At 40.4% G+C, this 1,048,867-nt stretch overlaps 3 protein-coding genes and 1 long non-coding RNA gene across 15 annotated transcripts; 2 read left to right on the forward strand and 2 right to left on the reverse strand.

The window, feature by feature from the left end:
- The first annotated feature begins 3,304 nt into the window (after nucleotides 1–3,304).
- On the forward strand, nucleotides 3,305–16,527 carry HDDC2 (HD domain containing 2). 3 transcript variants are annotated; one of them, XM_089530433.1, is made up of 6 exons: nucleotides 3,305–3,458; nucleotides 4,322–4,443; nucleotides 6,203–6,305; nucleotides 7,231–7,299; nucleotides 13,130–13,268; nucleotides 15,908–16,111. In XM_089530433.1, the coding sequence occupies exons 1-6, from the start codon at nucleotides 3,414–3,416 to the stop codon at nucleotides 16,018–16,020; spliced, it is 591 nt and encodes a 196-aa protein (XP_089386559.1). In that variant the 5' UTR covers nucleotides 3,305–3,413; the 3' UTR covers nucleotides 16,021–16,111. The 3 variants fall into 3 exon arrangements, with proteins under 3 accessions (XP_089386559.1, XP_089386561.1, XP_089386560.1); XM_089530435.1 differs by lacking the exon at nucleotides 15,908–16,111 and adding an exon at nucleotides 16,121–16,527 and having other exon boundaries at nucleotides 3,307–3,458; XM_089530434.1 differs by lacking the exon at nucleotides 15,908–16,111 and adding an exon at nucleotides 15,340–15,505 and having other exon boundaries at nucleotides 3,315–3,458.
- Nucleotides 16,528–17,866: 1,339 nt separating this feature from the next.
- TPD52L1 (TPD52 like 1) lies at nucleotides 17,867–170,140 on the reverse strand. Of its 7 annotated transcripts, XM_089530440.1 has the most exons (13): nucleotides 170,082–170,140; nucleotides 141,875–141,959; nucleotides 140,229–140,462; nucleotides 130,867–131,031; nucleotides 117,071–117,272; nucleotides 110,819–110,890; nucleotides 48,580–48,695; nucleotides 43,821–43,969; nucleotides 29,923–30,024; nucleotides 24,179–24,193; nucleotides 22,631–22,669; nucleotides 20,515–20,575; nucleotides 17,867–18,835 (listed from the first exon to the last, which is right to left on the reverse strand). In XM_089530440.1, exons 2-13 carry the CDS (start codon nucleotides 141,878–141,880, stop codon nucleotides 18,704–18,706), a joined length of 1,293 nt encoding a protein of 430 aa, XP_089386566.1. In that variant the 5' UTR covers nucleotides 141,881–141,959; nucleotides 170,082–170,140; the 3' UTR covers nucleotides 17,867–18,703. The 7 variants fall into 7 exon arrangements, with proteins under 7 accessions (XP_089386566.1, XP_089386563.1, XP_089386565.1 ...); XM_089530437.1 differs by lacking the exons at nucleotides 24,179–24,193; nucleotides 170,082–170,140 and having other exon boundaries at nucleotides 141,875–141,908; XM_089530439.1 differs by lacking the exons at nucleotides 140,229–140,462; nucleotides 141,875–141,959; nucleotides 170,082–170,140 and adding an exon at nucleotides 140,119–140,134.
- LOC149311144 (uncharacterized) lies at nucleotides 66,922–86,559 on the forward strand. The gene is made up of 3 exons (XR_016281756.1): nucleotides 66,922–66,944; nucleotides 77,239–77,299; nucleotides 86,521–86,559. It is a non-coding gene; the product is annotated as an uncharacterized LOC149311144 (long non-coding RNA).
- A 58,439-nt stretch (nucleotides 170,141–228,579) lies between the features above and the next one.
- On the reverse strand, nucleotides 228,580–945,062 carry NKAIN2 (sodium/potassium transporting ATPase interacting 2). Of its 4 annotated transcripts, XM_089530444.1 has the most exons (9): nucleotides 944,467–945,062; nucleotides 597,839–597,889; nucleotides 592,066–592,203; nucleotides 553,079–553,159; nucleotides 366,881–367,081; nucleotides 271,280–271,340; nucleotides 257,289–257,345; nucleotides 239,724–239,805; nucleotides 228,580–232,702 (listed from the first exon to the last, which is right to left on the reverse strand). In XM_089530444.1, the coding sequence occupies exons 1-9, from the start codon at nucleotides 944,518–944,520 to the stop codon at nucleotides 232,693–232,695; spliced, it is 735 nt and encodes a 244-aa protein (XP_089386570.1). In that variant the 5' UTR covers nucleotides 944,521–945,062; the 3' UTR covers nucleotides 228,580–232,692. The 4 variants fall into 4 exon arrangements, with proteins under 4 accessions (XP_089386570.1, XP_089386571.1, XP_089386573.1 ...); XM_089530445.1 differs by lacking the exon at nucleotides 597,839–597,889; XM_089530447.1 differs by lacking the exon at nucleotides 257,289–257,345.
- Between the last annotated feature and the right edge of the window lie 103,805 nt (nucleotides 945,063–1,048,867).

Genomic DNA, 1,048,867 nt, shown 5'->3' on the forward strand with positions numbered 1-1,048,867 from the left:
CACTGCAGAAATAATCCACTCTGACACCACTTTAACTGCTCTGCCTCAGTGCTATGTAACCCAGGTATCTGTAGTTTGTTGTGGCACCAGAGCTCTCTAACAGGAAAGGCTAAATATTTCACGAAACAACAATTCCCAGAATACCGTAGCATGGAGCCAAGGCAGTTAAAGTTGCGTCAAAGTGGATTATTTCTACAGGGTGGATGCAATGCTAGAAAGAGTAAGGAGAGAAAACCAAACTGTCGTTTCTTCTCTGGCCTCTGGCAGATGTGATCTGCTTTTATATTTGATGTTTTTAATTTGTCTTTTCTTTTCTATATGGTAATTTTATCTATTCCTCTATTTAATTGTTATTATCTTAGAGTGTATGCCTTGGGCCGGCTTTTATATACTCCTTAATTTTACCGACTTTGTACAGCGCTGTGTATAATAATAATAATAATAATAAATGGCCTGGCTTTTCTCATTTATTTACACACTCACTAAATTACTACACAACCTTTCCATTAATGTGCGGAAAACAATATCTATAGCTCTTGCCCATCCCACTTTAGCCTCACAACAACCCTGCCAGGAGGATCAGTCTGAAAGGGAGCAGCTGATCTAAGGTCCAAAACACACTGCAGAAATAATCCCATTTGAGACCACTTTAATTGCCCTGTAGTTTTGTGAGACAGTTAGCCTTCTCTATCAGAAAACTCTGGTGCCACAGGAAACTACAGTTCCCAGGATTCCCTAGGACTGAGTCAGGGCAGTTAAATCCAGTCAAACTGGATTATTTCTGCAGTGTGTTTTGGACCTAAATTTAATGGCTAAGTGAGAACTTGAAGCTGGATATACATGCAATCCCACTTCAACACCTAGAGATCATTACACCCCACTAATGTTAGGAAAACCTGTCTGTTCTCTACAGCATAAAATAATAATAATAAATGTTTAGGTGTGTGTTTAGATTTTTTTGTTAGGGGCTAATGCAACCTTTGGGGAAATCAGACAGACTGATTTGGGTTTAATACAATTAACCCTAGCCTTTGCAGAACAGCTGAGGGTGAAAAGTAGAGAGAGCAGAGGGCTCCCTTGGAGAGCAAAGGAGATAGATAAACAGACATTATAGTCAATAGGAGGCAGTGTGCCTACTAGTCACATAGGTCCCATACAGACTGCCAAAACAAAGCTGCTTTGGGTCACTTTGGAGGTATGCTGTTTAAATGATGCAAGCGTCCTAAGAGTCCGGAAGCCGCACCAAAGCCACAATCCAGTCCTAAGGACTAGAGCGCAGCTTTGGTGCAGCTTCTGGACTCTTAGGATGCATGCATCATTTAAACAGCATACCTCCAAAGTGACCTGAAGCAGCTTTATTTTGGCAGTCTGTATGGGGCCATAGCCAGCTTTATCAAAGTTGGTTGGGAAAGGAAACACTTCTGAGTTCATAGTTTTTTGTGGAGGGTTTGGGCTATGCGGCCATGTTCTGGAAGAGTTTATTCCTGACATTTCACCAGCATCTGTGGCTATGGATGCTGGCCATGAAAGCCTTTGACTTCACTTCTGAGTTAATTCACCCGCTTTTGTATAGCAATGTAACATTTTCTCTTTGGCTGGATCAATCTCATTCTTTCGATGCCAGCCCAAGTCTCATGGAAATTAAGGAAAGCTGAGGGGGAGATGAGCTGTGGCCCCGGAAAAATTAAGGCTGCATCTGCACTGCAGAAATAATCCAGGTTGACACCACTTTAGCTGCCATGGCTCAATGCTATGGAATTCTGGGAAATGTAGTTTTTTGGGGGCACCAGGGCGGAGCACATTTAGTCTTTTCCAGACACAGAGGGTTAGTTAACTCTAGCAGTTCGCTCCCCTGTTGTTCTGGAGAATCCGGATGCAAAGGGATCTTGCAGCCCCTTTGAGACTCACTGAAAGAAAACAATAAAGTGGGCCTCACACTGTGCCCTTTAAGAGACTGTGGACTTCAGCTCCCAGAAGCCTCAGCCATGTTGGCCAATAGGGTGAGATTCTGGGAGCTGAAGTCCAAAATCCATTAAAGAGCACAGTTTGGGGACGACAGTGTCAGTTACTAGTATGAGCTTTCCTAGGCTGCATCTGCACTGCAGAAATAATGCAGCATGACCCCGCTTTAACTGCCAGGGCTCCATGCTATGGAATCCTGGGATTTATAGTCTGCTAAATTTTGGGCTGTGTTTTATCCTGCAGTTGTCCTACAGTTTGGTCTCGAATTTGTTCCACATTTTGTCCCTGGTAATAGTGGACAATTATGGCAACCCTAGGTATCACCAGAGCTTAATTTGGGAGAAAGTTAAATATCTCACAGAAGTACAGATCCCAGGATTCCATAGGATCGAGCTGTGGCAATCAAAGCGGTGCCAAACTGCATTAATTTAGCAGTGTGGATGCACCCCTAGACAGAAGCCTCCTTTCCATGCCTCTGAGGAAGTGGGCTCAGGTCTACGAAACCTCATGCCACTAGCATTCCCCCTTCAGTCACACTGCATCCGCACTGCAGGAATAATCCAGGTTGACGCTGCTTTTTAACTGCCATGGATCATTGCTATGGAATCCTGGGAAGTGTAGTTTTGTGAGACACTTAGCCTTCTCTGTCAGACTGCTCTGGGTGCCACAACAAACTACCAATCCCAGGATTTCATAGGATGGAGCCATGGCAGTCAAAGTGTTGTCAAATGCCCCTTTGCCTTCTAGTAACATCAGTGGTCTCCAAACTGTGTCCTTTAAGAGATTTTGGACTTCAGCTCCCAGAAGCCTTAGCCATGTTGGCCAATGGCCTGGGACTCTGAGAGCTGAAGTCCAAAATCCTTTAAAGAGCACAGTTTGGGGACCACTGCTGAACCTTTTGGTCCCCAAACTGTCCCCTTTAAGAGATCTAATTTGGAAAAGCGTTATATAAATAAACATTATTATTATTATTATTATTATTTTGGACTTCAGCTCCCAGAAGCCTCAGCCATGTTGGCAAATAGCGTTGGATTTTGAAATGAAGTCCAAAATCCCTTAAAGAGCACAGTCTGGAGACTACTGTTATAATATAAAGGGTTCAACAGCGGTCCCCAAACTGTGCCCTTTAAGAGATTTTGGACTTCAGTTCCCAGAAGCCTCAGCCATGTTGGCCAATAGCGTTGGATTCTGGGAGATGAAGTCCAAAATCCCTTGTGGAGCACAGTTTGGGGAGCATTGTAGTAGTTCATTATGGGGCTGACGCCATTTTGTGAGCAAGCTGTTGAGGGGGCGGGGCCAAGGAGGACGCCGGTCGCCTCTGAGCCAATGAGCGTTGGGCTTCGCTTCCGGGCGCCGGCTCTAGCCCAACGCTGATTGGCTAAGAGAGTGCTGCGTCTTCTTCTGCCTCTTTGCTGCTGGTGGAGAGTGAGGGGCCTTGGTCTTTGGGCGCCATGGGGAGCCTGCTTCAGTTTCTGAGGCTGGTGGGGCAGCTGAAGGTGAGGGCTCCATCCTGTGGAATCCTGGGATTTGTAGTTGTTTGCTGAGGGTCCGCCAGAGAGTGGGTTTTCATGGCTGAGCAGGGATTCGAATCCTGATCTCCTAAGCTGCATCCACACTGGAGAAATAACCCGGTTTGGCACCGCTTTAACTCTTTTGTCTGGCTCAAGGCTATGGAATTCTGGGAGTTGGAGTTTGCTGTGGGCCCAGAGCAGAACAATTAGGTGGAAATTGTTTTGCTGGAATATTTATAACAAGATGTGTGCATTATACAATACTCTGCACATTGTATGTCAGAAAGGTGTTGGCATGCACAGCGCAGGTGGACTGTATTCAGACACATTCAAAGCTTCATGTGGAAATTGTTTTGCTGGAATATTTATAACAACATATGTGCAATATTCTGCACAACACACTTGCAGAAGGGTGTTGACATGCACAACGCACGTGCAGGGTATGTGCAGTGTGTACACGCAGACACAGGTTGTTGGTGTGTGTATTCATACAGCTATTCATACCTAACATTCAGCATGTTTACACCAAATGGACTGTTGATTTATGCCCTTGTACCATTGACAGTTATTAGCATGTTATCCTGGGCACACATACAATGAGGTCTGCAAGCATGGACAAGTGTGTAAAAGGAGTGTGTGTGTGTGTGTATTTGATAGATTTAGCTATAGCTTTTAAAAGATTTCCATAGTACCAACAGGCAGGGTCTCTTGGAATTTAAAGAGTTCAATAACACCATCTAGCATGACAAACAGGGAATAATTCAGTACCTTTGTGAGGTTTGTGTGTGCAAAAGTATATATTTGCAAGGGTTTTTCCAGATAACGTTGCTCTAATTGTTTTTGACCAGAGAGTTCCACGGACAGGCTGGGTATACAGAAATGTAATGAATCCAGAGAATGTGTCGGATCATATGTACAGGATGGCAGTCATGGCTATGGTAACTGAAGATAAAACACTTAATAAAGACAGGCAAGTATACTGAGAATATACGTTAACTGTTACTGGGTACTGTGCCTTATCATTGCAATAACACTGAACTTCATGATGCGGTTAATAGTGGAGTTCTAACTGAACTGTATGTTGTTTGCAGAAGATTATTAGTCTGAAGTTGCCTTGGCTGCTGACAATGTTCTTTTGTTGGCAAAATACTCTTCTGCCAGCTAGCCTGAAATCTATTGATAGAAACCTCAAAAAGCTTTAAACCTACTGTTGCCAGAACCCAGTCTACCAGCAAAACTACTCTGCAGGTCTGAGATATGTCAGCAGAAGAGTTGGGAAAGAGTGGGACAAGGGAGCAGCAGAGCTATGTTGTAGTCAAACCTCCTCCAGCCCAGATACACAACCACAACACCAGTACAAAGCTATGCCAGGATATGGGTAGTGCTTAGTAATATCCAGCACCCCTAGGCCGGGAAAAGGCTAGTTTCAGCACAAAGTATCCGCTCTACTTTAATCTCATTTGGCCTTCTGCCATGTTGGCCAATAAAATTTATGTTATAATTTAGTTGTGACTACAGGTTTCAGTGGGATTTAAACACAACTAACTGGGATTCAGGCTTACTTGCAATCAGTGATGTGGGTTTTGTTGTTGTTGTTGATAAAGCAGAACTGGAAAATGTTCCAAAAAATTTCCCAGTGTCCCAAATAATTTTATCTGATTTGGCACATTTGGTTTAAATATTATATTCAGAGACATTCAAAGCTGTATGTGGAAATTATTATATTGGAATATTTATAACAATATAAAGGGAATAGCACATAGTTCCCTTTTATTTAATGAAGAATGACTAGGCTGGAAAGAACTCAATTCTTTTAAGGACACATATGTAAAGAGAGCTGTGCTTCATAGTTTGACTTTCTTTTTTCGGGTGTTACTATAGTACCTTCAACTTAACCCGTGGTAAATCCACTCTGTAGTTTGATGGCACTCTTAAGTGTCATGGCTCCATCTTGTGGAAGCCTGAGATTTGTAGGTTGGTGGACAGACTTTTATTCCCCTGAATTACTCCAATAGAGCTCTCTAGCAGAATTCCTTGCTCCATAGATGGAGTTAAAGTGACATCAAAGTGACATAATAGTGTAGTATGGATACATTCTGAGACTCTCTGTACTACTTATCATTTCTATCTCAAGTTGAGAAAATCTGATTCAGTATAATTAGTTGAATATTTTATTTCACTAAATGATAGGTGCAAATCTGTGGGCACAGGCAAATACCACACTTTATCTTGACAACTTGTCTAATTGAGAGGCAAGAGATTTTGTGAAAGAGAAACAAGCTTTAACAGTGCATTCATTTGTTAGTTTGTTCCTCTCTGCATTAAGGTTTGTCAGTGCTTTTTTCCCTTATAAATGAACTTCATATCCTGTGTTTAGTTAAGGGAAACATGCTTTTACAGCTACTACTGTGGTATACAGGTGTATATACACCATATGGTACATCGAAAAGAGTTCTGCAAATCAATCTGGAACTCTTCCTAGAGGTCACAACTAAACTGAGACTGTCATACTTTGGACATATCATGAGAAGATATGATGTATTAGAAAAGACAGTGATGCTTGGCAAGGAAACCATAACCCTAAATTTGTAAGGAGAGATGCTGGAAATAGCATTGCAAAATGATTTCACTAGATGCAGAGATTTTCATACCAAAACAACCATCACTTGTCTGTTCAGTGTAGATTTGAAACAGAAAATTACATCTCTAAAACATTTGGTCTTTTCCAGGTGTGTACGGTTAGCTCTAGTTCATGATATGGCTGAATGCATAGTTGGTGACATTGCACCAGCTGACAATATTTCCAAAGAGGAGAAACACAGACGAGAAGAGGTCAGTACCACTGCACTTGCACCATGATGATGTTTGTAAATCCTGGTGGATCTTAAGCATTTGTTATTGTAATTGTCTGCAAATTAATTTGAAATGTGGTTATGCAAAGTTAATATTAATTATTGTTAATATCCATTATTTGTACTATGTGTATGTATTGCATATGTGCCTTCATGTCATTTGTGGATGGTGTCATGAGTTTCATAGAATTTTCTTAGACAGAATACTCAGAATACCCCATGATAGGTTTGTCTTAAGGTCGCCATAAGTCGGAAACAACTTGAGGGCACATAACAAATACTATGTTAACATGTAATATGTCCAAGGAAACCTCTATTATGCAACCTGTTGCATGAAGGAATTCTTATGTCAGAGGAAGCACAGATAACCTGAGGTGGTACAGTTGTTTGAAAATGTGCAACTGAGCCTTGTATTGCAAAGATAACATTAGAAAACCAAATCCATGTGTGAGAAGGTAACTCTGAAGCTTGTGCTTATGCCAATGTCTGCTGCTGCCAGTATCTCAAGGATGAGCAGCGCCAGTGTAAGGATGAAGGTGAGTGTGTTTTCTTTTAGATGGCCCAAGCTTCTGGTGTTGCCTTTGCTGAACAGAAAAGCTCTCTGCTGCAGCACATCTGTTCCATGCTCCTTGCATGGTGTGTGAATGCCTCCAATTTCAAGATTTTTGCTCTGAAACAGTAATTTTTGTCATGTGTAACTCATGGTTGCCTGTGTGCAACTTAAAGCTGTTTTCACTGAGTTCATGGGGAGATACATTCTGTGATGCAGTGTTTTTTGTGCTTTTTAATATGTTTGATCCATTTGCCAGTCCCGGCAGGTTCTATATGCCAGGATGCTTGAGAGAAGCTATGTTGACAAAAAAAGAAAGAAAGAAACAATATTTGACATTGTTTTTGTTCTTTAGGAAGCTATGAAACATTTAACCCAACTGCTTTCAGAAGAGCTGAGAAAAGAAATTTTTGAACTATGGAATGTAAGTTTTCAAACATCTAAGCTTGTTTATGCATTTTCAGTTAAAGAAAGACATGCATCTTCTTTATTATAGAAATCAGTGACTATAATGACTAGTGCTAAAACTAGTGGATTTCAGAAGGAAGGGAATGAAACTGATGGTGCACTGCAGGCCACCAAGAGAATACAGCCAGGTATAGGAGCCACTAAGAGCTCACAAACACTCTGTCTCTTGCCTTCCTGCTATGTTGCCATGCAACTGCAACCTATGGTTTGTAGCTAATGAGCTGCATTGGATTCGGTGGGTCACAACTAATTGTTTGATGTATGGCCCAACTAAGAGACAAGCATGTTCTATTACAGAAATGGCCTCACTCGCCGATTTTGCACAACAAGTTCATAAAAGCCACTTAAATCAGAAAACACTTGTTTTTGTTTGGCACAGTTCCCTTTGCTGAAGTAAAACATGAATAAAAAGCAGGTGAAGTATTAAATCAAATATTATAAGACAGCAGGGCAGGGGCTTAATTAAACCTCCTGTCTTTGAAGAAAAGGCACAGGTTTATGGAAACATTTTAATGATTTTTTTTCATTAAGTCAGCTTTCCAAACCCTTTTCATAGAGATTTTTGTATTTCTGATCTACAATAAAATATTACAGAATCTTAAACTGTTTAACTACTTAGTTTAAAGAGTACATTTTGAAAGAGGCACTAGCTATTTTGTGTTGTGTAGAATGCTCTTCTATTAGATGTCCTCTTCAAATATACTTTGTTGCTGTTAAAATATCACAAGAGTCTCTGGTCCAAAACATACCACAGAAATAATCCAGGTTGAAACTGCTTTAACTGTCCTGGTTCAATGCTAGGGAATTCTGGGAACTGTAGTTTTGTGAGACATTTAGCCTTCTCTGTCAGAAAGCTCTGGGGCCACAATAAACAATTCCCAGGATTCTCGAGCACTGAGCCAGGGGAGTTAAAGCGATCTCAAACTAGATTATTTCTGCAACATGTTTTGGACCTCTGTTAGCTTGAGACAACATTTGTGAGAAAGAAACTTTGCTCTTGAATTATGGTTTCTAGTAGATCATAGTCACGTCTTACTTTCTCTGTTTTTACTGTATGTACCTTTTGGTGTATCTTAACAAAACTAAGACCTGGTAACAATAATTTTCACATAGCAAAACTGTAATGAAGCTAATATAATTAGAAATATAGTGAATGTTGGTGTTCTCTTCATTCCCAATTATTTCCCTTTCCTAGGGAACTGGCAGGAGGTTAAGGTTCTAGGTGTTCCATAGAAACTTCTTTATATTCTTTATATTATGCTTTTAACCACCTTTGTGGCATGATTAGGAGTCTTCAAAACTCCTGCTTCCACCCACCAAGAATTTAGCACTTTCCTTTATCTTTCTCATTAAAAATCCATTTCAATTTGCAAAGCCAGTCACATGTGGCTTTATGCCTACAGAATGTTCTGTTACAGAGCTGCAAGTTAAGGCTGCTGTTGCTGCCTAACTGTAGGTAGTAACTAGTATGTGTTCCTCTTGGGATGATGCCCTAAAAGTAAAGCTGCATATGAGACTGAGCTTTTACTTGACCTATACTGTATATACTCATGTATAAGTCTAGAAATTTAGGTCAAAAGTTTTACCTAAAAAAACTGAGTTGACATATCCACGGGTCAAAGTAAGTACTGTATCTTAACTCTTATTTTTCAAAAGGAACAATCCCCTGGTGAAAGGCAAGAGTATAATCTGCCCTGGAAGCACTAATCCCCTGCCCACTCTCTTATACATCCAGCCTTAAGAGTGAGCACAAACAGTTATGCCTGCTAGAATTTTGTAAGTTCTTTGGCATTGTTTTCTTTTGTTGGTAAAAGCAAAAAGGTGTTATCCTAAACCAAAAGAGAAAAACGGCAAACAAAAAGGTCAATGGAAAGTAGCAATTAAAAGATAAGATAATGTAAGTATTCAATGGATATAATACAAAATATAAAGTATAAAGTAAAAATTCTGCTAATATGCATAGTAGGCTGAAAACTATAAATCCCAAATAATATACAAGTTGTAAAAATGTCCAGTCATTCAAGGTGCATGTATTAACATAAATGTATGCACTTCCTGAGGACATGTAATAAAAGGTTTATGTAAAGAACAGTAATAAAACCAATAGCAGTAAAACCAAACGCGTTTTGACTATATGTCTTCCTCAGTGGAAAAATGAGCTGAACAGATGGAGAAAAATAATGACGTTAGTATATTTATAACCAAATAATGAAGACTATGTTGTTAAATAATTATTTTGTAGATATACCTGTTGTAATAGCCCAGTAAGTAAGAAAGTAAAGAGTAAGTCATGAAATCAATTCCTGTAAAACGTGTATGTATATGTATATATAAAAATGTAGATGTTTTGGATTTACTATAAATACTCAAAATAATTAAATATATATTTTCCTCCATACTTACTAAATCCTGGATGCTCCACTGAACTGCAATGCTGTGTTGGATGTTACAAACGGGGCTTTATATTACTCCTCTAATTTACAGTCTGTGATACCTGTTATACCATGATTAGAGTTGCTTTGCAGGGAGTGCAAATCCTGCAAAGTGTTACACAAACTGCAATCTCAATGCTATCAAAATAATACAGATGATCAAATGAATAAAGCAAAAGAGAGAAAGATGTTTACAATATCTCTGCCCAATTACAGTTCTCATTTAGTGCTGTAGGTTTATGAGACTGTAAGGTGAAAATCCAAAAGAGCTCTCTTCTCAAATTCCTCTCCAGGTTTTCCCCAGTGCCAGACATTTTCTCAATTGTCCAAAATTTGATATCCTTCTCCGTATGTTCTGTATACGGGTACTTCAAACTACTTAAGTGAGGCAGGCACAGCTCCACCATGCCTAGGCCCAGAGGCAGATGAAAGACCCTCCTTTTATTCCACCTGTCACGGCCCTGGCCTCAGAGGTATCCAGTATCTGCTGGACTTGATCCCCTTCCGCACAGCCATTCTCTTGTCCTTTTGTGTCATGTGTTTTTTAGATTGTAAGTCTTAGGGCAGGGAACTATAATTGACAATGTGTAAGCTGCTCAGAGAGCCTTAGGAGCAGAACGGCAGGGCATACATACTCTTAAATAAATAGTTATCTTTTGCTATCAAAGATTCATGAATACATCCAAATGTAAACCTTTTATAGGTTTTAGGCTAAACTGAATTGCCATGTATTCATTTGTTTGTTTATTTAATAGCATTTATATGTTGCCTTTCTCCCAGTGTGGTCCCCACGGCGACTTACAAACAATAATAAAGTAACAAAAATAGTAATAAAATTAAAATACAATTAAAAGATTACATTTTTAAACTAAAAGATTAAACAGTATAAACTTTAAAAAAAAACATACAAAAGTTAAAATTGGAGTACTTACCCAACCCCATGAGGATGCTTCCTAGAAGCAATTAGTTATTAAAAGCCTCTTCAAACAAAAAGTTATTTGCCTGGTGATGAAAGGAGAGGAGAGAGAGGTGCTGCCTATCGTCCTGTGGAAGGGAGCTCCAGAGGGTGGGAGTAGCCACCAAGAAGGCGCTCTCTCTTGTCCTCACTAAATGAGCCTGTGATGGTGGCGAGACTGAGAAAAAGACTTCCTCTGATGATCTTAAGATACTGGCAGATTTGTATAAGGAGATGCAATCATATCAAAAGACTCTTGGGAGTTGCAGTTTGTTGAAGGTGTTAAAAATTCTGTTGACATATTCTACAGAAAGAATGGCATTCTTTTTCTTTGCCTCCATTCTATGGTCCAGAACACTGCATGCTTCTGAGAGGCAGCCTAGTGAGTCCTCTTAGTTTGAAGATGTTTGCAAAACATCAGCGCTTTACACACTGCCCAAAAAGGGCGGTCTGCCAGCGCCATCATTTGCTGCACGGAGGAGTCCCAGCGGCCAAACTGTGCGACTCCTCTGCACAACAAAAAGAAGTTGCAAAATGCAGCTTCTTCTTGCGGCACCCTTATGACGCCGCAAGGCGCCAATGGCGCACTTGCTGCATCATAATGGCGCTGAGACATAATGGCTACGTCAAAATAGCGGCGCCCATGTAGAATGGGCGCCGCCATTTTGTACGTGCTCGGCACGTACTAGGGTTAGGAGCGTCCAGAAAGGATGCCCCTTTCTAACCCTAGTATGAGCTGTGCACGTACTTTCCACCCGTGCGGAACGGGCCATCATTAAAATAGGAGGCCCCAAGGAAATTAATTGAAGCATTATGAGTAACAGAAATCTGGTATATTCAGGGGTAGCTGTGTTGGGCATATAGCAAAGTACAGCATTAGTGTGTGTGTGTGTGTGTGTGTGGCATTATTCTGGATGGGTGCTTCGGGAGAAATTATTTCTGGGTGGCTGCTTCTTTGAATGAGAAACAAAAACACTAGTGCATCATAAACACAGTGTTCATGGAGTATCAAAAAGATATCCCTTGGGATGCTAATAATAATAATAATAATAATAATAATAATAATAATAATAATAATAATTATTATTATTATTATTATTATTATTATTATTATTTGTATTTTTATTTTTCCGCCTCCCCTGCAGATCGAGGCGAGATTACATCAACAAATTAACAGAGTACAGATATAAAATACTTATGACTTTGTTAACAAGATAATCCTTTGCTAAAATAGATGGCAGGTAGGCAGATTGCCACCAGCTTAATAGTATGCTTGAGAGCAATATAGGCTGTCTGGAAGAGAAAGTATTTGACCAGCATCTCTAACCAGTGGGGAAGTATTGCCAAAGATGCTATGCCGTATATACTCATGTATAAGTCTAGAAATTTTTGACAAAAAATTGAGCCAAAAAAACTGAGTCAACTTATCCATGGGTCAATCTAAGTACTGTATTTTAACTCTTATATTTTTAAAAAAGAACGAAGAATAAAATCTGCCCTGGAAGCACTGACATCCCTCTACTCTCTCATCTAATCAGCCTTTAGTGTGAGCACAGACAGTTATGCCTGCCAGAATTTTCTTTAGCATTGTTTTCCTTTGCTTCAGCCTTTACATCTTTTGTTACATGCCCCTACGTTTTATTCTCGACTTATTTATTGGTCATATCAGAACCCATAATTTTGGCTCCAAAACCTGCCCTTGACTTATACATGAGGTCAACATATAGTCAAGTATATACAATAGTTAGGCGGGATACAGACCGCCGCTTTGCGGCGGTCTCCCGCCGGCGCCATTTGCTCCGCGAGGGAGCCGCAGCAGCCAAACCGCGTGGCTCCCGCGCGGAGCAAAAAAGAAGCTCCATTTCGGAGCTTCTTTTTGCGGCGCCTTTATGATGTCGCGAGGCGCCGCTGGCGCATTCGCGACGTCATAGGCGCCGCGACACGTCTGGACGCTATGCGTCCAGTACGTAAACATGGCGGCCCCCATGTGGAAGGGGCGCCGCCATGTTGTACGTATTCTATACGTACTAGGGTTAGGGGGGTGCGGAAGCACCGCCCCTTCCTAACCCTAGTACGTATAGAAGACGTACTATATGGCGGTTTGTATCCCGCCTTAGGTTTTGAAGGAGTGTGGTGTGGACTATTTAAATACTAAGGTGCTATGGAAACAGTGTGTGGCAAGAGAAGTGACTTGCTGTGCTTTTGTGAGCAAATAGGAAATTGCTTCAAGACTTATGGTGAGCACATAAAGCCAGTTATAAGCACTTGTCGGAAGCACACAATATGGAAAGAAGTGCTTGAATATGAACAGATGCAGTGTTTGAAGCCAAGTCTGTTTGTCTGTGATCTTTACCTCTCAATAAACATGGGTTAACTAATTAAATATTTTGCACCTTTAGGAATATGAACACCAGTCTAGTGCAGAAGCAAGGTTTGTAAAACAGTTAGATCAATGTGAGATGATACTTCAAGCCTTAGAGTATGAAGAGTTAGAGCAAAGGCCTGGAACACTTCAAGATTTTTATGACTCAACTGCAGGTAAGATGATCCTGCTTTTGTTTTAAACACTTGTGAAGTTTGGTATTACAGCACCTGGGACCTGCAACAAAATGTTCTAGCATGCAGTATTCCTGCTTGGTGTCCCTTCCAGACAGATGTGCATGCCTTCTTTCACAATATGCTGTCACAGCTCTCTTCCACAGCACACGTTCTCCTTTTTCTGCCACTCAGCATACTCAGGTATCATTGAATTGTTGCACACGTTTTCAGTCTAAAATTATTACTACCCTTTTCAGTCATTTGTAGCACATTAACAGCTACACAGAGTTGGGATACTAACGTCTCATCCAAATTTATGAAGCCTCCAGACTTTCATTTCTTCTTTTCACAGGTGATCAGACTTACTTACAAGCTTAATACAAATTGTCTTAAACTCATTGTCTCCATTGATCCATTGGGCATCCCCCCCTTTCTTTCTGAAGTCTTTCTAAACCCATTAGCATGTTCCCTTTCAATCTCCCTTTAGTCTAATCACACTGACTTTCTTTAAGCCAAGGATGAGTAAGCTCTGAAGGCCAATTTTCAGCTCCTAGTATCTGCCACAGGCCATACCAGATGCAAAAAACAATAGCAAGAGCTTCATTTATATACCACTTCATACCACCTAAGCAGTCTCTAAGCGATTTACAAAGTGTAAGCTAATTGCCCCTATAAAGTTGGGTACTCATTTTAGCAACCTCAGAAGGATGCAAGCCTTAGTCGAGCCTGAGCTCTTGGCTAGTATTGAACTTGCAACCTTATGGTTTGTGAGTGGCTGCAGTACAGGCATTTAACTACTGCACCATCAGGTCTCATAATAAAAATGGCTGAAAGGTCCCCTTCTTGTTTTGTAAAATCATAGGAGACATGGTAGGAAATTAATGCAGACTCTTTTAGTGCCAAGTTTGTAGGAACAGATACTGACACTTTTTGGCACATTTTTGTTTTGGAAAGGGGAAGACTGAATTCTCACCCCTGCCTTAAGTCTCTTATAAATGTTGCTAACTTCATATATGATTCTTGATTGACAAAACAGTCAAGTGTCCAAGCGCTTCCATACAAAATATGTACAGTACAGTTCAATTTTGGTTGTATAATCTTTTCCTTCTAGGGAAGCGTCACACTATTTCTCCATACATATGGAGAGACTTATTTTGGCAATTAGTCTGTAAAACTGTAGGGAACAGCCAGCAGTCTCTTTCTGTAATGGCAGGTTCACATTCCATTATTTTCCCTGGCTTGGTTGTGTAACTTATGCACATACATGGAGGAAGTATATGAACACATGAACAGTGCTGTGTTTCTTTGCCCATAACTGATCTGAGCTGAATTGAAAGCTCCAAATGTTTTTAATTTGTTTGACTCTTTGGGAATACTTCTGTAAAGTAGGCAAGAAATCCAAAGAGCTATTTCATGAGAGCCCACCTATTTCCATGTATGCAATAGGCTTCTGTACCTGATCTGTAAACCCTCCAATTTCTTCCCCAAAATTGAAAAGCTTATGTTAATAATTGTCTTGCACTCTTCATGATAACTCACTTCACTATTATGTTCAGAAATTTTATACCAGGCATATTTCTCATCTGAACACCATCATTAATTTCTTCTTTGAAACCTGTGCCATGCTATTTAAAAGGTGGGTGGGATTTTCATGTGCCAGCCTCGTGTGACTAAAAGATTTTCGGTTTGTTAGAACAGAGGTACGGAGTCACAACTCCCATGTCCATTGGGATTTAAAGTCTGAAATATTAAGACGCCACTTCCCCCTTCTTTTAAAGGTGTATGCCTGCATGATATTCCACTAAATTTTGCAGAATGGGCGGAAATGTCAAGGAATAGGCAGAGCATGTACATTTGCAGTTTATTTTCCACACTTTGTTACAGTTTAGCAAGAAATGTTTTAAAAACATTTCTAGTATAAGAGAGCAAGTCAGTACAAAATATAAGGTCACCAGTCACACTTATGAACAAGGATTTTGCTTAGATGAAAGTGCTTATCAATATCACTGCCATTCTTGCATGCAGCAGAATAAGAAAACAAGGTAACTAACTGTGATCTCTTGATCTGCAGGAAAATTTAGTCACCCAGAAATAGTCCAGCTTGTGTCTTCCATAAATACAGAAAGAAATACAAAAATAGCTGCATCAAAAAATGATCCACCATCATGAGTCATCTTTGAAATGTGTTTAGCTGCATGTAAAATAAATTTTACAATCCCTGTATTTTTGTGTGCTTCGTCTTGTGGCATAATATTTGTTAACAAAATATAAATACATAATAGCCAAGGGAGCCCCCTATTTCTCACATAAGCATCAGTGTATGACAGGTTATTCAGCATCTCCTTTAAAGTATTGGCTAACTTCTCGAATTTAAAGCTGCTCTTTTCAAGAGCATATCAATATAACTTTACAGTATGCATTTGGCCCCTCAGGATTCCTCACTTAAAAAGGTAAAGGTAGTCCCCTTGACATGAATGACTAGTCATAACTGACTGTAGGGGCAGTGCTCATCTTGGTTACTAAGCCGAAGAGCCAGTGTTGTCCAAAGACAACTCTGGTGACCACACTTAATGCTGTCACCTTCCCACCAAAGTGGTACCTATTTACCTATTTGCATTTGCATGCTTTCAAACTGCTAGGTTGGCAGAAGCTGGGACTAGTGATGGGAGCTCACCCCATCATGCAGCACACCGGCCTTGAACTACCAACCTTCCAATCTTACAATCGTCAGAACTGCCGTCTTAACCACTAAGGCACTGCATCCCATCCTCACTTACACAAAGTTATTTAAAAAAATGGTACAAAACCAAGTAAGAACTTTACATTCACACAATTGTTTTTTAATCACCCAGTATATACTGTATGTGAACTGGACAGAAACAGGCTTCTGTGCCTGCTTACGTGAAGAGTACAGCCCAAGAACCTTACATCCAGACCATAAGGCTGTATGTGCAGTGCTTCCTTGCTGAACCTATGATATGAAAATGTGGAAGGTTAAATCCTGATGTATCCATGGATGGCCAATACTTCATTAAAATATTTGTTGTGCGTCTGTGTGCCTTCAAGTCAGCTTATGGCAAACCCATGACTTTCATAGGATTTTCTTAGTCAAGGAATACTCGGTGGTTTTGCCAGTTCTTTCCTCTGAAATAAAGGCTACAACACTTGTTACTGTAAAACAAATAAATGTATACTACCTAACATAACACAACTCAATAAATGTCAAAAGAGGAGAAGAGATGGCATTAAAGATTTTAAAAACCCGTATAAGATTCTCCTCTCATTCTGAAATGAAGATTCAGAGTTGAGAATTCATATCAAATACCATTGAATTTAATGTGACTATCACACCTTTTAGATCCGTTGTATTTTGCCTCTAGATTTTGGTATGAGGACAATGTGGTTACACCTCTTACGAATGGCTAAATTAGTGAAGTTTCTTGCACTCGAGGTAGTGTTATTTAAATAGTGTTGTCTCAAAACTGGATTTAAAACAATATTTGAAAGTTGTCTCAAGACTGCTCCAGTTTAAAAAAAAAGCATTTTGCATGCAATTGCTGGCTGGCAAATTTGTATGATGGCTTGAAATAGGCCCAGCATAAGTACTGTAGATAGTTGATCATATGTGTGTGTGTGCGCGCGCACACACACACACGCACACACATGGTTCTAATACTAAACATGCACCTGTTCCAACATACATAAACTGCCTACATAGACCAAAATGCCACTGATGTGGCTGGTCCCAAAACAAGTTGTTTCTTTACGTGGGCAGCAATCTGTATTGACTGCATGTGATATAGTGCAATGATGCTGTGCAGCCTCCTAACTACAAAGTAACACAGGGATAATATGCAACCACTGGCTATGTATCTTACATTGTGCGATCTGGGCTTTATGCTGTTGTGGACCAGAGCTCTTAAATTATTATAACATGTTTACCAGGTTGTGAATATTAAGTGGGATTGATTAGCCATCTTTGGTCATTATAATGGGAGAAAGGTGGGATATAAATAATAAAAAATAATTTTAACAAATGGAGGCTGCTGATGTTCAGTAGTTATGAGACTGCAATCTTGATGATCTTGTAACTGCGGAGGATGTACATTCATGATAATTATTGATGGAAAACCAACCTTTTCAGCTTGGCAGCACCCCAACCAGAGGATTTCCAGGGCCCTTCAGACCAGGTGCTTGAAAATGTCTGTAGCATTCATCACATTGTGAAAGTAGAGTACAACCTGCATATCCGTGGTTAACTTACCCACATCTGAAAAAGTAGGTTCTCTCTAAGCTTTTTCTAGGTCTTCCACTGTGATTCTCTGGTATTCTTCCAGCAGATGTTGTCATAGTCTCATTGGAAGATCTAGAAAATGCTTAGAGGTGTTCTCTCTAGGTCCTCCAACGTAACTCTGATCAGCCTCCATTGGAAGTCATTCATTTCAATCCACAGTTTCGTGTTTTCATGGTAAATCCAGGAATGTATCCCCCATGGATATCAGGGTTGTACTGTAGTTGCAACAGGCTCTCCAGCAGCTTGCTTTTAATGTGCCCTGTTCCTGCCCCCCCACCCCCACCCCCCCCAAAAAAAAAATCTGGAGCAACTTGGAAACTGTTCAGTTGAAGAGCTATCATCATCTGACCTTACTACGATGACAGAATTGTAGTTACATCTAGTGGCAGAGAATCTTGGCAAGAATATGCTTAAGGGTACTATTTTCCCCCAAAAACCCTGCATATTCGATGGTGAAAAAATACTAATTTACGGACTTCTTGAGAGGAAATGCAAACAATTTATTGGTAACAAGTGTTTTCGTTGATGCACCAACAAAACAGATTATTAAGCAAACAAGTCTCAGTGAACCAAATGGAGGCTGTGGTTGGTAAACTGATGCCTTAAGGACAGAATGTCATTCTAATAACAAATTTTCTTTTAAATAAAGCAGAAGACCCAAGCAAGAGCTTGTGCTGAAATGAAGGGAAGCAAGAACCATTTGTTCATTTATTTTAAGATAAACCATACAATTTGAAAATGCAATATTTAAACTGATTACCCAAAAAAAACCCTCAATATACATGCATGGACAACACTGGTTAAAAACCATTTTCAAAAGTGATACACCACTTTGTTTTGTAGAAGTTGAACGCGAAAAACCACGTATGAAATACGACTGATCTTGTTCAGACAAGAGGACACATCTAATTTCTCCATGAAATCATGAATGTAGGCATATGTTCCCCCATCTTTTACAGCTAACAACCATTCTGCAATTTTCCAGCTGTTTTTAATCACAAGCTATCTCCAGAAACTGTTTCATTCATTCTCTATATGTCAACACACCTACATCTTAATCTTATGGAGAAAATAAATAGGATTTCATGTGCGAACTGGACTTAGGCAATTGGATAGAGACAACCAGGGACATCTCTGCAGTCTAGCATTGCAGTTCCTCTTCTGTTTCTGGAAGCCGAGTGCCTACAATTGAACTCTGGGCACTGGCATGGGCAGCAGAACTAAGAACTTCTTCAAAACTTCCCCCAGTATGGCTTGCTCCTCCAACTTTTGTCTGAAAGGAACAATCAAATGTAGTCATTCACTTACCCTACTTAAATGAATTAAGTCATTTCTTCTTTAGTTCTTTGCCAAACAAAAGCACATGACTATAACAGAAGGGCCCTATGACCTTAATTGATATGAGTTACTTCATATTATTTTTTCTTTCACTAGCTGACATGTAGCAGATTACTGAAGTGTTAAATGCCTTAAAAAGAGAAGTAATATCTGAAATTCCTCCTGAGCTAGTTTCTGGAGGTTAGTGCCAAATTGAGAATTTTATATAGTGATTACTAAGAAAAGGGTAAAAGGCAAGGTCAAAGTTAAAATGTGAATATGAAACAGTGGTAATTTACCCAAAGTTAATTTTCTATTAGAAAGTCAGTTTCCTGTCACTTTTGGGTAGCTGGGGAGGTTGAAATCCTCTTCCTCCCTTGCACAATGACCATTCCCCCAACCCACCTCCCTCCCATTAGCCATTTACTAATGGGAGGAAAGTGGCTTCCTAGAGGATTGCATAGTCACTCTGCATCCAGCTACAGACACATAGCTGGATGTTTCACTGTTGCCACAGCTGCTCACCATTGCCCAGTAAATGGCTATGTTGGGGAGGGGAGGTGAAAAAGCTAAAAGGTAGGGTTTGGAGGCATGATGGAGGAGAAAGAACATAGTTCTGCTATGCTGGACTTTAAATCCCATCTCCTGCCCTATGTTTTCCAATGTCATAAATTTCTTGAGTCTGTTTGTCTGTAAAACTAAATAAAATGTTAGTTTCAAATACAGCTGTCCATTCTCCTATATCTGCCCTTTAAACCATATTTATAAAATGTTAACAAGTTAGAGACAATGGGAAAACTATCTGATTATAGAAAGATTGCTATATTTCTTAGATTTACCTGTTGCTAATACTGTTATATTTGATTGTGATAAAGACTTAATGCAAAAGTGGTGTTGGCAGTGAGGGATTTTACAGCAGGAACCTCCCCGTAAAGCCCAACTTGCTTTTGGTGCAAGTGCCAACAATGACTAAACTAGCAAACCTTTAATAAAAACAGTAGTCTATTAGGATGTGTCTGCATCACAGTAACCCTTGTCGCATTTATTACATTTCAGTTTGCCTCTTCCAGTCTGAATGCATTTCATAGACATTCAGATTTCCTTTCTTTCAGGGGCTCAAATACTTCCCTCTCTAAATAATGCTGAATTTGTCAGCTAAACAGCACAAATGAATAATGTTGAGTCTTTTTTTTTAATCTTATTTTTTATAAGGAAGATACCTTCAGTCAGTGGAATCTTTTGGTAATATGACTTCTGGTTGAAACCTCTGGCTGATCTACAACTGAAATCTGGGTGATGTGGCTCTGCATGAGGGTACAGGGGCAAAACTGGCAATTGCCTACCCCTACGCTAAATTGTTCTTAAAGGCAATGATGGACATGAAGTCTGTTAGATATACAAGAATTAAGAAAGGGTTGAGAGAAGAGTTTCTATTGCATTGATGATGGACTAATTTACAAACAAACCCTGAAGATAAGAAACAATAAGTAACTGATCTCAGGATGGGTGTGGATTATTCTAGCTCCTTGAACTATTTGCACAGAAAGATCACAAACAATAAATGTTGCACCCACCAACTTCCCTCCCAGCAATGCAGCCACCCCTCCAAAACAGACTATATTTTCTTCCTTATACCTTAAGGCTTGTCACAGTGGTCTCAACCTTTTCTTCAAAGGACTTGAACGTAGGAGAATTCCTAAAAATGATAAAACAAAGAACTGAATGTTAATCTCTCTCAAATTTGTCCAAGTCCTTTGTTGCTTCTGAACAATGTTACCAGAAATAAATAAATGAAGGGACCCATCAACCACAGCTTGTGTCTCCATATCTGAATTCCAGTTAATTAATTAATTTTTATTTATTTATTTATTTATTTATTTAGCTCCTCACCTTTTATTTATTTATTGCACTTATTTGCATTTATTTGCATTTATTTATTTATTTAGCTCTTCGCCTTTCTCCCAATACAGGACACAAGGCCATTTACAATACAAGTTAAAACAAATTATAGCAAAAAATATAGAACACAAAAGCTTAAAAAACATCGAACCAGTTATTTCTGTGTTTTGTTGGAGAGCAGAGGCATGTCTAACTATTGTCCTTTAGCTGGACATGCTATCACAGGCATCTGCACAAATCTCTGGAGGGCTTTGCAAGCTTTCTGCAGATTATGTTCTTGTCATATGTCCAGCTGTAGGAAAATAGCTGGATGTTTCCCCACTTATCCACTCAATGTTCCAACAACAGGGAAATGGCCATATTGGGGGCACTGTGTTGCTTATAAGGTGAATTTTTTTTTTAAGGGGGTGATTTTGGTCACTGCATAGTTGTTACAGAGGTGACCTATTCAATGACCATAAAGGTGAGTTATGATGTATTAAGTCAAACAATTCCAGCTGTAAATTTAAAACAGTCAAAAACACATTCAAAGCACAGTAAAAACATATAGCACAACCCATTCTGCGCCAACCAGTTAAAAGCTGGAGGCCTGTTAAATAATGTCTTTGCCTTCTAGTAAAAAAATAACAGAGAGGGGGCCAACTGAGCCTCCCTTCAGAAGGAGTTTCATAGCCTAGGAGCAGCCACTGATGTGCCAAATTCAGTGTGATGTTATTCACAGTTTTATCTTCTGTCATATTTACTTAAAAAAAAATCTAGTGTATTGAGAACCAAACTGGATCATGGCTGTGGCATATGGAGTACATCTTAATCTCTTCGTACCGAGAGGAATCATATCTACCTTCATCTGCTACTTGCAATGTGAAGAGATCCATCACTGGCACCAGCAGAATCTTTTTTGCCATTACTAAAAATAGGCATCAAGTGGAATTTTGACCAGGATTACAGTGAAGGCAAAGAGGGGGAAGTCCCTTCATGCCATAGCCATTATTTGGTTTTAATCTCCTAAATGGCTATTTATTAAACACACAACTGATCATGCAAGGCCATATCATCATTTTTTACCATTTGAAGTGGTAGAGTAATTCTATACTACACAGTAGATACTGCAACTTATGACCCAGGGTTAAATTAGCTGTCAAAAATGAATTATTCACCTCCATGTGCCTCAGATACCATGATCTTCAGATACCATATTCTTCAGTACTATGATCAATAAAATATTTAAATAGATTTTCTCTCAATATCACTATTTAATGACAGTAACAGCATTACTTGACTCATTAATAAATGTCACCTTCCATTTTTCACAATCTATTCTCAGAAATTTTCCTGCCAATCACCTTCAGCTTCTCAATGTTTACTTTCTTTTTTCACTTGAAACAGAACAAGACACAAGGCTTTCTTATAATGAGAACCTTGTGTCTGATTCTGTCACAAGGTTCTCGCTAATCAAATAAAAGCAAATATCAGAAGCAAAGGTTAAAAACGGCCTAAAAAAAGACAAACAAATGGTTCCTTGAACAGATTAAGCCTGAACTCTTCCTGGAATCCAAGATGAAGAAACTAAGGCTGTCATAGTTTGGCCATATCATGACTCACTAGAAAAGACGATAATTCTAGGAAAGGTAGAAGGCAGTAGAAAGAGAGGAAGGCCACACATCAGATGGCTAGACTCAATCAGGGAGGTCATAGGACATGAGCAGAGCAGTGGAGGATAAGTGTTCTTGGATATGTCTCATCACAGGGTTCCCACAAGTTGGGCCGACTCAAGAGGAATTAACAATAAAAATTCACTATAAAGTAAACGGTCTAGGATTTCACATTTTAATATTAATGTCTGAACTTTTACCTCATTGCAGGCATACTTATGGAATGGCGAATAGAATAACTGCTTTCCCAAAGCATGAAAGAAAGAAAAAATAAAACTATTAATACAAGTTTTCACTTTGACTTATATTAATAACATCGAACTGTAGATTAATTTCACTTCTTAGTCATAAATTCTGGTACATAGGTTCTGGTGGGAAGCTGTTTTGCCTAATGTAATATGTACAAATGTCAAAAAGGCTGAACAAGATTCATAATAATACCATACAGAATCTTCTCTTGTGAGGCCTAAATCTAATTAACAACTACTTTATCAAAGGAAACAAAGCAATTTATATCATAACAAGCCATAACCAGCTGTTCAAGAATTGGATAGACCAAGCATATGTGCAGGGGGTGGAGTGTACTAGTTCCCCGCCTATGTTGCATGTTTCTGTCATTCTGTGAAAGGAGGTCTGTATAGGTAGGAAGGAATTCTACATAGGGAAACAGAAAGTTTACATGGGATGTTCAAGAGGGGAAACAAGTGAGAAGTGTTTGGAGAAGAATAGGACTGCAGAAAAGAACCGCAGCAGAAAATGGGGAAAGGTATCCTGGAACAGTTCAAGGACTTTACAATCACCCTTCAGTGCTGGATCACAGATCACAGACCTATAGCTGAGACTGCCTGGAAAAAACTACTCAAACCAGGCCAATATTCTACAAGTCAAATGGACAGTTTATTTATTCATTTCCCATTATTACTAATATATTGCAATGACTATTATCTACTAAATTTAATGATTGTTCTTTAAAATGTTTGCTATTAATGAATAGCAGACATATTTCTGGGGCTGAAAAATTAACTATCCAAGCTTATCTGAAAAAAGTTGCCTCTCCTGTTCCCTGTAGAAAGGACTGCGCTACTTGAATATTGTCTGGATCTTTACACATATTCACGAATGCCCATGTAGTTCATTTTCAAAATGGAGGTGGGAAAGAGATAAGTTTATGTATGTCTCTTTATCTGCTATGCATTTACCATGTAAGACAATTTTAGATCTCCCTTCCATTTCAACTGAGAAGCCTGCTCCTTGTCGGAGGGGCCATTCAATTCTACGTTGATGTGTAAGAGACTAGGGCGGTCAGCTGGGCATTTGCATCTAGGCACTTCACTAGCAATCTGGGATTTAAAATCATGGTTTGTTACAAACCAGGTCAACAGGAAACTATGCTTAATTGTATACTGAAGGCTGTGTGCACTGGCACAAGGCTCACTCACATCTCAGTTTATTAAGCCAAAATATTATTGCCTAACCACAGTAACCACAATACTACCCTGTCTCAAAAAAACAACCATCTGAAAACAATTGTTAGGAGAAATACATTTTGAATGTTTTCATTAGGCCTACTCGAATCAGGAGTAACATTTTCACTTCTGTCTGGGTCTTGCTTCGGGATCTTTAGCAGTCTCTACCCCGTTTAAGATGCAAGACAACAAAGCTTCTAATCTTGTAACACAAAAGAGAAGCATGCTGTGTCCTTTTCAAAGATAAACTATATCAAATGTTACAACATACATTAATCTTACCCAAGTGAATGAGACCTGGACCAGGAGCATAAGGAAAAATTGAAAAGAGTTAAACACTAGCAGATTCTTATGAAAACTTTTTTCAAAACCTGACATGGAATACTCAACACCAGAAGTGTTAAAACAACATTTATGTGATTCTGCATTAAATTGCTTTGTATACATGCTATAATGGGAGACTTGTACATTACATGTCAATGAATGGCGCTCAGGCCAATAGTGTTGTGTGGCTTAAAAGCTATATGAAAGATTCAGTAGGTTTGTGTCATGGAAGTATTCCATCTGAATCCTGTGGCGCTATTATGAAGATCTCAGTTGACCAACTGGAACTCTACAACAGGGGTGGGCAACTGCCAGATGCCCCTCAATTTTTAAAAAAAACCTTTTAGAAATGGAATATTTTAATTAAGGTCTACCTCTTACTTGAAAAAGAGGGCCCAAATTCAATGGGTGTACATAAACAAGGAAAAAGTGCCCAGAGTAAAAAACATTTTTAAAAAAACAAATTTTGCCACAAAATACGGGTTTCGGGTGGCCCTTGGAGGCTTCAAAATTGTGTTGGGAGGATTCATTTTGCCCACTCCTACCAACCATCAGGTACATGAATGCATAAAAACAGATAAGTCCATTGGTCTCAACAGAGAGCCAGTGTGGTTTGCATAGAAATCCTTGCCCCTGGGCAAGTCACACTCTTAGTGTCAGACGAAGGCAAAGGCTAAGCTCCTCTGAACAAATCTTGCCAATAAAACCATGTGATAGGTTCACCTTAGGGCTGTTATAGGTTGGAAATTACTGAAAGGCACACAACAACAACAACAACAACAACAACAACAACAACATTGGCCTTAGTTCACATAACCTTTTTTCAGTTATATTTGCAAGTTAGCTTGACTTTTCAGTCCGGACATGTGCACAGTAAACGTTGGTGAAGCTGTGTATATCACTGTTGCTGATACTCTAGTCACAAGGCTGCCAGTAAGCATGATAGAGGAAAAAATGTACATGGCAATCCTGTTTCTACCAGCTGCAACCTCACAGGAGCTGATGATAAGAACATAATCCAGTTTGAGACTAGCCCCCAAAGTGCTCTTAACTAACCAGAAGATTCCAACTAATCCATGCCTGCTATTGAAGTCTGCATCACATTTCACACACAATTTCATGTGCACAGAACTACTTAACATGAACAGCTCTAGCTAAAAACTTTTTTATAGAAGTGTAATGAACTGGACACCACAATTCAAAAAGGATGTTGAGAAACTGGAGTGTGTCCAAAGGAGGGCGACTAAAATGGTGAAGGGTCTGGAAACCATGAGGAAGCCTTATGAGGAATGATTAAGGGAGCTGGGGATGTTTAGCCTGGTAAACAGAAGGTTAAGTGGTAATAGGATAGCCCTGTTTAAATATTTGAAGGGATGTCATATTGAGGAGGGCACAAGCATGTTTTCTGCTACTCCACAGAACAGGACCCGAAACGCTGGATGCAAGCTACAGGAAAAGAGATTCCACCTCAACATTAGGAGGAACCTCCTGACAGTAAGGGCTGTTCGACAGTGGAACACACTTCCTCAGAGGGTGGTGGAATCTCCCTCCTTGGAAGTCATTAAACAGAGGCTGGATGGCCATCTGTCGGGTATGCTTTGATTGAGAGTCCCTGCATGGCAGGGGGTTGGGGATTGGACTGGATGGCCCTTGTGATATCTTCCAACGCTATGATTCTATGTAACAAAGCAAGTATTATTATTTCATCTCCGAAAACTAAAGTACAATAATATCAAAGGAAGTGTATCCAAAGAGAAAACTACACTGAGCCCTCCATATCCACAGAATTTTTATCCATGGATTCAAGCATCCGTGGTTTGAAAGCATCTATAAAATTTATAAATTCCAAAAAGCAAACCTTCATTTTACCATTTTATATAAGGGACACCATTTTACTATGCAATTGTATATAATAGGACTTGAGCATCCATGGATTTTTGTTATCCATGGGGGTCCTGGAACCAGACCCCAGCAGATACCAAGGGCCTACTGTACATGTTTAGATCCATAAATAAATAATACAAGTGTGAAGCTGAAAGGCAGCTTCAACATATTAGTCTTTACAATCTTTGTTGTAGCTTCATTGTTTCAGTTCCATCAGATCAATTGCAATAGATGGAACATACTGGCAACCATTCAATGGAACCAGTTACTGAAAAGATTACTCATAATAATAGATTATAATGCCTAAATTAAAAGTATGGGTGATACAACACCACTAAGAATGGTTCACTGTGTGAGGAATAATCAGACAAGTGCTGCTGTTGGTAATGCAATGAGATGTTTGGGAATTTCAAATGAACTCCACAGGAATGAATGGAACTTGTGCAACAGCAGAGGTCAGTAAACTGCACCATCGAGAAGAATAATTTGGTACAACATATTCACTGGTGATTTTAAAAAGTGTCACACATGCACAAACATTTCAAAATGACCTTAGGGTCACCATAATACGTCAGAAACAACTTGAGGCACACAAGAACAGCAAACCACTTAGTTATTCAGTTATCTGTTATCAGCATCTCAAGTGCTAAGACCTGTACCACAGATCAAGGGGAGAGGCATGGGTCAGTTGTACTCAACCAATACATTTTTTGCATACATCTCTAGCCATACTGAAGACAACATGTTAAAAAAAAGATGGTATATTTAGTTCCCAGTGCTGGGCTTCAGCATTCAGCACTCAATCAAGCAGTGCATTCAGCACTGTGTTTTTACATACAAACGCTAGATATAACACAACTCCTTGAAGAACAAAAGGACTTTTTCTATCAGTGGAAGGCTTCTGATCCAGCAGCGCTTTCTTGCTAACTGAATGGGAGTGGAATGTGTAATCTACACCAATTCATCCTTTCCCCTTTCAGCCTCAATTTTACATCTCACATGAGTCTCCCAAACAGAGGAAGACATAGTTCTGGAAGCTTCAGGGAAAGGAAGGAATCTGCCTCCACCCACTTTCTGCTGGTAAGAGTATGGGGAATAGAACTCCACTCAGGAACACTCTTGTGCGTATATGCCTTCACGTTGCCTGTCAACTTCTGGTGATCCCATCAATTTCATGAGGTTTTCTTAGGCAAGGAATACTCAACGTGGGTTTACCAGTTCCTTCCTCTTAAATATAGCCTACAGCACCTACCATAGGAATAAAACTATTGCTCCAACCCATTGAATTTTGCAGCACCAAAAGGAAGATACACCAATTTTACTTCTGTGTGTGTTCAAGCAACCAGACCTTGGGTTTCCTTGCTTTAGGGACCACCATTCCTGCTCCCTATACTTCAACAATCCAAAAGAATAGGTTTTGTAGCAATAGGATGCAGCAGAAAGTCCCTGAAGGCTTTGCATGAAAGACTGGTTAAATAATGACAGACATTTGCACTCTGGGATAATTTACTTGGGAGTTAGTGGCACTGACCTTAATGGAAACAATTTCTAAATAATTTTGTATAAGATTTCTCTATAAAACATTAGGGTAGGGAATGGCTAGTCTCCACAGGTTAAATGCTACAGACAATACTCCTTTATCACCTCTTACTTTTCAAACATAATGAAGACAGACAAATACAAACCAATTTAGCAGTTACTGAGTAATGGCCCTGAGGTACACTTTATATATACTTCTGTCCAAACAGAGGCCTTGGGGATGGAGGCACTGCTCTGCTGTGTCACACAGCATCTGAACGTTTGATGAAACTAACATACAGTAAACAATTCAAAGTAATAAGAGCAATAGCTTCTATCCTTGAGTTTATCTTTTAATTCCCTGGCTGACAACGAAACTGTAATCAGCTCTCCAGCTTTCCTGAACAATCAGACTTGCACACACATTTCTTTCAGACTTCTACTTTGGCTCACTTTCCTTGGAAAACAAGGCTTAAAAAGATTTAGAGTTATCAGATACAAACTGGTAACAAAGTAATTGCCAGAAAGCTATTCTGTGAACAGGAAACGTCTGCATTAAATTTAACAGCTTTTTGAACTATTCTTGTTTTTCAGTGTCCTGATTTGTTTTCAACTTCTTCCTTTTGTATTATGATCACAAGGATGAAAATATGAATTTCTTTTATATATTACATTACACACTACTGTACATTATTAATATGAGAAGGAAATTATTCATAAAAGAAAATTAAAATCTAGCATTTTTGTAAAGCCCAGATCCTAATATTTTCACACTCTTGGTTTTGCTAATTTGGTTTTAGTGTTTTAAAAAATTCTCTAGCATTTATGAAGTACCACAGACTTGTGCTAAACAATACGATGTTCAGAAGGACAGGAAAACAAAGGTAATTTTTTTCAAAGTAGAAGTTAAAATACACTTTTTAGAAAACAAAAATACTGGACTATATACAACACTTCAGTGAGAGATGCACATGAAGATGTTTGTGCCCTATTGTAGATTTCAGGGTGGGGAGCCCAAAATGTACATTTCAGGGTGGGGAGGAAAATAGAGTGGGGGAAGGAAGAGAAAAGGTGATAAACAACAAGGAAAAGCAAGAAATGACCATAGTAAACTCAACAATATACGTAGTTCTCACAACTAGTTCTTTTTTGGTCGGTCGATGAAGAAAAAAAAATACCAACACTTATGTATGCCTAAAATCCACAGATTAAAGGATACTTGGACTACCTGTTAACTCTCTGTAAGTGAGCAGAAAGATTGCAACTACAGGACCAAGCTTGATGTGACTTAATTTGTGGTTAGAATTTCCTGGGCTTTCTACTCTATTTTGAAAACTGAGAAGCAGTTCTATGCAATATGATATGGATCTGCCTTCAAATCAATGGTCAACTTATGGCACCTCCATGAATTTCACAGGCTTTTCTTAAACAAAGACTATTCAGATGTGGTTCTTCCATTCCTTCCTCTGAAACAGCAGCTGGTATTGGTTGGTGGTCTCTCATCCAAGTACTGATGGAGCTGACTCTGCTTAGCCTCTAAGATCAGGTGGGAATTTGGGGCCTTTAGGATATTTAAGCCACAACACTATGCTTAACCCTTTAATCTTGAGCCTGCTCTTTGTGTAAATTCCTCCCAGCTCTCAAACTAGGGAGAGGACAAATTGGGTAGGAATGAGAGGACACATACAGATTTAAGTCAAATAGTTCTAGAAGAAATCCATGCCACTCAACAGTTGCTTCTATCTGCAATACCAATAATGTTACATGAAGGAAACTGATTCCACTGTAAGGGACAGCTCTGAATCTCTGAACAGATCCACCTTCCTTTGTGCAGATCATTCTGCCGAGGGCAGTGAAGGGAGATATGAAAGATGCTGGATTGTTTAACCAAAGTCTTTATTACTGTTTAACATTCCTTGGAAATTTGATAAAATAGTACAGCCTCTACTGATGTTTTCAAGAACTGCTAGGAGGCAAATTTTTCTTCTTCAAACATTTCTGTTTCAAAGACTCAATTCATGAAAAGAATTAAGCTAATGGAGTTTTTCTAGCCCCACTTACATATGTTTAGTGCTGCTTACTAAATAGGATTCCAATAAGTAATCCTGTTTCTCTGGCAATTTACCAAGACCTTAAATCAGCAATACAATGTTAATTAGCTATCATTTGTTTCCTTTGTGATAAAAGGAGAAAAAGTTGGCTTAGCCATGATTCAACTTAATTATCATAATGCTGTGAAATAAAGAAAAGTGAAGAATATGACTAAATTTCATCCTTGTAATTAAGTCCATTTTTTGTACCTCATATCTCCAAACTTCTTACTGATGACTGTACCAACATTGCTGATAGCTGCTGTAGCCTTTTGTCCGGCTTGACTCAGAGTCTCCTGTGTCCTCTTATACCTGAAATAAACGACACTACAGTATAAACATCAATTTTAACAGAAAAGATTCAGTCATTTAAGATACAACTCAGATGAGTACCATTGTTATCCTTTAAATTGACCAACAAACTACCAATACTAAACATTAAAGTGAAACTTCAGTATATTAAATTCAACTGAGGAACAGCAAAAACACACCTGATAGTTTTAAAATTGTTTACCAAACGCCTTTTGATCCCAACAGCTTTTCAGTTATTTTAAGTCTGCTAGGTATGTTCCATATATAACAAAATGCTCAGCCACATCAAAGGAATGAACTGTAATAAAATTACATTAATTTTTTGTAAGGTACAAGAGTGAAAGAGAAATTATTTGCCTTTTTTCATCCACCCACTCACCCCATTTTGTTCTCCCTCCCACTCTTCTCTAGTCCACATCTTTGGACTGTATCACCTATAAATGCAGGTTTGGGAAGGCAAAAAAAAAAAAAAAAAAAAGCTGCCTAAAGGATGTAAACTATACAACTACATCAGCAAGGATGGGCTATTGCTTGAGGCAGGTGGGACCGTGCCTACTCACCTGTCAGAATAGCCTAATCAGATCCTACATTGTCTCTCATGCCCAATTGTGAACAGCAAGTCACTTGCATAGGTTTTTTTTTGGCTTGAAGGAAGACAAGTTCCCAATGTGGCTGACCGCTGCACATACATGCCGCTCACCTGCCCCTCTCCCCCAATTTATTCTATGCAGATTCCAGAGGATGGGGGGGGGGGGATCTTCACTCACAGATTCTAAGGACAGGAGGTCTGGATGGAACATTTGCCCTAATTACCCAGGTGTGTTTTTCCCCCCACTGCTGTTCCTCAGCCAAAAAGAATACATTTGTAGCTAGAATTAGATAAAAACCAGACTAGATCCTAAAGAGTAAAGATATATACAAATGGACACTAAAGTTAGAATCATCCGAGCTATTGTATTTCCCATCACCATGTAAAGATAGGAGAGCTGAACAATGAAGAAAGCAGACATGAAGAGTATCTATTCATTTGAGATGGGATGCTGGAGATGAGTGCTGAGGATACCACAGACAGCCAAAAGGACAAACAAATGGGTCCTTGAACAGATCAAGCTTGAAATCTGCTTGGAAGCAAAGATGATCAATCTGAGGCTGTCATACTTTGGCCACATCATCTAAAGGAATCACTCACTGGAAAAGATAATCATGCTAAGAAAGGCAGAAAAAAGCAGAGAGATGAAGGTGGATGGATAGACTCAATCAGAGAGGTCACAGGCATGGATTTGCATAAATTAAGCAGAGCAATAGAAGATAGAGAGTATCGGAGATGTTTCATCCATAGGATCGTCATGAGTCAGAGTTGAAGTGAAAGCAGTTAACAAGAATAATTCGTGCCTCAGTGGGGCATCTCTTAAGGACATCCCAAACCAATCTTGTTCAGGAATATTGCTAGGCAGTAGAGAGCAAGGGCAGCATTAACAGTTGAGCTTCATGCTACATAGTGGCAAAAGGCAGCAGAGCCCCTAGAGCCAGGCACCACAGAAACTGCTGCTTTGCTGATGCTGTTACCGTGAAAGTGCAAGAGCCACACTTCTTATGCTTGCCCAGCTGCCAGTCAGCTTACTTACAAATGGGCCGGGACACAAACTAAAGCCACCTTTGGGGGAACAGCAGTAGCAGAAGCATCACCAATATTGAACCCCACAGCAGCAAGCAACTCAAGTTCCAGGAGCCTGGTGCTGCTGTGGAGAATAAGCATGAGTTGAAGATGAACGACACTCTTCTGCCAGAGCCAGTGGCCACCTGCTCGCCTCCCCTCTCTCCCCTTCGCAGTGGGGCTGGATCAATTCTTCCAAGGCAATGGGGCTCATAGAGAAAGCAGACCCCCCCCCCCCCAGCTCTGTCTCTTAGCCCCATGGCCATACGGCTGGATCAACTGAGTCTGCTCAAAGGCAATGGGACTGAGAAAGGGAGCAACCCCTCCCTTTCTATCTCTCTCTCAGCCCCATTGCATTTGAGAAGGCTCAGCTGAACCAGCCCCATTGCAATGGGGCTGAGATGGGAAGCAAGTGGGGAATCCACCATCTCCCCCCACCATCCTTCTACCTCTCCCTCCATGCACAAACAACATCCTCTCCTCGACACTTGCCCGACTTTGCTTCCCTTTCATTTCCAAAGTGCTTCTAGTTTATCTCTCCCCCTTTCCTTTCTTGCCTACCAAAACCAGAATCTTTGCATTCTCCCTGGCCCTTATCATATGAGCAAAATTTGAAGTTATCCCAGGGTCAATGTGAAGGCAATGCAGGAGCAATCATGGGGTTTCAATCAGGAGCCATCCTAAACGCAATCGGGGGTTATTCCAGGGTTAGGTAAATTCAAGGGAAAAGAGGATTTACCTAACCCTGGAATGAGCCCTGATTGGGTTTAAGATGGCCCCATGATTGCCCCTGCATTGCCTTCACACTGACCCTGGGATAACTTCAAATTTTGCTTGTGTGATAAGGGCCTGAGCCCCAGTGCCTTGTAAGAACTAATCCAGCCCCACTGCGAGGGGGAGAGAGGGGAGGCGAGCAGGTGGCCGCTGGCTGTGGCAGAGGAGTGTGTGGCACGCATCCAGTGGGAAAGGAGTCTGCCATGGCAGCTTGCTGGCAGGGAGTGAGTTCCAGACCCTGGCAGCCGCTGGGCCCCATCTCAGAGCCCCCGGACTGGGGGAACGACCCCTATTAGCTTCCAGGGCAAAGCTAAGGAGTGTGTATGTGTGTGCGCGCGTGCAAAATGAGGTAAGGAGCAAGGGGAGGGGGGATGGAAAGGAGCTGGGGGTTGAACATATGCAAACTGTCTAGTTTTCAGGGTCTCAGGAACGGATCCTCAGCAAATTCAAAGGGATGACTTATAAAAAACTTGATGTATAAAAAACTTGAAAAGAATCCTATCAGTCTATCTATAGTCTATCTCCTAAAATGTCTTAAAACTGCACCGATGACCCTTGCACCTTCTGCCTTCAAAGCCTTGGGTTTCCCTGGCGTTCCTGGTCTTTGGCCATGCTCTCCTTGGCCATTTGGTACGCGCGAATCCGGGTGCTTCATCATAAAGACAGGCTTTCAATCGCGTTACCTCCTGGTTGTTCTGTGGCAGTGGTCTTCCCTGGCTTGGCCATTCAGAAGCCACATCGTTTGGGTGCAGTCATCCCCTGGTGGCTTTCAACTGGGGCACTTCTTGGTCGTTCAGCTGCTGTGGTCATCCACTGGTTAAGCCTCTCATAGGTTTGAACTGGTGCACTTTTTGGTTGTTCTGGTGCAATCGTCACCCACTGGTTAAGCCTCTCGTAGGTTGGAGCTGGGGCACTTTTTGGGCGAGCAGGGGCATTGGTGATCCCTTGGTTAGCCATTAGACGTATCCCTGCTCCCTGGGCACTGGCCGTCGCCTGCGCTTGTCGGCTGTTCCTCTGTGGGCCGGCCAATATCTGTGCAGAGGCCTGCTGGGCCTGAGGGTAGCCAGGCTGATGATTGCCACGTTGGAAGATAACGTGGGGTAGCGCCCTTCCCTGCCAAAGACAAATAATAATAATAAGACATGAATCCTTCCTTCCCAAGCTGGTTTCCCCTATGGATGTAAACTTCCAAATTTTACAGTGTCAATTTCCAAACTTTGCAGTGTACATTTCCAAGTTTGCAATGTTATTTCCAAGTTTTATTATGCATTTCCTATCAGTTCTGTGTCAATTTGGTGTCGATATCTCAGTTGAATTTGGATTGTCCATTGTGCCACATTTATTTATTATCATGAATATAGAGCACTGTAAAATTTGCAAATTGCTTTACATATCCTTATATACCGATGTATAAGTCGAGGGCAGGTTTGGGGGCCCAAAATCAGGGTTTTTGAAATGACCCATGGATAAGTTGAGAGACGCTGGGACCAGTGAAAAGCAGGGAGCAAGTCTTTGCAGCCAGGAGGGGTTAGGTCTAAAGCCCTGTAGGGGCTCCCTGATCAGGAGGGGCTAGGTCTAGACACCGAAACTTTCTTGCCCTTGAACCTCGGCTGGAAAGAGACAAAGAGGGCTTTGGACTTTCTGAAGACAGCTGTCCTCTTGAGATAGATTTTGATGGCTCTGCACACGTCCAGGGTGTGCCACATCTTTTCCAACTCTTTAGAAGGCCGAGGACAGAAGGAAATCAAGACAATGTCTTGAGATGTGTGAAAAACCGAATTTACCTTGGGGGTGAATGTTGGATCAGGGTGAAGTAGAACTGAGTCTGGTCTGATGATGCACAGCTCTTTTCTCACCGATAGGGCGCCGATCTCCGAAATGTGGCAGGCCGATGTCACGGCCGTGAGGGTCAGCGTCTTCCAGGTGAGGAACTTGAGAGACGCCTCCTTCAGAGGCTCAAATGGTTGTATGGTTAGAGCTTGTAGATCCTTGTGAAGGTTCCAGGACGGGAATCGATGTCTTGTCAGAGATGCTCTGTTGGAAACTCCCTTGAGTCGCCTGCGAATATGAGGGTGAGCGGATACCTGAACAATCTCATGGTGAGGAAGGATAGAGGTAATAGTCGCCACCTGTCTCTTGACTGTGTTAGGGTGAAGTCCCTGGTCAATTCCATCTTGGAGAAACTGGAGAAGTGGGGAGACCGTGACTCGGAGAAAGTATTTCTTCTTTCGCTTACACCATCTCTTGAAGGCCTTGAATGTATATTCGTAGATCTTTATCGTAGACGGACGCCTGGATGGACTCAATCACTTCCGGGGAGTAGCCATAACCAGTCAGCATTATCCGTTCAATCTCCAAGCGTGAAGCTGTAGCCATGCTGGATCTGGCAGGCCTTTCCTGAATAAAAGCGCCCGGCCACAGAATGACTGCCCCTCACATCGTGCATTAACCCACCACTCTGTCCTCATTTTTATATATATATATATATATATATATATATATATATATATATATATAATTTTGTTTTAATAGATATTTTAATTGTAACATGTTTAATTCTGTTTTAGGGGGGGAATTTGGGACACAATGTTGTAAATGTGGATTTTAATGTGTTGTGAGCCGCTTTGATTGTCTCGCCACAGAAAAGCAGGATACAAATAAAAAGTTTTATTAATTATTTATTTATTTAACTTGGCCCTGTGACAGTAAGTCTGGTCTGGTCGGGAGAGGTAGACTTTGGGTTGCCAGGTCAAGAATCTCTGAGAACCAGGGTCATCTGGGTCATGCTGGGGCCACCAGGATGACCTGTGATCTGGTCCTCTGGATTCGTGACAGAGGTTTTGACAGCAACTGAACTGGCAGGAAGACATACAGGGGACCCGTCGGCCAATGACAATTGAGGTTGTCGAGATCTTCTGATCCTTAAGTCTTGAACCTGGAGACTAACCAGGTGGTCTTGGCATTGGATGGGGAGGCGAACAAATCTATGATCGGACGGCCGAATGTCGCCACGATGGTCTGGAACACCTCTGGCTGTAGGCTCCACTCGTCGTGATCTATGTCGGTTCGGCTTAGTCAAACTGCCTTGGAGTTTAGTTGGCCCTGGAGATGTTTGGCCTCCAGGGATAGCAAGTTGATTTCTGCCCAAGACAGAAGAGTCTTGGCCTCGTCCATCAGGGATCGCGATCTTGTCCCCCCACCCCCTGACAGTTGACATGGGCCTTGGCCATAATGTTGTCCATCCTTATCATAACAGCCCTGCGGTGAATAAGCTGTTTGAATGACAGCAGGGCCAGACGAATTGCTCAGAGTTCTAGCCAGTTGATGCTGTGGGACCGCTCTGTTAGGCTCCACCGCCCCTGGGCCAGTTGAGTCCTGCAGTGTGTCCCCAGCCTCCAAGGCTCGCATCTGTGGTGATCTGGATCTTTTGTGGGGCCCCAAATGGGGCAACCTTTGCATGTCGCCCGAGAAATCCACTGACAGAGAGATTGGCGGACATTGTTGGGGACCAGGATTGTCTTTGGTCTCTTGAGAGCGATGGTTTGTTGATGAGGAAGGAGAAGCCACTGGAGTGGCCTGGCATGAAACCTTGCCCAAGGCAGGCAATCAATGGTTGATATCATCAGGCCCTGCGGGTGGGCTAGAAGTTGTAGGCTGGCTCGAGGAGACTGCAAAACCTTCTGAACTGTCTTTTGGATGGAGGAGATCCGGTCCTGGGGAAGGCAGACTATCCTGCACCGGGTGTCTATCACAGCCCCCAAATGATGACTCTGTTGGTTGGGGTGAATGGTACTCTTCTGTAGGTTGACTAAGAAGCCGTGGTGCTCCAGCGACCTGAGGATCTCGTTGGTATCTCGACGTCCCTGATGTCTTGCTGCCGATCAGATCAAGAGGTTGTCCAGGTATGGGTAGCCGTGGAGGCGTTGAGACCTCCAATGGGCAACCAGGGTCACCATAACTTTGGTGAAAACCCTGGGGGCTGAGGCAAGACCAAAGGGAAGCGCTCTGTATTGGAAGTGAAGCTTGCCATATTTGAAGCGGAGAAAGCGACGGGAGGACGGGTGGATAAAAATATGCAAATAAGCATCTTGAAGCTCCAAAGAAGAAAGAAAGTCCCTGGGCTGAAGGCTGGCAAAGATGGTCTTCAGCATCTCCATTCAGAATTTCTTATTGCGGATGTACCTGCCGACCCCTCTTACGTTTAAGATGTCTCTCCAGGATCTGTTTTTCTTGGGGACTAGGAAGAATGTTGAGTAGCATCCTATTCCCCTCTGGTCTTTCGGTAACTGGTTCGATGGCTTGAATGGAGAACAGTCGTTTGATGGCTTCCAGCAGGAGATGGTGTTTTTCGGGATCGTTGGACTTGAGAGAGGGCGTGAACATGTCGCGTGGCGTACGATGGAACTCTATTTGGTAGCCTTGGCGAACTGTGTCCAGGACCCACTTGTCTGAGGTGGACGTCTCCCAAACGATCCTGAAACCCTGGAGTTGGTCTCCTACTGGAGGGACCCCATCATGACTGCTGGGGCTTCTGTGAAGGCTTGGGGCCTCCTCCATCCTTCGCAGCCCAGCCTTGCTCCATTGGAAAGGCCAGACTTGAGAGATTTAGATCAGTAGAGCCTGGAGATTCCTCCCTTTAGCCAGCGAAGAGCAGAAAGGCCGTGCCTCCGTCATTCCAAGAGGCTTGCAGAGAAGCATTAATTAGTCAAGCAGCACCTGGGTCAAGGGCATGTGATATAAATCACCTGGCCCACGCTGAATGTTTGTCAGTGATTATCGTCCTTCTTAGTGAATGCTGTTGGCTTCTCTGGATCTTGTCCTTGGACTCTTGGCATCCTAGACCTTTGACTACTCCTTGGAACAGACTTGGCAACCCAAACTCTCTGGCATCCTTGACCTCGGACTGAACTGGTATTTGTGATCCCTGGAATCCTGAATTTATTCTTAAACTGTCTGTTGGCTCCTTGGCCTTGTCAGCTGTGTGTGTGTGTGTTGGCAGCATTCTTGGACACCTGATGATGCCCGGGGCTTCTTGGGTCAAGAGAGACCTTACAAGGCACACCATCTGTTCTGGGGGGGGGGGGGATTACTTATGGCCTCCCCTCCAGTGTGGTCTGAGATCTCCGATGGGGGCTCACATTCCTGCGACCCTGACTGGGTTGCTTGGGAGCCCCTGCCCTTGTCAGAGGGCGGTGGTGGGGTCTCAGGGAGCTAAGTCCAGCGCTGATAAAATCAGGACAAAAGAGGATGGTTTGGTTGAGAGAAACCAAGCCACGTCTACCAGGAGCTAGTCAGGAAGAAGACTGGGGTTGCAAGGGGGGGGGTCAGGCCCCTTGCCTTTGTTTTTTCTCTCCCTGCCTTCCAGGAGCCTTGTGGGCAGAGCTACCCAATGTTAAGGAGGGAGGCTCCTTCTCTGCTGGGAAATTACATTGGCCCATGAATAAGTCAATCAGATTTTTAGGTCAATTATTTAACTAAATTTTCTAGACTTAAATGTATATACAGCAATAAAAACAAAATCAACAAAGCACAGGTCCCTTTCCCTCCCATCAGATGCAACTGCATAAATAATGTGAAGACACTGGGCAATGCTCACATTTCTCTGTCTGTCCCTCCATGCTCCTATGAAGACGACCACAGCTTGTCTGTTTGCCAAGCAGAGACAGAAAAGCCCAATCATAAAGATTATAAGGCTGGAGAACACCATCAATTGTGTGATCCTATCGCAGGTCCCTGTCAGGGTCCAAGGTTTTTGTCCTGTTAGGCTCAGCCACAACCAGAGCAAACCCAGGACCGTTATCATATTGTAGTCAGTCATGGTGGATTGTCAATGGCCAACTGGACACACTCTGGACCCTTAGAGGTAATGCCACTGCACTTCCCTTGTGAGGTCATGCTGTACTGTCAGCTCAGCCCCATGTCTCCCAAGCCCATGGCAAAAAGCATTGCCTATATTGTTATTTTTATTTATTTACTGTATTTATACACTGGCTTTTCCCCTGGGAAGGTGAACAACCTCTTGGTTCTGATTTCCAAAGGAATACAAGGCAGCACTCTGGACATACCCTAGAGACTACTAGAGAAAACACTTCTCTAGGCATTTGTAGGTCCTCCAGCATGATTCTATGGCCAACCTTTGGCAGATGTTGACCATGGGGCTTTGCCGGAGGACCTAGAGACTACCAGAGAAAACACTTCTCTAGGCATTTGTAGGTCTTCCAGCATGACTCTATGGCCAACCTTTGGCAGATGTTGACCATGGGGCTTTGCTGGAGGACCTAGAGACTACTAGAGAAAACACTTCTCTAGGCATCTGTAGGTCCTCCAGTATGATTCTATGGCCAACCTTTGGCAGATGCTGACCATAGGGTTTTGCAGGAGGACCTAGAAGTTCCTAGAGAAAACACTGGCTCCTCCTCGCAGCCTTCTCCTGGCCTTCAGCTGCCTCTTCAAGAGACCTAGGGGCTGGGAAAAGGGTGGGGAGAGGAGGAGCGACCGGCGCTTGCCAGTGTCTCCTCCCCAGGGACCTTTGCCAGCCTTCAACTGTCCCGAGAGACACAGCTGGAGGCAGGGAAAGGTCCATGGGGAGGGAGGCAGGGGGCCTCCCCGCCCCCTTCCTCCCCACTTACCCTTCCTGCCCTCCAAGTGTCCCAAACGGGGCACTTGGGATGCAGGGAAAGGTCCGTGGGGAGGGAGGCAGGGGGCTGCCCATTCCTCTTCTTCCCCTTTTGCCTTTCCTCACCCCCAAAGGGCTCCAGAGAGCCCTTTGGGGCGAAGAAAGGTCCAGGAAGAGGAGGACTGGGGACTTGCCCATGGCTCCGCCCCCTCACGGGCCTTTGCTGAGTTCCAGCTGTCTCTGAGAAAGGGGCAGGGGGAGAAGCCCCGCCCATGGAGGGTGGAAGCCACACCCCCTGCGCCAGAAGCCCTGCCCCACCACGTATCCCCATCCCGAGAAGGCAGAAGCCCCGCCCCCTGGCACGCGAACCTAAAAAGATTCGCCATCACTGCTCTAGTGATTCCACCCTCCTTGTTGTGTCACAAACAGACGAAGGGGGTTAAACTCTGGGTCAGGGTGGATCACAGTGAAAGAGGTGCTCCCTTTGCACCTGAGAGATGAAGCGAGATTTGTTGGCACTTTCAAGAAAAGCAACCCAGCAACAAATAAAACAAGAAAAGAGTCTGCTTGATACTTCGACTTGAAAGCCCCCCCCCTTTTGTCTTTGCTTTTGTTTTCCCCTTTGAAATACAATTTCAAGTTCAAGCTTCCTTCTAATTGAAGGATATGAATTGTGCTTTGTCTAGCCATGAATGAGAAGTGGGCAAATTGAGGAAGGGCTCTCACTGGTTTGGTTTCTGCCTGTGTGTTTGTTGGCAGATATTTTACACCAGCATATTTTCTCCTGTGGTTAAAAACAAAGTGAGTGCTTCCTAGTCCTTTATAATAAAACAAGTTCAAAAAGTAGGAATACAAACAGGAACATTTTTGCAGCCTGTTCTCTGCTAGCAGGCTTTATGCTTGCTGCTAAGTATTACTAAACTAGCTACTTTGTAATTAACAGTAGCACTGGAAAAACCTCCCTGTCACTTACAGTATTGTACTTGGAAGTAAACCCCACTGAATTAAATGGGATTCATGCCCTAGTTAAGTCTACAAAGGATCGCAACCCTTTGAGGAGTAGTCTATTCAATTTTACTTCCTTTTAAAACTGCCTCTAAAAAAAAAACATAAAAATTGAGTCATGTCAAAAATGCCTGCATGCATTTTTACCCAGTAGTAGTCCAACTGGGGGCAATTCCACTAATCTAGATCACAATGTGCCAAAGCCCATGGCTCTCTGTCTATGCCTACCCTGTCTTCTGTTTGCTGCAATTCACCTCACCATTCACCACTGATTATGTCTATGCTACATATATTTCCTTAATATGTTAGTTTCTATTTGCACAACATAGCCTCAGATGTTTTAATGTGGGAAACATTTTCAAAATATGACCTGCTTACTGAAGAGAGTCAGGTTAGAATTCTGCTGCCTCTTTTCTCGTAGTGTGAAAGAAAGCTCCAAGACACAGGAATCAAGGCAAGAAAAGTACGCAATCCGCTCTTGTCAGTCACATGGCAACCCACCACAGCTGTCTGATGGGGTGTTTTCAGCCAAGTAGATTATAAATTGTGGAGGCTTGGAATAGAATGCTTTACAGGTGAATCCTCACATTCTCATGAAATTCACTCGGACAAATCATTGTCTCATAGCTTTACCTATGACACAAGTATTCTTTAAGCAATAGCATGGAAAACTATAATGTACCACACAGAGCTTCATAGAGGAAAGCTGGGACACAAGTGTGTATAGCCAAGTAACAATCATCATTTTCACTCATTTTGTATGCTGTAGTTATCCTTGAGAAAACCTAGAAAGCATAGTGAAAGCGGCTGTTCTTCTCTTAAAGCAGCCACACAATCCTCTTAAATTTGCACATGACTGCTTTATTGGGCATGTTTTGACTTGCTATGCTTACATTCTTCATCAAGGCTGCTAAGTGGTATTAAAATCTACAAGGTAACTATTCAGCTGCTTATTTATTTAATTAAGGCACATTCACATTTCATAGGTCACCTTTCCCCTTTTCCTGTCTAGTGGTGTTCATGTTCCAAGGGACCAAAACAAAATACCCAGCAGGATTCAACAGGATAATTCTGACAGCAGAAGGTGCATTCACCAGTGGAATTGAGAAGGTGGTGGCCATCACTGCTCTCCTGTAAACCATTGGTAGTCAATTAAAAAAAAAAACTGGCACAGAGGGCTGGGAAATCTTCTGAATAAGTTTTTGTGATGCTACAAAAATCTGGGGGGGGGGGGGAGGGCAGTGGGATGAAAGGCAAGTCTTGACACAAACATTCAAAATACTACTATTTAGATTTACATTATCTGAAGATGCCATATACTGTATATACTTGTGTACAAGTCAACCTCATTTATAAGTCGAGGAAAGGTTTTCAGGCCAAAATTATGGATTTTATATGACCTGTGGATAAGTCGAGGGTAGAATTTAGGAGACAGGTTTTTAAGATTGGGGTTGGAAGTAAAGGGAAGGGAAGGAAATGCAAGGAAGAGAAGGTGTAGAAGCAAAGGTTTGGAGATCAGGCTGCAAGTGGAGGGAAAATAGGGAAAGCAAGGAGGAAGAGGAGGAGGAGGAGAACAGGTTTTAAAATCACCTTGAAAGTGGAGGGAAAATGGAGAAATGCAAGGAGGAGGAGGAGGAGGAGAAGGAGGAAACATTTGGAGATCGGATTGAGAAGAGAATCATCAAACACACACACACAGACACACACACACACACTCGTGCTTCCAAGGTCCTTCAGCAATCACTGCTGAGGCACGGAGAGTGGGGCATCAGAGTTGCTTTTTAAAGGACATTTACGAGCAATATTACTGTTTGTTGTTCTTGTTAACTGCTCTCCAGTCAATCTCAACCCATGGCAACTGTATTGCCCCGTATATAAGCTGACCCCAGATTTCAGGGTCAATTTTTGGGCATAAATTTCTCGACTTAACTTATAGTCGAATATATATGGTACACAACAAAAAACAATTAGCAAATTATTGCTTAAACCAGTTAGACTCCCCCCCCCCCCCGCCCCCTTATCTACAAAATGAAAATAACAATGCTCTATGGGAGCAGAAAAGCAGAAAAATGAAGATGAGATATATGTAATAGTATTACTAGATCAAACAATATATTAGTGTCATTTGCTAACCAATCAAGATGACTCCTCCACAGCCCAGTTATCTTTACCCATGAGTACCCAGATTGTTGGGGGCAAATTAGCTTGCAGTTGTAAACCACTCTGACACTGCTTAGGCCGTATGAAGCAGTATATAAATGAAGCTTGTTTGTTTGTTTATGATGCTTGGTCATTCAGCTGCCACTACAGAGCGCCACACAGGCCTGCCGCACACACTTCCTGGAAATGAATGTCATAGTGATTTCTTGGAACTGAACATTCATCAATTATTTCTTGATGATTTAAGCATACTGGTACCTAATTTTTTAAAAAAATGTAATATTATAGTTAAGCTTTTTCTTAATATTATATTATATCATATTATATAATATTAACAAATGATGGTTGGCCTCTCTATGTGATTCACGGAAATGTGTTGACCAATAGCTCCATGTTTCCTGCTAAACTGTGGTGTCATTTCGAGGGAAACCATCCTGAGTTGAAAGATAGACCGTCTGATTTTTTCAAGAGGAAGTGCAACAAAATTTTGGCTTCAAAGAAAACTATGACAACACTTCCCAAAACCAATAATGAAAAAGTACTGGAAACTTCCTACGTAATAAATTACCATGTAGATCAAGCTAATACCATTACAGAGACTTCTATTAAACCGTGCACTATTGATATCGTCAAGTGTTTGCTTGATGAACAAACTGTTAAACTAGTTTCCAACATTCCTCTGGTAACACTGTTGCTAGATGAATCAGTGATATGGGTGATGATGTGAAAGAGACATCAGGTTGCATCAGGTGTACCAAATTCGCACTACAAATGGATGAATCGATGACATGCAGGGTTGGTTATTTATTTGTTATGTTTACAGCTGGCCCTCAGTATCCATGGGGGGATCTGTTCCGGATCCCCATGCGAATACCAAAATCTATGGATACTCAAGTCCTACCGTCCTCAATGGAGGCGCAGCCATGCAGCTGCACCACTATTAGGGACAATGGGACTTTGCCCCTCCCTGGCTGCCCGAAGCCCCTCTCACCGTGGCAGGGGGCTGCCTCCTCTTCCTGCCTGCCACCGAAGCAGCTGCCTCTACCTCCTCCTCTTCTCCCTGCCACCACCTCTTCCTTCCTCTCCACCTCCTCCTTCGTCCTCCTGCCGCCACCACCACCTCCTCCTTCCTTCCCCTCCTTCTCCTCCTCCTCTGCTGCCCCCCCTCCACATGGGCTTGCTGTCTGTGGATGCTGGAATCCGTGGATGGCAAGTCCGTGGAAGCAGAGGGCCTTCTGTACTTACAAAGCTATCAGGAGGACCTTTTTCTTTGCAGACCACTACCAACCAACACATCAGAGGGTGAAATATTTAATCTTTTGGATGAATTCTTCTCATCAAATGAAATACCATGGGAAAATGTGCAGATATATGCAGTGATGGTGCAAAGGCAATGAAGGGTCACAGAAAGAAAAGGAATTACCCAGCTCCACCCATTGAGTCTCATGGCTCAGTGGGAGCTATAAACCAGGTCACACAAAATCCAACAAACTACCCACTGTGCCACCCCAACCTTCTGAGGACTCATGGAATAGTATTCAGTGTGACACAAGTGAAACAATGAACATGTAGGAGGTTTCCACTCACGCAGTAGTTGTTTGCACATCATGCCAGCTCTTGCTAAAGTTCTGTTTCAGTTCATTCATCAAGTTGATGCCAAGCTTTTGTTTTATTTCTATAAGATGCTTCTCTTTAGCTGCTAACACTTGACGCAAAGTTGCAATTTCATCCTCAAGCTGAATAGAATTAACAAAAGAAAAGCTGTATTATTGCTCTCCGTTATGTATGTAAAACAGCTTTAGGCACATTTTCTTGAAGAACACAAATGACACAATAAAGCTGTGCAGCAAAATACTTCTGTGTTTAATTGCATTGCTCTTCATGTTTAGTTATAGAGTGTTTATTTGTTTTATATTCCACTTTTCTCCCAGCACAGGATTCAAGGCAACTTACAACCATTTAAAAACACAGCATTGTACAACTAAAGAAATACCAATCTGCTTGTTACTGTGATTTATTTAAACATGGGAGATCTCACCAGTGGTTGTTATAAGACTGGGCTCTGGCGAATGACCAGGATGCTACATTTCCAACAAGAAGAGCTGATGGCAGCAAGAAATAGGTGCAGTGGTATGCCACATCACATTCTTTTCCTTTGTTTCTAAGATCTAGTTGGTGTCTGGATCTGAGACCCTCAGCTTGCCTATCACAGTTAACAGAAACCTGGTTTGCTTGTTTGCAATATGTTAAATGGTATTAATACGAGATGATGGGACAGGTTGCTAAGGCTATTGCCCACATCCCTTTGATGAATAGTGAGCAGATGCGAAGGAGGACAGGCTGTGCTAGGAGTTTCAAAGTCAGTCTAATGAGAATGGATAGTACAGGGTTGGAAAGAGAGGCAACCCTGGGAAAGAGGGAAAAGGAAAATGTTTGGTATAGCATCAGCCCGCTCAAAATCTGAATTACAGTGGTCCCTCCAAATTCGCTGGGATTAGGGGTGAAGGACCCTTGTGAATGTGGAAAACTGCAAATTAAAAAAAATACTATTCTTTTTACCTGAGAAAACACCTCTCTAGGAATCTCCAGGTCCTCCAGTGTGACTCTGTGGTCAACATCTGCCAGAAGCTGATCTAAGAATAATGCTGGAAGACCTACAAATGCCCAGAGAAGTGTTTTTTCTAGGAATTTCAAGGTTCTCCAGCATAACTCTATGATCAATATCTGGCAGAGTTACACTGGAGGACCTAGAGATTCCTAGAGAGAACATATTAATCAAAATCACAAACAACCAAAGGTTTGGACTTGGATTTCTGTACTGAAGTAATCCTGTACATAACAGTTCGGCAGGCAGGCTACTGCCAAAGGCTAGCCATTCCCACCAATTTCATTTCCATAGAGTACCTCATGAAGCTCAAAAGTACTCTGTTCTGAGCACATCAAGATAGAGGGTGTGGCAGCAGAAGCAGGCACCTCAGACAGGGCAGCACTTTCATTTTGAGTATACCTGGTAAATTAGATAGGGTGGGAGGGGATGAAGAGCATCCACTGTGTGAAAAGAGATGGAGAGGGAATGGAGGGCAGGGGAGGGAAGAATGTGAGGTGGCAGAGGACCAGGAGGAATTGTACTTCAGGGACCAGGAAGAAGTGTTTGTTAATTCTATCTGGAACAATTAGAGATAAAATCTTCCAAAGCAATCTTAGTGTGACATTTTTGTATTAAAGCAATGGAGGGACAATGTTGGACTATAACTCCCATCAAGCTTTCCCACCATAGTCAGTAGTGAGAGATGCTGGGTGTTGCAGTACAACATCATCTAGAGAGCTGCATGATTTGAACTCATTCTGACACCAGCCCACAACATAGGACCCAAACAGACAGGCCAAAATAAAGCTGCTTTGGGTTACTTTGCAGATGCATGTGTTATTTAAACAGCATACCTCCAGAGTGGCCCAAAGCAGGTTTATTTCGGCCTGACTGTTCGGGCCCATAGTATACTTGAATGTTTACCTCTATCTTTGAAAATGGGTACTACTGCAATAGAAGATTATTAGGAACCCATCAGATATAATTACTATAAATGTGTACTATCAGTAACACAGTAGTTCAATATAACCATAAACATGTGCATCTATATTTAAGATAGGTTCCTGTTATAACTAGGTTACATGTACAGTAACTTCTTTTTTGAACTTGTATTTACAATTAATTTGCTATCTGGTCTTTTTTATGATATTACAAAAAACAACAACAAAGAAATCTGACATATTTGTGTATATTTGTGATGGCTGTTAATTAAATGTAAATTGCAGGGTCACCAATGATATTTTTTTCTGGAAATTAAATACCAGTGTGAATTGAATATTATGTTTGCAGGACTGGCACAAATTTTAAGGTGACACAAATCCACAATCTAAATACCAGCACATAACAATAGGACATGGAATGCCAATAATGTAATTATTGTCTCATTAAATATAAAAAAACCGCATTGTGTTTTGCTACCCCAGTAATTTTTTAAAATTTATATGAGAACATCAAGGCTGCTGTGTCAATTTGTGCATGATAGTTTATTTAGAAATATGTCAATTTAGGATTTTCTAATAAACAGAGAAACAGCTAGGCCAACTTGAAAAAATCCATGTGGCAAATGGCCTATAAGAAATGTGTTTGCCAGCTTATGTATTTATTATCTATAGTGGCTTCAAGTGAAAGATTCTTCATGCTTGACTCTAGTGAATTTCCCACACTGCCATGTGCAGGGATCTCTATGTTAAAATGTACTGAGCAGATGGCTAGGAAATAATCTTGCCCTTTAAGAGAGGCTATTTGCATCAAAATTGAAAGCTGCCTACTACCACTATAAACCAGCAGAGCTAGGAGAAAGCACCTTAGCAAGAAACAAACTGGGAAAGGGCAGGCTGTTTTCGGTGTTCTTTCTAATAAAACCAGTAGTTAAAGAGACCCCCTAGTCTGTTCAAGTAAAATAAAACATTGTAAGTAAATGGAGAAGGAGATGAGTACTTCATTCATCACTGACTTTGGAAAACCTAATTAGACCTAGTTTATGAAAAAGTACCTTTTTAGGTATGTTTTATCGCTGTTCTAGTAAAGGCTAGAGAATTATAAATAATTAAGATTCTGAATGTTCAAATCACAGTCCTCTAAGGCAAAAGATTCACAAATATATTAATATTTCCCAAATAAGATAAATTCCATCCAAAGAATAAGCCAGCAAGGGCAATTATACATAAATATATGGCTGAATCCAGTATTAGTCCCAACTAGGGTAGGCCAACCAAAATGAATGGGACTTCTTAGTCATCACCCCTTATGTCAGTTCCCCTGCTTTCAAGAAATCTAATTGGGACTAATATTCGATTTAGCCCAGTATGATGAACTATTTCATTATCATTAGGTCACTGCCTGCAATTTTCACATGTGAGTAATAGTTTACCTAAAGTTTCTATATAAATATACACAAAAATAATTTGTAAAAGCCCAGCTATAAACATAAAATTATCTCCTGTCAGCAGCCATAATTCAACCTCCATTTTTAAAAAAAGAGGCAAGGTGTTCATCTGCATGCTCTTCACACTCACGGTACAATTTATTGATAATTTATTAACCCCAAATCATAGTGAAAATGTGAAGATGTGAAATAATGAAAATGTGAAGTGAATCTGAAGGTGATGGCTTCCCAATTGTGGGAACAGATCCAATGGATGCTTTTAGAATAGTTTTAAAATGGGGATGTGACTACCCTAAAGATTTTATGGCAACAGCACACAAAGATATTTTCAAAGGCACTGAGAACTAGGAGGCAAACAATTCCCACTGCAAGTACAGCAGCTACTCCAAGAAAACATTAATTCATTACAGCTCAAAAAAGTTTGTAAATTCTGAAAAATTCCAGGCATTTCTAACACAAATCCCCAATGCATTCCCTTTGTACAATGTAATTATATGCCATTTGAACATTGTGAACAATTTAGGACAGTCTTCTGAGCAGAGCTGACCTAGTTTCCATAACAGCTATGACAAGAGAACATTCTACATTGTGCTATGTGCCTTGAGGATGGGGTCCTGAAAGAAAGCTAGATCTGGGGTGAAGACTTGTACAGTTATGCATATAATTCATGTGTGCCTGTTCTTCATAACTTGCTCAAGAAAGAGGTTAAGAGAAAGAGGTGACATGTAGACAGGCAAATAAAGTAGTAGGATCATTTTTTCAAGTGTTCCATTATATGAACCAAAGCTGCTTCATTTGTAAAACTAAGCTGAATAGACTCAAAATTATTTTACCTATTACATTTATATTCAAGATCTTTCTCCAAGCAAGTCAAAGTAACAAACTTTGTCCCTGAAACAAATCTTTGAAGTGGAATAAGGTGAGACACAGAAATTCGCCCCAAGACACCAATGTAATCCATTTTTCTGAGATAATGCTCCCCAATCCAGCAAACCATACACTATACTGCATTCATTCTCTTTTCAGTCAGTCTGCATGTAAGAATGTGCCTGTTTCAGGAAACACTTATGATGTGGACTATCAGGGCAGCTACTTCCCAATCTCCTATAGCTTTTTAATCAAGAAAGACTGAACTCTGTTGAACCCATATGGGTACCATTTTGTAAATTTGAGAGTCATGATAGTGCAAAAAGTAAAACAAACACACCCACAAAAAACAAAATCCTATGGCAATATAGGCAGTTGTGATACTCTATTTATTTTGACATGGAGTACGTGCCCAAGAATAATCACACGGAGAAAAGTGGTTATAGTAATGTTTTCCTTAATCAGGCCTTTCAGATGACATATCCAGAAGGTTAAAAAAACATTACCTTGACAAGTTCTGCTTTTAACTCTTCTTCTTCTTCCTCAGAAATTATATTGGTAAAATCAACTTCAGTTACCATATCTTCATCTGTCTCTTGTAACGCTTGACTTTGCAACAGACCTTTGGAATTAAAAGAAAACAAATTTTGGGGTAATCCAAATTGCAGGAAAAAAATAATGCAAAGATGTCAAACACTCTGTCAGTCTTTTTCTAAAGGAACTAAGCTGGTTTGTAAATCTCTCTGCTTTTGTAAATCTCTTGAAAACTTTTTTTTCTATTTAATTAGTTGGGCTCTTGACAGGGAGGGGGATATGGCTTAGCAGCAGAGCAAATACTTTGCACGAAGAAGGAGAGAGACACAATCCCTATGGTTTCCAAGGCTATAGGGGTGGGAAAAGCCCTGCTTGAAACCTTGGGAAATTCTTGTTAGCTGAAATGAACAGCAGGTGGCTACTGTCCATGACACTATCAGTACAAATTAAGCACCAAATTGCAATGAAATCCCCACAAATACATAAATCTCTACCTAATTTGAAAGCCCAGGATGCCTATGCTGCATGTTGCAGCCTTCACTGAAAATATGCAATAATTACATCTAATACAATAATTACATCTAATTATCTAAATATATTTTGTGACATCCTATCTGACTTGGCACTACCTTTGCATGGCTGTGGTGGGGGTTTGCATGCTACTGTGCAGCCAGAGTATGTGCAGATAGTAGTACTGCTACTAGTAGGGTCTCCCATGTCAGACAGTCTTTTGCTGAGGAGCCAGACAAAATGTGCCAAAAAGCTACTGGGCGGCAGTAGTAGTAGCAGGAGAGAAAGAGAGAGAGAGTCTGTGTGTGTGTCTGAAGATTTTTGGATGATGTTGCGCTTATCCAGGACTTAACCCATGAAGATCCAGGAATGCTCCAGCAACAAACCATTCCTGGAACTTCCCCATAAATGATTTGATTCCTGGATCTTCATGGGTTAAGTCCTGGATAAGCATAATGTGTCTGAAAATCTTCAGCACCATCATGTGACTTTGCCGAGAATATGCCTTTTCCTCCTGGCTCCCCCCCCCCCCCCCCCGTCTGATAAACTCCATAGTGAGAAAGGAATAGTAAATGCAGGCCAAGGATATAATGCAAAGTATGATTGAATCATATTAATAAATTTTCAGGGAAAACCCATCAATACAACTATAATCCAAGTTTATGCTCCAGCTACAGGGGAAGAAAAAAAATAAATTGAAAATTTGGTGCTGGAGTCTAGGAGGAAATTGATCACATACTAAAACAGGACTTGTTAATCATAGGTTATTCAAATGGAAAAGTAGGAAACAGAGCAGAATCAAAGATTGTAGAAAAATTAGTTTTGGATCAGAGATGAAGCAAGAGAACAATGGACTGAATTTTGCGAGGCCAACCATTTCTTCATCACAAACACATTCTCCAAGCAACCGAAGAGGTAGCTGCTGGATGGCCAAAACAGAAAAAAAAATAGATTACATTCTCTCTGCAAAAACAAGACCAGGAGTAGATTGTGGTACAAACCATGAAATGCTAATATCAAAAAGTGGAGTAAAGCTAGAGAATATTAAACCATTGTGCCAAAATACAGCCTGATAATAATTTTGCACTTTTAAGCTTTATTGATATGAAGCTAGAAGAACTCTGGACAGAAGCCAGGGGTGCTGCCAGCAAGGAATGCAAAAAGACACTCTCTGCAGCCAACAAGAAAGAGAAGCCTCAATGGATAACAGATGAAACTCTTCAAGCAGTTAAGGACAGATGAAAAGAAAAAGTAAAACGTGAAAGAAATAGGGTCAGAATCATGAATGCAAATATTCAGCAACTAAGGCACAGGGGCAAAGAGAATTACTATAATATTTAATGCAAATATAAGAAGACAAACAAACAAAAGAACAAGAGACATTTTCCACTAGATCTATGTAACCAAAGAGAAAATTAAACCAAGATAGGGGGTGTTCTATGAGCAGCAGGGGAATACATTACATGACCACGATCAAGTAAAAATAAAAAGATGGAAATACAAGAAGAACAAAAGAGATAAAAGGATGACAGAATCATTCAAGGAAGAAACATTTGAATATGAACCTACAATTCTAGAAAGTGAAGTGGAAGCACTTGGAAGAAATAAATCACTAAGAACAGATGGCATACCAACAGAGCTGATTCAAGCTACAGAGGCAGAATCTACTCTTGTTCTAACTAAAATCTGTCAACAAATATGAAAAAAGGCCAACAGACTGGAAACACTCAATATACAGCCCAGTCCTCAAGAAATGGGACACCAATCTTTTATGCAATCAAAGTGATGCTCAAACGTTTACAACCAAGACTTTTACTGTACATGGAATGAGAAATGCCAGATGTCCAAATTGCATAATGAAATGAAGAAAATCATCCTGTGCTTTATAGATTATAGCAATGCCTTTGTGTAGATTAGTGATTCCCAAACTTTGGTCCTCCAGATGTTTTGGACTTTAGCTCCCAAAATTCGAGACTGACTGGCCAATCTGGCTGAGGTTTCTGGAAAATGTAGTCCAAAACACATGGAGGATCAAAGTGCCAACCTGTGGGTGGAGTCATGGCATAGTATCTGCATGCTTGACGCCAAGACCCCGCCTCCATTGCGCCATTTGCGGGTTCTTTTTGCACTAGGTTGGGGCGTGGCATGCGGTTGCCGCATCCCCAACCCAGCGCTTCCAGCCCATGTACAACCCCTTACTATCTTTGATGTGTACTGACTCTTCTGATGACTGATCTCAGCACATGGGCTTTGTTTTGTTCAAGCTAAAAAGTTAGCAGGATCACTCTTTTTGCATGCCTAAATATAAATGCAGTCAAAATTAGGCTGAAAGGTAAATGCTTGGCATACCAAGAAACTGCTTTCTGCTCAGACTCTTCCCTTTTATAATACTTTAGGTCTCAAGTAAAATTATGCAATACTCTAAAACAGGGGTTGGCAACCTGCGGCCCGCGGGCCGGATCCGGCCCGCCAAGGCCTTCCTGCCGGCCCCTGTGCAGTCCTGCCGCCGATTGCCGCCGATTTCCCCCATTTTCGCGCCGCTGCGGCCGCCATTTTGTTTTTCAAAATGGCGGCCGAAGTCTCGCGTGACCTCAGGATGGCAAAGGTCACGCGAGACTTCAGCCGCCATTTTGAAAAACAAAATGGCGGCGCCCATTAGGAGGCCTGGTGCAGCTCCTGGAGCACTCCAACAGGGCTCCAGGGGCTGCAGCAGGCCTGCATCGGGCTCCACCTTGCCCTCTGCCCTCCTCCTCCTTATGAATAGAAGAGCAGGGAAAGGAGGAGGAGGAAGAAGGAGGAGCCAGCTGGCCAGCAAGAGCAAGAGCAAGAGCAAGCCAGAGAGAGGTTGGTTGCTTCTTTAGGGGAGGGGGGGTTAGCCTTCTATTCTGAATTGCATTTTAGTAGTTTCCATGCTAGTAACTTGTTAGTATTATTATTATTTATTTGCCCTTGGTGGTCTCTTTGCAAAAACTACTCCAAGCTCCTTGTGCTTCTCTGGGTTGAGACAGTGGTGCATGCTTTCTCCCTTCTATTCTGAATTGCATTTTAGTAGTAACTTGTTAGTATTATTATTATTTACTTGCCCTTGGTGGTCTCTTTGCAAAAACTACTCCAAGCTCCTTGTGCTTCTCTGGGTTGAGACAGTGGTGCATGCTTTTCCCCTTCTATTCTGAATTGCATTTTAGTAGTAACTTGTTAGTATTATTATTATTTATTTGCCCTTGGTGGTCTCTTTGCAAAAACTCCTTTCAGCTCCTTGTGCTTCTCTGGGTTGAGACAGTGGTGCATGCTTTTCCCCTTCTATTCTGAATTGCATTTTAGTAGTTTCCATGCTAGTAACCGTTAGTATTATTATTATTATTATCATCACTCCGGGGGCGGAGCATGCGGCCCCGCCCCTGGAGGGTGGAAGCTCCACCTCCAGCACATGGCCCCGCCCCCAGAGGGTGGAAGCTCCACCCCACTGCTTCGGCCCCCCAGTTGTCCGAGGGACAGCAACCTGGCCCCCGGCTCAAAAAGGTTGCCTACCCCTGCTCTAAAATATTACATTTAGTGTTCATATTTATGATTTAATAAAAATACTCCAGGACTCTTTTTCCACTATATACATGCAGATATAAAATTGCAAAATATGGCTTTTCACCATTTCAATTTTAGTTTTCAGTATGAATAGATAAATAAAGGTAAATGCATTGCTTCCTTATTACTTGCTGTTTTTAGATTTACAGAAGTTAAGCCAATGTTGAATTCCTTCCTGTAAAACTGAAAAAATAAAACAAATGGGCTGGAATTATGAGGCCTCTATTTTTACTTATTTTTCTTCTACTACTTATACTTATTTTTCTTCTTATACAGAAAAAATACAGCATTAAAAGAAAAAAACCTTTAATTAGTAGCCTCTCTCCTATTTGAAATCTGCTAATCAAGGAAAACAGGTACTAGGTTCTTCATTTTTAACCTTTTAGAAAATTATACTTGGAAACACTGAGTCCCAGGTACTGAGCCCTGAGTCCCTAAGTCTTGGGAGAAGGGCAGGATATAAATAAATATAATAACAACAATACCAGCAACACTGGATGCAACCTCTAAGTCAGAGTTTGGTATGCTTATCTTGCATCGCAATCATATGTCCATTCATCTTGTAACTCCCATTTAGTAGAGAGGAAATCCACTGTTCCTGTTGATTTGTGGACTGAACTTGTTTGTAAACACATCTGAACTGATTAAGCTCATGTCTATTTTTAGTTTCTGTCTGCAGACTGTCTAAAGTAAACCAAAGTAAAACCTCCTTGTTGCTGTCCCTCCAATTCTAATTTGTCTACCTCCTTCTTAAAACGATCTTCTATTTAGACAGACTTCTAAAAAGAGAGTGTTGGATTTGTTCTACCCTCATACTCTTCACCTTCAAAAGATGCTGCTAAGCAACAAGCAATCTAGTTCCGAAACCCTGCCATTGTTTTTTTAGTACAAATTGTCTGGATCAGTCTGAGCAAAAAAACAAAATGCTTCAAGAAAAATGTACCACTAATTTACATATCAGGAAGACTGAGAAACAATAATATTATTATAAACAATAAGATACTGTTATTTATTCCTGTAGAAATATAGAATGACATTCCATATAAGACTGGTCAAACGTTTCCTCCACAGAAGTAAAGTTCACTTTTTTCTTAGAACTGACAACCAGAAATTCATTTTGTGTTGTCTAGACTAATTATCAAATCTAACTGAAAACTGAGCCAACTATTTAGATCTTGATTCTTGTGAGAATGGAGCAATAAGAACAAGTAACTAAGCAGCTGTTTCACATCCATAAAGACCTGTAGGAATAAAGAATATCCTTCTCCTAAACTATAAATGACCATTATCCAAGAAAGGTTCAATGATCTTCTTATCTATTTAGTGAGTTACAGGGGTATTTCTCATGTTCATGCTTAATCTTTTCCTGGAGTTGGAGAACCAAGTGTAAATTAATCAAACAGAGTCAAATTCAATACTTCTGTAAAACCTATTCTTGAGACTACAATTTAGCAGTTGTTAAATCTGAACCTGAAAGACTGACTTAAAATAAGCCATATTGTGGCAACAGGAGGAATAAACTTGCACTGTTTTGTGAGACATAGGGGCAAAACAGACTGGCAAATAAAGCTGGCTTCTCGGTGGTATGGGGGCATGGCGTTCAGACAGCATCACACCCCTAGGCCGCCATGAAGCCGCACAGCTCACTACACCTGCAGTGGATTCACAACATTTTGGCAGTACAGCGTTTGCACACGCTGTGCCACAGAAATGCTGAAAAAACCCTCTGGTGTGGCAAAGGCACCCTTTGCTGGCTTGGGACGTGGCATGCAGTTGCTGCAGCCCCAACCTGGCGCTCAAAGAGGCGGTGTTAAGCCACTGCTTTCCACCATCTGTTTTCAGCCATAATTTCTGTAAGAGTAGAGGAATGCATATTTATCTAAACACAACTTAAATATATGGTACTGAGATTCCCTTTCCAAGGGCAATACTCCAGTTACAGCCCTGGGCAGTTCTAGTGGCTCCCTGATCCTAAGACGTGATTTTGAATTATCTCTGAATTAGCTCAATAGTAACATTCCCAAGATTCTTTGTTCTTCTTGACCAGTGGTGCTCCAGGCATTTTAGACTTTAGCTCCCAGAATTCCTGATCATTTGGGCAAGCTGGCTGGGACTTCTGGGAGTTGAGGTCCAAAACATTAGGAGAGCCAAAGGTTGAGAACAACTGTTAGATGACAAGAAAGAAAAATACTGTATCATTTTGTCATCTATTTATTAATATAGTTAAATCCAGTAAATCCTCTGCTGCCTTCTACCAAAAAAACTGGGTGGGAAAGGTTTCCAGCAATCCAGAATGAGTTTTGGGAGAGTGGGGGGGGGGGGAGTGATCAATATTTGAGGGTTCTGTTGGATACCACTGATTCAGCAATTGAAGTTTGCTGCTGGATGCTGTCCGTTGATCAGACTTCAATCTAATTCATTAAACCTTATACCATTATGTCAAACCAGCTATGTTTTAATTAAACATTTGAACAGCAGGAGGCCTATAATAAATCCATGAAGTCAAAATGTCAGAAAACAAACCTTTCCCAGCTTCATCCATCTTATGAAGGCAGATTACAATCAACAGTTCCAGTAAATTCCTGCCACTGTAACTGTGCAGCTTTTTTTGCAAATAATTATTTATGAAAAATTTAAGTAAAATATAATACATAAATAATGTAATATAAATAATATAAGAGTGGAAATTTCAGGAAGTAATTAATGTACAATATAAAATTAATTTACTACATATTAATGAAGTATTTCTAGCATCCAGGATTGCCGATGTGTTTGAAATACCTTCATAAAGGCATCAAATTATTACAGTATGTAGTTGATGACATTGGTGGAGGGTTTTTTTCCCCAGTTCTGTTGTTAGTATTTCATTTATATCATTTAGGCAACAAAGACATATGGAAAGGAGTGGAGAGGGTAGATGCACTGGTGTTGCTGTTAACTGCCATCAATTCAACTTCGACTTACAGCAACCCTATGAATGAGAGACCTCCATGTCCCCCTATCATCAACATCCCTACTCAGGTCTTGCAAACTCAGAGCTCTGGCTTCCTTGATTGAGTCTATCCCTCTGTAGTAGCCTCTCTCTTTTCCTACCCTAATTACCCAATCATAGGGTTTTCTCGGCAAGATTTGTTCAGATGGGGGTTTGCTTTTGCCCCCCACTGAGGCTGAGAGAGCATAACTTGCCTAAGGTGCACCCGGTGTGAAGCCAGTTTCTGGTATCCCCTCCAAAAAAAAGAGTCACAAATATAAGTAAGGTTTTGGAAGATATATATATAAAAGCAATCAGAGGTTCTGGGTGTGTGATAAAGATTTGTGAAGCCCAGACATGCTGTAAAATGTCAAGTTCAAATTCGCTGCACAGAACAGCACACGCTGACCCAGCTAACATATGGTCTTTCCTTGTTCCCAGATCTGCTTTTCCATCTTTCTCCATCACATGTACAACCTTCTGCACCTAATTAATACCAACCTCAGCAGAACTTAAATGGCACAAAGAAATAGCAAGAGACAAAAAAATGAAACCTGGGGAGAAAGCAATGAATTCCTGTAGTTTCCGAACAACAGTGCTATGGGAAGTTGCTAAATGTTCTTACATTCTTTTCAATGTTTTAGTCAAAATGCCACCCTTTAGCAATACATACTGAAGCCAATTACACCATTTCATTTCTTTATAGGCAATGCAAAGATTTATCATACTTCTTGCCTGCTGCTTAAACTAATATTTGACGTCAATAGATTTTTAAAAGCAAATTGCTACTGCTTTGTTGGTTCAATGATAGAGTAATGTTGTGCAAGTTGAGGAACATTTCATAACACTTCTGGAAATGTTCTGTTTCAGAACTACATAATTTTATTTGATTCAGGCATTAAGGGTGCATTGATTTAGTTCTCAACAATGGCTCAATGAGACCTAGAGAGTTTAACTGTGCTAAAATAACCTAGGTGAATTATTGTCCAAGAAAGTTTGCATTATTGAAAAAAGAAAGTGTTGGCTATTGCTGCAAGAGATGAACATGGTTAATTTTCTGAATAAAGAAAGAGGGTGGGGGTTAGCTGTTAAGAAGAATGAGTTTAAGGAACAAATGTTGGACTCTCAATATTCACACTCTTTCAAAGACATAAAATAGTTTGCATTAGAGTGTATTTGCATTCTTTTATAGGGAAGGGTCAATCAAATTTTTACAGTTATACTCCTATCATTGCCAGGGAAGGAACGTTTATTCAAATTCAGGATATATTCACAGCTAAGAAGGAACAAGACATACATACTGAAACTTCGATGCTCCAAATTGTGTACAAAAAGAAAAAAAAGGTGATGACAGAAAAAGCCATTCTCCTGTTGGGTTTACCAGGTTGCTTGGTAAATGCTTTACTCCAGAAATTAGAGGAAGAACAGCCAGCCATAGCCTGTCTGCCCGCTAAAAGTGTAAGATTTTCACGTTAAGGAATTTGTATTGCTACTTGCTAAATGAGGCCTCAAAAGTGTTTGAAACCAACATTAAAAATACAAGATCTAAACAAGCTCTTAAGGTTTTGTCTAAGGTTTACTATGATATCATCATCATGAGATTCCCATCAACAAGATCTAGGTAGCCATTGCTGTTGGCATGTTCCCTCATGTCAACTCAAAGAGTTTTGTTGAAAACATTTAGTTAGAAGGAAATTTATTCCAAGGTTGTTGTTGTTGTTTTGCAAGATTTATTCAAAGGAGGTTGTCATTGCCTTCCTCTTAGGCTGAGAGAGTATAATGTGCCTAGGGTCACCTTGTGGGTTTCCATGGCTGATTAGGGGGTTCTTCAGAGTCTCAGATCAAAACTCAAACCACTGAAACACTACAGAAAATCCAGGTGTTCTGACAATGAACAAAAATTTTGTCCCAATTACTTCTCCCAAATTTACTTGTTGATTGTCCTGAATCAAATAAAGACAAATATATTTTAGCATACAATTTCCAAATCTATTGTGGGATGATAATGATTGTGCAAATTATACACTTACAAGGATGAAAATCTGACTGAACTTTCTGATTACACAAATATTTATTCTGGTGCCAACCAGGTACAAAATCACCCACATTATGAGCTATGGTATTTAGCTATGATTGAGCGATGATTAAAGAAGTTTAAGGAGCCAGCACAGAGCAGTGGTTTGAGCATTCAACTATGACTGTGGAGACCCTGGGTTCAAATCCTGGCTTGGCCATAAGAACCCAATGGGTGACCTTGGCCAACTTCTCTCAGCCTCAGAGGATGGCAATGACAAACTCCCTCTGAACAAACCTTGCCAAGCAAACCCTGAGATAGGATCTTCTTAGGATCGCCATATGTTGGAAACGATTTGAAGGCACACGACAACAACAAAGAAGTTTAGCAAAAACACGTCCTTTCCTGAATCCACATGAAAAATTGCTGAAATAAATTTATTGTTACACTCAGCTTCATTATCTGAGTGGTGAGAAGTCCTATGGGAAAAGCAGTTATTCACGTTTAATTGAAATGAAGCTTATTGACTTTTTAAAATACTTTCCTTTATCTATCAATATGCAATATACAATTCATCTATCAATGAAACATTCTAAGTGACAGCCAAAAATCTATTTCTCCTACATCAGATTTTTATACAGATAATTTGTTTCTTTATTGGTCTTGATAATCCTAAAACAAAATTATCATGGGATTAACTTGGCAGGGTTTGTTCAAAGGGGCAACCAGCACCATAAAATGTTTATAAAGCCCAAACTGTGAGAATATCATAGCTGAGTGTTTTCTAAAGTCTCCTGCAAACTTCAATATGATGTTCTCTTCACACAGAGATACTGTGACCTCTCTCCTGGCTGGCAGTCAAAATCCAGTTAAGATCTCTTCAGGGGATCAGCTAAACCTAGGCCTTCTTAGCTCCCATGGAGACATATCAGCAATACATCATGGGCTATCAAAACCCCTTTGCCTCAGGGCAACCCACACGGACAGTCAACTCATTAAAATCTAACAGAAAACCCATGACGCTATTTTAGTTAGACACAATATAATCACTGTGTTCATTAGAAAAAGGGCAACCATTTCTATTTCTTATTAATACAAAATTAGACCATCACAAAATTTATACAATTATTATATGTCAAATTATCCTGCTATCTCAAGGTAAAATGAAACAAAAGTATTATCGATTAATCAGTGTGATGTAGATAACACCAGTTTTCATCACCAGCATCATCACCAGCATTAGATGATGACAATAATGAACTAAACATTTCTGTGCACAATTGAGAAATGCCAGTCATTGCCTGCAAATTTAAAGTGTAGTAACCAATGCCTTCTTACAGAGCACCAGGTCCAGGAAAACCCACTGGCTATAAACTTGGTCCTCTGTGTAATCCTACTCAACAATGGCCTGACACTTACATCCAAATCAACAGGCTGCCCTGCCCACAACCTTTCTCTCTTATCTGGATTAAGCACCAGTTTGTTTGCCCTCATCTTGTATATCAAAACTGTGTCAAGACATCTATTTATGGTTCCCACACCTTCTATAAGACTAGCTGGATGACACTTTGGCTGAAAGCTCTGGATTACTTTCACCCAGTAGCTTCATTTAGATATTTTAAAAGACTGGAGGACAAAATGGGAGGAGAAACTTGGAGGAACCCAAAAGATCAATGAGCCATGGGGTGGAAAAGGAATTCTTCAACTTTACATATAAGATATAGCCCTCCAGAAAGATATAGCCCTCAGTCCTATTCTGGGTAGGGGGGTCATGGAGAAATACCACATTTGATAGTATTGAAGTCTGATGGTATGAAAGAGATACTGAGAGGTCCAGGACAACTAAAAAAGTTGCATTCCCCCTGTCTGTTTTATGGTACATTATCCTCCAGGGGAATGACGCTGGAAAACAGACTGGAATATATCTAAGGCCCAGTACAGACTGGTGGGAAGCGCTGTCCTCGGGCCAAAATTAGGGCTTGGGAGTGTGCAGCGACTGCACGCTCCCAAGCCCTAGTGCGCGGTGGCAGCATCATGGCGGCCACCCATCCACATGGGGGCACCATGATGATGCAAGCGCGGTGCAGCATCTGCACATCTGGGTGCTGCGCTTGTGTCATTGACACTCCACAGTACATTAATGGTGCATTGATGGTTGCGCCCATGCGCGCCAAAAAGAACCTGTGCTGTTTGGTTGCTGTGGGTTCCCTCAGGAGCAAAAACAGGCGGCTCCAGTCCGTTGAGCCCCTTAGTCATTAATATCATTCAAGAGTACAATGAACTCTTGTTACAAAATCCGTGGATGCTCAAGTCCCATTAAATATAATGACATAGCAAAATTGTGTCCTTTATAAAAAATGGAAAATCAAGGTTTGATATTTGAAATTTATACTTTTTTTTGAACATTTTCAAACTGTGTATGCTTGAATCTGTGTATAAAAAATCCGGGTATAAGAAGGGCCGACTGTACCAGGAGTTAAGATGCCACCACTTTTCTACCATCTTACTCAAGAACAGTGTATCAGATGCTGATCTAGAATCAAGGCATCCAATTTTTCCCCAGTGCCTCTTTCAGTGCAGTGGGAACCATGGCCTCCCTTAGAGGCCCTAACTGTCCAGATGGTAATCTTCATCAATCTTTGACTCTTGTCAAAATAAGCGGCATCCAGATCAGAATGAATATAGACAGTATTGCAAACAGGTCAGTGGGTTCCATCTGATATCCTGATTTTACAGAGCAAAGGCTTTTCACCAACCAAAAAATATTTCTTTGCTGCCAGTACTGTACTGCTATCAAGTACACTCTAAAGAAGTGCTTTTGGGGCTATTTGAGGTGGGAGACCAGCAATTTTTGTTTTCCAGTGTGCAGGGAACTGGCACCTAATCAGTGCCCATAGGGTACAACTGTTTCTTCTTTTCCTGGAAACCTGTCAAGGACTGACATCTCAGATCTGGCACTAGCCCAGGGACTGCCACTTTGAGTAGCACTGCTCTAAGCCAGTTTCTCATATATGTTCAATGAAGCTTATCAGGAGAGGAGGGTGTTTTCCCCTCATTTGCACTTTAGTTGTTAATCCAACAGTTTTACAGTCCTCCAAAATACCAAGGTACTGTATTGTGACAACTCTGTGTTTAAAGGATTGACAACATGCTCAAGTAACACGAAACTCATATTTCATATCACTGCAGATACTGTTATTTGAGAAATGTTCATCATGATTCTCTATACTTTGTCCTGTAAAGCAGAACAGATCAAAATAGTCTTTGGCCAGGGCAAAATTTTAACATCCTCAGCACTGTGCTGAGTTTCATGTTCCTTGAATATATTGTCAATCCCTTGGTATTCTGAATTGCTCACCTCACAGTAGGAACAAACACTTTTAAAACCATAAATACCTACTCAGACATCATATATCATATCTAGCTGGACCATAAGTGGAACAGGCCTTTCGGCAAGATGTGATGTCCAAAATATTTGTGGCACTGGCATGCAAGTTAATTTAGATTAGATACTGAAGCTCATCAGTTTGTAATGATTTCTGTATTTTACATTTGTCATTAAATATTTTTGTGAGGAAAGAAATTAATTGACTTCAGTATAATGCATATAATTGAAAAAATGAGAAGGTTAAAGAGAAAAAAAATACAACAACTGAGGAAGAAGTATTAGACAAGCAGAGAAATGCTGTTCAAAATCCTTTCGTTGGTTAATCAGCTTCTTCACAGCATTATAAAAAAGGTTTAAGGGTATGTTTTTTACCTGAAAATGATTGTTCCCTCCACAGGTGTCAAACACTGTAATCATGTTTTCCTTGCCTCACAACCTTTTCTTGGCAAACATAAAACAAATACTAAATAGCCTTTCATAGGCCTACCTAGTATAATATCTCACAATGTATAGAAAGCTTGTTAGCAACAAAGCCATTACATGTATTCTGAGTAATCCCTCAAAATAAGGTTTAAGGGCTAAATTGTTTTGCCAAGTCTCTGTAAGAATGGTGAACTCAGAATGCTGCAGCCCTTGATGATCATTTTAGACAATAAAGAATAAAATGCCACATATAGAGTAGAAATGCAATTAATGTGTGTGATCAATCAAAAAGGATCCCCACAGCTTCACATCAGTCCTACTATGGAAAACCATTTATAACAGAGCATTTATACTGTAATCTAACAGAACATCTGGGAAAAAATGTTTTGACAAGATGTCAATTGGTAGGAATCTCTTAAAAAATGTCCACTGAGGAAACAAAGAGTGATGGCTAAATATCTTGAAATACTTCATACAATTGTTTGTTTGTGGCATTTGCCCCTAGCTTGTTGCTATCTATTACTGTACATTCAATACACTTGAATTTCATCTTTGACATCGTTTAACTCAATACAGTGTCAGGGTACACACTGGTGCTTTAATCATACATCTGGAAATATTATTTGAACCAAAGGTAACATACACATATTGTTGTCATCTGCCCTCAAGTCAACCTGGATTCATGACGACCCCATAAGATATATGCATGTAGATATGTGTATACTTATCTACTGTAATATTTTTTGTATTTTATGATTATCATTAAACATCTTTGTATAGAAAGAAATTAATTTCCTCCAATATAATTGATGAATATTACAGACTAAATGAGAAGGTTAAAGAGAAAAGAAAAGAATAAATCAATACACACACACACACACATACACACACACACATATACACATACAACCGTCCCTTCTTATACACGGATTTCTTATACACAGATTCAAGCATCCACGATCTGAAAATGTTCAAAAAAAGTATAAATTTCAAATATCAAACCTTGATTTTCCATTTTTTTTATAAGGGACACCATTTTGCTATGTCATTATATTATATGGGACTTGAGCATCCACAGATTCTGTTATCCACAGGGGATCGTAGAACCAAACCCCAGCGTATAACAAGGGTCCACTGTACATATTTGTAGATGTAGCCCCATACACACACACAAACATACACACACAAGAAAGCCAGCATAGTGGTTTGAGTGTTGGACTATGACTCCGGAGACCAGGGTTCAATTCTCTGCTTGATCATGAAACCCAATGGGTGACCTTGGGCAAGTCACACACTCTCAGTCTCAGGGGAAGGCAATGGCAATTTGGCAAAACTCCTCTGAACAAATCCTACCAAGAAAACCTTGTGATACGGTTGTTGTAAGTCAGAAAAAAGAGAGAGATGTACAATGTTATAACTTGATCTTAAATTAATTTTGAAGGAAGTCCAAATAAGTGCAACAGGCTTTCCTCCTAGATATGTATGCATAGAAAGGCCTATTATACTTGACTGCGTATTCATAGCAGTGATTTATAAAATGGTGTCAAGTTACAGATATACAATTTATTAAGAAAGACTAATAATTAGTTAATACCAGTTTGAAGAACATTTCTTTCATTGTTCTGAGGACTAGATACCAGCTTATATATTTTAAAAAAATAAAGGAGCTCTAAAAACTAATCCATTTAGTGTCAGTTGGGAAATACTGTATTTATGCATGTTTCTTTTCCAGGAAAAAAAAATCAGTACATCTATATGGGACTAAGGTCCAAAATGCACAGCAGAAATAATCCTGGTTGTGACCACTTTTGTTTGCCTTGGCTCAATGCTAGGAAATTCTGGGAACTGTAGTTTTGTGAGACATTTAGCTTGTCTGTCAGAGATCTCTGGTGCCACAATAAACTACAGTTCCCCAGATTCTCTAGCACTGAACCAGGACAGTTAAAGCGGTCTCAAACTGGATCATTTCTGCAATGCATTTTGGACCTAAATATATCTTTCTAGACTTCTGGCATTATCTAATGCACATGTATCGGCAGACAACTCATACCACATTACATTTGTAGACATTTTCATTTTTTTAAAAAAAGAAGTACAATATGAAAGGCATTCTCTAATGATTCTGTAAAAACAGTACTATACATGAGTTTGTCGGAGTCACAAGATGAGGATTATTGTTTCCACCGTGAGGACAGAGGTCATTAAGAACCAAACGCTGCATGGAAAAACGCTAAATTAACTAGCTATTCTTTGACTAATAGCAAGCATTTTAATGCTTGCCCATCTCTAGCTGAAAAGCATGAAATATGTAATAGGCCAAGTGTATAAACAGAAATAGCAAACAAAGAAATCTATTAGTCAAACACAATAAAAAGCAGATAAGCAACAGAACAGGGAAAAAAGCTATGGAGTAGTCCATTTTAAGAGACATCGTGACAGATTGCTCTATATTGCTGAGCCTGTTACACAGCAATCCAAACAAAGCCCTAGAGAGATAATATTGCAGTAACGTTCCTGGAAAGATATACAGATATAGATATATATAGACACACATACACTGAGACAGACACATATACCACAGAGATGCTCATTAGTAGAATAAAACTGGAGAATGTGTTTTACATGCTATTTCATCCCCAGGGTCTGCAGGAGCTTTTAATGGAACATATCCATTGTTTTCCTATATTGCATACACAAAAGCAGCAAAGAACATTGGTGAAAGGCAGGAGGAAGAGATAGTACATTACAAGTGAAATCTACAATTACTTTTGAAGGAAAGTTTTTCAATGTGTGTGTACAAAATGAGACGTCCTAAAAACAGATTGCCACAATTTCATGTACAAAAGTGCATACAGTGAAGAAACAGGGGGAGAATATTAGGAGAACTATCAATGGCTCAGGATAGTGGTGCTTGGGTTTTAACAGGAAAGTCAGGATAGGATAGTATGGGGCAAACCCATGCCTGGTGTGTATGTGTGTTTCTTTAAGTCCCCTGTTGACTTATGGTGCCCCTGTGAATTTCACAGGGTTTTCTTTGAGGTGGTTTTGCCAGTTCCTTCCTCTGAAATATACCTTATGGCACCTGGCTTCCCATCCAAGTACTACCCAGGGCTGACCTTGCTTAACTTCCAAGATCAGACTGGAGCTATACATGGCCCAAGAGATGCGATGTAGTGGTTTGAGCATTGTACTATGACTAGAGACCAGGGTTCAAATCCACTTGGCCATGTAAACCATTGGGTGACTTTGGACAAATCACATTCTCTCAGCCTCAGAGAATGGCAAAGGCAAACCTCCTCTGAACAAACATGACCAAGAAAACCCCATGATAGGCTCTTTAGGGTTGCCATTAATCTGAAACGACTTAAAGGTACACAACAACAAAAAATACATAGGAATACACCCCAGTGAACAGTGTGTGACATGCCCATATTTCAGGTTATACGGCATGGCTATCCTAAACACACTTAACCAACCCCACTGAAGAAAGGCTTACGTCTAAGTAAAGGCAGGTTAGAGTGTGCCATATTTAGAACAGAGACTAATCTTTCCATGGTTTCTCTTATCCAAGAAACTGAGATTAAAACTTTACAATTTATTCCCGAAGGAACAGGAGCTGAGGTGCAAGGAATTCAGGGGTGTTTTGTTCTCAACATTTACCTGCCTGAGATTTCAGGTAAAGTCAGCTGAATAAAATATTACAGATCCTTAAACGTGTGTGTGTGTGTGTGTGTGCGTGTGTATAACAAAGAGGTTTATTTTACTTTTCCAGCTACAGATAGAGAAGAGGTGCAAGCCAACAACCATCATCAACAATCAAAAACACTTAAAGACTATATAGCCTTACAAATCAAAACAGTGAATGTCTGTGTGCAATGGAGAGGCACAGGGAAGAAATACAATCCAACAACCATCATCAACCATCAGAAACAGTTGAGCAACAGATAATATAGACTTAAAACTCAAAATGGTAAAAGTGTGTGTGTGAGAGATGCTTATTGGACTGCACTTCTTCCCTATGTCTCTGTAGCTGGAAAAGCAAAAAAAACCCTCATATATTTATAATAAAGAGGTTCTATATATATATATATATATATATATGAGGTTTATCTGTAATAAAGAGGTTTATTTTACTTTTCCAACTACAGAGACATAGGGAAGAAGTGCAGTCCAATAAGCATCTCTCACACACACACTTTTACTGTTTTGAGTTTTAAGGCTATATAATCTGTTACTCATCTGTTTCTGATGTTTGATGATGGTTGTTGGATACAACCTGGTTTATTAATAAACCTCATATACACACACACAGAGATACATACCTAATAAAGAAGTTTATTTTACTTTTCCAGCTGGAGACTTAGGGAAGAAGTTCAAACACCCAAATGATCAGAACCACCATCAACCAGAAACAGTTAACAGATTTTACAGCCTTACAAGTCAAAAGAGTAAATGTATATACGCGTGTGTGTGTGTGTGTGTGCGTGTGTATTATACACATGTATATACATTTACTGTTTTGACTTGTAAGGCTCTGTATTCTGTTAACTGTTTTTGATGGTTGGTGAGGGTTGTAGGCTTGCACACATACATATAAACACATACACAGAGAGAGAGGTTTATTTTACTTGTCCAGTCCCAGGGACAGCGGGAAGAAGTCCAACCCCCCCATTGACTGCCCCACAGCCACAGGCTGGGTTCATCTTCAAAACTTTTGCCTGGCTGCTTCCTCATCCTCCAGGGTTCTTCAAAGAGCCTCTCTTCTCTCTCCCCCTCCCCAAAACAAAGCCCAGAAGAGCTGGGGTCTTCTTGTGTGAGAGGGGAAAGGGGGCACTCCTCCTCATCTCCTCTCTCATGCTGCAGGAAGAAGGGGAAGCCTCGTCGCCACATCCTCAGGAGCCCTTTCCTGGGACCCTTGGCTGGCTGAAGCACTGCTTACCTTGCTGCGCCTGGCCCTCCATGGCTGCGAATGCTGCTCCTTCCTTCTCCTCCAGAGAGGCGCCAGGCTGGCTGTTGCTCCGCTGCTGCTGCTTTGGCAAAGGCGCCTCTCTGCTGCCTTCCCGAATCCCGAGTCCTCCTCAGAGCCCTCAATAAGGCTTCGAAAGAGCGCCCCCTGCCGGCCGGCCGGCCGGCACTTAACCACCAGTCTATTGTATCCCCACTGCAGGAATTAATAATAATAATAATAATAATAATAATAATAATAATAATAATAATAATAATAATAATAATAATAATAATAATAATAATAATAATAGGGGTAGGGAACCATCTAATTACAAATAATAATAATTGTAAGCCACTCTGAGAGCCTATAGGGCTGAAGGGCAAGGTATAAATATAGTAAATAAAATAAATAATTTATTATTATTATTATTATTATTATTATTATTATTATTATTATTATTATTTATAGCCCACCTCTTCAACAAGATTGAGGCAGCTTACATCAGTAAAAAACCATTTTGATTGTTTTGTTTTGATGTTGGTGGAGGGTTGGGTTGTGTAATTTTGATTATGTTCTACTATTTGTTTGTACTTCTTTTTGCTCTAACCCGCCTCAATCCATAGGGATAGGCAGGATATAAATAATAATAATAATAATAATAATAATTTTATATATACTACTACTAATAATAATAATAAAGTGAAATTTGTTTTATTGTATTATTATTATTATTATTATTATTATATAATGCAATAAAATAAATCCCACTGTCCCCTCCTTCCTTAAAACAAATCGATACAATAATTTATAGCCTTAATATGCCTCACAAACACTACAGTTCCCAGGATTCCCTAATTAGCACTGAGGCAGTGTAGTTAAAGCAGTTTCAAACTGGATTTTTCCTGCAGTGTGTTTTGGACCTTATATTTAGCAACTTCCTCTCCTCCTTTGCAGGATTTTTTGAGAACTTTGCATATCTAGACTGAAAATTGTTTTCTCTCAACTGAATGTCTGGATTTGGGGCCTAGGAACCATAATAAATTATGACTGAGGTCCAAAACACACTGTGGAAATAATCCAGTTTGAAACCACTTTAACTGCCCTGGCTGAATGCTAGGGAATTCTGGGAACTGTAGTGTTTGTGAGACCTTTGGTCTTCTCTGTCAGAGAGAGTTCTGATGCCACAATAAACTACAATTCCCAGGATTCGCTAGCATTAAGCCAAGGCAGTTAAAGCAGTCTCAAACTGGATTATTTCTGCAGTGTGTTTTGGACCTGACTGATTGAAAATAGGCTTCTCTGTGTGTAGTGTGAGGTGTGTGTGTTTCTGTGTGTGTGAGGGGGATTGTTGGTGAAGAGGTGTGTGTGCAGCTAATGTGTATGTTGTAGGACCCCCAACTCAGGCTCTTCTCTTGCGTATGTCACAGGCTTCAACTGCCAAAGGCCACAAAACCACTTCTGACTACACTTTGCCTAAGAAAACCTTATGAAATTTGTGAGTTTGGCATGGGTCAACAGGTGACTTGAAGGCACACAGAAACATGGCCTAAAGGCACCAGATCCTGTCTGGTTTTGGAAGCCAAGTGGGGTCAGGCCTGGTTAGTACTTGGATGGGAAAGTGCCAATGAATACCAGGTACCATAGGCTATATTTCAGAGGAAGGAGCTGGCAAAACCGGATCTGATGAATCCTTGCCTAAGAAAACTCTATGAAATTCATGAGGTCACCATAAATCAACAGATGACTTGAAGGCACATGGACACAGACACACATGGACATTATAATACCCTAAAAGCATTGGATCCAGTCTGATCTTGAAAGCTAAGCAGGGTCAGCCCCCTGAGTAGTACTTGGATGGGAGACTGCCAATAAATATCAGGTACTGTAGGTGATATTTCAAAGGAAGGAACTGGCAAAGTCACCTCTGAGTATTCCTTGCCTAAGAATGCCCTATGAAATCCATGGGGTCAGTGGGTGACTTGAAGGGACACTCAAACACTCAGTCCAAAACAGCTGGGCAGCCACAGTTCTCCATCTCCCATTGTCATAGATAACAACTGTTCTAAGCAGGGCCTGTTTGGAGATTTGCTGCCTGAGGCAATGGCAAAATAGAGCCCTGTCCCTGTTTCACTCACAGAAGGTGACTAGACTGGCTCTTCAATCAGTCCCTGGCAATTTCAGATCGACACTGGTGATGGGACAGCATCCTCCACCTCACCTAAGGATAGCAAACTAGTCTACAGAATACAGTGCATATCATGTCAAATAAATGATTTTGTCCTCAAAGAAAGGGAATAGCCTGGATCTCGGCATTGTGACCATCTGGTGGCAGAGGCAACCACTGATTTAAGAACAAGGCTAGCCATGGTTCTGAAGGGCAGAAGAAGGAAACAGTAAACCATACAAATTTTTGGCGTCTACACAGATGCATTGGCTTCAACCTACCGTTATCCATGTGGTATCTGTACTGTTTAGGAAAATGTTTCCCTGGTCAATGAGCCCAGTGCATCTTAGATCATAAACTGAATTCCCCCCCCCCCCCTCTCTCTTTAGCAAGTGTGGAAAACTAACAGCTCAAAGGACAACTGCTCATATTTTGAGAGTTTCTGAAAGCATGTCATTCAAGGACTTGAGAAAGCTGCATCTCAAAAGCTTAGCTTGCATACCTGTCTTTGTTCCAAGGAAAAAAGTCAAGAAGCCTTAATCCATGTATTAAAAACATTAGATGCACAACCTCTCGTTCTTTACATGGGCAAATGCCAGTAGGATCAAATACATGTACTGTAAATATTTCCCCTGATTTCAGGGGAAAGCAAAAAATGAATCTAAGACTATAAACAGTCCCCAAAGCATTCTGAAGTATTGCAAAAGGACCAATTTCATATAGCATCTTACTTCTCATAGATATAAGTCTAAAATGTCCAAAGCGGCCTTCATTTTATGCATTTAAAAACATTTCCCTACAATCTACCTGTGAACTGATTGTGAATCTGAATTACTACAGAATGTGTTATTAACTGCTTTCTTGGAAAAACTGGCCCTTTGCAATCTTTGCTTCTCCTTAGGCTACAAAAATAATTTGCTCTTTATCCAAAGATGTGAGACGGATGTATTGTTGTGTGCTTAGCACATTTTTAAACAGATACATTTGATCATATGTACAGTATAAGGACCACTGAAGCCAAGGGAACCAAACTATTTTGATGGTTTGAGATGAGGCAACGCTGGAAAACACTACATGCCACTTTTAAAATTTTTGTTGTTAGCCACTATGGGATCCATGTTGGAAGAAACATGCTTGAATATAAAAACCTATTGATTACAGTCTAAAAAACAACTTCTTAAGTAATGACTGTTATAAGTGAGAAAAATGGCAGCCAAAACATTTGAAGAGTTCCAGTGATCATGGTGAAAAAATATCTTATGAACTAAATAGCAACCACTCTTAACTGATCATGTATATATTTAAAATGAATACATATACAACAAAATTACAAAATGTTCAGTTATACAAATCTTACACAGCACTTTAAATAAAGTGAACTTGGAAAATTACTCTCCCCCCCCCCCCCATTACCTTTTCCTAGATTCCCCAGGGAGCACGATGTTTGGGGGATTCAGGGGGATGTACTCCAAACAATTTTTTCCTAAATGCAGAACAATAAAGGATGTTCATAATAAAATGAATATTGCCAAATATAGTTTATTAGTTTCCTGTTACTCAGATTTTAATTTCATCCTTCCACCAAAAATGCTTATTAGCTTCCTGTTACTGATATGCATTAATTTTATTTATTAGGTTTTATTCTAATCTTTCCATTAAAAATCATGCTCAAGGCCTCTGAATAAAAACAGTAAAAGTAAATATTAAAAATCACATTACTGTTAATCCCAGCAAATGTACAGATTATTGGCCTAAGTAGTTATTGTTGTTAACTACTGTCAAGTCAACTTTAACTTTTTTTAATTAAAATTTATTAATACATTCTAAAACAAAACATGACAACAAACAGTACACCAAAAGAACAATAAATAAAGGCAATAACCCAGAAAAGGCCCTGAAAATTATAGATAAAAGGTGTGTATTCAGGGATCCTGAAAGACATATTTCCATAAAAATTTAGCTAAAATTGGGGGATGTCTAGAGACTAAATCTTGCTGGATGTATTCAATAAATGGGTGTCAAATCTTATGAAAGGTCAATCCGGAGTGTAAGCCTCTCATTCTGTTGTTATTATCTGCCATTTTCTCCATTAACCACGAGTCCCAGAGCCTAGTCTACCATCAACTTTAACTTATAGCTTGAATGACAGACCTCCAAGTCACCCTATTATCAACCGTCTAATTAAAAATAATAATTGTAAGCCACTCTGATGGCCTTTAGGGCTGAAGGGTATAAGTACTCTAATAAATAAAAACAAATAAACATCCCTGCTTACATCTTGCAGACTCAGGGTCATTGCTTCCTTGACTGAGTCTATCTGTCTCCATGAAAGGAGGTTAGCTTGGATGGCCCTTGTGGTCTCTCTTAACTCTGTCTGATACGGTCTTCCTCTTTTCTGACCCCGTTCTATCTTCCCAAGCATTATTATATTTTCTAGGGAGTCTTGTCTTCTCATCATATATCCATAGTACAATAGATCAGTCATCTTGACTATTAGGGAGAGTTCAGGCATGATTTGCTCTAGGACCTATTTATTTTAGCAGTCTACGGTATCTACAGAACTTTCTTCCTATCAGCTTTCCTTACTATCCAGCAACCAAATTGCGTGGCATGGTTGCACAAAAAAAAGGAGCGCTGAAAAGCAGCTCCTTTTTGCACTGCTGTAAACGGTTGGTGGTGGTGCGAGCACATCGCTGCCGCATGGCTCCATCTGGACGCCGCGAAGTAGTGACATCATAGCTGTGCGCACCACATGGCTATGGCATCATGGCAACGTGCTAGGGTTGCAGGGCATGTGCACATGCCGCCCCGAGGCAACCCTAGCACATCACCATGATGCTTCAAAGGGCCCGTCTGTACAGGGCCACAAGCTGATTTTCTCTTGAAAATCCTTTGCATGTTCCGTTATCCAATGTATGTTCGCTATATGATTCTTAGTTCCTCTTCCTACCGGAGATCTCCATATATGGTAAAAGTCTTTGTCATAAAATTTTCAGCATTACACTGCTTGCATGGGAGATTGATGCAATGGTCCTCTGATTACAGCAATTCCTAGTGTCCCCTTTCTTGAGGTTTGGAAGGTATATTGTGTGTTTCCAATCCTTGGACCATTCTTTTGTTTTCTTTATTTATTGGTAGATTTTATTTAGAACTAGATAAGAATATGTCTTTGTTGTTTGAAGCAACTCTGTTGGTATCTCTGGAGATTTATTTCTCCCAAGTGCTCTGAGTGCAGCTTCCACTCCCTTTTCTAAATGTGTAGGTTCATATTCAAATGTTTCTTCCTTCAATAAATCTGTCATCCTTTAATTTCTTTTGTAAAGTTCTTCAGTCTATTGTTTCCATGATCTTTTAATTTGTACATGGTCATGTAATGTGTTCCCCTGCTGGTTGTAGAGCATCCCTATTTCCCTTTGATTTCTTGGATCTTGGTTAAGAGTTGTCTTGGTTTTTTTTGTTGTTCTCATCCTCTGTTTCTCTGTATTGATTATTATAGTAGTTCTCTTTGTCCTTATGAGTAAGTTCCTGAATAGCTGCATGCAGGGTTCTGACACTATTTCAGGGGCTGTACAGACCACCCCTAAGGAGTGGCCTGCAGCTGCCTTTTTCTTCACCAGATTGGGGCCATGGCAACTGCACATCATGCCCCCAATCTGGCCTTTCTGCAGTGCAAAAAGGAGCTGCAAAAAGTGGGTCCTTTCTGCGCTGCAGAAAGGGTGCCATAGCTGTCGGTGCTGTGGCTTTTCTGTGTTCCTTTAGTGCTGCATCATTTGGATGCAGCACCAGAGGAGCGCTGTGATGCCACCCACCGTGTGGTGGGGCACATGGCGTCATGCCGGCATGGGTTGAAGTCGGGGCATGCATCATGCAGACGCCACACCCCCATGTCACCCCCATGCCGGCCTCTATGGTTGGTCTGTACAGCTTGTCGGTCATCTTTTGCTTTTGCTTCTTGTCTGTCCTTAACTGTTTGAAGAGTTTCATCTATTATCCATTTCTCTCTCTCTCTCTCTCTCTCTCTTTCTCTCTTTCTCTCTCTCGGCTGAAGATACTGTATTTTTGCATTCCTCTCTGGCTTCAGTCTAGAGTTCTTTTGGCTTCTACCAATTAGGCTTAATGGTGCAAATCTATTTTTAATATTATTTTTACATCCTACAGGCGTGTTCTTCAGGTTATATTTTGGCATGATGGTTGCTTTAATATTCTTTAGGAAGGTCATGGGCATGAATATGCAAGACTTAAGCAGAGCAGTAGAGGACACGGAGTCTTGGACATGTCTCATCCACAGGGTCATCATGAATCAAGGTTGACTTGAGGACAGTTAACAACAGCAGCTTTACTCCAATTTTTTATATTAGCAGTCATGGTCTGTGCCATAATCTGCTCCTCATCTTGTTTTTGCAGAGAAAATGAAGCAGTCTTTATTCTGCTCTCAATTATTCAGTCTATTTGATTTATATATTGACCATCAGGTGATGTCCACGTGCACAATTGCTTCTTAGGTTGCTTCCAAATTGTTTGCAGTGAAGAAACTGTTTGCCTCACAAAATCCAATATGTCACTATCCTTCATTTCTTGTCCTCTGCTTTACCCCAGTAGCTTACTGAATGTTATCTAACCTGGGCACTGTATATTGTTTCACTGTGGATTGTCATATCATAGGGTTATTTTGGTAAAAGATCTTCAAAAGGAGGTTTACTGTAGCCTCTCTCTGTGAAGTACTACCAAGCATTAGTTGTGGTGCCACTACAGTTGTCTCTGAGAGATGCTCTGTCAGTATCATGTCCCACTACTACTGCTGCCTGGTCTGGCTCCTCAGCAATAGCCTGTCTGACATGGGAGCTGTCAGCTTCTCCTTTTGCCTCACAGGAAAACACAATCCTATCACAGGAGTGGCAATTTAATTTCTAGTTTTGGCTGTGCAGTGTTATTATGTGGCATGAATCACTGTCCACCATTTAAGACAGATGAGTCAGTTGATAAATCAAAAAGTATTGGAGAGCTAGAAAAGGATGATCACATTGATAAGGAGACTAGAAAAACTCCCAGAGGAAGTGTATGGGGATTCTTAAATTAGAAAAAGGCTGAATAAGGAGGTATCTAAAATTATGTGTGGCATGAGAAGCAGGGTGGATATGGTGGCTTAGTGGTTAAGATGCCAATTCAGAGGATCAGAAGATCAGAAGGCTGGTACTTTGAAACCTGAGTGCTGCATGATGGGGTGAGCTCCTGTCACTAGCCACAGCTTCTGCCAACCTAGGCAGTTTAAAAGCATGCAAATGCAAGTAGATAAATAGGTACCACTTCTCAGTGGGAAGGTATTGTCAGCGCAACTGCTGGGGTCCAACAACCACTGTCAGCAACTCAAACGAGTCCTGTGGTTAAATCAGACCTTTTGAGCAGAGCTAGCAATTTTAGAAGCTGAAGCGTGGCTCCAAAAGCAGTTGAGATAACAGCAACTGGATGTCTTCCAGGAACTGAAGTAATGCAGGAACCTCCGGGGACACTCAGCAAAGCAAGGCAAGACTTCTACTGATAAACCACCAGAGAAGCAAAGTCTCCCGAAGTGCTCTTTATTCACAGTGCTATAATACAAGTACAGATCTCCAAAACTCCAAACCAACTCCTACTACAAACCCACAAGCTATCACTTGCAACCCCTGGGTTTATATAGACTCCAGACCATGTGGTCTCCCAAACCCAGTGAGTTCCTGTGTGTAACCATGACAAGTGTCCCCTGTGCAATCCAGCCAGGTGGTTTCATCATCCATGGCTATGTGCACCTAGACACTAAAGTGTCCTTGAGCCAATGAGCATCAACTGTGCTGATCAACCTTGTCCTTCTGCTGAAATGCTCATGGTCAAACACACACACATCAAGCATTTCCCTGTGTGCTGTGTTTTAACCCTTCAATCCCTGACAGGTATCAGCGTTTGGTGCAGTGATGCTGGACACATGAACACTGGAGTAGTCCTCGGACAATGCTGGCTCTTCAGCTTAGTAACAGAGATTAGCACCACCACCTACAGTTGGTCATGACAAGACATTCATGTCACCGGACTACCTTTACCTTTATGAGAAGCAGACAAATGTTCTTCTCCTTCTCTCATAAAACTAAAGCTGAGGGTCATCCCCTCAGGTAGCCGCCTCAATCTCATTGGAGAGGTGGGGTATAAATAAATAAATAAATAAATAATAATTATTATTATTATTACTACTACTACTACTACTACTTGAAGGCAATGAAGATTATTATGTTCAAAAGTATATATTCTCTATTATTAGATTCTCAAATCACCGTATTCTTATGAACAGCCATCGTGCTCCCACTAATTCTAGTTAGGGGAATATGTGGCAGTCATGGGATATTAGTTTGGTTCAGATGTTATGCATCTGATGGTAAGTTTGATGTGACATGAAAATCACACAAGCCTCTGGTTTGTATATTTCCCCCTTTTTTGTGTACACAAGGGATGGATATTGAAAGCTGTCACTTCTGTTTGTGACTTCTTTCCTATCCAGAGCAGTCTTTTAATTTGAACTCTGCTGTGTCAATCCAGCAAGCTGCTTGAAATGACTCTCAGTGGAAGAATCAAATATTTTTCTCAGTATTATTTCTGCTGTCTGATCAGACGTAGTGATTCAGAATTACTTTGATTTTCTGGATCTCAATTTGAGACTTGCTGGGTAGCAATCAAAAGAACTAGCAACTCCTCTCTGGTTCTCTTTTGCAAGTCAACTAGATCTGACTTGTCTCTGAAGACATCTTCAGAGGCAATCTTGAAAGCAGCCAACTGAAGTTTCGGCTGGATCTCCTCCGGGTCTTTGCATTTAACAAGGGAAGCCAAGGTATTTTTTCTGTTTTGCCATAGCCTGGCTAGCCACTGCAGATCTTTTTCAGTCCTTGACTCAGATTCCATTGCCTTTCTTTCCATTTTTGATAATTTTTATGTCTAAAACTCAATTTCTATCTTCACGAAATGGAGTATTCAAAAATTAGGAAGAAGAGGGAAGGGAATTAAGTTTTAATTGTTGTTACTATTAGGGAGGAAAATTTGAATAAAGATTAATAAGTAAAATGAGGTAAGCGTTAGATTACAAATAAACTTAAAGGGAAATAAGCTTAGAAGTGAAGTGCATCCAGCTGCCAAGGCAGGATAGAAAAAAAAAAAAAACTGGAGAGAGAGGAGTCAATGGACCCAACTGAAAAAGAAGTTTGGATTCCTGTCTCAGATGCTGGGATGAGGGAAGTCTCATGTGACTGTGGGTTGTGGCTTTTCCTAGCCAAGAATGACTTGGTAATACCAACATCTTATTTCCATTACTTCAGAAGTCAGGAGACTGTGATTAATTCAAATCAACCAGAATGCAATTGTGGTTTCAGACCCTGATTGGTTCAAACCTAGCCACAGTTTCCTGTTACAGCTGAATCTAGTGAAACTGGTTTACTCTATTTTCTGAAGTGGACAGTTGCAGTTTTTCTGGTTCATCCTCCTGATGTTAAACCACTGTGTAGTGTTACATCTGAACTGGACCAGCATCATAGGGCTTTTTGAGCATAGACTAGTTGCTATGAATGGTACTGGCAGCATTGCAGTGGAAGTAAGGACATCTTTTGTGGCCCTGCAAACAAACAATATATGATGCCAAGGCTATCATAAAATGAAACAAGGCAAAAGTTCCACAAACTTCCCAAATGAGCTTGCACTCACACTTCAACTAGATTGCCAGAGCAGCATGTTGATAACACTAATACAAATGCTTAGGACTTGGTTCAGTCTCATTTTACTTTTTTATTTCTTTCATTTTTGTATACACTTTAACAGTATATTTTGTATAATGATTAACTCTAGAGCTCAGTAATAGAGAACATCAACATTCATGACTATGAGAATGAATCCCCCCTTTTATCACAATGATGTGATCAAGATGACATCACTTAGCTCAAAAGGACTTTACATCTATGATTATATTTCTTAAACAGACAGATAATACATTACATTTTGTCATAATTTTGTTTCTGTATACCTACTTTTGTTTTCCTTACATATCTACACTCCTATAATCTCTATCACAGTATATGTAAAACATATTTTTTTCAGTTAGATTCACTTCCCATTCTATCCATTGTAAAATGTATTTACTTTATGCTTGACAATGATTCTCATTAAAATTTCCTTCAAATCAAGAATTAGAACATTCTCTATAATGTTACATTGATTCAATATTATTGTTTGGTACCAAAATAAGAAGATTCGTTTTTATATTAACATAACCAAATTCAGATATTTATGTACTTATTTCAGTCACAGCCTTCCTTTCAGGTCTAAGTGGCTAATAATTAACAAAGAAAAAGTACATTTACAGTGTAGCCTGTATACATCTACTTAAAATAAGCCCTACTGAATTCAATAGATCTTAATCCCAATAAAATGTCTATTGGAACTGCAGCTGTAAAAAGATAATTTCTCCTTCAGCATTTACCATTAATATTTTACACATGTTCTGAGTCAAATAACATCTTAAAATGTTACAATAAATCACTTATGAGTTTCTAAAAATGTTTGGATATGTTTAAATTTATATAACCATTTGTCATCGGTGTTTCAGCTTTTTCTCTTTCCTCATTTTAGCCCACAGTAAATCTTGGTTATGACTAAAATGATGAAGTTGAAGAAAAGACAAACAATAATGGTGAGTATAAACCATATAAATGTTGTTTGTAATTTTTCTGTGTTCAAATCAGTTCTCAGAAGGAATAAAAACTCATTTAAACAACAGCTGGGGATCTTTTCCTTTAGAAGCGGCTATGGGTAGCTGCCAGGGCTATTTAAATTTTAAAGGGCTTTTGGTAGCAGTGGTCAGGGATCTTTTTATTTAGAGGCGTCTGCAGGCAGCAGCCAGAGGTATTTAATGGTGCTGACTAACAACATTAGTTTTTCTGGATTCCACGTTTCATTTAAAAAGAGTACAAGTATATGCAAACCACAGAGTTATATCAGTTTATATTCCAAAATATCATTACGTATAATGGTTCCATCCAAATGAACCTTGAGAATGGCAGTTTGGTGAGGTACTTAGAAGGTATAAAGCTATCCTAAAGAGACAGGAACTGAGGATTAATTTAACTTTAATTCTGCAGTGAGGTCAGCACTGAAAGTGTCTTGGGAACTGTAGTTTTGGGGACTAGAGCTCTCTGGCTGAGAATTCTAAGTATCTCACTGAAGTGTAACTCTCAGGGTTCCTTTGGATAAAGCCATAACATTTAAATAGAATGAAACTAAAAACAGTGAAATGCTTGTGACTGTTATATCTCAATAATCTATAGAAGGAATGATGGCCTCATTCCCACTTACAGATAAATCGGTGGGTGATCCGAATCGACGGATCAATTTGACAGCGGAGCGTGGTTCCCACTACATTTGCCCCATTTGCATTTTTCCCTCTAAAATAATCCACTTGTGGTTCACATGCATGCATGAATCAATTCAAAATGGACCCACTCCAGCCAGCTGAAGGACAAATTTAAATCAATTCTGATCCACATCTGGTTCACACTTGTGCGGAATCAATTTATCGAAAAAGATGCGGAAAACATCAGCATCAAAAAGATGCAGGTTAATAAAAAAAATATGAAGATTAAATTGGTCTATCGCATGGCTCCCCTCTTGGAATATCTTCAGCGATTCGGTTTAAGTGGGAACCATGGTCGTTTGAACCAGTTCAAACCGATTTGTGACCCAGTTTAAAAGGTAGTGGGAATGAGGCCGATATGAGACAAAGCTCAGTAATTGCATTGCCTCCTTGTTTTGGAAGAAACAAACTTGGTACTGTTTCTAACTGTGTTTCGCCAATGAGTCAAATTACAGCTTTGATTCGCATCACATTCTGGAGCTTTAGAGATTTAAAATGATAGAGTGACCTATCGATTTCTGCACTGCAGGAGTTAAGCTGACTGGGAGGTTCTGGAAGCTGAAGTCTTTTACCAGCTCTGTTTTTATAAGCACATAAAATATTTTTTCTACATTAGCTCAGTAATCCTTAGAGTAATTTTGGGTTCAGTAGGTAAGACTGTTCCCATTTCGCAAGTATAGGCGCAGTTAGGCAATTTTAGATGCCTCAAGTTAACATTCCAAACTTTCTGTAATCCTCATTACTATCTGTTGAATAGCTACATTTCCTGCTTAAATGCATAAGAGCTCTGTGAGTAGAAATAGCAAAGAAAAGGGGGTATAAGACATACAAAAACATCTTGAACTGCAGGTTTAGCACTCCTACATTCCATGCAAAAAATACAACTTTCTGTTTTCTGTGTATAGTTTCTGAATGATGGAATGTGTGCGTGCAGATAAACCCTTTCATGACACACCAAGTGATCTGCATAACAGAGTAATAACACTGAAACATGGCTGCGTGGATTTGGGGAAAACAGAAAGTTGAATTTCTTTTCAGAAAGCTGCAATCCAATGCTTGCAGCTGTTCAGACTGCTGCTTCACCTTAATTTAATTTCAACATGTGAAAGCTCAGTATTCCAAAGACCAAGGAAATTTATGCTACCATTATTTCCAAATATGGTCAACTTAACATGTAGCACATTGCCATTATAGCATGGATATATAGTATTATATCTCTGCATTTTGGACTCAAAAATAGCTGTTGTTTGCTAGTTTCTCAAATGTCAGCATACAAATTACACTTCTGGGTTTGGGTCTGTTCACAAAAAGAGGTTTGCTCGACTGATATGGAGTTATTCTACAGTGAGGGTAGGAGGGTTATTATACTAAAACTATGGCCCGGTACAGATTAGAAGAAAAGGCCATCCCTTTCTTCTCTGGATCCCTGCTGTGACAACTGCACGGCTGCGGCAACAATCTGCTGCAAAAAAGGAGCTCCAAAATGGAGCTCTTTCCTGCGCTGCCACCAAGGCAACATTTGCGCCAGAGGTGTTGTGGTGATGTGTTTTTTGAGCCATGCTGTTTGGACACGTTGCACAAGACACCTCATGGATGCATGCACTGTATGGATGGCGCTGCATCAAGATGGCGCCACCCATATGTATTAGGGTTCAGAAGTGTGCAGTTGCTGCATGCTCCCCAACCCTAAAATTGCCACCGTCACACCACAAAGCGCCCGTTTGTACCAGGCCTCTAAGACATCTCTATGATCTATTTGTGCTCTCACATTTATTATATGAAATGGATATGGATTAGGATTGGTGTGTGAAGGCCTACACTTTCCACCTTTATGATACTATGCACTGCCAATCAAGAATAAGAAAATAACCATACTATTGTTTCTAATTACTACTACCAAAGAAATCAACATTCCTTTGTTTGTAACACAAGGGTTGCCTACTCTCTGCTACTCAAATTCATTTGTTGCTGTTCTAGTTCCTGCTTAGCTTGTAATATTTCCACTTCTTTTTCAGAAATTAACCTGTCTTTTTGTTCCTTTATTCTCTTCAGTTCTATAATTTCATCGACCAAAGCCCTCTTTTCTTTTGAATGATTCACTAAAGGAGGAACATTTGATACCAAAGCTTTTGCCAGTACAACTACATATTTATTTTCAAAGAGTATAACTGAACACTTTTTCTAAAAAAAAGAAGAAAAAAGATTGTTCCTTTAATCACATTAATTAACACACTATTAGAGATAACACAGACTGAAATGAAGCCAAAGCCACAAGTCTGTTTGTTCATTGTTTCCTTCCAGGCATGTGGCTGCAGCTGGATTTCTAGTAAGACAGAATAAGGGGGGGGGGGGGGAGCCTCAATTTCTTTGTTATATGCTACTGTTTTATTTTTGTTTATCATCTGTTTGAAATACTCTTCAGAAAACAAAAAACAAAAAGATCATGTGTGTACTTCAAAAGCAAGTTGCAAAGACCTGTTTTCTATTAACAACACACAGACCTATATACCCAAATACACTGGGTCCTTGCTATCTGCTGGAGTTCAGTTCCAGGAACCTTTGTGGATATTAAAATCCATGGATGCTCAAGTCCCACTAAATACAATGGACAGTAAAAAGGTACTCCTTATATAAAATGGCAAAATAAAGGTTCGTTGTTTGAAATTTATATTAAAATATTTTCAAGCCATGGATGCTTGAATCTGTGGATAAAGAATCCATGGATACAAAGGGCCAACTGTAACTACATTCAAGTAAGTGTAATTTAAATGTGAATTACAGTGTAATGCATGCAGAACCACACCATGAATATAAGGACACTGAGATCTGCTAATTCATACAACCCTTTTGCTTATGTCACACCTGATTGGAAACTCTCTGTTTTCCCATCAGTGCTTCAAATGTATTAAGCTGAATTGGGCCTGAAGCAGTTAATGATGTCAGCTGTGATACTATCCCCTTAACTGGAACATAGTGCATATTGTTCTATTCCAGGAATTGGGGTCTGGTCAAAGAGGAAAAAGCCCTCCAAATTGTCTACATAAGGGCTATATAGCTCTTTAGCTGCTAAAAGTGTTATTTCCTTTGCACTTTGTAAAGTTTTTAACATTTGCAATTAGGAGGTTACAATCCTCCTGAAGATGCAAGTACAGTTGGCCCTTCACATTTGTGGCTTTGACTTTTGCGGCTTTGATTATTCATGAATTTAATATGTTCTCTGTAGGAATCACTAGGTCCTCTAGCACAACTCTATCATCAACAGCTGCCAGAAGTCATGCTGGCACAGAAGTGACCTAGAGATTCCTAGAGAGAACATTTCTCTAGATATTTGTAGGTCCTTCAGTGCAATTCTATGGACAACTTCCAGAAGATGCTGACCACAGACTTGTGCTGAAGGACCTAGATATTCCTAGAAAGGTGTTCTCTTGGGTTAAAAAAAATTGTGTGTGTGTTTTTTTATTTGCAGTTTTCCCACTATCATGAGGGTCTTGTGCCCCTAATCCCAGCTAATGTGGAGAGCCCACTGTAAGCAGTTTGGATGCACCCCTGAAATCAACTGTGGGCCTTTGTGTTGATATGCCGACTGTGACCCTACCTGGGCCAAAGGGACCTTAAAACGGTGGTACATGGTCTGGTAACCTCTCGTTTGGATTTCTGTAAGGCGCTCTACATGGGGCAACCCTTGTACCAAACTCGGAAGCTTCAATTAGTACAAAACATGGCCGCCAGATTGGTCACCGGTCGTTCCAGGTTTGACCACAACACCAATCTTAAAAGATCTACACTGGCTGCCTATTCGCTTCCGAGTGCAATACAAGGTGTTGGTAATTACCTATAAAGCCCTACATCGTTTGGGCCCGAGTTACTTGAAGGACCACATCTCCCCATATAATCCGCCTTGCACTCTCAGAACAACCGGGAAGAACTTGCTCAAAGTCCCTACTTCAAGATATGTTACTACTTCTCAGAGGGCCTTTTCAGTAATGGCCCCCAAGCATTGGAATAGTCTTCCCGAGGAGCTCCGTCTCATTACTTCCCTTGAACTGTTTAAAAAGAGACTTAAAACCTTTCTCTTTAACCAAGCATTCCCCCATGTACACTAAAGTTATGCTCGATCCCCTTTCCTCCCTCTCACTTCCATACACCTATGAATTGGATTTTAATTGTATATTGTAATTAATGTTATGTGGTTTTAATCTTATGTTGTTTTAATAATTTTACTATGTACACCGCTTTGATCACTGCAGAAAAGCGGTATAGAAATAATAATAATAATAATAATAATTATTGTTATTATTATTATTATTATTTGTGGTCCATGTTTCTTTGGTGGTCGGAGGTGCTTCTGCACATGTAAAGTCAGTGTGCCAACTGTTCTCATTCCTGGACACTCCTGATCTACCTACAGTGAAACATATCCTATTTCCATCCCATTTGGATTACTGTAACATGCTCCACATAGGTCTGCCTTTGAAATGTGTTTGGTAAAAAGAGCTTTCAGCCAGGTTTTCACTAATGCTGGCTGCAAGGAGCATATGACATTCTTGTTGCCACAGCTCTACTGGCTGCCAGTCTATTTCTGGGCACAATTCAAAGTGCTGGTCATGACCTATAAAGCTCTATGTGGTTTAAATTCAGGCTATCTGGCAGATAATATCTCCTCATATAAGTCAGCCCAGGCCCTGAATCCTCAGAAGAGGTTATTCTCTATCTCACTATCACCAGTGTAGTTTTTGAGGAAACAAGGCAGGAACATCTAAGTGGCTGTCTTTAGGCTATTGAACTTCCTTCCTAGGGAGGCTAGAATGCCATCAGACAAATACTATTTTATTCTGCCTTGCTTTTAGAAGTGAAGATTTTTAAGCATACAGCTTTAAGAGGTTGCACTGTTTTAATCATATTGTTGAGCTTGTTCTTTTCCTTTTTTAAATTGTTTTAATATTGCTCACAGTTTAATTCTGTTTTGATTTTGATCTTTTGTATGTTTTAAGTCTATTGTTGTTGTTAGCTGCCCTCGAGTCTATAGTACTCATTTTAATTTGTAAAACAGCTAGAGTCCCAGTTTTGGGGAAACAGCAGGTTTGCTGTCCCAACAACAGCAACAAAAATTAGCTAAAATCATATTCAGAAAAAGGCTTAAAAGCATCAAAACAATACTCATTGATGCAATAAGTACATAGCAGCATCCATCAGCACAAGCCTTGTGGAACAACAGCCAAAGATCTAGCAGATATACTGTAATTATACTTTCAGCTTTATCCTTAAACATACAGATTTTACTAGCAAAATAATTAGAAAATCAGAGAAATTGATTTTCACCAGTCCCAGCTCTCTATACTTGCACTGTTTTTTGTTGTTGTGGAAGATTTATTTGTATTTAAGGATAAACAAATTACAACACAAAACCATTTTGGCAGTTGCTAGTCGCAGCTAGAATAGACAATTGAATCAAATGCTGAATGGTAACTCCATATTCTTGTAAATCCTATAGGTTCAGTGAGTCTACTCTAGTAGGGACTAATAATTAGATTTTTCTGCCTAATGAAAAATTGAATTAAACAAATACAGTATACTGAAATTTCATCGTATAAAGCAGTAATACAGAATTTCACCACAAGGTGGTGTATTTCGAAAAATATAAAACAAGCACAAAATCCTGAAGTTTGAAGCCTGACTCTTACCCTTCAAAAATATACTGCCTATATTTATACTTGCTTCAAGTTAAATCTTACTTTTTCACCTACTGAGTTTTGATTTACTGAAGGCAAGTAATGTCTGGCTCTTCAAGATGTGCATAATCAAGACTCAACAATTTTCACAAGCTTGAATATACAAAAGCATGTCATAGCCAACTCCAGACTGGTGTAATTTCTCTGTTTACAGATGGGTTGCTTGTGTAAGTGACCCTGGAAAAAAAGAAAAAAGAAAACCTGTTCTCACATTGCAAAAATTATTCCATGCATTTAACTGCATGAGCAATAATAATAATAATAATAATAATAATAATAATAATAATTTCTATCTTCCTGCCTCTCCCAATGGATCGAAGCGGGATCACAGCAAGGTTAAAATTACAAGGTTAAAATTACAGCACCATAAAAACCACAGTAAAACATAAAAACATAAACACATAAAAATCTAAAAAGAGTAACATCAATCAATCAAGGGGTCAGCTGGTCTCGTTCCATATTAGTGATCTTCACAGGAGGTCAGGAGGATAAGCATGGCGGAAGAGCTCTGTCTTTACCGCCTTCTTAAAGATTTCTAAAGATGTAATAAGGCGGGTCTCCTCTGGGAGTCCATTCCAAAGTCTGGGGGCAGCTATGCTAAATGACTTTAGGGAAGTAGAAACATATTTGGATGACGGTATCTCCAACAAATTCTTCCCACTTGTTCTAAGAGTGCGGGGCAGATTGTATAGGGAGATGCGTTCCTGTAAGTAATCCGGATAGGTTAGCGTCCAGGCAGCAACCGTCTATGAAGAGCAGAAGCTGACAAAACTTGCTGCTGTGATCACAGAATAGTCTCTATCTCCTCAGAGTAAAAGCTGCATTAACTTTTCTAACCCCATTCAAGTTGTGTGGAGAAATCTGGTCCTAATGCTGTCATCTCAAAATGAGTTTATTGAAATTAATGGAATTGTATCTGAAGACTAGGCTATTAGTGGGGGTTTTCTATTCTTTATTTCCTATTGTTTTATATTGTTTCAAGTTTGTTAAACTGATTTTATTGTATGCTGCCCTGATATCATATAATAGAAGGTTGAATACATTTTTAAAAATAAAAATAACAATTATCATGAATCCAATGCCATTTAGTTTGCTTGTTTTTTAATTTGTTTTTATTTGCTATAGAATTATATAGAATATATATATAAAAAACCCACTTCAACATACTCCACAGAAAAAGGGTTATTGTACAAGCAATAATCCTTACCAGACAAATAAAAATTTATCACCTCCAAATGTACACTCTATAGCTGGATCTGATTTGCCGTGTTATTTCATGGTCTTATTTTAACATCTCGGCTTTTCGGTCATCTTTCATAGGTATATACTACATCATATCTCTATGTTTGTTACTGTAAGCATACCAGATTATATAAATAATTAATTGTTTTAACAAAAGTTAATCTGGATCTTGTCCATGTACTTATTCTTCATGCTTTCTACACCTCTTTCCTTTACTTCCACTTTTGTAAGCAAAATGTCACTAGAGGAGACCACCCCTCCTCTTCCTGCTTTATATCTTTATTATTTAGAAGAGCCGTGAATTTGTCCATCTCTGTCATCTCTGAGAGTTTCAACAACCATTCATCTATGGATGGTGTGTTTTTATTTTTCCAGTTCTGGGCTAGTGACATCCTCGCCACCGTTATAACATAAAGTAACATATGCCAGTATTTCCTTTCAATCTGGGCTGGAACTTTGTTCAACATGTTCAACAAGTAAATTTCTTTTTTCAGTTCGAATTTTAACAGGAAGATCTTCTCAATTGTTATGTGGATTTGTTTCCAAAATTTACTAAGTTTCGGGCAAGTCCACCACACATGGAACCAAGAGCCAATTGCTGACTGGCATTTCCAGCATCTATTTGTGGACAATTTGTAAATCTTTGCCATTTTGTTTGGAGTCAAATACCATCTATTTTCCATCTTGAAGAAGTTTTCTTTGAGGGTCTGCGATTTTGTGGATTTGTTAGTCCTCTTTCTAGTGTATTGCCAGCTTTCTAGGTCAATACTTTTGCTGCAGTCCATTTGTTTGCTTGTTTTTAAATTAGGTTTTACCACTGTTTACAACATAAGTGTGAAAGCAGGAAACTGTGAAGGTAACAAAAAATGAACTGTTTTTCTTAGGAAGGTCTAGGATGCTAAACTATTTCTTTTCCTGAGTGGAACTTCTAAACCAACAGATGTAAGTCAAAGAAACATACAAGCATATTTGTGGGAGACACATGGATTCTCATCATATCAGTTTTGTAAGAGAATTTTTTTCTCATTTATTCCTTACAATAAATCAACAGCATTCAAAAGTTCTCTGTGTACACTGCAGATTAGATATGGGAAGAAGCACCAATCTTGCGAGAATTGTCTCTTGGTGCTGACTGGGGTAATGGTTCTCTTAGGCTGCAACCCAGGTAAACATACACAATTATGGTTCTTACATCAAAATAAAATTAGCTATTTATTACCTCAATTAAAAACCCTAACTATCTTCAGTTAGACTTTTAAAAATAGCTGTTTGATTGTGGATTGATAATGCAAACCTTAATTTTTATTTTTACTGCCGGTTTCCTATGCCAAGGACTTTCACTTTGAACAGGACTCAGAAGAGCACCAGAAATCTCAATTTGTTTAGCTTTTTTAAAGAGTTGAGATAAAGAAGACAACAAGGTTACAAGCCAATCATGACTGTAATACTGAATGAAACCAAGCTGATCTGGTTACTAAGTTGTTCTCTCTCTACCTTCAGGATATTCAGAACATTTTCTTTTCCTTTTAGCTCTAGCTGGAGGCCATCAGACTGAGACTGCAATTCCTGTGAGAAAAAAATACTGTGTAGCAAGTTTGGCTCAGTTTAATTAACATCACAGATATATTCTGAAAAGGTATGTAAGCTCAGTAATTAAAAGACTATTTTCAGTTTGTTTTCGAGAGACTGGATTTTGGACTGGGAGCAGAACAAGATCTTCTCATATATTAAGGGTGGGCAAACTATGATCTTTGCAACACTGTAGGATTAAAACTCCTATGTTTGACCACTGGCCATTCTGGTTGGGCTGATGGAAATTGGGATCCAACATGTGGGGGTTCATAAGTTGCCATCCCATCATAAATCCATTTTTGTGCATTTGTTTGTTGTTGCCACTTGACCTTTCTTCATTAGTGTAGATTTTAAGCCAGTACAAATTTGGCCAGTTCTAAAATGTAGAACTGCTAAAAGAGGCTACAAAAAAGTGGCTGATGCACTAGGGTAGATATTTTTGTAAATCCAATACTATACTGGGCCACAACTTTACTTTCATAACATGATAATAAGCTAAAATGGTACATGTACAAACAAAATTTAAAAAGAAACCCCTACAGCATACTGTTATCAAAAAATTTATAGTACTTTATTCTTAAAGAATTACTCCACTCTCATTCAAATGAAAATTAAGATGGGAAAGGCAAGGTGAGGGAATGCAAAGTATTGGTTATGTTATTAATTTTACAAAGACACATAAAAACAATATGTACCTTTAGCTTCTGCAGGATATTTTCCATTGCAGATGCCACACAAGGCTGAAGATCAGTGGCTTTTTTAGCCTGTTCATAAGTGATAACAGTTAAGGTCAAAGATTTGAAATTAATATTAACTATATTCATCCTGGATAGTTTCCGTTTAATGGAAAGATAAAATAGAAACTTAAAATAAGAAAGTCAAGCAGTTTTCATTCATCTTCCATAATAATAAAATACATTAGTTCAATAGTACTTTACAAGTATGCTTCTCAATATTTCATTTGTATTATTCTTTAGCTGATTGACTTTTACTTAATGTTAGACAGCACAGTACAGGATATAGAAAATTGGCTTCCAGTTCAAGGAAGTAAATTTGCTGTTGGAAGTTCCTGATATACTCAGGTTCTATGCTTATAACTGTATTCTCCATTTCTAAAAAGAAACAAACAAATAAACAAAAAATCATCCATGTAGGGCATATTAAATTATTAAGTAGAATGCATTCATTATTATGGATTTTAAAATCCCCAAATTTTTTTACAGTAATATTTATTATTCTGTGGCTTACTTCTCAACTACTGTGAGCCAAATTCTCTTTGCTTTATCAGTTTAAACTTTAAATGAACAGAGCATGCTTCCTCTAGCTCCATGAATCAATACCCAGTTTAATGTACAGTCTTAGTTCATACTGTCAGGATTGAACAATTCTTATTGTTCAGAGGCACTATGTTTTGTGTGCAAGCAATTTTTACTATGGCTTTTAGTGGCTTTGTCTAATTTGTATAAGTGATATTTTAATGCTTTTTAGTAGGGCAGAATCCAAGTATCAGTATGTAGAGAGCTATTGTAGCATCTCTGAGACTAACTTAAAGAAAGAAGTTGGCAGCATGACCTTTTGTACACTAAAGTCTACTTTGTCAGATGCATATGGTGGAGCGGAAGCTAGGGGCAGACATATATATGCCATTGGCATGTGAGAATGTCAATTGAAATTCAAAATCCATTGTATATGGACTCTTGGTGGCTGACCTTTACTTGCCTACAGACAGCCCCCAAACCTCAAACAGGTACTTACCTACAGGAGGACACACGACACAGATGGGGACACAGGCACTAAGCCTTGGCACACATCAAGATGCCACTCTGCCCACAGATTTATCCAGGAAATGTCATCACAAGACCTAATGGCATCACCCACAATATTAGGGGACCTTCACATGCTCATTCTGCAATATGATTTATGTCACACTGTGTCATCAATATCTGTCAGCACTCTATATTGGGCAAATTAGCCAGTCCCTGTGCCAGAGAATAAATGGACATAAATCAGACATTAGGAATAGGAATACACAGAACTGGTGGCAGAATACTTTAATCTCCCTTGATGTTCCATCTCAGACCTCAGAAGAGCGGTCTTGGAACCAAAGAACTACAAGGGCAGATGAGAAAGACAAACAGCAGAACTGGAGCTCATCTATGCCATCTTTCTCCCAAAAAAGGACCCAAGATAGCTCACAGATACTCTCCATTTATCTTATGAACAGCTTTTCCACCTGATGTTCTCCAGATGTGTTGTACTACAACTCACATCATCCTCAGCCTTTGGCATTAGAATGGAAGTGTTCTACAATTATGTTAAAAACAAGGTATGTCAATCTGTCAAAAAGAAAAAGAAAAGAAAAGAAAAAGTCAGCTACAACCTACTGTATATGCTTGTGCATAAGTTGACCTCATGTATAAGTCGAGGACAGGGTTTGGGATCAAAATTATGGATTTTGATATGACTCATGGATAAGCTGATGGTAAAACCTAGGGCATGTAACTAAAGTTGTAAAAGACAAAGCAAAGGAAAATGATACCAAAGAACTTACAAAATTCTGATAGGCATAAGTGTGCTCACTCTAAAGGCCAGATGGATGAGGAGGGAATGATGGTAAATACTGGCTGCGTGATGTGTGGGAAGGCGACCAGGGGTGGGCAGGGCTAAGAAAATGTGCACATATCAAAAAACACTAAAGGCAGGAGTAAAGGTACAGTATTAACTCTTACCAAAAAGAAAAAAAGAACCATAGGCGGGATACAGATGGGCAGAAAGGGGTGTATTCATGATGTCATGAAGGTAGAGCCTTCAGACGGCCCTTACCTGAATGCCGCCATGAACACGCCCCCGCACGCCCCAAGCAGGAAGAAGCGGCATTAAAAAGGTGCTGCTTTTCTCCGCTTCTTTTCCGTTTGATGCGCAGCTGCGCAGCTCCGTCTGTAAGCTGCTGCACCGGTACGTCAGAATTGCTACGCCACTAATTTAAGTTGCCCATTTAAAAGCTCCGTGTCTGCTGCGTCGCATAATGAGTCGGGGTCCTGGAACATGCGCAGTTTGCAGTCAGGCTTTAATTGCAGCGTCAGCTGCCATGCAGGTGTGGAAGCTGCAGCACAGCTGTAGCGCATTTTAAGACTCGTAACCCTAACCCTAAACCTAACCCTAACCCTAACCCTAGAGCAACATGTACGCATGCGCTGCTAGAATCGGGGAAAGTTTGGAATGTAAAGTGAACCCCTACACACATTCCTGTGCCATTTTCACCTAACAATAAAAACCCCTAAAACTTTAAATATTTACATATGTACAAGGGAGGTGATGGGGGATGGCAGGGGACAGCGGTGGCAGCGGCGACAGCTGTGGCTGTGCATTGCAGATTCAGCAGGAGCGCGGGGGCCAAAGGAGAGGAGGCATCCATGATGCTGGTGACACTGGCAAAGTGCAAGCGGACAAGGATGCCAACACCAGCTGATCACCAGCTGGCAGGAGACCACCATTGTTCTTGGGCAGAGCGGGGAAAAAAGTTTTAAAGGGGCTTGGGCACTTTAAATGTGCCCATAGGCTTTCTGCCGCCGCTGCTTAGTGCTGCAGCTGCGCATCCGCCAGCCGGCAAAAGAAAAAAAAAGCCCCGTTTTTGGCCGCCCATGAGGAAGCTGCCTCTCTCTTTGCAGCGTCCTCCAAGGCGGCGGTTTGGAAACTCCGGGTCTGAAACGGCCCCAGGTGAGGCGTCTTCACTGCCCCCCATGTGGAAGCCCCATCTCCTGAGCCACGCCCCCGGGGTGGGCGGTCTGGAGGTTCCGTATTCAGCAGAATACACCTCCAAGACGTCTTCCCCTGCCCGTTTGTATCCCGCCATACCCTTCTCTGAGTAGAGGCAAAAGGTAGGAGCTTAGTCCATCCAAGGAGAACTTAAAAATACACTGACCCACTCTATTCTCTTGGCACTCCTTTGAGGGGAAGCACCTAAGAACTGCCACCACCACTATTTTCCTACCTAAGCATTCAAAAGTCCAGAAGTGGTGCTGCAGCAAAGTAGAGGAGGGCCAGTGCTTCCTTTAGGTTCTCCTGGGATGGATTAAGCTCTCGCCTTTCTCAGCTCTGCTCAGGAACCAAAAGGGATGGTTTGTTCTTTGATAAGAGTTAAGTTACAATACTTACACTGACCTGTGGATAAGTCAATCCAGGTTTGTTTATTTTTTTTGGGGGGGGCTGATTTTTTCACTAATACATGAATATCTCTCTCTGGCTTTACTTCGCAAACGAAGATTCAGGAATGACTTATGCCGCGCTTTCTACAAGCGCGTTGATGACTAAAAATATACACAGTATTTAAATTATTATTATTATTATTAACCTTTATTTATGAAGCACTGTAAATTTACACAGCGCTGTACATGCAATCTTTTTAGTTAGATGGATCCCTGCCCTCGGGCTAAATCAAACAATCTGTATAAAGATCATTGCACTGTTTTGAGTATAGATCATCCAAATATTTAACCATCAGATTTTTAATTGAGTCTTTCTAATAACTGAGATTTGTATAGTCAAACGGACTGCATAATAACAAGTCCATAATTGTAAATGCTGCTTAAATTAATGGACTTCACTTCCATGTAAAGCTCATAAGCAGAAACAAAAAGCACAAACATGTGTACATAAACTTTTTCATTTTTACTTTATTTTTTACTTCAAAGATGACAGATTAAATCAGAACATTAACCTACAAGGAGTTGCAGTGAGAGCACCTGCAACAAGGATTGTGTTAAAACCATATAAGGTCCTCTTTGTTCAAATTATTGGTTATTCAAGAAGATGAAGGGAAAAGGCAGTAACGAAAGTACTTTAAAACATCAGATAGCTGAAGTCTTTATTGAAAAGCTGCAAGGCATTAGTGGTTGTTTGGCACAAACTTTCCAGCACCACCTGGATTCTATAGATCCTCTTGCCTAATAAAAGCTGGCTGAAATTACTGAAGCCAAACATGACAAAATAATATGTAAGAAATAAAATAGAAAAACAAACATATTTCTCATTATGTAAACTTAGCATTTTTAAACTGAAGTAGCTATAACCACAAAAGCTTTAGTGTGCCAGGTACAAAACGTCCATGGTTCAAAACAAGGAATAGAGAAGCATAAATCACACGCATATTAGGCATTTATTTATTATATGCATTGAGATAAGTATGTATTGATTAACCGATCATGGGTTGAGGTGTGATTTTCCCAGTGAGTTTCCATGGCCAAGCTGGGAGTCGAACCCTGATCTCCCAAGTGTCCTAGTCCTGCGCTCAAACCACTGCACCCCCATACACACACACACACACACACACACACACACACACGGGATATATATATATATATATATATATATATATATATGCGCAAATAATAGGTATTATATTCATTATATTATTATTTATTTAATTTATAATTATTATTTATTATTATTTATATAACAATTATTGTTGTTATAGTTATTATATTAAATACCAATAATTTCTTACCTCTCCCCGTGGACTGACGTGGGGAACAACAGCAATTAACAGACAGTATCAGTTACAAAGACATCAGTTAAAACACACATCAGTTTAAAAGGATACAAATAAGATGTATACATATTAAAACAGTCCACATTTAAAATTCATCATTTAAGATGAGGGGGGAGCTCAACTTTGGCAGAGAGGCTGTTATTAGTTTTGCCTCCTTTCAAACACTTGTGGGAGGAGGCAAAATTATTTTCCTCATTCATTGCCAGTGAAACTGCCTCAAATAAGAAGAGCCTGAAAAGCCGTCTCTGTGTATAGAAGTGCCTTTCCAGCCAGGGTGACCAGATGTTCTCACTACAAAGGAGGACAAGGCGCCGCAAAATGGAGGGCCTTCAAGAAAAATGGAGGACATGACCAAAGAAACGCTCAAAACACCCATAGAAGTGTAAATCCATGCTTCTTAGTTTTGGAATTCCTCCTGAACAGAATGCTGAAATGGAGGACAGGAAAAGGAGAACCTCAGCCATCTTGGAGACTTAGCACTTGCCCGTTTAGTACACTTCTGACTTATAAAAGCTGGAGGAGACTTTAACTACACACAAGTCCTGGTAGTCCAGTTTTGCCAGAGCATTTCTTCTGGGGGGAGGGATCAGGGCTGCCCCCATCATAGGGTGCATCTACACTGTAGAAATAATGCAGTTTTAAGTGCTGTTGCACCATCTTTTGGAGTCCTGGGAGTTGTAGTTTTACAGGGTCTTTTTAAGCCTTCACAAAATTACAAATCCCAGGTTCATTTGGATGTAGCCATGGCAGTTAAAGGGGTGCCAAACTGCAGCATTTCTACAGTTGAACCCCCTCACCTTAAAGATTAAAAATTATTCTGAAGGCCCTATTTCTTATCATTCCCCACTACTGGCTAAGGAGAGTTTGAAGGCAAGGACAACTGGAAAGCCACAGTTACCTTCCTCTGTTCTATGGCACTGTGACAGAATGTTTAATATTTGAATGTTTAATTTTGGTTGCTGTGTGCCTTCAAGTCATTTCCAATTTATGGTGACCCTATCAAGGGGTTTTCTGGGGCCGAGAGTGTGTGACGCCCCCAAAATCATCTAATGGGTTTCCAAGGTGGAGGGTAAATCGAACCCTGGTCTCCAGAGTCATAGTTCAGTGCTCAAACCACTGCACCACACGGAATCTCTATTTAGCTTACCTATTATTATTATTATTATTATTATTATTATTATTGAAAACTAGCCTGGCATAGTGATATGAACATCTGACTACAACTTTGGAGATAAGGGCTAGATTCCCAACTCGGCCATAAAACCCATGGGTGACTTTGGGCAAGTCACTCTCTCTCAGCCTCACGGAAAGGCAATAGCAAACCTCCTCTGAACAAATCTTGCCAAGAAAAACCCATGGAGTTTATTACACTGGGATTAATTTTGGCACTAAAGATTAAAACATATTTAAAGCACCCTGCAAATAAAGTGAGAACGGTGAATAATTGCACGAATGATTACCACATGCAATTGCGCAAATAAAGTGATATTGGAATTCCGAAAGTAAAAAGATGTGTGTTAATGCTTTTTTGTGACCACTTTAATAGCAGGTTTTCTGCGATGTCATGTGAAATCGTTTCGCGTTATTTTGCGATTTTCCCGGGATAGTCATAACTCGAAGGCACACAACAACAATTATTATTTTGCAGGAAAGAGCTTGTATTCTAATGCTTGTTTGTTTAAAAATGTGCTTCAAGTCAACAATAATGGATCTTTGGTAGCCAGTACTAACTTGTTAGCAGATGAGATGAATAGGCCAAGGCAGGTTGGCCAAGCATCCTTCTTTTCCAGGCCACATCTTACATTTCAGCCTTGTGTCCAGGAGAAATTTCAGAATGTCCTCCATTCTGAACATGACTAAGCAGCATGGATTTATATTTATATGAGTATTTTGAGCTTTTATTTGGTGATGCCCTACATTTTTACTGAATGTACTACCTCTTAGGGTGCCTTGTCCTCTTTTGTGGTTATAACATCTGGCTACCTTAGTCCTAGGCAACTTGTGGCTTCTGGGATGTCCATGTCCCTAATTTTAAAAGTCCTTACACAAGTCTGCCCCTCAGCACTCCATTCAACAGGGAAGAAGAGAGAAAAAATTGTGTGAAAAAGAGAAAGGTGAGGGATGGGGGACACTTCTGCTTTTAAACCCCCTCTGACTGTTGGCCTGAGATTTCCAATAGATTATCCATGGAAATACAGCCCTCAACACAAAACACATCCCCTACTAATGCTAAAGCAGTAAAATGAGCAGTGTTTCATTGACACCAAATCCTAAGACCTTTCTTGACCCTGGGAATATTTAGAAGTACCTCAGCAAAGAAACATAAACATGCTCATATCAAAACTAAGTTTTAAACAGCAGCTAGCCAGATGTTCTTGCCATCCTAAACATCTGTTATTCAGATTCAGATATATGCTAGAAACCTACAGCCTCAAAACTGTCTACAGTCATCCCTCCATTTTCGCAGGGATCCGTTCCGGACCCCCCTGCAAAAATGGAAACTTGCATATAGTCAAGTCCTATTGGCTTGAATGGCTGTGAGCGCCATGGCCGTGTGCACCATTTTAGCCAATGGGGCTCACCCCTCCATTAATAGAGACTGTGGACTTCAAGTCCGCGAAAACAAAGGGGTGACTGTAGTTCAAATAGACACGAAATTGCAGCCTATCATAATCTTCTGATGAAAAGTGCCTGGGTTCACACATGTAGGAACAGCATTTCATTTCATATAACCATCTCCATTTTTATGTATCATATATGTAATTATGTGCACATAGAAGACATTTACTCCAATTTGCTATCTGAAACAATGCAAAAGTGGCTATATAATCCTCATGGCTTTGAACAGCACGTCCAGCTTCGCAGATTCCATTCATCTATACTGATGTATGATTTCTATCTCCCCCCCCCCCCAATCTTTATTTACAATCAGTAGACCTGGTGAGACATGCTACAATCTAAAACCATATAAAATAGAAAGATTACTTATAACTTAAAACCATACAAAATAGAAAGGTTACATAAATGATACAGGAAGTTTACATAAAATTAAATTATGAGATTGATTTACAACACTGGAGATTATTATTGGTTATATAATTATAGATCTCGGGTATGTTGCCATCATTCTGACCCCTTTTTGATAATTCAGTCTCTGTAATTTTAACAGCTAAAGACAAAAATTTTCCAACAGACAAGATAATATTCATGCAGTTGTCTTGCAACAGCATTTTGATATAATATTTTTTAAAGAAACTTTTTTGTTTTTGGTTTCACAGTAACGCACCCCAATTTTTACACATGCCACAGAAATAAATGTTTTGGTTTTCTAGTGAATTTTGGATTAGATTAACTGCTCTTGATTTATAATTATACAAATACTGAACATATCATTCACCTTTCTAAGATTTGACGTGGCCTCTGGAGCCAAGAGCATTTGCTTGTGTGTTTTTCTTTTTGGGATGGGACAGGACTCTATGACTTATCATTATATCTGAAAATAACCATACAAATGTATTTGGTGTCAAGTGTGATTTATTTCAGACCCTGAACTATGGCTTGTTAATTTGGCTCTGCATCCATCATAGGGTTGCCAAGTTTTCAATACAATGACAATTGACTTTCCTAATCTGCAGAGGTGACTACTGTATTAAGTGTTCTATTCTCCCTAAATACCAAATGCAATTATTGATTTCAGTTAGCTGTGTATTTCTCCATAAAATTAACATGTTCTGCATTGAACAGACAGCAGTAGTTTAGGTCTTATCTTAGCAGAGAATCCCCAAATGTGGCATAAGTGGCTCAGCACATGTTGATATGAGTGAATAATACATTGTGTTATTGTTGTTTTGTGTCTTCAAATACTTTCTAACCTATGGTGACCCTAAGGTGATACTGCCATGTAAACACATGTTGGTCCATTCACTCACTGGTTAATCACAAACATTCCCAAGGCAGTGACAAACTCAGGGGATGAGTTCTTCTGAGGGCACTTTATTTGTTTTTCTACCTTACATACAATAGATGTCAACCTATTTTCCATCGCCGCCCCGGCCCTTTGGAACACGCTGCCCATAGAGCTCCGCTCGGTCACCTCCCTGGCCCAATTCAAAAAGGATCTGAAGACCTTCCTTTTTGGCAACGCATTCCCCGACTAAGTTGTCCTACGGACCTCCTTCCTCCTCACTGGCAAGAGGACCGGCTAACTCGGGGCTTTTCTGTTTTTTATTGTAATGTTTTTAATGGTGTGTAATGTTTTTAAAATGTTGTAAACCGCCCTGATCTGAGGAATGGCGGTATATAAATAAAATTTTTATTATTATTATTATTAACCTGTTGAAGTACAAAAATGTATGCTCCCCATCTGAATTTTAAAAAAGAAAAAAGCGTGCATTAGGGGCTAACAATGCATTTATCATCATATTTACTTTATTTCTTACCTATCTGATGTCTAGACAGTGTCTAGAACAGTCTATAAGCAATCCCAGCTTTTAACATTCTGAAATTTTAATTTCCACCCTAATGACAACTAATTCATTTCCTCCCAAATGACAACTAATCTAGTTTCTGTTGTCCAGAATCATGTCACAGATGTATCCAACAGTGTAGCATGCTCATAGGCACACAGTTATGGGTTATGTGCAAGTGGTCTATGCCAATGTAATTATGTTCACCCCATTGGTGGCACACCTAGGGATCTCAAAAATATGCTTGTGCAACCGTGTGTGTGTGTTAGCATACAATTTCCGCTGTTAACATTATGTTGGATTGAGGACATATATTCCAAATCTAAAGACAACAGACTCGAACCATAATTTAAAATATGTGTGTATATATGTTGGTTTTTCTTTTTAGGAGGAGCATTTAACTTCCTCCATACTAATTAACATATACAAGATATAAAATATTGTTGAGAAAATAAGATGACACACATTGAAATTTTCGTTTTCCCCCTAAATCTGGTAAGCAGTCAGACCTTAAACAGGGTCTGGGGGTATCTGAACATAACACTTAACCAAGGTTAAGGTATATCAACCTCACTAATTTGCATAACTGTTCTTGCACTTAATAAAAAACTGATTTCTTGAAAGTATTTGTATCTCATCACATATAATTAAAATATATAATTAAAATTCCTTACATATAAGTTTAACAAAAAGTATGAAATAATAAAACAAATGTAATTAAAAATTCAAGGCAGTACTTCTTTAAAAGTTTATTTAGAAGTTTATTTAGATGACATTCCTAAGAAACATCTTAACTCATAAGCATGTAAATTTTTAAAATCTACCATAAATACCCCCACAAACTCCATATATGCAACACTTGCAAGATACCATTACTGGATCTTATTCATATTTTAAAGTTTTACACACTCTTTAATGTCATTATGATGAAGTTTCTCCAGTTCCATCAACAGACACCATAAAGACAAACAGTACAAAAGTAAATGCATTCTATGCACCAAAACATAATATGCTCCAGGATTATCAGTTTTACTACCAGCAGCTACTGATGCTTACATCATAAGCACTGATGCTTACCATAAATGACACTAGGTTTCCAGAGTGGAAATGCAATACACACTAAAATTACAACTAAACAGGAGTGAGGTAACAATTTAGAAAGACAAAAATCCCAAACAAAAACAGTGAAACCATCACTTAGTTTCAAAATGTCCTGTCCAGCAGGACACACAGTGGCAGGAGAATGCTTTCCCTCGTGTTCTTAGTTTTGTATACATGTGTACACACTATCTGCTTATTATCTGGTGAAGATATCAGATCTACATTCATCAGGACATGTACAATCTTGTATAGTACAGAACACAACTACAGATGAAGACAAAAGACAGTGTCTAGGCCACCATTAAATAAAAGGCACTCACTTACCAAGAACAAATGCTATAAAATATTTGATGCAAGTTAAAACCAACATGAAGGACAGAACAACATTAATAGTCACTGGCAAAACAGCCCAGATATTTAGTAAGATGCTGGGAAAATATTGTATCTAGTACAGATTCTTTCCCGCAAGCTTTTCTATAGATTGAACATGAGTATAAGAAACCTATTGCTGCTTAAGTATTTTAAAACCTTTCTCTCAAATGCTATGGCAAAACATTATTAGAACATTTATTATCACTAAATAGCTAAACAGAACCTCCAATTATATATATAAAAAAGTATTCAATATGTTTGGTTTTTATTGTTGTATGCCTTCAAGTCATTTCCAACTTATCACAGGGCTGAGAGGGTGTAACTCGCCCAAAGTAACCCAGTGGGATTTCATGGCTGAGCGGGGAATCAAACCTTGTTCTCCAAGATCCTAATCTCCTATGAACAAGCCACTACCATGCTGGCTCTAATATGTTTAGTACATGACACTATTTTCATGTCCTGGGGTGAGTTTCCAAAGGCATCTAGCCACATACTATTTATTGGAAAGCAAATACCAGATCAGTTGGAACTTCAGTCTGATTAAGCAAAGCAGTTTTCATGAATGAAATTTGAAAGAGAACAAATACAGCTTTATAAAAATGAGAAAAAAAGTTTAGTTTGTATTTTTGGGGCTGTATTCTGCTATTCGGTGAATGTCAAATACAAACTTCGGACCCTGGATTGTCAATAAATATCATCTATTCTTCAAATGCATAAGAAAAGTAGTTAGCACGTTGCCTCATGATAACTGGTTGTCATTGTTATCATTGCCAGTTTGTCTTTTTGTAAATCAAAATTTTCCACTTCATACCCCTTATTTCATGAACCATTGCTTCAGTCAAGTAGCTTCAATATTCAATAATGCAAGTAATGCATCCAATGTGGCATATATAATGTGGTTTTTAAAACAAACAAACAAACAAAGCAATTAAGTTTTGCTGAATCTTAAACATTATTTATTAAGTAAGAATGACATTAAATGACAGTTTTGGGATAACCCACAGGATAAAACCAGGCTACTCATCATAGATGTATCCACTTATTTCTGTTTCAGCTAAGATGTTCTGACAATTTTAGTTTTTCTGCTCACTGAAATGTGTCATGGTAACATATAATCACACTAAAACTTTTGGCAGGTTTTAGAAGATAAAGTGAATCATTTATTTTTGTGGTCACAAATATTTTATGCAAAAGGGTGAGTCCTATGCATATCCAAAAGCCAAAGAAATTATGACTATCTAAAACTTGGTGTGAAACCGTTTTCAATCTAGATGTTTTAACTGTAACCCCAGGTAAGCCATCCAGGATTTCAAAATTCATATTCAAATAGTTTACCTGAAAAATGAAAGGTAGGTCTGGAAGGGGATAATAATGGATATCTTATTATTCAGAACCCCACCATTTTAAACTCACTTATGAACAAACAGTAATAAATAATGCTGAGTTGTATTCAGTGGTAGCTTTACACTAGCAGAACACAAGGAAACCAATTTTTGCTGATTCTCTATGCCCGCAGCATATTGGTCCAGAAGGTCTATGGAAACAAAAAGATGGAAGGGAGGCGTTCTACAACAATTGGGGGCCAAGCTTGTATTACAAAGATGTGTTTCACTGTGGGAAACTAGATACAAATAGACAAATTGTGGCCAAAGCATATGTCATGTTTAAGAGCTTTATCACTTAAGACGGTTTGAGGATCTTTAAAGACAATAAAAATAACTCTTCTTATACAGTGCCCTTGAATGTCTATGCCAATTGAGAAATCTCACTGAGTTAAATGGAATTTAGCCCTAATTAACTATGTATGGGATTTCATTCTTTTTCACGTTTAGTTTTCATCAGTGCTAAAATGGACTCAAAGAAAAGGCAAGTGGACATATATTTCTGAAGAGAAGTTCAACTGCATCAAGTCTGTAAGGCATCTACATATTTGGCAGTGAGTAATAGATGGGTGCCATGATTTGAAAAGCAAGACACTTAAGTGGAAAACAAACACTAAATGGGATGTATCGTAGCTTTGGCTTCCCCAGCTTCAACTAACGACTACTGACCTATGATTATACTCTAGATTAACATGCATTTTTTGATATCAGAAGTCTTAATTGATCATTGTTTTGCTATTTTAATGCTCTTTTTCTTGATTCTGCATTGTAGACTGCCTTGATGTTTCTTCTTCCAGATAGGAAAGTCATCTACAAAGTGCTTAAACAAAGAATAAGAAACTTCTCATTTTACAGTAGGGTGGTTCATAAAGTACATTTCTTCCGCACTGAAGGTGTTCCTGTCCACCACTCTCAAAAAATATATGTATTCTCACAAAGAAACAAATTATAATACTTAAACCAGTGGGTTGCTGATCCAGCCAGATACAAACCCAGTTACTGTGATGAGTGGAGTGTCCCAGCAACTGTGAACAATGCAGTCAGCAATACCATATATGACATTTCTCTACCTTTGCATAGCCATTCAAAGAGAGGTTAAGATTTATCCTGATAAGAAGAATGCTTTTCTGCTAACTTAATTTTTCTTCATTCTCAGAATATATTCACTCCAATAGGATTCTGGCTGTGCTGGTGGCACATCTCAAATAAACTCTTAAAAGAAAGAAAGAAAGCTCTTCAAACTATGCAATCAAATGCTGACAGGCACTAGTATTTTTCTCCATCCACCTTCAATAGCAGCCCCTTTTTACTCCTGAAAAACTTCTCCTGTGGTTGGAGACCCCTCAAACCCAGAGAGCGAGAATAAGGGCAGATTGAGGCTGAAATCTGTCTCTTGCCTCCTGCTGTGCTTAGAGTATTTGATCCAAACCAATTCATTAACTCAATAATGTAAACTCTTATAAGGAGTTGGTAGAAAAAGAGGAAAAAAAATTAAGGCATCAATTCTAAAGTAACACAGAAGAGCAGGAACTTTTTTTTTATTTTGGCTTTAACCACATACCATTTTATCTTCATTTTGCACATATCATTCCTCCACCCCCTTAAGAAATCATCTCTATTGTCCCAATGAAGCTTATGAGCAAATAAATTCAGCTCTAAAGTACAATAGTTTCAAATGTAATTTTACTATGCCCCAATATGCATCTTAAATAAATTAAAAAAGCTTGCCTTCCCACAAAGTCAGGGGCTTCAAGTACAATTTCTTCAGAAACATTACAGAAACTGAATGGTGAGATTATGAGGGTGCCATATAAAACTGGCAATACATTTAATCCTTTGATGGAAGATGGCACACAGAACAAAAGTTCACTGTTTGTCCGTGAAACTTCTGGATAGGACTGCAAGCAAAGGTAAAATTTCAAGACGTACAGTAAACACTAAGCATTCAACACTCTGTGAAACCCTATAGCCCTGATTCCAAGTTTGTAATTAAGGATCTACCCTGCAAACAAATGGATGGTAATGACAGCTTCTGTAAACCTGACCATCTAGTGGTAGAAAACAGTATGTAGATTTAATGCACACACAACCAACCAGTACTATCAGATGTGGTTGCACTAAATGACAACTGCTTGGCTGTGCAAGTATGTTAAAGGCAAGGGTTTGCCCTGTTGTACAGCTTTTTGACAATAGGGTATCACAACTAGAAGAACAACACATACATGGGAGCCTTGTTTCAGGCATGAATCACTCTTGCTGGACTGAGATCTCTAGCCAGCAAGGAAGGGCAGCTGGTACTAGTAGTACACTTCTAGCTAATAAGTTGCTTGACATATTTTTGTATTTTCAGAGGAAATACTTAAAGAAATTAACATTTACTCAATGGTTTATTTGCCAGAGCTTTAGAACACCCTTTTCTGTTTAGAAGACCTAAATATTTTCACTCTAAAAAGAAAAAAGGGGGAGATATAATTTTTTCTCCTCCTCCTAGGAGTATCATTATGTTTGTTATAGTTCAAGGCATGTCTTGGCAGAAATTTTGCTAAAATCTGGAGCATCAATATTCCAGTGATTATAACCATCCATTGTTAAGGCAGTCGATGCATTATAAATATTATGAATGGCTTTAGAGAAATTGCACTAGGAAATCTGAAATAATGAAAGTATGGACCTAAGAGTTAATACGCTGAAACAATAAATGTAAAGAATCAAAGCTTCCTAGGATTAACACATGAAGGTAGATAGAACCAGGACCATACAATACTATATAAATGCACTACTGTGAAACAAAATTGTTTTACCCTGGTTATTATTAGTATTTGTGAAAGTAATAAAAGGCAATGTGAGTTCTATCCTAAAAGGAGACTTTAGAATTATTTCAATATTTAAACAACATTTTAAATTCAGTTTCCTTTGTTAGGTGCCTTCATATATAGAATAAATAAATAAAATATCTGGGAGGATACCAGAGGTAATATTCTGTTACTGTGGAGCATGTTTGAACTGAATTAACATGTTTTGTTTGAACTGAAGTAACTTCTTTGATTTGCAAAGTGACAGAATACAAAAGTTACATTAGGCCAATCAGCATATGGCATATAATGTTCAAGAAACTACTGAAAACACATTTCAACAAGGCAATTTTAACTTCAGTTTTAGTACACAATCAGGAATGATTCAAATGGCTGTAAACTGAATAGGTTCATTTGCGTATTGTTAAAACTAACTTAGGGAAAGTACAGATGGGCGGGTCCGTGCCACCCATTTTTGGCCCATGTCTGTGCTGCAGCATCCACACGTTGCAGCACAGACGCGCCGCCAAAAAGAAGCTGCCTAGAGCAGCTTCTTTTTTGCAGCATCGCAAACAAGAAGGGGCACCACCATGATGCCACTTCCTGTCAGCGATGTCCGGATGCTGCGTGGCTGCATCATGGCAGCCCCCGTGTGGCCCAGAGGCTGCCATGATGACGGTGTCCATACATACTAGGGTTCTGGAGCGTGCAGTTGCTGTGCGCTCCCGAACCCTAGAATCGGTGCTGCCATGCCCCTTCCTGCCCATCTGTATCAGGCCTTAATGTTGTAAAAGGAAAGTAATACAAAACTATTTCTTCAGATTGTACTCAGTTATCTAAATCTGCACACTTAAACTAAATGCACTAAAGGACAGCTATAGAATTTGATATGTATTTAATATGAGTCTTCAAATGTCATGGTTTAAGTTAGCAAAAACCACAGCAAGGTATGAATTTTGATGGAAAACAGCTGCATCCATATTGGTGGAAAACAGCTACATCCTTCATACACACACACACACACACACACACACACACAGAGAGAGAGAGAGAGAGAGAGAGAGAGAGAGAGAACATAGACACTATTCATACATTTCACTTATCCTAATGACTTGAGGTAACAGGTGAATGTATTTCAGATATCTCAAAGTAATAAAAGAGAAGTGTAAGGACTTTTATCCAGCAAGGATGGCTCACTTAAAGAAGCAGGCTTCCATGAACATGACTGCTCTCAAGGGATGTGGTCTTGTATGGATGAAGAAGTGCTACACAAGCAGGAAAACCTGCACCAATTCTGGTTTATCTTGTAATGCTGTATAGTTGGTATACACCTCACTTGGGGAGGGGGAGTTGACCGTGTCTTTCAGTATTTCAAATTCTTCACTGGAGGGCTGGAGAGTGTGTGTGTTGAATCAGTTTTATGTCATCAAACAACTGTCACCATCAAGATGGTGCTTACTGTCTCAAGGTCAGCTGCCAAAGCAGTGAGATCCCTGCATGCAACTTGCTGCTGCATATCAAGGTCTCTGGACTAGGTCTAACCATTACAAACAATGGCCGGTTACAGACCGGCACTTTAGTGCGTGACGAGCACGCACTAGGGTTACAAAAGGGCGGTGCTTCCGCACCGCCCTAACCCTAGTGCGTGCTCGTCACGCACTAAATGGCGGCGGCCCTTCCATACGGCCGCCGCCATGAGGACGTCATGGCCGTGCCGCCTCTAGACGGGGTGGCGCGGACGTGACGTCCTTGCTCTGCGCCAGGGCGCTTAGTGCGCCCTGAACATGGAGCAGGAAGGAGCTCCGTTTCGGAGCTCCTTCCTGGTTTAGTCCGCTGGGCGCAGCCTTCAGACGGCTGCGCCCAGCGGACTAAAAGAGAAAGGGGCCAAGCGGCCCCTTTCTTTTCCCCCCACCGCCGCGGGGTGTCCTTGGGGCTTGAAGCCCCAGGGACACCCCTTTTCAGGCTGCGGGGAAGCGGCATTTTGCTGCTTCCCCGCAGCCTGAAAAGCGGCGGATCGGGGCCTCAGCGGCTGCCGTTCTGGCCGCTGAGGCCCCGATACTCCAGGGAAAGGGGCGGGTCCAGACCACCCCAAATGGGCGGTCTATAACCCGCCAATGTATTTCAATTGTGAAGAGTGAGAATAAAAAATAAATGTGGAAACATTACAGGAACTATCAAGTAGTACATCAATTATTCTTAAGTCAAGCAGAGATCTTGACATTGCTTTAATGCATCCTGCATGACAAGTTTTGTGATGTAAGTTGAACGCTTCAATGTTTTTCTTCTTCTAAATATTAGAAAAGTTTCTTACAGGAGTATTTGACATTATAATGAAGGACTAAAATCCCTGAGTAAATCAAAGACAATACACAAGTTTGGCCTGAGAAAACACAATTATTGGGGGCTTGGTAAAGGAATACAATCTTTAAAGAGGTTTGTTTAAGGCAGCAGTCAAGTTTAAGAGACAATATAGTAACAGAGAAAAGTACTGAGCAAGTTAAAAGATTTGTAGCCATGTGAATTTGGATCCAAACCTCACCACAGTCAGCACAGACCCAGTGAAAACCAGAAGACTCCGGTCAGTTTCATGACAAACCTGTCACACTGATTTCAACAGGTCTACTCCAGGCATCACTAGGTTTGGCAAGAAGTACTCCTTCTTAACAAAAGGCTTTTGATTTAGCTGATAGTTTTTTACTGATTGATGGAAGGGGGGGGGAGTAATCTTCACCAGTCTTTACTCTCCGTGCAGTCCCCAAAGTACCCACAAGATTTGTTTCTGAAGGTTGGGAGAATTTCCACCTTGAGGCTGCAGTGCGAGTGGGAAAGTCATCAAATTCCTTCCATCCCCACTTCTACCAGTGAGAAATTTCCAAGTGGAACTACACTCAAGGGCATCCCTACTGGTGGAGTAAGAACTCTGGTTTCAACTCATAGTGTATGAATTTTCACAGAAACTAGTTCACTTTAAAATTCACTGTCAGTTCTTATTAAGTTGAGTTTTGGAATCTATCAAAAGCAGTCTAATTTTAGCAGAAGAAAACATGATAGTTTGAAGCTAACTGATGTTAGCACATTAAAACTCAATATAAGGTGGACATGCTGCCTGACAAATAACATCCACAACTAAATTTTGCAGAGACTTTGAGGTCCTAAGAATAACTCATATGATGCATTAAAATCTGTTGTATAATGATCAATGAACTTCTTCAGTAATTAGGTATTGTAATATTCTGAGGTAAAGTGTTCACCAAATAACAACATGTTGCCTTTTTGGCAACTCAAAAACAGACAACAAAGGACTTGCAGAATACTCCACTACCGCTTTTTGGCCAACACCATCTTGGCTTTTGAAAAAAAGTCTTCAGTGCATACAGTAAGTGGCAAGGAGTGTATTGACACACCAGGATAGGTCTTAAGATCCTGTGAGCAGAGCTTTCTCCATAGAAGGGTGTTCCTGAAATATGCTAACACAAAATGGGAGTATGGCTCTCCAGAAGTTGTTTGACTGCAACTCCCAGTGTTCTTTAAACAAGCTACTTTGGTTAGGGCTGCTGGAATGTGCAGTCCAGCTTCACATCCTTCTGCTGAAAGAAAGAAGGGAGGGCATTTTACTGATTTCCAATCTGCTATGCAAGCATTTGCTCTGTATAGCTAGGGTACCATTTTGAGCAAGACAGGAGGTGACTCCAGGGACTATGAGGAGACAAATTTTGTCAGATCACAATTCTTCCCTTCACCAAAGGAATCCTTTTCTGCATGGAAGGTCATTTTAGGATTCAGCGTTTTGGGTATGATTTTTCTCTTCCCAATTTTCTCACTTACATCAGTATTAGCAGAATGTGACAGTGCATTTTTTAAAATGTTGTCCTTAAATCTCCTCATTACTGAATTTAAATCTGTTAGACAAAAAAACTAAAACTAACCCTTAAAAAACAAGATATAAATAAGGTAACTCCAGGTAACTACTCTAGCATTCAAAAGAAGTGTCACTGGGTTTTACCAGACTGAATCATTTTTTGAAAGCATACAAAGGTGGCAATTCAACTGCTCATATGTAATATATTTTCACATATGGGCCAATTCCAATATTCTGTAACAGACTTTACAGAGGAAATAGAAGACTTGGGCAAAGAAATCTAGGCAGGCTACATTAACACATACACAAAAATATGTGCAATTCACCCAACATCTATAATCCCTCCAACAATTTCGGCAAGAATTATGGATATCTGGCAAATCAAGATTTTTGCAAATAAATTGTACACAGTGCTAAGTGCAGTGCTCCTCACTATATGAAGGGAATTGCCAACTTGCCCTCAGTTTTATCTGGTCATACATTAGTATCTTTTGAAGTCTGGAATTTTTTTTCCTGGGGGATGGGTGGGTTGAAATTATGCATCAATATAGCATGTCTCTAGACTGCTCCAGTGTCAATAGCTATTTTACCTACCACACAGTACTAAATTGTCCAAAATACAGTGGTAAGAAATATATGATTTTCTATTTTTATCTGATTTTGGCCACATTCTTAGTTGCTATGGCATATTCAAATATCATATTACCAGCCTATCATGTGTACATGCACCAACTAGTGCTTGTATGTCTTATTCGAGAAATAACTACTGAAGGCAGTTATTTCTTTCCCTAATTTACCTTGATGTATTTGTAAATTAAATAGAGTGAAAAGTTATCTTCACTAAACTAAACAGTTTGCACAATTCAAAACCACTGAAATGAGAAACATGTTCTCCCAAGGCTTTAAGTTATAATCTCAGTCATTTCAAAACTTCATTGGAATCTCTACTTCTCTAATTATTTCCCACCATATTCCCTTTAAATTATTGGGATTAACAATAGCTACCAAAACACACATGATTCATGATTTATAGATAAAGTTGCATATATAAAACAATGACCTACTGAATTCAGCACCTGACAGAATGTCAGCTATGGAACCAGCCTCTAAAATAAAGAAAATAATCTTCACTCACATTGCAACTAGATATTCCACCCTCTGCCAAGGCCTAGAATTAAGTCAGTAACTAAAAAATATGTCACTAAATTAAATGTTTCTTCCATCGGCTCATCAGTAGATATGCAGGCACAGTGCAGATACAGGCTGTCCAAGAAAATAAAGTTGATCTAAACCGTGTGGTGCAGGCTTTAAAAAAAAAATTTAAAAAATAATTTAGAAACCTCCATTTTGTCTGAGGCACCAGAGCAGAAAAGCATTCTGGCCTGTGTCAAGTAGTGTACTGTGCAGAAGGAATGTGGCAGATTCCCCCTGATTCTCTGTCAGGGCTGTGGCTTCAGGACAGTTAACCAGCACAGTATTGCTGTGTTGTACATGTTTTGCATAAGCCTTGCAGGACCATCTCCCTTCAGACTGTTCACTCGTACCAGGGCATTTCTGTTCGTGGTCTTTTCCTCTTCTTTTTACAAAGGCAATAGATAGGGAACACAAATAAACCTGCCAAAAACAAGGGAAAATACAGCACATTAAGGGAGGCTTAAATTCAACATTGCACTGCACCCAGTAACCAGTAAGGTGGAACATCCATCCCCTTTTCCTTGCAGCTTTTCATGTTACCCAAAAACTGGCTTCAGAGAGTTTCCCAGTCCTCTGTAGTAGGTCTTCAGGATGCTGTGGTGGGGTGGGGGAGAGAACTCTTCCCTTCCCAGTTCCATTGAAGGAAAACATTTATATCAGTGGAACCTTTCTATTGGTTCCTACTCGTACACCAAAATGCATAATATTGTTCTGTGAAAGCAGTCCTGTCCCCATGCTTCTTATACTATTTGACATGGTGGAGTGGCAGGTTTCCCCTTCTCCACAATAAGCCAAGAACTGGTATCATATTTGTGCCCATTGGCTACAATGTTTCTTTCATTTCAGTTTCTTTCTGTAAATTTACTGTGGCCCAGCAGTCGACGGCTCTTAGACTGGTTCCGGTCAACAGATCATCGGTTTGACTAGCAATGATCTAGATGAAGTCCAAAAGAATTCTGCAAGGGAGCAAACAATGACATTTCTCCAATCACAATGTCAGTGCTAATGTTTATTTCAGGAAACTGGCTCAGGATGAAGATCATGACATCCTCTTGGAATTCCTGAGAGAGTTAGGAATTGGAGGCACTGTATTACAGTGGTTCCGTTCCTTCCTCTCAGGCAGACGCCAGAGGGTGATGCTCAGGGACTGTTGCTCCTCAAAAACGGAGCTTAATTGTGGCGTCCCTCAGGGTGCCATCATGTCCCCGATGCAATTCAATATTTATATGAAGCCATTGGGGGAAATAATCTGTAAATATGGGGCAGGGTGCTATCAGTATGTTGATGACACCCAAATATATTTCTCCATGTCTCAGTCAGCAGCCATGACGACAGATGGCATTTCTCCCCTCAACCCATATCCTGAAGTAGTAATGGACTGGATGACAAAAAACTGACTCAAGCTGAATCTGGACAAAACGGGGGTACTTATAGTAGGGATCCCCAAACCAGGTATTGGGTTGCAACCTCCAGTCCTGGACAGGGTCACGCTCTCCTTTAAGGACCATGTTCACAGTCTGGGGGTGCTCCTAGACCCGTCATTTGAATGATAAATCAGGTGAATGTGACAGTCAGGAGCGCCTGTTATCATCTCCAGCTGATACACCAGCTGCACCCTTTCCTGGAAGTAAGGGACCTAGAAGTGCATGCACTGGTAACCTCACGACTCAATTTCTGCAATGCACTCTACACAGGGCTACCCTTGTACCTAGTCTGGAAACTACAGTTAGTATAAAACATGGCAGCCAGGCTGATCACTGATAAAACTAGAAGTGATCATATTACACCTATTCTGAAATCTCTTCACTGGCTACCTATTGGTTTCCGGGCACAGTACAAGGTGTTGGTGATCACTTTTAAAGCCCTACATGGTTTAGGTCCAACCAATATAAGGAATCGCCTACTTCCGTACAATCTGCCCTGCATCCTCAGGTACTCTGGGAGGAATTTACTGCAACCCATAAAAACCTGACTAACGTAAACATCTCAGAGGATGTTCTCTGCTGTGGCTCCCAGACTATGGAATGCCTTGCCAGTGGAGATCTGTCAAATGACCAGCCTAGACAGCTTCAAAAAAGCTGTCAAGACAGATCTCTTTCGGCTGGCCTTCCCAAAATAGTTCAATCAATTTCTGTGCTCTCCCTACTTTATGTAACCACTGCCTCTACTAGAAAATTGCTGTCATTTTAACAGGTTGAATTTTTAAACTGTATTGTATTTAATACTGTTTTAAAGGGGGGGGGGTCAATTTATTTATTCAGAGTATGTATTCTTCCAATATATTCTAGTCATGTAAGCTGCCTTACAGGTATTCTGAAGAAGTCTCATTTCATCAGAAGATAGATTTCAATAGGTGATTTGCCATTCAGATTATTTTTTTTAAAAAAAATCTAAAAAATAAGAATCTTTTTAAAAACAAGTTTGTGAGACAGGTAGGATTAATCTGGTACTTTGAACCTTGCAAAGTATTCAAATGTTCTGCAATTTTCACACCTTTTTCTTAAAACATAATTCAAAGTGATTATCTGAAAATTCTGCCTTCTTTCAGCTACAGCATCTGTGCAATTCCTAAAATCCCAGGTCTTATTTATTTATTTAACACACTATCATTTATTACAAAAAAAAAAAAAAAAACCTGGGTAGCTAACAATTTAAATAAAACCACAATCCAACACAAAATCATAATCAAAATCTCACCACAGGTAACTCCAACCACTGGTAAACATTAGTTTTTAATTTGTAAACTTCTGCTTATAACTGTTTCAAGGTCTGCTATTTGATTCTGAATCCCTGTCCTTCTAATTCAGGTAAATGATTTTGTTACTTAGAACAGCTGGAACCCAAGTGTGTTTGGAAGCATCATTTTGGTGTATTTCTACTCATGAAATATTCCTGTTAGAAAATAGAAGAGGAGGACGGGTGTGTGGGGCCCATGTGTGGGAGAAATTGACTTTTGCTATTTCTTACCTATTGTTGAGTCTCCCCACCCTCCAGCAGTGTAGAAGAAGAGGAAAATGGAAAAATCAGCTCTTTAAACTGACAATATCACATATTAAACGTTTGTCTTTTCCATTCACAGAAGCTAGTTAGGATCCTACACAATGTATTCATTGTTATATTCATATAGTAAATGGACATTATCCATTAAAATGCTACATGGAAGAACCAGCCAAAAAAAATTTGAAGCCTTTTTTTTTTTTTGAAGTATTTGCTATTATTTACTTAAAAAAATAGTATCACTTAGTTTTCTTTCTTTTTTAAAAACATTTTCTTTAAAGTACTTGATCAGCCCTTTTATTCTACTAAATTATACGCTCACAGAATTCCAGACTTTTGGAGATTGGCCAAAACATCCAAAGCTGAATATTTTTGGCATATTACGTTTTCTTTGCCCTTCTTTCTAGCAGAAAAAAACCCTCCTGATGACAGCTTTTTATGAGTTACGATATACTCGCTTTGTCATACCTTAAAATAAATTACTTCCTTTTTCAACATGCTGTTCCATACATTATTATAATTGAAGACATATATTTTTGTCTTACCTATTGTAACAGCTATGGCTCCTATTACTAGTCCCAAAACCAGTATCAATGGTGCAATCAGCAACTTCCCACCTAAAAGAAAAATAATATTACATGGAATTTTAAATAATTATTTCTTTACTCACTGTATGAAAATAAAAATGTATAGAGAGCTGTAGTATGTTCTTTTAAATTTCAAGTGCTGAAGTGTAGCTTTTACTTTTCATAAATGTCAATGCCCCTCATATGTGCCTCCTGTCCAGGACTAAATAGTTTTTAAAATCTTTACATGGCTGCATGCTAGATTTTAACCTAAAACATAGTCATTCCCATAGATTTCCCAATAAAGACTTTAAACTCCTCTCTCAAGGAGTCAGGCTAGTATCCCTGTGTGCAGGGGAGAATTAAGGCCCAATTTATGTTGGGATGGGATTGAAACAGTATTTTTCAGAAACATCCAAGGTGTATGAAGTTCCCAGAGTAGATCTGCTAGCTCTCAAAAATAAACTGTTTTTACAGTTATTCCAAAGCATTACCCAAAGATATTTATTGCTTCCTAGTTTATGTCAAGGAAGCAGATTCAAATAACTTAATTATCATTGCAAAGATGTATTAAAATGATAGAAACGATCATTGTATTTTAATAAACATCAGAAGACAGACACACATTTAGAATACCTTTTGCTCAGAGTTTGTGAATTTCAGTTAAGACTTCCAAAATTTCATCAGTTATGTCCTCCATTTTGTCAAGAAAAGTTGCAAATTGAGTCCTAAGTCCAGTTGTTGGTCAGAGCCAGAGCAGACCTATAAAATCAATGCAAACTTACATAGGTTGTAATTAACCAAGTATCCATTGATTCAGTGAGTTTGCTCTTGCTTGGACAAACAACTGGATTTAGGCCACAGAAACTAAGAATGACCTTCGGTACCTCTCATTTGTGGAATACTCTTTGCTTCCCATTTCACTTTTCTCTGAATTTCTGTACATCAAATGTAACCTCTTTAGGTATTTGTCTATTGTTTTTGCAGGCCTTGGTGTCTGTGGAGACTTAGTATGTCCCAAGTAAGCATAGATGTTGGCTAATCCAAAGTGGCAGCTTCCAATAAGCAAATAAGACTGAATAAAAACTATTTTGGTAGTTTACATTCCTTCCTTTTACTTCCCCTTCTTGCCACAACATGTAACATCCCGTGCCATCCTTATCCACAGCTTTGTACAGTAAACCCTGTATTTAAGGACAAATGAGTGAATCAGTTAGGCTCCTCATCTCACAGCTTTCCTCTCTGCAGTTTTTGAAGAGTTTTTTTTTAAAGCAAGTCATTTCCAATATCTGAGCACCTATTGGGTACGGACAGGGGATGTGCTTCTATACACACACACACAGAAGTACATACAGACTTCCAGGTCCCTTTATTTTAAAACAAAAGTGGATAAACAGATTTGCTCTTCAGTCCTCTGCATTCATTTGACCTCTCAGACTGATAACTGAAGACATTTTGCTTACCAAAGAGTATCTGAACTATAGTTAGGGAGCAAAGGAAAACCCAAAATTCTATGAGTAAATCTCACTATTGTTCAACCATATGTTAATGTCAGCATTCAAAAAGGTATTGCTCTTCCCACTAAAAGATAATATTAACATACCGGAGGGAAGAATTAATTCCAACTCAGGATGTCAATACATTTTAATGCAAGACACAATTTATATTGTATTGGAAATACCATTGTCATGATTGCTAGATTTTCAGTGGCTTTTATTCTGGTTAGAGAGTTGTGTAGACATTCTGCTAAATAAGCTAAATCTTTATTGTGTATTGGGTAGGTGAGGAAAGTACAAATACAGAACAATGTATTTCATAATTTGTTTTGCCACTGTATGTAACATGCAGTTAGTAAAGCAGCATGTGATCTATTATTTAACTCTCTTAATTTGAGTTGGATGTTGCTTTATAATTATCATCAATTGGAGGGACCTGCATTTTACTCATTTCCAAGCTAGTAGTGGGATTTCATTCCCTGCCAAAACATGCCAAAATTCTAAACAGCCTCCTGACTTCCCAAACCAGCTGGAGGAGAAGTTGGCAATATGAGAGCTTTACCCTCCATCCTGTCTGACAGCTTTCAAATGCAGAATTATTCTCCTTTACTGTGTTCTCTAGCCTTAAAGGACCATAGTTTACACTGTAAACTAAGATACAATAAGTAGAAGAGGGACCACTTGGTACAAATCAGGTTTCTCTTTTGAGAACCTGCAAATAAACTCCTCTGTTCTTGCAATTTATAAAAAGTAGCAACATCTGTACCTAGGAATTGAAGCCTCTATTGATAATTACTGCAGTAATTGTGTAATGGAACAATCAGTACATCCATTATGTTTTATTGAGTTAACAGTTAATGATTCCAAGAGCTATCAGCCCATAGAAAGCAAATGTAATTACTATTGTTGCTGCTACCAGTACTGATATTTCCAAAAGTAATCTGAAATTTCCGGGCCATACACTTTCCTCAAAACGTGCCAGACTTAATATCAATACCAGCATGACTATTTATCAGTCTTTGAACCTTTATCAAATCTTCTCCTTCTGCTTGTTCTCTTAACCTTTAATATATATTATTTATACGTAAGAACACCAATAGAAAGATTAAGCAATGTACAATAATATGACTTATTACAATACAGTAACATTGTCTGGAAATTTCCTCTTAGTTTTTTCTTAATGGCTGCTGTGTTATGAACCACACAAAGATCATCATTTCAATTTGCATAATTGATGCCTCTCAGTGCTCCTTGTTAAATTGCTTCCTCTGATACAAACTGTGCATTCAAATTTCCCCAGAGATGTACAGGAAGAAGCCTGGCATGACCTTTCCTTTAGATCTGTTTTCTATCAAGATCTTTCTTATGATCTCTGTTTCAAAAACATATGAAACAAAAAGATATTTGCCCAACTGGCTGATTGATTCAAAACCACCAGAGGTGGAAAAAAGCTAATTTAAAGAACTGATTTGGAAAAAAAAAAGGTTAACATTACAACAGCTGTATATGTCCACACATTATGATTTTAAGGCTATCCAAAGTTTGTCAAACCACTGCCATCAAGCTATTTGGGCACAGATTCAATGTTCTAATTTTATGGATTACACAAGAGAAGTTCATTTTGTGTAGTGGACAAACTCTTCTAAATTCTACAAACGAAAATCATTCACAACATTTTCTTCCAAAAGATCCTCTGCTTAACAGGGTATCACAAATACTCACATCTCCTGGGGATTTAGGATGGTCACCAGAGTCCTAAAAGCTACTTAGAAGAGTGGGAGTTCTGGAGTTGCCACAGTCCTAAAGTGATTAAACTGCTAAAGTGTCTATTCTTTAAGATGCCATTATCTTGACAAAGAATGAAGTAACTATAGTTTCTTATGGGTTTTATGGGCTATGAGGCCATGTTCTAGAAGAATTTATTCCTGACGTTTTGCCAGCAGCTGTGTCTGGCATCTTCAGAGATTGCTGGCATGGAAGAGACTGGGGTATATATACTGTTGGTTGAGAGGAAGCGATTTCCATGTTAATCTGTGTATTGTTCTGTTCTTGAATGGCAAGGCCTCAGGGTGTCTATGAAGTAACTGTTAGTAAGAGAAAATTCCTGTGGAGTTCATAAAGGTACTTACTCAGAAACTTATCAATGGTGGGGGAGGGTTCAGAAAAATTTGTGGGGTCTGTCTTATGTGTAGCCAACTCTTGCTGCTGAATCAATTGTACAGACTACTGGGGCATCATATTTCCCATTTCTAAGTATGCTTGTGAAAGCTGGACTGTGAAGAATGCTGATAGAAAGAAAGCCAACTCATCTGAAACGGAGAAAAATTCTATGGATACCATGGCCTACTAAAAAGATAAATAAATGGGTCCCAAAATAAACAAAGCCTGAATTCTCACTGAAAGCCAAAATGACTAAACTGAAGCTGTCATACCTTGGCCATATCATGAGAAGGCATTACTTATTAGAAAAAAACAATAATGCTTGTTAAAGTAAAAGGCCATAGAAGACACATTCCAGATGGAGAGATTCAACCAGGGAAGCCACGGCTTCAAGTCTGCAAAACCTGAGCAGGGCAGTTGGTATTAGGGTGACTTAGAGATCTCACATTTATGGGGTCACTATGGGTTGAAGTTGTCTTGATGCCAATTAATAACAACAGCCAAGGCACTGGTGGCTTTCTAGTGCTTCATCATCAGGAAAAGGTATTAAAAATCATACAGGAGGGAAAAAATGATGTTAGTCAGAGGCCTGCATATTGTGATGATGTTGTACCTGTTCTCAGTTCAGATGGTACAGAGGTATAGTCATGCAGACAGGCCTCTCCTTCTGACCATGTAGGTATTCCAGGAAATAAAATTTGAAAGATACTTATGATTATTATGATTATACCTTCTGTGATGACAATGGAATTTAAATTTTATTTTCTGGAATATCCACATGGTCAGAAGGATAGGGGCCTGCCTGCATGACTATCCCTATATCTTGGCAAAATACATGCCTGTGACCTTATCTTAATTTTTTCCCCTCCAGTATGATTTTTAACACTATTTTGTGGATTTTGGATGTTATTGTACTTTGCTACATGGACAAGATGATTACCCCTGGGCATCTTTTCTCTATTTTATAAGTGTTCAAAGCAAGGTAAGGTCTTGCAGTTGAAACTGCACATCATTAGGCATCCCTGCGCCCATTTCATGCTTTGCTCTCAAACCTGTTTTCAGTAACATTGTCTTTGCCAGGACTTAAATTTTGAGCCAGGACTGAGTTAGTCCCAGTGCTGAAAATAATGTTAATGAGTATAGCAGAGGCAAGAAACTAGGGCCAAACATCTGAAGGGCCACAGCTGCCAAAAGTAAGGAATTATGGGAGTTGGAGCCCCCAAACACCTAGACTGCCATAGCTATCCACTTCTGTTCAATAAAACAAAGCATTTTTGAACATGCGCTGAAGAATCTAAATCCCACCAGCCTATCACTAGAAACAACTTAAGGACCAGTGTTGTCAAGGCAGATGACTTAACTTTTGGGCTGATTTGAGACCAAGCACTTTCTCACTCTCTTTTTTGGAATTAAGCAGCATTCCTAAGAGAGCACTGAGAATTAGGAATGGACTGGGAGTGACATTTTACTTTTGAAGTCACTATAGATGTATTGCAAGTTTAATTTAAACTCCTAACAATGAACACCTCAACAGCTTTTTTTTCTGAGACGTTATCCTCAAAATGAGACCTATTGCCATGTTTTCAATGAGATGTATTTCCACCAGTTTTCAAAAATCATCACTGGCAAAGTTATGACTTACACCAAAAGGTAAGCAAATTAAAAAGGGGGGGGGGCTTGTCCCTCCCTCATCTGGACAGGCACCTGTGGGCTTTAGATATGCAGGAGTTACCCACCCTAGCCTATACCCTTATTTAAAGAAATTCAATGACGACATAAGAAATCCAAGGTATGAGCTTACTTGTTATTACTTTTAGATGAGATGGAATTTGCATTACAGCAAACAAGAACATCAGCTTCCTTTCCCTCTAGTTTACTAAGATCCATTCTTAGCATGCTTAATTCAGTTGTTTCAGCTTTAAAATGATATATTTGCACTAGAAATCAGGCCTACCAAAGTATGTATAAATAACCCATGGGCAAAGCACTCACCTGTATAAATAAGCCATGTGCGGCTCACCCCACTGCCTTCTTAACATGTATAAATGTACTTCCAACTTCATATAGGGCTAGCATGCCAAGAAACTGGCTTGCCTACTCTAGAGTTCAATTGGGTTATTTTTGTGTAAATCCAAGGTACAAATGGGGCAACTCAACATGGTAGGTGGCACCAACATGCACAACCATCAACATGTATTTTGTTGTGTATTGGGGTGGTCTGGCCAATTACTCTTTGCCTTAACGTATTTTCTGTTGGGCCGAAGCAACATCCAACTGTACATTTGATGCAGTACAAACATGAGATGTACTGGATATACAGAAAAATATAGCATTTAGCAATGAATATTTTCATGAGAGATTCATACTGTTGGGAATTTCAGGTGTTGTCAGTCATAGCTACACTTCAAGATATAACTCAGCTACACTTCAAGATGTTATGTGATAGGCCAGACTATTTATTTGCTCTGTGTGCATCTGCAGTGTTGTGTATTTTCTAAGAGGATTTCTTATGTGTTCATCAACAGTGATAATTTCATAAAGCATATTTCTCTGCAAGGTTTTATCATCTACTCACCACAGACAGAGCCTCTCACTAGTCTCCTTAAATGTGGTCTCTCGGGGAGGTAGCGGTATTTGCATCCAAATATACTGAGGTTTGACGTATGATCTCCAAAGAAACGGAGTTGGCGGTATTGTTCCCCGCAGCGATAACAGAAATTAGTGTTACACTGTGAGCAAGTCATGTGGTCACATCCCTCTGTCCTCTGGATGTGGATCTTTATGTGCAAGACAGAAAGCATGGAGCAGGGAGAGAGAGAGAGTATATATTTAAAAGTTAGATTCCACTCAGTATTTAGTTAGTTCAATAATCTTATGAAGATTTATCCAATATGAATTGGACAAGAGGGAGAGAAAAATACTGCTTCCCTGGTAAATGACCTTTAGCAGAAACCCTTCAAATTACAAAATGGCCTGACTCATTTCAGCACTGGCTGTTTAAGAACTCTGTCATTTGCTTTATAATACAGAAATAAATGCAAATGTTTCAAGCGAAATAGAGCCAGTGTTAAATTTTCAAAACTGTTCCAAGTTTATATTTAAAAATTAAAACAGAATCAATAGCATTCTTCAGTAGTTCACTTATTTTCCAATCAAGCTCTGCACAGATAGACTTAATGGTTGCACTTTTTACCTGAGTAACACATAGAACAGGTTTTGCCTGCTGGTTCCAGGTGCAGTGCCCAGTACCTTCGTTTACAAAGAAAGATAGCAGGTGATGGATAAAAGCCTCTTTTGAGTCTTTTAGCATGCTGCTGCCAGACAGAGTAGACAAAAACCTGTCCTAGATAAACCAATGGCCTGAAATACTAGATGACAACTTTGTGTGTTCTTGCTTATACTGTATTTATAGTTATTTATTTATTTCCTTTCTCTAGGTATGGAACCCTGTTGTAAATAGTACCACTGGTGGATTTTATAGAGCCACCAAAAAGCAAGCAAGCAAGCACACACCCCTTGTCCTGAGAATGCACAATCTAGGTTGTAACAGAAGGAGACAACAGAAAATGGGAAGAAAGGTGGAAGACAATGATATAGGGGAAGAATGCCGTTATGTTCTGGCTTAATTTGTGTGGAGGTTAATGTTATGGGCCAGAAGATTTTTGGCTAGCAATTCCCCAGTCTTTGCATATACCATTAAAGGTATATATCATTAAATAAGGTACATAACCTGGCAAAGCCTGTAAATGGAGAGCTTAACATTTATGACACTGTCTGCACATTTTCTGCCTTGTAATAAAAGAAGGGAAAAGATTGTTTAGATTTCAAGTCTGGGAAGAAAGTCATATGTTCCTTTAAAGAATGTAAATAAAACCCTGCAAAGACTGACCTTTGGTCATCCTGTGATTTAGTACACTAGGGACACCTGACAACAAGTAGTGGGGTGTAATCTAAAAGAGGAGTGTGTACTAGACTTGAGTGTATAAACCCAAGACTGGATAACCAAGGCACTCAGTGGACATCAGAAGAGGATAAAAGAAACAAAATGAGGCTAGGAAAGCAGCTGTTCTCTATGATGATCCATTCGTGATAAGCCCTCATAGGCTACCCTAAAATGCTGATTCTGATTTTGGTAAGGCTAGGAGATAGATGCTTATATGTGATTAATGCAGTTAAGCCTTGCTTAAGAGTTACTTAAGGTTTAACCCCTGAAAGCCTAACAAAAGCCTGTTAGAGCTGTAAAATTCCTCAGACAGATGAAAATGTCCTAGAACATGATAAGGGACAAGACTGTGAATATGTAAAAGCCTTTAGGGATTATCTGTATAATGACTTAGCAGACACTATGGAAAATGGCCTATGTGATTAGGGCAAACCTGATTATGAAGATATATGGATAATGTTACATGTTAACTGGTTTAGAAGGCTGATGATCTTACATATATTACTTATTCCCAAGCCTGTTAAAGAGCTGATTAGAGAGATAAAGTCACTATGAATGTTTTGATGGCTACATGACTTAAAATAAGAGGCCTTATCTGTAATATAATGGGATAATAATGCCTTAAATATAATGGTATGGAATGTAACCAAGTCAAAAGTACATAGGCATTGCTATGTGTGATTCTCCCTAAAGGAAATGTCTATAGGCAGGTTGAGGCTCCCTTTTCTGGAATTCTGAAATCCAAAATATTCCAAAATCCAAAATAGTCCATGTGGGTGGCTGAGATAATGACACCTTTGCTTTTTGATGGTTCAATGTACAGAAACTTTTGTTTCACTTTCAAAATTATTTAAAATGTTGTGTATAAAATTATCTTCAGGCTATGTGTATAAGACATATGTAAAGCACAAATGAATTTCATGTTAGACTTGTATCCCAGCTCCAAGATATCTTATTATGTATATGCGGATATTGCAAAATCTGAAAAACGCTTAAATTTAAAACACTTCTGGTCACAAGAATTTTGGATAAGGGAGACTCAACCATATCCATGATTCTTTACAATAAATAGTTGCTTTCAGGTATCAACTCTGATACAACACACAGTGTTGCCAGATTCTGTGCAACTGTGCTTAAAATTCACCAGGCAATGACCTCCGCAATAGACTAGGACCAATCTCATTTTGCTATACTGCAGCTGTGTAATCTGAAAGGATATTTTAAATACTCATGTGTTCTTACCTTCTTTTATTCTGTATCCCCTTTTTTATGTGTGTTGGTCTATAACCGTAATAAAGATTCTATCCTATTCTTCCAATAGCCTGAAGTATAGTGGGCCCTTCCCTGACACGGGGGATCCATTCCAGACACCCCCCTGTGTAAGGGAAATATCGCGCATGGTGGAGCCCCATTAAAAACAATGGGGCAAATACCTGTGGCGTAGTGCCATTGCTTCTTCCAGCACGGCTTTCAGCGTATGCTAAAAGCTGCGTATGACGCAGGCGCACTGTAGTACCGAAAAGATTGTGATCCTTCCCATATAAAAATCCTGGAATGCCAAGACTTGAAAATACTTAAATCTAAGTAGATTTAAGTTAAACCTGGCCTGGTTTAATGACTATCAGAAGCTGGAAACTCTGGTGACCAGAAACTGATAAAGATGACCTCCAACAGGACCCAGCAGTAGCTCACAAATGGCAAGGATCCTCAATCCCTCAGTCTAGGACTTAGGGATGAGGAACCACACCTCTGTCATTGGGTATTATGTATTAAAGGACTTGGAGAGAATCTACATTGCTAGGATTTTGAAACAAGGCTGCTGTAATATTGTGTACATTTGCCAAATCAATGGTTTGTACTCACACAAGATAAACAATCCTTTTTATGTCTATTCAGAAGGGAGTATCATTGAGTTCACTATGACTTTAGGCTAAAGTGAGCAACATTCTACAATATGCAGCAGCTTTGACCTTCTTCATGTTTGGAAAAGTACAGAGTGCCCTTTCCTTATGCAGGAGATCTGTTCCCCCCCCACCCCCGTAAGGAAATTTCGGCAAATGCTCAAGCCCCATTTAAAACAATGAGGCTCGTGCACGCGGTGCAGCAAAGTATGACACAGGCGCACTGTACACTCAAGAGTTTTGAACATATGTGTCCTACATATTTCTGCTGACAAATGTCCAAATACTTTTAAAATTACATCAGAACTTCCATTAGCAAAAGAAGCCCATTAAATGTCAGTAAAATCTTTTAAACCCCATTTTCAGATAAGCTGACTGCAACTGTACTATACTCTACTCTTCTCCAGTTTTCTAGAATTTATACTTTGTTTCTGAATACATTTGAGGAATTATAACATATTAGCGAGGAATTTAAGAAGATCTCACTGCCTATTTGATGTCTCCCGATCTCCTATTATTTATGACCTGTTTTATCTTTACTGGATGAGTCTCCCTTATCTGAAATGCTTGGGACTAGATTTTGTTGTTTTGGATTTCAGATTATTCTGGATTTTGGAATACCCGTATTTGCATATGCACGCATATTGGCATACCTTGAAGATGGGACCCAAGTTTAAATACAAAACTCATGTTTTGTTTCATGTAAATCTTATACACAAAGCAAAGAAATCCAGCCCTTCTGTGGGGTGTCTGTCTTCTGCAAAGAGGAAACCTGCACCTTTAATAGTTGACCAGAAGAAGGAATTTCACTAAACACAGTTTGTATGGCAAATCAGACCAACTTTGAAAACCTCTCATAGATAACTAATGAAAATTCATGCCCCCTGACCCTCCTACTCTCTTGATACTTTCTGTTTATTATAAACCAAAGACATTGCATTATGAAAAATGAAGCTGTGAATTTTGAAATACTGAATTTAGATTGAAAATGTATGTCCTACCTTTCAAGAAATTCAAGACAGCACATAGCAACCAGAAGACATTTTACATTTTAAAGCAATTTGGTTGCTTTGTTTTCTTATTAAGTGATTGCCACTCTAGATTTTGAATCTCTGATTATTCCACAAATCTCATTCATAGCTCATAGTGCTTGCATAGAACGTTCACTGAATCTTAAAAATGTTAGTTCTGTCTTTAAAAGCAACTTAAAATCCTAAACTTCTTGGGTATAAATAGTACATTATTGCAAGGCAAGTTCTACCTTTAATGACTGATGACACTGAAAGCTAGTGTTGCAACTCTTAATCTTTTGCAGTGTTTACATAAGCAATACACAAGCTGCCTAATATAGTCAGACTATCAGTCTATCTAGTCCAATCTTGTCAACTCAGACTAGCAGAATACTCTTCTAACCCTACTTTATTATGTGAGATAACAGCAAGCCATTGTAGTTGTGGGATTGGTTCTCTTTGGATTTGTCTTATACAGCTGAATGTATTTTCTCAATGTGTTCCAAAGCACAAAAACATGATCAATTCTATGTAGAATTCTGTCAAAACTTTATTCAGTTTCAGCATACACAATCAAATCCTGAAAATAGACCCTTTCAGGTTTCACACAACATAGTTTTCTTTAAGAAAATGTTTATATTTTTTTTCAGTTACAACACAAGTTAATTTTGTTAATTTAATTTGGCCACTAAAGAAAAAAATCTATACAAGTTCTGTCATCATGACTAGAATTCACAATTGACAAAAGCTTTGACAGTTGGCAAGAAGTATATAAGGGCCTGTTTGATTGCCTCTAACAGATGTATTACACATATAAGAAATCAGGTGAAAAGAGTAATTAGACAAATGTAATGGGGGGGGGATCCTGTTCTGAGCAACAGAGCAGCAAGAGTGTGTAATGAAAGAAGATGGAGCATCCCACTTTGATTCAAATATCATTACCTCAGAGCAAAGCCTCAGGAGAGTTTTCTGTGGTTTACTGCAGAACAGCTTCTAACTGTTTACATAAATTTCCAGTTGCCAAAAATATTCAAAGTGTGGAGTGTTTGTTTCTTTTTGTTACTTAGTGTAAAGAAGCAGGCTACTACATAGAAGTGAAAATATGACCTAAGTTAAGCCAATCATTATCTTCTAGAAATGAAACCAAAGGCAAAAAACAAAGTGTCAGTCCCTGAATAACACCCAGCACACTCGAATATATTATCTGCATTTCTCCCATTGTTGTCAATGCAACAGGTAGGTAGAGACACAGCTTTTACCGAAGTCTGGAAAGGAAATTATAGTCACAACTAAACTTCCTTTCCTCAAAATTATTTCCCGATAAGGCTGAGCAAGAGCCATTATTCTAAAGAAACATGCAATAATATCAGACAGAAAATTTTCAAAAAAAAATTCTGTTGAAAATCTTTCACTTCAAAGTGTTTCACAGTGAATACTGTACATGTCAATCCTGTTCAATATTGTGCCAGCACCTCAGTTCCACAGTTTTAAAGTTGTTTTAGCCAGAAAAACAATTCCTCTGATCTTAAACAAAATTTAAGTCAGAACTTAGCTTTCCACCAGCTTTTATGAGATTAATATCTTTCAGCCAAAAATCCTTAGTGAGAGAGTGCAAGCACATATATGTCTGCCACATTTACAATCAGTAGACTAAAATAAAACCACAAATATATCTTACAGTCCAAGCCAATATGAAATTATGAATTCACTTTTAGCCTTTGTAGACCTAAAAGGATAATCATTTGTTTCACTTTCAACAAATAGAGAGAAGTATCTCAATTTCTTTCTTGAAGGTCCTCATAATAATCTTGTGTGTTTAACCACTACACCACACTGCCTCTATAGCTAACATCATGCAGTAATAGTTCTAATCCAGCATGCTAACAACTTTTATCAAATATTTTCATTCATGCCTATGTCAACCCAAATGGGCATTATAAAGTTTTGCTTAGTAACTCAGATCCTATTCTATTTGGGACACAGGGCAATTTTCTAATTCAAAATGTTCTGGAGAACTCACATCACTGCATTAACAGGTAATCCACCTGCATTTTACAATTAAGTGTCCAGTCCAGGAACACAAAATCATTATCTACTACTTTTGCTTAAATTGACACACCTTTAGTTCTTTCTGCATCTGTGGTTTTAAAGAGACAAATCTCAAAACTGCTTCAGTGAAATATGGAATTAAAAACTACCTGGAGCTGAACAATTTGGTCAAGATCCTCCCACTGAATAGGATGGGATAATGAAGATTCTTAAAGTTTAGGCTTCACATCCATGCCTACACCAAGAAACCAAATTCCTAACAAACAGTATTGGTTTTCCTCTCAATATTATTTCATACAATGATGAGATATAGCAAATGAGTGCCGTATATGTCCAAGCAGATGTCCAAGCAGAGTTCAGGAAAGGAAGAAGCACTAAGGGTCATATAGCAAACACATGATGATAATGGAAATTAATTACTAAGGAGTTCCAAAAACAAAACAAAACAAAAATCAGCCGGTGCTTTATAGATTACAGAAAAGCATTTGATTGTACAGGTCAGAGGAAACCATGGATCACTCATAAAGAAATGGGTGTGTCATAACATTTGATAGCCCTGATGCTTAATCTGTACTAAGACCAAAGGCTACTGTTAGGACTGCATATAGCAAAACAGGATGATTTCTAACTGGAAAGGGGGCTAGGTAAGGCTGCATTCTATCAACCTATCTATTTAACCTATGGCCAAGAACATCATTCGAAAAGCAAGACTGGACTCAGCAGAGGGAGGCATGAAAGCTGGAGGAAGGAACACCAACAATCTAAGATATGCAGATGACACCATAATACTAGCAGAAAATATCACAGATATGGAAAGATTATTGAAGGCAAAGGCAGATTATGCAAAGGCAGGTTTACAGTTGAACATGAAGAAAACAAAAAAATTATGACGACAGATGATCTACATAATTTTAAAGCTGATGATGAAGAGATTGAAATGGTTCAGAATTTTCCATACTTGGGTTCAATCATCAACCAGATCGGAGACGACAGTCAAGAAATCAGAAGAAAACTAGGATTTGGAAGGGCAGCAATGAAGGAACTGGAAAGAACCTGACATGTAAAGATGTATCATTAAATACCAAAAATAGGATTGTTCATGCCATCTTATTTCCCATTTCTAGGGTGCGTTACAGACCGCCGGATTGCGGCGGTCTGGCTCCGCCTCCGCTTGCAGCGACCGGGAGCCACAGCGGCCAAACCAAGCAGCTCCCGGACGCTCTGAGGAAGGAGCGCGGAAATCGCGCTCCTTCCTGGGCCCTGGAAGAGACACCGTGAGGCGCTAGTCACGCACTCGCGGCGTCACTTCCGGGGCGTGACGTGCGGACACACAGCGTCCGCTACGTCAATATGGCAGCGGCTGTGTGGAACGGCCACTGCCATTTGTCACGGACTCTGTCTGTGATAGGGTTAAGGGCGTCTGGAAGAGACACCCCTTTTTCAAACTGGGACTTCATCAGGACGTCCCTAATGGCGGTCTGTAACCCGCCTATGTATGGTTCTAAAAGCTGGACAGTGAAAAAAGCTGATAGGAAAAAAAACCATTTGAGATGTGGTGATGGAGAAGAGTTCTGAGAACACCATGGACTGCTAAAAAGACCAATGGCAGGATCAAAAAGCAGACCAGGCCTGAACTCTTCCTGGAAGCAAAGATGACTGAACTGAGGTTGTCATATTTTGGCTGTATCATTAGAAGAAAGGATTGACTAGAAAAGACTATAATGTTTGGAAAAGTAGAGATCAACAGGAGAAAAGAAGACCACATTCCAGATGTATAGACTCAACCAGGGAAGCCACAGCTATGAGTCTACAGGAGCTGAGCGGGGTTACTTGGAGCTCTCTCATACATAGGGGGGGCATGGATTAAAGTCAACTCGAAAGCAGTTAACAGCAAAAAACTTAAAGTGCTATTGTAGTTTAAAACTAGAAAGTGTTTTAAAAAGCACAGTTGTTGTTTAAAAACAGGAAATCTGTAGGTAAATTAAAGATAATAAATGGAAATTAGATTAGGCTAACACAGAGAAAATCTTATACTTTATCAAATGAAATAATTTTATGTCACAAATCAATTCCAGTCCCCTACCCCAGGCTAATATCCCACAGTTCAAAGTTCTTGTGCATAATCCTGATCAGTAAAAGAGCACTAAACCCGATGTGTAAAATAAAAATAAAAATCAAGCAATGGCTGTTAACTGAGTAACTAGAAGTAGAATAGTGTTTTAGGAAATAATTTCCAAATGGAATACTTGTAATCCCTTTTGTGAATGCAACAGTCTTGCAGATTTGCATACTTACAGTAAACACAAAGAACATACATGAAACTAGTGCTGCAATTCCAAAATGTTTCATTATCAGAATAAAATGTTCTAAAGCAGATTCTATTTGCTTTTTGTTATAAAGTGTAAGTAGCATCTGTGTAGGGAATGATAGTTTAGTAAATAAACAGAAGCTGATTTTCAACACTTAGCCGAATTTAAATGGCTTTTTGATACAAAGTTTTATCAATGAAGAGTCCTGCATCTCTGTCTAGAACTAAAGATTATTTTAAAGTTCTGACAGTGAGAATGCAGTTTTGTCCAAACAAGCAGAACTAGTTGGTAGAAACATATACCATTTCTCAAGATGTAGCATATTACAACTGAGTATATTAAACACAATTTTGCTGGATAAAAATTATCTGACTGTACATGAAGTTCAGTTTTGTTCATTTATTCAATGTTCTTAAAAGATGGAGCTTTGAAATAACCTTTATTTCTAGACAAAGATGCTAATTTCTCACTTTCCTTACAGATAATTTTATTGTCCAAAGAGTGACAGAGGCAACAAGAGAATCAGCTATTTTAGATCTGATCCTAACAACCATCAGTGATGACCTAGGTAATGGGATGGAAGGGTTAGGTGGGAGTGACCATGATCTCCTGGAATTTGTTATACAGCAGAAAGGAGAAGTCAAGCATAGTCAGACATTCTAGAATTTTAGAAGCTGATTTCAGTAAACTTAGGGAAACACTGTGATCCCATGTTTAGGAATACTAACAGGAAGGGGTTCATGAGATGGAAGCTTCTTAAAAGTCATATACTGAAGGGACAATTTTAAATAGTCCCAATGAGAATAAAAAAGGGGAGGTGTCTAAAAGAAGCAGAATGGGTGTCTAAGCATACAACACAGAATTCAAAGGAAGCTGAAGCACTGAATTAGCTCAGGCTTGCTAGAGAAATCCAATACAATAAAAAGGGATTTTGGGGAATATGTCTGTAGCAAAAGGAAGAACAATGAGAACTGTAGGGCTCCTACTTTGAGAAGATGGCAAAATGCTAAAAGGGCAGAACTACTCAACACCTTCTTTTCCTAGGTCTTCTCCCAAAACGAGAATATAAGGTACCACACTTAGGGAGAAAAAAATGAAATGCACAGATATAGGATGGGCGACGCCTGGATTGACAACAATACATGTGAAAGGGATTCAGGAGTCCAAGTAGACCGCAACCTGAACATGAGTCAACACTGTGATGTGGCAGCTAAAAAAGCCAATGTGATTCTAGCCTGCATCAATAGGACTATGGTGTCTATATTGAGGAAAGGAATAGTGCCACTTTATTCTGCTTTACTCAGACCCCACATGGACTACTGTGCCCAATTCTGGGCACCACAGTTCAAGAAGGATATTTATCAACTGGATAATGTCCAGAGGAGGGTGACCAAAATTGTAAAAGGTCTAGAAGCCACACCCTATGAGAGGTGACATGGGGAGCTGGGTATGTTTAGCCTGGAAGAATAATAAGGAATGGTTAAGAGGTGATATGATAGCCATGTTTAAATATTTCAAAGAAGGAAGAAGGAGCAAGCTTGTTTTCTGCTGCTCCAGAGACTAGAATACTGAACAATTAATTCAACATTAAGAAGAATGTCCTGATTGTAAGAGTTATTCAATAACTCTATGATTTAGCCTGGAGAAGAAAGAATACATTACCTCAGAGTGGGATGGAGTCCCCTTCTTTGGAGGTTTTTAAACAGAGGCTGGATAGCTATCTGTCAGGAGCACTTTGTGTATTCCTGCATGGATGGTGGTTGGACTGGATAGCCCTTGTGGTTTTTTTCCAACTCTATGATGCTATGACTCTTCACTGATAAAACTTTCTGTTAAAAGTCAATTAAACTCCACTAAGTGTTGAACAATCAGCTGCCATTTATTTACTAAACTATTATTCACACCTCAAATTCTATTTATATAACTATATAGTTTTCAAAATTCTCTGCTCTAACCTTAAAGACAGTATTGATATACCTCTCAGTTTCAATAATTTCTGCAAAGCACCTTAGACTAAACATGAACTTTCCAACTCTTGAAAACTATTTTATTCATTTGTAAAAGGGCATAGAAATCAAAATGGAAGGTGCTTGAACTGTCAGAAGGAACAAATGTAGTAATATTTGGCACTAGAAGTCCATAATGTAGTTAAAGAGAGTATGAGTTAGAAATAAATAAATCAAGTTATAAAACCAGAAAGCTGTAATAAGTGAGTTTCAGTATTGTGGCTCATGGCTGGCAAGTCAATCAGCAATTTAAAATTCCTCAAGTGCTGAGGTTTTGTCAGGCTTTCTGTTGAGATGAGTAACAAGTAACTCTGAAATCTCAAATATGTGAAATAAACTTTTAATATATATATTTTACTGCAAACTGCCTTCTTTTGAGTCAGTTGTCTACCATGAGGAAGAAAAAATTTAATTACTGAAATCAAGTAGACACCTAAAATATAAAAATAAATAAATAAATAAATCCTGACCATCAATGCAAAGTAGGTACTTCAAGATCTCTGCCCTGTCACTGCAAGCTATCCTTTCTGACAAATATAATATTTCCATTTCAGCTGTTATGTCTCATCACTTGTTGTGGTGCCATGACTGAGCTATGCAACCTCTCTTAACAGAAGTCACATAGTACAAAGGAAGAGTTAATGATGTAGTATTAACATTTCACAGAAGCTGGCATTTGTCTCAGAAATTCAAGCAGCTGCCATTCCTTTCTATGCATGTTCCACATTGTTCATATGGCTTCAGCTACCACCAAATGAACCTGGAAGGGACCAAACATCTATTTGTCGACTACAGGCAAAACCTATCGCCCACCAGAGTTCTTTTTCTGCAGTTCCTAAAGGAGAGGGTGCTGATATCTTTCCTCCCTGGAGAGAAAAAACATAATTCCATGTATTTTGTTTGATATGTAGAAAAGAGAAACCAATGAAAAGTGATAAGAAGTCCTACATTATTTAAAAATAGGGATGAGAAAGAATATTCAAATATATTTGATAAATGGTCAATGGTGTTTTTCGAAAGTTGAGAAACCCTGAAGAGAAGAATCTTGGACTGACAAGAAAATCCACAGTTTGGGGCTGATTCTGTGTTTGTTCTGCATAGAAAAACATTTCTGTGCTGGGCAAGAAATGCTATTTCTATGCAGAAATATTACTTCCTGTGCAGAAAAGGCTGTTTTCTACAGATAAAATGTCATCATTGAGGATTTCTTCTGCACAAAATTCACACATGGTTGATCTGCATAGAGAACATTTTTCTGTACAGGAAACTACCTTCCATTATTCCATTTTTAGATTATTGTGTCCTTGGGGGCCAACATGGTGTAGTGGTTTGAGTGTTACCCAAGGACTCTTGGAGACTAGAGTCTGAACCCCACTCAGCCATGGAAAACTACTGGGTGATCTTCAGCAAGTCATACTCTCAAACTCAAAGGAAAGCAATGACAAATTCCTTCTGAACAAATATTGCCAAGAAAATTCCATGATAGTTTTAGCTTAGGGCTGCTATAAGTTAGAAATGACTTAAAGGTATACAGCAATGTGCTTGAACCTATATAATGCAACAGGATTACCTGGAATTTCACTACCTATGAAACTGATGCAGGTTTATCTCAGGTAACAAAGTAGATATATTCCAGGGCATTACTTTTTAAACAGAAAATTTGGTACCAGAGGCAGAAATGACATAGGAAGAACAGGGATAGGTTCCTACACCACAAAAAGGTCTGTATGGCCTGTTACAGACAGCCAAAATAAAGCTGCTTCGAGTCACAGTGGAGGTATGGTGTTTCAATGATGCATGCGTCCTAAGAGTCCAGAAGCCGCACCAAAGCCACGTTCCAGGCTGGTGCATGGCTTTGGTGTGACTTCTGGACTCTTAGGACGCTTGCATCATTGAAACACCATATCTCCACTGTGACTCGAAGCAGCTTTATTTTGGCTGTCTGTAACAGGCCTATGTTTCAGCAAACTTTTTATTCAAAACTAAAGATGTGCTCAGGGTGAAATGAAACAACTACTATGTCAGATAAACCTTTCACAGGTAAACAAAAATGTTATGAAACTTCTAGAGACCACATGAAAGCTTCTTCCAAAATACATCCAGGGATTATGTGTTTTATCTCTACTTTCCTTCTTATTTCCATTTTGGTGGCCAAAAATCCATGCTTTTTTACATGCTGTTCTTTATTTTGTTATTTGTTTTTTGGTTTGTTTTTTTGGTTTTACTGTTCACACATGCTGAGTAAGGGATTCTGGAGACAGCTGGTGCTTACTTTGCTTCTTATAGGCAGGCACATACAGCTATAGTTGGATCAGCTAGAGCAGAATTCCACTGTTTCCTAGCTTAAGCTTTGCTGTATAGTTTATGCATATGCACTACAGCAATCTGGCACCAAAAGTCAGTGTATCTTCAGCCTTCTTTCATCATCCTCTCAATGCATACTATCAAAAAACTTCAAGCCAGATGAAGGACAAGGGAGAAAAAGAGGGAAGGCAAGCATTTAAAAGACTTTCTAAAAAAAAAAAAAGCTTCTTTCTCTGAGGCTTTGTTAACTGAGGCATTCCTATATTCCATAAATCTCACACCTATTGCTTATTTTTTAAAAATTTTATTTGAAAAAGAACATTGCATTTTCTGCCAGGTACATGAGTATTTTTCTGGGTAGAAGTAATGCTAAATGTTTCAGAATTCAGCAGTTCAGCTTACAGCAAACATAAAGAGGGTGTCAGATAAACACTTTTAAAAAGAGTAGCTATGTCAGCAGACAACAGGGATTATGTTCTCCTGAACTGGACTGATAACACATCCTTAGTAAGCAGAGATTTTATTAATGGGCACTGTCCAGGCATCTCAACTTGGAAAACATCACAGAATTTTCAAACACTACTAAAGACAGAATTGAAAGTCAATGTGGTGTAGTGGTTTGAGTGTAGTACTACAACTCTGGAGACCAAGATTTGAATCCATTCTCTGTCATGGAAACCCATTAGGTGATCTTGGGAAAGTCACACAGTATTATGCTCAGAGGAAGAACAAACCTGCTTTGGAAAAATCTTGCCAAGAAAATCCCATGATAAGATCCCTTAGACCTGAAGTCAGAAAGGACTGCAATGTACACAACAAAGAGACAGACTTTAACATGCATCATCGTACCTTGCATTTTGGACACTTCTGAGCATTTCTTTGACCATGTTCAATTTCATTGGCCCAGTGACGTAACAGCTTATCTCCCTTTTTGTATTCTTTGCAGTTGATACCTTCATGCCAGGGAGAGTGGCACTTAAAACACCACATGAATTGGCAGGTTGGACACTGGATCTATGGTAAAAAAGACCACAAAACAATAAAAATATAAACAATCTGGAAGACTGGACACTAAAAGTGAATAGAAATCAGAAAATAGAATATTTTCTGAATAGAAAAGTGAATAGAAATAGAAATCTCCAAGAAATCAGCACTTTTACACATAAAAACAGTTTTCCAAAGGGCATCTGGTGCAGAAGGCTGCAGTTGATAGCATAACATCTGCTTTAGTAGTAATTTTCAGCTTGTTAACCACAACTGCACTGGATCAAGGGAGAAATTCAGTGTGGAGGCTCTGAGGAAGGGGGAAGGGATTCTGTTTTGGATGCAAAAGTTGTTGGCAGCTCAGCTGTAGAAAAATGTTTGTAACCAGTGTGGTCACTGCATGCTAATTTTCAGAACTGGTTGATTTACCCACATAACCACAGTCAGGGTTCTTTTTAAGTAACGACATTATAAAAAACGGCAGTATGAGGCATTTAGTCCAGTGTTGTTGAACTATCAATGTAAACAATGCCACATAAAAGATTCCAAGCAATGGGTTAGTGAAGACACAATATCCAACTTTCCTTAAATTCACCAGATGTTATAACACAGCCTTGCTTGTAAAATGTAATAATTTCCTGAAGTGGAGCCTCCTATCACTGAAGTGGGACCACACTTTCTCTTTCTGTGTGTGGTGGGGAGGGTATCAAGAGAAAGGAAATGAGAACATTTCTTTTTCCTTTTCCACCACATTGAAGTGGTTTTCCACCTTAGCATGATCAGCAGCAGACGTCTTAGGATAGAAGCAAAATATTAGCATTTGTTTGCGTACAATATAGGAGGCACCAGTGAGTGGAAAAAAGCAAATCTCCTTCCTCTCTGCAGAAAGCAAGAAAAGGGAAAACCCCATAATCTATATGCTCCCAATCTTAATCCCTCCCTTTAGAATATTTATTATAAATTGTTAGGGACCCGAGTAGGCCAATTTTCTATTCTTCCCATATCACCCCCTCCACACTCTGGTCAGGTCAGCAATCTGTAATTTTTAGAGCCACAACCCCACAATTGTGCCCTCTGAATATTTTGGACTATACCTCTCATCATCCCTGCCAACTGGTCACGCTGACAGGAGCTATTTTAAAAATATATTCATTACAAAAACTAAAAAGATATAATTCATCGTCCTAATTAAAAATGCAAGTGAATCAAATCAACAAATTCCAAACATTGGTTCCAACAGCTCAAATAACATCCCTTCTGTAGAAGAAACAAAGTTCAAACCAACGAAGAACCATTTCTCTTTCTCTCTATAGCATCCTTCTCTCTTGTGGAGCTACTCTCAGACATTGGAGGTCGTCTTTAAAAATGATAATCTGTTCTGGTAAAATCTACAGGTAGACAAGAGAATGAACCAAAATTCCATGGTATGTTTTAAAGAATGAGAGGATCTAAATTTCCATAGTTTAGCACCTGCCAAGTATCTACACAGAGTTCTCCCTGCCCTCTTACATTTACTTTTCCTCTAATAAAAGTGAGTTCCACAGAGTTAATAATAGTGCTTCTCTGTTGGATACTTTAGCAGTCACCCTTGGTGTTGTATTTCTAAAGCATGCAAATAGCAAGCCTTCACTCCAACTATCATTCACTTTCTGGCTATTACACTGACTGTCACACCATGATAATCTCACACATTAGAGAAGAATCCAGAAGAACAAAGCTGACTGTAAAATGTTGCTGTGCTGATCGAAAGCAGATATAATCAGATGGGCTAGTACTGCTTTGCTCACAATGACATCCTAATAACTTGTCAATTGTGTTTTGATATACAACCTAACCATTGTCTGCTATTGTGCTATTATAGATCTGATCAAAGGTTTGGCTATTTAAGCCTTCAAGGGAAGGCATTCCTGCTAACCTACCAGAATTTCAGCAAAAACACCCCACCACTGGCCTGAACCTTGATTAATATTCTTTATATATTCATGAGAATATTAGAAGAAAAACAACTCGACAAATTTATGGAGTGTTGCAATGGACCCAGTCATTACAGTCTGACATCTGATGTTTATAATACTGTTAGCAAATAATTTTACTTGCAACTACTATAGACAGATTAACTACAGCCCTTTAGCTTATGATACTTTCCTCAAGTGGTGGGAATAAAAATGTCCAATGATCCCAAATGAATGATAAATATATTAAAATAATCCCTTCTGCTGTTTTTCAAAAGCTGAATCAGATGTTTTCTTGTGAGCAAACAAGAACAACATGATGATTTGCATCCCAGTGTACTGGATGTGTTTCCTAACAGAGGAGTGGAGACACCATTTGTCTACATACTATGTTTCAAAAGAATGTATAATAGAAATATTGTGTTATAAATGTGTTATCAGAAACACATTCATAGTGGATTGTTAGAATAAAGCCATTGTCACAAAGCATTTTTGTTTATTTCTGTGTATGGTTGCAAAATATTCTTCTGATAAATTAATTTTTCAAGATGCTACTTTTCCCACCACCATTCTTTCACACTGCTTTTTAAAAGTTTGTGACTTTCCATTCTTGATGGAGGTTCTTGCATCTAGAGCTTCTGCTCCTGTCTGTCATGAGATAGTGACTCAAAAAAGCAGATGACCTTTGAAATATTAGAGATCATACATAAATAGGGCCCAGTTTAGCAAGACGTACTTAGTAAGTTTCAACAGAAAAACTAGTTTCACAACAAAGTTGTCCCATTTCATGAAAAATATGGGGCAGAATACATGATGCCAAAACACTGATCATATCCTTAGATATGAACCACATTAGATGTACACCACATTACTGAACTATGCCTGATCTTTCTGCAGCATTTCTAGTTTGACTAGTTTTGAAAGGAGTATGTACTGGCAATGCGTATGCATTGGGAATAAATGAATAAAATAATGAAGGTGAAATGAAGAACAAGAATAGAATTAAGCTGCTTGTTCAGATTGTACTGCATGTTGTCAGGCACTCCTTTCTGAGGCAGGCATCATGAAAGCTTGAAAGAAACTGCTGGTATTAGCCAATAGGATTTTACAAGTTAGCCACTAAAGCTCATCACTATTATTTTCATCATACAGAAATTGAGTTCAAAGAACGATTACTAATATTATATTCTAATATCTGCTATAGATAAAACTGATTACCTTCTGAAAAATCAGCAAAAGAAATGTACATAATGAATGTCTGTTTAAAATTAAGTTTCATATATGTAGATACTCATGTATAAGTCTAGAAATTTTAGTCAACAAAATGACCCAAACAACCTGAGTCAACTTATAGTACTGTATTTTAACTCTTAAAAAGGGAACCAACCCTTGATGAAAAACAAAAATACATTCCTTCCTTCCTTCTCTCCTATGTCTGGGCTCTTTTATCCAGTGCCTAGTGACCACAGAGCACTGTTTGCCATAATACTCAAACAGACATTACAATACATCTTAATAGAATCATAGAATCGTACAGTTGGAAGAGACCACAAGGGCCATCCAGTCCAACTCCCTGCCATGCAGGAACTCTCAGTCAAAGCATCCCTGACAGATGGCCATCCAGCTTCTGTTTAAAGACCTCCAAGGAAGGAGAGTCCACCACTCTCCGAGGGAGTGTCTTCCACTGTCAAACAGCCCTTACTGTCAGGACGTTCCTCCTAATGTCGAGGTGGAATCGCTTTTCCTGGAGTTTGCATCCATTGTTCCGAGTCCTGTTCTCTGGAGCAGCAGAAAACAAGCTTGCTCCCTCCTCAATATGACATCCCTTCAAATATTTAAACAGGGCTATCATATCACCTATTAACCTTCTTTTCTCCAGGCTAAACATCCCCAGCTCCCTGAGTCGTTCCTCATAGGACATGGTTTCCAGACCCTTCACCATCTTAGTCACCCTCCTTTGGATACGCTCAAGCTTCTCAATGTACTTTTTGAATTGTGGTGCCCAGAACTGGACACAATATTCCAGGGGGGGCCTGACCAAAGTAGAATAGAGTGGCACTATTACTTCTCTTGATCTAGACACTATACTTTTATTGATGCAGCCTAAAATTGCATTAGCCTTTTTAGCTGCCGCATCACACTGTTGGCTCACATTCAACTTGTGGTCTACTTGGACTCCCAGATCCCTTTCACACGTAGTCTCGTTCAGCCAGGTGTTCCCCATCCTATATATGTGCATTTCATTTTATCGCCTTAATTGCAGTACCTTATATTTCTCTGTATTGAATTTCATTTTGTTAGCTTTGGCCCAGCTTTCTAGTCTATTCAGGTCATTTTGAATTTTGATCCTGTCCTCTGGAGTATTAGCTACTCCTCCTAATTTGTTGTCATCTGCAAATTTGATAAGTATGCCCCCAATTTTGTCCTCCAAGTCATTGATAAAGATGTTGAATAGCACTGGGCCCAAGACAGAACCTTTTGGGACCCCACTGGTCACTTATCTCCAGGATGAAAAGGAGCCATTGTTGAGCACCCTTTGGGTTTGGCCAGTCAACCAATTACAAATCCATGTAATAGTTATGTTGTCTAGCCCACATTTCACTAGCTTGTTTGCAAGAATGTCATGGGAAACCTTGTCAAAGGCCTTAATGAAATCAATATATACTATATCCACAGCATTCCCTTCATCTAACAAGCTGGTAATTTTATCAAAGAAAGAAATAAGATTTGTCTGGCATGACTTGTTTCTCTGAAACCCATGTTGACTTTTTGTGATTATGGAATTGCCTTCTAGATATTCACAGACTCTCTGTTTAATGATCTGCTCTAGAATCTTTCCTCGTTTTGATGTCAGACTAAGCCCAATGTAAACTTCCCTCCAATTTAGTTAAATTTACAGGGTCTTTTTTTAAAAAAAAGCTTGCTAATTTATTTATATAAATATTTTTACTTAAACTTCACTTTTGCGTACCAGAGCAACTAACAGAAAAACCTAACACAGTATCATAAAAAGTATTTAAAATACAGCAGTTTTAAAGCCAGCAAACAAATGAACAAGCATACCATATATACTCATGTCAAGGGCAGTTTTTGGGGCCAAAATCATGGATTTTGATATGATCCATGGATCCGAGGGTCAAACACTGGGCCATGTTACAAAAGATCTGAAGGGGGAAACAAAGCACCACTTCCCTTCCTACTTCTCCCTCTCTGGACCTCTCCCAAGAGTCATAGTCTTGACATGGAAAATGGGGAAACAAACTTCAGCACTCTCTCTCTTGCTCTCTCTCTACCACCAGCATTTCCAAAGCTCAAAGCTTGCAAAATGGGGTAGATGCCCCCCTCTCTCCCTTCTCTTTACCACCAGCATTTCCAAGGCTCATGGCTTGCAAAACGGGGTAGAAACCTTTCTCTCCTATTTTACCACCAGCATTTTCCAGACTCATGGTTTGCAAAATGGGGTACACACCTCTCTCTTTCTCTCTTCCCTTATCACCAGCATTTCCCAGACTTGTGGCTTGCAAAACAGGGTATAAGCCTTGTCTCAGCAGCTGTTTGTTAGCTCTGGCAAAGAAGGAAGGCTGAGGGATAACACAGAGAGAGAGAGAGAGAGAGAGAGAAAGAGTGTGGGGACGCAAATGGGGAGCTGTTTAAAGATTCCTGGCTATGAAGGAAGGGTGGGCACTTCTTTTAGGAACTTTATAAGAAATATTATTGCCCTATATATAAGTCGATCCATGATTTTGGAGTCCATTTTGAGGCATAAATTTTTCGACTTATAGTCAAGTACATACAATATTTTAGCAGAGCAGGAATCAGGAATAAAACTGCTGCCGTTTCTCTAACAGAAACGTTTTCAACATTTGTTTGAAAAAAATATGAGCACTTATTGAACTCCTTAGGAAAGGGCAGGGATTCGTGCCACTTTCCAGATCCTGGACTGTCACTCCTAGCAGCCACAGGCAGTATAGCCAAGTAGGATGGATGCTGGGAACTGCAATCCTACAAGATCCAGAGACTACATGATTCCCATCCCAGCCTTAGGACAAGAGTGGGATGTTTCCACCAGCCCAAGGGCTGAACTCAATTTCAGAAAAGTTCTCAGGTGACACATTCTAGTGATAGGTAGGGCTAAGGGCAAAAGGATAGGGCCAAAATACAAGCATATTTTAGTTTCAAGCTCTTCCTGCCAGTAATTAGGCCTTAGGACAGGTGTTACAAACCTTTGAGAGTGAAGAAACCACCAAACCATGGTGTCACAGGCAAGAGGACCAGACACTCTTGAGAAGGGCCGGATTTGGCATCATTACCCAAGCTTCTTCCCCACTTAGGAAAATTACATGACTGAGATGTCTTCACCTGTTCCTTGCATTCTTGAAACTGTCAGCTACAGGATCAATAATTTCCCATCAGCCCTACCTGAGGGCAGATATTTATGAATTCCTAGAAACAGCATATCTGCCCCTACCAATCAGACATGCTTGAAATTGTTGCCCATCTTTTGCTATACTGCCTGTGTAATAAAGATATTAGTTGCCAATATATAGATCTGCTTTTGGAAAGGTTTCTGTGCAGATCTAATAGCTTTTATATCTCCCTTCTTCTTTCAGGCTCCTCTAAGGAATCTGTGTTGAACACTGCAAACTTTTGTTTGTTAGTATGTTCCACTAGGAACTAGTTGGTCAAATCTCATCATGACTCACCCTAATCCTAGTAAATGCTATTCAGTATTGATTTAAAAGCTGGTTGTTCAACTGCCACACATGTGCATATACAGGAATTCTTGCACCTGGTAACTGTTATTTGCCTTGCTATGTTCTGCTTATATCTTTTTTGTATGACTGATCTGTGATAGTTAAAAATGTTGACTCATTAAAAAAACCCCACAAAGATAGTGTACCCAAACTAAAGATGGTTCTTTTAAAAAAATTACATCTACCTTGTTTTTAACATTTTAAAACATGTGAAAAGATCTAATAAAAATAAATCTAATAAATCTAATAAAATAAACAAATACAGATTTTCACATTTTATTACTATTTTTAGTGTTCCAAGCCAAAACCAAACATGATATGGCAGCAACAATCTGCAATATATTAAATGCCTTCAAGCTTCCCATCTATGGAAGTTAGCTCAGTCACTTTTCAAATCTACATTCTGGCCAGAACTTTAAAACAAAAGCAGTTTGAACACAATCATTCTTGTTCACCAGAATTTGTATGGAAGCACTAATAAAATAATAATAAAAAAACTTTTATTTCTGTCCCACTTTTCTGTAGCAAAACAATCAAAGTGGCTACCAATTATTCAACTACACTTGAATCCAATCAGCCATGATTTTTTTGAGTAGCACTGCCGCCAGTTTTTTTTTTAAAAGAGGGGGGAAAGCACCCATTCCATTGGCCAATGGTTGTAGGATATGTCACCTTTGACGAAAGCGGAAGTTAATTTGATTTACAACAAAGGAGGCTCCATTTTAAAGCGGTACTGCACATGTTAACTTCAGAGGGGCAAATTGCTCCGATCAAGGTAAAGGGTAGTGGGCACTTGTAACTGGGCTGATTCGGTACGGGGGCAACTGGATCTACCCAGTTCTATCCAGAGCAAATGGGCTAGTGAGAATGGGGCCGTAAACCTAGGCAAGTTATGCTCTTTTAGCTTCAGAAGAAGGCAATGGGAAACACCTCTGAACAAATCTTGCCAAGAAACCCCACTGTGATAAGTTTGCCTCGGGGTCACCATAAGTCAGAAATGACTTGAAGGCACACAACAACAATACAGAAAACTTTATACTTGCCTCTAGGTTGTAAGGTGAGTAAAATGATAATACTTAATGCACAGTTAAATTCTTGTAACACAAATGAATTTTGGTCAGGCAACTGAAAAGTTTTACAAATACCACATCTTGATCTCTGCGTTTCCCAGGCAGAGCCTCTTAAGACAGGCCTCTGTCCTGAACAGTCATAAACCTGGTAACAAGCTAACATAACCCCTAGGCAAACATATCAACTTCAGCAGTTTAATATAGCTTTTAAAAATATGTGCTTATTGCACATCCTAAACAAATCCTAAAATCAATGAAAGCATCCATTGTTACTGACATTAGTTAATAATGTATCAATGACACCTTACAATATTGTGAGGAGGAGATATATTAAACATTTTAAACCAATAGCTAACTCACCAACTAATCATAATGGCTCTCTAAAAAAACTGATACCAAACAGTTCGTTTTATTCTGTAGTTATAAATACCTAATTTAACTATTATTATTTTTCCACCAACATGAGTATAGTGAGGCACCATGTTTGGCAGTAACTTCCCAACTTCCAAAACTTTTCTAGTAATTCCATATCATCATTTTAACTGTATAATCCACACGTGCAGCCGAGAATTTTATGTCTGTCCTAGGTGGTTGTCGTGTATTTCTTTTAAGAATACTTGCATTTTTAAATAAAATGTGCACATCCCACATACATCAACCAATTTAGGGTCTGAACAGACAGGCCAAAATAAAGCTGCTTTGGGCCACTTTGGAGGTATTCTGTTTAAATCACACACACATCTTAAGAGGCCCAAAGCTGCGCTCCAGTCCTTAGGACTGGAGTATGGTTTTGGTGCAGCTTCTGGTCTCTTAGGACACATGCTTCATTTAAACAGCACACTTCCAAAGTGGCCCAAAGCAGCTTTATTTTGGCCTGTCTGTTCAGGGCCTTATTTAGATACTTTAAGGCTGAAACCCCATGTTCCTATCATAGTGACTTCAATGGAATTTACTTCAGGGTAGGCATGCAGGGTAGCACCAGTATATACAATTAAATAGAGCACAGTAGCCCACAATTTGTGAGCGGGTCAGTAACAACCTTGAAACTTTCTAAGCTAATTTTCCTGTTGTTAACTACACTGAAAAACTCTACCACATATACATTCACCATAGCACTAACTGAAAAGAATGTTATTCATCCAACCTTTAAGGAAAGTAGGAACTGCCAAACTCTGTGAAATATTTCCAGGTGGCATGAATGGTTCAACATGAACAAGGAGGTTCTGTATAACCAACAAAGAAAACTAGTATGTTAACTGGCCAATTGTTTGGGCATATAACTTATTAGTTAAATAATAAGGGTATGAAAATATAGATTTGTATTCTAAAAGCACAGCTTACATTAGGATCCAGTAAGAGAAGCAAGCCCATTTAATGCCCACCATATCATGGCCTACTTTTGCTGCTCACAGCTGTGTCATCTAATCCATAGCTCTAGTGAGCATGCTCACTTTGTACTTGTTCTCCATTTTGGTAGGGGTTGGAATGTGACCTCTCTTCCGGAAGGTTGTAAAGTGCTTGCATTGAGGGCATGGCTTGGTGCTGGAGCCAATACGGCCAAGTTCCAGGAAGTACTTATATTTGATGATGTCATCATGTGGCAAGTTGAAAAGGACAGTTGTTTCATCCAGATGTTCACTGCACTCTGTTATTGGACATGGGATGTCTGCTTGCCCCACCTGCACCTGTATGGAAAGACAAGAGTGGTGACAGGTAAGTTATTTATCACATGGGAAATTACACACTAAGATTCAGTTTCACAAGGCTAATGGATTATGACAGTGCTTCCTTTAGAATTTGAGTTTTTATAGCAGTTAAAGAACTACAATTAAAGGAAAGAGACCAGAGAAAGCAAGAACATATCAGTAGTCTAAACATATGATTTTAGCCCCAGAAATGATTTTTCAGGGATTTCCAGCAGGAGACAAATGTAAGTTGAAGCTATTTTGTAATATAAACACAAATATATATATAACCTTTTGAATAATGCATTTAGGAATTCCATGTTATGGACTGAGAGGTCCTTCTCTCAGTTCCACCAGCATCACAAAGATGGTTGGTGGGGGCACAATGGAGGGCCTTCTCAGTGGCTGCTAGACTTTGGAATTCTCTTCCCAAGGAGGCCAGAATGGCCCCCTCCTTGTTGTTCTTCCCTTGGCAAGCTAATACATTTTTATTTAGATAGGCTTTTAAAACAGAAAGTCTTTAAAGAACAGGCTGGGAGTGTTGCACTGTTTTAATTGTACTGTTTTTAAGCACTTTTATCTTTTTTAAATTGCAGTTTATTCTTTTAACAAGTGATGTGTTTTAATACTGTAATAGTTTAATTTTAATACTTGCTTTTGTATGTTTTAACTGTATTTTTTTTAAACTGTAAGACACTTTAGAGTCCCAATTTTAGGAAAAGAGCGGGATAATGATGATAATAATAATAATAATAATAATAATACAATAATTAAGTTGCAAGCGCATATTTATGAGGATTATAGTCCAGTCCTAAGGGAAGATCTCCTATAAAAGGTGCTTTCTCAAGAGGATTTGGGAGGGAAATAAAAGCAGCAAGAAACAGGTCATCATAAATTAATGGAAAAGGAAGAAAAGTGATTGTTTCAGTTGACCAAAACACACAATGATTAATGTTTACTTAAATGTTTGTGTCACACCTTTCTTAACAAAAGTATGCAGCAGTTTACAATTAAGATCATCTTCAAAGCAGCACAAAGAGAATTAGCAAGAACACATCTAGTAACATGCTTAAAGGGATAAGGAATAGCACCTGAGCCTATTAGTAACAAAGCATTCAGGTAGCCACCAGAATTACATACGGATTTAGGACAAACAAACCCATTTCATTTAAATCAAATTTTAAAAAATAAAATAGAACTGTTTGTTCTAGGATTCTTCTAAATAACTGTCCTAATGTTAAGTTATCTGGATATAAGTAGATAAACCAAAAAACCCATCTGAAAAATACACTATGTGAAAGGAGGCTCTTGTGTAGATTTGAACAGTTCTCAAATACAACACCTCAAACACAGGAAATATGAAATGCCTGTTACAGTTTGTCCAATAACTATCAGTAGTTACTTCAGCCTACCAGCATGGCATTTCGTTTTTGCTTGCTATTTTGTTTTTGTACAGGTTGGATTTGGCAAGGCAGAATAAGGTAGAAAGTGGAAGCACTGCAAAGAAGAGAAGACAGAATTATCCTCTACACATGTTCCTATAAATCAGGGGTAGGCAACCGTTTTGAGCCGGGGGCCGGGTTGCTGTCCCTCAGACAACTGGGGGGCCGAAGCCAAAAACTAAATAATTAAATAATTTTTTTAAAAATGTAAATAAATAAATAAACCAGGACAAATGTAGGACAACATTTTCAAATGGTGGACACTTTTTTAAAAAAAAAGTGGAGGACACGCAAAAAAATTGCTGATTTTTAAAAATGTTAATATAAATGCATGTTTCTGAGGCATCTATAGACAATTGCCCCCCTTGCCCCTGCACGCGAAAGGCCAAAGGCCCCGGCAGCAATCGGCGGCAGGACCGGGCTGGGGCCGGTCCCAAGGCCTCGCCCAGCCACATCCGGCCCGCGGAACGCAGGTTGCCTACCCCTGCTATAAATCTTACAAACTGACATTACTGCTGGTTGAATGAAAGCCCATCTACAGGAATTATTTCAAGGCCATTTTTGCCTTGAAATAGGTCTTTAAAAGAAAAGAAAGAGACCAAAACATTTGGCGTGGGTTAGAGATGCAAACATGAACGTATAAGTGAAACTATGCACAAAAAATTAATAAATAATGTGTTCTCTTGCAAATTAACATGTGTTGCTGCTCATGTTTGTACCACTATATAGCAAATAAGGAAGCAAAATCCCTGGAAAATTTCAGCATCAAGTATATTCTGCTCCAGGAACATTTGGTGCTATGTGTAATTTAATTAATCAATGGAAATTAAACTGTGGTCAGTGGCCAAGTTTCAGTACCAAGAATGAAGTAGAACAGCTAATGCTCAAAACATTTCTATTTATTTAGTACAGTTTTTATAACTGTGTTAGAGGGCAGCACAAACCTTACAAGTAGGTGGCATACAGCCATGAGGGAAGCCCAGGCATAAATGTTGCCCACATTACATAATTATTTCATTAAGTGTTGACATGGCACAATGCCATAGCTTCACAAGCCAAAAAGAAAAAAGAGAAAGTTCCTGCCTCCAAAGACCTTAAAATTAACTTTTTGATCCACAGAAAATGGGGTGGAGGCATAGAAGAGAATACTGGTGTCACTTCCACCAAGGTCATATTACGCTTATTATCGGGCTTAGGGTAACATTTCTGCAGGCTGGTACAAGAGCACAAGCACTGTGTGTGACGTTTACCCTGAAGCCCACCCACTCACAATATATGCTGCATTGGCATACTGTATCAGCATACTAGCGTGCACTGGAGGTCCATACTGCCACTTAGGTATGCACTTTACAAGATAGCATCTGAAAAGCAATGCATCGAGTTGTATGCCAGAGCAGCAGCAACTCTAAATTAAGCCACACAAACTGTAAGGGAAGAGGGCTTTGTTTTGTTTTTGTAAATACCCTTTTTCATAGGCTATTGTTTATGTACATTCATGAGAACAGGTCTCTGTACCAAAGAGCTTAGGGGCTAAACTATGACAGAGGGGAAACACTGAAGAAAAAAGAGTAAATAGTAAGTGGGGGGGGAGCAAAAAGGGAAAATATACAGTACAATATAACTGCTTTAGTTATACCTATTTCAGGCTTCATTACAGTCAAACCATAAGAGTTCTGAGATTGCATCAGTCTTCATGAAAAAGGCAAGGTTTGAGGAAGGATTTCAAAAGAATATGCAGTCAAATACCCTAAAGACACAGGGACCCATCAGATCTTGGACGCTAAGCAGAGACAACCCTAGTTAGTACTTGGATGGGAGACCAATAACAAATACCAGATGCTGTAGGCTTCTTGAAGAAACTAACCAAACCACCTCTGAAATATTATAACAGCAATGCTGTACAAGACCATGGAAGATTTGGGAGGCAAGGGCAAAGACCTTGTGTTATATCCATAAATAGGCAGTAAGTCCAGGGTTTTAAAATGCAAAAATTTAAAGAAGTGGGGATTTAAAGGAATGAGGATGGTGAATGATACTGTTTCTATGCTGACTTCAATACTACAAAATTAACTGCTCATATAAACAGCAAATCAAGAATTGGAGGAGGATGTTGACACACTCCAGGTGGTCAGTAATTCAGGACAGAAAACATGATCAGTCAACATGGCCATCAGTAAGTGAATCAGTGGAAAGAGCCATCAAGTCACCACAATCCAGGTGTTTCTTCCACTGTGATCCCCTAGTGCCCCTTCTCTATAAGGTCAAACAAACAAGCTGCCCTCTTTTTTGCATGGTATAGATATAGCTGATAGGATACTTTTCACTGAACTTCAGAAATGTTTACATTGCCAGTCTTTCTTTATATGAACCTGGCACTTTCTTTATATGAAAAGTGTGTGAATTCCTATTTTTGAGTACTGTTAACCAAAAATTATTGTTCCCACCTCTTGGGAGATGTCAGGGAGAGAAAGCCCTATACTATTATTCTTTGTGCATGTTTTTAAAAAGGTCTGTACATTTGTAAAGACAAAAGGCAAAAACGTCAAGATAACCATTTAATTTGTCCTGGAAACTCTAGTTAAATGGGTCTGTTTGGAAATAAATACCATTGCCTTTCAGTGGAGCCTACTCCCAGATAAACCAATACAATATTACACCCTTATTTTGTTGGTCTTAAAATACAGTATCTTTTTTTTATTCCAAAGAATAACCGATGTTTGATTTGGAGGAAGAATGTCTTATATTTCATTTATTATTATAATTCATTTTTCACTGTACATAATCAGCACATCTTCAGTTATGTGCTTATTCAGATTGAAAAAGCAGAGACAAAAAGCTTAACTCCATAGTTGATATCTACATTTAACCTCATCAGGAAGAATGTTTTTTAAAATATGGACAGTAGCTGTCCCTTGTTGCTGTTAACTGCCTTCAAATCGACTTTGACTCATGGCAACCCAATAGAAAATACATCTTCAAGACTCCCTGTCCTCTACCTCTCAGCTCAGGTCCTGCAGGCACAGGCCTGTGGTCTCTTTGACTGAGTCTAACCATCTGGTGTGTGGTCTTCCTCTCTTTCTATTGCCTTACATTTTCCTAGCATCATTTTTTTTCTAATGATTCATTACTCCTTGTGATATGGCCAAAGCATGGCCCTCTCCAGACAGGCCTAAAGTGCGCCCCGTCACGTATTAGGGGTTGGCTGAGGGTGCACCGCCCATACTGGCCTCACTCCTAGCACGTGACGGGGGCGTCAAAATGGCAGCGCCCTGTACACATGGGCGCTGCCATTTTGACACAACAGACGCTTGGCATCCGCACATCCTAGTGTCATTGTGATGCCGCAAGTGCGCCATTGGCGCACTGTGGCATGACAAACACACTGCAAGAAGAACCCACTTTTAAGAGTTCTTTTTGCTGTGCGAGGGAACCGCACAGTTTGTCCTCTGTGGCTCCCTCGCGCTACAAAACAAGGCGCGGATGGACCGCCCTTTTTGGGTGGTCTGTATCCCGCCTATGACTGCCTCAATTTAGTCATCTTGGCTTCCAGAGAGAGTTCAGGCGTGATCTGTTCTAGAACCCATTTGTTTGTCTTCTTAGCCATCCATGGTATACTCAGACATTTTTCCAGCACCATCACAATCCTATCAGCTATTTTTACTGTCCAGCTCACAGATTTGAATATGCCACATATCTGTACATATCTATCCTACTCAGTTATTATCACTCATGCACCATTAGGGTGCCCAACAACATCTCCTTTTCATCCTGGAGAGAAGTGACCAGTGGGGTCCCACAGGGCTCTGTCCTGGGTCCAGTGCTATTCAACATCTTTATCAATGACTTGGATGACAGAATTGGGGGCATACTTATCAAATTTGCAGATGACACCAAATTAGGAAGAGTAGCTAATACCCCAGAGGCCAGGATCAAAGTTCAAAATGACCTGAATAGACTAGAAAGCTTGGCCAAAGCTAACAAAATGAAATTCAATACAGAGAAATATAAGGTACTGCAATTAAGGCGATAAAATGAAATGCACAGATATAGGATGGGGAACACCTGGCTGAACAAAACTATGTGTGAAAGGATCTGGGAGTATAGTGTCTAGATCAAGAGAAATAATAGTTCCGCTGTATTCTGCTTTGGTAAGGCCCCACCTGGAATATTGTGTCCAGTTCTGGGCACCACAATTCAAAAAGTACATTGAGAAGCTCCAAAGGAGGGCAACTAAAATGGTGAAGGATCTGGAAACCATGTCCTATGAGGAACGACTTAGGGAGCTAGGGATGTTTAGCCTGGAGAAAAGAAGGTTAAGAGATGATATGATAGCCCTGTTTAAATATTTGAAAGGATGTCATATTGAGGAGGGAGCAAGCTTGTTTTCTGCTGCTCCAGAGACTAGAACGCAGGACAATGGATGCAAACTGCAGGAAAAGAGATTCCACTTCAACATTAGGAGGAACTTCCTGACAGTAAGGGCTGTTTGACAGTGGAACACACTCCCTCGGAGTGTAGTGGAGTCTCCTTTGGAGGTCTTTAAGCAGAGGCTGGACGGCCATCTCTCGGGTATGCTTTCGGTGAGAGTTCCTGCATGACAGATGGTTGGACTGGATGGCCCTTGTGGTCTCTTCCAACTCTACAATTCTATGATTCTATGATTAAATGTCTCTGACTGATCTACAGGGCAAACATACAAAAATCTATACCCAGCATATTCATAATCAATGCAATGTGATGCAGTTATAAAGATATGAGTGATAAATAAGGTTATACAAAACAAACAAACAAAACCCTATCCATCCCCAATTCAGATATGTACAATCTTCTCACAACTTAGAATAAATGCAACAACACTGTGAATCAGCAATTTCAGAAACTATGGCCTGTTACAGACAGCCAAAATAAAGCTGCTTCAAGTCACAGTAGAGGTATGGTGTTTCAATGATGCATGCGTCCTAAGAGTCCAGAAGCCACACCAAAGCCATGCTCCAGTCCTTAGGGCTGGAGCATGGCTTTGGTGCGACTTCTGGAGTCTTAGGACGCATGCATCATTGAAACACCAAACCTCCACTGTGACTCAAAGCAGCTTTATTTTGGCTGTCTGTAACAGGCCTATGACAATGTGGTAGCTCAGCAACTAAAGCTTTTCTAACTGGCAAGTCATTTTATTATTTTAAAAAAATGGCTAGAGTATTTCCCAATAAGTGAAGCACATTAACAGATCAACCAATACTGCTCCTTAAAGCACCCTTAAATGTAGAAAGTGGAAAATATGAAGCAAACCTTGCCATTCAAAATTTGTGATATTAACACAATAGGTCCCCTCTCTTTTGCATGCAAATCTTATCCTATCTGCAGTAGACTGACAGGATGAATATCATATGCAAAAGTCAAACACAAGAACTGAAGTTCTGAAATATGTATCTAATGTTAAGACTCTTTGGAAGATTTATCTCTTGTACAGATGGGAGTTCTTCAGAGGCAAGCATTTGGGCACAAGTGGCACTTCAACAACTGCAGCTTGAATAGGAAGCATTAATGGCTACAGAAATCTTCCTCCAAAGCTAGTTCCTTCTTGCAAGGGCCATAAGACTCCTTTTAGCTGCCTTATCACTTTGGAAACATGTTTCCACAACAAATATTTGCTTCTCAAGGTAACCAGCCAGCCCCTGTGATCAGGGAGAACCATCTAGAATTTCGTGAAAGGGCATCAAATTCTTAGTCATTTAAGTTGCCATGTCTGTTTGTTTGTTTACTACCAGGGATGAGGAGCCCAGCAAGGAGGGGACCATTTTATCCTCCGTAATGAGTTCCCAAGTCACAGAGAAGGTTTCTTCTCATGTTCCCACCAATCAGACCTATGAAAGTGGAATTATTGAAAAAAGGACCTCTCTTGAAGATCTCAGAGTCTGAGCAAACTCATACAGGGAGATATTGTTTGTCAGATAGCCTGGACCTAAGGTGTGTAAGGGTTTATAAATCACAATCAGCACTTTGAATTGTGCCCTCAAACAAACTGGCAGCCAACAGTATGATCCCTGTAACCAGCTCCCATTAACACACTGGCTGCAATTCTTTGTACCAATTGAAGTTTCCAAACATACATCAAAGGCAGCCCCATGTCTAAATGGGATGTAGTCAAGGCATGTGTCACTGTAGCCAGAATGGACATCACCAAGAATGAGTGAAGTTGGTGCACTAGCTTTAAGTGTGGGGGAAAAAAAAACATTCCTGGCCAGTGAAAAAGCCTAGGCTTTCAGGTTCAAGGCTGAGTCCAGGAGTACACCCACAATGCAAACCTGCATCTTCAGGGGAAGTATAACCTCGTCAAGCACAGGCTGATTTGCCTTTTGACTGAAGAGGAGCACCACTGTCTTGTCTGGTTTGAGCTTCACTTGGTTTACCTTCATAAAATCCGTTAGTAATGCTGGGCATTATTTTAGAACCAAAATAGCTTGCTTAGTGTTAGGTGGAAAGAAGAAACAGAGTTGGGTGTCTTCAGCATACTGATGGTAAGATTTGTTACTACTACACCTCCCATAGCCTATGAGATACAGAACTACATATTCCATAACCTAGTGTTCTCCAATTGTGCCGGATTACAATTTCCATCACCACTGACTGGGGATGATGGAAGATATAGCTTGAGGACACTTGAATGGGAAAGGCTAAGGCGACAGAGGAGGATTCATTGTCATCCTCTCCACCATTACAGTTACAAGTTGCTAAGCGCAAAGTGTAACTATGATTAATTTTACATGTATATCACTCTGGGTATTGTATTTGGTTATAGAAGAAATTGCTACTTTGCCCAAGAAAATGGCTCACTGCAGTCCTGAAATAGCCTGCTTCTATTATTCTTCCACATCCAAAGTCAGCCATTTGGAAAATGGACCCTTGAAAATGCAGCTACAGTGTCATTTAATCCAATGGGAAATATCATCTCACTGCTCCCAAGCGGGGAAGATAAGACCATCAAAAAGAGCACAAAACAGCTTCCATTTACAGCAGTCAAAGTATTGGAAGCATGCTCCTAAATTTAGCCTCTGGTACACCAGCGGTACTGCTAGACTTAAATATGAGCATTTTGTTAGCACTTACATCATTTTGATAGATTTTAATAAAACTTAGATTTAGCTGTTTTTCTTGTTTGCCATTACTCACTCTTGAATGAGATAATCACTAATGTCCTGCTTCAGCTAGACTGTCGTCATATATGACCAAATATCCAGTTTAGAAATCAGAAAGATTTACTCATGCTGGAAGACTAATGACATCAAGAAGGGAAAGAAAATGCAGCTGAGGAGGGTGGGAGAAAAAACAGACAATGAATGCACGTAATAGGCAGGAATGAGTACGGACTAACTGCAAATACTATTTACACAAGCACAGTGATTTTTCTCATTACCATTAAACTGTTTGACAGAAGTCAGAGTGATATGTAACCAGTGACTGGAAACACTAGCATACGACATGTGTATGTGTGCATGACAACCCCATGAAAGTCATGGGGTTTTCTTATGTAAGGAATACTCAAGAGGTGGCTTTGTCAGTTCCTTCCTCTGAAATATAGCCTATAGCAAACCACTGGAGGAAAAACTACTACTCCAAGTAAAAATGTTCCTTTTCAAGGTGAAAACCTTCAGTCACTTATAATGCATGACCCATCACTATTACACAAAGAAAGCCCCATGCAAGTATCCTGATTCGTATCCACCGTGTAGGAGCCCAACTGGAAGAAAACCACGACAAAGGCCACTCTGCTAATTAGTGCTGCAAGGAACTCCACAACTATTGACAAAATAATTTGACAACTCCAGATTAGGACCTAGATAGAATGATTTCACTCAGTAGCAAATTCCACATGAACATTCTGAGAAGAATCAATTGTGCTTACAATGAGAAGACTTTAGCAAATAATAATTCTACGAATAGTAGCTATTCCTAGGAGACAGTTGCAACAAGCAGTCTTCAGAGGATCTACTTTGACCTACAGGTTTTAAGAGAGGGTGAAGGTAATTAAGAGTTTCCAGAAGTTAGCTATTAAAACTTCTTTTATCTCTCACTATTGGCTCAACTGGCAGGTAACAACTTCATTTAATACAAAGAAAATAAAGCTACACAACAAACTTATATACAAGTAGAATAATTCTATTTATTTAGTATTAAATCCCATCTCTGTCTAAAGATCTCAGGGTAGTGTAGAATAAAGTCAACATGATTAATTTAAAACAGTGCAAATAATAAAGTTATTTTAAAGGGCTAAAACTTATTACACAGTTTAATAAGTTAAACAAGACAGATTAAAATAATTTTTTTTCAAAATCTTAAAACAATTCTAAAACATGTACAAGGGTAGATCTGTATAAAACCAGGTGGGCCCCCAAAACCATATTTTCATGTGACAACAGAGTAACAACAACACAGATACCAATGGACTTCCAGGATTAGCATATGTAACAAAGGTAAATTCTATAACAGGGTTGGCACAGCACAGAAGGCTCTCTCCTACATCCTCCAACAGCATATTGCCCTAGAGAAGAGCCCCTAAGGAGACCTCAAGAAGGCATATGTAGGGAGAAGAGCTCCCCAAGCATCGAGGTCCCAGAGAGAAATATTAAGATCTCTATGACATAAACAAAAGGCAGACTAGATGTTGCCATTTTGTGAGCCCCATTATATTCATTCAACTTACTGGTACGAAAGCATAACTATCCCACCTGAATGTGAATGGGCATAATAATGGGTTCTGTTATTATCTAGGCAACACAGCTGATTGGTATAGTCTCTCCTCCAGATAAACAAAGGGTAAATGATATGGTGTGCTAGGTTATATTTATTGGGGATCAACACTACAACAGGTGCAACAGAGATCATGAGAGACAATTGCCTAAAGAGGATGACCAGTTTTGGGAGAAATATGGAAGTGTTGAGATATTTCCAAGATGGGAGGTTGCTTAAGAGACATTAACAATATGAATCAATCAGTCCTTTGGCACCGCACTGTAAAGTGAGGGGGTTCAAGACAGAGGGGCCATTCACATTACCATTTACACCAGTTCTGAAATCAATTCTTCCACGTGAAGTTCATATTGGGCCCGATTCCATCACAATCCATGTTGAGGCTTGCACAAGGAAATGCCCCTTACCAAAATCGGGCTAAAATCTGTCTTTTCTGAAAAGACCCGGGTTCCGTGAAATATGAACTTGCCCTCGATCATGATCGGGGCAAATTTAGGGAGGGATTATGGTCAGAGGGCGGGAAGAGGGCAGAGCATTCCCTCCCCTCATTGGAGGGGAGGGGGAGAAGGAAAGAGCCAAAGAAAAAAGGGGAATCTGGATGCAAAGGGTGACAGGAGGCAAAAGAGGAAATCAGGGTGACGAGGGCTGCAAAGGGCTGGCGGAGGGGGGAGATGGAGAAAGTGATGGAGGAGGAGGAGGAGGAAGGAGCCAGGGCAGCTCAGAGGGAGGTGAGGGTCGGAAAGAAGGAGGAGGAGGAGGATTGCCCAGGGAAATAGGGCTGTGGGGCCAAGCTGGGGGATGTAGGGAAATGGATGCAACAGAAGCAGCCTCTTTTGACAATTTGTGCACATGATTTTTTGGGTGCGTGCTTGTGCTACTTTAATTTCATCTTGCTCCTGGATGATGATTATTATTATTATTATTATTATTATTATTATTATTATTATTATAGGATGCTACAGTCAGAATGCCTGCGCTGCATTTCCCTTTTATTCCCAATTGATTCCATGGGTCAATTGGAACTGACAGGTCACTCTCTCTCAGCCTCAGTGGAAGGCAATGACAAAGTGTAAGCAAGAGGAAAAGGGTCAGTTCAGTTCAGGCCAAAGGCAGGCCATCAGGCACTTTTCTCCCTTTTTTTATTTTTTTTAAATTTTGACAAAATGTGCGCATGTTTTGTTTTGTTTTTTCTTTTTAATTATTTTTGGTTGTCTATGCGTATGTTCTTGGCAAGAGATATAGATATAGATATAGATATAGATATAGATAGATAGATAGATAGATAGATAGATAGATAGATAGTGAGCAGGAGCAAGGGTCAATTCAGGGCAGGTGGGGGGGGGGCAGAGCAAGACAAGCCTCCCCTATCCATCAGGGACCTTTTCCCTTTGATGTGTATTTTTTAAAATTATTTTTCTCTGTCTATGCACATATTCTTTCCTTTGGAATGACTGCTGGATTGCAAATGTAATGTTGCAACTTGGCAAATTGATACAGCTTTTGCTAGGTGAAATGATTGCTGGATTGTGAATGAATGTTACCAATCGAATGTAATGCTTCTCTTTACAGTTATGTAAATTGGCAAATTGATACAGCTTTTGCTAGGAATTTAGGGGTAGCCTGAGGAGAGCAAAAAAAAATAAAAATGCATCCTTTTCTGGCATTTCAAGGTGAGGATTTAGTATTATTGATATTATTATTATTATTATTATTATTATTATCTGTGTATGAGGCATTCTGGTGTGGCAAGGAGTGGGGGATACTGGATGCATTAGCTTGCATTTTGGGGCTGAAAATGGGGCCAAGGGCAGATCATAACCTACAACACTGACCAAATGCCCACAACACACACACCCCAGAGGTTTTTAAATTTGACAAGTGGTGCCTGGTCCTTTAAAAAAAAGGAGGGGTGGAAAGCACACTTCTGATGCCCCTATCAGTGCTGGAAACGTCACCTATGACCATCACGGAACTAACTGATTGACAGCCAGGCACCTTCACCTTAAACCCGAATTCTCCAAGAGGGCATTCGTGTTAAAATGCCCCTGATTGGTAGTCAGCACTTGCTTCCGGAGAGATTCGGGAGCCCCCCCCCCCCCCAAATTTGCCCAGTTCCTTCTGGAGCAATGCCGCCAGTGTGAATGACCCCAAAGAAAATATGTTAAAACAGATAAAACCAAATAGAAAACAGCTCTAAACTCCCTCTATAATTATTTTACCATCTGAAGATCATTGCCTCAATCCGTTCCGATATTTGACAGGAATACACATCAGTTGTTCCAATTTACCCAGGAAGATTTCTCATTATAGGTAAATAAGTACTGGAGAAAGTCCCAATTCCCTCTTTTAAGCCCAAACTGGGGTGTGTTTTGTTCAAATATAATATGACAATGATGAGATGAACTTGCACAGAGTGATAACCTGTTGGTTAGTCCCAACTAGAACAGATCCATTCAATCATTTCTTGAATGGTGAATCAACAGGTCAAGAAATCACACTGATTTAATGGGTCTCCTCTAGTTGAGACTAATCAACAGGATTTAGGCCATAGTTTAAGAGAGGGAAAATGTTTTAATATGAGGGGGGAGGATCTTTAATGTGATACAAAATCATTTTAATAAAAACAGTTAGATACAGAAAAATACATGGTGGGCTTTTTCCTGACTACTTCAGACTTGCTATAAAATTTCTGAAAACAGTATTTACCAGTTCCTTAGTCCATGGTTCTGGATTTTTCTTACAGTAACAGCCTGAAGGAGAGAACTTCACATTAAAGCCATTTAAGGGTTTTTGGTGGGTCTTTTGGCAAGGAGGGGAGCTGAGGCAAGAAAACGGACAAGAGCATCCATTTCGTAGCCCAAACAGTCCTAAACAACTGCAAAATCTATTTCACAAGACCACGGTCAAAATGTAATCATGCATGAAGTGCTCAAGGATAACATTTAAATTTCCTCCTATCATCATAAGTATTTAAAGGGACACTGAAGCAAAGAATTTAATGCTGCTTTCTCATCACAGTGTCTATACAATGCCTGGTAGCTCTGCCATTATTAGTGTATATTAAGGTAGTTCTTCATTGTAAACACACACACTCAATTTTATAGTGATTCAATACCAGCACACCCTGTTTTACTGCTTTTGGGAAAGCAAGCTGCATGATTTCGAGGAAAACCTACAACTCCCTGAAATTAAAATTAGGCCTAAATCTAGGATGGGAATTATACAGCCCTCCAGATATTGTAGGTTTGAATCTCCCAGCATCCTTTACTATTGGCTATGCTGGCTAAGGTGTATGGGAGCAGCAGTTCAACAGTATTTGGAGAGCTGTATGATTCTCACTTCCTTGGCTTAGGCCATATACATACCATGTAAAATGGGAAATCTATGTCAAAAAAGTCTTTCAGACCTAAAGTTTGTGCATCCACACCTAAATGTCCAACATGTTCATATGTCCAATGTCATGGGAAATGAAGGTATGTACATGGTGAAAAGGTTTCTACTGGAACATGTTGTAAAGGAGTGTTTGTGGGAGGAAATCAAAGTCTGGAAAATCAGTATGCAAAGTGATCTGAAAGAAAGAAGCTGGTAGCATGAACTTTTATAGACTTGAGCCTACTTCCTCAGATGCATCTCCAAACATTCCTATAAGAATTAGGCTCATGTCTACAAAATCTCATGTTAACAGCTTCTTTGTTTCAGTTAATCTCAAAGGTGATACAAGATTCCTTTCAAGAGGGAACAAAAAGAGCTATGCTTGTTTTAACTATGTTCTGACACATGAAAAGCTATGACTATGACATGAAAAGCTACAAGAATTTTTAAAGCACTTACACTAAGGGTGTTTTAACAAACTACAAACCAGATTACTAACATGGTGCAAACATTAAGAGTGCTGGATTGGCTCTGAAAAATCTCAGGTTCAAATCCCAATCAGCCATGAGACTTCGTGGATAAATCTGACCTAGCCATTCTCCCAGCTGTTAACCAACCTCACAGAATTGTTTTGAGGCAAAAAAGAGATATGCAGAGCACCTCACATATCACCTCAAACTCTATGGGTGGGTGGGGGGAAGAGAAACAGAGTGACATATGTGGCAGTGATCAGCTAGACCCATTGTACTATGGTGCAATAAGAAAATGCCATCGCTTAAACATGAGCCATGATTTTCCTCTCCCAGTCCTTAAATTAAGCTTTTAAAATCTTGCTTGACAAAAAGCTCTGAAGAACTCAAAGGTTTGCACACCATTTTATGTACTTTCAGTTGGCCTCATAAAACGTATTATCCCAATATGGATTTTCACTTTGTGTTAAAAAGGAAAGGGACATGTTATCCCTGGAGCTATGCATCCTCCTTTTAGTCCTGGATTTTTGACAGGAGAGAGCACTCTAAACATGGCAAGATTGTACATTAAGAAAGCCTCTTATCTGTGGCTCAAAACTGCAAAGGCCTCAAGCTAATTAGTGCTTGGAGATGTTCTCTCCCACCTACTGAGCCCAATACATATGCAATTAGGGAAAAATAGGGACTGGTGCAGGCAACTTGAAGGCATACACAACACACACAGGGGCTGGTTAGTACTTGACTAGGACATAAGGCCAACTGAACACAAGATGTTTCAGGTTATATAAGAACTGGCAAAACCACCTCTGAATTTTTCTTAAGGAAGAAAATCCCATGAAATTCACAGGTTCACAGTAAAATGCAAATCAAAGGCACATATGCACAAGGTTAGAAAAGGCTCTCCAGCTGTGACCTAAGTTGTTATTTGCTGAAAGTTACAACATTTTACTTTGCTGAAGGATCATGCTTTTATCCCCAACTCTTATGTATTTGTCTCTCTTGCATTTCCTCTCCAGTGTTTCCGATACTTTTAAATTCAGGACAGAAACTATAGCTCCTGGAAGCTTTTTAATGTTGCCAGTAGGCAAACCAAATATATATTAAGTCAGAGATACACAGTTACACTACATAATAAAATTATTTCTTTGTCAGTGCAAGAGAAGTGGGATTCTGTGTTTTAGACTTTGAAGTCCTTAGGCAAGGACCTCCTCTCTTGAACTTTGCAAGGTATCTTGTTCACTAACAGTCCCATTGGCATAATGGTACAGTAGACAGAAACATGAAAGTAGGCACTGTAATATCTTACTCTTGTGCAGGTGCTATACAACACTGTGCCAATGGATACTGAAGAATGTGCATAATTAGAATATCTTGAGCATATGGTACAACATGTTGGTGCAAACTGGAAAGAAAAATATTTGGGGCTTTAAAATTCTAGATTTCTTCATCTTGCCAGGCAGTAAAGTGTTAAACTCAAGATATTCTCAAAGTACAAAACTGTATTCACAGCCTTCTTTCAGTTAACATAAAGGCATTTTCCCATCCTCACAGTCCTTTCATTTGACCTGTTGTTGCTGCTTCTCCCCATCACCAATGCCGCCGGAGGACCATCAGCACTGCCCAAGGGCTGATAGCTGACAGCTGCGCGAGGCAGCTTGGAGGAGGGGAAAGGCGCCGGTGGGAGCGGCGACCTTCTAAAGCCGGCCTACCGGCATCCCCAAGCACCGATGCCGCCGGAGGACCATCAGCGCTGCTGCGCTGCCCAAGGGCTGACAGCTGTGCGAGGCGGCTTGGAGGAGGGAAAAGGCGCCGGTGGGAGCGGCGACCTTCTAAAGCCGGCCTACCGGCTACCCCAAACACAGATGCCGCCGGAGGACCATCAGCGCTGTCGTGCTGCCCAAGGGCTGACAGCTGCGCGAGGCGGCTTGGAGGAGGGGAAAGGCACCGGTGGGAGCGGCGACCTTCTAAAGCCGGCCTACCGGCTTTCCCAAACACCGACGACGCCGGAGGACCATCAGCGCTGCCGTGCTGCCCAAGGGCTGACAGCTGCGCGGGGACATTAATGCACCATCACTAGCTTAAGGACTTTGCTAGTGCTGATTTACCATCAATGCATTTTGGTTGGGATTGTGTGTATTGACCATTTTGGGATTGGGATTATTAACTCGCCCAACTTGTTCTTGGGCTAGAGCTGGGGTTTGTAGTTGGTTCAGTTAAATATTTTTTTTCTTTCTTTTCATAAGGGAATGACACTTCTTTATGTCTCCCTTTGTCTTGGGGTTTTGTTGTTATGGATGGGTATGGGGGTGGACGCGGGACGTGGGTTGTTAGATGATGCGGTGGAAGCTTATGTGATGGGAGCCCCTATTGAGGTTGTGCAGGGCAAGGGGAGGTATGGCGGTAGGAGAGTGGAATTGTGTCGGAAAGGACGGTGAGATCGATGTGTAATATCTATCTCTCCTTCCATCCACTCTCCTAACCAAAGAGATCTGAGGGTCAGCCCAGCCGTACCACAAACCCTGTTTCTGCTCCTGTGCAACGCCAGGTCTGTAAAGAACAAGACCCACATAATATATCGTTCTTTGATGCACGTATTGCGTCCGCAGAGTCGCGTCCAGCAGAGCTGTTCAGGGTTGTGAGGGAGTTAACTCAGCTCCCCCCCTCCCTGAGCCCTATTTTTGAACCATCGAAAGCCTGCTGTGACGAATTTAACAACTTCTTTGCGGACAAAATCTCTCGGATAAGGGCTGATCTCGACGCCAGTATTTACGCAGATCCTATAAGAGAGGCGTCCGAAGCGTCCGTGGCCCCTGTTATACTGGATCATTTTGAGTTTGTTAGTACCGAGGAAGTGGACAAGATCCTTCGAAGTGTTAGGAAGACGACTTGCTCCCTTGATCCCTGTCCCTCATGGCTGGCAGCTCAGGGGGGAGATGCGGTGTTAACACTCTTGCATCTTGTTATTAATACATCTCTAAGAGAGGGTCAGTTTCCATCCAAATTAAAATTAGCAGTGGTCAGACCCCTGCTAAAAAAGCCCTCCTTAGACCCCCTGATCCACAACAATTATCGGCCTATCTCGCTGCTGCCTTTTCTGGGGAAGGTGATCGAGAGAGCAGTCGCTCTCCAGCTTCAATCGATCTTGGATGACACCGATTTTCTGGACCCATTTCAAACCGGCTTCTGGGCGGGCTATGGAGTAGAGACTGCCATGGTCGCCTTAGTTGATGATCTCCGTCTGGGCATGGACAGGGGAAGCGTGTCCCTGTTAGTGCTTTTGGACATCTCAGCGGCTTTCGATACCATCGACCATGGTATCCTTCTGGAACGCCTGAGGGAGTTGGGTATCGGGGGCACTGCTTTGCAGTGGTTCCGGTCCTACCTCTCGGGCAGATTCCAGATGGTGGAGCTGGGGGACTGTCACTCTGATAAGAGGGTCCTTACATCTGGTGTCCCTCAGGGAGCGATTTTGTCCCCTATGCTTTTCAACATTTACATGAAACCGCTGGGAGAGATCATCTGGAGACACGGGGCACGGTGTTATCAGTACGCTGATGACACCCAAATAGTTTTCTCTGTGTCTCCGACTGATGCAGTAACTAAGGATGGCATCTCTCCCCTAGATGCCTGCTTGGCGTCGGTAATGGGCTGGATGAGGGAAAACAAACTCAGTGTGAATCCAGGGAAAACGGAAGTACTGGTGATAGGTTCCCCAGTTCCTGGTGGTGAGATCTGTCACCTGATCCTGAATGGGGTCACGCTCCCCTTGAAGGACTCGGTGCGCAGCTTGGGAGTACTCCTTGTCTCGTTGCTCAAGTTGATATCTCAGGTGGATGCAACGGTCAGGAGTGCTTGTTATCAACTTCGCCTGATACGCCAGCTGCGTCCCTACCTGGACCGTAGGTACCTTGAAACTGTTGTACATGCTTTGGTAACCTCTCGATTGGATTTCTGCAATGCGCTCTACATGGGGCAACCCTTGTACCAAACCCGGAAGCTGCAATTGGTGCAGAATATGGCAGCAAGATTGGTCGCTGGTAGCTCCAGGTCAGACCATATAACACCTATTTTAAAAGACCTTCACTGGCTGCCTATTCGCTTCCGAGCTCAATACAAGGTGTTGGTTTTGACCTATAAAGCCCTAAATGGCTTGGGACCAGGGTACTTCAAGGACCGCCTCTCCCCATATAATCCGCCCTGCACACTCAGAACATCTGGGACAAATCTGTTAAAGGTCCCTCAGTCACATTTTGCGAGGACCTCACAGAGGGCTTTTACCATCGTTGCCCCCTCCCTCTGGAACAGGCTCCCCGTAGAGCTCCGCTCCTCCGCATCGTTAGTTTCTTTTAAAAAGAACTTAAAAACGCATTTATTTTAGTTAGCATTCCCACCTTAGATAATTTATTCTTTTCTCTGCCCCTTGTTTTTCCTTCTGACCTCTGACTGTTGTAATCTGACTTTTCCATTTCTTGCCCCGATATATGTAATTTGTATTGTTTATTCCCATGTAGTGATGCTTTTAATCTTATACTATAATGTTTTTAACTTTGTATTTTACTGTTTTAATCCTTTGTAAGCCGCCTTGATCATATCTATGGAAAGGCGGGGTATAAATAAAAAAAAATTATTATTATTATCATAGAATCAGAGTTGGAAGAGACCACAAGGGCCATCCAGTCCAATTCCCTGTCATGCAGAAACTCAAATCAAAGCATCCCTGACAGCTGGCCATCCAGCCTCCGTTTAAAAACCTCAAAAGAAGGAGACTCCACCACACTCCGAGGGAGCATGTTGCACTGCGAAACAGCTCTTACCATCATGAAGTTCTTCCTAATGTTTAGGTGGAATCTCTTTTTGTGTAGTTTGAATCCACTGTTCCAAGTCTTATTCTCTGGAGCAGCAGAAAACAAGCTTGCTCTATCCTCAATATGACATCTCTTCAAATACTTAAACAGGGCAATCATATCACCTCTCAACCATCTTTTCTCCAGGCTAAACGTACCCAGTTCCCTAAGTCTCTCCTCATAGGGCATGGTTTCCAGACCCTTCACCATTTTGGTCACCCTCCGCTGGACATGGTCCAGCTTCTCATCCTTTTTGAATTGTGGTGCCCAGTTTTAACCCAGCTTTTCTAATCTATTAAGGTCATTTTGAATTTTGATCCTCTCCTCTTGGGTATTAACTGCTCCCCCTAATTTGGTGTCATCTGCAGATTTGATAAGCATGCCTCCTATTATTTCATCCAAGTCACTGATAAAGATGTTGAGCAGCACTAGGCTCAGGACAGAACCCTCTGGCACCCCACTGGTCACTTCTTTCCAGGATGAAGAGGAGCCATTGCTGAGCATGCTTTGGGTTCAGCTGGTCAACCAATTACAAATCCACCTAACAGTTGCATTGTCTAGCCCACATTTTACTAGCTTGTTTGCAATCTACACCTGTCCTTGTTCCGACTTCCTCACATGAAATACTGAGTGACTTCTGTAATCTTACAAATTCTTATAATTACATAATCTCCAGTGAAGCACAAATTTAAATTAAAAACAAATAAACAAATGAAATAAATAAATGAAAAAAGAAATAAATTAATTGATCTTACTAATACAAACATGACAAACCAGTTAATAATTGGTTCAAAGAACAAAAAAAGGAAGAATGTGCAATACCCCAGAGGTTTTGCAGATAGAGAGAGAAATACAATTGGGGAAAAAAACCAGTAGCAGAGTTAACAAACAAACAAATAGAGATAACAAACATGAAGAGATAAAAGCAAGTTATATAAGAAAGGATATTATGGAAATCCAAAGAGAGCAGGAGGAGAAGAAGCTGTTAAGCGTTGAGGAGGAAGTAAGTATGGGAGGAGGAGTGATTGAACGTATATGTAGGTTATATAGAGGGTGAGAGTGGGGAAAGTAGAGAAGGTTTGTTTGGCATTTATGAAAGTATTAGAAGGTTAGTTGAGTCAGGAGGAGGGAGATTAAGGAAAGTTGAGTTATGAAAGGAGAAAGTAAAGAGAGGGAGAGAAGAAAAGAGAAAACTAAAGAAGGGATCCTCCAAGACCAAAAGAGGAGAAACATTTTTTAGATAAAAGAACATTCTAGGGAAAGTTATTTGATATGCCCTTCCTTATATATTGTACTTATATAAGTTGAATGCTTGTTTTATATTCTTTGTGTTTGTTGAGTGGAATGATATGTATTTTAATTAATAAAGATTTTTTAAATATAAAAAATAATTGTTTCAAACAATTTAATCTGGGCGGCAATTCAATTTACATTAGCAAACTCTTAAATATTATCAGCAAATTCAAGACACTGTCAAAATTATGACAGATTTGGCTCCTAAGCATCTTCTGACAGGATTGGGAGGAAAAACCTAACATAAAGGATTAACATAAAAATCAGTTAAAGAATTGTCTCCTCTTGATATCCACCCATTCTCATTCAGACTTCATAACCTGGTGCTGAGCTACTAAGTGCCATAGTAATGAGAAAGCTATTTCTAGTTTTAATGCTCCTCCCAGCCCAGATTTGCTAACCCTCAACAGGCAACGTAAGAATGGACTCTTTGCTATAGTTGCCCTGTGAGACAGGGCAACTATGGTAATTCCTCACCACCTGCTTCAAGCCAGCACTTGACCAACGCATGCTTTTAAGTGCGATGCTTCCAAAGGAATATTGCACACAACATTCCCCTTACGTCATGGACAAGTACTTCTGCTGACTGAGCACATGATTGTATAGTGAAGAAGCTCTCTCAATCCGGCACTTACAAGATGAATCAAGGGCCAGCTGCTTCATTCCCACAAGCTCATCCCACCTTTAACCAAACACTCACTACATATCATTTCAATAGTCAGAGATGGTCTAGCAAACACTTATAAATTTAACTAAACTTTTCCAACAAAAGGAAACAAAACAAAACACAACCAAACACTGGTTCCATTTACCTGTTCAGAATATTCTTCTCAAACAATATAAATATTCACTCAGGTCAAGACTCGGATCTATGACCTCAATTGTACATGACTCTTTTCCCTCTTTGCTAGCACTGGTGTTTTAACAATTCAAATTCTCCAGTAGAATGTGGGCCTCAGACAAATGTCTAAACTCTTCTTTAAGCAATTAGTATATCTCTGCAAAAAAACAACCTGTCCCTTTTCCATCAGCCTCCTGGAAGGTGAGAAAAGGAGAAAAAGAGAAAGGGAAATATAGATGAAAGGGGAAAAGAGATCAAAGGATTACAGCCCCTCCCACATAGCATTTTGACTCCACTCACTGTTGGCAAGTACTATGGAAACATCACAGAGATGATGTGGGATCTACCCATTCTTCTACCTTGATATGGAAGTGTGTCTATAATGTTATTAAATTACATTTTGTATTTTGCGGATGCTAAGATCCCGATTCTGTATCAGTGGGGTGCTACTCTATGGGGTTGGGGGAGACAGAGTGTTGCAGTGGTTTGAGCACTGGATGACAAGACAACTCTGGAAACCAGGGTTCAAATCCATGGTAGAGCATAAAAACCCACTGGGTGACCTTGGGCACACTCTCCCAGCCTCAGTGGATATTGGCAATCCCCCTCTGAAGTAACTTGCCAAGAAAACCCTATGATAGGGTTGCCTTAGTGTCACCATATGGGTCACCATCACAAAAAATGGCTTTGAGGCACACACAACAAAAACAACAATGGGGTGGGAGAGATATTTAACTGTAATCACCAGTTTCTGGTTCCTGGTATAAATTTTGACAAGAAAATGCTATCAAAGTTTGAAATTTAAAGCAAATGTGCCCTTTGGTATTCAATCTAAATAGGGATTTGTCTCCCTGCTACCTTTTAGAGGGAGAGGACTGATCTGCTTATAAGTGACAGTGAGTAAAAACTAAAAGATGATTTGGTTTTCTAGAGGAGCAGTAAGCATTGCCTAATCTACATATTATTTTGGATAACTAGAAATCAACTGCATGTCAGGCAAAGTCACACTCCCTTCAAGACACAGACATGAATTTTAGATATATTTTATACAATCCCCATGAATGTTGATACACTCAGCTAGCTGAACCTACATAAGTAGTGACTTGCCAAATTCCTATTGATTCAATGTGTCTACTCTAGCTGGGACTAATACATACCGTATATACTCGACTATAAGTCGACCTCATGTATAAGTTGACTGCAGGTTTTGGGGGCAAAATTATGGATTTTGATATGACCCTTGGATAAGTCAAGGGTAAAACTTAGGTTCATGCAACAAAGGATCTAAATGATGAAGCAAAGGAAAACAATGCCAAAGAACCTACAAAATTATGGCAGGCATAACTGTTTTGGCTCACACTAGAAGCTGGATGGAAGAGAGAGAAGAGGGAGGTCAGTGCTTCCAGGAGAGATTGCACTCTTGCCTTTAATCAGGGGATGGTTTTCTTTTTAATAAGAGTTAAAAATAGTATTTACATTGACCTGTGGATAAGTCGACCTAGGTTTTTGGGGTCAATTTTTTAACTAAAATTTCTAGACTTATACATGAGTATATACAGTAGATTTTAGCTACTGTGGAGACATTTCTGGTATGTTGCGTTCATACTGCTTAATTAAAATTGACCAAAGAATCACCACCTACCCTCTCTTCACCACATATACACCAAGATGTGAATCTCAGGGGGATGGGGAAGAGAAAGAAATAGACCCAAGATTTCCTCTGTTTTTTTCTTTTTTAAGTAGTTGTATAGCAATACATTGGTGCTTTACAGACTGCCCAAAAGGGCGGTCTGCTGGCGCCGGTATTTGCTGCACCAGGGAACTGCAGCAGACAAACCATGCGATTTCCTGGCGCAGCAAAAAGAAGCCGCAAAAAGCGGGTTCTTTTTGCGGCGCGGCTATGATGCCGCAAGGCACCAATGGTGCACTTGCGGCATCATTTCCGTGCCGCAACATGCAGACACTAAGCGTCCACTACGTCAATGGGCGCCACCATTTTGTACGTGCTCGGTATATACTAGGGTTAGGGGCGTCCGGAAAGGACGCCTCTTCCTAACCCTAGTACGTGCCAAGCACATACTTTTGGGTGGTGTGGAACCCACCTATGCTACTCATGAAACTGGAGTTGGGCTTTGACACAAGCAGCTTCTAAGCATGTAGCCTACTGCCTACCAATACCTTGCTCCTTTGTTTGAGAACTGCTTCTGGATGCACGAAGAACAGGTCATTTATTATACTGTGCCCTCTCTTAAACAAATAAAGCATGTACTTCTGAGGATTACTGTAAACACTGTTCTGTTCTTCCTAGAAGTCGTAAGTGGAGTACGTACAATTCAGACCTGTTTACAGGGCTGTTGTAACGATTTAATTAAATACATTAATTAAAGACAAACTGAGGTATGAGACACCCTGGACAGCAGAAGACACCATCTAGAAGCTAAATACTGTAAGTCCTTAAAACACCCCATGAAAAAATTAATACAAATTGAATCCTAGTAAGATAAGCAAGCACACTGCTGGCTCACAAGCATGTGACAATTTGCTCCAATTCTTTTGCTGCCTTTAATTATAAAACATCTTTGAGTAATTGTAATAGCTTTTTTAAAACAAGTCAGTGTTGGGATTTTTTTAAAAAAAAAACTTTCCTGGATAAAATCTCTCTCCCTTCTGAGTAACTACTTGGAGAAGAGGCACTAGTATTTCAGAGTCATGAAGTCCCCTTGACCTCAGTGACATTAGGGAGGGGGAAAGCCCTACCAGGATAAACTGGGAAAGGTCATACAGCAAAATGAGGAAGTGTACATATCAGATGATACCATCAGCAAACCCACATTCCAGCAGACTTGAAAGACCTGAATTTGTTATCAAGCTGTAAAATTAAAAGGGAAAAAGCTTGTGTGTGAGGGAGAGGGGGAAAGAGAGAGAACAGGCAAATAAATTAATTTAGCCCTTGAACTGTGTGTGTATGTACCTTCAAGTTGCCTGCTGACTTATGGTGACCCCATGAATTTTGTGGGGTTGCTGTAGGCAAGGAATACTCAAAGGTGGTTTTACCAGTTTCTTTCTCTATATCCTACAGCACCTGGGAACGGGAAATTTCCTACTGATACAAGAGATTAAACCAACATATATAAAGCTGAAAAATATTTAAAAGCCATTTATACCAACTCCAAATTCCAAGCCAAAACCCTCAGTCAAAAAACACTGCTTGTCATACGATCTTCTATATGCAATTGTACAATGTATGTACAATGACAGGTGTATGAAGTACGATAGATGACTGATATCATGTGATAGATATATCATGATACAGTAATAGATGGATCATGAATCTTCGGATAGCTGCCTTGAGTCCTGGTTTTGGTGAGTAGATGGGATATACATAAAGATGATAACAACAACAATGTATAAAGGGAAGTATATAGCCTTAATATTGAAAATACAGAAATCAAAACAAATATAGTTCACTGGATATGAAGGATTTGAGTACAAGATTGGATTATTGTGGTCAGGACACTATTAGTTTGCTCCTACCAAACAGGTATTTATATTCAGGCAGGAAAGGCAGCATGGCATACCGGTTTGAGTGTTGGACTAGTACAACTCTGGAGACCAGGGTTTGATTCCCAGCTCAGCAATGAAACCCAGTGGGTGACCTTGGGCAAGTCACATGCTCTCAGCCTCAGGGGAAGGCAATGGCATACCTCTGAATAAATCCAGTAAGAAAACCCCATGATAGGTTCGCTTTAGGGTTGCCATACGTTGGGAACAACTTGAAGACACACAAGAACAAAAATTTGACTGGCAGAGAGCTGGTGTAGTGGACTAGGATGTGTTGGACTAGGTTGAACTAGGATGCTGGGGGACCAGGGTTTGAATACACACTCAGTCATGGAAACCAACTGGGCGACCTTGGGCCAGTCACATTATCTTATCCTCAGCCAAAGGCAAAGGGAATTCTTCTATCTGAAGAAATTCTGCCAAGAAAACCCCTTGAAAGGTTCGCTTTAGGGTGACTTGTGTGACTTAAAGGTACAATATAACAACAATTCTATTGGCATGGTACAATACAATACAATACAATACAAATGTAAGTTAACTTTTTATCTCCCCCCCCCCAACTTCCCCTTCCCCTTTTGTGTTCTGTCTTTTAGACTGTAAGCCTGCAGGCAAGGACTGTTTTACTTCTGATCTTTGTTAAGCTGCTTTGTGAGCCTTTTCAGGTGAAGAGCAGGGCAAAATGCCTTAAACAAAGACCAAAAAAAAGAGGGGGGTATGTGAGTGCCAAAAAAATAATCAGCAACATTTCTATGACAGCTTTTCTTAATGGAATATATCCCCAGGGCATCAGAGGAAAATCTTGTGCTATCTGCACCAGAGTACACAGGCTGTGGACCTACTCAGATCTAGATCCAACTGTGAATCCCAACCAGAGTAGACCCTTTCACTCAACTGAAACTTGGAAAAATCAAGATAAGCTTTACTGTTTCAGTGGGTTTACTCTAATTGAGACCAACAACAGAACTCAAATCTACGTTTTGCACTATTAAGTCAGTGCCTCAACCAAGCTGTAGTGACCTTCCCAGCATATTCCCAGCAGAGAACCAGCATAGGGCAGTGGCTGAAGTGTTGCATCCAGAATTGGGAGATCCAGGTTTCAGTCCCTCAGTGAGCTATGAAACTCACTGGTTGACCTTGAGCAAGCCAACTTCTTTCTCTTACACAGCCTGACAAGGTTATTGTAAGGATGAAATGAGAAGGAGGAAAAGCTACTTTGAACTAATGGAAGAAATGGCATGACATATATGAAACTATTAATAATTTTCCCCCAAATTTTTTGGACAGACACTGTTATGTTTAAGCTAGGCATGCAAAACAGCAAGCTAAAGAATCCACCTACTCATGACTCCATTTATTCCTGAGCAGATTCATCAGAATGTAGTTTGAAGCAGCAGACAGGAGCACCTGCTGACTATTATTAACTTCATTTATATCCTGCCTTTCTGCCCCAAATGAGGGTTCAAGGCATCTTAGGAATTAAAATACACAATACAGATAAAACACAATTGAACATTAATATTAAAATGTAATTAAACTATCATCAGTATTGAAACAATTTAAACATACAATTAAAACATGAAAGCAGTTTAGAAACTGCACAGTAAAAGCACTTGATCAGCCATGAGAACCCCCTGGGTGACCTTGAGCAAGTCACTCTCTCTCAGCCTCAGAGCAAGGCAAAGGCAGACAACAAATCTTGCCAAGAAAACTGTGATAGATTCGGCTTCTTAGGGTCACAATAAGTCAAAAACTACTTGAAAGGACCCAACAACAAAAGCATGGCAACATTGTTCAGTTCTCAAAATACTTCAAGTAAAGGACCACAAAACCGATAAAGCCAGCAGACTGGGCTAGAATATGCCCCAAAACATCCTTGCCATCCAGGCTTTGCTTGAAAAGAAGCAGAAAACATGAAAGCTTTTGCTATTTTTGTGGTGACATTTATGTGAATCTCAAAAAGGTTTTGCCCTGTGATTCTGGGATTATTTTCCTCCCCAATATGCCAACCCAAAACATTTATACATTATTCCTGTGTTAATTTTTGCACTAAATTTTGCAAACATTTTGCACTAAAGTAGAAGAAGGAGCTCTGGCAAGTCTTTGAAGATCAAAAAGGAAATGCAAAATGCAGTCACTCTTGTGCAGGGGTGAGCAATCAGCTCAATGGAGCTGCAACCACATGATGTTCAACAGGGTGGGAATGTATTGTTTTGGATATTTCAGCAACGAAGAAATAAAAAGCATGTCTATATGCCTTCAGTGAGATATCATTTGCTATTTGAGCACTGGACTATGATTCTGGAGATCAATGTTCTAATCCCCACTCAGTCATGAAAACTCACTGGGTGAGCTTGGGCAAGTCACACACTCTCAGCCTCATAGGGAGCCAAAGGCAAACCCTCTCTGAGCAAATTTTGCCAAGAAAGCACTTTAGGGTCTCCGTAAGTCAGAAACAACTTGAAGGCACACAACAGCAAAATGTGTATTTCAGAGGAAGGAACTGGCAAAGCCACCTCTGAGTACTCTTTGCTTAAGAAAACCCTGTGGAATGCACTGGGTTGCCATAAGAGATAGGCAACTTGAAGGTATGTACTTGCAGAGTAGAGTAAGAGCAGAGTGATGTGTTATCTGCTCTTCTCACAATGCCTTCAGTGGTCCATAAGAACTTGTTGTGTGCCTTCAAGTCATTTTCATCTTATGAAAACCCTAAAGGTGAACCTATCATGGGATTTTCTTGGCAATATTTGTTCCAAGGCGGATTGCCTTTGCTGTCCTCTGAGACTGAGAGAGTGTCATTTGTCCAAGGTTACCCAGTGGGCTTTGACAGCTGAGCAGGAATTCAAAGCCTAGTTTCCAAAGTCATAGTTGAATGCACAAACCACTACGGCGTGATGGCTCACTTACGGAGATAAGAGATGAGCTGACCAGAATCAAAGAGCAAAACATTTCTGAGATTAACATAAATGTCACCAGAAAAAAACCTGACATGCTCCTGTGCAAATAAGACATCAAGTTTGAGACAAGGCATTATGGTTGCAAAGAAAGATAAACATGCAGTAGGTAAAACCCCTTTGCTCTGGGTTTTTAGAGAAACAGAAGGAAGAAAGAGGGTTGAGGGCAGGGAAGGACAAGGCTGTGGGATAAGGGAAGAAGGAGAAAGGATATGGGTCTCAGCATCCAACGCAGAAGGGTGAAAGACAAGGAATGGTTTTAAAAAATTAATGGGAAATGAACTTAGGGAGTAGATGAACATGAGCCTCATTTTACATTTCAAGGGCCAAACATTGCATGTGAGAAAGAAAAATGAGAGACAGGACAGTGATTTAGTCCCTCAGGTAAAAGCCAGAGCTCAACTCTGCTTGGAAACTACTTTCCTCCCTTGAGGCCTTGTCTTCCAACCTCAAATCAGGGTGACCAGAAGTCCTCTTTTTCCAGGACATGCCCTACATTTCAATCTTCTGTCGAGGAGGCATTCCAAAATGTCCTCCAATTTGAACATGACTAAGAAGCAGGAATTTATGAATGTTTTTATTTGGAAATGTCTCACATTTTCTTCTTGAATGCCCTACATTTTTGCGGTGCCTTGTCCTCCTTGGTGGGTTAGGATATCTAGTCACCCCACAGAAGCTGTCTTTCCAACCACAGACATGTATTTGGGGAAGAGTGAGTAGAGAGGCCAAAGAGGACTTCCTCAGTGAATAAAACTCTGTATAGTCAGCCCTTCATACCCACAGATTTTTTATCCATGGATTCAACCATCCACTGTTTGAAAATGTTATATATATATATATATATATTCCATAAAGCAAACCTTGATTTTTATCATTTTATATAAGGGCCACTATTTTACTATGCCATTGTATTTAATAGGACTTGAGCATCCACTGATTTTGGTATCCATGAGGGGGTCCCTGGAACCAAGGCCCAGCCGATACCAAGGGACCACTGTACATGCTCAGAGTCCTAATACATCCAGTGGTTCCCAAACTCTGGTTCTCCGGGTGTTTTGGACTTCAACTCCCAGAAGCCCCAGCTGTCAGGAGCTCTGGGAGCTGAAGTTCAAAACATCTGGAGCACTGAAGGTTGGGAATCACTGCCAAGGACCCTGACACTCAGGAAGAAACAAATACTGAAATAGTGGAGGAAAATATTTGGCCATAGGACCAGGAAAAAGAGAGAGAGAGAGAGAAGTGGTGGGGTAAAAGCACAGCAAAGCCAGAATAGAGACTCTCTGGCCCAAAGGAAAGAGTGGAGCATAGATTTAAGCTGGCCACAATATCCATGGAAACCCTGACTAGGGTGACCTTGGGCAAGTAGTCACACTCTCTCAGCCTCAGGGGCGGCCGTGGCAGGTCTGAGCAATTCTTGCCAAGGAACTGGCAAGGAACTAGGGCCGTTTTCCATTTATTGTGGGGGGTTTTCTTGGCAAGGCTTGTTCAGATTAAGGGTTTTTGCCCTGGCCTTTCGCTGAGGCTGAGAGAGTGTGACTACTCGCCCAAGGCCACCCAGTGGGTTTTCCATGGCTGAGTGGGGGATCCAAACCCTGGCCTCCAGAGTCGTACTCAGAAATAATGTGGGTTTGAGTGTTGGACTGGGAGGCCATGGGGGGAGGGGGCAGGGTTGGAATCCTGGCTCAGTCATGGAAAGCCCAGTGGGCGACAGACGCCTTGGGAGAGCAGTCCCACTCTCAGCCTCCTCAGAGAAAGAAGAAGGAGGCAAAATCATTTCTGAACCAATCTTTGCCAAGAAGGAACCATGACAGGTTCGCCTCAGGGTCTCCCTAACTCTGAAAAGACTTAGACTCATAGCACTGGAGGAGGCCCCCAAAGGGCCATCTAGTCCAGCCCCATTCTGCCATGCAGGAACTCTCAGTCAAGGCGTACTAGGGCAGAGGCACAGGACCACAGGCCTGGAGGAGGCGGCGGCCCAGGGACTTCGTGTCTCCCTCTGCCTGCCTGCCTGCCTGCCTGCCTGCCTGTGTGGTGTGTGCCAGGGGCCTGCCGCCCCTTCCCCAGAGGAGGCCCGGGGCCTGCCCTTGTCTCCTGCCCTACCTGGGCGCTGAGGTAGCGCTTGAGGCACTCCTCGCAGACGGCCTTCTTGCAGCAGGGCAGGGGCTTGAGGGCCTTCTCCTCCAGGCACACGCGGCAAGGCAGCACCAGCAGGGGCCCGAACTCCCCGGACAGCAGCCCCGAGAAAGGCTCAGGGAGCAGGAACAGGTCCACCCCCAGGCCCCCGCCCCCGCCCCCTCCGCCCCCGCCGTTGTTGTTGTTGTTTCCGCCTCCATCTTCGCCCTCTTCTTCTCCCTCCAGGGGCTGCTGCTGCGGAGGCGGAGGCGGCGGAGGCGGAGGGGAGGCCCGGCGGTCGCTCTCCACGCAGTAGACGGTGCAGAAGACAGGCCGCAGGGGGAGGCGGGGGCTGCCCCCGACGACCACGGGCTCCGAGGGGGAGGAGGAGGAGGAGGAGGAAGGGGGGCCCTCGGCCGGAGGAGCCTCAGAGGAGTCGGGGGGCGGCGGCGGCGGCGGCGAAGGCGGAGGGGGGCTGGCGGTGCTGAGCTGCTCCCCCATCGCCCTCGACGCCCCCGCCCCCGCCGCCTCCCGGGAAGCCGTGGCCGCGTCCCATCCAGCCGCCTCCCTCAAGGAGGAACCGGGACCCAGGGAGATGATGGTGCTGCTGCTGCTGCTGCTGCTGCTGCTAGAAGAGGCCAGGAGGAGGAGGCAGGGAGGGAGGGAGGCAGGGCCCGCCTCGTCCTGCCCGGTCCCCACAGGCCTCGCCCCTCTCTCCCTCCCCCCGTCCCTCCCTCTTTCTTCCCTCCCTCCCTTCTTCCCTTCCTCCCTTACTCTCTCTTCTTTCTTTCTTTCCCCCCTCCCTCCTTTCCTCCCTTGTTTCTTTCCTCCCTTCCTCTCTTATTTTCTTCTTTCTTCCCCCCTCCCTCCCTCCCTCCCTCCTTCCCTCCCTCCTTCCTTCCTTTCCTCCCTCCCTCCCTCCCTCTCTTCTTTCTTTCTTTCTTTCTTTCTTTCCTTCCTCCCTTCTTTCCTTCCTCCCTCTCTTCTTTCTTTCTTTTCTTCCTCCCTTCCTCTCTTATTTCCTTCTTTCTCCCTCCCTCCCTCCCTCCCTTCTTTCTTTCTTTCTTTCCTCCCTCCCTCCCTTCTTTCCTTCCTCCCTCTCTTCTTTCTTTCTTTTCTTCCTCCCTTCCTCTCTTATTTCCTTCTCCCTCCCTCCCTCCCTCCCTCCCTCCTTTCTTTCTTTCTTTCTTTCCTCCCTCCCTCCCTTCTTTCCTCCCTCACTCTCTTCTTTCTTTCTTTCCTCCCTCCCTTCTTTCCTCCCTCCCTTCCTTCTTCCTTCCCTCCCTCCCTCCCTCCCTCCCTTCTTTCCTTTTCCCAAAGATCAGGGTGACCAGAGGTCCTCTTTTTCCAGGACGCATCATCCATTTCAGCCTTCTGTCCAGGAAGACTTCCAAAAGGTCCTCCCTCTTTGGCTCTAGCAGTCCACAGCATCCATGGGACGCAGCAGGGCTGGAGGAACCATTCAGCAAAATAAGCATCTGCTCAGGGCATCAAAGGAAGAGGGGCACCACTGAACATTTCCATTGCCAGATATCCTATGGACCATATGGTGGGGGTGTTGGTTTTGCTAAGGCCCTGATGGGGTTTTCTTGGCAAGATTTGTTCAGAGGACGTTTGCCATTCCCTTTCCCTGAGGCTGAGAGTGTGTGACTTGCCCAAGGTCACCCACTGGGTTTCATGCCCAAGCTGGGAATCGAACTCTTGTCTCCAGAATTGTAGACCAATATTCAAGCCTCTACATAACACTAGCTTTGTAATTGCAGATGATATGGGTTCCACCAAAAAAGGCAATACTGTAAATGAAAAAACAAAAAATGGCATACATATAGATACAATAACAGAAAATAATAAAATAGTAATAAAGAAGGTTAATGATATACATTAATCTTGGGAATACAACAGAATAAGACTCTGGTAACTGATAAACTGCCACATGGTCCGCTGAGGCTCATGTGGTCGATCTTGTCTTGTGTTGCCAGATCAGGTTTTCTACAAATTTGGAGGTTTTTAAAGGCTTTGGGTAGAATTTTGGAGATAACTTTTCAATGGGAGCAAAATATTAACCACACAGATTTTTGAGCAATCGCTGTGTCAGCTTAAGGTGGAATTATATGTGCATCACTATGATCTCATCACATCATGAATCTGGATAACAAATACTATATATACGGGGGCACCAAAATCTTTTAAATGCCCGAAAAACCCACAAAAAACTATGGATGTCAGCCATGAAAGCCTTCGACTTTGCCTCTCAAGGTCTTCATCTAACCTTGAGCTCTTCTCATGTGACCCTCCAGATGTTGGACTGCAGCTCCCAGCATTCTCAGTGTTGGCTATGTTGGCTCAGGTCTGCTGGGACATGCAATCCAACAAGTTCTTGATGCCTTGACATAAAATGCATAATCCAGCACTCAGGTATGTATGTCCCTTTGCCAAGTAATCCTTCCCCAGGTGGTAGCTTGTAAAGGATGTGGTCATTTAAACTGAACATTCATAATCAATGGTTTTTACAAGGTATGTACTTTTATGCTGAATCTGAATTTGTTTTCACATATTTGGCCCCTTGGGAAGAGTTTTAACCTGAAATGCATTGCACTGAGCAACAACATGTGCACCTTTAAGTACTCCTCTTCTTTGTTCCTCCATTAGTTGGAGAAGGCTATATCGATCACTCCTATTAATAGCAAAGTTCAGGGACATATGCCAGTCCTTGTGTAGTCAGACACAGTAGAGGGAGAGGAACGTATAGGCATGTATGCTCAGAGGAATGCTGATGTTTGTAGAAACCCGATGAAATCTTGAGAAAATTAACTCTTAAGTGGGGGAAATTGCACCAAAGACAAGAAAGGGCAGGGGAATGTTCATGGGGAAATGACAGAGAGAAGGATCAGAAATCAAATCAGCAAAGTTGCATGTTCAAGCCAGAATCAAATTCTAGAGAGGAAAAGTTTGCTCCAGCTGATGAATGGGGCAGGTGAATACAGAAAGTGAGAAAATGGAATACAGAACAGCCATTTTATGACTACGCTCAATTGCAGCTCCCACGTCCCAATGGAATTTTTACTTTTTTGATATAAAATTCCAGCATTCTGGAAGCTGTAATTCCAAAAAAGAAATAGTCTAAGCTCTTTGCCCTGTCATGTTATACAATTGATGTGCTTTGATGCCATTTTAATTGCCAAGGCTGCAGCCTGTCAAAAGTCCTGGGAAATGTAGTTTGTGGAGGAAGAAAAGCTTTCTGGCAAAAGATTCTAAGCAACTCATGAAACTACAAACCTCAGAATTAAATAGGGTAAAGCCATGACTGTCAAACTGTAATAACTGTGAAAGACGTGAGTTATCCCCAGTTAGTGCTCTCCTTCCTGGTTTTAATGCATTCAAATCTGAATTGCCTAAAATCTAATGATATCCACAACTGGTTTAATGTTGACATACTAACTTAAGGTGCCCCACTCCCCCAAGAATATAGCAAAGAAGAAAATTAGAATGGAGGTCTACACAGTCACCATTTTTTGGATTGATTCTGTCATCATTATCTCTGATATTTGTAAACAAGAAATATCTTGCTCATTGTGAGAAATACTTTTTCAGCTGCATGCTTCCTTGTATTTTTCTCTTCCTTGTATTTTTGTACATTCAAGTAGAGTAAACCTTATCTGGAAGTCTGAAATCCAAAATACTCCAAAATCCAAAATTGTCCACATGGGCGGCTGAGATATTGACACTGTTTCTTTCTGATAGTTCAGTCTATACATACTTTGTTTCATGCACAAAATTACTAAAATATTACATATGAAAGGTTTTTGTACAGCACCGTGTACATTTACGGCACTTTATAAATAAAGCTAATAATAAAGCTAATAATAATAATAATAATAATATAAAAGTACCTTCAGCCTATTTTTATAAGGTACATACAAAATCTAAATGAATTTCATGGCTAGACTTGGGACCCTTTTCCAAAACATCTCTTTAACTATATGCAAATTAACCAAAATCCAAAACACTTCTGGCCCCAAGCATTTTGGAGATGGGAAACTCAATTAATTCTCATGGACATATATCTGATCTATAGATATCTATTTCAGGAGTATATGCTCATATGAGAGGCTCTCAGATCAACACAAGAAATACTTTATGGTTTACTGTCTTATATATTACACAGGAATTGTTGTTTCTTCCACTTAGGTGCCTTCAGAGTCCATTCCTGTTCATCAGATTGTGCAAAGCTGGGCCTCTGCATGTGAGAGACCTTGTGCCCTGGATCCTGTGTAGAAGAATAGGAGTCTTTAGTCCTCAGAGTTCAATGTCTCTTCTTGCTGTCCTACAGAGAATAATGTTTAACTCGGCAGCCTTCAAATATCTGAAAGGTTGTCAGGGGGGAAAGACAGCAGACTTGATCTCTGTTGCTCCAGAGAGCAGGAACAAAACCAATGAGGGGAAACTACCAGGAAGTGGATTTTGGCAAAACATTAGAAAAAGTCTCCTAATAGTGAAAGCTATTTGACAGAGGGTCAGACAGCCTCAGGAGGTGATAAGGCCTTCTTTGATGGAGGCATTGAAGCAGAGGCTGAACAGCCATCCTTTTAGGGATACTGTAGTTGCATCAGGCATTGGAGAGTTTGCTTTGCATATGAAGTTAGCCTATACTAGATGATCTTTAAGGTCCTTTCCAACACTTTATCCTAGAAGTCTATGGCTTGATAGTTGTTGTTTTTTTAAACACCAAGCCATTTTTAAACAGCAAGCTAGTGGTTGGTTTTTTTTAAACAGCAAGACAATGGCAAGCATCCTCTGTGCTTTTAACAGAGACTAGACATGCTGCGTGGAATTTAAGCAAGTAAATCTGTACTTGGCATTAGGACAGAAAAGGGGACAGAAAAGTAAATCTGTACTTGGCATTAGGACAGAAATTTACTCACTGAGGCTTTACACACACACACACACACACACACACACAAAAGTGGAGATTGTATGCCAATGTCGCTATTCAAGAACATACATTATATATCTGCTGAAGAAGCCACTATTTTTAAATATATAAGATATTGACTTCATTGGCAATAAATATGGCACATGGGTAGTCCCCAAAGCACAGACTTGCTAGCAATGCAATATATTTGTAAAAACCTGCAAAATCTGAAATACATGATATATACAAATAAATATGTGCAAACTGCACTTTAGCATTCTGCTAGGAATGGAGGCTGAGTAATGAAAAACACTACTTTAGTTTCTGAAAGGACACAGTCTATCCATAGCACATGTTGCCTGAGAAGCCAAGGACTAGCGGAGCCAAATCTGTATCAAGCATAAAAGTATAAGGTTGGGTAAGACTTTGATGAGTACATGTATTTATTAGCAATTTCAGATACTGAATGCTATGTGGAACAGCACTGTTTGGGCAGCTCACCAAAAGCTTAAAAGAGATGAGGCCAACCTAATTCCTTGGCTAGGGAGTTCTACAGTTGATGTGTTGCAATAGAGAAAGCCCTGTTACCAACCTAACTTCACTAAGTGTTGGGACACACAACAGGAACATGCAATGAGTTAAAGCAGGGGTGGGGGGAACCAGTCTTTTATGTGTTGTTGGATTTTACCTCACATCATTCTTAGTAATTATCCATGTTAGAACTAGGGACCTAGAACATGGGTCAAGCCAAGCTAATCAGGTAAAATGGCAATGCAGGGGGATGGTGGCGGCGGTGTGTGGTGGGGGCAGCCTGGCACAGAGATAAATGCACGCGTAGTTGCAGCATTACTGCTATGGCTCACTTCCCATATGCCTTATCTACAGCTACATGATGTGTGGGGTTCTGGAAGATTTCTCTATGTTGCTGTCACCAAAGTTTGTGAAACCTCACTGCCAGCCTTTAAGCTTTTTATTTTCCCTGGCTTTCTTCCACCTCTGCCACAGCTGGTAAAACAAGAAAGCTCATCAGTTGTGAAGCTGGCATTCTGCTCCCTTCTTATTATGGTGTCCCTTTAATTTGACTCCATCTTATAATGATGCATCATAAGGTTTTCTTGGCAAGAGTTATTCAAAGGAAGTTTGCCATTCTCAGAATATAGCCTACAGCACGCAGAATTCCTTTCCACATACTAACCATGCTGATTTTGCTTAGCTTCTGAGATCAGACAAGATCAAGTGCATTGAAGTTATGACTTATACCAAATGAGATGATGGACCCAAGTCTCTTCTCGTAGTGTGCTCCCCTCTCTTCTGCCTTTTTGGTTCATCAGTGTTGCTATAACACAAGAGACATGCACACACCTTTGTGCTAGGCCAGGCAACCTTAGTATCAGCTAGGAAGGAGGGGAGATGTGTGCCCAGGCTTCAAAATGTCTAGAGAACCCCAACAAGTCTCGGAGACTTCAGTCAGTGCCCTGTAATCCAAACCTGGAAGAGAAGATTGATCCCATGGAAAGGTTTCTCAAGCTCTGGCCTAGTTTAGGAGCAACTGTATCTGTATCCCCTAAAGCCCCACATGCAGTAAGGCTGCTTAAATTCCATGGGATTTCAATAGGGTGTTTGCAATCACCCTAGCTGTGTTTGGATACTAAACCTCAGAGGGAAGAGTTTTGCTGGAAGATTAAACTTTGTAGTTCATGAGAGTCACAGCAAAGCTTCAGTCAAACGTACAAAAAGCAATATAGATAATTACTGTACAATCAGACTGGATAATCAATAAGGCTAGCATTTGCTGGGTTGTTTAGGCCACTTACAAAAGAAAGCAGATTATTGGAAAAACATTCCCTCTCACAGATTTAAGCTGCTTAGCCTTATGCAGCCAGCCAAAAGAGCCAGATGCTGTTTCAGAAGCAAAAACATTTTTCAGAGTGTTTCCTTTCATATTTGGATAGAAGAGAGAAATGCCTGTTCTAAATCAGACAGTGCAGAACAAAACCCATTCTTGTCACTGTTGTGTATGTTTATACAGGTAGATGCTGGATCTTCTATGAATTTACTTGAATGGACTTGAGTGATTTCTAGCAAAACTTCATTTAACCAAAGGTTTATCTAGCTAGGTTGATTTTGATCAAGATATTTGTTTACATCTTCCGCACCAGTTAGCTCCTTATCTTTCTCTGCCTTTTTGCTTTACAGGCAAATTTCATATTTTCTAGATGTTCTGCCAGATATTGAACATTCTGTTGTTTTGATAGGCATAAAAATGGAATTATTTAAATCTTATGGAATTTAAAAACAACTGTTGGGTTTTTTTTAAAAAAAACTTAGGTATATATCCACATAAAGATGTGTTTGCCTCCCATGCATGATTTTTCAGATTCACAATTTGAAACATTTCTCTATAGTCAATATGGATAAATATGTGTGCTTTGAGATATTTCAGGTACTGAAATGGTACTGCTATCTCAGCTCCTCTACAAACTTTGGAAATATCAAGCCAATATTTGTAAGCCTTGTTAGAACAATGAGCAAAGGGAAAGCACAGATTGGAAAGTAATGCCAAGCTGGGTGCATCCACTCTGTAAAATTAAACCAGTTTAAAACCACTTTAACTACCATCACTATCGACAGAATCCTGAGATTTGTAGTTTGGTAAGATATTCAGCCTAGCCAGTCACAGAACCCTGGTGCTTCACCAAACTACAAATCGCAGGATTCAATAAGATAGAGTCCTGGCAGTTAAAATGGCGTCAAACTGCTTTAATTCTGCAGTGTCTCTATACTCCAGTCATCGTGATTCCGTTTTCTCACATTGGAAATGTGAAAGATGGAGATTTCCAAAGATATCCAGGAATGTAAATCTCCCAAGGAGCCTTTACATAATTCTAAAGGCTGGAGCAAAGGAAATCTGTGTGGCCAGTGGGACCATTTCTCTATTTCAGAATTTCAGTTACATTTGCAAGTCCCCCCCCCCCCCCTGAGAAAACTAGAAACAAAAATTGTGAAATCTGCATAGGGATCCTGTTATTTCTTTGGTAATTATCACATCTTTTTAGTAGACAGGTTTGCATTACCCTTAGTCACAGTCTCAAAGGTGCTACAGGATTCCTTCGTAATATGGATACTTATTGTGTACCAAGTCTTCTAAGACTTAGAAGCTATATTGTCTTATATTGGGGATGAAAAATCACAGTGGAATACAAAACAGTAGCAGGAGTATTAGCAGCATTATCTTGCCTTCTTCCTAAATAAAGTGCTCTCTCATGAGGCAAAGCCCTCAAATCCTGTTCTCTCCTCTGACCTCTCTTTCCTGAAAGTATGAGGGAGGAAATTATTCCTATGGCAGAACCAAAGGGAAGATATTTACAGAGTTCCATATAATGGGGCAAGGAAATCCTGCTGAGAAGCGGGCGGAATGAAAACAAGGATTTGTCTATGTGCTGGTTTTTGTAGATGCCCCTCCATGACCCTATGGAGGCACATTTCCTTAACTGCTATTTCTCTCATGGAAGGTGTCAATACAGATGTTTTGTGGTGCAGGACTACCTCTTTCCTCTTCCTTGGAACCAAAGATCTTCTTAGTATTATTCCCTCATTCCTGAACTCATGCAAGTATATTAGCTCACTTCAATTGCGGTTGACTGTACATTCCTACTTGGGTGACTTTGTTTGTGGTGGCCCACATGGCAAGCTACCCTGCTGCTGATCTTGTTTAATCTCGGTATCAACATAAAGAATTGACATAGATCCTTGATCCCTATTCAGAAAAAGAAAGCTCCACTGTAAACAGAAGGGCATTGTTACTGTGGAGTCTAGAGAAATCTGAGCAGCTTCAGCTGCTGTCTTGGGGAAACCAAATATAGGAGAGTTTAGAATTTATTTGCTTGGAATGCACAGGATTGTTGATAGTGCTTTGTTGTTACACTATCTAAAGAGTCAGTTTTGACGTAAGCCATGTGATAGGTCATATATAGGATCCTTCTATTTGTTGAAGGGGCCTATTCATGCAGTGTAAGTAAGTTAAGGTCACATTTAGAAATAAAATACATTTAGGATCTGAAGTCACACTTATAGTTCAGTCTGTTGTAGTTTTCATAATCCTAAATGCATGTCTTTCAAACTGTTCAGCGATTTTTAGAAGACTAGCAATGACTTCTTGAAGAAAACATGGTGGATTGCTATTTTCAAAGAGAGGGCTCTGCTTCTACTAGATTGCTGCACCAAAACAATAATTATGTGACACATTTAGAACTAACATATTAGTTACAGGTGCAGTGGTTAAATGCCTGTACTGCAGCCACTCACTCACAAACCACAAGGTTGTGAATTCAATACCAGCCAGGGGCTCCAGATCAACTCATCTTGGCATCCTTCCATAGGTCATTAAAATGAGTACCCAGCTTGTTAGGGGCAATTAGCTTACACTTTGTAAACAGCTTAGTAAATTGGTAAGTGGTATAGAAATGTACTTGCTACAGACTTTCTCATATCCATGGAAAATATGACATTCCAGTATACAGCCACAATTTGGATAATTGAGGATGGGATGTTAGCTATGTTTTCAGAATGAAATTGGGTGCAGAAAATATTTACAATTATGTAATTAATACTTGTGGTTAATTAGACTGTGTCCAATAATGCCATTAGAAATGCTCCCCTATAGGCAACTTGACCATCTTTATTAGTAATTCCCATTCAGTGCATATATCCCAGACAGTGTTGGGTATATTCTAGGACAGGGATAGGAATTTGGAGACTGTACAGGCTGCAAATCCCAGCAATTCTCATCAGAGTAGCTAATTGTGAGGCATGCTGGAAAGTTCAGTCCAGTGTTCTTTGGAAGGTGGTGTAATCCCCCCCCCCCCCCCCCCCGGTAATAGAAAGCTGTATTAATTCACGTCAGTGTGAGTCAATGAGTCCAGTAGGAAAGCCAGGTATCTTGAAACTCATCTTGGATCATTGTATTTAGACTCTGTTCTATGGTCACAGACATACTTAGGCATGGAAAAGGGCATAGAGTGAGCATAGGCTTGGTTAGCATGGAGCAAAAACAGAGCTGGGAAGTTTAATGCCACCCTCTTATCACTCCTAAACTTTACTTTTTAAACATTACAACAAGTGATGTCAATGATTACTTTTTAAAAGTAACTTCCCAACCTTTGGATGAAAATTAATGCCACCAGCTCTTAAATCCTGATTTTATGTGAAAATCCTGAGATGTTTAGTGAGCCATAGAAAATAATCCCAGAAAAGAATTCCTTTCTGTATATAAACATGTTCTGATCTGCAGGGTTCCTCAGCAGCCAGAGTGACATGGGAAATATTCCCTAAAGGTAGAAGGTTGCTGGTCTAACCTACAGCCACTGGGCATTCCCCAGAAATATGCAACCATTTCAGGAAGTTAGTGTGGAGTTACATTCCAAGCTCAGAGTGTGTGAGACCCTTTGGGGCATTTGTGATGCTCCTACTAGCACACAACATTGGCAAAAAGAGGTAAAGGGTTTAAAGAAGAAACAAGTGAAACCATAGAAGGGGAGCCAGACCACAACTCTTTTCTGTGGCTTCCCAGGGAGTAGTCTGCACTCAGTAGCTAAGTTTCCACAGTATTGTGCTCTGGTTGAAAGAAGAACTAAACTTTCAGCACTCACACGTATGGACAACAGGTGGAGGCTAAAGCCTATTGCTGTATTCCTACTGCTACCAGAGATGGGCAAGACAGTGATCCCAGTGACCAACAGGGGGTTGTGGAGTCATCAATGTGTGTTTGCTTTAATTGAAACATGCAATAAATAGAAACAAATCACTAATAAAGGTATCTTCATACAATTTGTTTGTAAAGTGTCTATGCTGATGTCATTTTCTCCATTGGTATCAGTGACCAATCCCTTCCCCCCCCCAAGTTTTTGAATGATCAGTTATGTGCAACCTTCCACTGATGAACAGTAACTAATCTAACAGTGAAGATTTACCATCTTTGAAATAGGTATAGATCTAGATCCAGATTAGCCAGCATGATTTGACTGTTGGACTAGGGCTTTGAGAGATCAGGGTCCCAGCTGAGCTATGGAACCTCACTGGGTGATTTTGGGCAAGTCACACTTTCTCAGCCTTGGAAAAGGCAATGGCAAATCTCTAAATAAACCTTGCAAAAAAACAACAACCATGAGATGCTCACCATAAGTTGGAGCCAACTTGAAGGCATGTAACAATAGGTATATATATTCAGAGAATCAGAGAGGGAGGGAGAGAAAGGATGGGAAACATCTTTAAACCCAAATGATACTTTATAGATGTACTCTTTGTGTGTGTGTGTTGGGGGGTATTCCATTGTGAGGTGGGACCAACAATCACCTATATTTTCGCTTATAACTCCCACAGCCAATGACTAAATATTAGGAGGGGCATGTCAAATTTCTAGAAAGGGAGGCACTGGTACAAAAGCTAGCAAACTACCGTGCTGGAGGAAAGGACGAGACTGTGATACTGCAGAAGCTGAAATAGGCCTAGGGTTTATGTTTCCTCACATCTAGTATACATTCCTAGTATGTACATACAGTGGGCCCTCCACATTCACTGAGGTTAGGGGGCACAGGACTCCTCTGAATGTGGAAAATCTGCAAATAAAAAACCCACTAATTTTTTTACCTGAGAGAACACCTCTCTAGGAATCTTTTAATAAGTCCCCAATTGCTCTGATGTAGCATTTGTCCTAAGGTACGATAAGTTGCTCCTCTGGTAGTTCCAGGATTGGGCAGTCACATGGTGTCAGTGCCTCCCGTCTCCACTTCCCCTTGCTATTCCAGGATAGCTTTAAAAAAAACTTTACTTTTTGTATGTGTGGTTAAATTATATTAGCATAATTCTGGAATTAAGTTAACAAACAAACAAACACACCATAAAAGGCACACTGGGTAGGGCATAGGGTAGGAAAGGGGTTAAGAATGAGGACAGAAGAGAGTGCACAGGATTAATAAATGATTTTATGTACAGTGCTGTGTAAATTTACAGCGCTATATAAATAAAGCTTAATAATAATAATAATAATAATAATAACAACAACACAATCATGTTACAAAGAAACACACAATAGGGAGTTTTCCTAAACTGGTATGTATGCATTTCCTTTCATTAACGTGATCATGGTGAGAACAGGGTCATGTCAAAGTCCCAAGGTACAGACAGTTGGAATCCACATGGCCTTTTTGAAGAATGTCAAGAGCAATGTGGGACAGGGTAGCATTGGCTATAGGGCCAGTGTGTGATCCCCTCCCTGCTCCTTGGTTTACCTTACATCTTCTAAGCAATACAAAGTTCAGAAAACCTATGTGATACTAAATGAAGTAAGTGTAGCTGTAACTGCTGCAGTTGAGGAGAGAGACATACACTGATTGCTGGCATGTGATAAATCTGGAAGCTTTCTACTTATCAAAACTGCTGATTAAAATAATCTGGGAGCACATGCTAAGGGAAGGCAGAAGAAACAGATGTTAGGTATGCACATGGATGTATATTTTCAGCCTTGTCAGAAATTAGAAACTCACTGTTGGTGTCCTAACTTTTCAGAGCGACTGGAAATAGGGAACTATTTGTGGCAGTAGTGGCAGCAACACTATGATTGTTGTTGTGTGCTTTCAAGTAATTTCTGACTTATGGCAGCCCTAAGGTGACCCTATCAATATTTGTCAAGATTTGTTCAGAAGAGGTTTGCCATTGCCTTCCCCTGAGACTGAGAGCATGTGATTTGCTCAAGATACCCCAATGGTTTTTATAGTCAAGTGGGCAATTGAACCCAGATTTCTAGAGTTGTAGTCCAATTCACTCAGACCATTAAACTATGCAAGTACCACTCACAAAATCATTCCTTCTGATCTGGAATGTTTTTCTGTCCCTGACAGGAGGGACATTTATGAGAACATAAATTAAAAATGGTTCTAAATAAGATTGCTTTTATCTTTTTCATTTGAATTGAGGTGAGGGCAAGTATTTACCAAGGCAAAAATCTAATACATATTAACTGTATATACGGAACATTACTATAGTGACCTTGTATCATTGTATGCTGAAAATTTGTAACCTGAATCCAGGATCACCACTGCAATACTGGGCTAGTTAAAATGAACTCTCACCCAGCTAACATAATATGCCTACAGACCTTCTTTGTTCTCAGACCAGCCAGGTGGCCAGTCCGGCTGCTTTAAGAGGTGAAAACAAAGATCCCTTTAATTCATATTTTGCTGAATACCTATACCGGGGCTACTCTCCTGTTAGCACTATGATACCATTTTATCTGGAAGGCCTCATCTTTTGGTATGCTGGAGTTTGTAGTTTAGTGAGCTAGTAGAGATCACTGGCTTAGAATTCTAAATGTCCCTCCCTAAACTGGAAATCCCAGACTTTCACAGGGTGTTGCCATAGCAGTTAAAGGAGAATCATCATGCTGCAATTGTGTAGTGTGAAAGGATCCCAGACCAAGAGTCCTGTATCATTTAAAATCATATAAAATATTTTATGCATTTGTGAAGAATATTGCAATTTATGTTCAGTGTCCATAATTGTAGAAGTTTATGAGGCAACTTGAATATTCAAAAGTGTATTGAATATCAGATAAAGAACTGTGCTTTAAAAAAAGTTATGTGAAGACGCCTATGTAGATCAAAGGTTTGCAGGAACAGGATAAGATTGTGATATTACATGGTTAGATGGATTTAATCTCAGTTTTAATCATGTCACTCAGGGTCCATTTGGCCTGGATTCCAAGCTTTATTTTACTTTTTATTTATTTTTATTTTTTTATTTAAGAACAAGAAAAGAAAAAAGAATTTACATGCTTCCATACAGTTAAATTATTCCTGAAATACATACAAATTATATAAACTTAATACAAGCAAATATAGATCATCAAATACAGAGGAAAAAAGGAAAAAAATAGAGAAAAAAACAGAAAGAAAGAAAAAGAAAGAAGGTGAAAGAAAAGAGAAGAGAAAAGAAGAAAGAGAAAAGAGAGAGAAAAAAAAACACATATAAAAGTTTTCCTTAGCCCAACAGAATCCTCGAATATCTTCATGCTTACTAATTAATGTCACAGTTAATCCAGTAGTTAAATTGAGATAATCATCAATACCAACTAAAATCTATCATTAATCATATAAAATTTCAATACATTCCTCCTATACATTACTAACTTATACATAATTATTCAATCAATCTTTAAAGCCCCAACTCATTATTTCCCCATATTCTTTGCTAATATATCTTATCATCTGTTCCCAGCTTTGTATAAATATATCTGTTTTGTTACCTTTAACAAGACACGTCAATTTATCCAAATTAGCCAATTCTGCTAATTTTATTATCTAATCTTGCAGTGTTGGCAAAGAGGGATTTTTCCACATTTTGGCACATTCTAAGGTCTAAAACATATTGCAGAAATAATCCCGTCTGAGGCCACTTTAACTGCCCTGGCTCAATGCTACGGAATTCTGGAAACTGAAGTTTTGTGAGGCATTTAGCCCTCTCTGTCAGAGAGCTCTGGGGCCACAATAAACTACAATTACCAAGATTCCCTAGCACTGAGCCAGTTAAAGCAGCCTCAAACTGGATTATTTCTGCAGTGTGTTTCAGACATTAGTCTCTTGTAGGAGATCTTGTCCCCATTCCCACTGGTGGTTTTGCTCCTGAAGGAACTGGGCAGATTGGGGGGGGGGGCTCCCCAAATTGGGCTTAGCATGAAGGCACCTGTTGTCAATCAAGCGATCGTCATAGGTGACGTTTGCAGCACTCATTGGGGCATCGGAAGTGTGCTTCCCCCTCCTTTATTTTTAAAGTTCCAGGCTCAAAATGCACCAAAATGCGCACATTTTTTTGTGTATGTGTGTGTGTGTTGTGGGCATTTGGGTCAGTGCAGGTTATGATCTGCCCTTGGCCCCATTTTCAACCCCAAACTGCAAGCTAATGCATCCTGTATCCCCCACTCCTTGCCACCCCAGAATGCCTCTTACACATGTAATAATAATAATAATAATAATGAATTCCTCACCTCGGAAATGCCAGAAAAGGATGCGATTGCCATGCATTCTTTTTTGCTTTTAAAAGCAATTCAGGGCTCTGCCTGAATTCCTTAGAGACAGTAGCAAAAGCATGTATCATTTTGCCAATTTGCCTAATTGACAAGAGCAACTTTTGTAACATTCGGATTGTAGCATTCATTCGCAAAGGAAAGTACTCTTTGCAACATTTCCCCTTTGCTGGAAGCCAGCAAATGAAAGGGAAAGCGAACCAGCAGCAGCTCTCCACGTTCTATCCATCTATAGATCTGCCTCCAGAAAAAAAAAACATGCACATATTTTGTCAAAAATAATTTTAAAAAATAAAAAAAAAACGGGGGTGGGGGGTGGGTGGGGAGGTGCCTGATGCGAGCTCCGTTCATCTGACTCCATCCTGGCCTCCGAGGGGGAGAGAAGGTAGGCCCAATGCCATCAGGCCTCCCTAAAGGAACTGAGCCCTTCCCAGAAGGCATCTGACTCCATCCTGGCCTCTGAGGGGGAGAGAGGGTGGGCCAATGCCATCAGGCCTTGTCAATGCCATTGGTCTTATCCTTAAGAAACAGAGCCCTCCCTCCAGTCCATCTGCCTTAGTCCAGGCCTCAGAGGGAGAGAAGAAATGCTGGACTTGATCCCCTTCCCCACCACCTTTCCCTTCTCCTTTTGTGTCATGTCTCCTTAGATTGTAAGCCTGAGGGCAGGGAACTGTCTAATTAAAAGATTGTATGTACAGTGCTGTGTAAATTTACAGCACTTCATAAATAAAGCTTAATAATAATAATAATAATAATAATAATAATAATAATCCTGCCTGTGACCTGAACTGAACTGACCCTTTTCCTCCTGCTTACATTCTCTTCAGAGAAGCTTTGTCATTGCCTTCCACTGAGGCTGAGGGAGAGTGACCTGTCAGTTCCAACTGACCCATGGAATCAATTGGGAATAAAAGGGAAATGCAATGCAGGCATTCTGACTGTAACGTCCGTATATAACACTAATCATCATCATCATCATCATCATCATCATCATCATCATCATCATCATCCAGGAGCAAGAAGAAATGAAAGTAGCACAAGCAAGCACATGTCACCCAAAAAATCATGCGCATAAATTGTCAAAAATAAAAGAGGCTCCTTCTGCTGCAGCATGATTTCCCTACATCCCCTGGTTTAGCCCGGCAGCCCAATTTCCCTTGGCAATCCTCCTCCTCCTCTCTCCTTCCGACCCTCCCCTCCCTCTCAGCTGCCCCAGCTCCTTCATCCTCCTTCTCCTGCTCCATTATAGAATGCCCTCCATGGCTCCCTTCTTCCCACGGCTCCTTCCTCCTCCTCCTCCTCTTCCACCACCATCACTTTCTCGACTCCCCCCACCCTCCCTCTGACAGCCCTTTGCAGCCCCGTCAGTCACCCTGATTTCCCCTTTTAGCCTCCTGTCACCCTTTTGCCTCCAGATTCCCCCTTTTCCTTCGGCTCTTTCCACCTCCTCCTTCTCCCCCCCCTCTGATGAGGGGAGGGAATGCTCTGACCTCTGCCCACCCTCTAACCTGAATCCCTCCCTGAATTTGCCCCGATCATGATCGAGGGCAAGTTCAGATTTCGTGGAACCTGGGTCTTTTCAGAAAAGACGGATTTTAGCCCAAATCTCAATACCCCGTGCTAAGGGGCATTTCCTTGTGAAAGCTTCAACATGGATTGTGATAGAATTGGGCCCAGTATGAACTTCACGTGGAAGAATTGATTTCAAAACTGGGTTAAAAGGTAATGTGAATGGGCCCAAGATAAGGAGCAAAAAGTGTAGTCAGTGGCAGGCTTATTTTTCAAGAAATAAGCCTGCCACTACTTTTTACTATGTTTAGCAAGTGATTGATATTATACATTTCTTGTGTAATTGTAGGCTTGATCTGTCCATTCCCAACTTCTGGATAAATGATACAATTCTGGAGTGAAATGTAGCTTGAGAAAAATCTGTGTGAGGTTTGCTCCCTGTAGAGTTTGCAGGGAAAGCAGTAGAGACATTCCAATGAATGGGGAAGGAGAGAGTCTCCCTCTGTTTCCTTTACCTGCTTTCCTCCCCTGTATTAGTGTGGCATAGTGGTTTGGAGAATTGGGCTGTGACTCTGGAAACTAGGCTTCAGTTTTTGCTCTATCATGAAACCCACCAGTGGCTTTGGGCAAGCCACATGCTCTCAGCCTCAGGAAGAGGCAAAGGCAAAGGCAAACCTCTTTTGAACAAATCTAGACAAGAAAATCCCATGATAGGTTTGCCTTAGGGTCCCCTTAAGACAGAAACAATTTGAAGGCACACAACCACATTTAAAGCAGCAATGTTCACCTGCCACAGAAAGGAGAGGGTTGGGGGAACAGGTGAGGAAAGGAAGGGGAAGGGGGCCAGAGGTAGAAGCAATTGAGTGCAAGAATTAAGGGAGAAGGACATTGCAAGGGTATGAAGTGAAGCAATGGAAAGGAAGGGAGGGTAAGATGTGTAGTGGCAAACTATGAATACTTGTAGACTGCAGAAATAATGCAGGTTGACACCACTTTATCTGCTCTAGCTCTGTCCTGTAGAAACCTGGGATTTGTAGCTTTACAATGTCTTTAGCCTTCTCTGCCAAAGAGTGCTGGTGCATCACAAAAGGAAAAAGGTGATTGTGGTTCCTGCAATGGCTACTGCCAAGGTGGGCTGGCATATGATCTCTTGTCAATTATAATTTGACTGGTGTGGTCATGCTAACCTAATTCTCTAAGATAATTGTAACTGGAAGATTGTGAGAGAACCCTTTTTATATAAGAAATGAACTGAGTGTGGGATTTGTACTTTGAATAATTTGATAGGACCAAACCAATAATTTCTATCATGCTCAATATTGCATTCTTCTTATCACTTATCCACAGATGAGCTGTGGGCATATTTACAATTGCAACACCTTATGGTGTTTCTATATGCAGCATTATCTCTGAGTATCTTGGTCACCCTTCCTGTGACAGAAGGATTAAATAGATCCACAAAAAATGTGAAACCAACACATCTAGTTTATAAATGCTTGTTGGAAGGAACTAGAATTGGTGTTAATAGAAATTAAAATTCAGTGGAATAAAGAATTAGACTGTCCTGTGCGCATCAGCCAATGGAAAATTGTCCTAGCTTAAAAATCTAAAATGTCCTTAGAACTAAAACTATATTTAGTCCAGAAAAATGGATATTTCTGGTTTATTGGGCCCTATTAACACCTTTTAGAGAGAAATTGTGTATTTCAATGGCAAAGTAATACAGATAATGTTTCCTTGTAGAATATGATGTGGCCATGCTCAGTGGCTCCCAATTTGTTTTTTGCAGCATGAGAACATACAGTGGGCCCTTGGTATCCACTGGGGTTTGGTTCCAGGAAACCCCCCACCCCCATGGATACCAAAATCTGTGGATGCTCAAGTCCCATTAAACACAATGGCAAATAAAATTGTGTTATTTATATAAAATGGAAAAATCAAGGTTTGCTTTTTAGAATTTATATATTTTTAGAATATTTTCAAACTGTGGATGCTTGAATCTGTGGATAAAAAAATCCGTGGATAAGGAGGGCCAACTGTATTAATTTTGTTTTAAATATCTTTGGCATTTGTAGATCCACATGTTCATTTAAATTCCTTCATTTTGGAATTCAATGGCAAGTCAGTGGCTGCATCCACACTGCAGAAATAATCCATCTTGATCCCAGTTTAGCTGCCATGGCTCAATGCTATGCAATTCTGGGATTTGTAGTTTTGTGAGATATACAAGTTAGACTACTTTTTTGTTATACATATTTAAAATTTGTATCTCTGAAGGATCTCATACCTTGCTTTGACCCTAAATTTTTTATTTGCCCTCTGCATTTCCTTCTGTCAGTTGGATAGCAATCACTTTCTGGGACTTCATCTGTAGTATTTTCATGAACAGATAGCTTTTAGCTATCAGTAAAAAATGGATGGCAAAGGAATTAATGTGAAATGGTGAGACTATCACAGGAGGTACCTCTGCCATGACATGTCCTACTGTTCTATGGCCATGTTGGAATGTGATTAAATGTTGAAACCAGATTTCTCAACAGGTCTTGAAAAAGCTAGCCTTGGACTATACATCTCAGAATCCTTCAGCCAGTGGCCATGCTCTCTGGAGGATTCTGTAGCCTTTAACATTTCCTAGTTTTGAATTTGGATATGTAGATATGCTCATAAAATGATGGGACTTGCATCTTCTCTGAATCTACAATAGAAAATGAACATGTTTATACCCTGTGAAAAATGCTGATACAATAAGCCCTCACTGCCAAAGAAAAAGGCCTTGATACAATCTACATGAGGCCTCAGTACCCTAAAGGCACTAGATATTGTCTGATATTGAAAAGCTAAGCAGGATCAGCTCTGGTTAGTATTTGGATAAGAGGCTGCCAATGAATACCAGGTGCTGTAGGCTATGTTTCAGACTGAGGAAGGAACTGGCAAAGGTACTTCTGAGTATTCCTTGCCTAAGAAAACCCTATAAAATTTATCTGGTCACCATAAGTTGACAGGTGACTGAAAACACATATATATGCAACGCAATCTACATGACAATATGTTGTAAGCCTTTCCTGAATCTGCTTCAGATTATTTTGGATCCAGGTCCAGATCCAACTTTAATTCTACCATAGTGAACTTCATGTGTCAACACAGTGCTAGAAACTGGGATGAAATGCCTCATTTGATTTTCTGTCTCAGTAAATCTGTGAGGATATTTTTTTAATGAAAATTGATAGAAAAGTTTCTTATAATTAGTAGAAAGGTGAGTAGTCTGGACGAAATGTAGACAAAATTTTCATAAAGCACCTAGAGCCCTAACAGTTAAAAACCACTAAGAACCTTTTGGCCTGAGATCATTTTATATCTCTGTTTGAATACCTACACCTGAACAACTTTATTTATTTTACATTCTTGAGTGTACAAAAAGGTGATAGATTGCAAAAACAAATAAATCATAGGCGAGTGCTCCAGAAAGAACCCCTTAAGGCTTGTATTGTTCTAGATATTTTAACTCTAACCTTGAAAAATGTGTCCTCAGCATTCTTAATGGGATTCTTTCCAGTATATAAGAGAAGCAGTCAAATGTCTTTTCCTTCCTCAATGTGATCATCAATTCATACAAATAGATTGGCTCTTAATAATTTGGAATCAGCGCAGTTGTTTTCTTATTTAATTGATAAGGAATGTTATGATTAGGTTTTCTCCAGCTTATTTTATGCTTGAGACTCATCAGACAAACCATTATATTCCACATCCAGTAATATAATTCTAACTCTACCTTTCCCTTTCCATGCTGCCTTTTATTACGTTTGTTATGTGTTGGCGATGTCAGTGGGTTAAATATCAGCATGGTTATTTTATTCTGATTTAAAAATCAGTTCTTGTCAGTGAAGAGTGGTCCTAGAGCTCCCTCTTGTGTGTATCATGTTAGTATGACAATAACAAAACAGACTGATTCATTTGGTTATTTCATATAGATACAGCCCAAATTTGGAAATTACAGCTTCCAGAGTTCCTTAGATTCTACACTGCCAAAGGAGATGTAATCCCCAAAAGTAATGTTTTGAAGTCCTGGATATAGCTATTGATATTTGGTATGAGCACAGCATTAGTGCCTCTGATTGTAGCCAAGGGTCCGTTTAGGGGAATTTTATTATTATTGTTATTAGCTCAAATATTGCAAGAGGAGGGCCTGCTACGACGGACCTTGCAGAATCGTCTCCCATTGTGTATATGGAGTAGACCAGGGGATTCCAATAAATAGAGCTGAGACAGACTTTAATAACTAGATGTCTAATTTATTAAAATAGGGGAAACACATTCGCTGCACATACACACACACATGCATTCAAGGCTCAGGAAAAGCAGGAGTTAGCATGGAATAGGATTTTAGGCATCACTGGGGTGATACGTACCAGAATGTAGACTCCCTCCGGGAATCCAAATGGAATATGATGAGGCTGGCAAGAGGCTCAGCCATGGAATGACTGGCCAGGAGCCAGGAGTCAGGAGCCAGGTCAGGGTTCAAGGGGACAGAGCGTCCCCCTGAAATTCAGACTGGCCCAGTGAACAAGCAAATCTGGGAGTATTTATAGGCAAAATCTTGCTTCTGGCAAAGGTGCTTGATGGTGAGAACAAAGGTGTTTAATTACTTTCTTTTCACCTGGATGTCCCTGTCTGATTGTCTTAGTGGTCTTAAGCTGCTCGGACAACAGACTCTGGGAGGGGGCAAGAGCCTCAGGCAAGGCAAACATTTGCTCTTCCTGGTCATATGATAATCCTCTTATGCGACTCTCTAGATATGATAATGTGGGTGCCCCTCAGGGGTGTGTGTACATGTCCTCATGCCTTGCTGGCAATGGTGGACAGGCTATTAGAATTCATCTAGGGGTCATTAAGGGTTATCATTTATACCAAAATTTATATGAAGCAGCATGGGTAACATGATGAGAATTCAGGAAATGAATGCCAACAATGATGGAGCAAAGCAAAACCATTGGGAAACAAGGGAGAGATCTTAACATTTTGGGGATAATGTGTGTGTGTGTGTGTGTGTGTGTGTGTGTGTGAAGAAAAGGAAGGAATAAGAGTAGCAGGGCTAGAAATCAATGAAATTCTAGAAGATAGACATCCTGCCACCCCAGCTCTTTACTCTCCATTAAACCACCTTCCTCACAAGGGACTTTTATCACACAGGGAAATCAGGGGGAAATCGAGGGCTTAAACAGCGATTATCCCATGAAAACTGTGCAATCACGATTAAGATTTTCACCCGACATTGCGATTAAAGCATCATTATCCCAGGAATAACCAGGGAATAACCAGCAGCAACAAAACATTCACAGGGTTCTCCTGGTTATTTCCTGGATAATGATACTTTAATCACAATGTGTGTGAAAATTTTTTAATTGTGATTGTGTAATTTTAATGGGATAATTGTTGTTTAAACCCCCAGTTTCCCCCCAATTTCTCCCTGTATGATAAAGTCCTAGAAAAAGCCTGTCCTTCTCACATGCTATTTTGGGAACAAATTGAGGATGGTGGTGTGCATCAAAACATGTGAGAGCGTGTGGCCCCAACATCACTGCAAACCTGACTGCTACTAAAAATCTTCATGATTAACAACTTGCCTGTAAACAGGAACTCCAGTAAGTTTTCCTGAGATGCTTATAGCTTATTCTTTAGTTTTGTCCATGCACATATTGCAGGGAAACACCTGCATAAGACTGCATAGTAGTTTGGAAAATGCTAAGATTCAAAACAGTATAGACCTACAAAAGTTATGGGGTTGTATATACTAGTATATATAGGTTGCGAAAATATTTTGGGGAAAACATTTGTTGTGGAACATCCTTCCCCTAATCCAGCAATTTTTTACTATCAACACTATAGATTTTAAGAAAATTGTTACATTACTCATTTTTGTTCCTTTTTTAAAAAAAGGAGCATTCTATTTTTTAAAAAATGGCCTATAATTATGAAGAAAATTCAAAATTCCCCAAGAAAGCAATTTTATTTACAAAAACATAAAGAGAAAAGCATCAAGTAGACATTATTGAGACACTCTGTTATTTCCTAAATATATGTTGCACTGTATTTCCTTTTCAAAGTACTGTAAGACATAATTACTAATACTGTACATTACTTCCAAAGATAATGTCATTACTTGTAGTAAGTTGTTTCCAAACTCTGAACTGTCACAATGTATGCAGTGCTTTACAGTGTATAAGAGGTCCTTGTCTCAAGGAGCTTGCAGTCTAAAATTTGACCAAGAAAGAACAATAGAAAAAGGAAAGAAGTGGAGACAAGGGGAAACACAGAAGGCATATACATCTGTATAAAAGCTAATTTTAAAAAAAGGCATATAAAAGTTACGTTGAAAAAATACACAATTTGTATGGTCTATAATTTGGAAGAATGGTCAGAACGCTTTTAAGTCATAGTCCTCCTAAGAAGAGTGAGCAAATATGAGTGGGTGAAGATGAGGATGGAACAAAGTAGATTTGGATGCCATCTGCAAAGGCACCAACGCAAGTTTTATCCTGTACATTTGAATAATATGGAGAGGATCACCTCAACGTTATGTTTTGCCAATAGGTGGCACTGGCAAATCAGAGTTATATGATCCATTTTACTTTATTTCACAAGAAATGAGCTATTAAATTCCTTACTAAAATCTAGGGAATTTAAACACTCCTATAAATAATAGGATGTTACATTCTAACATGTTTCTTCTGCATGCCTTTTATTTTTTGGTAAACAGTAATTCCTAATGGCTAATAAAGGGGCTTGCTTGCCAGACTCTAAGGCCACACATACACACCAAATGATTACTACATGAAAATTGAAGTTGTCAATATTTATATTCTTTTATACTACCCAAGTTTCAAGATTTCTGTTTCTCTTACCTGAACTATTCCACAGCCTTCACTTATATAGCTCTCAGGGTGGAAAAGAGTCAGGGAAACAACAACTAAAATCATAAAGTGCCAAATTAAAAATTGACTGTATAAAAGCAGCAGAAGCTAGAACATAAAAACATTTCCAGAGATGAACAGAAGCACTACACTGACATTTAAATAAGATAAATAAGCAAAATCATAAGAGCTGCAAGGGGCCCCATGGGTCATCAAATCCACACACACACACACACACACACACACATACACAATGCAGGAAATCCAACTAACCAGCAGGTAGCTGTCTAACATCTTTTTGAAAGTGTCCATAGGCGGAGACCACAACACCCCTCTGATTCCATTACCCTCCTGTAATGTGTAACCATTAGATCTGTCTTACCTTCTGGGATAGCAAAGGACAAACCTGCATCTCCTCTTTCTGACAGCCCTTGCAGTATTTGGAAAGTGCAAAGTAGATTTTAATTGGTACCAGAAACACCTTTATTGTACTTCCAGTGTGGTGTATTGGTTAGAATGTTAAACTGGGACTTGGGAGACCTTGGTTCAAGTCTTCACTGAGGTCCAAAACACACTGCAGAAATAATCCAATTTTAGACTGCTTTAACTGCTCTGGCTGAATGCTAGGGAATTCTGGGAACTGTATTTTGGTGATACATTTAGCCTTCTCTGTCAGAGAGCTCTGGTGCCACAATAAACTACAATTCACAGGATTCCTTAGCACTGAGACAGGGCAGCTAGTGGTCTCAAACTGGGTTATTTCTGCAGTGTGTTTTGGACCAGAGTCATAAAATTCACTGGGTGACCACTAGCCAATGAGTTAAAGTAACTAATAAGTAGTGAATAAATAATTCATTTATATCCTGCCTTTCAACAGATTACAACACTCATGTTGTAATCACTCTTAAGTGTAGAGTGTAGAGTACAACACTCTAAGTGTAGAGAGCAGAAATACAGGCCTTGTTGAGGAATTGAGTTAACTGAAGAGAGGAGGACAAGACCCACTGCTACATCTCATTCTTATCTTTTATAATTGTTCTTATTTGTTTTATAACAATACAAAATAAACAATTAATACAAAAATAACAAATGGCCTTTGAGGACTCTATGTAAACCTGCACAATAGCTATCTTTTGTGGGGTAATAGCAGTAACAAAGTCCTAAAGATATCACTCAGATTCGCTAGTTGATGCAGTTGGGATCAAAATATCTTTCCAAAGAATAGCTTGATAAGTAGGAGGTCCGATAGCAAATGAATTGGTGTTGATGTAATCAATAACCACTGACCAATCATCAAAAAAAAGTGTCTGGTTTCTTTTGTCTATTACAGCATCTCATTCTTATTTTTCAAAAGATTTGTCCTCACATGTAGATTCTCCATATGTAGTAGAATTTCTCTTGTTCAGACCTATGGAACTGGAGGCAAAAGGGAACAAGACATATGTTTTCTAAATTGTCTGTGATTTTAGAACTTTTCTAGAAGAGAACTTTATTTCATTTTTAGTTGGTTTTAACCACACATTTAAAGTTTTGAATGTTTTTCCCCATTGTATACAACCTCAGGGGACCCAGTGGGTTGAGAAGCAATAAACAAATTAACATGAAAATAAAATAAAATAAATATCTGAATAGGGCTAGTTTTCCACGAACATGGTGCCAGCAGTCCAAAAAACCCACTCTTCATTGCCATCTCTTTAACCTGACACAGTAACAACACTTTTCACATTATGCAATTGGAACCCTGTTAGAACACTTTAACTGCCATGACAACATCCCAGGAAATACTTTCATGTAGTTTGGAAGTCTTAACCAGAGAAATCTACTGTCTCAACAAATCACAAATCCCAGGATTCCATGGGAAGTTGCCATGGCAGATAAAGAAGAGTCATAATGCTATACTTGTGTAATGTGAGTCAGGAACCTGGAGAAGAGACTCCAGTGGTAGTTGCAGAATATTTGAGTCAAAGTATCTAGATATCAAGCTATATAGGGCTTTAACTGTAAATGCCAGAACTCTGGAACTGACCAGCAACCAATGAAATAGTTGACACATGAGTGAAATCTCTCACCTAGCTGCTGTATTTTGGACTAGGGCTGTGGAACCACTTGGGCTGTCTGAGGGACCATATCTTCCCCTGTTATCCTGCCCAAACTGATCTTTAGGGGATGCACCTCTCTCAATCCCGACACCATCACAGTCCAGGAGAGGGCCTTTGCTGTGGCTGGTCTTAAACTCTTGACATCCCTTCCTAGATTGGTTAGACTGGCTCATTCCTTCCACTCTTTTTCTCATCACATGTAGACCTTTCTATTCCAGTAGGCATTTGGGAACTGATTGTTTTATATAATGGGTTTTCTGTTTTAGTGCTGTACTGTTGTTAATATATACTTTTAAATTAATGGTTTTATGGTTTTAATTTTATAATGAATAATTGATTGGCTGAATCCCAAATAATGAAGTGGCTTGGGCTGATTTGGACCAATTTGTATGAGTTTTGGGTGGAATAGAAAGGCCCATTTTAGTTCTGGACTACAATGGCAGAGTTTGAAGTGTTTTGAAGTAATCTAGAGATTAGAAAATGAGCAGGAAAAAGCTAGGCTGAGCAACTCCAACAATCACCATATAGAGCATTGGGGTGGTGTGATGCAAAGGAGTAAAAGAGGAGCTGGACAGAGTTCATTGACAGCTCTAATGTGCTCTTTAGGGCAGGAATCTCACCAGTGCTTTCCAATTACCATTCTTAGGGAGAAAGATTGCATGAGGTTATAGACAGTTTCCTTCAGTATCTTTTTGTTCTGTGTTAAGACTAAAGTGGTTCTCAACTTTTGGTTCTCCAGGTATTTGGAATTTCTTCTGCTAAAATTCCTGACCATTGGCCATATTGGCTGAGACCTCTGGAAAATGAAGTCCAAAACATCAAGAGGGAGAACCAAACTTTGAGAACCATTGTAGCAGAATCAGATTGTGAAAGAGGCAAAGAGCTGAAGCAGAACTAGGCAGTTATTGGTCTTGCTGAATCTTTTTAAAACCTCCCTTTGTCTTATTGACTAGCCTAGCTTAATCTTTTGTTTGTCTTTCTTGTTAATTTGGCTGTTTAATGTGTTAGGTAGAAAAACCTATTCCTTCTGTCCCAATTGTTTCAAATTGCTGCTGTTGTTGCTTGGATTTTTGATGGTAGGCAGGAAGTATGAGCTACTATTATCTCCCCATATGAACCTTCCAAAGTTGTAAGATCTTCACAGGATGGCTTTCTCTCAATCCTACTATCATCACAGGATCGCTGGGTGAGGACAAGAGGGAAAGCCATCTCAGGAGTTTATCACACAAGGAAAACTGGGTCAGAACCCACAATTCCCAAACTGTCCCTTTTAAGGGATTTTGGACTTCAGCTGAATTCATCCTCACTCTTTCCTATGTATGTCTGTCTGTCTCCTGCTTCAGCCTTCTCCCATAGCCAGGACTCTTAAAGAAACAGCTACTGAGGGAAGGTAGGGACACACACACACACACACACACACTTGTCAAAGGCTACGTGTGAAAATCATTTACACATTTGATCGCTTTGTTGGGATGCATGCACTTTTATCATTATCAGTATGGAGGTACATTTGGTCCCATTGTGTGAAAACCATTTGCACATTTGCGCACAAGTGCAGACTGATCTCAGATTCTGCATGGGATAACAGTGCTTTGTGTGTGAAAATCATTTGCGCAATTGTGAGTTAATAATGGGTTCTGAGCATTTTAAACTTCCTATTTTTCCCATGTGATAAACTCCTCAGTGGCTGCTCCCACCCTCTGGAATGCCTTTCTATGAGAGGCTAGGCTGGATCCTTCACTGCTTTCCTTTTGCTGGCAGGCAAAGATCTTTTTGTTTAAGCAGGCTTTTAATGTGGAAGTGGGGAAACTTCTTATTGGGGTGTTTCATTTATCTCTATTAATTTTTGCATGTCTTTTAAATGATTTCATACTGACATATGTGGTGTTTTTAATTCTTTAAAAATGTATTGTGAAGGTTATTAAATGGACCCTCTCTGGGAATCACCTTGGGTCCCACTCTCAGAGAACAGTGACATACAAATAAAATAAATAAATAAAAATAAAGATACCACAGAAAAGGCAAAATATTTTCTGCAGCCATTTTGAGATGGTGAGGATCCCAGGATTGCCATCTGCCTAGTAAATAGAAAATCTATCCTGCTTATCTGTAGTTGGGAAAACTGAGGTGCATAACTGAATGTGGGTTTCTCCCTGTAGAGTCTATCTTTTACTGGAGTGGCAAACAGTTTCCTATAAGGGGCTGTCAGGAGTATTGAATATCAAACTTGGCAGCTGATTGTAGGCAGGGCTGGAGCAGAGGTCCTTTTGCTCTATAGAATTTTAGCACTGTGATTCCACTGTAACTGCCGTGGCAATGTCCTGTGGAAGCCTGAGTTCTAGTTTGGAGAGACACTAGAGCTCTCTGGCAGAGAATTCAAAATAGCTGTTCTCATGGCCATTATAGTGGAATATAGCACTATAACTATGCAGTATAAAAAGGCCCCCTGTGAAGAGAGGTGGAAGCCGAGAGTGGCCTTTTCTCTTGTGTGTCATCACACCCTTTCTCTTGACAGCTTCCTCCACATCAGAAGTAATTCCTAGAGGAAAAACAAGACTGTTATGTGCTGCATAAAACTATCCCTTTGACTTTAGCAGGTCCTAAAATAGTTCATGTGTGCCTTGCATTGTTTGATTTCAGTGTCAGAAGATTAGAAGAATCTGGAGAATTTATGCAGCAAGTTGTTTCTGAGGAGTTTATCACATGAGTCCTGTTCGTGCCTTAATCATGTTAGAGAAAGAAACCAGATACACACCAGTTTGGGAGCTTTCCTGATCACACTGTCCCTCCATTAATGCTACCAGGCTGTTTGTGGTATAGCCTCTCTTTTCCAGACTTGTTCATAACCCCGCCTTCCTGCCCAGGATGCCTTATCTAGCATACTTTGTGTGCCCCCCTTGTTGTTTATTTCTCTTTTTAATTGATTTCAGCCATTATGGCACTGCAATGGGGGTGGGGAGAAAAGAAAGTGAAGACCTCCCATAAAACCAGTCCACTTGTGGCTAGCAGTGGAGGGGGGTTCAGTGGGAAAAGAGGAGACACAGAGACCATATGCCCAGTGCCAGGCCTGCAGCTGGAGATGTCATTGCATGGCAGAACAAATACATGTGTGTTTGGGAGCCTATTCCCTGTGAATGAAGAAAGATGTTCTAACCATGCTTCAGACCCAACAGCCGTGCTTGGAAAGTGACATCATGTGATAAAAACAACTTTCCCCCTGCTTAAATCATGGCTGAAGCACCACGTGTGATAAAGTTCTGAGTTATCAGCACCTTTCATCTTCTGTTGTCCAATACCATGTCAAAGCAGTCAGTTGTTCTTCTGCTGTGTGCATTTTCTGCTTTTTAACTGCCTGTGTGAGCTGAGGAAAAGCAGAAGGAAGAGAGATAAGGTACTTCTAGCTGTTAAGGAAACCATCTATAAATCAGGATTAAGGTCTCTTGATGGGATCAAGATTAGAATTTATCAAAAGATTCAGACAGTGTATACTAGCACTGATTGAAACAGATTTCCTCTCTTCTTTGATGTAATGTGAAGTATATCTCTAAATATGGACAGAATTGTTGATGTTAGCACAATAAAACACAATGAACATTTTTCAGTGCTTGAGATGGCTTGCTGGTGACATCTGTGCCTCTTACTTATGGACAAAGTAACTTTTATACTGCTCTTATTCTGGCATTTTATTAGTTTTGTCTATGTAAGGCCATTCAAATATGGAAGCAAAAAAATTAAAGCCTCCACCAGTGGAAACTTATGAAAATGGCATTCATTGCCCAAATTAGATCTTGGAACAATTACCTTTTTTGGAACAGAACTCTCAGAATACTGACAGACCATTAACTGGCATGCCTCCATCCTATAGAATGCTGGGATTTGTAGTTTGTTGTGGCACTAGATCTCTGACAGAGAAGGCTAAATATCTCACAAAACTACAAATCCCAGAATCCCATAGTATTGAGCCATGACAGTTAAAGCAGTGTCAAACTGCATTCATTCTGCAGTGTAGATGCAGTCTTATTTTCTCTTATCAATTTAACGCTACATGTTAATTTTAACAAATAATATATGGTAAATTAAAAGAAAACATTCCACTACAACAAATTCTTAAAAAATCAATTTCAACAAACTGCAACACCACAGAGAATGTCTTTCTCCAGTGCCAGCCTTTTGGGATGGATGGGAGGATGGCTAATCTGTAGAATTAAAACACATTGGAAGCCTGCCCTCTAGCTCTTAGGATGCTACCTCTTTCTCAAGAAAACGGTCATTGAAGACATAAGCTACTAGGAGATAGCAGTTTTCTTTTCTGATGATGACTATAAGGAGTTCACTTTTCTTCTTTCATGAAATTGTGCTCATAGCCTTTTTTACTCTCCCACCCAGTTATAGTGCTGCTGCAGTCTGCCTTGGAATAGTTTCAGAATAGGATCTCAGCCAGAAGCTGGCACAATTTGTGATCAGGAATGTATATACTTCCAGACTTATGACAGGTTTCATGAAAAGAGATGCATGTGGCAGGATAAACATATTGTGTGTACATTTCTAAAATGTACATAAATGCACTTTAGTCAATGGGATAACTTGACCATTAATGCATCCAGGCCATGGTCGCCTTGGTCGATGATCTCCGTCTGGGCATGGACAGGGGTAGCGTGTCCCTGTTAGTGCTATTGGACATCTCAGCAGCTTTCGATACCATAGACCATGGTATCCTTCTGGGACGCCTGGCAGAGGTGGGAATCGGGGGCACTGCGCTCCAGTGGTTCCGGTCCTACCTCTCTGGGAGGTCCCAGATGGTGCAGCTGGGAGACATGTGCTCCGATGAGAGGCCCCTAACATCGGGGGTCCCTCAAGGGGCCATTTTGTCTCCCATGCTCTTTAACATTTACATGAAACCGCTGGGAGAGATCATCCGGAGACATGGGGCGCGGGGTTATCAGTACGCTGATGACACCCAAATAGTCTTCTCTATGTTTCCGACTGATGCAGTGACTGGGGATGGCATCTCTCCTCTCATGGTCTGCCTGGAGTCGGTAATGGGTTGGATGAGGGAAAACAGACTCAGCATGAATCCAGAGAAAACGGAAGTACTTGTGATAGGTTCACCCGGCCCAGGGATGGCGGTGGTTCCACCTGTTCTGAACGGGGTCACGCTCCCTGTGAAGGACTCAGTACGCAGTCTGGGGGTGCTCCTTGACTCGTCGCTCCATCTTACTTCTCAGGTGGATGCGACGGTCAGGAGCGCCTGTTATCAGCTTCGGCGGATACGCCAGCTGCGTCCCTACCTGGACCGGAGGGACCTTGAAACTGTGGTACACGCTCTGGTAACCTCTCGTTTGGACTTCTGCAATGCGCTCTACATGGGGCAACCCTTGTACCATACCCGGAAGCTACAATTAGTGCAGAACATGGCAGCACGTCTGGTCACTGGTACGTCCAGGACCAGCCATATAACACCGGTGCTAAAAGATCTCCATTGGCTGCCTATTCGCTTCCGGGCGCAATACAAGGTGTTGGTTATGACCTATAAAGCCCTAAATGGCTTGGGCCCAGGGTATCTAGAGGACCGCCTCTCTCCATACAATCCGCCCCGCACACTCAGATCTTCTGGGCAGCAACTTCTAAGAGTTCCAGAGGCTAGGTTGACATCTACTTCGAGGAGGGCCTTTACCATCTTGGCCCCGAACCTCTGGAACTCGCTGCCCGCCGAGCTCTGCTCTGCCGCCTCCTTAGCCCAGTTCAGGAAAGGGTTAAAAACCTTATTATTCGAACAGGCCTACCCCTGACTTTTAGCCCCTGACTGCCTCCTGACCTCTTCCTCTATTTCAGCATGGCCACTGGCATGAGTGTTTTTTAATTCTTTTTCTGTGTAATTGTTGGTTTTAGTGGAATGTTTTTATTGTATTTTGATATATGTTGTTAACCGCCCTGATGTATGCAGGGCGGTATATAAATAAACTTATATTATTATTATTATTATTATTATTATTATTATTATTATTAAAAATGTGCACCAAAATTATATATGAATGTGTAACAAACAAACAAAAAATCATGCAGTAAATAAAAACAGAATAGTTTTTATTTATTTTATTTATGACATGGGATGGAATTTGATATAGAAAGAGGAGGAATTCTTTGGAAGTAATTTGACTGATCTGCCTGCCGCAAGACTGAAAAACTGCTGCCAGTTCTAGTAAACAATTCATGTTTTTGTGATATATAAACTTCAGTCTCAAAATAAAACAGATGTGCGTGTTGTATTCCTATGCTTATGAATACAATTCTTGATGATCTATATGGGGCATGATCTTCTATAGGACTGCAGCACCATGCATGGGGCAAAATGGACTCCTCTTTGCCTCTTCCCCATATCAGGTAGAGGAACATTCCCTTTATGGGTAGGGTTGCCATAATTGTCCACTTTTACCAGGGACAAAATGTGGAACAAATTCAAGACCAAACTGTAGGACAACTGCAGGACAAAACTCAGCCCAAAATGTAGGACATTGAAGAAAAATGGTGGACCTTAAATGTCCTACATTTTGAGCTGAGTTTTGTCCTGCAGTTGCCCTACAGTTTGGTCTTGAATTTGTCCTACATTTTGTCCCTGGTAAAAGTGGACAATTATGGCAGCCCTATTTATGGGGAATGTTGTTACTGAGGTATGGTTTCACAATTAGTCTACGTATATGCATACTGAGCCCTTTTTGAGTATCAGACTCAATAACAACTTTGCTCTTGCTTGGACACAATCAGACCGGATCTGTTTTCCTGTTTCCTCATTATCAAGAGAAATGCATTGAGACAGAATAATGAGAAATATAGTTTTACTTAGCTAGGATGAAGGGATAGGGAACCATGCTGCACTCTTTTTGGAACAAAGCTAAAGTGACCTCTCTTTCTAAGGAGATGGAAGGAAACTTGAGAAGAAATGGAAAAAGTGAGATCATAAGAACATCAGTCTGCTTCAGAAGCAAGGCCAGCATCGGCTGAGTAGATAAGGGACAGTTTAGTAACCTGAGGAGGTCTATCTCTCTTATCTGATTCTATTTACATGCACATAAGCTAAGTTGTACTTCTTGCCACCTCCAACAAACAGGAGGTCTTTGATACCTGACACACCCTGTCCAGCCATTTTCCTTTTGGAGAGTTAAGGAATGTGACCTCTGAGATCATGTTCCCTGTGAGAATGCAAGGGCAAGCTCGATGGTACTGTGGGAAATGAATACTGTCCTCACATATTTTTAATGGTCCTGATGCATCATCTGTGCATAATGAGCAGAAGTTGTGGAATTGTGGGGAAAGGCCCATGTAATGTTGTATGGGAATTCTTCTGCTCACAGAATCCATATTGATTCTGACTAATCTTCTCTTTTATAGAACATGCAAAATAAATAATCATTTTAGGGAAAAAATTGAGAGGAGAAAGGGAACCTGAATTAATTGTACATAAAATTGCTTCTTCTGAGGCCAGTTATAGGAGAAAAGAATCTAATGTTTACTTGAGGATCAGGCTCCACACAGCTGAATAATAAAGATGTAATAAAAACTGAAATAATGTGTCTATATTGTGTCTCAGAAGAATTAATGGCATTTACCTGAGATGCAGGTTTTAAAGGGGTTATTTACAGGGCTTTGCATAAGGTAGTAAAAACTGTGTTAAGATTTATATTGTAAATAGCAACATAGTGGGACTTTACACTCTCTTTGAATTCAAAATTCGCTATTAGCTTTCTTCAACTGAGGGAAATATTCTGCTTTTTGATGTAAGTACACTTCCCAACAATCATGTTGAATATTTAAAACTCAGCAAAGAGTTTTTCCCTGACTTTTGAATAAGTGATACTATTGTGATAATTAGTTTACAGATTCCTTTGTAGTTATCCTTCCTTGCAGTTCTCCAGGACTGACTCCAGTTCATTCATGTCAATGTACAATTTGAACTTTTATCTGATAAGGAAGCTTGGCATCTCTCTATTCAGGGAGGGTGCATGCCATACCAGTTGACACCCTAAGTGACACCACTGCTCCCCAAACATATGCCTTTTGGCAGAAATGGACTGTGATGTTCACCTGCATCCCTTTGAAAAACTGAAGAGATGGACTGAATGGGATGAGGCTCAGTGGGAAGAGAAAGGAGCAGCCCCAGGTTTTTTTAAAAAATAAATTTCAAAACATTTTACATTGAAATATTTTTAATTTTTTTTAAAAAAATTCTTTAGAAACATGACATCTTTTCAAATTTTCACTTTAACCACATGAAACATGTAAATACATTTAGGCTGTGTGGATGATATTGTAGTTGATAGGTATAACTTAATTTTGCTAGTTGTTTGCATTACAACTATTATCATTACATTCATAGTTTATGTCACAACTATTACCATATTTTCAATATACAGGAATTATGATTAATGAGAAACAGTAGTACAAAAAACATTACTAAGGATTCTGTATGGTGTGGTATGGGAGGTCAGTGAGGGGGTGACACCACCACACAAGGTGACACAAACCCTAGTGATACCACTGTCTCCATTTAGATGGTTACATTGACAACATAGAGAAAATTCTTGTGGTGATTTTGGTGCTGTAGTATAGCAACACAGGATTGCAGTATTGGTCCCTTTGCTTATTTGTTTCCTTTAAAAAAAAACAACCCTGTATTTTTTAAGACTTGAGAAATGTGTATTGAGGTACCAATTTCACAACTGCATTTTGATGGAGAGATTCCATCTCTCCTGTTATTCAAACAAATTTATGAACCAGATATTACGACTTTCCCATGGGTTTTCATTGTCTCATTTTAGGGCTGAGCTAGGTGTTCCATCAATTACAGGTAGAATAGATTTAGCCTATTTTTAGATATATAGTATATATTAACCCAGAGGACCATTCCCCTACTGGGCTTTGCTGGATAGAGCAATTGAGGAATAGCATATGGGTACAGTTGTATCAAGCCAAATTAAAGATATATAAGCTTATCTTGAAGAAAATTGTGAATTTCAATTGGTAAGCTCTTAGGTATTGGATTTTTAAAAATCATGATATCCGTGAAGAAAGGCCATCTAGTGTCAATGCATAGTTTTTTACTTGGGGTTCTCAAGTGTAGATTAAATATGCAAGCCACATTATATTCCACACCGATCACAAATTAATAGTGCCTTTACTGAACTGAGGTTCCAGCAAATGGCTTATGGTTATTTCAAAGGGAGATATTTAAGAATCTCGTACAGAGAATGGAAAAGAACTTATGGTTACAACTTGACTGAAGATATAACTCACTATTTGTCATCCCCACTCCCTCTGCTCCTCCCCTAGAGAAAAATTCTTGTCACCTATTTTTCGGTTTGCACACCACAGGAATTAGTAACACATTGTTAGCTGATAGTTATTTATCTGTTTCATACTCTGTTACTCTTTTTGCAGTGTCTGCTAATAGACTGACTTTTCATTTGATTAAGGTTCATAATCAGACATAAATATTTAAGATAAAGAGGGATTCTTACAATAATTTGTTTTTAAATTTGAGCATGGTATTGGTAATTGACTCTTTTATATTTTTAAAGGCCTTTGGCTGCACACAATAAACTTATATCTATCTGACTTCTGCTATTAAGGATCTTTCAAAGAGCATTTTTGACTGAAATCACAGTTAGAAGAGACCTAAATAGGTAAGTATGAGGGGTGAGGGGAGAGAAAATAAAAAGGGCTACCTGCTACGCACTCTTCACCTTGTGAACTGAATGGTGTCAGCCGTTATTCAGACAGTTGGCCATTCCTGCACTAGACAAGTTGGCATTTTTTTTTCCTTCTTGAGTGTCTAGGGATCTTAAACATGCAAGAAGCATATGTGCCTTTGCTTCTCTCTTCCTTTGATCTGCCCCACCTGGGATTGAGATGGGACAACATCATCAGATGAAATGTCTGTCAGTGTTTTGCTTGGTCACCTATGGGCAGCTGCAGCATGAACTGAAGGCATGGGAGGGGAATTCACAGCCAAGTATCACATCTTTTCTTGTGCATAGAATAAAACAGCAGAAGACAGATTAGCGGGAGGCCTCTGTGGGCTGAAGCACACCAAATACTTAAGCTGCAGGAAGCTGATGCACTGAAACTGCAGCTAAACTGAGATGTTAAGATTGTCTGGACAAGCCTTTAATTACAATTAGGGAGGTCCAAACAGAACTGATATACTATGGAAACCCCTAAGGTATAGAAGCAACTCTCACTTTGAGTAAATAGGATTCTAACCATAATTAAAGCACAATTTGCTCGTACAAAAGCACCACAGTTTCCATTTAAAAACAAGAGATGTAATTACCCCAGTTAATTGGCATTCCAGCACTTAACTCCCCTAATCAGCCACTTGTGCTGGAAATACCTTCATAGCATCACAGATGGGTTTAATTTAGATTTTGTTTCTCTTTTTAAACTGCAAGTCACAGCTGACATTGTATTGTCTAGTTTTCACATGGACCACATTTGCAGGTCTCCCAAATATATGTTTGAGACTCATTTTGCACATTGAAGGGAGTGCTGAAACAAGTTAAAATGCAAAGGAGTAACTCGTGCCATGGTACCTGCCGTGAGCTGTACAAAGCTCAAATGAATGTGATGTGATGTATTTTATCACAGGTGTGTGTATGTTGTGGGGAGATCGCAAAATAGGTCTTTGCACTTTATATTAACAGTGTGAAAATCTAAAGTAGAAGTCTCTTTTCTATTGTCTTAAAACGTGTAAAGCCAAAACAATGGATATTATCTTTAAGTGTGAGCAATAACTTTATGAGAATCCTCCCTCCCCACACACAACATCCTGGAAATGTGTATTGCTGCTTTGTTTAACATTGTAATCATGGTTTGGAATAGTTCATGCATCCATTTCCCCCCAGAGGGAGAATAATAAAGGCAAAGACAATTTACAAATTGGGACACGAAACCATAAAGTGGATATATTGGAGAATTGTTTTTCTGCCATTGTAGTCTAAATTATAACATAATGAATACTACTTTAAATGGCTTCTTTTTCCTCCTTCCTTTTCATTAATTTAATTTATTTTTGTGTTGCCTCCCTCATGTTTTCCCTACTTCCTCTCTCCTCATTAGTCTTTTTCGTTTTGTAATGCTCTTGTTAAGTACTTGCAATCCAGTTGTAATCAGTTGCTGCAGCATTTGCAGAGCTCAAAGGAAAACATTGCTAAGTTGTCAGCATGTTTTCAACTTCATTTAAAATGACAGCTTGGTCATCAGCCATATATGCTTCATGAAAGCAGTTATAGCGGAGGAGGGGATATGAATCAGTTCTTTGCCATTATATCTTCCCAAAAGTGACCCATACATTTATTTGCTAAGGAAATTGATGGCTTTGATCAGTGAATATCAGATCTCTTTCTATAAAAGTGGAATGATTCATTTGTGTCAGAGTTGGCTATTCGGAGAGCATCTTTACATTGGAGGTGACCCAAAAATTCTAATTAAAAAAAATCATTGCTGGGACTTTTGTGTGCTGACATTAGCAATGGTACATTGCTTTTATTTCCTTCAGTGTTTCTGTGGATGAATGTTGGAAGGCAATGTTTGATAAAGGCATACCCCTAACTGAGGAACATAACTCTTATTTAATATGGTGATAAAACTGGCATCACATAAAGGTCCACCACACTGGTACTTTTTGAATATCATCATGATATACAAGATAAGTGTATACTTGTCCATTTAGACTTCTAATACGAAGTAGTATTCTTTTACTAATGAGGAATTAGCAGTGGGCATATTTTGGCCAGGATCCTGATAGTGGCATATGCACAGATAAATACAGTTTACACATATGCATGTCTTTTCTATAGCCCTTTGCTATAGTAGTTTTGGATGTGCTACAGCCATGTTCCCAATCTTTGGTCCTCTAGGTTTTTTGGACATCAACTCCCAAAATCCTTAACCAATTTGACCTGTCGAAAACATCTCTTGGACCAAGTTTGGGAACCACTGGGCTACAGTTTTGGATTTCAGCTTCTAGAATTCCTGATTGTTGTTGTTCTCTTGTTGTTGTTGTTGTTGTTGTATTATTTTGCTGAACAACTTAGCACAAAGCCAAAACAACCCCTCAATATCTTTTGAAGCTGAATTTATAAATTTATTATACTCCATAGCACTGTTGTAGTATTTGTCTTAAAATTAAAAATTAAAAAATGTCAGTTGCATTTTACAAGGATTTTAAAAATGCTAAGCTCCATTTTTTTAAAAAAAGTGCCCCTCAAAGGTCAGTACTGTGTTCCCCAAGGTCTGCACCTTAAGTGCTGCCTAATTGGCTCAATGATAGCAGCAGCCGTGCCTCATATAAGTCAGCTTCCTTTGCTCTGCCTCTCGACATGTTGCCTTCCAACATTTATAAGACATCAATAATCTTGCCTCAAATCTCATCTTCACAACTACACATTGGAGGTGTCAACAGATACACCAGAAACATTTCCAGTAATATGTGGGGTGAAGATGAGGGAGGAAAGGAGCAGCAATAGCTTGGGATGGGCCCTGCTTGGGGCCATGATCCAGCAAGCTTCCTTGTTCTTCTCCTCCTTCTCCTCCCCTCCCCCAGCAGAAGCAGCTGCTCCTAGCACCCTCCTCACCTTTCTCTTCCCCTGCAGGACATAAAAAGTTTGAGAAGTGGAGTAGGAGGAGGGATCAGGGCCTCCATATTTCATGCCCCCTAAGCAATTTTCATGCTCCCCCACTGCATATCCTGTCCCACAGTTTGAAAACAACTCAGTGGCATCATTAGGGGATTGCAGGGGGTGCAGACCACACTGGGTGACATCCCAGAAGGAGTTGGCACTCGTGTGGCTCTCGTCCCACTGGGGGGATTAGAAGGGGGTGAGCATGCCCCTCCAGGTTTTGCTGCAGGTAGGGATGCCATAACCTGGCGGCCCCCGGGACAATCCCACTTTTGGGGGAACCAGGCCCACCCCTGCCCGGTTCCCCTCAAATCCCGGCTTTGGTCCTGGCCTCCGGGTCGGGCGCGCTCATGCGGCCATTACTGCAGCCGCTAATGCGGCTTGCTGGCCACCCACCACCACCTCCTCCTCCTCTTCCATGGCTGCGCCGCCCTCTGCCTCCTCCGCTCCTCCTCCACCTCCTCCAGTGCAGCTGCTGTGCTGCCCACGGCACTTGCCTGGGCCATGGCCGGCAGCAGCGCCCACGCGCGGGGCTTAAAGGGCAGCACTTGTCCCCTAAGCCTTCTGGCCAATGGCAGAAAAGCAGAGGCTGGCCTGTTTCCAGCCCCAGTCTGCCATTGGCCAGTGAGCTTTGGAGAAGGAGGAGGACCAAGGCCTCTGGCCAGGGGGAGGGGAAAGCGCCATTTCCTGGCACCAAATATGAAGATGATGAGGAGGAGGAGGCGGAGGCGGAGAGGTGAGTGGCCAGTTCAGGTCTGTCTTGGTTTTTTTATTTTATTTTTATTATTAAAAATAAACAAGTCTGTCTTGGTTTTTTATTTTATTTTATTTTTATTATTAAAAATGAACAAGTCTGTCTTGATTTAACAATGATAGTGATGATGATGAAGATGGTGATATTGATATCAGCTAGTTTCTGAGGCTGCGCTCACTGTTTCTGAAACCGAGATAGTGTGACTTTCCAAAGTGCCTTTTCTGTGTGTTTTTGGTGCTTTGAATGCTAACAAGCCAGCCTTGCTTGGACAATGATAGTGATGATGATGAGGATGGTGATATTGGTATCAATCAGCTTCTGAGGCATGCGCTCACTCTTTCTGAAGCCGAGATGGTGGGACTATCCAAAATGCATTTGGGTGCTTTGAATGCTAACAAGCCTGCCTTGCTTGGACAATGATAGTGATGATGATGATGGTGATATTGATATCAATCAGCTTCTGAGGCATGTGCTCACTCTTTCGGAAGCTGAGAGAGTGTCACCTTCCATAGTGTGTTTTTGGTGTATTTTTGTGCTTTTAATGCTAACAAATCTCCCTTGTTGTGACAATGATGGTGATGATGATGACGATGGTGATATTGATACTCTCTGAGGCATGGCCAATGTAAGTTGCTCTGATTTTTACAAACTCATGTGCAGTGAAGAAAAACCAAAGTCCCTTGACCAAGTACACACTTCTGAGAAGTACACTTGGTGCAAGAAACCTGAAACAGCAAATCCACTTCTTGTGAAACCACCTTGACATGTTCAATATGCATAGCCATGCTAAACCATGCTAAGTGTTAAACCCAAGGGGTTTGGTTATGGAATAAGCCTCTGAAATATGCAAGAGGCCATGTTAAGTAAAGCCATGTGAAATGCCCAAATGTGCTTCGTGTGTGTTTTGGAATGGAGGGTGGTGTTTGGCCAGAAGGAGAAGTACATTTCTGCCATCTGTCTAGGAATAATGCCAAAATGTCCTCCATTTTGATCACGCCTAAGAAACATGCATTTATATTAACATTTAAAAAAAAGCATCAAATGTTGACCTACATTTGTCCTACATTTGTCCCGGTTTGGAGGTCCTGACTTATGGCAACCCTAGCTGCAGGCATGGCCCCCTCCTCAGGAAGAGGCAGCTGCCACAGTGAAGGAGAAAAGTGAGTGCGCCCTTTTGGCTGCCACAGCCTCCCATTAGTCCCTCCCAGCAGCCTCCCCCTGCACCAGCTGACAACTGGGGATTGGGATGCCACTGGAACCATTGGTATACAGCTCTCTTTAATTGGCTTTAGTTGTAGGAAGGTAACAAGAGTACTGAAAGCCTGCTACGTCTATGAAATGGATAGTTATTGCAGTATGCAAGAGCTATAATGTTGCCGCGTATCTCAGCTTTTATCATTTATTGAATAAGCTTTATTCTTCATCTTCTCTCCCCTTTAATCTTAGTTCCCTTTGCTTCTGCAGTAAGGTCCCCCCCCCCCCCCCCCGCAAGGGGTAGGAAGATTTAGAATCCTTGTGAGAGTTCAGGTCTCTTTTGTGGGACAAAAATTAGGCCCTTGTGCTTTTCTGTCAATCTGTTTGTGCATCAGTTTACAGGTTAAACAGAAGAACGTGCCAATGAAGGCAAGCTGCAATTCCTCTGATATATAGTCATTACAGTTAAGGATGCCATGAAGGTCTGCAAAGACAGAATTTCAACTGAAGCCGATTAACATTTTGCAGCTTTTTCAATTAACTCTGCTGACACCAGTCAGGGAGTAAAGAGATGCAAGGAAGACTATAGAAGCTCCCCAATTCATAATTACATTCATCTCCATTATTAAAGACCTCATTTGTTTCATTATTCATATGTTAAAAAAAATCATATGTGTATCTTTATGCATTTAATTAAAGTTTCCTTCATTTCATTATTTATATTTCCATCTTTCCTCCCCACCTTTACCAATTTTATTTCAGCTCATTCGAGGCCACCATAGTTTTTTGTGGCAGCTGCCATTTCCTACCTCATCCCTAAAATATTGAAAAACAAAGCTTCTACAGGAGGGACAACCTCCTACCCTCCAGATGCCATTGGACTGACACACTAGTTAAGCCATATGGGAGCTGGAGTCCAAACAACATCTAGAGGGACACCGGCTGCCCATTTCTAATTTAGAGCAACAGGGGCTGTACATACAGCCCCTAAAGGGTGGCAGGACACTGCCCCTTTCCTAGCTGGATCAGGGCCACGGTACCCTCAAGCCACGGCCTCGATCTGGCCTTTTCAGGGTGCAAAATGGAGCTGCAAAATAGCCATGTTGCCACGGCTATACAGTGCTCCTTTGGCACTGTGCTGTATGGATGCAGCACCAGAGGAGCACCATGACACTGTGTGCTGCGTGTGGCGCATAGCATCAGGGCACACTGGGGCAGAGTTGGGCGTGCATCGTAAGGATGCTACACCCCAACTATACCCCCACGCTGGCCTTAATAGCTGGTGTGTACAGGGCCATAGTGCTCAAACTTAGGTTTTCAGATTGTGTTGTACTACAACCTCCATAATTCCTATCCAATCTGGACTATTATCAGAGAGTAGGTTTCCCAATTCAAGTATTTCCAGAGAAGGTTAACCAAAATGGTGAAAGGTCTAGAAACCATGCCCTATGAGGAAAGGCTTTAGGAGCTGGATATATTTAGCCTGGGGAAGAGAAGGTTAAGAGGTGACACGATAGCCATAGTTAAATATTTGAAGGGATGTCATATCGAAGATGGAGCAAGCTTGTTTCTGCTGCTCCAAAGACTAGGACACTGAGCAATGGATTCAAATACAGGAAAAAAGGTTCCACCTAAAGTATAGGAAGACCTTCTTGATGGTAATACCTATTCAGCAGTAGAATGTACTCCCACAAGGTGTAGTGGGGTCTACTTTGGAGATGTTTAAACAGAGGCTGTATGGCCATTTGTTGGAAGTGCTTTAATTATGTCTTCCTGCATGGCAGGGAGTTGGACTGGATGGCCCTTGTATAGTATCTTCCAGCAATATGATTCTGTGATTCTGTTCTATGATTCTTGGATGGAAGTTATAAGCCAATTATATCTGGGGGTGCGAGGCTTGGGTGCACTGATCAGGAGCATCTAGGAGAATAACATCAGGAGGTCGCTCTTGAAATTGGCTGCATGGAGAATGGAATGAATGAAGAAAGGGTATGACTGGAGTTAGATGAATCATATTTATACCCATTTAGAACCACTTACAGATGAAATCTGAACCAAATGGGGCCATTTGTATCCATTTTTCATTTATTATGAAACAAATCCTAGAATCAGGCAAATTTCTTCTTTGCCTCTACACATTCTTTCTTGTCAAATCTGAAGGGAAAGACCATAAAAACAATTTGGTGAGTCACAAATTTCTTTTTAAAAAGGAGACATTTTAGAGTTCAAGATCTTATTTTTAAAAAGATGCAAATTTTTAAGAACAATGGTGTAATTTTAAAACTGTGTGTTCAGTGATGAAAAGGTTTGAATAGAGTGAAAATGAATCCTGTTTATGCCTATTAACATTCATTGAGTTAAAAGTGAAAATGGAACTCAATGGTGCTCATTTGTTGAAATTTTCATTCATTATAAAAGATAATGCACATCCCCTAGAAGCAAACCATTTGTGGTTGAGAGGCATCTTAAACTGGATGGAAGCCTGCTGGCTAAAATGGTAGTCCCATGCCAGGATTCACTCTCTTTGCCACACATATAGTCATATTGGCGGGATACAGACGGGCAGGGGAAGACGTCTTGGAGGTGTATTCTGCTGAATACGGAGCCTCCAGACCGCCCGCCCCGGGGGCGTGCTTCAGGTGTTGGGGCTTCCACACGGGGGGCAGTGAAGACGCCTCACCTGGGTCCGTTTCGGACCTGTCGCTTCCATACCACCGCCTCGGAGGACGCCGCAAAGAAAGGGGCAGCTTCCGCACGGGCGGCCCAAACCGCGGCTTTTTTCTCTTTTGCCGCATGAGAAGTGCGCAGCTGCGGCAGTCTAGCACCAGCCGGCAATTTTCCTTTTGCTGGCTGCGGAATGCGCATGTGCACATTTAAAGCGCCCAGGCCCCTTTAAACTTTTTTCCCCGCCCTGCCCAAGAACAAAGGTGGCCTCCTGCCAGCTGGTGATCAGCTGGTGTTGGCATCCTTGCCCGCTTGCGCATTGCGAGTGCCACCACTGGCATCATGGATGCCTCCTCTCCTTTGTTCCCTGTGGTCTTCCTGAAGCTGCAATCCACAGCCACATCTGTCGCCGGTGCCACCGCCGTCTCCTCCGCCCCCTCCGCCCCCTCCGCCCCCTCCGGCCCCTCCGCCTCCATTGCCGCTGCAATGGAGATCCCATCATCCACCACCATAACAGCTGTAGACTTGGATGACAGCAGTAGTGATGATGATGATGACACAGAACAGCGCACGGCAGTGGCTGCCATAGCACTTCATCAGGCTACTGTTGGCGGTGCCATGGCCCTGGCCAGAGTGGCACGCCTCCGCCGATGCTGGAAGGTCCCTGCATCGCAAGACTTGTGGGACAACTTTGTGTCAACCATATGGTCTGATGAGCAATGGAGGCATTTCTTCCGAATGCCCCGTGCCCTCTTCCACAGGCCAGTGGGCATCCTGCGCCCAGAACTGGAGAAGGCAGACACAGTGATGAGGAAAGCCATCCCGGTGGAGAAGAGAGTGGCCATTGGTGTCTTTTCACTGGCACACAAGTCCAGCTACATTGTGACGGGGGCGCTGTTTGGGACTGGCGTTGCCACCGTGGGGGAGATCGTGGTGGAGTTTGCCCTGGCCATGGAGAAGCTGCTGCTGTCACGGACTGTGTACCTGGGGAACGCACGTGAGGTAGGGACAGCCAGACCACCTTCCCTTTAATCTTTGGCAGCTCTGTGATATTCTGTGTCAAGTGTCACCCCCTCACTGTACATTTGCTGTTCTTGCTATGGTGCAGTTGCGCACGTGTAAAAGAGTTGTCATCTCAATTCCTCTGTTTCTCTCCCTTTCTTTCCCCCATAGATTATGGATGCCTTTGGTCGCCGCGGCTTCCCACAAGTGGTTGGCCTCATGGACGGGTGCCACTGCCTGATCATACCACCCTTGGGGCTGAGGAATGCCTATGTCAACAGAAGGGGCTCCTATTCTGTCATCCTGCAAGGGACATGTGACCACACAGGAAGGTTCGTGGACGTGGAGCTCGGATGGCATGGGTCAGCCCACGATGCCAGGGTGGCACGGAATTCTCTCATCTACGAGGCCATGGAGGCTGGCATCTATGTGCAAGGGAACCCCAGCATCAACATCAGAGGCCAGCAGATCGGGCCCCTCATACTGGCTGACTGTGCCTACCCCATTCGGAAGTGGCTCATGACACCGTTTAAGACCCCCCGCACTCCCAAACAGAAGCTCTTCAACAAGAAGTTGAATCGCGTGAGGGGGGGCGTGGAGAGATCGTTTGGCAGATTGAAGGCGAGATGGCGCTGTCTCACTGCCCCACTGCTGGTGGCAGAGGAGAACGTGGTGCCCATCCTGGTATCATGCGTCATTCTGCACAACATCTGTGAGACCAAGGGCAGGGTCCTGGATGAGGGCATGCGATATAGGTGCCGTTTTGTGCTGCCCACCCTGGCACCAATCACAGAGGCTCAAGAGAAAGAGAACAAGAAAGCAGGGGAGACTGTGAGGAATGCCCTGGCAGATTTTTTTCTGACAAGGAGAATCTGAAGGATGGCTCCTGTGCCATCATCTGTGATGTCAGAGTGCAATGTTCTGTAATAGCATAAGCACATGAATAAATGTATCCCATTATCCACAGTTTGAGTCTGCCTATCATTCCTGATCTGTGCTGTGGGCATGTTTTGCCATGTGCCTGAGGGGGACACACACAAACACACACACACAAGGTCTCCTGGCGCCTGTTTTCCTGGGTGAAAAAGATAACATCAGCTCCAACTGCCAATTGCCCCTTTGACAATGTATCAATCCCCCTCAAATTCAAGCTTTCCTAATGGCCCATTTGAATGTATCAGTAGGGCACCCAGAGGGCATCTATTGGGGGAGAGATTCAAACTGCTCCTCTGAAAGCTATCATTGGCCTAGGACCACCTTGGCCTAACGGCCCTGAGCCACAGGTGCCCATATATACCCGTGCGCAACTGTGCAAGACCCCAGGACGGCGATCAACATGGCAGCGCCACGCAGGAGGGTCCCGGTCCGATTCGCCTATTGGACCAATGAGGAGGTCAGGATCCTCCTGGACTCCCTGATGCCACAGGCAGCTGCGAGGAGGGTGATGGCCAGCACCAACAAGCCCAACCGGGGGCATTTTCTCGAGTCATCTCGTGCCCTCCGAAACCAAGGGTTTCAAAGAACGCTGCACCAATGTAGAGTTAAGTTTAAAACTCTCAAGGCAGCGTTCTTTGAAACCCTTGAAGATTTTGGAGAGGAGCCCCCGGTTGACAAGCGGCCACCATTCTTCTCGCGGCTGAAGGACCTGTGGGTCAGGGGAGATCGGCCCAGACCAGAAGATCGCCGTCCTCTAGGTAAGCCAGAGCTCTTGCCATGCCCTGTCCTCCCCTCCTTGACCCTTCCCTTGCCCTCCTCTCCTTCCTGCATGGTGCCAATGCCATCCCTTCTCTTCCCTTCTGCAGGCGTGTGGCCGAGGCGGAGGCGGAGGGAGGGAGGGCACCGTGCCAGGTCGCCCTCTCCACCATCCTCGGGGGACGAGGATGTCCCCGAGGGTGGGCCACAGCCAGGACCAGCTGCTGTGGCCCCTCCGCAGCCAGAGCAGGCTCCTCTGGCGGCAGGTAGATCCCCAAGGTGAGGGGTGGGGGTTGCCTGACTGCAGCCCCCACGACACTTGTGCCCTTCTCTGCACAGCCAGCATGGTAACTTGGGCCTTTTTCCCCCCTTTGGCAGGGCTTCATGTCCTTGCTGCTGTTGCCGCCACTGAGGAGCCTGGCCAGAGCCGCCGCCTGCCAGCAGAGCCAGGGGACTTGGCCCTCGATGCCAGGACCCTGGATCGAGTCCTCCAAGCCCGGCAGCAAGGTAAGTGCGGAGGTGAACCCAGGGAAGGGAGCAGGGGCACCCAGAAACCCTGCCTGTGGGAGTGGGTGATGGGCTCCACAGGCTGACCCTAACCATCCTCTTTCTTTTCCCCCCCACAGAGAACCGGACGGAGAGGAGGTTCGCTGCCCTGGAGGAGAAGGTGGACAAGCTGGCGGAGAGAGTCTCCTCCATGGAAGAGACCCTCCGGGAACTCCTCCGCCGGCTGCCCGCCCCACCGCCTCCTCCCCCTCCCTGAAGCAGCTTCCCTCCCCTGCCCCCTCTGCCATCCCCCCTTCACCACCACCCCCTTCACCCTTCCCTTTGTAAATAGTTGTAATAAGATTTTTATTGTTGTTATTAATAAAAAACTTTATTTTTTAAAAAAAATTGTGTGGTTCATTATGCGCAACTGCGGCAGTGTGGCTGTGTGTGTGAATGTGACAGCTTAGGCACAACTGTGCAGTCTAAAGCTAGGCAGGAGTGCTGGGAGGTAGCAATGTCCAAACTCTGTCCTTCCAGGCGTTTGGACTTCATCTCCCAGAATCCCAGACCACAGGGCAAGGTGGCTGGGGATTCTGGGAGATGAAGTCCAAACACCTGGAAGGACAGAGTTTGGACATTGCTGGTTTGGGGACCAGTGAGCCAGGCATGGTGGGAGGAGAGAACAGGAAGGGTAGACTAGAGTAGATAGGGCTGGGAGGGAACACATGCCCTGGGAGGCGAAATGATGTCTTTATGGGACATCATGGGACCTAGTGCCTTGTCAGTGCTCCCTGCCCCTTGATCCCAGGCCCCCTCTAGTTGCCCTTTGCCTTTGGGGGCGGGGTGTGGGCGGTGGGACTGCCACAGAGTCACTGAAGAGGCTGGAGGATGGCCCAGCAAGAGGCTGCTGAGACAACTCCACCTCCATGGCAACTCCCTGCTCCTCAGCTGGAAGGATTGGTCTTGCTGGGGGCTCCTGCTGCCCTACTCCTTCCTCCACGACCCTGGGGACAGCCCTGGCTCTTCCAGCTCTTGCTGGGGGCTCCTGCTGCTCAACCCCTTCGTCCACGACCCTGGGGACAGCCCTGCCTCTTCCACCCTGCTCCCTATGTACCCTTCTGCGTCTCGGGCCACCCTGCCCTCCCCTCATGATCTCCAGCATTTGCCCCATCAGAACAGTCTGCGCTTCCAATGTGGTGTTGAGTCTCCTCTGCTCCTGGTCTGACCTGTCTATTGATCTCTCCTGGTTCTGAACGGCCCTCTCTTGAACTTCTAGGTTCCTCTCTTGAAATCCCAGTGCCCTCATATGAACTTCTAGGTTCCTCTCATGAACTCCCAGTGTCCTCTCTTGAAATCCTAGTGCCGTCTCTTGAAATCCCAGTGCCCTTTCCATGAGCTCCCTGCGGGACTGTCTGCCCCTCTCCCTGTCCTCAAAGGCTCGCTGCCCCTGCTGCATCAGTGCTGCCATGTGCTCTTCTGAGCAAGCCTTGAGCTGATCCACAGCCGCCACAGTTTTAGTAGCTGCTGACGGACGCACCCTTTTCTTCTTGGTGGCAAGTCTCTCCTCTGCTGACATGGCAGCTATGGGATTAGCTGGAGGTGGTTCTCCTTCTCCTTCTCCTTCTTCTTCTGCTTCAGTTCGTCCTCCTACTATGGGACATACAAGCAGAGAGTCACAGAAGCCTACAGTTAGCAGAGACCCTGAGGGCCATCTAGTCCAACCCCATTCTGCCATGCAGGAACTCTCACTCAAAGCTGTGGCAAAGGGTAGAGCTTCAAACTAAGGGCGTGGGGAAAGGAGAGATTTACATGCAAGGGAGGGGTGCCTTAGGAATGTGGGACACATGCAGCACATGACCATGCCAGGGACACTCACAATCCTACTTCCACAGCAACCTTGCAAACATACCAGCACAGTAAGCAGTGAAAGAAACATGCCACAATTGCGCAGTTGAGCCATGCAGTTATAAACATAAATATAGGGTTTACCTTGCATACTCTCTTCGGCCTCACTGCCATCGCTGGCGGGTGCACTGGCCCGGGAGACAGGTGAGCGGTCACGGTAGCTGCTGGTCGTGGAAGAGGATCCAGCACGAGATGGTGGTCTCCTTCTGGAGCTCCCGGCCCCAGCAGACATTTGTCTGAGCAGGGCGCGGGGGTCCAGAGGTCTCTGGCTGCTGGAGGAGTCGCCCGAGTCGGGGTGTTCCTCCTCCTCCTGCTCCTCATCTGTATGACAAGGGACAAGGGTCATCTCTGCCCTGTGCCCACCCCGGGGCCACATCTTCCCCTTCCCCCATTTCCCCCTCCCTTCCCCCCCAGGGGCCCTGGCGCATCTTACCCTGAGGGGGCATCAAAAGGTCTTGGGCACATTCAAGGTCCGGGGTCTCATCCTCGTCGTCCTCCTCCACCGCCACAGGCTCGACTCTGGCTGGCTGGCCCGCCGGGACCCTCACACGCTCCCCACTGGTGACTAGTCTGTTGGGTCTGATGCTTCCATCACTTTTAATGAAAGCATGCAGCTCCTTGTAAAAGGGCGGGGGGGGGGTGTCCTTCGTAGTACCTCTGGCCAGGGCATCTCTGTATTGTTTGTATTGAGATTTCAGCGACTTGCATTTTCGGCGACACTCCTCCAAAGTTCTGTTGTGGCCCTTGGCTCTCATGGCCTCTTCCACTTCTCGATATGTGTCAGCATTCAGGTACGACTGCTCCAATTTTTGCAGAATGTTTGGCTGTGACCATATAGCTATAAGGTCAGCCGTCTCCGCATGAGACCAAGACGTCCCCCTGCCTTTTTTCGGGGTGCTGGTGGATGGCTGTGCCATCCTGCCTGGTGCCAAAGGGGAGCCGCCGCACAGCTGTGCCAGGAGCAGCCGAACTGTGCCCGTTCCCAGGTGAAAATGGCGCAGGAATGTGTGTAGGGGGTCACTTTAAATTCCAAACTTTCCCTTATCACTTTCTACAACCAAAACATCCGCCGGCAAAACTTACAACTTCCCGCGATTCCAGCAACGCATGCGCACATGGAGCTCTAGGGTTAGGGTTACGAGACTTAAAATGCGCCGCAGCTATGCCGCAGCTTCCACAGCTGCATGGCAGCGGACGCTGCAATTAAAGCCCGACTGCAAACCACGCATGTCCCGGACCCCGACCCATTATGCGACGCAGCTGACACGGAGCTTTTAAACGGGCAACTTATATTTGCGGCGTGGCAATTCTGGCGTACCGGTGCAGCAGCTTACAGACGGAGATGCGCACGTACGCCGCATATCAAAAAGAAGCGGAAAAAAGCAGCACCTTTTTAATGCTGCTTCTTCCGGCTTGGGGCGTGCGGGCGGCGCGTTCATGACGACATTCAGGTAAGGGCCGTCTGAAGGCTCTATCTTCATGACGTCATGAATACACCCCTTTTTGCCCGTCTGTATCCTGCCACAGAATGATGGGGCAATATCATCACATCACATGTTTTCTTACCCTGATCCACATAGTTAGCTGCTGGTAGGGTTTGACAAATGCTGTATCTCAAGCTGTCTAAATGCTACCAAGACAGAGTGGTCATTTCTGGCCCCAGTCCTGTATTCAAGAATCCCTACCCTAACTGTATTGGGGGGGGGGGGGAGATCCCATTTTACTGACTGAGGCTTCCATTCCATTCCATTCCATTCCATTTATTATGGCAAATAGTCAGCATAGAGGTTTCCTTCCAAATAAACATTAATAGGATGATACTTTGAGCTGATGGTACAGATTTTTGCTAACAAATAAAAGTTTAAGGATTAATTCTTCTTGTGCATGTTCTTTTACTCTGTGCCCTCAGCCATCTACATCAGTGTGTACGGCAACTGTGAGATGCTGTTATGTCAAACCTTTGCAAATATGTATATGTATATGCAGATGACAAATATGTACTTTGCCTACCATTCATCAATGGAGACTCTGTTTGACAGTTTGGCCCAAGATAAAACCACTTCAGGCATTGTTTCAGTATTCTCTTGGGCACCTGCAGCATGTTGGGCATCGTGGTGCAACCATATAAAAGTTTCATTTATATTTACTGAGCAGCACTTCAGCTTTGTAAAGAGACTTTGGTCCAAAACACACTGGAGAATAATCCAGTTTGAGACTGCTTTAACTGCCCTGGCTCAGTGATTGGGAATCCAAGGAATTGAGGTTTATTGAGGCACCAGAGTTCTCTGACAGAGAAGGTTAACTGTCAAAAACTACAGTTTCCAGAATTCCCTAGCACTGATTCAGGGCAGCTAAAGCAGTCTCAAACTGGATTATTTCTTCAGTGTGTTTTAGACCTTTGACATCTGTTTTCACAGTTGTAAGGACCAGGGCCTTCTTTATGATGGCTCCTAGACTGTGGGACAACCTTGTGATGAGGTTATAATTTTACTGTGTATATATTTTTTAGATGGTATAAGGGTCCTGTTTTTTGAAAGGGGATATGTAGAATGTATTAGAATTTCATCTACATTTGTTCCACATCTGTACTGAATTTATTTTTGGTCAGATGGTTTTAACTTTGCAAACACAGTTTTTGTTGTGTTGCGTTTCTAGTGTTTGGAGACCCAGTGTAGTGTAGTGGTTTCAGTGCTGGACTCTTGCAAATTTGAACAGGGTTCAAATACCCAGTTGATCATGGAAACCCACCAGGTGAATGTGGACAAGTCGAACTCTCTCAGACTCAGAGGAAGGCAAAAGCAAACATCTTCTGAATAAATCTTGCCAAGAACCTCCATGATAGGTTCACTTTACGGTTGTCAAAAGTCAGAAACTTCTTGAAGGCACACAACAACAATAACCACTAGTGCTTGTATGATTTGGTAATATTCTTCAGACAGCAGGAGAGTCAGGGAAAATATATTTATAAGATAAATAATCACATGAATGAATAAAAATGAAAATGAAGCACTCATGAATGCAATTATGCATTCATAACCACCCAATAGGATTCCAGACCATAGTTCTAGAGTTAAATTGATTGCATTTGCAGACACCAATACCTGTTTTAGATCCTCTGAATTTCACTCTTCCAGTTTAGTAGTCTCAGTACCATTTGTTCCTTGTAATAACTTTCTATGTATTTGCCTATATTTTAGTAATCTGATATTTTCCCACTGAAACAAGGAATAATAAAAATGCTAAGTAATTATATATAATGTAGTTAAATACCTAGTGTGGATTTGAATACATTTATGTGTCTAGGTAGTTTTTAAATTTGTACCAAGCAATAACCTACAATACCAAAATGCCTACATAGACCCATCCTTCATGTAAGTGGTTTGATGCATCATTTGTACTATTTACAATATGCTGAACTCACTGAATATATCATCAGTGAGACTAAACTCCAGCTGACAGAACTTATATTTTGTTGTTCCTAGACTGAAACCTCGGGGACCTGCTCTGAGCGACAGATGTTTTCATCATGCTCAGTTGCTTCTCCTTGGCTGCTGCCACACTGCATAGGCAATGCAATCAGATACTGCTTTAATTGTCATGGTTCCATCCTATGGAATCCTGGGATTTGTAGTTTATTGTGATACCAGAGCTCTCTGACAGAGAAGGCTAGATATCTCACAAAACTACAAATCCCAGAATTCCATCTCCGTGAGCCATGGCAGTGGTAGTGTCAAACTGCATTAATTCTGCAGTGTGGCAGCAGTCATGTCCCACTACTGCTTGGGAAAGGGAGGGGTCTGGCGACATCATCCTGAAGTGTCCCACTCAACCATACTATGGAACTCCATAACTCAGAGCAACTCCCTGGAGTTTAAGGTGGGTTTCAGAAGGCTTTTATGATCGTGGCAACAACAACAAGCTTGAGGTGGGCTACAACATAGATTAAGACACACAAAACCATTTAGTGCCACAATTGTGAGTACATAGCATAGCTGAATATAGCGCTGTTACAGAGCCATCACTCTAGGTTGCAAATTTGTAACTGCAATGCAAGATGGCAGCCAATCTTTTTATAGGAAATATAAAATATAAAAACAAGATAGGAAAAAAGCAGTTATGCTTTCTGTGCACAATTATAAATTACTATGAACATTTTTGCACATTATGTGTTGTCCTCTAAGAAAAGAATGTTGTCCAAGTGTTTATGAATGAAATTGTAAGAATAATAAAGAAAAATGACAGAATGCAAACCCTTGAAGAGAGTCTAAGCAGTACATGGCTTTAGTGCGTCACTCCCAGCAGAACTGTTAAAACTACGCACCGGTTAATTGAATCAGTCCATCATCTTTTGGTGACAGCATCAATTTGCAGACTTTTTGGCATATGAGCTTTATCAGAGTTACAACTATAAAAGCACATCAGTGTAAAATGAAGTATGGACTGTATTTATGTAAGAGTACACATGTGGATAATTTCTTTCATGCTGGATTCAATTACTTAACTGATATAGCACTTTAGGCAATACACCCTCCTATTTTATTTATATATTTATGTTCTAGGATTCAGAAGTGAGCTGACAGGAAATGCACCCCTGAGTTAGAGATATAAGGTCAGGCTTCCAACTTATTTCTGGCTCTTAAGAAGTTCCAGTTTAGCAAGAGATGGCTTCTCATATATGGAGATACCCCAATGGGAAAAGCTTGATCTTTTGATTATCTTCTTCAGAGGATGGCTTATCCAACAAATCAGGTCTAGCATGGGCCATATTTTGTCACTGTCCATATTTATTTTGGGAAATTACCTGGCATTCACTTTCTTTTTAATATCAATATCTCCTTTATGGCTTCCCAGGGGAAACCCTGATGCTTAGCTATTATTGAAGTGATAAACTATTGGTTAGTCAGTACATCTTCAGAATGAAGATGGAAGTGGCTTACATGGTTAGATGTTCCTTCATTCGCCCTTCTGAATTCCTGCACAGAGAAAACTAGACATCAGGGAGATCAGTCAGCTACCTTTTTTCAACTCCACCACCCTTTCATCTGTCACACCATACAGCTTTCCCTTTGGCCCAAGTCCTTTGTGAATTTCTTCTTGTTTACAACACCTCTTTTGTGGGTTTAGAGGTGATTAGGGCTCCTCTTAGCAATAATGACAATCTGCATTTGTTGGGATAAAAGATTCCACAAGTCTTTATTGGTTATAGCTGTAGAGACTTGGTTCCAGCATGGGTCCAGATCCAAGCATTGCTCAACCAATGGGTACCAATCATCCAGCCTGTCTGCTGGTTATGGAAACCAACTCATCAACCCCTCCTGCTGGGTGAACCTTTGGAATGACAGATCTGGAATTCCACATGGGCATAACTCACTGCATGAGTCCTCTGCCACCTAGGAGTTGAGTGGACCACTTGCCCTTGATCTGGTAGCTCCAAACCCTAAGGTACCATGGGATCGCCAGCTGGGTCCAGCAGACATCCATGCCTCTTCTACTCGCCCCCCCCCCATCTGGATCTGGGCCCCATGCGAAAAACTACCCAAAGCTGTTACAACATTAAACATGCTATCAAAATTTCCATATACCATGAGTAGGAATATAGGGGGAGAGAAGGAGAGTAGGAATGAATCTTTGCGCTGATTGTTAAGAGGAACACAGGAGATGGGTCTCAGCCAGTCTGAAGACTGGATTCAAACCTCTGCTTCCACTCCTCCTGCCCCACTCAAAAGCTAATAGGAAGACCCTGACTGACAAGTTTCCCCACATTTATCCAGAGACAGAAAATTGCATTTGTTTCTGGAAAGAGGAAAGCTCCACCAACAAGAGAAATAGTCCTTCCCTTGCTCTGCTTCATTGTGTCTCACAAATCCCCTGACCCCACAGAAAATTAGAGAATGCTGTTCCTTGACTCCACATCATCTTCCTCTTTTCTATTGTTTCCTTAGGGTTCAGTCCAGTGGTCTCTGTACCAAGTTTGGAATTCAACCACAGCACAGCAGCCAGACTGGTTACTGATGCATCTAGGAGTGACTGTATTGCACCAATATTAAACTCACTCCACTAAATGCCAGTTAGTTTCCAGGTGAAGTACCAGGTATTGGTTATTACCTTTAAAGCACTACATGGTTTGGGTCAAGGTTACCTATGGGATCACTTCTTCCTATATAACCATCTCCACATACTCATATCCTCTGGAAGATATGTATTTCATTAAGCCAAAACTAGGCTGTTATCCAGAGGACATTTTATTCAGCTACCTCTGAATTGTGGAATGACCTTCTGGAAGACACTAGTCAGCTCAAGACACTGTTTGTATTTAAATCAGAAGTAAAGAACAGTCTCTTCAGGCAGGTTATTTTTAAATTATCATTTAAAAAATATTTATTCATGGATTTTAAAATGTATTGGATTATATACCCTTTTAATTGATGTTGTGTGTTGTGCTATTTGTTGTTGTGCCCTGCCTCTTCTACAGGGAGAGATTGGTAAACAAAAGCAGGACCAGCAACAACAGCAACATTAAAAATTTGTGGATAACAGTCCTTGGTGACCACTGCTTTAGAAATGTTCAGAATAGATGAATGTTCCACCAGCCATGTAGCCTCTAGTGTGCTTGATAACTCCGCTATCTTTGAAACCCCTGCTGTGGCAAAAGAAATGGTTTATTGACCCCTCAGAAGCCATGAATCGTGGCATATGTCAAGAATGCAGCTTGAACAATTACAAGCTATGGAGACTGAGTTAGTCATAAAATTCCAAGACATCAAACCAGTTTAGCCAATCTAGAGTCTTCATTGTCACTAGAGGCTTCATTGTCACATTGACAAATTTCACAATGCATTAAACTATAAATTTTTCATTTACATTTAATTTTGTTTTTTGAATTCTATATCAGCATTGCTGGTGGGAGTACCTAGGCTGGAGATTAGCTCTATTGTAGAGATTAATATTTAGAATAATTTTATATCATTTTAATTAAACTATTAAAGCCCAAGGGAAAATTTAGAAATATGGGATTTAGTGGTGAGATATTATTATTATTATTATTATTATTATTATTATTATTATTATGCCTCATTTACACAGTGCTGTAGATCTGATTGGATATATTGGAGGTTTTAGGATGTTAATATTTTCAAATGTAGATCACATGTTCCCAGAATGTTCACAAATACTAACTTAAAAACATTTATAATGTTGAGTTTCTTTCTTCTTACCTGGAGCTATTATGAAGGTTGGCAAAATACTACTAATAATGGCAATTTCACTTTGGTTGCATCATTTTATTTCCCGCTTTTGTTCATTTGAAATCATATGATACAAATACTATGATGCAGATAATTACCACAGTAATGTATACATGTTGACTCTAAATTTGAGGTTTCAGTCATCACAATACATCTTTCAAGAGCTCTCCTTGCAGTCTCAAAGGTCCTGTGTATAAACAATAATTTAAGTATAATGGCTATGGGAATGTTTACATGCAATTTCCCCATTTTTACGTGCTGAAATACAAATTAATGTTATGAATTGGTGACTTAGTCTGTCAATATTTGAGTGTCTCCCATGTAAAAAGGCAATGAATCCATTCCAGGTTTTACTCAGAAACTTAATGGATGAATCCAAGCTGTTAAGCAGATAGCGCTTTAACAATTTGGCCTGAAACCCAAAGTAAATTCACTGTCCCAATAACATCAACACCACCAGCCATTAGAAAAATATCCTTTATGGAGGACTGGTGAAGGCATATAAAACCTTTCTCTGAAGTCTTTAATATGACATAGTTGTTCCATATTTGTAAGTCAACAGTATGTGAAAATCCCATTGAAGTTCAGTCTGAAGCAGTCACAGGAGAAAGTCAGTGCTTAGGTTACTTTGTCACTTCCACCACATACTTTAGGAATCACTGTAAACTTTTATGGAATTGCTGGGAAAAGGTACTGAATGACTGTGGTCAGGATATGCAGAGGGAAGAGACCTGTTGTGCAGGCATGCCCTGTATGTTCTTGTTGTTGTTGTGTGCTTCAAGTGTAACACATCACTTATGTTTTATAGATGGAAATAAGGGCATACTTATAACTTTCCTGCTGTACTGACTGTTGTTGTGTGCCATCAAGTCATTTCCCACTTATCGCAACCCTAAGGCAGGATTTTCTTGGCAAGTTTCTTCAGAGGAGGTAAGCCACTGCTATCCTCTGAGACTGAGAGAATGTGACTTGCCCAAAATCACACAGTGTCCAAGCTGGGTGAGATGGGATTTGAATCCTGGCTGAGCTGGGATTTGAAGCCTGGTCTCCAGAGTCATACTGCAGCAGTCAAACTACTACACCATGCTGGTTCACTAGAGGTGCCTATTCTCAGCTTCCCAGGTTCAGGAAAGGAGAACCAGCTGCTGGCCTCAGTTAAAGCTTTTGCAGTTGGGCAGGCAAATAGGCCAACAAAGGATCATTGAGTAAGGGGAGGATCTGGAAGGTAAAAGAGGCAAGACAGCTGAAGGACTGCAGAGGTGTTACACATCTTCTTTGGACTTGAGATGCAAGGGAATGGACAGTGATCAAGGACTTGTGTAACAGCTTGTCTTGGCTGCCTGGGTGGAGAGGATATACACAAGAGAGCTGTAAGCCCAGAAGGCGCTGGGAGACAAAGGAGCTTACAGTTCTGCTTAAATAACCTGGCTTACCTCATTCGAATTCAAGCCTAAATCGGGTTGCAGCCCGGGTCCCAGGTGAGCTCTGGCGACCATTTTTCCAAGTTGGAAAGCTCCCAGCTTTGAAATAAGGCTGCCAGAGCTTGCCTGTACTCACCTGGTGGCTTCAGTAGCAAAATCCTTGTGGTAGGACCTGGTTGCTTCCCAATTTATGCTTGAATTCGGATGAGGTAAGCCAGGCTATTTAAGTGGAACAATAAGCTCCAAAGCCAGGCAAGTTTTGTTGTTTGTTGTCAATTGCCTTTGAGTTGACTGTGACTCATGGTGACCCTATGGATGAGACATTTCCAATATCCTCACTTCTCAACCACTTTGCTTAGGTCCTGCAGGCTCAGGGCTGTGGTCTCCTTGATCCATCTGGCAGTGGTCTTCCTCTCTTTCTACTTACCTCCACCTTCCCCAGCATTATTGTCTTTTTTAATGAGTCATGCTTTCTCATTATGTGGCCACAACTTAGTCATCTTGGCTTCAAGGGAGAGCTCTGGCTTGATCTGTTCTAGAACCCATTTATTTGTCTTTTTGACTGCCCACAGAATCCTTAGCATTTTTCTTCAGCACTGTATCTCAAATGAATTGATTTTCTTTCTATCAGTTTTCTTTACTGTCCAGCTCTTGCATCTGTAAATGGTGATGAGAAATACTATGGCTTGGATGATCCTAACTTCTGTGTTGGTAAAAAGAGGCCTGGGGTAGGAGATGAGAAGCAGCATTTTTCATCTTTTAAATACTTTCTCTTCATTGGTTTATTTGTGTTTTGCTTGTTCCTTGGGACTCTAAGGAGCTGCCTGGAGGTAGAGTCGGGGCATGGCATTCATACGACACATGCCCCGACTCCGCTCCCATGCTGTTGCCGCACGTCACTCCACACAACACACAGCAAAATGGCACTCCTCTGGCCCTGCATTTACACAATGCAGCACCAAAGGAGAGCCTTAAAACCACAGTGCCGCAGCAATTGCAACCTTTCCAGGGCGTAAAAAGGAGCTGTTTTTTGTGGCTCCTTTTTGCACCCTGGAAAGGCCAGATCGAGACTGTGGCATGTGGTTGCCATGGCCCTGATCTGGTGCAGTTGGAGGGGGCTGCAGGCTGCCCCTTAGAGGTGGTCTGCACAGCCTCCAAATCTCCCAATTTATTCCTTCCCAGGCTCCTCATCCTGTAATTACTTACCACAGTTCTACCAAGGACCTTATCCTGAGGTCACTTACCTGTGAAACATAGAAGCTCATCTGACAGCTACTTTCATTTGTGCATTGTCCAATTTCCTACTGGATGACTCTCTAAACTTAGAATAAAAACTTTTTGCTATGTGTGTGGCCCTGGGCATGATTGAAAAGGCATGCAAGCTTTTTTCCATGGAGCTATGACCTATGTAATCTATGTAAACCTATGACCTAAGTAAGGACTGGCTGCAGGGATGCACCCATAAGCCATCCTGCTTACATGGCACAACTAGGGAAAGGAGCAGCCTTTGCCTTCCAGGGTATGGATTCTCCACCAGTGCTATAATAGGATCTCAGCCATTGAGACTGGTTACTGGAAACCTATCAGAGGTTTAACTTCACAGGTGAGAGAACAAAACAAAAAAGAGGCATATTTTAAATGGCAGTGAGTCTATTACAGTCAGCCTGGTAAAAGAAGCCTTTTAGTGTCAGTAGATAATGAAAATACCAAGTTACCTATGACAGAGTTAAAATGATGTCATGACCTGACAATTTCTGTTCTGTGCTGACACATCCATGTGGAGCTTGGCTCAAAATTGCCTTCATGTAAATATAATAGGCTTGTTCCTCTGTGTGTGTGTGTGTGTGTGGGGGGGTATTTTTGCTCTTCTGAGAACTGTGTCTAGGAAATGTGTGAAAAACAGGAGGGGGTCATCAAAACTTGGAAACTTGTATTTTCCCCATTTATTTTTTAAAATGCAAATTACACTAGTTAGTCAAAAAAAAACCACCTTCTGTTAAAAATACATTCAGAATTAACAAATGACTATAACAAAAAGAGACATTTGAATTGTTAACACTTGTCTTCTGAATATTTGGAATTATAATAACAACAAAAAAGCCCAGCCTAGAAAAATAACATTCTTCACTGGATTTTGAGGAGGATACAGCTGTACAATTCAACAACAGTATTTCAGATATTCTCACACTACTGTGCTCTAAAATTCTTTCCATAGCAGATGTGTCCATTAATTTATTCTCTGTAGCAGTTGACAGTCCTGAAATTATTTTGGTGGTAGTAATTTAGCTGCAATCCAAGCATGTATGAAGACCTAATATTAAATGTATATGTATTATTTCTGTATACATGGCAGTGTTGCCACATTATCCATATAGAGTTCTTATCATAATGTTTTAATGCTCACAGGTTTTATGATTATCCAGCACTCTTGTAACAAAGGAGGAAATAATGTAATGGACCCCTGCATTTCTCTCCTCTTTTGATCACAGCAACACTATAAGCCATTTCATTTCGAGCAAATTTGTAATAGTGTGACTTTCTCTTCTCACCTTAGGCAGCAGTAATCCCCAAGATATTTCTTTTGTCTAACCTGAGGCCTGTCCACACCACACAACTACAGTGCTACTATCCCAATTTAACTGCTACGGTTCCATACTATTGAACCCTAAGGTTTGTAGTTTGGTGAGGCACTAGATCTCGCTGGTAGGGAATTCTAACTACCCTTCCCTAAACTGCAGATTCCTGGAATCCATAGGATGAAAACACAATAGTTAAAGTAGCATAGTAATGTTATAATTGTGTAGTGTAAATGGGCTCCTGGTTTGAGAGTGGACAGAGTTCTCCCTTCTCTGATTTCTTTGACTAATTCAAATCCTTCAATTTTATTTTCCCACTAGTGCCATTCAGAGAAGGGCAGGAATCATATGGTTCTGCAGATGTTAAATGAAAATTCTCAGCATTAATCACCATTGGCTGTTCTGGTAGGGCTGCTGGGATCTGTAGTTCAATGACATCTGGAGGGTTTCAAAATCCCACCTCAAAGTGAAAAATGAGGAATCTTCATTTCACATCTAGGCAAACTGAGAGAAAGAACTGATGCTCTATCCCTCTTGCAATAGAAATCTATCCTGGATGCAGAAACATTCACAAATGAATAGTCTGGTGGCATCTTAAAGTTGAACATGATGCATTTGATGAAGTCCACACAAAGATTAGGCCAAATTAGACATGTTTGTCTTTAAACATGTGCTGCAAGCCACTTCAAGTAAAGGGACTTGTTGTCTTTCTCACCTTCATTTTCGTACTCATGCTTTTTTAAAAGACTTCTAGCCATAACAAGGGAAGCTACTGTGCTACAGAAAAACAGGTGGTACTGAATGGTAGTCCTGGTTAAGTAAGCCTGGAACATTTGGCTGTAAGTCAGCAAAGGGTCCCATACCATTTATGGAAGTCCTTGTTTCATAGATGTTTATAAATATTCTCACTTATCTGGCAATACTGATGAATGGGCACAAAACGAATAAGAAAGGATTGTAATTTCTGTTTCTCATTTAGTTTGGTCCTATACTGCCTAGAATTCCCCTACCCTCCCAAACATACACACACACACAAACAGAGCAGGATATTTGTGGCAAATATGATACATTCTAGGAAAGATCCCTTTTATGATTTCCAGCAGCAGCAATATGATAGCTCTTTCCTAATGGATATCACTCCAGTCATGAGATACAGAGGTAGCAGAATGACATGCTCATTCAAGAAGGAGCAAAGCATGGGCTGATGAAATGCCACAGGTTAGTCAGCTCATACTGAATTATTCTAAACTGAATCACGAGCCTCACGTTTGCTAATAATGATGGAAAGCAAGCTGTTATAATTTCTGTGTATATGATTCTATGAGTAAGAGAAATAGGCATAGTTATTTCTTTGAAAGTGTTTAGTAAGGGTGAACCACTATATAGATCAAACAATGGCTCCTCCAGAAACTCTACTATCACCTTTCAACAGCCCAGAAGTCTGAGATATGTAAAGGCCAACAATTTTAAAACAGCCAGTGTAAGAAATAAGGTTAAGGACACTGTTTTCATGCAACATATTCCAGACAAATGGCACTAGTAGTTAACTGACGGTTTATAGAAGTAGTGTCTTTTGGTCCTGGCCTAAAATGGTGATTCAGCAAAGAAGCAAGATAATGGAGCATCCTCAAAAGCTACACCAATGTGACATCATTAATGATGATGCCATGCCAGCACTAGTGTAGTTACAATGAGGCAAATACTTAAGGTTCTGACAGTTGATGTCACAGGATTTACAGTTTTGGAATTTATATGTTCTGACCACTGTACAACGTGAATGTTATCATTATTATAGATACACCCACTTCCATGCACACCACTGGACCAATGTTACTTGAACTGGAATATGCATTTTTGTTTTTCTAATGAACTTCTGTTCTGTTGTGATCAGATTTATTCTTTGTGACATATTACATCCATGCAAGACATCAAAGAGTAGGGTGGTGGAAGGAGAGTTGAACAGAATGATTTATGTAGGGACACACAGTGAGAATTGTTATGGAGGAGTATAGATTTTATAGGCCACAAAGAACTGAAAAGATGGGCAAGTGTACAAAAAAGTTGCTTGACAAATACTTGGCAGACAATCTGTCCCTGCCAAGAAGAAACTTTGCCCAACAAGTGCCTGAGGCTGATGTATCTGAAAGGTTTAAATAAAGAAATGAGGGCAATTCAAGTTCTAAAAAAGCCTGAGCAAAATATTCCTTTCTAATGAAAAGCCACTGACGTGACTGAATATACAGCTCAAATTCAGAACAAACAGACGCTTCTAGGAGTCAAGAGTATTTCATAAAGACATTGACCTACTAGTAAAGTTTCCAAAGGCATCTTCTTGCCAACTACATAACAGCACAGGATTTTTTTTGAGCCACAATAATACAGGAAGATAAGATACACACTCTAACACACAACAGATCCCCCAACCACAAAAAAGATCTTCAAAAATGTCACCAATGCAACTACTCCCACCCCAACTAAAAATAGAACAAAATCCAGAAAGAAAGGTTTTATATGCTGCAGTTTTTCATTTTTTTTAAAAAAGCTCACTTACATAGGATTCTCAACTGGAATTAGTTATAAAAGAGTAAACATAGTGAATACATATTCAGTTGGCCTCTGTTGATAGAAATATGCAGATGTCTTAGTCATCAGTAAAAGACATAGAGTCATTTATAAAAGCACCTATAGTGCACAAATACAAACAGTGGGGTTAAGGAGCACTGTTTTTGCTGTTTCTTTATAGTTATTAATTTCATAAGAGTTCATTTTCCTGGCATTTCCAACTCTTTACTGATCCATTTTTTTCAGAAATAATTTAGATGTGTTCTGGAGACTTCACAGCAAAGCATTTTTTCCTCTGGCATCAGATATGTTTTTTATACAGCGAACTTTGGTACTGCTGGGGAGCAGTCTATCACTTGACACAGCCTTAGAAATGTTTTACAATTAATGAACAGCATGGTTGAGCCTAAAGGAAGTTATTTCAGAAAGCCCACACCGAATTTCTCTGATGTGCAACTTAGGATGGGTTAAGGCAAGTATGTATTATACAGCCTTTAGGGCAAACAACTTGCTGTCTATTGACTTCTCTTTCCAGGTCATCACAGTATGTTTAGTAGTTATTGACTGAGAAAACAGGTCCGGACAGAGTACAAAAGATCCCCCATAAGAACCAAAATGATTGAGACAATTTTATAACTGAGAGGCAGAAGTAGATGGGGGGAAGAAGGTAGACAGTGGCCAGAAGATGGTGCCACTGCTTCTCCTTTTGAATTGTCTGTATATGAATTTGGAAAATCCAAGCTGGGAGAGAAGAGATCTTGTGCAATGTTGTCCATATTTATTAGAAACCAAGGCGCCCGTCTCTGAGTATTCCTGTTCTATTATAGGTTATAATAGAGGTCTTTTAGAATCCATAGGAGGTCATGTCAGAATCCAATCTTTGATTGGTCTTTCAGTCCCACTCCAGACTTCTTTGTTTCTATTTTGACCTAAAAGGGTGGTGGTGGTGGGAGGGGGGGATAAAAAGAGAAAAAGATATTTCACAAGTCTGTTTCATACTGTTGGACTTTGGTTAAATATACTTTTCCAAAATCTTCAAACAAGTAGTGCAACATTTAAGTTTATGTTAGAATAGAGTACAAAAATGCATTTATAACCAAGTTTATATTAGATTCAGACATTTATAAGGCTTACAATTCTCTGTACAGTAAATGCACAAGAGTGAGATAGTTTCTTCCCCTTCATTATGCTTCCATTACTCCCTACATGTGGAGGAAATCTTTCTGAAGGAGGAAACTTCTTCTGTCAAGGGCAGCTTCAAACCTGGAAAATTAGGATGTGAAATTGATGAGAGCTTCTATGAAGATCACTAGTATGGAACGAGACCAGCTGACCCCTTGATTGATTGATGTTACTGTTTTTAGATTCTTATGTTTTTATTTATTTATTTTTTTACTGTGGTTTTAATGGTGCTGTAATTTTAACCTTGTTGTGATCCCATTTCGATCCATCGGGAGAGGCGGAAAGATAGAAATAAAAATTATTATTATTATTATTATTATTATTATTATTATTATATTCTAAGGATGGAAGAAATGATCATGTTCAGAAGTCAGGCTCCATGTGTAAAGGGTGATGGAAAGGTTCAAAGACTAGCATTCTTCTCCTTTTACAATATACTATGTATTGATTGTTAGGGCCTTAGAAGATGCACACTTCCAAAACAATTCTAGGTTAGCTGCAGGAGTCAATAGGTTCTTTAAGGTTGAACCTATAGGCTAGTTGGTTTTTACAAAATTATTATCTTGAATTATCTGTTTTCTTGAACAAAGTGCTAAACTACACTAGGGGTTCACAATGTCAGGGGCTCCACAGGCTGATCTTCTGACCTGGGACCTTCTAGGGGCCACACAGTCTAACAACCATGTTAAAAAAAGAAGTGGCTAAATTATATATTTTTATAGAATTATACTTTTTAATGTCAAAGAGTGCAGGAGAGGCTCCCAAAAGAGGCAATTCACTCCCCTATCCCTGAAAAAAGGGAGTTTAGTGAAGTCTTGGGAGATTATTGCACAGATGTTTTTACCTTGGCTATGCACAGGACAGGATTGGGACGGAACGGGGAAAAACAGGTCTTATCACACAGAAAATATCTGCTGTGTTGCCACTCAACCATCACCTGTCTCCCGAGTGCTCTGCCTACTGATTTTGGTGGTACAGAAATCTTCTGTACCACCAAAATTGACCAGCACAAAATTGGGGGACAGATGATGGTCGGACAGCAGCACAGCAGCAATTTTCTGTGCGATAACACCCATTTTTCCCCATTCCGCCCTGATGTCATCCCATGCCTGGCCAGGGCAAAAATGGCCATGCTATAATCTCCTTTGAGGTATGTTGGAAGCCACAAAACAACCTTGAACGATAAATGTAGCCCCAAGAATGCATGTTTCCCACTATGGTCATGTTCAGAGAACAGTTGTCAAGATTATTATGGCAGTGATATTAATCCAGTCACAGGTCAGAGGAAAATTCACCTGGCCTGGATCCCTCTTTCCCCTGTACAGTCCTCTGTAACAAGTGTTTGGGGTTGGGAGAGACTGACAACCTCAAGTATCTATAAAGGATTTGAGGAAGACAGAGGGGAAAGAGTCACCCTCTCTGCTCACTTCTTGCCTCATGGGGCAATAAACAGAGCACGACAGTAGAATATGTCTTTGATTCACCCATGTCATCCAGGCCCCGTGAAAGGATACCTGGATCAGGCAAACTTGTCAATATCTTGTTTGTAAAACACAACTCTAGGGCAAGGCTATGAAGCTAAATGCTGTTATATTTTCTGACTCTTAGGGGCACAAAGGTTATGAATAAACAGTGTAGCATTCTAGCATTTCTCCTCTGACATCCATGGAAGAAGACCAACAAGTGAGTGAAGTTGCTATGCAGCTGGCTCAGAAACACAACACTTCTCCTATGAATCAATCTGAATTATTTCCATAGGATCTAAAACAGAACTTGGAAAAAGATTCCTTTTTGGAGTATAACTCCCAGAATATGCTAGCTATACTGGTGTATTCTGGGAACAGTAGTTTAAAAGATAAAATTTCTGAACTCTAGTCTAAACCTAATGCTAGTCTCAAGGATTCCCCTTCATAAAGCAAATAGCCTGCAACTAGGCTGCCAGACAATCCAAATGATAGATCACATCATGGCTGAAAGACCTCAAAGAATGACAGAAAAATTCTTCTATACTGATGAACTGTTCTTGTGCAATTTTTCCAATACATTAGGCAACTACTGTCATCACAAATTTCTCTGGTTCTTTTTCTGTCTTTCCTTGCAAAAATAAATTTATGTAAGAAGATGGACTCTCTAAAGTTTGAATGTCCACAAATGTATGACCTTTAAATAAATTCCTAGACTTGAGGGAAAACTCTGATCATTCAGTGCATTTGATTATCCCACAGTTCAAATATTGTAGGACTTTATTTTTCATAAACCAATATTGCAGTTATAGCTGAGGTTGCATTACATTTGGCACTAGCAATTCTGTATTTTTGCTTTCTTGTTGACATGCCAAAAACTATCACTGTGAGACTTGATTGAAATGGGTGATACCATCACAGCTGAATTCCATGGACCAAATGTAATGGGCATAAGGGCTGTTAGTTTATCATGCATTTGCAGGTACAAATTTATCATGCATTGGCAGATACAAATTTTTGCTCAACCTGGCAACTTGTACAGTATCCTCAGAATACAAGTCCTTCACAATAATATGCCTAGAAAAATCCATGTAATCTTGCACTCCAGAGAAACCCACCCCTCACCCAATTTCTCCTCTCCTATTAACACAAAATTGGCACAGGACAAAAAATAGGGGAGTCCTATGGTGCTTTGTAACGTCAAAGGCAGGCATTTGGTGGCTTGTAAAACTAACTGTACTCATCAATCTCTAGACTGGGAGGAAGACTGTGTGTTACCCCATAGTCCCCTGTAGCCCTCCCAGCAGGCAGGAGGAATGTACAAGGTCAGCACAGATTGCCTACACAAAAGCACAAAAAGGTGTAGAACATAGGAAACATGCTATCTTTCCTCCCTGATCCTAACTCCTGACTAATTCCTGACTGAAGTGCCAAGTACTGTGTATCTTCTCCCTCAGCTTGTTTGTGAGAAAGGTCCTTCATGCTGGAAGTTGATGGAACGAGACATACTGACACAGCCAGTAAAATACAAGCAAGGACAAATATACAAGCTATATAGAACTCCGTTCCAAAAACCTCTAGTGTGAAAGTCTACTTGATGTACACATGGTGTACACCTTCTGAATGGTCAGGTAACCAACATTCTGAAAGTATACTTCAAAAATATCACTGGATCAGAAGGTGAGGGTGAGAATGTCAATATATCTTTTTCATATGGAAAAATGCCACACAAAGAAAACAAGCATGTCACCGATGGAAGTTAAAGCATTCTCACTCATCACATGCTAGCTTTCCATCTTTGTTTGCCTGCTTTGGACACAGATGACTGTTCAGCTGTGCAATTCCCCCACCTACACAGTAAAGTACAATATGGAGGTGGTTATACAATCTGCTTTTTCTCAGTGTAAATCAGCTCTTAAGAGTTTAGTATATGACAGTGGATTTTGTTGCATTACTGGAAATATAAAGCAACAGAGCAGTTTTATTGTCTTCTGTACATGCTGCAATCTCCTACAAGTTCATAAGGCAACAGCAGAGGAGCAGAACAAAAGCAAAAAGGTCACAGGGATTTAAATGTTCTACTCATACTTCCTTGTTCTCAGCTGTAAGCTTAAAAATTATGTTGATTTCTTTTGCCCTACAGCTTCAGTGTTCCCCCCAGTAAGCTCAGTACCATAAATAAAATCAGCTACTTTCAAAGCAAAGAACATAAAAAGAATGGGATAATATCTCAGCCAGAAGGTTCCATATGTTGATGGCAAAGTATACGATATAAAGAAAGAAATGGGATTAGAATTGCCCTAAGTACCTAGGAGCCACAAAGAGTGACTGGAAGAAATAACATCTTGTAAGTGTACAACACTGACAAAAGTGAAAAAAAATGTTTCTTGGGGCACAAGCAGGTGAGAAACTACATTTTGAGGAAGGTGCTTGCATTGCATAGACATCCTGAAGCTGAGCCGTAATCCTAGGATCACTTATTACTATTTGTGCTTTCCACCCTAAAGTAAGTTAAGGCTGATTCAAATACATGGTCATCAACACAGAAGCTGCTAGACAATATATTTTGCCTGCATCAATACTTGAAAGCATGTCATCATGTGGCTAGTCCAATCTCATGGAATGTCTGTTTTAGTGCTGCATATTCTTGGGAACTGCTGGAAATGGCATGGAACCACTCTGTGTATTTGTGCCAAGCCATATGGTAGAAAGTTCAAAATATAAAATTTTCTGCTTGTAAAACATGACCCATATGATGTAAATGAAATTATATTTAGCATTTGTATTTTTAAAGGATTTAAGTGGGCATTCCCTGTAAAATATGGATGTTTTCCTGAAAAATGCGAATTTGGTTTGATTTGTTCAGGTATTGCTAGTTGTCATAGGTTATCATCTGATGAGAACATAAAGATGCATTTTAAAAATAAAGCAAAAAAAATACATATTCTTTGTTGTTGCTGTATGCCTTCAAGTTGTTTCTGACTTATGATTATGCTAAGGTGAATGTATCATGAAGGTTTCTTGACAAGGTTTGTTGAGAGGAAGTTTAGTATTGCCTTCACCTGAGCATGAGATCATGTGCTTGCCCAAGGTCACCCAGTGGGTTTCATGGTGGAGCTAGGAATCAAATATACCTAGAAAACTACTCATTTGTGCTTAATATAATCATACATAATATACTAAGCACAAATGAGTACAGTAATTTCCTAGGAATACACAAAGCAGCCTTACACCAAAAAAGTCATTGGTACAGTCCAGTTTAGTCTGCACGGACTGGTAACTCCTCAGAGCCTTAAGACTTTACCTTGAGATTTCTGGGGCTACACCTGAGACCTTCTACATACAAAGCCTCTGCTATAGCTGATTGATGGTTTGTCCTATTGCTACCGCTTACAATAAGTCCAATTTAATATTCCAATTAGGACTAGGGTCTTTAACACACAATCGTCCCCATTTACATTTAGGGAGGAATGTGTATGTGTTGATACTACCATCACTAATGGACATGCCAAGTTCAGGAGGAAACTTCATTCACATGTCAGAGCCTCCACAATTAATTTCCAGATCAGGATGACTACTCAGAAGCTTGTAGTCTGCATTATTAAGACTGCATAGTTATCTAAAGTCACAGATTATTTATTTTCACTTTATCATAGCTGAAGCACATTTCCACTCACTGCACTTAAAGTCAACTAGCTTAGTAACAATTGCCAGTCACTGGCAACACTAGCAAGGAACATACCAGTAGTGGATGCTGCACCTTGACTAGCAGGAATAAAAGAGGATAATGCTTGTTTCACCTTTGCCTTTACTATCCCTACTCCTTTAGAGGTGGGCTTCCCCACAGGATCAGGACCTGTGTTAGCTGGTGGAAGACTAAGACTGATTGCTGATCACAGCCAGCTATTTCCTCCCTGCCTTCATCCTCCTGGTTGGTGAGGCACCAGCAGTGCCAGCCAAAGTTGGTGAATCATCCTTTGGGGTTGTTACCCCATTGGATCACCACTTCATGGAGATGCAAGAGCACCAATCCTTCCTCATATGGAGAATGGACATAGACCTTGGATGAAGGATAGGGTGTGGTAGAAAAGCACCACACAGCGCGTGCCGGGGGGGGGGGGTAACTGTTGAGTCCACCTCCAGGGTCTCTGGCTGAGAGACAAGGACAGGGGGGAAATTGGCTTTATTCAAAGAAGAGCTAGGCGGAGAGCTGCTACTTGTTTTGTGTTTGTTTTGTTGTACATGTGCTTAGGAAAATCCCATGGGAGGTAAGAGGAATGGGATATCATCTTGGTATAATCTCTAACAGAGTGTGGCATGATGCCCGGGCTAAACATGTCAGATAAGGGAAAGGCTAGCTAGATATTTGAAATCTATTCTGTGTTTTAGTCCATTCTCCTCCTTCAAGATCCAAAACCACTGCGCCCTCTGGTCTATTCATGCTGCTCTTTAATCCCATTCACAATAAAACAATTGTTATTCATGACCTGATTAAAGATAAAGGGGCTGACTTCGTATGCCTTACAGATATCTGGGTGGATAAGCCTGGTTTAAGTGGATCTGTCCCAGGTTTGTTCACCCAGGTACTCAATCAAACTAGATCGGGGGAAGGAGTGGGTGGGAGGAGCTGCTATTATCCATAAGCATATGATCCATGCTTCCATGTACCTCATGTGGAAACCCATCCAGCCTAACACCTGTTTTGAAGGTTTATATCTTCTACACTGAGGTTGTCTGGACAACCTTGACTTCACAATGTCTGGACAATGTTGGCCACATGAGGACATACCCTGGATCTGGTGGTTTTTGTTTTTTTGTTTTTGTTTTTTTTTGCTGTAGAGCTAATGGAGAATGATCTTTTTTGGGTGGGTGGGTGGACTATAAGGGAGTTTCAACAAATCCTTTCTTGTGAAGTTTGGTTTGGTGGTAGTAGATCCTCCCTGCAGGGATGGGGAACCAATTAAAATGTTCTGCCCATGAATACTTGGGGAATCTAAAGGATTCCTGAATATCGTAGGTGATAGGGCTGGTGATTCAGTCAAGGTCTTGGTCTCACTATGGAATGATGAGGTAGAAAGGGACACTGATGACAATTGTTGCTAAGCACACTATCCAGTCCTTAAGTCCTGCCTTGCAATGCCATTAAAATAAACATATATATTTGGTAGGGAGGAGATAGAAAAGTAATGTTCATTTAATGAAAGCCATTCATTAACTCTGGCTTTTTCCAATGATGCCACCTTTCACTCTTACAATCTTTTAATAGTCCCTCTGGCATAGGGTACCTTAGAAGTTTAATACTCACATATACATGGGCTGTAGCTGTAAATGAGATGTCTTCTGTGGGCCCTGATAGCCATATGAGTCAAATCCACCTATAAAATCAACTGGAAAAAAAAAGAAGAGGAAATTGCTTTCATTTCTGGCATCATTCACAGAAGAGATAGGCATTATCATTTAAAAACAAGCTTTCACATAGATTTCCTTAGTCATGCCTGAAAGGCTGATCCCCTCCTTAGTGTATTAAAACAGCCATGATTGACTGTGGAGGATGAAGGCAGAGTGCAGCATCTGTACTTAAAGGACTATACAGAAAGTGGGCTTTCATCACTGTCATTTGCAGATTTACAATGATTTATTTACACAACAGAAACGATTAAATGGAGACAGTAATAGGGCCTGTATGCCCCTACAGGCTGTTGGGTTCTTCCCAGATGCTTCCAGCATATTCACTGTACCACTGCTTCTAGCCTTTGAAGAAGAAGGCATAAGCAAACCCACTCTGAACAAATCTTGCCAAGGAACCCCTGTGATAGGTTCACTGTAGAGTTGCCACGCAACTTGAAGGCATACAACAACAAAGTTGCTCACGACTCTCCCAGTTGCTATGGTCCTCGACCATTGGCTATGCTGGCTAGATTGGACTGCAGCTGGAGTCCAAAAATATCCAGAAAGCCAAATATTCCTCAGCCCTAGGCTCTTTCCAGAGAGAACTGGCAAAGATTTTCCAAGGGAACTTCACTACTGTTTCCTTGTCTCACCATGATGCTGCACAGACAGAAACCTCTTTAAAATGCCACTGAGGACAACTGCTTATTTTAACATGTTCAAGCAGTTTGCTTAGTAGACAGTTTAATCTTTGCACTGCATAAATAAGTTTTTTAAAAAATAGAATCATAGAATTGGAAGGGGACCTGTGGACACTACTGGATCATGCTCAATTTATGGTCAACAATAATCCAAAGGAACTTTTTGCATATTGTACTGCTGAATTGTCTATCCCCCATCATATACCTATACCTATGCATTTGGTTTTATGTAGTTTTGCATTTGTTTCTGTTGAATTTCATTTTATTACCATAATTACAGACCAGATTTCTAATTTATCAAGGTCCTTTTGAATTCTGTTCCTCTCTTCAAATATGTCCCTCAACCCCATCATCTAAATCAATTATAAAATACTGAAGAGCATTGACTCCAGGACAAATCCTCAGAGCACTCCACTTGAAACCTCCTTCCAATATGAACCTCAGCCACTGATGACAACTCATTGGGGATGGCTTTCCAACCAATTATGTCTCCATGTGATGGTGTTTTTATCTTTTTCATATTTAGTCAGTTTGCTAATCAAAATATCATGTGGAACCTTATCAAATGCTTGGCTGAAATCCAAATAAATGACATTCCCACCATTCCCACCATCTAATAAACTAGTGGACAAATTAAAAAAAAGGCATAAGTTTAGTTTAGCGGGATTTGGTCTTGACAAAACCCATGTTGGTTCCTACAAATCACTGCATTGCCATCAAGATACTTGCAAACAGATTCCTATATAAGTTCTAATATTTGTCCTGGTATTGGGGTCAGCCTACCTGGCCTGTAGTTTCCTGAATTTTTTTAAAAAAACTTTTCTTGAAGAGTGGGATAATGTTGGCTCATCTCCAGTCCTCTAGCACTTCATCCATTATCCAAGATTTCTCAAAACTGATGGCAAGTGCTTCTTCGAGTATGTCAGCAAGTTCCTTCCATACTCTGAGATGAAGTTCATTCGGCTCTGCAGATCTGAATTCATTTAGCTTAACTAGGTGATTCCTGACTATCAATCTTGATTTGTAACCTATATTCCTTGCCAGTATCTCTGCTGATGCATGGAAACATATACTCTCTTTTTGTATGTTTCCCCCAGATGTACTGCCAGTCAACCACTTCGGATGATTCAGAGTATTAATGATCTGAGAGATTCTGCATCAGATTGTTTCTGGCCTGGGAGTGGAACACAGTGATGATGCTTCAGGATGATTGTGGCCCAAGTCTTTGTAAACTGTGGAACAATTTGATCTCTACCACCATGACAGTCTGCTAGTTAGTTTCACATTATCTTTGCTGCCCAGACTGAGCTAGAAGTTGTATATGGCTTTATTCCTCTACCCACAAACCCTCTGCCAATTGCTGCCCTTTCTGCTGGGTATTTTATCTAGCCAGTACCTAAAGTCATTAAAATTATCCAATGGCTCCTTAGTTCAAATAGTATTGGCATGGAGTGAATAAATAAATAAGGCTTATTGGTCAATGTCTGCAGATGCTCTAATCCTAAACTCATTCATCCAATGCACTTTCGAGATATCTCTGTTTTTTTTTAAAAAAAAAATCATCTAAGATTATCATTATCACCCACCACCACCATTGGGCCTCTAATTGTATTTTTTCTTCGGGAACAAATCTAAACGTGCAGAGACATAATCCCACTGATGTGAAACATCAAAAGCTTAGACAAATTTATTTTAGGGAGAAATGATCTTAAATTTCATGCAGCCGGATCATACGTGTGCTTATCCAGAAGTAAGTCTCACTGATGATTTCAATGAAACCTTCTCCTTTGTGCACAAGACTGCACCATTTGTCTGTCAGTAAATATGTAGATTACTCAGGCATTCAAGTGCTAAAATATATACATTACTTCTAACTATATGAGTACTTGTTCCTTCTCTGACAGATGGCCACAGTGGCCAGGCTGCCTGCTCTGCTGCTACTCTGTGTCTTTTTCAAACACCTATCAGACAGAATGAGTTGGCAAGTACTCTGCCCACTGTAGCCTTCTAGCAGTGGCACAAACATTTAGCATCTGTTCCTTCCAGCTGAAATGAATACATTATTGATTCCAAAAATCATTTATCTGTTGTAATATATATTAATGAATCTGCAGTTTCTTTAGAGAAATCATTTCACACTCCACATTACCCACAACACCACACCATCAGAAAAACAAATAACTTCTTAATAATAATTTATTTGTATCCCGCCTCTCTCTGTATTGGATCGAGGCGGGTAACAACAAACATAAAATAGTTTTAAATAGTGACAATGATGAAAATAAGAATGGAATTGAAAGGACTTGGCTTTTTTAAAAATATATATATCTATAAGTGTCAAAAATAACTGTGTCACAGACCTTATTTTCAGTATTACTAATATGCCTTGGTTGACACTGTCTTTTACCACTAATGAAAAGAAATAAAGATGAAAGTACATTATGTTGAAGGGACCTTGGAGTCTTTTTATATATTTCGCAATGGGCAACAATTGCAATTTTGGGAATGAGGATCTCCTGTCTTGATGGAGGCAAGGTCGAATTCACACCGCCAGTTTACATAATGATTATTTCACATCATAAATGTAGCATCTGTGATCCTTCCATTTGATGAATGTTGCCTGGATCCATTGAAAAGGCTCTGACCTTGCCAGGTGAACCAAAGTTTTAAATAATGAGCTGTTTTGTGATGACAATGATCTTCACATAAAGAACACACTTGAACAAATATACTGTAATGTGTTTTTCTGGTCACAAAGTCAAGGCTAAAACAGAGCAGAAATATTTTATAAGTCAAAAAAGTCAAGCCATTTTTGGTACTCAATGTAGCTGTTTCTGCGCATTTCCAGTCTGCGAAAAAGGAAAGGCCCACTTCTGATGCCACAAGTTGATTCATATTCATGCTAACAATATCCACACTACACTTGGCTTGCTAAACTGTTCTTTTTTGTGCAAGCAGCTTCCTCCCAATGAACCGAAAGCCAAGCGTTACTATGTAGGAAGCTCGGGATATGTTATGCAGTGGCAGTATAGCTGTTTCCTCTGGGGAAAAAAAAGCCAGATCTAGGCTATACAATTTCTCTAGAACCGGTTTTAAGTTAGATGTTTTGATTCAGTTTGACAGCCAAAAAAGTCCCCCCACCAAAGAAATGGCAACTAGCCTAACACAAAGAACTTGTTGGCACAGGTAATTGTAGGGATTGAAAGCTTAGCAAAGGGCAGAAACAGGTTGTCTTAGAAAAGGAGGAACCAGGTAGGAAGGAAATAATTTACATAAAGCAAAACCATTATCTATCCAACATGGTCACAAATGTTAACTGAACTGAAAGTAAAGAATGAGCTAGCCACAGATAATCTGTGCCCAGCACAATGAGGCACTCAGCTATTCCTTTCTCATAATAAGGGTGAGGCTTCGTGTTTATGTTGGGTTTAAACTATATGAGTCACATCCTAAGTTGTGAGGAACATCCGTCTGTCTGTGCCAACCATCACCACCATGGAATGGATATATGCACATTTTTTTGTGGTTCACAGATGTGGCAAGTCAATGCAAATATTATATTTTGCAGTGAGGAGACCACCAAGGTGGGATCATTTTTCATTTGCCTTCACATAGAGTGAAACATAACCGAATAACCTGCTCTGTAATATATTTACTTAAAGGGATTGAAATAGTTTATAGATGTTGAGGCAAAGAGGAACAATAAAGGTCATTCATTATAGGCATATTTACTCAGATGATTAGATGATATGTTTAACAGACAGTGCCTGAGGGCACTTTCCTTTAATTTGCCTTCAGGCTAATTATGGAAATGCAATGTAAATAAATTAACATCTACAAGAAAGTGAGGGAAATGCCTTATTTTGCCTGCCTTCCCTAAATCTGAGTTTACTGACATGTTCAGTGCTTCTAGATACAGGTATGACAACTACTGGAAAAAAAAAATCCAGAGTTTGCCACCTGTTTCCTTTCACAGATGAACACCTATCCATATCCTTGGTTAAAAAAAAATCAGGGCATAAGTGAAGACCAGTTACAAGTCTAGAAATCATTTTTAAGCATTAAGATCTTCTTAATTCCCAAAGTGATGCCAAAGTAACTCATCAGCTGTCTCTCTTGAACAGATGCATACTCTGAAAACAATTCCACTGCCACCCCAGGGTCATAATTTCCAAAGTTTATTTCAAAAGTCCTACATAAACACATGGACTATCATTATCAAATACAGGACTAACCCCTTAATGTTTTTGTCAAATACAGCAGCATGAAGAAAGAATGGAGACAGGAACTCTCACTAAAGATAATGTCAGTTCCCATTTCTCACACGTATGTAAGAATACACAAAAGTGTATTGTTTAAAAACACTTCTTTTTATATAAAATGAAGATTGGTCAACTTATAAAACAATATTTAAGAAACAAGATGGTAAACTACAAATACAATCTCAATAGGAATTAGCAGAAGAAGAATATAAAATGAATTGGTTTACGTATATACAAATTCTGGAATGCTACAAAATGGATAATAGGATGTTTGGATTTGAGGACAAAGAACTGGATATTAACAAAGTACAAAAAAACCCCCCAAAAAATAATTGGAAAATTTTATAAGAATTTGTTAGCAATTGAGTTGGAAGATGAAGTAGTTAAGGAAGAGATGATAAATTGGGCTAAAAATGTGGGCTATCCATTGGAACTAAGCAGATGGGAAAAATCACAGGAAAGGATTTCAAAATATACAGTGTCACAAAATTTAAAAGAAAACTGTTATGTTTTATTGATGGTATCTGACACCAGAGAAGATTTCAAAAATATATAAAAATAAAAATAATATTTGTTGGAAGTATAAAGATGAACCTGGACCATTTTATCATGGCTGGTTGTCATGAAAGCATGCAAGTAAGTACTGGAATTTGGTGAAGGATGCAATAAATGACATTTTGGATCTTAAGATCCAAAGAAAGCCAGAATTTTTTTTGCTAAATATGTATTTACATATGTATATGTAATAATAATAATAATAATAATAATTTCATACCCACCTCTCTCCATGGATTGAGGTGGGAAATAACAACAGACTAACAATACATAACGTAAGTTAAAAACACATCATTTAAAAACACATATCAATTAAATGAACAGGCAAGACACATGCATATTAAAACAATCCACATTTAAAATTCATTAAATAAAATTTACAATTTAAAATCACTGGGTCAGGCCTGCCAGAAGAGACCAGTAAACAGTCTGGCTGCCATGTTTTGAACTAACTGAAGTTTCCTAACTTGGAACAGAGATAGCTCAGTATACAGCCAAAGCCTTGCCTTCAGGTTACTAGCATGTACAATACCGTCTTTAAGTCATCCAGTGATAGGTGGGGGTGCAGCTGGTGTAACAGTTGAAGCTGATAGTAAGCACTCATGGCTGTCACAACTATCTTAACTGTCATTTGGAACAACGGATCCAGAGCACCCTCAAGCTGCAAACAGTCTTTCAGGGAGAGTGTAACCCCATCCAGGACTGTCTGACACACCTCAAACAGAGGTTAAGACCTTTGACAGTCAGCATCTCTGTCTCGTCCAGATTCAGTTTCAATTTGTTTTTCATTAATTAATTAATTAATTAATTAATTAATTAATTAATTCATAGGAGACACACTATCCTTAGCTGAGGCTATATTTGAAGGCATGGAGAAATATATTTGAGTGTCATCAGCATACTGATAGCACCCCACCCAAAACCTCTGGATGATCTCTCCCAGTAGTTTAATATAAATAGCTTTGGGGATAGGATATCACCTTGTGTTATGCTTTTTTGAGGAGTACATACATTTAGAACACAGCTCACGTTCTCTCTCACATTCCACTCCTAATTAATTCAGACTCTTAAACACCACTAATTAATTCCTAAATCTGACAGACCAAGTCTCTTAATTCTACTCCTCACTTCATTCAGATTTTGGCCTTCTCTTTAACTATCCTAACTACTCTATCACCTTCATTCCAAATTTCATTCACCAAAGTTATTGAAATCCTCTCAGACATTACACTAATTTCCACTCACTTTTAATATTTCATTCTCTCATCCCCTCCCAAGAGCTACTTACTTTATTACCTCTAATATAAAGTGCATACATAAACAAAATTTCATTAATATTATTGTTATTTTTGTGTGCCTTCAAGTAATTTCCAGCTTATAGTGATCCTAAGGTGACCCTATCATGGGGTTTTCTGGGGCTGAAAGTGTGGTGCGCCTAAGGTCAGCCAGTGCATTTCCATGGCTAAGAGGAGAACTGAACCCTGACCTTCAGAGTCATATTTCAATGTTCAAACCACTGCACCATGCTGGCTCTCCTATCTTAATATATAATAAATTAATTAAATAAAATTAAATAAAATTTAAGTTTGAGACATCACAGTAGGCAACCTTGTTAAGATGATTAATCTTCATGGCATGACATAAACATACTTTTTTGCATGCTTTTATCTACTTATGTTTTTACCAATGTTATTTTCTATCTTGCAAACTGTCCTAACTGACAGCTTTGGGGAAGAAATAGGGTATAAATAAAGTAAAAGAATAGAATACAGTATATTATAGCACTAATTATTCACCCTGAGGGAGTAGTGGGAATTTAGTCTATAAAGTGGAGCGGGTCCTGTGGGGTAGCAATCCTTCAACCACTCCACTGCTTTACACACATCTGCATATGAGACACATAACGTTCCCACTGAGTTCTGAAAACGTTCTGTGGCAGAACGATCTGGGAACGACTCATCACATTAGAGAAGTAATAATAGGATAATAACATATCGGGAACATATTATATTGCACAGCACCCCCTTTGAATGGGTGCTTTTGCTGAGTGCGTTCTCATATCGTACTGCTGTGGTGCATGCACATTTCTTTAGCTGGGGTGCGATGCCATGATGTCATCACTCTTTCATCTTTTTACCTCAGACAACTTCCAGTTGGACACTCTAGGACTGCAGAAGAGGAAATTGTCTCAGCCAATCAGGACACGAGGACTGACAGAACGGATAGGATCACTGCACTAACTTTTCATGTTCTGGTATGATAACGTTCCATCTGTTCAAGAACTGTTCTCATCGTTCTCACCCTGGAATGCTGTTGGAACACTTGAGGTCAGAATGGGAACTCAATGGGAACCAAACTGTGCAGTAAACTTTGCTGCGTTTTGTTCTCATTCGGTTCCTGGAATGTTATCATAATGCTACGCAATAAAGTTCACAGTGTGGCATACAGGTTAGTACTGCATTTGGATAGGGAATACCAAGGAACCATGAAACTCACTGCATATCAACAGTGTCAGTGGCTGTGACTTAGAGGTTACATACAGAGGGCTGGCTGTGTACAGCCAGACCAGAGCCAAGTAGAGGGCTTGATTAAGAAGTATTAATGAGGCACTAAGGATTAATCATTAATGCCAATACAGCTCCTAGCCTTCCACAGTTGCCTTTGCATGGATAAAATGAGTAGCAGAAAGTGCAATGATAACAAGTCATGACTTTGCAGGAGACTTGGCTTTTGCACTGCTGTATGAAAGAGGAGAAGGAATATATGTCATAAATAAGAAGCAGAGACCTTGGACATAGCATGTGAGAAAGCATAATGATTCAAGTGGGAGAGGAATAGAGTGAATCAAAAACAGTTGAACTGCCCATGTGTGTAGATAGATGCATAAATATGAGACGTACAGAGCAGGGTGTGGAAGGATGCAATGCACCATACATTTTCTGCCTCTCTCCTCTCAACTTGTCTGAATGAAAACAGATGAAAATTCCATAGACATACATCTCAAATATTAAGCAAGCCATCATTTTGAATTCTTGGGACCATGTGTTAACAGCAAACTTAACAGTTATATTTCAGAGCAAGTACTCAGTTTCTTTTGAATGGAGAGAGGATTCCTTCATGCTCCAGCTGGAGTTTTGCCATGCCCAATGTGTATATGTTGACTTCGTGCCTTCTGTGACATTTCAGATTTGTGAAATAGCTGCTGGCATGCTGAGAAGCATGACAAATCCCCTGTCACCCTTCCAGTCAACCATCGTGACCAAAACTCTACCACTCCTAGCAACCACAAATCAATTCTTCAAACTCAAGAGATCTGAAAACATCTAAAATGTGGTGGCTTTTACAAAGCCCTTTCCGGATGACAAAATCAATCAAACCAATAAGGGAGAATGAGTGAACACACACACACACACACACACACACACACACACACACACACACAATGCACTATTATTAGTGCCTATCAAGTGTCACGATTGCATAAGGAATCATTGGCTGCAGGAGAAAAGCTGAATTCAACACTTTTAATCAAAATAAAAGAGATAAAATGTGCTTGGGCACCAGCGAATGGAATGTGTGAGCCAGTATGGAGAAAAAAAAAGGTCAGAATTTCATAAAATGCAAGGTCTAGCATTGTGTTTCTCAGGTTTAACACACATGCGTATATGCATGCATGCATGCATACATACATGCACACACACACACACACACACACACACACATTTCAGGTTACAATCCTGACAGTAAATTCTACTTAACTGAATTAGACTTATTTCATAGTTGATAAATATAAGATAAGTATTTCTTTCATTAAAAGAAAGGCAGTTGTAGCTGGTTAGTTCCCATCTCAGAAAGGGAGTGAAACAGCTCCAGTTTTTAATTTAAACTTTAAAGTTGTTATCCAAGCTACTAAGGGGTGAAACAGACTGACTTGAAGGGGTGGCATGATGCTGCCCCTGAAAAAGCTGGCCCCACTCAAGCTTTTTTCCAGTGTAAAAAGGAGGAACAAAATGCCACTCCTTTTTGCGCCAGAAAAAAGTTGGCTTTTTCATCATTGATGTAGCTTTTCTGTGCTCCTGTGGTGTGCAGCATATAAATGCTGTACCACAAGAATACCACAAAGCTGCCTGCCATGTGGTGCATTGTGCCAGTCTGCATCAGCCCTAAGTCTATTTTGGGAACCAAATTTAGCACTCTGGAGAACTCCTTTAAAGTTTATATTAAAAGCTGAATGGACTCCCACCCCAATGACATGGAAGCCACCAGCAGTTACTGTTTGAAAATACCAGTGATGCCACTTGTGACTTCTATAGTCACATTCCACACAACAATCACAACTGCAGCTGATATGTGAGCTGTAAGAGGATCCTATTTCCATATCACCATTATTACTCAGTTGCAGAAGAAGTGCAGATTGTTGGCTATAGAAGAGCTGAGTCAAGGAAAATATTTGAAACTACTAGTAGGCAACTGCACAAATAAAGCAGTACTCTGGAAAATAATAGACTCATAGTGCTGGAAGAGAACTAAAGTGTCATCTATTTCAGCCATCTGCTGATACAGCAAAACTAGAACTGTAGCATCTCAGAAGGTACCCTGTTCTTACACAGGACTAAATAAAAAAGGCCCAAATATGGTGCTGGAATTCACAGAAGGGCATATTTGGGGCTGGATGGTGTGAGACATGGCTAGTACTGGAGAAAGTATGAAAGAACATAGTATGAGGTGACAAAAGTACTAAAGGCACAGTACTCTGGCTGAGCTCTGACCAAAAAAGAGTAAAGTAGTACCATTGGCCCAAATCCAGTCTAGGGACCTTCTTGCATCGCTTAAATAACCTGTCTTACCACCTCCAAATTGAAGTCTAATTTGGGAGGCAGCCAGGTCCTAGCGCAAGGATTTTGCTGCCGAAGCTGCTGGCCAAGTCCAGCCCAGCTGCAGCCCAGTGTGACACTTTGATGGCCATTTTTTGCAGTTGGAAAGCTCCTTGTTTTGAAATAAGGCTGCAGAAGTGTGCCTGGGACCTGGGCTGCAGCCAGGCTGGACTTTCCCGGCAGCTTTGGTGGCAAAATCCCTGTGATTGGACCCAGCTGCCTCCCAAATTAGACTTCAACTCAGAAGAGGTAACCTGGGTGTGACACCCATTTCTATTTAAACTATTTTATTTCTTCTGGGATGACAGCATCCTGGGTCTCTTTCCCACTGCTATCCCTAAACTAAGGGGGGATACAAATGGGTGGCTCCATACCATCCCTCATTGGTGCCACACCAGCCGCACGGTGCGGCACTGATGCACTCCCTAAAAAGAGGCTGCCTAGAGCGGCTTCTTTTTAAAAGTGTCATAAGCACTTCTAATGATGCCTCTTCCAGCGAGTGCCATTTGGGCGCCCAGACACCCCTGCATCACAATGCTGCGCCCTGTGTGGATGGGGACATAGAAAGATGGTCCACGGGCATCGGTTGTAGGGCTTGCCACGTATGGACGCCCAGCCCTATGGGGCCCTAAAATTGGCCCCAGGCACAAAGCACGAGTCTGTAGTGGGCTTCAGTTAGACACTTTAAAAGATCTCCTTTTTTAAAGGAACATGTATAATGATGGTAATGTGGATGAAATTTTAAATTACTGACAAGCTTTTATTAAACTAAAATCTGAACTTTATTAAACAGTTGTTTTAAACAGATGTTACTTGAACAGCTTTAAATAAACATTGGTTCAGGCCCTTGTGTTTCTTAGTTCATCTGGTAATATTACTTCCTTGATGTTAACTTTGGCACGTTACAGGCTGCCTAAAAGCGGCGGTCTGCCGCTGCCGCCATTTGCAGCGCGGGGGAGCCTCAGCGGCCAAACCGCGAGGTTCCCTTGCGCCGCAAAAAATAAGCGCCAAAATGTCGCTTCTTTTTGCGCCCCGGATGTGATGCCTCGAGGCACTAGTCGCGCACTTGCGGCGTCACATCCGGGGCGCGGCGTGTGGATGCTACGCGTCCACTAAGTCAAGATGGTGGTGCCCGTGTGGAACGGGCACCGCCATTTTGTAGGTACCCAGTACGTACTAGGGTTAGGGGCGTCAGGAAGTGACACCCCTTCCTAACCCTAGTACGTCCTGGGGACGTACTATACGCCCGTCCGGAAAGGGGCTTTGTTATAAATGTTCAACTCTCCATATTGTATCAACGTTACAGGATCTCAAGGACACTCACCTTGTCTTTTCCCTTGCTTAGCTTTCCTAAGCCCTATAATAAATCTGCCACACATGCAAAGTATAACCCGCAGGTTATTTCCTCGAGATAACTCCCTAACCTGGAGTATCAATTATAAGCCCCTCACACTGGACTATAACCTCAGTTCCCCCCCTGGAACTTTCAAACAACATGTCCCTCTCTGGACTTGGCATGACCCTATCTCTCTGGAGTCTAAACCCTATCTAAGATTCCCACTGTCACACACGGCATTTTCAACCTTCCCCAGTCAGCATCCTATTGGTGGAGATCAGCTGGCTTGTGATTGGCTGGTGCTATCACAGGCCAATCTGTCTTTTCGCTACACCGGGTTATTTAAGAGGTGCGATAAGGTCCTAAATCTATTCTCAGCTAGAGTAGAATGCACTTCCTGGTTTACTCACATCTCCAAATCTGATGACCATTTCCACAACATGTTTCCCTCAGCCATTAATACAATTGCATTAAAACAAAACATGAATACAAAACTGAGTCTAAGATAGAAACCCTACAGGAGTCCATTAGGTACCTCTCTGTGCTGATGAGAAGCCACTGAAGAGTAATTTTTTTTGGCATGCTTCATCACTCAACAACCAATCACTTAACGGTAGCATCATCTCGTTGTTGTTAGCTTGTTGTTGACTTCAACTTATGGTGATTCTATGAATGGGAGACCTCCAAGTCACCCTATAATCAGATTCAGGTTTTTCAGACTCAGGTCTGGGGCTCCCTTGACTGAGTCTATCCATCTGGAATGTGGTCTTCCTATTTTCTTATTGCCTTCTACCTTATCAAGTATCATTGCTTTTTCCAGTGAGTCATGTCTTCTCATGATATGGCCAAAGTACAACAGCCTCAGTTTAGTCATCTTAGGTCCCATACAGGCAGGCCAAAATAAAGCTGCTTTGGGTCACTTTGAGATATGCTGTGTCCTAAGAGTCCGGAGGCCATGCCAAAGCCACGCTCCAGTCCTTAGGAGTCCTTCCAGACTCTTAGGATGCATGCATCATTTAAACAGCATACCTCAAAGTGACCCGAAACTGCTTTATTTTGGCCTGTCTGTATGGGGCCTTAGCTTCTAGGGCGAGTTCAGGGTTGATTTGATCTAGGACACATTTATTTCTCTTTTTTAGCAGTCCATGTATCCTACACTTCTACCCTCTTCTCCAGCACCACATTTCAAATGTACTGATTTTTTTCCTATTAGCTTTATTCACTGTTCAGCTTTCACAGCTATATATAGAAACTAGAAATACCATAGCATGGATGATCTTGACTTCAGTGTTCAATTATTTCTTTACAATCTTCTAGTCCCTTCATAGCTGTCCTTCCAAGCCCTAGTCCTCTTCTGATTTCTTGACTGTAGTTTTTATTCTGATTAATGACTGAGCCAAGGTATGGAAAATCTTGAACTATTACAATGTTTTTAAAGTTATGTAAATCGTCTGTGGTCATTATTTTTATTTTCTTAATGTTCAGCTGCAAATCTGACTTTACACCTTCTTCCTTGACTTACTTCAGTAATTGTTTTGTTGCTATTTTCTGCTAGTACTATGGTGTCATCTACATATAGTGAATTGTTTATATTTCATCCTCTAATTTACTCACCTTCTTCCTCAAAGTCTAATCCTGCTGTAGGTATGATATGTTCAACATACACGTTAAACAGATAGGATGATATGATGCAGCCTTGTCTGACCCCCTTGCCAATTGGAAACCATCCTGTTTCTCTGTATTTTGTACTGATGCTAGCCTCTTGTTCTGAGTACAGGTTATGCAGGACAATAACATGTTGCAGAACACCCATTTCTTTAAGAGCAGTCCATAGTTTTCCACGATCTACACAATCCAAGGCTTTACTATAAAGGATACGGATGTGCATGGATAGATAGACAATATTTAAAAAATAAATTTAAATTAATTAAAACAATATAAATTATTTTAAAAGATACAAAAGTTAAAAAATAAATGTACACCACAATAAAAAAGCCTTCCTGGCACAGTTACATATTAAAAGCCTCCTTAAACAAAAAAGTTTTTCCCTGTTGGCAAAAGGAAGACAGAGAGGGGGCCAGCCTAGTCTCCTGTGGAAGGCAGTTTCAAAGGGTAGGAAGAGTCACTGAGAAGGCTCTTTCTCTCGTATCCTCACCAAGTGAGATTGTGATGGTGGAAAGACCAAGAGAAAGCCTTCCACTGAAGATCTTAAGAATTCTTGCAGGTTCGTATGGAGAGATACGGTCTTTGAGACAGTCTACCTTCTTCAAGGTAAAAAGGGCTTACACCTTAGCTGGGACAACTGCAACTCCTCTTCTCTTCAGCAGTCCTTTTTCTGAGTGGAACTAGTAAGTGCTGCCTTTCCTTTAGGGTTTCTCCTTTAAGGTCATGAGGGAAGAGGAAATGAGATAAGAGACCCATCCTCAGATCCCTCCTCTTCATGCAGAACCAGAAGCTCCTTTCCCCCTTGGTCCAAAACTCTTAACCTGGCCCAGAAGGGCTTATCTGGTTGGCTAGCCAATCCATGGTCACCCACCAGCAGCCCCCACCTGTCCTGCAGATCTTCTGCTGGCAAACAATTGGGGGATCCACTTGGGTGGGAGGTAGCATAGAAAAACCTTCCTTGGAGGTGTAATTTTTAAAAGACAGGATGTAGCACATGGTGGAGAGATTACTTAACTAGACAAAGACTAGCTTGAAAGTGAAAAAGGTTTGTTCATGCTCTGAGCTGCTATCATATTCAGTCTGCTTGGGATGAACAAGAACATTACCACATATACTTGACTATATATCAACCTCATATATAAATTGAGGACAGGTTTTGGGGCAAAAATTATGGGTTTTGATATGACCCATGGGTAAGGATAAAACTTAGGGTCATGTAACAAAGGCTCTAAAGGATGAAGCAAAGGGAAACAATGTCAAAGAACTTATAAAATTCCAGGAAGCATAATTGTTTGCGCTCACACTAAAGGCTGAATGGATGAGAGTAGAAAGGGGTCAGTGCTTCTATGACAGGTTACACTCTTGCCTTTCACCAGGGGATGGTTCCTTTTTAAATAAGAGTTAAAATACTTTATTTACATTGGCCCATGGGTTAGTCAACTCAGATTTTGAGGGGGTCAATTTTTTGACTAAAATTTCTAGACTTATACATGAGTATGCAGTATACAGTAATTAGGGAGTCTTTGATGTTCCTTATATCCTTTGCAGAGTGATTAGAGAATGCCAACTTATCCAAATCCCTGGCAGTCAAAACAAACAGAATGACAGCCCAGTCCTCTGAAGATGTACTTAGATATAAAATGGATTCCCTTGCAGCTTGAACCTTCTTTTGATAAACACACACATAACACACACAAATACACCAGCAGCTCATCACCCCTGTCCTGTGCAGATTAAGTCAGTAGAAAATCAGCACCACAGAGGACATGCCTGTGTCACACTCCAGTTCAGGAAAATCCTAACACATTTGACTTTACTGAGCTAAATCTATTCTCCTAATTACAACAAAACCAAAGCTCCTCATGCAGCCATCTCAAGTTTCTTTAGAGCACTCCCATTTCATTTCCTCACTTGAATTGTTGTTGACTGTATAGTTAATATATTGCTTTTAAGATACTCCTACCACACTTGAACTTTTGTCCATGTGTATTTATATCCATAGAAGAAATTTTATGCCACCCACCTAAGATTGCTTTAAATTTGTTGAATCCGTTTTTCTGAAGCCCAAGGAACACATTTGTCTATATTCTGTTATTTTGCTTCTAAGTCTGCAAGTCACTTATCCTGGAGATAAGGTGAATCATATCCATACACCATAGTTCAGTCATTCCTGGGTTTCAGACTACACTGGCTTCACCTAGCCCACAACAACAATATCTTTGGGGCTTTAATTTTCCAGAACCACTGGTACTGTCATCATGGCCCCTGTCCTTAGAATATTTCACCATTAATAGCTGCAGAATCGACTAGTTTGTTAGAATGGAAAACTGCAGAACTTTAAACTATATTCGACAGCTGGTAAATAATGCATAAGGACCTGAGGGAGAACGTGTAAAAGTACACTATTCTCCCTAAGTCAAATTTCAATTGGACCAGGCTACTTTTATCATTGTTTGTAAAACTGTGTGCCATTTTGCACATGGAGCATTCAGAAACTGTCCCTGACAAAATGCTTCAAATGGGCTGGGGAAAATAGCAGGTAGGGCTGAGCCAGTGAAATTTAGAGTAATGAAAGCAAGATAGGATCACTGAGTTCCTAAGGAAATAAACTGTTATTGGGAAGCTGTTGTAGGCTGCTTTATTGCAAAGGGAGTAGAGAAATAAAATTGGTACAAATGGACAAAAGCTCTAGCAGAAGGAAGGGAACTCCATAGACCTAAAGTGAGAGTTTTAAAAGGTATAACTTAAAATAGGGCCCAAACAGACAGGCCAAAATAAAGCTGCTTTGGGTCACTTTGGAGGTATGCTGTTTAAATGACACAAGCATCTTAAGAGGCCAGAAGCTGCACCAAAGCTGCGCTCCAGTCTTTCATTCTGGGTTCAAAGTGCCAAAGTAGTCTTCACTCTTTTAACTCAGCAGGGGGGAGAGGAAAGGAAGGGGTGGAATCTTGCCCTTTCCAGTAAGCTCAGGCAAAAGTAATCTGCCACAGTCTCTCTTAACTTGCATCTTTTCCCTAATTAAAATACTTTTGCTGACCACCTTCTGATGTTGCTTGGCCACATATGTCCCAGTTTTAATCTATGAAATGTTGGAGGTATGTTAGTAACATGTGCTGGCATAAAAGTGATGCATGTCTTTTCATGGTTGTTGTGGAGGAACAAAATCACTGCCTACTCCATGCAAGAATTTCCACTGTGTTGAGACTCAGCCTCCTCCTGCACCCCTCAACACAGCCATGCCTTGCTTGGGGAGCCTCAAAGAAGTCTATGCACAACTCACAAAGACTTTTGAAGCACCTTGGAAGATCTTGGAGGATGTCTTTGTTGTAGTGTGTCTGGTTATAGGGACATAGCCAGATGGGCCAATCCCAGACACTACATGACCAGGTTATTGGGGAGCAGGAGGAAGGTGAGCCATGAGTAGAGATTATTGTGGGGGGTGTTTATTACAGGGAGGGGGAAGGTGAGCCCTGTGTAAAGAAGAAGCAGTGTTCAGCCTGGGGGGGGGGGGCACATAATGCTCTATCTCTGTAAGCAAGACTTCAGTCTCTGTGTATGTAATTATCATTTCAAATGGGCTCACACGAAGCATCTCCCACAGCTATATCCTAACCTAACATATAATAAGCTTGAGGCAAGGCAACATGTGTTCTGGTGTTTCAGATAGTTGTTTGGTTGCCTTTTTTTTTTTTTTTTTGTAAAGTGTGTAGTGTATTTAGGGGATATAGAGCAGTCCTTCAATAACCTTTGTAATATGTTTATGCAAACACTTTATCCAGTTCACTCTGCCACAGTCTTTAGCCACTCATATAAAGTCAATAAAATAGCATCAAACATAATAGAAACATGACTGCAGGCCAAACATTAAAAAGTAGGGGAAAAAATAAAACTCCTTCAAAGATACTCTGGACAAGAATGTCTTATAATGCATGTGAAGTACCAGAATGGGTCAGACTAAGGGAATGCTCTTTGGTAAGTGTATTCTACAGGTTAAGAGATGCTAGAGAAAATGCTCTGCAAGGATTCCCACCAATCAAACAAAAGAGATGCTAAGCAAAACATTCAAAATTTTTAAAGGAATATACATACTCTGGTTTGCTCCGGGGAGCCAGTAGGCCAATCTTCCTCTCATCACCGGGTATTCAGCTGTAAATTTTAGCAGGCCAAAACTCAGATGAGAGTTTGAGAAAATAAAGATGTGATTTTCTTGGCTAGGTAATGGTATTTTTTAAACAGAATTCATTAATAAAGAACTGGATGCTACTTTAGCAGCTGCTAAACAGTGTTAGCCTGTTAAGTTGCCCAGTGCTATTTCTGGAGTGGATGAAAGGGGTGAGAAATTAGGCAACATGCAGTGGGTAGATGCATAATTGTCATGGCCATTGGGATGCAGGCTTATGTCCCCACCTGACTAACACCTAGTTATGCCATGTAGGGCTTCTGAAATACAAACACAACCCTAGCCTTGATTTAGCAATCTGGAATGCATTCTCTGCTCCCAGCCCCCTCTCTGTTCTTTGGCATTCTCAATTTATCAGTCTCATTCAACTCACTGTAATATCTTACCCATGCTAGCCATGGCTAATAATGCTTCCTAAAATCTGACGTACTCCCAACTTTTAAACCATGGATTGCATTTATTTGGTTATGTCTGTACCAGTTCAAGAAATCCTATGAGGAACAGTACCAGAAATTAATGAGTCAAATTACTTGGTGGGAGAATGGGAATATCATAGGCCTTGTCTGTATGGGTGAAGAAAAATCCCAGTGCTAGTGCTATATGTTTCCACAATGCGCAGCAGCTTCTGGTGAAATACCATGGCTTTCCCTGGTTAACATGGCTTTTCCTCAGAGTTAGCAAAGTCACAGGAACTGGAAGCCCTGATATTTCTTCAAAACCCCTGTCATGCAAACAGCTGGATTGGACCAATTAACACACCAGGCACCAAACCATCCCCTTTCTCTGTGCCAAGCAGCATGAGGAAAAGGCATGGCTTGCTCCTAGACCTATCACTGCTGCATCCCTTTCAAGCAGGATTCCATGGACAGACCTTCCAGCATGCTGACACTTCTCTGGAGGGAGGACTCACCTATGGGACTAATGAGAGGAAAGGGTATAGGAACCCCTCCTGATCACATAGCAAGGGTCTCTGGTGGACCCTGGGAGGTTCATCCATGGAGCTCCTGCAGTTAAGGGACATGACAGCAGCTCTGGGGACAGGCCATTTGTGCTGATGCAGTGCTGACCCAACTGGTTTATGCAGAGAACAGTACGTGTAGCCACCTCATGGCCAGTCTGGGGCCAGATCCAGAGCATAACGCTCTGGACTGGCCCCAGACACATCAGCCAGTGCAGACAAGGTCCTAATTACTACAATTGGATACCAAAGACAGATATTCTGTAATTAACTGAACAGAATAGTTGCTTGTTATTTTAAAAAGAATGTTACTAAATGTGTTGTGATTTTAAGCTATTCAGTGCTGCATTGTATTTCTATAGTGAATACCACTAGCATTTAATTTTTTTTTTAAAAAAGAAAAATAAACAAAAACTGATTTATGTAATAAGAGTGTGTGATATATGAAGACACAATAGGCTAAAATTAATGGTGGTCACAATCCCCCTAGCTTCCGACAGTAATCAGGCATATTTTTAAAAAAATTAAATAGCATCCTATGACAATGATGAGACACCAAAATGGCAGCATTGCTTCTGTCAAAGCACTGAGATTATTTAGATGTATTTGAAATTCAGGTTTGACAGTTCCCTCAGCAGATAGTGATAAATGTTCAGAGAGGGATGGACCTAGGTAGCAAGAGAGAAAGTAAATTAACATATAGGAAGCTAGTGACAGCATCATTTCTAGTGTGTGATTCTTTTTCTTAATATTTTTGCACAGCACAACTATGTCTCTTAGGGATTTTTTTAACATCAAGTTCATTAGTTAGGAAAGCAGCAATCCATAACCAATTTTCTTTTCATGTTGTGCTTGTTCACATATAAACCCAGCCCTTTTGTTAAAAACATTTGCAATTAATCCCTCAAACAAAGGAAATGCAAATCTTACAGACTCCCCTAACCAAAATCCTCCAAACTCAAGGCCCTGATCACCATCTATTATACACTAAAATGAATTGAAATTCCCAATTTGTGCCTAACCTAATTTTCTACTGATAATAGGCATGGATTCCCAGAAGCACTCCACACATCTTGATAGTAACATCCTAATTTCCTTTCCTGGTAAATGTTTTAAATAAGATTTTAGCACCAAAGGAAATTAACCTTTAAATTAATTGTAATTATAAAATGCCACCGCTGATTTTGTCTGCAGCCTAATTGCTTGCTATTATTTAAACCAGCTGCACCTCAGCTGAGCTTTAGATTTCCCAGAGTTACAGGGTACCAGCCGATCAAGGTATCTGTTTCTGTTTGTGATCAGGCTGGTCCATTTCTGGTTCTGCAGAGCATTACATTCATATGAAAAATAGAGTTGAGATTGTGAAGTTGAAGGCTTTCACGGTTGGCATCCATAGTTTTTTGTGGGTTTTTCAGGCTATGTGGCTGTGTTCTGGAAGAGCTTATTCCAGGAATATATTCTTCCAGGAATAAACTCTTCCAGAACATGGCTCCATAGCCCAAAAACCCCACAAAAAACTATAGATTTGAGATGGCTTTCATTTGGTGCTTGGAAATTTTATATAAATGGATCCTTGAACAGATCATGCCTGAAATCGCACTGGAAGCCAAGATGATCAAACTGAGGATGCTGTACTTTGGCTACAACATGTGAAGGCATAGCTCATTTGAAAAGACAAGAATACTAGGAAAGGTGGAGGGAAGTAGAAAGAGAGGAAGACTAAAAACTAGATGGATAGACTCTTCAGGGAGATCACAGGTAAGAATTTGCAGGACATAAGGAGAGCAGTGGAGGAAAAGCGGGCTTGGAGATGTCTAATCTATAGGGCAGACATGAGTCGGGATCGATTCAAAGGCAGTTAACAACAACAACAAAGTGTTATTGTGAGTAAAAGGCCTGACGACATCCCTCTCAAGAAGGAAAGAGAAGGACGAAGTACAAGTTCAAGCTGCCCCTGACAAAGCTGGACTGGGGCCACAGCAATCACATGCCATGGCCCCAATGTGCCTTTTTGCCAGTCAAAAAAGGAGCAGTAAACAGTTTGAATCCATGGATTAAAAAATCTGTGGATAAGGAGGGCTAACTGTATATCATTCCAGTCTCCAAAAATACACATTACCTCATCTAGTATGCTTTTATATTTTCCTGATTCTGGTTTTTGAATTCATCATTCTTCCTAGCATTTTTAGTATCTTACAACATCACAGAATGTCAGTGCTGGCACTTCAATGAAAGTGATTTGGTGTTATAAATCCCTTTGTTAGAGAATCTCTAAGAGTCATCCAATGATAGGTTTTGCTGCTTTTAGTATTAGGAGAAAGGCGGAATGAATAAATAAATAAATAAATAAATAAATAAATAAATAAATAAATAAATAGGGTTTATGCAGAGAAAACATGTGTAATTCTTGGACAGTTCCAAGAAACTTTTTCAGTGCAACAATCCAAGAGAGACTAGTCAAATAGGTTAAGGTTATGTAGCTAACCACATGGTAAGCAATTAACTAAGCTCTGCACTAATTATCATCACATGCATTCCTGAATACATATTGATGGTCTTCTCATAGCACTGACCATTTTTGTTTTGAGCCCTGAATAAAATATTGAGGCCTAGAGGCTTTAGCTTTGTGGAGTATATTTTTCTTTTCATTACTATCTTGAGGTCCACCAGAATGTTTTTCCTTCCTCCTCTCTTAATGTTGTACTCGTATAACAATGCTTGTGAGAAGTAAGGATGTAAATTATTGACTATTTTCTCCTTCTATGCAAGAGCAAGCAATTTCTGCAGTTTTCTGTGAGTTATGGAGGAAAATGAGTATTTCTGCACAGTTACAGCCTGGGATTTGTATACCACATACCATTTTGCAAAATTATTCCGCACAAAAATACATAGAATCAAAGAGTTGGAAGAGACCAACAAGGGCCATCCAGTCCAAGCCTATGCCATGCAGGAATTCACAATCAAAGCACCCCCAACAGATGGCCATCCAGTCTCTGTTTAAAGACCTCCAAAGAAGGAGACTCCACCACTCTTTGAGAGAGTGTGTTCTACTGTCGAAGACCTCTTACTGCCAGGAAATTCCTCCTAATGTTGAGGTAGAATCTCTTTTCCTGTGGCTTGCATCCAATGTTCTGTACCCTATTCTCTGGAGCAGCAGCAAATGTGGATTGTTTTCATGGAAACTATTTTTTTTTATGTCCAGACAACACATTTTAATGCAAAAAACCCTCTGCCCTCAATTTCATAAAACACATGACTGGTGCAAATTTGGTGGGGTTTGCAGATAAAATACCAGTTTAACATAAACAATGCATGTGTGTTTCTAGAAAAAGTTTTTTTTAGTGTGCCATATTCAAGGAGGTTGGGGTAAAATGCAAAAGGTTTCCAAGCACCATTTTTGTGCAAATTAGTAGCAATTTTAGACAAAATATAGTTTTTGCATCAAAAATCCCCTTCAGTTTCTGGAAACTGCTTTTAAAAAAAGGTAGAGGTTTTTTTTTGCACCAACAACTACAATTCTTGCACAAAAAACACTGCTTACAGAAGCAGTGAAAAATCCATTCATTCTATGTAAAATTGGGTTTTTGTGAAAATTGCATCAATTTCAAGCAAACACTTCTCATGTGTTTCTGCAATGAGTGATTCTTTTGCAGAAAAATATGGGATTTCTAAAAAACTCTATTGTTTCCAGAAACATACATGACTTTTTGGGCACACAAGCCATGAGTTTTTCACCAACTCACCAGTTTTGTCCTAAATATCCCAATACGTGCGTTTTGCGTCAACCCACCAATTTTGTCCCAAATATCCCATGTATTTCTCAGCAGAATAATTTCCTGAAACACTCTGGTGGAAATATGAATACCAGGGGAAACTGTACAACATCCTTACCTTTGTGTTATTCTTGACTGACAGCTAATGGCCAACATTTATTCCTTGGAGAAGGTAAAGGGGGTTTGAACCTTTGTTTTTAGGGAAGCATGGGTATTGGTAGTATCAGAGTTATTGCAAGCTAAACCAACAGAACTCTTGAGATAAGGTGTTCCAGCTTCATTGTTTCCCTGCATGTGTGGCTTGAATATGGATGTTCCAACTATGGCAATCTGTGACTGGTGGACTTTGTCATGGATGCTAAAAGCATATCTCTCTCTTTCTTTCTCTTTTTCATGCTCACACACACATTTTAAAATATGCTCTGGCTGTATTTTCCCCCCTTCCCAGATGGGTTAAGCACATTCTTTTTTCCCAGGGTAACAGTGAAACATAATCAGTACCAGCACAATGCAGCTATAGGATTGCTCTGTTAATCTTATTTTATCTCCATAACAACTTCCTATCAAATATTTGCTGAACTGCTGGGAAAAATATTCAAATGTGAGAGGTTTTTTGAATTTGTATTACAGCTTCAAATATATACAAGTGCGTACGTTTGGTTTTGCTGTGCGTTGTCCTGCCTCAAGGTAACATTTAAACGACCAAAATAATATAAGCTATAGTCTTCTCACAGGATTCCAATTGTTAGACTGCAAATTTTGCATGATCTTGAATTATTCTTGTCATATAAAAGGATCCCCAAGGACAGAAGAAGATGAATACAAAACAGAAACGTGGATTCAAATAATAAACTGCTTCCTCACAATGAAATGTTGCTGCCTATTTTGGTATCTCTTTTTTCGTATCCTAGTTTTGGAACTTGAGAGAGAATGGGAGAGAGAGAGAACTCTCTCCAAGATATTATTTTCAACATTTTCCTACTGGCTGGCTGGCTGAGCAAATGCAATGGCACTGCCATGGTGCAAAAAGCCTGGAATACTACCTATAGGGTTAAAGGCTCAAAAGAAAAGTTGAGTTAAATACTTGTTTAAACACACATAACTCTGTACAAAGAATTTATCCTGAGTGAAGAAACATAAGTGTAGAAGAAGGGAACAGGTTCAAAGTGTCAAAGTCCATTTACAGCCAACAACCTTTTAGTGACATGCATACGTGTAGCTGCAGTTTATGTGCATGCATGTCTCTTTTTGTATGGAGCACAGGGGGCTATTCCCTTAACATCCATCCCCAAACCTTCTCACCAAGCAGGTGTCAAATCTTAGGAGGGCTTGTTATTTCTGTTTCTAACTGGTGGGGAGGGAAGGGAAGGGAATGGGAGAGATTATGAAGATATGTCTATTCTAGGCTTCCAAGGGAAGGAAAATGAGGACACAGTATGCCCATGAACATACCTCCTTGTTTCTCCCCACCTCTTACTTGAGCCCAGCTGCTACTTCATGGTCTGAATTGCCTATGTTCCCTTCCTCTACACTGCTAACCAGCAGCAGTTGCCCAGGAAAGAGATGCAAAACTGCACAGATAGAGCTTTGCTTTATCAATGTGTTTAGAGATGAATAAGAGAAAAGAGCCTGCCTGTGTACAAAGTGTACACAGCTTATGTAGATAGTCAGGGATCTGCTTCATGTCCAGTGTACATCTGATTAGTGTGTACATATTATTTATGTTTGATGTATACTCTGCACTTCAACAAGTTTTTAGGGCTGCTTGCAAAAAACTAAAACCAAAGCACTGAAACCCTATAACTTAAAACAATCATATGATAGCAGCCGGCAGAATTAAAAACAAACACCAAGCACAATGTAGTCACATCAAGCAGCATAAAATCAATCAAGGGCCTGGGACCGACCACCCCAAAAGGGTGGCCTGCCAGAGGCCTATTTCCCTCTGGACGGATGCCGCAGCCGCCAAACCGTGGGGCGTCCCTCCAGAGTAAAAAGAAGCCGGAAAAATCGAGTTCTTTTTGAGCTGCCAGGTGGACTTCTGTGTATATGCTGCACATCACTTATGTCAAAATGGCGGCACCCATGTACACGGGACACCACCATTAGTCTGCACCTGCACCATGCTAGGGTTAGGGACCGTGTGGTTGGTGCGCAGTCCCTAACCCTAGAATCAGTGGCAGCATGGCACTTTGGGACCGTCTGTCCCATGCCAATATCAGTGTACAGTGGACTCTTGTTATACTCTGGGGTTTGGTTCCAAGATCCCCTGTGGATAACAAAATCTGTGGATCAAGTCCCATTAAATATGATGACATAGCAAAATGGTGTCCCTTATAAAAAATGGAAAATCAAGGTTTGATATTTGAAATTTATACTTTTTTTGAACATTTTCAAACCGTGGATGCTTGAATCCGTGTATAAAAAAATCTGTGTATAAGAAGGGCCAAATGTATCTCAGATGTAAAAAAACAACAACCAGGCAGGGCCCACTGGAGAAAGAGCCAGAGAGTCACCACTAAGAAGGTCCAAGCCTTTTTTGGTTATCTATTGCCCTTTAGAGATTGGGGTCATCTGAAAAAGGGTGTTTTTTGACGTATAGGTGTATAGGTAAGCACATGTGGAAACAGTGTTAATTGAATATGGTTCTGAGCCAAGAAAAGCTTAAAGGTCAAAACCAATATGTGAAATAGCCATGTCCTAATAATTCTACTGAACACTTATAGTCTTGAAACAGTACATGCAGCCACAGATCCTGTCCCTGCTATGTCCATTCACTCATCATGTATCAGTTGCCTAGAAAGGATATGATGTACTCACAATTACTTCAGTTTAAAGACCAGGGGAGAAAACACACATTGGTACTTCTCCCCACTCTAAAAAAAGAAAAAAGGCCCAAAGAATAAGCCATTAAAGCTGAAACAAGAAACTGCTCTTGAGAACTAATATGATGGTTTCCTGGCCAGTCATAATTGTGCTCCATTAGACAGTCATGCTAGTGCCTTTTGGGACATCTCAGGAATCTAGCAGTCATTCTGAGGGAAGAGTAGAAGCAGGAAGGCAAGAATTCAATGAAACAGGAAATCTCTTCTTTTAATTTCATGTAATCTTCAAATCCCACTGGGCGGTTGTTTTATTGATGGCCCTCGAGAGCTTTTCACTAAGTAAGTAAATATTTAATGATGTCCCCCCCCCCCCCAAAAAAAAAAATTGAATTGTTGGATTTTAGTGACATAAACCTTGTACTAGAGGAGTCAAATTGCTAGACAGTCTAAACTGATTAAATGAATATTTCACAGTAATAGAATTACTGTGCAATTTCTAGAAAATGTAGCTCTAATAAGATTCCCCAAAAACAAACAAGCTGCTTGAGTAAGATTATATCCCACCAAGGAAAGATAGGTGTTGACAGTTTAGTGGTTTTAAATTGCTGCTGCTAATAATCCCAGTAGCATTAGAATTTAGAGTTGCTCTAAAATATCAAAATCAGTAGAGAGTGATGCAGAGCTGAAGGGTTGAGACAACACAGGCACTATTACTCCTCTGCAGAATTTCTCTTTGGATTTTTTAAAATCATGTTTTGAGACTTCAACACCCTCTTTCCCTCCCCCCTCCCTTTCTTCTGCCTTTCCACCGTTAAACCTTCCAGTTGCTCAGCTTTGTTTTGTCCTACACAATCAGTGTTTTGCCAAACATACACCAAAAACTCTCAGCTTCCCTAAAATACTATCAAGGAGAATTCTAGGGATTTATTGAAATCTTTGTACTTTAATATTATAGTTCCAGTGCCAGAATGGCAGAATGACAGGGCCAGAACAGATGAAGTGGGCCACTGCCACAGTCACAAACCAGCACCTGGCAGGAGCAGATTAAACCCGCTCCTAAAAGGGCCAGCTCTTGCTGCTGACTTGGTGTCGCCTTGGGGTGCATTCACACTAGCATTTTTGTAGCAAGAAGATCCAAGGAGATTCGATGTTGCAATTCCGAATTGAAGTTCCCACTACATTTGCTCCAATCAAATATCTCCAGTGCAATTTAACCCTACTGACACTCACACTACTGTAAATATCAATTTAAAATAGAGCCTCCATATCAAATGTGTTTGATTGTTCTCGGTTTTTTAAAACTGTCAACCAAATTATGCACATCTGCGTCATTCTGCTTCTGCTGTTTTAGTTGGTGATGTGACTGCATCCATAATAACATGGCGCTTTGCTAACAAAGAGGGGGAAATCCACAGGTTCACAGGTGGGAGGGTATGACCCCAGGTGAGGTGGGATATTGTGCCCCTCTGCACATAACCCCTCCACTGTCAGCTTCAGAGGATGGCAATGGCAGGCCCCTCTGAACAACCTTTGCCAAAAAAACAAAAACAAAACAAAACCCTCAACAACAACCCTGTAATAGGTTCGCCTTGGGGGGAGTCACACTATCTCAGCCTCAGAGGATGGTGATGGCAGGCCCCTATTAAACGTTCTTTCCAATAAATCCCTACAACCCTTCCGTGGAAGTCACACAAATGCAACAGTGTGCTGAAACTGTCAAACTTAAAAAAACAAACAAAAAACCACAAGCCACACCATGTTCCCAAAAGAACCCACTCCCTGATTTTGGTGACATCTGGGCATAAGGCATCAGTTTAGATAAGGAGACTAAGTCACTGGCAGAAGAGGAAAACAGCTGTGTGGTGGTTTCAAGAGACCACTTGACAGCATGGGAAATTTGAATCCACCATGAGCACCAAGAGGGGAAAAACAATGGTGGTTTGCCACCAAATCAAGACCTGTGGTATGGGATGGGTACGTTCTGCCCCTTTGCCCACCCTCTGCCCAATCAACCCTCCCTCCTGGGTGCCTCAAATGTGATTGTCAGTGCATTCCCATTGGCAACTCTCTAAAAAAACCCCGGTACTTTTGAAAAGACATGGAAAATGCCTCAGTTTCAAAAGCACCAGGTTAAAGGGGATTTACGCCACCCCCTCTCCCGAAATTCAGGTTAGGAAAAAACAGGCACATGTATGAACGACCCCCTTTTAAACTGATTTGTAAACTGGTTTATAACATAGTGTGAATGCACCCTTGATGTAGCTTTGGGCTGCTTTGGGGGCACGTGCCATCTAAATGCCCCCCACCCCAAAGTGGCTAGAAACCACTTTATTTGGGCCATCTATTTCAGGCCTTACCTTCGAACTATCCAAACTCTCCCACTCCCAACCAAATCCTCTGTCATCCCACTTTTTTCACTGCTTTTATAATCTCCCACTTTCTCTTCTCCCCACTTTCACTCTTTATCCTCAGCTTACTTTAGTTGTTGCAAAGTGAGTTCAAAGTGCAAAAGTACTCTGTACTCCATTACCTTAGCAGGGGAGGAAAGGAGAGATGGGGAGGAATCTTGCTCTTTCCAGCAGGCTCAGGCAAAAGCAAACTGCTGTAGCCTCTCGTAGCTTGTGTCTTCTTCCTCAATAATAACTTAATGTGATTTTGATCACACTCTTAATATTGCTTGGCCATGTGTGTCTTGGTTTTCATTTGTGACATTTTGGATGGTATGTAGCAATATCTCTTAACATGAATTTGCCTGTTTTTCAAAATAACATGAACCAAAGCTATTCTCTTTGCCAGTGCTTCTAGAACAGGCAATGCAAAATAAAGTTATGCATCAGTGCAAACAATAGCTTTTAATTTAGGCTGGCTGGCTGGATAGCTTGCTTTTCTGCCTTCCCCCTCCCTCCCTTTAGTTCACTTTTTCTTCCTTTCTTTGTACAAGTCCTGGAAATTAGTTCACAGTATTACCTAATTATAGTAAAGAAATGAAGCTAACACACAACTCCTAGACTTCTTATAGCATTTTAAAATCAGATATGCAGATAATTCATATGTGTGCAGATAACTGGCACTCTTGATACTGCAATACTATCCTTACAGATAGTGATAATTGAAAACATGTTGGTTGCTGGCCCCGAGCCTTTCAAATAGGTCAAGATATACCATGAAACAAATAAGTCAATTCATGTTCTGCTCACACTGGAAGCCATTTAATCAATATTTTTATATTGGACCCTGCATTACACTTAGGTGTTCCCAACAAATGTGGGCCAGCATGTAAATGCAAGAGAGGGAAAGAGTGGCCTTAATTTCATCAATTTATCCCTTTTCTTCTCACTTCTTTTGAAATTAATAGCAACTGGCAAATAATTTTGGTTAGATAATGAGAAAACTGCATGAGGTCCAACACAGCCTCAATTAACACATACTTTCATTTATCCCACATACACAAATTTCTCTCAGTGAAATCCACCAGATTCCAGAGTGTTTAACTGTGCAGTTGGTTACAATAATATTCTAACACACTTTTTAGATAATTAGAAGAAAACGATGCACTATGTTCAACACAGGACTGGAAACGACATGCTAATTCCACCCTGCCAGGCTAACTCCACCCTGCAGTGCCTTCACCATTCCCATAACATTTAGGTGCATTTATTCACACCATGACACTTACTTATTTTAGTAGTGATTTATTAAAGTATGTTTATCTTGCCCCATATCTGGAGATCTCAGGGCAGGATACAAACAATAAATGAGACAACAGTTCAACAGAATAAAATGGAACACAGAAATTCACAACTCAGCCAGGTCATGCTAACTGGGCCCTAAATGCCTGGATAAAGAGCCATGTTTAACTCAATGCAAAAATGAAACCAGGATAAGGGTCACTTAGGCATCCAAGGGGAAGGCCTTCCACACTTGCTCTGCTACAGCAGAAACAGCCCTTTCTGCTGGCTCCACATAACATATTGCTCGAGGTAATGAAACATGAAGAAGACATTATTACTCTGTCTTCTACATAGATAGGTGTTTCACACAGGGGTTTGGGAGCAACACAGATAAATGTTGCTCCCAAACAACATAGATAAATGAACGTAAAAATTAATGTGGGCAGGGAGACTTGACATGGACTTGCTACATTCATGATTCCGCTGTGAAGCATAACATCTGCATCTGCCCTGAATAATCTATTTGCTATTTTGGGGGGGAAAAAGTAAAAAAAAAAAAAAAAAAAAAAAAAAGAAAGAAAGAAAAGAAAGAAAACAGGCGAGATAAAGAGGTTAAGTTGAAGCATGGCCAGAATCCTCTATGGCAGTTACCAATGCTTAACCTAGAGTTATACATTCATGACTGTTTGATATTCAAAGTTCTCACATAACCCCTAATTTAGGAGCTATGTAAAGACTGTCAAAGTCTCAGAATTCCCACTTAATGGGAAGCAGTTGTGATCGATGGGGGTCTGTTCCCTTGTAGATCAGGAAGCAGCTGACTACAGTTCCCATGCCCATTCCTGCACAAGGAGGAATTGTGATGGGGTGCCTGTCTCACCAGAGATTGCTCACAGGTAGAGTTGCCATAAGTCCGGGCCTCCAAACCGGGACAAATGTAGGACAACATTTTCAAATGTAGGACACATTTTTAAAAATGGAGGACAAACAAAAAACCTTTAAAAATGGGCACCCTCCTCCTCCTCCTCGCCATGCGCCAAGAAAAGTGCGCTTTCCCCTCCCCCTGGCTGGCCCAGAGTATCACTCCTCCTCCTCCGCGTCTGAGGCTCCACCTCCTCCTTGAGGTTGGCCAATGGGAGACTGGGGCTGGAATCAGCCCCGCCCCCCGCTGCTCTGCCATTGGACAGCTTCCAGAGGAAGATGACGTTCCGGTTAGGCACGCACGTGCATGCGCATGCCAGAGGGAGCTACCACTGGCCCCTGGCCTGGGGCAGAGGAGGCAGAGGAGGAGGAGGAGGGTGGCGCGGCTGTGCAGGAAGGTGGAGGAGGGCAGTGCAGCCGCGTGCAGGAGGTGGAGGGTGGCGGGGTCACGCGCAGGAGGCGCTGCCTCCACTTCCTCCTCCTCCATGTGGCCATACTGCCCTCCTCCACTTCATCTGTGCAGCCGTGTGGAGGAGGAGAAGGGTGCACAGCTGCGTGGAGGAGGAGGGCAGCGCGGCTGCACAGTGCGGAAGGGGAGGAGGGGGAGGAGGCTGAGGTGGAGGAGGAGGAGATGGGTGGCGCGGCCGGCCGCGCGCATTAGCGGCCACAGCCATGGCCGCATGAGCGGGCCTGGCTCAGAGGCCGGGCCCCAACCCGTGATTTGGCGGCACCCGGGATGGGGCAGGCCCAGTACCGCCAAAACCGGTACAGTCCCGGGTGCTGACGGGATATGGCATCCCTACTCACAGGAGGGAGTGGAAATGGCAGCTAGCTGCTTCCTGTGGTGCTTACACATATGTAAATCCCATTCAGGATTCCAGCCAATGTATGTAAATCCAATTAGCAGTCCTAACTACAACATACCTATTGTCTTAAGTAAATGTTACATAATCCCCAATGATTTAATGTATTTTTTTAAGTTGAAGCTAAAAATTGGATTTTGGCCCTGATTTAATTTTATGCTGTTTATGTTTTGTGTGGTTATCCTACTTAAATTATTTGTAGCATTTGACTGTGGCTTTCATAGTTGTTCTTTTTGAAATATAAAATGTAAACAAAGATTGATTGACTGATACTGATGACCAGTTAATCCAAAAGAGTAAAAAGTAACTATATTAAAATCAGTATTAAAAGAAGAAAAACTAAATTGGCCATATTTACTCCACCATGATTACTGACCCAATGAATCAGGAGAAACCTAAATGTATTAGACCTATCCTTAAACTAACAAAATGTTCCCTAACTTTATCTCTCTGCAGTGCCATGATTGCATTGAATTGCTGCACAGTCAGTTCTTGCCAGAAGTGCTACAATAAACCCCATAGTCAGTTTACAAGGACTTTTCTTTCAGGATAAAGCATTAGAAGGACAAGACTTAATAGCAGTCATGGTGAGTGAGGACCAATAAGAATTGAACTTGCGAAGAATTTTTGGAGGAAGGGATTTACTATTTCATTTTCTTGGGGTGGGGGAAGTAATTCTAAGGTTGCATTTTAACATTTCCTCCATTTAACCCAAACCACTATGGCTTTTAAAAGATCCAATATGCTAGGCAACTTTTCCAGCCCCAGCCTATTCCCTGTTTTACACTCTGACAAAAGTCTTCAGAATGATATTGGAATGAGATGGATGAGCGAGATGGATGATATAAAAATGGTTTCAACCAGCATGTAATAAACCTTTAGTACTTACAGCTGTCCTCTTCTTCGGTGATACATTTCACAACATAACAGGCGTAGATGAATCCTGCCAGCTTAAACAAAATGGAACAATATTAGATATACAGTAAAAATGGCAAGAATCCTCAGCAATGGTGAGTACTTGTTAAGACAAAAATCAATCTTCCTTGTATTTTGTTATGAAAACTGTAATTCTTTAGCATAATTTTATATTTCAACAATAACCATCGTCTCAGGATAAATCCATAGTGACTGTATGGGTGTGCTGCAATGCTGGAGAATTTTCTTTTAAATTCATTCATCACTTCCTGTCCCCCAGAAATAATAAGCATATAGAAAGGAAGTGTATAGGAATGCCTCACACAGTTTTTGTGAGGGTTTTTTCAAGACTGAATATGATTCCCAGCAAGTATTTTCTCCCAGCTGGATGTTATTCTTTCCATAATGCTCCTGTAAGCCCTAGCCCAGAGACAAAAGCAGGATATAATCATCATATGAAGAATCTTTCTGTGAGGAGAATTTTCTACCTCTTTATACAAAATCTATTTGGTTGTATAGTCTAGAAAATGAATGGAAGAGAGAGTCAGAAAGAGAGAGAGAGAGAAAGGACATATAATGGGAGGAGGCACCAATTTTGTGAGAATCTTAAATAACTAGGCTTCTACCATAGTGAAGAATTAATGCAGTTTGATACTGCTTTAACAGTCATGGCTCCATTGTATAGAATTTGGGGATTTGCAGTTTGTTGTGGCACCAAAGCTCTCTGATGGCAAAAGTTAAATATCTCACAAAATTGCAAATCACACACTTCCATACCATTGAGCCATAGCAGTTAAAATGGTGTGAAACTGCATTAATTCTGCAAGTAGGTGCAGCCCTAAATGACAAAGAGGTGAGCCTTTGAACCTGTTGTTGTTTTTTAAAATATATTGCTGGATGAGTAATATTAAATTTAGACAAACCAACAACTCTGTTATGGAAAATAACAATAACATCCCTCATTGTTGAGATTGCCAAAGTGGTAGGAATTCTGTATTTTTCCAGATGGTTTTGGACCGTGACTCCCAGAAGACCTAGCAGTGGAGGATGCTGGGAGCTGTCATCAAACATTTGGAGTACAGTATGATTCCCTTGATTATTGATAATGCAAATGAACTGGTAAGAACACTGGTTCTACAGCTGAAGATCACATAGCCAATTGAAAAACAAGAATCCAAGTGGACTCTCTGGTATCTATGCCAGCCTATAACTTGTGACAATTGCATTTGCAGTGATACACAAACATATGTACAGTCAGCATGGTGTAGTGGTTTCAGCATTGGACAATGAATCTGGAGACCAGGGTTTAAATCCCACTAGGGACCTTATTACACTTGTGGAATCCCGAACAGAAATGGGATTTAAATTAGAATTAAATTAGGAAAAGCCCTCAAATGCGGGAAGTTTATTACACTACGTTATTATCAAAGTGAAATAACGTGAAGATAAAGTGAAGGCAAAAGGGACAAAAACGACAGCTTTTTACTTTCAGGAAGTTCAGACAGTAAAAAGCTGCCATTTTTGTCCCTTTTGCCTTCGCTTTAACTTTGCGTTATTTCACTTTGGCAGGAACGCCTAGTGATAAACTTCCTGCATTTGCATTTTTTTTCTAATTTAACTCTACTTTAAATCCCATTTTTCGCTAGTGTGATAAGTTCCTAGGTGACCTTGGGCAAATCACACTCTCTCTGCATCAGAGGAAGGCAAAGGCAATCCACTTTTGAACAAATCTTGCTCCATGAAAACCTCCTGATAGGGTTGCCATAAGTCGGAAATGACTTGAAGTCATGCAACAACACACAAGCCACTTTCAGGCTTGCGATGCCACTGTTAATAACATGTAATACAATATTGGCCTATGTAATAGAGGCTTCTATTTACCTTGCTACATGAACCCCCACTCTTAATTTTTATGACAGGTTATACATAAAGTAGGGAAGAAAACAGTATCCTGAGGCAGATTCTTGTGTCTCATGTGACTGGGTAAGCAACATGCCTGGGCCAACATGGTTGGGTGTTTGACTAGGACACTAAAAGACTAGGATTCGAATACTGACTGGGGCATGGAAACCCACTGGGAGACCTTGGGCAAGTCACACTTTCTCAGAGGATGGCAAAGGCAAACTCCCTCTGAAAAATTTTTTGCCAAGAAAACCCCATAACAGCTTTGTCTTAGGGTCGCCATAAGTCATAAACAACTTGAAGGCAAACAACAACAACAACAACAAAAGAAACATGCCCAGTATGTATGTAAACTAGCCTCAAGTGCTGGCAAAATTTAATCTCTACAACACAATATAATATAAACTTAAGTTGAACTTTTAAAATACAGTTTAGGCATTTAAAGAAAAAGGAGAGGCAAAGTTACCAAGGGAATGTGAGTGAAGCAAATATCAGTGCTCTAGGTACAAACAACTTGCAGTGTCTCACTTTCTGCAATGCTAGAAATTTGGGGAGAAAAGGAAAATTTTATTTTAGAGGGAAGAATGCTAATTTTAGGGGTTATGCTCTCATTTTAAATCCCCCTGTAACAATACTCATGGTATTATGCCATTGCTGATAGCTGATTCTGAAGCAAGGAGATAATGTTATATCCCCTTTTGAGCTTCTGGTGGCAGCTAAGATTGTATTATTTTGCAATACCTTTGGAACTTAAAAGTAAGGGTGGCTGTTCTGGCTGTCTTAATTGTGTGTTTTTTAAACTGTTTTAAAAAGCAATTGTATTAGTCTGTTTTGAAATGTTTATATTTGATGCTTTAAATGTTTTTATTTGTGGTGAATTGCCGTGGAGTCTTGGCATGCAGAAAGGCAATCAATCAATCAATCAGTGTTTTTCACAGTACACTGTGTAGATTGGTCTTTCAGCACCTTTCCATTAAATTACATGCACAACATCATCCCAAATGGAAACATTATTTGAAGCAGTCCTGTACTTGTGCTAGAAGGTCACCAGACTTTAATCCACAATGGGGAAAAGTGGTCCTTGGCATCCATTGAAAACAAAAACAAAGGTTATCACTTGCTAAAACAAATTAGAAATTGGAAAATTTCCCAGATTTTATTTGCAGTCATTAAGATAAGTAAATCTGAAAAGAAACAAGTCAGAAAAACTTGGCAGAACATTACATGGATTATAAGATTTTGCTTCACATACATGGGAAAATGTTGTTCTTTGTGGATAAAAGGTCATATTGATCCCTCCTTTGATATTTACTGAGATCAGAACACATATGGTTGGATGTTGATTCTAGCACCTACATTTCTATATAACTAAAAAGGGTGGCATTAGTTATGTTTCTATCAGCACTTTACAATGTAAGCACACTGACAGTACTTCAGAGTTCCATAGGTGTTCAATTTTCAGAATTCTAACGCACCAAACAAGCAGGAGTTCTGCTCTTTTAGTGTGTTGAGTTTTACTTCAGACCAGAATAGGGCAACCTTTCTCTTTTGGAGCTCTGCATGTGGTTCAGAACTACAGGATCAGACTGATCATGTTAATGGTGTATGATAGAGAAAGCTGTTATTTTCTTTATAGGGTGCCAGCTGCGTTCCATACAACAGTTGTTCCTAACCAGCATATGGAGGCTCACTGCTGTGCCTTAGTACAGCTTGTCAACCATGCCTCAAAACAGACCCAATTATAATTGTTCACTGAAGCATCCCTTGCATTGCTATTTCTCAAGTGGTGATGGGCACATGGAGCCTGGTCTGCAGAGCAATGATACTCCCTGACCTTTTTTTTTTTTGGGTTGTGGTGAAGAAAATGTTCACATCTTTCTGCTCAAGTGTAGTCAAGAGTGGTTAAATTAGTACATAAGTGCAGTGAAAAGCAATAAAGCATGGTAAACTGAAATATTTGAGAAATTATCTTGTATTCATTTAGGGACAACTTATTCTGATATCACTTTGAACTAAAATGAAGTGGAAGCCACATGTTTCCTCCCTCATAGACTTAAAAGTCACCACATTTCCCATCTTAAACACTGTAAGCATATACTAAAAGTGTAGGTTGATGTTATGGAGCTGAAGAGATCAAGCCATTGTGTTTAAAAAAAAAAGATTGGGATGACTATACTAAAAAATTACCATATCCAAGTGAAACAGATGTGATTTACTGAATAATATTTTTTATGAAAATGTGTTTTCACGAAATTGCTATAACTTATGTTATACATATCCAAAGAAGTGTGCAACTTTAATATAATGTGCAAATCCGTATGGAGAGCAAATCCATGAGGTATCCACCCTTTTCTATGTTAATCATCAAAATTGCTGCCATGAATAATTTATTCCAGCTCTTGGATGATGTAATTGTTGATTCAATCACTTTTCAGGCATGAAATGCAATGGCACATTTGTTGCTCTGTAGGCCCTTTTGCTAAGATAAAACCTCCCCTCAGAGAGCCTTTCATGTCAATCTGATTATGGACACTGCATTGCCATTAAGTAATTATTGTTCCCTATTGAGATGCTTAACAAGTGGTGGCAGTAAGAATGGAACTGTGGTTTTAAAGATGGGCTAAAAACTAAGGGCCAAATTAGATATGACAGCACCAGGTACCTTTGTTTAAGCTCAGGTTAGCCTGAACATCCACAAGCCAGGGAATGTGGGCTCTCATTTTAAAAGTAAAAGTGGCATGTGTGGCAGTCTCCCTGGCTTAACTTCTTGTAGTCTATCCATTCAACCCTCCCCCTCCCCCATTTGAGCATCTGAAATAAGCTAGACTGGCAGAAAAAAGTTTTAGGAAGGGCCTATATGAAGTGATAGGTATAAATGTGTGTGAGAGAGGACCTCTGTTCTACATCCAAATGTGTCTCCTTTGTGCTATTTTTTTTAATTTTTTTACATTATTTATTGCTTAAAAGCCATGTCCAGATTAACATGTTCTACTCTTTAGGTCAGAAGTTGGAATTATGCAGTTTTCTATTTTTTAAAACTTTAATTTAATTAGGTAGAAATCCATATGTACATTGCACGATTACTTAGTCAAATATATATATTCTTATCCACAATTATTCCAATGTCTCTTATTTCATTTTCCATGTTTCATTTTCCTTCTTTCTCCATTATTCTGCCTTTATATGTTTTCTTCTTTCTTATACCTTAACCTATTACATTGTGCTTATTACTTCCTCCTCTTCTTATTTTTTTATTTTTTGCTTTCTCTACCTTCTACTTCTTATACCCAACTTTTCCATTTTGTGCTAAAAATTAGACATACCTCCTCACTGTTTTCTATGTAATTCAGGCAGACCTCAGTTAAAACAAGCAGTTGTGCTACTGTTATGTCTGCTCTGGTCGTACAAAAATGTATCAGTACCAGCAGCCACAACTTCCTTTCCCAGCTGGCCTTTACTGAAATTATGTTGGTGTCTTTTGCATGTGCTACATTTCACTGTGGAAGTGATTGGACATTTTCTTCTGACTGGCAACACATGCATTCAGTTCAAGGTCACAGAAGTGAAGTTGTACATGCAGTGCCTTGGCATATCTGGATGTGCATTTTCAGCTAATGTACATCTGGCTGCCCATGCTGAAACTTGTGATGTAGTATTCCTTCAGTTGAGCATTCTATTGTGCATTCAGTTGTACATTCAATTGTGCAATATTGTCATTCATCACAAGAGTTGTGTAGCACAATCAATATATAAAGATTTTATGCCATGCAGGATCCTCTCATCATCTCACTCCATGCAAGATCTCACTCATCATCTCTTTTCTTCTTGTGTTCTCTTTCATTCCCTTGATATGGCTGGGTATATTATCTAGCATTCTGTTCCCAAAATGACGAAACATATATATATATATATATATATATATATATATATATATATATATGGGCTTCCCATAGATATCTCTTTCATCATTTTGGGAACAGAATAAGAAGAACACGGAGCAATGATATTCTCCAGCCTGTGCTCCTCTACTTCCTTTGATGCTGGATCTTCTTAATCTATATGATTTTTTTCAATCCCATTTTAAGGATACCCATCTTAAAGTTTAAGTAGAAAATTCATAGTAGCAAATTCCATAGTTTAACTATGTACTGTATATCCAGTGTGGTCATGCATAAATCTCAATAAAAATATTGTAATATTGGAAGTTTTATTTTTGATTTCCTCTTCTAGCCCTCCCCAACAAGGACTTTGCCTTCTCCTTAGTATCTATATGCTGCATTGCTATTGTCAGCAGGCTGCTGACCACAAGATCAAGGTCCTTCTCCTAAATAATCACTGCCAGATGAAACCACATGAGTATATATGTGAACTGAAGGAGTTGTTGGCCCTGTGTACATCATTTGACATATTTTTACATTGGGTGGGATCCTGCTGTTACAAACTGCTTGCAGAATAGACTATTGCATCAATGGTTTCATTTAACTAATTTAGAAAACCTGGCCAACCACTGCTCACCCCTAACTGCTGTTCATTCATGAACAAATTAAAATGCACTAGAAGAAAGATTCTTGTGACAGTAATTCTGCTGTTTATCACCATCCCATTGTAAGAACTATTCATTTTTTCTTATCGATACATAATAGGAGTTCTCATTTTCTCTCATGGCAACAAAGCTTACCAAATGTCTAAACTGTTAATTTTTTTTATCAAAACTGAAGAGTGATGGTCTTTGCCAAAGTTGAAAGTCCAACTCAACTTTGGCTGCATCTGCACTCCAGAAATAATGCAGCTTGACACACTTTAACTGCTGTGGCTCAATGCAATGAAATTCTGGGAAATTTCGTTTGTTTCAGGAGCAGAGCTCTCTGACAAATATCTCAGAAAACCTACAAATCTGAGAATCCCAAACCATTGAGGCATGGCAATTAAAGTGGTGCCAAACCTCATTATTTCTGCAGAGTATATGCAGCCCCAGAGTCACCCCCAAAAGATGTCATGGGCAATGGTATCATAAGATCATGAAAGAATGAGGATCTTGTTTTCACTTGAGAAACACATTTATTTTCTGAAAGAAGGCACATTTTCTCTTGTCTGACACTCTTTTGTGAACCATGCTTTTTGGCTATTGATGGCTTTTTGGACTTGGTACAAGTTGAATATCCCTTATCCAGAATTCCAAAATCCAAAGTACTCTAAAAGTCAAAACTTTTAGAGCTACAACACAAGCAACATAGTATGGACCTGTACAGTATTTGCAAGGCTGGAGAGAGATGTGGCAGGAATCCATGGCTACTACCATTTTACAGATCTTCAGTCTCTCTCTAGCCTCATAATGTCAGTTGTATATACAAAGACAGGTATTCCAAAATAATAAAACAAAACAATAATAATAATAATAATGATAATTTTAAAAAATCACCCCCCAAACACTTGAAAATATATGGCACTTCTGGGCCCAGTCATTTCAGATAAGGGTACTCAGCCTGTAATACCTTTCCTGTCTTCTGGTATACATACTGTCTGAGCATCTGTTATTGTAGTGTTGACTAACTCCTGGGTATTCTAAAGACATTTGACTCTATTGACTTTCACTTTCAACTTCATTTTTACCAGTCTCCTCATTTTTGAGAAGTTTCTGCCTTGAAGTAAAATGTAACTGTGTTGGACTTCTACTTTTAATATTCCACTCCTATATAAATTAAACGTGAAGGCACTGTGGTAACATGTAAATTAAATGTGATAGCACTGTGGTCACTGTCTGCAATTGGTTCCTCAACACATCATGCTGACCATTCTGGCACAATTCCTTTTATTCAAGTGCAGTCTACCTCTGTGACTATGCTGCCACACTGCTCATTGCTTCCCCAAAAGTCTGGAAAACGTGTTTCTAATCCACAGTATCCTAGATTGTCACTCAGACCTGTTTTACACATTAGCAGAAAAAGATCGGAGTAAAAAGGTAATGTTTGGAGCTGATGGAACAGGCTGTACAACGTCAGACTGAAGGTCCTTTTGTAATATAAAAGCTAACCCCAAACTAATACAGCTTGGAGAGAGTAAGCAAGTTTGTTTTTCTTTTAGTAAAAACGTGGAATGTTCCAAAAATGGCATTTTGAAATGGCATACCTCACTTGCAAACAAAAGCAGTACAACCTAGTTGAGGGTAAAACTCAGAGGCATTTAACAAAGGATGCAAAGGAAAATGATGCCAAAGAACTTAGAAAATTTCAGCAGGCATAACTGTGCTCACACTAAAGCCTGGATGGATGAGGAATTTCTTCAGTGAAGAAGCTTGGGAGATGATAACTATGATAATTCAAATCAGGATTATAACTCAGTATTATTAAAGACCCCTTTTCCTTTATGCAATACAGTCGGCCCTTCTTATACACGGATTTTTTTATACATGGATTCAAGCATACATGGCTTGAAAATGTTCAAAAAAAGTATAAATTTCAAATATCAAATCTTGATTTTCCATTTTTTTTAAATAAGGGACACCATTTTGCTATGTCATTATATGGATTTTGTTATACACCGGGGATCTTGGAACCAAACCCCAGCGTATAACAAGGGTCCACTGTATTTCCAGTGAAGAAGCTTTGGAGATGATATTATATGGGCATAGTTTTGAACTCATCCTGGTCCAAATATCTCACCCCATCAGCTACTAATTCAAAAGAGAAAACAAAAAGGAGGTTCAACCATGGAACTCCGAATGAACTCCCACTTGGTCCTTAGGCATTTTAGTTGCTAGGCATGAATCTAAGTAGGTCTGAGATGTGAGTAAAGATTGATTTAATTATTGCTTTTGTTACAAATACCTTTTAATCTTTTAAGTAAGGAAATAGGACTACTTTTCATGAAGAAATGAATATGTGGAAATTTGCTCCCAGTTGAGAAGCTACAGGTTACCCAAGTACAAACTTTTCTTCCCTACAGCTTTCAGATGCTACCCATGCAGAAGTAGACTTGTTGAGGAAGACAAGGGGGGCAGAAGCATAAGATTTGCTGTGGTGTGGGACATTGTTATAGAAAGTAACATATTCTTGGCTAAATCTGGGTCAGGAATATAAAAGCATCTGTGTTACATCAGAGCTAAATCGCAGACTTATTTCAGATCTGCTATGCAGCTCTGTTGGGAGGTTTTCACACTTAGCAGGGATGAGAATTCTCTGCAGGAGCTTACAAACATTATAGTGACGAACAGTTATATCTTGTGTTATCGTCAGCAGGCCACCTCCGCCTTATTGAACAATTATTTCCTTTACTTATATAACTAAAAGATGGATAGTTGACTATTTGACCTACATATCTGCAAGTATTGGCTCCTCTTTTCTGGCAAATCATTGGAAATATACTTACAGTTTCAAAAGATGTCTAGAATTACACTGTTGAGGATCTTCTTGTTCACAGTTAGTCTTATCCCTGCTTCTCACTAAAATGTGAGAAGTTAATTGTTTCACACACAGCACACACACACACACACACACACCCTCTAGCATAAATCATACATACTGTGCATATTTTAATTGTGTTTAGTTACATCCTCTTATCTATTGTGGGTTCTTGTTGATTTTAAGGGAGGCCATATAAACTAGGCATTAGTATTCTCTAGACAATAATAAGTAAATAATAATTATTTTATTAATATTATTACCATTTTATTTATTTATGTATTTATTTATTTACTACATTTTCCCCAGCACTAGGACTCAAGGTAGTTTATGAAAGTTAAAATAAAGACAGTTGTTCATGTCACACGAAAGTTAAAATATAATTAAAGTAATGAAGAAATTAAAAGCAAAGATTAAATAAAAATAAATTAAGGCAAAGATAAAATGGGCTTTTCACACTAAAATGTTACTCCCTCAAAAATATTCCTTTTCTTCCTCCCTCCCCAATAGAGTGAAAACGTTTGCACTGCCATAATGGATTGTGTAGCTGAGCATTATGATTCCACAACTGAAAGCAATGGTCTCTGTCCTCATTGTGATATGATCCCCTGATGTGGTGACATGGGCAAATGAAAGTCAAAATTATTAAAGGTCTGAATCTGATAGTCTGGGGTTTCCAGAGAAAAAACTTCCTGTTTAAAACAAACCTTCCCATCTATAGGATTTATTTCATTTGATGCTACTATCTACCTTTCCCTTATGGTTATCTTCATGATTTTCCTTTTTCTAATAATTTCCCAAGACAGCAGTGACAGTTAGTAATCAGCACAAAGTGTATGTTTGAAATATTTACTACTAACATGTTCTCACTGAGAAAACACAACTCAATAAACTGGACCTCCATATTTGTGTGCCTATGTGTGTCAGAAACCTCAAGTTACCTTTCACATTTGGTGTCTGATGAAAAAACTGGCACCATCAGAAAGCAGATAATGAGTCTTCAGGAGATGATGGAGAGAAGGACCCTTTCTCTGCCTCAGAGAATTACCCTAAAGGTAGAAATGCTGCCATGGAAACACTTCTTACTTGGAGAGCTTTCCTGAAACCTCTGATCCTCTCATAGAGAATTAGAAGAAACAAACTAAAGCCGACTGCCTACATTCAATCCATATCTCTATAGCTTTGAGGGCATCTAGATTGTAGTGAGATAAACAAAAAGCTTGGTTAGTTATATCTAGTCCAGAAAAGAGGGAACTTGTAATTCTATGCAGATGTACCAACCAATAGGTCTTTTTCTCTTACACAGACACAAGCAGTTCACACTGCTTGCACATTTGACATTAAATTGCAGTTAATCTGATGATTTTATGTGCTCTATCTTTGCAAACACATGTCTGCTACAAGTATACATTACATATATGTAATGTATTTTAATGTTCATACTTTAAAAAATGCTCAGACATCCATCTAAAATTTCAAAGTCTGGAAGCACGTGAAATGTCTCAAGGCATATATGTCCTTCAATAACTGAGGCAAAGAGGTGGTAAATATGCCATATTATTATTATTATTATTATTATTATTATTATTAAACTTTATTTCTAGAGCGCTGTAATTATACACAGCGCCATAGGAATGCCCTTGGCAATGCCTACCCAGTGATGAATTACTCCATCGTGACTGCAACTTCTAAAAGTACTGAGGATTTAGTTTTAGGTAACAAAAACAATGGAGATTTGTGTGTCCTGAAAGGCTTAGAATGGCACCAGTTTGCACGGACTACAATCCATTTTGTACTCAATTCATGGATCAGCACCATTTCAGTATGATTCCCTGTGCCTCTTCCATCATTGCCACTGATGATAATAGTCTTACTGGATAATATTCCAATGTCAAAGGTATAGGCCTGCCATTTTTATTCACATCCCTGTCAACTTCCTTTAACTTCTCAACTCCCAACTATAAATGCAGAAAATAGAAATGCAGCTGGTGTTACAAACTGCTCTCTGTAGGATAAATTGGGTGCAGCCAGGTGCTGCTTCTCAGAAGTGACAAACATGCAGGGCCATCACTAGGGAGTGTGGGGTGTGTGAGAGCCACACAGGTAATACCCTAAGGGGAGGTGACACTACTGCAATTCCCAAACATCTGTCTTTCGAAAAAAATGGGCTATGGTGTTCATCTGCATCCCTTTAAAATGCTGAAGAGATGGTGAGAGATGGTGTGAGTGAGGTGAGTCTCAGTGGCAGGAGAAAGGAGAAGTCCCAGGTTTTTAAAAAAAATAAATTTTTTTTTAAAATAATGTTTAATTTTTTTTACACTTTTAAAATTTACTTTAAAAACATTACATCTTACCCAATTTTCACTTCAACCACATGAAACTGTGTACATGTAAATACATTTAGGCTGTGTGTATGATATTGTAACTTAAAGGTATAGTTTTAATTTTGTTAGTTGTTTGTTTCACAGCTATGGCATTACACCCAGTGGTGTATAGGATTTACAGTTTAGGAGTAACATTAGTACAGGAAGTACTACTAAGGATTCTGTATGGTGTGGTATTGGGAGGAGGTCAATGTGTGTGTATGTGTGGGAGGTGACACTATTGTGCTAATGTTTTTCACTTGATGTCGAGGTGAAACGTGATTAAAGTGCCATTAACTCATGAATATCCAGACAAGAAAGAGCAGCAAATCATTCACAGGATTTTCCCTTTTGTTGTTTATTGCCTGGTTATTCCCTGGTTATTCACAGGATAATGGCTCTTCTGTTAATCTCATTTTATCATGTTTTAATGTCAATTGCAAGATTTTCTCAGGTTAATCACTGTTTAAAGTCCCAATCCCTCCCCCCCCCCCCCCGTGTGATAAACTCCTATGAGTTACCTCATTGGGTGATGCTATCCCTAGTGACACCACTGCAAAAGAGTACATCACAGGCAATAGGCCGCTATTGCCAATTCCAGCTCCACACCACATATAGAAGTATGGTGCCTAAGGCCTTCTCTGTTCTTCTGTACATCAGACAGAGTCTCTGCATTTTTACAGATTGGTCTCAGAACCACTTAAGGAGTACTCAGTGTTAATGAGTTGTCTATGTAATTGAATTGTTTCTGTATAACAGTTTTCCTAGCATAATTTCCTAAGAAGTAGATGGAAATAGAAAACTAATAGGTGTAATCTTTCAGGAATTACATTGTCACCTTTTACATTTCTATTTACCTTGGAGCTCTTTAAGGTACAAAAACTATGGCAGAAAAATAAAGTCAGATAAATACCAGGCAAATAAACAGATAGTCAGCATTGTATAGTCATTTGAGTATTGGACTGTGGAAATTATCACATTAACACGTAACGGTCAATATGATAATCTCCTAGGACTTTGTAGATTAGAGTTTGAATCCCCACTCAGCCATGGAAACCAGCTAAGTGACCTTGGATAAGTTACACTCTCTTAGCCTTTCTTGCCAAGAAAATACCCTCATAGATTTACCTTATGGTCACCATAAGCCAGAAATAACTTGAAGGCACACATCAACAAATAAATAAAACCAAATGGAAACAGTTATTGGGCCCATCCCTTTTCTAGAACCGTTACACTTTTAAGTCTCAGAAGCTAGGAGGTGTAGCTTATCCTGCTACAAATACTCTGTTAGTAGAAAACTTGCACCAAGTGATATTCTTCTTTCTGTTCAATTTGTAAAGACCCAGATATTGTCTCAGACATGGGATCCCAGACATGAAAGGAACCTATATTTGTATATTAGGCTTTCCTTTGCAATTTTTTTTGCCAGTGAATGGACAAAGGGGAGGGTGGGGAGAAAACAGCACCAGGACACAACTTCCCACTCTGTCTCCACATGGTTATGGTAATATGGATGGAATGCTGAACAGAACATGAAAAAAGAGCAACAACAACTACTAGAAATCTGCTCTTGCTGGTTCTTGCAAAATGACAGGAAAATATTTCGGTGGAACTAAGATTCTCACTTAAAGCATCCATCTCACATCTCTTGAGACCTGTTGTGAAACAATATACATCTTACCTTGGAAATTCACACACCTGCAAGAATTGTGGTGCATGTTAGAGCAATAAAATATGCACACAGCCAAACTAAGTATGACTGAAACACACACATGGCTTTAGTCAAGCGAGAAAATGTGTACAAAAATGTATATCAGAAAATGTGTGTAGGAAATGAGTATTAATATTTGTTTTGGAAATAAATAATAATCCCCCCCCCCCAGCTTAAAAACCCAATACAACCAAAGGATGAGACAAAGGATGCAAGTGGGATTTGGAGAAATGCAATGATGTTTTCACATCCCCTGTCTCAGCACAAAAACAACACACTGAAATCTGAAATATCACTGAAGTTGTTCATAATACCCTTTCAGATCTATAGAGCAAGCAGGGACATAGAGACGGCAGGGCTCATCTGAATACTCACATTGTCTCCTCAGCTTTGGTGTACCTGAATTGCAGAAAATCTGTGTAGATTTATAATTTTAACAGTGTTTGTAAACTTAAAGTTTTCTCATATCTTGTCTTGAGTATACTTCTGGAGCTACCAAGGTCATCAAGTGCTGTGATCACACTAAAGCAAAATCAATATTTATCAAAATAGTGTCTCACTACTTCCCTTGACCCTCTTTATGGAGACAAATTGTTTTCATACACTGAAAACACCATCAGATTTAGGGAGAGGAGCAATATGAAAGCACATAATTCTTATATATGCTTTTATTTCCTTTTAATACTCCAACACTAGATTGATCATCAAAAGGAAGTAACTTCATTAAGTGAGACAGTGAAACCAAAGTATTAAGGCAAAGAAGAAAAGAGAATCTGAAAAGACTGGGGAAGTTAGATGAAGGAGGCAAGGAAGAGGAAGCTGTGAAAATGAAGATGAATGACTTCAAGAATCTGGAAACAGAAGCAGGCCTTACTTGCTGTGAAGATGAATAATGTTTATCTCCTTTAATAACAGCTCTTTGATGTCACTTCAAAAAAGAAAAGAGAAGTAAAAGTAAAAAAGGGCCCAACCAAAAACTAAATACAAAATAAAACTCCAAACCAGTAAACCACAACTGCACATCATTATTCTGTAGCTATATACTGAAATGTACAAAGCATGGTGAGAATCCATTTTCTATTTCCTCTCACCATGTAGTCTAACAAAAGCAAAGTAATACTGGTTTGTTACAATGGTTGTGGTAGAAGTCCCAGTAAATATGAAATACAAATGAGCTGTAATAAAAGTACGTTTAACAAATCTCTTCTAGAATGACTGTAGACAATCTGTTGTGCTGCCCTTCAACTTCCTCTTCATTGTTGTTGTGTGCCATCAAGTCATTTCTGACTTATGGCAACCCTAAGGTGAAGTTTTCTTGGCAGTTTCTTCAGAGGGGGTTTGCCATTCTCTTGCTCTGAGGCTGAGAGAATGTGATTTACTTAGGGTCACCTAATGGGTTTCATGGAACAACTGCCAAATCGCTTTTAGGAGCAACTTGTAAATTCATTTGTTAACTGCCTTTGAGTAAATTCCAACTCATGGTGACCTTGTGAATGAGACATCTCCAAATCCCTCTGTGCTCAGGTCCTGCAGATTCAGATCTGTGGTCTCCCTGAGCCTTGCCATCTTCCTCTCTTTCTACTGCTTTTCTTATCATTATTGCCTTTTCAAATGAGTCATGACTTCTCATGATGTGGCTAAAGCAGGGGCATCAGAGCGGTGGGGTGGGGGTGCAGACCGCACCAGGTTGTACCACAGAAGGGATGTACATTGGGTGGGGTGGTACACCTGGTAGACTAGTGCAGCTGCTGGGCAAGTGAGAAAGGGTGTCAGTGTCACATACCTTTCTCACTTGCCCAGTAGCTGCATCTTGATCAGGCTGTCCAGAGGCCTCAGCACGACTCCCAGCAGTGCCTTCCATGGCTGTTTGCTTGAGCAGCCACGCAAACACTAAATGAGCCATCCAAAGACCGCAACACCCCCTCCCAGCACCAGTCTGTTTGGGTGATGGCTGGCCAGATGGGGGGCAGGAACTGAAGGGAGGGCAGGTGGTCTCCCCCTCCCCCCTTCACACTTGATGACACCAACCGCAGCAATGTCACTGAGCCATAGTATGACAACCTCAATTTAGTCATCTTGCCTTCCAGGGAGATTTCGGCCTTGGTCTGTTTGAAGACCCATTTGTTTGTCTTTTTAACTATCTATGGTATCCTCAGCAATTCTCCAGCACCACATCGCCAATGAGTTGATTTTTTCTCCACTATCCACCTTCACTGTCTGGTTCTCACATCTGTGATGGGAAATACTATATAGGGCTTAGATTATCCTAACTTTAGTGTTCTATCTTTGCATTATGGGAGCTTGTCTAGTTCTTTCAAAGCTGTCCATCTTGATCTTCTGATTTCTGCACTGCAATCTCAGTTCTGAATAATTGATCCAAGGTATGGAAACTCTTTAACTATTTTGATTTCCCCATCATCTAGGATGAATTTATGTAAATCCTTCCTGGACGTTATTTTTGTTTTCTTAATGTTCAACATTAAGCCTGTCTTAGCACTTCCTTCTTTGATTTTCTTTAGTAATTATTCTAAGTTTTCTGCTGGTAGTATGGTGTTGCCTGCATATCTTAGGTTGTTGATATTCATTCATACCTATCCCTAAATTAGTTTCCAAATCTAGAGGTTTATTTTTTTATATATCATTCCCTCACTTTTTATGGAAGTTGTTCTTTTGCCTTTCCCCAACTGTTATTTATTTACCTTTGCATTACAATCCTGTCGTAACAGGCTCACAAGGTGGGTTGCAACAATAAATAGAAAATAAAGCTCTCTAGTATTAAAATCATTTTAAACATCAAAACATTTTGAAAATAAATAAAGTGGAGTGAATTTAGCACCCACTCCTGTTCCTATGCTAAAATATTCTCTCTGTGTGGCTGTTTTCCAAAAACATGTTGTAACAGAGCTGCATGTGAAGATATTGCTAAATGACAGCATATTACATGCAGCAGCAGTCAGTATTTTGCTGGTATCTGCAGCAGATAACATTTATCTGATAAGCTGCATGCAGTAATAGTTTTGAGTGTCTCACCTATAGAATTCAACATTTGACAGCACTTGGGAAACAGTCAGCAGAAAAACTGAGTAACTATTATTTAAGATTTATTACTGGAAATCTAATGAATGTTGAAATCCGCAAAATTTCTACTTCAGGTCAGAAAATTAAATGTCTGTATCTATTGTATGCATACACACAGTGTTATGATCTGAAAATTGGAACATTCGTTACCATGGAGAAAACTCACAGTACACTGATCTCTCAAGAAAAATGAACCTTGTTACTGCCTAGCACAAAAGAACCAGGGACTCTTCTCTCAATAAGCATAGGGTTAAATTGGATCAAGGGATTCAGAAACCACTATGCAATAACCATTCTGAATATGATTTATTTTCCAACACCTTTCAAGCCTACCTTGATTAAACACATAGAGGTGGGAAGGTGACTGTGCCCACTGGCCCTACACACTGTTTGTTTTTAGCATATGTTGTGAATAAGATGTATAAGATCAGGGATTCTAAAGGTATACAGAATCCCACTTAGTGGACATGCAGAGACCAGGCTTGGACCATAAGACAATATTCCTCCCTTTGCTTGTGCTAACTGATTTTTTTTTTAAATGTCAGAATGGCAAAGTGTAACAGTTAAAAATCCTTGGGTGATGGTGATATAATACTGTGCATAAAGCAGAGGCATACAGATTTTTCGCTTTGGAGGGCTCCATTCACTTTGGGTAATCCATCAGCATTTTGGCTAAATGCTGCTGGTGTGGGAAGCTGAATCCAGTGGTCAATAGAACTAGAGCCCAAATTAGGAAATCCCATCCCCTTTCTCGTTGTATTTCCACCCCTTTTCTCCCTTCCGCTCTGTCACCTCTTCTCTCCTATCCTCTTGATTTCTCCTTCTCCTCTTCTCTCTTGCCTGTTGACTTTTGGTGACCACATGGATTTTACAGAGTTTTAAAGGCAAGTAATACTCAGAGATGGTTTTGCCAGTTCCTTCCTCTGAAATATAACCTACAGCACCTGGTTGTCACTGATGATCTCCCATGCAAGTTCTACCCTGGGATGAACCTGAGGTTTTGGAAATCGGCCAAAATGTATGAGCTATACATGCTTTAAGGGCCACAGACTATCAATCCTCATCTCAAGGATGGTGGAAGCATCCTCTTTTTCTGGTGCATTTTCATGTAAATTTGTATTTAAAATTGGAATAAACTCGTAGATAAGATTGAGCCTGCTGTCTTTTCCTAAGCTGTTGGCATCCACAACTTCTTTGGTACAGTAATCCATATGTAGGGATAAACCACATTGCTTGTCCTCACCCCTGTTGCCCATTAGTTGACACATAAATCAGCCAAGGGAGAGCCTTCACATAGCTAAGTTTTCCCGAAGGCTTCCACATGTTTTGGAATATTGACATACTTTGTTCTGAAGCCATTAGTTACCATGCAAATGCATGGTCAACTAGAGGGTGAATCTCATGTATCTGACCTCCAGAACAGTCAGGTTCCAGCCTTGAGATCTGACTCAGAGAATGCTGAGCTAGCTGATTCCAGGCCATCCAGGGTCCTGATTTTCCAGCAGCAGCTACTGGTTATAAATGTATGGAACATGTGAGAAGTGTCACAGATTCATTCCCCTAAAAACCAAATATTAAATTCTATTTCACCACACCAGTCCAACAGCAGGAAAAAAAAAGTGTTCATCTTCTGCCCATGAATGTGTCCTTTTAAAGATTTATGGTCCTCATGGGCCAGGATCTGGACCTAGAGGAGTCATCCAAAGAGGAGGCTAAAGAAGGGACTCAGATAAGCCCCCCAGGGCGAAGAGCAGCCAGACAAAGGCAGGACTCAACTGTAACAAATGGGGCAGAAGACACAGCTGGGAGGGTGGCACAACCTCCTGATGACAAGGTGCAAAGAGAAAAGAGTAGACCAATGATGTGTAATCAGGTTGCTTATCAAGCAGCAATGGAGAGGCTTTGATTAGAATCAGGTTGTATCAGGCGATTTAAGAGCTGAGGGGCTGTGCAGCCGCCCCTTTTACAGCCAGATTGGGGCCAGGGCAATCGCACACCACGGCCTTGATCTGGCCTTTGCAGAGTGCAAAAAGGAGCTGCAAAAATGGCTCCTTTTTGCATCCTACAAAAGGTGTGATAGCCACTGTGCTGTGGCTTTACAGCACTCCTCCTGTTCAGACACAGAGCCAGAGGAGTGCTGTCATGCTGCGTACTGTGTGGTGCGGCACAAAGTGTCATGGCACCCTGGGGGCAGAGCCTGGATGTGTGTTATGTGGATGCTACGCCCCGACTCTGATCCCAGGGTGCCCTTTTGCATCAGTGTGCACAGCCCCTGAATCTGCCTAAGGCTAGTGCTGGAAGCAACTTGCCTGCTTCTTGGCCAGCATTCCTGTTTCTAGATTGCTGAAATCTGGACCTCTGACTTCTTTGACCTTTGGACTGTGCTGAGCTTGCTTCTTGAATGAACTTTTCACAAACTCGTTTATCTAGACTGATTCCCACAGGCAAGGATATTTTCTGGCTGCTGGTGATTTATTGCCTTTGCCAACACTATCAATTAATTGTTCCATCCCATCCAGCCTGTGCATGTGTTAGGTGAATCAGGACATCAGGTGGGGCTTGGGTGCGGAGCTAAGGAGCAGTAATCTAGGGGCTTATTCACATCACACAGTTATAGCTCTATGATTCCATTTTAACTGTTGTGGTTCAGTCATATGGAATCTTGAGATGTCGAGCTGAGGGAAGGGTATTGAGCATTTCAGCCTGGAAGCTCTAGAGCCTCATTATGCTACAAGTTCTAGGATTCCATAGGATCCTGCCATGGCTGTTAAAGTGAAATATAGCACTATAACTTAGCAGTATGAATGAGGCTTAGGTGTAGAGATTTAGTGACCTCCAAAGAACTTTTGAATAAGTTGTTCACTTAGAGCTTTCCATGGTGCTATAAGCACCAGCCTTCTTATCTTTCTGAGTCCTTGCTTCTGACAGATCAGAAGAACAGGGCTAGAGACATATGGTGACAAACTTTCTGTCCAGAATCTTAATGCTCTGTCTCAGTGGCAATACCCAAAGAGGGCTCTTTTGTCCCCCACATATCGTTTAGCTGCTGCTGGGCTGGTGGCTGTGATGAGAACCATCTCTTTCTCGTTTCCCCTTGCCCTAGACTTGGTCACTTTTAAAAGGCTGAAATGATGGCTGGTGGCTCCCATGACAGTGGTGTGGTGAATCAATTCTGGGTTTCAGAATGAATGTTAAATGAACTATCCATGGTGCTGAAATTATTTTGTGAATATGGTTCAGCAGCTGAAATAGCGCATTTAAAGAGCACATTCAAGTCCACTGACAGAAACATCACCATCCACTACTCATTTGAAATGCTTGTATGCCTAGGACTGACAAATTCTCAGTCCAGCCATGTTTACAGGTCTGAGGATCCAGCTGGTATGTAGTTCTGTAGCTCTGTCACTGTGGTACCCTTACCTCCCTAAGCATGACAGAAATACTGCGAACTAAAGCTTTGAAATATAGATTAGGATTCTTCACACACACCCCATTCTTTGTAGACAAGACAGAATGCAGAAAGGCAAGCAGGACAGCACCTGTCTTAGTCTATTCTTCTCTGTCGTTTTTAGAGAGGTAGCCATTCATAACTCCCTCCCCCATCCTGGGTCTCTGGGAATGTTACAGAATAGTTTAATCATCCAGCTTTGGTATCTGACCGCCTTGGGCTGCTTGAGCTTTTCTTATCGTTATGTCTCACTGTGTGTCACCTTTTCCAGACAGCTATAGGATTAGGATAAGAAAAATTGGTTCTTTATGCCGCTACAGATCTGAAAAAACCACCTACTGCTCACAGCCCTCCAAATAAATGCCTAGCATTTTAGGGAGAAAAAAAAAACACACACACCCAACCACCTGGATTAGATGAAACTGATGATTATAAATGCTAGGCTTATCTGAGGGCCTTATTTGAGTGCCTGTGGATACAGAACATCTGCATATTCTAAGGACAAGGAAGACTGTTTGCAGAGATATATGTTTGATGATGGCAAAAAAACCCCAAAGCTTTCTGGTAAACAAGGACAAGCTTTGACAAGTTCCTTTCTGCTGAGTACACACTCCTCTACATGCAGGAGACCCATATGGTGAGTGACTTGCATATGAATGATGAATGCTTAGATAGGAGCACTGTTTAAGAAATTCTAAAAACTATCACAAAAGCATAGCTTTTTGACCACAAGAAATGGTGGAAGGAAAGGTAGCTCACACATTGTTACTTTCAGGTTCTCCTCTGGTGGGTAACTGAGATGACACTTCATGGTGTCATAGCAGGGATTGAGGGGATACACACCCAGTCCTTCCACAACTGTTCAGGGGCAATATCCTTCCTTCCTCCTTCTGTGTACTGTGGATATTTGGTAGCAAATGCAGCAGTTTTCTGGTACAAGAGGGAGCCAGAGTATTGTGCCCCACCACAGAACCCCACAAGATTATGGAACAGAGCAACTCACAGGATATTGCCACCAAGAAAGTGAAAGGAAAGACCAGGGTAGGGAAAAACAGGCTGCAATTTTGATGGCATGGTTTTGTATTGATGGTAGTTGCTTTGGTGGTGGTGTATGGGACAGGAGATTAAAAAAAAAGAATTCATAACCAACATGAAACCATTATTCTATCTCTATGATTCTATGTATTGCACCCCACTGTTCTAGAACAAATCTAATAATATCCTGAGAAAATATTAATAGAAATGGCCACATTGCAAAGGTCCATGCTAAAGGATTCTCCATTATACTTGTGCAATTTTTTTTTAAAAAAAATACTGACACGAACCTAAATTTTCCAGTTCAGGCCAACAGGGAAGTTAATTTTGACCTTGACAGTCCCACATGGCTTATGTCTAGACTATCTGAAACACCCTGTATTTTAAGATCTACAGGGGAGGGCTTTTGCTCAGTCCCACCAGCTTCACAGGGATGTTTGGTGAGGACATGGCTGCTCCCAGGCTATAGAGATCACTTTCACCAGAAGTTCAGTTGGCTCCCTCCCTGCTCCCTTTTTGCAGGTCGGTGAAAACTTTTTTATTCAGGCAAGTGTTTGAATTGTAAATATGCAGCAGTATTGTGTGTGTGTGGTAAGTCAGTGTGGCTCAGTGGTTTGAGTGTTGGAGTAGGATTCTGGAAACCAGGGTTTGATTCCCAGCTTAGTCATGAACCCCACTGGATGACCTTGGGCCAATCACACTGTCTCAGCCTCAGAGGAAGCCAATGGCAAACCTTTGAAGAAATCTAGCTAAGAAAACCCAATGATAGGTTTGCCTTAGGGTTGCCATAAGTTGGAAACAGTGTGGTCATGAAGTAGTATGCTGTATTTTTAATCTTTTATTAGTAGGTATGTCTTAAATATGTTTTTAACTGTTTTAACCATAGTTTTTTTTAAAAAAAATACTGGCCAAAATCCTATTGGAAAGTTACAAATGCATAACCCTAGAATTACACACTTGTGACTCTTTTGTATTCATGATCCTCACATAGAACCTAGTTAAGAACCATGAAAGTCCCACAATCCCCACTAACAAGGCTGAGCTGCTGCAATCAATGAGGATTTGTTAACCTGTTGATTGAAAAGTGGTTGGCTGATGGCCCCACTTCCCCTTTGTGTGACCAATCTCTGGCACAAGGAGAAATTGAGAGATAGGCCATACTTCTGCCTGTCACACTAGGGGTCACTCATTGGAGGGGGTGGCAACATCAGTTAGCTGCTGAGTGACAGGGAAATAGACCCCCATCAATCGCAATGGCTGCTGCCCAGTAAGTGAGAATGGGGGAGATTGAGATGGAATTCACTGGGGAGCACCAGAAGTGCAGTGCTTACACATCTGTAAGTCCTCAACAGGATTCTGGCCATTGTTATTTCATTCTTTTTTAACTTTGGGAAATTAGGATTTTATCCTAATCTTATTTTAAATTTTTGTAAACTCTTGAATGCCATCTGGAGAAAAAGCAAGGATATACATTCAATCAATCATTCAATAAAACAAACATAAACATTTGTTGTTCTTTCGTATCACGAAGTTACTATAAATAGACATTTTCTTTACTGCTGAAAAAAAAACCTGTAGTGTCTTGAGACTATTGTGCATTTCTTCTCTACAGAGTATTTTGGAGGGTTTGAAAAGGAGGAGGATTGGCTTGTTCAGTTGTTGTTGATACTTTTTACCAATACTAGAGGCCCTCACCTGCCCTGCAAACTGCTTCTGAAATTCCTTTTGGATCTCCACATGTTTAAACTGAGGAAACATAATCAGTGATTAATTCCCTTATAACATCTTTCAGAATTTTTAGACACTTGCTTCCCTTTAGCAGAGACACAGCTATGCAGCTTTCAATAATACCCATTTTTTACCACATGCTCATAAGATGCCCTCCGATACATTTTTTTTTTAAAAAAATCAGGATTTATTCATACTCCTTCATTTTGCCTGTAAATGGTTTTGGACTTTCTGGTTCAGAAATTTCTTTAGTTTTGAATTTAGGTGGATATATAATAATGATTTTACATAATATAATGCCTCATATTTATATATTGCTGTTTGTGATTTTATTTAAAGATCCTTGAAAAAGGCATTTGGAGTATTCACATGCCAAATTGTGTCAGACATTTTGGCTTATAAAAGACCATCTTTCCAGCATCCTGAGATGCTTTTTCTCTTATTGATTTCATTAGATGCTCCCCAGCTTTTACTCTTTTTCAAAAAGGTTCTGTGGCAATGACCAATTCCTTTGCTGATCCTCTTTCAGTCTGATGAAAAGCAATGTGCTTCAAGGCACTGATCACAGTTAATGGCATTCTGAAATTTGTAGCTGCATGACAGCCTTAGCATTACACTAGCTTCATGGTGGGTGGCCACGGTATATGGCTCTAAAGTGATTCTAATAAGAGTGATGGTATGATTGGCTTCTGATTGCTGTTATGACAAGGCCAATTGGTACACTGTATATGAAGGGCTCAACTGAGATCAAGTGCTCTTCAGTAAGTTCATTAGATTTTCTCTTTCATCCATACACATAACCCTCCATCAGTCCACACCCACACACAATAAAACCTCCATCCAGATGAAACAACACTGAGTCCATATTAAAGCTTCACATATTTCAAAACGTCAATTTTCATCAATGCTATATATCAAATCATGATACTGTACATGTTTTAATACACTGGGACCACCTACAGGTTTGGCAAAGTACGCTCCACCAACCTTCCCTTCTCTGCTGAGGGTCCCACAGATTTACTTGGTAAATAGAGCTGCCATTTTAATTTCCCATAATGCCTCTAACAAATCACCACTCTAGGGCATTGTGGGAAATTAACATGCCATCGTGCCTTGGGAATTCAGGCAGTCATGATCCTAAAAATAAAGTAGACATAAAGGTTTAGTTCAACGAAGTAACTTTTCCAAGCTCTTCATGGACACATAGGCACATGTCCATAGTGGGTACCATTTAAGATTTTTGTTGTAGAAAGAGTGAGGGATGATCTGCTACCTTTACCACAATATATGGTTTTTTTTAATGGGGTAGTAGGGGAGGTTCAGTTTGAAATGTGAAAAACAGTTTGAAACATTTCAGTTTGAAATATTGATTTTGATTATTTTCTATACATGCTTAATGAGCAGTTGAAATTCTATCTATGGTCAACCAGTAGAAGCAGCCAGCCTATCAAAGGAGAAAGAAGAGAATTATTTTTTTTCCAAGTTAAGAGAACACATATCCTTCAGGAGACACAGCATGTTGCTTCATGGGCATTTCTAGCAAATTTACCTGAGTGGCCTCTAGGCCAGTCCTGGATATTTTATGTACAAGCACCAGCACTGGAAGCACCCTAGTCTTTACAGGGCCATATATTTCAAGAGGAAGTAGGATGTGGCTACTCATTTAGATGGTTAATAGTAATATTGATAAATACAAGTCAATATGCTTTCAGCCATAAACTGAAGGATGGGAGGGCATGTAAGCTATTTTTTGTGGGAAGAGGAATTTGGAAGAGAATGATTGCTTCTCTTTCCTCATAATATTCTTCTCCCATAGCTGGGTTTTTTATTTTTTTTAGTAAAAACAAATAACCGGGTTTGATTGTGTGTAATCTGCAGATATTCCCTCAAGAAAAGGCTTCTTTTAGAAATCTACAGCTTCTGACATTTATAAAGATGTAATGGAAAATCACACTGGTACTTACAGTACCTGACAAGACAGTAATTTGTTTGTCGGGAAGTATAATGTTGAATGGTTCTGTTGGAGGGCATCACTTCCCCCTAGTCTGGTGTGAGAGCGTGCCCTCGGGGCAAATGGTCAAAAGAGGCTCTAGTCTCTTGAGAAATTAATGTGGCACAGACTTTTAGCTCAGGAATCTAGCAGCACTGTATCACTGGCTGTGAGGATGACAAATTAGAAAAACAGATAATTCTCTGAAAGGCCACGTCCTTAAAATCTGCATCATTCCAGCCAGTTAAGCGGACAAGTTATTTCTGACAGTTTATGAGCCTTGTTAATATAATGGGATATCTGGGATATTGCCAGTGAGGAGGATCCAGGGAAATCAAAATTAGACACCAGCCCTTCAGGCATAAGAGACCCATTTAACACCAAGTGCTTTGGCTGAGACAGACTTTTCTGCTGCTGACTAAATCAGCAATATTCAACCAGAAGCTCACAAGCTTCATATATCTCTCAGTAGTCCCCTATGTATAGTTATTTCTGGAACTAAAATGCCTAAAGGGGGAAAAAACACCACAGGAGCATAGGAAGCTGCCTTATACCAATTCAGACCACTGGCTCTCTTTTGTCTCCAAAAGATATACTAGTAGCAGTTCTCCAGGGGGTTTAGATGGGAATAATTTTCAGCTGTAGCTGGAGATGCTGGAGATTGAACCTAGGAGCTTTTGAATACTAAGCAAAAGTATTCTGGACTACAGCAAAACGGGACCATAATATCTTCCAACATATATTATATATCCATCTTTATTAATCTAGTCTAGTAATTTTAGTTGGAGATAGCAGTGGCTGAGACCCTGATGAAACCATATCATGGGTTCTCATGCTCTCATATTTGCAAGGGAAGTGAGAGACCGTTCATCCCACTGCATTAGGAAAAGAAACACAGACAAACATACACACATACATACATTATACATGCATATTAACACATATTCCTCAAACATCCCAATAATAGCTGTCAGTGTTTTCTGAGTATGTCCATCTATAGACCTCCTAGCATATGAACTGGATGTAGAATGAGGGATGGAGGCAGAACTGCATCTGGGGAATAGTTCTAAAGTTTGAGTCTCCCTGTGCTTGGAACCAGAAGTGTTTTGGGTTTCTATTTTTATTTTGGAATATCTCTATTTGAATAACTGTACATAATAACATTTCTTGGAGTTGGGACCCATGTTTAAACACAAAATTTATTTATGTTTCATACACACACACACACACACACACACACACACACACACACACACACTATATACACATAGCCTGAAGGTAATTTTATACAATATTATTTAATAATTTTTGGCTGAAAAAGAGTTTTTGTACATCTGTGCATAAACGTGTCACTATCTCAGACACTCACTAAAAAGTTGTGGTTTTTGGATTTTGGAATTTTGAATAAGGGAGACTCAGCCTGTAGTACGCTGATATAGAGACAGCAGGGTATACTGGATCAAGGCAAAAATACACCATAAAATACAAAATACATACAAAATACAAAATACATACATACTTAAAATTTACATAATCCCCTTATTCCCCTATTTAGAACTAAAAAACCCCAATTATAAAATGCAGATTAAAATCAGTTAACCAGGAATACTTTGGTTTGTCATTTTTGCTGTTGTTAGCATGCTTCAAGGATTCATGCAAGTCTGCTGATACATCCCTTGTTTCTGAAGGTGCTCATTTTTGGTCCTTATTAGAGAGAATGATGGGAAGGGAACATTTTAGGAGATATTATTCTGTCCCTGAAACAACATCTCAGGCTTGGCCAAATTGATCACCAACAATGGTCCACCCTGGCCTCTCACCAGGAGGCATGGAGACGCACTATTCATGATGCTGCAGCCTTTTTTGAAAACTCATCCTGAATGAGTCTCAAAGAGAAATGACAACACAGAAAGAGCCACAACCTGGAAACATCACCCAAGGAGACTTTCTGCTGTGCTTTCTGCAACCAGACTTGTTTATCTTGGATTGGCCTTTTTAGTCATCAACGAGCTTGTAGAAAGCGCAGGATGAGTCCTTCCTGAATCTTCATTCACAAAGAAAAGCCAATGAATGACTTTCAGTAACAGTGATATGGCTGGTAGCACCCATATCAGTGGGGTGGTTAATCCATTCTAAGTTTTAGACTGAACTTTAATGGATCTATTCAAGGTGCTCAGATCTAGCACCTCAGATAGCTCCTTCGCATTTCAGACTAAAATCCAGAGCAGATTATGGCTGCAATCCAATATCCATTGTTGTTGTGTGCCTTCAAGTAGTTTCTGATTTATGGAAACCCTAAGGTGAACCTATCATGGGGTTTTCTTGGTAAAATTTGTTCCGAGGGGTTTTGCCTTAGCCTTCCTCTGATACTGAGAGAGTGTGATTTACCCAAGCTCATCCAGTGGGTTTCTCTGGCTGATGAGGGATTTGGACCCTGATTTCCAGAGTCATAGACCAACACTCAAACCACTACATCACGCTGTCATCCCTCCACATAGCGTAAATATCCACAAGTGGAGATAGGTTACATGAGCATTAGGCAACCCCTATGAAGAACAGTAATATTGTGGAACACATTTAAAAGACTGTGTGCCACTGTGCAATGTGTAAGTGCAATGTGAAATGCACAACCACAAGGTGAAACAGTTATGTACAATCATGGTGTGAAGCTGCAATGCACTATATTGCTGTATATGCAACTCCACTTCCACCATGGTCAGTGGAATACATCTGCTGCACCATGACAAATGATTTATCTAACATGCATAGTGTTACTTACACACCAAAATGTCATGAACAGGGTGCCTGTCTATCTGCCCCCCTGAGATGTAAGTTACCAGCCATCACTTGATGATTACTAATGTTCTCTCTAGAGCAGAGTATTTTGCATGAATGGAAGTCAAATTAAAGCAACCTAAAATAACTTCTAACAACCTCAAATACCTTTATATATTAATTACCCTGCAATTATCCTCTAAATAATTGCTAACAGGGTTATGTGCAAAAAGGAAAAAAAGGAAAAGAAAATCTTAAAACGGTTGACTGCACTGAGTTGTAATGAGCTTTCAAAAGAGATGAAGAATGCACCTGAGACACAGTTTAGGCTACACTTCTATTCAAATTTACCGGGGAGGGAGTCCCACTGAATTCAAGGGGATCTTCCTCTGAGTAAACATGCATAGGACTATATGGTTAGAGAGGAAGATCTGTGTTCAAAAACTATAGTTTCATCTGTACAGGAATGCAAGGTTAGCTTTGAATGGGAAGTGTCAGCAGCCTATTGCACAGGGGGGATTACTATTTTAGTTACTTTTACAGATATAGCTCAATCTACTATGCTGAAACAAAAACTCAAAAGGTCTTCTATACATCACCCACTTGCAATTTGTGTCCCTGTACCTAGCAAATTACTTTTGCTCTTCATATGTCAGTGCTGTATTGCATGTGGCTATTGCAATGAGTTGGGCTAGACCCTGGCAATTTTGTCAAATTTTCCATCTCATATTGGTATGTGAGTGCACAAGAACCAAATGTAGGCATCTGGCATTGGCTCATTCTCTAGCAAATTACTGGGATTTAGCTGACTTGTGTTTAGTGAAGTTGCAACGTTTTTGTACATAGCTGTTCTAGGTAAGTGGGATTCTGCACTACTGCTTAAATTAAGATAATCAATCAATCAATCACCGTGTGTGTCTGTGTGTGTGTGCGCGCGCTATCTCTTCCCTAAGAGCAGGACTCAAATCATCTTACAAAATAAAAAGAGATGCAAATAAAATTAAGAACATACAAAAAATTATGATTAAAGTAATAGTAATAGTGTGCTAATTTAAAAGCACAGATTACAAAGCACCTAAACAGAAAACCTGTTACCCATCACTTAATCAGAAAATCCAATCTATAAAACAATCAGTTCCCAAACCCTGCTGGAATAGAAAAGTCTTTGTTTGATGGCAAAAAGAAAGCAAGAACAGAGGTTTCCCTGGCCCCATTCCCTGGCTTCCCCAGTCCTACACCCTGTGTCAGTCTCAATGTATGACTACAAACCTCCAAGCATCCTACAAATATTCATTCAAGTGCTGATTGCAGAAGAAAAAGAAAGAAAATGCCTATGGGCAGAAGAGGCACTCTCATACGCTTATTTTAAGATATTGTGGAAGGTGTTTTATGATAGCGGTGATGGCCACTGATGTCTGGGTATATGTGTGTATATGTCAGGGGGATTGGATTAAAGTGCTCATGTGAAACTGAAAGTATATGACCTTATTACAGCTGGATTCATTGCCTTGGCTGAATCAAAAGAGAAGCAGGATAATTTAATTGGCAGAACATAAGAGAATGCAACATGACTCTACACAGTAGGGTCCAAGTCATGCACTGTAGTCATCTTTGAGGAGAGATGATCTGTGCAGCTGCATGATAAGACGAAGTGCTAGGCACAGCCAAGCTGTAAAGCTACTCATGAGATTTGGTCTTCAACTTGTTTTTACAACCTGATGAGAAGATCAATGAATGTTTCTAAAAGGTAGTGCAGAGACAGTTTAATGCAACAACTGAATTAACTTGCATTGAGGGAAAAAGTCATGGCTATAGTTAGGCATCATCTTCTTTACAGTCTTGAGAGCACTAAATAGTAAAAGCAGAATATGGATTAAACAGAAAAATTTGTGGCTGAAATATGTCCAGAAATTCTATTTAAAACTGAAGGTAATGAAAAGCTTTAGGTAAAAGTCAGCAGTGCCCTCCGTTTCTAATACACTGTATTAATATAGTTGTTTATTGAGGTTGTGTGCCTTCAAGGTGTTTCTGACTTATGGTGACCCTATCATGGGCTTTTGCTTCTTCAGAGGGGATACTCCTGGATTCAGAGCTGAGCCTGGAAGCCCAGGTATCAGTGGTGACCAGGGGTGCTTTTGCACAACTAAAACTCGTGCTCCAACTGTGCCCGTTCCTGGAGAAGTCAAATCTGGCCACTGTGGTACATGCCTTGATTACATCCCGTCTGGACTACTGTAATATAGTCTACGTGGGGCTGCTTTTGAAACTTCATCTGGTCCAAAGAGCTGCAGCGAGGCTGTTAGCTGGAACTGTCCACAGGGATCATACAACTCCCTTGTTGCAACAGCTCCATTGGCTGCCAGTCTGTTCCAAGCACAATTCAAAGTGCTAGTTTTGACTTATGAATCCCTATATGGATTGGGTCCAGGCTATTTGAAGGACTGTATCTCCCTGTATGAGCCACCCAGAATACTGAGATCATCAGGAGAGGCCCTTCTCTGTCCCGCCATCCTCTCAGGTGCGTTTGGTGGGAACAAGGGAGAGGGCCTTCTCAGTGGCTGCTCCCAAGCTTTGGAACTCCCTCCCTAGAGAGACCAGGCTGATTCCATCCCTGCTCTCCTTCCAGCAGCAGTTAAAGACGTTCGTGGGCTGGCAGGCCTTTGCAAACTGAGAAGGACTGGATTTTTAATGTTGTGGAATGTATACATTTTAATGGTTTTTATTTTAACATGTTATATTTTAATTTATAACTGTTTTAACTCTTGGTCCAGGCCTCAGAGGGAGAGAAGAATGCTGGACCTGATCCCCTGCCCCCTCACCATTCCCTTCTCCTTTTGTGTCGTGTCTTTTAGATTGTAAGCCTGCAGGCAGGGAACTGTCTGGTTAAAAATAATAATAAATGTAAGCCGCCCTGATAGCCATTAGGGCTGAAGGGCGGGATATAAATACCTAAATAAATAAATAAAAAATAAATTGTTTAATTATTTTTTAAATTTTATATCTACATATTTTAATATTCTTGTACTGTTTTTAAGTGTATTGTTTTATACGTATTGTTTGCTGCCTTGAGTCCCTATGTTGGGAGAAAGGCAGGATATAAGAAGATAATAATAATAATAATAATAATAATGCCATCCTCTGATGCTGAGAATGTGTGACTTGGCCAAAGCCACCAAGTGGGTTTCCATGGCTGAGGCAGGATTTGAATCCTGGTTTCCAGAGTCATAGTCGAACACGCAAACCACTGGGAAAAAATATGCAAAAAGCTTGTATCTTGGATACAGGAGTCATATTATTATTATTGTTATTATTATTATTTATATAGCGCTGTAGATTTGTGCAGTTCTGTACATAAAAACAACAAATATAAAAGAGTAAACCTGTCTATGGCGTACAATCTAAGAAATTATAGGATAATACAAATAAAACACATAGCAATACAGGAAATGGTTCAATAAAACAGGCAACAAAAAGAACATCAGATAGCAACAATCACGCAATGTCTGGGAACGCTTCTCTGAACAGCATGGTCTTCAACTCCGTTTTGAAGCTGGTTAAAGAAGTGATGGCCCTTGCTCGTGAGGGAAGAAGGTTCCAGGAGTGAGGGGCAGCAAGTGAAAAGGGGCGAATCCTAGATGGGGCAGAGGAAATCCTGGGCTGGGACAGCTGACTTTGACTACCAGAACGGAGGTCCCTAGTGGGAAGGTGAGGAGAAATAAGGTCTGATAAATAAGGGGGGGCAGCCCATGGAGGGCTTTAAACCTAATTATCTCCTTGATATTTTAGCATTCTAATACACTGTATGTGAATAGCTTTTCAGGTTGGAGGAGAGTGATGTGATATTGATGTATGGCAGAATGATAAATGTCACTGAAGACAACACATCTTTTTTTGACCCTGCAGGTTTAAAATATTTTAATGAACAGGGACCATGTGTTTTCTTCCTGTGCCTGGCGAAATCTGAATCAACTTCAATATCCATGTTACATATTCACTCTCTGAACAACTGGTGGTTAAAAATAAAGTCCCCATCCTTATTTGAATTTTGCATATCTACTTTGTAGAAATCCAGACATATAATCAAATCACACCATCCGTTTATTTGAAATACCTGTCATGGTGATAAACTGTGTGTTCTACCATCTGCATATCTGCATCCTCAAACCACAACCAAACATTTTTCTGTTCTGCACTAAACAAACTATGTTTGGCTTATGCCCCTCCCCCCAGGTCAAAGGACTGGCAACCATGGCAGCTGGGGGCATCATGTCTGAGGGGGGGGGGAGAATCTTCCCTCTCTTTTATTTCTGATTTTCACTGCATGAGTTGTGCCTATTTTCTGATCTCAGTGAGAAAACCCATCTGTTGAGGGTTAGGTGCAGGGTTGTGGTTAGGGCTAGGAACAGGTTTAAAGCACAGTTTTCATGTATAGTTGTTATGTCTTCTGGCCCCAGTGAGAATGAGGGCTAACACAGTGTCAGCCAGAGTGTATTACTTCCATTTGCTGCTTCATGGTTCACCAAAAAATAACGTAAGAGACTGACCTTTATTTGCCCCAATATGTTACATTGGCTGTGATTAAAACTGTGTTCTTACAGCAAAAGGCAGCAGATTTGCTGGGACTTTTTTTTGTCCAACTTGTACCTAGTAAGTGATTGAAATTACAATTGTGGAGGTGACAACACTGCAGAACAACCTCATTGTAGGTCTAGTTCTATGTGGAGTCATAGGAATCCACATAGAACTAGTGGAGACGCTGGAGAACTGAAATGTCCTTTCTTGGTACATGAGGGTTAAAAACTTTTAACGAATCAGACTTTACCATCCTGCATGGCAGCCTATCCCAGAGTTACAAGACGTGTTTTAAGACTGAGTAATAATAATCCCATTCCTTGTAATTTGAATCAAATTACAATCAAATTGATTGCTCTTTGGAATAAGAGAAAAACAAATGAGCTTCATCAGTTATGTTTTAGCCCTTGAAATATTGATTGTAAATGAAATACCTATGTTTATACTCTTAAGATGTAGAAGTATTTATCTTTATCCAATAGCTCTAACAGTTTATTATAACAGTTTTGCATATCATAGACTCACAAGATCATAGCACTGGAAGAAGCTGCAAGGGGCATCTACTCCTTGCCATCCAGAGTAAAGGATCCCCAAAAGATTGGCATACATCTTCAACAGTAATCACAAGCTTCTTTTTCCATGCAGTGCTGCTGAGACATGAATTCCCTGTGCATTTTGTCTTTGTAGCTAAAATGTAGAATTTTGTATTTGTCAGTATTGAATTTCATTTAGTAAATTCTGCCCAATTTTCTAATCCCTTCTGAATTCTGTTCCTATCGTCTATTGTGTTAGCCACCCCTCTCAGTTTTGTGTTATCTGCAAACTTGATAAGAATTCTCTCCACCCTGTCCTCTAAGTCATTGGTGTTTATCACACTATACTCTTATAGTGCTACTATTCCACTTTAACTGCTCTAGCTGCCTCCTGTTGCATTCTGGGATTTGCAGTTTTAAGGAGGGGTATTTAGAATTCTCAGGCAGAGAAGTTCTCTGCCTGAGAATTCTAAATACCCCTCCTTAAAACTGCCAATACCAGAATGCAACAGGAGGCAGCTAGAGCAGTTAAAGTGGAATAGTAGCACTATAAGAGTATAGTGTGATAAACACCACTGATAAAAATGTTGAAGAGTAAAAGCCATAATACAGAACCCTGTGGCACCCCATTTGGGACTACCTTCCAGTTTCAGGTGTGGCCATTTAAGCTTACTGCACAGCCCCCAGAGACAGGCTTGGCATGGGACAAAAGGTAGAGAGATGGGAACAGAATGGGGGCTATCATGCATTTTATCACATGCTGGAACGTTGCTGATGCCGTGGGAAGTTCCCATTCCATTCCTGATCTGTCCTAGAGGATGCTTATGAACAGTTCCTTAAAATCGCCTCCTCTGGGATGGATCAGAAATGGAACAGGAACTTCTGGCAGCGTTGGCGGCATTCCGACGTGAGATAAAATGTGGGATAGCCCCCATTCTGTTCCCATCCTGCTCCCTTTTGTCCTGCGCCGAGCTCATCCCTGAGGGCTGTGCTGTAAGCTTAATTGATGCACCTTTTTGAGCAATTATGGATCCATCTGTTAATCTACCTATTTCATATTTAATCTATTTGCTAATAAAATATTATGGGGAACCTTATCATATGCTTTGCTAAAATCCATATAAATGTTATCCAGTGTATTCTCACAATCTACTAAACCTGATGAAAAAAAGATATAAGATTACAGTTGTCCCTTCTCTTATGCGGGGGATCCGTTCTGGAACACACACACCCCCCCCCGTGTAAGGGAAAAAACGTGGATGCTCAAGCCCCATTCAAGTGAATGGGATTTGTGCCTGCGGCGGCACGCATCACATGGCAGCATACACACGATGGGCTTGTGCGCCATTGCCTTTTCTGGCATGCGGTGCTGCAACTTCCAGAGTGGCTTCCAGCATATGCCTGTATATGACGTGGGCGCACTGTAGTTTGGCAGAATTTTCCAAATTTATCTGGATTTCAGGGAAGTAGTAATCCCACTATATTTTTCACTGGTTGGGCCTCATCTAGAGTGCTGTATTCAGTTTTGGGCACCTCATTATAAAAAGGATATAGACAAGTTGCAGCAGATTCAGAGAAAAGCAATGAGGATGATAAGTGGTATGGAGAACAAAACATATGGGGAAAGGTTGAAGGAACTGGCATGTTCAGTAAAGAAAAGACTGAGGGGTGACATGATTATGCTTTTTATATACATCAATGGCTATCACAGAGAGGAGGGGGCAGGCCTGTTCTCTTCTGCCCCAGAAGGCAGGACCAGGTCTAATACTTTGAAGTTACAGGCGGGTACATTTTGATCAAACATTAAAAGGAACCCCTTGACAATAAAAGTGGTTTGACAATGGAACCAATTGCCTAGAGTGGTGGTAGGATCTCTTTGGATATCTTTAGAAAGTGGCTAGATAGGTGCGCCTCTTCCTTCCCTTTTGTGCTCTTTTCCCTGGGCCCTGCCTGGCTGGGAAGGTGGTTGGTCCCCCTCCCCCTCCATCTAATCCCCATTTGGCTTCTTCTCTCCATCTTTCCTTTCTTCCCTGTGCTTCTGGGCTGTGTGTCCTGCAGAGCACCAGGCATGCTGGGAAGTGTAGTTCCATCTTTTCTGGCCGCTTCTGGGCAGAGCGAAGAAAGAGGTGCTGAGGAGGAAGGAAGGGGGCACCCCTTGATCTCTCGGTTGCTCCTTCGTGGGCCAACAAATACAGTGGGACCTAGGTAGGGAAGTAGGCAAGGAGGAGGAGGGAAACCACCACCTCATCCTCCTTGCCTCCTTCCCTACCTAGGTCCCACTGTATTTGTTGAGGTGGGTTCACTGGCTGCTCCAGCATGAAACCAAGAGCAGTCAGCTAGTTCAGATGTCAACACTGTGTGACGACAATCCTCTGTGGCTGTTGTAGCATTATAGTTCCACGTACAGACCTATGCTGAGTTAAGCTGCTTGTAACTCCTCAGACTTATGTATAGCTTTTGAAGCCTCCTTGCATGGCGATTCTGTGCCTGATGGGGAGTGGCCAGGATTGGAGAAGCATCTGGCTATGTCCCTGTAGCCAGAAGCAAAATGATTACAGCATTGCTGGGGCCTCTAGAAGCCTCTGGCAGATCTCAGCACTGCTGCAATAATTTTGCTTTTGACTGTGAGGAAATAGATAGCTACTTTTCCAGTCCTGACTGCTCACCATAAGGCCATGCTGAGAGGGGAACCTTTAGAGCAGTGGTTCTCAATTTGCGGGTCGCGACCCCTTTGGCGTCAGAAAGATCCTTTCACAGGGATTGCCTAAGACCATCGGAAAATGCATATTTCCAATAGTCTTAGGACCCTAGACCATCGGTTGGGGGTTACCACAACATGAGGAACTGTATTAAAGGGTCGGGGCATTAGTAAGGTTGAGAACCACTACTTTAGAGGGTGTAAATCGGGAGGGGTGGGTGGGCACTGCAGAAATAGGAGAAGGAAATACCAACCACCACAGTGCACCAAAATGGGCAAAGAAAACTTACACATATGTATAGCACTACCTGGATGTTAGCCTATATGTAAAATCTAGGATTTTTTGTTTTCTTCTTTGCTCCCTTGTGCGAATCACTTTACATTTTTACTTGTACTGAATCTCATTTGCCATATCAACATTCTGGATTCAAATGGATTTAGGCCATTTTGGAATTAAAGGCACCACCTGTATCCAACTGAAGGCAAATTCTTGGCATACTCACAAACATAGGCACATACTTTTTTGTAAACATAAAAAATAGATAAGTGGGACTTCAGCCCTGTTATGGTTCAAAACACATTTCAGGCAGTTCAGTACTAAAATGATACTATCATGCTCAATAAATAACTTGCATTTATTTGCTGTGTAGTAAAGCTTTAAGATTGGAGTGCTAGGATGTCATCTGCAGTATTTTAAAGAGTGTAGCTTATCTGTAACTGAGAAATCAATAGAGCACTGATTTCCAGCATAATTATGTTATTTGGAAAATAGGCATAGGGCTGGCTATCAAGAACATCATGATCATGATACAGTAGTGGTAGGTGGCTTCCATGTAAGTAAGGTAGTGAAGACATGCTGGGTTTTAGTCTAAACTTTAAGCTAACAATCCAAGCTGCTGAACCTATTATAAGTGGAGGGTTATTGCCTTGTTTAGCTCTTTTAAAATCTGGAATAAAATCTGGCATAGATTCAAGCCCAATTGACATGGATGCCACCAGCTGCCAGGGAATAATATAAATTCATACTGTACTTTCATAATATTAACAATCTACTCACATATAGTTGTGATGCGCACTCAGTATGGATCATGCTACTGAGTACGGATCATCCTAATATTACAAATGATCAATACAAAAGGCAAATTTTATGATCAGAAATCTTTGCCAGTAATTATGATGAAATTTATTCTACCATGAATACAAGTCTCTATGGGGCCAGCTTGTGTCCTACTGTGCCAGGTGTTTGATGTGTCTGATCCAATTTTCCTCCATTGTAAAACAGCTATCATTGGTTTAAGTGTTGATGCGATTAGCTGATTTGCTTCCTTGCTTGGCAGCTGTGTTCACAGGCTGTTGTCCAGCTATATTTCCTCCTAAACCATTTTTCCTAGCAACAGCAATTGCACTATCATTAGATAAATGTTAAGTATAACAGTGTTATTCTGACTTTAAGTTCCTATCATTCATACGCTCTGTAGTTCCAGTAATTTGAATGGCAAGAGAAATTATACCTGGGTGTTGTTTTTTTTAAACAAACCCACAGCTTTCAGTGGGTCATTTTTTGAACTGTAACTGAACTGGTGTAGGCATGCTGGCTAGGCATTACCTTTGCCTATGAGAAGGGGAGAGAAGTGCATTTAAAGGTGGATTCAATAATAACTGACCTGTGTCCGCACAGAAAGAAAAGTAAAAAAGCAACGTTGTATTATGGGTAACAGGAGACAGTGTGGGTGTTAATTGCAGATCATATCTCTGCACCATCAGATAATGAAATTATGGCAAAGGATTTACAGAAAGCTGTTTTTGGTGTGTTTTTTTATTTACAGAAAACAGTGACTAAGGATTTATAGAAAGCTACAAGAGAAGATATTGCTCAATTGCTATCTTGGGAAGAATTCTAGACTGTGTTCAGATGGGAAAAAGTTTCTGGAATTCCTAGGTTTTTTTGCTATACAAACTGACTTATTTTGGAAATCTATAAAATGTTTTTCTCAACCCACAGTGACTCTCAGAAGTCCAGAGAGAGGAAGAAGTTGCTGGTTCTACTGGTACTTGGACCTCTGCCTTCCCAATGGATTCCTCTCTCTTCAGGATTGAGGCCCTGACTCAGTAGGCACTGTTTTTGCCATCACTCACAGCTGCTTTGCCTGCTAGGGCTATAAAACCAGGACCTGAAAGAGCAATACTGCAAAACACTCCAGCAGAGAGAATGGGAGGATCACAGTGACTATCTGGGGCCTGGAGCTGGAGCTGGAGCTGGAGCTGGAGCTGGAGCTGGAGCTGGAGCTGGAGCTGGAGCTGGAGCTGGAGCTGGAGGCGGAGGCGGAGGCGGAGGCGGAGGCGGAGGCGGAGGCGGAGGCGGAGGCGGCTACTTGGGCCTCTGCCTTCTAAGTGAGTTCTAAAGGCAGAGCCCTCCCTCCAGTTCATCTGGTGCCATCTGGCCTGGGAGGGAGAGATACAGACCCAGCTCCACTGGGTCTGGCCTGAGCTAAAAAGCAGAGCCTTCTCTCCAGTTCATCTGGTGCCATCCGGCCTTGGAGGGAGAGATGCAGGCCCAGTTCCATCGGATCTGGCCTAGATTAAGAAGCCGTGCTCTCCCTCCAGTCCATCTGCCTTGGTCCCTGATCCCCTTCCCCACCACCATTCCCTTCTCCTTTTGTGTCGTGTCCTTTTAGATTGTAAGCCTGAAGGCAGGGAACCGTCTAATTAAAAATAATAATAATTGTAAGCTGTCTGAGAGTCTTTAGGGCTGAAGGGCAGGGTATAAATACCATAAATAAAATAATAAAGCAGCACTGGGCAGCACTTGCCAGCTTATGGAAGGAAAAGAGTCCGTGAACATGCATGCCACCAATGCCTCACTTTCTCACTCAGCCAAACCTGGAAAGAGTCAGTGGGGGGTGGTATTGGCAGCAACCCTTTGCCTGTATGACTGGCCACAGCTTTGCCTCCCCTTCCATCTCAGTGCCACAGAATGAAACACAGGGCAGGGCAGTGAAAGGGAAGGCAAAGTTGCAGTCACATGTGCAAGTAAGAGGATGATGCCACTGCCAACTCCACCTATTCCTTCTGAGTTTGGCCTGGAGGGAAAGCAAGGCAGTAGTAGCCAGCCTGTTCACAGACTCCTTTTCTTCTGGGGGAGGGAGGAGTGTGTGGTCACTGTTGGTGCCACAGCTGCCAGCCCCCCTTTCCTGCTAGTCAGCAGCCCATCCAAACTCAGAAAGAATTGGGGGGGGGGGAGTGGCCGTGCTAGGGAACTTGAGCTGATTGGGATTTATGAAAAATGGGGCAAAACTGTTATTTATGTCATGTTTCAAATGGTATGTATGGTCAGCATACCCCTAAATTTTGTACTCTGCTGGCTTGATGAAGACTTCGGGACAACTCAGAAGCTTGCACACTATTATAGAATTTTCATTGCTCTTATTAAAATATTGCCACCTGCGAATTTGATTTCAAATTCATTCAAATTAAGTGACGTGTTTTAGAAGCTGAAAACCCACAAGCTCCACACTCCTAAGGGTCCCCTTAAGACACATGCACATTGTTGATCCATTTTTGTCTATGAGGGTCCTCTGAGGAATGTATAATAAAATGCTGACATTGATTATAAAAACAAAACAGAAAAAAGCATAAAAACAAGTCAACAAGAAGTTCAAAAGCAAAAGACCTAACAAAAAATACAGCTAATCTACAAGCAAAAGATTATTGGTGGTTCCAGCAATGTGTATAACTCCCTCAAGGCTGAGAGCCTTTCAGGATCTGACAGTGCATTTGTGGAACAGTCTTCATTTGAAATGGCTTGAGGAAGCTCTTACCCATTTTTGTAAATTATCACAGACCTTTCTTTTTGATTGATTTGATTAAGCCGCTAAATGTGTCTAAGGTGGATAGCGACTGATGAGGATTTTGTTTTTAGTATATTAATACAGTATTTTAGCATATCATAGTGTTGTATTTTACTGTTTCATTATAGATTACATATGTCACATGTTCTACCCCTTGATGAAAAGGGTGTTATAAATAAACAATGATGAAAATCATCATCATCATCATTTGTGTGGTGTGAATGGGATCCTAGACAGTCTTGGGACATGTCTACATGGGCCAAATGAACATGAGCCAAAGCTCCAATTTGACTGCTTCACTTCATGAAGTCATATCAGTGCATTGAATATGGGCCATTCCTGCCTTATAATATATTAAAAAATACTTTTTGCATTGAACTTTCTCTGGAGAAATGCTGGGTGGATGTTTACATACGTGTCCCACTGGGTCACCCAGCAGTGCTGCCACTGGTGTGAGTTGCTCCCTCTGAGGTCTCAATGAGGCACCCGGCCATGTAATTGATGGTGGGTACTCTGTTTTAGATTTCAGAGGGAGTGACTCACACCGGACGTGGCAGTGGCATGTGACATGGCAGAACCCATGTGTAAAAAGCATCCAGCATTGTCCCATAATGCAAAGGTAATGGGAGGAATTTGGAGTAGCACCAGTGCCAGAATACTCTGGGAGCATCTTGGAGTATTCTGGCAGGTGCAGACACCTCCTTGATTTTATGCTTTTGTTGCTATGGGTCTGACAGGCAGACACACATTCTTTTTTTGATTATGAAATATTGCAATTTAATTATCTACTTGATTTTTGTGTGTAATACATTAACTTATTAGATTTAGACATATATTTTAGGGAGGGAGAAGATTAGTAAAACTGGTCATTAATTTGCATCCTTTTATAAAAGACATGGAGAAAATATAGAAATTAATCTTGACCTGTGTGTTTTATTCCCTGAATTACTTATCCTTCTCTTAGCATTCAAATTTATACACCTCTTTTTTTCCAGTGTAAGATTTTTACCAGTCATTTTAAAATCAGATACAGTACTTGCCTCTGTGACCTCTGAGCATGGCAGAACATATAAGGAAATAAGAGGATGGATATTTAAAGTAAAACAAAAGGAAAATACTTTCTATGGTTCACCCAATATCTTCTTGGTTCTATGGTTCAGTAAGTTCTTACCAATGCAATGAAAAACCTCACGACAAAAATGCTTTATGCCATTTCCAGAGCTACAAATGAAAAGTAATTGAGTTCATATGCTGTAGCAACGCAAATCAAAAACCATAACATTTGTATTAATTGCAGCTAGCAGGCAAGGCTTAGGCTAAAAAGGAGAGGGGAAAAATACAATAAATCTTAAAGTTGAAATTTGGAAGTAAGCCCAGTTCCCTGCCTGTTAAAAGTCTGATCATACATACTTTTAAAAGTAATTTCATTAAGCAAAATCAGTCTGAGACCTTTGTCTGAGATCTTAATCTGAAGTAGTTATTTCCCAGATCTTGTTAACTGAAGCCCTGACGCTAAGTACAATTTCATTTAGTCATAAAATTAACTTGTTTCCCCTTCATAACTAGTGTCACTTCTTCTTCCACACTGTCACTTAAAACGGTGTAAAATGTAGTACCATTTTACTTCCATAGAGTTTATAGTTTAGCAGAAAAACTTCCAGTAGCTTCATAAAAAGACTGCTTATGGCTTTGTAAAATCTAATCTCCTTCTAAACATTTTCTTCATGGAGAGTAAATTTGGAAATATGCCTTGCCTCCCTTCTTCTTCCTTACACTTTACCATCAATCAGTAGTTTCAACAGAACTAATTATTCTGAAAGACTCTGTAAGAGCCATTAAATAAACATAAAGGAATTAAAACACAATCTTTCTTTTTAATTGCTTAATGGAGATAAAAGCAAGAGAAAATTGTTATAGTGCTAGTGTGTTCTGGTGAAGTTTGTAAGGCTATCCTTATTATATGTGACACATTCAGAGACACAATGAACATATAGATAGTTGGACTGTGGCTATTCACTGTTTAATGTAGTAAAATATACTTGCTTGTCAAAATGTATATTTTTGATCAAGTTATCATCTCTTAGTCATGGTGTTCTGGTATATATGCAGAAACCTAATTGACACCTTAATATGTTGTCTGGAAAGATAGCATCACAATATGCAGAAACCGCAAACAAAAACTAGGCTTCTTTCTGGTGCTTCTAATAGCCTGATGAGAAATCTTGCTCTACCAGAAAGACCAAATTTCTGATGTGTATGGGCTGATGTGAGAGCAAGGGGCCAATCTCCTGAATCTCCTAGCGTCTCACCTTCCCTAAACAGCAAGCACTAGTACCTCTTCTTTTTTTCTTTGTAATCCCTCTTCAAATTGTGACAGAGAGTGACTTCAGGCCATTTCCTGCCACCAATTTGAGAGAGACTAAAGAGGGAAATGGAAAGATTCCTGGTTGCTTGTGGGGAGAGGTATTCTTGCATGTTTTTACAGAATGGGGGTCAAATTGGCAGCTGGGGACTTTGGGGAATGGGTGAGTTCAGGGACCACAAAAGTGAGGCCTGCATGCACACCACATGCCACAATTTGCCCGCTGCTGGTATACCTGCATCTCCCTGTGACTGGCTTTTCAGTCATTCTCTAACCCAAACCACCCAGGCACCTTGGCCAAGCGATCCTCGTGGCACTCCCCTAGTAGTGAAGTGGACAGGAAATCACTGTAAGTGGCAAAGTCCCATGAGTAATGGCATCTCTATGACCTCATGTCCCTATTACAAGTGAATCCCTTTAGTCCAAGGAAACTTTCTGAATTCCAACTCTGTTAAGTGTGTTTTCCACAACAAAGAGGATCAGAAATCAGCTGGTTAAAAAAAAAGCCAGGGGGAAAATAAGACAGCTGCGCAAATAGAACTGGTTGTCAGGGTGTTTTGAAGAAACTATCAAGGGAAACTTACCGCTTCTGAATAAAACTGCTTGGGGCAACTTTTCTGCTCCAGCTTAGAAGAGAGACACTTCTGTTTGCGCAGCTGTCTTATTTTCTCCCTGATTCCATCCCAACCACTCTTTTCAGGGAGAGCAACAAAATATAGGGGGAGATACAAGGCAAAGAGCTTTGGGGACAGCAATACCTGGATATAAACCTGAGCAAATACATAGGGCAAATACATAGGGCAAATACTATAGTGTTCAATAAAAACTACATCCCTTAATGATTTTTTTTTAAAAAAATGAAAGATATCTTCTGCCCCTATAGCATCTTGAGGATCACACATTGCCCATCACTGCTCTAGTCCAACACCTTTTCTTAACTTTTAGTTTTAGCTCATAGGCTTTCCTGATTAATATTATACTGGTCTATGCTTGAAAACATCTAAGGATGGGAATCCTAGTCTTTTCCAAGCTGTTTTATTTCACTGATTAGCTGCTTCTTACAAAAAAATGTTTTGGACATATGACCTGGTGTGGCACAACTTGCATGGATAAAAGTGATTAAAAGAAATAAAGTTTGAACAAGGTGGAACAGGAAGGATCTGCACAGAGTACATTGGCTTTCTCTTTGGGCCTCCATGCTTTCTATTGGTGAAGAGAGAAGTCTTCAACCTCTTTAGCAGCAGTAGAAACCATTTTGACAAAAAGCAGTAAGTCAGGTTCTATTTACATGTAGAGATCTCAGTGAACTCTGCAAATCTCTTGTTTTGGACCCTTGCTTATATCCCTAATATAATATTATTTCCCTTCACCCACCCCTGGGCCTAAATACCCTAAAAGCACCAGATTCCCATCAAATCTTGTAAACTGAGCCCTGGCTAGTATTTGGATGGGAGACTACTAACAAATACCAGGTGTTGTGGGTTATTTGAGAGGAAGGAACTGGAAAAACCACCTATGAGTATTCCTTGCATAAGAAAACTATATAAAATTCATGGGGTTGCCATAAGACAACAGGTGACTTGAAGGTACACACACATACTACATTTAACCAAAGAACTGAACAATGTAGGTTGAATGGTCTATATAGTTTGGCACAATACATTTCTCAAGAAAGGACGAGAATGCTAGAGAGAACTATCAACAGGACTTTTCAGTGCTTTCTCCTCCTTTTTCTTTTTCTACCCTTTGCCTTCGTATTTCTTTTCCCAGCTGCTGAGCACTCTGGGAAACTCAGCTAGCTAAGTAAGTTAGTCTATAGAAACTTTCAATGGACTTAGTTGAAAACCAAGCAAGAGAATAAACCTTGATTCTGAAATTATACATCCCATTAGGTTTCTCACTAAGAAAAATCAACTGATTGAGAAAAACTGGGTCTGGACAAACATTTATGTTAGGAAGCATTCATGACTGATCCTCACTGCATGTACATACATCACATTTATTTGTGTTGTGCTTTCTCTGAGTCAACAGGCGTGACTGCTGAAATTAATTTATCATAGGAGATTATTGCACTTACTAAAAACCTGATTGCTCCCCAATGGGATACAATCAGGTCGTGGGTTCCTACCGGGTATTATCAGACTTAATTCACCAGCAATTCTGCTGGGCGATTGCAACCCAGCTGCCTCCTGGGCCCCAGGCGTGCGTCGGAGGCCATTTTTCCAAGATGGCAAGCTCCCATTTTGGAAAAGTGGCCTCTGAAGTGGGACTTGGGAGGAAGTCAGGTTGCAATCACCTAGTGGAATCAGAGTCAAATTAAGTCTTATAATACCCAGTAGGAACCCTCTATCCCATTGGGGAGTGGTCGGGGTTTTAGTAAGTGCAATGATCTCCATAATCTAAGCAAAAGAAGTAGATAATCAGTGGGGGAACAGAAATATCTTATATGAATGTAATTTCCTCCAGAAAGCTTCAAAACGGAGTTTCAGAAAAAGGGCTGCCCTTTAAGAAGGTCCATATTCATACTATCCATATGCTGCAAAATCTTCACCATGACATTATTTTATTTATTTATTATTAAAAACATTTTTATTATGTGGAAAAATTGACATATACTTTGATCTACCATAGGAAGAAACACATTCAGCTGTAGTGAAGACAGACAGACTGGCAGATCATTCTGAGGCTTTTGAAATCTACCCTGACACACAGCTTAAAAATATGCAAGAGAAAACCATTCAAACATTTTCAGGGGGCTTTGAAGAAAGCATCCTCCAAGATAGTGAACAGAAGATGTGTATGTACTTTCAGCCTAATTTCCTTTCATCCTTTTTTTTTTTTTTGCTGTAGCTAAATTTGAACGGCTCTCCAGGCCTTATCAAAAATGGAAAGCAAGACCAACTAACTGTCACTCTCTATATAAAGAGAGAGCTGCTAACTTGTCAAATGCTAGATCAGGTATGATCTCCCTGATGAGTTTACTCTATCAGAATTTGAAAGGCACACACTTAAGTACTCATTTTTGGTGTTTTCCACAGAGGAAAGGCAAAGGTTTTCCTTTGCTGTCTTGTTTTATGGCAGCATCTGACATATGGTTCTGCTGTGGCTCAATTACACATTTCTCTTCCACCTCACTTAGCTTCTTTCACTTATTTGCCATATGTAGGCTTTTAACTTAAATTATGCTTTATTCATATTTTCCACAAGCTCTTGTATTATTAATTTTTATCTTGAGAGCTGGGGAGATGGGGAGGGGAGGAGGAGTGTTTATTTTATTATTTGCAGGGCAAGAATATTTAAACAGTACACATCCAAGATATAACTTAGGTTTCTTTCTAATGGCAGACTGGCTGCTTTCATAACTCTAGTGAACCCTGAAAAAAAGTTTCTTGAGATTAGTTTGGTTCATTTGTGAGACTGGCAACTTCAATTATACATTCAAATTATGATAATAAATTGGCAAATTTTTAAAAAAGTGATAAATGGAACACATCAGGAGAGAAGCCTGTAAGAACTTGATGCCAGACGTCTAAAGTGTGATTGGCAAAGGGTATATTAATTAGAACTTGCTGCACATAAGCATATCATTATTTTACACATGAACAGTGTTATCACAGTAAAATGGCACACTGGCTAGCTGTTTGGATCTGAGGAAGAGCATGAGAAAAACCTTGTTCACATGGTAGCTCTTGGCCTGTTGCTGAATAAAGGGTAATTTAATCCCATAATTTAGATAGTAAAAGTTGATATTCTGAACATAGGTTCCTCACATTGCAATATATAAATAATACTCAGCCTTTTGCTAATGTACTGAATTCATCTCCTCTGACCATTTTTCTGCCGTGAAAGCTAGCTCAGGAACTATTGCATGGTTATTAAAGACCCATGGTATCCATTAACTCAGTGAGTTACAAGGAATATATCCAAACTACACAATCATAGCACTTTCATTCTGCTTTCACTGCCATAGTTCTGACCTATAGAATCCTAACATTCCTAGTTTTGTGAAATACCTAAAATATTCTACCAGAAAGCCCTTGTGCCATCGTTCAGGGGACTAGAGAATTCTGAGGAACTTAATTCTAAAGGGGAAGAGTGCCTGTACACGGAGCTAAAAAACCAACAGCAGTTTTGGTATATGAAGAGACACCCTTTTGCTTCAAGGGCAAGAAATTTGATAAATATTCTCTACATTACAAAAAAATGATATATGAATTTCCTATGGCAGCATGAAGAGGTGAGGACAACTGGTAAGTTGCTAGCATTAAAAAGTATTAATTGAGTAATTCAAATGGGTATAAATTTGAAGATAGGGACAATAAATTATTTGATCAAGAGGACATGACGCAGTAGAGAAAAACACTGAGGCTGAGATCCTGCTTTAGGAGATGCCTGCTTGCCATGTAACTAATTCTCCATAGCTATGTCTCCCATTACTATCCCCAACCAGCCTTTTAAGCGATGCAGCACCCCCAAACACAGCCATTCCTATGTCACTGGAGATCAGGGGATCACCAGCTATGTCCAGCTATTTTCCTGTAGCTGGACATGTAGCAACAGACATCTGTGGGTAACTCCAGGGGGTCCTTGGGCAGAACTTCCAGATGATGGCCTTGCAGTGCATTCAGCTACAGGAAAATAGTGAGAAGTATCTCAACTGATCCCAACCCCAACAACATGGAAATGGTCATATTGGTGGTGCTGCATAGCTTAAAAAGTGGATTTGAGGGGATTTTATTTGGTGTGTGGTTATTAAAGAATTCTGACCTATGCAATGACCCCCCCCCAAAAAAAAAAAAAACAAACTGGTTACAATAGTGTAAGCTGGTCTTCAAATGTAATAACCTATTCCCATGCCCACATCTTTTTCCTTGCCTCTTAATGCAGAGGTTCTCAAAGATTTGATTATCAAGCTTAGAGGTCCCCAAATTTTTTTGGGCTACCATCACCTTTCCTCTTGAGTGAAAACCCTAATGACAACCCTAATGCCTATTTCTTGATGTTTGGTCTACTTTCCTACTGCAAATTCAAAGTAACCAATCTTGGTCACTGCTCCCTTTGCACCTGGTCATTTTAGAACCAGCAACCAAGCATCTGGCTGGCAGTGACTGAGAAGCAAGAGAAGGTGATGTCTCCATTTTCCTCACTGTTCCCTGCCTCCTCCTTTTCCTTCAACAGTCCCCTGAATCTTTCCACTGCCCCCAGGGGAGCAGTATTCCTCACTTTGGGAATCACTCTTCTAGCTGCTTTGTACTCCCTGACTCCTCTGCCAGCATGGTAAATGATGACAGATTCTGGAAGCTGAAGTCCAAAAGCAAAGACTGAGAACCAGTGTTTTACTGTCTTCATCTTTGCAGATTATATAGTTGTATCCCTGTTAGGCAGCTTGCTCAGACAGAAACCATATCTGTCCCTGAAACCAAAAGAAAAGGCTGTAATAGCATAGGACTGCAAAGACCTGTAAGATAAATCAATACAATTATAAAAACACGGCTGAAGAAAACAGCCAGTAAACAGAACTCTAAGGCCACAGAGAATTTAAATATTCACAAAATACAGGATGAATACAGAGATGTGTTCATAAAGAGATATATAGAGAATGAAAAACTAATCCATGTGTTATCAAAACATGCTATAGAATGCTAAACCAAACATGAAATCATATCTGTGAGAGCAAAAATTGACAAACAAGATGTAAGCAAGTTTCCTGTTTCAAAATTTCTTCTTTTGTACTCTTCCTGTTTGCAACTAACTGTATGAAAAAGACATATTCAACAACCTTAAAACACTGTGAGTCAATGGCTCACATTAATAGTCCTAAATTAATATTAATAATCCTAAGGATCTTGTAACGTGGAAATCCACTGAAAACCCGAATAGCTTGTATCCTCCAAACAAACCAGCTGGTTTGAAAAGCCCATGTTCCATTCCTTTTTAAAGAATACAGTCGTCTTTCCATTTTTGTAGGGGATCTGTTCCAGCCCTCCCATGAAAATGGAAATTTGCCTATATTCAAGTCCCATTGGCTTGAATGGCAGCACACACCCCATTTTGTCCCCTCCAATTGCTGCTCACGAATGGGCAAGGGACATGGACATTAATTCTGTGAAAACAGAGGAGCAACTATAGTTTATATGTCATTTTAATAACGTGCCTTTAAAATATGAAAACAAGTTGGCTAGCATAAGACAAAATGGCATTAGTTCCAGCCTGCCAGCAGAACATGTCTGACATATCCTTTCTTACAGACAAAGAATGCTGGATGATAGCAGGCCCTAGAAAGGGAGAAGCTAAGACTGGCTGTTGCCTATTTCTATTTATATTGTAAATTCTCTTTTGAAAGCCTTAGAATGCTAGAGAAGTGCAGGGTTGCCTATTGAAGAAATGAGCTGATCATATGGAGACCCAGCCAGATTCAATGATATGAAAACTGACTTTCAGTATTACCACCCAAAGTTTGGTTTTGATATACAACCACCTATTCTGTGGTTTTTCAAACTTTACTCTAATAAAGCCCTCTAAATCAAGAGCCAGATATCTGAACCATTTTAAGATTAATGAAGATGAAATAAAGATGGGCAGCTAAAATGAGGGAGGGGGGAATCCAATGAAAAATAGCAAGTTGGCTCAATTGCCTCTAGCCACTATCAATCAGTGTTTCAAGGCAAAGACCAAATGGATTGTGCTCTTCCTTAGAATCTGCCCATATTTCCCCATTTATTTATTTACCCCATATCCATCATACTTCATGGCATCTTAAGCCATATGTAATACAGATATCAGTAATAGCATAAAGATGAAACAACACACAGCATGCTGTATATTTTGATAATCAAGGCTAAATACTGTACAAGGAAAATGGAAACAATGAATGAAAAGCAAGGAAGGATACAGAACATTTTATAGAACTAAAAGTAAAAATATCCCTTTCTGATTAAACCCAGCATCAAAGAAAAAAGAAGGATAACTATGGGGGAATACAGAGAGTCAAAATAAACTGGATTCAATCCTGCTTGGAGACAGGGCATTTAGATGACACATATCTCGAAGCAGGATTTAATCCAGATAGAATGCGATTTATGGGGGGGGGAAAGAGGGATTAAAAAGAAACTGGTTTTATCTGCTCCTTCCTGAAAAATGCACATCTTTGCAGGTACATCTGAAAGCACTGACTAGAAAGATGCTTCTTAAGCTAAACAGGTTCATATTTCCCTGTGTGAATGAATTGTCACAGGGACGCATTTTAAGAGATGTGAATATATAATGAGAGAAAGAGCATGGCAGTATGAATAAAAGGAAGCTGAAAGTTCACCTACCAGATGTTACTTCAGTGGAAAGTGATAAATTTGACTCATTTCCTAGCTGGACTCCCACTCAAATTCCAGTGCCATTTTCTCCTTGCTCCTGTGCACCAGTGCATTGTTAACTCTGAGCACCGTAAGTGTTTCTCTGTGTTGGGTATAATGAAACAGTGTGGTGCAGACTGCTTTGCTCATAGATAGTAGAGTTAGTGCCAGTGCAGGCCACACAGCTGACATGGCATCCATGATTTCAGTTATCTCCTGGTAGTAATGTGAATGGTGTCACTGCGACGATATGTAGGGTCATAGGGATGTGGATGGGAGCATGGCCTTCGTAGCATTGTTCCTGTGTCTCTGTAATCATGTGCAGGCACACAGGAACATGGACTTTGTAGCATTGTTCCTGTGTCTCTGTGTTCATGTGCAGGCAGAGAACGGAAGCAATTTTTTTTTTAAATGGAGTGAGCAGTACAGCTTGAAGCCATGTTTTATCTGCCCAGTGTGGATAGTTCATTGAGGCTGGCTTTAGGGCTAGTAGTGTGTTTGGCAGGACTCAATCCAGCTTCAGAAAAGGCTGCTTGAAGTCAGTTTTTCCTGCCTGTCTGTAACCCGCCCCCCCCCTCCCGCCGAGTACACTCAAGCCTCAACACTGAAATGCTACTGGAAACCGGCAGCTGCCCACACTGCAGAAATAATGTAGTTTGATACCACTTTAATTCATCACCCCACTCACATCAGAGCCACCAGCCTCAACTGCAGGCTGCATCTACATTGCAGAATTAATACAATTTGACAGCGCTTTAACTGCCATGGCTCTATGCCATGGAATTCTGGAATTTGTAGAAGTGTGAGCTATTTAAATTTGAGTGTCAGAGAGCTCTGGTGTCACAACAAACTATAAATCCCAGAATTCCATAGGAAAAAGTCAGGGCAATTAAAGCACGGTCAAACTGCATTAATTCTGCAATGCAGATGCAGCCCACAGTTGAGGTTCGTGGCCCTGATGTGAGTGGGGTGATGAATCCTTTCCATTTGTTGCAAAAGGCAAAGGGGTTATCCCGGTTCCTGAGCCCTGTTCCCAAAACAAGGTCCAGGAGCTTTTCTAACTCATTTAAAGTTTGGACTGAAACCCAGAGAAGATTCACCCATGCAGCATTGGAGCCAATAGTTTCTCTTGAATGAGGGAATGGAGTCCTGCAGTTGTGTTAGCCACCACCTGCTCTTGCTATGAAGGATGATCACCCAGACAGTTTAGTCAAGGGGCAATGATGGTTGAAAACAAGAGACTATAAGGAAGAAGCTGGCTCCCAAATTAATTTAAGAAGCTATTTAAGGATTATAGGCTAAAACTGGATTATACTTAGAAGATAACAGGGAACCTGAGTACTCAGCTTTTCACACCATCCTATTCTGAAATGTTGGAGGTTTTAAAAAGTTTAAAAGGGCAGCCTTGCTTAAAATATTTTTCAGGGTTCTATCTTTGATGTTACAAAGGCATGACTGGCACACCTAAACAGTGTTGTTAAAAACAACCCTGGCTACTATGAAAACCTGGCCTTTCAGGTACTGTGATAAATCCAACAGGACTCTGAGACTACAAAACTGTGTGGCCAAAGATGGCAGAAATCACTTTCAAGTGTCCCAATTTGTCCTATCTTCAAATGTTGTGGACTTAGCTTCAAAAGGATTACATTGGTTATGATATTAGTGGCTCCTGACTGCAGTTCTTAAAGCCAGAGGTTTTACATACATTCATGCTAAAAAAACTCATCTATGATAAACAACCACCTATTAATTCCCCTCCAGAATTTACCTGTCAGGAAAAGGAAGAATTACTGAAGAGGCACCAAAGAAATGCTTAATAAATCACATGAATGCAACAGAGAGAAATGTAAGGTACTACATTTAGGCAGGAAAAAATGAAATGCAGATATAGGATGGGTCACACTTGGTTTGACAATAGTACATGTGAAAGGGATCACATGTATTCATAATGCTTTGACCACTAAAGGTCAACATGAATTCCTCAAAAACAAATCATGCCAGACTAACGTTTCATAGCGTTACAAGCTTGATAGATGAGGGGAATGCTGTGGAAGTAGTGAATCTTAATTTCAGTTAGGCTGATGACAAGGTCCCCCATTATATCCTTGCAAAAAAAACTAGTAAAATGTGGGCTGGGCAATGCAACTCTTAGGTGGATTTGTAGTTGGTTGACTGACCAAACCCAAAGAATGCTTGCCAATGGCTCCTCTTCATCCTGAAGAGAAGTGACGAGTGGCGTGCCACAGCATTCTGTCCTGGGCCCAGTGCTATTCAACAGCTTTATCAATGCCTTGGATGATGAAACAGAAGGCATACTTACCAAATATGCAGGTAACACCAAATTGGAATGAGTAACTAAGAGATGACAGGATCAGAATTCAGAATGACCTTAACAGATTAGAGAGCTAGGCCAGAACTAACAAAATGAAGTTCAAATAGAAGAAATGTAATATACAGTACAACACTTAGGCAGAAAAAATGAAATGCACAGATATAAGATTGGTTATACCTGGCTTGACAGCAGTGCATGCAAAAGGAGTCAATGAGTCTCAGTAGACCACAAGTTAAAAATGGCAGTGTGCTGCTGCTGCTGTTGTGTGCCTCCAAGTCATTTTTGACTTATGGAGACCCTAAGGCAAACCTATAGCTGAGTTTTCCTGGCATGTTTCTTCAGAGGGGATTTGCCATTGACATCATCTGAGGCTGAGAGAGTGTGACTAGGCTAAGGTCACCCAGTGGATTTTTTTATGCTTGAACAGGGAATCCAACCCTAATGTTCAGAGTCATAGCCCAACATTCAAACCACTATACCACGCTGGCTCTCTCACCAGCTAAAAAAGCAAATATGATACTAGGATGAATCAATGCATCCTCAGTGTCTAGACTGAGGGAAGTAATAGTGCCAGTCCATTCTGCTTTGGTCAAACCTTACCTGGAATACTGTCTCCAGTCCTGGGCACTACCGTTGAAAAAAGGATGTTAACAAGTTGGAGCATGTCCAAAGGAGAGCAACCAAAACAGTGATTTATTTATTTATTTAATGGCTACAATTCTGGAGACTAGGGTTTGATTCCCTGCGTGGCCATGAAACCCACTGGGTGACCTTGAGTAAGTAATATGCCCCCAGCTTCAAGGCAAGGCAAGGCAATGGCAAATTCCTCTGAAAAAATCTTGCCAAGAAAACCCCACCTTTCCCCCAAAACTGTGGCTCAGAATAGTTTATGAGATTAAAAACAGTACAATTAGAAACGTACAAAATTGATACAGTAAATAGAATTAAATTATTACAATATAAAACAGATTGCATGTTAAAGTAAGGGTCTGGAAATCATTCCTATGAGGAGCAGCTTAGAAAGCTGGGTATGTTTAGCCTGGAGAAGAGAAGGTTAAGAGGTGATATGTTAGCCCTATTTAAATATCAGTTTACAGTTGTAAACCACTGCTTAGTGTGGTATGAAGTGGTATATAAATGAAGATGTTATTGCTATTAAATATTTGAAGGGATGTCATATTGAAGATGGAGCAAGCCTGTTTTTTGCTGTTCCAGAGTCCAGGACATGGAGCAATGGATGCAGATCACAGGAAAAGAGATTCCATCTAAATATTAGGAAGAACTTCTTGAGATTAAGGACTGTTTGACAGTGGAATACACTGCCTTGGAGAATGGTGGAGTCTTCTTCTTTAGAGGCTTTTCAGCAGAGGCTGGATGGCCATCTGTCAGGAGTTCTTTGATTCTGTTTTCCTGCATGGCAGGGGCTTGGACTGGATGGCTCTTATAAAGTGGCCCGCACCATGCACGGACACATTTTACGCAGCTTCCACCTTACATGGAAGCCGCGTGGGGAGAATAACAATGGCGCATGTGCCCCTGGTGTGTACATGCCACGCCACCACATGCACACACCCCATTATTTCCTATGGGGCTCGAGCATAGGTGGATTTCCCCTTACGCGGGAGGATCTGGAACAGATCCCCTGCATAAGGAGAGGGCCCATTGTAGTTCCTTTCAGTTGTATGAGTCTATGGGGCTCGACAGGCTGCCCCAAAAGAGCTGTCTGAAGCTGCCTGTTTTCCTTCTGGAGGCAGTGTGCAGCAACCAAACCACGTGGGCTCCCTCTGCTCTGAAAAGAACCCGCTAAAAGCAGGTTCTTTTGGGCGTGCAGGGAGGACATCATCAGTGCATCATTGGCACACTGTGACCCATCCACAACGGAAGTGCAGCGTCCAGAGGTGTGGACGCAGCACCATGCTTGCGTCATGCACACGCGCCACGTATGGACGGCACCACGTAAAGATGGCACCATCCATACGTATTAAGGTTCCAGAGCATGCGGTTGCTGTGTGCTCTGGAACCCTAATTTCAGTGCCAACAGGGTCTGTTTCGGGCCTATGATCCCAATTAACAGAAACTCATAATCAACAGTATTAACAGTCATAATACAATTTTGCAAACTTCCTTCTATTTCTCTCAGAAGAGATTACTAAAATCTTGCATCATCAGATGTAGCTACAATGATGAAAGTCCAATTTAAGGGTTTCAGAGGCACTACAGACTGTGGAGTTGAGGAATGACTCTGTCAGTTGTAGGGCACACTGAGACAGGCAGCTGGAGAAACCCCTTGGGGTCCTGCTGCAACTGCTTCTCTCAATGTGCTCCAGAAGAGTACTGGAGAGTAAATACTCTGATCTGCAGCAACATTTGGTAGCTTCCCAAAGAGGTCATTCACAACTGTAAATGTTAATCCCAAAAGTTATGAGATCATAAATCTGATTTGCAATCTTGTTAAGTACTGAACGGGATGCCAGCCAATAATTAACCAAAAGTACTTATGGTCAAATATTTCAGAAATTAATCAGCAAAATTTAATTGTACATTTATTGTTTTGTCAGAGTTTGGGAAATTTACTTTGTGGACTACAACTTCCAGAATATCCCAACATGGTGGATGGAACACTCTGAGAGTTCTAATCCCAGCAGTAACTTTTCTGTTCTTCTGACCAATCTTGCCATGTCTGAACAGCACAACTATGGAGCTTATCACTCAGCATTTTAAACTGACTCCAGCCTCCCAGACTGGAGCCGGGATGTGGGATGTAGGTGGGGATTATCGCACACTAAATCACTGCTGAACCACCAGTTGCCATCAGCCCGGGTCCCAGCCAGATCCCAGCCATGCTCCACCAGCAATTTTTAGGAGCCGGAAGGCTTTCTGACTTCTAAAAAGTGCTGGTGAAGCATGCCTGGGACTCGGGTTGATCAGCAGCGATTTAGTGTGTGATAACCCCTGCCTCCATCCCGTGTCCCGGCTCCACCTAGGAGGCTGGAGCCAGTTTAAAATGCTGAGTGATAAGCTCCTTAGTTGGTAATGTGTGACTTGTCTGTGCCTATCTACCTTGAGCTGGCATTCATTTCTAATAGCAAGGCAGCAGGAAAATAATAGTAACTACAGGGTACAAGCAGCAGAAGCATCATTTTTTCAGGTTCTGTTGTGGGATATAATACTGGATTGGTTTTGGAATAGAGCAAATAAAACACAGAGCATTCACAGAATATGGTTGAAGGGTGTTACATAGGGTTAAACAATATAGCACTCATAAGACAACCTGAAAATTATGTATTAAGAAGCAGAAAAAAGTGTGAAAGATGGGACAGGTGGAAGCCTAACAATGAATGCCGTCTGCTGTCATCTCATCAAAGTCCTTGACTCTACCAGTTTAAAAGCAAGGGCCTCCCAGTAGTCACTCAGGCATCCCGGCTTCCTGCTTCAGAGACTCCATCTCCTGGAAATAGCCTGTCAGGTCCCATCTGTTTTTTCTATTGTGAAGTTGCCAACCTCCTGAGAATGGGTCCTCCATTCCCATCTCCTTGCTGATGCTGGAAAACCAAAGGGGAATAACCCCTCCAATCTGCCAGAAATTGGTTTTCTGATATCAAGGACTTTGCCTCAGGGAGCTGCAATCTACAGTACTTAGATGAAAATTAGATTTGTAAGTACAGTGCTTTCTTTTGTTGTCTGCTAGCAAAAACCTCTCTGTTTGCCTGTTTCTTGCTGTGTGGGTTGAAAGAACTTAACGTGAAATAAACCATTAATAAACAAAATCCCTAAGCAAGCATGCGTTATGACAGTTGGTAGGATCTGAAGAAAACAAGGCAAGGAAATTTTCCTGGCACCTCGATTCTTCCCAATTCAAATGAAAACTTTTGTTCTAGCTTCAAGGACTGAGCAAGTTAGGGGTGCCATAATTAGTTGATATTATATTTGTCAGAACCCAAGAGACCATTAAAACGTGTTCTATTAGATATGGCGCAAACATCAATCACACAAAACATTTTTTAGGATTGGTTTATCAATCAAACAACGTTGTCATTCTCCCATGTTTAATACATTCATTTAGAGCTGTAAGTCTACATAGTGCTCTTCTAAAGTAGGAGGTGGCATCTTAGATCAGAATTCTACTGGGGCACTGTGCCAGCATAATTATTCTGGTGGCTGGGCTCTTTTGAGTGTTTCACCCTGGAGACCAGGGTTTGGATCCTGGCTTGGCCATGGAAACCCACTGGATGACCATGGGAAAGTCACACTCTCTCAGTCTCAAACACCTTCTCAAAAAACTGCCAAGAAAACCCCAAGGTGGGGGCCTTAAGTTGGAAATGACTTGAAGGAACAGAACAACAACAAACGGTGATCATTTCAAACTTACATAAAAAGGTATGCAATGTCACCTTAAACAAGCAATTCCTTGTTAACCTACTGCACAACAGGCCAGTTTGTAGGCCAGTTGGCACACTGGTAACAGCTTTTCACACTAAGCAACCACTTATTGGCCATAGTGCCGGGATGCCACCAGTCACATCTTCCTATTGATGATGTTAATAATAATAATAATAATAATAATAACAACAACAATAATAAATTTTATTTATATCCCACCTCTCTACAAAATGCAATTGGGGCGCTTACAAGATTAAAATATACAGTCCAAACCCTCAACCCACCCCACCCCCCTTAAAATACAATTAAACAATGTAGAATTTAAAACATAAAATATACTTAAAAAAATACAATGACTGTGGTGAAGTCAGAGGTCAGCAATTAGATTTTCCGTCTGATAACTGTTGGGTGGGTGGGCTGCCTCTATTGTCTGCATGTGCATGCCAGTGGAATTTTAAACTCTGGTGCCTCTAAGCAGGGTTTTGGGACTGTATCACACAAGACCCGTTCTTGCTGCTATTACTCAGATCAATGTGGAGTCCCTCAGGGAGCTATTTTGTCCCCAATGTTGTTTAACATCTATATGAAGCCGCTGGGTGAGATCATACGGAGTTATGGTGCTGGGTGCTATCAGTACGCTGATGACACCCAAATCTATTTCTCCATGTCTCGTTCGTCGGCCTCGAATTCTAATGGCATCTCTTCTCTCAATGAATGTCTTCGGGCAGTAATGGGCTGGATGAGGAAAAACAGATTGAAGCTGAATCCGAACAAGACGGAGGTGCTCACGGTAGCGGCCCCGAAACCAAGAATTGGGTTGCAACCACCAGTCCTGGACGGGGTCACACTCTCCTCTAGTGACTGCGTTCGCAGTCTGGGGGTGCTCCTTGACTCGTCGCTCCTGATGATAGATCAGGTTAATGCGATGGTCAGGAGCGCCTGTTATCAGCTTCGGCTGATACGCCAGCTGCGCCCTTTTCTGGAAGTAAGGGATCTCGAGACAGTTGTGCACGCGCTGGTAACCTCACGCCTTGACTTCTGTAATGCGCTCTACATGGGGCTACCCTTGTGCCTGGTTCGGAAACTACAGCTGGTTCAAAACATGGCAGCCAGGCTTGTGTCAGGAACATCCAGAAGGGACCATATCACTCCGGTTTTGAGGTCCCTCCACTGGCTGCCTATTGGTTTCCGGGCCCAGTACAAGGTGTTGGTTATTACCTTTAAAGCCCTAAATGGCTTGGGTCCAAGCTATCTCAGAGACCGCCTCTTCCCATACAATCCTCCCCGCGCTCTCCGGTCCTCTGGGAGGAACTTGTTGCAGCCTCAAAAATCGAGGCTTGCGGCGACCTCCCGGAGGGCTTTCTCTGTTGTCGCCCCTAGGCTCTGGAACGGCCTGCCGGATGAGATCCGTCAATTAACATCTTTGGACAGCTTCAAAAAGGCTGTCAAGACGGATCTCTTCAGGCAGGCCTTCCCAGACTGAAATATCCCGGCCTCAGGATCTTAGGATTTCCCCCTCCTCAGTAATGTCTCCAAAGCCCCCTTTTCTTTAGAACTGAAGTTGCAGTGGTTTATTGGTTGGTATTATTTTGTTTAATTTATTGTTATTTTAACTAGTTATTGTGGTTTTAAATTAGATATGTTGTTTAATTACTTTTTAAGGGGGGAGGGAAATAAACTGTTTTTATGCTGTATGTTATTTTAATGCTGTAAACCGCCCGGATTGGTTCGCCACAGGGCGGTATATAAATAAAAATTTATTATTAATTTATTATAATGAAAATGCAAACATACCAGTTTTGTGAGCAGCCATTATCTTTGCAATTGTGCGACTGGGGCTGCTGCCACTGCCATTGTGCTCTCATCTACACTCTCCCTTAACCTGACCTTCCTGTGCTATGCCCTACCCAGTCTTTCATTTCAGTTTATTCTATTTTATTTCATTTATTTATTTAAAAATGCAATTTTGCAGTTCTGGTAATGAAATTTGGTGGTGATCTCATGTGATAAATATCACCAAAGGTGTTATTTTATTACAATAATCACAAAGCCAGATGTAATAATCTCCTTGGCCTTACTTGCTGATTTGACTTTGGGTAGTCCAGGGCCATCCTTTGGCCTCCAGACCATACTTTCTACAAAGCACTGCCACAAGCAGGATGAAGGTCAAGAGCTTGCTCCTGGTGTCAGTATCATAGAATAATAGACGTGTAGAGTTGGAAGAGACCACAAGGGCCATCCAGTCCAACCCCCTGCCATACAGGAAATCCAAATCAAAGCATCCCAGGCAGATGGCCATCCAGCCTCTGCTTAAAGACCTCCAAAGAAGGAGACTCCACTACACTCCAAGGGAGTTTGTTCCACTGTCGAACAGCCCTTACCGTCAGGAAGTTCCTCCTAATGTTGAGGTGGAATCTCTTTTCCTGGAGCTTGCATCCATTGTTCCTGGGCCTGTTCACTGGAGCAGCAGAAAATAAGCTTGTTCCCTCCTCAATGTGACACCCCTTCAAATATTTAAACAGGGCTATCATATCACCTTTTAATCTTCTTTTCTCCAGGCTAAACACCCCCAGCTCCCTAAGTCCTTCCTCATAGGGCATGGTTTCCAGACCCTTCACCATTTTAGTCACCCTCCTTTGGACACGCTCCAGTTTCTCAATGTCCTTTTTGAATTGTGGTGCCCAGAACTGGACACAATATTCCAGGTGGGGCTTGACCAAAGCAGAATAAGAGTGACACTATTACTTCTCTTGATCTAGACACTATACTTTTATTGATGCAGCCTAAAATTGCATTGGCCTTTTTAGCTACCGCATCGCACTGTTCATTCCCGTTCAACTTGTGGTTTACTTGGACTCCAAGATCCCTTTCACAAGTAGTTTCCTTAAGCCATGTGTCCCCCATCCTATATCTGTGCATTACCTTACAGTTCTCTGTGTTGAATTTCATTTTGTTAGCTTTGGCCCAGCTTTCAAGTCTATTCAAGTAATTTTGAATTTTGATCCTGTCCTCTGGAGTATTAGCTATTCCTCCTAATTTGGTGTCATCTGCAAATTTGATAAGTATGCTCCCAATTCTGTCATCCAGGTCATTGATGAAGATGTTGAATAACACTGCCCCAGGACAGAGCCCCGTGGAACCTCACTGGTCACTTCTCTCCAGGATGAAAAGGTGCCATTGTTGAGCACCCTTTGGGTTCGGCTGGTCAACCAGTTACAGTATCTAGCCATTACCAGTTTTACAATCCACAAATTTGCCAAACCACTTTTAAAGCCATCTAAATGAGAGTTATTACATCTAGTGGTAATGAATTCCACAGATTAACCATGTGCTGTATGAAGATGCTCTTCCTTTTGTTTGCCTCATATCTCCTCTTGGAAGCACAGTTAAAACTTTCCTGTTTAGGATGCACTGGCTGCTGATGAATGTTTTTAAAGAAACTCATGAAACCGTTGAGTCACAACCACCTGATGTTTTATGATTATCAGTTTATCTAGTGGCTATATGCAGACAGCTTGTTTTTAATTGAAGGGAATAGATTTTTTTTTTTTAAAAAAAATAAGATTCAGGGGTTATTGTGCAAGAAATTCACTTGTTAGATATAAATTTTTAGAAATAAACCTAACTGCATGACTGCGCTTTGACTGGAGAGCTGTAAGAATAAATATAAAGCATTATTGCAAAGTGGTTAAGTCTCAGAAGGCAAACAGAGTGGCCAGCCACAACAGGAACCATAATGACGAGAGAGCTCTTAAATATTATGATGAGGTAATTATCATATTCTTCAAAAATAATCATGTATCTTTTGCACTTCCTTCGCATTTTAGTGGCAAATTCATTTCTTCAGGATTATAAAGGTTTGGACTGTATGCTTTGAAAACAACAAGAGCATCAACATGGATCTCCTCAATCAGCAGGTTTCAAAATCCAACATTTTAAAGATTAGTGTCATATCACTAATAACTTGGAAAATTTAAAGAAAGAAAGCAGTACTTCTCTGAGAGAAACAAAAGGAAGCAACATGGCAAAATGACTAGTTTGACCAATGACTTGATAGGCTTGGTGGATGCTCTCAGATTTTGGAACTCCTTTCCTAGAGAGGCCAGGATGGCCCTGTCCTTGCTCTCCTTCCGATGGCAGGCGAAAACAGTTCTGTGCCATCAGGTTTTATGAACTAACTAGGACTGGGCTTTTAATTCTGCACAGTTCTGTTTTAAGGCTGGTATAGTCTTTTAATGCATTTTTAACATTTTTAACGTCATAAATTGTTTATTTTTTTTAAAAAAATCTTATTTAAAAACTTTTATTAATTTGTTCATATCATTTTAATTTGTATTGTTTTAAATTTGTTGTTGCCTTGAGTCCAAATACTGGGAGAAAGGCAGTTTAAAAATGAACAACAAAAATGATAGGCATTACAATGCCACAAGAGCTGAAACCGAAATAAAGCTGAGGGATAAATGTTCAAGGCAGAGCTCAGCCTAGCCAGTAATCAATGCTAAGGTCTAGTTCAGCTGAATTCAGTTTGAGCTCAGAGTAATCAGACTGAGTCGTAAGGCTGCAATCCCAAGCATGTACTGTTGAAAGTAAGACACACGAAAATCAATATTGCTTATAAATAAATGTAAAGAGGAGGTAGCCTAAGGCAAATAAGAGAAAATTAAGAATAGAATGTAACCTTTATCACTAGGAGTGTCAGGTGAAATAAGGGACAGAGCTCTTGTCCCTGTAATGGTTGGGTAAAAGAGGAAATTTCAGCAAGAGTTACTTTTCAGACAAGCGGCACCTGCTGATATTCCCTCTGTTACAGAACCATTAAAGGGACAGGAGCCCTCTCATTTATTTCACAGGCAGCCCTACTTATAACTGACCAACACTGGCATGAGGACAGCTATATTCCTGCACACTGGCTACTTATATCCTGTTAAAGTCAGTGGCAATGAAGCAACCATTCCTTTGCACAAGATTGTAGCCTGATTACCAGAAAAAGATCTATTCTGACTACATTCGGACTAGCTTGGATAAAATACACTAGGGCGGGTTATAAACTGCCGCTTTGAGGCGGTCTTCCGCCGCCGCCGTTTGCTCCGTGCGGGAGCCGCAGCAGCCACACCGCGCGACTCCCGCACGGACCGAAAAAGAAGCTCCAAAATGGAGCTTCTTTAAGTGGCGCCTCTGTGACGTCGTGAGGCGCCAGGGGCGCATTCGTGACGTCACAGACACCGCAACATGTTCGGACGCACAGCATCCGATACGTAAAGATGGCGCCGGCCGTGTGGAACGGCCGGCGCCATATTGTATGGACAGAGTCCGTATTAGAGCCAGGGGCGTCTAGAAGAGACACCCCTTTTTTAAAATGGGACGTCCTGCGGACGTCCCAAGTGGCAGTTTATAACCCACCTGAGAGACTTTATTAGATAGCGAGGCTTCTTGCTGCAATCTATTTTAAGAGGCTTGAATGGGGTAGGGTTGAGGATTTTTTTTCCCCCAGCCTGAGGGGTGAACTCCAGTTTGGGAAGGGTTGCTGGGCCTATATTCTAGTAGTGAGTAGGGCACCACATGGAGCCAAAGCGAAATGGGAACCAAATGTATTCCAATGAAAGTTTCATGCAAGATTTTTCCAGCCTGAAAACATGAACTCAGCTCCACTGTACCTTATGGAACGTACCTGAGATATCGGATCTTATTGGACAACTTCCAACCGAAGCAAAGGACATGCCTCAGCCCTGAAAGGGAACAGCTTGGCGATGAAATGGGGCCATTTTGAGGACACTTGGAGGTGCAGTAAAATGTGTTTTTTCTCAGACTCACATGGCCCTGAGCGTCCCCTTCCCATACTCATAACGGGAAAAAAATGTGTCCAATAAGGTTCACCATCTCATTCCAGAGGTTAATCAGGGTTGGACCTATTTAGTACTTGGTTGAAAGACCAAGCAGAGCTAGAAAATAATCCAATTTGAAACTTAAAGAGGCACTGCCAGTCAGAGGCTACTGTCACACTGCAGAATTAATGGAGCTTGATAGTGTTTTAGTTACTATGATTCCATCCTGTGGAATCCTGGGATTTGTAGTTTGTTGTGGCACCAGAGCTCTATAAATCCTGAAATTCCATAGCACTCAGCCATGGCAGTTAAAGCACATCAAACTGCATTAATTCTGCAGCCCTAGTTGACAATATTGAGCTACAAGGACCAGTAGCTGTGTTCCTGTTTCCATATAATATGTTCCTGAGCTGCAGACCAGAGCTCAGTTCCATCCAGTACTTCCTGCCTTTAAATCATCTTTTATCTGTTATCTCTGATTACAGAGTGGAGATAACAGTAGGAGACACTTGTAAGGCAGATGGAGACCTCCTGCAGACTGAAGATTTCCCCTTCCCCGGAGGAAGGAGCTCCAAAAAAATCTGCTCTGGTTGATTTTACAGCAAGAACTCTGGGAAGAGAAAGCTGCATGGATGCATATCAGTCCCACCTCCTTAAAGGACTGCATTTCTGAGATGTCAACAACAGCACACTGAGTGCAGGATGACTATCTGCAGAACCTATTAAAATTACAGAAACAGAATGGTTGCATTCCATTGCAATCAGATCCAGTTCTCTGTGCTGAGACTGAAGTGGCTTTTCTTTTCTTTATGATGTCACTTTATTAAGTTGCTGTTGTTGAAGACAATAGATCTGAAGCAGTAAAACAGATTAAGCCTTATACAGTTTCTTACATTTCAAAATTAAAAGGATCAGATTGGACACCAGCCATGAGAACCTTGAGAAGAATTCTATTTTATATCTTCAGTGCTGTGTTGGTTAAATTCATGCAGGGGCCTTTGATTGTTTTCAGAGCATGAAGATGTCACAACAACTGTCTGAAATGTTTTCACTAATTCAGGCTATCCCACCACAAAAAACTATAAACAGGAAACAGGTAGGAATAAAACTTATATAGTTTTATAAAGGCATAGTTCAGGCTATGAAACTAGGAGAACATTCCAAAACTTTGCTTAGTTCTGATGGCATCCATATGCCATTAGTTGTCAGTTGCCTCTCTTGTGCCTTGTAAATACCCTAAGAGAGGTAAAACCTGAGTATATGCAGATACCATTTCTTGACTCATCAAAAAGCATCAGCCTGATCCTGAATTCTATCATCATTTGGATGGTTGTGTAGGAAATCCCTCTCTACCTCCTCAAGAACGAGGCTTGTACAAATTGGACACCAATGGCCCTTTACACAACTGTAGCACTAAGATTCTACTTGAACTGCCATGGCAAGAGCCTATGGAATTTGAGGATTTGGAGTTTAGCAAAGGGAGTTAAAAATTCTCAACTAAATACCTGTGGTTGCTCAACAAACTACAAACTATATGATTCTACAGAATGTTGCCATGGCAGTTTAACATGGAAGCACAATGCTATCCAGTTGGCCTTTTGTATCCACAGATTCTTTATCCATGGATTCAGCTATCTACAGCTTGAAAATATTTTAAAAATATATAAATTTAAAAAACTAAACCTTGATTTTGCCATTTTATATGAGACACTATTTTACTACATGCCATTGCATTTAATGGGACTTGAGAATCCACAGAGGATCCATTGTAATTGCATAGTGTAAAAGGGTCTGAAGTCAAATTTACCAGTCCCGTGCTCAGATAATGGGCCCCATACAGACAGGCCAAAATAAAGCTGCTTCGGATCACTTTGGAGGTATGTTGTTTAAATGATGCGTGTGTCCTAAGAGTCCAGAAGCTGTGCCAAAGCTGCACTTCAGTCCTTAGGACTGTATTGTGGCTTTGGTGCGGCTTCCGGACTCTTAGGACGCATGCATCATTTAAACAGCATACTTCCAAAGTGACCCGAAGCAGCTTTATTTTGGCCAGTCTGTATGGGGCCAATATCTGGTTTACACAGCCTGGGAGTCTGAAGGCAGGAGAATGGTAAAGTAAATACTTGGTAGATGGGATGCTGTTAGACTTTGCGAGCTCCATGTGGACTAAGGCACAGATGGGAGTAGCAGTTTTGGCCAGAAATACCAAACAAACAAGTGGCTGAAAATTCATTTCTGATTTGGAAAGAGTGGGCTTTTGATGTTAAACAGTGTGTGTGTGTGTGTGTGTTAAGCCAATTTAAAAGGTGAAGTCTTGGAAGCAATTCTTAGCCAGAGAAAATGGCAGTCCAAGGAGTCGAGAGCATTTGAACACCAGAAAGCTAGACTGGTGTGTCTGTATATGTGTGCACTTCTTCCCCTCTCCTTCAACACAGTTTCTTTCCTGAATGGAGATGGGAGCAAAATCACCCTAATTTTGCATTTCCAGAAAGCAGCAGTTGGATACACACTTTGCTACTTCATCTCCCTTGACATTCCCATCTAGGATAGGAGGTAGAGGAGTGAATGGTCAAAGTACTGGGTTTAAAAACTCCATTTGAAGGGCCAATGAAGTTGGGGTCATGGCAACTTGATCTAACAAGGTATTTAGAATTGTTGACCTCTGAGTATTTGTTTAACCCTATTTTAAAAATTCTTGCTTGCATCTGAATGCTTGCTCTTTCAGAGTCATTACAGGTAATCTAAAAATTGTTATTTTATCATACATATAGTGCCATCTGGGTATGTGTTGACTCACACAGATATATAAGAGAGAAATAAACAAGCCCTCATCCCCAAGAAACCTCCCATACATAGTATTTCCAACTGTAAACCCCCAAATTTCACAAAGAGAGGTTCTTTTCTTTCTTGAGAAAATGAGATTGAAAGAATCAGACCCTGTGTATCTGACAGTCACTGGTGGCCCAATGTTTCATCATTGTTAACAGTGATAGCTGACAGTATTATGATTTTAAATGTAAAAATTTAAAAGTTTTAATCCTTTCACAAAGACCTGGGAACCTCTATTGTGTCTGCTGATATGACTTACGGCTTCTAAAAGTAGCTATGCAATGTATTCATATTCTCAAGAATATGGAACTGAACCATGCATAGGCTACAAGGTTCATTTGAAAATCCATAAAAGATGCTCCCCAGCATATGTACTGTCTATGTAAATGGACCAGATTACAAATGAGTCAGGATTATTTTTCTTCTTAATCCTGGTGTAGAGCTGTTACACTGAAATTCTGCATCAATATACTACAGAGATGGGCAAATTGTTAGGTCTAGGGTCCAATTCTTATGGTCCTCAGACCCTTGGAGAGGTTGCAGGGGCTGTCCAAAATGCCAGAACTGTAATCAAAAGGCAGAAATTGCTGGAGGTACACTTTTTGTTTTGAACAAAAAGTTTTTTTAAAAAATATACAGTGAAGTACTATGGAGGCCCCTGAAGTTTCTTTAAAAAGTGGATTGCCTCTTCTGGAGACTTCCAGCCAATTCTCCCTTTATGCCCCACAGAAAATGTGCAGTTTGGATGAGTTGAGAGCCACAAAAGCAACCTTGAGTGGGCCATACTTACTGGCTTGACTAGTCTATTTGAATTTAATGGGACTTACTTCTGAGTGGACATGTAAAGGATCATGTCTTTCCAACACTGCCCATTAATCGTCTGCTAGGACCAAAACTGCATCTATTCTCAGATGTGAACTTGGCTACTTAATACACATCTCTAAATATATTATTTATATCTGCTTTATTCAAAATTATTTTATATATTTTTCAGGAAGGTGGAATATTGCTTGAAGTAAGAACTCCTTGCAAACATTGGACAGGGACATTAATAACAAATGTATAAATGCATTTAAAATTGGGGTGGTTACTTGTCTATCCTGGAAGATTTAGCATTTTGAAAATACATGTCAGGCAATTTCTGTCATGCCTTTGTACTTTTAGTCAGAGGTAGGGTTGCTATATCCCGCTTTTACCCGGGACTTGCATGGGTTTTGGGGTCTTAAAATGTCCCCGCCCAGTTTTTATTACAAGTCCCGGGTCAGAACTCTCCTCTGGCCTGCAGTCGCTTTCTCCCGGCTGTTAATAGGGAAAGCTCCTCCTCCTCTGGCCTTGGCCAATGAGGATGGAGGAGCTGAAAAAGCCCACCCCCTGAAGCCTCTCCCTCTCCTCCCACTGGCTCTCTGTGATCCCATTCACTTCCCTCCTCAGCTGTGGTGGCAGGCAGCAGGCAAGCTAGCTCGCTCTCGGCTGAGAGTGGGATGGGGGCCGGTCAGCTACAGAGCTCCTCTCCCTCGCTTTGAAGGGGGTGCAGGCAGCAGGGAAGGAGAGAGAAAGAGAGAGGGGGGCCAGGCTCCCTCCTTTCCCCTCAACTTCTCCAAGTTCTTCTTTGTCTCCTTGAGGAGGAAGAAGGGAAAGGACTTGCCGCTGAGGAACGACGGGAGCGCGCCTGCCTCCCTCTTTGGCTCTTGTGTGTGTCTCTCTCTGTGTGTGTATACAACCCAACAAGTCCAGCTCCCCTTCCCTTCCCTTCCCTTCCCTTCCCTTCCCTTCCCTTCCCTTCCTCCTCAAGAAGAAGAAGGAGACAAAGAAGAACTTGGAGGAGGAAGAGAAAGTGGAGGGAGCCTGGTCTCTCCCTCTCCGTCCCTCTCTCTCTCACACACATATATATATGCACACACCCATATACATACACACCCTTTATACACACACACACACACACATATCCTCAGATGCATTTAGTCTCAGACTCACAGGTGCTCCAAAATCTCTGTCTTTTAATTCTATTATTATTATTAACTGAAAGTCTGCTTCCTCAGATGCATTAGTCTTAGAGATGCTCCAAAATCTACATGTCCCTTAATTCTATTATTATTATTATTATTATTATTAATATTAATATTAATATTATTATTATTAATTTGAAAGAGTCTGCTTCCTCAGATGCATTTAGTCTTAGAGGTGAAACAAGATCTCTATAATTTAAGGATTTATATTAATTTTTTTTGGCTTTTAGTTGGTTATGTCCTCCATTTTGGAGTAAATTTGGTCCTACATTTGTCCTACATTTTGGGCTAAATTTTGTCCCGGTTTGGTTGTAGAGAATTATGGCAACCCTAGTCAGAGGTCCCATTGTGCTTCAAAGGTCTTACTCCAGGAAAGTATGCTTAGAAATGGCCTCTTAATTATCCATTTGATGCCATTATTCTTTAGGAATAATATTTCATTATTCTTTGTGTCTCTCAATTTTGTACTAGGAGCTTTTTATTTAAACAGAAGGGGTTATAACAGAGCAGGCACTGGAAAATTGGGCAAGGGAAAGATCCTTTGGACTCTTGAATCTTTTGAGTGCTGTCTCCAATCTCCAGGATCTCCATTGCTCCCACATTTATGCTGAATTCTTGAAATCTTGCAGCACCATGGCTGTGGTGATGGGAGGTGTACGTTTCCTTTAAAACAGTGTGTGTAGGGAATGTGCATCTTGTTCTTAATCATAACCCCAGCAGTGTGTCTTAGCTTTAAAACAAGATGTGCATTCCCAGGAAACCAATTTTAATGCAAAAATTGTTACTCTCCACCATAATTTAACTATTGGGTTTGGGCAACATGGCAGCAAATTTAGGAGGTGAGGGAGCAGCAGGAGCTGAAAATACCAGCAGGGATGCACATGCAGCCCATGGGCTGTGTGTTTGTAACCCCTCTATTAGAATTGTCCTTGTAAGGACTTGTACATTTTGCATAGAAGGAAAAAGAAGGATGCTGGATCTTGTGTAGCACCTCATATAATGTGTGCTCATACTTGGGTAGGTACACTGCAGTGGTCTGGTGGAGGATGGAGTCCCATGCCTGCCACTATATGCACACACATTTTACAAACGCATTTCACTGAGCAAGGCTTTCAAGAAATCTGAGAATGTCAGACTCATTTATTACAGCACCTCTCATCCAACAGTATATATACCCCACTCTCTTTCATGCCAGCATTCTCTGAAGATGGCACCCACAGCTGCTGGCAAAACATCAGGAATAAACTCTTCTAGAACACAGCCTCATAGTGTGAAAAACTCACAAAAAACTTACAGCTATGTTGGCAAGTGTGCAGTACCTAGAAAAGAGCCAGAAATTTGCAGTCTCTCAAGCCAAATGCAGTCCTACCAGCTATTGTGGTGGACCTCCTAGAACTGAACCTGTTTCCTGCTTTTGCTTCTGCCAACGACTGGGGATGTTGACCACATGGTCACCATCACTGGCTTGTGAGCTGCATTTGATTTCTTGGCATAGTTGGTTGTCCTCTCAATCTGGTCATTATTTTGTCTTCAAATAAGATTCTTTTTCACACCAAAACTATGACATCTGGTGGAATCAGAGCTTGCATCTGTATAGCTAACAGTGCAATTATCCTCATATCTTTTGGTAACTCTTCTGTGTTATATAGTTTTATATTAAAAATTTGAAAGCTGTGGGGAAAGATGGAAAGTTACAAGGAAAAGCTTTTCCTTAGTGTTTCTGAGATTGGCTCAAAGCCAGAGAGCTACCTCTGGACCATGTAGATAAACTAGATTATGCATTAGTGGTCCTCTTAATTAATTTATTAAAATGTAATATATAAAATGAGATAATTCACTGGGGAACTTTAAGTACCACTGGGGGCTTTAAGAGATTAAGTATCAATACTGATAGCAAGTACTGCATTACTAATACCTGAGCTGTAACTACAAGAGCTGCAACACTGATTGCATAATACTTAGCAAATGAACAGCTCTTTCCATTACCACACAATATTTATGTATTTCCAACAATGTTGACAAAGTTTTTGGTGTGAGCAGTCTGGATGATGTCTGTGCTGTTTCACAAGAGAACTACAGTATAACAACTTTAAAGGTAATGGTAAAGCTTGTGATGTCTTGTCTGACCATAGGGGGCGGTGCTCATTTCTGTTACTAAGCTGAAGACCCAGTGTTGTTAGAGACTACTCTGTGATCATGTAGCCAGTATGATTGCACAGAACGCTATTTACCTTCCCATCAGAATAGTACCTATTTACCTACTTGCATTTGCTTGCTTTCAAACTGCTAGGTTGGCAGAAGCTGGGACTAGTGATGGGAGCTCACCCCATGAGGAGGTACCTGGGCCTTGAACTGCCAACCTGTCAGTCTTGCAATCAACAAAGTCAGCGATTTAACCACTTGCGCCACTGCATCCCATTACAACACATTAAAAAAAACACCTTACCTAGGGTTTGTACATTGACACTGCAGGTCATCCTTTCTGCACTCAGAAGTGAGCTACCTGCAGTGGTGGAGGATGTGTTGAGCAGTTCAATGGGATGCCTATGCAGACAGCTGACCCAGTGCAGAAATGGAGGGCTAGATAACAGGGGCAGCTATGGAGCCTGAATACTCCTGGCTGCCTCCAGAGTACCTTGGCACTCGGAGACAGGGCCCTTGATGGCTCCTGCAAAGTACTGGCTGAAACCTGGAGTAGATTCAGCATCTAATTGATAATGGAGAATCCTGCTCTTCTCCTAGGATTCTTGTTTCCTGCAGTATGTTACGAGATGACTTCGCAGGGTTTGGTTGCCTAAGATTCTGATCTTCTTTGTTAGGGGGGCATCCATAATGTGGCTTAGCATGAGGCCCTCTTCTCCTCAGCAATATTTAAAAGCATATTACATCCCTCTGAGGCACTGCTTGCCATGCCTTTTAAGTCCTGGTCACTTGCATTGCATGCTGATGTTCTGAAGTGCCTTGTTTCTCAGCCTCAACAGTTTATGCTTCTTTAGAGAAATATTCTTCTTTATATTTTTCTTTCCTCAGCTCAGGGCAAAATGTTCTTCACACTTCCAATTCACCTCTAAGCAAAGGAGCAAAGGGTGAGGATTTTCACCATCCTACTTGTCCTGTTCCTTGCCTGGATACAGCAAGTGAGAGTGAGCTTTTCATCTTGTTCACATCTATTGACTTCTGGCTTACATGTGATCCCTCTTTTGCTTTTAATGTAGCTACATAAACTATTGTTTAGATGCTCTGCAATTAATCACCATGGTAAGAATAATACTGTTGCGCAGTTCTATTGATTTTACTCATGCTAGATTTGTGCTGGTGCCCTAGATACAACATATTCCATGTGGTCATTTGGCTGTCATGGAGATATTTATGCCATAATTTCCTCTCTCACATATTAAAATGCTCTACTAGACACTTCTTTTTATTTTCTTCAGCAACAATGTCTGAAATGGGAAAACATGCATACACATAGGGTAAATTTCAATTGCTCTTTATTATGCTCCCCTTCCTTCCCATTGTTTGCCACTGGTAAAATGTAGAAAAATAACACTTTGATTTGGGAAAGGGATGAATCCAAACCCCACAATAGCCTAAATCCTGTCCTCAAAATGGTTGAGTGAGCAAGATTAAAATGGTTGCAGACGGGATGCCACCCATCCAAAAGAGAATCAAAAGTCAGTCTACCTTTAAGTGACAAAAGAGAGAACATAGGCACATACAACCTGTCAGTACAGGGGAGGAAAAATCCCAGCATCCACTGAAATCCCTGCTTCGGGTATCTTAGGGACAAAACTTCACCTGTATCTGAACCTGTATCTGTACCCCGTCTCCTCGCAGAAAATATAATGCATTCAGATAACTTTCATGAATGTATTTTGTAAGGGGGTCTTGCTTCAGTTTGTCAGCTCTGTATTGTATCCACCATTCAATCCACTTCTATGCTAATACCCTCTTGGCAAAGCTTGTGGCTATTCCTATGCAGCAAGAAGTCATAGCTTTGTGACATCCCTCTCTGAAAACAGACACTTTCTGCATGCATGCATGTGTGAGCAAATCTTGGGTTTCCAATCTTCATGTCTGCTTGTGCTATGGTGGAGAAACTCAATATGACAAAATCATACTGCAATTCTTTTAAATATGTCCCACCAAATATATGATCCTGGGTCTGTGCATTGGTCTGATTGTGTTTCCATGCTAGTGATAGTGAAATGGATTGAAAGATTACCCATGTGAAGGACCAAACCACTTGGCAAGACACCAACATGCCACTGGGCAGCCAGTCCATACCACTTGTAGAAATGTTTCTCAGCATCAATCGCATGACTTCATATAACAGCACACAGAGAATATTCTTGCACAGATATTCAGCCTAATATATGAGGTAAAGTTAGTTCATGCACACACCATTTTCTCCAGTCTCAACTTTCCCATATTGCTCTGGAAGTGGGAAGGGGGCTTCTGCACATCTTTGGTTTTCTACATTTATTAGTCTTCCCTAAATTAGGGTACCACTTGCACCTACTTGCATTCAAGTAAACACATGTAGAAGACCTTTTCATAGCTTGTAGATCATCATGGAAAGTTTGAGCACAGAAAGGAAAGAGGTTTTTGAGGCAGTGCTTCCTACATATATATACACCTTCATAGTTTAGGTTGAACATCTGCATTGATCCAATTCAGAGTTGGAGAACCTCACTTCTGCAGTCTGAATCCAGCCTTTTGGGATTTTCCTGTTCTCATAATACCATTATTTTGTGATTCCCCAGCTTCTGTATAAGGTTTTCCTCCAATTCTAAAAAGTTGAAATGCCTCTATTAAGGCTTACCAACTGGCAAAAAGAGCTGGAGCTAAAATATGCTGGAATTTTGATTTCATAATTTATTTTTATTTTTATTTTATTTTTGCATTTGTCTACCACTGGAATTTGGCCTTGAGAATATTTCTGAAGCCAAATGTAGACTTTAGGCAGAATAGATTTCTCACTCTTGGCATAGGATTAACACCATTCAAAAGCCATAGAGGAATTATGGATGTGTAGTATGACAATGGGAACAATGAAGAATTTCTGTGGAAATGGGGTGGAGAGAATATTTGGATGTATTCATTCCCAGGTTGAAAAACAGGATTCCTCACAGTACAAAATGAGTTTCCTGTGCAAAAAATGTTGAACATTTTTTTCCACAGACTAATTTCTTCACAGTGTTTTGGGATGTTGAGATACTAGGAGAAAACTGGATAATTATCACTGTGAAGAACTATTGTTCTTCTCAATAAGGTTTCCTGAATATCCGAAAACTCACTTTTAAATCTAGGAATGAATAATTATGAATATTCATAGCACCTTCAGGATATGTGAATATGGGGAAGAATACAGCAGAGGGACATTTTCTTTCTCTCACATTAGGGAGCAAGTGGGGTGCCACAGGGTTATGTCCTGGGCCCTATGCAGCATCTTTATCAACTACTTGGATGAAGGAATAAGGGGCATGCTTATTAAATTTGCAGATGACACCAGATTAGGAGGAGTAGCTAATATCCCAGAAGACAGGATCAAAATTCAAAATGACCTTAATAGATTAGAAAGCTGACCAAAGCTAACAAAATGAATTTCAACATGGAATAATGTAAGGTACTGCACAAGGGCAGAAAAATGAAATGTATAGATATATGATGGGGGACACCAGGTTGAATAAGACTATAAGTGAAAGAGATCTACAAGTCCTAGTAGACCACAAGTTGAATGTGAATTAACAATGTGATGCAGCAGCAGCAGTTAAAAAGGCCAATATAATTCTAGGCTGCATCAAGAGAAGTATAGTGTCTAGAATAGATCAAGGGAAGTAATAGTGCCATTTCATTCTGCTTTGCTTAGGCCCCACCTGGAATACTGTGTCCAGTTCTGGGCATCACAATTCAAAAAGGATTTTGACAAACTGGTGCATGTCCAAAGGAGGGCAACTAAAATGGTGAAGGGTCTAGAAACCATGCCCTATGAGGAGCAACTTGGGGAGCTGTGTATGTCTAGCCTAGAGAAGAGAAGGTTAAGAGGTTATATGGTAGTACTGTTTAAATATTTGAAAGGGTGTCTTATTGAGGAGGGAGCAAGCTTGTTTTCTGCTACTCCAGAGAATAGGACCTGGAGCAATAGTTTCTAGCTACAGAAAAAGAGGTTCCACCTCAACATTAGGAGGAACTTCCTGACAGTAAGAGCTCTCCCTTGGAGAGTGGTGGAGTCTTCTTCTTTGGAGGTCTTTAAACAGAGGCTGGATAGGCATCTGTCAGGGATGCTTTGATTGTGAGTTCCTGCATGGCAGGGGGTTGGACTGGATGGCCCTTGTGGTCTCTTCCAACTCTATGATTCTAAATTAATCATCGCATGCAAGAATGCCATTATTGAAGATTTACATCCTTATATGATTTTTTTTTACTGCAAAACCCTTTGTATTATCTGACTATTTGTGAGAGTATCTATTTATCTATCTTCCTAACTATGGGGGGGGGGGGGGGGAGGGGGAAGAAAGAGAGAGTCAGTATGTCGCTTAAGTATCTTGGTTATTTAAACACAAAGTCTGGAACAATACTTGCTAAGTACCCGTAGTGGGGGGTGGAAGGAGCTGTACCAGCTCTTCAGGACTAGACTTTCGTTAATAATTTCCATGAGTACCATCAGGGTTTCTCCCCTCCTCCAGGCAGTATCTTTTTTGATATGCTAAGTCTTTTAGTGGAGAATCTTAGAGATAAAAAATTAAAAAGGTCAATTTTATGATGAAGCACACAGACCTGGATCTTTTAAATGGCACCCTAGACTAAGGGAGCTAATTGCTTTTTTCACAGCACAGCTCTCTTAAGTGCTCACAATGGAAATGTGCTCATAGGAGGGCGGGGGGGGGGGGAGAGGAAAGATTCTCAGTCTATCTATCTCCTCCTATAAAGCCCCACTGGGACTTATTTGAGACGCGTGATGCTATAAAGAAATAGAAATCACCTGGAGCCTGTTAAAATTATAATCAAGGAAAGAAGGGGGAAAGCCCACAATTATGACAGTTTTAATCCATCTGTCTCTGTGTATCCACTCCAGTTCCAATCAGCTGCTGTGGTCGCAGGTGTATTATTCTGGGGCAGGAGATGAAAAATTCCTTACTGAACAAACATTCCAAATATCAAGACAACAATACATCTCTGCTTGCTTATCTCTACAGTGTTAGAAGCATTTATTTGTTAGCAAACAAAATAAATTAAGGTCATATATTGCCATATGGCACATCTTCAGTTCTGCATTGTGTGGAGGAACTGCTGAATGATCTCTACATTTGCTTCTAAAAGCCCATTTTTCATTATGCATCACATTTTAAATAAGGCACAGGCAACAATGCAAGCCTGCAGTTTGTTAATGAGGTTCTGGGGAAAACATTAGTTCACCATTAATAGCACAGTGCATCAATGCAACAAACAGCATATTCTATGGTCTGATTTCTGCCATTCCTAATAACAGAATTTCCAGATTTTAACAAACTTTAATTTTGCCTTGGTTTATATTTCAAGTTTCAGTTTGTTAAAATAATTTAAAGCAACATTGTAAAATTATACTAGAGGATAAATAAAAGATTAGAACACTTAAATAGACTCTACCTGCCTTTGGCATACTGGATATTAATTGATGAAAACAGATATAAGGTCTAGCAATGAGAGCAGGGGGCTCATCTTCATTCTGAAGCACAAAGGCAGAATTGCAGACGCTATAATTATGCAACTTGAAATTTGATTGAAAATGCTTGAAGGTCTAACCAGACATTACACACTGGATGGAATATGCTTGGAGCACCAATTCCGATCAGAAAGACTATCAGCAGATAAATTAGTAAACATCTCCTTTCTTCTGTTGTTCCTCCAGTTGTATTCACAGTCTCCCTTCTCAGGGAATTAAAAAAGCTGTCAAGATGCTGCAAATATCTCTGTGTAATGTCTGCTTTGGCTGGTTATATGTAATTTATAGTGTTGTATGTATGTTTTGAGAGCCAGCATGGTGTAGTGGTTCAGGTGTTGGACGATGGCTCTGCAGACCAGGGTTCAAATCCTCATCAGCCATGGAAGCCCATTGGGTGACCCTGGACACATCACACTCTCCCCACCTCAAAGGAAGGCAAAGGCAAAACTCATCTGAACAAATCTTGCCAAGAAAACCCTATGATAGAATCACCTTAAGATCACCATAAGTTGGAAACAACTTGAAGGCGAATGAGTTATGGTATCCTAACTTCAGGAATTCCTGGATGAAATCGATAATCTAGATCCATTTCAATCTGGCTTCGGGCCTGGCTGTGGAACAGAGCGAGCTTTGGTTACCTATGCCAAGAACTAGATAGGAGTAGCATGTTTCTGTTGGTTCTGCTGGACCTCTCAACAGCTTTTGATACCAGCGACCATGGTATCCTTCTGGGTTGTCTCTCTGGGATGAGGTGCAGAGGCACTGTTTTACAGTAACTCCTGTTTTTGTTGGCAGTAGTGCTGGGAGATGCCTAATCAACACTCTGGCCACTATCCCTTGTGCCCCTCAGGACTTGATTCTATGGCCCTATACAGACAGCCAAAATAAAGCTGCTTCAAGTCACTTTGGAGATATGGTGTTTCAATTATGCATCTGTCCTAAGAGTCTGGAAGCTGCACCAATGCTGCACTCCAGTCCTTAGGACTGGAGCATGGCTTTGGTGCGGCTTCTGGACTCTTAGGATGCATGCATCATTGAAACACCATATCTCCAAAGTGACTCGATGCAGCTTTATTTTGGCTGTCTGTATCAGGCCTATGTGTTTAAATATATACATGAAATCATTGGGATGGTCATCCAAAGTTTTAGGGTTCAGTGTCACCAGTTTGTTAATGACACACAATGCTATAGCTCCTTTCCATCTAATGCCACAGAAGCTGTTTCTTTATTAAATCAGAGTTTGATGTCAGCAATGGACTGGATGAGGGCAAACAAATTGATCTTTAATCCAGACAAGTCAGAGGTGGCCCTGATCAGCTGGAAGACAAAGGGGGAGCAAAAAGCACATATCATACTGTATTTTACTATAAGAAAATACATGTATTAGCTGGATTTTGGATTTGGTTTGGATTTGGTTTGTATGACAACAAACAAGAGGGGGAGAGTATGATTTATGTAATAGAGGGGAAATATAGATTATGGGAAGAAAGTTTGTATAGAAGAAACAACAATATATAAGTTAAAGAAGAGAGTATTTTCAGTGAGGTTGGAGAACCTGACATAAATCCTCAAATACGCTGTTACTACATCTTACGGTGCTTAATAGATAAAATAAGTCTGATTTATTAGATCACATCATCAACCACTGCTTGCCTAATTGGTCTGATCTGCACAGTGTTATTTGTTTGTGATGAACTTGCAGCATTATTCTTTCCAGGGTTTCAGAAGTTTGGTTTGTGTGATGGGCCACATCTCATCCTTTAATCTCTGGTCACATTTTGTAAACTCACCTCTTATTCTGCTTATGTTTGCAGAACTGTGTAATTAATCCAATGTATGTATAACTGCATTCACTCAGTGAGCTATTAGTAATCCTTCACTTCCACGTCACACTATTGTATTTGTTGTCACTCACTCTGGAAGACTGATTTTTCTCTTCCATCTTCTCTTGCCATACATTTCTGGAAATACTAGACATCTCACTGAAAAGCGAAAGATGTTTCACAGAGTGTAATTTTAGTTAAGCACTATTTGGCACCTAATAGTAATTCAGTATCTTTGTTATATAGAGGGATCTTGTAGCACCTTTGAGACTAACTGAAAGAAGTTGACAGCATGAGCTTTTGTAGACTTCAGTTTTAGCATCTGAGGAAGTAGTGTACGAAAGCTCATGCTGCCAACTTCTTTCTTTCAGTTTACTGGTCAATCAAAACTAACTCAGTTATTTCGGTTGTAAATGTTATTACTGTAAATATTTCTGTTATTACTGTAAAGGTGCGACAAGATGTCTCTACATATTGATTCTACATACTCAGCTATATCTTTGAATTCTATCAGTATGTTTGGGTTACACTAGAGGAGAGATTTGTTAAATGGATTGCCCTTTTGTGTAAGATGTTTCTTTCATAATCAACTGGTAGGTTCCACTATTTGGGGCTTTGTGTAAAGTGTGATCACATCTGATAACTTCTGAGAGGCCCCAGGTAAGAGTCTTCTTGCTCCAGTTTTGCCTGATTATTTTGGGAGGAGGTTTAGCATCCCTTACCTAGCCGTAGGAGGACTTGAGCACTTGTTAATAGTATACAACCTGGGCTAGCAATGTGTTATTTATATCATAAATCTTCCAATCCTTTCTTGTAGTCTTCTACAAATCATGAAAACATTTTTGACTTCCCTCCACCTCTAATGGACAGCAGGGTGTTCAGCTGCAAAATTAAGATAGCTTCACTAGTTAATAATGAAATATCTAACAGTTTAACTGGTACCATGAGTTAATTAGAATTAACACCCTGCATTAAAAAAAAGTCATCCTGCTTATATCTAAAAATTATTTCCAGAAGCACTTTGCTGTTGGGGAGTTGAGTTTATTAATAATCTCTGACAAACCACAAGGCATTGCACATATCTACAAGTGCTTTGTATGCAGGAGCAATAAATCCTATTAACCTACTCAAAGTCAAATAAAGATATTTTTTTAAAAAAAATGGAGCAGCAAATATATGCATTATTAAAAAGAAACTGATTCAGCACATGCAATCATGTAGTTGCTAGAGGATCAAGATGGCCCATTGGTGTTCAAACATCCTATGATCCTTCAAAAATAACACAGTTCTCTTCAAAAACAGCCACAAGCTCCCCATCTCATCCCTGTAATGGTGACTAACCGTGCCTATGTCAGTGGGATTGTGAGTCCACTCCAGATTTTGGGCTGGAGTGCTCTTGGTGATACACATGCTCTTGGTAATACTGTTCAGAACTTGAGATAGCCTCTTTAAAGTCTGAACTAAAATCCAGAACAGATTCATTGTCCCACTGAGACGGGGACATCAGCTGTTATTCCTCAGTTATCATGCATACTCATGTATAGCAATTTCAGTCAAAAAATTGCCTCAAAAATCCCAGAGTCAATTTATCCATGGGTCAATGTAAGTACTGTATTTTAGATCTTATTAAAAAAAGAACAATCCTCTGGGGAAAGGCAGGAATATTATCTGTCTTGGAAACACCAAAACCCTCTGCTCTCTCATCCATTAAGCCTTTAGGGTGAGCACAAACAGTTAGGTCTGCTAGAATTCTGTAAGGTCTTTGGCATTGTTTTCTTTTGCTTCATTCTTTAGATCCTTTGTTAGATGCTCCTAGGTTTTACTCTTGACTTAGCCACAGGACATATCAAAATCCATAATTTTGGCCCCAAAAACCTTACTTTGATTTATACATGAGGTCCACTTATTGTCAAGTATTTATTGTACTTTTAAAAAAATAACATTTTCTATGAAAAAAATGTTTAAGACTCTGTGGCACAATAGACAGGTCTTTGAACCTAGATGAACATGGGTTCAAATTCTGAACAACTACTCTTGTATCAGTCTTTCTCAACTGAATGAATGGCTGACAAAATTGATATGAGGACTACATTCATGCTGCATGGAGAATGTTGAAACAAGCGTAGCATAGAATATACTCACACTGAATGTGTGTGTATCTCTCTTTAAAATGACAACATTAATAACACAGAATTGCTCCCAAAAAGTGCTATTGAATTGATGAATACAAATATTCTTTAGAATATACTAAAGCACCTGAAGTATTATTACAATCCGCCTTTCTCATACACTAGGGATCCATTCCAGAACTTCCCTAATGCTCAAGTCCCATTTGTTTGTTTGATGCCGTGCTCCCACACACCATGCCATTTTATCCCTTGATGCTTCTCGGACATGTACGTTCAAAGCTGCATACAGGAAGTCCGCTTATGGCAAGAGCAGATTATACTTATAATACAAGTGCCAAAAAAGGGTTAACTGGATGAGCTGGAGAATGAAAAATATTTATGTGTTTGTCAATCATTTCCTTTTGTGTGCTTATGCCCTTCAATCTAAAAAAAAAAATTACCTACTAGCTTACTTAACTGATTTGTTCTGTCTTCTGTCAATAGATGCACATATATGCTAATTTCCTGTATTTTTTAAAAAAATCAATTCAGTCCTTCCCGGAATATTGTTAAAAGATGCTTACATTCCACTGTAGCACATTGTGGCATATTTCCTCTTCTGAAAACATATGGCATTATGTGCATAAAGACCACTCTAGAGATTTACTGTAATTATGTCATGATGTGCTTATTGTTATGAATTCGACAGCCTTTCTTGCGCTTCTACCTGCTTTGTTTGAGAGCAGCTGCTCAGTTCAAGCTGCCTGTCACTGCCTGTTTCCAGCAGCAAAGCAGAATGAAGGAATGCTTGTGAAGGAGGATGCAGCAACAAAAGAAGAGGCACATTTCAAGACTACAATGGAGAGCAGATGCAAATCGAGTAATCAGTTTATAATTTACTGATGTAGTGAGGAAAAAACGGTCTTAGGGGACTGTAACTGGCACCAGTTACATTAGGCTCCTATACATTAGGTGATGCACTAGTTTGATGTACTTAATATAGAAATGAAAATGAATTGGCCTTCATGGAAAGGCTTCATAGTGACACTTGCAAAGCATTCTCTGCCTCCCTGCCATAATATAGAAACATTCACCATTTCATTGACTGTCATCACATGGCCAGTTTCTCCACCCTGCCAAGGGCAACTAATAATGTACAGTGCATGTGGAAATACGAACAGGATGATAACACTATTTTGTGTGGGGAGCATGATGTTTAGATGTCATGGCAGACCTCACTAACATTTTAAGATAGAGAACATTACCGCACTGGGGAAAAATGTTCCCCAATGCATTCTCATGGGTGTGAGCCCGAAACATGATGGGAACCTGATGGGTCCCAGAACGCTAGTTTACCGCACGGTGGAACGCTGCCGTCGCCATTGGGCGTTCCCAATGTGTTCCCAATGTGTTCCAGGAGGCCCATTTCTGGGAACGCTTTTGAAAGCGTTCCCAGAATGGCGCCTCCTAGAATACATTGGGAACCTGATGGGAACGCCTGGCGGCGACGGCGACATTCTGCCGTGCAGTAAACTAGCATTCTGGGACCCATCGGGTTCCCATCATGCTCCGTGTGCGCCCGCGCTCGTGCTTGTTAGGACGCATCAGGGAACATTTTTCCCCCATGCGATAAACTCCAGAGATTAACTCTTATATTTTCTCAGTAGAAACAAAATTATGACAGAAGGTTGTGATATGATATTATGTATGTCAGTGCTATTCAAAGTGGCAGTCCCTGGACCAGTGCCAATCCAAGAGCTATTGGCTGCTGGTCCACAGTAAGTTTCCAGGAAAGACAGACTCAATTGTAGCTAAATGGCATAAATATGGATCTGATCCCTGGCACAGTGGGGAGGGGGCTTGCTGGTCCCATGAGATAGTTTAAGAAGCAATGTTCTATGTTCCATGTGCATACTAGATAATTTGGGTCACAATACAATGAGCAGACAGAAATTCACAGAAAATGACTTTCCAATTATCTCCTTCCATTCCTTCTTGTCTCTGGGAACGTTTTCTCAACTGAAGGTTCTCGGTTTGTTGGTGGGGGCAGGGAGCACCAGGGGCCAAGGAAAAAGGATAAGAGAGACCTCTTGCAGAAGACAGTCCTCTTTCTTTGCTATTTTAACTCTCATAATAATCCCTAGGCTTGAGGCATGAAAAGCTGAGATTATGAATGAGCCCAAAGTCATTCGATGAGCTTCATGGCTGATGTGGGATCCCAACTCCTGAGTTCCACATTCAAAGATCAACACACTATCCAACTACACTACCTGGTTTATTTTGTACTTTTCTAATATCAAGCAAACTGTGGCCAGAATTCGTTTGATAGTTACAACTAAAATAGAGCTGTTCAGTCCATTGTGAATGGAGAATCAATACTTATGTAAGTCCCATTGATCCAATGGTGCTAATACCAGCTGAATTTAGGCCTATTATTTTATGAGGAAGTCAAGAGAGAGAACAAAAACTGGGCATTGTATTTCATTATAGGTATAGGTTCCAGCTTTGTGATATCTCCCCCCCCCCCAAATTCATAATGTTCTCCTGAAACCACATGCTTGGTTAAGAATCCATTATTAACTCTCACCATTCTGTTACTCCACCAATTTATTGCATAATGCCACATGGACTACTCTATAGCAAGTAGTATTCTAATAGCATCTCAAACATCAACAGTTTTTAATCCATTGGCTGCTATCCACAAAATCTGTATATAGATTTTATAGTGATATATGCCCCCAGTTTTGTACTTTTATAGTAATGAGTAAATTGGCATGATCACATCTCTACAGGCATGGCTCTGCTATTCACATGGGGTGGGGGACATTTCTTGTCCTGTACAAAGGTGGCTGGGAAGAACTAACTACCTCCCCTGATTGCTGAAAGTGAGGATATGTTATGGAAAAGCATAAACCCCTGGTCTTTCATGGATATTCTATCTCCCCATCATAATGCATACTATACAGAAAAATGCATTACAGGTAATGTTGGAACTTTCCATGCATTACTTCTAAGCCCTGCTCTCTCCAAATATAGCCAATCCATCCTTATGAAAGGCATTTTGAAAGTACAATATAATAATGATGAACTCAAGATAAAATGATAACATTCCACAATATGTCTCCCAGTGCCCAAGGCATGTAACTCACAGTATTGCTGGCAAATGTGTTGAATTATTCCATACAACTCCCATCAAGTCCAGTTTGAAATAAAAGCTCTCTGTGGAAGATCAAAGGCAGGTTTCCCTTTAGAAAGGAAGGTTTTGTGCTGACTTGAGTAACTCCAACCTTATAAACAATACATTTACATGGCTAAGTGAAAAGGTTCTTCTTTGCTGGTATTTGCACCACTAATAATGTGCTCCTTATTATTATTATTATTATTACGCTTTATGTGTATAGCACTGTAAATATTATTGTCAAGTCAAGTTTCAGCAACGTACTGAGTGCCCAGGCAGTGTCACAAGCATCCTAAGTCACTTTCTTGTCAATAAGACTTGTTGTCAACTGTTTTCATGGTGGTGTTAGTACTTTACCAGTTTATTGTGGATCCCCCCTCAGCAGAGCCATTCGGAAGAGAAACATGGTTTGCTGGCCTCCAGTGACCATGAGACCAGGTTTAAATATAAACAGCAGCTCAGGAGCTGCTGTGGGCAAAGTACTGGGTGAAGCCAGAGTGTTTTGCTATATTGCTGCCCTTCTCTCTGCCTGTTTTGATTCTGCCTTTGGACAGGGATGGTTGACTGGAGAGGTTAAGCTGTCCTTGTTGGGCCCTTTTTCTTTCACTTGCCTTTTCCTTATAATTGAATTCATCTTTAATGTCGTGATTGTGGGTGGGAGCTCCCTGGGTTGGGGGTGGCTTGTTTACCCTCCATGGGTTGTCTGCTGCAGTTTTTGCACCCCCCCCCCCTTTTTTTCTTCGACCACCAGAAGACCTGCTGCATGGGCTTATGTTGTCTGAAACCCATTTCTTGTGTCTGGTCTCTTTATTCACTGGATGGTCAGCAATCTGGCTCATACCCTTTTTTCACTGAACTAATTTGACTCATTCTTGACTCCTATCTATCTATATCACTTAGAATCAATTGTTCTGCTTTAAAAAAAATAGAATTGTAGTGCCCCAACAAAGAACTTCATCTTAATCAAATAAGGTTCTTTTCCCACCCACCCCAACTACGCTCACTGATCAGAAAGTTGATTTAAAAAGATCTTGGTCCATTTAACCTGACAAATTATTACAGTCTGCTGATTCGTATAAAGCTCTGGTGGATTCTCGTCAATGCACTGTAAGAAAATTACCCAGAGAAAATTTCACCCATAAGCTTCAGATTTGTAATAAGTACATCTTTCTTCCAAAAGTCAACATGAAAACCATGCATTTCGGCAGGTCTAGGCCAGGATATACAGGTAGCATCTGTTGTTTTAACACCTCTAGCTGTGTTTGATTGACAGAAGTGTAATGAAAACTCCTTCCAGCATAACTGAATTCCACAATCACACTCTCTCCTCCCCTCTCCACCATCTGGGCACTGCAGTTCTTGCCCCATTCTGAGCACAGCTAACAGAAAGTGGCAGCATAGTGACATTCAACAGAAACTTGATTTGTAGTAATTCAGGTGCACAAACATTGACAGATAAAGAAAGAACACTGAGCAATGCAGTGAACTGGAAATAATACCCTATAACCACAGGTTCAGAATTTAATGGAGCCAGGCATCACTGTTGACTAGAAATAAGACCCTAATGGCTGGCACTATGGTAACTGAAACAGATTCTTCCTCCAGCCATATGCATAGTTGCGCATATGTGTTGAGGGAAGGGGGCTGGCAACTTTGAAGTTTATCACACCAGGGATAAAACATTCCCCGATGCATTCTAACAAGCACGAGCGCGGGCGTGCACGGAGCGTGATGGGAACCCAATGGGACCCAGAACGCGACTTTACCGCACAGGGAACGCTGCCACCGCGCGTTCCCATTGCGTTCCCATTGGGTTCCAGGTGATGCCATTTCTGGGAATGCTTTGAAACAGTTCCCAGAAATGGCGCCCTCTGGAACCCGATGGGAACGTGACGGGAACGCGCAGTGGCGGTGGCAGCATACCCTGTGCAGTAAAGTCACGTTCTGGGCCCCATCAGGTTCCCATCACGCTCCGTGCGCGCCCGCGCTCGTGCTCATTGGAACGCATCGGGGAACGTTTTATCCCTGGTGCAATAAACTCCTTTCTGTTGTTGTTACTTGCCCTTGACTCATGGTGACCTTGTGGATGAGACATCTCCAAGATCCCCTGTCCTCAGCTGCTCTACTTAGGTCCTGTAGGCTCAGGCCCATAGCATCCTTGATTGAGTCTAACCATCTGGTATGTGATCTTCTTCTTTTTCTACTGCCCTCTACCTTTCCCAGCATCATTGACTTTTCTAATGAGTCATGCCTTCTCATGATGTGACCAAAGTATGACAGTCTCAGTTTAGTCATCCTGGCTTCCAGGGAAAGTTCAGGCTTGATCTGTTCTAAGACCCGTGTTTTTGTCATCCATGGTATCCTCAGCACTCTTTTCTGGCACCACATCTGAAATGACTTGATTTTCTCTCTGGCAGCTTTCTTCATTGTTCCGCTCTAACATTTGTACATGGTGACTGAGAATACAATAGTTTGGACTATCCTCACTTTAGTGTTCAGAATTATATCTTTGCACTTTATGATCTTGTCCAGTTTTCTTATAGCTGCCCTTCCCAGTCCTAGCCTTCTGATTTCTTTACTGCAGTCTCCATCCCTGGTCAATATTGGACCCAAGGTATGAGAACTCTGACTATTTCAATTTTCTTGTTATCTAGTATGAATTCTTGTAGATCTTCTGTCATCATTATTTTTGTTTTCTTAGGGCCCTGACAGACCAGCCATAAAGACCAGCATCAGGGCAGACTGGGAGCATGGCATCTGCATGATGCATGCCCTGATTCCACGCTGATGCCAGTGTGATGCCATGCACCCCACCACATGGCAGGTGGCATCATGGTGCTCCTGTGGTGCTGCGTCCAGATGGCACAGCACCAAAGGAGCACCGAAAAGCTATAGTGCTGGCAGCCATAGTGTCCTTTCCATGGCATAAAAAGGAGCTGCTTTTTGTGGCTCTTTTTTGCACTGTGGAAAGGCCAGAGCGGGGCCACAGCGTGTAGTTGCTCTGGCCCTGATCTGGCACTGAAAGGGGCGGCTGCAGGGCATCCCAAGGGGGCAGTCTGTTCAGCCCCTTAATATTCAGGATTAATCCTACCTTGGCATTTTCCTCCTTAATCTTTTTCAGTAATTGTTCCAGGTCCTTATTGGTTTCTGCTAGTATTATTGTGTCATCTGCATATCTCAGGTTAATATTCCTTCCCCCAGTCTTCACTCCTCCTGCCTCTGAGTCTAAGCCTGCTGTGTATATTATGTTTTCTGCATACAGATTGAATAAATAGGGTGTTAGTATGCAGCCTTGCCTAATCCCTCATCCATCACATAATGCAGTAGTACCCAAACATGGAATATGAAATGTCAATGAACTCCAACCCCACCTCTGGGAGTTATAGTTGAACAACATCTCAGAATCCAAGGGCTTGTTTACATGGGTGATTTACTCCCAATTCTTCCCAGGCTCTCTGTGTCCTACTTACATGTTGCAGGGCCAAAAGCTTGAATCAGGTCTGGACAGTCTTCACGATAAAGTTTAGGTGTTCTTCCTAACCCTCATTTAAGTAATTCACCTTTTGCTGTGAGTTTTCAGTTCTCTTCCCAGGGATGACAGTGATGCCTTTTCACTCGTGGTCCCTGTGAGCTACTTAGTGCTGCTGCTGCTGAGGGTGTGAGTTAGTCCAAGGTCAGACCAAGACACCCAGAGGTGATAGCATGGCCGAGTACCTCATTCTGACTTCAGCAGTGGTGACAAACAACGACTGCATGGGAAGACACCTGCCTATCACTTACTGCAAGAGCCAAAAACCAAATGCAAAATAAAGACAGTAAGGAGTGAGGGGAGTGGATTTGGGGCCAGAATACTCTGGGGGGAGCTGGGAATATTCTGGTAAGTGTAGACCCACCTCAAGATTGGGAATCCACTGGGGGCAGTGGTATCACCAGGGGGTGCAGTGGGTAGGCATCGCACCAGGTAACACCTGAGAGGAGAGGTGACATATGGTTGCGGCCTCCTCCCACTCTGTGTGTGGGTGCCATGCTGCTGCCGGTGCTTGCCCCATCTCTATTGCCCTAGTTGTTTTGACTAAGGGAGACAAGGCAGCAGAGAAGGAAGTGGAGCATGTGCACACCTGCTCTCTCACCTTCCCTGATCCCTTGGCTGGCTCTTGGCTGGTCTCTACTGGTTGCTGGGGGGGGGGGGGGCAAGGCAGGCCAGGCCACCACTGCTGCCCCCCTGGCACTTGCACTGGGTGACACCAACATTAGGAATTCCACTGACTAGGAGAAGACCACTGGGAGATTAGAGGAATGCTTCCTTGCATCCCAATGGGGAGGCTATTATATCTGAGCCCTGGTGTCTCTCATTTACATACTGACAACAACAGCAACAAGAGGGAATGGAAAAGGAAAGAAAGGTGAGCAAGGATAGACTCTTTCTCTCATTGTCAGGATCAGCTCATAATCTCCTCCTTCTTTGAAATCATCTCCCGAAAATTTGTTTGGTTCTTTATTTGGCATAAAATAAAATACAGTACAGTATTGCTTAAAATCATGCTGGTAGCTTTTTACTCTTGCCAGAATCATCAGCTATACTCAAAGTAATAGAATGGAGGAGCTGGAAAGGTTCTGATCCTAAATTTAAATAGGATCCCATAAGGAAATAGGCCATGTCCTCTCATTTATCCCATTCATCCATATCATGCTCCTCATACATCTGCCATGACTGATGGCCTGCCTGTCATGTTTTATAGAATAAAAATCTTACCTATATTAGTTGTAAGAACCTAGATATACATAATCTGCATTTGACTGCAAGTCAGGTGGCGGCAGAAGGGAGGGTTGTTTGAATCTATGATTCTGGAAGTTTTTGGTGGAATAGTAATGGCCAGTAAAGGGAAGGCTTTTGACATGTGTGACCTGTATGATTATAAAGATATAAAAGTTATATGTGAAATGTCTAGGCTAATCAGTGTCAAATTCTCTGGAGACAGGTCCATTTCATTAACCTGATTTTTATCTTGCTACTTGGCAGTCTTTCTGTATTTATATATCTTTTCACTACTGGAGAAATCCTGAGAAGCTGGGCATGGCATCATTAGCATGCCAGGACAAGAGTACAAGCCAAAGTTGTGTTGAGGTGTAAATTGCCATGTGTTTCAAACCCCATCTCCCCAGATCTACTAAAATATTGATGTTTTAATTTTCATCATATTTGGAGTCAGTTCTACCTTTATCAGAATGGCAGGGAAAACTGGAATAATAAAAAAAAACCCTGTATGCATATAATTACTAGTGATCAAAGTGACCCTGTAAAATGCTGTTTAAATTATTCAGTTGTCATACCTACAAGTCTTTAGCTCCAAACTTGGCTTTTAACTTTTGTGAGAAAAAAGCATAGAAAATTATTTTTCTTGGCCTAAGTTTGTAATAGAGGTTGAGCTTCCTTTATCCCAAATGCTTGGGACCAGAGGTATTTTGGATTCTGGAATTTTTTGGGGTTTTTGGAATAGCTGTACTTAGATATACATACCTAATGGGATATCTTGGAGGTGGGAGCCACATTTAAACAGAATTCATTTGTGTTTCATGTATACCTTACACACACAGCTTGAAGGTACTTTTATACATAATATTTTAAAATAATTTTGTTTATGAAACAAAGTTTGTGCATACTGAACCACCAGAAAACAAAGGTGTCACTATCTCAGCCACCTATATAAAAAGTTTAGAGTTTTGGAGTAATTTGGATTTTGGAATTTGAGATAAGGAAGACTCAGCTTGTATATAAACTACTAATTTTACTTAGCACTACAGGAAATTGTACTGGAGATTAATTGTATTCCACATGTCCACAAAATCCATACATATAATTACTGTTTCAAGGTTACAAGATTACCAAGAAATGAAAAAGTAGCTTTACTTCCTTCCTGTTTGTCATTAAATCCTTTATATCTTGTTCATTATTTACATATCACTCCATGATTTTCTTATCTGTGTAGTAGAATATGCCAGGACCATGTGGCACACTTGGCCTGGAAATGACATGGTTGTGCCCACTAGGTGGAACTGGAGCAGAGGTAACTACAGTTCAAGTTGGAGGTGTGCATGAGTCAGCATTTGGAAGCTGTGCATCATGGGACGTCTCATGCAACATGTAAGCAGGTGAAGTCAGCCAGCAGTGCATCATGGGCAATGGTATGATGCAACCTGCACTGGGGATGAAACCAGCAAGGTTTCATTGGTGGCAAGACACCACATGACTTCACAGAAGACCACCTATAAAAGGGAGAGGGTGATTATCTCCATTGTTGGGTTGTTGTGGTTGATGACTGTCACAGCACTTTGTGTGTTTGTATATAGAGCTGTGAGTATCCAAGATGGCTGTCTAGTACTCTGTGCGTTCTTGTAAATAGCTTGCAACAAGTGATTAAAGCCCTCATCTTTGAGAGAGCCTTGATGTCCAGCAGTGTTTATTTCTTCAAACCGGGAGCTCAAGGCTGGTCAGCCTGCATGGGAGGAATTTTTCCTTCTCAGCCTGAAGCCTTTGCAGACGTCTCTCCAAGAGCCTTCTTGTGGCATCTTGCCTGTGTGGATCAACTCTGCACGTGGTCGTAGTGGACACAGCATGTCTCTCTATGCCCCAAGTATGTCTAATTCTTCAGCACCATCCAATAATGAGAATGTTTAAAGATTACAACAGTTATATAGACAGAATACTTTGAATAACTGTAATATTATCTGTCTCATATTAATAGCTCTATGGGGCCAAACAGACAGCACCAAAGGGGCGGGTTAAAGCTGCCCCTTCCCAAGATGGATGGGGCCACAACAACCACACGCCACAGCCAGCTGCTCCTTTTTTGGGTGGCAAAAAGCAAAAGCCCAAAGCCTGCTTTATGGCACTCCAGAGGTGTGTGGCACGTAAACGCTGTACCACTGGAATGTCATGAAGCCACTCACATGTAAATGGCCAGGGCAGCTCCAGGGTGGCTTCTGGACATGCAGCATCAAAATGCCACACCCTGAAGCCACCTGGATGCTGGCATAAAAGGGCCGTCTGTTCAGCTCATATATTAGGAACAGTTATAGTAGAAATTAATCAGGATGTTAAAACAATATATACTTACAGGCCCTTCTTATACACGGATTTCTTGTACATGGATTCAAACATCCATGGTGTAAAAATGTTTTTAAAAAAGTATAAATTTCAAATATCAAACCTTGATTCTCCATTTTTTATAAGGGACACTATTTTGCTATGTCATTATATTTAATGGGACTTGAACATCCACAGATTTTGTTATCCACGGAGGATCTTGGAACCAAGCCCTAACATATAACAAGTGTCCATTGTATAAGAGAAAATATTAGAAGAATTCCTGATTCAAGATATGAAGAAATGAAATGCATTTTAATGTTTAAAAGATATGAGAATTATGTTTTAATTACTGTAAAATGACTGGTTGAATAATTTTTTTAAAAAAAAATCTCTATATACAATATAAGCATAGGTCTCCCTGTGGAGAGTGTGTGGTGCTCAAGATCTAGGAAGGTTGCTCTCACATATACTAGGATATTTGCAAAAATGTCTTGTTGAGGAACATTTGAGCATCTCAGTAATCAACAGCTGAAAACTCAGTGGTTGAGAAACTAGCAACATATTTACAGGTTTCCAGATAAAATGCCAGAACTGATAACTTTTTCACCAGTGTACTGCTGGCCAGGGAATTAGCTAAGCAACAGCTGACACTAGTTGACACTCTGAAAAACAAATCAGAAAATCCCTCAGAGTTTTTGCTCAGAAACCCAGAAACATCAACAGCTTGCTTTTCAAGATTACATCCTCCTTTTTAATACATAAAGATGCAGTTCCCTTAAACCAAAATTCCAAGCCTGAAATCATTATTTATATGATAAAAAACAAAAGTTCAGTGGACTCCTGTGACCAGATGCATGATCACATAGTGGCCAATACCATTTGTTATTTTCAAATATAGATACGACATTTTAAAAATGCCTGTATTGTTTGGCAGTGGAATAACTCAAGGTACATTGAGCATCACAAAAGATGTAGCGTCCCAGGAGACCTGAGCCAGAGTTTATCAAATGCTGAGTTTAATCTAAAAACAGAACCAAGTTGCATGGGATGCTGAGAGAAGCAGCTTCAGAAGCAGTAAAGTTTGCTACTGCTGATACATGAAAAGGGGAAAGTGTTATCTAGGCATGTAATTCTTTGCAAATTTTGTTCTCAAAGAAAGCAACAAGTGATTTTTAGCTATTTCATTTTTGCTGCAAGGTCTCAGAAAACTGTGCAGCTTTTTGAAAACAACTAGCAGTTTGAAGCTTATCCTGCACAAAATTCACATGTGGTATTTTATTATATTAGTATCAATGATAAAAGTATTGCTTTTTGTACAAAACCCCATGTGCAAATTTTGCACAGAATAACATCTACTGTAAATTGTGAAGATTCTTTTCAATTTAAGATTCTTATAATCAGGGTTTCCCAACATCTGAGAAACATGTTTTAAGCCATTAAAAATAATAATTTCCTTTCCTTATGTTATCTTTGTGGCTACAATAATGGAACAGTTGTGAAAATGCTTCCCTATTTTGGGGGTGATTTTTCCATAAGTACAAATCAGGAGAGGTGATATGTATGTCTAACAAACACTCAGAGGCTGCAAAAATTAAATACTGCAGAAATAAAATGTCCATAGCTTAATGCTACAGCATTCTGGGATTTGTAGTATGGTGGGGCACCAGAGCTTTCTGACAGGGAAGGCTAAATATCTCACAAAACTACAAATCCCAGAATTCTACAGGTTGAATCATGGCAGTTAGTCATGTCAAACTGCCTTATTTCTGCAGTGTAGCAGCACCCAGAGACATCCATGAATCATGATCCCAAAGAGCTTGCATTCAATCAGCAGTATTTCACAGACAGTAAGACTTTAAAGACTCAGCCGGCTACTGCTTTGCCCCTCTCTCTCAAATAACAGTCTCATTTTTAAAGAGAAAAAACAGTGTGATGACACCGCCAAAGCTAGAGCAGCCAATGCTAATGAAGGAATTAAAAGGTAATTTGGAAACAGCACTAAAAACAGCATTCAATTCTGGTGACTCAGACATCAAGCTGTAGCAAGCAAAGGTAAGTTTTTGCAGGACTTGAGGGAAATATTTCAGGCCCCACTTTTGATTAGACTAGTAGCTCTCAAATACACATCTCAGCCCTAAAATAAACTGATTATATAGTGCTGAATAGCAGACATTTACTGTAAAGATGTAGAATTGCTAACCTGATTACGGGATTTGGTTTTTAAATACATAGGAAGGTTGATAATGGTATCATGGTAATTCTTGTAATGCATTACTTAGTTTCAATGCAAGGGAAGAAAAATTGCAGCCAATATGAAGTACATTATATAGAAAAGCACTCATAGAATCAATATGGCAAAGCATAGCCTTTATATCTTATTTTTGTTGGTTTGATTTAAGTTGTTAGTGATGATATATTTACAACATAAAGAAAGGACTTTTGCAAATGATTCCCCCCACTCCCAATAGTATTGTTGAATTATGCTAAATAATGTGTGCCACACATTAATTTACATTTGGATGAGTGTCTAAAGGGCAAGAGATTCATGATAAATATGCCTCCTTGGTTCTGTTAGAAGATCACTGGACAAACTCCCTTTCCAACACTTATAGCATAACATGAATACCTCATATGTCTGTTTTACCCCCACAAAGGGTGTGTGCATATTGAGTGTCTAGCATAAGAGGAAGCTGTGGCCAACAAAGAGAGCCACGAGCACATGCCCCCATTGTTTCCAATGAGGCATGAGCATGCAGGGATTTCCCTTTGTGCTGGGGGATCTGGAACAGATCCCCCACATAAGGGAAGGGCCCTCTATACCAACAGAATGATACCTGAAAAGCGGCGGATCGGGGCCTCAGCGGCTGCCGGTGTAACCACTGAAGCCCTGATACACCGGGGAAAGGGGCGGCTGCAGCCCGCCCCAAATGGGCGGTTTGTAACCCGCCTAAGTCTACATAATAATTAAATTAAGGGATATTATTTATTTTTTTGAAATGTTTTCCCATCATCATTGTTTAAGAGTAATAATGATAATTTCAATATTCTGTTTCAGAGTGAACTATATTTTCCCCATTTTATTGCAGAAAATGACAGAAAGCTGCAATCAGCAACCATCCCCTTTCAGACATATTAATTTTGTTATGTCATTGTCAAAGACAACAAAACAAGAAAGGATTAATGGCATCCACTTGCCATTTTTAAAAAGGAGATTAAAAAGTCTATGAAATGGATGAATGGCTCTTCATACATTTTATATTGTATTTATGAGTTATCCATATTATTATGTGTATGTACTGGGGTTCCCAAATTACTGTTTTGTTTTTATGGATTTGCTAGTTTCTTCAAGTTTTAGATATGCCTACTTATATCTTTACCTTGACAAAGGCCTGAAACAGATGGGCTAAAAGGTCCACCGTTGGGCTGTGTTTGAAGCATGGCATTTAGAGGATGCAGGCCTAAATGCAGCCTGAAGCCGCCCCCATGCCACCCCAACCTAGAAAAGATAGCTTGAAATGGAGTGAGGAAAAAAGGCTCCTTTTCCGAAGCCGCTTTAAAATAGTGGCGTTGGGCCAGATTGGGGCTATGTGCATGTGGTTGCTGCTGCGCCAGGGTGAACGGTGCTAGCGTGGCCCCATTCTGCCCTTTTTGGGCAGTCTGTTTCACCCCAAACTTGAAAAGAATAAGAAAACATCAATTCTGAAGTAATCCTTTTAAACATTTTATTGTCTTGTTTTCTGAACATTAAGTTCCTTAGGTTGAATTGAATGGGTTAAAAAAATGTATCCACACAATTTCATAAAAATATTAAATGCTTGAATTACTAAAAGATTTATAGCATAATCAATAACTTTCATTAAAAGCTCATAAATCCCTTGCACTTGCACACTATCACTGCTCTTTAGTACTGACCAATATTTTGGGCACAGTCAGTTGTCCTAGAGAAATGGCAAGTGGGATTATTCATATTTAATTTGGTAAATTGAAATTGAAATGCATACACTTTCAATTCAGAGGCATATTACTAAAACTATCCATTGGCCTGGGTGAAGAGCTCCTGATGGGTTTACAAGAATTATTCATTGGAAGGTTTTGCTCTGTTATGCACTATAGCTGAGGAAAGATTTTTGCTTGGGATGCTTCAGTCCACTGCTCAGATGAAGTAGATATTCAGAATAGTTTTCTCTGAAGAAGAAAGAAAACTCAGTCTAGCGTTCTAGTGGGAGAGGGCTTTGCAAATGATTTCTATTGGATCCTTCCCTTTGTTTCCTCACATACCTTCCAAATGATAACAGAATCATAGAGATGGATAGTAAGGATCTCACAAGAGATTTAGTACAGCCACTGATGGAAATCTGCTGTATAGAATGTATTGGACATCAATTGCAATAGCTAGAGAAATGGTCAAAGTGTTCAGGATGACTCTCATTTGTGGTTAGTGAAATCCTTCTCTGAATATATTACAATGGCAAAGAACAAAAGGTGTGGCTATCACCAGATTAAAGGGATACAGGTTGAGTATCTCTTACCTGGAATTTTGAGATCCAGGATATTCCAAAATCCAAAAACATTTAAAAAACATTTTAAATCATAGGTGTTTAACTTGCTAGCTAATTTAATTTTAATTTTTTTTTGTATCATCAGGTTTGTAATTTTGCTTTGTTTTAACCTTGTTGTAAGTTGTTTGGTTTACATGTTGAGGGAAAAAGCCAGAATATGAGTTAATTTGTTAGTTAAACTGAAATTTTGATTTTGCTTTTATTACAAAAGAAGGATGATAAGTAAATTGTGGCAAGCATAATCTAGTTAAAGGTGTGAGTAAGCGGCAATCTTAAACACTCAGGGAGTATGCTCTGAGATGGAAATGGGACTTCCAATCTTGTAAGTATGCTTAGGATCATGCAGCAAGTCCCTTGTGAATATATGGAATTTGTGTATTTATCTATACATGTTAGAACAGTAATTCAGTGGCAATAGTTTGCTGGATTATATACTATACAGTAATTTAAAAACTGTGTATGCGTATTGCCTGCTTACACAAGGCTACTGTTGCATACTTTAAATGTGCTTCAACTGAGATTTTACTTTGATGGAATTAGATTTATGGCTGTTAACTCAGGGGGATTTGAAAATGAAATGGTGACTTTGAAAGAAAAGGGCAAAATCAATAGCCATTAAGTGAATGAGGACATTTTAATGTATGGATCAACATGAGTTAAGATACTTTTATCACCAAACCAGCTCATACCTCAGATATTTGTTTTGGTCAAACAGAGGAGCCAAAGAAAGACAGAACTATCCATCATTTTGGGCTGTATCCATCATTTTGGACTGTGTACACAAAACTAAGTACAATTCATGGTCAAAGAAGGTAACATGAAAAAGTAGAAACAATTTAGTGTGTTGAACACACACATGCACGCACATTCCTTTATGTATCTTATCTCCTGCTTATAGAAATCAGAGATAATACAAACAATAGATGCAAATGAAAGAAAAAGAAAGTAGGGCAGACGCATGGTCCCATTCCTTCTAATACAGTCAGCAGTGTGCATACAAGATCCTTACTGGATTTCACCACACCACTGCTCTCCCTCCAACACATTGCTGTGCTACTGTGACCACTGTTAGGTACTCCATTGCTATGCCATTTGTGCTGCAATGTGTCAGGTAATTTGCAAGATAATGAAGGGTTGCATGCGCCTCATCTAAAAGCATCAGGGGTATTTGTGACCCCAGGTCTAGGCTATATGGATCAGGGCTGGTACTGCTGTTGGTTGGTCTGGAGAAGAAGCTACAGGCTGCTGGATGGTCTCAGCCTGCTCAGAATGACCTGAGCAAAGGTGGTGAATTATGTCAGGGCCCTCAGAGGGGGTGAGGTCATACCTCTTGATAGGAGCCCTAGTGGCACAGTGGTTAAATGCCTGTACTGCAGCCACTCACTCACAAACCATAAGGTTGCAAGTTCAATACCAGCAAAAGAGCTCAAGTTCAACTCAGGCTTGCATCCTTCCGAGGTGGCTAAAATGAGTAGCCAGCTTAATAGGGGCAATTAGCTTACAGTTGTAAATGGCTTAGACACTGCTAGTTCAGTATGAAGCCGGGTATAAATGAAGCTATTTGTTTGTTTGGTTTTTGTTAGAGTCCACGGCTAAAATGCTGGGTAGAACATTCTCACTGGGAGAGCTCTCAGGCAATCTTTCAAGTGCTAGCTGAGCTTCAAGTAGAACTCCTTATTCACTGAACATATGGATACACCCTGCTACTAAGAAGATTAATTTTGTTTCTAGAATGTTCTGAGTATGCTTTGCACCAATTTTCCTGTAAATGTGTCTGCACAGAAACCATAAATAATTTTTTTATCTCTTAATAGATTAAAAATAGAATAATTCATCCACAATAGGATAGAATGACTTTATGAGTACTCATTATATGTTCTTGGTGCTTTCCTTGATTCCTGTAAGATCTACACTGTGCATATATAAAATAAATATAAAATAAAAAAACAGAAAATATAGTATTAACCCCTGCTTATGGTCTATTCCTTTCTTAGAAAACAGTTGCACCATTATTTTCCCCCTTCACCATCCCAGTCAGCCCTCACTTCTTGTTAATAAACCCTACTAATTCTTTTACAGATGGTAACATACTGATTTCAATATGTATTTTCCATTCATAAGCAGTGCTTATGCTTTTCTGTTGAGTATATCCAATGGCACCGAAAAGTTTGTTGCAGGAAAGCTTGGGATAAAAAAGCATTAAAGAAAACATATTCAGCCAAACACTGTAGTTTGATCCTTAGATTTCACTCTTGTACACACTAGGGAGTAAGTCTTTTTGAACTGTTAAGAATCTCATAGTAAACATGCATAGCCTTGAGTAAATGGAAAATGGGAGGCAGAGCACCATAAGTGGTTGGTAGGGTACATTCACCTTGTTTGTTTCCAAGCTCTGTGGTTATCTATAAATGTTGCATGGAATGAACACCTAGTACCCTCATACCTGCCTTCCAAACCCCCAAGTGACTGTTATTCTGTAATACTCTGCAGTGGCATGATGGGGGGGGGGGGGGTTAGATAAGACAAGGTGACACCAACATTGAACCCAAAATTACAGTCTATACAATTTTTGTGCAGTTGTTACCACAAAACATTTTTGTAAGCCCAGCTTACATGTACTGCATCATTATAAATACAAGACTAATACTCTATGGCCCTAAGTGGGAGAGCGTGTAAATAAAGTGTAGAAAGGAGAGGAGGGGGCAGAAAAAGCATCTGATTTTATATGGTGTGGTATGGGAGGAGGTCCATGGGATGGGGGTGACACCATGAGTTACTACAGTGGGTGACAGAAACACTAGTGCCATTGACATTTTGCTCGCATTTGTATCCTCTATGAAATATCTTGCAAGTCCACAATGCAAGCTGATACTTACAATTTATTATTTCCAAATTACTTCTATTGCATTTTTTGTTATGTTGTATCTAATGGGGAGTGAAAGATGAGATAGTAGAATACTTACTGCAAGAAAGATCTGTAGAGAACTGTGAGCCACTTCTATATACTGGTATTCAAGAACACACCCTGAGACAGTGATGTAGCGATGATCTTCTGGTGCCCAGTCTGGGGCTGGGGTCACAGATGTTACGGTGCAGCCTGGGCCATTCTCCATCCACCAAGACCGGTGCATTGAGATGTTGAAAGTCAGAATAAGATCTGTTTCCTGTAAAAAAAAAAAAGAGGGGGGAAGGAAAATAAGTCATGGAAAAAATGTTATAACTAGATGACACAGGCTTCTCTCTCTCTCTCTCTCTCTCTCTCTCTCTGTCATACACACAGACATACTTGAACATGAGAGCTGAAAAGTAAGATGAATTAAATTTCTCATTCATACTCAATCCCCAAAGTGAATTCGGAATCTGAATTTGGAGCTTAAGGGTGAGCATTGCAATTGTCATCATCCCCTTTAGCTTCAAAGCAGAATGACACATTTACAAAACATATAATATGAATGACATCATAATCACTTCCAGCTCTTGACATTTCCCCTTCAACTTCCCCAAAACATTTAGATGCAGCCCTGCTCTGTGATTTTCCTAACTCTTTGCAGGGTAGCACTTATTGCCGAAAGCCATTTCCCGAGACACCACAGCTGTCTCCTGTATTTTCACGGACAACAAAGTCTGACAGAAGCAGGTACATCCAGTGGAAAGAAATATCTAGAGAAAAAGAATCAGCACATGTGCTCAGTCATGCAAAGAAAAAGGAAAACAAAAGATTCTTGTCAGAAATGGCTTTTCTCAACCTAATAATCATTCTCACATATCATCCGGACTATAGACTACCCTACTATTTTTATTATCAGTTTTAGAAATTTTACTTTATAACTTTTTAAAAAAACACCCATATATACAAGAATATAAATTTTGCCATGTTGATGCTGACTCACCATTTAGGTTGGTGAACAAGAGTTAAAATTAGCAAAATGGAGTTAAGTTGGATGGAACTGCCCATAAATCATCGTATAATGTATATACTGAATACTGAAGTGAAAGGTAAGAATCAAGAGAACTTTAGTGCCACAGAAGCCAGCACCTTGCTGTTGTCCTCATGACACTCTCTGTCACCTCTGATTCCTCTGATCAACTGGTTACATGGGGGAGGAAAACAAGAGAAGTAAGTGAATCAATTTTTGTCTCCCTGCAAAATCTAACAAGCAATTGCTGCTGTCAATTCCACACTGATAAAAATCTAGGAAATACACGTAAGCCAGTGCACACAATCTATGCTTTGCTTATTAGTGATGAAAGGAAACACTGGCATTAAAGGATCAAAAGGGGGTGACTAATTTATCATTGTTCAAATCCCTGATTTCTGATAATTCTTCAAAACAGAACACCTTACTTACACAGTATTGTGCATGCCATTGAATGCATTGTGAATGGACTCTAAAAATGTCTATAGTAACAAGGGACCTCTCCCTTTCTTCTTTGAGTAGCTGCCGTATGTTTTCTGTTTAACATCTGTGTTTCAGACACTGCTGAGATAAACAGCTGCCTTGAAGATGTAAAATGTAACAGGAAGTGTTGATACACGTTAGGCATGTCAATATTGTAGTTTTCCTAGTATCTATGTTGAGGATGAATTTATAATCCCAATTCAACAAACAGTTGCTTTCTCTTCGGGACACAGAGCTACATCTGTGCAAGTTTTGTTTATTGCCTAGGAACACACAGTGAATCTTCTGTAATTCTTGGTGATATTTGAAATCCCTCTTAATGAAATTTAGTGAGCTGAAGTAGATTTTGCATATGGCTATGAGGGAGTAGTGGCAGAGAGAAAGAGCAGAATGTTGAAAATGAATATTGTTTGGCACTTTTATGATGACAAAATATGGTTTTGTACAATATAGACAAGGGCGTATTTTGGAAGAAATACTTGAATTGGACTTCTAAGAGGCATTGCTAGCTCAAACAATGTCACAATAGGGATACTGGCTGGAATCTATTGGGCAGCTATGAATCTGTAACCTAGAGTCATGCACTCACAACTGTTTTGTATGCATGATTCTTCTGTAGCCCCTAGTTTAGGGGACACATAGGGACTGTGAAAGTCTCCTAATTCTCACTTACCATGTAGCAGCCGCTGTAATAAGTGGAATCAAATGGGAAGCTGCTGGCTAGTGTAAGCAATCTCTGGAACTAAGGGGAATTGCAACCTTCTGCTTGTCATATGGGAGAATTCACAGGAGGCAGTTGCTTCCTGATGAACAGGGGAACAGACCTGTTGTCTGGTAAGTGGGGATTGTGGGGCTGAGGACAGAATTCACTGCATAGCACTATAACTATATTGCTTTCAGATTTCCAGCCGTAATTCTTTGCTAATTCTCTTGAAGACAGTCCTGAGAAATTTTATCATTCCCCGCCCCTGCCCCCCCCCCCCCCGGCCTACTGCAACATAGCCTTCAAAAACTGCATAGTATTTCTGTACAGAAAACAGTTTATCCGATGCCAAAAATATTTATGTGCAGAAATTATTTTGTGTACAGAAAATGCACAAAAAACTGTGTGTGAATTTTGTGGAGAATAGCTCCCAAATTGTGACAGTTCTCATCTGTCTAGTTTTTTCACCTCATGAGAGACTCCTGACACTTCCAAGACACAACTTCAATATTTTTTTTGAATATTTTAAAATATTATTTCTATCTCTACTTCACAGTCAGTGTGTCCAAAAGAATTATGATTGCCATTTCATCTTTATGAGGATCAGGGGGTATAAAAAGTTTTAATTACAGTTGGATTTAAGAATTCAAATTGTTGAACATAATGTATTTGCATTTATAGTAGTGAAAGATAGGCAGTTTAGCCCATTCTCTGCTGATATGTCCTAAGGCAGGAACAGGAATCATGCATCCCTCCAGATGTTGTTGGACTGAAACTCCCAGGATTCCTCACCATTGACTATGCTGGCTAGGGCCAAGATCCTTTTTGCCCACATAATTATCCCAATGGAAGAGAAACCTGTTTATGAGTTGCCGGGACAGCTTTATCTCCTGATGAAAATGACTTTTGGTGTTGTCCCCCAGCTGCTGCTACACCTTGATCAAAAAAGGGCTTACTGTATGCTGACAAAAGTGAAGCAAGTACACACACACTAGATCTTAAGAGCTCAGGCTGTTGGGAGTAACAGTCCAGCATCTGAGGGATGCACAAGTCCTATCACCTAGGTGTAATTGTTGGTCCCAAGTAGAGTACATCAACTGAATCCATTTCTGAATGTAAATCTCATTGCTTCAATGGATCTCCTTTAGTTGGAACTAACCATTGGATTTAGTCCTAAATATTAGCTACAATTTTTAAAGACCTATGAAATATCTATTTTAAAAGCATTATTTATCTTCTAACTGTCCCAGTTTGGTAGGAACTGTCATAATAAATAATCTGTCATCCTATTTTTGAGCTGCTTCTAAAATATCCCAGTTTCTCTTTCTTCCTCTCACTCTCCTTCTTTGTCCTCAGCTTACAAGCTACAGCAAAAGAGATACCACCTCAACATTAGGAGGAACCTCCTGACAGTAAGGGCTGTTCGACAGTGGAACAAACTCCCTCGGAGTGTAGTGGAATCTCCCTCCTTGGAGGTCTTTAAACAGAGGCTGGATGGCCATCTGTCGGCGATGCTTTGATTTGGATTTCCTGCATGGCAGGGGGTTGGACTGGATGGCCCTTGTGGTCTCTTCCAACTCTATGATTCTATGATTCTATACTTCAGTTGCTACAAACTAAGTTCAAAGTGCAAAGTTAGTTTGCATTCACTTAACAGTCAGGAGAGGAGAGGAGAGATTTCCCTAGCAGTAGTATATTTGGGTCTGGCTTGATTTTGAATGGACAATTAAGATCCCATTACAAAAGACTTGGGGGAAATGAAAATTGCTCTGACTAATTTGTTCAGATGGATCAGCACAGCTGCCTCTATTTGTGGACCTCCTTTGGATCCTAGCTATTGTGATAGTTACAATTAGCACCTTCCACTTCAACATTTACTACTGCATCTTGGAACCCAGTTGTCATTAGGAAGCCAGGGGGAATCAATGCACAAGGAAGTACTGGATACCTACTTGCATAACATCAGAAGAATGTTTCCCATTATTATAAGTCACCAAGAAAACTGCAGCCAATATGTGCTCACTAACTTGAAGCATGTGCCTGGACTGAGCAGTTATAAATCATCTTTATTCCACAGCTAGAAGGGATCTTCATTAAATTTGGCCAGATGGGAACAGAGACATACAACTTCAGGAAGTTTCCTGAACTATATTCACTGACCTGCCTACAGAACCCTGAAAACCAGTGTTAGGAGCTTCTGTACATTTCTTTTTAGTGTCCAGTCATCAGACCAAGAAAGGGGAATGCCTGTACCACTCAAATAATGTTAGACAGCAACTCTCATTAGTAATGGTGGGAACTGTAGTTCAACAAGAGCTGCAGGCCACTATTTCTTCATATCTGAATTTAACAAACAACCATTTCAACAAGGATAGTTTAAATAACACTGATAAATGGATGTGCTTTTCAACAATAATTCCAAAAATGAAACTATGAAGACTTCTACAGCTGGTTTCTAATTTTCAGCCACAATATGCAAAAACTCATTTTACTGTACATGCCATAATTAATTTAACATTGTGAACTCTGCTCTTCCATGCAAGAAAAGATGAACTGTTTGGCATGGTTGTATAGAGCACCAGCTGAACCAGACTGGGACTAAGGTTATGATAACGTTGTTGAGGGACATCTCCCAATGGAGGATCTATTTTTGTTATCTTCTGCTGATCGCCTTTAAAATCCACAAATAGAACAAAACACAGTGGTTGGTTTCTTATCATGGAATAGAAACAGTGGTCACTTGATCTACTTCAGAGGTTCCTAACCTCATCTTTTATGCACACACCTATATTGTAATTGAAAGCTTTTGGATGACATGGTGAACAAACTGTACTAAACATTTTTTTACAAAGTCTATGACAGTGTTCAATCTGTCCTGTCTGATGCTTGTTGCTATCAGTAAACATTTTCATGATACAGATTACACCTGACATTTAATACCTTATATTTTCCAACAAACAAAGTGAAGACTCCATGACTTTTTTCACTCTCTTTTTTCTGTTTGGTTCATCCTTTTCACTTCCTTCTACAGGTTAGGGACTCACTCATTCAATGTAGGCTCCCATCAGACTACCTACAGTATTCTTGCAGGCATTTCATGGACCATAGGCCAAGACCACTTTAATGAATCCTTAACATACTGACCAGCCCAAGAAACTGAATTATAATGTTTACTACAATAATATCAGTTAGAATTGGCATAGCCCTGCTATTGTTGTTGCACTCTCATCTGGCCTGGACAACATAGTCAACAGTGAGGAATGCTGGGCATTTCTTTCCAACAATATCTGAAAAGCTGCATGAGTCCCACCCCTGTTCTAGAAAATTAGCAGAATAGATCCCTAGTCCACTGAAAGAAAAAAAAAGGTACACGAGTATATCCCACAGGGTATAGTACTAGGATCATCTATAGTTTATTTAATCCACATATGAATCTATGATTAAGTACCTTTTTAATGGCCTTATAATGCAATGGCATCTTAGCACAATCCTATAGATTTCTACTCAGAAGTAAGCTCCATCAAATTAAACAGGGCTTACTCATAGGTACGGGCACACTAAGCTTTCTTATGAATATGTGGTTAGCCAGTAACTGAACAAAGAAAATAAGATATAAAGAACACAAGATAAAATTTAAAAACTGTAGGCACTGGTTGCTCAGTCCTTGAACTTTGAATTTACTTCAGTTAATATGTGAAATATCTTTACAGCAGCCAAGACAGCAAATTGCTTTGTGGCAAGGTTCCATGTTATAAATATTTTATTGAGCATTAATAAATAATTAATTCAATTTACAAGTGTATTAAATATAAAAATGTGTGCTATAGAATGTTGAAGCATATGGGAATCTCAAACTCTGATTTTAACAACTCTTTAAAATGTGTCCTCTCAGGAAATCTTTATAAAAATAAGATATTGTTTTACTGGTTGTTAGAATCCTAACAACAGGGCAAAGGGAAAACCATCAAAGGAACTGCTGATTGTATGAACAGCAGGATGTTACCACATCACTTTCAAAAATAATAAAAAAGATTGTTTCTTGTTTTTAGAGCAAGTAGCCATGTCTGTATTTCTAGGAAAATCTTTCCAATTCAAGAATGGTTATCAGATCAAGCAAAACTATTATATATTGCACAGGATGATCAGTATGGAGATGGCACATTTTATGCTGTAAGCTTAATATTGTGTTTTGTTTATTAATATTTAAACTAATAGTAAGTTTTAAGAGTCAGTGTGGCATTGTGGTTAGAGAATTAGATTGTGACTCTGGAGACCAGGGTTCGATTCCCAGCTCAGCCATGAAATGTACTGCATTATCTTGGGCAAGTCACACTCTCTCAGCCTCCGGGGAAGGCATTGGAAACCCTCCTGTGAACAATTTTTGCTAAGAAAACCCCATGATAGGTTCACCTTAGGTTCACCATAAGGTGGAAATGACTTGAACACACACACACACACACACACACACACACACACACACACACTTATGCCTGCTCAGAATAAGACCCTTCTTTGTAGCTGTTATAAAGATGATCTATAACTGTTTAGTCCAGGCACTTGCTTCAGGTTACCATTACAGATTGGTTGGAATATTCTTGATAACTTACAATAATGCAAATAATTGTTCTGATGTTATACAAATAGATATCCAGTACTTCCTTCTGTAATGATTCCCCCAGGTTGCCCAATGACTGCTGGATGGTACCCAGATTCTTCTGGGCTATCACTCCCTACAAAAACACCCCACAGCCACTTCCTGGGCCTTGCTTTATTTCTCCTTCTCTGCCAGCTACAAATAGGATTCTGGTCATTATCTGTTACTATACTGTTTTCAGACATGATTAGTGTGACTCAAAACAGCCAGATTCTGCTTCAAGGTTAGACAACTTCAGCAGGCTTAGCAGGGGGTGGGGGGCAGATTTTCTGGCACGGTGAGCCATCACTTCCAAAAATGACAAAACGAAGCAAATTTTTTTAATGGAATTTCATTTCTGGTATGCAGGTGTGTGTGTGTGTGTGTGTGTGTGTGTGTGTGTTTACACACACACACACACACACACACACACACACACAGAGAGAGAGAGAGAGAGAGAGCAGTGCAGTGCAGTGCAGTGCAGTGCAGTGCAGTGCAGGGTGATGCCATGACTTGTTTAAATGGGGAGTTGCAATCCAGTCTTTGCTGCAGGAGGCAGTGAAAGGTTGGTATGACGGAGATTTGGGAGGGTTGGGGTGGGAATGGGAACCTTGGGAACCTGCCCTACAGATCTTGTTGTCACCTTTCAACTGGTTACAACTCAACTGCTCTGTCATACCAAGGTGTTTCAAGGTAACTACAGTATATGATTCACTCCATTGGTCTAGAAAGGACTTGACCTGGTGGTTTCTGCTTTCACTGGGGTTTCAAGACAACCACTGGCTTCACACATCAAGGCTGAGGTAATCTTGGTCTCCTTCTTCAGTCACCAGGGTTTGGATGTCAACAGACAACAAAGGAAAGGTTATGTCCCAAGGAAAACCAGAAACAACTGACTGGATGAAAGCCCATCTTGTCTAATGGGAAAACATCAGAATTACAAAGGCAATGAAAAATCATCTCACTGTTTCTTCCCTGTTAGAGGAGTAATGCTTGCAAAAATATATAGAGAGAGTGCAGTTTGAAACCACTTTAACTGTCATGGTTCCATCCTATGGAATCCTGGGACTTGTAGTATGTTGTGGCCTGAAAGCCTTCTGACAGACAGCTAAATAGTTCACAAAAGTACAGATTTGAGCCATGGCAGTTAAAGCAGTGTCAAACTGTATTAATTCTGTAGTAAAAGTAATGTAAAAGTAAAGTTCTGTTGTTGGAGCCACATGGTTGAGGCAAGGAGGCTATTCTAAGCCAGAAAGACAAACTTCTAAGGGGGTGACAGCTGGATAAGCTGTATGGACTTTGAGGAAGTGTATGTGGAAGCTTTGCACTGTATCTAATGTAGAAAGTATTACCTGATGAACATGTTTTTCTGCATGTATGTTTAAAACCCAACATTCTCTTTCTTTCTATTATTTATGGATTATAAATAGAAATTTCATTTAAAAAAAAACAGGCTCCAGTAATTCTTCCTATCCTCCAGCCTAAACAGACTAAAAAAATATTGCAATTACTGTAGGAAATAAAAGGTCAATGGAAGCTTTAAAATGCAGCAATCCCACCTCCCTTAAATTGTGAAAATGTCATAATATTCTGTGCTGCTTCTGAAGAATGGGGGGGGGGGGGCGGCTCGTAAATATTTATGGATGTTTAAGAAAAAGAATCTTCAGCTTCCACTGCATATAATAAATTCAAGGATAGAGATACAGATTATAATTATTTAAAATTTAAATGTGTAATTAAAATAAAAAATAAAAAACCCACACATTCAAACATGTCACATTTTTAGACATAGTTCTAGATGTTGTATATTTTCAGTGACATAAACGGAGAAAAGAATAACCATTCAGAGAACCAGAGGTTTGAATTCATACAATTGCTGCTATAGAACATTTATTGATTTCTGTATAACTGATCTGTGAGCCTTATGTGCAGACAGTTGGTGCTATCTGCTTTGACTGAGAAATAACTAGAGGAAAAGGGGAGAAGGTTGTAATCAGTTCCTTTTACACTTGTAGAAGGGTAGGATGCAGAGATGGTGGTAGAGGGCTGTTATTGTTGTGTGCCTTCAAACCTTGGAGTTGTTTCTGACTTATGATGATCCTAAGGGAAACCTATCATAGAGCTTTCTTAGCAAAATTTGTTCAGAGTGGGTTTGCCTTTGCCTTCTGCTGAGGATGAGAGTGTACGACTTGCCCAAGGTCACCCAGGTTCCACGGCTGAACAGGGATTTGAACACTGGTCTTCAGAATTGGAGTCCAATGCTCAAACCACTACAATGTGCTGGACTGGCTTCAGCTTTTTATGTCCAACTTTTTAATTTTTATTATTTTTAATACTAGAATCATTGCAGCAAATTTGCTTTGCAAATTTAAAGTACATTGCCTTATCACAGCAAACTTAGTAAAAATAAAACAAAATACAATAAAAAGTTGACTGAAACAGAACAACTCTACCTCTTTTCCTCCTCTTTCTCCACTACCATCACCATCCTGGTGTAAGAGCATACAATCAAAATCTGTTAATAGTTCAGTCATAACTAATCTGGCTTGTGTAATTCTGTGTACGAATAAAACAAGGATTTTATGAATCAGTTTGAAGTGCATCTAGTTTAGCATTCTGTGGAAGAACCCAAGGAAACAGGAAGTAATGTGGTTTCATAAGTAGACAGCAATCTATCACCTGCCCATCTCCATGCCAACACTGACTCAGTATAGTCAGCTGGTCTTTATGAATGATCCTAATCTTTCAAGAACCATGTGCAGCTCTCCACTTTACTGAATGTGTGAGAACACATCCATCCTTCCATCTTTCTCCCTTTCTTCCACTAAGAAAATTAAAGCAGTATATAAGGAATCCACATAATGCTGCAAAGTAAGTGAGACTAAGAGAGAGTGTGACTGGCCCAAAGTCATCTACTGAGCTTGATAGGTTTTTGAATCCAGATCTGCCTGAGTTACACCCAAGCCACTGTTGTGTGTGTGAAGGAGAAACCAGGCCCAGAATAAACACTAGACCAGCTGAAAATTCACAAGGCACAGAAATTTAATTACAGTACTGGGCTTCCAGCATCCTGGGATGCAAAGAGAGTATCCAGCATCCTTCTCACAAGTGTTTTATAGACAAATACAAATAAGAAAACCCAAACCAAAAATTACAAAATCTGAAACAAGTCTTTACAATAGCTGAATTCTAACTTTCTTTGAGACCTCAAATCATCGTCTAGTCTTACCCCAAAATCATAGTCATAGACAGTCCTAGCCAGTTAATAAACAGCAATTCTAATATATTTCTTTAGTCAAATGCAGGGATTCCTTATATATGTAACCATATTAAAAAGAGCCTATTTGCTGAAGACTGTTTCCAAACACAGATCACCATTACTGGATTGGGATGACTGGCTTTGGAACTGGAGATTATATCACTAATACCCAGACTGAAGCAAAACTTAACAGAAACTACATTAATTTAAATAATTCCGAGGGGTGTGTTTTTAAAATGGAAGTCTTCCAGTTTACAAACCTTTGCTCAGTCAAGTGCTTAATTACTAACATAGGAGTTCCAATGCTGATATATCTCAGTGGAGGAAGGAGATACAAAGGTTGGGATTCTCTTGGTGCTAGAACTAGCACATTTTCTAGGGTTATGTGGTAGTAAGGGAAGGCAGACAAAATCTGCCAGCTGTTAGAAATTTATTACTCCAGTACCTCAACTCCTTCATTGATTGCCTCCTGCCATCACCATCTACCCCGGTATAGTTACACCGCCATAGTGCGCCAACCAGACTCCAGCCACATCAACACAGGAGCATGGCATATTTCTCCATGCATATACATATATATATATATATATATATATCTCAGTGGACTCAGCTCTCCACATTAGAGAGTAAGCCTGAAAAATCCAAGGCGGGTTACAGACCGCCTATTTGGGGTGGGCTGTACCCACCCCTTTCCCCGGTGTATCGGGGCCTCAGCTGTCAGAACGGCAGCCGCTGAGGCCCCGATCCGCCACTTTTCAGGCTGCGGAGAAGCGGCAAAATGCCGCTTCCCCGCAGCCTGAAAAGGGGTGTCCTTGGGGCTTCAAGCCCCAAGGACACCCCGCGAAGGCAGGGAGGGGGAGAAAGGGGCTGCTTGGCTCCTTTCTCACTTGCTTCGCTGGGCACAACCGTCTGAAGGCTGTGCCCAGTGAAGCAAAGCGGCGCCTCAAACCAGGAAGGAGCTCCGAAACGGAGCTCCTTCCTGGTTCGCGCTAAGGGCTCCCTAGGCACCCTGGCGCGGAGCGCGGACGTCACGTCCGCGCCGCCCCATATAGAGGCGGTGCGGCCGTGACCTCCTCATGGCGGCAGCCATCTGGAACGGCCGCCGTCATTTTTTATTAGGGTTTTTTATTTTTTATTAGGGTTAGGGAGGTGCGGAAGCACCTCACCTCCCTAACCCTAGTACGCGCTCTGCGCGTACTTTCATGGCGGTGTGTAACCCGCCTTAGTCCACAGTGTGATCCCAGGCCAAAAACTTGACTAAACAATCCAGCATAGCTATGGTGCAGTACAGACCTCCCAAAAAGGGAGGCCTGCCGGTGCCTCCCCCCCCCCCCCGGCAAGGAAACTACAGCCACCAAACCGTGCAGCTTCCCTGTGGAGGAAAAAGGATTCATGAAAAGTGGATTCTTTTTGCAACGCCGTTGTGACGTCAAGTGCACCACTTGTGATGCCACAAGTGCAGCGCAATGTGCATAATAATAATAATAATAATAATAATAATAATAATATTTATTTGTATACCGCCCTATGGCAAACCAATCCGGGCAGTTGACAACGGTAAAATATAAAATGTAACAATTAAAAACACTTTATCCCTCCCCCCCTTAAGACAGTATTAAACAGTATAACATATTAAAAACACAATATCAAAGCATAAAAACAACAATTAAAAACTAAAAACCCTGATATCCCTCTGTTGATCCTCAACCATCACTAAGATGGGGCCATGGGAGGAATGAGGGAACCTGGGCCGGGATGGTTAATCTGGAAAGGCCTGCCGGAAGAGATCCATCTTGACCGCTTTTTTAAAGCTGTCTAATGATGTTATCTGACGGATCTCATCTGCCAGGTCGTTCCAGAGTTTGGGGGCGACAGCAGAGAACGCCCTCTGGGAGGTCGCTGCAAGCCTAGATTTTAGAGGCTGCAGTAAGTTCTTCCCAGAGGACCGGAGAGCACGGGGAGGATTGTACGGGAGGAGGCGGTCCCTGAGATAGCTTGGACCCAAGCCATTTAGGGCTTTAAAGGTGATAACCAACACCTTGTACTGGGCCCGGAAGCTGATAGGCAGCCAGTGGAGGGACCTCAAAACTGGAGTAATGTGGTCCCTCCTAGATGTTCCTGAGACAAGCCTGGCTGCCATGTTTTGAACCAGCTGTAATTTCCGAGTCAAGCACAAGGGTAGCCCCATGTAGAGTGCATTACAGAAGTCAAGGCGTGAGGTTACCAGCGCGTGCACAACCGTCTCGAGATCCCTTACTTCCAGAAAAGGGCCCAGCTGGCGTATCAGCCGAAGCTGATAACAGGCACTCCTGACCGTCGCATTTACCTGATTTGTCATCAGGAGCAATGAGTCAAGGAGCACCCCCAGACTGCGAACACAGTCACTGGAGGAGAGTGTGACCCCATCCAGGACTGGAGGTTGCAACCCAATTCTTGGTTTCGGGGCCGCTACCATGAGCACCTCCGTCTTGTCTGGATTCCGTTTCAATCTGTTTTTCCTCATCCAGCCCATTACCGCCTGAAGACATTCATTGAGAGAAGAGATGCCATCGAAATTCGAGGCCGACGAGCGAGATACGGAGAAATAGATTTGGGTGTCATCAGCGTACTGATGTGCAGACTCTATGTGACCGTCATGTAACAATGGCAGTGCCCATATACATGTGGCACCACCATTGTTATGGTGCCACGCCATACTAGGGTTAGGGACCATGTGGTTGCTGCACGGTCCCTTAACCCTTGTACGCTGCCAGCATGGAGCATTTGGCGCATCTGTACCATGCCAAAATTCATTATGAAGACAAGCTGCTGGTCATTTAGAAATCTTTTGAATTTTCTGATGTTGAATAATATGTTGGCATTTTACAAATTTCTTGGTGTGGTTCACACACACACACACACACACACACACACACACACACATATATATGCACTATGACTGAAGCCTTTCATGTGTGCATGGATCATCACTGAGCTAGAGCCACAGACAAGTCTTTGTAATTACATTATTTCATCTTTTTGGTGGATTGACTTTCACATTCTACTGCTATTGAACCACCAACTACAGAGTAATCAAACAACATAAACGTGAGTGTGTAGGAACCAGAGTCATGCCTTTCAGTTCCTTTCTTCTGTTCTCTGTTGGTTATCATGAAAGAAATATGAGCACAAAATGGTGCTTTTGGAAAAAAATCCAAAAAGCTTCCAAATTTTTTGGTCAGCCTGAGATGTGATAAGAAATAGAGCTACTAATAAAGTTCATTTGTTAAGGTGGAACAATGAACCTGGCTTCCATCCTCCTCCATGAAGTATCAAAGAGGTAGGCTTGGAAGAGTCCTGCTGGTTCTCTTGCCTGGCACTGTTGCCATGTGGATCGTGGAAAGAATTTGGGAAGTTCATTAATCTTCCATACTTTGGCCCAACAGCCTCATCACACATATACTTCCTCTTCCAAAATTTTATGCCTCATCCAGAGACTTAACCCCCCCCCCCACACACACACACAACACCCAACTTTCCGAAGCATAAATCCTCAAAACCCAGGCAGTGTTGCTGCATGAGTGATTCTGGGAATTGTAACCTAAAAAGTAATTTTTCCAAACTTTACATAAGATCTTCCATTATCTTTCTCATGAATCCTCTCAGGAAGCAGTGCCTGCATGCCAGCTTTTAAATGATTTGAGTCTATAAAAGTGAGGGAGGGAAGCCTAGTTAGCCATTAGCTCTTGCCCCCACCCCACAAGTCCCTCTAGATGCTGTCTCAGCACTAAAAGGAATGGACTTTAAGAATAACTTGCTGGGGAGATAGGTACAAAAAGAACTCTCTTTTTCTGAAGACTGAAACAGTGGCTGAAAACTTTATTTAAGAATTTGGCAGATGGTAGGTAGATTTACCATTCTAACTGTGGTGTCTGTGTCAGCTTTTTAAATAAAGTATTCACTAGCTGATTTGGTCCTGGGAAATGCAGAGATGTATTTGAACCGTCTCCTGGAGCTTCTTATACTCGTGTGTGTGTGTGTGTGTTTAATGCTAATGCAGAATTAGTAGGACTACTGTGTCAGAGAGCTGGAAGATCAATGCCTTTATTGCTTTGAATTGGAAAGCTGGTATACTCAATAGGATTCTAGCTGGGGAGAATGCTATCAAGAGCTTCCTCCCTCCCTTTCTTTGTTGGTTTCAGAATATTGTGAAACACTGGGAAATCTGAACTCAAAATAGGACAATTTATACCATATCACTGGTAATTTAGTAGATTGTGGTTTAATGGAATTCATGGAAAGAGTATTTGTCCAGTAAAAGGAATACATCACTCTAATAAGTAAAGTGAAAGTATTATATCTATGAAAATACTGAGAACAAACGATAAACTAACTTCCAGAAAGTGATTACATTTGCAGTTTGCTAATAAATTAGCTCCTGCAATGATATGTGCTTGAATTTCTTTATATCAAAGCAATTTAAATTGTTTTAAACTAAGGGAAGACACACACGCTCTGAAGCTAATACAAAGCTGCTGTGTGCTCAGGCTATTCTGTTCAATTGATTGGGTTGGAAGTTCTACAAAGAGAAGGGGCAAGTCTTGTAGGATGGGGAGCTCCAGACAAATATGAAGCTCCTGCATGTTCTGTTGATTCTGATTATTTGACTGGAAGTTCTACATATGCAAATAAAAGGGTCAGTTCTTGTAGGTTTGGAGAATTTGTATTCATGTCAGAAAAAATCAGTACTAGATCAAGGCAAGCAAGCAAACAATTTTTTGTTTCTTACTGAAGACACATAGATATTTCTCAAAGTGATTTGTGTAACACGAAAACTGATACTCATTTTCCCCTTTATAATAAATATATAGATTTATTTATCTGAAACATTTATATCTTACTCTGCAGCTTAAAAAACTCTGAGTGACTTAAAGGAAAATACAAACCAGTCAGACTAAACTACATACAGTCAGCCCTCAGTATCTACTGATTCTTTATCCACAGATTTATATTTAAAAATATAAATTCCAAAAACCAAACCTTGATTTTGCCATTTTATATAAGGGACACGGTTTTATATACCATCGTATGTAATGGGATTTACACATCCACTGATTTCGTATTCACAGGGGAACCCTAGCAGATACTAAGGGCCCACTGTAAAACATGGACAGCACAAGAATAATTTAAGTTCCTGGTTTCCCCCAGTAATGCTGTGATCAGGCTTGGTTTGGACTGAAATGTCCACAGGAACACAGAAGAGATCACCCAGAAATCTTGCTCCCTTTTGTAGCATTGTGATCTGAGACAGGGAGACCAGCAGGTGGATCCTGGATGATTACTTTCATTTTCAGTTGTGTTTGTTAATTCACAAAGGGATGTGGCAAACCACCATACTCAGTGTGTTTCTGGCCCTGAAGAAGAGGTCCAGAACAGTGGAGGGCTGAATGGTAGCATTGGTGACTGCCATCAGATCCTGTATTGCCCCAAAACCGCTGGAAATACTGTGGCTCTTCTGGCTACTTAGGGGTTGTAGAAATCAGCATAAAGAGCCAGCGTGGGGGCAGAGTGAGGGCATGGAGACTGCATGCCGGCTACCCCGACTCTGCCCCCATGCTGGTGTGATGCTGCCCAAGTAACCACATGGTGGGCGGTGTCGTGACATGTCTTCGGCACAGCGTTTACACACACTGTGCCAAAGAAGCAGAGAAAAGCCACTGCAGCAGCTAGGGTGCCCTTTGTGCGGTGCAAAAAGGAGCAGCTTTTTGCGGCTCCTTTTTGCTCTGTGGAAAGGCCAGATTGGGGTTGTCTGTCAAGGTCTGGTGGCTTGGAGCTGCAGGAGGGTAGATTTCAGTTCAACTTCTTGACAGTAACAATGGTTCAGGTACTTCTTGACAGTAACAGTGATTCAGCAGTGGAACCAGTTGCCGAGACAGTTGATGGGATCTCCTTTCCTGGATGCCTTCAAAAAGGGGTGTAACGGTCACACCCTGGCACTGCCCAAAACCTCTTTGTTTTCCTTTTAAAAAACCTTTTATTCTTGTGCTAACTTGTGCCACAGCTGCCACTAAGCTGTGACGAAGACCTACTTTCTCCCCAAACTACTCAAAGGGACTTAATACCAAAATATCTTCCTCAGTGTTGATAGTGTGTAACTGTATCTTTGAAAGCATTCCAAACAGTCATTTCTCAAAACAACATTATAAGTTTATTTGAAGGTTAACTTAAATACAGTATCATTTGTTGGGATGTTGTTCACTTTTGATACATTATTGGTATACTTTAGTTGCTACATTGTTTTACGTTTGTGGACACTCTTAGTCCTCTCTTGGGTGCTTTAAAAAACTTTTAACTGCCTTTATCTGCAGTATAACCTAGCCTCTCCAGCTCTTCATCCCCTCATGTTGTACAGTGGTCCCTTCCCTTACATGAGGGATCCATTCTGCCCTCCCCCCATGTAAGGGAAATTCCGCGGATGCTCAAGCCCCATTAAAGATAATGGGGTTTGTGCCCATGGTGGTGTGGCAGTGGTGCATGCGCCATTAGTTTTTCTGGCACGCGGTGCCACTTCTTCCGGTGCAGCTTCCTGTGTATGTTGGAAGCTGCGTAAGGCATGCCCACATATGATGTGGGGGCACTGTACTAAAACAGCAACAGCAATTTGTGTTGTGTCCCTAACCAAGTCCCTAACCAAGTAACTAACAACACCAACAGCAACAACAACCCTCTGTCCTCTCTCCTCCTCTATTTATACCTACTTCTGACTCCACTCTCATTGGCTGGCACTTGATCCTTCCTGATTGGATATTGCCAGGGCTTTCTTCTGCCTGCTCAAATCTGCCTTATCTCCACAAGGGGTTAGACAGCTACTGGCTGGACGTGGTTTATCTGGAGATCCTGCACTGAGCAGAGCATTGGACTTGATGGCCCATGAAGCCTCTCCCAACTCTATGAAGCTATGCTTCTCTGATTCTCTGAAGCCAAATGTAAAGCCCTCCTGCCAATTTTGTTTGGAGTTCAGTTTTGTGATTCAGACCATCCCGTGATTTAGACTGATTCAGGTCTGGTCTGACTTGATTTGGACCTCACTCTAACTCAACATTTGGTAATTGGAACATTTGTTTCACTGATAAAAGTTGAACTGAGAAAAAGAAAAGATCCCACCGTCTTTGCTTTTTGACATAAGCACATGGAATCTAGAAAGGCATTAACAGCTGGACAGGAGATCAATCCTGCTAAATTGCAATTAAATAGATCAGTCTTGGGTGACCTCATCGTGATGGGTGCTCTTGCTTACCCCTTGCTAGAGCTAACCAATTTTGCAAATATGGTCTGGCTAGGTTTTTTGCAGTGGGGGTGCCTCTTAGGCTACCCACCACAGCATCATTTTAAAGATTAAATTGATATAAAATATGAGAGGGATGATTGGGGGTAACAAGACCATGCCATTGGTTTTGTTTCTCCCTCCTCTAAAATCTGCGTAGCAAAGAGGTTCTCCTTTATCGAATGAATTATAGAATCTATACACTCTGCTACAATCCAAGCATGAAAGCCTTGGGGATTATTGTGTGCTACAAATTCTGAAAGATGCAGCGCTGACAACAGCGAAGCCAGACCAAGAGCAATTTTTGATAGAGTAATATTAGGCAGTCCATTTTGTACTGTATTTAAACCTGGCTGTATCCTTTGATCTCACTGCCACTCAGCTTCTAGAGGGTTTTCTTTTTCAAGATTTTAAACTAAGCTTTGCAACTTTGCAAGGCTACACTTTTACATAGTACATAAAGCTTTCTAAGCTTTTGAGCCAGTTATTTCATTAGATATGAATAAATTTCAATTGACCATACACAGTGCTAAAAGGTTTAGCATACTACGACCTGGCCGAGCTAACCTTGTCATCTAAACCATTAAGTTTTTATTTGGATAATGCCCTATTAGTATTCAGCTCAGAACATAATGGAATGGTGGGGGGATTTTTTTTTGTGAAGCTCAGTTCTATAAAACATGAGAAATTAATCAGAGATAATGGATCTCACAGAGAAGAGAGGTAAAGATCTATTCCGCTGTGTTATTGAACATTATTCAAAAAACAGGAGGTGGCCAATAAGAATCAAATGGGTTTTCCTTCTGTTCATCCTTTAATGGTTCTCACTGCTTGCTCTTCTTCGGCATAATAACTCAGCTCTAAAGGAGGGTGTAGGATGAGAAACTGTCTCCTTTATACCATATTAATCACTTCTTTTTCTGATTCACTCATACAGCATTAACACTTTTGATGTCACCATGTTAATTTCATCCCTAATGCATCCAGTTCTAATGGTTTTCAAAGGCAGATTTCATCACTGGTATTCTAAACATTTTCTCTGGTACTTGCAAAGTGAGGCAATGATTCAGTGGTGTACCTTGGTGTTAGCAGAACTGCCAACCTATTTTCCTCTCCCTTCTGCTGCAGCCATCCATGGTGCCAAAGCACCTTTCCAGGTTTGCCAATACTATGGAACCAGTCTTTAGGGTAAATAGGAATAGTATTACCAATGCTGGCAGAAGCTGTAAGAGCCAATGGAAGTATGCCACTAGATTCTGGCCTTAGGTTCTAAAAAGCATGATTAAACTGAGCTGTTTTTATCATGTATGTCTTACAAAAATCTCAAGTTTTGGATATAACACATTCATCCACATGTGATGCAAAGTATAAGAAAATTATAGTTTGTATAGAATTTTATATGTTTTTATAGAAAATTAAAGAATTATTAACAAGCAGAAGTTGCTCTGGAGTTGTGTCTGTTCTATTACTTTCCCTAAGGAAACCACAAGTGTAACTCTAAATATCTCTGGTCTAGTTTGTATATTCTGAAAATATGAAGAGGCTTAGTTTACTGTTCATGACATATTGCCACTAAAGACACACTCTGCCTATACATTTCAATGATTACCCAATGCATTTGTTTTGTATACTGATTTTAACATCTAAGTATAAACATTCAGATTGTTTTAGAGGTGGCAAGTGGAAGCCCAGCATAGTTTATCTATGCTATAATTTAAAGAACTTATTCAAGCACAATTTGATTTGACATGCTGTGAAAATCCTCATGAAGTCACCCATCTTGATACATTTTCTAATGGGACTAAAGTGAAACCCTTCTGGCAGAAACCTCTTTTGTCAGCTGATCTGAGATTTCCCAGCAGAGCTGCTCTGCTGGCCAAGATCTGCCGGCAGAAGAACAAAACAAAACAAGAAGGGGACAGAAATGGGCAAAGTGAGGTAGGAACAGAGTTATGCCAGATCCACACCTCCTTAAACCTGGGACACAGCTTCAATAGCAGCAGAAAGTCAGATCAGAGTTATCCTAAATAATTTCAGTCGCAACCAAGGTTGGGTAGGGTTGGGATTCAGCAGTTTTAGTTGGCCTAGTACAGGCTCAGGTCTCTATTAGCCATCTGAGCCAGTCAGGATTGTACTTTCAATTTGCAAAAGAGAAAGTTGTAGCTCAATCATGTCCATAAATCAATCTGATATGGAAAATGTCCCTGATTAATTATGTAGTAGCCTGTTGTGATTACTTAATATTAAGCAAAGTAATTTTTCAATGATCTTTCTTACTGTATATCACTTAGTAACTTTCCATTTTCTAGGACTGAAATTGAAAACAGAGACCTATATTCAAGCATGGTGAAAATCAACTCAGATTAACTCCTCTGCAGAAAAAAATATAGATATTACTCCCATAATTTAATTCAAGAATGGAAAACCAGTGGCCCACTGGTGACATGCACCTTACAAGGACTTTTTACAACCCCTCCAAGGACATCAGTTTTTGCTTTTTTGTAGAAATTATTCATTATGCCTGCTTACTGTTATATATGTATATACATCTTTGGTTCTACACCTCATCATATAGCAGTACCAGAGCAGAGCATGCAGTTTATTTATTTATTTATTTCAAAAATTTATTAAGACACTTTAATTATTTTCCATAACAATCACCCTTAGGCTTTTTAATTCACTGAAATACTGTATGCACATAAATCCACTTTAAATTATGGGAGAATATGTACTCTTGAAAAATACATATAAAATGTCTCCACTGAAAATATGCACAAACATACACACACATTCTGGGTAAGCCTCCCCACCAAAGGATTTATTTCATCTGTATATCTTCTAGAGTTTATAATCAAACAATCAGGTAAGTACTACTGTAGCAATAGGAAAATCGTGGGGTGTCACTTTCTGTTGCTGTGAAACATTAATCAAGGAGGAAGGACAGAACAGGCTTCAAAGTTAGTTGCCAACTTCTTCAGCAGGGAAAAGAAATGACTGCTTGACAGATCTACAAAGTCCTGATACAAAAAATAATCATGCCTGTTTTATTGTATCCCTTAAATATTCTGCTTTATTGGGTGGCAGTTTGAAACAGTGAAATGTTTATTGGCAACACTTTTTTCCTCGTCTAATACTCCAAATGCAGTATACATTTTTATGAAAGCATCTCAGAACATCAGAGCCTTTGGAAATGCAATGAAGATTCAAACTCCCATGTGTCAACATAAATGAATTTCACCTAAGGTTTGAACTGAAATCAACCACTGACTTTCAAATGTATGACAAAGCACCCAAGAATATGTGAGCTAGTTGCACTCCCTAGATCGTGATGCTTTGACCATATTCCTTCCCAGCTTATACATGGTCCACATCAGTTTGAAGGAGAGGTACAGATGTATGACTATAGGACATCTTCCATAAGATGGTGACCATTGTAAACTGAGGTTACTGTTCATGTGGAAGGTGTCCTCCAAGTATATTGTTGTGCGCTTTCAAGTAGTTTTTGACTCATGGCAACCCTAACACAGAGCCATCATGGGGTTTGTGTGACAAGATTTACTCAGAGGGTTTACCATTGCCTTCCTCTGAGGCTGAGACTTTATGACTGGCCCAAGATCACCCATTAGGTTTCCATGGCCTAGCAGGGATTCAAACTCTGGTTTCTAGTCAAACCAGTACACCGTTGGCTCCATTTATAGGCCTTTTTTTTTTGGCTGCAGTTGGTTGTTCATCACCTAGGATACTTGGTTTGCATGACCATCCATGTCCGAGGAGCATGCCTGATATAGGTTCTTAAGAATGCCTGGAACAGGACTAGTAAAACCTACCATCTAGGCCACAAGTTCAGAACTGGGGCCAGGTACAGTTCCCCAATCATTTCCATGTTGCAACAACAATAGCAGCAGCAGCAGCAACAGCAACAACAAGCATAATAAAGCACAGAAGGCATAGTACAATAACAAGAACAAAGAGAGTCAGCAATTTGAGCGTGTGACTCTGGAGACCTACAAATATGGTTTTCTGTTCAACTCAATGTAAGAAGTTGAACTCCATGTTTCTGTTTTTTTAAAAATATAGAATCACATGCAGAGGGGAATTAAGAGTGTGCTAACTTTTTTTTTGAAGAGATGATAAATGTATTTTTGAACAAACTTTCTTACTGTTTTAACTTTGGTTTTGCTTGTGGAAGTAAAGCATGATACAGTTATGTGGCATAAATTTAAACATGATACTCATTTCACAATATATATTCTCCATAATGGAAGACCACTGCATTTGAATCAGACACTTCCTTTTTTCTGACATGCTTCTGCAAGAGTTCACTAGTTTCACGTTAACTATGTACCACACTGTTCCCAACATGCCATATGCTTTGTAGACTGAGAAGAGGCTCTGGTTTCTACAGTATGTTAATAAACTGATCGCTTTGTGTTCCTTGATCAGATTGACAATTATATTAAAGTTCATGAGACTATCCAAAGACAAGGCAGATCATTGTTCTCAAGAAAGCTAGGACATCAAACTCAATTTGTTGACAGCTACATTGTTATTTCAAAGCAGGTTTCTAGAGTTTAAAGTTATTTCCAGAGCCCTCTAAAGTCAGTCAATAAATAAAAGAAATTTCTTGAATCGTAGTTTAATGGTGAAAAAGGAAACGAAAATACTGGGATGCAGTTAAATCAATTTTTTATTATCAAGATTGCTATAAATCCTTATGTTGTGTTGTTGTTGTTTTTCCTACTTGTTTTTGATTGATGGTGGCCCTAATATATACCATTCATTAGTTAGTAATTATAGCAGCTGCTTAATTTCCCCCTTTGACTCCCCCCCATGAATTTAGGTCCAGGCAGGACATTGTCTTCCAAAGAATGCCAAGCAAAGGGAGGATGTAGCAAAAGAACACAGTATTTTATAAACACAAAAGAATGTGAGCATGAATACATTTAGGCTACAAATTAGATTACTTCTACCCATCAGAAGAGTGAAATTCCACAAGAGCAAATGCTAAAATCATTTGCCAGGACAAAGAATATGATTAAGCTAATGACAGAGTCACAGAGGGATGGAATCAAATTTAATAAATTTGAGGGTAATATATAATGAAGTTTTAATCTGATACTTCAATAATCATATGTTGAAATCTTGAAGGATTTTTTTCTCTGGGAAAAGTCTTTATCTCGATCTTAAACTGGACACCAACATGCCATATACTGTTCTATATACAGGGAAGATGCCAGCCAGAGACACTGGTGAAATGTCAGGAATAAACTCTTTTAGAACATGGCCACATAGCCTGAAAAACCCACAAAAAACTATGGATGCCAGCTATGAAAGCCTTTGACTTCACATTGAACAACAACTGCTTATTCATTATTCTGCAATATACCATTAAAGTATCTGAGTGTTATTTTACTTTTTTTTCCAATTAAAGACAAAAAATAATGGCAAACATTGGCTGGATGTAGTGAGTCTACTTGGTTTAACAATAGATTCATTTACCCTACCCAGATTGTCACACCCTTGCTGCTGTGTGTCTTCAGGTCATTTTGGACTTATGATGATCTTAGGACAAATGCATTACAGGGTTTGTTTGGCAAGATTTTTTCAGAAGAGGTTTGCCAATCTTTGGAAGTTGAGAGAGTGTGACTTGTCTAATGTCACACAGTGAGTTTCCATGGCTGAGTGGGGATTTGAAACTTGGTCTCCCAGAGTCTTCGTCTAACTCACAGATCACTACAGCTTGTAATCCTCTTTTTGTAAAGAGGTGGTGTACAGAGCCAGTGTACTATAGTGGTTTGAGTGTTGCACTATGACTCTGGAGATCAGAGTTTAATTCCCTGATCAAACATAACAACTCAGTAGGTGACCTTGGACAAATCACACTCTTTCAGCCTCAAAGAATGGCAATGGCAAACCCTTCTGGTGAAACTTGCCAAGAAAACCCTATGGTAGGTTCCCCATAAGTAAAAAATGATTTGGAGGCACACAACAACACCAACAAGAAAGCATCTATTTATTGAACCTGGAGTGGGCACCCTGTTTGATACAGGACCACACCTAGGCCATTTCCCACTCTCAACCCCCGGCCCATGGTCCATATTTCCAGTTGACTGTAAGATCACATTCCAATTTTTTTTTTAAGATGATGGGTGGGGAGAGAAACAAATGTGTGCATGAGAGAGAGAAAATGAAAAAGAGAGAGTGAATGTCTTGTGATGCAAAAGAACTGCACCACTTGGAAGCTTTCAGCAGTATGATTCTCCATTATTATTATATTTATTTTATTTTGGTGATGAAGGCTCGGGGGTGGTATACAATGCCCATCTAGAGACTGCAGAATTCTAACAGTGAATTTATAGCATGCTGGGAAAGGTCTTACAAAAGTTTAACAGTCAATGTAGAAGTGATCTTGATGGATCAGTTCTGTTCTGATAAAGGAATAAGCAGAGTTTTATTGCTATGTGTGTAAGCCTCAGTTTTGTATGCAACTCCATGCCATCTCTTCTTCCAGTTCAGCTGCAAGGAAGAAATGGAAAGCTATTGCTTGTGATTTCAAATAATCACAATTTCACAGTATGTCCAAACCCAGAACTGAGGTTAATTGTAACTAAAGTTTACGGTAACAAGTCAGTTTCATAAACCACAGTTGCAATAAGCTTGTTTCTGGATGCTGAACTGAAGCAAAAGCTACTGGTCTCCTTATGACTGTGTCAAAAGCAACGTCCTGGGAGAACCCATGAGGGCAAGACTCAGGCCCGTTCTACACGGGCCTTTGCCACGCCCCCAGTACGTCCTAGGGGTTGGCCAAGGACGCAGCATCCAATCAGGCCTCACCCCTAGGATGTACTGGGTACATCAAAATGGCGACGCCCTATACACATGGGTGCCGCCATTTTGACATCATGGACGCTTAGCGTCCGCACCTCACAACACAATAATGACGCCGCAAAAAGAACCCTTCTTTTTCCTGAGCTAGGGAATCGCACGGTTTGTCCGCTGCGGTTCCCTGGTGCAGCAAACACGGACGCCGGCAGAGTGCCCTTTTTGGGCGCTCTGTAAAGCGCCTCAGTTAGGCTTTTCCTATTTAAAATAGAAAAGTGTTTTATTCTTATATTTGAATGAGGCCACCATAACACAATTTCTTGTGCTCCAAAGGAATTTTTCAAAAGCAAAGTTAACATGCAATAGAAGAAGCATTCATTTTTCTCGTTCCCAACAAATTAGCTTTCCATCACAGATTTTTTGTTAAAAAAATTCACAAGGAATTATTCAGGAATTCTCACTTGATGTCTTGGTAGTATCCTCTGGGAAAGGTTACTTCATATTCTGTTTCTAGTCTGAGAGTCGGTTGGTTGTTAGAGAAACAAAAGGTGTGGTAAATCACAAATATGTTATCTAGCTATTTTGTGACTTTATATATTATCTACCCAATCTATTCTACAATATTGTCTATATTCTTATTTTCTGCCCTTCTATAACCTCTGTGTCTCTCACACATACAACTGCTTCTGCTCCAAATGATAGCAATAAATTATTTTCTATAATTCCAAACATTTAAAAACTCTACATGGCTCCAAAACTCTAGAATGGATGTCACTTTAATAAAAACAATAATCCTTTCTTTTCTAACACTTGTAATTCTTCCTCCTGCTACACCTCAGATTGACACCTAGCAATAAAATAAGCATTACCATAACCAGGAGATCTTTTTGTGCTTTTGTCAGAATAGTGAGACTTCCTCTTCCACAACTTTCTCCAGCCTTTATAGTTTTTATAAGCTGAAAATGTGAGGGTGGAATTCTAAAAGATAAAGAAGCCTACAAGAAATATCCCATAATTCCTATGATTATAAAGAAATACAATAAAAGATTATTTCAGATGAGCAAAATTGCAAATCAAGACTGGTGGTTCTAACAAATCACCTTCAGATGGATGGGCAGATGGGGACTTAAGATCTCTCTTTTTTAAAAGGAATGTGTTGGCTCTAGGTTGGGCATTCATCTAAGGTTCTGCCCTTTGACATACACAAAGTAATAGCATAAGCAAGTGGTGTGACTGGCTACTAAGTAAAATCACAGTGACTTCTGGAAAGATCTGAAATGAAGCTATTAATATTCATGACTGCACTGTCCTGGGTTCCCTCTTTCTTTTTCCTAAACTCTCCACCTAGTCTGCCTCTCCATTTACCACAGTCTAAACTCATAAAAGTATTTAATCACATGCACATCTCTGCCATTAACATACTTGAGGGTATGCTTGAACTTTTAGGCATGTATTTAAATCTACTTTAATGCTTATATGCCTTTCTGAACTAAGGCCATCCTAATTACTAGATTTGCTAAGGAAATCGACTTAGGCAGACCAGGACCAGAGATTGCAGTGTCCTCTCTCCTCTTCTACCCTTTAAACAAGTTCAGGTGAGATTAGTCTTTCTTTCATATGCAAGAAAAAACAAATCAGCTTGATTCTGGCCTTAAAATCAGATGGAAATCTCCATTATTTCCATCCATGCACTTTCTGGTGGTGATGGGGAGGAGGTTCTGCCATTCTTTGATAAAAGGCAAATATATCTAGATGGCATTTTCTCATCTGGCGGGGCATTTCGGGAAGCACTGGGGTTACAAAAAGGGCCACGGGGGTGCTTGCCACCTATTCTACCTGCTTTAAAATTAATTATATTCTATCTGCTTTAAAAAGTATCAGGGAATAAAATTTCATGGGTGGGAACAGATTGTTCTGTTATTACCTTGCCATGAAAATCAGCCATAAATGATGTTCCATTTCAGGGGAAGGAGTGAGCATGTAAAACACATGTGCATAACAGCTACAATATGCTTCTGGGGGCTCAAATTAAAAGCATCCATTCTGAAGGGTGAAGGAGGAATGGTGTCTTGTCCTAGGAAGACGGTGCCTCTTTCTGTGGAAGACCATCAAAGAGTCCAAGAATCCAGGTTCATCATTGTAAATAAAAAGGTTAATATTCCACTTTTCTAGACCAATAGGACATCCTTTCTGTTTCATTACTCCAAAATAAATCAAAGTGCTGAAGCCTTCAGCCTTGAAGAACAAAGATAAAAGTTATACAGCTCATAACAATAAGGCTTTTAAAAACTACTTAATGTGCACTGCAGTATTTAACATAACAGTAAAAAATATTTAATAAGTATACGACTTATTGTAGCAGAGACATTCCCCCCCCCCCCCCCCCAGGTTGATAAGCTCTGTCAGAGGCTTCTGTCAAGAAAGGAAATGTTTTTCCAGTGGTTGCACAAACAGAATAAACCAGAGAAATAACATTATTTCAGATAAATGATCAATCTCTCCATAGACCTTGACACTCATTTCAAAGAAGATTTCTGCTGGGGTACACCAGGAAGTCTGTCATGCATGTAAGAGAATCAAAGAGGTACATTATAGTACCAAATTGGCATGATCTCTGTTTTATCTTTGAACTCACTTTCGTTAGCAGCAGGTCCAGCACGAGAGTCCCCAGAAGCTTTAAAAATCCAAGAATTTGGTTTACAATCTGATAGAGCTATTTTTCATCCCTCCTGTAAACATTTATTGCAGGTGGGCTTTTACTGAGTAAAGCTTCAAGTATAGCTATGGTAACACTGAAATTAATTTTGAATTTCATTTGTATGACATTTCTGCTCCCAGCACATTTTGTTTTATTTTTATCAATAATTTCCCCAGCCCCACTGGCCAATATTCATAATAGTAACTTTTGTCTCTCTGACTACTTAAGTATTTGATTTAATATTGTTCAAAGAATGTTTATTATTTCCTTATTTATTAGATGCAAAGGGTTATTGTAGCACTTTTGATACTGAATGAAAAATTTCATAGCATAAACTTTTGTAGACTTGGTCTAATTTCTCAGATGCATGGAGTATTTCCGTGCAACTTCGGAAATAGACCAAGTCTATGAAAGCTTATGTGACAATATATTTCACTCAGTGAGGCCCCATTCCCACTGAGCTATAAATCGAATCAAGAATCAGATTATAGGAACATCGTTCCCATTTGAACTTGTGTTTGATCCTTGTTTATGGAAAATCATTCCCATTTGAATCCACGTTCAATCCAACTTTGATCGATTTCTCTAGTTAAAACCCAAATCAGCGGTGGATAACCTGGGTTATCCTGACACAACTTTTCTAGAGGATTTTTTTTGCAGCTGCCATGTCAGATCTGTGGCAAATTAATGGGAATGACAAGGGTGTCTGAATTGGGGGAGGAGCAATGTTCAAGGGGCTGTCCCGGGGGTATCACCAGCTTTGTTCTCTTTCCTGGCATTCCCAGCTCATATGCAACCCGGGCTTCTCTCGCAGCTTTTCAAGAACTAGATTTTCCTGTTCTTGATGCAGGACAAGCCTGGAAAAACCCAGTTTGCTTATGTGCTCCATATTGCCCGGCAATGGGTGAATGTGATAAAATCTATCGTAAGAAAGTTACATCCAGGTCTATCCTGGCAGTGAAGCTAATGCAATAATATCCATAATTACAACAATGGAGTTCCAAACTTGTAGCTACATCTCCATATGAGACTTCCCTCAAGCCTACCTTAGAAGCTGCAAAGTTGCACTAATATAGGGATTTCCAACATGTTGAAAGTGCAGCGATCAATGGCAAAGCATCCAGACTTCTCCCAACAGTGAAGCACTTCATGACAAGCAGTTGTGACAGGACCTCACAGGTGTCCCTGTGTGTGCCTGTTGTAAACTGTCTCACTGCCAGGAGAGGGCTGGATGCTCCTTTATTCACTGCCCCATTTCTGAGCACCTCAGAAATCTCTATGTAGGTGGGACTGCCTAGTTTCTAAGGAAGGTGTCTGTAGGCTCTTTTTTTTTGTCATTGCAAGGATGAAAAGAGAGTAAACGTGAATTCCAAAATTGATGATGTCGTATGTCTGGCTTCTGCCATTGTAAATATTGAATAGGAAGACAGTCGATAGGTATAATCTGACTCAAATAAGTATTGATTATGGTGATCAGGATTCAATTTCCTGCTCAGCCATGGAGATCTATTGGGTGACCTTGGGTGAGTCACACACTTTCAGCCTCAGAAACCCCCATGATAGGCTTGCATTAGGATTGGAAATAGCTTGAAGGCACCCAAGAACAACACAATCTCACAATTATGTTATTAGGATAAAGAAGATAATCATACAATATAGTTACCTTTTTGCTAATTACTGTATATTAAATATGACACACATGAGTCACAATCCTACATAGTCTGAGGAGAAACTAATTCTCTACCCATTCCCAAGAAGGCAGCTTTCAATCCCCAGAGTGCACTGCCATGGCTATTTACTGGTCTTATGGGAAAGAAGGCACAAGGTACCAAGGCTAAACCAGTCATAATTCTGCAACAGGGAGAAGAGAGCTGGTATTGACCTCTCAGATCTTCATCTAGTTGCAGAACTGTCACTGAGTGTTTCCCTGGGCACCTATCACTCAACAGTAGCTGGTAAATGGTAGTGACAATGCACTTTGCTGCTTGGAAGCTGCCAGAAGTGTGGGATGTAGGTGGAATTGAAAGTTGTTTAGGAAGTACTGAATACCTCCTTCATAACATCCAAAAAGGGGCATATGTGCACATAACCTCAGGTTATACATGCATATATTACAAACAAGATTATTTCCATAGTCTATGTGTTTGTATGAACCTTTACTCACTTATCTAGAAGTATAGCCCATTGAACACAGTGGCACTGACTTCTGATTAAACATATATAGGATATATAGACATATACACTTCTCAAACAGGAAAGATCACTATAATGGCAAGGTGCAGATTGGAAAGAGCACTTGGAAATGCACTATCTCCAAGCTCTGCTCTAAAGAACATGATCAAGGACTCAATTTTACAAATTGAAGGTTGCTTGAAAGTGGGGAGGGAAGGCAATATTAATCCAATTTCAGAAACAGGCTTTCATCTACAACACTGCCAATTCACTACCTACCCATCAACAAAGCACTAGATAAATAAACACAGCAATGAAACAGCAAGAAACATGTGAGGTGCGAGACCAGGTTCTTCCTGAGTCACATTCTATGCACATGTCAAAGCTGTGTATGATTTGTTCTTGGGAGCCCTGAAGCACCATCATATCATGTCTATAGGCAAAGAAAAAGAAAAAGAAAAAGAAAAACCCACAGACAGCACCTGAGAGGGAGTTCACCAGGCAGGTCCAGCCCCATCAGGACTGGCCTGAAGGAAAGAGTCTCTGCCCTCCATAACTGCCATCTGCCGGCCTGAGAGGGAGTTCACCAGGCAGGTCCAGCTCCATCAGGACTAGCCTGGAAGAAGGAAGAGCCCTCCCTCCAGTCCATCTGCCTTGGTCCAGGCCTCAGAGGGAGAGAAGAACCACTGGACCTCATCCCCTTTTCCTCCACCATTCCCTTCTCCTTTTGTTTCGTGTCTTTTAGATTGTAAGCCTGAGGGCAGGGAACTGTCTGATTAAAAATAATAATTGTAAGCCTTATTAAATAAATAAATAAATAAATAAATAAATAAATAAATAAATAAGAGAATGCCATGTTGAGGCCGATTCTATTTACCATACAGGGATTATTTCTCATTTATACATTGTATCCTTAAGATGATTTATAGTCTAAAAGACCTCTGTAACAAAACATTTGATTTCAATGGGATCTCACTGAGAAGATTCTATAAAACAAAACAGGTCACACATTATGGGCATGGTCCTTTCCTATATGAGGGTGCAGCATCACTCCCAAAGGATCCCTCCCACCTCTGATTCTTCCTTATCCAACCCCTACTATATATATATATTCCACATGTAGATCATGATCATACCAATGAAAAAGATAAGGCACATTTCAGCAATTATTTTACATAACATAGTTGAAAAATCTACCTGTTTTATATCACATTTAGTGGAACCCATTGTGTGTTAACAACTGGTGTTATCTGAAACAGATTTGCAAAAAAATAATATGCCATGACAAGACCAAAAATATACCAAACAAAATTCTCTTAGTTCATGAGTTTGTTCATGGGAATGTTTGAGTAGTTTACTTTTATAAGCTGTAGTTGGTCTCCTGCTAGATTTACTATTTTAAAAAATTTCAGTCAATGAAACAAGGATGACAAGATTCACAGTAAAAGCCCATTCGTGGGTATATTCAAGACTAAATTATGAACAGAATAGCTTATTTAAATAGCATTTTTCGCAAAGATTTATAACACCTCAGAAAAACAATAGTGCTATGATTGACACAGCTTAAATAACCATGCTTATGTTTGTTTGTTTTTAAAAGAAGCAGATGGATGGCAGGCTAATTGTTAATGGCAATAACAATACCATATCTTTATTTCCTTATGGCTTTCTGATGTTGGGGTCTTCATTTGAATTGATCATATGTCTCCAATAAACTTTGAGATAACTCAATGTGTTGATCAGATGTGCAGGTGCTCTCAAAGAATTATCATATGGGAGCCTAAAATACTGCTTGTTGGGTAATCATCCATTGCCCCATCTATATATAATTTAACTTAAATCATGTTTTTGGTTTTTGAAGAAGTACAGAAGTTCATCCCACAACACCATTGTGATATATACCACTTCTAACAACCACTTCTAGAGAAGTTTGGGAAGTGGGAGGAGAGGTGTTTTTGTTTGGCAGAGTACTAGAGGCTGAAACAACATCTTTGTATATCCACTGAGTGGAAGCTAAGTGTTTCTGCTACATTTGTCTAACACATTGGTTCCCAACCTGTGGGTCGGGACCCCTTTGGGGGTCAAATTACCCTTTCATGGGGGTCTCCTAAGACCATTGGAAAACACCTATTTAATTACAGTTATGAAGTAGCAATGAAAATAATTTCATGGGTTTGGGTCACCACAACATCAGGAACTGTATTAAAGGGTCGCGGCATCAGGAAGGTTGGGAATCACTGGTCTAACAGGTAATTGCCATATTTGGATTTGATAGTTCCATTCATCAGGAAGGAAATTGCATGCATCAAAGTCTATCTATGTGAGGACAAAATGAGGGTATTTCACCTCCAAATAAGAATTCTGTCTTGCAGTGATTTTTTTCTTTAGAGGTCAAATTCTAGGAGATTTGAACCCTGGTCTCCTGGAGTCCTAGCACAATACTTAAACCACTATGCCACACTGGCTCTCCAATATTGGTTGCATTTTATGTAACAGACAATCAACCCAATACAGTGGTCCCTCAGGATTTGCGGCCTTATCACTAGCAGTTTCGGTCATTCACGAGGCCAAGGCTATGGCTCCCTCCCTTTAATTGGAGCCTGGGCTGCCGGGGCTTGTTTCATTCTTTTATTGGCCTTGGAAGGTAAACACAGGCTTAATGTGTCTTTACATATACTTAACCAAATAGTGGAGGCACTAAGGATATCACTACACATGGCGTTTAAACCACAATTTGACTGGGAAAAAAGTGGATTTGGCAATATTCATTACATGCAGCTGCCTCCAACCTGTATCTGGACCTAGACCTATCCCTTTTAATTCATGGGGGAAATCCATGAATGACCTTGCAATCATGCAAATTCCAAGGTGTAAAATGTCATTCTTGGGGCAGTTGCATGATTGTCAGTCATGTCGTGTCAGTGGGTCCTCTTCCCTTTGTTATTCTGAAGTGCCCCGATCATCTTTCTTTCTTTTTCCTATTTTTTTAAAAATTAAATACTGTCATGCCCAGCCTGGAGGATGGCTTGGAGGACTCAGAGGATGAGCTAGAGCCCCTGGGACCTGAACCTGTAATGGAGGAGCCAGAGCCCCTGGGGCTTGAACCTGTAACGGAGGAGCCAGAGGCTGGCCCTAGTTCTGCTGGAGCAGAGTCTATGGCCCCTCCAGAGATTCAGCAGTCAAGTTTGCCTGGTGCCGAGGCTGTGGACACGGAGGAGGATCTGGGCAGTGTGCCTACCTTCAATGAGCGTCGAGCAGAAAGAGAGGGCCTTCGAAGATCTCGGAGGCTTTATCAGAAGCGTCTTCGTAATCAGACACAGCTGAAGGCCGGCTCCTTGCCTTCTTAAGCACCTAGAGCATGTGTGGTTCTTTGCCAGTGGATATCTGACTCTTTTAGAGGAAAGACTCTGTCTCTGGCTCCTTTGGCTTCTTGTCTTGACTACCCGGAAACCTTGACCTTGGACTGCTTTATCGACCTGCCTATCTGTTGCCCTGAACCTCGGACCGTCTGACAATTCTCTTGGTAATCCCTTTTGGTAGAACTACTGTGAATCTCCAGGACTGTGTAGCTTACACTGGCTTTGCTGTGCTGGGAGGGGGTTTGTTTGTTTGGGAACTAGCTGCCTTATCAGCCCTTTGGCTGCTTTCCCGGACAAATACTTCATCACAACAGCTCCAGAATTGTACAGAAAAAAAAAAGGGAGCGGGGAGAGGAGGGGAGGAAACAAAAAAACCTTTAAAGGTATACTGGATAGGGCATAAGGTAGGGAGACGGTGTTAAGGGAGCAGTTAGGAAGAGAGTGCAATGGGAGCAGCAGCCCCATTGTGCAGTTGAGAGCGGTGTGGTAATGGCTGCCTGGAAAGTGGTATGCTCCTATTCCATTATTTATTTATTATTACTTGTGTAACTTCTGTGAGAAAGGGGCTTGTGCAGAAGAGTCCTAAAAAAGTCTGTAGTGAATTGTGAAAATATGTATTGAGACACTATCAACAATGCCTGATGCACATTGGTGCATAATGTACACTGGGCAGTTTAGCAGCTCTGCTATGTAGTTACATAACAGCAGTCCTCTAGTGAAAAGGAAAGGTATGAAACTGACCAGTTTTAATTCCTGCATACATAAGTCCACATATGAAGAAAAACTCCCACACAGGAGTTTATTATATGTAAAATGGGCCCATCAAGGAAAAGTACAGCATCTGGCCATTCAAAACCCTTTCCTCGGGACCCAGTCACTTGCTAAAAAGCCCAAAAGGACAACAGGTAGGGAATCATCCTTGTGTCCCTTGGGGGGACCAGTCATTTATTATAACTTGGCACCAGCCATGGTGCTATTCCACTAATATATAAAGCTCCCGCTCATGGAAGCATCTCCTCCTGATCTTTTTTTGTAACCATTGTTCCCTCATCCACTTATTACAATTTTTCCCATTTGGGAAGGAACCCTGAACCTCTATGTTGCATTTAGTATACCTGAGGAAGGAGGGGTTGAGAACCTTTAGGTCTGTGAATGGCCCTCCATCCATAATAATGAATGTAACCCAATATTTATAATTACTTTTCAGTACTACAGTTTATATGCCTTTGGAATATCTTCAAATTGATTTGACTGAATAGTCTATAAAACTTTGCAAGCTTGTGGAAGTGGAAGGTAAAGTTGATGTGTTTTATTATATTGATAAATGTTCCCACTTAATTTTTTCATAAGGAATTTTTCAGTTCTTTTTCAGGCTTATTACAGCTAATCCCTTGCTCAATATAGTAAAAATAATTAAAAGCAGAGGCATCCATCACAAAACACTAATTGTAAAACTACTACTGAATATACATCATTAGACTATCAACCCTCTTGATAGTATTAGCACTGCTTTTTCCAAAAGTAGTACTGCACTCGCTCAGCAGAATTTTATAAGAATTACAATTCTGTACAGTGCAGAATCTAAACTGTTTTGCACTTTCTCATAGATAACCCATAATATCAGCAGTTGCAATTTGGGTTTGGTGTGTTATGTGAGTAATGAGCAGACATAACAGCAGATCCCATGGCAAAATATATTTTTTCTTTACGGTTGCCAACAATATTGCCCTTCTGGAGCACCTTAGTAAGTACCACAAAACAGATTAATCTGGTGTAGAACAGTAGTAAGGAAGCATGCAAAAACAGTTGAAATCATAGCCCAGCTTGAGTTGGCATTGAGTAGAGAAGAGCTCCTCCTCCCATTATGTTGGAATGGAGGTAAACCTACTGAAATAAAGTATGTGAAACACTTTGCTCACTTAGAGCTTCCTGTATGGTGTAATACAACACAGGACTGGAACCTGGCAGATCTAGGTACAAGTCCTGGCTTAGATATTAAACTCAAATGATAGTCTTGGATCAGTCACTCTCTCTCAGTGTGATCAACATCATAGGTCTTCTGTGAGAATCAATAGGAAAGATTAAAGGGTCATATAAAGTGCCTTGAGTTCAATGCAGGAGAGATGGGCTATAAATAAATAAGTAAATAAAAATTTCAACCATCAGATTTAGCAACTGAAAACGTAGGCGGGTTACAGACCGCCCGTTTGGGGCGGCCTGCACCCGCCCCTTTCCCTGCTGTATCGGGGCCTCAGCTGCCAGACCGGCAGCCTTTGAGGCCCCGATCCGCCACTTTGTAGGCCGCGGGGAAGCGGCAAAAGGCCGCTTCCCCATGGCCTGGAAAGGGGTGTCCTTGGGGCTTCAAGCCCCAAGGACACCTGGTGACGGTGGGGAGGAGGAGAAAGGGGCCGCTTGGTCCCTTTCTCCTATGTGTTGCTAGGCACAGCCATGTAAAGGCTGCGCCCAGCGATGCAAACCCCAGAAGGAGCTCCGTTTCGGAGCTCCTTCTTACACTGCGGAAAGGGCGCTCTAGGCGTCACTGTGCGGCGCAAAGACGTCACGTCTGCGCCGCCTCGTTTGGAGGTGGTGTGGTCATGACGTCATAATGGCGGCGGCCATGTGGAACGGCTGCCGCCATTTTGTGCACGCTCCGCGCGTGCTAGGGTTGGGAGCGTCCGGAAAGGATGCTCCTTTCTAACCCTAGTACGCGCAGAGCGCGTACTTTTAGGCCCGTCTGTAACAGGCCGTAATTAATTGGTGAGACTAAATTAAAATCAATGGGCCCACAAATTTGAAAGGTTGTATTTCAAAAGCCTAATTTGTTCTTGATAGGCTACTGTAATAAGTAATAAAAAGAAAATATCAAAATATGAATTTGTTCATTACACTGTAAGCTATGTTCAAACATGTTTAATATCTCCAAAAGGCATTGCACATAATTTGAATTTATATATGCTAACCAAAACTTAATAACGGAATGAATAAAATCAGACAACTAGTCAAGTAAAAACTCTTTAACTGGGCAGCAGGACTAATAACGCCACAATGATTTGTCAGGAATGGGCTCATATATCACCAGATATGCCCTGTGTCTTCAGATACACATAGACATAGAAACAAAAATTTCATTGTGCAATTAACACTCTACTGTTATGTTTTGTTAATATGAACTGTTGAATCCTTATGCTTTATGATTTGCCCAACGGATTTACATACATCCTGCAAATCATCCATGATCATTCTAATATCACACACATTGCAAAATGAAACAAAGCTAAAGAAAGCCAATGATTCTCTTGAATGGATGCACTTTAATAATGTTAAAGACAATTGAATCCTTTTGTAAGACACATTTGCATATGCCTATGCATCATTTCTGTTTGATTTATTGATTTGTTTCTGATTTATATTATTGCAAAATGTGGAGATGATGATGATGATGATGATGATGATGATGATGATGGAAGACAGAATTCTCTTGAGCAGTTACAAATATATAACCTAGAATTACACATTTGTAACTGCTTTGTATACATGATCCCTAGGTATTCCCTTATTTAGGAGATATGTAAAGACCATGAAGTCCCCCAGTTCCCACTTACCAGGCAGCAAACCACTGTAATTGATAGAGGGCTGTTCTCCTGTTAATTGAGAAATAGAAGACTGATGTTCCTAACCCTGTGAGTGATCTCTGCAATGAGAGAGAATTGCAAGTAGTACTCTACTTCTGACTGTAGCAATGGAAATCGTTCAGAGGTGGTGGTGGAGAAAACATATATCAATTGCTCTCTGGGATATCGAGGTACAGACCCCCATTGATGTTAGAGGCTGCTGTAAATGGGGATTGAGAGGGTTCTGCTGAAATCCACTCTGTAGCACAGTGGTTACACTGTGCTGGTTACACATTAATCAATACTCAGGTAAATTTTGTTGAATAACAACAACAATAAGGATGGTGGTGGTGGTGGTGGTGATGATGTTTGCAAATGGTTTAGGCAGTTTCAGTTGCAAACCCTAAATTGTGAATTATGTAATATCATCCAAAAATTCACAATCAAAACTTTTCCTCTATACATAAATATGCCTGATTAAGGTTTGGCCCTATTAAATATATCCTCTTTGAGGGTCAGATTATACTGATGTAAGATGTCAAAATGATTCACTTTTACATTTACATTAACCCCCCCCCCCCAATACATCTTTATTTGTATCAGACCAAAGAAAAAGGTTGTCTGATACAGGCCAATCAGATCTTTTGCACATTTAATGTGAAACTTTGGTTTGTCAAGCATTTGCCTTGCTAAGTAATTTTATACAGAATCTAGGCCAGTGATTCCCAAACTCTGATTTTCCAGGTGTTTTGAAATTCAGCTCCCTGGACCTTCAGCAATCTTGGCCAATATCTGGGATTCTGGGAAGTGAAACAACAAAACACCTGGAAGGCCAGAGTTTGGGAATCACTAATCTAACTGCTTCACTACTTGAAAAGACAGCAAGCAAGATGTTCATTTTTTGAATGATGTTATCAAATATTAGACCACTCCACTAGCTATTGGGTGGGTGGGTGGTGTGTAGTCAAATTACTGATCTGGTTCATGTCTTGCATTTCATTAGTCCTATCTGTGGAACAGTGTAAATTCGTCTGTGGCTGTGTGGCTGCATTATTATATTAGCGCCAATTCAGTTTTTTGTACACTTGGGAACAGGGATAGTACAATATACGTCTAGTTTTGGCATTGTCCCCATTCAATATTGCTATGCCCATGCACAGGGGGTTCCCAGTTGTGAATTTGAGGATCTGCTTTCTTTGGGTTCTTTGACCAGATGCTTTGTACAAATGACCTCCAAGGTCCCTTCCAACTCTGTGATTCTGTAATGATTCTTAGCTCTAGATGGCTTTGTTCTTTTAATGATATTTTTTGTTATCTATTGAATTGTGGTGATGATTAGATTATTAATTGTTGTCATTGTGGTTGTTTTCTGATGTAGTATTGGCCATCGAAAGCATCTCCACTGAAGAGAGAAAGCAGGATTTTTTTAAAATGAGAAACTAATTAAAATCATGAAGATATCTCTCCCAGAATCCACCAGTTAGTGTGACCACTCAGGATGGAAGATTCTGAGAGTTTTAATAACTTTTGCAAGCTTTGCTACAGTTGTAATGGGGGAGGTTTGGGTTGCTGTGATCCCTGTCTCTCTATCTCTCTGTGTGGATAAAAAAGCAGCATGCAGCAGTCCTAAGACAGCATCTACTAACGGAAAAGCGTCAGTAAAGCTTCCAGATCATAAGTACATCAAAAGCAAATAGAATCCCGTTTGTCATGGCAGCTCCTCAGTAACCTAATTGCATGACAGATCCATCCAGAGGAAACTTGAAAGAGGTTAACATGAGTGTGATGGAGTCTCCTAGGAAACAGATGACACTATTGGAAAAAATAGCTTTTATGTCTAGAAATTGGAAGTTTTGTGATTGCTGTCCAAAACAAGGATGGCTGGAAATACAGGCAATTGGAAAACAGAACATTCTTCTCTTTTTATATTTTGTAGAAAAACATTTTAGTAAAACATTGATGCTTGAAATATTATAGAAATATATAAACTCAATACTGTCTCTCCCCTGCCCCATGCCACTATCAGAGTCACTTGAAGGAAAGCATTTCAGTAGTCACCTTTTACTAGAGAGGACTCATTATTAAATTTTTAGACAAAGAATCTCTAAAGCAAAATCTGCAGTAGCAACAATATGATTTAGTCCAACTGTATGAACCACTTGAACTTGCAAATAAATGTATCAGCTTATTTTATAGGTTGACTTGTATTGCATGACATAAGGGATTTATTTCATCAGCATTAAGGTATGACCTGGGCATAGGAACTTCAATATAAAAGTCTGGGGTTGGCACTACCAAGCGGTTGAAAGGACCAGAAATAACAGCAATTGCCAGGTGAGGGAAGCAAAAAAAGCAAGAAAGTGACTGGCACAATTCATGTATTCATTGTTTAAAATTGTTGAAATTCTTTTAATTTTTTTAAAGTTATTTCACCAATTTGTACTTCAATCTGTGATCTTTTGATATGGGTTCAGCTACAAATACTGAGTTAACCTTATGAAATTAATGAGGTCAGCATAAGTTGACAAGCTACTTGAAGGCAGGCACGCACGCACGCACGTACACACACACTTTTATTTAAAGTTGTTGTTGATGTGTGTCTTCATGTGTGACCCTAAGGCAACTTTGTCATGGGGTTTTCTTGGCAAGTTTCTTCAGACTGAGTTTGCCTTTGCCATCTGAGGCTGAGAGAGTGTGACTTACAAAAGGTCATCCAGTGGGTTTCCATGTTTGAGAGGGGATTCAGACCCTGGTCTCCAGAGTCCTAGTCCAATGCCGAAAACACTATAACATTTTGACTCACATTAAATATAAATAATAAGTAATAAATAGAATAAATAGTAAATAGTAAATATGATTAATATTCTAAGGTATTTTGGGCACTGCATTGGAACTACATTTCTTGAACAAGGTACAACAGTACATTTATAAAAGGACCCAAAAGTTTCCTCAACATAGCCCTAATTAATGATGGACAGACTGCCTTTGGCTCACTTCAAAATACAACAGGTTATTGAAAGATTTCCTGGGGAATGTTAAAAAAAGCCTTTAAAGCTTTTCTGCTTTGGGGATATTTGATATTTGACAAATGATAAAGAAATCTTAAAAATAATCCCCATCCTGTAAAAGCTATCTAGATGACACTCCTACATTGCCTTCCCAGGCCCTAGTTCCTTCTCCTTGTGACAGAGCAGAGGTTATCATTCTGCAATAAAAATTTGAGTTTTTTGAGTTTACCTCTTTGGGGAGTCAGAAAAACCACGTAATTCCCTTGGAATTTGAAGAATATCTAGGGAATATGTGAAAAGCCTGAAAGAGTTTTTGAGACAAGCTAAGGCTGGCAGCTGTTTCACAAATCACAAACTGAATTGTTATGTATCAGCAAGGGGACTTCTCTTACCTGAGTGGAAAGCTTTAATTCAGGCTTAGTAATAGTATGAAAATAATAAGCCATAGAATGAAATGCATTGCACATAGTTCTTAAACCGTATAACATTTTGATTAAAATCTCCCTTTTTTACTTCCAGGAGATACCTACTATCTAAAACAATTATCATATAATATACTTGAGAATATTTGCCACACTTAACCAAACACAGGATGCAACTTGTCCGCATCACACTGATTGCATCCAGTGTTTGGTCAGTATGGCAAGTATTCTTTTTTATATATACTACTACTACTACTACTACTAATAATAATAATAATAATTTGTTTTATTTATATACCGCTATTCCAAAGATCATAGTGATGAACAGCAAGTAAGCTAATTAGCAAGTAAGCTAATTTGCCCCCAACAGTCTGGGTACTCATTTTAGCAACCTCGGAAGGATGCAAGCCTGAGTCGAGCTTGGGCCCTTTTGCTGGTCTTGAACTCGCAACCTTGTGGTTTCGAGTGAATGGCTGCAGTACAGACATTTAACCACTGCGCCACCAGGGCTCCTGTGTATCATTATGTATCATTAATATTAAACAATATGACACCTATATCCACAGGACCACTACCTGTGGTTTCAGTTACCCACATCTGAAAAATATGGTCTCTCTAGACATCTGGAGGTCTTCCAGCACAACTCCGTAGATCCACTGGAAATATAGGGTTCACTATTATACACAATTTTTCACTATCTGCAGTAAGTCTGGAAATATATCCTCTGTGGATATGAGGATAGTACTGTACTATAGAGCAGCAACAACAAACCAGGAAGATGTGTACATGGAGAAAATTCAGTTTATATGGGCCATCTCCAGGAAGGAAACAAGGGTGCACATTCTCCAGTTTGGGGGGGGGGTCTCAGCTCCTGGCAAGAGGAAAGAACTATGTGCAAATTTTCAATTCACCTAGTAGCAGCTTGCTACAATTTGCAAGTCTTAATTGATTGTTTGTTGCATAATGTTTACTAACATCACCAGAGACTGTCCCTAGGTCTCAGATTTTGGAGCAGCAATCTGAAGGACCTGAGACAATGTTGAACTGCCAACCCTAGTGGGCAAGGATAAGAAAACATGACCCGGCTAGATTGCAGAACACAAGAATGGCCCTCATTTTAAAGCACTGTGCCTTTTTAATCATAGGTCACTTGTCATCCATTGTCTATTTTAACACAAATAATTACATGGGACCAATCTCTAAAATTTGGGGAAGAAGGGTGGGAGGAGGGGTAGCTGAACTGGCATACTGCACAGTTATTAAAAGGACACCTTTACTTCATAATGGATTTTCTCCTTTTGAAATGTCTGTAAAAGCTCTCTCCAATGAATAGACCATTAGATGGTCCTCTCAAACCACTTTTGTGGAAGTAACCACTGAGGTTACTTTTACAGTCATTTACACCTTGTCCGTAATCTCTTTGTATGAAGCTGCAGATTACAGAGCTTTGAAAAATCCTTAAAGACTCCAAATAAAGAGATCACGGACAAGGTGTAAATGGTTGCAAAAGTGCATTAAACCTATGCAAAAAACATAATTAAGAGTTAGCATACTGTAATGGTTAGAATTTCAGACTAGGACAAGCAAGACCTGGGTTCTACACTGTATAACCTTGGCCAATCTCCCTCTGTCTCCCCGAGTCTAACGTACACCAAAGGGGTGTTGGAGTGATACGATGGGGGAGGAAGGAGCCATGTACATCAACCTAAACTCCTTGGAAGAAGAGCAGAATGTACATGGAATAACATAGATGGTAGTTTGTGCAATTAGGTTGCAAAATTCAGGCACTGATTTTGGATAGGATTCAGTGGTATCCTCTTCCCTGTCCCCCCCACTGCAGCTCTCTGCGGGTTTTTCAGCTCTCAAAAACATTTTTTAAGGTGCACTGGGTTGGTACAGGAGAATATGGGGCTACTAATTCTACAAGAACAGTCAGAACCAGTGGAATTTCATCACTGTGAGGCTGCAGTTTGTAGGGGTGGTGCACACCCATGTTTATGTTTTAAACTTGTGCTTAACTAAAACATCGAGGGGGGAATGGCTTAGTCAATACATTCAAAACATTTAGTACAAACATACTTCTGTCAATGCGAAAAAATTGTATACAAATGTGTACAAAAATAATCACAAATTTGTACATTCTGAAAAATGTGCAGTGAAATACTGTACACATGATATTTTGAGTGGGAAAATAAGCGAAAAACCTTTTCAATCTGTCAGGTAAATGAGACAGAACAAAATTGCACGTCAAAAATTGATAACTAAACAAGAACACAATTGAGCATTTTCTACAATCCTACTTTGTTTTTTTTTAAAGTGGCTTATTTATTTAGAAGATTTATGTATCACTTTTCTCCCAGTATCTTGAAGCAGTTTACAATTTAAAACACATGACAACAAAGGTAAAAAGGAGCAAGCAGGAAAGAGCAAAATGAACACAACCAGGAACCACTGCTTACATAAAGAAGTTTTGCTTCTCAGTTCTGGTTTGAAAAAAAGTATGAAGCATCATATCTGTTGATGTGCAATTTACCGTATCTGTTAGATAAAATGTTTGCAAGGATAAAGGACTGGATTTTAATTTTCAGTTCTTTTCACAAAGAAAATTAAGACATTCCAGAAAAACCAATCAAAGAAAGGTATCTTCATTTAAAAACAAAAGAAAACAAAACTCACAGACTTTGTTTTGAGGAAGACATCTGAAATTGATTTTTCAAAGCCTTTAAGCACTGGTATTAATATTTTCTGGAGGTTTCCACAGAATATGTATGCTGGAAGAGTATACTTTTTATTTTTAAATCAAAAGCTTATTTCCTCTGAAATCAAAAGTTACAATCCCTGTTCTTTGGCATGCAAAACACTATGCATACTTAATGAAACAACATTTTAAAAGCTCACAGTGTAAACAGCATCCTTAAAGTTGATTAGAATATGATTTAAGTGCATTTTATGGCAATTCAGCTTAATTCTTCCTCTAGAAGAGGTGTAATCATTAAATAGGTTCATGGGAAATTTCATAAAATTAATTCTATGCTTCCAGTTCCAGCAAATAGATGAGGAATTTTCTCTTCCCTCCAAATTAAGCTTGAAAACAACGGATGCCATTTGATAATAAAGGTTTGATTAGTACCAGACTGCAAATATTCTGGTCCATACAGTCAATGGGTCTGTAAAACAAATTATAAAGCAGTCTGAAGCAAATGTGAAAGATATTAGGTTCTAAATTATATTAGTTGAAGTCACCCATCACTACTACATCTCTCCTTTCTGAGTGAGTGGTCATCTGTCCTAGAAAGACATCATCCAATTCCTCAGTCTGACTTGGGGATCTGTAGTAAACTCCCACAATAACATCCCTGTTGTTTCCCTCCCCTTTAATTTTTATCCAGATGCTCTCCACCTGGCTTCCTGGATCTCTCCACACAAGTAAATATCTCTGACATATAATGCTATTCCTCCTCCTTTCCTGTATGGTCTGTTTCTCTTAAAAAGTTTATACCCCTCTATTTCTACATTCCAATCCTGAGACACATCCCACCAGGTTTCAGTGATGCCTATTATATCATATTTGCTTTGTTGTACTAGGAGTTCAAGTTCATCTTGCTTATTTCCCATGCTCTGTGCATTAGTGTAGAGACATTGCAGACCACGGGTCCCCTTTACTTGCTGCCTATGCAAGATTTTTCCCCTCCCACTGTTGGGTCCTTACACTCTATACCTTGTTCCCTCTATGACAGTTTGGCTATTTTCTCCAGCCCTTTTGCCTTCCAGAATACTGTCTCCCTCCCCCACATAACTTAGTTTAAAGTCCCCCTGACCAAATTCTTGAGACTTTTGGCAAAAATGTTTCTGCCAACTGGTGTAAGATGCAACCCATCCCTTGCCAAAAGCCCCTCCTCATGGAACTGCAGCCCATGATCAAAGAATTCAAATCATTCTCAGCGGCACCATCTGTGGAGCCAGTTATTCACTTCTGCTATTTTCCTCTCCCTTCCTGGACTGTGCCCTTCAACTGGCAGAAGAGATGATATAACAAGTTGTGCATCCATTCCTTTCAGCTTCCTACCAAGAGCCTTGTAATCCCTTCTGATGTTCTGAAGGCTGTGTCTTGCAGTATCATTGGTTCTCACATGGACCAAAAGGAAGGGGTATTGGTCAGTAGGCTTGACCAGTCTTGTCAGCCTCTCTGTCACATCACGGATCTTTGCCCCGGGGAAACAACACACTTCTCGAGACATCTTGTCAGGCCTACAAATCACTGCTTCTGTACCCCTCAGCAAGGAGTCTCCCACCACCAAAACACGGATCCTCTGAGGCTTAGCAGTGGCTGTTCCCTCTGGTGGAACTCCCAGGCTCCCCTGCTCTGTCCTTGAAGTCTGTCTATGCTGCTCTTCTTCGTCCTCCTTGATATGGGAAAGAGCTTCAAATCGATTCTCTAGCTTCAAGCTCCCAGAACAATCCCTTGTTGGCCTAGTTCTTTGTGTGACATTCTTCCAGCTGTCTGCCCCCTGTGTATGTAAAGTGACCTCCTCCTCCCCAGCAACTTCCTCTGTGTGGTCCCCATCCAAGACCATTCATTCCATTCTGTCCAGGAAATCTTCTTGCTCCCTAATATGCTGAAGTGTAGCTACTCTGGACTCCAGCTGTTAGACTTTCTCTTCCAAGAGTGCTGTCAACTTGCACTTGGTGCATGTGAAGTTCTCCACATCTGTAGGCAAGAAGACAAACATCCCACAAGTGTTGCAGGTGACTGCAGCAGTTGCCTCAGTGTATATACTGAGAAGTCTTAAGTAATCACTGAAACAGGGCTGTTGGCTTCCTCCTTTAAAAAAAATCCTCTGGTAAACACAAATGTAAAAGGGCCTGTTGTCCTGGCTTTTTCACCAATCTCTGTCAGTGAGGTCAATGTTCTGAGGATACAACTTTATAAATATGTCCTGGCTGCTAGCTCGTTCTGAGGGTACGTTTCTGACTCACTTCCTCTGAGCAAGAAACCCCCAAAAGTCCTTTTTGAAAAAAGTGAAAAATGTAAATGAGAATGTGTAAAGACATAGTTTGCTGCTTCTTTGCTGCGTCTGCTGCACGTTTACGGTACCTAGTTGAAAAAAAATTCTCTCTGGCAGGAAGAGAGTATTTGTTGTTGTGTGCCTTAAAGTCATTTCTATCTTATGGCAACACTAAGGTGACCCTATCATAGGGCTTTCTTGGCAAGTTTCTTCAGAGGGGGGTTGCCATTGCCACCCTCTGAGGCTAAGAGAGTATAACTGGCCCAAGGTCACCCAGTTGGTTTACATGGCTGAGCTAGCATTCAAACCCTGGTCCCCAGAGTCATAGTCCAATGCTCAAACCACTACACCATGTTGGCTCTACTATATATTATACAGTGGGCCCTTGTTATCCACTGGGGTCTGGTTCCAGGACCCCCCGTGGATAACAAAATCCACAGATGCTGAAGCCCCATTAAATATAATGGCACAACAAAAGTGTCCTTATATAAAATGGAAAATCAAGGTTTGCTATTTGGAATTTATACTTTTTTGGAATACTTTCAAGCTGTGGATGCGCAAATCTGTGGATAAAAATCTATGGATAAGGAGGACCGACTGTATACTGTATATTCTATATTCTATAATTTTGGTTATGTTGCAAGCAAGTTGTACAACAGACTACAGTAAGCCCTTTTCTCACCTGACTGGTTCAGAAATAAACCAAACTACTTTCCCAAAAATTACTTTCTCCTACCTTCTATCTGAACTTGAAGATACCTTTCCTACTTCTTAAACCTCTCCTACCTAGGTACTGTTAGTGTTTTGGCATGAGGGAGAAGGGAAGTTAATCTTTTCTTCCCTCATGTTTCTTAATGATCTGACAGACAACTACAGGGATATTCCCTTTTTATATTTCTGATGTAGTTGCAGACACAGCTCACTTTATGAGGACTGCTCTCACATGGTGTAATGAAATGGCTTAAGGTAGAATGCAGCTGTAAACTGCTGGAGCTTTTAGGACTAACAAATTTTTATATCCCATTTTGATTAGGTACCTTGATTGGCTGTAAAAGAATCATGACATGCTGACAAAACTGTACTGAATGTACCCAGAACAGGGGAAAAGTCACACCTACTGATTTACTTACTGGACAATTGCAAGTCTCTGTGATTTCTATTTTTAAGTTATTGAAAGAAGAAAATATATCCCAAAGTTCAGATAAACCAGGGGCTTAAGTTGCTGTGACAGCTTAAAACTAGGTATCTTAGGCTGTATCCGCACTGCAGAAATAATCGAGTTTGACACCGCTTTAACTGCGAAGGCTCAAAGATATGGGATTCTAGGATTTGTAGTTTTATGAGATACTTAGTTTTCTCTGCCAGAGAGGTCTGGGTGCCACAACGTACTACAGTTCCCAGAATTCCACAGCATTCAGCCATGGCAGTTAAAGTGGTGTCAAACTGGATTATTTCTGCAGTGTGGATGCAGCCTTAGAAAATCAGAAGTGGTGATCCAAGTTTGGCTAAACTAAGCTTACTTAACAAATTAATCTCAGAAACATTACACCCTTAGCAAAATAATGATAATAATGGTTAACCATGACGTGGAGGGGGCGTTATGTGCAGATAAACCAATCATTATTTAGATTCTAGCATAATTATTTAGATGTTGACATGATTAACAGGATGCCATCATGGTTGCTGGAGGTGGTGCTAAGAATCTTTAAAAATGATTATTCTCAAGCATTGTATGTGATCTTGAAAACATGTAACATCTTGAAAAATCAGGTTTGCTTTGAAATTGGATTCCAAGACACCACCCATTGTCAAATTCCATCCCAGGAAATGCTTCTCAAATATGCTTACAATATCTTGGTAGAATTGGTGATCTATTTATCTATCTTTTTTGCGTTTGTTGCTTTTATTCTATATTAATTTAATAAACTTGACTCAATTGCTTTGTGCATCTGGGCTTCTGCTCAGTCATTAGCAGCTCAAAGAAAAAGGCAGGGAAGGACAAAAATCCTTCCCCTAATCACTCCTTATTGGCCATTGGGTTAAAATCCAATAACATACACACAATACCTAATGCAGCATAGAAAATTAATAAGAAAAAGAATTCTAAATTTGCCCTGCTTTATAGCCATCATTGGTACAATGATATTTAAACTGACATTTCTGTCTTTCATATACACATACTGAAAGCTCATAGAGGCTGAAAATGGCTTTAAGAAGGAATTACTAGATCAGTCTTACTGGTACAGAACAACCTTTAACAAGAGATGTTGATGCACCAGAAATGGTCCTTCTTACTCCCTATTTGGTTTCTAGATCTTGTCTCACATCTGGGGATTATGTTAGCTCTGACCTTAAGTTTAAAAAGACTTTGGAATTGTTCTTGAATAGCCACAATGATTCTTGACTGTATTGCAAAGAGAACATCATATAGAATAGGTTGCAGGGAGAACTTTCTTTTTACTATATACGTAAGAAAACAGAGGTTTAATTCCTACCAGGGTGACATAAAAGTACTTCTGCCTCTTTGAAGTGTTTGGCTCAAAATAGAGAGGAAGCAAAATCTGAGCATCCCCAGAATATGTGGCACAGGTGAAAATATTGTTTTGACCTCCAGGGACCTCGCCATGGGGATGGGATGGCATCAGCACACCAGTCTTCTTTTTTCTTATTCTCCTACACTTTATTTTATTGCTACCACTTCTGATATCAACAACAGGGGTCCCCTGAGTCATCTTTTCCCACAGAATATGCCAGAGGTAGCACCATTGCAGTGTTCTCAGGCATCAACCGCTGTTCTCTTCTCCAAAAAAGCTCTGCTAAAAAGCTCTGAAACACCAGGATTCATTGAAAGGACCGTGGTCACAGCTGATACCTCACATACTGGAGCTAAAATAAAGTTTCAGATCTCTCTCTCTCTCTCTCTCTTTCTTTTAAAAAAAGACTGCTGCAGCATGGTTAACAAATGTTGTCCCCTCCTCCAAAATGGGGCAGTAAAGAAAATTCATGGCCCCATTAGTAGCCGTGTGTGTGTGTGTGTGTGTGTGTGTGTGTGTGTGTGTGTGTGCGCGCATATAGGGGACATGTTTGTTTCCAGGTTCTTTGTGCCCATTTAGTCAACTACAAAACAGGCTTTTGCCATAGGCTCAGTCAAATAAAGATATTCTCATTATAATATACTGTTATTGGATCCAAAGCCTTTTCTTTGACTAGAATACTTATTTTTAAATTATGCAATGCAGATATAAGGAAAAAGCCATTTGTCTAAGGTATTGGGTTTTTTTTATTCAATGAAACTATAAAGATGTGTTAGAAATGCCTGCTATAAAATCTTTCCCATTATTTCTGCTTGCAGAGCTGGTATAATGCCACTATGAAGCTGATGTAACATCATGGCTTGTGATGTTGCATGGTTGCAATCATTGGCAGGCTGCATGCTAAGCATTTATTCTGCTGATACAGCAAGACACAGAAGAAGCTCCTCTTGGCGCCTTCTTTAGAAAGCCAGTTTACTTTTATAACAATAAATTTAGTACTCCTAATAAGATGTTAAAATATTTTTACTGCTTTTAAAAAATATGTATATAAAAATGTGGTGGCCTAAGAAAGATGTGTGTGTGTGTGTGTGTGTGTGTGTGTGTGTGTTTGTAAAGTTTTTAAAGTGCAGCAAAACAGTTTGTGGCTTTTGATGACCCTGGAAAGATTCTGATTCTAGAATTTTGGCCTGTATTATGAATGGAAGCAGCTGGCATATCAGTCAAAGCCTGGGAAAAGCTCTTCAGGTGGCATACAACAGAATTGTGGAGATTATTGAACCGGCTGTTTTCTCTCAATCTGGGCACAGGCTGAGACTGTGTATAAACTGATGTTATCGCACAGCTTCGTGCCCAGATTGGTGGCATTCCATACTCGATTGGGACTCCTTCCGTACTTAGCAAAAAACTGTATTTTTCCGGTCATTGCTAAGTACAGGAGAAGTCCTGATCAGGTACGAGATGCCTCCAATCTGGGCATGGAGCTGTGCAATAACATCTATTTATACATGGTAATAGACTGTGCCCAGATCGGGGTGGGGGGTGGGTCGGGGAAGCCATGCGACAATCTCCCATGTAACAACATTCCTCTCTAAGGTCCAAAACACATGGCAGAAATAATCCAGTTTGGTAACATTTTAACTGCCCTGGCTCAATTCTAGGGAATTCTGGGAACTGTAGTTCTGTGAAACATTTAGGCTTCTCTTTCAGAGATTTCTGGTGCCAAAATAAACTTCAGTCCCCAGGACTCTCTAGTCCTGAGCCAGGACAGTTAAAGCCATTTCAAACTGGATTATTTCTGCAGTGTGTTTTGGATCTAAGACCAAGGATAGGACTCTATAGGGTGGTGAGTTCCATCATCCAGACGGCTCTGTGGGCTACAGCCCAGCCAGCAAGCCAAAAGTCTTCTATTTCCCTTGGCAAGTTTTCTAAAACTTGCATCAGAAAATGAAGGCATATTTCTTTCTGTTTCTCTTTTGAGAATGACCGCTGAAGAAAACAATTTGGATGTACAGTTGGCCCTCCGTTTTTGCAAGGGATCCGTTCTGGACCCTCCTGCAAAAATAGAGGTTCATGCTTATTCAAGCCCCATAGGCTTGAATGGAGTGCATCCCTGTGTGTGTGCACCATTGTAAATAGTGGAGATCGACCCTCTATGTATATTCAAGGGCAAGGATCTGAGATCCATGCATTAGGAGGGACAACTGTAGTATGAGATTCTTGGATATTTTTAGGGGTGGGGTGGGAGCATTTTTTACATGTTTTTATATACAGGAATGGACTTTCTGAATGATTTCACGGCTGCATCTATACTGAAGAATTAATGCAGGTTGACTTTAATTTTAACTATCATGGTTCAATGGTATGGAATTCTGGGATTTGTAATTTTGTGAGATATTTAGCCTTCTCTGTCAGAAAGCTTTTGGTGCCACCTTAAACAATAAATCCCTGGATTCCATGGGATGGAGCCATAACAGTTAAAGCAGTGTCAAACTGCATTAATTCTGCAGTGCAGCAGCAGACCCAAGGCAAACATTGCCCCAAATCATGCTATATTTTTAATTTTTTTGTGGAGTTGGGGGACTAGTGTTGGGCTTCAGGGACCACAAAAGTGTGGTCCAGGGCCTGCATGCAGCCTGGGAATTCACCTTACCCATTCCTGCTATAAGATCAAACTCCTTGTTCAATGGGTTGATGCATGAACTGCCTCACTGGTCATACAGGGATGCATCCAAGACCTCCATGTTCAAGTAGAAGTGTGGTTGGCTTTCAAGATTCCTTAGAACCAGGCATGAAAGAAACAGATGGTTTCTTTCCAGTTACTGTTGGCCTCAAGCAATAGACATGCTGGGTGATCCAGTGTAACCATGCTGGTGGGGCTGTTTTGATTGACTGGAAGTAGACAGGATCATTATTTTGATTAATTGGAACTAACCAGGATCATTATTTTCCAGGATTTATTTTTTGACTTAACAAAGCAATCAGCAGACATGTGTTCCAATTCAGGGGTAAGCAACCTTTTTGACTCGGGGGGGCCGAAGCCAAAAAATATAATTAAATAATTTAAAAATTAAATAAATAATTTAAACTGGGACAAATGTAGGACAAAAATTTAAAATGGAGGACACTTTTTAATTTAAAAATGGAGGACACGCAAAAAAATCTGCTGATTTTAAAAAAATGTTAATATAAATGCATGTTTCTGAGGCTTCTATAGACAATTGCCCCCCTTGCCCGCCTCTTGCCCCATTTGCTCCTCCTTGTCCCCCTTGTCCGCCTCTTGCCCCCCTTGCCCACCTCTTGCCCCACTTGCTCCTCTTTGCCCCCCTTGCCCGCCTCTTGCCCCCACTTGCTCCTCCTTGCCCCCCTTGCCTGCCGCTTGCCCCTCGCACCTGCGCCGGCGGCCAGAGGCCCCCGCGCACCTGCGCCGGTGGCTAGAGGCACCGCGTGCCTGCACTGGCGGCCAAAGGCCTCGGCGGCAATCTGCGGCAGCGCTGGGCTGGGGCCGGATCCTAGGCCTCGGCAGGCCGCATGCGGCCCATGGGCCGTAGGTTGCCGACCCCTGTTCTAGCTTAACAAGTTTCTTAACAAATGGCTAATGGTCCAGTTAGAAGAAAAGTGATTAGGCATCTTACAACTGCTCCTTCTTCTGGTTCTTCCTTCATCTGAAAGGTTCCTAATTCTCTTAACAGCTTTTCTTGCTTCAGATCTGATTTTGGCCCAACTAAAACTTCTCATATTGAGGATTCAGTTTGGATTAAAAAGGAACTTGGTATGCATTATCATGGTCTTGATAAGGTCAAGAAAGGAATTAGTCTCTTCTAGCTGTGCCCTCCTGCAAATTGATGGAGCATTGACATGGACGAGGACTATATTTTTGCTGTAGACTATTGGTAGTCTTTCTCCTTCATCAATTTTTGCCCATTTGGGTGACAATTTTGAAGATCTGCATTTTGTTTTGGGCACTTGAAATGGACTACACATTCTGTTGGTATATTACCGACTCCAGATCTTTTCAGCCTGCCTACCTGAGCTGGTAGAGATGGTCTTTAGATTTCTGCCAGTCTGTTCTGGACCTCTATAAAAATTATTTTAATCTTTATATTCTTAAATAGGCTGAGTTTCTGTATGTGTGTATGTGTGTTTTGTGTGCCTTCAAGTTGTTTCCGACTTATGGTGACCCTAGGGAAAATCTATCATAGGTTTTTCTTAGTAAGATTTTTAGAGGAGGTTTGTGTCTTCTCCTGAGACTGAGAACATGTGACTTGCCCAAGGTCACCCAGTGGAATCCATGGCCAAGCAGGAATTGAACCCTGGTTTCGAGGGCCATAGTCCAGCGCTCAAACCACTATGCCAGACATATTTATCAACTGGGCCCTAAATTAATAATGCTAGATTCTATTCCAGATTTCCCATGAAATGGTTCAAAGCAGGTGCCCATAAGAAGGAGGCTTTTTAGTAGTAGTGTCATATCTTGTGGAATCCATCTCCAGCAGAGATTCACCTAGTACCTGCATTATGTTCTTTTCTTTCTTTTTTTTCTGTACAAATAACTACATTTATTTATATATTGAACACATTTCTTTCAATTACCTTCTTATTTTACATTCTTTAAGTTAGTCTCCCCTCCCCCCATGCCCCTCCCATTTGAAACATTTTACATTTTCCTTGGAATCTTCTAAAAGAGCACATCATGTAGAAATGATATTCTTCTCTTAATCAATAGGGTTTCCTTGTACAAGCCACTCCTTTTTCATTATCTAATCTATTCCATATTATCTTCATGGGTCTGTGTATCTAAGAAAACCTACTAATTCCTATTTTTATTACTTCCATTCTATTATTCTTCTCTTTTAAATTTATAATTCAGATTCTATTCTCTTTCCTTATCTGTGTTTGGACTACTAGCTGTATCAGTCACTCATCAGTTCAGTATTTGTCACTTCATTTTTATCTTGTCTCATTTGGTGGAATCTATATTAATATGTTTTTTTATTTGTACAGACTCTGTGTTTTTACTTAATTTTCCATTTCTTTTTACAGAACTTTAACAGTGGTTTCCAATTTTCTTCCCACCTCTTAATAGATTTCCCATTGATTAACACATAGGGAAAACACATAGGCAAAATGCGGCGTCTTCCTGGTGGCTTGGGGATGTGGCGTGCACATGACACATGCCTCCAAGATGCCAGGAATATGCCGTGAAGCCATCCCACTGCCCACACAGTGGCAGTTTTTCACCACTCCAGTGGCGTGGTGTTTAGATGCTGCATGCTGGTAGAGCTCCAAAAAACTGCTGTGGTGGTGGCAAAGGTGACTTTTTCCCAGTGCAAAAAGGAGCAGCTTTCTGTCACTTCTTTTTGTGCCAGGAAAATGCCAGGTGGGGACATGGTGTGATGTTGCTGCGATGATGTGGCGTGAGGCTCTGTGGTGGCCCCAGTCTGGCGTTTTTGGGCCATTTGTTTTGGCCCACAGTCATAATATCTAGACATTTCTTCAGCTAATTGTTCAGCCAATCTATTCAGCCTGTCTATTGTTGGTAGTTCTTTTTCCTTCCATCTTTATGTACATACCATTCTTGTGACAGTAACTGAATATAGGATATATTTTAGTTGTTTTCTGTCCTCTTTTCTCTCTACTATGTTTAGTAGAAAACATTCTGGTGTCATTTTGATTGTTTTTTGAAGTATTTGTTGTAACATATTATGAATTTCTGTCCAAAATTTCAAGTCCTGGCCCCAGGCTCTCCGCCAGCTTTCCAAATGGATCGGATGACTGATGTACTGTACTCACTTAATAGTACATTCTTTAACTGTCTCTGGTTCCATTTCAATCTTCAATAGTAATTAGTATAGCTTAGATATTACACATTTTTGGGTTTTGAATAGGATCTCATTTAATTCCGTTCTTGTTTTAATAATGCCTTCTAGTTTGAGGTCCATTTTCATTCATTCATTTAGTTGAATCAATGAGATATAAATGCATCTTCCTCTAGTTCTTTAATAGTTTTTAGTCTGGGGATCTCTCCTTCCCAATTCAAATTTAAAATACCAAGATTTCTTCAAAAAATCTTGATATTTTAAACAGTCTTTTTGGTTTTCTCTCTGCTCATCATCAGTGCTTCAAGTGGGGAGTAACCAACCTGGTAATTTATTGTACATTTTTTTGTTTAACTTTGTACCAAACTCTTAAAAGAGATCTTCTGATTATATTGTCATTGAACTCCTTATTAATCTGCATCTTACAGTGCGCCCGCATTATACGTGGGTGTGCTTTATGCAGTCTTGAGCGTACAGGCTCAAGCCGCGGGGAGCATGCGGGAAGTGTGCAGGGCGCAAGGGGCTGCGCATCAAATTCAAATGAATGGGCACGCGCACCCATGGTGCCCCGTGTGCCGCCGCGCCACTGCACCGCTGCGCATGAGCCCCATTGTTTCTAATGGGGCTTGAGCATAAGCGGAATTCACCTTACGTTGGGGGGGTCCAGAACAGATCCCCCGCATAAGGCAAGGTCCACTGTATTATATCACAAATATCAATGCCAGCCATATCTGAGACTGAAACTTTCTATGTTTAATAACTTTTTGTGGTTTAATGTTAGCCAACTCTGAATCCAGTCTATAGCGCAAGAGTAGTAATATGTTTTGAGTTTAGGGATTCTGAGCCCTCCTATTTCTTCAGCATCTTTTATTATTTTCCATCTTATTCTCAGTTTTCTTTCAGCCCAAATTAACTTTGAAATATCTGTGTCCTATTAATTAAGGAGTTTATCCCATTAACAAATAAGCTGGCTTACCTCTTCCGGCTTGAATTCAGGATCCAGGATGCTCCTGGATGTTACCATACCTAAATCACCACCTACACCACCTATCAAGCTGGGATTTTGCTGCCCAGATGCATTCTGGGTAGAAGCTTTGCTCAGCCAGCACTTTTTTGAAGTCGGGGAGCTAACAACCATCTTCATATCCCAGAACTATTTTAATGCTTTTTAAATCTTTGTAGCTGATTGTATTATAAACTGTATTGTATTTACTTCTTCCTATTGGTTTTATCCTGGTTTTATTCTGTGATGTTCTTATTATCATTCTTTCACTGTTTTTCATATTAAGTTGTCAGTTTACCTCAGCAACAGAACTTTGGTTGTTCGCTGGTCTGAAAATGTAGCAATAGCATTTTACATTTCTGTACTGCTTCATAGTGAACTAAGCACTCCCAAAGCAGTTTACAATGTGTTAGCCAACTGCCTCCAAAAGCTGGGTACTAATTTTACTGACCTATGAAAGGATGGAAGGCTGAGTCAACCTGGATCCCAGTGGATTCAAACTCACAACATTGTAGCTGCAGTACCGGCATTTAATCCACTACATCATCAGGGCTCCCTCAAATGTAATGAGACATGGACATCGCTCTGCTCCTTTTCTTGTGCACACAAAGAGTAATGAATTATTTGTTTACAACATAATTTTTCCATTAATGTGTTTAAGAATGCAGCAAACCTATGCTAGTCATATAGGATGGGACTCTGGGTGTGAAATTCATAGGATATGCTACTATATGTGTGCTTCATTTCCCATACCTCACCCTGATTTAAAACCTGTCTAAGCCAATTATAATTGAAGCCAGAGGAGCTTCAGGCATCTGTTGGCAAGAAAATGAACTTTCAGCCAACGCATACTTAAATGGCAGTTGTTTCAGGCCAATGGTGCTATTACTGTTCTTTTATCATAAGCAGAAGATACAATGTTACAGTCCAACACTTCAAGGGATACCATTATTATGGAAGTCCTACATTCACTCTTTTATTACATGTAGTCAGAGCTTTAGTTTAGTTTAGGACTAAGCAATGTGTTTTAACATAATAGTAGATCATCTTTCTTGTATTTTTAGCAGTTGCAGGAATGATAAGGCACTGGTAGTTTATTCAAAACATCAGAAAAGAAGTGCACTGGGAAGGAGGGATGAGAAAAGGTACTTGCTTGCAGGACAAAGAAAAAGGAGCTGCTTCAGGATTGGCACCTAATGGCTGTTGGAGGAGATCTACTGAAATGAGCTAGAGCCTTGAACAGTACAATGAAAGTGAATATTATTATTTTATAGAAGCATTATCCTTCTGTTCTGTTTGCTCACATACATTTATCATCAGAGCACTGAAAAGGCTAAGTAAAACATGTTCTCTTACTGCTTAATGTTATAATGATAGCCAATGGCATGCCACTAAATTCTAAAGTCAAGGTTAACCATGCCATCGTGCTTCCATTTACTATGTATGGATTTAAAAGCTGGACAGTGAAGAAAGGTGATTGGAAGAAAATCAACTCATCTGAAATGTGGTGCTGTAGGAAACCAGACACATAAACAGATCCAAGAGCAAAGCCTGAACTTTTTGTAGAAGCCAAGATGACTAAGTTGAGACTATCATACTTTGGAGAGAACATGAGAAGGCATGACACCAGAAAAGACAATAATGCTTGGTAAGGCAGTAGGAAAAGAGGAAGACTACACTACAGGTGGATGGACTCAACCAAGGATGTCATATAGCCCTGAATCTGCAAGACCAAAACCAATAGCCAACTCAGAACTCTTTTGATGCTCTTCTCTGAATGACTGCTCCTCTTCTCTGTAAGGCTTACTTTTTGTTTTAGTGCTACCACTGACAACTGTCATGTCCTTGAGAGGGGACACACAACAAATCATAGAATGCCATTGTTGTCTTTGAAAAATCTTTAATGTATTGGCAATAGTAATTTAACCAGTCTAAAATCTTTTTCAGCTCTCCTGTCAAAGTAAGATAGGGTTTTCCCCCTTTCAAAATGTGGACAGCTAGAGAGAATGCTAGATCAATCTCTTCTTCTTGAGTATCCACTCTCGTCTCAGATACAGCATCTTTCTTTTAAACACTTTCCCCAGTTTTCAGTGTAATTCCATATTTCTGAATACTTGGAGAACAATAGGATCTTCAAAAGATATCCTACTAGTATCATATATGTAGGTAATAGAAATATCATCTATCAACCTTTCTTGACATTCTTTCATGTATCTTTAAAATGAAATAGCAGCATTCATGGACCAAAAGAAGATCCTAACCCATTCATGTAACTCTCAACATCTAATACAAAATACAAAGCTGTGAGGAGTCTACTTTCAGCACTCACAAATCCTTGGTTATATATAACTTATCCTGACTGAAGCATTCATTCTTCCCATCTCATTTATGTAACAAAATGCTAGCTGATAAATAAATATTTTGAAGACTCTGTTGTTCTCAGATATAACGGAGTAGTTGACAATCAGGCATAATCTTTCAGTGATGTTCACTGGTTTGCAAGTTGATGTTCACAGCAATCAACAGAAAGCCATAATCTACTATGCTTTTTTCTTACACAAACAATTGGTGATAAGAGGGAGGAGTAGAATTTAGTGACCTGGCTACCATGGTGGGTCATTACACTCTAGCAATAAGTCCTGAAACAAACCTTCCACTTTCTGATAGATGGGTCTTGAGATCACCCATATATCTTTTATACTGGACAAGGATCATGGAACTTGATATGCATTTTTAGCTTCTCAGCCTGACTGTTGTTCTCAGTGATCCATGAAGTGACCCTTAATTCCTGTCACAACACAGTATTGGCAATCTGTTGTTGCTCTTGTCTAAGATGATCTAAATGTACAATGGGCATACACTTTAAAATTATTTTTTTCAAATGAGATTCCCTCAGCAGCTGTCATAACACACTACTGTCACTGTCCCACAGTTCGTATACACTGCTTGATCTGGTCTGTTTAACAATACAGATAGAATGATTTGAACTCTCTAACTCAGATTCGAATAACACCAATTTCATGTGGATATGAGTTACCAACAGGGACACTAACATACTACTGAAATCCACACAGAACTTTAAACATTTCCTTCACACTAGTCTTTCCAAGAAAGAAAGGAACAAACAATTGTAGCCAAAGGGGAACAAAGATGGTACTGGTCCCTGGTACACTGGACAAAATTGCTGGTCCCTCGCATCAGGTAGCTTGAGAAGCACAATCAGGAAGCATTCATCACCACACAATTTGAGAAGCATGAAACTACAGCAGCAAACAGTTACATCATGTTCAATGTTATGTTACTGTAAGCTGATTAATGGCGGGATACAAACCGCCGCTTTGCGGCGCTTCCCCGCCGGCGCCATTTGCTCCGCGCGGGAGCTGCAGCAGCCAAACCACGCGGCTCCCGCGCGGAGCAAAAAAGAAGCTCCATTTTGGAGCTTCTTCTTGCGGCGCACTGATGACGTCGCGAAGCACCGCTGGCGCATTCGCGATGTCATAGGCGCTGTGACATGTCTGGACGCTATGTGTCCAGTACGTAAAGATGGCGGCGCCCATGTGGAAGGGGCGCCGCCATCTTGTACGTATTGTATACATACTAGGGTTAGGGGGGTGCGGAAGCACCGCCCCTTCCTAACCTTAGTACGTATACAATACATACTATATGGCGGTGTGTATCCCGCCTATGATTTCCTAGAGATTAATTGTGCTACTATGCAATGGCTGTATTCTCAGGTGGTCAGGGGGAGATGTAATTATGCCACTAGGACCATTTCACATTATAGCCAGAAGCATGACCTTGTGAAATGATCACAAAAATGTTCTGATGTGCAACATGTCCCAATGTTCAATGTGTCCCTAATGTACAACATGTCCTGATGCACATGTCCCACTGTGCCATGGAAACCCCCTATACACAATGGAAGCCTTTACTACACAACAGGGCTTCTTGCATCATGCCCCAGTGTTCATCATCACAATTCCTTATCATCTTGATGACATCACTCTGTCATAGCTTCTAATAGCTTCCATCTTAGCCAATGGTTTCTCATAAACTCCCACATCCTGATATGCTCAAAATCATTTCCACCATATTCACATTTGTTTAGTTCAACATTTTCCTGAAATACTGATGTTTCACTTCTTTCTTCACCCATAACTGTTGATGTGTGGGACCATTGATATTCATGTAGTTACTTAATCTTCTAATGCTGAATGGCACCATCTTGTTTATTCCTCACCTCCATTATGGAAACTGTGGTTGCCATGATGTCCTTGCTCTTCAGGTTGGTATATAGCATCATCACTACATTTTTAAACAATTCCTTTTGGTCTGAATTGGCCTGCTCACCATCTCTTCACATCTAATCCTTTAAATATCTCCTTTTAAAAAGCAATCTGCACCTTTCACTTTTGACTTTTACTTCTGATTGGATTTTCCCTGCTGCAAGAGTCATCTTGGTTTTCTCATATCTCTTTCATTAGGAGATATGGTGCCACATATAGGTTTTTCTGTGGTGGTGCTCATCACTTCAGGATCATGTTCTCAACTCAGAATCAATGAGTGTTTATACCAGTATTTGGAGCTTACCAACATTTTCTTGCATTCTCATGAACAATTTTCCTCTCTTTCCCAGCCTGAACCATTACAGAGCCTTTGCAACAGAACTTGATCTGTGAACAAATCAACTTGCAAACCAGGAAAAATCAATTTATGGACAAAATAAAGCTGTAAGAAATACTTGCACCTAACAGGGATGAAAATGTAAAGTAAAACCTTCTTGTTGTGAGGCAAACAATACCCTCTGTCTCAAATCCATGGCCAACAAGAAATCTTGAACATTCTTCTCTGTGAGAAGTCTTAGCCAAGTTTATATGAAGTGCTCCAGAAATGTTTCACTGATATTAAATTACACTCTTTAATTTTGGCAGGGTCATTATGTGATTTCCTATCATGCACTTTTCAAAACAGTTTGAGGAGAAGTTGCATTAACCACTGTGTTGTTACTTTCTGAATAACTCCATTTTTGTTCTGGTTTCAAGAATAATTAGACAGTTCAGAACCAGAGTCAATTTCCTCTGGATATTTTCTGGACCCAATCCATTATGATCCAGAGCCCATGTCCAAGCTGAGATTCAGTAATCTAAATCACCAGTCCTCATCTATTGTCATAGAATCACAGAATCATAGAGTTGGAAGAGACCGCAAGGGCCATCCAGTCCAACCCCCTGCCATGCAAGAAATCTAAATCAAAGCATCCCCGACAGATGGCCATCCAGCCTCTGAAGACCTCCAAGGAAGGAGACTCCACTACACTCCAAGGGAGTGTGTTCCACTGTTGAACAGCCCTTACTGTCAGGAAGTTCCTCCTAATGTTGAGGTGGAATCTCTTTTCCTGCAGCTTGCATCCATTGCTCTGGGTCCTAGTCTCTAGAGCAGCAGAAAACAAGCTTGCTCCCTCCTCAATATGACATCCCTTCAAGTATTTAAACAGGGCTATCATATCACCTCTTAACCTTCTCTTCTCCAGGCTAAACATTCCCAGCTCCCTAAGTCATTCCGCATAGGGCATGGTTTCCAGAACCTTCACCATTTTAGTCACCATCCTTTGGTCACGCTCCAGTTTTTCAACATCCTTTTTAAATTGTGGTGCTCAGAACTGGACACAATATTCCAGGTGGGGCCTGACCAGAGCAGAATAGAGAGGGACTATTATTTCCCTTGATCTAGACACTATACTTTCACTGATGCAGCCTAAAATTGCATTGGCCTTTTTAGCTGCCGCATCACACTGTTGACTCATGTTCAATTTGTGGTCTACTTGGACTCGCAGATCCCTTTCACACGTAGTTTCATTCAGCCAGGTGTCCCCCATCCTATATCTGTGCATTTCATTTTTCTGCCCTAAGTAAAGTACCTTACATTTCTCCGTGTTGAAATTCATTTTGTTAGTCTTGGCCCAGCTTTCCAATCTATCAAGGTCATTCTGAATCTTGATACTGTCCTCTGGGGGTATTAGCTACTCCTCCTAATTTGGTGTTATCTGCAAATTTGATAAGTATGCCCCTGATTCTGTCATCCAAGTCATTGATAAAGATGTTGAATAGCACTGGGCCCAGGACAGAGCCCTGTGGGACCCCACTGGTCACTTCTCTCCAGGATGAAAAGGAGCCATTGTTGAGCACCCATTGGCTTCGGCCAGTCAACCAATTACAAATCCATGTAACAGTTACTTTGCCTAGCCCACATTCCACTAGTTTGTTTGCAAGAATGTCATGGGGAACCCGTGCAAAAGCCTTACTGAAGTTAAGATATATGATATCCACGGCATTCCCTTCATCTACCAAGCTGGTAATTTTATCAAAAAAAGAGATCAGGTTTGTCTGGCATGACTTGTTTCTCTGAAACCCGTGTTGACTTTTTGTGATTATGGAATTGCCTTCTAGATGTTCACAGACCCTCTGCTTAATGGTCTGCTCTAGAATCTTTCTTAAGTGGACTAAGTGGACGATAATTATTGGATCCTCTTTTTGCCCCCTCTTTGAAGATGGTGACAACGTTTGCCCTCCTCCAGTCTGCTGGGACTTCTCCTGTTCTCCAGGAGATTTCAAAGATTACTGCCAATGGCTCTGATATTACATTAGCCAGCTCTTCTAATACTCTTGGATGTAGTTCATCTGGTCCTGGAGATTTATATTCATTTAGATTAACCAGGTATTCCTGTACTATCTCTTTACTTATTCTGTGCTGAAACTTCCCTATTCTGTCCTCTGCTCCATTATCCTCAGGTTGAGTACCCTTTTCCTTTTCTGAGAAGACTGAGGCAAAGAAGGTGTTGAGTAATTGTGCCTTTTCTCTGTCTTTTGTTAGCATTTTGCTACCTTCTCCATGCAGTGGCCCTACTGTTTCCTTCTTCTTCCTTTTGCTGTGGACATATGCAAAAAAGCCCTTTTTGTTATTCTTAAAGCAAGCCTGAGTTCATTCTGTGCTTTAGCTTTTCTGACTTTACCCATACATGTGCTTGCTATTTGTTTGAATTCTTCTTTGGTTATTTCCCTGCTTTTCCACTTCTTATACATGTTCCGTTTAAAACGTAGCTCAGTTGAAAGTTCCTTAGTCATCCGTCCTGGTTTCTTGAGGCATCTCCCATTTTTCTTCCTCATTGGAACTGATTGAAATTGTGCCTTCAGTATCTCTCTTTTGAGAAACTCCAATCCATCTTGAACTCTTTTAGCATTCCTGACCATGGGATTACCCCCAGTATTTCTCTAAGTTTACTAAAATATGCTCTCCTAAAGTCTAGAATGCATGCCTGACTATGCCTGGCTTCTCCTTTCCATTGTATAACAAACACCAGGAGAACATGGTCACTCCCACCTAAGGATCCCATCACCTGCACTCCATTAACTAGGTCATCCCTGTTGGTTAGGATCAGATCCAAAATAGCTGATCCCCTTGTTGCCTCTTCCACCTTTTGGACCATGAAATTGTCTTCCAGGCAAGTGAGGAATGTGCAAGACCTTGAGGATTTTGCTGAGTTTGACTTCCAGCAAATATCAGGATAGTTGAAGTTACCCATCACTACTACATCTCTCCTTTCTGAGTGTGAGGTCATCTGTTCTAGAAAGGCATCATCCAATTCCTCAGTCTGACTTGGGGGTCTGTAGTAGACTCCCACAATAACATCCCTGTTGTTTCCTTCCCCTTTAATTTTTATCCAGATGCTCTCCACCTGGCTTCCAGGATTGATGTCCTGGATCTCTTCACTGGTGTAAATATCTCTGACATATAGTGCTATTCCTCCTCCTTTCCTGTTTGGCCTGTTTCTCTTAAAAAGGTTATACCCCTGTATTTCCAAATTCCAATTATGAGACTCATCCCACCAGGTTTCAGTGATGCCTATTATATCAAATTTGCTTTGTTGTACTAGGAGTTCGAGTTCATCTTGCTAATTTCCCATGCTCTGTCAATTATTGTTGAGTCATCGAAGACCATGTGTCTCTTTGACTTGCTGCCTGTGCAAGTTTTTTTTGCCTCCCACTTTTGGGTCCTTGCACTGTTTGTCTTGTTCCCTCTATGACAGTTTGACTATTTTCTCCAGCCCCTTTGCCTTCCAGAATAGTGTCTCTCTCCCCCACTTCCATTGGGAAAACAAAAATGGCTGTGATTTCCCCTGCTACACAACAACATAAAATCTGGAGAGATTGTAGGTTCTCATAGGATTAATCTTCCCATGTTTCATACAGAGAACTCCATTGTTTTTTTGTGTTAAGACACCTGTAAAGTTGGTTATTTTTCTAAAGAGAAAACAATTTTTTTTCTTGCCAGTTCTTGTGGCCATTGTTTCAGTGCTCTGTTAAAAATTACCTATAATAATGAATAATGATAATGAAATGATAGCTTACTTGAGAAAAAGATGCTTTTTGATTTATTCTGTCAGCAATTCAACAGTTTAGATTCAATGAAGAAGCATAAGGAAATAAAGAGGTGATAAAAGGGTGATTTACCAGTAGTCCAATTGGAGAGATCACCCTGATTATTTTCCCTGTTGAGCATTAAGGTATTTAGTGATTTGGGCTGATGCTAGAGGCATCCCTCCCATAATCTGAAAGTTTCACCACTTGATTACAAAGGTTCCTATTAAGATGTAGGGTGAAGGAGGGGGGACAAAGATTGAGAACTGCTGCTGTCTTTGTTCTAATTCTGTGGGTCTTGTCCCCTTGGATCCTGAAACTCTGGGATTTGTTCCTACTTCAGAATGGTACCAGACAATAATCTACCTTTCCTGTGGTGACTCAAGACTAAATACTCACTGCTGTGTTCCATCTGTGTTCCATCCAGGTCCTAAGTACTAACTGAGAACTAAGTACTAACATAAACAGCTGGGGCAGCAGAGGCTGCATACAATTCTCTACCTAAAATACACAAGGATCATAGATCATAGATCAATTCTCTACGTAAAACACACAATTCAAGGATCATAGAATTGGAAGAATCCACAAGGGCCATCCAAATTAACAATAGAAACAAACAGAAAATTAAGCTATCTTAGTCAACAAGACAAAATGAAATTGATAAGAGGCTCAGTGAGATCGCCTTAGATGACAATTAACAATTTCAGTCTCTCATTATTGTTCTTCCATAATCTGTTACTTACACATAATGAAGAGAGACTGGGCAAGACAACTGACTATATAACATCAGTGTCCTCAGACAATCCTAGTCCATAAGCACTGTGATTGGAAAGTTCTGATAGGGCTGTAGTATGTTAGAGTTATCAAGCAGCAAAGCCCAGCTCCACTCCACCCTTCACACCACCTTGGTGTTTTCCTTATATGTTCACATTGAAAACATACTGTCAGGCTTTTTCCACACTTAAAGTTTTTAATGTCTGATTCTCCAGATTAGTCTGTAGTTCTTCAGACTGTGCTGTTCTGACCCAGAATTGACTTGGGCCAATCTGAGCCTGAGTTTATACAAATCAGTCCTAGTCAGCCCAATTTGAATAAATATTTGGGAGAACACAGCCTTAGCTGCTACTGTTGCCATAGTTTCTTATGGAGTTGGTAGCTCTGCTATTCTGTCTCTCAGACTATTCATCAAGGACAATCCTCAGTCCTCACAGCCAGCAGTTTCCATCCAGGTAATGTGCTATCCACATTAAAGTGCCTCAGTAATGTGACTTGCCTTTTCCTGGCCACCTGGCTCCTTCCCTTTGCAGAGATGCTGAGGGACTCAAGGGACCATGCTCTGAAGTTGACACAGCTGTCCTTTTATTTGCACCTGGAGAGTTTCCATTCAATTCATGTCCATCTTCCTTTCCCTGGCCTGAACAATTCAGGCACAGCTGACAGCTGCAACAGCCCTTCAGCTGATCCATATAAGGCAGGCTGGGGGCGGGGGCGGGCTGCTCACTGCAGGGTGGTGAATATTAGTACTATATTATCCTCTTTTACCACCACCATGTAAAACACTCACTTCTTTTGAGCCAAACTGGGGTATTTTGTTTTTTTTAAAAAAGAAACTGATACAACATGAACTAAGTTATAGTGTGATCTTACAACAGCATAACATAACAATTCCAGCTTGTCTTCATAATTTTTTTCTTACCAGGCTATTTCATTCCAATCCCTGCAGAGTTTCCATGAGTCTGTATGGACAGCACTGAGCTGGAAAGACTAATGATCTGACTCAGTATAAGGTGTCTTCCTAAACAGAGTTTGGAAAAAAAACAGCTACCTTTTTTCTTTGGACTACAGCTCAGATAGTCTGATCCAAAAATATAAGTTTCTGAATGTCGTTCCTAATCATTATTTTATTTGCCTACTGTTTAATCCTAACCCTGTTCCTAACTGTTGATTTATATTTGAGGGTCAGACTCTGTGCCTTTATCTCAGATCTATGTAATTGCCTTTTATAGTGCATATACTAAGAAAGGCCAAATGTTAGAGCCTTGGCTAGTCTCTGTAATAATAATAATAATAATAATAATAATAATAATAATAATAATCCTAACTCTCCCTGCAGATCGAGGCGGGATTACAACAGAGATAAAATACATATAGCACAAAAACACATAATAAAACAAATATCAACCCTTAACCCTCCCACCATTACAAATGATAGACTCAATAACAGTTAAAATTCTATCTATAAATTAACCTAAAATAATCAAAGTGGAATGAGCAAACTGAGGATGGATGAGCTGACTTATTTTCTTCTTTCATTCTTTGGGAGGTCTGGTTGGGAAGGCCTGCTGGAAGAGATCCGTTTTGACAGCCTTTTTGAAGGCATCTAGGGTGGCAATAAGACGGATCTCCTCCGGCAAGTTATTCCATGGTTTTGGTGTGGCAGAATAGAAAGTCTTCTGGGAAGTTGCTGCCAATCTTGTTTTCAGTGGCTGCAATAAATTCTTCCCAGAAGATCTAAGAGTGCAGGTGGACTATAAAGGGAGAGGTGCTCCTGCAAGTTACCTGGACCCAAGCCATGTAGAGCTTTAAAGGTAATAACCAACACCTTGTCCTGTGCCTGGAGGCTAATTGGCAGCCAGTGCAGAGATTTTAAGATAGATGTTATATGGTCAAACCTGGATTTCCCAGCAATCAGTCTGGTTGCCATATTTTGAACTAGTTGGAGCTTCTGAACTTGGCACAAGGGTAGCCCCATGTAGAGCATGTTGCAGAAATCAAGACGAGACGTTATCAGTGCATGTACTGCTGCCAGGAAGGACAAGGATCAAGAGAGCAGGTTGTCTTATTCATGCTACCAAGGAACTTGTCCACTTCATTAGTGATTTGGGCTGATGCTAGAGGCATCCCTCCCATAATCTGAAAGTTTCACCACTCCATTTCAAAGGTTCCATATCACTCAAATTGATCCAGTTTAACATTGGTCCCGGAGATGCTGAAACCTTGTCATTTCTGCGATAATGCCCGCGTCCAAGTTGGCTCTTATCTAAGAGATTTGATCTGTGAAAAAGTCATTAAATGTGTTGCAGCAGGCTATAGTTGGTGGTATTAATGGGTTCAGGGTGGGAGGTACTGCTTTTTGTATTATATACTGATAGATTCTGACTATCCAACCAATAATTCTCCATGTCAAAGGAGTGAACATTTTTTCATCCAGTGAATTGTGTATAGTTGTGTCACTGTCTCAGCTGGAACAATATATATACACCACTTTCCATGCTTTTGTCTTAAGAGTACAGTGATAAAGAATTTTCCCCATACTATATTTTAACATTAATCCATGCTGCCCATGATTCCCTGCATTATTCATTAATCAGAATTTTGTTGCCAACTGGAGAGGAGCTGTGCATCATAAACAAGGGTAGAGAGTACCCCCTGACTCAATAGGCAGTGAATGGTATCAATTATTCGTACACACACACACACACACACACACGTATGTGTTTATAGATTATAGATAAATATATATAGAGAAGCACAAGTCAGCACAAGCTATACATTTCAGTAAAACAAACTAAATTCTATAATTTCAATAAGTGGGACCATATTCTTAACTGTTGACATAATATGAGCTGCAGACTTCTAGCCTGATCTCATGCAATGCCATTTTGTAAGGTGACTTAGCATTGGTTGTTTTCTTCTGTTCTTTAAATTTATATCCGGACATATACATATCACCTAAGTGTGCACAACAGTTATGTTGACCTATCAACAGCTTTCAATAGCAACTATCAGTTTGGCTGATAAGCAAGAGGCTATAAAAAGAAAAAGATATTTCTATCTGGCATTTGAAATAATAGTTACTGACCTTCAAGATAATTCTTACATTTTCCCCTAATAATATAGTCACTGATGGTGATATTCACTTATCATAATTCATCCTAATCTATAGCACATAGTATCACCACAGTCACCATTTCTTCCACAAAAGAAAATAGAGACTCTTTTTAAAAAAGGTTTTATATAGAGAGAGCAACATACTTATTCCCCCTGTTCAATTTCTAGTGACTACAAAATTCTTTCATTAGAACTTCCATCATACTATGGTTCACAGTATCATTGTCAAGACATCCCAGGATATTCAACCAGTTGGAAGCTATGAAGAAAGTCATGTGGTGATGTGACACTTCAGAAACCAAACTCCCAAACCTGAATAGCAAGTGGGGGGGGGGGGGGACACACTATAGTAACACTCTGACATTAAGTAAGGTTAAGCAGCACCCTCTAGTATTAATAGAAATTCACTTCTCATTATCAGAATGTGTGTAGGGGTATTTATGGGATACTTTTCTGAGAGGGAAATTTCAGCTTAGCCTTATGCAAAATGCTGTGCATGAATGAATATGTGTAGATCATGTATCAGAGTATGAAACATTATTCTGTTTTTGTGAAAGTGGTTTTTTTTAATTCAAATTTTGTTTTTATCTGAATTTCAGCTCCTAGCTGAATGTTACATTCTGTTTTTAGCCCAATTTCACACAATCATATCTAGAAGAGAAATATTTCTATAGTGGGAAAACAACTGTGATAAAGGGAAAAAATAAGGATGGTTTTAGAAGTTTTCAACATACTTTTTTTTTAACCAGGGCAATAGAAAACTACACATTTCTTTGACCCTTTGGCTTCACTTTGAGAAAAATGACAAACATAGGCCTGATTTAGATGAGCCTTTGCGCCGCCCCCATCATGTGCTAGGGGTTGGCCGAGGAAGCACCATCCATACTGGCCTCATCCCTACACATGGGCACTGCCATTTTGACGTGATGTAGCGTCCACACGTCCTGTCGCACTTGTGATGTCACGAGTGCGCCATTTGCGTACTTGGGCATCGCAAGCGTGACACAAAAAGAACCTACTTTTTGCGGGTTCTTTTTCCGCCGCTGGGAAGCCTCGCCCTTTGGCAGCTGAGGCTTCCCGCTGGCGGAACTGGAGGCGGTGGCAGACTGCCCTTTTTGGTCTGTATCCTGCCATAGACTCAGTTAACTGACAAAAAAGGCCTTTTTTAGAAAGCCTTTTTTACCCCTCCAACCCCCCTTTTCTTTTCCTTTTCATCCTCTCTATAGCAGGCAGTTCATCTATCTATCTATCTATCTATCTATCTATCTATCTATCTATCTATCAGCATTGGCACTGGAAGGATGGTGAAAGAGGATGGAAAAACACAAACTTTCAGTATCAGATTGCAGCAGCAAGTCTTTGGAAAACAAAGCAATAAAGTTTGAGTTGAAACAGAATGGAATTCTGCTTCAGACAATCCTACTGTAGCTTTGTGTGCCTACTTACAGGGATGTAGCCAAGGGGGTGGGGTCCGGGGGATCCAGACCCACCCCCTTTCTGTTAGATACAATTGTGTGTGCTGCCATGCTGCCGCACCCAAGCCCCATTATGATGGTGGCACTTAGTCTGGACCCCCCCTTCCCAAAATCCTGGCTATGTCCCTGCTACTTACAACAGGCAACTGGCTCCGGAATCCTCACTACCAATATCCAGGATGATTTAAGCCCTTTTGCCACATAGATCTATAAACCTGCCCACCAAAATGTGCATAATAAAGAAACTGGAGGCTGGTGGGAGAAAAATAATCCTTGGATGAATTTTGAAAAAAGCTTTCAAGTGGTCTTTCAAAAGTTCACATTCTTGGTGACTTATGAAATGCTTACTTGACATTTCACAAGTGCATATTGTTAGTTTTAAAGAAAATGTTTGCTGAAACGTATTGAATTGCTTGTCTTTTGGGAGTTTGAGAAACCTGTCCCTATTCTTTTCATATTATTTCTGCCTCTTGGAAGTTTCTGTTAAAGAAGTAATGCTCAGAAACACATCTATTTAGGAATATCATGCAGGATTACCTTACATGGGTGATATTTCTGTGTAACAAGAAGTGCATAATTTTTACCTATCTTCTGATCTGGCACCAGGCACAACAAAGTCAATCTGTGGCCCCATACAGACAGGCCAAAATAAAGCTGCTTCGGATCACTTTGGAGGTATGCTGTTTAAATGATGCATGCGTCCTAAGAGTCCAGAAGCTGCTCTAAAGTTGCGCTCCAGTCCTGTCTGTATGGGGCCATAAATACACAAAATAATTCTAAAATATGTTCTTCATTCCTATTTGCTAGGAGTGTAGCTACGGGGGAAGCAAAATGAGGCAATTGCTTTCCCCAAGTAAGAATTCTCACTATGAAATTTTCCTCTTGTCCCCATATTTCTAGTGTTGCAATAACTTAAATGTTCAGTTGAACACTGATAAATCAGTTTTAGATAAACAAAAGGAGTAGGCAAAATGGCCACAGGAATGCAAACAGAGCAAATACAAGAATTCTAGGCGTGAACGATATTTCAATGTCTCACTTTCTTCAATACTAAAAATGTGGGTGTTGAAGAAAAATTTCATTATGGGGGCAGAATTCTTATTGGAAGGGACAATGCCCTCATTTTGTTGCCTGTCGGTTCATGCTTGCTCTTTGCTGCAGAAGATATTTCCCTCCAATTCCTATGCAGTCAGATATCAATATCAATATGCATATCTAGTGCAACATTTAACTACATGGTGATTCATCTTAAGATCATATGTGTGTGTATGCATACATATGTATTTAAGGTATCTTAACTGACAGAGTTTGTTCTTCAACATGGCCAGCATCTATTAGAAATGTTAAATGCTAAGATGCTAAAATAAACTAAAGACATTAAAGTTCTTTTCATACTGAGATGAAAGGTAATTTAAATCTTTCTCAGGACTACCCAGCATTCAAACTCAAAGAATACTAGCACAGTTCAGGAAAACCCCAGAAACAGTAATAAAGTTTAGAAATGGAGAAAGTGAAGAACAGACTGTCTTGTGTCTCTAGGCTCAGTCCTATGTCTGGAAAGAATGAAGCAAGTAACACTGACTTATGAAGCTATAATTTTATCTTGGTATTTTGGATGCAGCATAAATCATGTGTGCTGAATTCTCATGGTTTATTTTATCACCTGAACCCCTGGATAGAAAGGCAGTTCCATAAATCAGTTACCTGCTGTTTATTCTGCATCATATTTATATTACTACGGAGCATTTGTTCATGTCCTGTATGACTTATATTAAGTCACATTTGAACTCTTTGCCTTGGAAAATGAAAAGCTTGGAGCAATAACCCACACTTCTGCAAGTCTGCCAAAATGTGGCTTCTTCTTCCTTGAAAGGGAACAGTTTGTGAATGTAGGGGGCAATGCAAATATCCTTTCAAAGACAGGCAGACATACAACTTCCATTAAAATCAGTAGGAGATGTTTGGCTACATTCCATGCAGCACTCTAAAATTTGAGGGAAAAGGCCTTTAGCCATTACCTGCAATTAAATTAAGTTTGAAAGCTTAATGTAAGATGGGAAATAGCATTTGGGACATTGCATTTGCATAGCCCACTTCTACTGCAGGTGTCTAATTGGTAGTGCTACAGGTTTCATTAGAATACACAGCAGGCTGTGAATGTAGCTAAAATGCCATAGAAAATGGATGCATTTTGCTATCACCAAATGTAACACTGTGCTTTGGGAAAATCAGGTGTGATGTGCTGCAGTGCCTAACACTATGGGTTACACTGACAGACAGACAGAAAATAGGTAAGGAAAAGTTACCCAGATATATAAAAAAGTGAACAGGTTAAATATGTCAGGAAAGTTCAAAATGTTTTTGTTGACTTATGGAAGGCTTACATGATTTTCACATGTGCATATTGTTGGTTTTAAATAACATATTTGCTTAAACATGTTGCATTGTTTTCCTTTTTTGTGGTACAGGAACCTATCCCTATTCTTTGGTGACCTGCCTGGAATAATGGGACCAGATACAAAGTTGGGGTTAAATAAGGCCCACTTTATCGACCCATTTACAATGTAATATCCCTGAAAGACTCAAATGGGAGAGCAACCTAATTCAGCTGTGGCCAAGTGTCATTCCATGACTACCTCCATGGCCTTCCTGTGGGTGACACACTTGACTCCGGGGGGGGGGGCAGTGGGTAAACTGGGTTGCTCCCTGTCTGGCTTTCTGCTCGAGGGTGAATGTGGGTGCTCCCACTCAAGACTTTACAAGTGAGAACAAACCCCCAGACCAGCCTGAAGGACAAAGCTCTTCCTTGGCCTTGGGTCTCAGGACCCTAGTGAGGCAGTTCCAGAGCTTTACCCTACACCAAAAGGGGGTGCCAAAGGTGTACACTAGAACTCTTACATTTCCCCCTTTACCTGCCTTCTGGAAACCTAATTACCAATACCACCCTTAGCCAATTTTCCCACTTCCCTTCAGTTACAATCTGGGATAGGCAAAAAACAAATAGGAGAATGAGGAAAGGATTCTTACCTGGCTTCGAAGCAACCAGCAATACTCACACTGCATTTAGGGTGGGAAGGCAGGTCATACTGTTCAGCTTCAACAAGAGACATGTCGAGGGGCAACCATATCTTATATTACCTGTGGCCCTGCTCTCATATGTGACATCACGGTGCCTTGCGCCAGATGCAAGGGCTTCTGGTCTCCTTCCAGAAGACCATCAAATTGCCCCCCTTCCCTGCAACACTGGGTGCCGAGCAGGTCTAGGACCCCATTCCATGACATTTTTGCCTCTGGTATCAAAGTTCTGTTAAAGAACTAATGCCCTAGAACTTTGTCAACAGGTTTGTCTGTAATTACTTATAAGAACAAAACCAGATACAATAAGAACAATTTCTTATTGAAACAAGACTCCTTAAACGTTCCTTCCCCTGGATTTGGATAATACAGCAAGGCGTGACTAGCCAAGGAAGCTATAAAGCAATGCAGCCTCAATAAGTAAGCAAATAAATATTTTTTTCAAACTATGCAACAATTCCAAATGTATTATGTTTTAAGAGTCCCAGGTCTTCACAACTACAAGATATTCTTATATTTATTAACTGTTAAAGTTTAAATTTTGTTTCTCTTTTATTTACCAAGTATTCCAGAATTCCAAGGACTCACTCAGCTTTACTAACAAAACGTGTTTCAAGGGACAATAGTGCTATAGCTATTTTGCCTGCCACATTGTCATTCTCTCCATCTTTTCTCCCCCCAATGCCTAAAGGGATGAGATAACATCGATAGATGCCCATCAGTTGCTCTCTTGGTATTTTATGTATCTGCTGGCAGACATTTCCATTTGTCAGAAGCAACCTCTCTCCATACCGTAAGGGAATTCGCCTTCATTTCCAATAAACTAGTGTGCTTGATGCTTTGCAGGAACTGTCCAGCCATTTACAAAGGTGAGACAAGGAGTATTTCCAATGACTGTTTTGGAAAAGAGAATGAAGAAACTGACAATGACCCAGTGTGATCTTGCTTGTTTTTCATAGCATTGTAATTGCATTGATCTGTCTTGTGTTTCCAAGTAGCTGAAACAAAGGGGGGAAAATAAATAAAAACTCAAAGATTTCATCAATTATGGCTAGAAATCAGTTTGGTATTAAAAGATAGAGCCCTATGCTACAGACCTGGTTCTTTCTCATAAATACAAATATACCTTCCCATTTAATAGTACCATGTATTCATCATGGCTTACGTAACTGAAGATATGCCAGTGCTTGAACGGGTGATGATGTGATATTAAGGATTATTTTAGGTGAAGTCAAAGGCTTTCATGGCCAGCATCCATATTTTTTGTGGGTTTTTTGGGCTATGTGGCCATGTTCTAGAAGAGTTTATTCCTGATGTTTCGCCAGCATCTGAGGCTGGTATCTTCAGAGAATGCTGACCCACTCTCTTCCAGGTCAGCATTCTCAGAAGATGCCAGCCACAGATGCGGGCAAAACATTAGGAATAAACTCTTCTAGAACATGGCCACATAGCCCAAAAAAACCACAAAAAACTATCGATTATTTTAGGCTTTGGGATAAGTATAGGTAAGTTTTAATGTCAATTCTGGTCTACTGCCCATATAAAAATGCTAATAATAATATTTTAATACATTCTTCTTTTAAAACATTATTAGCCCAAGTGGACCTTTACAATAGAAGAAAACATGTTTTAATAATAAAACATACATTAATAGTAAAAACAGCCATCATCTCTGTAATGACAGTAGAGTCAGGAATGTTGTTACAACACTGAAAACCAGTATGGATGGACCAGGGTCATTTTAATGGCTCCATCCAGATTGGGGAGCCCCTCTGGCTCCCACCCACAGCTACCTTTTCATTCAGGGGATGTTTGGCAATTCAACTCACTGAGGTCCAAAACACACTGCAGCATTAATCCAGTTTGAGACTGCTTTAACTGCCTTGTCTCTGGTGTAGGGGATCCTGGGAATTGTAGTTTATTGTGGCACCAGAGCTCTCTGATAGAGAAGGTGCTAACAACCATTGTTAAACTTGTCACCTCACCTCCATACTTACAAAGTTTTGCATTCCTATGGACATTCTCACATCTGAGGAAGTAGGCTCAAGTCTACCAACCTCTGTCTTTCAATTAGTGTGAAAAGTGCTGTAGTGTCCCTTTGCAGATTAAACATATAAACAGAAATAACCGGAAATCACAGTGGAGTCAAATGAAGTGATACAAATCCCAATCTCTGGCACTATTTTTCTGCCATGGGAGGCCTACTGACATACACCTGACATACAACATGGGACAGTTAACAAAGATGGGAATAAACACTTCCTTTGTTGATGTACTTTTTAAAGTATTTAATGGATATTGAGTTTTTGTTTTAGTTTTAGTCAACCTTTATTAGGCATACAACAACACCATACATTTACAATAAAGCTTCAGGATTGTTATTAAAATTTAAGCAATGGTGGGATACAAACCGCCGCTTTGCGGCGGTCTGCCGCCGCCGCCGGTTAGTCCGTGGGGGAGCCAGAGCCTCCATACGGCGCGACTCCCGCGCGGAGCGAAAAAGAAGCTCCAAAATGGAGCTTCTTCTTGTGTTGCGTTTGCGACGTAGCGAGGCGCCAGGGGCGCACTCGCTACGTCACAACGCCCGCGACACGTACGGACGCTCAGCGTCCAATACGTCAAGATGGCGGCGCCCATGTGGAAGGGGCGCCGCCATCTTGTACGTATAGAATACGTACTAGGGTTAGGGGGGTGCGGAAGCACCGCCCCTTCCTAACCCTAGTACGTATTCTATACGTACTAAATGGCGGTATGTATCCCGCCAATAATCTTGTTGCCTCCACCAGAAATTGGCCATTAGCCTGGTAATATGCGGGTTCCGCTCTTCCAATAAGTATTCCACTTATAACCCATCCAAACAAATATTCATTTCCACTAACCTTCTTAACAATTTTCCCCTCAGAATTATATACAATGGACAAAGCATTACAATATGATGGAGAACATCTGGAGCTTGATCACAGTGACATACACGATTCGAAAATGGGGTCTGCAAATATCTGCCCCTGGTCACATTTGAGAGCTGTACATTTAATCATGCAAATAAAAAGGCCTTCCTCGACACCAGCAGTGAAAGGGTTTGAAAATAATCTGGAATCCTAACCTGCAAGGGGGGGGATACTGAGCATCACTGGAGAACACACTCTGGGAAGAGTTGGATATGTCAGTTGATGTTCTCTCTCTGCAAGGCAGACCTAATAGATTCAAGACATTCCTTTTCGGTTAGTAAAAGGAGTGAATCAAAATTTAAACCCACAGAAATTAGTTTACTTTCATAAAATTTAGCCCCACTGGCATAGTAAACGTCAGATAGTAGGAGCCATAAAAGACTGGATTTATTAGGCCTGAAATGTATCTTAAACCAAAACCTATAAGTCATCAAACAGGCTTCAGTTTCAAGAGCATTCAATCCCAGTTCCGCTTAGAGAGTCAGATGGTGTACACATGGAGGTACAGATAATAAGGAGTTTGAATGTTTGCAGACACATTTTTTCAGGAGACTATCTTGATTATTATTAAAGGCTGGAATCCAGGTGAATATGCTATAAAATAATTGCGGTCGTAATTTGTCTTTGTACATTTTTAATATTGATATTGAGTTTTAACTGAGTTTTGACATTAAAATGAGTTTAATTATAGTGAGGCCTTGATATCCACTGGGGTTTGGTTCCAGGATCCCCTGTGTACACCAAGATTCTGATGGCAGCCAGTAGTTTGGCAGTAATTTAGTGTGTGATAATCCTGGCCTCCATCCTGCATCCCTGCTCCAGCCCAGGAGGCTGGAGCTGATTTAAAATGCTGAGCAGTAAACTCCAAAGTGTGCTGTCTTATAGGTAAGGAGCTGAATGGTAGAACATTCTGCCCTAGACCCTGCCCTAAAACCCTGGCAGATACTTACCAACAGGGTGGAAGAAATGATTGAGTCTTTTCTCTCTGGTTTCTTCCATTGGCTAAGTGATTCTCTAACTTTATAAAAAGAGTGAAGAACTGAAGGAATTGATATAGACCAAACTCAAAGTTCATTTCCATTTCTCCCTGTCCATGGCTGGAGAGATCCATGGCTTAAATGGATCCATATCCTTTCCCCTCTTGCCCCACTTCCACCAACACACCTCTTTTTCAGTCTCTCCAAGGTCAGAATTCTGGAGGAACGAAGGAGCTACTGTGGAAACCTTCATGACAGCTAGAATTTTTTCTTGCAATCCAAGATCTGCACTCCATGTCCAAAGTTGGAACTGTATCTAGGATCTTGGAAATGGATTTTCTCTCTGTCCAGTGGCCCTGAGATGCTGTCCTGGAACCAAATGATTGAGCTCTAAAATACGTGTAAGACTAAGAATATTTTCCACCAAGACATCCGCTTTCTGAACTATAAGACAATTCTCCAGTACAGTGGGCCCTTCTCTTACATGGGGGATCTGTTCTAGGAACCCCCCCCCAAGAGAAAAATGCGTATGCTTGAGGCCCATTAGAAGTAATGGGGTTTGTGCGCACGGTGCACAGCGTACACCATAGGTGCACACCCTATTACTTCTTCTGGGGCGCATGAAGCTTTTTTCCCGGTGCTGCTTCCAGTGTATGCTGAAAGCCACATATTGAGCACCCAAGTTTGTGGTGGATGACATTATAAAGGGGTGGATGGGTTTGCTCTCTCCTGTAAAGTCTATGAACTTGGTGAGGGGGTGCTCCCAGTTTGCCTTCCAGTAAACAGCTGGCTGAAGAGCAACCAATGATTCTGGTTTGCCCTCAGGTGTTTCTCCCAAGGGAAGGCTGGGTAGGTGGTCACAGGTTAAAATCTGGCCCTGATCTGGAGCTGCATCAGGTTGTTTTCCCCCTTTGCTTATCCCCAGGTTCAGTTTATTAAATAAGGTCTTAGGTCAAATGCAGTGGCCCTTGTTTAACCAAATGCCTTGTGTCTGGTCTTGTTATTTCAAGGTTGGTCATCAAAAGTTTAACAATGGGTTGCAATGAGTATATCTTCTATTTCTTTATTATATAAAAAGACTGGCAATATTGAAATGCAGGGCTGGAAAATAAACACATGCCTCTAAAAATGCACAATTATCATGCTTTGAAATGAAAGGACGGAGGATGCAAATAACCATGCTCTATAAAATGTCAAGTTCAGCGCCTCGCTGTGAACTAGATTGTTTAAAATAGTGGGCCTTTTAGTGCTAAGGAAACCCCTTAATGTAAAAAGGACAGCATAATTGCAAACTGTATAATGTTATTAAAAATCAAGCTCCTAACATTTGTGATCAAATGCATACTTGGAGTTTTATGCTAGCATCCTTTTTATCAATTAAACCCAAGTGCAAATGTCACAAAGCAGAAATGTCTGCTATGCTAAATGTCTCAGATCAAAGATTAAGAATCACGAGTCTTTATACTCAAAGAGATCAAAACAAATTTTTAATGAAAAGACAAATAAGCCTTATTAATATATTCATTCTCTCCTCCCCCTTTCTGCTTGCTTCCTCCATTCTCAATACTGTTGAGAACTGTTTTGTTCCAGTAAGTAGAAGACAAACAAAGGTTTTACTCAAATTCAGGTCCCAATGACACTAGTGTTAGGTGTTAAAACCAAAGGGGTTTCACAGGGCTGGCCTGTGATACATACTACACTCTCCTCCCAGCTACCTCATTGATGCATCAGAATCTACAAGAGAATGAGGCAGCAGCACATGGTACAAGGTAGCACTTGAAGGAGTGATCTGCATCCTCTATCATTATTGAAGCCATAGCTGCATCCTCTTTCATTTATTGAGGCCATAGCTGCATAATGATTAATTTGTAAGTTACAATTACACTGTAAAGGAGTTACATTATCCCCATTACTTTAATTAAAATGAAATACAGTTATATATTATTTATTGGGGAAATAACTCCTCCTCAGTAGATAAAAATACAGGTTGAGTTTCCCTTATCTGAAATGCTTGGGACCAGAAGTGTTTTGGATTTTGGATTTTTTTTCCTTTTTTTAGATTTTGGAATACCTCTATTTGCATATATAGAAATAATGGGATATGTTTGGGATGGGACCCAAGTCTAAACACAATATTCATTTATGTCTCATATGCAACTTATACACATCCTATTAATATTTTTATTAATTTTGTGCATAAGACAACATTTGTGTACATTGAACCATCAGAAACCAAAGTGGTATCACAATCACAGCCACCCATGTAGATAATTTTTGATTTTGGAGTATTTCAGATTTTTGGAATTCCAGTCCATAAGTTCTGGGTTCAGGAAAGCAAGCACATTGTTTTCCCACATACCCCAGCCACACTTCTGAAACTTTGGTGTCTCACTTTGAACTTAATTCTTTGTTGAACAACTTTCAATATTAAATCTGGAGAAAAAGCGCATATAAATGCCAAAGCAACATTCTATTGATTGTACAGTATGTTGTGTTCTACTTTCTTGTTCCACTCAACTTGCCAACATCAAATTTACTATCATCCAATAAGCATTAATAAACTGCTAAATTAGATTTAGGTTAGGCTAAACTTAAACCTAAATCCCACATTCTTCTAATCTGATATGCCAGGCATTTCTTATGTTTACTGTAGCTGCTAATTTTCATTCCCCACACTTTCCCCTTTTATAAGCTTACATGTGTTACAAGTATCAGATGCACTGCTACAGAGTGAGAGAACCTACTCCATGGGCTGTCTCATGGAGGTAAAAAGGAATCACTCAGGCTGTATATGCATGGCAAAAATAATCTGGTTTGACACTACTTTAATAGCCATGGCTCAATGCTATGGAATTCTGGGAAAAGTAGTTTGTTGTGGCAGCAGAATTCCATAACATTGAGCCATGGCCATTAAAGTGGTATCAAACTGGATTATTTCTGCAGTGTGGATGCAGCCTCAGAAGCCAGCTTGACTTCAAAACATTTTTATCTTACAGTAAGTGTTGCCAGAAAGGCCAATGACATCTTCACTAATATGTCATCCAGACTATGCTAAGGATAGCTTTACAAGTGTAATTATTCTGATGAAACAACCTTGCTTTGAAAATCCTAAGTTACTGGAGATGATTGGGTTTGCATATGTAAATGTAATTATTTCCTCTTCGAGCAGAAAGATGGCCACAAACCAGGATTCAGTGTGTGTGCCAACCTTTTAATTCATAACTCCATTATACTGCTATATCTCTAAAAATATCAGCAAGACTCAAACTAGTAATAATAGGTCAAGAGTTTAATAGCACAAGGGCATCTAGACCATGTAAAAGCCAGTTGCCAGACAAGTGGCCATCACTGCAAATGTTACTGTCAGCCTAGATGGGGGGGGGGGGGGGACCTCTTATTTAATATTTCATTCTTTTTAAACAGTAAATTAAAGTAGTTGATTGCCTATTAGTTTAGAAGTGACTGGAGGCCACCCCAAAATAAGAAAGTGGTTTCTACATATAGGAAGAAAGGGGTTTAGAAAACTGTGATTTAAAAGGAAAACAGGACTGATCCCTTTAAAAAAAAAAACCCTGTCACACATTTTTTTGTTTAAATAAAATAGCCTGGCTAGGAACTGTGAGCTTTCAGGGTTGAGAGGACAAAAGATAAAATAGTAGAGCAACTCATCTCATTATCTGTAGCAGAAACTGGCAGGCACTTCTAACCTGGGCCCCTAAGATCTGTATAACACTGCAGGAGATGCTGTTTTATTTACTGTATATACTTGACTATAGGTTGACTGCATGTATAAGTTGAGGGCAGGTTTTGGGGCCAAAATTATGGATTTTGACATGACCTGTGGATACGTCAAAGGTAAAACTTGGAGGCTCCTTCAGTGTGTGTATGTGTGCATATGGCAAGAGAGACCCTAACTGATGCTTTTTGCTTCCTTGTTTCAGCTTTCGTTTCATCCTTCCCAGACAGTGGGTGGGAGAGGGACTATTTAAAAGCAATCAGTCACCCAGGACTCTTTCTGCTTGGCGTAAGAGAGAAATAAATTGCTCTGCTGACTGCATGAGGAAATCTGAAAGAGCTGCTATCCCATTAGCATACTGACCCATAAATAAGTCCACCTGAGATTTTGGGCCCAATTTTTGGGCATAAATTTCTCAACTTATAGATGAGTATATATGGTATTTATTTTTATATTTATCCTAAAATGCCTTTTAGGGCAAGCCCTCAGAAACTGGAGGAGTCCTCAAAGGATGGAAAAGAACACAGGTGTTCTTTTTTTCTTTTCTCACTGCTTTTCATCGGAGTTCTAGGCTGGTCTGAGCAAGAATGATCTCAGAGGTTGAGGATTTCAATGTAGACCCAGCTGAAGGGATGGTCTAAGACATTTTGCTTCCCTAGAAAAAGGAGCTGGAACTGCCCTTATATTGCATGTGCAAAATATGGCAGGATTCATGGTTGAATTTCGCTTTGCTCTGTTACAATCACATCTTTCATAACTTTTCCCTGAACTTTATCCCATTTCCCCTCTGTTACCCTACCCCTAGCTGGTGAGAAACTGCAATCTGTTTAACTGCCATACTGTTAAACAAGACTCTTATTTGAGGAGAGAGAAGTAGAAATATATGGGACTATATCCCAATGTGTAGTTATCTAGAGAGATTATTGCACATCCATTTTTGTCTGGGTGGGTGGTTTTGGAGCTTAAAGTGCCCTGGGAAGGCTCATAAAATTGCTTCTTCCATAGCACAGCCAATTTTGCAAGTCTATCTTCTTAGAGTACTTCTAGTTCTGAGGATCCCATAAATTACCATCAATGAAGAAGAAGGCTGGTTAGAGACAGCAAGCTTCTTCCTCATGAAGAGACTGTCTTCCTTATACGCTCCAATATTTCATAGATGGAAACAGGGACACATGTCCATGCACTACAGAGTGCAGTCAAGTTGGCAAAAACTTATTAATAAGAACACAAAAGCTAGAAGAGGCTGCAGCAGTTTGCTTTTGCCTTAGCCTGGGGGGAAAGACAAGATTTCACCCAATTCTTTCCCCTTGCTGAGATTATTGAGTGCAAACTACTTTCCCACTTTGAACTTGGTTTGCAGCAATGGAAATAATCGAAGGTCAAAGGGAGAAAGTGGGAGGAGGAGGAGAGAAGCTGGGCTGGGGCATTTTAAAAGCAGCTGAAAAAAAATGAGATGAGAGAGGATTAATCAGGACTGTCCCTGCCAAATTGGGACCATTGGAGGCTAGGAGTGCTAGGCAACTCAATAAAAAGTGTACTAAGTTATCATAACAGAAGTTATGCTGACATAGCGCATGAACAAGATTTCAGCACTGATGTTAATTCCAAAGGTCAAAGTCCTATATCACTGAGTGATGTATAAAAGTTTTGTGCTATAGGTATCCTCTCACCATCCCAAGACTTGCAATTTTTCTGCAACAGCCGCATCTCTACAACCATTTAGTGGCTAGTAAAGAGTTGGTGGGGAGAAACAGAAAACTGTCTTATTCTCTCTGAGGACGTATGAATTGTCATGGTCTCTGTGCTAGATGCAGACTAATAATATCATCTGTTCTTCTGGGATCCTCCAAAGGTCTCATCAGAATTATTTAGCTATGGTGATATAGTCAGATGCTCCTCTAATTTTGCCCCCTTCGCTCTCTACCAGCCCCTGAATAGCTGTGCAGGGGTTGCTATCCAAGGAAAATGGTGAGTCCGAGAGGTGCTTTTCTCATTGCAAAGGGAGAAAGAGAATACAAATCTCTGCAACACCCAAAACAAGACATACTCAGATGTATGTTAGGCTTATATGCTTGCACATGTTTCTAACAGGACACAGTGTGAAGCTCTCTTGTTTATCTTTACTTTACTTATTGATTTATTTTAATTGAAAGGCAGGTAGGGTTTGAAACCCAGCTTGGCAACAAAACCGGCTGGGTGACCTTGGGGAAGTCACACTTTCTCAGCCTCAGAGGATGGCAATGGCAAACCTTCTCTGACAAATCATGCCAAGAAAACACCATGATAGGTTCACCTTAGGCCATCCTAAATTGGAAACAACTTGAAAGCACACAACGTGCACACACACAACAGAGAGGGAATGGTGGCCTGGATTGGAGACATCACATGCAAGGAAAGGAGATTTAATCCAGCCTTCCTCAACAGATATTTTTCTTTGGAAATCAACTCCCCATTCCAGTTAAGAAAGAAAAACCAATGCTAGCACTACCATTATTGAGCCCATTGGAGAACCTCACATTTCCTAAGAACATACTGTAGAACTCAGGGGTCTTTTAGATATAGGCATGTTCTCTTATTTGGGTTCAGATAAAAATTTGTACCATGCAAATGCGCTGCATTTTAAATGAGACTTAGAACTGCACACTCTTGTATGCTTAAGAGCACCATAAACGTGGAAAGCTTTGCCCAAAGGTATGTGCCTTTTATTTTTAATGAGATCCAATCACTGAGAGAAGCCTGTTATCTTAAAAGGGTGAAACGCTACATCTCACTGAATGCAGCTGCATAAATATTTTAAGAACACCATAAATGTTTTTCCAGAATGCTTCTGCACATGATGGTTTTAGCTTCTAAGCACATACATACAATCGTATTTGGGCTATGGGAAAGAATTTATGTGTCCACAGGGGAATAGTGCATCGGAGAGATGCAGCTGGATAAGTAAATGATAATTATTTAACAAGTGACCAGCTCAGTGCTTCAGCTAATTTTGAACTCTCTTGTTTAAGTCCCTCAAGGGCATGCTTTGGCATTCTGTCTCGAGAAGCATTAGTACATCCTCTTATTATTTCTGTCGGCAAGCATGTCCCGTCCAGAGTCACTTAGGTAATCAATGTCAATTTATACTAGAGAGGAGTTGCAGAAGCCCCAGAAACAACTATGGAACCTACTTTCAGAGAACAAAATTATACTTAATTCAGAGCAAGGTACTGTATATGACAAGTTTTTTTTAATCAGCCAGATTAGTTGCATTTTCACAATGTTTTTTAAAAGAAAAAAGAAAAAGAAAGATGGCAAAGTTAGCATTTGGAACATTCTAGGAGGGATTTTAAATGGTGATACCTAAATGTACTATTATGTGTGCAGAAGAAAAATATGGCACAGGTGTATGATATCTTAATTCTAGAGATATTATATCAAACCATACTTTTCCATTATGAGTGAACTTACATTAATCTTCATCTAGCACATTGCCTGCTCCACTCATCTCCTTTTGTAAGGAGAAGCCTTTGCTTCTACTTTTAAACAAGCCATCACTTTCCACTATGTCCAAACTCAATGAAACATGTTTTCCAAAAACCTGATTTGTTAGAATGCAGCAGGATGAAACTGTGTTTAAGATTCTGGCTTGTTCAAACAAATGACAGTTTAAAGTAACCACATCTCCCCAGATTCAGGTAGAGAATGTCACTCTTTGAATGTGGAAATGCAAGAAGCCATGCAAGAAGAGACAGGAGGGCAACATGCAAGTCGAAGGTTGAGCTGGCTTGTCTGTCTAATGGAAAGTCATGGTTCACTATCAGTGCCTTCCCAAAGTATTCAAAATCTGGGTCCGATATAGCCATCTTAGGTCTCATATTGGAGGAAAGGCACAATATAAAAACAAATAAAGACAAGAAGCGCTAAAAAGCCCCATGGACAGATTGTTGGCCAAAGTGAGTGACATAGAACACAGCATTCCCTTGTTACATTTTTGTTGCTAACATTCTATCTTTGGTCATGATTTAAAGGACTGGTTAAAACATTAAAAACCCTCTTAGATGCGACAAGCCTACCTGAACTTTTGAATTCCCTGGGGGGGAGACCCTTTTCTTAACATTATCACTCTTGCAGACACATTTGGTGGAGACAGGAAAGAGAGCCTTCTCAGCAATTTTTCCCTAGCTGTGGAATTCCCTGCCAAGTTGGGCTAGGCTGTTATTCCTATTATTTTTACACTACCAGTCAAAAAGCCTTTTTTAATCCAGGCACGTAATTGACTGACTGTTGAGTAGGTGGCTTTTAACAGATTGTACTTTTTTAAAAGGTGTTTTCAAATAATTTTTAAAGTCAATAGCAATTTTTGCATTATAGTAGTTTGTCTATTTTTAATCTGTGCTTATTTTTTTATCTGTTTTAATCTTGTTGTTCACACCGGTTCAGGCTCTAGTCCTGGGGAAAAGATAGATATAAGGCACCTAATAATAGGGGGGAAAGTCTAAGCATGTGCAGTATGCTTTTGTTTTTCTACTCACATTTTTCTAGAATTTACCAACAGAGAGTCATTGCCAAAGTAATAAATATCTTAAACCCTTTTTCTTTTTATGCTGTCAAGTCAACATATTTTCATAGAATCATAGAATCATACAGTTGGAGGAGACCACAAGGGCCATCCAGTCCAACCTCCTGCCATGCAGGAACTCACAATCAAAGCATCCCTGACAGATGGTCATTCAGCCTCTGTTTAAAAACCTCAAAAGAAGGAGACTCCACCAAACTGTGAGGGAGTGTGTTCCATTGTTGAACAGCTCTTACTGTCAGGAAATTCTTCCTAATGTTTAGGACAACTTCAACTAATGGTTACCCTATCAGAGGGTTCTCTTAGAGAAATTTATTCACAGGAGGCTTGGCATGGTTTTCCTCTAAATCATGGGTGAGCAAAGGTCAGCATGTAGGCCAGGGCTATTTCCATGATCCCCAAGGCCTTCCAATGCTCAGAAGCATTTTGGCCCAAAATGCCCAACATGGATGTGAGTGGCATTGCTGCCATGTTTTTGTCATTTAGTCCCCTTTTCTAAAGCAAGAAATGAAGCTTTTTAAAATATATATCCTGGGCATAAAATGATCCATGGTGGTGGTGGTGGTGATGGTGGAGAAAATGGCATTAGAGAGCATGTTGGGATCAAATGTTTCCTATTATAGGCAATGTGTATGGGGGAGCAGTGCAACTCTCCATGGATCTTTGGGGGTTTAATGCAACCCCCTTAGCCTCCCACAGTTGCCCACCCGTTCTCTAAATATAGCTTACCATACCTGGTATTTACTGGCAGTCTCCCTTCCAAGAACTAACCAAAACCTGACCCTACTTAGCTTTTGAGATCAAACAGGATCTGGTACTTTGGGGTGTTTAGGCCATCTAATTCCTATTTGCATCCAAACTTTGTAAAATACACACAAAAAAACAACTTTATAGTACTTTATAGACAAATGTATATATATTATTCTATGAAGCTTTTGTGAACACAGCCCCCTTAATCAGACACAAAAAGTATTATTCTTGATTGGCCAGATAACCAAGTGTTGAGGGAAAACTGTACACTGTAAATGGTGAGATCGGGGGAGGGGGGGAACAGAGAGGTACAGACAGTGACAATTAGCTTAACAGGGACCACTAACAAAGGAGCAGTTGGTTAGGAGACATCCTTGCACTGATGAGTTGATAAAATATATGCAATGTGATAAATAGCTTGTGTCTGTATTAAAGGCAAAGAAGATAGAGTTTAACCTCTTAAGAAATCCCTGATCAGCTATTTGGTCTTGAAAGCTGTCTTTGAAGTTCTTTTGTGGGTCAATGATGGAAGTTAGAATCCTTTACATGATATAAACATGTATAGTCTTCCACTACTCCAGTATATGTACTTTTTCATTCATTGTGGAAGGAGATATCCATTACTGTTTGTTCAATGACCTCCCAGTTTCATTGGTAGTCAATCCCCAAGGGGATAGGGTTTGGGGGCACTATCTAGATAACAGTTCTGTAGCTGGGGGGGGAAAGAACTGTCAGTCTCTTGGACCTCCAAACAGTACACTGGAGGACGGGGAAAGAGACAACTCTTTCTTTTTTCCTGATTGTAAAATTGAAGATGGATGATGGCTGGGAGCTGGGAGCCACTTGCCACAGACTTGCCATGAGAGCATGCCCTAGTGCTTCAAGCTGAGGTTGTGGTGAGAGGAAAGGGATACTTATGGAAGTATGGTGTTAGAATTTATGTTCTGGTAGTGCTGAACAAAGATCTTAGCTAGAATGTCCTAGGATGTTGAAGTCTTTTCCTACTGGTTTTTGAATCTGGCATTTCTGATTGGTATCCATTTATTCTTTTTACAAACTGTGTCAGTGGTGATATGGCATGTCAATTGTTGTTTTTCCCCACCTTGATTGATAGTGACATGTGGGTAAGAAATAATAATAATAATGACCTAGTACAGACTTCCGCAAAACGGCAGTCTGCAGGCACCTGTTTTTACTCTTGAGGGTGGGCACAACCCCCAAACCACGCAGTGTCACTCCGGAGTAAAAAGAACCTGGAAAAACCAATGACACACTCATGATGTAACTGGCACAGCACGATGTGCAGACACTATGCGTCCGTTACATCATAATGGTGGCACCTGTGTACATGGGACACTGCATTATAGAACCACTGGCATGTATTAGGGTTAGGGAACGTGCAGTTGCCACGTGGTCCCTAACCCTAATATCGGCACCAGCATGGCACTGTTGCACGGTCTGTATCGCCCCAATAATAATAATTATTATTTTAATACTTTCTGCCAAAACTTCAAAAAACAATGACTGGAATCCTGTTAGTTTCAACTACAGCAGACACACTGAATCAATTATTGTATGGTGAACCAAGACATAAGCCAACACATTGATTCAACGACTTGATTTTAGTCAGAACTAACAACTAGATATAGACTGATGTAATTTTTACAGAAAACATTACATTTTGTATAAAATACTTGCTCATAAAGCCTTTGGATTTTTGTGTACAAATGGAAAACAACAACAAAAAGAAGTGCTGATCTTTTTAATCTTGAGGAACAAAGCAATGTCATTTCAGTGGCAGTTGATAAATTATGATGTGTTGAGATACATTTTCTTCTCAAGGACAAGAAAACGGTGGAATGTTTTTTACACCCTGATCCATGACTGAATCTAGTTAGCAAACTGTTCAGCACAGTTTCATGTAAAGTGTGATCCTTTGTGTAGTTTTGTAGCAGAGCACAATGCTCAGAAAAGTCTGTAAGTTAAGGAGAAAGAATGTGGAAAGATAGAGAAGGTATGATATTGGGAGAATAAAGAGAAAGATAGGAAGAGGGATAAGGTGAAGGTGGCATATGTGGCAGAGGTTAGAAGATTTTTTTGAAGATAGAAAGAGGAAGGAGAGGAGAAAGAGGAAGAGGAAAAGAAAGGGAAAAGGATGAGAAGAGATAGAATAAGTAGACGGATAAAGAAGGAAAGATTTGAAAGCATATGGAGAGTTATGAAAGATAAAAGAAGTGGAATCAAAAGAGATATTAATAAGAAAATGTATTTTCTATATGGTTGATTTGTTTGTATTCTGTTTTTGTATATATTTTTATAGTTTTAATGTATATGTTTTAAATCTAATAAACATTTATATATAAAAAAGAAAAGTCTGTAAGTTAGTGCAGCAAGTTGTCTTTTAAGGACATGATAATCAAACAAAAGAGATCTTAGCAGAAATATGAGCCTGTTTTGTTAAATGGGTACAGAAATTTCCAAATAGTACTTGAGATTTACATTACAATTTCTCTAGCATTTTTCTGTCCAAAAATCTGTCCAAAGCTACCTGGCTTCATGGCAGCCTATATATATATTTGCACTCCTTCTTGGCCAAGGAAGCTGGCTTTTACTTTGCTTCCTGCACCTTCCTAATTAGCCACCGTTGGAGCCCCGAGGCAGCCCCACAGCTTCTTTAAATTAGCACTAGCTACTTTTCTCCAGTCCTATGTGTTTATTTTAGTTGCAAACCAGTCAGCCTGGTAAAACTGCAACATAAGCCAAAAGAACTTGTGATTGTAAGAGTCATGTCAGTCAAAGAAGTCTAATTTGTGTATAACTATAGAAATGAGTCAGCTGGGGAATAGAGACTTCATCACAGAACGCCACTTAGGCCCTGTACACACCAGTCATTAAGGCTGACATGGGGGCGGAATTGGGGCGTAGCGTCCTCACAACACAGCCCTACTCCAACCCCCAGGGCACCCTGATGCTGTGTGCTGCTGCACACAGCATGCAGCATCATGGCGCTCCTCTGGAGCGGTATCCATATGACGTACTGCCGAAGGAGCACCGTATAGCTGTGGCAATGCCACTTTTTGTGGCTCCTTTTTGCACTTTCAAAAGGCCTGGTGTGAGGTTGCTGTGGCCTCAATCCAGCTAGGAAAGGGGCGGCATCCCACAGAATACAAACCCTCTTACGGGCTTTATGTACCACCCTTTAATCTATTGCTGGCAGCTGCCACTGTAGTTAGACTTAATCACAAAAAGAAAAAAAGTAGCAATATATAGATGCTTATCCATATTAAAGATACATTATCGTCTAACAATTCCATCTCATAGGGACCAATTCTTTGATTTCTCCCACTGACTGTCAGGAGCTAGTATTATACATACATGATTCATAATAAATTACATGTTTTATAAGATGTGTTTTTAGGCCCAAAACAGACGGGCCAAAAGGTCAGCTTCTGGCCATTCAGGGGCATGGCATGCAGATGACACACCCTCCTGATGTGTCTGGAAGCTGCTCTGAGACTGCCTAAGGTGGCCTGAAGCCACTGGCAAAAGAAGCAGTCCATTTGGGACTGCAGTAGCAACGTGCTTTCAGAGTGGGCCGTTGCCAGCCGATTGTGGGGCAATTGAGGCTGGAGTGGCCAGAGGTCACACAAGCCACCCATCTGCTTCACCCCTCAGGTCAGAAACTTCTATTCCTTACCCTCAGAGTAAGCCTCATTCAAGCCCCTGAACATTTTGCTTCTCACACTCCCACCAAAACATAATAACGTAAACACTTTCCCCTCTTTAGCTATAAGAATACATAATAATACTAACTTTTTAAAAAAACTATTTATTGCTTTTTTATGACACCCCAAAGGCTGCCATGCTCTACTTTATAGGAAGGCCAACTTTAACCCACTGATCCCATTGCAACTTATTTCTGAATAGGTGCATCTGGGAGTGGTCCATTAAATAATATGGATATTATAAACTTCTTCTACAGCAGCAGTTCTGGAGCCTGGCATACTTTTGGGAGTAAAAGCTTGTATTGATCTTTACTACAACATTTATCTTCCTATATGAGTGCAGCTTACAACAAAGTTATGGACAGCAAACAGCAACTATCAAATTGTAAAAACTGGCCACCAAAATGCTGTAGTTCGGGTGGTGAAACTAATTATTTCAAACTTCTAGAAAATTAAGAATACAACAGAGTGTGCATAGTTTTGTAGATAACCAGAATTTGTTTATAAAGGATTCAGAATTGGGTGATGGTTGCTTACTTTCCTTCATCAGCTTCAAAAAGCAGTTTTTTAAACATTAGTTATAAAGACCTCAGTTAAAACACACATCAATTTAATAGGACAAATAAGATAAACTAAAATAACATATTAAAATAATCCACATTTAAAATTCATCATTTAAAATCCACAATTTAAAAATCATCTGAATAAATCTGCAGGAGGTGACTGGTCTTTAATGTCCTTTTAAATCTGGTCAGAGTATTCAGCTACTGAATCTCTTCTGGCAGCTCATTCCACAGTCTAAGGGTGGCTGAAGAAAAAGTTGTCTGGCTGATAGTTACCAACCTAGTCCTGGCTGACCTAAGTAAATGGCTGCCAGTGGACTGAGTGTATGAGGTGGATTATATGAGATGAAGTGATCCTCTAGGTAACCTGGACCCAAACCATGTAGGGCTTTAAAGGTAATAGCCAATACTTTGTACATTGATCAGAAATTAATTGGCAGCCAGTGGAATGATTTTAATATTGATGTATTATGAACACTCCTGGATGTCCCAGTAATCAATCCAATTGCCATGCTTTGAACTAAGGCGGGATACAGACGGGCAGGGGAAGACATCTTGGAGGTGTATTCTGCTGAATACGGAGCCTCCAGACCGCCCGCCCCGGGGGCGTGCTTCAGGTGTCGGGGCTTCCACACGGGGGGCAGTGAAGACGCCTCACCTGGGTCCGTTTCGGACCCGTAGCTTCTATACCGCCGCCTCGGAGGACGCCGCAAAGAAAGGGGCAGCTTCTGCACGGGCGGCCCAAACCGCGTTTTTTTTTTCTTTTGCCGCATGAGAAGTGCGCAGCTGCGACACTTCAGCAGCAGCCGGCAATTTCCCTTTTGCCGGCTGCGAAGTGCGCATGTGCACATTTAAAGCACCGGGCCCCTTTAAACTTTTTTCCCCGCCCTGCCCAAGAACAAAGGTGGCCTCCTGCCAGCTGGTGATCAGCTGGTGTTGGCATCCTTGCCCGCTTGCGCATTGCGAGTGCCACCACTGGCATCATGGATGCCTCCTCTCCTTTGTTCCCTGTGGTCTTTCTGAAGCTGCAATCCACAGCCACAGCTGTCGCCGGTGCCACCGCCGTCTTCTCCGCCTCCTCTGCCCCCTCCAGCCCCTCCGGCCCCTCTGCCTCCATTGCCGCTGCAATGGAGGTCCCATCATCCACCACCATAACAGCTGTAGACTTGGATGACAGCAGCAGTGATGATGATGATGACACAGAACAGCGCACGGCAGTGGCTGCCATAGCACTTCATCAGGCTACTGTTGGCGGTGCCATGGCCCTGGCCAGAGTGTCACGCCTCCGCCGATGCTGGAAGGTCCCTGCATCCCAAGACTTGTGGGACAACTTTGTGTCAACCATATGGTCTGATGAGCAATGGAGGCATTTCTTCCGAATGCCCCATGCCCTCTTCCACAGGCTAGTGGGCATCCTGTGCCCAGAACTGGAGAAGGCAGACACAGTGATGAGGAAAGCCATCCCGGTGGAGAAGAGAGTGGCCATTGGTGTCTTTTCACTGGCACACAAGTCCAGCTACATTGTGACGGGGGCGCTGTTTGGGACTGGCGTTGCCACCGTGGGGGAGATCGTGGTGGAGTTTGCCCTGGCCATGGAGAAGCTGCTGCTGTCAAGAACCGTGTACCTGGGGAACGCACGTGAGGTAGGGACAGCCAGACCACCTTCCCTTTAATCTTTGGCAGCTCTGTGATATTCTGTGTCAAGTGTCACCCCCTCACTGTACATTTGCTGTTCTTGCTATGGTGCAGTTGTGCATGTGTAAAAGAGTTGTCATCTCAATTCCTCTGTTTCTCTCCCTTCCTTTCCCCCACAGATTATGGATGCCTTTGGTCGCCGCGGCTTCCCACAAGTGGTTGGCCTCATGGACGGGTGCCACTGCCTGATCATACCACCCTTGGGGCTGAGGAATGCCTATGTAAACAGAAGGGGCTCCTATTCTGTCATCCTGCAAGGGACATGTGACCACACAGGAAGATTTGTGGACATGGAGCTCGGATGACATGGGTCAGCCCACGATGCCAGGGTGGCACGGAATTCTCTCATCTACGAGGCCATGGAGGCTGGCATCTATGTGCAAGGGAACCCCAGCATCAACATCAGAGGCCAGCAGATCGGGCCCCTCATACTGGCTGACTGTGCCTACCCCATTCGGAAGTGGCTCATGACACCGTTTAAGACCCCCCGCACTCCCAAACAGAAGCTCTTCAACAAGAAGTTGAATCGCGTGAGGGGGGCCGTGGAGAGATCGTTTGGCAGATTGAAGGCGAGATGGCGCTGTCTCACTGCCCCACTGCTGGTGGCAGAGGAGAACGTGGTGCCCATCCTGGCATCATGTGTCATTCTGCACAACATCTGTGAGACCAAGGGCAGGGTCCTGGATGAGGGCATGCGATATAGGCGCCGTTTTGTGCTGCCCACCCTGGCACCAATCACAGAGGCTCAAGAGAAAGAGAAGAAGAAAGCAGGGGAGACTGTGAGGAATGCCCTGGCAGATTTTTTTCTGACAAGGAGAATCTGAAGGATGGCTCCTGTGCCATCATCTGTGATGTCAGAGTGCAATGTTCTGTAATAGCATAAGCACATGAATAAATGTATCCCATTATCCACAGTTTGAGTCTGCCTATCATTCCTGATCTGTGCTGTGGGCATGTTTTGCCATGTGCCTGAGGGGGACACACACAAACACACACACACAAGTTCTCCTGGCGCCTGTTTTCCTGGGTGAAAAAGATACATCAGCTCCAACTGCCAATTGCCCCTTTGACAATGTATAAATCCCCCTCAAATTCAAGCTTTCCTAATGGCCCATTTGAATGTATCAGTAGGGCACCCAGAGGGCATCTATTGGGGGAGAGATTCAAACTGCTCCTCTGAAAGCTATCATTGGCCTAGGACCACCTTGGCCTAACGGCCCTGAGCCGCAGGTGCCCATATATACCCGTGCGCAACTGTGCAAGACCCCAGGACGGCGATCAACATGGCAGCGCCACGCAGGAGGGTCCCGGTCCGATTCGCCTATTGGACCGATGAGGAGGTCGGGATCCTCCTGGACTCCCTGATGCCACAGGCAGCTGCGAGAAGGGTGATGGCCAGCACCAACAAGCCCAACCGGGGGCATTTTCTAGAGTCATCTCGTGCCCTCCGAAACCAAGGGTTTCAAAGAACGCTGCACCAATGTAGAGTTAAGTTTAAAACTCTCAAGGCAGCGTTCTTTGAAACCCTTGAGGATTTCGGAGAGGAGCCCCCGGTTGACAGGCGGCCACCATTCTTCTCGCGGCTGAAGGACCTGTGGGTCAGGGGAGATAGGCCCAGACCGGAAGATTGCCGTCCTCCAGGTAAGTCAGAGCTCTTGCCATGCCCTGTCCTCCCCTCCTTGACCCTTCCCTTGTCCTCCTCTCTTTCCTGCATGGTGCCAATGCCATCCCTCCTCTTCCCTTCTGCAGGCGTGCGGCCGAGGCGGAGGCGGAGGGAGGGAGGGCACCGTGCCAGGTCGCCCTCTCCACCATCCTTGGGGGACGAGGATGTCCCCGAGGGTGGGCCACAGCCAGGACCAGCTGCTGTGGCCCCTCCGCAGCCAGAGCAGGCTCCTCTGGCAGCAGGTAGGTCCCCAGGGTGAGGGGTGGGGGTTGCCTGACTGCAGCCCCCACGACACTTGTGCCCTCCTCTGCCATGCCAGCATGGTAACTTGGGCCTTTTCTTCCTCTTTTGCAGGGCTTGAAGTCCTTGCTGCTGTTGCCGCCGCCGAGGAGCCTGGCCCGAGCCGCCGCCTGCCTGGCCAGCCAGAGGACTTGGCCCTGGATGCCAGGGCCATGGATCGCCTGCTCCAAGCCCGGCAGCAAGGTAAGTGTGGAGGTGAACCCAGGGAAGGGAGTGGGGGTACCCAAAACCCTGCCTGTGGGAGTGGGTGATGGGCTCCACAGGCTGATCCTAACCATCCTCTTTCTTTTCCCCCCACAGAGAACCGGACGGAGAGGAGGTTTGCTGCCTTGGAGGAGAAAGTGGACAAGCTGGCGGAGAGAGTGTCCTCCATGGAAGAGACCCTCCAAGAACTCCTCCGCCGGCTGCCCGCCCCACCGCCTCCTCCCCCTCCCTGAAGCAGCTTCCCTCCCCTGCCCCCTCTGCCATCCCCCCTTCACCCCTTCACCACCACCCCCTTCACCCTCCCCCTTCCCTTTGTACATATGTAAATACAAAAGTTTTTAATTATTGTTAATAAAAAAGTTTATTTTTTAAAAAAAATTGTGTGGTTCATTATGCGCAACTGCGGCAGTGTGGCTGTGAGTGTGAATGTGACAGGTAGCAATGTCCAAACTCTGTCCTTCCAGGCGTTTGGGCAAGGTGTCTGGGGATTCTGGGAGATGAAGTCCAAACACCTGGAAGGACAGAGTTTGGACATTGCTGGTTTGGGGACCAGTGAGCCAGGCATGGTGGGAGGAGGGGACAGGAAGGGTAGACTAGAGTAGATAGGGCTGGGAGGGAACACATGCCCTGGGAGGCGAAAGGTCTTGGGCACATTCAAGGTCCGGGGTCTCATCCTCGTCCTCCTCCTCCACCGCCACAGGCTCCGCTCTGGCTGGCTGGCCCGCTGGGACCCTCACACGCTCCGCATGAGACCAAGACGTCCCCCTGCCTTTTTTCGGGGTGCTGGTGGATGGCTGTGCCATTCTGCCTGGTGCCAATGGGGAGCCGCCACACAGCTGTGCCAGGAGCAGCCGAACTGTGCCCGTTCCCAGGTGAAAATGGCGCAGGAATGTGTGTAGGGGATCACTTTAAATTCCAAACTTTCCCTTATCACTTTCTACAACCAAAACATCCGCCGGCAAAACTTACAACTTCCCGTGATTCCAGCAACGCATGCGCACATGGAGCTCTAGGGTTAGGGTTACGAGACTTAAAATGCGCCGCAGCTGTGCCGCAGCTTCCACAGCTGCATGGCAGCGGACGCTGCAATTAAAGCCTGACTGCAAACCACGCATGTCCCGGACCCCGACCCAATATGCGACGCAACTGACACGGAGCTTTTAAATGGGCAACTTATATTTGCGGTGTGCCAATTCTGGTGTACCGGTGCAGCAGCTTACAGACGGAGCTGCGCAGCTGCGCATCAAACGGAAAAGAAGCGGAGAAAAGCAGCACCTTTTTAATGCCGCTTCTTCCCGCTTGGGGCGTGCGGGGGGCGTATTCATGGCGGCATTCAGGTAAGGCCCGTCTGAAGGCTCTACCTTCATGACGTCATGAATACACCCCTTTTTGCCCGTCTGTATCCCGCCTAAGTTTGGTACAGAGGTAGTGCAATGCACATCACACTGCAAAAGTCAATCTTAAGTTGGACTGGTATCTTAACTTACTTACTTTTGGAGACCTACCTTTCCTCTGAAAACAAAATAATTTGAGCTGGTCATGCCTACTTCCAAAAATGTTCAAGATTCTTTAGAGAGCACGTCCATGTCACACCATGGAAAGTTATTGCATTCAACAAAGCATTTTTCTGTCAATCTAAGCCCTTTTTCCTTCAGATTCACTAGAAGTTCTATTTGCCATTCTTTTCTCTAACAGTTCTTTATAAACAAACATAAATAAAATTGTAAATGAAAATTGTTTTCAAAAAATTCATTTGTGCAGCACTATGCAAACTTTTAAAAACTTTTTTTAAAAAACGCACCTTATTATATTAAAATAAGGCTACTGAAATGCTGAACATATCAACCCCCAGTCTGAAAATTATCAGTCATGAGATTATCACACAAGGTTTCCAAAGTGCAGCAATCACATTTTTATAGCAAACAGAAACATACCAGCATTGAAGCACTTCCTTTCTCACCTCTGCTTTATAGTATCAGTGTGGTGGTCTGCCTTCTTTCTGCATTGCCCTACTTCCACATCCTCCCTGTTATTGCCTTACATAGGGCTTACAGATCCAGGGGGAGAGAGGAGATAGGTGGTCCTGACAGATCAGGAAGTGGAGGGGATGGTAAAACATGCAAAGGGAGAGTGGGCAGGGATAAGAGTAGTGAAAGGTACAGATCAGACAGTGGGGATGGTAAAACACATGGGTGCCGGTAAGAAGAAACAGGAGTGGGAGGTGGGAATCAGAGAACATGTAGTGGGGTGGTGGTAAAATACACAGGATGAAAGGAGACAGGAGGGGTAGGGGTGATAGTGACAGATCAGGCAAGGTTGTGGTGGTAAAACATGTTTGTGGGGAGAGGGGACAGGAATGAGAGAGGTTGTACTAACAGAGCAGGCAGTTGGAGATGATAAAATATGCAATAGAAGAGGGGAAAGGAGTGGGATGAGAGCAAGAAAAGAGAAAAGAAAAAGAAAGTCACAGGGACTGTTTGGGGCTAGGGAGAGGGAAGGGAAAAGGAGGAGATGGAGAATATATGACTGGTCAATCCTGGAACAGCAACTGGAGATATTATCACAAAAGGGGGGCTATCTGGATGGCAGTACTATTGGCAGCTATTCATCAGTTTTCCCTGTTAGTTAAAAAGTGTCATAGTCGTGGGTAGAACACAGACCAGCTACACCTCAGCCATGATTTTGTGTGATAAGATTAAGTCACAGATGCAACTATCCTGCTATAGTTCCACATTTTACACTTGTGTGATAATCTCCTAAAAGAATAGGATTTTTATTGCAGATTACTAAGGAAGGTCAAAGAAGAACATGCAAAGGCAGGCTTACTGCTAAACATAAAAAAAGCCACAAATATAATGACCTTGGAGGATCTATATAAATCTAGGCTAGATAATAAAGAAATCAAAACAGTAATAGAGTTCACATATCTTGGACCAACCATTCATCAGAATGAAGACTGCAGCCAAGAAATAAAAAGAAGGCTAGGAATGGGAAGGGCAGTCATGAAAGAACTAGACAAGATCCTAAAGTATAAAGATATACAACTGAGCACTCAAGTTAGAATCCTCCAAGCCATTATATTGCCCATCATTATGTATGGACGTGAGAGCTGGACAGTGAAGAAAGTGGACAGAAAGAAAGAAAATAAACTCATTTCAGATGTGGTGCTGGAGAAGAAGGCTGAGGATACAATGGATAGTGAAAAAGATAAACAAATTGGCCTAAAAAAGATGAAGGCTGAACTCTCCCTGGAAGCCAAGATGACAAAACCGAGGCTGTTGTATTTTGGCCACATCGTTAGAAAAGACAATGATGCTAGGGAAAGTTGAAAGTGGCAGAAAGAGAGGAACACTGCATGACAGATGGCTAGACTCAATCAGGGAGATCATGGGCCTGCCTAAGCAGAGTAGTGGAGGATTTGGAAATGTCTCATGCACAAGGTCACCATGAGTCAGGTCTGACTCAAAAGGAGTTAATAACAATAGAATAAGTGTCATAAAGGCCATTTGCTCCTGAAAACAACTCTTACCATTTCAGTGTGTGATTACAGACAGCCAAGCCATCACGCCACAATTTCAGTTTTCATATTATATACATAGGGCCCTTTAAACTACACTATACACAGTTATGATTCCACTTTATATCCTATGTATATTGGGATTTGCAGTTTAGGGAGGGGCATTTAGTATTCTCAGCCAAAGAACTTTAGTGCCTCACCAAGCTATACATCGCAGGATTCCACAAGCCATAGCAGTGGAATTTAAAGGGAATCATAGTGGCCTACTCATCTAAGTGCGAAAGGACCCATGTTGATGTGACCTAGTCCTAAAACTTTGGTTGTGGACAAGAAAACAATCCTACAATCTCACTGACTTTGACAGTACTCAAAAAGAGACCATGTCATTAAATATAGTTGGTATATAATATATTCTTGTTCAAGACCTTCCAGCTGCAATTCTACATCTGCTCCACTGAGGAGTAATTTTTCTTCCCCCCTTTTTTCATTCCCACCACCACCAAATAGCCAATATCAATCTGTGATGATGACATAAAAACAACTGAAAGGCGAAGTCTCGAGGTTGTTAGGAACGTTTATGTCAACAATATTGTTAATACAGAACCAAAAAGACCCATTTGAGAGCTGGAAGTTTAACCTTCACTCTGAATGTATGTCTCTAGGGACAGATTTAAATGTATAGCTCTACCACTAATAGCTGCATGAAGAGAAAGAGAGAAAAAGTTGAGGATGGTCAAATACACACACACACACACACACACACACACACACACACTTTTAGCTGCCTACAGTTCTCATATAGCTCTTGTAGAATGGGAATAATCGGACAGGGAAATAACATGTTCCATTGTACTGTCATTCATTCTTTTCCTGACTAGAAAATTGTTCAGAATAACAACGAATAGGCCAGATCCAAATACCACTGTTGCAGAGAACTCGCCCTAGTCAAAAATGCTAGCAGAGCACTCATGGATTGCTTCATGACAGTGGATGGGAAGAATTAAGTGCAATGTCTGCTAAAGAGTTCCAGACACTTTAAAATGGTGTGATTTCTGTGAGTGTTTGTAAAAAGTACTTTACATTTCTTATTCTTGATACAAGAGTGTGTCTCAACAAACTGAGACACACTGTTGAGAAAACAACCAATTACCACAAGATTTTTCACATTTCAGGACTTTTGGGTGAAAATTTCATTTGGACAAAATATTGTTTTGAGCACTCCTCCCTTGATTCTGTGCAAAAAGAGTGTCTTTCCACAGAACCACCCTGGGTTTTGTGCAAAAACATGGGGAGGTGGCTTGTGCAAAAAACAATGTTTTTTCACAAGTGAATTTTTCCCCAAAAAAGTGCAGAAGTAAAAACAAAATATTTTAACACTCTTTCATCTTAGTCACAGAAGGGGAAAATCTTTTTGAATTCTTTTTGCTTGCATGAAAGAATGAAGTAATTGAGGTTATACCCTGCTTCCTTTTCCCTATAATACTACCCTGTAATTCAGAAAAGACAGTGGAAATGTTAGCCTCTGATCACCTGACAAGACTGAATATATCTTATTTTTGGGACATGGCTGATCAGTGCAGTAACAACAGACAAATAACTAGAGTAGCTATGAGATGAACAAAACACAATCAGCTTTCACTTTTTAACTACAAAGTCTAGTGACTGTAAGGATTTTTATCATCTAGTTTCACATCACTGGGGTTAGCCTAATTTTTTCTCCACACTTTCCATTTCTCTATAAAATAAGTAATACATTTGTGCAAGAAAAATCAAAAAGGACATCTTGCGAGTTAAGTTTACTATTCATCTTAAGTACATAATGCAGCAATTCATTGCAAATTGTTAAAACAGAAAGACTTTTCAGTAGCCCTTTGGCTGACAGACTGACAAACATTTTAACCTTTAATGTCATTATTATTTTAGCAGTCTATTATTGCTTATCTTGTTATTATTCAAAATGCAGCATTGCACCTCCTCCACCTTATGCTTGGGGATTCAGAAGAGGATTTATTTTTATCTGCATGGCATTATGCACAATGTTCTGTTAACATAAGTTATAAACAACATAAAATCTGTGACACCAATTTTATTTTAGAAATACAGTTTACCACCCTTGTTTGCAATTAGTTCAGGAACAGAAATACACACCACCACAACAACAATATAGCATGGTTCTCACAACTTGAAAGGAGTGAGGGACAAATGAGAAAAGTTTTGATTGGATATTCTGCTGTCCAGGAGTGCTACAGAGAATCAGTAACTTAAAATGGTTTAAATATGAGTAAAAAAATATGATGCCAAAGTAATCAAGTATGAATACTAGACATACTATGTCAGTAAGTAGTTGATGCATAGAAAATAAAGTCATGTCTGCACGAGCAAAATAACGTGTTCTCACTCCATCTTCTTAATGTACAACCCAAACTCCAGTTCTGGAGCAAACAAACCAGATGACAGCTGGCCTGTTCAGCACCAAAACCAAGTTATAACACCTTTAACATGGATTTAAATACATCGCCCTTTGCTCTGGATCTTTGTAGCAGATCTAGAGCCTCCAATTCCAATGTTGAGTGTGCATGAAGTGTGTCCTGTTCTGGTGTCCGTCACATCTACCACAGATGTTAATCACTTGTTTTGAGGTCAGAATGAGGTGTAATCAAAGCTGGGTACCTTGTTCTGACTTGAAAGCAAAGTGACCAGTAGCAGTGGCAGATGTGCTGGCTGGCTCAGCAGGAAGCTTGTGTGATCAGCTGGATGATGTTGGAGTGAAAGGTCGTTCCAACTGGGACAATTCCTAAGATTGTTTCAGGCCACTTCATAGTATCAAATTCCGAATGTAGGTAGAGAGACTAACACATATTATGCAGCATCGGAAGAGCCAAGGTGGTGTAGTGGTTTGGGTATTCGACTAGGATCCTGGTGATGAAGGTTTGCCTCTGTACAAACTGGGTGACTCTTGGCAAATCACAGGCTCTTGGTCTCAGAAAAAGGCAAAGGTAAACCTCTTTGAACAAATATTGCCAACAAAACACCATGATAGATTCCCCTTAGGGTCACCATAAGTTAGAAATCACTTGAATGCACACAACAATAATGCAGAACTGGACAATACTAGACAATCTAGATTTGGGCTTTCCTAGCACAAAAATGCTTCTGCTTTCTGAAACCAATTAGCTGCGTGCTTGCACAGAAATATATATAGTCACATCAGGGAGTCTCTTTCCAGGCTGTTAATGTTAAAGAAATGTCATCCAGGATTTGTATGGCCTGCACCTCCGTCCCTCGCTTGTCAGGTAACTGCACTGGTCCCTAACATTAGCAAGTACTTTCTCAGGCTAAGAGCCCTATTTGCTCTTTACTCCAAACAAGGGCTATCTGCCCTTTCTTACTAGGCAGTTGTAGCAAACTAAATTTTTACTGGCTAAGCTGGTCTTAAGAAATGAGCACCCTCAAGAGTTTAGGTATAGGAGCTTAATGGATAGTTAACAGTTTCATTGGCGCATGGGTGCACAACTATGGGTAAGGCACTCGGGAAAGCTTGGAGGGCTGCACCTCCACTGTAACTTTAAAATAAAAATTAATATTTTGACCCCAAACCACTCTATATGGAGTGTAGGGCATTTTTGACATATATCTGCCCATGAGAGGACTTTTTAACAAGAAGTGATCAGAGGTCATTTCCAGTTCACAGTTAGTTTTACAAATAGGTCTCTCCTGGTCCTAAAATGTCCCAAGGGTGGTGGTGAGAACATTGCAAAAATGTTCTTGTGCCCGTATAGAGCATTTGGGGGCCAAAAAAGACCTGGAGGGCATTAGGGATCACAAAAGTAGATCACATGCAGCCCATGGGCTGCACTTTGCCCACCTCTACATTGGCGGCTCCATCAAATTCCATTTATTGGAAGGCTGTCTTCTCTACCTCCTTTCTCTCTATAACTGGATCTTACTCTCCAATTGCCAGGCATACTCATTCACATGTATTCCATATATTACATGTGTAACAAACAAAATGGTCTACTAAGGAGTATATAGTCAAAAAAATGAACAATTACTTCTAAAATGGGGGATAATTATTTTGAGCACACTTGCTTAATGAGGAGATATACTGCAAGGAAAATAGAAGAATAATACACTGAAGAGTTTTACAATGAGAGGAATTTGTTTGCTGGGGCAGTGGCAGAAATGGATAGATTTAAGAAGAAATGAAAAGAAAGTAAGCAGCAATGGCTATATTCAGTTTTTCAGTGGAACAGAAAATCAAATGACTACTTAATTAGTTGTCAAAAATTAAATAATTGATGTGAACACAGACCTCCGTCACGTTTCTTTAATGGATGTAAAAATCATTTAATGCCTAAATCCTAATAAAGTAGATCCACTGGATCAATTGTTAAAAGGTAAGTTAAGACTTTTGTAATTCCCATTAACTTAGTACAACAAAATCTAGATCCCAGTCTCAATTTTAATGTATTTTTAAGCGCACTCTTTGTAAGCATGAAAATTCACATGTATTTTCTATACACATTTTTGTCATCTACATTTATATGTATTTTCCCCAATTACTAAAATATGTCTGTGGATATTTTTCACTTGTGCACACAGTCATTAGAATTTTTGAAATGTCTGAGTACTTTGGTATTCTTGAGCTTATTTTTTTCTGAAGCACATCATTAGTTTTGCAAATTTTCAATGTACGCAAAAGAACACATGTATTTCCTTGAACTGAGTTTTGGGAAATGTGGAAATAATACCTTTGTTGAATATCTCAGTTGTACTGAGATTCTTTTCTGTTGCTAGGTTTGTTGTCATTTGTTCCACATTTTTAAAAAAGGCTTTTGAGAACTATGATGTACAAAAGTATCCAAAGGATTCTATCGGTTATTCTGAAACATGTACAGATGGCCCTTCTTATATACGGATTTTTTATACATGGGTTCAAGCATCCAAAGTTTGAAAATGTTCAAAAAAGGTATAAATTTCAAATATCAAAACTTGATTTTTATACGGGACACCATTTTGCTATGCCATTGTATTTAATGGGACTTGAGCATACACTGATTTGGTTATACACAGGGTATCTTGGAACCAAACCCCAGCGTATAACAAGGGTCCACTCTGTATAATGACAAAGATAAGGAGAGCAAATCCACATTGCTAGGGAACCTTGGGCAAAATTAACAGTAGCGTTTACAGTAGAGATCATATGCTCACCCAGTTTGGTAGATGTTTTCTAATAGCTCAAGCTCACCTTTTGAAACCACCTTATTTAGACTTAACTGATCAGTTGCACACACTTACGGATTGGTTGCTTAGTCTGAAAAGTAAGCTAAACCTCTGCTTACATGAGACCTAGCTCTGGAACTTGACCAGATTGGTCAAGCATTCTCTTATACACAATATGAAGGGCACACACTTGACATTTCTGCAGAATTCTGGTGCCTTTAACCATATTCCCAGCTATGCCTTTTTGAATGATTTGCTAATTCATTGAAAGGTAAATCTACAGCACATCATATACCTGAACAAACAGTGTCTATGTCTGAATTTCCATGGTAATCATTTCATTCATTTTATCTTGCTCTCACACTCTCCTTTCCTCTCCATCCCTTTCTGGTGTTCTCTGGCTATTTAAAGGACTCACTTCCCCCCTTCCACTTCTCCAGCTGTAGTTGCAGCTTATTTACCTGGCTGGACCTCACCCTATAATGTCATATTTGGGGGCCACATGAAGTCCTCATCTCAACTCAACAGCCATATGTAGTGAGCAGATCATTATGGTGAGCCCTGTCAGTTCTTCATACAATAAAAGCACTGTTCTGAAGTAAGATCTATTTCTTTTAATTTTAGTTGTAGCCAAGATCTTTGAAGAAACATTCTTGTTATATGATAAAGGGGAGCTGCCTCCATTAAGACAGTGGTTGGCTTCAACAGGTTTTATAAGTTTTTGTGTGCATTTGCTGTCTGTTTAATTGGGGCATACCCTTCCAGTAGACTAAATACTTAAACATTGTTTAATTGAATAATCAATTAAATGTTGGAATTGCATCTGAAATATAAGGAACATCTGGCCTATTAGAATTCTGTGCATTTGACTGTCCAGCATAATAAGCAGCTTTTTCGGAACTACTTTGACTCTGCACTGCAAAATGCATGTATGGTAAATTGTTGTTGGCACTTAGCCACTAAGCCACTAAATATTGCAAATTCCAAAAGGAAATGCCTCTCAATATATTATACATCAGCAGCATAGAAATATCTCACTTAAGACTTGATAGGTGCATAGCAAGGTATGAACAACTTCTGTGCATTATAATGAAGAAGAGCAAGTGACCTTAGAAGATGCTGCCAAAAAATTGAACGGTGTCCAAAAATAAGGATATCTGTTTTCCTCTACAATCTACTTCATGTAGAATGTATTAGTAGCACAGCTCTGCACAGCTGTGTTTCTCTAGCTAAAGAGAATAAAGCTGGCTTTCAGATTTTTTAAAAATGTACTTCCTAATTGGATTTGGTACCTTTATCTGTATTCAAGCTGCTACATATTTATTTTTAAATAACTTCATTCTGGCGACATTTTATCCATGCCCCAATGGCACAGCTAACATAAGAGCAGATCAGATTCCACATTAACTGCCAGCTGTAGTGTTGTCCTTTAAAAAACCGAAGACATACACAAAGAAATTGACTGAAGCATGCAAAACCTGTGCTTTTTCCTGACTTCCCAATAATGGAAACCTTTCAGGACAAGTGACATTTTAGACTGTTAAACACCCTTTTTCATTCCTTCTCATAGAAGTGTCATGGTAGCAAGGCATTCAACTTGGCAACACTTTAACTGCTATTGCTCAATGATATAGAATTCTGGGGAAAATTTTTTTTGGTGGCACCAAAGCATTCTGACATGGAAAGCTAAATATCTCACAAAAGTAACTCTAAAACTCTAGTAGCCTAAGTCCAGTAGCCTAAGTCTAGAACTCTAGTAATCAGATATTGTAACATACCATAAAAGGACTATGTTGCCAGGTTAGGAATGTTTGTCCCAGACTACCCAATTCTTCAGCAAATCTATTTAGATCATATTATCAGTGTCTTGGCAGTGTTGTAATGTTTAGATATACACTCATCCCTCCACATTCACTGGGGTTAGGAGCACAGGACTCATGTGGATATGGAAAAACCACAAATAACAAAACACCATGTTTTTACCTGAGTGAACATCTCTCTAGGAATCTCTAGGTCCTCCAGTGCAACTCTGTTGCCAACATCTGCCAGACACTGACCATGGAATTGCATTGGAGGAGCTACAAATGCCCAGTGGAGTGTTCTCTCTAGGGAATTCTAGGTCCTTCAGTGTGACATTTGGTTCAAGTTGACCATAGAGTTGCGCTGAAGGACCTAAATATTCCTAGAGAGAACATAGTAATAAAATCCATGAATAGTCAATCTGCAAAAGTCAAAGCAGCAAATGTGAAGGGACAAGTGTACTTGTACTATTATGCATAATAGGTGCATAATCTCAAGTCCATACTAGGCGAACTTTCACTCATTTCATGTGTTGGAATATCAGTAAGGCTAGGAAGGCTAGCTCCCTTGTGCGATGTGCTCAGGCACCCATCACCTGAATGTTTGGACATCTCATGAAAATATGCTCAATGTGAGCTAATTTAAACAGATAGCAAGAACATCATTTGGTTTTGGACTGGTTGTTAGAGTGGATTGTTGGGGAAGAATACCATCACTACCATATTAGTCTAATACTACTTTGCCAGTCATACTTACTTTCTAATAAATCCTGGACTTGTAGTTTTGTGAGGTTAGAATTCTTAACCAGAGAACTCTAATGCTGTAATTCAGGGGAATGGACCTATGTCCTCTACTATAATTCTATGTACCTCATGATTCCTTAGAATGGAGGCACAGCAATTGCTATAACTGGCACACCTGAAATCTCAATAAGTTTTGTTTTGAAGGGAATTTTGTATCACCATGAGAAGTTTTTAATACATATCTGTAGATTTCTTTGGTAGTCTCTGTATCCTGCACTTTGTTCCGAAGGCAGAGACTATGTAACATTAAAAACTGAAATAAATGTTTACTAGACTTCTAGATTGGCTGCTTAACCAAGGAGATGTTATATTATTTAACTTTTGTATGTTTCATGTAATTTTATTCTGTTTTAGCTAGATGATTTTAATTGTTTTTAATTTTTTATTGTAAGGTTTTTGAAGGTTTTTATCTGGTTGGACTGGATGGCCCTTGTGATTTCTTCCAACTCTACACTTCTATGATTCTGTGATTCTATGATCTGTAAGCTGCCTTGGGTCCCTTTCTAGAAGAAAGGTGGCACAGAAATTAATATTTTATTTATTTTAATAAATCAAATGTAACAAAGCAAAGTCTCCTGGCCCAACCCTCAAAGTCCACCTTAAGGACCAATCTCCAGATTGGGTGAAGGAGGCCTGTTCAGCTGAAGATTGGGGCACAAGGTGGATGATGTTTCCATCTGCCCTCCTGACAGCAAGCGAGGCTGTCACAAGGACTTGTGACAGGATTCCTGCTTCTGATGGTCCAAGGCTTGGGAGGGGTTGGCAATGTTATCTTCCTATCACCAGTTGAATGGATTTCCTTCACTGGCAGTGGCTGGCTCCTGGTGGACTGGAGTGGCATTTATGTAAGTTAACAATAAGATTACATAGCCTTTCTGACTGAAGATCAGTTTGAGATCCATAACTCTAGATTACGAATCCATAATTGCAAAAGTGAATACTTGCTTTTACAAAATCACTTGAAACCATGGAACATAATAACAGCAACGACAGACATAAAAGTATAAAACCAAAAACATTAAGACAGAGCATTAACAAGCTGTGCTGTATTGTATGTATTTTAATTTACACTTCATGTTGTTACATTTTCTATAAAATAAATATTCTTAAACATATTTTTAAAAGATAAACCCTTACCAGGTGGTTAGAAACCTGAGGCATATTTCAGTTGCCAGGGCAAAAATCAAGCAAATATGCTTCATAGTGTCAAGCACACATGTTGGAGAAGGAGGTATTCCATAACATGATATGAAAGAGAAAAGGCCCATTCCCATGGCACTACTAGCCTGACTTCCCAAATCTAGAAGGCTTTCAAAATAAGTTAACTATGGCCCGTTCTGCACGGGCCAAAAATATGTGCGTGGCACGTACTAGGGTTAGAAAGGGGCGTCCTTTCCAGACACCCCCAACCCTAGTACATGCCAAGCACGTACAAAATGGCGGTGCCCATTCTACATGGGCGCCGCCATCTTGGCGTAGCGGATGCTTAGTGTCCGCACATCATGGCCGCTTAGCGTCCACACGTCGCGGCGTGGTAATGACGCCACAAGTGTGCCATTGCAGCTTCTTTTTGCTGCATGGAGGAGTCACGCGGTTTGGCCGCTGAGGCTCCTCCGTGCAGCAAATGAGGGTGCTTTTTGGTGGTCTGGAAAGCACCCAAATACTCTGAACCCAAGCTGTTAAAGGGTTTCATTGGTCACAACCAGCTGCTTGAGTTTTACTGGTAAATAAATGGGAAGACATTAAATCACCCTGGTTAATTACTTTGCTGTCTTCTTCTACAGAAATTAAATTTCCAAACAGTCTTCAAAGGCAGTCTCATGTAGAATAGAATTCATTGTGGTAAGCCTAATATTAGGAGAGCGCAACAGTATCAGTGGCTGCTCCCACTCTCTGAGACTCCCTTCCACAGGAGGCTAGGCTGGCCCTCTCCCAGCTTTCCTTTTATAAGCAGGCAAAAACCTTTTCATTTAAGCAGACTTTTAATATGTAATTGTGCCAAGGCTTTTTATTGGGGTGTGCATTTTATTATTTTTTATTATTTTTTAACATTTTATATGTTTTTTTAAAAAATATTGTTTTGATTGCAATGATTTTAGGATTTTAGAAAGGCAGCATAAGTAAGTAAGTAAGTAAATAAGTTCCCATCCCTATTGTGGGGAACATTACAATACATTAATGTTACATTTCAGTAACATTACAGGTAACACTTATTGGTGATTGTTTTTTTTAATAGTCCTTGAGGCTGTTTCTTGCCTTTTGACACACACTCCTAGTGACTTATGTCCTTGCCATCACCTAGACTGATAAATCATGGTGTCAACATCCATTTACAATCTGCCAGTCATAGATTGGTATTCCTGACTTTCTTGGATTTGTTGTGATTTTTCCTGCAAGAGGCTGAAACCAATACATTTAAAGTGATAGATGTTGAATTACTTGAAATAAAAGCATAAGACAAGATGATTTTATTTAAAGAAAAGAAAAGAAAAGAATAAAGCTTTAAGTATACTAATTATACACCTAGCATATTTGAGGAAGAAACCATTAGTGTAATTTCTGTACTACTTATATTAAAAGACACATTCTTTTAACAAGTATGTAAAGGGATATTGTAGCACCTTTAAGATTAACTGAAAGGTAAAAATTGGTAGCATGAGTTTTTGAAGACTTGAGCCTACTTCCTCAAATGCATCTGAGGAATTAGGCTCAAATCTGCAAAAGCTTGTGCTACCAACGTCTATCTTTCAGCTAGTTTCAAAAGTGCTGTAAGATTCCTTTTCATAGTGATATTCCAAAACAACATGGCTATGTCTTTGAATTCTCTTAACAACAGAGGATGATGGAGGCCTGCTGTGCACAGAGCTGGTAGCGAGGGACCCAGCATTTGATGGGCCCAATGGAATGAGGTCAGGGATTCGTGGGGAGAATGCAAGACTTTTGCCGTACACCAGGGCATCCCCTTGTGGTGTAGGTAGAGCTCTGGAATCATCTTGCTAGGGTTCCCATGGCCCAGAGGTGGAGAAGGACTCGAACTTTGAGGTGGGCCTGGGGTTGTGCTCCCACTTCTAAGGTTATACAGCTTGGCTGGGGTGCCTGGGTCTGCCTCCACCAGCAGTACAGCTGGGGAGCACTCCAGTTCAACAGACTGCCCCAAGGGGGAAGGTGTTTTGTCCAAGGGAAGGCTGGAGAGGTAGTCAGGAAATGGCACCTGGCCCCAGCTGATCCCACATTGGGTCGCTCCCTTTATGGTCTTCCAGGATTTGTAAATGTCATTTAATTAGGTCAATAAAGTGGCCCTTTATCAAGCCAACTTCCTTGTCGGAACATCAAACGTTTTTACTTGATTAGCATATCTTCTTCTCTCCTTCCCCAGCCTTGTATGCATACATCCAGTTGGTTAGATAGTAGTATTCATTAATACATTCATGCCATGCTATGACATGCTGACATTGTTTTACATCCCTACATCTTTTGTACACAGAAGGGGGCTGCCAAGCTTCCAGGACCAGGACGATATTTTCTGCCCTCCCAACTCCTGGGCTTCCTTGGGTTCATTCCCTCCACTTTTTTCCCCCACTTTAGCATGCATGCTCTTTCCATCTTCCTGCTCTCACCTGTCACCCTTCACTGCTCTGACTTGCTTTTTCTCTTTCCCCTCCTCCCAATAGTGTTTCCTTTCCTCTCTGCTTTTCCCCCTCTTCCCCAATCCTAGCATTCTCTTTCTCTCTGTTCCTTCTGTTTCCCCATGCTGATGCTTGTTCTTCCCTACCTACCCTTACTAGGCAGTTGCATGTTTCTTTTCTTGCATACTTTCCACAGGCACAACCTTTTCTTACTTCCCTCTCTCACTTAGACTGGCATCTTGTTAGACTGGCATCTTGCTAGCCATATGCACTACACATGCAGAGAGATTTTCTTTTGAAAGTTCATAATGGTAATACCCAGCTGATGGAGGCTTAAGTACAGTTGCACATTTGGTTTCCTGACCATGGGGTAGCACATTAAACTATAAAGAGTAGCATTGCTTCTTTGCATTGCCTTTGCAATTGAACAATGGGTTATCAGCCATGTGTATTCTTCACTGAACAACATATACCACACTATGTTAGCATTCAGCAGAGAGGTTGTATAAAATCACTCTGGCAGGTTACAAACTGTCACTTGGGACGTCTGCAGGACATCCCATTTTAAAAAAGGGGTGTCTCTTCTAGACGCTCCTGGCTCTAGTACAGACTCTGTCCGTACAATATGGTGCCGGCCGTTCCACACGGCGTCCGAACATGTCGCGGCATCTGTGACAGAGGCGCCGCAAGAAGAAGCTCCATTTTGGAGCTTCTTCTTTGGTCCGCATGGGAGCCGCCATAGTCAGCCAATATTTATACCACCCTAAAGCAATGTAGGATCTCAGACACTGTGATGTTGCAGAAGTGGCTGAAGCTGCACCAAGCATCTAGATTTCTGCAGCAGGCCTCTAGATATTGTTGGAATGTAAGTAACCCCCAAATAGCATAGCCAGGGTAAGGAATTCTGGAAGTTTCAGTCCAACAACATCTAGTGGGCCACATGATTTCCCTCTTCTCTAAGCCCACTTGGCCACCAACAAGACACCTACAGAGAGGAAGATACCTGGCATGATTGTGGTTTCCTCTCCTACACTGATCCAAACATTTTAAAGTGTGGGAGGAGTTGCTAGCAAGAGAAAATTTCATCAGAGGTCAACAGAATACAGAGCTAGAGTAAGAGCAGGTGGAGCAGTGGGAAGCAGAATAACCGGTGATTGCTAGTGTGTGAGTGTGAAGGATTGTTATATTCTCCACAGAGCAGGAGCCCTATACTGGCTGTTCTCTTGGTCCTACCATTATCACTTTTGGTGAGGAGGTGGGAAACAGCCTTCTCAGTAGCTGTTCTCAGGCTCTGGAACTTGCTTCAATGGGAGGTCTGTTAGCCGCTTTTCCAGTCTCTTTCTCTAGGCAGCCAAAGACTTTTTAATTAAGTCAGGCAGGTCTTTGATTCTTAAATCATTTGGAAGAAAGAAGTTTAAAGTGATATGCTTTGCTTTTATCTTCTGTCTCTGCAGTTTTAAATATGTCCTAGGCATGTGTTTTTAGGATAGAATTGTTTGCTTAATTGTTGATTAACTTTTGTAAAATAAGATTCTGGCTGAAATCTTGTGTTGAATTATTGTAAGCTGTTTTGGGTCCTGTGGGAAAGACAGGGTATAAATTAAATAAATAACTAAATCCCTAGTGATGCCACTGTGTGCTCACACTGCTCTTTTTTTTTTTAAACAATCCTCCAAAACAGATGTGAGATTAAATGTAAAGTAATGATAACCTTCATAAGGTCTCTGGAGGAAAATATGTAACTTCTATTATTAATAGAAATTAGTTTTAAGGTGAAAAGGAAATTGATAGGGATTGGTTTTAAGGAAATAAAGACTCCTATGCTATTGATTATATTTTATTACATGTGGGTGATAATCATATGCTCCTCCAGATGTTGTTGACTGCAGTTTCTATCATTCCTCAATGTTAGCTATGCTGCCTAGGGCAGCTGGTTATTGCAGTCCAACAACTTTAGTGGGTCACATGATTCCCATTGTTAGATAGCCTGCTAATGACATGCATTCAGAATGGCATATGCAGAATTCCTAGATAGTTTCCAGATACAAATCCACTGTCCATTGGTAAGGAAGGTTTAAATCTGCAGCCAGTTCTCACCTAAATCCTGCCTCCCATCCACAGGAGCTAAAACAGAAATGGAAGAAAAGGAAAAGAAATCTCTTCAGTGGTGCCAATAGATTTGCCCATTCCTCTTTTTACCATGTAGGGCAGGCATGTTTAATCTTACCCCCCACATAGAGGCACCCACATACATGAACGTTTTTTAAAAACAAGAACAAGAACAACAACAACAACAAAGATCCCCTGCATGGGATATAGAATTTGTAAATTTTATTCCTACAGGCTTTTACAAAATTTCACAATTTTTTTCTCACTGTGAGAAAGTCATTAAAAGTTGCATACTTTTTCAAGACTATTTGCAGTTCAGAACTTATTCTGGGCAATAAAAACTCTGCATATGGTAGGACACCCCCCCCCCCCAGCACAGAAGCACCAACAATTACAAGATGAAACATAAGAACTCATAACAGGAGAACTTAAAACATGTCATTTTCATTATTTTCTCTGTTATCTTTTGTAAATCAATCCTTCAATTAGAATAATTCCATTTTTCCTCCCCTCTTGTTTTCTTGTCATTTTCATTATACTGAATTGCATTCCTGGTTGTTTTGGTGTATATTAATTAATTTAATGTTTGTGTTTGGTATTACCACACGACTACAGACAAAAATGCTATTTTTTTATTAAAAAGTTGTCATTCTTATCATTTGAAGAAGAATTTACCCTACAGTCAATTGCACTTAAAGAGGAATTCTATACTTCATAGTAATTACAGTTCAGGCAGTATAATTTTTCTTAGAATTTTTTGATACAAGCCTCCTCCTCCCCAAATATTATTTTTTAATTTCATAATTAAGGTAGATAGCATGATAGATGTTCCTTGTTAGAACCATTGGTTAAACAACCTTCTTAGAAAATCGCTTTCTTTTAATCACTTGTCTCAAAATTATCATATTTAAACATTGGCATCTTTTTCAATAATAGCAGAAAGTAATACAAGTTGATTTAGTTAAAACTCAAAACTCCTGGCGGTTCTAGATCCCCCATGAATACCAAAATTTGTGGATGCTCAAGTTCCATTAAATACAATGATACAGTGAAATGGTGTTACTTATACAAAATAGCAAAATTAAGGTTTGCTTTTTGGAATTTATATTTTTTGGGAATATTTTCCAACCATGGATGGTTGAATTCATGGACAAAGAATCTGTGGATATGGAAGGTGAACAGTATACTGACTTAATTATATGTGGCATAAAACGTAAAAAATGCATGTACTTTTATAATACATTATTAACTGGTCATTTTGAGGTAGGTTTTACTTAGTAAAGGTGACAATTTTTGTTGTTATTAACCACCATTGAGTCTATCTTGACCCATGGCAACCCTGTGGATGAAACATCTTCAACACTGCCTGTCCTCTATTGCTATGCTTAGTTTTTGTAAACTCATACCTATGATCTCTTTTAATAGAGTCCATCCATCTAGCACTCAGACTTTTTCTCCTTCAGCATTCCTCCACCTTTCTTAGCATTATTGGTTTTTTTCTAATGATTCATGCCTTTGCATGATGTGTCCGAAATACAACAGCCTCAGTTTTGTCATCTTGGTTTCCAGGGAGATTTCTGTCTTGATCTGCTCTAGCACCTATTTGTTTGTCTTTTTGGTTGTCCACAGAATCCTCAGCACTTTTCTCCAGCACCATATGTCAAATGAATTGATTTTCTTCCTATCTTCTTTCTTAACTGTCCAGTTTTCATATCTATACATGGTAATAGGGAATGCAAAGGTCACCATACAAAGAACTATTTTCCAAACTTGCTTTAACATGCATTTTAAAAAACCCCACTATCAACACTGCTTTCTTCTTCCACATTTCACATACCAGGACTGATGAAAATATGCAACAGCTTCCATTTATCTAAGGTCCAAAACACATTGCAGAAATAATCCAGTCTGAGATAATTTTAAATGCTCTGGATCAGTGCTAGGGAATCTTGGGAACTGTAGTTTATTGTGGCACCAGAAGTTCTCTGATAGAGAAGGCTAAATGTCTCACAAAACTACAGTTCTCAGAATTCCCTAGCATTGAGCCAGGGCAGTTAAAGTGGTCTTAAACTGGATTATCTCTGCAGTGCGTTCTGAATTTAAGATATGTGTTTCCAAAGAACACCAGTTCACCTCCCCTTTGTCCCTTCTCTTCCACCTTGCCTCTCAGTTCTCCATTTTGGCTGCAACGAGATAAAAATATAGCACAGGGTGCTCTTGCAGGATTCATCCACACATCCTCTGCAGACATGGAAACAGGCTGCTTCCTGTCTGCACTAAATGCATTTGCCTTGTAATCCCCTCAAGCACTAAATCAAATCTCACTGGTTTCCTAATTCAATCAGAACAACATCATACAACTTACTAGCTCTTATCCTGACATCTTGTGAGACCTTCCAATTGGAAGTGGAAACAACCACTTGTACAATGGACATGCCCCATCATCCTCCCCCTTTATTCATGTGGAAGTCTTACTTTCAGATGCCATCCCATTTTTTTCATTGCTTATTTGCCTAAACCTACAACTGATCTTGCACCTTTGGATCTAGTCTGATTTCAGGCAGCAAACTTGCTAGAAGAAATGCAGATATGCAGCCTCATGCAGATATATGCAGCTCTCTATTGAGTATTCTACCTACCTGCTTATATATGTGCATGCACATATTCACACAGATACACACTATGATTATGTCAAGTAAAGCATTAACATGGCCAGGTATCTTATGTTTTTCTTCTTTTAGTCTGGATTCACTCAGATGTCAAGGACCCTCTTTGACATGTTTTCGAACATTTCATAAGGAAAGATAATATGAAATACCTTGTTCATCCCCTGTTCCTGCTGATTCTTCTACCTCTTACCCCCCCCCCCTCCAATGTTCCAATTTCCTTCTCTCATGCCCCATACTTTGGAACATCATTGCATTAAGTGCATTTGAATATTAACTGCAAAGCCAATATTCCTCTTTTCCTCTTCTGCCATCTGTTCTAAGAGAACCCTTCAGTGATTTATGCTGCAATTTGCTTCCTTTGTACAGTCAGCCCTCTGTATCCACGGATGCAATAATCTAGGCTTGAAAATATTCATTCTCCCTCTCCCCTCCTCAAAAAGCAAAATTTGATTTTGCCATTTTATATAAGAGACATCATTTTACTGTCCCATTGTATATAATATTATGGTATCCATGGGAGCTCCTGGAACCAAACCCCAGCAGATAATAAAGATCCACCATATCTTATCAGTGAAAAGGTCTTCTGTGGCCAATCTTTTGCCCTAATTACCCACTTTATGAGGGAACTGTCAGGGATGATGGGAGTTGTAGCTCTTCACCTCTGGCTCTAACTTACCACCTTGTTATGCAGCAGAGCTGACCAGCTTTGGTCAGTGGTTAATGCTTTTCTTCAAAGCAGCAGAGTTTCAGAGAATAGGCTGAAGACCCTGACAAACTCTCCAAGCCTTCTCACTCTTCTTCCTCAGATGTCTCCAAACTTCTCCAGGATTCTGCTGGCTCTTGTATCTTCACTCAAGACACCAGACAACTCAGGAGTCTTATATAAAAGATCTACTTTATTCTACTATATACAAATACTATATGCCCTACAAATCACAATCTCTACAATCTCCAATACTCCACAACATCTCCAAACTACTCCAACTACCCAACAAAAAACATTGGCAAACATTGCAATTATTATAGCCATTGTTAATCACCACCCACTAGTCAGTTTCCACCCAGTGGGTGTGTACATTCATTTTGATTGGTTCACATAGTTCAACCCATACTTAAGACCAACCCAAGTATTTCATCATTTTACCTTGTACACTTAATGAATCTCAGGTGTTTCCAATTGTACATTCTATAATTCTGTCCTTGACTTTCAAGACTTCTAAATTACATTAGCTTTTTCACTTGTGTAGCTTCTTAATTGCTCTTGCTTAGTCATTGTGACTTTCACATACATATTTTATTTCCAATACTGTATGTCCCATGTTGCATTTTCCTTAACAACTTTACCTAAAGTTCCTTCCACTGTGATCCTGGATAACTCAGTAAAAATGTGCAGGTTTCTGAACCAACTCTACTGCAATGACATTATTCTCTGAAAGGTTAGAGCCAGAACCACAAAGGGAAAAGGTTCTCTTTTCTATGATAGCAACTTTTCAGAAGGGAAATCCATGTCCCTAAACACAGAAAAGTGGTTTTCAGGCATAGCTAGAGATGCATATCCTGAGCAAGTATGTTAATAGGTCATGACAAATTAAAGCGAGTTTAAAATGGCATTTGGTTGTAAGGATGTGGATTTAATAATTGCTTTTTCAGTGCCAAGAATCCCACCATTAAATATGCAAGTGCTTCAGACTGTCCATAAAGAATGAGTCTTTGGACTCCCATTTCTGAGTTTATATATTCTTGAGTTTAGTGCCTGAAATGGTTTAGATGGAAAGACTGTACATGGGGTAAACTATGGCAAGCATTTGAAGTGAAGCCATGGAAAAAGAATGACTACCTACAAATATATGAAGAAATCCAGTAAAAAATGCAGATACTTGACTGATGATATTTCACTGCAATACAAAAATTAGCTGCTTAATTCAGGGCTTCACAATTATTCTTGGATGGACAGTTTTTAAAATTGTGCATTTCCAGCCTATCATGGTTTCAATAAAGGTTTTCATCCAGTTGAATAATAAATGCAGTGAAGGCAGCAGATTCAGTTTTGCTATCTGAGGATCCATATAATCACTCTTCTGGCATTTCTTTCCCTATCAGACAGGCTTCACTCACCTTCATTTTCTCAGATTTCTGGCTCAAAGCTCCAGGAGGAAGCTGTGCATGTCACTGTTAAAGGAATTGTTCAAGACCTCATCCATAAATTTCTCTTACAGAACATAGCTCTTCCTTGGAGGCAATAATTCTTTAAAAAAGAAAATAGCAAACTAGGTATATACAGTAGTTTAATGCTGATGTTTGAAGTTATTCATATTTAAAAGTAACTGCTACAACACCAGTGGAACTATTTTTTTCATAAAATGAAAACAAATCAGAGGAAGAAAGTTGTAGCTTTCCAATATGTATGCATAAATCTGCAGGGAAGAATCCAAATAGAAAAAAGAATTGGATAGTCATGCTCAGAATAAATGCAAGTTTTCCATTTCAAATAAAGGATTGTTTGTTTGTTTGTTTTAAAAGGATATTGACTACAATTGCAATGAATCACATACCCCACTTTAAAAAAACAAATTAACTGATATTTCTCTGCACCATTGTTCAAAGCTAGAAGAAAAATCTAGCAACACGGACCACTGGACAACTATGGGTCCACAATAATCCAGATTCACTTATGCCAGATGTTGCAAGGTAGATGTTGTGAGGCTCAAAGCAGCGTTGCAAAAAACCAAAAGCCTTCAACCTCTAGAAGTGATTTTGAAAACATGAGGGGTTGTAGTGATGAGGAGGAGACAAGAAAACCCCATTGTACAGTCATTTGTTTCTGAATCCAAGAGACAGGTTTCACATACTGTCTGGCATTTTCACCATGCTGTTTTCATGATGAAACTGAATCAAAGATACTGTCAGCTACCTGACATTGTAATCCTCACTCCCAGCTTCCAAACCTAAGGTTGACCTTAGTTTATTCTTGTAGTATAGATTGTTTTCTCTGTACAATACCATGCTCATTTATTCATCTGCCAAGAATTTGTCACAGCCAGTATATTTTAATGCTGAGAAGTAGGCACACAGACCTTCTTAGTTTTGGAAGGTTCTTATCAGAGATCAGAAGCAAAGCATTAATATTAATTACATTAAGTCTGTGTCTGTGTCCATGTCTCTGTATCGTAAACCAGAATGCAAAGTACTTCTGTGAAATAAAAATTATGGTAATTATCAGAACAATTTCCTAGGAATGCTGCACTGTGTCCTTCCTCAACTTTGCCACTTCTTTTCTAGCTGGGCAAGGTAGCTGCAGTAATGAACAGCAAGTGTGGTTGCAAGCAAAAGGGAATAGGGAGGAAGGGGGAGTCCTCAGTACACTCCCTCATCTGCCACATGGATTTGTGAAAAAGGAAGCTGAAGAGTGAGAAAGAAAGGGAAATGAAGAGAGGGAATGTATTGACAGTTCATGAGAGGTAAGAGGAGAGTTGAAAGAGATAGTAGATGTTAAGGAATACAAGAGATGAAAGGAACAGTGAAGGTAAAGAATGATGCATACGGAGAAAGAGGGAAAGAAGAATGGGAAAGGAAGGGAGTATATGGAATGATGATTAGAAGTGAGAAGATATTTGTGAGGGAGAAACAGAGATAGGGGAGAGAGAATGAGGGAGAGAGAGAGAGAGAAAGAACACATATGGATGAAGGGTTTCAAGAGAGAGATGGAAGAAGAGTGAAGGGAAAGAAAGAAGAGACACACAGTGACAGTCTGGAAGGAGAACAGGTGTTTGCAAAATGCAGAAAATGCCTAAGGAGATTAGAGGGACAGGATTACAGAAGCAGGACACCAGTGATGGACAATAGTGACAAAATAGATATTGTTTTTGTGGGGTTTTCGGGCTTGCTGAATAGACAGAACTTTCAAAAAGTTCAAAGAACAGCAATGGAGAAATGGAGGGGAGAGACAGGTAAGAAAAAGTAACACAGTTCATTAAATCAGGCAGCATTTTTGGGTAATATAATTATTTTTCAATATTTTTGCAAAAGCTGACAGGAAGAAAATCAACTCATTTGAAATGTGGTGCTGGAGAAGAGTTCTACAGATACCATGGGCTGCTAAAACATCAAACAAATGGGTCCTGGAAAAAAGTAAGGTCTGACCTATCACTAGAAACCAAGGTGGGTTAACTGAGCCTATCATTTGAGATATATCATGAGATAACATGACTCATTGAGAAAGAGCCATGGTGTCTCATAAGACTCAGTAAGCTGGAACACAGTAGGAGAAGAGGAAGGTCACATTACAGGTGGGTTGACTGAATCAATGAAGACGTTGTCCTGAGTTTGCAAGACCTGAGCAGAGGAGGTGATGATGGATCTAGGAGGTCTCTCATTGGTAGGGTTGCTATAAGTTAAAATCAACTTGATGGTGATTAAGAATAACATTTTTTTTGGCCAGAAATAGGAAACATCAATTCAAGAATGTTTAAACTATAGTAAGTAAAAATAGTATATTATGCAGTTGCAAATACATAAGCCCCACCTTGGAAGTTTTGAAAATAAATCTATTTATTTCATTTAGAATATTTGGTTTTTATACAAGTAAAGCAAATGTTTGGTGGGGATTAAGGGGGATTTCAGTGTAATATTCACGACTCCAACTATATGCCACTGCCACAAGTGACGATTAAAACTGTTAGTGACTCCACGTAGGAATTAGACCTACACATGGCTATATGGCTTTTTATTTCAACAGCAAGTTTTGAATAACTGCAATTGGATACCTGTATATGAATTCTTGTTGATTTTAGTACACCGGATAAGTCTTCCTTATCTGAAATGCTTGGGACCAGTAGTGTTTTGGATTTTTTAAATTGTTTCTCTTTTAGAATGTTTGCATATATATAATGAGACATCTTGGACAGAGATTGTTATGTCCACTTTTCTTCTTGAAATAACTAGATGAGCTTATCAAAAAGGTTGTGTCATGTTGTTTCCAACTGTATTTGTATTTGGTTTTCTTCTCCAAGGCTTGGATGTCTTCCTTCTATCTTCACTGATATGTTAACTGAACAATTTCTAAAGACAAAATGAACCCCTCTCACACCAGCATTCAGAATATAAATTATAAAAGGGGAAGCATTCAATAAAGGGCACTACATATTTATATCTTTTAAAACAAACCCAGGGATGAAACAGACTGCCCCGAAGGAACAGCTTCTGGCCACCCCTTTGCTCATTGGCTTGGGGCCACAGCAATTGCATGTCATGCTCCCAACCTGGCCTTTTCCCAGTGCAAAAAGAACAGGTAGTTTAGAGTGGCAGAAAACCACTCCTTTTTGCACCAGGGAAAGGGCCTTTGCCTCCATGGCAGGTTTTTTTGCATTTCTTCAGTGCAGGATGTGTAAACCTTGCACCGCAGAAACACTGAATCCGCTGCACATGTGGTCAGACGTGCAGCTTCCCAGTGGACTGGGGGCATACTGCTGTTTGAATGCCATGCCCTCAGTCACTTTCACTCCCCAGTTTATTAATGGCCTGTGTTAGAATAAAATCAGCTAAATGGATCTTGCATGGCAGCTTCTTTATTTGAAACTCCCCTTCTTTTCAATTCAGAATCCAAAGAACTCTTCTAACTGCTAGCTTCCTTAATATACACTCCTCCCGTGCCTCATGGTAAACTACTTTTCAAAGGGCAAGGAGCTTCAAAGCAATATAAATCCTGCTTTCTCTCTCTCTCTCTCTCTCTCTGTGTGTGTGTGTGTGTGTGTGTGTGTGTGTGTGTGTGTGGCTTTTGGGGTCTGCAGGTCTGCAATTTATAATTAAAAGGGATTAAACTATTACAGAAAGTGAATGAAAATTAGCATTTGTCTTTTTAGCTATTCCACCGCCTCAGTACCCAGTCTTGCTAATCATGTCATTTCTAAACTCACTTGTCTTTGCCACTATCTTTGAGCAGATGCATATGTGATAGAAAGATTTAAGGGAAATAGGAAGTTTAAAAATGCTTTCCACATTTTGTTTCCATATAGGTGGCTTAGAGTTAAGCCTGAAGCCACTACTTTCTTGCCTCAGAGGAAGAAGGGATGCGAAGCTAAATTATAAGAGGGAAAGGATAGGGAACTTTGCTCAATATTCAAGAGATTTTTTTTTGACCTGGACCTCTTACAGGTCCTTACCATCTTACCGCCAATGCTGGGTCGGGCTGATGGAAGATGTAGGCCAAAAGTTATCCATTCCCAATCTACAGCAAGATCCACACACACATCTCTGTTATTTAATTACTAGTGGATCTTTTAATAATGGCCTGTTCTGGATGGGCATAAAGTACACGAGCACGTACTAGGGTTAGAAAGGTATACTAGGTGCATACAAAATGGCGGCGCCCGTTCTATACGGGCGCCACCATCTTGACATCGTGACATGTCCTGCAACAGAAGTGACGTTGCGAGTGCGCCATTGGCCACTTGCGGCGCCACTTCCGGGGCGCAAAAAGAAGCCGCTTTTTGTGGCTTCTTTTTGTTGCGTCCGGGAACCGCGTAGTTTGACTGCTGCAGTTCCTGGACGCAGCAACCGGCAGCGCCGGCAGACTGCCGTTTTCAGGCAGTCTGTAACGCACCAATATATGCATTTAAGAAGCCTTAGACCTGTATCTATGGTATCTGATTTGTGATGCTGATTTTGCACACTATCACTTAATGCTGCAGACATTAAACAATGAGAAAACATAGAAGCTCTACTGAAGAGCTGATATTCAACAGGCCAGGGATTAGATAATGCCATGGGAAATGCCAGGTCATCAAATCTTGAATTTAAAGAGTCTCTTTGCTACATTTCTTGTACCTCTAATAGCATTAGGTCAAGAGAAATATTCTATGATTCCTTTCTCTTGGTAGAATACAAAAGAAATGCAAGGAGCTGTCCTAGATAGAATGAACAAAGAAACGTTCTCCACCTTTTTCAGAATATTAGAACCCAGGGTCATCCACCGCAGCTGAGTCGTATGAAATATAAGAGACAAAGTTGTTTTGTGCATACAGTGCATCCTTAAACTAGGGGTTTGGGCACTTACCATAAGTTACAATGACATCTGCCATCTTGATTAGTTTTAAGATCAGGATGGACAAAGTTATGCAGAATAAGAATACATGCAGAGGGTTGCTACTCCATTCATGAACTGCTCTCAGTGGCATCACTGAGCAGGTCTGCATGTGTGTGAGTTGGGGGGGGGGGGTTCACACTGCACCAAGTGACCCACCTACTGATAGGGTCCTCCTTCCACTGCAGTGGGGTGGTTAACAAAGCCCTCATGGTTTTGTCACTGCCTGGCTCCCACCCTGAGGAGTGAGCTGAGGTGGCAGTGGAGGGGAGAGCACTCCCCTTGTGGCTTTGTCACCAGCCCAGCTTCCTCCCTGGGGTGAGGAGTGGGAAGAAGGACACTACTCCCCTCTGCATCCCCCCACCAGGTAAGGAGCTGAGGGGGTGGCACAGTAGAGAGCGAGGACACCCTTCATGGCTTCATTGCTGGCTCAGCTCTCCCTCTCAGAAGGAAACTGAGCAGGGGGGGTAGGACAGCTCCCCATACACCGGGTGTTGCCAAGTCTGGTGACACCACTGACTCTCTCGTGGGCCTCCTACAAGTAACTTCTTGACAGTTGTACTAACAAAATTACTGGACTAGTTAAGCATTTGGTCTGATACAGTATGGTTTATGTTACGTTCTTGCAGAGTTTGAAGCTACCACAAAGGTACCATCTACTTCAACTACTCTCCAATGCAGGAATTCTACTACTATAGCATTCCAAGACTGTACCCTCCCCCCATCTTCCCAAAATGATTTATTTCCACTGGCTGTCTAACAGCTGAGGGCTGGCCCCTTCAGTGGAAAATCAATAGAAGTAAATTCTATTAGATAGCCACACAAGTTGCCATTTTTAGCAACCACACATTTATCATTGTGTATGTTGAACAAGAAGGGATTGATTTTCAAACAAAACAAAGAAGTTGAAGAAACAAATATGCATACAGTATTTTAGATGGCTGTGATGGTAAAGCCAGTAATTTGTTGTTGGATAAGTGGGGAGGGTCACTGCTTGAAGTCATAATTTTGATGACGGTCATTCATAACAGACTAATTTATGCAATCCTAATGTGCTCAAAATACTAACATAATTCCTGTTAAATCTATACATAACAAAATTTGCTTTATGCTCCCCCCTTAAGGCATTCATGGGTAACATCTGTGTTCCTAGAGTCGTTTAGCCCTTTCTACATCTGCTTATGTGTAACCTTCACACAGCAGCTGTAGAAGTGGTGGTAAGTGGAGCACTCTTTAACATATGCATTAAAAACATACCTCGCAACCTACTAATGCTGAAAATGCCAGGATGACAGTTTGAGAGCCATAATGGTAGGAGAAATAGAAAAAGAGAGAGATGAAGGAATATATAAAGATGATGTTACAAATTTACATTAGCTACTATATTTAATTTGGACTCTGTTAACATCTTTAAAATAACTAATTGCATTAAAATTGTGTTATAATTCTGGAAAAGAGAAAGAAGAAACTTTACTGTTTCTGATTTTTACACTAACATCTTCCAATTTTCTTAGCAGTAACATGAGGTTTTTACTCTGTCTTTCACTGATCTTGGCAGTGGCCAAAGGGGAGAATCACCTTTTAGGATTTTGAGATGATTGTCATTGCTGAAGAGAGACTGAAAAGGCCAATTAAACCTAATTGTAATAGATTATGAGCTGCTTGTTAATTCTAATGGGCCCCTGCTGTCCATCAGGTAATAACCCCAAAGTGCTGATTTAATTACAGCTAAAACTTCAGGTGAGATTTAAAGTGACCCTAGGTATGACAGGCAGGCTGCTGCTTTCTCTGCTGCACCTTTATTAAGGCATTCCAATTTACATAAACAATTAATTTTGCAGTAATATATTCATAGTAATATGGCTAAAAAGGCATGTCCTTTCACCACATTATCCTTTTCCCTCTCAGCTGGGTTGTCTTTTCTAGACTAGTTGTCTAGTGCATACAGTTAGATACTGAGGCCATGGGCCTTCTATAAAGCACTAAGTATAAACAGCAATATATGTAAGCTTCCAACTAACAAATGCAAAAAAACTCTTTATCACCAAGCTTTCTTTCTACGTACCAATGTGTCTATTGCCACCTATTGCTGTGTGTATTTTTTATTCTCAATAATCTAATGAGCCACCTCAATCCTATTTTGCAAAATGTAAACTGAGACATCAAAAATCCATAAAGAAATGTTTTACAAACTGTGAAAGTGAATGGCAGTTTCTTAAGCCAAGCAGATAAAAATGAGTGACACTTCTGCAGAGAGACTGGTGCTTCTTTCATCTTACAAAACTCTCTTTCAGCTCCAAATCTGCTTTACAATTTTGCACAGCACTGAACACACAGTCCTAAAAAATTCCATGCACAATACAAAATAGGTACCTGCTCATCTGCGTTATTCAGCAACTTGTGGCCAAGACAGAGTACCCACCCACAGTCTATGACACCATTAGTGCCCCTGGATTTTCATATTTCTTTTTCATTATGAAGCAAGCCACTATCACATAAAGGGGGGTTGGGAATCATGCTGCACCCCTAGTGCCATGCTTGGAATTGTTAATTACTGTGATTGCTTATTCACCTAGACCCTACTTTTTCATGGTGGCTTACAAAATTTAAAACAAATACAGGCAACAGCACATAAAAAGACATAAGTCAAAACTAGATAATTGAGGTAAGCTGTAACTAACTACACAGCATGCCAAGGAGGGGGGACTTTTGTGCCCCACTCTAAAAAGGCTAATTCTTACAGTTTAGTGTCACATCAAAGGAGCCATTGGCTGAACTGTCATTCAGTATGTTCACTTTGTCACCTAATAAGCTGTGGCAAGAATCCAGGCTCATTTAACTCCATTGACAATGTATTGACAATGGTCAGTGTTTTAGATGAATGGAATCTGCTGCCAACTTAGGAAGGATGAGAAGTACACTGCTTAGAATGACTGGCAAAACATTGAAGACATCTGAAAACTTTAAAAAAAAACTTTGGACACAGAGAACACAAACCTCTTGAGATCATGCTGTTAATCAATAGCAAATCTATAAAGAGTCTCTGGCTCTCCAAGGCCAATTAACTTTCATGGTGAATTTGTGGTGAATATGAATTAATATAATTTTTTTCTGAAATATTACAGTTAAGTTTTAAAACCATCTGGATGCTACTTATGAGCTGCTGGATATTGTTTCCATGAATACATGATTCATAGAGAGGGGCCTTGTGCAATCATGCTTAAATTATAGGGGGGTTTTTTGTGTGTGGATTTTTCAGGCTAAAATTGCTACACAGAGAATCCAAAGCTACAGAGAGGATGCCATTCCTTTAGCTTCAATTTCTTCCTTTTTCCAGATGCATATTATTTTAGCTATCTTCTATTCTGCTTCACAGTTGGGCAAAGTCTATATTTTATGCATCATTACAGACTCTGCCATTGTCTTCCTAGGTGGCAGATTTATAAGTCTTGAGCAATCTGAAACATGTATGGCTGAAATTCTGACCTGCTGAGAACACAGAGAGAAAAGTAATGCAGATATAAAGGGTCACTGAGAGCATGCATACATTTTGGTTTTAAAAAAATCATGGTTAAAGCTGAAATATCTGTGTGCTTACTTAACTTGCTGAACTCAGTGGCACTTACTTCAGAGAAAGCATGGACACAATTGAGCTGAACATGAATGAAAAATAGACACAGCCCTTTCACATGTATTTTTTAAACTGTTCCATAGTTATGGAGAGAAAAGCCTATCACTTTAACTTTCTTCCACAATCTGTTCTTGAAGGAAGCAACTAGTAATTTTGGCAGTTTTCTTCTTCTGTGAGGATGTTTTGAAAACTGCACAGTAATTGCAGTTTAGGACCTATTCGGTGCAAATTTAGTACATGGTACGTTTGTGGAGAAAACAGCATTTTCTGCACAGGAAACAGTCTGTGTAGAAAATGCTCTTTTCTGCACAAAAACTGTGACTTTTTCACAGAATAACTCCTGAACCATGATTTTTATCTGTCCATGATTCTCCTTGTCAGGGTTTGCTGACACTTGATACTGAAACATGTTTTTTAAAACATATTCCAAATATTCTTTAACATTCTTTTCATTCCTATTTCACACATTAACATATTTTGAACTGTAGGTCTTTCTATACTGCATATGAAAAATCTCCAAATGTTGATAAATACTTTGCTCATAAACTAAAACAAAATTCACTCCTATTACACAAGGCAAAATTCAATGAGCAAAGCTCTTCCCAGCAAAAAAATCATGCTGAAGTGCCATACAGGTGTTCAAAAACCAATAATAATAATAATAATAAAGTAGTGGAAACTAAAATTTAGCACTCACATGGATGAACACACAGGGAGTCAAATACTTTTAATAAATAAGCTCTCAAAGTGTTAGGCCTGGATGGACAAATATGTCTGTTTCTGCATCCTAAATAATGAAGCAATTTGCAAATGTTGATACATTCTTGACAAAAAACAAACTGAAACACAATTCTCACCCATCTCTGACTCCAGATAACCCTTCCTTACTTCACAAGATTCTAAAATCTCACAGAAGATCCATTTTCCTGAGGGTTTTTTTTTTTTTTTTTGAGTTTTTCGGGCTATGTGGCCATGTTCTGGAAGACCTTATTCCTGACAACTGTCAGGTCAGAATGCACAGGGAAGCCATTGAAATCCACAAACACCTAGACAAATTCAACAGGAAAGAAGAAACCCTGAAAATAAACAAAGTTTGGCTACCAGTCCTGAAAAACAACAAAATCAAGACTCAGCATGGCAGATGAAAACCACCCAGGGTTGGGGGGGGGGGGTCCCCAGCATTAAATAGACACCCTGAGGCCTTGCCATTCAACAACAGACCAACACAGAGATTAACATGTAAATCACTTCCTCTCAAACAAGGGTGGCACAGTATTTATACCCCACTCACTCCTATGCCAACATTCTCCAATGATGCCAGCTATAGATGCTGGCGAAACATAAGGAATAAATTCTTCCAGAACACAGTCACATAGCCTGAAAAGCCCACAAAAAATTATGGATGCCAGCCATGAAAGCCTTCGACTTCACATTTCCCTGTGGCTTGAGATCCCTCATTGATTTCAGGAAAATGGCAGCCAGGACCATACAGCTGAGCCCAACTGTATGACCCTTTACCATGGAACTGTCACCTGATGTGGTATAGGGAAGCATTTTTCACATTTCTGCAAATGCAGGTCTCAATTAACTACCAGGACATTTTGAAAAGTCATTTTTCATTTTGGTTTTATTCAAGTAACAAAACAAGCCTATTCTATTTTTTTGACCAAAAAAATCCTAAATGTTCTGGAAAGGATTTGTTGAGAAAAAGATATTTTGGAATCTGTCATCTGAGATACAGCGGGCCCCACTGTGAAAGAGACTATTACTTTAATAGTCGGAAAGTGAGTGACAGATAAACATACCTGTGTACACTAGAAAATAGATGCTGGAAAAGAAAGCCCTGTATCTATCTATGTTTTCTCCATGGTTGTGTGCTATGAAGTATGTGAAAGTACAGGATCCCCAAGTGTTTATACAGCAGATACTATCAACATGGACATCCATATGACAGACATGTAATTACCGGCTTGGATGGGGAAAGGAAGGAGAGGCCCCAGAGGCTCATTATAATGTTTCTTCCTGGAAAGTGCAGGTACTTTTAGAGGCTTGTAATGGCATGCTGCTTTGGAAGAAGCATAGCAAAAATACCCATTTGTATTACTGCACATAGCCCTGTGGATTTTAAAAATGAAAACGTGGCTAAGAAAACAAGTTTGTCAATATAATTTTATTTTGATCCTTCATTTCCCCCCCATTGTAGAACATTTATTTTATGATTTCTGAAAATGTGAGGGGAAAAAAAAATCAAAGGTTTTGTTGGTGTATGTTTCCATGGTTATATCAAAAAGGAAAACATTTTGCTAGTTCAAAATACTGGCACATGTTGCTAATGATTAGTGAAACCACCTGATATAACCTGGGGGCAGAATGAAATGTGAAAGATTTCTTGATATTAATAAGACAGAGTGCCATCCAACCAAAGTACTTTTGAGCCTCATTATTGATTTTGGACCAAAAGAGTTATTCACAACACAACCAAAATCAATTGGAATTAAAAGTGATTAACTTTGGCTAGATGGTGCACATTGTTTTAAACCCTTAGTAATTACTAAATAGTTATAGATGAGTCTGGTTCAATTTTATCAAGGTTATAGCTTTTTTACTTTTTAGTTTTTTTTAAAAAATAACAAACCTCTGGGGCTGTTTATTTCCCCCCCTCTTTGACAAATGAAATCCCTTTTAAAGCAGGTCAGCAATACTATGTAGATTAGTTTGCTGCATGCTGAAATATATTCCACATTCTTTATTGCTGCTAGTAAAATAACAACATTTTAATATAGAGTTATAGAAATGTGAAGTCCCTAAATTGACCTTGGGCTTTAATTTTTTAATATAGAAAAACTAAGCTTACATATTCAGGAAATAGTTTTGAAGACTAGAGAATGGGATCATTATTCAGTTATAATTTAATAGGTAACAGAAATGGGAAAATATTTGGGTTATTAAAAAACTATAAGATCTAGTTCACATTGGTGATTTTCCCTCTTTAAGCATGCTGAGTGATAATTTGAAAGCTTTTCATTACCTTAAATTGTATTATACTCTGTGAAGTCGAAGGCTTTCAAGGACAGCATCTACAGTTTTTTGTGGGGTTTTCGGGTTATGTGGCCATGTTCTAGAAGATTTTCTTCCTGATCTTCTTCTCTGAAGATGCCAGCCACAGATGCTGGCGAAACGTCAGGAAGAAAATCTTCTAGAACATGGCCACATAGCCCAAAACACCCACAAAAAACTATGTATTATACCTAGAAAAGGAAGCAGCATATAAGACTGAAAAGAGTTCTAAATATTATAATTTACTAATTTAATATCAGGATTGTGTTTTTTAGATGACAGTAAACATTGAATAAATAGAGCTAAACACAATGGTGTTATCCCATAAATGAAAACAGGAGGGGAAAAATCTGAAATTGGGATTTCTCCTTCCTCAGAGCATGCTGGACATCTGTTCTGGAAGCTTGAGAAACTTTCTGGAATGCACTTCAGGTGAGCTGATGGGAGGACATAACAGAAGAAAAGGAGAAAGTCCCATCTCATGAAATGATACGTGAGCTGTGAGAAAGGATCCCATGTTCTAAGCTTCATGCTTAGATAGTACAGTTGGCCTTCTGTACAGGTGTGTGTGTGTGTATTCCAAAAAGCAAACCATTTCACTATACCTTTATATTTAATTGGACTTGGAACATTCATGGATTTTGGTATCCAAGGTGGATCCTGGAACCCAGATGCAGTGGATACCAAACACTCACTGTACTTCTAGGTGTTTTGTTTAAAAAACAATGATCAGAAAGTATAGGATAGGCATCTAAGGCCCCATTCATACTGGTCTAAAAGACCTGGAAGGAACTGGGCTGATCCGGATGCCCCTCCCCCGAATCGCTCCGTTAGCAAGTGCCCACTACAAATTTGAAATCGAATGCATTTTGACCTGCAAATTAGAAATCGAATGCATTCTGTGTCTGCTGGCGAGGTGGCTGCTGCCAATCAAGCTATCGTCATGGTGACGTTTGCAGGGCATCGGGGAAAGTGTCCTCCCTTTTTAAAGAGCCAGGCACAGGGGTTTCAGTGGCTGAAGCAGGGAGAGAGATGCCTCTCTCTCTCTCTCCCTTTTTTTATAAACCTGTGGGCTTTTGGGTCAGATCTGCCCCTGTCCCAGGCAAAGGATGGGATTGCCATGCATTTTTTTTATGCTTTTAAAAGCAACATTAGCTTTCCCTTTGCTTCCCTTGCTGTATCTGCTCAAGAAGACAAACCATGCGCATATTTGCTCCAAAAAAATTGTTAAAAATGTAACATTGATTGTTTGCAACATTTGTAGCTTCCCCCTCTGCAGAAGGCAAGGAGATCCAAGGATATAAAGTGCAAGCCCAGCTCCATCTGCCTCTGGAATACAAACATAATGTATTCAATGCGCATATTTGCTCCAAAAAAATTGTTAAAAATGTAACATTGATTGTTTGCAACATTTGTAGCTTCCCCCTCTGCAGAAGGCAAGGAGATCCAAGGATATAAAGTGCAAGCCCAGCTCCATCTGCCTCTGGAATACAAACATAATGTATTCAATGCGCATATTTGCTCAAAAAAAATTGTTTGAATTTGAAAAGGGGGGGGGGGGGTTGCCTGACATGAGCTCCGTTCGTGACCTGAATTTTTTCCTCCTGCAAGGGAAGGAATGCCCAGCGACAGAGGGCTTTGGGCAGGGGATGCAGGGAAAAGAGGCTCCTAAAGAATGCCTTCCCTTGCTCTCTTCTTCCCAGGGCTCTTTCCTCCTCCCCCTCCCCTCCGATGAGGGGAGGAAATGCCTTGCCCTTTGCCCACCCTCTGACCTAAATCCCTCCCTCAATTTGCCTCTATCGTGATCGAGGCCAAGTTCTCATTCCCAGGACCCGGGGTTTTCCAAAAGAAACAGTATTTGCGCCGATTTCAAAAACACCGCGCTAGGGGCCATTTAACACGGAACGGGTGTGCAAGCCCCGGATTCGCTTGTGTGAGATTCGGGGTGAGTAGGAACTTCACGTGATTGAATCGGTTTCAGAACCGATTGTTTTTGTAATGTGAATGGGCCCTAAGAGGAAAAAGGTATTACTTTAAGCTTCAAAGGTAGATTTGTTTTACAAAAAACCCACCTTCTCCTATGTTTAGTGAGGTAAGTTATTCATTGCTGGATGCAAAATAATAATTATCAACATGTCAAAAAATATTTAGAAGATGCATAACAAAAATAAAACTGAAGCTGACAGAGGGTTGTAGGTTTTCTCCATGGTATTATCCAAGAGCATACTGCACACCAGTCACACCGAAGGTAAATGAAAATAGGTAATCTAAAAAAACCCTAATTATTTCATAAGATAAATAGAAAATATTTCATTTTTGGACATTTGTTTTCTTGCTAGAGAAAGTAGTACATTTTAAATGTAAGTACTAAGCTTGACAGAGTCTAACTTCCTTGGGAACACAGGTGGTTTCATTGCTATATGCATAATGCTTCCATGTAAGAAGAATAATGGCAAATGTATTGGGATAAAAGAAGGGGAAATCTAGCAGATTGAGGATTCTTTTGTTTCATTCCACCAGTGCTATAAATAAGAAGCACATTATGAATACGCTGCCAAACAAACCAAGCAAAAAGTAAAAACACCAGAGAGAGCTTTGTGGTTTACAAACTGCCTTTTTCAAAGAGATTCAAGCTGACACAAAGGGAGCATTTCTCAGCAAATGAGAGAACACTTTCAGTGTGTTCTTTCTGGGAAGAAGGTTATATCAAATATTCATGGTAGCCTCTTGTCTATACAAGTCGGATTTGATGGAGTAATAGTGTTGGACTCACCTGGCACCAAAACTCAGCCATTTTTTGCTCCCCCTCAACAATAAATTTGTGACTGTCAGGGGATAGGAGCTGATAGGAAATGATAGCCTTATTGAGCTGCCTTACGAACTGTGACTCATTTGTTCTAAAGACCCAGACTGACAGCCCTTGCATTTCTCCCTTCGAGCAAAATTGAACATAAATCCCTTTATCATTTTTCTTTTTGACAGTTTATCAGAATTCTGGAATTTTATATGAAGTCATAGAGAGTGGTGACTACAAAGATGACTTACATACAATTCTGTATTCAAAGAGTGCTGCCCCTACCCATAAAACTTGAAGAAACACCATAAATTGTGCTCTACATCATATGTTTATATGTACTTGCACAAGCAAAACTGCAGAAGATAAGCCTCTCTCTCTTAAGTAGTGACAAATGTCTCCCTCCTCCCTATCCCCCTTTTCTCTCTCCCTCTCTTTTTGATTCTTTTATGGTCCCTTTATGTCTTGGGAAATAATGTATTTCCAGTCTTAGGAACCTACAGGATAATCACTGATGAAGAAAGGTCCTATTATGAAGGACCAAGGAAATGTACAAATTGAACATGTCTCTCTCCTCATATTTGTGTGTGTGTTCTTTTCCTACGCTGAATACACTTAATTGGATGGCTATCAAGCTTATAGTGGTCTTCCACCTTTGTGGGTGTATGGATATGTTGGTGAACATCACAAGACAAATGAAAGCTGCTTGCACATAGCTTCTCTTTCAGAAGATAACTAGTGCTCACCCTTTTGCAAAGCCTTGTAAAAGAATGCAAAACCACCCATTTGCTTTCAGAACACTAAGTATTAATGTGTTTGAAGTGTTTCTCATGTGAATACAGTAAAGATACAGTTTTCAAACACAACAACAGTGCAGGAGTAGTGAATGGCTTAAAAGGAGGAAAAAAGCCCATCCTCTCCAAGATATCAAAAGGTGACAGTGTGGTTCCTTTCCTGTTCAGTGTATGAAAAATGTATCACGCACTATAGAACTCTTCAAATGCAAAAGTCATTAGATAATAGATTCAGGGCTCAATTAATTACCAAGCATGATTCAAAGCTGGGACCCAAACACAGAGTAATTATCCAAGAGAGCCTAGGGTGAAACAAGTCCTTTTTTGGCATCAAAGCAGATGTAGAGTGCTGGAGGTAGCACAAAACACAGAGGTTGACACGGTTCTTGCCTACAGGGCTTACAACCTAAGATTGACAGAACAAAGGTGGAGGGAGGATGTATGGCTCGAAAATGGAATACTGAAGACTGGCCAAAGGAGGGTTAATGTTGAAGAGAAAAGGCAAAGCTTAGTAATCGGGAAAGACTGTGAAAAACATTTTGTAGCCCATGCTGACTCAATGGCTCAAAATGGATTGCACGATATTTACAATTTTATACTGGAAAATTGAAGAAAGTGAAGCAGTGATCCCAAAAGGTTCCCAATCTAATGGTAAAGCTTATAATATAATTGTAAAACATTCTATTACCATAATCTATTTATAGGCTCCAGAATTTTCAATGGGAGGGGGGGCACAGCAGTTTGTGAAATATTATGGCTGTTAAAAATAGATGCAAAAATATAGAAAGAAATCAATAAAAAGGGTTCAAGCTACATTGGTTTAACTATACACAAATTCAGGGTACATTTGTGGATGATATAAAGTAAGGAGGAATAGAAGACCAACAAAATGAATTAGATGACCTTATTTGGAAGAAAGAAAAAAAGAAAATAAATAAGATATACAAAATGTTACTTAAAAGAGACACTGAAAAGGAGGTAATAAAAACCACTATGATATGTTGGGCTCAAGACTTTGGTCACTCGATAGAACTTGAAAATTGGAAAAGAACAAAAAAATTTGCAGCTGCACAGAACCTAAAGGAGAACTTCATGAGAATTTTCAGTAGATGCTACTACACCCCAGTAAAGCTTAAGAAAATGTATGATCTTCATGAAGACAAATGTTGGAGGTGCAGCAAAGTCAAAGGGACAATGTACCATATGTGGTGAACATGTGAGGTCATAGAGATATTTTGGGAGAATGTTCACACCGCAATTCAATCAATATTTAAGATTAAGATTCATAAGAAACCAGAATTTTATTTACTTAACATGACTTGTCTAATGAACAATGCCAAGGAAAGTACAATATGGAGAATATTACTTTATCTAATCACCTCCGCAATACTCAAAGTTGCAACTAACTGGAAAAAATAGAGCCCCCCAACATTGAAAGTTGGTTACAAAGAGTCCACAAAATCAAAATGATGGACAAATTATCCTATGAGATCAAAAACAAAAATATGGCTCACTATGAAAAAGACTGGTTCCCAATGCTGGAATATTGGAATTATAAGTGAGGAATAAACAAAGAGTTATTCTAGAAAATTAATAATGGTTTTGTAGGAGACAATATAAGGTAATTGAAGAATCCCTGTACTCCATACCAAAGCAAGAAGATGTACTAATGTATCATATTGGAGCAACAATGGTCAATATGGTTGTATTTTATTAAAGTAAAAAATTAATAAAGATATAATAAAAAATAGATGCAAGTGTTGTCTCCCTTTGATCTTGAACTCTGTAATATCACTGGTGGCAACGTTTGGCCTAATAGAAAATGAAGGGGTAAGAACATTATCAACCTATAAAATGCTAAACACTAAATCAGAGAGAATCTTGGTAGTGTTTTCCTGATTATGTGGAGGTTCACATATGACATAGGCTATGAGCTTCTAAACTAGCAGCAATGAAAATAAATGGTTTTAGAAGAGATGTTACAATAAACATTTGCAGGTAATAATAATATGGGATACAGCAGGTTCTACCTGCAAATTAATCAGGCCTGTCTGCTTGAGGCCAAAGCTACCCCCATTTAAATAGAACAAGTACAACTTCTAGAAGCCATTTGTCAAAATATAAATTTCTATAAGTAAGTACTTAAGGCTTAAGCCTTAGATTTTCTACCAGAAAAATGGCATTGGAGAACGTCATACAACCTCTCATATTCAAGCCCAACTGTGTTTTGAGGATAAACTGTAGATGCCACTGTTTCCCTCCTAGGATCCATCCAACCCAGTCTTAATACAGGGCCTCCCAAATACCCCTATAATAAAATGTAGCCTAATGGGCTCAAGTCCCCAAACACCTCATGAATGTTTGTTTCAAATAACACTTGTTAGGCTTTGTCATAGAGCAGGGATGCAAAACTTTGTTTATTTTACTGTCATATTGGATAGTGATTTTTTTAAAAAAAAACAAAAACATTGATGAGATTAAAATATGTTGTGCACCTTTTTGATGATTTTCTCTTGTAAAAATTTCATTTGTGGAAACAAAATGTTTTTTGTTGTTCTGAAAACAATTAATTTGGCACAATGAAGACCCCTTTTGTCCACAAAATGGGGAGTTTGCTAAAAAATGTGAGGGTTTTGTGAAAAACACAACCGATATGTGTGTGTGTGTGTGTGTGTGTGAAGATACAAAAAATGGACTTTTGATCTGTGCTGATTTGACTTTTTTTTTTTTTACAGGACGTCTTGACATGCTGAGATATGTTTCTTCTCAAGAGAAAATTTGTGACTATTTTTGCAACCTTATCATAGAGACACTCTGTCTTGGAGACTACCCACAAGGATTTACTTAATATAGAGACCTTAAAGCAGTGGTCCCCAAACTGTACTCTTTAAGTGACTTTGGACTTCAGCTCATAGAATCCCAAACTACTAGCCAACATGGCTGAGGCTTCTGAAAGTTGAAGTCCAACATTTCTTAAAGGGCACAGTTTGGGGCCCACTGCCCTAAAGGATGGTTAAACCTAAAAGTAATCTCAGCCCAGTAATTTATCTATCTTGAATTTTTTACTGCTTTCAGGCCAGACTTTGGGAGTCCATGTCTCTTATTTATATTGTGACCCCAACGGATTACTAAAGTGGAATTTCATGTGATGAAAATTATGACAAATTGTGATGAATGTCCAGTTACAAAATAGATGTACTTAGAGAAGCTAATTGCAGTGGTTTTGTAAAGTAAAATGGAGCAATGATTGCAATGAAAGTTAACTGGTAGCTGTATTTTGGCTGCAGAAGAAAACATCTGCTCTTAAAAATCTGGGAATGGGAAGATTCAGAGCCAAAAACTCCCCTCCAACCAATAATCCATGCCAAGATGACATAAATTCTGCATTCAGAATATATTACACTTGTTGAGTAATATGCTTGCATTCATTTAAAAATAATTTATTCTGACTTTATTAAAATTATAAAATGTTTGTTTTTCCCCAAAATGCGTAACTAATGTAGGAAGAAAGAGTGGTTATATCTACATCTACACCTAAATACCTAATGGCCAGTACAGGGTGTATCTACACTGTAGAAATAATGCAGTGTGATGCCACTTTAAGTTTAGTAGCTCCATCTGATGGAATTCTGTGATCTGTAGTTTTACAAGGTCTTTAGCCAGTTTTCTGAGGTATCAGCACTCTTCCTCTTCCTCTGCTGTTGTTGCCCCTTCCAAAAATCTGCAACAGGGGACTGGAACAGAGGAACCAACTTTACAAGAGGTAAAACGGGTAAAAGTTGTCTCCTCACTTCTCCCAGCAGAAATGTCCACTGGAAGGAATTCTATTTTTAAAAAAATCCAGTTGCAGGGGGCAAACTAATAGGAATGGGCTGAAATGTGGAGACATAGCTCCATGAAGGTAGTAAAGGTAAAGGTTTTCCATTGACAAGATTGTCTAATTGTGACCGACTGTAGGGGGGCAGTGCACATTTCTGTTACTAAGCTGAAGAGCCAGCATTGTCAAAGACAGCTCTGTGGACAGCATAACTGCACAGAACACTGTTCATACCAAGTGGAACCTATTTATCTACTTGAACTTTTACATGTTTTTGAACTGCTATGTTGGCAGAATCTGGGCTAATGATGGTAGCTCACTCGGGCAGCGGCGCAGCAGTAGCAGCGAGAGCAGGGAGGAGGAGACCAGCTGGGGCCTCAAAAGCCCCCACCATCCCTTGCTCCTCGGCAGCGGCGCAGCAGTAGCAGCGAGAGCAGGGAGGAGGAGACCAGCTGGGGCCTCAAAAGCCCCCACCATCCCTTGCTCCTCGGCAGCGGCGCAGCAGTAGCAGCGAGAGCAGGGAGGAGGAGACCAGCTGGGGCCTCAAAAGCCCCCACCATCCCTTGCTCCTCGGCAGCGGCGCAGCAGTAGCAGCGAGAGCAGGGAGGAGGAGACCAGCTGGGGCCTCAAAAGCCCCCACCATCCCTTGCTCCTCGGCAGCGGCGCAGCAGTAGCAGCGAGAGCAGGGAGGAGGAGACCAGCTGGGGCCTCAAAAGCCCCCACCATCCCTTGCTCCTCGGCAGCGGCGCAGCAGTAGCAGCGAGAGCAGGGAGGAGGAGACCAGCTGGGGCCTCAAAAGCCCCCACCATCCCTTGCTCCTCGGCAGCGGCGCAGCAGTAGCAGCGAGAGCAGGGAGGAGGAGACCAGCTGGGGCCCAAAAGCCCCCACCATCCCTTGCTCCTCGGCAGCGGCGCAGCAGTAGCAGCGAGAGCAGGGAGGAGGAGATCAGCTGGGGCCCAAAAGCCCCCACCATCCCTTGCTCCTTGGCGACGGCGAACTGAGGAGAATTAAGACCCCGAGACCCGAAGGCCTAATTGAGACTTAGTCTCTTTGCATACTAGCTGAGAGGAAGGTATTAAGGTTTTCAATCAATTCTGAGTTAACCATCTGACTAGCCACGTGTCTACTATACTTGAAATGGTGACAAAGAACATCTATAAAAGGAAAAGAAAATCTCCCAAAGGTAATGCCCCTGCTAATAATAAGAGATGTAAAAGTGCAAGGAAACATTCCTGTAAAACCACTGATAATTCAGAGCTACTTAGGGCTGCTTCAACTCTAAAACAACTAAAAATAGAAGACCTACTACAATCTAATGAGGTGGTAAAGAGCTCAAATAATCTTGTACCCAATTTATGCATAGGCTCCTCTGATCTTTCCTCCGATGAAGAGGAAAATATCATCCCAATGGACAATAATGACCTTAAATCGAATTTTACATCCAAAACCTTGAATAACGAAAAGACTGATTTAGATTTGGTTGCTAAGAACTGCCTTTTAACAGCAAAAACGGTAATAGCAATTTTTGAGCAGTTGGAGAGTATCAATCAAAAAATAGATAGGATAAGGACCCTTATGGAAATGCCCAAATCTATAGCAAAAAAAGAAAAAACTCTAGCTACAAGTGACCATCCTAAACAAGAACCTCCATGCCCTAAAGATGCTATGATTAATTCAACACAAAAGCCTCCTGTAAAAGACAAATTAATTCCCTCTAAAAACAGGATTGTGCTCCAAATAGCAATAAATCACCAAAACATTGGGAAATGGCACAAAAAAAGAATGATCTCCCAGTCACTTTCCCTTCTCTTAAAAAGGAAATTGCTAACCAGTGATATCACTGATGTTTTTTGGCTCCCTACAAGAAATAGAATAATGAGAATTGCTTTGAGCTTTAAAGATTCAAGTATCCCAGATCTTATCTTTAATAACAGATGGAGGCTAAAAAGATTTGAAATTACCCCAACGCGAGTACTGTGCAATACTAAAATTCAACCGCTAATGATCATTAGAAATAAAAAGTATATTAATATCAAGAGCCTCAAACCTGCAGACGAGTTAACCCAACAGTTCAATAATCTACCTGAAGATGAAGATGAACTTGTCCAGTTATTTAATACACTCGCTCCAGATGAACAAAAACAAATACTATGCAAACTGGAAAATGTTAAAGGGAAACTCCAATTTGTTACTAGATCCACTAAAACTATTCAAGAACTGCTACCATCTACCTGCTCACTAATTGACATCTCATCCCCCTCTAAGGAACTATCAAGCTGTCAAACAGCCAAAACAGAGCCTATTAAGACCTCTCTTAGGTCCATGACCTCTAACAATTTTTACAAGGAACTCAATAATACTGTACCACCTCTAATCCAACTATCTCCAAGTTGCAAGGAAGGGGGGCTACATCAACCCCTAGTACCATTACCAACATCTCCCATCCCATCTCGACACCTGAACAAAAAAAGGAGACGCTCTAGTCCTATGACACTACCCTTGTCCCCGAACAAACAAAGCAATAGCTTACTAGGCAGGGGGATTGCCTATACAGGAGAATCAAGTATAGATGCCAAGAATATCAAACGGAATGAGGCCAGAAATACCAATGATTATAAGGAGGAAAATCCTCCCACATCCTTATTGGATTTCAATGATTGACAATCACCAACAAGGTCTCCACCTTCTCTATCTATCATCTCCTGGAACATAGCCGGATGGAAAGTTAGATGCAAGGATCCATCTTTTATGTCTTTCATCACTCAATATGATGTAGTTCTATTCCAAGAAACCTGGGTAGCCGAAGATTTGTATATAGATGGGTTTAAGGCAATAGTGTTAGACGCAACTCCTGGTAAAGGCAAAGGAAGGCTTTGTGGGGGATTAGTTACTTTACTATCTACATCCTTACAAACAAAAATTATTAAACTATTTGCTTTAGAACAAATTGCTCTAGCAATTTTGCTCCAGTTTAGAAATAGTCTATTATGTTTAATTAATGTCTATATTCCACCTTTACAGGGTCAGACTAAGATAAAATTAGTGTGGGAAAAATTGAATAAGTTCATTAAGGACATTATGGCTATTGATTTGACAATGCATATCATTGTAGCAGGAGATCTAAATGCAAGAACAGGGGCCAATGACACTGTTATTTGCTCTAAACTTAATTGCTATCTACCTACAGGTACTCCGCTATCGCCATTACTGATGCGTCAATCCAAGGACATATGCTGTGACTATAGGGGCTTATGTATGTTAAGAACTTTTGTAGGATTAAATTTGGTGATCCTGAACGGTTCCACAAATGATGATTATCCAGCTGAATACACTCACTGGTCAGGCACTAGACCTTCAATATTAGACTACATAGGAATCACTGTTGGTCTAATCCCTTACGTTCAAAAATTCACTATAGTCAATCGTCTGGAAAGTGATCACTTTCCACTAATGTTAAGCCTTGGCTCTTTTGACCAGTTGTTTTTGCCAGTAAACCAAAGTCAGAATTTGGCTTTTGAAATTGGACCCACACGGGTCAAATGGACCCCATTAATTGCTGAGACTCTCACCAAGTCTCTTAACAATGAAGCCAACACTAACCTTCATAACAACATTGTCAATAGTAAAAAAGATGACGATATACTAACTAGTTTTAATAATCTAATTAATAACATTCAACCTTTGCTAATTGCTCCTAAAAATAAAAATAATATCAATATGCTAGGACAAAAGGAACAACATTATTGGTTTGACTCAGAATGTAGGGCAATTTGGTCCCTCTTAAAGCAAAAGTTTAAACAATACAAAGCCAATTCCCTGGACCATAATGTAGCTGAGCTTATGAACTTAAAGAAAGCATACAAACAACTGATTAGATCTAAAAAAAGAACTGCCATACAAGCTTCATGGGAAAAAGTAATTAACGCGGCTAGTGCAAACAACCCTGCCATATTTTGGAAGGTGATAAATCCATCCTTCCCAAGACATATAAGTAACTCTCTATTCCAAATTCCAGCCGAAACTTGGGAAAACCATTTCACTCAATTATATGGGAATCATGCAAAGCCTTTTAGCGATCCCCGATTGAACGTGTCCACCCTACCGCCATGGCCACCTGTTTCACACTCGGAGGTTAAAACTCTAATTAACCAACTTAAACCTTCAAGGGCCCCTGGTGTGGACCTTATCACCAGTGAAATACTAAAAAATGATTTAGACTGGTGGCTGCCAGTGCTCTCCACGCTTTTTACGGCCATAGACAGGACGGCCATGATTCCTCCTCTGTGGGGACTTGCTATAATAATCCCTGTATACAAAAAAGGTAAAAGGAGTGATCCATCAAATTTTAGACCAATCAGCTTGCTGAGCCAAATTAGCAAAATGTATGCTAAACACCTACAAACTAAATTAATGGATTGGCTTGAGTCAGAGAACATCTTGAACGAAGAACAAGCAGGATTTAGAGCAGGACGATCAACGATTGATCATGTATTATTGTTACAACATCTGATAGAAAAATATTCCAAAATGGGCATCTCGCTTCATGCAGCTTTCGTAGACTTTAAAGCTGCCTTTGATACTGTTCCCAGATCTAGATTGTGGGAAAAACTTATGAATAGTTCAATCGACAAACGGCTTCTTCTCCTGCTTATTAAATTGCATGAGGATAATCGGCTGAAAGTGAGATGTAGTTCAGCAGGCCATATGTCCAAAGAAATCCAAGTTAAGATCGGAGTTAGACAAGGATGTGTTCTAGCCCCTATTCTGTTCAATTATTATATAAATTCCTTAGTTCCCCACTTGAATAAGATCTCCTTCCACCCTCCCAAAATAACAAATAGACATGTAAATCTACTTCTTTATGCCGATGATGTTGTCATATTATCTCTGACTCCCATCGGATTAAGAAGAGCTCTGAGGTCGCTAACCACTTATTGTAGTGAAGAAAGATTAACAATAAATTGTTCTAAAACTAAAATCATTACCTTCTCCAAGCAACCCAGAAAAAGAAATTGGAAACTGGGAAAAGAAACTATTGAACAAGTTAAGACATTCAGATATTTGGGAATTGTGCTTCAGGCCACGGGTAATAGAACTGCACACTTGGAATATGTTTCAAAAAATGCACAAAAAACAGCTAATGCAATCCAACAATACTTTTTTTCTAAGGGAGCCCAATTTATTCCAGCAGCAATTAAACTCCTCCAGGCTAAGGCCAGACCACAACTCTTATATGGCGCTCAATTGGGCCCTTATAACGATCTTATGCCCCTTGAACGGGTGCAAACAAATTTTTTAAGGAAAATCTTTCAAGTTGGTAGCTGTGTTCCCAACGTGGTATTGAGAAGAGAGGCTGGAGTTAGTAAAATTGAAACAAGTATGTGGATTTATGTTTTATTCTATTGGCTCAAACTAAATAAAACCTCAGATGGACTAACAAAATATATCTTGACCGATACCTATAAATCTTACTGGGAATCGGCCATAAATAAGAAACTATTATCTATAGGCCTATCAAAAGAGTTTATTCTAGAATTAAATCTCGATCAGGCCAAACTGTCCATAAAGCAGAGATTACTCGATATAGAAGGACAGATAGAGACTGCTGCCTTTCCGGGGCGCATTCTAATCAACAGATCAATTTCTATGCTGACACCTGCTTCATACTTGTTCCAAATTACATTACCTAAATTTAGAAGAGCTTTCTCTTTAGCCCGCTTTAACGCCCTCCCTTCAGCGGTTCTAGAAGGAAGATACAAGAAAACTCCTTTCAAAGCACGGCTTTGCCCTTGCAATAACTGTGATATTGAAACCCTTGAACATACTTTCCTGTATTGCATATTCTTTAAAGATATCCGGTCTCAACTGATCATCCCACTTTTAGAAAAATTCCCAGGAAGCTCAGACACTGTACTTGTTTGTAATCTCTTGAACAGTCAGTCGCCTAGTGTTGTATATACAGTGGCTAAATTTTGCCACATCGTATATAAAATACGCCCCCTCATGACAAGATAAAACCTCGAAGGCTAATAGAAAGTGTTACTCACACAGGCCAAAATCTGGAAATTATCAGAGCTAGAAACATATTGTGTTACTTAACCTTCGCTGCTTTAGCTGCATGTATACTCATTCATTTTTTATTTTTTATTCTTAATTCTGTTTTTAACGTTTTATTATACAAGTAGCAATGTACAAATAATACAATTACATTCTGTTTTTGTATTGCTGCAATTGCACTCTGTACTATATTGCTGGTCAATGACCGAATAAAATTTTAAGTAAGTAAGTAAGTAGCTCACTCCGGTGCCTGGGCCTCCACCTGCCGATCTTGCAATTGTCGGATCTGAGCAACCACGTCCATAAAGGTTTCTCCACAAATACCCAGTCATAAGCCATGGCCCCATTAGAAAAAAGGGAAACTTGGGTAATGGAATCACAATCCAGTCAACTATACAGGGATTGGCCAAGCTAGAATTCTAAACAAAACAATGAAATATGTTTGTCATATATTACATACACAAAGACCTGACTCTGAAGCTGTCTGTGGGAGGTAATGGGCTCTCCCAGAAAAGGTAAACATATATTGCTAAATGTATTTATGGGATACACAATACCTCACCCTTTCTCTTTTGTGTAGAGTTCACCCTGCAGTGTACAATGAGGCAAACAGAATTACATTTTTAGTCATAACAAAACCAGGCTGATTTTTCTACTGTCCCTTTTATCTCTGTTTTTGATAGAAGTGTGAGAGAGAACAGTTAGTGCAGTTTGACTGCTACTGAAAAGGAGACCCCAAAGGCCAAAAAAGATATCATAAAGAAGATGACAGCTGAATGGGATCAAGGAAGAGTTGTTTTTGTAACTTGTAGATGTTCTGTTAGTGCTTTGTGAGTATCACAGAGTGGGATCAATGACGATGAATAAAAAGTATTTGTACCTAAGTATTGAAATTCTATTGCAGATGAAAAGCAGCTTGATAGAGTGGAGGGAGGAATTAAAGACTGAGATATGTGAAGAAGAAAATTATATATTTCACAGAAAGAAAAGCTTTTGAAGCATTTTGAAATATAGGGATAAATTACAGCTCCTTGAGCCTGGGTTGCTATTTCTGGGCCACTGTAGGTAATAAAGCTTCAAGAATGGGTTGTTGTTCTGTGCCTTTAAGTTATTTCCAATGTACGGTGACCTTACCATGGTGTGTGTGTATGTTTTTTATTGGCAATCTTGGCAAGATTGATTCAAAGGTGGTTTGCCTTTGCTTTCCTCTGAGGCTGAGAAAGTGTGACTTGCCCAAGGTCACCCAGGAGGTATAATTACAGCGCTATAGAAATAAAGTTTAATAATAATAATAATAATAATAATAATAATAATAATAATAATCCATGTCTGAGCAGGGATTCAAACCCTGGATTCCACAGTCATAGAAAAACCATTACACCACACTGGATCAACAGAATGAGGCAGGCTATTCAATGGAGGGAAGCAATGGGAGGAAGGGTTAAGCAAACAAGTGGCATTGGCAAACTGGAAACTGAAATTATTTTCCTGCATCATGAGTGTCTTATTGGAAATAATATAAGGAGAAAAATGAGGAGAAAGCTGACTTGTACTTTTTGGAAGAAAGGCAGGTTATAAATATAAGAATATATGGGGACTACTGCGTCAATACCAAGCTGATCTAATAGGACAATCAATCAACTAAGTGTGCAATGCTATGCACATTTCCTTGGGAATAGTTCTCATGGAACTAAGTAGGACTTTGTTATTTTTGTTGTTATTGTTGTGTGCCTTCATGTTATTTCTGACTTAAGGCAACCCTAAACTGAACTGATCATGGGGTTTACTTAGCAAGATTTGTTTAGAGGATATTTTGAACCCTGTTGTCCCAGGATCCTAGTCTAGTCCTCAGATTAATACCGGCTCTTTTTGAATGGAATTTAAGTATGAAAATCTTTGACTGATTGAGGTCAAATTATCACTAGGAAAGTTATTATTTTTATTTAAGATATGTTGGTTCTAATGCATTACTGGAATAAAGAATTCTGACAAACAATGAATGATAGCTTTGACAATTTATTGTCACAAAAAGATACTGTGTTAAGATTTTGGTACTATTCAAATGTATTATGCAGTTGATTAACAAGCTAAAAGACATATGATTAGTGAACAAAAGATGCTTTAATTGATTGAAGCCCTGTGAGTATAGAGGGCTTACAAAATACATACAAAACTTGTCTTTTATGTTTTTAATGCAGTGATAGAAAAAAACAGAGTAGTCTGTACTTATTTTGCCATTTCATAATAATGCTGGAGACAGAAGCAGAAAGGGCACTCTGCTTTCATCTTCCTTTCCCTGCACAATTAACAGTATGCAAATCAGATTACTGAAAAAGGTCAACAGCACCGGGGGGCACTAATCTAGACTAGTCACTCTGTGCCAATGGAATATAAATATGCAAATAATAAATAAAGTAGGGGCAACATTAGGAGCATGTCTATGAAACCATGGCCATGAAGTTAAAAAAAAAAAGGGGGGGGGGAAGATGCACAAAAAAGCAATTTAAGAAGAATTATTAGTTTCTTATAAAGTCACACACACTGAATCAGCAAATAGGGAAAAAAACAGAGAAAGAAACTCCTAACTGTATGGACAGCAGATAATTATAAAGCCATTTTCAACCTATTTTAAATCTGTCTGTGAATAAACTGTTTCTTTTGTGACTTTTTAAGGTCTTTCTTCATAAATCAAAATTTTATCAAAGGATGTGGGGTTTTGCCCCACATGGAAGTGACAAATATGAACCTGATAAACATTAAAGACTGAATTCCTACACGTATTTGTGACTGAGCTCCACTGAAGTCAAGGGGGGGGGTGCCTCAGAGCTTGAAACCACTATAGCTCCCAGATCCCCTAGTCAGCATAACCACTGGCCATATTAGTTAAAGTGTTCAGAGACATGCTACCCATAAGGTATTGCCCCAAACTGTGGGCTTACATTTGAATTGGTATGTACAAGCACACTGTTAATCATTTGGATAAATGAGAAATGTAAACTAATTTCTTTCAATCCACCTAGAAAATAATGATAGTATTATTACCATCACCAACACCAGAAAATAATAGCTTTATCACTGTGATCTTAGATGTTTAAATTCTAGTGTTAAAACCTGCCATTTTACCAGGAACAAGTGTATAAGAATAAATAACTGGAATTGTGACTTGCCAGGGTTTACAAACATATTTGCAAAAATATTTATAATAATGCTGGCTTAAAGGAAGAGCCCCAGGATGTGTGTATGTGCTTTCAAGTTGCCTATCAACTTATGGTGATCCCATGAATTTCACATGGTGTACATAGGCAAGGAATATTCAAATTAATTTTGCCAGTTCCTTCCTCTGAAATATAGCCTACAGCACATGGCAGTATTCCATCCTTGTCCTGGGGCAACCTGCTTAGCAGGGGCTGACCCTGCTTAGCTTTCAAGATCAGACATAATCTGGAACTTTTAGGGTGTTTAGGCCCATAGGACACATGGTAGATAAAGGAGACCATTAGATATAACAAACAGGAGAAATAAACAGAAAGGACAACAGTGGCAGCAAGTTAAGAGGGAGATTATTATTATTATTATTATTAAACTTTATTTCTAAAGCACTGTAAGGAGGATCTGTGGATAACCAGTAAATAAGGGACATGGATACTAAGTAAGAGGCAGACAGTTGAGGATACCACAGGGCTGACACTTAGTGATACAAGCATGATTGAAGATGCTAAGAGATACAAGAATCTGAGAAGCTATCTGTACTATCACATTATATCAGTCTAATACCACTTCAGTGCCATGACTCCATCCTATAAAACCATGGGATATATAATTTGGACAGATACTTTGATACTTTGCTAGACAGCTCTAGTGTTAATCAAATGTCCAGAGTAGTAGACCAAAGCTTTCTAGCAGAATCTCAAGTACCTCATCATACTACATGCACAGAATTGTGTAGGATGGAACCACAACAGTTAAAATTCTATCAGACTGCTATAAAATTTGAACGTATTAAACTGAAAATGAAGAAGAGAAGCTGGGGATATCTGGCTGGACAGCAGAGGAGATTGAGCAATTGCAGATCAGGAGCAGAAATTATCTATGTTGCACATTCAGGCTCCCTAGAGTATTTTTGCAGACCTTCCCCATCCCAGATTCCCTTTACCTCCCCAGTGGAAAAAAATGGCACACTCTCCAAGAACAACAATCTTCTTTGCAAGAAAAGGCATGTGCCCCATATTTATCCCCTCTCTCACAGATTTCAAGTTTTACAAAACCAGAAGTGAATTTCTAGCTGCTCTTTCTCTCTCTGCACATAGGCACACATTAATGCAACATGTGATGAATCCCATTTAGGCTTGCTTTACAGTCACCTTGCAGAACTGTCTCAAGACATTTTGCTGCCTAAAATAGATGAGTAAATGCCACCCTTTCCTCCACTAAAACATGGCAGACAAAGTCTACCATACTATAAGGTGATTGCTTTGTGTCTCATATAGGGAGAAAGGTGGGATCTGCCCCAAACACAGTCCAGGCAACCAGCCAAATGTTGATTGCTTCACCGGTGAGAGCTAGCAACTAATGAGCAAGCCAAGTCACAGAACTACTTACAAACCAGCACTTACTTTACTTTAGCCTTAAGCCCCAATCAGAGTTCAGCAATGTCCAAGTCAGGAAATTGGCATCCAGAATCAACTGTTTGTCGATTTTGTCAGCTACACAGCATCCAGAGTCAACAAACCCAATCCAGGTCAAGTACAGAGTTTGTGAATGCAACAGGTAGGTCACATAATCTTCAACAACTCCTGGAGGACCAGCCTGGGAATTTATAGATCATCAGCTCAATGCAGCACTGTTTGATTAATTGCTGCTTCCTATAAATCCTTTGAGACTTCCTCAAGTCTTCCCTCAGTGAAGGTAGATAGAAGTAAGCGCTCTTCCCTATCTGAATGAGCAGGTTTTTCTGCCACAGCTGGTACAGCACTCTGGTCTGTCTCTGAAACATTTGGCTATGCAACCTCCTCCTGCTCTGGTTCAGTAGAAGCAGGAATTTGCCCTGGAAGCAGGACAAGACAGAATATAATATAATATAAATTTGGCAATCTCATTGGTAGGAAAGTTGTATCAATAATCAATTAATAACTAACATTTGCTGCCTTTCTATGATAGATGGGATCTGTTGAGTGAGAGGATTGCCACCCTGGCAAAATGGTAGGTGGGCCCTGTTGCAACAGTTATCCAGTGATTTGCAAAAAGGCCAAGACCTAAATACACCCTAAGGAGGTATAATGATAAGCAATTTTCATTCACACCAGTTCCTCCTCTGTTAACCAGCATGTCCCAGGCTCTGTGCCTGGTAGGAGAATTGAGGATTGTATGTTTTTCCTGCTAAAGTGTCTTTCTCTGCTCTCTATGGGAATATATACATGTGTTCTGTTTCTGAATTCTAAAAACTGGATTTTAAAGAATGCAGTAAAGTACATTTGACTATGACATGAGAAATGAATTGAAAATTTGCTGCAGCTGAGAGGGCTTCAAAAATTCACTTGCTCTTAACAATAGCTGTTTGTCACATCAAATGTCATTTGTACAAATGTTTCAGGACTCCAGCCAATAGATGAAAAAGCAGGCAAATTTACACTGTAGATCTTTCAGAAAAAAGAAGTGTTGATCACAAATCTACCACAGAAATACAGTATGCTGCTTTATTATAATGTTTAAGATGTTCAAACAATGAAACACAGGTTTGATTTAAAATTCTGCCGTCTCTCACCTATGTTGAAGTTCTCCATATTAGTCATAGAGGAATAAACCATGGCCCAAGCCTCTACCTACACCTTCATTAAACAAGCAATTTTTACATAAACACCTCAGAGATGATCTTTCCCTGCAAACAGCCACCCACCCACTCTGTTTCATCAGCTGCCAGGTTCATATTTCATCTTTACATCCTTTTCTCCTTTCTCTTTCAAAGACTGCAAAATCTACCTTTGATGTTTGGCTTTTGGCTCCCTTAGTCAAAGGATTGCTCTTATTGATAGTTGGTTTATTTTATATACATTTATATGCCACATTTCCATAAAAACAACCAACAGGATGTACAGCAGACCAGTAATAAAATCCATAAAACATTAAAATCAACAACAATCATTTTAAAAAGTTTGGCAGGCTCTTAAAAGCATCTTTATAGGTTATTTTATATCATTGATGTTTTATTTACTACTTTGTAGATGCTCCAAATTGAGGAAGCAGCATATCAGACTTAAAGAATTTTTTAAAAAGAGTCCTGAGAGCTAAACCCTGGTGTCTGTCTTGCAGGTACAAAAATCCTAATTGATTTGAATTGAGGAATTTGATCTGTATGTATACAGGCATTAATACATCTATCACTTGCTTTGGGTTAAATCTTTTTGTTAAGTTTGTTTTTGCTTTTGTTAAAACTGGGGTGGGCAAATTGTGTTCCCTTCTGGTTTTGCGACCCTGACCCTCCCCATTTTGTAGGGAGGTGAATTGCCTTTCCACAAATCACCGGATTAAAATAACTCTTGTCAGAATATATGGATGTTTAAATGGGTCTTTGTAGCTCTCACATGTTGCTTTTATCCTAGTGAAGAGCAACATAAGAACTTTGAAAAAAATCAAACATATATCAATCAAGTAGCATTTACATTCATGTGATCTCAACCCCCTTTTTGCAGCTCCACAAAGTGATCAAGGAGATCCCTTGGAAACCTGCCCAAGATTTGATTTTTTCAAAAACCACAGAGATTTTTTGTGACAAAATGGGGGGGGGGGCACACCTGCTTCCAAACTGCCTCAAAACATGGTGATTTGCTTTATTTAACTTCCCTCCCACCAGCTAACAATTTGATGTAGAATATGACATTACTTCAAAGACACCACAAACCCAGTCTTCTAGCCAATGACATGGAGGGGCAGGTAAGGCAATAAGCGGCCCTCACCATGTATATTTGTTCACCCTATGCTACTGGATGAATTCAGCCAAACCTGACTCAAGTCGCAGAAGTCAACACACTCTTACAAGTGTGCCACATATATACCAACAAATTTGTACAGTATATATTTATTTATCATGATATTGGCTCTTTTTTTTCCAGAGCCTCCATAAAGGTCCCTTTCACGCTATGCAATTATAGTACTTGGATATCATTTTAGGTGCCATGGCCCCATCCTATGGAATTCTGGGATCTGTAGTTTTGTGAAGCATTTAGAATTTTCCACCAAGGAAGCCTAGTTCCTCACCAAAGTATAAATCACAGAATTCCACAGGATGTAGCCATTGCCATTGCAATTACAGTAGAATCAAAGTGCAGTTGTGTAGAGTGAAACACTAGAGAACATCTAGTTAATAGTTTATTTTTTTCAATCACAAATTCATTCACATACACACACATCTGCACATAAACACACCTTTTGCTGGTTTTACAATAGACCAGGTCTTATAGCCAAGGGATTCATCATTTTCTTTTCACTTTAGATCCTTACTATTTTACAGTGATGTAGAGACAAGTCGATTGACTCAGACTCAATTTGGACTTGTGCTTCAATGACTCAGTTCTGCAATAAATGACACGCTGACTCAACTCGACTCACGACTTGTATATTTTTAGTAACCAGCTTGCTGACCTAACTTTATCCAGAAATGTTATAAAATGGAAAACAGATGCTTCCATCTCACTTTTTTTTAACCATCTGAACAACATCCATCCAAACATCCAATTCACAATAGTAAAAGAAAAGGAAGGAACATTGTCATTCTTGAATGTCCTCATCATCCACATACCGAACCAACGGTTGGACCACACAGTATACAGAAAACCTACACACAGAGACAAATACCTACTATCACCCAGGGGGAGAAAAAAAAGCACAATAAAAACACTGGTAAACCGGGCAAAAAAGATCTGTGAGCCCCACTTCCTGGAAAATGAATTGAAGCACCTAGACTGGGCTCTACAGGCTAATGGTTAATCCAACCCAAACATCAGAAGGGCTGCCAGACCCAGAAAAACCCAAAGGAGTGAAGACAAACAACCACCTAAAGGGAAGGCATTTTTATCATACATCAAAGAAGTCATAGACAGAATAGGGAAACTAGTGAGGAAACACAACCTCCAAATGGTCTATAAACTCATCAAGAAAATCCAGCAAATACTGCACTAAGCAAAGGACAGGAGAGACCCTCTCACCACCACAGGAGTTTTCCGCAAACCATGCAGCTGAAGACAAGTCTACACAGGGACCATCAAATGCAGTGTTCAAACACGAATCAAGGAACATGAGAGACACTGCAGACTGGGTCAGCCAGAAAAATCAGCAGTAGCAACATGTTATAAACCATCCTGGGCATAAAATGCGGTTTGAAAACACTGCAATTCTGGATTATGCCAAGAACTATCAGATCAGAATGCAGAGGGAATCCAATGAAATCCATGAACACCTGGACAACTTCAATAGAAGAAGAAACCCTTAAAGTAAACAAAGTTTAGCTACCAGTCCTGAAAAACACCAAAATCAAGACCCAGCAAATGCAAATGAAAACCACCCAGGGCCAGGGGGATTCCCCAACAGACAATGGATCGTTATTAAAGAGACACCATGAGGCCTTGCCATTCAGCAAAAGAACAATACACAGATTAACATGCAAATCGCTACCCTTTAACTAACAGTTTGTATACCCCACTCTCTTCTATGCCAGCATTTTCTGAAGTTGTCAGCCAAAGCTGCTGGTGAAATGTCAGAAATAAATTCTTCAAGAACACAGCTTCATAGCCTGAAAATCCCACAAAAAACTATGGATGCCAACTATGAACACCTTTGACTTCACATCTTCCATCTTACTGTTTTTTGCCTATTGGTCATGTCATGGAAATGGCACTTTATGTTTACCATACAGGAATCCCCTTATTTTAGTAGTCTCCCACCTCAAGCCCATCACCAAATGTATTTGTTGTTCCCCTCCGAGTAATGTGTCCCACACTAGGGCGTCAAGTCTTATCTGCTGCTCCTACGAAAGGCTTTAGAAGGCTCCTTCGATGTGCAGTAGGGACAAACTGCTGAGTAGACCTCAATCCCTGTCTCAAGCCCATTGCCTAATGCATTTGCCTAAATCTTGATGCAAAACTTACTAAGAAACCTTATGCCTGTGAAAAAAAGTAGATGAGAGGCTGGAGCTACAGATGCTATAAAACATAAATTGCAATTCTATTTAGATTATTGAGATTAAACCTTGGCAAGAGGATTAGGCAAATTCCAGGAGCCCTCTGCCACCCCATTATTATTAAAGTGTAATCTGTATTAGTTTCCTGGAGTATTTGCCATACACTCTCTTCCTTATAGACTACAGAAGGGGTGGGGGCATGCATGTTGGATTACAACCTTTCCTTTTTTAAAAAATTATAATTCACTACATCAAAACCAGCTGGATAAGTAGAAACCTCACTTATTAATTGGTGCCTTTTGGTAAATCCTGCATGATTAGCTCGACTTCTTGTTTGTTTGAAGAATATTACACACAACAACAAAAAATGTTTGTGTGCACCTTCAAATGAAATCTACTAAATTCCAGATGTAACATACTGTCTGACGTGCAAGAAAGTAGAATGTGGGGAAATAGGACTGCTGACGCTACAATTATTTCTGTTGTTCCTTTCCCAGATGTACAAGGATTGCTTATTTCACCTACAAAAAGCTGGCAAAGCAGATTCAGCATGGGGAGGGGGTATTATGTGGGCTGGTGGCCATATGCAAATCTTTGGACTCCTGGGACTACTGAATCCCAAAATTGTGTCCCTGCTGGGGGACCAAACTCAGTTTTGGGAGTAGAATGAAAAAACACATCCATTCCCAAAGTGATTGGAACATCGCTTCCAGCTGCACATAATAGAGGTTAACTGGGTTGAATAACGGGAGTGAGCCTTGTTACAGCATTCTTCACCAAACTGATGATGGGTCAACACAAAGAATTTTTCATGTGACACTACAGTAAGCATGAATGACTGGAGAGTTCCTTATTCTGGATTATAATTACAGCACAATAAACAAGATAAATTAATTAAATGAAACTTGGTTTTACCTTCCAAATCTAATTTGCTGTCCAAAATGTTACGTTCAGGCTAATGAAGAAAATTCCATTGTTTAACTATGGGATTTACTTCTGATAGACATGTATGACTTTGTCCTGTTTTGTTAGAAACTACATTCTACTCTACAGGATTGTTTTTCCTTCATGGTATCTAAAAAGGAAGATGTTTCATGGGCCATTGGAAAAACTAGGATGGCAACAATACAATTTACTATGGATTAGATTTGTTTGAATGTGTACTCACTGGAGAAAAACAAAAGAAAATGAAATGTTATTTTTGTATCATCATTCTTCACCATACAAAACAACAAGGGATATATCCTACAACAATTATTGAGAGGACAACAAGCAAGATTTTAAAAACCTAAAGCAATTTGTTGATTATTTTTCCTTTCCAGGCATTCAGCTACAGATTTTAGCGCTTGATATATTCATTTGCTGAAAGTTGGATGCTCTCCAAATGCAGACTAAACACTGAACTTAAAGGCAGCAACAACACTGGGATAATGCTGTGTAATTATTGAAGTTCTTTCTGTTACAGTAAAATCAGACATATTAATGTAATGTAATCTTTAAGAGGAAAGTCTCATTACTAACTAAACAAACTGTGGTAAGTTGACACTGACAGATTTCTTAGCATTTGCAACAGAATACATTTTGGATATTTTGTGTGTGTGTGTACTCACACAACAACAACAACATTACAAGATCAACATCACTACTGCACATTCATCTACATCATTAGCTTTCCCAAAGTGAAGCCAATCTTAGCCATGCTGACTGAGGAGGATGATATTTGTAGTCTAAATCCATAAGAAACCATACTGGGGGAGATTTTGTTGTTAACTGTCATCAAGTTGATTTTGGCAACCTCATGAATAAGAAACTTCCAAACCAACTATCATGAACATCCCTATTCAGGTCTTGCAGAGTCAAAGCTGTGGCTTCCTGGATTGAGTCCATCCATGTGGAATGTGGTCTTTGTCTTTTCTAACTAGTCGTTTCTTATGATATGTCCAAAGTACAATAGCCTTAGTTTAGTAATCTTGGCTTCTAGAAAGAGCCCGGGCTTAATTTGCTCTAGAACTCATATATTTGTCTTTTTAGCTATCCATAGAACTGTTCTCCAGCACCACATTTCAAATGAGCTGATTTTCCTCTTATCACCATTCCTTTCAGTCCAGGTTTCACAACCATACATAGAAATGTGAAATATGATGGCATGAACAATCCTAATCCATCCCCCCCCTCCTTTTTTTTTCTTTTGGTCTTCAGGTTGTTTTGGACTTATGGAAACCCTTGTTGTTGTGTGCCTGCAAGTCATTTTGACTTAAGGTGATCCTAAGGAGAATATACTATAGTGTTTTCTTGGCAAGTTTCTTCAGAGGTGATTTGCCATAGCCATCATCTGAGTCTGAAAGTGTGTGACTTGCCCAAGGTCACACAATGGGTTTTTATGCTGAAGTGAGAATTGAACCCTGATTTCCAGTCATAGTCCAATGCTCAAACCAGTACAGCATACTGTTATGCTAAGGCGAACCTGTCATGCCCCCCCCCCCAACATTTTCACACAGTGGGTTTTCATGATTTTCATGGCTGAGCAGGGATTTGACCCCTGGTCTCCCAGAGTTGTAGTCCAATGCTCAAACCACTGTGCCATTCTGGCTCTCAAATCCTAAGTATTTCATTATATATCTTGACACTTCAGGGTCTTATCTAGTTCCTTCATAGTTACTCTTCAAGTCTTAAGGAACTTGTCTTAGTCGGGTGACACACCGCCAAAAAGTACATGCTCAGCACGTACTAGGGTTAGGAAGGGACGTCCTTTCCGGATGCCCTAACCCTAGTACGTGCCGAGCACGTACAAAATGGCGGCGCCCATTCTACATGGGCACCGCCATTTTGAAGTAGTGGATGCTTAGCATTTGCACGTCACGGCGCGGAAATGATGGCGCAAGTGCACCATTGGCGCCTTGATGCATCATAACCATGCCGCAAAAGAACCCGCTTTTTGCGGGTTCTTTTTGCTGCGCCTGGGAACCACGCGGTTTGTCTGCTGCGGTTCCCTGGCACAGCAAACACAGGCGCCGGCAGAGTGCCCTTTTTGGGCACTCTGTAAAGTGCCAGAGGGAACATATAGCAGAAATAAAGCAGTTTGGCATCACATTGACTCTATCCTACAGAATCTTGGGATTTGTAGTTTGTGAGGCACCAGAGCTTGTGGACAAACCAGGCTGAATACTTCACCAAACTACAAACCCCAGCATTCCCCAGAATGGAACAAAGTATGTGTCAAATTGCTTTACTTCTGTAGTGTGGACACATGCCTAGTCTTCTTCTGGTTTCTTGACTGTAGTCTCCATTATGATGAATGACTGAACTAAGGTATGTGAAACTGAACTATTTCAATATCTTCTTTGTCAGCTTCAAAGTTATGTAAATCCTCTGTAGTCATTATTTTTGTTCTCTTAATGTTCAACTACAAACCTGCCTTTGCATGTTCTTCCTTGACTTTCTAAAGTAATCTTTCCAAATCTTTACTATTTTCTGCTAGTATTATGGTATCATCTGCATCTCTTTAATGATTGATGTTGATGTTTCTTCCTCCAATTTTCATGCCTCCTTCAGAGTCAAATGCTTCTTTATATGTTCAGCATCCAATTAAACAGAAAGGATGATAAAACATAGCCTACCTGACCCCTTTGTCATTTGGAAACCATTCTGTTTCTCCATATTCTGTTGGTAGCATCTAGTCCTGAATACAAGTTACACATTACAACAATCAAATGTCACGAAACACCTGTTTCTTTACAAGCGATCCATATTTTTTTTATGATTCATACAATCAAAGACTTTGGTATAATTTATAAAGCTCAAGTTGATTGTCTTCTGGAATTCTTTGATTCCCTCCATTACTCAATGCATATTTGCAATATACTCCCTAGCGCCTCTTCATTTGCTGAACGCAGCTTGGGGATCAGGCACTTCTCACTCCATATTTGGTAAAAGTCTTTGTTGTAGAATTTTGCACATCACTTTGCTTGCATGGGAAATTAATGCAATGGTCCTGTGGTTACTGCAGTCCTCTTTCTTGGGTATTGGAATGTCTATTGGACATTTCCAGTCTGTGAACTATTGTTTTGTTTTTCATATTTGTTGACAGATTTTAGTTAGAACTAATGTAGATTCTGTCTCTGTGGACTGCAGTAAATCTATTGGTATGCCATCTGTTCCTGGTGATTTATTTTTTCCAAGTGTCTGAGTGCAACTTCCACTTCACTTTCTGAAATTAATCTGTCACCTTTTCACCTCTTTATATAGTTCTTCAGTGTATTGTTTACATTGTCTTTTTATTTGTACCTGATCATGTAATATGTCCCCTTGCTGGTCATATAGTATCCTCAGTCTTGTTTAAATTTCCCTTTCAATTCTCAGAGTTTGTGGAAGAGGTCTCCTCCCCCCTCTTCCCCCTCTTCCTCTTTTGTTGTCTTATATTTCTCTGTACTGATTGTCTCTGCACACAAGTCACTGAAGAGTGCTCAGTCTGCTGGCAAAACATCAGGAACAAACTCTTCTAGAACATGGCCACGTAGCCCCAAAAACCCACAAAAAAACTATGGATGCCATCCATGAAAGCCTTCGACTTCACAGTTCTTTGTCTATTTCAGGCTCTCACTCTACTTCTGTCACTTTTTAAGTTTTCCTTCTCATTTGTCCTTAACTGCTTGAAGAGTTTCACCTGTCATCCATTCAGACTTCTCTTTCTGTTTGGCTATAGATAGTGCCTTTTTGCATTTCTCCATGACAATATCCTGGCTTCAGTCCAGAGTTCTTTTGGTCCCTGATCAATTAGGTTTAACAGTGCAAACTTTTTTTTTTACATTATCTTTAAATTCTACAGGCATGTTCTTCAGGTTGTATTCTGACATGACATTTGGTTTAGCTTTTTTAAAGCTTTACCGTAATTTTTAATATTAATAGTATATGGTCTGTGCCACAATCTGCTCCTGGACTTATTCTTGAAGAGAGAATGGAAGTTCCCTATCTTCTGTTTCCAATTTGATTTCTATATTAACAGTAAGGTGATGTCCATGTGTACCATCACTTCTTTGGCTACTTGAAGAATGTGTTTATGATGAACAATCTGTTGGCCTTGTAGAATTCAGTCAATCTCTCTCCTACTTCATTTATTGATCCTAGATCAAATTCTCCTACAGAGGTTGGTTATGCTCTGTTTCCTACTTTTGTATTCCAGTTTCCTATGATTAACAAGAAGTTCCACTTTGATGTGTGATCAGTTTCCTCCTGGACTCCAACACAGAAGCTTTCAATTTCTTCTTTTTCTGCCCCTGTACCTGGAATATACACTTGGATTATGTTTATATTCGTGTGGTTTTCCTAAAGACATATTGATATAATTTGGTTAGGCTTTGAATTCTAGCCTTTACTGATCTTGCTACATTTCTCCTCACTATTAATCTCTATTATTTTCCTGAGTAAAACATTGTCTAATTATCTGACTCAAAATATCCCATTCCTGTTACTTTAGCTGGTTCAGCCCAAGTATTGCAATCTTTTCCTATGTCTACCTTCCCCTGATTCATACTGCTCACATTCTATAGTCTCTATAACATGTGTCAGACAGTTTGAGTTTTTCCTTTCACCTCTGAGTATAACAGCTGAATGTCCTTTTGGCTTGAGTCTAGTCATGTCCTTAGTCACAGTGTTACTCATATTTGTCCTCTTTTGTAAGCCAAGTGCCATCTGACCTGGATGTTTCATCACCTGGCACTATCTCTGGTTTCATTTTGGATTGCTTCATCATAGAGTCTTTGTGGTAAAAAAATTCAAAAGAAAATTTACTGTGCCTCTTTCTATGCAGTACTAACAAGTGTTAGATATGGTGCCACTGCTGTTGTCTCTGAGAGATCCTTCATCAGATTCAACGCCAATTGCTACTGGCCTGTAGCTGTTTATCACATTTCCTCTGGCTCTGTTTGACATGGGAGACCCTAAGAACAGCACTGCTGCTGTCAGCATGGCGTCTCACTTCACAGGAGCATGCAATCCCACCACCGTGAAAAGGTAATGCCTTTGGTGAACAGGGAAGGTTAACCTACATCTGTTTAACATTTACTGTCATTTTTGCTGCTCATGAACTATGTCATTCTGATTTCTTCCAAGTCTAAGGAAGACTGGTTGTTATTGTAATATCATATCTCAAAATTTGAAGGGGGAAGACTGAATTTTTGAATAGAATTTTCATTTGTGTTGGAGTGCATACATTCAGCATTTCACCTATTATAAAAGTATCTGAATAATTTCGATGTATTGTGTTACTGAGGAAGCATTTATTATCATGTATTGAAGTGAGTTAGGTGTACTTTAATACATGGTCTTAGTGCATACATTCCTTTTCAGGTCATGGAGAATTTGTATTTCAGAACACTTCAGAACACTCAGACTGATGGCTGCATTTAAAAATGTGCACATTTGAAAAGGTTGCATAGAAAAATATGTACATTTCAAATTTATGCAAAACATTGCTTAAATAGACTTCAAATCTGTGTTCAGGCAATAGATACAGTTAAAACATTCACAAATGTGCAAATAGAGGCAAAGAAAGAGATGGATCTCATTTCATAAAAATAAATAATTTGACTGAACCAGGCACAAATTGGACACATGGAAGTAGGAAAGATAAAATGCTCATACATTTCTGCTAATGGATATTACAAGTAATTTGAAGCTTTAACATTGAGGACTAGGACTTCATCCACACTACAAAAGTAATCCAAGTAGAAACCATTTTAGCTGCCATGGCGCAATGCTATGGAATCCCGGGGATTCCCAGAGACAGCTCTGGTACCACAACAATATGGTATCTTATTACTGTACAATAGAATTAGTTTTTTTTTATGAATGTGTTTATTGATTTAGCAACATATTATTCAAGCTATACACTATATCTATACAATGTATCTACACTTGTGTTGATTTTGAGAAACCCTCCATGTATAGTATCAAATATGTACATATTGAGAGAATTTTTTGTTGCATACTTATTCTTTGCAAACATGCATTTAAATATTTGGCTGCAAAGGTCTTATGGAACATTCATGATAGGCTGAATTGATATACAAATAATGCATACTAAAAATCCCCTGCTGTAAGGAGGTGCAAATTGTATGCTGCTATCTGCACCAAAATAAATGGTGTGAAATATGTCTTGCATCTTGTTTTAAATTGGATAGATCCTTATCTAATATATGTCAAAGACATTCCTTTCTTCTATATGTGTGTAGGCGGTATAGCAGAGCAAAGCAAAGACAAAGCAAAATATATATGAACTTGAAGCAACATGAAGATATAGACAATTGCATAAATAACAATAGATAATTAAAAATAATGGCTAAGGTAACACAAAGACTAATGTAGTGCCAAACGTGAAGATCTAATATAGTTTATAAACAACTGAAATTATAGGCAAAATGGGATAGCATTGCAATCTAAATGTAGGGTGTTATCTTGAATATGATGTATGACATATGCATTAGCAAATATTCCTTTACAAGAATAAAGTCGAACTTCTCCTATACATGCCTATACCTTCCCATACATTCATGCTGCTATCTTAGAGACACCAACAGAGAAGTAGAACTGACTCCAGGCAAAAGCCCTATTCAGGTATTCAGTATAAGGATTAACTAAATATGTGAGGCAGAGAGTGCATTTGCCCTACGGACTCTGCCCTTGCTTTGTTCAGGTGAAACGACTGTGAAGTGGAAAGCCTCCTGTTTGAGTGGAATGCAACCTGGAAGATCAGAATTTCTTACTATGTGGAGAGGCTACACACACATAGTGCTATGGATTCTGGGAACTGTAGTTTCTTGTGCCATTAGAGCTCTCTGACAAGGAAGGCTAAATGTCTCACAAAGCTACAATTCCCAGAATTCCATAGTATTGAGCCATGGAAGTTAAAGTGGTGTCAACCTGGATTATTTTTGCAGTGCAGATGCAGCTCTGGACTCTTCTGCTTATATCCTGATTTACTATCAAGGATATGATCAAGTTGCTGAACTCAGTGGTACACTACATGTTGTTTTCAAAGTATATTCCCAAATTATACATGTTTCTTTGAGGAGATTTCACAAACCTGCTGTGAAATTTATGAAGTTATTATAAAAATCTTAACAATTCTATACTCATTGCTAAGGCAGGGAGGAATAGTAAGAAAACTTGTTGAACATAAAATATGTCTCTAGATATGCACATGCTGTCTGATTTTTGAACAGGAATACCATCATTCATAACAAACAAATCCTTCCTGTGCTGTGAAGAGAAAAGACAGATTATCTTTACATGAAAAGATGGTCTGTTGTTTGCTTTCTTATACTGGAAGTAAAGGTATGGCACTTCATTTTGAAAACTGGCTGGGAATAATTTAAATATAGTTTATAACCTGCATTTCTTCCATATTTTATATAGTTCTGACTGACATGAAGTATCTGCTACATATCTAGCGGATGGATCCACATCTTTTTTGTTGTTGTCATTACTTCTGCATTGAGGACTGAGCATTTCTTAATATTATGTGACCCACTAGGGAAGCTGTTTCTTGCAAGCTATGCAGGAAGGGAGAACAGACCTTTTCCCTATTAGAGATGTCCTGTACAACTGAATAAAATTATTCTGAGAGCCCTGGAGGTATTTGAGAGTTGTTGATTAGAATGCAGGCTCAACTATAGGATATTATTATCCTCAGTAAAAGTTTCACCATACTTCTCGAAGTGCTAATCTATGAGTGAAAAGTCACATAACCTTTCATCTACATGGAAATGTATTCAGGAACTGAACAGTAATGGACTTTTGTATTGCTATGAATTTTCTAGTGCTGTGTGCATTATTTCTCATACAAAAGGGTTTCCATGCCACTAAAAAATAAAGGGGGGGGGAGGAGGAGAGAGATTCACTGCAGACACTTTCTTCTTCTTTTGCATGTGTCAACTAGATTTCAAGCCTTCCAACAAATTACCAACAATTATAGCCAAGAAGGTGGCATTTCTTCCAGAAATGCTGCAGCCTTAAAAATTGTAAATCTATACAGAAAGTGCCATATTATTTCTACCATTATTAAATGTTATTTGTACCTTCCAGACAGAGCAAAGCCATGGAATAAATTGTATAAGCAAAGTGTCAAAAATATAGTCCTTAGTGGTATCAAAATGCACCAAACGAAAATGTTCTCATCATAAATTCCAGTACCAATTATTTCTCTGTTTCTTAGACAAGTTATAAAAATGGTTCCTCCCTGTTGAAAGCAATTACAATTAAATAAAATGCTGTTACATTTAAGTCTGTTTATTTAAAACAGTTCAATTAGCTTTCTTAAATAGCACATAGGTATGCATGACCAAAATGGTTAATGCATATTTTTGACATAGTGTTCAAACCTAAATAACTCTGGGATCCAAATCAGATTCTCTGAGGGATTAGGGGAGATTCTTGTCTCCTCTGCCATACCTGTCATGCATTGGTGTTTCTCTTTATAACAGAGATTTGGGGCCAGGATGTCTGAAAGACTGCCCCTTCCAGCATGGAAGTGCTCTACTGATTCTTGATGGAAGTACTGCTATCTGTCTCACCATCTGATGAACCATGGCTGCTGAGTGTAGATAGCAGGGATTTCTCTGTAGCAGTTCCTCAATTGTGGAATTCACTCTCAAGAGAAGTCAGGATGGTTCTGACCTTGACTTTCTGGTGGTCATAAGGTAGTTTTAATCCACCTTTAATGAATGTTTATATGTCTTATGATATATCACTTTTGGGGGCCTGGTGGGTAGAAATTTTTCCCAATAAATTATAGATTATAAAAAATTATCATAACAATAATTGATTAGTACAAACACAAAGGGATCTTGTAGTACCTTTGAGACTAACGGTACAAGAGAAGTTGTAGCAAACACTTTTTTAAACTTGCCCTACTTCCTCAGATGCATGGGCATCCAAACTGTAGGGCCACTTCATCTCTCACTGACCATTTGGCTGGTTCACCCATCAGATTAAGAAAGTACCAGAAGACACACAGACTGTGCTGGTAAACTGTGTGAGATGAGGTGAGGAAGATAAGAGGAGAACACATTTAACCTCTACCTGACAAGAGGTATGCTGACACCTCCAACAGGCTTGGGAAAGAATGTTATGCTTTAAGCATGGCAGGATGAATCTCCTGAAGTTCATGGCCCTTGGAGCTCTGAGTGTTGACAATCTGAACTACTGCAGAGTTATTACACCAAAATAAGACAGACTTCTTTCCAAAACCACCAGCTCAAATATGAACAGCAACAACTACGGAGAACAAATGCAAAATCTCTAGTAAGTCCACTACTTACCCATTCAACTGTCAGGGCTCTGTACACTACTGGCCCTGCCAAACTTGATGAGACCACTGCACTGTAACACACCTGAGAATCTGCCTACAGGAGTAAGGTGCTCTTCTAGAATGTCACTGCATTTTATTCCTGGAGACCTCCCAATACCCCTGAATGCTCATAAAACTCCTTGATTCAGATGTGATGATGGGGGGGGGGGCAGTAGCCTTGTACAGGTGAGCACTGAATGCTTACCCCAGTTCAACATCCCTGTAATCAAAGCTAATATAACCTGCAACGACTTGGAAGTCTAGGATTCCCGAGTTCATGGATGAGGCCCTAGAAAGCCCTGAGAATATTCCAGCACACCAAGGAAGAGGGCCAACCAGCAAATAAGAAATTGTAAAGAACCTGGACCTTCTGGACCACTTGAGGAATGTGCTAAAATGCCCAAAGGCATCTTATGATATAAAATATCCCAGAAGCATAGCCTTATTGCAATAATAGGCACCATCAAAGTGGAAGCCAAAGAGCTCAAAATCCTTAGGGTGAACTGGAAGTGGGCAGAATGCAGATTTAATGTCACATTTCACCAGCAATGCTGGAGTTCAAATCATAGTAACCACAGTGTCAAAGGACACATATTTAACAGAACATAAGGCTTGGTCAAAGCCATCATTAACAGACCATTGGTCTCCTACACTTAAATGCATTGAAATAACAGCAGATAGGGGAGCCCTGGAAGCCCTTCTTTTCAGAAGAAGCAAGCCTCATGTATTCATTTCACTGGTTGCCCATCACTGTTAACAACGATTGGAAAGGGAAGCCCAAGAACCTACCATAACGTCAGACCACAATTCCTCCTCCTTGCAGTCCCAGTGGAGTGAGGGGTCCAGGGTGGAGCTGTGCTTGAATACCCCCCTGCCATAGATGGTCCAACCTGCCACCCGATTGATAAAGTTTTTCTCAAGCTTATCTACTCAAGACAAGAGGCCACTGTAAGAATATAATATGGAAAAACACAATGGTTCCCATTTGGCAAGGAGGTCAGGCAAAGCTGCATTCTATCACCCTACTTGTTCAACCTGTATGCAGAAAAAATCATATAAAGAGCAGACATAGATTTAGAAGGACGAGGAGTAAAGATAGGATGAAGGAACATCAACAATTTAAGATATGTGGATGACACCATATTACTAGCGGAAAACATCAGGGACTTGAAACAATTAAGGAAGAAGGTCAAGGAAGAAAGTGCAAAGGCAGGCTTGCTGCTGAACATGAAAACAAAACAAAAATAATGACCATGGAGGAGTTACATAAATTCAGCCTAGACAATGAGGAAATTGTAATAGTTAAAGATTTCTCATACTTTGGATCAAACATTGATCAGAATGGAGGCTGCAGTCAAGAGATTTAAAAAAAAAAAAAAAAGAAACCAAGAAGATGAAGGGCAGTGATAAAAAAACTAAATAAGATACTAAAAAGCAAAGATATACACTATCTACACTTAGAATCATCCAAGTCATGGTATTCCCCATCACTGTGTATGGATGTGAGAGCTGGACAAGGAAAAAAAGCAGATAAAAACAAAATCAACTTATTTGTGATACGGTGATGGAGAAGAGAGCTGAGAATACAGTATACAGCCAAAAAAGGCAAACAAAAGGGTCCTTGAACAGATCAAGGGTGAGATATCCCTAGAAGCCAAGATAATCAAATCAAGGCTGTAATACTTTGGTCACATCATGAGAAGGCACAACTCAATGGAAAAGACAATAATGCTGGGGAAGATTGAGGGTAATAGAAAGAGAAGACGACCAGACTTCAGATGGATAGACTCAATTAAGTAGATCACAGGCAAGAATTTACAAGATTCTTGATCAGAGCAGTGGAGGATAGGGGGCCTTGGAGGTGTCTCATGCGTAGGGTTGCCACAAATCAAGGTTAAGTGAAGAGCAGTTAACAACAGCAGCAATCAAATATCAAATGTCACAGAGGTTTAAGCCCCAGTTTCACTACTGGAAGAACACAAAAAGGTATAACTTTAGGGCTGAAGGGCGGTGTATAAATAAAATAAATAAATAAATAAATAAATAAATAAATAAAGATTTTTCCCACCATGTCAATATTTGACATTCCAAAGATGGACAGTTCAACATTTATTTCATGAAGGTACTGAAGGAACTGCTTGTTCAACTGGCTCACATTAGAGAAGCGTTGACTGTGCTTTGTGCTATCAAAGGTGTTCTGACAAACATCCCAGCCACGATACTTGCTAGGTTCAAAAATGCAAATGCAAGCCTCATCAGAGCTTTATTTTTGTACTTGTGCGGTCTGGCATCACACTTATCCATCTTGCCCTCAAGGGGCTGGCTGATGGAACCTACTGCTACAATTCCTGCTTATGTACATATATCCTTGAAGCAAGCATCCTCAAAGTGTATCTCTAGGAAATGAGGGCCATTGTAGAGAGAATGGAACATCCTCATGCTTGGGATAATTTGTGTTCCTTTTGCCCTGCTATCTCTGTTGATTTCACAAAAAGTGCTTGCTCAAACACTGCCACAATTTTCCTTCCCACTTGAAAGACAGAGACAAGACACAGGTTCTCTGGATACCGAGGCTCTTTTATTTAGTCATTTGCAAGACATCTTTGCTTTTACTGGTGTAGCTGTGTGGGACCATGATCTGTTTTGACCTCCTTTCCACAATTCCTATGAGTAGCACTTCTATCCCTAGATGTAAGCCAGCTAGTTTGCTTTCTCTGTCCCGTCTTACCCAGGAAGACCTTCTCAGTATGAATGAAGCTCTCCCTATGTTCTATGTTTCAAATATTCCCATTTGTGCCAAGGACTTGAGTACACAGAAGGATGAACATCTGATTGAATAGGAGATATAGAGTCATCATGATGATTAATTTGTAAATGAACAGGTTAGGCAATGGCTAGCTTGTTGTTAATTTTCTTTGAGTCAACCCTGACCCATGGCGACCCTTGTGGTTGAGACATTTCCAATCTCCCCTTCCACTGCTCTGCTTAGGTCTTGTAAATTCATACCATGACCTCTCTAACTGAGGGGCTGTGCAGACTGTCCCTAAGGGGCAGGCTGCAGGGCCTCCATTTTTACTGGATCTGGGTCACAGCAACTGCACGCTTTGACCCTGATCCAGCCTTTCTAGGGTGCAAAAAGGAGCTGCAAAAAGCAGCTCCTTTTTGTGCCCTAGAAAGGGCGTGATAGCCACAGCGGCACGGCTTTATAGCACTCTGTCGTGCGAACACAGCACTGGAGGAGCACCTTGACGCGGTGCAGCACATGGCATCATGCTGCCCTGAGTGGAGCCAAGGTGTGCATCCTGTAGATGTTAAGCCATGACTCTGCCCCCAACCGAGCCTTTAAGGCCGGCATGCAGGGGTTGAGTCTAGCTAGCTAGTGTGCAGTATCCTTAGCATTCTTCTCCAGCACTATCTTACATGAATTCATTTTTTTATCTGCTTTCTTCACTGTCCAGCTCTCACATCCTTACATGGTGATGGAGTATACAATGGCTTGGGCAACTCTAACATTCATCTGTATATCTTTACACTTTAGAATTTTGTCTAGTGCTCAGTTGTATGTCTTTACTCTTTAGGATCTTTTCTAGTGTTTTTCAGCTAGTTCTTTCAGCTGTCACTCTTCTGATTTCTTGTCTGCAGGCTTTATTTTGATCAATGTTTGATCTAAGGTATGGAAACTCTTTTAATATATCAGTTTCTTCATTATCTAGGTTGAATGTATGTAGATCCTCCATAGTCATCAACATTATTATTATTAATATTATTATGTTTGCTTTTGCACTTTCTTCTTTGACCTTCCTTAATAATTGTCCCAAGTCTGTGATGTTTTGTGCTAATAGTATAGTGTCATTCACATGTCTTAGATTGTTGATGTTCCTTCCTCCAGTCTTTACTCCTCCTTTTCCATCTGGCATCCCATTAGTGAATTATGGTGTGAGCTGAACCTATGCCAATATAACCCATTCTTTTGTTGTTACAGAGGTCTGTTGTGATCATGCAACAGCCAAGATCTTGCAGTCTGGTAGCCACCCCAGGTTGATAAGCCATATAAACTTACTGGGTGACTTTGGGCCTAAACAGATGGGCCCAAAGGGGCAGCATCAACTGCATGCCATGACCCCAATCTGGAGATTTGCCAGCTCCAAAAGAAGCAGCAAAAAGCCAATCCTTTTGGAGCAGGCAAAAAGCTGTCCTTGCCTTGGTGGTAGCACCTTTTCCCTGTTTCTTTGGTACAGAATATCTAAACAATGTGCCGCAGAAATGACATGATGCTATATGCCATCTGATCAGGTGGGTGGCATGACGGTGGCATAGGGGTGGAGTCAGGGTGTGTGGCAGGTGGTTGCCCTGCCCGCACTCCACCCCGATGCCAGTTCTTTATGCTGGTCTGTATAGCCTCTTTGTCACACTCCCTCAGGCTCAGAGGATGACAATGGAAAATCCCTCTGAAGAAACTTGCCAAAAAAAACCTGTAATAGGTTCAACTTGGGATTGCCACAAGTCCGAAATGACATGAAGGCACATAACAAAAACAAAACAACAACACCCCCCCCCCATCTCCCCACCATGCCCATGGACAGAAGAGGGAACAACAAAGATGTGTCCAGCTGCTCCATTTGGTTGGACACATAGCAATATGACAGACATCCTCACAGACTGCCTAAGAATCCCCCAGGAGGTCTCTGGGGATGCCTGTGTTTCACAGCATAACCATATTTCAAATGTGTATAAAAACATTGCACAGATTTCCTCAATTTTTTGCCACGACTTTAGTCATTTTTGTTTGTTTTTGAAACAATGCTTACCAAAAAAAATATGTACATTTTTTGTGTTAACGAAAATCTGCACAGGACTCAGCACAGAGTTCATCTGAAGGTGGAAAAAGAGAAAGACCATGGAAACAATAGAATTGTCTATCCCTAACAGGAAAAATTAAATGTTTACAGTTTTATTCACTATCTTTTATTAGTCTCAAATACTGAGACTCTCTTTCCATGACATTTCTTAAATGCTAAATATTAATTTGATACTGAATTACAAGAAGAAACTTCCCTTTTCTTATTTTGAATGAACTAGGAAACTACATTATTCAGATTATAAAAACCAGCGAGTTGGAAGGAGATGGAGAGCAAGTTATAAATAATTAAAGCAATCTGCAATCATCCATGATTGCTTGTAATTGCATGCATGCCATTTTAATCACATTATGTTGAGTCAGGTAAATAAAGAAGTGGCATGCCTTAGTATTCAAAATTCATACTGTCATTTCTGTCATATTACATAAAGCTGTTTCTTTTGTTTAATGTTGTTCAGATATTTGGCAGGAAATCTGCCTGTTATGGAAGGGACAGATGATAAACAATTGTGTGCTGTTGTTTAGTCCATATATCACACATTTTGGGCAGTGCAGTGTAAATACACTCTAAACTGAACTGTATGTGAACTGCTTGCACTTGTGCGATGCTACTAAAAAGCAACCTTCTTTCCTGAATATTGCACGTTACAATAATCCTTCTTTAAGATTGCTGACTTATATTATCTTATATTGCAACACTCATAAATGTATTCTCTTTTCTTCCTTATTAGACTCTGTGTACTTGTTAATTTTCAAATCCACCATACTGTATTTGCCAGAGGTGACTATATGTGGAGTATATGATATACACACTTACAGTCCAATAAGATCTCTTAAAAACATTACATTGTGCATTAAACTATTTTAAATGCAACAGCTCCAAAGCTAAAGGCTACAAAATGTTTAGAAGATCAAAAGAAACTCTATTAAACAGGGCTATGATATGAGATAAGGTAGTCTACTACTAGTTGTGCTGAAGAATGGTATGTTAATATAATTTAGAAGAGAAGGACATACTACGTCTGTCTAGCAACAACTCTGAACAGAGAAATCAAAGACTTTCATGGCTGGCATCCATAGTTTTCTGTGGGTTTTTCAGGCTATGTGGCCACATTCTGGCAGAATTTATTCCTGATGTTTCACCTGCATCTGTGGATGGCATCTTCAGAGTCTGGTGGCATGGAAGTGTGTAGAGTATATATACTTGTGGGACACTTGTTTGGGATCCCACAGACAATGGATTACCATTTAAATAGACACAAATGTCCCTTGCATATCCTTCCCCAAAACACACCTCCAGGCTGTGCCATTCAACACAGTACAACACACGAATTAACTCCACCATTAACATGTAAACCACTTCCTCCCAAACAAGGGTCCAAAAGTATATATACTGCAAACATTTCTATGCCACCAACCTCTGAAGATGCCAACCACAGATGCAGGCGAAATGTAGGAATAAATTGTTCCCACAGAAAACTGACCAGAGACTTCCCCGATTTACAGGAAGACTCCCTACATCCAGCAAAGGATTTTTGATTTAGGTCACTGTCAAACCTTCCACCTCCTGATCATGTTTGTAAAGACACAAAATTCAAAGTGCGAGTCATTCTTGTGGTGCCAACAGCTGGTCATTGTTGTTGTTGTTGTTAATTACCTTTGTGTTCATCCTGAAACATAGAGACCCTGTGGATCAGACATCTCCAAGACTTGCTATCCTGCACTGCTCTTCTTAGGTCTTGTAAATTCATACCTGTGACCTTAATAGAGCCCATCCATTTAGTATGAGGTCTTCTTCTCTTTCAACACCCCTCCGCCTTTCCAATCTTTATTGTCTTTTCCAATGAGTCATGCCTTCTCATGATGTGGTCAGATAGCCTCAGTTTAATCATCTTGGCTTCCAGGAAAATTTCAGGCTTGATCTGTTCTAGGACCCATTTGTTTGACTTTTTGACTGTCCACAGTATATGCAGTATACTTCCCAGCACCTCCTCTCAGCTGAATTATTTTTTTCTTAATTAATCCATTGTATATCTGTACTCTTTAGGATTTTTTCTAGTTCTTTCATAGCTGCCCTCCTGATTTGCAGTCTTCTTTTGATTTTGTGACTGCAGTCTCTGTTCTGATCAATGTTTGATCCAAAGTACAGAAACTCTTTTACTGTTTCTATTTCCTCATTGTCTAGGTTGAACACCACTTCCTACAGTCAGTTAAGACTAGACATTCATGTCAAGGGACTACCTTTACCTTTACCTTCAATTTAAAAAGTACTTGGAATAGATTTTAAAGTTCTATGGGAAAATTCCCTATGTTTCCAGAAATCAGGATATATATGACATCAGCTATATATATTCAGCCCCAACAAAGTGCGGGTGGGGAAGGTAGCTTTTATGTCTTTCTCTAATCACAATGAGTGAACAATCTTAATGTAACAATAACACATTATTTCAAGGTGAACTGCAAAAGACTTTGTGTTGAGCAGATTGAATAAAGTACATATAGGGCTTTTTTGAACAAGGTTAAATCAGAAAATCATGTAAGGCAATACAGAAATGCATGAAAGGAATGTACTGAAATGTTAACTGTTTTCAAACAGAATATTTTTAATGGGTTTAGAAAAAGGATTATTTTAAATATATTGGATGGAGGCGCACTAGTGACTGCTGGAGGAAACTAAAATGGTGAAGGGTCTGGAAACCATGCCCTATGAGAAATGACTTAGGGAGCTGGGGATGTTTAGCCTGGAGAAGACAAGGTTATGAGGTGATATGATAGCCCTTTTTAAATATTTGAAGGGATGTCATGTTGAGGAGGGAGCAAGCTTGTTTTCTGCTCCTCCAGAGAACAGGACCCGGAACAATGGATGCAAGCTACAGGAAAAGAGATTCCACCTCAACATTAGGAAGAACTTCCTGACAGTAAGGGCTGTTTGACAATGGAACACACTTCCTTGGAGTGTAGTGGAGTTTCCTTCCTTAGAGATCTTTAAGCAGAAGCTGGATGGCCATCTGTTGGGGATGCTTTGATTGAGAGTTCCTGCATGGCAGGGGGTTGGACTTGGTGGCCCTTGCGGTCTCTCCCAATTCTACGATTCTATAATTCTATGAAACAATTCTCCACCATGTCCGCATAGCCATTACATACCTAGAATGAGGCACTCTCCTGCTCTCTCTTTTCCAGCCTTCTGCGCTACTAAAAACTCTGCTTTGGAGGGTATCCAAGACCCTCTAAAGAAGATAATGAAGACAGAGAGGGACTACATGGTAAAGGCAACTCCCCCTCCCTTGAGAAATATGCTGTCAGGCTTTGTCCATCAGTACAGGGAATAAATTGGACCCATGTCATTACAAAGCACATATTTCATCAGGTGCAATGCAATCAAGAGCTTTAAGTTTTCATAAACCTTTGTCCCCTTTTCCAGCTTGGGATCATCTTCTAAAATTAATGCATTGTAGTTAGTTATCATCCTTTCCACAAACATCTATGCATTTAATTCCTTCATCACTACACATGTAGTTACTTATGCTACAATATTTATCTTTAGAAATCTGTAGTTATTATACATAGTTTTAAAACAATGATAGATATCGTATATTAGCTTAGGCGGTATGAAGCGGTATATAAATTAGCTTACAGTTGTAAACCGCTCAGACACTGCTTAGGTGGTATGAAGCGGTATATAAATGAAGCTTGTTTGTTTATATGAGTTAAATCAATGAGAACCAAGATAGCATATATTTTTAAACAGTGCCAGTGAGTTACATTTACTATGTCAACATTACTGGACACTGATTTATTCTCTTTCATTTCACAAAACTTGAATCATTTAAATGTGTATAGGGGAGCATCAAGAATCTAGTAAGCTCAACACAAGTTTCAAAGTAGAGGACATTAGATGAAGTAGTTCTATACATCTCACAAGGCTTTTTTACCATTTCCATTTGCCATTTAGAGACTTTCCAGTACTAAATATGTTAGCTGGAGGAAAGTGCCCTTGAAACCCATTCCTAGATGGATAAGATTAAAGATATAGTGGACGTCCAGTACTTCTTAACACTCATTCTTGCTTTGTTGAACATTAGATTGCTGTTCAGATGCTTCCAAAACAGACAGCCATAATTAAATATCCAAATATGAACAAAGTAGAGTCCATCTCACAACTGGCCTTTTTAACAATAGCTTAGCAAAATCAAAACACAGGTGCAAAAACTGTATGAGAATTTAGACTATTAACAACTGTTCTAATTATCTGTCAGTGGCATATGAATATATAATTGGCCTGTAAAAGCTTCTAAAACTCTAATTAAAGGTGACACAAATTATCTGTTGAAGCTAGTTGCAGTTGTCCAGAAGGACGTTCTCCTCAACTATTATTAACATTTTACGTGAAATGCCAAATAAACCATTATCAAAACTTTATGCTACCTAACACCTGCTAAGGTTTTCTACTAGAGGAAACCTAAAATAATTTGCTGTGTAAATGAAAGCATCATAAGATGAATAAACTAAACTCACTCATACTACAGATGGGCAGCAAGGTTATATAGAGAGAACAAAGATCTGATAAGTAAGATCAGAACAGATTTGTTCTTATGCAGCCTAACCCCAAGCAAATCCAGAATGATTACCTAAAATGGCCAATTGCCAGTCCACTATCATTATCAGGACCTGTTCTTCATCTTAAACAGCAAAATGTTTAGAGGTCAGTTCTAACTGTATGGCCTACAAAATAACTCACTTTGAAAATAACCCACTGAGTGGGATCAACTTTTGTAGAAGCTGCCTCACTACATGCATATGACAAATTGGAGCATGATATTTAATTGATCTCCTGTAGCATTCCCTTGTTATCAAAAACTGTTTCTACAAGAAATTTTCATATAGATTTACATTCTTGAATCTTAAAATTCCATACAAAATTAAAAAGATATTTCAGCAGACTGAGAGAAGAACCTAGTTTAAATGTGTGAGAAGGAAATGTTTCTAATGGATCCCACTTACTGCAGTTTGTACCCCATGGTATTTCAGAGTGCAAAACCCAAGATTCATGCAATTATCATTATGTTCTTATTCCCATAGCAGGTTATATGTACTAATGAAGAACAACTAATTATATAGCATCACAATCATTTACCTATCAAGCTTTTTCCTAACCGTTCCTTCCAAAGAAATGCCTGATTATATGATAGCCTATCTTGTTAAAAAAACAACAACATCATGACCTAGGAAACCACTAAAACAACAAAACATTGAATTTTACATGCCATCAAGATTTTTTTATTGTTATTGTTAATGTCAGAGAGCTGCATAATGCAAACTTTTTTAAAATTAAGAAACAGTAGCATTGCCTTGTGGTATTTAGCAAGAATTATATGAACACACACTATAATGGCTACTTTAGGGCAGACTGTTACCAATAACATTATGGCTATGTTTTATATCAATAAATCTTGCTTGATACCTCCCTTATGACCTCTTTAGCTACTGGGCCAGCAATACAGCATTTGTCAGTCTGGACATACTCTTGCTTAATAGATCATTTGAACAAATAAAACATTTAGATAAACTAGGTGCTTCTGTACCATGCTGGTCTTGCATGGTAGACCTTTTCTCATTAGGGCAGATAGCAGCAGTATATGAAGATTCTTACCACTGAAAAAAGTCAGGTGAATAAAGTTACTGATCACCTCGGGATTGTTGAATTAGTCAGCTATTTTAGGACAAATGGGCTCTGTATATTGTTGCTTGTTGAAAAGCAAGTCCTTAGTTTGAAACCAAGAATCAAGTGCACTTCTCTTCAATTCATAAGGTTACTTAATCAATCAAGTCCTATACTCAGAACATAGAATCCAATTTCTTTTCAAATAGGTGTTTCTGGTAGCTTGATAAGTGGAATATAATGCTGTACTACTGCAATTGACTCCTGAATAGATAGAATGCACCTTAAATTAATCCCATTGAAACTGCAGTTGCAGCAGATTTTGAAAGGCATTAAGTTTGACTTGGGCTCTAGGACTGAATTCACAAAGGGTGAGGAGGGTGTCTGAAAACATACAGTCAAGTGCATCTTCACTTACTTTTCATCATAACACAAACTAAGTAAAGAACCTTTAAGAAGAGAAAGCCCCAGTAGTATTCACTGGCATTACCCAAGGAGCATGCCCATTATTTCAGCTTCTCCAGCACAACATAATTCCAGTTCCCTGGCATATACAACTGAAATTAAATTCCATATTTATCCATTCAGAAGTGGGGATATAAATCTCTTTCTATTTATTTCTCACATTTGGGAACAAATAATATCACACTTTTTTCTTCTTTTCTCTGGGTGAAATTATAAGGGTTTTTTTTTTCAGCCAATAGTTTTTCATAATTTTTAATTCTTTGAAATTTGGAAGAGGAGGTGAAAATGTATTTTTGTTTGCACAAAAAATACATGATTTTTTTTATCAAGACATATCTGTTTCTGCTCAAGTTCAGGAACTTCTCCTCAACTTTTTCCAGAATGGAATTATATTATGGAAAAAGAAGGGTTTTCACTAACATTCCCTGATATTTTTAAAAAAATAAGTTTTCTACTTATTGGATATCTATCTACCTGTGAATCTATGGAAAATATTAAGTTTCATAATTTAACTGAACTATTTTATTCTTAAATACTCAAAAAAAAGTTTTATTGAGGCAAGCTTTTAATACATAATCATATGATGGCTTTTACATGGGCTGTTCATTATATGGGGTGAAAATATTCAAAACAAGTATAAATTCAAATAGTAAATCTTGATTATCTATTTTACATTAGAGACACCATTTTCCTGTTCCATTGTATTTGATGGGACTTGAGCATCCACGGATTTTGTTATCCATGGGGGGGGGGGTGTCATGGAACCATACCCCAGCAGATAACAAGGGTCCACTGTAATTGTTTTATACTTTTTTATTGTAAAGTCTTTTAAAAGGTTGTTATTTGTGAGCCTCATTGGGCCCCTTTCTGGGAGAAAGGCAGTATAACAATCAGATAAATACATAAATACATTTCTGATTTATAGGAGCATAAATGCCAATCAGCAATGTTTTCTTATTTTTAACACCATTGCTTTAATTAATCTCAACTGCTATATGCCTTCCTTTAGCATCCATTAAAATTAATTTCCTTGATAATTTTGATTTAACATAAATCACAACCCCCATTCTTTTTTGTTTTTCCCAGTGATGTAAATTCATTCCCCAAACCTTTTTATTTCAATAATTAATCATGTTTTTTGTAATTTGAATTTCTTGGAGACAAGTGATATCCGTATTTTTTTTTAAAAAGCTAGTGGAATATTAATTTCCATTCCCCTCCTGAATTCAGACCTTTCACATTCCATGTAATAAATTTGGTTTCTATTACATTGAGTTTATTTACTATTACACTGGCTAATTTTTTTCTTGAAGGCCAATTGGTTCCTCCCCCTGGTGTACAGAAATGCTGACTACACCACCTACAAATGTCCCATAAGCCATTATTAAAAACATATAACGGTATATATAATGTAATGTGCAAATAGGCAATATAAAAGTACACAACTTGAACTGAGCAAGGAATAGTAAGTACATGGACATTTTATTTAGAATGGAGCGACATATTGGTGCTAAAGGCCTGCTCCTCAATTCAGTGCTGTTTTAATGATGTTGTATAACACTGCATCTATACACGTTTTAATTCTCTTTTTCATCTGTTCTGATTTGTTTCAAAGTATGTTAACTTTGCACTATTTGTTTTGGAGTACAGTATTTCCAGAAAATCTAACCATAAAAATGGAAAATGTCCATGTTGTTTTGGATGACCCACATGTTTGTGATTCCTAAAACTCATTTAGAAGATTATTAAAAATGTACAAGCCATGATAATCCAAATACCTGATTCTAACAAAAAAATGTAATTACATAAAACAGATGGAAGTCCTTGAAATTCCAACAGTCAGTAGTCAGATGATACAGTTTGTGAAATTAAGAGAGAAATATTCATCCAGGTATATTTTTTACCTGTCCACTAATGTATATAGTATGATGTATTTCCAAATATGGAGATACTCATTATGAAATAATTGGGGAACCTTTTAAAAATGAACCCTGAAATGAGATTTATTTAGAAAATGCAAAGATAAAATGTACTACAGTCCAAAATACACTGCAGAAATAATCCAGTTTGAAACCACTTTAACTGCCCTGACTCAGTGCTATGGAATCCTGGGAATTGTAGTTCATTGTGGCACCAGATCTCTCTGACTGAGAAGGCTAAATGTCTCACAGAACTACAGCTCCCAGAATTCCCTAGCACTGACCCAGGACAGTTAAAGCAGTCTCAAACTGGATTATTTCTGCAGTGTGTTTTGGACGTATGTTAGCGATACAAAGAATATTCACTTTTCTCTTTCTTCTGTAAGAAACAGTGTCTCAGCATGTCAAAATAACCTTATCAAAAATTATTTCATGGCAGAACTTTCCTCCCCCATTTTAGAGCTTTTTGGATAATATTTGTAAAGAGCAGTTTGCAAAAAAATAGAACAAAACAAAACAAAATCAGCTTTTTTGGTACTTTCGTACAAAATACTTTTTTTGCACAAAACGTTGATATTTTTTAAAAAAATACCCTGTGGAATTTTCATTAGAAAAAGCCTGAAATACCCTTTCAATGAAGTTAAAATTTCAAAAGAAAAAATGTATTAAAAAAAAAAAAACTCTTGCACAGGTAAAAAGAAATGGTCCAGCCCTGTTTTGAAATGTACTTGTTCAGATAACATATCTGAAGAAAACAGGAGAAAAATGGGCCCAATCCACACTCTGGGGCTTAATAGCAGAACAAAAGCATCAGTTTGGTTCACTTCAAACTGGAAAGTACAAACTATCACACCAGTCTGTACACTGGTGTAGAAGCAGACAGAAGCAGGCACCATTGACTGGACAAGCTGCCAGCATCATTTCTGGCCATGCGTTGTCTTCTTTTTTGCCATGAACTGGTCACCCAAGTGCATGAGCAGGCAGCTTCATCATCAACCCATTGTACACCCATGGAGCAAAATAATGATAAATATGTCAGGTTACCAATATTCAAAAATATAGCCGTACTAGTCTGCAGAATTAGTATGTACAGAGATCTTGTAGCACCTTTGAGACTAACTGAAATAAATAAGTTTACAGCATGAATTTTATAGACTATAGTCTACTTCCTCAGATGCTTATATGCAGACTATAGTTTATGAAAGTTCATGCTGCCAACTTCTTCATTTCAGTTAGTCTCAAGGGTGCTACAAGATCTCTCTACACACAGGTTACCAATATGTCAGGTTACATCAGTACGAGGCCAAATGCTGTGTGATGGCGTGAGCTCACGTCAATAGTCTCAGTTTCTGCCAACCTAGCAGTTCAAAAGCATGTAAAAGTGCAGGTAGATAAATTGATACCACTTCGATTGTAAGATAAGAGTGTTCTGTGCAGTCCTGCTAGCCACATGATCACAGAGATAATGCTGACTCTTTGGGCTCAATAATGGAGATGGACACTGCCCCCTACAGTCAGACACGACTTGACAACCCTGTCAAAAGGGAATACCTTTATCTTTTTAGCAACAATACAATGGTTTTAATAACAACATTAAAAAAACTAGATGGTCCAACAGGGGGCCATGGGGAGGATGAGGGAAAAAGGGGATAGGTATAGGGTGGTACTATGATTATGCTGTGGCAATGTGTCATTGGGAGCACTGATGTGCTGCATGGACAGTTGCCTGATTGTATGATTGAGTAATTGGTAGCACAGGGTGTTCAATGGTATGGTGGCTAGGAGGGATGAGAAGGTGATCTACAACTGCTGGCATGAGCTGATGTGTATGTCTTTGCAATAAAATGGGGCGAAATCATGCAGCACAGCTTGTAGCTGTGAATGCTCTATTTTGGTGGGTCCTTCCTCACATTGGTAGGGGAGAGTGAGGACTGTGCATCAGTTGTTGGCCCGTTGTAGGAGCTGCTGGTGCTGCCAGCAGGTTCTCCCCATGAATCCAGAGACCTCATCTGCTCCCAGCCACAAACTTGTTCAGTGACAAAAAACAACAAAAAAACCATTTGACTTTTTTTTGCTCTTGCCTGCTAAAGTGAAATAAGTGAAGAGTTATAATATTCCTATATATAAGGAATGTATTTCAAGATTATTAATTTACTTACTTGTATTATTAAATGACACATCTTAGATCTGTGGTGGCGAATCTGTGGCATGTGTGCCAGAGATGGCAAGTAAAGTCATTTTTGAGAGCATGCGGAGGGTTAGGAAGAGTAGGAACAGGCAGATGCCTGTTCCTCTTGTACCCTTACTCTCCTGGGCCTTCAGCTCTAACCAGAGAGGCAGCTGAAGGCCCAGGTGGGTGGGACGGAGGAACAGGCACACATCGGTTCCTCCTCTTCCTGGTCATCCCAGGCCTTCAACTGTTTCTGGGGAAGTCCCGCCCCTGGAAGGTGGAAGTCCTGCCCCCAGAAGGCAGAAGTCCCATCCCCTCTGACATACTGTTATAGCACTATGATTTGATTTTAACTGTCATGGCAACATCCTATGGAATCCTACGGATTGTGATTTTGTTGAGGTACTGGAAATTGAGAACTAAGAGCCATGAGACAAGCAAGCAATTGATGCCTTAGGAGGGAGCCAGGTACAAATGGGAGAGAGGGACTAAGTCCAAAACAGAAGGTCAAACACAATGAATTCTAGGACAAACCAGTATAATGAATGAAGGAAAAAGAAGAATAGCCCACTATGTGGAAAACACTCAGCTAGAACAGGAAACCTTCTATACCTCTTTATGCCCCAACAGACCAATGGCTAGCCTGAGCAAGTCAGAAAGATTTTCTATGAAAAGATGTGATTCTTCATTTCATTGGTCCATCTGGTGCTCCAGCTGATGCTGAGAATGTATGATTGAACTATTCAAACCCCCTTTTAAATATCCAGTCTGAAATTTGGGGGATGTGGTTAAGCTGGATTAGATGTTTCTCATCAGATTTGTTGCTATTTAAACAGGTTATTCATCATAGTTTCCTCTTTTATAGGTTATTTCTAACCACACTCATATATGAAGACTGGACATATATAAGTTTAAATACATAAAATAAAATGTAGTCCCTAACCTCAAGGCAGCCTGCAATGCACCCAACCACTTCTAACAGACCATGAATACAATTTCCTCTCTATTCTATCACCTTTAACTTCTCATTACCATATGAATTATTAGTTGAGAATAGAAAAAAATGAAAGTGTTCATGAAAGCTTGCTCAAATATGCTGTATCTACAGTAATAGCGAATTTAATTTTGTAATCAGCTCCATTCTAACTGGAAGAGACATTGAGGTTAAAAAAAAATCTGCAAACCAATTTATCTGGAACCACAAGCATGCTTAATAGTATCTACCCATGAAACTACCTTCAATATAACTCCACACTGTTGGATGCCGCACTATTTTCAATTTTCCTTTGTTAGATATATGATCAACCATGTCAAATCTGGCCTGAGTAATAGAAGCTGAAAAAAATAAAATAAAATGAACTCATTTACTTAAAACATTTTGATAGCTATTTGTCCAAAAAGCAGGGGGGAAATCCTGGTCAGATTTTGTGCTCAAAGGCATTTACCTACAAAGTTAACGGGATGCTTTGAGAAGAAAACTAATTTAATTTCTCTGTTATCTTAACAGAACATCTGTTAAACCAATATCCAAGGAAAGTAATGTGTTCAAAATTAAATATCCTGCAGGTAGCCTTATTAGAATACATGCAACACTGAAATTTAACTGCTAACCACTCCATTATAAATGTGAAACCACAACAATTTAATTATTTCTCTGATGGCTATAAAGTAATAAGAGGACGAAACATCTCTAGTGCCAAATCACTCTTGTAGCTAATATAGAAGGATTAGTACAATGAACAAATCACTGCATTGTCATGTTAAGAATTAATTTTTTACCTTTTATACACTATGAAACACTTATTATTTTAACTGGTATGTTAAACATCCTTTTGAAATGTCACATTTAACTGACTCATTATTGCAAATTCAATACAAGGTTGCCGGAAGTGCTGTCTTGGATATTTCCACAGCCTTCTACACATGCTGTGTGTGTAAAGTTAAATGTGAATTCTGATTTCCATTTTGCAGCTCAGTAACTGACAGCATTACATAAGAATACGCATTTGAATGTACGTCCCATGGAGATCAAGGAACTTTCAAGCACGAAGGAATTTAAATGGGAAGCCAAACATTATGTGTTATAGTTATGATACTACAAATAGTAACCCCCATGAATGCAGATAATGTATACTCAGTACTTAGTAAACACAAGAGAAAAAAAGTCAACAAGTCTGGGATTCCATGATCTACAAATATATATGGAGTGTATCTATACGTGGGTGGTTGAATGGGGGAGGGGGTTTGGCTGGCTTGAACAGGATCATATAGATCAAGGAAGGATTTCTTTTATTACTGTCTTTCACATTTTTAAAAAGTACTATGCTTGCAAAAAGTGGTCATAAATAATCAAGAAAAGCTGCAAGCAAAGCAGCAAAATGGAGAACTGAGTCACGGGTTATGCTATGTATCCAATGCTAAGTAAATTAGAAAGATTGGAGTCTCTCAATGTCAATGCTAAGTTCAAAAACAATGCAAAGTTTCATAACAGAAGTCATTTTTAAAAAAATCAAAATCCACAGGCAGGCAATACTGCTCAACTACTTTCCTAGGAGTATGCAAGCCCCACACTCTTGAAAATGTTTTATCAGTTTTGGGCTACATCTACAGCAATAAAGTAACACCATTTTAACCTTTATAGTTCAATGCTATGGAATTATAGGATGTGTGGTTGTTGTGGCACTAGAGCTCTCTGACAAAAAAGCTAAATATCTCACAAAGCTATATGTTCCATTGCATTCCGCTGTGACAGTTAAAGTGGTGTCAAAGTGCTTTATTTCTGCAGTGCAAACAAGGCCTAGGTAATTAAAAAAAGTAGAAGAAAAACATGGAAGTCCAAAGGTTTGGCCAAATCTTGTAGCTATGAGGTCTGTATAGGGTTGCCATAAGCCGGCTCGGGGCGGGACAATCCCGGGTTTTGACCACTAGGGGGCGTCCCTGCACGGTTTCCTCCTTGTCCCGGGTGGATGAGGTTGCCTTTGCTGGCCCTTGCAGAGCTGCGCGCAGGGCTAATGAGGAGGACTTCCTCCTCCTCAGGCTGGGTCCTCCAGGCCTCAGCCTGTGAGGGCTGGCAGGGGGCGGGGCTGTTCCAGCCCCAGTCTGCCCCCATTGGCCAGCCAGACTCAGGAGGAGGAGTTCCTCCTCTGTTGGGCTGGGCTGCAGCCAGAGGGGAAAGGAAAGGGCCATTTCCTTTGCCCTTTTTTGGTGCCAGGGAGGAGGAGGAGGAGGAGGATGAAGAGGAAGAGAAGGAGAAGGAGAAGGAGGAAGTACTGTATGTGTTTTTTAAACTGTATTTTTAAAGTGCATTTTTAAGCTGTATTTTTTAAACTGTATTTTTAAAGTGCATTTTTAAGCTGTATTTTTTAAACTGTATTTTTAAAGTGCATTTTAAGCTGTATTTTTTAAACTGTATTTTTTAAAGTGCATTTTTAAGCTGTATTTTTAAAGTACATTTTAAGCTGTATTTTTTAAACTGTATTTTTAAAGTGCATTTTAAGCTGTATTTTTTAAACTGTATTTTTAAAGTGCATTTTTAAGCTGTATTTTTAAAGTGCATTTTTAAGCTGTATTTTTTAAACTGTATTTTTAAAGTGCATTTTAAAGTGTCTTTTCTGTGTATTTTTAATGCTTTTAATGCTAACAATTCTCCCTTGCTTCGACAATGATAGTGTGGTGATGATGTGATTTGAGTCAACTTCTGAAGTTGAGAGAGTGTCACCTTCCAAAGTGTGGTTTTGGTGTATTTTTTGTGCTTTTAATGCTAACAAGTCTCCCTTGTTGTGACAATGATGGTGATGATGGTGATGGTGATATTGATATCAGCAAGCCTCTCAGGCATGGCCAATGTTAGCTGCTCTGATTTTTACAAACTCATGTGCAGTGAAAAAATATCAAAGTCCCTTGACTAAGTACACACTTCTGAGAAGTAGAGTTGGTGCAAGAAACCTGAAACGGCAAATCCACTTCTTGTGAAACCACCTTGACATGTTCAATATGCATAGCCATGTTAAACCATGCTAAGTGTTAAACTCAAGGGGTTTGATTATGGAATAAGCCTCTGAACTATGCAAGAGGCCATGTTAAGTAAAGCCACGGGAAGTGCCCAAATGTGCTGTTGTGTGTGTTTTGGAATGGAGGGGGGTGGTTTGGGCAGAAAAGGAAGTCCATTTCTGCCATCTGACTAGGAATAATGCCCAAATGTCCTCCATTTTGATCATGCCTAAGAAACATGCATTTATATTAACATTTTTAAAAAGCATCAATTTTTTCCGCATGTCCTCCATTTTTATAAAATGTGCCCTACATTTGAAAAGGTTGTCCTACATTTGCCCTACATTTGTCCCGGTTTGGAGGTCCTGACTTATGGCAACCCTAGGTCTGTAGCTAAACTCACTCCCAAAACAGAGGTTGCACAGGCACTAGCATGTGTCAGCGTCAGGTTGCACCTAACAATACTTAATGTTTTCAGAGGTGAGGAATCACAATTATCTCTCCCTTTCCTCTTTCAGGTATGAGATAGCATCAAATTACTAGGTGTGATCTAATATGTGTATACCTACAAGTGACTCTGCAATGATGCTGATTCTTGGGAATCAGAGTCACTGAAAACTAGGGATAGAAAAAATATTTTAAAATGATCAAAAACAGTACTGGAAAATACAGATGAAGAGAATTCTGGATTGATGTGGAGCTTCACAGTTCAGGGTTGATTCTATATAAAATTCATACATGGGTTTTGTTTTGTTTTGGTTTTGTGCAGAAAACACCACTTTGTGGAAAGAAAAAAAGCAGTATCTCCACAGAAAGTAATAATATTGTTGGGTAGGAATATTACCTTCACAGAAATGATGTTTGTTGTGCCAAAAATGCTTTTTTTTTTGCTCAAAAAACAAAAACAAAACCCAAGCCATGTATACATTTGATCAGTCCTTCCTATTTATTTAACAGTTTTAAAAACTGGGGCTTTTTGCACAGAATATTTTTAGAGCTGTTTGAAGAAATTAATTTGTTTTCCGAAACAGTCTGAAAGTATATTAATATGTAAATAAAAACAATCTCACAGTGCTTAGACATTTTAATAATGTGTCTTGATGTGTCAAGACTAGGAATGGAAAGACAATTCACCTTCATTTGTTTTCTGGATAAAAATCTGGTTGAGAAGAATAACTAAGCCTGTTACAGACTGCCAAAATAAAGCTGCTTCGGGTCTCTTTGGAGGTATGCTATTTAAATGATGCATGGGTCCTAAGAGTCCGGAGGTCGTGCCAAAGCCACACTCCATTCCTAAGCACTGGACTGCAGCTTTGGTGAAGCTTCCAGATTCTTAGGGTGCATGCATCATTTAAACAGCATACCTCCAAGGAGACCTGAAGCAGCTTTATTTTGGCAGTCTGTAACAGGCCTAAGTGGTAAGAATTTTGTGCAGTTTTGCCGCGTGTGAGCATATCACAAATTATTCTATGCAGAATTACACTGAAGGGCAATTTTGTGATGTTTCCAGATAGCCACATGTGTGTGTGTGTGTGTAAAATATTGCTAGGAATATCTAGGGATATATAGTGGGATATTTTGGGGCACTTACTTTTGTACAAAAATCACATATCTTTGCTCAAATATTTCCACTATATTAGTGGGGGGAAATCATCCAATTTCTTGGAAAGTTTTTTTTTTTTTTTTGCATAAAAATACTTTTTTGTAATAAAATAAACTTCTTGCACAAAAAATAAAACACCTTTTCTAGATAGCTACATGATTTTTTGTGCAAGACCACTTTTTGTCTTTCTGGGCAAAGAGGTTTCACAAAAAAAGCACCTAGCCATCTGGAAATCATAGAATCATAGAGTTGGAAGAGACCGCACGGGCCATCCAGTCCAACTCCCTGCCATGCAGGAAATCCAAATCAAAGCATCCCCGACAGATGGCCATCCAGCCTCTGTTTGAAGACCTCCAAGGAAGGAGATTCCACTATACTCCGAGGGAGTTTGTTCCACTGTCGAACAGCCCTTACTGTCAGGAAGTTCTTCCTATGGAGCCCTCGTGGCGCAGTGGTTAAATGCCTGTACTGCAGCCATTCACTCGAAACCACAAGGTTGCGAGTTCAAGACCAGCAAAAGGGCCCAAGCTCAACTCAGGCTTGCATCCTTCTGAGTCGCTAAAATGAGTACCCAGACTGTTGGGGGCAAATTAGCTTACTTGCTAATTAGCTTACTTGCTGTTCACCGCTATGATCTTTGGAATAGCGGTATATAAATAAAACAAATTATTATTATTAATGTTGAGGTGGAATCTCTTTTCCTTCAGCTTCCATCCATTGTTCTGGGTCCTGTTCTCTGGAGCAGCAGAAAACAAGCTTGCTCCTCCTCAATATGACTTCTTTTCAAATATTTAAACAGGGCTATCATATCATTGTTGTTTTGTGTATGTCTGTTTCCTGCATGCACACACACACAGACACACACGGTTTTCATACAAAATCCCATGTGCATTCAAGTGCAGAATACTTTCCTGAAATACTGAGGAAAGATGGATACTGGACAAGAACTGTGCAGAAATATTCAATTATTCCTACAGGGGAGAAAACAGCAGAAATTATTGAACCACACAACTAAGCATAAAAAAGTCAAATATTTACATGCTTAGTCAATTTTGTATCAAGGATGAGAAAATGTGTGAGTGTTCTTTGTATCGCTACTGCAGAAATTGAAATCTTGCACTTCACATGAAATTTTAGCTCATCCTAATAAAGATATTGCTTGCCTTTGGATTCTGGCTTTTGCTTTGTTCTCATGGACAAACACAGCTACCTTGTTTTCGCATTTGCTTTGGAAAATACTTTTTTAAGCCATATGTTTTCAGGGTAACATTGCTATTCCCCCCCCCTTTTTTTTTTTTGATGGCAATGTTTCTAGCCCACCTTCTTTAAAGTTGATAATTGAAAAATTAAAATTTCATGGATTCCATGCTGTTTTGTGGCACTGCAATACAAGGACACTAAATAGTGTACCTTCAGTGACCCAAGAATTTGTGAATTAAAAGCAAATTTAGTATTACAATAAAGTTAGAAATATGTACATTTAATCTATTTCTACTACATAGGGCAGTGAAGGATGCAGTGTGATTTTCAGCACTGCATTCATTTAAATGTTTCTGTTTTAACTTGTAAGAATTATTTTATGTAATACACTTTTTTTAAAACTGCAAACAGTAAGGGTGTAGAGCAGCTTTCTAAAACTGACCTTTTGTCCTTCTTTCTGTCACCAATCTACATGGTCATAATAATGTTGACAGGCTATGAAAGCCCTGGTGTCATGACAAAGACATTAACAGCGACACAATGACATGAAATCTTCTGAGTCCACTGCCAAACTTCAAACTACGTATCTGTAATGGGATGTGAGCATCTCTGCATGGCTAGTCACTGCCAATTCTTTCACTGCTTCAATCTTATGAAGAGGTGGTAATCGCATCGTTCCGAATACCCTGCTACCATTATCAGAGCTCTTTCACTTCAATAAAGAGCAACTGCAAAAATGTCATAACCTCTGTGACAAGGGGAGGAAAGCAGCCATTAGTAAACTTTCTCGCACAAGATATGGCAGCAGCTTGAAATATGTGGACATCTCAATATTACTAAGTAATGGCAGAAAAGTTTAACATAATTGAGCATAGGTGAGAGAAGAAATGAGTTTCAAAGCTCCACCACATGGTGGGTGGGTGGGTGGGAGAAGTATTTTATGTGGTAGGAAGCTATATATTATACCTATAGACAACAATGCATACCCAGATGAGCAATTACTAAGCTGTAATTTTAACTTACAATTCCTATAGCCATCTTGTGCAAGGTTATCTCTCATGGTTTACAACCTGACCTGTGTCTCTGGTGTAAGATAAGAGCTTAGCCCCGTGCTTCCTTAAAGGTTACTTTTTATTCGCTATTTAGAGCCAATTCAATGCCACCTCTCCCTCTCCTTCTCTTTTTTAAGGATTCAATATTCATTTTGGAAGGAGAGGAAATACTCAGGAGTGATATTGCATTCTCAGTTTTATTCTCATCTGAAAAATTAGGTAATACAAAGAATTTAGTGTAGGAGCTTGGAGACAATCTTACAAAATTCACAGTTGAATGTTGATACTAGCCCAAATATTTTTGTAGTGTGCCACAAGATTTCCATGAGCAGGACAGTTGCTGATCTGCAGAATGGTTAAAATAATTCCTGTGCTTTTAGACTATTTTATCACCATTTTATATTAGCTTATTTATTTCTGTAGGTCTGTGATGGATAAATGATACCTATCAGGAGCAGGCCAGCATCAAGTAATCCAAGTATTTTCAGGAAGTTGCAGAAACATGTAGAGAAGCAAACTGTTGATCCAGCAACATAGGTCAAAGAATTCCCTGCCAGATTCCTGATTTTCCAGTAATGGAATGAACGAAAACAAATAAATTGAAGCTTAATCAGGACAAGATAGAGATGTTCCCAGTCAGTCAGAAGGCAGATCAGGGAATAGGCATTCAGCCTTCATTCCCCCTGAAGCCCAGGTTTAAGCTGTGGCAAGGAATGTTTTTACACAAGTGAAACGAGGGTGTCAGCTATGCCCATGCCTTGGGAAGTCAGATTTGGCCACAGTGACAAATGCCGTGATAGAATGCTCTTTGGGTTACAGTAATGCACTCTACATGGGCCTGCCTTTGGAAACTGTTCAGACTCTTCAGCAAGTCCAAAACATTGCAGCTAGACTGCTGACCATGGTAGATTATACAGTGGACCCTTGTTATATGCTGGGGTTTGGTTCCAAGCTCCCCTGTGTATAACAAAATCCGTGTATGCTCAAGTCCCATTAAATATAATAACATAACAAAATGGTGTTCCTTATAAAAAATGGAAAATCAAGGTTTGATATTTGAAATTTTTTACTTTTTTGGAATATTTTCAAACCATGGATGCTTGAATCAGTGTATAAAAATCTATGTATAAGAAGGGCCGACTGTAGTGACCATATAACTCCCCTGCTGAAACAGCTTCATTGGCTACCAGTTTGTTCCTGGGCAGAATTTAAAGTGCTAGTTATAACCTCTAAAAAGCCTTACATGGCTTAAATCCAGGCTATCTGAATCTCCTCATAAGAGCCTATGGCCTGTTACAGACTGCCAAAATAAAGCTGCTTCGGGTCTCTTTGGAGGTATGCTATTTAAATGATGCATGGGTCCTAAGAGTCCAGAGGTCGCGCCAAAGCCACACTCCATTCCTAAGCACTGGAGTGCAGCTTTGGTGCAGCTTCTGGATTCTTTAGGATGCATGCATCATTTAAACAGCATACCTCCAAAGAGACCTGAAGCAGCTTTATTTTGGCAGTCTGTAACAGGCCTATGTGAGTTTTAAGAACCTCAGGAGAGGGCTTTCTCTTAGTCCCAAAACTTTTACAGGTACAGCTGATGAAGACCCAGTATTTAATTTTTTTTAGTTTTTGTATTCCAGATTGTTATTAGTTGTATTGTTTAACATAAGATGTGACCTTTTTGGTTTGATATGGGAGAAAAGCAAGATATACGTGAAATAAATAAATAAATTCCACAAACACAAGGCTGGCCCCAGCATTAAATGGCAAATGCTGGGAGCTAGCAGAAACAGAGATCCCTCTTTGCTGTATACATCATATTCTGGGCTTTCAAAACCAGCCTTCTTGTTTCATGTGTGGTGCAGAATCACTAATGTCATGTAAGATAAAAGAGCCTGTCTCGTCAACTTCAATAAATGGATTGGGCACAAATTTCTATCTTGTGCTTTGTTCCAAGAGACAATATATCTTGGGCCATGGCCCTTAGAAATGGAAGCCTTCTTAATGCAGTTGGCTCAAGCAGGTCAAACTTCAGAATGAGGTGCAACCCCTTATCAGACCACAAGCCACTGATATTAATGTACACAACCATGGTGTAGAAGCAGAAGATCCTTAAATCCATTTAGGCACCAGACCAGAAGAGTTTCCAAACACCATATAAATGACTCACAGCCATATCACAAGATGCAGTTGCTTAATGAAAGCCATTGTTCCTAGTGTTGGCACTGTCCATGCTTTGAGCTCCTTTTGTCTACTAGCTCATCACACATATCAGATAATTTTCTTTGTACTATTATGGTGTGTGTGTGTGTTTATATGTCCACATTCATATACAAAAATCAGATTTCTGTGACAAGCCACTTCACATCAATAGCTTCCATGATGTTCACCACCCTCAAAGACAGGGAGATGAGAAAGGAGAAAATAGTACATCTCGAGAATTAGAAAGGTTATATTTTATTGTCTGTGAACTCAGAACTAAAATTAGATATGTTGTTTAATTACTTTTTAAGGGGGGAGGGAAATAAACTGTTTTTATGCTGTATGTTATTTTAATGCTGTAAACCGCCCGGATTGGTTCGCCACAGGGCGGTATATAAATAAAAATTTATTATTATTATATATTATTAAATGTTAAGAAGGATAAAAGAACTATAGTTTTGAATAATCTTTTTTTCTCTTTTATTTTGACATGTTTGACTAGATAAATTGTTTTGAATGATTTCTATGTTTCTTCTAAGGATTTACCTGAGTGAGGAATGACAGCATCTTTCCAATAAATTGAGTTAAAAATTAAGGGAGCTGTATTAAAGGCCATTAACAAGCTACTAATTTCAAGATGAGACCAAACAACACGTTGTAACATCTCAATGGCTCTCATGGTATGCTAGCACACATTTCCCAAGCAGGAATGGGTGAATCAGTCAATTTCCAATCTTTGTCACCATGATCACACTCGCTTTCTCCATTATATAGACTAGCCCTCTGGCTCCATCATCCATCAGCTATAGAGGCTTTTAACAATATCTATTTAAACTGTTGTGAGATACCATGAGTTCCAAGGTTGGGTCTAGCATGCGATATAAATAAAATTGTCATCATCATCCACAATTCACCATCCTCATCATCCACCAAGGAGATATATCCAAGAACTGCATCTCACAGAAGTGCAGTCACTCTAAAACCCTTACACAGCTCAGAAGCCTATTCTTCTCATCATGCTTCCCACCACAAGGTCAGGACAGTGATACAGCTCTCAGAGCTATTCCCCATGGCATTATGTAGCACCAGAAGCTTTTAAGTTTTTTTGATCAATCATCAGAAGAACGGTAAATCCATACAAGATCATATTCCTTTAGGTTTCCCTTGGGGAGAGACTGCAACAGAGCTCATTTTGGTTTTCTTCCACTCTCCCTGGGAAAGCATTCATCTCATTTGTGGGCATTTGGTGCATGCTATCCCTCTGTCTTTGCCTCTTAGTGTGGCAGTCTTCCCAGGATAGGACAGAATAACTCCTCATGCAAGTTCAGAAAGAGGAGACCCAGTAGCACAACATACAGTTGCTCTAGCAAAGTGCCCCCAAAGATTCTGGTCGATATCTTTGGTAGCCAGTGTGAAAATCTTTGCTCCTATCACATAAGAGATCTTATATTTTGGTATGTTTTCACTATTATAGAAGTCAGTTGTGTAGACATTGTGTCAGCTTTAGCATTCAGCAATGACTAGGGATCAAACCCTGTAGTTTTAGTTTGCTTTGTCCGAGCAGTATGTTTATTTCAGGACATGTGCATTTAAGGCAATTCATAAGTAACTGTCTTATTGGTGGGTTACAGACCACCATTAAATTACGCGCAGAGCGCATACTAGGGTTAGGAAGGGGCGGTGCTTCTGCACCCCCTAACCCTAGTACACGCTCCGCGTGCACAAAATGGTGGCGGCCATTCCACACGGCCGCCGCCATTATGGCGTCACGAATGCAGCACCTCCAAACGAGGTGGCGCGGACGTGACGCCATCGCTCTGCACGAGGGTGCTTAATGCGCCCTTTCGGCGGAGCAGGAAGGAGCTCCGAAACGGAGCTCCTTCCTGGTTTGCGTCGCTGGTGCAGCCGTGTGAAGGCTGCACCAGCGACGTAAATCAGAAAGGGGCCGAGCGGCCCCTTTCTGGGAGTCCCTGCTGCCGTTGGGGTGTCCTTGGGCTTGAAGCCCCAAGGACACCCCTTTCCAGGCTGCGGGGAAGCAGCCTTTTGCCGCTTCCCCGCAGCCTGCAAAGCAGCAGATCGGGGCCTTGGAGGCTGCCGGTCTGGCAGCTGAGGCCCCAATACAGCAGGGAAAGGGGCGGGTGCAGGCCGCCCCAAATGGGCGGTCTGTAACCCGCCATAAATACAACTAAAATGTCCCTTTGAGACCTTTTAGTTTCACACTGTTGATAAATTTATATGTGAAGACATTTGGCCATTTCATTTTGTCAAAAACAAAAATTAAAACAGAACATCAACTGAGACATCATAGAATATACAGTGAAAAATAGCTGAAGATTTAATTGCCTTGATATTGCAACAAACAAGAAAAGGAAATCAAAATGTAGTAGAATGCACACTAAAAAACGAGCATTTGTTTTATAGAAATATGTACATCCCTCCTTCTTAAATAAGGCTCAATGGAGCTGAGCACTGAAGAGAGACTTGGCTTGTCCTAACCTTAAATAGCATAGTTTTAATCCTTTAGATAACTGTCGGCTATGATATTCACAATTATGATACTCCCTTATGCAAACTTGAAAGTCTATTACAGTTTCTCATGTGACTAACAAAAATACCATTAAAAAGCCTCCTACTGCTAAACATCTAAACTAGTTTTATACCTATACTAGTTCTCTAATACTTTAGGATATGCATTGCTACTGCACACAGTATATTCATAATTCCCAAGCTGATTTTTTTTAATTTAAGGAGAGCCATGAGTTTAAGTAGATACAAGAAGACATCTTCACAACTGGGTGTGTTAACATTAGATGGCTTAGATATATCAGATGGTAAATTACCTTTGATAAGTCCCCAGCCTCCAAGTAGAAGCAGATAACAAATATGTTCCATGTAACCCAGAGGACTAACCAGACAGCATACTGTAGAAAAGGAAAAGGGAATAATACATGATTAATTCTGATATCTGCTGTGTTTAAATAATGCTTACATTACAAATCTGAAGTGGGTACGCAACAACCACTATGAATACATTGAGGCTGTTTCCAGAAGAAACTGGACAAAAATTTCCCAGTTTTACCAAGTACACTAGTTTTAGCCATTGGTGACAGAATGATCTGCAAGGGTATTATCATACATTGTTGCAAAGAAAGGCACAATTTGGCAAAATGTGCCAAAAATACAGATGGAAGAAAATTTGGTTCAGATCATGTCTTAGTATGTCTTAATATGATCGCAGCTAATTTTCCCTTTTGAAACCACTCCACAAACCAAAATGTAGTATTAGGTATTCACATTTTTATAAAATGTATGTTGTACAGTCAGTCCTTTTTATACACAAATTTTTAATACATGGATTCAAGCACCCACAATTTGAAAATGTTCAAAAAAAGTATAAATTTCAAATATAAAACCTTGATTTTCCATTTTTTATAAGGGACACCATTTTGCTATGTCATTATATTTAATGGGACTTGAGCATCCATGGATTTTGTTAACCATGGGGGATCTTGGAACCAAACCCCAGAGTATAACCAAGGTCCACTGTAATTTTCCAAGAAGAATGCATATATAAGGAGGCATGCACAAAAATGTATAAATTAGTGAAAATATGTTTTAAAGAAATGCCTTAAGGACAAAGGCTTGCAAAAACATTTATGTTATGAGAAATGTACACAAAAATGAATGTGATTTTTTTTTAAAAAAAAAAACACCCTGAAAACTAAAGTGGAAAGCGGGCAAAATGACTCAAAAAATAAGAAATCAACATTCACAATAAGAAAATTTAATCTAAAACATGTTTCATACAAGTACTGAAACAAGGAGCTGTTTCACACAACATAGGTTTAACACTATGATCCCACTTTGATGGCCATAGGTTACACCCTACGGAATCCTGGGGAATTTGTAGTTTGGTGAGGCACTAGAGCTCCCTGACTGGGAATTCTAAATGCCCCTCCATTAAATGCAAATCCCAGGACTCCACAGGATGCAGCCACAGCAGTTAATGGATTCATAATGATATAACAGTCAATAATGCATTTCCAGCAATGCACAGAGCAAAGTGTAACGGTAGGACTTCCTTCGTTATGTTACAAATGTATATAGAAATATATACAGTAATTTATATATAAATTGTAGCGTATATACGATTTATAGTAATTACACTTAATTTAATGCAGCTCCCTGTGCTCCCTGTAAGCCTTCCTATCATTTCTTTTATATTTGGGGCCTTGTCTACTATGTCTCCTTTTATTTCATTGACTTGAATCCTTACAAAACCACAGTGTTAAAAAAAAATCCAAAACAATCTCTTATATAAAATTAAATAAAGAGAATTAACTTTGTGCTAATATAATTTATTTTCATAATAATTAAACTGATTGTGCAGGCTCATTATATGACTACTATAGAAAATTGTTTACCAGTCTACTACAAACACAGCGGTAAGACTGTTTCTTCCTTTTTAAAAAATGTTCTGTTATGTTACCCAAGTTAAACATTGACACTGTGATTTAGTCATTCAATGCTATTATATTCCTTTATGTTAATTTTCTACACTGCTGTCATGAAATCTTTCTAAGTTCTCAACTCAAACTTCTAGGACTGTTACAGAGCTTTTTGTTTCTCTTCATTTTTGACCATACGAAGAAAACTGACATAAATGCTACTGCATCACCATTATGGAAAAGTCTTCCCTTCCCTTCCTTTCTTCCCTACGGCCCTTCCAAAAAATTGATCCAAGGGGCTTCCCAGATGTATTAAGCAAGTTTGGGGGTATGTAAGGAGTGCAATGGGGGAGACATTCTGTGATCTTTTTAAAGAGAAATATACCTCCCTGCTCAAGTTTTTCCATTAGAGGGTATCATGGTGTTTCCTGAACATAGACGTCACCATGGGAAGGTTCTCTGGGTCCCCCTCCTCTCCTGCTGAGCTGGATGGGACCCCTTGAGACCACCGTTTTATCTGAAATAAAGGTGCTGCTGCCACCCCCTGATGAATTATCCTCTCCCACCCCAGCAACACATCAGTACATTGCTGGGGAATTCCACAGATACTTTCCCTTGCCAACTGTAAGGAGCAGAGTACTTTAATGAAAAGCTTTATTCGTATAAAAGGAGTTCTAAAGCAAAAGGACCAACCTGTCCTCCAGGCACAAACAGAAAATGGAAAATTGAAAACTAAAGTGGAAAAAGGGCAAAATGACTCAAAAAATAAGAAATAAACATTCACAACAAGAAAATTAAATCTAAAATATGTTTTTTATAAGTGCTGAAACAAGGAGCCCTTGTACAAGAGTACAATCATTTCAGCCAAGCCAATAAATGAAACCAAAAATCTAATGCCACTGACTAATACATGTTCCTAATCTTGCTCACAGCTCGGATGGGATTTGTAGCAACAGCAGTAAGCAATAGCAATAGCAAAAGCAATAGCACGCACATTTCTATACTGCTTATCAGTGAACTCAGCACTCTCTAAGCGGTTTACATTCTGTATACTAACTGTCCCCAACAAGCTGTGCACTCATTTTACCAAACTATGAAAGCATGGAAAGCTGAGTCAACCTTGGAGCACCTGGGATTTAACTCACAAACTTGTGGCTGCATTACTGTCACTTAACCACTGCACCACCAGGGCTCCCTTTAAATCCCAGTTTTGTAATCCTTGGTGCTTCCATTGTCCAGCTCCACTAGTTTCCTCATGGTCTGCCTTAGGAGAGTCAGATGTTCCCACTGCTAATAGGCAGTCAGTTAGTCAGATTCACACAATCAGACCTAAAAAGGCAGACAAAAGCCTCATATCGTATCCAGGCCTTTTAAAGCCTCTCTCTTAGGGCCATCTCGGAGGTTTGCGCTTCTGCCCAACTCCCCATCGCATTGGACAGTTGCCATCTCATCACCAGTGATGTAACCCTCATTAAAATGTACCTCCCCCAACATTTAACCCTTTGTTATCTGGAAAGAAAGCTCTGGAGAATGGAGGGATATTTTTAAACCTGCATGAATAAAAATCAGAAATAAACACTAACTAAATTTAGTAAATAATTAATGCATGGAGTCTGATAGCTTGTTTTGACCAGATGTGCAAGATTCTTTTGTTCTATGCATTAATGGTTCTTCAACTTAAAAGATTAGTTCTCAGTTCTCCTATTCTCTTCTTCCATAAGGAAGGAAAAGTTTGCTGCTCTTGTTATGCATTTTCACATTGATTCTGACTTATGGTGACCCTATTATAAAGATTTATTGGCAAGATTTATTGAAAGGAAGTTTCCCTTTGTTGCCTTCTAAGGTCAAGACCTGTTCAAGATCAGCCAGTGGGTTTCTTGGCTGAGCAGAGACTTGAACTGTAGTCTACCAGAATTCTAGTGCTACACTAAAAACACCACACCACACTGGCTCACATAGACCAAGAAAACTGCCATCATATGGTAGATATAAAGCTTAGGTTTGTTGTTATGCACCTTCAAATCATTACTAACATGGTGCCCCTAAGGTGAACCTATCACAGCCTTTTCTTGGCAAGATTTGTTCAGACTTGCTCAAGGTCACCCAGTGCGTTTCCATGGCCAAATGTGGATTTGAACCCTGTTCTCCAGCGTCACTTTTTAATTTAATTTCTGTGCTGCCTTTCTCCCAAAAAGGGACCCAAGGTGGCTCACAATATAAAAAACACATTATAATAAATTTTAAAAAGACAATTAAAATAACCTAATTAAAAGACTTCAAAGTTAAATTTTAAAACATACAACATTTAAAAAACATAATCTGAAGCAATTCCCCCCTCCAAATAAAACCAGACTTGCATGATTTTAAAAAGCCTGCCTGGATAAAAATGTCTTTGCTTGCCAGTGAAAGGCCAGCAGGGAGGAGGCCAGTCTAGCCTCCCATGGAGGGCAGTTCCATAGGGTGGGAGTAGCCACCAAGAAGGCTCTCTCTTGTGTCCTCACCAAGAGAGCCTGGGATGGTAGTGGGACCAAGAGAAAGCCTTCTCCTGAGGATCTTAGGGCTCTGGCTGGTTCATATTGGGAGATACGGTCTCTCAAATAGTCTGGACCTAAACTGTGTAGGGCTTTATAGGTCATGACCAGCACTTTGAATTGTGCCCAGAAATGGACCAGTGAAGCTGTTTCAATATGGGAGTTATATGCTCGCTATAACAGGTTCCAATCAGCATTCTGGTTGTGGCATTTTGAACCTGCTGAAGTTTCTGAACAGCTTCCAAAGGCAGCCCCACATAATGTGTGTTACAGTAGTCCAAACAGGATGTAATCAAGGCATGTGTCACCGTAGCCAGATCTGATGTCTCAAGGAACAGGCACAATTGTCACACTAGTTTTAATTGTGCAAATGCACTCCTCACCATTGCTGGGACCTGGGCATTCAGGCTGAGAGTGGAGTCCTGGAGGATAACCAAGCTGGTAGCCTGAGATTTCGGGGGGGGGGGGGGGTAACCCCATCCAGCACAGGCAAAGCCCCAATTCCCTGATCTGCCTTACGACTGACCAAGAGGACCTCTGTCACCTCTGGATTAAGCTTCAATTTGTTTGCCCTCATCCAGTCCATTATTGACAGAAGACACTGGTACAGCACAGAGACAGTTTCCTTGGAGTCAGTTGGAAAAGAGAGATAGAGTTGGGTGTCATCCGCATACTGATGATACCACACCCCAAAGCTCTGGATGACCTCTTTCAGTGCTTTCATGTAGATGTTAAATAACATGGGGGACAAGACAGAACTGCACAGGCCAGTGGCCAAAGAGTCAAATAGGACCCCCCCCCCCCCAACACTAGCTTCTGGGTCTGCCCCTCCAAGGAAGACCAGAACCACTGCATAATAGTGCCTCCAAGTCCCATCCCAAAAAAGCAGCTCAGGATACCATGGTTGATGATATCAAAAGTCGCTGATAGGTCTAGCAGGACCAACAGGGACACACTCCCTCTGTCCAGTTCCCTGTGTAGGTCATCCACCTGTGCCATAGACAGGTATGAAGCCAGATTGAAATGTATCTAGATAATCTGTTTCAGCCAGAAATTCCTATATTTGGGATGCTGCCAGTCGTTCCAGACCCCTGCCCAAGAATGAGATGTTATAGAATGGCTGATAGTTATCCAGAATGGTGGGATCCAGGGAACTCTTTTTTCAGTAATGGCCTCACCACAGCCTCCTTTAGGCAGGATAGAAATGTGTCTTGCTGCAGTGAAGCATTCACCACTCCCTTCATGCACTTGGCCAGTCCCCTTCTAGCTCCTTTCAAAAGCCAGGAAGGGCAAGGATCCAGTAGGCATGTGTTGGGCATCACTTCTCCAAAGATCCTGTCCATATTCTCAAGATGCACAAATTGAAACCTATGCAATAATATAGGACAAGCAGGCACTAATATTACATCCACTGGACCTGTCTCAACTACAGCATCTAAGTAAGAGTGAATCCAAGCAATTTTGTCTTCAAAGTGTCTTGAAAATTCTTCACAGCGAGCTGTCAAGTGCTCCTTGTTTCCTTCTTGGGAGGCAGAATGTAAAAGGCCCCTAACCACTTGAACCAGCTTCACTGGATGACACTGTGCAGACACAATGGTGGTAGGAAAATATTTCTTTGCTACCATCACTGCCATGGCATAGACTGTCCAATGAACTCTAGCCCGTGTTTGGTTGGATTCACTCTGAGTCTTCCTCTATCATCACTCTAGTCTCCATCCCACTCGGTTCATCACCATCAGCATCTTGGGAAACCAGGGTGCTTGTTTGGCTCCACTTTGTGGGAGGGGACTCTTAGGGGCAATTGTGTCCACTGCCCTGGCCATTTCCCTATTCCAGGGTTCAGCGAGGACTTTGACAAGATCACCTGCCAAGGCAACAGGAACCTCCCCAAGAGCCATCAGGAATCCATCAAGGGGTAGACTTTCTTAATCGGCCCCGCACCCCTGCAGATGAAATGAAGTCCTGAGCTGCTCTTGAGAGAGCAATCTCCACATGGATGTTGAAATCCCCTGGCACAACAAGCCAAGGGGACCCCAATGCCACTGCAGAGACCAACTCAAGAATGCTTTGTTCAAATGTTGCTTCATGGTGAATTCATTAAATGGACTCAGGTATCTAAGCTTTATGAGAGCGCAAAAAGGGAGAGTGTTGAGCAGCAGGGTGGTCAGTACACCAACAGAATTCCTATTCCTACCCTGGCCATCCACCTTTAAGTAGACACACTCATACCCAGTGGACTGTGGGACAGGGCACCTGGTAAGGGAGATAGAATCCCAATAGACCACTGCAACTCTGCCTCCTCACCCCCCCCCCCAGGCCTCGCCTGATGCTGTACGGAGAACCCAGGTGGGCAAAACTGGGAGAGATTAGCCCCCTCCCAAACTTCATCCAGCCAGGTCTCCAAAATACAAGTCAGGTCAGCATGCTCATCCAGGATCAAGTCCTGGACCAATGGTGTCTTTCCATTCACTGACCTGGCATTGAGCAGCAGCATTTTCAGCCCAAGAGGCCTGTTGCCAAAGCTATCTAGGCTATTTGAAATGGGGCTCAGCTTGGGAGTAACCAGTACTCCTTTCTTCCAGGGTAATAAGGCTGACTCCCCATACCATATCTCCCCCTGCCCATTAATGTCATAATGGCTGCTCCCCGGACTGCTTCCTCTCCTTATACTACAATTACTTATTAACATGTGGCAGGTTACATGAGAAGCTGCCAGCAGCTCAGACCACCCTCTCCCAGCTAAATGCCCTGACCTTCACACACACTTCCCTGTGATGCCACTTTGGTGGCAACCCTGGTAACAGTGGGCCTACTGCAGCAGTCACCAAGGTTATATCCCCTTTCCCAGGGGCCAGGTGTTCCTTCCTGGCTATGTAGCCAGGAACCAGCTGGGTACCTGGGCCCTTATTCTGGCAGGGAGCAGATTTCTCTAGGTAAGGTGAGGCCAGCAAGAGCAGGAACAGAAACAACAGCAAGCTGGTAGGTGGCAACAAATATCTTCCTGGGGTGTGGGGGTCATAGTCCAATGCTCAAACCACTACACACTGGCTCTCATAAAGCTTAGATATCTGATTCTATGAATTCACCACAAAGCAATATTTGAACAAAAGCATTCTTGTTTCTGAACCATCCACATGCCTAACCAATTGCTCTACAACGACTCCCATTTGCTTTGTGACTATCAGATATAATTGTCTTTAAACAAAGTCTCATTACAAATTCTCAGATACTGTAGATGTTCCAAATGTCAGATATCTCCAATCTCTAGATTACAGCTATTTAAATGCTATTTCCACTTCATGCTGAAACTAATCATTCTGGAAACTCAGCACTGAAGGTCTGAGAGAAGACAGTGAACAAATCCCACTGGCATTTCCTATTTCTAATTAGAGCTACATTTTATGACACATCTTCCAAGTGTTAGCTTCTCCCATCTTTTTCTCTGAGAATATCAGAGAACTACATTATCTCACAGTAATCATTATACAAATTACAAGAGCCACAAATCAATAAGGTCTTTGTCAATGGAGAATTGGAGTTACCAGTTCTAGTCCCCAAGAGCCATCACATACTTTTTACAGAAACAAAAAAGAGGTACATTCAAACAGTGTAGAGATGTTGTGAAGAGAGAGACACAACCCACTCTTCTCTTAAATGTTTTAAAAACACAGGAGTCTGCTTAAAATTTGGACACAGTAATCTAGCCTGCTGACTACTTTTTTAGGCGCACACACGCACACACACACACACTATATATATATATATATATATATATATATATATATATATATATATAGCCTGCTTCCTTATAAGATGTTGCATAGATTAGCATGGAATTCACTGGGATGTTTTATGAAATGCAGCCCATGAATGTACAGGGAGAAAAGTGATATAAACCAGAGGGTGAATTTATATGCTCCACAACATACTCCATGTCATAACATTTTTGACCAAGTCTGGGCTATTTTAGGGCCAGGAAAGATAAGGATCAAGAGAAGTCATATTCTTGAATTCTTAAATATTTACTGAAATTTTAAAATATACAACTTGAAACCTACAAGACATAAAACAAAGAACACACAAACGAAAATAAAAAAGAGCATACAAACATGAATAAACACACAAATATACCTCCCTAAATGCCCTTTATATCACACAGCTAAAAGAAAAACAAAATACCTCTCTCTCTTCTCTTTGGTTGTATCTTCACTGCTTATCCCAGAATCCCTCTACATTAAATAACAATAACTATTAATATTCTTCTTCAATATTATCTTCATTAAGGTACATTTCTTTCGGCAATAAAAAACCAGAAAAAGAAACTTAACAATCTATGGCACGTTACAGACCGCCCAAAACGGGCGGTCTGCTGCCACTGCTGGTTGCTGCATCCGGGAACTGCAGCGGCCAAACCCCATGGTTCCCGGGCACAGCCAGAAAGAAGTGCCAAAATGGCGCTTCTTTCTGGGCCCCGGAAGTGGCACTGCAAGGTGCTAGTCGCGCACTCGCGGCGTCACTTTCGCTGTGTGACGTCCGGATGCTACACGTCCGCGACGTCAAAATGGCGGTCCCCGTGTGGACGGGCGCCGCTATTTTGTACGGACTCAGTCCGTACTAGGGTTGAGGGGCGTCAGGAAGTGACGCCCCTTCTCAACCCTAACATGCCCCTTCTCAACCCTAGCACGCCCCCTTGGCGTGTCTGTAACGTGCCTATATTTCAAAACCTAAAGTAATAACCTCCCCGTCATGCTACTTTATATAATCTATAGCAGGTCAACTTCTACAACCCCTATAGGCCATTGGGGAGAAATTTAAGAAATTTTGTCAACATTGTGGGCCCCTGCCAAGGATGCATGCAGCCCTGAGATACTTTCCCCATTCCTGATTTAGTGTGCACACCTGTAAACAGTAGCAATATAAAAAAAGCTATAATGAGAGAGTATTTAATCAGGAATCAGAACATAGATTGTAATAGTAAATAAAGATAACTGGAGTGGCCTGGTATTTATGTCAGAGGTGGGCAGTCAGGAACTGGAAATAATTCATGATGGTGTTAACGTAATGTATTATATTAATTCCTTGGGGTGTTTTTTTTATAATGCAAAGAAAGTACTTCACATTTTGCTTTTTAACTTAACAAATATCATACTCATTACAATGGCATAATAAATAGTGAATTTTGTTATTCTTCTGTCAGAGCTTGGAGATTTGGAGCTATCTATAGCCTGGGAAGGTTTTGCTGTAGAATGAGTGTAGGTTTCCAGTTCTGGTAACTTTAGCATGGACCAGGAGCTCTAGTGCATACTCCCCCTGTGAATCATTTTTTTAAAAACACAGGATTGATGTACTGGTTAATGAAACAAATCAAACATTTTCATCACTAACCTCAAGAATAACAAATTAATTTTTGGATTTCACTCACCATGGTTGGGGCTAATGGGAACAGTAATTCAATGACATCTATAGCTAAGCCCTGGAAAGCTTAAAGACACCTAGTGTGGTTCTCATTAATGAGATTAAGGACCTTACCACACATGGTTCCTAGCACAAGACAAGAATGGTCCAAAAGGAGCCGGGAAGGGAATGGAACAAGTGGAGGATGCATTTTACTACATACAGAAGTCCCTCACTTGTTCTGTTCCATTCCCTTCCATTCCCAATCCATCCCAGAGAACATGATTTTTGAGAACTGTTCTGAACAGTTTTCAAAAATCCTGTCCTTTGGGACAGATTGAGAATGGAAGGGAATGGAATGAGTGAGTAGTAAAATGCATCTCCTACTCGTTCCCCACCCCTTTCGTTCCATTCTCGTCCCATTCCGTGGAGCCCCTGTGCGGTAAGGTTCTAGGAATCAGCAATCTTTTGTGGCTGACTATGTCATAAAAGTTATCATAAAATAACTACAATTATGTGAACAATGTCAGTAAAAATGATATTGATTGTGTCTATATTTTGATAATGCTCAGGCTAAGAGTACTGCACTTAAACAAAAATTGGTCTCATTACATAGAAGTGTGGTGCTTGAAAGCATTGTTTTCTTAACACAAACACTCATACAATTCCCACTGCATTAAAACAGGAAGAGAATATACAAAAGCAGTTTCTTTGGCAGTACCATATTGTTGGGCTTCAAGCGATTGCCATAATCCAATATACATTTTTGTCCTCTTTCTTTTTAGTGTTTTATCACTATAGCACAGCTACTCTGTGTTAGATCCTTAAAATCAGAATTTTTGTTGTTGTGTGTCCTCAAGTCTTTCTGACTTATGTTGACCCCAAGGTGAACCTATCACAAGGTTTTCTTGGCAGACTCTGTCCACAGGGGGGTTGCCCTTGTCTTCTTCTGAGACTGAGAGAGTATGACTTGCCCAAGGTTACCCAGTGGATTTCCATGACACAAAACACACATCATCATCAGCAGCAACAGCAACAACAATGTTGCTGCCATATCCTTACTCCCCTCATTTGATAGAGACCATAAGATTAATTTAGGGCCAGACAGGCAAGAAAAAGAGCAGACAGGCAGGAAAATGTGGCTCGATCCTGCTTTATCCAAAAGCAGGTTGAAAACCTACTGTACACATGGCCCCCTTCTGTACTGCAAGGTTATTTTTTTTGTTGCCTCCCCATCATAAATGCACATCGTTGCACAAACACACTGCCAGCAACCTTCAACTATTCCCATGTCTGCCCAGATGCCATGTCATTGTATGGCTGCTCCTTTGATAGTCCACACAGTCACATGTGGATGCTATGCTGGTACAGGGCCTCAGTGTGTGAAAGATACATTGGCAAAGTAAAATCATAGAAGCCCCCCTACATGGCTTCTTCACTCCATGCCCCCCTGCTGATTTGTGTACATTGTAATTACATCCTTTGGAGTTGTTGTTCTTTCATTTTTTTTGGCTTGGTCAGCCCCACATTGGCACCAGACTGTTTATATGCAGCCGTGTAGATGTACATTTTCTCAGCTTAGCCAGAGTATCCCAACTTCATTTTGCTCTGGTTTTTAGCCTCAGAGCACAACTTCATTTCAGCTTCCACCTGCTTTGGAGGTGTGCGTCATTTAAATGCTCTGTCTCCAAACTAGCTGGAAGTCACTTTATTTTGCCCATCTGTTTTACCCTATAGTCTCAAATGAAATGAATGCCAAAGATTACAAATGGCAGGGACCAAAAAAGATTCCAGTGTGACTAAATTGTGGTGTCAGAAGCATGCTGAATAAAGAAAGCAGTGCAAAAAAGTACAAAATGTGCATGAATTCAAAGACTAGTGGGAGGCTAAAAAATAGTTTGAAGAACTAAATATATAAACATGAGTAGTAAAAAAAAAAAGAGGAAATGCAGCACTAGTTTTTAAAGGAGTTAAATTGGCAACTGAAGGGTGATGGAGCAAGGACTGGATGAGGAAGTAAGGCAGTTCTTACTTTATCTAAAATGTGAAAGACAAAACATAAGGCAATTAAGAAGCTAAATTTTTTAATTGCATCTTATGAATATCACAATAACATTGGAATACCTCCCTGGTATATCAAATGGAAAAGAAATATATGTCTTGCCCCAAATCTATAACTTGTTTTTAATGATAACTCCCAAAAGTGTTTCATAAAATTCTTTAATTCACTGCCCCTTCTCGATGTCAAAATAATTTCTTAATCTTTCTCTAAAAGCAGGCAGGATTTTTCTTACATTCTCTGCCTGTGAGCCACTGGGGAATAAATTATTATTATTATTATTATTATTATTATTATTATTTACTCGCCTCTCTCAATGGATCAAAGTGGGGACATCAACAATTAACAAACAATATCAGTTAAAACACTTGTTAAAACACACATCAGTTTAAAAGGACAAATAAAATGTAGACATATTAAAACAATCCACATCTAAAATTAAAAAATTAAAATTCACAATTTTAAAATAACCAGGATAAGCCTGCTGGAAGAGACTGGTCTTTAATGCTGTTTTAAATTCAGACAGTGTATTCAGCTGTCAAGTCTCTTCCAACATGTCGTTCCACAGTCTAGAAGTGGCTGAAGAAAAAGTCCTCTGGCTGACAGTTGCCAACCTAGTCCTGGCTGACTGGAGTAAATGCCAGCCAGAGGACCTGAGCATATGGGGTGGAGTATAAGGAAAGAGGCAATCCTGTAGGTAACCTACACAATGTAGCGCTTTAAAGGTAATAACCAATAGTTTGTACCTTGCCTGAAAGCTGACTGGCAGCCAGTGGAGAGACTTTAATGTTGGTGTAATGTGATAACTCCTGGATGTCTCAGTAATCAACCTGGCTGCCATGTTTTCAACTAGCTGAAGTTTCCAAACTTGGTACAGAGGTATCCCAACATACAGTGCACTGCAGAAGTCCAGTCTTGAGGTTACTAGAGTGAACTACCATCTTTAGGTTTTCCTACTCTAGGTAGAAGCACAGCTGGCGTATCAGTCGAAGCTGATAGTAGTCACTCCTGACTGTCACTTGGAGCAACTGACCAGATGCACCCCCAAGATGTGAACACAGTCTTTCAGGGGGAGTGTAAGCACATCCAGGACTGGTTGACATACCTCCATACCAGGTTAGGACCTTTGACAGTAAGCACCTCTGTCTTGTCTTGATTCATCTTCAATTTGTTTGTTCTCATGCAGTCCACTACCTCTTCCAGGAAGTCATTCAGAGGAGACATACTATCCTTAGCTGAAACTGTATCAGTATATGTGGGTTCATCAAATTACTGACAGCACCCATCCTCATGCTTCCAGATGATCTTTCTCAGAGGTTTCATGTAGAAGTTGAATAACACTGGGGATAGAATGGCATCTTGTGGTATGTCATATAACAGCTCCTTTTTTTGAGGAGTAGCTATCCCTAAGCACCACCATCTGGAACTTGCCCGAAAGATAGGATCAGAACCACTGAGGTACAGTGCCTCCAATTCCCAAACCCCCAGGAGTTCCAGAAGGATACCATGGTTGACAGTACTGAATGTCACTGAGAGGTCCAAAAGCACTAGCAGGGACACACTCTCAGTGTCAATGCTCAGGCAAAGATCACCCACTAAGGCAACCATAGCAGTCTCAACTCTGTATCTTGCTCTGAAGCTGGTTTGAAATGGGTCTAGATAATCTGTATTATTGAAGACTGCCTAGAGTTAGAAGGCAACTGCCATCTCAATCATCTTGCCTAGAAAAGGGAGATTTGATACTTGTCTATAGTTGTTTAGGTCGAGTGGGTCTAGAGAGGGCTTTTAAAGAAATTGTTATACCACTGCTTCTTTTAAACAAAATGGAAAACCTCCCTCCCTAAGAGATTCATTAATTATATTTTGTATTTGAAGCCTAATTGCATCTCCTTCCTTGATGACCAGTCAAGAAGGACAGGGATTGAGAGATTGAGAGAACAAGTTGTGAAGTTGAACGTATTCACGGCTGGCATCCATAGTTTTCCTAAGTATGGGGCAAAACAAATAGTAAATAAGGAGCAGCTTGCCACCACTCCTTTGCTTGCCAGGTTGGAGCTGCAGCAACCGCATGCCACACTGCAACCCAGCCGTTTCCCAGTGCAAAAAGGAGTGGCAGAAAGCCATTCCTTTTTGCGCTGGGAAAAAGGCACTTTTGCTGCAGAGGTGGAATTTTTCAGCAGTTCTTTGGCACAGCACATGTAAACGCTGTGCCACCAGAATGCTGTGGATTCGCCACACATACAAGTGGCCATGTGGCTTCCTGGTGGACTGGGGGCATGCTGTCTAAAGGCCATGGCCCCATTCTGCTGGGAAGCTGGTTCTTTTTTACTGTCTGTTTCACCACTAAGTGGCCATGTTCTGAAAGAATTTATTCCTGACGTTTTGCCTGCATCTGTGGCTGGCATTTCTGAAGATGCCAGCCACAGATGTAGGCAAAACATCAGGAATAAAATTTTTCCAGAACACGGTTACATAGCCCAGAAAACCCACAGAAAACTAAGGAAAAGTTATCGTCCTTACTTGCCCCAGCAGCTTGTTCACATTGGCAGCACTCACCAATTGAATCTGATCCAGTGTAATCCTACTTACAGACTCACTGGACACCCCATTGTCAACATCTCGTATAATGATGAATAGTATTTGTTAAGATAGTCCTGGTGGTACTAAAAGGAGAAAGCAAGCCATCTGGGGCAGGTGCTTTCTCCTATGTCTTTTTTTTTTTTTAACTGCTCCTAATGGATCCTCGTTCATCAGGCTAAAGTGTAAGAACTTCTTTTTGACTTGCAAGAAACTCAAACATTGATGCAACCTTGTAATTCTCAAAGGTGATAAGAAGGAAAACTCTTGAGTCAGCAGTTTTTGTATTAGTCGCCTGAATTGCACTGTAGTGGCCAATGTTATGTCCAACTTCTCTCATGTCTAGATACTACAATTTAAGTCGGGTTGAGGATAGCAATCATAAGAAAATAATTCATTCTTATCTTTCTTGAACTAAGCCAAAGCATCAGAAGAGTCAAATTTTCTGTTAATCCTGACATCTGGCTGTGAAGACTTTAGTTTGGTACTGCTGTTCCTCTTCTACTCCTTCTCATTCCCCCCCCCCTCCGTCCAGGATGTTAAGGATTTTAAAAAAATGATATAAGAGGAAGACAAACTGTTTGAAATCTTGAAATGAAGCCTGCATTTCATCCCCCTTGACAACAGGGGAAAATCTACCTGAAATTCTGCAAATAGCAAATGTCCATCATTAAAAGGCCTCTGCCTTAAAAAAATACTATAAAGCTGACAGTCTACAAAGCTAGCCAGAAAAAAAAAATCCACTGTGCTATGATGATGAGGCAGCCAGGCCCACTGAGTTTCTGTATGCTGAGGATTTGGCATATCAACACTGCTCAGCAGGAAGCTTAAAAAGATTTTAAGACTAGCTCAGTCAATTATTCAGTCAATTTACTATTGATTGAATAATATGCAGTCAATAGTAATTTTGGTTGCAGTTCAACCTGTGGAAGTGTCTCCTGGAGAATTTACTAGATGAGATTCCCAATGTAATCCCTTTTTCTCTATATTTAGTTTACTCCCTGAGCCCATCATAAAACACACACACACACACACACACCAGCCCTGTACGCTATTCTTTTAATTGTTTGAAAATTTAATCCAAAGCAAGGTTGGCATTCCTGTAACTACAGATGCATGAGCTCAGACACTGGCTGGGAACCTGCCATCAACATTTACACTTGATGCACATACATTGTCTTTTGGCTCTGTTCATTCATGTACATCTGCTTTGGTGGCCTGGTGCCCACTCATCAGTCAGCTGGAGTGCTCAACTAAGTGTTAGCGCCAAGGAATGGCCTTTGACCAGCAGCAGGCATAACTTTGCCAGCAATTTTGCAGAAAGCCGCTTTTATCTGAGAGGTTTGAAACACAGGTACACCATGATTCTCTGCAGTTCTCAACTTCAAATCTACACATTAATTTATTTTAGAGAAATAAAAGTTATATTGAGAAGAAGAAGAGTATAATCTCAATGATCCTGGCCATTCACTAGTAGAGGGCAGAATGAATTGCAGGTGGAACAAAGCAAAGTGATAACTGATACAACTGATGCCACTGGTGGGTGTTTTTGTTGTTTAGTTTATTGTTGTAATTGATAGATTTAATCGCTAAATATGTAAACCATGCTGGACCATGATAATAAATAATACTGATTGTTCAAATAGCCCATAGTTTTAAGCATTCACAGTGTCTACTATTGGAATAGGATATATTCTTCCAAGAAGTTGAACAGTAAATATTTTGATGAGATTCTGGAAAGCTCTCACAAAAACAGGAATACAGTATCATGTTACAAAATCTATCAAGGAGATTATATTGGCAAATAGAAAGAGATTGTGACAATAGCATTGATGTTTGTTTACTTTAAGGTATTTGCATATCCTGTCAACCCACCAGAAACAACATACAACATGTAAAAACAGACTAAAAATTCTCATTAAAAAGAGTTTTAAAAAGTTCATAGATGGAATTTGTGCAAATGAAAAAAGCATTCTAGCAACAAATCCTGAACTGAGAGACTGCTATTCCTAACAACCCAGGTATAAATATCCCAGTCTAATGATAAATGCTGTAGTAACTACATGCTTTGTCCTCGTGTGCCTATTTTAGGACATTTCTGCACAAACATAACTGTGTGCCAAGAAGTCACGGCATAGGATTGACACATTAAGGCAATGCCAGCCATCTTGGTCCTATGATCTACATGGGAGGTTGCCAACTCTTTAGCAGAACTTGGAAACAATTTACTACAAAAAAATAACATTACCTGTAACTTGTTACTTTGGTAAGTAACAATAATGTAACGATAATTGGTGACACCATTACTTTTAGTGTAAAAGGTAAAATTCATTCATTATTCTAAGACATTAGTTGGCATCATGTTAACTGCATTTTTATAAATTAAATTAAATTAAAAAGCAACATGTTAAAAATAGGTAACATTTATAAAGTTACTGATCTAACCACAAGCAAGAAGTAACACTGAAGTACAAATACACGTTTATTAACACATAAACAGTCCTAATAATTATTTTATAAAATTATAAAATTAATCTTTAAACAGATGGTTCCAAAACTTGGCAGGGTGTAAAGGAAAAACCTGTCCATAGACAAAGAATAGCACGCTATGACGCTTGTAGGTTGGGAAAATGTAGCAGCTTTAAGTACATTCAGCACACCAAGGTCTACATAAAGTAACTTTTTGTCTTCATCTTCTTATATAGCTTTAAAAACAGAGGGATGGAATGTAGCTCGCTTTCCTGGCATCTAGCTGAACATTGGTTCTACCATCCCCCACATCCAAACAAGGTATATATTTTTCTTGATCAACTCACAATCCTAACATTCTAATGAAAATCCTAATATTCAGGCTGCATCCACACTGCAGAAATAATCCAGTTTGACATCATTTTAACTGTCGTGGCTCAATGCTATGGAATTCTGGGAACTGTAGTTTGCTGTGGCACCAGAGTTCTCTGACACAGAAGGCTATGTATCTCACAAAACTACAAATCCCAGAATTCTATAGCACTGAGTCATGTCAGTGAAAGTGGTGTCAAACTGAATTATTTCTGCAATGTAGCTGCAGGCTCAGAAAACCAAGATGATGATTTGAAGGATACAGAGATTGGCTTCACAACTGCCATGGGCCCATTAAGAAAATCTGCCTTTAAAACAAGCTCTACCTGACTCAGCTGTCCTGTGGACTACTTGACTAGTCAAAAGCTGAAACAGAATAGAAAAGATGTTTAGAGAAGATTTCATGAAGACCAAACAGAAGTACTACTCTGATCTGGTACATATGAACAAACATAATAAGCAGGGAAGATTTTCTTTGATGAAATTGTCATCTTCAAATGAATGACTCTTTCATTAAAGAGTCGCTCCCTAACTAGAACTTGGATGATCTCTCCTAAAATCTTTCAGCCAGCATGACCAATGCTGAGCTTTATTTTAAGCTATAACAGACTGGCTTAGGGGCTTGACAGTCCACCCCGAAAGGGTGGGCTGGAGCTGCCCGTTTTTGGTCCTGAGGGAGTCCACAGCAACCAAAATGCGTGGGCTCCCTCAGCACCAAAAAGAACCCACTAAAAGTAGGTTCTTTTTGGCATGTGTGGCTGTTGCACGCCATCATGATAGCCCCCATGTGGATGGAAAGCCGCCATGATGGCACCACCGCCGCATGCTAGGGCTCGGGTGCGTGAAGATACTCTGCATTCACGAGCCCTAATTTTGGTCCCAGGGCACCACAATGCACCCGTTTGTACCGGGCCTGAGTTCCCTTTTTGTTATACAGCAACTTGTAGGTTAGCAATGCTGTGATGACTGGTCCTCCAGTCATCTGGGAACTTCTTCTGAACCATAAGGGGTTAATCTGGGAGGAGGAACATGCTAATGAGAGATGACATCACATGCTAATGAGCTGTGGCATCATAGCTTATGTAAGGTCTAACTGACCAATCAGAGAGTAGGACCGCAAGATTCAAGAACTTTCTATGGGAAATCTTTAAAAGGCCCTTTGCGGCCATGCGCTCTTTTGTCTCTCCCTTGATCCTCTCCTGAGGGGGAACCAGATGATGTCTCTTGGAGTCTGGGGGACACAGACTCAGGAATGCAGGTAGAGTTGGCAAGGAGCCAGCTCCCTGCATCCAGGAACTCAAAAGGACTATAAACCCCATCTTCCGTGAGTAGTTAGGAATGTGGTAGCTAGTACGTTTAGGCCTTTTGTTATTTTCAACAATGGCTTGTCTGGAATGAACTCTGTAACTATGTTCTTTGACCTGCAAGGCAAGGAGGCTTTGCAAGAGTGATAGAAATTCTTTCTATCCTATTCTATCCCTTTTTAAAATAAACTTCTTAAAAAGCATCTGCCGTCTCTCTGCTCCTATACACGTGCCTTAACTCGGCTACCGACTGCTCTGGGTGAGCAAGAAAGGAAACTAGATCTCTCTCTCTCTCTATTCCTCACAAGTCCCAGTGTTTGTGGGGGGAGGAGTTCATTCACTGGGTGGTGGCAGCAAAAAGTTCTTTTTGTAAACACAGGCTTTGCCCTCAGGGATCACCACAAATGCCCACTGGAAGAGATGCCACAAAGGCTCACTGTATAAAACCAAACATTTGGCAATGAAGGACAATCAATTTCATTACATTCATTAAGACTCATAGTATATTATTCAGTTAAGGAACATGGTAAAATAACTCCTCTCATTTGTATTTTGTGTGTCATGTGCCATTAAATCGTTTGTGACTTACAGCAACCACAGGGGGTAACCTGGTTTCTTGTCAAGGGGCTTTCTTGGCAAGGTTTATTCTACCTTTGCTTTTTTTTTAAGCTGAGAGAGTGTGCCCGAGGTTATTCCAGTGGGTTTAAATAGGGTCATGACCCCTGATTTCCAGAGCTAGGAGATGATCATATGGGGATGGGACATGGTCAAGATCACTCTCCATAACTGTGATCACACGAAAGCCTTTCATACACAAAGTGCTGATCCTGTCATTATCCTGGTATTGAATTGTATCCAGTGGAATTGTATTAATGCGAACTCCAGTTAATCTAATGCTAGAACAATTCCACTTCAGTGATGGGACAATGACAGGATCAGTGTGATGTCATATGAAATTCCTTCCCACAATCATATGGGAAGGACAAGACAAGGACATCTTTTTCCCTTCTGATAATCTCCACAGTCCAACACTCAAACCATTATACCATATCAACTCTTTCATTTGTTTTTTAGTTATGTTCATTTTTAAAAAGATTTAAGAGATTCAAAATGGTCTCCCCCACTGCAAATTATATTTTTATTGTGTTTTCCAAACAAACTGTAGTCATAGTAGTTACCCTTTGCAACGTCTATCTGCTTCAGAAACAGTTGTATGCATTATTTGCATATGATAATATGGGAGTTTCACTATAGCAAATGGTTATGTGAATGAAAAGGGACTTGGGTGGAAGAAATCACATAAACATCCTTTATTTTCTGTTGTGCCCACTGTAAACTCCTTTCTGTTTTTTTAAAAAAATCTTATTTTCTTCCTGTAATGTCCTTTCAAAAGGAAAATCTATAGCTTTATCTTTAAACTCCTGTCATTTTGTGGCCAAATGCCTGAACAGTTTTGATGGCTGTATTGATTCATTTGCAAACATCGCAATCATCCAAAGGAGTAAGCTTTTCTCCCCACAGGTTCTTCAGCAATTTAGAAGCTCAAATTAGTGGCTGGTTTGTCAGAATTCTTACTAGAAGTAGCAAGGATTTCCCTTGAGGCTGCATTGTTGCCTTGTTCTAAGTCGAGTATTTGTAGTTATGTTTTGAGCTTTTTGTTGTTATTGTTAATTTGGCAGATTGTTAATTGCAGTTGTTTTTCTACGGGACACAACTGCTTGACACTTAAATGAGCAAAGAATTTCAGAACATAAGTTTTCTTCTTTGTCCAATAGAACAAAACAGTGCGAAGTTTATGGACTCCCACTGCTTCAATGTTCTGACTTCGAATCCACATCAAAAATTGAGTTAAGTGAGTTGCTTGAGGCAAATATTTAGCTGGTGTTAATAGATGGTTTCAATTTCCTTTGCTTGAGGATGTGGATAATTGGATATTAGTATACAGATAACATTATATCCCATCTCAACTATCATCAGTTAATAAAGACTCATCTTCCTGCAGTTGAAAAGAATGTGAAGAGGGAGGAACTTTTATTCGTAAGTGGCTATGTTGCTTCCAAATAAACGATTTTGGAAACAGGTACTGAATATACAATCACATCACAGCTTATGAACAATGATGGTAAACTATTATTATTATCCATCTTTAAAAGTAATAATGAACACTTGCACCATAAATGTCTTAGTTATATTTCATTAACAGTGACAAGAATTGTTATAGCTAAGGGATAGAAGCATGCTGAGGAAGATTCCTACATGGTGGAGGCAGCTGGATCTGGCATTAAATGCAAAAATTAACAGCTAAGTGCAAAGTTCTTAGAATGGAAACTAGGACAGAAACATTTATTGAGATATGGCAATTATACATCTGATATCCTGAGACCATTTGGGTTTCAGCATAAATATTGGAAAAAAATTGTAATGAGATCATTGATACTTTACATTTGTAAAATGAAAGGTTCAAGATTATTTTCTGGAAAAGATGAAAAGAAAAACATATTTATACTGTGATTGCAACTGATACTATCTTCCAGAGGGTTTTAAAAATTAATCCTTTTATTATATGATGGCATATTTATGTTTATCATTTTGTGTTAGCATTAGAAATACACGAATCAAAGGTGTTGTTTTTTTTAAATGCCCACTCTTTGCAAATATGCCCATTGTGCTATAATATGTCAAGTGAGATTATCAGAGTTCTCGTTATCAGTAAGACTCTAATTTCTGAAAACAACTGTTCAAAGCAGAATAGTAATGCTGAAACTGGCAAGGTGCATGTTCTGTTGTAAGCTTGATGCAGTTATAAACCTGGATCAAAGACACTTTGCATATCAGTTTGTCATAATACACTCAGGCATAAATTCAGTCATTACTTCTAAACAAAGTAGGCCCACTGAACCAATTGGAACTTGGTACCATACGCTCATACTTAACTGTATGTACATTTCATTAATTCAGAGGGTCTATACAACTACTACTAGTTGGGACTAACCGTAAATTAAGGCTTCAGCCTTAGACAACATGATTTCAAAACACCTCTGTTTAAGGCTGAACCCCAAAACAATTTGTGATTTAAACATATTATTGTATACACACTGCTATAGTATACTGTGGTGCTATGCTGCAATTACAATAACCTAGATTCCCCAGCATGTCATTTTTTTCCATTTATTAAATCAAGCACTGTCACATAGAGAGAAATGTTTGAATGATTTATACTGTATTGTAACCCCTACAATGCTATTTTTCAGTAATGATCAGCTATCCAGAAAGAAACCTCATCTAAAACTGTTGCAGTGGAAATAAAATGGCAACAATAGGAAAGAGGCAAAGAATAAGAAAATGCATAAAATAAACACAACTGGCAATATAACGGATGTGGTTGCAGAAAGGAAGATGTTGTTATAAGCTAAATCACTTTCACATTTTGCTGACTTAGAATTTTAGAAGGCACTTAAGCCAATGTAATGAGTTCTGCAGCAGAAACTACTATGATTAGATTGGATGTGGCAGAGAGGCCAAAGATTGAAATATTTGGTCATGGAGAATTTACATAAATGAACACTGGGAAGGGAGACTGAACTAGTATGTCTCCTTACTTGCCAAGGTTTTGATACATATGTTGGAGACCAAGAGAGGTTGGGACATGCTGTGCTAATGTTCTGGGGATAAATCTGTGATTCATTTTCTAATGCCCCCAAGCTGGCTTCTTTCATAAAAACTAATTTCACTTGAAGGAAGCAGCAAATGCATTTATCACATCAGTTCTGCACTCACAATGTCACACACTCCTAGGAAGCCAGTAATTAGATGCTGGATAAACACACACTGGTTGTACTTTAGGCACCATTTATTCAAACAAGTAATGTCAAACTCATCTTACTATTGGCCAACTTTAAAATTAAGATGAATTTTCACTATGTAAGAAAATCTTAAATGTGCGCTATTATAATGTGTAAATCTATACAAGGTTTGAAATATAGGAGGAGATATATATTGGACAGCAATACATTCAATTGACAGGTCTTGTGTACATTTACATCTAGTCTATTTTCTATGTTTTATGGTGGTGCAGTGGTTAAATGCCTGTACTGCAGCCACTCACTCAAAACCATAAGGTTGTCCAGTGGTCCAGGGTTTACCCATGTTCTCTTGCCCATTGGACCTCAAAAGTCTGAATCCTATGCTGGGTCACATCACTATGACACCATCCCAATTTCTTTTACTTAAATAGTCTTCTATGTTTTAAAACTCTCCAAGTTATTTTATGTCTAGTTTTTCAAACATAAAGTCACTTCTGATTACTGCTAGGTTTTAAAAGGTGGTAGGTAGTAAAATTGCTCCTCTCAGCTCCTAGAAGCTGGTATTGGCTGTAAGGGTCTGCCAAATCAAGGGGAAATGCTAATTGTAGAGGGTCTTCTACACATCACTCATGACCCAAATCTTCCTAGAAACACAGAATTGGAAGGGACTTTCAGGTCCATCTAGTCAAATTGCCTGCCATGCAGGAATACATAAGCATTCCTGAAATATGGCCAGCTGTATTTTAAAATCTTCCAAGGAAAGAAACTTCCCAGTGCTCAAAAGCAGTCCATTCCATTGATAAATGGCTCTTGCAGTGAAGAGGTTCTTCCAAATGTTTATGTGGAATCCATATTACAAGATTTGAATCCATATTACTTTAAACATTTATTTAAAGTGATCCATATTCAAAATCTGTTACTTCAAATTCAGAGTAATTTGAATCCATTTTATTTTGCCCTGACTGGGCATTTCTCAGGGCCATGCAGTGTTTGTTAATTCAGGTGCTGTGGCAGTACACAATTGTCCAATTTTAAAGATAAAGCTTTGAGACGCAGTGCACAGCTCTGAGCATTCTCTAGTTCCTAGAAACTGGATGGAAAACTAAGGGTCACAATTCATTTTTTATTTATTTACTTTCCTTAGCTGCTGCATGAAAAGTTTGTCATCAATCAGGCAAAGCCTGAAAAATTGCTTCACCAATTTTTTTTTCAAAAGCAGAAGTCCTATGTGGGATTTTATTCTAGCAAAAACAAAATGGCTGCTCTGCAAAATTGTACTGAGAATAAACTGGTATCAACTGATTATGCATTAGTCCAATTAGATTTAATTGGAAGGGCATCTGGAGTTGCTGCTCAGGCAATTTACTTGATAAAGAAAACTGGTAAGATGCTGATGGTGGAAAGATCTTGCCACAGGGCAGGATTTGATTTTGCAAACCGTGTAGTTCTTCTCAGTACTAAGATATCTGAAACACAGATGAAAAACTGCCACACAGTTGGGCCAGTCAACAGTCTATGAAAATATGAATTGTTATCTGGGAGATACTTCCATTTCCCACATGTAGAAACCAAGCACTTAATTTTTGCCAAAAGGTGTGAAATTAGCCTGCAATTCTCCAAATGATGTCAGTATGTGCAATTTATCACCTACTTCTAGAAATGACAGTAATTTTTTTTTTAAAAAAAATTGCATCAGATTATGAAAATATATGGCCAAAACATGAGACTTTACCCTCAAATGTGAACATATCTTTCAACCAAGGCTCAGAAAAGTGTGCCCCCCCCCCAAAAAAAAAAAACCTTCCCTTTTTTTAGGCAAAAGCTTGGGATTTTCACAGGAGTTGTGGCTTTGGGTTGACAGAGCACACAGAGTCCCTAAATTGCAGGAAGTCCCTGCAAAGTAAAGCAAAACCAGAAGTGGACCTCTGGACACACTTAAAGCCCCATTCAATGGGACATTCTTTGTATTTTCTGCTGACAGAATAGATCTATGCTGGATCCCCATGAATATGCTGGATCTCCATGAGTGACCCAGTTAAGGCCACTGGTTTATTCAGAACTGATGTTGGAATATCCTCTCTCACTTCAAGCAATGGGAAAGGGGCTTTTTAAAAATAAAATCTTGCCCTCCAGCTCTGTCATAGTACAAGAGAGCCTTTGCCCCACCCCATGAGCCAGAACAGAAGGTCTGGACAAAGCTGAAAACCCACTTCCTTGTTCCTCACCACATAATTTACATAGGATTAATCTGTCCCAAAATATGACTTAAGAAAACATTAGTTGTTACTTAGAAAATAAAAGTAATGTAAAATACAAATAACAGACTAAAACCTAGCCAAACCTTACTACTTCTAAGCTCAAGTGAAGTGATTTCTCATTACATGATGAAATGGAAGAATTAATAACTGATACATAGGAGTTATAATTACTGAATGTTGAATAAACTGTGCTTATTACTGTATTTTTCAATTTTACATAGTGTTTTCTAACTGCTAAAGATTTCACACTGCCATCCCACCCTGTAACAAACTTTTCTGGGTGTGCATGCACACATAAGGAGCCAGTGTGATGTAGTGGTTTGAGCACTGGATTATGACTCTGGAGATTAGGGTTTGAATCCCAGCTCAGCCATGTAAACCCGGTGGGTGACCTTGGGCAAGCAACACTCTCTCAGCCTCAGAGAATGGCAATGACAACTTCCCTCTGAAGAAACTTGCCAAGATAACCCTATGATAGGGTTGCCTTAGGGTTGTTACAAACTGGAAATTACTTGAAAGCACACAACAGCAGCAGCAACAACAACATGCACACATATTTGTTGACAGATTTTAGTTGGAATGAAACATTGTACTACTGCTGCTGCCCAGTAGCAGCAAAAGCCTATCTGACATGGGATACCCAACCAGCAGCACTGCTGCCATTGGCATAGCCTCTTGCCTCACAGAAGCATACAATCACACCACTAGAGAAAGGCAGAGTCAAATCACACTCATGGCACCTGATCCAGATTCTTTGTTCACATGCTTGTATTTCTCTGCAGAATGGTGACAAAAACTCACAGATTTATAATTCCTGATTCAGATTCAGATGAGTCCAGAGACTGAGATTTGGTAATTAAATAACAAAATTCACACCCATATGAATGTCTTTTCTAATTTGGGGCAAAGAAATCCAAAATGTTTACCCATTTTCATTTCCAAAAGGAAATGGTGCTAGCAAAACTTGGACTTGTTTTCAAAATAATTTGTTACTCAGCCATTATTTTGTTCTAAAAGCAACACATCAATACTACTAATTGAGAGTAAAGTGTTACTGATATAGTAATGTGTGTGTGTGTGTGTATTTAAAAATTCAAACGCACAATTACTTTTGACAGGGAATAATTAATCCAGCTACCCATCGTTATGTTATCTCACAAAAGAAATGTTGCTATGCCCTTGTTACCTCAAACAATGATGTATTACAGATAATGTCATTGCATGTCACTTCCATGTTTGGGGCATCAGATAAACTGACAAAATGTGAAGCTGAAATCTGGTGAATATTTTAAAGCAAATCATAAGCTGACCTTCTAGTTGCACATATATTGGTTTAATTATAGGTTTTTTTCTATTCTGTCACAAAGAACAGAATTCCAATTCCAAATGTTAATGCTTATAGATAAAAATGACATTCACATTTCTTACCTACAGTCCCAAGACATAATCAACTGTCAGTGACAGGAACTTTAGGCAAGCAGAATAACAGAGATTTCTACTGTGTATATGAGACAAAGTGGCATAATGGTTTGAGCATTAGACTACAACTCTGGATACCAGGGTCCAAATTCTGGCTTGGTCATAAAACCCACTGGGTGAGCCCCAGCAATGCACACTCTCTCAGCCTCAGAGGAAGGTAATGGCAAAGCCCCTCTGAAGAAACTTGCCAAGAAAACATTATGCTGGGTTTGCCTTAGGGTCACTATATGTCAGAAACAACTTCAAGACACACAACAAAAATATGAATATTTAACTCATTAACAGTTAAAATATGATCAATATGATAATGAACTCTCATTCTAGTTTCTTGCTTCCCAGTCTAGGGAAAAGGTTTTGCAGATATGCAGGGTAACTGTTCTTAATATAAAATGTTGCTTCACACATTGCCTTATTAACTACATGTTTGTCAAGTATTGAAAAATATTTCCCAAGCACAGCAAAACAGGTGAGAGCATATCACTACAGCAAAATATTAGAGCACAAAGAAGTTCCATCTTTCAGTTACCATTCCTAGACTCCCCCATCCAGCCTGGCCACGGGATACCCTGATTAGGGGGCTGTTAGTTAAAATAAGTAAATTATATAAGCTCTAGTCACGTATAGGCTTTGCTCAGTTCCTGGCATCTCCTTTGAAAGGGATCAGGCAGCTGGCGGTATGAAGAACCACTCTATGAGACTAGAATCATAGAATCATAGAGTTGGAAGAGACCACAAAGGCCATCCAGTCCAACCCCCCCAAGCCATGCAGGGACTCTCAATCAAAGCATCCTCGACAGTTGGCCATCCAGCCTCTGTTTAAAGACCTCCAAGGAGGGAGACTCCACCACTCTCCAAGGAAGTGTGTTCCACTGTCCAACAGCCCTCACTGTCAGGAAGTTCCTCTTAATATTCAGGTGGAATCTCTTTTCCTGTAGTTTGCATCCATTGTTCAAGGTCTTGTTCTCTGGAGCAGCAGAAAACAAGCTTGTTCCCTCCTCAATATGACATCCCTTCAAGTATTTAAACAAGGCTATCATATCACCTCTTAACCTTCACTTCTCCAGGCTAAACATCCCCAGCTCCCTAAGTCGTTCCTCATAAAACATGGTTTCCAGACCTTTCACCATTTTAGTCGCCCTTCTTTGGACATGCTCCAGTTTCTCAACATCCTTTTTAAATTGTGGTGCCCAGAACTGGATGCAAGATTCCAGGTGGGGCCTGACCAAAGCAGAATATAGTGGCACTATTACTTCCCTTGATATAGACATCTATTGATGCAGCCTAAAATCGCATTGGCCTTGTTAGCTGCCACATCACACTGTTGACTCATGTTCAACTTGTGGTCTACTTGGACTCCGAGATCCCTTTCACACGTAGTCTTGTTCAGCCAGGTGTCCCCCATCCTATATCTGTGCATTTTATTTTTCTGCCCTAAGTGCAGTACCTTACATTTCTCCCTGTTGAAGTTCATTTTGTTAGCTGTGGCCCAACTTTCTAGTCTATTCAGGTCATTTTGAATTTTGATCCTGTCCTCTGGGGTATTAGCTACTCCTCCTAATTTGGTGTCATCTGCAAATTTGATAAGTATGCTCCCAATTCTGTTCTCCAAATCATTGATAAAGATGTTGAATAGCACTGGGCCCAGGACAGAGCCCTGTGGGACCCCACTGGTCACTTCTCTCCAGGATGAAAAAGAGCCATTGTTGAGCACCCATTGGCTTCGGCCAGTCAACCAATTACAAATCCATGTAACAGTTATGTTGTTTAGCCCACATTTCACTAGCTTGTTTGCAAGAATGCAGTCACCCACAATACAAGCAAAAAACATTCTTAGAAAACACAGATCAAAACCTGTCTCTCTTGGATTTTTCTAGATTCTCTGTGTGCAAAGTTTGTTGAATGAATACACCAACATGGGAACATGCTAGCCCTGTCCTCCATTTCCCATTCTTTCTAGAAAATGAGGGTATGAGCAAGAGAAACTTCCCTGGTTTTTAAGGGTCATGATTGCATGGAGAGTGCCAATGTATAGAAAAAGCTCTCCTGTTCACACTTGTTGTTTTCCACAGACCTGGAGATGGTATGGGATGGGGTTAGCACATGCCCCCTTTCTGTGTAGATTCAACATGCTTTGCAAATGATTGAATGGAGGAACATGGAGGTAATTTGTTGGGAAGTGTTGCTGCTGTTGTTCTAAAGAAATAGAGGGTCAAGTAGGTTTCAAAGAATACACATTTTCCCTGTGATTAATACATTTTCCTTCGTACAACAAGATTTTTTTTCCAGACATAAGTGCATGAGTGCTTTGCAATCAAATTTGTCTATCAAACCATGTTTATTTTCCAATGACCAATCTCAAAACACAGTACTCTAAATCCAAAATGTGTACGTGAGGACAATTGTGGGCTATGACAAACAGATATCTTCATAATTTGAGGGAGCACATCAAAATACATGCTAAAGGCATTATCTATTTTCACTCTGAGTGAATGCAACAATATTGGGAAGAAGAAGCATGAGCCTGCAGAGAGAGGGATGACAACTGGTGCTCACTGGGAGGTTATGAGGTTTAGTGATACCTACTGCATTCTGATACTTCACCACATCATTAAGGAGCCCTGGTGGCACAGTGGTTAAATGCCTGTACTGCAGCCACTCACTGACAAACCATAAGATTGCAAGTTCAATCCCAGCCAAGGGGCTCAAGTTCAACTTAGGCTTGCATCCTTCCGAGGTCGTTAAACTGAGTACCCATCTTATTGGGCGCAACTAGCTTACACTTTATAAACCACATAGGGAGTGCTTAAGTGCACTGATACACGGTGTAGAAATGTACTTGCTTTTGCTATTTGCTATCATGTGGGAGTGGCAAGAGAATGGTTTACAGTTGCCCATTCTACTACTTGTGAATTGGCTTAATATGGTTGTACTTGTATATAAAAAACTGTGGAATAATAATGAAAACTGGAGACAAGAGAATAGGATTATTCGTGACCAATATTTTATATGATCCATAATACAGAGGATCTCTAGTAAGACAAAGCAAGTCTGAAAATATATGTTCCCTATTTAAATAGAACTGGTACTGAACTATTGGTCAAATTAAAATTTTATTGTACAGATGATGTCTTCTGTTCATAACCACATGAGATTCATTCCGTCCCTTCCTTCTTTTTAGATAGATTTTAATCTCCATTGTGTTATTTCATATATTACTATATATTAGTAATAAAAGCAGCAATAGCATTATTAACAGTAATGAAATGTGTGCCCAGTACCCAAAGGCCTTCCAGACACATGTACATAATTAAAATACAGATAATGTTCAGTTAATTCAAAACTGAAGAAATGAGAGAGATTAAAACCAGGAAAAAGCTAAAATGCAGAACCCCAGCTGTACGCATTACCACAAATTTGTGCCAGTAAATCAGAACTCTAACGGACCAGAGAGCTATAATTTCCAAATGTTTCTGGCAATTCAATTCCTGAGAATCTTTCCCCAACTAAATAAATAATTTAAATAAATCCTAAATAAAATATTTTTATTGAAATTAACTTATACCAAACAAAAAATAAAAATGAAATATAATAACATAACACATACAAGGAAACAAACAAAACAGTTTTCACAGTGATCAAAAGAGACTAACAGAACCAAGACTAACAGAATTTCCTCCTTCCGATCCCCAACCCTCTTTACTTCCAGGACAATATTGGTGCTTATTTTTATTTATTTAATATCTAAAATTTCTCCAGTCTAAGCTTTATTTCTACCATACAGAAAAGAATTACTATTTAAATTTCAAAACCTAGCATCCTCTCCTTTTCTTGTCTAAACAGAATCTATAAAACAGAATCTATAAAAGGCTGCCAGATATGTTAGCATGTTTGCACTGAGTTTCTCTTTAACCAATTTGTTAATTTATCTGATACTGCAAAGGCCAGTAATTTCTGCATCCATTCTTCAACATTTGGGGTTATCTTCTGCTTCCAATATTACACAACACATCCTTGCTGCTGTAATCATAGAAAGCCTCTGTTTTCTCTTTCCCCTACTAAATCCAACATATTTAAAAGAAGTAATTCTGGTCTAAATATTATTTCTGCTCTCAGAACCATATCATCCTACAAATTTTTAGCCAATACTTCTTTGCTTTTTGACATGTCCACCATTCATGATAAAATTATCCTACATGTTTATTGCACTTTCAAAAATTACTATTTATTTTTAAAATAGTTTTTCAACAATTTAATAGGTACCACCTATTACTATCTGTACATAATTTTGATTTTTTCTCTTCAAACCATAGAAGCAAGAAAACTTTAATTCCTTACCCATACATTCTCACATTTCTCAATATGTGTCATTTGATCTATATGCCTTGCCCACTTGACCGTACACTCCTTTACATATCTTCTGTTTCAAATTTTAGTAATACTGTAATTTATAATCTCTATCTATCTATCTATCTATCTATCTATCTATCTATCTTTCTTTCTTTCTTTCTTTCTTTCTTTCTTTCTTTCTTTCTTTCTTTGCTATCAATGGTCCTCTTCTCCATGTATCACTAGAACTGGCCTTTTTAGCTGCCTTATCCATTGCCTATGAAATTCATGGGGTCATCATAAATCATAAACAGGCATATAAATGCACACACTAGGAGAGCAATGTGTGAGTCAATGTAGGCTAGTGAAGAAAGCCACATGTTTCCCTCTGAATACTTAATATACTTGGTTGTTTTCATACAGATGACTAAATCCTGCATAGACCAAACTGAAAGCTCTGGCTACTATCTTAATATGCACTGAACTCTGTAACATACCATCATTATTTATACAATAATATGGCACTGTTTCATTCTTACAGTACTACTAAACTCACTTGGAATGGCCAAAGTGAAGGATTCAATATGTACTGAAGGCAATACTACTCAGTTGTTTTTTCTCAGAATTGTGACATCCATGATAGCCATGTTTAAATATATGAAAGGATGTCATATTGAAGTAGAAGGAAGCTTGTTTTCTACTGCTCCAGAGTTTAGGACATGATTGAAATTACAGGAAAAGAGATTCCACTTTAACATAACATTAGAGGGTAAGAGCTGTTTGACAGCGAGATATGCTGCCTTGGGGTGTGGGGTAGCCTCCTCCTTTGGAGGTTTTTAAACAGAGACTGGATGGCAATCTTTTGGCAATCTTTTGGGAGTGCTTTGATTGTGTATTCCTGCATACTAGGGGACTGGACTGGATGGTATGTTCTAACTCTATGATTTCATGAAATATAAGTGATTGTTAACAGTCTCCCATCCAAGTCCTAATCAGGGCTGATGCTCTTAGCCTCCAGGATCAGTCAGGACCTGGTGTCTTTAGGGTATTTAGGCCTATCCACTTCCTTACCTGTTTTAATAGTAAAAACAAGACTTGCTGTCTAAATGGCAGCCGGTTCCTCCCATGTCAGTTGGGTGGTGAACCTGTTCTAGTGTTTAATCTGAATTTTAAAGATGCTGGTAAAGGTGCTCCAGTCTATGTGGGGGTAGGTTTGGTACCTTGGACAGTTCCCTTAAAATTCAAACTAAGTTGGAGGAGATCCATCACTGCACTAATATGCAAGAACTAATTTCAGTGGCAGCTAGGAAATAGCTGAGTTCAGGAGACATGGTTGTTATATGGAATGGAAATGTAGTTACCATGGATGTTCAGACATATTGTGCCAACATCTGGACAAGGGAACTTCACCTACTTTTTTAATGTAACAGAAAATAGTCACAGGCCTTTTATACAACCATCTCATCCAAAAACTGATTGTGTGAGGTGAAGTGATTCATGGGTCAATCTAGAGGCTTTCTGGATAGAAGTCTGTCTCCCTTATTCAAACCATAAATGACAAGCAATAATCTGTCCTCTTTCCCCTGTCTGTTCAGCTGCAAAAGAAGAAGGGAGACAGACTTCCATCCAGAAAGCCTCTAGATTGATCCATGGATCTTCAATCAGGGGCAGTTATGGAAGTATACATTTGAGAGAAGGCAGCAGTTGCCTATACATTTTCCCTCTCTCTTGCTGTCTATCTATTACAGGTATTTGCCAAACTGCACCAAAGCACTGAAGAGCTACAGTTTTCTATATAATAATGTAACATGTGATCTTATCTCAGTGCACATATTTTAACTGTTTCATTCAGTCATATGCATTCACTCAGCACGTTGGACTGCCTTGCCACATAAAGTTTACATCCACACAGAGAAAGTTATGTCTTGTACAGATTTAAAAAGCATCCCATACAGTGGTAGATTCTCTTCAGCAGCTATTTGAAGCCTTTCACTGAATGCTTACTCCTAATAATGGAAGAACAATGCAACAATTACTATAGTAATACAGAGATTAGCAGTTTAGTGGGCAGAGCCCAGTGTAACCAACAGGTTACTCCATCAAATGCATGAAGCGAATGAAGAATGCAGTAAGTATACATTCTATATGGAATGCCAAAAATGCTGACAATTACTAGTAATTCTTAATGTTTTAGGTGTCTGGTTTTAAATTCTGGCTACTCATAAACACAAATACCAGGGAAGTGCCTTTGGCTAATAGTCACATTTTATCCTCAATTCCTTCATTTCCCACTAAAAGATGACATAAACTGAGCTGACAGATGATATCTAGGACAGGCTTGACATATGTCTACAACAAATGACCCAACTGCTTCCATCATACCTCCATAAACTTACTAAGATACACTGAGAAATTGATCAGAATCATTGGGAAGTGTTGGAGAACTCCTTGTCAACAATCACTGAAATAAATATTATTTTATTTCCCTATGCCAACTTTACCGAGAAGGTATCAGTTTGAGTCAAACTCATACCTGTAGCTAACTCATTGTAGTTTATGCCTTGAAACCTAAGGAAAGTAATGATCTAATTTGGTTCCACAGCAGATATCAACAATATAAACTGAAATTCTTAAGTTTTATATTCAGACCAAGGAAACAATAAGCACTGCAATGGATAAAAACGGTTCAGTTTTGAGATACACAATTGAATGACATTTCACAGTATGTAATTTCTAAACCGGGGAGTGACAAGAACCAATCTTAGCAACAATCCTTCTTTTATCAATATGATAGTTAAATGGTTTAAACTATGGTTTAAATGGATAGTTTAAACCTTTAAAGATTAAAAAAAAACATGCTATAGTAAAGATATTTAGGGATAAAAATATTCTAATGTCAAAGATGTATTAAGTGTCTCACTGTCAGACATTTATAACACGTGCAATATCTGCTGAATTCACAGAACATAATATGATATTTCATTGAGATTCTTACTACTTCAAAGTTGGAGATTTGTTTGTTATCTGTAGTTGAGCTTATCTGACAAGAAAATGTGTAGCTTGATCATTTGGGTCTGTGCATAGATAATAAGCCAAAAAACAAATGTCCACATAAATAGTAAACTGAGAGATAAGCTATGGAAATGACGAGAAATAAGGATTTTTTTGTATTGTAACTGCTAGATTTAACCATGCAAATTGTTTATCTTGCTTTTCTGTGTCAGCTGAAAAAAATGTTTCTTTCTGAGTAATAGCACTCATGACAAGGATGGTTTGAAAAAAAATATTTTGTTGTTTTCTTGGAAACCACTAAGTAAGATATAATGAAAACAGACCAAGAAGTTAGAAATAAAACTCAAAAAGGAACCAGAGAAACGACAACAGCACTACCATATTTACTTGAAAGTAAACCTCACTGAGCTAAGCTTATTTCTAAGTAAGGATTGCAGTTTAAAGCTAATTGTTGCAAATCCAGAGTAAGGACAAACTAAAACAGAAATTTATATAGTGCTGTAGTAGTTAAAATATCATCTTACAATTTGTAAATTGAAAAGTAGACTAGTTTTATAGTTAATCTCCATTTACAGGCTGAGGATATGCTTGCTTACTAGCCATGTCTAAGAGGCTTGAAAAAGCCCCATAACTAAAGGTTACCTGCAGTAACAAAGTTCTGTGAGTTTTAACTAATGTTAATATAATATAATATAATAAGGAGGTTCTCATTTTACATAAGTAAATTGAATACTATTTTTTAAAAATGAAAGACGTTGACCCATGACAGGCAATGGAACTGTTCCTGAACGCCTTAAAAAGGAGTACATAAGAAGGAGGAGTGAAGCTAAGAGAAAGGAACATCAACAATCTAAGATATGCAGATGATACCATACTATTAGCAGAATACATCAATGACTTGGAATAATTCCTACGTAAGGTCAAAGAAGAAAGTGCAAAAGTGGGCTTAATGCTGAACATAAAGAAAACAAAAATAATGACAAGGAAAGTACATAAATTCCACTAAGATATATTGAAATAGTTAAAGATTTTCCATACCTTGGATCAAAACTGATCAAAAAGAGACTGTGGTCAAGAAATAAGAAAAAGGTTAGGAATTGGAAGGGCACCCATGAAAGAACTAGACAAGATCCTAAAGTGTAAAGACATACAACTGAGCATTAAAGTAAGAATCATCCAAAACCATGTGAGAGCTAGACAGTGAAAAAAGTTGACAGAAAGAAAATCAGCTCATTTGAGATGTGGTGCTAGAGAAGAGTGCTGAGTATAATGTGGACAGCCAAAAAGACATATAAATGGGTCCTAGAACAGGTCAAGCCTAAAATATTCCTAGAAGCCAAGATAATCAAATTGAGACTGTTGTACTTTTGACCACATCATGAGAAGACATCATTCGTAATAATAATAATAATAATAATAATAATAATAATAATAATAAGTTTATTTTTATTTTCCCACTTCTCCCAACGGATTGAAGTTGCATTACAACCAAAAATCTCCATACAGGCAATCATGTCTAAAATACAAAGAAAAGACTATAATGTTAGGGAAGGAAGAATGCAGAGGAAGACCATACACCAGATGGATAGACTCAGTGAGGCGCACCATGGGCCTGAATATACAGGACCTAAGCAAGGGGACCCTGGAGGACAGGAGGTCTTGGAGATGTCTCATCCGTGGGGTCGCCATGCATTGGGGCCAACATGTCTCCTTCCACACGAGAAAAGTCCAGTGCTAGTTGCTGCCACACTGCTGAATTAATGCAGTTTGACAGCATTTTATCTGATATGTTTTGGTACCAGTGACAAGATGTGGGTCCTTCAAACTGCTGCTCTTGGAATTATGATTTATATGACCAGGGAAGGTTAGAAATAAATTAATTCTTTCCTCACACATAAGTGCAGAACTTGGAAAAATAACTTTTCCAAAATCTATATAAATATTATAAATCCGAACATCTGTTCAACACTTCAAAGCATTCAATTAATTTTCATTTTAACATTTTCAGAACTTAGGAAGAGAGTTATTTGTCATTTTTGGATCTCACTATAAATCAGTGCTATCTGCTGCCACACTGCTGAATTAATGTAATTTGACACCACTTTAACTGTCATGCCTCCGTCCTATAAAATCCTGGGGTTTGTCATTTGTTATGGTACCAGAGCTCTCTGACAGAGATGGCTAAATAGTTCACAACACTACAAATCCTAGAATTCCATAGCATTGAGTCGTGGCAATTAAAGCGGTGTCAAATAGCATTATTTCTAAAGTGTAGATGAGCCCCAAATTGCTTTACCGGGTAAAAGGCTTTGAGAGGAATTTGTGTCAGAGTAAGAAAATGTGCATAACCAGTTTGCCAATTAACACGATTTAGCTAACAAGCTACTTTTATATCTCTGTCTCGTCACAACCAACCTTTTCAAATGTCACCACACACAGGATGGTGGTGATGATGGCATTACAGCAGCTGGCTTCACCCTTCCAACTTATGTGTGTTTATTTTTTAAAAACTGTGGAGATCCTCCAAAGCTAGATTGGAGATGAAGACTTTCCACAGTCATATTGTAATTAACATGTAAGTCAGAATGGAACTTGTTGCTGCAGTCATGTTTACTGCATACCCATCCAAAAATTCTACTTCTGTTTCAGACAGAAGAAGGGATCCGTGCAACCTGCAGCTGTGAACAATGTGATTACAACACATCCCAGAATCATTATTAAAAATGGAGTGATCTGACCTTACTGGAGTATGAAGAATAGGAATTTTTCCTTTCATTTCACTGCTAGCTACAGTAAGAACACCAAAGAAAGTACCTTCAGGTGTAGTAGAATGATTCATTCTCCTTAAGTGACAATATTTGTCATCTGTGAATTACTGGCACAGTTCATTGGCTGTTGTTTTAGCCAATACAAAGAAACTCTCTATACAGACTACATCTAAACACATCTACTATACTAATGCTTGACAAATCAATATCAGTTAAACTACTACAATATGAGTCTCCTTTATCTGAAATGCTTCAGACCAGACATGTTTTGGATTTTGGATGCCCCCCCTCCCGATTTTGGAATATGCATGAAACAGAGCTTATGTACACTAAAGCATCTGAAAGCAAATATGTCAATCTGACCCACCCATATGGACAACCTTGGAGTACAGTATTTTGGATTTTGGAATTCTGGATAAGGAAGATTCAACCCGTATATTAAAGAAAACATTACCTTCCAGTTTGGCAGCTTTATTTACCTGAATGCATACATACTGGATGACATCTTCAGTACACGGGGAAACAATCACAGAGCTACATAAATACATAAACACTTCAGGAATCACAAGTCTGCAATCCTGACTGAGATGCTTGAACAACCAGCAGCTATATGTTTTTATTTCAACACCACAGCCTATTTGGTTTGTCTATATCTAGTACTGAGGTGCCATATCTTTCAAGTACTTTGGATATGGGAGAATTTTTGAATCCACAAACTTAACACCTTAATGCCACATGGCCACAACCTGTAGGATAATACAAAACACCACCATCCACTTAAGTATGTTGACAAAATAATGTTCTAAACTACAACTTTGGAGGCAGCTCACTTTTGTTTTCAGCAACTCAAGATGGTAGACGCCAATCATAGAATCATAGAATCATAGAGTTGGAAGAGACCACAAGGGCCATCCAGTTTGCTAATTTATTTGTTAAGTTTGTAAATTACTCTGTTAAGTTTGTTAATCACACTGATGAATATGTACATACATACATACATATTACTGCAGAAGATTGCTTATAAAAATGCCAAGAACCAAAAAAGATATTATAATGTGATTTCACAAGACTTATTCTAGAGAAAGAAGGCAGTAATAATCAGATCTCCATCCTGAATTTGGAAAAGAATAGTTCTAAAAATATGGGGGAGAAAGTAATAAACTGGAGGTGTGGGAGGATTAGGGTTTGATCATGTTATTCACTTTGAATTTCAAGATAGGAATTTTTCAATACAAGTAGTAAAAAAATCCATGACACCTGCATTAATAAGAATTAAAACGGACACCAAATATAGTCCAACAGTTGTTTTGGAAGGAAAAACTATGCATGATAAAACAATGAGATTATAATCAACTAAGATGTATTCTTTCTCCAGATAGTTCATACCAACCCAAACCCTGGCTCTTTGTCACCCATTTTATCTTTGAAACAACTTTCTGGTTTATTTTTTCTGACTTAAGATGACCACAACATTGGACGTATGCATGTGTTCTAATTTTGCTTTATATGCATAACTGATTGCTCCTGTGACCCCCGCAAGTGAATGATACTCACGCAGACGCATAAAACAAACCCGTAAGAAACATTTATGGAATAACAGATGGTTTGAAAAAGAATCACGTCAGCTGGCTCTGTACTTATTTTAATGTAATAACTTTACTTCACCTGTTCCTTCAGAATGTCACCATTAACTTCCCCTTTCCAGCTCCTACCAGAATCTCATTCTGTGCCCTTGATGCCCATGCTCTCTTTCCTGACCCAATCACAAAGCTAAATAGCCAAGATTTTTTAGATTTTTCCAAGGGCTGTGACTGACTGACTCTGCACAGGCTAGGCCTTCTTTCCTGCACATTTTCACACCTAGCATTTTGCCCTTGGAAAACATCACTGTTTATGGACCCAAAAGACATCCACACATGGGCATAATGATTGTGCAGGGCTTATGCATCATAACCTTAAACATGTAATCCAGAATGTATGTAATGATTACATGATTTGGGCCTCCCCGTTTTGCATTTTCTCTTACAGTGTCTGACCTGATACCTGTAAACATATCCCTGATGCCATGAGGGGAATGGGGAAGAGTTTCCTCTCTGAGGAATGTAGGGCTCACTTGCTATTGAACATTCAATATCAGTGTCTCAAAAATCTGTATTATAACTATACAGTGGTTGCATTGTCATGGAGGATTATCTTTATTAAAGTTCTGCCTCAACATAACTGTTGGTCTATCTGGAAAATAGTGATAGCATTAACAACTTGCAAGGATGCTGATTAACCAAAAGAAGTTACTTGACATATTTGGTAGATCTATAAAGCTCAAATAAGATTTGACTGTGGCATCTAATTTGTTATATACTGGTTCTGTTGTCTATTCATCATATCCTTATTATTTAAGGGTTACCCTTTCATATTACTTCAGTACTGCTCATTACCTTTCTGTTTCTTTGATCACTCTTCAGCTTTTACTCCTACCTGAACTTCAACTCTGTTCTGGATTTGTCACTAGTGCACAGTTCTAAGGCAGAAATCCTATGCATAGTCTCCTGAGAATGAGCCCCCACTGAACTCAGTGAGACTAATAGGATCAAGCTTCCAGTATCTTTTTTCTGCATCATCTATCTCATACTGACTTGCAGGCTGTACTGACATCTTAAAGATAGGCTACTATATTGCAATTTTTATTTTTACTCTTTTTTTCAAAGCAGCAGCAGATGATCAAATTATGTTCCTATTTGTTCTATACATAAAATATCACAAATAACTTTTCACGTATGGAACTTTAGAGTACAGTTCAGATATTTCTACATGGCACTAGATAAATTTTTGCACCACATTTTCTAAAAGTTAAAACATTGGCTTTTTAGTGGCTATATCTTAAAACAATATTATACCCCCCTCAAAAAAAAAAAAAAAAACCCGTTATATCTCTATGCTCATCACTAACACTGTACCCTGATTTTTAACACTGTGTTTTATCACACATGGCAAATACAGTGTTAATGATATAAGGTTAATGGTACTTACTCCTGTTATGTAGCGAGGTCTATATTGGATGGTTCCAAATAAGCCAAGTATGACTATAATAATATGTACAAAATTTGCCAGGATTGGTGCCCATTGATAACCAAGGAAATCAAATATCTGTCTCTCCAGCACACACACCTAGGATTAAAGAGAAACAATAATTTGATTAGAATAGTTAGAGAAAATGAGAGAGAGAGAGAGAACAAGTCAGTCTTGAACAGCAGTTTTCAGAGCTTGAAACACTTTTCCCATACTTGTTTTGTACTAAAAGTTTCAGATTTCCCTAGCCAACACAGAGATAGATACTGGGTCTCATAGTTTTAAAAAGTAATTTCAAATGGTTTTGGTTTTCTCCTCTTCAGTACCATCACTAAAAAATTGACATCTAAGCAGTTCAGGGAGAAATAGATGACTTTGCAAGATTTTAGTCTTTCTGTTTTCCTGGAAAAAAAAATCTTTTATAGTGACAATCCAATAAGTTATCCTCATTTAAAATATTTACACAGACAGTTTTGCCAAGACATGAATCCTCATTTCAGGAGATATTGCAATTGAAGCAACTATAGCATTAACAGCTTTGTCACTTACAACTAATAAGGAATTTTACATAGGGCAGCTGCCTAGTTTAGACATGGAAAGCAGAATAAAGTTATATTTGTCTGTTTTACTTTAAATACAACTTGTGTTTATGCTGTCTTCTCCTTTCTTTTACCAGGGTTTCTGATGCTATGAAATGTTGTGGGAAGAAGAAAATTTGACTTTGGAGTAATATCCATGCCTACAGAAGCAAAAGGGATCTTTTCTAGATGACACTCTGATGTTCTTTGGTCACATGTGTCCCACTTTTTGTTTGTGAAAAGTTGGAGACTATGTTGGAGAGTATGAGATTCATGCCTCTCCCACTTCACTGACCTTTCCAGCAGGGACATAGCTAGGATTTTAGGAAGGGGGGGGGGGGTCCAGACTAAGTGCCATCATTATAATGGGGCTTGGGTGTGGCGGCGCAGGAGCACACACCATTCATTTCCGGACCCCAAGAACCCCCCCCCCCCTTGGCTACGGTCCTTTCTCCAGGTTGGAAATAAGTGTCTAAAAAGCAGCTGCAACCACATTCACATGAATACAGTTACAAAACTCCATGTCCTTGAGAATCCTGGATTATCTGAGATCCAGTTACATGGATCTGTGTAACTGCATTATCTGAATGTTGTTACAGCTCTTTTACAGACCTCCTACAGCAAAATGGGAAGGTTGGGAGTAGAGGAGTGAGGTTACATCTTGCATATCCAGCTTTCTCTGCACAACTGCAAAAAATAATAATAATAATAATAATAATAATAATAATGGATGTCTGAATGGGGCTTGAGACTGAATTTGAAAAAGCCTCCCCAACATTTTAAATGCTACATATTACATAATTTCAATGGCATTTTACTCAGATTTTCAACAATCTTTAGCTATGGTACTTCCAAAGGTTCTTAATAAAGATGAATACCTATAGCAAAGAACAGAAATCTAAGCCAAGATTGTTTTAGTGACTGTCATATTAAGACACAGGAGAAAAGTAACAACAGGATCGGTCTCATAGATTGCAATATTATTTGCACAGGATTTGAATGAGAAAACCTCACTTGGGAGGATGGTACATATTAATGTAAATGGCAACCACAGAACAGAGGTAAAACATCTAATTCAAATGGCATAATAATTCATGGACAATTCTTTCACAAGTACTTAAATTTTAGTTTTAACAAGGAACCTCCATATTGCAATCAGCAAATAATGTAGATTGGGAAGCACCCCTGTCTAGTACATAATATATAGCAGCAATAGCAATACCAAGTACATTTCTATATTGATTATCAGTGAACTAGCACTCCTTAAGCAGTTTATAATATAGCAATATAGATGACTGCATTACAGCAGGTGAAAATGACCAGATTTTACTTATTATATATACAACATATTCTTTATTTTTTTGTTTGCTTAATTTTTATCCCACCTTTTTCTTAAAGTGGGACCGAAGGTGGTTAACAACACACACACACACACACACACACACATATATATATCACATTAAAACAACAATTAAAATCCTACAATTAAAATCGTAAAAATATAAAAAATTACAACCATAACATTTAAAACATACAAATTTAAAAATAATAATCTAAAACCAACCCCCTCATCCCCCAATAAAACCAAGCCTGAAAGATCTTAAAAGGCCTGTTTAAATAAAAATGTCTTCGCCTGCTGGCAAAAGGCCAGCAGTAAGAGATCCAGCTTTGATGTGATGTGATTGTTTTATATTTGATGTTTTTAATTTGTTTTTTTCTTCTTCTCTATATGGTAATTTTATCTATTCCTCTTTTTAATTGTTATTATCTTAGAATGTACGCCTTGGGCAGGCTTTTATTTACTCTTTAATTTTACCGACTTTGTACAGCGCTGTGTATAATTACAGCGCTTTAGAAATAAAGTTTAATAATAATAATAATAATAATAATAATAATTGGTCTCACATGTAAGGGAGTTCTACAGCGTGGGAGCAGCCACTGAGAAGGCTGTCTCTCATGTCCTCACCAGGAAAACCTGGGATGGTGGTGGAACAGAAAGAAAGTCTTCTCCTGAGGATCTTAGGGCTCTAGGTGGTTCGTATGGGGAATGTGGCTAATGGTATGGAAGCTATGCAGCACTGGAGCATTATCCAAATCTAGTTACAACAGAGGCACAAAAGACTCCTTCATTTCCACACCTTTTTAAATGTTTGCATTAAGAAACACAGCATACAGTTTATTTCAGCTTCTTCTGGCTAAGTTCAGACTAGAAATCCAAATGCCACTACTGATTTGGGAGAAGGGAAGATTTCAGCAGGAACAGTCAATATTATCATCAAAGGATTAAACGATAGCACTTGGAGATTTTCAATATTAAGCTGCAAACAAGTGGTGTGTATTCTGGGATTCATTTTTGTAATTAGACCTCCACATTTCCAAGTTAGAAATGTCATCAATACCTAGCCATCACTTTAAAAAAATGAAGAGGGATGGGGTTTTGCCTGCAGACTTAATACAATGGCTTACTGAAATGGTTAATGAACAGTTAGGAGATTATCACACAACCTCTGTTCTTGTCCCAGTTGTATTAATGAAAAGAAGTGCACGTCAAAGCCACACTTCAGTCCTAAGGACTGGAGCACAGCTTTGGTGAAGCTTCTGGACTCAGGACACATGCATAATTTAAACAGCATACCTCCAAAGTGACCCGAAGCAGCTTTATTTTGGCAGTATGTAGGGGGCCATAGAGAAGGAAGAATCTCTCCTGCCTTATCCTGCTTCAGAGTAACCCTTCCTCCTCCCCACAAAGCCCATACCTTCAAGTGGCTCTTTGGAACCAGTTAGTATAGTATCCACTCATGTTAGGTCTCAATGGTACTGTATGGAAGCACATTATGGCTTTTGAAGGTCAGTTTTGTTTGAGCATCAATCTCATAAGGATCAGGTCCCTCAAATGGCTTGTGTGTGTGTGTGTCCTTGAAATCCTTTTTAAATTAAAATAAAATAAGTAAACAACATTAATTACTTTGGTGATACTTCATCTCAGGCACTGATATTAATTTTTAAATTAACTAAGGTGCATGCATGACATAAACACCTAATTCAATTGATCCATTGTCTCTTATGAACTGAGTAAACATTCACACTGTATTTCTATTGAGAGAAACAGCTTTCTGTCTTCTCCTTCCTGTCACTGAATTTTCACTTGACTTTGAATTTATAGCCGAGCAACACATCCAACAATTCCACTTGATATCTACTGCTCACCTGTATCATTTTAGATTTCAGGTGTACTAGCAAAATGTTGGAGAGCTCCCAATGTACAAAATGTACACAGCATATACAGAACATAAATTCTTTGCATATGCACAATGTATGTGTATATGCAAATCTATACAGTTGCATATATTTGTCTATATACACAATATATATATTTATGTAAATGTGCCTATGTGTACTGTATATTGTATGTATACTGTGGATATGCCGTGTATACACATACACATATACATATAGACACAGCATATATTTGTTTAATTAAAAATTTGTTTTGTCAAAGAATGAGAGAGAGAGCGAGAGAGAAAGAGAGAGAGAGAGAAGTGCATCTTGCAGAGATATAGGACTGTGAGTTATTATTGGCCTGATCCAGACTGGCGCTTTGCACTGGTCTGGACACCTAGTAGGGTTGCCTAGGGGCGGAGCAAGTCATGCCCCGCAATCCTACTATGTGGCGGAGGCATAACAATGGTAGCTCCCCGTGTACATGGCGCCGCAATTGTGATGTAAGCACCGTGTGGCATCGTACGGTGCTGCACGTTGCTTATGCCATGAGTCCACCAATGGCACACTTGTGACATCACTGCGGTATCACACAAAACACCCCAGAAATTCCAGGTTGTTTTTGCTCCATAGTGGCAGCGCACCGTTTGGCGACTGCGCCATCCCCAAGGAGCAAAAACAGGCACCAGCGGACCGTCGTTTCTTGGCGGTCTGTCTCACGCCATTGTTGACTATATGCTCCTTTTCAGAATAACACACTGTACAAACATCTGTACATTTAACCCTGTTCACTTTGCATTTGTATTTTATATGTGCACAGTCAGTACTTTTATAGATAAGTAATGCATATATTTTATTACAAAGGCTGTGGGGTAGAAATTTGACTGGGAAAAAATAACATAGCTAGTAAATACCATGTTAAGGGATGTGAATTGTATCCTTTGTGTCTATTTAACAATGATGAGCTGTCAAAATGACAACTCCATGCTAGATCAACAACACAGCAGGTTAAAATAAACACTCTGTGATGCAATGCTCAGGCCAATAGGGATACCACAGTCCCAAAGGGCAGCAATCAAATAAATGCAATAAGGACTTTGGAAATTAAGACTTCTTTGATATTAATGGAGGAAGCATAACCTCCTGAATTTGTCAGTATCAAGCATCATTCTCACTCATGAGATCCCAATTTATCATAGACTGGCTATTGTGTACTCTTCACCAGGTTTACCAGAAAGATAGGATAAATATACAAAAGAATACTTCCAGTTCAGAAATGGAGAATAGCATACTTCTCCACAGTTATCAAAATTACATTTCCAATTGGACTTCTAAGAATATCAAGCTACTTTAGAACATGAAGGCAAATACTGTATAGAGATCTTACAATTCATAATGCTTACAAACTCAACAGAACTACATTCAAATGGGAGTTTGCCAATGACTGAGTTGAAAGATGGACTAGACCTCTTGTTGAGACACAAGGAAATAATGTCAGCATATGAACCAAACAAAGCTGCTTGAAGGCAAAATTCCTGTTATTTTTAGGAGACTCTTGCTACATCTGTATTGCAGAAATAATCCAATCTGACACCACTTTAAATGCCATTGCTCAGTACTATGGAACTCTGGGATGTATAGTTTGTTGTGGCACCAGAGCTCTCTGACAGAGAAGTCTAACAAAACTATAATTCCCAGAATTCCAAAGCATTGTCCCATGGCAATTAAAGTGGTGTCAAATGGAATTATTTCTTCAGGCAGCTGCAGCCTCTGATCAAAAATAGGTGACCATTATTGAAAAAGATGCAGCTGATGAGGTCTGCAAATTTCATCACAGTAAAGAAACTTGGAGAAAGACAATACAATACACAAACAAGAAACATCAGTTTTAGAACAAAGTGTTCGAGCCAAGCCAGAAATGAGCAGATGAGACTTACGCAGATTTGATATATAATAGAGGCACTGATGCTATCCCTTTGCACAGAGACCTGAGAGAAAAGAAAAGAAGTGGGGAAAGCATTCACCATAACTTTAAAAAGCTGAAACATTACCAAGAACCTTTCCTTATTTTTTCCATCAGCAGTAGAAAAGATTAGCACCAGATGCCAAGAACGGTAAATACAGAGCAGTTTGCTCAGTAATATAGGTGCCAAGTAAAGGTAATCAACACATCAACAACTGCCTCCACCAGAGCTTCCAACAAAACCTCTCACCACTGTGCCAGGGGCAAGCAGGACTGTGATCCTGGCAAGTAAGAATGGCCAGGAGACAGTTGTCTGGAGAAAGACTGTTTTAGAGCAGCTAAATCAGAGTGCCAAAAACAAAAGAGTGGCTTTGGGGGAGACTCCATTTTCTGAAACACTGAATGGCAAAAATGACTGGCACCATGTTCTGTAGCACTGTGGGCATTATGTACCAGGGACACAGTTGAATTGCCAAACTACCCTGTGAAGTAGCAGCAATTCTTGAAAAGAAAAGAAACACACAGACATACACAAACACACACACCAATGATCTCCCCTCCTTCTCTCTTTTGAAGAAGAGAAATGGTTTTACAAAAGCTAGTCCTGTCCCAGGGCATGTACTTGAACGAAAGTAAATATGCATGGAATAAAGTTGTTAGTTTGCTTTTGTTGCTTTGTTACAAAAAGTATGCCAGTAGACTATTATAAACAGAATTACCAGCCTCGGAAAATTGCGTATACATTAGCTGAACTTTAGTCTTTCCTAGCTCTGAAAAAGACTTTTATTACTAAGAATTCTAACGCAAGTTGCTGTCCCTTCAACATTGCAAATGAAGCCGAAGGGCTGGTCTTGAATCTATATCCAGCATCTATGAATTAAACACTTCATGTGTAAAATGTGAGTATTATTGCTTGTCTTCAATCAGGTCTTTGTCCAGGTGTGCCAACAGGTGGTGGTGGTTGTTAGAATGTCTTATTTGGCAGTAACTCAGATTTGTGCTTGTATATGAAGGTCTTCCTAGAGTATGACATATGAGATGAACTGAAGTAGGTAAGAGGCTCCCTATCATTGCCACCATTTTGTTGTGCTGGCAGATCCCTAGAATCTAATAAAGACTACAAAGTAGACTGTACATGTCTGATATACTGAATACTTTTAGGCAAGTAGGGTAACTCTTGGGCGGGTTATAGACCGCCCATTTGGGGCGGTCTGGACCCGCCCCTTTCCCCGGAGTATCGGGGCCTCAGCGGCCAGAACGGCAGCCGCTGAGGCCCCGATCCGCTGCTTTTCAGGCTGCGGGGAAGCAGCAAAACGCCGCTTCCCCGCAGCCTGAAAAGGGGTGTCCCTGGGGCTTCAAGCCCCAAGGACACCCCGCGGCGGTGGGGAGAAGGAGAAAGGGGCCGCTTGGCCCCTTTCTCTTTTAGTCCGCTGGGCGCAGCCGTCTGAAGGCTGCGCCCAGCGGACTAAACCAGGAAGGAGCTCCGAAACGGAGCTCCTTCCTGCTCCGTGTTCAGGGCGCACTAAGCGCCCTGGCGCGGAGCAAGGATGTCACGTTCGCGCCGCCCCATCTAGAGGCGGCGCGGCCGTGACGTCCTCACGGCGGCGGCCGTATGGAAGGGCCGCCGCCGTTTAGTGCGTGACGAGCACGCACTAGGGTTAGGGCGGTGCGGAAGCACCGCCCTTTTGTAACCCTAGTGCGTGCTCGTCACGCACTAAAGTGCCGGTCTGTAACCGGCCTTAGTTTCTACAGATAGATGAGTGAGGACTTGGACTTATGCAATCTGGTCATCACAGGAAGATGATGGAACATACAGGGAATTGGGTATGTGGATCCGTAAAAACACACAGCACAAACCCAAAAAGATTGTGTAGAGTACAGATGGACACTGGGATGGTCTTGATTAGAGAAGTATGAAGAAATTGTGGGAAGCAAAGAGGCATCAATGCTTGTAAAGTGATTAGTTATTAGAGAGCATGCTTGCCTTTAGCTGTGTGGCCAGACTTGGTGACACCTGGTGCAAGGAGGGGCTGCGGGGGAGTGGGTGTGGAAGCAACAGCGTGCAACTCCCGCTATGAATGAATTTATTACGGCATACAGCCAGCATAAAGTAATAAAATTTTTACAGCAACCCCCACTTATCCATCATGGCTTTGTCGCTGGCCCGTTTTCCTCCTGGAGAGAGAGCCAGGCCAGCAATGGAGGACTGAGGGCCAAGCTTGCTCCCTTCATTGCAGTGGGAGGAGGACCCCACCAGAGTGTCATTCCTTCTCTGGGGTGTCACCTGGAGCAGTCCGTACCCCACCCACTCACCCAGTGCCATCACTGTCTGCCCTTTTGTTTCACCTCTCTGTTTCTTTCATTGATCAATGTACTCAAGCCTTTCTGCTTCCTTCCTGTCAGGAGAGGTTATTTCCCTCCCTTTATTCCCCCCCCCCCCTTTTAGCCCAAGACGTTAGTCCTTTTTCTCTCTTTGTCTGGAAAGGGAGTGTGTATGAGGCTCCAGCCTCATAATGGACACCAGCAAACATCCACACCCAGGACAGACAATAAGGCAGTGGAAAAGAAAAGAAATTGTGGGTTACAACCTCGAATGGAGGCACAGGACAGTGTCAGAAATTATTTGTTTGTTCAGCAAGTCCTGATGGGCCAAGTGAAAAATTAACTGGCAACTTGGTTGTGCTGATTGGATCTCTGGCTTCTACACAGTTAGTGAATTTGGTCCAAAAGGATACAGCCATGCTATGCCTCTATTCTGTTCATGGTTTTTTTTTTTTTTTTTTTTTTAAAAGTCTTTAAATCTCTTATCTGGGAGTACACCTCACTGAATGCATTTCAGTTGAAACTGTTATTTTAAAATATTATTTGAAATGATGAAGATGATGATTTCTTTTAAAAATAACAATCTCTATTCTATCAAGTCTTATGCTTGGGTAAGTGGTAATATAAACAAATCTCAATATAGCCATACTGAGGTTTAGGCCTTTTCAAGGATTAGGCCTCACTCTGCGTCTACACTGCAGAATTAGTGCAGTTTCACAACTTTTTAACCATCATGGCTCAATATTATGGAATTCTGGTATTTGGAATTTTGTAACGTCTGTCAGAGCTCTGGTGGCACAACAAAATACACATTGTAGGATTGCATAGGATGGATCCATGATAGTTAAAGCAGTGTCAAACTCCATAAATTCTGTAGCGTATCAGCAGCCTCAGACAATAAGTAAACTCTAAAGCAAAAAGGGAATTTCCCCTCACAAACTTACTCATAGACATACACACACAGAATACTCATAGGCATTCAAACATTCCTAATTAAGAGTTCTCCAAATTTAATTCACTGGCTAATATTTACAGCCAGCCATTTAATGCTACACTTCCCATGAAACAGAAATGCACACATCATTTCTTATTAACAAGCAAGACATTTGAAAGGTGAATGGACAGTGTTAATATTGGCAGGAACAGGAGCTGGACAGTTGAAACACGGATGTGTGACAAAATTTAGCTGGTTGCAAAAATTGATCCCATGCTTTAGGGCAGCCTTTTCCAACTGGACAGTTTCAGGACATATTAGACACCCACCATGCCAAATAGAAATTATATTATGGAATTTCTAGTCCATCAAGAAAAAAGTGCCTGGCAAATCTAAAACAAAAAGAGGACCCTTGAAGGAGCCAATAAAAGAATGTGACTTTAGAGCCCCACAGTGAACCCCTGCACCATCCTCTGGAAATCTCATGGCTGGTTTTGAAAAATCAACAGTTCAAACAATTATGTCAGAAATGTACTTCGGTGCCTTAAACAATTTCAAGAATTAGCATTAATGTCAACAAATTAATCTCCTCAATTACAATGGTTAACATTAGCAAATTAATCTTTACACCTGCCATTTCAAGCTCTGGTCATGCTCATGAAAATCTTGTATTATTGGTGCAAGTTGGCAAGTCAAATAGGGAAACCAGTGTCACAATGTACAAGCTAAACAACTGTCCATCTGATATACAGGAATCAAATTAATAATATTCTATTATATAATTTTAGACAACAGTTTGAACTTTGTTTAGCTTCCAAAGACATATTGTAAGAAGATTTAAACCAGTCTATTATAAAACACACATCACCACCCCAAAACTCAGCATCTTGGAAAAGCCAGCCATCTGGAAAATATTCAGTATGTTAGATCTTCAGTATTGCTTATTTGCAATTTCCAGGCTATGAGGCTTGCAATGTACAATATAATCTTTGAGGCGCAGGGAACCAGGAGTTTCTATACCATATTTGATTTCCTGTTCATTAACAACTGCAATAACAAACCAAGCACAAATTTAATGAGATATGGTTGCATTCTACAGTTACATCTAAACTAAAGATTGAATCAGTAATGCTACCAAGATATCTGAGTATTTTGTAATGTAAGCCCTAATATAGGCCATAACTGTAATGTGAAAACTCCTGTTATATCCTTAATACATACTTTTAGTAAAACCTTATTTGGAAATTGGAAACAAAAGGGGAAGAGTACATCAAATGAGCAGATTTATTTGTTGTTTGTCATTCATATTTATGTGTGGACCATATGGAGACAGAGAGCTCTTATAATATTATTTTATTGTTTGTATAAAATATATCTACTAAAATAGACTATGGTATTAATATCTGACACAGAACACAATATATTTGTTGGAATGTTTTTACATGCTGTTGTTCGCCGCTTTGATCAGGTTTAGGAAAAGTGGGATACAAATAAACTATATTATTATTATTATTATTATTATTATATTAACATATTCTGTAAAAAAAATGGGGAAATGTTTTTCACATTCATTCAACACCTTTCCCCCACTTATTTAAATTTTCCATACTATAAATAATCTCCTCTCCAAATAGCATTTCTAAACTGGCTTACTGCAATAGCCTTTTATGATTTTACGCAATATGCTGAATTACCTATATGAAACATCTGTATGAGATCTCTATTTCCATACTTCATATTACCTCAATCAGAATTTTTTTAAGTTGTTGTTATTCTTTTTGTTGAATTCAGATGACAACTGATGGGGAGGGGGAGAGACCCTAGAGATCCCCACCAGCCATTTTACTACCATAATCTACAAACAAGAAGAAAGATAAGAACTATAAATCTGCCAAACTGGGCCATCATATAAGACATAGAGAAAGAAGTGACAAAGAAAAGGGGAAAACTAAAGAAAAATGGGCAGAAGAAGTCATCACAATAAAAGAGGCCAGGCAACACAAATGGTAATGTATCAAGCATGTTACAGTTCAAAATGTATGAATTACCTCTGTTTGAAAGTGTCAGCTATATCTTGCTGAAATTGACCAATTCCTCCTCCCTTAAAGCAAAGGTCAAGGATGTCAGTGACCCATTTGGTCTAGTGAAGGAGAAATGAATGACTTTCAATATATATTTTGTGTGTGTGTGTGTGTGTGTGTGTAGTGTGTAGTTTATTAACAGCTTAAAATATTACATACATCCATTCAATCTCACAGTATATATATTTAAGCTACTAAATGAGGTGGTGGCTGTATGCCAAAAGGCAATATGAAGGCAAATACACAGAAACCCACTGGGAGACCTTGGGCAAGTCACACACTCTCACCCTCAGAGGATAGAAATGGCAAACCTGCTCTGAAGAAACTTGCTAAGAAATCCCCATGATAGGCTTGCCTTAGGGTCACCATAAGTCAGAAGTGACTTGAAGGCACACAGCACACAAACACAGTACACCTTCACCAGAGGCACTGAGTGAACACAGTCATGTACAGGTCACAAAGTAAAGAGACAATGGCCTGTTACAGACAGCCAAAATAAAGCTGCTTCGAGTCACAGTGGAGGTATGGTGTTTCAATGATGCATGCATCCTAAGAGTCCAGAAGTTGCACCAAAGCCACGCTCCAGCCCTAAGGACTGGAGCGTGGCTTTGGTGTGGCTTCTGGACTCTTAGGACGTATGCATCATTGAAACACCATACCTCCACTGTGACTTGAAGCAGCTTTATTTTGGCTGTCTGTAACAGGCCAATAATAATAATAATAATAAGTAATGGGTAATCATTTATAAGGTGATGCAGATGCTTGTGTGAATCAGGTCATTATCTCATATTGTGCTACCAGGGTGCCTCTTCCTTGTTCAGAGTGCTCCAGAACATAGAATACAGGGTATAGTTGTATTCAGGTCTTTGGCTGAGCTTCTCATAAAAAACCAACTACCAATGTGTAAAAGAATGTTGCACTAAGTAAGCCTTAATTCTAGTCACTGTGGAAACATCCCTGAGAACTGGGCAAGATTTGTGCCAGATCTTGCTTGAAGTTTCACAACAATGATGCCATCGTGAGACTTCAAGCGGCAGAGAATCCAAGCAGCATAGTTTTTTGTGGGGTTTGGGGGCTATGTAGCTGTGTTCTGGAAGAGTTTATTCCTGATGTTTTTGCCATCATCTGTGGCTGGCATCGAAGCAGCCACTCGGAGTCCTCAGAATCTTTGGTGCCAGCCCCTGAGGATGCCTAGCACAAAAGCATCCCTCTAGACAGTATTGGGATAAGTCTTAAATCTAGCCATTGTTGCAATTTAAAATTCTACCATAGAATGAGAAGAACATTAAATTTTAAATAAAGGATTTTTTAAAATCATGTCAATAAGTATTGGACCTATTATGTACTTCTCTGACAAGGTACTGTATTTTATTTTGTCCTGTATTCTAAAGCTAAAACTAATTCTCGCTGCTTCAGCTGACAGCTCGATGGTATAATTAGTGTAATATGGCTGGACAACCTTAAGTATCTTTTGAGTACAGTGATTTCTGATCTTAACATTATAATAATATAAATCTGAAATTTAAAATGGTCATCAAAATGATTGCAAAAGTTTTGGTAAAATAATTCATCTACTGTATATAGAGTTATAGGTTTGATTAGAGGGGTGCAACACCAAAACAGGACACACACAATTTTTGAGGTATTGCCAGAAATAAACACTTTCATGTACCTTTGACTGAAGCAAAGGACAGGGCTATTAGATACAGTTTATCTGTTTACACAATAGCTTTCAGCTACTTCAGCAATGTTTTTCAGCCTTCTCTCAGAATGATGGAATGGCCTGTTTCACTCTCCAAATATTTCTTGCTAGATTTTCTTTCTGTCTATTGCAGCTTTCTTTCCTGAAGCATGAACCATTTTTTAAAATTTTTATTTGTTACATTTTCTTTATTTGTTACATTTTTATTTTTAATGTGAAGTCGAAGGCCACATAGCCCAAAAAAACCACAAAAAACTATTTTTATTTTTATTTGTTACACTTCCTTTATTTTTGCCGATTTTGGACACTTTTGGAACTTTGGCCTAGAGATACCCTTTTTTATCTGGAGATTTATACGTTTTGTACACCGTTTAGGCTTTTTGAAACTTCTTGTTGAAATAATTCAAATTCCCTGAACTGGATTATGAGATATGCATTCTTTTCCTTTACAACTAGAAATCTGAAATGCTTAAGTTTATTAAACTGCAGTGGATGCTAGATGAAGCTGAAGTTGAATATTTAATACATTTTTAACAATACCAATTTATATCTGTTATGTCTTGATTATTAAATATATTTAGCTTCAGTGTTTCATTCATTATTTGATTATTACTATTAATGTTATTCAATTCTAACTACTATGGTTGTTAGCTTTTATAATGGTCACATGGGCATTCCTTTACTTGTGGTTTAATTAATACCACTATTACATTTAATGCAATGCATTCTTTATTTTCATTGTTCTTAGGAACACCTGACTTCTCACCATGTTGTCTGTTACTCTGAACTAATTCAATTTTGTTTTGCTTTGAGGGTGGTTGTTCCCTAAATATCACTCTCCATGAGCTTTCTGAAAAGCAGTAAGAATTGTATGGATAAAGAACCATGTAAAATCAAACTATTCAGCAGGGCGAGGAACTCACTTAACTTATGCTCCTGAATTGAACAACCTAAACAGATCACTCTAATCTTTATAATTATAAATTGTTTGTCAGAACTCAGAAACTGGTGAAGATTTTTGTGCTTCATTCACTTGGCACAAAATCTGAACACCTGAATTGGTACTGTTTAATAGATACCTACTTTAAAAACAAAAACAACCCCCCTTACTTAATAGCTGTCTATCAATAGAATAATTACAGTCCTATCATATATATTAGGATTAAAGTCTTGGCTGTCTGCATTTCAACTTCAATTATTCCTTTGCTAGTGCGGAAAATATCCATCATGTTAGAAATTTGCATTTATACTTTTTTTTTTTTAACTTTTTCACCCTCAGGCTCTTTATGTACCTACATGCCAGCTAACATACAGAAATGGCATTCTTGGTTTTCATTAATAAAATGGATTTCATTAATAATACATTATAGCATAGCAACATTAAAGCGGAAATATTAGCACAGGCATTTTTATGTTACATTGTTGATCTTAATAAAATTGCTGTAATTAGAATAATCAAGAGGCACATGCCGTATCCTTGATTTTTCATTATCACACATAATGCCCCCTCCTTCCCAATCAAAAGTTTCCTCTCCACTGGGTGGCACTGCAAGAGATTCTGCACATTTTGCAAGGATTTTCTGCCTTTTAGAAATTTTTATGAAGATCTCATCTGTGCCAATAAAGCTCTCCTTTTTTTGTACACCCCCCCCCCTGCTTTCTGTCTGGAAAAAAAGTAATCCTTATGTAAATGAAATTTTTGCACAAGGTACTGAAATTAAAACAAAACAACACAACATAGTGAATAACCATTCTTGGACAGGGTGTTTTAATCTGTCAAAACACAATTTCTTGTTGCGACAAAAACTTTAATCCCTAACTAGTCTTCACTATTCTTTACATCCCGAACTAGTCATACAGGCTATATCGCACTTCATGAGGAAAAGCATTCATATGAACTCCTGCCTATTGTAAGGATCATAATCTTTAGAATAACCATATACAGTCGGCCCTCCTTATCTGCAGATTTTTCCCCCACGGATTCAAGCATCCATGGCTTCAAAATATTCAGAAAAAGTATAAATTCCAAATAGTAAACCTTGATTTTCCATTTTATATATGGGACACCATTTTGCTCTGCCATTGTATTTACTGGGACGTGAGCATCCACAGATTTTGTTATCCACAGGGGATCCTGGAACCAAAACTCAGCAGATACCAAGGACTCACTGTATCATCATTGAGCTAGGAAGATAATGATTTTATAATATTGTATGATACGCTTCTTTAATGTAGCAGTTCTACACTTGAGCAAAAGTAATTTGTAAATGGAAGTGTAAATGTAACTGTAATTTGTAAATAGACAGAGCCAGCATGATGCAAATGTTTGAACAGTTGATTATGACCCTGGGAACCCTACTTGGCTATGGAAACCAACTGGATGAACTTAGGCAAGCTACACACTCTCAGGACCTTATCGCACTTACAGTTTTCCCGTTCCGTTCATGTCTACAAGCCGGACAGATCAGGAAACGGGCTGACGACGAACGCTATCGCATTAAGTGTTGTCAGCGTTATGCGATCGCAACAAGAATGATCGCTATCGCACTCCGCTTTTCGATAGAACAACCTGTTGTCGTTTGTGGACCTCGCTGTGAATGGATTTCACCACACAGCCGGGTCGCATCCCGATGATGCCCCGAACACCCCCTGTCTTTGCGCATGCGCAGTTCAGGAAAAAATTGGTGCGCGGTTTTGAAAGGGAGCTTGGGTTATTCTCTTTCCCTCCTTATTCCCTGTTGCTGTCCCTCTCTGCAAAAACGCGGAAGAGACATTGCAGCCACCTCCTGTCACATTATGGGGTTGACAGTTTTAAGGAGGGGTGTATAGAATTCGTAGGCAGGGAAGTTCTCTGACTGAGAAATCAATATACCACTCCTTAAAACTGGCAATCCCACAACAAAACACGAAATATTAATTCAAGGTACTTTATGTAATGCCACTACAGTGTTGTAATCACTGATAAAAAAATCCACAACAGTAACGAAAGGAAATATTTATCTATTACGTGATGTCCCTCCATCTAGAACTGCTGTAAATGTCCTCAGAAAACTAGTGCATACAGTAGGACAAAATATAGCTATCAATGTTAAAAAATTTTTTTAAATGTTATAAGAACAAGGTAGATTTTCTCCATAGCTTTGTTCTTTCATTTGTCCCTGAATTAATTGGATATTTCAGGCAAAGCTACCATTATGTTGCCATTTTAGTCCACTATTGCCAGGGAATAAATGTAGGACAAAATGTAGAACAAACAGTAGGACACATGTAGCACCAAACTAAAGCACAAAATGTTGGACATTTTAGGTCCTAAAGTCATGGCTTACTTTAGGTCTTCAGTTGTCTTGTTGCAGCGGGACAATTATTCAAAACCTAACATACCTACCCGAGATCGTTACATGGTATCAAACACAGTTTCCTGTTTTTTTTTCATATACAAACATGTCTACATGTTCTATAATTTTCACTGATGAAAGTCGTTAAAACATCTTGCAAGGGGACCAGGTATAGGAAAGATGTCATGATGGACCATCGTTACTGTAGGGACTGGACGGGGATGGAATTGGAACGCGTAGGATATCGCACACGGGGGATTTTACGTTCTCATAACGTTTACTGGAGAGGGAGGACGGAAACAAATCGTTGGGGACATTTTACGCGAACGGAACGGGTACGCACTGTAAACGTGTCGGTAACGAGGCTGTGCGATAAAATCCATTCCGTTCCGTTACCGTACAGACCTCGGATCATTTAAAAACGCGTGTGCGATAAACTCCTCAGCCTCAGAGCAGGCAAAGGAAAACTTTCTCTGAACAAATCTTGCCAAGATACTCTGTGATAGGCTTGCCTTAGGGACACCATGGAACTACATGAAGACACAGAACAATAACAAATGCAAGGTTGGCTCCCTGCATTTATTCTGTGCTACATATGATTTTGAACATGTATATACATGCTGGGAAGGATTAGAAGGGGAAAACACCCTCACTCACATTCAGTACACATACATTGACCTGGGCTGCATTCCTGCTACTAAAACAGAGATGAAGAACCTTAGGCCCTGAGGATAAATCCTGCCCTACTGGGGACCAAATTTGCCTGTTGGGATTCTCCATATGGCCATATTCTTCTTTTCCCTCATTTTTATCCCCCCTCCATTCTGAAAGCCTTGGTAACCATCAGCAAAAGCATTCAATTAAAATATGCTGTTGCTTTTGGTCACAACCTGATGTCCCTGCCCATCATTTAGTAATGTAATCTCACAGAAGATGTGTGACACTGAATTCTGCCCTGAGGATGAAACAGGCTGCCCACCTTTTTGCTAAAGTGGCATAGTGGTTTGAGTGTTGAACTATAACTCTGACATCAGGGTTGATTCCCCACTTGACCATGAAACTGAGTGGATGACCTTGGGCAAATCACACTCTCTCAGCCTCAGGGAAAGGCAATGGCAAACCTCCTCTGAATAAATCTTGCCAAGAAAGCCCCATGATAGGTTCACCTCAGGGTCGCCATACGTTGGACTCGACTTGAAGGGCACACAACAACAACATGGTCCATATAGCCATCTCTGACAGTGATGATCACCTGTTTGATGTGTGTAAGAAGTGATTCTAGCTCCTCTCTCAAAAAACACAAGATCTCAATAATGCCCAGTCTGCACATGGTACCATATCCTGCAGGTACTGCACTTTTAAAAATAAATGTTGATAGGATAAGTCTATAAGAATATTTTCCCCACTGTCAGTCATGATTTCTCTATTATCTCCTGCTATACTATGAGAGAACCTGGAATGACTGTAATGTACCACCTAAGCTTATATTATAACTTTGTTCCTTGGTCAAAAATCCAGGGAAAGCCATTGAAATGAGAACTCCAAATGATTTCACAAAACACAATTTTCCATAGGGTATTTGCTTCCTAATCCTCACTTTCTTTCCCTTCCCATTTCCCCTCAATTTGGTTTCTTTGCTTCACTGTGCATGGCAATCCCTCATGGGAACAAACTGACCCCCCCCCCAAAAAAAAAAAAAAAAAAATCCAAGGCTACTGCAAGCTGCTTTCCAACAGAGACCTGCTGGTATGAAACAAGTGCCATAATTCAAGTGGCACTTGCCAAAGTTCTGATAGAGAGATGTTGTCATTTCCTCTCCTTTCGTCCTTTCATTTCACTGTGCCTCCTATCCCTCTGCCGTTCCAAGGGAGTGATCACCTTGCTGGCTTGATGAATACCAAGAATGGAACAGTAATTATGATGCTGGTAGAATGTGGGATGCAGCCAGCAGTTTAATGTTAGGAATTTAAATGCTGCCTGTCCAAAATAGCAGGATCTGCTAATTTGTTGCACTGAATATTTTGTTGTATGTAATAATCATGAGCCTTGTCACCGGCTATGAAAGGCAAATTAAATTGCCTGAGTTTAACTCTTCCACAGTGCCTATCAGGGGGGAAAAGATGCTGAAAATTTCAGGTTAGCTGCTTCAATGTGTCCATTTTGAGTACTCCAGCTTGTTAGCTAATGACCCTCTTTGACTGGTAAGAAGCAATTATCTATGCAATCATGACCTGCAAAAAGCTAGGTGTTTACAATTGTTTTTGACCCATTTAACATGGATTAGTCTAGAAGAGGGAAGCTATGAGGTAAATCTAATGTTCAATTTAGGTTCATAAGCAGTTGAAATTATCAGCAGTTGGCAATGATATAAAGAACAACTCTGAATGTTTTGTGGGGGGGGGAGGGTTGAGGTCCCCATTAAATGACCCTTTTAATGAGAACTCTAAATATTAATGCTAACCATTTTGAACACGATTCTAACATCTACTCTTCAGACCAGAACTATTCATTAACAACAAATCCTCCCAATCAAAAGATAATTCTTCAACCTTTAATGACCTAAATGAGGCAGCTGCAAATCAGAATCATGTGCCTGATTTCAGGTGTTTTACTGATAAGCAGGCCAAATTCTACATCCCCAGAGACTGCAGAGATTCAGATAGAAATCCAGAACTGAATGGTTCAAATATGAACTATCTGCCACAATGGTGGCCAATGATCTGAGCACGGGTGAATGTGATGAGGTGCCATGTACAGGATATGATGAGACAGAGGTAGTCAATGGTCCAGAGTAATCAGAACCAGAGAGCTACGCATTATGGCAAACTTGCAAGAAAGCAAAACCTGAAATGTAGTTAGCTCCCAGTTCTGGCATTGTTTCATCTTATCATGCTTCCTATGGGTTCACTCAACCCATAAATGCACCATTTGCTTTCTATGTTCCACTTGGTCCTGCCAAAATATTTGCATCTGAAGTACAACCAGCCCTCCATATCCACAGATTCTGCATCCACAGATTCAACAATCCACAGCTTGAAAACATTTAAAAAAATATTTCCAAAGGAAACCTTGATTTTGCCATTTTATATAAGGGATGCATTTTACTATTCTATTGTATATAGTGAGACTTGAGCATCCACGGGGGGTCATGGTCCTGGAGCCAAACCCCAGTTGATACCAAGGGCCCACTGCACTGCTTTAAGACAGTCAGACCTGCATCTCCAACATTCTAATTTATTCATTTTTAAAAAATGATAATCTATTAACTGTATGTTAATATATTTTGTGGTTTTGTGTCTCTAAAAATAATCATGTTGTGAGCTACCATCTTATGTCTCAGTAACATGTATACACACATGGCTACTCATTCCACAACATTGAAAAAATGTTTGAGGCTATAATTACTACAGATACTCCCAAATACTACAAGATACTCCAAAATACTCCAAGACTGTTCACACTGGTGGCTGAGACAGTGACACCTTTGCTTTTTAATGGTTCAGTGTACACAAACTTTGTTTAATGCACAACATTATTAAAAATATTACATATGAAACTACCTTCAGGCTATGTGTACACATTTGTTCTTGTTACTGTTGTGTGCATTCATGCTGTTTCTGATTTACAGTGACCCTAAGGCCATAAACTAACATGGAGTTTTCTGGGCCTAAGACCATGTGATTTGTCCAATGTCACCCATTGTGTTTCTATGGCTGAGCAAGGAATCAAACCCAAATCTCCAGAGTCCTATAATATGCTCAAACCAGTTTCATGTTTAGACTTGGGTTCCATCTCCAAGATCTTCCGAAATCTGGAAAAAAAATTCCACAATCCAAAACAATTCTGGTCCCAAGCATTTCAGGTAATTGAGACCCAATCTGTATAGTCATGGTTTGGGCCCAGCTTACCTGAGGGAACGCCTCCTCTCATGCAATCCTTCCCTCACTCTCAGATCCTCTGGGAAGAACCTAATGCAGTTAGAGAGAATTAGACTGAAGACGACTTCCCAGAGGACGTTCTCTGTTGCCGCTCCAAAAATCTGGAATGACCTGCCAGATGAGATCCGCCATATAACATTGTTGGAGGCCTTTAAGAAGGCAATAAAAACGGATCTCTTCCAGCAGGCCTTCCTAAACTGATTTCCTCAGAATTTTCACTCTCCATTTGTTTAGCAGTACCCATCGGACTTTGATCTTATTTTATTAACCGTTTTATTGGGAATTGTTTTTAATGGTATTTTAGGGTGGGAGGGAGATTGATAGTTATGTTTGATTTTATTGTTTTTGTTTGTTGTTACCCGCCTCGATCCAATACAGGGAGAAGCGGGATACAAATAAATAAATAAATATTATTATTATTATTATTGTTATTATAGTCTAATTTTAAACTGCATTTATGGAATGCATCAGCAATATTCTTAACTTTTCCCATTGTCAAGTTGCTCCCCCACCCAATACATCCCAGCTGTTAACTGCCTTGGAACAGACTTGTATCAAGATTGAAAGCACTCAGCTTCCTAGCAAGTCTAGTTATCCCTATTGATTTTTAATAGGTTTTTAGGCTCTAAAGCACTGTGTGTTTGCCATTGACAATCTAACCAAGAATCAATTAAGTTAATTGAGTCAGGTCACACAAGTAACTCAGTAGCAGAGCCTGGAGCAAAACCTATTTCTGAACTCATCTGCAGAAAAGATGCAATGGTGTTGTTTTCTAAAAAGCAAAAAACAAAAACAAAACACACATGGACCTCAGAAATAAAGCTATTCACCCTGCCAGCTACAAATGAAAGAAAATGCTTATTCATGAAAGGGGTAGTGAGCCAAAGAGAAGATTTATTCATCTTAGTTTGGAACACAACTTCCTTAATTGACTGATTACAAATTTATGCAGATTATACATCAAGGAATTCTAAGAGATCATGGTATAAATTATTACAACCACACATATGAAACACTTAGGGCTAAGGGCACACATAGTGATGTCTTCCATTCCATGGTGGTTAAAGGAATAGACACCAGCCATTTCCCTCTTCCCAATCTCTTTCCTGGAATTCTCCTTCTCAAAAGTTAAAGGAAAATGTCTGCACCAATTAGAGATATTTCTGTTTATGGTCTTTGTCAGTTTTGATCATGTTTATTCATAAGTCCATTCCTTTTCTGCATTAATCTGTGAGTAAAGTTTTCTGGGGGGAAAACCCCAATTAGATTTAATTAGATTTAAATATTCTGAACATTTTGAAAGGAAGAAATGAATACCGAAATCTATTTCCCCTCACAGTAACCATTTCTAAGCATGCGTAAAATTTGTTTTTTGTTGTTCTTGTGTGCCTTCAAGTCATTTCCTACTTATGGTGACCCTAAGGTAAACCTGTCATAGGGGTTTCTTGGCAAGATTTGTTCATGGAGGTTTGCCATTGCCATCCACAGAGGCTGAGAGCATGTGACTTGCCCAGTGTCACCCAGTGGGTTTTATGGCTGAGTGGAGAATTAAACCTGGTTTCCAGAGTTGCAGCCCAACAGTCAAACCAATATGCCACCCTGGCTGTCCTGTGTGTAAAATAGACATTCTTAAAATACATTTTGCTACATTTCCAAATCAAGAACTGAATTGTATAAGCCCTAGGTCAGTGATGGCGAACCTATGGCACGTGTGCCAGAGGTGGCACTCAGAGCCCTCTCTGTGGGCACACATGCTGTTGTCCTAGCACAGAGTTTTCCAGAGTCTCTTACTAGAAAGCCAGAGGGACGTGGCACTTTGCAATAAATAAGTGGGGTCTGGGTTGCAGTTTGGGCACTCAGCCTATAAAAGGTTCACCATCACTGCCCTAGGTAGTCTGATCTGTGTATTAATCTAGGAGGATCAAGCAGTGGTGTCACTAGGGTGTGTGGGGTGTGTGGATCATACTGAGTCATACTGGCACTCTCTTCCCACAGTGGGCAACACAGTGCTGTTGTTGGAGCCTGTCCCTTCTTCTCTGATGCTGTGGTTCTCTCTTTGAGGAGGAAGCCATGCAGAGGTGAAGTGGGGTGAGCCTGACCCTCCTGGCTTTTTCTCTGTGCATCTCCCTCTTTATGAGGAAGTCACACAGAGATGGGTGTTCCCACCCCTCCCTCACTTACCCACCCCATTTTCCACCCCCTACACCAGGTGACACCAAGTGTTGGAATGCCACTGGGATCAAGTCAGTTTGCTTTCAAATGTGGACCAGGGTTTAATCTGCAGTGCAAAAATGCTGCAGTTTGACACTGCCTTAACTGCCAAGGGTCAATGCTCTGGAATTTGGGGATTTGTAGTTTTGTGAGATATTTAGCCTTCTCTCGCTGAGTGCTAGTGCCACAACAAACTACAAAACCCTGGATTCCAAAAGCGGGAGCTATAGCAGTTAAAGTGGTATCAAACTGCATCATTTATGTAGTGCAGGTTAGACTGTAGTAAAATGGTGCTACCCTTCACCACATTTAATGTGAACCAAACTTCCTATTTAATGAAGAACTGAAATAATGTTTAATATTAGTGTTAACAGTCTGAGAGGATAGCCATGTTAAGTGTACTGCAGCAAAACTAGCAAAGAGTCTTGTGACATGCTGGAGAGTAACATGTTTTATTGGACACATGTTTCCATGGATTGCAGCCCATTTCATTAGTGACATGATCTGATGAACTGAGCTAGAGCCTATGAAAGCTAATGCCAAATAACACTCGTCAGTCTTCAAGGTGCCACAAAACCCCTTATTGATGTTTCAAACACTTTAGAAGTGGTGGAGTCACTTATGCAGGTCCTTCTTACTTGATCATTACTGGGCTATTATGTGGCGATAATAACATGGTTTTTAATATTTTAGGTAACTTCAGGGACAGGTTATATGAGAAGCACAGCTCGTAATAACTAGAGTAAAAATTGATTTCTGCATTATCTCTACTCCACAGCAGCAAAATAAGAGGATTTTTATTTTGCATTTTGAAAAAGGTTTCCAATCTTAGTATAATCTGAGTTTTCTGCAGATAAGCATTAAACACTAAGCCCCATGAAGAGTAAAATACCTAGAGTTCAGTATCACTATGGAAAACAAATCACGAAAATGTGCCATCACAAAGCCATGGCAGACTGATGAAGCATTGTGGAAGTAGGAGAGCTAGAAGAGAAATTCTTTTTGGCCTTTTGAAGTGTACACTGTTCAACTGTATGCTCTGCAAATCCTGGATAGGAACAAAGTAGAAAGCCAGATGGAAAATTCCATGGAGTGCTTTATCAGCCACCTGCCATCTTCTGAAAGTAGCCAGAAATGAAACCACAATTTATTAAATTTTGGGATGGAAGACTAGTGGGTGTGTGGACTGCTTTAGGGTAATGAAGCGTATGTAGGAAATGAGATGCCATAAGAACCACAGGTGGCTTTTTTTAAAAGGTTCATACCATGTCAGTGAGATCAACTCACTGTCAGAAAAGGAGTCAGCTTTTAGGTCAAGTAAACCACAATGTAGGAATTCAGTGTAGCAAATGTGTGTGTGCAGCTACATATTAGTAAACAATTTATATGGTCTTATCCATAAACAGATCCCTTTCTAAATTTCCACATAGCTGCAATTCCTTTATAGAGTGACAAGAGGACAGCCGTGCTTCTCATCAGTATGGATATCAGAAATGATGAGAGCCTTCAGACCACTAGTGAATATTCCCTCTTGATACTTGCTCAGTTTATTTATTATTCCTTCATGATACTTTCTGGGTTTATTGATCAGTACAACCTTTAGGCTACATCTAACACAGTGCAAATAGACTTCTGTTTGTCTAACAGAAACTTTCCTTCTTCTCCTTTCCCCCCAGTCCCTCACATCTCCTCATCTGCTTCCAGTATGCACCTAACCATCCAGAGTACATTGTGGGTGAGAGGCTGGCATGGGGTTGGGAATCTGTTCTGCTGGCAGTTGCCATTCCATCAGTAAATGAATACAATTGGATTTTGTCCTTTTTATCTAGCGCACATGCTGGGCACGGAAGCATAGCAAATCTGAATTGCAAATACAGCAAATGCAATGTTAAAATTAAGGTGGTTCATTTTGTGTGCTTTCAAATTATTTCTGATTTATGGTGATCATAAGGTGACCAAATCATGTGGTTTTCAAGGTCTGAGAGTGTGGGACTCCCCCAGTGGGTATCCATGGCTGAAGGGGGGAATCAGACCCTGATATCAAGAGTTGTAGTCCAATGTTCAAACCACTACACCATGCTGGCTCTAAATTAGATACTCCTGGTGTAAGACAGAGATGAGAAAGTGTGATGACATGTTTGATGTGAACCACCAAGTCTGTTTCTGAGGCCCCAGGGAAACCAAATATCTTTTTAAAGCATTGTGGGGGAAACTGGCTAAAATGGTCATGAAAGGTTGTGCACCTTATTTTTAGCCAGGTAGTTTCAGGTCCAGGAGAATCATTTTTGTAACTAGTTAGTAAGCTAAGAGTCAACTACTTACTTACTTCATTATTAGAAAAATACCTCTCCTGGGCTTAACCCTGTCCCCCATGGCCAAATTGGCCTCTTTTTACCATAAACAAATAGGTTTTTTAATAAAAAAAATAATGAAGGTAAAGCAATGGGTAAAGAGTGTGAGTGTGGCCTTTCAAAGTCTCCTGGAAGGCCAGGCAGTTGCCTACCTTTAGCATGAAGGGTCATTTTAAACTCATACAACACATCATCAACCCAACAAAATATAAATTATTAAATCTACAACTGTCATAGAAAACATCCAGTTAATTTGAATACACTGCAAATAAGTTATTGACATAGCGTGGCCCACTCATATGTCCTTTTGCTGGGAAATATTGACATGACAGTCTGCTAGTGACAAGAGAAATCTGTGCCTGTGAATTCCTGCATGCAGACTGTCAATGAAATGCTTAATATGTTGTACATATACCCATTTCCCATTTCATTTTCTTGTTTACAGGCTCACTGCAGGCCACCTGAGTGTAGAAAAAACCAAACACACACACGCGCGCACACACACACACAGAGACTTTTTCTGTGCACTGCCATGCTTTGTCAGGCATTCAAATCATGTTGCAATGTACATGAATGGGAAGAGGAACATCTGCCTCACCCTATGCTTATTAATTCACACAACTGCAGGATACCTCCATATTTGTGGATGCACAAAGAAGAATCTGCTGCTCCACATAGTTCAAAAAGATTAGTAAATAACTTTTACACAGAGCGAATATTCTCCATCATCCACATTTAGGAATGCAATTATGCTGTATCTGTTAAATGGGGTTGGTCATTGTTATGGGTGGTGGCTGGAAATCTTTAATCCAAAATGAATTAATAAATAATTTTACATCAGAACATAAGAAACATTAGATCTAAGACTTATATGGTCCACCATTCTGTTCACAGAGTGGCCAATCAGATGCCTATGGAAAGCAGAAACAACAGGACTACAACATCATTCTGCTACTCATGTTTCCCAGCAATTAATATTCAGGTATACTGTCCAGACACAGAAGTTAGAAAGTAGCCATCTTGAATAGCAGCCTTATACTCAATAGCCTTATACTCCATGAAATTATCTAATCCCCTTTAAAGCTGTGCAGGTTGGCCGTTATCGCCATATCTTGCAAAGAAATGGCAAATTCCACCATTTTAACTGCACACTCCCTGAAGGAGTATTTTCTTTTATCTATTTTAAATCTCCCACTGTTCAGCTTCAGTGGATGACCCTGAGTCTTAATCCAAGGCCTGATCCACTCAGGGCTCATCAACTATATTTTAAAATAGCAGAGGCTAGAATGAGTCTGCAGTAAAGAGCCATTTTACTGAATATAATGCTGATTAATGGATGCAGATAATGGACTACAACAGAGAAAAGCTATCACAATGCCCTTTCTGTGGTGAGAGCTGCTGGGTCATTAAGGAAAAACACACACACCCAGCCCCAAATTTGTCAGGCACTTCAAGTTTGTTCCTTCTCTTGGGTGGAAGCCAAATGAGAACTGTATCATTAGAGCTTTTAAACAACTCTCTTCCTCTTCTAATCTGCTAGAATAGCTAAACACAGGGAAGGCCATCTCCTTCTCATCTATCTTAAAATTGTGTGTGTGTGTGTGCATGTGTCACACACTTTTAGTATACCCTCCAACTGATCTGGCAGAGACATTCTCGATTAATCATCTGCCACCACACTTTTTCTGTAATTTATAAAATGTTTTTAAAAAGTTTCTCCCTCCTCCTCCACTTTGTCGGCTTACTTCTATTGCTTCAAATCAAGTTCAAAGTGTGAAAAGTAGTTTGTGCTCCACAAACACAGGAGGGGGAGATGAGGTGGTTTCCCCCCCTTCAAATCCTGCCCTTCCCAGTCAGCTCAGGCAAAAGTATATTGCTGTGATGTCTGGTAGCTTATGTGTTCTTCATAGGGAAGTCAATGCACTTCCCTGATAATTTTGGTGACATTTTTCTGCATCTTTTCCAGTTCTACAGTATCCCTTTCTAGGTGTGGTGACCAGAGTGCAGAGAGCATTTCATGTAGAAGCACAATATGGATCTATCTATATTAAAGCAGTATAATATTAGCCATTTTATTTTTTTTTATTTCCTTTTAAATTACAGCCAACATGGAATTTGTCCTTCTTTACAGTAGCTGTGAATCGTTAGACATTTTTATCAATCTAGTATCCACCATAATGTCAAGATTTCTTTCACAGTCCATCAACACCCACTCAGATCTTGCCAGTGTGTATGTGAAGCTGATATTTTATTGCTCCAATATACATAATTTTACACTTGCTTACATTAATATTCATTTGCCTAATTTCTTCATTCTTCCAGGTTGGAAAGATCCTCTGGTACAATTTCCAATGAATTTTTTTTGTTCTGAATCCCCTAAAATGATGTTATTAGCAAGTCAGGCCACTCTACTGCTCACCTCACATCACTGATGAAAAAGGCTTAATTAAAAAAATATCATTGGAAGACCCCATATTTTATATCCCACTACTGGAAAATCTGTCTATTCATTTCTATTCTCTGATTTCTATTTTTTATCCCATTACTGATCCATAAGAGCATTTCTCTCCTTATTCCATAACTATTAGGTTTACCCAAAAAGGCTTGCAAACATCATCATCAAAAGCTTTTTTGAAATCTAAATGAACATATATCTATTGGGTCACCTTGTCCGCATATTTACAGACTCTAAAAAAAAATAAAAAATGGAAGTGAGATAGGAATTACCTTTACAGAGCTCTGTTGCTTTCTCTGCTGCCTGACTTGCTATTCTATGTGCTTGGAAAATTATAACTTTTAAAAATTATTTCTACTAATTAAAAATTATTTCTACCTGGAACAGATATTAAGTTAATTTGGCCTGCCATTTCTTGGATCCACTCCGATTCCAGTGGCATTCCCACACTGGGTATCACCCAGTGTGTGGGGGGCTTTGGAAGGGACTTCTAGGGGTGGGACTTCTGCCAGGGTTTCAGGGGGGGGGCTTTTGGGGATGGCATGCAGTCCCCCTCCCTGAGCTGGTGGCGATGAGGAAAAAGAAGGGACAGTGCATGCAGGACAGAGTGTGTGCAGGGAAATGGAGTGGCACATGCCTGGGGAAGCAGCTGCATGTGCACACGGGTGACAAGGAGGTGTGGGACTGATGGACAGGCATGGGGGGGGTAAAAGACAGGCGTGCAGGATGGAGTGGTGCATTTGGAGTTATGGAGCAGATATGGGGGTGATAGAGTGGCACACATGGCAGACATTGTGTAGGGGATGGTGCAGGGGGCTGGCTAGGTGTCACCCCCCTTCTGAGGTGTCACCCGGTGTGCTGCACATATCCCACACCTCCCAGTGATGCTAATGTGTGATTCCCCTTTCAAATATTGGTGTTATATTGGCCATACTATAAACTTCAGTACAGAAGCTGATTTTATAGTGATATGTCATATATTTTTTGTCAGCTCAGCAGTCAAGGGTGTGACCTGTTAACCTTTGTTCTACCTTTCCTGACCTATGGTAAATAGACCAACTGAGACTTTATTACAGTATTTTGTTTTTTCAGTCACCCTCAGATATTTTGGAAACATTTGACACTTTTGACTCTTCCTCTCAGATTTGCTGTCAGTGCTAACTCTTAGCTTTGAACTGTGCAACATAAGAATGAAGAGGTCTCTGAATATGTGTGGCATCTCCTCTTCACCCTCCTCACCTTTTATCTAAGGTCAACCTGTTATAAGATTTTCTTGGCAAGATTTCTTCAGAGATGGTTTGCTTTTGCTTTCTCCTGAAACTGAAATCATGTGACTTGACCAAGCTCACCCAGTGGGTTTCATGGCCAAATGGAGAATTGAGTCCTTATCTCCAGAGTCATAGTCCAACACTGAAACCACTATGCCACACTGTACAAACAAAGGCAAAAGTAACCTGACTTTGGTTATTATGGTTGCTCAAGTTCTGGCAAGATGACTGTGAATTATATGAAAATGAAAATAGCTATTAAAATATTTAAGATACTATAAAAGGCTATTGCTGAGGAGTCAAAGGGCCATGTTTGCACCAAGACAATAAAACCTCATCTTCTTTGTGCATCCAAAAGTCACCTTAAAAGGTAGGGAATCCTCCAAAACAGCAACTGACACAGTGCAAGGAACTAGAGCAGCAAGGCAGCAAAAGCAGTACCTTCACATATGCAGAAGAACACGCTTTAGGCATATGCACAGAACTTTTGGGGTTTTGCCACTGACTCAGGACACTGATTTGTTCATTTATATCCATAACTACATTAGTCACTTAAGCAACTTTTACAGACAGAAACATAAATAATATTAAAATGCTTGACTTTGTAGGAATCACACTAAAATTTTAAGGCTTAATAAAACCAGCCACTCTTGAATTACATGAGTTATACTGTGATACCTTCAATTATTGTGAATGAGATTTCTGGTCTTTGTGGAAAACAGAAGGTACAAAAGATAACTAATGCATCCCCATCTGTTCCATTAACAAATGCCCTCTGCTACAAAGAAATGGTCTGCAGGCAACAAAATGGTACCCACTGATCGAGCCTCACACCCCATGTTACTAGAGAAGGATGTTTTTGATAATGTGACAGAGTCCTAGATTCTTCTGATAGGTATTGGTGAGATCTGATAAGCAATGTTCAACCAGCTAATGAAAACAAATAACATTTACTTGGTTGGTGCATTTTGTTCACTGTGAATCCAGTCTTTTTTTTACATCATTCATTTGAGAGACTTTTTTTTTAAAAAAAAGAAAGACAGGAAAATAAATTTTAAATAATATGTAGCTGTATAACAACCTTCAATTTGTAATCAGAAAAATCCATAGTGATTGCTGTCATGTAACAGGCAAACTTACGTTATAGTAGTGTCTCTCAATTTTTCTCTGGCTAACCCCACCCTATCCCTGAAATAAAAGTAAACCCAGCTGCTGTAAGAAATCTTGAAATGTTCCCAGAGAGACCAGCAGATCCATAACTAACAGCATATTTGTTCTGGTAAGATTAGAAAAAGATGTTCTGTTATAGATAAAGGCTTATTTTTAAAAAATGCTTTCCTAAGAAAACCTATCATTTCCCTTCCTTTATTGTCACACCCATAGGGTAACTTTTAATATTCAAGAATGTTCTGGTTGTTCCTGGATAATATCCTAGGTTAAAGCTGTGCCACTTGCTGAAACATATAAATGACAAGTAGTGCTTATGTTAGCATGTTACATTAAATTCTACTAAGTTTAAAAAAAATTGGGTAGAACGTATACAGATAAGGTTAGCAACCAGTGTTCATTAATAAACAAGGTCAAGAAGCTCCTGTCTACATTTCTGCTACTGATTTTGAATGGGCACCACATCTTCTGATAGGATAGATGATCTGGGCATAAATCATGGTGGATTTATGATGGATTGCTGAGTCCTCCCTTTATTAAAGAGAACAGAATCACAGAGTTTGGAAAGGACTTCAAATGTCATCTAGATGAAGCTCCTGCTGCTTCACAAAATCTCTGTAAAAGAGATTTTACTGTAAAAACAGTGTTCTTGATAAAGCTATCCAGTCTCCCCTCAAACATCTCTGCTGGAAGTTGGTTGGAACAAAAGTGGTACAAGACATAAAAGACTCACTTTAGGGATGGCCAAACCTGTATGAGAGCCAAGAGTTGTACCTGCTACACGATGGTGAAATACTTTTCCTCTGCTGCCTCCATTATCTCCTTGAGCAGCTGTTTGACTCAGCTTTTCTGAATGGTTCATAGTTCCTTTAAATATACTACATTGGAATAGTCAGAGGCTTGTTGTGATGAATTTGTCAAACATTTTAAAGTCAAAATTGCTTGTCTCAACCTGATGTCACCTTGAATACCAGTATTATTGATATGTGGGTCTTCTTGGTGGCTGCTCTCAGACTGTGGGACTTTTCTCCTAAATAGGCTTGACTATGGTGCCACCACCATACTGGCTTGTTTGCTGTTCCAACTTCTTGATTTTAATATGTATGTATTAAATGGCTTTCAATTCTATTGACACTGAAATTATAGTTTTATTTCGAGTTTTTTCTGATTAATTTTTAATCTGTATTGGTTTTAATTTTCTAAGTTTTTCTTGAGTCCCAGGGCTGCAGGAAAAGGATGCAAAGACATTTATACATTCATGTAATTGTTTGTCAGATTATTTTCTTGTTCTGTTGTATAGATTTATTTGTGGTTTATCGGGTGTGAGAATGTGAACAAGAGAGTGGGTCTTGATCTATTTCAGTTTGGATTCAGGCCCAGTTCCATGGTCATCCTTATCAATGATACTCTGGAATACTGTGTCCAGTTCTGGGCACCACCACAATTCAAAAAGGATGTGGACAAACTGCAGTGTGTCCAAAGGAGGGCAACTAAAATGGTGAAGGGTCTGGAAACCATGCCCTATGAGGAACAACTTAGGGAGCTGGGGATGTTTAGCCTGGAGAAGAGAAGGTTAAGAGGTGATATGATAGCCCTGTTTAAATACTTAAAGGGATGCCATGCTGAGGAGGGAGCAAGCTTGTTTTTGCTGCTCCAGATTCCACCTCAACATTCGGAGGAACTTTCTGACAGTAAGGGCTGTTCGACAGTGGAACACACTCCCTCAATGAAGAGTGGTGGGATCTCCCTCCTTGGAGGTCTTTAAGCAGAGCCTGGATGGCCGTCTGTTGGTGATACTTTGATTGAGATTTCCCTACATGGCAGGGGGTTGGACTGGATGGCCCTTGTGGTCTCTTCCAACTCTATGATTCCTTCTAGCAGTGGGACAGCTGCTACTTGATCTCTCAACAGCTTATCATACCATGGACCACAGAATCTTCTGTATCACTTCTGTGACCTGCAGGGTCAATCCTTTAAAATAAAAATGGGTGACAATGGCCTGAAATAGATGGGCAGGAAAGAGTGGCTTCTGGCTGCTTTGGGGGTGAGGTGTGCAGATGATGCATGCCCCTGGAGTGGCCAGAAGCTGCTCCATGGCTACCTAGGATGGCCTAAAGCCAGCCCAAAAGAAGTGCTACTAAAGCGCTCCTTGCCAGCAGCCCCTTCAGACTGCCGCAGCAGTTCAGCCCCAATTGGGGGCCAACTGGAGTTGGAGTGGCTGGAGGCCACTCCAAGCTGGCGGTCTGTTCACCCCTATGTCTCAGTTCTTCAGTAACTGAACCATGGGATGGTAGAGACAGCTATTAGGTCCCTGTTGTTACTGTCCACCTGTTTGGAGATGGACAATGTGAGGCCCTCCCTTTATCTTTGCAGACTTAGAACTTTCATCAGCCCCAACTAACATATTTATTTATTTTATTAAAATCTTTATAGCCCACCCTATATCACACATTCTCAAGGCAGAGTACATATATAATCAATTTAAAACCATTTACATATATTTAAATTTAAAACAATTTCAGTAATAGTTTAAACAGTCAAACAGCATATTAAATAATTCAAGAATGAAAACATTAAACAATTTAACAGTTAAAAAGTTGTAAAACTTTCCATAAGAACAGTGGACCACCAAAACATTGGGGTGTGTGTGTTTGTGAAACGGGACATACTTTATCCAACTGACCTATATGCAGCAGTTGCTGCTATATGATTTCAAGTCATTTCTGACTAATGGCAATCTTAATGCAAGCCTATCATGGGGCATTCTTGGCGAGATTTTGTTCAGATGGGCTTTGCCTTTGTCTTCCTCTGAGTCTGCCACAGTATGACTTTCCCCAAGGTCACACAATGGGTTTCCATGAGAAGAAAGGATTCAAACCCTGGACTCCAGAGTCACAGTCCCACTCAAAGCACTCTGGCTCTCAGAATGAATAATACCTCCCCACATGATTATTCTCTAGCTACTGATATCTATACTGAGAAGACTAACATTAATTCAGTATAAAGGCTAAGGTACCAAGCAGGTGTCATCAATCACAAAGTGATGAAAGCTAAAGAATATGCCACCCAGTAAATGCATCAATGGTACACATATTTATGATATTTTACCTTACTAGAAAGTAATTTTATTAGATACATATTTCACCAAAAAAAAAAAAACAAAAAAAAAAAAACCCAGGCTTTTAAAATAGATGTACAGAAGATTCAGAGCTCCAAAGATAAATATTATCTGATGAGCATTACATTAATATGGATTGGCAAGGAACTAAGTATTTTTTTTCTCTGCAGAAGGCAGGAAGATTTAAATACAGACTGGGGCACAAATTGATATTGCTGTCCCACAATTTATTACAGAGCTCACAACATTATGATAAAACTCCATTAACTTTAGTAGTACTACTCTAGAGTAAGTTGCAGTTAAGGCTCCTAAGGGTTTGATAGCCACATTAGCATATTTTGGGGTTTAAAGAAATACAGATCATTGAAGAAAGGGAATGGATGGAACATGGATGAATTTAAAAGGAATAGGTATTCATACAGACTTCTTTGTTGCTCTTTACTGCACATCATAGACTATGCCTGTTCAGTCAGCTCCTGCTCCACATTGTGAGCAGGAAGGCTGAGCTGGGTGGATGTTTGAGATAGCGACCAGACCAATAGTGCAGTCTCATTCCCCTTTATCCATGGGTAATATGAGAATAGGTTGTGAATAATAATAATAATAATAATGTTTATTTATATACCGCTTTTCCAAAGTAGATCAAAGCGGTGTACAACAGGAAGTACAATACAAAGTAAAAAAACCAAACAAACATAACAGGCCTCTCTCCCCTCAAGATGGTGGCTGAAGGGAGGGCTTTTCTTCTTCAGGCAGGCAGTTGGAGCTCGCCTGCCTCTCTCCCCTCAAGATGGTGGCTGAAGGGAGATATAGATAATAATATATTGCTTGATATAGATAATAATAATAATAATAATAATAATAACAACAATAATAAGCTTTAAGAGGTCATGCCAGTGGGCAGGCCAACAACTTTCATCACACAAGGTGTCACACAGAACTCTGGCCCAGAGCGAACAAGCAAAAAGTTGTGAGGACACTTCATCTATGTATCATTTTAAAAGTCCTCTGCCAACATAAACATTGGTATCTATGGGAAGGAGATTATTACCTGGGGCACTGCCTCCTCCCCAATGCCTCCTTATCTGTTGATTGATTGTTTGTTTTTGCTATGTATAAATGACCTTCCATCAACAAGGGATCCCAGAGCAAAAAATATGAACCATTGCCATACCTTCCCAATCCCTCCTGATTGATCGATTCATTGATTTTACCATTTATAAACTAGGTTCCATCAAAAAGGGATCTCAGTGCAAAAAATATTACATTATAAAAATACAAATGCACTATAATAGAATCACTAGAATTACAAAATAAGAGACATAAATACTATTCAAAAGATAATTACCACCTCAACAGGCCAGCAATAAAGGCCAGCATTGGGGCGGAGTGAGGGCATGGCATCCTCATGCATGCTCCAACTACACCCTCATGCTGGCATGACAATGAGCGCCCCACTGCATGGCAGGAGGTGGCATGGCGCTCCTCTGGCATTTTGTCCAGATGATGCAGTGCCAAAGGAGCACTGAAAAGCTGTGGTGCTGGCAGCTATGGTGCCTTTCTGTGGCGCAAAAAGGAACCACTTTTTCTACCACACAAAGTCCAGATCAGGGCCACAGCATGTAGTTGCCACAGCCCCGATTCAGCGCTGAAAGGGGCAGCTGCAGGCCATCCCTTAGGGACAGTCTATTCAGCCCCTAACAAACCAAAATTAGGCAACTTAAAAATGCCCTGGTACATGATATTTTTATTTTGCACTAACATGAACAGAAGGCCATGATGCTAAAGGTCTAGCCAGGGAAAAAAAGATTTCATACAAATTAAGATTTTACCACAGTTCATTAAAAAAAAAAAGATAACAATATCTGTTTAATTCACAGTACAGAATAGATACACAAACAAATCGTAAAATAGTCTTTTTGCATGTTTTGGTGAAGTACTATCACATGATTATATATTTTTATTTCTTGACAATAGAAAGAAAACATGTTTGCTCTGGATGAGGAAAATATATACAGCATGATTAATTAGACTACTGACTTTATCTTCACTTTATATTATCTTAATTTTTTACTTCACTTTGGAATCTTGAAACTAGGAAATGCCAATTCTTGAAATGTCAAAATTGTATCTTAATAAAGTTGTCAATATGAACATTAAGACTTATGCACACACACACTCATATTGCAGCTGAGCAAGAAACACACTGTGCAGTATTCATCCTTTTTAACCCTAAAGTAATATCACAATCACTATTACAATTTATTCTTCTTCTCTACTGCATTAACATAATTGTGTGCCAACTTACAATATATGCTTATTAAATAAGAAATTTTGGACCATTCTCATAGATTACTATATTATAACTGCCACAGAGTTTGTGCACATGATGTTTAGACACTTACTAGCATCAGAGACGTTTACTTAAGTACTTAAATGAAATTTCTCTGTGGCTGGACAAAAATAAAGAAATAAATAGGTGGCCTTAAAACACCATCTCCACAGTATCAAGGAGACAAAAATGACCTTTTAATAGTAAGTAGTTGGTATATACTGTAGTTCTTGCTTAATTTTATTAAAATGAGCATGTCAGTGTCTGAAGCATACTCAGTTGAAGGAAGGGACATATGACACAGAATGATTGTGTTTGTGAAGACCATTCAGGAAAGGAAAAAGACACATAGCCAAAGCAAGTCAAGCAACCTCTAGCTGTAAACTGGTAATAAGAACATCCTGAAGGCTACGGGGGCAGTGTGGGTCCTGCACAATCCATTAACACTTGTCCTTTAAGATACATACTTTGAAGGAGTGAGAAAGGAAGAAGTATGTCAAAAAGATGCAAGCCTGGCTGTTAAGTAAATTCTGGAGGCAGGAGTACCTGAACCCAACTCAGTTAGCAGTGAGGAATACAGAAATATGACAGCAGTGATTGCCATGTCAATCTGCTGAGTGCTGGGACATGGAGATCCTCTCCTTTACAAGTTACTTGAAATTTGCATGGCCCCTTTAGGACAAAGAAATACTTAAGACTACAAGGCAAGCTATAGTGTATGCAGCATAGGCTGGGATTTCTGTCTTTTTCTTACCAAATGACTCTTCAGTGCAGGGAAGAGGGGATACAAATCTTTAACAGCTATACACTGAGAAAATGCAGGTGACTAACCTTTTCCTTTTCCTAGGTAAAAACGCTTGCAATAACTAACATGTGGGAAGAGTCATCGAATCTATCAGCACACATTTCAATTTAGAAAGAATCCAGTTGGAATTTCGTAAATTGTATAACCAGATTTATTTATTTATTTTATATCCTGCTTTTCTCCGATAAACAATACCAATAGCAAGTACATTTTTATACTGCTTATCAGTGCACATAAACACTCCCTAAGCATTTTACAATGTGTAAGCTAATTGCCCCCAACCACCTGGGTACTCATTTTAGCAACCTCAGAAGGATGCCAAGCTGAGTCAACCCTCAGCCCCTGGCTGGGTAAAACCTTGTGGTTTGTGAGGGAGTGGCTGCAGTATAGGCTTTTAACCACTGTGCCACCAGGGATCCAAATGGGACCCCAAATGGCTCATACCCTACATTAAATATATATATATAACTAAAAGCATTCTGAAATACAAAAATTAAAAAGAATTAAACAAAACCCCACTTAAAACTATTAGTTTTAAACAATTAAAAGTACATTAAAAACTACCCATTGCACTATCCCAACCAGTTAAAAACTGAAAGCCTGTTTACATAAAAAGCTCTTGGCCGGTCAATGAAAAGAGAGCAGGGAGGGGACCAATTGAGCCTCCTTTGGCAAAGAATTCCATGACCTGGAAGCAGCTACTGGAAAATCCCCACCAACCGTACCTGTGAAGGAAGTGGGGCCAGCAGAAAGCCCTCTTCTGAAGATCTGAAAACTCAGGTAGGCTCATATAGGGAAATACAATCTTTCAACTAGGCTGGACCTAAGCTATATAGTGTTTTCTTAGTCATAACCAAAGGCAATTTATACAAAGATTTATATGGATTATATGTGGCAAATTGATTTATATCTGGACTTCCTTGTTTTGATTTTCCCACATCTCTAGTTCGTAATGTAAAAGGTTTGTGCGGAGGCCAAGGAGAGTATTTTTAGTTCAACAGAACACATGAAGAGGTTTTGGTTCCCCCCCCCCCAAAAAAAAAAAAATGTAGGAGGATTCTATCTGCATGGGGATGATATATGTATGGAAAGGGAATTCCCATTTACAAGTCAACATTCCTTTGTGAATTCCCTTGTAGTATGTGAAAGATGTTTTATGCATGAATGAAAGCTCCATTGATGCAAAGCGAACCGCAGTTTGCCTAATATATAGTATTACACCAACTATTTCCTGAGAGCCATAGTAATGGTATGTGGAAGGTGTGTGTTCCTCCTTCTCTTTCCAGGCCAAACAGAAGCTTCCCTTAACTGAGGAAACAGCACAGGGAAAAGTATTTAAATGCATCTGCATTTAATTAGGTAATGCAACACACAGGGATCCTGTCCACTCCACTAGCATATTTACACCACTGTGAGAAGCAAAGATGATCACAGCACCAACAAAGTGAAAAGTGTCATGGGTGCAGCAAAAAGAGAAAAAGAAAGTTGGCAAAGGCAGCAACAGAACGTAAAAGCTACTGGCTCCAAACCATCATTTTCCGCAATGTATGGCTTCTTGAATCTTGGAACCAAGTTGTGGCACAGACAGTTGTCCAAACTATACTGTCCAGAGCAACTTGGCTCCAAGGACAACCCTCTCCTGGAATCCAGGCAATGGAGAAAATAGCAGCCCAAAAACAGCAGGCTTCTTCCAGCACCTCCATCTCTTCTTCCTCCCTGTACGAGCCTGGAGAAAGAGCAACTCCTTGCATAATGAACACATGCAGTGCTCACCACCAGAATTCTAGCCTGGCATATCCAGACATGCATGCCTCTTATGTGTAGCTTCACTCTGAATTCGATTATTTCACATTTTCTCTTGAATGCCATGAATAACAACAGATCTCTACAACTAGTGATAGAGTCACATTTATATTGGATATGTTTGAAATATAATCTCCTCCCATTCTAAAAAACAATAACACATTCAATACTTTGAAACCTGTCCTGGTGTTCTTCAAATTATGGCTTTGTTTCTATCTCTGTTATTAGGATTTCCCCATGCCAGTGTCATTTTTTCCCTTTGTATTTTCCTCCCAAAGAGAATTGTCATGGTACTGATAGACTAGGGTTAGGGTACACAAGAGCTTTCAGATCAGTAGCTATCTTGCCTGGCAGGAATCAATGACTGGGAGAATGAGATTTTTCATTTCCTCTGCTTCCTGTTTCAGTTGTAGACACATAGTAAACGGCAAAGATTATGCTCATCAGCAGGAAACAAAACACCTATGGATATTCAGTAGCATTGGTTTGAGGAGCACAGGTTACTTTACCCTCTTCTCAAATTTCACATTTAGGGATTGGGTGGGAAGAGGGGTGTGATAAATAGCTATACTGCTTGGTTCAACCCATTTGCCCCTACACACAACTTCTGAAGCAGACACGACAAGACTTAACATGTCCAATGACAGTCCAGGAAACCATATCTTGTGGCCTTCGAGTGCTTGACAGTCCTCTTGTTTTTGTAAATCCAGACAGAAAAGAAATGATTTTTTTTAATCTGTAAATTGCTATATTCAGCTTCATGGGTCACAAGACAGCTCACATTTATATTATTATGTATATTGTGCAGCTATATTTGAAAGCTTTGCTGTCTGAAAAGCGGTATTATTTGAACATACACACAAGCCACATTTCATATTCATTATCCATATTAGAATAGAAGAGAAAGTACTATTAAAACTAAGAGTTAATTGTGTCTACTTTCTACATATAACTTTGCCAATTGGATCATTATCTTTTAAAAACATGTTTTGGTAGCTCTGTTCTTTCCCCACCATAATTCTTAAGCGATTTCTATTAATTTCTGGTATTACTTATATTCTTGGAGTCAAATATTCAATCAAAATGAATATTCAACAAAATGTTCAACCAGAAAATTAAATTCAACCTTAACAATCCAAGGGCACTTGTAATTTATGGACCACTGGCTGTTATAATTAAAATTTTTAAAAAATGAACTAGAAAATTACTTAACTGTGAGAACACCAGTGAACGCTTTTCCTAGCTACTTCCCTAATCTCTCTAAATTAAAAACATCAGAAGCATCATTGATGGGACCGCAGACCCAAGACAGTGAACAAAATCTGATACTATTTTTAGATTAAGAACACTTTCTCCTTGACATTTTAGACAGCCCACCTACACAGCAGTTAAGCAATAACAGCAATTGTGTGGTTCAAAAGTGGGCAGATCACACATTTCACTAAGCTGTTCCAGAAGCAGAGCCTGGTAGGTCAAGAGGAAGAGCCTGGCAGGACAAAACTGACAAGATGAACACTGATTGTTCAGGAGGCAGACTTTATAGAAATCTCTCTGTATGTATAGCTATTGCTCATGATCAGAAGCCCAGTGGAACTACCCAAAATCACCTAAACAAGGTATATGGCCACAGATACAAACTAGGGATGTAAGTCTTCACTTATTTCACCCCCCTTTTGGTGTGACTACATGCATTTTTCTGCATTTTAAAATTTTGTTTGCTTGTTTCAAAAATAGCAAACAAATACAAGATACAGGGTTGCAAACCACTTAAGTGACCATACTCATACACCTCAAACCTAATGGTGTCACTTCTTGGGGGTAGTCCTAAGAAGTCATTGGGTGAATATAGGCTGATACACCACATCCTGTCCCAAGGGGTTCTATCCTTCCAATTTCTGCTCAGTGTGATCATCCTCCTTTGACCACACACTGAGCTAAGTTAAATTACGTGGCCTGGGGGTTCCTTATAGTCAAACATAATGTTCAACCTGACTTTTTGCTCTTCCTGGTGCACCTCCAGGAGTTTCAGCTGAAGGATTGCCATGGGTTATTCCTTGGCTTGTGTGGACTTTGATGGCATCAGCACCTTCCTGTGGAAGCCATTAAGGTCAGGATAGACTTTGCTCATTATCTCAATGAGGAAGCCATTAAGGACAGAACACTCATTTCTCATTATATGAATGATTTTTTCTTGCAGACTACAGTGCCCCTCAGAAGCTCCTTGCCATATTTCAGATGTTGTTTGGGGGAAAAAGTCATTCTACTGGCAAAATGAGAGACCACTACACATGGGCCTCCTCATCTCACCACTGTATGTGTATTATATGAGGTGAAGGTTGAAGGATAACTTAATAGACCAATAGACCTAATGTGCTGCAGGTGTTGAACAGGGTGTCAGTTTGACTACAACCCCTGGATAATGGCTTGGACCCCTAGGTCCAGTTGTATGCAGCATTAGCTTTGGAGTTATCTTTAAAGGTTGCTGTTGTGCCTATCACTGTCTAGGTTAGTGGGCTATTTTGGGGAAGCTTTTTCTCCAATTCCAATGTCAGTTATTATCTGATGAGGCCTTTTAGAATAAATGGATCAAGTTCTGATGTGACAACCCAGTACTTTTCAGGATTATCAACCAGCAGCCATTCCTTGCCTAAGAAAACCCTATTAAATTAATGACACATATGAATATATACACGTAAGTCTGACACACAAGACCTTGAGTACTTTTTTTGATGCAGATCCTACATTCTGAAATCCATTTATAGCATGTATTTGTTGAATAATATTTAATTGCTAACAAATTCATATATACCAAGAAAGCTATAGTGGATAACTTGAAAATGAAGCTGAATTCACTGAATAATTTACTCTCACAGCAAACTGTTTGTTAAAGGGCCATCGTTAATTGTGGAATGGCCTGCCAGATGAGATCCGTCACATTGCCACTCTAAACAGCTTTTAAAAACCTATAAAGACGGATCTCTTCCAGCAGGCCTTTCCTGAATTGTTCTCTGGCTATATCTAATTGCTGACCTCTGACTTCACCACAGTTATTGAATTGTTTTTAAGTATGTTTTATGTTTTAAATTCTACATTGTTTAATTGTATTTTAAGGGGGGGTGGGTTGAGGGTTCAGATTGTATATTTTTAATCTTGTAAGCCGCCTCGATTGCATTTTGTAGAGAGGCGGGATATAAATAATAATAATAATAATAATAATAATTATTATTATTATTATTACTACCAAGGATTTCATTATTTCACAGGAAAGGAATGAGGACAGTGTTAATAAAAATGTATTTTACTATGATGATTTTTTTTTTTTAATTAAAGGTATTGACAAAGCTGTCAAGTCGTGTCTGAAAGTAGGGTGCTCATCTCCCTTCCTAAGCCAAAGAGCCAGCATTGTCAGAAACTACTCTGTGATCATGTGGCCAGCATGATTGTACAGAATGCTGTTTATCTTCCCACCTATTTATCTACTTGCATTTGCATGCTTTCAGACTGCTAGGTTGGCAGACGCTGGGACTAGTGATGGGAGCTCACTCCATCTTGCGGCACCTTGGCTTCGAACTGTCAACCTACCAATCTTGCGATCAATGGAGTCAGCGTCTTAACCACTTGATCACCACATGATGATGTTTATTTTTACTGAATTCAAGAATGTGTAGCCCAGAAGATCTGGGTTTGGCCACTTTCCCCTTAAAAGTTCTCTAGAAAAGATATTTTCGCATCCCTAGGTAGCTTGTTAAAATGGAGAACTGCCCTTGTATCTTTTTCTTATATCTACTTTGGATTTATTGTCCTACAACTTTCTTGCCTATCTTGCCTGCCCCTTTAAATGAAGTTTGAACTTGGTGAAAGATATTGTTTTATTTCTAGTTTATGGTCACAAAATGACTACATCTTGAGATGAAAGAAGCAATTCCAGGCTCAAGTATTCAAGCAGCTGTGTGCTCACATGACTATTGAGTCACACACTTACATCCACCATACTCAAAATCTGTGGGGGACACAACTTGGAGTTCTTTTGCACAAACTAAAATGTATATGGAATTTAGGAACACAGAAAATAGATCTGATGATAGGCCAATGGTTTTTATTTTACTCGTTAATTGATTGATTTGTTATAATTTTTAGTGATGGGGATCAACTTAATAGATTTCCTGAGCAACACAGAAGTTAATCCTTTGCTTTAATGAGTTAGGTAAATTTAGAACACGAAAAATTATTTAAATTGGCTCTTCATCCAACAGATTCAGTACCACAGGAAGGCCTGTGGAGAAGAAGAATTAGGCTAGAGGAAATGCATCATATACTTTTGTTGCTAGGCAGGTTATTCTATTGAGTTAAATGAGCAAAACGTGTAGTGTCACTGATCCTTGAAGATGATGTTTCTTGATAGAGAGGCAAAAAACATGGAGTGGTCCAATTTTGCAGGGGGGGGGGGGTCGGGTCTGCTTATGCTCATGAGCATTCAGAACATTTCTGATTAAGATTACCCATTCCCTGATTCACTGACTAATCTTTGTAGCCATTCACTTACTGCTGTGCTTAGAATGTATCAGTGTCTTCCACGTAAACCACAGAGAAGCCAGACCTAACTGTTATAGCTAGAGGCATTTGGACTTTAACAAAAGTTATTTCCATGAAAGAATATGCCTGTATCACAAACTAAAAGGGATAGCCTGGAGTAACTATCTGCAAACCTCCCACTGCACCATGGTAGGTAATTAACATCAGCGCTTAACTTTATCAAATTAATGTTCCAACCTCTGCTCCAACCTTATGCTCCTATGAATGGAGTAGCACACATAACTTAAAATGGCTAGGCTTCTGGATATGTACAGAAATCCAGTGAGACCACTGGAAAAGTACTGGTCTCACACTATATATAGTTTTTATTTTTAAGGGCATTCATATATTAGTATTCATATATTGTTGGACACTCATATGAAAGGAATAAAGATACCATAAAGAGCCATGTGCCAGCCAAGTGTCCTGATTTGGCAGAGACAGTCCAAATGAACTGTTATCCCCACTTTTACAGCAGTCATTAAAATGCCCCAGTTTTTCTCTCCTCTTCTACAGTACCACTTTGTCCTCAGCTTACTTTAATTGCTGCAAACAGAACTCGGAGCGCAAAAGCAGTTTGTACTCATTTAACTCAGCAGAAGGAACAGGAGAGGAGGGGTGGAATTTTGGCTTTTCTAGTAGGCTCAAGCAAAAACAAACTGCTGTACACCTTCCTACCTTGTCTGTAAAGATAAAGGTAAAGGTTTCCCCTTGACATGAATGTCTAGTCGTAACCAACTGTAGGGGGAAGTGATTATCTTGGTTACTAAGCCAAAGAACCAGTGCTGTCCAAAGATGACTCTGGTGGTTATGTGACCAGCATGACTGCATGGACACTGTTACCTTTCCACTGAAGTGGTACCTATTTATCTACTTGTATTTGCATGCTTTCAAACTACTAGTTTGACAGAAGCTGGGACTAGTGATGGAAGCTCACTCCATTGTGTGGCACTTGGACCTCGAACTGCCAACCTGATATCTTAACCAGTAAGCCACAGTGACCCATGTCTGTGTTTGCACTTCCACATCTTGACCACACACTGATGTTGCTTGGCTATACATGTCCCAGTTTCCATCTGTTCAGTATTGGAGGGTATGAAGCAAAGGATTGCAGCTCCTGATTTACAACCCACTTCCTACTCTCATTCCCACTCTTTCCTCTTGAAAACTAAGCATGTTACTCTTTTCATAAATTCAGAATTGTTTTGGATGGGGCAGTTGTCTTTGAATGTTGGCTTGCAGATAAGCATATTGCAGATGTATAACAAAGATGTATAAACCAATATGTATTGTATAAGGCAGTAGAAGGGAGGTGTACAGCACCCTGTCCTGCTAGCATTCACTGAAATCACAGAGAAGAGTCCAAACACATGAAAAGGGCTTTTGAATTTAGCACACAGAGACAAAGTTGACCCATCTGTTCTATACAGACAGAAGCAATAATACAAGCCACAAACTTTATGGACATGAGCTCAAAGAATTCTGCTGGCTACTGTGGTATATAAACACCCTTTAAACAGGCAATGTGTTCAAGGCAATATACTTAATTACATTTTCCTTACTGTTTGAAAAGTATTTTGTTATTGAGCAATCTAAATAAATTTCCCACATAGCACTAAACAAGAAGCTCACAGGTTGAGGAGGTGTTACCACCAAGGAAAAGATAAAGTTGCAACTGAAACTCTTGATGATGTAGCAGATGGCATCACTGCTCATGCAGTGATTGTTTACATGAACTTTCATTCAGATATTCCTGCTTTCCAGAAACAAGATAACAATAAGGCTTTATAGAGGTATAATAAGCCTCTGCCTGGTGTTCTCAGTTCTAGAAAAATAAAAGATATACAAGCATCAGAAGTCTTTTTAAAAAATCAGACCACCATATCATAAATTCTGAGACAACTATAGGAAAACAAACATTTGGGGGAATTTTAAAAAGCAATAAGCAATTAAGGCCTTCTCAAAAATCTCTTGTGAATTTCCTCCTAGCATTATGCTGCGCAGCTAAGAATGTGTAGCTAAGAATCAAAGCCCTTAGCTAGGGTGTGCTTTAATCATTCTTGCCTCTTGGTTAGAATAGAATTAAACTTCATATGGTTGACAAGCAAGCACTTTTCTGAATACTGCTGAATGCGTGTGCGTGTGTGTGTGTGTGTGTGTGTGTGTGTGTGTGTAAGTATCCCCAATCAAATGATTTCTAATAAAAAAATGTTAAGTAGACAAGACAAAATCAATCTGATAATACTAGATCACCTTCAATCTATAATATAAATCCATTACTTTGTATCCAAAGAAAATAATTCTTGATTCAAAATAACATTAGGTATTAAATGTTGAGGAACCAAAAGCTGTAGATTACATGCACCACCACCCTATACATCTCCTCCAAAGTACTTAATTGATCATGCACATCTGAGACCTGTTTTTTTTAATTAGTGATAGGACAATCACAATTAAGATCAGAACAATTTTTTTTTCAAATCTCAGAAACACAACTGCTTGTTCCAAGCTCATTTTCATGCTAAGTTTGACCACTTAAGTCCCTGATAATGGGATCAAATACAGGGCAGGCTGGGTTCAATCTGCTCACACTGTCTGGTCAACCATTACACTTTTTCTATTCTCTCCCTCAACTAGCTGCCTGTCTCTTTCATTCCAACCACCCTTGACTTCCAATTCATATGATCCATCAGACTTCCATCCCCCCTCTATTGATACTGACACCAAATTGATTGATACCATCACCCCTCATGCCCGCTCCTCTAGAGGAAGATTCATTTCTTGTGCTAATCTGCCTGAAATTATAATGTATTCCTACTGGATAGTTTTAAATTTTTTGATGTTTAACCTTTTTTTATAGGTTGATCACTGTTTTTATCTCTGCAGGGAGGGTTGGGGTTTTGGGATTTTTTTAACTGTAATTTTTAATTGTTTGATGTTTTATTTATACTGTTGGAATCCGCTTTGATTCCTTTGTGAAAAAGTGGAATACAAATAATAATAATAATAATAATAATAACCTGGTCATATAACTACCTGGCTTCCTCTCTAATGGTAATGAATTGTTTGTTTATTTTTAAAGGGAGTGGAGTCAGCAGCACAGATAAAACTATGGTGGCTGGGTCAGTGAGCCACTGTAGAGGATGGCTATATGGTAGGTACACTGTATGGTAGGATGGCTGTATGGTAGATAGGAAAACAGACACCACCCTGTAAATATTAGCTTCCAGCAAATAATTACAGTGTGGCTGCCTCTTTTCCCATCTAGGCATCATAAGCCACATCTCTATGCTGCCATGGCTAAACAATAAACTAAAGTTGGCTGTATCCAAGCATTCTGCATCTACAGATTCAACCAACTATGGTCACACACAAAAATTCCAAAAAGGAACCCTTGATTTTGCCATATTAGATAACGGACACTATTTTACTACATCACTGTATATAGTAGGGCTTGGGCATCCATGGCTTTTGGTATCCACAGGGTGTCCTGGAGCCAAAGGCCAGCAGATACTGAATACCAGCTGTACAGATCACAAGGGATAGTGCACAGGTATAAACATTACAAGCCGGGAGAGAAATCTTAAACCATACACAAGCTTTTCCAGAAAGCTCCCCACGAACAAGTTTCAGCAAGGAGCCAAATTCTGAATGAAAGTGCAGGGAGTTTTGCCCATCACCAACAGGGAAGAAAAAGGAAGGGAAGTAGTTTTTGTGGGATTTTTGGGCTATGTTGCCATATTCTAGAAGAGTTTCTTCTTGACTTCCGCAAGCATCTGTGGCTGGCATCTTCAGAGAATGCTTGCTGGAAAGGACTTGGGTATATATATTGTGTGACCTGGAAAGGCAAGAGTGATTTGCATGTGTATTCTTCTGTTGCTAATGGTTTGGCTACCAGTCCTGAAAAATAGCAAGATTAAAGACTCAACAAATGCAAATGAGAAATCTCCTAGCAGAAAATGAACACTAATCAAGCAAGTACTAATCCTCTTTTGCAGACCCTCCCACCCTGAGGCCTGCCATTAGCAACAGAACAATCCACATGCAAATCACTCCTGCCTTCCTGGGTTCACACAGAGTGTGTGTGTGCATGCGTGCGTGCACGTGTACGCACACACACACACCTACCTCCTTTCCAGGCAAGCATTCTCTGAAGATGCCAGCCACAGATGCTGGTGAAACATCAGGAAGAAACTCTGCTAGAACATGGCCACATAGCCCGAAAAACCCACAAAAAACTATGGATGCCAGCCATGAAAGCCTTCGACTTCACAGAAGGGAAGTAATATACAACTTTGCTTCCAGATATGGGAAGAAACGTAATGAAAGTAAAAAAAATACTTGTAATGTGTCAGTTTGGGGAAATACAAGAGGGCAAAAATATAAATTTTGCAAAATAACATAATCATTGCCAATATAATTACTTTTATCAGTCTGTAACAAGTAATGTTTACTCACTATTTTGAAAACCCTAGTATCTGGGTGTCATTTTTGTATTTGTGTTTTGTTTTGTTTTAAAAAAAAGAATTAAAACTCCCAAAGTCTACATTGTTTTCTCATATGTAACTATTTTGCACATAGATATAGAGTCATAGTTTGGGGAAACAAAAAGGTCTTCATGGGCAATTAATTGCCATTCACATTAGTAAATGTTATTATCATGCAAATATGTACAGGACTGCATAAAGTGGCTTATGAATTAAATTTGGCCCTGTTTCGAATGTGCAACTTTGTAGAAGAAGGAACCTTGGCAGAAACATCTTGTCTTGAGTAGGCAGACAAATTTATTTCTATTTATTAGCTTCAGTTCTACCCTTCCTTTTCTCCACTGAACAATGCAGTGTACATGGTTCTCCTCACTTTAACCTCACAACATCCTGGTGAAGTGCTCAGGCTGATAAAGAGTGACTCAGCCAAAGTAATCCAGTGAGTTACATGACTCAGCAAGCACTAGAATTGGGATCTTCTCAGTCCCAGTGCAAAAAAATCTTAATAGTAGTTCAGACTGAAATGCTGCCATTTTGGTATCTGTCCCCTCTATTGGTTGGATGGTTGTAGGAAGGATCAGCTAATTGCACTCCCCAAAGAGTGATTTATGACAGTGATTCATGACAGCCTTAAATTAGGAACATAGGATTGTGCCCCCCCCCCCCCCCAGTGGAGAAGTCCATTTCTGCAGGAGTGTTTTTGTTTCTTTGTTTTAGTTTTTCCTTTTAATTGTGGTATAGTGGTTTGAGCATTGGACTATGACCCTGGAGACCAGGGTTCAGTTTTCTGCTCAGTCATGGAAATCCACTTGGTAACCTTGGGTGAGTCACATGTTCTCAGCTCCAGAGACCCCCATGATAGGTTCCCCATAGAGTGGCTAAGTCAGAAATGACTTGAAGGTATACAACAACTAATCTTTTGGGGGCCTGCCAGCAATGGGCAAGGCCAAAATCAAAAAGTGGGTGGGGGCTTTTCTTTCATGTTTCTCTACCATCATCTTCTTTGCCCACTCTTTCTTTCCCCTTTTCCTCTCTTTTGCTCCCTCTCCCTCCTGATGGCACCCTCTTCTCTCTCCTATCCCCCTTTCCCCAACCAGCAGCCAATTGAAACAGATTACTAGTGCCAGTGGTCTGAACTGATTGTTTGCAATGGACTTTTAAGGTGTAAATGAAATTTGGCTGAAGGTTGCAGGTTGTCCACCCTTGGCTCTCTGGGGAATGCACTGTTTTCAAAAGCAATCTTACATAAAAATATCTTCTGACACTTTAGAGCTTATAGCTTTCATATCAGATTTTTCCCACAGCCACAAACAAATCTTAACCTCATAAAAAGACTAGAAATTATTTTTCTGGTTCCAAGAACTTAAATTTTTATGCTAGAAAATTTGGTTTTGGATTTTCAAAATAACAATTGACTATTTGGATGGCTGCATTATTATAAATATTTAAAAATATTTATTGGGCAGTTATTTTTGCATGAACCAGACTGATTGGCATATGAAAAAGGCACTTTCTTAAAATATATTCTTAATACTCACACACAATATTTTAAAATACTGTGTATTATGATAACATATTAACCTATACATATGATTACAACACGTCATCAGTGCCTTGTATTTCACTTATTTTTGGCACATCAATAAGATTGATGCTAAAGTCAAATGTTTTTTATGTTTGCCCACTAGAATACACAAAAGCAAATAATCAGCAGATAGATAGATAAATAGATACATAGACAGACAGATTTTATACTCTCTCTCTCCCCCTCTCTAGATAATTAATAAAAATATAAAAAATAAGATGACAGATCAAATATGAAAATGTATTCCAGCAATCCAGAAAAAGTAAAATTAATTTTATCTAAAGCAAATATTGGTACAGTACGCCTGTACACTGCTTATGTGGAAGCCATGTGACAATATAAACAATGGTGTGTGTGTCCATGGCATGTGCATCACACCACCGCCACATGCACGCCCCCCATTGTTTCTTATGGGACACGAGCATATGCGTATTTTCCCTTACACGGGGAGGGGGGAGTGGAATGGATCCCCCATGTAAGGGGAGGGCCCACAGTATTTCAGTAATTTCTTTGACATTTGATATAGACATATACATGATCTAAGCTATTTGATTCATATGGTGACAGTCTTAAGTTTTCTGTTAGGGCAGCAAATGGCACTGCCCAACATCTTATGAGGATCAGAACAACTACCTTAAAGTGACTGTCTAAAATGTTTCTCGTTTTAAATCTTTCAAGTTGAAATGTCTTGACATCTACATAATCAGATGCATCCTGATGTTATAGGCAAGGGGCTTAATTAAACCTCTCCTCCTGGGCTGTTGAAATTTTGGGATCATGGGGAAAGTGGGGAGAGGAACGTTTCAGGTCTTCTCCCTTAGAAATGTCAAGGAAGGGAAGCAGATGGTTCTTTCTTTTCCTCTGGAGATGGGGAGGTGTGGGAAACAGAGCTTGATTACAACCATTTTTAGTGAAGAGTGACAAAATATATCTATTATAACAATAGTCATCATTTGTCTTTTGTGATTATTGTTATTACTATGATTGGAAATTGATCAGTTTGTTGGAACTGGAGGAGAGGGATAGTCTTGGATAATGTAAAAGAAATGCACCAATAATCTTCAACTCAGACAAAAATGACTGGATACAGGCATACCCAATGATTTCATAACCGCTTTAGTGGAAAATAATTTCAGATATGTGGCAGTTAATATAATTATCCAAAATAAAATGATTGCAAATTTCCCCAGATTAACAGGAATGACTCTTTCAAGGCTTCAGGTCATATAAACTAATAGTCTTGGATCACTGGTCAAGGGGAAAAGGAGGTAGGAAAAGAAAAGAACACTGCTAGTGCTAAATCAGAAGCACTTTATTACTATATGAGGAAATTTAGGGAAAAATGAAAAAACAATTTCTTTACTCTCTTCATACATGTTTATTAGGATAAGGAAGAGATTTTTTTTTTAAAAAAACCTACAATTATAAATTGCAAGAAATCACAGGTCCCTCTTGTCAAACTAGGGAGATTATTGCCTTTATCCTGTTTTCCTGACAGGATTAACATGTGCTTATCTTTCAAGATGGGTTTTACCACATTCACTTGTCTGCAGCCCATCTGCAATCTGGGCTTATCCTGCGGCTTTTCAAGCACATGTGGGCTGCAGACAGGCTGCAGATGGGAGAATGTGGTAAGATTCATCTCTAAAGTTAAATAAGCATTTATCCCATTGGGAAAACAATGAATAATACTTTTATTCTTCTTATATACAGCTATTCCTTTTTCAAGATCATAGCGGTGTACATGTTAAAAGACAGTATAAAAACAGCAAAAAAAAACAGCGCTAAAACATCAAATAACAATCTAAAAACAGATAATAAAACATCAACTCATAGGGGGGAAAGCTTGACGGAAAAGGAAAGTTTTTAGCATCCCATGTGATAATCTAAAGCACTCCTGAAAGATGCCAATTAAACCTCTCTTTAAAAACCTCCAAAGATGGAGAGTCCACCACTGTTTGAGGCAGTCTATTTCACTGTCAAGCAATTATTATAGTCAAAAAGTTCATCCTAATCTTTAGGTGGAATTCTTTTCTTGTAATCTGAATTCAGTGGTTCTTGTTCTAGTCTCTGGAGAGGCAGAAAACAAGGATCACTTCAGGTATTTAAAGATGGCTTTCCTATCATCTATCTAGCTTCCCTTCTACAAGCTAATGCAATCTAAGGCATTCATAACCAGGCATTGCTTCCAGACCTTTCACCATCGTGATTGCCCTACACTAGATACATTCCAGTGTGTCAATATTTTTCCTTCACAGTTATGCCTGGAATTGTACACAGTATTCAAGGTGACGTGTGATCAAAGGAGACTAGAGTGGTGCTATGATTTCCCTTTATCTGGATGCTATACTCCTGGTAATGCAGCCTAGAATTTCATTGGGTTTTTCTGGCTGGTGCACTGCACTGCTGATTTATATCTAGCTAGTGGTCTACCAAGTCCCTAGATGCTTTTCATTTGTGCTGCTTTCAAGCCAGACGAATATACCCATCCTGTATGTGTATATTTCTGTTTTCTATCTGAATGGAGTTCCTTATGTTTATTTTGTTAGTTTGGACTGGCTCTTCGGTCTGATAAGGTTATTTTGAATTCTGTACATCTACCATGAAGTATAAATTATCCCTTCTAATTTGGTGTCATCTGCAAAATTGATAAGTATGTTCTCTATTCAGAGATGTGAAGGTCTGTGCAAAAATTAGGGAAAAATCCATTTTTCTATGTTTTTCCTGAATCAACCATAATCGATTCTTTCTTTTTAATTTTTTTTCTTTTTTCCCCCTTTTCAGCATTTTTCCTGGGATTTTTTTTTAGGAAAAAATGGGAAAAAAGTGAAAAAAGAAAAATGGAAAAATGGAAGAAAATAAATTATGGAATACTTTATTTTAGAATGATTCAGGAAAAAAACAGACAAAAAATGTTTTTTCCCCTTATTTTTCCATGGGCCTTCACATCTCTACTTCTATTCCATTGTCTAGCAGCCAAAAGATCAATGATTAAATAGACACACATCCTTCTTGCATGTCCTCCCACCCTGAGGCCTTGCCATTCACCAACAGACTAACACACAGATTAACATGTAAATCACTTTCCCCCAAACAAGGGTCACACAATATATACACCCCACAAACCTCTATGCTACCATTCTCTGAAGATGCCAGCCACAGATGCAGATGAAACGTCAGGAATAAATTCTTCTAGGACATGGCCACATAGCCTGAAAAACCCACAAAAAACTGTGTATATGAAATATAAATTAATTTTGTGTTTAAACATGGGCCCCATCTCCAAGATACCTTATTATCTACATATATGAAAATACAAAACAACAACAAACCACCCAAATCCAAAAATACTTCCATTCCTAAGCATTTTGGATAAAGGAGACTCAACCTGTATACTAGACTCAACATCAGTTTCTGGGCTCCATCACCTTGCCAAGGGCCACTGCTGGAGTTTATCATAGGTCCTTAAAAACAGTAACAGACATGCTCTTATCAGATGTATGTTATTCACACAGCCATCCTCTTTGTTTCTGATAATGTTCTTGAAGTTGAATCATTCTGGTTTACTGTGCAATGGAAGTGGGAATGGCCACCACCAAAGTCAGCGAGGTTTCAAAATTACTTTTAGGCCAGATATTTCTAGACTGTAAAGAGTATTTGCAAAGTTTCACATCATTGATGAGAAAGGGTGCCTCAGTACACACATTATGAGACAGATTTGCACATTTTTCAATATATCTTCTTGCACCCACTACCTTTCTTTTCTGCTGATTTCACCTTGAATTATGCAATATATTTAGTGCTTATTAATGCCATTTCTTTGCTATCACACAGACTTGCTGAAATGAGTCACAGAGAAAGTGTGTAGCACTTAAAAACAAAATTTATGCTTGACAACACAGTTTGATTTAAGAAACATTTTAACAATAGAAAGATAGATAATAAATGTGATTCAAAAGAACCACAAAATGGAGATGGAAAGATAATGAGGGCAATAAGGGTAAGACAAGAAAATCTGACATTTAACTGTTTGATTAGATGCACAGGAGAAAATGGAATACTTCAAAATATTAAGTGTCCTTTTATTTTTCAAGGAGGGAGTCATTTTGGAAAGTAAAGATCTACAAAAATCAGAAATTAAATTTAGCACCAAGTATCAAATTAATTTTTAAAAGCTGAATGTGAATATTGGAATAAATAGTTTTATGACATCATTATAATACTCCAATATGTTTATCCAAACCTCTTTTGAATACAAATCATTTCAGTTTTTGAAGTGCTTCAAAGTTATGGCACCTTGAAAAAATAATTATTGCACTTAAAAGGATTAGAGCCTTCACAGAGAAACAAATCTGAAGACCTAGATACTGTGCACCAGACAAGTTATCATCTGTGGAGCAAAAGTGAAAATACAGAAACAGAGTAGCATTTTTTCTTTCTAAATTTAAAGAGAATGAGGACAAAGCAGCAAACAAAGCATGAAAACCCAGCAGTCATGAATTTACTACAAATTTAAATTTGGGTTAAACCAAATTTCAGAGAGGACTGAATTTATGCTGAGGCTCACACAATTTAGTTCTACAGACAATTTGAATCCATAACCCAGCAAGATATATCTGACCTAATAACCTATACACCAACTTGCTACTAGCACTGACTAAATACAACCAGCCTCCATCCACACAGAAAGAGCAGAAAAAGCAAAGTCAGCCAAGATGTTTTGCTACCTAACTCAAAGAACAAGATGACACCTTCTCCCTCCATGTCACACATAGAGAATCTGACTGGAGTGTTTGTATAGACTCATTTCTACACAGGAATGTGTACTATGTTCTTGAAGTTTATTGCACTGGGGTTAAAACGTTCCCCAGTGCGTTCTAACGTGCCCATGCATGGGCGCACATGGAACGTGAAGGGAACACAATGCGGCCAAGAATTTTACCACGCTTTGAAACAGTTCTCAGAAATGGTGTCCCCGGAACTCAACGGGAACGCGATTGGAATGCCCAGCGGCAAAGGTGGTGTTCCAGTGGGCGATAAAATGGGGTTCTTGGCCCCATCGCATCCCCGTCATGTTTTGTGCGTGCCCGCATGCGGGCACGTTAGAATGCACTGGAGAATGTTTTAAGCCTGGTGTGATATATTTCTTATTGTCACTCTAACAAGTGTGCTGCAATAGTCACTTTTTTCTTGGTCTGAGACGAAATCTGACCATTTATGTAAGTAGTTTTTGTGTATTTCTGTAAAATGTTCAGCTTTGGAAAATGTGATACCTGTTCCCCTACAGTAAAAGTAAGGACAGTGGGTAGTTTGTCAGTGCATTTTCCTGTTGTGCTTGCTCTGTGTACATGCTCAGCATCACAAAGAGGAGTAAGGAAGGCATTCATTATGTGCAGAGAATGGGATTTTACACAAAGTAGATGTTGCACAAATTGTGCAAACTGCACCAGTAAGAACTACAACAAACACATCAAGACCATTTGGTGCAGCAGCTTTGCAACGGAGGAAAGATCTCTTATATCTCTTGTTCACACTCACAGAGAAAATGTGTGTAAACTCCAACACATTTTGAAAACCCTTAAACATTTTTTAAAATTCACAAATAATCCCTATGTTTATGTTTCTAATTACCAGTTAATTGTCAAAGAGGCAATAGTCCTCTCATGCTTCCTCCAATGGGACCGACAATTTGAGCATCCCAGTTACTTTGGCTGTAGTGGTTGAAGAAATACCTTGCATGATTATGACTAAAGTGGGAGCTATACTGACAATGTACCCTGACACACACCCTCCATTGATGTACAACCATAATATAATGAGAACAGATACAAGACATTGGGATAAACAAAAGCCACTTTGAACAAAAACCTATTTAATAAACTGAACCTGGGGATAAATGATGTGGCAGGTGGAGCAACCTGTTGTGAGTCCAGCTAATACCAGGTGTCAACTTGCGACCAGCTCCTGAGTCTTCCTTTGGGTAAAATCCCTGACCCATTGTAAGGGTCCAGCCAAGTACGTCATTGCAGAATAGGACCTCTGGATCTGGAGTCTTTTTGCCACAGTCTTTGCAGGACCAGGCCTGAGCTGCCAGAGTTCTGGAAGGATCAGGGTTAAGTCACCAAGCACAGCTGGCTCTACTCATGCAGGGCAGCTGGAGTATCTGGAAGTACAGCCATTTAAGGACTACACTCACCTCTCAACCCTTGCCACAGCAACACAGTTTTCTGTACTGCCCCATTTGTATTTTGCCTTGTTTGGTTTGCTATGTTTAGATCTGGTCTGTTCCTTCATTCTGCCTTTATTCCATTGGACTCTTGGAACCTGGCATTGCTGTGTTCATACCTGGACTATTTCCTGACTTACCTTCATCCTCTCCAAAGTTCACCTTCCATGGCCCTGACAGCCTCAGAGCAATCCAATATAATTGGTTGCTCCCTGGCTAGATGTTTACTAAAAATATATACAATGCACACACACACCCAGTCTATACACTACGGAGAGAACCCCCACAAAAAAAGCCACAAGGGGAGGATTTCTCTGCCTCCCTGGATCCCATATCTCTGGTGGCAGTTCCAGGCCCAACTCTTCATCAAAAGTGTGCCAAGGTGTACATCCAACCCTAATATTTCCCATCATAACCTGCCAATAACAACTTATTTTACAGACACCACCCAAGCCAATTGACAGTGTCCCCCAGATACAGTGTAGAGTTGGCGAAAAAGAAAAAGGCAGAAAGCAACCCCGAAGCAATCAGCATACCTCACACTGCACATGCACAAGATCCAAAAGAAGCTAAATACATCTTCACCTCCTCACAAGCTACAGCCTGATGCCTAAATGCCAGGGCAAACAAATCTCACCACTGTTTATGAAGGCCATCAAACTGTGCCCTTCCTGAATCATCTGCCAGACATGCAGGTGCAGGCAGCCAATAGTCCTGATGAATCCTCTTTTTCAGCTGCTTTTAAAATGTCACAGCTCCTCTCCCTTCCTTTCACTCTCCCACTTTGTCTTCAGTTTACTTCAGTTGTTGCAAACTGAGATCAAAATGCAAAAATCATTTGTATTTATTAAATTTGGGAGGTAGGGGAAGGAGAAGTCACAGACTCCTGATTTTTTCAGTGGGCTTAGGAAAAAGTAACTGATGCACTTTCTCTTAGCTTGTGCTCTCTCTCATTAATAATTTTTGACATTCTTGATCATACTCGGATGTTCCTTTGTTACATGTGTCCCACTTTTCATCTGTCTAATGTTGGAGAGTATGATGCAATTTAATTAAGATTAAACAACAGAGTTGCATTATTGCACCAGCTCCTGGATTAGTTGTGACTTGCATTGGGCTTTCACACCCCAAAAATACTGTTTCCTGGGAAATTTTTATCAAATTGTTACACCATCTTTGTGATTCAGTATTAATTGTAAAGTAAAAAAAAATAGATTAGACAGTGTAATAAGTTTATTCTACTGTGCAAATAAAAAAAATAAAAAAAATTGGGGAGGGATAGTGCCTGAAGGTTTGGTACTGCTAGGATAGAGGAAGGAGAAACAGAAGTTATAGAAACATGTTACCAAACTTAAACAAAACACTTTTTAAAAATGCTGCTGCTGCTGCTACTGCTACTACTACTACTACTACTACTACTAAACAAGAATTAGCAAGAGCTCAGAAGCACAATCCATCCTTCCCAAGCATCATGATGGGAGACTATGGCCTGTTACAGACTGCCAAAATAAAGCTGCTTCGGGTCTCTTTGGAGGTATACTGTTTAAATGATGCATGCACCCTAAGAATCTGGAAGCTGCACCAAAGCTGCAGTCCAGTGCTTAGGAATGGAGTGTGGCTTTGGCGCAACCTCCGGACTCTTAGGACCCATGCATAATTTAAATAGCATACCTCCAAAGAGACCCGAAGCAGCTTTATTTTGACAGTCTGTAGATTCCTGCCCCAAATTGGAAGTTGTTCAAACTGCCAATTAGCAAATTTGAGCTTACCTCTTTTCTCGCTGCTTTTCCCATCCTTGAATTTGCTTTGATTACTGTGCTTTGCAACATTTTAAGGCACACTATCTGACCTTCTTTTATAGCAGCTTTAACATCCAGCTCACCAAACTGGTCTGAACTGGTATGGATCAGTGTGATCCAGACAAATACAGTCCAAATCAATCTCATTCAGTTTAGTCAAATTGATCACACAGCTCCACATTCAGTACAGTCATGTCAATGGATTTATTTATTTATATAATTAGTTAATCTTAGAAATCTCAAATCATGGGGAAACATTTCTTTTCTGTGAAGATAAGGCATGGGGCAAAGTCATGGCTTTCTGGTTTCATAAACTCAAGACAGCTAAACAAAAGCAGAATTAAAAATAAAATGAAACTGTAATAGGAATTTGTATTTATAGATAACTGCCCCTAAGACTGAACCTAATTTACTAGAGCTTGAAAAGGTTCTACTCCAAACAGGGCCACTGAGAAACAAGATGGAAATATAATAAGGATTGAACATGTATATTAACCACAAACCATTAAATTTAAGAGAGCAGAGAAGGAAGATGGGATGGGATGTTCCCAAGAGGGCACAACTGGTTGGTTTCACCCTAACAGAAGCAGTCACACTGCACAGTTGGTTTTTGGTCTTTGTTTGTTTGTTTGTTTCTTAGAGAGATTTAACAAAGGTTGTTATATTCCAAAGCTCTGTTCTTTTATGAGGCTCTTTTCTAAACAATGTTTTGATTAAAAAAAACACACAACAACAACACAAAAGAGATTATTTCTGATTCCAGAAGGCATCTGAGGTCAAGAAAACAAAACATATAAGATAGAATTTTCTGGAGATGACTCCTTCTATTAGGTGAGCTAATTAGGTTTGTCTCAGTTTTTCATTGCATGTCACACCGTAATTGGTGATATTTGACTTCTGAGTTCACCATAAGACTGTAACCTAATTAGTTTGTCACAATAAAGTTCCTCCCTACCTTCAGACAGCTTAATCCAACCATATTGGTCGTTGTACCTTGCTCAGCATAATGGCAATAGTGCTTGCTGCTGAAGTTAACTACCTACAGAAATGGGATTAACTGCCTTAATTATAGTTTGGAGCAGTTCTGAACTTAAAAATATAGATCAATATCAAACATAATAAGGCCTTGCAACATATAACAATAACATAAACAATAAGAGCAAAATCTATTATGTTAACCTGGACCAACTTATCCTGACACTGTTTTTAAATCATTAGATGCACTTCAATACGTAGGCAATCTAAACTTAAATTAACTATCTATAATGTGGTCCATTGTATTAAAGGTTAATAACTTTTTAAGAACTGCACAGATGCATAATGAAAGCTGGAATCATTGGAACAGAATCAGCACAATAAGGTTTCCAGCATTTCGTCAACAGGTTAGATTGTAGATATCATTAATTAAAACCTAGTTATTTAAGTAACAGTCGAATTTTATACATTCCTATTATAACTGCACTCTGTGGACACCTACTTCAGAGTAAATCCTGCTGAACAGGGCTTATTTTTGGAGAGACATGGCCCTGCATCAGGTATCAGTCTTACCTACTCAATTTAGTGAAACATAAGTGGATTGTATGTAGAAACATCTTCCAACTGTTCACATTTGGCAGGTTAAGTGCTGATTAATCCTCTTTTGTCCCACCTTTCCAGCCGTGTTCTATCTGATTTTTGTTTGGATAGTTGATGTTGATGTTTTTAATTGTTGCCTCCTTATTTTAACCAATTTTATTTTATATTATTACCTATTGTTTTATATGTATTTTTATTGATTTGATCATTTGTATGTACTCAGCGCTATAGAAATAATCTATACAGCACTATAGAAATAAATAAATAAATAAATAAATAAATAAATAAATAATAGGTTCCAGATTCTCTCCTCCTCCCATTTTGCTCCTTGGCCTCTGCTTACTGAGGTTTGCTACAAAGTGAGTTCAAAGTGCAAAGGAATTTGCACTCAAAAATAAAGAGAGAGAGAAGAATTGGTGGCAGCAACATTTTGACTTTTGCAGTAGGATCAAGTAAAAGTTATCTGGTACAGCAATCCTAGGTCTTCCCCATTAATTTTTGCCACTTTGGCTACGCTCTGATGTTGCTTGGTCACAACTGTCCCAATTTTCATCTGTAAAATGTTGGCTCATATGTAAACATTCTATTCATTTCAGTGGAGGACATCTAATTGGAACTACTATTGGATTTAGATGATGTGTTGGAATGCATTATAAGATTTCTTTAATCAGAAGAAAGCTGTAAAAACAACACACACAAAGAGCCCATATATTCTAGCTGACAGAGAACTGGACTCAGTTGTAAAAGAAAAGGACTTAAGACCCATGGAGTTATATTTGTACTCCCAGGTGGACTTAGGCCCGTTACAGATGGGCCTTTTAGTAGGGAGTCAGTCTGTACTAGGGTTAGGAAGGTGCGGTGCTTCCACACACCCCTAACCCTAGTACGGACTGAATCTGTACAAAATGGTGGCGCCCCATCTACATGGGGGCCGCCATGACGACGTCACGACCGCGCCGCCTCTATATGGGGTGGCGCAGATGTGATGTCGTCGCTCTGTGCGAGGGCGCTTAGTGCGCCCTTTGCGCGGAGCAGGAAGGAGCTCCGTTTTGGAGCTCCTTCCTGGTTTGCGTCGCTGCTTTGCGTCACTGCTTTGCGTTGCTGGGCGCAGCCTTCAGACGGCTGCGCCCAGCAACACAAGGGGGAAAGGGGCCAAGCCCCAAGCCTTTTGCCGCTTCCCTGCGGACTGGAAAGCGGCAGATCGGGGCCTCAGCAGCTGCCGTTCTAGCCACTGAGGCCCTGATACCCCGGGGAAAGGGGCGGGTACAGGCCGCCGCTTTTCGGCGGTCTGTAACGCACCTTTGTTCTTTTTTTTATATACAACACAATGGAGATTATCGCACTGCGTTCTGAGACCGTTCTCATCACGTGATGAGAACGGAACGCATTTGAGTATACCGCACGTATGTGTTCCAATCGGGTTCTCAGAACGCTTAAATGTGTTCCAAATGTGTTCCAGGAGGGTACAGATATGAATGTGTTCCCAGAGAGCTGAAACGTGATGAGAACATTCCAACAGAGGTGTGTGCGATATTCTTATCTGTTCTCAAATCCGTTCTCTCATTCCTCCGTCTCCTGATTGGCTGAAAGAATGACAGGCAGGGAGGGAGGCAGGCAGGCGAGTGACTGCAGTGAGGGAAGGTGTGTGTGTGTGAGGGGGGAAAGAAGGAGGGAGGGAAGGGAGGAAAGAAGGGAAAGAGAGAGAAAGAGAGAGGGAAACAGGGGGGCCAGAGCAGAGAGCAAGAGGGAGAGGGTCTGGCTGCTTCTGCGGGGGCCTCTAGTGTCATGTCCAGCGGGGCTCCTGTGCTGGCAGCCTGCAGGAGGCAAGGATGGCAGGGATGCCCAGGACCTTCTCCTCCTTCCCTCCAGGAAGGAACCTACAAAAGCTCCTCTGTTTGGAGCAACACACAAAAGCAAGCAAACAACTCCCAGAATTCCATAGCAAAGAGCCAGACAAGAATTAAAGCGGGGAGGGAAGCTCACAGGCCCCACCTGGAATATTGTGTCCAGTTCTGGGCACCACAATTCAAAAAGGAGCGTGTCCAAAGGAGGGCGACTAAAATGGTGAAAGGTCTGGAAACCATGCCCTACAAGGAACGACTTAAGGAGCTGGGGATGTTTAGCCTGGAGAAGAGAAGATTAAGAGGTGATATGATAGCCCTGTTTAAATATTTGAAGGGATGTCACATTGATGAGGGAGCAAGCTTGGTTTCTGCTGCTCCAGAGACTAGGACCCGGAGCAATGGATGCAAGCTCCAGGAAAAGAGATCCCACTTCAATATTAGGAGGAACTTCCTGAGAGTAAGGGCTGTTCGACAGTGGAACACACTCTTTCCTCAGAGTGTAGTGGAGTCTCCTTCCTTGGAGGTCTTTAAGCAGAGGCTGGATGGCCATCTGTTGGGGATGCTTTGATTGTGATTTCCTGCATGGCAGAATGGGGTTGGACTGGATGGCCCTTGTGGTCTCTTCCAACTCTATGATTCTATGAAGGCACACATTACATGCGCACACACACAGGAGGCAAAAGGCTGACAAGCAGCCAAAATGGGGAATTGGGATGACAGCAGAGGACTCTTCTTTTCTAACCGGTTTAAAGAGCTGCTATGGCTGCCGGGGCTCTGCCCTTGGCCCAGTCCCCTCCCTGGCAACTTGCTTTTCTTCAGCTTGAAGAGACCTGCATGGAGCTCCTCCTTCTTCCCAGCCTTGCAAAGGAGGTTTGGGATGTAACTTGCAAGGCTCATCTCTCCTCATTTCTCTTTCTCCCTGCCTTCCTCCCGATCCCTCCTTCTTCCCTCCCTTCCCTCCCTCCTCCTTTCCCCCCCCCTCTCTCTCACACACACCCCTTCCCTCACTGCAGTCGCTCGCCTGCCTGCTTCACTGCCTCCCTGCCTGTCATTCTTTCAGCCAATCAGGAGACGGAGGCGGCCTTGGTGGAATATGTTCTCGGAACGGTATCAGGAATCGCTGTGCGGTAAAATGCAGTTCTGATCACGTTCTGATCACGTTCTAGTTTACTAATGCAGTAATATCTGTTCCAGGAACGTTCTCATCACGTGATGATAGGAACGTTCTCAGAACGCAGTGCGATAATCTCCAATATCATATTTCATGTTTAATGTACAGATTTTTACATGTTCTATACATAAGGCATGTCCTCCTCTTAGAGGTGCCAAAACACATATCATTTAGGGACCAAATTAAAACATCTCTGTTTATTACAACCTCATCGATGTATCTCAAAATAGTAATACACATGGTTTTAAAACTACAGTCGACCCTTCTTATACACAGATTTTTTATACATGGATTCAAGCATCCACAGTTTGAAAATCTTCAAAAAAAGTATAATTTTCAAATATCAAACCTTCATTTTCCATTTTTTTTATAAGGGACACCATTTTGTATGTCATTATATTTAATGGGACTTGCACATCCACAGATTTTGTTTTCCACGGGGGATCTTGGAACCAAACCCCAGCGTAACTTTTAAACGTGCTGAGGTCCTCCTGATGTGTCTTTTGGCATCAGTATCACATGATTATGTTTCCACTACTGGGAATTACTGGAATGATTCCCAATCCTCTGAATTAGGTACATCTGGAGTTATAAACAGAACTAAGGGACAGAGTTCCTGTCACTTTAATGGCTATGCAGAACAGTAAATTTCAGCAGGTGTTAGTTTTCATGCGGGCAATACCTACTGAAATTCCTTCTTCTAGATAACCATTAAAGGGTCAAAGACCTGGCCCTTCATTTCACCTGGCAACCCTAACTACTTGCAGCATGCATATCATAACTATCATCAGTAACAAATACCTTGAAGGTAGTTGATCATTCTACCTGCTTGTATGTTGGATTCACCAGGAGCTATGGGCAGAGGGGATCCAGGTCATAGCAGATGACACTCTAAAGGGGTTGGCAGCACTACTGCTCCCTAAATATCTGCCTTTGAGTGAGAATGGGCCAAAAGAAATAGAAAAAATATGTACATATATTTTTGGGTGTATAGTTTTTATTCTTTTAAAATTCTCTTTGAAAACATCCCACCTTACCAAATTTTCACTAAACCCACATGAAACTATGTACAGTGGAGCCTCCGCATACGCTGCCTTTTTATAGGCGGCTTTGAGCATAGGCGCTCAAAGCCGCCGGCGCGCGCGGGGCGGAAGGGGCGGCGCGTCCCATTCAATTGAATGGGCGCGCGCACCCGTTGCGCCTCGCGCGCCGCCGCGCACGAGCCCCATTGGAAACAATGGGGCTCGAGCATAGGCGGATTTTTTTATACGCGGAGGGATCCGGAACGGATCCCTCGCATATAATAAGGTTCCACTGTACATGTAAATACATTTAGACTGTGTGTATGATACTGTAATTTAAAGATGTTAATTTTAATTTTGCTAGTTGTTTATGTTACAACTGTTACCATTACATTTAGTGATATATGGGAATTATGATTTATGACTAACATTAGTAAAAAAAAAAATACCAAGGATTCTGTATGGTGTGATATAGGAGGAAATCAATAGGAGGGGTGACACCATGAGTGATCACAACAGGTGATATCAACCCTAGTGATGCCACTAGGACTCACCTGTTTCCATTTCTCTCATTTTTTCCTTTTTCCATTTCCTTCCATATTTTTGGCATCACTTTGAAAGCCCAGTCCACCCAATGTTTTCTCATGCTAATTTAATTTGTACACCCTTCTGTACAGTGGACCCTTGTTATACACTGGGGTTTGGTTCCAAAATCCCCCGTGTATAACAAAATCAGTGTATGCTCAAGTCCCATTACATATAATGACAAAGCAAGATGGTGTCCCTTATAAAAATGGAAAATCAAGGTAAATTTATACTTTTTTGGAACATTTTCAAACCATGTATGCTTAAATCTGTGTATAAAAAATCCGTGTGTAAGAAGGGCTGACTGTACTTCTGTACAAATATCTGCCTAATATATTCATTTTAAAGCAATTGCCCTTAATATAATGAACAAGTTATTTTCCTCTAACTTGTGCAGTTTCATACTGTATACCTTTGTGCATGCATGTATTTGAGTGTAGAACTATATCACAAAATTTTGTGAAGTCCGAATACCAAGCTGTTTTAATACATGTATCAGTTCAGTTAAGTAGGTTCCTATATGCAAACAAAACTAATTTCTCCTATGAGCTGTAAAAATTGTGTATATATTGCTTGGAGCATTCACAGCTGTATGAATAAAAATTTAACTGAATGAGTCCATTTAAGTAATGCTTCATTATAGGGAAGACAGGGCTGACATGGTCAAAGTCCTAGGACTTTTCAATGAGCAGAGACTATGGGCAAAAGCAGGCTGAAAGTGCCAGATGGGTTCTGAGGCAACCGTATCTCACAGCCACACTCCAGTTTTGCCACCGCAAAAAATAAGCAGCAATTGCCTCTCTTTTTTTGCAGCACTGCCACAGCTTCTCGGCATTCCTGTGGTGCTGTGCATGTGAGCGCCACACTACCGGAATGCCATGTAGCCGATACACATATAGTCAGCCATGCGGCTTCCTGGTAGCGTGGAGTGTGTTCTGTCTGAACGCCACTTCTGGGAAGCCAGTGCTTACTGCCTATCTGTTTCAGCCCTCTGAGTGCATCTACACTGTAGAAATAATGCAGTTTGACATCACTTTAACTGACAGGGATTCATCCTACAGAATCTTATGATTTGTATTATGAGAGGCACAACCACTTTTTCTAAGAGAAGGCCGAAGAACTTGTAAAACGGTAAATGCCAGGATTTCAAAGGATTGAACTACAACACTTAAAGTTGTTTGCATTGATTACTTGTATGCCGCCCTAAAATATTATTTATGAAGTGTAAATGCACCTTATGACATCATCTGCAACCACATTGTTGGATGGGAAATGGATTTTCCCAGAAACAACAATGTATTGTTGCAGTCTACTCATGTTTCAATGCAATGTTCTTTGGAGTCGCTGGTGCTTGAGTGGGCAAGATCCAAAGATAGGAAAATTGGTAGGAAAGTATTAAAACATTTAGCCAAATATTAATATCTTTTGATAATGGCATTTATGTCTTTGTTTGTTTGTTTTTTAAATTATTGCAAGCCATCTTGGATTCTGTTTTGTGAGAAAGCTGAGATATAAGTGCAATAAATAAATAAGTGTTAGGAGCGATGACTTCATTTATTAAATTTATGTTAAATTACCATTTAAATTTATTTTAGATTTCCTGAAAATTCTCAGGGTTGAGAGCTTCAAACTGTGTTTTTTGGGAGGCTGATAAGGAGACTGTGTGTGGTGACTCACACAGAGGGATCGTCTGGATGCAAAGATGCCCTTACTTTTTGTACATTTAAAATCCCTTAAACTTAGAACTATCACACTCTAATCCTAAATTAAAATAAGTGGTTTGTATCTTGTTATCTAAATACTGTAATTCTCCAACTCTGAAGGATTAACAGAAAGCAAGAAGTAGCTTTACAAAAACTCAAGAAAACTCAGGTTTGAATAAACAACAACCTGGGAAATGTAACATTTGTTAGCTCCTTTGCACTATCTCTCATTTAATTAATAAGTAATTTAATTCAGGAATTAAGTTAATGTCAAATTGTAACTTAAATCAACAACTGCAGCTGAAATAAATTTAATTAAGTTGCCCCTTTTAGTTAGAAAATATACAATTTAATTTAAAACTTGGAGAGTAATTCTAGATCATGGTGGACATGACCTAAAACCCACTAAAATGGTTTTAGGCTGGCATCATTGCCTGCATTATTGGACAGTCTGTGGGTGTGTTGCTGTCCTGCTGAGGACCTGCCAGTATACCACTCTTCACAATAAATGAAATGCTATGCTTTTTAAAACTTAAATTATTCATTTCTCATTAGTGATATTTAGAATGGGGAAAACAAAAAACTTAAACCAGCCACAGAAACCTAGTCTTATTGGCTGGCTACTGTGAGCCACCATTTTATCTACCCACAATTCCATGGTTGTTGCAGCGTTCTGGGAAAACTGTAAGCAAAATGAAACAGCTTCCCATATCAGTTGAAGAAAGAAAAGAAGCATCAATGAAGAAATCAAAATGAATAATTTATTTGCATGTATAATGAAATAAATGTGATTCTATAACTGAATAATAACACAAATTAGATCTTTAATGATGAAAATGAATTAAATGAAAGGAAAAATCTCATTAAGGAAACGTGGTTATTCTATCCCTCAGTATGTGGTAAGAACAAGTTATTGTCCAAAATATATTACCATGCTATATATTACCATACTATACCATACCATACAAGGTATTGTCTCAAATATATTACCATACTATAGAACTCCATGGCCATGAAAAATAGCGGGAGGGAGCACTTCTGCCATGGTGGCAGATGACAAATTGTGCTATTGTCAATCCCCCACTCCAATAATTTATTCCACAGAATGGAATTCACATTGTTCGCAGGAAGCTTGTCTGAGTTTATGGGAACAAAAACAGGCTTTTTTAAAAGAAAATCTGTTTGACTGAAACTTATATAGAGGTATTTTTAAATATATAGGTTTAGAAACCATATGTAGGGTTCATAAATTGCTCCATTAATCTGCAATTTAGTGTCCATAAGCATACTCCATCACTGTAAAAAACAAATAATTGTCAGGAAATGGGGGCTGACAGCTAATTACAAAAAATTTAATTGATTAATCGTTTTCCTTTTAACCAATTACTTGATTCAGTAGATTGGATCCAGCAAAGGCCTCATGCAGATGGAAAGGCACGCACAAGCAGGAGGATTTTGAGGCAGTGGTGATTTTCCACTGATTGAACAGGAGAGGCAACTATCTCTTCCATTTCTTTCCTTCAACTACAGTGCTCCAATGTTTCAAAAAATGATAGCTGGGTGGCAGACTGTCAAGAACAAAAGAGAAGGCAGTTTGGGAGGGAACTGGGCCTTCTGCCTCAACTAACAGATGTATTCTCAGCACAACTCTGCTCAGAGGCTCTTCTGCCAGTGAAATAACAATTTGGAAACCAATTCAGTCTAATCAAAAATTAGGTAAAAGTAGTTTTTCCCTTGACATGAATGTCTAGCCATAACCAACTGTAGGGGGCAGAGCTCATCTTTGTTACTAAGCCAAAGAGCCAGCATTGTCCAAAGATGACTCTGGTGGTCATGTAGCCAGAATGACTACAGGGAATGCTATTACCTTCCCAACAAAGTGGTACCTATTTATCTACTTGCATTTGCATGCTTTTAGATTACTGGGCTGGCAGACGCTGTGAGCTCACCCCATCATGCAGCACTCGGGCCTCAAACTGCCAACGTTCTGATCTTCCGATCATCAGAATTGGCATGTTAACCACTAAGCCACAGATCTCTAACAAGAGTTACCAGAACCTAAAGTTTCAATATACACACTTGTTTGTATACTGCATGATGAATGACAAAACCTAAAATATCATGAAAATACAGATTTAGGGTGAATCTACACTGTGTAAATAATACAGTTTGACACCATCCTACAGAATTCTGAGATTTGTAGTTTTGTGAGACACCAGCACTCTTTGGCAGAGAAGGCTAAAGTCATTATAAAACTATAAATCCCACAATTCCACAGGATGGAGCTACAGCATTTAAAGTAGTATCAAACTGTATTGGTACAGTGTAGATGCACCATTATGAAGGAGGTTGGGGAAGTCCAACTTACTGTATTTTCCCATTCATTCCCAGCGACAGTAACATACCAGAAAAAATAGCCTCAAATATTAAAAATGATCTTTCTTTATTCTTAGTCCTATTGATTAAACCAGATTATACTGATTAATCAAGATCTAATAACCATAACCACTTATTTGGATGTAAGTCCCACTGGACTCATGTGCCTTATTTGTCAGGAGCCACATATAGTATTGCAGTGTTTATTCACAAATTAACAGTAAAACTGGTTTGAAGTTGGTACTCTACCAGGTATTATTAGTTAATTCATAGTTTCCACTGAAAAGGGATCTGGCCACAATTGGTATAGAAAGTAAGAAGATGCCAGCCACAGATGCTGGCGAAACGTCAGGAAGAAACTCTTCTAGAACATGGCCATATAGCCCAAAAACCCACAAAAAACTAAGGAGACAAAATTTTATAAGATCATTAAAGGAAATAGGAAAAAATAATTTTAAAAATTTATAATTTTTTGTTAGGCATGGAAATGATAGAAGAGACAGTGAAAACTAATATGATAAGATAGTCCCAAAATATAGGGAAAGCAATACCCATGTCTAGTTGGGAGAATGTATGGAAAAGAAATCTCTGCTTTACTAAGGCAGTATCCAGACTGGTGCTTTGAGCTGGCCTGGATACGTGCTAGGGTTGCAGAAGGTAAAAGACTAGCAGCAAAATTTAAAATTTTTCCATTAGGTCAGAATACATCAAGAACAAATAGTCTTATGGTTCACATGCATTCTCCCAAACACTTCTGGATACTTTATCTATAATGCTGGGGTCACAGAATCATAGAGGTGGAACATACCACAATGTCCTTCCAGGCCAACCCTCTGCTATGCAGGAATACACAACCAAAGCACTTCCAACAGAGGGCCATCCAGCCTCTTTTTATAAACCTCAAAAGGAGACTCCACTACTCTCTGAAGTAGTGTGTTCCACTGTCAAACAGCTCTTGCTGTCAGGAAGTTCTTCCTAATGTTGAGGTGGAATCTCGTTTCCTGTGGCTTGAAACCATTGCTCTGGGTCTTAGTCTCTGGAGCAGCAGAAAACAAGCTTGCTCCATCTTCAATCTTTTCAAATTATTTAAACATGGCGATCATATTATCTCCTAACCCTTTCTTCTCCAGGCTACACATACCCAGCTCTCCAAGCCACTCCTCTTAGGACATGGTATCCAGACCATATTGGTGGCACTCCTCTGGACATGCTCCAGCTTGAACAAATCCTTCTTGAACTGTGGTGCCCAGAAATGGATACAGTATTCCAAGAAAGTTCTGACCAAAGCAGAATAAAGTGGCACTGTTACTTTCCTTGATCTAGACACTATACGATTGATGCACCCTTGAAGGACATTGGCTTTCTTAGCTGCCACATAACACTGTTGACTCATATTCACCCTATGGTCCACTAAGATTCCTACATCCCTTTTGTATATACTGCTGTCAAGTATCACCCGTCCTATATCTGGGCATTTCATTTTTTCTGCCCAAGTGTAGTACCTTTCATTTCTCCCTGTTGATTCATTTTGTTAGTTTTGGCCAAGCTTTCTGATCTGTTAAAGTAATTTTGAATTCTGATCAAAATGTCATTTATCACACATACTAATAGAATAATGACAAAATCATGCGGGCTAGTATAACTAATTCAATTTAAAAGTTTAAGAGGAAAATAAAATAAAGAGCATTGAAAGGAGAAGGAGCAATGTGGGTAAAATCTGGTAAAGAAAAGAGGAAATATTAAAAATTTGATGCCAACAAGTATGGAAAGTACTGTTTTGAGACTCACAAAAGCAAAAACATAATGAGGTTAGTAATGTTGGCATAGCCTTGTGATTAAAATAGTGAAGGCATGTTTCTTTAAATTTTTCTTTCTAAAATTTCCAAAAGTGCCATTTTGTCTGTGCCTTACTCAAGAACAATCAAATAAATATGTCCAGGAAGCATGATCCTTTGTTTGCATTATAATGCCTATGATTACTGTAGATATTCACGTACAAGTCTAGAAATTTTAGTCAAAAATTGATTAAAAAAAAACCTGGGTTGACCCATGGATGTCTATGTAAGTACTGAACTTTAACTCTCTCTCTCTCTTCCTCCCTCCCTCTCTCTCTCTCTCTCTCTCTATATATATATATATATATATATCCCCTTTCTCTGAAAAGAGTGCTAAAAGATCCTGTGAACACCAAAAAGAAACATGGATCTCCTCTTCTCTTGCATCCATCCAGCCTTTAGGATGAGCACAAACAGTTCTGCCTACCACAACCTGTTTGGCATCCTTTCCCTTTCCATCATCCTTTCCATCCTTTGTTACATTCCCCTATGTTTTACCCTCAATTTTTCTACAGATCATATCAAAATCCACAATTTTGGCCCCAAAATTTGCCCTTGATTTATACCTGAGGTCGACTTATATTTGAGTATATACAGTAATGCCTGGGTCTGATAATCATTTTCAAAATTTATTTAAAATATTTTAGAGTACCCTTCATTTAAAGAAATGCAACCAAGGCACAAGATTAATCATGCTAAAATACTTTTGTTTGGTTCTTTATTTCAGGCCTGATTCAGGGCCAAACTCAGGTTAGGTTCCACTATGTGATAGATACCTGTTTATTAAATTAAAAATGTGGAAGGTGTAAACCAGAAAAAAGCCCCATAAAACTTGAACCTATGTTGAGGGGCCTAGTTCTATTCTGGACATTAGTATGTTTTAATCTATAGTTTGTCCCTTAGATAGCAAAGTGCACATGCAACTTGTTTGGGGCTTTCTTATACCAAGTAGCACAATGAATATATACATAAATGAAATTAATGAATAAAATGTTAACCATTGGTAATGCAGATGAGTTTGTGGAATGCAAAATGTTTTCTACACAAAAGTGTTTGGAATCTTGTAGCCCTTGTTGGACTGCAACTCCCAGCAGCCCTAGCCAGGACAACAGTAAGAAATGCCACAATATGCAAGGCCATATGATTTTAATATCTCTATAAAAGTTGTTAAAGAAATCCACCTTGTTTATTCTAACTTTTTAAAAAATAGTTTTTAGGATTCCTTAGCTGTTTAAAAAAGAACCAGGTGTTTTACTGTTCTACAGATGTTCATTTTGTTTTACTCTGTTCTTTTATATGTCACCTTTTGACATCCAAAACTAGGACAGAAGTGTCTAAGGAAGGAAGAAAAGTCAATGTTGGTTTACATATAGTGGCCAGTTAGATCCCCTGGGAAGATCAAATGCAAAAGGAATTGGTGATACTCACCCTACTGTAGTTTATTTCCAGCAACTAATAATCAGAGTTTTGAGACATGAATATAAAAAACCAGAGGACTTTTCTGTGTCATGGAACATTTTGGTTCCTGCATGGACTCCAAGACTCTATAAAATAATCCTAAGAACAAAAATGAATGGCATTTTTTCCCTCCAAAGTCTCACAAGCATTGAAATGAGAACAGAAAATTGATCCTCTACAATGAACCTGGTCAAGCTTGGCAGCATTGTTTGGTTAAGCTCTTTTCTTCTTTTGCTCTTTATAACTGCTCATTTGTTAAAGTATGCCAAGATCAGAGGTTAAAATTGTTACAGTTTCTCTGTTTCAGATATTGTGAAGAAAACACTTCTATGAAGCTGAAAGCCCTGAAATTCTCCTTTGAACATTTTAATAATTATCCTGCCCCTCTCAATAGCTTCTCATTTATAATGTATTGTGTGTTAAATCCTTTGTCATAATTGCACATGCTAATTTTTAGGAACCAAGTCCTTTACCAGGCCAGCCTTATCCCATTTATTTCTGTAACCTTGTAAAGATTGTTAGGAAACAGCTAATACAATCTGGATGCTCTTAATGGTCAAGGCTAAAATGTAATTATAAGTCTTAACGAGGGTAGGCCCACCAAATCAATGGGGCTTACATAAGTGTTTTACTTACCAAATTTTCATTGATTAAAATGTGTGCTCTAGTTGGGATTAACAATTGAATTTAGCCCCACAAATTTGCTTAGGTGACCATATGTGCACCTGTTTTGTTGTTGTTTTGCTTAGCATGGATAGTTAGCTTTGTCTAAAAGAGACTAGTGGGGAATAATGCCTTCTTGAGCACAACTTTATATGTTATTTCTGTATTTCAAAAAGTATTTCACTACCTGCAGCTCATTATTTTGGAAAAAAAATTATGTTACTTGTAATGTGTATTTAAAAGAATAGCACATTAATTACACTTTGCTAATGTGTTGCTTTTTAATGTTGTTGTTGTTACGTGCTTTCAAGTTGACTCTGACTTATGATATCTCAGCCACAGACTTTTCCTGCCAAGATTTATTTAGGGAAGTTTTGCCTTCCCTTAACTTTGTAATTTGTAATTTTATTAAAAATACATTTGAATTTTTTTTAGAAAATTGGCCAAAATCATTCAAAATGATCTCTCAAAAGAGAGTGTTTTAGGAGTAAGGAATAAATGGTACTTGCTACATCCAATAAGCCACAGATTTCAATAAATAAATAAATAATCTTCCCATTACTCCTGCCCCCCAAGAAGTGTTGTTTGTTTCTTTCAAGCTATGCCCTTGAGTGAAGAAGTGATATTGAAGGACACTGTAGTTCACCAATCATTAAAAGGCCTTCCCATGACATGTGCTATGTGAATAGGTCAGGCCAATTTACAATTAAAGATTTTTGGATAATGTCTTATGATAGATATTCAACTGCAATCATTTATGGACAGTGTAAATGTTCCAGACCTGAAATTAGTGGATGAAGCTCAGTGCCCTGCAATCACTGTAGTCATGGAGGAAGAGGAAGGTCATAGTGTGTTGTATTTCTAAGCAAGTTCTAAAAGTACAATTACAACTTCCTTGAAGGAAAAAAAAACACCTTTTTTGTTTTTCTCCTAAGATTCAGAAATCTATACTCTATTTAGTTTTGTCCAAATTAATTCTCGAAGCTTCCCTAGATGGTTAATCTTTATAGCAATACTTTGATTGAAAAACTTCATTCATTGAGGTCAGTTACAACTTTCACAGAGATCATATGAGTGATATGGTTGTCAAGTCATTTTGATGCTGGTCCTATTGATTCTAAAACATTGTCTATTTCTTATAAATCATAGCTCTTGTCATTGTTATTCTTCTATAGTTCCATGTCTATCTGCCTTCTTATTCACAGGGATAAACATTAAATATCACCTTTCAAAAACGGGGCCTATGCAATTCCCAGTGTTTGGAGAAGTCAATAGAAAGAATTAAGGGCATACTTATCAAATTTGCAAATGATACCAAATTAGGAGGAGTAGCTAACACCCCAGAGGACAGGATCAAAATTGAAAGTTACCTGAATAAACTGGAAAGCTGGATCAAAGCTAACAAAATGATATTCAAAACAGAAAAATGTAAGGTACTGAACTTAGGGCAGAAAAATGAAATGCATAGATACAGGATGGGGGACACCTGGCTGAACGAGACTTATATGTGTGAAAGGGATCTAGGGGTCCAAGTTGAACATGAGTCAACAGTGAGATGTGGCAGCTAAAAAGGCCAATGCAATTTTAGGCTGCATCAATAGAAGTATAGTGTCTAGATCAAGAGAAGTAAAAGTGCCACTATATTCTGCTCTGGTCAGGCCCCACCTGGAATATTGTGTCCAGTTCTGGGCACCACAATTCAGAAAGGATGTTGAGAAACTGGAGTGTGTCCAAAGCAGGGTGACTAAAATGGTGAAGGGTCTGGAAACCATGCCCTATGAGGAACGACTTAGGGAGCTGGGGATGTTTAGCCTGGAGAAGAGAAGGTTAAGAGGTGATATGATAGCCCTGTTTAAATACTTAAAGGGATGCCATACTGAGGAGGGAGCAAGCTTGTTTTCTGGTGCTCCAGAAAGTAGGACCCGGAACAATGGATGCAAACTACAGGATAAGAGATTCCACCTCAACACTAAGAGGAACTTCCTGACAGTAAGGGCTGTTTGACAGTGGATCATATTTCCTTGGAGAGTGGTGGAGTCTCCTTCCTTGGAGGTCTTTAAACAGAGGCTGGATGGCCATCTGTCCGGGATGCTTTGATGGAGATTTCCTGCATGGCAGGGACTTAGACTGGATGGCCCTTGTGGTCTCTTCCAACTCTATGATTCTATGAAAGGCAGAATGGTTATATCAACAGTATCCCTGACCACAATAACAAAAAATCTTTTTACCCCATCTTGTTCCAAGCACTCTCAGTAAGTACCATAAACATAAAAAGAGATCAGTTTAGCTTCCTAGTAGATTTGGTCTATGTTACAATGAAATTGAAGGGAACACAAAGTATGCAGATTAGCAAAAACCATCATCATAAATCATCAGCACCACAATGAAAATTTGCATTGCCATTCTTATTGTTATCCCAACAGTCATAATATTGCTAAGTAAAACTAATGCCATTATATAAATGTAATAGTTCTGTTACAGTCTTGCAGACATGGAAAACATTTTATTCTCAATTCCATGTTGATGTAAGCATGTAAGACCTGTCTTTCTATTAAAAAGACATTTTAATATTTTTAATATATTCATATTTCATGGTATAATTCTTTTGAAATGAGATAGATTCAAGTCTAAGAACACAGTGCCTTAAAGCTGATACTGGATCCATATATGGAGCCAGCATAGTGTAGTGGTTTGTGCACTGGACTATGCCTCTGGAGATCAGGTTTCAAATTGCTGCTCAGCCATGGAAACCCACTCTGTGACCTTGACCAAGTTACATTCTCTCACCTTCAGAGCAAGGCAGTAGTAAATTCGTATGAACAAATGTTACCAAGAATTCTTGTGATAGGAAACAATTTGAAAGCACACAATAACATTTTTCTATGTATCTATCTATCCTTAATAAGTACTGCAGATCTTTGTGCGTGATGAGTTTACAACATTTATAGCCTGTAAAATATCTTTGTTTAGATACTTGCTAGAAATATTTTGTACACTGATAACTTTTGACTAACTGAACATGCAAATTCATCATTACTTTTGCACTGTTAGAAGTATATGATTCTTCTACAACATCCAACACAGCTGTGTGAGACTGTATAACTGATGGAGACAGTGTATCTTTTAATGAAGAGCTGAAGAGCATTTTTCAACAGTTATGACATTCAGGGCCAAAACAGACCAGCAAAAAAGCAAGTTTCCTGCCAGCCTGGGGACATGGCAGATGCATGATGCCCCCAAGCAAGCAGGAAGCCACCGGGCCATTTACACTGTGGCAGCTTTTTGGCACTTCAGAAGCATGGGGTTTAGATGCAGAAAAAGGTGCCTTTTTCAGGTGCAAAAGGGAGCAGCAGTTTGGTGCTTCTTTTTGTGCCAGAAAAATGTCAGATTGGGCTGTGACATGTGGTTGTTATGGCCCCAATCAAGCAATCAAGACCATCTTTTTTGGCCCTCAGGTTATGGGTAGGGGAGCTCTATTTAGTTATGAAAAAGATAAATGTATAATGTGGTTCAAGTATATTGTATCTTTTGGGGTTGTACACATGAGGCAAAAGGCCCATGTTCACTTTGACCTGGTATTGTCCTGTTTAGACAACACAAGCCAAAATTCCAGGGACAGGATCAGGTTGGATCCTGGCAGACCAGATACAGATCTGGCCCGATTTTAGGGAAAACAGACTTTACACTGGGTCAGTTTAACCCTGGCTTTATATGGGGTTTCTTGTAAACTATGCAGCAAACCTTGGCTGTTTAAACACCGCCCTGTGCTCCTCACCTTGCTGTGCCATCACCCCTACTGTGAAGCCCCCTATTACCATGTCTGATGCAGAAATGGGAAGCCTGTCCGCATGGTTGCAGCCAGGAGCCCTATTTCTGCATCAGATGTGGCAATGGGGGGGGGGGAGGTTCATAGTAGGGGTGATAACATAGCAAGGTAAGAGTGTGTGCCAGTAGCAGCGTGGGGATGAGCATGAGAACACCTTCCTGTCTCCACGCTGACCCTGGGACCAACCCCAGTGAGGACCCAGACTCAGCCTGTGCTGCTCAGCCCCTTTGTGGTGTTAACCAGAAAGAAAGTAAACGAGTAAGAAAGAAAAGCAAAACCCAATGGGAATTAAAACTTTATGAAGAAACTAATCATTGCATTTACCATTTACTGTAGAATGGAAGGCATATCCTTGACTGGAATGATTGCCTTTTTAATTCACTGTGTGCCTTAATTTTAAAGTGTGTTAGCTGTATATTTTCTGAATGTACATGCCACATGGGATTACTTCTTAAGAAATTTAACACTCGGAATGATCTGGAACTGATGCTCATAATTTGAAAGTCCCCCTTGCCCTTTTACAAATAAATCTAAGTGAAGAACTTTCCTCACCAAGTTGCTCTCTAGGACCAAGGACATTGAATAATGTACTGCTCTGTGACCTTTCTATACAGGAATGTACACATACAGCAGCATTTCACCTTTACTAGCCAGTGGGGATGACAATATTAATGTCACTATTAGCCAAGCCCTGCATATCAGGTGCCTCAAAAGAAGCTAATCCTTACCAGCATCATCATTCAGGGAGAACAAAGCAAACAAAAGAAAAAATATGGACAAAGGGGAAGATCAATGGAAGTGTTCAGTTACCATCTAAGGACCCAGAGGAGTGGTACACTCAGAAAAGATAGTGTTTAATATGTTGCACAGCATGCGTGAGCTGGATTACAAAGGGTGGAAGCAGCTGAGGGCAGGTACTGGTGCAGCTATTCTGGAGGGAAATGGTTGGCAGCTCTACCTGCAAAGCAAAGACCTTTGCCATAGCATAGTGACATCTTTGTTCTTTCATATAAAATAAACGACACTTAAGGCAAGGGGAAAATTGAAATCAGACTAGGAACTGCTGAACCCTGTACCCCCTCTTCTGTGCCTTTTGGGCCTTTTATGCTTTATTTTTATTCATTAATGTTTTTGTCCTTTAGGACAGTGGAACGCTTACTGTTCATACCATTCTACTCTTGCATCATCCTATTACTGGACTGGGATTAAAAGGGTACATGATTATCAATGCTAATTACTAAAATGCTACATCTATCCCCCACCTCTTCCATGATTCCCTGCGTTATTTCAGGCTCTCTGTCATCTGCAACCAGCCTGGGTCCATGAGATCACTGCATCAGACCTGGTCAGTGCTCTCTTCTGATGGCAACATTTGAGGCCTGCAAGCATCAGTCCAGGCATGCAAAGCTTTTTTGTGAAGCTTTTCAGTTGCTAATGCCAACTGAATTCAAAACATTTTGACAGCCTGCCTTTTATCTTTGTGTTCTTCAGGTACCAGTATGACCATGTAGCTGGATGAATGTTGGACCCTAACTATTGAGCTGCATCAATTTATAGACACAGATGTCAGATCATTTTCTACAGTCTTCTAACGTTAAGATACCACCTGTGTTTCCCACCATGTGCTTCCCACACAAATGAAGCACTGTTGAGACTTACCTATGATATCTTTGGCATCTTTCTCTCAAGCCCTTAGCGAGTTACCCAGGCATATCGTATTAGGTCCAATCATGGAGTGGTGGAGGAATAAATAGAGAAACTAAATACGAGAGAATGAGACAGAGCTAGAAGATATTTCAGCAGACCAGAGCTTTGCCGAGGAAGCAATAAATCCAGATGATCTGGCTAATCAAGTCAACACTGTAACAAAAACTGCCCTAGAGGCTGTGGCACCATTAGGAACTCACCAAGTTACATGGTGCCAGCCAAGATGCTGGCTGCATACAGAGCTGCATAGGGAATGAACTTCACCCATTGGCTGAAAAAGGTGTGGAGACAGAACCAATCAGACAAGCTGTGTCAAAGCTTGAGGACTGCTTGCACAACACACTACTCTTATGTAGAAAAATCCCAACATTCTTATCTACAGGAGAAGATTCAAGCTCAAACCCATATTCCTTCTCATTTATTTGGTACTGTTAATACCTTATTGAGTCCAATTGCTGGCTGCAATGAGGGTCCTGCAGTCCAAGATCTCACTGCAAGTGATTTAGTCTCCTTCTTTGACCACAAGCTGCCCTCTATTATTAAATATTTTTTTGTGGATGGATATCCTTCACCATTGCTAACAGCAGATCTACCACAACTAATATCAGATCTACCAAAGCCTTTGGTTCAGTCTATGTCTCTACCATCACAGAGAAAGTTTCAATTTTCTCTTATGTGCCGAGGGTCAGATCATGTTGTCTTCTTCCCCTGACCTACCAAACCTTTCCCTTCTTTTCTTTATCCAGTCGTTCTGTCTTTGTTTCTGCCTTATATAATCCACTTGGTGAACAGCTACTTTTCAGAGAATATTTTTCTGCTTCAAGTATGTTGTTTTGTGTCCTCTATCAAAGAAATCCACCCTGGATCCTGCACTTTGTGTTAATTATCATCTTATATCTCTCCTCCCATTTCTCTCTAAAGTTTTGGATGAGCAGTCCATTCCCAATTGATGTCTTCCTTGATCACACACAATTTTCTTTTTTACCAGTTTCAATCAGAGTTTTGGACAGGTCTTTTCACAGAAACAGCTCTAACTCACATAGTAAATTATATTCTAGTGGCAAAGGCTCAGCATCAAATATCAGTGTTGATCCTACTGAATCTCTCTTCAGCCTGTGACACTTTGGACCATCAGATTCTGCTACCATGGTTGGCATCGTTAGGAATAATAGGGAATACTTTGTCCTGGTTCAAATCTTTTTTGTTGGCTAGTCCTTTCATTGTTTCAATTTGGGGAGATATGTCAATAACATTCTCTGTAATTGCAGGGATGCTTCAAAGATCAGTATTGGGTCCTCTTCTCATGATGTACACTTCCCCTTGGATTTCTTATTTCAGAAGTGGGTTTCCAATATCACATTTATGCAGATGACACTCAGATCTTCCAGAGCTTTGATTCAATTGATGTTACTGTGTGGGAAATCTGTGATGGACTGCCTGTTGAATATTTATCTGTGGACAACCATTCATCTTCTTATATTGAACATGGATAAAACAAAGATACTAGTGTTTCAATCTGACTGCCTAGCAGCCCCACTTTCATGCCCTCCACTGTGTTTATAGGGTTATGCACTGACCCCTATCTTGGTTGCCAGAAACCTTGGAGTCCTGTTGGGTGCTTGTCTGTCACTACATCCCTTTACCAGGATATGTAACTTCTGTCCATAGGATCCACAGATTTTTGACCATGGATACTGCCCATCTGGTTATTTGGGCCCTGGTTATTTCACACCTGGACTAATGTAATAACCCACAGGCTAATCCCATTGCAAAACTGGGCCTACCACTTCATCTCCATGCACAAAGACCACTTTCCTATCTCTTTGTGCATTAATGACCATCATTAAAATTGGACCTGCAACTTCATTTCCATACACAAAGGATTTGTAATTTGTATTGACATCCTCACATACCAGTGGTATATATATGTCTGTACCTGGCTTCCATTCCACCAAATGCATCTGAGAAAGTAGACTGAAGTTTACAAAAGCTCATGCTGCCAATTTCTTTCAGTTAGTCTCAAAGGTGCTACAAAATCTCTTTATGTACTGATTCTACAGACTAACATGACTTTTTTGAATTCTAGTGTAATAATAGGCAGGATTGCCTTCCTGCTCTCTTATTCCTCTAGTTTTAATTCAGAATAGTGCTGTTTGGGTAGTTTTCAATCTCTCTAAATATTCACATGTCTCTCCCTTTCGTAGACCCCTCCAGTGGCTACCAGTTCAGGGCAGGGCTCATTACAACTTTTGTTCCTGGAATTTAAGACCCTGTGCTTTAACCTTCCCCAGTACCTGGTAGCATGGCTAACACTGTACCTAGGAATTTAAGATCTACAGGAAAGGATTATTGGTTGTTTCTCTGATGCATATAGGTCTGTCAAGACTGCAAGCCTTTCAGGATCTGGCTCCTCATTTGTGGAACAGTCTTCCTTTGTAAGTTCAGCTGGAGGAAGATCTTACTCATTTTTGTAAAGGGTTTATGATTCATTGGACTAAGTTGCTCAGTGTGCCTAAGGTTGCCAAGATAGGTAGTGGGATAGTGAAGATTTGAGGGATAGTGAAGATTTGATTTTTAGTATATTATACTGTTGTGTTTTATTGTTTTGTTCTTAATTATATGTGTCTGACATGACAACCTTTGGTGAAAAGGGCATTTTAAATAATTGTTGTTGCTGTTGTTGTTCTTATTTATTATGCCACATGTCATATTTTCTTTAGAGGTTTTGAAAAAGAGTTTTGTTGTCATTTCTAGTTTCATTTTTATCCCTTGATCATTCTGAATTAGAAGCTATATCAAACAAAGAGTCATCATTATGTGCTGACATAATGCAAAGATCACCAGCTAGAGGATCCAGGACCAAATCTGGTTACGTGAGGAAGATTTGCTGAACCTGAAGTTCAGAGCCCTGAAGTAAAATGTGAGAAGAAGTTGCACACATGGCACTTGACACTAGCCAATTATATGAAGAAGGAGTGGAAGCCTGGTTCATTGTCTTCTGTATTTTTCTCCATTTAATACCAGGAAAACCAGCTGTAGTCCTACTATTTTACTGGGAGAAAATGACTGCCATTGCTATTGCCAGATTTACCATATTTTTGGATCATCCATAACAGAGAAACCTTCAGCATAAAGTATACATAACCATGTTCCATAAGGAGACAGGTGTTGCCAGTGAATGCTAGGAACTCATGCTCTCTCTATCATTTTCCCTTTGGGTTTTAATGTAATTATTTTAGAAATGAACAGTAGCAGTACATTTTATTTTTATGCCTATAATTTTTTAATCCATAAGAGCCCAAAGCTTATGTAAAACTCTTTTTATGTGTTATAAATCAAAAGAAATAATAATGAAAAAATAATAACAACAGCTAATGAGGTACTTGCTGCATTTTTATTTCAGTGGCATAGGAAAAGGAGTGAAGAAAATCTGGTACATACCATTATGGCAAGCAACCCAGTGGTCCATTTTCATGGAACCAAACATAATGATTTAGCAATCAATAAAGAAATTGTATTATATACCACGCCATTCCCTTAGGTGGGGTATGGGTTCTGTCCGCCCTCCCCCCGTGTAAGGGAAAATCCGTGAATGCTTGAGCTCCATTGCAGCACGTCGTTCCCTTTTCTGGTGCACAGCTTTCAGCGTAAGCTGAAAACCACGTATGGCTCACCCACATATTGTGATCAGATTTGCAAAAGGAAAGGGAGATAGGAACAAAGTCAGCTATATGAACACAACTGTCCAACATCTGACATGCAGGGGTAAGGAGAAATACTACAATGATCAATGCAGAAAAATAGAAGAAAACAACAAAAAAGGGAAAAACGAGAGACCTCTATAAAAAACATCGGAGAAATTAAAGCCAAGTTCAAACCAAAGGCAGGGGTGCTCTATGGAGAACAAAAGAACATAATACAGGAACAAAAAGAAATAAAAAGATGCTGGAGGCAATATACAGAAGAGTTATACAAAAGAGATGAGGGAATGAATGAGATTTGGAATGAGGAGCCATATGAAAATGAACCCCAAATTCTAAGAAGTGAAGTTGAATCTGCAATAAAGGGAATGGGGGGAAAAATCACCAGCAATAGATGGTATTCCAATTGAACTGCTACAGTGTCTAGAGACAGATGCAACTTCAGTGCTAAGTGAAATATGCCAACAAATATGGAAAACAAAGCGATGGCCAACAGACTGGAAATGTTCGATATACGTACCAATTCACAAAAAAGGAGATGCAAAAGACTGCAGCAACTATAGGACAATAGCACTAATCTAACACACAAGCAAAATAATGCTCAAAATTCTGCAGCATAGACTCCAACCATACATGGAGAGAGAAATCCCAGAGGTGCAAGTAGGATTCAGAAAAGGAAGGGGCACTAGGGCACACATTGCAAACATACGATGGCTAATGGAGCACATGAAAGAACTTTTTAAAAATCAGCATGTGTTTCATAGACGACAGCAAAACATTTGATTGTATAAATTATGAAAAGCTATGGAACACAATCAAAGGCATGGGGGTACCACTACCTTTGATAGTCCTAATGAAGAATCTGTACCAAGGCCAAGAGGCCACCATCAGAACAGAATTCAGGGAAACAGAGTGGTTCCCAACAGGCAAAGGGGTCAGGTAAGGCTGCAACTTATCACCCTGCTTGTTTAATTTACATGCTAAAAACATAAGAAAAGCAGAATTAGAATCAGAAAAAGAAGGAGTTAAGATAGGAGGCAGAAGCATTAACAGCCTAAGATATGCGGACACAACCATATTATTAGCAGAAGACATTCAGGAATTGGAACAATTAATAAGGAATGTCAAATATGAAAGTGCAAAGGCAAGTCTGATGCTGAACATAAAGAAAACAAAAATAATGACCACAGAAGAAATACACAAATTCATTCTAGAGGAAATAGTTAAAGAATCCCCATCTCTGAGATCAAACATTGACCAGAACAGAGACTGCAGTCAAGAAATGAGAAGAAGACTCAGAATGGGAAGGGGAGCTATGAAAGAACTGGAAAAAACACGGAAAAGCAAAGACATACAAATGAGAGTCAGAATCATCCAGGCCATTGTGTTCTCAATTACCATGTATGAATGGGAGAGCTAGACAGTGAAGGAAACAGATAGAAAGAAAATAAACTCATTTGAAGTGTGGTGCTGGAAAAGAGTACTTAGGATACCAAAGACAGCCAAGAAAACAAACAAATGGGTTCTTGAACAGATCAGACCAGGGCCCTCCTTGGAAGCAAAAATGATCAAGTTGAGACTATCGCACTTTGGCCACATAGAGAGATGGCATGGATCACTAGAAAAAACAATAATGCTAGGAAAGGTAGAGGGTAGAAGAGAGGAAGACCACAAACCAGATGGATAGACTTTATCAGGGGGGTTACAGGCAAGGGCTTGCAGGATCTGGGCAAGGCAGTGGAAGATAGAGATTCTTGGAGATGTCTCATCTTGGAGATGTCTCATCCACGCCATGAGTCAGAACTGACTTGAGGGCAGCTAACAAGTGAGTTGTTATCAGCATGCTTACAATAGTTCTCTGAATGAGCAATTAGAGAATTAGTAATGTATCAAGTATATGCAATGACTAAGCCTTACCCAGATGCATTTTAAGTGCCTGATGTGCTTTGGCATATTGTTGGTGTTGATCTCGCTGGCTTAATTTTACTCTTTTTCCTTTAGTCATCATTAGGCAGTGCCATTCAGGCCCAATCCCCACCTAACAATCTTCAGGTTCCAGATTCAGGATTCACAGCAGATTATACACTTGATATCTCAACACTTCTGTGTTGATTGAAAGTCTCTCTCAAAGAGTTTATGTAAATTGGTGGGATGCACCCACTGTTAGGCCTACCTAGATTAGATCCACAGAGACAATGGGACTTCTTAGTCATAACTATCTACAGTCCCACTGATTTTAATAGGTATTCTCTAGGTAGAATTAGGTCCAGCTCAGTAACTCAATGACTATATTCCTTGTGGGTTTTCATAGAGCCATGACTGCAGTATCATGTCAGGGATTTTATGGGTCCATAAGATTAGGGTGTTCTATTTTACACTGTAGCATTTAGGGCTGGAAATCCTGTCCCATATTGGTGTAACACAGGGTAATGCAAATGTGATCAGTGTCAGTGAGCGGCGTAAGCTATCAGAATGTGCTCACAACAAATGCTCCCTCTTGAGTATTTGATATGCAACTAAAATGGCCCTACATTATATATCAAATGCTGGGGGTATGGTCCCTCTATTGTATGACTAGTGCCCTCGCTTCCTTTTTCCTGCACCAACACCTAGTAGTGTGCTCACACCCTGCTTGCAACAGTAAGCTCCTAAGCCTGTGATGGCTGCTGGCCTGCCATCATGATGTATTCATGAGTTGGGAGGGGGTCCAGTGGAATCTGAGATCTTGCAGCAGCCCAGACATTTCACAAGTAGCTCTCCTCTACAGGACTCGAGGCAAAGCTTATATAGGCCTGCCTCACGTGTCCTGGCCAGTCCTGAGCTAACAGCTGAGTCAAGAGGATGGTGTTAGACCAGGCTTGAGAATCAGGTCTTCTCTTTCCTTTCCTCCTTCATAAACATGATGAAGTTTACCTATCCTACATTACTGTTTATAAAACTGGAAGACCTACATGATGAAATCTGTCCTTCTTGGAGCCCTGTCTTCCAGGCCATTTACCAACCTCCCCCACCCTCCATCACTATAAAGAACACTTTTCACTGCTCAGATTTTGGGAACCTAACATTCCAAGCCCCACTAGGATCAATGGAGCTTTTGCATCAGTGGACTGTACTTAGTGTCTTGCCAAGCAGAGTAATAGTTACAGTGAGTTCTGCCTGCCTATTGAAAAATGCCACTCTTGAAGGATTTACGATAATTCAGGGAAACTGTTTAACTGAAAATCAAACTCTTACTGGATCATTGATTTTGCACAAGTCTACATCATTATTGTTTCTGACAAGCCGGTCTGTGTGTTTTCTTATTGAATTTGTGGTGCTGCTCAATAATGCTTCATTATTATGCTGAAGTCCTTACATATAGAATGGGTATATTAAATAGCTTTAAAAAAATTTAAGTAACTAATTACAGAAAATGTTATTTGTTTAGGTATAATATTCTGTCTCTAAAAATGACTAATTTTAAGATGCGTCAGTTCTTATAGTTAAGGAATTCCACATTTGCCGTATTTGCCCATTATTAGTGCTATGTGCAGAATAAATGCTTCCTGTAGAAGTCTTGAGCCAGCATAGTGCAGTGGTTTGAGCACTGGACTATAACTATGCAGAGCAGAGCTTGAATCCTGGCTCAGCCATGGAAACACACTTGGTAACCTTGGGCAAGTCATACTCTCTCAGCCTCAGAGGATGGCCATGGCAAACCCTTGCCAAGAAAACTCCATGATAGGTTCACCTTATGACTTGAAGGCACACAATGACAACAATGCAGAAACTTTTGCCACCTCATGTATTAAGAAAGCTGAAGCAAACTAAACAAGTCTACTTATGTTTTTGAAGGTTGTTCCAAAATCAGTTTCATGACATGGTATATTATAGAACTACTGTATACTTACAATACAGGTATATGTGTTGTCTCCTTAAGTGAAAGTCCCAGGAAGATCCTTACATACTCCAGATTTGAAAGCTGGCAGAAGCCAGATCCATCTACAGTCAGCCCTTCAGATCCATAGATTCAAGCATCCACAGCTTAGAAAAACTCAAAAAATATATCAGTTCCAGAAAGAAAACTCTGATTTTGCTATTTTACATAAGGGACAACATTTTACTACGACAATGTATATAATGGGACTTGAGCATCAATGGATTTTGGTATCCACAGGGGTCCTGGAATCAAATCTCAGCAGATACCAAGGGCCCACTGTACTACTCATCAAATAGGCATTATATCAGGAAAGGTAACAGAGCACAGTTGCACCCCTTGACAGGCAAAGCCCTAAGTAGCTGCCCAGGCACAATCCTAGAGACTGCTAATTGTTTTTTTAACTCCATCTAAGTGTACTGAACTTACTGTACTGTACCTTTTTAAAAGAAGGACTAACAATAGGTTGCTGATTTAGTTGTGGTATCAAAATAGCCTATGCCTGAAAAATATTCCTGACTCACTGACATCAGTATTTAGTTTCTTTTCATGTAATGTTCATAAGGGCAGAGTAAGAGTCAACATTTCAAAAGATTAAAGCAGTGCTCTGTTCAGTTATCTCAGCTATTCAAAATGTACAAAGCATGACAAACCTTTCGCTCACGCACTTCAGGGTTTTGGCTTTTTGTGTGTGCTTTCTTTCTTTTTTTTTTTTTTTTGGAAATATCAGAACAACTCTTAGCTCTATAAAATGCTTTTTATAGACAAGAGTGCCTAGAGATTTTGCAGATCAGGTATAGGAAGAATTATACATTTTCCATTTTAAAGTAATTAGTTTTTATATCTTTCCATGAGAAAGACTGTGTGAGCTGAGAAGCTCAACCATTTGGCACCAATATCTAGACAAGAAATGAGTTGTAAACAATTGAGAATCCGTAAGTGCTCAGTATCTGTGATCTGAATCAACGGGCATATGTAACTATCTATCCCTTATGATAATCTATTGTGTTGATAATATGGGATATATCAATAATAATAATAATAATAATAATAATAATACTGTTTATTTATAGCCCGCTTTTCCAAAGGAGATCAAAGCGGGTTACAACAAGGATATAAAACATTATACAATTTGGACAACAGTATATAAACATCATAAAAACATTCCAAAATTAAAAACACAATAAAACCACAGAGAATAAAAACCATAGCCAAAAGACAAAACTATCTGAAAAGCAGCATATATGATGGGGAACAGATGTCAAGACACATGGGGGAAAGCCTGTTGGAAGAGATAGGTCTTAAGTTTCTTCCTAAACAGGTCAAGGGAGGTAATCAGATCTTTTTGTTTTGGTATTGACTGCTTGTTAATTTCTTGTCTCCATTTAAGTTATTAGGTGTTATCTCATGGAGCTAAGGGGATGAAACTTAACAACTGTCACAGTATCTAAACATCTCAAAAAGAAATACTTCATAAGAGTAGTTCTATCTTTTGCATTGTCCCTTATTTCATATTTTACCTAGCTATTGTTTCCTCCCATCCGCCCTCAGTCATTCTCTACTTGTAACCATGGGAGGTTTCTTTAAAATTAATAGTGTTTATTCTAAAGAGTGTTTGTGGAAATATTGAATGAATCTCAAATCCCACCAACATGCTATAGGAAGGAGAAAGCAAAGCAGGCCGTCTGCAAGCCACCTTCAATCTCCATAACTTTAGCCATGTTATAAGTATTGTGCATTTCTACATGGCAAGGGTTTGGATTTGATGGCCCTTGAGGCCTCTTCCAACTCTATGATTCTATAGAACTTTGTTACCACTTTAGCTGCCATAGTTCCATCTTATGGAATCCTGACATTCATAGTCTAGTGAAGGATTTGGAATTCTTTGAAAGTTCTACTGCCTCACTAATCTACAAATTGCAAGATTTCATATGATACAGTTATGGCACTGGAAGTGGCATCCAAGGTCTATAACTGAGTAGAGACCAACAAATATACAGTGTGCCTGCATCATATGCAGGCGCACTTTATGCGGCTTCCAGCATATGCTGGAAGCTGCGCTGAAAGAAGCGGCACCAAGAAAGAGCAATAGCATGTGCGCCCATGGTGCATGCTACCGCACACCACAGCAGGCATGAACCCCACATAAGGGAAAGGACCACTGTATTAGCAGTTTCAGTTTCTTTTACTGGGCTAAGCATGCATAGCTGGGAGAGGCTAGATTGACTAGGGAATTACATTGCTGTTGTATATCTTCAAGTCATTTATGACTTATGGCAACCCTAAGGCCCAGGGGTTTTCTTGGTAAGGTTTTTTTAGAGTGGATTTTCTTTGATGTCCACTGAGTCTGAGAGAGAAAGTGTGACTTGCCCAAGGTCACCCAGTGGGTTTCCATGGCTGAGTGGGGATTTGAACCCTGAGCCCAATGCTCAAACCACTACACCACACTGGAATTATATGTTAACACCCATATGCATATTCCATCCACCTAGGAAGAAATCTCAGACAAAGATCAGCAGAATGAATTCGTTTTTCTAAAAAATGGCATCAACAGTAATCACCCATGCTAGTGAACACACACAGCTTTTCTCTTTCTATTTCTTTTATAAACTCTTAGACTAGCTCAAATTTTCAGAAAATAAAAATTGGAAAAAAATATAAATTTATGAACAAATGGATTGGTTTTCATCTTTAAAAATATCTTGACTGCATGGAAAGCTTATACTGTACATGCTTTCCCTTCCCTTTAACAGTCAATTCACAAAAGCAAATATGCTTATTTCTATAATTATAGAGATTGTACTTTATTGTTTAGCTATAACAGCAATTAGTGCTGGCAGTTTTAATAAGCAGCAAAACATTTTATCACTCATTCTTTAAAGGGCTTCTTTGACTAAGCATGTGAACTGGAAAATCATGATTCAGCACTTGGTTTTATTCATTGGCTATATTCCCAAAGGCCTGCTACTGGCACACATTTGCTTTTACCATCCCTTACTTCAGCCTACAATCCACACAGACAGAATCAAGTACAGTTCTAACTAAAATATGCCAACAAACATGGAAAACAAAGCAATGGCTCACACACTGGAAACGATCAATATATATTCCCATCCACAAAAAAGGACACAGAATAGATTTCAGTAACTATGGTGCGGGACAGACTGTCCAAAAAGGACAGTCTCCTGGCACCTAGTTTTGGTGCACGGGGAAGCCATAGCCTCCAGACCATGGGACTTCCCCATGGACCAGAAAGAACCCTCAAAAAGCGGGTTCTTTTTGTGACACCATTATGTCGCAGTGCGCCAATGGCGCACTCGCAACATTATAATGGTGCCGTGACATGCAGATGCTATGTGTCCAGCACGTACCGATGGCAGCGCTCATCTGTACAGGGCGCCGCCATTTTGACACCCTTGTCACGTGCGAGAGGCGAGTGGCATTTAGAAGCGCCACCCCTTGCACATGATGAGGGCGTCCTTTTCACGTCCATCTGGACTGGGCCTATAGAATCATTGCACTAATTTCCCATGCAAGTAAAGTCATGCTCAAAATTTTGCAGCAAAGACTCTGGGGGATAGAGAGAAATCCCAGAGGGACAAGCTGTATTCAAGCAAGGAAGAGGCAGTAGGAATCACATTGCAGACATACGATGGATAATGGAATGCACCAGGGAATTCCAAAAGAAAATCTGCCTATGCTTTATTGACTACAGCATAGCTTTGACTGCATAGATCACAGAAAGCTATGAAATGCTTTCAAAGAAATGGGAGTGCCACACTACATTTGGTAGTTCTGATGCATATGTGTACTCAGGACAAGAGGCTGCTACCAGAATTGAAGATGGAGAAACAGAATGGTTTCCAACTGGCAAAGGGATTGGACAAGGCTGCATATTTTCATCCTATTTATTCAAACTGTATGCAGAAAATATAGTACGAAAAGGAGGTCAAAAGTGAATGAAGATTGGAGGAAGGAACATGAACATCCTAAGATATGCAGATGACACAATGTTATTAGCAGAAAACAGCAAGGACCTAGAATAATTACTAAAGTAGTTTTTATAGAAGGAAGTGCCAAGGTAGGCTTAATGCTGAACATCAGGAAAACAAAAATAATGACCATGGAAGATCCATGAGAATTCATCCTAGGTAGCTTGAAAATTGAAACAGTCAAAGAATTCTCATACCTGGTATCAAACAATGATTAGAACAGAGACTGCAGTCAATAAATGAGAAGTCTAGGATTAGGAAGAGCAGTTAGAAACAACCAGACAACATGCTAAAGTGCAAAGATTTAACTCTGAACACTTAAGTGAGGATCATCCATTCCAGGCCATAGTATTCCCAATCACCATATACGGATGTGAGAGCTGCACAGTGAAGAAAGCAGACAGAAAGAAAATCAACTCATTTGAGAAGTGGTGAGGAAGAAGACTGCTGAGGAGTCAGCCAAGAAGGGAAATAAATGTGTTCTAGAACAGATCAAACCTGAACTCTCCCTGGAAGCCAAGATGGTCAAATTGTGGATGTCATACCTTGGCCACATCATAATAATTAATAATAATGTGTTTTATTTATATACCGCTATTCCAAAGATCATAGCGGCAAACAGCAAGTAAGCTAATTAACAAGTAAGCTAATTTGCCCCCAACAGTCTGGGTACTCATTTTAGCGACCTCGGAAGGATGCAAGCCTGAGTCGAGCTTGGGCCCTTTTACTGGTCTTGAACTCGCAACCTTGTGGTTTCGAGTGAATGGCTGCAGTATAGGCATTTAACCACTGCGCCACCAGGACTCCTTCATGAGAAAACATGAACCATTAGAAAAGACAATGATGCTAGGAAAGATAGTGAGTGATAGAAAGAGAGGAAGACCACATGCCAGTTGGCCAGACTACAGGCCTAAGCCTGCAGGACCATAGTTTGAGGACAAGGAATCTTGGAGATGTCGCCTTCATGGTGTCACTGTGAGTGAAAGTCAACCTGAGGGCAGTTAACAATAAACTTCAGCATTATTTATTTGAATGGCCTGTACTGAGTGCACATAATGGAGAAGGCAGGCATACAGCAATAACTTGCAACAGCCACCTTCTACCGCAGAAAGAATGTAAAAAGCCCTACCATGGTACATTCAGAAGGATTAATGCTGATACAACAGAACTACCACACTGCTGTGCCCAAGGCCAACTCTACCATCAGGATGAGAAAAGCAGCTGTATGGTAACAAAAAAGCAGAAGTTGTTAACTATTGTTTTGCTGCATATCACAGCTTTTTAGCTATATTTTTCTTGTTATGTATTTTTTGTTATTACAGTTGGTCCTACATATTCATGGATTTTGCACGAATGGATTCAACCATCCACAGCTTGAAAATATTTTTTAAAAGAAGAAAATCTGAAAAAAGCAAAGCTCGATTTTGCCATTTTAAATAAGGGACACCACTTTACTACCTCATTATATATCATGGGTCTTGAGCACCCACAGATTTTGGTATCCATAGAGAGGCCTAGAACCAAACCCCAGTGGAAATCAAAGACCCACTGTATTTTTTAATGGGGAAGAAGTGCTGGCTTTGAGTACTACTGCCTTTGATTATTACACACCCTGATATGTTTCTGGGTGGTGTGTGTTATGTAGATCGGGGCAGCAAAATACCTCTGCCTGACCTTGAGTATACCACACTATTGCATTCTCATTCTCCAAGCAAAAAGCACTAGTGCCCATGGGCAGCACTAGTAGTGACATTTCCTTCATTAGAGGTTTATAAATCAAGGTCAGATGGGCACCTTGTCATTTTCTTTTAGCACTACACTCCTGCATTGGTTGGATTAGTTGACCCACATGCTCCCTTCCAGCTGTCTGAATCTATGATAAAGAACAGCAGCCTCATATATTTTCTGCTTCTATATTAGGCATAGAAAATATATGCTATGACAGTATCATGTTGATGGTTCCTCCACTTTTTCAAGCAGGGGTGTAGCAAGAAGATTTTTATGCCAGTAGTCTTACATCATACTTTTGATTTCATCTGCTTGTTTACTGTACTTGGTGTGCTTATTTGTATGCACTTAGTTACAGAATGAGAAAAGATGTTAGTTCTACACTGAAACTTTTCCTGCAAATTGCAGAAAAGTCTTCTGCTGGAGGTGTAAATTATTTCAGAAGTTGGACAGGCTCTTGACAGTCTGTCTCACTGTGATGATATAGTCTGTCTCAACCATAATTTCACTGACTGCAAGATATTTTTTATCGTATGTCTACTCAGGAATAGATGACCAGGACCAAGGGCTTGAGCCAATAGGTGGAGACTGAGCAAGAGCTGCAACCAAGAAGCAAATCAGAGGAAGAGTCGTGACAAGATGAAGTCAGAACCAGAGACAAGGGGGAAGTCAAGACCTACAGGAATACATCAAAACCAGGCAGGAAAGATTCTTTTATAGTCCTTGCTATATATCAAGGAGACTCCAATTGTCAGTTTGGTTGGGCAGCATTAGACCACTGATTAAGGACACACACACACACACACACACCTTCCTGCAATTCTATGCCTCACCATGTAGAGAAATTTGTTGTGGTGGTGGTGTGTCTTCAAGTCTTTTCTGACTCATAACAGGGTTTGCTCGGCAAAATTTGTTCAGAGAGGTTTTGCTTTTGCCTTTCTCTGAGGCTGAAAGGCGTGACTTGCCTAAGATCACCCAACTGGTTTTCATGGCTGAGTGGGGATTCCAACCCTGGTCGCCAGATTCTGCATGAATTCTGTGTCACAAGACTTTATAGCAAAAAGCAAAATTGCTCTTGTAATGTGTCAGCTATAATGTGTAGTTCTAGCCCCAGGCAAGCTCTGTGAGGTTTTACTGTTCTTCTGAAAATGTAATTGTTTTACTAAGCTATAAAATTACTATTCCCATGTGTGTTTCTATGTGCAACTCCCTCTGTGTATAATACCTTTAGTGGGGTCTCTTTATGTACAAAATATGAATTGTAACTAAAATCTGTACCATCATATTCATAGGTTTTGAATCACTTCTTTTTCGGAATTGGACTGTCCTTTGTATTAAGGAGAGTGGCATTTGACAGGCAGAAGATGCATTCACCAAATTACAAATGACACTACATTTTCCAGACTGTAATTCTCCTCAGGCACAATTCAGTACAATAACCAAATCAGTACAATAATAAAAGGACACACTCTCTATTGCTAGGGGCAAATGAGTCAAATAACTTTAAAAGAAATGTGATAACTTGTTAATATATCAGTTATTTTCTATAATTATATGAACAAATAACATGAAAAAACTTATATCAGGTTTGTAAGTGCACAAGTTTAACAACGTTAAACATGGAAAAAATGAGATTGACGTGTGCATTCTTTGTGCTTCACTCCCACTTTCTCTGTTGTAAGTCTGGAAAGCTGATTAGAAGAAGCCTAAACATACCGAGTTTTGTCGTGTTTGTTTTAATGATACATGTTTTGAGACTTGGTTTAATCCCCCACACCCTTTAATTGTGTCTTTAACTTTTATATTTTGTGGATTTTTAACAATGTGTTTTAATCATTGTAAGCCACTTTGAGTCCCAATATGAGGAAAAGGCAGGATGGAAATGATGATGATGATGTATTTGTTGAAGTTTGGTTCCAGGTCCCCCTTTGGTAACCGCTAGGGTCCCCCCATGGATAATAAAATCATAGATGCTCAAGTCCCATTAAATACAATGGCATAGTAAAATCATGTCCCTTATATAAAATGGCAAAATCAAGGTTTGCTTTTTGGAATTTATACATTTTTAACATATTTTCAAGCTGTGAAGGGTTAAATTAGTGGTTAAGGAATCCTTGGATACAGAGATGACAGTAGTAATCATTAACCTCATGCTCTCATAGACCATTACACTTGAACAACATTTCTGTATACTTCTTGTACATATCCAAGAGGACTGAATCCATAAACATATAAAGTTACATATACAATTGGTATCCATTGGGGTTTCATTCCAAGACTCCTGAGGATACCAGAATCTGTGGATGCTCCGTTCCCATTATATACAATGGGATAGTAAAATTGTATCCCTTATATAAAATGACAAAATAAAGGCTTGCTTTTTGGATTTTTTTTTTTAAAAAGAATATTTTAAACCCATGGATTCTTGAATCCATGAATGCAGAATCTAGGGATATGGAGGGCTGACTGTAGAGACACCATTCTTCATTTAGACACATGAAGATAACCCTTATTCCCCACATAATGTCTGAGCAGGGCATAGATATGTATATAAGAGGACAGTATGTGTTGACCCAACCCCACTGTGTACCAGTCCCTCTTTCCCTGCTCCTGACCTTGCTGGATTGAGTGGCAAAATCTGAGGGAAGTTCTATTCATATCTACTGAGTATGAGTAGAATTCTCAGCATGATTGGGGACTCTGCTTTTATCAAGTCTCCTGAATGAGCAGAGGGTCAAGTAAACATATTTGATATATTCATGCTCAACACATGAGGTCAGGGACTTAGGTAGCATAATGCTGAGATCAAATGGCCATCTATCATAGCTTTAGTCTCCTACTTCTTCCTCCAACTTGATATTTCCACTACAAAGAGACCCAACAGTAACTGTCACATAGAGAGATCCAGTAGTATGTCACTACAGTGTCAAGTGGAGGGATGACAACAAGACTCATCTGCTTTGCTTTCCTTCTCCATGGAGAGGACAAAAGGATTTTAATTTGTGCTACAGGCATGTTGTGGGAACAGAGAGCAGATCTATGGGCAGTTGCGGAGTGGGGAAATTGGCATACACACAAACACATACATTATTAGTACAGTTAAAATACATCTATTGGTGAGAAAATAACATCCTGGCAGTTGATGATACGAATTCTAGTGTACAACAGATATGAAAACAGTAGGCATGGAATTTGCTGTCTAGTAGACTATATACAGATATGAAAACAGTAGGCAAAGTGAAGGTGCAATCTTGTGATGTAAAAGATTAACCACGAAAGGTATTTGTTAATCAACAGGACTAAATTCTATGTTCTCAAAAGCCTCAAACCTAGTTACATTCAGTGATACACTATAACATTAAGCTATAACTTGAAAAGAAAAACAACTCTGAATATATGCCTTGTTTCTTTGTTTTGTAAAATAACAGAAATTCATATACCTCTTGTGCATAAAATGTACAAGGTTCTATAAAACATCAGTCCTTTTTGTTTTCTGCATTACAGGGAAGAAAATTTTGAAAATGCAAAGCTTGACATTCAAATCACAAACCAAATAACTGTCATGAACCACATTCAGAAACAAAATCTGGGAAAGGGGCAATTTTAAATCAAGAAACAGCTTATGTAAGTCTTTGAGGAGACTGATGGGAATGCAGCTGTTTTGTTTTATTTGGATCTCATTAAAAAATCTTCTGGTGATTTTATCGAAGTACCTATTGCTTCCAATCCACCTTGTAAATAAATTACCAAAATAATAATTAAGAAAATAAAGTGATATCAACCAAATAAGAATGGCAAAAAGATTTATGGGAAACACATATTTCACACCAAAATTTCATTTCTAGGATTGAATATTTTGTCATCAGGGAAGGACAAGGTTGTAGTGCTGAAAGCATGTGTTGACCTTTATTTGCTGCTAGTGAGAGAAGTAGCATTAAAAACAGAAACAGCAGCATGTGTACTATTTAGTGGGTTAGCTTTCCATTGTTTCTTCTTTCTTTTGATTTACAATACATGAAAAAGCCAAAGAAGAGGTGAAACACAAAACAGGTCAATGCTAATCTGAAAAGTATAAAGAAATACTTGTTGTCAGGTTGAGGAACTAATTTTTCAGAATTGCCTTTAAAATAGTATTTATTTTTCTACGTGTTTATACATGTCACATATGTGAACACACAGACACATATTCCCATATACATATAGGCTAGAATCTAACTGGGTGCTTAAGTTGGATTCCACTGCTACTGCCAAAATTGGTGATCCCCTTCCTCCTTCATCCACCCATCCACCCTAAAACCTGCTTAGAAGGACTGACAAATATGACTGGTCTGTATGGTGCATGGAAAGAGGGAAGTCATCAGTTCTGGCAGAAAGAGTGGGACCCATCTTAAGCACCCAGCTAGGTCTTGGATGTACATTACACTATATAAGGAATGCCAGTAAGATATGATGACTATCTAATTCTCTAATTTATCATAAGGCAGATTCAGACACAACATCTAGGCAAAACAGGAGAAAAGACAATATCTATGCTTCTCAAAACATACCAGTGGGAGCCAATCTGATATAGTGATTACAATGAGAAACCAAGACTGGGAAAATCCTGTCTCAAGACCTCACTGTGACAGAAGGCTGACTGGGAGACTTGGGCTGATTCTATCTGACTACAGTCTGTGTGGTTCAGTGTTAACAGAGTAGGTCTGTATGTGGACCTATACTATGAATCATATATCACTGCACACAACTTATGGAGGGGAGACTCACTAAGGAGAGATGCTTTTGTATTCTGCATGTTCCCCATGAAGCAAGGAATGGCTGTAGGAAATTGCTTACTAAGTTAGAAGTGGGACTTTGTGTGTTGTTGGAGGAAGAAGGAAATACCAACTCCCACAACACACAAAAGGACACACATGGGTAAGGGAAACCTATCCATGCATATATCTCTAAAAGGATGTCATCCTCTATGTATTATCTACTTTACAAGAGTCTTGTGATCAGAATTAGCTTAACCTAGGATAACAATGTAATATACAAACATTCCACTTAACATTTCAGTGGTTGAAAACGGGTTATCTGGGATATCTGGAAGCCTATACAAGAAGGGGGAACTCCTACTAAGCAGCCAGAAATCTTTTCATATAAATTTGATTTCAGCTTTAATCACTGAATATCTGCAGAAAGCTCAAGTTCTAGACTGAATGGAACTAAATTAACTCCCTTCACATAATGGGATTTTACTGTTTTACTGAGCACACTGTCTGGCAAAATTTTACAGAAAACACAGTGTTATATAAGAAGCAAAAGAATGCATGCATGTTACTCACATTTGATTCTAGGCATGTTCAAGCACCACAAGGACATATATTAAAGACCATGAAATGAAACCTACTATTTAACTCAAAACACAGTGCAAAAGAGGTCAAGGGGGTTAATACCATCCAGCACCTACACTGCAGTAAACTGGTGTCATGTGTCACTGCTAAAAACACTTTCTATCGATTGATTCTACTGAGAAAAGAACATGAAGGTAATAAGACAGATTGAAGCAGTTGAAAACTGAGAAAAGCAACATGCTATGAAAAAGCAATTCAGGTTGGGACAACAACAGAAATAAAAGGGAACCCAATACATGTTACAGGTCAATGGCCTGGAAATGTGCAATAATACTACATATCACGTTTTTCTTTTCTTTTTTTTTTTTAAAGGGGGCTCTCCTCACAAAATACTCAACTAGAAAATTAGTCAAGAATATAGACAAAAAGAAATGATATGGTATTATTCAAATTTATTTTGGTGGTTGCCTGAAACAAGATTTCTGCTTCAGAAACATTGAAAAGGTGAGTGAGAAACAGCAAAGCAGAATAATTAATATTACATCATTTATTTATAGAATGGACCCAATCTATTTACACACCTCTGGATTTTGTAAGAATGGAAACTTATATCATTTCAATTTCTGTCCTAATTTAATTTCTTGTTGATAAATAAATGCTGGTACACTGCTGTGCTCTAGCATCTAACATGAGGAACAATGAGATGGAAACTTTTCTTCAAATCTCAGTCCAGACTTTAACTCACTGAGTGGGCTTTAGGAAAATCATTGACATTCATTGCCACATTTTTGATACAGATTTTAAATAGATAGATAGATCTAGATCTGCACAAACAGACACACACACAGGACATATGGGATTTGGTGTCACTATCTTTGAAGTGGTGTCCTCTCTGAAGAACTGAGAAAGGTTATCTTGCAGCCTGTCCTACATATCATGACTGGAAATAGGAACATATCAATTAATCATAACAATTACTTATTAACATGTTGTATGAGCAAAATTCTGTATCTGGACACAAACTGAAGTAGTCCTAAAACTCTCTTTAAAAAAATCAAGCAAAATCTATCTCTTCTCTCTATCTCAGTTAAGTATATGTGTATTTCCAATAGGTGATTATAGCATAAATTATAATATAAATTATAACAGAAGATATAACTTGTATGTATGAAAATACCTATCACGTATAAACACTGTGGGCAGCTTTCATATCACCCATTCAGCTGTAAGTCAGGCAATGGGATACTGGTGGCTTATTGTGTGAATCAGCCCTAACTGGACCAGGAGGTTGATTCACATCTTATTCGTTCCTAGTGTCAGGCTCAATCAAATGATACTGAGTTCACTAAGATTGATGAAGACATTTTGTTTCATTTGAAATAAAAATGGCAGAATATTTTTATTTGATGCACCAAAGTTCAGTACCAAGACATGTGTTCGTTAAATCCCCCTATTCCCACACATTTGACTAACCTGTATTTAATGGCAGTGACAGTCCAGTTTATACACATGCAACCATGGAATTGGCAAAGCTTTGTTCTGTGGCAAAGCTTGCCCACTTTCATGGCATCATATATAGCACCAGGAATGAAATTTGCCATAAACTTAAAAGCACAATCCACAATACTTTCACAGAGAATATCAGAATGGTACAACTTCTATGCATTATGGCTAATACAGCACAGTTGAATTCTAGGAGTTGCAGAAGGATGCTGGATGCCACACAAAACTTTATTTCTTAACATGATGTATATGTGACAAAATAAGCCATAGTTTTCCTTCTCATTATCAGTCTATCAGTAAAAGCATCTAAACTTGGTAGGCAAATAGTTCCATTGGATAATGTCATCTCACAGCCAATATCCAAAGTTGACTCTATAGTTATAGATATCTACAGTTTTCATGGGCTGTTCCTGGAATGGACTGAAGCCACAAAACATTTGTCACAGGGTTGTTAACATCTTCTAGCTGTTATATGAGGAGCAACCATCTAAAGAACAAAGCCTGAAAATTCAATGTCTCAAGTTCCTGAACTATTTAGTCCCCTAAGCCCAGTCTTTTCTAATAAATCAGAAAGCATCTCTGTTGACTTCTGTAACCTCACATAACTTTTAGAATGTCCAGATTCACTACTACAAACTCAGAGAAAACACTGGCAATATTTTAATGTACTTGTCTTTGAAGAGCACAAATCTGAAACTGAATATGGTAGACTCTGGCCTCAAACAAATGACTCATGTCCTGAACATGGCCAGAAGCTGCCGGGGGCCATGGCTCTTTCCCAAAGAACTGGCCCAAAAAGGAACAGTAAAATACTGCTGCTTTTTGGCACCCAGTTTAGAACCGCAGTGGTAGCCCAGATCAAGGCTGGGTGCATGTGGCTGTTGTGGTCCTGAGGCTAATGGTGGCAGCACCATCCCAGTGCGGACCTTTTGCACCATTTGCTTTGTCCCTCTAAGCATTAAGCACTAATACACCTTTGAAGAACACTCCCCATATTTATAGTTTAAATGTAAAAGAGCTGACAAAAAGCACAGAAAGTAGTTCCAAGAGAGAATTCTTATTGTAATAAATTATTTTATGTTGTTGGTTTCATCAGCATATTCTCAGATGAATTACTCTGGCCTGTTTAAATACCCATCTTCATGGCTGTTCTGGGAGAAATAGTCATGAGAGAAGGCTTACTTGGCTATGAATTTTCTTCTAAAGATGTACTGTATATATTCATATTTAAGTCTACAAAGTTTAGTTAAAAATCAACCTAAAAACCTTTTACTCAAAAAAGGAACCATCCCCTTCTCTGAGCAGAGTAGCAAAAGAAAAGCCCAGGATGGACTAAACTCTTGCCTTTTGCCACTCTATTCAGAGAAGGGGATGGTTCCTTTTTTGAAAAGAGTTAAAGGAAAGTACTTACACTGATCTGTAGATAAATCAACATCTTTTTTGGGTTGATTTTTTTTTGTTTATTTTCGGCTTTGCAGTTTGATGGTGACAGTACACAGCTACATAATATGTGCAACAAACATGGAAGCTACGCTGAGAGCTCTAGGTAGGCAAACAATAGGTAATCTTTTTCACCTTGCCACTGCTGCTCTTTCCTTCTTAACAGAACCTTTATTTTCCTAAAAAAAAACAAAAAACAAAAAACACTGACCTGTAATATAGGGAACTGTTATATATAACACCTATATTAGTTTTAATACTGAATACAGTACTTAAAATGACATCTACAGTTGAACTCTCATATGGTCTAGACTAATTTTTGTCTTTGACTGTCTGGGAACTTTCATGGTGTCTCTGGGCAGATTCGTCGCAACCTTTTCAGTTATTTATTAGGAATTTATATTCCCACCTTTCAGAACAAAGTTTTTCTCAAGACTGATATAACTAGCAATGGAAAGCTACTCACTCAGTGTGTTTCTATCTGTAACAACTTCTGTAACTTTTAACTTTCTATAACAATGACTAACTTTAACTTTCTACAACAATGACTAACACAGGCCTGTTATAATTTCAGTCAAGCAGTGAGTTATATGATTCAAATTAATTTTATTATCCACTGAAATACATGCATCTACTCACACACACACACCAGGATAGCAAGTATCATGCTATTGTAATATAACAGGGGTAGGCAACCTTTTTGAGCCGGGGGCCGGGTTGCTGTCCCTCAGACAACTGGGGGGCCAAAGTCAAAAAATAAATAGTTAAATATTTTTTTTAAAAAAAAAATTTAATAAATAAATAAACGGGGACAAATGTAGGACAAAAATTTCAAATGGAGGACACTTTTATAAAAATGGAGGACACGCAAAAAATTTTGGCTGATTTTTTAAAAAATGTTAATATAAATGCATGTTTCTGAGGCTTCTATAGACAATTGCCCCCCTTGCCCGCCGCTTGCCCCGCTTGCCTGCCGCTTGCCCCCCCTTGCCCGCCTCCTCCTGATAGGCCAAAGGCCCCACACCCTCACGTGAGAGGCCAAAGGCTCTGGCGGCAATCGGCGGCAGGACCGGGCTGGGGCCGGTCCCAAGGCCTTGCCGGGCCACATCCGGCCCGCAGGCCGCAGGTTGCCTACCCCTGTAATATAACAATTAAAACAATATCCCAACTTACATAGCAGCCATCAAATTATTATCTAGACAAAATAAGTTTGAATTCGTGGAATTGTTCTGAGAATGTTTTTGCTTGGCCCAGGTGAGTATGTGTAACATGATGTGAACAGGCAGCCTACAAAGGTTATCAAGCACAAATTAAATTTAGGACTTTATATGTATTGGCTACTTCTGGGCCCTTCATGTAGACGAAGCTTTCTGATTAGTAACTTAGGCGGGATACAGACCGCCGCTTTACAGCGGTCTCCCGCCGGCGCCATTTGCTCCGCGAGGGAGCCGCAGCAGCCAAACCGCGCGGCTCCCGCGCGGAGCAAAAAAGAAGCTCCATTTCGGAGCTTCTTTTTGCGGCGCCTTTATGACGTCGCGAGGCGCCTGGCGCGGACTCGCGACGTCATAGGCGCCGCGACACGTATGGACGCTCAGCGTCCGATACGTAAACATGGCGGCCCCCATGTGGAAGGGGTGCCGCCATCTTGTACGTATTCTATACGTACTAGGGTTAGGGGGGTGCGGAAGCACCGCCCCTTCCTAACCCTAGTACGTATAGAAGACGTACTATATGGCGGTCTGTATCCCGCCAGAGTTTCTCTTTTAGCCTGTATAAAACTAAGAATAGCCACTGCCATTAAAACAAGAACTGCCATATGCTTAGGGAAGAGGAATGTAAACAGTATATGTGTAGATCAAGGCCAACTCAATGTATACCAGAAAGGCAAGTATAACAACACAACAGCCCTTGCTCTTTTCTATCATCATCATCATCATCATCATCATCATCATCATCATCATCATCATCATCATCATTTTTGAGTGTACAGTCCAGGGCAGTCTCTCTTAGGGAACTATGGCAGCTTTTTTACTGATTATGGAAAATGTATGACTATTGATTTAACCCCCCAACAACAGAAAGAGGGAGGGCTGTAGATCACATCTGCAAACATCAAACCCATTTGCATAGTTAGGAGAAAGCCGTAATGTTTTATTTTTAGAGGCTTAGAACTTCCCGTTCTGGAAGGCAATAATCATTTACCAATGAAGTCAATTTAGCTCTACAGTAGATTTATGGGTGTAGAGAGAGAATGGTTGGATGAGAAGCAAAACCCTTCAGTGATACTATTACGAGACACAATATGAATATGATGCTAATGCACTCACACTGCACTTCAATTATACTGTCCGAATCTAATTTCAAGGTATAACCTGTGCTTTCAGGATCCTCAAGAGTAAGTGATGCATTTTCCATCTACCTAAAAATTTTCAGGGTTTTTTTTTTTTTTTTTTTTTTTTTTTTTTGGCACTGTTCTAATGGCACAAAGGGTATTGTACAATATTTATAATACATGTTGACTTTGTCAATAAATAATACACTCAGTAAGTCCTGAACTTCAACAGTAGGACAGTTCTTGTTTATTAACCACTGTTGATGTGGAAAAAATTATTTTGACTTGTGCACATGTCCATCAATGTCTCACCCTATTTTCTTTATTATATATTTGTTTTTTTGTTAGACACTGGGTATCACTGTTCCCTCTCTCTTGTTATATGGCAGTCCTGGTACCAAGTTACAGGCTAAAAATACTGCTCTTATCCATATCAGTGGGGAGCACTGTTATATTCCTCTAAAGTCTGACCTCTCCTCTATTTGGGAGACCTAATTTGCATCACATGTTGAGGCTGAATATGGGTAGAACCTCTGCATTCATGGTGGCCAATTGATAGTAACCAGCTGTGCCTTTGTGATAGTGTAGAGACTTCATTCTCCCATGAGGAGAGGAACCAGAAATAATCAAGGATTCTGATTCCTTCTCTACAGAGGAATTCTCTTGTAGGAGTGTGACAATGCGGTAAATGGTTTTAAGAAAAAGAAAGTATTGTTGAAATAAATATAGTGGGTTGGAAAAGCAAAACTAATGAAAATTTTTAATTCTGAAATCAGAAACAGTGTTGCAAAGAGGACAAAGACATATCCGTGTTAGTCTGGAAAATCATTATGCCAAGGAATAGTGCAATACCTTTGAGACTAACCAAAAGATAGAAGTTGGTATCATGAGCTTATGGAGACTTGAGCCTACTTCCTCCACATGCATCTGAGGAAGTGGGCTCAAATCTATGAAAGCTCATGCTATCATCTTATCTCAAAGGTGCTCCAAGACCCCCTTTGCAATGAAGACAAATAATCTTATAATGAGAGGGCTAACCTGAAGGCATAAATAATAATAGATGTCATAAATAAAAGTCAAAGAGATTGCACTCAACATGCTAAAACAGACAAAAAGTCAGACTTAGATTTGAAAATTAAAATCTAAGTACACTCATCCCTCCATATTTGCGGCTTTGATATTTGCGGATTTGATTATTCATGGATTTGATTACTATGTTCTCCCTAGGAATATCTAGGTCCTCCAGTGCAACTATATGGTCAATTTTAATGAAAAATTGTGCTGGAAGACCTAGAGATTCCTAGAGAGAATACCCTACTAGGCATTTGTAGCTCCTCCAGTGCAGTTCTATGGTCAGTGTCTGTCGGATGTTGACCACAGAGTTGCACTGGAGGACCTGGAGATTCCTAGAGAGGTGTTTTTGTTATTTGCGGTTTTTCCATATTCATGGGGGTCTTGTGCCCCTAACCCTAGCAAATATGGAGGGACAAGTGTATTGTGAAAATTCAGTGGTAAGAACAAAATTCATAGAATCATAGAATTGTAGAGTTGGAAGAGACCACAAGGGCCATCCAGTCCAACCCCCTGCCATGCAGAAAATCACAGGATATCTAGTTGTTCAGGCAAACCCAGAACAACTTATCAGGATTAATGTTTATGGAATATTTGTAAGAACTTAGCTATGTGGGGGTTAGAACAGAGCCAGCCTCAGACATTTTGCTCCCCCACTCACAGGAACAAATCACACTGCCCCAGTACATGTTATCCAAAGCCAGGGAGATATTTTGGGGGCAGGAGGCATGAAATCCCTCAAACACATCCCCCTATGTTTAGTAGTAACTATTAAAAAACCTACGTGTAAAAACGTAAAAATAAAATAAAAAAACCTTAGGGGCTGTGGCAACCTCTTGCCGTGGCCCTGATCTAGCCTTTCGAGGGAGCAAAAAAGAGCTGCAAAAAGCGGCTCCTTTTTGTGCCCTCAAAAGGGCACCATAGCCACATTGCTGCAGCTATACGGTGCTCCTTCGGCGCTGCATTGTATGGATGCAGTGCTGGAGGAGCGCCATGATGCCATGTGCAATGTGGAATGGTGTGCGGCATCAGGGCACCCTGGGGGCAGAGTCGGGCATGCGTTGTGAGGATGCTATGCCCTGACTCCACCCCCACACCAGCCTTAATGATTTTAAAAAAACTCTTAACAATTTACTGTCCTTTTAGGAAACCCAACATCTGCTATCTGAGGCAGCAATGTCAGTCTGCCTAATAATAGGGCGAGTCCTGGGTTGAACCTGCCTGTGTTTATTACTAACTTTCAGAAGTATATAATTTACAGGCTGTATATCAGCCACATAATTCCAACAATTTTTAAAAATATTAACAATACAACCATGTTCAATATACATTATAAAACATGAATGTAACATTAAATAGACTGATCAAGATAATCTCCTTCTCCTCCATTACCAAGACAAAGGTTATATTGTTTATAGTGGAATTCATCATGTGTTGACATGCTTAAAGCATTTAAAACTGCATTGCTTGGCAATTACATATTGCCAGGCAATAATGTGACATTTTAAAAACTCTATCTATCTATCTATCTATCTATCTATCTATCTATCTATCTATCTATCTATCATCTCATCAAATAAATTGATATGGCAAAGAATGCGACATTTTAAAATCTATCTATCTATCTAGCCCATCAAATAGCTTAATATGATGAGCAAGTCTAATATGAAATTGCAAATCATAGAGGAGTTGCCACTCCAAGAGTGGTTTCTGTTATCAATAAATAATGAAAATAATAAATTAGATTTTACAAATGTGCCTTATGTCCAGAGGTACATATACATATTTAAAATACCTAGAATGAATAATTAATTTAAATAAATAAATAAAAGAAAAGCTCAAAACCTCAAGGAGAACACGTGCCATATCCTTTCCATCTGGAATGAATTTGCTACTGTTTACCAGGGCTGAGCTAAAAGGAAAATATTTGCATGCCATACTGCTGCAAATAATATTTATTATTTTGAGAACACTTTATGCCTAGGTGCTGTGCCATGTCAAACAACAAATGACTGAGATAAAAGGTGGGTCTTCCGTTGCCATTTTATAATTGAGATGGATATCTGAACAGCTGAAGGTTATTTCAAGCAGTCCAGAAATAAAAGTTCAACAAAAGAAAATTGAGGCAGCTGAGAAACTGCAGGTGACAATGAAACTTGTAAAGAAATAGAACATAAAGAGTGTAGAAAGGACTATGAAAAAAGAGGCAGAGGAGAAAATGTGTAAGGGAGACATTTAAACACACTTTAAAAGGAAGATAAGAAGAAAGAGAAAGTCAAAGTAAAACTAAAAATTTAAATAGGAAGCTGTACTTTAAAAATAGAAATGGGTAGCCATGCTGACTGAGGGATTGTGGGAACTGTGGTAGCAAGCAGCAAAATAATAAGCACTATATTGCAGAAGAGATATGTGTCAAGTGAGAAATAGTTTAATTATAAATCAAAGTTTACTGGGAAATATTTGATGTGATTAGTGGCCAAATTAAAGAGTGACCTAAACATATTTATTGTTTCTTTATAACAGAATAATACATTTCAGAAATGTTAGGCAGCAAGAATCCATATGGTTCCTCCAAACATACTTCTGTAGAAAACTGTCAATTTTTTATACCAAAATTGAATTCTAGCTGTGTTTAATTCTTGAAATGTTCATGCATTATTGTTTTATTGTTTCATTTGCTGCCTTCTCCATTGGGCACTGGGACTCAAGGCAGCTTACACAAATTAAAAAAGGACAGATAAAAATATGTATCAATAAAAACACATAATAATTTAAATGCAATTCCACTATCAATAGAGTGAAAAGCTATTTCAAATGTATCTATTAAAAGGTAAGAAATACAAACTGTACAACATAGTACTGTTGCATACTGGGGCAGGTTAATCCTGAGCTCTCCTTAGAAGTTAGGATAACTTAATTGATTGTACTTCAGCCACGTCATAAGAAGACAGGACTCACCAGGAAAGACTTGCTTGGAAAGGTAGAGGGCAAGAGAAAAAGAGGTAGACTGCAAACTAGATGGATAGATTCAATCAAGGAGTCTATGGCCATATGCCTGAAGAAACTGTGCAGAGCCACTGAAGACAGCAAGTCTTAAAGGTGTCTCATCCACAGGGTTGCTGTGAGTCAATGCTGACTCAAAGGCAGCTTCAACACCAATAAAATATGTACAGTATTAAAAGTCCTTTCCTTACACAGGTTGTCCAAGAAGAGTTTTGTCTGACCAGCATGTTTGGAAGATGTTGTATTGATCGTAGTGTTGCAGTGAATTTATGTACAAAATGTAAATATTTGCATAAAATAAGGTAATATGAACCTATTTTTAGGATTGAAGAAGTAATAGTTGACTAGTTTTGGGTGTCTTTGACTTCATGAACTCCCCCAACACCCCCCACAAAAACCCCATAGAGGTTAAATCAACAATGGCTGGCAATGAAAAACAAAAGTTACTTTCAGGTTTATTCAAGGCTGGGTTTTGACATGAGGACATTTTTGCTAAGAATGGAGTTGCAAGGTCCTGAACTGTAAGGAACAGCTGAATTATACCTAAAACCTCATTGGTTTTGCTAATTTGAGGAGCCATTTGATCAGTGTTTACAAGCAATGGGAATGTAGCTACCCTACCTTCATTTAGAGTACAGAAGCAGCTGTGCTTCAAATGGAAAAGATTCAAAGCTGGACTGGTGCAATCTACTGTACTCTGTTGGGGGTGGGTTAAATTTGCTGCCAGCAGTGGGAACACTTCCAATTAACTGAGGCAGAACTGGATTGTAAAGAAGGACCAAATCCCTGCCCCACCAGTGAATGTCCTCTCTGCCAGCAGTTCTCTCTCCTTAATCCACCCATCCACAGATAGGAGTTTTGGAAGGTAGTGCAGCTCTGTAAGATAGCTTTATTACCTATATTCTAAACAACAATTACATTCATATTTAACAGAGCAGCCTAGACTGGGCAAGATTAGAATTACTACATGCACATCAGCAGATGTAACTTCCCATCTTTAAATACTGCATTTCAAGTGGTGGGGTTTAAGCATAAGATGTATTAATGGCTACAGCTTAGCATCTGCACAACATTTAAGCAGAAATGTTTCAGCATGACTGTGTAAGGACTGCCATCATGGCCATATAAGTTTGGAATAAGTCACCGGATTGCAAACCTAACTATTAAAAGGAGATGCATGGCTATGGAGAGACTGGAAACTGAAGTAACATTTTAATTGTTTGTCTGCCTGAAACCTATTTGAGTCAATTAACATCCTTGTTCCTTTGTCATTCCATCTGGATAGGAATTTCCAGCCAGCTCATGACAATAACTCAATCTAACAAAAATATACTTTGATTTTCCACATTGTTATTATACACATAAATGCATAATTTGCACGAGGAATCTATGCAGCACTGGGTGATTATTAGATTTTTGCTTCACTTGGTTCACCTTTAATTCAAATGTAATGACAACTAATTTGGCATTGAGGCAGCATAAATACTTTCCTTTTTAGAATACACCATATGGGCTTGCATTCTCAGAAGACCAGAAGAGGCAATAGCAATGCAGCTCTCTCCAAGGTCACATGCATTTCCATAAACATTACACTGCATTGTTTGAGGGGGATGACTACCAGAGCCCTGCTAATTAAATAAAACACAAATGAATCTATAAATGCTGCAATAAGCAAACACAAGCAGAGTGGCTTTGCCAGTTGCTGAGTGCCTTTTGACAGAACCTGATTGCAACATCAAATAGAAGGCTATAACATAAGAGAGCCTGCCTCTGAGTCTTTTTAAAGAAGATAGCTCAATTGTGGGTTTGCATATTTTAAAATTTTATTTAAACATAACATAAGTTAACATTCCCCATTCTACAAAAGATAAGATGGAAAAATCATTACAGTGTGTCTGCGTCATACGTGGGGCACCTATTACGCGGCTTTCAGCTTATGCCGAAAGCTGAGCAACAAAAACAAAATGGTGTGTGTGCCCATGGTGCGTGTGCCACGCCACACCAATGAGCCCCATTATTTTCAATGGGGCTCAAGCATACACTCTATTTACTTTACGCGGGGGGGGGGGACACTGTATTTCTCATAGAAATGAGTACATTCTGATAATGGAGCACATAACTCACTGTCTCTGAGGTCAGTCCTACCATGAGGCAGAATGACAACACTAGCAGGTATTCTAGAGGAGCTGAAGTAGCAATCCTTATCCATTCCTCTTGAGCCTACTTCCCACAATTCCCTGCTCCTTCCTTCCCAACTGAGAGGCGGTAGAGACCAGCTCTTTATGCCAGCCTGATAGCATTGTAGGAATGAAGAAGGGCTGAATGTTTACACGCTCAAAGCCCTTCTTCCTCCTGTGGGCTGCCATCTTGGTGCATACCCATTTACACAGGGCATGCCACGATGACGTTCCTCGTGCGTAGTACTCAGTGCTGTGCACAAGGGGCATCAAATCACCCCTTCTATGAGTGTTCTTATGTGAATAGTGCTTACTTTATTTCTATGGTGTGGTTGCCACGGCCTGCTTCCAGGGCTCAAAGGGGCGGTGTTGAGCCACCCATCTGTCAAGCCCCTGAGTTTCCCAAGAACAGTTGGGATTAGAGAACAAGGGTCCCAAAGAAAAGCCCTACTAGATCATACCAAAGGTCTAGTCAAGAATTCTGTTCATAGAAAGGCCATAAGCAAGGCATGAGCACAGTAGCACTTTCCTCATCCTAGTCCCCAGTTTATCAGAGTAGAATTCATTTATATCCAGGCTTGTAGACATGGATTGCCTTAATGACAGCTAATGGTTGACCATGGGATCAACCTCCCCCTCTCCCCTTGGGCTTAGGGTCATCAGAGGATTGACGTATCCTTTGTGAAAATGCCTAATTCTCTTTTAAAGTCATTCAAGTTTTCTGACCTCTCAATTTTCAAGAGTCACAATATCCCTTCTGAGGAGTGGATACCAGAAAAGTCTATCACAGTGAAGACCCCTTTCTTGGTCAGCCAGGGTCAGTTGAGTGAGACCTCAAAAACCTATACATGAAGTTAGAACAATCAATCTACCCATCCATCCATCTATCCGTTTTGCAACAACAAGATTTTTCAGAAAAACCTAAAGCACTCCACACTAATGACTGGTGGCTGTCTATATATGCATCCCTACCTTGTCCCTGGTGCCATTGCCACTGGTAAAAGTTGCTCCATCTGAGGTTATAATGAGACCCAGCCATATGATCGACACTGGGCTCCTTGTTTCTGACTTCAATGGGAGCTACCCATGCCAGTGGTGTTAGTGTCAAGTGTGCAAAGGTAAACGGGGTAATCGAGGGTGGTTCCAGTGCCAAAATACTCCAGGAGCAGCCCAAAGTATGCAGACTGGATTAGACAAGCCCTCAATTGAAAATATTTTTTTATAATACTCTTTGTTGTACTTTCTTTTTATCAACAATTACCAACAATTAAAATAACAGTAGTCCCAATAGGAGTCCACTATTTAAATTTTACACCCATATCTTATAAAAGCTCATTTATCCATACTCTCTGATATCTGTTCTTTAACCAGATACTGATCAATTAGAGGGCTTTTCTTTCCATCACATAGCCATTATGTTTATTCAGAATGGATTTTATCAAAAGCTTATTGAAAGCTGTTATCCAAAATTCCGAGAAGGCATGCACACTAAATGTTCAAATAGGGATTTAATTTACTCAAAGGATAGCAATAGCAAATACATTTCTATACCATTTATCAGTGAAATAGCACTTCCTAAGCAGTTTACAATGTGTAAGCCAGTTGCCCCCCAAAAGCTGGGCACTCATTTTACCTTTACTATGAAAGGATGGAAGGCTGACTGAACCTTGGAGCCCTGCATGGATTGAACACACAACATTGTGGCTGTAGTACCAACATTTAACCACTGTTCCACCAGGCCTCCTTTGCCATGATGGATGTGAGAGGGCTTCTGGCAACTAAAAGCTGAGTATAACAGTTCTGAAAAACTGGTTTTTATTTAGAAATAAAATAATCACTATTCACATGAGAACACTTACTCATGCATACACTCAAGAACTAATGGTATAAAGGTGGTAGCTGATAGTGACTTAGGGGTTTAGCATAGGCTAATATCTTGATTCACCAAACAGCTACACAGGCTGTCTGGGAGGAAACCATGCATTGATAATGCAGGCAGAGGCAACTAGAAAGCCTCTTTGCCTGTGGGAGTCTGTTAAGAGAAAGGCTTTGGTCAAGCAGCCTGAGTCAAGGGAAACAGCAGGAATTAAGGTCCAGCAATGGTCTTAGGTAGGCTCAACACTTAACTAGCCTGACACCAGCTGGTTCTAATCAGAAGTTGCTTGCTGCTTGGCCAGCAGCCTAGTTCTATCTTTTGTTAGATCCTTTTGTCCCTCCTCCTTGATTGAGGACTTCCTCATCAGCTGGTGAGTCTTGCCCTTGTCCTGCTGGCTGACATTCTTCAGCGGGGAGAGTTGGCTGGGGCTGCTCTGCAACAGGGAGAGCTACAGGCTTTCCCTGTCTGGAAGACTTTCCTCAGTCCCTGCCTCAGTCTCCTCATCAGACTCTTCTTCCAGGTCCCAGTCCTGCAGCTCCTGGCCCATGACAGGTAATATTGTACTGGTTTCAGGCATGGGGCTCTGATCAGGGAGACATGCTGCCATATGATCTCGGGTGGGCTGCGTGTGCTGAGGAGTCAAGGGAAATATGGACAGAGTGTCTGTCTGACCTCAACCGAGATCAATTGGGACTGCCCAAGTGGGCACAAATATAGGGCAAAACCTATCCCTGGGCAAATTCAGGACTTGAATAAATTTCCACTTGGGAGAATGAGCAAGGAAGTTGAGAATCAATTAACCACACCTTCCCTGGAAGTAGATACTCTTGAATTTCAGCCCTTCTCTCCCCCCAGGGTGTACTATCCCACCAGGTGTCACCCTCCTCTGGGGTATCACCCGGAGCAGTCCACAGCACTGCACCTCCACAGTGATGCCATTGCAGCTCCCTCTCTGCCACACACCTAACACATACCAGCTCTCCAATGCTGCTATTTGCATTTCAGAGGAATCTAAATGAACAGTTATAGGATTTGAAGTCAAAGGCTTTCATGGCCGGCATCCATAGTTTTTTGTGAGTTTTTTGTCTATGTGGCCATATTCTAGAAGAGTTTATTCCTGACGTTTTACCAGCATCTGTGGCTGGCATCTTCAGAGAATGCTTGCCTGGGAAGGAGAGGGGTGTGTGTGTGTGTGTGTGTGAACCTGGGAAGGCAGGAGTGATTTGCATGTGGATTGTTCTGTTGCTAATGGCAGGCCTCAGAGGGTCTGCAAAAGAGGATTAGTGTCTGCTTGATTAGAGCTCATTGTCTGCTGGGAAACCCCTGACCCTGGGAGAGGGTTGTGCAAATGAGAAATCTCATGCTATAGGATTCCTTTGAAAAACAAACAGCACCTTCAAGAGTGACTGTTCTTCTTGGCATTGGGCAAGATTATGAAAAGTTACTCCAGCTCTTTCCATCCCTGTGGCTGTTCAAGTTCTGAGTTTATATGTACAAAACAAGCCCCCCCCCCAGCCACATATTTATTTGCATTCTTCCAATTAATGATCCAGAACATATGATATCACACCATATCTGTAATTTTTCTTCTCAGAAATTACAACTGTTAGTACAGTGGAACTTCACCTTACGCGGGGAATCCATTCTAGCCCCCCCCCCCCCCACGTAAGATAATTCTGATATGCTTGAGCCCCATTCAAGTGAATGGGGTTTGTTCACGAGGCTGCGTGGTGGGGTGCACACCCCATTCATCTGCGTGGCTTTACTGCATAGGCCTAAATCCACATACAGTCTTACTGTATAGGCAAGAGAAACCGTTGCCTTATTGTAGTATGCCCCATTGTCACGGAAGCCACTATCATCACTACTATAAGCAGCTTCCCCATTTTCTGTTTTTCCTGTATCTGGGTTGCAATGTGGAGACTCTTGGGTCAGCTTCAACTGGCCTGCTCACTATAGCCTTTTCTGGACTGGGACCTCCAGGCTACAGCAATTCATGCACTTTTAGATTTCTGATTAGATTGTTCCAATTCACTCTTCATGGGCTGCTATGGAAGATGATTCAGAAACTGAATTCCATGCAGTAGGCAGCAGTTGAATTGCTGATGGGCACATTTTATAAAAATCATATCACACTTGTTTTAAAGGAATTTCATTAGCTGCCAATACACTTTTGATCTGAATTCCAAATTCTAGCATCAAACAGCCAGTCAGATTTGAGTATGAAACAATATCACTGAGGAAAGTAATTTGCCCTCATTTCAAATTGGTGTGGGAAGGAAGGGGGACACCAATGTTTTTCTGTCTTTTTTAACTCCCCCCCCCCGATAATCCAAACAAAAGTGTGAACGAAACTCCCTTTTCCTCCTCAGTTCATCTCTAATTATGAAATAAAATTAAAATGAGATGAAAAAGACATGTTACAAATAAAAATGACCATATTTCTATGAAAATGTGAACAAAGGAGAATAAAAGTTGATATGTTAAGTATAAACATTTGCTAAAATTACATATATATCCCTAAACCCATTCCATAAATTGCAGTAGAGTTGTGAAAGATTCAAACTACCATGCATGGCTTTACACCTGGCAGTTTGCACATCTTGAAAAGGCTGTTCAGTGTTATGGTGAATATTACTGCTTTGAAAATTAGTGGGATCATATTACTCCCTGCCCTAGTTTTACAAAATATCTTACTATACCAGATAGATGCAAAGTTACTCTATTTAGCCCCCAACCTTGGAAGTGAGAGGGTAAGAAAATGCAACCTTTTAGACAGAAATGATTTTGGAGATTTGACCTATTTTCTGCATGAATTCTTTTAAGCAATCAAAGCTTACAAAGATGTTGAAAGGTACAAAAGAAACATTTATTGTGAGGTAAATTATTACACTATTGTAGAGAAAATGTTTTGTGCTATGTAGGATTGCTGGGATTATTAAGTGGTTAATTATAAGAAGCAAAAAGGTCACCTTTAATTGAGGCTTAATTATTACTTTCCAAGAAAGGTCCAGTGCTGGCAGCCTACCAACTGCCAGTAAAACTGATAACTGCTACTAAGGTAAGCAGCTATAACTTTTTAGCAGGTTTGCAGTGTGCCCAGGTGTTTTTAACTTTGCAGGGGATTTATTATTCTTTGAAGGTCATATTGTGAACACTCTGCCTCCATAGGCAAAGAGCAGCAGCTTATACCCTATTTGCTCTCCAAACAATTGGATATCTTGACTCTTATGGGTTCCCAATCACATACAGGGTGAGCAGGCATCCTCATTTTCCAGGACACATCTTATATTTCAATCTTCTGTCCAGGAGGAATTTCAAAACGTCCTCCATTTTGAGCATGACTAAGAAGCATGAATTTATATTAGTGTTTCTAGCTTTCATTTTGTAATGCTCTACATTCTGCCCATATGTCCTACATTTTGTGGTGCCTTGTCCTCCTTTACACTTATGACATCTGGTCACCCTGGTGGCGCAGTGGTTAAATGCCTGTACTGCAGCCATTCACTCAAAACCACAAGGTTGCGAGTTCAAGACCAGCAAAAGGGCCCAAGCTCGACTCAGGCTTGCATCCTTCTGAGTTCGCTAAAATGAGTACCCAGACTGTTGGGGGCAAATTAGCTTACTTGCTAATTAGCTTACTTGCTGTTCACCGCTATGATCTTTGGAATAGTGGTATATAAATAAAACAAATTATTATTATTACCTATGGAAAAGGTAGGTCTAGCCTGCTCCTCCCCCCCTCCTTGTGTGTTGGTTCAATACATTTTCCAAACAAGTGAATAGGATACTGGCTAGAACATTTGAAAAGACAATTTTGAGACTGTCAGGGATAAGTTAGCCCAAGGTGACTACTTCATGCACAGAAGAGCCTGAGGATGGGAGAGACAGCAGCATAGAAGCAGAAGAGATACAAGAAGAGCATTGAAATCAGTCACTAGAAGATGTGGGCTGTTAGAAAAAAGGAGATTCCAGAAGAAGGTCTGAAGAGAGCAGTCTGTACAGATAGTCAGCAGGAGCGATAGGCCTCAGACAGAGGTGACTGATGGACCTCTTGTTTGCTGTGCCCAAAAGAAAAATGTCAAAACAAGAAGAAGCAAGTCTGTCATTTAAGACCATCTGTTTTAGGGATCTCTGAGTTCACATGCAAGGCACAGCTGTGAGATTATTGTTTTTTCTTTTCTACCCTGTACAGTATGCTTCCAGTTATTTCCTGAACAGAGAGAAAAATTTAGGTCTAATCCTCTGTGCCATTCTGGATGAACAAAGTGAGGTAAGTATAGCAAAAGGGCATTTGGCAGCTATATTTTAATGCAGACATTAAAGAATAAGGTAATTGCTGCTTTCTTAAAGAAGTAGCACTTCAGCCAATCCTCTATGTAATGGACCATCATGATCTATAGATATGTTTTAAGTTTTGAAAATATAATTCCAGATGGGCGGACTCAATCAAGGAAGTCTAGAAGACCTGAGTAGGACTGTTGATGATAGGGTGACTTGGAGGTCTCTCATTAATGGGGTTGCTAAAAGCTGAGGTTGACCTGATGACAGTTAAGAACAGGGGTAGGCAACCTTTTTGAGCCGGGGGCCGGGTTGCTGTCCCTCAGACAACTGGGGGGCCGAAGCCAAAAAATAAATAATTAAATGATTTTTTAAAAATTAAATAAATAAACCAGGACAAATGTAGGACAAAATTTTCAAATGGAAGACACTTTTTTTTAAAAAAATGGAGGACACGTGAAAAAATTGCTGATTTTTTTTAAAAATGTTAATATAAATGCATGTTTCTGAGGTTTCTATAGACAATTGCCCCCCAAAGGCCCTGGCGGCAATCGGCGGCAGGACCGGGCTGGGGCCGGTCCCAAGGCCTCGCCGGGCCGCATCCGGCCCGCGGGCCGCAGGTTGCCTACCCCTGGTTAAGAACAACACATTCAGTAACAACATACTAGAAAACGCTTTTCCAACTTGGTGTCCTATAAGTGTATTATACCATAACTCTCATATTTCCCAGTCAGTATGTCCAAAGATAAATGTTTCATCCACCACAAAAGAAGACACACCCAGAGGGCAAAACCTGTTTTTATTGTCTTTCTCATTTGATACATCAGAGGTACAAGGTACTTTTTGTTCTCAAAACAACAAAAAGTGGGCATTAAGTTAACCTGGGCTGAATATTCTCCTCTGCTATTATGGGATCTTGTACGAGCCTGTGGTAGTAGGGAAGGGATGCTTTTTTATTTTATCTGTTTTTAACTACTTTTAAGCCCTCAGTCTTCCTAAGGTGACCTGTACCTTAAAATCAATGCAGCATATATATTTATAAAATCATATTTAATAAAATCACTTTTGAATAAAACCAGCTTCAAGAAAATACAGCTTAAAAGTATCCATCATCAGTGAATGGTACAAAAAGTTTCAGTTGATAGCTAGGATCAATAAATGAATTTTCAAAATATTCAGTGACAGTTGGGGACAAATGAATTTTGACACCTTGGAGGTGGGGCTGTCTTATCATTATGGCTAAGGTGATTAAGGGGTTGTCTTTGTAGAATATGCACACACACATTGTTGAAGAGATGGCAGAGCTGAGCAGCCAGTTATGCTGTCAGAGGAACCAGTTGTTGAATGTCTCTGCTGTGGACATGCTTGGCTAATGCATTCACCTATTATTCTGATAACAGAAAACATCCCAGTGCTTTCCTCCTGTGATGAATACTTTGCCTAAGTTCACATGAGGAAACCACATGAAGAAAAAGTTCACCCCAAGCATCTGAGGTAGTAGACAAGTCTACAAAAGCTTATGCTACATCTTTTCCACAGTTAGTCTCAACGGTGCTACAAGATCACATACTTTGCATACTTTGTCTATATATTCTCCCATACTATTAATTTACTGTTCATCAGTTGTTGTTGTTTTTGAAAGACTGCACAACAGGTACATTATTGTTTGGACTCAATAATATTTGAAAAGTTATACCACAATGCTATCCCCATCTGCATGATTTAGCAAATGTTTGTTTTGGATAAGATTACAGTCCTGTTTATCTGGCTGCCTGATTATATCTAAGACTAAAACTGTGGATGGAGCCATGGATGGCCACACACCTAGAAGTAATTTTTTACTTTTTGTACACTGAGCAGAAAGGGCTGAAGAGGGCTGTATAATGATACTCAGCTAAACGTAGTTATTGAGCTTTAGTGATGGAAAACTGGATTTTATCAGGTTCATGCTCACTGTTTCCATGTTCACTCCTATCTCTGCCTCAGTTTCAGCCCTACATGACATCTGATGAATGACTGAATGGAGTTAATAAATAATAAATAAAAATATAAAATAAAACTTTTATTTATATTACACTTATTCGTAAGAAACAATCAAAGCAGCTTCCAACAATTAAAACAATACAGATGTACAGAGATAACAATAATACAAATATATACAAACCTCCCCTTAAAAAGGAATTAAACCATTCTAAGATTAAAATTCAAACATTAAAATCAACACATTTATATTAAAAACACATGATATCATAGCGCAAAAGCAGTGGGCAAACTCATCATGGCTGGGATTGTACAAATACAGAATACTGCAGGTATGGGGAATCTATATGTAGTTGGGGGCTATTCTGGGAAGGCCTGCTGGAAGAGATCCATCTTGACCACTTTTTAAGCTATTTAAGTTGGATATTTGGTGGATCTCATCCAGCAGGCCATTCCATAGGGTGGGAGCAACAGTGGAGAAGGTTCTCTGGGAAGTCACCTTCAGTTTAGTCCTTACAGGTTGCAATAAATTCCTTTCAGAGGATCTGAGTGCACGGGGCGATTCCTTAAATAGGTTGGGCCCAAGCCATGTAAAGCTTTAAAGGTGATAACCTACACCTTGTACTGTGCCCGGAAACTAATAGGCAGCCAGTGGAGTGACTTCAGTATTAGTGTAATACGGTCGCTCCTAGTTGTTCCTGAAATCAACCTGGATGCCATATTCTGTACCAGTTGAAGTTTCCGGACTAGGGACAAGGGTAGCCCCATGTAGAGGGCATTGCAAAAGATTACTAGTGCATATACTACAGTTTTGAGGTCATCCAATTCTAGGAACGGGCGAGGCTGGCATATCAGCCGAAGCTGATAACAGGGGCTCTTGGCAATCACATTCACTTGATTTCTCACATGAAGTGAAGGATCAAAAAGCACACCCAGACTACTAACACAGTCCTTCAAGGGGAGTGTGAACCCCTCTAGGACTGGAGGTTGCAACCCAATACCTGGTCTGGGGGCTCCTACCGTAAGTACCTCTGTTTTATCTGGATTCAACTTGAGCTTGTTTTTCCTCATCCAGTCCATTACTGCCTCAAGGCACTGACTAAGGGGAGAGATACCATCCATCGTCATCGCTGATGACCGAGACATGGAGAAATATATTTGGGTGTCATCAGCATACTGATAACATCCTGCCACAGTTCATATCAATGCATTTTTACTTGTAGTTCTTATGTAATATAAAGCAATTGACTGAATTAACATTTGGTTGTTCTTTTACTCTACCTGTCTGCCACACACACTATTTATTTGATGAAGCTTATTATCTTGGCAATCGTTAACTTTTCATTCAATAGATACTAACATTTTTATATTACTTGAAAAGCATGGATTCTCTTTTGTTTGCTTGCTTAGTGACTGAGGACTTGGTTACCATTTAATTCACCTATTAATCCTTGTTCCTCCTCAAGAATGAACACATCTATGGCCCAAAACAGATGGGCCAAAAGTGCCACCTTCAGGCCAATCTGGGGGCATGGTGTGCAGATGACACACATCCCCAGATTGGCCAGAAGCCATGCCAAGGCCAGCTAACACAGCCCAAACCTGGTTGCAAAAGAAGCACAAAAAACCCGTTCCTTGCCAGTGGTCTGTTGCAAACTGCGGCATCGGCCAACCTTGAGAGTGTGGCATCCAGTTGCCACAGTCCCCACCACATGTGGTTCAGTTGGTGCTGGAATGGCCAGAGGCTACTGCAAGCTACTGGTCTGTTTGACCCCTATTTTGGTTTCTGTCAGAGCCCACAAAGTCCACATTTGAAAGCTTTATGAAAATTATTTAGATTGTTCCATCTTTCCTTTTGCTTAGTTATTTTCACAAACTGTCAGTATTACACCTCTATTTTAATTGAAGAAGTTTAATGTTGCTTTTAGCTTTGAAAATATATCTCATTCCATTAAAGGCTATGCTAACAAAAGAACAGATTAATAATCCCTCAGGTTATAGTAGTCATATGTACATCAATAAAATTTCTCACTTAGTACAAAGTAACACAGGCTCAAACTACATTTGAAATAAGTTGTGTGAAAGAATCATGAATACCTATCAACAGTTACAAAAAATAGTCTTAAAATTGTTCAAGAATAACAAACCAAAGCAATTTAAAATATAAAACTCAGACAGTAAGAGAAACCCATTTCCATCTGTCTTCTTTCCATGAATAAAATAATTGCTTTGCAACTGATACAATAGGAGGCTGCTTGTAGGAAATTGTAAACAACCGAGTTTTGAGGGTATCATTCCTACCTTGCCTCACCCACTGCTAAAGTTTATATTTTCCAGAAGTCCTTCCAGGTTTGAGTACTGAACTACAAAGTTTTCCCCTGAATGAGGACAAATATTTTTTCAGCATCGCTTAAAAGAGTGATTCCCAAACTTTGGTCCTTCAGGGGTTTGAACATGAGCTCCCAGAAGCCTGAACCATCTTGGCCACTGGTTTGGGTTTCTGGGAGCCAAAGTCCAAAAAATCTAGAAAATCTTAACTCTTCTTTATTGCCAAGTCAGTCTCTGACCGTAATGCCAGTCAACATACTTTCCAAAGGTATTTGAGTCATATGTACCTTTAGAAATAAGCAATTCACTTGAGTTCCTCAGTCCTTGCCAGAAGAATCCACCCAACCACCTCTCATTACCTTTACATGCTTGTCTAAACGATCCCTCATAGAAGTATTCTGAGAAATTTATATTAATAATAATAATAATTTGTTTTATTTATATACTGCTATTCCAAAGATCATAGCGGTGAACAGCAAGTAAGCTAATTAGCAAGTAAGCTAATTTGCCCCCAACAGTCTGGGTATTCATTTTAGCGACCTCAGAAGGATGCAAGCCTGAGTCGAGCTTGGGCCCTTTTGCTGGTCTTGAACTCGCAACCTTGTGGTTTTGAGTGAATGGCTGCAGTACAGGCATTTAACCACTGCGCCACCAGGGCTCCACTCCATATTCCCACAAACTGCTTGGAATCTCGGACCGAATTCTAGTTACACTGGTCAATATTCTTCACAGGCCACCCAAGATCCTATGGCACCGTGCTGAGCCAGACTCAACCATGCCTGAAACCAGTGCATGTCACTATCAGCTACCACCTTTATAGCATAATAATAATAATAATAATAATAATAATAATAATAATAATATCCCACCCTTCTACAAGATGCAATCGGGGCGGCTTACAAAGATTAAAAAACATATATCCCCAAACCCTCAATCCCCCCCTCTTAAAATACAATTAAACAATGTAAGAATTAAAACATACATAAAAACAAAATATATTAAAAAAATTATACAGCAAACTATAGACTGTAACTAAAGTGTGGTTGGAGTTCTTAGAGTTCTTCTGATGGCCGGAGAAACTATTCAGGAAAGGCCTGCCAGAAGAGATCTGTCTTTATAAGCTTTTTTAAAAGCTGTTTAGGGTGGTAATATGACAGATCTCATCCGGCAGGCCATTCCACAATCTGGGAGCTACAGCTGAGAAAGTCCTTTGGGAGGTTGTGGACAGCCTTGTTTTATAAGGCTGTAGCAAATTCCTTCCTGAGAATCTAAATGTGTGGGATGGAGACCAAAGATAGGTTGGACCCAAGCCATTTAGGGCTTTAAAGGTGATTACCAACACCTTGTACTGGGCCCAGAAACTAATGGGCAGCCAGTGAAGTGATCTTAAGATCGGTGTTATATGGTTTCTTCTGGATGCACCAGAGACCAATCTGGCTGCCATAGCATTAATTCTTGAATGTGTGCATGAGTGAGTGTTCTTACATGAACGGTGATTATTTTATTTCTAAATAAAAACCAGTTTTTCGGAACTGTTTTACACAGATCTGACCCCAGATTTAGTTGCCAGAAGCTTAGCTTCAGTTTTTATAAAAACAGCTACATGCCATTCACAGCAGTGTAAGGCCCTGACTGCTGTGAAGTCGAAGGCTTTCATGGCCGGCATCCATAGATTTTTGTGGGTTTTTCAGGCTATGTGGCCATGTTCTAGAAGAGTTTATTCCTAACATTTCAGCAGCATCTGTGGCTGGCATCTTCAGAGACTGCTGTTTCCAAGTCCATTCACACTTGAGTTTAACAGATAATTTTTCTTATTCTGATTCAGTTTTAAAACAATTTGATACATGTGGAAATTGGGATACAAAACAATTAAGTCCCTGTACTGGGAGGAAGGCAGGATATAAGTATAAATAATAATAATAATAATAAAATTTTATTTATATACCGCTTTTCCATTGATCAAAGCAGTTTAACAGCATATGCAACATACAATATAAATATTAAAACATGAATATATTAAAAATCCCCCCATATACAAATAACAAAACCATATCTCATGCCAGCTCAGCAGTGCTGTCAGGAGGGGAGGGAAAGCATACAGGAGCCAGGGGTATGCCTGCTCGAAAAAGTGTGTTTTCAGCCCCTTCTTAAATTGGTCTAAGGAGGTGGCCGAGCGGAGCTCGCCGGGGAGCGAGTTCCAGAGCTTGGGGGCCGAAATAGAAAAGGCCCTCCTGGTGGTGGTAGCCAATCTAGCCTCCGGTACTCTTAGCATTTGCTTCCCGGCTGATCTGAGTGTGCGGGGCAGATCATATGGAGAGAGGCGGTCCTCCAAGTACCCTGGGCCCAAGCCATTTAGGGCTTTATAGGTAATAACCAACACCTTGTACTGCGCCCGGAAGCGAATGGGCAGCCAATGAAGGTCTTTTAAGACCGGTGTTATGTGACTGGTCCTAGATGTATGAGTGACCAGTCTAGCCGCCATATTCTGCACCAATTGCAGCTTCCGGGTATGGTACAAGGGTTGCCCCGTGTAGAGCGCATTGCAGAAATCCAAACGAGAAGTTACCAGAGCATGTACTACTGTTTCAAGGTCCTCCCGGCTCAGGTAGGGACGCAGATGGCGTATCAGCCAAAGCTGATAACAGGTGCTCCTGACCGTCGCATCCACCTGTGAAGTAAGGTGGAGCGACGAATCAAGAAGCACCCCCAGACTGCGTACCGAGTCCTTCACAGGAAGCATGATCCCATTCAGGACAGGTGGAAATACCGCCATCCCTGGGCCAGGAGAACCTATCACGAGCACTTCCGTTTTCTCTGGATTCAAGCTGAGTCTGTTTTCCCTCATCCAGCCCATTACCGACTCCAGACAGACAACAAGAGGAGAGATGCCATCCTTGGTCACTGAATCAGTCGGAGACATAGAGAAGACTATTTGGGTGTCATCAGCGTACTGATAACCCCACGCCCCATGCCTCCGGATGATCTCTCCCAGCGGTTTCATGTAAATGTTAAAAAGCATGGGGGACAAAATGGCTCCTTGAGGGACTCCAGATGTCAGGGCCCTCTTGTCGGAGCACACTTCCCCCAGCTGCACCATCTGGAACCTCCCGGAGAGGTAGGATCGGAACCACTGGAGCGCAGTGCCCCCGATTCCCAACTCTGCCAGGCGCTCCAGAAGGATACCATGGTCTATGGTATCAAAAGCCGCTGAGATGTCCAACAGCACCAACAGGGACACGCTACCCCTGCCCATGTCCAGACGGAGATCATCGACCAGGGCGACCAGGGCAGTCTCAACCCTGTAGCCCGCCTGAAAGCCGGTTTGAAATGGGTCCAGATAATCCGTTTCATCCAAGATCGATTGGAGCTGGATTGCAACCGCCCTCTCGATCACCTTACCCAAAAATGGCAATAGCGATACTGGCCAATAATTATTATGCATCAGGGGGTCGAGGGAGGGCTTTTTTTAGGAATGGTTTTACAATGGCCAATTTTAAGCTAGCTGGAAATTGCCCATCCCTCAATGATGTATTAATTATACGGTGTAACATGGATGTTACTACCGGTCCCCCCTGAGCCGCTAGCCATGAGGGACAGGGATCGAGGGAGCAAGTTGTCTTCCTAACACTTCTAAGGATCTTGTCCACATCCTCGGTACTTACAGACTCAAAGTGATCCAGTATAACCGAGTCCACGGAAGCTCTGGATGCCTCTACTCCGGGTTCTGCACCAATGCTAGCGTCAAGACCTTCCCTTATCTGAGAGGTTTTATCCGCGAAGAAGTTGTTAAATTGGTCACAGCAGGCCTTAGATGGTTCAAGGATAGGGTTCAGAGCAGGAGGGAGCTGAGTTAGCTCCCTCACCACCCTGAACAGCTCTGCTGGACGCGACTCCGCGGACGTGATAACGTGCAGCAAAGAACAAGTTCTTTGCTGCATCCATCGCCTCTCCATAGTCCTCCAAAAGTCGGTCTAGGAGAGCCTTGTCGGATAAGCGCTGGTATCTCCGCCAGGCACGCTCTAGCTGTCGCAGCACCCGCTTCCTTGCCCGGAGATCTTCCGTATACCCGGGCTTCTTTTTGGAAACAGGCCTGAGAGGGCGCTTGGGAGCGATACTGTGTATAGCCCTGGAGAGAGCAATGTCCCAGGTGTTAGTCAGGGCATCAACAGAATCGCTGTCATTTCCAACCATAAACCCCTCTAGGGCTTCTTGGAACCTTTTGGGTTCCATCAGCCTTCAAGGGTGGACCATTCTAATTGGTCCACCAACTCCGGGAGGGATCTGGGTAGATGCCTTGATTTTTGCCTCCACCAGGAAATGATCCGTCCATGACAGGGCGGAAATATTAGTTATTTCCGCCCACAGAATTTCCATGTCCGTACAAAAAACCATATTGAGTGTATTACCCACAGAATGCGTAGGCCCCAAGACTAGTTGTGACAGGCCCATGGCTGTCATTGTATCCATGAATTCCCGAGCCGCACCAGATGGAATATGGTTGGCTGCGAAGGGGATGTTGAGATCCCCCAGGACCAAGTGCCTGGGGGATTCCAGCACCAGCTCCGAAACCAACTGTGTCAGCTCGTTAAGGGAATCTGTTAGCGCATGGGGTGGCCGGTAGACCAACAGAATCCCTAGACTGTCCCTGGCCTTCAGGGTCAAGTAAATACACTCAATAAAGGAAGTTTGACGAACGTGGTTCCAGGATTGAGACAAGGTGTTCTTATGAACCAAGGCAACACCCCCCCCCCGCCCACCTAACCTGGTCTGATCCTTCACTGAGTACCCGGCAGGTAGGGCCTGAGCCCACACAGCTTCCCCTTCAGGCCCAAGCCAGGTCTCAGTAATGCAAGCCAGGTCACAGTTGGTATCTTCGAGCAGGTCGTAGATAATGTGGGTCTTGTTCATGATAGACCTGGCATTGCACAGGAGCAGAGACAGGGTTTGTGGTACGGTTTAGTTTAATTTAGTCTGTAACCCTGCTTCAATCCAACCGGGAGAGGCGGGGAAACATAAATAAATTTTTTATTTATAATAATAATAATAATAATAATAATAATAATAATAATCATCATCATCTGCAAAGGCCTTCATAAAAGAGCCATGTTTTTAGTTCAAAGGCATAGCCATGTTATTGGGGAAATCAGTGTGTAAAGGTATCTTGTAGCACCTTTGAGACTAGCTGGAAAAAAACCCACCTTGATAATAATGTTTTTAGTTGGTGCTGAAATGAAATTAGCATTGACACCACCATCCAGGGGATGTGCGTGGCCAAGTGAAAACACATTTTATCACATGCCATAGTATCCTCAAGGCAGCCCCATGCCATTGCCCAGCACTAAGCCATCCCTGGTCAGGGCTCAGCTGTGTGATTTTGCTCCACTGGAAGCTTCTGTCTTTCAAAATTCACATGCCTGAGCCCTGATTGGGGATGGCTTACCACCAGACAATGGCATGGGGCCACCTTGACGATAGTATGTGATAAAATGCATTTTCACTTGGCCATGCACGTCCCCTGTCCATGCCCAGATCGGAGGCAAAAGTATATGTGGTAATGATCCAGGTTACTATTGTCTGGGGAAGGCCTTAAATGTAAGGAAATAACTTGAAAGAGGTTGGGAGTGTCCAAGGAAATATTTTGGTTACCTGGGATTGCTGTAAATCAACAGGCAACTTGTAGGCGTGCGTGCGTGTGCGTGCACACACACACACACACACACACACACAGAGCATATATTTTGCCTTAAAAATGAAAAAACAAACAAATATTCATCACTGCTCTACAAACTTTAAGCTGTTATGAGATGATTTATCTCTCTCATTATCTTTGATTAAAGGGGGAAAATCTGTTTTATCTCAAGTTTCCTTAATTTGTCCGAATCTATGTTTACCTAATAAGAATAGTAGATTAATAATAATTCTTCCAATTACAATATTTTTGAAATGATGTTGAAATGTTTAAACCTGAGCATGCACTCTGGAGAAGCATATTCTATGACAAGGAGTTTAATGATGGGATTAGCTCTGCATTATTAAGGGCATGCAAATACCACGCTAACTAATGTGGATTTTATTAGTTCAGTTTATTGTAATTCAATGGCTTTCCACAGGACTCATTTGAAAGAGATGTTCATCAGCACTAGGTTGCTACAAAACCTGAAAGCATAATTTGCCTGCCTGAGACAAAGCACTCTGGGTCAAGAAGGTGCAATGCCAATTAAATCTATAAAGGATACAGAAAAATCTCTTGGGGCTTGTGTTTTCATTTAAATGTCATGTATAGTGTGTGGAAACATGCATGAAAGAAATCCTGTATACAAATTAAGGTAGCAATCTTATACCTACTTAGCCAGAAGTAAGCCCTGTTAGACATGCATGCTGTTATACTACAAGTGTTTTAGTCTACATTCAAGTTCCTAAAGAAATGCACATTTTCTTGGGAGCGAGTCTACTACAACTTAAAGGTACTTCCTTTTAAACAGACACACACATTTCTCCAATAGGCAATAAGACGAACTTCCTTGTGGAATATTTGAATTTAATATTGATTTATTTATACCTTTCCTGTAGTTTAAAAATACTTACATAAACTAATAGAACGTAAAAGTGCAATCGCACAAGCAAAACAAGCAACATAATCAACATGTATCTGAATTGAGATGTTGGGTGCAGTGCTTTGGATGCACTGTATGAGTATAATATTCCATTATACAATTTACCTAGGAAGGAAGGAAGGAAGGAAGGAAGGAAGGAAGGAAGGAAGGAAGGAATATTGTTCATTCTTACTGTCTGGAAAATTCCAAGCAGCCTATTTCTACAATACTATTCTTTTATTCTTCCTGTTCTTCCAGGGTCCCCAGGAAGCAAAAGTATCCTGGAAAGCCTGGCTTGTAAGCCACAAGACACTCTTACTGACACTATGCTGCTGGCACAGGAATACAATGGAATCTTGACCATAATTTGTGATGAGTTCCTGGAATACAAGGATGGTGTCAGTAGTGGTGGCTGTCAGCAACATGAAGATTCCTATGAGTTCTATCAATAATCTAAGACAGCCTTAGAAATTCCCATTCATACTCTAGAATACAAAGAGGTCTTGGACTTCAACAGTGCATATTCAACATAAAACTAAATTATATTCTGGATTAGCTCAAAAGAAAATGATTTACTTGTCACTGTGACAGGTTGCAGCCTTCAACTGGTCTCCCTAATATTTCACCCCACGTCTAGCATATAGATTACAATGATTTCGGGAGACCCTGCCAATAGCAAAGTTTCTCTGAAAATATCTTGCCCCCCAAAAAAAACACTGTGATAAGTTTAGTGTAGGAGTGGAAAAGACTTGAAAACACATCACCATTAGCACCACAATCTTTTTTTTAAAACTTTAATATAAAATGATTAAATTTAGTTCCATATACACCAACAGGAAGGGAAATACTCTGCCTCCTTAGAAACATCTCAATCTGATAGTGGTTTTAACAGCAATCATATTGTACAAAGGTGTGCATGTGGGGGGAAGCATTCTGGGATATTTAGATATAGAAATAAAAGGGAGTAGCTGTTGTGTAGATGTATTTATTTTTTAGAAACACTGAGAGAAGCATAGCTAAGTCAACATGTGCAGCTGAAGGGTCAACATGTGCAGCTGAATTTTTAACTGACAAGAAGAAGAATTCTTAAAAGTGCCTGAACAGGACTCTGTATATTTTATTTATTTTATTTTTTTGCACTGGGAGAATCCAAACAAGGTGAAAGGTATAGTGACTAAGAGTATACTGGTGTTCCACATTCAAATAATCTATGCACATGATACACACAAATGTACAAAGTAATCAGTAACCAAGTCTTGTTCTAACACCAGCTGGTGTTCCTTTCTGCAACAAAAGTGACCATTTAAATTAATTCCAACTATAGTCACTTTTTGGTTGGTGTGTGCTTTGCCATCCTGTGATACCTTGCTCGCTTTGGTCCTCTCCCCTATAGGTGACATTCTGGCCTCATTAGCCCTGCTAACCCTCACACCTATCCAAATTTTGCTGACATTTTTTGCTCACTTATTGTTGGTCATGGGGGATGTGTATGTACATTGCCCTCCATACAGTCATATAGAAGCACAGTACTGGCACATCATGGTCCTTCCCAGCTTAACCCTCTCTCTAATGTACTCTCTCTCTCCCCTTGAAGCTTGTTCCTTTCCCTCTCAGACATCCCCAAATCTAGCAAGACAGATCTTTGCCAGGTCTTCAAGAGAGGTTTTGGATCTCTGATCCTAATCACACTACACTGTTATAGCACTGTTATTACACTTCAACTGCCAGGGCAACATCCTATGGAATCCTGGGATTTGCAGTTTAGGGAGTGGCATTTGGAATTCTCAGCCAGAGAGTTCTTGAGCCTCACTAAACTACAAATCCCGGAATTAAACAAAATATTGCCATGAAGTTAAAGTGGAGCATAATGCTATAAATGCATTTTATCATCATATTTAAGCAACCTGCATGCAGAAAATATCATACACAGAGCAGGCTTAGACTCAGAAGCAGGAAGTGTGAAGCTTGGTGGAATGAACTTGAGATATGCAGATAACATAATACTACTAGCAGAAACCAACAAAGACCTAGAGCAATTACTGAAGAAGGTCAAGGAGGAAAGTACCAAGGTAGTTTTAATGCTGAACACAAGAAAACAGAAATAATGAACATGAAATATATATAATGATTAATCCAAACAAAAATAGAAATAGTAAAAAAAATTCTTACATCTGGAATCAAATAATGTTTGAAATGTTGACTGTAGTCAAGAAATTAGAAGAAGACTAGGATTGGGAAGGGTAACTATGAAAGAATTGTACAAGATCCTAAAATGTAAAGATACAACTCTGAACACCAAAGAGAAGATCACCCAAGCCATTATACTCACCATCACCATGAATGGATGTGAGAGCTACATAGTGAATAAGCTGACAGAAAGAAAGTAAACTCATTTTGAGGTGTAGTGCTAGAAAAGAATACTGTGAATACTGTTAGCAGCCAAGAAGGGAAATAAATGGATTCTAGAACAGATCAAGCCCGAACTCTCCCTTGAAGCCAGCAAAGACATAGACAGGATTTTGGGAAGGGGGGGGGGGGTCAGGACCCCACAGCCCCCCCCCCCTGGCTACATCCCTGAAGCCAGGATGACTAAACTGAAGCTGTCATACTTTGGCTACATCATGAGAAGGCATGAATAATTGGAAAACGCTATGATGAGGCAGAGGGCAGTAAAAAGAGAGGAAGACCACAGGCCACATGGATAGACTCAGTCAAATAGACCACAGGTCTGACCCTGCAGGATCAGAGCAGAGCAGTAGCATACAGGATGTCTTAGGGATTTCTCATTGATGAGGTTGCCATGAGTCAAAGTTGACTTGAGGGCAGCTAACAACAACAGTGCCATAGAAGTGTAGTATGATAAGGACCTGAGTAGAGAAAGTCCACATTTTTGTTTGTTTGTTTGTTTCTCAGGGAGAAGATCCACTAACAAAACTTGGCTTTTCTCTCTTTTGGTGAGTATAGAGAAAGATCGCCCTCACTTTCCTCCCTTCTTTGCCTTTTTCCCCAATTAAAGGGAGGTGTAGTGGGGATATCATTTAAGGGCAGGAGGGGGAACTATTTCCTGGGTATGGCTACCTTCCTCTCTCCAGGGAGGATAGAGAAGGCTCTGTGGACTGTAGGTAGGTAGATGTGCATGCACATAAACCCTCCCTTTTCATTGTAGGAAATGGAATTATGAATATGACATAATGAGAGGTATGGATTGATGGGAGGTATGAAAAAAATAATGCTAAGTAAGAAGGTTTACATCAGGCTAGTAAGACAAAATAAAGCTCGGAAAACATAATTTGGGATGGGAACAAAATCAATAGTGTAAATCCACAGAGTCATAGGTAGGATTATTCATGCCCTTGATGACTGCACTTTGAGACAAATGATACAAGTTAAAGAGGTGTGAAAGGTTAGAAACCATATGTCATGGGAATAAAAGGAACCTTACTGATAAGTAATGTGTATAGTTACAGTTGGATACAGCATCCACAAATTCAACCATTCACAGTATGAAAATAGTTTTTTAAAAACTCCAAAAAGCAAACCTTGATTTTACCATTTTAAAGAAGGAATACCATTTTACTATGCCATTTTATATAATGGGACCTGAACATCCACAGATTTTGGTATCCACAGGGGATCCTGGAACCAAACCTTATGGATACCTGTAATGACTGGGCCCTCCAGTCATTTGGGGACTTCCCCTGAACCACAAAGGGTTAATCTGGGGGGAGGTACATGCTAATGAGAGCTGACATCACATGCTAATGAGCAGCTACATCATAGCTGACGTAAGGCTCACCTGGCCAATCAGCAGTGCCAGAGCGGCCTTTTCAAGAAGGTTCCAGGAGAGGACTTTAAATACAGTGGAGCCTCCGCATACGCGGTCTTTTTATAGGCGGCTTTGAGCATAGGCGCTCAAAGACGCCGGCGCGCGTGGGGCAGAAGGGGCGGCGCATCCCATTCAATTGAATGGGCGTGCGCACCCGTTGTGCCTCGCGCGCCGCCGTGCACAAGCCCCATTGGAAACAATGGGGCTCGAGCATAGGCGGATTTTTTTATACGCGGAGGGATCCGGAACGGATCCCCCCGCGTATAATAAGGTTCCACTGTACCCTGTAGGACCATGCTTCCTTTGTTCTCCATCTTTGTGTTTGTTTGGGGAAACCAGCTGTGTGCTTGCACGAAGGCAGGCAAAAGTGATGCAAGTGGAGCTAGGCCATGAGGGCCAGCTCCTTGCATCTGAGAACTCAACAAGGACTGCAAATCCCATCCCTGTGTGAGTAGCTAGGAACTGTGTTAGTGCGTCTAGGTTTTTGTTATGTTTATCCAATAGCTTGCCTGAAATGAATACTTTGTAACTATGCTTTCTATACCTGCAAGGCAAGGAGGCTTTGCATGAATGATACATTCCTATCCTATGCTATTTCTTTAAAATAAATATCTTTCTTTAAAAGTATCTGCTGTCTCTCTCTGCTCCTGTACACGCGTCTTAGCTCGGTTGCGAATTGCTCAAGTTAGCAAGGAAAGGAAACTAGATCTCTCCCTAGCAAGTCCCAGTGTGTGCTTAGGGAAATGTACTGCATTGAGATTCACTGGGTGGTGGCAGCAAAGAATAAGCCCTCAAGGGGTCTCATCCAGTTCGGCAGGGAGTGGGAATGGAGACCTAGGAGATCCTAGAAGGGAAAGTGTGAAAGGGACTCCCTGGGAGTAAGAGCCACGCACAGGGCTGGTTGCTCCAGGGATCACCCCCAGATCACCACAATACCAAGGACCCAATGTACACTGATTTAGCACAAAATAGGGTGATTTTTTTCACTGCTACTGTAACTTCATGGATTCTCCCATTGATTAAACTAGAGTTGATGTGTTTGCTAAAGGAAGTCCTCCAATTCTCTATTTTAAGTACGTAACAATTCCAAAATCTGTCAGTCTGATCCTATACATGTTCACTTAGAAATAAAGCTTACTGAGTTTAATAGGACTTACTTACATTTATGTTTGAGGAATATTTTTCTATAACCTTGCTAATATATTTGACAGAATTTACAACCATGTCTGCATTAGACATGAATGATGAGAGAGATGTAATCTGCAGAAAAAATTACAAAGATTTGCTTTATGGAATTCAGACTTAGGACATCAACCAACCATCAAATTGATTTAAATGTGGAATATTACATTAGATAGATGGGCAGTATATGTTTTCTAGTGTGTTTACAAACTGTAGATGAGGAAAGGTGTAAGTCTAATACAAAGAAATACAAATACATGTAGCATCAGTGATTCCTCTCTGCAAAAGGCACACCATATCTCAAATGCACAACTAGCAATTCTAAGATATAGCTGTGTTAATCTGTAGAATCAATATGTAGAGAGATCTTGTAGCACCTTTGAGACTAACTGAAATAAGTTGGCATCATGAGCTTTCGTAGGCTTCAATCTACTTTCTCAGATGCATATAGTCGAGCGGAAACCAGAGACGGGCAAATATATGCCATTGGTATGTGAAAATGTCAATTCAAATTCAAAACCCTTCATGTATGGAAATGAAGTAGCAAGTCCAGTTTTAACAATGGCCATTAGTGAACAAAGACATTGTCAACTGGCCAATGTTTATGGAAATGAAAAGCCAAGACCAGTTTGGCAATGGAAACTAGCCTGTAGGTGAAGAGAATAGATGAGTGTAGGACGCCTCCCCCCAAAGGATGGGGTAAGAATTTTGTTTCAGTTTAGTTTATATAATAATTTACCAGAATTCACAAATTTTGAATATGGGAGACACTGAAACTGACATGTATTGGCTTTTTTAGCTGCTGCCTCACGTTCATCTTATGGTCCACTAAGACTCCCACATCCCTTTTGCATGTACTGTTGTCAAGCCAGGTGTCAGTCATCCTATATCTGAGCCTTTCATTTTTTCCTCTAAGTATAGTACCTTACATTTCTCCCTATTGCCCATCTCTAATCTGTTGAGGTGATTTTGAATTCTGATCCTATTCTCTGGGGTACTACCCACTCCTCCTAATTTAGTGCCATCTACAAATTTGATAAGCATGCCATTTATTCCAGCCTTCTTACTTTACCAGTATCTTACACTTTTGTGGGACCTGACAATGTCTACAGCAGCCAAAATGGGAAGTCCTGACATTTGATATTTATGTTTCTAAGAACTGAATTTTCTGAGATTTCTCATCCTTGTAAATACTATTGAATACAATTCTAATTATGGCAAGGGTGATAATACTCTAGCAACACTAGAACAGGTTAACAGTAGTCTGCAGCCTGGCATACATCTTTCATGTGCAAAGAGACTAAATCCAGCATCCACTGCAGCTCTCTGTGGAGCTGAAGACCTACTTTTGAAGGTGTCCTAGTGCTGACATGAGTTTTAGGGAATGTGAGGAGGGGATCTACAAGAGAAAATGGGGATCACCTGTCTCTTGCTTTCACTGATGGAAGTACAGGCTGTCAGAATAAGTGTGCCATCAGATGAGGAAAAGTGAAAAATCTCTGAATAATTTCAACTCAGCTCCAGTTGTTAGGCAAGTAAATGAAATAGGGACCATTATAAGACATTAAACTATAGGCTGGATCCCCTCCTTTTAATGTTTTCATTAGGATAAATATGAGCAAGAAAGAGAAGAGTATTTCATACAACTCTGTGAAAATGAGTCATGGCATCACGTTGCCCTCAGTGTCAACAAGGTTTCTGATGTCATTTATGAGAGACTAATATGTGATTTTTCTGGCTGCTCTGCTCTCTTGTAATATAATTGCCCAGAATGTTCTCAAGAGAGGCCTCTGGCTAGAATATCAGGGTTATCATGGGTCAGAATTGAAGAAAATTGTGCCAGCTGATCCAGCTGAGAGAGACTGGACCACACCTTCCTTTTCTTTCCGTGGTACTAATAAGTGCTGTTAATCTTGGATTCTTGTCAATATTTAATTAATATCATGGATTTTAATTTATGTTTTGCAATACACTTGCATGAACATACATGGATCTAAGGAGAGGCAACATCCCACAAAATAGCACAGAAGATGGAACAACACAGGTTGTAAATAAATTTCACCTTTCCTGGAGTGAAAGCATCAGTTAAGCTTTCAATATGCCAAGCTTCTAGCTGATACTATCCATCTAATGCTTTGTTAGGTTCAAGAAGGGGGGTAAACCTTTACAGCAATTTTTGTTGTTGTATTTCAGAGGCATTTTGCTAATAAATCCTCACTGCCACTCTGTACAGTGGATAAGGCAGAGATATTTTTCATTCGAGAAGGAAAATAAGACACAGAGGACTCTGGACATCCAGCTAAATGATAAATGTTTGTTGCCTGGGCAAGACAAGGACATGTCCATATTCAGCATTTTTCAGGAAACTGGAAATGGTTATTTAGCACATCCAATGTTCACAATCTATAGAATACATTTGCATACCACCTTCATTAGCTTGTGGTACCCTCTTTCCCATATCATATAGATAGAGATCAAGTCAAAGCCACCATAGAGGAATTCCTGTTTCATTTTTTAAGTGCTTTTCCCCCCTGAAAGCCAGGTTTGCCTTTCAAGTGTGAAAATGGGAGCACAGAAAACACACTTTTCCCTCCCCCTTCTGAATGCAGTTTAGACAAGAAAAATAAAGACACTTTGGAGATTCTATAACCAGGATCTCTGTGGAGGACTCTTATAGGTAGGCTGAACACTGAAAAAGACAGGTCAATTTGTTATCAAAGAGACAATGTTTTGGCTGTTAGTCACTGCTAAGCCACTTTTTAGAACAAAGGGAATAACTGAAGCCAATGAAAGCAGAAAGCACTGGGGAGGTGGAGGGAGCCCAAGCTCTGAAATAACTATTTAGCTGAAGGACAGTAACTGTGGCAGAAACAGTTGTTTCACTGGAGTGGGATCTCTAACTAGCTGTGAGTCAACTGACCATGGCACAAGAAGTCCTATGCTGAAGTTTCCTTGTAAAGGAAAACTAGATAGATGCACTACAGTTGGTACCAGCAACTATAACAAACTGAAAAGCCTTAAGTTAACTCAGTGTATAGAAACTGTGGAATATATCTCCTGGAAAACTTGAGTTAAAGCTAAGATGTTATAATTAGTATGATAAAACCTAATGTTTATGAGTCGGTTAATGCTTGTTGCCATCCAGAAGGATATAATAAATGGTGAATTATAATCATTATTATCATTGCATTTATGACAATCATTTCAACACAATGAAATCACAGTGGGTAAATGTTTTTTTACGAGATCAATATTGTTCCTTCTGAGATGTCTTCGGCTTCAACTTCTGGCTTTAGCACTCATTCATCTGCCAAATACCATAATCTGTTCTACTTCAGTGACATTCACATTTTCTCTTCAGCTTCACAGTTGTCCATTTTTATATGCCTATAGCTCATATTCTTTTTACACTCTCAAAGGTGAGCAATCTACTGCTCCTTCCATTTGAGCTCGGAGAGAAGATATTTCTTTTCTCAGAGACCATTACAATCTACTCCGTTAATGGTGGAGATTTTAGCCAGCTCTGTGTGTGTGTGTGTGTATGGATCTCTGTGAATAAAAAACAGTGTGCTCTCATATAGCTCTGTCCAGATCAATGTGCAGATTGGTGTCCTGAGCCATCAGATTACATTCTAATAGTATTGTGGTTAAGTTGGCGCATTTCTCCACCACAATCACTTCTTATAAGCATAAAAAATGAATCCAAAAAACAACAACAAAATGGATGTAATTCCTCTATATGATAACTCCCAATATCTAAACTTTGAAATCTTTCACATAACATTTATTTTATCAGCTGTACTGGCAAGATGCCCTAGAAATATATAGATATACACAGACAGATATTTTCTATAGTGATGGGTTTCCTGAACCATTCAGTATCTCCACTCTCTTTGAGTTAATTGGTAGATGTTTAGATACGTCAACACACACACACACAAACACACACACAATGGCAGATGTATACAGCCCTTTTAGGGTTGCAGCAAAATTGGAATTTGACAATCTCATGAAAAGTACCATATTCAAACCTTCTAAGACGTATTAGCATATTTGAAAGGCTTAAAGGGCACTACTGAAAAACAATATGCACACAAAACAGTGTTCATATTTTAGAATGTGAACACAAGGGCATAAATGAAATAGAAACACAATAAACATGCTTTAGGAGATGTACAGACTGCCCAAAAAGGGCAGTCTCCTGGCACCTGGTTTTGGTCCACGGGGAAACCGCAGCCTCCAGACCACGGGACTTCTCCATGGACCAAAAAGAACCCGTAAAAAGTGGGTTCTTCTTGTGGTGCGATTATGATGCTGTAGTGCACCAATGGCGCACCTGCGATGTCATAATGGCGCTGAGACATGCGGACGCTATGCATCTGGCATGTAACGACAGTGGCGCCCATCTGTACAGGGCGCCGCCATTTTGATGGCCTCGTCATGTGCGAGGGGTGAGGGGCACCTAGAAGCACCGCCCCTCGCACATGACAAGGGCGTCCTTTCATGCCCATCTAGACCGGGTCTTAGTCAAGAAAAGTTGTATAAATTAGGTACACTGCACAAATAAATGAGCAAATCAAGGAAAATGTATACAATTGTGATTGAATTTCAGTGCAGAAGGACCATACAAAAAAATCACAACATAATACAAAACAAGTTTTGGAGAAAAAATGTAGGTGGGATTCTGATAAACCCACCAAAATCAATCCTAAGAGATTTCAGTGACTCCAGTGCCTTTTCATGCTAGATTTTTATATTCCTATATCCTTATTGCTGTGCTTGGTAAATGTCCAGCCAGCATTTGTACATCTCCCAGTCCCTTTCATGTATTCTTTGAATGTTTGAAAGATTTTATTTGATTTGACCTAGAATCATGAGGAGATCATTCTCCCTAGTTCAAGCCAGCCAGACATCTCCTACACAATCAGTGAAGGGTAGCCCTGACTGAAGAAGTTGAGGAAAACTGAGGACAAACAGAAAGTGTCATTCTATTGACTAGGTGTTTTTAATGCACACACTTTTGCCACACTGACAAATTCTGTCACAGAGCGTGAATGCTGCATTTATCGTCATGTTATATTCCCCTGTTTAATGCTAGAAATTAAATGGTATTTTGCCCCCAGCAGACAGTGAAATGTTCTTTGCCACAGGCTGCCTCTTACATTTAGAATTTATTTCCATTTTAAGCATTTATTAATTTAAGAAGCTAAACCATTAGGAAGACCTGAAGATGAGAAAAATATAACCAGGTGGGAGGAAACAGGTTGCAGTTTTCTCAGAGGAATTTAGAAATGCCAGGTGCCGGAATCAGACAAATTAGGTTTACAGATTGTGAGAGCATCTTCCATGCTACAGCAGAGCTTCAATCAGCACTGATCTCCCCTCCCAAACCTTCAGAGAAGATGACAAGCGTATCAGCTCTAGGAACCAAACAGGAGCAAGGGAGGCTTTCTTCACTTGTGGTACCAGATCTTCCTGTCAAAGAAAGCTCTCCTTCCTGTAAATGCAGATTTTGCAGATGACAAAGGGTTATAAAAATGCTCTTTAGTGATAACAAGTTCCTTTTGGGCAAACTGGTCATTATGTGGGGTTAAAATTTACTCTGTCAGCAATCCGAAATAGCTAAATGGTACTAGGAACTGACAGATCTGTCAATTTCCCCTTTCCACATTTGAATGTTGGTTAATTTAGATGAAAAACAAACTGAGATAAAATACTAACTCAGCCCCACCTGTCTCACAAAAGGCCCTATCTCTTGTAAAACAATAATAATAATATTCCATTACAGTCAGCACTGCATATCCATACATTCCACCATCCACACTTTGAAAATATTCACATAGGAAAAATTACCAAAAAGCAAACTTTGAATTCACAATTTATATAAGAGACGCCATTTTAATACAACTTGGTATATAATGGGCTGGCAGACCGCTCCAAAAGCATGGCCTGCTGGTAGTCTATTTTCCTCCACAAGGAAGCTGCAGCCACCAAACTGTGCAGCTTCCCTACAGAGGAAAAAGAACCCGGAAAAACTGGGTTCTTTTTAAGCCGCAGGGGCAGAGTAACAAGTGCGCAACTGGCGCACTCATTACGAAGGCGCCATTCAGCAACGTGCGGATGCCACGTAGCACTTATGTAACAATGGCAGTGTGTGGTTGCTGTGTGGTCCCTAACCCTAAAATCGGTGCCAGTACGCCACTTGTCGGCGGTCTGTACTATGCCATATATACTCAAATATAAGTCAAAATATTTGTGCCCAAAACTGACCCTTAAATCTGGGGTCGACTTATATATTTATTTGTATTGTTCTTATGTTCATTGTTTCCCATCTCGATCCAATACAGGGAGAGGAGGGATACAAATAATAATAATAATAATAATAATTATTATTATTATTATTATTATTAGGGTCAATACATTTATCATGGGTCCAGATTGACTGGAGGGCAGTTAACAACAACAACAACAACAACAACAACAACAACAATGAACAGTAATACTGCTTAGAAAGGTCCTAAAGAAAGCAACCCTGATGCTGCACTCTCCCACACCTCAGCAGTGATTTCTTAAAGGGCTGTTTAGGTAAGGGTGTGTGTGTGTGTGTGGATTCTTTTCTCAATCCATGTTGGAACCTTCTCTTCCCATCCTCCTCCTCCAGATCTCTCTGACCATCAAATGCCGTTTCCCTCCACTTTCTTCACTTCCCGATCCAATATTAAAACTTCTCTCCCCATCTTCCTCATCCTCCTATGGATTTTCCCTGACCACTGTACAATCCTATTTCACTCCGCTACCTTCCTTCTCAATCCAATATTAAAACCTTCTCCTCCCCTAAGTTTTACCCTCAACTTATCCATGGGTCATATCAAAATTCAAGTTTTTGGCCCTAGAACCTTCCCTCAAGTTATACGCGAGGTCAGCTTTTGCACAAGTATATATGCTATAGCTGCAAATGTGCACACTCTTCCTGCAGTGACTTCTTTAGTACTGAGTGGGATTTCTGAACCATCAGAAAGGAGCTTATCACTTGGACAAATAAGCCAGTTTACTTTTTCCGGATTCACTGGGATGCCCCTGGATGTTATCATACCTAAATCGCCACCAATCTGCCAGGGATGCTGCCACCCGGATGCATCCTAGGTCAAAGCCTCACTCAGCCAGCCAATTTCTGAAGTTGGAAACTCCCTGACTTCGAAAAAGTTCTGGCTGAGCAAGGCTTCAACCTGGGATGCATCCAGGGGGCGGCATCCCAGCTAGATCAGCGGCGATTTAGGTACGATATCCAGGGGCATCCTGGATCCAGAATTGAAGCTGGAAGAGGTAAGCCCAAGTGATAAGCTCTAAAGATTGCACTATATCAATAGAGATATTAAAAGAAGTTTTGTGATATTTATTTTCTGGTTTTCTAGTTCATAACAAAAAAGGATTTTAACATGGGGTAACACATAATATCAAAAGCATGCTACCACAAGACAAGAAGCATATAAATTATGATAAAGCCCAGAAATGGAAGACAATCAGGAAAAATAAATAAAAAAACATTCAAGATAAAGGCAAACAGGCAGAGAGAGAAAACAGAATAAGTGTTTGAAGAGACAAAAGATAAATAAATCCCAGTATACAATTTAAAGTCTAATCAATTCTTGTTTATTATGCTCCACAAATCAGATAAACTAGCATAAAACAACAGGATATAGATTAAAATACAGAAAAATATATATATACAGAATAGTTTCAATTTAAATTAAATTACTCAAAATATATCAGAAGAGTGTCCTGGACAACATTTGAACTCTACACTATGGCCCATTCCTCACAGGTGTAATAGTACAGACTGGGTCCATACTAGGGTTACTACTAACCCTAGTACGGATCGAGTCCGTACAAAATGGCAGCGCCCGTTCCACATGGGGGCCGCCATTACGACGTCACGAATGCACCGCCTCCAAACGAGGCGGCGTGGATGTGACGTCTTTGCGCCGCACGAGGGCGCATAGAGTGCCCTTTCCACGGCGCTAGAAGGAGCTCCGAAACGGAGCTCCTTCCGCGATTTGCATCGCTGGCGCAGCCTTTAGATAGCTGCGCCAGTGATGCAAGGGAGAAAGGGGCCGAGCGGCCCCTTTCTCCTCCTTCCTGCCGCCGCCATGCGTCCTTGGGGCTTGAAGCCCCAGACACCCCTTTCCAGGCCGCAGGGAAGTGGCCTGGAAAGCGGCGGATCAAGGCCCCAGAGGCTGCCGTTCTGGCATCTGAGGCCCCGATCCGGTGGGGAAAGGAACGCCTACAGGCCACCCCAAAGGGGCGGTCTATAACGCGCCTATGTAAAAACAGTGGCCAAGATCAGGCACTATGACATTTAACTTTACAGTGATGTAGCTATGTCCTGATGCAACCCTTCTAGTAAATTCCAACAATGCATATCAGGGTGTCTCGCACAGTGTTCCATCGTGCAACAACAGGCCCCATACTACTATGATGTCTAAAGCCCAATGAAATCTTTTGTTCACGTTACTGGCCCTGTAATGTAGCTATGTTTCTACTCCCCTCCTGATAATACAGACATTGCACATCATCACAATTACTCTTTATGTGTTCATAAGTCAGGTTACAGTGATGTAAATACCTAAAAGGATGCTAGCTGATGTTTGAGAACTGTGTAAAAACATTGCAGATTTTATAAAATAAATGTTATATTTAAAGTACCTTTTGTTGTTGCGTGCCTTCAAGTCATTTCAACCCTAAGTAGAACTTATCACAGGGTTTTCTGGGGCTGAGAGTGTCAAAGAGAGACTTGCCCAAGGTTACCCAGTGGATTTCAATGGCCATGCAAGGAATCAGACCCTGGTCTCCAGAGTTGTAGTCCAATGCTCAAACTACTATATAATGCTGGCTATTAATGTACATTACATACTATCGTATAGAAAAATGGTTAGATGTATGAAAATGACCTAAGTCACTCTTACTATTACAATTCAAAGAATTACTGTAAATACTCGAGTATAAATCGACCTCATATATAAGCCAAGGGCTAGTTTTGGGGGCCAAAATTGTGGATTTTGATACTACCCATGGATAAGTCAAGAGGAAAACTTAGGCATATGTAATGAAGGATGTAAAGGACAAAGTAAAGTAAAACAATGCCAAAGAACTTACAAAATACCAGGGGTCTTAAATATTTGTTATGGATGAGAGAGTAGAAAGGGGTCAGTGCTTCCAGGGCAGATTAAGCTCTTGCTTTTCACCACACACACACTGTATTTTAATATATATGAACATTAAAATACAGTACTTACAATGACCCATGGATAAGTCAACTCAGGTTTTGGGGGTCAATTTTTTTAACCTAAATATCTAGACTTATACATGAGTATTTACAGTAAAACGTGCTTAGAAATTTTTACAGGTAACTGAAAAAACACATTATAAGTGTGCAGTGTAGTCATTTCCCTGCTTTGATAGTAGTATCTGAAACTGGAGAGTATGGAGCACAGCTTCCCTATGAGTAACACACTTTCAAAGTTCCATCACAGCTGAAGTCCTAAGCATGTTGTGAAGGGCTGGTCCTGTGGGATATAATGGTTTGCACAAAATAAACAACTACCAGGTTTTGAGACAACAAAGTTAATACTTTTCTAAACTCATTGTTTGACAGACAGTTGGGATATCCCTTGATACCTGTCTGAACATCTGTTAAATTTAAGGGACTATGGAGCAGGAAACCTGGTGTAAAGTACAGAGTCCAAATGAAATACCTTTATTAATTTTAGCCTGCATGGAAAAGGCATTCTGTGCCTCATTTCACAGTAAAGTAGCCAGGTGTCCCTTATTATAATGAATATCCTCTAATCAAGGGCCAGAAAGTTTGTCCCTTATAGAGCAGGTAGGATCCATTATTATAAACAATGTCCCCTCTTTGAGGGTCAGAAAGCTTTTCCTTTTATATATATTATATATGTAGTTTTATATACGTATTTTGGGACTGTGGCCCTTCATAAGGACAGAAGTGTGTCCACTGTGCTATTTATGAGTATGGACACTATGTTAATTTTACAGAGAAATACATGGCTGCATTAACTGAAAACAAAATTTTCCTTTGGTACTTAGGCACATTACAAACTGAATAGTTACCTCCTGTTCATCAACCCTGCATACCATGAATTTCTACTATCCTACTGTTCCTTGTCATTTTGAAAACCTGGCAACATTATGTCATAATTGTCATAGATTGTAATGAGCAATATTTATATGTGCTCATACTTGATTAAAATGTGTGCAATTAATGGAGGCTTTTCTCAAGAAACACACTTTATCTGTGATTATTTATAGAACTATGGTCTGAATCATATTGTTAATATGAAGTAAAGGAGACCGACTGAATCAGTTAAACCTGCCCATACACTAATTCAATGTGGCTACTCCAGTTGAGACTAATGCTTGCATTTGGACAAAAAAAATCATAAGGGAGATGTTTAATGCAGATGGGTAAAAAGCAGTCAGCCTTCCATACTCACAGATTCTGCATCCACAGATTCAACTATCCATGGCTTGAAACTATACACACACACACACACACACACATATATATATATATTAAAAAATCCAAAAAGCAAAACTTAATTTTGTCATTTTATATAATTATATAATACAATTTTTCTATACTATTGTATATATAGTGGACCCTTGTTATATGCTGGGGTTTGGTTCCAAGATCCCGTGAATAATAAAATCTGTGGATGCTCAAGTCCCATTAAATATAATGACATAGCAAAATGGTTTCCTTAAAAAAATGGAAAATGAAAGTTTGATATTTGAAATTTATACTTTTTTTGAACATTTTCAAACCGTGAATGCTTGAATTCGTGTATAAGAAATCCATGTATAAGAAGGGCCGACTGTACTGAGACTTGAACATACAGATTTTGGTATCCATGAGGAGTCCTGAAACAAACTCCCAGTGGATACCAAGGGTCCACTGTATTTTAATAAAAGCAGTAATGTCACATTTTATCTTCATAACAATTTCAACTTTATGTTTTATGGGACTTGGAAGAGGTTGCATCTGAAAAGTAGCATTGGCTCAAGGTGAGGGAAAGCAAGTTAGTAATTGCATATCTGTTTCTCAGCACTGGTATTTATGAAGTGACTACTCTACACAAGATACGTTATTGGTGTATGAGCCACTATCATCATGATAGAGATGATAATAATAATAATATTTATTTCTACCCCACCTCTTCAACAAGATCAAGGTGGCTTACATGAATAAAACCCATACAATACAACAGAATAAAATCCCACAATCCCATTCCCTCCTTTACCCCAAATCAACGACAGTAAGTACAAACATAACAATAACTATAATAAAATGCAATTAAGATCATTAAAATGATTACTAACACAAGAAATAGGACAGTCAATGGGATCGTCAATAGGATGGTCGGTGTCAGTAGGGGCAACTGAGTCAATTATTCTGGGAAGGCCTGTCGGAAGAGATCCATCTTGACAGCCTTTTTAAAGCGGTCAAGATTGGTAATATGTCGGATCTCCTCCAGTAGGCCATTCCGTAATTTGGGAGCGACAGATGAAAAGGCTCTCTGGGTAACTGTGGCCAGCCTGGTCTTTGTTGGCTGCAATAATTTTTTTCCAGAGGACCTAAATGCATGAGGCAGATTATACGGAAGGCGATCCCACAGATAGGCTGGACCCAAGCCATGAAGGGTTTTAAAAGTCATCACCAACACCTTGTACTGTGCCTAGAAACTAATCAATAATATTTTTTTAATTTCTATCCCGCTTTTTGCCAGGCAATCAAAGGGAGTACAACAAGTTAAAGTACATCCATATATACCTAGTGCCCCCCACTTATAACAAGATTAAACAGTACAAGATTAAAAACTACATACTAAACTAATAGGTTGCCAGTGAAGAGATTTTAAAATCAGTGTTATATGGTCACATCTCAATCTCCCAGTGACCAATCTGGCCACCATGTTTTGGACTAATTTAAGTTTCCGGACTAGGCACAAGGGTAGCCCCATGTAGAGAGCATTACAGAAGTCAGGTCATGAGGTTACTGGCGCATGTACCACAGTTATTAGGCTCTCAGGTTCCAGGAAGGGGCACAGCTGGTGTATCAGCTAGCACTGATAGCAAGCACTCCTGGCTGTTGCATCTAACTGAGCTGACATCTGAAGTGATGGATCCAGGAGCACCCCCAAGCTGCTAACTCAGTCCATTAGGGGAAGTGTGACCCCATCCAGGACCGGTTGACACACCTCCATACCTGGGTTAGGGGCTCCAATGACAAGTATCTCCGTCATATCTGGATTCAGTTTCAGTCTGTTTTTTCTCATCCAGTTCATTACCACCTTAAGGCATTCATTCAGAGGGGAGATTCCATCCTTAGATAATGCTGCAGTTCAGGACATGGAGAGACCAGCTGGGCGCGCACCCGTGCAAGGACTCTTTTGCTGGCCTGCCCGCCCATCGCGGTGTTACCGGAGGGGAGGAGGAGCTGGTGGGAGTGGCTCCCTTCTAAAAGCCGGCCTGCCGGCCCCCCAGAAGCAGGACGCCAGCGCCAGACCAGCTGGGTACGCACCCGCGCGAGGACTCTTTTGCCGGCCTGGCCGCCCATCGCAGCATTTTGGTTTTTTTTCTTTTTTCTTCTCTGTGGAGGGTGTGTGTGTTTCTAGAAACTAATTTAACATCTAGTGGTATAGGCTTATTCGATTAGCAATAGGGGAATTTAAGAAAGGAAGCAAGGGAGAATTTTTGTATTAGTATCCTAGCTATCTAGGGCCAATACTCCAGTATTTACAGAATACATTAACCGCCTACACAACTGTAAATTGTGTAATTTTAGTCATCTTATGGCACCATTAGGATTGATAATATCACTTTTCCTTTTTATGTTCTGTCTCACACTGGGATGTACTTTATTATCTGGCCCTATTAAGCTCCAATTACAACATCAACAACAACTGGAAGATCTTATGGAAGAGGCCACTGTCGAGTATGGAGCCAATTTGTATTAATGTAGGAACCAATTGTAATTATGGAGCTCCTATAAGAGTTGTGCGGGGTATGGGGAGGCATGGCGTTAACAGGCTGACCAATACATTCAAAGGAAGTCGAGATCGATATTTGATACCTATCCCGTCTTCCAGTCACCCTGTTAACCCGAAAGAACCAAAGATCGTCCCAAGCATACCACAGTCCCTTCCCTTGTTTCTTTGTAATGCCAGGTCGGTGAAGAATAAATCTCATATTATATACAATCTATTGGATGAGCAAGCTCCCGACCTGGCATGCATTATGGAAACCTGGCTGGGGGAGGACAGCTCTGTAACTTGGGCTAAAGCCCTCCCAGCCGGGTATGCATTGAAAGAGCAGGTCAGGGATAGTGGGGAAGGGGGAGGTGTGGCAGTGGTCCACAAAAGTCACATCACCTTGACTAGGAACTGGGTACCGAAACTGAGACACATCAAGTGTATTTACCTGACTCTGAAAGCCAAGGACAGTCTAGGGATTCTGTTGGTTTATCATCCACCCCGTAACCTAACAGACTCCCTGGCCGAGCTGACACAGCTGGTCTCGGAGCTGGTGTTGGAGTCCCCCAGGCTGCTTGTCTTGGGAGACCTCAACATCCCCTTCGAGGCCAGCTCAACAGATCTAATAGGTGCAGCTCGGCTGTTCATGGAATCCATGACAGCCATGGGCCTGTCCCAATTGGTTTCAGGGCCAACACACTGTGCTGGTAATACACTCGATGTAGTCTTCAGTACGGCCCGAGATTGTCCGTGGGTGGAAATAAATGATATTTCCCCCTTGTCATGGACAGATCACTTACTAGTCAAGATAGGACTGAAAGCCACTATCCATAAACCCCTCAGGGGTGGAGGACCCATTACAGTGGTCCACCCTCGAAAGCTGATGGAACCCAAAAGGTTCCAAGATGCCTTAGAGGGTATTATGTTTGGGAACGATGGCGACACTGTCGAAACCCTGGTTGACAACTGGGATAGAAACCTTACCGGGGCTATAGATAGTATCGCTCCTGAGCGACCTTGCCGGCCCGCTTCAAAAAAAGGCCCTGGTATTCAGAAGATCTTCGCCAGATGAAGCAGGCTGCGCAACGACTAGAGCGCTACTGGCGGAAACATCAGAACTTATCTGACAGAACACTCCATGAAAACATGTTACGTTCCTACGGAGTAGCAGTCGGTACAGCAAGAAATTCGTTCTGTGCTGCACGGACTGCATCAGCAGAGTTCCATCCGGCAGAGCTGTTCAGGGTGGTCAGGGAATTAACTCAAACCCCTGCCACCCAGAACCCTTTATTAGAACCTACAGCTTCCTGCTGTGATGCTTTTAACAACTTCTTTGCTGATAAAGTCTCTCAGATAAGGCCTGATCTTGACGCCAGTCTTGGAGCAGAACCTTTGGTAGAGGCATCCAGTGACTCTGGTAACAAGGTTATTCTGGATCTCTTCGAGTTTGTGAGTACCGAGGACGTAGACAAGCTCCTTGGATGCGTGAAAAGGACGACTTGCCCTCTTGAACCTTGTCCCTCTTGGCTGACCGTGCAGGGAGGAGATGTTATAAAAACTGCACTCCATCTGATAATAAATACATCTCTTCGGGAAGGTATTTTTCCATCATCTTTGAAACTGGCAATTGTAAAGCCTCTAGTGAAGAAACCTTCCCTTGATCTCCTATCTGTGAGCAATTATAGACCGGTCTCCTTGTTACCTTTCTTGGGCAAGGTGATTGAGAGGGCAGTCGCCTTTCAGCTCCAATCGGTCTTGGATGAAACTGATTATCTTGACCCATTTCAAACTGGCTTCAGGGCAGGTTAAGAGTTGAGACTGCCATGGTCGCCTTAGTCGATGACCTCCATCTGGCCACCGACAGGGGTGATATAACTCTGTTGGTGCTCTTGGACATCTCAGCAGCCTTCGATACCATTGACCATGGTATCCTTCTGGAACGCCTGAGAGAATTGGGTATCGGGGGCACTGTGCTCCAGTGGTTCCGGTCCTATCTCTTGGGAAGGTTCCAGATGGTGAGGCTGGGGGGACAGTTGCTCTCGTAAAAGAGAGCTTACATCGGGCGTCCCTCAGGGCACCATTCTGTCCCCATGCTATTTAACATTTACATGAAGCCGCTGGGAGAAATTATCCGGAGCCATGGAGCGAGGTGTTATCAGTATGCTGATGACACCCAGATCTACCTCTCCATGTCTCCGACTGACACAGTGACTAAGGACGGCATCTCTCCTCTGGACGCCTGCCTAGGGGCAGTAATGGGCTGGATGAGGAAAAACAAACTCAGACTGAATCCAGAGAAAACAGAGATACTCATGATAGGTGCTCCGAATCCAGACGGGGAAATTTGCCATCCTGTCCTGGACGGGGTCAAACTTCCCCTAAAGGACACAGTTCGCAGTTTGGGAGTACTCCTGGATCCATCTCTACAGTTATCATCTCAAGTGGGTGTGATGGCCAGGAGTGCTTGGTACCAGCTTCGGCTGATACGCCAACTGCGTCCCTGTCTGGATCGAAAGGATCTAGAAAATGTAGTACATGCACTGGTAACCTCTCGCTTGGATTTCTGCAACGCGTTCTACATGGGGCTACCTTTGCATCAGATTCGGAAGCTTCAATTGATTCAGAACGCTGCAGCCAGACTGATTACGAGGGCAGCTAGATCTGACCACATAACACCTGTATTAAAATCTATTCACTGGCTGCCAATTCGTTTCCGGTCCCAGTACAAAGTGTTGGTCATTACCTTTAAAGCCCTAAATGGCTTGGGCCCAGGTTACTTGAGGGAACACCTCTCCCTGCATAATCCACCCCGCACTCTCAGAACAACAGGAAAATTATTACTTAATCATCCTAAGGTGAGATTGGTGACTACCCATCAAAGGGCTTTTTCAGCAGTAGCGCCTTCTCTCTGGAATGTTCTACCAGAAGAGATCCGCCTTAGTGGAACAGTGGAAGCCTTTAAAAAGGCATTAAAAACCTACCTCTTCCTACAAGCTTACCCTCCCAACTCCTTGTAATAAAGCCTTCCCCTATTGACTATGATGTATATACACCCTTGATTTTAATATTTTTTGAATTGTATGTTTTTAGATAATGATATTGGATTGTAAACCGTATTAATGTGTGTTAATTAGTTTTAATGTGCTATTTTTCTCTCTTATTGTATCCGTTTTACCGACTGTACACCGCTTTGATCTATAGGAAAAGCGGTCTATAAATAAACAATTTATTTATATTTTAATTTATTATATACCTGGGTGTCATCAGCATACTGATAACATCCCACCCCATGCCTTTGGATCATTCACCCTGCAAGCCTGACTGAACAGGGTATAGAAGGAAAATTCATGTGACACTTCCAAAGATTATTCCAGGGCCTCAAATATATAAATCATTCTGCATTTGGTCCATCTCATTCAAGCACACATCTGTAACATTCCTGCTCAACCTGTGCAAGTGATGCACAGCCCACTGCAATTCTATCCATGCTTCCAGTTACTGTGGTTCCCAAAGAAACAAGAGGGAAGTATTTCAAATAAGACAACAAATATTTGAGGTACTAGATTGGGGTGGCTGGCATCTCTCTAACTGATTTATTGTTGACATTCCAAACTGTGATGGCCACTGTAACTTATTTTTCTTCCAGGGATCATGGGGCTGAGCAAACCAGAATGCCCATTTTGCTATAATGCTGTTGCCCAAATGCAGGACACCAGGAATACTTACTGTCCTACAGCCAAACATCATTGACGTTGAGGCATAGGTCTCTATTTTGTAAAGTTCCACCTTATAGCAATAGCAGTAGCATGTACATTTCTATACTGCTTATCAGTGAACTAAGCACTCCCTAAATGGTTTATAGTCTGCAAGCTAATTGCCCCCAACAATCTGGGTACTCATTTTACTGACCTGTGAAAGGATTATTTATTTATTTATTTATTTATTTATTTATTTATTTATTTATTTGTATAGGGCCATAAATTTACATGGCCCTTTACAGAAACAATCAAGCCAAAGGCCTACAGTCTGAAGATAATAAAATATAAGTATTATAAAGGTAATAAAATATAATATACAAACAGAAGGCTGAGTCAGCCTTGCAATGCTAGCATTTAACAACTGTGTCGCCAAGGCTCCCTTGAATGGGCAAATGAATAGAAGTGACAAGAATGTCTGGAACATTGATGAGCAGCTTTCAGAGATCACAAGGTCATGTACCCCACCCACCCTGCACTGGACCTGAGTAGTGTACATACCTGCAACATGCCAATCTGTCATGTCCCACCAAACAACACTTTTTAACTAAAAATAAAAAATAAAAAAAGTCCTTGTGCCCTCTAGAAGTGATTAGAGGGAATTTTCTCCATGCTGCCTAACACATTTTTGGCTCAGAAAGGGGCCCCTGCTTACAAATCAAACAAACTAGAAATCCCTGATGGTTTTGATGCTACCTGAACCTATTTTCCATTTATTTGAAACTAGGTGGGGAGTGACATGGGGTACTGGAGGGACAAGAAAGGATGCTTGTGGTGGCATGGCAGCTCATGGATTACACTTTTGTTGATGCCTACTCTAAAACAAGATCCAGACCTTTTTAAAGTGTCAGTTCTGAGGCTAAAATGATAGTAAATTGAGTGACAGGCAAGCCCCCCCCCCTCCACATAACACACACTCCATGGCATCCCCTTTTCACTTCAGAGCATCTTTTCAAAATCAGAAGCACCAAGAGAAGACCTTCAAATTCATGTTAAGATCATGGCTGTGCTAAAATGAGAGGAGCCAGGCCAGCAGTTAGCCAGACCCTAAGCCAAGCAGGGCCATAAAGGCAAGCACCACACATACACTTTGTATTGAGCTCAGAAGACAAAAGGGGGACATGAAGTTATTCTAGCACATGTATTATTTGACCAGCCCAAGCAACTGGGCTAAATGAAGCTTTCCATCTATTGCTAAACAATCTGGACAGAATGAAGCTTCCCAGTTTCAATGATGAGCCTGGAGCTTGAAAATATTATTGATCACGTTGGCTGGGAATTCTAGGAGTTGTAGTCCAAAATAGTAACCTGTGCACCTCATTCTTTTGAGAGTGTACAAGCTGTTCTAAACCTGGATGAAAAACATCTACCAATGGTAGCAAAACCTTTTCTAATGTATTCAGAGTTATACCCACAAACTAACTTCTGCTGCTAAAATTTGGTCTTGTGAAGGCTTCCAATAAAAATTCAAGGTCACTGACCTCAAAAGTTTGAAAAGCAATGGCTGCTAAATCTCTGGAAGGAAGTCAGACATTTCTGCAGCTCTACACTTATCACAGTCCTATGTATTCTTGACATATAGAAACTGAATGGAAGTTAAAATTTCTTCACATTTTTTGGCTTTAAATAAATAAATAAAGCAAGCAAGCAAGCAAGCAAGCCATGGGCTTATATATAATTTTCTCCTAAAGCACTCATGTTTCCCCCCTTTACTTAAGCAATGAATTGCTCTCACAGACATTTAACAGAGACCATAAAAGAAGTTATCAAACACAGTCACACAGAGACACAAACCCTTTTTCAAACCTTCCAGATCTGATACAAACGAGATTAGTACATGACATTAAAACAGAAGGAGAACTATAGCACTAATACATCACCTTGGCTTCCTGCTGTCAAACAGATTAACAAGGAGACAGAGCAATAACTTATTCATGCAAACAGGCTTATTTACTTCATTAGATAAATGCTTGATGTATTCAAGGTTTTATTCGCTTTTGGCATGCAGCACTAAGTGCTGATTTTTTTTTAAATGACCTCACTACTGGGTTCATAAACTATCCAATGAAAGCAATTGGATCCCAGGAACTCTAGACATCTGAAATGCATTTTTCCATAACTACATGCAACCACATGCCAATATCCAGACACACCAATTTTGGGAACTGATTTTTCAACCACTAAACCAGCCATTATGACAGTGTATTCAATAGTGCCCAAGGGGACTGCTGAACCTGATGCTTAATACAGTGCCACTTCTTGAAAAGGATGATCACTTCCTATTATTTTCCAAAGGAAGAAAATAAAAATGAAGTCCTCAGAGAGCTATTTACAATATTACTGATAAACTGCTTCAAAGAGATGGAGCACTTAGACATAAATGTGATATGCCTATAAAAAAGCAATAATCTGCAATTTTGAAACAATGATACATAATTCTGAGAGGAAATGCATAAGAAAATATTCTGATTTGGAACTTGTACAAAGACTATCTTGATTACTGGAAAATTAACACATCAGTTCTCAGGTGGCAGATATGATCAGTGACAGTGCCAAAATTCATAATTACCTACTTTGATATATGAATTTGTCCAGATTGCAATGCTCCATTTCCATTTTTCCCAGAAGTTCTTCCTGGGTCTGATGAGATATCTGATATATCTATCTGAAATATGTGATGACATTCTGAAAAATTACATTAGTGTACATGTAACTGTGGACCAATGGACCACTGGCTGTTCTGTACCTCTTAGCTGCTGATTTTTTTAAAATTTTAGGTGGATTGCAATTGACACTAAGAAATGATGTTTTCTGCTTTCTGGTTTTTTGTTTATGTTTTGATAAGAACCTTTGTATTGAAACTTCTGCTATATAACTGGTGAAGAACCTGTTTAAGACTTCTGTGATCTACTTGAAATGTATTCATGTTCTCCCAGGACATTACTTATTTTTTGTTGTTTTTAGGAATTTTTAAAAATAAAGATATGAAAAATAAAAAGTTTACAAACTACAATAATGGATTTTCAACTGGTCTTAAGTCTAGTTATTTGCAAGCATTTTATTTATCATATTTTCCCTACATCAAAATAATGTATGTGAAGAGAAGTCGAAATAGTCCATATTTCCCAGTATAATCAGGGATGTACAGCATAAGTATTACTAGAGAGAGAGAGAGAGAGAGAAAGAGATGATAGTGACATGTTTAGGATCTAGACTGAAATGGGCAAAATGGGATCCTCAGATGTTGCTGGGGACACACGAAAACACATACACACAACCTATCTCCTTCTCCCATATAATCTGCCCTGTGCACTCAGATCCTCTGGGGGACATTTACTCCAGTCATCCAGTACCTTTTCTTCAGTTGCCCCTAGACTGTGGAACAACCTGCTGGAAGAGATTCAACAACAGAATACACTGTCTTAATTTAAAACAGCATTAAAGACCAATCTCTTCCGGCAGGCCTATCCAAGTGATTTTTAAATAATATTTTGAATTTTAAATAATATGGATTGAGTGCTTTAATATGTGTTTCTCTTATTTGATCTTTTAAAGTGATGTATGTTTTAAATAATGTTGTTTGTTTTAACTGATGCTGCATGAAATCATCATCATCATCACCACCATCATCAACAGGAGCAGCAAGCTTGAAATTGGCAGACCTTTGAAGTTAGTTTTTTACTTCACCTCTCAGTCAACATGGTAATTAATCCCCTCCCCCCCAAATAAATTAATAAAAATTAAGTGTGTGTGTGTGTGTGTGTGTGTGTGTGTGTGTCAGAGAGAGAGAGAGAGAGAGAGAGAGCATGGTGTAGTGGTTTGATGGTTGGTCTATGACTCTGGAAACCAGGGTTCAATTCCCTTTTGGATCATAAAAACTCACTGGATAACCCTGGGCACGTCATACTCTCTCAGCCTCAGAGGATGGCAATGGCAAACTTGCCAAGAAAATGTTATGATACGTTTGCCCTAGGTTAGCCATAAGTCAAAAATAACTTGTAGTCATACAACAACACAAGGACCATCCAGTGCAACCCCCTGCACTCTCAACAGATGGACATCCAGCCTTTGTTTAAAAACCTCCAGAGAAGTAGACTCCACCAGTCTCTAAGTCAGCACATTCCATTGCCATCAGCTCTTACCATGAGGAAGTTCTTCCTGATGTTTAAGCAGAAACTCTTTCCCTAGAGATTGAATCCATTGCTCCGTGTCCTAGTCTCTGGAGTGGCAGAAAATAAGCTTGCTCCATCATCAATATGACATTCCTTCACATATTTAAACATGGCTATCATGTCACCGCTCAACCTTCTCTTTCCCAGACTAAACATAGACTCTCTAAGTCACTCCTCATTCGGCACAGCTTCCAGATCTTTCATGATTTTGTTCACCTTCCTCTGGACATGCTCCAGCTTGTCAACATCCTTCTTGAATTATGGAACCCAGAAGTCGACACAGTATTCAAGGTGAGGTCTGATCAAACCAGAATAAAGAGGAACTTTATTCTGAGGAGCCACAATGTGGAGAGCAGGGCTAGCATCTCTCCTACATGGATGTTCAGTTAGTCCTTACATTGAATGCCTCAACAAGGTCAATTTGAACCTAATGTTTTTTTTCCAGGAGTGTCCTGAATATGGATATGGATAGATTAAGAATGCTGTCAATATTCTTTTCAGCCCCTCCTCCCTTCACAAAATTAGAAGGAACACAGATCCAATGAATCACTGTTCATGATTCAGATAAAGAACATTCTCCTTCCTCAACATGATGCACTTTTAAGCACATCCAGCTGTGAACACATCTATTCTAATATGTGTGCAAAATTGATTCAGAACATATATCCATGAAAGCAGAATTTCTGAACATCTCTACAATATATCCATTACATTTATATCCATGTATTATTATTTATTAATTACACTTAGTGCCCGCCCTTTAAAAAAAAATCCAGAGTGGGTATCAAAAATATAAAACATCCATCAATAACAGAATCTAAATATAGATACCAGCCTAAAAGAACCAGTTTTTGTCCTATCTTGGAAACTAAGCAGTATCAGGTCTTGTTAGAAATTGGAAGGGAGACCGCAAAGAAATAGCAGGTGTTGCGGCTGATATTTCAGAAGAAGGCAATGGCAAATCTTCTCTGAATAAATCTTGCCAAGAAAACTATATGATAGAGTCGACTTGAAGGCATACAACAATAACAAAAACACAGAATATACAACTCTGCTAAATAAATAAATCAAATCATAACATAACCAATTGGTAGTAAATGCCTAGCTAAATAAATAAGTCTTAACTAGGCACTGAAATGAGAGTAACTTTGGCGTGTTACAGAGCGCCCAAAAACTGCGCTCTGCCAGCGCCGCTGGTTCCTGCATCCGGGAACTGCAGCAGACAAACCGTGTGGTTCCCGGACGCAACAAAAAGAAGCTGCAAAAAGCGGCTTCTTTTTGCGCCCCTGAAGTGGCGCCGCAATTCGCTAGTCGCGCACTTGCGATGTCACTTCCACCGCATGATGTGTGGATGCTAGGTGCCCGCAACGTCAAGATGGCGGTGCCTGTGTAGAACCGGCGCCACCATTTTGTATGCGCCGAGCGAGTACTTTTGGCCCGTGCTGAACAGGCCTTTGGCACCAGGAATACCTTTTAAAGGAAGGCTTTTTGAAAGCTTTCTAAATCAACCACTGTAATACTTTTCCCACTTTTGAAAACTGTGGTTATACATTCACATTTTGAATAAATATCTGTCTGCTCTTGCATATCAAATTAATCCTAAACCTAAACACATTTTAATTGTTTACAATATTTTTTAATAATTCTGTGCATGAAACAAAGTTTATGCACACTGAACTGTGACTATCTCAGCCACTCGTGAAAAAAGTTTTGGTTTTGGGAATATTTCAGATTTTGGAATTCCAGATAAGAGAGACTCAACCTGTATGCCATATCCAGTTTTAAAAAGTTGCCAGTGATCAGTGAGGAAAGTATACTGATCTTATCACGTTACTCTCTATCAAGCACTGACTAGGAATTTTGCAACTGACAGCAGGCTGTGCTACCATCTGGTGTCTGATGATGTGTCTTGAATGTTTCCTTTAAACAATAGGCTTTATAATTTCCAAAACTAGAATGAATTGATTTTAATAGATTTAGTACTATCAAAAACTACATGCATATCCCACCCAAAGAGATACAGTTCTAAATAGGTTTGAATCCTTGTCAAATTTTTCAGTCTCCTATGGTCATTCCTATTCTATCTACATTCAATATTGAATTGCTAGACCTTCCCCCTTTCTAGAAATCTGTGAATTCCCACCCGCTCCCTAAATGTACCCATGTATTATATTCACTTTTATAATATATACATTTTTGCATGGTCAAAATATGTTTATGTATATTTTCCAAACGGACATATAGTTCTGAGTACATTTTCCCCTCTGTGATGCATCATAAACTTTGAGAATGAGACCTTCTGAGACAAGTTGTGTCTCCTTCCATTAAAAGTTTGAGCTCAGTATGTGCCTTAGGCCGTGCATGAAAAAAAAAAACCCACCCACATAGTTGACATTGGTTTAAATATTTTCATGAATGCTGTTTAAGACTACAGAAAATAATATTTCTATACAGAGCTAAAGAGTTTGTGTCATTTATGATTTGCAATAACTGTAATGCTGCAAAATCCTTAAGAATGTCCTTATATTTGTTTAATGAAAGTGAAATGTAACAAAAGCAAAAATTATAGACATCAGCCATGTAAAAAAAAAGTACAAAAAATACTGGCAAAATCTTGATAGGTTATGAAAAATCATAATTCTGGGAAGGCTAAGGTTTCCATGTATTTCTTCCTATTCTCTAAATTGGGGTGCAGGAATTTCTGGCTAACTGATATAATTGGAATGTGGCTCCTATTATCCTATCCAATACAGATAATGATAAAGGATGGTGGTATTTGCTGTTGAAAATGAACAGACAGCCAAAAGCAAAGTAACTCATATGAAACCCTCAACATTAGAATCACCCAGAAAGTTGCATATTATTCTTTTCATAATTAGTTGTGTTTTCTCAAGCAACAACATGATCCTGGAAAGAATGCAAAGCTTCAATGTGTAGATGTGTCTGTGTTAATGTAATGATGAATGAACTTACAGTCATTTTCTTATTTATATGTAATCCCCTCCCCACATTTCTGTCAACAAAGGGTAATCAAGAAGGGTAGACATGCTAAAATCAAAGTAGTTACAATTACAAAAACTGGAAATACAAATAAAAAATTAAAATTAAAACAACAGTGAAATACATAAATTTTACTGATTAAAATAATCAATAAGAAAAAGAAAGTAATAACATCCAGCCCATAAAGGTTTCTCCCAGCAACAGTACCATTTAGATGCTAAAGGTCTTGATAAAATGTCTTTTACTGGTTGGTAGAAGGAGAAGAAGGTGAGACCAAGCCTAGTCTCCCTTGGCAAGTAATGCCAAAGTCTGGAAGCAGCCACCAATATTCTATCATGAGGTTTTCTGGAACTGAGAGTGTGTGACTTGCCCAAGATCACCCAGTGGGTTTCCATGGCTGAGCTGGGAATTGAACCCTGGTCTACAGAGTCATAGCCCAATGTTCATGCCACTACACTATACTGCCTGACTGACTCTAAAATATACACACAGATACACACTTCTCATACTAAATTTCATGGCATTTGTGTTTTAGCCAAAACAGAATGAACAAAGGTCTATTTGAGTAGTATCATGAGAGGGAAAAGGCTGACATTTACAGCAATCCTTGAACAGTCCTTTACAATTTCAGTAGAATTATTTATCAGGCAGCACAGACCTTGATGTTTATAAACATTATCTTCTTATATGTGTTAAGTATTATCTACAATAACAGAGAATCCAATCCTTTAAACCTGGAAGGAGCTTTTCAAAATCCTAGCACAGACACAAGCCAGCAGGCAGTACTAAAGGTAGATTACTTGGCAATGAAGAAAGGGGATTCTTCCTGGACTTAGGTTAATTGGCTGATGGAAAGCTATTACAATGCTTTCTTAAAGCCAGCTGTGAAGATCAAGAGTCTGACCTCACAAATGTTTGCGATGTACTCCCCTTCACCCAAGGATGCTCTTACACACAGACACTATTTTCAAGTTTTATACAAACCTTCTCGCTCTAAACACACACTGTCCTCACTGACAATTTTGTGCAAAATCCTGGCAGTGGCAACACATGTCAAGCTAATCTCCGAGGAGCTCTTCAGACAATGAAGGAGCCGGTACAGTAACAATTTAAAGACTATAAAGACACAGCATAGCAACATGGCAAAGCACATGCTCGTGATAATCTACATTTGTCATTGGTAAAGCCATGGTTCTAAATTGTATATAGTATTTAAATTGTTCTGCAATAATAATGGATTTGTTATCACTGGAACCTTTATTGACACTGGGGGTTTTCCCACTGGATATTTGATAAATTACCATATATATGATATGATAGCTTTACTGTGTCTGTAGGCCAGTCTCTAAAGTTAGAAAATGAACGTGTATAAAATAAATAGATACAAGTGTATCTACATTAAAGGACAGTGTCTTCAGTCAAGAAAATAGTGAAGTCTGCTAATAAGATTGTTCAGCTAGTTCACAGTAGAAGATGTCAGAAAACAAAATTTTGCCAAATTCAAGGTAATTTCATCACAAATTCTGAACAGGGGAGATAAAATAAAAATTATCAGATCAGCCAGGAAAAGCAACTAAAATTGGGGTAACATATAAAAATCAAATGTCCTTGTTGTACAAGCAGTGGAGAAGCATGTGTTCATCTGTTTCAACCCTGACTGACTGACAAGGGGAGACATGTTAGGGAAAAGGGATATCTGAGTATTTCCCCTCTAAGTCTACATGAGCCAAGATACTGCTCATGTATCTAAGGCAGGGGTAGGCAACCCTTTTGAGCCGGGGGCCGGGTTGCTGTCCCTCAGACAACTGGGGGGCCGAAGCCAAAAAATAAATAATTAAATAATTTAAAAAAATTAAATATATAAATAAATCAGGACAAATGTAGGACAAAATTTTCAAATGGAAGACACTTTTTTTAAAAAAAATGGAGGACAGTTGATAAAATTTGCTGATTTTTTTTAAAATGTTAATATAAATGCATGTTTCTGAGGCTTCTATAAACAATTGCCCCCCAACGGCCCCGGCGGCAATCGGTGGCAGGACTGGGCTGGGGCCGGTCCCAAGGCCTCGTGGGGCCGCATCCAGCCCGCGGGCCGCAGGTTGCCTACCCCTGATCTAAGGCATAAATATAATTGTCTGGGACAAAAAGTTATATTTGATGTAAAGCTGGAATCAGAAAGTGAAGAATCTCTGCTAATCTTTGGGTGTCAGGATGACACATACAGCAGACATGATCAGTTGGGCTCTGATCAAAATAAGTAAGCTCTTTCACATCGGAAAGACTAAGAGCTGATCAAAGAACAGTATGGTTTTTTTTTTTACTATAATTCGGAAAGAGGTACAATTAGAATGATGCTGAAGATCTAAAGTTTTGTAATGGATGAATTATTTCTTTACCACCATTTCTCTTCCAGTACAGTCCGTATTTGTATCTGGGAACTAGTGCACAGTGATGCTCTACTCTCAGTAATCAACTTGCATGTGATTTGACTGCTGCTAGTGAAAAACAGATGCATTAATTTCTTTTTTTCAAGGACAGCCTTCATGTTTTCTCATGAGCAAGAAGTCAACCTTCTAAGCATTTAAAAAGTGCTAACTATGAGTGTACTGAGCTTAAAATGTATAGTGGGCAAAGTCCCTAGACATTTTATCCAATGTAGGCTTCTGAGATAGGGCCTTGTTAATACAGTTTGGGATTAATTAATATGAATATTCTAATGTGCCCTGCCACCACATACTTGAATATTTCTGTTGTATTCATTCATTGATCAGATCATAGAATCAAATATTGTGATTATATCTCATGATTAATGATGAAAAAGAAATTCACATTAATCAAAAGTTTCCCCAATTTATCAAATTCTTCATCTGTTAGATTGTAATGGAAATCATCCACACATATTTCAGTATTCCAGCATGCGGAAGAAATAAAAAGTGACATTTTTCCCTTTTTGAATTTGGCAAACAATTCAATTTTTAAAATGTATCCTTTTAAAAATGTGCACAAAAACACTTTAGTTGTCAGAGAAAATGCATATAATGTGAGTTAAGAAGCATAGGTAAAAGGTAGGTACTAAAGGAAAATTCCTAAATAAATTATGCAGAAACCTCAAGCCCCTTCCCCCCCAAAAAAAACAACAACACAGGAGGTTGCATTTAGAGAACTGCATTTAAAGAATTACCATAAAATAGTGACTGAGACATTTTTACATGTCTGCTCATAACCAGAAAGTATATAGCCTCCTCATTCTGACTGAGTTGTACGCAACACATTTGAAAAGGCATATTTGGAAGACCAAGTGTAGAAGCAAATTAACAGCACAGTGTGTTTATTCATCTAGGAACAATAAGAATGGGTCTTCATTAGGTCTCTTCCACAGTCACCAAAGCACCATATATTCCTCAGATAGATTCACAGAATCATATTCCTGAGATCATAGAACTGGAAGTGGTTGCAAGGTTCTTCTAGTCTAATCCCCGGCCACACAGGAATACACAACTACAACACTCCTGAAAAATGTTCATCTAATTTCTGTTGAAAGAAGGAGAGGATGAGTGAGATATGGTACTGAAGTATTGGGGGGGGATCTAGAAAAACAAGTAGAGCAAGATCAAGTAGTGACAAATTAAAATGCACAGAGTAAATCAATTCAGAATTTGAAAAGTGAAACGTGAAAGATAGAAAGGGGAAAAAAAGTACGGTTGCAAGAAAGCATAAGATCCAAACAATTGTAGAAAACAAGTAAGAGTAGCTAATTTAGGGGACGAGAGATGCTCTCTACATACTAAATGGAAAAGTTTTGACTTATGTTTTTCCAGTGGTAGTTCTGGATAGCTAAGAGATACGATTTCTTGGAATACAACTGTGGGGAAAAAATGAAATAAAAATGAAATTGTATAATGTATAATGCATATGTCATACAGTGTGCCCACATCATACGCAGGCGCGCTATATGTGGATTTAAGCGTACACGGTAAAGTCGTGCGGGAGTGCACAGGGTGCAACGGGCAGCGCATCCCATTTAGATGAATCAGGCATGTGCGTGGGATGCAACGGGCAGCGCATCCTACTCAGATGAATGGGGCGTATGCCCATGGCACGTGTGCGCCGCCGCACCGCGTGCACAAGCATAGGTGGAATTCGCCTTACGCAGGGGTTCCGGAACAGATCCCCACGTAAGGCGAGGTTCTACTGTATTTTATTATCAATAAAGGTTAAAAAAAATTGAAAGAAAGGAGAGTCCACCACTTCCCAAGGTAGTCTATTTCACTGTAAAATAATTCTTACAGTAAAGAAGTTCTTCCTAATATTTAAGTGGGATCTCCCTTCTTGTAATTTGGACCTGTTGTTATTATTATTTACTTATATCCTGACTTTCTCCCACTACAGTGGGAGGCAGCTTTTTAGTGTCTGGAGTAGAAAAAAAGAAGCTTTCTCCATATTCCATGACATTTCTTCAGAAATTAAAAGAAAGCTATCATATCACTGTATTTTCTGCACCAGTCTAAACACACCCAACTGCGTAGGTCATTCCTCATTATTACCTTTCTAGAATATGCATTATAGTGACCCTTCTTTGGACATGGTCTAGCTTGTCAACCACATTCTCTCTCACCCTCAAAGGAAGGTAGTGACAAACCCCTTCTGAACAAACCTTGTAAAGAAACTGCTGTGATGAGATTGGCATTTGTAGTTATAGTTGTAATTGATTTGAAAACAGATAACAAAAATGTATTATACAAAGATACCTGGATCTCAATGCAGTTTATAGCTTTAACTCTTGAAAGCAATTCTTTACATTTATAGGTCTCCACATATTTTACACTCCTCCACAAGCTTTGATCAAGCTGGTCTACTTAGAACAAAATTCTAGAGAGTGAAAACTGATTCTAGAAAGGAGAAAGGGATACTTTCCCTACCTTTTCAAGGTGTATTGATGAAATAGGATTTCTGATCTAGTTAGCAGATGTGAATGCAGGTCCAAGTAGTTATTCATTATTAGCCAATCTGGAAATAAAGGAATGTGGGGTTTTGTACATATGCATGAAAAATGAGAGCTTACGTGGACTTTCCAACAAATGTGACATTTGGTAAAATTTTGGAGTTATACCTAATATTCATTCATTCAAGATCTGGACAACTCAACCAATTCTATGCATGAAATGTATTATTTCCCATTAACAATCCACCACCACCAGGCAGGCATAAAGACGAATTTAACTCATAGGATAGTCCTTTATCAGAATACTTTAATGTAAAGCATGGAAGGACTGGACCATCACAATGCAGGAATTTCTCAAAAATTCTTGAGTCAGCAGATGCATTGCTGATAAACTTAAATATCTAGTTCATGATCTCTTGCCTAATACATGCAAACACTAATTTATCCTAGGAAAAGAAGCATTAGATTAAGAGACAATAATCAGTCAAGTATGATCCAAAAGAAGGGACAGCTTGTAATCTATTATTGCATAAGATGTTTTGCAATCTGACATTTACATTTGGATGAGAGAAGAATTATGATGCCATACAGCTTGTCTCCTGTGTATATATGACAACTATGTGTCCTGGCAGGTATTATAATACTTCTACTTTATCTTAAGCCTCTTTTGCCATTTTGTTAGCCATTCACCCATTCTGAAGAGATCCTTTGGGAGCACTTAGAGGCCCATCTCAATTTTCATAAATCATTCCATTTGATCTTGTGTTATCCAGAAACATGGCTACTTCTTAGGTAAACACACACACACACACACACACACACACACACAGAGGACACAAATCCTACTACTTGGAAGATTTTACTTTTAATCATTTGTAGCCATCTGCCTAAATTATGATTTGATTGAGACAACTAGTGTTCAGGATGCCCTATTTATTTATGAATATTTATCAAATACATGCACCTACTTGAGCAAGAGGGCTGTAGAAACAATGTGCTTATGGTACAAGAAAGAGCTGCAGCTCTTTCTATGTCTTCTAGACTAGTTTCTAATTTGTTTCAGTTATTCATTATAAGGAAAGTACATCTCACATAATTGCACTAAGATAACTCAAAATCACCCCACTGCTCTGAAGAATGGGAATAAGAATAGGTGTTACATTGTGATTTGGTAAAGCAGCAGACCTTTTGAAGGGCCCCCATATCTCTTACCATGGCCTCATTCCCACTACCTGTTAAACTGGATTGTGATTCGGTACGAACGGAATTAAAAGAGCATGGTTCCCACTTAATTTGAATCGCTGAAGCGATTCTGAAAGGGGGGCATGCTTTTGACCCATTTAACTCACACCAAAAGGACACCAATTTTGAAATAAATCGATTCACCCAAATGGGAACCATGCGGATTTGAATCTGCCCAGCAGTCCCTGCTTTCCCAGCCTCTCTGTTCCAGCCTTCCCCAGCCTCCTTGCCGCCTCCTGTCCCGGCCTTCTCCATGCCCTTGGCTTCTTTGCCTCCTTCCGTCCTGGCCTTCTCTATGTCCCTGGTGTCTCCCGGTGCAAATATAATGGGAACCACGCTCTGCCGCTGAACCGATTTGTCAATTCGGATAGGTTACCTGAATCATTGGAAACCAAATCAAGTGGGAATGAAGCCCCTATCCCATCAAGTGCATAAATTACTGATCGGTACGGTTTCATTGCCCAAGGAAGGATAGCTTCAACATACCAGTGGTGTTTTTGTTTTGATTTTTTGGCATCTCTGTTTCAGCATACACTTAAAGTGTGCTTGGAGCCTACCAGTAGGATATGAACAGAGATTCTAAAAAGAGAAATATGGGCTTTCTCTTGTTTTAAAGCCAAGCATGCATTTATATTATAGCAATTATAATACAGACATGTCATGTTCATACACCACCTGCCATGTTATGTTTCCTGTGGGGCTCGAGCATAGGCAGATTTTCCCTTACATGGGGAGATCCGGAATGAATCCCCCGTGTAAGGGGAGGACCCACTGAACAAGATAAGAGATATGCCCGATGGTATGTAAGAAGATCTAGAAGACCAACTGCACCCTTTTGATTAGAATTTGTAATCTTTTCATGATGCCCCCCCCCCGCAAAATCTCCTGAACAATGAATTCAGTTTTTGAAAATAACATTCTAGGTATAGCATTTATTTTAGTTGTGCCATCTTTAAGCCCACCCATCTCTCTAAATCTTGTGCCTATCTTTTATCAATTTATGTTTATTAAGATTAATCATCTGAGATAAATCCCTAGAGATAATTCTACTCAAATGCTTTAAATACATTAGAGTCCATCTTGTCTTCCACTGGCAGTATTTATGACTTGGACCAGTTAAATGAATACCCAGATATTTTTTCCAAAATTATTAATCAACTACATCAGTAAAGGAATTACTGCTGGGCTTTATAATGAACAAAGATCATCTGTGAAAATAGCAATTTTAATTTCTAAATGGGCATACATTAATCCACTTATTCTGGAATTTTGTCTACTAGTACATGCTAAGGGTTTTGAGCACAAACTGAATTTTAAAGAAGATAAAGGACATCACTGTCTTGTACTCTGTTTCAATGTAAAAGGTTATATGGAAAGAACATAATCTGTGCTCTTGGTGCTGAATATGTATGAATTTCAAAAACAGAAACCCAAAATTAACCAATACTATGAAAAATAAATAGCCAGTAAGTTTTATTAATAGCATTTTCACAATCTAAAGTAATAATGGCTGGCTTATTAGTTCTACCGAATTTTAAAGCAATCAAGTCCATAACCAATTAAATATTATCAGTTCTTTGACTATTTTTGATAAATCCTATCTGATCAGGAGGTACCAAACGTGAAATCACACTTTGTAACCTATTAGCTAAAATAGTTGTCAATATTTTGATATAAACATTAAGTAATGATATAGGGTGATAGCACAGCAAGCATAATCATTACCAGGTTTAGGTATCAGGGTAATATAGGCATCTTTTAATGATTAAGTGGGGGAGCTAGATTTGCAGGGGCAGAACAGACAGGCAGGAAAAAGCGGCTCAAACCTGCATTATGTGGAAGTTGGTTGAAACCCTGCTGTCTGCATCAGCTGCTTTCATGGTGCATGGAATGCACATGGCCTGACTGCATGGCGTGCATGAAGCTACTCTGCTGGGTAATTTTTTTGTTGCTTTCTCACCATGCATGTGCAACATTGCACAAACATGTGATCAATAACACAGTCACGCCTGTGATCCTTCACCAGTACAGGGCATCAGAGCATCAGTGTGCCCAGTACAACACTGGCAAAACACAATCATGCCCCCCTACATGTTCCCTTCGTCTCATGCCCCTCTTGGACTATCTGGTTTGTGTATGTTGTACTTATATCCATTGGAGGTGTCACACTTTCACTATATTGCATTGTTGCCCTGACCATTGGTATGGTTGCTCTGTCCGTTTTAAAAGTGCACCTGCACTGGTGCATTTATAGACAGCTTTAGGGTTAGGGTTAGGATGGATCACTCCTTGTCCTGGAAAAGTAGCGAAGAAGGCTGATAGCAACACACAGAACTAAACAATGTCCAAAACTTAATGCAGTCCAGCAAAGCAAGCAAGATAGTCCAAGAGCACAAACCAAGAGAATTGTCAGAGATCCAAAGTCCAGGGTTCCAGAGAGTGGTGAGATGTGTAGACAAATCCAAGGTCAAGAAGTCCAAAGAGACAAGGCAACCAGCAATCTGAGGAGCAGGGTTTCCAATCAGGAAACAAGAGAGGTCAGGATCAAGCATGCTTTCGCAAGGAAGGTCAGGTAATCTCTGACACTGAGGCTGGTGTCCTGGACCTGTTTAAATTCCCTAGCTGCAACACTCTAGCTGGTGTTGATTACCTTGGTGTTTTTCATAAAGCCTCACCCTCCCTTTCTGCTTGTCGTTGGCTGAAGGCAGGTACTATCCTTTGGCCCTCATCCATGTCTGAAGGTTTTGCTGTCAGAAGGCTTGGCTGCTGAGCCTCCTGGGAGGCCACAGGCTCTGCTGGATCTGGCAGAGCAGAACTAGGGCCAGGCTCAGGCTCAACTTCAGCTTCAGGCTCAGGTCCCAGTGGAGGCTCTGGCTCAGCCTCCTTGTCCACAGAGTCCACAACCTTGTTGGGCATGACACTTCTTAATAACTGCTCTCGCACTGGGGTATTTATATGCAAGGTCAAAGGTGTACATTTTCTGGGCAAAGTCAGCATATCCTGGCTTTCTTTTTGGTCCAACTTTGAGCTCCAGAGCACAGCTATAATTTGGTTTATGTCCATTTTGTAGGCATGTGTCATCTAAACACCCCACCTTCAAAGCAGTTTGAAATTGCTTTATTTGAGCCATCTGCTCGTTTGGTTCCAGGAACCCCCATGAATAACAAAATCTTGAGTCCCATTAAATACAATGGCATAGCAAAATGGTGTCCCTTACATAAAATGGAAAAATGAAGATTTGATACTTGAAATTTATACTTTTTTTGAATATTCTCAAGCCGTGGATGCTTGAATCCATGTATTAAAAATCAGTGTACAAGGAGGACCAACTGTACCCCAAAGGTAGAGTGTGAATGCTTCACATTCAATAATGTATGAATTAATAGGGCCTTCAAACATTTTATAATATTCCATCAAATCTGCTGACATTTGAGCCCTAAGTTGTTTATCACTTAGAAGTGAAATATTAAAACACCAGGAACTATAGGTTTTAGGAGCATTAGAAAAGTGCACTTCTGTAGAAACCAGATCAAGGTTTCTTATCAAGGATTCGATTATGCATGTGCTTATATTCCTAACCAAAGATGAAGAAATTAAGAAATAATCTAATATAAAATGAGATTTTATATTAGATAAATATATTCCCTATCCTCTGAGCGTACAGTTCTCCATACGACAAACAAAACATATTAATTAATATATACCTGTAATGTACTGCTTATCATAGATTGTGGGGGTGTATTTCTGTCTACCAAAGGATCAAAATATTTGTTAAAATCACCACCAACAAGCAAACAATCCTATTATAAGTCAACAAGGTTACTAAAACAATTACAAAATGTATCTGGTACATCACTATTAGGCCCATAAACATTAATCAAAAAGTAACATTAAAACATTAAAAAATAGAAGCCGGCAAACAAAAAAAGGAAGAAAAAGAGCATAATACATGACCACAATGAAATAATAATAATAACAGATTGACGCAATACACAGAAGATCTATATTAAAAATGTGAAAGGTTGAATGACACATGGGAAGAAGAAACCTATGAAGATGAATCTCAAATTTTGGAAAATGAACCCAATTGCTTTCCAAAGCAACTGGAAAATAAAAATCACCAGGAACAGATGGTATACCAATAGAACTGCTATAGTCTAAGGAGACAGAATCAAGCTTATTTTTTAACTAAAATCTGACAACAAATATGGAAAACAAAGCAGTGGCCCATAGACTGGAAGCGATCAATATATATTCTCATAATAATTACAGAACCACCACACTAATTTCCTATGCAAGCAAAGTCATGCTCAAAATTCTGGTTGAAGTTGAGGACAGGGAGTCTTAGAGTTGCCTCATCCATGAGGTCACCATGAGTCAAAGTCACATCAAGGGCAGTTAACAAAAATCAGAAACCCTCCATCTAGATCTATTATTGCCTGCTGTTCTGAAGGGATCTGGGAGTCCAAGTAGACCACAAATTGAACATGAGTCAACAGTGTGATGCCGCAGCTAAAAAGGCCAATGCAATTTTAGGCTGTTTCAATAGAAGTATAGTGTCTAGATCAAGGGAAGTAATAATGCCACTATATTCTGCTCTGGTCAGGCCCCACCTGGAATACTGTGTCCAGTTCTGGGCACCACAATTTAAAAAGGATGTGGAGAAACTGGAACATGTCCAAAGAAGAGCAACTAAAATGGTGAAGGGTCTGGAAGCCATGCCCTACAAGGAACGACTTAGAAGCTGGGGATGTTTAGCCTGGAGAAGAGAAGGTTAAGAGGTGATATGATAGCCCTGTTTAAATATTTGAAGGGATGTCATATTGAGGAGGGAGAAAGTTTGTTTTCTGTTGCTCCAGAGCAGGGGTAGGCAACCTTTTTGAGCCGGGGGCCGGGTTGGTGTCCCTCAGACAACTGGGGGGCCGAAGCCGGGGGGTGGAGCTTCCACCCCCCGTGGGCGGGGCCGCATGACGGGGGCAGAGCTTCCACTCCTGGGGGTGGAGCTTCCACCCCAGGGGGCGGAGCTTCCACCCCCAGGGGCCAGGCCACCTCCTCTTTGCCGGCCCCTGACGGGGCCCCAGGCCCTGTCAGAGGCCAGGAAAGAGCCAGCGGGGACTGCCAGCGCTGGAGGCCTCCCCGTCCTTGCTGGCCCCTGACACCAGGGTCCCGCCGCTGCCGTCGGAGCCCTCCTGGAGGGCCCCTGCGACGGCAACTGGCCTCCCAGGGGCCCGCTGCTGCCGCCGGAGCCCTCCTGGAGGACCTCAGTGAAGGCAACGGGCCTCTGGGAGGCCCGCTGCCATCGCAGGAGCCCTCCTGGAGGGCCCAAGGGACAGCAACTGGCCTCCTAGGGGCCCGCCGCCGCCACCGGAGCCCTCCTGGAGGGACCCAGCGACGGCAACGGGCCTCCCAGGGGCCCGCTGCCGCCGTCAGAGCTCTCCTAGAGGACCCCAGCGAAGGCAACGGGCCTCTGGGAGGCCCGCTGCGGTTGCAGGAGCCCTCCTGGAGGGCCCCAGCAACGGCAACTGGCCTCCCAGGGGCCCGCTGCCGTCACAGGAGCCCTCCTGGAGGGCCCCAGCGACGGCAACTGGCCTCCCAGAGGCCCGTTGCGGCTCTTGGAGCCCCATTTCAGGGCTCCGGAGGTCGTAGCGGGCCTCCCAGAGGCCCGTTGCGGCTCCTGGAGCCCTGTTTCAGGGCTCCGGAGGCCGCAGCGGGCCTCTTAATGGGCGCCGCCATTTTGCCCTTCAAAATGGCGGCGAAATCTCACGTGACCTTTTTGGTCGCGCGAGACTTCACCGCCATTTTGAAGGACAAAATGGCGGCCGAAGCCGCTGAAATCAGCAGCAATTTCGGCGGCGGGAGGGACCGGGGGCCGGCGGAAAGGCGCTTGCGGGCCAGAGGTTGCCAACCCCTGCTCCAGAGACTAGGACCCGGAACAATGGATGCAAACTACAGCAAAAGAGATTCCACCTCAACATTAGGAACAACTTCCTGACAGTAAGGGCTGTCCAACAGTGGAACAAACTCACTCAGAGTGTAATGGAATCTCCCTCCTTAGAGGTCTTTAAACAGAGGCTGGATGGTCATCTGTCGGGGATGCTTTGATTTAGATTTCCTGCATGGCAGGGGGTTGGACTGGATGGCCCTTGCAGTCTCTTCCAACTCTATTATGCTATGATTCTGGATTAGGAATGATACACACTTACATCATCTAGAAACCTTAATAACATAGGTCTCATTAACCTAGTTTTTCAGAAGGCTATTCATATCTTCTTTCATCAGATGGGTTTCTTATAGGAATGCAATGTTAGCTTTAAATTCCTTTAACTTACAAAATATTTCTGTTTGCATCTCACAGCCCTTTGAGATTCCATAAAATTGTGTTGGGAAGTAAAACCACTAGTGCATTTTAGCATGTACATCACACCCTTGGTGTCCAGTGTTACAGAACTTGATTTTTAAAAGGATGCTCTAAAATGGTATATATTTCCTAAGTTGTGGTCACTAGTTATGAATGCCATAAATCAACATTTCACTATTTATACTGCTTATGGTAATCTTACTGATTCTGAGAAAAAACACCAGAAAATGAACCCTTAAGGGGTTGAAATAATAAAAAGTGTCCATAATTCATTCCCCAACATTTAAACAAATACAAAAAAGAAAAAGAAAACTCAAAAAGATGTGGAAAAGAAGTAGTAGTAGTAGTAGTAGTAGTAGTTGGGGACTTTCAGTTGGGGAAAGCATTATGATCTACTATTGCACTCTTATTCTTCCTAATTAATTTATTTCACAGAGCACTCTCAAAATGAAGAAAAAACAAGGAAGGAAAAGATACATTAGATAAAATAAATGGAGCCCTGGGGGGGGAAATAAGTTTGAATTAGTAGAATTCAATAAAAGGAATAAAGAATCTTTGGCCACCTATTACTTTTGTGTCCTACCCCAAGACCTAGGAGAAAGCAGAAAAGATAGCAGTAGAAGGAGGAGCATTAGCTGAACTGGTGTGTGATGACCAAAATTATGTCAGATATGCAGACAAAAATAGAAAAACAAACTGTTTTAGTCATAAACTATTTCAACAGCTTACCACTTAGAACTAGTTTTTCAGTCCCTTAACTGGTATTCTCCCCCCAATGCATTGATATTTGAACAGTATAGAGAAAATATATGACCATAGCACTAATAGGACAACTATAGGACCATGGCACTAATCTTCCATGCAAACAAAATTGTATTCAAAATTCTGTAATATAGACTCCAACTATACATGGAGCGAGAAATCTCAGAGCAGGATTCAGGAAAGGAACAGACACTAGGGACCACACTGCAAATATGTGATGGCTAATGGAACACACTAAGGAATTCCAAAAGAAAATCAGCACAATAATAATAAATAATAATAAAATATTTATTTATAGCCCGCCTTTCCGTAGATCAAGCATGTGCTTTACAGATTGTAGCAAAGCCTTTGACTGCACAAATCATGAAAGGCTGTGGAACACCCTTAATGACATGGATAGTCCTGTTGAAGAATCTGTACTCAGGACAAGAGGCTAATGTCAGAACAGAACATGGAGAAACAGAATGGTTGCCAATTGTCAAAGGGGTCAGACAAGGATGCATCTATCACCCTACCTGTTCAACTTATATGCAGAACATATTATACAAAAAGCAGACGAAGGAGGAGTGAAAACAGGAGGAATGAATATTAACAATCTAAGATATGCAGATGACATCATAGTATTAGCAGAAAATCTCACAAACCTGGAACAACTACTGAAAAAGATCAAGGAAGAAAGTGCAAAGGGAGACTTACTGTTGAACACAAAACAAAATTCATGACCACCAAAAATCTAGATAACTATTTCAGCCTAGATAACGAGAAAATAGAAATAGTAAAGTAATTCTCATACCTGAGATCAAACATTGGCAGGACCAGGGTCCGTAGGCCAGGAAATCAGAAGAAGATTAAGAATGGGAAGGCTGGCTATGAAAGAACTAGAAAAGATCCTAAAATGCAAAGATATACAACTGAGCACAAAAGTTAGAATAATAGAAGCCATTATATTCTCTACTACCATGTATGGATATGAGAGCTGGACAATTAAGAAACAAGATAGGAAGAAAATCAATTAATTTGAGATGTGGTGATGGAGAAGAGTGTTGAGGATTTCACGGACAGCCAAAAAGACAAACAAATGGGTCCTAGTGCAGATCAAGCCCAAAATCTCCAAGGAAGCCAAAATGACAAAAGTTAGGATATTGTAGCCAATATTCTTTCAACACACTGGCTGGCGGAAGGCATGAAATAGCCATCCGAAAAACTGGATTATAGCAGTGCAATTGGAACAAATGTTTCAGAGTTTTCAGTGGTCAGCAAACCCATACTACTGATGGAACTGTATGTAGAGACGGAAACACAGACACGTTTCTTGTATTATGATGCCTTTGAGACAGAAATGTGTCTAGGGAGTAGGGAAGTCATAGGTCTTTCTCCTCCTCCTTCCTGGAGGACATTTGTTGACACCCTTGCTGTCAAGTGAGTAAAGATTTGTGGTTTGCTGCCTTTGAGACTCCATTCTTAGTCACACTGGCTAGGACAAAAATGGGAGGGTTGCCCAGAACCTTTCCCTTCCTCATGCCTGAAAAAGGCTGGCTTTAGCCCCAAGAAATGCTAATCTGCCATAGTACAGAGCTGGCCCTCCAACTGGGCAACACATGCAGGTCTGTGCAGAGAGCTACATTTTGGGAGCTGATCCAGGACTCCAACTACTAGCCTTGTCTAACAGTAGAAGGGTTAATAAAATGAATTTATTTAGGAGTCACCTTTAGGATTCCTGTTTTTTTCCAGGAAGCTTTCTTATCTGCAGTTTTCTCCATGATGGACAACTACTAATGGGAGAGAGGGCAGAGGGAATCAATGAACTTTTGACCCTTATGACATATGTGAATGAATCTACTTCAAGTAGCAGTTTGTGTGGAATAAATTTGTTACATTCATATACAGATGCTACATCTATATCAATGGATCTGTCAGATTCCAGCTGATTTTTTTTGTGAAAAACATATTTCATCATTTTCTTTGAAACATTTCTGCACAAATTAAAACATCAAACTTTTTAAAGTAAGGAATGGCTATAACAGTTACTCTTTCATTACATACACTTCAGTGGGAAGCTGCTTCCCATTTGCACACATGTATACTTTGTACCGACAATAACAGATTTCCTATTTAACATAATTTAATACACATAATACTAAAACTCAGCACAATAAATTGGTACATGGAATCCATCACTTTTTAATTTCTAATTTAGCTAGGATACCTTCTGTACTGAAAAAAAAAGAGGATAAGCCAAGAAAGGATATAATGAGGATATGTTTCCCTTAGCAAATAACTAGATATGAATAGACCCTTCACTTCCTTGATACTAAGGGGTTAGTGAGCAAATTAAGTAAATACCATTTATGCCAGGAGTGGGTAACTTAATTGAAAGTGGCAGTCAATTTCCTCCCACTTCCCCAATGCTCACTAGAGTTGTACGAACATGTCTGGCCACACCACAAGTAATCTCTTTTCTCTTTCAGTTTTCATTTTGGGTGGGACTGTGGGGAGTGAGTAAGGGCTAATCGCCATGTTTACATGTGGTTTGGTTTGGGTATTCCTGGAAATTTGCACTATTTTAATCACCCCTGGGGGAGGGCTTTGGGTGTTCCCAGGGGGTTGGGGGGCACAAAAGTGGGGTTCAGGGGTAGCATGAAACCCACTGGCTGTACTTTTCCTACCTTCGTAGAGTCTCATATTACTATATATACCACAGCACTATATTCATAAAGATAGAAATTTTACACTGTTGAATATAATGAACATTTCTGTAGACTTGAATCCTATTGGCAGTCCTGACTAGAGTAGATCCATTGAATCAATGGGATTTGCATAAATGTTGGTTCACTGTTCAACAGTTAGTTAAATAGGCTATTCTAGTTGGTCCTGACAAGAAGATTCAGGCCTTAATCATTGACGCTATTGGTTTCAGTTGCAGTGGTACAATAACAAGGAAACTGGTGAAGACAATACTGGACACATCCATTTTTAGAAAAGATGGATCTGAATATCTTCCCAATGTAAACATCTGCCCAATCAATTAACTAGCTTATACTGAACTGATCTCCCTGACTTTTGTCTGCAAGTGTTTCTCTATCAAAATACAGAGACATAATTGTCTTCACACATACTTAACCACTGCAAACATAGATCAGCAACTGAATATGCTATTTTCGGTACATACAGAGCTATAAACAGTCTAGACAATGATAAACATGAAGTTGATTAACAAAGGCAAAGACTGGTTCTTCCCCAGTGCTTACCTGTACATGAATTATAATTTATGCAATATGTAAAATGGTTATGTATTGTAAAGACATTAATGATGTTCTAGTTTTTAGTTATTTCAATGGTGTTTTAAAATCACCTTGAGAATTAATGTTGATGGAAAGGTGTAATGAAAATGCATTAATAAATAAATATAAGGAAGATCTTCTGGTTTTTATGAAAGAACTAAGCTGAGCACATCAAGCTTATGCATCCCAATATGTGTCTGTCTCTGGCAGGACAGGTACACTCACTACAAATGTAAATCTTCAAAGATTTCATTCTTACATGCAAAAATGAATCATTTACCATTTCTTTGCCTCACTGTGAGAGGGTTGTTGAAAACTGTGCAGAAAATGCTATTTTATGCATAGAAATGTTTATGCACCAAAACCTTTTTTCTGTGCAGAAAAGTTGTTTCATGCATAGGAGATGCCATTGAATTATGTACAGAAAATGCCATTCTCCACACAGACAACAACAGAGTATGTCCCAAACTGTGAAGATTCTTGTGCCTTTAGGATGCTCCACATCGTGATTTCCCAAGATGTAAGAAACTCGGGGGTGGGGTGACCATTTTAAAAAATACTTTCAAATTTATTTCCATTCCTAACACCCTATGGAATATGTGATAAATTACAAAGTTGTTCCTCTGCTGTAAATAGAGTGAAAGTTCTGAGAGAAAGAATTTTTGTGCCTGAGCTATAATGTTAAATGGATCAAAAACTTGCAAAACTTTGTGTAATAAATTTTTAATTAAAATAAATCCTCCCAAAAAATCCTTGCAGAATATATTTGTTTTGTTTTTCTTCATTGACCAGGTTGGAAAGAAATACACAAATAAACTTTAGTAGCAGCTGTTTATCCATTCCAGTCTCATGTAACATTTCCTCCCTCCCCTCAATTTAAAAAAAAAAAAAAATGACAGAAGCTACAGGAGAGAACGATTTTAAACGGAGCAAAGGAAGAATGACAAGACAGATCCACCAGCTCATTTACAACCCTGCTGTCTTGTTCCAGCCAGGACAGACGGTAGGATGTTTTCTGCTCCAGTAGAGCTAAAAAATTTAATGGTTTCTCTCCTGTTCACAATGAAAGAGAATTCCCAATTACAGGTATAGGCTGGCTAAGTTGAAGAGCCCTAATCACATGTCTAGCTGGGGAATAGAGACATTTTGGTTCCAGCAGATCCAAAGCCAGCTCTGATAGACCCATGGAACAACCTGTTTCAGGGCTTTCCATCTGCTACGACTGTTGACAATAATAATAATAATAATAATAATAATAATAATAATAATGATAATAATAATAATAATAATAAGTTTTATTTATAGACCGCTATTCCGCAATGATCATAGCAGTGTACAGTAAAAATTGAATACAATACAAATACAAGGTGACAGTTAAAGGAGGGAGAAGTCTCGTCCTTCAGGCAGTCCCTGATGTTGCTGGGTCTGCCTGATCGCTCCCTCTGAGGCTAAGATGGCAGTTACAAGAGGGAGGAGCCTCTTCCTTCAGGCAGTCCCTGATGTTGCTGGGTCTGCCTGATCGCTCCCTCTGAGGCCAAGATGACAGTGACAAGAGGGAGGAGCCTCTTCCTTCAGGCAGTCCCTGATGTTGCTGGGTCTGCCTGATCGCTCCCTCTGAGGCTAAGATGGCAGTTACAAGAGGGAGGAGCCTCTTCCTTCAGGCAGTCCCTGATGTTGCTGGGTCTGCCTGATCGCTCCCTCTGAGGCCAAGATGACAGTTACAAGAGGGAGGAGCCTCTTCCTTCAGGCAGTCCCTGATGTTGCTGGGTCTGCCTGATCGCTCCCTCTGAGGCCAAGATGACAGTTACAAGAGGGAGGAGCCTCTTCCTTCAGGCAGTCCCTGATGTTGCTGGGTCTGCCTGATCGCTCCCTCTGAGGCCGAGATGGCAGTTACAAGAGGGAGGAGCCTCTTCCTTCAGGCAGTCCCTGATGTTGCTGGATCTGCCTGATCGCTCCCTCTGAGGCCAAGATGGCAGTTACAAGAGGGAGGAGCCTCTTCCTTCTGGCAGTCCCTGATGTTGCTGGGTCTGCCTGATCGCTCCCTCTGAGGCCAAGATGACAGATACAAGCAGTCCCTGATGTTGCTGGGTCTGCCTGATCGCTCCCTTGAGGCCACCCCTCTCTCTCACACACACATGACATCTGGGACATCAGCGGCTTTACCCATAGCAGAATCTCTGGCAAACAATCTCTCAATAAATTTAAAACTGTGGAAGACCACTGCAGCTTGGTTTCTTAGAACTTACACCAAGGAACTTTCAGCTCAGCTAAATTTTAAACGGAACATGTATAAGAAATGGAAAAATGGGGACATCACCAAAGAGGAATTCAAACAAATAGCTAGCAAGTGTAGAGATAAGGTCAGAAAAGCTAAAGCACAGAATGAACTCAGGCTTGCTAGAGAGGTTAAGAACAACAAAAAGGGCTTTTATGGATATGTCCGAAGCAAAAAGAAGAAGAAGGAAACGGTAGGACCACTGCGTGGAGAAGATGGCAAAATGCTAACAGAGAAAAGGCAGAATTACTCAACACTTTCTTTGCCTCAGTCTTCTCAGAAAAGGCAAAGGATGCTCAACCTGAGGATAATGGAGCAGAGGACAGAATTGGGGAATTTCAGCACAAAATAAGTAAAGTGATAGTACAGGAATTCCTTGTTAATCTAAATGAATTTAAGTCGCCAGGACCAAATGAACTACATCCAAGGGTATTAAAAGAACTGGCAAATGTAATATCGGACCCATTGGCAATAATCTTTGAAAACTCCTGGAGAACAGGAGAAGTCCCAGCAGACTGGAGGAGGACAAACGTTGTCCCCATCTTCAAAAAGGGGAAGAAAGAGGATCCAAACAATTATCGGCCAGTTAGTCTGACATCTATACCAGGAAAGATTCTAGAGCAGATCATTAAACAGAGAGTCTGTGAACATCTAGAAAGCAATGCCATAATCACAAAAAGTCAACATGGGTTTCAGAGAAACAAGTCATGCCAGACAAATCTAATCTCTTTCTTTGATAAAATTACCAACTTGGTAGATGAAGGGAATGCTGTGGATATAGTATATCTTGATTACAGTAAGGCCTTTGACAGGGTTCCCCATGACATTCTTGCAAACAAGCTTGTAAAATGTGGGCTAGACAAGGCAACTCTTACATGGATTTGTAATTGGTTGACCGGCCGAACCCAAAGGGTGCTCAACAATGGCACCTTTTCATCCTGGAGAGAAGTAACCAGTAGTGTTCCACAGGGCTCTGTCCTGGGCCCAGTACTGTTCAACATCTTTATCAATGACTTGGAGGAAAAAATTGGGGGAATACTTATCAAATTTGCAGATGACACCAAATTAGGAGGAATAGCTAATACTCCAGAGGACAGGATCAAAATTCAAAATGACCTGAATAGACTAGAAAGCTGGGCCAAAGCTAACAAAATGAACTTCAACAGGGAGAAATGTAAGGTACTGCACTTAGGGCGAAAAAATGAAATGCACAGATATAGGATGGGGGACACCTGGCTTAAGGAGACAACATGTGAAAGGGATCTAGGAGGCCAAGTAGACCACAAGTTGAACATGAGTCAACAATGCGATGCGGCAGCAAACAAGGCCAATGTGATTTTAGGCTGCATCAATAGAAGTATAATGTCTAGATCAAGGGAAGTAACAGTGCCACTATATTCTGCTTTGGTCCGGCCCCACCTGGAATATTGTGTCCAGTTCTGAGCGCCACAATTCAAAAAGGACACTGAGAAACTGGAGCATGTCCAAAGGAGGGTGACTAAAATGGTGAAGGGTCTGGAAATTTGCCCTATGAGGAATGCCTTGGGGAGCTGGGGATGTTTAGCCTGGAGAAAAGAAGGTTAAGAGGTGATATGATAGCCCTGTTTAAATATTTGGATGTCATATTGAGGAGGGAGCAAGCTTGTTTTCTGCTGCTCCAGAGACTAGGACCCGGAGCAATGGATGCAAGCTGCAGGAAAAGAGATTCCACCTCAACATTAGAGGAACTTCCTGACAGTAAGGGCTGTTCGACAGTGGAACACACTCCCTCGGAGTGTAGTGGAGTCTCCCTCCTTGGAGGTCTTCAAACGGAGGCTGGATGGCCATTTGTTGGGGATGCTTTGATTTGGATTTGCTGCATGGCAGGGGGTTGGACTGGATGGCCCTTGTGGTCTCTTTCAACTCTATGATTCTATGATTCTATGAAAACATGAGGCAGTAGTTGGATTGTACCATTGTTTGCTACTGATGTAGTGACAGAAAATTCCATGTTAAACTATGGATGAAACCAATTATTTCAATCTTGGCTAATATGGTGAACAGACTACTTTCACTGTGCCTCTGTTTGCTGGTTTCTTGGCGATCCATCTCCTCCCCGCCCCCCAAAATCTATTCATTATGAATTCATTTTTAAATTAAAAATCCTTTGTGTTGGACAAATATTTATAATTATATTATGTTATAGATTATATTATATTATATTGTATTATATTAAAGAGATTTCTATACTTCTATCTATATATTTGTAAAGCTGTGGAGATATAGCAGCTGCTATTTACCTGACATTTAGTCTATGTCTTCATGTGATGGCATACAGAACCTTAGGATTTACATATAGATCATGCATTTACCCTGAGGATACATCCAAATACTTGCCCCAGTTGCCTGAAACATGAGGCTGACTTTTGCAGTGTTGTAAAAGTGGTTAGCATACCACACTCCAAGAACTAACTGTAGGCACAAGAAGTCTATTGAGTTCCTAAAGAGATACCAGCAAAAGTCAAAGGACTCTCCAGAGTCTGCGACAAAAGACTTCTGCAGCTGAGAAGTTAACTGCCTTTTACAAGTTTGATCTGAAGATATGCACGTTCCTGCTGCCAGATGTTCATATCCCTACCGTGAGGAGTATTATCCAAGTGTGGAATTGTGCAGGACAAGAAAAAGAAAGTTGGACTTTTATTTTCCTGCACATATTGCATTTTATTCTGCGTAAATAATAATAATAACACACACTGAAAATAAAGACCTAGCTTCCCCTATGGATTTGAATGGAACCATTTCAGCATGCTTTATCAGGCAATTTATATAGTTAGGTTGCTGCCTCTCTAAAATGACTGATTTTGCCAAAGTCCCTCTTTAGCTCGAGGGCATTCAGATATATTTGCTAGCAAAAGGGTTAATGGATTCCACCTTTGAAAAATGGACTTCTTTAAATGCTTATAATATGATGGATAGTTAACTGCATGCATATTGGTAAACAGAGGTGAAAAACAAATTAATTGGAAGGTAGAGAGTTTATTGTTTGCTTGCCATTTGATAGATGGATCTCATTATTTTGGGGAGGGGGAGGGGGTCAACAAAGCCGTAACAGCTTCCTGAGAAAGGAGAAGTGGCAGCTCCAGGAAACTGCTTACAGATGGACAGCCAGCAGGCTAAAAATATTACTTCTGTCCACCTCATCAATAAAGCGGCTCCATGCAGAATGGCAATTATTCTTTTCCTGCTTCTGCTGCCCTTTGCAAGGCATAAAGGCTGTTATTGATAATAGGGAGCTGTACAACAAAATATATACAGTAACACAAATGCATTTGCTAGGCTAAATCTGTGCTAGGTAGATTTGCAGTCTTTTTGTGTCATTATTTAAGATGGCAGCATGCACTTGTCAATGTCCAAGAGGATTATGCTGATCCTGTATTTTGTTACTAACCTATTAATGATTAATCATACCAATCATTTGCTTATATTTAGAAACTCTGTGTTCTAAATAAAGGAAGTATTACTATCTTTTTTTTAAAAAAAAACAACCTCATTTAATACTTACATATTTAAGTGGTACAAGGACATACCTTGATATTCTTCATCCACAATAGATGACCTCACAGAGATGATATTTTTAGAACATTGCATAGGAATACACTATAAAATTAATTGGATATAGCATTGGGTGCACAGAACCCAGGAATAAATATCTTTTATTTCACCAACTAGTCGTTTAAAAATGTTTGAATTGCACATTCAAAATACCAGCCTAAAATGTGCTACACAAAACATTTTTATCAAATGATGATACACATGCATACTGGCTGATTCTGATGCTCTTAAGAATAGTAATGATGTATATTACATATATATGATGCCCTTGCCCACAAGGCCACTACAGACAACACAGTGTAACAATTCAGGATATAACCCTATACATATTTACTAAGTGAAAGCATCACTGAATATAGTGGGATTTAATCAAAAGTAAACACAGATGGAACTGGGCTGCAAGCATAATTAATAAAAGGTTTTCTGAGGCCTGGTACATACCTCTGGGAAAAGGCAGGGTGGCAGTGGTGGCCTGTTTGGCTGCAGAGGGATGACGCAGTAGCTAAACTGCCTGGCATCCCTCTGCCCCCAAAAGAACCCAGAAAACCCTGGTTCTTTTTGCAATGGCGCTGGCACATCATGAGTGCGCTATTGGCACACTCGTGACGTGAGGGACGCACAGTGACGTGTATATGCTGAACATCCCTTACATCAAAGTGGTGGCATCCATGCGGGTGGGACACTGCCATGATGCCACTGCCGATACACCGCAGGGTTTGGGAGACTGCAGTTAATGCACACTCCCGAACCCTAGTATTGGCACCGCTACATGCCTTTTGGCCCATCTATACCAAATTATTGAGTCCTTGCATAAAAGAATTTGGACTAGAATGGAGAATCCTAGTCTATTTCTCCTGAATAGATGATACTTTGGCTTTGATCCAAATAATGTACTGTAGGGCTAATTCTTCCAGTGAATTTCTGTTTATAGGATATCCCCATGGAGAAAAGAAGCAGGGAACAGTTCTTCCTCTTCCTTAAAGCTCTTGCATCTCCAAATGGTATTGGGGCCTTTAGAAAGAATGGGGTTGGTGGCATATAATACAGCCGTAGAAGACTAGAGCACAACTATTCATGAAAACCAACTTGTGCTACAGTAGCATCACTGAGGGGGAGACCAATCTGAGTGACACCCCAGAAGGAGGGTGACTCAGTTAGCCCCCCCCTGCACCACCCCCATGCTCTGTCCTCTGCATGTGCCTCTCCATTCCCCACACATGCCACTCCATCCTCTGCGTGCCTCTCCATCACCTGTATGCACCTTTCCGTTCCCGCGTGCATGCATGCACTGCTTCATTCCCCAGAGTGCACTCTGTCCCCCAAGCACTGTCCTGTCCTTTTCCTCATCAGGGCTGGCTTGAGGAGAAGGACCATGCGCTGTTCCCAGAAGCCCCACCTCTGAAACCCAACTGGAAGTTCCCCCCCAAAAAAAAGTTCCTCCCCTGGAAGTCCCACCTCGGTGTTACCCGGTATGGGAACGCCACTAGTGTGCTGACTTCCTACAGTGGATAAGACTCCTTCCATGGACAGAAGCAGCTATTCTGTATGTAGAACATGAAGGCTCCAAAATTATTCCAGGGCAAAAGAATAGCCTTGAATCTTAGCAGTTGTATCCAATCACAGAAAGTATTGGCAAAAGGGATGTGACTACTTCTTCAAGCAGTTTCAGTAAGGTTTTTGATAAGGTATCCCATGATAGTCTTGCAAACAAGCTAAATTCTACTGTGAGGTGGACTTGCAATTGGTTGACCAATCAAACTGAAAGGGCTCCTTTTCTTCCTGGATAGAAGTGACTAGCAGTGTGCCATAGGGTTCTGTCCTGGGCTTAGTGCTATTCAACATCTTTAGCAATGTCCTGGATCATGAAACAGAGGGCATGCTTATCAAATTTGCAGATCACACCAAATTAGGACTGGTAGATAATATCCAAGAGGATAGGATCAGAATTCAAAATGACCTTACTAGGGCCGGGTCAAAATAAATTTGAACAGGGAGAAATGTAAGACACTACACTTTGGGGGGGGGGGGATGAAATATACAGATATAGGATGGGGGACACCTGGCTTGACAACAGTACATGTGAAAGGGATCTAGGAGTCTCAATAGACAAGAAGATGAACATGAGTCAACAGTGTAATGCAGCAGCCAGTGTGATGCAGGAGCCAATGCAATTCTGGACTGCATCAACAAGAGTACAGTGTCCCCAACAAGGGCATTATTATTGCCGCTTTATTTTGCTTTGGTCCAACCTCTAATGGAACAATATGTCCAGTTCTGGGCACCATATTTCAAGCAGGATGCTGAGAAGCTTGAAAATGTCCTGAGGAGGGTGACCAAAATGGTAAGAGGTCTGGAAGCCATGCAATGTAGGAAGCTAGGTATGTTCAGCCTGGGAAAGAGAAGGTTAAGAGGTGACATGATAGTCATGTTTTAATATTTGAAGGGATGTCATATTGAGGATATAGCAAACTTATTTTCTGTTGCCCCGAGACTACACACAGAACAATGGATTAGAATCATCGAGTTGGAAGAGACCACAAGGGCCATCCAGTCCAACCCCTGCCATGCATTAATGTTACAGGAAAAGATATTCCACCTAAACATTAGGAGGAACTTTCTGATGGTAAGATCTGTTGGACAGTGGAATGTGCTGTCTTGGAGAGTGGTGGAGTCTTGTTTTTGGAGATTTTTAAACATAGGCTAGATGGCCATATGTCAGGAGTGCTTTGATTATGTATTCCTGCATGGCAGGCAGGTGGTCTGTATGGCCCTTGTGATCTTGGCCAACTCCATGCTTCAGTCCATATCATCCATACCATGGATTTTCCATGGAACAGGAAACTAAAAGCCCATCTAACTAAAAGATAACTAAAAGTCATCCACAATACATAGTTTAAAGAAAGATACCAGCAATTTAGTACTATTTGTCTATTGTATGTTCATTAAGTATCAGTGGACAATATAGCTAATTTTTCAGGTTTACTGCAGTTTAGTAATACAAGAAAGTGCAGTCTCCCCATGCCCTTCTAAGTGTGATAAAACTACATTCAGAGTTGGCCCTCTGGCCATTCTTGGCTCAATTTGGTTTAATTTCTCCTCATCCTTGAACTAGTGCAGCCTATGGAAGGTCTTAAGTGGGAAAACTGTCTAGCAGATCTCTGGAAGCCACCAGTGTTTGATGTGGTGGTGAGCAGTGCCTACCATGTTTTTTTTAAAAAAAATTCCCAAGCAAACAATCAGTTAATTCAATTAATTCAATAACAATTCAGCAATTCAATTTAAACACATTTGTACACTACACATATTCTTCATCCAACTCTAAACGTATCTCTCCCTCTCCCTTGAAACCTTCTCCTTCTCTCCTTCTACATTCTTATCCTCTCCTCCTTACTCCTTCTTCATTCCCCCTCTAACCTTCTAAACCTATTTATACTTTCTTCGCCTACCTCTATCCCCCTTACGAATTTAATTCCAATTCCAACCCCCCCCCCCATTTAACTAACTACCTCTCTCTTCATATCTCTACCTCTTTATTACTTATCCCTTTGTTGACTTATTTCCTCCTACTGTATATCCATTCTTTCATACCATTCCTTTTGTTCTTTTCATTTTTCCTTTCCCATGCCATGGGAGTGGTGATTCCAAGATTTAGCTCAGACTGAAAGGGATTATCAACAGTGCTAAACTATATCATTCATACCAGTTTATCATCTTGGATACCTCCTTTAATACTATCCAAAACCTGGAGCAGATTCATCTGACATGAAGGTCACCAGCTACCACTCTCCTGGCATATACAGATAAGTTGTTGTTGTTGCATTCCTTCACGTCATGTCCTATTTATGGCTACCTTAAGGTAAATCACAGGGTTTTCTGGAGCTGAGAGTGAGTGACTCACCTAAGGTCATCCAGTGAGTTTCCATGGCTGAGCTTGGAATTGAACCCTAATCTCCAGAGTTGTAGTCCAGTGCTCAAACCACTACGCCATACTGGCTCTGACACAAAAAAAGTAGATTAAACTTAATGTGTATTGTCAACTTCTGCAACTTTAAGGAAATGCATTTCACATTCACATTTTACCTCACTGAAATGTTTGATTATCTTAATAAAATCTATTTATCTTGAACTGAATTCTTATTTCTGTTCTCCTTTGATGCAGGTAGGCAGATGGACAAAGGTATCAGTGAGAAGTCTCTTTGAAGTTTGCAATTTCTTCATCCAGTTCTGCTGCAAATACTGTAATGGGTGAATAGGAAAGAGAAGCAAACAGAAGCCAACAGTTAATTGGGAATAAGTCCCACTGAATTCTCTCTGAATTGCTCCTTGTCTAGATAATTATACAGAATATTGGGATATACAAAAGGCTCTTCATTATCAGGAATGTTTCAGATGAGATCAATGCTCATATGGCAAATATGTTTCTACAAAGACAAATTCAGATATAGCTTCTAGTAGTTGGTGTAAAATTAACCATTTTCTTTCATTCCATTTTCCTGATCCCAACTGGATCTGAAAACAGTAAAGAGACATTTCATTCAGTGTCATAGAGCACGTGGACCATGTGTCTACCTTCTAGATGTCAGTAGTCCATGTGACTTAAGGGTTTTCCCATCCACTGGGACATTTACACATTTTTAAAACAACTTGAAATTTCAAGGCTAAATAAAGAGTACAAATAAGAAATTATCGCCTAAGGGTGCATCTACATTGTAGAAAAACTGCAGTTTGATACCTCTTTAACTGCCATGGCTGCATCCTACAGAATCCTACAGAATCTTGGGATTTGTAGGTTTGTGAGGCACCGGCACTCTTTGGCAGAGAAGGCTAAAGACCTTGTAAAACTGCAAATCCCAAGATTCCATAGGATGGAGCTACTGCACTTAAAGAACTGTCAAACAGCATTATTTCTATAGTGTAGATGCACCTTAAATTTGCTTTCAACCTGTACCTCTCTGTGAACCTTTCAGTACCAATTTGTTGACCTCACACAAGGACAGGAGGGGACAGGGTACAATAGAAATGAAGTAATTTCCTCTTGGTTTTGTTATGCTTTGGTATTCTACCAGACTGATAACCAGTCAATCATCTAGAAATGCCAAAACCAAAGAAAGCAAATGTTTATATCATATACCCTTGAACAGTCCTTATTTGGCAGGAATGGTACTGATTAACCCTCTGCCATTCCATTATTTCATCTGCTTTTAAAATGTCCCAGTTTCTTCTTCTCCTCCCACTTTCATCCTTTGTGTTCAGCTTCCATTCGTGCAAACGGAGTTCAAAGTGCAAAAGTGGTTTGCATCCATTAAGTCAGCAGAGGGGAGAGAAGAGAGGGTTGAATCTAACCACTTCCTAACCAGGAGGGTGAAAGACTGGGAAATGAAAATCAGCTGTTTAGAATCAGCTGCTTAGAGGTTCCACAGCAGCAGGTATCACAGCCCTAGTCCTATGGGAAAAAACAGCAGCTCTATAGGAGTAGAGGTCAACATGAGGAGTGAACACAGTGGGCCTTCCTAATATGCATACATATAATAGCACTTTAAAACCTATGCCATCAGATTACATTATAAACTGCTTAGAGAGTGTTTAACTGCACTGATAAGTGGTATAGCAATGCCCTTGCTATTGCTATTGCTCTAAATCTGGTTGACTTCCAAGTTAATGCGTAAGAGGATTGAATGGCACCAGTGTTTTAACATCCAATGAAACTTAAAGAAAATACCTATTAGTTTCTATTTCCTCTGGCTACAGGCAAAAATGTACACTATAACAGAAGGGTGATTGATCAACTGCAGATTTGCCTCAACGACATGAAATTTAATACACTGAGTCATTACTTCCCTGTTTTAAAGGCATTTTGCAGTCAAAAAAGATATTGTTCAGAGAAGATAAACTGAGATGATCATATGTTCTGAACTAGTGACAAACATGGTAAGTGCACTTGGGTTGCAGTTTTACCAGGAGTAAAACTACAAACCCCAAGATCCCATAGGATATAGGCAAAACAGTTAATCTAGCACTAAAATTAGGTAACAAGAACTTCAAATCTCAGGATTACATAGGATGGAGCTACAGGACTAAATATGCTGTCGAACGGCATTATTTCTACAGTGTAAATGCACCTCAAATCTGCTTTCAGCCTGTACCTCTCTGTCAGCTCTCCAGTACCACTTTGCAGGGCACACACAAGGGTGGAGGGATGGAGTACAGAGTTAGTTTTGTTATGTTCTTGGTTTTGTTATGATCTGCTGTTCTACCAGGCTGTTAACTAGTCAATAATGTAGAAATGCCAAAACCAAAGAAAGCTAATATTCATATCATGTACCCCCAAAGTCCTCATTTGGTGGGGAAAGAACTGATTAATCCTCTGACATTCCATTATTTCATCTGCCTATCCAGTTTGACATCTATGAGATATATTGGTTACTTTCTCTCCAAAGCCTCTTTCTCTTTCTCTGCACTCTGTTGTTGTTGTTGTGTCCTTTCAAGTAGTTTGAGATTTATGGTGAAACTAAGGCTATCAGTGGGTTTTCTTGGCAAGATTTATTCAGAGGAGATTTGTCATTGCCTGCCTCTGAGATTGAGAGCATGTGACTTGCCAAAGGTCACTCAGTGAGTTTCATGGCCAAACAGGGATTTGAACTCAGATCTCCAGAGTCACAATGCAATGCTCAAACTACTATGCCACACTGGCTGTATATCCCATCTGAAATACTGTCACTCAGCTGCCATGGGTGGGATTTGAATACACAGCCTCTTCTATGTATAATTATGATCTGTCTGAGAAAGAGCCTCCCTGTGTGTGTGTGTGTGTGTGTGTGTGTGTGTGTATTCCACCATGTTCTTGGAATCTCGTGACCTGTTCTGCTCACATGGATTCTCTCTTGCCCTACCAAAATCTGCTGCCAAGGTCTGTCCACCAATCTATGTTTGTTCACACTTTGCTGTCTTAATATGGTATCTAGATCTGTTCAGTAATTCCTCCTTTACCATGCTAGATAATTTGGTTATAACAATGTGCCAAGCTCACTTCCTATAGAATGGGAATTTTTCTTCCGGTCTGTCTGAAACTTGGTAGATAGAATACACTGGGGGGGGGGGGGGGGAATAGGTCTGAAAACATGTGCGCAGAGGTTGTAGACACAATCAGGAAAGCTGGCTTTCACAGTGAAAAAGAAAGAGGCAAACACAATTAAACAGAAAAACAGAAGTGGTCAAAATGTGTGACAACATGTAAAATGTCTCTGATTCACACACACACAAAAACAACCAAAACCTCAAATAGGTGATTTCTGTAATGAAAACAAATAGAAACCTGTTCACATTTCTATTTGTTTTCATTGCAGAACCATGGGTGATGGTGGCAAGGAGTAGTACATCTCCTAAAAGTGAACACAGGTTATAGTTTGTCTTCCATTTCATTCATGATATCTTGAAAAGATTTCCTTTATAACTTTGAATACCAAGTGTCTGTTCAAAAATATTTAGACTTCATTTTTATTTGTTTTACCTATCTAAGGGGTAAAGCTGGCAGAGGGAATATTCCCGCTGGTTGCTCTACCTGTTGATAAAGTTCTCGGTTTTTATTTTAATGTTTACATGATGTTCTCCTTTTCATGGAACATACAGAGTCAATCCCTAACTCAAAAAGAAACATTCCACTCCTTCTTAGAGGTTGTTGCCCACCACCACCACCCAGGATTCTTGGCAACAACCTGCATTTTTTTAAAAGGATGTGTGGTTCTCCAGTTTCAATTAAAAGGGGAACCACAGGGCCTTCATACTAGAACATGACTTTTTTTGGAATACTGTATTTTTATTTTTTTATTTTTTTAAAAAGAAGGCATGCCCATCCAGGACCTTAGAGCCAATAGTGAACAAAGACACAGAAGAGATCTGTGATGGGCCAATTGTCTATAGCATTATGAAACCAATGTCGATTGAAAATTCTTTTCTAGGAAGTCCCAACCTATACTTTTGTTGTAGCAGAATTCAGCATGCAAAGTATCTCCGGAAGCCTGCATTAGGATGAAACAACTGGCAGCCTTGGAGCTTGCTAGGAATCCAGCTGTAGATGAAAGCAAACTGAAGTCTGGTTTATCTCCGAAGGGGCACTTTATTTCTTAGAGTTGCTGATTAGAAAAGAACACACTAACAATAGCTATATCACATCCACCACTGACACAAACCCACACTGTACTGTAGAGATTTGGACTTTATATACACTTTTGCCATGCGTCCACTTTGCCCAGCCTCTTGCTGTCATCATTTCCTGTGCCACCTGAATTATTGTCCTCCTTCCAGAATGACACTGGATATTTACATTAGCACTATGTGCTCTCTGGCACACAGTGACCTTGTACTTTCAACTGCTGACATGAGCTCCAACTGCAACCAATTATCTGGTTAACAAGCAGTACGTGACCATTTGCCACATTGTCACATCTGGACATTTTCCTTTAGGTTTTATTTCACAACAATTTTTACAGGCCTTGAGATAAATAAAAACTGTGATGAAAATAAATATTTAACCTAGATTAAATATTTGTAGGTTAAATATAATTTTATTTAACAGTGAAAATATAAATTTTAAGATGGACCTCCCACAGGGGGAAAAAAAAACTTCCTGTGAAGGAACTAAAGTATGACTTTTTAGCAATGCTGTTTTATTTACAATTGACAACCCCAATCTTTTAAGAGAAATGAAGCAAGGTCTTGAAGAATTTCTACTACCCATAAATTAGGCAGCACCATTTTCTCCTGGAAGCTTCTCTTGCCCCTCCTTTATCCTGTTCTTGTCCTTAAGGGTGGCTAGGTTTTATGAGGCAACTTGTCTCCTTGCCAGTGAAATCTACCATCCTTACTAGATTTCTCTGCAACTACTTCTGTACACTGCACAGTATAGATGAATTGCTTGCACTCTGTGGCTGAAATATGGTAGCAAACTCTACATCTAATTTTATGCACTTCCTTCCGAGCGTCCATTATTCTTTCCAGCAGAAGGTGAATTATTTAAAGGAGAGCAAAGACTCCTTCCTTGAAGTTTATTTGCATACATGTGATCAAGAGTTAGTGTTCTGAGCCTCTGAGGAAATTTCCTTGGAGATCCCTAATCACCCTTAGAAGTATATTCTAATGAAAATCTATTCATCTCAGAGTCTTTTCAATGTATCATTTTTACCATAGGATTAAAAATGTATCCCTTTTTACCTTAGGAAGTAATAAAACCATAAACTTTACTAAATAAGATGGATACTGTAGAAGAGACCCCAAATCTGCCTTATAAAAACACAGATTATATTCAATTTATGATGTGATTATTCTACATAATGACCTATTTGGTTTACTTCTGGTTCTTTCCTCCTAAATACAACTCTTTAAGTAAAGATAACCTACTGTTGTACTTCAATACGTTAATTTCATTGCTTATGCTTTTTAATTTATTGTATGGGTGGTAGTAAATCATTTTGACTGCCACTGAAATCTTCTTGGATTACATAGTAAGAGGGCTGAGCACATCAGTCAAAATTTGGTTGATTTAAAAAATAATCCTGAACTTATTTTTGCAGCCAGAAAAATAAAACTACAGAGTTTAATTTGAGCAGAGATAAGATAAGGAACCTATTTTATGTCCTATGGGCCAGCTCTAGATACTAGAAACAAGAATTGTGCATCTTTTTCTCATTTAGTTCCACACATCTGGAATTAAGATGTGAAAAAGATAGGGAGGCATAGGATAACTCTTTATTTTTAGCTGGAGTTATTACATCCTTCTCATGACAGATTTTGGGCCTTTTACAGCTTCATAACAGGAAAATTTAACAAACGTATACTATTTCCGATAGCTGTTTTTTGAACCTGAGAAAATACACAGTGTTCTTGTGCCTGCTTATTCTGTAAACCTTTTTGGTACAGAAGCTTTGGCAGGAAAAAGGTGACAACTCAAATTCTGGCTACTACTAAATTTAGACTTAGTGCCATGAATATAAGCAGCAAATTATCCTAACTCTGATTCCAAGAAAAAACTATATTGGTTTAGATGGCAAAATAAAAGACAAAATGATACACCAAAGTGTGGATCGTTATGTTTAAAGGAGTAAAACGAATTGGCAAGAAGCCAGGAAATTCACAAACAATAAATGCCCATAGAAAATAAAATGCACATTATCTATAAATATAAAGGACATGACCTTGAAAGCCTGGTGAGTTTATACAGAAAATTTATTTGATTGATTGTTTATAAATTCATTTCATTTGTACACTGCATTTCTCCCAGGTTGGGACCCAAGGCAGCTCCCAAAGAGAATAAATTTAAAAATCGAAACCTTGATTGCATTTTGTAGAGAGGCGGGATATAAATAAATATCCACATTAAATAGTATAAAATCATTTAAAAGACATAAACTTAAAAAAAACCATCTCAATAAGAAGCTCCCCTGTTTAAACATTAAAAGTCTGCTTAAACATAGAAAGTTTTGCCTGTCAGGAAAAGGAAAGCAGGGATGGAACCAGCCTAGCCTCCCATGGAAGGGAGTTCCAAAGGGTGCTTCCTTTTGCTGCATCCTGGACCTACTTTGGATCCTTTTTCAAAGAGTAGGTCAACCCTGAATCAATCAACCAATACAGATATATCAAGGATAAAGTTTCATGAAGTGATTCCATGGACCAGAGAGTTCCCTGTCTGATGCTACCTCACCTTTCATGCATTTGATGAAAGGATTGTTCTATTCCGCCTATTACTTGAGGCATGCAGAAAAAGCCAGTGGTATCTGACAAAGTCAGTCTACGGCAGGTAATGTCTCCTCAAAGTAGGCAAGGTCAGTTAAGTAAAGTCCAGACAAGGTAAAATGCAGCCACAACAGATGATCTAATACAAAAAGGGCAGATGAAAATAGGATTTTGATTACCTTCAAGTTAGCTCAGGGGACTGAAAGTCTCTACAAGTACACCTGTAAGAGGAGGTTGACTCAGCAAACAGCAAAAGCCAACCTAAGTCTTATACAGGCTGACAGGACAGGTAATCTAATTAGTCTTTTGGATGTTTCTCTCAATCTAATCTCTCAGTTAGAAAAAGTGTGTACAAAAATGCATATAGATTTCCAGGTGGGGAAATCTTGCAACCTGGTATGAAAATAAAGGGGATGACAGTAGGATATAGTTCAGATTCAGAACACAGACCAGAAAGGTGGGATTCGGGATATAAACCAGAAAGGTTGGAAGCTGTTTGGGTCAGAGCAGATGGGCAGGAAAAGGGGGCTTGATCCTGTGTTTTCTGAAAGCAAAACACTGTTGCCATGTCAAGGTTGCAAATAGCCATAGGCTGAAAGTACCACAAGGTGTCAAGCCAGCTACATTTTTTTTGCTCGTCTCCCAACCATGCATGTGCACCATAGCACAAACACACCACCTGCAGCCTCCAGTTACCTCAATATTCATACCCACATGCTATTCCATTAGATGCCAGCCCATATGATTGGCCACACAGTTGCACATGATATGCACCACTTGTACAGTGCATTGGTGTGTCCAATGATACATTGGCAAAGCACAATCATGGAGACCTCCATATATGCCCACTTCAACCCATGCCCCCTGTTGGACTGTCTGGTTTGTGTATGTTATAATTACATCCATTCCATTATTGGTAATCACCTTTTTGTTTGCTGCAGTCCTGTATTGGCACTGGGGTGTTTACATGCCCATGTGATGATGTGCAGGTTCTGCCTCAAGCTGAAATAACCCAGCTTCTTTTTGCTCTAGTTTTTAGCTCTGGAGCATGGCTTCATTTCATTTTCCTCCCGGTTTTGCTTGCATGTTATCTAAAAACCCTGCCTTCAAGGCTGTTATAAGCTGCTTTATTAGACCAGTGTGGACTACCACTTATAGAGCTGGGTATTTATTTATCATATTTAAATGATAGCCATGTTTAAATATTTGAAGGAATGTCATATTGAAGATAGAACAAGCTTGTTTGTTGCTGCTCCAAAAACTAAGACACAAGGCAATGAATTCAAACTTTCAAACTACGGCGGGTTACAGACCGCCGAAAAGCGGCGGCCTGCACCCACCCCTTTCCCAGCCGGATCGGGGCCTCAGCAGCCAGAGCGCCAGCTGCTGAGGCCCCGATCCGCCGCTTTCCAGGCTGCGGGGAAGCGGCAAAAGGCCCCTTCCCCGCAGCCTGGAAAGGGGTGTCCTTGGGGCTTCAAGCCCCAAGGACACCCCGTGACAGCGGGGAGGAGGAGAAAGGGGTGCACTATTCGCCCTGGCGCAGCGTGATGACGTCATGTCCACGTCGCCCCGTATAGAGGTGGCGCGGTCATGACGTCGTAATGGCAGCGGCTGTGTGGAACGGCCACCGCCATTTTGTGTGCGCTCTGCGCGTGCTAGGGTTGGGGGCGTCTGGAAAGAATGCCCCTTTCTAACCCTAGCATGCGCAGAGCGCACACTTTAAGGCCCGTCTGTAACGGGCCTACAGAAAAAGATATTCCATCTAAACATTGAGAAGATACTCCTGATGATAACAGCTGTTCAAGAGTGGAATACAATGCCTTGAAGAGTGATAGAATCTCCTTCTTTCGAGGTTTTTAAACAGAGGCTGGATGGCTATCCGTCAGAAGTGCATTGACTGTTTCTTCCTGCATGGTAGGAGGTTGGACTAGATGGGCCTTTGGTTTCTTCCAACTCTATGATTCTATGATTCTGCTCTCTACCAGAATAGCCAGTTACATTGTAAAATGGTCCTTCCCTGAGGCTGGGAAAATGTAAGATTTGCTGGGAAGTTGTTCCCAAAGTCAGATGATGATGGCACACTGAAAGGAGACAGTGAGCTTTAGTTTGGGTTGCCATTTACCACTTACTAGCAAACAAGGAAATCGAAGGCTTTCATGGCCGGCATCCATAGTTTTTGTGGGTTTTTCGGGCTATGTGGCCATGTTCTAAAAGGTTTTCTTCCTGACATTTCGCCAGCATCTGTGGCTGGCATCTTCAGATGCTGGCAAAACGCCAGGAAGAAAACCTTCTAGAACATGGCCACATAGGCCGAAAAACCCACAAAAACCAGGGAAATGTTTCACCAAAGGGAAACTGAAATGATGGAAGAAATTTGTATAAAACACATTCTAATTCATATGTATGGGTCCAAACGTAGAAATAATTACTTAAACTTAACTAGAATTTAAACAGATATAACATTAACATAGAATACAGTGAGTCCTCACCATATGCACACTCGTTATAAGTGGCTTCCAGCTTACGCGAAAGCCACCGGAGGAATGGGGGAATGGTGTGCGCACCTGGCCGTGCGGCATGCACGAGCCCCATTATATCTAACAGGACTTGAGCATATGCACTTTTTGCCTTATGTGGGGGTGGGGGTGGGGGGGGATGGGTCCAGAACGGATCCCCGATATGAGGCAAGGGCGGACTGTACTATGTTGGATCACTTACATATCTAATCACTCTGCTGTCCAGGCAACTGCTGATGTCTGACATGAGGACCCTGCTGTACTTCCCTTATCTTTACCTTAAAACTGGAGTTATACTGCTCACATTTTCAAACACAGCAGAGATGGGAAACTTTAGCAGGTCCATTTTCATATTCCTGATTCTCAGCAAAGGCTACATGGCCTTGCCACTTTCCCCAACATCACATTGTCCTCAGCAAAGCTCAGACAATGGGAGTTAGTCCAGCACTAATAAAAGGAAAATGGTTCCACACTTCTAACACATTTTACCCATTAAACAAGACAATCCATTGTCACTTTCTCACTTTCTTGTTTGTTTGTTTGTTTGTTTGCAATTGTGGAGAAGTCAGCTTCAAATGAACTGATCAACTACCATCACATGTAGCTTAAGCCTCAGTAGCAAAAGAAAGTATTCATCCAAATGAGCACTTCAGACATTTTAATTGTAATACTGTACCTTTACTAGCGCGGTAGGTGTACTAGAGATTTAGATTTAGTTCTGAAGACTACATATCAACTTTGATTTGTTTAAAAATGTGGGTAAAATGTAATTCAGTGAAATAAGCTCAAACACTATAATCACTCTCACCATGAAAGAACCACTTAGCCTCATTTTTAAGCCCTTCAACTACACAAAGGTTACTAGGTTACCATCCCTGTTCCCCCCCTCCTCCAGTTAAGTATTAAGCTGCTGTGTGTGCTGCTTCTACTGATTGTTCGGACAAGGGCAGACATGAATAAAAGCAGATTTAGAATGTGAATATATTGTATAGAAGCTTCTAATACCAACACTCTCAAAATCTTTCTTGAAATGAAATTTTTGCACAAAGATTGTTTACATTAAGTCCATCTTTATGATGAAACAATAGCAACCTGAATGCTCCCTGCTGTTATTCTAATGGTCAAGTCTAGCATTTGACCAAAATAGTGGTAAGTATAATGAACACAAACTTGCAAACAATTCACAAAAGCAAATCTTCAATAAGATGATATTCAACAACTCACTTTGTTTTTACTTCTTTATTTGAGAGAGAGATGGTTCTAAATGTGTTTGTATGACTACATAAAAACCATTTCCTTTTTTTTTTTTATCTAAATTTATAATAACTGTTTACTTTTTCTTGAGGAGCACTAATACAAGTAATGACATGTGACCACTATAGTGTAAACAGGCCAGATACTTCTGAGTGGTTTTGCTGGTTTATGTTCCTCTAGCAGATGAATTATTCATAAAGTTTGCTGGTTATGTTGTTTAAAAAATCATGCAGAATCACACTATATTTTTCCTCCCATGGCAATGACTATTTAGAGCCACTAGACAAGAAAAATGTCACTCTGTGCTCAAGAAACAGTTTAATGAATTTGATTGAGATAATGAGTATATACTTTATTTACAGCTACAATCTGGTTGCATTTTGCAATGCTCATGTATATGTTCCTTAAATGAGAAATAAAGATTACTCTGGTTGGAGTTAATGGAGGCTGCTGCCACACTGCAGAATTAATGCAGTTTGACACCATGCTTATGGTGTTTATGTTATGGCTCCATTCTAGGGAATGCTGAGATTTGTTGTAGCACCAGAGCTCTCTGACAGAGAAGGCTGAAAACCTACATGGAGAAGATGGCAAAATGCAGAATTACTCAACACCTTCTTTGGTTCAGTCATCTCAGAAAAGGCAAAGGGTGCTCAACCTGAGGAAAATAGAACAGAGGACACAATAGGAGAAATGCAGCACAGAATAAGTAAAGAGAAAGTACAGGAATACCTGGTCTCTGGGACCAGATGAACTACACTGAAGCGTATTAAAAGAATTGGCAAATGTAATCTCAGAGCCATTGGCAATAATTTTTGAGAATTTCTGGACAACAGGAGTAGTCCCAGCAGACAGGAGGAGAGCAAACGTTGTCCCCATCTTCAAAAAAAGATACCTGCAAAAGATACTATCCCCATCATACCATCTTTACTAATGACTGAAACAACATGCAGGCATCTGACTAACATCTCCAATTGTCCCCCCCCCCTCCTCTTTGGTTTGTAACATCCTGTCTGATGAAGAAGCCTAAGGAGCTTTGAAAGGTTGCAACATGTATATTGTGCATTTCAGCTGGCCAATAAAAGTATCACTGATAGATTTTTGTTTGTATTTGTTAAATGGGCCAACACAGCTCCCCCTGCATCTTTTCTGTATTCTGTGATTCTATGATTTTACTAGCTTAGATTTTACTAGCTTGTTTGTAATAATATGGCTGACCTTGTCAAAGGCTTTACCGAAATCAAGATGCACCACATCTGCAGCATTCCCTTATCTACCAAGCTTGTAACTCTTTAAAATAAAAGAAATAAGACTAATCTGGCATGACTTGTTTTTGTTGACTTTTAGTGATCACAGCATTCTTTTCTTTTTTAAAATATCTTTATTAGTTTTCAATAAAATAAAGTAAAAGACTAGTTACATTTGTACTTCCATTTTGACAAGTTTTGCGTGAAGTTTTTACTTCTAAAACATCCTTCATTGCTTTTATGTACTGAATTTAACATTGGAATTCATTTTCCTAAGGATTAACCACAAACAAAAATTCATATTCTTCTTCTTGGTTGTTTAACACAATTCTATATGAGCATCTGTTGTAAAAACGAGTTAGAAGGGCCATACAATCCTATTTTTTGTACCTGTTTGATGTGCTTTATTCCCCAAACCTCTTCTCGATATTTAATTTTTTTAACTGTAATTTCTCATGAACTTTCCTTTAGTGGAAAACCTAAGCTAAATTATATCGAGGATACAAACAACTCTCTAATGACCTGATTTTTCTACATTGTACACTGCTTAAACCATTAATTATCTGTCATAAATAACTGTTTTAACTCCCCATATTTCTTTCCAGTATTCTATTATTTGAAGCCATTCCTTATCAAATTTTGACATATTTTTGTTTCTAATTATACCCATAAATAAATATTCATGGAAGATGTGAAAAAGGAAGGTTTAGAAGAACAACAGAATGAAATAGATAAACTAATATGGAAAGCAGACAAAAAGAAAATAGCCAAGCTATACAAGAGCTTATTAAACTGAGAAACAGAAGTAGATTTAATAAAGAATACAGTGATTAGATGGTCCCAAGATTTTGGTCACCCAATTGATATAAAAAGCTGGGGAAAAACTTGGAACAGAACACACAAATTTACAGCTTCTCAAGATCTGAAGGAAAACTTCTTGAAAATGTCTAAAAGATAGTATTATACACCAGTTAAACTGAAGAAAATATATAACCTAAGTGAAAAAAGAAAACTGTTGGAGATGCAAGAAAGCAAAAGGAACAATGCATCATATGTGGTGGCTATGCAAGAAAGTACAAGAATTCTGGAAGAAGGTGCACAATACAACACAGAAAATATATTAAAAAATCCTCTATGAAACCAGAAATCTACCTTCTAAGCATGACTTCTCTGATGAATTGCCAGACAGAAGAAAAAGAATGGAGAGTCTTACTTTACTTAGTTACAGCAGCCAGAATGGTCATCGCAAAAAACTGGGAAAAAGAAGACTACCAAAAATGAAAAAATGGCTACAAAAGATACACAATATGAGAATGATGGATAAACTTTCTCATGAAATCAGAATTACAGCATTTTTCCTAAGTGCTTATAGACATTTCATTATTTGTTGTAGTATCTTCCTGGTATTGATGTCAGGCTAGTTAGTTGGGTCCTATTTTTCCCCTTTTTGAAATTGGGGACAACATTGGCCCTCTTCCACTTCCTCTTCTGGGACTCCTACTCTCCAGGAATTCTCAAAGATATTGCCAATAGTTCTGAGATTTCTTCTGTCAGTTCTTTTAATATCCTTGGATGTAGTTGTTTCGGCTCTGGAAACTTGACTTTATTTTGGCATTCCTAAATTTTCTATATTCCTGTACTACCTCTTTAACTGTTGTGTGCTGTATTTCCCCTACTTCCTCAGCTCCTTCATTTTTCTCAAGTTGAGCACTGTTTTCCTTTTGGGAGAAGACTGAGGCAACAAAGCTATTAAGTAGTTCTGACTTTTCTCTGTCCCCTTTTAACATTTCTCTATTTTCTCCACACAGAGGCCCTACCATTTCTTTGTTCTTCCCTTCGCTACAGATATAACCAAAACAGGCCATTTTATTGTTTTTAACATCTCTAGCAAACCTGAGCTCATTCTCTACTTTAGCATTTTCTGACATTCTCCCTACAAATCCTGAGTGTTTGTTTGAATTTCTCTTCAGTGATTTCCTCCCTTTTCCATTTCTTGTACATGCCCATCTTAAATTTTAGCTAAATTAAAAGTTCTTTAGACTTCCATCCTGGCTTTTTTTAGACACCACCTATTCTTTCTCCTAAACGAAATTGTGCCCCATCCTTCATGACCTCCCTTCTCATATTCCTGACCATGAGACCACTCCCAGTATTCCCTATGTTTACTAAAATCAGCTTTCCTAAGGTCTGGAATGCATGTGTTTCGTAAGGTCTATGTTTATTAGTTGCAGCTACTACAGACTCATTAAATGAATGAGAACTTAGTGATTCAACACGTATGTTAACTCTATTGATCCAATGGGACTAGCAGTTGGATATAGGCAATTATGTTCAGGAGGAAACAGCCTTCTTGCTATAGAAAAATAAAACAGACCAAAAAACAGCCATCAGAGAGCTCCTGAACATAATTAGGCAGGGCTCTTGATGAATTAACTACCAAAAGTACAGTTAAAAACTAATTTACATCAGCAGAACTGTGAGTGAAAAAAGCGAAGCAGATAAAACTGTTTCAATAACAGTATCAAAACTATCAGCTTATGCAACTCATTAGCATGGTGTCTGAAACATAACTGAGAAGGATTATATAAACTGATTCATGCATCCAGCACAGCTACACATAATAAAGACTAAGAATCATGTTTCATAATATAATTCCATACATAATACTGAATAATAAACACTGCCAGCTTACTAATTAGTCATATCTTTTAAAATATGTGAAATACGACGGGAATGAATATTTACAACACCAAGTATCTGAAGAAAATTACTACAGAAGATTAAACTGTATAACTATTGAAATAAATTTATAGATATATAAAAATGTATTCATAAAATTAATACATAAATTGCTATTGCCATTTTGCACTATGAAAAAAAAATAAAGAGTGTTTTCTACAAACTTAAGAAACCAACAAAATAAAACATTTTTCTGTGGCTAAACTTCTGAAGTTAATATAAAACCAGTCACCATGTTGATTCTTTTTAATCCCTTCATGTATTCTGTTTTTTAAATATACTCAAACTTTGTGTTATTTTCAACACCTAAAAGATGATACCAACAGTATCATTCATCTAGTACTCATTCCATGTAACTGGAATTGGAATAAATTGTGATTTTCCCCCTTCGGGGGCAGTGCTATTACTAAGCCAAACTGTGGCCATTTTAAACCTGAAAATGTTCTTCTGAAATGGAAGATTTTTTCCCCTGACCTACAGTTTCTCTTTCTTTCTTTCTTTCTTTCTTTCTTTAAAAAAACAACAACAACTTTACATTGTAACTTTTATGACAGTTTTAGTGCAGCATTCTTTGGAATTCTTCAGGCTCCTGACACTTTTCAGAGACAGGATATTAGATCATATTTACAAATCTTTTAAATCACTTTTCCTGCAACAACTGATTTGTAGTTTACTTCTACAAATGGAATCACATTAGTCCATAGCATAAGACATAGGAAATGGCATCACATTGCATGATTTGTCACTGTGTCAGTGAGGCAGAGGAATTTGATATGTTAAAAGAGAAAAATGGTATGTGACAGTTAGGCTTCCATGTTGATGAGCCATATGAGATATGGCTACAGTTGACAGTGAAAGGCATCCCCTTCAAAGTACTCCCTATTCAGAAAAAATGGATAATTTTGGAATAATTACATAGGAGAAAAAGCAAAATTCGGAAGCAATAAAAGGAGCTAAACATTCATGAATAGATGCAGATCAATCTTAGGTAACTTAGGCAACACTTGGTAGATTCATTTTTACAACTATTCATAAACTAGTTCTTGTAACTCAGCATATCCAGTATGTGCAAACTAAGCACCTTCTAACTTCATCCTACCCTGGTACACACTGGGAAACTGGGATAAAGACTAGGTCAACAACCAGCTAGATGGTTTAATCAGATGAAGAGAAAGCAACAAACATAGACTGGAGGTGGCCAAATTCAAAAGGAGAGTCATGTGAACAGTGGATAGATAGAGAGAGAGAGAGAGAGAGAGAGAGAGAGAGAGGGAGGGTTTTTTTTAAAATCCTACCCTATATTATGAAGATCTCAAGTTACTACCCAAGTACAAACTATTCAAATGGTTTAAAACAAATGTAGAACAATCAAAATAATTTAAACAGAGTAAAATGTATTAAAAGTTTAACCATCTGAGAGGTTAAAGACAAGTTAAAACCATGAACATGCACATTTTGGAAAAAGTGAATTAGGACCCCAAAATGAACATGTTTTATCTTGATGCTAGTATACTACCAATGCTGGCACCAGTTGAACATCCAAAGGGAGGACATTGCATAAATAGGATGATACCACAGAGAGGGACCATTCCCATGTTCCTAGACGTGGAAGACAAAGAAGGAATTTCAAGCATATCTCGTTTGGTCATGAGAGAGGCATTCCTTCAACTACTGAGGTCTAAACCATATCATCACAAGCACTTTGAATTCTGAGTAGAAGCATATTGGCAACCAGTTTACTTTAAGAAACATTTTGACAGCCGGACTGTTGACATGTAGTGTCTTTCTGCAACTCCGATCAGAAATCTTGCTGCTGCATTTTGCATTAGCTGTTATTTTTCAAGTCATCTTTAAGGGCAGCCCAACACTGAGTGCACTGCAGAAGTCTAACAGAGGGATTTCCTGTGCATTCAGTACTGTGATTAGGTTGTTCCTGTCCACAAAAGGACATAACTGGTGAACCAGCTGAAACTGGCCACAAGCATTCCAAGAAATCCCTCTGGGCATCCAGTTACAGGATCTAGGAATACTCCCATGCTATATGTACCTTCTATATCAGGGGACTGATACACTAACAACAACAGAATATTTAGCCAGTTCCCAGAACCAATAACAACCAAGCAACAGAGCATCCATCTTATTGGGTTTCAGCTTCAATTTACTGGCCCTCATCCAACCCAATAAAGCATCCAAACACCAGTCCAGCACCTGTACAGCCCCAGCTGATATCAATGTTAAGGAGAAAGAGAGCTGAGTGTCATCAACCTACTGATGGCACCCCACACTCCCAATGACTTCACCAAGTAGCTTCATGTACAACCGGACGGGTGGTGGTGGTTTGTATAGGTGTTTGAAGCCACCCAACCCCCATTTTTTAATTTAGCTGGTCCTCATCCAATCCAATATTTGGAAATCAGCTGAAAACAAAACAGGACATGATGATGTGGATCACTTCCAGCAGTCCATGGGGAGGGGTTGTATAAGTGCAAAAATGCACCCTGCCCCTTCTGCAATTGCACATCCCAATATAGATATCAAGCAGTATGGGGGATAAGAGGAAGCTGTGCCACTGTACAACTTAGTAGCTGTGGAACAGAACAGGAATCTCCAGTGCTACTCTATGGAACATTCCCTGCAGATAGGGGTAGGACCACTGCAAAACAGTGCTTCACACTACCCCCAACAGAGGCAGTCCAATAAGATACAATGATTCATCATATCAGAAATTTCTGAGAGATTAAAAAAATAGAACTTCACCATCTTTCATCCAGAGTAGGTCATCAGACTGTTCAGCACTGTTCTTCAGTCTAAAACCAAACTAAAATGAGACTAGATAATCTGCTTCATCCAAGAACTTCTGAAGCTTCTCAGCCACTTGCCCAAGAAGGGAATATTAGTGATGGAGCAGATGTTCTCACATAACTTTGGGTCTAAGGAGTTCCTTTTTAGGAAAGGGCATCCCATATTCTCCTATAAGACAACCCTGACATTAACCATACATGGTATCCACAAAATTAATCCACCATCTTATTAACCAAGATAGTTAACCCAAAATGGTTAACTCAAAATGACACCATTAAGATTTGGTGTCAATCCAAAAAATTCTCCTTTAAAACAAGCGTGTTGGGGAGGGGAGTCCTTTGGCTTTTTATTTTTATTTTATTTTTATTTTTTTGGTATTATTTTGCTGTGTTTGCAGTTTCCAGTCTAGTGTAGTGGCAAACCAACCATGTTTTAAAGTGGGATTTTTTTTCCTGGTTTGACAACAAATTTTGACAGCAAGTCCAAAGCAAGAGTACAGTTGGCCCTCCTTATCCACAGATTTTTATACACAGATTCAAGCATCCACGGCTTGAAAATATTCAAAAAAAAGTATAAATTTCAAGTATTAAACCTTGATTTTTCCATTTTATATAAGGGACACCATTTTACTATGCCATTATATTTAATGGGACTTGAGCATACACAGATTTTGTGATTCACGGGGGTTCCTGGAACCAAACCCCAGAGGATAACAAAGGTCCACTGCCTGTACATCCAGAGGGAGGGGGTTGACTTTCAGATTTGTGAAAGATTTCCATTACTGATCTCATCCAACCTGTGTCCCACCTTTGGTTGCAGTGTATTTATAATCTAGTGCAGTTAGGAGTCAGGAGTCTAACAACATCTGGCAGAGTACAAGTCACTGGGTCCTATTCTTATAATTGAACAGTCAGACAATCCTTGCACTCGATTTTACAGAAGTGAGATTTATTTCAAGAGCTCTTAAGTTAAACTAGCATTACTATAAGTGGATTACAGAAGGGGAGGGAGGATGCAGGTGAAAGTAATTTGCAATAATGCACCAATACAACCAATCAGTCTATTTCCAATGAGGTTTTAGGCTTCAGGAATATGTCATTGTTCACATTAGGAGCTGGGAAACTTTCAGATTCACAAAATAACATTTCTTCTGGTCAACATATTTGAAATATCTTTTTCAGAATCACTCTTAGGCACAAAAAAATTAAGTCTTTTCCTACCAACTCTATTATAAAGTATTACTTGATTAATCTTTCCAAAGAGAAGAGACCTGGAAGCTTCATGGAAAAGAAAGGAAGGTGAGTCAAGCAGAATGGAAATTAGCACAATAAATATGGCTACAGTTACTGGCACTCTAAGATAATGATAAAAAAAATATCCAACCAACACTTGTGAGTGTGTCAGAAAAATCATATGGCTGCCAAAAACAAATGAACAAACAACACTCCCCCCCAAAAAAACCTGCAAGCCCTCCAATACCTGTTCTAACTTTGGAAATTGAAAGATATGGAACATTTTAGCCAATGAGAGTAAATGCCCTTTTAGTGTCAAGGCTATGATAATTCTTCGGCCACACCAACTCTTTGTAAGAGCATTTTCTTATGTTTATTGATGGTCATCAAAATTATTTATTAATGCAAATACTGTCAAGTATTAAAATACTGTGATATATCGCTGTGGCTATCCCATTACATGCAGCTATTAAGAGAACTATAAATAAGATATTAAAGACATCAGACAGAATCTGTCTTATAGCACTTACATCGCGTAAGTTTAATGTACCTACAGTTCTCAACATTGTGATGAAACAAAACATACAGTGCATCTTAACGGTCAATAACCATTGCAGTAAAGGTGTACTTACTATCACATTCCAGGAAATAAGAACATTCATGTGACTTATCTTCTTGGAATTTGTCATATTTTGTCATCAATGCTATGAAGAGAATAATATTATATTTTCCAACATAATATTTTGTCATTGCAACTGTTTACTTGAAAATAAAATGCTACTGACATTTCCATTTACTTATAAAGGTGGCAAAACCATGTTTCAGAGCTTCTGCATATGAAAGGTTCCCCAAATTTGAGCTGCCTTACTGACTGCTGTAGCCTTTATACAGAAACTGACTATCCATGAAATCAGGGCTGGCCAGTTTTCCCCTGAGAGAAGCATTTGATAACAACAGAAATGAAGCTTTGATCACCAAAATGTACTTTGATAGTGCATCAGTTGATTTTAATACTGAGTAGCAAAATGATTTGCTTTATAAACTTTTGCTGATGGCAAAAGCAGAACACAAGAAGAAAAATATATGAAATCTTTTCTTCTCTTCAGAAGCTAATCTTTCTGAGGCTTTCACTCACCATTAAAAAGACTCCTTTGAAATAGATAAGAAATGGATCTGATGATACTGATTACTATGGGGTGCAGATTATATCCCTGTTTTTATGAACAGGAAAAACAGAGGGTTTAGTTTACTGCTGTTACAGTTGTAAAAGGTTTGTATGGAAAGAACCAAACTGTACAGAATAATGTAAAATAGATTATCAGGGAAAATGTTCATTTAAGCTTGCCAAATAAAAATAATAACTATCATTTAGATGTAGGCACAGAAAGAGATAAAAGTTCATGCTTCCAAAAGATGAAGCTATTGTACATGTGTGTGTGTGAAAAACCATTTTATTTCATTCATCATTCATATCCATAACTGATGAGGTGAAAGCAGCTTAAGGGTATAAATATTTCCAAAACACAGGATAGGACAGGTGGTACTATTGTTACAAAAATCTAATATGCAAAATATGGAATTCACATCAGAATTAAATAGTGTAACTAGGGCACAGAGAAGTAAACATACAAATGGGGAAGCTATGCCTATTTTTAGCCATATGCCAGTGCAAAATCTGCTTGTGAAAAGCAGACTTTCCCTTCATTTAAGCCAGTGTATTGCTATTATTTGTAAACCACCAATAACATATTGAGATAACTTAGATAGCAGCATTGTGTAGTGGATTGAGTGTTTGACTGCAACTCTGGAGACCAAGGTTCAAATCATGGCTTGGCCATGTAAACTCACCGGTTGACGTTGGACAAGTCACAGTTTCTCAGTTTCAGAGGATGGCAGTGGCAAATCTTCTCTAAATAAATGTGCCAAGAAAACCCTGTGATAAGTTTGCCATAACATTGCCATAATTCAGAAATGACTTGGCAGCACACAACAACAGCAACAACAGGAGCATATGTCGCACATTACATTTTAAAAAAGATTTGTGAATTAAGACAATGATCTAAACAAAGATAGCCTAGGAAGGAATGAGTGAAGGGAGAAGAGAAACACATGAAAAAATAAACATGAACTAATAGTTCAGTAATATTGGGGTGTGAATTAGGAAAAAACCCTGAAAGAAGTTGTAATGTGATACATAATTGCAGCTTGACCCTCCAAACAACATATTAAGACTGAAATCCTACAGTTAATTGGAGAGCATTTTTTGCTGTTCTCCATCAAGATCATGAAGAGAGGTTTACTCTTGTAAAAGAAGATCTAATTTGGCAAGCCTCCTCATGAGGTGGTGGAAAGCTGGTGATTCTTTTAAACTGGGACTATAGAAATAGAAATATTTTGTTGCTATTCTTAGGTATGTTGGGGAAAAGATGGATACAAAGTCTAAAAACTCCTCCTATGGCATGACCATAAAACAGGTGACTATCTATGTCAGCCAAGGAGCTGGTTTGGTTCATTTATTTTTTTCTAGAATCAACAGGAGGTTAAACAGTACAGAAATAAAAAAAATGGACAGAAACAGCCAAATAAAATTCCCAACTTCTACCGTACTGCATTCTATGGTGCATCATTATAGGTAAAAGTAAAGGTAGTCCTTTGACGTGAATGAGTAGTCGTAACCGAATATAGAGAGTGCTGCTCATATCCATTACAAGACTGAAGAGCCAGTGTTGTCCCAAAATGAAGCCAGTGGTCCTGTGGCCAGCATGACAGCAATGGATGCTGTTACCTTCCCACTGAAGTGGTACGTACTTAACTATTTGCATTTGCATGCTTTCAAATTGCTAGATTGGGAGAAGTTCGAACTAGTGACAGGAGCTCACCCCATCCTGCAGCACTTGGGTCTCTAACTGCCAACCTTCCGATCTTCCGATCATCAGAATTTGTGTCTTAACCACTAAGCCATCACACCCCAAGGTGCATCATCATAGTCTTCACTATTTTCATTTTTAAAAAATCACTCTCAAGATTTTCATTAGAAAGCTCTAGAAAGTTTTCATTGTGAATATAATCTTGAGTGGTTTCATCAGAAAGCTTATTTTGAAGTTTACTGGTGTCCATGAGCAACTTCTCCACATCAGTTCATTTATGCAGCTACTTCCAGCATATAAACCACATGATGTACTATATAGCATTGCACTATAAACAGACCACCTTGTCTACATTCACAGCCATGCCTTGCAATTGCAAGCAATGTGATAAAAGAAGTTCTTGGGAACAGCAGTCTTTCATGTTGGAATGTGTTTCAGTTCATCCACATTCCATAACTGGTAGGTTTACATGACAACTGCTCACAGAAGACTGAAAAATATGTTGCCATGTAGCTGCAGATCCAGTAGAAGTGCTATAGAATGAAACTGCACATTATATGGTTGGCTAACTATGTGTGGTACATCTTCTCATCTACTTCATGGCACAGTGAAAGAACATGATAAGAAATCATGGTGCTCCCATATGATGCATCTGCTACTCCATGATTATCCTTTAGTTCAAGGATGAGCATATGGATGGGCAAGAATGTGTCTGCAAGAGCAACAAGGAGACCTAAGACAACAACTATCTCCTTTTTTTTCTAATATATCAGATTGCAGGCCATATAATCAACATCCCTATGGTGTCAGCAACAGCCTGGATTTTGTTCATATCTTTATTATTTGGGTGTTGTTCCAGAAGTGCAATGGAGTTTCCTTTTGCTGACCAACTCATTAAATAATGAGACCAGACACAGAGAACTGGGTTATAAAATGGGCAACTTTATTAAAATTCAACCTATTTAACTTTATTTCTTGAGAACTGCAAGCCCAGGGGGGAGAACCTTGTATAGGAACAGCTGGCGGATGGTCTGGTCCAAGACCAATTCCCCAGCTTCCAAAAAGGGCGAAAACACCTGAGCCCCAAGGGCAATCCATAATTTGGGTTGCCCCTGGCCGGCCCTCATCTACAAGGCCAGCCCAAGACTTCCCCACTTAACTCTCAAGACTTAAGTGAGGGTTTGAATCTCAAGCCCGCCCCAAGGCAAGTCTCTTTCCCTTCGTGTTTAGCCTCAAGACATAAACATCCGTTCCAGAGACCCACCTTCACCCTTTAGGAGGGTGCCAAGGTGCTCAGCGAACCGACTATCTCTCCCTGCCTATGCATGAGGCCTATTTATGGCCACACCCTAAGCCAATCGTCCAATTCCCCATCCAACAGTGTAGGGTAGGCAAAAACCCCTTGGGAAAACAAGGGCAAAAATTCCTACCCGGCTCCGAAGCAACCAGAATGAATCTTACACTGTCGTCGAGGTGGGAGGGTGGGCCAGCTCTTATGAACTGACAGGGAGGCAAGGGCGGGAGAGCTTTAAATAGGCTTAGCCCCACCCTCTCCCTGTCTAATGGCTGCACAAAGCACATCGTTTTTATTTAAATCTTCTGGTCTCTCCAATGAGAGGCCAGCAAAACTTTCTCGCTGGGCCAATGGGCCCCGAGAACCATATTCCTCACATTTGACAATCAAGACTGGGGTTTCACTGACTCAACTGTATAATTTACTCTAACATCTACCTACAATGACCTCGATGGGTATGCCATAAGCTTGCCATGTGCCCTTCTCTGTTATGCTGCCCATCTAATACTGCTCTCCTCTATTATTTTTGACATAGCACTGACAAATGTCTTTGAACACTGCAGATTGTGGTCATGCAACACGGTGCAACACATAACTACCATAAATCTTATAAGCAGGGTTGTAAGTCAGGACAAATGCACAGTCTGTATTTGTTTCCAATATAGGTATCAAGATGGCTAGTGCCATTTCCTCACTGATGTGTCATTAATAAGTGATGTCAACCATGGTACTAGTTCAAGGGCAAGCCAGAATGATAACTCCATTTTTAATCACACAAACAGTGTATTCAAAGAGCTGTTAGAATGAACAGTCATTGTAACTCCTTATCTTCATGGTCTTTTTCATGAATAATAAGAAGTCATCATTGCCATCTCTCTGTAGATAAAGAAAATTTTGCTAAATAGAATGGCAATTATGCAATCATCAGAATGTGTGTTACTGTGTCAGAAAACATTCTGAATGGAGAGTACAATTTGACCCACACAACATAAGTATCACATTTTTGCCTAGATCTTTGAGGTCACTGAAAGCACTCTGAGAAATATTTCAAATGAGTCTACCAGTTGAGACAGCAAATCACAGATGGATACATTAGACCATAGCAGAAATGGACAAGCATCTTATATGTATAGGTATATCAACTGTCTTCACTGTTTCTGTTCAATAGTTGCATCAATCCACCTGCCTGACCAGAATTTTTCAGTTCAGCTTCTCTTGATTTGCAAACATTTCAAATTCAGAAATATCCAGGTATTAAAGTATCATGAAGTATCAAATAAACAAACAAACCAAACTGCTTTCAAACAGTAATCAAATTTCAAATATGATCTCCCCTTCTGCTCCCCCCCCCACTGAAAAACTGGCTGTCTAACTATAGTACATTCATTTTCAATATTTGCATAATGGCTGTCATTTTTCTAAGATGACAGCTGTTGCCCAAGTGGGTTTGTTTGAGATTTTAGCTCATTGTTGAGAAGTCAGGCTGCAATTATGTAACCAATTATAGCTTTCTGCTCAATTTTTTTCCAGGCCTACTACCTTTTGTGGGTTACTGCTAGGCTTTGTTTCATTTAGGAATAAGGATTAAGGGATTAAGCCAGAGTACTCTCTGAAAAGATAGGCTTTGAGCAGGGTTTGAAAAAGACACAGAGAGAGTTCAAGGTAGATTATTCTGTGAAGTTCTAAGCACCATCATATTATTAGAAGCACTGGTATTAGTATTACTTAGCAACAGCCCATTCTGCCAGGTAACTATATTGAAAGATCCAGTTTTAAGCTGTGGTGCCAATGAGAATGCCATCACATGACAACTACTGAGGTCTCTGCTCTAAACATGATATCTACTCAGATGCATCCTATTGCTCAGTAAATCAAAGTGATATATGCCAGCATCTCTTCAGTGTTGGGGTTCTGTCTTCTAGAACAAACTTGTTTCTGCAGCTCCTGAGGATAAAATACAAAGCAATGGATCCAAATTAAGGAGTTTTTAAACAGAGATTAGTTGGCCACCACTCAGGGGTGCTTTAGCAATACATTCCTGCACTAGCAGGGGATTGGACTAGATGGGCCACAGGTACCTTTCAATTCAATTCACTCAGATGAGGCAGTTCAAGACTGTTCTCCATATATCACTACAAATGAGACATTCAAGCTCTTGAATACAGCTTGTAAGGCACTCTTGCTTCTCTTGATCTGCTTCTGTTTTTAGGTGCATTTTGTTACAGCTTTGCTTTCTGCTATGGACACTGAAATGGAGAGGCTGGGGACTGCTGAAATCTCCCTCAGATTGAGGATGTTTAGCCCCCCTTATGATCAGGCAAACTGGACCATTGAGGCCAAAAAGGGCAGCAGATGACACACACACACACAGACTGTCAGGAAGCTGCTCCACAAGCGCCTAGGGTGAGCCGAAGCTGGCCAGAGAAGGAGTGGCAAAAAGTTGCTCCTTGCTGGTGGCTCATTCAGGGCCACAGTAGTGGCCAGCTTCGGAACTAGAGTCCTGTTGCCACAGTCCCATGCTGATTGGGGTCTGGCCAGGGTTATAGTGGTCATAGGGTGCTCCAAGCTGCTCATCTGCTTCACCCCTAAGACTCCCATGTCATTGAGCCCCCTGAAGAATTACCAATCAGATGTGCATGAAATTATCAAGTGCACATAAAAAAAATATAAGATCTGTCATAGTTGCTCCTCTCCCCTGGAAATGACAAAGGCTGTACTATCCCATCCACACTTATCTGAGAGTATGCTATACAGAATACATGGATAGAACTTCTAAGTAAACATTATGCTTGGAGAAGTCTTTATATTTAAAGACTATTGAATGTTAAAATATGAGGGCCCTTCTACTGAGATTCCACCTAAACATTAGGAAAAACTTCCTGACAGTAAGAGCGGTTTGACGGTGGAGCACACTCCCCTGGAGAGTGGTGGAGTCTTCTTTTGAGTTCTTTAAACAGAGGGTGGGCAGCCATCTGTCAGGGATACTGTACTTTGATTCTGTGTTCCTATATGGCAGGGGATTGGACTAGATGGTCCTTATGGTCTCTTCCAACTCTATGATCCTATGATACCCTACATCTGATTGTCTATAAGTCAAGGTTGGTAGATATACATGCTTTGTTTTGTTGCATTTTCTTCTGACACATCTCCAGTGTCTGAGGATAAAATAGTAATGAGAAGGGACAGATGTATTAGGATATCCTACAGAGAACTTTGTGTTTACTTAATAGGGCCTTGCATGTTTCTCTCTCTCCTTTTCTAGATATATTTATTGCAGGGGGATGTTATTTAGTAAATTTTGTTATTTGTCATTCATTATTTTGCCATTGCTTTCCTGTAAGATTGTTTCCTGCTTCAGGTGGTTGTTGTTCTTAATTTAATGCAATGTATTCTGTGTTTACTTAGCTTTAAAAATGTATTTGTAAGTAAGCAAAATTAATAATGATCTGACTGTTAATGTTTTCTTACCGAATATGCCCTTTATTAAATTTTAGTATAAATGATAGCCATATATGACCCCTAGGTGAACTCTAGTTGCCTGTCCGCCATTAAAAGCCGAGCGAGAAGACATGTACTCACAACACCTGAAAGCATAGTCATCTTAAAACATTGTCATTCCGGATAGTCTAGGAAGTTGCAGATGGGATTACCATTTTGCCCAAGAGGTGCAATGTTTGCCTTCCCAGAGGCGCTTACCCTCTCCCTGGTTCCATTGTCCGAGCAGATTAAGACCACCAAGACAATCAGACCTAGTCATCCAGGTGTTAGACAAGCTATTATACACCTTTGCCTGAGGGTTTTTTGCCCCTATAAAAACCCCAGACTTTTGCAAGTCTGTATGCCATCTGAGAGGTCTCTATACTCCACATCACTTTGACCTTTGACTTGGCCACCGGCATTTCCTTTCAAACTACACTACGGAAGGGGCTTGTCCCATCACCATTCTTCCCCATCCGATTCCTGGAGGCGAATCTACACTCTGGTAAAGTATTGCCCTAGTGAAGCCTGGACTCTTTACCCACGCTAACCTCTGATATTCCTGAGCCTTGTGTGAGTGTGTGTGTGTTAGTGAATTGTGTGTATTTTCCCCTTATTAATAAATTGGATATTAGTTAAGCAAAGTCTGTTTCTGTTCACTTCTTGGATTTCCTAGTCCACTCAGTATACGCAACCTCACAGGGCTGTCATAGCAGCCCCCCTCTTGCGTGATTGAGCTAATAACATTAATAATAAATTCCCCTGACCGGACCCTTGGCTACAGTTTAGGCCGTTCCATGTTAAAAACAGTGTCAGGGTCCCCGCCTTCTACTGTACTTTCATTTAAAAAGGCATTCACATGTGATACATTTCTAAAATTTCATTTTAATTCTCATCTAGATACATATTTTTTTCTTCTACTATCACTTAGAATTTAATTTTAAATGTCATCTCTTCTTCAAAGCACAATTTCTTTTTTCATTTAACACTTGTGCTAGTCTAACTAGAGAATATTTGAAGTTGAGTTGAATAGAATTTTGTAAACATAAATAATACCTATACAATACAATTTAAATGCAAGAAATTATTAGTCATTGAACACATTAAAGTAATTTTAAAATAAAAAAGTATTAAAATATAGTACTTAATAACTGCAAAGATGAAAGTAAGTTAAAACAAAGTGACATAAAAACTCAAGATTATAATAGCATAGCAAGTGTCTACAGTGAATCAGAACTATACTAAATTTATTTTTGTGCCATTAACAAAGCTGGTCTGGCTGATAGTATTTGCAATGAAAAACTAAAAAATAAAAGATGAAGCCATTTCACAATAAACCTAAGCATGCAGTTGCATTATTCCCGTTTCCTTGACAACCTGCCAACATTCATGACCCAAGAAAATTCCCAACTGAGTTTCTGATCCAGATGTTTAATAATTCAGAGGTCTGTTTCCCTCTTTGGGTGGAATGGCATTTGTCACTAATGACTGAACCACCAGCAAACAGCTCTCTGTCTTAATGTGCCAAGTGTGATGTGATGTCAGCTTTGTTAAATTAACTAAATCACCTTAGATGCCTTTCAATCAAATAACACAGAGAACAAAGGATAAAACACACCACTTAAAGAGCTGTTTCTTTCCTTGCAGTGCTTTGACTATCATTTTATGTGCCCTTCTTTTTTAAAATGCTTTTCCCCAAAAGTGAGTCTGAAATGAAATACTAGTTTATATCAAATGGCTTATTATAAGCAGCTGATAGCTACATTCTGCAAGTGAACTACAACAGTAATGTGTCATGCAAAATATTAGGAAAAGCTTAACTATGGCATAGATGGAGAGTTTATTCCATTAGTCTGCAAGCAGTACTACCATAGAAATAATTGTCGATGTCGTATACTTGGTTTATTGCTAATCTGATTACATGTTAGTTGAGTTAAAACACAAGACATTGTGCCTTACCTAGTCTATATGCTCACAAATTAAAAGATAGTGTTGCATCATATATTTCTGGTTTATCCTCACAAATGCTTTCCAAAGACACATTTACTTGACCAGCCCACACTGGCCCTCTATTGTTCAGATGGACAGTGATATTCAAAATTTCAACATTTTCATATGTTCAGATGAAAAGAACTTGGGTGGAAAGAATTTGAGATTGGATTAACAGATTTAAATATCTAAGACCAGGGCTTTGATTGTTTAATTTTTCAAAATCAAGTTAGAAAGTCATTGTCACTTTTTCTCTTCTTCATCTGAGAGGCCTCTCATTTTAATACCTATATGTCAGGCAAGTACAACACAGCCCTTGGAATAGCCGACAACTACTGAATTGGCTGACATAAATGGAAGAGAAATTCATTTCTGTTCATTTTTTTAAAAAAACCTATTTATTATTTTTTTTAAAAGTTTCTTCATATTTAGGCAGAGAGGTTAAAATTTTGAATGCAGAGGAAAGTAAAACTGGTAAGTGAAAGGAAAGTGAAAATTCACATTACACATTTTGAGGGTCCTGGGTTTAGCAAATCATCTGTACCAGAACAAGAGAGTTCTCTCATCTTAAGTACATTACTCATTTTTGGAGACAGAAATCAGGTATATAAGTGACTACAAGTGGGAGCAACACTTGTATGTACTACCTGAGGTAGAGAACAAAATATGTATGTACTACCTGAGGCAGAGAACAGGGTAAGATCTGTATTCATGATATGATTTTATGTACTACTTTTTTCCACCAAATCTGAAGGCCTTGAAAAAAGTTAAACCACATGAGAAACAGGAAGACAATATTTTCCACTGGAAACTGCTTGCTATACAATTTTAAAATATTTGAGGAGGACAGGGGAGAAAGGTGATTCTATAATTCACTGTATCAGGGACAGAAGAGATTTGCTCAGGAAAGTGGAGAGGCTTCTGATGATGAATGGAAATCAATTTGCACCACTGAGCTGGAATATATAGGAAAAAAGCAGAAATGAAGCATGGAAATACCTTCAAATAGGAGGTACTCTACTAGAGGGAAAAAAATAACAAGAAAAATGGTGATACCAAAAGAAGTAAAAACAAATAAGCTTAAAGCACAATGAAATAAGCTATGGTCACACACCATTTGTAGTTAACTCTGAGCCTAAGGAGAGGTGCTTCATCTTTTAGGCAGGTATACTCCCTTATTACATGACCCATGGAATGACATAAAAGTATTTCAGAAAGAACTCTAAAGCATGTATGAATTATTGTATTACTGGACTGCAGAAAAAGACTACAGTTTTATTTGATAATGTGAAATGCATTTTTAAAGCAGGCATCACTGAATCCTATATTATACATTTTCCCTAGGTAGCTTAAAACTGATTGAACAGAAAAAAATCAAGTCTGCTTTTTGTCTAAATGATTCTTTTTTTCAATACCAGTATTTTAGAAATACAGCTAAATACATTTTAAAAAAGCAATATTATAGTGACACTTTGCTATCTATGAATTACTCATCATATCCCTTCAGCTGAATATCTGGTGCTTGGTATTTTTGAAAAAGGATAGAATAACAAACTTCAGTCTTGAACTAAAAGTGATCAGCAAAATGTAGATACTGAGGAAAAGAAGAGCAGCAACTTTAAAATCAAATCAAGGTTATCTAATGGTCTTCCTAAAGACTGTGCCTCTAAAAGACAGCCACCCACGAAATACTCCTTTGCCCCATCTTTCAAGTCACCAGAATTTATGGCACCTCAGGGAGATTCAACTAAATATATAATCACATCATATTACATTCCTGCAGAACAAATGACATATGTTTAAGTATAAAATACTATTCTTAACATTTCACATACAAATATCTAACTGATGGCAACAAACTGATATTTTTCCATGCTGAGTCTGCATTGCTATTTTCTAAACCTTGAAACCTGCTTCTCATTCCTTTATTTTGCTCTGAATAAAATCTGCTACAGTTTCTGTGTATACTTAATATTTTTATTTTCTTAATATAAAAAACATCCAAAATATGCAGACATAACCTAGCATAGACATCATAACACACATTTACAATAACATACAAAATATAACCTATATTTCACAAAATATAACCTAAAACGTAACATACAACATTTAACATATAACTTCCAGCCTAGCAGGCTTTGTCCTTCTTTCATTTGTCTTGCTTATCTTAATTTGTAATATTCAATGGTATATCCTATTTTTGATCTCAATATGCCAACGCTATTCTCTTACATAACCGTATCTATTTTCCTATAGATTCTTTTCCATTCTATATTCTTATAAATTCTATTCTTTATCCCCTCTGCTATTTATAATAATGTTAGAAATCCTAAAAAAAAATGCAATAAGAAGAAACAAAAGGATTTAAGGTTTTTCTTGATTTTCTGCCATTTAACTTTGTTATTGTTTTTGAATAAATTTGAATTTTTTGTAGTAATCTTAATTCCCAAATATTTTGCTTCTTTGGCAATTTGAAATTTTGTTTGCTTTCTCAAGTTTTCTTTATCTTTTTCTTTCATGTTCATTACCAGCATTGTTGATTTTTCTTCATTTACTTGAAATCCCAATATTTCACCATATTCTCTGATTGTTTTCAATAATTCACTAATATTTTCATTTGGATTTCCTAATGATATCATCAAATCATCCTCAGCAGCACACAGCTTAAACGCTTCATTTTTAAACATACATTGAAATGAACAAAAGCGAGCGGATGGAGCTACGGATGGAGCGGATGGAGATCTGTCTTGACAGCTTTTTAAAGCTGTCTAAGCTGGTATTATGATAGATCTCCTCGGGTAGGCTGTTCCATAATCTGGGAGAAAATAATAATAATAATAATAATAATAATAATACTGTTTATGTATAGCCCGCTTTTCCAAAAAAATGATCAAAGCGGGGTACAGCATAAATCTAAGCAATATACAATATAAAAACATCATAAAAACATCCCAGTAATAAAGCACAGTAAAATTCACAAGAATAAAACCAAAGAAACAAACTAGCTGGATAAGCAACTGTATAACGGGGGAGAATAACAAATGTCAAGGCACATGGGGGAATGCTTGTTGGAAGAGATAGGTCTTAAGTTTCTTCCTGAACAGGTCAAGGGAGGTGACAGAGCGGAGCTCGTCGGGAAGGGAGTTCCAGGTCTGCGGGGCGGAAACAGAAAATGCCCTTTGGGAAGACGAGGTGTATCTCATCTTGGGAACCCTTAAGAATTGCTTCCCGACCGATTTGAGAGTGCGGGGCGGATTATATGGGGAGAGGCGGTCCTCCAAGTACCCTGGGCCCAAGCCATTTAGGGCTTTATAGGTGATAACCAACACCTTGTACTGTGCCCGGAAGCGGACAGGCAGCCAATGAAGATCTTGCAGAATCGGTGTTATGTGGCTAGTCCTGGAACATCCAGTGACCAACCTAGCTGCCATGTTCTGCACTAATTGAAGCTTCCGGGTTTGGTACAAGGGTTGCCCCATGTAGAGCGCATTACAGAAATCCAATTACCAGAACATGTACCACCATTTCAAGGTCGCCCCGGCCTAGGTAGGGTCGCAGCTGGCGTATCAGCCGAAGCTGGTAACAGGTCCTCTGGGTGGTTGCAGTCAGCCTAGTTTTTATAGCTTGCAGTAAATTCTTCCTGAGTGTGTGAGGTGGATTGTATGGAAGGAGGCGGTCCAAAGATAGGTTGGACTCAAGCCATTTAGGGCTTTAAAGGTCATAACCAACACCTTGTACTGTGCCTGGAAACCAATGGGCAGCCAGTGGAGCAATTTTAGAATAGGTGTTAATTGATCGCTTCTAGTTTTACCAGTGACCAATCTGGCTGCCATGTTCTGAACTAATTGAAGTTTCCGGACTAAGCACAAGGGTAGCTCCATGTAGCACGTGTTGCAGAAATTGAGTCATGAGGTTACCAGCACATGTACCACAGTTTCCAGGAAAGGACGTAGCTGATAGCAAGCACACCTGACCATTGCATTTACCTGATGTGTCATCTGGAGCAACAAGTCTAGGAGCACCCCCAGACTGCAAACACAGTCCTTTAAGGGGTGTGTGACCCCATCTAGGACTGGTGGTTGTATCACAATACCTGGAATACCCTACTGTGAGTACTTCCATTTTGTCTGGATTCAGTTTTAGTCTGTTTTTCCTCATCCAGTCCATTACCACTTTAAAACATTCACTGAGAGGAGAGATGCCATCTGTAGTCAGAGCTGTAGACTGAGACATGGAGAAATATATCTGGGTGTCATCAGCATACTGATAACACTCTGTCCCATGTCTCTGGATGATCTCTGGCTTCATATATATATTGAATAGCATCGGAGACAGGATAGTGCCACAATCAAGCTCTTTTTTGAAGCGTAACTGTCCCCAAGCATCACCCTCTGGAATCTGCCCGAGAGGAAGGAACGGAACCATTGCAATGCAGTGCCTCCTAAATTCTTCTAATTATCCTAATTCTTAAATATCTTCTATTTATTGCATTTCTGACTGTTGTTACAAAAAGTTTTTGTATACAGTATCATCTTTCCCTTTCTAATTTTAAAATAAATTACTTCCTATACAACATGTTGGTTTCTTTCAAGGATTTATATTGCTTTCACATTGTTTTTTCTTGTTAACTGCCCTTGTGTCGATCTCCACTCATGATGACCCTGCTGATGAGACACCTGCAAGATCCCCTATCCTCCACTGTTCTGCCCAACTACTGCAAGCTGATATTTATGATCTCTTTAACTAGCATAATTATTTTTTCCAATGATTCATGCCTTCTCGTGATGTGCACAAAGTACACCAGCCTAAGTTTTGTCATGTTGGCTTCCAGTGAGAGGTCAGGCTTGATCTGCGCTAGGACCCATTCATTTGTCTTTGTGGTTATCCATAGAATTCTCAGCTATCTTCTCCATCACCACATCTCAAATAAATTGATTTTCTTCCTGTCCTCTTTCTTAACTGTCCAGCTCTCTCACCCATGCATGGTAATAGAGAATAGAATGGCTTGTATGATTCTAACTTTTGTGCTCAGTTGTATATCTTTACATTTTAGGATCTTTTCTAGTTCTTTCTTGGCTGCACCTCTCATTCTTAATCTTCCTCTGACTTCCTGGCTGCACTCCCTGTTTCTATCAATATTTAAACCCAGATATGAGAACTCTTTTACTAATTCTAGCTCTTCATCATCTAGTTTGAATTTGTGTAATTTCTCTGTGGTCATTATTTTTGTTTTCTTTATGTTCAACATTATGCCTGATTTTTCACTTTCTTCCTTGACTTTCTTTAGTAATTATTTCAGGCCTATGAGCTTTTCTGCAAGTATTATGGCATTATCAGCATATCTCAGATTGCTGATTTTCCTTCCTCCTATTTTTACTTCTCTTTCTTCTATGTCCAAGCCTGCTTTTCTTACAATATGTTCTACATATAAGTTGAAAAGGTAGGGTAGCAAGATGCATCCTTGTATGACCCCTTTAACAATTGGGAACCATTCTGTTTTTCCATGTTCTGTTCTGACAATAACCTTTTGTCCTGAGTACAGATTCCTCATCAGGACTATCAGATGTGTTGGCACCCCCATGTCATTAAGGGTATTCCATACCTTTTCATGATCTATGCAGTTAAAGGCTTTATTATAATCTATAAAGGACATGCTGATTTTCTTCTGGAATTCCTTGGTGCACTCCATTCACCATCATATGTTTGCAATGTGGTCCCTAGTGCCTGTTCCTTTCCTGAATCATGCTTGGACCTACGGGATTTCTCTTTCCATATTTTTAGCATATTTGTATATTATTTTACTATTTTAGCATTTGATAGTGTTTTTTACCATCCATTTTTGATTATATATATATATTTGATGTCCCACCCTTTCGTGGAAAGGGTGTTATAAACTGTTGTAGTAGTAGTTGTTGTTATGACTACAAGCCAAACTATTCATTTGTCTCAACATCTTGAGCCCCATCACTTTCATCTTTAATTTTTGCCTCAGAGATTCTTAAAACAATTTTTTTACTGTTCTTTAGCACCCTTTTAGCTAGTTGGATTTGTGTGTCTCCAGTGAATGTATTTCATTAATGCTGTACTCCTGAGTAAGGCATCTGGACTTAACTAATAAAAGCAGAATGGAGAACACTTCTCATGTATTTAGACTGTATATAGTAGAGGCAGAACTTTCAACCACAACTGCCATATATGTTGGCATGGACTGATCCCATAGCTAATACTGAAGTTTATCTTCCACCTGTACCTGACTGGGGTCAGCTAGAGGAATGCTGCTGTACTGTTTTACTTTGAAAGCAGATCAGATTACTTTGTGCTAAGATGTAGTGATACATGAGTTTTCTTTCATTTTGGAAGCCATGTGTTATGTGACAATATAGCAATGTATCAAGTGGTGACTTCAAAACAGAGTACCTTGTAAACACTTCATGAGTGCCTGGAAGCATGGCAAAATGTTCTTAGGCAGCTATGTGGAAAATATATTCAGAAGAATCATAAACTAGAAGTGCAATTCTATAAATGTCTAGTGAGAAGTAAGCCCAGAGTTCAACAAGGCTACTTACAGAGAGATGTGCCTATCATAGTATCCTAAGCTTTCCCCCCAGTCAAAGGTGTTAGCAAGTCAGCTGTTTTCTTTTAGCCACCTAATCTGCCCTGAATGTAAACAAATGTGCATTTTACTCAAACCACAATATAGGTACTTTTGAAATATTGACAGATGTCTGGGAAAGCCAACAATTTAATGAATAAAAGCTAACACTGAATGTCACAGAGAAAGCAATCTTAGATATTTTATTTTTAATTTTCTGTTATATGCACCATGAAACTACAACAAACTAACAAACAACTGATGTGCCACACTAATTAAAGTTTTCTTCATTAACTAATCACCTAAAACCTTTAATCTTTCTGTTAATAAAAAAAAACTGTACCTCTGGTACAAACCTAGGAAGAATGATTTTAATGTTGCCTTCTGTCTAATGCAACGTGTGTGTGTGTGTGTATGATTTCTGAGTTTAGAACACAATGCTAGAGTATACTGTTATGTTCCCTGCATAGACCAGAGTCTGCAATTTCCCCTGGTCCTTAGTGTGTATCACTGCCATCACTACAAAGATGGATATAGGAGTACCAGTGGCACATTATATTAAAGGCCAAAGTATGTGGAGGATATTGCAAGGTGTGATCAAAATACAACAATCTGATATCATGAAGAGGTTTGGAGAAATGGGTCTTTCCAGAAATTTAGCTTATAATCCTACTGTCCTTATATACTACATAAATTCTTACATGATCTGTGTTTGCTTCAGCCCAAACTTTTTACTTTCATTTTGCACTGACTTCATAGATTGCTATTACAATGTATGTTTTCTGACCTTGCAGATGAAACTGCCGTGCTGCATATCAACAGCAGATGTAGTCCTAACACATAAATTATTGTGATAAATTATAGATATTGTTTCCTTCCTGTCTAGCAGCTTTCTAATGGGCTTTAAATTTCAAACCACTGGATTTAGATAAGCCTGCAACATCATCCATTTCCTTCAAAAGTGTAGAGGCCAAGGGCATGTTCTTATTTTTCTGAAGATTGTTGAACTGGCATTAAGTGATCTTAATCATGTTTAGAAGAATGTCTCACTGAAGCTATTACAAAGTAGCATCTCATATAACTTTACCAGCTAAATATATTTGTACTAGCCCACTGCAATCAAACACTCAATATGTATTCAATAGAAAATAAATCACTTTGATACTAGCTGTCATAACTCCATCCTGTGGAATCCTGGGATTTGTAGTTTCATAGAATCATAGAATCATAGAATCATAGAATCGTAGAGTTGGAAGAGACCACTAGGGCCATCCAGTCCAACCCCCTGCCATGCAGGAAATCCAAATCAAAGCATCCCTGACAGATGGCCATCCAGCCTCTGTTTAAAGACCTCCAAGGAAGGAGACTCTATCACCTTCCGAGGAAGTGCATTCCACTGCCGAACAGCCCTTACTGTCAGGAAGTTCCTCCTAATGTTCAGGTGGAATCTCTTTTCCTGTAGCTTGCATCCATTGTTCCGGGTCCTGTTCTCTGGAGCAGCAGAAAACAAGCTTGCTCCCTCCTCAATATGACATCCTTTCAAATATTTAAACAGGGCTATCATATCACCTCTTAACCTTCTTTTCTCCAGGCTAAACATCCCCAGCTCCCTAAGTCGTTCCTCATAGGGCATGGTCTCCAGACCCTTCACCATTTTTGTCGCCCTCCTTTGGACACGCTCCAGTTTCTCAATGTCCTTTTTGAATTGTGGCGCCCAGAACTGGACACAATATTCTAGGTGGGGCCTGACCAAAGCAGAATACAGTGGCACTATTACTTCTCTTGATCTAGACACTATACTTCTATTGATGCAGCCTAAAATAGCATTGGCCTTTTTAGCTGTCGCATCACACTGTTCACTCATGTTCAACTTGTGGTCTACTTGGACTCCTAGATCCCTTTCACACGTAGTTTCATTCAGCCAGGTGTCCCCCATCCTATATCTGTGCATTTTATTTTTCCGCCCTAAGTGCAATACCTTACATTTCTCTGTGTTGAATTTCATTTTGTTAGCTTTGGCCCAGCTTTCTAGTCTATTCAGGTCATTTTGAATCTTGATCCTGTCCTCTGGGGTATTAGCTATTCCCCCTAATTTGGTGTCATCGGCAAATTTGATAAGTATGCTCCCAATTCTGTCATCCAGGTCATTGATAAAGATGTTGAATAGCACTGGGCCCAGGACAGAGCCCTGTGGGACCCCACTGGTCACTTCTCTCCAGGATGAAAAGGAGCCATTGTTGAGCACCCTTTGGGTTCGGCCGGTCAACCAATTACAGATCCATTTAACAGTTCCTTTGTCTAGCCCACATTTTACAAGCTTGTTTGCAAGAATGTCATGGGAAACCTTGTCAAAGGCCTTACTGAAATCAAGATATACTATATCCACAGCATTCCCTTCATCTACCAAGCTGGTAATTTTGTCAAAGAAAGAGATTAGATTTGTCTGGCATGACTTGTTTCTCTGAAACCCATGTTGACTCTTTGTGATTATGGCATTGCCTTCTAGATGTTCACAGACTCTCTGTTTAATGATCTGCTCCAGAATCTTTCCTAGAACTGATGTCAGACTAACTGGACGATAATTGTTGGGATCCTCTTTTTTCCCCTTTTTGAAGATGGGGACAACGTTTGCCCTCCTCCAGTCTGCTGGGATCTCTCCTGTTCTCCAGGAGTTTTCAAATATGATTGCCAATGGCTCCGATATTACTTTTGCCAGTTCTTTTAATACCCTTGGATGGAGTTCATCTGGTCCCGGAGACTTAAATTCATTTAGATTAACAAGGTGTTCCTCTACTTTCTCTTTACTTATTCTGTGCTGAAATTCCCCTATTCTGTCCTCTGCTCCATTATCCTCAAGTTGAGCACCCTTTGCCTTTTCTGAGAAGACTGAGGCAAAGAAGGTGTTGAGTAATTCTGCCTTTTCTCTATCTCCTGTTAGCATTTTGCCATCTTCTCCACGCAGTGGCCCTACTTCCTTCTTCTTCCTCTTGCTGCGGACAGTTTGATGAGGTATTGAGTCTGGTTTGCCAGCAAACTACAATTTTGTTGGATAGAGTCAAGAAATTTTGTAGGATAGAGTCATGGAATTAAAGTGGTGTCAATTTGTTTTATTTCTGCAGTGTGGATACACCCATGTAGCAAAATGAGCACATGAACTGTGTTTTCCATGCATGTGTGTGTAATTTTTCCTCTTTTCTTAATATTTTATAAATTGGCCCTAAATAGCTATATTAATTATAATATCTGTAAGATTTGGTCTCAACAGATTAAAGTAATTTGTATATTGGTCCACTCTGGTTCTTTGGTCCTCACAGAAGTATATTTCAGGAGGATAAAATAAAGGGGCCACTTAAAAAGAAAAAGACAACTGTAGAACATTGAGACATGGAATGAGAAAAGCTCCCATGTTAACTTATTCAGAGTCAGAGCAGACACTGCTTTAGAAATCAGTATTTGCTCTAATGCAATTACATGTTTCAATAAAATTTTGAAGTGTACTCATCCTGAGCTGAACTGAGTCCCCATTGGAGGCAATATTTAAAACTTTCCAATACCTTAGAACATGTAAGCATTCCAAGTAATTATTCTAAGAAAAAAATGGAAGAGGAGCAGATGTAGATGCATCTTTGATATAATGTCTACTTTCATTCTCAGTTAAAAAGCAAATACAAGACCATACAGACATGCTGCACTTACATTTTGAAACAAACTGTTCTGAACTAAAAATCACAACTAAAGATTTTTGTCGGTTTTATATATAGTAGACAGCAATGTGGTGAAAATATGCAGAATCATAGTATATATAGAAGGGTTGGTTCACGGAAATAGAAAATAACAGAGTTAGCCACAGAATCAAATGCCTGCTCAGCCAAGACATTCACATATCCTCCAAATGTACTGATTTTGCAATGACTGTCCTGATTAATTCTTGCCATTACACTTTTTCAACTGATTTTAAAGTGTCCCGGTTTCTCTCTCCCAGTTTCTGCTCCCTTTTGTCTTCAGTTTATTTCCTCTGCTGCAAAATCATTTCAAAATGCAAAAGTAGTTTCATGGACTGACAAAATCTGAAATTTCTCAAAGTCTACTTCTCATCTTGGAAAAAAGGGGGGTATATTAAAGAATTCAAGGAACTCCTTTAACCTGTTTAGCAGGTCAACTGACACTCTTGAAGGCTTCTGTGAGAGGCAATTCACCTTATTTTTTTTGGCTGGAAATAGGACACCTTAGGCCACAACAAAGCCAAGGGAGAATCATTCATATAGTCTCAGGACCTATCTGTTCCAGCCTCTAGAGGAAGATCAGGACACAAATATGTGAATATTTATGTTTGTCTTTAAAGAAGGGACATGAGTCAGTAAGACAGTATTAACCTGCAGACTGTCCCGGTTTTGTTGAATCATACAATTGGGGAAAACACAAGGGTCATTCAGTCCAAACCCCTGCTGTGCAGGAAGAAACAATCAAAGCACTTCAGAAAGATGACCATCCAGCTTCTGTTCAAAAAACTCAAAACCTCCACTACCTCCCCAGTTAAGAGGATTTGAAACAGCAAGAGATGTTGTTGTGTGCTTTCAAGTTGTTTCTGACTTATGGCAACTAAAGGTGACTCTATCACATGTTTTTCTTGGCAAGATTTGTTCAGAGAGGGTTTGCCATTGCTGTCCTCTGAAGCTGAGAGAGAGTGATCTGTCCAAAGTCATCTAGTGGGTTTCCATGGCTGAGCATTTATTTGAATGCTCCAGTCTCTAATCTAGAGTCACAGAACTTTATCACACAGGCCTCAGTCTCGCCATGGTCTTGCAACAATCATAATATTCAAAGAGAACAAATACACTAGTTTTGGAATTTTTATTACTATACCTCTATTCAGTAGCATGAAGGTGTTTTGTTCTGTTTTTTGGGGTTGTGGTTTTTGTTTTGTTTTGTTTTGTTTTTTTTTGTTTTTGTTTTTTTTTTGCACCATTGAGGAGCCCTACACTTTCCCTTTCTTAGTCCCCTTTAACCGCACCTCCCTGTTCCTGACTTCTGCCCCTCCTACATGTCCCTCCTACAAATCAGAGCTGTGAGGAAATTATTGCACTTGAGAACAAATGCTGTTGGGGAGCTTGCTGATGGATGTTCCCCCTGAATGAAAAGGGATGCTCTAACAAGAAAGCAGCAATGAAATGGCAATGGCGCTATTCTCTATCTTTAACAGGAGGCTTAAAGTTTCATGTGATAAACTCCAATGCTCAAACCACTACACCATGCTGGCTCTTAATACCAGGAGTATCCCTCCTTAAAATGTGTCATTTCCAGCCCTGTACTTCCAAGAACTTATTCTTTCTCAGAATAAAGTAATTTCATGTGTTTGGGGGATAAATACTTCCATTCATTTCACTCCAAACCATAGTACTTGGTTTCCATCATCTTATATATGCAGACTGATTAAGAATCCAATAGCAGTTTCAAGCTGGAAACCTTTTTAAAGCATTTGAGAAACTACATATTTCTTCAGTCACTTTTTATTATTCTTAAACAAGTTCCGCAGGGATACAAATACTGTATACTGTAGATTCTCCACAGCTCACCTAATAATATCAAAAAAGGACATCATGTAGGGATTAGCAGGGAAAGGTTAGCAGGTTTCATACTCTAGCTGAAATGGCTGCTGAGTAGCTTCCCCAAGGCTGTGGTTAGTGACATTGACTCCCTACAGGGAACAGAATGTCGAATGTTCCCAGCAGTGACTAGAAAGTCAAAGCATGCAAAGAATCCTCTCACCAGGATTCTGCAAGCTATGCGGAACTACATGGAAATAGCCACATAGCAATAGAAAGGAGCACAGAACACAGGGTTTATGCTCCTGTAAAAGGGGTGAAAATGCTTTCCCTTTCCTCTAGAGTACTTATCCAAGATTATAGGAAATTCTCTTTGATCCTTGAAATTATATTGGTCTTCTTGAAAGGGCAAGGACCATTTTACAATGCCAAACTTAAGTTTCAAGTGCTTGTCTTGACTGGTATGTAATATTTCTAATAAGAGTGATAGGAAGTCAGAATCCCAGCCACAATTTGAATTAACATGGAAAAGATATTCTACACAGGATTTTCCTGATTTACTTTGTATATATCCCAACAATTTAACATCTTACATCTTGGAAGATGGTTCATTCTGCCAGTGGTAGGCAGTTTTTTTCCTATTAATGCTGCTGTCGCTATTTACTAGGATTCGTGAAGCCTTACAAACTTGGTGGTTTTTTCTTATTAACGGTGGCAACCCCTCTCCCAGGATTCAAGAATTGCAACTGATTCAGTTTTATTCTATAATCCATCTTTAAAAAAAACCAAGAAAATTTACATACATCAATTTCCCCCAAGATATAACCCATTGTGCATTTTAACACTTATAACATGCTTGTGCTATACTCTTCTTTTAAACAAATTATTTGATCTTATAGAGAAATTGAATCTGATGCCATACAGAATGGTCTAAAGGAAGAGCACTCCTTACCTTTTAGTTGATCTTGTTCCAAGCTGCTTCAGCCTTGGAAAAAAATAACCTGTTATTTAAAACTAGGTCTACAAACGGACAGATACAAATATTTCAAAAATGTGCCAAGTTTTTATCATACACATATTCTCTCTCTCTCTCTCTCTCCCATATATATATATGTGTGTGTGTATGTGTGTCAGCAGAAGATACAGTTCTTCAACATTTTTTTCTGCTAGAAAAATACTGAATACTATGGGACATATTAATACAGCTTTCGCTCAGTTGCCCACTGATTGGGTGTCTTGTTGTCCCCTCTGTACGAATGAAAAGAAAGGTCCTCTCTGGTCTGCTCAGAAAACATTTAAACCAGCTGACTAAGAGGCTGTGCAGACCATCCCTAAGGGGCGGTCTGCAGCTGCCCCCAGATGCGCTGGATTGGGGGAATGGCAACCACACGCTGCAGCCCTGATCTGGCCTTTCCAGGGTGCAAAAAGTAGCTGTAAAAAGCGGATCCTTTTTGCACCCTGGAAAGGCGGTGATAGCTTCGGTGCCACAGCTTTAAGGTGCTCCTTTGGCACTCTGTTATGTAAATGCAGTGCCAGAGGAGCGCCATGATAATGTGCATCCTGTGGAGCGGCGCATCATGCCACCATGGGGGTGGAGTCGGGTGTGTGTTGTATGGACACCATGCTCTGACTCTACCCCCAGGCCAGCCTTAATGGCTGGTCTGCACAGCCCCTATATGACTTCCATCATTTTGGTCTTCGCTGGGTTACACAGAGGGTTAGGGTGTTGTTCAAGTCAATGACCACCAGTTATAAAGATTTTATTAGCACAGATAGGTGAATTCTAAGTATTTTTTATCTACACATTTTCTGAATGATTAAATATTTGTTGTGTCTAACCATTGTCTGTTTTATTTTATATAAAGGAATAAAGGAACTTTCATTTATACAGTATCATGGATAGAAATATGGACTTTCACATGTCATATGCTTGTAATTGCTAGCAGTCTTAGCTAATACCACCAATGATAAGGATAGGAATGCTGAGAACTAGAGTCCAACATCTGATTATCCACACAAATCTCCTCCGATATAGTCATTTGGGATCCTCAGCACTACCTAGCATGCGCCTCTATGTGTTTAGGGAAGGAATAGGGACAGAGGTTTGTTGGATTTGACCATCTTGAGTAAAGTAGCCCCTTTCAGATCTCCCAAGATTGAATGAAAGAAGAAATGCACCTCAACAGAATTCATTGTTTGTAAAGTTACTGAGTTAAGCACAGACAAAAGAATACACATATTTGAAAATATGAACAAATGCAAATATATATTTTTTTAAAATGCATGCACATTTTAATCAATGGGAGAAGATAATTTCAATAAAGAAAATGTGTTCTAAAATAAATGCTCACCTTATGAAGAATATGTCAAAATATGCATGGATTTCCATGAAATGGAAATCAGTGCAATATAACAAATATAGAAAAAAAATGCAGGTTTTAAGTAATAGTACAAAACCAAGACTGAGAGATTTTCCGGTACCTGGTAGAGAGACTGTTAATGGATGGTATAGAAACATTACTACAATCTCATATCATGGTACAGAAACATTACTGCAATCTCATGTAATGGATGATATAGAAACATTATTGGAATCTCATATCAGGTATCTCAAAATTAGTAGACTGATTTGAAACATTAATCTAAAATTTGGGATATAAATGTTTAAATGATCTGCAATAAAAAAAGCAGAAATACCTGTGTAAAAGCAAATGCATCTCTTGTTTAATATACAGCAGTTTTAACGTACCTAAAGAAGAACAAACACCTTAACCTTAAGGTTTTGTTCTTACAAAGTAAGAATCTTTAAAAGGCCATTTCCTCAGAAGCCTTCTAACTGCTTTCTCAGAAGGCACAAAGAAAACAATGTTTCTCTGCTTAGAAATTGATGAGGATTTGTTCTGACTCCCCTACCTGCAGTGGATCCTATCAGGGGGAAAGCTTTTCTATATGTGTGACAAATAGAGATTAGTGTTAACTGCTGTAAAGTGTAAGTGAACAAACAAGCATTGAAAGGTTATGTAGCATTTCCTTTGAAGCTTCAATGATTAATATCACATAAATGTGGAAATTAAAGGAAGAAAAGAACACCAAAGGCTGCATCCAGTGCTGACCATTGTTTGGAGAAGGCTTTCTCCCATCGATCCTCCCTCCTTCTCTATAACCCTTTAAAAATCTAGATGGCTAAGCTATCCAGCAGAAGTGGGTTTCCAGATGGAAAAGGACACATACAAAAGACAGTTAGTTTCCTCCCTTCCATTAATAAGAAGCCAAAAGCCCTTCACAAACAGACTAGAAGTAACCATGGATGCAATATTAATATTATATTTTATAAACACACATGCATGTCCTGGCCTAAAGAACCCTGTACTTTACAGAAGAAGTAGCATGGAGTAAGAAAATTGATTGATTGACTTAATTTATAGCCCAGTGATGGTGAACCTATGGCACGCGTGCCAGAGGTGGCACTCAGAGCCCTCTCTGTGGGCGCACGCACCATCATCCCAATACAGACTTCACTAGAGTTTGTCATTAGAAATCCAGAGGGACGTGGCACTTTGCAATAAATAAGTGGGGTTTGGGTTGCAATTTGGGCACTCGGCCTCTAAAAGGTTCTCCACCACTGTTATAGCCTGCCTTTCTCCCAGCACCAAGGCAGTGCACAACTCCTTAAAAACACAATACAGTGAAAAATTCTCAATGTAAAAGTGTACTATAGTACTACACTATAGTACTAGCAGAAAACCTCCTGGAACACCTACTAAGGAAGATCAGAAAAGAAAGTGCAAAGGCAGGCTTAATGTTGAACATAAAGAAAACAAAAATAATTACCACCAAGGACCTTCACAAGTTCAGCCTAGACAATGAAGAAATAGAAATAGTAAAAGAGTCCCCATACCTGGGATCAAACATTGATAGAAATGGGGACTGCAGTCAGCAAATCAGAAGAAGATTAAGAATGAGGAGAGAGGCTGTGAAAGAACTAGAAAAGATTCTAAAATGCAAAGATATACAACTGAGCACAAAAGTTAGAATCATGCAAGCTATTGTATTCCCTATTACTATGTATGGATGTGAAGGCTGGATGGTTAAAAAAGAAGAAAGGAAGAAAATCTATTTATTTGCGATGTGGTGCTGAAGAAGAGTGCTGAGGAGTCCATGGACAGCTAAAAGAACAAACAAATAGGTACTAGAACAGATCAAGCCAGAAACCTCCCTGGAAGCCAAGATGACCAAACTGAGGTTGTCGTATTTGGACATATCATGAGAAGGAAGGACTCATTGGAAAATACAAACCTACTAAATGGGACATTAGCTCATTAACTGTCCAGTCAGAAGATAGCCAACTATCTTTCTATAATACAGTGTACGTCTTCCAGAGTTCATAGTTCCTGCTAACAGAAATGTTCAAAAAGTCTTCCTAGATGTTGTTTAATTCTGTTCTATTTGCATAATCCCCTCTCACACTGAAGATCAAAATCTCTGTCTTTTCACAATACCAACAAAAGCCAATGTATTAAGGTCTAGGTCAAAAAGCATCAGGGTAATCAGATAGCTATATACAGGAAGGATCATATACCACTTGTAAATAAAGATTTTACAACCTATTTGTTATTTGCATTATACATAGTTTTCTGAAACACTGCATTGATTTTAATCTTAATTGATCTTTAAAATGCCCACATTTTTAACTAGCCATGTTTTAGCCTTTTGTAAAAAATTATTGATATAGCTGATTTCTGTACATTTATTGTGTTAGAATTATTTCAGGCTATATTGCCATCATTTTATATTTCTATTTGATATTTCAACAGCAATGCCTTAAAGCCTCTACTGTATTGAGACTTCATTTCAAATAAGGCAAAAATATGAACATTGTTTGGCCACAGTTATGCATGCTTTGGTTATATCCAGAGCAACCTTTCAAGAATCCTTTGAAATTGCTAGTGATATAAAATCCTGTTGCAAGGGTTTTCTTTTACAACAGTTTGTTATATTTCATAAGTCTCATTTGATCTTTTCTAACTCCTGATTCATCTCCAGACCCAATTCAAATTGTAGGTGGGTCCTGATAAATTAAAATAATAACTACTCCTTTAGGATCTTCAGGGAATGCTCTACTCCATACTCTTCTACCATTCAAAATTAGCTTGGGAGCTATAGACAATGGTCTTCTTTGTGTCACTTAAGCAAATAATTTAATTCCCTCTATCAAGAAGCTTGTGTACCCCATTTACCCCACTTTTAGCATCATACCAAAAAGCATTTTGGTCCCTTGATAATAAAGCTCGCCTCTAAATGTGTTTCAGAAAGCATATTTCTAATACTGTAGTATTTTTATATATTATGGGTCACATCTCCAATGATTTAATCAAAGACCAGACCAGAGCAGTCCCAGACTGGCTACAGACCAAGCACGGTGTCAAGCAGATGCATGTTCCGAATCTGGTGTGACATCATGTTATTGAATACACAGAACAGCTAAGCCCCCAATTCACTGGCCCCACTAGCCCACCCCCACTGCCATTGCAACCTCAGCCTATCAGCTCCATGTGAGAGCCTGGCCATTGCCATCACTTCTACTGAAGTCAGAATGGGGCACCCTACTATGTGATCAAGAAGAAGGGGGTTGCTCTACCCATTCTGACCTCAGCAGAAGCAACAGCGCATCGGACAGGCTTTTATATGAAGCTCCTGCCTATGGGGAAGTGGTGACGGTTCTGAAAACAGTTCATCCCCTTACCCTGTGCTGTTCCAAATGGGACCCAGTCCAGCTGTCCACAAGCACAATAAATCTTAGCTCACTTCGGGGTTTCCAGAAAACAGTGGGAGTTTCCCCTGTTTAGTTTGGGACAAAATTGGGAGAAAATTGGGATAAGGACAAAAAAAAAAAAAAAAAATTCCTCCCTGGATGTAGCCATACACCTTCAAGACTGCCAGCACTGCCTTTGGAGTTTGGGAAGTGTAGACAGGACCTAAATTAACATAACCATTCCATGACATACAGAGAAATGTATACAGCCCTATTTAATGAAATCACAGGAAGGATCCTTATGGAGTCTCTCCCAGTCCAGTGTCTACTGAAGAGACGAAGGGAGGGAGTAATAATCCAATGAAAAAAGAGAGAAGCATTCTCTTTGAAAGCCTCAAGATCAGGGGTCGGCAACCTCCGGCCCGCGGGCCGGAGGCGGCCCGCGAAGGCCTGGCCGCCGGCCCCCGGCTGCCCCTCCCGCCGCCGCCGCCGCCGCTGCGGCCACCCGTCGCGGCTTTTCGCCGCTCTGGGCGCCGCCATTTTGGGCGGCAAAATGGCGGCGAAGTCTCGCGCGACCTTCCCTGAGGTCGCGCGAGACTTCGCCGCCATTTTGGGCGAAAAAATGCCAGCGCCCATAGCGGCCTCTGGGGCTATGGGCGCCGCCATTTTGCCGCCCAAAATGGCGGCGCCCAGAGTGGCCGCCGCGGCAGCAGCGGCAATGGCGGCAGGCCTCTAGGAGGCCCGCTACCATCTCTGGGACCCTCCAGGAGGGCTCCCAGGGCGGCAGGGGGCCTCTGGGAGGCCCGCTGCCGTCTCTGGGACCCTCCAGGCGGGCTCCCAGGGCGGCAGGGGGCCCTGCAGGAGGGCTCCCAGGGTGGCAGGGGGCCTCTGCGGGGCCCGCTGCCATCCCTGGGGCCCTGCTTTAGGGCTCCCAGGGTGGCAGGGGGCCTCTGCAGGGCCCTCTGCCATCCCTGGGGCCCTGCAGAGGCCCCCTGCCACCCTGGGAGCCCTCCTGCAGGGCCCCCTGCCGCCCTGGGAGCCCCCAGCTTTTTTGCTGGTCTCTGACGGGGCCTAGGGCCCCGTCAGGGGCCAGCAAAAATGGGGAGGCCTGGCCCCCGGAGGGTGGAAGCTCCGCCCCCGGCATGCGGCCCCGCCCCTGGAGGGTGGAAGCTCCACCCCCCAGCACACAGGCCCACCCCGGAGGGTGGAAGCTCCACCCCCGGCATGTGGCCCCGCCCCAGAGGGTGGAAGCTCCACCCCTGGCACGTGGCCCCGCCCCGGAGGGTCAAAGCTCCACCCCCCAGCTTCGGCCCCCCAGTTGCCTGAGGGACAGCGACCCGGCCCCCGGCTCAAAAAGGTTGCCTACCCCTGCTCAAGATGAATGATGGTAGAGCTTTAGAGGTATCTAGACTGAGTTAACATGCCTTGGGGGCTGTCTGTCTGAAAAAAATAACAGTTTCACCCTGTTTCAAGCCTCAGTTGTTTAAACGATATACGAGACCAAAACAGGGTGAAACTGGGATGAAGCTGTGCTCTGGAGTGGGGGGAAAAACCCAGTTCAAAACAATACCCTTTTGTTAACATGGAAAGAACATATTATTGCACTGGCATATAAAAAGCACAACACGAGTGCAGGAATGCAGGAAAGCCCAGGCAGCTTATGGACGCTGTCTAGAGCATGCACCCTGGGTCGGGTGAGATGTAGCCACCGGTACCACTGCTTGGCATATGTTTTTTTTTTCTTTTGTACAATCGGCCAGCTACACCATTGACCCATTGCACCATCACACACCCAATGAAGCAAACTTACAACAAATACGTCTGGTCACTAACAATACCATGGGATGAAGGGGGCAGGAGGCATGTATTGGTGCCCCGCCATGATTGTGCTTTGCCATATGTCACTGGGCACACCGATGCACTGTACAGGCAGTGTATCACTGGGCCTCCCATGGGATGGCAGCTGGGTGAACAAGGGAGGTAACTGGCAATCACAGGCAATATTTTTGTGTGATGGTGTGCATGCATGGGGGGGAGGGGACAGGAAAAAATGACACTGTGTGGTGCAGACTGCCTGTGGGTGTTCAGCCTGTTGTGGGAGTGGGCTGTGCTGAGCTGGATGGGACCCCCTGAGAGTATACCCTTTCTCTAAAAAAACAAAACTCATTGCCACCAGCCACTGATTGATTCCTCTCAGTTCAGCAACACACTGGGATGTTGTTAATGTATATTTAAGGTGAAAATGTTCAGATCTGACAATGGTTGCTAAAGTCTAAGTTGGCTACAACTGAAGGCCAGAAGCCTGGGTTGCAGACAGGATGTTCAAGGTCAACGGAACAAGGCAAAATGTAAACATGATATGTTTTCAGTCTGTACGGGGATTGGTTCCTATGTTGCATGGCAACTTGCAAGAAGGAGGTTGGACTAAGTGGTCACATCATGGGAATATTGTACATATGAGAAAAAAACACTGTTCTAGTAGATTCTGGGAGTATGGAGTATGAGAGAGTAAGAAGTTTTTTATACAGTAGTAGTAACTAGCTCGTGTATTTAGAAACAAGAAATAAAGCCCTCTACGGAGTGAACTTGCTGGACTGTGATTCTTTAATTAAACAGCTGTTTCACTAGGCATTGTTCCAGCAAGCTGCAAAGCCTGTTTTGGAATTTTGCTTTGATCCTGAGTTGCAGAGGAGCCTGCATCTGCATCCAGTTGGCACCAGACCGGGACCATGGGCAAGATGTATCACCCAAAACATCAACCGATTGTCAGAATGCGGGATCAGAACCCAGGAGAACCAACCAGTCAGCTTGATTAAGAATCAACAGCACTTTATTGATAGCTCCAGAATCAGCAGTTCGACATCATTCAGCTTCTTAGCTGAGACTGACCACACTCAGCAAAAGCAATACCTAAACCCCAGCTCTCCTGCTCCACCCCCCTGCCAAAAGCCGACGAACAGACAAGCTCCATCTCTCTCTCACAGTCCTCCAGTCCCCATCTCTCCCCCCTCAGCTGATCATCCCATCAAGCTCTCACTGCATTCCAAGCCTCGGAGAACAAGAGTCTCAAGGCCAATTGATAACCACCACCTGGCACTCCCTAACTCTACCAAGTGCTATCTAAGCTCGCCCTAGCTCAAAGCATATCCCAACCCCCATCATCCCCACAACTAAACCCCAAAGAATATATCTGATAGAATACAACCAGGATTCTAACAGTCTGCCCCCCTAAAAAACAAAATTTTCCCCCACAACAACAGCCATAGCAATTGGACAGTAGACAATGACGGTTTATCAGGATATTCATGATGGAACCGGGTCAACAGATCAGGGGCATTTAAATGTTTAACAGACACCCACTCATCATGGTCCACTGAAAAATGTTTCCAGCGAACCAAGTACTGTAATTTGCCCCTGTGCACCCGGGAGTCCAAAATCTTAGAAACTTCAAAATGTTGTTCCCCCTCAATCATCAGTGGGAGTGGCGGTGGGTCGTCTCTCTTCCATGGTCCCGTGCTCCGGTCCGGTTTCAGCAAGCTAAAATGAAAAACAGGGTGCAAATGTCTATAGGATTTGGGTAATTCCAACTCTGTAGTCACATTATTGACTAATCTTTTCACCGCAAAAGGTCCAATGTATTTTGGTCCCAGCTTTTTAGATGGGTGTCTTGTTTTCAGGTGTCTAGTGGATAAATATACCTTGTCCCCAGGTTTCATCTCCCACCTCGAAGACCTTTTTCTATCTGCAAATTTTTTATATTCCTTTTTGGCCTCTTCCAAGGCCTTAGTAATCTTTGGCTAAGCTCCTTTGACTTTGTCCACCCATTCAATCACAGTCACCAGGTCTGAAGTGTCTACAGGCAAGGCCGGGAGAGTTTTAGGCTCGAAGCCATAATTGATTTCAAATGGAGAGTGTCCAGTGCTCCGGTGAGTGGCACTATTGAAACCTACTTCAGCATGTGGCAGTAAATCATACCAATCGTCTTGTAGGTAATTGGTATAATACCTAAGGTACCGTTCCAAAATCATGTTCGTTTTCTCATATTGACCATTGGTCTGTGGATGATAGGACGTGCTCAGCGCCAATTCCATTCCCAATTTTTTCTGCAAAACTCTCCAAAATTTAGAGGTGAAGGTACATCCCCGGTCACTCAAAATTCTGTCAGGTAATCCATGGAATTAATATATATGCATTATAAACAAGTCAGCCAATTTTGAAGCATTTGGCATCCCTTTGCAGGCTATATAATGTGCTTGCTTCGAGAACAAGTCCACCACCACCCAAATGGTGTTTCTCCCCTTGCTTTCAGGCAAGTCAGTAATAAAATCCATGGTGATGTATTTCCAAGATCCCCTGGTGTGGGAAGGGGCTGTAGCAACCCTCTGGGTTTGCCCATCACTGGCTTAGCTCTCGCACAAACAGGACAGCTTTTTACATAGTCCTCTACCTCAGCACGCACCCCTTTCCACCAATAGGATTTTTGCACTTTGTGCCATATCTTTAAATATCCCCAATGTCCTGCAGCTCTAGAGTCATGGCACAGTTTTAAAATTTCAGGCCTCATAGAAGCAGGAACATAAACTTTAGCATCCTTAACCCACAGGCCTTGGGCATTCAGGCTCAGCCGGTCTTTATGATTCAGTAGCCACTCATCTTTGCCCATTTCTTGTTTAATCTTTTGTAATGTGGCATCAAGCTGGGGCGATGGCTTGGCCCCCTCCCATTTAGCCTGACTGCGGGTCACCACTGTCAACCCTAGCTGTTCAGGCGTGAACATAGTCTGTAGCGGAACCTGTTCCTTCCCCATGTGTTGGGGAAGTCTGGACAAAGCATCAGCCAAAATATTTTGCCGCCCTGGAAAGAATTTTAATTTGAACTTGTATTTGTAAAAGTCCTTAGCCCACCGTCCCTGCTTAGGAGTTGGTTTCCTAGGCGTTTGCAGGGCCTCCAAGTTTCGGTGGTCAGTCCAAACCTCAAATGGGTGAGGTGCCCCTTCTAAAAACTGCCTCCAACTCTCTAAAGCATGTTTGATCACATAGGATTCCTTTTCCCAAGTGGGCCAACCCAACTCCCCTTTTTGGAACTTTCTAGACCGATATGCACATGGCCTCAACACATCATTATTGTCCTTTTGCAGCAACACCGCTCCCATGGCATTGTCGCTGGCATCTACCTGTACCACAAATGGTTTGTCACGATCTGGATGAAGCAATATAGGCTCAGTGCTAAACAATTGTTTTAGCTGGTCAAATGCCCGTTGACAGTTGATTGACCAGTGAATAGGCGTAGATGGTTTGGGTTGTCTTTTTTCCTTGGCCTTTGGCCCTGTTTCTTTTTTGCCCTGAGGTTTTGTCTTAAGTAGATTAGTGATTGGCAAAGCTATTTTAGCAAACTCTGGGATGAACTGTCTATAAAAATTGGCAAATCCTAGGAACTTTTGAACTTGTTTCCGGGTCTTGGGGGGTGCCCAATCTAACACTGTCTGTACTTTGCTGGGATCCATTTCAATTCCCTGAGATGACACCCATTACCCCAAAACGTCCAGTTTGTCAGTGTGGAAATGGCATTTTGGCAACTTTACATATAGCTGGTTGTCCAGCAATCTTTTCAACACCTCCCTCACTAACTGCATATGGCTCTCCAGGTCATGGGAATAGATCAGGTCATCATCTAAGTACACCAGCATCCCATCAAACACTAAATCATGTAGCACCTCACTAACCAAATGCATAAATAATAATAATAATAATAATTTGTTTTATTTATATACCGCTATTCCAAAGATCATAGCGGTGAACAGCAAGTAAGCTAATTAGCAAGTAAGCTAATTTGCCCCCAACAGTCTGGGTACTCATTTTAGCGACCTCGGAAGGATGCAAGCCTGAGTCGAGCTTGGGCCCTTTTGTTGGTCTTGAACTTGCAACCTTGTGGTTTTGAGTGAATGGCTGCAGTACAGGCATTTAACCACTGCGCCACCAGGGCTCCTGGTGCCAGGGCCCCCCCGATAAACCAAATGGGAGGACCAAATATTCAAATGTCCCCAAGGGGCAATTAAAAGCAGTCTTATATTCGTCCCCTTCCTTGATTCTCACACGGTAGTAGGCATCTCTCAAGTCCAACTTGGTAAACACCTTGCCGGTGACCAAACGGCCCAGCATGTCCTTCATTAGTGGCAAGGGGTATTTGTTGGTACTAAAAATCCCATTTAGTTTGCGGTAGTCGATGACCAAGCGGAGGGTCCCATCCTTCTCGCGAAAAAACACTGGTGCTGCAAAAGTGGACGTGGATGGCCTAATAAATCCCCTAGACAAATTCTTTTCTATAAACTCTTTTAGGGGGGTTAACTCCCGGGGGGTCACTGAATACAACTTCAGTTTAGGAAGGGGCGCCCCCGGTTCTATTTCAATGGCACAGTCTGTTTCCCGGTGTGGAGGCAAGGTACTGCTTTCCTTGGAATCAAACACCTCTTTAAGGTCTTGGTAACACTCTGGATAGGTTACTACCAAATCCTGGCTGCTGCTTACAGTCTCTATTCCCCCCCCCCCCCGACATCCTGTGATGTGTGGAGGATAACTTCCTTGCCATGGGCTCCAAATGGGTAGATGCCTCGGCTGACTGCGGTCGCAGGATCACTACTGGTTTTAACACTTGGGGGATCTTTATAGCTGGATCCAAAAGATGCCCCCGGCAAATTGGATCATCAAAGATCAGTTGCCTCTGCCTCCACTTGGTGTTGGGATTGTGATGATGCAGCCAATCTATTCCCAACATAATGTGGTAATGGTAAGTGTGTCCCACTACCAATTGAATCCTATCCCAGTGGTCTGCTATTCCTAGCCACACTGTGTTAGTCCTCTCCTCGGACGCTTGCCCCCCATCATAGTTCCATCCATTTGGAAAAAAGGAATGGGGTCTCTTAGGCCCTGGGTTTTTATGCCCAGACTTTTGACCACTTCAGGGTTCATCAAGCACCTTGTGCACCCTGAGTCTACTGCAGCATTCAGTTCCATGGCTCTCCGCCCCTGTCCCACCATCAAAGTGACAGTCAAAGTGTATAGGGGGATGCCCCCACTCACCATGGGTTTGCGGCCATCCTGACTCGCAGCCTGCCTTTTGCCGCTTTCTAAGGCAGGCTCTAGAAGTTTAAAGCTGCCTCTTCTGATCCTGTGCTGTCGCTGTCCGTCCAAAACTCTCCTTAGTCCTCCGTCGCCACCTGGAGGCCTCGGTCACTGTGGCTCTTTTTCTCGGTCTTGCCCTTCCCTCCTTTGGATGCCATCGCCTGTGGAGCTTGGAAGGGACTTGTTTTCTTTTCCTGGGTTCTTTCCGGACAGCCAGCAATCAGGTGGCCTTTGCGGCCACACCCCAGGCATAATCCCAGCCTCCGGCGTTGCTCATTCTCGCTCTCTGCAGTCTGACCCGGCCTCCCTTTGGCCTTTGGTCCTGTGGACTTGTTTTCTCTCCCCTTGACCTCTTTAATTCTTTTTTACATTAGCATCCTAACTTCATGTTGAATGGCCTCCGCCTCCCCTGCCAGCCGGATCCATTCTAGGGCAGCGTCTGAAGAGAGCCCACCTCACTATCTCTGGGTGCAGTCCCTCTTTGAAATACTGGATCTTCATCCCCTCTGTGCAGTCTGGCACTTGGGCAACCAGGTGCCTGAATTCCATCACATATTCAGAGGCTGACCTTGCTCCCTGGTCCAATGCTCTCAAGCTGGCCAAAGCCATGCTTGATCTGAAGGGGTCCTCGAATCTGGCCCCCAGAGCCCTCATGAATTCCTGTAGACTTCGCAACTCAGCCGCCTGGCAATCGTACAGCCAATTTGCCGCCTCCCCTTTAAGGTGTCTGGCTACACATTTCACTTTGGCTGCCTCATTGGGAAACGTAGGGCCCCACTCCTCCATATGGTCTGCTACTTGTGACAAAAAGTAAGGCAAAGTCTGAGGGTCCCCGTCATACTTAACTCCCAACTTTTGTGCCTGAGGCTCCTGCAGTCGTTCTGGTGCCGGTCTGGCTTGGGGGGCTGGTTGGGGGACCTCTCCCGGTCCAGTAGCCAGGTCCGCTGGGGCGTTGCCTGCTCCAACTCCTGCTCCCGTGCCACCTTCTCCCAGGCGGCCCTTTAGGAGGTCCAATATCTCTGCCAGGGTGCCCTGGACTCCCTCCATCTCCTCTCGGAGCTGCAGGACCTGCTCTTCCAGATCCTCCTCCTCCGCTGGTTTCAGCTGCAACAGCTGAGTGAATCCGGTGTCCCAATCGGACCAGCGGGTGGCCCTCCGTCGCTCCCGTGTGTGCAATTATTGGGTGGTGGCAGCCAGTTTTTTTTTAGATAAAAGATGGTCACAAGGGGTACAATCAGGTTGGAGAAGGGAGGGTGACCCACAGAATCCTCACATGAGTTTTCCTTGTACAACAAGTTCTGCACATGTTTAGGATCAGCCCTTCCGCTAGGCAAAGTAAGTTTTATACATCATGAAAGGGCAGGAAATCGTGAATTATTTACTTTTTATGCCATTTTTTTACTATCAAGGTGGGAATAGTTTTTGTGTGATGCTGTACTTCTGAGGCCTAAAAACCTGGCCTTGACAAGTAGAAGATTGTATTTGTAGTTATGCCTTAAGCTTCTCAAGTTCTTTGGTGAGCCATCTCAACTCAGACATAATTGATGTTTGCTTGTCCTGACTCTAGATTTTTTTCTCATATCTGTTTGGTTTGCCCTTAGATTCAGACATCGTGTTGATCTTCACTGATCCTAACTTCTTGTTTCTTGTTCCTGACCTGCTCCAGACTGTCTGGCCTTGACATCTTCTTGACATCCTGAACTGCAATGGAAAAGAAAGTTTATTTCTGTCTGTTGAAGAAATGTATGTAAACCTCCTTATACAAGGAAACACCTTGGGTTTCCTAAGAGGAAAGCTATTTTAGTATTAGTAGATGACAGTTAATAAAAAGTAAAGCTTTGTGCCTGCAGAGATTGTGAACATCTAGTGTTAAAAATGGGGCAGGTTGTTTCATTGTTAAATACAAGTTATACTCAAAACCTTTATCTGTGAAAAGGATATTATTGAGTGTAAACACAGATAGCACACAGAGAGAGCTTCAGACAGGTTGGCTTTTTAAAACCTCCTTCATCTGTGCACTCGAAGAATTCATTATTTTTATTCCCCTTAGTTCCTACAACCTTTTCAGGTTTTAAGAGCTTATCTAAATGGAAAGCTTCCTTTTTGCATGAAAAGGTCACTGGAGTTTTCTTTGCTCCAAAACAGACTTCTACATTTGTTTAAAACAGCATGGAATCTTCAAGGAATTAGAGATTATATCTATGCCATGGAGAGTCCCCATAAAGGTACTATGAAAATTCATAAGAGTTTTTTTCCTGAGGTACTAACACAGTTTTCATTTTAAGACACTGCATGTTCCAGTATTCAGACCCAGTGGGCTATCCCATTAAATCCATTAGCAGCTGTTGTGGCTAGCTGTTTTGGCAACTGTAATATGTAGAAAGAGGAGGAAATACCATTAGTCAATTCTAGTCTTTGTTGTAGGGTTTTCTTTAGTCGTGCACTTCTTTTTCCAGTAAGTAGAAAACTAACTATGGAGGCAGACCCTGGGGGAAAGTGCAGTAGTGTCAGGTGGAGGTAAATGTGACATATACAAGGTGAGCAACAAACTGTGCCTCTGCTATCACTCACACAGTAAAAATGATATATCCTCATATAAAATATGATGTTGTGATATGTAGTACAGATGGCAATTCACTTAAATTGGCACATGTCATATTGGAAGTGATGATGAGGTTGTATACAAAGGGCCATAGAGAACTCCCACAGGGATGGCCATATGCTCTGTTTCATGTTTAGGACTTATCTGAATATCTTGGATAATTGGATCACTCTAAAGTTGCTTCAGCTATTTTAAAGCAAGAGATAATCCACATTTCTAGTGCGATAGCCAATTAATTTCAGATGCCTTAGAGGCTAATGGTTCCTATGGATTTATGTGCTCCTTGTATTGGAACTGAAGCATATTTGACTTCCTTTCTTCCAGGCAGAATTTTGTTGCTAATTACAGATGGACCTTTGGCTGCCAGAAGGATGGTTGACATACTCCTAAACTTAAGCATATTAAGGTAATACAGAATAGATATTTATACATAATTAAATGTATGGGAGAATGTGACAAATAGATAAAGAGTAATGCAGTTTATTAGTGCAGCATTGATAAAGAACACAGTGGAACGGTGGAGATATTGCATGCAGATATTATTTCAGAATATATGAACCATTACCTGCATTGAACAATTAAGACACTTGAAACACTTTTCTTAAATATACCAAACTCTTTATTTATACAGTGTGCAGCATGCCCAGGATCTGCCCCCACCCCCGGCAATGAAAGCAAGCAGCATAGCTGCTAAATATTGTATAACTATTTTGAAATCACCCCTGTGACAATCTTACTTTTTAAGATAACAAACATACAATAGGGGAATAAAATTACATCAATGGCAGATTATGTATTTAATTATCATGTGCACATCTATTTTAAAAAGTAACTGTTCATCACCTAACTCCATATAAGCCCCAAGGTGTCCTGCTAACAGCCTTCAAGTCCAGGCATGACCATGGGATCACAAGACTCATTACTGACGTTCTTTTTAACTAGGCATCCAACTGTGCTATTTCATCACTTGTAGTCAGGTTAGGATTCAGCAACATGTTCCTATGCTTATTAGAGCCATCAGGTTATCAGTTTTGCCTTGTGTCTGTCTTCTTACCCAGCAGTGAATAACACTTCAATAGCAAGAAATGTACAAACCCCTTCTTTATATTCTTACACGTTGTATAAAAGAAGCACAAAGGAAAAGTCCATGGTTTCGGCTTTCTAATCATCATTTCATTATATTATGAAGTTTCAACTTTATTGGTGTGCTGCACTAGCAAAAATAAGATGTAGTCATCCATACAGTGAGGAGAATTTAGATTATATTGCTTCCCTGTATATATTACTTCAAAGAATCTCATCAAAGAGGGGGTGGACCTACACCCTGGATATACAATGGCTAGCATCAGAACCAGATTTCATCTTAATGTAATTAGTTATTAACGGCTTCACCAGTCTAGTGTCTCCTTTTTCCACTTTAAGAGGCCTCTGGGGATTTTTTTTTTTTTTTATCTTTTATGCAGTTTTGAAAGCTAATGCTATTGATGTGGATACTTATCTTTTCATATTCTTTCTCTTCTTCTGATAAATAGCTGAGAAAAACAGTACAACCTACAGTCATTACCTTGAGGTAATATAGTCTAGCAATGACTTGTGTTTGATGTACTGTGTCTCATGGGTGTACAGCCATAAATGCAGGAGAAGTTTGGACAGCTAAACTCCTTCATGGGAAGAGGGGAGTAAAACAGGCAGAAACAAACTATGGCCCGTTCTGCACGGGCCAAAAGTACGGATGCCCCCAACCTTAGTACGTGCTGAGCATGTACAAAAAGGAACGTTGGGTACTTACCGTGACACGTTCATTTCCTGCAGAGAAGGGTCCTGGCATCCTGTAATCTGGGTTTAGCTCCTCCTATTTGCTCCTGTAGGCAGGGACAATAAACAAAAGACCGGCCCCTATATAGGGAGGAGCTAGCCCCCCTGAGCCTCAGTCAATAACAAGCCAAGCGACTAGAAAGGTACTCAAGGAACTGAACTTTAGTAACATCAGCTAAGGGTTAACTAGAACACCTTAGAAAAAACTAGTCCGAGAACAAACAAGAACTCAGAAAAACCAATCCAGCAACAAGAAGAAGAACAAGGCAGGTCCACCAACAGGCAGGCAGGGTCGGAGGCCGCAGGCAGCACCCGGGTGGGCAGGATGCCAGGACCCTTCTCTGCAGGAAATGAACGTGTCACGGTAAGTACCCAACGTTCCTTTTCCCAGCAGAGAGGGTCCTGTCCTCCTGTAATCTGGGATTTACAAAAGCCCTCTCGAAATGGGAGGGAGGTGCTGCTAGGAGACTGTGGCCCCCGACACAATCTGTTGGAGGAACCTCCTTTCAAATGACGCCTCTGCGGACTGAGACACGTCCAGTTTGTAATGTCTTATGAAGGTCGAGGGCGACTTCCCTGTGGCCACCCTGCAAATATCTGACAGGGAGGCGCTAGTGGTCAAGGCCACAGAGGTAGATGCACTCCTGGTTGAGTGCACCATCAACCCCTCGGGTGGAGTGAGATCAAGAGTTCAGTAGCTCTTTTGAATAAAAGACCTGATCCACCTACTCAGAGTCGAGACTGGTACCTTGCACCCCAAAGAGCCCAGGCGAAAGGAAAAGAACATCTCAGATGACCTTAAGGTTGAAGTCCTCTTGATGTAGATTTTGAGGGCTCTGCACACATCCAATGTGTGCCAGGTCTTTCCCAAGTCCTTCTTAGGATCGGGGCAGAATGAACGCAGGAGAATGTCCTGTGACACCTGAAAGGCTGAGTTGACCCTAGGCACAAAGGTAGGGTCTGGACGAAGGCACACTGAGACAGGCCTAAAAATATACAAGTCTTTACGTACCGACAGGGCCCCAGCTCCGACACCCATCTGGCGGAGGTAATGGCCATGAGGAAGATGGCCTTGAGGGAGAGGTGTTTGAGGGAGGCCTCCCGAAGGGACTGGATCGGCCCAACCGTCAGCGCCTTTAAGACCGTGTTAACGTCCCAAGATGGAAAATGATGTCTGGTGGGCAGGCCCTGTTGGAAAACTCCCCTCAACAGCCTCTTAATGTGAGGATGGCTGCCATTCTAGCTGCTCTCGTATAGAGCAGAAATGACGTGATGGCAGACACCTGCCTTATAACCATGTTGGGTCAAGTCCCTTCTTAATATCCTCTTGGATGGACTATAGCAGGTCAGCCACTGAAAAACCTGAAGCAGTTGATGAGAACTTGCCTAAGCAGTGGATTATGTGATCAATCATAATAGAACCTGATCTAATCTGGACCTATGGCAGCTTCCAGCCTATCACTGATCACCTTGTCAACTGGTTATAGCAATGAAGGTGATATTAAGGTGATTTCATTTGTAGTAATTAAGACTTACCACTCTGAAAGAGGAATGTTAATGTCTGACCTCCAATTAAAATTTCAAAACAATGTGTAGTTCTTTACTGGAACATCTGTGAACCTGTGTAAAATAAAACTAATCCCATGGTTAGGCAAAGAAGACACTGGATTAACCTTTATCTCGCAGACACTGGTGAGTCCATGCAGAAGCATAGATGCACTCTGTGTTAACAGGGCATGTGGTCAGAATTAAGTCTGATTTCTTTTGAGGATGAACTTGTCTAGAGACTTCAAAAATCACCCCAACTCCATGTAGCAGACTATCATCAACCTGTATGAAGGCTGAGGGGTCTCCCGGCTAAATGAACTGCTGATTAAGGAGTCATGAAATGGGAACAGGGGGCTTGGCAAGGATAGCCCTCTGGTATCTAATTTCGAGGAGAGAATTTTCTCCACAAAAGGGATCTGTCAAAGGAACACAAACCTAAATTTAAAATAGTATAGTGGGCCCTCGATATGGAGTTGGATTTAGGACTTTGCATGGATACCAAATCCATGGAAGCTCAAGGCACATAAAATATAATCGCATAGTAAAATGGAGTCTCCTATAGAAAATAGTAAAATCATAGTTTGCTGTGTTGTATTTTTGTTTTGTTTGTTGTGTGTGTGTGTGTGTGTGTGTGTGTGTGTGTGTGTGTATATATATATATATATATATATATATAGAAGCTGTGGGCATATAGGTGGCTGGTGTAAGTCTCTATATGGAGCTGTATGGTATATTAAATCTGAGCGTTTTTGCTAGCAGAAAACAAGGCATAGGCACTAGGAAGTCCGTTTTTCCAGCCCCAAAAGGTAGTAAACAATGGTGTTGTTTGGACCAGACCATGCCATGAAAACCCAATCAGGGATAAGACACTCACCCACACAGCAGCTAACCTTATAACCATAAAATCATAGAATCATGGAGTTGGATGAGACCACAAGGGCCATCAAGTCCAACCCCCTGCCATGCAGGAAATCACAATCAAAGCATGCCCAACAATATGCAAAGGAATCTTGCAGCACCCTGAGACCACTAAAGAAAAGAGATTAGCAGCATGAACCTTCATGGCCTTGAGCCCAATTCATCATATGCATGATAGATCCTGTTACAATAGGCTTTTCAAGCCAGGCAGCAGTTGAAATGGCAAGCCCATCAGCAGGCATTCTTACTTAAAATTTAACAATCTAGACAAGGTAAGAGGTAATTGTGATTTTTGTGGCAGACCCCTCAGGGCTCTGTAGGATGTCTGAATGGGATTTGAAGCAACCCCTTAGTACAGAAACCTGATTATATTGTTTTAAAACACTCATGGAGGAAGGGGAGTTTCTCCCCCCATGGAGAGGAGTCTGTCTGTTTTTGATAAGAATTTTTCTTAATCCCCTGTATTAGTGAGAACCATCTCATGGAAGAAACTGTGTTGTTGTCGTTGTTTTTTAGTTTCTTCCCTTTAACAGACATCTCTCCAAGAAAGAAGGGAAGGCAAGGGGAGCCACCTCTTTTGAGGCTAGCTGACTGAGGTTCACTGTGTTTTATAACAGGAACATAATCCTTTTGCCACTAAAATGGAGTTTGGTTGGTCACCTTAATCCAATATATCTATCACCTCATATGAGATGTTTTTACCAAAGATCCTCAATGCATGTAAGCATTAGAGATCTGCTGAGTGACCAGAGACCTTCTCCTTGCTTGAGTCACCCTGTTTATTAGCATTTAAATGAATCTATATTGTTAAAGCTTATGCTCTTAATGAGAAGTGCTATGGCTGATAACAGTTTGCACAAAGGAGGTAGAACCATGTGCTCATCCTATGTCTTTGGCTGTTCCACCTAAGGCAAAAAAGGCTCTGGACCTAATGGAGACAGTGATGGAGGCCCATGAGGAGGCAAGAAAAGTCATCATGTGGCTTTTATGGCTAACCCCCCCCCCCCTTGAAGAATTAGTTTCTAGGCATCTTCTCTGGCCTGGAAAAAAGGAGAGGGGGGCAAGCAGAAACAGCACAACTAAAACCTCATGGGCTAACAGTAATAAAATGAACACCAGAAAGGTTAACCAGTATCTCTTGTAAATCTGAGCCCACAGCCCTGTTGATGTGGGGGCTCTCCCCTCCTTTATTTGCCCCATCAAGGGAGGCTGCCTGGGCCGTGGCTTATTCCAAGCACTGAGGAAACTGCTCTTAAGTTAGCAGTGACTGAAGACCATTGCTAATCATGGGTAGATAGCTGCATATGGCCTGTAGTGTAGCCCTGATACTCACAGGGCATTTTGTTTTATTTATGTTTAAAACAGCCCCAACTTCAGGCTGGGGTTTACAGCTTAGCCCTTTTAATTTCAGGCAGGCTCTATAGTAACCTGGCTGCATGATAGAAGCTAGCTTGGTCCTCAACTCCCTCCCACTTGCATAGGTAGCTGGGAAGGGCAGAGGGACTGCTGTGGGACATGGCTCTACATTTACCTGAGGTAAGTCTGTGTCCTGAGAAAGGATAATCTCTGATGGAAAGGAGAGGCCAAGCGCTCAAGCTTTTCTCTCAAGAGCGACATGGTCTGGGACAGCCAAACACAATTGGGGATGAAGGGAACTCTCCACCCATGATATCCACAAATGGTTCAACCCTTTTTGTTGTTGTAATTTTTGGGGGAGGGAACACAGGAGGATTTGTATCCATGTGGTCTCTCAAAGAATCCCTGGGTTGGAAGAGATCCCAAGGGCCATCCAGTCCAACCCCATTCTGCCATGCAGGAATTCTCAATCAAAGCATTCCCAATAGATGGCCCTCCAGCCTCTGTTTAAAAGTGGGTGGCAGAGGCCATGCTCTCTCTGGGGTGGACATGAAGCCATTTTGTGCTTTTTGTGGGATGCTCTGTGGCAGCCAAAAAAGACCATTTTAGAGTTGGAAGCTTCAGCTCCTGCTGGGCCAAGTCCAGCTTCCTTTAGAGCCATGTGTCTGTGCAACACAGAGGAGGAATCCTCTGCCTCCTTACACACCATCTCATTATAAGAATTCAAAAGGAATGTGCAGGAGCCCTGGCAACACCACCATGTGTTTCCCAGTCTGCAAAAGGATCCCCCACACCTGTTAGGGTCCTGGGTGCCATTGGGGCCAGAGATGGGAAGGAAGGGGGAGACCAAGGGTTAATGCCCCCATCTGCCCTCCTGGCAGACTCCCAAACCTTGTGCTAGGCATAGTGCCTGCAATGGCCATGGCAGAGGCCTCATGGCAATGCCTGCTCTGAGCGAGGGCATTAGATCTGGCAAAGGTTCTTTGGTGGCTAGAGAGAGAGGGCCCCTGGTACTCACCGTTCTCCTGTGACTTCTGGCTGGCTTGACTCTCTGACCTTGGCCATTTCAGGCTGGGCAGAGGTGATGCAGAGAAATCCTTTGCCATGGCTTTTGGCTGGCCTGTCCTCTGAACTCTGGCTGGGCAGAGATGCTGAGGAGGGAAGTCTCCATGACTTCTGGCCAGTTTCCTCACTGATCCCTGGCCTTAAACAGGCTGGGCAGAGGTGGTGCAGAGAAATCCTTTGCCATGGCTTTGGCTGGCCTGTTCTCTGAATTCTGGCTGGGCAGAGATGCTGAGGAGGGAAGTTTCCATGACTTCTGGCCAGTTTCCTCACTGATCCCTGGCCTTAAACAGGCTGGGCAGAGGTGATGTGGAGAAACAGAGACATGGAGGGGAAACCCCTCACCATCTCTTCCCACGGCTCCCATGTGCTGCAATGCTGTTTGCAGAGATCTCCTGTGCTCCCACCATGAAAGGGGGCAGCTTTGGAGTAGAGGGAGAGTCATTGGCAAAGCCAAGACCTTTCTCCAATCCTGGGAGCCCTTGCCATTTTAAGTCTTCTTCATGCTTCCAAGGCTGTAGTAAAGAAGCTGCAGAGCAACAGCAAACACATCCCAATGGGTCTCCCTCTGAAGCCAGCTCCCTCTGTTGAGCTGGCAGACCCTGAGCTAGGGAAGCCTGGGTTAAGGATGGCCCTTCACCCATGCTCTCAGGGTCCTCTGCCATAGCCACCACCAAGGAAGGGGGGGAAAGGCAGGAGAGAGGAGAAGAAGGGAAGGCCAAGAAAATCTCAAACCGCTTTCGAGGAAAGGAAAAACTTCGCTGGCTCGAAGAGAACATCCTGCTAGGAGCTTAGGCAGGAACAAGACTGAGGCTCAGGGGGGCTAGCTCCTCCCTATATAGGGGCCGGTCTTTTGTTTATTGTCCCTGCCTACAGGAGCAAATAGGAGGAGCTAAACCCAGATTACAGGAGGACAGGACCCTCTCTGCTGGGAAATGGCGGCACCCATTCCACATTTGCGGCACAGTAATGATACGTCGTGGCGTGGTAATGATAGTATTTAGTAATGCACAGCCATTTTTAGTATTTATTGAAATGATTAACAAAAATATAAAATGAGCAAAACATTTTGCCTTGTGCATTCTTCAGTTCATAAAGCTGAAAATGAGCCATGTGCAAGGTGGCAACAGGGACGAAGCCAAGGGGGGCGTTCTTGGGGTCTGGACTCCCCCTTCCATTAGAAAACTGAATGGTGTGTGCTGCTGCGCCACCGCACCCAAGCCCCATTATAATGGTGACACTTAGTCTGGACCCCCCCCCCCCCTTCATAAAATCCTAGCTACGTCCCTGCTGGCAATTTAGACCACTCTGTTTTCAGCATTATTCAAGAAAGGGTGGCAATCTCGAATAGCTTATGGCCATACAGTGCTAGGATCTTTGGCCTGGAACAGACACTCCAGAAGGAGCACCAGAGGTTACTACAGGCATGACTGGGCTGGGACTGTGGCAACCTCATGGCCCGCTCCCAAAGCAGGCTACCACTGTGATCCAAGCTAGTTGATACCAAGAGCTGGATTTAAATGGCTCCTTTTTGCGGCAGCTTTGAGCTGTCTTTGGCATTTTCAGAGCAGCTTCCAGCTACTTTGGGGGCATGCCTCATGTAAACATCACATCCCCAAAGTGTCTAGATGCCATTTCTTTTGGCCCATCTGTTTTGGGCTTAATTTTTTTTTTATCTTATAGGGTGAAACGATGTGGTGCTAGGTTCTTAAGTAAACCCAGAAATTCTCCTTTTTGTCTAAAATGTCCAAAGGGGGGATGGTACCTCAGTACCAAACAGGGACAAACAGGTTGTGAGGTTCCAAGCTGAAATGCCTGGTTATTTTTAATATTTATATACAAGTGCCCATACACTTTAAAACACTTTATTGGCACTGCAGCTTCAGCAAAGACATTTCTACCAGCATCCCCAGACAACTGTCTTTTTCATTAGTAATGTACACTAAAAACTAAGTCCCACAGACTGAGGTTAAGTCAAGTTAACATTAAAAAAAAAATGTTATCTGACATGCATGGCCTTTTTGATTAAAACAACTTGTCTTTTTTTCAAAAGGCAGCTATTGTGTCTCATTAACTGCTCAGTGCGCACACCATCCTTAGGAATTCCCTGATATACTATTTCTATTATTTTTATTGGTAGTATTTTGGCTTTTAGCTTTAAGTTAATATAGTAGGAATATCACATTATGAATAATTAATAGCACTCCAGGATTAAAGTACATGGGAGACCCTCTGGTGAACCACAAGGATGAAGCTACATAACTGTGAGATACAGATTTCTTCTAAGTACCAAAGTACCAAAACAAATTAATCGGGACAAAACAAGTGAAGCAGCAATTTCCAATTTATTCATTACAATCTTGCAAGAAGGGGTGTCTCAGGCAAGAGGCACACCGTCTGAGGTTTCACACAGTATTTATAAGACATTTTCTGTTACAATATTTCTATTTCATTTTTTTATTGGCCAGATCTAGACATGTGATCAATTTTAAGACTACCTTTTTAAAAGTAAAAACTCCACCCATAACATATCTCATCATACATCTCATGACCATTTAAATTGGCCATTATAGATTCATAGGTGTGTTCTAATATTCATCACCCCCCCTTACGCATGCTCAAAAGGGGATATCTCTTGACTTTTAGTAACCCCACCCAAAAAATAGTTTTCTTGACATTTAATGAGGATGGAGCTCTCTTATCAGTTGGCTCCAAAAACTGCTTTGCCTCTTTCTTTGCAAAGTTGTCCTTGACTTCCAGGTGCAGTCTTATTTATTTATTTATTTATTTATTTAAATAGAACACTTAGCCATTTTGATAATCTTAACAGAGACAAAAAATACTATTTAAAATAACTAAGTCCAGCATATTTTATAAGTGTATCTTATTTATTATCAAAGATATAACCCCCTTTATTCTTATAAAACAATATATTTAATATTTAATAAATAACAGTGTTATAAAAAGCTTATCTAAAAACTCTTTCTTTTACTAACTTATATATTTTTATAAAATTCCCTTTCAGTTAAAGGGCCTCAGCTGAGCTTTACTCAATCCTATTAGAATAGATATATTGATTATAATAGTATACATGTTTATGTGGTTCCATACTATTTATATATGTAATCTAATTATAGCATACGATTATATAATCCTTTCTACGCTAGTCATGTGTTTCTAACTCTTATTAAATCTTATGTGTTTGATTCAAATCCATTTCTCCCAATAACTGTCCTCCTTCACAGTCAGCCTGAACTGGTAGAAGTTTTATTTCTCCCATTCCACTAGGCCTGCACTGGAAATTTTTACCAAAGTATACTGTCAAGTCACTAGCACTTTAGGTGTCCTTCAGGAATCCAAATCCTGACAAAGAAGATGCTTTAGAGTCAGTTCAGGAGTGGATTGGGGTTAACAAAGCAAAACTTAATTCAGACCAGATGGAGGTAGCACTAGTAAATATTCCTGGCAATCTAGCTAAAACAGTTGAGCTTGACCTGAATGAGGTAGTACTTCCCTTGAAGGGAACCATCATTCCCCTTGGATACTCAAGTGGTGGTAGTTGTTAGAATGTGGCTTTTCACAGTTTTAACTACACACCTTATCTAAAGAAGGTGGATTTAGCTTTTATAACACATGCTTCAGTTACCTGCAGACCAAGCTAATATTTTCTGTGAAATATGCCTTTAAAAGCTGCTTGGAAGTTTCAATTTGTCCAAACTGCAGCAACCACAGTAACAGATCAGAACATTTAACTCTAGTCTTCTGTCAAAATTTGATTACCTGTCCTTTGGGCCCGAACAGACAGGCCAAAATAAAGCTGGTTTGAGTTACTTTGGAAGTACAGTATGCTGTTTAAATGATGCATGCATCCTAAGCGGCTGGAAGCCATGCCAAACTCACGCTCTAGTCCTAAGGACTAGAGCGCAGCTTTGACGTAGCAATGGGCTTCTTAGGACGCATACATCATTTAAATAGCATACCTCCAAAGTGACCGGGAGCAGCTTTATTTTGGCCTGTCTGTTCGGGCCCTTTTATTACCTCCTTCCTTGGTTCCCACATGACCAAGAAGGGGAGTGACTTCTGCCTGCATTGATATCCTTCTAGACCATTTTTACTGACAACAGAAGTAATGTATGAGACAAAATGTAGGCCTGTGACACTAACATCATCATTTTTCCATTTTAACATCTTTACCTGATGAAGAAGCAAGAGAAGCTTCAAAAGCTTGCATGTATTTTGTGCATTTTGGTTGTGCATTTTGGTTAGTTTGACACCACTTTAACTGCCGCAATTTAATGTTATGGAATTCTGTAAACTGTAGTTTTCTGAGACATTTAGCCTTCTCTGTCAGAGAGCTCTGGTGCCACAACATACTACAGTTCCCAGAACTGTATGGCCATTAAAGTGGTGTCAAACTGGATTATTTCTGTTGTGCAGATGCAGCCTAATACTATTTGTTGCTTCCTTCAAGAATTAAATTACAAAGTTACAAGCAAAACATAACAACCCTATTTTCCAGTGGAAGTCCAGATTACAGGAAAGTTATTACCAAGTTGGCAAGTAGACAGGTGCTCCCAACAGATGATATTTGGCCTGACTAGTTGACCATAGCTTGTCACAGTCTTCCACACTATTGTGAGATATACAGTATTTATATTAAAATCACAATAATCCTTTCCAAATTAGAATTCATATATAGAGATTATATATTTTGTCTACTCATTTGGCAATAAGTAGTCACCAACTGGAGCTCATAAGCTCCTTTCAAAGCAGCCTTTACATAGTTGCCTGTGATGAGTAAAAATTATAATACACAGATATCACAACTTCACTCTATAAGCTCCTTTCCTTTGCCATAAGAGAAAGGCATGTTTCTATGTTCAAGATACATGCAATTAGTTTAGAATATAATGAAATGACTTGCAATTGAGCAGATTAACATTACTGGTATTAAGCAAGCACTCATCTATCTCTAAGTGGAAGGGAACTTTCAATATTTCCAGTATCCTATATTTTTGTATACCTGCTTCTTTATCTTGCACTAGTGAATTTTCTAAGCAGTTTGCTTTCTAATATTTGGCGTTATCACAATATTTTCCTCTCACAATGATGCATTTCCATCAATAGCATGTGCTGGAGGCACTTTGTGAAATAATTTTATTTTGAGAAACACAAACAACTACACGTTTTCAATAGTCTTCTCATTGCATAGCTGCAATATTTTATTAACAGATTTCAGTAATCTGAAACTTTATAATTTTCATTTATTCTTTCCAATAATACCTCTTTCCGATGATTGCCAGAAAAACTTTGCTATAAGGGGGCAAACCCCATGCCTTCATATTTAAACTCTTTAAATTATATGATTATATGATTTATATTTAATACATTTATAACAAAATATTTGTTAGAAAGCAACAACACTTTAATGAGGAGCACTTTGGAATAAGGACCATGTATCATTTTATGCTGGCCTACAGCAAAACTGTATTCTGGCAATGATGAAAAATGATACAAAGCAACTACTGTGCTGTATTGAAGTGTTGCATAACAATGCATGTAAAACATCTTATGCAAGATTCAGGGTAAAAGGGTTTAGTCTCTTTCTCCTGACAATCACAGCTACATTTCTATGATTTCTGTCACTCATCATTTTCTCAAACATTCATCTTTCATACTGACATTTGCCAAGGCATGGTCTTTGCCTGAGGTGACGCTTCCACTTAGATAAGAAAGTTCATCCATTTTGAGCATTTGAAAAGCAGAGAGAAGGAGGTAGGAAATCAACCACCTCCTGACAGTTCATATATTAGCACATACTCTCTTTCCCTCACGCACACATACACACCTCCAAAAATGGATGGAGTTGTTCCTTGTATCAGATGTGATATCTTTTGTGATTTGCCTTTAATATAATGGTAAAGAAATGTGTCATCTTGGTCTCCATGTCACACACACACACACACCACAGAACTTCTTTGGGTTCCCTTTTAAAAGCCAAAGAGAACACAAAAACAAGCAGTTTCCACTGGTGACTTTAAAATACAAGGGCTCACTCTCATTACTTCCTCCTGTTACTTGTAGCTCTGTAAAAAAAAAAAAATCACAGTTGATATAGAAGACGGTATGTCTGGGCTAGGAATAGTCCACATTACCTCCCTGATGTCTGGTTTTATGCCTAGAAGGTAAGAAGGATGGTGCAAGATTTAGCCCTGTGTCAATGGTACAAGGATACAATTGCTGTCCATCTAGGCTCTTGTCTTACATTTTAGTTTAAGACCAGAGAATATAATGGGAAACATGAAAGATTCCACCTTACTGTTGTGTATTGTTGTGAGTGCTTTGATTGTGTATTCTTGCATGGCATGGGGTTGGACTAGATGGACCTTAAGATTTCTTCCAACTCTATGATGCTATCACTCTTTGATTCTGTAATTTATTACTGATCTCTATGTACTGTAAAAGAACCTCTGTTCAATCCCAACAGCATTTAAACATGCGGGTGCTTTGTGGCGTGGTGGTGGCGATTCTAGGGATTGGGAATGCACACCAACCGCACAATCCCAAACGTTTTGGTGATCGGCGCCATTTTTGAGTGGCAGCACCCACAAAGGGGATGTATTGCTGACGTGTGGACATCTCAGTGCCCACATGTCTCTAAAAGGAAGCAGCATCATAAGAGCTGCAACGCAGCTCTTACGACGTCGCAAAAAGGAGCCACCTAGAGTGCCTTGGTTGCTGTAGCAATGCTTCGCAGCAAGGAGGGGCAGCTCCAGCCTGCCTTTCCCAGGCATCTGTCAAGTCCCTAACTTAATATTAGTTGAAGGACTGTGGAGCCAGTGTGATGTAGTGGTTTGAGTGTTGGACCAGGACTCTGGGAAAGTAGGGTTTAAATCCCCACTCAGCCATGGAAACCCCTGAGTGTCCCTGGGCAAGTGACAGTCTCTCAGCCTCAGAGAAAGGCAATGGTAGGCCCCTCTGAACAAATTGTGCTGAGAAAACCCTCTAATAGGTTCAGCTTAGGGTTGCCATGAGTTGAACATGGCTTGAAGGCACACAACAACTCATTTAAAAGGCACAGGATATTTCTAAATGGTGAAAGGTATAAAAGTCTCTATGGCCTGTTACAGACTGCCAAAATTAAACTGCTTTGGGTCTCTTTGGAGGTATGCTATTTAAATGATGCATGCATCCTAGGAATCCAGAAGCTGCACCAAAGCTGCACTCCAGTGCTTAGGAATGGAGTGTGGCTTTGACGCGCCCTCCGGACTCTTAGGACCCATGCATCATTTAAATAGCATACCTCCAAAGAGACCCGAAGCAGCTTTATTTTGGCAGTCTGTAACAGGCCTATATCTGACTTCTATATGGGGCAGGGGAACACAACCAGCCCCCTCCCTTCATGATGTTGCTCACAGTGAGAACTTTCAAGTCCAAGTTTATCCCCCCTCGTCCTGAGAAGTTATTGTGTAGATAAGAATAAATGTCTACTCAAGATGAAAAAAGTTCTGAGCCATCAGGTACATTTTGATGAAGTTATAAGGAATGCAAGTGGCTGAAACAATTATTAGAAAATTGAATGTGACATGAATGTTGATTGTTGTAAAGTAGTATCTGTATGTGCTAGAATTTTGGGATTAAGGTGCTTTAAAGTAAATGTAGTCACTTGACACGAATGTCTAGTCGTAACTGATTCTAGGGGGTGGTGCTCATCTCCATTTCTAAACAAAAGAGCCAGCGTTGTCTGTGGACTGCTCTGGAGGTCATGTGGCCAGTATGACTCCACCGAACACTGTTACCTTCCCACTGAGAAGTGGTACCTATCTATCTACTTGCATTTGCATGCTTTTGAACTGCTAGGTTGGCAGAAGCTGGGACTAGTGACAGGAGCTCACCCCATCATGCATCACTCGGGATTCGGACTGCCAACCTTCTGATCTTCTGATCATCAGAACTGTTGTCTTAACCACTAAGCTACCACGTCCCTTTACAGGTATACAAAAAGCTGTTTTGCTATCTGCAACAGCACAGCTCCAAAAGCTCTGCTTATGTCTTTAAATACAGCAAATATTTCAATCTTCATAACTCTCCATTATTCTTTCATAAGAAAAACCACAAATGGCTATAAAGCTCTTCCTGAAGTTTCTTACCCTTTAGAGAAGCAGACAGCACATCATGCATAATACACCATGTGAATTAAGACTGTTAAATGGAATATCTCCATGCCAATGTCAGAATGTCTGGAAAAAAACTTTACTGGCCTGGCCTGGTGGTGATTTTCAACAAAAGCTAGTTGCTATCTATGGAATGTAAAATGCATATGTAGCTTAGACTATTTTGGTCAAGAAAAGCTGTAGTCCCTGAACAAACTGGATATTACTGTTTGTATCCACTAGTGGAAGAAGAAGGAATAAAACCTGCAACATATGCAGAAAAAAGTAGTTTTCCTCTTTACATTCCTCCTTACAGAGTGCAGGCAAATGATGTTATTGAGAGCTCTTTCTTGCTTTCATCATATTGCAAAAGTAAAAATATGAACTGACCAATTTTTATCGAGATTTTGCTGTCTTTGTATTCCTAGACTAACAAATCATTCAAGTCACGGGAGTAGATAGTGTGTGGCAGATAAGGCTTTCAATGGGCAGTGCAGTGTTTTTATTTTATTATGTGTTATGTATCTTAACTTGTTTTTGGCTTGTTTTAAATTTAGTTTTGCATTTTAAATACCCATTATGTAGGATCTTTCTGTCACTGCCTAAGTATCAAATCCTTTTCATCATGATGAGGTGCACTGTATTTCCCTCTAATCTACAGTGGGCCCTCCTTATACGCGGATTTGCCATGCGCAGATTTGAGCATCCGTGGATGGCAAGCCCATATTGTCCTCAATGACTGCATGCATGCACCTGCACCGCCATTGGGGACAAAAATCCCTTCCTCTCCTTCCTTCCGTTCTTCTTTCCTTCCGTTCTTTCCTTCTCTACCCCCTTCCCTGCTTACTTGCTTCCTCAGCAGCTTCTGCCCTGGCTTGGTTGTGGGGGCAGAGTCTGCCAGGGCTGCAAGATGGTTGAGGGTTGAGTTCCAACTTCCAAGGGAGCCCCAGGCCCAGCCAGCAGCCCAGGACACCCTTGGAACCCTTGCTGCATCCACACTGGAGAAATCACCCGGTTTGGCACCTCTTTTACTCTTTTCCGGCTCAAGGCTATGGAATTCTGGGAGTTGTTGTGGGGTCCAGAGCAGAGTGGTGTGGATGCAGCAAGGGTTCCAAGGGAGCCAGAGCCAAGGCTTGGATTTCAGAGCCCAGAGCCTCTGTCCTGGGCTGCTGGCTGGGCCTGGGGCTCCCTTGGAAGTTGGAACTCAACCTTCAGCCATCTCCCAGCCCCAACAGAGTACGCTCCCACAACCAAGCCAGGGCAGAAGCTGTTGAGGAAGCAAGTAAGCAGGGAAGGAGGGAGGGGAGAAAGAATGGAGGAAAGAGAGGAAGAGAGAAGGAAGGGAAGGAAGGAAGGATCGAGGAAAGGAGAGGAAGTGAGGAGAGGAGGGAAGGTGAGGGACTTTCGTCCTTAATGGTGGTGCAGCCCACTATAGAGCACCATGGGACTTGAGCATACACGGATTTTGGTTTGCATGGGGAGGTCCGGAACGGATCCCACGCGTATAGTGAGGGTCAACTGTATTTTATGGTATATATGCAGGGCTACCATCCTCTGCTAGACTTTACTGTTGTGGACAGCTAGTAGTCGAAACATTATGACACATGTTGTTATCTTGTGTCTTTTACAACCAGTGTCTTAAACAGTTGATCTTCCCCTTATTGAGCTACATGCCAGGTTGTTCTGAAATGTTTTACATCAAAATGTTATTGGAAGACAAATGTATATACACCAGCTTATCAGCTGCGAAATGTTTGTCTTTAGTTGTTAAAATAACAGAGAATGGTTTATTTAAAAGGGTTTAACCATTAACTTATTCTGTGCAAAAATCACACATGCAACTCATTTCTGTGCAAATAAACCACAGGCAAATTTTACACAGCATTCTCTGTGCAAGAAATAATATTTCTGCATAGAAGCATTATTTTCTGTGCAGAAAAATGCTGTTTTCTATGCAAAGCATGTGTGAATTTTGCACAGAATAATTTCTACACAGTGAAGATTCTTATCAGTCCAGGATTCTTCTGATCATAGTTTCTCAAAACAGGAAAACATGATTTTTGACCATTCTCTAAATACTTTTGAATGTTATTTCCATCCTAGTTAGAGCTGGACTTCCATTTTTCTTCTTGTTTCCTTCTCTTGTCTTCCTTTTCTTCATAATACCAAATAATATTTTATTTTTAATGCTTCTCATATTTTTGTCACTCCCATGTCAGGCATATTTTCATTCTAAATAGTAGAGTGCACCCTCCATTGCTCCAGATCCATAGGTTTAACCAACCATAGATCAAAACTGCCTTCACCCAGTGACTTGCCCGCTACCTCCAAAGACTAGCCAAGTACTCTCAGTGCAGCAGCAGAGGTCATTTGCAGATGGCAGAAAACATTGCCAGCCTGATTTCTCTCCTTCTCCTCCTTCTCCTCCTCCTTCTCTGTCATGGCTGCTCTGCTGAGTGGAAGGTATGCCTAAACTCTCAACCTCATCATCAAACTAGAGAGAGGTGAATCAAGACTGGGTGGATTGAGCTGATGCTCTCACCTCCTGTCAGGTTTGCCTTTTTCCAGCTTGAGACAGCCAGATCGTATCACCTGTCCCCAAGCTTGTGCAGCAGCCCTCAGGCCCTCCTCACTAGTGTGTTGTAGCCTGATGCCTCATGGGCTGAACTTGAAGAGAACAGGAGAAAGTCGAGCAGGAGACTCAACTAGCTCTTCCCAGTGCCCTTTTCAGAACTGACAGTGGGTCATGATTTGGGTTGCATTCTCCATGGGGCTATCCACTCCCAACAGATACTAAGTGACTGAGATGAGGGGGTGATGCGGCAATGGGGGGACACCAAGCACAGCCTGAGGTGGGACACCCCCAGCCTTCTCTGCCTCATTATTTTTCCACTGCCTGGCCCATTTCTGGAAGACTCTGCTGGTCCTTGGCTCCCTCCTCACATCACTGTACACTACAAGCCCAAACCACCAAGTACCACACTGCTGTATACCATTTTTATATATAAGGACATGAGTACTGTGTTTTTTGGTTTCTACGCAGGGTCATGGAACCAAACCCACATGGATATGACTGGCCCACTGTGTGTCTAGCATGTATTTAGAAGAGATGCCCTCAAATGGTGAACGAGTCACTTTTTGACAAAGTATGTTTTTTTAATCCCAGTATCTTGCAAATTAGCTTGTTTACTTTGGATGGAATGATCACAAAAGGCTTAATTTGCAAGTCTCATTGCTGAGGCCTCTATCTCTGAGGAAACCTCACTGTTGGAAGGAAAACATCTTAATTGCAAAGGAATAGATATCAACAATCCATTTTGATCTTCAGACTTTTCCAGCCATTTTTGCTCTATGTAGGCAACTGTAAAAGCAATTTTATTTGAATTTCAATTATCATCTTCCCACTAAATTTCAAGACATCACAGTACTTCTCTTCATAATTTCTTCTGTTTTTGACACTACCAATCAGGTTCTTCTTAGGACTGCCTAATGCTACCAGTTATTTTCTGTCAACATCTAAAATATTCTAGATACTGTAAGATTTTTAATTGGCATACATTTTCTTCTTTCCCTTTTCTATTTTTATACTTAGTTTTTCGTTTCCTCTTCCCACACTTTGCTATTTCTTAGGCTCACCATTTAGTTTTCTGATATAATTCAATATTATATTTTCATGGTGACAGCTATATTGCTTTAATCTTATCTTATCTTCCTCTATGATTTTTAGCTGTCTAAAATCAAGCAGCATGTCTTTCATTTTTACCTGTTCACTTTCTCGTTTGCTCTATAAATTGAGTGAATCTTTTTTTAGGCTCACTATGGCCCTCTCCAGACGAGCCCTTTGCAGCATGTCCACGATGTGCTACGGTTGCCTTGGGCCAGCATGTGCACATGCCCTGCAACCCTAGCACGTTGTGCGCACGCCACCATTACGCAGCACCTTACACACGGCGTGCGTAACCGTTATGGAGCTGCGCAGCTGCGACGTATATGCACCGTCTTTGGCACTTTGCAGCGCAGCAAAAAGGAGCCGCCTGTTTGAGATCCTTTTCTGCTGGGCAGCTGCACCATGCAATTTGCATGCTGCGGCACAGCTGTGCAGCAGAGAGAGGTGCCGAGGAGCCACCTCTTTTGGGCAGTCTGTACCCCGCCAATATTTGGTATTTGTCTGATTTCTTTCTTTATTTTCCCCTTGCTCTCTATTGATGACTCTTATATTTTTTTCATATTTTCAAAAATAATTTATTTTCTTCTCCCTTCATTAATGTCCATTAATTAATTCATCTGCCTTGGTCCAGGCCTCAGAGGGAGAGAAGAACCACTGGACCTCATCCCCTTTCCATCCACCATTCCCTTCTCCTTTTGTGTCGTGTCTTTTAGATTGTAAGCCTGAGGGCAGGGAGCTGTCTGATTAAAAATAATAATTGTAAGCCGCCCTGAGAGTCATTAGGGCTGAAGGGCAGGATATAAATACCTAAATAAATAAATATTAATGTGACTTGTCCTGTAATTCCTTCTTGATCCACATTCCTCAGTTTGTAAACTTCTTCTTTTCTGAACTTCTCTGTACATTTAATCTTACCTATCTGATTACCTATCTCACATTAACAACTAACCGCACTGGTTTCCTAACTCTTCACATACAGAATTCAGCTTTATTTTACTTTACTTTACTTTAAATGTCTTCATTCCTTTTCACCACATGTTACTTCTCTTCTATTTATTATATATTCTGTCACCTTCTTTATTCTCTGATTGCATTTAAACAGTAGCTTAGAACCAGGAGTTACTAGTTCAACAATCTCAAGAGACCTACACCTTGCCCACACTGATTACAGAACTTGTAGAAGACAAAAAGATTTCTCTCAGAAGAGTAATAAAATGGTTATGTCTATATAGTCATGAGGCACATAATATATTAAATAAATTTTCATGCTTAGCTATGACTGTGTCTTTGCAGTGTGTATGTCCCTTTACAATATTCAATAATATTAAATATTAAATAATGTGATATAAAAATTACATAGTTAGATTACAAATATTATGCAATTTCCCATACCTGAGATTTGCTAAATGTATCATCATACCTTAACATTTTTCTGTACATTCTGTTGTAACTACTGGGCCAGTTATCAAGTGATAAATTGATTTGGTTCGGTTGATACGCCAACTATATCCTTACCTGGACAGAAGGGACCTTGAAGCAGAGGTACATGCATTACTAACCACTCTTTTTGATTTCTGTAACGTGCTTTACATGGGGTTACCCTTGTGCCAAATTCGGAAGTTTCAACTGGTCCAAAATATGACACCCAGACTGGTCACTGATACACCTAGGTCTGACCATATAACACCTGTTTTAAAATTGCTTCACTGGCTGCTGATCAGTTTCCGGGTGCAGTACAAGGTATTGATTATCACTTTTAAAGCCCTACATGGCATGGGCCCAAGTTACTTGTGGGAATGCCTCTCCCTACACAATCTGCCCCACACTCTCAGAACATCTGGGAAGAATTTATTAGAGCTACAATCAGATTAGTAATGAACTTTTACTGCCGCTGCTTCAAAATTGTGGAATAGCCTGCCGGAAGAGATCAGTCTTATTACCACCTTGGACGCTTTTAAGAAGGCAGTCAAAACAGATCTCTTCCGGTGGGCTTATCCATCTGATCCTGTATAAGATATCCATCCACTTCAATATACTACTCCGTGACCATGGTTACTGTGTAACACCACTATTAATTGTCACATTATGATAGAGCTAGTTTTTATCTGAGATTATTATTGTTGATGTTTTTATATATTATATTTATATGTATTTTATGGGGTTGTAATCCTGCCTCGATCCTCAGGGAGAGACAGGAAATATAAATAAAAGTTTTATTATTTATTTATTTATTATTATAAATATGCAAATTTCATTTAGCAAAATTTATAACAGTTTTCTATTTCTATTTCAGGTTGTGTATTCCTTATCTGAACTGCCCGGGAAAAAGTTTTTATTATCACTATTATTATTATTATTATTATTATTATTTTGGAATACTGGTATTTGCACATTTATACATAATCATATATCTTGGAGATTGGACCCAAGTCTAAACACAAAATTCACTTATGTTTCATTTACACCCTATACACTTAGCCTGAAGGTAACTGTATATAATATTTTAAAATAATTTTGTGCATGAGTGAACCCCGGTTGTGCAGTGGTTAAATGTTGTGAGTTCAATCCCACAGGGCTCCAGGTTGACTCAGCCTTCCATCCTTTCGTAGGTCAGTAAAATGACTACTCAGCTTGTTGGGGGCGATTGGCTTACACATTGTAAACTGGTTGGAGAGTGCTGAATATTCTATGAATCAGTATAGAAATGTATAATATTTCACAGGAAGAAATGGCCAAGCTGCCACTGTCATCACACAGGAAGCAAGGTTCTGCTGTCAGGAAGAGGAGTTTACTGTCAGTGGAAGATTAAAGAAAATGAACAGATGAAAGTTTATGGTGAACATGGCCACCACTGCTCAAGAATGGAGCTTCATCCAGGAAAGGGGTTCACACTGGCCTCAGCACCCTGGCAGGGCTTCAGTAATACTGCTGTGGGCAACCCCAAAACTGTCCATCAGCTTTTCCTATACCTATCTTATACCTAAAACTGCACTAAAAATGATTGTATAAAACACAAACTAACAGAAATGAATAAACATTTAAACAGCGTTCTAAACATACAACACCGGTGCAGCATTTTTCAGTACAGTTTTACAGCAGAAGCTACTGCAAAGATTAACAGCAACAGAACTATTTAAAACACAACACTGAGTCAAAATGGGGGAGCTATCAGTTGGGGATGTCCTTTGGATAAGAGTAGGCAACTGTGGCCTTTCAGATACTGTTGGATTGTAACATCCATGATCCCTCACACCATTGGCCATGCTGCTTAAGGGCTGATGATAGATTCTTGAAATTCAAGAATATCCAATAATATCCAAAGGATGACAGTTTCTTGCCACTGATTGTGGAGGTCAAACAGCAATAAAAAATGTTCCCATTTCCTACAGTGCTATATGAAGCAACAAGAACCACAACTCAACAAGACAGGGGGAGAATGAGATTCTGTATTTCACTGGGGCTCACTTACTTTAAATTAGCTGTTGCAGATACTTGAGAGGCAATACACAGTGCAATGCTCAGCAGGCCTCCTCTCAATCTCATTGGCGTATGCTGTGCAAAGAGTGTGGGAGGGATCCCAATTTAGCAGTAGAAAGCACTTTTGTTCTAGAGGAAGGCCATTCTTACAGGGAAAAAGTGCTCTGCTCAATGCAACATGATCTTGTACTAGTGTAATATTTTATTTGTCTCTAGTATAATTAGCATTACAAAAAAAAATCTACCTTTTACTATGAAAAACTACAGAATTTTGTGTCATCCTTAAAAGTCCTTTCTGTAAATTTGTTTGGTATGTACTGGCTCCTGAAAAGTTTTGTTTCCACACAGCTATAATCAACCACCACAAATGCTCTGAAATGTTATCAAAACTATGGCATTTTACAGACCTCCCAAAAGGGCAGTCTGCCGCTGCCCTTGTTTGCTGCACGAGGGAGCCGCAGCGAACAAACCGCTCAGCTCCCCCACGCAGCCAAAAGAACCCGAAAAAAGCGGTTTCTTCTTGCGGCGCAGTTGTGACGCTGCAAGGCGCCAATGGCACCCTTGAGGCATCACAACCACGCCGCAATATGCGGACGCTAAGCATCTGTCACGTCAAAATGGTGGTGCCCATCTGTATAGGGCGCCACCATTTTGACGCCCTCGTTAGGTGCGAGGGGCAAGGCGCGTCAGGAAGCACCGCCCCTCGCGTGTAAGAAAGTGCCTTTGTTACAAAAGCACAAGGCTACATGATGGTTTCCAATAGATTGGTTCTTTTGCAGAAGATTCTTCCACAGTATTTTTGTTTTTCTCCTGAGATACAAAGCTAGATACAAAATGAATTATGCAGACTTTTAATTCATTAATGATGTGAGAAGAGCTAGAAATGCAATAATGGGTACTTATCTTTGAGATGCTATGTTCACAGTTTCTGACATTCATAATTTCTTTGTTCTCACTTGTTCAGCCTAGCTGGCTTGTGGGTGGACTCAAAGATTTTCAGCATACCCCAAAAAATCAGAGAACTAATTCTGTTAAACACCCTGTCTTTTTAAGTAGTTTTTATTCTTCAAAATATAATTGATATTTTGCACTATGGCCAGAACTTCTACATTTCTTTCATCTAAACAACTTTTTAAAAAGACTTTTTTAAAAAAGGTGAACGAGCAAGTACCTTTTCAACAACAAAAAAGTTGATAAATAAGTGGAAAAGAAAGAACAAGTAAATAGTAGGACTACTGCAGGGGGATGATGGTTACAAATGATAATGGGACAAAGAAAAGGCAGAACTGCTCAACATTTCCTTTGCCTCAGTATTGTCTCTAAAATAGAACAATGCTCATCCTGGGGAAAAAGGAAAAGATGATGTACAGTAGTCCCTTCCCTTACGCAGGGGATCCATTCTGGACACACACACCCCCATGTAAGAGAAATTCCGCATATGCTCAAGCCCCATTTAAACTAATGGGGCTTTTGTTTGTGGTGACACAGCGGCTGCGTGGACATGGGCATGTGTACCATTACTCTTTCTGGAGTGCGGTGCTGCTCCTTCTGGTGCAGCTTTCAGCGTATGCTGAAAGCCACGTATATCGTGCCAGAGTATGACATGGGTGCACTGTAGTGGGGAAAGCACAGAATAGGAAAAGAGGTAGTACGGAAAAACCTGGCTATTTTAAACAAATTCAAGTCTCCAGGGCCAGATGAACTAATCCAAGGGTATTGGGAGGGATAAAAGGACAGATGTAATCTCAGAGCCACTGGCAATAATCTTTGAGAACTCCTAGAGAACAAGAGATGTCCTAGCAGAATGAATAAAGGTCCAATCACCATCTTCAAGGTGGTCTAAGTGGCTGAACAGACGGACCAGAATAGTATGGGCTGAACCTGTGGTATTCTGGCCCTGGGGCTACCACGGGTCAGTCCATGGGTCAGTACAGGGATGGGCAGGTGTTTATACAGCCATTCCCACACTAACCCAGGACCGACTACCAGCACTGTGGCTGGTACTGAACAACCCTCCCCCAGCCACATTTGATGTGGAAACAGGGCACCTGGCTGCAACCACATGGCCAGATGCCCCAGCTCCATGTCAGACATGGTGACAGGGGGCTTCTCAATACCGATGACAGTGCAGCAAGGTAAGGAGTGTGCAAGGGCATATAAACAGCTGGGTTTGCCCTGGAGTTTCCAGGAAACTCCACCATAAACCAAGAGTCAAATTGATCTGGGCGGGGTAAAGTTATAGAGGGCATATAAATCCTGTATCAAAACAGCTTCACTGGCTACCAGTTCGTTTCTGAGCACAATTCAAAGTGCTGATCATGACCTATAAAGCCCTACATGGCTTAGGTACAGGCTATTTGAGAGATCATATCTCCCCATACAAACCAACTACAGTCTGATTTACTCCACCTACTTATAATGGATGACTCCTTGGAAATAGGATAATTTTTTTGTTGTTATTACGGGTATATTTGTCAGATCATTAATTTATAACATGGTGTTTATTTGTGAACAATATACTAAGTATACAGTGGTCCCTTGGCTTACGTGGGGGATCTGTTCCAGACCCCTTCCCCCCCCCCCCCCGCGTAAACTGAAAAACGTGCATGCTCAAGTCCCATTCAATTGAATGGGGCTCGTGCTTGTGGTGCGGAAGAGCGTGTGCGCCTGTCATGGCCAGCCAAGATCAGCTCTTGGAGGATGAGGAGGAGGATGAGCCTCCTCCAGAGCAAGAGCTGATTGAGGCTACACCAGGTGGCAATCCTGCTCTGCCAGGTCCCAGCTGTGCTCTCCCAGCCCCAGAAGAGGAGGCCCAACCAGGTCCTAGTGCTAGAGAGAGGCCTCCTATGGTGCAACAGCCTAGTGGTGACTCTGAGGAGAAAGCTTGCCTGGAGGTGCCTACGTTCAAAGAGAGAAGGGCTGAGAGTGCTTGCAGGCGCAGATACAAGAGGATTGCAGAGAGGCAATTAGCCAACCAGCCTCAGGTGGCACGGGGGAGAGTTTCCCTTACTTAAACTGTTGAGAGACCTTCACTGTTTGCCAGAGTTTATTGAATGATCCCTTGGTGTGATTGCTGCTAGCACTGGCTTCTTGTATCTTGATTCCTTGTTGCTTTGACCTCGGACCAGACCCTTGTTATCTTCTGGCTGCTTTGACCTCGGACTGTTTTGACCATTCTGACTCCCAGTATCCTGACTTTGGCTTGGCTTTCGGTTTGCTTTGTCTTCTGGTATCCTGACCTCGGCTTGACTTCTCGGACTGCTTTCACGCTGAATCCTTGCAAGGTCTGTGTTTTGCATCCACTTGCTTGGCTGAGCCATTCTTATCGGCGTGTCTGTGAGTGCTGGCTGCAGTCCAGGACAGCACCATTCTTTCTCCCATTGCATGGCTTCTGCATAAGCAGGAAGCCACATATGGGGCACCTGCCTATAGCGCAAGCACACTGTACTATATTTCCCATTTTTTAGCCTTATTTTCCACTGAAGAAGACTCTAGTCAAAACATGTTTGGATATTTTTATAAGTTTTATTTTGCATGTCCTTCGGAACTTCATATACTTATTTTCCATGCACTTTGGATGTGTTTAATCCTTTAACTTGGTATGCATCTAAGTGTATACCCTACTTGTCATTTATGCATTCTGGCACAGTGTATTGCTCTGATTACACACTGTTTATCTGGATGCCAGTAAACTGCTGTTACAGCATCATTTGAATATTTTTGATATTAAAATTTTCTTATGCATTACTCAGTGGACGCTTTTTCCTAGACCTTTCTGTTTGACATGACCTATAAAGCCCTACATGGATTAGATCCAGACTGTTTGAGAGACCATATCTCCCCATATGAACCACCTAGAGCCCCAAGATCCTTTGGAGAAGGCTTTCTCTCAGTCCCACCACCATCTCAGGTTTGTTTGATGAGGACACGAGAGAGAGACTTCTTAATGGCTGCTCCCACCCTCTGGAACTCCCTTGCATGGGAGGCTAGGCTGGCCCCCTCCCTGCTGGCCTTTTGCCTTCAAGCAAAAACATTTTTATTCCAGCAAGCTTTTTAAAATCATGTACCATATTTTCCGGTGTATAAGGCGACGGGGGGGGGGGGTAATAAGGCGACCCCTAAGTCACCCACTGGCAGCATCCCTGGCCTCCCCTGAGTGGGTCTCGTGCCGGCTGGAGGGGGCCTCTCTGGAGGCCTGAGAGAGGATCCGCGGCGGCTGGGCTCTCGCTGCCATTTTTCTTCCAAAAGGTGGCAGGGAAGTGGCTCCAGAGCCGGCCGGGCCAAGGAAAAGAGCCGGCCCCTTACTCCTCGCCGCCACCGCCGCCACCCGGGATTCTCTGCTCCTCCAGCGGCTTCCGCAGAGGACTTCTGAAGCCGCTGGAGGATCGGAGGATCCCCAGCAGCAGCAGCGGTGGCAGCGGTGGCAAGGAGTAAGGGGACGGCTCTTTTCTTCAGCCCGGCCGGCTCTGGAGCCACTTCCCCGCTGCCTTTTGGAAGAAAAATGGCGGCAAGAGCCCAGCCGCCGCGGATCCTCTCTCAGGCCTCCAGAGAGGCCCCCTCCAGCCAGCGCGAGTGCTGGCTGGCTGGAAGAGGACCCAGCAAGGACCCCAGAGACAGGGAGGTGGCTATGCCATTCACCTGTCTCTGGGGTAAAAATCTGGTGCATAAGACAGACTTAAAGAGTCGCCTTACACACTGGAAAATACGGTCGGTTTTATTGGGGTGGGTGGTGGATGGGGTGGTTTCGATTATTTTTAACCTTGTATGGTTTAAATTTTGTATGTTTAAAAATGTTAATGTGTTTTTATATTGTGAGCTGCCTCGGGTCCCTTTCTAGGAGAAAGGCAGGACAAAAATAAAATAAATAAATAAAGGCTGTTTACTCCAGGATCCAGCCATGTCCATCAGATCCATGTCCAGTTTACCAGGACTGGGCTCGGTCCTGACCTTGGAGTTTTGGCCTGTGTCATCTAAACTGGATGACATGAGGTTGGAGGAAACATAGGGTTTTTGGCCCCTCAGTCTGTAAAGATCAAATAATTCACATATAGCAAAAGTAAAACAAGATACCTCCCCAATTAAAGAAATATGTCTGTATTCTTCTGAAACATATTCCCTTTTTAATCCAAAATTTAGACACTGGATAAAAGCAATATAATTATGGCTTAATGTTTTTACTGCTATTACATGAAAGTCAATCCCAGATTTACAAGCATTTATATTTGAAAGGCTATATTTGATAGACTATTTGAAAGGCTGAATCTCCCCATATGAATCTGTTAGAGTTTTAAGATTTTCAGGGAAAGGCTTTCTCTTGGTCCTGTCACCAACACAGGCTTGCTTGGTAAGGACACAAGAGAGAGTCTTCTTGGTGACTGCTCCTACCCTCTGAAACTAGCCTGGCCCCCTCAATGTTTTCCTTTCAATGGCAAGCAAAAATATTCTTATTTAAGCAATGTTTAAGGATTAATAAGGGAAGGTTTTTAATATAGATGAATAGTTTATCTGTTTTTAACTTTTGTATAATTTTAAATCAATTTTATAGTGTTTTAATATGGTGCTTTCAATTTAGTTTTAAGCTTTTGTAAACTTTTTAAATTAGTTGGTATGGAAGCTGGTTTGGGTCCCGTCCTGGAGGAAAGGCAACATATAAATAAATAAATAAATAAGGATTTTCGTGTTCCAAAAATGATAGCTACAATTTTTACTGATAGAAATCTGACAGCAATGAAACTCTAAAATTTCTACTAATACCTCTTCTGATATCTTAGAATCATAGAATCATAGAGTTGGAAGAGACCGCAAGGTCTGGATCGCTGGAAGAAGGAGAAGGAGAAGGAAAGGAATGGCTGCTTGTCTTCCCCAATGGGAATGACACGTGTGCCAAGGCAAAACCCCAATTCCAAACAGGCCCCATTTTCATAGTGGGAACGGGGGCCTTTTGGAATTGAGTTTCCCCCGTGGCAGACCCGGGATCCAATACGGGTCATGCCACCGTTGGGAATGGGCCCCTGAACTACATTTTAAGTCCTCTTAAATACATTTTGCTAAACATAGTTTTTCAGTCACCAAGCTATGCATCAAAGTGATACAGTTTCAAACCTATCCTTACCACCATGAAGCATAGGATCTGCTTAATCATAATTGATAACTTATGCAGAGAACTGAAAGATGGGTTGTATTTTAATCTGATCTTTAAAAGAAGAGGTGTTTGGCTAGAATTGAAAAATTTGACTAGGGAAGAATGTTCTCTTCAAGGCTGGTTATTATTTTGGGGGGGGGGGGGGGGTTGGGGGAGCTGACAGGACATTCACAGCCACTGATGCCTGTGATGGAGTACTGATTTACATTCCATTACCAAAGGTTTGCAAATGCCCATTTAACTATTGAAGCACTATGGGTAATGAAACATCTGCCTTTAAAAACAATTAATGAAAATGCCAGGCTGTATTCCAATGTGCTTATAACATGTATTGTTAGTCTTGATGATGCTTAAGAATTTTTAAAGTGCTATTAGAATGAATATACTGCTCTTGAACAAGACCTGTCCCATTAGTAACATGTGGAAACAGTGCAGAAGCAAATTTTGATATCTCCAAGTGCATATCCCCTTCTGGAGAGCAGTATGATTTATCCCACAAGACAGAGTAATGCATCCAAACTTCTGTGCACAGAAGAATACCACATTCATGTTCCCATCTATTCTGTCCTACAAAGCACACAAAGCTAGCACTCTAACAGCATAAATATCTGATACAAAAGCAAAATGTATATCCCACCCTTTTCCTACAAGGTTGTTGATGTGGCCTGAATATTAGCAGGAGATTTTGCAGGCTCCTTCTGCTAAATCTACAGTGAACAATGAACTCTTCCTCTGAGTCTGGAAATTGCTGAATTTATTTGTGTCTAATTTAGAATGTCTCTGCCCTGCCATGACCCAAATTTAGCCATACAGACCAAGAAGAAACATACCTGTATTCCATGCATGACAATGCACAGTCATCTAGCACTGAGTGTGGGCTGTGGAAGAAATGGAAAACACACTGTTCCTTTCTGCCTGCTGATGACAGAATTTTCCTTGTAGTTTGATACTATTAAGTCATTGATACATTTGGGCATTCAACCTTTTCTCAGTAGATAAGTAGGTAGATTTCACACATAGTATAGTAACACTGAACTCTTCCACTGCACATCCTAGTGCAGTGGAAATGAAATAATTCAATGGAAATAGTGCAATGCTACAAAAATAGTGTAGTAACATGTATTCCTGCAGTTGCTCCAGGGAAATTAACTTTTTATCTCTTTGCTTCCCTAAAGTATATTGCAAAGTGAATGTTACACTACACTTCTTCCACAGAAACTCTGTGGTGTGAACGTGAATTGCATTTTAATGTGGTGATGACATTGCTTGCTTCAATCTTTTGATCCAACAGAAGTCATTAAGGGAAAACTGCCATCCTCAATTAGAGTGCTGAATTTGTAGCTTGCCTCGCCATTTGTTACAGAGGCCAGCAGAAGACCCAGTCTGAGCAGCCATTTCTTGTCCTCTTGATTACTCTGTGACCTGGTATGAATTTTCACTCAAAGCATAACTGCCCTAGATCTTGGCTCATTGCCATCTAGAAATAACCCACCTAAGGATTGAGGCATTATCCCTCCTCTATCCCACCATTTGTTTGCCTACATGACATAAGACAACTTCCCTAAAGCAAAGGTATGTATCTTGATGGAATCCAGCAAGGGAGAAATGCACAGGCTGTTTCTTCACTGAGGCATTTGGTGAGTCTGAGAAACACTGTTCTTCTGTGTCTTCAGATTCTCATTATCACAGTATTTCTTCACAATATTTTTTCACAGCAGGGTTGTCATTGCCTTTCTCTATGAAAACGAGACAGAGTCACTTGCCCAATGGGTTTCCATGGCTGAGTGGGGATTTGAAATCTAGTCTCCATGTCCAGTCCCCAGGCCAACACGCAAACCAGTATACCACACTGCCTCTTCCACCAGATATGTACAGATCTAGAAGATAATGGAGCAGGACCATGTGGGCATGAGCAGAATTAGTTTTATACTCATTCAGATCACTACCCTACAGCTAGCCATGACTCTAGGGTCTCATTTCCACTGGAAGAGAAGCAGCAAATTAATGGGAACCAACAGGTGAAAATGAATGCCAATCCCCTCCTCCAAGAGTGTGCAAGATGGGTACTGTTGTGGTGGTGTACACAACAGCACATTTATCCACATATGATTCTGAAGGAAGCCTGATATGAGGTGCTGCTACTACATCTGTTACATGTGCATCTTATCATCATGTCAATTCAGGACCCTGACTAAAGGCATCATAAACTGATGGAGGACCTACACTTAGGTGATTATGAAGGTACCTGGTGGATTATCAGACAACAAGGGGAGTACACAGGCTTCAGGACAATTAGAAGAGTGCCCACAGTCATGGAGAAATGATGGAGACCTTAATCAGGTTCCATGAACAGGTGGAAGATATTCACAGGCACAAGAAATATGAAAGGCCTGCAAAGCACACCTTCTGTACCGACTGACATTCCCAATGTACAGTCTGACATAACTGCTAAGCTCAAGAGCTAACAGAACAACCTCCTCTTGAACCCAATCCATGCAAAAGCCATGCTGTGGTTGTTCCCAGGCCGCTTGAGGCAACCCAAACTCAGCTCCAGAAGGAGTGGATCTTTTCTGCTCTTTGCTGTGGTCTATTTAGGAATGTATCAGGGGACGGCATCAGGACTTCAGCATGTCCCAGGGCACTCTATGCGGGAGCAGCTTCAGGCCAGTCCGTTCCACACCGAAGTCATTTCCTGTTCTTTAAAAAAGGCTTCTTCTGGACCCAAATTGGCAAGGGTGGGGAGAGATTATGAAGATGCCTCCTATACCACCTAGAGGGCTTGGGGAAAATCTTTGTCTTTTGTTTCTGTTTTGCAATTTTGTTTCATTTTGCTTACTCCTAGAGTAAGGGGGCATATTCAGCCTTCAGGCCACACGCTGCCCACCTCTGCTATGTAATTCAAATATATGCCTTTCTTTGAGAGATCTGAAAAACCACAAAAACCACAATGGCTCTCTCCTAGCTTAAAATCTTGCCTGGAGGAATGGGGAGAGAAATCAACTTGCCATTTTCATCATGGAAAAAGTGATTGCCATGGGCTAGTCACATTCTCTCAGCCTCAGGAGGCAAAGGAAAAACCTCTCTGAACAAACTTGCCAAGAAAACCCTATTTTCACCCTAGGAACATTGGCTTAAATATTTATAAGGATTATTTTGGTACATATGAGGAACATCAGTTTAAATATTTTTTAGATTATTTTGCTATACCTTGTTCTGTATGTTACAGATAGAAATAGATGCAGATATAGGCTGGCATTCTGTTAGTGATATATATGTGTGCATCAGTCATGCTACACATGCAGGGCAAATTATTCACCATAGCACAATGAAACACATTCTGCTGATAGCAGAAGAAATGGAGTTGTGCATACAGTAGGACAGTGCATTGTTTATGTGCTGTGCATTGCAGTTGCACATTGGCCACTGCTCTTGTGTATGCCACACTGCAGTTTCACTTTGCACTTACACAATGGCATTCAGTCATTGATGATGCTGTTCTGCATGAGGGTTGTTTAGTGTTAGTGTAACATATCTGTGCATGTAGATAGTTACACTATGCTGGAAAGATGTTGGATTGCTGCCAATGACTGACAGATGAATATAGATAGATACTGATGTACAGCACAATTTGTATCCTTTTTAAAATAAGTACATTATATTGACAGGGTGGGTATGAAATTTATGTGTAATACAAAGCTTTGTTATTAGGCACACTACAGTAACAAACCAGAGTGTATTTTTGCTGTGCCATTGTTAACTTGCTGCTATTGACTTTCACTCAAGTGCAGAATTAATAAAGGTTTTAGACCTCTTACAGAATATTTTTATACCTATAATGTAAGCTTGTAACTTTTTAAAAAATGGTCTTGCCACTGAAGGCTGCTGAATCTAGAGACAGAACAATTCACAGCATGAAGAGGAATTGTTCACGGTAATATAAACTTTGTAAAAAGTTTCAGGATTGCATCTGTTCTGACAGCAAGTATGAAAAGCTAGGGAATAATGTTGTGCTGGCCTTGGTTAAACTGAGGATTGCAGGCAGGAAGGACAGTTAGGTGAGTGGACGTACCTAATTCTTTTCTTCAGTTTTCTGAATGAGAAAGGCTATCAAAATTTGGAAGGTGACACACAAGCACAGCAGATGAAAGATGAAGTTAATGTAAGGTAATGTCAGTGAACAGCTCCTATTTCTATTCCAAAACAGCAGGGAGAAAAGTCTCTATCAGTTTGTTACGAGCTGAAGGCTCATACTTAAATCTTATAAATTGGATTGCAGGTTCCCAGCTTTTCCATGTTTTTAAAAATCAGCTGTTTATTTGAATTCCATTCATCTCTGTACTAATTTCACTTTCCCAGTTCACTGATTTCTTTTTTAGTTTTTTTCAGTGTTTTTGCCCAAGCCATTGTAATCTACTGCCATACAGAATTCTCTACATTTCCATTCCTGTGACCCATTTTCATAATAAAAAATATTTTCACTAGGAAATTGTCAGAAACAGTAATGTCTATTTACAGTTTTGGACATACAGGCAAACTTCGGTCCACAAAGTCTTTGACAACCCCCCATCCTAATACAAAGTCTTCATGTACCCATCCAGCCATGCTTTTCCTCCTCACCCTCTGCTCTGCCTCTCTGGTTATTTTCTAGCACAGGGGTCGGCAACCTCCGGCCCGCGGGCCGGATGCGGCCCGCGGAGGCCGTTGGAGTGGCCCCCGACTGCTGCCGCCGCCGCCGCCGCCACCGGCGGCGGCCGCTGCTTTTTGCAGCTCGGGGCGCCGCCATTTTGGGCGAAAAAATGGCGGCGCCCAGAGGCGAAGTCTCGTGCGACCACAGAAAAGGTCGCGCGAGACTTCGGCCTCCAGGAGGCCTGCTGCAGCTGCCGGAGCCCTCAAATAGGGCTCAGACGGCGGCAGCGGGCCTCTGGGAGGCCGGGGCCGTCGCTGACGCCGGCGGGAGGGCTGCCAGAACCTAGGAGCCTCGCTGTAGCGAGGCCTCCTTGGCCCTGGCCGGCTCTCCCCGCCGGCGGGAGGGCTGCCAGAACCTAGGAGCCTCGCTGTAGCGAGGCCTCCTTGGCCCTGGCCGGCTCTCCCCGCCGGCGGGAGGGCTGCCAGAGCCACGGAGGCTTCGCTGCAGCGAGGTCTCCTTGGCCCTGGCCGGCTCTCCCCGCCGGCGGGAGGGCTGCCAGAGCCACGGAGGCTTCGCTGCAGCGAGGCCTCCTTGGCCCTGGCCGGCTCTCCCCGCCGGCAGGAGGGCTGCCAGAGCCAAGGAGCCCCTCTGCAGCGAGGTCTCCTTGGTCCTGGCCGGCTCTCCCCGCCGGCAGGAGGGCTGCCAGAGCCAAGGAGCCCCTCTGCAGCGAGGTCTCCTTGGCCCTGGCCGGCTCTCCCCGCCGGCAGGAGGGCTGCCAGAGCCAAGGAGCCCCTCTGCAGCGAGGTCTCCTTGGCCCTGGCCGGCTCTCCCCGCCGGCAGGAGGGCTGCCAGAGCCAAGGAGCCCCTCTGCAGCGAGGTCTCCTTGGTCCTGGCCGGCTCTCCCCGCCGGCAGGAGGGCTGCCAGAGCCAAGGAGCCCCTCTGCAGCGAGGTCTCCTTGGCCCTGGCCGGCTCTCTCCACCGGCGGGAGGGCTGCCAGAGCCAAGGAGCCCCTCTGCAGCGAGGTCTCCTTGGCCCTGGCCGGCTCTCTCCGCCGGCGGGAGGGCTGCCAGAGCCAAGGAGCCCCTCTGCAGCGAGGTCTCCTTGGCCCTGGCTGGCTCTCTCCAGGCAGGGAAGGAAGGGGCGGGGGGGAGGAGGAAGAGGAGGAGGAGGGAGGAAGGAAGGAAAGAGGAAGAGGAGGGAGGAGGAGGAAGGGGAGGAAGAAGGAAGAGGAGGGAGGAGGAGGAGGAAGGGGAGGAAGAAGGAAGAGGAGGGAGGAGGAGGAAGGAAAGAAGTAGAAGGAAGAGAAGCAGGGAGGAAGAAGAGGAGGAAGGAGGAAGAAAGGGGAGGGAGGAAGGAAGGAGGAGGAGTGCATTCTGTGTATTTTCAGTGCATTTAATGCTAAAAGGTCTGCTGTAACAATGATAGGGGTGGTGGTGGTCGTGGTGATGGTGATGATGATGAGTGAGCTTGAGAGCCATGCAACTACTGTTTCTGAAGCTGAGAAAGTGTCACCTTCCAAAGTGTGTTTTGGGTGCTTTTAATGCTAACAAGTCTCCCTTGCTTTGACAATGATAGTGTGGTGATGGTGATGATGATGAGTGAGCTTGAGAGCCATGCAACTACTGTTTCTGAAGCTGAGAAAGTGTCACCTTCCAAAGTGTGTTTTGGGTGCTTTTAATGCTAACAAGTCTCCCTTGCTTTGACAATGATAGTGTGGTGATGGTGATGATGATGAGTGAGCTTGAGAGGCAGGCAACTACTGTTTCTGAAGCTGAGAAAGTGTCACCTTCCAAAGTGTGTTTTGGGTGCTTTTAATGCTAACAAGTCTCCCTTGCTTTGACAATGATAGTGTGGTGATGGTGATGATGATGAGTGAGCTTGAGAGGCAGGCAACTACTGTTTCTGAAGCTGAGAAAGTGTCACCTTCCAAAGTGTGTTTTGTGTGCTTTTAATGCTAACAAGTCTCCCTTGCTTTGACAATGATAGTGTGATGATGGTGATGATGATGAGTGAGCTTGAGAGTCATGCAACTACTGTTTCTGAAGCCGAGAGAGTGTCACCTTCCAAAGTGTGAAATGCACAAATGTGCTGTTGTGTGTGTTTTGGAATGCAGGTTGGGGGTGTTTGTCCAGAAAGGGACCGAGGAGGAGAGGGTGGGCACACGCCTCCTCCTCCTTGCGGGGCTTCGGAGGAGGCTCCGCCCCTGGAGGGTGGCTCCACCCCTGGAGGGTGGAAGCTCCGCCCCCAGCATGCAGCCCCGCCCCCGGAGGGTGGAAGCTCCACCCCTTGGCTTCGGCCCCCCGACTCGTCTTAGGAACAGCAACCCGACCCCCGGCTCCAAAAGGTTGCCTACCCGTGTTCTAGCAGCATCAACACTGGGAGGGTGGTGATGGAGGGTTGGACATATACAGACTTTCAGTGTCAGGTTGCAGCAGCACATCCACAGTAATCAATGACATAAGGCTCAAGCAGGGAAAGGATGGTGTTCTGCTCTAGCAATTCTTCTACAACTGTGTCAGCTTGCCTATAACAGATCAGATAAAGATCAGCAACTTTCAACATCCCTTAGTGAGTATGCATAAGCATCACAACAAAGAGAAAGGGGAAGAACAGAAATGCCTTCCTCATCAACTGCCCAGCAACTTAAAAAAAAAATCCAACATAGATCTGTAAGTTTGTCCAACAAAATAGAAATCCAAAGAAAAAGTGGAGGCTGGAGAAAGAAAGAAAAAATCATCCCTGAACATATTTTGGAAGATGCCTTCAAGCTTTTTCTAGCAGATTCAAATGTTTTTGTTTACTTTTGTGAGGTTCACTTATGCATATTTTTGTTCTGAATAATAAGCCTGCTGGAACATATTCAACTGTTCCTCTTTGTGATTTATGAATCTATCTTTATTATTTCTGTTATTTCTGTTTCTGGTACCAGATTTTCTGTAAAAGAAATCATGCCTGGGAACACATCTACTTGATTAACTTGAGATATACCTGCACTTGGTCATTCTAATTCAGTTTTATCAAGAAGAATACAACATAAAACAAAAATATTTTATGTTACCACATTTGAAAGACTTAACACTTTGAGACTTTTAAGTTCTTGTGTTTTGGCTCTCGGGCCAGTGTGGTGTAAAGGTTTGAACATTGGATTATGGCTCTGGAGACTAGGGTTTGATTCCCAGCTCAACCATATAAACCCATTGGAAGATTTTGAGCAAGTCACACTCTCTCAGCCTCAAAGAATGGCAATGACAAACCCCCTCTGAACAAATCTTTCCAAGAAAACCCCTTGATAGGTTTGCCTTAAGGTCACCATAAGCTGGAAATGACTTGAAAGTATATCACAACAACAACCAATTTTGACACTCCCCTCTCTGTAAACCCATTAACATACATGTCCCTAACAGAAGCTTAACAGACCAAATGGTGCATATCTGCCTATAGCACCACCTTCCAGCAGTATTTCTGTCTCTGTGTCATTGCTTCAACACAGTTCTGTTCTGTGTGCCCCTAAAAATTCCACAAGAAAATGTAGAGACTTGCAAGAAAACTTTATCATGACTAACAAGAGATAAGGCAACAGAGGACAATAACAGGCTAGTATATGTAATTCTTTGCTGAAAGGGAGAGAGTTGTGGTGATAGGCAATATAAAACATATAATGGTGTGTTACACCATGGTGCAACAGTATCTGTAAGAAAAGTTTGTTTCCTACTTTTAGGCATACTTTTAGGGTGCAAACAATCAAATCATTTCTTTAGTGATGGGCAATATGATGATTAGTGTGAATTAGTCATATTATAGCATTGAAAATATATTATTCTCTTTTCCTCTGTCATAGCTCCCAATCTTTCTTCTTTGATTACTGAGTATGTAACAAAGGCTACCAAATAAATACTGTATATACTCATGTGTAAATCTAGAAATTTTAGTCAAATAATTGACCACAAAAACCTGAGTCAACTTATCCATGGATCAATGTAAATATTCTATTTTAACTGTTCTATCTATCTATCTATCTATCTGAATCATCCTCTGGTAAAAGAAAAGTGTGCCATCTGTCCAGGAAGCACTGATCCCCTTCTGTCATCCATCCAGCTTTTAGTGTGAGCACAAATAGTTATGCCTGGTGAAATTTTGTAGGTTTCTTGGCATTGTTTTTCTTTGCTTCATCCTTTAGATTTCTTGTTAAATGTCCCTAAGTTTTACCCTCAACTTATCCATTGGTGATGTCAAAATCCATAATTGTGGCCCCAAAACCTGCCCTCGACTTATACATGAAATCAACGTATGGTTGAGTATATTAGCTTACTTGCTAATAAAGTAAGCTAATAAATTAGCTTACTTGCTAATTAGCTTACTTGCTATTCACCGCTATGATCTTTGGAATAGCGGTATATAAATAAAACAAATTATTGTTATTATTATTATTATTATTATTATTTGGTATGTGCATTTGAGTGAGTCCTAATGATCTTTGGTCAGACAACTGTTTTACTTTGCATATATTACTCTATCCAGATGCTTTAGACATGGCCACCCAATTATGATTATAGTTATTATTCAACCACTGTAGACTTCAGAATGCATGGTACTTTTATTACATTTTTTCTTTAAATATTAAAAAGAGAATCTTTTCTTACATAATTGTGCCTCACGTTTGCATGAGCGTCTGAGGGCGTTAACATCTAAATAATGTAAACATGGGTTGCTAAATACCCACTTGTTCCATCTACACCTTAAAAAATAGCACATTAAAAACAGAACCAAAAGTGAAGTTTTGGCTTTCATTTACATAAAAGCTGGTCTTATATTCCATTTCCACAGTGCAGGTGGCAAGTTGTAGCCAAAGAAGGAAAAACAAATGCAACTTTATGTCACATTTATAGCTAATTCATTAACACTTGCTTCACAACCTTAAAAGCATCACATGCATTTCTTGACACAACTAAACTCACAGTATTTATAGTGCTACATGTCCTAGTTTTGTCCCAGGGATAGATGTTACATGAGATCTGACAAAGGGCTCGGAGTCCCATAAGAAAGCTTAGGCAATATGTCATCATTTTAAAAAAAATTCCATCCCATGTGCATACTTACATTGACACAGTTCCCCTGAAAACTGTACAACTTAATTCTGAATAAACAAATATTCACCGCACAAGCTCTTTCTGTAAAGATAAGCACAGACTAAGTGGAAAGAATACATTACTTCAATATTCCCATAAGTGACATAAGTCCACAGAGAAATTGTGCAGGCACCTTGGAGTCTCAATCGTGATCAAAAGGAAATAATCCAAATTTTAGTCATTCATGCTGTCCTATTACTTTATTCACCAAGAAACATATATTAAGCACTGTTAATAGTTGCTGTTGTTGTTATATGCTTTTAAGACATTTTCATCTTTCATGTGATTCAAAGGTGAATTTTTCAGGGAGATTTTGTGGCAAGATTTGTTCAAAAAGAGGTTTGCCTTTGCCTTCCTCTGAGGCTGAGAGAGCGTGACTTACCCAAGGTTACCCAGTCAGTTTTCCATGGCTCAACAGGAATTTGAAGTCTGGTCATCATAGGCCAACGCTCAAACCACTACACCACAATAATCACAAAAGAAATCCAAGCTTGAAAAGGCTTCAGAGACCCTATGATTGGTCTCTAAATAGCCATTCACGTTTCTATTCAGCAAGGTTCATGGAGCCTGATAAATTCTCCAAATCTCAAGTGGGATGGCTAATAATATAGTATACAGAACTACAATTTGAAACAAAACTCTGAATGTACCATTTGAGCCTTTTTAGATTTTTATTTTTTAATACATAGTAGGGCGTATTCTTTGGTACTGAAGAATGATATGAAAACAAAATGTAAAAGAATATGGTACAAGCCTCACTGATGTCAATGGGACTGAATACATATAAATTCAAAATTAAAGCAGATTAGATCTACTGCAATTTGGTTTCCATATCAGCTTTCATGTAAAAACACATAACTGTGACTCAGAACATCATAAAACATTTGATTAAAAAAAAAACAGCAAGCAGAGACAGCAGACAATTCAAAATGCAATTACTGAATATGAGAAAACAGCAATGGTGATTACTATACCTTTTCTTAGATTTTAGACATACAGTGCAGTTGACTCAATAATAATTTAAAAATACATGTTCCCAGTCAAAAGGATTAAGCATGGAAAAACTAGACATTCCCATAAACAGAATTTATATTCAATGGTTTAAAAATCAACAAATAAAAGAAAAATAAATGTGTTTCACACTTTGGAAATATGTTTTAAATAAGTAACTCACAAACATAGCTTGTACCAGTTTAAAGACTGTAAGAAATGTAATATAAATAAACAATACTGACTAATTCATTATGCCTGGAAATTTAATGCAATTCTAACAAGAATTTTTAAAATTGCAATCAAATATCTTTTAAAAAACAACCACCTCAACCTGTAAAGACAGTTAGCATAAAAACCCAGTACCTACTTCCAATTTGGTAAGCTTTATCTATTCATCCGTCATCCCATTCTCTGAAAAACTAAAAATGTTACAGCTGCTACTTCATTTTCCAATGACAACCTATTGTTACCCTTGTGTTTTACAAAATAAGGCCTCTGCTTTGGAATCCATGCAGGACAGTTTCTGTTCAAACCATTCAAGCAAATCATCCCAGTTTCTAAATCAATGCCTAGATTGACTTTTGACTTTTGTCCCATTGCTTGTAATCCTGTAAACTGGGCAGGAATAGTACATTTCTCCTTTGAAGAATCTTTATGTGATAACCATTCAGCCAGCTTCAGCACAATGAGCAATAGCTGAAAATGCACTCCTGTATGCTGCTGTTTGTGGCCGATAGTTACAACCTGCATAACTGTTTTTCAGGGCATATGTGTTTCTTCCCCCATTTTGAATGTTCACTGTATCCATGCATGAGAGACTTGTTACAATAATATATAACTTTTATACAGTGCAATTCAAGTACAGCTGGCCCTCCATATCCATGGATTCTTTATCTATGGATTCAAGCATCCACGGGTTGAAAATCTAATTATTTTTTAGTAAATTCCAGAAAGCAACCTTGATTTTGCCATTTTTTATAAGGAACACCATAATTTTATGTCATGCTCTTTAATAGGATGTGAGTATCTATGGATTTTGATAGACTCCTGGAACCAAACTCCAGCAGATACCAAAAGCCCACTGTATTCATAGAACATTATATACTTTAGATCATCATGCCTTACTACAATCCTGAAAAAGTTGAGTAATGTGTATTACCGATGGTGAGGCAGAAGGTTACTACCATACTTTCTTGAAATTCATGTCTATAAACACACCTGCACACCACTTTTGTGAAAACGTCCAGGACACAAGGTAAGAATTTTAAGGTAAGAATTTTCTCAAAAGTATGGAACTCTATTTTGCTAGAGAAACTGGTCACAGTGCCATTATTAAGTTTCCATATCAGATGTGGTGACAGGAGACTTCTCACCAGCAGCAATGGAGAAGTAAAGTAAGGGGCATACAGCAGTAGAAGGTCCAAGGCAAAGGGATAGGATGTCATGTCTGTCACCATGTTAGCCCAGGGACCAATCCAGGTTGGAACCTGTGCTATCCTGGCCTGAATAGCACGAGTCCAAACCCAGATTGGTCCCTGGGCTAGCATAGGGACAGACATGTCTGCGTACCCCTGTGCCTTGGACCTGGTACTGCTGTATGCCCCTTACATTACCCCTCCACTGCTGCTGGTCTCCTGTCACCACATCTGATGTAGAAACCGAATAATGGTACTGTGACTTAGGATTTCTTTTTCGTTCTTTTGGGAGACTGAAGGAGACAGTAACGCGTCATCTGTGCAAAACAGACATCACACAGGTGTGAAGTCGAAGGCTTTCACAGATAATTTCAAACTAGGCAGAGAAGATTTCCAGGAAAGAAGAGGATGCTTTAGAAAGCAGGCACAAATTCATAGGAACTCTGGTATGCCAAAGGTATTAAGCATCTTACAAAATGGTACCAGAAAACTGATTTCTAGGTGTGGCCGTCCAAAAAGATAATTTTTAACAGAGATTTTAGGCAATTCGGTAGACAGTGCAATGAAGCTTCACTAATGTTGAACAGGAAGAAAGGTGTTTCTGGAAATACTATTCACTGAAGAAATTGTGACAGAGATCTGAACTGGAAATATTCCAGACAACTTTCATACATTACATCAGATTTCATCAAAATAATCAAAACAGAGAAAGTAATAAAGACTGGGTTTTTAGCATGGATCAGTTGTACTTAAACACCTGCACATTCTTACTGAATTTGGAAATCTTGGTGTTCATTCACACTTGCATAAAACCCGGGTTTTGAGTCGCATTGATCTGGGACCGCAGAATTAATTTGAAACAGAACAAAATTCACACTAAATTTTCCATTACTGAATGCCTCTGTGTCCATTTAACACTGTTCAAGTTCACACTTACTTTTGCACCACAACAAAATGGATTCTCAAGCTCAGACAAGTTCAGTCCATCCTGGGTCTTTTTTTTTTTTTTAAGTCAATCATATGATGTACATAGGCATGTTTCCAGAGACATAAGCACTCGGAGATGTGGCTGTGCACATCAGCTGTCGCTATGTCCATGAGCCTCTCTCTGTGTACGTGTTCATGTATGTGTGTGTAAGATGCACACACTACTCTATCTCCTCCTTGTCCTCCCTATTCTCCTTCCATGCCTGAGAAGGGCTGCTAGAAGCAGACAATTTTTATTTCTGTGGGGGCAACAGCTGATCCAGTCAGAAACATACACACACCTTCTTCCCCACTTTCCCTCCGTGCCTCAGAATGGGATGCTAGAAGCAGACAATTTTTATTTCTATGGGAGCAGCAGCTGATCCAATCAGAAATACACACACCTTCCTCCCTACTTTCCCTAGTCCAGCATGCACGCATATGCGCACGCACACACACACACTTTCCCTCCCTGCCTGCCTTAGCTCCTTTTACATATAGCGCCCCCCCTCCCCCAAATGACTCTTCAACCCCCTTCAACCCCCAATGCCAGCCATGCATTCCAGGGGAGAATCCTCTATGACACCCACGGACCCATGCATCCCATGGGAGAATCCCATAGGACACGGATCATGCATCCCAGGGGAGAATCCACTGGGACACCCATAGATCCATGCATCCTAGAGAGTATCCATGCATGCCAGGGGAGAATTCCTGCCATAGGACCTGTGACTCCCTCCCATGAACCCACGCAAATGTGACAGTTTGCAGAAACTGTCAAAATAATTTTTAAAAACCCATGCCACACCAGGTACCCCCCACAGCCCCATTGCAGCATTGAGAGAGGGAAAATGGTGGTTTGCCAAGACCTGTGGTGGGATGGGTACTACCCCTCTGCCCATTGACCCTCTCCTCCCCAGTGTGACCCGAATGTGATCTGAAACACGTTCACATTTGTTCAACACATTGCAATTGGTTCTATACAAAAGAACCTGGTTCTTTTCAAAAGAAATAGTAAAAGATCCATTTCTGAAAGAACCGATTCCTTTGGACTTATGCTGATTCATCCTGATTAAGACCTAAAACAGTCAGATCTGAAATCGATTCAAGTGTAAACAAGGTACGTATAAACTGGTTTAAGCCAATCTGCAAACCAGTTTAAATCATAGTGTGAATGAGGCCTTGGAAGTTACCTACTTTCTGAAAGATCTTGAGGATATATTCACAACACTTTGATTTGGTTCTGTGTGCAAAGAGTTAATTTTTTAATGGAAACTGATGGAGCCATTGAAAAGACAGACAGTCCAAATGACAGAGAGGAAAAAGCTAATTCAAGGGCAAAACACACCGGCATAAAAAGCCAGCTTCCAGCTGGCTTGGGGACATGGTGTACAGACGTGTGCCCACAAGGCTCCCAAAAACTGGCTTCAAGCTACCCAGATGCAGGCCAGCTTCCTGGTGTTCTAGCAACACAGCTTTTATACACCGCACACCACTGGAGCGCCTTAAAGTCAGCTTCCAGCCTCGGCAGGATGGAAAAGCCACTTTTTTGCCAGCCCAAAAAGGAGCAGATCTTTGCCGCGCCTTTTTTGGCTGGCAAAAAGACAGATTGGGGCCACAGCATGTGGTTGCCCTTCAGGGCCATCTATTTCAGCCCTCAGTATATCTGATCACACTTTAAAATAATAATAGCTCAGAAAAATGGCATAAACACATTTGAAAGGACAAGCAAATTAGCAGAGTATTTCCATATAATCTAAAGAGATTATTGCACCTGCAAATCTTGCCAAGATCGATGCAGGATTGAAAAGTGGGTGTTATCACATGCAGCTGAGGCCGGATGAGTGCAACCTGTCTGCAGCCCAGACTCCTGCCATGCTTATCCAGGAGCTTTTCAAAAACTGGAGCTTGCCATTTTTGAAAAGCTCCTGGATAAGCATGGTTGGGGTCTGGGCTGCAGATGGGTTGCACTTGCCCAGCCTCAGCAAGTGCAATAACACGCGATTTTGACTTTGCAATCCTACGTCTATCCTGGCAAGATTAGCAGGTGTGATAATCTCTTCAAAATCATATGGACAGCTACAGTAGAGATACTCTATTACGGTTTCATTCACCAAAGACTTGGGCACCAAATAACAACAGGAATCCATGACCCATTCACATTACACAATTATAGTGCTATTATTCCACTTTTACTGCCATGATTCTGTCCTATGAAATTCTGGAATTGGCAGTTTAAGGAGAGGCATTTACAATTCCCATCTTGGGTGCTCCGTTGCCGCCTCAGATGGAACCACAGCACTTATAAGTAGAATAATATCATTATTTTGTGTCATGTGAATGCCATCGAGTTGACTTTGAATCATGCAAGCCCTGTGGATGAGAATCTCCAAGACACCCATCCTTCAAAGTTTAATATTTATAATATAGTAAATGCCAGAAAAATATCCATTTTGATTTTATCAGCCATATTCAGCTTTTTCTAATCTTACCAGCTGCATAGGAGCAAATTATTTTAAGCTCGCACTTTAGCCAATACAGACTACAGTGCGTCCTTCTTTTATGCGGGGGATCCGTTCCAGACACACACACAAACCCCTGCGTAAAAAAAAAAAGTGCATATGCTCGAGCCCTATTACAAGTAATGGGGCTTATGCTCGCAGTGCAAGGTGGCACTTCATTGTTTCTTCCAGCACACGCTGCCGCTGCATATAATGTGGGTGCACTGTATTTACCACCACACAGCCACCCTCTCCATTCTGAGTCACCACTTTATTGTAGCATTAGTTATTTTAAAACAAAACTATTGCTTACGTTATTTAAAAATGTTCTGTGACTAATCAAATGACCCATATGCATCCAAATTCTATAAAACTGTATGATCTGAGCATAAAAACTCCAAGAATGATTTGAAACACATTACGATGTTTTCTATGTTTCTAAGAACACAGTTTGCTCAATAGTGCCAATTATTAGGAATATAGGATGATGCAAAGTATTGTCTATGTAAAGGTGAGAAAACTGGTGCTCTTGTTGTCACACACACACACACACACACACACACACACACACACAAGGAATACTGAGCTATACAAGGCCAACATCAGCTCACAAAAATTATGTGAGCTGTCTTTTCAAACATCTAGCAGGACAAAGGTTTCCCACTTTTGGGCTGTTCTGTGGTCCTCATATATAGGTTTCTTCCATCCCTACCTGGAGAATATTGGCCGGTTACAAACCGGCAGTTTAGTGCGTGACGAGCACGCACTAGGGTTACAAAAGGGCGGTGCTTCTGCACCGCCCTAACCCTAGTGCGTGCCCGTCATGCACTAAACGGCGGCGGCCCTTCCATATGGCCGCTGCCGTGAGGACGTCACGGCCGCGCTGCCTCTAGACGGGGCAGCACGGACGTGATGTCCTCAATCCGTGGCAGGGTGCCTAGGGCGCCCTTTCCGTGGACCAGGAAGGAGCTCCATTTCGGAGCTCCTTCCTGGTCCGCGGCGCCGCTTTGCTTCGCTGGGCGCATCCTTCAGACGGCTGCGCCCAGCAAAGCAAGGGAGAAAGGGGCCAAGTGGCCCCTTTCTCCCCCTCCCCGCCGCCGCGGGGTGTCCTTGGGGCTTGAAGCCCCAAGGACACCCCTTTTCAGGCTGCGGGGAAGCGGCGTTTTGCTGCTTCCCCGCAGCCCGAAAAGGGGCGGATTGGGGCCTCAGCGGTTGCCGGTGTAGCCGCTGAAGCCCCGATACTCCAGGGAAAGGGGCGGGTCCAGACCGCCCCAAATGGGCAGTCTATAACCCGCCGTAGAGATTATATACTGTGCATTTACGTGAAAATCATGTGATGTATTCTACCATCTAACTAGGTCTCTTCCACAACATCAGACGATGATGCAGTCTCTCCAAAAATGTGAGGATGATAACTGGAAATGTATACTTCGTTTTTATATCTTGATGGCAGGGAAGGTCAGGTTATGGGAAGAGTGGTATGAATAACCTATGACATACATACAAAGTAAATCTAGATCATTTGATATATTCAAATGTAAACAAATCTGTAGGTAAAGGTCCCATTACTAGTCCCAGCTTCTGCCAACCTAGCAGTTCAAAAGCATGCAAATGCAAGTAGATAAATAGGTACCACTCCGGTGGGAAGGTAAACATCATTCTGTGCAATCACGCTGGCCATATGATCACAGACAGCACTGGCTCTTTAGCTATGTGACACTGATGAGGACTGTCCCCTATGGTCGGACATGACTTGACAACCTTGGCAATGGGGAATACCTTTACCTTTACCTTTTTAAACAAATCCGTACTTTTTGAAAGTTACAGATATCAGCATTCTTGTCTGTCTGCTTAATCACACCATTGTTTCTCTTTCAACACTGTCCTTATGTATTCCAACCTTCCTTACCACTGAAATATCAGGATTTTGTTATGAATCTATTATTACATTCATACCTCTAAATGTACAACAGAGGGGGAAATATCCTCTTCTACTTTTATTTTGTTCCACATCTTAGTATATAAAAGCAATAATAAGATTAATAAATATTTAGCTGCTTCATTTACATTTTTATGCAGAGAGTAGGCATCTGATTATCAAAACCTCCCAATGTCTTCATTTATACTGAATTTTCATAGAATCATAGAATCATAGAATAACAGAGTTGGAAGAGACCGTAAGGGCCATCCAGTCCAACCCCCTGCCATGCAGGAAATCCAGATCAAAGCATCCCCGAAAGATGGCCATCCAGCCTCCGTTTGAAGACCTCCAAGGAGGGAGACTCCACTACACTCCTAGGAAGTGCATTCCACTGTTGAACAGCCCTTACTGTCAGGAAATTCCTCCTAATGTTGAGGTGGAATCTCTTTTCCTGCAGCTTGCATCCATTCCTCCGGGTCCTAGTCTCTGGAGCAGCAGAAAACAAGCTTGCTCCCTCCTCAATATGACATCCCTTCAAGTATTTAAATAGGGCTATCATATCACCGCTTAACCTTCTCTTCTCCAGGCTAAACATCCCCAGCTCCCTGAGTCGTTCCTCATAGGGCAAGGTTTCCAGACCTTTCACCATTTTAGTCGCCCTCCTTTGGACACGCTCCAGTTTCTCAATGTCCTTTTTGAATTGTGGCGCCCAGAACTGGACACAATATTCCAGGTGGGGCATGACCAGAGCAGAATATAGTGGCACTATTACTTCCCTTGATCTAGACACTATACTTCTATTGTTGCAGCCTAAAATCGCATTGGCCTTGTTAGCTGCCGCATCGCATTGTTGACTCATGTTCAACTTGTGGTCTACTTGGACTCCTAGATCCCTTTCACATGTTGTCTCCTTAAGCCAGGTGTCCCCCATCCTATATCTGTGCATTTCATTTTTTCGCCCTAAATGCAGTACCTTACATTTCTCCATGTTGAAGTTCATTCTGTTAGCTGTGGCCCAGCTTTCTAGTCTATTTTTTGAATTTTGAATTTTTTTCCTGTCCTCTGGAGTATTAGCTATTCCTCCTAATTTGGTGTCATCTGCAAATTTGATAAGTATTCCCCCAATTTTTTCCTCCAAGTCATTGATAAAGATGTTGAATAGCACTGGGCCCAGGACAGAGCCATGTGGGACCCCACTGGTCACTTCTCTCCAGGCTGAAAAAGAGCCATTCTTGAGCACCCTTTGGGTTCGGCCGGTCAACCAATTACAGATCCATTTAACAGTTACTTTGTCTAGCCCACATTTTACAAGCTTGTTTGCAAGAATGTCATGGGAAACCTTGTCAAAGGCCTTACTGAAATCAAGATATACTATATCCACAGCATTCCCTTCATCTACCAAGTTGGTAATTTTATCAAAGAAAGAGATTAGATTTCTCTGGCATGACTTGTTTCTCTGAAACCCATGTTGACTTTTTGTGATTATGGCATTGCCTTCTAGATGTTCGCAGATTCTCTGTTTAATGATCTGCTCTATAATCTTTCCTGGTATTGATGTCAGACTAACTGGACGATAATTGTTGGGATCCTCTTTCTTTCCCTTTTTGAAGATGGGGACAACGTTTGCCCTCCTCCAGTCTGCTGGGACTTCTCCTGTTCTCCAGGAGTTTTCAAAGATTATTGCCAATGGCTCCAATATTAATTACATTTGCCAGTTCTTTTAATACCCTTGGATGTAGTTCATCTGGTCCTGGAGACTTAAATTCATTTAGATTAACAAGGTGTTCCTCTACTATCTCTTTACTTATTCTGTGCTGAAATTCCCCTGTTCTGTCCTCTGCTCCATTATGCTCAGGTTGAGCACCCTTTGCCTTTTCTGAGAAGACTGAGGCAAAGAAAGTGTTGAGTAATTCTGCCTTTTCTCTGTCTTCTGTTAGCATTTTGCCATCTTCTCCACGCAGCTGAGGTTCCTCTCTTCCAATACAGAATAGTGCCAGCGCCCCAGCCAACATCTGTATTACTTTCATACTTTATTTTCATCCATGACACACCATTTTCTATGTACAGCTTGAAAATAAATGTGAGATATTATCTGATATTCAAGGCTAAAGAAGAAAGCTTTTTAAGAGAAAAAGAAGTGAAAATGTACCAATGACTGTGCATGCATAGGCTATATAAAGAAGCTGTAAAACAATCAGCCTCATTGTCAGTTTTCTTTTCAGTGCCACACTGAACTTCCCAGATGTTCAGATTTGGAAATGTCATGAAAAACCATGATGATTGGTAGGGGGTTTTTTTTGCTGCAGAAGAGGAAGATAATAAAAGCATTGGAAATGTCCAACAGCTGCTATAAAGGCCTTGTGGATGTGCAGAATTAAGAATGCATAGTCTGAGAAATAAGCAAACACCAGCACTTAAAAAAAATAATAAGAGTGTTTGTGTAAGTAGAGATTTAACTTTTGAATAAAATACCAGTATATGAGCCTGTTTGACATGCACTCTGCTTCTCAAAGCTCCTTTTGTGGTTGTAATAAAAACCAAAAGCCAGATTAGTTATTGACAGAGCCAGTACAAATTTGCTCCGTGCTAATTTTTCTCCTGGAATTTGTTGTATTACTGGAATTATAAAATACAAGCCCTTCTAGTAAAATAATCTTTTCATCAGTGGCATGCACCTAGAACATGGTTTTCCAATTTAAAGCAAGTCTTCAAAGGATTCTTGTCTTTTGCTATAAAATTTTGATGTAGTGTTCTTGATCTGACAGCTACATCGGGCTCACTGGCTTGATGCCTTCATTTTTTGGTTTTGTAGAAACCAAAATGCAGCCTCATGATTACTGTAGTAGAATCCAGAGACATAGTCCTGTTAGTCTGGATCAGTATGCAAAGGGGTATCGTAACAACCTTGAAACCAACTGAGAGAAAGAAGTCGGTAGTATAAACTTTCACAGACTAAGGGGCGAAACAGACGGCCCCAATGGGGTGGCCACAGCAAACAGATCCGCTCCTATTTGGGCCAGAAAAAAGCTGCCTCTTTGTCTCTGGTGCTGGCTCTTTGCTGGTTCCAGAGCATGTGGCATCTGAACGCCATGCCCCCAAGTCACCCAGAAGCCGTCCGGTGTGCAATCGCCAGCATGTCTTCCAGGCAACATGGATGTGTGGTGCGTGTAAACACCACACACCCCAAGCCAGCTTAAAGCCAGCTGAAGTTGCTGTCTGTTTCATATCTATTTCATCAGATGCATAAAGTGAAGCAGGGGCATCACTAGAGGATGCAGGGAGTGTGGATCACACTAGATGACACCTTAAGTGCGGGAGGGTGATACCACTGCTCCCCAAACATCTGCCTTTTGGCAGAAATGAGCTTGGCATTTGCCTGTGTCCCTTTAAAATGCTGAAGAGATGGTGTGAGGAAGGCAAGGCTCCTTGAGAAAAGAGAAAGGAGAGACCCCAGGTATTTTAAATTTTAAAATTTTAAGATATATTTTTTTAAAAAATGGCTTGCTCTTTTTAAATTTCCTTTTTAAAAAATCGCATCTTACCAAAATTCCAACTTAACTACATGAAAGTATGTACATGTAAATATATATATTATAAACTAAGTAATATATATATTATAAACTAAGTGTGTATAAATACCTTTTCACCTGCTGCCCCCACACTGCTGAATGATCTGTCGGAAGAGATACATTTAAAACAACATTAAAGACACATCTCTTCTGGCAGGCCTATCCAGTCAATTTTAAATCATGACTTTTCAATTTGTATATTTTAAAGCATGAGTGTATTTTAATGATTTATAATTGTATTTCAACTGTTGGTTTAATGTGTAATTTCCTGTAATTTATTTATTTACAGTCTTTGAACAATGGTTTAATGTGTTCTTTCTCTCTCTCTCTCTTTAAAAAATCGTGTTTTGTATTTTAATACGTTGTGCCCCCTATGAGCCTTGAGAAGAGGCAGGAAAGAAATAAAAATTATTATAATTATTATTCAGGTTGTGTGTATGATAGTGTAATTTAAAAGTATAATTTTAATTTTGATAGTTGTTTATGTCATTATTACCATGACATTCAGTGATATATGGAAATTACGATTTATGAGTAACATTAGTATAAAAAACATTACTAAGGATTCTCCGTGGTATGGGAGGAAGACAATGGGTGGATAATACCATTTGTTACTGCGCTGGATGATGTCCAGCCTAGTGATGCCACTGGAATAAAGTGCTCCATGCATTTGAAGAAGGAGGCTTACAAAATACAAAAGCTTAATACAAAACACAAAAATATATGCGACCAAACTCTTTCTCTCAGGGGTTGAGCAGATTCACCAGGAAATCATGGACAAAGCCTGTGCTTTACTACCCCCAGTGCTCATCCAGGTCAATCTCTGGGTCAGTGCAAGGACAGGTGGGTGTTCACACATTTGTCCCCGCACTGACTCAATACCTGCAATCAGTACACATCTTTTAACTTGCCACACCATCACTTTCACTCAAAAGCCTCCCCATCACCTTATCTGTTGTAGAAATGGGGACCATGGCCATATAGTGTGCAGCCAGGCACCCCATTTTTGCATCAGATGTAGTGACAGGGAACTTCTGAGTGAAAGCAACAGTGCAGCAAGGTAAAAAGTATGGGAGGGGGTGAACAGCCCAGTATTGCCACCGGGTTTCCTAGAAACTCCATGGAAAATCAGACCAGACCCTCTGGATCTGCATCTGGATAGACAGGATCGGGTCCCATAGTTTTGGCCTGTGTCCTTTGAAGTAGACAACACAAGGCCAGGGAGAACCTAGGGCTTTTAGCCCAGGCAGACAAGCCCTCAGTTAATTTTAAAGGTGCTACAAGATCACTTTGCAAATAACCAGAAATTAATACGTTCCACAAGATGCCCACTTTGTAATCACAAAATAATTAACTTTTTCACTATAGTTATATCTATATAAACATTTAAAGAAAAAATGTATATATATTGAGGTGATGGTGGCCATCTGAAATCAAGATTGTGGTACATGAAGAATTCAGCTACCACTTACTAATATTTTTACTTACAGCCATAATATTCAAAAGGGAAAAAAAGAAAGAGGGAAGGAAGGAAGGGGAAGGGAAAGGGAAAGGGAAAAGAAAAACTTCATCATGTGTAATGGAGCATCTGTCACTAATACAACCAGCTAGCCAACTGACTATAACAATGAGGGAGAAATCAGAAAACACACCCATTCTACAACAGTGCTTATGATACCTGACTTTACATCAGTACATGTGAAAGGAATCTAGGAGTCCTAGTAGACCATAAGTTGAGCCTGAGTCAACAGTGTGACGCAGCAACTCAAAAAAGCCAATGCAGTTTTAGGATGCATCAATGGAAGTATACTGTATAGATCAAGGGAAGCAATAGTACCACCCTATTCTACTTTGATCAGACCTCACCTAGAATAATGTGTCTAGTTCTGGGCACCACAATTCAAAAAGGATTTTGACAAGATAGAGCATGTATCTTGATGAGAGCAACCAAAAAGGTGAATGGTCTGGAACCATGCCCTATGAGGAGCGACTTAGGGAACTGGGTATGTTTAGCCTGGAGAAGAGATGGTTCAGAGGTGATATGATACCCCTGCGTAAGAATTTGAAGGGGTGTCATATTGAAGATGGAAGAAGCTTGTTTTCTGTTGCTCCACAGAATAGGACCCAGAACAATGGATGCAAGCTACAGGAAAAGAGATTCCAGCTCAACATTAAGAGGAACTTCCTGACAGTAAGAGCTGTTCAACAGTGGATTACACTTTCTGTGCTCTGGGGATAGGTTTTGACTGCTGCTTAGAAATGCTTTAGAAGACTTCTGCCTCCAAGACCAGCAACTCAATAGCTAAAATTTTACAAGTCAAGTCAAGTCAGTGCTTCATTTATGGCAGAGTTGAGTCCAAGCCAAGTCACGGAAATCAAGTCCAAGTCAAATGACTTGAGTCTACACCACCAGTTCATATGCAGTAAGTATGCTTCATATATATATATATGTATATATATATATATATACATACAAACACACACACACACACACACACCTTTGAACAAGGAGGTCTGCACTATATTCTAGTTCACTGGGTTCTTCAACTATAGCTGGAGAGCTACTGGGCACAGCTCCATCTCCTGGCCAAACCAGTAAGGGGGCACCCTCTGCCATTATCCTTCCAGCAGAAATCATCTTACCAAATATTCAACATCCCAGAGCTTTATGCTCCACTAATGTCAAAGAGGATCTCAGTCCTAGACTTTAAAATAATGCTTGCAACATAAAAATATTATATGACTTGTACAAAATGCAGTCTATTGCCTCCACTAGCATCCCCTGACACAAACTTTTTAAAGACAGTTATTAAAACATATAATACCAACACTAATCTGTTTCTTTCCTCAATTCATTGCAGAAGAGACTTGACAGAGAATAACAATGGCCAGTGAAAGTTTTGTTCCTTCACAACTATTCCCTTACATCAGCTATTTATACAGGCTTTGTTAGATTAGAGGAAGTAGAACCTATATGAGTGGTTTCAAACATCCATCATTTTAATTGGAATAGAAACAAACCATGATTTCTTCCTGCAGGAACTCAAGTCGGTGAACCAAAGAAGACACACACTGATGAAACATACTCTTATAATCCTTAGTGGCTCAGTGCTGGAATAATGCATTATACCACTCCTTTCACCTTTGTCCTTAAATGAGCTCTAGTCTAAAGGGCTATATACCAAAGCCTAAAGAAGACTACAGGACCACAGACCATCTGAGACAAAAAGAATGGCTTGGTGTCTATTTCAAATCATATGAGCACAGAAACATGCAGTTAAGAAGAAGCTAAAGCAGTGAATTTGTGTAGCTATATACAATAAGACAGTTTTTCTTTTGTGTATTGAAGTTCAAACCTTGTTCTAGGGATTTATCTCATGCACTTTTTGATCCATTCTGGGCATGGGTTGGGGACGCATGTGAGCGAGGGAAAACTAATTTTATCGCACACTAAACTGTCAGCAAGCCATCGCCATGCCATCATCCAACCACCACCTGTCCCCAAGCTGTTCAACAGAAAAATTGGGCGGCTGACCCTGGCTCGGGGAGGGGTGATGGCTGGGTGATGGCATGGCGATGGCTTGATGACAGTTTAGCGTGCTATAAAAACAATTTTCCCTTGCTCACATGTGTCCCCAGCCCATACCCAGAACGGACCTAAAAGTGCATGCGATAAACCCCCTAGAGTTGTTTATAACAACCAGAATCAGCATACGCTCTCGATCCTTCTTCCTGTTCTTGACACTGACACTGTTTGGAGAGTTTAAAATACTAAATTATTCCCAAAATCAGTTACCCATTAATCCATCTATTAAGTTGTCTTCCTTGATGAAGTTGTCAAGTGCAACCCAATCAATAATCCTCACAGATTATCCTACTAACATGAGTTGGGCAGATCATATGCCCATTTCACACAATACATTAAACATATGGAGAAAGAAATTTGGGTTTCATATGCTGTCCCCACTCTTGACCTTCACGTGCACAGTTTATCCTTTTTGTAGAACCTACAAACCTTAACCTTAACACATAATACTGTAAGGTTCAAGAGTCAGGAAAGTGTACATACAATTGTATGCAGTAGAAAGTTTCAGTGGGGCTGTGAATCTGCTGTGAGTTTCAGTCCAAACTTTAAAGATTGTGACATCAAAACCACCACACTCCACTGATAATACCCTTCGTCCATGTACTTAATGAAACGTATGGACAGGGCAAAAGCAACCAAGAAAACTGGCATGCAGACTCAAGAACAAAATAGAGTGAATGGTTAACTATGAAAGTAATAGCAATGATTTTTAGTTTGTTCTTTTTTTTCCAGAATAAACCCCACAATGGCTGTGTTTTGTTTTTGTTTTGTTTTGTTTTTTTCTCTAAAGGTTTCTGAATTCTTCTTGGAAGGCTCACTGAATAGCCATCTAATTGCATTCATACTATTTGCCATATCATCAACAAAGAATTTTTTATGGCTGGATGCAAATAGATTAAAATCAATTAAAGAGATGAGTCAATTTTGTGTGTATTTTTATTTTGTCTGACAGCTGTTTTCTGAATCCCACAAAGACTGCATATGAAGCAGATAATCCCCTCTGAATATACCAATTGTTGTATTTGTTGCCTCTTTTATAGCAGGCCCATTACATAAAAGTGAAGCAGTTCAAAGTGACAGCTAAAACTCTCCCTCTCATGCCTCAAGACATCTCTACAAATTGCACAGTCTGCTGTTTGCATTACCATTCCAAGACACAACTGAGCTCATTAAAACTAAACTCTGGTACTAAAATTAAGAAGTGATGCAAATTGGCTAAAGCTAGAAACCACATAGCAAGTATCTGTTGTGGCAGTTGAACAGGAGAGAAAACTGGTGCAGAAAAGTAAAAATGCAGAAGCTAGTAAACTCTTGCTGTTGTTGTTGCTGCTGTTGTTGCTGTTAACTGCTGTCAAGTCAATTTAAACTTATGACAACCCTATGAATGAGAGACCTCCAAGTCATCGACTCCCCTGCTCAGGTCCTGCACACTCAGAACTGTGGCTTTCTAGGTTGAGATTATCCATCTTCACTATGGTCTTCCTCTTTTCCTTTTGCCTTCTAAGCACCCAAACAGACAGGCCAAAATAAGACTACTTCGGGTCACTTCGGAGGTATGCTGTTTAAATGCTGCATGTGTCCTAAGAGGCTGGAACCTAAGGACTGGAGTGCAGCTTTGGCACAGCTTCTGGCCTCTTAAGACGTGTGTGTCATTTAAACAGCATACCTCCAAAGTGACCTGAAGCAGCCTTATTTTGGCCTGTCAGTTTGAGCCCTAACTTACTAAGCATTGCCATCTTTTCTAGTGAGTCTTGTCTTTTCATAATATGTCCAAAGTTCCATAGTCTCAGTTTAGTTGGTTTGGCCGCTAGGGAAAGTCCAGACTTGATTTTCTCTAGGACCCATTTATTTGTCTTTTTACATGTTCACGGTATCTGTAGAACTCTTTTCCACCACATTTCACATGAGTTGATTTTCTTTCACTTCATTTTATTTTAAATTGGAGGTTCATCTTCTCATGGTTATTCGTATACAGGATGGGTGTGTGTGTGTTCTTTTCCTGTATTCTTGTTTGCTGCACTTTCAAATCCTCTTTGACATTGTACATGAGTAATTAATAGCCATCTACCTATATTTTCCTTAATGCAACCCACTCTGGCAACAGAATTATTTCTAAATATGAACCTTGGCAGTTAGCCATTATTTAAGGCGACTGCTTCTTTCTTAATTTCTCAACCATCCACAAAGGTCCAAAGAAAATTAAAGGGTTAAGCTTTTACTTCAAACCCAGCTTCAGAGATATTCATAACAATAACTTTCTAGTCATTTCACCACATGCCAAAATGTAGGAGTGGGTTTGCCATCTCCCTCCCTCGCTCCCTTGCATCTTCTTCACCTGTTGCATCATAAATCCATTTCATCTTCCAGAAGGACCCAAACCAAAGAGCACTTTTTACATGTCTGCCATTTTCCTTGCCATGTTCCTAAGTAATTTTCTGAAACTCCCCTTCTTCCATCAAGCAAGCAGAGATGCAAAACTCATGTATTGGCCAACTTCCATTCACCTTAGTTTGACCTGCTGGGTGACGCATGAAAACTAACATCACTTTCTGGAAACTCTGCATGAATGTTTGCTAACATCTGACTTTAGAAGAGGAAACTTCTCTAAAGTGAGGGAGCTGGTAAAAAGAAAAAGTTAAAATGATGTTTGGAACCACATTAAGCTCAGTTAGAAAGTGATCTATTATTATTATTATTATTATTATTATTATTATTATTATTATTATTATTATTAACCTTTATTTATAAAGCACTGTAAATTTACACAGCGCTGTACATACAATCTTTTTAATTGGACGGTTCCCTGCCCTCAGGCTTACAATCTAAAAAGACACAACACAAAGGGAGTGGTGGTGGGGAAGGGGCCTCTCTAGTAGGATAATACATATAAAATACATAGCAATACAGGAAATGATTCAATAAAACAGACAACAAAAGAACATCAAATAGCAAGTGACAATTATGCAATGCCTGGGAACTCCGTTTTGAAGCTGTTTAAAGAAGTGATGGCTCTTGCTCGTGGGGGAAGAAGGTTCCAGGAGTGAGAGGCAGCGAGTGAAAAGGGGCGAATCCGGGATGGGGCAGAGGAAATCCTGGGCTGGGACAGCAGACCTTGACTACCAGAATGGAGGGCCCTAGTGGGAAGGTGAGGAGAAATAAGGTCTGATAAGTAAGGAGGGGCCAGCCCATGGAGGGCTTTAAACGTCAACAGCAGGAGCTTATACTGAATGCAGAAAGGGAGGGGGAGCCAGTGAAGGGATGCCAACACAGGAGAGATATGGTCACAGCGGTGGGCGGATGTGATAATGCGTGCAGCTGAATGCTGGACAGAAATTAAAGGATGGTGGTGAGAAAGAGGAAGCCCAGCCAGGAGGACGTTACAGTAATCAAGTCATGAGACCACTAGGGCATGGACCAGGATCTTGGCAGTAGAGGCAGAGAGATAACGACGGATTTTGGCAATATTGTATAAAAAGAATCTACAAGCCTTGGCTGTGGTCTGGATCTGAGGGATACACGACAGAGAAGAATCAAAGATAAAACCAAGACTGCGGGCTTGCTGGACTGGTTGAATAGAAATGTTGTCCACAGAGACAGAAAAGGAGTGCTCAGGGGTGGGCTTAGGAGGAAAGACAAGAAGCTCCGTCTTGGACATGTTGAGCTTCAAACGCCGATGGCGCATCCACTGTGAGACAGCTGTGAGGCAAGACGAGACTTGCTGTTCAAACCTTGGAGAAAGGTCAGGGGTGGAAAGATACAACTGGGTGTCATCGGCATACAGATGGTAGGAAAAACCAAAAGAGCTGATGATCTATGAAGTCATAGTTACAAGCATGGCTAATGAGCAGTGTGAAGGAAGCTAATCAAGTTAAAAAGGCTTCCTTCAGAAACTGAAAGCCTTGCTCAAGTGACAAAAAACAATAATAAATAATAAAATAATAAAACAAACCAACAAACCAAACATGCAAGCAAATAGTTATGAATGCTTAAAAATGATTTTGAGGAGCACATTGCTAATAGCATGGAAAGCAACAATACAAAAAGTTATCTGAATACACTGAGATCAAGAACCAAGTCAAGAAGCAATTGGTCACTGGATAACAAAGAAATTAAGGGAGTTTTGAAGAAGGAAACTGCAGAGAAGTTAAACAAATTATTTTCACTGCTGAAATGCCATGACTGGATTCACACTTCTAGAAAGGAAAAGTCAATAACTGAGGCAAATTGTGATCACAAGCAAAGAAGCTGGAGATTCAATGACAAACTGCAAACTAATAAATCAACAAATACATATGGTATTCACCTGAGTTCTTAAAGAACTCAAAAATGAAAATGTGCACCAACCTTCTGTACAGGAGAGCTGGAAAATGGCCAATATAACAGCCATTTTTCCAGGAAGAGATCCAGATGAAATCTTTCAAGGGAGATCCAGAAAACTATTGATCAGTTAGCTTAACAACTGCTACAGTAGACTGGTGGAAAGTAATATTAAGAATAAATCACAAAGTATAAAGAAGGTCAAGTCCTGCTTACAAAGACTGAACATGGTTTCTGTAAAAGTCATGTCTTGTCTCACTAACCTGTAGTTCTTTGAAAGTGTCAATAAACAAGTGGACAGGACTGATCCAACAAAAAATTTCTACTTGAACTTGAAAAAGGCTTTTGATAAATTCCCATGCCAAAAGCTCCTGACCAACATAACACTCATGAGGTAAGAACGGTGCTTCTATTATAGAGCTGTATTTTTTAAATTGTCCATAAATGATCTAGAATTAAGAGTAAACAGGAAGGTGACTAAGGGGTTCGACAGACAGGCAGGAAGGGGTGGAGAGACGCTGCCCCTTTCTGCCCAGCCATGACAACGATCCGCTCCCTCTAGGGAGCAAAAAGAAACTGATGAAAGCAGCTTCAAGGAAGAGGCACGATTATGGTGCTCACGCGCCATGATGGCACCCTTCCGTGGAGCGCTGTTTGGGCGCTCCAACACCCATGCATCATCATGGTGTGCCCCATATTGATGGGCACACACTGACATGGCACACGGGCAGTGAAGGCAGGACTGGGTGCGTGTGGACTCCCAGCCCTATCTAGCCCTACTTTCGGCCCCAGGCCAGCACAAAGTGTCGGTCTGTTTAGGGTCTAAATTTGCTGATAACACTAAATTATTTAAGATGGAAGAACAAAACAATTATGGTGTGGGAGAGTGCAGAAAAAGGCAAGCAAAATTATCAAGGGATTATAGAAAATGTCCTATTAAAAAAGGTTACAGCACTTGAAGCTACAATATTTAGTTTGGATAAACTACCATGGCACTACCTTTCCATGGTGGTGGGATTGCATGCTCCTGTGAGGCAAAGCTGTCAGTAGCAGTGTTGCTGGTAGGGTCACATGTTTCTGACAGGCCTTTGCTGAGGAGCCAGACTAAATATGCCAAATATACATCAGCAGGAGATGGGTGACACTGGTGGAGGATCTCTCAGAGGTAACAGCAGTGGCACCATACCTAAAGCGTATTAGTACTGTGCAGGAGACATGGTATACCCCTTCTGAATGTCTTTTACCATGAAAATACTATGATGACAGAGCTGAAAATGAAACAAGAAATAGTGCCAGAAGATTAGTCCCCTGGGTTGCATGGCAGTCAATGAAATATTGGGAAAAGCATATTATAAGTACAAGTAGTACTGTGGTTAATGATGCAACTGGACTTAAACTGAAAGGATCTTCAGCTGCTGATGAACTCGGGGTGAAAGAAAAGTGCAAAGCAGCACAAACCTATTATAAGAACATGGATTGTGAGAAACAAGAGTCAAGAGAAGCTAGGAATAGTAAAACAAGAAATGGCATATATAAATATTGCATTATTTGGTGTGTGTGAATGAAAGTGTACATTTGGGATATTTTCAGTCAGATAATTACAGTGTATTTTACTCAGGAAATTATAATCTAAGAAGAAATAGAATGGCACTAATAGTATGGAGAAATGTAGCAAAACAGTCAAGGGATATAACACAAAATCTGACTGAATAATATCAATGAGAATTCAGGGAAACCCACAATTATAACCATAATCCAAGTTTATGACCCAACCACAGATGCAGAAAAGGAAAACATATTCTATAATCTATACATATTCTATGTATAAGAAATATTGTATACTGGCATACAAGAATAAATAAATCACATACCAAAACAGGACATTTTTGTGATCATAAATGGTTGAAACACAAAAGCAGGAAACAAAGACGATACAAATTTTGAAGGAGAATTTTCCTTAGGATGGAGAGGGGGTGGAGCAGATGGTAAGGAAAAAGTGGTTCAATCTTGCTTTTTCTAAAAGCAGATCGAAACCCCACTGTCCACACAGCACACTCCCACAGTGGGCTGAATACCTGTGGGCAGACCACACAGTGCAGCATCAAACTATGCTACTGGGTAATTTTTTTGTTGCCTCACACTCAGACATGAGCTCCTTCACACAAACACACCATCTGTGACCTCCAACTATCTCCCATGTCTGCCCAGATCTCTGATTGGCCACATAGTCACACATGCAATGCTCTGCTGGTAGAGGGCACTGGTGAATCAGTGTGTGGGTGATACATTGGCAAAGCACAATCATGGAGGCCCACCATACCTGTCCCCTTCACCCCACTTCATCCCATGTCCCCCATTGGACTGACTAGTGTATAATATTGTATTTACATCTACTGGAGTAGTCACACATTCATTTCTTTGCTTTGCTGAAGCCCCACACTGGTGTCAGTCAGTTTATATCCAGGTGTAAAGATGTACACTTTTTGAGCTAAGCTGAAGTCTCCTAGGCCCGTTATAGACCGCCCAAAAGGGGCGGTCTTGGGCCGCTGCCGGTTGCAGCGCGGAGGAGTCGCAGCAGCCAAACCGCGCGACTGCTCCGTGCTGCAAAGACGGAGTGCAAAAATCGTATTCCTTCCGGCAGCCCGGAAGCGACACCGCAAGTGCCAAAGCGTGCACTCGCGGTGTCACTTCCAGGCCGCAACGTGCGGACACAGGGTGTCCCACCACCATTTGTTATGGACTCTGTCTGTAACAGGGTAAGGGGCGTCTGGAAGAGACGCCCCTTTTTCAAAATGGGACGACATAAGGACGTCCCTTATGGCAGTGTGTAACCTGCCATTGCTTCTTTTTTGCTCCAGTTTTTTACCCCAGAGCATGGCTTCATTTCAACTTCCACCCACTTTGGAGGTGTGCATTATATAAACACCCTGCCTTCAAAGCACCTGGAAGCTGCCTTATTTTGCCCATTTGTTTCATCCCTAGATGAAGTATGAGAGTGAGTGACTTCATTTTGTGGAGTCAACAATTTGTTCATCACATATACATTCTTCAGGCAAAGAGGTGACTGCATTACATGGATACCACCCAATAATTACATAAGTGAAACCCAGAGAAATTCCATTCTTTCTGCAAAAACAAGACCAGAAATAGTTTGTGGTACATAATATGAACTGTCAATATAAAAAATTACAGTAAAACTAAAGAAGAATGCCAGATCAATTACTATGTCAAATACAACATGAAGAACATTTCTGTAGAATTTTAAAATAAAGTAAAAAATAGTCATCAACTGTCATCTCGGCCTCAGAGGGAGCGATCAGGCAGACCCAGCAACATCTTGGACTGCCTGAAGGAAGAGGCCCCTCCCTCCTCAACTGTCATCTCGGCCTCAGAGGGAGCCATCAGGCAGACCCAGCAACATCAGGGACTGCCTGAAGGAAGAGGCCCCTCCCTCCTCAACTGTCATCTCGGCCTCAGAGGGAGCCATCAGGCAGACCCAGCAACATCAGGGACAGCCTGAAGGAAGAGGCCCCTCCCTCCTCAACTGTCATCTTGGCCTCAGAGGGAGCCATCAGGCAGACCCAGCAACATCTTGGACTGCCTGAAGGAAGAGGCCCCTCCCTCCTCAACTGTCATCTCGGACTCAGAGGGAGCCATCAGGCAGACCCAGCAACATCTTGGACTGCCTGATGGAAGAGGCCCCTCCCTCCTCAACTGTCATCTCGGCCTCAGAGGGAGCCATCAGGCAGACCCAGCAACATCAGGGACTGCCTGAAGGAAGAGGCCCCTCCCTCCTCAACTGTCATCTCGGCCTCAGAGGGAGCCATCAGGCAGACCCAGCAACATCTTGGACTGCCTGAAGGAAGAGGCCCCTCCCTCCTCAACTGTCATCTCGGCCTCAGAGGGAGCCATCAGGCAGACCCAGCAACATCAGGGACTGCCTGAAGGAAGAGGCCCCTCCCTCCTCAACTGTCATCTCGGCCTCAGAGGGAGCCATCAGGCAGACCCAGCAACATCTTGGACTGCCTGAAGGAAGAGGCCCCTCCCTCCTCAACTGTCATCTCGGCCTCAGAGGGAGCCATCAGGCAGACCCAGCAACATCTTGGACTGCCTGAAGGAAGAGGCCCCTCCCTCCTCAACCGTCATCTCGGCCTCAGAGGGAGCCATCAGGCAGACCCAGCAACATCTTGGACTGCCTGAAGGAAGAGGCCCCTCCCTCCTCAACCGTCATCTCGGCCTCAGAGGGAGCCATCAGGCAGACCCAGCAACATCAGGGACTGCCTGAAGGAAGAGGCCCCTCCCTCCTCAACTGTCATCTCGGCCTCAGAGGGAGCCATCAGGCAGACCCAGCAACATCTTGGACTGCCTGAAGGAAGAGGCCCCTCCCTCCTCAACTGTCATCTCGGCCTCAGAGGGAGCCATCAGGCAGACCCAGCAACATCAGGGACTGCCTGAAGGAAGAGGCCCCTCCCTCCTCAACTGTCATCTCGGCCTCAGAGGGAGCCATCAGGCAGACCCAGCAACATCTTGGACTGCCTGAAGGAAGAGGCCCCTCCCTCCTCAACTGTCATCTCGGCCTCAGAGGGAGCCATCAGGCAGACCAGCAACATCTTGGACTGCCTGAAGGAAGAGGCCCCTCCCTCGTCAACTGTCATCTCGGCCTCAGAGGGAGCCATCAGGCAGACCCAGCAACATCTTGGACTGCCTGAAGGAAGAGGCCCCTCCCTCCTCAACCGTCATCTCGGCCTCAGAGGGAGCCATCAGGCAGACCCAGCAACATCTTGGACTGCCTGAAGGAAGAGGCCCCTCCCTCCTCAACCGTCATCTCGGCCTCAGAGGGAGCCATCAGGCAGACCCAGCAACATCTTGGACTGCCTGAAGGAAGAGGCCCCTCCCTCCTCAACCGTCATCTCAGCCTCAGAGGGAGCCATCAGGCAGACCCAGCAACATCTTGGACTGCCTGAAGGAAGAGGCCCCTCCCTCCTCAACTGTCATCTCGGCCTCAGAGGGAGCCATCAGGCAGACCCAGCAACATCTTGGACTGCCTGAAGGAAGAGGCCCCTCCCTCCTCAACTGTCATCTCGGCCTCAGAGGGAGCCATCAGGCAGACCCAGCAACATCTTGGACTGCCTGAAGGAAGAGGCCCCTCCCTCCTCAACTGTCATCTCGGCCTCAGAGGGAGCCATCAGGCAGACCCAGCAACATCAGGGACTGCCTGAAGGAAGAGGCCCCTCCCTCCTCAACTGTCATCTCGGCCTCAGAGGGAGCCATCAGGCAGACCAGCAACATCTTGGACTGCCTGAAGGAAGAGGCCCCTCCCTCCTCAACTGTCATTTCGGCCTCAGAGGGAGCCATCAGGCAGCCCAGCAACATCTTGGACTGCCTGAAGGAAGAGGCCCCTCCCTCCTCAACTGTCATCTCGGCCTCAGAGGGAGCCATCAGGCAGACCCAGCAACATCAGGGACTGCCTGAAGGAAGAGGCCCCTCCCTCCTCAACTGTCATCTCAGCCTCAGAGGGAGCCATCAGGCAGACCCAGCAACATCAGGGACTGCCTGAAGGAAGAGGCCCCTCCCTCCTCAACTGTCATCTCAGCCTCAGAGGGAGCCATCAGGCAGACCAGCAACATCTTGGACTGCCTGAAGGACGAGACTTCTCCCTCCTTTAACTGTATTTTGTATTGTATTACGATTTTACTGTACACCGCTATGATCATCGCGGAATAGCGGTCTATAAATAAAACATATTATTATTATAATTATTATTATTTGCACTATTAAGGCTGAGAGGCTGTGCAGCCTGCCCCTAAGGGGTGACCTGCAGCCATCTTCAGCTGTGCTGGATCGGGACCGCAGCAACCGCACACTGACTTGGCCTTTCCAGAGCACAAAAAGGAGCTGCAAAATGGGTGCAATAGCCACAGCGCAACAGCTTTAAGGCACTCCTTTGGTGTTGGATCATGTGGACATAGTGCAAGAGAAGCTCCGTGATGCCGCATGCCATGTGGAGTGGTGTGCAGCATCACATCACTCTGGTGTGCACAGCCCCTGAGTTGGAACCAGGAGAACTCTTGAAGGGAAGTTGTGAATGCAAAAAGCAGCCAGAAAGAAGCAAAAGGATCCTGTCTGATCTAGGAAGTAAACCAGGGTCAGCCATTGTTAATACTTGGATGGAAGACCACCAAGGAATACTAGGTGCTGTAGGCTATATTTCAGAAGAAGAAACTGGTAAAACCACCTCTGAGCATTTCTTGCCTAACATGTACTTCTTGCCTATGAAATTCATGATGTTGCCATAAGTATTTCCTTTTTAAGAGTCATAATTTTGGTAAATGAAGGGAATTATGTGGGTGTAGCACATCTTGATTTCTGCAGGGTCTTTGACAAGATCCCCCATGATATCCTTGTGAAAAAAGCTAGTAAACATGGGGTACACAATGTAACTGTTATGTGGATTTGTAACTGGTTGACTGACTGAACCTAAAGGGTATTCAACAATGGCTTCTTCTCATGTTGGAGAAAGATGACTAGTGGGGTGCTATAGGGTTCTGTCCCAGGGTCAGTGCTATTCAACATCTTTATCTATGACTTGGCTGACAGAACAGAGGTCATGCTTATCAAATTTCAGATGTCACTAAATTAAGGAGGAGTAGCTAATACTTCAGAGGAAAAGATCAGAATTCAAAATGACCTTAACAGATTAGAAAGCTGGGCCAAAATTAAGAAAGGTCCAAAACAGACAGCAGTTTGAGGCTGCTTTAACTGCCTGGCTCAGTGCTAGGGACTCTTGGGAATTGTAGTTTATTTTGGTAATAGAGTTCTCTGAGAGAGAAGGCTGAATGTCTCACAAAACTACAGTTCCCAGAATTCCCTAGGGCAGTTAAAGCAGTCTCGAACTGGATTATTTCTGCAGTGTGTTTTGGGCCCAAGGCCCTAATTACACGGGCCAAATGATGCAGATTCTGGCTGCATTCAGGGCATAGGTTTCAGATGATGTTGTGCCATCCAGGAAGAACCAGGCCAAGAAGGAGAGAATAGGATCTGCTACTTCTGGTGGCCCAGTTCAGGATAGCAGCGGTGGCCTGGATTGGGGCCAGGCACACTCAGTTGCCATGGCCCGAAAGCAATTGGTGCCAGTGCACCTATACACTGCCCATTTGGGCCTGTCTGTTTCAAGCCAAAATGAATTTCAACAGGGAGAAATGTAGGATACTATATTTGGGAAGTAAAAATGAAATACATAGCTATAGGATGGATGACACTTGGCTTAATGGCAGTGCATGCAAAAGGGATCTGGGAGTCTTAGTGAACACGCTGAACATGAGTCAACAGTGTGATGCAACAGCTAAGAAAGCCAATGCAATTGTGGTCTGCATCAATAGGAGTATAGTGTCCAGACCAAGGGAAGTAATAGCACCACTCGATACTGCTTTGGTCAAACCTCACCTGGAGTATTGTGACCAATTCTAGACACCACAATTCAAGAAGGATGTGGACAAGCTGGACCATATGCAGAGGAGGGCAACCAAAATGGTGAAAGGTCTGGAAACCATGCCCTTTGAGGAGCAGCTTAGAGAGCTGGGTATGTTAAACCAGGAGAAGAGAAGGTTGACGGGTGACATGATAGTCATGTTTAAATATTTGAGGGGATGTCATATTGAGGATGGAGCAAGCTTGTTTTCTGCTGCTCCAGAGACTAGTTCATGGAGCAATGGATTCAAACTATAGGAAAATCTAAAGCGCTATATAAATAAAGCATAATAATAATAATAATAGAGATTGTACCTCAACATCAGAAAGAACTTCCTGAAGAAAGAGCTGTTAAACAGTGGAACATGCTGCCTTTGAGAGTGGTGGCGTCTCCTTCTTTCAAGGTTTTTAACAGTGGCCAGAGGACCGTCTGTCAGATAAGCTCTGATTGTGTATTCCTGTATGGCAGGGGGTTGGACTGCATGGCCCTTGTGGACTTTTCCAACTCTATGATTCTAAATCAACACGTGACTTGAATGCACACATACATGCTTGGTTAACTGTTAAGAGGAAACTATAGTGTAAATTATTTAGAAGTAATCATTATTAATTATATGTAAGGGAAACAAGGGGGAAAAAAACTATTCCTTCTTCATAGTACTAACAAATAGCAGAGAGCCATGACATACTCGTTTTGAATTCAGATCTAGGAAGGGATAACTTTCTTCTTCTCCAGATAAAGGCCCTCAGTCTACAAAAGGAGCAGGAAGAATAATATTCTGTACTTCCAGCCAAAGCTCAATACACTGTAGCCCAAATCTTTTCATTTTAACAATCCACCAAGTGTGAATACAATAATTTATTAAGCCTTCAAGAGGAAATCCAGAAACCTCTTGCCATCAGCCTCCTGATCTTAACTTGTAGAATTAAAGAAGCCCCACATCAACCACCCTGCTGTTTCCCATTGTGTAGCTCACAAAGATTTAGTGCCTGTGTTCACTTGCAAGCCCCTTTAGTTTCACACATGAATCAGGAGAAAATCAATACAATCTGCATTACTATACATGGTCTGCCTGAAGTGACAGGGTATTTTTAATGATCTCCTGCTGGATATTTTTGTTTGTTTGTTTCCTTACTGAAATGTTACATCCAAGACAGTAATTATTTTTCCAGAGAACGAAACCTTTGTTTCTACCAGTGTGAGTTCTCATTTAAAACAAAACAGAACAAAAAAAAAAAACTTGCACTAGATAGCTTGACATTTTAAGACAGCTTTGCCCCTACCATTAAGAAAAAGGCCAGAGAAGTTTCTAGAAGGATTTTGGCCATGCAAGACCAAAAGCATGTTACCTCCAGGGAAGAAAATCACACACACCATTATCATCTTATGGGCAGATCCATGTGTAGTGCTTAGTATAGCATATAGTTTTGGTTTATCAAAATGTTGTGTATGAAAATAACCAGATATCTTCAAATTTCAGCTGGAAAGAATATGAGATTTCAAAAATTCAAAGTGACTGGTTTGGCCTATGACTCCTAACATTTAAAATTTGGTGATCAAATCATTAACATTCTGAGTTTGAATCAACCTTCTTGATGTTTAGTTAGGTCTGCCACCTCTTTTGGGGTCATGTTCATTAACAATTATATTGCAAATTAGTAGAATATGGTTTTCTTCATGCTGAGAACAGTGGTACAGGTTGAGTCTATCTTATCTAAAATACTTGAGACCAGAGGTATTTTGGATTTCTGAGGACTCATTCCCAATTACAGTTTAAACCGATTCCCGATTCGCCCTTGCTCCATGTTGGAAATCGATTCCAAAAGGTCCCTCATTCCCACTATAAAACAGATCTTTTCCAGTGTAATCGCTCTTTTTTTTTTTTGGCATGGTTGTCATCCCCACTAGTTGCACCACTTCAAATCGTCTCTGAGTGAGGAGGAAGCTGGGGAATGGAGGGAGAAGGATTCAGACGGGGGACAGAAGGAGGAACAGAAGGAGAAGGAGGAAGCTGGGGACAGAAGGAAGAAACCGGGGAACGGAGGGAGAAGGAGGAAGCTTCCATCTCCTGGAGGTCCCACCCCCAGCACCCAGTGAAGGAATGCCACTGAGTTTGGGCACTTGGTCTCTAAAAGGTTCACTATCACTGGTATAGAGAAACCACAGGGATCAGGAAATGTTTAAATAATAATTTACAGGAACAGAACCAAAAATATGCAGGTTCATGGAGAAAAGCATTCTTGAAAATGGTGGAAATAACATGACGTTTGTTCATCTGCCCAAGTGGGCGGGGGGATGGGGACGTTCCATAATAGCATCATTATGTAATTTCACAATAGCACAATTACAACTTTCAGATTGTTGTTTTGTTTTTTAAAGTCATGGAGATGGAGATGGAGCAAACACAGTGGCATAAATAGTATTGTTGTATTTCAAGCTCAAGAAAGCAAAGATGGGAACTTACACCACTGAAGTGCAAATCCAGTGATGGCATGAAAGAGGGTGTTGCCATTCCGTTATGATTCCAAGTACAGGAGAAGCAGTTTTCCAGTAGAATGACCTGGAAAATTGTACAAGTAATATTGGTCACATTTATGAATCTATGAGTATACATGCCCAGCTACAGATAAGTTATTTTATTTATTTGTTTATTTACAGTCTCCTAAAAATATTTGCTTTTTATGAATGAATATATCACTCTATAATTGGATAAAATTCATATTGTGACTAGCATGTGCATTTCTCTAGAATTCTAGATTTGTTGGTTTCTGTATTCTTGAAACCATAATGGAGACAATGTGTGTTAGCAGCTTGACCTCTACAACTTCATCAGCAGGGAGGCAAATTAAAACTTGTCTCACTACCTTCCATAATTTTTTTCAGAACTATCACTGGGACAATCTCTTGCTGTAATATAGCACCTGTGCTACAGATATTACCTAGAATCCAGGGAACAAGGTACGGCTAAGGGAGGACCTAGACTTGTTCTTCACACCAACCCTATTATTAGCACAAGATGTCAGGATATCTGTCTTGTTCTAAATGTCTAAAAGATCAAGATATCCAAAGAGATATGAATACCATGCCATTTATGCCAAATAAATGGCTTATCAAGCCTGAATTCTCCATAGACGCCAAAAGGCCTTCACTGAGACTGTCATACTTTTGACATGTTATGAGAAGACATGACTCATTGAAGAAGACAATAATGTTTGGTAAGATATAAGTGGCAGTAGCAAAAGAGAAAGATTACACAGACTCAATTAAAGAAGCCACAGCCATGGTTTTGCAAGATCTAAATAGGGTTGTTGATAACAAAGAGACTGGGTGGTTTCCCATTCATTGGCTGAAGTTTACTTAATAGTAACAATAAATCCAAAGAGATACTGTGAAACTTCATTCAGAACTATTTCCTGATTGGACCAGGCATTCTCATGTTTGATGTTGTCTTGTTTTGAAGAAATATTAAATTTTGGTGTAGAATCATTGAATGTTCAGTGGCAAAACAAAGCGGATGTAGATGAGAACTCAATTAACCAAGACAAAAACAGGCCCAGGAATATCAAATGAAATCTGTATTTCTAATCATATAATACTATAAGAAATATTATTTCTATCATTTAAAAATATCCAGATTTATAGTACTTGGTAGATTAAGCCTCAGGTAGAAAAATACTGCCGAAACTATTTATAGTCTTGGCTCAAATGCTGAAGAGAGAATTATAGTTATATATTAAGAGTGGATTGATAATAATATATTAATGAGGGGGAAAGCAGTAGAAATTTTATTAAAACCAGAAAGGTGAATAAAAAATTAAATATTCAAACCTCATTTATGGTTATTAAGAACACTCTGAAAACTGAATCCAGCTACTTGAAATAAGGTACCCTCAAGTAAAAAAAACTACCCTTCAAATCAGTGCAAAAAAGGCACATTTTGGCCTGTTACAGACAGCCAAAATAAAGCTGCTTTGAGTCACAGTGGAGGTATGGTGTTTCAATGATGCAAGAGTCCAGAAGCCACACCAAAACCACGCTCCAGTCCTTAGGGCTGGAGCGTGGCTTTGGTGCGATTTCTGGACTCTTAGGACGCATGCATCATTGAAACACCATATCTCCACTGTGACTAGAAGCAGCTTTATTTTGGCTGTCTGTAACAGGCCCAAGTCTCCTCGCAGAGACTATAGGTACAATCTCTAACAAGGAAGCTTAGGGCCGGTACAGACAGCAATAAAGGGGCAGCTTGATGCTGCCCCTTTGAGCACTGGATTGGGGCAGCAGCAACCACATGCTGAGACCCTGATCTGGAATTTTTCTGGTAAAAAAAAGAAGCAGCAAAATGTCACTCTTTTGGGAGCGGGAAAAAAACTGCCTGAATTCTGTGCCATCAGGAGGCCGCAACACTGCCTGCCATTTGGGCAGGCGGGCAGCATGATGCCATCTTGGGAGCAGCATCAGGGTATGTGTCATGTAAATGCCATGCCACCCCTAAGCTGCCTCCAGCTGGCGCTTAATGCCAGTCTTTTTTGGCCCTTAGTTAAGCAAAATAAAATGAAGTACTGGGTGGAAATCAAAGTGCATGGCTGCTCAAAAAATGGGTCTTTCCTGTCTACTCCGCACCCCACCAGTTTCTTGAAAAGTCTCACCAGAATATTGTGTCAGGAGGAATTGGAGTTGAGAACAGGAATTATCCCAAATCAGGTGAAGGCATGTTCTTTGTGTGCCTCACAAGCTCAATAGGTTAAATTTAATAGGTTAATGCTGTTCTTGAAAAACTGCGTGAGAAGCCCAGAGAAGCCCAGACTGCATACGGGTTGCATACTGCCTGGTTATGTGGCAGTGCAGTAAATTCTGTCTATCTGTCTCTAGAGAGCTAACCCAACTGCCTCCCACCCCGAACATATTACTAGAACCAACAACGGCCTGCTGTGATGCATTCAATGACTTCTTTGCCAATAAGATATCTCAGATATGGGTCGATCTGGATGCCGGCATTACTATGGCGGGTTATAGACTGCCCATTTGGGGCGGTCTGCACCCACCCCTTTCCCCGGTGTATCGGGGCCTCAGCGTGCAGAGCGGCAGCCGCTGAGGCCCCGATCCGCCGCTTTTCAGGCTGTGGGGAAGCAGCAAAACGCCGCTTCCCCGCAGCCTGAAAAGGGGTGTCCCTGGGGCTTCAAGCCCCAAGGACACCCCATGGCGTCGGGGAGAAGAGAAAGGGGCCGCTTGGCCCCTTTCTCTTTTAGTCCGCTGGGCGCAGCTGTCTGAAGGCTGTGCCCAGCGGACTAAACCAGGAAGGAGCTCCGAAACAGAGCTCCTTCCTGCTCCGTGTTCAGGGTGCACTAAGCGCCCTGGCGCGGAGCAAGGACGTCACGTCTGCGCCGCCCCGTCTAGAGGCGGCGCGGCCGTGACATCCTCACGGCGGCGGCCGTATGGAAGGGCCGCCGCCCTTTAGTGCGTGATGAGCACGCACTAGGGTTAGGGCGGTGCGGAAGCACCGCCCTTTTGTAACCCTAGTGCGTGCTCGTCACGCACTAAAGTGCCGGTCTGTAACCGGCCTATGAGAGAGGTATCCAGTGACTCCGTGGACTGTGTTAGACTAGATCGTTTTGAGCTTGTGAATACCGATGAAGTGGACAGGCTCCTTGGATGTGTAAGGAAGACGAGTTGCCCTCTTGATCCCTGCCTGTCTTGGCTGACCGTTCAGGGAGGGGATGCTGTAACATCACTGCTTCAGACTATAATAAATGCATCCCTTAGAGAGGGGAAATTTCCATCAGCACTTAAACATGCAGTGGTTAAGCCACTCTTAAAGAAACCCTCTCTAGACCCCCTAATAAGGAATAACTATAGGCCAGTCTCTTTATTACCATTTTTGGGCAAGGTGATCGAGAGGGCAGTCACCTTCCAACTCCAAGCTGTCTTGGATGAAGCCGATTATCTGGACGCATTTCAAACTGGCTTTAGGGCGGGATACAGAGTTGAGACTGACATGGTTGCCCTAGTCGATGATCTCCATCTGGGCATCGACAGGGGAAGTGTGACCCTGTTGGTGTTCTTGGACATTTCAGCAGCATTCAATACCATTGACCATGGTATCCTTCTGGAACGCCTGAGGGAGTTAGGTATTGGGGGCACTGCGCTCCAGTGGTTCCATTCCTATCTCTCGTGCAGATTCCAGATGGTGATGCTGGGGGACAGTTGTTATCGTAAAAGAGAGCTGACATCTGGCGTGCCTCAGGGTGCCATTCTGTCCCCTATGCTTTTTAACATTTACACAAAGCCGCTGGGAGAGATCATCCGGAGACATGGGGCCCGGTGTTATCAATATGCCGATGACACCCAAATCCACTTGTCTATGTCTCCGACTGTTGCAGTGACTAAGGATGGCATCTCTCCTCTGAATGCCTGCCTTGAGACAGTAATGGGCTGGATGAGGGAAAACAAACTCAAGCTGAATCCAGAGAAAACGGAGGTGCTCGTGAAAGGTGCCCCTGGTCTGGGGAAGGAGATTTCCCAACCCATCCTTGATGGGGTCACACTTCCCCTGAAGAATGAAGTTCGCAGTTTGGGAGTACTCCTGGACTCGTCTCTACAGTTGACATCTCAGGTGGAGGCGATAGCCGGGAGTGCATGGTGCCAAATTCGGCTGATACGCCAACTGCGTCCCTACCTGGCTCAGGGGGACCTTGAAACAGTAGTATAGTGGGCCCTTGCCTTACACGGTTGATCCGTTCTGGACCCCTGCGTAAGGCGAATTCTGCCTATGCTGGAGCTCGTGCACAGTGGTGTGGCGGTGGGGAGGTGCGCAGGGCGCCATGGGCGCGCGCCCCATTCATAGGAATGGGACGCACCGCCCCTTGCGCCGCACGCGCTCCCCGCAACTTGAGCACATATGCTCAAGTCCGTGTAAAGCGCGCCGCCTATAAAGCGGGTGCACTGTACATGGACTGGTAACCTCTCGTTTAGATTTCTGTAATGTGCTATACATGGGGCTACCTTTGTACCAAGTTCGGAAGCTCCAATTGATTCAGAATGCTGCAGCCAGACTGATCACCAAGACACCAAGATCAGAGCACATTACACGTTGAAATCTCTACATTGGCTGCCGATTAGCTTCCGGGTGCAATACAAAGTGTTGGTTATGACCTATAAAGCCCTACATGGCCTGGGCCCGAGCTACTTAAGGGAACGCCTCTCCCTACATAGTCTGCCCCACACTCTCAGGACATCTGGCACAAAAATATTAGAACACCCCAAAACCAGGTTGAAAACCACTTCTTGTAAAACGTTTTCTGCGATGGCCTCTACACTGTGGAACAACTTACCAGAAGAGATCCATCTTATACCTTCTTTGGAAGCCTTCAAGAGGGCATTGAAGACGGATCTCTTCCGGCAGGCCTATCCAACGGATCTCCTCTAATCTGATTTTGAACATTTGAATATGATGACTTGATTCTTATGACTGTGAGCAATACTGTAACATCTCTTCCCCTTTTTATTTTTGATTCATGTATTTTGTATGTATTTTATGATGTTTTTACTGTTGTAATCCCGCTTCGATCCAAAGGGAGAAGCAGGAGATATAAATAAATTATTATTATTATTATTATTATTATCATCATCATCATCATCATCATCATCCCGTGAGCAAATTGGTGGTGTGATAATCTCCCATGCTGATGGTTTTACACAGCAGTACATAACAATCCTTCATGGCATATTGTCCTGTTCTAGCTGCCCATTCACAAGAGGAAAGTAATCAAGCATAGAACATGAGTGAAAATCAGAAGTGTGTGTGTGTCAGCATATACACTCTTGTATGGAAGCACATTCTCAAGTTTTAGCAATCCATGTTGCAGACAGAAAGGATGTTAAAGGTTGATTCTTGAGTATATTCCAAATCTTTACCTTCGATCAAATTTATTTTGATCTGTTTGTGCATGTTATCACCATCCAAAAAGTGACTAAACTTGGTTTGCTAGACCCCCAAACCAAGTCTCTGGCAGGCTTTTATTCAGCAAACTTTTATTTTAGCATACAAGTCCATTTCATTGACTTTCATACCAGTTGCCTGAAAGCCATGTTGCCTTGTCCCCTTGAAAAGACAGGATAAAATCTTGTGCACTTTTGAGGTCCCATGCAGACTTCCTAATCTCATCAAAGGAGGCATCCATGGGCCTATATAAGGCCAGGACACCATTTTAGGAGCCCTCTTTGTTTCTGCACAGAGAACTCCACCCGCCCTCCCTAAACTGCAATATGGTTTTATACTAATTGCCTTATGTTTAGCTCAGCAGGAATTCTGGGTTTACTTCTGACTGCATGGTACAGAACCTAATTTGAATTGACGCATGGTACTGAACCACATCTTTATTCTAGGAAGGGGGATATTGATAACTCTGTGGCAGCCAGCACCTGCAATTGGAGTAGAGAGGGTTGGGGGGTGAGATCAATATCGTGGAAGAACAGACTTCAGCTGATATGATTTTACAACCTGGAACTTTTCGAACCCAAAAGCAACCAGGAACGAACCTTTCACCCTTGGCCTTACAACTATACACAGCAGGAAACAGAGCAAGGTGCAGCACTGATATAAACGAGTAAAGTAGCTTTCTAACATTTTAAGATTTCAAGGAGAGATCAGAAACTCTTATTCTAATTTATCTGAAGCCAGGTCTAATATGTTCCAGCTTCAGGGTTCCATAATTCTGGCAGTTCTTGAGGCCTGACTATTTAATGCACTGACAGATATTAGTGATAGACTTAATGCTTTGAAATTTCTTTAGTCTCTCCTCAAACACTTCTTGTTTAAAATGTAATTAGGAAGGAATTTCATTAATGACCTCCTCTAAGCTGGATTCCAAAGAAAGAAAAATATATACGTGAAAATTTAGACCTTTAAAGAACAAACAGATTAATCACAATTGTACTACAGGCTTTTATCAACCAGAAAATAAAGTTGAACACCACCATTCTTTGATTTTGTTTTTAAAGCACACAAAGAAAAATCCAATAACTTGCCAGCTTAGACTAAGACTTCATCATGTTGTCTGAAGATAAGCAAAAAGAAAATCCATAATTGGGCAAGAGAGCTTAGAACACTCAAAATACTGAGACTGGGTGAACAGTTGTCTGCAAATTCTTCAGTCTGCTTCAAGACTAACTTTGCCACTGAGGCTACATGTGTGTACACCTATATCTTAGCATCACTCACTCTCCCTCCCCCAATCTTTTAGGTACACTGTCAATGTAATTATGCATTTACTCATTATGGATGTATTTAAAATTAAAACTGTGCAAAGATTAAAAATATGAGTTTGTTGTTGACAATAAAGAAAACCATGGCCAGCTAGTTTCCACTTAACACATAAAACAATTTCCTTTCATATTAACCTCTAGTCAAAAGCAGTAAGACTTGTTGCCATCACATAGCTCCGCTCCACCATATACTTCTGAGGAAGTATTATTATTATTATTATTATTATTATTATTAACCTTTATTTATAAAGCGCTGTAAATTTACACAGCGCTGTACATACAATCTCATTAATTGGACGGTTCCCTGCCCTCAGGCTTACAATCTAAAAAGACACGACACAGAAGGAGAAGGGAGTGGTGGTGGGGAAGGGTCTGTCTAGTAAGATAATACATATAAAATACATAGCAATACAGGAAATGATTCAATAAAACAGACAACAAAAGAACATCAAATAGCAAGTGACAATTATGCAATGCCTGGGAACGCTTGTCTGGATGGTCTTCAGCTCCGTTTTGAAGCTGGTTAAGGAAGTGATGGCTCTTGCTCGCAGGGGAAGAAGGTTCCAGGAGTGAGGGACAGCAAGTGAAAAGGGGCGAATCCGAGATGGGGCAAAGGAAATCCTGGGCTGGGACAGCAGACCTTGACTACCAGAACGGAGGGCCCTAGTGGGAAGGTGAGGGGAAATAAGATCTGATAAGTAGGGAGGGGCCAGCCCATGGAGGGCTTTAAACGTTGACAGCAGGAGCTTATACTGAATGCGGAAAGGGAGTGGGAGCCAGTGAAGGGATGCCAACACAGGAGAGATGTGGTCAGAGTGGTGAGTGGATGTGATAATGTGTGCAGCTGAATGCTGGACAGAGATTAAAGGACGGAGGTGAGAAAGAGGAAGCCCAGCCAGGAGGATGTTACAGTAATCCAGTCGTGAGATCACTAGGGCACGAACCAGGATCTTGGCAGTAGAGGTGGAGAGATATGGTCGGATTTTGGCAATATTGTACAAAAAGAATCTACAAGCCTTTTATCAGACCTTCTTTCTCCTCACCTTTCCACTCGGGCCCTCCGTTATAGCAGTCAAGGTCTGCTGTCTCAGCCCAGGATTTCCTCTGCCCCATCCCGGATTCGCCCCTTTTCACTCGCTGCCCCTCACTCCTGGAACCTTCTTCCCCCACAAGCAAGAGCCATCACTTCTTTTACCAGCTTCAAAACGGAGTTGAAAACCATCCTGTTCAGAGAAGCGTTCCCAGGCATTGCATAATTGTCACTTACTATTTGATGTTCTTGTGGTGCCTGTTTATTGAACCATTTCCTGTATTGCTATGTACTGTATATGCATTATCCTACTTGAGAGTATGTATTTTCCCTGGAAAAGGATTAACCATCCATTATGAAGCCTCGCCCTCCCTCCAGTCCATCTGCCTTGGTCCAGGCCTCGGAGGTAGAGAGGAACTGCTGGACCTGTTACCCTTTCCCTCCACCACTCCCTTCTCCTTCTGTGTCATGTCTTTTTAGATTGTAAGCCTGAGGGCAGGGAATCGTCTAACTAAAAGATTGTATGTACAGCACTGTGTAAATTTACAGCGCTTCATAAATAAAGGTTAATAATAATAATAATAACATGAAAAAAACCCCAACTAATACTGACTGTTCTCTAAGCTTATTCATAATAAGCGTGTTCTCAGATGTACTTTTAATGTCTTCAACTACAGATGTGCACATCTATAATGTCCTCACACATAAACTTCCTTTCTTCCCCATATCCGCCTATGATGTATGCCTAGTTTTGTTGGGTTTTTTTTTAATAGGGTAATGTCCACACCATTTTTATGTGCACATTTTTGCAGCATTTGTGCACCATTTTCAAATGGATATATTCATTGGATATATCTACAGCTTTCTATCAAGATGATGATTCTGAAGCATTAATTGTATTAACTGTACTTGGCCTCCATGTAGTATGGACCAAGGGCTTATCTATACAGGCCAAATAAAACAATCTCACCCCATCCTCATGGTGACCTGCTTACATGATGCAGGGCCAAATCCCCAATTCGAGTGCAGACTGTCTTCACAACATAAGGCCAGTTCCACATCAAATCCACCCTATCCCTCCCTTAAACCAGTTTTTATATATATATATATATATATATATATATATATATATATAGGAGCAATGCTAGGCAGCTGTCTGTACACATGTCCTTGCTGTGTCACCCTTCACTGCTGCAACTGGTATCAGTTACTCCCTCTGAAGTCACAATAAGGCAGCCATACATCTGATCAATGATGGGCACCTTGTTTATGACCTAAGAGGGAGTGACTTGTGCCAGCAGCAGCAGAGGCACCAAGAAACTCAGTGGGAGCATGTGTGTAGACAGCCACTATCACTATGGTGTGCAGAGGTAATGGGAGAAACCAGGGCAGCTCTAGGGCCAAAATAATCTTGGAACAGCCTGCTGAACCTCAGACTGAAATTGGATTCTATACACCTCTCTATTGATACTTCATTCTGGCATGAAATGGTTTAATTAGAACATAGCACAATTTAGTTCTATGTGTTTAGTGCTACGTGACTGAGCACGCTTAAACTTTGGCCCAGTACATACCAGCCTTTCAGGCACCCTCGTCACTTGCGAGGCTTGCCTGGGGGGCGGAGAACCCATACACCCCACAACCCTCGCACGTGACAAGGGCGTAACAATGGTGGTGCTCTATTTACATGGGCACCGCCATTGGTACATAAGTGCCACACAGCGTCTGCACGGTGCCGCACAGCACTTACGTAACGAGTCCTCCGGTGGAAAAACAGGTGCTGGCAGGCTGCCCTTTTGGGGCGGTCTGTACTGCGCCTTTGACTTCAAGCACTCTTCTATCTCCTGGCTTTCCTGTGAAATATATTGGAAGCTTCTACTTCCTGATTTAGACTGACTGCAATCTGCCACTACATCAAACCAAGAACAGTGATTAGTTTAAATTGTGGTTTATTGGAATAAGAAATTCCAGTAATATCAGAAAATTGAGCTTGATCCTGGCATAATAAGAGGATCACTCATAATTTAAGCTACCCACAGTTTTTTCCAGTGTGAATGCAATAATAAAAGTAAAGTTAATTTTATAATACTTCTAAGTGCCTTTTATGTCTGTGCTACAGGTAGAAAAAGTGTGTAATGAGCAGGCCAGTTCAGCAGTGTGACACAGTAGTTTCAGTGTTGAATTATGACTCTGGAAACCTGGGTTTGATTCCCCGTTCAGCCATGAAACCCACTGGTTTACTTGGGCAATTCACATGCTCTCAGCCTCAGAGGAAGGCAAACCCCCTCTGAACAAATCTTGCCAAGAAAACCAAGTGATAGGGTTGCCATAAGTTGGAAACCACTTGAAGGCACACAATAACAAAAGCATCACCCTCAATAATGCCAGTATCTTAAGATGGCATTCCATGGTGTGAAGCAGGCCTCTGACTGCTCTGGCTGCGATTGCTCCAGGATGGCGTGCTTCCAAAACAGTCTGCTGCTGCAGTTCCAAGCCAGCTGCTGCCAGGAGCCAGATGATTTGCACTCTTTTTGGTCCATCTTTTAGTCCTCTAGCATGACTGCAGCAGTTTCCTGCCGCTTTGGGGGCATGTGTCATGGAAATGCCATGACTCCAAAGTGGCCGGAAGCAGCTTTATTTGACCCCTGCATTTCAGGTCTATGTGAGTGATCACTGTACCAAAAGAGAACTTACATTATAGTTATTTAAAACCAAACAGTACTTAAATATTATTGAATAAGGAGTGTGCAATCTTATGGTGTATCTATCCTATACAGTTATCACACTTTAACATTTCAGATTGTGGTACCTTAAGTGTCATTACTCCATCTACTGGAATACTAGAATTTGTAGTTTGGTGAGAGAGTTGGAATTATCTGCCAGAGAATTTATTGCTGTGGTTCAGGACAGTGTGGCACATCTGTTTGGCAGGGAATTCTAAATGCTTGGCAAAAATACATTGCAAGATTAAATAGCAAGAAGCCATGGGAGTTATCATGGTAAAAACTGCTATTTTTTGTGCAGTGTGGATCCATCCTTAGTCTAATTCATTCAGTGTTTGTACTAATCACCAAATATTATTCAAATACAGCAGGCAATAATTTAGCTTTTATGTCTTGCCACAATTGCATGGCATTAAAGTTGTAGAAAGAAGGCAGTGCATCTTTCTGAATACTTACAAGTGGATTGATAAATTGAACTCGATAACTTCCTTCAAAAACATACACCATAAAAGACATATATACAAAAAAATAAAAATACCTGTTATGCAACAGCCTAAATGAATGTAAAATATTCTATTTCCATCTACTAAAGACACTAATGTCCTCAGATAAGTAGGGTCAATTGAAGTCTATTTTAAAACATATGTAGGTCAGCTTAACGGAACCTTCTTGTCAAGTTTTATGACAGAAAAAATAGTTAAAGAATGGTTTTCCTCTCGGCAGTTTTCTTTGTCGAATTCTGGAACATTTTAAAAAGCTAGTTGAGCTAAGAAATGAAAAAGCACAAAATGTTCAAATTATAGGCAACAGAGAAAATTACGATCTGTCACTGGTATCAACAGTTGCCAGAAGGCTATGCTATTTAGAGGTCTAAGGTTTGTGTCTGCTAAAGATTCAAGTAAGGTAGAGAATGTATCCATGTCCCTTTCAGGCAAGTATAACAATATAAAAATGTAAGGGTTAAAATAACTAAATAAAGAAAACTAGGAAAAATAGAGGATCACATTTAATCAGACTTTCCCATTGTCAACCTGAATTGTGTTTAAGATGCTGAAGGAAGGAAAAAGAAAGAGACAGCATAGTCAGTTATGGATATGTATGGAGAAAGACAGAAGAAAGTGCTGTGACAGAACCTTTTTTGCTTCTGGTATATACAGTCATGTTTTATTCCTGTTGAACTGCTGCTTCTTCTCTTTCTAAATGGAGCTTTTTGGTTTCTGAGTAGGATCAGCACATACAAAACCTCACTTAATAAACAGTGCTACAAACTATTCACCATAGGCAACTATGAGCCTATGCAGACTGGCATAAAGAACTGGCATTGGGGTGGAGTGGGGTCGTAACAAGTGCTCTCCACTCACCCCAATGCCAATGTCATGCCACCCACCTGACCATGGGGGGGGCATCATGCTGTTTCTGCAGCACAGTGTTTAGACATGCTGAGCCAAAGAAACGGGGAAAAGCCTCCACCGCCACTGCCATGGGAAGGGCGGTTTTTTGCTGACTCCAAAAGGAGTGGCTTTCAGCCGCTTCTTCTGGCACCAGCAAATCGCTGGATCGGGGCTGCAGCGTGCAGTTGCTGCAGCCCCAATCCAGCGCACAAAGGGGCTGCGTAATGCTGCCCCTTTAAGGCAGTCTTCTTTAGGCCTTATGATTCTTATTGACCCACTTTCATCTGCATAGGAAGAAACAGTCTTCATCTGTACAGGAAGAAACAGTCTATCTCCAACCTGACACAAAAGAAAACTGAACTAATATCAGTTGTGGAGTTTCAACAATACCATGGATGCAAGTATGATAACAGCTAATATGAAGGTCATCCAATTAATCCAGGAAAGCCTCAAAATCATTGGACAATGAAAGAACAAAAATGAACACAGGTACCAATGTGCATACTTTTAACCACAAAACATCTGAAAAATAGATGTTACTAAGTTGCTACCAACTACTTTGTGAATGCTTCTTATAATGGATAGCCTAGGCAACATACCACTAAAATTAATCTTAGGAAGGAGTCGTATAACTAAAGAGAGAAGCCAGTCTTACCAATATTGTGTTCAATTTATTTCCACCAAAGAGAAATAAATGCATGCTTTACTTTCCAATTTACATTTATTGCAAGTTAAACATACTGGAGGTTGCCAACACTGTCATAGAATTTCAACTGCCTTATCCCAAAAATCATTGCATAAACTAGGTAAAAATTTTCAGCAGCTGTGAGCAAAATGCAGCCCCCAAGGCCATGTTGTGGCCTTCGAGCCCTCCTGGGGTGAAAACCTTTTGCTTCAAAATAACTGTTAGAGAGTTCGGAGGGCATTTCTTCCATGTTGTGAGCTCCTTCCATGACCCTCTGGAGTCAAAACAAATTTTTGAAACATTGTTTTAAAAAATTATTTTGCCAGAAAGTGCCCCATAAGGGCCTCTAGGGGGTGAGGTAGGTCCCAAAACATGATAATAATGCCCCCATGCCAGAGCAAAAACATGGCTTTTTTAATGGGAGTAGGTGTGATGGGTAGCCTCTCAAGGTCTCCTGGGGTAAGGAGTAATGCAATTGCTAGTCTTCCAAAGTTGCTCACCCCTGATTTACAGCGACAATTGGACCAAAACTTATTCCCATTCTCCAGAGGGATGCCAAACCGTGTGGTTGAAACACAGCACAATGTATATGTGGATAGGTGTGGTGGTGGTGATGATGATTTCTATTTTATTTTATTTTATTTTGGATAGCTAAACTATCTTTGAACTATCTGTCATGTGGCATTAAGTAAATGTCTACCATATTCAAAAGCAATTCAACATAAACACTTAACAGGGAGTTGTATGTACATATCTCAGGCAGAGGATGCCCTGGGCAACCTCTTAAAAATACAGTTAATGTAAACAGACTCTGTCAATTATTGCTACATAATAACACCATGCATACCAAGGAAATTTTCATCTCCTAGGGCCTAAATATAACCACATATTTCTGATTACTGCTTTAAAAAATATCTATATTTGTGGATTTTCCTCATCAGAAATGAAATTACAATCTCAGAATTAAATCTTTCCTCCGTCTAACTCAATTTAAGGATATGGGTTGGGGAAGTATCAGTTTTTCATGCAAAATATTATTTCCAAATATTTGTCTCATATGATAATTATTATCTAGTATGTATTAATTTAACTTTTAAAAAAGATTACAGCTCATTATTTTTTTATACTGCTAATGTCTCTATTTGTATTCCTCATTGGTGTTCATAATGCTTACAGGCTTGTATGATCTGACAAAAAGAATTAATAGGCTGTTTACCATTTTAAAATCATTAATAAAGAAAATGTCCTAGATTTCCTTCTATCCTACATACACCCTTTGAACAGCAGGAAGTTACATGAAAGCCATTGCATAAGAGGCCACCTAATCTTTTTGAGGACCAGCTCATTTATTTACACCGGGCCTACCATTCGATCTTGCTCTCTGTTCTTGCTTTATTTCTTCTTTAAAAATCAGTTCAGAAATCAAAGCAAACCAAGATTAAGAAAACTAGGGTGGGTTATAGACCGCCGCCATTTACTCCGTAAGGGAGCCGTCGCAGCCACACCGCGCGGCTCCCTTGCAGAGCAAAAAAGAAGCTCCAAAATGGAGCTTCTTTCTGCGGCGCCCTAATGTCGTCACGAGGCGCCGCTGACACGTTCGGACGCACAGCGTCCAATATGTAAAGATGGCATCGGCCGTGTGGAACGGCCGGCACCATATTGTATGGACAGAGTCCGTATTAGAGCCAGGGGCGTCTAGAAGAGACACCCCTTTTTTAAAATGGGACGTCCTGCGGACGTCCCAAGTGCCAGTCTGTAACTGGCCTGAGTTATTATGGTTAGACCCAACTAAAAAAATTATGATTGACAACTGACAATGATAGCCCAGAATTGGAAATCATAGGTCAAACCAAGTTGGAGTGATTGCCAAGATGATTCATGACCGGTTCTCTTTCTTTGTTGTTATATCCATTCCAGAGTGCCATATATGGATCTCCCTATCCTGCCAAAAATATAATTTCTAAAAGTATGTCATCAATAATAATAATAATAATAATAATAATTTATTTGTATCCCACCCCTCTGAGAACAATCGGGGTGGCTAACAAGTTAAAAATACAACACATATAAAATCCCTGGAGCCCTCCCCTCCTTAAAAAAGTATTAAATCCAATGCAGAATTAAAAACAAACAAACAAACAAACAAAAAACATACAAGTTAAAAACTGACCAGAAGGTCAACAACATCACATCAGCAAGCCATCAATGGGAGCGGCAGTATCTTATTCCAGGCATGAGTTACTGGGCAAGCAAGAGGATACCACTGTTCAGCTTCCAAAGTGTCAATCAGATCAAGCTTGTGAAAAGCCATCATATTGCTTTCCCTTTCCTACTCTAAAGTGAAAGGATCCAGGGAAGTCACAAGAGAGGAAGACAATTGATTGAGAAGCATTTATTCAGAACGAAGTGTAGGTCCTGTACTCCCAGGGCCATCATCTTGCTTACTCAAAGACATAGAAACACTCATGACTGCTCCTGTTCCCAAGGTCATTTACTGGGACTTGGTGCAAAGGAAGGGAGCAGTACTGATGTGTACTCACAGAAATCAGGGCTCTTCCTTACCTCAATCCGGATCTTGGAGTATTATTATTTTTAAAAAATAATCACTTGTTATTGACACACAGAGAGACCTTACAAATGGGACTTGTTAGTTTATGAGAGATGTGTTAGCAATTAATCGTAATTAATTTTTATTTCTATTTTTAAAAAATATACCTCAAAACTACAAACCTCATTCCCAAACCTTCAAAACAATATATTAGGAGTCATTAATAGATATTACTAGTGGTACCCAAAAATAACAATGTTACCAGTCATATTATTTATTAAATTTTCATTTATTTTATTTTTATGCCGTCTTTCTCCCAGAAAGGTATCCAAGGAAGCTTACAGAATAAAAACATTTTTTAAAAAAGCTTTACAATAAAAGTTTTAAAACAATTAAAAACATCAAAATAAAAATAGTATAAAGTTATGTAAATTGAAAAAAAATCCCAAACTACAACTACAACACAATCCAACATGCACCCCATATAAAAGCCACCCCATGCTTGCCAAAATAAAAAGAATTTTGCTTGTTGGCAAAAAGAAAGCAGGGAGCAGGCCTGCCTAGCCTTCTGTGGAAGGGCATTGCAGAGGGTGGAAGCAGCTACTGAGAAGGCTCTGTCTTGTGTCCTCACCAAGTGAGCCTGTGATGGTGACGGGATCAAGAGAAACCCTTCCCCTGGAGATCTTAGTGCTCTGGCAGGTTCATATGGGGATATATAGTCCCTCAAATAGTCTAGAACTAAGCAATATAAGGCTTTATAGATCATGCCTAGCACTTTGAATTGTGCCCAGAAACAAAACAGTAGCCAATGAAGCTGTTTCAACAAGTGAGTTACAATGTTACATGCTCCCTATAACTGGCCCTGGTCACCATTCTAGCTGCAGCATTTTGAACCTGCTGAAATTTCCAGTTTCCAACAGCAGCCCCATGTAGAGTGTGTTACAATAGTACAAAAGAGATGTAATGAAGGCATGTGTCACCAAAGGCAGATCTGATGTCTCAGGGAATGGGTACTATTCCTTGGCGCACTAGTTTTAGCTGTGCAAATGTACCCCTGGACACTGCTGAAACCTGGGCACCCAAGCTAAGAGACTGTGATTTTAGGGGGAGTGTAACTCCATCCAGCACAGGCAAAGTCACTATTCCCTAATCTGCTTTACAACTGACCAGAAGCAGCTCTGTCTTTTCCAGATTAAGTTTCAATTTGTTTGTCCAATTTGTTTTGAAAAGATTCTTATGATCTTGTTGCCAAATAACAGTACTTCAAAGCTCCATATCAGTTTGTGAATTATTTATTTTTAAAAGATAACACAGAAATTCTTTCTAGCAAGAGAAAAAGGGGGAAGGCAAAGAGACACTTAGGAGAATTCCAGGCAGACACTTGTTTTACTGTATAAGGTCTTTTTATAATATTGTTGGGGCAGTACAGACGGGCAGGAAAAGACTGCCCCTTTTTGCTACATAGCATTGCCGCAGCAACCAAAGAGTGAGGCACCACTGTGCAGCAAAAAAGGAGCCACCTAGAGTGGTTCCTGTTTGCGACATTGTAAGGGCTGCGTCACAGCTCTTCTGACACCCCTTTCTCTTAGAGACGTGTGGGTGCTGAGGTGCCCATATGTAATCTATATGCCCTCTGTGTGGGCAGTGCCATTTAATAATGGCACCACCCGCACGTCGTAGGGCTCCGGAGCATACAGTTGAGCCCTACTATCGCCGCTGCCATGCCACAAAATGCCGGAGTGTACCGGGCCGTTGTTATCAAATGATATCTTACCTGTCATTGTAAACTGCTTAGAAGACTGCAAGTTTTAATGCCTAAAAAAAAAAGTTTTCTCACTTTGCTAAAAAAAAAAAAAATGCAGCAATTCACAATGGTACTAAATTTTATAGGTTAAAAATTCAAAATAGACTAGCAGAATATAAAAGATTGATATAAATATATGGGGACAAGAGTACAATAGCAATGACAGTATAAATATAGTTGGCCCAAAACAGATAGCTTTCAGCTGCTTTGGAGTGGCCTGCAGCTGCCCCTTTCCTCACCGGATTGGGGCCACAGCAACTACATGAAGCAGCCCTGATCTGGCCTTTCTGTGGCACAAAAAGAAGCCACAAAAACCAAGTGCTTTTTGCACAATGGAAGGTGCACCTTTGCCTTCATGGCGGCACTTTCTGATGCTCCTTTTTGGCATGTGTCATCTGGACACAGTGCCAAAGCAGCACCATCATGCTGCCCACTATGCGGTCAGGCGGACTGCATGCCACCGGCAGCATTGGGGTGTGTGTTGTGCGGACACTCTGCCCTGAGGCTGGTGTTTAGTGCCGGCCTGTCAAGGCCCATAATGTGTAGATAATGCACACACCCAAAGCAGCCCGTCTGCTTCGGCTCTAAGTTAACAAAGCAGATGCGTTCCTGAGATTTAATAGAAACTTTGATATCAGAGATAGAAATAACATGAAAAGAATAGTGGCATTTTCCTACACCACAAAAAAAAGAAGAGCAATTCAACATGTTTCAGAAAACATGTTACTCAAAACTAACATTATACACATGTGAAATAAAAAAAGTCAGTAAGGCTTGCATATGTAAACAAAAACATTCTGAATCTTCTAGAGAGAACCTGAACCATCCCAGGATAATTTTTTTTCTTTGAACAGCCTTCATTTTTCTTATGATTTACATTTTCGTGGCCAAATTTACAAATCTGTGCTTTCCCAACATGAGGCAGACTAATCTGCTTTCTCTTTTTCTTTCTGTTTTGCTCTTCACACATGCTCAATCATTTATTTTGGAGGTAAATGTTTACCTTGCCTAATGCACACACAGCCACAGTACAATCACTTAGGGTGCATCTACACTAGCTGCTTAATCTGGAGCCAGTCTGAAGCATGATGCCCCAGATCACAACTGAATTGACTACAATGGCAACCACACATTCCATCTGCTCCTCATTGACATAGGGTAGAGTGGGGAAGGATTGGATTGGATGGAACTTCACAGCACCTCACATTTTAGTAGCCATCATATAAGCAGAATTTATATGTAGATACTAAACAACCATTGGATTATAGTCATTAGGCATTTGATGCTGATTACACTCCACTTCTTTTTCCTTCCTTCTCCTTTTAATGAGAAACATCTGGAGATGGATGCCGGGGGGGGGGGGGGGGAGCTTGATGGAAGAAATAAACTGAAGCTGAAACCAAATAATATGGAAGCTTTGTGGGCTTATCACTCTCAGATTCAGGTGTTGGGTAAGCAACCTTTCCCAGATTGGGTTGCACTCCTCCAAAGAAACAGATGTATAGTTTGGGAATATTCCTGGATCCACCTTTGTCACTCGATGCCAAAGCAGACTATATAGCTCAGAATATTTGGGACCATCTTTGACTATCCACCAGTTATCATCCTTCTTGGATACAGATAATTTAGCCTGAGTAGTCCATGCACTTGTAACTTCCAGATTCGACTACAGTAATGCATTCTATGTGGGGCTGCCCTTGAAGGTGATTCAGGAAGCTGCCACCACTGCAAAATCCAGCAGTAAGATTTGTGATTGAACTATGTGTAGGAATTGCTTAATACTGGTCTCAGAGGATCTGCACTAACTGTCAATATGCTTTGAGTGTGAATTTACAGTGTTGATAATGATATTCAAGTCCTAAACAGCATAGGCCATTGATACTTGAATGCACATGCCTTCCAATATAACTTATGGAGGCTTGAGGCTTGCAGCAGGTCCCTACTTTGTCTTGCCTGCATGACTTACAATATAAAACAGTAAACTTTAACACCAACAGATTACATATATATATAAAATAAACCAGTTATTTTTTTAAAAAACACAGTAAAATACACTATGTAGAGGCAGAATTATCCCAAGAGTAGGACAAAAATGAGTTATTTTTAAATGCATTATTGAATAACAATATTTAATTCATGTTTGGGCTTCAGGGACTCTTCAAACTGGATGCAATATTTTTTTTTAATGTCTTCTGTTTTCTTTCTGTTCCTTTGCATTTTTCCTGCTTCAAGAAAGTATTTGCAGTAATTTTTTATTAATAATATTAATAATAATTCCAAATCTTGAAATTAATTCATTGATTTACTCATTAATTTATTAATTCACTGATTTTTTTTTTCTAGTGATGTCGACCTAACATTTTAGATTCCCTAATTAATTCTGTGAATTAGTGAATTGGGTCATTAGAATTCATTAAAATGGGTACTTTTCCCATTGTCACATTCAGAAAAATAAGAAGACCTGCTGTCTCAGGAGAAGAAATATTAGATCTGGAGGAAATGTGGCCCGTGGCTCTGGTGTTAGCCAGGCTAACATTAGACTGCATGATGTCTTTGAGAAAACAGATGAAAGGAATGAGTGGGAGAGAAAGAGAACTTTCCAGAATCAAGGTCAGATAGTTGGGACTGTGGAGCAAAGTAGCTGAGTTTAGGAAAGAAAAATAAGACTGGAAATGAAGGAAAAAAGTCTCTGAATGGAATGAGGCTGGGGGGAAGAAATTTGTTTGCTTAGCAAGACACCAAGGGCTCAAACAGCCAGGGTTCTTTAAGACTGCTCCTCTATGTGCCTGCAGGGAAATAAAATGTTTGTAGTCTTTCCTGAGGGTGGAGCTACACTGTTAATCTGACTAGTCTTTTCTCTTCTACTGCTGATTATGTACTAGACTGATTTATATTATTTATTGTGGTATAATATGCTAAGATAACAATATTTTTTATACCACAAAAGGAAAGTGTTTGGAGTCTCTTCCAGTGTCTGGGAGAGCATTCTCTTCAGTAGCTTCCACCATCCTACAGTGATAATGGACCAAATCCTACAGCATTTATTGTATAGTATATATTATATTATTTTAATATTATCTGAGTGAGATACAATACGCCTGTTTACAATTAACCAAACAGACCTAGGCTCTTGTATAATTAAGTGAAAAGTTTCCCTTGAATGTCTTTTGGCTTCTCCCTCTCTAATCTTCCCAATTTTCTTTTTACCCTTCCTTCTTACCAACACTGTCAAAATTATACAATTAAGATGGTACAGTTCCAGAGAAAAGTGGGCTTATATGATGCTTGATCATTAAGTATGGAGGAAGGCAATTTTAAAAAGACAAAAAGAGGTTTTTCCATGTTTTTATGTTATATATATATATATATATATATATATATAGCCTGTAATAAAATGTTCTCCTAAGTTCAAGGGGAACAACCTCCACTGCCATTCTCTGTAAATTCCATGGTCTGGCCAAATGCTGACATTTTAATCAACCATTTAATTATAATTTGCTGAATTGAATATATTCAATTATTAGTATTTATGCCAATGAATTAATTTTCCTATTTCTAATGAGTAACATTATCAAATTATTTTTCAAATCTAACATTACAAGCTCTATTTGTTCCAGAATAGTCCATGTGACTATCAAAAGATTAAGAACTACTATTCTAGATTAGGTATATATTCTAGAATAGAGAAACAATTCTATTAAAATGTTATTTGCTTTTTAAAAGGTAAAATAATTGCCTTTCTCAACATCAGTTCTTTAAAAAAAACCTATTCTGTTGGAAGTTGAAGAATCTATTTATTTCTTTAAAAGTTTGGAAAATGCACATTAAAAATAGTCTGGGCAAGGGGGCAGCATGTGATCCTGAAAGACAACAATAAAATCAATCAAATGTTCATTTCTCTCAGCAGAAACTACCAGTATATGCCAAAGTGGAATAATGGCAAAGTGGCTGTCACCTGTGTGATTTCACTACTGACTGTTAGCAAACACAGCTATCTTAGACAAAAGCCTTCAGCTGTTCTGGGACTAAACATGGAGATTAAGATTGTGGGGGGAAACCAAGTCAAACACCTGCACCATTATCTTCTCCACAAATAATTGAGGTCAAGAAAAGTACAAGCTTGCTAATCTAATATTGGGACACTCAAAATATTCATTTTGTCAGATTTCTGGATAAAAATGCTATTTATATAGGATTGTGTACATGCATTAACAGCCTATGTATTCATATAGCTAATAAGGGGTTTGGTTTGGATTTTGTGGGGGGGGGTGTAAAAGAGGAATTCAGGTAACATGCGTTTTATTCCAGTGCTTAGTGTTCTCTAAAAGTACAACTATATTTACATTTTAATCTTGTGTTATTAATTCCGCAAGTGGGGTAATTCTTTGGCTAACCTTCAATAGGTTCTATGCCAACATATATAGTTGTAAGACTAGCAGCACACAATATTATCCAACATTGTCCTGGAATAGTTGTTGATATAGCTCATACTGAGCAGTTATATGCAGACAGGTACATAACCTAATATTCAACTATGAAGTTTTCACACAATCCAATGCAATCAACAAAAGATTTAGTTTTTAAAAAATGCAGACTCTGGTTTACCAGCCTGACTGGTGTGTGTGTGTGTGGGGGGGGGGGGGGGTACCAATAAGCACAATACAATATTCCCAGACCTATCAAGCAAAACATCTACCACATTATTTCATTATTACCAGAAGCCTGTCTCTGCTGTCTGTAACTGTTTTTCTGTTTCTGTGCTGGATAGAGATTGAAATAAGGCCTTTCACTTTTGACTCAGCTATATTTAAATAATAGAGTCATAGGGAGGACTTACGTTGATGATTTTAATGGGCCCATTTCATCTAGGAGTACACACACAAATTACACAGCTAATAAAACATTGCTTACACTACCTCATAAAAATAAAGATGAAAAGATATATGAGAGTCTAGGTTGTTATTCTGAATTTATGCATCTATACCTGACTTTATATGCTAACAAAAAAAACAACTATGGCCCGAAACAGACAGGCAGGAAAGAGCAGCTTCCATTCATTTTGGGGAGCATGGTGTACAGACAATGCATGCCCCCAGATCGACCAGGAGCCACTCCGGGGCCACCAGCAAAAGGAGCAAAAAGTGTTCCTTGTCAGCGGCCTGTTCAGAACCATGGTAGTGGCCCACTTGAAGACTAGGCTGTGAGGCTGCAGTGGTCCCTGAGCAATTGCTGGGCGATCACGGGCCTGCTCATCTGCATGACCCCCAAGTGGCTCATTTGATGGTCTTGTTCAAAAAATTAGGCAAAACGAGGCAAGGGCTGGGTGTCTGGCCAGTCTTCATTAGCCATAATATTGTTTGCAGATCACTGTTTGCCACAAAAAAGGCAGGATTCAAACTAAATGAAAAACAGAGGGTATTTTAAAATAGTAACTGTATAGACCAATGCTACCCAAACTGGTGATCCACCGACAAAGAGTCCTAACCTTCCTATCCCTGACAAGTTTCCAAGAACTCCCCCCCTCCACAGTGTATAACAGGGACTGAGGTAAGAACTTGTTAACCATAGTGTGACTAATGTTGGGCGAAGTTAACCAAAAATCTTTAGTTCCAATTTACAATCTTTGTTGTGACTTAAGTGGTTCAGCCCCTGCACTGGCCAGTGTAACTACACACAATCTGCCTACTGGAAAGATATGGAAATGAACACAGTGTCTGGATGTGTCAGTCTGTGCGGAAAGGCAGACCACCACTCAAGCTAAGTAGTGCCTATAGTTTTTTGTGGGTTTTTTGGGCTATGTGGCCATGTTCGAGCAGAGTTTCTTCCTGACGTTTCAACGGCATCTATGGCTGGCATCTTCAGAGAATGCTTTGCCTGGAAAAAATTTGTGTGTGTGTGTGTGTGTGTGTGTGTGTGTGTGTATATATTGTGTGAGCCTGGGAATGCAGGAGGTATTAGCATGTGTATTGTTCTGTGCTGATGGCTGGCCTCAGGCTGAGAGGCTAATGCAAACGAGGATTAATGTCTACTAATTGGTGATCATTATCTGCTGGGAAAGCCCCTGACTCTGAATGGTTTCCCGTTTGCATTTGCTGAGTTCTTATTTTGCTATTCCTCAGGACTGGTAGCCAAATTTTGTTCACTTTAAGGGTTTCTACTTTCCAGTTGAAATTATCCAGGTGTTTGTGGATTTCAATGGCTTCCCTGTGCATCCGGACATGGTAGTGGTTGGCATGGTCCAGAACTTCAGTGTTTTCAAACAGTATTTTATGCCCAGGATGGTTTGTGGCATGTTCTGCTACTGCTGATTTTAATGGCTGGCCCAGTTTGCAGTTTCTCTCATGTTCCTTGATCCATGTTTGCACACTGCGTTTGGTGGTCCCTAAGTAGTTCCTCTTTGTGGTCTGTCACAAGGTCTTTTTGACAGTGCTTTGAGGCCACCTTTTTACCTCAGAAACATCTGAAGATTTCTCATGAATGACACCAGCCCAATTTCTACCCTTAATACATCTTCCCAGTGTTCCCATGTGTCCTTCTCCTGTATCTTTTTGGTTGTATGTTCCCTGTGCTTTTATTGTTATTAATTCAGTCAGAAGCTAGGCTTGAAACAAACTCAACTTTATTTACCGGCATATAGTAAAAATATAACTTATTCCGTATACAGTCGGCCCTCGCCTTACGTGGGGATCCGTTCCAGATCCCTCCGCGTAAGGCGAATTCCACCTATGCTGAAGCCCCATTGGAAACAATGGGGCTCGTGCACGGCAGTGCGGCAGTGCGGCGGCGCGCGGGGCACACGCACCCATTCAATTGAATGGGACACGCCACCCCTTCCGCCCCGCGCGCGCCCCGCGTCTTGAGCGTGTAAGCTCAAGTCCGCATAAAGCGCGCCCACGTATTTCGTGGACGCGCTGTAGTTGTATAGATGGTATGTTACAATAGTGACAATAAATCATCAGTTACAAGTATTTCTCTGTTCAGTTGCGTTTCTCTCCTAACTCTGTAAACTTAAACTGCTCCCTTCTTACTAAGGGCCGAAATAGACTGGCAAACGGGGCGGCTTGAAGTGGTCCTTCTGTAGGCGGACTGGGGCTGCGGCAACCGCACACCATGGCCCCAATCCTCCTTGAAGCCGCTTGAAAAAGGAGCAGCAAAGAGCTGCTCCTTTTTTGGATTGCAAAAAGCTGGCTTTGTGCCCATGCCATGGCTGGAAGCCGGCTTCATGACACTTCGGTGGCATGTGGCATGTAAATGTGCCACCAGAACATCATGAAACCATCCATGTGTAAATGGCTGGGTGGCTTCTGGGTGGCTTGGGAGTGTGAGGTGTGTAAATGCCATGCTCCCAAGCCACCCAGAAGGCAATTTTAGGGTGTGAATACGGTTGTGAATAATGAAAAAAAACACTACAACATAATACAGTGGTACCCCGGGATATGAATGCGCCGCCTTACGAAATTTCCGGGTTACGAAAAAAATCCATTGAAAAAAACAGTTCCGGGTTACGAAGGTTATTCCGGGTTACGAAAAATTTTTTGGTGCTTTTTGGCGCGATTTCGCACGAAATCGCGGCTTTCGCTATTAGCGCCTATGGGCTTTTCGGCTAGCGAAAGTTTCCGGGTTACGAACGCGGCGGCGGAACGAATTAAATTCGTAACCCGGGGTACCACTGTACATACCAATATTACCAGGTAATATATAGAGGCAACCTCTTGCTACAAGAAAAGCTATTTCCTGGACCAGCTGGAAGGTATGTACAGTTCCTTCCCAGCCCAACAACTGGTGACCAATTTAGAGCCATAACAATATATAAACAGGATGACAGCAGGTGGTGAATGGCCCACAAGGTAAAGAGGCAGAGATTTGCATAATGCTTCAACATATTCTTAAATAATTTAACCAGCGGAAAGACCTGCCAATATAAGACCTGTCACTCAGACCAGTCCTGAGATCCCATGTCTTGTCCATCCTATTATGAAGCTGGACAGCAATTTAGGATGCCACTGAGCAAAATACAGGACAAAGGATAAGGGAACCCCTTCCTCCCCTCTTTTCTGCCATGAAAAGAGCAAATAGTATACCCATTTGAATGGGCACTGAAGCTATACTGAAATTGTTTCAGGGGCACTGAGGATGGATTTACCAAGCAACTTTTCTTACCAATCTGGGAAGAAACAAACTGCAAATGTATCCATCTAAAAGTCATCAGTTAAATCAGATATGTCTGCTTTTAACTACTTAGCCTTGCCAGCCCCATAATTTCTGTCACTTTTCCTCTTCACATAAAATTTGCTGTGACACATGGGTGCAGCTGACACCACTTGAGAAAGATTAAATGTAGTTATTGAAAGAAAGCTTTGAACATCTTGCACTAAAGCAGTGCATGTGACTACAACCCTGCCCTTCATAGCTCCATACAACCTTCTAGAAATGATCAATACCATAAAGCTTACACAACTCTTAACCAGAGCAAACAGATGGAAAATGAGTTACCAAATTTCTAGACTTATACATGAATATATACAGTTGCTCACAATCCTAAACACACATATCCAGGGCATGGATGAACCTCATTGAATTCAATGAGATTTCTCAGTAAATATGCGTTAGGCATTTTCTTTTGAGTTTTCTTCATGCCCAAAACCACAGTGACAAAATGGGACTATGGGGAAATCTAGGCCCACAGTACATTAGAGGGCACTAGAGAAGGTAAGTGTTCTATTCCCCTGACAAATTACTTGCACTCCTTTAGTTTCATTCCACAACATTTTGCAATTTGTAGTACTGAATGGAAAACTCACAACTCAAACTGTTGTTGGAAAAAAAAGTTTTCTAATCGCTGCCTCCACAACAGCTTACCCACAATCTTATAGAACTTTATATGCCCCCTCTTTGTATTACAAATTTTGTTCTTCTACAGTATTCTAACCTTCAATCTTTGAAACTGAAAGCCAACCCACTACCTTGATCATGTTCATGAAGGCACTGCCATCTTCCCAGAATTTGAAACAGCACAATGATATGCAAGTGCCTCAGATCTTCAGACACATTTCCTTGCAGAGCTTCTAAATAATTATTTGAGGCGGGTTACATACTGACATTTGGGACGTCCCCAGGACGTCCCAGTTTTAAAAAGGGGCATCTCTTCTAGACGCCCCTACTCCTGTTATGGACTCTGTCCGTAACAAATGGCGGTGGCTGTTCCACACGGCCGCCGCCATCTTTACGTAGTGGACGATGTGCGTCCGCACATCGTGCGGCGCTTATGACATCACGAGGGTGCCATTGGTGCCTCGTGGCATCATAACTGTGACGCGAGAAGAAGCTCCATTTTGGAGCTTCTTTTTTGCTCCACGCGGGAACCGCGTGGTTTGGCTGCTGCAGCTCCCTTGCGGAGCAAACAGCAGCGCCAGCAGACTGTAACGGACCCCAGTTGCTCACTATATTCCAGTCAAACTGGAAATTAACAATGGTTTATAAGACAGCTGGATCACTTCCCTGTAGCATTCTATCACATCTGATTAAACTATTTTTATGAATTCTGAAATATTAATTTGAATCCCTGCAAACCCGTTTTCCTCAAATTTAATGGGGTTAAGTATACACCTCAAAAGGACCTATTCTCAACAGCCTCAACAGACAGGATAAGGAGACACCGCCCCTCCAACCTTCGTTCGTTAAAACATGAAACATGAACTTCTCAAATACTAGGTAAGATCCCTCAAAGTCGCAAGTACACATTACAGCTTTTCTCATGTTTTCAAATGTTACATTATATAGAGTATTGTCTGTTTCCAAGGCTGCATCTGCACTGCAGAAATAATGTAGTTTGACACCATTTTAACTGCTCTGGCTCAATGCTATGGAGTTCTAGGAATTGTAGTTTTGTGACAGATTGTTCTTGTGCCACAATAAACCAGAATTCTCAGATTTCCACAGCATTTAGCTTTAATAATAATAATAATAATAATTTATTTATGTTTCCCCATCTCTCCCAAGGATCGAAGCGGGGTTACAGACTACTAAAATCAATACATAGAACACTCTATAAAAAGGCACAAAAATATTAAATCAACATTATATTATGCAATACAATACAACAATCCATCAACATCAGCAGCCAGGGGCAAGACAGAATATCGTTGTCAACAGGCATATTGGTCTTCACTCCTCGGGGGGGGGGGGGGGGGGGAGCTTGGCAAAAGTGTACAGTTTTAAGTCTATTTTTAAATGTTTCCAAGGGGGTCATGAGACAGAGCTCCTCAGGAAGACTATTCCAGATCCGCGGGGCCATTATTGTAAAGGCCCTTTGAGATGAGGAAACATATTTGGAAGATGGTGTTTCCGATAAGTTTTTACCAGATGTTCTGAAGGTGTGTGGCGGCTCATAGGGGGAGATGCGGTCCCTCAAGTTACTCGGGCCCAAGCCATGTAGGGCTTTATAGGTGATAACCAACACCTTGTATTGTGCCCGGAAACGAATAAGCAGCCAGTGAAGAGCTTTCAGCTTAGGTGTTATATTGTCAAACCTAGATGCACCGGTGACCAATCTGGCTGCCATATTTTGTACTAACTGAAGCTTCCGGACTTGATACAAGGGTAGCCCCATGTAGAACGCATTACAGAAATCTAGACGAGAGGTTACCAGAGCATGTACCACTGTTTCAAGGTCCCTTTGGCCCAGGTAGGGTCGCAGTTGGCATATCAAACGAAGTTGATAGCAAGCACTTCTGGCCGTCGCATCTACTTGAGATGTCAACTGCAGGGACGAATCCAGAAGTATTCCTAAACTGCAAACTTCGTCCTTTAGGGGAAGTGTGACCTCGTCCAGGTCAGGTGGACAAATTTCCTTCCCCAGGCCTGGGGAACCTATCATAAGTACTTCCGTTTTCTCTGGATTCAGTCTGAGATTGTTTTCCCTCATCCAGCCCATTACTGACTCCAGGCAGGCGTTGAGAGGAGATATGCCATCCTTAGTCACTGCATCAGTCAGAGACACAGAGAAACATATTTGGGTGTCATCAGCATACTGATAACACTGTGCCCCGTGTCTCCAGATGATTTCTCTCAGCAGTTTCATGTAAATGTTAAACAAAGTGGGGGACAAAATAGCTCCCTGAGGGACACCAGATCTCAGTTCCCTCTTAGAGGAGCAAGTGTCCTCCAGCTGCACCATCTGGAATCTGCCCGAGAGGTAGGATCGGAACCACTGGAGCAGAGTGCCCCCGATGTCCAATTCCTTCAGGCGTTCCAGAAGGATACCATGGTCAATGGTATCGAAAGCCGCTGAGATGTCCAAAAGCACCAACCAGGTCATACTCCCCTGGTCGATGCCCAGACGGAGATCATCGACTAAGGCGACCATGGCAGTCTCAACTCCATACCCCGCTCTAAAGCCAGTTTGAAATGGGTCTAGATAATTGGTTTCATCCAAGACTGCTTGGAGTTAGAAGGCGACCGCTCTCTTGATCACCTTGCCTAAGAATGGCAACAAGGAGACCGGTCTATAGTTGTTTCTCACCAGGGGGTCCAGGGAGGGTTTCTTAAGTAAAGATTTAAAAATTTCCAATTTCCAATTAGATGGAAATTTACCCTCCCTGAAGGATGCATTAATTATAAGTTGTAATAATGATGTTACTGCATCACCACCCTGGGCGGTCAACCAAGAAGGCAGTTAAAGTGATGTCAAACTGTATTTTAGTGGAGTGCAGATGCATTGCAAGTTATTCCAAATAAAGAAAAACAAAAGAGGGAAAACAACATGGATATAAAAATCAGTTTGCATTAGTATTTCCACCCCCTGTTTTCTAATCTTTCTCTAGTATGAAACAGCTCACTGAATAAGGTTGAAAACAAAAAGGGGAATAAGGCAGGAAGAAGACTGGGAACCAGAGAAAGACCTAGATAGATCAATGATCTCACTTAATACAGGAAAGCTTCCTATAAATTAAAGTGTGGTTCAGGCTGGCCAAATATAGCCTTACTACTTTCTCCATTATAGTCTTGTTTGTTGCAAATACCTGTATCGTTATGTTTCTCTAATAATATTTCACTGAGTTAGAAAAGTGTCTAGCTTTGATTTTCAATACATGATGTTACTTCAAAGTGCAAAGACAGCAACTAAGTTAAGAGAAAAATTCACCCTTAAACTTCTAAGACTATACACGTATCTCAGCAGTGAACAAGCACAATTTAACAGAACAACATCATCTATATTTAAGGTTAACAGTGTTGGTACAAATCCCAGTATCATGCACAGTTGTTTCAAGGGAGGCTAATGTTCCAAAACTGCATTTAAACTCTTACATGCCTCCATCCATAGGGGCTGCGTTACTTGACAGAACCAGGTCATATGAATTAAAATGCCCTCCACAAAGCCACACAAGGAGCTGTTGTGCACACAGACTCTTGATGCTGTCTGAACAAAGTCCAAATGCTTCTCCAAATTAAGTTTTAATGGATCAATCATAATCTAACATCAAGGGCAATTTGTTTAATGGCTAATAATATTTCCTTCTCCTTGAGTTTTATATATATGACCTTTTTCCCCTCTGCCCATTGTGTTTGACATTTACTTGTGTCAAATTTAGAAAATGCCATTAATTTTTTATAAATTTGTATTGTAGACACAGGAAGAATGTCCTATAGTAAGAAAACATTTTAGAGAAGTGTCAGAAATACCTAGCCAAATTGTTCATGCCATGTATAAGGCCACTCACCTGTCCCAGGCAGGTCACATTGACTATGGTTGCATTACCAGTGAAACAGGGATCCATAGAAATTTGGACTCATAATGGACAAGTAGTGAGCTGGCACACACACTTCTTGATTGTTCTTGCATGCAATGGGAGCAGCTGAACAAATCACAGAACAAAATATTGGAGCTATAATTAGTTTTAGGTTGGTTTGGGGATTCTGGCTCAGATTTGTTGGGAAAGAAGCAAACCAGTGCAAGAGCTGTATCCAGATTTGCACAACATTATAAAGAAAAGCTCTATGCTTTTCATACCTACTCCCATTGCAAGTATGAGCAAGTAGATAGCATGAACAAGCACATTGCCTGTCTTGTCAGTGTTCCTCCTTTATTTATTGTGTCAGAGGAACCACTGCTGTTGTATAAAGGAAATGTAAAAATGTATATTCTGTTTGAATTTATTTCCACAAAAGGATAGTTTCCCAATGGGCCAAGTCTGTTCTTGCTATCAATAGACCAGGATCTGTCTACAAATTTCATGCTTGTCACAATATAGAAGAAAGAACCAGATCACCAGACTTAAAAAAAAATAGATGTTATGGACATCCTACCATATACCTGACTTAAGCAGAAATGTCTCAAAATATAATCAGTTTGTTTTTACCCTAGAACCTATTCTAATCTTGATTTTGGGGGCAAATAAAATATTTCTATCCCATTGTAACATTATAAAAAGAACAGTTAACAAAACGAAAATTCATTTAATTTTGTCAAATGCTTTATATGTGTCCAATGATCAAATGGCAACTCAGTCTTGCATTTGATAGCAATCAAATCAATCAACTGGCAGATGTTACCACATCCCTGTCATCCTCTAATGAACCCAGATTGATTGTTGTGAATTATAGTCTTCATTACTCTTTGAAATCACTCCACCAAAATGTCAGTGAATATTTTAGATTCTTGATTCATGAGTCAGATGCATTTGTCAAACAATATTATCTTTGTAAGATAGGAATTACAGGCACTCAACAGAACAATATGATAATGATGGAACATTGTTTCTCAATAGAGAGATATAAATCTAGTTTAGACATCACAATACACCAGGATTCCAGGGGAGTCCCAGTTTACAGTTTAAGAGCACCATGATTACATGCTGCCTGATCACTCTTGCTGCAAGTAGAAGTATCTAAACAAACTATAAAGTTTCCATCCATGATTTGTCAACTGTGTTGTTCAAATCCAAAACACTCCTGACATTGCTTAATCAGAAACAAACTATGGTTTATTAGGAGACGGGCAATCTATATTGCCAGGTACTGCTAGGTTCAGATATAATATAGAAGCTAGGGATTGATGGTATGGGATTCGCTTAGCCATTCCTGCTTGGAAGGGATAATGAAAGACATCACAAGTATGTCCATAATGTATTATTGATGCTTTCCAATTGTGGAATCAGGATCTCAAACCTCACAATTCTTCCATTAATCTTTTTGTTCCAATTTATTTGAGATATGTAATTATGGTTCTATTTCCTCTGACCTGCGATCATATGAATTTTTTTCTCCAACACTCTTAAAAGTTAAATTCAATGCAGAAAAAAAGCCCTCTCTACAGTTTCTCCCCTATATTCTCCTTCCAGATGAACAGCTAGTTGTGAACAAAAAAGGAAACACACAGTTATTAATGTCAACAATTTGGTTGTGCATTTTTTGTGCAAAAATTATAGACCAATATGTATTCAAGACCAGGCTCATTTCTCTTTCTCACCTAATAACGCTTACTGTTTCACTCTTCCTTTTTTTTGTATATATGTTTTATGAATTGAACAAAATGCAGCTTTATCTACATGGATTCATAGAATCATAGAGTTGGAAGAGACTACAAGGGCCATCCAGTCCAACCCCCCAGCCATGCAGGAACTCACAATCAAAACATCCCCAACAGATGGCCATCCAGCCTCTGTTACAAGAAAGTAATGATTATATGAGGGTCAGTTTGGCATAATGGTTTGAGTGCTGGACTACAACACTAGAGACCAGGGTTTGAATTCTGCTCAGTCATAGAAACATATTGGGTGACCTTAGGCAGGTCACACTCTCTCAGCCTCAAAGGAAGGCAAAGGCATGCTGAACAAATCTTGTCAAGAAAACCCTGTGATAGGGTTGCCTTAGGAACTTGAAGCTACACAACAAGGATTACACTGGCCTGAATTCAACCAGGACACTAAAATAAAATAAAATTGTTTGCCCACTTACTTGTGAAACTATGGAACCCAATGTAACTCCAAGTTCTTTGTGTTATATGATTACTGGGAAGCCACATACCAGCTATGATATGATTCTCAAATTGAATTGATTAATTTCATACTTATGCTGTTATAATATCATAGTAACAGCAAATCTGCTTAGTTTTTTTAATTTGTTGCACCTCCCATTATGTTTAATGTTCTTATAGTTTAACTGATTGTGAAACTGTGGTTTATTTTGATTTAATAATTTTATAAATTTATTTATAACACTTGCATCCTGCATGACATTCCCAAGTGGCTTATTTTTAAACAAATACAAATACAGTTAAAAAAAATTCCTAGTCTAGCCAGCAGACTCTTGGAGCAACCAGAAAAAAATGTATGCCAGTATAAAGGAAGTTCACTCTGGAACTCTCTTCCCAGTGAGAACAGAATGGCTCCCTTCTTCTTGGCCTTCTGCCGGCGGGCTAAGAGCTACCTGTTCAGACAGGATTTTAAAATGAAATATTTGTAAAAAGGTCCAGCTTGGGGTGTTGCTTCATTTTAAAGTGTTTTATACAGTCTTTTTAAAATATATTTTATTCTTTTAATAGCTATCATTTTTAACATTGTAATAATTTAATTCCTTTTTAATGAACCTCTTTTCTATGTTTTATTTGTATTGTTCTTTTAATATTGTGAAGCCACTCTGAGTCCCAGTTCTGGGGAAAGAGCAGGATACAAATAAATATGATGATGATGATGATGATGATGATGATGATGATCTAACTGAGTCAACAGGAAACTAGGATATGCTAGCCTACACAACTGTCACATAGGACTGAACCATCTGAGAACTTTAAATGATTGGTCTGAACTTAAAAAATTACTTTGACACTTGTAACCCTAAAGAAAAACAAAGTAGTCTGCCCATTTTCTTGCTCATATAATATATTAATTAGTAATGGAATGCTTTCATAGAATGTTTCCAGGTTTTAAAAAGGCAATAAGAACCCAAAGTCTCTATGTCTTTCTTGTTGGAAAATGTATGCATTATATTCTTTCCTATTAAAATGAAGAATGGAGTAATTTATATGAACTTCCTCCTTTGTTAGAACCATATCACATGAAGCTTGTGATTTTACACATTTGATAAATGCCCTTGGCAATCCAGATGGCCCAGGCCCTAGCCTCACACAAAGGGTATGGTAAAACTTGTTTAAATGTGGAACTGAACTAGCAAAGCACCAGACATTATTATTATTAACCTTTATTTATGAAGCGCTGTAAATTTACAAATTTTGTAAATTTGTTACATTACATTACATTACAAATGCTATCCTGGATGGGCTGTGTGTGTGTGTGTGTGTGAGAGAGAGAGAGAGAGAGAGAGAGATCTGAAGGCAAGGTAAAGAATAATTAATTTAACTATTGTGCCCATATATAAGGATTCCCAGTGTTTCAACACAAAATGAATTGCACTGTATCTGGTAAAAATAGAAAGATCTACAAAATTTAACCAATTAATTTCTCCATCAATACAAAAACCTCTGCTTATAAAAACTGAACATTTTATTTCATCAGATTTTGTCATCTTTAATGGGGGGGGGGGGGGATCTACATTTTTACATGTCTGGGACATCCTAAGTTATAGCATAAGCTTTTGTAGGCATGGTCTGTCTACGAAAGTTTATGCTACAACTTGCTACAGGACCCCTTTGTATAGCGATATTCTAGACTAACACGGCTATGCCTCTGATGTCTGGAACAATATAGGACTGAGACAGATGGACAGAGAAATGTCACCCCTTTTGGCTGTGAAGCATTAACGCAGCAACCAAACAGCACAGTACTGCTGCACAGCAAAAAAGGAGCTGCCTTTTTGTGCTGTCATAAGGGCTGCCATGCAGCCCTATGATGACGCTTCCTGTAAAAGACGTGTGGGCACTCAGACGCACACATGTCATAGACACACACACCATGTGGGGGGTGCCGTGCAATTATGGCACCGCTCGCACATAATAGGGCTCGGGACCATGTGGTTGGTGCGCGGTCCCAAGCCCTACTATTGCCCCCAGGACACCACTTCCTGGCGGTGTGTACTGGGCCATAATTACAATTGGTTAGATCATGATTGAGGCCTAAAACAGATGAGCCAAAGAAAGCAGCTTTCAGCCACTTCAGGAGCATGGTGTTTAGATGACACATGCCCCCAAAACAACCAGATGCCACTCCAAAGCTGCCAAAGGCAGCCTGAAGCAACCAACAAAAGTAGCAGATTTAATTAGCTCTTGCAAGCGGCTCATTTGGGACCATGATGGCAGCCCACTATAGGAGCAGACAGTCTGGAGAGATCATGGCCAGAACAGCCAAAGATCACTCCTTCTAAGCCATCTCCTTCAGCCTTCAATATAATAGCCACATGTAAATAGTCAGTACAAAGCAGAATATTGGGGAGTCCAAAATATACCAAATCACTCCTTCTACATATTTTATAGTGTCTCCCTTCAACTGCTATTTTCTCCCTTCTGCCCTCTCCCCACTTTATTGTCTGACCATATCCATTAGAGATAATGCACCTACAAGATTATTATTATTATTATTATTATTAACCTTTATTTATGAAGCGCTGTAAATTTACACAGCACTGTACATGCAATCTTTTTAGTTAGACGGTTCCCTGCCCTCGGGCTTACAATCTAAAAAGACATGACACAGAAGGAGAAGGGAGTGGTGGAGGGAGAGGGTAAGAGGTCCAGCAGTTCCTCTCTACCTCCAAGGCCTGGACCAAGGCAGATGGACTGGAGGGAGGGCAAGGCTTCATAATGGATGGTTAATCATTTTCCAGGGAAAATACATACTCTCAAGTAGGATAATGCATATACAATACATAGCAATACAGGAAATGGTTTGATAAACAGGCACTAAAAGAACATCAGATGGTAAGCGACAATTATGCAATGCCTGGGAAGGCTTCTCTGAACAGGATGGTTTTCAACTCCATTTTGAAGCTAGTTAAAGAAGTGATGGTTCTTGCTTGTGGGGGAAGAAGGTTCCAGGAGTGAGGGGCAGCAAGTGAAAAGGGGCGAATCCGGGATGGGGCAGAGGAAATCCTGGGCTGGGACAGCAGACCTTGACTACCAGAATGGAGGGCCCTGGTGGGAAGGTGAGGAGAAAGAAGGTCTGATAAGTAAAGAGGGGCCAGTCCATGGAGGGCTTTAAATGTCGACAGCAGGAGCTTATACTGAATGCGGAAAGGGAGGGGGAGCCAGTGAAGGGATGCCAACACAGGAGAGATGTGGTCAGAGCGGTGGGTGGAAGTGATAATGCATGCAGCTGAATGCTGGACAGAGATTAAAGGACGGAGGTGAGAAAGAGGAAGCCCAGCCAGGAGGACGTTACAGTAATCAAGTCGGGAGATCACTAAGGCATGGACCAGGATCTTGGCAGTAGAGGCGGAGAGATAAGGTCGGATTTTGGCAATATTGTACAGAAAGAATCTACAAGATGACCAAGATCATGAAGGATCCAAAACAATACACTTCTCAAATCATACCCAGCAAGTAATCTTTTGCTCTGGCCAGAGTTTGGAAATAAGGAGAACTCACATCCTTCTAATTTGTCTGACAAAGACCCTAGGGTCCCAGAAAGTACAAATACCAGCCAAAGCAAGTGACAACTTGCGCATCATAAGGGTTGCATTATACCATTGTGCAGATAATTCAATTAAATGTCTATATTTTTGGCATAAAGGTGAGGAGTGTTCCCCAGCTGGCCATTGCAGAGCACTGGAAGTCATAGTAGAGGAAGGAAGGGAATGCATTCCTTCGTTGCCTTCACAGTCTGATGACTATCGTTGTGTTGTGCTTTGCACAGTGACAACTTCACTGCCTCTCTTTACAACAAAGTGCTAGAAGAATATAAGTGATGCTGCATTGCTCAATCAGTATTCAGAGACAGGCCAGCAGGCCCTCCAGACCCATAATGGAATAGCACATCCTGTTCACAGCTAATGTCTCCCCTACCAACACATCATTGACAATAAGAAAATAGCTTCGAAGAGCACTGCAAAGTAAGAAGGTGATTCTGCTCAGTTCTAAGCTAAAGTTAAACATGCATATAAATTCAAAACTCAGCACAGTTCAAAAACCAAACCAGGAACTCATTATGCTGGAGTAATTAAAGTTAATGAGCTTCTTGTATGGGATACAGTAACATAAATCCCCACTTTAAAAATGTTTATGTTTAAAGCAAACATTTTCTTTCTCTGTGTATGTGTTTGTATATAAAGTAGATAATCAATATTCAAAAATACACAAAATCTTTTATCCCCAAAATTCTTGCCAGGAATATTTTAATAAGACCTTTCAGTACAATTTCAGTGCCTGGCAGGAGGTTTCATCTGATGACCTCTCCAACACTCTATTTAATGGATTTCAGTCCTATTTCATGACATTTGATGACTTCCTGGGAAACCTCAGTATTTAATGTAAAGGAGCTTATGAGTGCCACTTAGGAACTAGCAGCTAATGATACATTGTGAAATTGCCAGGCAAAAAATGTGAAATTGTCCAAGAAGAGGCAAGGGGGTTATTATTTAAATCTGAAGTACTAATAAAAATATTTTCTTCAATAAGATGTGTACATTCATCTCTCCTCACCTCAAATTAATTCATAACATTTATTAAAATTTATTAATATCACTTCCATACCACTCAGTTTGTATACCATCCTCTGGGCAGTTAACAATAAAAGTTAAAAGCCCTAAAAGAAATCAACCAGAGCCCTAAAAGTCAAACAGAATAAAAGCCAATCACCACAGAAAGGAAATAAAAAACAAAAGGAAACTTTTTTGAAGGATAGAAATAAGTATTGCTTGTGAGACCCTGAGACTGTATTACTCGTGAGACTATTAAAAAACTAGACTGTTTAATATATTAAATGCCATGTAAAATGAAGAGATTTATTTGGTTATGCTACTTTTTCCCTGATAATTCTTTCTCTCATATGTTCTATTTCCTAACAGTGAAACTAATACAATCATTTTCATCTTGTTTACTAATTTTCTCATAAAGCAATCAGGAAATATTTTCCAACCTAGTTTCAGCAATGTACTGTATTTTCCGGCATATTAGACGACTGGGCGTATGACAACCCCAAACTTTTCGTCCGCTCCCCAGGCAAAGACTGCCTCACGTGCAGGTAGCGCCCTGGCCTACTATATGCTGAGTTAAGGAGGCCTGGCGCCTACATGCGCTGGTTTCAGGGGGGCTCTGAAGGCCTGGAAGCTGGGAGGAGACCAGAGGAGAACGCACCAGACCGCAGGGCTCTCTCCTGAAGGCTCCAGTTTGCTCCCTCACCGCGAGAGAAGAAGCCCCACCTCTGGGCAATGGCTCTCTGCGACTGCGAGGGAGGGAGGCAGAACTTGGTGCCTGAGAAGGGAGCGCGCCAGGCCCTTCCCTGCCAGGCCTCCTCTTCCTCTTCCTCCTCTCCCTCCACAGTTGCCCCTGCTTCTGCTTCAGCCTCCGCTGAAACGGCCAATCACCCGCTCCTGCCTGCAGGACCGCAGCCACCAGCCCGCTTCCTCAGTCAGGATCCCCTTCTTCGCCGCCCTCTCCGTGCAAGCCCGCTCTCAAACGGCACCACTTCCCCCCTTGGTTCCTATCCAGCTTCTTCCTCTTCCTCTAGGGGCTCCTCCTTTGGAGGCCTGGGAAGGCGGGAGCAGGCCGGGGCTTAACCCGGCGTATAAGACGACCCCTGACTTTTAAGCAGATTTTTTGGGGGCTAAAAAGTCATCTTATACGCCGGAAAATATGGTATGCCTTTCGACCACTTTATTACAAAGATTTTAAAAAGTGTACTATGTTAGACTATGGCAGCCAAATTTAAGAGAGAGTCTCATCTTACATTAAAGGACCTATTCACATGGTGAAAATAATCCAGGATGAAATTAATCCCTGTTGTTTACACACACACACACACACACACACACACACGAATGCACCTGATTCAGTTTTGATGGAGGCTACCAAAAAGCCCACTTAATCTGGGATATTTGATACCGGAACTTTTCCTGAGTTTGTTTTTTTAAGATTGCATCATTGGCAGTGTGAATAACAATGTGAACAGATCCAGAACTCGGCATACTTTGAACACATTCTGAATACATTCACATTGTTGACTTGTTGGCAGGGCAAGGCTCCTCCCAGCCAGCTTTATGAAGAGATGCTCCTACTCTTCCCCTGCACATCTGTTGCTACAAGTGGTTGCTAGGGGCTTCCTGGGAGGCAAGTAGTGTGTTCCCCCGACCCAGAATGTGTGAGTGAGGTTGTTTGCATCCTTCCAATACAAAAAATGACATGTGAATGACCTCAAAGACTAACACATTTATTGTGCTATCAGCCCCTACTAATATGTGATTCTACAGCAATCTACCAACTTTTTTATTTTCTGTTCTGTATCCAATTCTTGATTAGGTGGGCATTGACATTTGTATTCAGTCAAGCAGAAAAAAGCAGGCAGAACATGTTGCATTGGTATTGCTGATTTATGAATTAAATATAAAACCAGCCATAAAACTTTATTGAACCTTGCTCATAAATCTACACGAATAAAGCCAACCTGTTATGAGACAATTAAAGATTTCACTGTGAAATCATTGCCTTTACTGTACATTTAGTCATAACAATTCATGATCAAATTGGGGGAAATCATCTGTTTACATGAAAGTAGTCCAGAGGGCTAACAAAGTACAAATTTAATATCCTTTCATTAAGACAGTTTATTTTACTGAACTAAGTCTATGCTTAGATACAACAGGCCCCTTTATACAACTTTTGGTTGTAGTGTGGTTACACTGAACAGTTCAAGGCAAATTATACAGTAGCAGTGGAGCAATGACTACAGCCTATATCTTCTGCTACCATTCTGTTGGTCATTTCAATTCTCATAATTGAGATATATGTTCACCTTGAACAAGAAAGAATATGAACAGCAGTTGTACAGCTGGAGAGTATGCAAATATCAATCAATTAAGAAATAAGAACAAAATTTTAAATTAATGTTACAAAACTGTGCAAGATAGTGAACAAAACGATGAAAATGTACCATTCATTACTAATACAAGGCTAGTTCTAGAAAGTGACACTGGGTGATTTTTGTTAAGTTCCATGACTATCACACCATGGAGTGCCACAAGATTTGATCCCATGGGGTTCCACTATATGCAGCCGCTGGTGAGATCATTAGGGGGTTTAGGTGCCATCAGTTTGCTGATGACACTCATTCTTCTTGTTATCTGGGGCTGTGCAAGCATTGGATACCATAATGGACCAAACAAGGAACCATTAACTGAAGTTTAATCTTGATAAGAAAAAGGATCTGTTGTTTGGTGGTTACACAAATTTCCTGTTTTAAAAAAAAAGCCCAAATTAATTTTCCTGAATGGAGGAAAAGAGATTCCACCTCAACATTAGGAAGAACCTCCTGACAGTAAAAGCTGTTTGACAGTGGAATGCAGTCCCTCAGAGAGTGGTGGAGTCTCCTTTTCTGGTTTTGAACAGAGGCTGGATGGCCATCTGTTGGGGCTGTTGTGATTGTGTATTCCTGCATGGCAGGATGTTGGACTGGATGGCCCTTGTGGTCAATTCCAACTCGATGATTCTATGGTTCTATTCTAAGTCTGCTGTTAATAGTAACTAAAAGAACAGAAACTTTCACATTCTCATACAATGTGGAGAAAATTGCTGAAATTATACTTGGCTCTCCATATCTGTAGTTTTGACTTTTGTGCATTTGATAATTTGCAAATTTGATTAATATGTTAATTAATATGTTCTCTCTAGCAATCTCTAGCACAATTCTGTGAGAAGCTGACTACAGAGTTGCACTGGAGGACCTGAAATTCCTAGAGAGGTATTCTCGCAGGAAAAAAAAATGGTGGTTTTTTATTTGTGTTTTTACACTTTTATGGGGGCCCTGTGCCCCTAGCCCCAGCAAATGTGGAGAGCCCATTGTATTTCTTCTTTCATGTGAGAATTAAAAAATGAAGATTTACATCCCTTTGCAGTGCACATACCTACAGAGAAATAAAGTCGATTGATCACTGAATACTGTGTCAGTAGTATCCATTCGTCAAGCTTAGGAACACCAGTCCAGGCAATACAAAACACCCAAGCCAGCAAGTGCAGCATGGTTGAGGGATTGCCTGCTGCTCACCAGCATTTGCTTTCAAAGACATTGGCTTCACTCTGCATAAAGGTAAGGAAGGCCTTGCCAAGGATAGCATTAACAGAAAGCAATCACTCTTAAACTGAAGACAAAAAGAAAGAAAAAGGAATCCAGGTTATAACAAAATATATTTTTATTTTCAAACATGTATGTTGCTCTGGAGAATTACTTTTTCATTCCATAGCAGCAGCTACTGAACATTTTTTATTTCAAATATAGCTCTTCAGATGAAAAAAAGTGCAAAGGCATCCAATATTTTAGATTTCCTTCCTCCTCCACATGAAATTTGTTGAATTTCAATTGAATGAAATAAATCACTGTGACCTTTTAAAAGATTATTAGAAGACCACATTTTATCTTGATCAACAAAAACATTCCAAGAATTCAATGGAATGCATTCTTAACATACTGAAATTATTTATCCTCAAGTGTGAATATTGTTTCATAGCTGAGCTGTAAGGCTCTGGATGGTGGTGGTGTGGATCATAAACCAAGTTTCTAGTGCTCAGCCTCTAGTGCTATACCTTCTGAGCCATCAGGATTTGGGTTTCACGTATAAGTCTAGAAATTTTAGTAAAAATAATTGGCCAAAAACCCCTGACTCAACTTACCCATGAGTCAACGTAAGTACTGTATTGTAACTCCTATTTTAAAAAAGAGTCATTCCCTGATGAATGGCAAGAGCGTAATCTGTCCTGGAAGCAATGACCCCTTCTATTCTCTCATCCACCCAGCCTTTAGTATGAGCATAATTATGCTTGCTGGAATTTTGTTGTGTGCCCTTAAGTTTTACTCTCAACTTATCCACAGGTCATATCAAAATCCTTAATTTTGGCCCTCAAACCAGCCCTCAACTTATACATGAAGTTAATTTATAGCTAAATATATAAGGTAATTTTGATCTCTTTACACAAAATTCTCTTCATAAACATCCAGTGGTCTTCAGTATTATATGGTGAAAATGTAGGTCAAAAGCAGAATTACAAGAAAGCTTTCTAACACCCTTGACAGCATATTATAGTCTCTTTTAAGAGACTATAAAGGGATTCTGGAAAGAAAGCTCTTACCACAAGGGTTCTTAACCCATGGTCCATGAATGGGCTTCAGGGCAACTATGAACTGTGATTTTCTTTTATTCTGGATTTTGCTTCAAATTCCTTCCTACTACTGTAAAAATTTAATATGTATCTTTCCAGGTAGGAAGGTCCACATTTTTTTTATCAGACTGGTGTACAGGAGCCAAAAAAAAGTTAAGATCTACTGCACTGTTTGGCAATAAAGTACCAGGAAAATATTGATCAACACATGCACCTTCCCTGTCACAATCGTCCTTGTTGAGATTTGAAGACAGAATGGTGTACAGTACTTTATTGTCAAATCACTGGTCCTCCTATGCTAGTGCTGCCTACTTTGTCTCCTAGCAACTCCCCAAGGACACAGCCAGTTATCTTTCCCAGTAACTACTATGCAAAATCCACAGCTCATCCTCCAATCTTTCCCCTTTCAAAACTAGAGATGTCAGGGACTGAATTCAGGGTCATTTACATTTGGAATGCCTTCTTTTCCACTGATTTTATTTTACCACAGTTCAATATGCAAAAGAGAAGAGTGATGAAACAGTAAATAGTATGGTTTTAGCAGATATAGAATACAGTGCATGCACAATTTTTATCCAGAACCTTCGCAGAGTCATAAACTGATAAACATTTCTCATAACGTATGGATGAAATTAAATCAATAAATTATTTAAGATGCATAAATATGATGCATGTGAAAATAGTTCTATTCACAGTCTGTGTTTACTTTTTAGTGAATACAAATATAGACAATCTTTCCAGCCAGAGATCAAAAATAATGTTCCAGTATTACCATGGCAAAGTTTGAATAAAATCTTCAAAACCAATTCCTAGGAGATTTTCCCTTTCCTCGTTTGGTAACGAGTAAACTAGTAAAACAGCAGTTAGTGTGGTCGGTTGCTTGGAGGAAAATGAATATGGAAAATAAAGTTAAATGGCTGGTTATTTAGGCTACCCACAACTTTTTTTTCTTTTCCTGGACAGATAGCATTTAAATTTATCAAATACACTGTAAAGCCTATAGCTATCATGTTGGATCTTATCACTTGTTAGCAGTCATGTTGCACTTTATAAAACAACACAAAACCCAATAAAACAATACAACATAAAGAATTAAAACATAATTAAAAGCCAGAAAAACATGATTGAATGTCATTTATATTTTCCCTGGCATCATTTTCATAAGTAAGGATATTGTCTGAAAAGAGTCAAGCCTTTTCTAAGTTGAAAAGAAGGTTCTGCTATACATATGTACATCCATGTACAGATGTATACACACTTGCACACACTCATTTGTTGACAGAATCCAGGAATCAGAGGTAAAACTAAACCAAACCATATACCTGTATGTCAGCACTTGAGATGTCACAAATAGGTTTCAATGTGCAAAACTATAATTTTAAATATAGAAATTGATTTCTTCAACTTAAAATAAATAGGAATTAACAACAAAAACAAAAACAGAGTTATCATTGAGTACATTCATTAACACTGGTTCATAAAAAACAGAAACTGAATACATTTTTAATTTAAACTAACTGTTTAATAAACTTCATTCACTGGAATGTTAATAAACCATTTAAGCTTAGATTCAAAGAGCTATAGTAAATTCAATGATAAAATGTGTGTTTTTAAAAACCACAGACAGGACAGTCTCCCATATAGGACAAAAATGTTCTTGAGAAAGGGAAGCTCACCTCCCTGGGCACATAGAATTAGCTGCATGGATCTTTGAACTTTGGCCTAGGTCAATTTTTAAAAGATGCCTTACCACATATATAGCATATGTAAGCTTTGGAAACTAGATCCAGAAAACTTGACTGTTAACCTGCCTTTTTAGCTTTGTCACTCTCCTCTATGTACCTAATTTGACCATGGCTCCCAAGTCTAAAAGTACCATATGGAACCCAGTTTAACTCTTAAATTATGTTTGACACTTAAGTGTCTACAGAAATGAATGATGACAGGCTGTACAATCTTTTATTGGTTAAATAATAATGGGTTATAATACCCCACAGAATCTTTCCATCAGAATTTCTTTCAGAATCATAAAGACAGCACAACCTCTTCCTGTTAAGACACATTATTTTGACTCTTACAGCTTGCCTACATGAGTTAGTTACTTCAAATCCGCCCCCCCCCCCCCCCCAGGCATGCGGTTTCCTGTTTACATATTGTAGGGTCAAAACCCGAACTGGGTATGGATTGTCTTCACAAGGTTCACACCTGATTTTTTGTTTCCTCCCCTTAACTCTGAGGTTCTATTTGCAGCGATAATGGGTGACTGCCTTGCCACATTATTCTTGTGAGCTGCCCAGTGCCACCGCTGTGGGCACATGTCACTCTTAGGCCAGAATGCAGTGCTAAGCATTGATAACATGGCGACCTCAATGGCAGCACCGGATGACAAACAGGGATCACATGGGAAGGCATCCACCGCTGTTGCTGTAGAGAGAGAACAGGTAAAGGGGGGAATTCAGCACCAGAATACTTTGGGGGCAGCTCAGAGTACTCTGACCAGTGAAGACAAGCCCAACAGACAAAGTTCCTTATCTGTTCCTTCCTCTGAAATATAACCTATGTCACATGGTATTCATTGGCAGTCTCCCATTAAAGTACTAACCATAGCTAACACTGCTTAGCTTCCAAGTATCAGACAGCATCTGGTGCCTCTGGGGTATTTAGGCCACTATTCCACAGCCTCTGGTCCAATTCATTCATGTTGAAGAATCAAGTGATAATGCTTCTCCTGGGCTATCAGTGCTTCACATTGTTGATGAACATAGGTCCAAAACACTGCAGAAATAATCCAGTTTCAGACCTCTTTAACTGCCCTAGCTCAATGCTAGGGAATACAGAATAATGGGAACTGTATAGTTATGTGAGACATTTAGCCTTCTCTGTCAGAGAGGTCTGGTGTCACAATAAACTGAAATTCCCAGAATTCCCTAGCACCGAGTCAGGACACTTAAAGCAGTCTCAAAATGGATAATTTCTGCAGTGTGTTTTGGACCATAGACACATTTCTGGAAACTGCTGTTAGAGAAAGCAATTTAAAGACTACAAAAGAGCCAATATAAAGGAGAAACCAACAAACTGTTGAGTCAATTAAATCAATTAACCTGTGCCTTTTTCTCCTAAGGCTTCTTTAAAAAAACAAGCAATAACTTTTAACTTGGCAAGAAACTTAATGTATTAAAAAAATTTCCCCATTGATAATGAAAACATAAACCATATTAGCTTTTGGAGCTCTCCAAGTAAAATCTTAAGAATTTAAGCTTTTTGTACGAATATGTTAAGCTCTGCTTTTAAGTCTAATGCATTTAATAGTTATTAAAATGTTGTGTTTCATTTTAAGATGAGCACAAAACAATAAGTTTGTTTTATTCCTTCCTCCATGGATTTACCCATATTTAGCACTGTAAATGTGTCAGATGTTCATTTTTTACACTTTATTCTCAAGATCATGAATTTCAGTGTCAACAACTCAACAAACAGGTTCTACTCTATTTTAAAGAAGAGGTATCCAAAGTCATGGAGCTATGAAAGAAAAGTTCCTTACAAAAGATGCAGACTCTGGATTACAATCCAGCACTATGTTTTTTTTCAGCACCAGATGATGACCTATTTATTTTGGGCTTAAAGATTGTTAAAAGCTTGTAAAGCTTTTAAAATTCCTTGCATTGACATTATCTCTTCTTGTCAGTTTTCTTAGCACTGATATTATCTCCTGCTGTGATTTCTATTTTGGTTTTATACTGCGAATGATTTTATTCTTTTTTGACTTCATGTTTTGCATTTTACTTCTTTCTTATTGTTCAAAATGTTGAGGGTAAACTGCCCGGAGAACTATTGGTTGCTCGATGGTATATAAATATTACAAGTAGAACATATATAAATAAGGGGAAAGTTTGAGAAAAGTTCCATCTCTCGGGAGCATTGGAAAAATGATAACTAAAAAATTCACAGACTTTTCTTAGGAGTTTATCATATGAAGGAGGTGGAGTGTTTATCCTGTGAATATCCTGGACAAATCACGTAATTTTGCAAAATGATTTCACATCACGACACACAAAACTCACCATTAAAGTGGTCACAAAGAAGCATTAACACTAATCTTTTTACTTTTCAGATTTCAGCAACATTGCATTTTCAATATCACTTTATTTGCCCAACTGCATGTGATAATTATTAGCGCAGTTACTTGCCTTATTACTTTATTTGCAGGATGCTTTAAATGCGCTTTAATCTCTCTTTAATGCCAAAATTAGACCCAGTGTGATAAACTCCTTAGATAGTTAACACATCTTAGCAATTGTACAAGGCTGCATCAGTATGCTATAAAGAGTATATAACTGGTTCCACCATCACTGAGACATGGAAAAAGTTTCCCATGCGACCTATGACAATCACATTTCTTATATGAAAGAGACAATGAAACTCCGAATGCTATGCTTCACCATTAATGAAAATGCACATAAAGATTCTTTGCCCTTCAAGTCAAAATGGTTTATGTCATGAATCTTGCACAAATGGTTTCTAAGACATGCACGTCACATAAAGAATACGGTGCTGTGCTGGGTAGTTAAATATGTCACTGTTTTACAACATATGCAATACAGACAATTGAAAAACTGCAAAATATGAATACTAGTACTGTCTTCCCTGTTAATTAAATGTCTCTGACAATATCCTCAGATACCACCAGTGTCATATTGTACATGACAGCTTTTCTTTATGGGAAGTTACACAGCCTTAGCTTCAGCAGCAACAAAGAATGAGTCAATACCTCTAAGTGTTGGGCTAAATTAGTTTTATTTAAGTGAAAAGTTCTTCCTTCTATTGAATTAGTACTTTGTACTTTGCAGCTACAGTTGAAACAAGATTGATTACTGTTTTTGACCATTTAAACAACTAATATCCATACAAGTCCAATTCTGTATTGTTGTTTAATTGACTGGCAAGAGCCTCTTCTGCTACTTAATCTGAAACACTGTTACAAGAAGTTACAGTCATATTGTTTAGGACAGCATAAACTTAAACTAAATCAGCTGCCACAACTTCTTCCAAAGAACACTGGGGCTGAATGAACTCGAATCCCTCAAAACACTTATTCCCAGGATTCACTGAAGAAAGTCATAACAAACTTGCATGAAAACCAGTGGGTAAGTAATTGTAATTAAAGCTCCAGTTCAAGTTACTAAGCATGTATTTATTTATAAGTGAGATAATGGATTCACAATAGGAATTCACAATAGGAATTGCAAGGAGAAAAGGGGCGGAGATTCTGTTGTTTATCATTTGGAAAGAATTCAGTCAATAGCAGTGATTTTCTATGAAACCCCTGCTTATGCCCAAGTACTGCAACATACATCAACCACATTGGTTATACTTCAAAGCTTCAACAAAGTTTCAAAAATGCAAGCAAGATAAATAGAATGTAATAAAAGTGGTAGAAAAGCAATGATTTTCCCATGAGGCAACCATGAATCTATAGATGATAACCTCCTTAGGATACTTTTCTTCTGCTTCCTCCACCCCAATGTACTCTAATGAATGTTGGGACTAGATCATGTTGAGAGGACCAATATAGGTTCAGCGTATCTCATTCAGGTGTTTGCCAAACACAAGACAACTAAAAAGAAATATTGTTTAATTAATTGCATGTTTAATAACTAGATATTTGATTATGGGAATATCAAGTAGTCTATTATTCTCAGCTGAAGTGATGAGGTAAAACAAATGATAACATTTAAGATTCCATCTTAGTCCACAATACTAACTCTCAAGAGTCAGCCGCTCATTTTAACAGAAAAATGAAGTGGTATTTAGGAATCATTTTGATGTAATGATTTAATAAATACTATCTGCCAGATAACCTTATTGCCTATTATTTTTAATATACGTTTTAAAGGAGGGAAAAATAGTCAGAAGTAGTTTTCAATGGTATGAATGAAAGCAAAGCTGCAGGTGTGTTAATAAGAAAGTGAAAAAAGAGACAATATGTGACCAAGACAAGTAGTCACATTTTTCTTTTATTTGTAGAACATAGCTGTTTTCCTTTTATTACCCCGTCAAAGGGAGACAGACTTAAAAACCTTTTGTCCTGTCTGTTGTGTATTTCAATTGTCATTCCATACTTCTGTTGAAAAAACAAACAATATTTTGATTCCATACAATCATTGACTGCTATTCTGTACAGACACACTGGCCTCAATAAGACATTTGTCTCAGAAAATGTGCATGACTGCAGCCATAAATCCCTGTCTTTTAAGATTATCATATTATTTTTGATAAAGCTATTTTTAATTTAGATATCAATTCTGAAAGGTATTTGTTTTCATAAGAGAATGAAATTAATGCATTGCAATAATAGTCAGCAATAGGTATACTCTGAATAATCTAGCAGAATCTCCACACTCACCCCTAGAAATACAAACTCCATACAAGCTATTCAATAAGAGATGAACTGGCTTTTGTCAGCCCAGATGCTGAGAAGAGCTGTAGGCAAGGCCCATCATACCAAACAGATCCATGAGACTGCCACCTCCTATAAACATTAAGGGCTATTCCACACATCCATATAATTCCACACACCCATAAAAATTAAGGGCTATCCCACAGTAATCCAAGAATTGCTACAAACCATATCTTCAACAAGAAACTGCAGCCAATCATGGCTCTACAATTAGTAGAACTCTCTATCATGAGCTTCTCTCATTCTCATTCTACATTCTAAGGTATAAAGATATATATTGCAGCAGCTCTAACTTCTCTTAACATCACCAGTAATAAACATATTATGGGTGGAATCTCTCTTATCCAAAATGCTTGGGACCAGAAGTGTTTTTGATTTTGGATTCCTTCCCCCCCTGCCCCGCCCCGCCCCAGATTTCAGAATATTTGCATATACATAATGAAATACCTTGGGTATGGAACTCAAGTTTAAACATTAATTCATTTATGTTTCATATACACATATTATACACACAGCATGAAGGTAATTATATTTCAATAATCCTGTGCAAGAAACAAAGCACACTGTGTACTTTAAGTACACTTAACAGATGGAAAACAAATGTATCACCATTTCAGTTACCCATATGAACAGGTTTTGATTTTGGAGTATGTTGCATTTCAGAATTCCAGATAATGGGCATTCAACCTGTGGTTAACAGCTATCCCAATCCATTTTATACGTAGCATCTTACACAGATCATCCACACTGAAACCTCCCCCTACTGCTGAGACAACTGAAGAATGAACATTCAAAAGGTAACACAGAAGGAGGGAAATTTGGGGACAAAATCTCCACTGAGAGGCATTTCACAACTCCTGCAGATGCAGCACTGCTGTGATCAGTTTTATTCAGTTCAAAAGGAATGTTCCTCAGTAATTGTGTCAATGTTCATGAAGTCTTCTTCAATACTCTGATGTATCTGTTATGTATATATCTGGCTTGCATTAGGACATAGTCAAAGCACACAGACTGTCACCATGTCCTGCAGTTTATTTCATGTAAGACTGATTTAAATCCCTTCATGGATCAGTGCCTTACAATATATACACCTGACTTATTCTAGTATCCAACTGAGTTGAAGTCATAACAGCAAGCCATATTTCACAAGCTCCAACAATAGCTTACTTCCACTCACACGCTCAGTCCTAAAACCTGCACTCCTTCACAAAGACTAAGGAAAGTAAAGCTATATCTATATCTTTGTACTGCTTCCCATTTCTCTCCCAAGCTACTATGAAAATGAAAAACCACTGGAAATGCTTGTGGTTATCATTACATACGGAGATATTCCTATGTCGGGCCAACAAAACAAGGGACACAAACCTCACAAATTGCAATGTCAGACACCGGGGCAAGTAACAAGGGAGAGCTGCTGGCCTCATCCAACCTTGCTTGCTTGAAAGGCTCACAGGAGCATCTAGTTAAAATGTAGGACCAGATTTATCCTTGGCCTGACCCAGCACTCTAATATTTTGGCATAGCAAATGCAAAACTATTGTTCTGTATAGCCACTTTTTTAAAAATCCAAAAAGTTCAGTAATACATGTTATAAAGATCTTGTAAACAACTCATGCTCCAGACAGTCCATTTATTGCAGACCTTAGTTGATTTTCTTTCCTTCAAAGAGAACAAACATAAATAAATGAAAGAGAGATGAGCAGATAGCTCTGTGAAGGACAGAATTTAGACAGGCAGAATACTTCCAACTTCATAAACAGAGAAAAAGATAATGGATCCATTGAAACATTGAAAGAGATTGTATTAACAGCCAGGAAATCTTTCCCATTCACCGAACTCAGTCCCAGGGAGCTAGCTGTTCTCTTATACAGCCTTCTTATGCCCCTTTGTTTAGAAGAAACGTGTAGTACTTTGGTGACTGGAAAGACGTTTGGCCACTATTTTGGGGTTTCCTCTTCTCTCAAGGTTAACAGCTTTTAAACAGCTCGATTCTGGGACAGTCTGTATCCACATGTAAGTCCCAATGAGATCAAACAGACTTTCTCCTGGGGAGGTATGAATGAGAATTGTACCTAAGAAACCAGTCCACAACATCTCCACCAAAGCTGATTTGCTGAAAACATATTCAGAAGTCTAGCAGCACCTTCCCTGTTGTGGCTGCATCCACACTGGAGAAATAACCTGGTTTGGCACTGCTTTAACTGCCTTGACTCAAGGCTATGGGATTCTGGGAGTTGGAGTTTGTTGTGGGACCCAGGTACCACAACAAACTCCAACTCCCAGAATTCCATAGCCTTGAGTCAAGGCAGTTAAAGCAATGCCAAAACGGGTTATTTCTCCAGTGTGGATGCAGCTGGAACTGCACTATCCTTTCATCCTCCCTTTCTAGGCATTTAGCAAAACTCCAAGTGGTACCCAGTGACACAGACACTCCTGCAACAGATTTTCTCCTGAGCATCTCATTCCTCAGGAGGTGGTCACCAAGAGTTTGCCTTGGAATCCCAGGGCTTGATATTTCACCACGCCCTTTTGAAAAACTGCTTAATTTCCATGCAGCCACCGCCTCTCCCTGACTCAGGAGCAGAGCATCAGTCCCTAACCCTGCCTAAAACCCTAGTCAATCAATCCCTTTCATTTAGGAAACCCAACTTCCAGCCTTCCTTCCTAAGGAAGAGGCAACCCCCTTCCCCTCAATCTCTCCAGCTGACTCTTCTCCCTATAACCTGGGGGTGAGCTGCCCTACTGCAAGCCCTCCCAGGTCCCTCTCTGCCTTGTTTACCTTCCTGAAGAAGGCAAAAACTCTTGCAACTAGGGGCCTGGCAGCCAGGGGTCCTGCACGCGTTGGACTCAGCAGGCGTCCCATTCATTCAAAGGGGGGGGGGTTCAACACAGACCAACTTCAAGGCAAAGAGTCCAGTTTCCAAGCCACCTCACAGCCCCTCTGCTTGGGATGTCCTCCCAGGAGATACGTGGAATGCCCCTTAGCACACAACTCCTGCCCCAGAAAATGTTGCAACGAGGATCGCCCAAGAAGCCCTGAGCCCCATCTCGGGGCCCTTCATTCCCCGGCCCTCGTTCTTTCCCTGCCTTTCTCGCCAGGCGAGGGCTGGCTCTGCCCGACTTACCAGTTGCATGCCACAGAGGAGGATCAGGGTGCACCTGCCGCTGCAATAGCCCATCGTTCCCGCCGCCGCCGCCGCCGCAGAGGCCGGCCCCGTCCAATCAGAGGCCGGGAGAGGCGAAGGGAACCCCGGCAGCCCTCGGGGCTCTCCTCCTCCAGACTCCAGCCCGACGAGGAGCCCCGGGCATTGGCCGCCGTCCCAGCCAGGAGCCGCCAGAGCCAGAGCCAGAGCCAGAGGACGGCGGAGGCTTCTTCACTCGCCCTGTTGTGCCAAGCGGCTCCCAGTTCGCGTCCTTCTCCCTCTCCCTCCTCCTCCTCCTCCTCCTGGAAGAGCCTCAGCAGCAGGGCGGGTGGGCAGGGGCTCCCCAAAGCCAACAGGAGGAGGAGGAGGAGGAGGAGGAGCCCTGGTCCCCAAAGGCACCCGGCGCCGGCCTTTCCAAGTTTGGCCCCCGCTTGGGCTCAGCCCTGGAGCCATCCGGGGGAGGGAGAAAAAGGGGGGAGGGAGAAAGAGACAGACACCCAGCAGCAGAGGAGGAGGAGGAGGGGGGGCACAGGAGGGCTCAGCTCATCCTGGCAGCGTGCTGCTGCTGCTGCTCCTCAGACAAGGCGAGCCTCCTCCTCCTCCTCCTCCGCTTCAGAGCCTGGCCAGATTAGGCTCCTGCTCCTCCTCCTGCTCCACTCCCCAGAATCCTCCTCCTCCTCTTCCTCCTCCTCCTTTCCCCCCGTTGCCCCAGCTTCCTCAGCGCCTCCATTCAGCGGCAGCAGAGCCAGTCTTCCCAATGCAGCACAGCAACACCAGGAAGAGGAGGAGGAGGAGGAGGAAGGCTGCCCACCCCCCCAGCATAGCAGGGTCTCTCTCTCTCAGTCTCAGCACGGAGGGCGACCGTCGAGAGGATGGCGGGAAGGGCTCCCACTGGGCCTCGGCTCCAGCTAGACTTTGGGGGAAGGAGGAGGAGGCATGAAGGGCGCCTCCAAGCTTGGCGGAGGCACCCTTTCTCTCCCTCTCCTGAATGGCTCGCCTGTAGCGTCGTCTTTCCGCCCCCAAAGCCCCCCTTTTAAGCCTCCCCCGCCTCAGGAGAGCTGAAGCACCCCCCAAAATGGGCTACAAAGGGCGGCAGGCGAGGACCAGGAGAAGAGGCTGGCACCTGCCGCCCTCCCGCCTGCCTCCCCCCCCCCCTCAGCCCAGCTCAGCAGGAGGAGGGGGAGGGGAGAAACAGGGCTGTCCTCCTTTCCCAGGGCACGTCCTCCATGCCAGCCTGCTTCTCTCCGGGAGGAATGCCAAAACCTCCTGCATTCGGGTTCTTGGCCGAGAAGCAGGGATTGGGCCTTTCCAGGGGTGTTTTGAGCTCTGTGTGTGTGTGTGTGTGTGTGGTCATGTTTTATGTGTGTGGGGGTGTGTGTGGTCCTCCGTTGTGGGGTGCCTGGTCCTCCTCGGTGGTTGTGAGGGTTCAGCCTGGTGGTCCCTCTGTTCTGGAGGGAGCTGCGGCGGGAAAGGCGCAAAGAGCTCTCTGCTGCCGCCTGCTGGGCCTGGCTGGGAGCGACCACAGAAACTACCAAGGCTGCCTCTGTACTGCAGAAATAATCCGGTTTGACACCGCTTTAAGTGCCATGGCTCAATGCTATGGAATTCTGGAGAGAGTAGTTGGTTGTGGCACCAGAGCCCCCTACTTGGGGTCACTGCATAGCTTGGGAAAGTTACTTTTAGGGGGCAAGTGAGTGGACTACATCTCCTGGTATACAAAAATGATGAGCACAGGAGATCCACAGGAGTTCATCCTAGATCAGGAGAAAACTGAAATTGTCAAAGAGTCCCCATACCTTGGTTCAAACGTTAATCAGCCATCGGGAAATTAGGAGGAGGCTGGGATTGGGAAGAGCAGCAATGACGGAGATAGACAAGATCCTTAAGAGCAAAGGCATAACTCTCTGAACACTAAAGTGAGGCTAGGCCAAGCCATTGTGTTCCCCATCACCATGGATGGATGTGAGAACTGGACCAGCAAGGGAAGCCAACAAAAGGAAACTAAATGCTTTTGAGATGTGGTGCTGGTTCACCTGAGGGTTGTCATAAGTCACCATACTACTCAAGCTGTAGAAGACTACTGAGGGTACCATGGTCAGTGAAGAAGAAGGGAAAAAAGAGTTCTTGAACAGAGCAAACCCAGACTATGTCTGGAAGCCAAGATGACTAAGAGCCTTACTGCATTATTAAACGAACTCAGCAGGCAAACAAAAAGATGTGTGGGTTTCTTTTTCACTCTTGTTCTCTTCAGGTTGTAAAAGAGTGAGAGACCATTGTAAAAGCATCATTGTTGTCAAGTGGGACACTTTTACGACCCTCTTCCATAGTTTTAGAACCAGAAGAGAATGAAGGAGAACAAGATCATGCACAGGGGGGCGGGGGCATGCATCTTTTCATTTGCCTGCCAAGTTTATTTAATAATTTGATAAGGATTTAAATTGAGGCTGTCATATTTTGGCCATATCATGAGAAGGGACGACGTGCTGGAAAAGACAATACTACAAGGGGAGGCAGAAGGCAGTAATAAGAGAGTAAGAGTGCACACTAGATAAATAGACTCAATAGGGGAGGTTGCAGGGTCTTACAGGACCTAAGCATAGCAGTCGAGGACAGAGCGGCTTGGAGATGTTTCATCCACAAGCTTGACATGAGTTGGGGTCAACGCAAGGGCAGTTAACCACAACACCTCCTGGTAGCATCTTAAGAAGCCTGGCCAGTGGTTGATTGTTCCTAGGGGTTCTCATCCCCTAAAATTGTAACTTACCAAAGCTCTGCTGTGCCACACAAAGTTCCTATTGATATTTTCAACCACAGCAGTCAAGTGCCCTGTCAGGTAGTATTTTCCCATGAGCTATGATAGCCTCTTCAAATTGTTAAACCTCAGGCTAGGCCAGTGGTTCTCAAATGGTGGGGTGGGACTCATGGGAGGGGAGGCTTGGAAGCCCCGATCCCTCCTGCTCTCAAACCTTTTAATGGGTAAAATTTATACCTGCATTGAGTAAAATATTGAATTTATTTAAATAAAACTGTTATAACTTGAACAATGCTTTTTCCTTTTAAAATGATAAAATATGAATATACATGGCTGTGCAAATGAAAACATACACACTAAATAAACAAAATATTTTTATTCATATAATACATGGAGTGGGAGGGGCATGATGTCCACATGTAGTGTCACCATAAGTCGACAGGTGATGCATTCCTCTACAGATAAGATCTTTCAGAGTCAAATGGAGTATTAATTGTCATTGTTTTAAAGGGTGCTGGGAAGGTTTGATTAATAAATGAAAAACATTTCTTCCTCTCCTTCACCTCCTTCGTCGTAAGCATTTCTTCCCTTGCACTTTCAATTTAAGATGAATAATCTGACAGCTACATGGAATCTCTCTCAGAGTTGGAGGACAGACCTACTAAATGTTGGTTCTCAACACCATTATTCCTCATTGGCTGCATAGCTCAGGGGAGATGGAAGCTGAAATTCAATAGTATCTGGACAGCCAGATATTCTCCCATCCCTGTTTTAGCTCACATGTTGGTAACAGGGAAGCACAAGATAGCTTGCCACAACATTATATCCAGACAGAAATATATAAAAGTAGTGCAACTCATCTGTGATGCTGATGCTGATTATGTAGCTTAGTTGCATGTTCAGTGTACCCTTGGTTTTCCCAGTATACAACTGAGTAGTTGTCATCATCATTATCATCAATTCATTTATATCCTACCTTTCCCCGCAGGATTGAGACTCAAGATAGCTTAGAAAAACTGAAACACATAGAGAGAAAGTTATATAAGTAAAAGCATGCAAAAGGTTATTGTTAAAATGTTATTAAACTACCTAAGCCACACAGGACAGGTCTAAATATCCTAAAGGAAGCATTCATTGTGTAAGAAAACCCTATGGAATTTGTGGGGTTGTCATAACTCAACAGGTGACTTTAAGACACATACAAAAGCCATGTGGCATTTTATAGGACCAAACAATTGCTTTGAACTGTGCTTGGAAACTGACCAGTAACTAGTGGAGCTCTTGTATATATAACAAGATTTATATGCATTTTGTAATCTGATCCACTAATCTGGAATAATAGTCTGGTTCCTATGGTTTGGACCAGCTGAAGTTTCTGAACATTTTCCTAAAACAGCCCCATGTAGAGTGTATTATTGTAATCAAACAGATATGTCACTGTGCTCAGATTAGATGTTTCCAAACATGGGTAGATTTAGCATAATTTAGGGATGTGAATCTTTATAAATTGTTCTTCAAGCAAGAACTAATAATTTTAACATTTTTATCCTCATTATGCAGTTTTCAAGGACTATTAGCAGCTCAGGGCTAATTCTGTGCAAAAAGTGGATGGTGTTTTCACTTGGCAATTTTGTTTATTGTGCAGATATGCATTTTATATATAGAAAACATTGCTTTCTATGTTAAAAAAAAACCCACACATACATACACATTTCCCATGCAGAATAACTCTTGAACTTTGAAGATTTTCACTTGCCTAGAATTCTCCTCAACAAGGTTTCCTGACAATCAAGAAATCTGTTTTGTAGCCATTTTATTTTAATATTTTCCATTCTTATTTCCATCCCTACACTATATTTAATTTATGGTCATAACTGAAACCTAATCTCAGGTCTGAATTCAGGCATCTGCTCAAACTGATAATCTTTATCTTCAGGGGAAAGCATAATTCAGCATAAACTAAATGTCTGTTTCCTGATCTGTAAGGAACACCTCTGTTTTGTCTGGATTCGAATTGCTTGCCTTCACCCAGTACATCAGAGATTACAGATAACAGTTTTAGAACTAAAACAGCATATTTCTGTTAGGTGGAAAGGAAGGATAGAGTTGAGTGTCATCAGCATACTGATGGTATTGGAATCCAAACTTCTGGACAACTTCTGACAATAGTTTCATATACATATTAAAGAGTATGGGGAGCAGAACTGAGCCCTGAGGCACCCCTAGAGGAGTGAGATCAGGAATTCACCAGTTTCTGGGCTTGCACCTCCAAATAAATGTGTCTTTATGTCTCATTACAGTGACATGGCCAATAGTAGCTAAAGCTGCCAAGAGGTCTAGCAGAACCAACAGGTACCCACTACTTTCCTCTGTAGGTCACCCACCAAAGTGGCCAAATCTGCTTCTGCCCCATACCCTGGAGCCAGACTGATTGGATCTAGATAATTCCGAAACTCTGGAAACGGAGCTATCGCCACATGTTCTAATTGTTTCTGATGTCAACTGCCCTTGAGTTGACCCTGACTCATGGCAACCCTGTGGATGAGATATCTTCAAGCCCTTCTATTCTGCACTGCTCTTCTTAGGTCCTGTAGATTCAAGCCCAAGGCCTCCCTGATTGAGTTTATCCATCTGGCATGCAGTCTTCCTCTCTTTCTACTGCTTTCTACCTTTTGTAGTATTATTGCCATTTCTGGTGAGTTGTGCTTTCTATGTGTGTTCCCATGTCAAAATATATGTGCTTAGATGCATAAGTGGTGAGTTGAGAGACAATACATGTGTGCTAGATTTTTGTCCCTTCTGGTTTATTAAAAAGATCAAGAAGGGACTGGCTAGATGGATAAAAGTTGGCCAGAGCTTCTCTGTGACAAAGAATAATCCCAACAAGGCTAAATGAGACAGTGTTATATCTTCTGCTAAGAAAGACTCCCCTGAATACCACCACACCAGATAGTTATTAACTGCTCTCTAACATTTAATTTCTAGCAAGGTAATAGAACATGTTATAGAACAGAACAGTCCAATGACTAGTGTGAAAGGATAAAGAGGACTACTATGATGATCAACACAGAGAAATAGAGGAACATAACAAAAAAGGAAGAATGAAAGACCTCTTTCACAAGAACTGGGAACCCGAAGGGATGTTTAAACCAAGGGTCAGGATGCTTTATGATAACAAGACAAACATACTATCAGATCAAGAAGAAATAAAAAGATGTTGGATGCCATACACAAAAAAGCAATATAAACAAGATGAAACAAATGAATGACATGTGGAAAGATGAACCATATGAAGATGAATCCCAAATTCTTGAAAATGGGGTGGAAGCTGCTATAAGAGAAGTTGGGCAGAATAAATCACCAAGAAAGGATGATATTCCAATTGAACTGTTACAAAGACAGAAGCAACAATCAATTAAGAAGCAGCTGTGTTGTGCTTCTGATCTATACATTCCCTGCCCTGCCCTGCCCTGCCCTCCTGGAATTGTTGGAGATTATCTGATCTACCTGGCTGTCTGCCATGTTCTTGAACTCTGTGCTTGACCTGGACTGTGTCTGTTGAGACTGGGTGTCATGTACCCAATCTGGACTATACTTGCTGACTCTGGATGCTGTTTATCTTACTTGGACATTGCAGAACTCTGTTTGGGATTTAAGGTTTGTATTTACTAAAGTATTTACTACAGTCAGCCCTTGGTATCCATGGGGGATGGCAAGTCTGTGGATACCAAGGGCCAAATGTAATTGTATTCCCCATTACCATGTATGGAGCTGGACAATTAAGAAAATATATAAAGAGAAAATAAACTATAATAGTAGCAATGGGTTGTATGAATAGACAATGAACAGCATGAAGGAATACTTTTTTCTACTAAGGCTTCCAGTCTGATTGACATTGCCATCAAAAGCAGTAGCTGTTATCATTAATTTTTTTTAACTAGGCTTGTTGCAATACCTTCCAGAGAATGGACAGGGAAACAGACAAGGGAACAAGCCACAACAAACCCAAACAAAGATTGTGATTATGCTCATTCATTGCTTCATATAGACATTCTATATTTTGCTAATGCTTCAGCATTGGCAGAAGTAACAGATGCCTGTTCAGTCGCTCAGTTTATAGGCTCCAGGTGGAACATCCACTTCAGTGACTGTACAAGACTCTGCAAAAAGATCTATTTTAAGAGCTAGAATGCCCAAGTGACCAGACAGTCTAAGGCAATCTCATCTTTTTATATGTCAACATGTTCAAACTGTTTGCCTTTTTGTCCTTGATAAGTCAACTAATATGTTCCATAATGGGTCAATCATACCAGTGTGGGTGCTTAGAAAGAAGCTATACAAGAAGATAAGTGGTTTTTGGCATCTGATTTAATTCATAAGTGCCTTTTGTAAAAGCAAGACTGGAGGTTGGTACAAGGATGAACACAGGATGCTGAACTAGAACTTTGGTTCATCTATTCTACCACCATACTTCCAACTCTGACTCAGAGGATTTGGGGTAGGATTCTTTCCTAGTGTTACTTTGAGATTACTGGTTTTCCTGGCTGGTCTTCTATCCAAGTACACTAATCCCTCCATATTTGCGGATTTGATTATTCATGGATTTGATTAATATGTTCTCTCTTGAGGAATATCTAGGTCCTCCAGCTTTAACTAAAAGATGCACCGAAAGACCTAGAGATTCCTAGAGAGAATACTCTGCTAGGCCTTTGTAGCTCCTCCAGCGCAGTTCTGTGGTCAGCGTCTATCGGATGCTGGCCACAGAGTTGTGCTGGAGGACCTAGAGATCCTTAGAGAGGTGTCCTCTCAGGTAAAAAACATGGTGTTTTTGTTATTTGCGGTTTTTCTATATTCACGGGGTCTTCTGCGCCTAACCCTAGTGAATATGGAAGGACAAGTGTACTAACTAGGCCTCATCCTGCTTAGCTTCTGAAACCATATTATATTGGACGTACTCATGTTGGCATTATCCAAATGAATGAATAAAAGTAGAGCTGTTAAGTGAAAGCTGAGAAGATCTGAGAACCACAGAGTCCTTGGGTCCTAGCTTTTGTTTTTTAATCTTCTCTTCTTTTGCCTTACTTTTAAGATAGGATGAGTGATCATAGCACAGTGCTTGAAAACGCCACTGATCCATATGTCCTTGAAAAGGTGCTTGAAGAGACTGCAGGCATTGTCAAAAGAATGTGGTGGCCCCAGCAGGAAGAATGAACTATAGTAGTTAAAATTGGTCCCTGTTTCCAACTTTCTCAAGCAGAAGACTATGTTAGATCTCAGACCCTTCCATGAACCCAGAAGCCTGTTCGTTCATAGTTTGGACACCCTAAATCCAATCATATATATACTATAAAGTAGTTTTTAAAAATCTACATTTTGTGGGAAATGTGATTGTGATTGAAATATCATGGGAAATGACAGGAAGTTAGATTTATGTCACTAGCAACTCTATTCAGATGCAGCCTGTTACATTATCATATTTGGTTATGCATTCATGTATCTCTGTAATAGTCTTACATTATCTCTGAACCTCATTGCTCACATGAAGACTGTGTCAAATGCCTTTTTCCTCGTCCTGAAGGATTTCAAGGCTTGATTGCCCAAATGACAGTTTACTTATTTTACTGTCACATACTTTTGTGAAATGCCATAACAAGTTGATTACAGGGTTCACATTTTGCATAGTGACAAAATAATCTGTCATATAATAGTCTGATGTTTCAAATCCATTTAACTAAGTAACAGTTCCTGCTGAAAAATAATGATATTCAGTGCATTAAAATGGTTTTATAAATATGTAAGTTCCTTATGCATGGCTTTGTTTAATTAAATGGAAAGATATATCAAATGACACTTTCCCATGAAATTAGCCACAGAGTGGGGGAGAAAAACCCAAATTAATCACATGTATCTGAAAGAGAAGAGGAACTGTTGAGAACGCAAGCTGTTTTTGCAATGACTACAAAACAAAGACTTGGAATGGAAGCACCTTAGGAAAGTTGCACTCCTTACACCAGGGCTAAGTAATCTTTGGCTCTTCAGATTCTTTCATAGAATCATAGAATCATAGAGTTGGAAGAGACCACAAGGGCGTTCCAGTCCAACCCCATGCCATGCAGGAACTCTCAATCAAAGCATACCTGACAGATAGCCATCAGCCTCTGTTTAAAGATCTCCAGGGAAGGAGACTCCACTACACTCCGAGGGAGGGTTTTCCACTGTCAAACAGCCCTTACTGTCAGGACATTCCTCCTAATGTTGAGATGGAATCTCTTTTCCTGGAGCTTGCATCCATTGTTCTGGGTCCTAGTCTCTGGAGCAGCAGAAAACAAGCTTGTTCCCTCTTCAATATGATACCCCTTCAAATATTTAAGCAGGGCTATCATATCACCTCTTAACCTTCTCTTCTCCAGGCTAAACATCTCCAGCTCCCTAAGCACATTCTTGGTAAAACCAACAGACATGTTACTAATTCCAACTCTTTGTGCAAAGCAGCCCCATTTAAAAGACCATAACAGTTTTATGCAGCATTTCATTTTTCCTCCAAACCATATGATTCTACAAAACTGCATCATGTTTTCTTCCTTCCTTCTGAAAGTCTCTTCCCATGCTGACACACACACATTGAACATCCTTTTCCATGTTAAAATAGTCCTTTTCCAGAATACCTGTGACATTCTTATTAGGAAGAGGGACAAGAGCTTGGAAAAGTTATCTCAAAAGGAACTTTTTCAATAAGACTTCAGTTATTTATTCTGCAGAAGTAATGAGATGAGCCAAGATCTTGGTAATATCCAGTCATGTATAATAATCCAATCATAGCTGGTCTGAAACATGGGGAAATGGGGACTATATCTTTTATCTTAAATCACATATTCTCCTTACATCATTCATTGCATACATGGGCTGTAGAGGTTTGCTGGACATTAAACTATGTTACTTTAAGACCATGCTGTTCACCTGTTGATATCCAGAATGTCTGGAATCTCTTTTCGCTTCTCAGGTTTTTGTTCCTCAAGTGAGGAAGAGGATGTCCATAATCAGAACTGTATTGGAATGTGCAGAATGACCTTGATATCTGTGTCTGGGCATGACTGAATATGCTGTCATGATGTCCTTTCCCCCAAAGAGACAATTGGTGGGCTTAAGTTTAGCTTTCAAAATAGAATCTGCTGGTAGGTGAGGGTGCAACATACAGTGCATGGTAGCTCCAGTTGAGAAGAGTGACATTGAGAGTTTGTATAGAAATAATCAAATGTATAGTCTTTATGTAGGCTTCAGAGATGGCATACTCAGTCAGAGAAGCAGAACTAAAACCTTGGCTAAAGCCACAAAGCAGTCATGGGATAAGGAAAAATTGTAGTGTGTGGTCTAAACAAGAAATTGATCAGACCCTACAGAATCATAGCTGTCCATAATCCCTAGCTAGGGCCCGTTACAGACGGGCTAAAAAGTACGCGCAGAGCGCGTACTAGGGTTAAAGCGCGCACAAAATGATGTCGGCCGTTCCACACGGCCTCCGCCATCGATACGTGACAACCGTGCCGCCTCCAAACAAGGCGGCGCAGTTGTGACGTATTGGGGTCGCGGCAGGACGCTTGGGGCGCCCTTTCCGCGACCCTGGAAGGAGCTCCGTTTCAGAGCTCCTTCCTGGTTTGGTCCGCTGGGCGCAGTCTTCAGACGGCTGCGCCCAGTGGACCAAAGGAGAAAGGGGCCAAACGGCCCCTTTCTCCTTCTCCCTGCCGCCGCGGGGTGTCCTTGGGGCTTGAAGCCCCAAGGACACCCCTTTCCAGGCTGCGGGGAAGGGGCCTTTTGCCGCTTCCCCGCAGCCCGGAAAGCGGCGGATCGGGGCTTCAGCGGCTGCCGCTCTGGCCACTGAGGCCCTGATCCGGCGGGGAAAGGTGCGCCTACAGGCCGCCCCAAAGGGGCGGTCTGTAACGTGCCTAGGTTTTCTTTTCAGCTTGGCATTGCAACTGTGTACATTTTTACTCATAAGTAAATAATGTTCAGTGTATTCAGTGGGAATTATTTCCATGTTAGGCACACTGACTTTATCCTAAGTCCTTTACACTACCTTACATTATTGTGAATTATTATGCTGTACTAAAGATAAAAGAGCGCCAATTGGTACCATGGCAGTAGCTGTATTTCTCCACAATAGCTTAAACCCATTATCACATCTTGCATTTCATAAGTCTTCCTTCTGTGTGCTATCTGATTTTAAATGCATATTTTTTAAAGTAGGTTTTGGAAGGGTTTTTTTTCTTACCATAACTGTAAGAGGTTCTTAGTGTTAGTGCTTTCCCCAGATTCATCCCTGGAATAATTTTTATGCACATTGAACTACTTGTCTTAGGGCCTCTTGCTTTACCAAACACAACCAGACTATCAGCTCATCACTGGGCTAGCTAGCATACAAACAAAATCTAGCTAAAGCCTCTTGGAATAAATATGGCTGCTCTTTTGTTCTGTTTTGTTTTTGCAAGGGGAGGAGTTTGTGAATGGCACAAAGGATCTGCTCATGTTCCTTCAGTGGAACAGTTATGCAACTACCAACCTGTGAGCATATTCCTTTGTTCTCTGAAATATTCAGAGCTTGAAAAGGATGCTACTTCTTCAGACTACCACTCCCAAATTCCCCATCCAGCACAAGCACTAGCTTTTTTGGACAACAAATCTTTGAATATTCCAACCACCATGGCCACTGGCATTTTTATCTAGAGCTCCCAGACTCATCAAGCCAGCATGACCATGCTGACTGGGGGATTCTGGAAGTGGTAGTCTCAATAATAATAATAATAATAATAATAATAATAATAATTTTATTTCTCTCTTGCCGCCTCTCTCAATGGATCGATGCAGGATCACAGCAGAGTTCAAATTACACTTACAATATTGCAGCATTAGTTACTGCACAATTAAAACACAGCTAAAAATATAAAAACATCTAGATTAAAATTTTTACAGGATTCCAAACAAAGAGGTGGATTAGCAATACCAAATTTTGAGATATATTACGACTCATGTTGTTTGTCTTGGTTGAGGGACTGGATCACATTGGAGAATGCCAATCTCTTGGCCATTGAAGGTGCGAACCTCCGATTTGGTTGGCACGCATACCTTATTTATGATAAAGAGAAGGCCAATCCTGAGGTCAATAACCATTGTATAAGAAGATCTCTGTTAAACGTTTGGAAAAGATACAAAAAGCGCTGGGTGCAAAAGTTGCCTGATTGGGTCTCCCCCAGAGAATCGTTACAAAGGAGGGACACCATCCAAAGCGAAAGCTGTCTCACATATAAAACCTTATTAAAATTTCAGGCTGGAAGAGTGATACTAAAAACCCGAGAGGAATTAGAATTGGAAGGTTTTGAGATTGGCTGGTTTCCCTATAGACAGATTTTTGAAAGATTCCAATTGGACAAAAAACATTTGGCCAGTGTGGGGAAGGGAGAAGGATCTGAAGTATTTAAAATTATTACTGCAGGGAAAAAAGGATTGATTGGGAAACTCTATAATATTTTACTGAGAGCAAGTATGGAAACTGAAAGCATTAAAGAGGTAATGGTAAAATGGGCACAAAATATCGGACACAATCTGGAATTAGTAAAATGGGAAAAGGCATGGCAGAATATTAGAAAGTATACTGTATCACAGAGAATCAGAGAAAACTGTTATAAACTTTTCTATCGTTGGTACCTGACACCAGAGAAAATTTCCAAAATGTATAAAAAAAGTTGTAACCTATGTTGGAAATGTAAGAATGATCCTGGCACTTTCTTCCATTCCTGGTGGTCTTGCAAGAAGATAGGAGATTACTGGGATATGGTTAATGACACATTATCGGAAATATTAGGAACTCCAATACAAAAGAAACCTGAAATGTATTTGTTAAACATATTTGATGAAACATTAGAAAATTTTTTTGGTAAAATCCTATTTTATGCAATTACTACTGCTAGAATCCTGTTGGCGCAGAAATGGAAGAATGAGAATACCCCTGGAAAAATTGATTGGTTAAGCAACCTCTATGAAGCATTAGAAATGGATAAACTTACTCAAATTATAAGAGGAAAAACCACAGATTCAGTAGATGAAGACTGGAAACCTGTAAAAGAGTATCTGAAGAAGTTTTGGACACATAATGACAATTATTGATAGGATGAAGCAGTGTGTAATTGAATATTTAAAGCGAAGGTGGTATATATGTTACGTTGAAGGGGATTTAATAGTTAATAGCGTGAATAGTAGAATACAGAAGATCGCTCAGAGAAAGTGTTTAATTTGCGATGTTGTATTAACAACAGATCAGGCTCGGTTGACCTCAAAGATTTTATTTGCTTGTTTTTTTTACCATTATGAAAATGAGTGTAGTTACAGTTAGTGTATATGACAAGAAAGTCACTATTTGTTATGATTTGCATAAACAGCGGGAGGAGGGAATGGAAGCCGCGTGAATGTTAGAATGATAGGTTGAAGTGTGATTGGGACGTCATAGGAGTTAGATCCGGACACGAAGAGAGTGGAGAAAGGAGAAGAAAGATCTAAGGAACTAATTTCTCTATTGAATGTAACTGTTGATTGGAAGGGAAGAATGTTAATGTTGAGTAAATTAAGAAGAATGTTTAGAGTTAAGTTTGTATGTAGCGAACATGTATGTATATGTTTTAAGCTAATAAAATTTATTAAAAAAAAAAGAAACATAAAACATCAATCAATCACGAGGTCAGCTGTTCTCGTTCCATACTAGTGGTCTTCATAGGAGGTCAGGAGGGTACACGCGGTGAAAGAGCTCTGTCTTTACCGCCTTCTTGAAAGTTTCCAAGGATGTGACAAGGCGAGTCTCCTCTGGGAGTCCATTCCATAGTCTAGGGGCAACTATACTGAATGCCTTTTGGGAAGTAGAAACATGTTTGGATGCTGGTATCTCCAACAGGTTCTTCCCACTTGTTCTAAGAGTGTGGGGCGGATTGTATAGGAAGATGCGTTCCCATAAGTAACCCAGACCCAAGCCATGTAGGGCTTTAAAGGTAATAACCAACACCTTGTATTGTGCCTGGAAGCTAATTGGGAAAGTTCCAAGCTCCTTTGGTCTTATGTTTATAATCCTGTTTTTTCTGCCTTTCCTTTAGGGGCATGTGATACCTGGGCATCCTTATTTTAGCCTACATTCAGCAGCCACACTGACCAGTGTGAAGGACTGCATGTTACAGCAAGAAACTATTATGGCTGGAATAGCGAGAAAATTTGATAGCCTTCCAGCAGAAATGCTTCTTTCATAACAAATGAACTGGCTTCCCCCACAGAAAATGAACTATACAAAGCAAATATTAGTTGGAAAGGCTCACTATAGCATGACAGCTAGTTTGTCCTAGAAATTACTTGGTTGACCTTCAATTGTTTGGTGAGAAACAGAGGTTCTTGCACATGTCTATTTTTATTGTTACTATGCATTCTATCCTGTGCCCCAGATCCCTAAATGTAGGCCTAGAGATCCCTCCCATGCAAATTAAACCGGTTTGCTATTATAATGTTCACATACAATGCCATATGTAGTTGAAAAAATAATTTGGGGTGTTCCACCACACACACACACACCCCGCCCTGTCATCTTGTAAGCAACCAAATATGATCTTATTTTCCCCCTTTTCAGCCACAGGGCTAAATGTTCCCCAGTTTTCCTGATCTAAGCACTTTCTGAAAGAAAACACTTAAAAGCTTTACCATTTTGCTGTCAAAAATTGATGATCTATCTTGACCCTCTAGGGGAAGTTGGCTGTCTTAAAAGGATGCCAATGGATATATTATAAGCACTCTTCTGGATATAAAAGGCTATCTATCTATTATTCTTGCCAATTATCTAATAAAATGTACACTACAGTAAAGTACACCATGATCTGAAGTATTGGCCATTGCTGATTCTAATAATGCCAGCATCTCTAAGTGTCCTTTGGTTAAGTGGCTTTATGTGTAGATTTTCAAAATAAAATAAAGATCTAACCAGTGCAATTTATAAGATAGACAGAATCCAGTGAAAGAACTAGGATGCCAAGTTGTACCAGATGGTCCATCTCTCTCCTAGCTAGCTTCTGGCTGCATGCAATATGCACAATGGTCACTTGGGATACTACACCTGTCCCTGGCAACAGCTTCTGGTCTTCACAACATGAAGGGGCCATTTTCCAATTAACATCCACTCATTTTGGATGCAGTGGTTGCTTATTCCTACCTTCTGGCAGCCATAAGGCTATTAGGATAGAATGTGGTAAAGGACCAATGTTACCATAATAGCTATTTTAAGGGTGGTGTTTACCCAGGAAATTACAAGAGGTCATCCAAGGGAGATTCATGTATTATTTATCATATTTCAACACCGAGAGACTTCTTTCCCAATAAAATAAGCCAAAATGGGAAGCACTATTTAAAACATCAGTAGTGCACTAAAAGTTGCCTAATGTAAAACCAATACAAAGATTAAATGAGAGTTAAACAACAGCAACTGTTAAAAATAAATTCTGTTGAATTGGTTTTCCTACTTTAAAAAAACCCATCACCTTAGCAGATTTAACTTCATACACAGAGGTCATGCAGAGCAGAATGCCCCCAGATGACTAGATGTCATGAAAGCTCATCTTTCCAGGCTTGGAAAAATCTTAAAAGTTTGTAATGCTTGCCTCAGTTGGAGGAAAGCATTACAACCCTGAATTCTCAGAGAGGTTTCCTTCCCTTCCATCTCTGTCAGTTGCTATGTCATTTTGGCAGAACCATGACAGGGAAGAGAAGGGAGAGCAAACTCTCATTCATCTCCTGACACTCAATATGCCACCTCCTGGGAAGTGTAGTTTTCCCAAAGGTGGTTGCCAGTGCTTGGAAGCTACGAATTAAAAAACAAACAAACATGAAAAAACATTCTTTTCTAGTCTGGGAAGGTTTATCAGGAAATAGGAATTTACTATTGTACATATCATTTCCCCTTGCCCATAGATTTTTCTTTTCATTGATCTTTGTTAGAAGTTAGTACAATTGGATTTTATGGAATTCCTGGGCCTACAAAAAGAAACATCAGAAATCTTGTTCTCTCCATAAGCTAAAGGATTAAATCCACAACATTGTTATCCAAATTCATTTTTGGATAATAGAAGATGACCATAATACTTTTTGTAATGGTTTAGGTTATGCCGCTTTATTTGCCCACTTTCTTGTAACTCTGGATGTATTTTCCACATTGTCTTCCTTGGGTAAATTTAATTCAACAAAATATACAAAAGGAATAGTGTAGTGGTTTGAGTGTTGGGCACAGACTCTGGAAGAGCAATGTTTGAATCCCTACTCAACCAAAGAAACCCACCGGGTGATATTAGAAAATAATACTCTTATAGCCTAAGTCAGGAGGGGGGGCCTATAGCCCTCCAGGTTCTGATGAACTACCATTCTCATCATGCCTCACCACCAGCCAAGCTGAAGGAAGTTTTCGCCAGGCTCATGAAGGCTTGTAGCATCACCATAAGGGGTGTGTGTACTACAACCAAGTTCATGACCCTGGCTAAAACTTCCTGCAGCTTGGCTGATATGATGGGAATGGTAGTTCATCAGAACCTGGAGGACCATAGGTTCTCCACCCCGACCTAAGTGGAAGGCAATCACAAACCTCATTTGAACAAATCTCGCCAAGAAAACCTTAGGATAGAGTCACTATAAGTCAAAGTAATGTGAAAGTGAAGCAGATTCCTGTTTTCTTCAATGTCAGAGGAAGTAAAAAAAACCCATTACGTGCAATGAGACAGCTTCCTCAGGCAGCAGATTTGGGGTAACATTAAAGAAATTTATTAGTTATTTATTTTATTGTTCATTTTTCCTGTCAGGGATTTGGAGAGAATGGATTATTTCTGCAGTGTTTTTTGAACCATAGATTGTTTTAAACTGTTTTATTTTTTAAAACCTTAAATTGTTCAATATGTGTTTACTACGTTTAAATTACTTCCATTGTTTTACATTTTAAATTGTTTTAAACTGGTTGGATTGATTTCACTTGTATGCTGCCCTGAGATTCCATACAATATAGATTGGGATATATGTCAATAAATAAATAAATGATCATAATTATTTTTAAAAATTAATTAAATAAATGCCTTAGGTTCAGTCTATCAGAAAGATTGTAACTCCCTATATGAACCTGTCTGAGGCTTCAGAGGAAGGGAGGTTTTTTCTCAGTCCCACCACAGTGATTGGTTCTTCTGGTGAGGAGCATGGAAGAGGCTCTCAATGAGCTGTGGAATACCCTTCCATAGGAGGCTTAGTGGGCCCCTACTCTATTCTCCATTTGCCAATAAGTAAAGGCCATTTTATTTAAGTGAGCATTTGATAATTAATTGGTTATGCAGAAGGATCTTTTTTATGGAGGTGCTGAATTCTTTAAAAATTATCTTATACATTTAAACATATTGAAGTTTCAATATGATGACTTGCTTAACTTTGTTTTAACTTTCTATTTTCAGAATTTTAGCTTCAACTAAGTAGTTTCTAGAACAAACTAGCTGTCATTGGGAGAAAAGTGGAGAAATAAATATATAAATGCCAAATAATTATATCCAAGCTTTTTGTGAGGCTAGTTACATGTCTGTAGTTTGTCCACTGTCTCCTCCTGAACATCTTTCTTGATTTGAACTGAAGAAACAGTTAGCTTATCACTTGGGCAAATAAGCTGGCTTACCTCTTCCAACTTCAGTTCTGGATCCCGGATGCCCCCGGATGTTATCATAGCTAAATCATCACAGATCTAGGCAGGATGCCACCACCTTGATGCATCCCGGGTTGAAGCCTTGCTCGGCCAGCACTTTTTTTTGAAGTTGGGGAGCTTCCAACTTAAAAAATTGGCCGGTTCAGTGAGGCTTCAATCTGGAATGCATCTGGGTGGAGGCATCCCACCTAGACTGGTGGCAATTTTGCTATGATAACATCTGGGGGTATCCCAGATCCAGAATTGTAGCTGGAAGAGGTAAACCTGCTTATTTGCCCAAGCAATAAACTCCTTAATCTCGTGAGAGTAATCCATCCCATGTCATCTGAAGAAAGAGAGAAACCCAATGCACTGGACCTGAATTAGGAAATATTAGTGCCTTCCCTTTCTTAAGGAAACCATGAGCATCAATACTTGGCAGCTACTGAGTGAGCTCTTCTCAGACATAATGTCTAAGCCAACAATCATTGTGGGAAAAAGTAGGAATGAATGAATTGAAGCAGATTGTGGTGCCCAAGAAACCTGCACAGTCATTCAACGTATACTGTTGTCTACTAGAAGGTTATGTTACTGAAGTTTCCATCCTGCCAGCCTAGGGAGAAAAGTCAAACAAGGCCAGACTGATCCCAAAGATGTAGGCACAGCACCATCTTAGAAATGGTACTACCCTGAAAACATGAATCGTTAAAATATAACACCTGCCTGGTAGATGACAAAAAAGAGTGCTGTGTATATTTATCCCATAGAGTGTTTAAATTTGCAAAAGACAGAAAGAAGAGAAAGAGACTGAAATACTAAACCTTCTCTAGTAATGACTATTTTAATATGTCTTTGCAAAGCTTTGTAAATAATACAGTGGCCTAATATTTAGTTGTTGGATGTGATCATTATTTTCCAATAAAACAGAACACTTTTTCAGCTGCCATATAAAATGTCTGTACTCATTAGTTGTATTCATGCCCATTTCTTACAACACATGCATCATTTTAATATGATATAAAATATCCAGAGCATATTAGAAAAAGAAAGGAAGCATTATATAATCTCTGTCGTTTCAGGGGCGAAGACATCTGCCACATTGACTAACAGACTTTCATAATCTGTGGAATCCTATCTATTTATTGTTGTGTGCCTTCAAGTTGTTTCTGACTTATAGCAACCCTAAGGCAAACCTATCATTAGGTTTTCTTGGCAAAGCTTGTTCAGAAATGGTTTGTCTTTGCCTTCCTCTGAGGCAGAAAGTCTGTGACATGTCCAAGGTCACCTAGTTGGTTTCCATGGCTGAGCAGACATTCAAACCCTGGTCTCCTGAGTAATGGGTGATTATCAGATGAGCCCTCATTCACCACAATTGCATTGAAAAGATATGCATACATACTGGCTTGAGAGAAGTTCCTATCACATGTGGCTGCAACAACTGCAGCAGCCATTGCAGATCTGGACTTTGTTTCCCAACATGTTCCTTAACCCTGCCTCTTTCTCTTGTTGCTTTACCAAACAGGCTGTTTAGGAATAGTGGGGGAGAAAGAAACTGACACCATGTAACTGCCCAATCCCAGAACTGAAACCTAGATGTTAGACACAAATCTAATGCTTTGTTGTTGTTGTTAACTGTCCTCAAGTCAACCTCAACTCATGGCAACCTTGTATATAAGATATCTCTAAGAATCCCTATCATTCACTTAGGTCCTGTAAACTCATGCCCATGACTTCCCCAACTGAGTCCTTCCATCTAGCTTGTGGTCTTCCTCTCTTTCTACATCTTTCCACCATACTTAGCATTATTGCCTTTTCTAATGAGTTGTGCCTTCTCATGATGGGGCCCAAATATGACAGCCTCAGTATCATCATCTTGGCTTCCAGGGAGATTTCAGGCTTGATTTGTTCAAGGACCCATTTGTTTTATGTTTTTGTTTTTTGGCCATCCATGGCATCCTCAGTACCCTTCTCGAGCACCACATCTTAAATGAATTAATTTTTTTCCTGTCCACTTTCTTCACCATCCAGCTCTCCTATCCATACATGGTGACAGGGAACACCATGGCTTGCATGAGTCTAATGTTAGTACTCAGTTTTCTATCTTTACATTTTTGGATCTTTTCTAACTCTTTCATGGCTGTCTTCCCATTCCTACTTTTGTTCTGATTTCTTGACTGCAGTCTCTAATAGATGTTTGATCCAAGGAATCTTTTACTATTGATTCTGGCAGCAATTGATGGGGAAAGTCTGTGAATAAGAAGATGTATCATAGTCACAGATATAGAAGAGGCCAGCTACAGCTCAGCCACAGTGTCATGTGATAAGGTACAGCTATATATGCATCCATTCTGCTTTACTTCCACTTTTTAGTCTCATGTGATAATCCCCATAGTCCAATGCTCAAACCACTACACCATGCTGGCTCTCTTAATTCCATATATGCCTACTTAGAATCAACCTTGATTGCATTATATACAGTACATTCTCAAGCATCTAGTTCTTAGCTCTTATTTATTTTCTTATTAATTATATTTATACTTCACCTTTCCTCAAATGAGCACAAGGTGGCATACATAACACTCTTTTCCCCCATATTATCTTCACAAGACCCTTGTGAGTTTGACAACCCAGTGGAACCTGGAATCTGGTGGCCTTTCACACAATACAATAATAACTATGACTCTATGTCAATTGCTGTGGCTGCATCCTATGGTAATTGTAGCTTTGCAAGGTATGAGAGCTATCTGGCTAAAGAATTTGAAATTGCTTTCTCTAAGCTGCAAGTCCCATGATTCCATACGGTGGATTCACACCAGTTGGAATCATAATACTATAACTGTTCAATTGCATTGTATTATTTTAATGATATAATCCCGCTTTGATCCTTGGAAGAGGTGGGACATATAAATAAAGATTGTTGTTGGTGGTGGTGGTGGTGTGTGAAAGGGCCTCTGGTTCAGCACTCAGACTAGTACACCACACTGGCTCTTAATTCTCATTGAGGTGGTCAAGCTTTATCTAGGCTGGGCCTTTTGGTACTGCAAATGGATGTTCACATGATGTAATGCTTCCCTGTCAACAAATCCTTCCACGGAGAAGAGCTAGTGCAATGATGGAGAACCTTTTAGAGAGAATGAGTGCCCAAACTGCAACCCCAAACCCACTTATTTATCACAAAGTGCCGTGTCCCTCTGGATTTCTAGTGACAAACTCTAGTGAACTCTGTGTTGGGACGATCGTGCGTGTGCCCACAGAGAGGGCTCTGAGTGCCACCTCTGGCACGCATGCCATAGGTTCGCCACCACTGAGCTAGTGCCATTGAACTGTGGAAGAAACTAGTATACTGTTTACTCTCAAGGACCTGTCAGATGTGATGAACATCCAATGTAAAAACAATCTGAATGATAGAAATTCAACCTTATAAATGCTAACAGTGCAGTGAAGATGATAAGAAAAATGTTGCCCAAGGCAAAAAAAAAGAGACATTATGTCACCTCCCCCAAATCCTATTCAGCTTTTCCCAACAATGACCTAATGCCACATATTGGTGCTGGTGGGCTTCTGCTTGCTGCCTGCTAGCTGCCACAATTGTGGTGAGATACCAGCCTTATAAGAGTGTGTTTTCTTGTCTTCTATTGGTCAGCTAAGTTTACAGAGTGTTATTCATTCTGTGGAAGGTAGGGTAAATATGTTCATTATAGTAGCTGTGTGATGGAGGGGAAGGAAAAGAGCAGCTGTGGTATAAGAAATTAAGATCTCTTGGCCAAAACTGGGAACCAAAACAAAGAAAAGAAGGAAAAAGAGGGATAAATGGTGCAAACACTTGACTTATTCCTTGGCAAATAAACTATCATTTAATGGACCAACATCATGATGCTTGAACTGGACTCCTGTATGCAAAGGGAACTTGTACCACATTTGAGATTAAACTGTGTAAAAAGAAGTTGTAGCACAAGCTTTTGTAGAGTTGGTCTACTTTCTCAGATGCCTCAAAGGCTCAAAAATGCGACAAAATCCCTTTCCATATTGATATGGCAGACTAACACAGCTATTGTCTTGTCTGCATGGGCCAAAAGCCTCCCCGTATGGACGGGTGCTGCCATTTTGAACGGACTTGGTCTGTACTAGGGTTGAGGGGCATCAGGAAGTGACGACCCTTCTCAACCCTAACACGCCCCTTCCTAACCCTAGCACACCCCTTTGGCGCGTCTATAACGTGCCTTGGTAAACAGTAGGATCATTTTGTTTCGGTGCAAACATTCCCCTTTTATTCTCTTGATCACTGTTGAATCTGCATGGGCCAGAGTACTCAAGGAGCAGCCCAGAGTATTCTGGCCCTGATGCTGCTCCAATATCCCCTGTTACCCAACGTTCAGGAGCTGTGCTGTCCACTACTGCCACTAACATTGCAAGTCACTTCCTTTGAGGCCAAAAGCAAGGCACCCATCATCAATCACATGGCTGGGTGACTCATTCTGACCTCAGAGGGAGCAAACAGCTGCCCACTGTTGCTTCAGAGGACTCCAGAAGAACTGGAGAAAAAGATGAGTTTTTAAAATCTGGTGTGAGTGGGGTATACAGTGGATTAGGCGCTGAGCTGTCCAGACATTGTCTGTACAGTTTGCACCCAAACTGGGGACTAAGCCCTGAGACATCAGAGCTGCTTGCCATGAAGACAGGGGGAGTATGTGGTACTTGGTCTGTGCGGACAGCTCAGGAAATAATAGCTATGTTTTACAGGCAATGGCCAGCTTGCCTAGTTCTAGAATTCACAAACTGACTGCCAACTAAAGAGAAAATACTGGCTTAATTTAAACTGACCTGGATAATAGGAATGTAAAGTCCCTGAAAATGCTGAAAGTTCCCAGGAAATATGTCTCGATGAAGAAAATGTCATGCTGATGTCCCAAATGAAATCAGTTTATACAGGAACAAAACCTGGGGCTGTTCCAAGGTTTTTTCCCCTCTCTCTCCTGGAGGGGCTCTTAGTCAAAGATGAGAGAGCCAACAAGAGAGACATTCAAGACAAGGACAAACAAGTTTAAATAACTACAGAGAAAAGGTTGAATAGGAAAGGTATATTAAAAGAAAACTCTTGGTTTGTGCTGTTGCATCGTTAAATGTGAAAGTATTCTTGGGCATCCAACCCTCTGAGCCCACCTTCCTCAGCTGATGACCAGAGTGCTAATGCCTCAAGAGCTGAAATTATATTACTAAAATATATTACTAAGAACTGTAGTGTGAGCTTTGTTAGAAAAGCTCAGGAGAACAACAACAGCAACAAAAAGAGCGGCTTGCATTTGGATGTGGTTTTACAGCACTCAAATTGCAAAAGCCTATAGGGCTTTTGTGTCCGAAACTGCTGAAATTGAATTTAAGCTTGAGCAGATAACCCCATAAGTAAATAAGTTATGCCATAATGGTCCATTAGCATAGAACAATATGTTGCTTTTTAGATAATTTTCATTTTCCTAATTAGAAAATTGCCAGCATATGACATCTTTCAGAATGACAGCAATGTACATTTCTTTATAGTCACTTATTTGAACATGCCTTGGATTTGGCCCTGTTAAGCTGTTCTGAAACTGCATCAGCCACATCAGAAGTATTATCTGTCTGCCTGAACACAGGCCACATTTGCAGAGCTTCTTATTTTTTGTTCTTCCATTTTACAACAGACAGCTTCCATCCTTGAAAAGTTAGTGTTGAATGCACTGGAAGTTTCACTGGAAGAGGTTCTCCCTGTAAATGACCAAAGACAGACAGCTATATATTTCTCAGATAAAGAGAGCAGTAGATGTCAGTAGCTGCTCTCTAGAGACCCCAATTTTTACAGCCTCATTAGCAGTGTCTTAATTAGATGTCAAGCAGGTTAGAATTGACTTCTTAAGCTGGTGTGAAAGGCAGGGAAGGGCAACCAATGTACTCTCAAAATGTCATGTTTCTAATTCTTAATATTTGATATGCCAGCGAGAAAAGGTTGGGATTTTAGGCGGCTCCCTAATTATTTGGAACAGTTTTCCAAATATTTTAGTGTTGAGAGACAAGAGGGGCAATCTTTTGGTTTAAAGTCCTTGTAGAAGTGAGAAAGAGAAGCCCTAGCTGTAGTGAACAGTAAGTGCGAAATAATTTACCCAGTACAATTTCTGTTTTACAAATGGAAGGGATCATTTCCAGGTAGAACAAATCCCCTGGGTTCAAAACCTGCTAAGTGCCTGGGATGTGGGACAAAGAGATATGAGTGCTAGGCAAGCATTCAGGCTTCTTGGATGAGGCTGAAATGGTGTTCTATTTGAGGGTGCATCATCCCATTCCCTGCAGATACCCACCTAACAAAACCCTATAAAGCAAATCTTGTCATTCATGATTGTAAGGGGAAACATCTTTCGTACCTCTGGACTCAATGCAGAGTGAATGTGAGGGACAGGAATACTTCACATCCTCAACTTCACATGCCACATACCTTTTAGCCCTCACATAAACAGAGGGCTTTCCGGCAGGCCTTTCCTAATTAGTCACACACATACACCCCAAGCAAGTTACCTGTCTGACCTGCAAATATAGACTATCCCACCCCTCTTTGCTTTTAATATATTTGTTTTTATTTACTCTAGTTCCTTGATTGTAAGTTTTTAATTGGGTTGGGGGGGTTGGGGGAACTTGTTTTAATGGTAACTGATATTTTACTCTATTGCATTGTATGATTTTTAAGAGGTTGTAACCCGCCTTGTTTCCTTTAAAAGAACTGGCAAATGTACTATCGGAGCCATTGGCAATAATCTTTGAAAACTCCTGGAAAACAGGAGAAATCCCAGCAGACTGGAGGAGGGCAAACGTCCCCATCTTCAAAAAGGGGAAAAAAGAGGATCCCAACAATTATCGTCCAGTTAGTCTGACATCAATCCCAGGAAAGATTCTAGAGCAGATCATTAAATAGTCTGTGAACATCTAGATGGCAATGCCATAATCACAAAAACTCAACATGGGTTTCAGAGAAACAAGTCATGCCAGACAAATCTAATCTCTTTCTTTGATAGAATTACCAGCTTGGTAGATGAAGGGAATGCTGTGGATATAGTATATCTTGATTTCAGTAAGGCCTTTGACAAGGTTTCCCATGACATTCTTGCAAACAAGCTTGTAAAATGTGGACTAGACAAGGTAACTGTTACATGGATTTGTAATTGGTTGACCGACCGAACGCAAAGGGTGCTCAACAATGGCTCCTTTTCATCCTGGAGAGAAGTGACCAGTGGCGTCCCACAGGTGTCATGGCCAGCCAAGATGAGCTCTCGGAGGATGAGGAGGAGGATGAGCCTCCTCCAGAGCAAGGGCTGATTGAGGCTACGCCAGGTGTTAGTTCTACTCTGCCAGGTCCCAGCTGTGCTTCCCCAACCCCAGAGCAGGAGGTCCAACCAGGTCCTAGTGCTGAGGAGAGGCCTCCTATGGTGCCACAGCCTAGTAGTGACTCTGGAGACGAGGCTTGCCTGCAGGTGCCTTCTTATCAAGAGAGACGGGCCGAGAGTGCTTGCAGGCGCAGATCCAGAAGGATTGCAGAAAGACAATTAGCAAACCAGCCTCAGGTGGCTCGAGGGAGAGTTTCCCTGATTTAAGTGGGAGAGAGGCTTGAGTTTGTTGCTAGAGTTTATTGCATGAGCCCTTGGTGTGATTGCTGTCGCTCTAGCTCCTGACATCTTGTTACCTTGCTACTTTGTTATCTTGACCTCAGACCGGACCTTCGTTATCTCTTGGCTATTGTGACCTCGGACTGTTTTGACCACGCTGCTTTCTGGATTCCTGACTTTGGCTCGTCTTTCGGTACGCTTGACTTTCTGTAACCCCGACATTGGCTTGTTTCCTCGGCTTGCTCTTAGACTGCTTCTCCACAAGGTTTGTTTTGCTTACACATGTTGGCTGTAGGCTCGGTTATCAGCATAAGTCAGAGATTGCTGGCAGCAATCCTGGACATAAGGGCTCTGTCCTGGGCCCAGTGTTATTCAACATCTTTATCAATGACCTGGATGACAGAATTGGGAGCATATTTATCAAATTTGCAGATGACACCAAATTAGGAGGAATAGCTAATACCCCAGAGGACAGGATCAAGATTCAAAATGACGTGAATAGACTAGAAAGCTGGGCCAAAGCTAACAAAATGAAATTCAACATGGAGAAATGTAAGGTATTGCACTTAGGGCGGAAAAATAAAATGCACAAATATAGGATTGGGGACACCTGGCTGAATGAAACTACGTGTGAAAGGGATCTTGGAGTCCAAGTAGACCAAAAGTTGAACATGAGTCAACAGTGTGGTGCGGCAGCTAAAAAGGCCAATGCAATTTTAGGCTACATCAATAAAAGTATAGTGTCTAGATCAAGAGAAGTAATAGTGCCACTGTATTCTGCTTTGGTCAGGCCCCACCTAGAATATTGTGTCCAGTTCTGGGCGCCACAATTCAGAAAGGACATTGAAAAACTGGAGCGTGTTCAAAGGAGGGCGACAAAAATGGTGAAGGGTCTGGAAACCATGTCCTATGAGGAACAACTTAGGGAGCTGGGGATGTTTAGCCTGGAGAAAAGAAGGTTAAGAGGTGATATGATAGCCCTGTTTAAATATTTGAAGGGATGTCATATTGAGGAGGGAACAAGCTTGTTTTCTTCTGCTCCAGAGAACAGAACCCGGAACAATGGATGCACGCTGCATGAAAAGAGATTCCACCTCAACATTAGGAGGAACTTCCTGACAGTAAGGGCTGTTCGACAGTGGAATGCACTCCCTCAGAGGCTGATAGAGTCTCCTTCCTTGGAGGTCTTTAAACAGAGGCTGGATGGCCATCTGTCAAGGATGCTTTGATTTGGATTTCCTGCATGGCAGGGGTTTGGACCCTAGTGGTCTCTTCCAACTCTACGATTCTATGATTCTATGATTCTATAAATAAATCATATTATTATTATTATTATTATTATTATTATTAAACAAAGGCAAAGCAAGCCAGTTCACACATTCTTTCAAAAGTGTGAGGACTTGGCTACCTTACCAGCTGTGATATGAATGTTCTTGTGTGCCCCATCCCCTCAGTTCCCCAACCTTTCTCCAGAAAGGTCTTCAGGGAAGAGCTATATGTGCTCTCTGAAACATAAGTAGAACTGTCAAGAATCATGATAAATCAGCATTACTGAGATTTCTGTATGTTGACAAGATACAGAATAGCCACCAAACATTTCCATCAGTTACATATACATTTGTTTCAGAACGCAAGGGACAATTTCACACATTTTGTAGGGAAACATTCAGCCTATCACCACAACAGCTAATTCTGACTTCTTGTTGAATATAACTGCCATGACACACTATTCACACTTTGCATTTTAGCTAAACTTAAAATACCTCCATATATTAAGAGAAGAGTGTCCATTGTCAGTGAAGTTCTCATTAATAGTCCATTTTGAAGAGAAAAGAAAGAATCTCATTACAATTACATGCATTATGCATCTTTCCCAATAGTTCTTCAGATGTGTTCAGAAGGAAGCCAGAATCCACATAAATGTTTATGGCTAAAATAAAGAGTCATTGGTGTGGACATGGTATCTATATTTAATTTTCTGGTAGGCCTGGCATGTGGCCACCTATTTGACACAACTTCACCATGCTGAGCATTCTCATCTGTAATTTGGGAATCATTAATATCTGGTCCACATGGATGCTGTGAGGATTAAACAACCTTGATCCAAAAAAGCACTTAAGAGCATAATAAAACAGAAGAATGTAGGTAATCCTAGTGATCTAAAGTGCTTTCCTGGATGAGGACTTAATTTATTAACACCTTCATAAGCATGATAGCTGAAAGGTTCAAAATGATATTAGGATATCAGCCCATAGGTTTCTGCCTTTAAAAAAGAAGGTACAATATATAATCTTTATGCCTGTGCTCGACAAAAAGAGATTATACAAGGTCTAGGTTGCTTGCCCACCATTGTACTGAGTTTCTAGGTAAATTTTCCATCAATTAATAATAAAGATAGCGGGGTCTTTTCCTAAATCCACTATAGCTCACTTCTTGAAGGCAAGTTGGCTCCTGTGTGAACAGAATGTTGAATTAGATAGTCCAGTACAACCCACCACTATGCAGGAACATACAAGTAAAGGACAGAACAGATGGCCTCAAAGCAGCGGCTTGATGCCACCTCTTTCAGTGCCGGATTGGGTCTACAGCAACCGCATACCGTGGGCCCAATCTGGTGCTTTGCTGCACCAAAAAGAATCAGCAAAATGTCACTCCTTTTCATAGCATCAAAAGGGTGCCCTTGCTGCCATGGTGGTGGCTTTTCCGCATTTCTTTGATGCAGTGCATCTAAAGGGGAAGGCAAAGAAGTGGCATGATGCTGCCCACTGTGTGGTTGGGTGGGCAGCATGACTCCGGCATTGGAGTGGAGTTGCCGTGCCCCCACTCCATCCCGATGCCAGAGTTTTATGCCAGTCTGTTTACCCCTAAAGCAACCCTGAAAGATAGCCTCCAAAGGAGAGTCAACCATCCTCTAAGGCAGTCTATTTCTCTGTCAAAGAGCTCTTAACATTCAATAAGTTCTTCCTAGTGTTTAATTTGAATTTCCTTTTATGTAACATATCAAAAGATTCATGTTCTATTTTTATTTAATAAATTTATACCCTGCCTTGTTCCCAACATGGGATTCATCTTCTTGCTTGCTACATCTTCTTTATGACATCACTATGGGTATTTAAAGATGGTTTTCATAGCTCAATCATCTCTTATGGATGTTAAACATACCCAGCTCCCCAAAACATTCCTTATAGCACTTGGTTTTCATACATTTTGCCACCTTGGTGAACCCTCTCTGAACATGTTCCAGCTTGTCAATATCTTTTTTGAACTGTAGTACTGAGAACTGGTAACAGTATTGCAGATAAGGTCTGTTCAAGGCAGAATAGATTGGTATGGTGGCTACCTCGCTATGCTCTTGCTGATGCATCCTAAAATTTCATTGGGTTTTATGGCTGCCACATCACACTGTTGACTCATATTTAACTGGCTGTCTACTATTACCTCTAGATCCTTTTTCACCTGTACTATTATCAGGTTAGGTTTCAATTCTCTTGTGTTTGTACATTTCATTTTTCCTGCCTAAATGTAGTACCTAATATCAGTTTAAATTCATTTTATTAGTTTTGGCACAGCTCCATAATTGGATAAAGCCGTTTTGAATTCTGATCATGTCCTCTATGGTATTAGCTAAACATCCTAATTTGGTATCATCACATATTTGATGAGTACGCTTTCTAGACCATAATCAAAATCATTTATAAAGATGTTAAACAATACCAGGCCCATGACAGAATGATGTGGCACCCCACTAGTCACTTATCTCCAGGATAAAGTGGTCCAGAAACCACCAATTTGATTAGCACTACCCTAGGAGGCATAAAAAAGCCTTTTAAGTGAAAACAATTTTAAAAATCAGGGCTCTTTGTGAAGTATGAGTCTCCAAAACCTCATGCTATCAATGAATTGACCCCAACCCTCACAGTTGCCAGCCACTGATCTAAAGAATTTTGGCTTGCCGCCTGATGTTTATTAGTCCTGTGTTTCTATGGGCCAAATTTATACAGCGATCAGTCACCACATGATTATTTGATCAGCTAGTAACCTTATGGTATGTAAATGTTCATTATTTCTGTAAAGGAGAAGCTTCTCATAGAAGCTTTGTCACTGCATTATCATTGCAATTTGTACCATGCCAAAGCCTTGACACAGGCTCTTTTTCTAACTATTGTGATCACACAAATTACAGTGATCATATAAACAGGCCTGAGATGGAGTCAGTAATCCAATACTAATCTCATTCCCTATTACTGAAATTGGGAACTAATTGCCAAATTGAAAATGACAATTCAGCTGTCTTTTCTTGACCAATATAACATATTTTCGGCACAGTGATTTAATGAACACTTGTTTTGCACTCTTTTGGTCCTTATTTTAAGTTTTTAAATGCAAACAAGTCCTTAAACAGTGGGAATAATAATAATAATAATAATAATAATAATAATAATCTCCTGCCCTTTTCCCTGTTTCAAGGCAGCTTCCAACAGTGAAGCCAACTGTATATGACATATAAAATGTTAAAATATAATTAAACTATCCAATTTTTTAAAACCTGCTAAAACATGCACCATTAAAAAGAAAACAGCAAACAGAAAACCAAAAACATTATTCAAGGTACTTCCCATCTGAGCAATCAATCTTCCAAAGCCTGTCAAAAACAAAATTCTGACTATGGAAAGATAGCAAGGATGGTGCTAGTCTGGGAAGGGAGTTCCTGAATATTGGAGCAACCATCAAAAAAAGATCTTTCCTGTGTTCCCACCAGATATATCTGTAGTGGGAGAAAAGGGCCTACCCCAATGATCTTAAAACATGGGGTGACGGTGACAACATGGCACTGCCAAAATCTCACAAAATCTTTCACTTCTTTTTAATGTGTGCCACCACTGCCACCAATTAGGTGAAGGTGATGGCCACTATCCCACCAATTCTTCACTGTGAGACTCAAATTCAGGATTCTCTTAAGTGTCTCCTGCACTACAACTCTCTTTAGATGCCAGCACTCTGGGTTTCAAATTTTTTCTCAGCTTGGCACCAACTATTCTTTGACAGCCACACACCCACTATCTAGTGTGTCACAAAATCTGAAAGACTTTTCTTATTGTTGGTAGCATTTTAATGTGTTTCTGAAATCACTTCAGATAACTGGTTGTTGAAACAAAGTAAGAAAATTATTTACAAGTCAGGATGAATACAGTATCTCTCTTAGTGGATAGTGTTCACAATGGATACAGTGTATAAATACCTTATTAGTTTAATGGTTTAATAGTTTCTTTAACTTGTCTTTGTAATTGTTTCCTTATAACTTTAGGTACAGTTTGCTCCCTTATAGACTAAGGAGGGATACAGACCAGCATTTTGTGCCGGCCTGTAGGTGGAGTCATGACATAGCACGCTTGATGCCGTGACCCCGCCCCATGGCACCATTTTGGAGTGTGCCCATTTACACAATGTATGCCATGATGATGCCACTCTGGCACTGCATCTACTTGATGTCCTTTCCAGGGTGGAAAAGGAACCTGCCATTTGCAGGGTTTTTTTGCACCAGGTTGGGGGCGTGGCATGTGGTTACCGCATCCCCAACCCAGCGCTTCCAGGGGTGGCATATAGCTGCCTCTTACGGGCTGTCTGTACAGACCCTAAGTCTCTTAGAACCTTTATTAATCATCTGTATCTTTTAACCCTTCTCATTAACTGTGATTCCATTAGTTACCAAGCACTATATCTTCCACAAGACAATACCACAATTTAATTAAGGGCATTCTTTGTCCTTATCTTGGGTACCTAAAAACCTTTCTAACTGCCCCTCACAGCAGCCTATCCTAGCCTTAACAGCTCTTCACCCCTCAAGGCACAATAAACACCAACCATAACTTACTCCAAACACAGCTCTGTCCCTCTTGTTATACTTACTCCTGGGAGCAACCCCCAACTTTTCTTGGCTTTGCTCCCATTGGCTAATGCCAAGGTTGTCATCCCCATGAGTTAGCACTGCTTCAAAACGCATGTCAATCATCCGTGCGTCATCAGTGACATAAATGGCAGTTCAGTCAGCCCGGCTTTGGAACTCTCTCTCTCTCTCTCTTTCTCTCTCTCTCTCTCTCTCTCTCTCTCTCTCTCTCTCTATATATATATATATATATATATATATAAAAGATTTGATTCATTGGTTTTGCAACCACTTGCAATCAGTGACCCCTCTGCCATTAGTCCCTTTCCTTCAGAATGATGTGATTCAGATCTGTTGATCCCACTTGTTGAATACACTTCAGAATCTATTCTTTTCAAAAACCACTAGAAAACTAGTGTCTGGATGCCTGAACTACCTTTTGATTGCTCAGGAGCACTTTTTTTTGGATTAATTTCAGTTTGTTCATCCTCATCTACTCTATTATTGATGGAATGGTAAAGAAAATACTTCTTTCATTTCAAGAGACAGCATGGTGTAGTGGTTTGAGTGTTTGACTAGAACTCTGGTGACCAGGGTACCAAATCCCAGTTCTGCCATGTAAACTCACTGGGAGACCTGCTAGAAAAGTCACGCTTTCTCAGCCTCAAGGGAAGGCAATGGCAAACCTCCTCTGAAGAAACTTGCCCCCCCAAACCCCCAAACAAACCCCAACTCATGATAGGTTCACCTTAGGGTCACCATAAGTTGTAAATGATGTGACACATACAACAAGAACAACAATAACGAAAAAGAATATCCTTTATTGGTGGTAAAGGAAATATCCTTTATTGCTACATGGTGTATTTGACTTTTATGTTTCTTCACATCGTGGTGAAAGCCAAGGCTTAAACTTTCAGTTCACATATGAACAACAGTGACCTCATGTGGCTATCACTTTAGGGACCAGTGTTTATCACAGAATGATGAGAAAGAGAAAACTATTTTCACAATCAAGCCAAAGAATTACTGGAAGACTGCTGGTATCTGTGACAATTTTAGGAGCTGCATAGTGTAGCAATTTGAGTGTTGGACTACAACTCCAAGGAGACCAGGGTTCAGATCCTCACTCAGACAAGAAAACTCAGTGGGTGACCTTGAAGAAGTCACACTCTTTTAGGCTCTCTGGCTTTGCTTCACGAACGAAGATTCAGGAAGGACTTATCCTGCACTTTGTACAAACACTTTGGTGACTAAAAAGGCCAATCCAGGACAACAGGTCTGGTTGCAGAAAGCACAGCGAAAAGTCTCTTTGGGTGATGTTTCCAGGTTGCGGTTCTTTCTGCGTTGTCATTTCTCTTCGAGACTCATTTGGCATGAGCTTTTGAAAAAAGCTGCAGCATCGTGGATAGTGCGTCTCCATGCCTCCCGATGCGAGGCCAGGGCAGACCATTGTTGGTGATCAATTTGGCCAAGCCTGAGATGTTGTTTCAGGGAGTCCTTAGATCTCTTCTTTGGGGCGCCACTCTTACGCTGACCCATGACGACTTCACCATAGAATACTATTTTGGGGAGGTGATGGTCTTTCATCCTAGAAATGTGTCCTGCCCAGCGCAGCTGCGTCCTCAATAGCATGGCCTCAATGCTGGTGATCCCTGCTTGCTCAAGGACAGCAACATTGTCACATAGGCCTGTTACAGACAGCCAAAATAAAGCTGCTTCGGGTCACAGTGGAGGTATGGTGTTTCAATGATGCATGCGTCCTAAGAGTCCAGAAGCCACACCAAAGCCACGCTCCAGTCCTTAGGGCTGGAGCGTGGCTTTGGTGCAACTTCTGGACTCTTAGGACGCATGCATCATTGAAACACCATACCTCCACTGTGACTCGAAGCAGCTTTATTTTGGCTGTCTGTAACAGGCCATAGTCAGTCCAAGAGAAAGAAAATGCCACTACCACTGAAAAGATCTCATCAACAAAACCCTATCATAAGGTCACCATAAAATGGAGGCAATGGCCACTTCCCTGAACAAATCTTGACAAGGAAAAGCATGATAGATTTGTCTTAGGGCCTCCATAACTTGGAAAGAACTTGAAGGCATACACCTACAACAACAATGATAATTTTCATTTTGAAATAGTTTGTACAGTACTACAGATACAATAGGAGGCTTTTCTTAAAAAGAATGTCTTCATTGAAGAAAATCTTAGTAACAGTAGATGGTCAACAAACTCTCTTCTTCTCTATAGCAGGGATGGGAAATATGTAGGCCTATAGTGGGTGTTAGATTGCAACATTTGACATTGCTTATTACTGACTATGCTGGGAATTGCACTCCAACAATATCTGGAGGGCCTTTTGTTGTGAACCCCAACTATACAACCTCTAGGTCTGCAACATTTGTTTCATATGATCATTTGTTGTCCTCTGACATCTCCACTGGTATTTAAAAATATTTCCATGACACAACATTACTAGAACCTGCTAAAACTCATCTTGAATAAGTCCCTCCCTTTGAAAAGAAATTAGGCTTGTGCTACTTTTTCAATCAGGAGTTAGTCACCATGACCTATCTTTTAACTGAAATAAAGCCAATGTGTTTCAGTTTTTCACTAGTTCTCTTCCCCTGCCCTGGTGTATATTTCTTATGTTTCCATGGACTATAAAAGTGTAACATGGAGAAGACCTTGGCAATCATTTAATTCAACCTCTACCCAGCCACTCCTAATATTTATTTTAAATTTATAGAGCTATATGGCCAGAAAGCAATACACTTTCTTTCTTGATTATGATTGTAGGGAGAGCTTATTGACTGGCTGTTTCTTATCTGAATAAGAAATCATTGCTATTCAGGACTAGAAATGTTTTAATGGTGTGCACAGTTCTTGCCAGGAAAAGGATACTGCCACATTATTCAGCTTATAAAAAAGGATTGACAGTATGTCTTATAAAGAATAGTTCTTTACAGTGAATTTAAAATATATCTTCTTTATTTTGTTTTTCATGCCGAAAATGACAAGGAGAAAGGCTGACCACAACTTCTTGTGCAGATCTATATTTAAGAATTTCATTTATGCTGATGGATCAAGTCTCTTCAGCTTAATTTGGGATGCAGAACAAATCCGCCCCGCAATATCTCAAAAAATAGCTCTTTTCACATAAGCTGAGCTCTGAAATTTGAACCAAAGTTACTCTGCAGCACAATGGGACTGCCACATCTGTTTTATTGCTGTCCTGTCTTTACTTGAGATGACAATAGCATCGTTAACAATAAGGGAGAGAACACTGTGTCAGGCATCATATTGCTGGTATCAAGAACATTTAAACACTGTCCTAATATGGTGCCTGGGATATCTGTTGGAGTTTTCAGGATATGATATCAGACATTAGGGATGTTTTAGAATCATAGAACTGGAAGAGACCGCAAGGGCCATCCAGTCCAAACCCCTGCCATGTAGGAAATCTCAATCAAAGCATCCCTGACAGATGGGCATCGAGTCTCTGTTTAAAGACCTCCAAGGAAAGAGACTCCACTACACTCCGAGGGAGTGTGTTCCACCGTCGAACAGCCCTTACTGTCAGGAAGTTCCTCCTAATGTTGAGGCGGAGGCTCTTTTCCTGTAGCTTGCATCCATTGCTCTGGGTCCTAGTCTCTGGAGCAGCAGAAAACAAGCTTGCTCCCTCCTCAATATGACATCCCTTCAAGTATTTAAACAGGGCTATCATATCACCTCTTAACCCTCTCTTCTTCAGGCTAAACATCCTCAGCTCCCTAAGTCGTTCCTCATAGAACATGGTTTCCAGACCCTTCAACATTTTAGTCGCCCTCCTTTGGACACACTGCAGTTTCTCCACATCCTTTTTAAATTGTGGTGCCCAGAACTGGACATAGTATTCCAGGTGGGGCCTGACCAGAGCAGAATAGAGTGGCACTATTACTTCCCTTGATCTAGACACTATACCTCTGTTGATGCAGCCTAAAATCGCATTGGCCTTGTTAGCGTCGCACTGTTGACTCATATTCAATCTGTGGTCTACTCCTAGATCCCTTTCACATGTAGTCTCGTTGAGCCAGGTGTCCCCGTCCTAACACTGGCAACAGAGTGTCTGAGAAAGAATAAACCCAGAAAACCCTCAGGGTGCCATCCTGTCCCCGATGTTATTCAACATGTATATGAAGCTGCTGGGAGAAATCATCTGTAGACATGGAGCTGGGTGTTATCAGTATGCCTTCCCGGAATAGATCCCGGCCATGTAACACTCCCCCCACAGACATATACAAGAGAAGACTCTGCCCACCATTATTTTATTATTGTAGTATTGTTTTTAGATTTTTATCGTCTGTAATTTTAATGGATGGAATTGTTTAATCCTTTTTTAAGGGGGGGGGATCGTATATATTGTATTTTTTAAAGGTTGTACGCCGCTTTGATTGTGGAAACAAAAAGCGGGATATAAATTAAAGTTTTATTGTTTATTATTATATCTAAACAGCGAACCTGTTGAGCACACAAGTATCAAACTATACACAATGATTCCATTGGGGAATAGCAACATTATAGTAGAGCTTCATCAACAACAAATAACAAATGGATATCACAAATAAGTAGCTGATATACCACAGTTGTTCCAGAATGGGAACATACTAAGGAGCTCATCTCTTGGCTTTAAAATTCGGCTTACCTGTATCTGGCTTAAAGCTCAATTCGAGCAGCATCCTGATGTTATCAGAAAGTTTTTGCCACCAAATGTGCCCCCCCCCCCATACACCCCAGGTGCATCCCTGCTTCCAGAAGCACTCCTCGCAGCTCTTTTTGGATCCGGGAGTTTTCCAGCTTAAGAAAATGGCCACTGGAACACTATTATTATTATTATTATTATTATTATTATTATTATCATCATCATCATCATCATCATCATCATCTATAGTGCTGTGCATGTACACAGTGCTGTACATATATTATTATTATAGTTTATAGAAGCAGGAATGCACCCAGGATGTATTCAGGTGGCAAATTCAGTGGCAAAAACCTTCTGATAACATCAGGATGCCATCAGATTTAAGCTTTAAACTGGATAGAGGTAATATGAATTTAAAAGCCAAGCAATAAGCTTCTAAGTCAAATAAGCAAGCTCACATGGATGTGTAGATTTTAAGATTCTGCCCCTATGCCAGCATCACGCTGCACACCCAACCGCACAGTGGGAGGGAAGAATCACTGTGCTCTCTTGGCCCAGTGTTTAAATGCGCTGGGCCAAAGTAGCACTGTAAAGCCATTATCGCTGTGGCTAGGGAGCCCTTTCCTCAGCGTGAAAAGAAGCCACTTTTTGCAGCTTCTTTTTGTCCAGTGGAAAGGCCAGATCGGGGCTGCAGCATGCAGTTGCTGAGGCCCCGATCCAGTAAGGAAAGGAGTGGTACAGAGCTACCCCTTGTGGGCTATCTGTTTAGCCTCTTAGTTAACACTCATACTGGAAGGGAAAAAAAACCCAGGAAGGTGAGTGAAGCAGAAGGCTTCCCCCCACCCCCACCCCCACTTCCACTTGTTATTGGGGGTGGGGAAAGATATTTTAAATAAACCCAGAGTTCCAGGCTGCAGTAATTTCAGCCTAAAAGGAGCTAAGAAGTCCAGACAGTAGTGCCAGAAATGTTTCAGCACTTGACTTCCAAGACCAGAGGGCAGAAAACTTCTTCCTAGATATCAGAGCTTCCTTGTAAAAGATTGAAATAGTAAGTGTGAATTTAGTTTTGTATATCAGGGCCTTTTAAATGGCTTGGAAGCAGTGATGGGGAACCATTCAAGTTCACTCATTTTCCTCAGTTTTTTCTTCCCATATGGATGTTGACTAAACAATTTAGCCAGGGAGGTCTATTACTGGCTAAATCATTTGAGTTTCACTAGCAAATTCAACATGCATACATATGTGAATTTTTTAAAGAATGTTGTCCAAATTGAGGCAGTGCAGTAATAGAAACCAGAGAGGAAGAGAGCTGTCCATAGTACTGTTGCATTCATCAGCCAGGTTTTCAGTAAAGAAAGGGAGGTAGCTGTAATAACAGGGACTTATGATCTCATGGGGAACTCATGGGCCCATACTTCATTGGCTGAGTTGAGATTGGGGTGGTGCAGAAGATCATACAGTCATCATTCCAGTCTGCCCCTGTCTCATTTCAAACTATGGTACAATAACTACTTGATAGTGTCCTGGTAACTAAATGTACAAATAGACACAAGCTGCTAGCAGATCAGAAATGTAAGGAGATGTACCTAAAATTCTGCTCTAGCAAAAGAAATGAAATGTAGGGAGACTCCTCCAAAGATTCCTCTTTATACTAGGAGGTGAGAGCTAGTCAGGGTGATGCTTCCTAGCCTCATTAATACTTCTTCAAAAGCTTCACTCATTGCTCTGAGTAACTGAATAATGAGTAAAAGGGTACTTTTGTTTCTTGCTGACAAATTTTTGCCTTTGATTCTGCCTAAAGTGAACAGAAGCTACTTCTGACATATTATAGGTGTGGGTATTGGTGCACACAAGGATATGTCTAGGTCTTTGTAACTGACCAGTTGTTAAAATGTAGGTCACAGAACCTGGTTCTGGGAGGTTCCCATCCTCCCCAGTTTTTGCAGAATAATAGTGGGGGGAAATCAACAATATTAAACTTGAAATGGATGACAACACCATAACCATGCTAGCAGCAATGTGTTAAAAATATCAAACTAGCTTATTGGAAAATATTTTATATTTAAGAGAGAGGCATACAGCTGAGTGGTCATTGGACTATTTTTATCTTTGTAAAATTTCTCTGTGGGACACATCTTCTAAACCTTGTTTTAAAAAGTTTAAGCTGCTGTACCTGAGAATATCTTTTGAGCCTACTTAATTTGACCTGCAGTGCAAAATGGGCTTGCTTATGTCCATAAAAAAGGAGACAGCTTGGAAAACATAAAAATTGATTGCAAAAGCACAATGCTTAAAGGAGGCAACAAGCATAATATACATGGACAAGACTAGCTATCAATTCAGAGTTTTATTACAAGAGCCCAACTTACTTTCTAGCAGTATTCAGGGTGAGATGGCTGCATTCTAACAGTACTGAAATGAGTCAGTACTGAAGTCAGATGGAGACAGCAGCAGAGTGTTGGAGGAGATAGTTATGTGCTTAGTGGTTTACTGGTAGAAAGTTGAGAAGAAAGATTTAACTGCCCATCCAGTTGACTTTTGTCAACTGGAAAAGAAAGGTGGTACCATTCAGTTATGCATTTGTGATCAGCAGGTGAATGTAAATTTGGGAATTTTTTTAAATCTTTAATGCTATTTAGCTAGCCAAAAGAAAGTCTAATCCTACAACAAACTAACATGACAAAAACAGCATTACATCTAATAAATAAATACCTTTTGAACCTTAGTTCTGAGCAGGGATCAGTAAATGGAAGATGTTGGTAAGAAACTTTGCTTTCTTTGTTTAAGAGGCACTAAACAGTTGATTTTGTTTACATCCACCTTGAGTACCGTTTTTGAGAGAAAGGTGGGCATAAGTCGAATATATCACTCATTAAATCTATATTTTTGAGGTGGGGAAGGGGGGGGGGCTATCCTATTTTGAGGCAAGCAGGCCTACCCAAATCCAGATAGTCCTTTGAAACCAGAAACATCCACATCATGAACAGGTTATTCGGACAAAGGAAAACCCACTTTATACATATAATGTATTAGAAGGGAAAAATATGTGAAGCCAAACTTAAACAAGTAACTATGTGCTTACAAGGATCAAGAGAGACAAAGCCAGAACATTTGAGTTTCTGGTGTTACTGGTTTTTTTTAATTGTATGCTCTATTGTCTCCTCACTGACAGTCAGATAATCTCAGGTCTGACTTCAGGCCCATACATCCATCCTCTTTTTTACTGTGGACTCATCTTTTTCTGTTCACTATGTAAGAACAATGGCATCACTAGGGAGTGTGGGGGTGCAGAACACACTGGGTGACACCCAAGAAGAGGGGTGATGCCCTGTTGGGCTCTCCTGGTTTGTATGGCAGCAAAGACCTCTTCACACAGTAGACAGGAGGAGGGAGGGCAAGCAGGAGAGAGGGCCCAAATTCCAACAGGACCCTTCTTATTTATGGGGTGGGCAGAGGTCCCCCCACCACTGAAAGAAGGTTGGGGTCTCTACCTCTGTGCCCCTATTTGGCTTCCCCCTCCCAGGAGTGTGGCAGGGATGCCCCTGCCATGGCAGAGGCTGAGTAGGTGACTCATGCTCCATCCATGCCTGCCATGGAGCCACGGCAAGGCAGGGGAATGCCACTGAGCTTTTCAGAAGGGGAAGAACAAGGAGAGAGGGAGTCCTCTCCAATCACCCCTGCCTACCTACACCCTTCTCCTGAGTGGATCGCCACTATGCCATGATGAAACACCCAGCCATCCCCATGACCTTGGCACCGTCTGGCAGCCTCCACCCAATTGGCCACCCCCAAAGACAGCCAAGAGCAGGGACAGAGGCTGCCTTGGAGAAGGGGCTCCTGGGTGGAGGAGGAAGGAATCTTCTTACTCTCCTGTTCCCCTATGGAAAGACTTGGGGGGGAGGTGGCAGGATTTGAACCTGCAGCCATGGAGGCTCCCTCCCCAAATGTTCTTTTTTCCCATTCAAGCATCTTTCCTCTCCCTCACTTTGGTGGGTCTGGGAAGACTGGGGGTGCCAGGATTGTGGGGCATGCCCAATGAGCAAGAGGGAGAGTGTGGCACCCCCTCCTCTGCCACCAGGAGAGGTGCCTCATTCCACTGGGTGAGGGTCACCTGGTGGGGAGCAGCAGTGAGGCCCAGCAATGGAGAAGGAGGAGAGTGGTGAGGGGCCTCACAGGACTCAGGGGGCTCCTGAGGTGCAGAGAAGCAGGAGATGCCACCCCTGTTGCAGCCAGAATGTCCAACCTCCTCCCTTTCCACCTCCTCCACCAAAAGACCTCTCTACCTCCCCTGATCCTCCTCTTTGTCACATTCTTGGCCCCCTTTTCAGGTTGAAGGGACCCTTTCTGAAAAGGAAGAGCAGCATACCTCCCTGACATAGACTCTTAGCATAGGGGGGATAGGCATTGCAGCATGGGCATGATCAACCTCTGGGAGAAGTCAGGGAGAGGTGGAGGCTCCCCCCTTTTCTTCCCTCAGGTAAGGTTGGGCAAAAGGGTCCCAGGGTCTTCAGAGCTTCTCTCCAGTAGCCTGGAGGTCTCCTCATGAAGAAGCCTGTGCTGCCACATCCTTTTGCCTGCCCCTGCACTAGGTGACACTAGTGGTGGGGACAAAATTGTGAAATTGTAGCCAATAGATCTCAGATGCATCACTTTCCAACAAATGCTTTTGCCTTTGCTAAAGGTGGCTTTGCATAATTGATTCAAAGCACCTGTGGTATCTGATAAATCCTCTCTTGCTTTTAGTATAAAACTTTTAAAAAGTTATTCAAGATGCTGAACTCACTTGGGGATTGAGATCAGCAGGTTTGATAGCTTCTTTAAACTTGAGAGTAAAATCTGGAGTAGATTCATTGACCATTCTGAACAAAGTGGGGATTAAGTGAACTGAAGACACTATTCTCTGGTCAAGTTGGGACACCACTGTGGTTGTAGCACTTTGGCAATTCTGATGCAATCATATTGTTATACTTTCCTAAATTTACTATACCCATATATATTTGCATTTGGTTAATGGAAAAGAATTTAGCAGTGATCCTTTTCTTTCATCCAATGAGTATTCCTTGAAGACAAAACTGAACTGTGTCCTTGTTCAAGATTCCATTTCCAACTGTGGCTGGCCTTTTGAATAACGCAAAAGAAAGTAGGTATAGAAGACTTTTTAATAGCTCATTCCACAAAGAGTAGTGTCATCCATAAGCAAACATATGGAGATTATTTCCTTGCTCCATTTTTATTTTCCTGTATATAGATAGTATATTGCTGTAATCAGCTGCTTTTATAGTCAGGAGTCATGGCAACCAGTCCCTTGCTGGGATGGGAACTCATTCCACAATCTACAGAGTACTGCTATTTGTTGTTTCATATTTATCAAATAGTGTGAACCACTGCTTTACTATAATGTTAAGCATGCTGAATGAGCAAGATGTTAAATGGCATGAGACAATAAATTTCACTTTATCCATGACAGTATTTCATGGGTTTTAAATATCTTGGTGGCCACAAGTTTGCACATGCGGCCACTCACTGACATGAGTATACACTGTGTAAAATATCATGTCTTTGTTTATGAAGTGAGTGGCTTGAATCACAAAGAATGTTCTTTTCCAGTCAGCACTTCTCCAAAGGTTGTAGTTGTATTTTGAAACCACATATTATGTAGATGATATAGAATTCAGGCTTCAGGTTAATATTCTCTGCACTGCCCTTTCCCCAGAGTCAAAGATATCTGATGTGGCATTCTCTTGCATTCTGATCCTGAATAAGACAGCTATATTTTTGAATTCTACCACCAAGGAGGTGGCATGTGGCTGGTGTTTCCAGTAGCTTCTTATCTTCTGCCATGGCTAAAAGCTCATAAGAGCTGAATGTATACTGAGGCACATATATGCAGCCCTTGTATAGTGTGGAGATTTCCCCTAATCCACCACATCCCAAGTTTAACTTCATTGTGGCAAAAATAGCAATATAGCAATAGCAAGTCAATTTCTATACCACTTATTGGTGTACTTAAGCACTACCTAAGCAGTTTACAATCTGTAAGCCAATTGCCCCAAACAATCTGAATACTCATTTTAGTGACCTATAGAAGGATGCAAGGATGAGTGGACCTTGGAGCCATTGGTTGGTATTGAACTGACAACCTTGGTTTGTGAGTGGTTTTTGAGTGAGTGGCTGCAGTACAGGCATTTAACCACCATGCGACCAGGGCTCCTTGGTTTCTCTACTTTTCTGGCAGCGATGCTTTCACACAGAAATCTATGTTAAATCATTGAGGAGAAACAAAACTAAATCACAAGGAGAGCAATAAGTCTAAAACAGGCATGACTTTCACTCCGCACAAGCTGTTTGTCTTCAACGATTGTTGGATGATAACAATGTCACATTTTATAGAAAGAAGGGCTATTTTTTCATACAAAAGCTGAAGGTACAAGCAATTCACTGTGTGGAAGTTTACAATGGAGTACTATGCTTCTGTAAAATGAGTGGTATGAGTGTGTGGTAGGGTGGCCATATACAAAATTTTCATTGTAATTTCTTTTCTTTTCGAATAGTGCCTTAATTTTTTTTTATTCACTTAGTACATATGTGGGTAAGATGTGGCCTGAAGAAGCATATGGCCCCTGGAAATAGATTTTTTTTTAGCCTATGGCCTTCCAAAAAATATTTGTCCCCAAACAGCTGTCATGTGCCACATTTTGGGCTCCCTACTGCAAAAAATCCTCTTCCTGATTTAGTACATTTCTCATTTAATATTTTGCTAGCATTTTCTTAGCCTCCCCACCTTCTTGTGTATTCTTGAGCAGTCACTGAACCTATTAACTGCCTTTTTGGCCACATTCATTATATATTCTTAGAATGCCCTGGAAATTGCATCATTTCAAGGTAAATTTCTTCTGCTGTTGGATAATATAAGGCTCAATGAATAAGTGACAAATCCTGTTCATGCCCACTCCATTTGTTTCTGAAGAAATGCAGATTGACTTAAGTGACCTCATTAAATTCAATGTTGAATTGATTTTGAACGAAATTCACACCCATAATCTGGGAAGAGTAGGATAGAAGTCTCAAATCTGTTTTATGAAGCTACTGCATCTGTACTCTGTAGTGATTTCCATGAAAAAAGTAGCAATATATCAAAAATAACATACACACACACACACTCGTGAAACTTCTCCTTTTTGATTTAGATCTGCTTTATTTGTACAGCTTCACGCTCATTCATATCATTTGTGAACGTTCAGGGTTAAATCTGTTAGCCCCAAGTAGAACTGATCCATTGAATGAATGGAAATATGGTAAGACAACATTGATAAACCATAGGCTACCATAGTTGGGATTAACAATTTCAGAAAAGTAAATGTCCTTGTACCATTCACAGGATCGTCATCTTTCCAAAACTCTCCCAGATCGTTTCTTCTACTTGTGGTTTTGAGCAAAATTGTGCAAGGTTGTTTAACTGCTTCATCATTTTGAATGGAGAAATGTATCAATTTTAGGAAGGTACTTTTCATTTAAAATAAAACTGTGCTATGGACATCTTATTATGGTGTTGCATAATGTCGACTTTTAAAATGCAACCAAAAATTGCTTAACAGAGTTCTAGTTGTTTATGAATCCTGACCGCCAATCAAATGGCAACTCTGTTTTTGGAAAGTTAAAACATAAAACTCTAAATGCTAGAATCTATAATTTAATTAGCAGTTCAGACATATTTTAAGTAGCATTGCTGAGCTATTTCGACACACACACAAAGGCTTCATTTTTAAAATAAAAAGAAGGATCAAATGGTCTGCTGATCTGAATCCACAGTTCTCATAAAGTGTAGCTTAAACATGAGTATCCTTTTAGAAACCTTAACTATCAATCCCCTTTTTCATAGCTTGGAACATTGGTTTCTGGGGATTTTAAAGGCATTTTCAGTACTCAGTGAAAAATGCAGCTGGCACAAGAATCATAGAATCATAGAGTTGGAAGAGACCATAAGAGCCATCCTGTCCAACCCCTGCCATGCAGGAACTCTCAGTCAAAGCATCACCTACAGATGGCCATCCAGCCTCTGTTTAAAGACCTCCAAGGAGGGAGACTCCATCACTCTCTGAGGGACTGTGTTCCATTGTCAAACAGCTCTTACTGTCAGGAAGTTCCTCCTAATGTTGAGGTGGACTCGCTTTTCCTGCAGCTTGAATCCATTATTCTGGGTCCTGTTCTCTGGAGCAGCAGAAAACAAACTTGCTCCCTCCTCAATATGACACCACTTCAAATATTTAAACAGGGCTATCATATCAACTGTCTCTTCTCCAGGCTAAACACACTCAGTTCCTTAAGTCATTCCTCATAGGGCATGATTTCCAGACCCTTCACCATTTTAGTCACCTTCCTTTGGATATGCTCCAGTTTCTCAACATCCTTTTTGAATTGTGGTGCCCAGAACTGGACACAGTAGTCCAGGTGGGGCCTGACCAAAGCAGAATACAGTGGTACTATTACTTCCCTTGATCTAGACACTATATGTCTATTGATACAGCCTAAAATCCCATTGGCCTTGTTAGCTGCTGCATCACACTGTTGACTTTTGTTCAACTTATGGGCTACTAGGACCTCTAGATCCCTTTCACACGTAGTCTCCTTAAGCCAAGTGTCCCCCATCCTATATCTATGCATTTCATTTTTCCACCCTAAGTGCAGTACCTTACAGTTCTCTGTGTTGAAATTCATTTTGTTAGCTTTGGCCCAGCTTTCTAATCTAATGAGGTCATTTTGAATGTTGATCCTGCCCTCTGGGGTATTACCTATTCCTCCTAATTTGGTGTTGTCTGCAAATTTGACAAAATGCCCCCAATTCTTTCATTCAAGTCATTGATAAAGATGTTGAATGCACACTGGTGTTGGTGGTTTCCCATGTTAATGGGCTGCACTGCATTTTTGTGTGAAATTTAAATGATCTATCTAAGGGGGTGTACAGACCAGCACTTTATGCTGGCCTGCATCCAAACTAGGGCTCAGGTAGGGCTGAGCGTTCACAAACTCAAAGCCCTTACCACTTGCTGCGGGTGTCATCTTGGCATGCACCCAAATGGCACTGTACATGAGGGGGCATAATAAGGCCGTGCCGCAGTGCTTATGGTGCCCGTTCTAGTGTGAAAATAGGAGACACGTTTCATGGCTTCTATTTGCACTGGGTTGGGGGTGTGGCTTGTGGCTGCTGCATCCCCAACCCAGTGTTTCCGAGCAGCATAGAGCCACCCCTGAACAGGCAGTCTGTTCAGTGCCTAGATCAGTGACCATATTTGGTTGTTAAAATTTGGAGTCTTCCCAGGAAATACCTTCCCAGGAAAACCCAGAGAAGTGAAGACAAGCAGCCACCGAAAGGGAAGGTATTTTTACCATACATCAAAGGAGTCACAGACAGAATAGGCAAAGTGGTGAGGAAGCACAACCTGCAAATGGTTTACAAACCGACGAGAAAAATCCAGCAAATGCTTCACTCAGCCAAGGACCAGAGAGACCCTCTCACAGCCGCAGGAGTTTACCACATACCATGCAGCTGTGGACAAGTCTACATAGGGACCACCAAATGCAGTGTGCAAACAAGAATCAAGGAACACGAGAGACACTGCTGACTGGGCCAGACAGAAAAATCAGCAGTAGCAGAACATGCCACAAACCATCCTGGGCATAAAATACTGTTTGAAGGACTGAAATTCTGGACCATGCCAACCACTACCATGTCAGGATACACAGGGAAGCCATTGAAATCCACAAAGATCTGGATAATTTCAACCGGAAAGAAGAAACCCTTAAAGTGAACAAAATTTGGCTACCAGTCCTGAGGAATAACAAAATAAGGACTCAGGAAATACAAATGGGAAACCACTCAGAGTCAGGGGCTTTCCCAGCAGATAATGATTACCAATTAGCAGACACTAATCCTCTTTTGCATTAGCCTCCCAGCCTGACGCCTGCCATCAGCACACAACAATATACATGCAAATCACTCCTGCATTCCCAGGCTCACACAGTATATATAGACCCACTTTTTCCAGGCAAGCATTCTCTGAAGATGCCAGCCACAGATGCTTGTGAAATGTCAGGAAGAAAATCTTTTAGAACATGGCCGCATAGCCGGAAAAACCCACAAAAAACGATGGATGCTGGCCATGAAAGCCTTCAACTTCCCTGCTGTATTATTGATGGTTAATCACTGGGTATTTCCCACCCTCTCCGTCCCCATTTAGTTACAGATTTTCCTTTTCTTCACTGGTAACTTGGTGAAGAGAGATGGATTTTAATAGGTTTTAAAACCTATTACTATATATCTTCCTTCTTCCCTTCTCTTTCTTTCTTTCTTTCTTTCTTTCTTTCTTTCTTTCTTTCTTTCTTTCACAACCTTAGGATGGAAAAGTTTTTATTAGGTTGGATACCAGTATATATATATGTGTGTGTGTGTGTGAAAGATCTGCTTGCCCATCTCCCATCTGGGGATCCCCTTTTGATGTAGTGGTTTTCATTGACACACCCAGCTCAAAGCCTGTAACATCAGCTTCACTCCCAGATGATATGGGAACCACACACTGGCTTGTGTCCATGTTGGATCTTACATTCTGTCATCACTTGGTTTCTTCCAGTAGGCAGGTTTAGTGTGATGGTTCATCAGTTGGAAGAAAGATTGTCCTGTGCCTAGAATCACCACCTAATATTAATCTCAGATTCTTTGGCTGTAATCAATAAAGCTGTGGCTGTTTTACTTCAACAAGGTGTGTGATGTCATGGCCAGCCAAGAATAGCTCTCGGAGGAGGATGAAGAGGGGCCTCCGCCAGAGCAAGAGCTAATTGAGGCTACACCAGGTGCTCATCCTGCTCTGCCAGGTCCCAGCTGTGATCTCCCAGCCTCAGAGGAGGAGGCCCAACCAGGTCCTAGTGTTAGTGAGCCGCCTCCTGTGGTGCAACAGCCTAGTGGTGACTCTGGGGAAGAAGCTTGCCTGGAGGTGCCTACTTACAAACAGCGAAGGGCTGAGAGTGCTTGCAGGCGCATGTCTAGGAGGATTGCAGAGAGACAATCAGCAAACCAGCTGCAGGTGGCACGGGGGAGAGTTTCCCTTACTTAAGCTGTAGAAAGGCCTCAACTCAGTGCCAGAGTTTATTGCATGATCCTTTGGTGTGGTTGCTGCTGGCACTGGCTCCTTGTATCTTGTCTCCTTCTTGCTTTGACCTCGGACTGGACCCTTGTTATCTTCTGGCTGCTTTGACTACTCTGACTCCTGGTATCCTGACTTCGGCTTGGCTTTCGGACTGCTCTGACTTCTGATATCCTGACTTCGGCTTGGCTTCTCAGACTGCTCTCACGCTTACTCCTTGCAAGGTCTGTGTCCTGCTTCCACTTGCTGGGCTAAGCCATTCTTATTGGCGTGTGTCTGTGTGTGCTGGCTGCAGTCCAGGACATGTGATTTTTCTTCTATTACCCTTGCATTCTGCTTCTTTGTTTTACTACAATAATGTATCCAAGGCAATCTTAGATAACAAGGATGCTTGCCTTACTGTCCATGGCACATTCTTTGAGTTGAAAGAAAGAAAGCACAGTTAATCTCCCTTCTGTCCATTCATTTCACCCATTGACTGAACAGTGCTTCCTCTTGATGAGCATATTACTTGCAAGAGGGATGCCTTGTATGCACACAAAACCCACATTACAGGTACATCTGGAAAAATAGAAGAGAGTTATTCTGATGTCCCAAGCTTCTCATTTGGGTAGATTTTCTCACCAGCCTTGGAGTATTATGTATCCTTCACTTCTTCCCTGCAGATGTGCAGTTAACTAATTGTTTCATTTAATTGTAGCATGCTACATACAGGATAAGAACCAGCATGCCTCAGATTGCCAAGGTTACTGGGAGACAACAGAGGTAGTAGTCTACGACCCATCCCTAAGACTTAGCTGTTTATCTACTAGTACTCCCCAGAGCTTCAGCAACACACAATTCCAAAGCCACACACAGAATAAGGTACAAAAAAAATCCAAAGAAGAGTCTCTTGTCCCCTTCCACACTTCTGCTTCATACACAGTAGAAGGATTTCTTTTTTTATTAAATTAAAACAAAGATTTTGGTGGGGATTAACATAGGATCCTTTGAGCATTTGCGATATTCAATTAAAATGCATTGAGTAATAAAAAAATGGCAAATGCAGCAAATAGTAGATAAAAAGGCTAATTGGAAACCTGGCTGTTAAGAATGACAAATTGCTCCTTCTCCTGCTTTTGATTCCTATATCATTATATATCAATAAGGAGTAATTTGTGAAATGTCTGGCAGCCTTTGATTGACACCAACTGACTGGCTAGCTATTGCTTCACTAATAAGACAATCACACCAATCTCTAGGGGAAAGAGGTGACATAATGCAACAATTTATTTTGATGTGTTTGGATCTGCAGACGGAGAAGATTTTGCTCTGTTGAATGGACCATGCTTTACCAGCCTCTCTTTCAGAATATGTGCTAGTGTGTTAAGTCAGGGCCCATTTGTTTTTAAGGCATTAATCTCAGTATATATGAAGACAGGAATTCATTATTATTCTAATCCAAACCAAAAATTCCTTATTAGTAGCTTGGATGGTCAGTATAGTTATCCCAGCTGGATACTATGCAAATATCTTCCTAATAGGGGCATACATTACAGACATTATTTTGCTGCTATGTATTACTTGACATTTAGTTGATGATACCAAATACTGTATTTCACTAATAATTGAAAGCACAGTATTTCATCAGAAAAGCATAAAAGTAATTCATGGTATTTGTAGACTCTTGGGTGCTGGGATATAAAATGACATGTTTTTGATCTTTCTTCTCAGCACCCAGGCTGCATCTGCACTGCAGAAATAATCCAGTTGGACACTACTCTAACTGCCATGGTTCAATGCTATCAAATTCTGGGAACTGTAGTTTGTTGTGGTACTAGAGCTCTTTGAAAGAGAAAGCTAAATGTCTCACAAAACAGTTCCCAGGACATATTGAAGCCAAGTCAGTTAAAGTATTGTCAAACTGGATTATTTCTGTAGTGCAGATAGAGCCTCATTCCTCCATCCAATGCACCACACTTCCACTTTTTGCTCTACTTCTTTTCTTCTACTAAAGTTTTTATTTGTTAATCTTTTAATGAGTCCACTTCTTGCATATATTTTGATGGCTCATGCCAGCACATAGTACCACAACTCATTTCCAACTGCAAATTCAGAAAGTAGAAACTAGAACTTAGCACAGTTCTACATATCTCAAGAAAGTGAGTCAAACTGCATCCCATAGGCCAAATCTTCCTTACACATTCCAGCATAGTATGATCCACTAGTGTTAGCACCTTTGGATGTCTATGGTCTCTAATTGTTAGCTTACAAACTCTAGGAGTTTAGATATCACATATATTTACTGGCACTTCCACTTTGTTAGATTCTCCCCACACTTCCCTGCATCATTCCAACTTGCAGCCAATTTGTGTCTCTGTCTTCTCAACCCTCTCTGTCCTCCATTAGACCATGCATTTGTTTATGAACAATTATTGTAAAAAAAAAGGTTATATTTATATATTTTACAAAGACTAAACTTAATTTTTTTCTCTGCTAGACCCTATGTGTGGGTATGTAGGTTGGCATGAGACCTGTTGTTGTTTAGTTTCTGCTTTGCCAATTTGATTACTCTGCTTGAGAGAACCAGAACCATCTCTCATGGTTTTGAACATGAACAAGGGCTAAAGTATGCAAAACAGAGCAACACACTGTCATATAACACATGAAATCAAACAGTCTATAAGACACAGAAGCATATTGTCTCAGGTGTGTACAGTAGATAAAGACACAGGGAACATGATACATGTAGTTGTGCAAATGTTTACAACTCCCATTTTCTCATACAGGAGAGGAAAGGGAGTTCCTAATTAAGCCATCCAAATGAAATAATACATCTCATTTATGTTGAAATAACATATTCCATTTCCTGCTTTCAGGCACATGCCATGAAAGGAAAATGGACTGGAGAAAAGGAATAAAAAGAACAACAAACAGAGGTGCTAATTCTTTGTTCCTAAGTTTGAGAGATAGTAATTTAGCAGCAGTGGTGGCTGGTTGCTTCCATGCCATTGTGCAGGTGAGTTCATTGCAAGGTTTATTTGGAACTGTATAGGAGCTATCCAAGGTACTGAACCTATTATGAGGGTTGGAATATTTTGAATGGCTTACTGAGGTTTATGGCCTTACTGATATGGAGACTAATAGCTGCTACTAATAAGCAGGTCATACTGCTGGACCTGAGAGCAATGCTGACAGTTCCAGCAGTGTCTGCTGCAAGCTGGAGGAGGGGTGGCTTTTAGATGGAGTTGCCTCATGAAAAAAAGTGTCTAAGGGCAGCTGCTTCTAATATATATTAGATAAACTATACATGTGGACATCACCAGATGGTCGACATAAGAATCAGATAGACTATATAATTAGAAGCAGAAGATGGATAAACTCAATTCTTGCAGCCAAAACTAGACCAGGTGCTGACTGTGGTATGGATCATCAACTACTTATGTCAAAAAATAGAGTAAAGCTGAACAAGAAAGCAAAAACTGTAATAATAGCCAAATATGATCTGAACAACATCTCAGCAGAATTCAAAGAAACAGATTTGCTCTATTAAGCATAAATGGTTGGGATCCACAAGAACTATGGGAAGAAGTCACAGACTTAATAAAGGCAGAATGCAGCAAAATACGTACGGTGGCCAAAAAGACAAAAAAAGACAATAGGGATGACAGAGGAAATGCAACAAGCAATTAATAAAAGAAGGAAAGAAAAGGAAAGGGAGACAGGGACAAAATTAGAAGCATGAATGCAGTTGTTCAAGTGCACAAGGATAAAGAAGACTACTATAACAATCAATGCTAAGAAACAGAAGAAAATAACAAAAAGGGGGGGGGGGAAGATCTCTTCAACAAGAGAAATTAAAGGGAAGTCCAAACCAAAAACTGGAATGCTGTATGACAAAAAACAGGAACACACTACAAGAATATTTTTTTAAAAAAAGCTGGATTCATTATACAGAAGAGCTGTATAAAAGAGAGGGATGTGTGAGTGACCCATGGAATGAAGAATCATCTGAAGATGAACCCCGAATTCTAGAAATGGAGGTGGAAGCTGCCTTGTGAGAAACTGGGAAAAATAAATCACCAGAAACAGATTACATTACAATTGAACTGCTACAGTCCACACATACAGAAACAACTCTATTCTTAATGGACTGGAAATGCTAAATATACATTTCCATTCACAAAAAAGGAGACACAAGAAATTGTAGCAACAATAGGACCATAGCACTAATCTCCATGCAAGCAAAGTTATGCTTAAAATACTGTAACACAGACTTCAATCACATATGGAGAGCGGAATTCTAGAGGTGAAAGCAGGCTTCAGGAATGGTAGAGGCCTAAGGGACCACACTGAAAACATACAATGGCTAATGGAACTCACTAAATAATTCCAAAAGAAATCCAGCATTTGCTTTATAGACTATATCAAAGTCTTTGACTGCATCAGCGATGAAAAGCTATGGAATGCTGTCAAAGACATGGGAGTGTCAATACACTTGATAGTTCTGTTGTGGAAGCTACATTCAAGACAAGAGGCCACTGTCAGAACAGAATATGGAGAAACAGAGTGGTCCTCAATTGGCAAAGGAGTTAGGCAAGGCTGCATATTATCACCCTATTTGTTCAATTTTATGCAGAAATATCATACAAAGAGCAGAGTAAGACTTAGAAGAAGGAAGAGTGAAGTTAAGAGGAAGGAGGATCAACAATCTAAGATATGAGGATGATGCAATATTACTAGCAGAACATCATGGACTTGGAACAATGACTAAGGAAGGTCAAGGAAGAAAGTGCAAAGTCAGGCTTCCTGATAAAGTGAAAAGTCAGGATTCCTGATAAACATAAATAATTACCACAGAGGAGCTAAATAAATTCAAAGTAGACAATAAGGAAATCAAAATAATTAAATATTTCTCATACATTGGATCAAACATTGTTCAGAATAGAGTTTGCAGTCAAGAGATAAAGAGAAGAATAGGGATGGGAAGAGCAGCCATGAAAGAGCTAGAAAAGATCTTAGAGTGAAGATTTCTAACTTGGTAAAGTTAGAATCGTATAAGCCATAGTATTCCCCATCACTATGTATGGATGTGAGAGCTGGACAATGAAAAAAGTGAATAAAAAGAAAATCAACTAATTTGAGATGTGTTGCTAGAAAAGAGTGTTGAGGATACCATGGATAGCCAAAAAGACAAACAAATAGGTCCTTGAACAGATCAAGCCTTAAATACCCCTAGAAGCCAAGATGATCAAATTGAGGCTGTCATACTTTGGCCACATCACAAGAAGGCATGACTCACTGGAAAAGACAATAATGCTAGGAAAGGTTGAGGTCAGAAGAAAGAGAAGAAGACTGCACACCACATGGATAGATTCAGTCAGGAAGGTCATAGGTATGAGTCTGCAAAACTTGAGTAGAGCAGTAGAAGACAGGGAGTCTTGGCAATGTCTCATCCACAGGGTTGCCATGAGTTGAGGTCGATTTCAGGGAACTTAACAACAACAACAACAACAACCTGTATACCTTTGCTAGAAGATTGAAGTCAGATAATTTGGTGGTTAATTGAAATCAATATGTAAAACTTGCCGGTTACTTGTCACTGCATGACCCATTTTGCCATTTTAGCTCCTCATGCTACAGTGACAAGAGAAGCCAACATTCAGCAACGTCCCCTTTTGAGCTGCGCTGCATATTGCAGAAAATTGTGAGACATGTTTTAGGGGCACTTTCAATTGATGTGAGCTCAATTGGACTTCCATTGTGATCGTCAAGAACTGGATGCTATCAAAATTACCCATAAATTCTTCTGAGTGTGCATTGCACAAGTAGTTCAATAGTGGTGGACCTTTCAGGAAAACCTGGTTTTGGTTATTGATTTAGTCAGGATAAACATCCAAACAACCAAAATTTCATGGAAAACACTGTTCAAAACTTCTAGATGTAAAACTTTAGTACACATTATTTGATTACATCTACAGTTGGAATGATTGGAAGAATGAGAAGGCCTTTATTCTACCTGGCATTTATTTATTTCCTTTTAACAAAAGTTTCAACACACTGGAATATCCCATCACAAATGTTAAATTTTGAAAAAAAAATATTTAAGTCAAACTGACCAAAACGAAAAGAAAAAAAAACCCAGTGATATTTCCTTATCAGATCATTGCTCAGCTGTCTTTATTATTCTATGTATTGTTCTGTGTTTTTATTTGTTTGTTAATAATATGTGGTGTGTATCTGTGTCTGTTTTGTGTGTATCAAGAAATTCAAATTTTGAAAAGCCATATTTATGGCAGATGTCTATGAAGGTTCTGACTAAATTCCAATCAGATTTAGTCACATTTTTCATGACTGTTTTGAAAGTTAGTAACATCACTGCTTTACTCTGATTTTCCTACAAGCTCCCCCATGACTTACTAATGACTGTAATCAATTAGATTCCCCTTAAATAGTAATCTTGTTGGATTGTTGTATATGCTCTTGCTTTTGCCCCCTTTATTTTAAACTTAACCTCAAAGTATAGCTCTTTTTATAAAAAAGGATTATTCTAATTTCATGGTCTGATTCTGTTCAGGTGAATTTTCCACACTGCTGGTCCTTTTCCTTTTGTACTGTGTATATCAGACTGTGACCCTTCATACAGTCTTTTAATATCTGCTGAGAGTGTAGAAAATTTTAGATACATTGGACCTCTGTTATCTGCTGTGATTTGGTTCCACAAAATCCAAAATACCAAAATCTATTGATACCAAAATCCATCGATGCTCAATTTCCATTAAATACAGTGACATAGTAAAATGGTGTCCTTCATATAAAATGGCAAAATCAAGGTTTGCTTTTTGGAATATGTGTATTTTAAATAATAATAATAATAATACAATAATAAAATTTATTTATATACCGCTTTTCCAAAACTGATCAAAGCGGTGCACAACAAAGAATACAAAATACAATAATCAAAAATAACACGATATATATGTCAGCGCAACTGCTGGGGTCCAACAACCACTGTCAGCAACTCAAACGAGTCCTGGGGTTAAATCAGACCCTTGGAGCAGAGCTGGCAAATTTCCAGAAGCCGAAGCATGGCTCCAAAGTCCAAGTTGGGATGACAGCAACTGGATATCTTCCAGAAACTGCAGCAATGCAGGAACCTCCGGGGACACACAGCAAACCGATGCTATAGCTTCTTCTGATAAACCACCAGAGAAACTAAGTCTCCCAAAGTGCTCTTTAGTCACAGTGCTATCATACAAAACTAGATCTCTAAAACTCCAAACCATACCAATCCAACTCCTTCTACAAACCCACACCACACCCTTGCAACCCCTTGGCTTATAATGGCAGGTTATAGACCACCGCTTTGAGGCGGTCTGCCGCTGCTGCCGTTTGCTCCGTACGGGAGCCACAGCAGCCACACCACGCAGCTCCCGCGTGGAGCAAAAAAGGAGCTCCAAAATGGAGCTCCTTCTTGCGGCGCCGCTGACGCATTCGCGACGTCATAGGCGCCGCGACACCGTCCGATACGTAAACATGGCGGCCCCCATGTGGAAGTGGCACCGCCATGTTGTACGTATGGAATACGTACTAGGGTTAGGGGGGTGCGGAAGCACCGCCCCTTCCTAACCCTAATACGTATTCCATACGTATTTTTTGGCAGTCTGTAACCCGCCATAGTCTCCAGACCATGTGGTCTCCCAAACCCAGTGAGTTCAGGTGTGTAACCATGTCATGTGTCTCCTGTGCAATCCAGACACATGTTTTCATCATCCATGGCTACGTGCATTTGGGCATTGAAGTGTCCTTGAGCCAATGAGCTTCAGCTGTGCTGATCAACCTTGCCACTCTGCTGAATGCTCATGGCCAAACACACACACACACATCAAGCATTTCCCTATGTGCTGTGTTTTAACCCTTCAAATCCCTGACAATATACATAACATTAAAACTTGACAATAAAAATTCAATCCCAATTTAAAACCATATCAAAGCCAGCTGAGTTGATAATCAGTGGTACAAGATACATATCAGGGGGGAAACCACACATATCAAGGCACATGGGGGAAAGCTTGATGGAAAAAGAAGGTCTTGAGTCTCTTTTTAAAGAGATCCAGGGAGATGATGGAGCAGAGCTCATCGGGAAGGGTGTTCCAAATTTTTGGGGCCAAGATGGAAAAGGCCCTTTGTGAGGTTGACGCATATCTCGCAGTTGGCACCCTCAGCAAATTCTTCCCGGCTGACCTGAGTGTGCGGGGCAGATTATATGGGGAGAGGCAGTCCTCCAAGTAGGGCTTTATAGGTAATTACCAACACCTTGTATTGCGCCTGGAAGCGAATGGGCAGCCAGTGAAGATCTTGTAAGATGGGCGTTACATGGTCAGCTCTAGAACAACCGGTGACCAATCTTGCTGCCATATTCTGCACTAATTGAAGCTTCTGGGATTGGTACAAGGGTTGCCCCATGTAGAGTGCATTACAGAGACCCAATCGAGAGGTTACCAGAGCATATACCACAGTTTCAAGGTCCCCCGGCCCAGATAGGGTCGCAGCTGGCGTATCAGCCGAAGCTGACAACAGGCGCTTCTGATCATCGCATCCACTTGAGATGTCAATTGGAGTGATGAGTCCAGAAGCACTCCCAAGCTGTGAACTGAGTCCTTCAGGGGGAGTGTGACCCCATTCAGGACAGGTGGAGAAATTTCACTACCTGGGCCGGGGGAGCCTATCACTAGTACTTCCGTTTTCTCTGGATTCAGACTGAGTTTGTTTTCCCTCATCCAGCCCATTACCGACTCCAAGCAGGCATTTAGAGGAGAGATGCCATCCCTAGTCACTGCATCAGTCAGAGACACAGAGAAACATATTTGGATGTCATCAGCATATTGATAACACCGTGCCCCGTGTCTCCGGATGATCTCTCCCAGAGGTTTCATGTAAATGTTAAATAGCATGGGGGACAAAATAGCTCATTGAGGGACACCAGATGTAAATTCCCTCTTATCGGAGCAGGAGTCCCCAGCTGCACCATCTGGAATCTGCCCGAGAGGTAGGAACGGAACCACTGGAGCGCAGTGCCCCCAATACCCAACTCCCTCAGGCGTTCCAGAAGGATACCATGGTCGATGGTATCGAAAGCTGCTGAGATGTCCAAAAGCACTAACAGGGACACGCTTCCCCTGTCCATTCCCAGACGGAGATCATCGACTAAGGCGACCATGGCAGTCTCAACTCCATAGCCCGCCCGGAAGCCAGTTTGAAATGGGTCTAGAAAATCTGTTTCATCCAAGATCGCTTGAAGCTGGAAGGCAACTGCTCTCTCAGTCACCTTCCCCCAAAAAGGCAGCAGAGAAACAGGTCGATAGTTGTTGCGAATCAGAGGGTCTAAGGAGGGCTGTTTAAGCAGAGGTTTAACTACTGCTAGTTTTAAACTAGATGGAAAACGCCCCTCACTAAAAGATGAATTGATTATACAGCACAACATAGATGTTATTGCCGTTCCCCTCTGGGCTGTCAGCCATGAAGGGCAGGGATCGAGAGAGCATGTCGTCTTCCTAACACTTCGAAGAATCGTGTCCACATCCTCGGTATTCACAAACTCAAAATGATCCAGTTTAATAGAGTCCACGGAAGCTCTGGATACCTCTCTTATAGGTCCTGAAGAAGTACTGGTGTCGAGATCAGCCCTTATCCAAGAAATTTTATCTGCGAAAAAGTTGTTAAATTCGTCACAGCAGGCTTTAGATGGTTCTGATATAAGGTTCAGGGAGGGGGGTAGTTGTGTCAGCTCCCTCACTACCCTGAACAGCTCTGCCGGATGCGACTCTGCGGATGCAATATGTGCAGCATAAAACGAGTGTTTAGCTGCACTTATTGCCACTCCGTAAGACCTCAAAAGGGTCTCAAGGAGTGTCTTGTCGGGTAACTGCTGGTCTCTCTGCCAGTTGCGCTCTAGTCCAAAATATTTTCAGGTAATGGAAGGTTGAATCTGTGGATACAGAATCCATGGATATGGAGGGTCAATGGTACTTCTAAAGTGTTTAGTAATAAGAGTATTCTCTGTTTCACTGTATACTCACCCATGTACAAACATACACACACATACTTAAATACAAAGATTCACATGTATGCAGAATGGATACTAATAACTTTAATCAAAGTGTGGGATCAAATAATTTTTCCTGCTGTGTAAGCAGATGCTAAACCCTCAAAACTGTGACTGAAATTTCCTCATGGACACCTTTGTAGACGCAAAACTCCTGATAGCAATACTGAACATCATATTGAATGGATATTCATTTATTTCTCTCCTCGTAGTATTTTAGATTATAACAGACTGGTTCTTTCCTTATGTTTTTTAAGAAGTAGGAAATCTGCAGTTGGATTTTGCATTAAATCTGCTATATGAGGCGTGGATGGAGAGAAAATGATAATCACCACACTTCCCAAAAGAAATAGAAAGAAAATCACCATGGCACATGAATCTTCTGAATCTGAACTTTTTGTTCAAACTCTCCTTTGAAACCCAAATATAGTTTGAAGCAATTGAGGGTTATTGTAAAGGTTACTGGCCAAAGATGCAGCACTGTAATATCATACCTCTAGAAACTGTTCAGTCCTAAACTCTAAACTGCTTTAAAGCATCTTGAATGTTTCTAGTTTGAATCTAAGAAATATGGGTTTCCATGGCGATTAGCCAAAAAAAGTGCCAGGAATTTCATTTCAGGATAATTGCTACATATTTGCAGTTGAAGTGTGTCTTTCTCAACCTAAACTGCCAGGATCATAATCACAGGCTTAGTTCTCACTCTCTTGGTACCATCACAGTTACTGTACAATGCAAGACACGGCTGGCTTTTGTTTTGAGGATTTACAGGAAGTGGTGTGATGTTTGAAATAAAATACAAGGTACAACTTTATGTGCATTTTCCCCACCCTTCATTATGACTACTTATAGAGTGTCTAAAGCTGAAGGCCTGCAGCACTTACATTCTGAAAATAAGTTTTTCAGATTCTATTTTTCAAGTTTTGCCAAATCAGAAAAAGCCTAGAACAGTTTTTAAAAAAAAGCATTTTCCTGATTAGAATGGTCATTAGTAGACAGACTTCGAAAAGTTCCTCATTATTGTTGTTGTTGCTTACTTTCACATGTGAGAAGGCAATCTAGTGGCATTTATTATGGGATAAAACTGTGTCACAAAAGCCACACTCTCAGAGCAAAACCTTGTTGCCGCTCTTTCTCCTTTTGCTTCCGCCTTCCCAGGGCCCAGACTTAGTGAATTATAAACAGCACTGTTATTTTGAGTGGGGAAATGAGGGTATAATGTTGTTATACTTCAAATGCAATGTAACACAAGCAAAGTTACTTTACTGGTGCAATAGTTTCTTATTATTTTCAAAAATGACTTTTAAGGGCATTTAAAGAAGCATTTTGACAGAAGGTTTTCAAGTTGTTGCTTTTTTTAAAATGCCATTCTCTTTTCATACTTAAATGGTTTTTCTTTCCAGAATGTATCAACATAATGGAAAAGGAAAGAGCAGTTAGCAAGTTAAACATTTGCACCATCTTTATGAGAAACTTTTTAACCACTGTAATAAATAACAGAATGTCATGGACCTCAGAAGAGGGTAGGGGTGTATGTGTGTGGTTCAAGCTCACACAAGACTAGTGGGGCTGAGCCTACTCTAAAACAATCCAGCAAAACTGGACCACTAAGACAGTTACATAGTTGTTCCATCAAGAATAATGCAAAATGCTAGGGGTGGGAATGGGCCAGATCTGTGGACAGGTTAGGATAGGATTGGTCTGTCATTCAGCACCTACATTTACCATTTTAAGAATGGTTCAGAGAGAACTTTTTTATTCTTTCCACCCTAAATAATTTAGTGTCATTGTTAAATGTGATCACGGTTCTATACATACCTAATTCCAGATTTTTAATCAGAAGATTCTCTGTACCTCAATAGATGTACATGTCTATACATCATACAGTGCTTCTACTGTGTCAGTGAAATTTTACAGAAGCCCTGATGGATTTGTGGTGACAAGTGTATTCTAGTACAGCCTCTCAAATCTGGGATGTTTTCCACCCTGACTTACATGAGCTGAGCTGGGCCATGTTTATTCCACTGCAATTAACCTATTAATTTATGACCATAAACTATTTCATTTGATAAGTTAGCTTCCCATTCCCTCTTTCTATGTTCTTTCATTTGTGAACTGAGATCTGACTGCTGTCTTTATTTCATGCTTCATATCTAGGCCAATGTTTGTTCCTTTCTCTTCAAGGAACCCCTCTGCCCTTTCATCATATTCTCATGTTCCTTCTTTTTTTCTGTTCACATTTGTTCTCTGTCCACTTATAATGCTCGCTTCTTGGTTTTGCTTTTCCTGAAATCATGAAAAAGTTTGCCTACAGAAGCAAGATTTTCTTGGCTTATTTGATTGGCTTCGATCATTTGCAGGTGACCTTGTTTCAATATGGCATTATGAATTCTATTTGTTAGAGAAAAATGTTACGTATCTGTTTTTCCTTTGAAAGGCACACACACTGACAGAATGATTGAACTAGGAATATTATAGTAGTAGGGCAGGAAAATCAACTTTGGGTAAGGCTGTACAATAAGACATATGGATTCTTCTTTTCTCAAAACATTTCTGTGAAAGTAAGACAGGTCCATGCCAAGATAATTTTGCAGGTTATTTTTTCTGCAACCTGGAGCATTACTTTTAAAAAGTAAATGATTATTGTTACAGTCCCAATAACCCCCCAAATAGTCAGCATTTTACGTTATATACTTGACTAGAAGTCGACCTCATGTATAGGTCGAGGGCAGGTTTGGGGCCAAAATTATGGATTTTGCTATGACCTGTGGATAAATCGAGGGTAAAACTTGGAGGTTCTTTCATTGTGTGTATGTGTGTGCACAGCAAGAGGGATTTTAATTGAGGCTATTTGCTTCAGCGTTTCAACTTTGGTTTCAGCTTTCATTCCTCAGATAGCGGTAGCCACTGGGGGTGGGAGAAGGACTCTTTTTATATGATTAGCAGCAATCAATCACCCAGGGCTCTTTCTGCTTGGCTCAAGAGAAAAAGAAACTCTCTCTCCACCACATGGAGAAATCTGTAAGAGCTGCTATCACATTACCATACTGACCCATAAACAGGGAGTTTATCACTCAGTGTTTTAAGCCGGCTCCAAGCCAGCACTATTTAGAAGTTGGGAAGCTTCTGACTTCTGACTTCTAAAAAGTGCTGGCGGAGCGCAGCTGGGACCCAAGCTGATGGCAGCTGGCAATTTGGCAGCAATTTAGTGTGTCGTAATCCCCACCTCCACCCCGTGTCCCAGCTCCCACCCAGGTTCAGCAGTGATTTAGTGTGTGATAATCCCTGTCTCCATCCTGTGTCCTGGCGATAAACTCTTAAATCGACCTGGGATTTGGGGGTCAATTTTTGGGCATACATTTTTAGACTTATAGATGGGTATATATGGTAGTTACAATTTTAAACACAGTTCTTTATTTCCCCATTTCTCAAAAGTTCCTAGAATAATTATGTTTCTAGAAAAATAAAAACAAAAATCACTGGTCTGTAGGACAAAGCACTCCTCTCATTCACTTCGTAATAATCTCAATGCCTACAACAAAGCAGAAACCAGCACTTGAACCATGTGATCTTCCTCCTGCACTACTTAATCAATTCACATTCTTATAACTATAAAGGTAACTAAGCCTTCAGTGAAACAAGGAAAAAGTAGAATATTCTTCATTATATTATGGCTATAATTCTATGTAATTACATTTGTCATGGATAAGAGGAAATAATTATAGGTAATTAATCTTTTTCAGGCTCTGATTTTCTCATCTTCCTAAACTGACATTCTGCTTAGTATCTATCTATTTCTGAGTGCCAGTGTGATGTAGTGGTTTAAGTGTTAGACTATGACTCTAGAGACCAAAGTTCAGTTCCCACTTCGGCCCTGAAACCCACTGGGTGACCTTGAGAAAGTCACACTTTTTCCGTGTTAGGGGAGGGCAATGACAAACATCCTCTGAACAAATCTTGCCAAGAAAAGTCCATAATAGGTTCACTTTAGGGTCACCATAAGTTGTAGATGACTTGAAGACACACAGCAATGACAACAACAACAATCTTCCTATTTAGAGAAAATCATTCTTATTAGTTGTTGTTATTATGGTTGTTGTTGTATGCCTTCAAGTCAATTCTGACTTGTGGTGACCATAAGTCAAGCTGAGCATTTCCAGAGGAGGGTAACCAAAACGGTGAAAAGTCTGGAAACCATGCCCTATGACGGGTAACTCAGGGAGCTGGGTATGTTTAGCCTGAAGAAGAGGTGGTTATGACGTGATAAATATTTGAAGGATGGAGCAGGCTTGTTTTCTGCAACTCAAGAGAATAGGACCTGAAGCAATAGGTTCAAACTACAGGAAAAGAGATTCCATTTTAGGAAGATGTTCCTGATAGTAAGAGCTGTTTGACAGTGGATCACGCTTCCTTGGAGTGTGGTGGAGTCACCTCCTTTGCAGCTTTTTAAACAGAGGTTGGATGGCCATCTGTTGGGGGTGCTTTGATTGTGAGTTCCTGCATGGCAAGGGGTTGGATTGGCCCTTGTGGTTTCTTCCAACTCTATGATTCTATGTTTCTATGATTCTATCAAGGTTTTCTGGGGTGAGAGTGTGTCACTTGCCAAAGGTCACCCAGGGGGTTTTTATGATCGAGTGGGGAATCAAACCCTGATCTCCAGAGTTATAGTCCGACACCCAACCACCACAACATATTCATTCTCGTTCTTATTATTAGAATAAGGATAGAAATTATGCTAGAACAGTTTGACATGGTTCCAGTTTCGAATGAAACCATTGGCACCCATAGATTAGTCAAATCATCTGCTAATTATGATCACTATCAGCAGCATTAAGGTTATCTAGTGAATTTTAAGCCAACTAATTTTGCAAATAAAGATAGCAGGTATTAAAGAGTGGACGTTTTAAATTCATGGGTATCTTGTTAACCTGTTTGTGCTTTTGTTATTTCAGTATATTAACTGTTGCTCACTTTTCTTGTTACTCTGAAATTTAGGAGAAGAAATGAATTCATTTTTTAAAGTAGTGGTGGGCAAGCATAGAAGTGTAGAGGGCCATTTTTAAGTATGACACACACTGACTAGGCTCACAATGTTACTGATTCAGGACACTGTGACCAGAAACCAGTAAACATATTGGTGGAATGAAAGTCTCTGACAGATTACTTATGCACATTATCCAGGGGACAGAGGCTGCTCCTTCTTCTTTGGGTGCATAATAGTAGCTTCAGCAGATTCTGATAGCCCTTATGTAACTGGGAAAGAAAGAGCAACAGCTTCCTCTAATACAGCTATATTCCTCATTCTCAATATACCCAATGACATACAGAAAGTTTCTGGGTACACCCCTGCAGCTGATCTGAAGTTGCACCACAAGCTCTCTGGCTTCTGTTGGCCACTTGACATGAAAGGCATTATGCAAGGAGGCACGGGATACCTCCTTCCAAACCCTGTCCCCAATATTCTGTTATAAATGGAGTTGTATTTATTGCATGCCTTCAGGTCTACTCTGACTTATTGCAACAATATCCTAGGGGTTTCTTGGCTATTATTATTATTATTATTATTATTATTATTATTATTATTATTATTATCCTACTCTTTTCTCAGAACTGGCACCCAGAGTGGCTCACAACATTAAAACAACAATACAATTAAAAACACAGAAAAGTGATACATTAAAATAGAATTAAATTGTTACAATATTAAAATAGGTTGCTTAAGATTTGTTCAGAAGAGGTTTTGTCATTACCTTCCTTTGAGGGTGAGCAAATGCAACATTTCCAAGGTCACCCATGTGACCTTGGATCTCATATCTGAGAAAGGATTTGAAACCTTCTCTCCCAGAGCCCATGTCCAACATCAGACCACGATTCCACACCTATATATAAATCTTTACATTGCATTGTCACATGCAATAATGGTGTGCGTGTGTGTGGTGGGGACAAAAACTTTCTTTTTGCTAGAGAAGATTATAAGTATTTAAGATCATTTTTAATTTTTTTATATTTCAGTTTTTGGTAAACTTTTTGCAAAAGGGTGTTTTGTGCAAAAAGAATGTTTTGCACAAAAACACTGTAATTTGCACAAAGTATAATGTTTTTGTATTGTTTTAATACTCATCCCCCAATGTTTTTGGTGTTTTAAAAAAACCTGTTCACACAATTATTGCAAAAATTATTGCAATTATTGCAAAAATTATTGCAATTATTGCAAAAAGGTCCAAAATATATTTTAAAAATCATGTCAGTATTTTTCCCCAGCAGTGTTTATTGTTGCATTGAAAATCTGAACCATCCCTAGTTTTGGCTAAGACAGTAAAGAGATCTCCAGATTCAAGACAATATTTTAGTCTTCTGAAAGGAGAACATCATTAAGTACATCATACAATATCCCCTTCATCAGAGTCTCTATATGACATTCCACCTTGGATGTCCATGATTATAGAGATAAAGGTAATTACATCTGGTCAGATTTTTGGACTTTCCCTCTTACTCCCATTATCTAAATGTTGTCCCATCTAACCTGATGAAGAGTTATGGAGAATGCAGAAACTCACAATGATCAAGATTCAGTGGCAAAGCACAGACATCCACCATTATGCTAATGTTGGTGCCTGGAACAGGAATGATCCTGCTTGTCTTTTCACAGATTTTCATGAGAAGCCAGATGGTGCTTGGACACATCCCTTTGGACACTCCAGTACTTGAGGTGTGTGTGTGTGTGTGCCACAGCTTCCCTTGAGTATGTGGGGTAAAGGTGCTGTGCAACGAGGCACTGGATACCTCTTTGCACAACACTTAAAAAAATAGTAGTTATGCTGTGTGTGTGTGTGTGTAGGGTTACCAGCATAAATCCCCAAAAGGACTTTGACCAATGTTCTTGACATTTTTGAGAATTCAATAACTATGAATTTTGTTTTCATCCATAAGTCACATGGCTGTTTGCTTGCTTGCTTGCTTGCTTTTCATACACATTTTTTGACTGTGAGGTGTGTGGCTTTGGGAGTAGTTGTGACAAACTGCTGCATTTGAGAATATACTAGTACACCACGGTAAAATGGCATTTGTAAGAAAACTGTACAAAATCTTCTCCCTTTTTACAGATATATAAATTCAAAATATAGTGTAAGGATACAATCATAAACACAAATGTGGAGAAGCAAATCTATTAAAGTAATTGCAAGTTACTTTTAGGGAAACATGTATGGTATTAGGCTGTAGTCTTGTAAATCCTGCTGTCTAATGTAAAATAATAAAAGAAATCTATTTTAAGCATTTCAGTAAACCCAGTAACCTCTTCTACCAGCAAAGCCATTCATTTGGCATCTTAGGTGTTCACCATTCTGCATCTCTTTGTCTACACCTTAACAGTTGGAAAACAGGAAAAACAGACAGCAAACTAAAGCGGCAGTATTTGTTTTTATCTTATTTATAGCTGGGATTAGAGACCAGCAAAAGGCCCAGGGGAATTATTATCATGTTGTAATAGCTGCCCTGCTGTTATTTTATTGCTTAATTATTTTTTCTCCTTTCTGATATTTAAATTGAGGGTGCTTCTTTGAAGCTTATGTTTTAATGTTTTTTTTAATGCTAAAACTTGGTGATGTGTGGGTGAGAAACTTGCTAGGTTTTGTCATGTACTATAAAAATGTATGGCGTGTAAGAATATGGAAGGAGAGAGGGATGGATTGGAACATGATTTACTTAAAATGGGCCACCATCCACCATCTTGTTCAATGCAAAGGCTGGCAGATCAGAGACATATGTGGCCAGCGCATAGGCTCACAGACCATTATACCCGTGGCAGTGGTGCTAGGCTGCTGGCGCTCACAAAGTGAAAGTTCTTAGGATGTGGATTAGCAGTTATGATGACAGCATCTGCCATTCTTCTCTGACTTCCCTGTTCTCTTTGACCTTAATAGTAATCATAACCATTGCAGGGAGGAAGCCTGGTGGGGAAAGATGCTTTTCCCAGCAACAATATTTTGTTGTGTGTGTTTCCTGTTGTAATGGAAAGTATCTTGCAGGGGCTTGTGTTGAAGAAACAATTCAGAGATAATTGCTTGACAAAGGAAAACTCCTGCAGTTAGAGATGAACACTGTCAGAATGCATTTATTATGAGATATGGAGACTTTTCACATTATAGTTGGCCCTCTGTATCCACAGATTCTGTATGCATGGATTCACCCATCCACGGCTTGAAAAATATTATTAAAAAACCCCAAAAGCAAATCTTTATATGAGGGCCACAATTTTACTACCCCATTGTTTATAATGGGACTTGATTATCCACAATTTGGGTTTTCACAGTGGGTCCTGGAAACAAACCCAAGCCAATACCAAGGGCCCATTGTACATAGCACTGTGCATGGCACTATGATTCCACCTTAACTGTGCTGGCTGCATGCTATGGGATCCTGGGCTTTGTAGTTTGGCCAAAGACATTAGAGTTTTCTGGCTGATAATTCTGAATATTGCACCCTAAACAGCACATCTCAGGAGTCCATAGGACTAAACCATAGTAGTTGAAGTAGAATCATAGTACTATAATTATGTGGTGTGAAATGGCCCACAGACAATATCTTCCTCAGGACTATGACAAGAACCTCCTGGAAATCTTGAATTGGTAATCTTATATTCTTTGGAAACCTGTGTCAGTCAGGTCCCTTTCTTGTGCAATGTCAGTCTTTCCAACTTGCTAACTACTACACTTTGCAATTTGTTAACCACTGCACCACACTAACCACTACATTTTGCCAGCTCATAATTCTATTCCAAATTCAATTCCAAATGGGCACTACACCACATACTATTGCTGTTTGTGTTTGCACACACTCACATGCATACATGCACACTAATCTACATACATCTCTAGAGCTTTACATTTCTCCTCCTAAATGCTTACAGGTACTTCTAGATCAAGGGTGTGCAGACTCCCTAGGTCCAGAGGGGATCCATTTTGGGGCCCTATTATCTACAGGGGGCATCCCCCAAAGAAAGCTAGAAATAGCAAGAACACCAATTTTAGTTTTATAAAGCGTCTTTTTGGAATCATGAACTTCCATTTTGAAGTGAAAAATTAGACACGGGGAAGCTTCAGGATGCAATGGGAAATTCAGGATAGTCTGTGGGTGGGACCCAGGGGCTGAAAAACAACCCTAAGGAAACACAGCATTCCCACCTCAAGCAAAAGAGAGTCCCTTATTTTTGGATTTTCCTAAGAGACATGGCGTTAAGGGCTGCCATGATGAACACATTACTTCAAAATTTATCACTATATCTCTGGTCAGCTCTCTTCAGCAACTATGACTTTTGTTAGCAGTAGGGATAAAATTCTTACACCTGCCCAGGCACTCCTGTCCCTAACACACTGCTTGGTCAATCAGCTTTTTGGATGCCACAGCAATGGATCCACTGTAATAATAATAATAATAATAATAATAATAATAATAATAATAATTTGTTTTATTTATATACCGCTATTCCAAAGATCATAGCGGTGAACAGCAAGTAAGCTAATTAGCAAGTAAGCTAATTTGCCCCCAACAGTCTGGGTACTCATTTTAGCTCCCTCCTCGGAAGGATGCAAGCCTGAGTCGAGCTTGGGCCCTTTTGCTGGTCTTGAACTCGCAACCTTGTGGTTTCGAGTGAATGGCTGCAGTACAGGCATTTAACCACTGCACCACCAGGGCTGTAGAAGTGAATGGTGAGTTAACACATAGGTAAATCCCATTGATTCATTGGGTCTATTCTTATTATATCTGTTCTATTGGGTTCATGCATAGGATTCAGGCCATGGTCCCCCCCCCCCTTTCTTTTTGCAGTGATACCTAACATTTTGATTTTTTCTCATAGAAAAAGAGGGAGCCTTTTACACTAAATGGTTATATCACTTTAATACCACTCTAGCTGACATGGCTTCATCCTATGTATTGCTGGATTTTGTGAAGTAGTTAGAATTCTGTGCCAGAGATCTCTAATGCCTCACAAAACTACAAATTCCATTATTCTCTTGGATGTAGACAGAACAATTGAAGTGGTATCAAAGTACTATAATTATTTGGAGTGATAGGGTCCTTTCAAGCCCTATGAAAGGCTGTATGGAGGATCTGTGTGATAGAACTACCAAGAAGGACTGCAAATATGTTGAACTGTATGTAAATACAGGTGGTGTCCCACCGACATTTGAAGCAGATACATTCATTTTTTCAGGGTAGTATGAAAGTTTGATTAAAAAGTGAAATGAATTCCTCCTTCATTGCTAATACAATCTACTTCATAGGCTTGTTGTGAGGGAAAATGAAAGAGACATCACCAATAGGGGACCAGGTTTGGTGTATCAAATTTTATCTTTTGTGATGTGGCCATCAGTCTTTTCGACATGGGCTTGCATCATTTTTACATGCAGCTCCAAGTAAACTCCTCAGTAGGTACAGATGCCCTTTCTTGTGTGCCTATTGTTATCACCTCTTGTTTCTTGATTTTTATAGAAAAATGTCTTCCTATTGTTGATATCTCAGCAGTGGATTGACTTCCATATCAGTGGAATTGTGAATTACTTTCACTGTTAGTCCACACTTCAAAGACATCCAAGGTGCTGAACCATCTCAGATAGGTCTAGCAGCATGAATAGCTCTTTTAACATTCAGATGAAAGTCCAGAATTGATTCACTGCCTGATAGGCATTGAAGTCACTAGACCCCACCTGCATTCCAGTATTTGTTCTGATTTCGCTTCTTAACTCTATTTCTGTACTTTGAGAAACATAAAAAATACAAACAAATAATTGAGCCAGGCTGGAGGAGAGTTAAAATCCAGGAAAGCAACAAGGCAAATGTTTGCAATGTTTTTTATTCGTGCCTTTCCAAATCCTTCCAGACCCGGCGATGGAACATCTGGTTGCCACAAGAAAATGCAAAATTAATTTCTTGCTGTATAAAATGTTAACATACTACATTAACTAGATAAAAACCCTAGCAAATGATGCCAAAATGCTTTGGGGTGGGATATAATTTTAGATCCAATTTATGATATGTATGGATTCATCATCAGTGATATACTACACAGATATTCTCTTCATCTGCAGTGGAAAGGAGGGAAGTCCTCAGTATTCATCAAAAGGGATGCTCTCGTCTTTGGTCTTATTGTTTCCTGAATTCCCACAAATGTTAAGTTCCTCTCCATTAAATGTCTTAAAATGGTACTTTTTAAATAGAGGTGCAGATGGAGAATACAGCAGCTCCCTTCAAATTGAATTCCCATTGCTATCCTGTTATCACATTTTCCACTGATGCCGCCCACTGCTTTCTAAAAGTACATTCTCAACAACAATCTGCCTGTATTACAGTTTAAGAAATCTTCTTCATTAACCTCTCTCCAATGTTATTTCTAGCAGCGACTGCCATGGCGTTTGTAATTGCTTTTTCCTCCCATCCTTTCTTCACAGTTCCTGTACAGTGAAATGCCAATTTTGTAATTACTGATATGCTAAAATAATTATTCCTAGCCCTCCTTACTCTTGTGTTGCGTCTAAACCCATGAGTGTCCACTTCTTAAACTCTTGAGGATTCACAAATAACTACATAACTTTAATTGTTAACCAAGGCTCAGGGGAAGCAGATACATACCAATCATTAGCACTGAATGGAGACTCTTGAGTGCTTTGAAAGGCATGCTTAAATTATTGTGAATAATTTCTCTAGCACTTTTCAGTATACAAGGTGCTTCATGTGATGTTCATTTCATTTCCCTTCAAAACTAGTCTATGAGGTAGATTGCATTAGCAATAGGGGAAAATTAATCTCACATTTTAATCAAATATTTGTACTTGGTAACCAACATATAAACTGAGACCTCAACTAGACTGCTTCAAAGTATAAAGAGTTTCTGATTTGTTTTGTGTTGATTATACCTGTATATTCAGGGGTTTGCACCTAGTCCTCTCTTGCAATATGCTGAACTTCCATCCCTCTGTTCCTCTCTCCCTTGCATTCTTCTGCTTCCCCTAACCACTGATCACGTCTCACATCCAGTCTCATGCAACATTTCAGAAACTAAATTTATTTATTTATTATTTAGGTGTTTTAGAGACTGTGCAGACTACCCCTAAGGGACAGCCTGCAGCCACCTCCAGCTGTGCCGCAACCCCGATCTCCTTTTTGTGGCCTGGAAAGTGTGTGATAGCCATGGGCCACAGCTTTAAGGTCCTCCTTTGGTGCCACATCATGTGGATGCAGCACCAGAGAAGTGCTGTCATGTCACACACCATGTGGAGTGCTGCATGGCATTATGCCACCCTGGGGGCAGAGTTGGGGCATGCGTCATGTGGACATCATGCCCTGACTCCACCCTCAGGCCAGTCTTTATGGCCGGTGTGCACAGCCCCATAATCAAAGTGCTAAAGTACTTTAGCAGTATTATACTAGTTAAGCATTGGGATCATTTTGTTTTAGTGCTAACATTCCTTTTTTTTAATAGTAATTTTCATTAGTTGAAAACTACATTTACATACAGTTACAACAGAGTTACATACATTCATGAGTGAAAAACATATGGGGTGAACAATGTCAGGATCACTTTGATTGCTTGTCTATAAATATATCTTCTTGGTCTTCTATGCTCTTCAGCCGAGTTGTTAAATCTTCTTAGGCATACGAATAGATAATTTGCCTTCTATGTATAAGTTTCCAATTAAATCAGTCATCTTTCCCACAGATCTTCAAACCAATCCCCCTATACCTTACCTATACTAAATCTTTCAATGTCCCTTTTTTTCTTCTTTTTAATCATACAATCCTACAGTCATACTAACCTATTCTCTAGTAAAAATTCAACTTCCACCACCTTGTATTGAAATAGCTCAGTACTCCCTTCTATTCGGATTATTCAGTTCTATTTTCTATTCTGATTTCCTCAAGACCCAAATGATTCAATTATTACATAAATTCATCAGTTATAAATAAATGCGTCTATTAAAGAGTTATATAATAAATTAAAACCTAAATCACTCATGAATATCTGTTAATCAAACTCTTTGTTGAAACCTGTGTCCTGAAAACAATAGCTGTGTTTACCTAATGGGCATGTTTACTGGATCTGAGACAGTTGTAACACACAAGGCAAGTAGCTGATTATTTCAGTTTCAGAAAGCATTAGGTTAATTTAAACCAATCTAGTGAGTGGGAATAAAAAGGTTTTGGCAACGTCAAATTTTTTTTTAGCTTGTACAAGAGTAAAATCTGCGTGGAGAAGATGGCAAAATGCTAACAGGAGATAGAGAAAAGGCAGAATTACTCAACACCTTCTTTGCCTCAGTCTTCTCAGAAAAGGCAAAGGGTGCCCAACCTGAGGATAATGGAGCAGAGGACAGAATATGGGAATTTCAGCACAGAATAAGTAAAGAGATAGTAGAGGAACACCTTGTTAATCTAAATGAATTTAAGTCTCCGGGACCAGATGAACTCCATCCAAGGGTATTAAAAGAACTGGCAAAAGTAATATCGGAGCCATTGGCAATCATATTTGAAAACTCCTGGAGAACAGGAGAGATCCCAGCTGACTGGAGGAGGGCAAACGTTGTCCCCATCTTCAAAAAGGGGGAAAAAGAGGATCCCAACAATTATCGTCCAGTTAGTCTGACATCAGTTCTAGGAAAGATTCTGGAGCAGATCATTAAACAGAGAGTCTGTGAACATCTAGAAGGCAATGCCATAATCACAAAGAGTCAACATGGGTTTCAGAGAAACAAGTCATGCCAGACAAATCTAATCTCTTTCTTTGACAAAATTACCAGCTTGGTAGATGAAGGGAATGCTGTGGATATAGTATATCTTGATTTCAGTAAGGCCTTTGACAAGGTTTCCCATGACATTCTTGCAAACAAGCTTGTAAAATGTGGGCTAGACAAAGGAACTGTTAAATGGATCTGTAATTGGTTGACCGGCCGAACCCAAAGGGTGCTCAACAATGGCTCCTTTTCATCCTGGGGAGAAGTGACCAGTGGGGTCCCACAGGGCTCTGTCCTGGGCCCAGTGTTATTCAACATCTTTATCAATGACCTGGATGACAGAATTGGGAGCATACTTATCAAATTTGCAGATGACACCAAATTAGGGGGAATAGCTAATACCCCAGAGGACAGGATCAAGATTCAAAATGACCTGAATAGACTAGAAAGCTGGGCCAAAGCTAACAAAATGAAATTCAACACAGAGAAATGTAAGGTATTGCACTTAGGGCGGAAAAATAAAATGCACAGATATAGGATGGGTGACACCTGGCTGAATGAAACTACGTGTGAAAGGGATCTAGGAGTCCAAGTAGACCACAAGTTGAACATGAGTCAACAGTGTGATGCGGCAGCTAAAAAGGCCAATGCTATTTTAGGCTGCATCAATAGAAGTATAGTGTCTAGATCAAGAGAAGTAATAGTGCCACTGTATTCTGCTTTGGTCAGGCCCCACCTAGAATATTGTGTCCAGTTCTGGGCACCACAATTCAAAAAGGACATTGAGAAACTGGAGCGTGTCCAAAGGAGGGCGACAAAAATGGTGAAGGGTCTGGAGACCATGCCCTATGAGGAACGACTTAGGGAGCTGGGGATGTTTAGCCTGGAGAAAAGAAGGCTAAGAGGTGATATGATAGCCCTGTTTAAATATTTGAAAGGATGTCATATTGAGGAGGGAGCAAGCTTGTTTTCTGCTGCTCCAGAGAACAGGACCCGGAACAATGGATGCAAGCTACAGGAAAAGAGATTCCACCTGAACATTAGGAGGAACTTCCTGACAGTAAGGGCTGTTCGGCAGTGGAATGCACTTCCTCGGAAGGTGATAGAGTCTCCTTCCTTGGAGGTCTTTAAACAGAGGCTGGATGGCCATCTGTCAGGGATGCTTTGATTTGGATTTCCTGCATGGCAGGGGGTTGGACTGGATGGCCCTAGTGGTCTCTTCCAACTCTAAGATTCTATGATTCTATGATTTCCGGAGACATTTTCCCCTTCTGCCAGTAAGCTCAATGAAATTCCTAATTCCCAATTCTCTAAATTTTGCAGGGATGTTCTTAAATCAAGCACAAAGTGTGCACTAAGGGAAAGTCAAGAGGACAAATGTATGTATTAATACAAAGAAGGGTAAAAATTGCATTAAGGAGATTGCATGCAAAAATATAGAAGTGAAATAGTAATTGTATGACAGAAGGCAAAGAATCCTGTACAAAGGTCTTCTTTGTCATAGATGTATAGGGGATCCAACATTTAAGGTAATCTCAATAGGCATACTTCCTTTCTTGCCTTTTTGTTCCCAAACTCCACCCTCCTATTCTCAATGTAGCTCATAGTTCTGTCTTATTTCTTACTGGAACTTATGAAGTAGACATATAAGAATGGCTTTTAAAAGTACATTTGGTTTGCCCCTGGGGAGCAATAACAACAACACTAAAGCAATACTACTACAATGCAGTAAATATTCTTGTTCTTATACTTTTGGCAACACAAGAAACTGCCCAGATTGAGGGAATATGTAAGAGAAACATCTGTGCTGGACTGAAAGTAATCTGGGGGTATGTTTATATGTAGATTGATTCCTAAAAGCTTTCAGTGAGGAGCTTGGAGCTAAGTAACAGTGCGGATGGAGGAAGAAAAGGGATTGATAGTGCATGTCTGCCTGCACTGGAGTGTCTTGGAGGAAAAGAGAAAGAAGGACACCAGCACATCCTCTGACAGTGGAAACATGGAGAGGCCAGCTGGAAAAGGTGTAGTATATCATTAAAATGATGAGAAGGGCCTTAGAGAGCTCAGTGGGGAGAAAGGAAGCAAAGATAGCACAGCAGTCACTGGCCCATTGTGGGTTTACCAGTATCCTTAATTATCAGGATTGTATAGTTTCTAATGGGACAGATCTCCACTGGGGAGAAGGAGTACAAATCTCATGGGAAATTAGTGTGTTTCACTAGTCTGGATTTGTAGTTTAGAGTCCAACAAAGTAACACTCCTAAAGGCCTTTCTCTGTAAATCTAATAAGATTGCTGCATCAGTGCAAGACACAGGGATTTAAACATAGGATTAATGGAAACTTAAAGTCAGTAACCGTAACAGGAGTGCAGTATGACACATATTTTGACACTGGACCTTTACTTCATTTTTAAAGCTTTGCCTGGACAGTGGAGACTAACCTGTAAAGTGAGCAATATAAGCCTATACCACTTGTGATCCACCAAGTTAAATGCAGTAGACCAGAACAGTCAGTAAAGAAGCTGTTGTTGTTGCTTGTCTGAGATTGTAAAAGGTGTTGAGGCATACATGATATGACAAGGCACAATATTTAATTGGTGGTTTACATTTGGCTTGGTAGATAGGATTCCCAGCTTTCAGGGTATGGCCTGAGTCCTCAGGACCAGGGGGAGGAATCTCAGGGTGAGAACACTGACTTGAAAAGTATGCGTGGGTATATTTGTGGGGACGAATGTGTTAAAAGATTATCACACAAGGGCTATTTACAGTTTAATAGAACTATTCTAACATTATTAAGCAAGAATGATACAATGGCAATATTAAAACACTTACTTTTGCACTGGTCGCAATAATGGGGCATTAACGATTCACAAGCAGTAAAAAAGCTCTTTTACATTCCACACGTTGGCAGAAGGGCTTGTGTTAGCAGAGAGAAAAATGGGACTTCTCTCGCCATTGAGGAACTCTCCTGTGACTCACAAGTGCGACACAGAAAGTGATTCTGCTGAACAGGCACACTGGGAGACTGGGGGATTCAATTTAGGAGATTATCCTCCTGTTGCATTCTGAGATTTGTAGTTTAAGAAGGGGCATTTAGAATATTCAGCCAGAGAGCTCTTAGGCCTCACTGAACTACAAACCCCAAAATGCAACAGGAGGCAGTTAGAGCAGTTAAAGTGGAGTAACCCCCTCCAGAAGGTTTAATGACAAATTCTCAATAGTGCTGTTCAACCTTAATGCCTTTCACAAGTTTGCAATAGCACTAATGAATCGCGATCGGCAAGCCATTGGCAGTTTTTTATTGTCAGTGATTTATTCCACTAGCATGATTCTTCCATGATGTTACAAGAAAGATAGGAGGAGGATGTCATGTGAAAATCCTTCTCCCTATCATGCAATAATGGCGGTAACAATGTTCTTGTTTAACACTTTTTACCCTGTGTGATAAACTTCTTACACTTACCATCTGTTACACTTTCCATTTTTTATTTGAATGGCAATCTCTGTACAACAATGGTTGATTATTAATGTATTATACTTAATGACTTCACAAGAGGCTGCCTCCTGTCACATTGGAAGGGGTTATCCCTCATGCTCAGGTATTGGCCATGAAATTTGACCTGGAACCTCTAATAATAAATTGTGTAGGGTAGTAATTTGTATGTATCATTGTGAAAGCTAGACAGTGAAAGGTGTTGACAGAAGAAAATCAACTTAAATGTGAAGATGGTAAAGGATTTTATAGATATGATGGGCTGTTAAAAAGTCAAATGAATGAGTCTTGTTTTTGTTATGTGTCTTCAAGTTTTATTTATCTACTTACTTACTTATGACAAGCCTGAAGAAACCCTATCACAGGGTTTTCTTGACAAAATTTGTTCAGATGGGGTTTGCTTTTGCCTTCCCCTGAGGCTAAGAGAGTATGTCATGCCCAAGATCAGTGAGTTTCCATGGCTGAGCAGCAATTCAAACCCTAATCTCCAAAGTTGTAACCCAACACTCAAAGCATTACACCACACTGGCTCTCTCAAGTGAGTCTTACAGTAAATCAAGCCTGAATTCTTACTAAAACAGAAGATGACTTAAATGAGGCTGTTATATCATGAGACAACATGATTCACTAGAAGGCAGCAACAAAAGAGGAAGACCACACTACAGGTGGATTAACTGCCTTGACAGACAGCCATTAAGGCTGGCAATGGGGAGGAGTGGTATCCGCACAACGCAGGCCCCGACTCTGCCCTCATACCGGCATGATGTTGCGTGCCCCATCACACAGCAGGCGGCATCACAGTGCTCCTCTGGTGTTCATCCTCCAGATCATGCAGTGCCAGAGGAGCACTGAAAAGCTGTGGTGCAAGTGGCTATGGCGCCCTTTCTGCGGTGCAAAAACTGCTTTTTTGGCTCCTTTTTGCACATGGAAAGGCCAGATTGGGGCCGCCGCATGTAGTTGCCATGGCCCCAATCTGGTGTTAAAAGGGGAGGCTGCAGTCCACCCCTTAAGGGTAGTCTGTTGAGCCCCATAGTCAATCAAGAAAGCTACGGCCCTTAGTCTGCAAAATCTCAGTACAGCAATTGACAACAAAGGAACTTGGAGGTCTCACATTCATAGGTTTGCCATGAATCAAAACAACAACAAAAATTGTATGCAGGGTTTCTAGTCTTGGTATTCTAGTCTTGGTTTATGGTGACTACAACTACATAATTCTGTAAGATGCAGCCATGGCAGCTAAAATGATATTACAATGTTATAGCAGTGTAGTATGAAAAGGTCCCTATAACAAAGGCATGGTTTTTCCGCTCCTGTATCTCTTAGAAGATTAAGAGTTCTTTGCCTTATACCTGTTGATCTGGGTCTGTGTGGATTTTCTGGAATTTGCCATATTGGTATGTAGGCTCCCAATGTTGCAAAACCCAATCAAATTCATTAGTCAAATCAACATCTGGATTCCCCTTTTCTTAAACCTTTAAAAAATAACAGGAGAAAAAACTGCAGCTTAATACTAATACATTTTTCTCGTAACACAGATAATACAGATAAATGCACTGTTCTCAGGAGCACATCTTACATAGACCTTAAACAGTCTAGGCACACTTCTAATAACAAAATTTTCACCTGTTTTAGAACTATAGCAAAGCATTACAATCCATCTCCTAGCATGTCTGTTTACAACCATTTCCAGACCAGAATTTTGGGGATATTAGATAACAAACTTCATCCAAAAAAAAAGGGGGTGGTGGTGGTGAATACCATTTACCTTTCTAAGGAATTCAGATTATCAGCGGTCAAGAGGAAACCACCAATCTCACAGAAAGCAAAATTCGGTACTTTTCTATTCTATACTCTTCCCAGCCTTTGTTTTGCCAACCAGCTAAAAGATCTCAGCTGTACCTTTTTATGTAAACATGTATCTCATCCAATCAAAACACTAATCCAATCAAAGTATCAGGCAGTAACCCTATACAGTTGGATTCATCATAAGCTAGTCGCCTATTTTCATTTTCTTTTCAGCATTCAAACTTATCTCTTTATATAATTAGGCTGGCTATAGACCTGGAACCAACACACATTTATTCTTGTATTCTACTATCTAACACACCGGAATTTCAGCTTCAGGTACTTAAATCAGGCAAATATACTGTAATAGCAAAAATTAGTGCCGCCTGTAACATCAGGTGCCATGATTTTACTAGCAGAAAAATCAGAGTATTCTCTGGAAGAAGCAGCAGCTGCTGCTTTTCCTCCTCCATATTGTCCATAGTGATTCTAAAATTAAAGTAGTTTTTGGTCTACCTCATCATGTTCTTTTGGATATATGTATTTATGTTTTTGGCTTCATATACAATAATATAGGTAATGGCTAAATTTCTGAAAAGGAAAATGTGCTGCTTTCAACCGTAAAAGAGATGGATATTGTTAACTCAAGATGTTTTTGCATGCCCACGTTTTTAAAATGTACATGCTATAAAGCTGAGACCTGGAAATCACACTTGGATAGGAAGATGAAGCATTGAAAACCCTAATTTATATCAAATTTACTGGTAGGTTTCAGGTCCAGGTTGTGGCATTGTGGTTTATGATTTTAATACAATCCATAGCATCACTACAGGTAATATCTATAAAAAGGTACAATAGTATAAACTCTAAAGTGAAACTATGTACAGAATCTGTATGAAAAAGGAAAACGGGAGGAATAGTCAGAAAATGTATGACTACCACCTATTCCTTCAAGATATGGAGAATCTGCATAACAAGATTGGAAATTGTATGTTAAAAGATGCTAGAAGATGGTTAAAGATCTGTTTATTTATAGTGAGTCCCGAAATGAAAGATTTTGTTTGTAATCCAGTGCAAAGTTAAGGAAAGGTGCTGGCAAAGGAAGCATGTAATTGCTTCCATCCACTGCTTGCCCTCCTCCATTAACTTCTACGTATGTTGATTTCTCTACAGGGACCAGAGGAGTTAAGTCATATTATTTATATCACAAATTTCATTTTAGCGTGTTTAATAGCCATTTTCACCAGGGGAAACCAGGAATTGCTGGGGTCTGGGGTATCTAATAGAATTCACAGTATTGGTACAAAACTGCATTTGTAGTGAAAATGAAATATGCCCTTATATTTAGAAAGTTCACATAAGTATGTACAAATCATTTGAATATGTGAATTACTCCCATATATTGTGTCAATCAGAACAAATATGCTTTCACTGGGAGGAATTGAAAATATCTCAAGTTATATTAGTCAACTGCTAGAAATTAACTGTGATTCAAATATCCCTTTACAAGTCATAAAAGATAAACTGAGCATCTTTTTTGTGGAGCTGAATACAAATGAAGTATTTCACCAATGTACTTTCAATGAAAGGGCAACATTATTGTATTGTAATATATTTGTCTATTGATACACTCTCTTTCTCCCTGGTGTAGGACTCAAGGTGATTTACATTATAAAATAAATATAGGTAAAAATATATTTTTAAACATGCCATCAGACATGCCATTAATATCCTCTTAAAATACATCCATTAAAAAGCAACAGATAATACCAATACTAATAAATCACACTAATAAAGACCTTTTATTATAAAACAATGAGTTATCAGTCCCCACATTTTCAATGAAATAATGACGCTACAATTGAATGCTTCAGTTCCACGACTAGAAGATATATTATCATTGTTGGAGATGCTGTCAACACCTACTAGGTTTGATTTCCAACACATATTATAAATCTGCTGATGCAAACAAAGATCTTGGATCTTCTATATATCTGAATCAGAATGTGAAAACTCTTATGTATGCTGGTCACAGAGAAAGTGAAATACAGTTGGATGCAGAAATGGAAAAACCCATAATTTCCCCCCATTTCTCATTAGAAAATCTGGTGATGAAAACCAGTGTTTTCTAAGTAGCTGTGATGCAAAGGAATGTTGCTAGTAGTTGACAATTCATGTTCCTGATTAAGGCTCATATTGTTAACTGCACTAAAACCTATTTCCTACTACATATTTCATTATTCTACTGCACAAAATGTGTTCAGCTACATATCTAGAAAAACAGTGGGAAGGGAATGTGGATAAAATCTGATAGCTCCAGTGATTTTGATGTACTTATTCAGCATTTGAGTCTGAGTTTAGTTTGTGCATTGGTTCACAAGTGCATAAGCAGGTATGTTCACATTAGAATTTGAAAAAAAAAAGTTTTGTCCTGTTCCTAGTTAGAAATACAACACTTTGCACAAACCTGATGAATGGTGCACAGAGGCACAAAGAGCCCCAGGGAAAGTGTTGTTCTCACTCATCCATTGTCTACAGAAAAGTTCCTGGAACGAACCTAGTTGGTTGTCTGTTGTCACACTATGACAACCTGTTTGTCAGATTGCACTGTTAAGGGGCTTCTAGATTTACTGAAGCTTGGCAGTTTCACTCTTTCTTTTTTCAGCCTGTGCAGAGAGACTAGATCATGTTCAGTTAGGACTGAAAATGTGAATCATGGTATCCCAACAATGACTTATATTGCATGTGCATTTGCACATATAAAATGCCAAGATGCATGATTGGTGAGTCACTGTATTATGCATCCATTTCTACAATTGCTCTTTGAGGGGTGAAAAAAAAGAAGACAATTTCATAAAGAGAAATTGTTTAAACAAGCAAGCAAAAAACAAACAAACAAAAAACCAAAAAAACCAAGGCATGCACAGACATTGTGTGGATGTCAGAAAATATGGGGCAGAAATTCAGAAAACATGGTGGAATTAAAAGATTTGACTTAGCACTTGCCTAGTTATCGCCATTAGTCAGCTAGTAAGGATTGGACTTTAAAAGTCATTTACTGTTAAAATGCTGTATGATTAACAGGAGTAGGTTAATAGGTCCCTTTGGTGGGATGAAGTCAAATTACTATGCAAAAACTCTACTTATAGTAAAGGGAGAAGCATGGCCTCATGAAGAAATTTGAAGAATTAGGCTGGATAAGGAGCATTATGAAGTAAGAAGGCTTAGAGCTGGAATGTATTTTGAAAAATTGAATGTAATTGTGTATTATTTGTATTAATACTGATTTGAAGCAGGCTATGATGCAGATAAGAAAGCCACACACAGTACATGGGGCTGTACCATGCAACACACCTCTTTCATGACAGCAGTTAAATGTTGTGGTCAGTTAGGCAACCCTTAAATTTTGAAGCAATTCTCAGAATAAGATTAAAATTATGAAGCACATTATCAGAACAAGATTGATTTTGAACAAAATAGATGAAAATCTCATTCAGGAACAGTTTTATTTGTTTTTTTTTTAAAAAGTATGTAAAGCTTTCAGACATTCTGTTACTCTATAGCTTTTTATGGATTTTTCGGGCTATGTGGCCATGTTCTAAAAGAGTTTATTCCTGACAATTTGCCAGCATCTGTGGCTGGCATCTTCAGAGAACATGTTTCTTTGAAGATGCCAGCCACAGATGCTGGCAAAACTTCAGGAATAAACACTTCCAGAACATGGTCACATAGCCTGAAAAACCCACAAAAAACTATGGATGCAGCCATGAAAGCCTTCGACTTCACTTTCTGTTACTCTGTTCATCTCTAGCTTTGACAACATAGAAACTACTTGAGAAGGCTGCATCTCTTTTCCTATAAAGCCTGTGAGCTTTGCAGGGGATATATAGGTTTGAGTTCTCAAAGGTGGGTGGTTTTGTTTTGTTTTTGGAAAAGGAAATTGTTCTTTTATTCCCTTTCTTGTTCCCAGACAATAGAACCCGTCTGCATCCCAAATTAGACTTCAGTTCAGGAGAGGTAAGCCGGGTTTATTAGCGGTGTGATAAACTCGTATATGACTCTGAGTCTGAGTTATTTTTCCTCCTTCCCCAGCTGCTTTTCCTCCTCCCCTGATAAATGAAAACTGTATTTTTGAAGCTTTTCTCTACAATCTATGGAACTAATAATTTAGAATAACAAGAGAAATATCCCTCCAAACACAAATTTCTGGCCATATCTCCTGCCATTTATTTGCCCCTCAGATATCTTCACAGAGATCAGCATTTCAAAGGAAAGGGTATTTTCAGTGGTGGGTGACATGAGACACCAGCATTAAATGCTGGCTTTTCATTCCAATGTTGCCTTCACTCTTTCAGTGCTGTATCTCTAAAGGTGGAACAAAGACTGTAATCACACTGCAGAATAAATGCAGTTTGATACTGCTTTAACTGCCATGGCCTGTGGAATCTTGGGATTTGTATTTTGTTGTGGCATCAGAGCTCTCTGACAGAGAAAGCTAATTATCCCACAAAACTATAAATCCCAGATGTCCGTAGCATTGAGCCATGGCAGCTAATATGGTGTCAAATTACATTAATTCTGCAATGTGAGAGCAGCCAAGGTTTCAGCCCCAGCATGGTGACTCCCTGGTGATCTGGGAATTGTGCCAATTAAAGGAAAGTCTCTCTCTCTCCTTTCTCTACTGGCTCTCATCTTAAGCCAGGAATGGAAGAGTTTATGCAGACCATATGTGGCCCATAAGCCTCATTCTTCCAAACTCCCATCCCCTAACACTCAGATACGATTGATCAAGGTCCTCAGAGGCTTGCAGAAGCAGCAGAACTATTTGAAACACCTCATCACCTAAACCAGTCAAACCTGTCCAAAACCTATTGTTAAAACCCCATAAAAGTGCAGCCATAAGTTACTTGGCTGAGAATTGTCCCTGATCTGGCTGAACAAGACTATGTGTGAAAGAGATCTGGGAGTCCAAGTAGACCACAAATTGAACATGAGTCAACAGTGCGATTCGGCAGCTAAAAAGGCCAATGCGATTTTAGGCTGCATCAATAGTAGTATAGTGTCTAGATCAAGGGAAGTAATAATGCCACTCTTTTCTGCTCTGGTCAGGCCCCACCTGGAATATTGTGTCCAGTTCTGGGCACCACAATTAAAAAAGGACATTGAGAAACTGGAGCGTGTCTAAAGGAGGGTGACCAAAATGGTGAAGGGTCTGGAAACCATGACCTATGAGGAATGACTTAGGGAGCTGGGGATGTTTATTCTGGAGAAGAGAAGGTTAAGAAGTGATACAATAGCCCTGTTTAAATACTTGAAGGGATGTCCTATTAAGGAGGGAGCTAGCTTGTTTTCTGCTGTTCCAGAGACTAGGGCCTGGAACAATGGATGCAAACTGCAGGAAAAGAGATTCCACCTCAACATTAGGAGAAACTTCCTGACAGTAAGGGCTGTTTGACAGTGGAACAAACTCCCTTGGAGTGTAGTGGTGTCTCCTTCCTTAGAGGTGTTTAAACAGAGGCTGGATTGCCATCTGTCGGGGATGCTTTGATTGAAATTTCCTGCATGGCAGTGGGTTGGACTGGATAGCCCTTGCGGTCTCTTCTAACTCTATGATTCTATGAATTCTGTTTATTAGTTTTTTTTAAACTGAGCATCTCTCTCCCCCCACCCCCTATAGACAGGGGATCTAAATAAACTCAGAAAATACAGTAAAATGATCCTCTGCTTCAGATTCCAGATGAAGATCAGCATAAGTCTGAACTGCACCCTGTTAGCTATGGGCCACAGAGAATCACTTTTTCCCAGAATGTAATCATGATCATTACCCAGGATTTCCTGCAAATGGTCTTGACAGTCGCAAGCATCCTTAATATCCAAGACTCTAGCTGTGGTATAAGGCTTTCTAAGGCCCTATTCAGACGTTAGGTTGTTTAAAGTGACTGTTCATATAATCTCACTAAAACATTCTAGTTTTGTTTTTCACAATATTTTTTTAAAATCAGAACTGCATCTATGTATATCTCGGTGAGTTCTGTTGCTCACACATGTCAGCCCTTGTATAAAGATGAAGTCGCTAATGTGGATATATTTGAAGCACATTCAAGGAATGCAGAGTTTTACCCCTGTTTATCCCAGGTCTATTTTCTTTGGTTATTCACACAGCCAACAATGCAAATCTTTTAGGAAAACTCAGGTAAAAACCCCAAGATCAATTATCCTGGGTTAAGGGGGGGTGGCAGCCTCCCCCCCCCCCAACTTAATCAAGTGTATTCAAAACGCATGTGAACAACAAAGATGCAACCCACATTCTACCTGGATTGTTTTCACTGTCTGAATAAACCCATAATAACCTAAAAGCACCAGATCCCCTCTGATCTTGGAAGCTAAGCAGCCATGAACCATATGAAATCTGTGGGCTTACCTTCAACTGACAGGGGACTTGAAGGCAAGACACACAGACAAGCATGAAGAGCTCTGCTTCTTCTGTTAACATAGAACAAGGCTAGCTGTAGTTAGTTCATTTCCACTGAGGTCTGGGACAATGCTAAAGACAGGGATTAATAGGCATGTAGTGTGCAGTTGCAAAGGACTAGTATCAAATTAGAAATCAAATACTTCTCAGTCTCACTACTTAATGCAAAAGAGTGTGATGGCTATTTTAAGCCTCAAAACATCTGCACTTCAGTTGTTCTGGTTGGACAAGGATCAATCCCAGGCCCAACTGATCTTTTGTCATTCCACTTTTTTAGCTTTTTAAAAAATGTCCCAGTTTCTCTCTACTCCTCCTACTTTCCTCCTTCATCCTTAGCTTGCTTCAGCTGCTGAAAACTGAATCTGCAAAAGCAGTTTGCACTCAGTCAACAGTGGGAGGGAGAAGAGAGGAGGGGGAAGAATCTCATCTTTCCTAGTAGGTTCAGACTAAAGCAAAATTCTACCACCTCTCCTAACTTGTGTGTTCTTCCTCATTAATAAGTTTACCATCTTGACCACGCTCTGCTGTTGCTTGGCCACATGTGTCCCAGTTTTCATATGTGAAACGTTGAAGAGTATGAAAACATCTATCCTGCTCTGTTGTGATGTAATATATTAGACAACAGATGTGTAGTGGGAAGACTATTTAATGTAAAATTGGTATATAAGTTGTATAGCAAATCTTGTCTAGCAGGGAGGGCTCACTCCGTGATACTATAAAAAGACAAAGTGGAATGTAAGGTCAAATTCTCTGGAATCAAACGTGTGCTGTAAAAACTCATGAGAATGTATAACTCTGGAAGAGAAAGCAAAAAAAGATCAAATCTGAGACCAGTAGGTCTTTCAGAGGTTATAAAGAGTGGTGACGTGCTGGTTTTTAAAAATAGATTTCTTTGGAAAGGTTTGGAATAAGAGATCTTTGAATTACAAACAGCCAATTATGGGAACCCCCTACTGGCAAACAAAAAGAGCAGTTATAAAAAAAGGGGAGACTGATCTTATAAGTTGCAAGGAAGATTTTAAACCCAAAAATGGGTTATATGGACCTGATTTTTAAATATATTATAAAGCAATTTGGAATCTGACCATGGGGAAAGTGGCCAAATCTAAAGTTCTGAGTATGTGAAGAAGCCAATGGCTTCCTTAGAATGGATGGACCTTGTGGGTTCCAGGAGCCGCAAGTCATTCTGAATGAGTACAGTCAGCCATTTGTATCTATGGATTATTTATCCATGGATTCAAGCATCTACAGCTTAAAAATATTTTTAAATATATAAACTCCAAAAAGCAAACATTGATTTTGACATTTTACATAAGGTATACTATATTACTGTGCTATTGTTTTTAATGGGACTTGAGTATCCATGGATTTTGATATCCACAGAGGGTGCTGGAACCAAACCCCAGTGGATACCAAGGGCCCACTGTATAATATCCAGAATTCCATGTGGGTGGAGAGTATCAATAAAAAGGTTTCAGCCCCTCCTTGGAAGTAAATTGAAAATAAACTGGGTGCTCTTTATTTTAGGTTGTCCCTGGTTATCAATCAGGTCCCTTGGCATTTTGTAAACATAAGATCAGGCTGATGTTCTTTATACCAAGCAACTGATTTAGAGTTTAGAAATGAATTTAAAAGCATACACAAACAGTTGTTTAGCCTTGTGCTTCTCAGCTGGAACTTTGTCTTTAAGGAGTAAAGTATTTCCCAGAGGGAATGGGGGATGTTTGGTTCAATATTAATAGAAAGAGAATACATGTAAATTTCTGACTCTTTCAGGAACAAGCATCAGAAGCTAGTTCCCCCATGACTGATGTCAAAAGCAAGTCCCACACTGCTGTAATCATATATGCTCCCTGTGTTGGATTCTCTTGGCTCAGCTGCCAGAATGGCCTGAGCTCAGAGAATTGTGCTTCTGGTAGTCGCAAATAAAATAGTGGAGTAACTAAGTATAACTGTACGATTATCCTGGGAGAAAAGAATCTCCCTAGGCCATGTGTGGGCAACGGTGACTCTCCAGATGTTGGTGCACTACAAGTCCCATCAGATTTTTTCTGCACCAAACCTACATCTACAGACTTTGCCTCCCCCCTTCCCAATGTAACCACAGTGTCAAACCCTGTACTACATTTTTGGTATAAGGCTATAGTATGCAATTTAGTTTTGCATTTTGTGCACAAGTACATAGTGAGAAATGGGGCAGACAAACGGGAAAGCGGGGCTTCCTCTTCAGAGGGTGGGCACTGCATAGGCCGCTTTGGGCCGCTTTCCACCGGCCCGGGCCCTCTCTGCTGTGTGGCCACGCTTGTTAACCAGAGGAGGGTTCTTCAAAGCATTGCTATAAAACACAACTAAGTACACACTTTCTTCTTTTTTGAGCCTTAAAACAATCCTGTGAGGCTGGTCAAGAGGAGAGAGGTTTGGTCTAGGATTGCCTGGTGAGCTTCATGGACAAATTGGTGATTTGAACTCTGGTAGAGTCCCAGTGTGGCATCATGGTTTTGAGTGTTGGATTGTGACTCTGGAGGTCAGAGTTGGATTCCCCATTCATCCATGAAACCCAGTGGGTAGCCTTGTCCAAATCCCATGCTGTCAGCCTCACAGGAAGGCAATGGCAAACCTGCTCTGAACAAATCTTGTCAAGAAAACCCCAGGATAGGGTCACCTTAGGGTCAGCATAAGTAGGAAACAAATTGAAGACTCACAACAACTCCTTGAACTGCCCTCCAAAGGGGCAAGCAGGAAAATGACCTATTCCTGGCAGTGCTGTGCCTTACATCTGAAGGTTCCTTAGACACTGATTTTTAAAAGATTTTTTAAAGACCTAGCTGTGACTGCATGACCACACTTTATTTGTTCCATGGAAAAATCCCAGACTTTACCAATTGACACTGTTAGTAGTGCTACTATTTTAACTCTCTCCAACACAGCAAGGAGAGGTTCCAGTCCAGTCCAGTCTTGCTCTTTTTATTTTTGTTTTTCCAGTTGCTTCAAGCCTCATTTGTTGGTTTGCCTGACAGAACAGTGATACATGTTGGGCTCCTGAACATGCCTTCCCACTAATCGAAGAAAACCAGTCCCTTGGTTTTCTAGGGAGTTGGCAAAGTTAGAACAAAAGGAATGGCAACAACAGAGATAGTGGTTAAAAGACAGAATAAATCCAACCAAACACAGGCCAGCTGGAAATTTGCTCCATGGCATTGCTGGCAGCAAAGAAATTGTTTTTCTCTGACACAATTGTGTCTGTACAGAGTCTTCTGGCAGAACTTTTTAGGTGCTTCTCCATGGAGATAATCTCACCATGGTGATGGAGAGGCATAGTTCCAGAAGGCTGTAGTTGTACTATCATGTTAATAATTTCTGTACAGTCTCATTTATGAGCTGCAAAGCTGGATTTGCTTTGTTGCAGTGACAGGTCAAGGGGACAATGGAAATGAGAACATGTCTCTTCACAGCATTTTACTGAACCTTGTCACACATCACTGTCTGGAAGAGGGAAAACCACCATAATTCTGTGTCTTTTCCAATACCAATCCTGGCTCAAAGATAGAGGGAGTCAAGAAAGAGACTTGTGAGACTCCTACTGTCCAGGAAGGTCACCAGTGGATAGCTGATAAGAGTGTGCCAGGCAAAGGTAAACAAAAGCAAGGCTTTAAAGAAACAGTTCCGAAACCACAATACCAGTCTAGTATCCGATAGAGCAAAACCAAAAGCCAGTCCAGGGTTCTGGAGGGCAGTTCCACAAGTCCAGTCCAGGGTCAGAGCCCTCCCTCCATGGCAACAATTGCCATCTTTCATCCTGGAGGGAGAAAGGGTGAGTGGGGATTGGAAAGGGGCTAATTTTGAATTTTTATTGTATTTTGTATATATTTTTATTGCTGTAACCCGCCTGGATTCCTTGTGATTGCGCGGGCTATATATAAATAATTTATTATTAATTTAATTTATTAATAGTGCCAGAAAATAGATCAATGAGTCCAGTCCAAGGTCAAGAGGTCTAGGTCTGTATGAGGTCTAGGAAGCAAGGAGTCCAGCAACAAAGTCCAAGGGAGTCAGAGAGAGCAGCTTTCACCAAAGGAATGCAGATAAACTCTGACAAAGAGGCTTGGCTTCTGCCGGGTATTTATATCAAGCCAACTCCTTATCGCAGCTGCTGGGTGATTAATGAGCGTTTCTCAGCTAACCTCTGGGAATGCCAAAGGCACGCCCTTTCAGTCCTTCTTTGGCTGAAGGTAGGTACCTCAATATCTTGCTCCTCTATGTTTCCCATGCCTGGAACCTCTGCTAGGGAAAGGCTGGGCTGCTGAGCCACAGGTCCACTGGAGGTGATCCAACAGGGCTAGGGCCGGGCTGAGCCAACTCTCCAGGAGCTGAGAGAGCAGAGCTGGGATCTGGCAGGGCAGAACTGGGGCCTGGCTCAGCCTCACGTTCCTCCTGCACCAGAGGGACCAAGTCCTCCTTGTCATCCTCCGAATCCTCCTCATGACTGGCCATGAAACCTACGCTTCCAGCCCTCAAGGTAGTATAGTTCCTTTCAGCACAGAGCTTTGTTTTTGTTGTTATGTACCTCCAAGTCATTTTTGACTTATGGCGACCCTAAGGCAAACCTGTCATGGGGTTTTCTTGGTGAGTTTCTTCAGAGGGAGTTTGCCATTGCCATCCTTTGAAGTTGAGAGAATGTAACTCATCCAAGGTCACCCCTCTCTAAACTGCCTATCCCAGAATTCCATGGAATGCTGTGATGTCACTTAAACTGGAATCATAGTGTTATAATTTTGTAGTATGAATGGGTCCCTGGTTTATCGCCGAGTCCTGACTTGCTTCTCAGCCCAGCCTCTTGGATGTTCTTTGATCCTGTCTGACACCTTGGGTCTGACTGCTGTCTTTCCCCCATAGCTTCTTATTTCTGGCTCATCCCTAACTGTTGACCAGAGATAAGCTCTGAGAAGTGGAGAGCTGACCTCTTGTCTGGCCAATGAAGTCTTTATCTCTTCCTGTCACGTGCTGTGAAAATTAGACAAAAAGCAAATCACAGTTGCATTTGAGATGGGTGGAGTCATTTTGCAAACCAATACCTTTACCCCATTTTTGCTCCAAATTTTTGCTAAGAACATATGTCAGCTCAGCAGCAGTAACATCATTGTCAAGGCAAAGTATCCTGCAGTAGGACTAGACTGTGAATTAAGCAAATTTGGTTGGTAATAACATCTAACTACTCCTTGCAGTTTATACATTTTTTCTTACTGTACATATACAAAAAAAACCCTAACTTTATTTGAAAAAATATATTTTAAAAAGCTAATTTAAAGTAGAAGTGTTATACAAATTACTGGGTTAATTATACATTCAAAAAGGATAATGTCATCATTTTAGCGGTAAAATCTTCAACATTAATAATCTGAACTGTAGTTTGGAAAGAGAGGTTATTTTGTTTTTTTGCATTAATGTGTCAGAGCATTTAGAATCTCCAGAATATCCATCCACCTTCATTCATATGAATCATGTGTTTAGCGACTATTGCTAAAATAACAAACAAACAAAAAGGGACTGAAAATCTCTAGAGACAGGAACACGAACCAGTAGAAACTATTGCATGAGAAAAGCAATTCTACCTAAAAAGATTCTTAACTGTAACAGCTGCTCAAGAGTGGAATAGTCTTCTGTACAGCATGGTGGACAATCTTTCTTTAGAGGTCTCTAAATAGAGGTTGGATGGCTATCTTGCAGGAGACAAAACAAACACACATGCAATTAAGCCAAAAATAAAGGCAAATGTATCATCTAGTTGAGGTTTTAGATTATCAAATGGTGACTTCTTCAGTGATGTACATGAAAATGTAAATCAGCCCATCTTTCCAAGTGCAAGAGTTTGAGATCAAAATTATAATCCTAGGAGCCAGCATGGTGTGTGAGTTTAAGCATTGGACTATGACACTGGAGACTTAGGGTCCATCCACACTGCATTTTAACCTGGGCTCCAATCTGATTTAAATGAGGGTCATTAATACTTGTGCTGGGGTTTCATGACCCAAATCGGTGGGTTGTTCATACTTGTGCTGGGGTTTTCTATCCCAAATGGGTGGGGGGGAGGTGTAAATTCCCCTTAACCAGGGTTTTTTTTTGCCATGGATTTTCTTGCGGTTCTTTTCAAAAGAACCGGTTTTTAGCCAATGGGAAATCGTTCCCATCCGATTTCTTCCTTCCTCTTCCTCTCTCTCAGCCACCCCTATTCTTGCCTCCCTCCAGTCACCTCCGATTGTCCCCTCTGTTTTTGTGCTTCCTCTTCCTCCTCGATCACCCCTGATCTTGCCTCCAATTGCCCCCTCAGTCCTTCTCTTTCCTCCCAGCCCCCTCCAATTGCCCCCTCCATTCTTGTCATTCCTCCTCTTCCTCTCCCTCAGCCACCTCCACTCTTCCTCACCTTCCTCCTCCCTCCCCTTCTGCCACGATTGTGGCATTTTACCCTGTTGCCAAATGTGAACAGAATCCTGGGGTAAAATGCCACAATCATGGCAAATCAATGCCATGGATAGAATCAATTGTGGCATTTCAGGGAAATAACCTGGGTTTGAATCTCTGCTCTGCCATGGACTTTCTGCTCTGCAAGTTACACACTCTCAGCCTCTGAGGAAGGCCTCTGAACAAATCTTACCAAGAAAACTCTATGATAGGTTTGCCATAGGGTCACCATAAGCTGGAAGCAACTTGAAGGCACACAACAACAACAGTTATATAAACCTATTTTTGCTTTTTGACAAACAGTTGTAGATTTCTGAAGAACTGTAATGATCGTGTGAGAGAGATTATTGGGGAATGAGTGTAAATGTTGTGTTTAACAATAGCTTTAACTAAAGTTGATGAAAAGCACCTGTTTGGAGTAAACATGTTGCCTTTCTTTATCTTGTCAGAATCCTCTATACTAGGAGTAGGCAAAGTGAAGCCCATGGTCCGCATGCAGTCCACAGGGCCATTTTTGTGAGAGTCCAGAATGACCCAAACTATACATTAGGTTATGTGAAGGGCATTTCCACCAAGTTTAGATCCCACAGGAGTAAAAAGAAAATAGCATTTTTAAAGCACCCTTTTTACCCTGCAGTGTTCTAAATTGTCCACTGAGGGAGTGGGGTGCATGTTTACTATATTTTGTTAACCTTTGTAGCCAGGAGAGACCTTTAAAAAAAAAAGCCAGAACATAGTGAAAATGCCCCCATACCACAACTAAGGCATTTGACAGCAAAATAAAAGGTTTGTGGGAGCAGGCACAGTCCTCCAAGGTCTTCTAGGGGGCTATTGCAGCCCCATAGCCTTCCACAGCTGTCCACCCCTGTTCTATGCACTATTTTGCTATGTAACCATAGAACCTGAAGAGACAGGCCAAAATAAAGCTGCTTTGGGTCACTTTGGAGGTATGCTGTTTAAATGTCGCATACATCTTAAGACGCCAAAAGCTGTACCAACACTCCCTTGGGCCACTTAACACTGGAGTGTGGCTTTGGTGCAGCTTTTGGCCTCTTAAGACACATGCATCATGTCTGTTAAAGTCACATAGTTATGTAGCAATACAGTGAATACTGGCCTGATACTCCTCCCATCCCTTTTTCAGTCAGCAGAAGCTGCAATTGGTGAGGATCATTTCTGTCATGCAAGAAGTAATTATGACTCGCATTCGCACCCTTTTTCATGAACAATCTCTTTTGTTGTGACAGGGAGAAACAGGTTCCAAGTTGCAACCCCCCCACCTCACATTGGTGATCACTCGCATGGGGTGTGTGGGGTGGGGACCAGGTGGGACCATCGGCCAGCTGCTTCCCAATTGACAAGAGGAATAGTCCTCCATTGATCACAGTGGATGCTGACCAGTAAGTGTGGACTGGAGGACTTTCATGGGCTCTATGTATCCCTGTAAATGAAGGGATACATAAGGATTGTGAATATGATGCAGTCAGAAATGTGTAACTCTTAGTTAGACATTTGTAACTACCAAACTGGTTTCTGGCAAATATTTTAAAGCCATTAAAAACACAAATTGTATTAGAGCAAGCGACAGCATTAATATGTTAGCCTGCCTTTTAAGAATTTGCATTTCCCCACTAACAATTTATGGAATCGGACTATTGTTTTTATCAGTGTTTTACTCTTTGAGACCTTCTAGTTTTAAGCATGGAGTATGTGGAAGACTAACCCTTATGGTGTATATCAGATATTGTCATCCCATTTGAATATAGTATACTCTGTCTGTGTTTGTTTATTTGTGTGTGGGAGAGATGCCCATGTGACTAAATGCTTTGAGCAATAGATCACTTTAAAAATAACAGCTGGCAGATTAAAGGATGTGAAATCTAGTAAAACCCATGCTTTTAAAAATACCTTTTCCAATACCATGCTTTGTAAAATATAAAAATTACAAAGGTGTTTCACATTGTGTTGAAAAATAAAATAGACATTCACTAGAATTTCTTACTCTTATTTTTAAAAAAAATATTTTTGTAATCTATTTTGTAAATTTTTTAATGCACAGTTACACAACTGACCTTAAGTAATTGTGTATTTCAGATTTCCCATCATGCTTCAGAAACCCCATCTGCAGTGTGGAAAAGAAAGGCTGCACATGTGAAATCAGCTGGTGAAAGATAAAAGACCATTCATTACCCAACAATAATTTTTGTAGTAGGTCGGCTTTTCTCCCCCATCTGCCTATTTCAACCATGTAGCCTTTGAATTCCCAAATGTGAGGCAATGGCCAGATAGCCCAAAATCCACCAAAGACTTTGGTGGCTCGAGAGTAGGAAAGTAAATCTTTGCTTATTTTGTTTGCAAACATGATACAAAACATCTACAAAGTTTTTCATCCATTAGTCAAGATTACTAGCTTTCTTGCATGTGCATGTGTGTGTGTGCGTGCGTGCGCACACACACTTTTTGCATTTAGGACATTTTTGCAAAAAACAAACAAAAAACCAACAAGAAATCATTGCATTTTAGCACAATCTTATTTTTTGTAAAAGAGTTCCAAAATGTGAAAAATCATCCAAAATCTTGTAATATGGCAACACATATTGGGATGCCCATTCTTGTTCCTGGCAAGAGAATTTACCAATACACTTGCATCCCTACTCAAGGATATTTATTGACGTGCAGCTTGATCTCTTCCAGAAGAAAGACGGCATCCACAAAACAAAAAAGAGCCTCCTTTGCTCCACCAGCTGGTTTCATGTTTGTATCCACTGTGCAGCAATAGATATGGCTGCTCATTCTGTAACTCACCCATGTGTAGCAACATAGTCTTGATCTGCAAACCATCAAAAATTGCTTTCTTCATAAATGGAGTTGGTCCAAAAGAAAGACAGTTCAAACAAGGGGATCAATTTTTTTTAAAAAAAAAAAAAACCTTCTGATCAGTTAATTGCAATCCTTCAATTTGTATTAAATCAGAAATAATTATGAATAACATTGTTATTTATTCTTTGTAGATATCCAGCTTATAAATTAAAACAGTACAATCCCATATCCCAGTATCCCCCCCCAAAAAAAAATAACAATTAAACAATTCACAGTTTAAAACATTTATTCTTTTTAGATTTCCAGAAGAAATAAAAATGCACATATCTTGTAAATTCCAGTGTTCACCACATGAGGGCATCTTCTAATGACATAACCATGGAGCATATTCAGGGGTATTGGCTGTACAGTAAGATAAAACGAAATCCACAAGAAAGTGATAACCTTATTGGCCAGCCAAAATGCACAAAACACTTCATGCATGTTTTAAAAACTCTACTGACATCTCCATCAGGCATAGGATGTTGGCCTTAGTAAAATCACATTGGCCTGATTTTATCAGGATTGAAAGTAAGATGATATTCACAGTGAATTTGGAGCCTCAAATATATTTACATTCATACATAAAGTAAAAACACATGTTGAAAATGTGAAAAGCATGAAGGCATATTCTACCGTATGTGGTGGATGTGAGAAAGGTGAAGGCATACTGGGAAATGATAAAAAGTCAATACGAGATATTCTGAAAGTTAAATTACAATTAAAGACAAAACTCTTTCTGGGAAAAGATCTAAAAAAATAAATTTTAAGGTACTACATAATATATTTTCAGCAAGACAGCTATATGCCAGAAACTGGCAAATAGTTACCAATAAAAGAGGAATGGATACTAAATGTTATCCAAATAGCAAAAATAGATAAATTGCCTACATTGATTAGAGAGAAGTTAATAGAAAAATTCCTAAAACATTGTGGATTTTTTATAGTCTGCATAAAGAAAAAAAAAGAGAAGGGAAGAAATTGGTAATAGGCTTTGAAGACTAACATATCTTCTTTTTACAGTTATTTTGTCAGAAATTAGACTAATGACTAAGTTATATTGGAAACATGTAGAAATGTATATACCGTCTTTGATTTGAAGAATGGGAAGTAAAATGCTTTTATATAAAAATGTCTTTTTGATTCTGTTATTTATTATGCTGTGCACTAAAATATATATGACTTTACTCTTATAGTATACAAACTGCTAAGGTGTATAACATCATATTGTAAGTTTTATATATATATTAATAAATATATTATTAAAAACAAAAAAGTTTTATATTTAAAAAGAACAACTATACAGTAATGGCATGTTGATGCCACCCATAACTCAACCAGTGGGACCGGTTGGGATTGCTTGCATCATCCTACCACATCTCAGTCATAGATGGCTTCAGCATGTCATTGCTGTAGTCCTTCCTTATCCAAATAAGATACTTTCAAAGTCCCCAGAGGATGCCTGTGGATACTATTGAATCCTATACCAGTAATGTTTCAGACCAGTAACTGAAACTGTAGAGAGAAAAGCAGTGGAATGTGGAGGGGGGAACTATGTTATGTTTTCAGACCTGTGGTTGATTGCAGATAACTGAAACCATGGAAAGCAAAACCACAGATAAGGGTGGCCTACTGTATTGTCATTCTTCTTAAAGGCAGCTTTTAGACCTCTGTCTGTAATTTAACTCATAGCCTAAGTTAGTCAGAAAGAATGAAGTCTAGACAGAACCATGAAGTTAATAATGAGGATGGTATGAGGGCAAAACATATACTGACCTGATCAATAAAATAGAAATATTGTTTGATGCTTGGTAAGTCTTAGCTTTTTTTTTTTGAAACAGCCAAAAAGTTTACTATAGTGGTTCATTATATACCTGAAGAAACAATGTTAGAAGTCCTGAGACAGAACTTATGTGAATTAGTCCTAATCTGAGTTCTAGTATTGACCCACCATTTCCCCCATTGAATCTGACTTAAATTCTGGACCTTTACTCCGTCTGTTTCCCAAGAAGCTTCCAGTGAGTGATTTGCCCTCCAAATATAATTTCCAGATCCTTGGTGTGTGCGTGTGTGTGAGAATGTAGAAAAGGTGTTTCTGAAATTATATTTAGTGTGCAAATCATGCCCTTCAGGGGATTCTGAGACCATGATTTACCCTTTAGGGTCTACATTTTCCCCACTAGAGCTGCTCTTCCACTTTCCTTTAACCTGTATTTTCTCCTTGTAGAATATACTAATAGTCTAAATGAATGGCACAGACTGGATCTGCCCTACACTGGACCTTCAAACAGAGGACTATACTTTGATGACTGTTCAGATAGAAGTCTCATATGTAAAGTAGGATATCTAATACTGTAAATGTAAATAAGACGTGATATATTAAAGCAGTGTGCTGGAGTGTAACACATTTTGAGATCTATAGGTTTCTGGCTTAACTTTTTTTTTTCTTTTTTTAAAGTTTAAACCACTATTTTTTTTTAAAAAAAAAAGAGTAGTGGGTTCTGTTCCCAGCCTGTGACAGCTCTTGAAATTTCGCTTCCAATTGGGATTTTACAGATGGAAAAATAAATGGTTTGTTCCTTTAGACTTCAGGGTTATAAAATATCTTCTCAAGTACTTTAGAGAGCTGACTGTGGATGTACATTGGAGTGTGGTCAAGAATCTCATGACTGACAATCACAAGTGGTGACATATTGTTCAGGGAAATGAAATACACAAGCCAAGCTGAATGACAAGGCCATTAAGGAAGAGCCTGTTCTCCTCTTCTGCTTTTTTCCTTTCTCTTCCTCTCTTAAAATGTCCTTTATTCACTGTCCTTCTTCAGAACAGCTGCAACAGCCATAAGTAACCAAGGATCTGCTAAACTGCATCTTCTATTCATCGTAAACAAAGACTAAAATTTGCCAGATTTTAAAGAGTCACTCAGGTTTTTCAATACAAATGTGAAAATGAATTCCTGACATGGACAGTTTCACCTCTGACCTTGAGCACCTGCATCCTGTCCAGAAAAATATTTTTTTTAATGCATTCCTCCACCTGTTAAATCCTATTCTACCAGAGCTGCATATGGTTCCATGGCAGGTATCCCCACTTAAACATGCTAAACTTCAACAGATTCATGTGCCTTCATAGTACTGCTTGTTGATTTCTAAATAGACTTTGATCTGGGGAATCATTTTTAAATTCTATGTTGCACACAGGAAGTGTGTACATAAATGGAACATAAACATATATACCGATGTAAACTGACATGATACAAGTGCTATCAACAATAACTTTGTGTACAATCAAATATGGGTGTTCGTAACATTATCAGTGCACATATCTTGTATGATAGAGTGCAAAACTATTTGAATGCACCCAACCTTAACATATTTATGCCAGCTAGGACTACATAAGACTACAGTTTCAATGTGAAGTCGAAGGCTTTCATGGCCGGCATCCATAGTTTTTTGTGGTTTTTTAGGGCTATGTAAACTATTCTAGAAGCCCACTACTGAGTAAATTCCCAGGCAAAACTGACTCCTTTTATTTACGCCTCCTATTGGACAACAATGATTCTACAGTATCCCTTAAGGTGGCTAAATTTTGTTATATTGTTTGTAAACTGCGCCCTCAACTGTCAAATGGTCATTTTATTACCGTGTAGAAAGAACTGTTTGATACTGTACACGTACAGTCTACCATCAGTTTATATTTTAATTTGATATTGTTATATTGATATGTTGCTTGTGTGCTTTTTGTTTTTATACTGGTCAATGACGGAATAAATGTTATTACTATTAAAAAAAACTATTCTAGAACATGGCCACATAGCCCAAAAAACCCACAAAAAACTACAGTTTCAGTGTGGAAAATTCAGGTCAAGAGCAGGAATGAGACAAGAGCGTGCAATCTCATAAGGTAAGAACAATTTCCCATGGAGATATTGTACAATGACCAAGCAGCTAAGCACTTTAGCCAATTGTAATATCATAAGACAAGGCCTTATTATTATATGGGTATATGTCACTTTCATAGGGGAGAGAAGTATCTCTGACACTGACCTAGAAAATATTGAAAAACCAAAATACAGTACCCAGATCTATATAGCCCCAAGTAATTAAAGGTGCTGGGAGATTAGTACCTGTCCTGGACTGCGGCCAGCACACACAGACGCACACCGATAAGAATGGCTTAGCCCAGCAAGTGGAAGCAGGACACAAACCTTGCAAGGAGTAAGCGTGAGAGCAGTCCGAGAAGCCAAGCCAAAGTCAGGATACCAGAAGTCAGAGCAGTCCGAAAGCCAAACCGAAGTCCGGCTGCCAGGAGTCAGAGTAGTCAAAGCAGTCCAAGGTCAAAGCAGCCAGAAGATAACAAGGGTCCAGTCCAAGGTCAAAGCAACAAGGAGTCAAGATACAAGGAGCCAGTGCCAGCAGCAATCACACCAAGGAATCATGCAATAAACTCTAGCACTGAGTGGAGGCCTCTCTACAGCTTAAGTAAGGGAAACTCTCCCCCGTGCCACCTGAAGCTGGTTGGCTAATTGCCTCTCTGCACTCCTCTTGGATCTGCACCTGCAAGCACTCTCAGCCCTTCTCTGTTTGTAAGTAGGCACATCCAGGCAAGCTTCCTCCCCAGAGTCACCACTAGGCTGTTGCACCATAGGAGGCCTCTCACTAGCACTAGGACCTTGTTGGGCCTCCTCCTCTGGGGCTGGGAGAGCACAGCTGGGACCTGGCAGAGCAGGATTACCACCTGGTGTAGCCTCAATTAGCTCTTGCTCTGGAGGAGGTTCATCCTCCTCCTCATCCTCCGAGAGCTGATCTTGGCTGGCCATGACAGTATCCCCCCCCACCTATAAGGAGGCCTTTCAGCTCTAGCTACAAAATGCCTCATGCTGGTAGTATAAGCTTTAATTAAGCAGCCTTGCACAGTCCACTGCCATCAGCCCTATGGAAAGTAGAAAACAGTCTAGAGATCTCAAAGCTAAGTCATGGTGCAATGCCTAACTAATATAGTGATGGATAAAAATGTCCATACTTTCAGGGTATCAAAAATTCACTCGAGTGCTAAAATGCTGCTGCTGAAGTGATGAAATCTATGTACTGGCATCGCCCACAGTTTATGTCATCACCAACACTGAATTCTTTGTGTCAGTAGAAATTCTATTCCAGTAGCATACTTAAACTTGAAAGTGTAATATTCCATGTTCATGGATAGTTCTACTGTTGTACAGATTATCTTTAGAAGGGTATATAATTGGACTAGGACCTCCCATGATTTATGCTCCTGCTCCCACACACCAGCTCAAGCCTGCTGGGCTGCAGCTAGGACATGGGATGGAGGTGGGAATTATTACATGCTAAATCACTGCCTAATTGCTGGCCACCGTCACCCCAGATCCCAGCTGCACTCTACCAGCACTTTTTAGAAGCCGGAAAGCTTCCAAATTTGAAAAAGTGCTGGCGGAGTGCGGCTGGGACCCGACTTGGACCTGGGCTGATGGCAGTTGGCAATTAGGCGATGATTTAGCATGTGATAATCCCTGTCCCAGCTGCAGTGCAGGAGGCTTGAGCTGGTTTTAAAGTTCATGCGATAAGCTCCTTACACTGAGGTGAAGACTTCTTCCCTTTGCACTTAAAAGTAGCCAGCATGAAACTAGGAAAATGCCAATACACAATCAGTGACTAGGGAGGTGGGGCTGAATCTGGCAGCCCCCAGGTAATTGTTACATTCTGTGGGAAGCAGCCAGGCAGAGGAAACAGCTTCCCTCATAGAGATACATTTGTTTGCTAACTTCTTCCTAAAAGAAACAAATAATTTGAGGAAATGTCTTCCAACTGTGAGAAAAGTTTCAAAAATTGTGCCATCTGCATACAATTGTTTTGCTCAGCACACAGCATTTTCTACAAAGGAAATAATATTTTCTGTGTGAGAAATAGTTAATAATAATAATAATAATAATAATAATACAATTTATTTATATTCTGCTTTTTCACAAGGAATCAAAGCGGATTCTAACAGTTTAAGGATAAAACATGATACAGTTAAAATTACAATCAAAGGAAGAAACAACCCCATATCTCAACCCTTCCCCCAATGATAAAAACATAAACAATACATAAAAAGAGATTAAGCAATAAACTACATTAAAAAAACATTCCAAGTTCTATGCATTACTGTGCCAAATATCTATGTGTAAAATTTACACAGATGAAATTCCCAGCTATAGCATTTTCTGTGCACAAAACAGTATTTTTTGTGCAGAATATAATGTCTCTGCACAGAAAATGCTGCTATCTGAGCAAAATAACCATGTGCAAATGAATCTTGAATTGTGAAGATTCTCACCAGTCCAAGATTCTTCTCACCAGGATTTGTCAACACTGAAGATTGTTTTTCAGGTTTATTGGGGGAGGGGATATTTTAATTTTTTCCCCATCACTACTCTGCCACCTCCTGCAGGTATGCTGGTGAAGATTTATATCTTGAAGTATGATCTACTACATACACTTACAAAAGGGATGTTGCCAGAGTAGAGGGGACATTAGGCAGGGCACTCTCTGCATGCCTCTCCAACATACTTGAGTGTCATATATCCCTCTTTTTCTACCTCATTCATCTTTTCTTTTTTTTAAAAAAAAACAAAAAACAAAAAACCCTCCTTGGCATGTTCCCTCGCTTATCTCTTTCCAGAGAAGTAGCATAGCTGATTGGAAACAACAACAAGAGAGAAAGAGAGAACACATAGATGTGGTGGTGGTGGTGGTGAAATAAGGTGCAACAGCAAGAGTCTACATGTCGAATAAATGGAGGGAGAGGGGCTGGAAAGAGCCAGAGGATTTTGGGATAGACCTCCATCTGATGCCTCCATTTGGTTCCTGGTGGTACCTCCAGCTTGTATCACTGAATGGAATGATGATTGCTATAAGAAGTGAAAGAAAAAGTATAGAAAAAATGTTCTGGCTATAAAAGATGGCATCAAAACCCAAAGAGATATAGCTTTAAACCACCCTGTTTACTGTCAGTCAAAATATGTGTATACACCATGAATTCACATGGCATCAAATCTTGCGTGAGAAGGAGTTAAAATTTACTTTTGCTGGACACTGGACAACCACAGTCTTAAGCAGAAACAAATCCTCACTCTGTAAAGTCGAACGCTTTCATGGCCGGCATCCATAGTTTTTTGTGGGTTTTTCGGGCTATGTGGCCATGTTCTAGAAGAGTTTATTCCTGATGTTTTGCTGCCATCTGTGGCTGGCATCTTCAGAGAAGACCTCTTCTAGAACATGGCCACATAGCCCGAAAAACCCACAAAAAACTAAATCCTCACTCTCACCAACATTTCTTCATCCATCTTTGTAAGCCAGAGGGATCAGTAGCCCCATAATCAATTCCTCATTCTCCAGACATATCTTTTAGGAATGTTGATCATGTGAATCTGGGAATCTGTGTAATGATTGTCCCACACTCACCAGCAGTATGAACCCAGGATTCTGGGTATGTGGACATTTTATCTCCTTCTGCCAGAGCACCAATTTCAGTGTTCACTCACTCAGAGAAATCTATATTGTCAATGAGGAAATCTAGCTTTTCTCAAATGCCAAAATTCTCCCATTAACATCTGCGTTGTGATAACTGTTGCGTGGGGGCTTACTTGAGCAGCTTTCTTTCTTATCTGTTGAGCATGTGGCATGCACAAGATTATGAATGCAATTAATGCACTTTAATTACTGGCTTGGTACATTTTAAAACATCAATAACTGTCCTGTTAGCCTTGTCTAAAAGACACATGGAAGAGCTGCCTCACTGTTTATTTGAATGTAGTTGTTAACACTGCACAAAGGGGGAAAAAGGACCTGCCCTGCTTTGAAATTGTTTCTTTTAAATTCATTCTTTTTAATGGATCAATACACTAGGTATGTTTATTAGGCCTTTCTTCATCCCCAAATCCTTTTCTGTATACATGTTTATAAGGTACATGCAGTTGTCTGCAAAAAGAAACAGAGGCTGAATGCAATGTTAATAATATAATAATAATAATAATAATAATAATATGCTTTATTTATATACCGCTCTTCCAAAGCGATCAAAGCGGTTCACAGAATCATTTAAAACTTTTACATCATAAAAGCAGCATCTCAATGTATATTTCAATAAAAACCAATAAAAACCAATAAAATTGAACATCGATAAAACATGCAAACAATAAAACTGGCAAGGAATCTATCAATTGTGGTTAATCATTCGCATCAGGGGAGACGGTCTCTATGAGAAGTCCGAAGGAAATGCTAATCGGAAGAGGTAGGTCTTTAAAGCCTTTTTGAAGGCGTCCAATGTAGGGATCGTACGAAGCTCTTCTGGAAGTTTATTCCAGTACATTGGTGCAGCTGATGAAAATGCTCTCTGGTGGGTTGCTGTTAGTCTCACCTTAGGCAGTACTAATAAATTTTTACCTGATGTTCTGAGAGCGCAGGGCGGACTATATGGGGAGAGGCGTTCCTTCAAGTAACTCGGGCCCAAGCCATATAGGGCTTTATAGGTAATAACCAACACTTTGTATTGAGCCCGGAAGCTAATAGGCAGCCAGTGTAGAGATTTTAGTACCAGTATTATATGGTCTGACCTGGAAGTTCCAGCAACCAATCTGGCTGCAGCATTTTGTACTAGCTGAAGCTTCCAAACCTGGTACAAAGGTAGCCCCATGTAGAGTGCATTACAGAAGTCCAAACGAGAGGTTACCAGTGCATGTACTACAGTTTCAAGGTTCTTTTGGTCCAGACAGGGACACAGTTGGCGCATCAGCCGAAGCTGGTACCAGGCACTCCTAGCCATCGCATCCACTTGAGATGATAATTGCAGCAATGAATCCAGGAGTACCTCCAAACTGCAGACTTTGTCCTTTAGGGGAAGTGTGACCCCGTCCAGGATTGGATGACAAATTTCCCTGCCTGGACCTGGGGTACCTATCACGAGTACCTCTGTTTTCTCCAGATTCAACTTGAGTTTGTTTTCCCTCATCCATCCCATTACTGACTCCAGGCAGGCATCCAAAGGAGATACGCCATCCTTAGTCACTGTATCAGTCGGAGACATGGAGAGATAGATCTGGGTGTCATCAGCGTATTGTCTCCGGATGATCTATCCCAGTGGCTTCACGTAAATGTTAAATAGCATGGGGGACAGAATGGTGCCCTGGGGGACGCCAGATGTCAACTCTCTTTTGCAAGAGCAGCTGTCCCCCAGCCTCACCATCTGGAATCTACCCAAGAGGTAGGACTGGAACCACTGAAGCACAGTGCCCCCAATACCCAACTCTCTCAGGCGTTCCAGAAGGATACCATGGTCTATGGTATCGAAGGCCGCTGAGATGTCCAAGAGCACCAGCAGGGTCACACTTCCCCTGTCGATGCCCAGACGAAGATCATAATACAGTTGGCCCTTCTTATACATGGATTTTTTATACATGGATTCAAGCATACATGGTTTGTAAATGTTCCAAAAAAAGTATAATGTTCCAAAAAAGTATAAATTTCAAATATCAAACCTTGATTTTCCATTTTTTATAAGGGATACCATTTTGCTATGTCATTACATTTAATGGGACTTGAGCATCCACAGATTTTGTTATCCACGGGGGATCTTGGAACCAAACCCCAGCGTATAACAAGGGTCCACTGTACTTACTTGAGACACACACACCTTAAAAATGATTTAAAGATCCCTTGTTCTCTCTTACATATCTGTTGTCTTGGACTATTTTCTAGCAATTCCTGGCATCAGTTACAAGATATTATTCTCACGGCTAAATAGGTTTCTTTTTAATTCTAAAAATACTAGAACGATATGTCACTTTCTTTTCTCTTTTTGGTTTTTGAGTTATAGCGCTATACTGCATCAGTGAAACAGCACTTCTGCACTATCACTTTAAGACTAAAATAATAAATAAATAAATATTCAGAGGAAAAAAATGTCCCTTCAAACCATAGGACTACTTCAGCAAACCATGCTGGGGTTTTTTTTAAACACCACTGGACTAGTCCCAGTGCAGATCATCAAAATAGCTGCAAATAGTACCCTCCCAAGAATGGAATAAGTGGACACAAGGGTGACAACAATTGACAAAGTCCAAGATGCTATATTGACCCAAAACAAATGGGCAAAAATAAAATGCCTTCTAGGTGCTTTGGGGGCATGGCATTTGAAAGACACATGGCCTGAAACCACCCAGAAGCTGTGCCAAGACCACCTAAGGTGGGCCCAAACCCAGCTGCATAAGGAGTGGCAAAAAACTGCTCCTTGCTGGAGGTCTGTTTGGGACTGTGGCAGCAGCTGGCCTCAGGATCTCAGCATCTGGTGGTCCCATGCCAATTGGGACTCGTTCATGGCTGGAGTGACCAAAGGCTCCTCCAAGCTGCCCATCTGCTTGAGTCCACTGTGAGAACTAATTGGACCACTCTGAATGATGCCTCTATCAACTTTCTGACCAAATGGTGGTAAAGAGGAGCCCAGATACATTATGAAAACTGATATAAATGTATGCTGTTGTGACTCATAGGCAGATTATAAATCTGTAGAAAATTACAATGAAGAGATTATTAGATATATTCAGGTAGTCAGGTATTATAGATGAGGCTGAGGATTATGTACAAACCATGTGATCTGGTGGAATGTTGTGTCCTACCTTTTGGTTTTTATTATTATTATTATGTGGGTCCATGGTATCTGCTGAGGTTTGGTTTCAGGATTGTCTGGGGTACTGGAACCAAATTCCATGGATGATTAAGTCCCGTTAAATAAAATGGCGTAGTGAAATTGTGTTTCTTATATAAAGTAGAAAACTCAAGTTTTGCTTTTTGGAATACATACATATATATATTCAAGCTGTGGATGGTTGAATCTATGGATAAATAAGCCATGGATATGGAAGACTATACTATTGTACTGTACTATACTGTAACATTATTTTTTAATAATATTGTACTATTATTATAATTAAAATTGAATTGTATGTATATATTGTATTTTTTGCCACTTCATCATGTACATCATGTACCTTATGGTAAAAATCGTCTTGTTTTTTTTTAATGCTGGTCTATGACCATGATAAATTACAGTATGCCCATGCCGTATGCAGGCTCACCATATGTGGACTCAAGGTCACGCGAACAGCAAGCCCTAATACAATGAATGGGGTGTGTGGCCAGGGCACACACCGTGCTGTGTGCCAGGGGACCACACTCCATTCCAATAAATGGGGCTTGAGTATACATGCAATTTGCCTTTCACGCGGGTGTGTCTCTAGAATGGATCCTCCGCCTAAGGAAAGGGCAGACTACAGATGGATTGATACATTGGTATGAAGCAGCTTTATGTAGAATCAGAGCATTTGTCCACATAGTCCAATATTGTCTAGGAACAGTGGGTTTACTGTAGGGATAGCTGGGGGGGATCAGTGCACATTTTCATGCAGTCATGCACACTGTACCTCCCAGATTTAGATGAGGAATGGAATATAATTTGTGATTGGGAATCCATAAATTTTGGAGTTTATTAATGTTTGGTAATATGCTTGAAAACATGAGCACATTTCAAAAAGGAACATGGAAAAATGCAGATATTTCTGTAATTTGTTGTGGGGTGGCTGGGTGTGAACCACTGAGGAAGATGGGAGGGGTGTGTGCATGCTAGTCCTCCTTCCCCGGTGCCTTGGCCAGTTTGGGCAAGTGAGCAAGCTTTGGCAAGTGAGCCAAGGTAACAGAGAAGGAAGGGAGAGCATGCACACACTCTTCCCTCCTTCCCCATTGCCTTGGTTCACTCAGCACAGAGTGCCAGGGCAGTAGGGAAGGAGGGAGGGATATATTCTCATCCCTCCTTCTCTACCACATTGGCTCCCTTGAGAGCCACAGCAGCAGAGAAGAAGCGGCGGCCCCTGAACCAGCACTGCACTCCTCCTGCAGTAGGAAGAGGGAGAAGTTGGATGTCACTCCTCCTCTGAGGTGTCACCCACATTCCGCACCCCTTACACCCCCTAGTTATGCCACTGACAAGGAGTGAACCTGGAACCAATAATTGGGAAGCATGCAGTGTTTGTTTGCTTCTTTCTGGTTGTCATTGTGTTTTAAATTGTTTGTTTTTATTGTGCTTTCAATTCTACTGTTTTTATATTACTGTCCAGTTGATTTGTGGATTTTGCACTCCATAACTTTTGTGACACTGTAAAGTATCCTTCAGAACTGTATCCATTGCTCAGACACTTTGCTTTTTTTAATTAAAAGCAAAATGAAACAAGAATACAAGTGCACTTGAAACCCAAAGAAGTGAATTATATTTTTCCCCTGTACCGGTAGAATTACTGTTTAAAAGCATGCTTATAGCTTATACTAACCAGCTTGCCAACATTGTTAATATGCAAGCTCACAGAATTAAGAAATAAGTTGGCTGAGTAATATCCAGCCTCATTTTGATCCACCAAGGACAGCCACTAAAAGAGAAGGAGAGGGTGAGATGATTTTAATAGGGTGTAATTTACCTAAGTTCATTTTCTTCTTTGGGCTTTGTAGCTCACTTCAGAGAGCCCTCCCCAACCCAAATAAGGTCCGGAAAGAATGTGGTAAGAGTGTGCTAAGAATACATTTGAGCTCAGTTGGATAAGATTACCGACAAGTCTATATTCCATATTTTCTGACCTAGATCTCAAAAACTACACAAAACTGCAATCATATTAAAGACAATGC

Source organism: Sceloporus occidentalis, unplaced genomic scaffold (assembly GCF_023333645.1).
Source record: "Sceloporus occidentalis isolate IW3139 unplaced genomic scaffold, rSceOcc1.0.p SCAF_6, whole genome shotgun sequence".
Classification (NCBI taxonomy): Eukaryota; Metazoa; Chordata; class Lepidosauria; order Squamata; family Phrynosomatidae; genus Sceloporus; species Sceloporus occidentalis.

Bases quoted from the DNA above. Each gene is read 5' to 3' on its own strand.
- NKAIN2 (XM_089530444.1), bottom strand. From the start codon at position 944,520: ATGGGCTATTGCAGCGGCAGGTGCACCCTGATCCTCCTCTGTGGCATG. The intron at 592,204-597,838 runs GTAAGTCTCATC...CTTTAATCCTAG, and splicing joins CTATTATATATCAAATCTGC to GTGTGTGTGCTGGAGAGACA. The intron at 239,806-257,288 runs GTATGTATATTC...TTTTTTTTCCAG, and splicing joins GCTCCCCGGAGCAAACCAGA to TTGATTTTATAGGTGGATTT.
- TPD52L1 (XM_089530440.1), bottom strand. The intron at 110,891-117,070 runs GTGAGTAGATGA...TTTTTCTTTTAG, and splicing joins AGTGAGAGGCTCTGTCTGTG to GTGGGAAGTTGCTGATTGCA. The intron at 20,576-22,630 runs GTAAAAGTTCAG...TATCATTTTTAG, and splicing joins ATAAGTATGCCTGCAATGAG to GAATTCTCCTACGTTCAAGT.
- HDDC2 (XM_089530433.1), top strand. From the start codon at position 3,414: ATGGGGAGCCTGCTTCAGTTTCTGAGGCTGGTGGGGCAGCTGAAG. The intron at 3,459-4,321 runs GTGAGGGCTCCA...GTTTTTGACCAG, and splicing joins GGCTGGTGGGGCAGCTGAAG to AGAGTTCCACGGACAGGCTG. The intron at 4,444-6,202 runs GCAAGTATACTG...GGTCTTTTCCAG, and splicing joins AAAACACTTAATAAAGACAG to GTGTGTACGGTTAGCTCTAG.